We start from the raw sequence: 1015132 nt of genomic DNA, 5'->3' as shown, positions 1-1015132 counted from the left end.
TGATTGATACGAATAAATTACAAACTGTGAATCAGTGTAGTAGTGCATGAAATATACAAGGAAGAGGCGACTTTGAAACTGTTGTGTGGAAAATAATGTCGGGTAGGACTTGATGAAGTTTAGTACGCACGTTGCACACACAACTGTAGACAACATAATGTGCGCACGTCAAACCTGTATTTAGTCATCAGCTGATGAGGCCGTTTTTCTCTGGTACTTGCAAGTAACGTTTCCTCTCAATTCTATGGACTTATACTCGAGCTGAGCAGCCGTAATCGCGTAACTTAAGACATACAAACAGGTAAGAAACGAATTAATTCTGGGCGTTGTCGAACTTGTGGAATGTTGATTTTTGTTTCGTCGAGATCGAGTGGAAAACCAGTGTTTATTTATGCGTCGGACATTCAACACACCCGCCTTGGCTGTGACTTGAAAGCTGACTTCTTCAAGATGTTTTTTTTGGGGGGAGGGGGGGAGGGGGATCAAAATATTGGCGATAGTGAGGCCCCCCTGTTGATTTAGTTCTCATTTTGAAATGTTATCATTCCCAAATAATTTCTGCAATTTTATGATTATCAGTATTTTTAGTTTTAATTCTAATCTAAATGACCTTTATTTGTAATTATATTTTCTAGTCTTTTTTTGGCAGAAAATGTGATTTTCATATGTATTTTCCAGTTGATGTCATTCAAATGAATGCTTTTTTATTGTATTGCGGTGATCACCGTCTTTATGTATGTGCTACTGTTTTCATCCCCATCTTTGTTTTACCCCCCGAAAAACAAACCTACCCCGGCCTAGCCCCATAAATGTGGCCAATTTAGTGGACTACCTCCGTAAATAAAAAAAGGCCACACTTCCACCATGTACAAAAACATGTAGAACTTTGTCAAATTAGATTTTCACATTTAGACTTAGTTTACAGTTTATTTTTGCTTTAGAAGCATACTCGCCCTCTTTATAGGCTAGTCAGAAAGTGCTGCCTTTTTCAAATGTCTAATTTTCGTGAAATTTTATGTTGAAATTTTGATACGCAAACATGTGCAAACGAATCTGGAAATTTCACGAAAAATAGACATCTGAAAAAGACAGCACTTGCTGATTAGCATAAAGAGGGTGAGTATGCTTCTAAAGCAAAAATAAACTACAAACTAAGCCTAAATGTGAAAATCAAAATTTGACTAAGTTCTACATGTTTTTGTACATGGTGGAAGTGTGGCCTTTATTTACGGAGGTAGTTAAGTAAATTGGCCACATTTATGGGGCTAACCCCGGCCCTATCCACGACTTATTAATTACCCATTGGTTTTAAACATCAGCAGGCCGGAAAGAATGCCTTATCCTGATGCCACTTCTTTGGTTGTGTACAATGAAGAGTTGAGTGCATTTTTAAAGTACATTCTAACAAAATTGGAAATGTTTCTCTGTCTGTCTTTTCAACAATTTTGCAACGACTGACCTTCATTGAGATGATATATGATGAAAAGAGCGGCGTCAGGATGTAACGTTCTTTCCCAGCTCACCTAATAACTAGTTTTGTGAATCCAATATAACCTGGATTTTCGTTCCAATATAGTTAAGGAACTACACACGCGTCCCATATGTTCTGTGTTGATGACCTTGTAAGGAGACAGATATGGCGCGTGTTTGGACATTTAATTAAGCTGATTACCCTTGAGTTGGCCTAACAAGATTAAGTCACACCTTACCTGGAGCCAAGACATGTGGAGGTGATCTTTTCTGCTTGGCAAAAGGAGTTTTCCATTGCATGTCTTGTACTTTGTGTGATGCAGTGTGCTTGCCAATCAGTGTTGTAGGGACGTTGTTTTTGGAACTTTGGATACAAAGCGTTTGATAGTTTATACCGGTATGAATACATACCTTAAAAGAGTTGATCTGTTTGACTTGAGAAACAGATCACAGACTGCATAAAAATGCTTTTTCAAAAACTCTGAATGGAATCGCAGAGGTCCTTTGGATAGAAATCTAAAGTTTGTTGTAATAAAAAAATGGTTGTGGATTACTGGATTTATGGTTCTTTTTGTGATTTGTAAAGGGTAAAATAGTTTTAAATTGTGAAGATTTAAGTTGATTTTGTTCTGTCACCAATAAAATAATGTTTGTTTTCAGCTAGTAGCTTATTAATTTAAGCAGATTCCTGCACCTTTGAGCCCCAGTAATTATCCATTTATTTCTTCCATTTTTTTTCTTCTTCTAAGAAATGAGTACTGCTACCCTTTATGATGTATGTGCTTTCATGCACTTTGGCTAATAATTAATGAGTCCAGCCAAGCGCAAGTGGCCATTAGTCTAGACATGAGGAAATAATGGAGGCGATCCTGTCATCACCCAAATAATGTCATCAATGTGTTTACAATATTCATTTCAGAGAGCCATTAACTGTGTTTATTGATTCAAATTTTAATTCAAGGTTCTGTTCCAAGTAATTATCTTCAGTGTCTCTCAATACGTGCACATGCTAACAATAAATTGATTTGTTTGGGGCCAAGGTAAAATAATAGATGAATGGTTTTCCCAAACCAAAAGGCTGTCTCATACTTCATGTAAATGCGAACGTGAAGAGAATTTGAAGTCAGGAAAATTTCGCGGTGAAATTCGCTGGAGTTTGATATTATGTGTTCAACTTTTAAGAATTCACAGCGTGAATGCTTACTGTGATGTCATAAATTTGTGTGGCATTCACGTTCGCAGCGAGTATGAATTAGCCTTAATGCTGTGTAACATTGCAAAAAGTTTGAATCAACCATTTTGTCTTTTAATTTAAATTTAACATTAAATTCAAACAAATTTTACCTATGATTGTTTGCATCAGTTTGTTTTGTCAATTACGGCACATTTTAATTTTTTCCCATCATCTACTGATCCACTATCTTCTTGCTGATGACCATTGGATCCCTAGTTTCCATGTTGTATTCTCCCTTTTCCCGGCCTCCCTCTTTTCCTTAGGTAATTGTAACGCAGTCATTAGGCCTCCTTATAATGTCAGAGTGCAACAAACTCTTCAGGTTACACTACGTCACTGTGCGCAATCTCCGGCCCCTTGTGCAATTATGTAAAATATAATGAAAGCTGATTTGCCTGATAATGTATCATCCCAGAAAATCTGTAGTTGCTTTAAAAAGCAAACCTTGTTTTAATTTTAATTCCTGAACAAATATTTGTACGATAGGCCTACATGTAAGATTAAACTAATTTTTGATCTCACTAGTTCAAACAAGAGCTTGCTTCGAATGACGTCAATTTCAGAGTTTGTTGAGCCAAATTAATCTCAAAGAAAAGTGTTACGAGAATATATTGAACTAAGCGTGCCTGAATGGAATTTGTATCCCATTTAAAATGTTAGATGTAGCATAAAGAACATGAATGTATCATAAAGAACCTCCGCAGATTTGCAATGATTTGTAACATATTTTATAATCAGATCATTTAATTACACTGTTAGTAATACCATTCTGTGCCTATTGATTATTATCATTGATTGATGACAAGGTTTAAGAGAATCAGTATGGCCATTGATCAAAAATTACCCATTTCCCTTTCAATACGATTTCCAAATTGCAAACAATAAATCAAAAATATAATGCCAGTGACTGCTGACATTTTTGGCTTTATAAACATATGTTTGAGTCAGATATCTCCCAGCAAATTGCTCTCAAATCCTCTGAGTGTTGTGTCGCTGTCTAGTAAAACCTGTTTCCCCCTGAATGAGTAAGAATGAAAATGAGCCAAATTTGGTTAAGTAGTTGGAGGGGCTCCAATTTGCACGGTCAATCACCCGGACTCGTCACGTTGCTATACAGCCTGGTTTGGCACACGCTGGATTGAACCCTCCTGGCTAAAAGTGCTTTCACTCTCTACAGGTGGATTATTTATTGGGGGCATGTGAGGAGGGTTTTTTGAAACATTGGTTCCATCTGGATTCTGGCTCGAGATAGGAGATTTGGATGTTAAAAGCAGAATGATTCTGCAGTCAGAAAAGCAGCCAATGCTGGAGATGAGGACATGGCTTGGAAAACACAAAGTAGTTGGTGTCAGTCCATGGATAATGAACATTTTAGGAATGAAATTCAGTTGTAGACCTGTATGTTCCTTAATTTGATTTCAATTTGATTTTAGTCTGAAGATTGTTTTAATCGTCTTGATTTTAAACTACGCAGTGTTTGATGTCTCAGGCAAGTGTGTCAGCATTTGTGAGGCCGTGTACAATGCATTCAAATTGTTGTATTGAAATTTACATAGATTTTGTAAACTAAAGTAAAGACACACATGTACTATACACACGTAATATGCCTGTGTTTGTGAAGTAAATGTACGCTGGTAGAAATTTATTTAAACCAATTTGTTTTTTACAATTTTGAGACTGCTATTCCAGGAGCCCACCAAAAACAGGTTCATTATTTTTCTCATAATATATTAAAATGATTTTGTAACCAATACATCTTTAACAAGGGCAAAGTGTAGGGTGTTAGATGTGAGAATGTGCACGTACAATGTACATTTATAGGTGCTTGATCTTTGTACAATGAGCATCTACTGCGTGGATGGATGTATGCATGAAATCACGTACTTTCTGGAGTAAAACCAATGGAGCGAGAAATCCGATATTGTATAAATATGAACAACACATGTATGTGGAGCCATTACCGGTACAAGATTTGGTAAAGAACAGACCTGGAAAAGCTACTTCCCTGCAATGTGTAGATGCTTCTATTGAGTAAAAAAAAATTGTCTTGGATGTTTGCAGTATGCATGCAGCAAAAGTGTATTAAATCCTTACAGATTGATCCTCAAATGTTTGTAAGTACAATGTAAGCATGTTTTTTTTGAGGAAGCACGTTTATGTAAAGTTACTAATTCTTTTAATCATTTTTGGTCTCACTTTTAATTGAAATGTTATTTGTCATATGCTCTGTGCTCCAAGACCATGATGTGTCGTCACTGCTGTGTACATGTGCTGTGGGAAGGGGGAAGGGAACAGAGAGGGTGGGGTGGAGGTTTTCAACGAATGTAGATCAATAGTCTTGTCCTGAATTCATGTATTTCATTTTTTTTTATTCTGCATATGTCATCCCATTTCACCTACACTTTATGCAGCAGTTGTACTTTTCTATTTCATCTCTTAACAAGTCTGTCCTATATTCTATTACTCCGCCGCGGATATTTATAGGACTGACATTTCCAGAAATGAGGTTTCTCTCAGCTCAAGTCTAATAAGAGAGAAAGAGAACTCCTAATATTCGGCCTCGTGATCAGTATTCATTTACGACCTCAGCAGGCCCCTGACCAGCTGGGGTTCTCAGCAAGGCAGGACGGGCAGACGCTCCCTGTCCCGAACCCCCTGACATAGCCCAGGGAATGGAAATTTATGCGACAACAGTCGCGTCGCTCCGTCGAATGAGAGAGAGACGGGAGAGATGAGCAGGGGGAGACAACGTCTGTTTTAAGTGGATAGTCTGTCACTACCTTTGAGTAATACAAACAGAATACAGTGCCATGTGATTGATGAATACATGTAGAGAATATCAGAATTTTTTTCTGAGGGTAATTTTCTAAATGTTATTTATTTAGTTTCACTGTTTGTATTCTTCAGTACCTAGAATAATATCAATGATTCACCCCGTTTTAATTTTAAAGTTTCAGAGCTTGTTTTATTAATTTCACTTGAATCATCATGTATTTCAAATTAATGTTTTTCAGCCCTGTGGATAAAGCAAACAGTACCTGAATACATACATCAAAAGAACACTACAGTTTAACATGTAGAGAAAGAAACAGTATAAATGCCTTTAATAAAAAATTTATTGGTTTGAAATACACGTGCTTGTACTGAGCATTGAACCCAATAGTTTCTTTAAAATATGACAGAACATGAAAGTGTGAAATTTCAGCCGAAATGCAATTAAAATTAAATCTTTTTTTGAAATTCCAACTTCCCGCATCTCAGAGAATGAAAATACGGATGGAGTGAAATTCGAGAATGTAAAATGTATCCAGTATCTTTTGATCATGTATCGTATACTACTTTTACTCCCGGGTTTCAAAACAACATCTTCAACCGAACCATTCCTCCATCAGTTCGTCGGTCCTATTATTATCCCCGAACCCCCAGCTCCCCTTTTAACCTGATTTTCGAATCCAACAATCCCTTGCAATTTGCAAAGTTTCACGTTCCACTGTCGCCTTCGTCTGTCAGGGGGGAAATCAAGAACGGCCAACGGGCCGGCCAAATTGACCATTGCAGGAACGTTTCTCTTCCTGTATTCCTTTTCATTTTTTTTAAAAACCGGGACGGGGAGCTTGTTTCTCAAACCGAGTATCAATCCATACGACTGGAGACACTCTGTCTGCCTTCTAGTACACTTAGGTCGGGACGAAACTATCCCCGGAGGCAGCTGAGTACGACTTCAGAGACACAGGACAGAAATATCAGATACATGAACGGAGTGAAGAAAGGACGAATCGTCAAATGCCATCAGGCAGACACCCGCGGTATTGTTGCACTGTAGGAGAATTTGAATAGAATATTTCACAGATTCAGTTCAATAACCTGCATCTCCTTTTTCACCGTATGGGTAAAACGAGGATTATTATTCATTTGGGGCAGTGTGACATGGAGGTACATAAACTGCGTTTAAAGATTGTGAATATAGGGCCTATCGTTGCAGGGGAGCTTTTCTCTGCTTTGAAAATTACCACCTGTATGAGCAGCGTATGCTATTGTATGATGATTATTTGTAGCAAACATTTTGCCACTCGGCATTTGATATGTTTGACTCCATGTGAAACCTCCTACTAAATACGGTACCGATATAGTAATACGTATATTTTTGCAAGAATGCTACAGAAGAAATAACAACTTTAGGGCTGCAGTTTGGGTTAAATATCATGGATTTATTTAATGGCTTCATTGAAAGGAGAATTTGTTTTTTTCTCATAATGAACTTCCTTGCACAGTGATTGAGTGTGAGTTACTTTATAATTTCTTTAACATCACATCGGGTTATTGCTTCTCATCATTTGATCTACAAGACAAGAATGATGGAGTGATTTCATCTTTTAACACATTACACCCTCCAGGGTAATCAAATGAGAATATATATCGTAAGTAAGATTTGAGGCTTTGCATGGTGGAGATACTAAACAATGAAAGGTTTGCGGAAACACCATGTGCGAATAATTTCTCAACTAAGAGAATGGTTCTGAAAAGAACCAGAGGTATAAACTCGACATTCGGGTCAGTATGCTCTGACCGTCTAGAGCATACTGACCGGAACGTCGAGTTTATACCTCTGGTTCTTTTCAGAACCATTCTCTGAGTTGAGAAATTATTCGTACATGGTGTTTCCGCAAACCTTTCATTATTTAGTATATATCGTGATGTGACCTGAATGTGTCATCTTCTTCATTTACATTTTGCTCCACACACCAACAGCAGTATTTCTTTATCTTGAACAATGCTCACTGAGCACATATACACGTCTTTCAATTTTGCCTCTAACTCGGCAATGCACACGAAATCACATGTTTTCTCAATACTGTTGCTGCAACCTAACATAGTTAAAACTCTGTCTATGTAATTTCCATCACTGTCAGAAGAAGAATGGGTAACCACTCAACGAGCAGGTGGTTGTTGCTATTCCAATCACCTGCAAGGGGGGGGGGGGGGGAGACGACTACTCTGACTGAGTCTGGCAAGATCCAGGAAAAGAAAAGGAATTAGTTGTCGTGCTCTGTCAAATTCCACAGCCCTTAAGGTGAAGGGTCTTTATCTGTCTGACTGTCACTCATACTTCAAAGAGTAATCAAAACGTGCTTTGTGATTGGTGTTTTTTAAGATTTTTTTTTTCGTTAGCTTGGGGGTTGAAGCAAGTGGCATCAGCCATGATTTGCCTACATGTAGGTCATGTGCTAATAAAAGCCGGCCATATTTAATGCAGCAGTTCCAAGTGATCAAACCTCAGTGTATCTAAATGCCCGGAGATATTTAATTAGTATGGTAGTGCATTGATTCTTTGTTTACAGGTGTATCCATTTGATGCATCGACCTGAATGGGACCTAGTGGATGTGACAAGCCGGCGCATCAGCTCAATGTTACTTGTGCGTTGTTTTAATTAAATGATTGTGTTGACCAATTAAAGAAGCTAATCACGATGTTAAAATGTATGAGACAATTTTTTATGTATCTTTGCAGACAGTATGACCACAGCTATCCAACCCATGGATCTTACAAAATACATCAATCTGAAATCACCACCCAGGATCCAAAGATGTAGGCCTACATGTACCTGAGATCTTCAAACCCAGCGGAGTAGAAAACACGGACCTGTAAAGTCGCCCAAATCATCATGTCCAAGGCCGTGCCGAAAGGCAAGTCAAACATTGCCAAACCTGTCAAATCTGGATTACCGAGGAGCACGGGTGGCAAGGCAGCTGGTTCCCGCCAGACAAATGATGCACCACGGAGTACCAGCGCCACGGCTGCTGAGGCACAGCGCCCACCAAGCGAACAGAAAAAGGTAGGATCAAATACAAGGACCCAGGTCTGACGCCTACAATACTTGCAACTGCCCATTATCGGTAAATTGGTTAAAAATTGACCCAGAAAAAAGAAAAGAGAGAATATGCAAACACTATTTATCAGTTTCAGAGTCGATGGAAAACACCTCCGCTCGCTTCCACTGATGATCCCTCTCCAAACAGATGATAAAACCATTTGTTATCTCTCAGCTGTTGACACCGTTGAATGTTTCTGAACTATAACAACATCATCAGTGTCATCAGGCAGGGAGCTTCCCTCACCGGTTTACCCGATGATAAATGACCTATTTGTCCAGACCACTTTTCACATTATTATCGCTTCCCCTTGACATGTTGGTATGCCACTGTGCAACATGAAGGCAAAACGATATCAGTTTTTTTTAAGACTTTGCTCCAGCATTGATCAACCTCCGTGCTTTCGTGTTCTTTTATTCTGGCATGTCCCAGACAAGGTTAAGTCTGGAAAAATATTGACATACCAGTGTTGAGGGAACAGAATAGGAATCTTTGATGTAGCCTAGCTCTCTCTCTGTCTGTGTCTCTGTGAGTCTGTCTCTCGATGAAGTCCCGTACTTCCCGGTTGCAGAACATATTTGTCATTCTGTGCTGCAACAGTAGCTTGGGACAACCTTTTTTTTTACCCAGGAGGCTGTTGACTCAGTTCATGTGTGATGCAGTTGATGTAGTGTGGGTGTTGTTGATTTAGGTTTGCGTGCACTGCTTGTTTGTCTTGTGTATTTCCCCACGGGCAAGTACGGTAAACTAGGTTTGACTTGCAATGTTATGATATGAAAATAGACGGCACATGAACTTATTTCTGTACATGAATTCACCCTGCGAACTGTGCTTCAGTACTTTTATCGGATTGTGTTAATCTAAAGAAAATTATGGAAAATCATTTCATTATGCCCAGAAAGTTTGAAATCAGGTCATGATTAACAAAATACCGGTACATTGTTTAAATTACACATTATTGCTAACTCAAAGTACAAAATAATTCCTAGGAATTGTGCACACAGTGTTTTGTGTATTTTATATTTTAGTGCATTGAATACTGATTTTCTGGATGGTCTAAATGTCAAAGTTGGATCGCTTGCAGTTAATCCTCTACGTGTGTTTTCTTCGACATTTCCATCAACTAAAAAGTCGCCAAATGAAACGAAATCTTTCAAGCCTTACGACCTTGAGCCTTTCATAGAAATTGCAACGCATAAATACCGGTGTCTATCATCAGTAGGGTAATCATCAGCGATATTAAAAATGCATAATGCGCCATGTGGCGCCGTCATCATATGAGACGCGTCGGAAGGATATCAAATGCTGTAATTATTTTAAGTTAACGAGCTGTGTCCGTTCAGGCAGGTGGTTTATCGTTCCTTCTTTAGGCGGCTTAATTGTCAAGCGTTCTACTCCCTTGCATTCACGTTCAAGATTTGTCATAATAAACTCAGTGGGCGTAACACAATCTTGTTTTATTCTAGTTTTGAAAAGTAGTAATATTTAAATCTGTATGATGGTATGCGATAATTTTTTTTCTGACATTTTTTTCAAATAGACTGGTCAAAATATGATATTTAAGAGGTTCCCGCAACATCAATCACAGGAAAATTTGTAATTTACACCAAATGTCAGCAACTGTAGTGGGATGTGTAAATTTCAATTGTATGCACCACAAAGCTATCAAAATTAAACAAATTTCAAAATCCCCATACTTCTCACATTTGTTCTACTCATGGAGACCTGAAAATTGTTTTATATTAAGGAGTGTACATGTATATTATTCATAAACTTGACAAATCAACCTCTTTTCCCTTTTTTCTTTGGTCGAAGCCAAGTGGATGCGTCATCTTCACTGCTTCTCATCTGAACTCAGAATCGGCACACCGGCGATCTATCTCCCCTTTTCTCAATTTTTTCCCCGTCTCTTTCCGTATTCCCCGGCGAAGTCACGCTCAATTTGGGTTGAATTTCATTCCATTCCTGCCTGGTTTTTGGGTGTGTGTTACTTCTTCAAGATCCTCCATTGATCCGTCGCTGAAATTCACAATTTTTTTCTCATGAAAGATCTGGTCATTAAAGGGTAATCAAGTGCTTGTACATTTCAAAGAGGCCCCTTGAGTTTGAATATTTCTGATTGTGGAAATTGAAAAGCGGAAAGACTCCGGAATCAAAACGAAATTCTTTGCAGTTTTGGTTGGCCCTAGAGTTGTTTTTTAAGATCTCTTTGTATCACTCATCATAATGTGTTGATCTCAACCAAATTCTTGAATGAATTTTGCAAAAATCGGACAGTTGAGCTCCATGTTTAAAATTTCTGTACATACTGGTACAGATATTGTATCTTTCAAATGTGAGCAATTACAGTTTTGTCTGACTAGGCCTAGGCCAATATCTTCCCCAGAAAATTAACTTGAAGTGGGTTTTAAAGGGGTTTTGCCATGAAACATCCTGCCAAATATGCACAGTATGTACAATGCAAGTGTACCTTAACATCTTATGCATGTTGCTAGACTGTGTATTGTATACTTAACACAGGGCATGTCGAACATACCGTACATGTTCAGTTTTGGTCAATGCACCGAACCTGTTTCCTGAATTCTAGCCTGAATAGCTGGCAGGCCAGCCAGCCGGCTTTCTCCTATCTCCTCCACCGGAGAAGGTCATTCCGTGCCAATATCTCCCTACATTCATTCATGATATGCATGGATTTAATCAGATTGAAGGTTGACTTCTGTCACTGAGTTGAGAGTGACAGCAAACTACTGATTGAACTGTTCCTTGTTTAATTACCGGGATATCTGTTTGGCGGACGGTATGGTAAACCCATCAAGCGGTGGAAGGATGACACCCTTCATTAAAATTTGATCAGAACCGGTGTCTTTAATTCACGTCTGATCAATTCAGTTGGCTGTTTTCTGAACAGAGAACTACAGGAACGCTGTCATCCATTGAGACTTTGGAACTTCAAAGGGCTGAAAATCCTAAAACTTTTTCTGAAATTAAAAGTAACAATACTAGTGAAAAAAAGTGTATAACTTCTGTTTTGGGGTAATTGGAAAATTAAGGAACAAACAGGCTTTCGAAATAGGTTTTCTGATTTTCTTTTCTGAATATTACAAGATAACATATATTTTGTATTACTGCACTACAGTTCAAGTGGGCACTGGACCATCACATGAATGCATTAAAAGTCTGGTCAACTAATCCTTTCCCTTTGTTGATGAAAAAAAATTAAACTTGAACTGTTGCAAACTTGAACTTACGGAAAGTTTAACCCTCATTTGACCATCAGGCTTCTCAGTAGATCCCGATAAAAGAAAGATGATTAGGAGTCTTACAAATACAAGTGCGTGTATATATATTTCCTTACCATCTGTCATCTTGTGTTTGAGTAAATGGCACCAGAGTTAGAGAATTGTACTTTTAATTGCCCTCTTGCGCAGGTGCATTCACACCTCACTAAACTATTATTGGGCTCCCCTGCAGAGTTGGTCGGTATTTAAACATGTGCGAAGCATATGTCATTGCGGAGAATAAAAGAAATCACAGTTTGTTGACATGCTGAATCGGGTCAGGTGTGCACATGTCGTGCAACTATGTTGACATTTTCAAGCGGTGTCCTTCACAGTATGGTACGTGTCCTAACCATGAGGTGAAGGACGGGATACCAGTTTACCTGGATAAGGCCCAGGTGTTGTTTGAATGATGAGCTAATGTTATGACGTACAGGCGGATACCAGTGCATTAATGTTGCCGATGCTTTAAGAGGAAAAAATGAAATATGTTGGGGGTTGCTTGGATCTGTGCTGCAGTAGGCCTATGCATTACATAAATGTCAAAATGTGACTGCATGTGTTGTGGTACTTAAATAGATCCCTAACTGCACCTAAAGCTACAAAATACTACTAGTAGTAAACTGTAGTATGCAGTACTTCAGCATGTAAGTGGGCACAAAACACATAGTATTTTTGGTACATGGTGCCTGCATACATAATTTTTGTAGTATTCTGTAGTACTCAGTTCTTTATCCCAAAGTAATGGATAGGACGTTTAAAGCACACCTTCTGATCAATTTTTATCATGTGACGCATGCAGATTTATATTTATTAAAAATTGAACAGTCTTTCAGTGTGTTTTTTCTAAGGGAAAAAATCATACATAACCCTCCTACTATTTAAGAGGTCACAAACGGTCAACATTTTATTCCTCACCTCCTGGCATGCTGCGTACAAACCAATGGGGGGGGGGGGGGATCTTGACCAAAATTGACCCAAGTAATAACCAGGCTGACAAAGCATGTTTCCATAAAACTGCTATTTTTGTGGTACTGCATTTCAGTCAAGAATTTCAGTCATAATGTGGCCAGTTCCTTTTACGACATCGTAAATTTCTTAACTGACATCGCAAATTGGTGATGAGTAATTCTAGCTGCCAAGATGATCAATTTCTCGGTCATTTACACAGATTGAAATGTGCCTTCAGAAGGACCTGTGTAATTCAGCTTGATCCTACTACTATACATCTCTTTAACCTCAATTCAAACAAATATTGCAACATTTTGATGAAACTCCACTCATTTTTTGGCAAAGTCCCTGGGTGAGTTGCAACAATCCCACAAGGAGAAATCCAGGGTTGAAATGTTCTTTGAAATGAAGGCGAATGCCAAGAATTTGTGAACTTTAAGATACCTTCATTCAATCTTTTTTTGATCCACAAGCTTTCCTAAAGTTCAAAATCCACGAGACCTGTAAAGAATGTCCCCTCCGTCTCTCTCTCAGTTTGCGATTTCATTTGCCACAAAATGACCCCAAATTGGTACCCCACCGAGACTAAAATAAGCTGAACAAGAGGGAACCTGTGAACACCGCATCATGTCATAACAGTGATTCCAGAAAAATGAAGCTGTCTCAATTTTGTTTTGCCCTCAGGAGAAAAAAAACCAAAAATTGAATAAATAGCAAAGTATTAACACCCAGCTGATAAAAATCTTTCTCCATAATCACCACATGTAGTTGTAAGCTTTTTTCAATTTATGAAAATTCCCATGGGGTGAGAAGTTATCAGAATGAGGTCCATAAGATCTTCTCGTCTCCTGGTGGTCCATACCAATGTGGACTTTGTCGATTTCACCGATTTGGAAAAGAATTGGATCCCTGTGACGTTGCAGACCCAAGCACAGACAGGTCGACCTTTTACGAGCGCCCCAATCTTTGCTGAAGTCAATGCCCAGTTCCCAAGTGAGGTGACAGTAATAAGCGTGAAGATGGTTTGGAAGGGGGGGGGGGGGGAGAGAAGGGGAGGGGGAGCGCGGAGCACTGTGACAGGTGAAGTGTGAAGGGGCCCTGATTGGATGGACTGACGGAGAACTCGCGTTTGAACTGCATTAAATGTGTACTTGACTGCAGTGCAAACATGATTAAAGCAATGACAAACTGTTTGAGAGACACAAGAGAATTTTGGTTTCAACAAAAATGAAGAAGAAGTGAATGGTTTTTAGAATTTTTTTCAGTTATTTCTTGTCAGTTAAGGGACTATTGTAGGCCTGTTATTTAAATAAATACGTTGTGATCCCTCTACAGATGTTTTTTTTTTGGCAGATTTAAAAATATGAACCTGTTATTGGCAGTTTAATGGAGATTTCAAACCATAAAACTTTTTTTTGGCACTCAACTGGAAACAAACTCATTTATTGAAAAAGAGTTTTCTAGGAGTAAATAGAGAATTGGTCCTGAACATGCAATGAAATTACTACAGCTTATGTTGATGTGATGTCCCATTTGAAGAAAACTTTAAAATTAAGCTACTTTAAATACATGTAAGCCAAATCATGATTCATCCTTGGTTTTAAATAGCCGTTTTCTGGAATTATTCATTGATCGTCAGATCACTTCACCTAGCGTTTGTGAAATGTCTTCTTTTGCCTCAAGTCAAGTGCTCTTGACATTGGAATTGAAAACCCTAAAAGGCTTTCAAAAGAAATCCTATGTTCATGTACCTATTGTGTATCAACGTGTCAGTATTCTTTTTCAATGTCTAAACAGCCTTTTATAAGACATCACTTGTACAAGGGCATAAACTTGGCCGGGCGTGATAATATCAGATCATCTAGCGGCGGAAATGTCACCGCCTTATTCAGTTTAATTTGGCAGCAGGCAGGCGTGAAGTTGTTGAAAGCAGGGAGACTGCATCTGGTGCACTCAGAGACATAGGAAAATGCTGGGCCAGTGATCATTAGTATGCTAAGTGTGTCAAACTCATGTGTTGTTAGTACACAGTTTGAATACTGCTGTTGACAACAGAAGCAAACATACAGAGTTAGCATAGGACAAGGTTCAATATCTTAATATTCACAAACTTCTGCATTTTGGTTTCAAGCACATAGAATTCCCAAGCTTTGAGGCTGCAACACACATGTTCCAATCCTTCTTCAGTCAAATTCCTGTGACAAAAATGTACATTTATACAGTATACATTGTATATTTAATAGCCCTCTCTATTATTGTCATCAAGCTGAATACCATGTTCTGCTGTGAGTTGTGTGCTACATGTACATGAGTATTCCAAAGTCTGGAGGTTCGAATCCAACTCAAGTCAGTTTCCTGAATACATTGTAAATTGTACACATTTTGACACAAATGCTGAGCTTCATCATTGTCTCTAAGCTGGATACTTTATCTACCTTGGTTTGTGTGCTACTTATCATTTATCTCTCTGGGACTCTCTTGACATGCATTATGAGGACATCAATACTAATCTGGCAAAGATCCAAACTTGCTCATGGGTAGCTGACACACATATTCACATAATGCTCAAAGGCAACTTGGATTTATTGATTGTCACGGTGGTTCTGTATTTAAAGGTAATTAATGGTCTCTTTTGGGGGATGGATATAGATTTCACCCAGACCAAATTGTCTAAAGAAACAGTGGAGTGATTTAGAGGAAAACATAGAAAAATACAAGAGCTAATGCTTTTATGTTGTGCAATTATGGAATTTTGCCTTAGTTTCAGTTTATTAGGTTTGCTTCACTCTGATGTAAAGACACCTTTTGTCAATTATGAGACATTCAAGCATTGTAGGATTCTTCTTCCTGGTACAACCAAGTTAAGTGTACATATGTACATGTACATGCCCCACTGTTGGGGCTGTGCATTGGACCCCAGTACCCGACCGTTGATGTCAGGAACCAGTTCAGATTATGGAATCAAGTAGGTTACCCGTAACCAACTTTATGAGCAACTTCTCAGACAATGAAAAAGAGAGGTGTTGAATGTCATTTGTGGGAAATTTTCCAAATGAAAACCAGGCTACACGGGATAACACAACATACCACGTTTATGCTCGCTAAAATTGCAATTTACACCGTAAAGTTTTAAGCTCACTGTACACACTTGTAGATCTTGCTGTATTGACAGCATTGATGCACCCATTTGGTAGTAGTTTAGTGCGGACCTTTGTGAACAATCTCATCAGCAACTTCCAGGATTTGAATTTTGGGGTTGGGTTTCTTTGACGGGTACCTGAGTACCCGTGTGTTTTTTCAGTCGGATACCCGGTTCCCGTACTACCCGTAAATGCACACCCCTACCCACTGTTAAAAGATGCCGACTCTTTTGATGATCTGATGAGTTGTGAGAAAAAGGGCCCACTGTCTGGGAATGAACATGTGGCAAGATCAGTAGCATCGATCACGAAACGTACTTAAAGTTAATCATTAGAATTCAGCCAAGATGCTTGTGTGTGATTGTTTTTTTCCCGGAAAAAAAATTTTCCTTGAAGACAAAACTGTCATCGGTCATGACTGATGCAGATTCACAATCTGATGCTTTGACACTGTGTCTCCGGTAAGAAATTCAAAGTCTGATTAAAAAAAAGACTGAAAACACTGTCTCTTATCGCTCCTCTCTCTTGGGAAGATTATTGGCACGTATCGTCTGAGACAAGATCCCTAAACCGACTCAAGGAAACAGAGAAACCGAAATCGCCTACAACCATTGCATGTACGTGGAGTATATGCTGCGTATTATGTGTGTAGATGTATCTCGTATTGCAGGCCTGGTTGAACCCGATATTTTGCTGATGCTTGTTTGATAAAAGGATGTTAATGGTCCAGCTTGTTATCCCGCAGGGAAGGAATCCATACTTTGCCAGGCTGGCCAGACAGCGCGGAAGACATCTTCATAGAGATGGGTTAACGCTCTAACCTTCTGAGATATTCATGGAGGATATCTTATCACCTGCTTGCAAATCCTGTGTTTTGTGGCAAGATTTTCTTTGTGGCTACATCATTAACAATTAATTGAAATCAAATTGAAAGCTTACAATGGCTATCACTCAGTAAAACCTGTACACCTGGCAGGCATGACATTTTTCAGACTTAATTCTGTAATCATCTGGACTATTTGAATTTGAAAGACATTATTAGTATGGAAAGAAATTTCTTTCAGACCTTTGCATCCAATGTTTAAATTGACAATATCATCCCTGTACACTGTTGCAATGCATTTGAGTGCACTTACAAACAAATACAGTACATATCGTTTAAGGAAAGAACATGTTGTTAGTATTGATCTGTTTTCCAAGAACAGGAATCTAGGAGCAGGACTCGTTGATTTTAAGCTTTCGTAACTCAAGATGAGTGATCAAACCCGTTGTCCCATTAAACAAGTCAAATAGTAGAGTAGGGAAAAAACAATTGGGGATGCAGACATTAAAAATAAATGGACAAATCTAAATTGTTACCTGCCTTTTCACTTGTTCGGAGGGTTACAATGTTAATGCGTTTCAAGTTTTAAGAGAATTTTTGGGTAATTATTTTTTGTAAAAAGCACTGTAGTTCTCAACATCCAAGCCCAGAAGACGGAATCAATTTGAGCACTTGGGCATTATGTACAATCATTCAATTAGTGGGCAGATGCACTGAGATCATATAATGATTATATATTGATTACTTGAAATGACACAGAGCACTAATGACATTAACTGGTCATTCATAAATACCTCAGACAGTTTAGCCATTCCTATTGTCGAGAGCCCGTCACGTGGCCGGTATTAAACGGATGATAAAGACATGGCTAGCTGGTCTTAAACACTTTTCCAGTGTCACAATAAAATGTGGACTCCTAAAAATCCAGTGCCTCTTATCGTTTCATTGGTTGAACGTTCACAATCCTCACGTAGGCATGCGCAACACTACCAGGGAGTTAGAATTTTATAGTTCTAAATTCAAAACGCAACGCGCCAGGTGCGTTCTGCGCGACATCGCGTAGAACATGATACGCGCGCGTCAATCTCCATAAAAGGGTTGTTTTCATCTTACTCGCCAGCTGAACACTCCATTATTTTGCAGGAGGGATGTTTCAAAAAGCATAAAGTGAATTTGTTGAACAAAATCGGGATGTTTTGAACGAATTATATGATTTTTTTTACCGAAAAGGTATTTATGAATGGGAATAAATATGTGCTCGGTCGGTATTTATCACTCTGTTTAATACCACTTAGAGTCTGGGTGCTGATAATTACCCTCGCCTCCGGCTCGGGTAATTATCAGCACCCAGACTCTAAGTGGTATTAAACAGAGTGATAAAAACCTCCGGAGCACACATTTATTCCCTTATTGAACCCCCTTTGCAAAAATTCACACACAGACAATTTCAACAGCACTACATATCACCAGCTGTATTTAATTTATTTTTAAAATTGTGTCTATCGTTAACTGCATTTTTTTTTCTACACATAGGCCCTACATTTGTTTGATATGTTAATTACTGTATTTTTTTGGTTGTTATTTGTTATGTTTTTATTTCTGTTTGTTTATTTGTTATATCTACTTGCTGTTTATGTAAACCACCCCTACTTAGGCAAAATAAAAAACAAACAAACATGTTTAGCGTCCCCGCCCGCTTCCTTTTTGGAGGCCGCCTCCTTGTTTCTGTTTTTTAATTGAAAAATAAAACCTGAAAAAAATGATAAATTTGAAACAGTGACAACATTTTGGCCTGTTATCTGTTGCATCTAGCACATATAAAGCTGGTATGTCATTTCCTGAGTCCAAGTGGCGGCCATTTAAAAAAAAGCTGGTGGCATCTTAAAAAAATAGCCAGGCTGGTCGTTTTGGAAAATGGGTCGGGCGGCCATTTTGGGAAAAAAGGCAGGACGCTAAACATGTTTTTTTTTACTTGGCCTTACATGAATGGCCGGGGCAATGTATGCCATTACACCTCAATTTCTGTGATTGACACTGAACCCCTGTCTTCTGGGTAACACTATCCCTAAGAAACCCAACTCGTAGTGTAAGTGCCTGTCCACCATCCATGCATGATCACGATGCCTTCAAGTAGAGAGAAGAATCTGGTAATTCTGGAATGTAACGGGTCATGGACAACCTGCAATCCTCAAAATTGAAACTCTAGCCTGTCTTTGAGAATTTCGTTTTTAATTATGACGCTTGCTCCTCAAGGGTCAAGAAGTCATTTGGGGTTTAAGTTGACTCTTGACAAGTGTTACTGGTTACGGATTTGAGGTCTTATTTTCTTTTTTGCTGGGCTGATTATTTCAATACGATGATTTTATTTTTCTAAGATAATATTGAATTTTGTACCTTTGAATAACTAGAAGGGTAGAGACACATTGAGATTGGAGATAGATGTAAATGTTTCCATTTAATTACAAGAACGATTTCAAGGAAACATTTCATTGCTTGCTTCATGACAGCAAATGTAATTCAATTCAATGTGAAAATAACTTGAATTTGTGAGTCATTTGTTTTAAATTCTACGTTGATTTTCCTCATCAAAGTGGACATCCAATAAAAACATTTCAATTTTGTGTCTTTACAAAGGAAACAAATTAAAGAATTGGGATAAAGCATTTATACAATGGGATATTGATTCTCTTCAATAATAGAAAAAAACTCACAGAATTTGATATTTTTTTTTCCATTAAAAATGATGATAAGGAAACATCCAGGATTTTCTTAGGAGTAGATACCATAATAATTTCATTTCTCACACCACCCTTCACCATTAAATTATACATTCTATAGCAGACCTCCATTTTATAAACATCAACATTCTTAGATTTTGTGAATGTCTCTTCTAAACTCCAATCCACTCAGCTTATTATAGGGCCTCCACATAATTAGGCAAGGTTGTAGACAGAAAGTCACCAAATTAGTCTCATTTTGATATCGCCCCGGATCAGCAACTTGTCAGGGGATCTTCAATGATGGTAATTAGCGCATAGTTTGGCTTCTGGTCTCTTGGCCTCGGTACATCAGAATGTCAACATTGAGTAACAAGAAACTGGCTGGGAATTTTAAGAGTCACTGTCTCTACCAGTCACACCCCTCATTAGCCTCGCGGTCTGGAGACTTGAGAACCTATCATGGAGGTCTTGGAGACATCAAACTTGAAAGGAGCAAGTTTTGCTCTTTTACCTTGTTACAATTTGGCAAACTGCCGTTGTTGTTGAGCTGGGTTCAATAGCTACAGTGGTGGATCCGTAGAACTGTGCATCTTTGTTTGAAACGCATGGATTTCAGTTTCCATGTTACTCAGATTTGTTGAGAGAGATTTCCTTTGCTGGAATTCTTGACTTTTGTCTTCCAATATTCAGAGGATCACGGACTGAGGTAAAGCATTTTTGTTTGGTTTTAAAATATAACTTCCTCCCCACTTCAATTATACAGCCAGGTTTTTTTAATCTGTGTATCTTTTTTCAACTGGTAAAGTGGTGATTATAGATTTGTATCTTACATCCATCTTTTGAAGCATGCTGTTCACATCATTATCAATGTAAAAAAAATGTAAATTCTTGTTGTTTAACCTTGCCAAAAACTTTTAACTTGAAAGTTGGCTAATTGAGATACCCTCAGGTTGAAAAATCTTAATTTGCTACATTGTTCGATAAATGTTTTATTTTGGTATTTTTTTATTTAATGAGAAAAGCTCAAAGTTTCGTCATCACTGTCCAGAACTGATATTCCCAGCGGACTCGTGCCCATTCCTTGACCCAATAATTCAAAGTACGCAACACCTCTGATTTCAGGGTAAGATTAACACATCATGGTGATTCACCCAAAAGAATTGGTGTCGCAACATCACCAAGTACGGTATACGTGCCAGTCAGCCATTGTCAACAATACCCACTATAGTTCCAGAGTCCCAAGCCAACTGATGTTTTATTCACGGCGTCAGGGGTAGTGTTTTAACACTTTGTGGCCAAGGAACGCGTAATACCGAGCCGAGGGTCGATGGCGAATCGTTGGCCGCATCCTGAGTTGAGGAAGGCAGGGCAAGAAACTAGACACCGGCGACACTCACTGAGTAATACTGACTAACGCTCAAGAGAGTGGGAAGTTATTGAACGGGCTGGTTTCCATGGTAACGGTTTGAAAAGTGGCGATTCACGTACACGTATTTTAACTGAAATTAGTTTTTTTTTTTTCCTCTTTTTTTTTGGGGGGGGGGTATTGTTCAACAGAAGTAACTTATTTAGTTTTTACTTTGGCCAAAAATTTTCCTTTGCAATTGGTCTGACAAATTTCAACTTTGTGCACTTTCAATGTACTTATGCATTGCGTGACTGGTTTTCAAACGTCAAGTGGCACATTCGTTTATTACTGTGTCATTCTAAATATACATCGCACCTTGATGTTTCCTTTGGAATGAAAAGCTGTTGATCCGGACTAAATAATTTTTTGATTTAAAAACTGTGATTTCTTGGTTCCAGTAAATTAATTTCACAGACATTGAAACCATTAAACCAGTGATTTATACAATTTTTTTTATTAACCATACAGTAAATGTTCAGGGCTAGACTCCCAAATACACTTTGTAACTCAAGTAGTAGGAAGTTGACACATGCAGATCACATGTATTCTCCTACCCCCCCCCCCCCCCCCCCCCCCCCCCCCCCCCCCCCCCCCCCCCCCCCCCCCCGTCCCCAAGGAAATTATCCTAAATTCACACCCAGGCCAATGTTCCCAATGATCGCGCTCGAAATCGTCGGCAAACAACAAGAAAACAAAAAGTCCACGGGTTGAAAGTGTTTGCTCATGCACGTATGCGAAACAGGACACCTAAAACTGTTGGTCAAAAAAATATATGAAATTTATGTGGTTATACGCCCCGTCTTTGTCCTGACCGAGGGATAATTTACACCCAAAAGCCATCCACTTGTCGGCAGAGTCACTTAACCGTGGCCAGCCAAAGAGCTAATATTTGTGATCTCTCAAGGGTGAAGGGGGCAAAAGCTAATGGGATTTTGCCCCTAATTGATGTTTCTGACAGTGACCAGTTGCTGGAATCTTGTATAATGGGTCTTGCATACATGTAAAAACTACTGATAAGTAATGATTTGGAAATTTTTTGAAAGAGAACATCTCATTTTCATTTCCCCCCACCCTAAATTTTGATCATGTAAAATCCATGCAGTACAGAACTCCTTTTCTTGCTAGTAACAGGATAATTTGCATCCATACATGTCAGTCCACATTTTATTCATGGCAGATTTCTCTCTGGAGGTCCTCTCTGAGTGCCCGGACCCTGGATTGTTGCCATGGCAATGGCAAATCCATGTCTGTTCGAAAGGGAAGTAAAAGTGCCAATCTTAGGTATGCGGACATCCTTTTCTTGATATGTTGGAATTCATGTCTCGGACTTGAATTTGAAAAAGATGCATTAGGCGTATACTTACAGGTGTACAACTAAAAATGAAGGCTAAGCATTTCATCCTAAACATTTGGCATGATGAAGAATAATGTTTTTCTGTTTGAGAAGAATATTGAAAGTAACAGAATTTACTATTAGACGAAATATTATTTAGATTTTGAAGCCAAACCTTCATCAAAACACTGAACAATTAAACTCTGTTCAGCCATTTTCAGTTGACTTTCAATGGATCAGGTTGGCGTGGCAGTATCTTCCTCGCCTTCCACCGCTGTGACCCGGGTTCAAATCCCGCCCGGGCCAACATGTTGATTGGGTTTTCAGTCCCTGCCTGATTCCCTAGAATATCATTCTGGGATTTTACTCCCACCGTGCTCTATAATTTCCTTCCACATCTTCAAGCAAGTCTTATCCATCAAGTTCTGGTGCTTGTGCTGTTGGATGTTTTCAAAATAAACAAACTTAAAATAGGCCTGTGTGGCATTCACAAAACTTGAAACACACATTTTGATGTTCAAATGATCGGAAAGGAATTCTAATGTCTGATCATCATCAAACGGAAACGGGACACATAATGATTGCCTCCAGAAATGTATTGATGTTTGCAGGCTCTGTAATAGTCCGGTGACAAGCATTCAGACCATCCCCTCGTTAAAGCTGATGAAGCATAGTAATAACATGCACACTGAATAGCTGTCATCTCATGAATACAAATTGATGTAGTTACTGCACAGTAGTAGTAGTGTGTCGTGTACATATTTACTTTATCTGTTTGATGAATACTGTAAACACCCACATCTTTTGTATACATGAACATATTAAGGCTTTAAATAGTGCATTTTAGGCAATACATAACTCCATTGCTATCTTTAACTGTAATTATCATAAGAACTGTAATTATCATAAGAACTTGTAATCAACAGATGAATGATTTCATAACATGTTTGACGATAAAATACCATTTTATCATAAGTGACTGGTCAGAGACTGGTTCTATTGTGAAAAGGTTGAAAAGAAACCACCTTAACCTTAACAGTCCTGAATCCTCCAATTTCAATATAATTTTGCACATCCCCTAGGGAGTTAGGGATAATATATTCATTATCAGAACTTTTTTTCTTGTGCAGATATTTCAATTCAATTCAATTCAAGCTCACATTTATTTCCATACCAAAGTGAGAAATACAAGCGTAGAACGCATGAATACAGGTAAGTAAATAAAACAGTAAATGAAATTGTCAAAAAGGTGAAAAAAGAAGGCGAATATATAGTCAGGTGTGGAGGCATCTTCTAGAAGCCTAGACTTGTGGCGAGATGCCTTGGACATACATACATTTAGGCCTACCCCGCACATTGTACTTCATGGAAATATAGGGGCACCCTCTAAAAGTGACAGAGCAATATTATGCAACTTCAATCGCCTTACTACCCTATCCAAACTATTCTGCCTTGCCTGTTCAGCCCCAACATACCATGTACCGGTACCTACACACAAATCCTCCCCGTCTCAAACACTTACATGTACAGTGTACATGTACACGCACTTATTCTGATTATTGAAAATTAGAATTATGGATTTTATTTGACCTAGAATGTTTCACTTGGTTCATGTAACATTTTACATGTTAACATACAAATGAGACTGTGCAGTAGTCAAAGAACATGCACATGAACATGTACATGTACATGCACATGTACATGTACATGTTGTATACAGGTATGATGAACAGGTGCATGGGGGAAAATGACAGCATTGTTTCTGTAATGAATAATAAACCCCTGCACCAGACTTGGGCACATGAGGGCAGCATCACTCTTGAATGCAGTGTCAGTTCATAAACTTCACAGAAACTCTAAACAATCAATGTTTTCAGTGTAAACAAGTTAGTAATAACTGACACAGTTTTCAGCCTTTTTGTTAAAAATAAAATCTAGGATTTATCTCCTAAGTCATCTCTGTATGTCAATAAAAAAAAAGGTTTTGATATTTTCCATTGTGAAGAGCCTGACAGTCACAATACTATTTTCTAGTAGTCTCAATGTATGCTGCCCTCTGTTGGCAATAAGACTATGACTTCATTGAGCTGAAGGCTAGATGACTTGAGCTGTCGGTATCTAGCATTTACTGACTGTTTTCAGAGCCGGTGCGAGCCCCATGTGTCCCAAAATAAATTTGTGATTTTGAAATTTGTTGCGAGCTGTAAGATTTTTACTCGTTTGCAATATCTGTGCATAAAGCAATGTTTCTTTTATCCAATTACAGGTTGAGACAATTAACTACATTTCTGCCGATAATGTAAGTTATTTCAAAAAAGAAACCAAATTTATTGAGCCTTTAAAGTGCAAATTACTATACCCTGTATTTGGTAACAAAAGGACACAGAGCAAATACCTAGTGACACAGGAAGGGCTCCAGGGACTTGCCTACAGAGTCAACAATCAATAGGGATTACAATAATGGGGATTAGGGATTAAGTGGGCTAAGCTGGTTCAATAGGATTATCCCTCAAGGAGGCTTGATTGCTGCTCATTAGGAGGGAACTGCTAACAGTTATATTGATCTTTGTGTTCAAATGGAGTGATGTGATTTTAATGGAGACTTCTTCCTTGCCCACTGCAAGAAAAGCGTATGAAAACCATTGGAACCATATTAATTCTAAGACACTTACATGTATGCCATGTGCTTGAATTGAGTAGATTCACCAACAGAAATATATGAGTGGTATAGAGTTTTAATAGTAGTTTTAATAGTATACATTTTTAATATCATTTGAAGAACATAATGGAATTTTGCATCAGAGCGTACCGGTACATTGCAACTTGCAGAATCTGCAAGCTCAATGATTGAGTGGTTAAGACGTGTGCACTTGTAAGCAGGAGTTTATGGGTTCGAGCCCCACCTGAGAAAATCATGTTGGTGATGGGCAAAACCCAGTAAAAGAAAACAATTATAAAAGTCCTACAGTGAGACTCTTGTCTTGAAATAAACTTTTCAATTGTTATCAGCACCCTGTCTTAAAAAATGGCATTGGAAATCTTAAAACCAACACAGTAAGGGGCTGACTTCAAGAAATAAAAGTGATGGCCTCCCAAAACTTTTCTTTTAAACTTTGATCTTAGTGTTGGGGTGGGGAGGTAGGCCTATCAACTGAGTTTGGTTAGTAGAGAGCTCAGCGACACACGCCAAGGTAATACAGCATACCGGTACATACAGACTTTGTCTCCTGGTACGCTCAATTTCCAAACAGCATTAGGCCCCTTTGTCCATCAAGGCCAAACTTTCAGTCAATCCATCCATTTTGTTGTGGTTAGCACCTTTCAGTCACCGCTTGTATTCTATTGCCATAAATGACTGTTCTCGCCTTTACTGAAAGGAGCCTTTGAATCCGAGTTAATTCTGTTTACAAACGAAGGTAGAAATATGTAATTGGGAGTCAGTCAGGGATGTAAAAGGATCAAGTGGAGGTTGCGAAGGATTTAATTTGGACTCGGTTGTTATAATTGGTTTGGGTTCGGGAATTTCAAGGTATTGGTGACTTTTTTTCACTATTACCATTTCAAATTCATTGATGCAGCACTAAAATGGTGCCAGCTTTGGCTTTATTTTCCTTAGTATTGAAGATGAATTAATTGTATTGATAACTTACTGCCTTCATAACCCTGTCTTTTTACAGATGACCTGTAGCAATCTATTGGTAGAAACTTTGAAAAGCATGTTTTGTGTTTTTAAAAAAAAAAATTGGAAATGACATGCTTCACACAATGATTAAAATTGTCCAAGATTGCCAATTTATTTATCATTGTGTGTAAGATTTTTCAGTAGGTACATGCAATTGGCAGCCTGCCACAACAGGTTCCAGAATGGCACTAGTAAAGAGCGCCCTCAAGAAAAATCCTGTCGTTACTTTCAGAGCAACCCTTAATTTTGCGTCAGTAGTTCCTTGCATTTCGTGCTACCGGCAGATCCTCATAGGGTAGAGTTCCCCATATTAAAGGATGATCGTAGGTGTTCATGAGAACCAGTTACCATGGCAACCATATTTTAATAAAGGAACCTGATCCTCTGAGTGTCATCTTCACCTGTGGTTGGCCGGCCAGCTGGTTCAACAGATACCCATGGGAATCCTCAGGATTTGCTTTGGGAGATTCCATTTCTGTTCAAGGGATAGTTTACACTGAGGGGCAATCCACTTTCAGTTTTGTTTGTTTAAAGGGAATATACATCATTTGCTTTTGCTGTAATTTTCAGAAATGGATGGAATTGGGGGGTTGGAAATATATAACAAATATAGTTACACTGACTTTTTTGAGGTTTTGGGCTCGAAAATGCTATAAAACCAAGAAAAACAATCATTTTCCTGTAGTCTGGTTCCCTGACTCCATATAAGAAGAAACAGAGCAGTTTACATACATTAGGGAATTGTAAGGTCAGGGAACCAGTCTAGCTGTATAGGTGTGTAATCAATTGCAAACAAGTGCGATGGTCAATTGGGGCCAGTATTTGAAATTGATACAAAAATACCACTTTTCTTGAAAATGACAGTATACCAGGTGCCATGATTTTACAGGATGCTTTACACTGTCATTCACTAACAGTCCAGCAAGGTATTTCAAAATGATTTGGTAGTTTTATTTTTTGATGTTTGCAAATGTTGTATTTTCCCTTTAAGCATTAAGCATTTTTAGTCATAATCTCGAATATTAGTAACGTCACAAACACATATTCAATACAAATACATGTGTCACAACCCCCGTCCATATTAAGTGAAATAAGAGCCACACTCTTCAGCACACCCCGACACCTGCAAATGGAATCATCCACTAGTGTTGAAATAATCATAACATGCAGCAGTCATTCATAACACTCCGCCATGTGCTGTAACATCATCACACACTCGGTCGTGTTTTGGTTATGACAGTATTTGTAACTCATATTACAATCATTGATTGTTGTGGACATTTGTGGATCAGTTTTCTGGATGTGTGTGCATTTCTACTTGTTTCATGGATGCATCAGATTTTTTTGTCATGGTACAATGAAATTGAGAATGTCTGCCACAAGTCACACACTGTGTTTATAATAGATTTTTTTTTGGATCAGGCTTATGAATATTCATCGAGTGACTGGATTGTTTTACAGTACATGTAAGTCATCAGAAAGTGGGCTTCTTAGTTGAAGCATTATAGCTCCATGGTTGAAGGTAAGTTGCTGTTTTGATATATTCTTTTATTTTTCAGGCTTTTGATTGATACATCTTGGTATTGTTAATGTGATTCAAACATCTTTGGTGATGTTTAATTAATTTCTGTTGGTTTCTGACTGGGTATTAACTAACAATGTCACTTTTTCCCTGCTTGCACGTATCCTGGTGCCACAGGTTGTGGGGTATACTTCATGAAGATATTATGACATACTTGAGGAAGCACTTTTCCTTTGTTTGCTCACAAAAGTCACCCAAGAATATAGCTTATTACACAATGATGAAATGAAGATAGAAATATTTTCTTCTTTATAGGCCTACAGTTTCTTTGACGTGATTTTTTTTTAATTTTCAGTTTCACATCATTGTGAGACAAGTACCGGTATGTAAGGATTTTCACCTGATGAAGAATTTCTTCCGACGAAAAAAGAAGAAGAAATTGTCCTATGAGTCAACTGTTTATGTTGCATTCATTGACTTCTAAACTCAAATCATGAATAACGTTATTGTAGCCTAGATATTTGAAATCAATGTTATTCAATAACTAATGCTGCTGTTCTTTATGGATGCATCTTCAGGGAAAAATCTACCCCAAAATCAAGTCAAGTCAGAGATTATGTCAACAAGTTTCATCCCACCTGGCCAAATCTAGTCCTCATAATCACAATTCTAGGCAGGCCTATTATCTGGAGACATTGTTTTTGTAGGAACCCAACCCAACTGCCTGCCCTTAGGGAAGATTAAAAGGAATGATGAATAATTGTTTACCTTCAGTGCATTGTCTGTTGTTGAAAGTCTTGATTTTTTTTCAAGCTTTTGGTGATGTTTTAAGTTAAGGAGTAAAGCTTTAGGTTGATTTCAAATATGATAAGTCAACGCCGCATCACATACATTTTGCAATGGAAAATGTTCGGACTGTTTTAAACTCATTACAACTGTCCCCTATAACAATTAACACTGACGCAAAGTGTTCAGGATTATTTAATTTAGAAAAAGTGCTTATTTTAGGTTCAGAAATTAATAATTGTCAGGGTCGTTTGAAATAGGCCTACTGCTTTCAGAAATATCACACAGCAGTTTCTGTAGTAAGTGAATTCCAATAGATCTCTATACAAAAAGACCCAGGATAGTTACGGTATGTGCACAGGTAATTGTACTTTACCGAAGTGTTTGTTCTCCATAATAGGCAGTAACTATATTCAATATTAATTGTGCATGGCCAACTGACTGTGTCAGCGTTAGTGATCATTGTACTTTTCTTTAAAAATGCAATTCCGATTAGACACAGCTGTGTGTACGTGCAGAATTATCATTTTGCCCAGGGGCATTTTATGAATTTTGCAGACGTACTAAATATGTGACATCTGTAAAGACCTCGACAGTCAAGCAAATTAAACCTGTAGAAACAATGCCATAAAATATTAGTATGCATTGTGGTTTGTCATTTGGCTGAACATGTGTGGGTAGTTTTGTGTGCCAAGTACGACAATTTACAAATTGAACTTACAAAGGGCAGGTGTACTATTCATTTATTCACTGCTTGTGACAGTGTACTTTTTGCAGAATAGGTTTTCTCGGATTTTGATTTCTGACAGATAGTTTGAGGCAATCAAGTAATTATGAAGACCAGATTTGTTTGGGAAATTGTTGTGAATATTGACCATTCACAATATTAATGTGGGCCAAGCTGTTGGAGCATTACCAACCCAACTCCCTGGAAGGTTTTGCATCTTCTGTGTCAAGCAGAATCTGACAGCACTTCAGTGTAAAGCTTCAGTGTAAAGCTTGTTGCTTCTTATAAGTCTAAACGTGAAGGAAGAGAGAAAACAATAGACTTTTGCCCGCATCAATTAAACAAATCTTACAATGTGTCTGGACAGGAGGATGCTCTGATGTAAATCACTCATCGTTCTTATCCATTTTAATAACCTGCGTCTGGAAAGCAAACAAGTCATGTTTTCATCTGATTATTCCTCCACTAGTCTGAATAATGTGTCTCTGTTGATGATGAATGCTCCTTTGATAATTGGTTGCATCCTGTTTTGACTGTCTCCTCTGTCTCAAGAGAGATAGAGGTCTGCAATGAATTTGGTTTCATGGTCTGGTGGAAATATGAAAAGGGAATGGTCCTGTCTGATACAGCTTGTGGTGAGACGTTTTCTGCGGTGAGATGGATTTTACTTTTCTTCATAAATTTCCTAATGGAAGAAGCAGATGATCAGTTGCTGAGAGTGTCCATTCATGTTGGGTCATTGTTCTTTTTTTCTGTTAAAACATATCAAATGAATTTTTGTCAAGAATTCATGAGACATAGTGTTTAACATCAGCAATGTTGCAAACCTGGATGTGGCTGTTGAGGATTCAACAATTTTTATATTCATGTAAATTGGGAAACCCAAGTAAATTCGAAGTTTCCTTTTATAGTTTAAAGTAAAAAACTTATTCATAGTGTGATGTTGACCTACATGTGTATTTCTGTACATTTCACAGAATATTCTCTTGACCGACTACAATTTTTAACATTGGCCTGTACCGGTAGTCTGTGGTCATATACCGGTACATTTATAACCTGTTTTTAACCAGGGTCCAAATTGACATCCTTTAGACTTAAGGAATTTCCCTTCCCCTTTTCTCCCTTTTTCCAGTTGACCAAGTTGTCTAGAATACATCCATCACGGTACATGTATACTTTTGGGTTTGAAAAAGGAGAGTCTGTCTGTCATATCATCCGGCCTTGGTCGCGGTCGGTGAAATGCCGTCTCCTGCTTCCCACTCTTTTCAGGAATCAAGATATTCCCCGAAAGTTGAACTGCAATTTGTGGTGCGGCAGACTTCAATCCAGTTGGGCATGGCCAAGGTCGTTGACCTCAGTGACCTGCGGGTCAGAGGTTGCAGGGGTGATTGATAATGAGAACAAAGAGTTGATTCAGGAGGAGTTGATTAAGGGAACCCGCTTGATGTTAGACAGACTGGTTGTCTAGAAGATCTAAACAAAATTTCTGCATGTCAAATATACTTAGCTTTAATATTGCGTTCACACTGGACTTAAAGGTAAAACTAACTGATATGCTGGTCGTCTTACTCATTTTCAATCCAGTGTGAACAGCCACTGAAACGCTCCTCTTGATCCACCAGTAGCCACGCATTTTTCTTCAATTCCGTACTCTGCCTTGTAAAAAAAAATACCTTGCCAAATTTACAGAAATAATTTTTATTCCAGTTTGGAATAAATTAACAACAGTTTAGTCACAGATGTTGGTTATGTTATTTGATTGGTTTTAGAAGTATGACATCCTTTGCTGAAAGTAAAATAAGAAAATTAATAAAGTTTTTACATTTGTGAAGGTCATTTGAAATAGATATGGGCAATGGTAAATTTAACTATGGTAAAATAAAATCCAGCGTGAATAGGGCCTTTATGGCCATTTGAAATTTTCAAAATACCCCCAAAAGTTAACCGTACTGGCTGTTAGCACTGATATTTTTATGAATACCACACATTCCTACACACAATGGAAAAATCTCAGTTTTTTTTGAAAAAAAATGACAGAACTTCACTGCCTTATCAGCCGGTGTTGTGTGAAGTGTCTTTCACTGTATGGTCTGAGTAGTCAATAAATCCTACTGGTTATTGGTTTAGAGGGCAATAATCGTATTACAAGAGGTCCAAAAGTCAATGACTTTGACATCATTGTTATTTGTGCTGGTAAACACCGGGTCACCCAGTCAACAGTGGACTGTAAAAGAAAGAATTGTCAGGGGGGTTGTTTGAGGAATATGTAATGTCACTGCGGGGAGTTGTTGGGTGAGTGTTAGGGATTCTTAGACACTCCCTTGGTTCATGCCCATCCTAATGGAGGTTGGAAGCCCCTTGAGGGTTGTGGTAAGATGTTGGGTAATTCTTCAGATGGTAGTGTAGTTTTTTAGGATGATTCAACAAGCAGGAATTGCAGGGGCACTAGAATATGTTCACTGCATATCCACAGTTGTGGGTGACTTTTGTAAACTTTGTGGTGGTGATCAATTTCACGGAGGGGAGGGGAGTTCATTGCACAATTTGGTGATTGTAGAGCATCATAGAACTTAGAAGTATCTTGGTAAATCCACACATCTGGAAAAGGATGCCTTTTTTGGCAATGATTCATCAAAGATAAAGTGCAGGACACTGCACTTAACCCCAGGTTTTTATTGAGTAATCCACGTTGCGCATTTGTTGGCTTTTGTGACATGGAATGTTTTGGTGTACTTCCCTTCACAATATCTTGGCCAAGGCAAAAACAGTATAAGATACAATTTAACATTAGAACTGTTTCGGTCAAGAGAGGGCGCTATTGTGTCTTACCGCAGTCAATGCCCCTGAACAATCAGAACCTTGTCCTAAATTCTGTCTTTTTTTAAAATTGTTGCCGGTACTGAAAATGAATACATGTACTTCCGTACACACATAAACATTCTTCACCTGTGACTGGTGATTTTCAATGGAACTGTTGATACTTGAGCTACATTTTCCTGCGATTTGTACCGGTAACAGCGTAATTCAACTCTTTCACCACCAACGCTTTTTCGTAATGGATTGTACAATGCGGCTTGCGGCCTTCCATAGAAGGATTAAACTACATTGTTAAAGCTTGTACCATATTCCCCAATACCCAACAGGGCCGTCGGTTCAATGGTCTAGTCACAAGTATTCAGGAAAAATTGTAATATTATATGGTGTTTATTTTTATCTCCCCGAGGTCATTTGTGTGGTGGATTTGTTGTGTGTTGGGAAATGAATTTTGAGGATTAGGCAAGTCGGACCATTTATTATTCTGATTGATGGCCTAGGGCAATGATTTTAGGACAAATCCTTCACTAGTCTGAATCAGTACAAAATCTGTAATTGTTCATAATACCAAATTCTTAAAGGTTTATAGATGAAACTGCAGACAGGAATACCCTTACATGATTACTGAACCATTTCAATATAACTGCCAAGTTGTTTTTTTGATAGGATACCCTACATGTAAATTATTTTGTTAGAAAAAAAATCTATGGATATGCAGTTGGGCAATTCCACGGTTACTCACGTTACATTTTTGATGTATTTTGAGATTCCTTGGGCTGTAATTTCCTTACTGAAAAGGTTGAATAACTGTTATCCCCATGGTAGATAGAGTAGACCTAGACCTACCTAAGCACCAAAGATGACATCCAGAAAAATGTATTATGTATGATAAACAACATGCACAAAATCGGTTACTCACGTTACGAAAATGTAACGTGAGTAACCGTGGAATTACCCAGTTACATTATTACGATTAATTATTTCAAATTCTGGTAATAAAACCAAGGATTCCTCAAAAGAGCCTTAGGCACCAGCTCGCAGGCCTGAAGAAACCTATAGAGAGAAGACAATGAGAAGAAATTACAGTTTTGGAGTTTAGAGAAACACCAGAATGATTTCTAGGGATATCCCATGGGATCAGGCAGGGACTGAAAACTCAGTCCACATTATGGCCTAGGCGGGATTGGAACCCAAGTCACAGTGGTGGAAGGAGAGGAAAGTACCCCTACGCATGCCTGACTACCCTATGACTCCCACATAATACATAGTATAAAAATATTGATGTTAAAACAAATTGATTCATTTATATACAATTGAAAGCCGGCAACCTTCCCTGATTTCAGTGCAATTGATGAGTCAAATAATGAAGTTATTTTGCTTTCTTTGCAGTGGTCAAGGCCTCTCCAGTTATCGTTTTTGTTTTACAGACAAGAACTTAAAGGTTGTACCTGTAATTTTGACATCCAATTTCACTGACTTTGTCTGTTACCAATGAACCAACCGCTGACAAGTAAACTTCACCCACCGCTGTCCACTAGAGCTGAAGTTCATAGGAACCGACAGGGTAATGGTCTTCCGTTCCTTGAGGGCTTTTACTCAGTTAGGATAAACAGCTGGCTTCTGTTCAGTTATTCCCTGATTGCCACCGATTTCTAGGACCACCAATCCTCATCTCAACACTGGACTAGTCAAGGATTTGCGGTGTCATTGACAATCCCAAAACTTTTTCAGGGTTGGCTTTTTTTTTTGCCGGTGCCAGAGGCAATTGTGTGGGTTGGGTATTTGATCAAATAAACTCTGTTCGATTGGGCAAGCAGTCTCTCTGTGGGCTAGGGAACCTTCTTCTGAGTTCTTGCGGCCACTTTGACAGGATGACTTCACTTTCATTGGGTTAGGTATTAAAGATTCTTGCCTGCCGTTTGAGTAGATGACTTTCGTTGTCTGATTTTGTTCTGTAGATTCGTGGAGGCAGAGCTAAGGTACGTACCCTTCTTTAAACTTTCAGCGAAACAATTGTTTTCAGTTGGATAAAAGATCTCGGATTCTTGATTGACTTCTTGTTGATTCTTGTTAATCTCTTGTCTTGGCCACGTTTGAGACATTGTGAATTCTCAATTTTCACTCAGCTGTGTGAATTTTTCTTCACGGTAATGAATAGACAGTGAAGAAAATATTAATTGTCAAAAAACAAAAGAGGCTTACTAAGAAATTAAGACTAGTGCAGTCTGGCAGCTCCATAAAGTTGGAGTTTATTAACCTGTAGTTTATAACCACATTTCCTTACCACTCAAAAATACTGGTTGAAATTTATGTTTCCTGTTGCAGTCATAAAATTTTGCCATGGTACAATTCGGAAGTCATCAACATCAATGAATTGTAAACACTGTGATATAGTGGAAGGCCGGGCTTTTTCAAATTGTGTGGGGGCGGCTTCATGATCATAAAAGGATACATTTTCTTTTGAGCGTCCCACAAAAAGTTGGGTAGAATAAAACAACAAACTCCGGAAAATGTTTTCCCAAGATTCTAAATCTGAGGTTGGTACTGTCAGTTTTTTGTTGTGTCTTTATAAACACCACTCCTCCAGTCTGCTTGACAAATATTTTGAGGAATGAACTCAACCAGAAACATAACCTCTGGGAACTTCAAGACATTGTACAGTTTACACAAACTTGGTGTAGACAAACCAGCTGCTCATTTCTTGTTGTAAATAAATTCAATTGTTTTACTTCAAAAAGGTCATCTTCTGCACTAGTTTCAGCAAATTGAAGAGTCTGCAATGTTTTTCTCTTGCATACATAAAGTCTAAATGGTATCATTTCACACTGAAGTTGTCAAATCATGTTGCTGTTTACTATATTTGGGATGAGAAAAATGTTATCTAGTGGATCAAGATGAGATTGTTTTTATATCAGTTGTATTTTTCTCACTTCATACTAGAGGCCATTTCAGACAAAATAAAAATATTTCTTTTTAACTGTGCATGTGCATTCGTGCAACACTATTCATTCAGAACTTGGTAAAGGAGTTTGGTGTCACCAATCTGGCAGTGTTTACAAGCTTTTTCCCCCATGGCTTTGTAGTTTATATTTTTGCCTATTTACTGAATTCAGTATTTTGATCCACCTTTATAGTCGCTGCCCCTCCAGAAAACTGTCAACCTCTTGCATGTCAGTTCTAACAACAGGAGAGTTGTTCTCTGAAACTTGTATCATCAGTCGTCTGTTGGCCTCTGCTGGTTTCTGAGGATTTCCCTCACTGATTGATATAGCGCCCTCTATTGAGCATTACTGAGCTTTCACTGGTGTGAAGAAAATAACCCTCGTTCTCTGATGCAACGTTGAGACATTGAAGTGCACAGATGCATGACTCATGCTTGACAAGCGTGCATGAAAGAGAGCTCTTGTAACTCGGCACCCGTGAAATTTCAACATGGTATTTCTTCAATAGCGCCCTCTTTTGACATAAGACCCAATTTCATGGAGGTGCTCAGTAGGAAATATTGCTTATAAAATTCTTAACTCAGTGAAAATCTCTTGAGAACCAATTATACTATCAGCAATGGAAAGTACATGACATTTTTCCTGGTAACTGGTTTTCGTTGAGCATTAAATAGTCTGTGCTTAGTAGATTTCTGTACTAAGCAGTAGAAAAAATTGGACCTAAGATCGTCTCAGGATGAATAGTTATTGAATAATGGAAAGTAGTCTATTATCAGGTACATTGTTTTTAGGTAATGGAACCAATGATTCTTCAATAAGTGTCTGATGGAAATAATGTACATTGTAGGTGAAAAAAAAAACATTTTAAATGTGGAAGAAAAATAACAACTGCTTTGCTGGAGAGTTGGAAAGAAAAAATGTCAGATAACTGCCTCTCTGGCTGGCGATTTCAACAAGGCCAGTCCAGCAGTCAAAATAAATCAAGTGAGTGTTTGTAACAGTTGAGTGCTCCCTGCCTTCATAAAGCAGGATTGACTGGCTGTGATTACCGGTATTATGGAACCTGATGTACATGTAGCTGTGCTTTGACTGTAGGAGGTTGATAAGCCAGCTGTACCTACCAGTTACGGTACATGTACATGCACCAGATTTTGTCTGCTGATGGAATTTGACTGTCACATTGCCTACAAGAAATATAATCAGACTGAGGGTAACTATCCTGTGTAAAAGGTATTTGACTGTCTGTGACTGGTCAAACAAAAGGATGGTCACTCAAGTACACTGAGAAGACCCCTCTGTGCCTCAGAATGTTGCTCCGCTATTTCCCTTCGCCACTTCTTCAAATCTGTCCGTCCATTATTTATCTAAGAAAAGTGAGAAAATATTTGTATAGTTTTTTTAGTGAAAATAACAAACTACCCAAGCCTGAGGATGCTGACAACAAAAAGTGGGCAATACATACATCCGAGGGAGTCTCTTGTTTTCGCAAGAAGAAATTATTCTGATTAAGATATAATTGGTTGTTTCAAATAATTAAGCCTACAGGAATTCATTTTGCTACCCACTTAAAAATGTCAAACAAGTCAGTGGAAAATTTTCTCAAAGAATTGTATCCAGAAAAAAGAATACATTTTTATATTTACTTTGCACACTCAGCAATAGCACCAACCACACGATGGTTTTGGAATTGAACCTGTCAAAGCCACCCCTTTGATCGTGTTTATGAAAATATTTTGATAATCCGTGTATAGCGGTGTCATATGTTTACATTCGGCCTTCCTCTTGTTTGAACTAGGCACAATAGGGTGGAGTATAAATCGGCATTAGGAGAGGGACCCTGCTGTCCAATGATCGATTTTCGTAGCTTCATGGGATGCAAGCACAATACACTGTTTTCATAATTGGCAAGCCTGTCATACAGGGTATTACGGATAATATTCCGTTAATAACCCCAGTGACACGCTTCTTCATCAGTCCCGGTCCAATTTCAACCCCCCCCCCCTCTCCACCACCGTTTTATGTCGCACCATTCTGAATAGGGCCCCATCGCTCAAATCCCTAGTGTACGATTCTTGGGTGCGATTTAATTTCACGAGCGAGCAAGTTCCCGCTGAACGTGAGTCATCACATCGGGACCAACGCGTCCTGGGACAATAGTGCCCATCATCGGCGTCATCATATCTCGTTTGTTGGCCTCCCTCTTTCCCCCTCTGCTCACCTACCCCCCCCCCCCCCTCCACCCCTCCGGCCCTAAAGACATGAACCAATAATAGACACTTATCCGGGGAATTTAGCGTATGTTGCACGACCCGCTGTCCGCATTTAAACGATGGCGGTGGTGCCTATCAAAGGAAAAGCACCATGCCTCAGGTTCCCTGACTCGAGGCATTGCCGAGCTGGGCTGAATGGGCCGGGTTTATTGGCTTAGAGCCAAAAATATAGGAAGAAACATGAGTGAAAATGAATTAAAAAGAATGGAAGCTTTTGCCAGAGAGATGGCCAGCCTCAGATATTGAGATGTTGAACATTAACCAATATCCAGAGATCAAAAAAGACCATACATGAAGATAATTTTTTTTGCAGCAGAGGATGGCGAAAGTGCAAGCTAAGGGCATTTGTGTTGGCTACTTTTGGGCTCATTTTTTTTTCTGTCAGTACAAAATTGCCAAGGCTGATGGACAGATGACAGAACAAGCTATTGTATCAATGTCAAACCGGCATTTTGAAAAATTTATGTTAAAAGAACCAAAAAATTGAATCAGTGCAGTCGAATCAAACATTTTTTACAAATTTTTCAAACAAATGCGACAGATACTTGACTGATTTTTTTTCTTCAGATTTTCTTGTAGGCAAGTTTCATTAGGCTTGTGTGGCGTAAAAAAAAAAAGATTTCTGTTTCTGGTCCAATGGAAAGCATTCAGATTCAGTCATTCTTTTGAATATTCATTCATCGCTTACACAATACCATCATCAATCAAGTCTTTGTTCTTGACCATTGATCGATATTTCGTTATCCACGATTTTCAAAACAGATAAAAAATGTGAAAGTGTTTAAGACCTCTTCGTTAACATGACCTTTTTTTGCTGTTGCTGATAGTCCAACCATAAAAAGCCACTCAGTATTTTATCACCTTAACAGTGTTTTATGGAGGACCGGGTTACTTAAGAAGGTTGATTCAGTTTGACGGGGCATAATTTAATGTCATCTCACAGTGTGTGAGGTTAGATAATCACACAGTGTTTTTTTTTGCAGATCACAAGTGGGCAATAAATTGCATGGTTGTGCTGTCAACTTGTAGCAGACTGGACAGACAGACTTTGCAGTGATTGCACTGACCTAATTAAATGATCTCAAGAGGTTTATTTACGATCAAGTTCTGAAAGAAATGAAGATTCTGCCCTGATTCTTGTCAATTTATGTGGTTGCGTTGTTGGGTAGAATTAGACTGTTGTCCAAATAAGGCCTGTATGACACGGTACTTGTATTGATACTACTGCTCACAGAAATGGATTAGCCTTGGTGTTCAGAACAGGGCAACATCCATTTCTCTGAGCAGTCAATACAAGTATCATGTCCCTCAAGTTTTGATGGTGATGTTTGATTCGCTACATTTTCCTTTGGTGCAGTGCCATTTTTTGGTGATTTGATTTAGAGAAATGTAGCACAAAGGCAACGATCAGAAACATTTAAATTTCATGACTGTTTAAACTTTTTAATGTACAAATCTATTATTAAGATTTGTATTGAAGTCTTAAAACCAAGTGTTGAAAACCTCCCCAAAACAGAAATTATACCTGCAGACATTGCGTGCATAAAAAAGACATCCTGTCTTTATTGAATTTTACAACTTCCTCATCTTTTGTTTGAAGAACAAATGATGCAAAAAAGTTGCTGGGTCCCAGAAATATCCTGACATAAATACACTATTTTTTTCTCTCTTTTTTTTTATCAACCAACTGCTCTACGGTAACTCTAATTGCCAATCCTGTGTTTGCACACCTTCACAAAAACTTGATCACACCGTTCAATTTTTTTTCGGTTGTGACGTGATACCACCACATATCGTTTTTGCCTTGCAGGCAAAAACAGATCATTTCCACACCATGCACAACGCGGAGCCCAAGTACGCTTGAACTATGAAATTGAATACTATCAAAGAGAGGAATAAGAAGTGTTGGGTGATGCCTCCCCCCTTCCAATGAGTCATAAGAATTCAAATCTATACAGCTGTTTACACTTCATTTTCTGCATGATGGAAGAATATATGGCTCATCAGATTTAGGTTCTTAATTTGGTAATAATGATCTATACAGTGTAATTGTTCTTATATCAGGACTAGCTGAGCAAATGAAAAAGCATTTATGGAAAGGTTTTGGCCACCTTTCCTTGACCTTGATTTGGCTTGCCCTGAATTGAGCTAGTTTTGTTTTGGGGCAATATTTTTGTTGGCCTATCTAAAGAAAAAAGGGTGGTATTGTAACATTAATCTGTGACTTATGTTACAACTGGGCAAACATGTTACCAGACAATTTGATGGATTTGTTTAGCAATATTTAGGCCCTATTTCTGGTAATGAAATCTAGGATGCAAAGCCACTTTTGCAAGCCCAAAAATATTACAAGGAGACAAAAAAGAAATGTTTAAATTTGCAGGTGGAAAGAAAACTCCAGAAAATATCCTGGTGAAAACCAATGGTGTCTAGTAGGGATTGGATATGTCTACCTGGACCATACGGGATTCGAACCCGGCGTCACAGAGGTGGAAGACGAGCATAAGTATACCACAGTGCCTGTGTACATGTAGCTCAACTGGTCAGTGCTCAAAATACAGTATTAAGGAGAATCTTACAGCTTAAATTCATTCTTCCACGAGTGCACATTTCTCAAATGAGTCTCATCTAACTGACATTTATTACACCTTAATAAGTGTGCCCAGTTCCAGTTGCGCTCATCTCAGTAACCATAATTAAACTGACAGCGATATAGGATGATCAATCACGGCCATGAGGCCATTCAGGATAGCGCAAATTGTTGTTAATGCACACCTAGCATTTCAATATTCCACTCCTAATGAAATTCAAATAGTCCGAGTGTGGACTTTGAAGTTTCACAAGTGCAGGTACATACAGGTGTATGTCTTGAATGGCGCGGGCGTACTGGATGTTAGGATTGATGCGTTTTGGAGGACATTTCTCATTTTTTTCTGGCAATCATGTTGCTCTATGGTGTTACATTGGAGGCGGTTTAATGAAAAGAAAGGAGTGATGAGTAGAGACATCAGTAAAAGCAGCTAGGGTGGTACATCTATGAATGTAGATGATGGCATGGATTGGGTGAGAATTTCGTGTCGGGCGCGCAGGGCTTCTGTGAAGATTCGAGAGCTCTGAGTAATACCTGATTGCTTGAACAAAACAAAGAAAGGATCCTTTTGAAATGCACTCTAGACCTTCTTTCATCACCTTTGAAAACCAGATATAAAGATATGACCCGTATTATTCTTCCAATCTCTTGTATTTTACCTCCGTTTTGGGGTAATTTCAAAGCTGAAATCCTAGGCTCTACACAGGCTCCAAAACCAATTAAGATCGGCGTGCTTTTTTGCAAGGCACCGGTTATCAACTCCATTTCTTTCTGCCCCGTTGAGCACAGAAGCCGGCTTATCCTCTCGCTCCTTCATCCACCATCACCACCAGCGTACTACCGTCATCAATATTACGACTCACACCAATGAGTATTACTCATCAAGGGAGAACTAGGGGAACACTGTCTCAGCGACACGCTGAAATCGGTGTGCCGAGTTGGTGTTGGCGCGGCGTCTCATGACCACTTCTTCGCCCCGGAAAAAAATATTGGATGAAAGATTTGGTCGTGACTCGTTAAGAATGCACAAGGATGAGGTTTAGGGTTTTCTTTGGTTGGTGGTGAGAAAGTACTTCCAACATGATGAATTATTATGGATTCTGTTTCGGCTCATTTGCTGGGAGTCTGTCTAGGAGTATCTGCGCTTAACGATCATGCTTGATGTGTGTATGGCCTGAATGAAAGGCAGTTTGCGTGTACTTTTCATTTTCTTTACGATAATGACCCACCTCTAAGTATCTAGAGCTCCAAGTTTAATTCCCTTCAAATTGTGGTACAGGCATCCTTAGAACATATCCTCATTTTGCACTTTCTGTCATATTCTATTTTCAGTATCCTCATATCTAGGTCATTTGTTTGTTCATTTGTTTGGATTTTTTTTGGAGAGAGAGAACGTGAATCTTTAGGAGATGTTTTTAGCTTCCATGTTTTTCCCGATTCAATAAAGATGTCTGTGTTAGATATGAATATTATGTAAACTTTTCAAAGTGATTTAGTAAAGCCCAAACATTTCTTTAATACAAGGCCATGCTCAATTATCAATTTAACTAGATTCTGCATAATTTAAATGGATCCTTGTGGGTTAGGGTTAAGCAACTTGGAAATTTTGACTTCGAAGCTACGGTACATGAAGTTGGAATAAAAAAAATGAAAGGATAACAGAAAGGAACTCTTGGCCAAAACTTTTTTTCTTATTCTTGCACAGCACCATCTTCAAATCACCCAGAATTGATAAAAAACCTTCCTAAAACTGAAAGAAGAAAGACCTCTCTTTATTGAACCTATTTTTTCTTTAATAACAATGCATCTTCCCCATATCTTGGCATACCTTGTTAAACTCTTGACTCCCCTCCCCGGGCAGTAAAAAAGACCCCCTCCCTTTGCGGTAAAAAAAAAGACCCCTTTTGACGTCCCCCAAAGCACCTTAATTTAACCGCAATCATCCACCCATTTTTTTTTCAACCCAGGGGCCAAATATCGAGATGCACTCTCTCAACCAACCGTTATAAAAATCAGCGAAGAAAGGACTCTCCTCTTTCCGATAAAAACAGCAGTGCCTCTTTTTTTAATTCAATAAGAAGTAACACAGGCTCACTTAGCTCCTCAAAGCTTGAGGGCAAATCACGGAAGGGGCTGGATCAAAGGGGGAGGGGTGGGGGGGGGTGCTCCTTTGAAACGTGCCAAGCGCGAAAAAATTATCCCAATTAACTACTGTGCTTTGAGTCATTGGTGCTGAAAATTGGAAGCTACAGCATACTGTTAAACAATAACCAAAGGAGCAGCTTTTTCGACAGAGCCGTGCATACTGATTTCTGATTTATGTTTTCGGATCTTTTAATACCTAACGTCGTCAGGGGCTAGCAATTTGTCACTCTTAAGCAATCATGAATTTTGATTCTGCTCAAACAAAATGTAATTCCCCGCCATTAGCAACTTGTATGCCAAGTCAGACAGGAATGACAAATGGTGGGGATAGTCAAATGACCTCTAAATAACTATAAATTTTAATGACCAGTGTTTAAAACCTTACCTTCTGTCGCAACCTACCTTTTAGTTTTGCAGTATTTAAATATTTTGGATAGATTGAGGGCTGTAAAATCCAGGCACCGGTACCATCATTTTAAATGAGTACCATTTGAGGGACAGACTGAACGACGTAGATGTTTATTTTAAATTAAAATTGTGTGCCATTAGGTAACTGCAACATTTATTGTTTTAAATATTGATGGAAGGCGGATTTCTTGTAAAATTCCCCATAGGGTCTATTCAATAAGGTATCTTCGATGATACATCTGCATGTATGTTAGTGGTGAAAGGGGAGGTATTTGTACAACTATTTCCAGTATCTGCCATTGTTTTAATTTTCATTAATAGTGCTTAATTATATGGGATGGGTCATTTAATGTTAATGCATATTCCATCATCTTCATTATTTACACTCAGATTTCTGTGAAAGTCACACAGTTCATCAACAAGAAAAAAAAACAGAAGAAAAACCAGCTAATTCTCATTAGGCCTTCATTGGAGACAGAGCTCAGAGAAGATACTTTAAACTCTAGTCTACTGGGATTTGTAGACGTGTGTCGTTCTACCGCTGCACCATATGTGCACTTTTCAAATAAGGATACTGCAACACCTTGGTCTTATAAATCCGTCTGGTCTGTAAGCCTCTACCAAGACACCCCCCACCTCCCCCACCAACACCAGGAATTTTTATTTTCATCCCTCCACCGTCTCCAACTTGACACACCGAGGAGAACCACACTCTTGCAAGAACCACAACGTCTTGCAATTAATCCATCATCACTACCAGACCCCCCCCCCCACAACATCAACCCTCGTAGTTCCCATGGGAACGGGTTTCCGTGACGCTGCCTCATTACCTCTGTCCATTCACAGTTCTCTCCCTCCTCCCCTTCCCTCCATGTTCTCTCTCACACACACACACACACGGATCAGAGAACACCGAATCCCATTAAATATGCAAATGAGTCGCTCAAACCTCATTGGTATATTACACGGCCCGGTGTTATCATGTATGAATAATTATCTTAAAATGCCGCCAGCCCACTCCACCACATATGAGCAGAGATAGATTTTTTTATGAGCCGTATGATTCTAATACATGTATGTATAAATATAGCCAATGATGTCAGGTGTACTGGCGGTACTGCTCAGTCTCACGCACGCACACGCTGTCATAGTATTGGGATCTCAACAACACAAGCACATGTCTATGCACGCTGGGTGCTGGATGCTTCTCTTTTGGTTGCAACTCACTCTTACACACGTCACGCTTCTGTTATTCTTTTTCCTTTAACCGTCTCCTGAGTACTGACTACCCTGGTGATACTTCCTCATCACAGTCTGCTCTTCATCTCCTCAGAAACCACATAAAAAAATCTGGATGTAGTTTTTTAATTTTTGCCTTGTCAGAATTTGGAGACGATACATGCGATGATTTTTGTTGATACCTGCATTTGTGTGTGTGGACGGACAACGTCACCTGCCCGCATAGCACCATGCCGTAGCAGATAATGAATGGATTAGTGACGGCAAGCGTACAGACAGCCACAGGAAATCAGATGTGACTTGCATTTGGAAGTTGGTCTAGTTAAGAATTTAAAAGCCTGCAATTTGTTGGAGGGACGGGAAGGATGTTGCCGGAAGTGATCTCAATTGAAGTGATGAGAAAGTTATCAAATTATCATCACGCAGTGATGCATTTAGTTTACTGTATTAGCTCGTCCTGAAATGTTAAACCTTCGGAATTTGTTTGTGGAAGTAGTCATTTACAGACAATGCAACTCGTAACACAAACTCGCTCATCACAATCCCGGATCGCTGCAATGTCGACAGTTTCACGCCGGACTCGGAGGAAATCCAAGATGCACCTTTGACCCCGGTGGAGTATTTGTTGGAATATTATTACCATTTTCGAAAGGGGAGGATTTTTTATTGCGATTTTTATTCGAGAGTCGGGAATTAACTGAACGCCAACAGTCAAGATGTCGGTCATGCTGTGGAAATGGGATAAGAACAACCAGAAGATCAAAAAGGTTAGTTCAAAATATTATTCCATCATCTTCAACAAACTCCCAGGGTTTTAAAAATGTGTTATTTTCTTAAACTGGTATGTGGTATAATTTAAAAGGTTACATTTTAACGATCTTTGTTAGTAAGAGGTACATTCCCCCCCCAAACATCCTTCCAAAACTCCTCCCCTATGTACCCATTGGTTTCCTTGTGTAGTCAATGTCGACATTGCTTTTTTTCTTCCGGTTCGTGTACCCTCAGTTCTTGAGTGCTCGACACATCCTGTATCTCTCCTGTTCTCTGTCGTTATCTTACTTAGAGATTTTTGTGTCCAGTTATCTCTGTAACATCTTTGCCATACCATCATTTCCAATGCAACGATGTTTAAAAAAAAGATGTTTACTAAAAGTTGGAATGAAGAATGTTTTAATAAATGTCCCTGAAAGAAGGGTTACATTTTGTCTTCACAGTGCCATGCAAGCAAGCAAGTTACATTGTGCATTCCGTTGACTATTTCCTGCAAATTCAATTTCTTCCTTGGTGCTGTGGTGTGTCTATTTATAACGCACCACTACACCTGTGCATGTCAAGCAGTGCAATTTGAATTCAATATTCTGAACAACAAATATAATCATAATCTAGTTAAAAAAAAGTCGACTGTATTTTTGTCACTCAGATGGCACAAAGTGCGCAATATTATTCTCCCTACCGGTACCTGTAATTCCACTGTAATTTTGACGGTCATTACGTCTTCACCATTGCAGACACTGTTCTGTGACCGGTCAATATTGTCTTTCATTATGCCCAGGGTTAAACCACCAGCTACGCAGACGATGTATTGACAATTGTGCACAATACACAGGGCTGGACACCGCTGTGTTAATCCTGGTTAAAATACAGCTGCATATTCACGGACCCATACATGAAAAACCTTCTGCCGTGTGAATAGATATGGATTTTTCCATTTTTTTTTTTTTTAAGTTGGATTATATTCTGGATTTTGTTTTTGTGTTTCAAAGTCACAGATGTAGACTTGGAATATGTGTGTTGGAATATCAACTCACAGCGTGCTACCACTTTTCTCCTTTGACCATAAATCGCTGGGTATTTTTGCTGGGAAGCCTTCTGAATGCATAATCAAACACTCTGCAGTAGCGAAATAGGGATGTTAAACCCATTGTAAACATATAACAGCTGGGTTGTATATTGTCCTGATCCACAAAAATATTGGAAAAACTGGTGATGTACGGTACTCGTAGCTTGATGCATAGAGTAAATGTTTTTTTTTACAAAAGGAGAGAGGATAATGTACGGTAGGTAATAATACATAGACGTACATGTATTCATCTACTGCCTTGGTTACTGAATAAATTAATTTCCAACCAAAACCAAAGAATTCACACGAGAAGGATTCAAACCTGTAACAGTTGACAAGCCAGAAGTTATCCGGTTTAAATTATGCTCGTCTCAATTTTCTTTGTTTACATTAAGACGTATTGTGTTAAAATCCTTTTTTTTTTGGTCAGACCTGTGAGTCATTGTGGTCTGTGTATATCAGTCTGCAGAAGGAGACGGTCTTTCAGCGTTAGCGGGTTGCGAGATGCACGTGTCCATTGTTTCATGTGTCTCAGACTTCGGAAATAGGACAGTGTTAATGCCAATTGACAAAGGGGAGTTGTTCTTATTAGAGATGCTACTTTCAGTTATCAGTATATAAATCACAAGCAGCAATATAAGAGGGGAATATACTGAGCAGTTTTAATACCCGCATGTGCAACTCTGGTGGGATTCGAACCTCGGCGCTGACATATCCAGGGGAAGGAAGTGGGGCAGGACCCCCCCCCCCCCCCCCCACCGCACTTGTTGAAACCACTGATGACAAGAAAACGTGGCTTGGTGGCAAGGTTTCATTCAAAAAGATTGAGCAAAGGACAAAGAACTGGGGAGGGGGGGGGGAAATAACCTTCTTGTCCACCAACTCCAGAATTCAGGAGGCAAATTAAGATTGCTGTAGAGCCTACAAGTGTATGCAAATGTCTCTGTGTAGAATGTCAATGTCACTGTAATCAGACCATGTCCATTGCCCGCGGCAACGTTGGCAGACAACATGGACAATATGAGAGAGGAGATGCATACATACATGTACTTGGGCATCATCATGCAACGAGACAAAACCCATTTTTGTATGTCTGGATTCCGAAACGAGAAAAGTTACAATATATAATGGGTATGTGTATTTGTGGATGATATGTTGCTTTAGGACTCTGTTGTAAAAGGGGGAGGTACAAGTATACATACATTTTACATGTAGATGAAATTCACAATAATCAGGACAAATTAGGGTCTCATGTGATACCGCTTACAGTTCGACTTTCTAAGAAAAAGTATGAAATTTGGTATGGTGAGCTCGCCACATAGTAACCCATGCAATTCCAAGGAACCCAAAGCATCTTAAGTCTTGGACCATGTTTTCTTAATCTGTGGTCTTTGAGAGAGCATGTGGTCTTGGCAAGAACTCAAGTCTGTTTTACAACACACCCCCCCCCCATTTTCTGGACCAGTGCACAAGCAAGAAAAAAAAATACTTTTCACTGATTTTTTTACCGTGTCATTTTGCAAAAATATGGAAATTTTGTTATTTGATGGATAGGTCTACAGGGATAAAATGAAAAATGTGGGAAGCGAAGGATGTGCATTGTAGGCCTGAACAGGTGAATGAGTTGAATCGCAGGGGAACCGTGTGAATTTTAATTTCCTGCGTATTGTTTCTCCATTATTCTGTGCTCTGATGTTGTGGTTATCATCATAAAGTCTGTGCACCTAAACCTTTGTATTCCCTACCTGCATTTAATCTGTTAAATGAACAGCAGGCTTGACTGCATGTTCAATTATTTCAATAAAAAACCCTGAGTACTATATTGAGGGTTGTAAAAACTAATCGACCGTTAAAACTCTGTCCAGAGATTTTTTAACACAGTTCTAATGTACCTGTAAATGTACCTGTAAAATGAGGGGGCAAAATGTCTTCATCTATCAATGCTTGTGTAGAATCCTCTACATGTACGGAACATCCGTGGAGACAAAGATACCAAACAACATGGAGCCCTGGATCCGAAGCCAATTGAAAAAAAAAATCAATAGTAGAGATCTGATTTGACGCATACGCAACTGTCCCTGGTATCTGGGCCATACGAAATGTTCAGGTCGCGTCCGTGCCTAAAGGAAAAACAGAGCTAGGGACATGCATATACATTTGTATTGACAACACCATGTGCAGTATGCCTTTAAAACTAAAATAAATGAGGACATCTTTTGATGATGGCGTATAGTTTGCCTACCGGTACCTCTTTTTTTTTCATCAGGATAGATGGACTGTGTAGGCAGGGAAAGTGTGACAGGTGTATATAAATGGGGCTATTTCTGGAACTAAGTGCCTAGCATATGCACTCGGCAAGCATGTTGGCTTCATGAGATGAAGGGGGGGGGGGGGAGTCTTTGGGTAATCTGTCATTTCTTGCCATAGCTCACCGCATAATTCATGCAATTTGTATTCCTATTGTAAAGTAAATACAATCGTGTTCTCCCCTGTTTGCGCAGTTGGCATGTATTCATAACTGAAAATGAACCTTCAATTGGTATGGTTATTTGTGCATGCCACATACTCATTCATACTTTAATTGTTCTGTTCATAACTGACAACCATACATTCAATTGGTATCCATTGGTCATGTTGGGAAAAATGTATTTGATCGAAACCAAATTAATTGAATATTACATAATGAAAGATCACAACATATATACCAAAGAATATTTCTTGCGCAGGTGATAATAAATAGAATCACTGTTGTTGCTTTTATTTTCCCTGTAAATGATTCCAGAACTCTGGAATTTATCAATTTAGGAATTCAATATAACGTCTCGGAAGCAGTCGAAACCCATAAACCGTCTTGGCCAGAGTGTTGAGTTGTAACCAAAAAGACGACAGTCCTCTCCGGCATTCCAGCGCCAGGGTTGGTATACATATTTGACTGAAATTGCCCAGGTTTATTTAGATGGAGTGTCCGCCGTGTTTATTTGTGATGGAGATAACTTGGTTGCGAGCCCCAACCGGAGTGTCGTATTTATCCAACGCGTGCGTCTTCCAAATGTCGCCGGCACTGTGTCCCCAAAATTGGCTTTGGATAAATTCACATCTTCTCCAAAATTAAATTCCAGAAATCGCCAGCGATCATAAATTTTCCGACTGTGCCATTTGGTCGAGAAATTCAGCAGTCTGTTTGTAATAATTAAATGAAAAGAATTTCCTGTCTTTCAGTCAGTTCGTTATTGGAAACCAGATTCATAAACAAACAGAAAGTTTGTGTCATAATTTTTTTTTGGATGACCAGTTGCATTTTTATTAATACTGTTGAATGATTTGTTAAATTATTTGATAAAAACCATTTGTTTTTGGGCTGTTAACAGAATATTAAATTGTTTCTCTATTTTCCAAATTTGCAATAATGAAAATGTCAGTGATGTCAAAACCCCTTCATTTTTGCTCATATTCCTTATCTTCAGAATATTGCTGAGTTCTTTTTTCCCGCAATTCCCCTTTTTACAGCTACGCAGCATTAACCACTGGCTTAACGCTCGACAAATAGTCCATCTCCTCCCAACACTCTACAAGGACAAAATGGATGGGAAACCAGAAAATAATGAAATTACAGAAGAGCCCCCAGAGACACTAAGACCTTCAAAATATACTCATTCCTGGACATTGTATTTATTCTCTCTCAGGCAAGCACTTAAATAAAGCACTTTGTGATAATGCTCTGCATTGAGTCTAGAATCGACAAACGCAATATATAACCGCAGTGATTAATTTCATGAAATCTTTTCATTAAATGCATAAAATTAATGCCTTTCATATCTGTGCGCTGACACGATACCCTTCAACATTATATCTGCTGTGGATGGATTGCGTTCACTTGAACCCCAATGACCCTATAATCAACAATAGCGAATACCCACCGGCAATGGTTTTACCTTCAGCGGCGGCACAGACAAAGCGTGTCCATTGTCATCAGTGCGGTCTCGTCATCGCAGGACCGATTTGGCTTCTTTTCATTTTGATCCAATGATGCTTGTAAGTGTAATTTGCCGGTCGGCAACCCCAGTGTAATAAAAGATGAGACAGTACAGTCTATCACTGCGTGCATTTGCTGGATGCGGTGATGCTCATAAACTATGCATATGTTGTTTATATGTGAAGCCCATCAACGTCATAGTCAGGCAACATATTTCTTGGTTTATTGCACAGAAGAACATTTATTTTAAATCATATTTTTGATGTTGTGACCGTTGAAAGGATGGGCATGCCATTCCCAGGTGTTTTCAGTGATTGGGAGACAGAAAAGGGTTGTTGAAGGCAGTAAGCGTGATAAAAATGTGGAAATAGAAGTCCAATTTGGGAAACAAAAAAAGAATGAAATGCACCTTATTTTTGTGTTGGAAAATAGTCCATTTTTTTATTTTCATAAATCCCTAATTTCATTGAGACTGGAATTTTAAACATTTGTTTTTGACAAAGTTCAATTAGGCCTAACTACTGCCCCTTAAAACCCTTTTAACTCTGATCCTTTTAACTAGCAAGTTAAGACCTATCGATTTTTGTATAACGAGACAAACTTAAGTGTGCACTCAAAACAAAATTCTGTAAAAAAAAAACAACACCACCCAAAAACGCTTTCCATTAACTACAGGCCGACACATCATCTTATTTAATGCTGTACAGACAAAATGGAGTTCGTGACATAGGATTATCAAAACCCAATACAGTAAACCCTAGCTCATTTTTCACTTAATATTTAATGGTTTGAGTATAATTCCTGCGCAAGGGGGACAGTACCGATGCTAAAGAGAGAGGTTTTTATTTGTCTTCTGTGTGTATCAGTCATTGAACTCTGCGCCAAGATTCCAGTCTGTGTCATCCAGCGTCTATTCCTAAATGGATTGCTTGCTCCTTGGGAGGGTATTAAGCTGCCCACGGGCCACAGAGACCATCACTTGGGAGTACAGCCATCGATCTCTGGCTGTGTTTTCCCCCGCAACTTGTCTTCTGGCTTTTCCTCCTGTTCACCATTCAGCATCTTCCTTTTTTTGGAGAGAGTTTTTCGGAAAAGGAAATGGTGGAGAGGGAATCTTTGGTATATGTTTGTGTTTGGAGATTATCAATATTTTGATAATTGAGGGGAAAATTGAGCTTCTTTTTGGTGCTTTCTTTAATTGAAGTGCAGAAGAAGTGTAAAGGCTCTTTGCTTGAACTGTTTGGGGTAATGTGTTGCCTACTCACGTTCGCCAAGCCAAGGGGAAGGCACTTCCATGACACTGATGGTGTGTTCATGAGCTAGTTGGCATGCATCAAAGTCATAGCTAGTGAGAACACTTCACAGATTTCGCGACGAGCAATGTGTGTAATAAATATCCAATAGATGGCCCAAAATTCATGGTGCTTGACGTTAAATAGCACTGTGTGGCCAGTATTCATGAATGCTTTAGTGTGTTGGAAACATTGTATGTGTTTTGGCACAGTTTTAAACGTGTACGGCATGGAGAATGCACGACTTATGTGATATGAATGTGAACAAACCGGTATCGTCTTTGTAAATTGCCACAAGCAGAATGACTTTCGAGTGTTTGTCATGTCTCACTTTGTTACTATTTAGGAGGTACCGGTGTAGTCTTGTTCAGTAGTTGTGGGGACATACTATGTACGAGGTATTTGTAGGGACCGAAAGTGCTGAGGGTACATGTACAGCAGAAAGTCTCCATATAACTTGGTCCTAATTTGCCTAAAGCCCGGTTCATACTTCATGCGAATGCGAATGCGAAGCGAATTTGACGTCATGAAACATTCGCTGCGAAATTCGCCCGAGTTGAAATGTGTTCAACTTTTGCGAATTCGCAGCACGAATACTTGCCATGACGTCACGGATTCGCGTTCGCTTTTGCTTTCGCATGAAGTATGAACCGGGCTTAACAATAAAAAAGTTCCCCATAACGCGGTGTAGGCCTACCCATATGCAGGAAGTTTGTGTAACCCATTAGTCATTGCACCGCCCTAAACCGCCCTGCCTATTACTCCTTGTAAGCGCCCGAAACGGCCCAAGCCCTCCATGTTTTATGGATTCATCACTGAAAAAAAAACCCACAATGTAATACAATGTAGTACAGTTAATATTGGGTTAAAGAACACATCTGAGTCTGAGTGAAAGTGATTACTACCGAATTTTGCCCTCTATACAGTAACTTTTGTCTTTTTCACAGCTAGACAGAGGAGTTGAGTAGAGAACCAATTAATTTCCGATCTGATAAACAATTATTATCCATTTCTGTACATGTTTGTAGAGTCTTTGACTGAGTTGCCTCCTCTTTTAATAAAAAGCAAACAATTCATTACCACTGTAAACATTCCTGATGACGTTAGGAATTGGAAAAAAGAATCTGAGAGGCGTATAAATTATTGACTTAGCACAGTTCATAATCGGCTTGGATTCAGACCCAAGAAAAGATGGTTATCTACCCAGTGTGCAGGAGAGCAGGTAACGCTGCCTGATACAGTGGATCTTGCCCAGTCACGTACTGTCATACCGTATCATAGCCGTACCGTGAGACTTACATCCTGACCCGCTGCAGCATTCAGTTGTTGACCCAGATTAGCTTGCCTTCTCACCCTGGAGGGCCTTTTGTACCATCCGGCCCACTATAGGTCTCATGGAGATTTCATGCTTTCTGCCCTAGGAAAAATGATATGATAATTTTTAGGTTAACTTATGGCAGTCCATAGGAATGGGGATAAAATTTTAAGGAATCAGTCGAAGTTATACATATGTACGAGTAAGCCATCACTGAAAATCTGTCAAATGTGGGGGAATTTTATTTATCACAGGTCAAATCTTCTGTGTTATTTATTGTATTATATTAATTTCATGCTTTCTGCCCTGGGAAAAGATCATATATTATAATTTGAAGTTAATATTGGGGTCCATAAATTGAGATAAAATTTGAAAAAAATTAGTTTAAATTATACATGTAACACTATAATGAAATCTGTCAAATTTGGGGGAAAAGATATTTTTCACAGTTCAAAATTTTTCTTTTATTTATTGTCAAAAACTTTGACAAGGAGGGAATACTTCTGTCAACTGAATTATTTTCTTGAATTTTATACATGTATATCTTATGTAAGGTAAAGCATGAGAGTGCTGGAAATGACTGCCGGAAATTGGACTGAATGTTTTTGCAAAGAAGTTCCGTCTGTGATACAAAATTTTGTTTTTAAACAGTCCAGGGAAATCTGAATTGTAAAATTAGTCCCGAGTACAAAATTCTTGAAATAATGAACGATTTCTGATGGTTAAGCGCAGGTGGCACACAGTATAGCATCACTCATTAGTGAGATAGGTACCGAGTCTCATCAGAGAAATATTCAGCCGCTTGTCAAAAGATAATTTTTCAGAAGGTGCAAAATATCTCTCGGACGCACGAGTCAAATTCATTTCCAGGGCGATTGTGATGCCTGTATCTCGGTAAGCCAGATGCTCCGGGTGTAATTATCGGCGGAGGATGGCATTATGCTGACAGCTTTACTACCTCCGAGGAGGGAAAGGGATAAAAAAGATCTTCCTTGTGATTTTGGTGGCGTGGAAAATGAGAGGGCGGTGATTAAAAACGAAATTGAAAATGACCAAATCTCCAGGTTTTTTATGGTGTTCGCCTGATGGTTTACAGAAAGACAGGCAGTAACATTCTCGCTGATACATTTTTCCAGCATTGAGTCATGGATGCTACTGAACTCTTGTGATTACGATAAACTGTGGTTGACTAACTGCTCGTATATCATGTACAATATGGCCTTCGTTAAATCTTCCCCTTCCAAAAAAGAGAGAAAAAAGACAGACACAAGCTCACACTTTGAACTCATGCAGAAGCACTCCCTCAGCAGACGAAAAATAATGTGAATGATCATTGGAAGTTGAGGACACATCCCCCAGTGTGCACTGATTCTTGGACCGCATCCAAATTACGCGCCTACAACCGGTAGTAGCACTTGCATCAATGGGAAGTGGATTTGGCCATGTCCATAGACACAAGAAAAAGTCTTTGCTTGTGAAAATAAGACTGATTTGAGCTTATTGCCACAACCAAAGTCATAGCCACAGAGTACCTATTTTGGACATGGCCACACGTAAGAGTTTTTGACACCAACCATGTGCCTTGATTTTGTCTTTCAACTTCCCAGCCTTTCTTCATTCATTTCCTCCAAACATCTCATTTCGATAATCAGCCAAATCCTGTTATTTGAGGTGCAGTCCTTCCCACAATTCATCCCGGCAACGAATAAGTGGACACTGTCACACTATACTCCAGAGGTCAATTTTCAAGTGCTTTCAAAATTTTCTGTCCAGCAAGATGATGTTTTCCCATTTTTCCAATTTCATTTTACAGAAAAAAAAAAATGAAAATGAGCAGTTACAGTGCGCATGTGGGATGCATCTTAAAATAAAATTACACTTGTTTTTACATGTGAATTCTGCAATGTGCTTAATTTCCTTTAAATTTAAAATTGTCCCACACAGGTGTGCCACAAGTTATCTTGGTGTATTGTCTTAAGCCTCTTTTCAGAAGAGATCTTATAATTTCAACATATTATTTTTGAAGACAAAGGCCTACCCACTTGCCTTGTTTCTCACTATTTAAATTCTCCAACAGATACTTCCAATTTCAGGATTTCATCTATTGACTGTGTGTGCCTTTTCCTTATGGATTCCAATTCTGCTTCCAACCAAATTACCTACCTCACCTTTCCTCATCTTTTCCCCACCCTGGGGATTTATTCCTTTATGTCGGAGAATGATGCAAAAAAAGACAGAAAGAGAGAGAGAGAAGAAACCGTTCCACCCTTTAGCAATCCAAAGGCAATTTGAAACCTTAGATCCCCCAAGACCCCCAAGCTAGTTAAAATGCCGTGTACCACTCCTTCAGCAGAAGTCTTATGTTTGTCGGTGCGCGACGTCTTGCATACAGATGTGCTACAAGCCTCGGCGCATTACTGTGTAAAGGTATGCAGCCTGCCAGATGCCACTTACAAACCATGCTTAAGATTCTCCAAATTAGGACCTAAAATTCATCTCTTTTTTGCGCACATCTATCATTTATCGGGTATGCAATCAAGATTTGCAATCCTGAAGTTCTTCCTTCATGACTTAAGAACGGTTTGAGTTTTGCTCCTGGTCAGTTCACGTCAGTGCCTTCTTGGTTTTCTTGTTTGTCATTTTTTCATCTCCTCGTCATTGCACGGTTGTCTTGTCTCACTGTTTCATCATTGCTTCACCATCTTTCATGCAATTGACGTACTTGCAGCAGGGATTATTTTAAAGGCATACTAAGACCAGTAGGAGTTCATTCTAGATACAATTTATGAAATTTTGAAAAGCTTTTTCGTCCACGTTTCAAAAAGGACCCCTTCCAACTATGGCTTGTTGCAGGTAAAAGGGGACTCTGTTATGGTGAGCATAAGAAATGTATTGCTCAACAAAAGCAGGTTACCAATCAGAACATGATGCGGTAACCACTGCACAAGACTGGTTCTCTGTTAATGTTCACTAAGCAAGTATTATGTGCTCAGCATTTTCTTTAACTTCGCTTAGCAGACTCATGAAGTCATTCCCTAATTGTAGGTCATTTTTCAGATGGGGGTATCCACTTTCATCCAGCATTAAATCTGCTTCATCCCCGATATTTGATTTCTAGGCCTCGTGAGCCCACTTGATCCGTTCCCATCATCCACAATTGTGCCCCCCCCCCCCCACTCCACTCACTTTTCCTCTCAGAATGACTTCAACAGCCAGGCCTAGTTTCACGCAACAGCTTAGCCAGAAATCTGCTAAGCACAGAATCTATTTGCTTACTGATAGCAGGTTACCAACCAAACATATCATGCAATGTATATTACTTTTAACTGGTACCTGGCTGATTTAGCTTGGCACAGAAATCTTCTAAGCATCATTTTCTTCAGAGCAGCTCATCGAATTTTGGCCCCGATGCTCTTGACTTAAGACGCCCCATCCCACAGACACCAGCAAACACTCCCCACAGCCTCTCCAAATATCCCATCTCCCCTCACGTATCCCTCCCATTTCTCTTCCTTGATTTTCCTCCAAACCCCTCCTTTGAAGGTCAATATTCCGTATGGAACACTTCCTTCCCATAGTCCAGGTTAATTTCCTGCCAATCCGTTTGCCGTCCCGGCCCTGATCTTTGCTTAATGCCCATACGCAGGAAATTAGCGCTGTACAATATTGTGTACATCTCGGTGATGAGGCTAGTTGTCAATACACGTGTATGCTAACCTTGCTGGATGCTTTGAGTAAAAGTGGATGACTTTATATTATTGGTTATAGAGGTTTGTTTGTGTTTAGTTTAAAGAATTTGTAAAGTGTTTACCAAAGATTTCTGTAGCTTCTTAGTCACCACTCTACTTGGAAATCTAGGTTATGGACATCTTTTGTGAAAACAATGTGAAAGAGAAATTCAAATACAACTCTCTGCAGGAACATGTAGTCAGTGTAAAGCTTACATGCATTGTACTTGTGTAAATACAGACATATGTGAATGTATTTTCACTTGAAATACACATCTTTGTAGAGGCTGACAAAAGCTGTTCTCATTTTCTTCTTTGACAAAGCACTGGAGGTGAAGGCAATGTCAAATAACTCATCGGTACCAAGAGGCATTACAGTTACATTTGTACATCGCTCACGCATTCTTGACACTTCGAATGTACAATTCCACAGTGTCTGCCTGTAGCCTTCTGCATTGTGTACACATATAAACTGACAGTTACTGGCCTTTTGGGAGCTAATTCAAATATTAGAAAGCCAAGAAATGCTATTCAAAATGCACATCAAAGCTTACTTTCCAAAGAAAAGTATTGTAGAAAAACAGTTACTGCCCCCTTGGGACCAAATTCAAATACTAGAAACTCCAGAATTTCTCTCCAAAATGCAGTCAAAGCTTACTTTCCGAAGAAAAAAATCTGAGCAAAAACAGTTGCATGTTCATAGTGATGTCCCAGTGGACCTTTTCCAAATACTTACAATACGTGCGTCTCTAAACTTACAATGTACTTCCACAAGAAAAATATTAGTGATAAAGTATGCCCCACAATCTTTAGTTTTTTAAGGGGGGCAGGAGGGATGAAGAAATACATCTGTGGTACGTGTGTACGTGATTGGTGCACATTTCAGTGCGCTATTGAGTTGGTACTGTGCGATAATCGATGCATGACCACAGCTGAGGCAGTGGCCTCAAGGGAGGCTAAAGATTTCTAGCTTATCCCCTGGTGGATTGGGAATGATTAATGGTCAGTCTGCATTACTGACCATCAGCGCGCCATTCTCGTGCCACATGCTGCCCACGCTTGCCCACCATTCCTGTCTAATCTCTCTGTAGCCTAGCAGTGTAAAGTCCGACCGCATGTATGCCTAATGAGGGGCAACCGAAGGAATGAAAATGGGTTGCTGAATTTATGACCGACAGCCGGCCAAGAAAAGTGCAGAGTTGAGTCAAGTTCTGATGCTTTCAAAGCCTGTGTAGTGCAGCTAGCAAGCGTAGGTGTCGAAAAACCATTGGTTTCACCCAACTGTAAAATTCACTTGGTCTTTTGGAAGGTACATGTACCGGTACATAGATTGAATTTGAGAGTGCAGTGTCAACAAGGCTGCTTTTAGCAATTTATTGATTACAGAACCTGTGGAATTTGTTGTTTGTTCGTTTCAATAAAAGTACAACCGACATCAAAATTCTTGTGCCATCTAGAAGGTGCATTTCTGGGGCAGACTCCGGTTTAGGGGTGGGGTAGGGGTTAGCAAGCTTTTGATGTGTTTTTCTGCATGATTTTCCTATGCTTTTTTGCTGCCCAATAGGGGCTTTAGACACCCCCCCCCAACTGTAAGACACTAATACAATCACCACACAGAACGTTGCATACTTTGGTTCTTAGTAAAGATGTCAAAAAATACTCTTAAAATTTCTAAGCCAAATCAACGTTTAATTGACCACACAATTAGCACCCATTCAAGACTTAACACCTAGTTGTGGCTTTAACCCATAATAATGGGTCTGGCACCTAACCCCCACACCTGTTTATGTACACTTCACACCTGTTCATTGTGATGGAGAGGTAATCAGCTGGAAGGATTGGAGAGTGTTAAGCCCCTACCCCAGGGCCACTAAAGTGTGCCTCAGTAGGAGGTCAATGGCTTGCGCTGTGTGCACTCCATGGGATGCCCTTTGTTAGGTCAACTTTCTCTTCAGGAAAGTTTTGTTAACATGATATTGATATTCTTATGAGGGTTTCGCTGTCTTTTTGTAATCGCTTCTAATATTCTTCCCTTAGGACAAAACAGAACTTTCAAGTATTACAGTTACACTTACATTGGCTACACCATGTGCCTACACTAGCAGTAAGAAGTAGAAGTAATTTAGAAGAATTAAAAAACTCATAGTTGCTTTTAATTTTGGACAGTTCTAGCACTCAAGGTGTCATGCAGTTTTTGTTTCTTAAAAATGCTTAGCTTGTGCGCTTATAGAACAGAAAAGATTTCACAAAAGAACTTGTAAATCCTTGGGCACAGGGCTCAGTTTATTCCTGAAAGCACTTGACCAGAAGTAAATAAACAAACAGTTTTCTGCGCTCTACCTGTGTGTCTGTGTACACTTTGCTGTGGTTTGGGATCAGTGTTAGTCACCTAATGAACTGTGGCTTATCTATTGTTCCTAGAAAAAAGAAGGTGCTTGTTTGGAAGATTTTGAAACCACAAGACCACAATGCCTGCCTTGTCTTCTGAAGACTCCCCACAAACTGCCCCATGTTGATTGGGAGACCATTGTGAGAGATTATTTTGGTTACATTTTTGGTACAAACCAGTTACCTCTGAGAAGCACAGATGTGAGTTGTTAGCAGTAGGCAAAGTTTGGAGCTCTTTTAGATTCCTAATGTGTGTAGATGTGGAATAAATGCAGCCAGTTTGCTTTGGAAGGAAACAGTTTCCCAACAACTTTTATTTTATGGAAATACATGAATTGTGACTCCATTATCATTTATCGGTTTCAAGGTATGTAGTGCTCTGAATGTAATTTTTAATTTCTGTATAACTTATGCTCAAGAATGTGTTTGAACCATGAATCCTGTCATTGCCATTGTTGTGCATAGTTGTAAGAACGATATAAAAAGGTAACTTTGTTACTAAACAATTGATGAATTGGTGGATCACTAAAAACAGCTTCTGAAGTTATTTTGATTTTGACACAATAATTGGCAAAGAAATATATTTTTTTTGGTTGCTTACTTTGGAGAAAAAAAATCATAACCTACAAACTCATTCAAATGCCGTGTGCCAATTCCTGTTCCAAAATGATGAATCCTAGACAAGATTTTGATCACTCCCAATATATTTGCTCAGGATTTCATGACTCTTTAATGTCTCAAGTTAATGTATTTCATGCATTACAAAACATGGACCTTGCATGGAACCGTTGCTATGGAGTGACAACACCCTATGTTTGAGCAGCAAATTTGGACGCTGTAATTGAGCCCAGGTATCTTGGCATCTTGGTATGATCTGTTGACAAGAAGTGTCACTCTTCTTACTCTGTATATTCCCCAAAGCACACAGCTTCAAGAGGCATGCATCACAAAACACCAAGATAGTGTTAGTGTTCTCCTGTCACCCGTTCAACAAATCATAGAAATTTTGTCAATTTGGAAAACCATAAGGCGCACAAATTAAGCAAACATTTTGGAATTTTGTAACAAACTCCCCACCGTTTTTTGATTACGACTACGGGAGAGATGTTTATTTTTTATCTCGGGAACTCAGATCCTCTGCGGAAAGATGAATTCCGTTGTTGAATCATCGGTCTGCCAAATATGGAAGTTGATTGCGAGTGACGCAAAGGATTGACTCTTCATGCTTGTATGGTTTGGATACATAGTGTTCAACATCTTTAACATGGTACAGTGGAAGTGCACCAATGAAGTATAATTGATTACCGTATGTCTTTAATAGTTCTAAGCCATTCAGTATGCAGTTTGTCAAATCATTTACTTCTCATCTAGCCGGCTGTGCTTGTCAGTCAGGTCTATAAATAACAAAAAAAATCAAGTAATAAGAAGGAACCAAAGGGCTCACTGGTACCTGATTATAAATCGGGGGGGGGGGGGGGGGGGAAGGGGGGATCCGTTGGGCTAAACATTACGTTATCCAGGGATGCAGTCATGATTGTCGCTGCACATCTGGTCTTAAAGCCGGTTCATATACTACAGGAATGGAGATGTGCAAAGCGAATTCGACGTCAGGATTCGCTGTAAAGTTGACGGAATTTAACTGTGTTTTTCGAAATCTGCATTGCGAAAACTTGCCTTGACATAACAAATTCCCATTTGTGTTCACTTTCGCGCCAAGTATGAACCTAAGGTGGGCCTTGGCTATGTTTACTTCGTTTAAAATAGTGATAGATATAATACAGCCTAATGAAACAACTATGCATGCTGACATGCTCCTGAATTATTCAGTTGGCTTAAAATTTCCTGGGTCAAAATTCCAAATGTGAAGTGAACCAATTTAAACTGTGTATACATGTACAGTGTTCCCCATTATTCCGGAAAACTTTGAATAGTGCAAGTCTTCCAGAACTGATACATTCCTCTACAGGGTAGGGGACAGTTTTCCAGCTTTTGAAATACTTGGTCTGAGCAAAACAGAGTACATTTATTTCTCACTTGATGTGTTATCAGTGTTGCGGATGGACTGTTTTTATCGATTGTTCCACTTTGCCTATCGACATGTCAACACTTCAGAACTAGACTTGTCGACACTCACTGCATCAAAAAACAACACTTGATAGCCCATTAGCAGATGGCCATTACAGACCTACACTTGACTTTGGCATTTATAAAAAACTAGCTATTTTATGACAGGGTCAGTTGCATCGGAATGCAGCTATCGAGTAATCAGCAGTGTGCATAATGCCATGATTATGGCTCTTGAGTTTCAAAGGAATATTATAATACAATGTAAATGGCAGTTGCTGGTATGAGATGTTGTATAGCATGCAATGCATGGCTAGTAGAGTGTGATGGTACCAGTAGAGCTGTATATAATGGTCAGTGTAATTAGTTTGAAAGCGTCAACAATTGTAATGATGGAGCGAGTCCAGCTTGCCCAAACTGAAGCGATGTCTTTCTTGGAATGCATTTTCATCATCTTTATGATATTTTCAGACTGTTATTTCATCGCAAAATTGAAAAATTATAATTTTTGTACTTGTGTAATTTTGAATGCATTAATTTCTACTGTAGAGCTGTCCATTATGCAGATTTCTGCTGACCTTTTTGATTTCCTTAAGACTTTTGTTTTGTTTTGGTTATCAACAAGAGAGAACTAATCCCATCACTGATGACTCAATCAGCCAACCTCCATGACCCACAAGACAAAAAAAATAATAAAAGTGCCCATGAAAGATATTTTCAGCGGCAGATCTGAAGAGTCGAGTCTGGTGGGGGTTTATTTTCTGAAGGGATTTGCAGCAGGCAGGAAGTGTTTCCTAGCTCCCAACACCCAATCCATTAACGCTTGGCTAAGTCAGAGAGAGATTTCGAAAAAAAGGGATGGTTGTGTTTGGGCAATCTGGTGACTTGAGGAGCAGTGAAGGAAGAGCAGATGACTGAAGGAGGTTTTTGTCCATGACATACAGAGTTTATTTTTGCTGGGTTTCCGTTGACAAGGGACAGAGACAGTCTTTGTCAGGGTGATAAAGAGCCCTTTCAGACTATATACGTTCTCAGGGGACGTTATTAATATTTTGTTTAGCCTCGTGGGAATTCAAAATGATATGGTTACCCTAATAGAAATCAGAAATCGTTGACACCTTCAAAGCATCCATCCATACTGTCTCTTTGAAATTTTATAGACAAAAATCAACATGTAGTTTACTCTGTACTTGTACATTGGCTGTGTCATTTCTGATGTGTTATGCACTGTAATAATGGACTCCGTGCACCAACAGTAGATGGCGCTATGTAACCACTGTTGAAAGCCCCAGTGAGAGGGGCACACCAACTGCGCGTACTGGTTCACCTGCATATGACGCGAAGTACGCACGACTAATTATATTCTGGATGTGCACAAAGCCATAGCGTCTTCACGTGAGCATCAGGCGTCGTCAGCAATGGGTTTGTATGTCCCTCCCAGTGGCCTCTCTAACTCTCCCTTTGTAACCGTTGAGGGCGTACTTGTGCACAGAGTTTGTATTCATTACATGTACTGGAACAATGCTGTACATGGTTTGGGGATAACAAAGTTCACTAGTGGCAGTTCAAACCTCCTTTTTATGCATGTCATGACCATGCACTCATCAGTTAAGCTGCTAATGTTGGTTAAATGTAGAGTACATCATTTGTCAGTTGTGAATTTGTTTTCGTTTGAAGCTATAAAAGTGCTCAGACTCTAAAGACACATCGTTGAAAAAGGCCTTCTTTTATTGTTTTCTTCAAAATGACAGCATGCCAGAACAAACTTCACAGGGAGTTTAGTGCCATTACCATCTTTTTAAACCAAGTATGCTTTTCAACAATGATTTTGTCAGTTTCTTTTTGGATAGCTGCAAATGATGTACATGTACTCTACCTTTAATTGATTCACTGTACCATTTTTAAGCAGTGCTTTTCATAAAGAGATGTATAGGCTACATGCCCAACTAGATTCGTATACGTCATCACTACTGAAGATATCAAACATTCACTGTCGTCATTGGAGACTCCCAGGTACCACGTGGACAGGTAGTTAAAGTGACATGAACCAGTATGGTGCATATGAAATGATGTTAGTTGATCCCACTATAAAAAAAATGGTGTCCCTCTTCTGTCATTGTCCATAATATAATGCACATTGAAACGACAAGGATGTCGCTTTAAAACCCAAATTACCAACAGTGTAAAAAAAGGTTTAAGATTGATAGCCGCCCCTATTACTTTAGCACTTTGTCATGTGACTTGCCTGGGATGATTCATCCTCATCTTTTCATCCAACCCTTTCATCTCACTCATCTCTCCTCCCATTCTTTCTTCCTTCTCTTCAAACAAAAGCCGAGATTTACGAGAGACAATTATCGCCTGGTCCCAACCACCCTCCCACAAAGCCGTTGTTGGTTTAACAATTAACCTGATTAGTCCACGCTTTCAAAATGTCAATCCAATTTCAATCATGGGTTTATTGACTTGGAACGCTGAATTTGTTCTGGACTATAGATTATTTTTCTTTTGTGTCACGCACGGCTCTGTCATCGACATCTCTGTGCAATGAATTATCTCATCTAACTTATTGTTTAGACAACAGCATAGTGACTTTACTAGCGTAATTTTGTCACAGTTTCCAAAAAAGAAAAGAAAAAAGAACCAGCCACAAGGAAAGGGTTTCTAAAACAAGCTCTTAAGCTCACTGAATCTGTTCTTGTTTGTTAGATCACGGATATATTTCACACACGTCCTTCGTACTTTGTTTCGCGCAGTGTGTTTGTACTTTCCATTACGCTCCGTGTTTCAATTCCGTTCAGATGCCACATCAGACTCTCAAGCGACATGCCCCTGTAACTCATCCCTTAAAAGCATTTTCCAATCAACTGCAAAAACAATTCAATAAAGGCATGACACGCTGCTCTAAACGACGCCCATTAAACTCAATTTTCTCGTATGCATTTAGGGGGCGTGTGAGTTCGTGCAGGATCAGAGTGCGTGCGATGAAATGAAAGGAGCAATATGTCTAGTGATCGACATTCGTGAAAGTGCTTACATTGCGAAAGAAATGATGACTTGTTTAGTATCTAATGCACAGATATTCATATGCAGTAATGCTACATTTAAATTCTACAATTTCCAGAAAAGTTTCAACAGTATTCAGCATGTTGGGGAAAAAATGTTGGAATCTGCCGGACGTATTTAACATCTACAGAGATGTTGTGAAGCGAAAGTCAAATTAAACATGAATTGGTGTGAATAATATTTGTTGGTTGTCGTGTAGACAAATTAAGACCATTAAAAGCATGCAGTTGCCAAGTTCAGTGCTTGTAAAGTTGGAGAAAATCGTTCAGTATATATATTGTCCAGGGAATTTTTTAACCTAAACTTTTCTTTTCCTCACAAAATAATGCATCTTCACTGTCCGAATGATGCAGAAAAGATCCTTATCCAAGCATTCAATCCCGTAAGACAATTTGCAGAAGCTGTGATAAGATTCTGCCAAGTACAGCTTGAATGATGGACCCAATCCATCAATTTCAAACCTCGCCACATTAGCACAAGGCAAAGTCAAACATGTTGTGATCTACTCAGATTTCATATTGATTGCCTCACCGGGGTAATTATCCAAGAACGGATGGGTCGTTAGCAGACTGGTTGTGCGTGATACTGTCTGAAATCGTGATTTGCAATACGAGATCTTCACTGGCGATGATAAGCCAGCAGCTTGAGGAAGAGTCAAGAGGCATGTGATTTCTTGCATTCATAACAAGCACAGGGCTGTTCAATGTTCAAAAGGTTCAGTTTGACTGAAGCATGCTCTATTGTACATTCACGCGATCAAATTTAAATTTCAAGGATGATCTGTCTGACAGCAGAGAGAGACTTGGGCAAAAATTGGGGAAAGAGTATAATAAAGGAGTTATGTGATTTTTGAAGGAGTTATGTGTTTTTTTGAGTTGTGAGCGGGATCAGAGGGTCAGGGGTTTGAATCCAGCTGCTGCCACATGAAGTGTCCTTGGGCAAGCCACTTTACCCCCACTTGCCTCTCTCCAGCCAGGAGAATAACTGGGTACCGGCTAAAGCCGGGGAGTAACCTGCGATGGACTGACATCCCATCCAGTGGGAATAGATATGAAGTTCCCTGTCGTTTCATGCCAAGGAACCTAGAGATACATGTAAACACTGGCCTGATGGGCCATGCATTGGCTCATGACAGACTTTAAACATTCATGTGCATGTGTTATTGCTGACTTGCCCTTCCACGTTTCATCAGTAGAGTCACCAATGCAATCCAATTTAACCATTTAGAATCTTGGGTCCCTGCTTTTGATTAAAATCATTTGATATAGATCGCCTACATTCTCCCCCATTACCCGATCCCTCCGCAGTGTCATTCTAGAACGCTAATTAGATCAGGAGTCAGATAAAAAGGTCCTGACATTTTAATTCCCACATGCTCCCGCTTCGCTCCAGCGTATGTTTCAGTCGTCCCACAAAGTACCCCGATGTGACATTTGCGTAACTGATTTCAGAAATTGGAAAATGGAATCCGAGTCCTGCGATTTGCCCTGAACATAACTGGGTTCGACTTTTTGCCGCACTGTCGATAAAATTCTGAGATAATTTCTGATGATAATGAATCTAAAAGGACTGGTGACCAGATGCAGTCCTAAGAGGACAAGATTTTTTTTTTTTTATTTGAATAAACTCAGTAGCTGAGTTTTAATTTGTTAACGTGGTTTTTAAATTTATTTTTGGCGGGGGATTTTCCCCAATATTGTTTACTTAAATGTCACAAAGTTCTTGGAAGTGTCCCTCAGAGAGGGGTAGATACAGGTAGATTGTAATTGTTGGGACCTAGCTATCTTGCCTGCCTTTCTAGAATTGTATCTGCTGTTTACTGTTGTTGCGGATTTCTATTCAGGAATGCCACAAATTAGTTGTTTATCAGCGACAGAATTTAGCCTAGTTTTGAAATTGTGAAGTCAACGTTATTATTGTTCCATAATGAGGTCGCAATCAATGATTCAACCCACGCATCATGCATACCTGATTAGCAGAAGTACACAGCATTTTTGATGGGATAATTAGTCATTTGTGATGCATATTTCAGACGGATGCCACTCCAGCGATCTGAACAATTTCCGGCTGACTTTCACTTTTTTGTGCAGGTTTCACAATCTCTGAAGACAAACAGACATTGATTGAAATTGTCATCCTTGTTATTGTGAATTAGCAGAACTGTTAAAATAATTTCAGCTCAATGAGCTTACAGTCTGTTCCTCTTATAGTACAGGAAGCATACAAGTTGATCATATTAAGCATGTTTGTCTGTAGCTCTTATTCGTTAACCTAAACCTTACTCAATCTTTTCAAATTGAAAACCTAAATGCTGCTAATATTGCTAGCTTTGTGACTTTGGGCGTGATCTCTGGTTATATGGCATATGGGTTTATGGCTTACTAGCATGGCTAGTGCCCCGGGAACAAAGACAGTTACAAATTGGGGAACCGCTGACATATGGCTGGATAGCTCAGTTGGTAGAGCACTGGAATGGCAATCCGGAGGTAACAGGTTCAATTCCTTTGTTCAACTCTAAATTTAAAACCTTATTTTGCTTTTGTTGCTTCTGAACTTCTACCGCACCTGATGTGCATTGAGATAAGTATAACATCTTAGGTTTTACTAGACAATTATAGATTTTGAAGGATTGAGGAAGGTTCTCAACAAAATATCAAAGGGATTAGAGTTAATATCAAATCTGTTGATTCATCTGCAAGAGTGATCTCCACGCAAAAGGTTACACGCTAAATATAGGGCCATGCTTCGGTGTAGCATTGGAGAGCTGTCAGATGTTCGTGTTCATGGGAGAACATTCATCAGCCCATTTATTCCCATCGGGAATTTCTGTTGGGCCAAATATTCAATAATGTATGTATCTCTATCAACAAGATAATTGCGCATCTTTCATATACAGGAATAACTCATCTGAGTTTTACATGTACTAGTTGATAGAAAATCACATGCATGCAAATTTAATTAGTTGAGTGATCTGTTGGAGCATCTTGTGCATATTGAACATCATTCTGCCCCGTATCGCAATAATCCTACGTCTCCTCCCCTCTCACGAGTTTTGTTGCCCGTCGTCAATGAGCTAGGAGGCAAAAGAAAAAAGCAAGAGAGAGAATGAGAAAGAACACAATTTATTCATGATGGAGGCCGTCGGACTGGAGCCACGCTATGATATTTTAATAACCTCGTCACGCAAGGGAAAATAGAATGGAAAAAAGAGAAGGATTTGCATGAATGGAGCGAGGCAGTGTGGCCCCGTTGGCCTTATACTCCACTCATTATCAGTTCAGTTACTTATTTCTTCTTTCATCCAACTCATCGCGGGCCATTGCTGGAAGATTAATTCCCTCTGGTTGTAAGCACTATGGCTCGTTAGAAGGCATGGGGGGGGGGTGTTCCATACTCGACCGAGATTCGTGCCATGCTGTGATTGATTCATCATTAGGTTATCACCATTGCAAATTTGCGGACGAACGACAACGATGACGTACAGACGTTATTTGGAAGAATTTGGAAATTGAACTTTGAAACCGGAGTTTTGGATGGAATGTTTTCTAAAGTGTTGTGCTGAAAGCTGGCTTGAACATAAATCTGCAAGCATTGCTACATCCATTTGTTGTGCTTTTGAGGATGTAGGCAGTTTAACCTCCAATCTACTTCACAAGCGAGTCATTGTTGGTCTGGGGATTCGAATCTGCAACCTCTGGAATACGTCACTGGTGCTCTATCGACTGAGCTATCCAGCCATATGCTAGCTGCTTCCAATTTGTCAACATGTTTTTTTTTCTGACGGCTTCACAAAAATTTGTCAAAAAGTTGTATGTACTGTATAGTGAAGCCAAAATGGAAGAGAGCCCCAAAAACAGGTGGACTTATAATGCCAAACTGTCAGCAGCAAAAGACAGAGTAGAATATGACTTATCAACCCAGGCACCGACAACCAATATTTGCATGCAATATTTTATTTCCCCATTCTTGGGTTAATAAGAAACCCGATGTTGAGTAAACATCCCCCTCGACTGAATGCGTCAGACTTGAATGGCAAGACAGTAACGTCTGCAACCGGAGAACCTTTTTTTTGTTGTAAAATATTAGCTCAACATTCCATTCTGATACACGGCTGACTGTTTATATACACACGCGTGCGACTTTCACATGAAATATGTGGTTGCGGGGGAAGCGCGGACTGTTGTTTTTAACAGTTACGCCGTTGAGTTGTTGGCCGTTTTCAGACAAATGTGCGTGGCTAACCTGCCAGGTACATGAAAGTAATGGATCGTGTCGTTAACGGATCATTAATTCTAGTATCAAATGTATAGTGTGTTTTGTAAACGAGGAGTATACATTTGGAATTTGAGATTTTTGAGAGTTGTACAAATTGACAAAATCTCCGTTATTGTGGTTAAATCTTGAAACATTAGTAGGTTGTTGACATGTTTTCTGTCAACGTTGACTTTGCAGTTGACTTCAAAAATGTAAAGGAAATACAAAATACACAATTTTTTTTTATTTGAAATCAGTAGGGAGCATTGATATTTGCATAAACTATAACTCAAGTGGCACATACATTCATCACCTTGACAGCTCAGTTAATAAATGATGACATTTCCTTTATTTCCACGGTGCGCATTAATGCATTTCATGTTCAAAGCTGTGAAACCACTCGAGAATCATCTTGAGCCTCACATTAGTTTAATTCATGTTTGCTTGCTACATTGTTACATGCCCGTGCATTTTTGAGTAGGTCAGATTTTCATCGGTTGAAGATTTGTTTTTTTTACCAGAAATGTTGCAGCCATCTGAAGTGGCTGACAGTTCATCTTTGATTAATGATGTCTAAACCATTAAAAACCTAGCAGTTTGAAGTACCTTTCGCATGGTACATCAAATGCTATAATGTGGGTTAAACTTGATGAACATTTTAAATATCAATGCATTATGAATCATAAAACTATTACTTCTGGTGTGTGGCAGACTATAGCACAAACCTTGCCAGTTTTTTTGTTAAATGACATCTGGTCCTTGAAAAGGAAAAAATAAAATCTACAATTTTTGGTAATTGTAGGCCTACAGTGTACATAAATATCAGTGATATTTGGAAAAAATAAATGAATTTATAAACAAGTATGTACGTTCATATGTACAAGTATTTTCATTGCCAAGATCTGTCACATTTCCCAAATCTTTCAGATTTTGGCAGATTAACATCTAAAAATATTCATACCTTTCATGTACATGCCTTGGACTGTATTCCGAAATGAACATTTTGAAAAATGAGGTAATTATGGTCGTGGTATCAATTTTTTACTTGGCTGCGGTTGACAGGATTTTGCAATTACCCGTCCTGCCAAGTCAATATTTGCATTCATATTGAAGTAGTTTCTTTCCTCCCTTGATTACCATGGCTCCCTTTCAGCTTATGATGAAGCATTGTCGATTTTCCACACAATGAGCGAGATTAGGCAGAAATATCCAGAGGAGAAAAATGCTTATGTTTGCTGAGAAAATACCTGATGGGGACAATAGGTATACTGGAAATTTTAAGGCCTTTTTGTCAATAAAATTTAATGGGAGAGAGCCTGTCCTTTCAGACATTTTCATTCATCTATCTATTCTATGGCAGTACATTTAATTGCAAACTCTCTCGATTGCCAACTCTCAGAGTACAATGTATTACTGCAGTTGCTCCACTTTTCCAGTGCTTCATATTTTTACTAGCCCACCAGTCTAGTATGCTTGACTCGTTTGAAGAGGGTTTTGAGGCCAATGATTTAGCTTGAACCCTGTCAAATGAATTTAGAAGTGAGTTTTCATTCAGCCAGCCGTAAGACTGGACCTCATTGTACAGGTTTGGTTGGTGCTCTCACAAGGAAAATGTCACGGAAGAAGAGAGAAGACAATATTTTGTGTTGAGCTCTTTAGCCTCTTTCTCCTACTTGAACAAACCATTGATTTATGAACAGAAACTCGCCTCTGCTCCACCGGAAATACCAGAAATGCTCAACAAGTCCTCCCTTCCATAATTTTTCTTTCCTTAACCGTTTAGGTTAAAAAAAAAAAAGGAATAAATGAAATACAGAGTTCTGCATCTAACCCATCTGGCTTGCAGCTGGCCCAAACGATCCTCCACGGCCCCTCAAGCCAAGGCATTGATTTTGCACTTTTCCAGCTCCTCTTCTGACATTTATTCAGTCTCATCCGGGGCTGTTTGCTGTCATCTTATCCCACCACTCCAGCTTTCTTCTAGGACTTTCTACAAGTTGACTGTACTAACACTCACTGGGTTTGCTCACGCTCCATATATATCTTGAGACTTTGCATGGATGGGGAGAGGTCTTCTTGAAAAACTCTGAGTGGAGGAATGAGGAGAATCTGAGACTGTTTGTAGAAGATGTTGGAGTGCCTTATCTAGATTTAGAGTAGATAGGCCATGGGTGAACTTCAAAATTCATTTTGGGAAATTCAGAACTCTTTGCACAAGTATGGTACCCTCCCAGCCTGGGGGAAAAGTGGAACATCACTGTCAGTGGATAAAAGTGCCCTGTAGTGTATAAGACATCATAAACCTGTTCTCACAGACCGCCTCAAACCACGCCCTAGTACTGTTTTATGAAATCATTAGGTCATGAATATATTGTATGTATTAAAATACAATGTAATACATTTTATTACAATGTATTACATTGCATACACTGTATGAAATAGGTGGAATAATAGTGCACAGCACGGCGAGAGACTGTGTTCCATGTGGGTTTTTCCCAATTCTGCTGAGGTAGAAAGGGAATGGGAACCAGCCTATCTCTCAATTGAAATCAACTCAAACCTGTCTTCTCTAGTACACATTCATTTCTTAAATTGCACAGTGCATGTGGGCTGGTTCCCGTCCCATTCTTTATAAGAATTGGGAACCAGCCTATTTTTTCTTCATTTGAAATCAACTCAAGCCTGTCTTCAGTGGTACCTATTTATTTTCCAAATGCATACAGTGCATGTGGACCAGCATGTTGAGTGATTGAAAAATCACAGAGTTTCACACCAATATTCTTTTGAAAACCGTGACACAATTTATTTCACCTTTCCCGTAATCCTTCTGTTCCAACATCCATCATCTATCCCCCCTCCTGCATCCTCCAAGCCAGTCAGCTTCAGTGATCTCATCTTGCTATCTGTTGTGCCGTTGTGCTCCATTTCCACCCGACCTCATCAAGTAATCCCATCCATAACTGTGTCGGCCCTTCCATCCATGATACCCATCTTCAAGACTGCCTCTCGTTGGCATCAATAGTCCAACCATCCATCTATGTCAGCGTTCATGACTCACAACTCTACCCATCTATGCCAAAGATAGTACATTAATGGACCAAAAACTCATTACTGGCGCTTACCCTTAAACACACAGTCTCTTGCTGAGAAAAGTGCATTATACTTAAAGTTAAAATAATGACTGGACATCGAGTATTTTCAAATTGATTACTGTATTTATTAATAAATCCCTCCTTTTGTTTGATCAGTCACAGACAGTCAAAAAATTAATCCTGTTCCCCTGCCATGGCTTTTATACAGGCTAGTCCCCAACAGTCAGATCATATTTTTTGTAGGCACTGTGACAGTCAAATTCCATCAACAGACAAAAGCAGGTGACTGGTAGTCACAGCCGGCTTATCAGTCACCTACAGTCAAAACAGTGCTAGTTTCATAACAGTCACAACCAGTCAATCCTGCTTTATGTGAGCAAGGAGCACTCAAACTGTTAAAAACAGTCACTCAATTGATTTTGACTGCTTGGGCTGGCTTCGTTGAATTTGCCAGCCAGAGAGGGAGGGTTTTAATCCAAACCAAAAAGGATGCACTGAGTCAAGTTTTGCACTGTTAGTGTTATTTCATTTTAAATTGAGTTTGACGCACCGTGTATTTCAAAGTTGTTCTTAAATTTAATTCTGAAAATTGATTCGCCCCCTCCCCCCCCACCAATTTCTTGAGATTTTTTCTGTTGAATTTCACTTTCTATATTGTCATTTGGAAAGAAGACAACATCTGTTGGTGTTTGACAAATTCTCTTCTAAATCACTGAAGCTAACCCCAGATAAATTCTATGCCCAATGTGTACATGTGATAGTGGATTTGATGATGCTTTGTCAATTATTGTAATTTGTCTCTAAACTGTTTGTCAAAACTGATTGGCTTTCATTTCCATTAGTGCTTTTACTCATCGCCACACGAGGGCTCACTTCATCTTCAAGCTAGAAGCACTGGTAGATACAGAGCTGGGAGTGTAGAGACAGACATGAACAGAACTTTCTAAATGCCAAATTGTTTCTTCAAGCATTTGGGCTCTACATTTCCATTTAGTCTCTACATTTCCATTTAGTATGGAAATGGAAATGTATTGAATAAATTGTCATTGTGTAAATGTACTATGAATTCATAGTATTCACTTTGAGTTTGTTATCTTTTCGATGAGTTAAAGTGTGAATGAATTTTGCCAAGTGGACACAAAATTGAAGACTGTTTTGTTAAAAATCTTTTCAACCCTTTTGTATGTGTGCACAGATCTATACAGACTGGGCCAATCACTTCTTGGAGAAGGCGGGGCGCAGAAATCTCATTGCTGACCTCCAAGTAGACATCACCAATGGGGTGCTCCTAGCTCAAGTAATTGAGGCTGTCAGTAAGTATCCAATGCCAAATATGGTCAAAGTGGGAGGTGGTTATGCAAAAACAGTTAAAGTAGGGTCATGCCTTCCTTGAAAAGGCGGGACATAAGAATCTGATTGCTGACATCCAAGTAGACACCACCAATAGCCTAGGTGATTGAGGCAGTCAGTAAGTGTCCAATGCCAAATATGGTCAACATAGGAGGTGTGTAAGTGGGTATCTGGTTCCTAGAAGTCTGGGCGTAACAATCTCATTGCTGACCTCCAAGTAGACATCACTAATGGGACGCTCTTAGCTCAAGTGATTGAGGCTGTCAGTAAGTATCCAATGCCAAATATGGTCAGAGTGGGAGGTGCTTATCTTTGAGAGTAAATGTGCCAAATGTTATTGTTAAAAGGTCAAGTCACAAGTTGCTTGCAGCTGAGGTCAGAAGTTACAGGAGATGAACAATGACAAATGAATGCCTTTGACACACTTCATTAGAATAGCCAGTGACTTGACTTGGGACTGGTGGACTTATGATGGACTTGTGAAACCTTGTGATGACTTATGATGACTTATGATGACCTGTGATGACTTGTGATTGACTTGCCAGCCTAACTCTCTTTATTTTTCTCCTCAATTTCAGTCGATGAGAGGGTCGTGGATATCAACCCAGGCCCTCGCACTGCCAATCAGATGGTAAGTCATCATTCCTACCAAATCCTTTTGCTCTTTGCGATTTGCTGAAGGTGTAAACAATTCCATTTCTTGTTCTCCATGTGGCCAACATTTTTCAGTGTTTGGCCACTAAGCCGGCAGCTTCAATTCAGTTCAATTCAATTTATTATTAAAAATCATGATTAAAAACATGAAAATCAACACCCCATGTGTTAAAAACAGTTTAAAAGACAAGAACAAATCCACAACAATTTATCAAAAACAACTTACAATCCCACACAAACACATGATATGAATACAAACGAATACACCATTACACAGTCTTATTTAAAAAAGATAAAATCAGCTTTTAAATGTGGAATTAAAAAGTGGTATGAGTTGGGCAAGAATGATCTTCTCAAGCGCTGTGTATTTGTGCGTGGTGGCCTGACTCTCCTAGATTCCAGTCTAGTCCGAGAGAAACTTGTGAGAGATGAAGCCACAAGAGGGGGCTATCACAATTTTTTACTCTGCTCCAGGCTTTGTGCCATATGCAAGGGGGAAATTGTGATGACTGTCACTTGTCAGTGTGAAGTCTCTCTCGTCAGTGATGAGTCAGCGACTAAGCACGTTTGAACCACAGAGGGCTCACTTCAACTGACTGCACAGTGAAGTTGCTTCAGCTGGACTGCCCCTGGCCATATCTGCTGAACAAGAACATTCAACCATTATTTGCATTCATTTAGATTTTCATGCATTAAATTGGACTGTATAACTTTAGCATACATTCATTAAATGTAGAAAATATTTTTTTTCAACTAATTTTAACCCATACAATTAAAACAATTACCACACAAAATTTATACAACAAAAATATACATACAGTTTACAATGTAACTATCATATAAATTAAATTTTCCCAGTTAAAATGGGAAATTGTTAAAACTAGCAGGCAACCAGTTACAAGTAATACACTTTGCATGCCATTTTGGCTGGTAACCTGTTTTTGCTTAGCAATTGCTATCAGTGCTTACCAAATTATGTGCTCTGCATCTCCACAATAACATTAGCTAACACTCTACCAAGCGCTAATGATAAGCACCTGCCATTCATTTCATGACATCAGATCCAGTGTCTGGTTATTATATTACATCCCAGGCCTGTCATCACTTTGTTATTGACCAGAGAGCTAACCCAATTGGTTGGTACAATGACAACCAGCACTGAGCTGTGACTGGACTTATCTGCAGCTCCTAGGTCCCAATAATTCCTTGGAGTTTAAGAGGGTTTTTGCGTCAACTCTTTGGTGAATTTGATCAGTAATTTAGGTGATATGATAGTAGTGGGTGATCAGAAACTTAACAACCCAATTTCAAAATGATTAATCTTTTAAAAATTTTTGAGACATTGTTTAGAAATACCATTTTGGTTTAGAGCTAAGCATGCATCTCCACAAGTTGTTTTAACTCACAGTTTATAGCGGCGTATAAAACTTGGTTCTACAAAACTTTAGAATTCGTTCTGACATTGTTATAGCAAAACAGTTACACCAAATTAAAAGCAACCAGTGTTTTACGCCATTTTTAAAATGGTATCTGAATATTCCATTTCCTTTTGAATTAAATTTGACTAATTCTTTGCACTGGCGTGTTCAAATACTCACATTTTTCACTTTAATTAAATTATTTCCAAGTGTGGCCTGACAAGGCATACGTATCTGAACAAGTGTAGAACACAGCTCGTATTTGAGCTCATTGAATATTGCTATTCAAAAATGTCTTTAAAAAATAACAAAGAGGGGAAAAAAAACCTAATTCATTAATCAATGGTATCATTCTGTCTCATTCATCTTCTGCCTGTAGTACCCATCGGCAAGTACACGTACCAACAAAAGATGTCGCCTTCCTCCTAAAAAAAATAGATTGAGTTGTAACACAATATGTTGTAGCACTAACCCCTAGAGGTTCTTACATGTATGTACATGGATACTGTCATTTTCAGCTGCTTGTTTGCTGGAGGTACTCACAGGATTGAATTTTCCTAAAGAAAATAGCGGCAAAATTTGTTTGCACATTTTTGACAAGTGACTAACCACTTCAGAATGTAACCGTGCACAATTCAAGATTGGTAAATTATGCGAATTATGAAGATTTGTATTATCAGTAAAGGACACAGTAAGAATGATATTAAAAAGGTGATATTGCTGCTTTAATTGTAAACATTTGAAAAATAGTTTTAAAAAATCTCCCATTTACTTCTTCAGAAAACCAGCTTGTCTGATAACGTTTCCTTTAAATATGCCCCTTTTAAATTCAAAAATGACAAAACAGTCATGGTTCCATTTTTAATTAAAAAAAAATTCGGATATTGTTGCAAAGAAAACAATGAATTATATGTCCTTGCACCATATTATGCACACGACTTAGACAATTCTTACCAGATTTTTAAGTATAATTAGCAAATATGTTTTATAGTGATTTGTTTTTGATAACAGCATTGGTTACATCTCACAGCACCAGCTGGGTGATGAGTGTCTCCTGTAATGAAATTTTGGGCCAAATTATGCCCTCCCAGCAGGTGAAGATAGTAAAATATCAAACCGGCCTGGGCGCTTTTTGCCTTATAGGGACCTGGCCAGCATTCCGCTCAATTTGAGCTCTCTCACTGCAACGTCCACAACGGAGGTGTGCAAGACGATTGTTCACTCCTTGTAGGAGAGGAGCGATCTTGCCTACAGATCAATGCACCATTGTGGCCATTTCTTTTACTTGACTTGTAAAATTGAATTAGACACACTGGTTTGGGTAAAAAAAAAATGACTTGCCGTCAAGATCTTGAATTTTAGATCTTGAATTTTAGATGAGGTGTTTCTAGTCATAGATGGATGTGCAATGGAATCACAAGCCTGGGATCAGATGGTCCTGGTGTACTTTTGAGATGAATTAGTAATGAAATGGAAAAAAATAGGAATTGGATGAATTCAATTTGAATTCAAAATACATTTTTGTTCACATGTAAGCAAAAAGAATTCATAGGAGCATGTTCAGTAAAAAAAATTGAGAAATGTGAAAAGGATTTTGGATTGCTGAATTTCTGAATGCATAATTGCCAGGTAAGGGACATTTCATATACAATTACTGGACATTTTTGTAATTTTTTTTTTCATGACAGTGGGATTGATTTCAAGTTTAGCTAATATACCAGAGGGGGGTATGTCAAGAACATGCAGCCTTACCATTCCCTGCATGGGGTCAAACGATCCGAAAGCTTTTAACACTAATTATGGTGGATTCTAATGGCCAAAATGTAGCGTTAATTCTTGCCCAAGGGATGAGGTTCCGGTATTTTGCACCTAAAACAAATCAGTATCATCAAAGGATGTCATTCAGTTGGGTATGAGGACCATTGCTATTCTTGATTTGTAGCCAGAAGGGCTTTTGCTCAAGTTGAGATTATTTTCGTTTGTGTCCTTTGTCTTTCAAACCAAGTAAGTTTTAGATTAAAAACAAATAATATAATGTCTTCATAAACTCATAGAAGTTTCACAGTGTGAGAGAACTCCAAATTCAAATTTTCGTCAAAGTATTTTTTTTTCATATATAAATCAAGTAAGAAATTTAACATAGCTTTCTGTACTTAACTATGCGTGATGACTAAATTTGTCAACATTTAATCAACATGGGGTCGTCACTGAAACGACTTCAGCTCTGTGACCTTCATTGGATCTCATCGGATCCATTACTTCTCTTTTTACTCATCATCATCCAACAGTTTTAGTGGACAATAATTTAACGAGTAATTTAATCATGATAAGCATGCATGCCGAACGCAAGATGCGGGTTAGTTTGAGAATTGCGCTTGTCGGTTCTCATTTGGAGATTCACCAAGGTTCACAATATGCCAGCTGTCCATTTTTTTCCCAGACCCCCGTTGTCGGAGTTCAGTTCGCAAAAGCCCGAAGGGAGATTTACTCCATGCGTGTTTCTTAATTCACGAAGCTCGCAACCTTTTGCGTTGCGATGATATATCAGTGTCTAATGCGTAGGTCATTTCATCCGTCAGTTACGGAGGTAGAGCTGCGTGAGTGAAACATCTGACATTTAATGTGTTGTTTTAATGGTGCTTTGGCCATTTGTCTGTGACAGCAGCGTGGAAGTTTCTTGGCATTTCTCAACAAATACGAGTAAACAATTGGTTTTGTAAAGGAATTTTACACTGCAACTGCATGAATACATGTACATCAAGTAATAGCTATAGATATATCCCTTTATATACCATTATCATGTTGCGGCCATCATGATTTTTGCCCCATTCAAATCAGCGTAACCAAAGGGAGGCTGGAAGAAAAAATAGTCTGGTTCCTTTTTGCGCAAAAACATTATCATTCAGTACTGTTATTGGATACAGGGAACATGACTGAAATGGTGGCAGCATGATAAAGGTCTATTACTGGCTGTCCTCTGAAGTTTTCCTTTCACATAAAATTGAAAAGTGGGAGGGGGGTTGGCATTTTTAGGTTTTGTTAAGAAATTGGAACCTATAAAATTATAAAGCTGACCACATTAGTTCAATTATTGAAATCAGCGGATAGTCTTGTCAGTATTCTTCCGTTTCTTACATTTTCTTTCAAATCTATATTTGCCGGAGTCCAACCGATGTGACTGACCCGTAAGGTCAGATTGTTGTCTCTTAAGGTCTCGAGATGTTTACGATTTGTAGATCCACCCTTTCCTGAAAAATCTGGGCCATGGCCTGTCTGCAAATTGTTTATTTGAAACAACAACAATGTCCAACCTGGAATCTGTGTCACTGTCTATTCAGGATGACCCTATTTGATTAATTGATGATCCTAGAATCTTCCCTCCCCCCCCCTCCCAAGTCTCTGTCAGGAAGCAGGAAATGCGCACAGTGCAGAGAGAAGATTTCTCTCATTGTCTGGTCGCTTCAGATCGGAATGGAATGCCCATTAGGGAACTAGCACAGGTAAAAAAAAATAAAAGATGCTCTGCTCTCAGGCAATCTGAAACAAATCGGTGCTGACTGATTTTCATTTCGTAGCAGTTACAGACAGCCTTCAAATTAATAGGGATGAGGCAGTTAGAGATTGTTTTCCCCTCTAATTTGTTGGATTTTTATAAATGAAGTTGTCTTAAAAATTATATTGAATGAAAATCACTTTCAATTTGAATGGAAATTAAAAGCAGATCTGCACATGTGGCATTAGGATTTTTTTTTATTTATTATTGTGACTTATCTGAGAAACATGACTAGTCCTAATGTTTGTAATAGCATTTTCCTTCTGTAACTGTCATTAACTGTTCATTTTGATAGGCTGTGATACATGCAGCAAATATTTTGAGTCATTTCTCAAGCTAGTACAAGTACACACTATTAAAAAAATGAACTCTCTTTTACATCCCCTTTGCCAACAAAATGCTGTCAAGAAAGCAGATTTGAACCTGTTTCCAGGGTAACAAAATTCAAGCCAAACAAAAAAGTATGCACATTGTATTATCTTATAGTGAACTGCATGAAAATCCACTATTGTGCAGTCATTTTGCTTCCAATCTCTTTTTCGTATTTTGAAAGCCTAATGAAAATTTGTCATCAAAGTTAAAGTTAAATTTTGCCATTCAAATTTTTTGTTCACTGAATTTTTTTATTCAGTTGAACATAAACCAAAATGTGTTAGCCGTTCTCAACAGTTGGTACACTCTGCAAATCAGAAAATGATGAACAATATTTTCAACTCAAAACGTTGGTTTGCAATGTAAAAAAACGTTCAGTCCGTCAAGGTTAGATTCATCATTTTGAATGTACAGACCCTTTTACAGACCTGGCCTTGTTGCATTACATAATCATCCCGTCGTAGCCCATGACGCGCGTGCCATCGATTACAGTCTGTCCAATTTACTGCCCCACTGCAGGCACACTGATCATGGGCGTCGCCAGGATTTTTTCTAGAGGGGGGCAAAAATTTTTTTTGCCAAAAAATGCTTGTATTTTTCAACACATTCTCGATTTATCAGTTTTAGAGGGGGGCAGGGACATTTTGCCCCCCCCCCCCAACTCATTAAATTTACACCACTTTGTCTTCGCGCCTCTTTTTTTCTTTTTTTTTTTCTTTTTTTTTTTCTTTTTTTTTTCTTCCTTTTTTTTTTTTTTTTTTTTTTTGCTTTTCCAGGGGGGGGCAAGTGCCCCCCCTTGCCCCCCCCTCGCGACGCCCATGACACTGATGCTCATTTTCCATTCCTGCAATGCATTCCCCTCGTTAAGAGGGGTGCGAATGCGCTAAGCGAGATTAAATCCATAAACGTTGTGGGCTGGAGTACCATGGAGCTATAAAACAGACTAGAACTGGTAGTACGAAGGCGATGGAGTGGCTAATTGTATTGTGGTCACTTGGACAAATGGGAGGAAACTTTACACAGACAATTAACTGTTATGATGCTGTGAACGGAATCGATTTGGTCTGATCACAGATAGTCTAGAAATTAGGAGAGATTAGATTGTGAAATTCAGGCTACGGATAATTTCCTATATTCCTTTTTCTATTGTGAATCTGGGATTTTTATTATTTTTTTGCGGGGGGTTTGGAGAAATCCTTCTATTGCTCTTTTTATGATTGAAGGGCAAGATTATAACACTTATGAATGAAGCTTCAAAAAGTTCTCCTTAGAATAATTTACTTGCAAATGCACATGGGTTAATCATAAACGGATAATATCAAATAAAAAAAATATGGAGTGAAAAAGTAACTTGCTAAATTGTGGGTCATCAAATTAATAAGAGGAAGAAAAATCTAACATAGGTCAGCTTTTTTTTGGTCCAGAAATTCACACAATATTGGAAAATTATTGGACTGGAACAAAATGCAGTCTGCGAAAACATTGAAAACAGTATTGATCTATAGTTATGGATTGGTGTCCATTGAAATATTCATGTGAAAAAAATTAATTAATTTGTATTTATTTAAATGTAGTTTCTCTGCAATACATGTATACATTTTATAATACATGTTGTTAATTGTCTGCTTAGTACAATTCCATATTTGCCTCATTACACACCAAATATGCCAATACTGATTTCCCTCCTAACAAAATCCACATTACTAGTACTCACTCACTGACAGAACCCGGCCTTCAGATTCACCCAAACCCCCCACCAGCTCATGAATAATGCATGAATCCATGGGGGGTCCTCCATTAAGGTTTCGCGAGCCCCGCACGTGCCACACATTACAGTCATTGTGTATACTTGTCCAGTTGTACATGTACATGTATAGCTTTGCTCGCCGTGTCTCTGCGGTGGTGTAACACAAACATAGGCCTACTGTCAGAGATTAGGTATACGATACAGCCTAGGATCGCTAGTGGGCACTCTATGGATAATGTAGACCGCCGGTTGTGTATACATACACACACCAGGTGACTAGCCTACATGTACCTACCCAGAATGGATATAATCATTTTCTGTCGGGATCGATAGGATTTTACGACCGTGCGGCAGGAAAAGGTCTGTAAGAACCAGATAATATTTGTTGTCATTCATAAAAATTGTCTGCGTGTTGTGTGATTTGGTGCATTGGGGATGCATCGTTGAGTGCTTTTCTACATGTGATTATCATGACTAATTTTGTTTATATGTGCTTGTCTATGATTTCAGGATTTGACATTTTAAAGGTTGAGATTTCTAAGTGTTACGTTAGTGATTTTGCTGGAGAGTGATTAATTTTTGAGAGAATGTGTAAAAATAAATTGAGAAAATTCATCATGCCATTGATTTTCTGTCTTAAAAAAGGTGAATGTATTAGTTCATCATTTTGTTGACAACCCTTCAACCATTGGAACAATTTTGTTTTTCAAGTTGATGTCAACTGAAAATGGATAAATCAACTTTTCTGTTGAATATTATCAAAGAATTTGCATGAAGCAAAGCACTATAAGTGTTTGGAATTGACAGACATTCCTTAAAAAATTCTTTGTTTCTTCAGACTTTTGTTTGTTGAGCATACAAAAAAGTTAAGGGTTGCTTCCTTTGGTGAATTTGAAAAGACATAAATTTCCATTCTGTTTTGGGCTACAACTGAAACGTTTACAGAATTTCCATAATTTCCATATGTACCAAGTACATGTAAGTTGGTCTTTCATGTATTTGCAGTAGTTTTTATGGCACATTTGGTAATTTAAAGACTTTTTAGAGTTTGGAGATGGTGCCTTTGTATGTTTGCACCTGTCAGAAACATTGGTTAAAATTGACGAGCCCATGTTGGCAAACAGTTTACTCATTCATCCAGTGAGAGGAACGAAGATGAAGCCTGTCAAAATTGGAAATTCATATCATATGTGGGCGGGCCGTCACCCTGTTATGGGGAAGTTTTTATATTGTTAAGGAAATTAGGACCAAGTTATGGAGACTTTCTGCTCCCCCCACAGCATCTTCGGTCCCCATAATACACATGTACCGTGTGACAACATGTGTGTATATGTCTCCACAGTTGCGGAACGAGAATGAGTACACATGCGCAAACGCACATGTTTACATTTGCGGTTATTTGAATGAACTTGATCTCTGCACGAGGTTCTCACGATCGAAACAATAGATATCGGAACCTATGTAGTACTGAATGAGAACAGGAGGATTGTGGTTAATCAACAACTATTGCAGGGGGTTCGACGCATCATGCTCCAGGTGCACTGTTGAGAAAACATTCAACCACAAATGTTGGTATCCATGGGAACCAAATAAATACACTTAGCATTTTGTCTTAAATCATTGATGGTTTCAAATTCACCAAAGAAACGATGAATTCCATTCCTGCAATACTATTGTGTAACAGCACCCATTTCCCTTGTCATTGTAGGAGTGCTATGCCTCAGTGACTGGCACGCAATATCCTCAAATTGGGAAATAAACACAATTGTCTGTGTAGTTTAGATATGCATTGCTGCCTGCACTTTTCAGTCACTGCGTCACGATTTTCCTTGACCCTAGAATTTTTTTCAGTCTGTACTTTTTTTTCGAAACCCATGGTTGGTTTTGAAATAATTTGATGTAAACATTTTTTGGGGTTGGTGCATCTGGTTTCTAATCCAGTGACTTTGAATATCTGTTGTTGCAGAATCTGCAGAATTATGACTGATCTACATGTAGGTTTAGGTTTTTGTTAATATACCAGCAGGAATAATTGTATCTTGATAAAACTTGGCTTATCATGAAAATTCTGTGTGGGATGTGCATTGTAAAAAAGAAATGTGATTGTGTAACCCATAGTGGTTGGATTTACAGGTACTCTGAAGTACACACGGTACTTAGGTACCCGTAAAAGAGACTTAACCCCAAAATGCAAATCTTGGAAGTTGTCTCAAAGATTGTATAGCTTTGCTGTTACACTCCAACACACACAAGCATCTTCTTTTGTGCCTTAAAATGCATTTATCATGAAATCTCTATTGGTTTTCCATGTTCCCTGGTTTTCATTTTGAAAACTTCCTACCAATGGCATTCAAAACATTGCTTTTACATTATCTTAGAAGTTGCTGAGTAATTTGTAAAATTGGGTACAGGTACCCGATCCCATAATCTGGAGCTGGTTCCTGACATCAGCGGCCGGCCGGGTACTCAGGTACCTGGTTTCAATGCACACCCCAGTAACCCACAAAGATTTAGAAAGAAGTTCTTTTGAAATTGAACAAGTTCTGACAAGCTTTTGCTGACCTGCTGACAGAAGCAGTTTTCATAATTCTCACTACAATTTTTGTCTGGTTCATGTGCAAATGTACTTACTTCAACAAAAGTCAAAACCCAAAAAAACTTCAGTGTCAGAAAGTGCACTGACCCCAAGTCTTTCCCACATCAACAAGTTGAGTTTGTCGGCACTTGCAGACTTTACTTTAGGGTTTAAACTTCATGCCTCATTGCCAGTTTGATTCTGCATTTTTGGTAACCCTAGGAATCTGTTATCCAGAACAGAATCGGGGAATTTGTAAGTAAATCTGTGCTATACAATTTCTCTGCATGGTTAATTCTACACTTTGTGTAATTGCCTGAATTTTGTAAGTTTCAAGGCTCTGCTTACAGTGTGTAAAGACTACGTGCTCACTATAAATTGAACTGTTTAGGGCCATAAATACTTTATGAAAAATTCACTTTATAATAAAATAATATGAAATCTTTTTTAGATTTACTCTTCAAATGAGAAAAGACTTAAATTTTGAGAGAAGAAATCTTCTTGTAGAATTCAAAGCTTACATCTCCTGCTTCGATTTTATACTCCTTTGCTTTTGATATTTGCCATGAATTTGACAAAACACAAGACTCCCCGGACTCCATTTGTTATTGTCCAGAGAGCAGATTTCTTTCCCTTCTCCCTGTTTTAATGACATCTTCTTGTTATTCAAATCTCCTGAAATCATAAAAGCAAATGGTACCCTATTGAATTCCGTCCTCCCAGGACCACACAATGCCATTCAATCTCCGTAATTTCATAGTACTCAGACAGAGAAAGAGAAAGAAAGATTCTTTGCGGAGAATTGCCGAGCGAGATTGAAAGCCTTTTCAGCAGGCAGTGACAACAAATGAGATGAGCTTCTGTAGCGAGTTGACATAAACAGTTGAGTCATCCGCAGCATGTATCAAATTCAATGCAGTTTGATAAAATATGAGAAGATCATTGAAAACTGTAAACACAGTGGCGTTGACCATCTTCAGGTGACTTAGGAAAGTAACTTGAGACAGAAATTTAAGACAAATTTTGACTTTGATCTTCCCTCTTTTAAGAATAAAAGCAGTACACGGTTCAGATTTAAAATGGTAAATCTAGTTCAGTTCCGGGTCCTGTTTTCTTGCTCAATGTTTTGGTTCTGACATATTCGTGTTCTGTTTCCAATTGTGGTTCTCGGATGTTTTTGTTCCAGTTCTCGGTTAAGTTCCAGTTGAAGGTCTGGTCCAAGTTGATAATCTTCTTATGTGTCTCTAATTCTGCAAATGCAGCAGAGATTTAGACTATGGTTCTGGCAGATTGTTTGAATTCTTCGTATCGGCTTACTGTCAGGTTGTAGATCTTCTTGTGGAGTGAAAGACCAAAGTAAAGGAAACAATGTTGAGAAAATTGATAACACATCAACCGAACACATTGCTGAAGATGTTTGTTTATGTACACTGTTAAGCATCTCCAATTATAATGTTATAATGACATTACTTCTGTCATCGAGCATTCAGAATAATTATTTAAAATTTCATTTATTATTTATATATAGGCATTAAAGAATATTCATTAACATTCTTAGCAACCTCAAGAATGTAAATAAATACAGTTTTGTAACCCTGCATTCCATGAATCATTTGTCTGAGGCAAGGTGTTTAAGACACCACTCACAAGAAAACCTTGTTGATGGTTTGCATGTTGGGTTGCCGACAGTACAACTCTGTCATCTTGGGCTATGATGGCCGCCCTTGCAATCAGAAGAAGGATTTGGCACATCAGCTCGCACTCCCTAACCCCAGCCAACCCATATCCCTGATGAGCAACTCCTTACATCTCAAGTCCCACTTCAACTTAATTTTATCTCTTCTCTAAAATCAAGACTTAGACTTGAGTAGCTTTCAGCACTTATATCATGTTATCAGCCTCTCTTTTCATCATTGTGCAGATCTTACCCCCAAGGCACAAACTACAATTTTTTTCCACTAAATTGAAGCATTTTTGGATTGTTGTTGTACTCCTCACGAGTCGTCACACTTGAAGAGAGAAAAAAATACTTAAAAGCACACTTTTCAAAATTGTCTGTTTTTGTAGTATAAATCGTGGCCTTCTTTTCAATATAAAAGTGGACCTAGATTGTAGACTTTCACCACAGAAGCCTTTCATTCAGGCCTATGGGAGTTTTCATCAGATTCACGTACATGTAGGAGAAGTTCACTAGCTCCCTCCGAGGACCATTGCGAGTCGAGGGGAAAAAGCTCAGATGTTTATCCAACATTTGGATAATTACAGGTCTCACCTCGCCGCGCCACACGTGTGATTCCATCCCTTTTATTCCTCCGCCTGACGCAAGCACGAGTTGCATCACAAATGCTTCTCCCGCCAGCCACACATTCTCCCCTCTCCATCTTGGGACCTTTTCTAGCTGAGGATAATTTAGAATTGCCAAGGGTCAAGGCTAGTAGAGATCTGAACGTGAATGAATTGGGCTATTCGCCTTCGTAGAGTTATCGGCACATCAGGCATGATTTCTTCAACAGAGATGCCCGTGAGATATTGAACTCTATTTTCAAACCTGGAAATCCACAGACATGCCATCCACAATTAAATGTTATCCTGTAACATTTCACAAATTGATGCCAGCCCTAAACAAAAATTGTATTTCATAACAAAGTTTTTACCCCGCATTGGACTTAGCTGAGACACTTAACTTATAACCCATAACCAGCAATTCCCTAAAAATCACTCACAAGTTGATGCAACCAACTGCCATAGTCAATGTGATCGTGACCATTTTGTTAAGCCATTGTCAAGTGTACTAATTCCTGTTTGTGCAAAATACCAGCTACCTTTAAAGCTATTTTGCAGTGCCTGGAGCTTTGTACGCTTGAGCTGCCAAACACGTTAAGATTCACTAGCCATCGCTTGCTATCGCTTTTAACTTGCATCCCTCTGTAGTCTGGATTTGTTCGGATGGACGGACCGCATCATGCAGTTATATGTTGTTCCTCCCCCCCCCCTTCTTGTTGCGCTAAACGTAGCCTAGATTTTCTTTAACAGCCTGGGAGTTCAAGCGATTGATTCGGCCTCGACAGAAACGGCACAGATACATGGACTTGTAGATTCTTGGGTTGTGGAAAATTCAGGTCGCTGTGGGCTCTGTTCTACATTCGGGAAACTGTAATTGGGTTTTGTCCAAGACGCAGTCACAATCTGTCGACAGACACACATCAAAGATATATGTGTGCTCATCTCTGCAACTTTCAATTCTATCGGACTAGATAGTCTGTTTCATAAGTAAACACATTGAGCTTATCCAAATAATAAAATCCAGCCTGTCAGTCGGCACTTGACAAAAACTTGTCATCTGAAAAATCCTGGCTCTTCCAGTTGTAGCAACAAACCGTGGATTGAAGCGGTACAGATGTTTTTGTTTTTGGCTCGTGAATCTGCCGTGCCAGGACTAACCATAACCATAACAATAGTTTATATCTCACTTCTGACGTAACTTCCTGCGTTAGAAATACAGATATGTGTTAAAAATCTGTAATATAAAAAGACGATTGAGTGACTACAAACATTGTTTGACCCCAATTCAGAAAATGTACCACAAGCATGATGCAGACAAGACCGGCCCTTTCATACACATGTTTGACCATGTACGTGTAGTTTGTAATGTTGCCGACAAACTGACCGCATATGGTTCATCTTAGCGGCAGACGTTTCATTTTCTGAAGTGTTGGTCATGAGGGTGTTGTAAAGACATCAAATGTGGCATTTGAGGCGACCTATGGGCAATCATTCGTTTGATGGTCACCTAGAGAATTCACGTCTGAAATGTCACTTTATTTGACAACCAAATATTTGAATCTAACTCGTACAGTTCTTGAAAATGAAGAAACTTAGTTTTTTCTTATTGTCAACAAAGCTGCACAGTTTTCCTTATTATCATTGTGTACTTTCATAAATGGATTCAGCTTTCCAATACATACTGAGATCACAATGTCAATGTTGACACAATAATCGGAAAAGCTGCCTCAGAATTCTCATCTTAATCAGCGCTTTACCATGCTTTGGTCTTTTATTTTACACAACTTGTGCCACAGAAATTTTGCAACTGGTTGGAATGAAATCCTAGTGTGTGCTGCAGTTTTGATGTACAGGATTCTCTCTTGAAATTCATTAGTAAATATCTGTGGTTTAATCAAAATCAAAATGATCAACTATTTGGAAATAACGTGTGAATATTCCATTTCCCAATAACCCAACTCATCTTTTCCCTCCACGTCACCATTTTCCCCACATCCATATAGAGTTTCTAAAGAAGTCCATAAGTAAACTTACGGTTTACTCAAAATCTTAATATCTGCGTAGTGAATTAATAATTCATCAGTTTACACACAGAACCCTTACAATCTTGTCTTGCAAGCCTCACCTCCCCCTTCCCGATTCCCTGCATCCGAACCTATCTGCTCCACCCCCCTCACTGTTTCCCCACTCTCTCGCTGTTTCACACCCCCCTTAACTATTCCCCTACCATCTGACCTCATTTCTCTTCATTTCTCTCTCCAACTCGCATCTTTTTCCTCCCAAGCAACCCAGCTACTCACTGAGCATTATTTACACCCGTTCAAGAATTAACAGGACCAGCACCTGCCCCTTCAAATTACGTATTCACAGCGAGCGCCGGGATGACAGAAATTCCCAGGAGTCCAAGCCTGTCTCAAATTTTCCCTCAGATTTCTATCTACCTGGGGGCTGGATGTAAGGCTATACCTTTAACTCTGACTCCGATCTGTTTATGCTGCTTTTGTCAGCTCTCCGCTAACTTGCTATTAACTACATCAAGAGTGTTGCAATTTTGGAGAGATACCACATGTACCTTTAATGTCACAGTTTCGCAAATAGTTGCTTATAGTTAGAAGAGAAATATTAATCCAGTAAAAATATCTTTAAAGGACATTCAGTCATCTGTTAGTCATGACAGAAATTCATGCAATACTTTTCTTCCAGATATGATCGGGAATAATTTGAATAGTTTTGACTGCATTTTTCCTGTACATGCAGATTCAATTATTTTTTTTTGTATGATGTATACTACCAATAAAAAGGGTATGTATGTGCATATTTACAAGTATCTTCACTTTTTCAGAAAAAAAATACATTATTTTTACAGACTCATTTAAACTGATATGATCACAACTCAATAGTAGATAACATAACTATATACATGTTACAATTTCGTACAACTGTACATACATACATCTACCTTCTTAAGACATTACATGTGTTGGACATTAAGATGTATTCAGTAGAGTAAGATAACCATTTCCATAGACAATTTTGGATGAAAAATATTTGAATATTTGAAGACTGAGTAAATTGTTTTTCCAGTTATATTAATTGTTTTTTTTCTGCTTTACATTCAGTGTTTCAAGTTAAACCACTGCAATGGCGTTGAAAGTATTAAAATAAAAAAAAATAAAAAAAGACACAACAAATCTGAGGAAATAAAATGAGAAAATAAGAATCCTGAATTTTTCTATATTTTTTAATTCTTCCAAGGAAAATATTACAGAAGTAAATGGAAGTCTTTGTAGATAAAATAAGATTGGAATTCATTGACTGAATCAGCAATCAAACATGTTGATGAAGGAAAGACAAAATTGAGATGCATCTTCAATGCATGAGCATCGCATTACACATTCATTGCTCATCAAGATATGTAGATACACGCACTCGGTACGCAGGGTCACGGCATTGGCAATTCACACTCATAATGACTCAGCGGGTGATATGCCCGTGTCATCACGCAGCGCTCTTACCCTCTCCATGGGAGATGTACGTGTATACTTACCGGTACCAGACTGACTTTATCGCAGCGAAGGATTTCTTGGAATTTGTTGTTTTAATAATTAGCATGAGTGACATTCACTGTGGGGGGAAATGTTGTAATTACATGACTTAATTAGATTGTCATCTGAAAGCATGTTACATACTACACACATGTTTTGTGAAATATTACAATGGCTAATATGTAATGACATGTTAATGTATGAGTACAGAATATATACGAATTAGGATGCATTTATTGTGTGCTCGTAAACTGTAATGTAAATTCGGTCATTAGAAATTTTTAGTCATAAAATTATGTTTATTGTGTCACAGTGTAAAGTGTTATGCACTAACAGGTTTTCTAACATTGGTTGGTTTCTGAAACAGTATTTGCACAAATCGAGGGATTATAGGCCTAAGGATTTAAGTTTTCTTTTCAGTGGCCTAAGGAAAGATGTTTGAAGTGCAGCTAGTAATTGTAATTTAAGAGGAGCTCAATTCAGGTATTTAGAAAACAGAAAAGGCAACCGGTTACTAACAAATTAAAGCAAGAAATGAAGGAAAGGTAGAATATATTTTAAAAATTTGAAAAGCTCCTGGTAAATTATTCGGAACATCCTTGATATTATTATTTCTTTAAAATAAATGATAAAAATGTAAAATGGCTAGGGTATGAGCATTCAAGATGCATGGAATTATGCATGGCTGATTATGCAAGAAGCAACGCTGTTCATTTACCGTGCCTGGCGCTACCTAGCGATAGGAATTTGTCATCAGTCTAGAGTCAGGGAATAAAGTGAGTTACATCAGCGCAGCGGCCACCATTGATCATTAGCAGTTTGATGGATTGAAGCACGCTTTTTCCCATTCAGAAGCCTACGCTGTGTGTGGCAGGCAACTGGGTATGTTCCCCACTACGGCATTTTGTGTGTTTAAAGGTCTCTTTCGATTGTGCCAATAATGCATGATTTGTGCGCAGGTTGCATGCTCAAGGGCACATAGGGGAGTTGAATGTGTTCCCTAAAGGCAGCGTGAGTGATAATAAATTTTGCAGTTTTAGTGGAAATGAAAATGTGTCCATGTTGATCACAAATGCAGGCTAGGGCTGTGCTGAATATATATATACTGAATATCCGGATATCTGATCATCAACTGAATATCTGAACAGCATTTTTTGATACAAATATTTGAAAATTGCGAGCAGTAAAGTGTTCCCTGTAGACATTTGTTGCTCATCTGTTTCCCACCACTGGTATTCTAGAACTTGAGTTTAACACTTTGCCTGAAGTTCAAGGCAATCACGAGTCGGCCATATTGAATTGAAAGTGAGGTAAAATCTTTATTTTTGAACTTGCGAAGAGAAATAAAAGCAAGTTAATTTCTAAGTAATTCCAGTCTGCTTCTATGAATAATTTAAAATTTGTAATTAAACATTCTCTAATGTTGAAAGCCAGATTTTAAAAAATGACAGTAAAATAAGGCTGCATTGTGCCTGCATAAATAGTCTGGCGCCATCCCATTCAGGAAACTCGACAAAAATGGCCAACTCGTGAATAAGGCCCATTAAACAATTCAATGTCTGTTCATTAACCCATAATCTTTGAAACTGCACCAGGGCTGCATATCTTTATGGAATCATCGGGAATAAATACTGTGCATGGAGGTAGAATTCTACCTCCATGTACTATGTAATAAAATGTTATGCAAGTGCTAATGCCTTAAAGACGGAAAGCAATGTGTGTACACTTTGTTTCTACATTAATTCCATAAAATCAAGGCCACACATGACGTAGATAAAGGGATGAAGATGTTTATACAATGTGGTGACAATCAAATTTATTCCACGTGATTAACGCCATCTTACGACTTGTTAAATCATGTGCACTATACATGAAGGTCCCCCTGGAAACGACCCTCGCACTAACAAAGGTTTACATCAACAAAAATTCATCTTGTCACCCTCCAAAGAACAAGTTGAGGTTGATCTTTGGGTTTGATTGCTTCCAATCCTCTGATCCTCCGACTCCCTTCGTTAATGAACCACAGAGTGTTTGTTTTGCAGCAGGCAATGTACACCACTCCAGATGCTATACCCATTGAAGTGGCTAGAAAATGAAATCATAAACAAAAAGGCTGCCGAAATATTGATAAATAAGAGCGGCGCTGGACCAGCAGATCCCATTGTTGCGGTTTATAAATTATGGAAAAATCTTGGCCGCCGTCTGGTGCCAGTTAGTTTATGCAAGAGCGGGCTTCGGCTCGACATTCATTAGACTCGCTGCGAGCTTATTAATTAAACTTTCCTTTTAATGAAAGTTTGCTAAATTATTTTAGACATTGATATTACTTGTGGCTGGATTGGGGCGGGTTCGGTGGCTTGTTTTTTAAGAACTGGATGAATATGAGTTGATATATGAGATGACATTTGTTACGCTTGCGTTCATTCGTACTTTCATTTTGAAAGGTGTCATGCACTGTTGGTAATTAGGAAATGCTTACATTGTTCTAAAGAAAGAAGTGGTACTGTATTGTATGGTTCTCTCCTCTGACTTAAATGATGCCATTGTGGGTAAAGCATGAAGAATATGCAGAGAAATTGGAGTGATTTTTTTAACACAATTAGAATACTGATATTACTGGTCACAACAAACCTGCTTGTTGTAGAATTCAAGCAGCAATATTTTGTTGAAAGCAACAGCTTACATTCTCAGTGGTCTCAAAATGTGCTCCCAGTTTTAAAAATTTAAATTTAGCATTGAGCTTTTTCAAAATGTATGGACCACACTGCACTGTTTTAAAGAAAATAGTATTATGATTATTTCAGACCGAACATTTTTGGGGTTGTCGTACTGGATGGATATGATAGAAATATGATTATTTGATAATCCTTTAAGAAAACAAGGTATTAATAATCATTTCAGAAAACAAACCAGCTTTACTCCACTGTGGTGACGTGACCTTGAAGGCTTCCTTATAATCCTGCACAAAAGCCTTGACGTAAAAGATGCGCCATTTTTTTTACGACCACTTGCCCCAATTACCAGCGCCGCTCATCAAAGCATTTTGCAAAACTGTAATCATTCTTGAACCATTAGTGATTGATCAGATCCCTGAGTCATCAGAAATCCCCACAGACACTCCCGTGTTTTAGCTCAGACAAAATAGCGAGAAAATAACAGTAAGAGAAATAGTTCCTTCGTTGAGGACCGAGGTTCAAGGTTCAACTGTCCTCACCTGCTGCTGCTTCAGTATGCAAATAAGCTGCTGAAACCTATTCCTTATCATCGTTTTCTCCTCCTTTTCACGTGGTATTTGTTTTTCTTGTTCTCTCTCCCTGCGCAGATTGAAAACATCGATAAGTGTCTACACTGTCTGTCAGCTAGGGGCGTGAACACGCAGGGCCTTCTTGCCAAAGGTAGGTGAATGCTGTCTCTGAAAAACAGGGCTCCGAAGCAGATGAGGTGAATAAATCTCTGGGATTGTAAAAGTACGAGAAAAAGGGATCGAGTGAATTCCAAATTGAAAGAGACTTGAGTAGAACCCAGGCTTTTACCAGAAGTATTATCTAGGCAAGTTTCTGGACACCTCAGCTATTTTTAATCCCCCATTTTATTATTCCACTGTATCAACAAAACCTCAGCAACTTGGAAGCCATGTTTTCAGTTCAAAGCATATTTTAGACACCAACATTTTTAATGCTGACTCAAATTCTGAGTCACTCTATACCAGAGAAACTAACCGAATCATGCAGAGCCTGCCCATCTGCTTTGATCATTTGGAGCAGTGGAACCGTAGCGTAACCGTAATCCAACCTAGCTAGTATTAGACGGCTCGGAAAGACAAGCTTCGTTGCAACTGATACATTTGAAGCCGACATGCTGGCCGCACAAGCACTGTAATTGGAATCTTCATCACTCTCAAATGAAGAACAACAAAACAAAAATAGATCTGGAATAACCATCAGTTTTCATGCATGGACTAATATTCGTGTGCTCGCTCCACACTGTAATTTATGAAGCTCTGGACCAATTCAAAACTACATGTACATGTGTTTTATAAATGTATGGAAAGATTATTCATCCATCTATGCCATGCTGCATGAGAAGCTCTCAGAAAATTCAAAATTACTTGTGACGTTATGAACACATGGGAGGATTTGTTTTCGTCATCTTTATCTTGCTGGATTAAGCATGATTGACTTGGCAGTCTTGCCAAGAAACTGAAGTATTGTTTAAAAAAACATTTTTTAGGATAAAGATCACTCAAAAGCTCTGTTCTGGCAATCTGCTTATTAACATAAATTTGTCAGTCCTGCATGTTTCAGTTCAATACCAGCAAAAGTGGGAAGTGCTGCTGGAGTTGTTTTCTTTTCACTCAAGCTTGATGTCTGTTTATTTTACCAACTCGTTTGCATAATCTCAGCTCCTATCACGCCTTTCATATTCATTTCAAACCGTGAAAAAGGTTGCCATAAACTAGACATAATCACATCAAGTTAAAACACAACGGAACAAGTTTCAACTGCGAAATTAAGAAGAACTAAAGTCTATCACGAGCCAATGTGGTCCATTAGGCCTGCATTTATCTCGGTGTCAGTAGCATGAAACGACTGAGAATATTTCTATTCTCCCTGGATGGGATGCAAGTCCATCTCGCAGGTTACTCCCCAGCTAATTCTGGCACCCATTTACACTCCTGGGTGGAGAGAGACTTGCCTTAGGCAAGTTGAGGTGAAGTGGCTTGCCCAAGGACACAACATATGACCAGCAGCTGGATTTGAACCCCTGACCCTCTGATCGTGAGTCATGAACCCTAACCACTTGGCCACACTTCCCACCGCGAAATTAACGTGCACTGTTTTGATTGTCATCAAGCCAAATGCAATCTCCAGTTTTAAGGCAGAAGATTTTTGAGTTGCGTCCCACCTCAATTAACAAACTTGTAAATGTTATTCTAAGGTACTTGAAAGAACACATCATTCATGCCATGACCATCTCTTCATTGCTGCCTGTGGAAGTACATTTGGTAATCACTGTAAAGTACCCTGCTCAAGAACACACAAGCTGGGACCCATTCAGGGATTGTATCTGCATATAGATCATGGGTTTTATTCCAAGATGCAATCCCTCATCCAAGGACTCGTCCGCAGAGCCATCTGAAAGCGATTAATTTGCTTCTGATCTGACCGTGCGCATCATTCAGCAGATGTACATGTAACTTTGAACCAGTTACTAACCGTCAACTTGGCAATGTGCCATCAAATGTTGGTTGAAAATTGTATGTATCGGTTCCAGATTGCGAAGGAAATAATTGCCTTTTAAGGAAGAATTACGTACAGAATCATATGGTTTAAGGAGAAATTGGGTTTGTTTTCAACAGGTAAAGGGTGAAATGAAGATCAATAACCCATAACAATTTGTATTACATTGTATTACATTGTATCAACTCATTTAAAATCATTCAGTCTTCCAGTACTTTGGCAGATGTTGTTTTTTTTTCGGGGGGGGGGGGGATGGAGAGATGTTTTAAGATCAAACAATTTCTTTTAATGTGCACAATTTAATATTTTAACAAGAAAAGGAAATGGGTAGTTATGTTTACCCAGCATGGTGCAGCTGTGCTCTGTGTGAATTTGAATACCTCTGTATAGTCCTTAACTTAAAGGCAATGGAATACATGTACCTTGTGTAGTCCTTAACTTAAAGCTAAAAAATAAATAAACTGAAAGTGTTGTGTTCATAAAACTATAGTAAGATCGTGCAAAGACTTTTTGCTTAAAAATTCAAGCTTAAGGATGATATTGACAGAATGGTGCAATTCCAACCAATATTTACAGAGTGTAAGTTCAGTTTATTATTGCATTTTTCTGGAAGTGGGGATGGAAAAGATAATTGGGTGTTTATTTCTTTTTCATAACAGAAATTCAGAGTTTAATAAATAAACAAATTGAACAATTTCCCCTTTAACAGCACTTCCTCCGAATGGTTAGGGGGTTAATTTGAGGGTTTGATGAGTACATCATATGGAGCCAGGAAAGCCTGTCCTGTGGGATGGGGTGGGGGTCTCTGCATGGGCTGGGTGGCTGATACTGATAAGCTAAAGTTGGAGGTCAGTTGTAGCAAACAGCTGATGAGCAAAACATGCCCTGGTCAACTTTTTTTTAAACCCGGGCTTTGTCTCAGCTTCGGCTTCTTCTCTGGCTTCAGAATCATTAAGAAGCCTTATAATGTCCCAACGTTTGCCTCAGTTAAGATTTGATGTTCCTGTAGCAGAACATGAACAAAGAGCTGAAACAAAAGCTTGAATGAAGTCGAGATTTTGGAAAAGTTGTATGACTCAAGCAAACTACAACATAGTTTTATCCAAGATTTCTGTTTGTTACTTTAGGTACCAGAAACCTGTGTTCTTTCATTGGAAGTATCTTCTTTACTTGAAGTTTGAAGTTTGCTTGAAGATTTCAAGACACAAGTGGTCCCTCTTTCTTCCCATCAACCATGGCATTGTCCTTTGTGTGAGACCAGACATGTGTCAATTCATTTATCTCTATTAATAGTCATTACACGCTGCCTGTGGATACTAATTGGGTTGCGGTGAACACATTTTCACAAGTGGTTACCACAGAGCCACAGTGCATCGGTCTGGAAATAGTGATTTTCTACAAGGAATATTTTAGTCGGGAAAATGCAGGTCCTATGAGTATGAGGAACAATTTTAGGCCGGACACAATTCTGAGTTTGGAGATAGCTTGAACCAAAGTTGATGGTTCTACTTTGTGTTGCAAAAAAACATGGAGGATTAAGAAGGAAATTAAGCAATGCCATTGTTAAATGTCGAGATCCAAGTACCCCCAACCAGGGCGAACAGGTATTTGACAATTGATGGGGCTACCCTAGTAAAAGAAAATAAGCTCTGCCAAGGTTGCCCACAGACTTATGCAAGTGGCAGTGCTGTATGGTCTGAACAGGATGTGAGCAAATCTGTCAATTATTTGAGAGTTATTTACCATTCATGAGATAAGCAGACCTTTGAGTTCATGATTTGCTCCGATTGTTTTTGTCGTTCAGATATCCGCGAGGGCAACCTGAAAGCAGTACTCGGTCTCTTCTTCGCCCTGTCACGATTCAAGCAACAACTCCAACAGCAGCAGCAGCAGCAGAAGCAAGCCAGCCAACAGGCCAGACAGCAACAAGCAACTCACAGCAAGCTGACTACGTCAGCAGGAACAACTCAACAATACAAAGTGCAATATTCATCATCGTCAGCAGCGGCGACTTCGCAGCAGCGACATCAGCAGCAGTCGAAGCAACTCGCTGCACCTACAACTCAGGCAGGACAGAAACGGCAGACGGCGTCGTCACAGAAACAGCCGGGCAATTTGCAATCGCAGGTATTTGTTTCAAATTTGAAAAAAAGAACCAAAAAAAAGGGGGGGGGATATGTGGTCAATCCATCAATCAGCTTATTGATTAGGCATTCATCAATTGATCTTTTGCATAATTTGCATAATCAATCATCCAACTGATTATGAAAACCGTTTGTTGAGTTGGAAACCAAGTAGTAAATTAAGCAAGTAAGCATTTGTTCAATAATCGATTATCTTGTCATATCTTGTCATATACTGAAATAGAGAACATTGGAAAGAACTTCTGTTGCTTAATTTTTAGGCTCAAATTAAAACCTCCAAATATTACTGCTGTAAATTTATGCCGTATCCACCTTTTTCATTCATTTGATGCCAACAAACAGTGTTACATTTGTAGTGCACGAGTTGTTTCAGAAAATTGTAAATTGCTGTGCAGAACACAAGTTCAGGGGTTTAAGTTTGAAAAACAAATTTTCCAACAAATCTAGTCTGAAGTGTTTCTCCCATTCTCCACCAGTCATCAGTGCAACGTCAACCCACCGCCAAACCCCAGGCCACACCCAGGTCAGCATCCCAAGTCAGACCCCCCTCAGCAAGCAGCAAGTCTTACGGCACCACGCCTTCCCCATACCAGACGGGGTCCAACAAGCCCCAGGGGCGGCCGGGCGGGGCTAGCACTCAGCTTGGAGCACAGCAGCGTAAGCAGGGCTCCTCCACAACGTCACTCGCTTCATCAAGTAAGGATAAGTATATAGTCAAAACCTAAACAAAGATCGCATGATGCTGCCTCTCAAGTTCTTTTACTTGCTATTTTTTTTAGTCCACATTGGGAATTATGGAGTTGATACAAACGAGACAATTTAATGGCACAGCTTAACAGACAACACAAAAGTTGTGCTTACTACAGCAGAACATTATGCTAACCTGAAGCAATATTTCATGGCATGGATGTGCTAATGGTTGGGCACTAATGCAGATTTCTATTACGCTCTAATTTAAGCAAGTTTTGTTCCTCCCAGGTAAACGTCTTTTGTGTGCTTACTGCTTACAGTCTCCATGAAATAGACGGAGGCTCTGTTAGTAGAAAATCTTGTGCTGAGCAGCGCTATTAAATTGGGCCCTGGGTTTCAAGTATCTGTAAAAGGCAATGCAGTCAGTTGTAAAGGCCGGTTCATAAATAGCAAATTTTATGTCACGAAATGTTCACTGCAAAATTCACTGGAGTTGAAAGTGTTAAACTTTTGCGAATTCGCAACGCGAAAACTTGACGTGACTTGACAAATTTGTGTTCTGGCTTCGCTTTCGCACCTAGTATGAACCGGCCTTAAGAGAATTATGTTATTTTCAGTCTCAATTTTAAATTTTCCTAATGGGGTTAAAAATCTTTGCCAACATTAACACATCCAAATCCTGTTTTATTTTGAATTATTAACGAGTGTGGCTAACCAGTTTGATGCTTTTCCACACACTTTTTGGTTTTTTGTTTTGCAGGGCTTGAGCGAATGAGAGGTAATAAAAAAAAAAATTAACTTCAAACATGCAAGATTTATCATTTAGTTCTGCACTTTACATTGACTAGTTCATAAGCCTGCTCCACTTGATCACAGCATGAAAACAAACAACTACCAAAAACATAATTCTCAATCTAGTCAATAACAACTGTGCATGGCCTTTATGTCAGCCAGACAACATTAAAAAATGAACATCAAAACATCTTGGTGGACATGGTAGGGAACAAAGCAACAGCCATTGTATTCCTTTTAAAATCATGTAGATGAAACATCAGAGATTCACTCACTAACTTCCCTCTAAAAATCATTAACTGTCCTGAGCTCTGTTTGATGGAGGTGCTATGCTGAACACAGTGCTGAGTATGGCTCAGCTGAGTAATGGACTCCGTGCACAACCGGTAGAGGGCGCTTTGTGACAACTTTCGAGATCTCCATTAGGAGGGACAGGCTGCATGTGCGTACTGGTTCACGCGCGTATGGCGAGAAGTACGCACGACTTATTCCATTCTGAATGTGCACAAAGCCATAGGGGCGTCATCGGTAATGCGTTTGGAAGTCCCTCCCTCCCTCCCTCCACTCTCCATTTGTAACCCTAGAGGGGGTACTTCCAAAAGAGTCCATTGCAGTATGCATTTTGTGAGATTTTGGCTAGTAAACCATGCTTAGTGAATACGTTCCGTGATCCAAAAGGGTCCATGTGTGAATTTGGGGAATGTGTAAATTCTGTCCATTTTCTGCTAAAAGGAAATTCACCGGTTTTGGGATCTAGCTTGGGCAACGGTGTAAATAAAAGAACACTTCTTTGAGGGTTCTTCATCACTCTAGTTCCAGTTCTTCTTCACAAGTTCCAGTTCTTCTTCACAAGTTCCAAATCTTCACCATACATGTATTATTCATTTCAAGTAGATCCCATACTGTCTCCAGATACAATTCATAATAATAAACATCAGAAGCATGGCTCCTTCATATCCATGAATTAGTCCACTTATTAATTTTGTTGTCCTCTTTCCTTGAAGATGATGATAATGCCGTTTTCATCAGAATAATAAGGGAAAGACCCCTGATTCCTCAAATCTACCTCTGAATTCATGGATGCACGCCCCATCATAACTGCATGCATATATTAATATGCATGATGATTTGTTAAAAAAAGAAGAAGAAGAGTTTTTATAAATTATTTTTGTTGTTGTTTTAACAATTTTTTCTCTGTTGTTTTCTCCCCCATGTTACTTGGTTGTCATCTGCAGCTACCTCTCAAAAAAGTAAGTTGTAGGCTGTGACAATTTTATCAATTTTAAACTGGTTGTGTCCAGATAACCTTATCAGTCTAATGTAACTGGAAATGGTATATCTTTTTGGCTTTTGTACTGCAGATGGAAGAAAATGTAATGCGAATTTTCTCGCAAATGCTTCCAAACGTCAGTTGCGTTTTTACAATTAGCGTGAAGTATGAACAGCACATATTTTACCAGATATTTGAAGCTTCATGATTTTTCATGAACTTTTGGAAGTAGCAAAGAAGATGGACCTTCTTTATAGCAACTATCTCAGATCTTTTCGTTTGTTTAAGCATCATGTATGAAAAAAGAACAATAGCTAGATACTCTTGCCTATTACGTAAATTAAAATCAAAGGCATTGCCTCCAAGATTGCTTCTGTCATACAGTCTATTGGAAAACACTTTGGTTATTTGTTACTAGTAGCTATATTTCCCACTCGTTTTTGAATCCCTTAGGCAACTCATCCTCTCATCGCAACTCATCCTCCTCCGACATGAGTTCCCGCATCCCGACGTTCAGCAAGGTGTCACGTCCCGCTGCAGGGTCAGGGGTCCCCCAGAGGGGTCAACTGGAAAAGGGACGAGTGCCTTCAGCATCCCCAGCCCAAAATCAACAAGGTACACAAGTTAAAGTGTTGTCGGTTTCCTCTTGCTGAATATTCATGAGGCAATCTGTTGGTAGGAAAAATAGTTGGTCACTGGCTTAAATTGCTATTTCACTTCCATTTTGCAGGTGCAATACAAACTAGTACTACAACTACCTCAACTCAGGGTTCGTCTCTACCAAACGGTGCCTCACCCGCAAGCAATCTCCAACCCCCGTCACGGACAGCCAGCCAGATCCGTGCACCCTCATCAAGCTCGACCAAAACCAGCGGCAGCTCACAGTCAAAACAGCAGAAACAGCAATCCAAGCAACAGCAGCAACGGCAACCGCCAGCACAACACCACCAGCAACAACAACCACAACATGAACAACAACAACAGCAGTCGCAACAGACTCCCAAAAGCCCCAACAAGAGCTCCATGCTCACCAAACTGAAATTCTTTGGAAAGGAACACGCTGGTAAAGAACCTCACAGTGCTCCAAAGAGCAAAGGTGCTGCCGGTAAATCAGCCATCAATGGCAACAATAGCAGCAGCTCGGAGTCTGCAGCCTCGACAGCAGCAACTCAACCACCTAGAGAGGCTTCTTCAGGGACCAGAACCAGAACTCCTGCCCAGGAACAGTCAGCAACACCGCAGGATAAATCAAGGACAGGAAGCGGTCTTAAGAAGCACGGAAGCAACTCCAGCATCGGCACCACAGCAAGCAATACCTCCTCATCGGGTGTAGGTCCTTCGTCGGGCACAGGTGCTCAGAGCACTGTCTCATCTCCTGGGTCCAGTCTGGGGTCAAGCAGTCCGAAGAATGCCCTGAAGGCAGTTGCTCAAAAGACCATCGGGAGAGCATTTGGAGGTGGGAAGGCTAAACCGCCAACCAAATTACAGCCGAGAGAACTGGGTAAGCTTCCCATCAAAGAGGGATCTGATCTGGGAGTGCGTGGTGAGCCTGTTGGAGCTTCGGATAACCAAAAAGGTGAGGCACCAAGGAACAACGACGTTGCTTCAAAACCAGCGCCTAAATCCAAACTATCACCACCTGGGAGTAAAACCTCCAGTAGCAAACAGATGCCAACATCAACCTCAAAGACAAAACTGCCAGTGGCCAACCAAACTCCATCTCAGGGCTCGTCGCAGAGTTTGCCTTCCAACCGCAACATTGCGAAGTCCAACTCGTCAGCTGCCAGCCAGAAAACAGGTTTGAAGACACCCACTTCATATCAGACTTTCCCTAAAAACTCCAATGTGAATGGTACAAAGCAAGAGGAAAGGGATGGGGGTGTGCCGTTCACAAGAGCTGGTGCCTACAGTACTTTCCCTGGCCCTGGAAACTCAAAGCAAAAGAACGTAGACGTGTCATCCAAACATGACAAGAGCCCTCACGACGAGAAGCAGAAAAAACAAGCCAGTTGTAAACCAAAGAGTTCATCTCGGTCACCAGATTCAAATCGCCCCCTGCCTGCGTCACCAAGCCACAGTGCATCTCAACGGTCCCCTGCTAACACAGCGACAGTTGCGCCATTTAATTACATCGGTTGCCGGCCAATGTCCAAGGAGTGTAGTGATATGAGCATTGCGAGCACCAGCGTCAGCGAGTCCTCAATTGGCAGCACTCCTATTCAGAGCCAGACCAGCGTATCTTCCGGAAACAGCATTTCCTCTGAAAACAGCGTAATCTACAAACCCAGGGAAGATGCCAACGACTACTGCACATCAGTCTACAAGAACGACAAAGTTGTGACGACATTTGGGACTCCACCATCCCAACCCCGATCGTTGAAGGGATACGGTGACGTCAGACCCAACACAATGGACCTGACTGTCATGAACGTCCAACACAACCAGCCAAGCTCCAGAACCACCAAGGAGACAACATTCGGAGACAGCGTAACAACTCAGCTACGTAACCACCGCTCTCCGACTGGCTCTTCCAAGGGCGCCATGAACTCATCCCCACAAGGTTCCCCACGGTCCCAACGCTCGGCCATCGCAACCTACGGTGCCTCAGCTGCTCGATTAAACAACCTCAGTTCCCTCCCACTCCAAATACCCTCCATGCCCGTCCAAAGTGAGGCTCCGTACTCAGCCTACTCCTACCGCAGCGGAGGGGTCCCCCAACGGTTTGTCCCTGCCCCTTCTTTAACCCGTCTCTATGGTAACTCGATGCGTCGCACAACTTCCAACCGTTCACATCTGAGCGACTTACAGTTCACCGAGCAGCCCATCCTAGATGACGGCGATGATTTATACGATGAAGACGTCGGCAGCGGATATGTCAGCGATGGTGACATTCTACACCGTAACGCCCAGCTTAGCGACATTGCTAGTGGTTACATGAGCGAGGGAGGTGGTTACCTGTACGCCAAGAGACTGGGTACCGGTGGAAGCAGGCTGCGTGATGGCATGGCAGCAGTCAGAGAGTTTCTGCAGAAAACTGTCGACCTCAGTGATGAAGACAGGTAAGACTCATACAAGTTTTTTAACTAATTGAAGTTGTGGCAAATGCATTTCCTTTTTCAGTGAGCAAGCCACAAAACTTGTCAGCACTCATGAATTAAAGTCATACAAAACTCCTGCCTTCTTTAATGCTCATTTTGGGTAATTCAGGCAAAAAAAAAGAAGGAGTTAAAAAGACTATTCGGATGATGATTGACTTCCAATGTTTTATTTGCAACAAGTGAAACACAAACAACAACTTCATTGCTTTTATCTGGACTCAATGCGATGTTACTAAAACTTTGGAAAATGTTGGTGTTCTGTATTATTGTCACAAGAGGGCGCTGTACAGTCTTCATGGCCCCCTCATTCACAGAAAATTCATCAGACAGAAACTGTTCATGTGTGACCACAAGGTGGCGCTCTTCAGTCTTCCCACTAGAGAAGCACAAACATTGACGGCAGGGTTTCCGAACACAAAATGAGAAAAAGAAATAAACGGCATTTAAATGTTTTTTTCATAAACATGAGATCATTGCCATCATGAGCATTTGTATATTTTTAAGGAAAGAAACACATGATACCATTTTCAATCATAAGATTGACTCCCAAACAATTTTGATGATTTCATGATGAAAACAAAATTGTGACCCAGTTACTTTTGGGAAGAAGTGGTAAAATTTAAAAAAGTAAGGATCTTTAACAGTCCTGTTATAGATTTGAATACTTGAAGTTCTTTAAAAGTCTAAAGAGAGTGAAACAAGTGGGACACCCCTCTCATAAAAATGAAGGAAAAAAAAAAGGGAAAAATTTGTCATGTTGCCTGAAGTTTTGACAGCAAATGTGGTCTTGGAACAGGTGTGAAAATGACCAGCGGGGTTTCCTGCCAAATTGGACAGCAATCAGGAGATTAGATTGCCGTGGGTTAAGGGAAAAATGTGCCCCTGTCAGTGATAGGGTTGGACCATAATAATATTCTTGATATGGAAGGGTTCTCTGAATGTATTAACACAGCTTAGGTTTTGTTTTATTAAAAGATTGGGTTGCATATTTGTGTATTCATGATAGAAGCTGAACTTGGATCTGATGTGGACGTGTGTTTGGCATCTGCAGTTCTGCAATTCACAGAGGGAAAATATATTTTTGGTAGTTAATTCTTGGACCTTTCTTTAACTGCACCTGCTTGCTTCATGTCATATTGTGCTGAACTTAATTACATGAGATATAATTGGAATGTTGATGCCCAGTGAACTGAATGAGGTTGGAGATATGTTCTGTCCGGCGCCAAATCTGCCACTTTTGCAATTTTGTTGTCTCAGCACTTCATACAGCGTCCTCATCTGAAGCATCATTAATGCTTCTTAGAAAAAAATGTGATCATGGAGTTGTTGTTTGGACTACCAACATTATTTGTTCAGCGGTCCGTGAATCTCGAGTCTGCAAGTAAATGAAATTTGTCTGAGCCGCGACGCCCTGGCACGGTGTCAGTGGTTGGCCAGCGCCCACCCTGCTGTGTCTCGCAGATTAATAGATTCTAAAAGAAGCTTTGCTCTTCAATTCCCAAACCGATGGATTAGAAACGGTGGGAAGAATTTGAATCCCATTTAAAATTTGCCTGTGTATGCAAGTTCTCTTTGTCAACAGTTTTAGTTGAAATGACGACTTGAACTACTCTTACTCTGTCCATTTGATGCTGCAGTTTTCCCTCCCTACAAACCCATAAATCTTATACAGCCTTTTTTTCCCGCAGTCTTAAGAATTGAATTTTCAGTCAGCCAAAAGTTAGTGTAATTGAAATCATTTAGTTTGTGTCCCTGAACTTTTTCCCAAGAAACCGTGCCTTGTTTTCTCAAATGAAATCCAATCTTGTTTGCTCAACTAGCTCCCGAGCTCAAAGACAAACCCTGCCTCTGTGTTTCCCACACCAAAGGCGATACTGTCTTTTTGTTTCCTAATTTGCTGGAAGTCTGTAAGGTTAGAAGTAGGGGTCGGAATTAATACTGGCTTTATGAATATCAGCTTTATTATTGGTTGGGACAGGGAAAAACAGTTGAAAGTGCATCTGAACTTGGAAGGTGGTCTTGGGCTCTTGCCTCTGTTGGATTCTTGGATGATTATCCTTCCTTCCAAGAATGTGAGCTTGTGTGTGGTCTAGTCACACATATTTTATATTAGGTAAAAGTACATTGTAGCCTTTCGTTTGCACCGCTTTCTCTGAAAATTTCTTTAAAGCCACTCTACCCAAGCGCTCAGGAAAAGTTTCAATTTAATGTATTTCACTCATTCGTAATTTCAAACTTAATCATGGGGTGATTCTTTCCCTTTGGCATATCTTTAGAAAACACAAATCTTAAAAGGTTATTCTATAAAATTGTTAATTCAGTTTGAAAAACGCCTTTTCAAGGTGTCTTACCCTGAATTTTATGGATAGTATAGTTCTGTAGGCATCAGCCATTATGCCAGTTACTATCAGTCAGAAAGAGCCCTTCTTTTTTAATGAAAGTGTTAAACTTAAACATGTGTATACCCCTGTTCCCCTTGATACCTTTTCCTCTGTTTATTTCTCTGATATTTATGTATTTAGTTTTTGTTACACCCCCCCCCCAAACAATCGCCAATCCCAAAACTCGTCATCACTCATTGAAATGCACATAAAAAGAAACGGTAAAGGTAATGTGTACTTTATACCCGGCCCCACACTAACAGTCTTTGAGCGATCCTATTATATCATGTAAATGCCAGGCACATTGATCCTGCCAGGGTTTTCCCTAGCCGACAAAGCATTGAACTCTTAAACTTCAGCCGAACCGCTTCCCTGCTCACAAACTGTTGTCGTTGTTGGAAGCGATGCCTCGTAGAGTGGGAAGCTGAAGTGAGAAATTTGACAGTTGGCAGGAAGTTGAACCTCTGGAAGGGAAGACAGTGGGGTAAGCTTGGTTTCAAAAGCTTGTACTTGGGTGTTGAAGAGGGGGTGGGTGTATGCGTTCGCTGCTTAAGGGCAGGGGTGACTGTTTCTGGTGTCGACTTTGCTTCGGAGAATAAATAAGCTTGTTCTTGGACTCCTTAAGTGTGGAAATACGCGGGTCACTGTACTGGCGAGTGCCTGGTGTGTTTCGTCCCTTCATTATCTTTCTGTTGGAAATGATACTCTGTGAGCAGGCAACTTGACTATCTGTAGTTCTTTCGCTAACATTCAGCCGCCGGTAACATTTCTGGTTTGAATGGGAAGACGGCGCACGGAGCTAGAGATTTAACTTAAAGATGGATGAAGAACTCCTTTCAGATTGAAGTAACTTTGACCAAAAAAATTCAAAATTTTTAGATTGGAAAATTAAGAAACTAACTCAGAGAGAGCAAGTTGATTACAATAATAGGAAACAAAAACAACCGCTCGTTTGATATTTTCCATCCTAATTATGAACGTCACCCCACATTGCCTTCCTTAAGGGGTAAAATTACCCCCCTGTAACTACTCCTGTGCTGCATTTGACCTCTAGATAAAGGTTCCTGGTCTCTCGCCCTCTGGCAAGAAAGTCAGCGGCACAATGACAGGAGATAAAAGCCTCCGTTTTGTAAATTCAGGAGGGGGGGGGGGGGAGGAAAAAAATTGGTAATCCTCTTAGAATTGGGAAGTGCAAAGGAAACATGAGACGGGACAGATGAAGTAAGGGCCAACCATCCTAAGATGTGAATGCCCCCAGTATTTTTTTTCCCCGCCGTCAGTACCCATAATTGCTGGTGTGTCGGATTCCAAGCTGCACTTTTTCGTCTTTATGGTGGTATAGATTAAAGGGGCATTTCGAGAGTGCAGGACGGACTTTATTAAATTGGACGGATCAATTATTTGAGAGTTTAAAGGAGTGCATCAGTGCATGGGACTTGAATTAATGCAGAGATGGTGGGGTTGGAATTGACTTTAACATATTCAGGGAAGTCAGATTCTCATGGTCCAAAAGCTGCATAGGGGAGTGTTTGTCAATGCCAAAGCCTAAACATTATGTTGATGGAATTGTGGAATGCTTATGGGGATTCTGGAAGAACAACATGATTATCAAAAATACACACAGTGCTCACAGAAAATGTTTACAAATTTTTGAGTACTGGTCCTGATGTTGAAAGCATGCTTTTAAGAAAAGCCATTAAATTTAAAGTTGAAAATGAATTAACTTTGTTAGGCATTGTGTGCTAGTACATACAGCTGTAGATTTATTGAATTGTCGTGATATTTTGTTTATTCTTTTTTGTAATGAATTTGTAAATCTGGATCAGTTTCTGTTGCCATCTTGGACTGTAATTTATTATTCCCTTGGTCTGTTGTTCCTCAATTTCCACTTGTAAAACACCACAGCCTGAATAATCTACATGCCCTCCCCTGGCATTCTCTCGAACAACACCCCGAAAATCAGAAAAAACATCGGAACAATTTGACAGAGAATGCAGGCGAATTCCCACAGACGTGTTGGTATCAGTCCGTCATGTTGATAAATCCCTGACTGGGAGTAATTGGATAAAAACTACAGAGACAAGAATCCTCCAGCGTGGACTATCTGGAGACATGTGGGTGACAGTGACTGTAAGGAACAGCTTATAGCGGGGAGCCGGTGAAGAGGGTGAATTTCACAGCCAAACGCTTGTCTTGCCCTTAGGAGAACGGTGACTGGGAACAGCTTATAGCGGGGAGCCGGTGAGGGTGAATTTCACAGCCAAACGCTTGCCTAACCCTTACGAGAAACTCACCATGTACATATTGATTAGTTTTTTTGGCTTCGGCAACACTGTTCCTAAACCCTCGAAGTGGAAAATTTGATCAGTTGCATTCTTCTATTTCTTATATTTTTTTTGGAATACCTAAACAAAAAAAAGGATTATAGAATAGTGCAAGAAGAAAGTTCCTAGAATAATGACTAAGCGTGTGAATTTGCTACAATGGACACAATTTGATAATAAGGTACTGGCAACTTGCATTTACCATTTTTATATAGATTAAAAAAAGATATAGGGATTTGAGAACAATTTCAAATATTTAATATGAACTTCAAATCTGGTTCTTTAGACAGTTTACTCATGAAGTGATGTCCTTTATGGCTTCCTGTCCTTTATTTGTTCTTTTAATGAACCTTAATCAGCATTTCCAGGAATCGCTGATCCATGACGCAATCTCTCAATCTCAAATCAAGCATCAATAAATGTTACTAATGAGCTCACTGAACTCTTAGATACAGACCAGTGTTTATTGTCCCACAAAGTCTCCTGATCAACATCAGTTCTAATTGGAATCGATGCTGGGGAATAGTACAAAAATACCTGTGGCCTAGTTACTGGACTTCCTGCTGCCATAATCAAGTGAGTGTTTGACCACAGGTGTGGGTTACTGACCGCTGAGTGGACGGAATGTGACCTTTCACATGGTCAAACATTTTTACCAACAGCTATTTGCTTCAATATGACATTTTGAACATCAACTCTAACTTCTCCAAATTTACACCATATTTTGCAGTCCTTGTTTGCATGGATTATGACAGAGAATCCATTAATTTCTCCATTGTGAGTAGCTCTGTTGTTTTACTGGCCACATTCTGTAAGTTGGATTTTACCAGATACAAGTGGGTTCCAGAAAAAAATGTAAACTGGAGGTGGGGTGAATTTTTAGCTATTTTTTGAACTATAATTTCAGTGTTATATTTCTGTTGAACATTTAGGTTAAATAACCTGAATGATTTCACAGTCTATGTATTACTTTAGAGTGATAGATTTGCACAATTTTTCCTTGAAAATGAAAAATATCCGTTGTTCTGAAAACAATCTGTTCATTGTTAGGTGAAACCATGGAGGTAGTTGATAGTGATATTCACCTCCAGAGTCACTCTGTTTACTTGTTTGCAAAAAATAAATTGATTGAAATGTTAGTAATGAAATAATTCCTGCGATAGCAAGTTGTCATACCATATGAGTATTTGTAATTTATAATGAAAATCATTCTTGGAGGCCACTCTAATCAGATATTTTTTTTCAGTGGACTAGTCCATTCATTGCCTAGGGGTGTTGATCAGCAGGTATAGTGATCATGGATAGGATGTTATAGTCCCAGTAGTTAGTGCCACCCCTGTGATTAGAATGGATCAGGCTCAATCCCGTACTGGTAGGGTGTCATTAAGGTAGAGCCCATCACACGCTGTGAGTACAGACCTTAAATTTCACAATTCTCATCATCACAGCAGCACAGTTATATCCAATCTCTCAAGAAAAGAACCCTAGAAGAAATTACAATACAAGAAAGCCAGCGGTATATTGTGAACATGACTCCAGTGCACTCTCAGTCACTCGTCTTTCCCACGTGTGGATCAGCCATCTCTGGGAATATATCTGTCTGTGGATTTTTAGTGGACGGAACTGGATTGTTTGATTCTCCAGAGGATTTTGTGACGGTGAGCTTTTCATTGGAGTGTTGGTTTTGTCAAACAGTTTTGATGGAGGAGTAGCTCGTATCACATTTTATGAATAATAATTTGTGAGATTTTTTTTTCTCTTTCAATCATGAAATTTTCATTTTTCTTTCGGTTATTTTCAGACTTCTTATAAATGAGTTATATTCATTGTATCTTTTTAGGAGGGGTGTGATGAGTTTTGAAGAGATGCAGACTTAAAAAAGAGCAAATTTGACTTAAAAAAATATGGTTGTGGTGGTTTGTTTGGTCGTTGATTAGCCAACTACTGAACAGCATGGATTGTTTTGTTGCTCTGTATGTTGTACTACTCAATTTGTATTGGATGTTTCATGTAGTGCATTGAGTTACTGTGGAATAAACTCAATGTTATACATGTATGTGAATCTAGAGTTAAAAACATGGAGCTGTGATGTATGTTTGAAGAAGATTTTTTTCATTGGGTTATCGTTGGTTTGTAATTTTTTTATGTGCTGAGCGAAACTCTGCAAAGAACTGGTCCCATGTAGAATAAATTGCATTACATTGTTACTGGTAACCTGTATTTGCAAAGCAAATATTTTATGTAGTCTTGAGAATTCCTGTGCTAAGAATCTCCAGGAAATTGGTCACTGGTTCAAACTTTTTTCTTGGTTTTAAAATCCTCTTTTTTTCCTCATCCCAAAACTTATACTTTAAATTTCAACTGAAGTGCCTCTACGTGCCTTAAAAGCTTTCGCAGAGATATCTCTGCAAAATGCTGTCAGAATGCGCGCTGGATTTGCTATAAATACACAGGCATCTCAAGGAATGCCAGCCATCTAACAAATCTAGAGTCCAGTTCCTCCATCGTAAATCCTCTTGACCTTAAAGTTATCAAGAACAAAAAAAGAAGGAATCACGCTGGAATAAAACTGTTGACCAGACCCAAAGTAGAGTGACTCTGTCGTTTTAATGGTCATTTCATTTAGCGGTAACGAGATGAAGGCATGTTGATGTAAAAGAAACTGTATCAAAGTTCCAAAAAGGGCTTATGTCTTGGATTCTCTTACCAAATTTCCGGCCTCCCCAAGACAGATCTGGCAGAGGAGTTCAGCCTCCGTTCGTACCTGGCAACCAAATTTGTTGACCATTACAAATGGATCGGTATGCGTTGGCTCGGCAATCGTTTCTGTTTACATTTACTTACCTGCGCTTCATTAAATTAGCAGACGGGCTATGAAATGGAGACTGGCGCCAGTCAAGCCATATTATTGCAGGTTATGACGGAGAAAAACGGTCTGAAGTAGGAAGTTGTAGCTCCTTAAATTTTACCAAGAAAAAAAATCCTCATTTTTCAGTCGGTTGAAAAATCTTTACACTCAGTTGAAGAATATTTACACTGTCCCAAAACTATAAAAAAAAATTCTAGCACTATATCTGATTTTTTAAGCATACAAAAGGGTAATTGTTCACTGCACATTAGACAGTAGTTTTCAATTTGGTTGTTAAACTGGTTGTAAAAAGGGCGATGTTCAAATTTATTGAAAACATTCAAATATTGATACAGAAGCCACTGTGTAAGTTCTATGTTCTAGAAATCATTTGAAGGATTGAATCCAGCATGTAAACGTAATGTAAATAATTGTGATTTAATTTGTTTCTCCTGAAACTGTCACCACTCCTGGCACAATTGACAAACACATGTAGATATTCATGGACTTGTTTGCTTTTCATTTCACTTCGACAGTCCACTGTTTTCAGGAAATTCACTGAGAGGCTGTTTGTGTTTGTCTCGAGGCCTCCGGACCGCGACCTGTTCTTATTTATAAGCCAGCCCGATTGCAAGTCATGCACAAAAGCGTCAAGCCGATTGCCACCTTCCTTCAACACCCAAGTCATTTCTCCCCTTGCCGCCTTGGCATCTCGTGCAGACTTAATCCTCGCTTTAAAACACTCACGGCGAATTAGCTCCTGCAGTAATCGTACCAGCACTGGGTCGTCAGTGCAGTCTGCTGACGAAAAAAGTAAAATGCAAAAACAAATGGTGCCATAAGTTTAAACAAATTTCATTTGAAATGTTGCTCGTGACAAAATAAGATTATCATATTTAAACCAATGTTATATTAATCCGGCAGTAACTTTGCTAAAACGATACTGATAATTCCTTGCAACAAAATGTGCATATCCTTGAGTGACTTAAATGTTATAAATTTGGCCCTAGTCTAGTCACACCATTAATATTTTTCTGTTTTGGGCCACCAGACCTTGTAAAATTCAGCTAACAAAGCGGTCACCTTTAAACCAAATTCCACTAATGACTTGGAGTAGCAGCGATCCAATCCCTAATCCCGTTGCATCCTCAGCAGCGGCAGGCATTATTATAAAAGCAATCACTGCTGCTCAGACCGAGCAACAATTAAGAAGTCTTGCCCAGAGAGAAGGCTAAATTGAATAATTGTTTTGACAGATGAAGCGATCGGAAGTTGAAGCTGACGGCCTGCACTTATCGCATTTCTGGTAAAACGCTAGATGTGTCTGTACAATTAAAACCAAACATAGGCCGCTTTCAACCAAATGTAACATGATGAATGTTTGGTCTCTGTATGTTTCTTTGGGTGTCACCTTACCGTGGGAATATTTCCTTTGTGATTGATGTAGCTCGCCTGTAGGATTCTGCGGCAAATGAAAAGAGTTCGGACTGCAGAACTAACAAGAAATAACAAAAATTGATGCAAGATTTTAATTAACTTGAGTTATGATTTTATTAACATGTGAAAACAAACATTACAGTGATGAAAGTAATGTCATGCTCCATTTAAAGGTAATATGCAACATTTGCAAAAATCAAAACTACATGAACCAAATTGTTGTGAAAAACCTTACTGGACTGTAAGTGAATAATAAATAATCTCAAGCATCCTGTGAAATCATAGCACCCGGTGTGCTGTCATTTTCAAGAAAAGTGGAATTTTTATCAATTTCCAACGATGGTCAGCCGACCATCGTTGGAAAAAAACTGACTTTTTTCAATACTGCCCCCAATTTACCAAATTTTGCTTGCAATCGGTGAATGGGTGCAGGCCAGCTAGACTGGTTCCCTGACCTGACAATTCGCTGATGTCTATAAATTGCTCCGTTTCGTCTGAAGCAGGGTCAGGGAACCAAACAAGAACAGCATTTTTTTCTTGGTTTTTAAAGCATCTATGAATGCACAACTTCAAACAAGTAAGTGTAACATTTGCTATAAAATACTTACCCCTAAATCCATCCTTTTCTGAAAATTATAGCAAAAGAAAATGTTGTATAATACCTTTAATAACACACCAGCAATGGGTAGAGATGCAGAATGTGCATGTAAAGCTGTGCAAATAACATTCATCTCATGAAAAACTGTAAATTTCTGTCTTCAATCATGTGGGGATTTTGAGCTTTGACGATGATGGATCACAGAGCTCAAGTGTTGAACTGCCGAAAGGGTTTAGAACTAAAATGAAACAATGATCTGTTGAATATTCCCAGTCAAGCCATCTAATAACTGGCGTAGTTTGCTTTTAAAGGCGTCATACATTGTTTACATTCATATCAAAGGAAGCCTGCGAGTGACAACTTCTAATCAGATTTTTAATGTTGAAGTCTAGATTTTATGACAGCTCAATGGCCTGTAGCAGCCTTCACCCTTTATTAAAAAGTACCACACCAGACCAGAGGTTTATATTTTACCTGAATGTGATATTATACCAAATACAGCATGGTTTGAGGCGAACTAAACCTGGTGAAATTTAATACTGGTCCAAAATTACATTTACTGGTTAGCGTGCTGGGGCATGTTTGGGAGTAAATGTTTACTTCTCTGATGTGCTGAAACTTTGACCAATGACAGAAGTGTGCTTGGTACATGAATATGCATGAGTATAATAATTTTGAAAAAACATTGTTTGCCCTTCACAATAACCAAATCAGGACTGTCCTATTGTTTTTCTAACTTGAAAATGAAAAATCAACAAAGTAAGCTTGTCTAACATTTTGAGCTTTGAGAAAGGTCGTGCTTAAAACCAAAATGTCAGGCCAGCTTATTTTGTTGATTTGTATATTTCCAGTCAATCCAGTCAGTAAGCAGTTTGCAGCAGTTTAATTCATTTTCATGCGGAAAGATTAAAACTTAACAAAACATCTGCAAACTGCTTACTGTCTGGATTGATCTGAAACAGACAAATGAAAAAGTACAGGGCTTTATGTTTTGACCCTAGCATGATCTGTTTCAATACATTTTTTTTTTACATTCGTATACCATTGTATAGAAAGCACCTCCTATGCAAAATGCATTTAAATCTTGCACACCGCGCTATTTTTCGCTCAGAAGAGATTCAAGAACAGTTTGTCACATCTTAAAAAATGTTAATCCACTAACCGCCTGCTTGCCGGCAGCATTCAATAAGATTATCCATCTCTGTCCATGTAATTATCTTCAAGCAACTTCATCATCAGAACCACCCCCCCCCCACCCCGGATTGTCAACAACATCATGTAGTGAGCACCTCAGCGAGATAGCCTTGATGTTGTTATTAATAATCTCCGTCACTTGCATGTAGGCTCTCCTCAGAATTAACCAAATTAAAGGGCAAGTACAGATTGATCGTAAAGTGTTCCTGAATCACTGCAATAGAATCTTACAGGGGAAAAAATTGTCTTGAATATTTTCAATTCAGTTTTCATAAGAACGATATCAGTTGGGCCACTTTTGTAGAAAAATACATGGTGTGTTTAAATACGAGGACAGACAGAGAGTACACAGTACGAAACATCAAACAATTCTCACCTCCGGTTCTTTTCAAAACCGCACTTCTTCACAGATGAGATATTTCATCGTGAACCCGCAAACCTATCATTTATTCATGTTCAAACATCATATACAGTTTATGTTTCAAAATATTTCCAATCTTTGAGATGTCTGTGGAAGGGCTAGGAGAACGGGAAACATTTCAGACAAATGTCTGGAGCGAAATTGTGAAGTGAAATGTGCCTCCCCTAGCTCCAAATTCAGCATTTCAATCTTGTTCTAATCCTACGCCAACATAAACTCGACACTAGATATCCATTTGGCATAGACTATGATGATTGCTTTTTCGTCCCATGACTCAAAAAATGTAATTGGCTGCTAGTATAAGATGTCATGCGATGTTCGGCCTGCCTCTCACCCCCCAACTTCCCAAAAGGTTCACTCAATTGAAAAATTATTTTTCGGATGTTTCCACAGCTGTTACGTCCATCACACAGCTCAACAGGTTGTCTGATTGTTTTCCTTGCAGGCGTTGCTTTTTTATTTTATTTTTTTTTACGGAAGAAAGGAATAAATAAATAAATGTTGGACAAAATGCAGTCTGTTTTGGTGCAGTGGTGATAATGCATCTCCGATTGCTAACGCTGTTTTTCAAGGCCAATATCCCAAATGAAAAAAATCTAGAAAGTCAGGAAAATACTTGCAAAATCTGTGGAAACAATTTGGTGTATGCCCAGCCCTTGGACTTGCCAATTTCTTGAAATTAACCTAAACCTTTTCCATCCTAAAGTCTATACTATGTTAGTGCGGTTACTGCCTGTGTGGTGTATCGGATATGATCTATTTAACAGACATTTACAGCAAGCAGCAGTTTTGTGATCTTGAGCTTGCATCCGCACAGCACTTCAATTCCAATAAGTCATTCATTTCCAAACACAGTTACTTGAAATCATGTAAACTTTGAAAAGCTTGATCAGGAGGCATATTCTCCATATACATTCCCTTCTCTTTCACCCCCCTCCCCCCCAACATATCATAGGTGAATTGATTTCAACTGATAAGATGTGTATCTTTATTTACGATAACTTGATATCATAATGTTTTGCCTCTTAAGAACACGTAAAGCTTGGAGTTTCCAGATATTTTGATGACTCCCCACATGAATGCCTGTTAGATTGATTTCTGTATTTTCACATGAAGAATTGACATCACTTGTAAACTCGGCTAAGTTTGTTTCAAAACATTTTTGTTAATGAATGTGGGGGGGGGGGGTTGCTCCTAAATTTGGTAGAGTTCAACATCTCAGATGCACTAGAGACCTCTTGTTTACCAATGCACTCCTCATTATTTTTGCCTGATCAGAGCGGAATCGTAGCAGCGTGAAGTGACGTTCACCCCTCCACGATTGGACTCCATGATGATCTCATGATCAATTTTTCGTGTCTTTGTCTCGTGCGTAATTTCCCAAGCAAATCCCCACAGGGAGGGGATGGAGGGGTCTGCAACTATATCCTCAGGTTATTCCGGCCATTCCAACAAACAGTCTTGTTTACCACCTTTTACTTCATTTTACTTTTGAGAGGGATATGATTTTTTGTCAACTCCCCTAAATTTTGAAAGACATCTGGTGAACTGTTATTGTGCATGCTGCAGGAATACAGTAAATCTGGCCATCTAAGGCAAGTCAAACTCTTGAACATTTGTATTTTGAGGAACATTTCTTTTTCCAATTCAACTACAATTATATATCTTGGTTTCGTAAAACTCCATGGTGCCAAACATATTTTTTCAGAGGTTGGTGACAATAAGCTACAATTTTATTAGAATTTGACTTCCCTGAATATTTTAAAGTTCATTCCAACCTTACTATCCCCATGACAATTCAAGCCCTGTGCACTGGTACACTCCTTTAAACTTTCAATTAATTGATCCGTCCAATTTAATAAAGTCTGGCCACTCCCAGAATGCCCCTTTAATCTATATCACCCTTGAAATGAAAAAAAAGTTCAGCTTGGAATCTAATTCAACTGCAATTTTATTTTTTGGTTTCATAATATTTTTCAGAGGTTAGTGAAGATGAGCAGCTATTTTATTTGTGACTGGCCGAAAGTGTTAGAAGTCCACAGACGTTGCCATGCATATTAAGAAGGTTTCATTGGGAATTACAGGCAGCTCCTTATATCAAACGTAAAGACGAAGAATGGGGTCAGTGGTAACGGTTATCTTCATTACTTAACGTTTTGCTTCAGGAAAATGGAGAGTTCATTGCAAGTATACGGGTGCAAATATTGATATTACATGTATTAAAATTAGGGTATTGGTTAATCTAGTATGGTTGTATGAGTGTGACAAAAGAGTTTCTATTAAAAAAGGCTTTTTGTGAAATTGGTGCCTTGTGCTCCTGTGAATTTGTATCTATTTATGTAGGAGGTTAACTTTTGTTGCCTGATCTCTTACACTACGAGTAGCAGCCCCGACCCCTGTGTCAGCCCCCTCTCCCTTCGTCTGCGCTAACTTCGGCAGAGACTGTCATACAAGAATTGGACTGCTCAGCCACAGCCCCGCTGCAACAAAGACGAAAACCCCCGGGCGCAGTCCATCGTCAGTATTGACGGATGGATGCCTACTACTACTACTCTCTTACACTACATCAGTACATGTACATGTAGATGTACCTGGTACATGTAGTTTAGGGATGGATTGAAAATATCAGAAACTATCGAGGGACACATGAATAAGCATTATCCATTGAAAATGTCCCGTCAAACAGGCATTGTTCAGGCACCTTTCACTTTTTCATTTCAATGCCCATATTTGCTTGCTAGCTCATGTCAAACTTTCCACATAAAAGGAAATGTTTTCTCCTATGATTTAATTTTAAAAATGATGAAGAGGTGAAGGTCTTTTCCTGACAATATAAAGACACTATTGAATGTCCTATTCAGTGTAGTTGAATAAAATCTCTACAGAAAAAAAGAAAGGAAATAAAATCGTTCTCCCCCCCCCCCCTTTTTCAATTGTCAAAACAGAGAGACATTTGTGATTTTAGTCTGAAAGACAGCAGCTTTGTCATTGGTAACTTCAGAACAAACTTCACTGTTCTGCCCTATGCAAGTTCATGACTCTGTCGGCATAAAACACAAAGAAAGGAAATAACAATCAGCACAAAATGAAAGTTACTGTGCAGTATCATTTTTAATCCAAATTCCATTGGAGTCTATCGAAGGCCACTTCTGCCCTAGTATATTAGACTGAATTTTATTCCTTTTTACTTCCCAATCAATGTTTGGCCTGAGGATCTCTTTAGGATTTACCTGGGTCAGGTGAAGGCTTCTAATGTTGCCAAGGCAACTAGAGGTCACTGGGTCACCAGAGGTCATTTCAATTGTAATTGTTGGCTATTTGTAAATAGAATAGCACTTTTCCACCAGAAAGCTGAGTTGTTTGGGGTTATAAACTTTTACTTCCTATTGTTCACTTCTTCTTTTGTACACTGATGTATTGTCAAAACCTTGGGGTTGTTTAAACGTCATTTATTATTTCTGTAATGAGGTTTCTGACAAATGGAAAGGTTGAAAATGTCTGTTTTTGAAATCACAAGAATGAAAAAAAAGGAGTGTTTTGAGGTGATATTTGAACATTTCCTGTGCTATGTCCCAGAGCATGGCATTAGAATGAAAATATACAAATCCTAAACACTTTGTTGGTATGATTCTGGATTTGTAATGTAAACACAGTGTTGGTGGTTGTCAGCAAAGGTGCTGCTGGTTAGCAGGCTGGGAGGCAGTTGAATGATGGGATCAGGTCAGAGGTCATTGTCATAATATTGTGAACTAGAGAGAGGCGGTAGGAAGGACGGTGAGCATGTGTGGGATTGGTGATAAATGAGGCAGTGTGTATCAAGTGTGACATTCTTACTGGCCCAAGACATTCATGTAGAATCGTAGAATCAAGTGGTTGAAGGAGATTGGATTGTCACACAGATAAGTGAAGAATTTGACTGGCATTGGATTTGAATCTTTGACCTCTGGAATACTACATTGATGCTCTACCAACTGAGCCTTTCAGCCTTTGAAGTTGGATTTCAAAACAGAACCCAGAAATGTAAAAAAAAAAAATCATTGACTGTGAGTGTGAAGATAACATGTTCCCTAGTGAGTAGGTTTTTTTTTAAGGCTGCTCAAATAAATTCAGTTGTTTCCTTCCCTCATAATTTATGACTAGGTTTGATTTGTTCACTCCTATTACATGAGCCAACAGGGAGCTCTTCCTGCTCACAAATCATAATTTTAGTTATGAGTATCCGCTTCTGTTTTGGCAGAAACATCAGTATCCATAAATCAGAAATGACATCAGAGAAACGTGGTTCACTGCTCTACCCCACTTAGAGTCCTTGGCCCTATCCCCTGGCTTACCATCAAATGGCATATCATGCATAATTCATGACCAGTGTCTGATTTTGTTTACTTCCACAACCTCTCACCACACTGGCCAAAGAGCCCATTGTCCCGCCTCCCATCTTACCTCATTAGCATATCATGCATAATTCATGACCAATCACCTGATTTTGTTCACTTCCAATGCTTCCAACAAGGCTCACCATAGGTCCTTGCTCTATGGGCTCACTGAGTACTCACACCATGAGCAGTAGTACCCATCCCACCCTCTGTCTTGCCTCATCAGCATAAATGCATAATTCATGATCCAGCATCTGATTTTGTTTACTTCCTCCCATCCCACCTACAATGCTCAATCTTCACTCTATGAACACCCCACCAAAGAGATTGAATAGGATGGATTCTGTGGTCACAATGAGTGGTCCGAGATGATGGATTGGGTCTAGATCTACTGCATTCTTTACTGCCCACAACGGGCCTTTTCTTTGAAGCATATTTTGACTCCATGATTATAGCCCCAGCAAATAAGGGTCAGCCTGTGGGGTTTTTATTTTCACCTTTACTGACTCATTTGGTGTGCTATGGCCCATGGAGCTTGTGAGTGACCGTGATGATGTTACCTTGACTAGGGTACCGGGTGGTATTATCAAGTTGATGTCTTCTGTACGCAAACGGCACTGGTCCTGGTAAGTAGTGTGATGAACTGAAATATGGTTGGGGATTATCTGTAAAGTTAGAACCTTGGTCGGTGTTCCTTGCTCTATGGTCTGTTGAATGCCCAGAAATTTTTGAACAGAAACTGAAAAGCTGAAGTTGGATTCACTGTCATTTTCATCATTTCATCTAGTAATTGGTGAGTTTTGTTTGTTAAATTCCTTGAGTTTTGAGCGAATTTGTCTCTGTACAGAATATTGAATTTCAGCTGTCATCAGTTGAGGAATGGATAGGTTTGTTAAGTGGCTAGATTAGGAACCATATGTTTGGGTTTTGTTGATGCGTTGTTGATCAGTTGGTGGCTGTCTGACTGTATTGTGAAACTTTGGTGGAAGATGTTGGTGTGAAGCAGCTTAGGGTTTACGGCTGCCAAACTTGATTAACTTTAGTTGAAATACCTGGTTCGTGCAGAAGTCAATTTCATACACCATTTGCTAAACACAACTTCTAAGCTACCCCTCTGCCAATAAGTAAGTTTTTAACAGACTTTATCTTTCTCATGAAATCGCTCTTTCAGTTTTTCTCTTTATATTTTACCATTCGTGATTCCATATGGGTCAGTAACAATCTGAAGTTCCTTGGGCATCCCAAAAGTTGCAAAACATCAAAAGGATAAGTGGGTCATGTACCAGTTTATCTGCAGTCGTGTCCTGTTTTAGAATGAAACAATTCCTTGAGGCGTAGATATACACGGTCATGAAAAAGTGCATATTCTACACCCCAGACCATGCATTGGCATACACACGTCTTATCAAACGGACACTTGTTTTTTTCCCTAAGTGCTCAGAAAGAGTACATACACCCTTCAATAATTTGTCCACTGTAAAACCCGAAGCTGTCTTGAGACATCTGAGAAGCAGTTTTCAATAAGAGAAAAAAACCTTTGAGGTTGTACCATCGCTTGAAGGCTTTTTTCGCAAAATGCTTTTGCAAAATGCGCAAACTGTAAAGGGTCCTTAGTAGGGCCACAGTTTGAGCTCCACCACTGACAATAAAGCTGCTGGCAATTAAGTCTTGGAGTATGTTTGCTCTCGGCAAGGAGGGAGGGATAACACTGGTGTTTACTCCTTTGGGTTTGGTTCAACTATCACCTGTTGATCCAGCTTTGTCAAGTATCCAATCTGCAAATATTGTGAAGTCTTACCAATAGGTCTAGAACAGGAACTGCTTGAGTACCTGATAGTTTACATGTTTTTTCTGCAAATTTACACTCTAAAGATAGTCATCCTACTCCAGGATTATGGAAAATTGTAACTCATAATATATTACCTTTTTCTAACTCATCAACCCATCTCCCAACTGTTTAACCCTAAATCAGTAAATTCTTGTCTTTCTTGGAACAATCCTACATCTTCCAAAATCTACCCCTTTGTACTTGAAGCTTAATTATGGTGGATTTTTGAAAAATCTAGGAGCCTTAGTTTGTAAAATTGATGTCAGTTTGGCACCATGAATCGACATTACAGGAGCTTGATCAAATTTGGCGGCCCATAGAAAAAACACTCCAAACCTTGCGTGCTTCCACCTTGCATAACCCCAGGCATAGAGCCCATTAGCCTGTCACATACCCCAGTAGGAAACCCTGTGTCACGCACTGTCATTCCATGGCTCCACATCTTTCTTTCTTCCTTCTAAGGTTTTCAATGAGAAAAGCTGTCGTGTTCCCATTGTACCCCTACAGTAGACCTCCATTTAGATGAAGATAGAAAGCAAGTCAATGGCCCAAGATTCTCTAGATTCCAGCGTGCCTTTTCTTTAAGTTGGCCCCAAAAAGGGCAAGACACAATAATAGATGGGGCACAGTTATAGTACTTGTCCAAATATCCCACTGTGTACTAGTGCTTTTTTAAGCTACATCAAGGTAAGACAGCCTGTAAAACTTTCTTTTACTTTACTTTTTTATGGTTTTACCGTAGAACTTTTACTGCCCAGTGTGACATGTTTGCAATAGACCAAATAGGTACCCATATTTATCAGCCGAAGTGGCAAACCTTATTTGTCAAGTTATCAGTTGTACCTAACATCAATTGTTCCTCAGAAAAAAACACAGAAATCTCTAACAAGTAACTTCATTTCTTTCACCTGCAGAAGCAGATAAGGTAATTGATCAGATAACTTTGATTCTCAATCAGAGCAATTCTGTTGAAATTCCAGGATACCCTTCATGTATGTACAAAACTTGTTGTGTTTTTTAAAACCCTGCCACAATTCTAGATAAAATTCAATGCTTTCAGAGCGTACGTGCCTAACAGAGTTTTTCAGTTATAGGTCACTTGCAGTTTATTGCACTTCCAGAGAAAAATTTTACTGTTTATATTTTTCAGAAAGATTGCCCCCCTTTTTGCCTAAGTTCAATCAATTGTCAGACTGACACGCTATAAGCAATAACTTCAAAAATTGTTTGTGATTTTCTCTGAGTTGTTATTTTGGTAATGTTGGCCTATAATGACCTCAAATCCAAATGCATTGAATTGGACTTATCCATTCAGATTTGGATTGTGAATATAATTCATTTTATCAAGAATATTTATCAGGTTAATAAAGTTTATCCATGAAGGTTGAGAACAGCATTTGAACTTTTGACTTTTGTTCACATAAGTTTTATGACATGGAAAGAATATCAAAAGTTTGAGCTAACGTATTGTGCTATATTTGATTAAAAAATAATTGAAATTCCCTTACTTATAGGTTTTGAGCTTTACATTTATGATGAAAGTTCTGAGAGTACAATAGGAAAATCAACACCCAACTTTTTTTGTCATCACTATTCTTGGTAGTTTGACAATGACTTGCTGTGTGCTCTATTCAGCGTCTGCAACATTTGTTACACAAGATTAGCCAGTTTGAATTCTCCAAGCCCGTCCCTGCAGCAACATGAATTTGTCAATTTTGTGTGAAATCCACCTCAAGTTCCCCCATGAAATCCACAACATAGTGATAGCCAACACATCGTACAAACACTGATAGTAAGAAAATATCGCTCTCTTGACCTGACAAAGGGAGAAATCTGTGATACTCAAACATAAAATTGAACAAAGTACCCTTATGAGGCACAAATGAAAGCTCTTAAACGGTCCCCTTCATTTTCTCAATACATTATCTCACCCAAGTTACTGTAACAGCATTCCCCGCGGACTTTCCTTTTTGAAAAGAAAGAAAATACAAACTTGGACAAACGGTTGAGACAGCATGTGCCCAGACAATCGTGGGGAGTGCGTTCAAATGTCCGGACAATGGAGACCTGTGAAGTCTTTCATGGTCTGGGTGTCAAAATGGGGGAGTGTACTTGAGAGTTGCGTTAGGCAGGGTTCTCAGCGTTTCATAAGCTAAAGTCAAGTGCATGGTAGTGGCCAGCACTTCCTAGAGTGGCTATTCTGAGGAGTAGCTTTAGTTTTCTTGCCGTACCTAGCCGGTGGTCGAGTGGTCTTAGCCCAGCTGAAGTGCGGTAGCGAACTAGAGTGTCAACTAGGACTTTCTCTGCCAGTAATCTGTTGTCTACTCCAACTTCCACTCTAAATTTGTTGAGGTTTAAGAAAGATTTTGTGCTTGCCGGTTTTGCGGAGAGTTTGAAGTTGCCGACTGTCACAGCTACTAACTTCCTGTGATCTGCACCTTCAAGTGTTGGCCCAACTTGTTGGGATGCTCTTTAGAGCCAAGACGTTGCAGTATTCTTCTGAAAATTGCTGACTTTTCTACAGGTGTTCCACTTACAATTGAGTTAATCTTGAGCTCCATGTACTAGAGTGTGCATTGTGGACACAGGATAAGCTGTACAACTGAAGTCAACTTGTGCATCACTGCTCTTGTTCAAGACAAAAAATCACTGCTCTTGTCCAAGACAAAAATGCCAAAGACTAGTGTTTTGTCGAGGAGACTTGAACAGAAGACAGCAAACCACACTCTTCATGTTGAATAAACATTGGAAAGTTATGATATGCTTGTTTATCTTGAGCTTCTATTCATGCACATCATTGTAGGTGGATAGTTGTCTTGCAATTCCACAAGATCAGAAGCGTGCTCGTATAGTAGCAGGTTTGGAGCAACATTCTTCTTCTTGGAGAAAAAAACTGTGGAAAGTTTCTGTTTGCCTTAATTTGTCTGTGTTTCAACTGGAGATAACTGGAGCTCGTGTCTAACTTGTGTTGCAAGGATTTATCAGAGTGGAATTTTACTCAAAGTAATATTATTAACAAAAATGACGCTGTACGTGAAGACTCAAGCGCGCTCTTCCCGGCGCATCCGAGGGACAGCACTCCCTGGCAGAGGAGAAGGCATCAAATGGAAAAATTATGGATTCATGTACATGAAAGGGTAGGATGCTTTTCAGATTTAGTCTTTTGTTTTTTACATGGATAGAATCTTGGTTTTTTTTCATGAGAATATTTTTTGACTGCCTGACTTTTAAAGCTATAGTATAACAAACTGTGAACTGTGGTAAGTCATTGCACCCTGTATCTTCTGTGAATGTTCCAAAAAGCTTTGAAATCCAGTTTCAGAACAGATTTGATGTCGAGGATTGTCTCCTACCCTTGGGGTAATTCTTGGGATTTGTCTGTTGTCACGTTTCATTTGTTGTGAGGACACACTTTTGACAAGTATTTCAGTTATACAATGCCGAAGCATCCATGCCGAAGGCTTGAAAAAAAAGCTTTTGAAATCTCAAGCAACTTTTCTCCTCAGGAACTATCAATTTGTTCCGTCTAATGATTACTAATAGAGGGATTAGTGATTGCCGGCTATGTTCTCATTCAAAGAGAAATCTTTTAAATCTCATCTAATCCCCCTAAGCCCTAAGGAAAAGAGGAAATGAAATGAAAGAAGAACACAGGGTTTTAGCATTCCATTGATAGAAGTATATTGTAATGGGTTTTTATGCTGCCTTTGCTTGCAGGGTGACTTTTCTTGAAGTGGTTCAGTTTTGGTCAATATCAGTTATTTTGATTTAGTTTGAATTCAAATGCTGCTTTCTGTCACATAACAGTTTACTTTAATGCTATTGGAGCTGAAAGCATGACATCTTAACATTAAAGTAATAAAAATGATAGGTATGTTTTGTAAACATTTTTTTTTTAACTACAGAATCGTCAGCGAATGGCAAAACAGGAAACAATTAAACAATTGTATCCTTTTTGCAAAATGCAATCATATAAATCAATCACGTATGGTTGCCAAAAACGATTGCAAATTTTCAATTTGTTTTGAGGGATTTATGTTGTATACACAATCTGGTTGATCAAGATGAAAACTTTCGACCAAGGATGTTATCCATGGTACAGTAACTGTTTCACCTTCAAATCAAATCGTAAATTTCACAAAAACGTTTGTTCAACCCCTCCCATCAAATACTGTGTTCCTATTGTCAGCATCACTGCAACAAGCAAGGTCACGTACCATTTGCCCTCCCAGGGGGGATATTGTTTATCCCCCTTGTGGTCAATTCGTCCTACAAGGTGGTAAATCAAGCAGAAATCCCAATACAGGAAAATTGAACAATAAATCAAACAATTTAGGAAAAAGTAACAAGTGGTTTTCTTTACTTTTGGACATCTTTGTAAAAAGCTGACGAGAAATAACAGTGGTGGAATATTTTTGAAAGGGCACCTACAAGACCAAAACAACACTTTTAGATTTTGTTGTAAGTGTGAGATGGAAAGATTTTTATAGTACAAACTTCTTTCTAAAGTTTTTTATTATTTTTGCAGAATGCATCATCAGTCAATTGCCCACATAGCAGTTCTTAGCCAGCATCGCACACACTGATTTTTACACAGAATGTTTAGTGTCAGAAGAATTAAAGTTATTGATTTAAAAGGAATGTTTAATAAGCTTACACAACTTGAAACAATACAGTCATACAGTGCTTAGTAAACACAAAAATTGGTATTACAATTAGAGGTATATTAAATCACATTTCCGAAGATTTCAAAAGTGAAATCTTACACTCACACAAAATTAAACTTATTCCCCAGTTGTGGCATAAAGATAGACAACCAATGAAATGACACAACCGTTGAAACTTCCGTCACTTTGGTAAACACTGCATACAGTTTGATTTCCCTTCAGCGATTGTTGTTTACTGAAGTGAGTGTCTTTTCACGGGGCACAGCCCAAATTTCTTGTTTTGAAAACAAATTGAATGATGGAATTTAGAGGTATTGTTGGGTCCCTTTCTTCCATTCTGTGCTGACCATCCCAATGTGCCTGAGGTAGTGGAAGGCAGCATCACAAGTCCCTCATTTGTCTGCTTGACTTTTTCGCTGATTGAGGGAGTTGTTTTGCATTTGCCCGGCTTCTAATGATTGTCACAAGGAATGCTTTGTGACACATGCCTTGGTAATGTACATGTATCATTAGGTACGTAGGCAAGAAATGAAACTCAAATTGACTGAAAAAACAACAAGCATTTAGTAGAGCACTGGCAGTGTGAAGGACATGTTTCTAGCATAAAGGCCCGTTCACATTGAGCAAAGTTTTGTGGTTTGGACCGTGTCCAACCTAGTTATTTTTCCCAACTCTTCCCACTTTCACTATTACAGTCTATTCTGACATGTGTACAGAGCAGTTTCTGCTGTGAAACCAACCCAGGTTGAGAAGACATAATGCATTACATTGTACTTTGATCCCTCATGATAAATGAATTTGATTTCATGACACTTTTAGTACAGTAAATTTGCTTGGAGTTGAAATGTCTCCAAGTTTGTGATTTTGCAGCCCGATATTTGCAGCGACGTCATAAGATTTGTGTTTTCTGTCTACTCCACAAATTTGATTATTAAATTCAATCACAATGAAAGTATGTACTGTCTACTCATGCACATAACAGAGGAATAAAGACGCCATAGAGGACACTCTATCAAAGGGCTCTGTTACGCTGTGTGTGAACTAGCCTAACCTCAGAAATTGCATCCTGGTATTTTGTGTTCACTACTTTTCAAGATTTTTGTTTTGTCTTATCTTTGCAGTATTGACGACAGCAGCTCTATAAGCAGTGGGATAAGTGACACCATCGCTGAGATCAGCACCGATGAGAACATCACTGGCTCTTCCATCAGCTGTTCCTCCTCCCAGGCATCCTGCAACCTCCTCACCAGGGACGGCATCAAGCGAGGGCGTGCTTCATCCGACGACAGCCGTTCACCGGGAAGTTCGGCACGGAACTCTTGCGAATCCGGCAAAAACCTAGAGATCTTTGGCGACGGAGGGATACCCATTGACTGTGGAAAATCCTCGCCCCAGAGGCGGGCATTGGAAGAAGCGCGCCGGAAAAATGGCGAGAATTCGCCTCGCAGAAACGCTCTGAATAAGAGTATACTGAAGGAGGCTACATCTGGTGGACAGTCACCGAAACGTAACAGTAACGGAAGGAACGGCAAAGGGAGTAAGAACGATCAAGGTAAGGGCAAGAAGTCTAAAGGAGACTCATGTAAGTCGGAAAGCCAGAAAGGACAGAGTAAGATGAGTGGATATCCTGAGAGGGGGACGCTTGCATCGCCAACGGGACGGAGTGGCATCCCACCACCGCCTCCAAGTTGGCAACGTAGCCTGGATCGTATTCAAGTCCGACAGTCACAGGCTGCTAGGCGTGCTGATCCAAGCCTCTCTCCAAGCCTGCCGAGGTCTAGAACTGGTGGGGTCAAGTATGAGAATGGGTCAGGGACGCTGGATCGCAGAAGCGGTGCCCGAAACAGCCAGAGGAATAAAGATGAACAGGAGATCCCTTGCGCTCAAGATTCCAGAAAGATGGCAGCTGGTCGAGCTCCAGGCATGCCTGGGTTTGGGTTCCGACCGGCAGGAGCACCAGCAACGTCAAGCTCTGCAACCACTCCTGGCAGTAAGACTGCCGTCACACCTTCCAAGACTGGCAACTTTGGATTCCCAGGGAGCAGCAGTAGGTCTGGCCGGGTAGGTGGCTCCCTCAGCGGCTCAGAATCAGCTCCTGAGAGAGGCAGCATCAGAATGAAATCTGGCCAGAGAGCAGGGCAGAAACCAGGCCAGAAGACAAGCCCGACGTCTCCTCCAGGTACCAATGCCAAGGCTGACGTGAATGCAAACACAGAAGCCAAGAAGAATCAAAGAAACCAGGAGAGGATGGCAACAGGACTGCTGTCTCCAACTGGATCAGAATCTGGCAAAGTCAAGATGGGAGGCAGCAAGACTGCCCTTTCTTCCAGCCCTTCGCTCAAGCAGCTCTTTGGCCGCAAACCAGAAGGTGCCAAGACACCAGGAAGCGCCTCCCAAGATACCATCATCTCAAACCCCCACGCCACTCTGGCCAAGCATGGAACATCACCTCCCCGCCACCCACCCACAACCACCCACAACCAATTTGCAGCTCCAGTCGGCGCTCCCCGCCGATCCTCAACAAACATGTCCGCAGACCTCTCCCTGACCAAGACCCCTTACTCTGATGCCTTACGCTACAGCGGCTACCTAAGCGATAGCTATTCAGGAGCCCGTGACAGTGGGCTTGGGTCTCTCCACGCCGGTATGATGGGTCCTTACGCCCGAGCCAACATGCACCCCAGCTCTCTCTCAACCTTAAACAGGTCCGAGAGCGGCAGCATGGAGTCCCTCGACTCCAACAACTCCAGCTCTCTATCCATGACGAGCCGCGCTACAAGTGAACGCTACGGTTTGACCTCGCCATCCTCCAATGGTCCATCACCGCATCACAGAGCACAGCCTGACAAGATGTTGAGTATCTCCCTCTCAGGAAAGGACGCAGAGGAAACGGCTTGGCTGCGAGCTAACGGTTACCCTACCACAACTGATGGGGCTCCTCCGCTATCACCAGCAAGCTCCACTGCCTCTCAGCCTGTCGGCCAATTCTTTGCCATCCCTGGCATGAACCAAAGGTAAGAACTCTACTTAAAAATCATTGATTACTTTCTATTTTGATAAAGTTTTGATTTTTTTTACAAGAAATGAATCTTCACTGCCATTTATCCCTAAGTGTGATGATTATGATAGCATCCATCATTTCCAAACCCAGTTTTGGGGAATGGACTTCGATAGTGTCCCCTGTGGTTAGTTTCATTGAGATGCTGGAACGGACAATCCTACTAAGTACTTTTTTGGTACTAAGGTAAAAATCAGCTGACTACCAGTCACAAGCCGTATAGTTTGCATGACATTTTCACTGGTAACCTGTTTTTGCTCATCAAATATTTTGGGTTCATTTTTAAAAATCTATTTAAACAAATCTTGTTTGTGGTTGTGAATTCTCAGACAAAGCAGCTGTAGTTGTTCATGCGACACTCGCCTGTTTGTCCTCAGCAGTCTGTTGTTTCAACGCATTTCCACAATGCGTTGTCTTATGCGTCTTGACTATCACGGCCGGTATCGGTCTCAGTGAGTGTGGCATCTTGCATGACACTCGCAAAGTCCTGCATAATGAGAAACTTGGTCAAAATGCTCAGAAGTGCATCCGGATACGAGACACCAGAGGAACGGAAAGGGATTTTGCATCTTGACAAATTTGGCATGATATGTAGCTGTGTGCATTCTCCATGTTATGATAATCAACGAGCATGTTTAATAAGCAGATGTACCGTAATTTTCGGAATATAAGCCGCAGCTTATACGTTGAATTTGCCCATGAAAATGTTTACTGCGGCTTATACACAGGGCGGCTTATACGCCGAGCCTTGAAGAATAAAAATGAGATTCAAATGTGTATTTAATGTACTGGTACAGGAAAACATCTGTTGCTGAAATGAATTATCAATTAAGAAAGTCATTAACAAACCGAAAGCACATCCCTCGAAAATATACCGAGCGGTAAAAAGTACGGCAGGTCGGCTAACCATGCGTGAATGAAAGCTGTCTTCGACAACTGGCCGGCTGTATGTGATACTGCTGCATGCCATGCTGCATGCATTCCCAATGGACCACACCATTTGTGGTTATAAAGGGGTGTACTTTCTTGGGAACAATAACTACCAATATTTTAGCTGTTAAAAGAAAAAGAAAAAAAGACAACTAATACTTCCTAATACAACTAATAATATTTCCATATTTGTTCGTAAGAGTATCTACTGTAAATGATTTGATATAACTTTTGTGGCCCTTTTTATAGCTTTCGTAGTGTAAATTGAACTGGTTCAGAGCATTTTGACTAGAATTTGGAGGCCTTACAAAATTGAAACCGCTGCTGTCGGTGCGGCTTATACGCCGGTGCGGCTTATATTCTGAAAAATACGGTAATATGAAGAAAACCTGAGCTTCGAGAATTCCTACAAAAAAACCTACAAGAAACTGGTATAGTGTCGTAGATAAAAAAAAAATTAAAATTGGTATGACGCTAATTGATTGGTGAAATTCTGATTGCATTTGCATCTTGATTGCATACTCAAGCTGATTCCTTCTGACAACATTAAATGCACGTATTTTGTTCCTGCACTGTTAAAAAAAGGCATATAGGTATGGGAAACCTGCATCGGAAACAGGCATTATTGTCTACGACTTTTCCTTTGCAAGAAACAAAGCCGGAGCCACCTATTGTGGACAGGGCCTAAGGGGTTGTGTGGGTGGAGACAGGTTAAGAGATCCCTCACATAACATTTTGTTAGGGACACAGTATACAAATGTAACTTCAAATTTTCCTGTGAAAAGTTACCTGTCCCTATTATGATTCACATTATATTTTACCATTCCTCAACCAACAGCAGCAACTGTGACTAACATTTTGTATCATTATTTCTCTCGACACCAGCAATTCAGCCATGGTGCGCTCCAACAGCATGTCAGCCAGCAGCTACACACAGGGCGCCTACAGCAACCCTCGCCTGCGCAATAACAGCGTCTCGCTGGATGAACGCCAGAGGATGGCGCTCAGCATGGGCACGTTCTGTCGGGATCAGGATAGCGAGTTGCATGGATCAGCATTGTCACTGGCATCCCAGGGTTCATCGCTGTATGCTGCAATTCATGTAAGTTGCTGGGGGAGGGGGGGGGGGTGGTTCCATTTTTCTTTCCACTGGTTGGAGTAAAAAAGGTTATTCGGAACAAGATATACATTTTTATCTTTAGTTGTGACCCCAGAACAGAGTTCATTACTGTACGCTGCAATTCATGTAAGTTGGTGGTTTGGGGGGGGGGGGGGGGGGGTGGTTCAATTTTTTCCCCGCTGGTTGGAGTAAAAGAAGTGACTCGAAACAAAGCAAACAATTTTATCTGAGTTTTTGACCCTAAACAGCAAAACAAAATGATGGCTGATTTAAGTGGTAAATCAGATCTGAATGTCAAGCCAGCAAGCCAACCCTTGCAAGCTCAGTGTTTGAATAGTTGAGATGTCTACAGAAGCATGTAACAGAAGGGCGAGGTTCACATCCCACTTGAGCATCACAGAGAATACAGTGGTCATATTGTCCATATTGAAGGTAATATTGTATCATTATTTCCTTCTCTTATCAGCCGGATGAGAAGGCCGGTGAGATCCGTCGCTTGAAGCGAGAGCTGGACCGGGAACAAGAAAGAGTGGGCAACCTCTCCAATCAACTCAACACAAATGTAAGTCCACTTGCTTTTATTCTTGTCTTTTGTGAGTACTATGCTGGGGCTAACTATGGCAGGTTTTAAAAAGATAATGAAATCCTCAGCAAGTTTTTGGTAATCCAGAAATGATGTGTGATAGCTTATCAAGTGGCAAACTGAGATAGGAATCGCTAAGAGAAAATATTTTCTAAAAGCATAAGAATTGTGATGTGTTGGCAAAAATGAAGAGTGTTTGGATGAGTGTTTGGGAGAGAGGTGGTGAAATCAGAAAGTTGGATGATCGTCTTCAAGAAGTGCTGCAGGGAAAGCAGTCCTTCGAAGATCAACAAGGCGGAAGATGAGCTGCCCCCTCATTCTTGGAAAGAGGAGACTTGCCTCACCATCTCCTAGCAGGTAATCTGGTCACACTGCAGGTTGGGTGTATGGCGCCCTCTAGTGTGTAGAATATGCCTGTTTCTCAATATTTCTCAAAATACCTGTTTGCTGCCCTCTGCCTGCTTTCCTCAATTGATAACTTTTGTCTTTGCCAAGGACTTTGCTGCCCTCTGTTGACAATTGTGTCGATGTACGTATAAAGTTTGATAATCTGCAATAACTGTATTTTTTTAGGACCTTTAAGACTATTGATTTTCAAAAATATTCCCATCGTCTCTCTGGAAATATGATACAATTGAATCTCACAATTTCTCATTGCTTTGTGTCTTTTGTTCGTAATATAATCTGTAAATATGGATTTAAACATGCTTTCTCATATTTATAAAGATTTGAGAGTACCATTTGAAATTGCTGCTCATTACAGTCGTCCCATACAGTGATTTCCTAGCCTCAAAGGCTTGTTTGTGTTAAAAAAGAAAAGAAACGTGGCTGGCCAACTTGCAATGCCTTTCCCTTCTTCATGGCAAAATAGAACCAATGCCTCCCTGGACCTACACCGATTCCATTAGGCCATTAGTATTCCGGTCCGTAATCTCATTGAATGATTATACAATATTTATCAGTCAGCAGAAGATATTGATTCAAGCAACTCAGGGCCCACATGAGCAATTACATCAAACGCTGAGCTGTGATCACATTGGGAAGTGTTGGTAGATTCACGCTGTAATGACTGCAGGTGGCTGGTATAATTAATACTCAAGGCTTCATTAAGGACGGTGGAGGCAAACCGGTAGATCAGGGAATGCCGGGAATAGATGGGGGAGATGGAAGCATTATTAGGCCGTAAACTGACAAAGGAGCTTGGACTTTCAGCTGTGGCCCACCTGTCTGTGCTTGCAGGCTCCTGTCGAGCAATCTTCATCAGTCTTTCGATCAGACAAAGAAGACATGTTTGCCTCTTAAAATAGAAGCAGTGCCAGCTAGTTATTAAGATTTTTTACCTCTTGTCATTTTCCTTCATTTTTTTTTTGGGGGGGGGGGTTGGGGAGGGGACGTGTTGTGTCATGGTGATCTTGTTTGTAGTTGCATTTTGTGTGATCCTCTCTTGTTGCTTTCACGAAACTTCAATTAGTTTGGAGGAAAAGGACTGTCATGTTTTTTTTGTTTTGTTTTGATAGAGTTCTTGTTCAGAGCAAAAGGTAGTGAGGACATTTGGAAATATATTTTTTGCATCTTGGTATAAAATCTTGCAAATTACATGTAATAAGTTTGGTCCAACATTATTTTGAACAAATGCCGATATTATCTTTGACAGTATTTTGGTGGTTAAAAAATTCCAAGGAAAATATTTTTTAGTTCGTGTTCTTAAAATTGAAGACTTGATCAAGTCTTCAAATGCATACATCAGTTCATTCTAAGTAAGATATTTTACATAGTGCTCTATCCCAATAAATTAATTTCCTAGACTAAATCTTCTTCCGTCTATTAGATTAGTGATGGGACACAACGCCCAAGCTCTGTCCCCAAATCCTGAATTGAATCAGGTTGTTTCCACTCAATTGATGTTTTTTAATCATGTTAAACACACCCATGCATACCAGCATTTGAAACTAGCAAGGAGTCCCTAGCATCAAACACTACAAGTTTGTGAATTTCATGGTTAAATAACAACCTTCGCTTTTACGATGCAATTTCCTTTTGTCAATATTTCCCCTTCCAACATTCGTCTTTGAGCATGATCCACAGATGAGACTCTTTACCACCTAAAAACCTCATCCATAATGCATGCTTGGAACCTCTCGCTCTGATACGCGTCTCTGATTATCAAGTGTCTAGCTCCTCACCCCCCCCCCCCCCCCCTTATGCTAATATTGCTCCCTCTGAGATGTGATCAATTATCTGGAGTTTGTTCCTCGCATGCTAAACGGTAACACATCCTTGGCAAGAGCTCACGCTTCAAAACCCTCACAGTTCTAACAGACAACGCGCCGACACTTAACCGCTTTTATTTGAACGTCTGCAGACGCACTCGGTGAAAAAAATGCTACCCTGGGAAAGTATTCCAAGCTCGGAGATTGTCCGCACTGATCATCTTAATGCACACACCTTTGATGATTAAGAGCCCCAAACCGCGCAGCAACATCACGCTCAATTTAACCTCAAAAATCTAAAGCAAGGATCTCGGTATTCCAGCAAAACACCCTCCGACATCTAGATGAAGCCGAGGCTTTTAGGAAGTAGATTTGTTTTCTAGATTGAATCTAATCAATGTGCTCTCGTCGTGCCGTCCATAATTAACGCATCCATCCGATGTCCCGTAGAGTTGTTGGTCTCTCTCGATCACCGGGGCGCAAGTTATCATTTCTGGGTCACTGGATAGTAATTGCACTGGCCTACTACTAGTAAGTCTAGAACATCACCTAGAAAACTACGAAGGAATTTGCAGGCGCGGTCATTGAGGGGTTTGCCAAACCATGGATGTGTCCCCGGCTTCGTCTCACCAGATAGTTTTATGTCACTGACTGGGGACTTGGCTCAATATCAGTTCAAGCTGTCCTTCAGGAAAATCAAATCCTATAGCACAAAGGCAGAATGTAAAGTGTACAGCCAAGGCTTGAAAAATATTCTACATCCAGAGATGAAGGCAAATCTCAAACTACTTGGAACTTTTTTCCATCTAAGAAATGAGATAAGCACTTACCCCCCCCCCCCCCATAAAAAAAGGCTGGAAGGATTTAGGGGTAGGGAGGCTCAATTCTTGAGCTCATGATTGTCTAGAATATAGCTGTTGAACAAATTAAGTTACATCAGTGTTCCATTTAACAGCGTGAATCCCCAGACAGTTTGTAACAACAAACCACCAAATCTGAAAATGTTTTCGAAAAACTCTGGATGCCAGCACAGCAGCCAGGAAATGGGTCCACCCCTGCTGCGTTACCAAAATGATTTATTCTCTGGAAAGCTACCTACTGACTGCAGGTTTCGGTTCAATCAATTATCAATTGGGCTCTGCATTTTACACCTGTATTTAGAGTGTTGAGGTGTGTTTTTTTTTTTGGGGGGGGGGGTTGTAACATCAGAACATGATTCAATAAGTGGTCTGCTTGGGTCAGCAACTGACAAGCTTCAAATCGAAATGTTAACATTGATGTGCTTGCTACAGCGTTGTGTCAACATTTTTGTCAGTGTTGGTGAGATCGGATTGTCGACAGCATTTTTGTGGGTTGTTCTTTGGGGATGTAAATCCCAGGCCATACATTGGTAAGTAGCTGCAATTTGAGTTACTTTTGTTTTCACTAGCTGTGTTTAAAAAATACTGGAAAGTTTCTTTTACTTAGAAAGTTATCAACAATTTCCAAAATGTTATTGAATATCCTTTATTTTGTTTTACCCAGGTGGTTTTGTGCTTGCACAATTTGTAATGCCCGATGTAGTTTAATTCTGCAAAATGCCAAATTCAGTGCCAGATTTTCAGATGCAGTCAGGTGAAATCTGGGATCGCTTTGGCAGATTGACCTTGAAATGTGCCAAATCAAAACATGCATTCAAAACTTCTCATCAATACTGATTTCACAACTTTTTTTCCTTTAATATACAAGAGTAGAATAGATGATAATTCTGTGCTTACAAATGGCTGAATTATGGGGGGGGGAAACGATAGCACTTCAGTTGTTCAGTTTAGGTAAACAGCCCCATAAAACCGGCAAATATCCTTCAAATGATCAACTTTTATCACTTTGTTAATGGCAAGTAGTTAGTCACCTGTTGGTTCGTAAAGTTGGTTTGAGAAGCACTTTTTAAAGTCTTACAGATTTAAAAAAAAAGCTCACAAAGTTGTGGCACAATACAGTACAAAACTTTAGTAATTCAAAGTAGACCCTTTCTTTGCTTGGTTTTGTGTAGAGTCAGTGATTTCTCCATTAAAAATGACCTTTTCTTGACAACAATCATCCTTTTTTCTGTTGCTGCCGTTAAACAGTCGGTTCCCACCATAATATTTGTCAAGTAGTTGATGTCAACTGAAAATTGAGCTGAACAAATTTCTGTCTTCCCTATCATGAACCATTTTACAAACCTTTGCAAGCCGTCAAAGTTGTAGGGTCTGAACAAACTAGTTCCAATGTTTTTAAAACTGTAGCACACTCTTGTTAGGTTTACCTCCAAAGCTTGTTACCATTTCGAAAAAGGACTGTTCCTTTAATTTTGTATGAAAAAAATATCTGAAAAAAAAAATCCCTGGACTCTTTATAGCAGGTACAAATCCATTTTTCTCTGTATGAGATCAACCGACCTTGAAAACAATCCACTTATACTGTGTGGCTTTGAAAACAATCCCCTTGAATCTGAAATCTATTACAAGCTTTCTGCCATATGGCAGACGTGCATCATGTAAACTCATATTATCTGGCACGCTATGGGGTTGTTTTGCTAATAAAAGGCTTTATCTAGAGCTGTTTAATACCTAAATGACTTTTATTACTCCAGCTGAAAGGATACCATGTACAAAATGAATTGTTTCATTATTCAATTCTAAGTTAATTTTTGTTTAACTTGAATGTAAAGTGCTCAAGGCAAAATCTGAAGTCAAATTTTTTGTATGATTTTGAAAAGTTGTTGGCCAGGAATTACCCAGCGTGAGACAATTCCTGTTTTTTGGGGGTTATTTAAAAAAAAAAACAGATTGATTTCTATATGATTTCCCATCTCATGAAGTTAGTCCTTAGGAAAACAGACATTGCAATTTGTAAATATATGTCTGTTGGGAGTGTTGCTTTGTCGTATTGTATTGTATCGTCATTAGTGAATTGTTTTTTTGGTTCATTTGCTTTCTAAAGTGTTTTCAAATACCTTTGGAGAAAAAAAGACTGAATTATTTCTTTGATTCAATCAAGCAGAATATTTTGTTTGGATGAACGGAATATTTCACCTTGTAATGCTATCCACGTGCCGCGTACATTGTTGGCAATTACGCCTCTCATCGGGAGTATTATCAGCGACATCTTCATCTCAATCCCAGCACAAATACTCTCGCCGGAAAATGGCAAAACCATGCGTCGTCCCTTTCCCTGTCATCGCGTCGGCGTTCCAACATCCGCACTTAATTGGCTAAAGAGACAATGATATCGAAACACCAGATGTAATAATCGGCGGGTGATCTCGCCTAGGTCACCCCCGAAAGCGAGACCGCAGAGAGATATATAGACACGCATGCATATGTACAGAGATTCTTGTTTGGAAGTCGAAATACTTGCGCGGTAAGATTAGAACCGCCTGGTATTTGAGCATCGGCTCGCTTTGCTGTTGGTTGTGTCTTTAGTCGGAACAATTCTCAAGTCCGCAGGCTCATCTCTCTGATGACTTGCTGGGGAGCTGGGAGCTTGCTAGCTTGCAGGTAGGTGGAACATCGCTTGATTGAAAGTAGGCCATCATTAGTATGTGCAATCAGTTACAAATTGGAATGGTTGGGAGCGGGTTTGAGGCAGATATTGCAAGCTTTATCCTCCATACTGTAGCTATTTGCAAGGGTTAACATTAAAGGTGGAATATACTAAGTTTTGGAATACTGCCTGGCATTAGGAGAATAAGAATACACAAACAAACAAAAGCAAAAGCAAAAACATTTTTTCAATTGACGTTGAAGCCGAAACGTTGTTCATTTTAAATTGACATTTAAGCTGAAAAGTTGTTCATGTGTTCCAGTGAGAAAAACTTGTTGTTTATGTTTGAACTTTTTGGGTAGTTTCAAAATGACCCGCCCGCACTTTTGACAATTTGTACAAACTGTACAATATCATCAGTAGTCTTGATTCCTACTTTTACCTTTTTGTCCTGTTTTGAAAATTGGATCCCACTCGTAACACGAACTTGATATATACAGAGTATTTGTTAATTCCAAATTTGGAGTTGGACTTTTTGAGAGATTGGGTCTATTGCACATTGGGACTTTGTCTGATTGATTAATGTGTCGCTGATTATAATTCGTCATAAATGTTCATACTTGAATGTTGGCGTGTGTCTGATCACCCATGAGGGTGCTTCTACTTAACCAGTTTTTGTCACCTCGTCACTTGCAAGATTGCGCATCCATCCTCCAGCATTGTCAACAACACTTCTCCCAAGGAACCTGCCTCTACACTCTAACACACAGCGAGAAATAAACCCTACTTCGTTTCATTTCCTCTTCTCTGAGATGCTCTATCCAAGCTTAACCCAAACCCAAACATCGAAAGATCGAAGCGTACAGATCGGCTTTCATTATAAAAAGCAAAAAAAAAAAGGGGGGCAGAGAGAGAGAAAGAAAACACAGCATCCGCCAGGAGAGATGAGCTCTTTGACAAAAATCAATGGCGATGCAATCACGCAAGGGGCTCAGTTTTTTTCCTTGGATAAATTGGACAATGTTTACTTATGATGAGGGCAGCTAAGCTTTATAACATGGGTCACCAACTACTGTAGTTTCCAGGCAAGATGAGTTGAAGAAAGACGAGGCGGGGCATACATGTATGTAACTCGGATATTAGAGCTAGAGAATGACACGAGCGTCCCAGACCAATTTAAAGGAGGGGGGGGGGGGAGTGAAGGGGTTGACAACTTTTGGGGGGGGAGAGGGGTGGACGCCATCAGACTAATGGAGGTACTCTACAAGTGGACGGTATTTGACACTATTGGGCAATAAAACACAGACACAGCCCGGAACCCTAATCCTAAAGGAACAGAAATTGTTATGGCATTGATGTTTTTAAGGTAATCAACAGTTGCTATCTCACTATAAAATGAAGAAATACATGTAAAGCCTTTGCTGTGAAAAACTGTGGTAAACATGTTAAAAAAGAGTACTGCTTTGTTCCTTTGGCCATTATATAAGTATTTTGATTAAGTTTGAGTCTTGCAATAATTTCTTTATCTGTTTCTTACATGTACGAGTAGATCAGAAATATTTTATGTTACTCTTACAGCAACACATCTGTTGCACACATGCAGCATGGTTTTCCTGTTGCTTTAATTTGTGTACAGGAAATTACGGCAGCCACCCCCCCCCCCTCCAACAAAAAAATCCCACATGCCTTACATGATGTTCAAGAGTTAATTTGATCACAACAGAGGCACATGCAAGTCTGATGCACTACATCTTTTGCTTGGTCCTCCCCCGCAGAATTCCCAATAGGTGTTGATCTGCTCTCGCGCTGTCTTTACACCCATCGCCCGACAACACTTTCCCCCTCGTCGCATCCAACAAATACAAATACGCAGCACTGAGCTCCCCAGTTCAGCTCACCTTGAATCATTTTCAATTAGAATATTACATTAATAATGTAGGATCACACGCAGACATCCTTGTAATTAAATATGTTGCAGGATATATTTAGAAACCATGAAGGATTTTGTCCTTGCTCAGTTTCACGACATCCTTGTCTGGTCGGCGTTTTGAAATTCTCTGTTTAATTATGCGGAGTTTGGCCGCTTATCTGTCATGTTCATCCTCATTCCAATCTGTCTCACGCTGTCAGATTATGAAGGAAGAGTAAATATCCATCAGTGATATTCATTATGCCTCCTCCAGCTTAATTATTCCCTATGGTGACAATGGTACAACCCAACTGAGCAGGTTGGTAATGTGTAGGTGTATCTCTCAAACGGATGCTTCAAAGATTTAGCCGGGGAAGATTGATGATTGATTGAGGGGAGGAATGAAATAAGCAAATCTTACTCTTGGAAGAGTACAGAAGAAAGAGGAATAATTGAGAATTTATTGTTATCATGCCCCATTTGGAACTTGCAATCAGGCCCTCTTAGAGAATGGTCTGTCCCAATTCCGCTACATGTGCATTTAGCCAATTATTCAACGCTTCGACTGCCGCAGTAGGGTGATGGGGAAAGGCGGGAGGAAAAAAAAAACGCATTAAGAGAGAGGCTCAACAAGGAACGACATCGGAAGTACCAAAAAAAAGAAGAAAATCCATATCGTGTAATCAGTCGATGAGAAGGGGTCACGGCTCAGAAAAGAACAGAGATGAATGGTTGTCGGCATAACAGATTGAGCATGGATGCAGTACACGACTATGTACACCTCGCTGAATAGGATCAACTTGCTGTTTGGTCCCTTAAGCCAGCTGGCTTTTTGGATAAGATTTCAAACTGTTAAAAGGCCACGTGTTTTGTGTTACTTTTTCGGAAGTGGGGCGCCTGGCGTCACAGTGTGTGATATTTATAACTCTAGTGCCACGGCTGAGAAATTTTGTAGCATTTGTTCTGGGTGAATTTGCATCACAGAGCTTTTCAATTGAGGGGAATTGGTGACCAATTGTAATTTATTTAAGAGAGTTGTTAAGGCGTACGTCGCTGTGACATATGGACCAAAGCCTGTGGTCTCTCACAAGGACGTGCACATTCAGCCGTAGCACTTGACAAACAATCATTGTATTGGACTTTGCCCGGACCTAACATATTCCTCCTCGGACGGACTGCAGAAACAGCTTGTGCAGTTTATTGACTGAGGAAGTCGTCTTCATCTTTGTCTGTTTGCCATGGCAACGCAAACTTCTTAGTAATGAGATGCATAGAGCAACTCGTCTGGAGGATTGAGACAGATGAGATTGCGCCAGCGCTGCTATTAGAAGATTTTCAAGGCTACCGAGATTACGGCCGTGTTGTTTCATCGCTGCGACTGGATACTTTGGGTAAACAGGCTCAAAAGCTTGGACACTACTGTGGGGATCTCCTCCCTCCTCCCTGGAGCCAGAGAATTGCTTCACTGTCATCAACGTTGCTGTTGAGACCATACCGTTGGGAGGCTGTTCTCATGACTCTGTTTCATCAGGTGCCAACGATCGCACTCCACGACCTGTCGCCATCTCCTCAATGTTGTGAATCTTAGCTTTTGCCAGTTTGGACTAAAGATACCCAGCTTCTAACTCATTCTTCCCAGACAATGATTCTTTGTGGGTATTCGTGTTGTCCGAGGTTTTACAGCGGTTATTAAGCTGGCTAATCCATGTCCAGGCACCATTGCACAACCGATTAACTCTCCTAAATCCATTCTGAAAATAGTCATCTGCATGCGTAAAATCCGAACTACAAATATTCTGCTATCTTTATGGGTGTACATGGATCTCATCGTAAATGGAACATTGATGGTTTGATTCAGTTGTAAATCACTGTCGATGTGCATATGAATTGTGGATTTTTGTAATCGACTGATGAGGATTGCCATGCATTGTACACCAACCAGCGGTAATCAATTAGACTTCATAAATCGGTTAATAGTACAGACTGGGTCTATTAAATGAGATCATTTCCTTGATACGACCTCTTTGGACGCCGGTGAGCCATCTGGTCATCCGCAATTGTGCTCTCTGAAGGATAAGGACTTCAGGATATGTGCAAAATTATTAAATCCATCTGTTATTTGGCTGCTTAAGAATTCCTGTCTAAAATTTCCTTGTTGAGAACACTGGAGAAGTATTAATTTCATTTAGTGAGGGAGAGCTTGACAGAAATGAAATCTATCCTCCAATTGTGGGCCGTATGACAATTTGGCGCACAACTGTAGACACGTATGTTCATCAGAGGAATGACAACTCAGCAGTCACCGAGACAACATTCATGAGCCGTGGACATTCATTAACATTGCCAAGTCTACATTTATATCCACGGACCAATTTCTATTTTGCCGTCTGCAGAGGAAACTAGTGATTTGAATTTTCGGCCTCATGTGGCTTGGATAAAAGCTTGGGAGGAATTACTTTGCCACAGGTGGTCCGTGTGTTTGTTTTCCTATCACTGTACGGTTTCCGCTATCATTACCATGCCAACGGTGTCGTGGGTCGGCTATTAATAAAACAAAAGCACGTCAGTGTTACATCATCAGCCAAGCCTACCACTGCGTCAATCCTCGGACTTTGTGTTGTATCTTCACTTCATGCACGGAGTCGATAACGTTGGTGGTTGATGCTGGACTTACAGGAAGTCAGCTCACGGTTAAGCATCACAATTGTGACTTTAAACCTCCCGTCCCAGTTTTCTGGGTTTAGAGCGTCGACAGTTTGGATCTCAAGCAAGGCATTATCTTGAGTGGCTTTCTTGGAAGGAAGCAAGATGGCCTGCGCGACCATCAATCGCTGGGAGCGGCGACAGAAGTACCGGTCCTGCCCTTTCCCGTTCGAGGTATGCATTTCTGAGTCAATTTGCACAAACCCACTCTATATTTTCTCTTTATATTTGAAACTTGATACCACTCTAGCCGACTAGCCATTTAACTGGTCTTAAGAATCCTCAGAATAAGGTAAGAAAATTTCATCAACCTCAAAAGGAAACTGACTAGGTGTATATATTAATTGTAATGTTGAACAAAGAAATTTACTGGAGCAGGGGTTGAACCTGCGACCTCTGGACCATGGTTCCGGCGTTCTACCAACTGAGCTATCCAGAATTAACAACAAAATTAAGCCCGATGTCCACACTAAACAAGGTAATCCAATTAAACCATAATTTGTTTTTAAAACATCCTCTGGTATTATTTTGATTTATGTATAACATCAGTGATCCATGACTAGTTAGTTTGTAAAACTTGCGTACCAAAACACTAATTAACACTGACAGTACCTGTAGGTATGTGATGAATTAACCAACTGTCTTGAGCACATTTAGAATATGCACTGATTTACATAACTAATATTGACAGCTGTTGGCTCTGATGATATCATTTGCAAATTTTACGCATCGCATGCATCAAGTCCAGCCTTTTGGTCCGCGATTTAGTACAGTGACCCTTTACGGGAGCGCTCGGAAAGGTCAAGTTTGCTTTTCAGCTGAAAGTGGTCAGCGGGATATATTTGTGTCGGCTGAGTGAGTGTGGACAAACAACCAGATGGGTGCGGCAGGACACGGGGAGGAATGGGAAGTATTTGCCAATTAATTAATGAAGTGGTCCGTTGATGACGTTTTTCTGAAATGAGTATTTAGTAATGAAAGAATGGTTGGGACAGTTCAGTTGTGTATTACTTGATTTCATATCACTGATGATATCAATAAATATTAATAACTGGTAATTACAAAGGGCCTTTGCCAATTTTTTTTGAAAAGGGTTGGTTATTACCCTTGTTGATCAGGCCATGAGACCATTTTTCTGCAGCAGCTCAAGATTAGCGCAATCTGGTCTCTACCCTCACAGGTACCCATTTATACTCCTGGGATGAGAGAGGCAATTGTAGTAAAGTGTCTTGCCCAAGAACACAAGCACCATGTTGCCCATCAGGGTTTGAACCCACGTACCTTGGCACATGTGTCGAACACTGTAACTATTGGACCACATAGAGTGCTCCATTTAATTGCTGAATATCCAATTCCATTAAATCTGGGATTAGAGAATGCCATATGGTCTGATAATGGGCAGAATATATTAAAGTTGGTTACGGAACCAACAGGGTTGAAATTACGTACCAAACTAATCATCATGGAGACCAAGCATGTAGTAAATGTCAATTGAGAGTAATTTTTTAAAGTTGAACAAAGAAATTGACTGGAGTGGGTTTTGAACCTGCGACATCCAAATTACCGTTCCATAGTTTGTTTCTGAAGCCTCTTTCAATTCTTAAATTGCAAGTACTAGTCTTTTTCACAACAAAAAAAATAATAAAAATCAAATTTCAAGGCATAAAGTTTGATTTGTATTTCTTTGAAAATCTTGTCCATTTTTGTTGAAAGTCAATCTTGTCTTGTCTCTTCCCGTTGGCTGTCTGCCCCACTTCACCACTCTGCAACTCCCCGTTTTTTTTCTGCCCGCCGATTAAATTCATTAAATCCACCCGTTCTTCGATTTGCCTTCAAATAATCCAAGTGCCAAACCTAATCAGTGACAAAGGATGACAGGATCTTTCATGTAATGATTTTTTTCCTTCACCGGTGACAGCTTGCATGATGGAAATTGCAGCAGGTGTATTTTTTTGTCGCATCTCACAGAGACCTGTCGTTTCCCCGCGTTGATGACATGAAGCTCTTTCTGTGTTTGTTTCTTGATCAAGACTGATGTTTGGGAGATGTATAACAAGTTCACCTGCATCATTTGGGTGAAACATTACAAGTAGCTCATTTCTTACATGTACTGCACATGTAAAGATCAAGAAAGTAGACCTTTTTTTGGGGCTATACAAGTTTCACAGATTACTACACAAATTTTGTTTTTCTACACAAAACACAAAACCTGCTATCCGTTTTCCATACAAAATTTGTCTATGAAATTGCTCACTGAGTATTACAATCTTATCGTCGTGGACATGGCTGAGGATGCTGTTGTCACGGTGACCATTTTTTGGAGTGATGATGCAATAGCCAATAGGTATATTTAACTTCCTGTCTATAATCCTTCACGGATGTACAAATATAAAATCCATAATTTTCCATTTGTCATTTGTCAGTTTGAACTTTGGCCAATATTTGGCTGTATATCTCCATCTGAACTACTGAACCAGTAAGAAGATTATGAAATTGCATCTTTGAACACGACTTTAATACCACCCAATCCCCCAGATGGTCTCACAGTTGTATAGCTGAAATGCTAACAGTGCCTCCGCTAGAATCATGAGCATGCTGTGTTTGTCCATTTTTTTTCTCCTTTTGCCAAAACCAATCAAAAGCAAATATATTCCCGGCTGATTCACAACCCAATTTAACCAAAGGTACCCCGCCCAAATCATGTAAACCCTCTCCCCCAAAAGAATTTGATCCTTGCGTTGCCATGGTGATTCGGTTCAATCCAGCCCAGGGGCGTCAGAAAAAAAATGGATCCAAAATCCGATCGACGGCAAGACATTGTCAACACTTGAATTTTCTGGCAATGTGTGGTTGGCAGAGCTGAGGAAACTTCTTGGATGGCAATCTGCAAATGTCTGAGTTTTAATCTTGACGGATTCTGTTGAAGTAAAGCACACAAGTTGACAGGCTGTTGTCGATAGCGCAAGACAAGTTGACATTATTGAGTGAACATCATCGATGCTCCGATTCAATCCGCAACCTTGATCTATTTTGCTTTCATTGAGCAAGTTAAAAGTATGTGCATGCTTTGAATAAAACTCACTGTCAGTCTACAAGTATATTTGGTTGTGAACTTATATTAAGGTATATTTTGGAGGATTGCAGGGTTAACAATAACAATGAAATTAGACTATCCAGTAAAAGTGATCTCATAATATAGGCATACAGATATTTGTGAATGTGATATATATTTTTTTACTGCAGAAGGCAAGCTGGTGTTTTATTACATGTTTTAATTGAATTGAATTGAGAATGGTTTGTTTCAATCAAAATCAGCATCGCAGCCTCACAGGCTGAATTACATGATTTTACACAAACACTGAAAAGACGACTCAAAATAAAACAATACACAACAGTTAAAATACAACACTTGAAGTTCTGTCTGTAATCATGGCAAATGCATTTAATTGCCTTTTAGTAATTGGTCGAATATAACACAAACATGACAATTACTCAGAAACAGCACATAAACACAAAATAAGTCAACTCTGTCACCATTTTGTTGTATCATGGCTTTTAAAAGATTGGAATAAAAATCCAAGGGTTTAAAAAAAAAAAGCACCAAAACAGCTAAATATTTCATACATCTTAGGTGTTGAATTACCCAACGGTGCAGAATTGAAGACGCAATTACTTCCCAACACTTAAGGCATGAACTCGGGTTCCACCTGCAAGTTGGAAACGATATGATCGCACAACCAAGCAATCATTACGGGAATGGATAAGAAAATGTAGCCAGAAGGGTTTGAGGGGGCGGCGTAAGGCGGGGAGGGGTGGGGGGATTGGGGGTGCGTCTTTAGGGATTGAAGTCTCTCTCTTAAGAGTTTTTAGGGAAAGCGATCAGGAAAGTGGAACATCAGTGTAAGAGAAAGGAAGAAAGCTATTTTGGTTTTGTGCATACATCCCTCGGCTGTCTTTATTGATCAGCCTTTTTGCTACACTGCGCCAAACGTGATGGGACTAGACCCTGCTACATTAATGGTAGGGAAATAGAGAGGCAAAATAACCCCACGGCTTGGTACATTGTTAAAGGGTGAGATTGATTATGTAATGACAAGCTGTCTGCTGCTAATAGAAGAAAATTGATATTTATTTAATTAGGCACATGCGTGCTGGATGAAAATATATCTAGTTAGCAAGATCGTCTTGTAACATAATAAAAAAAGGAATTGCAAATAAATATGTTTGATATTTATTTGTTTTTGTTTTTTTTACTGGATGACCCTACTCCTTGTATGTTGTTATCTTTCACTGAAATTTGGAAACATGACTCAAATACAAATTTGAGTATATTGATGCCTATGCTGGGTTTTTTTGTAAGAAAAGAATTTGAACTTTGGAATTACAGGAAATTTTCAATTGCTTTTTTTTCTACTACAGTTACTGACTACCAACCACCAACCATCATTGTTGCCAAGATGGAAAAATATGAATTCATATTTTTCATAACCATTTGTTGAGTTGTATTTACTCTGCAGTCCCAAAGAAAACAATTCATCAGTTTGTGCGAAACTTAAAATAACAAAAAATGTCATGACAGATATTTCCAACATTGTTATTTGTTTGTTTTGAATAATTACAAATTCATCTTGCCTCGGCCGTTGATCAATATAAAACAAATAAAAATCTGATAATTTTACACGGTCTATTTTTGGCTTGTATCCAGTCTGCAGTTTTTGCGGATGATTAGTTATTAATTATGAATTTGCACTTCCTTGAGTGTAGTTGACACGTACACAATGCACTCACTATGGCATTGCACTCATACAGGTAAATGATATATTAACAATTACATGCTATGCAACACTAGAGTGTAATACTCATTAAAATTTAATGAAGCATACAGGTTTTCTGTCTTTTTCCTCCCATTACTTTTAATATCAACCAAATATTTCCAAATATTTCCAATTGCTTTTGATTTCAAACTGGGTGATTTCCCATGTCCATTTCTAACATTGATCATTTAGCAAACCCCCCCCTTCTTATTAAATGCCCAAGTTAATGACAACTTGTTACTATCAAGCATGATATTTTTCAGACTTCAGGACTGAAATTAGACTTTTTGAATCCACGAGAATTGTATGACTTTGCAAAGCAACTCAAAAGCATTATCTTTCAGACCTTTCGTTACATTTCCAGAACGTTTTGTTAATTAATCATCTCACCCCTGAACTAAATGCAATTAAATTCATTCATCTTGTAAGTCGAGTCCTGATCTATTTTTTCGCTCTGGAACATTTATTTTTCTTTCTCTCTCCCCCTAGTCAGAGCTTCACTAGACTTTCTCCTGATCAAACACAAACCGCAGCGTTAACAAAATCCTCGGGGCAACCTGCACTTATTCCTTCAATCAGCGTGCCTTCGAACCGAGAGCCAAACTTTCCTTTCTTGCTCTCCTTTTTATTAAAAAGGAAGAACCCTCTGCAACCCTCCCTTTTGCAGGACAGAAAGGAAATCAATTCTGCGGCATGCCCGGCGAAAAAAAACGAAAAAAAACTGGCACTGTGGAATTTGGATAAGGGCGTGAACGAGATGTAGACTGACCATCAAAGGAGAAACGTTGCATGGGACTTGTTCCGTCTGTGTTTGAGGACGGGTGATCTTACCACTTGGGGGCCCAGTAAAGGGAAATTGTGAAGAATACGAATGACGTGTCTCTGAGAAATCATCTGCATTCGAGTTCGACAGTGAACATCATTTCAATGTCTTCATATCTCAAACTAATCAGTTATTTTAAATGTCAGGGGATAAAAGTTAATTAAAGCATTTGATTCATTTTGTCAAATTTCATATATTCTCATAATAACTTTGCTGTTAGCCCGCATTTTTGTACATGCCTTATTTGTATCAAGACGTTCTTTGTTTGTACAAGAAAAATTGAAGTGGCTTGATAATAAAGATTTTTCCAATCAAAATAGGAGATTTGCAAGATGGAAAATTTCTCCCATGTGGTTGGAGTTAGGCAAATATTCGTAGGTAATAGAAATTGCCATGATCTCAACACAAATAACTGAAAGGTCCTCGTAGCATCTTTTGGATTTAATAGGAGACGTAAAGAACTTATTAATGGATAAAAAGAAATGCCAAGGTGGTCCCAAGAAGATACGTTTAGTAACAAAGAAAAGTGTAGTCTTGCATCAACTTTAAAATTGGAGAGACAAATGTAGCATTTGGGCTGTTGTTGATACAAATTGTTCTTTTTATGAATTTGGATTCCCAGGAAAAAGAAGCAAATACATGTATCCGAGTCTTAAAGCAACTTATTAGATCCCCCAACCTGTGGCTACCCTCACCATTGCCCACATCCCTTATTCCTCTCTCATTTCCTCTGTCTGTCTCAAGCTGTATCTTCTCGATCTGCATCCTCCACGTCTTGTAATTTCCTGTCTGCCTCAGTCTCGTGGCGAGTAGGCCGTTCCTTTGTCTGACAGATTGCTATTTGCTCATCGTCTGCCTCATCATTTATACCTGTCTTGATTTATCACCAGTCTCTTCATCATCCCTTGGTTTTCTTTCATTATTTCATCCCGATTTCGTTTTTTCTACTTCTCCTATTCTTGGCCGTTTTTTAATTTGGTGCGTCTGTCATTCTCAATCCTGTGAATGTTTTGTTTGCACAAAAAGTGAGCTGCCACTTGACTTGCAGCCGATGTGATTTTAAAAGTTTTAAGTTGTTGAACTCTTTCTCTGATTCAGATAGTGACAAAAAGACACAATGACATAAACACATATACCGGCACAAAAACGTCATTTTGTGATCATATTATTTATTTTTTATCGCTTGAGTTATGGCTCATACACTTATTGGATGGCAAGCTCTGTATTATAGTTTCCAAACTTGTATCTAAAAATTAATTACGGGGGAAAAAGGAAGTTTTTTTTTAATTCTGCATCACTTTTGCTGTTGTTGTTCAACCTTGAACAACAAACGAAAAAGAGGCGCAGAATTAAAATAGAGTTATTATAATAACCTATTTGCTTTAGAAGTATATTTATTTTGTATTTATGTACTGTTTTTGCTGCTAGTAGTTGGCTAAGGTGAGGGAGAAAGTTGAAAACATATAGTGCACTCTTCAATGTTATTACATTTTTGCTTTGGGAAATATTTGACTGATATTGATTCTTGCTCTGTGCACTTTGTTTTGCTTGCTAGAAGTTTTTGGTTTGCCAGGGGATCATATCGACATTTGTCCACCTCTTGTGGCATTTTTGCGTGGAATATTTTTATAAGGAATGTTTGTATAACTGTTATTTATTCATGGACTGTGCACAGCATTCGCTCTTGGAAGTTGCGGCCCCTCCATTTCGACAACTTAAATATTGCACTTGCCTACGTCAGTAAGCAACACCTCGGTGAACCCTCAATCATTGAATATTCATGCGTCGGCTGGCGAGTGCGGCAAACCTTTCTCGCTGGCAACTTAAGTATTGATGTCCATCCACCGTCCGTCATATATATTGGTTATTGTCAGCGTTCACGTCAACATCCTGGAATAAAAATGGACCCTGGTTTTTTCCTTCGATCTCTGCTTCAAACTGACCAAATAAAAATAAGGAAAGGAAAAAAAAATTCATCTTTATATTGGAAATCTTAAGAACTCATGTCAACATCCTGGAACAAAAAACATACCTTGGTTTTTTCCTCGAAAGGAATGAAAATAAGTGCGATTCTTCTCGGAAAAAGAATTTTTTGTGATAATTCTAGATCTTTCCTTTTTAAAAAACATTTGTGTTGAATACGTGGCTTTCGCAATGATTAGGTCTTTTTGTGCGTCAGAACATGGCCGTATCAGGTGTCCTCTGCAAACATGCAATCGAGATACGTACCACATCGATAACAACATATTAAATAAGACCTGCTGACTTGATACACAGCTCATTGAATCAATGTTGTCTGAAGCTAAGGCCTTTTTGGAAGGTGAGACCTTTTTTAAAGACTTGGATAATGGATGTGTTTGTTCGACAGGACCAGAGGCTAGTGGGAAATAAAAAAAATAAAAAAAGTACATGTGTGGGGGCGCCCTATACATCATGACACGCCCAGTATTCGGACAAAAAAGTGCTCAAACAAAATGTCATTCAGTTTTACTGCACGAAACTTATCAGAATATGCCGGGATAAAAAAATGAGATATTCTTGGTGATGGAAACCAGTGCACAAACGTAAAACATGCAGCAGCTGCAGCAGCTGCAGGATCAGTACGAGCATGCAGCGCAATGAAGCATCAAGGCGTGTGGGAATGTACAGTACTTCTGTTCTCTTTTGGGGGGGCTAGACGCCAGGATTCCATTTAAAAAGTAAATCAAAAGCTTAAGATTACTACTCAGATGGCAACTTATATTCTTTATTTTATTTTTTTGGTCATTAAAAGTGGTACTGTTGGGCAGCGATTTTTAATTTTTTTGTCGATTTCCGATTTTTTCGGAGGCGATTTCATAATGCAAGTAATTATTAAGGCCCGAGGATAGTTGGCTGCAATTGGGAAAAGCTAGCAGTTGGGCTCCTTAGTTTCAATGGGTTTGTCTCGTTGGAGTCCTGTTTAGGTAACATTGTCATGATAATGATGAGGAAAAATAGCAATTATTTGATAGCAGTAATATTTCAAAAATATCTGGGGTTTTTTAAATTGAGTTCAAATGTGTTGTGAATATGCAATTTTATTTACTGATTTCCAGTTATCCATATGCAAATATAAGCCACAATGTTGTTCAAGATTTTGAAAATTTTTCATATTTTAGAAGTAGTATTTTAGAACAATTGAGCTTTGATGATATGAATATCTGAACATGTGTGAAATAGTTTTTGTGAAATGTTGTTATTGTGTGTACGCCTTGTGGTTGAAGTGATTCATTTGAAAGACTTTGGTCTACAAAATAATCAGTGATCTTTCTTTATTTAAATGTCATGTAACGTCCTTGTCTCGGTAACCTCATAAAGTATGTCATCTTTTGCCACATGCTCAGTTATTGACGTCATCAATACAGAGGTTACTGTGAAGACCACAAAAATATAATGGAACTACCACTCCTCATCCCACTGAACTGGAACTAGACACAAACAGGTTCTAGCCGGCTGAACAAAAGTACAATCATCCGGAAAGTTGAAGTCTTCATTATTGAAAAAAAAAACGGGGGAAAAATGACATGTAGAGTAAGAGTTCTGGTGAATTTTATCTGTGTTTCACGTAAACACAGTGCAATTTAGTCTTCACTTAGGAGCAAATAGGCATCGGTAAAACATCAAATGAATTCAGAAATGAAGCTTGTTCACAGTTGTAAACAATTTTACGCTGCTATCAAGACAAAAAAAATAGAAACCACATTCAGAATTGTCCTAACCGCAGTAGTGGGCAAGTAGTTGGTACGTGTGTGGTTAAAGTGTAACCGCTTGTTGGAAAGTGTAACAAGTAAGTTGAATATTCTGTTCAAAGTTACGCATGGTTCAGCAGCTTTTCAGAAAAATCATAAAGGGTCATCCACCCACTGATGAAACAAGTCCTTGAGGATTTTTCCCCCAGGCTATTCTTCCATTTTTCAACGGGCCAATTAGGAGAATTATTTTTTCCCGCTCAGTGTGGGGTGCCTCATATTTTTATACGGAGCACGTAAAAAGATTTTGTTGCCATTCGTCCTCGACAAGTGCTTTTGTAAAAACAATATTTTGGTGGTCGCGTGTGATATATGTATGATCATATCTGAAGCATCGACAACACAGACAACAGGTACATGTATGGTAAGTTGGGGTTTTTTGGCTCTTGTTATCCATTTTTTTTTTAAATGCCAACTTGTTCCAGCGCTTGTACATGTACATGTGAATGGTTAGGTTGTTTACTTCGCTTCAGTAATAGTAACCTATGTGTGCTTTTAAAAGTTCATCAAAAATACTTGTTGAGCAGGAATAGAGATATTCCCTGGTGTTTGGATTCATACAATTTCCATAAGTGTCATTGATTGGTTAAAATAAGAAATATTTTGGGGATATTTACATGACATCTGTGAGTTCTTAAAATGCAGCAAATATAGTTTATAATATGTGCTGCTGTTGTTTGAGATGTATGCATCAATCCTTTGAATTCTTAACACTGATCCGCTCATCCCATCAATGTATGACACATCTGTGACCTGGATAGCAAGATCATGAGGTAATTTCGTCGTTACTAAGCATTGGTGGTCTGTAATACTATCCGTCCGTTGGAGCTCCATGACCATGTTACATTGCCGAGTGTCAGCACTTCCTCTCAGCTTATTCCAATCAGTTCACGTGCCTTCTCAGAAGTGCCAGCTGCATCTTTTTGTTGCTCCTCTCGGCGATCCCCCCCCCCCCCCCCCCCCCCCGACAACATTCAGCAACTCCTGGACCGCGGAGTGACCCGTTTGCGAGACCGCCGCAAATCACCCGTGGTAACATTCCACTGCGATGTTTCCGCCGGTGATGTTTTTTCCCCTCTCCTTAATGCAGCGTCCCGCGGAATATACGTCACAAGCCACCTTGTTGTGAATGCATTCTCTTCAGTCCAAGTCCCAACTTATTTATTAATCGAAGGGAAAAAAACGTGGCAGCAATGATCATTAGGTGCAGCCTCTCAGCAAGCAAACACACATCGGATTGCATTTTACGGCACACTTTTTGCCTCATCTGCTGGTTGCCAAGCGATGGCTATGACGGGTCTGATATAAGATGCTCGTCATGTTTACTAAATGGCTTCTCGGAGCACCTTCTGTCTAAGTATGTTTACCTCCTTCAAAACGTCTGAATTTAGTTCATTTGTGGCACTACATTCACACTTGTGGTAAAACTTTCATCTGAACCCCCCAACTGACCTGATTCAAACAAAATCCATCACCGTGGATTTATTGCAATATTGTGATGGATAAAGTCCAACCACCATGTCTATACATTGGGCTTGTATTTAGGTTGAGTACATAGAACATGGCGTTGAGTTTATGCAAATGTTAGATTTTGGCACTAACTAGAATGGCTATGATGTCTTTCTAGCACCAGGGTGATAATTCCCAGCTGCTGAATAGAAGAACTGGCTAAGCCAAGAAAATATCTGCTTAGCAAAAATAGGTTTACTGCCAAACTGCTCAAAGAAAGATGAACCTAGGACATTTTAGCGAGAGGATTCCTGAAGTATTCCCCAAAATATCTTCTCCTTTTCAGCTCACACTTTTTTCTTTCACTTCCAACAATAGTATCTTTACTCTGCCGTCATGGTAACCTGTTTTATTCTTGCGTCTCCACTCATCGTGGTTCAACTTTCCTAGCTCCATTTTCCTTCTGAATCCATCTAATTATGCAGACTGCTAGATTGTGTGTCTTGACTGGAGTGTTTTTGTATTGAACTCCTCCAGAGCTGGTTCCTGCATAAATCCAAACAATATCCACCCCGAGGGCTAGACCTTGAGATATGCTCAGTTATCACTGCGCTGACGATGCCTCGGTACGAACCAACATTGAACCAGCGTGCGGCAAGATCCATTAACCGGGATTGACCCCTACATTTTGCATTGTTGACATTCACAGATCTCCTTTAGGCCTACAAAACAAAAAACTATTCCATGTCATCAGTTGATGCTGTAAGGAATCATTCTTTTTTTTCTATTTTAAGTGTGGGCTTAAACAAAAACTGACATCCCTTTTATGGTACCAGCTGTGTTTACGTTGTAGTACATTCAGAATCCTATTATAAACATTTTACTAAGTTGCAATAATAAGTACTCCGGTGACTTTATTTTGTGACATTTTCCTGTTTTCTGTTTTGAAGGCTTACTTTTTCACCAGCCCTGCATTCAGAAACAATTGTTCTGTCTATTTAATTAATTGATCATAAAATATAATGTTTCCCAAATTGTGCAAACTTGTTATAGAATTTACTAGTAGGGCCTTTAAAGAAATGGATCTGGGAATGTCTACCCCATAAAAAAAAGACCAAATAAAAACCCCGAACAACAGCTGAGATCATTTTGTGAAAGAGTTTTATAAGCTGAGACTTCAAAAAAGGATGTAAAGAAATTAGGCTAATTTCTTTTGTTCTAATGTATCCTTCTATTCTGCCTGAACTTTCTTTTCACCTCCATCTGTCCTCCCTTCACTGATATTTCAACGAAGATGCAGTGAGCAATATCCTCAAAGACCAAAGCCCACCGCTGCGTGTCATGACTAACGACATGCCAGCCCCGCATTCTCCCCTTCTCGCGTTCGGCGCCACCTCGCCAAACCGGCAGATCCCAGAACGCGTATTAGCCTTGATGAGATTTAGACAGGGCCCCCCGGTATGCCGCGCTGAGCATTCCTTATCAAATTGTATCACTCGGGGAGTCGGTTACCGGTCGAACGCTAAATCCGTCATCGCTTTCCGGTTATTCTCTGTTGGCCGCTCAGCTCTTTTGGATTTTGGGAACGAGTTATTTATTGGCCGACAAGGAATTTATTTGTTTATTTTTCACCTGTCTTAAATTTAATCATCTCAAATTTGCTGAAGAGTTGTTTAAAATTAAAACAGGGGAGGAAATTAATACATTAGCGATGCTTTGACATATTTATTTTGAAATAAATGAGAGCAAATTGTTTAATCAAATTTGACTAATAACACAAAATAACCATAAATATATATATAAGTTTTTGTAAAATGCTTCCTTTTTCTTTCTGAGCCGGCTGATTGTTACGAGGTAACCATTTTGCTCTGTGGAAAAAATTGAAGAAATTGGCCACTAGAGGGGGTAAGAGCAAATCAGTAACACAATTGGCAGAAAATTCCAGCGGGTTATAATGTTTGCTGCCCTCTTGTGACAATTGATGTCAAGTTGGCATTTTTTGGTCATATTGCTTGACAGTGTACATTTGTTCTTTTAAAACTGAATTCTTTGAATGTGTAAACGTGGTTCTAGTCCAAAAAATTTTTAAAAAAAATTGGTTTTTGACACTGATATGTAGATACAAATTTGTTTTTTATTGTCATCAACAACAAGTTTATTCCAAAAAAAAAGATGATTGTATAAAAACAGTTTGTTTTCGCAAGTCCGATGTCCATCTATGGTTTTAAAAATCAAACAAACAGGTGTGCATTCACACAAAACAATTCCAAAATATTGTCTCCTTATCTTGTGAAAATATGCACGGCATGGGGAAATTTCTCACCGGTCTCGAGGTCGAAAAAAGGTGAATTGCAGTCCGAAGAGTAAACAAAAGATTCCAGGTACAACAAACAGATTGACCTTGGGGTCAGATTTTGAGTTAACAAAAGGGGGTTTGGTCCATTACAGACATGAAATGTTGTTTGTGTCTGATGAGTTAATACTTCCATCATCTCTCTGCAAATTGGACATTCTGAAGGTGATATATAAATACAGAAAGCTGCTAGTTTCTGTGAAGATTTGAAAACCTTGTCTGGCGATTTTGTGGTATTTTCTAAAAGACTGGTTTGAAATATGATCAGTCACACATATCAACACTGCTTTTTCTTCCCTTTTTTTCCCTGTCCCCCCTTGTGGAAATGAAGGTTGTTAATCAAAAAGCTTTTTCCTAAACTTTGTTTGTTCATAACCACCAAAACCACATCCCCTGTATAAACAAGCATCTGTTGAAAACTGTCTTGCTTGGAGGGAACGTCATAAATTACTCAACATTTCGTGATTATCGGGCACTGTTGTTCATTCCTACTAAATTGATCAATCATGGATAATTAATGGCAAGAGTTCAAGTTTATGTGTGGGTTGGTTTTTTTAATGTGGTTTATTCTATCGTGTTTTTCTTCATGGAAATTCTGTGCAGTTTCGACACTCTGATCATGTTTATTTTTTGAAAGGACAGAGGAGCTCATGAGGAACTTTTAAGTAAAGGAAGTTTTAAGAAAGGGGCATTATGTACTTAGAACTGATGCAGTCATCACAATTTTAACAGGAAAAAATGTGTGACTTAAGTCTATGAAAAGAGTACATTGAACAATATTCACTTGTGTATTTGTTATAAAATCCATACTAAGTTCTCCATTTTGATACAACACTCGGATTGCAGAACAAATGAAAACATTAATTTGAAGATGTTGACAATTCCTTATTGATTTTCATAGTGCAGGATTTGTTCAAGAGCCTTCATCTCAAAAGTAGCACTGATGATTTCTTAATAATTTTGTTCGGTGTGGTCACATTTGTCATGTTCTTTAATATAATTTTGTACAAACTGGCATCAATGTTATATTTCTGTCTTGAATGTTGACAGTTGCAGCACATGCCAAGCCGTGCATCAACCATCAATTGCTTGCAAGCATTGATTTTGCCTTACTAAGCTTTTTTTTCTAATCCCGGAGATATTAAGCCTAAGAAGCTTAATACTGGATCGATAGTTGCTTCATTCCTGGTCCATTACATGACACCTTACCTCTAATAACCCCCACGTCTGTGAAAAGATCCATTATGCCGCTGCTAACTCTTGTTACAATTGATGAAGGAAACGTTATCGATCGGTTGTAGTTGATGCTCTTGATAAATGTGTAGTCATTTGATAACTCAAATGATACATACTTTTTAGTGCTTTTTGTTTGATGAAAATTATGTTGTCTTAAAGTTTTCTCTTTTCAAGGAAATGAAGATGATTTTTTACAATTTGTTTTAATTTGTGAACCGAGTTTAGTTAAACTGAAGAGTTTGGCTATTTGTTGTCTCATCAGCCATATGCTCATTGGAATGAGAAGCTTTAGCAAGTTAGAATGTGCAAACAGCAAATGAGTTCTGGTCTGTATCTACAGTTGCCTCTCTGTCTGTCTGGGTCAATGGCATCACCCTTCTGTCATTCCTGACTTAGTTTATCACTGTGTGTGTTTGGGTCTACCTCATCCTCTCTATCACCCTATTTGTCACTGTGTATGCCTCAGTCTTTCTCACCACCTCTGTCACTCTGTCCATCTCGCCTTGTCTCACTGTGTCACTATCTGAGTCCCAAATGTGTCCTCCCACGTGTCGCCTCCAAGCAAAGGAAAAATTGCCTTCAAATTGAACCTGACAGGACTTGAGGGCTTACGAGACAAGAGTCTTACTTGCCTATAAGTCAAGCACACACCAGCTTGTTAGCAGGCATCCAGGAGCCTGATTTGCAAAAAATTGGACGTTATTTTTGCCAGGATGCGGAATTAAACAGTGTTGTTTTAAGGCCTCGTGGGATCTCAAGTGTTTTTGAGTTTTCCAAACGTGACTGTGTGATTGAGATTAAGAGTAGCCCGAGGACAAATCTCGCCAGAGCACCACAAAGGCTTCATATCATCTTTGGGTCTTGTATCATCTTCATTTCAAGCCTCAAAGAAGATTGTCTCATTTGTGATTAAACCAGCTCTTCTGCATTTTTTTAGTCGGCTCTTGATAGTGTTGGTTTTCATTCTCATGTTTTTCTTTTGTGAGCAAGATTGCTCGAGAGTACACACTAAATTGAAAATTGTTTTTCGAAAAGTTTTGATTTGATGTGTTTCATTCATTAGAATGAAACACATTCATTAGAATTTAGAATTTAAATTAAAAAAAATATTGTTTTGTCTTGTTTTGGCTCTGGGTTTTTGGAGTTGTCTGTCCAGTTATATTAAATGCTATATTAGTCATTTATATGTTATAAAATTAAAACTTGAGTGTATTCTCAGTGAGATTTTTGACTCATAGGCCTATACCTAATGTTTCTAGAATGACGTTATTTAAAAGGAGCAAATCAGATTGACTTACCATTGAAAAGTATTAGCTTATGGCTTTAAGCTAGGTCCATGGTCAGACTGAATGGTCATCTGTCAATACAACAAACTTTTTACCAAAGGCTTAAAAAAAAACATATATTATAAGCGAAAAATAAAAGGGCAGTCAATCAAAAAATGGCCACCACAAAGCAATGACTACAGACCACCTAAATCAACATCCCCTTCATTCTCCCTCCCTATTGCCAAAAAGTTCTTTGACATAATGACACTGGAGAAAACTAATGGTATTATTCCAAAATTTCGCCAGGGAATTTGAGGCCTAAGCTAAGTCCACATATCGCTGTACCAATTGGATTGTCCTGCTGGCCCCAACACGATGATTGGCAGTGGAGGAACCTGGTGCAACATATTTGAGTTTCACTTTTTGTTTGCTTTCCCCCTCCGAGCAGACCCTCAGCAAAATTCACTTGACAGACTTACTCTAGGGTCTTATTTTGTTTTTGTAGGATTGACGTTTTGGCACTCAATTGGGCATGGGATTATATGTTTGGGAGTTGAGCTGGACACTCCCAGTGAACGGTACACCTTTCCTGGTATTTTTGGAAACAGCTCTCACAATTGCAAGAATGTTGGAATGCCTGTTCCCACTGTTACATTGTTGTATGTGTGAACGAACAACAAATTTGCCAGCAGAGATATGACAATAATATTCAGCAGGATGTTAGGTCGACCTTGTGTGCTAGAATGTTCCCTTAGAACGAACTGTCAATCATGTCACAACCTTAGTCCAAAACATGTTTTGTCAGCGGTGTCCTTAAAATAGTCTGGGTAAGGACAACACTGCTCACTTGTGAAACTCCCAGAGATCTTTCAGATTTAAATTTTGACAAAAAAATGAGGAATGCGCTGTGAATTAGCCTCAAGATTGTTCCTTTCCAGTTGTCTTGAAATTGTAACAAATCACATTTACAAGATTTCAACTGATGATACATTACCAACATGCCTGGCGGAACGGAAATCAGTCGGCTAGGGAACTCTGTTACAGTGACATAATGGCGTAGTGTAATTTCTTATTCAAGGAATATATGCACTACAAATTCTACATTAAAGATGAAACGAGTAATTAAAACAATAATAATAATTTTGGGGTGAATTCATTCTTTTTAAAATTCAAATTAACACATCAATACTTCTCGGCCATATGACCCCGTCATATGGATTAAAGCCTAATTTAATCCTTGACGCCCCCCTCTGAGCACCTGCCTAAACCGCCACCAGCCTAAAGGGTCAACCCAAACAGCACCCCTCAGCCCGGTGAATAAAGCCCAATCAGGTGTGTGCGTGATTGTGTGTACATACACAAGTTTAGTTGGCCTGTTCATTGACTGGGTCCATTATTACACGTGCTATTATATCCATTCATCGTTCATTGCCTTTGATCCTATTGGCTATGTGTGGGAACGTCATTCACCGACACCGGCTGGTGCGTTGACAGTTGGATAACAGTCTGCGAGAACTGTGCCATGGGTCTCCGTGTGTAAGAAAACAAAACTCAGTTCCTAAGCCTTCGCTTTGGGGCTTTTAAATGTAAAAAATAACCGTCTTAATATCTCCAACCTGGCTCAAGTTTTAAGGACTATGGTTTAATGGAGAATTGAAGTCCTTAGTTCTGCAAATCGGCTGATTTGTCTAAACTTTGGCACCAGTGGTCGTGGATGAGTTCCGTTGTTATTTTCACTTTTCTTCCGATTGTTTGGAGTTTGGAGGACTGATAATTCTACACAAATGCCTGCTTCATCAGGAGACATGGATTTGGATTTTAACGACTTGAATCTGGATGATGGGACCATGGTAAGACAAGAATTTGTTGGAAATTTGGTTATCTTCGTTGTCAAGAACGTCAATTATTCATGTAGGCACGGTTGTTGTCAGGTTTTGTGCATGTGTTAGCAGGGTACTTCTGAAATCATTGTTATATTAATTCAGTAAAATAAAAATGTAAGAAACTCTTAATTAGATTTCTTAGATTGTTTTAGTTTCTTTATTCATGTTATTGGCAGTCCTTCCTTACATATTCTTATTAGAAGGAAGATCAACGGGAAGTAGAACATTAATAGGACAAAGTTGAACTTCTGAAGAAAAAAAACCCCTTGTTTTTTTTGGTTGGTTAAATCCTTGATTTGTCAACTGCAGCAAGCATAATATCAATTTTTATTCCCCCACCCCCTCCCAACTACCAACAGTTTTAGTCCCCTAGCCCTTTCCTTACCCCCTCACCTCCCACCAACCCCCCCCCCTCCATCCCCCAAAAGAAAACACTTCTCTAAAAATAACAACCACCTGTGACAAGAGAGAGGTTTTCACAACACACATGTTGTGACAATCGGGGTCATTTGTATGGTCAGTAGACTACATTCCTGCAGAGGCAAGGTGTTACTACACACGGTTTTTGTTGGTACGCTGTTCAATGATTTCAGTCAATAATCAACACTGTAATTAAACCCAAGGTCAGGCAACCATGCCGCGTGGCCATGAGCACCAATTCTCCCATGGATGTCTTGAGAAGGGTTGTTTGTAAGATCATTTAGACGATGAACTGGGTAGCGATTGATTGGAAAAGTAGAGGATAACAGAAATTGTATTCCTCTTGTATTTTGTTGGCAAGATTTCATTAATAATTTTCCAAACCAACAAGTTTTGAGTGATGTTTGTAATTGATACCAGTGCGTGTTTACATCTGCCTCTTTGATTTTTATCTTGTTCAGATCCTGACTTATTATTTGCGCATAAGTTGTGATAACTGTCCGCAGTCGCCCATTGTTAGCTCTTATTAGTCAGACAACCAATAAGATGAGTTTATCTTACGTTCCTTGGAGTGTAGTCCTCTCAATATATTCTCGGTTTAACATTCTTATCTGTCAGTCAACAAAATTCCTCTTGTGTGTCATCCTTTTCCTCCTAAAGTTATCGCGGTCATAATGTACCTGTCAATGTTTGATTTCGTCCACTTGTTTGTATCCCAACTACAGCACGTTTTCTAAAGAGTCAGACAACTCGTATGGCATTAGATCATGTTTTACTATTTTCAGACAAGCAAATTGATTTTGCTTCCATTCTCTGTTACAACCATTTTCTTGTCAAACATTTTTATTCCATAAATGAACTTTTAACAACTTATTTATCACTACCGTTTTTGCTCTTATGTTGTATCAAACATCATTTGAAACTGCATGGACTTTCTTCTCAGAAATGAGAAATGAGTTTTCTCCGTACTTATAATCACAAAAATTGCCCCACTGAGAAAGAGCCGTGTGATATTTTTCTAACCTTAACTGATTCCTGCCTCCCTGCTGCACCACAGAGTGCCGCAACCTCCAAGCATTACTATTGTACTCCCCACAGAGCCTTGCGGTTCCCTTCAATGAACACTTTGTCTTAAATCTAAAAGTAGCTCAAATGAAGACTTAAAGTGTAACTAATGTTTGGACTTTGAGATGGTTTAAATCCAAATAAAGAGAGAGAGTCTAAGAACCCTTGTGAATTCTTTACATCAAGAAACCCCCAAAATAATGCTCTTTTCTGGCAAAAAAAAGCAATGGCTAACATAATCAAATGGTTAAATTTTTGTTAGTCAAAACATGAAGCATGGACTAAAAATACTTTCAACCAACAGGAATTACCACAAGATGGCAAATCCTCAAATATTTGGGTTTGATATTACTGACATGAACAAACACAGACAACAAGCTTAGAGGTAAGCCTAGAATAAAAAAAAAAGACCAGGGCGCTGTTTGCTTGGTAATGCTGTTTACACATTCTGGGAAAATTCAAGTTGAGGCCTCTCAAGTTCTGGCAAAACAGGTGTGCTGGAACGTTATTACGTTAGAAAAATCAATGCTAAAAGGGCTAGGACAATGGGTTGTTGAACTTCAAAGCACACGCATGCAAAACCAAGGCCGAACAAACTCTGGTAACGTAGTGGTAAATATTTGTCCGTTTTTCGTATACACTTTTGTCTGATTGTTTTGCTGTTTGCTTTTCTAACCGGATTCTTGAAAACAAGCACGTCATAAGATTATTTTTCAAATTTCGGCTGTGCCTCCAGCTTTGGCTACGTCCCTGCCTTCAGGATTTTAAAGTTCCTGAAGCAGAATATGATCATTGATGGATCCAAATTAAATTCTCCTGGAGTCAAAGCTGGTTATAAAAACCGACGTTTTAAAAACCAGACATATCGACCGGTTCACATGAGTTCATGTTGCCAAGAACAATCCTTGAATGATATCTGTGATCCTCCGGGCAAATCATTGTTATGACGTGCTTGCAGACTGGAGTCCATTGAAACAAAATAAAAGAACCATTGTATCGAGCAGACGCTGCTTCTGTAAGTCAAGAGACATTCATGTAACTCAAGCATTCTGTTTGTGTCCACATATTGCCGCAAGACAATTCCATGAATGCCATTTCAGCAATGTTCTATTTACCACGTCTTATTGTTGGTGTCAGTAAATTGAGTTTGGCTTTCTCATGCGCAGTTTGTTTTTCATCATTGCTATGTTTTCAAGCAAGTTTTGAATTGAATTTTTTTTATGCTTATACATTACAATATTATAACTTGACTTTAATATGAGCATGAATTAGCATCGTAGCAGTTGTGAAAAGAGTAAAAATAGGAGTTTTTAACAGCAACCTAAGGTGGAAAAAAAGAAACATTGGTGTTTTTTTCCCCAAAACGATAGTGTGGAATTTTATTGATTTGTAACCAAGGCAATGTGCAAACTGAAACCATTGATTTTTATATCACTAACATATTCCTGTTACCAATCATGACAAAGAAATTGCCACAAACCCTCAGCTCCATTCCGTAATTCAATTCCGTCATCTTTATATCCACATTCTATGTACTCTTGCGAAAAATGTGCCATGCGGGAGACCCGAAATAACAATACTATCGCAATTTTCCTCTCGTCTCCTTTGTCCCCACATCCAGTCGACAGTAACACCACCTAATACCATTGCACGCCACTTCACACTTAGTGCATGTTCGGTTCACTGAACACGTACCAAAAGGCGTTGATTCATAAAATTTCTCGGGATTCCCAATTCACCAAAATCCTACGATAAATCAAAGTAAAAATAGCAAGACGCTGTACTTTCATTCCTGTGTTTATTATTTCATTCATTACACGGGCAATCATTGTCCGCAGTACATCATGAGTCACTGGCCCCTTGTGTGTCCAAAATCATCAGCGTTCTTGCATTCTATTGATTTACGAAGGCATTGTTGTACACCGCTGTTTCGTTCTTGTCAGTCCCCTTCCGAGTGCTGCCAAGCACTTTATTGATTTTAAAAAGCCCCACAACAGGATATTAACACTCAGTTGTTGGCGGGCGACAAAATATTTGATGACGGATTTTTTTTTTTTTTCTTGGTAGCTTATTGCACTGTCTGGTATGTTCATTTAGTTGTGTTTTAGTCACAAAGTAAAAATCCAGGTGCGAGATTTGAACCATAACGGGAAAGGTTACTTCCTAAAAAGGCATTGTTAGTCTTTGTGGAAGTTTTGTTCTACATAATAATGTATCGTGCAAAAAATGAAAAGTGCTTGGGTGAAGGCAGGCAATCTACTGCTATAATGAATGTTCTTAAAGTCTAAAGTTGTCTAAATTCTCTGCAATTTGTTTCCAAAAGATATCTTAAGTATTTGCACAATGCTTCTTAAAGAATGAGTGTACTACCCCCAATACTTTTTATCTATTTAATATGCAACAATGGAAAATGTACTCCCAGTAATTGGAACTTGAAATTGATATTTGATTCCAGGCAATGTTTTGTTTTGCTTGGATTTCTCAGTAATCTTTTCCATTCTCCCTCATCCCAAACAACTCAGCGCAGTCATCAACCGTCGCCTGTTGTGTTTTCCCTCCCAAATTACCCTGACACCAACAATATTGAAGCAGACTGTTTGCTTGCCTGGGCGTTCTGAGAGCTATTCCCAAGCAATGACGATCATATTTCGTCGCTTAAGCTCTGTTCTCCCCCTTTTTTATTGTGTTTGAGAATTTGGGCTGTTGTCTTGATCACAAAGGCCTGCCATACCCTCTGGAGACTGGGGTTACAGCGCCAGTTTGGCTGTTCATGTTCCAGGGGCTTTCTTTTCTTAAAGACTTCTGGGAGAGCCACAAGACTTTTGGTGGCGCTTTGAGTGATCACAATGGTAGAATAGGGATGTAAATAGAGATTTGCAGTGACATCAAGAATTACAAATTTACATCTTTCTGACACACACAAAATACAAATCTAAAACATATTCAAACAAATAACCTATCAAAGAAACAAAATTTTTAATCACACACACACATTGAAAATGATTAGTTTTATCAGCGGATTTGTTCATCTTTACAATTTCGTTATTGCAATCTTTGATTTCTTTTCTATGCTTCATTACTGTACTCAGTTGTGAATTATTTCATTCATTTGGCTCGTACCTTTTTTTTGCTGTCCCTAAAAAGCCCCCCCCCCCTGGTTCTTCTTTTATCATTCTTATATGGTCTTTTATCTTGCAAATCCAAAGAAAATGCAAAAAAAAAAAAAAGAGCTCTTTTTTTAGCTGCATTTCTTAGTCTATTCCAATTGCATTGTGTTATGCACGTAGCTGTTATTTAACTGTATAAAAACATCATACAGCTAAGATAGTTCCTTGAATCTTTTGCCGTAGGAAAGCATTAAATAATTTGACATGGGTCGCCTTCTGTCTTCCCGCTTCATATCTTTGCATCATGTCCTGAAGACAGTCGTACCCTTCACAAAAAGAACGGCCAAGTTGCCATTCTGAAAAGAGTCTGTTTTCCCCCTGTGGGAATCCTTTGGTGTTCTTTTGTTGTCGCCGATTGCGCCAACCGCCGTGAAAAGGGAGGAAGTTTGGCCAGCTTAAGGGACGAAGTGCCCATGTCTGTGAGTCATCGCACTCACGGTAATCACAACCAAACAATAATAATAATAACCAAATAAGAAAGAGGGAGAACTGGCCAAAAAAGAGCGACCAGCTTGTACGGCCGTGGTGATAACGTCGTAATTGAGCTGCCGTTCACTCGTAAAGTGATCGGCGAAACATTTGCTTCGTCCCGCTGCTTGCATCGCGGTGGTTGTTGAGATGGTCGGAGAAACTGTAGCCTGATCCGGCGGCAAACAATGGGCCGGGGTCCGGTTCAAGATCCAGACTGGCTCTGAGTCATCAACCATTCATTATTTACGCCAAAATGGGAACATTTATAAATTTTAGCCAGCATTTCAGTTTGAGCACATGGGAATAGAAAGTGCTGTGGGGCAAAGGGATTCTGTAAAAATGATGGGTTACAATCTTGGAAAGACATGGCATGGTTTGTGAACACAGCTTGTTGGGACTGTTGAATTTCAAATCAAATAATTTTAAGTTTTTGTTTGGCCGTGTAAAAAAAAAAGAGAGAAATATTATAGGTCTACAAATCACAAGCAAAGAGCATTATCATAACTGGAGAATGATGCCTCAAAGCTAAAAGTGGAATAATAACATATGTAAAGATGTAGACTAGTATTTCTTCCAACATATTAAATTAATTACAGTGCATAATAAACCCCCCCCCCCCCCCCAATAAAAGTAAATCTCTGAATAACATGACAAAAAATAGAGAAAGTCTATGAAAGCACAAAGCATTCTTAGGGCACCTTGAATCAAAACTACTCCAGGGGAACTCTAAGCATGACAGTTTCTCACACTTCCAAACAAAGAAACCCCTGCAATTGTTTTCCCCTGGCCAGACGGTAAACACCCTCTCAAGTGTTCTCAGTAACGATTTGATTTCAAATGAAACAAAATCCCACTCAATAACCCAGCACTAATAATTGAACAATAGTGGCCAGTGCAGGTAAGCCCAGCCTTGACCTCAAGACTGGTTTGCTGCTCATTGATTGCACGCTTGAATGGAGGCTAGCACCAGGCTTTGTTTTGAGTTCATTGTTTACTGCCCACCTCTACGACCATTGCAAACAAATGAAAACAAAACTCTCATTATGACTGTAATGAATTCTGTAATTACATGCTCATTATTTACGGTTGCCAGTTTTATGATTTGATAAATATTTTTTCTTTGAAATGTCAATAGGAATGGCATGTTTAAATGACGTCATTTTAACAGGAAGCGCTGTGGTTAGTTTACATTGATTAAATGAATCAATAGATTTTACTCGATATTTCTGTAGCTATAAATAACCTGAACTCCTTAATTATAGATTTCATTGCTTTGGAACAGAAGTATTTTGCAGTGGTTATAACAAAAATTAAATTCGTTGCTGTTTGTGAAAAATGTATTTGTGAGTTTTTCAATGACAGCTTTATTGGAATTGGCTTGGATTAAAATTTTGAAAACTTTCAAAAACAACTATAGAGAAACTAGTCAAAGCAGTGATTGATTCATTAATGATTAAAAAAACATACATATTTCATCTTAATAGATATTCCTAAGCCACAGACGGACGTGTTTTTCTTTCAGCAAAATATGCCTTTCTATTGCTTCAATCTAATAATGGTCAATTTCTTTCATCCACAGTAGATAATTCAGTTTTGCAGAGATAAGTTGAGTGGGCCTGAAATAATAAAAAATCCAGGAAAAAAAATTGGCAGCAACCTTAATTTGCTGTAGGCTTTAGTTGGAAGGTTATTCTTTGTCAGCCATAATCCGATTGCCAGTTTAATATCCTGTAAAGAGTGAAGAAATCTTCTTAATGTTCCAAAATATTGTGATAATCGGTACTAGCTGTCAGAGCCTAAAACCCATCCATCAAAAGCAGAAGGTCCTTGTCATGGACAGTTTGGAAAGTCAGACTCTCACAACAGGTGACGGTGGGAAATTAGAATTGAAAAAAAAGTTCGTATTACATGAAGTAGCCACACATTGCATTTTGACTAAAATATGGAATGGTAAAGTGTTGAAGGATTTATTCTACTGAACATGTAGGATTTTGTTGATATATTTTCCTGGGAAAAGAATTGAACAATTGAACAGAATTGATGGAGTGATGGAAATATATATCGGGGAGAATTTAAGTATGGGGCATTGAGAAAAACAGCTTTTGTGGGATGGTGTTGAGAGAATTGTCCAAAAGAAAAACAAATAACCATGCATGCCACTTTTAACAATATCACCGCCAGTTATCAGGAAAATCGTGCTGAGAAGATTGTTAACAATAAACAATGGAATAACCTCAACAAAACTTCCACCAACAATAATATCATTTTGGGCTGTAGATGACTCATCCCAATAATGTAGCTACAGGTTTCAAATTAATCTCCAGCCTTCATTTCACCAATGTGTTCATCTCCCTATGCCCCCCAGACTCTTGACATGAACAATACACCTGCAAGGGGGGGGGGGGAAATTGATGAGGCAGTTACAGAGGGATTTCAGATTTTTACTAGCAATTTGGGTATCAAGGTAGTAAAGATTTCAATTGCTTCGGTCTGAGTAATCACATTATAACCTTAACCTCTTGTCACAACTGCTGTGATGCTGTCTCGGTTTTTTAAAAACTTTATATTTGAAGCAATTACTTATTGATGATATATCGACTGTAACAGGTGTAAACATGTTATTCCCTTGGTGATGATAAAGTAACCTACCCTTTATAACCAAAACAACGTTGCAAAATGCTTCAAAAGTTAGCAAAACAGTATTGTTCGGCTTGACAAATCAGGGTGATTTCGCGGACGCGAAATCCACTGAGGCACATATTCTGCAAGGTGTAAACAGCTTCTCGGATACCCCAAAATAACCACCTCAATATTGATTGTCTGCAAATGTGCCAGACTGGTGGGTTAGAGAATGAAAAAGAGACGCAATAACATAATGGGCAACCAGTCTAAATATGTCAATTCTTCTCGTTAGGGGGAAGGTCCCTGCACAAAAGGGGGGACTGGTGATTTATTTTTCGCAGACATCGGGGATACAAGCAATACAATAAAACCCAACAGACACTTTGTCCGAAGCCGTTGCCGTAGTGGTATGTTTGTCAGGAATTGAACGATGGGTCTCAATGGTCGTTACTCCAGACAGCCTTGCCGATAGCAGTAGGCATGCTTCCGCATTTAAAAAACAAACAAATTAGCCAAACAGGATAGAGCTAATTGAGCGGTAAAATTGCAAAAGTTGTTGAAATAAATAACACAAAGTATTTCCATCTGTTAAAAAAAGAAGAAGCCCAAAAGTAGCTTAAGCTTAAGCAAGTATTTAGACTGGTACCCAATCTCAGTACTTGCATACAGACATTATGGCCAGGCACCAGTCTACTTATCCATCCCTGTTAAAGTATTAACAACGGTGTTCCTTTCAGATTTACAAAGAACTACAACAGTTACGCCCAAGCGCAAGTCGTGTGCTACTCCAAACCTAATAAAGATTGAATTCTCTTAAACCAGTCATTACAAAACACCCCAAAATATATCCCAATTCCCAAGTCCAATCAGGCCCTTTTTTTGTCGAGTCCCCCCAAAGAACCAACTTTCACATGCACATCGTATTACTCGCCTAAGGAGGTATTATGTTTGCAATGAATTGTAGCGGGGGACGTGAAAACCCACACTTTTTAAAATTGCTTACAATATCCTGCGATAAATACAGTATACCCCTGTCAGTAGGCTGTGCAGAATAGCATCCGTTTGGACTAAAGTTTCCTACTTCAGAGATGGGATCCAGATAGTTGCACAAGTAAGTTGGTCTTGAATTGAATTAACTTTGGCTTGGATCAAAAAGTACTTTTGACATTGTTATTTGGACCACTGGAACTTTCCCCGAAATGATCCATATACGGATCATTCATTCTATTTGTCGTGTTTTGTGAAGCTAACTTATTTGTTAGATTTTTTCTCTGCATTGATGCCAAAAATGAGTCAACTCCTTTTGAAGTGAAAAACTTGGGCCTAACCTCGGAGAAAGGAGATGTAACTATTCATCTATTATGTGTGTGTTTTTGGCCTTGTCAGTCCACAAATGCGGCAAACGCCTACCCATTTTGAGGCTTGCGGCAACATTTGTGAGAACATTTGAAGGTGTGTTGCTCATTTTCAATTACAAATGTAATCATTCAAATTCAATTCACATGTTCTGCCTGATTAACTTATGTGTCTGAACATAAAAGACTTTGTCAAGGTTTACAACCTGTGGTTTAGGTTTCTCTCTTTCAAAGTCAAAACGTTCACTTTGATTTTGTGGAGTGGAAGAGTTTTAACATTGGAAGTAATGGAACAGTTTTTTATTTGTCACATTTGGATTGAAATCTCGTTAACTTAGGTTTTGATAGGAGTATTAAGGGAACACATGGTTGAGTTGATCGCTCTTTAAAGAACTAATTTACTTCAATCGCTGGATCATGGTCATCTATTGACTATACCCAAACTGATGCCAACTGAAGAACAATGAGTCTTTCAATTTTTTTCAGGTGTCAAAAAAAAATTTCCATTTAATCTTATGTCTTTAAATTAAACCATTTTAAGCTTTTTACCAGCACATGCTTGTCATATTCACATCAGAATCTAATAAGATTTTAATGACATTCTTGGAACTAGATTTGCAAAGTTAATTTGCACAGGTCAGTAGCAAATTGGGGGAATAACAGCTAGCTGATAAATTCTTATTCAGGAGATACAAATGTAATTTGCCCTGGCTCAGTAGCGGGGGAAGGTCTCCAAAGTACATTCGCATGTCATGTTCGGTGTACCTGTCCAGTTTCGTTCCCTCTCTCCAGACTCACAGATCATGACAAGAAGGTGTTAACAAAGCATCGCTCCTGGGTCTGAATGCTTCCCCGATGTTTGCACAGGTTCCTGGCCCATGCTCCCATGGGCAGGGGATTTGTACTCTTGTCACCCGTGTGCCCTGGGGTCTGACCACCCATGTCTGCCCTCTCTCTTCACCCCTCTGAGAGGCAGGTTTATAAATATGGACGCTTTCAACTGACTGTTGTAAGAGAGAGTTTCCAAATCCAAATGGCCAGTGACAGTTTTCGCCGCAAGGCTTGACGAGAAAGTTCGCCACCCTTAATGGCACTCGTACTGTGTCAAAGGTTCAAGAATGTTGTGTTTTTGTAAAAGTATTTTGAAACTCTGCTCAGACTATACTATGCCGAAAGCAAAGCAGACACTGACATGTTTGTGTCAAAGTTTCGTGCTGAACAATCGGCCAACCCCACTGAATTTTAGGCACCGGTTAGTAAGTTCTCTCTCTCTATCTATCATTGATTTCACCACGTCTTTGCAGGATTCTAAGTTTACTTAATTGGAGCCTCATGTTTTTAATTCCGTTGAAATTGAATTGTTAAGAGGAGCCAGATAAACCTGCTTGCCCACCCAAACAAATTATAACTGTCTCCCTCGTTCACTGAGGACCATAATGACTTCTGGGTGGCTTTCAAGCATCACTGACTCCCACCCTAAACAGAGCCAGGACCCACTGCATTTAGAATTTCTAGAGCTCTGTCTCTGGACTTCAAGATGTTCTGGAGTCTGATCTTTGGCTCCGACCAATCAGATTTAAGGATTGTCCCTAATGTTTGTCTCTGCGTCTCTCAGACTTATTGTGATTGGATAACGCGGTCTAAACCCCGGCAGAGTCTGGCTGGCTGTCTCCTAGAAAGTATCAGTCGCTGAGAACAAAGATTGGGGGAGACACATTAAAGGATTTGGCTAAAGTTCTGGCCCGCAAAGGTGTGCGTGATCCTCTTGAGGCTATTGTACTGGGTCGACAGTCTGTCTCTTTAACGAGAGATTTATCGGATGATGGCTCCTGTAGTCTATGGTCCTTTGTTTGGCGAAAGAACGGAGGGTGGAGATGTTGCCACTGAAATGGCAAAATACAAATTTTAAGAAGAATGACAAATGCCAATCATTGAAAGCTGCTGCTCGGATGGCTAATGCCTGATTAGTGTGCAGCGGTGCTTGAAGGTTTAGCCAATAATTTGGTGCCCCTCGTAGGGGGAAAAACAGCCAATCATTAAAAAATTCTTTCGAAAACATATCGATCTTCAAGGCCATATGAGATATTATATTGCATTGTGTGCCCTAAACCAGGGGCCAAAATTCCACAACTAGCTCACTTCCCAATTAAATGCAATTCACTGCAAAATATAAAATATCTTGACAGGGGAACACCCTGTGGACTATTTAATATCTACCCACCCCTGGTGCTTATTCCATAATCCTGCATGCAGGGGTCGGCTTATGAGGAATAAATTGGTCCCACGTGTTCACAGTTTGATCTGGTAGTAGCTACCCCAGCACCAGCGCGACTTCAATTATCAAAAAATTTGTAGTAGATGGCATTAGACCTGTGGGAAAAAAATCTGCTGACGTTGAGAATGATAGATTTCGTTTTGTGTTAGCTCTGCGTGCATGTAGGTTTTGTGTAGAGCTATAGAAATTAATTGAAATAAGATGTATTTTTACAATAAATTTGTAGAAGCTGGTACAAGATTGTGCACTTATAGTGGGTACTATAAAGTCAAAGGAGAAAACTGGAAACTCATTTTGCATCAATCTGGTAAAAAAAAAATATTTTATAAATTATTCCACAAATTTTCAGATTGCAAAATATCAACTCAGTATGTTCTGTAGCGAATAGCTACAAGGTTCTGTGTTACAGAGACCAAAATCGATGCTCGTTAATGTTCATTGATTAATGTGTGGGAGTCATGGTGTTTAACTCACATGAAGAATTACTTCCAGTGATACCGCATTATTGACTCTTAAAAGCTCCTGAGATTAATAAAGTTAAGACAAAAAAAATATATATTCAAAATATGAAAGTTGTTGAAATGTTTGTGTTTGGAGACAGGGTAAGTGCGGTTTATCTGCCATGAATAATTAATTAGCACTGAGTCATGAATTGATTGGTTGGTATTGATTGTTCATTGATACAAAGGTTAACGACCTCCAAGACTTTCAGGATGTAAGGAGAGTATAATAACCAACCAATGTTGTCTTGAATGTTCACCTGAAACGTTCGCTTGTATCATTCGTTGAATATTTTCTGAAGTATGAGGATGTCTGTTTCACTGCGGATGTGAATTTGTGAGAAGCGTTGTATATGACTCTAACTAGTTTATATGGCCATCTTAAGTTGGAGAGGCCAGGCATGAAATAATTCAGACTTTACGATTAGAAAATCTGTATACTCTTTGCTGAGTTACAATAATTGTCCAGTGAAAATTGTTTCCATACAAGGTCAGCAGAGAAGACAGTGGGTTAATTTTGTAGCCGCGGTTCTCCATCTCTTCGCAAGTGTCTTCGTCAGTTCCATTGAGATCGGTACGATTGATTCATTCATTTCAAATGAAGACATCTCTAGTCATTAGTATCAGCTTAGCCAGACAGCAATGAATTCAGTGATGCCACACACTCCGACTTAACAGAATGTAGCATTCACTACAAAGTGGACAAAAAATCCCAAAAGGGAATGTGAATGAATGGAAAAAAGATCTCTTCAGTCTTCTCCTTGCATGCTCTTTTTTTATCGAAGTACTGTTCTTTTTCTTTTTTAGTTTGCTTGCACTTTTACCTTAGATGTACATTGTACAAAGCAAGCGAATCACGTAACCGCACCATACCACACACGTACATTTTGTACATGTCTCTGGGTCTTTTTGTTATTGGTTTTTTTTTGAAGAAAACTAAGCTTAGAGATTTCCTTTTTCACGCCAAAGTGGTGGACCCTGAAGACAACTTGTGTAATAATCCGTCTGCGCAGTTATTGGGTCTCGGGGGACGATGGACACTAGGAGGATTTATCCACGCTATTGTTGCTGTTTCTCTTTCACCCTGTAGCATCCTAAGTCCGGTATAAGAGAGAGATTGTTTGCAAAGACAGTTTGTGTGACAACTCAAGGCGGCAGATTTCACAGTCGCACAGATCCAGAAGAGAGCGCTGCATGACGTACGGTTCGGGTATACTATTACTGACAAAGGCTTGAGAGGATTTCCGATTTCTCCTGTCTCATTTTTTTATCCTCCTATTCAGATGCTCCCCACATCTTTAACATTTTTACTTTTGTTTGGCATGGAATGTCTTATCTGAGGAAAAATCAACAATTGTTGAAAAAGTTGGAATGTGTTTGTAAGGAATCGCTGAAGAAGGGTGGCCTTTGTGAGGAAAGAATTTTGTAGTATTAGCTTGAAGAATCGCCCCAGAGATGTCTAGAAAAAGGAAATCATATATCTTTTCCTGCATTCTTGATGTCATGATGTCAAAAGGAATGTATAGCAATGAGATTTTGGCAATCTGTAATTCGGTCAAGGCAAAGTAAAGAATTTTTTTTCTTCTTTTTTTCAATAATTAGAAACACATTTTCAACAACTTGCAATTTTGTCTTCTTCCTTTTGGATGTGTGTTGGTCCAGGTGTACCTGAAGAATTATTGATTTGGACAAAGTTGTTTTTGGAGTTTCCAGAAGTCACCCATGTACAAAGGAGAGATTTCTCACCAACTGTCTTCATGAGAAGACATAATTGGTGTGGTTATGGATTTCAGCTTAAAATGGAAGATCATTTGGGCCAGAGCCAAAGGGGGAATGGGATAAGGATTAGCGAAAGCCCTGGTCAAGTGGTGCCTAATTGTTTCCTGCTAGCCAGCTCATAGCCTATCCAGCCACACAGTGGTATCCTGCATGGCTAAGTAAAGAACAATAGTAGATAGTTCAGCTGATTGATGAAGGAGACACCAAATAGCCATCATTGGTGTGATGGACTATGGGTGCACACAGTGCTTCAGATTGTGACTGAGTTAATTGATATAGTAGTCTAGCAATGGCAGACTTGTGGCTGCACTGTGCCTGAAACCATGGAGCTATAAAAAGGATATAGCTCCATGCTGAAACTAGCAGTCACCAGGTCAGTACATATAATCCCACAACCCAGTCAGCTTGGGATTAGTTTCCTGACTTCTATTCATTCAGACCATTGACCAGTGTGCACTTAATCCTTTCTCAACTGGCCCGCTGTAAAAGTGGCTCTATTATTTCTCAGGCAGGCATAGAAAAATCCTTTCTCTAGGAGCTAAGTGCCACCCAGACCAGTTTTTAAACAGGGAGGTGGTAGAGGGGTAATTATTGTGTGAACTCAGATTTGAGGTATTGCTCTGCAGGTCAGTCAACACTAGTAGCAGGAGCAAAGGCTTGCCCCTCCTTCATCACATCCTATCTGCGCTGTGTCCTTGGTAGGGTTAAGAGTGACACCTGGACAGCAGTGTAATCTGAGGTCCTTGTCCAGTGGACTGCCAATAACTTCATTAGTGGATGACACCCCATGGTGTGTGTAGCCAGGGGTGTGAACTGAGATCATCACTGTAACCTGGACATTCATTTGGAGATTTGATGCATGGAGACCAGACAGACTGAAGTCTGGGGTTAAAAGTCTTGCAAAAAGCTAACAAACAGTAGAAGAACTTGCAGGCTTTTGGTAGATTTGGTTCAATTTGCTGCTTGCTACTTGTCAAGATGCCTGCGAATGTTATGCACGTGAGTACAAGATGATGTGTCCAGTTTTCTGACTTTTGATATTTAGCATTCCTCTTTTGTACAGCAAGGAACTGGTGCATGCTGTTATTTCCTGGAGTGTTTGTTTTTAAAAAATAATTCACACTTTTCCAGTGTGATCTGATCAAGATTGTTCATATGTTGATCTCAAAGCAGTTTGAGGGGCTACCTGGTTTGAAGGACCAGTGTAATTTTCCTGTATTAAATCCTGATCCAGATTTATGCTTTTTTAATGCTGCGATGCCTTATAAATGGTGCTAAACAAGTTTCATTGATGACACTTTTACAAAGGTTTTTTATTTTGGTTAAGAGTTCAGATCCGGGTAGACGGGTGTGAGTGTGATTCAGTTTCTGCATGTTATTATTAGGGCCCATTTGTGTACATCGCTTGTATTGTCGTGTCTGTTACTGCATGCAAAAAAAAACACGCCCCAGGTGGCTATCTGTATCAACGTAAAATCACGAATCTGCAGGTGCTTGAAGGATTAAAAAACATAGAAAATACAAAATAAATGTGAATGAGTCACGAAGCTCAACTTTTCACGATGTTAACAATTTGTAATAAGATGAACAATTTGTGCAAATTTTGTATATTGACTCATGAAGTACTTGTACATGCATAGAATGATGCATGGTATGCATAGTAGCAGGTATGGTTCAACTTGTGCATTTCTGTAATCATATTCAGGTCCACATGTGCCTGTTTACATGCATCCTTACAAAAGCCCATACCACAATGCAGCACCATGACTTGTGGTTGGGCACATGTTGATGCCCATTCAGTGCCAACACTGACAATAACCCAGTTCACACCTCCATAATCCACTTAGCAAGGCTTGACCACAGTAGGGTGTGATTGTTAAGATGGTAGCAGGTGATGGTAATTGCTTTGCTAATAAGAACATTAATTAGCAGTGAAAATGACAGCACTGAGAGAATTATCATTAGACACATAGCAGTTCCTGACAAGCGACGATCTTTCTGTGTGTAGCTCCAAATTTGAGCTAGCCATCTGGCCCTGTTTTGGGTGATATTCTTTAACAAAAGACAAGATAATTGCTTAGGGCTGAGGGGTACAGAAAAAAAGAAGTGTTCTATTTTTATAAGCATTAGCTGTGAGGCCTATTTGGATTTCTAAATTGTATTTTTTTAGGGGGGGGGGTTAAATATTCTTGCATACAAATCATTACCATTTGCTTGAAGTCATTTTCCTAACTGCATATTGACATTGGTCATATAATTTGCACAGGACTCATGGAAGAAATTGTTATTTTCCTAAGGATGGTAAAAGGTTCATCCGGCTTTCCTTTGGGTCCTCCGTAACTCAGTTAAAATTGAAAAACTGAAGAGTAGTTTTGCCTTATTAATATTAATAGGTATTGAAACCTCTAGTCTTAGCTGCTGTGTATAAGTTAAGCTTACTGTTAATGAGATAATCGATGGCCTTTCGATGTAACCATGTTGTTTTTGCCTAAAACATGGACTCTCTCCTGTACGTACGCTCATAAGCCTAAAGGTACATTCTCAAAATTTAGGAGAAGACTCAATTATTACTGAAGCAGAAGATAAAATGTATTTGCAATGGCATAATTGGTGCATGGAGCCATGGCTGGTGCTTGCACCTTCCTCCATGGTGCTTGCAAGAATGAACTTTTACCGTTCCCATCTGTGGTTTTCCCTGGCTTGTATCACCTTTATGAACCAGGGCAGCCTGGGAGTCAGCATCAATTAACCACACTTTCCACCTCAAAGCGGAAAAGTCAGCCAGGGAATGGAGCCTAGAGCACCCTACCCCTGCATCTACTGCCCCCTGATGAGTTGTAATTTACGCCATTCATTGCACAGCAACAGCTGGTGCCTAACCATAGCTCCTGTCTGGGAGAAGTAAAAGTCCTCAGCCTTAAATCAAATTTATAAGATTCCTGGAAAAACGATTGTGCGATTTAATATGTACCAACTGCAAGTAGTATAAGTTATGTTGTGCTTGCCGATGACCTAAATGTGGTTAACCAAAAAACAAAAATAATATTTAGGACACCTCACATAAGAATTTCTGCAGAATATGGATGTTCCCCCCCCCCCCACAAAAAAAAATGGAAGCCAGTAAAAATGTAAATCCAATCAGCAGTTCTTGTTATGCCAATGCTTTATAATTTACACTTTACTCACCCTTGAACAAAAAGTAAACAAAAAGCTAAAGAAAAGTTGCCAAAAACATCAAGATTTTGTGTTTTATCCAGACACAGTGGGCATAAATCAATCATACAAACAAACTGAACCTTTTATTTGAACCTCTTGAAAAGAAGCGAGGAATTTCTCTGCATTCCTTTTAAAAGTTTTCTTTAAATGCCAGAAAGAAAGCAAAGAAAAGGAAAAATTCCCTGAGTGATTGAAAGTCAAAAGTAAGGGATAAAGACGTTTTGTGGGCCTCAACCCACTGATGGTTGAAGCCACAGTCACATGAGGATAATCTCTGCAGGATAAGACCGAGAAATCACAACGTTTGTTTGACAAGAATTCGAGATATGTGGACACTTTGATTAATGGATTTACGGTTGACACAGAAATGAAAAGAGTTGACCCTGTAGAGGACGCAAGATTGTCTGATGGAGGGTTATTGCTTGTCTTGTCTTTGTTGTGTTTTTTGACAACAGGGCTTCCTTTAGTCTGATTGGAATGTTTTGGGGCGGTATTGCAACGAAGCTGGCAAAAAATCCATTTTCACTAAGCGCAAAAGATTATGCATTGGCCAAAATCTGGGTTTTGTGTCAGGAAAGAAAAGTGTGAAAGATACTGAGAGACAATATTTACAGTGTACATGTGTGAGGTTGGTCACAATGGACGTAGAGTGGAATGGAAAGAATGAAATGAATAAGACTGCGCACGGTGATAAACAAGAAATTCTGAGGGATTTGGATGAGAGATTACCGGAGTTATTTTTTAGACGTCTGTAATTGTATTTTGAGAAAAATGTAGTGTGGAATTTCTCACACACAAGTAGCAGTAAGTAAGCTACTATCTGAAAGTCAAAGATTATCATGTTTGATCTTATAACAAAATAACTGGGACTGCATGTACATCACTGTCTAGTGCCTGAACCCATTCAGGAACCAGGGTTGAAAATGCAGGTATTATTGACAAAGATTGATTCTGAAAAGACAAGCAAAGTTAACCTGGGGGGGGGGTATTTATTTTAAATCCCCAAAACTTGAGATGTAAGGAAAGCTTGTGGGCTGTTATTTGTCACGATTATCTATTTATACATATGTATTTATAATTTGTTCCCTCCTTCTGTTTCTTCCTTGTCCAGGCCCACGTGGTGGCAGCCTTTGAGCAGAGCCTGTCGAACATGACCAATCGTCTCCAGCAGCTGACATGTGACGCCGACCAAAAGGACAGCGAACTCCAAGAACTCCGGACCAAGATAGAACTGCTCAAGTACACTCAGCAAGCCGCGGTGGCTGGGGAGCATCAACGCAACGGGGACCCCGCCGCTCTACTCAGAAAACAATCCTTCGGCAAAGATTCCAATGTTTGTAAGTATCTGCTGAGATTGGACGTTCTGCAATAGCTTGGATAAACATCAGAAGACTGGGTTGTATTTAGCTATGTCAAGCAATCAGACTTTAGAAGATATGTATTTGAAAATCGAGCTGGAAGGAGAAATAGGGTAGATGTATCAGTTAAGGATTGTTGAGATGCAGAAATGACTGGAAGGGTTCTGGGAAAGGAAGAGAATCTAAGGTTGGTAGTATGTTGAATTTCTGTCTGTATTGCTGAGTTTTGAGTTATGAGAGTTTATGAGAGTCTGAATCCACCATTGTACCTCTTTGATGAGTCTTGAGGTACTCCGTATGAGTTTCAGTCGCAAATTTCTTGAAGTTCCATTCTTATAAAACTTCAAGCTGGGGGTATACACACTATCTCCCTTTTATCCAAAGCTACCAACTTTTGGACTCCATGGTCCAAACAGTATTATTGATCACTTTGTCACCTTTACACAGACAAGCTAGGTCAATTAAAGTTCAGATACTTATAAAAACTGGGTTCATAGTCTAGTCATAAAGCTCATAACCTGATGATCTTCTTTGTTGATCTCCTAAAACAGTTCAATCAGATTGGAAATAACCCCGTATGAGTTTTGAAATTTAGATTTGAAGCAAAAATAGCCAAATTACGAAGCATCCTGCATATTTTATTTGTCAAAATCTAATGTTCAGACTTTGCAACAACATTTTCTCTGATCCTTAAATTGATAAGCAGCATGGTCATTATTTAGTGAGGCCAAAACAAGGATTTAAGCTACTGTCTGGCTGTTTTGACATTTCGGCCCATTGTTATCAGCAAACGTCACCTCAGACATGTTGAATGTGTTTACGCCGAGTCCAAAGGTTTGTAGACAGATCCAGTTTGCGCTGCCAACCCTTGCATTATTCCATGACTCTTGGATTCCGTTTCACAGAAAAATAGTTTCAGTCATCTGTGGTTTGCGACAGCTCTTGAACACAACCAATGGCGGTAACAGTTGGTTGCTTTTTTTCAATCACGTAACAATGTGACAATAGCTGCTGCGTTAGGTTCACATCCGCAATTTGTTTTGGTTGCTGCTTTGGTGATTCAGGCGCATTAGGTTTTACCCCCTACAAACCAAATTGTCACAACAGTATGTTTATTCTTCGGCTATTGTGAGTATTTTTTATGTTATTTTGGATTTGGAAGAACAGTATCTAATCTGAATACAATGCGGACACAAATGGTTTTACAGTTTGTCAAATGTGTTGAGACTGGAAAGGAATGACAAATACTTGTTTGAAGGGTTCAAAATTCAAGTGATATTGGAATAAATTTACGGATGAAGTACTCCCAATTAATCACGTATGCCATCTCTGGGTTGGAGGCACAAGAATTATGCAATACTTGCCAGGGTTTGGGAAAAATGCAGGTAGGCGTTTGATATAGAAAATTATCACTAGTGTCTTTTGGGGGAAGGCATACATGCGAGCAGCACTTCTAAGGATATTCTGTAGCATTTGTGGAGTTCAGTTTAGGAAACGTGAGTAACGTTTGTAGTGAAGGGCTTTGCTGTTCATTTCCACCAAGGTGTATTTTGAAAAAGGGTTAGACGTTTCTAGCTTGACACAATAGCTTCACTGATGCAAGAGCTACCCGCAGGATTCATTGAACATCAGCAACATAACTGGATCTCCATGTAATAATCTAGATGACCAATATTAAGCTTTATCCAAGGATCCACATAACTTGTGTATGCCTTTAATTGAATGTGACGTGACGTATCGTGCTGTTTACTGAATAGTTCTGAAAGTGTGCTGTTTTGTTATTGTGTACAATAGATTGCCCCCGAGACACTTGCTGTATAAAGTTGCCTGAAGGACGTGTTTAATGAAACTGATTTAAATCACAATTGCTTGCAGAAAAAATGCAGATGTTGTTCCTCATTAGCTGATCAATATGGCTTATTAACTAAAATGCATCAAGTGGTTTTTTTTTACTCAAGTGAATACATCGAGTGCTACAGTTTGGCTGTAAAATTGGGGTAGTCATTTTGTTGAGTCTCATAACAGTGCGGTGGTCACATGCTCTGATTTGTGTTTAATCATTTTTGTTTTTGTTTGTCGTGCACAGTTCCCGAGGTACGCATCAGTCGCCAGTTGTCCACAGATAGCATGTCTAGCCTAGCATCCATGACAAGCATGTCCAGTTTCGGCTCTGCGGTGACCGACTCGGAAGTCACGGACGGCAAGAAGAACCTCAAGAAAAAGAAGCACTGGGTAGGTCAAAGGTCACACCGTAACTGGTACCTGGCACCCACTGTAGGAGGACCACTGGCACAAGCAAATGTTAAGGGCACTCTCATTGGACAAATTACACCGCAAAGACTTCCAACCTTGATGTGATTGGCTTTTGAAATAGTTATTTGCAGCAGTTTTATATAAGTTGAGAAGTCATTGCAAACAAAATTTAATTTTGCTCATTCATTTAAAGAATGAATTATTTGCACCTCACCCTAAAGTGCCACAATTTTTAATTTCTGAAGCACAGTCTGAACTTGCAGCAGCTGAAAAAGCATGCCTAAAATCACTTGAAGTTTGTTTAAAATAATCGTCTATGGTTGCAAATTGCTTTTTTATGTTTCACTGCATTGTATCTTCTAAAGCTGCAAAAATATAATTAGTTTTGCTATATCATGTGATGACACATGTGACAAATCGTGTGACATATCATGTGACCCATCATCCACCATCTCCAGTTCATTTGTTTCTTTCATCCACACTAATACTGCTTTCCCTTTTGCCTGTTTACCTTTCCAATCATCTATCCATTTGTTCACCAATTCATCTGTCCTTTGCCTCCATTTTTTTCACGCTTAGATCTCATCAGGCGAAAAGGTACTATGTTCATGCATGAATCTTCTTTTTTCATTCTGTTGTCACGAACTGTTTTTGGGTGATCATAGGATCTAGATGAAAGTTATGTTAGTTGCTGTAGCTTGAAGTTTTTTATTGATTGCATGGAATTTTCATGTATTACAGTGTTCATCATTATAGTGAAGAAAAAAAGGTTAAAACTGTTGTTTACGCCACAATTAATGGTTTAACTTTTACACAGTTTGTTACTTGGCATATATCTTGTCAAAAGTATGTATCTTCTCACAATATTGTGTTCAGCATGAATTTTTTTAATTCCATTTTCATTACTACTTCTGATGGTTCTTGGCTACTTTTCGACCACTGTTGGTATAAAAGAATTTATAGTTGGATTCTTGTAGAATGTGTGGTGTTTCAACTTGGGCATGACTGTTTGGTGGGGTTATTAAAACACATCTTTGTTATGACCTCTGGTAGATTAGATCGTTGTTATATGCAATTTAAGTGTGTTGTAGCAAATAATCATCATTGCAGTTTTCTGTTTAATATCCAATTCTTCATTCTCTTTTGTCTTCTGTGGTTTTACAGCTTCGGAGTTCTTTCCGTGCTGCCTTCAGTCGCAAGAAGAAGAACGGCACCTCAACGGACACCGAGGACCTGGAGAGCAACAGCTCCTTCCAAAGTGGCGGTTACCCCGCCAACCAACAGCTCAAGACATCAGCCTCCACATCGGCGTAAGTGGCATTCATGTATCAGGTCATGGGGTACCAGACTAGTCAGCTGGGCTGGTTATCTTGGTGCCTGACTATTTCAGCGTCTGGTACACGCTAACTGATTTCACGATCTATAAGCTTATTAATTGAGCACCAGACCAATTTATTGGGTATGGCTAAACTGATTAAACCTGTGACTGCTAGACCTGTTCTGTGGCTCTGGCCTTTTTGAAGGGGGCACGTTACTTTTTCACTCTTTAGTCTCTCTACAATTTTGGTGACAGACTGCTTCTTAAAAGCCAATAGGGCCATTTTCAAGTGCTTTTTCTTCTCAGTTTTTTTTAATCAATGCTAAATGGAATCTCATTTAAAGCATAGAATGTTAAAACTGATCTTGAAATTTCATTTCAGTGAATAACAAAATGTATAAACAAGTAAAAAAACATGTTTTATTCTTTATGAAATGTAATTTAATGTGTGGTAGTTTTGCCACTAATAATAATACTTATGTACATGTAAATCCCTCAAAACAAAGTGTCATTTCGTAAAAGTTTTACACCAGTTTTATCTGTATCAAAATTAATTTTCCTCCGTAGTTCAATAATTGTTCAAGTAACTGTTATTAATTCCATTTTGCCAAAAACCTCTAAACTAAAATTTCCTTCACTCTTTGATTTCCATCAATAGAATCTACGATGCTGAGAAGAGCCAAGAGACAATCAACGATCTCAAGAGGAAACTGAGAGAGAAGGAGAGCAAGCTGACTGACGTCAAGCTGGAAGCGTTGAGCTCACAGCATCAACTGGATCAGATGAAGGAATCCATGAGCAAAATGAAGGTAGGAAGGAACCACCAGACTTGCGTTTCATAGTCATGCCAAACTAAATCATTCCAAAGATCGAATATTATTGGACTTTTGAAACAATTAGGAGCGACCACAGTTAAAAGATCAACTGTTGCAGTCGTTCAAAATGACTCCAGGATCCGCTCAATGAAATTTCTTTGATAAAAAGAAAAATAATATTATAGTACATGTAAAAAAGAAAATCAACTAAATAGAATTCATGCACTTTTTTTGTGCTCCGGTCAGCTAAAATTTGGCACACACAATTTTTCACGGATCAAAAATGAAGAAAGTCTGTTTTTGCTGGGATCTAACTCTGAAAAAAATCCCCAGATAGACTTGAAGGACTACTGCATATGTAACTATGGGCCCAAACCAATTTGCATTTAGACAGGCTTTTGTTATCTAAGACACAACTAAGAATTTTGTCCCTTCATTTTGGACAGAATGAAATGAGCACACTCAAGCAGGAGAATGACAGACTCCAACGTCAAGTCGTCGCTCATCGATCCCTGGATGCCAGCTCCTCCCAAGCCTCTCTCAACTCTCTAGGATCTTCCAAACGGCTCAGCCGAGATTCACTAGACAGGCATCGGTTAAGCATGAACTCAGACCACGGCAGTCTAGGTAAGTCAAGGTGCAGTTTCTTACACTTATTCATTTCAAACAGAATTACAACTAGTTCATACTCAGTGGGAAAGAGAAGGTGAACGCAACTTTCAGATGTCATGTCAACTTTTCGTGCTGCGAATTTGTGAAGCTGAACAAATTTCAAGTCTTGCAAATTTCACAGCAAATGTGTTATGATGTCAAATTTTGCATACACATTTGCCTTAAGTATGAACCTAAGTTTACCTACAGAAAACATTTGTTATGGATTGTGTTAAAGCATGTTAAATGATAACCTTTTTTTTTTATCTAATTAGAACTACATTTAATTTGACTTTTTTTCCTCCAGATATTTTGCTGGATGACAACTCTGGTATGACAAACAACAGTCAACGCATCATTGTGACCGTTGCTGTCAATAGTCTACCCGAAGCTGTTAAACAGGCAGAGGTAATGATGATCCTTGCAAGATTTGTACTTAGTTGGAACTTTAAAAAGCACAACCTACATGCTTCATGGGAAATGTGTAAAACTTTGCAATTATTGATGTTTTGTTACTTGCTTTTACTTACAGCATGTCTTGCCTAAGCAACAGGAAGTGTTTATAGGAACCATTGGCATCAGTAGCAAGACAAACTGGGACACGTTAGACAGTGTCGTCAAGAGAATATTCAAGGTTTGTACAAGACCATCACTTTCTGTCAAGATTACCTACCCATCCCCTCCCAACCAAACAATCTGTACCGATTCCAAACTAGTCTCAACCACCCCAGATGCAGATATCTTAAAACAGCCTAGCCCGGACCAACAAACCTAGGCTTCCAAGCCCAACCATAACCTAGCCTTGCCCCAGCTCTAACCCAAGTCAACCCAAGCCCATCCAAGGTACTTAACCAAGGCAACCCATTCAAACCTAATGTAACCCAACCAAACCAAACCCAGTTCATTTGAAACAATCCACAACCCACCCTATTTCGGCCTATGCCAAACGAGCGCCACAGAGGCAAGCTAACTCTAGTTTATGGGAGACAGAAGTGTAAAACCCTGGCTCTGTTCAATAGTAAATCAATACCAATGTTGTGTTCGAGTACATCACAAGTATATTAATTTCTGTCAAAAGTACATCACAATTCCTTTCATTCACCAATAACAGGGAATGAATAATAACACAGGAATTTTTTTTCCACAGTTCATTTGAATAGCTTGCAATATGACTTGTAATGGACTCAACTAAAACATTGTTGGGTACCTTAATAACTTTATATCATTGTCATTCCTACAGGAGTATGTATTAAGAATAGACCCAGTGACAAACGTCGGCCTCAGTGCAGAGAGTGTACATAGTTACATCGTCGGAGAGATCATCAGAACGAAAGACTCGGACCCACCAGAACTCTTGCCTTGTGGATACCTAGTGGGTGATAACACATCCATCCAGATCCATGTCAAATGTAAGTGTGATGTCAATTCATTTCTGACCCCCACTGAAACATATCTTGCCACTAGAGGGTGCTTTTGTGTCTAAACCCATTGGTAGATTCATCTAAGCACTCTGAAAAACAAAGAAAACCCCAAGAATAACGCATGTATTCACCTCACTTTATAACTTCATAACTGCTTATTACAAGAAAATAATCTCCACTACTTACCGCCGAATATTCTGTGCCGACAGTAAAGGTATTTCACCAGTTAGCAGGGAGTTTGGCTTTGTGCATGCTTACATCCTATAACTATGCTTACAGGATAAGCATGGAATTTCTGCGTTGTCACTGTAAGCACAAAATGTTGAAGTGCAAAATTCTGTGGTTAGCAGAGCCATGAAAATTTGGCCCAAAATATCTCCCTTTTACAAGTGTTCCAGAAGCTTATTCACCACACCTGTTTTAATATACTGATCCATTATAATGATGCACAGTCAAATGTCCAACAAAAGTCTAACGTACACGTAACGCACATGGCATGAACATGTAGTGTGGCATCGGAAAAATGCACATGTTGCCAATGTCATAAGTGGACAGGTCTTATGGCTGAATCCATAACGGTCAATTATCATTTTGTGCAAATTTACATCACCCCGATGCCAATTCCATCTTATGGATAGTTCATTGCGGTACCCGCTGCTACATACGATTCGAACCAGCCAACCGATCCCGCAAGCTCGGTGGTCGAGTGGTTAGACGTCTGCGCTAGAAAGCAGGAGGTCGTGGGTTTGAGTCCCACCCGAGTGATTTTTTTCCAACTTTCACTCGGGAGGTAACACACTGAGTATACAGTGTTTATACGTCGGTGAAGGGCAAAACCTAATATTAAATTGTGCAAGTTTCTTGTTTAATAATTTATACTTGAAATATGTATTTATATTGTAGGTGTACAGCAGAACAGCTGCGATCGCCTTGTCTTCGAGACCCTGATTCCCAAACCAATCCTCCAGCGATACATCTCGTTACTCCTGGAGCACAGACGCATCATCCTGTGTGGACCTAGTGGAACAGGGAAGACTTTCCTAGCTCAGAGATTGGCCGATCATATCGTTCAGAGGGGTGGCAAAGAGCCCTCAGAGTCCACCATCGCCGTCTTCAACGTGGACCACAAATCCAGCAAAGAGCTGAAACAATATCTGACTAATGTGGCCGACCAATGCGAGACAAAGTGAGTTGCATTACAAAACGGACAAGTCTGGAATAAGAAAGCACCCCAGATGTGAACAAAATATCTTTGTGTTTCCAATCTGCTTCGTTATGATTTTTTCCCCTGAAATCTTTGTTACTATTTTTCTTAAATATATTTGAGAGATTCCTGTAAATTTGAAGGGTTCATGTTGATCAAAATCTGGATGATATTCGAGCTTTCTGTTTGTAGTATTTTACATGGAAAAGTAAGGTAGCGCTTGAATGACTTACAAGAATAAAACTAAAAGTGTGATATAAACATATTGAATAAACTAGAAACTTGCATAACAGTGATAGGAGTTGAGACAATTGATGTGCAAAGAAAAAAACAAACATGACTATTTATAGAGAAGAAAGACCCAAGTAAAGAAGTGGAAAAAATTGATTCCACCGATTACTTTTCCAACCTACAGTTCGGTGGATCTGCCTTCAGTCATCATCTTAGACAACCTCCATCACGTCGGTTCCCTTGGCGACATCTTCAATGGTTTCCTTAGTTACAAGTATCACAAGTGCCCGTTCATCATCGGCACCATGAACCAAGCGACATGCTCCTCCACCAACCTACAGCTGCATCATAACTTCAGGTAAAAACACATGCAGACAAAAGATTAGTTTTCCTGGGTTGGAAAGTTAAACATTTTGTAGAATTTCCAGTTCTTGTTTGGTTTGGTCATGTATTCAACACACTGTTTCGATTTAAGGACTCTTTTGAAAAAAAGTTGTGCCGATTCCCAAACACTTACTTTCAAAACTGCTGTTGTAGATAACAGAAATCAACGGAAAAGTTTGCTTTACAAAGTACAGGTATAAATAATATAACAGTTTTATTTCACTTGCACAAAATTAGTATAAATATTACAACATATACTGTCACTTGACTTAAACAAATGGTAGCTTAATGACGTTATTGGAAATTGGTCTACTAAATGAATTTTTAGGTAACCCACAATAGGAAAATCAAAGGTAACATTCTCAAAGCCAGTGGTTGTTACCGATTGTGATCATTCCAGTGTGTCATATTTCTAAACTTCTGAAATATTGTCTCTTTTGATGTTTAGGTGGGTGCTGTGTGCCAACCACATGGAGCCCGTCAAGGGTTTCCTAGGTCGCTTCCTGCGACGCAAGCTGGTCGAGACCGAGATCCGAGAGAACACACGCAACAATGACCTCAACAAGATCATCGACTGGATTCCCAAAGTCTGGCAGCACCTCAACAAGTTCCTGGAGTCTCACAGCTCCTCAGACGTGACCATCGGGCCTAGGCTGTTCCTGTCTTGCCCTGTGGATCTAGCTGGGTCTCAGGTCTGGTTCACTGATCTCTGGAACTACTCCATCGTGCCCTATCTCCTGGAGGCTGTCAGGGAAGGATTACAGGTATGTGGGTTGTTTTAATATTGGATTTGACCCTAGATCAGTGTCATTTTTTGAAAGTTTACGAGAGCATGCAAGAAAACTTACAAGCTTGCAATTTTGAACCTCACCGATCAAGTTTGTACCTTTTTTTCTGTGCAACCTCTGATGCATCATTTTACCATTCCACAATCTGAGCTTTCCTGCCTTGATGCTGGCTCATACATGTATGCTTTACACAAATGCTGTAACTGTAACGGTATGAAATTTTAGCTTCTTTGTAAATATTGTAATTATCAGCATTTATGCTGTTGTGTACAATATGTTTTGTTTCTAATAATAAACCAGAATATATATATATATAAATGTAAATGCAACCAATACTTGGCATGGCGTCACATATTCAGGTTTAAATTGCATATGCACTGAGTAACAACTTGCTCTAATGTTGGAGGTCTCCCAAACTGTTAGTAATTGTTTTTCTTGCGGGCTTTCAGAAAGTACTTAACATACCATGCCCATGTTACTTTTCAAACCAAAAGGTAGTTATTTACAAACAAACCGTTCAAGCTATGCACAATTGTCTCTGATCTTGTTGCAGCTCTACGGTCGCAAAGCAGCCTGGGAAGACCCTGCCGAGTGGGTGATTGACAGTTACCCCTGGCAACCCACCAGCAGCCAAGACTGGCCCTCGTTGCTACGGTTACGCCCGGAGGATGTCGGGTTTGATGGCTACACCATGCACACCGGGATTAAAGGTCAGCAATCTGGACAGAGTGATGCTGAAGGCGATCCGCTGGTAAGTTTTGTATAAATAAATGCCAGTAATTAAAACTTAACCCGTTATACTGGTTCAAATTTGAGAAATGGAACTGAATGTCGGTTGACCTTTTTTTAGAAAATGATTACATGGGAAACAGTTTGTGAAACTGCCGTAGGTATTTTATGCTAAAATGTCAAAGACCAACATGAAAAAGCTTTCAAAATTTGTTGGGAAAGATATCAAATGTATTTGCCATTCCCTCCAAAACTACTGGGGCGTAGTCTTTACGTAAGTTGGAAAATAAGAAACGGGGATTCGTTGACATAATAATTAGAGTTTGTGACTAGGATTTTGGAAAAACCTTTAAAACTTCAGAATATCGGTAGGGAAGTTTTCTTGAAAGCCAGTGGCTAAATGTCAACTACTTGCATTCAGTATGGACAAATTCAAGATGGCTTAACAAGTAACATCATTGTTGCAACCGTTTTACCACTGACCCTGGCCCGGATGCACACTAACCCCCAATCACGACGTAACGCTGCACCCACTCTAACCTTTGACCTTATTTCTCCATGGCAACCATGACAGCTGAGCATGCTCATGCATTTACAAGAGGCCTCAGGCTACTCCAGCCCGCGCAGCTGCGCAAGCCCAACCATTTAACCTTGTTAGGTAGGTTGCGACAGGCACGGAGGGGCTGGTACGTTGTTTTATGCACATGATCGTCTTGACGTGTCTGCATCATGTATTCATGTTGTGCATAATGTGTTAAAACAGAGAAAGTGTCATTCACCATTTAACAATTGTAGAAACGTGCATCGTGATTTTGGTGAACTTTGTGAGGTGTATGCATGTGCTCTTGATTTATTCATAGTTGTAATAGCCACTACCAATAGAGGGCGCCATAAGCCATCAATGTGATCCTATAGTATTAGTTCTAGTATTGCCAGTCACTACTTTTGCCTTAATTTTTTGCCGAAATTTAATGGTAGTGTACTTTCATAAACCATAACCCCAGCCATATCAGCATATAGGGACAACACCTTGAATTCTATAGTTTGCCTTATGTGTAGAATGCGTTAAGTCTCATTGAGCAAATGTCGTGTAGCTCACAGCTTACAACTTGTCCCACATATTTTTGGCCAATGTAACTGCACATATGTAGCTGAAACACTGCATTCTAAGCGTTAAGCATGTAAAATATGTGTCTTTTGTTCTGGTTTTTGTTGGCACACACAATCAGGAAGAATATTCATGCATGTCTCGAGTTGAGAACTGTATACTTTCAGCCATTGATGTCGTGTTTTCTTTTGTGTTATTTGAAGAACATTTCTTTCTTGATTAATGTGTTTTTGCTTCAGACTATGAATATTTAAGTTCGTTCTCTGTATCAATTAGAGCCTTGCAGAAGTTGAATTGTACGGACATCACTTCCTTTGTGATATTGAAAGAATACTCTGAATAGAATGTTTGTGTACCTTTGAGAAGAACTGTTTTGAAAATGCAACTTGCACATGATTAATTCGCTTTTCAAATTGTTTTTGTGATTGAGCAAAAAGTGTCGTCAAGCTTCCTTAACATCATTCTGCATTCATATTTTTTCGGCCAAAGTTTGTGTGTGTCGTCACCAAATGTTTTTTGCCAACACTTTTTTTAAAAACATTCAACTTGCAGTGAATTTAGAGGAGAGAGAATCCAACCCTGTGACTGAACTGAATTTCCTAAAAAAAAATCATAAATAACTCAATGTCCAGAGGACACCTTATTAACTCCAGCCACACAGGTATTTTGTCTAAACCTGGATAGTTTGGCTTCAATCCATTGATAGTTGTTGCCCTAAAAGGTAAAGATTCTTACAATTTCTTTCTCTTTTTCCCCTTTTGTCTTCAGTTCAACATGCTGATGAGGCTGCAGGAAGCAGCAAACCTGTCAGGAGCCCAGAGCTGCGATAGCGACACCAACAGCATTGACAGCGTTGGCTTGTCCACGGAAGACATCCAGAAAACTGTGGAGATTACTGTCTGAACACCTTCAAGACTGGGATATCGGCAGATGAAAACAACTGGCAGAACACCAAGATGAATATTCATGAAATGCAGAGTAGGACAATTTGGCAATAAGAGAAAACATGATGAATATTCATAGTATCAGAAATAAGTTGGAATGGAGTGTCTACAACCAATTTCAGCAGTATTTCACCGGGATGAATATTCATAAGGAAAAATCCTTTGAATAAAGGAGAAAACAAGATGAATATTCATGATATTTGAGATGCTTCAATATTGAGTACCTACAGCGCAGCCCCAGCCTTCAGTAATTCATGAATATTCATTGTCAAGATATCTCTGCAGTGTTATCTGCAGAGGGCTGCAACTTCTGAATGTTGAGAAACCAAAAATATTTTCATCAAAGATGAATTACAACATGAATATTCATGAAAATATATTTGCTTCATAAATATTCACAATCATTGTATATTTATATGCCTCTTCTTATTTGTATTATGTGGATCAATTTGCATATGTCTTGCTTTTGACCATTAATCAATTTCATAAGTAGAAAAGATTAAATAGATTTAGTTTTGATGTGAATACAGTGAAACGTTTGGTCAACATTCTCAGTTGCTGTCTCCTGTATTTGTTGTCAATATAAAATTGCAGAGCAAGTCTGACAATAAAAATATTGATTTTGGCTGGATGGTAGACTGTTACAGATAGAAGCAATGTTGTATATTTCTGTGAGTGTTTTAATCTTATTTGGTTTGTACACTGTTTGACCAATATTGATGTTCATAAGGCTCTTGTCAAAAGTTAAAAAACGAAAGTCATTTTCTTTCTTTTGCTAAGGGCTTTTTCTTCAATACTTTGTACAGCTTTTGTGAAAAATTGTCTTAGTTTTTTTTGGTAGGATATAAACACAAGGTTCTTTTTTTTAACCAATAATTGTTTTTTTCTCTCTCTATAAAAAGCAATGTGCAAATATTTCAGACCGTGCTCGGTATTTTTCACATTTTAAAATGATATTTTCTGTAAATATGTACCTATATGTCCATAACTGTACAAAGTATGAAAAGCATGTGTAGATAACTGTAGATAATTTGAAATGATAAAACAATGACAAATTTATCTCTTGCCAACATGCAAAGCAGGATTGTCCACACAAGCAAAAACACATCACGGTTGTAGCTTCCTAGCGTGGGCTAAAGACCAGCGAATGTGAAGCTCAAATGTTGATATTTAGTGAAAAGCAAAAAGGCCATATTTCTCTAGCTCTTTATTAAATTTGCAAATGAAATCATCAGATCAAAACAAATGTTTTACAAAGAAAACCTCTAATTTTTTTGACAACAGTATTGTTAAATTGATTATTTGAAAGGTAATTGATTTCAAAATGAGTTGGAAAAAAATGAACAAAATATCATGTCTTAATTGCACAAGACAAGAATTTAAAAAAAGAAATAGCGCTTGTCATTGTCATAAAATATACATTAGAATCATGAAAAAAAGGAAAGTTAAGTTTTCAGATCACCTCAGCATTTTTAAAACTCAAATCTTGTTTTGGCTCTAGGTTTTGGACCCCAGTTGTTACTACGGAACCAAAAAATAAAAGCATTTCGACTTTTGAAGTCTTATCATTATTTCCAGTTCAAACCTGTCGCACAGGCATAGCAAAAACTCTCAAACTGTCGATAAAGGCATATACACCTTCAAGGTTTTTTTTTTTACTTCTTTTGTTTGATTTTTCAATCAACGATATCTTTGTAATCCTTTTTATAGTACACACATTGGATGGGTCGGATTATCAGCAATGTATTCACATTTCACAGTGCTCCGGATTTTTTTACTCGTATATTATCAACTTATAATTTGTTTGGATGTGCAATGTGAGCAATGATGTATTTAGTATAGTGGCACATAGAGTTGCTTGCCTTTCTTGAAATACATGTACTTTATGCATACGGTAATGTGGTTGTAAAAGAAAGTTTTCAGTTTCATGAACACACAAAATGACAACACAAGAAAGCTCATGTTTTGTGTTGGTGTGAGGGGCTAACTACTGTGCTCTTTCAATTGACACCTATGAGGATACCGCTCCTTTAGTGGATGTTGCCAGATTTAGTAGACAAGTCCATCTCAAGACTGGTCGAAAGTAAATCACAAGTCAGTTCACTAGTCTTGTCACAAGCAGCAGGGGGTGAATTGTGACAAAGGAGTGTTTGTCAGAGGTCACTTGAATCGCTTGTGAGTTGTGATGGACTCATGATGGACTTGACTACAAGACTAGATGTCATGCTTGGCGCAGATCAGTTCTCAGTGGTTTGCATCCTTCACATGGTCACATGACCAGTCACATGGTCACATGACCACTCACTCAAAACTCTCTGTCTGCTGCTTGTGACTGCCATATTGGAATGAAAGTGAGGCTGGATATACAGTTACTGTGTAACTTGCTAAGGTATGAATGGAACCTCTACAAGTGGCCCCCTTGCCTCACTTTCAGCCCAGCCTGCTTGCAAAATATTTATTGTAAAAAAAGTTGATTTAATTACCAATTGTAAAGAAAGGGAAGTAAGTTTCCAAACTATGTACAGCAATTGAGTTCATTGTGTCTGCTTCTTGAGCATGTTTTGCTGTTAAGATCAGTGTATAGTAATTTGGAATGAGTTATATCTTGTGCTACTTAAAACTTCATTGTGAGTATAATACTGGTTATTTAATGATATCTGTTTCGTGGTGACAGAACCTGGTGTATATTTTGCATATTTCATGTGTCATATTTTTTTTTTAACAGAAAACATGCGGTATGAGTTGCTTTTAAACAATAAATCTGTACTCTAATTATTTTACATAATGCAGTGAAGTATATACACATTTGGATGTTAAAAATTCTAAATTAAAACCAAAAAAAAAAATCTTATCTGAAAAATATCTGTTTTCTTTGAACATTAAGTGCATCTTGCTTTGGTTGAGAATCTTTGTAATGGTTTAACGTGTATTTATTTTGTAATTTTTAGGATGGTACTTAAATTCTGTAAGCATATCTGACGTACTTTTGGATGTATTAAACTAGTACCTATTTGGGTATGTTTTCCTCTTTTTATTTTTGAAAAGGAGCCTGAGAAAGGAACGCTGCAAAGTTTTCAACAATTCAACAGGTTGAAATTATCTAGGCCAAAAAAAGAAAGAAACCTCAACACATTCTTATATGTCATAATATTTTGTTAACTGCAATCACATAATGTATTTCAGTAAAAAAAATGTCTTTACATTTTTCAAATGTTAACAATTCAGAACAATTTGTTAGCATGATCACGACTGTCGAATATTCAAATAGTTTGTCCAAATGCTGCTGTAAAGTCTATTGTAAAAAAATTTAGCTTGTAAAAAAATTGTCCCAACTTTAAGAAACTAATTAAGCTACCATCAACCCCACACTCATAATTGGAAATATCAATGTAAATTATGTATAATTTGTATCATACGTAATAATAAGGTATAAAATTATATAATTTTAATCAATTTTTTAATCAAAATTATTTGTGATCATGTAACAAAATACAAGACCAGTAAGTTACAAAGATAAGAAAGTATAAAAGAACATGTACCATTAATAATTCTCCACAACTTTTTTTAAAACAAATATGATAAATATTTACTATTCCACTAAAATGTCTTTAAAAAAATGTATTACTGCTGTTTTTCTCTACATAGATACATCTTTGTTCAGCAACTGCATGTCTTCTTTCTACATCTCAAGAAAAGCTGTAATGTTGGTAGGAAATACTCACGTTCCTTTTGCAAATTCAAGTTTGCAAGTTCAGTTTTTGCAGTTGCTTACTTCTTTAACTCACGAACAGTTTCCCATCTTTTTCCCTTTAATTTTTAAAGACATAATTCACATGAAGATCTCTATTTTGTGTACCTATAACACTCACTTGTATTTATTCTCCGATGAGTGATATTGTCTTGAACAAATTGTGGACTAGAATCCTGACGACAAAGAGAAAACAAATATGAATAAACTTTACTTTTTACCAGTGTTCTGTAATAATTCTTGATTTTTGTTGTTTTTCTTTGTTTTTTCTTTGCTTATTTCATAAGTTTTCTTGTGTTTTGGGTGGGAGTGTTTTGGGTGTTTTGGCTTTGTTTGTTTGTTGTTGGTTTTGAATTTTAAACAGTTGGTTTTAATTCTACTAAAACATAATTTGATTGGCCATTTTCATGGGAACTTTTTTACTGGTGTATATTTCACGATAAGGGTATGCTACTAGTGGAGGGGTTGTTAAAGATGGATTCCCGGTGCTATTTTCGAGTGTCGCCCCGATTAATAAAGTTAATTTTTCACTTGCTATTTTCCTACAGAAATATAAACGTTATTCACTTTTGAAAGAGACATTGAAAAAAAAATCCACGGACGTTTAGTCATTGAATTATTTCTCCACAAAGTTCGAATTATTGGCTGCCAGACAATAAATGGGCTATCGCAGGGCGGGTTATTTGTGCACAAAATGAAAGACGCCCAAAATCGGAATAAAGTATTGTTTTTGTTAAAAACAAAACATATCAATTGAAAATTCGTTAGCAGAAAAAAAAATCGTTTTGTTTTTGAAGAGCATGAGATATTCATATTTAAGTGTCTAAAAAGTTGCTTAAACTGTTTTTATATTGAGTTGGCACTTCGGTCAATTAACAGTCGCAATAGACGCGTCCCTAGAAAGCAAAATACTTTGCGGTTAAATATAAGGATTTTGTAGCGAAGCAGCCGTGGAAAATCTAGGCGCGTCCTTGGGGGGGGGGAACAAATTGTGTGCCCAAAAAAATTGTAGAGGAGCGGCTTCAGAAGATCTAGGCGTGTCCCTAGAAAAATGACTTTGCCATTATATATTACAAAGATTCTGCAGCTGGGCGGCTTTAGAAGATCTAGGATAGTCACAATAACGGGACGACCATTGTTGGACTACCGAAAAATGAGTAAGCGGCTCTTGTTCATAATTTCTGTACAGCCGATCAACGAAATAAATTAATGTGCGCCGCCAAGATTTTGGTGCTTTGGATTCGTGTCAGCTTCTGCGCGCAAGAAAAACTTAGCATTGCGCCCTCTTTATCATGGCTCAGGCGATTCTTAATTGGACGCTGTTCGTAAATGGGTGGTGATGGTTGCGCTCAAAGCTTTGCGCTGGCAGACGACAGCGGCATTGAATATCGCCTAATCGACAATAAAATTCTCAAACTGGCAGGCGCGGGTCCGGAGTGTTTTTTTTAGGGGTCACCCCGCATTTTTTTTTAATAGAAATATATTACAAATAATTTGAACCCCCTCTGCTCTGACACCCCAAAACAATCATGACAATTATACTGGTAACTTGTGCCCAACATTCGGACTGAGCCGGCCAGCTAGGCTACGGGGGTTTTCGAAGACCATTCTGTAATATAGTGTTCATGATCGACGGATTTGAACAGCGATCACTTTGAAAGTATGGTACGAGCCCCCCCCCCCCCCTCCCCCATTGATTTTACGGAGGCCAAGTGTCCGGAGGAAAAAAACCTTGTCTCATTTCAGCATTGATTTGCAGATGACCCCCTCCCCGCGAAAATTATTGGAAATAAAAGTCAACGATTTTGCAACGGGACGGCAAATGATCCCCCGTCCACCCCACTACCGGATGCAGTAACTGAGTAAGATTCTTACTGCATCCGGGAACTGGAGTGGACGGGGGAGGGGTCGTTAGGGGCACATCATTTGCCGTCCCGTTGCAAAATCGTTGACTTTTATTTCTGGGAAAGGAGTGGAACTTTGCGCTTGTTTTAAATTAATGTTCAATGTTCCTTTTGTTGAATATTAACGCATCATTACAAAAATCATTTGTCATTGCACCAGCCTGTTAACCGAGGTATTTCTCTCACTTTTAAATGCTTTCACAAAATGTTAAATGCACGTTTTAAGATTTTTCATTCTTTGATCAAACACACACATCTCGGGCAACGTTTTTTTTTTCAGTTCAAAAATCGTAGAACTTGGCTTTAGAGGTTGTTTGTGCGTTAATGTATCGATATATCGTGAAGCCATGTTTTCAGCACGCCTCCAAGACGACTGCGCTGATTAGTGCTAAAAGCTATCGAAAAAATACCTTCCCGCGCGGTCTGCAGACTTGATTATACAGTAGATATCCTATTGAACTTTAAGGTCAGCTAGCCACTAGGCCACCACCCCCTCTTTTTTTGGGGGGGGGGGGTTCCAACGTCCGTTTGCACATTTATTGTGTTATTTGTGCACGATCAAACCAACGGGAGTTAAAGTAACAACATCCTTTTAAAAAGTCATTCAGTAAAACCATGGAGGAATAAGCATGGTAATCACGTTTTCCGTTGGCATGACACGTCATGTTAGGCCTACATCTCAAAGATTGTGATGCACTCTTTATCTGTTGACAGTCAACTTCGCATGAAACTTTTTGCCGAAACTACAGGGTTAACCGGTTAAGTCGGGGAAAATGTTGAACTTGATTGAGAAGATGTTCAAGGGTAGGAAACCGGATAGGCTATACACTGGTGAGGATGAAGGTTCGAAACCAAACCAATGCACACGCCCCCTCATACGGATTGCGCTCACAAACCCAGTCTTCTTTCTACGAAAGCCCTATTCTTACATCATAAAGTGAAAATTTGTTTGGAAAACATTGAGCAATTATTCAATAACTGTCATTTCCATTCACAGTTTTATTGAATAAAGCCGTCCATAGTTTTTTTTCAGGGTGGGGGTGCTCTCTTCCGATTCCAAAGTAAATGTATCATGAGCTTTATCGAGCTGAAGGTTATTTCAACACAATTTAACGATATTTTTCTGTTTGGATAAGAAGTACAATTTGTGAGCTAGGACTTCATTTTCTGAAATTCGTCAGCAATATAAACCGAAATTGTCGAAACTATTGATGAATCTTGGGAAAATATTGGGCTTCGGACAGAATCCGGATCGGAGGTGAGAACACGCCCCCTCATAGTACGGACCTGCCTCTCGAAACTTGTCAAACTTAGTCCGTTTTCCGCAAACGCCCCAACTTGTGGGAGATTAAAAAAGAATTGTGGTCATTATTGCATTAAATGTCTAATTTGGAGAAATTATTGCGAAATAAACGAATAACTTCACACCTAATCATTTCGCTTCATACATGGGTCTGTTATCTCAGTCCGGCAAAAGTTGGTGCCACTGGACTGGTATCCAGAAGACTACACAATGGCTCCTGGCGGATATTAGGCAGCAAACGACGTGTGTTTTGAAGGGGCCCGACTGTGTGCATTGTGTCAATGACATTTAAGTAGAATGACGCATCCACACACAAATCAGAACAGCAACAGAACTGAGATCAGAGCAGTCGAGAAAACGCTAATTTCTTGATACTTGGAGAAGGCTTCCTATCTGTATTTGTGCCCGTCTTCCATAGTCTCTCCCCGTATGGAATGGGTTCCACGGGGCAGCAGACCAACCGTTTTGTCGACTATTTCGCCGTGTGTGGACTGGAGCCTTCGGCAGTTCTTCAGCCGGGACAGTTCTCGGGTAAGTTTGCTTGCACGAGATGCATGGTGACGGTCTTGCTCGCACTGTCGCAGTGCTTGTGACTGTGTGTTGACCATTGACAATATTGAGAGTTGCACTGCAACTTGCAAGACAGCCTCTGTGCCAAGCTCGAGTTAATATGGATTCCCTTTTGTTGCTTGAATTCAAGTAAGGCCGTTGTCAGAAATATTTCCATGGCATAGGCCCACCTGTCCTTGACATCACTTTACACCCTGTTTTTGTTTTGGAAATAATGTTGCAACCTGACGCCACTTTTTTCTTCATATATCATCTCAATGAAGGCCATTTATTGCAAAAATGATGATAAGCAGATAAGACATGAATCTGGGACTGAGAAACATTTCCAATTTTGTTAGGAGATACTTAGTAAATTTTCTTGACTCTCCATCATAGACTTTGTAGTGTACACAATCGTGGAAGTTGCGTCAGCTTGCAACATTTTTTTCCTTTTTTTTTGCACAAACCCTAGTATAAAGTGGCTGAACAATTCTGAGTGTTTTCTCAGTAAACGCTTCAATATTCTGCCTGTTAAATTTGACCTTTTAGGACGTGTTATTGCTTTCTAATACAGTGATAGCTTATACTTAGTGATATAGGTCACTGCACTGGAAAAAATTAGTGATGTCCATGTATGGAATTTTTCCCCCTTTGTTTTTGTAGAGTCTATGAATATGATGAGTGCAGGAAAAAGAGAGTTTAATGTGTTACTGTGAGTTCAATAAAGTAAATAAAAATTGCAGCAATGAAATGTTAACAAATTTCCAACTGTCCAGCAAATGATAAAACTTAATTAAAAGTGTTCACACTTCCATGACTTCCATGAAAAAATATTTCAATGTGAAAAAATAGCAGTTGATATAAATTAAAATTCATAATTCAGCCAGATTTTATGCTTAATTTGTCATGTTAATGTTGGCAATTGTTACTTGTATTAGTATTAAAACCCTTTTTGTTGTCATGTTCATGTTTGTCCCGAAAAAAAAAAAACATGGAAAAAACGGGGGGATCTTCCTATTGTGATAGGGCTACTTACATGTATTACTTTTCATGCTTGGATTTCATTATTGGATTGGCAAAGTTATTTCTATCACAATTTTCATTGTGATGTGTTTGTGTTTGTGATGTGTTTCTGCATTGTGGTTTTGAATTATTGCAGTTTGCCTGAATTAGTAATTAAACTATACTGATGCAAATTTAGGAATTTCTAATTATTAGGCCTTTTACAAATGCCTCCATTCAAATAATTGTGAACTGCCTAATAATTACGGTATCCAAGCACACGATATAACAATTAAATATCGTGACTAATTTGTACCACAATCACCACTTCTGAAATTTGGTAATTTATTACCATAAAATCATCCAGTATGTGCAGACTAAAATTATTTCCCTCTAGAAAAGGCAGCATTTGTCTGAGTCATAATGACCATTCTGCATCACTGTGTGTCTCGGTCATTATTCACTTCACTAATTATAATATTTTGAGTATGACGCATAAATTTGAAGTGTAATTAATGACTATTAAGTGCGAACAGGTTGTATTCGAGAGTTGTATGTGCCCTGTGTACTCAAGGAAAAAACAACCCATGTTTTTGAGCAAGCAAACATTGGGTGTATTTTGAAGTATGAGTTACTTTTCTGGTTTTTAAAACTAGAGTGCACTCGAAGTGCTTATCTTTGTTTCTACACGAAGTTCATGAGTTCCATATCCTACATGTAGTAATATTGAAATCAAAGAAGACACACCAAAAGCAATCTCATTTGACCTGTTTTACTTCTAGCCCGATGTCAACTACTCGATAAAATTTTTGTTATTTGAAAGGTTCCAAGAACTTTCTTTGAACCTATGATTTCTAATGCAATTACCGTACAAGAAAACAGGATCAAGGCTCCATGGACCTGGATCCTCTGTTTCTCCAGTCGGGACGAAAAACAAAAACACCTCAACCAACCTCGACACCTCGACAAAATTGAGCCGGTCGTTTGGCAGCCTTTTCGGAATCTTCCAAAGTGCCAGTAATCTCTCAGGAATTCACTCTGGCTATTAGTGAGAGAGAATAAAACGGCGGCACGGTTCTCCTCAACTCCCCTCCCCTACGACGATATGAGAAGGGGGAGTACGTGCTCAGTGATTCAATAAATACGGTCTATGGAGTCATCCGTCGCCAGACTGACTGGCTCGGCTGGCCGGTGTTGTTGGAGCTGGAGGGTTAAGAGCTTTATGTACGCAGGGAGAGTGTAGTGAGACACAGAGAGAGAAGACATCGTTGTGCGATATCAACATGGCCTAAGGGATGGCTTGACCCGGACAGCACGCGGACGGATTGACTTGTGCCGGTTAAGCACACAATTGACTGAAAAGTAGAACGAACTCCTGAACATCTTATTGTACACTTTTTTTACATCCATTTTTTTACCTGGCACTTTCTCTTGATTAAATGGACTCCTTTTAGCTAATTTGCAAATTTTAAATATCATGTTTCATTTTGAGTTAAGTCCTTGGGGAGAATCAATAGCCTTTTTATTTCAAAAGATCAATTTTAATTACCCATTTTTGTGCATCTTGCACACATGTGTAAGCGTCATGCTTCCATCAACAATTTTTTTTATTTAAGCTAATGTATTTTTTTTGTTAAATTGGAACCCAGTGAATAATAAATGTACAGTATAACTGTAGTCTATTCCCCCTCCCAAAAAAAGAAAATTAAAAAAACATAATTGTTATCGTCTGTTGGCAAATGATTAAAACTCCTTCCTCTTTGCATTTGCATTCGTAGTGATTTGAATAAATATTACGGATCTCAAGCTTCAATAAATTATTACATGTACCCTAAAGGTGAAGGCCAGTTTGGCCCAAGGACAGACTTGACCAGTGCAGAGTGACCAGATTAAAAACTGATTAATTCCCATCACGGCTAATCAGTGCCATAGCAAATGAAGACTAATCACCTGGGAATAGGTGATTCACCTCTGTTGTACACACACATACCGTATGTCATCTACATGTACATGTAAACTATGCAGAAATTAGACTCCAACACTGCGCGCTTGGACAAAATGACCAAGCACAATCAATTTTGAGCTGTAACAACTACATACATTATAAAGTATAATGTGGAAATAGAATGCACTTAATTTTTATACAAAATTTGTGTTGGACAAATACATGTGGCAAATGGTTGGTTCATCTAAATGTTGGATGTCTCACCATAATTTCATTGTCTGAACAATGTACTGTATGTATACACGTAAAGTACATGTACATGTACATTTATGTACAATTGATGTTGTTCATTTGTTTAATGTTGGTGTGATTGATAAAATTGTGCACAATATTCAGATATATTCTGGACAGGTGAACTGCCCCTGTATACTTCAACACAATTACCTGAAGTCTTGAATTGATGGCATTTTATCAACATTAATTCTAGGTTTTTATGGTCCATATTTACATACTGTACATGACATTTTTATTGTGTACTTGTAGCTTAATGAGAGTATTGTCTCACCTGATCTCTTTGCCCGTAGCAAGTTCCTGTCAGTAAACACACAGCATTGGAATGGAATGCCCTGGCATCCATGCTTATGTAGAGATTGATTGATAGTGGACAGGAAATAATTGGAACGCATGTTTATTGGCACGTAGCTGATGAACATTCAGTCTGTGGTGACTTCCTGGGGCAGGGATCACTACATTTGCCATGTAAAGTTGATCTGTAATTGAACAGGTTTTGTTGTCTGTGCACTACCTGTACATGTGCATCAATGCATACAGTGTATTGTAATACAATTTGTATACAAATGTATGTAAATTGTATACATGTACATCGTGGATTTATGAAATTTTATATTGACCTATAGAGATACAGCACTGTGTAATGCTTTTATTTGCTGTTCAAGGACACACTTGTACAAATACATGTAGAGGTTTATTATAAACTGCATTTACTTGACTTTGTATTGTACATGGTGTATACATGTGTATCTGCAAAGAATTGCGGATTTGAGAACTCGTTTACTCATGTACATTTTTCCCTCATACAATAAAGTTGCTATATTTAGATGTTCGGTGAAAATTCAAAAGTGAACAATGCTCCGCGTTCACTCTGCAGCTGTCTCCCGGCATAATTTTGAAAAGCCTGAAAAGCACTGACTTTCATTATTCATGCATGGCGTAACCCACGACGGCCATTACTATCAAATGGAAAGCTTTCTGGCAGCTTTGTTCCAGATGCGGACGCGTGCGTCTATTTTTCACAATTTTTTGTATTAATCCCTTCTACTTTTTGGTTGACAATGGCAGTTGGGAGCTTTAGGGAAACCCCACCATGTTATGTGTCAACGACGGTTGACGTAACGCGCTGTTGCAGCTGCGGCGTGCGCCTTTGTTGTCAAACAAATCGCCCGCGTGGGTTTTGTCTCCTTTGTGTACTTGACTTGGGGAACCCGGAACAAAATGCTGTAGATCCCCCTGAAATAGAGCATTTTGCAACCACCACGTTGGTGGGTGCGATGTTGGCATTGAAAAGTCCTTTGACGGCAGTTGCACAATTTTCAAATTTTATTTTTGGACCATTGTTATGTTTTAGACTTTGTACTGTACAACTGGTTCACAATCAAATTGGAAGTGATGTCATTTCTCCTATTGTAATTTCTGAAAAAAAGAAAACAATTATGTGATATCATCTTACCGTAAAATTTATTTTAAGAATTGAAAAGTGCGTGAACAAATTTTGTTTGAATTTGCATGGATTTAAAGAATAAAAGAAATGTTTTATTTTTTTTTCTTCGGAAGGCTTTCCATTAATTCATCCAAACTACCTATGGCCACCATAAAAATATCAGACTCAAGAGTCCAAAAATGTTTTACAAAATTGAACACCGCATTGTTCAGAGTGCACATCCCTTTAATAAACTGAGGATGAGGCTGGCTGGGATTGCCTGCTCATTGCCTGAAGGAAATGGCATTCTCATGTGGTCCATGTTATAACAAGCTGATTATGCTTTAAAATGTCAAATGCTGTTGGTAGCAAATATGTTTGAACACCCCCCCCCCAAAAAAAAGGTTGCATGTGTGTGTAGAAATTGAATTTACTTTGTGTTTTGTTTGCACTTGCAGTACGTTGTAGTTTGTACCTGTGAAGTTCCAAACTGATGTACCGGTACATAATTTATGTCGGTTGCAAAATTTCTTTCGCCCGTGAAAATTGGTTTACAACATGTATATTTTTGTTTGGTGGTCCCGTCCAAGAAATCAGCCTAATGTCCTCTGTATACCTACATCAGACCATGGAGGAAGGAATAGACTCCATGATCCGACTGGCTGACGGACTGATTGATTGACTGACTGACTGACTGACTCATTGACTGTGTGTCACTTGTGACAATCTGGCAATAGGCTGGTGACGAGAACCAGGCAGCGCTACATCCTGTGTAATGCCAATAAAATAGGCTAAATGCCAATAAAATAGGCATAATACCAATAGAATAGGCTAAATTTGGCCCATCGTGCAGACCAGATGCATGAAAAGACTTCCAGTCAATAGCTATTCTGAATCAATTGAACTTTGCGAGCTCTGGAACCAGCTTTCCTAGGCTGGCTGTGTCTTTGTTTTTGTGAGCTACAATGTACATGTACATGTACTGAGAAGCAACTTGTTATTGCATAATCGTGATCCATGATGCCTCTATAAAGCACCACAAAGTCACATGATAATGTGTGTATTCAGTGAACTGCTTTGAAACAATGGATATATCCAGATTTAATACCCACTAGATTTTGATGTCAATCTACCAACACAACAAGCCACAAAGTCCAGATCAACAATTGTGCAATAATTTCAACGGGAGACCATACTGCAGTGTACTGGCTGGATCTGGAAATCTGTGATTGTTGACATAGCTGTGATAACATTGATCTTTTGAACATGTGCTGAAGTGATAGCAAGCTCCTAGTTGTGGTTTTATGCATGTCTGGTTGGTTTTCCAAAAGTCTTCCTGTTCATTGTGGATCATAGCCAAAATGTACACGCACATTTAGCTGGACTTGTGCTTATCATTGCAGAAACATGAACAAGGCTGGGAAAAGTTGAAAGGTTTATGCGAAGTCATGGTGTGACTCCCCCTTGTATTCCTACATTTACCTTCATGGTTATAAGGTCAAATGCCATGGATGTGTTCCAACATCTTATCACTTTCAATGTTGTAATGGCCATTTTTGTCAATATTTTGTGACTTTAACAATCTCTTTTGGTTCTTTGCCCACGCAAATGTTCATATTCATGAAGAAACTTTGTTGTTGTAACCGATTTCCCACAGTTGTCTTTTAAATTTGATCATTTTCTTGCTTTAATTTTCATACAGTTCAGTGTGTTCTGAGGATATGATTTCATTTGAAATTCATTTCATGGCTTATCGGCCCTTTAATCTGAGGTTACTTTAGGGAGATACGTTACCCTGACCTCAAAAGGATCTTTACAAATGAACCTTGAGACTACGCTTACTTAAGATCCGGGAGGAAGCAGGATTTGATGGAATAAACAAAATTCCAGCAAATGATCTGGCATGATACAGGCATGCAACTTTTCCTTCGATCAGCTGATTTCTTTGTTTGTCACTTCACTCTTATATGCAATTCAAAATTGAAAAATCATAAAGGCTTGTAAAGATTGGAATTTCATCTTTTTGTGTTACAGTACTTCCTAGTTGCATGCCTGAACATTTTTTGAAATTGTTACACGGGGAAACTCAAACTATGTGGAACAATAGAGAATAAAGGATACAATCGTTCTAATGGTTGATAACCCAAGCATGTAATTTTTCCTCATTTTTCACTGCACACGTATGCCATTAATACCGGTATTTGTAAATCATTATCTGAAGTCTTGTAAAGCTTGGAACTTCTTCTATTTTGTTACTTTCCAATTGCATGCCCGAATAGATACATTTTTGAAATTGAATCCAGAAATTTGAACTATGTGGAATACATATAACCCAGGCTTGCAACTTTTTCTCAGATTAGCTGATTTCCTCAATTTTTCACTTCACAATTATGCCAATAAAGCTTGAAAAACATGCATAAAGTCTCATAAAGTTTGGAATTTCCCCCTTTTTAAAAAAAAAAACTTCCCAGTTGCATGCCTCACAACACCTCTGGTGTCAACTGACTCACAGTGTCACCTATGTTTAGTGGGGGCCATGCAAGAAGGTTGAAGCAGGCAGCAAGGTTGGAGCAATAAACAATGGCACACACAGTCAGGGATCTTTTTGAAAGGCTTTAAAAAAATAAACAGTCTTGGTTCATGCTATGGTTAATGGCATCTAGTCTTCACTTTTTGCAATCATTTGCATATTTGAACACTGATAGGCCCAGGTATAGCCTAGGCCTACAGTACCAGGAACTTCAGATTATAAAACAAAAATATGAAGTGCTTTCTTTTGGCCTTTGCTTTTCCATTTCCTGTGTGAAAGAAGGAATACACAGTTCAGTAGTGTATTTATTTATCCAGGGTTGACTGGAAATTGGGTGAGTGCCTCATTAATCCCTTTTCCCAGAAAGCAAAGCCACACTGCGTTGTTTATTCTTAAGTCATTTCATCAACAATGCTACAAATTCATTCTGCCCATATCTTAACAATCTTATGCATTCTAAAACCATTTGAAAAAATAAATGCTGTCTGTGTGTGAAGTTGAAATCACAGTTCAACTGTTTGTCCTGCTTTCTACACAGTAGAAATCATCAAATAGTTTTTCTTGGACAATAAAACACTCGCCAGCCTTGTTGATTTTTCTTCAAGTGGGATTGTAAAACTATTACAAGTGTAGTCAAAAGACCAAAAGATTGAGTGGCTTGAGCTTGCAATGTTAATCATATTTGTTACAAGAAATCACAAGTACATGTATGTACTGGGGTATCTTGTAGAAAGAATATGAACATGCATGGAGCATTGGCACTAACCCTGTTGCATACAAAAGTATTTTGCTTGGTTTCTTGGCAGATTTGGGGTGTATTTTTGGCAGCGAAATCTGAAAGCACACTTTTTTTTCAAATTTTTTTGCTCTTTGTATAAAACTGAGTGTGTGCTCCCATCACATCCAGGTCTTGTAAATAAGTCACAATAACACCACTAACCATGGCTCATTCCAAACGGAAAACCAGACAATGGATCCCAACAGAGAAACGTGACAATAGAATGACTCAAGAAGTAATTCAGGCTTATGGTAAACAAGCCAAGCCACGTCCATTGTGTTGAGCGAGTGTCAAGGTGAAGGGGTATATTGTAGTTCAGAATTAAAATGAATGACAGCTTTGTAACTATTACAGGTTGACAAGACAATCCCCCAGGCCCAACATATGGACGTGCCAGTTTGCGTTTTTGTATGCATGATTTATCTGTCCTTACAGTCTGTGGATATATGGACTACAGAAGAACAGACATTTTGAGAATTTCTGAGACGTGTTACACGTACATTTATACTCCAAGTTGACTGTCCATATGTGCACGTACATTCACATGAGCAGTGCACATGTACCAAGAATGCATTTTGCTGACGAAAAACACTTAAGAACAATGGCATGAAGATGATATAAAACAGAATGTAAAAAGACTTTTTAATGCAACAAGAATTTTTGTAAAAGAAATTTGTTTCCGAAATGCTCTTAATTTGTTTTATACGTAATGGAGTCATAAACATGCAATTTCCCCCTCAAACTGGACAGGTATCCTTTGTTATACCACATGGGATGCTTGAGTTTTGAGTTGTCAATGCTAACAAAATGTATTCAGATTGTTTGCGTACCCGTACGTAGTACAGAGATCTGCAGTGAAGAATGGACAGTTTCCCCCCAATGGCCTGTGTGCACACTGACGCTTCAAGATTATGCAAATGAGACGAGTGACTCAAGTGTTGAGGTCATCATGAGGTCACAGAGGATGAGTGGACCTCGGTCTCCTGACAATAATGTGTGTGTTAGGCCTTTTCACCATGTGGGAATTTTGTTCGGTTGCCAAACAGTCCAGATATTAATTTTGACAGAATTGGGTATGCACGTGTGCAGAGCATAATAAAACGAATATATCATGTGTCACTGTGTGATGGAGTGAACAGAAATTGTAAGAACAGGTTTACTTATTGGAAACTAAAGTTCATGTATACTGTTCATTCCTTAGTGAAATCTGTTCTTCCAATTTCAATCTCGACTGAAAATTTCAACAATGATAATTTGCATTCATCAGTGGATAGTCCTTTGAGTACAAAAGCTAATTAATTTGGGAAATCAAGCATATGGTTTCAGTGTTTGAAACTTCGGTTCAGTCAAATTATTTGTGAGTCAAATAAAAAAATATGATAATCTCTTATTATGACTCATAATGTATACAAAATTGTGCAACGGTTGTCGCTGATAAACAGATAGATACTGGTACGTATTTTACAGATCGGGCCGAAATTTCAAAATGTGAATCAATTATTTGATGTAATTGTTCCAAAGCTCAGCATGTTGAAATATATATTTTTAGTTTATTGAGCAAGAGTCTATTACGTGTAGATCTAGATCTGCGATGAAATGCAATTAAATATCAAACCCCATCCATGTTGTGCGTAAGAGTGTCCCAGATGTTGTGTATTGATCTTGTGAAATTGGATCTAATTATTGCATATCAGCCATATGAGCTGGGGGAAAAAAATTTCCAGCCATGTACATTCATGCATGTATGTACATGTACGTACATACATGTACATGTGACTTTTCCCAAGTAAGAAATGAATAGGAACTGCAAACAACAGCCGACTAAAGCACAACTCGCAAATGAAATTATACAAAAAGTCGTTGCTACATTAACTTGATGCATGGTACCATCCGGTTTGGCATACAAACTCAATATGCCCAAATTAATGATAAAAAGGATGTTTAGAAATATTACATTTCCCATGTGACTCACCCACAGGCAAGCACTCTGACTAGGGGTACAAGTTGACTGTTGACTCACAATGCGCTACATAGTAATGCATCTCTAGGCTAATTCCTAGAAACGGTATCGTTAATTAACCCTAACTCCCTAGGGTGTTTTACTAGGAACCTTCCTCATCCTTGCAAATCCCAACACCACGGTAAACTGTACACATAAACAGTATGCCTAATCCCACTCATCCTAACAAATCCCAACAATTCCTGGTGTTGGAGTTTGCCTTGTTGGGGATCGTTAAGGTTAATGAAGTACAAAGAAAAGAGAGAGAATGTGACCACGTTGGGCCAGCGTTGTCTTCGACATGTACAGGGTATGAAATTAAAAGAGCGTGAAAATGTATGTCTTGACCTTGTGTAAATAGCATACTTCATTTTGTGTCTACCCAATGAAAACAAATATTATTACCACCTTGGCATTCAAGAAAACTGGGATGAGTTCAGGTTCAATATCTGGCTCACGTATGTAGCCTATGGCATGTAGGTCTTCTTGTTAACGTGTACGCCCATGGCCAATTTCTATACTTGTCAGTAGGTCAATAACATCTTGTTCAGACCAATCCTGGCATGCTATCAATTCACGAAGGCCCCCTTTAATGGCGAAAGCATTGTGCTAGCTATTGTTCCTAAGATAATCCACCATGGGTAGTTGCTTTGTACAATAGCATGCGCGATGGTTTCTCCATTGAAGGGGGCCTCGTGAGTGTACAGTGATCAGGAGCCTGGTTAAACATGTATCCAGTTCTGGGCACACTGCCTCATCTTGTGCAGGGTACCAGCATAGTCACACATTTGAATGTGTACATATTGAGATACTCATGCTTTGTGTATTTTGCAAACAAAACGGTTGATAACAAATTTTATGTTGAAATTGATTGTGCACTTAACACAAGCTTGCCCAAATGTTTAGATTTTGGATTCTTATCTGCATAATTTGCTAGGTGGGGTGGGTAACCAGAAACTCAGGCATTTGTTGTCTTGGCCTGAGGACAGAAGAATTTTTGCGCTTGACTTCAGAACAAGATTTGTTACGATAACACTGCATAAATTGCCTGTATTTATGTTGGTCACGTCTCATGTTTGTCTAATATTGTGTTGCTGGATCATTTTACGAATAAGTTTAGTACAGAAATCTCAGGAAGTGTTTTTTTCCCATGGTGTCGCTACTTAACTCTGCTGGAGGGGAAAGGATGGGTCACTATGGAATTCCAGGATGGAATTGAGTCCCCCTTCAGCTAAAAACATCTACATGTACATATTTGTGCAGTACTGTGTTGTGAATGTATAATTATGATATTCAGGACACGTAGATGCATGAAATGTCTTGTTAATGCATAGAAACTACTTGTACATGTACATGCAGTTGCAATTGTTGCACATAATTGAGGATTCGTTGTTGTTATTAGTTTAGAAATGAGGAATTTCCCTTTTTTCTCTTGATTTGCCTTGATGTATACAAAGGTCAAGAACACTATGTGAGGGTATCATTTCATTGAAATTGTAATCTTTTAGGCATCATGGTATGCTTTTATCAAGATATTCCCTGTATGATATTACATGATGTACGGCTCATTACTAGTGTCTCAGTTGCATTCCAGTGCACACCCTGTATATCTTTGGCCTTTGACCTTTTAATCATATCTTGTGTCTTAAGGGTTGTACATGTACGCACATTACAAAACGTCCCAACATTGGTTGGCAGAATGTAGAATAAGATGTTTATAGGTGGATGGTACACGTATATGTGTATGTGTGTATTTTATGCTACTCATTTCTGCAGAATGTTTCCCACGTGTTCTCCTAATTAACTAAAAGTGAAATCTGGCTTAGATTGAACTGAACGACCATGGAATGGGTTCAGCAAAAAATTCTACCTCATAAGTGACCTCACTGTTTTGTTTTTCCATGGAACTGCACTTTATCTAAATTTATAACATTGATGAAAAAAAGTTCAAATATTTCAAGTATTGGCTCCAAATTTGGCAATCGCTGTACTCAAAATCGTCCCCTCCCTTAAATTTTTCCACTTTTATTCCGTACATGCTCCGAGGCTTACATATGAGGAAGTAAAAAAAAAATAGATCAAATCTTGATAAAAACTGCACAGGAAATGCTATCAAGGTCTTTCACTTTTCAGGTCACATCATGAGAATAAAAAGTTCCGATGAACGATAGCTGTGTGTGACTGTGAAGGGTGTAAAATGGTAACAAATTGATGGTGGTTATGTGAGTCACTGAATAACTATCATAGCATGGCATCCATTATTTATGTCCTGTCAGATTGGCAGAGATAACAAACTGTCATCCAAAATAACTTGCTCCTAGGAAATCGTGCCTTCCTTGTACTACACACTTGTGTGTTTATATGCATGCACTATACAGCCTCTTGGGTGCACAAGGCTTGTGACCAACTTCAACTTGGAAGTGTACCGGTAGCATATATTCAGGTCATATGATTGTCTCGAATTGCCTACGTCATTTCATCACTACCGGCATCTGTTCTTTTGAAACTGGTTGGGTTATTTTGGCTCAAAATAATAGGAGTCAGAATGAACAAAGCTGTTGGCAACCACATCATCATGCAATATTTTTAATTTTGTAATGCTTGGTTTAAAGATTAACAGTTTTTTGCGAATGTTTTTTAAATTATTAATTAAGGAAGTACTTGATGACTAGCTGGGGTTGTAAGAGGTTGTAGAGCTACTTCAATTTTGTCAGAAATAGACTGACTGAAAAGAAGTACGTAGCCCAGCCACTGATTGGTTTCTGGTGTGCAATCGTTTATTAGTTTTGCCATTTTTTAATATGTCAAGACGTGAGTAATAACGCAAATTTGTGAACAAGTTACACGTGTGGGCAGTTTTGAGGAGAGAGTGGTGGGTTCTCGATGCTACAAATCAAATTTGAACACCAGGGATACAATGATGAATCACGACCGTTTCCCCTAACTATCGGGCAGCAAGAGTTACGCTCGACCAAAGTTCAATATTTCCTGTGTGGTGCAAAGTGAAGTGGTGCGTGGTTACAGCATACGTACCCAAAGTTCAGCTCTATGGTATTTGGGAAATTATACAAAAAGTGACATACATTGTACTATTTGTGGAATGAACTATGCAAGTTGGTTGTACATGTACACATGTACATGTACATGTATACTGACTGTACTGTACACATGTGCATTTTGTTTTTTATCATAACTAATAGAGTTTTTATTTGTACCGCTAGCATTCAGAGGTTTTTGTAAATTGGGCATGCATGTACATGTGTACACGTTTACATACAAGTCCCTGTACAATACATTTCAGTATTCTGGACCTAGTTGATGAGGGGTTATGTTACATGTAGATGATGATTATTGCAATATGAGCATTATGTACAGTGTGCATTTGACTACATCAAATATGAACCCAGGCGGCCTTGGCCAGTTGCCCTGGCCTGTGATATCCATTAGGCCTAGATTATTTCCCTGATACCTCCCTGATATTGAAAACACACATATGCACGTACATGTACATGTACATGTACATCTGCACTGTACATTCAGTCTGTGTAGGCTCCTGAAAATGTTCCTTCCCAGAATAGTGATTCCATGCAGGCCATGGCTCTGGTTTAAATGGACCAATATGTGTGCAGTACATGTACTTAACATATCGAATTTCTGGTGCTAGATGGGTACAGAAAAAATACAACATCCCCAGTAATTAACAGGAGTACAATGCACAGTGTTTGCGCTACTGCAGGACACTGTCATGTGCTATTGTTAAGTGTGCATGCACTTGTGCCAAATCTGTGCGCTCATGGGACCCATCTTAAGTTCCTCCTCAAATCAAGTCAAACGAAAAACGAAGAATAGCAACACATGTATGCAATCACTTCCCCTGTACACCTGACCCCTATGGCTAGGCTCCAGTTACACAAATCTTTCCAAGTCAACAATTTTTGAGAAATGAAAGCTTGAGGCTTGTACGGTAAAGTAGAACTAAAAAAGACACTGAAAAGTTGCAAAAATTAAAAAAAGTATGTGGCTGCAGAGCAGCAGTCAACATTTCCCTCAGGCTAGCGTTGCTTTTATTTGACTCAAACTATTTCTTTCTCAAGGCAAAAACAAAAACTACAATTATCACTTCAGTAAGCTGCATAAAGCATAACAAATATACCGTCATTTGTGAGAGAAAGGGGTATTAAAACATCAAGATGGATAGGACCAACAAACAGCAAGGCCAGTCGAGTGCGATGCCCTGAACATACCTACATGTACATGTAAAGAACATGTGTAGACTATTACCTTAGCAGGCTCCGAGTATTTGAAAAATGGAAATGAACTATATAGTATATTAATTTTTTTTAAACTGTGAGCCACATACCCCCCCCCCTCTCCAATATCCAGGTGAAATCCCAAGAGAGAACCCAGTCATTTTTCCCAGGGCCCAGCTGAAACCATCAGCATTATTAAGGACACAAGCCCTTGAAACAGATGCGCATGCATGCAGTACATCCAGGGATCAGTGAAGACTCAGCATAACAAATTATTCACACTTCACGCAGCTCAATCAATGAATCCCGAGGACACTTTAAAGATTTTTGTATTTTTGTCCGCCGCAAGTAAAAGCCTGGAGCCAGTGTAACATTTCTTGCGTAGAGGAAATATTATACTTGTAGTTTACAGTACAGGGTTACTTCTAGTTCTATCTTCGAAATGTTTTTCAAGTCATTGTTAGATTTTTTGGGTACAATTTGTTCGAAAAATTATTGGCAAAACATCTTTACTTTAGCAGTTGTGACAAACTTTATTCACTTATTAAATTATGTGACAGTTTATTATTATAGAGCCACACTGCAGTTAGCCATGTGCATTTCCTGATAACTGTCCCATGCGTAGGTTTCCGTGATGGAAAGTTTTCCGGGAAACCGGACAAGTTGATGACGAGGGATTCAGGATATTCAGGATACGGAGCAGGAAGCAGGTCGAGGGTCACAAAGCTCAATTGCCTGCCCAGATATTTGAGATATCCTGGACAAAATGCTGTGTGATCAACGTCAGTAAACTTTCTATGTTGGTTCAACAACACATTGTACTGTTTATGTAAAACTTAACTTCCGCTTTAGTCTTCATTATAAAAACTAAACTTGTACATGTATTGTACATCATCCTGATCTACATGTATGCGTCATACTCAAGTTTTCACTGTTTTAATAATTTGTTTAACCTTCACACCTGGACATCTTGAACCTCCCTCGATCTACCCGAATATTTCACGAACTTAACTTTATTTTGATAAGGGATGTCTTGCGCCAGAAACACAGATATTTTAACAAGCAAAACCAACTTCAGACCAAAACCAACTACGGTAACTCTATTATTTTTGTGTCCTTCAAATATTGTTGATTTAAACTGTTCACACTGCTGTAAATTGAGTGTGAATGAATGGAATGTACTAACAAGATAATACCAGGGGAAAATGAAAGTAAAATAATGTTTAAAGCCAAATAAAGTATTGTACAATGTAGATATTTTTTTCAAAACCATGTGTTGTTTTAAGCTGATCCAATTGGGTTAGCTGTCATCATTCTGCGATGTGTGGTGCTCCGTAAATCATTCACAAGCTGCTAATTTGAGAGGCAAAGGAATTCCACTGCTAATAATACGCAAAGATAAACATAACCTTCTCCAGCTAGCGAGCAGGGATGGTGCAGCTAAAACGCGACCGCGAGATCTGAATGACGTATTTGATAGTGTGTTTGCTAGAAAAAGCCTAAATATACTGTGCTCCGTTTTGGAAACGAAAGGTTGGAGTACACTACATGTGATTCTGTGGTGCCCCTTCATCGAACCTTCCCTTCCTTCCTAAATTTAAAGGGAGGGGGGCTTTACCTTATCAGGGGCGCATCCAGGTTTTGGATCAAGAGGGTGTTAAGCTGCCAAGGGGGGAGTTTAGCAGGCATTTGCTGTGATTTTGTATACAGATTTCCTATAAAGGAATTGGTGGCCCAAGAGGGGTTTAGACCCCTGACCCCCCCCCCTCCCAATCAACCACTGCTTGGGAATGCATTGTAAGTTTATGACTTACTGCCATAGTATTTCAAAAGACCCATTGTAGTTTTCGATGAGTGACATGGCTTCATATAGGTCAATGAATTAAATTTGCCACAAACACGTTCATTCATTGGTAGATCAGCTACCGGTGTCAAGGTCTGTTTTTGTTTGTTAACACTAGGACACTATTTGTCTATTGTTTGGACTTGGGTGATTTCTTACGTGCTTAAAAACAAATTTGACACAATTTTTTCATTGAGTTTTATGTTTTATGTCATTTTTTTCAGGTGAGAACACACACCATGTGCACCCACTACTCAGGGGGTACAAATCGGCGGTCCTATCCCACTACCCAACGGCCGTGGAAGGCAACACGTTTGAAAGTGATGGAATTAACATGGTAAGAATTGTGAAGGGTCTTGAAGGAAATTGGCTTGTCAGTAATGGTCGAGAAAACTTGCAAGCTGGCATCGAGAGCAGACACACATGTACCGTAGTTCTTCACTGAATACTGGACAATTTTATTTTTAGCTGTTTCGGTGTACACACCGAAACAGCTCTTGTTTTTGTTATTTTTTTTTTTCTCTTTTTAGCTGTTTCGGTGTACACACCGAAACAGCTCTTGTTTTTGTTATTTTTTTTTTCTCTTTTTAGCTGTTTCGGTGTACACACCGAAACAGCTCTTGTTTTTGTTATTTTTTTTTTTCTCTTTTTTTTTTTTCTTCCACTTTTTTTCCCATAGGATAACACGTGTTTTCGTTCTACAACGCACTTTTGGACTTTTTTCAAATCCGATCGACTTCAAACCTGGCACACAATTAGACCACCATCTGAAGATGTGCGCCGAAACTTTTCGTCATGCTGACGTCATCACGTGATTTATTATAGATTTTTGAATATTTAATTTTTCCCATAGACTTTGTACACAGAAATTTAAAAAAAAATGTCAATTTTCAGAGGGCATTTTCGACACTTTGCCAGTAATTCATTTACACCAATCTTTGTGCAAGCAATAACCCTAATTCAAACAACATTGTGTAACGATGACGTCATGATGACGTCATCCGGTGTTTATTTATGGGCAATTTAATTGTGACACTTTTAATATTTAAAAATGCATAAGAAATCAACCGTACGCGTCCGCAGCATTCTGTTGCCGGCAAGTGGTAGAGTAGGTTAAGGTCTTTATTTCATTCAGTGTGCGTAAAATCACGTGACCCTTGCTTCCGGTCGAAAAAGGCCCAAACCGGAAGTGGCTTATTATTTAAAAGTGGTAATAGATATGATCTTGCTTTTAACGGTGTTAGTCTCTTGGCTGATAGTATTCTTCAAATCATCTACCGATGACGTCATGCAATCTTCGAGCGCCCTCTAGCGACAGGTTGAATATTTTCAAAAATGTATTTTGAATAGATGTCTGTGGCGAAGTTTGTCGGAATGGCCTAAATATTGGTGTATATAATGACCTTGACCCACTTAAGACGTGTGCAAAGTTTAAGGTGTATGACGTCATCAGACCGGAAGTTATAATGAAAAGACCCTTTTTCCTTAAAAAATTCCTGAAAAATCAACCATGGCAGTTTTTATATTAGTTTTTACTTTAATTGTCTATTTAAGGGTAGGTCTAAAATATTTCAAAGCTTCGAGGCAATAAGCAAACTCGGACATGCCATGCGCACGCTTAAAACTTCAGGTTGACAATAACTCTGCTTTAAAACATGCACAGTCCATAATGTACATGTACATGCACGTACGTTGTACATATCGTATGTCAGTCAGCCCGCGCGCAGCGCACGTGTTGCTGAGGTCAATCCTGTCCACAGTGACTGTTTAGCCGATTTCCGGCTAACTTTGACAGATTTCATGTTCATGCATAGTCAGGGATGTAGGATAGACACTTTTTGTATAGAATACGCATGTACATGTTCATTCGACCTGGATGAAACTCCTTTACGGCAGTCATTAATAAAACGGTCGAAACAGCTCAGTGTTTGTCCACAAACACATTTCTAGTTTTTTTTTCTTCCACTTTTTTTCCCATAGGATAACACGTGTTTTCGTTCTACAACGCACTTTTGGACTTTTTTCAAATCCGATCGACTTCAAACCTGGCACACAATTAGACCACCATCTGAAGATGTGCGCCGAAACTTTTCGTCATGCTGACGTCATCACGTGATTTATTATAGATTTTTGAATATTTAATTTTTCCCATAGACTTTGTACACAGAAATTTAAAAAAAAATGTCAATTTTCAGAGGGCATTTTCGACACTTTGCCAGTAATTCATTTACACCAATCTTTGTGCAAGCAATAACCCTAATTCAAACAACATTGTGTAACGATGACGTCATGATGACGTCATCCGGTGTTTATTTATGGGCAATTTAATTGTGACACTTTTAATATTTAAAAATGCATAAGAAATCAACCGTACGCGTCCGCAGCATTCTGTTGCCGGCAAGTGGTAGAGTAGGTTAAGGTCTTTATTTCATTCAGTGTGCGTAAAATCACGTGACCCTTGCTTCCGGTCGAAAAAGGCCCAAACCGGAAGTGGCTTATTATTTAAAAGTGGTAATAGATATGATCTTGCTTTTAACGGTGTTAGTCTCTTGGCTGATAGTATTCTTCAAATCATCTACCGATGACGTCATGCAATCTTCGAGCGCCCTCTAGCGACAGGTTGAATATTTTCAAAAATGTATTTTGAATAGATGTCTGTGGCGAAGTTTGTCGGAATGGCCTAAATATTGGTGTATATAATGACCTTGACCCACTTAAGACGTGTGCAAAGTTTAAGGTGTATGACGTCATCAGACCGGAAGTTATAATGAAAAGACCCCTTTTCCTTAAAAAATTCCTGAAAAATCAACCATGGCAGTTTTTATATTAGTTTTTACTTTAATTGTCTATTTAAGGGTAGGTCTAAAATATTTCAAAGCTTCGAGGCAATAAGCAAACTCGGACATGCCATGCGCACGCTTAAAACTTCAGGTTGACAATAACTCTGCTTTAAAACATGCACAGTCCATAATGTACATGTACATGCACGTACGTTGTACATATCGTATGTCAGTCAGCCCGCGCGCAGCGCACGTGTTGCTGAGGTCAATCCTGTCCACAGTGACCGTTTTAGCCGATTTCCGGCTAACTTTGACAGATTTCATGTTCATGCATAGTCAGGGATGTAGGATAGACACTTTTTGTATAGAATACGCATGTACATGTTCATTCGACCTGGATGAAACTCCTTTACGGCAGTCATTAATAAAACGGTCGAAACAGCTCAGTGTTTGTCCACAAACACATTTCTAGTTTTTTTTTCTTCCACTTTTTTTCCCATAGGATAACACGTGTTTTCGTTCTACAACGCACTTTTGGACTTTTTTCAAATCCGATCGACTTCAAACCTGGCACACAATTAGACCACCATCTGAAGATGTGCGCCGAAACTTTTCGTCATGCTGACGTCATCACGTGATTTATTATAGATTTTTGAATATTTAATTTTTCCCATAGACTTTGTACACAGAAATTTAAAAAAAAATGTCAATTTTCAGAGGGCATTTTCGACACTTTGCCAGTAATTCATTTACACCAATCTTTGTGCAAGCAATAACCCTAATTCAAACAACATTGTGTAACGATGACGTCATGATGACGTCATCCGGTGTTTATTTATGGGCAATTTAATTGTGACACTTTTAATATTTAAAAATGCATAAGAAATCAACCGTACGCGTCCGCAGCATTCTGTTGCCGGCAAGTGGTAGAGTAGGTTAAGGTCTTTATTTCATTCAGTGTGCGTAAAATCACGTGACCCTTGCTTCCGGTCGAAAAAGGCCCAAACCGGAAGTGGCTTATTATTTAAAAGTGGTAATAGATATGATCTTGCTTTTAACGGTGTTAGTCTCTTGGCTGATAGTATTCTTCAAATCATCTACCGATGACGTCATGCAATCTTCGAGCGCCCTCTAGCGACAGGTTGAATATTTTCAAAAATGTATTTTGAATAGATGTCTGTGGCGAAGTTTGTCGGAATGGCCTAAATATTGGTGTATATAATGACCTTGACCCACTTAAGACGTGTGCAAAGTTTAAGGTGTATGACGTCATCAGACCGGAAGTTATAATGAAAAGACCCTTTTTCCTTAAAAAATTCCTGAAAAATCAACCATGGCAGTTTTTATATTAGTTTTTACTTTAATTGTCTATTTAAGGGTAGGTCTAAAATATTTCAAAGCTTCGAGGCAATAAGCAAACTCGGACATGCCATGCGCACGCTTAAAACTTCAGGTTGACAATAACTCTGCTTTAAAACATGCACAGTCCATAATGTACATGTACATGCACGTACGTTGTACATATCGTATGTCAGTCAGCCCGCGCGCAGCGCACGTGTTGCTGAGGTCAATCCTGTCCACAGTGACCGTTTTAGCCGATTTCCGGCTAACTTTGACAGATTTCATGTTCATGCATAGTCAGGGATGTAGGATAGACACTTTTTGTATAGAATACGCATGTACATGTTCATTCGACCTGGATGAAACTCCTTTACGGCAGTCATTAATAAAACGGTCGAAACAGCTCAGTGTTTGTCCACAAACACATTTCTAGTTGATATTTTGTTATTGTTTTGATTTGACAAGTTATTGATCAAGCAGGATTTGTCTCCACAAGCAAGCTTGCGTGTTTTTTCTCACAAGATCTGAGACAGCACTGACTATACAGTACTCATAAGTTATGTTGGTGAATGACAAACCCAATGTGGAATGGACGTTTTTGCCTTCTTAACTTTATTTCAGAAACTTGAACAAAACTGATGGAAATGTCCAGAAATCCTTTTTATTTTGTTGGAAAAAAATTGAAATACGAATTGGAAATGATTAGAGATTTCAATTGAAGTCAAAGAAATATTTGCTCAATTACAAAAAAAAATTGAAGGAAACACTGTTTCTGATATTTGGAGTGCTAAACTCCTCTTCTTCGACAACCTTGCCTGAATGGGATGACAACATTGTTTCATGGCATTGATACCACTCAGATATGAGTGGTTGAAACATTACCAATCCTGCAATCTTGTAAGGAACTTCGGCTCCCATCAAGAGAGTGTCATGGCCCCAAACAATATAAAGGAGACAGATGGGGCATTCTTGTGGTCACAACTTAAAGAATGTGGGTTGGTTTCCTGCTGAGATTTGGCCACAGCCTTTGCCTCTGGGCAGGTACTTAACCATAGCCACCACTCCAACAGTGAAAGCTCAGTTCTCTCTCATCCAAACTAAATAGGATCCTGTCAGGGCTACCTTGGTAATAACATGGACTTACTTGGATCAGTTTTGTGGTTGATTAAAGTCTGAAGAGCCCTAGGCTATATGCCTAGGCTATAAAGTATTTTCTTAAACCTCCTGACCTAGGTCACTGTACATTTCTAGGCCCCACATGTAGTTGAACTAGCCAGTCCATCTGATGTATAAGTGGATAGTTCTAAAGGTTTAAGTTTAATTATATACGTGTAGGTTTTATGAAAATCAGTTCATACAGATTTTATTTATAAATCAAGAATGACAGATTTCATTTTCAGTTCTCATTACAGCAGCCCTTCTGTTGGACCATTCTCTGAATCATAACAATATTTGCAAGCGTAGTTTTCAGAAACAGCGACACAAAATGTCAGAAAGTTTCCAGAAAAGTGCAGGCACAAATTCATATTTCATCTGCTGCATTAAAAATCAAATTGCTTGGGCAATGCACAGGGAAAAGGCCACAGTTCAACTCATCCAGCAGACGTCCATTGCCAAACTTAAACCCCAGTACCTCCTGAAAAGAGCTCCCTTGTAATCTGTTGGCGAACCAGCAGGAAACCTGATTTCAGGATTTGGGTACAAAGGGCCCGGTGAGACCACGCTCGCTAATGTCGGCAGGATTCTGTGAGGCTTCTTTGTGATGCCTTGCAGCTGGAAATGCAATTAGAACATTCGGCGGAGATGAAATCACTTGTATTAATGATCTAGGCTCCACTAAGATGTGTTAATATAGTGCGATCGGCCATCCATGTCTGGGGCACGTGTGGGAGTTAATCCTGTAAATGTCACGCGGATAGAAGTGTGGGGCGGGTGAAATAAAGAAAACTTTAGTGCATCAAAATTGGATTTGTATACTGCATTCCTGGGTATTAACTGGCTTTCCCGAGTCTTTGCTAGACGTCTTTAGTGTACATACCTTCGGTATGTCCTCATTCATTTATGTACTTGCTATACATATCTTTAAAAAAAATTATATATATCGTGTTGAGTTAGTTACATGTATTTGGGTGGTGTTGGTTGGATAATGCACTTTACTAAACCTTTCCGGCAGCCAACTCTCTTTCAAAAAATGTGTATGTCTTTAAATTAATGAATTTTCTCTTTAAACATTATACTGGTACTCCAAACGTTTGAACAAGGCCCATCTTCATAATGAAAGATTTCCTTAACACTTCAGTCAATATTTTGTTAATTGTAAACAATCCTATGGAAGCTTGACCCTAACTTCCTTCATCCTCCTAAATCCTCCAAAATCTTCCAAAATTCTCCACAATCCTCCAAAATTTCCAAAATCTTCCACTGCATAGGAACCCAATGGCATGTTCGCTAGACTTTCAACGGGAAGCAAGCCCCATGCAAAGCAGTAGAGTGGCTTGGCTCTAACTTCCTGGATCCTTCAAAATCTTCCAAATCTGGTAGATTTTGAATGCGATGATACAGTTATCCATTGTTTATCTCTCCCCTTTTTCTAGCTATGACCCTAACTTCCTAAATCTTTCAAAATCCTTAACTGCATAGAAATCCAACAACACTATTTTTCACTAAAACTTTCAAAGGGTATCAAGCCTCATGCACAACATTAGTATCCTACAGAATTTTCCAAAATTTCCTAGTGGAATTTGAGGGTTGATGTGAATGACACTGTCATCCTTCATTTTCTCTCTCCCCTTTTCCTAGCTGTGTATGCCCAAAGGGCTGACCGTCCGTACCCAGAAGCAAGACCGTGAGCCCAAATTCCACTCCTTCCTCATGACCAGGGAGGATGGATCCAGGACCTATGGTGCAGCGCTCACCTTCTACGAGCAGGCGACGTCCCCACGCATCTGTGCAGGAATGGAAGTCTTGCAGGTATGAACCTTTGAATAATTTAGCTTAAGCCTAACTAACCCCAACCCTTCAAAATCCAACTGCACATTTTGTTGGAATCTATTGGAGTGAGTACTGCACTAGTAAACTGATTATGCTTTACAGGCATACCACCATAATTAGAGTCCAACAGTTTGGGTGTTGAGTTTACCATATGGTGTTGGATTTTGCAAGAGTGAGGAAGGTTCCTGGTAAATCACTGAAGGAATAAAGGTTAACGTGTATCAGTTACGTTCAAAATGTTCCCATTTTGTGCTGTGACTTTTTTGGAGAAAAGAGGTGGATTTTTGCTGAGCAGTGGCTGCCTTATAATTGGGCAATTGAATCAAGTAGGTTAACCAGTTTCAAGATATTCAAACAGTTTTGGTTAAGATTCAGGGACATCTTGCTGTGGACATTTCTGAATCCTACAAAATCAATCTTTGTGTAGAAAATCAATACACTTAAATAAATTTGAACGTTCAAAGGAACAGAGTAAACAATAGCTTGGCTCTACGTTCCTCAAGCCTTGAAAAAATCCTCCAAAACCTCTGGCTCAATCTTAAAAGATGAAGGAGTCTTAGGGTTAAGCCAGCAAGAGAAATTTAAAGATGGAGATAATTAATTAATAAGCAATTTAAGAAGCCTTGATAGATAACAGAGATTGCATTTCTGCTTTCATTTCCAACAGATTAAGTATAAGGAGGACTCACTGCACCGTAAGCTCAGCAACATCGAGTCTCCGTCCCGCTCCCACGTCATCCTAGAGAGCCTGTCTCCTAAGATGGACCGTCGAGGCTTCTCCCCTAAACACCGCCGCTCCTCCAGTCCTGGCATCTCCATGCAGTCTCCTAAGATGAGGAGAAAGACCACGCCCGTCCACGTACCCAAACAGAAGAAAGTGGCCAACTTTGACCCCTTGAATGATACGCTCTACGTGGCCAAATGCATATGCCTGATCATGCAGGTAGGTTGAATAGGCTACTCAGTTCTTATATAATCTGTTCCAGCACTGTATAAGGTGCTCTTTGGCGTACTTTATACATGTGTCAGACTTAAACATGCATGTGTCAGACTTTAATATAATGGCACATTGATATGTCATCAATTCAGACGAAATTTTCAATTTTTAAATCTCTGTTATGTACTCTTTTTCAGTGTTAATATGAATAAGGGTCGTGCTACTTAGTTTAGGGTCAGCTTGTATGTCATGTGAAACAGCAAAGCAAATTTCATGACGTCAACAATTCCACTCATAGTCTCGCTATGATGTTGTCCGTCACCCAGACAAAGTCATTTACTCAAAACTTTGTGATAGTATAAACTCAGAAAATAGTGGTGAAGTTTATACACATAGAACATCTACGAACAACTGAATGCATTGATTACTTAGAAGCACATTAAACATATTTATCCTAGTATTACTGCTATCTTATGGTAATCCTGACCTTCAACATGTAAATCTTTGAACCTTGACCTCAGACTTTGTAACCTTTGATCCCATCCAGGTACCCTTCATCCAGCCTTGCCGTCGCTTCCTGGAGTCCGTCTACAGTGCAATCAATTCCCCCTCCGCCCCGGCCCTTCCACTAGAATCCTACATCTTCAACATCCTCTATGAGGTCCCTTCCCTGCCTCCAGGCCGGACCCTCAGCTTCAGCGCTCCAGGAGAGACCATCGTCTGTCAGCGGCCGGCTTCAACAGAGCTGCCTCTGTGTGATAACTCAATGAGGGAGTGTGTGGAGTTACTGGGGGTAGAGCACCTGATGGAACTGATGACTTGTGCCCTGCTAGAGAGTCAGATACTTCTGGTATCCAGAGGTATGTGGACAGTCTTTGGGAAAAAGGTGTCATTTACAGCAATGCTGGTGTTTTAGAGGCCCTAGATCTCTCTGGTAGTAGAATGCTTATCTGACCTGCTCTTCCCATCCCAAGGGGATAACTATAAATGTATAGTCTGGGAAATAGTATAACCGGTTGATTCTGGTATCAGAATGCCTGTTTGTCTTGCTCTTCCCTTTCCAGTGGTTTTTAATGTTTCCTGAGTTTCTTTTCCCAGAGTATCATTGGTCGATGCTGGTATCAAAATGCCTGTCAGCCTCACTCTTTAAGTTTCAGTGGGTTAATTTTTCCTTGTCCTCTTCTTAGTGCATCAAGTGTTGATGCTGGTATCAAAATCCCCGTCAGCCTTGCTCTTCCCATTCCAGTTTGTATAATTAAAAACTCTCCCTTCCTCCCCACAGAGTATCATCGCCTCATGCTGGTAGCAGAATGCCTATCCGCCCTGCTCTTCCCGTTCCAGTGGCAGCACGTCTACGTCCCTATCCTTCCAGCCAACCTCATGCATTTCCTTGATGCACCTGTTCCTTTCATCATGGGGCTACACCTAGATGAGGGAATGGATCAGACTAACCAGCTGGAGATTCCCAGCCATGTAAGTAATCAAGCAGTCTTGTAGTCTAGTTCATTACAGGTGAATCACTAGTCCACTCACATTTAAATTACAAGCCAATTCCCAAGTGTGGACACAACTTTACTGGGATGAGAGTGTAACCTTAGCCCAGGCATACAACTGGGAAGTCACAAAAAAGAGGAAATTCAAATCTTTCAAAGAGCTTGTACAGTGTTTTTCTATTTTTAATGGCACACCTGGGAAGTAAAAAAAAGAAAGAAAGGAAATCAGCTGATCTGAGGAAACGTTGCATGCCTGTTAGCCGAGTCGTGTGCCTTTGTGCCTAGTATTTGAAATTTGATGGGTTGATAGCAAATGAATTATACAGGACAGTGTTGTGACCCAAAAAACCCTGACGGCTCGTAACTTGTCCTCTTGATTATCTTCTTGCCAGGCTGCTTTGTGCTTTGTAGACATCGACAACAACTGCATAGATCTCCCAGAAGACCTCCCCCTCTTTCCAAACAGACACCACGTTGTCCACGACCTCACGCAGGTCCTACAACGATTCAACGTTTCCCCCAAACCCCTGACTGAAAAAACTCCCACCCGGACCCCAACAAGGGGCGAGGGAAGTTTTGATTGGTCGTTTCTCAAGACAGAACTTACTCTGATTGGTGGATCAGGCCGGAACCTGGAAAGTTCCATCGAGGCGGACCAGGACAGTTCCTACTTCAGTTCACCGAGTCGTGGGGAATCCCCTACATCAATCCCGCCATCCAAAACGGACATTCTACGTAATAATGAGATTGTCTCAAAGGTAGCAGCGATTGTAAAGCGTACAGGGGTCATAACGTCCATCAGTGAACTGGAAGACAGGAACAGTAACACCACGTCGCCCGATGGTGACACGAACCCCGAAACTTGGAATCCAGAACTGAAGAAGGACGTGGAGGAACTTAGTTTGAACTCAGCCATCAGGGAACTCTTCTTGAGTAAGATGGTGGAACTCCTCAGGCACTATGAGACGTTTGTCATCCAGCCAACCAGTCACAGCATTGAGTCCTGGTTTGCCAACAGGGAACACATGCAAAATTTTGATAAGGTAAAAAAACCTTTAACATTGAGTTCTTGTTATGAAATGGAAACGTAACATTATCAAGTATGGTTTGAAACTTAGCATGGTGAAACGAATACATGAATGAGTTTTGTGGTTGACATCATTGGACTATCACTCTCTGTTGTGATAAAGTATTGGTTCTGAAAGTACCGGTTGTGGGACTTTTCCTGATTTTGTTGGACAGAATGCTCTGTATTCTTATGAGGACAGATAGATTATTCTGTCAGAAAAATCAACGAAATCTCTCATCAAAATCTATCTTTAAAACCAGTACTGTTTTACAGAAGTCATAACTCTTGACATGTAATCTGCAAACCTCAATCTTATTCCTGCGCCAAACCATTAAATCTCTGTGATTGTAAAAATATTTTTAATTTTTAAAATCTTCTTTGAAAAATATTGTAAAAATATGACACCATCCTTGAACACACTCAGCCAAGAATCATGCCATATTCAATAAATGTCTTCCAATTTCTTTCTTAGGCTTCATTCCTCTCAGACCAGCCAGAGGCCTACCTCCCCTTCCTCTTCCCCTTCGTGGAGACCCAGATGTTTGCCACCTTCATCGACAACAAGATCATCTCCAACTGGGAGGAGAAGGAGGAAGCTCTTAAGATCTTTGATAGTCGGATCGATCACTTCCCGGCCAGTAACCCCCAGACACCAGACTGTGAGATTGACCAGTTGCTAATCAGCGACGCAGGTAAAAACATCAAGTCCTGCTTCAACAGGTTTTCCTTCTTTTATTTGCAGATAACATTTCTTGTGCCGAATACTGTGTATACCTAAACATTTTTCCACATAAGGGTTAGACCTCACCTTTATCTTTGTTGAGGGCGTCTAATGAAATCTATCAATTTTGCTGTAAGAATGTATAAATTGTAACTATCTAAGAAGCTGCCACGTTGCCTTGGTGAAAAATGCATTGTCCATGAATACGGAGTGATCATATGATGACAGGGTGACCTGGTGACTGCAATTGGAAGTATATTTTATTCATTCTTGCTGTTTATGTTAAAGCTTTTTTTGTGAAATCTCTTCCTGTAAGCATTATGTAAAAAAATGAATAGGACTGCTGCAAACTGCTTCCTGACTGGATTGACCGGAAATATACAAATCAAACAAATTAATGCGGCCCCAACGTCAGGCCGCATTTATTTTGTAGATAAGCATTATTTAACATATCTCTCCCATTATATGACATCAAGTTATTTTAAATTGCGATAGAAAATTACCTCCCCTAAAAACCCGTTGCATGTTGTCAGTTTTGAAATATTTCTGTCTGCAACCAACAGAGGCCAACATCAGGCAGCGAGCGGTGAACATTGACTACACGGCCCCCAGCCCCCATGAGCTGACCAGCAAACCAGCTGATAACAATCACAAGCCTGGCTACTTCCCAAAACTACAGGAGGAGGTGCTACTGAAGGAACCCTTCACACCAAAGTGAGTCAGTCTGTTTATCTGTCTGTCTTATTGTCTGTCTTATCGCTGTTGTTTTTATCCTTGGCGTATCGATCAGTGCTTTGGCACTGTTTTCTCTCTTGTCTCATCGTCGTATTGAGACATATGAAGGAAAGGAATGTCGGCTTTAGATTTTTGAGGGGAAAAAAACGGAAAAAGGCACTGTTCCTAAGACTCTCTATTTATGTTAGATTTTTGTTGAAGAGTTGATTTCTTGTGTACCGAGCATAGACCATCGAATTTGAATGTGAGAAAACCTTACTCCATGTGCAGTTTATTTGTTGTATTTTTTGCAGTAAGTTCGTTTTTCCAGTTTATCAACTTAATCAAACTCTTATTTTAAACAGAAACAAGCACAGGAACAACGCTCCTTGGAGACGGAAGGAGAGACAGCAACAGCATTCAGAGCATCTTCAGTTGGCTCCGCAGGAACGAGAGGTAAGAACCACTCCTGTTTGATTATCTTTATTATTTTTGTTAACCAAATTGTTTTTCGTTCATCATAAACAGTATGCTTTTGCATATTTACCCAGATTGGTTGCAAGCAACACACGTTGAGCAATTTTGTGAGGGAAAATCTTTGAATTTAATGTTCTGTGTCTTTTGTTACATCAGCAAATCATTCAGCAGGCCAGGAAGGGAACAGTGCCCCAGCCAGTCCTGTCTCACCTAGACCAGAAACAAACCAACTGGAAGTTTGTGGAGGGACTTCTAAAGGAGTGTAAAGTCAAGGTCAGTCAAAAAATATCGACCACATCCTCTGCCAAATGATATCAAGATGTATTCCCTGTCCATTTGTATAGTAAATATTTGTCTTCATTGACAACATCATGAAATATCAGATTAAGATATTCTTTTCATTTTTATTGAAGAATTTTTTTTTTTGCCTGTAGACTAAAAGATATTGTCAACATTTTTATTGGGAAACACTCCAACCATATGGGGTGTCGGTTAGCACAGAGGTTCTTGGTTCATTACTAAAATGAATTAAAATAAACAAAAAATGTAAATAATGAAATGACTTTGTCAATAATTTGTTCTCAGACCAAGAAGATGTTAGTGAGTAAGATGGGTCAGGAGGCGGTAGAGTTGGGTCACGGTGACGTCAACCGATCAGGAGTGGAGGAGAACACACTCATTGCATCACTCTGTGACCTGCTGGAGAGAATCTTCAGTCATGGAATACAGAAGAAACAGGTGGGTCTAACGGGGTAATAGGGGTGTACTGGCCATGAATGAAAAAAGTTGTGTTTCCAAGGCATAATTGTTCAAAATGCATAGACCTACAGGAGAAAATTTCCACTCATGGTATACAGTTAATAACAGGCTGGTCTGCGGGGGAATAGGGGAACACAAGCCATAACACAAAAAAATGGTGTTTCCTGGGCGGAATATTAAAAGCCTTGAAATAATTTTCAGTCATATGTACAGAGGAAGCAGGTTGGTCTGAGGAAGAATTTGGGGTGGAGGCCACAAAAGAAAAAGTTAGGTTTCCAAGGCTGAAGTGTACAACTGAATTATTTTTTTTGAAGATTTTGAATCTTTGTGTAGAGTGTTTTCCTGCTTGTCCAACAAGAGTCTTCCCCAAGATTTTGCTAAGTGTGAAAAGCTTCATGTATTTGATTATAAGGTTGGACTGTACCATTCTCTCATAGGGGAAATCAGCTCTCTGGTCCCATGTGATGGGCTACCGTAAGATGAAGGAGAAGAGAGAGACGTTACCTGAGCACAGTCTTTCAGTCCCACCCCAGGGGTCAGAGGTCAGACGTAGGAGTAGCTCAGCAGCAGACCCGGCCCTCAACCCATTACCCACGGATCTGCTCTTTGATGTCAGGTGAGTGGTCGACTAGAAATATCCAAAGTCAGACACTGTATTCTTCATCATTCTCATCATTACTGACTATTAGGTTTAGCCCCTCACTGACAGTTTTATGAAAGCTAAGTCTATAGTGCTTTCCAAATCATGTATGATACCTGCTGATGAATTGGATTGAAATCAGCCAGCCCCCTAAACAAGTTAGGTGGGCAAATGGTTTAAGACATCTATACTAGTTAGCAGGTGGTCAATGATTGTAGTCCCACCTGATGAAATATTTGTTCACAAGCCCTCAAAAAGCACATGTATACAGTCCTATTTCATCAATGAGGCCCAGTTCTACACCAGGAAGGCTAAACATTTTATCCAAAATGTCTCTTATTCTACTTACTGTACTGTATAACACTGCTTTATTTCACCATTCAATAGTTTAAAGATATGCATACCAGATCTGTCTTCTCGTACTCCTTCACTAATTGCTAACTGTCACACAAATTTCCCCCTAAACTTTCTTCATTTGTTTTTGGCGTTCCCTTGAACAGAAACGTGGAGAGCATGAGCCAGATCAAGACTGATGTAGGGAATGCCCGTGCCTTTGTCCGCCTTGCCTTAGAGAGAAAACTCCTGCATAAACATCTCAAGCTCTTGCTGACAGACTATGAGCTCTGCAAGTAAGTCCTTGACAAAACATGGGATTTTTGTTTGCTTGGAAAAAGTTTCAGCTTCAGACATGAGTCACCTGTGATTTTTTTTCCCGGGGGGAGGGGGGGGGGCAGAGATTTTAAAAAGAGGGAATTCTGTAGTTGCTGTTTCGAAACTTGGAGGTTTGCATGTGCTCTCTCTCTCAAATTTATTAGCTCGGTCATGAAAGAAGGCTACTTTATCCCGTCATGCCAGTAATATGAGCTCCACAAATTTCCTGTTGCAATACAACCTTTCGTGCATAGATGTATGAACTGTTTGCAAGAGTTATCGTGTCCCAAACTTTTTTTAAGGCAAAAATAAAGGGAACCTGTAATTTAAGCTACACAGAAATAACAGCAGTAGTTTTGGCTCACATGCTATTTGTCCAATGCTAAAAGGGTTTATAAAAGTTCAACCGTTTATAATGCAATTCAGTAAACTGTCATACTTAAGAAAATATTTTTTGTAAAGTTTAATTATTAAGACCCCAAATTGCTTGTTGAATTTCAGGAAACGTTACAAGCGCTACGCCTTCCTGAGGACTGAAGAAGAGAAGGAGCAGTTCCTGTATCATCTCCTGTCTCTCAACGCTGTCGATTACTTCTGCTTCACCAACTCTTTCATTAGCACAGGTAAAATGCAGCGACAATCCCATCAGAAGAGATGCTCAGATGAAAACCCTAATTTCTGTCTGTTTATTTTTAAAACATTTTATTGATGGAATTCAAATATTTTCTCAGTTTGGAGAATATTGTTTTGTTATTGTTGCATAAGATTTGCTGTTATATATTTGTTTATTTATTGGATAAGTTTATTTTCATAGAAAAAAAGGCAATAGTACAGTTTATGTTTGAAGAATACAGATTGGGACATCCTAAGCCAGAGTTGGCAGGTCCTCACAAGTAAGTCACAAGTTAATCACAATTCAGTCACAAGTCATCACTAGTCATCCCGTCTCAAGTCCAGTCTCAAGCTATTCAAATAAACTGTGACTAAGGCAATCCTTTGTCCTTAACTACCTCAATCATGTCCTCAATGTCCTCAATCACCACCCTTACCTAATCTTCACCCTTCCAGTTGTCTCATACCGAGTCCTTGTCGTCACAAGTCGCAAGTTCCAAGCAGCCACCTCAGCCAACACCTGGATCTGTGTCTCAGGCGAGATGAACGACTCCAAGATGATCTCTATTCCCAAGAACTCTCAGGACTTTGTATTCCAGGTATGTCCTCCTAACACTAGCACGAGAGGCAAATGCAAATTTAAAATAAGGTCATTTGCATGTATTTGTTGATGTCGCATATATATGATGTAACTTGGTATATGTGTAGTTAAATGATTTCATTGTAACGACAATATTCATTTCCCGATTTTGTATTTGTTTCCTAGACTTTCGATATTAATGTGTCCTGACTTGTTTTACAGCATAGCAATCTGGGCATTCTAACGACGGTGCGCATCGGCCATGACAACACAGGCCTGCTACCCCGGTGGATGGTAGATTACATCTTGGTGCGCAACGAGATCACAGGACACACCTACAAGTACGAACCCTTTCCATTTCTGTTCATCCGTTAAATCCTCCCTAGACCTTTGCTCAAATGTACTCTTTTATTAAAATATCTGTCCCTGGTAATACAATCTAGCAAATGTCTGAATACGTGTGTTTTGTTTTCCACCTGCAGGTTCCCCTGTGGTCGATGGATTGGCCGGGGCGTAGATGACGACAGTCTAGAACGTCTCCTAGTCGGTGAGCTGCTGCCACCCCCTGCGGAGTGTGAGGAACAAGCCCGTGGCTCCCGTACCCCACCACGATCCACCTCCCCGATCCTCTCCCGACAAGCTAAGGGTCAGGCTCCTAAGCTGGATAGAGACGGGATTCAGGAGATGTTGACTGATGCTGTCAATAATATCGTCAAGCATTTCTATAAACCAGAGAAGGAGGTTAGTACCTTACTTTTCGTCTTTCTTTCTTTCTTTCTTAGAAGATAAGACTGCCAGCTTTGTTTCTCTAGCTTTCCCATGTGTATACATGTTTTTAGTGAAGTGTACGTAATACAATTGTTGTTCCCATGATGTAGCTCTTGCAGTTTTTATACAAGGATGGCTTTTGCCATTGCACCTCAAATGGTGTACAAAACTTTTGCTCAAATATGTACGGTATATTTTTTATCCCATGTCATTGTGAAGGGAAGAATAGTTGTTTAGATTGTGTGAGTCACAAAATTGCACATATTACATTTGGTGTTCCACATAAATAAAATAATTTTGACATGTCTTTTTGTTTTAATCAATGTGGCCAATTCATTTGAAGTATGAACTAGTCCTAGCAAGTTTCTTTGCTAGCTATATTTTATATTTTGAAGCCGATTTTATGAACATTTTATGAATCCATTCTTTGTCTTCTAACAGCGAGGTCGGTTGACTGTGCTGCTTTGCGGAGAGCGTGGTCTCGTCCAGTGCATGGAGATTGTCCTACAGTATGGCTTCCGTTCAGCAAGGATCTTCAGGAACAACTTCTTCATCTGGGACTTTCTAGGTAAAAAACAGCAGTCATGTCATTGAGTCCTTGTCTTAGATACAGGCAGTCACAGCAAAAATTAGGTTTCAAGTCTATGTGAGTCAAAAACTGGAAAAATAGGCTCTAGTCTGGTGTTGACTTGAGTTCCAGTTGATTTTTTACTCTGAACTCCAGCATGATATTTTGAAAGTCTAAATGGTTTTAAGAACTCACTTGCTAGCTCAGCAAGTCTAGGCATAAGTCTATTCCATGACTTTAAAACATGTGTTTGTTTTTTTAATGCTGGAATTCTGGGTAAATTGAGGGCTCGAATTGGAACAAGATATGAAACCTGATCCCATTTTTTCTCCAGTTTTTGCTTTTACACCCTGCAACTCATAATTAACCATTCTTAAAGGGCCCATGGAGTGAATATTTCTTAGGAACTTATTTTGAGCTACCTTCTGATCCTCTTTAGTGTATGAAAACTACAGCTTCATAATGGTCAAATTATGTGTAAGTATGAACAACTGTTACTGCACACTGTTAAGATTCTGAAACATCCCAGAAGTAAGAGACAATAAACACCAATGAATTCTTATTTTGATTTCCACAGAGAAAGTTGCTAAGTACCTGGACAGTATTGACCAGGATGACGAAGGCAGACTGGGGTCAGTCCAGGAGAAGCGAGCCAGACGAACCTTCTGCTTCACCATCCATCAAATCAACCAAGGAGCTGCCCAAGCAGGCAAGGACGGAAAGTTCCAACTCTTTGTCTGCATTGGAATAAGGTATGCACCCCTCATTCATTCATTGCCCCTCATTGATAATGGAGCGGTCCACTATGCCCCGCCCACTTTGCAACAATATGTGTGTCTCTCCGATGCATGTTCCAACTACATTTGTCATTCAAAAGTGCATGCATGTCAGACTTTTGTTGCCCATTTGGTTGAGCAATCACAGATGGGATTGGTGAACTCAAAATGGGGAGTGGCTACAGGATTGAGTTGATAGAGTCTACAATGCAAGCCAGACAATAGGTAGCCAATATTGTTGCCTGAGCAGTTGATCCCACATAAATAATCAACAAAATAAAAATATCCTTAAGTGCTGGATCCTCCTCACCAATGCAAGGCAAGTTTCTGTATTTCTCGTTATGCATTTTCTATTCTGTGGTGTTTGTTTTGCCTGCAGGGATCACATGTTGCATTGGTGGCTCCCAGTCCTATCTGAGACGCCTGTCGCTGCCTCAATGTACGAAGACTTCTCCTTCTTGAACTGCACCTCCGCTCTGGACTTCCTTGTCAATCTCCTGATGCAGCTGGATGAGTTCCCTATCTCCCTAGAGTCCTCCATCACCAAGGGGGTGGAGTTATAGCAAGTGGGTGGAGTTATAGCAAGGGGTGGAGTTACAGCGAGTGGGTGGAGTCACAGTAGTCAGGCGGTAAGTGGACAAGTTAGCCATGCCTTCTAGATACCTTCATCATCAAGGGATGTATTAAGAAACCGTAACAATCAAGTTAGCCACGCCCCTAGAGACCTCCATCACAAAGGGGGTGGAGCTAAAGCAAGGGGGTGGAGACATAGCACCAGCAGGCAAGTTAGCCACTCCCCTAGAGATTTTATCACCACAGTGGATGGATTTAGAAAAATTTCGCAATCTAGCGGCATCTTTACATATTCCCCCTTCCTGTTTTTAGAAACGAGAAATGCTCTTCCTCCCTATGGCCAATGTGTAATGGTTGTATTTGAAACTCTGGAATTAAAGATAGTTTTAGATTTCTGAAGTGTTAGATGGAGAAAACAGAGTAAGTTTTCTCTTTGGAATATAATTGATCAAAATATCAGAAATGTTTGCAGATAAAAAAAATCATGAAAATTTGACCCTTCATTGCTGTAATTCAGTGTGTTGTAACACTGTTAGATTTAACAGATCCTGTTGGAGAAAAAAGACTGAGATTTTGAAGTTTTCTTGAGAATTACAATGGTGCTATGAAATCTTATGAATTTACTCTGTCTTTAATTTTTTTTAGGAAAGTTCTCACTGACTAAATTAAAAGATCATGGGGAAAATTCTTTTCAACTTTTGAATGGCAGAAATTACTTAAAAGGTTTACATATTTTTTAGAAAGCTCTGATAAAGAGGAATGTTTAATCCAAATAGTGTATAAAAGTGACCTCAAATTGGTGTCTTTGTGTGTAAAACTGAACAGATCTTTGAAAGTATTTCAATTATCTGTTCGTCTTCGCAAACAACCAAATCTTTTCCAGTATATACCTCAATGTCCTGTAGTAAAAATAATGTACAAAAAACTAGTCTTCACTTTCGTACATAATTTGTGCAATGCGAAAGAGCAATACATACATTTTTTTGTAGGTGGAGAAAAGGGAAAAAAAATCCTCAATTGTATTTTCCGTATCCTCAAAAAGAAAAATTTGAATTTTATCTTGTTACCTTACTATAGAATGAAGATACCTGTATTTTGATAGAAGTGCGATTTATAGATATGTGATGTACATAGTGTTTATTTTGAAAGACCGACACAGAGTTGCTGGTGAGAGAATGAGAGATTGAATCTATGCCAATGTCTGATGGAACAATTTGTCTTTGGTACAGTGGCATTTAAAGCAGTTATGTTTTAAAATGTTAAAGCTACAGGTTTGCCTATTACTTTGAATAGACCTTTTGCGATAAGGCAGAAGAGGGCAATGTTTTGTATCGCTGGGATAGGCATGTGTGAATCTAATGCGCATGCATTGTTACTGAATTCAAATAACAAAGAGCGCCCTCAGAGACACCCGCAACGCATAAGGTCTATCTGGCTTGATGTTCATAAGCTCAAGTTGCACAAAGAAAATACCACCAATTAACAATGTCAGATTCTGAAGGATTCGGTCAACTTCCAATTAAAATGCACAATGCGTAATTGGATTTTATTGACAGTAAACAGTGAAGTAAGAAAGCAATATTTTTTAGTGTAGCATTACATGTGAGGCTCTAAACAGCAAAGGTGATGTTGGGAACTAGGTTATCAATGCCATTATTTATCTGCAAATCTTATTGCACATCTGAATTAATTATTGATATTTAAATGTACTTTTAATGGCTTCATTATGAAACGGTAATGATATGGTAGTTCATATTGACCTATCATGTTTATGTTAATTTTCGATATTTACAACTCCTTAAAAATGCAGTTTTACGTCATATATGTAGAAACCTTTTAATTTATAACGGTTGGTTTTTGAACAGTATTAAAGGTAATTCCAGTTGTTTTTATCCATTTGCTTTATCCAACACCAAGATCCATGCTGTTGGGGAATAAGCCCTTTTTAAATATTACCTGTATAAATATATTGATTTAATATAACCGAAAGAGTTAATATGCCAATATTCTATATTTGATCTTGCCAATAGTTACATGTACACGTGAATGCGACCGGGTATTTTTAGTTGGCACCTTTAATTTCATAATTTGTTACTTAAGGCAATTAGGTTAATTAACATTTAAAGGTGCGTGCACCCTTTGCACCCTTCCATTGAAGAAGCATGCATCATACATGTACCGGTAGCTGCAGAAATCGAATCTGACCCAAATAAGCATGGTCACCTTTAATATACAATTCGGTGTTCCGAAGTTCAGTTCTGCGCTCGGCATTTGAGATAAGTTAGAGTGAGATTTTCTCTTTTTTTTGTGTTTATTTATTTTTCATAAACTGCAGCTGTGAGAAACGGATTAATTTTGAAAAGTCCACAACTTTTTTTGTTACACCCTTAATTTAGTCCAATATTTAACTTAGTTTTGTTTTCTTTGAAGGGATTAAATTAAATAACTTTATCCATTATTTGTCAGTGATTTGGGTGTTCCCAACCCACCGCAGTTACAACTTCACAGACATTTCTGAATATCGCTATTAATTTTTAAAATTGTTCTCCTTTGCACAGACTCGTGTACATTGTTATATTAATCATGTTAACCATTTAAATATATTTGAAAAAAAAATCACCTGTTATTTTATGCGTATTTGTTTTTGTGTTGTGCCACTAATGATGTTTTGCCAATTAAATCCAGTTTAATTGTAACATACATTCTTTGTTGTTTTTAAAGTTACCAATTAACAGCTTCATTTACTTATTTATTTATGTGCATATAAACCTTTACATTGTGTTAAGTTAAAAATTATAAACAATGCATGTCCGTATTCATTTTGTATAAACTAAAACTGCAAATTTGGCTTTCGTTGGTTAAGTATTGTGTTTTTTCCTTGTACCAGCATGATCAAAATATTGAAAAATAAAAATATTTTGATGTGGGGAAAAAGAGATTGTCTAATTTATTTTACTGATTAATTCAGTTTGTACTTTGCATGCTGAACAGACTCAATTGTTTTGGTTATATTTTACTTTGTGTTTGACAATTCTTGAAATTTAATAGGCTTCTTTAAGACATCCAGACGAATTTTGAATATTTGCAACATATATTTCTTGAGTTATCATCTGGACAACAAGTGTGTTGTTTAAAGTTGACTAAAAATTAGGCAGTTTTTTCTCGTGTTGACAATAATTCTTTACAGTGGATAGAGCGCCCTCGTTTGGCTGACATATTAATTTGCATTAATGAATATTCATATACAGATGGCTTCTGGGTAATTTCGCAATGTGTTAACCTAAGGTTTATATATAACGTCCGAGAACAAATTTATCAAGAAGCAGTTAGCTCAGTAGGACGAGCTCAGGATCCGAACCGGGATGTCCCCGGTTCAGATCCTGGGCCGTCCTGAGGAGCTTTTAGACTTTTTTAAAATATATACTAAGTTTTCTGACAAAATTGTGCATGGGTGGGACTTGAACCGGGAACCCTTGGGTATGTAGCCTTACACTCTTACCACTACACCACCGGGTTTTTCTTAAAAAAGTAAGGATTCCGGTAATTAAAACCCTTAGGTTCTTCTGACTTAGTCTCCAGAGAGAGTTGGAAGCTGAGGGGTAGAGGCCTTGGGTCTGGGGTAGGAACTTGGGACTTAGGTTTGGGCTGATAAACTCACTGGGGAATTTACTAGCTGGATGGTTTATACTTATACTTTCAACAAACTTTATACTTGCACTTTGTACTTATTCTTCTTTTTATTATTTATCAATCATGTTATAAGGGAAGTATTGATTAGATGTAACTTTACAGGGAATTGGAGGGTGTTTTTTTTTCAAGACAAACACACACAGGAACAAGACTCAAACAAAGTTAAATTGCAATACCAAGGTTTTAGGAATTTATTTCTGCATTGAATTTCAAAGCAGCAGCACATGCACATCAAAGTACATAGTTACATTATTACAAAGATTTTACTTAAAATCCAAGTTGAAAATGGGACAAATTGAATTAACTGATAATTATGGAATTTAACGAATACGAATTATACGTGGAATATTAAAGTATTTACAGATACAATGGCTACTCTTTCTGCATTTACAATACTGAAATACACCAAGTTCGTACACATTGTTGCTATAATTACATGAAATAATATGGCATATCTGCTACAACATGTACATGTACATTACAAAAATTAACTTTGTATTTGGAGCACATAGAGAGATTATTTCAAGCACAACCTGGTCCTTAAAGATGCATGGCCGTACTCTTAAAAGAAATTAATTCTCAATTTGTATATTGGTATTTTGTTGTGACAAAAAGAAATATATATTTTTTGCAATTTTGGGTTCTTACAACCCTCTTAAAATGGGAGCATTTGTTCCTGTTTCAAAAAGCGCAGGGAATTCATCTTTAAACAAACAAACAATCATTATTAAAATTATTTAAGGAATTCAACTTTACCCAGTCTTACATTTTCAGGGTAATATTACATTACAGAAAAACACAATATATGGTCATTTAATATAAACCATTTTACAATGAGGTTTGAGTACGTTTGCTTTAAGCATCTCCACTATGAACCCAAAATGACAAAAATCAAGGACAAATCAAATGTGTTCTTGCCATCTTATATAAAACAGACATCTACACCAATCAACCGGACCTCAAAACAACAAAGTTTGAAGTTGATAACAAAACTTTGAAAACTTTGAAGACTTTTAGCCATTACCTTGACCTTTGACCTATGGAACCCAACACCAATAGGCTACTGAGGGACCTCAAAACCAACGTATGTGCCAAGTTTTAAGTCTGTAAAAAAGTTTTAACTTGAGTTATCCTCCAAACAATGAAGTTTTGACTCGCACAAAATAATTGTTTTTATGCCACTGACTATTACAAAAACAAAACAAAAAAAACAAAACAAAAACACCATTGTAACCATTTTGTGAAATTTATAAAGAATTCAACTTCTAAATAAGTAGGAATTTGTTATTAAAAAAACAGGATTCAATATAAAGTGCTCACTTTTGATGCTCAGGGTTTGATAAAAAAGAGAAGAATAATGGATCCTAACCTTTCAACTTTCATCGAACCATTTGGATTTTTTTAGCGTCTGGCCGGCTGTCTCACGACTGAACAATTTTTGTTTGTAGTTTGCGACAAGTTTGTCAAACTTGGCATCTTCTGAGCTGCCCTTCTGCCTCCTGGATTTCTGCGTCCCATCCTTGACAAAAATTGGAAAGAAAAATAAAAGATTCAATTAATTTCTCACAAAACCCACAGAATTTCTCCTAGCCTCTTTAATAAGGTGCCAGAAACTAGCAAGAAAATGCATAAAGACTGACATTAAATGCAAAATACTACTGGACAAAAATGATTTGGCGCATGAATTTGGAGTTGTTGAATGTCCCTTTTGGAAATACAATCAAGTCAATCACAAGCCAATCACAAGCCAATCACAATGCATCACAAGGCCATCACAAGGTTACTGTGGTGAGTTGAAGGTTAATGGTTTCCGGATAATAACTTGAGTTAAAAATGAGATTTTGGTGTCAAACTTTGGTAGGGTGTTGCCCTTGGGAGTGGGCAAGTTGGGATTGGTTTTGAGGTCAAAAGGTCAAAGGTCAAGGTCACCGTTGTCAGTTAAAGGTTAATGGTTTCCAGATGAAAAATTGAATTAGAAAGGCGATTTGGGTGTCAAATTTCGGTAGGGGGTTGCCCTTGGGTACAGGCAAGTTGGGATTAGTTTGGGGTCAAAAGGTCAAAGGTCAAGGTCAGTGTGGTGAGTTAAAGGGTAATGTTTTCCGGATGATAACTTGACTTAGAAATGCGATTTTGATGTCTAACTTCGGTAGGGGGTTATGGGCAGGCAAGTTGGGATTGGTTTTGGGGCCAAAGTTCAAAGGTCAAGGTCACCATGTTGAGTTGAAGGTTAATGGTTTCCAGATGATAACTTGACTTCAGCTGAGGGGTTTCAACAGCATCACTGTTATTTTTAAATTTGTTCTCACCTCTGCTTGGAGTTTCTTGGCTCTTGGCTTGGCCGACTCCCTCTGTTTCCTCCCCACCTCCCCAAGGAGTTGCCTCCTTCTCATCTTTCGTTTCTCCTTCTGTGCCTCCTGTTCTTTCCCCCGATCCCGCCATCTCTTCTTGGCTCCTACATGGACAGTCATTTTGCTCTTTGACTGCATCCGTTTTTCAAGTTTGGTGGAGGGAGGGGGAGGCAACACGCCCTTCTTAGTCTTGGGTTGAGGTTTGGATTTTGGAGTCGGTTGTTGGCTTTCACCGTCCTTCTGCTTGGATTTGTTGTCCTTAGGTTTCTGCATGCTCTGAATCTGTCTTGTCTGAGTGTTGGAGAAGAGTTCAAGAGAATGAAATTAGACACAAAACAACAACAATTACTCAAACAACGATGAACAAGTACCAACAGTGTCTCTGATGAGCACAGTTTTTTAAGTCAATGAAAGTGAGACACAAAACTTTAGTTTTCTGCGCACCATGAGTCGGTCTAAAGTTTTAAGTTTTATAGTCAATAAAGAGGGGCACATATTTTTACGGTTTTCTGCTGATTCAAGTTTTCAAAACAAACAAAAATTCTATAAAAGTTTTGAACTGACATCAATTTCAGACAAGATTTCAGAATCATGCCGAACAATGAAGTATTAGGATCGACTTGGATGACTCAAATAGATTTAATTTTAGACACGTAAACATTACGTATTTTTACTCCATTAAGAACATTGCGTCATTCTAAACAACTGCAACACTTGATCTTCCAATAACTTACTCTTGTAGTTGCTCAAAATTGTTTTCAAACATAGAACTTGATTTTAGTCTTAAAAATAATTTGATTCAGTGCGACCTTGGAAGACCAGTCTGAAGCAGGCGTTCAGGTCTTATCTTCTGGAATGTTTTGACACTAGTATTTCTAGGGAACTGATTTTCAGAATAAGGTTTCATTATAAATACCTTGAGTAATGATCGCTCTTTTCTTCGCTGCTTGGCTTCCAGAGCTTGACGGTTCTCCAGTGAGAATCCAACGATGGGCCTCTGCAAGACATGAGAAACAACACACATCGAAAATCAGTTTAATAAAGCTCAATCTGAATGATATGGCTACGGCTTGCAATTACACAGGCACCTATGGGAAGTAGCCGAAGCCACTATCCATAGACATGTGTACTACTCTAAGCCATAACCTCGTTTATCTCTTCCATTCTCTACATATAGGTCTCTCTCAAAGATGGCTATCTCTGTAGGAGAACTGCAACTGCATATGTTACACAATCAAGCAGGCATTGCGCAGTGTTGAAAAAGTTCCAAACGCGCGCTTGTTGCTAGAAATGTATTCGAAATACGATGTAGTCGATGTGCGTTATGCAAGTTGACGCTCAAAATGCTGATGCATGTGGCTGGTCTGTAGGAAATGATATCATTTGAACGAGACCTATTGTCTTTGCACATGAACTATAGATGGCAGTGCAATGACTGCATGCATCTTAACAAAAGCAAAGTGGGGGAAATTGAGTGTGTAGGAGTGAGTAAGCTGACTCTAGTCACACCTTGCAGAGACAAACATGTTGCTTTAATAATATTCATTGACGTCGTCTGAGAACATCAGGTGCAGCTGCAGAGCTGACTCTTGTCAGCCAAGAGAGGGCGCCCTGAGTGAGTCAATCCACTGATCTCAATATACAAACTTGACAGTGTGTTGAGGTCACTAGGGAGCCATCTTGAGAGGCCAAACATTGACAAATCAGGACACTCTTTTGTATGCACTAACCTCTACAGCAAAATTAGTGCCTATATTGGTGAATGTAGCGATGGCCATATTGGGAGGCCAAAATGTGACATGCAGTGGCTTCATATATTTGTGCACAGCAATGGCTGCGTGCACTATCCACTACACTGAGATCAATGAGTGATCTAAATCATAATCCAAAGACCACCCAACCCCCACAAGAAAAAGGAAAGATTTTCCCTGACTAACCTTGGATCCTCCAAAGAACTCGGTGCTGTTGTTCATCTTTCTGAGGGCTGCCAGTGCATGCTCGTGTTTCGTGAACTCGGCAAACGCAAACCCAAGTGATTTACCTCGACCCTCGGCATTGGGGCTCTTCATATCAACCATGACCCGAGACTGGACAAATAAAATGTGGGGAGAAGGAGGGAAAATGTTACTTCAACTAAGGCCAAAAAAAAAAAGTCTCCGGTGTCTGGTATGGAGCTTGCCCAAAAAGTGGTGTGGCCACGCGGCTTTTTTTTTTTACCTGTTTTTTTTGCTTCAAATGTCGGCTGATGGCTGCAAATGGTGCCCGACTAAACTTAGGGGTGCACACCGGTAAATCGATCCGCCAAGCTCATGAATAAAAGTTATACCCTCAAAATATTCTATATTAGAGAGTTCTGAGCGCTGTAAAATTGGGGAATTGAAGAGATATGGTAATGAACCTCTGGACTGGACTTGGGGCTTCCAATTCTGAGCATTTTGGATGCTATTGGGCTCGAAAGTGGTGCTATTTTGCCATGTTGTGGAGGGATCGTTTTTCAAGATGGCTACTTTTCCGCTTTGAGGAAAATAGGGGTCGTCTTCTTTGGGTGAAAATATCTCGAAAAGTCAATGGTCAACCCACCAAAAATTGAAAAGAAAACGAAAGATGACATGTTGATTATCATTTTTCCCTGCAGCTTGAATACCTGTGAGAGTTCTGAGTATTTTTAAAAGAATTTTGAAGTATGGGCATTTAGCACTAGTGTCTATGGGAGTTTATTTGCACGTATGCATCCTTAGTGCAAATATAAGGGAGTCCAGAGAGGCCACATAAAGCTTATTCTCGATCATAACCCCATATTAAAACATGGTAAAATTGTGCAGCAGCAGGATTCCAGTCAAACCAGTGGGTTTGGCAGTTTTGAGACATCATCTTTCATTGAAAAAAAAAACCTTTTCATTTTGCCGACGCGCATGGCTACGGCGACGCGCACCAGAAACCGGAGACTTTTTTGGGGGGGCCTAAGATTTATAATTCAGAATTATGAAATAAATCTGGAACAAAGAAATATGGTATTGAAATTGAATTTAGTTATTTCTCAACCCATGATTCTTGCGAGTTTCATCCCTTAAAATGTAATTCTTTTTTGTGTGTCTATTTTTCAATTTTTTAAATGAGACATTAAACAAACAAAAAAAGGCCGTCCACTTTTAATCTTGGAAAAATTAATACATTTTTGAGGCCTAAAACCATGAAAAGAACAGTTTGCATTAATATAAATATGATGAGCTTGTCGAACTTTTAAACAGTTTTTAACCTGAATAAATTGGCTATTAAAAGTCAACCAATCAGATGACAAGGATTTATTCAGGTGTTATATAAAACAAATAATGAATGTTCTACGTTCGTGCAATGGAAAGAATAATTTCATTCGGTGACAGATGAGATGTTCCAGTCCACTCGGCTGCGCCTTGTGGAATGGAATATTTAATCTGTCACCTCATGAAATTATTCTTACCATTGCACGAACGTGAAACATTCATTATTTGTATTCCATCATCAAGTAGGATACTTCATGTTTTGGCAGTTTTGTTTTTGAATATTTGCAAATGATGTCCATGACATTTAAGAATGACTCAACACTGACCTCGATGACTTTAGCCTTCTTGTCTCCGGCAGCTATCAGTAATGCTTGATTCAGCTTCTTGCCATCTACTGCTTTGGGCAGGTTGTGGATCGCTAACCGCGTCGGCGAGACGAAGATGTTTATATTCTTGAGTTTCAAACGTTTGACAGATTCCAGTTTGGTCCTCTTGGCGATGTCTGCGTCGGTCATGCCTTGCGCTGCACTGGTTCCTGGTCTGATGACTGAAAGACCAAAAATTAAATGGTTATTTAAACCCAACAAAATCCACTAAAATCCACCAACACTAAACATTGTATTTGCTTGATTTTGATGGAATTAGAAATGGAATTATTTTTTTTCACATGCAACCAAGTACTTAAAATTGAATCACTGACAATTCTTCACTTTTGGCATAATCAGGGGGGTTCCTAGAATGCCTTGACAATTTTTTTTTTTCATCACAGCTATACTATTGTCAAATTAGGTTTTGCCCTTCACCGACGTTTTTTAAACACTGTATGTATACTCAGTGTGTTACCTCCCGAGTGAAAGTTGGAAAAAATCACTCGGGTGGGACTTGAACCCACGACCTCCTGCTTTCTAGTGCAGATGTCTTACCACTCGACCACCGAGCTAACGGGATCGGGTGGCCGGTTCGAATCTGATATACATAGCAGCGGGCATAAAGTATCTATATACTGGATTTAAAATCACATGGACTCAAAATTAAAAAAAAAATTTAAAAATTTTTTAAAGTTGGAAAAAAAAAAAATTGACTGGAGCAGAGTTTAAACCTGCGACCTCCAGAATGGCAATACAGAGGTCATAGGTACAAACCCCGCTCCAGTCAATTTCTTTGTTCAACTTTAAAAAGTTATTAAAGAAGATAATTTGTGAACATTTAGTATCCGCAACAGACATCATCTGTACTTACATCCCTCTTGTAGGAGATACATATTCCTCTTGTCTTTCTTCAAGATCTTCTGTTTCTCCTTCTTAACTTCTCTGAGTTTGGATGCCTGCTCCCTGGGTAGCGCCAACGAGACTAGAAGTTGCCTGCCTCCAAGAACTAAGCCTTCGTCACCCTGTGAGGTTTCAACAACGAGAACAAATTACTCAATTGAACCGTAACACTCAAAGTATTTTTGCTGAGAATGTTCCTGGATCCTCCCAAATCCTACAAAATGTATCATTTTGCATGGACCCAATTGCACATTCTTTGGATATTAACTTAACGGAGCATCACGCTCTATCATCCTTACCCCTTGCCTTTAAATACTAAATCCTTCAGATTCCATCACAAGATTTTTGAGTTTCTTTTCAAATTACGATAAACGCATTTGGAAAAAAGTGAAAAACTTGCACAGTTCTGAAAACTTATAGAACATGTACATACACGTTTGTCTAATGTGTAAATTGAGGATTTTCTTCTGTTTCTCTTCCCTTTTCCTTTGTTTACACTTATAACTTTTTCGCAACAGTTCTCAATGGTTTTGTACACGTTTTCCAACCGAGGAATCCTCGATTTGGTTTCTGTCCTCGATTCATCAACGATGTTGCACGTGTGTGTCCTTGATTTACACCATAAACACGCAAAGTATAACAGCTGTTTTTAAACTACATGTTTTGCTTTATGGTATTCTTAAATTGCTTTTAATTACATCCAACCTGTTGACACTGACTTTGGTCAGCCAGTAGAGAGCGGGATTCTAAAGGGAACAAAATGGCGTTTATGGAAACAAAGTCTTCAATTTGTGAATTTTGACAACAAATATGTACCTCCTTACTAGCCTTCTCTAAACATCGTTCTGCATTCTCCGTTGTAGCAAACTGTACAAAAGCTGTTCCTACAAACAAAATAATAAGTAAAACATGTAACAAACCCCATGTAAATAAATAAATTAACATATCAAGAAAGAAAGAAAGAAAGAAAGAAAGAAAGAAAGAAAGAAAGAAAGAAAGAAAGAAAGAAACAGAAAGGTTTGAGAACTACAAAGTCCAACACGACATTCATTTTTAACCTATTTGCTCACATGAATAGCCTGTGACCAGTGACCAAGAACAGTCTGATGCCACCAGTAATGCTACTAAATACTTTTGTAATCATTGTGAAGACTTCAGGGGATATGACCAAGATGGCAGCTTACCTTTGGAGTGCTCCGTTGCTTTGTCCACCACTAGCTTGCAGTACATTATCTGACCAAACTCAGAGAAGAATTCGTGTATCTCTTCTTCTGTGGTCTCAAACAAAATGTTCCTGAAAAAAAAAATTGAATAAAATGATAAAAGATGAAAGCGACCAGTGTTGTATTCGAGTCCATCACAAGTCCTTTCATAAGTCTGGTCACAAGAAACAGGATGAACAATGACAAAAGAATGCTTTTGTAACAGTTCATTTGAATAGCTAGTGACTGGACTTGAGACTGAAAGACTTGTGATGGACTTGCAGGGACTTGTGATGGACTTGCAGGGACTTATGACTTGGCACAATCAGTTGTAAATCTCCTTACCTTATAAAGACTGTTCTTCCTTCACCAACGTCATTTGAGAGTTTCTTCCGTTTTGCAATGTTTGATTCTTGCTCTGTGTTTTTGTGAGTTCTTTTTCTTTTGCCATCTTCATTGGATGCCATGCCCTCATCTTCACTGCTAGTGTCTTCTTCCATTTCTTCCTCATCATCATCATCGTCTGAATCAGGTGAATCATCAGAATCATCTTCGTCATCATCTCTCGTTTCCTCAACCTCTGATGAAGACTCTACTCCAGATTCATCATCACTTTCGTCATCTTCTTCATCATCACTTTTTTCCTCTTCATCTGTGAACAGAAGAGAGTACATGTACATCACTTTTATGGGCTTGGCACAGCCAAAATGAGGTATCCTTGTGTTTCATTCAACTGAAAGACTTCAGACAGATCCCCTTACAATCAGAAAATAATCTTTTAACTAGAGCTCCACATTTTCGAATAATTTAGTATTTTGATCATTCCAACTAGGAATTGATCAAATATTCAATTTTGAAATGCACCAGTTGATCACGTTAAGCATGCACCAGCCTCATCCATCCACCAATCGGGATTTATGTGCACCTTTGCTTGTCAAAAATTGACAAAGAGCTTTTTTAAATAGTAGACAGAACAGGTAGTGGAACGGCCAATATTTGACCGAATTTAAACAAGAAATTTGAGAAAAGCCCTCATAGAGCTCTCAACTCATGTGTGAAAGTTGCTTTCAATAAAAGTGTGTCATTTGACATCAACAGTAAGACCATGCAACTTACACGATCAAAATAACATCATGGACATTTTTGCATCATCACTTCCAGACACCTCACATTTTTTAATATTTCAATTTTTTAAAAATGCTATTCGGATATTTGGTTGATGATCAATATTCAATATATTCGGCACACCCCGTTTTTTTTCACCCCAACTTGTCAATATTTTTTGGATAACTACTGAGCATATTCTTACCTGTATCTTTAGGCTTTTGTTTTCCTGCGGGGACGGTCTTTGCTGCTGCCAAGTATCTGTCCCTGGACAGTGACCAATCCACAGCGATCGGCCTCCCTGTGAACAATAATCAAATCAATGTCACAATGTTGATTATGTGTACTCTCTCCTTTGGATTTCAAATTAGCTTGCAGCTGTACACAGTTTATGGAAGAACATTATGTTCTAGATGTTGGATATTATTGATTGGTTGAGTTTTGTTAGATTCAGAAGAAAATCTTTAAAAAGACGACAAAAATCTGATTGATCTCTTTTTTTCAAATAAAAAAAACCATTCAGACTATGTTTGGCATGTTTTGAATACCAAATTATTCTCTTTTTTTTTGTTGAAATTTTTTTTAAAAGACAGCAAAAATCTGATTGGATCTGTTATTTTCAGAAATAAAGAAAAATTTTGACTATGTTCAGCATTTTTTGAACACCACTACACTAATCTCAAAAAGTGATTAATCTGTAATCAGACACGTGATGGACTTGTGATTTACCCATAATTGTGATTTACCTGTGATAGATTGGCCCACATTGCCTTATTCTGTTAACCAGTTCACGTCGGATGACGTGTGTACATGCAAATTTTTTGCGGTATTCGGAACGGATGAGGGATAAACATGCAACGAGTGAGGCCAGAAATATCAGGGTGCGCTACCCGCAGATGACGGCCTGAATCTGTCTGGCATCGAGGTTCATTAAAAACAATCCTGCGCCTGGGTCATGTCAAAATAATCCCAACGCGAACTGGTTAAAAGAAATATTTGCACCAATGAAATGATTTGCAACCAGAATTCCAATAATTCACTGCCGGTTTAGAAAAAGATGCAGCTGAAGTTGCTCACCCATGATCTTTTTAGCGTTCATCTCCTTCACTGCTTTGGAAGCAGAGTCCAGGCTGTCAAACTGGACGAAGCCGTAGCCTCGGACTTTGCTAGGATCCGTAGGGTCGCTGGGTATGTGAACCTCCGTAATGTCTCCAAACCGGGCAAAGGCTTTGGCTAACCTCTCCTCTGAACACTGTTCAAAACAAAAACAGAAATTGTGCAGATATTGTGAACTGAAAAACAACAATCTAACATACATCAGATTATCTTCTTCAAATAAATCATAAAGGGAATTTTATTCAAATTAACCACAACTTCGAAAAAATACCTCAACTTTACTTGCTTCTGATTTCAAAAAGATTTTAGAGTTTTTTTGTGTAATGCTTGTATATTTACATTAACTCTTTCAGATCCCTTAAAATCCATTGGAAGGATTCTAAGGGTTTTGTAGGATTGAGGAAGGAAGAGCACAATCTCTATTATCTTAACACAGACATTGCTGCCCCTTAAATGTTTAAATATGTTATGCCTCAACTAGACCATGGTCCAAACTATTAACTGGGAACATCCCAACTCATATGTAGGTGTTCTCCTTGGATCACTACAGTTGGGATGGGCCTAGTTTCAGTTGAGACTGTCCATGCTAAACTTGGGATCGATGGCACAGTTGGGGTTTAACAAATAAAATGTGCCTTTGGGTAATGACGATTATGTGCAAACATGTGTAGAAACTCAGGAGTGTGGACTTACACTGAAAGCAAGGTTTCTTATGATCAGTCGACCCTCTTTGTCTTTGGCCTCTCCTTTGACAGTCCCCTGTTTCCTATCAAGCTTAGCCGAACCCAGTCTTCTCTCCGGTGAGTCTGACGTCTTGGTAGGAGTGTCTTCTCCCTGTATCCTCTTCCCTGCCTCTACTGATGTCCCGCTAGCATCCTCTGGGGATTTATCAACTTTGTCTTCCTCATCCTGCTCTGCTGTTGCCTTCTCCTTCTTTCTGGGTGCTTTCTTCCTGGAGTAGGACAGGAAGAGCTTTCTTTTGCCGAGCGAGAGTTTTGTCTTCATGGCCCTCTCTGCATCCTCTCTGTTAAGTTGTAATCAAGACATCACAAGTTATCTCTAGGTATCACAAGCCATCACAAGTTATCACTAGTCATCACAAGGTATCATAAGTCACCATAAGCCATCATAAAGTATCACAAGGTATCACAAACCAACACAAGTCACATGGCTAATCCAGTCTGAGGTCAGGTGATAAACAATGGGAGACTATCGATATGTTGAGGCAGAGTCAGTGACAGAGGATTCCATGTATAATCTAACTTTATGCACGGCCGAGCATATACAACACAAGGTTCGGCCCAAGACCTTGACACAGTGCATCCTGCAAAATCAGCCGTGGGTCTGCCATATAGCCTCAATCTTGCAAAATCCTCAATTTTGGAGGATCTGGAAAGGTTAGGATTAATGAAAAAAAGTGAACCTCACCTTAGGGCAAAAGTGACGTATCCAAATCCTCTGCATTTCTCTTTCACACCTGCAATTAGTAAGAAAGGAAATTACTATCCGAGTAAACCAGTGGCCTTAGTTCAGTTTAAGAAACAGGCCTAGTAATCTGTCCGATTTCTTCCACCAGCGAGTGAATATACATGTATGTATACATGTATGTATACATGTATGTAATATCATAAGGTCACTGTGGTGTTTGTATCTGAAGTCTACAGGACTCATGAAAATTGTTCAAGTATGTTCCCTTTCATTTAATTTCAGGTAATCGTGTAGTTCAGGACCCTGTTAAAGGGAACAAAAAGACACTGAATCAAAGTAACAAAACCTACACTTAATCTCAATAAAACAGACTGCTTTTGGGCTGCAAAAGTCATTTCGGAAAATTTGACACACATTTGAAAAAGTCACTTTTGAATTTGAAAGGAACAAGTAAAAAAGGACAGAGTTCTAAGCTACTCATTTTCATTTATTATGTTGCAAGTAGACAACAAGTATTCAAGCAAAAACAAAAGTATGTGTATAACTACAGTTTAAATGGAGAGGGCTATTGGCTATGGCTATTGTTAGTGTTACAGCAGCCGTAACAATATTTTCAGCTGCTATCGTTGCAAAATTACCTGAAAAAAACACTATTGAGAATTTATATCACATTAGCCACTATAGTATTACTCCGAGTAACTAGGACTCTACGAATTACCTTTTTTAACATTTGGAAAAAAAGCGATTCGTAGAGTCCTAGTTACTCGGACTACTAGTAGTACTAGGCCAAAAACGAATACTGAAGTTCATGTAAGGTTTAACTTTAAGGCCAAGTAACAAAAAAACCCAGTTGGTCGTCCCCGCCTGCATGCTTTTTTGAAGCCGCATCCTTTAAAAAAAAATTCTCACCTCAAAAGCTTATTTGTTATTGTCATGCTTGTACATGTTGTATTTCACTTTAAGTTTAAAAATATATCATGTAATCATGTATATCATGTATACAGCCTGACCTAGAACATGTTTAATATTTTGACTCTACTTACTATAGTATTACTATTACTTTAGGATAGCTAATTAAAAACTGATTACTAGTCGTTTTGAAGCAAAATATCGTTCGTCAACAGTGACTCACTGTGAGGGGTCCTACTAAAGCGCGTCAACAAGCGTCAACAAGTTTTAGTCATCATTAAGTGCGCGTCAACAAATTTTGTATAGGCCTTTGAACAATAAAAACAGCTTTATATGGTAGAAAAAGCAATAATGAACATCTTCTGCATATCAATTAAAGTTAAAATTATTTTAAAACTTGGTTTTTTGAACGCGAAATGTACGCCGAATTTGTCGATAAAAGTAGGCCGCCATCTTGTTTGGATGGCGCTAGCTGTAGACTTCGCGCATGCGTAGTATGGCTCTTTACACTTCACGCATGCTAGTACGGCTAGCTACACATAAACAAGATGGCGGCCACCTTTTATCGACAAATTCGTCGTACATTTCGCGTTCAAAAAACCAAGTTTTAAAATAATTTTAACTTTAATTGATATGCAGAAGATGTTCATTATTGCTTTTTCTACCATATAAAGCTGTTTTTATTGTTCAAAGGCCTATACAAATTTGTTGACGCGCACTTAACGACTACTAAAACTTGTTGACGCTTGTTGACGCTTGTTGACGCTTGTTGACGCGCTTTAGTAGGACCGACTGTGAGGGCGCTATTCGCAAACTTTTTTCCTCCATCCAACATTGTCCAAAGAAGTAAAACAAACATTGCCAAAATTCTGCATAACACTCGAAAGATGCTACAGCTCCATGGCTACAGTACCTTTCTCTGTGACAACAAAACTCTTCTTGACGGGTCCAACTTCACTAAACACTTCCTCCAACTGCTCCTTAGTTGTCGTGAACGGCAAATTTCTCACAAATAACGTGGATTTGGATTCCGCACGTGAGTCCGCGGAGGCTGCCATCTTTCATGTCTTTAAAGTTTCGGGTTGTCTACAGGGCGCCACCGCGCGGCTGTCGTGTTACACCGCAAAAACTTCTGTCAACGTGGATACATAGAGTTATCCACGTTGACAGAAGTTGCGTGGATACGATCTGCCCTAACGAAGTTGGCATCAAGTGATGGACTTTGTGGAGACGATAACTCAAGAACAACACAGTGCACTGAATTGAAATTTCGTTCAATAATTGTTTGGGATATGGTACACAAATGGTTAGAAAATCGACGGGAACCATTCAAGAATAAATTTAATATGAATTAAGGAAATAAAGTGTACTAAATCGCGAAAAATTCAATTCAAATTCGAGTCACTTTTAATGGAACAAAAATAAAGCACTCTTTGTGCAGGCGATAACTCAAGAACAAAACAGTGCACTGAATTGAAATTTCGTTCAGTAATTGTTTGGGATATGGGACACAAATATTTGGAAAATCGACGGGAACCATTGAAGAATAAATTTAATATGATTTAAGGAAATAAAGTGTACTTATCGCGAAAAATTTGATTCGAATTCGAGTCACTTTTCATTGGAACAAAAAAAAGCACTCTTTGTGGAGACGATAACTCAAGAACAACACAGTACACTGAATTGAAATTTCGTTTAATAATTGTTTGGGATATTGGACACAAATGGAACGAAAATCGACGAGAACCATTCAAGAATATATTTAATATGATGTAAGGAAATACAGTGTACTAATCGCGAAAAGTTCAATTCAAATTCCAGTCACTTTTAATGGAACACTTTTTTCATAAGCACTCTTTGTGGAGACGATAACTCCAGAAAAACACATTGCACTGACTTCAAATTGCGTCTCATAATTGACTGTGATTTACGTGACAATATATTTGAAATTCGACAGAAACCGTTGAAGCCAAAAATTAATACAACAAAAACAAGAAACAATATGTAAGAGCACTGCCGTACATTTTATCATTCCGGTTTGTTTCGAAGGGCGCCACCGCGCGGCCTGCTGCAGCTGATTAATTTGATCATAATACGGCAGCAGATCTAGTGATGTAGGCTGTAGTTTGCAAACAATCAATTGGCCAAGTAAGAAATGGTAAGTTATTATCTCTGATCGTAACATTATAGCGTAGGCAATTGCTTTACAAACAGAAATACTGCAATATACAAGTGATAAAAAGAGCAGATTCTCATGAATTCTCATGAATTTCACATATTTTGTGGGAGAACTTAAAGTCTAGCCTACTTAACCCTGACCGGTGATTGTAATCACTGGCCCCATGGCATGTGCAGTGCAGTGGCACTGTGTACAAAAAGACGTGGCGATCGTGTAGTAACGGGCCCGCCTTTAGTTTCAATCGAATCAGCGGCAAGGGTGTATTTTTATCATTCAAAAACGACTATTTTAACCTTAAGCAGACTTCTCTAAATTCTAATGACACCTTCTTTGAAGTTTTGAACAGTTTCTTGCATCTTCGGGTAAAAATTACAATTTGTACACGCGGCCGGATGAGGGGGTTAGGCCTAGCTAGGATGATCCTAGCGCTAGCGTTATGTTTATGCCTAGGCCTAATTATGGTTGGTGCTGTGTGATTCAGCGTGCCTTGTGCATGTTGCACATTCGTGGTAGAATGCGGTGATCGCCACCTTTATTTTCATGTTGCGTTTGGGCATTTTCATTGTCATTTTATCCCCGAATTTCCCTCTAAAATTCAAAATGCTGCCCTCTAGGCCTCGTACTCGAAGTCATACTGGTACCTATATGTTCTTAAATGTTGCCAACTAATTTGGTAAGTAAAATAAATTAAAAGTGGATTTTGTTCTCTATAGTATAGGGGACCGGGCCCGTAAATACATGATTGTCCAATTTATGTCATGTACGTGATCATGATCTCAGAATCTCAGAAAACTGATGGGGCTACCCTGGTAAAACGAAATGAACTAAAATAAAATAAAGTACAGAAACATTAAACGGGTCCCAAGCGCATTCCGATACATCGAGTAGGCCTTTTTATTACCAACTTGGATTACGTAATCGCCGCTGAAAAAGGAAAAAATTCCCTACCGGCTCACCAACTTACCTGCCGCCAAACACATCAATTTTCACCTCACCTTGTGATTTCACCCAAGAGGAATCCAGGAAGCTCTGTAAATGCGGAAAAAAAATTAGGAAAAATGTGTTTTTAGAGCACATTTTGGATGCACACTTCGTGCAGAACTAAGTTGAAGCAGCCGGTCAAAACTGATTGAAGTGTCTGGAAGACAGCGGTACGTTATACGCATGACATCGACAACCATGACAACGCATGAGCCGGCCAATGATAGTGCAATACATTATTATGAATATTTATTTTCTCATGAATATTTAGTTTATTTCAATGGATACTTCAAACACAGATTGATCATTGCAACAGTGATCGTGCGCAGCCTAGCGGTTAAAAGTCTCGTGTTTCAAGCAAGCATCCGAGGTTCGAATCTCGATGAAGTAAGTGACTGATTAATAAAAGAAATTTAAGGAAAGGAGCGGGTGAGAGTAGAGGAGGGAAAGTGGAGGAAATAACCATAAAAGATGCAACTTTTGGCGCTTGAAAATTAGTTGAAAAAAGTGGTGATCCAGTACAGAAATTTTTCAAAAGATCTTGCCTTTTATTAAAGCTAGATAGATATTCACTATTAATTAATTAACTATGCAAACCCGGCTTCGAACTAAACGTTAGAGAAGAGAATACACATACTCATACATCACGCATGGCCACATTCTCATCGTTACTCGATTGTACATGTGCGTGTTCGTGCTTGCAGTGCTTTCAGTGCACTTGTATCCCATCACCTAAATATCCATAGATGACTGATTGATGCACACATGTTTTTTTGAGGTTTGGCAACGATGTACGTTTGGAGCGATGTAGAAATGAAGATTTCTGAGTCTTCGTGTTATTTCGAGGTTTTTATTTTACGCTCACACAAGACAACGCGACGTGAGCAGCGTGCCAACCGATGACACTGTCTTTTCACAAGTTCTTTTAAAAATAAACAATCAAATTTTGTGTCAGCGGCCAGCAAAACCGATGCCGGCAGGAAAAATAAAGTAGTAAAATGATGCGGGCAGGGATAATATAGGAGTTAGGCTATTTGTTTTATAGAGCCTACATGTAATCTGCATAAAAGACAGGTTTTTTTTTAAGTTAGTAAAAAGAATATGAATATTTGTGAGTGCAATTTAAGAATAATTTCATGAGGTGACAGACGAATGTTTCATTCCATGAGGCGAAGCCAAGTGGAATGGAACTTACACTGTACATGTGACAAACCAAGTGTGACAAACACGCTGGTTCCAAGTCGTGTTCACACAAGTAATATACTGTCTAGTGAGCTAGAACTCTCAAAATAGAAATTTAAATTATGCACCTTTAAGATGACGTCACATGACAAATGATGAATAAAGACGGCACTTGGTTAGGAACAACATTAGCTTAGGGTGATTTCTTCAACGTGATTTCTTCAACGTCCGCAAAAGGCGAACACTTTACGAATGAAATCACAACTAGCATCCAAACAGCTCGAATTTATGGGGTCGCAAAAGTGGACCCCGAAATTCGTTCACGTTCCCTGAATACAGGAATAACACAAAAATGCTCAGTTTTTAAAGGATAGTTGTGTGGATGTTTATATCCTACTTTTAAATGTTATTTCCGATTAACATCATCTCGTTCAAAGCGCGTTTTGTAGCCCAGTTGGGCTGTTCCAGGACCCAGTGTCCCCTTAATTGTTTTAATTTTCAATGGGTCCTTGAAAGAACAAAGTACATGTAGATACTAAAAATGAAATGGTTTTAGTACAGTTCATCAGCACTTTTGATGGAAAATTTGAAAATGAAGGTTGAATGCCTGTAATTGCAATTAAGAAGAAACAGTCCAAATAAAAAAGAAAATTACCCGTGCATATTTGCCATGATTGTAAATGTACATGTAATGTATACGTGTACCATTTGCATGTGTACCATTTGTTTGTGTACAGTATATAAACTTTTGTGCATGTTTGCATTCTCTCAGAAGACCCAGTGTTATTAAAATTTATGTAATGCTAAAAAAAATAAGTAGAGGTTTCCTTTAAAGCTTTTAACTGAGTCCCCAGTTACCGCTGACTGTGGCAAGCTATTCCAAATAATTTATGATCCGCTGAGAATTTGTCCAGATTTGCAAACTCGTACGAGAGATGTGTACTCGTTAATTACCTGTATGCGTGCAATGGTCTCTAGTGACTCTCAGTCATAAATATTTGGGTTGGCAGTCATGTTTTTTAATGCACGTGTACGTGAAATGACTTATTGTAGGAAGTTGGCTCTTACGCATGAAGAATTTCACATGTACTCAAGAAGGTTGTTGGAATTATTTAGAATTTCTTATCCATATTGTACATAAACAGCTAATGTCAGTGATATGCCAGACTTCGTACATGTATGGTCCTGTTGAGGTGTTGTACCGGTATTTCTTCTTGCCAAAGTTCTTAAAAAAACCTTGACGTGACCACTGGAAAAGATGACAAGCTTCCAGTCGCCATTAGGGTTGGTAAATCCAAGTGCAGTAAATACTGAATTCCTTACACAAGATTTCCATTTGGGGCATTGTACACCAGTGCATGTAGCAGCTTTAAATTGGTTGCGCAAGTTCATTTTTGTCTGAGCTGTTTTTGTGTCAAATTTCACCGCTCCAAATACCGCGTAGGTCATTGATACTGGTACATGTACATCGCAGGCTGAAAAACTCCATCAATTTATCTTGTCATCCATCACCTTCATTAATAACTTGTGCACCTGAACACAAATGTAATATGTCTTCATTTTCCTCCAACACAGGATCATTACAGTATACTGTAGCACAAAAGGTATGAGGCAAGCACCGCGAAGGGAGCGAAAACTCGTTAGCCACAACTGCTGAAGCTGAGGTGTATGACAAAACTGTGAACTCACGTCATGACTGAATGATACCCAGAGAATTGGCCGCATCGTCTGCATTTATGTAGTCTGAACGACAGCCACCATGTTCGGCCGTAAGAGCTGTCGCGTGATCACGTCGAGCCGAATCGGCATTTTCCTACTGTTTCTGATGCTGACGTGGGTGTATGCGTTCATGAACTACGCTATGTACCGGGCACAGCCCGGCGTACGGGAGAGCGATCGGTTACGCCAGAGAATTCTTGAAGATAGCGAACTTTACGTCAAGGCTTTAGCCAATGAGGAGAAGGATGGTCTGAACGCGCAGAGCTCAGGAGTTGTGTATGGTGAGTACAGAGCTAATCAATAACTTGTGTTGTACTTGAGTCCATCACAAGTCCATCTACCGGTAAATCAAAAGTCTGTCACAAGTAAATCATGAGTCAAATCACAAGTCAGTCATATGTAACATGGATGAACAATAACAAAGGAATGCCTTTGTCGAAGCTCATTTGAATAGTTTGTGAGTTGACTTGGTACAGGATGACGTGTGATTGACTTTTGACAACTTGCGAAGACTTTGTGATGGACTCAGCTACCATGGCTACAACACTGCCGATAGCATGCGCAATATGCCACTGAGGGTGTGAATCCTGTTTTACCATGTTTACCTGCAATGCATCATGGGAAAAAGTCAACATCCGTTTGTCAACATTGCCAAACGTCTTTCATTTTGTCCTTGGGTCATTCTATTAATTTGAAGTCCACTTTTTTCCCCTTTTGAATATGATTTTATAATTCTGATGCACTCCTTAATGCAGTCGTCCTCCAAGAGTGATTATGAGTAGCACACTACATGTACCTACCACACAAATATAAAATCATTTGAAACAATTCTTAATGATACTTGAATGGAAAACTGCAAAGTTTCCAAGGTAGCAGGGACAGGAAAAATGTCACTCTTTGGACCCTAAATTATGTCCGTGTACACATGAATGAGGCTGTAGACAAGTGTAAAATTGCTTATACCGGTAATAAGCGAAGGGCATATATTTGGAGGACAATACAGTTAACCTTGAATTAAATAAATTGCCTCCTTCAGACAAATGACATATACCCTGCATTGTCATGATGATAATGTTGCGATCAGTAAAAGCATCACCCTTTATTGCCCACATCCACGGAAAGCCAATTTCTCACATATTGCGGCATATTTGATGGATAAAAATACTGGAGTGTCACGACGGAGCCAACATCAGGTTACTAACGGATTGGTGTGCCGATTTAGTGCAAATCGTAGGAATGTGCCATGGAGTTTACTGAAGTGGATTGAGTTTTGGGCGGATTTAATTTGAGATTGTCGTCAGTCAAAATAGCCCAGGGGGTGAGGGTTGGCACTTCATTGGCTCAAATGAATTGTTTCACTGCTATGGACTGGACAACATGATTGGTTGGTCATGAATGTGTCCACTCCATTGGATGTTTTCCAAATTGGTTCAGACAACTGGTGCAAAATATATCGTACATGTACGTGCTAGTGTTGAAGTACATGTATGTGCTGTGCATACCATTGCAAGTAAATTGTGTTGTGTGTACACATGAATGCATGCGAATGTGCGAGCAATGTTTGAATTCTGATTTTCGTTTCATGATGGTTGTAAAATTTAAATTTCAGCCAAACTGAACAAGAACAACTTAATATGTTTAAAGTGCAAAACTCTTCGATGTTCATTGTGTCAATTGAAGATGAATGAAACAATTTTCCCCTAATTTTAAAAAAAATAATTTATGAAGCTTTATTTACCGATATTACATCACAGTGTGTTTGGAATAGACAAAACGTAATGGTACATGTATTCTGTACATTAGTTTAGATTTCTGTAAACTTGTGTAACTGTCAATTCACAATTCTGTCAATTCACAATACAAATTCAGTCCATTTGAATACAGGGGAAAAAAAATCGGCCATTTCTTATAAATTCCCGGGCTAGTTTATTTATAGTGCTCTCATGTGTGCAATATTCATGCACCGGTATTGTACGGTACATGTTGTGAGTTGGTCCGGAGGATTTTTTTCTCCTGCGTACATGTTGGTGCTACATGTACCGGTACCATACATAAATTAAACAGGGCCAGAAATATCCACATGTGCTAAATGATTCATTATCATTGGATTCATTGTCATCTCAGCATGAACTATGCTCTTGCCTCACCCTCTCAATTTTTATTGACTGAATATTAATGATCTGCAGTTTAGTTCAAATAAAAAACATGTTAAGCGTCCTGCCTTTTTGAGAAAAAGGAAGGAGGAGGCCCTTTTTTTCCGCGATGGCCGCCCGACCCATTTTCCAAAACGTCTTTTTTTTTAAATGGCTGGCACTTGGACTCAGGAAATGACATACCAGCTTTATATGGGCTAGATGCAACAGACAAAGAGGCCACAATGATGTCACTGTTTAAAATTGATCATTTGTTCGTTTTTTTTGTTTTTTTTTCAATTTAGAAGAGAAAAAAAGTCACAATAACTTAACAAACATGTACCGGTATGCAGATAGTCAGTTGTGTCTCACAGTCACGTAAAAAGAAGGAAAAACCCTCTTCAAAAAACATCTTGCCATAAATGTATATACAATGTATAATTATAAGGTGTTTTTTTTATTTATTGAAAAGATTATAAAATATATTTCCCAACACGAATGCACATACGGTGTACATTTGCCTTTGGCTAAATGTATATATATTTATAAGGTGTTTTTTTTTATTGAAAAGATTATAAAATATATTTCCCAACACGAATGCACATACGATGTACATTTGCCTTTGGCTTATTCCCACAAATGAACAGTACATGTACCGGTACCAGCTCATACATGTATTGATCTTTTGATACATAGGGGCATATTGATCGTGTTAATATTGCTGTTTAACTTTCAAACGATATGAAGATCTATGAAAAACACATTTGGTGTGGAGTAACTTCCTATTGGTCATATTCCATGAAAAATGTTATTTCGTACTCACTGGGACCCATGGGGATACTTCTTTAAGTGGATTTCAATACATCATGTGTTGTAAGCATCAGGACTATATGTAAGTTAACTACATTTGTGTAAATATGAGTACTACCTGACTGTTTTGTACAGTTAAAATATTTTGTTTGGAAGCTTTACATGATACAGTACATGTATGTGACTGTAAAATACATGTACCGATATACATGTACGGGTATGGTATTCTACTGAGGGAAAACATGTACCCGGCATGTAGACATTCATGTGTTAGTCCAACTGATATGTTGTCAGGATTAAAAAAAACATTGTACGCTGTATCCCGGTACATGTATGTGCCTATGCATACATCATGTATAATATGTACATGAGCAGGATTCATTTGTAATATCAGAGATGCAAATGGTCTTGCACTTTCTTGCTATGTAACATGTAACATTATTCTGCTCGCTCCCTTTGTGCAGTTGTTGTATGTTGTTTGTACTGTGTTCCAGTATACGTGCCAACAAAAATCAACCCACATTTCCTAACATTTCCTTCACACAGACCTGAAGCGAACTCTGGCCGTCCTTCTGGAGAACATTCTCCAGCGGCTCGGCAACGTCGAGCAAAAAGTCGAAATAATTTACACTAACGGGAGTCAGATTTTCCGCAACTTGACCGGCCTCGCTGCGGCCGAGCAGAGACACTTGGCCAAGAATGAGTCTGAGGATCCACAAGACAGCATTTACACCAATAAAAAGAATAAAGGGAAAAGGAAAGGTCTCTCCGACTATGACGAAGTTGATGAAGATGACAGACCGTTATTGGCTAAAGGTACGAATATTTGTTTTCTTAACGTATGATCTTTGGTGACATGCGTTTTGTTTCTTTGTGAAGTTAGACTCCAAGTTGAAATAGGGGTGTGGTTTAACAGGTTATTTTCCTGAGAATTTTTGCAATGACTGACCTTCACATGATGAAAACAGTGCCGTTAGGATGCAACATTCATTCCCACATAGGTTACATCAGAGTCTGCAAAGAAGATTTCAGCAAGATGGAAAAAAATAATTATATTTTCAACTTCCCCACTGTCACAGAAAAGCCCTAACCCTAAACTTTGTCTAAATTCGCCATTTTAAATTCCCCACACCCCAAATAATATTTTGGTGAGCTGGTCCCACTCGGGTGTGGGAAAATTATTTGTAGCATGTAAAGACGAGCTGGAAACATATGTGGAGTGGGGACAGTGAGCATTGCCAAGGCACAGCTGGTAGTCCCAGTGGAATGTTCCAAACATTTTGAGCCACTCCCTTAACATTGCTGGTATTCATAGCCACCAACCTCTGCACTTTCTGGAGAATATTTCAATGGAACCCAATATCTCAGATGTACATGTGTACTTCAATCAGTGACGAATGTTTTTCAGTCAGGGGATTTGAAAAAAAAAAAAAGTTCAAAATAATTCTAAAGTTTATTTAACAAAGAAATTGACTGGAGTAGTGCTGGGACCCGTGACCTCTGGATTGCCGTTCCGGTGCTCCCCAGTAATCTAGAGGTCGCAGGTTCAAACCCCGCTCCAGTCAGTTTCTTTGTTCAATTTTGTTGTTCCAATTATCTTCCAATCCTTTGAAAGCAGCCTACAGTGCCTATGAATTTATGATGCGGCGGGCAAAACCTTTAAAAATTAATAACTTCAATGTAAATATTTGTTAATTTGCCATCCGATCCTACTGATGAATATATATTAAAAAGCGCTCTCATTTATTTTTGATGTTTCTGTGGAGTCACCATACAGAGATATTCCTATGGTATTATAAATTGATAACATTTGGCCAGTGCTTTCATAATTATTATGTACATTATTGTGTATTTGAATGTTTTTCTTCCTTTCATACATGTACATTCCACATTTCTGATGCTAAACCGGAATGTGCCCTTCTAATTGTACCTCATGTAAGTTTATGGTGTACATGTAACCAAAAAAACCAAAAAAACCAAAAAAAAGTTGTTAAAAAGATATGATTGCCTTGTTGATTGAGGTGGATTTGTTCACATGTAACTATGGTAACTGATCAAGAGAAATAAGTCTATGCAGATTGTGGATATTTTTTGGGGGTGTTTCATCACAGAGTGTCCTGTTAAAGGTTTCAAGAAAAATGACTGTGAATTGCCCGTTCGTTTATTCATGAATGAATTGCAAATTTATTCATGGTCTGAATGTGACTCATTTCCTTGTTCAGTTCATAAATACTTCAGTTCTCTCGCACTTTTTCTTTTCCTGTGTTTTTTTAACAATGGTTTGACGATGGTTTTACTAACTTTGAGATTTTTTGTAATGTGTGATATCGTAATTCTAACTCTCTTTAGAGTTGCGTACCCCTTGCTCTTATTTAGCACAGAATTCTTTTCTCCTAAAACATTTTCAATTTATGCGTTTAATTTTAACAAAAAACAAACAAAAAACAAACAAACTTCATTATTATTTTGGGCATCTGCAATAAACGGCTTACATTTCGTGAGAGCTGAATTATTGTCAGCCCACCAAAAAAAAAAAAAAAAAATATTTTGTAAAGAAATAATTCAATAACTAAACATAAACGATATTTTTAAAGTGAATAACTTATATATTGCCAGAAAAACAGTAATAAATGTTGAAAAAAGTTTTTAAAAAAATGTATTTTTTCAGGGGTGAAATTTGAATTAGCATGGGGAATGCATCTTTAACCCTAAAACCATCTTTAACCCTAGAGCCCAATGGAAAATGTTAAGTAATACCCGAGCTGTTACGACTTTCTAGCCTCGAGCCTTGCAAATCTTTTGATACCAAAAACCTAAAAATCGGACCACGGGTTGCCGTGCCTTTAAACTGTGTATGGTGGAGGAAGCATACATGTTGGCATACATGTAGGCCTACTGCATACAGCTCTGGCATATATACATGTAGCAGGACTCGATTATTGCTCCAACTATAGACGTCTTTTCGGTCCGTGGGTCGTGGTGCAGATGTCTGTATCTAACAGTATTGTCTGTCAGAAAAGCTATTGATTAATCCTCTGACCACGAGTACAAGCCATACAGGGGTGGTACAGATGTTCACTGTACCATACCAGTATGCAGGTCACATGTACAATGTATCAACAGTGCTCCTTTGACCAATGGGGTGTTTGCACAATGTACACCTGCATAGGTGCACTTTGCCTCAAATTTAAGAATGGGTGTGACACCTGCACAGGACAAGTGACACCTCAGTAATACATGTCGTTTCATATTTTTGTGGCTGGGGTACAAATGTATAGTGGAGTGTCATGGCCTAGCGGTTAAGAACACCGGACTCATGTTCTGGTGTTTCAGAGGCAACAGTGACGTGGGTTCGAGCCCGCCGGCGGACACTTGTGCTCTTAAGCAAGGCACTTAACCATTATTGCTTCGTCCTTTGGATGGGACGTTAAGCCGTAGGTCCCATGTGTTGTATAAATGCACGTAAAAGAACCCAGTAAATACTTATCGCTAAGAGAAGGGGTTTGCCCCGGTGTTTCTGGCCTCCTGTATAAACTCCCACGTGGAGTATTTAGGAGAAGAACCAACCAAGAAGTATAAATGTTCATCTTTTTAATGTTTTATTAACAGTGATGTAGTCGAGTCTATCACAAGTCCATGCAAGTTACAAGTCCTCCAGTCCCACTTCAGATCACAAGCTATTCAAATGAGCTTTGACAAAGGCATTCCTTTGTTATTGTCCATCCGCTGTTACTTATGACTGGCCTTGTGAATTGGCTTGTGATTTACTTGTGATAGACTGAACTCAACCCTGTTTCGTAGTCACTAAATCAAAGAGACTTTGTAATAAAAAATGGGGGGGGGGTGTTGGGAGCTGTGATTTATTTTGTTGAGTCGCACAGGATCACTTCAGATTCAGATTACCTGAAACAGCGAATGCATTATTCATAAGAACTTCTAAAGTACGTACTAGGATTATCCATGTGCGTCTAAAAGCCCTTAGGATCATCTGCAATCATCCGAAACATCAATCTTCTGAATTATTAAGGAAAAGCTTGCTCAGCATGAGATCATCACTCAGAAAAAAACAATACCTTGTGAAGAATTCCGTCTGAAGCACTGGCATAAAAGACGTGAATTTATGACGGAAAATTACTTCCAGCTCTTCTGGGTCTGGGGATAATAAATGGTGAACTGACAATCTAGACGACTTACCGGTAAAACGGGTCGCACAGGGCACCTAGTAACACCATGGAGCTGGTCATACCTACACTGCACAGTGTGTTCTTGAGTAAAAGGCAAGATTCACGTGTAGATACTTCGTCCTGGACCAATTTTATGGAGCTGAAAAAGAAAGGAACAAAAGAAAAGTGAAATGGGCAATTCTTCGCAAAAGTGGACAAGGCTGAAAAGTGGAAAATGTATGAATTGTTTCAAACTACAAGCTCCACAATCTCCAATGCGGTATTATATTAAAAGGAGAAACCAGATCTTTCATTTAAGTGATGTGGTAGTAAGATGGAATATGGTCAACCATTTGTTGGGATAAAATTAAGGATTTTAGGTAATCATTTTGGTATCTTGTTTTTACATGCAAAATGCAAGTTTTATTGTGAGTTTTTGTTTTAAGGCAGAGGGAAAGGTTCGTATGTTACGAGAAAAGAGTTTAAAGTTGAAGTTCATCAAATTCAGATTTTCTGCTGTGTTTAAAATCATGACGATGAAGAGGAAGTAATGTGAGTGACGTAACGTGAGTGACGGTACCTCCCTGTAATCTTATGTCCCTTGCATTTCATGTACACACTGATTTGATTCATAACAGATCTTTGAGTAAGACAGTGTAACTTCTGTGTTGCAGACTACAGTTTGTGGGGATTTTAACAACAAAATTGCTAACAAATTGTCCATGTCTTTTTTTTGGTGACGTGAGTGACGACTAACAAAACATGTTTTCAAAAAGTGATTGCCCCCATCTGTAGGTTGAATTTTTCTATCATTTTTGAGTACCCCTTACTCCAAGGTTGTTGCACGGCTGGTTTGATTCAGCTTACATTTAATTACATACTATTAAAGCAATGAGTGGCCAAAGTAGCCTCATGGTATATAAAATTATAAATGTAATGTGAGTGCCCAAATGCAATTATCCTTTGTGGCTTCTACTTTTGCCATATTTATTAAAAATAACCATGCACAAACATTTAATTTTAGTGTAATACTAATGTACATGTTTGTTGGATGAGAGTAGCCTTAATGTCGCCCTTGGAAATTCCATTTAGTTAAAAATTCATCAATGTACACTAAAAATGAATATTTTCTAAAGTTGTCTCAAATGTCTCAAATCCGTTTTTGTTTTTGTGGTTTGGGTATCCATGGTAATAGGTACACCTTCTTTTAACAAATAAGTTTCAGTCGTTTTGTTTCCATGCTTGAGGGCAATTCCATGGTTACTCACGTTACATTTTTGATGCACTTTTGAGTTTCCTTGGGCTGTAATTACCTTACTGAAAAGGTTTAATAACTGTTATCCCCATGGTAGATAGAGTTACATTTTCGTAACGTAAGTAACCGATTTTGTATGTCTTGTTTATCGTACATAACACATTTTCTATATGTCATCTTTGGTGCTTAAGTAGGTCTAGGTCTACTCTATCTACCATTGGGATAACAGTTATTAAACCTTTTCAGTATGTTAATTACAGCCCAAAGAATCTCAAAAGTACATCAAAAATGTAACGTGAGTAACCGTGGAATTGCCCTTGAGTACATTATTACATCCAAAATGTGCATTTCTGTAAACTTTAAATTCTTTCGTTGGCAGATTTAATTATGCAACCAGAAATGAAGTGCTCGTATTCTCGGGACGAATTGCGAGGTTACCCAGATTGTGACAGGAAAGTTGCTGTAAGTTGAAAATACAGGAAGTAACCCACATGTACAACATGATGCACAAAGTCAAAGAAATTTACATTTATTAATGTCCAATTATGTATGAATTTTTTTTATTGAAACTGTTTGATATTCATTGTCGGATGTTCACACCTGTTTGCCATTTGTCACGTTTGTCATTTAGCACATTTCAACAAGTTCAATTATGGTACTGAGCATCTAACTGTAATTTCCTCGTAGCATTTGTTCATTCATTTTTCTAGACTAGAAAATGTAACTTGGGTGTATAACTGAAACAGAGACATCCAATACATTGAAATCCTCTGGCTTATCACACAAACTGGAATTCGGAATATGAAGGGACACCCATTTAGAAGCTGTGTTCTTAAAAAAAAAACACCTCCAAAAGAAGTAAAAAGATCCAAATTTAAAAGAAAAATTGAAAAGTCTGCACACCTTATGAATGTAGATACACCTGCAGTCATGTTTCCATCACATGTAGAAATCACTCACCGGACTTTATAGTCAAGTACATGTGTAATACAATTTATTATGACTTATTTCTGGTAATGAAACCAAGGATTCCTCAAAAGCACCCTGGGCCCTGTACTTATGCACTTTACCATAAGAGTCCGAGTAAGCCTAGGAGTAGAGCATCAGTATGAGTACAGGAAATATTTGTCTACAAGTGTGAGTACACTTGTTCAAGTAGCAGTAAGAGTATGAAAAATGTAATTTGATATGAGCGCGAGTATGAGTATGAAGTATGATTACTACAACAATGCTTGCTGTATCATTTACATACACATGCAAATCAGTGACCGTAATTACTGGTGTCCTTTGTGGGTGTCATAACTTGAGCTGTTTTTGTTTCCCCCACCCTACCCTACCCTACCCTCCCCACCCCTTCAGTGGATGAGAGAGATGTGGTCGTCTGACCCGTGCTATGGCAGGTACGGGGTGGATGGCAGCGAGTGTTCATTCCTCATATACCTCAGTGAGGTTGAGTCGTGGTGTCCGATGCTTCAATGGAGGCCGCAATCACCCAAGCAACTCCTGACCAAGTCTACCAGACCCAAGGTGTGTAGGGAAGATTAAGCAGGAGGCTGTGGGTTCAAGTCTCACCCGAGTATTAAGCTTGTCAAGTTTTTTTTTTGCAATTCCTTGGACAACACCGAGTACACACTGTTTATCCCCAAAAAATATGTTGGCGAAGGGCAAAACTCAAAATAAAATGTACATCTCCAACTTCTTCTTTTTGTTGTTGGAAGAATTGCAAACTTTTCAGATTGCATACTCCACTTATCATTTTGAATTGTCAAAATGAGAAATCATATTTTCGAAAAATGTACTTTTATTTCCAAAGATGAAATATTTATTCTCCAAGGTTTCCAATGCATTTGTTGTGATATGTGATTAATTAAGGAACCACTACACACTGACCCAGTTCAATCAGCCAGGTTCCTTGGCTGATTGCCATAAAGAAATTCAACACAGAATCAAACAGCCACAATTTCAAGAGAGATGTATCGATGGCTGCTCATCTCTTTTGGATTGGTGTTTAGCCACTAAATGCAACAATGACGTCAACTGCAACCTTAATGGGCATTTGGAAGCCATACCCTAAACCAGGTCATTGCTTAACCCTAACACAAAGCCTGATGTAAGTTTGGCTGTTAATGTACATGTACTTGTCTTGATTTTGAAATAACTCTTAGCTTTGCTCTACGTAAGTGTATGGTCAGGGAAATTAGTTAGGAAATCCTGTCCAAAGCATCTGTCAAGATTACCCGTAACAGAAAGCAGATGCTCCAACTTGTCAAGCTTTTGTCAGGCATAAGAAGCAATATTAAAAGTCTTGTGGGAGTATGGGGAAATCGTTAGGACTTCAATCAATTCTATGTATATTTGCTTCGGATTGGATTTAGATTTTAAGTAGAAATAAATCAAGATCAGCTTTACATGTGGGGAGTTCATTTGAGAAAAAATTGTGGAAGCTGAGGTGGGCAAACATGTTTTCAGTCCAAGGCAGTCTTAAAAGTAGCATTCAAGGAACTCCTGAAAAGTAGCATTTGTCTTGTTGCTATGTAGAAATTATCAAGCTTATTAGGAAATGATTTTCAAAAAAAGGCAAAATTCTGAGAAATTTGTGATGATTGGGAAATCTATTGAGAAAAGTTAAAAAATATTGAGAAAAGTTTGAAAATTGTAATTTTAAGCTAAGAAACTTTGAAATGAAAATGAAGCATCTACAAAAAAAGTTTGCTCACAATTTATTTTTATATTCTCAGGGTCTACATGTACACGAAGATAAATGTTCTTGGGGGGGGGGGGAGATGTGATTATTTTAAGGGGGGGGGTGGGCTAAAGCCTCTCAATCCCTTATTTAATGGTGCATTTCCCCTCTTGCAAATTCCCCTTTATATTGTTTTTCCTGCCCTACATACGCATATAATCCTGACAGGCGGCCTGTTTCGGCACGCTTTCCTTTTTCCTCGGAATGTAGGATGTGTTTGTTTGTGTTTCTCTCCTCTACCCACCCAGTACCGTTCCCCTCAGCTTTGTCAAAATACACCCCAGGCTGAGTGCACAGTGTCGTGCCAATGATCACGCTTCTATTCTTTACTTCAACATAGTATTAAAGCCTTCAGTCTGCCTACATAACTTCGGGAAAATCCATGCTTTTTTCATGCACGAATGCTTCGTTCAACCATTCTATTGGACTCTTCATTAACATTTAATGGTGCCCATATTGCGCAGCAAATCCCAAATTATATTATAGTGGTGTGCATTGGTTTGACGGCACTTGCTGTGAGGCATATATTACATGGAGGAATCATATTTCATGAACACCCGATTGAGTAATTGAACGTTGAAAAGGTTCAGCATTGTGAGCAATACGTACAGAACTTTTAGTACGGCTCATTAAAGATGTTTCATTCACCAGATAAAACAAAATTACAGTTAGACATTTTCCAAGCGTTTACCAATTTTTTTTTTGCGAAGAAATGGAAATGCACATTGATATTAAATATTAATGTACTTTTATGCATTTTTTAGTGCAAAGGAATTTTGCACTTGGCATGTGACCATGGGGACAGTTTTTGTGTCAAATTTCATGTCTGATGATGAACAGTCATTGGACTTCCATATAGATCTGCATTGGTATAAATCCTTTAGAATTCCCATTTCATAAAAAGTTTTTATGTATACATACATGTACATGTGTACGAACGTACATGTAAAGTGAAGATGCTTCATACATGTCATATGTACATGTAGCACTGGTACAATGTAGATGATAAAATATGAAAAGTATTGACAAATAAAGATGCCAGTTCTCACCATGATATAGCCAAGCTTTTGGTTTACTACATGTACACCTTCAGGGCTGTTCGTGTGGGTAGCATGACATGTACATTCACTGTGTGGACTTCCGAACAAAAGAGGTCCACATAAACCAGGTAGAGGCGATGTTGTGTGCAAGTCCACACAGTGTTTCCCCATTTCTGGGAAACAGGTCTAGAGGCATTTTTGGGTTAGGTTTATCAGTGGCAAAATGAAGAGAAACACTAAAGGGGATCATAGAAAAAAAAATTGAGTTGAAAGAGTTTTCATAGTTTGAGAAAATGAGTTTTTTTCACTGGTTTTTCTTAACTACATGAAACCAAGGGAATTAATGCCCACACTTGGTGTGTAACGTTAACATGTGTGTATGTACATGTGTGTTTGTTTTAATTTGGAAAATTACATATTCCATAATTATCTCCTGTTGGGGAATTATATTGTCGTCATTAAAATTGGTTTTCTGAGAGAAATATGCATGTACCGGTACTACATGTATGTATGAATATATGAATTTGTTTTTATATAAAAAAAAATACAAAGATGCAAGCTGCAGATTTTTTATTTGCATAGGATGCGTGGAAATTTGTCCGGGAAATGAAACTAAGCAGTTGCATACACAGGTCTATAATTGTCTGCCAACTTCCTGAACACATGTCTCTATTTTTTTGCCATCGGAATCATAAAGTGATGGATATCTAGAGGCACAGCTGTTTAATTGTATGAAGTGAAATTAACAATCTAGTCGACAATAGACTGCTCAATATCTCATATGGAGTTCCATTTACACGCGAAATTCTGGAGATTAAACGTCCGATTTTTGACAACTGTGTGGCCCTGACAGTGAAAAGAATAACAAAAAATGTGAAGGCTGAATCTTCACGCAAGCTTCAATCAAACAAAAGCAATGTTCGATTGATTAAATTGTTTTCAGAAAGTTTGAGCAGTTTCTTTTCAATACATGGTTTACATTGCAGCATCTCTGAAGTGCAGGCTTTTGGTCAACAGGGACATGCGTTGCATAGACCTCTCGTGTATTAATTGTTACTGAAGTAAATGAATAAAACACACCTCAAACATGGCGGCTGAATGCATACAGTCTATAAAAGTCATGGACGTTGGTCTCTTCCCTTCTGTGGTGATGATTTGTTACTTAAACTACATACATGTATGCTTCTCTGAAGGATGTTTTCCTTCATCATACAATCGACTCTCCTTTCCTGAAACTTTAAAGCTTCATCTCATCTTTTATTCCCCTCCCCCTCCTCTCTGTATTTTCAGAGCCAGTAAATTTAGAGCTGTGGCAGAGTCAATCACAAGTCGAATCACATGTCACTCACAAGTCAAATTATGAGTCGAGTCACAAGAAACAGGCGATAAGGAATGACAAAGGAATGCCCCTTGCCACGGGTAATTTCAACAGCTCGTGACTTGACTTGCGACAGGATGACTTCTGATTAACTTGTGAGGACAAAACTGCATCTAAGAGCTATTTTTTCAAAAATGTTGTTCGTGTGAAATTCTGCGTCAGATTTTAGCATCAGAAAAAGTTGCTTAAGAATTAGCAAGTCTTCCTTTGGAATAGGTATACATACATGTAACCAGTCAACGCTGATTAATTATGCAAGACAACTGCATCTTGACCTCTAGATTTGACCAGTCAGTGAGCGCTTTCTATATCGAGTCTTCGGTCTTTCACCGTTGTTACGTCGTAGACATGGATAAAAAATACACCTAGACACAGCAACGAAGGATGTTGTCATTATTATGTTACGCGACACTGCATTACAAAACACTGCATTCGATCACAGTTTTAGCCCTGATTTGGGAATGAAATGACGTCACAGTTTAGTAAAGTTGACTCCGATTGGCAGAGGTGCGAGATCGCAAAAATCTGCATGCTTTGTCATATCAGACGTTATACAGGAGGCTTGGCTCCGTGGATAACGGGTGATACTCAGACTGACATGTAACTGAGTCATTCTATCAAATTGAGCATTTTTCATGTCCCTGTTACATGTACCTTGGTACTTCGTAATTTGTCACTCTAGTATCATTGAGAATATGACTTCATATAGTTTTTGTTTGTTGGATAGGTAGTTTGCTATTCATAATCACTGTTTGAGGACGACTGAATTAAGGAATGCATCAGAATTACAACATCATAGATGTCAGATGTAACAGGGACAGGAAAAAGTGGGCCCCAAATTTATACATGTAAATTGACCCCGGTTCTTCTGATTTTATTGTCTAGTTACTGTGTTTCAGACTCTGTAAGTATGATACAAAAATTTCTAGGTTCAATTTTTGGCATTTTTAAATTTTATTTTAAAAACCTTTCCAATGCATGTATCAGGCAATGGTCAGAACGGACAAGCAAGGCCTGATGAACATCTTGAACAAGGCCAACGCGGTCAAGCTGGAGTGGGTCAAGCTCCGCATTGACCGCATGTGGGAGGACAAATGGATCCCCGCGATCGAGGCGCTGCAAACGAAGCAGAACCTGACCAACAGCGAACAGAAAAAGGTAAATACTACGCTGTGTCTGAATACCTTGCTGTTACATGCGAGTCTATGGGGAATGGCTGCAGCCGTTTCCCATAGGTGCATGTGTAGTTACAAGTCATAGCCATGTCATTCAGACACAGCCATATGTCTATTTAAAACTAAAAGCGTTGAGTCCCAGTTGTGCATGCAGGGATTGCGCGCTCGAGAAATTGTTACAAGGGAATGCATTGTAAGTGTAGGCACAACGTGGGAATAACAAGTGTGGTGCACAATTCTAGTACGACTTTGGACAAACAAGGAATTTACCTCGCAACAAATAGTTTAATCTCAAACAGAATTATCAAGATAACTGGTTAATTGATGACATAGGGCTTTCATGCATGTGTTTAAATGCCTTAATCTTGAATATTTGTTTATGTTGGTGGTCATTTTGCATGCACGTATTCCCAACTGTCTAATAATATGTTGATATTTATGACAGATGCTAGTGATAAACGTAAGTTCAGACAAAACTATCAAAAAAAATATTAAAAAATATAATGCTGTCAAAATTACAGATTTCAGAAAACTATGACCAAAAAGTCTAACGATCCAAAAACCTGTTTATGCTAGTTTCGTGTATTGACAGTTGTAGACTGCATTGTGTTTTCTTTATGTACACAGCATGGTCTTCTAGTAAATGCCGAAAGCATCATTGGTACTTGTGAGTTATATTGTCGCATTCAAGACTTCCGCATCACTAAAATTAAAACAGCTTCATTTATATGTTCTGCTGCGTTTGTACTACTTTGCAGTCTTTGTGTACGTAGCATACATGTAGTCATCTACAACATGCCAACTCTGTTGTGTGTAAAGTTCTGTGAGTTGTCTTGTCACATTTTAAACGCCAGCTTCGTTGGGAATTCCCCTTGCTTCTAATTTATTATCTGCCATGATTGCAAAGACTTTACTAACTTTGTGCGTCAACGCAAGAGGGAATATTGCATCCAACCGTTTCTTGTGAATCTTATCCCTTCTTATCTCTGAAAAATGTCTTCTTTAATTCTTGATAATTTTTTTTTTTCTCTCTGACGTTTCTGTCAAGGACATCAAATGATTGTACAGAAATTGTATTAAAGTAATAAAAATATTAAACAAGGAAAGGTAGGATTTTCCCGCATTAATTTACAACACTCAATACTGGTATGTAACATTCAAACTGGTGCCTTAGACACTACCATAAGAATAGTGGTAGAAAGAGCAAGGTACCACACTTATGACTTATGGCATTTGAAAACAGAAACTACATTACAAAACGTCATGCCAATAACTCTGTTTCCAAAACATAACACAGCTGTAGAAAAATCTACCCAGTGTTGTAAGTAATCATTGTTGCTCTAACAGACAATTTAATCTCACATTTTATGATGAGTACTTTATACATTTCAAAGTACATAGACATACCGGTGCCAATCAAATACAAGTGCCCACAAGCATTCACAAATGTTTGTTTTTTTGGAAAGTGTTGCTGGTTTACAGTATGCTGGTCCGTGCATAGCAGGGTCTTTTGTACTGCTGATCTTTAGCATTTGCATTGAAAAAATCATGACTTATGGACTTCTCAATACGCATTGCTTAATGGTTTCTGACTAAATTGGTTGCCATGGTATCGCGGCAATGGCACTGTAATTACGGTGCTGTTCTGTTGTCGGCTTTTTGTGTGGAGCGCTGAACCATATTTAATAATTAAACTACATGTATTTGTATTTATAATGCTTCTATTAAAAAACAAAAATAATTAAAAATTCTGGGATAATAGGTTTACTAACCTTCTGATAAATACATTTTATGTTTTGTTTTCGCTGCATCTGTTTAAAATATAACTGGTGAAGGGGCATTTCTGTGACTTTGTATTTCTTTCCGTTTTGAAATATGCTGCTTTATGTATTTAAAGCCATTTTTCTGTACTTGCATTGATTGTATTGTACATCATGTACATGTACATGTACATGTACAGTATGTACTTCTATCTTGTAATATTTCCTTCAATGTTCTAAATAATTTCTCATTTCTAATATCTGAGAGAAGACAATTAAAACTGACAGTATTATTGGTTCCCCTGTAAACTGCTCGCTTCAACATAAACAGTGTATAATCAACGATATGAATACATTACAAAATATTTATCCTTCTAGCTTCAATTATTGTTCTTTCTTTTTTCAAAGGAGCAGGGACATTGCGGTGTGTTATTAGAAGTGGTCATGTGTGTTAATAATTAATTTTTTTTGTCGTGGGTAATGAAAGTGGAAGAAGGCCTTGTGTATTGCCCTCAAGCCTTTGTTGCTTACTGTAAAGTAATTTCTTTCAACAGGGAATAGATTGTAAGAGTGTATTATTTTTTTTTGAGCAGTGACGTCTGTTTTTTTTCCCGGCCTTTCGTTTCCAACAATGAAATTTAATTACGAAGTGATCATGAAACTGCCAAATTAAGGATGGGCACAAAACCTATAGAAAACTGTACAGAATGAAAGAATATGGCAAAAGGAAATCATGACATTTTGTATCAATTGCCTTTTTATGCATGAAAGAACCTCCGACTGATTACGTCGAGATGGGAAATTTCCAAACAGGATGCAATTTTTCTTTTATCCCATGCAATTCCTGGTGGCGGGGATTTCTGCGGCTTTGATCCTTTTAAGAGTTGGAAAGCTACAAATTTAAAATAGCAAGACTGGTAATCGCATTACTCCATGAAAATCCTGGATGTGAGCTAAAAGTCAGATTAGGAAAGGAAAAAAAAGATCTGTACCAAAATAAACCCCCACCCACTTTGAATTTTGAAGTGAGAAACTTCCATTTTTTTTTTTTTTTTGAGGGGGATAAACCTCTCTTCGTGAAATTTTTTTTTGCGTCACTTCTGATGTCAGAAGGGATTCAGAATTGCATTGAAATCAATGTACATGTATACTATAGAGTAATATTCAACCACAAATCAATGAATGTAATGATTTTTTGGTATGAGCTTGACGCAGACACTTTTGGAGCTAGAGGGGATTTAATTATCATTTTGATAAGATGAAACATCTCTCTGAAATTTATGTCCCAAAATCACTTTCAGAAATTTCATCAGGTGATGGCGTAATGAAGTCTTGATGCAGTTGCTCATATCTTGTGAACCGTTACTCACTGAACTGGGGAAACTGCCCTATGTATTACTCCCTGTACCGCCCCAAACTGCCCTGCCTATTGCTCACTGTGGTGCCCCAAACCACCCTGCCTATTACTCCCTGTACTGCCCCAAACCGCCCTGCCTGTTACTCACTGTAGTCCCCCAAGCTGACACCTCAAACATTGCTGCAATGCGAATGGTGTATATTTAGCCCCAACTCAAGTCAAGCGCAAACCAGACGTTTCACAATTCCTTTAACTCTCCTTGCTTTGTATAAATATCTGTTTTTCTTCTGGCCAGATTTTGGTTCACATGGGTTTACTAACCAAAGAGTCGGGGTTCAAGATCGCGGAGAACGCATTCTCCGGCGGACCCCTGGGGGAGCTCGTCCAATGGAGTGACATCATCGCGTCCCTTTACATCCTGGGACATGACCTAGAGGTTTCCGTCATGTATTCATCTTTGAAAAGGTAACAATCAGCTCATACTTGTTTCAGACAGAGTCAAGAAAATTGGGTCTTGATTGGGCTCTAGTATGTAGATTGGAAACTCTCTCGTAAAGAGTCGAGTTTTCGTAAACCATGATGAATTTCCATGAAAGTTTATCTCGGTGCTTCATTGACCAGTTAGCGCCTGATGACGTGTATAACCGCAACGGTTTTGCAGTATTCGGAACGGATGACAGATAAACACACAGGATGTGAGGTCGGAAATATCTGTCAGCGACCCGCTCGCAGCAAGCGGGGCCAGAAATATGAGTGCGCTGCCCGAGGGTGATGGCTTCAACCCGCCTGGCATGAGGTTGAGTGAAAAGTAATCCCTTGCCTCGTTCCATTCTTATCAAAATAATCCCGGCGTGAACTGGTTTAGAAGCACAGAGAATAAACTGCCAGATATAAGTCCTCCTGCAATTGCCTGAATTCAGGCTTTTTTCCAAATTGTGAAAAAAAAACATTGGCACCGTGTACATAAATACCTGTATTCCTCAAATTTCAAGCAAAAATATGAGCGTTATGTATTTAAATCCCAGCATTTCATAAAAAACAAGTCATTCAATCATGTACAGGTATTTACATGATTTAGATTTTTCCAAAGCAACAGTGCTTTAGACACAGTTTCTTTCATGTGACTGAGTACATGTACACGTACTTTCATCTCTAAACAAACACCACCATCTTGTTGTGGCATACTCTTGCCATTGGCGTGAACAATTATACGCACTTCCCTTAATCAGTACTGCAAATGTTCTCTGTATGATTTTTTTAATACAAACACAAAAAGACACGTTTAATATACAAAATGTAATATTGAGGTTTGAACGTGTGCACTTCAGCTAAAGAAATATTTGACCAAATATGAACAGTTGTTCATATTTGCAAGAGCGATAATGACAGAGAACGCCCATGTTAACACTGAGTGTGTGCATACATAGGATGATCTGCAGCTTTTCCCAGTCATGGAGTTGTATTGAGGCTGCCACGTACATTGTATCTAGTTCAGCTAAGGAAATTTGGACAAATATTAACAGTCAAGGTAAATTCTAATGTGAAAGGAAATTCCTGTTTCAACAGTGACTGTGAATAAAGGGAGGATGCAGCTAATTTGTAATATAATTTTGTCTTTTGTTGACAGCTTTCTGAAAGGCAAGGGGGTCGTCAGTCAGAGTTGTCCCATCGGAGGGGAACGCCCTTTTGACTTGGTCTACATCGACATTGTCGGCCTGAAACAATTCAAGAAGGCTGCGGGGCCGCTCTGGAAACAACTCAAGTAAGATCAGGTCCCCAATCCCAGGGATTGCTAACCAGAAAATAGTGCTTAGCTGGTGAATTTATATGCTAAGGGGAAGGGGTGCCACTAAGCATGCAATGATACTAAGCACATAAAATCCTTCTAAACTAAACAAATCCAAAACAGCAAAGCTATACTTAGTGGCAGCTTGTTCTCATGCAGTTGTAAAAGCGAAGATCTAGACAACAGCTCTAAACTAGAGATGCAGCCGTTTATAATACATTGGATTCCCAGCAGTTTTTGGCTTATAGCGCATTAAGTTGCTAAGCATTGTTGTCTGATTTAGCAGGGCCGTGAAATTGGGCCAAGGAGCCATGCTCACAGAGCGTCTACGCACAAAAGGTTTCTGTAAGTGAAAATAGGTTACTTGTTGCATTACTGGTTCGAATCTCATACAGCAACTTACGCTGCCATTAATGACTTTGGATGGAATAGGCTAGTGACCACAGCAGAGTCTGTCATCTAGTGACGAGAAGTTTACACAGGCAGTTGTGGGTCGACTCTCTTCGTAGTAAATTGGTGAATATTTTCTTACAACTCCTGAAAACCATCAAGTATTGTTGAAATCTACTTGTCAATGTAGGTAAAATGCAAAAGCAAACCTGATATTGAAAAGAATAATAGCCAAACCCTCTTCGATCTTTTTTTTTTCTTGTATAGCTGCATGCTGCGAGTGATAGATTCCTTCGGCACTGAACCAGCTTACAATATCCGAAGCTACTCCAAGAGGACGGGTCGCAAGACAGACTGGGGTGGCTGGGAACTGCTGCCTAAACAGTTCTTTACCATGTTCCGTAAGTTTTTATTCACAGGTGGTTATTGTAATTGCTACCAATAGAGGTGGGAACGATTGATTGATACATGGGTTACTGTACACGTTTTGGGTTCACTTTTTTTCCTGTCCCTGTTACATCTGACATCTATGATTTTTTTTTCATTTGATGCACTCCTTAATGCTGTCTTCCTCCAAGAGTGATTACGAATAGCAAACTACCTCACATGAGAAATTGTTTGAAGTCATTTTTAATGATTCTTGAATGACAAATTACAAAGTACCAAGGTAACAGGGACAGGAAAAAAAATGCCACACTTTGGACTCAGAATTATAGAATGACCCACATGTAAGTCTTTATCAGTGTATCGTAAAACATTGCTTGACAATACGATATTGATTATCGCCGGAGGCGAATGGAACACTGAATAATGTAGTGCATTTGCAGCATATGGAACACAGATGTGCTATGTTTTCCCGTTCCACGACAGCAAATGGATTAATAATTTATTTTTATGCAAAGTAGAGGCACAGTAAAGTATATACGGTGGTAACACTTCAAGCTGTTAGTCACTACATGTGCCTGCAAAGACATGTAGCAACATTTGTAATTACCCAGCAGCGTAATCCTTGCTGAAAGTGAAGATAGGACTGGTACCAAATAGCCTGTTAATTTATTCCACCTGAAATGGTTTTCAGATTCCCAGATTATCTTTTAAAGAACGTTTTTCATAGTGACATTTGTTTCCATTTTTGTTTTTCAGCCCACACCCCCGACAATTCCTTCATGGGTTTTGTCGTGGAGAGTAACAGACTTGCGATGGATGCTACCGTGAAACGGGACAACAAAGCCCTGGTTTACGGCAAGATGTCTTACATGTGGAAGGTAAAAACGGGTACATTTTCTGCCGTGCGTGCCCATTGTACCAGTGTGTCGTGTGCTCTGTCCATTCAACATATCACAGCATTCGCAACGCTTAAACTGGAATTCGCCGAACAAAATTAGAAGCCATTTTTTGCGGTGGTGCCACGCTCGTGCGCATGCCGCACGCATTCTTAATGACATGCCACGCGATTTCAGCCCAGAGTGTGTGCATATTACCTGAGTGCGACTTGCGCAAGCCTGGTGCCTTCTCACAAAGGAGCTGTCGCTGAATTAGTCTATAAGCCAGGAAGAAGGGACCATTTCAAACCTGCTGTCCAGATTCAACCGAACTAAATAATTTTAGATTTTGGTTTCAGACGGTCAAACTTTATATTAAATTTTTTATTGATTAGACCCTTAATTATTGCAGAACCCAAACTTAATTCAAATCTTTAGAATGATATAGTTTTGCATGACTTTATAGAACTCCAATCTGAAATGGTTGTGACTGATGAATCAACATGCGGAAATACATGTAGCTGTTCGTACATGTATTTCTGGTTGTTGCTAGACAGTCATTAGTTTGAGGATCAGAGCCACGGAACGAACGTCTGATATATTCGACCATGTAAATTTCAGCCAATCAGAGTGGTCTTTAGAAACTATGGCATCCTTTCGATCAGAAATGTGGACTCGGCTGTGGATTGGCCAATTGGATGCCATGTTTTTTTTTAATACAACGGGTTACGGAAGACCCGATAGAAGGTGCCCACTGAATGGTCAGGATCTCGAGGTCAAGACAAAGTCTTGTTTCGCATAATTAATCGCCAAATCTGCTCACATATCATAACTCTTCCTGTCCCAGAGGATATTCCATAGACTAGATAGTCATTAAGTCAAAGCCAGAAAGTGTGTAGAAAAATACAACATTGAAAAAAACATTATTTTCACAAAATGATAAATCGTCTGTATCCGTCTCCTTTGGCTCAGCTAATACCGGGACTTGGAAATAAAGAATCGTCAGAGGTAATAAGCAGTTTCTCTTCAAATCTCTGAGCTTGCATTGACTTCATTAATTCTCCAATCCTACCTTCATTTACCTTCATTTACATTCAACAAACACAACATGCATCTTGGATCATCTTAGTATTTGAAGGGGAATTCGGCATTAGCATTACAATCATGCAAAGGTTTGGGGAGTACTTGCAGTAGTTTTTAATTCTCTACTATTCAAACCTTAAGCTTGTAGTTGCCGGAATAGTTTAGCATCACAGGCAACTGTAGAACTACAGTGACTGTCATCTTTTGAGTGTGGGTTTTGCTAGTAAGGAAACTCCCGACGTTAATATATACACAATAGTGTGTGTTTTAACGTCGGGAAGTTATTTTCCTTTAAAGCAGAATAAAGATGGATTTGTTCTCAGATTTCTGCTCGCTGGATTTCCCTTTCCCCCCAAATTCCTACATCGCATATCACTTTGGGGGTAAACATTGCGGAACTTATTTTGTAGTCGATTTCAGGATGATTTGGAGAAATGGAGAACGGTGTGGATTCTATGCGCAAACAGTAGACAGTAGAGGGCGCTTTTCAACCACTTTCAAGAGCCCTGCGGATGGGATGTACCGTGTGCATGAACTGGTTCCCCCATGCCTTGCGCAAAGTTCACACGACTTAGTTTGTTCTGAATGTACACAAAGCCGTAGCATCTTTACATGAGCGCCAGGCGCAGGCGTCACCGGCAATGCATTCCAATGTCCCTCCCAGTGGTCCCCCCCAACTCTCCCTTTCTAACCATTGACGGGGTACTTGTGTACGAACCCTTTTTCAACTGGTCCCTGGATCCAAATATACCTGTAACAGCACACCCCTGCACCCGAGAATGGACGCATAGCTGCACTTCTGGCTTAGTATCCATCAACGTTCTCTCTCTTATTCACCTAAAGGGCAAATGTTTGCACATGGTCCATATGATGAAATGAATAACTGACATTTTTGCCCTTTTGTCCAGAATGCCAATGCCATGAAGTTTTTAGACATCATCAACCAGTATTTTGAGATCCATGCTACCGTTCACATTGACCAGAATCAGACGGAGGAAGTGGTAGCCGTGCCGTCTTATGTTCACAACCACGGCATCTTGATGGGACCGGATCTGCAGCAACTTCTTCAACAAACCAAGGTAGGCACAATCAGTGTTTGAGAATCAACCATTATTGGTGCTCAAGGCGCTACATCATTATTACCCTGCTCATTGGGCCAATGAAACATTCCTAACACCATCTCAGCTCCCTGGGGAGTATACAGCTCAATGCTGCCATTTCGGCATAAAGCAGCTAAAATCAACCACACTAACCATCTCTGCCCTCACAGGTACCCATTTACTCATGGGTGGAGAGAAGCAATGAGTGACAAAGTGCCTTGCCCAAGGGCACACGCACCATGACCCCAGGCTGGACTCCAACCCACAACCTGCACAACCCACAGACCACGAGTTCAATTTACATCCAGAGTTTATTTACTCTAAATTGAAACTCAAGTTTTGATTAAAGACATTCATCCATCGCACAAAACTCCAAAACTCTTGTCAACACACAAGACTTGGCAGTTAAGACACAAAGACCTAAAGCTTTCAATGAAATATATTTGGCTATTTCGGCAATTTGCCGAAGGAGCCTTTGATTTTTTTTCTTTTAGCTGTTCGGCAGTTCAGCCGAAACAGCTTTTGTTTTTGGTAAGATTCCCCCCCTTTTTTTTTTAGCTGTTTCAACAAGTCAGCCCAAACAGCCCTAGTGCTTCAAACATATTTCCGAAACAGCCCAGTGTCCTGTTAAAGAACAGACACTTATTCATGAGTTTTCTCTTGTACTTTTTCTTTCAGCTTTTCATTGGCCTCGGTTTCCCCTATGAAGGCCCAGCGCCCTTAGAGGCTATCGCCAACGGTTGTATATTCCTAAACCCCTCTTTCGATCCACCAAAGAGTAAAGTCAACACCAAGTTCTTCAAGAACAAGCCCACGGACAGAGAGGTTAGTTATACAGGCAGGGGTTGACAAATCTTTATGACTTTTGTTAAGCACATCAAGTTTGTTGAGCAGTAGCGTCTTCATTATTGGCCTATTTGTGATAGGGTAGACACAATAGGAGGGCGCTGTTTGATTTGGGTAAAGTCTTTTGTATTTACCCAAACCAAACAGCGCCCTCTATTGTGTCTGCTATATGTCAAATAGGCTAATAGCTGGCCATGGGGAATAATTCCAAGTACTGCAGGTAGATTTCTTCCTGGTAAACGTGGAGGGTCACTGGTGCCCAGGATCCATCAACTTCAAACAGCATGCATGATCCAGCAAAGTGCAAACATCCTTCCTATTGGTAGCAAATAGCGCCCTCTTGTTATTCATGCATAGAGTCCAACAAACCTTCTCCAATTTCACCCCAAACTGCAGCTGACATCTCAACACCCGTATGCTGAGGTGTACATTGGCAAGCCCCACGTCCAGACCATCGACATACAGAACTTCTCTGCCCTGCAAGCCACGGTGGAGGCAATCAGCCAGTCAGATGCTCCGGCCCCGTACCTACCCTATGAGTTCCAGTGTGAAGGCATGCTACAGAGGCTTAGTGTCTATATAGAAAACCAGGTAATTGTCTCCAAGTCTCAATGACTTTTGGCAGTGGTTTCACTGGGGGTTTAGCAAACTTTGTCTTTGGATCATCAGTCCATCACAAATCCTAACAAGTCCATCATAAGCCCATCACAAATCCTTACAAGTCCATCATAAATCCTCACAAGTCCTTCACATGGCTATCACAGGTCAATCACAAGACCTCACAAGGCCCCACAAGTCCATAACAAGTCTATCACAAGTACTCATAAGTCTATCACAAGTTCTCAAATGTCTATCACAAGTCTATCACAAGTCCATCACAAGCCCTCACAAGTCCATCACAAGTTCATCAAAAGTCCATCACAAGTCCTCACAAGTCCATCACAAGTCCTAACAAGTCCATCACAAGCCCTTACAAGTCTATCACAAGTCCATCACAAGTCCATCACAAGTCCTAACAAGTCCATCACAAGCCCTCACAAGTCCATCACAAGTCCTCACATGTCCTCACAAGTCCATCACAAGTCCTCAAAAGTCCATCACAAGTCCTCACAATTACTCAAGTCCTCAAAAGTATTAACAAGTCCTCACAAGTCCTAACGATTCCCTACAAGTCCTCACAAGTCCCCCAGTCTCAAGTGAATTCAAGTCACAAGCATTTCACATGAACTGTGACTAAAGCAGTCCTGATGTCATTGTTCATCCCGTGTTTCTTGTGACTTGACTTGTGAAAGCTCTTGTGATTTACTTTTGAGCAGACTTGGAATAGACTTGTGATGGACTAAACTAAGACTCTGATCTCTGGTCACCAGAAGCCCTGCATATTGTAATGTACAGCAGGGAGTCAGTACGTCGGATAATAATTTTTGACCCAATGACTAACCACACTTTGCTTACCTTGCAGGATTTCTGCAGTCGCCCCAAGTCCTGGCCGCCAAAGTCTGCCATGCACATCAGAACAAGTGACATCAATGAATCCTGCAGCAAACGATGCATGAAAGATGGTAAGTCACTGTCCTTATGGACTTCTTGTGTAACATTTTTCAAATGGCGAGGTCGGTGTGATCCCTGGCTACATGGCATGTACGGGTATATGGCTTCTGACTAGCGCCCCTTGAACAATGACATTGACAAATTAGGGAACCGCCAACATAGGGCTGGATAGCTCAGTTGGTGAAGCAGGTCGCAGGTTCAAACCCGCTCTTGCCAATTTCTTAACTTTAAAAAACAGTAATATTTTTCAATGTCATTCAAAGAAACTTTGCAGAAAGGGGACATCTGGATACTCACTTCGTTTGAAACGCTTATTTCAGTTGTATAATGAATGCTAAGCTGGAGCATTATATGGCTTGTACACTTTTTCATTGATTGAGTTTCTCTTTTTTCCTTCCCAGATTTAATATGCGAACCAGCATGGTTTCATCTCCTGAACTACAAAGATGTTTTAGAAAAGTAAGTTAATCCATGAAAGAGGATCAAGATTTTAACTTCATGAATTTAAAGTAGGCTAGCAAAAGATTTTCAGCCTTACTTTTTGACCCTACTTGTAATTTGTGATCTGAATTATGATGACTTGCAGTTGGATTGTATTTAAGTGACTACTGATTGAGTTATGATTGACCTGCGATTGACTTATGATTGACTACTGATTCGACTACTGACTTGACTTGTGATTGACTACTGACTTGACTTATGATTGACTGCTGACTAGACCACTGACTTGACTACTGACTTGACTTATGATTTAGTTGCGATTGACTACTGACTTGACTACTGACGTGACTTTGTACTGAATATGACCACATACAATTTCCCAAAACAACCATTAACTACTCTTGCTATGTTTTTCCTATCCCTATTCAGAAGGTTTGGCATGTCGTGTTCCTCATCAGAACAGATAGAGGAAGTCTATGTCCCCGCTATCAACCCAGTCCGTTCCTCTTGCAAGACCCAGTCCAAACCTCTCCTATACAGCTGTGCCAGTCAAGACACGGAACTCAGACGGATATGTCCGTGTAGGACCTACATCAAGGGACAAGTGGCCTTATGTCGAGAATGCATTTTATGATGAATGAAATCGTATGTACGTGTTTGTGTTTCGTGAGTGTACTTGGGAAAAGACTGTTGGGAATTAAACAGGATGGAGAATGCTTATCTATCACTGCATCACTGTCTAGAGGCGCTCCAAACCACATCATCCTGAAGATTGGAATTTAGTTCATGAGAAGCACAACTGCACTAGTAAGCAGGTCAGGGGTTCAATGATTGCCAATGTTTACATGTCTGTCTGGGCGTGTTCATCTATTCAAACCTTGGACGAAAAATTCCAGAGAACAAAAGAGAACAATATCGTCCACGATTCCCAGCATACGTCCGCGATTGGAGTCGTGCACAAAACCTATGGGAGTCTTCCTCAAAAGTTAAGAGTACAAACAAAAGAGGGACAATAGGACGTCCACGATCGACGGTGTAAACACGCTTAGCTGGGTGTGTGTGTGCGTTCAACCCTCTGATCACGTATTGCCCTGTGAAGCCGCCTGGTCTCCTATAGGAAGACATTTTTGACAAATGCAAATGTTGCTGTGATCTAAAGACTTAATCAGAATTTACAAATACACCACGCAGGGAAACTGACTAGGAACATTATAATAATTGTTCGAACAATTATAAGTCAGTTTCCCTTTGTGGTTCAATGAAAAAGTTATGATAAAAAAGCCGTATCCTCTCTGATTGATCTCCGTTTGCTATTTCCCAGGTTTGCAGCATTGCTAATGTTGCTAGCTTCGTGACTTTGGGCGTGATCCCTGGCTGCATGGCATTTATGGGTTAATGGCTTCTGACTAGCGCCCTTCTGACTAACGTCTTGACAAAGAAATTGACAAATTTGGGAACTGCCAACATAAGGCTGGATAGCTCAGTTGGTAGAGCACCGGAACGGTACTCACAGAGGTTCAAACCCCGTTCCAATCATTTACTTTGTTCAAATTTAAAACAATAATTACAAATCAAACATGCATTTGGACAGTTTTGCATCCAGTAACATTCGATACACAATCAATCAATCATAACCAGAAACAAATCCTGTTAGTTGAGTGGCCTTAACGCACCACAACTTGTTAAAGAAAACGGCACATTCCACAATGTCATATTATTCCGTATTAGTGAAAGCGCCGATGATCTTCACGGCTTTCCCCATTTTTTGATAAACAGAGCTGAAACTATCCTATAAATAAATGGAATTTGTGTACATATTTGTATAAAAAATATAAATGTACGAATTCTGTACCTTCGGACAAGATTGATCCTTTCTTTTGATCAAAAAGTAAATGCAAAAGATGTAATTAAGATATTTTGTATCATCTGTGCTGTAAGTTAAAAAAAGACCACTGAGTATTTTTTGAAAATTTTGGTTCATTGTTTTTTTTATTGAAATATGTGTGTTAGCTTTGATTTTCCCAGTGCTTGTTATTTAAAACAAAACAAAATGTGATTGAAATATATCAAATATATTTATTGTGATTTAATTACTATAATTTTTGTACCCTTAATTATTTCTCATATTCCAATATAAAAATGTGGTTGTATCAGTTTAAAGTTATGGGAAAGAACTGTACAGAATAAACCAAAATTTTGCATAAAATTGTGTGAAACTGTAAGTTACCTCCTAACACAGGAAGCGCTATGCTCATGTTGCTGCTTTTTAGAAGACTGACTGTTCTCGACCAAAATATTCTTATTGGCAGAACTTCCAGTCATTTTTTTTTAGTGACACATCCTTCACATTTAGTATTATCTCGTTGAAGTAAGCAGAAGTGGGAATTATTAACATTCATGTTTTCATTGTCACATTCTGAAGTGTTCACAGTGGAAACAAAATCTCATGATTTGTTGATCTTGATATCTACAGACCACTTCATGTCCCTCCTGTAACTTAACTTATCATTACTGACTTAATGAACTAATAACTTAATGAATTATTGATTTGATTTTAAAGTTAAATAACAACGGATAACAAAAGGGAGATGCATAATCAATTGTATGTTTTATCTTTCAACAAGGTACGGTAGTGTACTGTGCGGTTGCATTTCCGTTCAACTTTTGTTTTTAAATTGGCCATGTTTCTGCACCAAATGTAATGATTAATATGAATCTGAATTGAATATGAATATAAATATTTTCATTTGGAAACGATTTTATTTTTACATGTAGATTGTTTCGTATAGCATTTCTTTTGGTATTTTTTTCCCCAAGGAACATTGTATATAGAAAACAGCATATTAAGACGGAGAGAAACTAAAAAAATACCCTTATGCCGCTTTATTTTTGAGCTGATTTTTTTTTATCAAGAAAAAGGACCACCGTGTTGTTTTATTTTCGAAAAGAAGTAATATTAGTTGACATTCCAACGTTTGTTTATGTGCAGTAATGGTTGTTTGTAATTTTAATTAATTAAGAAAACGTACCTTTGACCAATTCAAATTACTTTATTTGCCGACGGGTTGTTTTAATAGCAGTTGCGTTATTTTTGTGATGATTTATTTCCATATGCAAAAGCAAATTTGAAGTTGCCGAGATTTCATTTCAGCAAATTTAGTTCATTGGTTTATTAATGATTAGTTTTATTTTGATTTTAATTTTTTATTTCAAGTTTTATTTTAATGATTTTTGTGTTTTTTTGTAAGAGGTAAGGGTTGCGAGGTCTCGACGCAAATTATTTCGGGAGAGTTTCTCGCAAACTTTCCCTCCTTTCACCAAAAGTTCAGGGGAACCTATTTTTTTCCACCTGGGAATATTAATTCGAGACTAGGTATTTTGTTACACGCCAAATTGCTAGAATTCCGATTTCAATTTCAAATGAAATATCGATGTTACCTTATGTTTTTGTGAGAGCAGTCAGATACTGTCTGTGTGTGACGTCAATTTAGGTCGACCGATTAAATTTTTTTTTAAATTTTTGTTTGGCCTAACCGTCTTGTTTGTCGTAAGATTAAATAAGGAAAAGCTTCGAGAGGTAAAGCTGCGTTATAATTTGATATTGACAAATAAAAAGCTGGAATATCGAAGATGTTTGCGTCTGTGATTGTCACTTCCGACTTCATTCTTCTTCTTTTTTTGAGTATCCTCTTCGTTTGACGTGCCGTAGATGTCACACGTTTCCAGTGATTCCAAAATTGTTTCTCGAAATAGTGTTGTACGATTTTTGCACATCTCGGTTTATGGCTTGACCTCAGGCCCGTGCCGGGGGAGGGCGGGGGAGGCGTATCGCTGATTGCGAACGCACCCCCCCCCCCCCCCACAAAACCCATTCTTTTCAGCAAGTGCAAGTCTCTACAATTTTTCCCCAAGGTAAAGTAGCTCAAAGATTGTGATCGCTCAGCTATTTCACCATGTCACGTGGCGCACGTACATCCGGCCTCACCCTTACAAACTTGCTTTCCAGCATATGTCCAAAGCTTCTGCCCCCCCCCCCCCTAACTGCCGCTCATAATATAACTGACATTTTTTTTCAAAAACTTCATTTCCATTGCACTTATTAATCATTTTGTAGGGAACTCTCTGCGTGAATCGAGACTATCACATACCGGGGTTTTGTCGCTTTTAGGGGAGTGTTATGACGCAGAAAATACACGATTTTTCTCTTTAATTGTCCCTTGGGTTATTTTAAAGATCACTACAGATCAATAGGTGCCTTGGGCTGTTCCTTAGTTATGGTAATTATTCATTGTGCGTTTAACCTTCGGGTGTTTAAGTCTAGAGAAAAAAAGGCTGAATGACAGAATAATGAAGAAATGTCAAAGTTGTTTATCCATTCATCGGCTAGTAGAGTGCCCGGGGTTTGGCAAACGATGATGGATGTCGAGTAGGGAAATTGGCAAGTAGTTAAAGGGTATTAGTTTCATTTTATGGGATTGAATGTGTAGGGGAAAACCCCCGCAAGTAACTGATTGGCACTACTTTATAGGGTGATGGTGCTGAACTCCCATCACCTTTTTGTTTTGTCTTCGTTCTTTCCTGTATACGTGTTATAGATTGATGTCATAATGACGTCACAATTTTGTAATATCTTTGGACGAGGGTGCATGTTTGTACAAAGTTTCATCTTCAGTGACCCGTTAGGAAGAAATCCCGTTTGATTTGATATTCACGCTTCTTTTGGTACATGTATTTGAACTCACCTAATTGACTCCAGAAGTAGGTTGATTTGATACCTAGTGACATCATCATGACGTCACACGTGTATGCAGACCTCGCTGTCACTGAGGATTGATGTCCAAACGCAGGGTGATGGGGCGTGACACTATTTCTTGAACGTTGTTGAAAGTTATGAAATTCACTGTTAAAATGACAGAAATGATGAATCTCGAATTAATTTATCATTTGAAGCATTTTTATCATTGACCCAAGGCAGTGAAAACAACATATTTTCTTCTAATTACTGAAACATTTATTTGTATTTATTGATTAGTTTTGAAAGTCACAGCATATAATAACAAAATTAATGTTGATGAAAGGGCCTATCAACATTTGTCCAAAATCAGATTTGAAATAAAAAAGAATATTTTCAGACAGTTCTTAGAATTCATTCCGGTCTGATGATGTCATCATTTGAAAACTTTGCAAATTAATTTGTAACTCCCCAAAGAATGCTTGCTGGAAATGTAAGCAAAAATTTGGAAAATGCTTTTCAAACAAGCAAATCACAAGAGCGCGACCATTCAAGTGATGACGTAATCATGACGTCTTTGTGTTGAGCGTTCCAGACTGAACATGTACATAAGATTATTTTATTACAATAAAATCAGTGGTTCCATTTTCGAGTTAAATTATTTACTTTGTCCTTGCCTTGCCCAAGGCAATATTTTATCACCTCACGAAACGCTCAAACACTCAATTCAGTTCATAAGTTAAAAATGAGAGTACAATTTTTGACCTGAAATCGATTGTAACTTACTACATGAGACGTCATGATGACGTCACAAAACAAATTCCACATTTTTGGACAAGGATTCATGTTTGTACAAGGTTTCATCTTCACTCCCTTGAACTGTTTGGAAGAAATTACGTTTGTTTTAATATTAATCCCTTAATTCTTCGTTCGTTGGCTCCTGCCATTGAATATTTTATTTTCTCAAAAAAGAACAACATACTTTTTACAACACGGAGGGGGAGGCCTGTTGAAAATGAGATGGTGAGTTGTCCACAACTCTTTGCTGAAAACGCTTTCAAGCCAATTATTCGTCCTGCTTTATACTCATGAATATTAACATATTGTTGCTGACTCGGCAAATGTAGGCCTATTCATGGCAAACATGCTCTCCATTTTGAAGCGCATTTCTCGTGCTACGGAGCTATACTCAACAATAGAACAATTAGTATCGGTAAACCTCAATATGGAGTTTGAGCATATAACGTCCTTGGAGTTTATGCGACATATGCATATCGCTAAAATACATTTATATATATATATATCGTTTTGTCGTTGCATGGGCATATGAGTTAACGACCGCGTTAAAGTCCGCGTCCCAACACCATGTCTTTGTTTCAAAGACAAACGCAAACCACTATTTTTACACTGTTACGAAAGTACCGAGAAATCAGACCTGGGTAATTTTAAGAGGTGCGCGTTTTGTTGTCCAAAATCGCAAGGTTTCTCCATGCTAGAAGAAACCACGCACCTGAAATGCAAACACAAATACTAAAGAGGAAACAGTCCGTACACTTGGGAGAACACTTCAAACGGGCTGTTTCTTTTCAACTTTGCATCACCGGAAGAAAAGCCAAATCTCGGAGGAATCATTCTAATGAACCACCCATTTCTTATTCTTAAAAGTTACCAGGCAACATTTCTCATGAGACCAATAACTCCCGCTCAACAACTTAGCTACATCAATCTTTAATTATTCCCTAGGGTACCTGGCAAATCCCTGTCCTGCGTCCGACCATAGCTGTGGGCGTGAGCGGAATAGTAATCCGCCGCTTTTTTTCTTGCAAAATTGCAAGCAGTTAAATCTCCCCGACTGCAACAAATTGCTCGAAAAGACTGAGCAAAAAAAAGAAAGAAAGACGTAATTGGTGACAATTTATTTCTCCGAAGAGGCCTTTAATTAATTACTGTGTACTATATTTTTTCAGTGTAAGATATACAAAAACAATTTTCGTTTAAATTGCAGCGTCCAATAAACTTATGGATCTCTCAAGATGAATATAATCGTCTCAAATATATTCTGTAGAGTAGTGTGTTGGACCTTGAATACACATTATTAGTATTATGTTACTACTATAGTAGTAACATAATTACGCATAATTTTTCCCAATAGAGTCGGCCAAATTGAATTAAAAGTGGGGGAAAACATCTTATTTTTTGGAACTTGCGAAGAGAAATGAAAACAAGTTAATTCCTAATTAATTCCAGTCTGCTTTAATGAAACAATTTTAATTTGTAATTTTAAAATTACCAAAAGTGCACGTGCACCGTAACTCGGAAGCCTGAAGAGAAAGAGAAAGGCAATGGACAGAGGAACGGTCGTGAGAAACGAATCCTGAAAACCATCATGTCAGGTTGAAGTCCTAAAGACGTTTACGTCTTAACAACCAATGACAAGTGTTTCGTCAGAGTTAAAGACTGCGCGCCACTTCCAATTCCTGAGAATTCATTAGCCTATTTCCGGCCGTTGTCAGTTGTGCCTTTTCACATTATGCCATTTTACGTATGGCGTGTCGTTTCAAGAAAGTCATGTTATGAATATATCGCTTTTCAAAATAGTGATTTACACCTGACAGAAATAAGCTGCATTGAATTTCATCTGCTGGATCAGAATTGGGGAAGATGTGGTACATTCTGTCAAGGAATGGCTTCAAAAAACACTGCAGATAAGCCGCGCAATCTTGATCCTACCAAAGCCGCATACTTATTGAACGAAAGGTGAGTATTAAGCGGTCTCAGCCCTGTTCCTACGCCGTGGGATCACCGCAGGCGATTCGCCATCCAGCGCCGGTCACTCACGGTGAAACCGTAGACGAGAGAACTGTGGAAAAATAATATTATACCCAAATTGGAAACCATTAAAACAAACGTGTTTTTCATTTTTGCATTTGCGGATTCGGCCCTAGAGATTGAGCAGGCATAGGTGGAAACTCTATGATGATGTTCACTGTATTTTTTCTCTTACAAATCGGCCCTAAATGCTTCTGCTCACTAAGGGATTGTGCATAGCCTTTATGCCCGGCAGGAAAAACGTTCTCTTAAACGAATGTTTTGCTTCAAGGGTCGGCAGTACCAGGGTATATATTCCCACTCTGTACCAAAACAGTTTACACATTTTGTGTTAATATACCTCTTTTTCAAGCATAATTGTATGTGGGTTGTGGTTTTTGTTACACAAAATTACGTAGGCCTACTATCAAGCTGTAAATCTATACAGGGCGAGTAAAAAAGCGTGGCCGTACTAGAAAAAAGATATTGAAAACAATATGTGGCTCGCTCCATTTAATAAAAATAACAAAGGGATAAAGTACATATGTTATTGGCTAGTAACTGTGGAAATTTCACGTAATTTGCGTGAAATTCCAAACTTATGTATATTGTAATAAAAAAAAAAAGATCATTTGAGCTGTCTTCCACCGATCATTTACTGTTCTACAAACTGATGAATACCCATTAGATACAATGAATCATGGACGTTTTCTCGCGTCAATGAATGAACGAAAACTTGCAAAGGAAAACAGACAAAAATCGCCATCAGTATTTCAGGGAAAATAAACAGTTGACTTATTCCTAATATTCAAAACACAAATTCTGACAGTAAAAATAATGTTTCAGTCTTGACTCAAAAGATTAAAAATCTCGTTTTTATTTGAATGCCTGTGTGTAATCTGTAATTCTCACTCAGCTCAATAACTTCCAATGGCATTCCACGGACAACTATACAAATGGGTCATTTTAGTAAAACATGCATAACTTCTGATAGCATGGATCAATTTCAGTATTTTTTTTGTTAGATGAGTGCAAGAACATGCTCTTTTAAGACATACTTCATGGGTTTATTAAATTTGATTGCTTTTAAGAAAAAAACAAATCATTAATCCGGGTCACTTTCTTTTTGACTCACCCTGTATATGAAATGCACTTCCTTTTGTAGTTTCTTAGAGCAAAAGAAAGTATCTTTTTGCATAATGACCTTATACCAAGGAGCAGAAACATTAGATAACTTGAACAAGACAAAGAAATGGGGAACAAAGCACAGTGATAACGTCGAATATAAATTATGAGGTAATATATTACTCCATCGAAATGTCTTTTACCAAAAGTACGTCTATACAATGTATCCTGTATGAAATCAGTCATTATCTCAAACTGTCGGAGAAAGTGTACGGGACTGGTCAAACTCATTATTCTGTTTTTCTCTAATACTGTAATACATCCGGTCCTACCTTTGTAAAATCGTCTTGATGACATACTCGGGAAAGATTTCGTTTCACTGATTAGGCCGACAATTCTCTGCATATCCTTCGAGTTTGACTCTTTTTTTTTTTACCCCGCGGCAAATATTACTGTCTTCTAAAAGGTCCGATGTGATTTATTGCTTGATGGTTTATATGTGTCTGGAACATTTTGAGCCCACCTTATGTTAAAATAAAGAACGGTGGAATACTGGCACAGAGTTCATCTACGGGTATCGCAGTGCACCGTGGTTAATTTTACCCAAGAAAGGGTGAAAACTGCAACTACCCCAAATTGGGTTGTTCTATAACCAATTGTTTGGGTTATAATTTCTGTTAAATTCAACCAAATCCTGCTGTCATTCCAGACCTTGTATGACTACAACTTTTGGTTGAATTTCAACAGAAATTCTAACCAAACAATAGGTAAAAGAATAACCCAGTTTTGGTTAGTTGCATTTTTCACCCTTTCTTAGGTCTAATTAACTCACCCAATTTTTCGGTGTACGATTAGGAGCAAATCAAATCTCTCGTCTAAAGAAATTTGATCGACAATACATGTTTGAAAAGCGGGAGGCGTGGGGGGGGGGGGCTAAAATGATTACTTCTAAATAGTGGCATTATATAGAGCAAATTAATGCCAGTGTTACGTCCCGCCCACGAAGGACACACTGTCTGTTCATTTATTCCTAAAGAGTGGGCGAAGTGTCATTGCCCCTTACCCCGCAGACACATCCTTGGTGTGGGAGGGCGTTTACGTTCACTAAAGTCCGAGAGATGCTTTTCTAAACCACATTTCTGATTTTCAAATCATTGTGATCAATGACACAATTAAGTGAGAATGGAACATTTTGTTTTAAGAATGAAAGAAATCGAATTTGTAAAATGCCAACATACTTGACTGACTCTTGTCTCAAATATTACTCTTGTTGATAGAAATTTTTAGTCATTTTTTTAAACTTAAATATTTTAAAATCCTTAATGAATGTACAACAGCGAATGCCCTCATTGTCAATTTCATACAAACAGAAACGCGCAACACAATGACAGGTTTGCGATTACATCGGAGGTTTCAATTTTAAATGCAGTTTATATCAATATTTTCTTGTTAAGTGTACCTCTTCGTCCTTCGTATTATCGCGAGATTTCTCTTCATCTTTGATTTAATTAGAACCAATGGATAAACTCTGAGGTGCCAGTTTGGCGCTTCCGACTCACTTCTTATTCCTCCTCTGACCCAGGTTCGATTCCCACTAGGATTGACCTGGAGTTAGTTTTCAATTTTCACTTCTTGGAATGGCCACACAGGAGTGTTAACGAACTCTGTTTTTATTGCTATTACTTTAAAATAAGCAACCTGAATTTGATAAACTTTGGTCTTGATCTGGATGAAATAGGAATCAAATTTATTTTGAAAGAGAGATAAAATTGAATTACTCACTAAAAAGCGATAAATTGGATGCAAAGACACGGTTGCGTGTGTCCATTTACAGACGGAACAGTTTCGAGTTTCATTTCTTACAGCAACAAATTTGTTTTTCTACTTGTTGCCTTAACATCCGCAATATGTGTTTCCCAGTTTGTTGCACAAAATGAGACAGTCCTGAGAAATTGTGGTTTTAACTGCCCACGCATTCTTATGCAAACCATATCTCCCACTTTTTTAATGACGCATAAATGGGCAGTCGTCTGGGCTTTATGCCAAGATTATCTTGACAAACTGAAATTGAATTTAAAAAAGAAGACTTTTTCAATCCTGTGAAAGAAAACGTAAGTTGTTTTGTTCATAAGGCTAAAACGATCCAAGTTGAACCTTATTGTGTATTAAAAATATGCAGAAATTTATGAGGTTATTGCATCAGAAAAAATCGTTCCTTCAGTTCCTTAAATTGCGGAAATTACCCGAAGCATTCGCTATATTTTTCGACTAATAAAACCACTTTATAGTTTCATGCAAAGACATTCATTAAAATTAAATTAGATTTTAATCAATGCAGTTTTTGGATTGCACCGTTCTATTTTTCGTTTGAGTATAAAGATCTGATTAACATTTCATTCGCAAACATTTTGTATGTAAAAAAAAATAATTAAAAATAGCATACATGTAGTTGTAAATAATGAATACGTGGCATATCCTTCCGCGTGTACAAAATAAATCACTCACGCTTGGGTAAAGCGGCTTCTGTACAGACCACGTCACACTTGTTTATGATGTTTGTTCTGGTCACGTGATGATTATGTTCTGGTCACGTGATGTCGACTTCCACTAGGAAAGAGCAACCCCCTCCTTCAGGGAACTATATCGATCAAATTGTTGGTGTTACCGTACATGGGGAATGAGAGAGAGTCTTGGGCGACAACGATTGTGACGTCACATCACGGATAGTCGGTATAAAAGTTGTTCACTTTTTGCTCGCTCAACGAAACAAGTTTCGTCAGTGATACAAGGACTTGCGTGCTTTTGCGAGACTTCGCGCGGACAACTTGAGAAGTGCTGACAATTGTTATTTTCTCTCCCCTTCGTTGAGCTAAGAGACGTATTCCGATGAGTGGGTATGTCCTGAAATCGCGAACGCTATCGCTAGCGTCTATATGGTTGGTCTTGGCGGGTCTATGTAGCGGCGGGGTCAGCGCAATATGGTTCGGCCGGCCCGGCGAAGGCTGGACAAGGAACCGGGCGATTTGGGTGAAACCGCAGGTGGAGGTGGGGTTGGAAGACCGGGCCCAGTATCCGGACACCGTGGTGGACCGGGACTACTGGCCAACCGAAGATGAAGAGGATGACAAGCGAAATGGGCAACTCTCGTCCCAGGTACTCTTCAATTTGATCAGAGGTTAGTCGATTAGAGTTTACAATTTCGAGCGAGTTTGTGTTGCGAGTACAAATTTATTTCGGTAATTATGATTTCGATAATAATGCGATCTTGGCATATATTATTGTCGGACAAACCAACGCACCTGGTTGGTTTTTAATCGGAAACAAACCACATTAAAGGAAATGAACCACAACAAATAATGTGAAACCATCATGTTAGGAGATGATAACGTTCAGTGGTCAATTTCAGTTTTCAATTTTTATGCAAACGTGATTGTTTTCATCCTCATCAGAGAAATAGCTTAGTATAACAATAAGACTTAATTGCGAAATATTTAAATATTTACATCTCAAACTGAAGTAAAGAATTTCATAGTTTTTACTCAAATTTTAAAACTCTGAACCTCCAATCTTAAATCCCGTTTTCTCTCAAAATAGTAGTTATTATGTCAGGCATTAAATGTAACAGGTTGTTAGCACAGTGGCTACGCTGGCAGTGGGCATTGTAAAATTAACTTGTTGTTGTTTTGGAATTTAGAAAAATGTTGTGCCCCAAAAGATGATTTATTTATTTGTTCTAAATGTTGCATGAGATAGAAATACTGGTAGAAAATTCTACACCATTAGAACAGTGTAAGCGGGGATTTTAAAAGTATCCAAAAAAAAAAATAACGAACGCGTCTCCCGCAATACACCTGCAAGTTTTAACATATGTTAACGGCCCAAAGAGAAGTGCTTTCACGTTCGCATCGCCTGCTATTAGCAGGTCTGTTACCGTAATTATTGTCTCGGCCGCCGGGCAAACTATCTGTGGCAAGCCGCCAAGACCAGCGAACGTCAAAGAGTTGACCGAGGGCTGGCTTACCAGTACGGCATGGGCCTAAGTATCGATGTGCGTCCGGTCACAAATTGCAGATTTGCAGACTTTACTGGATAAAACATATAATTCACTTCATCCCTGTGGCAAATTGCTGCATACTTTGTATCAGATGTTTGAAGAAAAAAGAAAAAATGTAATTCGTAAAAAAAAACAAATCTGCACTTAAACCTTGTGTTGAATAATGTACGTGTATCAAAAATAGGATGTTTCAAGTTTTATAGGTAGAAAGCAAGGTAGCGCGTTTTTAATGAAGTTAATTCAGAAAATGAACATTTATTAACCAAAAACAGAAGGAAAAAAATGGACACGATTTTATAGTGTAAAATGATAGGCGTTACAAAAGAGTATACTGAATTTAAAAAAATGTTGCCAATAATTATTTGCATAAGAACATTTGGTCATTTTCCTCAAAATGTATGCGACACAGAGTGAAATTTCCGTTTATAAGTTGCGAAGCTAAAACGTATATTAATTAAGAAATATATAGTAGTTGTGTAAAAGATTGAATTTTGTTTTGTAAAAGGTATTAAATAAGCTGTATTTGATCAAAAAATTGAAGAAAAAAATAATTGATTTCTTCTATTAGAATGATCAGTAATGGTCAGTGGCAGTTGATTCGGTTTTGTAGATGCTGCATGCATTGATTAACAAATTGTACCGTTGGGACGCACTTACTGGTAAATTATTTTTCATTAGGGAGACATTTCAGTTTCTCCTTAGGTTTTAACTACCATTTTTACGACGAATTTTAGCGTCGCAAGTTGCTTAAAACGATTCCCTTGGTCGAGAATTGTATAATTATAAAGTTTGGGGACGGGAGTATTTACAAATGGGGCTGTTGAATGTTTTTGCTTGTGCACATGTCTATGGGAACGACTCTCTAAGGTACCATTTTCGGTAAAAGTTAGAAAGCTACAATGCAGAGAAACAATGCTATTCTTGCCGTTTTGGTTGAAACACGCATAGAAATTGGAGGAAAGCACGAAAACGTGTAAAATGAACTAATTTGATGCAGGACTTTTGCAGCAAAATTGAAACAGCCATAAAGAAATCTTACCTAAAGGCTTGCTTGCTGGTATAACTGCACTGTAATGATTGTATGTCAACACCGTGTTCTAACGTTCAACACATTCCAGTAGAAGTTTCTTGCCAAAAGCATGCTCAAACGTAGTTTTCCTATAAGAATAGAGAAAAAGAAGGAAAACATTTTCGAAATAAACAAATGTTTTTTGCTTATTAATGCATCATTCTTATTGACAGGTCCCGCGCGCGCGAAACGTTGTCTCCGATTACTAGTCCGGCTTCTAACTGAATCGAAATGTATATGGTGTGTCAGTAAATTTTCAAAGCGAAATTCTAAATTGAGTCATGTCAACAAAACTAAGAGCAGCATATTTACAACCAATTAACCGCCTTTATTACTGTGGGGTTCTCCTGAAACACAGAGTTTGTTATTTTGGAAACAATATCTGTCACGCTACAGAAGCGGATTTTCACTCGGCTATCTCGCAAAGCTTTGAACACCGCCCTAAATGACAAATAAAGGTTTTAGGACTGTTCTTTCATCTTTCATCCAAGGAGGGAGCCTAGGCATTTCAGGCAGGAAACAAAATCAGTGGTGATAACACTTGTCACAAGCCTGTCAAAAGTACTTGGGCACAAGACCTCAAGCTCAAATCCGTATTCCTGCAAGTGTTTGTGAAACTTCGGCAACGTGGGTCGGAGTCGAAGACGATTATGTCACAGTGTTACTGACGAAATAAACCCTCTGCAGTGGATCGGAAATGTTTCGTGGTAAGGCTGAGTGTTTTTACTCTTCGAACAACAACCAAATTCCGAGGGATGCGATGGATATTTTGGAAGTTGCTCGATATCTTTTGACTCTTCCGGGCTCTGTCCGTTGTTGTCGCACGAATGTGTTAATTGTAAAAACATTACAGAAAGTAATGCCACTTGATGATGTATAGAGTTTTAGAGATTTTGAGGTGGCAACGGTAGTTTGCTGTCAATTTCTTTAAAACAATTTCAGTGCATGCTGGGTAGAGTGTGCCAGACCTTAGAGTGAGAGGCTATAGAACGTGCAAGTTGATACCAACAACCTGCGAGATTTCACGAGAATATCCAGCACATCTGGACACCATTTTATAGGATGTACAACCTTACGTGACGTCCTATTTTTGCATTTATTTTGTGTCCTGACTGGGCCCATCCCAACCAGGGCAATAAATGGGTATTTCGAAAGAAAAGAAAGCATTGTAATTTACAACATATTGAAACTGCAAATGCATTGCGCATTGATGACTATTATAACATTAAAATGTTGACGTCAGCTTTCGTTCAACCGATCAACCGATTGAGTAAATTCAAACACGGAAGTCTGAGACTAGACTAGTCAGTGTTTGGTACCGAGACGTTCACACAAAAATGTGAACGTGGACTGGCAAGACTGCCATGCATGCTCTATATATTGTGGACTGAATTTAGCGAAAATGAGGCCATATTGAAAAACGGGAACTGTTGGCTACGGCGCAAAAATCCCAAATCGGTCACGACCTTTGTTTGAATGAGAACGGATCTATTTTCAAAGTTTCCGTCTGTATCCCATCGATCCTGGACATCAAAGGCTAGGTAGATCATTCGCATGTATCAGTAAACCCCAGGGCGGCTGTTGACATTTTACCGTAAAAAATCCTGGTCGGCCTTCTGGGCTAATCTTCAACGAAGCCCAGGGATTGTAGGAGAAGTTGTCAGTCTTTAGACTAATCCCAAGATCACGCTTGAAAGACATAATAATGGTCCCTATTATTAAGGTGGGACAGCAAAACTCGCGCGCGCGTCGTTTACGCGTTGTTAAATTATAGATGCGCTATTGGTCGGAGCATACGCGCATACCGTGTTTCGAAATGTTGCCAATGGATTTGAAGGGAGGACTTCATTGACGATCAATGGCGTATAGATTCGGACGAGGGAAAGACAACAAAATCCCTCACTTCAAAAATTGTACATTGGTGACGCCATTGATGTACTTAATTAATGACGTAATTGCTTGGCAAGATGGGACTCAAGCTGCGTTTTGGTGTGAAAAGTCGTTGAAAATGTGGCACATGACCGTTCTGGACCAATAAAAATACACCTTCTAAACCAAGCTTTAACAAAATAATTTGTCTCACTGGGTCAAATATTAAAAAAAGGTACCGTCACTGCTCTTTATCCCCTTTTGTGAATTATTCACAAAAATCGTTAACGAACACACTGTTCCACGTCGTCATTAATTATTGATAATTTTGTGAAGTCGTACTGTATGAATTATTTACTGGAGTTTCATTTTCAACGAGGAAAAAATGAAGTAGACTTAAAGTTGGATTGTCTCGTACATCTTGAGTTTCGGCCCATTTGGTCAATTGATAGAAGTGTTCTACAGATCACTCAGGAGAAAACAAATTAAACATTTAAGCACCACTGTAAGGGTAACTAGATCCTTGCATAAAACTGGCTGATTATGCGTAGGTGTGTGTGTGTTTCTTTTGCATTCAAATAGGGAATGTTGAACAATACAGGACAATTCCCGAAGGTCCATGATTGACGATCATGTACAAAACATATGGGAGATCTTCCTAAAAGAGTACAAACAAAAGAGGGACAATAGGGGGTCCCCGATTGCGGGCAAAATCAGGGTGAGCCCCCCCCCCCAAAAAAAAAAAAACGAACCAAAATGTCTGGACCATTCTTTTGGTGAAGTTCTGCATGTAGCACTTTCAAAATCTGACTTATGAAAGCCCAATTCATAAGCTTTCTTTTAGTACAAGAATCATTCAAATCACTTATGTACTTTTCAAGTTACGGAGTTTTAAACACAACCACTGTTTTAAAGTTCTGTCCACGGATCACCAAAAAGGTGTGCGTTCTTAGCAAAACGAAAATAATTCACACACATCCTTGTGTGATTTGTTTTCGTTTTGCTGAAAGAACACTGAACTTTTTGTGATCCGTGAACAGAACCTTAAAACAGCGCTTGTGTTTAAAATTCCGTGACTTTGGGGGCAAGGCACTTTAAAGGGGGCGCCCAGGTAGATTAAGGGATATTAAATACAGCATTATGTTGAACTTCTACCACAACGTATCGGCACTAACGCTTTTTTTCCCCAAGAAACCGCTATTCTTTGATTAGGCCTAAGTCTTAAATGACAAGATTTACTATTTTAGCATAAAGACATTTTTCTTCAGAATGACATGATAATTTCTCTCAGATGACGTAATCAATTACGTCACGTCAAGATGCCACCAGGATTGTACCAACAACGTTTCACTTCATACACTAAAAATGATCCTAAAATGGTAATAAAATTATGTTCCCCGTTTAAGCTCCTGCCGGGTTCATTTTGCTGTTATCCATAATTATCTTGTCAATTCAAAGAGATGCGAGGATTATGCCATTATATCAATCAGTTTTGTCCATGCTCTAAATCCATAACAAACCATGACCTAAAGGCCATGGGATGACAAGAAGTGCATGTGTACACGAATTCACTTAAATTCCTTCCGCTAGCTTCGTCTAAGCGTCGTAAACGTTGTCATCAAACTTTGAGGCGGACAATAATTTTCCAGAAAATAGAGCAACATTACGAGGTGGAATTGTTGGTTGCTTCTGCCGTGAGCCACGGGCAGTATAACGATCATGACCGAGTGGGCATGTGTAGGACGTTGGGATGGGAAAAATGAAAAAAAAAACCGGTAAAGACGCTTAAGTGTTTCATTGTCCGGTTGTTTGCCAACTCCTGACGTCGGAAATCCAAAGCTATCGCCGCAGATGATTCTTTGATTTATCCTTTTTTGCGCTCTTCCCAACAGGTTGTTACAACGTGGTTGTTAAGCCTGGGGAATGACAGGCCTAATCCCCGGCTTTACCTTGTCAGAGCGCGGCACTCATCCCAATTTCCCTGGAGTTTTGCTCCTTTATCCCCGGCGAAGTCAAGCCTATACGCCGGGCATTAGAGAAGAAAACACGTCAACCCCTGGCACTTTACTTTCTCCCCCTCTAAACATCTTCTGAAAGAGGTAGAGGGGCTTAATGTGGTGATCCAAACCTAAGGCGAGGTACGGTGTCAAATTTAATTTGTGCCGCGGAGGCGAGGTGAGCGCTAATTCTTCACCGTCCGTAGACGGGCCTTGTCGAATGCTCCCGGCTCGCTATTCATCGCAAGATTATTACGCGCAAAATTGGAGGTAGGGAGCAACAAGTCACATGAAATTTCTCCGTCCTTCCCTTTAAGTGATGACATTTTAACAGAAGGAGCAGCTTGATTCGGACCTACTATTCCAGATATACCCAAACCTTAAATCCCAAAAGGGAAAACGACTACGAATTTCTGGCGTGACGGCGTACTTGTTCAAACTTATGTCGTCTTCACAAAGGGTGAAAAACTGCTTGAGCCTCGAAATCGAGGTTCATCAACCTTTGAAAACATTCTGTCTAGGTTTAATTTCGTCGCTATACAAAAATCGGCAGGTCGACAACATCGTGCACGATGAAGTATGATGAACCATCTCTTCTGTCGTTTCGACCATTTTTTTCACAAATAATGTTTAAAAGGATTGTATTAAGCTCTTGTGTCTGAGTTGAGGTCTCGATGACACAGTTTAAAATACGCACTTGCGACTTTTGTTATCGGTCATTGAAGCTGAGTAATCCAGACGATCACAAGTTAATCACAAGTCATCATTAATCAGACATAAGTAAACAAGTCAAACACATGTCAATCAAAAGCCATTCAGAAATCAATCAAAGATCAATCACAATTTGGGTCACAAGTCAAATCACAAATGAATCACAAAGCAGCCATGAGTCAATCAAAAACCAGTCATAAGCCCAATCACAAATCATAAGTCAAACAGAAGTCAATCGCAAGTCAAGTCACACGTCAAATTACCAATAATCCCAAGCCAATCTTAGTCAATCGCAAGTCAGTCACAAGTAAGTCAAAAGTCAAATCACAAGTAACTGCGTATGAACAATGACAAAGGAATACTAATTGGAATAGCTTGTCGCTTGCCTCGAGACTGGACTTGTGACAAAAATGTCATTAACTCGCAATGCCTTATGATTGTAAATACCTATATGGTGACACGGGATTGACTCGTGCTGACTTGATAGGGGGCCTACCACTCCGATGGATATTTCATGACACTAGATTCCCATGTCAATCGTTATAACCCAATTTTAAAAAAATTCAAGAAAATTTGAAAAAGTCTTCTTCCTTTTTTTAACCAGGAAAGGGCCGCTCGAGCACTACGAAACGCAGCGCCGAGTGTGAGTCCAACGAGTTTCGCTGTTCAGAAGGAAGCTGCATACCTAAAGAGTTGAAGTGCAATGGGGTACCAGACTGCCCGCAAGGGACAGACGAACAGGAGTGCCGTAAGTATAACTTATATATGATAATTTGGAATTAAAACGTTACTGGCCATTTTCCCTATGGAGGAAAAGAAGCACCAAACCGGAATTTGGATTTTTTATTTTGATCTGTTCGTGCACAGACGTAGAGTGATCGATCCACGTCTATATTTCTCAATTCATCGTCCGGGAACCAAACACCGGCATGTAGTTATGAATATTCGCAAAGTCTCTCAAAATTTGGGAGATTTGTTACAGTCAATTTACCTACTGTGCTAGCTCGTTGCTTTCAAAACATGCACAAGAAGGCCTGCCTGACATTCACAATGATTTACCCTCCAGCTAGCACTTGCAAAATTATCATGCTAAGAAAGTAGACGTTTATATTCACTTTTAATGACACGTACATGCACCGTAAACTGTTAAGGCTAAACAACTCTGGCCGAAAGGTACACAGAAAGTACCCACGTTCTTAAAAGCTGTTTCGCAATCAAACATTTTGTTATTTTTCACCCCACTGAATTTACCTAACAGCAGACCCAAACTACTTTCAAATTGCATCAGAGAGCGGGCCTTGCCCTCCTTTGGGAGAAAGTCAGAAAGTTTCAGCACAAACAACGTTTACTTAGCTTATTCAGAGCCTTTGGCAATCTTAGAGAAAAAAACCCTTTTAACGGTGCGAGATCGCGTAGTGTCATGTGCTTTCAGGGAGTGTCCCAAGTCAATCGCTTACCTAAAGTGTTGACCTTTCGTGGTCGTCCCTCTAGTTACAAGTTATGAATGCGCTAACCGAGTTAGTGCCGGGCTGGCATATTTCCCTCGTCGAAGAGAACCAACATGAACTCCCATTTCTGCCACATTTCATTTTCTTAAAGTAAATACCCCACTGACTGGTAAAAAAAATGGCATCACAGGATGTGTGAGGATTACAAAAACAAGTGATCTATACTTGTTTTTTTTTTTTTTAAGGGCTAACAAACTTTTTCCAACAGGGTTAGGTGGAAATCACGATTATGCATGACAACGCATGCGAACATCAATCGACTCTCATTCTTTTTCACCCTGAACTTGTTTACTAATTTTTGTTTCTCTGTAATTTTGCCTTTGAGAACGACAAACTTGTGTCCAAAAGTCAGAACTTTAGACATTTTTCACAACGAAATAAGTATTGATATTAATCTGTTTGGAATTAAGTCCATCTGCATTATGAGATTGATAGAGCCTGAATTGTCTCAGCATGCGCGTCCTTGTCTTGCCATCCTCGTTCACTAACTATTTGATGCATTTTAAATGTTCCCAGGCACAGTGCAGAAGGAGTTCATAAAAACAAACCCGGAATCACTTTAACGCACAAGTTACACATTGTGATGTCATTGAAGAACTTTCTAACCATTTCTATAAATTATTACATTACAAGAGTGATATTAGATCTAAAACTCTTCGCCACCCCATCCACTTGAGGCCTGACTCCTCTTATTCCTCCCCCTGCTCAGAATTCCGGGACGCCTAAAATACAATTTTATTGTGAGAGCCCTCCTCCAGAAATTTAGCCCCCCACCCCCAAAAAAGAAATTGCATCCAGGTTACAGCACTGGTTTGAAGTCGTTAAATTCTAAATCATCTCAACACTAAAGCTTGCGTCTTCTTCGTTCACCACTTTGTTCTACTCAGATAACACAGACGACATCATTATGCAAACGACATGGTTTTCGACGTAAATAAAAGTTAGAAAGCAAAATGTAAAACTTGTGGATTCACACGGGAAATCATAAGGCAATTCACCAAGGCAAGGAAAACAGACAAACATACACCCGTACTGCCATTTACAATGCTGACATTATTAACTGGATGTAGTAGGATTTCCGTAGGGGAATCTTTTGCCAGATCACGGCACCAAGGAACCCAAAAATAAAATAAAAATCATACACAGATCCAAGTCATTGCAAACACAGCACGTGTGATGGGCCTATACTAACCAAGAACATCATTCTATCGGTGCATGGCTTTAAAGGCCCAGTTGTATCAATTTAATTTCCCGAAAAGTGTGTTTGCATCGTAATAGGTCTGTTGCCGAGTTGGAATGATTTCCCTAGACTGCCTTGCTCGCCATGTTCGATTGTCCATTGACATGCATGTACATAACTAAGCATGTTTCCCCCTCCCCGCCCCCTTTTCTCCCCCTTACTTTTCCATCCTCTAGAGTTTCCCGCCAGACGAGAAATGCCGCCCCCAAGCGACCGGCGGGTGGCCCACTACCCGATAGCTGGCCACGCCGCCGCTCAACAGGAACTCAAGCGGTTCCACGACTGCGTACAGAAGTTGATATACGGCTTACGTATTGCAGGGCCGTTTACACGTAGCAAGCAGTGCGAAGTGGGCTATTCCAGATGCGCACTGCAGACGCAGTGCTACGACAGCCGTTACGCGTGCGACGGGTACATCGACTGCGTAGACGCGTCGGATGAGATGGAGTGTGGTAAGAATGGACACGGTGTCGTAACGGACGTAAGCTAAACTTACTCATATGCCAATAGTCATGATGGACATCACTGCCAACGCTCTTGATAAAAAAAACGTGTATGTTCCAACATTTATACAAAAGGTTATATCAAACCTAGATCAATGGGATTTTTGGATTATCTCAATAGATAATCCTTATATAAATCACGTTATGCCTTTAAAAACACTATCGATGTCAATAATCTACACTCTTTCTGGTTTCAGTGTCAGATGAGTTCATGGAAGATACCATCAAATGTCAAACCGTAATTGCAGGCTTCGCAACGTCTAGACCATGGTCAAGTCTTGTTATTGGAAATTACTTTTGTAAAAATGCATTATTGGGGCAATATTTTGTCATTTTGGATGCCTAATACTACAGTATTTACGAGTTACTGAACTCGTAATCCTTATACCAACCTAATCTACCCATGTCTGTAGAAGTTCTATCTGAAAATCTTCAAGAATCCCACAGAATGCCCGAAATACTAACACTCCAACACGATTCCAAAACATTGTGAAGGACGAGACAGGGTGAAAACATCATGATCTCTTAGGATTAACCTTTTCAACTAAATCCACCCGATCTACAGCCTCTACACCGTGCCCCGCCGCAGGATACACCAAGTGCGCCAACGGATGGCAGTGTTTCGACGCAACACATACTTGCGACGGTTTGGTGGATTGCGTGGACGGCTCGGACGAGAGGAACTGTGGTAAATGAACGCTAAAGGTTGATTTTTTAACGCCTAAACGCGAAAGTCGTTTCTCTCGTGTTATTTTTTTTTATTACGGAAAGAGTTTTCTAACGTTTGCTATTAAACGCATGGTTTATTTTAGAACGCCCTTTCTCATCTGACTTGATTTTCCATGTTTATTTTTAAACAGAAAGAGTTTTTAAACGTTTGTTATTAAACGCTTCGTTTAGTGTTGAACGACCTCCCTCGACACAAATAAAGATAGGCCTAACTCACAATGGTTATGTTTCCCAAGGAGAATGGAAAAATACAAAACACTATAGCATTTTTCTTCAAAGATACGAGAATTCCACGTCAAATAAAAAAAAACTGCCTCAGGCTGGAAAGGTGATTTGGAAACTGGAATAACAAACACCTTGTGAGAAGCTAAAAACAAATCGAGCGAACCAAAAACATAGACGGGTCCTTAAGGTAACTAATGCCGGCTTAATCTCTTTGACCATTCTCTTTTACCACAAGTGTTTAGAAAGTCGTCATCCAACTTTCCAAGCCGCAAATTTGACAGCCCTTTCAAAATAAATTTTACATTCACTGTAACGATCACTTGTACAACATAATTCACAATAATTTAAGATAATAATCGTTTATTTTTGGTTGGTGGTTGACAAGATGTCGTTACCCACTTACGGACTTACCTTTGTACCATACAGGGAACAGGGAGTGTCTTGGCTTGGACCAAATCAAGTGTGGTGACGGGAAGCAGTGTTACAGGGCAGACTTCAGATGCGATGGCATCATAGATTGCACTGACGGCACGGACGAAAATAACTGCTGTAAGTCCGGTTGTTTATTACACTGAGAGAAAATTAAAAAAAAACCACGAGTACTAAGGTGAACTCATTTTGTAAACTGGAGAGGAAAGTTACGTTAGTGTCTCTGGCAACTAAACCTGGTGTTTTACTCAAATTGTAGCACGGAAGAAGATAATTTTTCGGAAACAGTGTACTTTGGTGCCCTTTTTCTGTACTGGACAACTATTATCCGCTTTTATGTTATTGGACTCACTAAAATAGCAAAACAGGAATTTCATGGAATGAGGGCATGCATGGTTATAGGTTAAGAAGGAAATTATTGGGTACACCGATGAAAAAAACGACATAACACAGCACGCAAATCAAGATGGAGAGTGTGCAACTCATGTGTTATGCTGTTGCCAAGACAAACTGAGCTGATTAAAAAAAAATGGATAGGCCTAATTAAGTAATGTTTTGTCACAAAACTGTTGAAAGTCTTGGAAACTAGAAAAAAAAGGAAGATTGCTTGAGCTGCAGAAGTAATTTTGGAGCAATTAGAACTGTGTTAGAGTTAGAGGGGTGCTAAAGTATATCTGTATCATGTGTACCAATGTTTGAGAGGCGGCAAGAAACCCCACAAACACTTTGAACATATACCCAGACTAGGCATGTAATGTAATGTAGAAAAACACTTTGCGCAAGCTTACTTGTCAGCCGTGGTGGAAGTCGAACCTGGTCTCACAGGCAGAAGACGAGTAACGGACCACTAGTCCACCCTGAACCAACACATAATCCTTCCTTCAAATAACAGAAAACAAGACAGGTTTTTTTCCTCAACACGGATTATCCACAGCGGTACTTTGAGTACGTGTTGCCATCTTGTATCACAGCAAAGTGCGGGGATTTGTAAAGTTCTGTGCATTCCCTGCTGAAAAGCCGTTCCTGGGGTGGCACCACGCGCGCGCGTATGTTGCACCTGCTTTTCAAGGACGCGCGCGCATTTCGGCGACCCTATTGGTCGATCGAGGGAGTATTAAGCGCGCGCATACCACTGCAGAGCGCGTGCGGAGCGTGATTCCGTATTAATGGCTTCTTTATTAACCGTAACAGTCCTGAATCCTCCGATTTCAATACAAATTTGTTCACCTCCTAGGGAGTTAGGGTTAACGTTTCTTTTCCAACCCGTGCAGATATGGCTCTTTCTATGGGCTGGCAAACTATGGAATCCCAACATAGCAAAAATAAAGAATAGTTATTTATGTTTTTAAACCAACAAACGCTACCAAACACTTTATATAAATGCCTCTTCCTTAACTAATGAGGGTGTAAACATGCATTTTGGGGTCAAAATCTTTTGCCAAGCATGGCTTAAATTCATTGTGGAAGTCCGTACTATTGAGGTAACAAAATTAGTCTACACTAAACGTCATTTATCTGTGAATTTTTTTTTGAATATGTGCCAAATGCTGCTCGAATGTGAAACATAACAAAATCAATTTAACATCATGTTTTTAAGAAAGAGCTTTTTGATTTTTGTTTTTTACTTTTTCTTTTCTTTTCATCTAAACCCTTTCCCACTTGAACCTGTTTTAGCCATGTACCAGTGCGGGAGCGGTTTCAGAAAGTGCGCCAATGGCCTACAATGCTTCAACACGTCGCTGCAGTGTGACGGCATAGCTCAGTGTGTGGACGGGAGCGATGAAGCTAATTGCCCGGCCCAGGGGAACAATAGTGGTCAGTAAATATGATACCGGGGCATTACCGACAATAGCCCAATATCAAAAATCATTACGTTACATTGAGGCAAAAAGTAGGTTGGGAAACCGTCATAAGCCTGGTATAATGAGGATCAGATATTCACGTGTGCAGAGTGGCCACGGTACGAACGTCTGATGTCTTAGCATGCACATTTTATGCGACCCCGCACACAAGTGCAGCCAATCGGAGTCGACTTTAGAAATTGTGATGTCATTTTGATCACATGTGGACTAAGCCGTTGATTGGTCAATTTGGCTGACATTGTGTAATACAACGGGTTACCGAAGACCCGATATAAAAAGCGCCCGCTGAATGGTCAGAATCTCGAGGTCAAGACGCAGTCTGTTTTTGCATAATTATTAATGGGGTCCGCTCATCAGTCCGACGCTTCATAGGTCCGACGCCTCATAAGTCCGAAATTTCGGACTTATGAGGCGTCGAACTTATGAGGCGTCGGACTTATGGGGCATACAATTTATTCATACAATTTATTCATTTCGCCTTATAGGTCCGACGCCGCATAAGTCCGACGCCTCATAGATCTGACGCCTCATAAGTCCGAAACAGCGTTTGTCCATTGTAAGACTTATGAGGCGTCGGACTTATGAGGCGTCGGACCTATGAGGCGGAATTTATGTCTCATAGGTCCGCATGAGGCGTCGGATCTATGAGGCGTCGGACTTATGATACGGCCCCATAATTAATCGCCAAATCTGTCCCCATAGATCTAGACCTTTGCGCATAGACTTACCAAAAGCCTTGAACATGGCATGAATTTGGACGAGAAGCCTATTGTCAGGATGAATCCAGGTTCCGTAGATCCGTCACTGGTTCTTGCTCAACATAATTTCGCCGCTTAGTTACTCCATGAATGGTAAGAATCCTAATTCTTAACAGCTGTTGCTTTCTACCCCCGTTTAGCCTCACCGAACACCTCGTTCTCAGGGGCACCAGAGTGGAGTTGCCAGCATCATTCATGCGCAGACGGTTCCAAGTGTTATCTAAACAACCTGCGTTGCGATGGCATTCCCGCTTGCGACGACGGAAGCGACGAGTGGGACTGTGGTAAGTCTAGTTTTTTTAGCCAAATCTGGGCTACGTCTTCAGCTTCGGATTTACACCTAATTTCAAAAAAACATTTTGAAATATTTAATGTCCAAAACAATGAACTGAACTCCGACCCCTTTTTGTATGATTTGATGTTCTTGAATCAAAAACAAAACTGAACATGAGTCCCCAAAAGTATGGTGCCTTCAAGTGTCCCAAATCCGAAGCTTGGGAAGATGCCGGTGTTTTATAAAATGCCACAGAAGCATGCAATGAACTCTCCATCACTCAGCCTGACTGCTGTATATTCACGAAAAGGTGCTGTGGTATTCAGTCGGCAATATGAAATCAGTCCGGTTGGTTCCAGTAAGCATGCGTACAAAATGGTTGGTACTGATTTTGTGCGGCGAGAAATTTCAAGGCAGCATTGGACACTACATTACCTTCTACCGTTAGACTGGTTCCTATTTATGTTACGGGCAGGCTGGTAAGGGGTTGCTTATGTGAAGGATCTAAGCCCGCATGTAAGTGTTCGTCCATTGAATAACATTTCTTTTCATGACAAAAGTCTCACACCCTGACAAACAGTTTGGATACATAATCTGCATTTTGGTTGCGATCGAATGCACGATATTAGTCTTAAACTTGACCAGTACTGACTCATATATCAACATTATCTACATCATTTCCTCAATAAAATCTGCCAAAAAGGCACTCAGACATCAATGGACTCAATAACTCCCTTGAAGAAAAAAAAAACATGTTTGACGATCCGGAAAAACAACCCGTGCATGACAAAAAAGCTGGTTAGAACACGTGTACGCATGAATAATTAACACAAATATACATATAAATTATTAACTGATACATTGGCGTACGTTTTGGCTGAATTAACCTTAAAAACCCACTCACAATCACTCTTGCGTGTTTGATCCATCACAGTGACAACCTCGTGCCCCGCCCGCAAAGTCAAATGTGAGGACAGGTCTCAGTGCATATGGGAGCAGTGGTTATGTGATGGGGAGGTGCATTGCAATGACGGCAGCGAAGAACGAGGTTGCACAACCTACGTTCCGCACTACATTTATGAGGTACATAAAAAAACCTCCTTCAATTCTCCAATAATAGAAATTGACTTGGCCAGGAATTGAACCTGCTATCTCTGGGACACCGTACCGGTTCTCAACCCATCGAACTATAATTATCCAGTTTTCATGTGCAGTTTTCACTGAGTACCGCCATCTTCATGGTCACGTGGTAGTCTCAGGGGGCATTCCTTAGAAAATATGTCCCATCATGCATAGGATATACAAAGGCATGATGGGACTTATTTTCAATGTAATGCCCCTGAGACTACCACGTGACCACAAAGATGGCGGTACTCCGTGAAGCGGTCTATGTTGGCGGACTGCCAACTATTCAATATATTTGTCCAATCAGCGTTGGTCAGAAGCCGTAAATCCCTATTAATCTTGCGAAATGAATTTGTCGAAACTCCCAAAGTTATCCGATTAGGACTAAACAAAATCGCACATAGTGCTGAGTTCCAAACAGGTTTTATGCACTAACACCTTTTTTTGGCTCGTCAGTTTGGTATAATTAGTCATCATGATGGAGCCAAATGAAACACGTCATCTGAACCCGGCACTTCTGTGCGACCTTGCCCTCATTTATTCTTAATTGTACGTTCTTTTGTACTTGTATGCAGGAAAACGTGACTGAGTATACCGAGGACTTCAATACAACCTTTCCGACAAATATAGCGACAACACTTCTTCCTGCCTCATCGACCTCTCAAGAAGATACGGCGAATAAAAGAGCAATTACTGATAGACCCTTCGAAAAATATAACTAATACAAAAAACATTCCCTCACCAAATGAGTAATTTTAAAAAATTAGATGTCCAACCCTCGATAGAAAGAGAGTACAGAACCAGAAAATATAGGAAGAGAAAGTACATGTAGAACAAGAACGTAAAAGGAAACCAATTCGATATCTTTTGACTTCTTTAACTGGTCGCATATATTTTCTTCTTTTTTTAAAACATGTACTTCTTTTTATTGAATTTCTTCATGTAGGTGTAAATATTATTACATTATCTTAAGAATTATGTCCTCGAGCTGATAATGTTTACAGTGAAAATTCAGATGCGGTTGTAAGGAAATTGAATATTGACCGGGATATGTATTAGAATTCCTGTAACTATAGAAGGACGGAGGAAAAACGATTTGCATATTTAATTGAGATGTCGAGATGCCGGATTTTGTAAACTCACTAGGTGGAAAAATGGAGCTAGATCTGGTAGTAGGATAGATTGGTAAGCATCGGCTGTTGTTGCGAAACGCCTCAGATCTTCGTAGATTTGCACTTGTTTACTTTAAAGAATGTGCATATTGTATTTTTGGACTGGAAAAGAAAGCATAATTTTTGTGTTAATTGCATTCCAGCAGAATTAACGATATTGTATGTATTGGTACAGGTCTTTTTAAAATACAAAATTAGAAGTAAATTCAAGCTCCCCTATTTCCAAGGAGTGGACGTATAGGGACTAAAGGCAATGTGGAGTGAAAATCTGCATTGACATCTGATAGAAATGCTCAGAAAATATATCAATCCATTGGAAACTGGAGTAAAAAACCCGATCTTTTCGATTGAATGAAATTGTCTCTAAAACGTCTGATCACTAGTTTCATTCGGTACGATGGGTGTGAACTTTCACTACAGGGGAATAGGGCCTAATCATTGCATTTAATGGCAGAGACTTGTTGGAAACTTAGTCTCAAAATTGGTGTTATTAATGGCTCATTGGAGCCACTGTATATCAACCTAAATGTCAATTACATACATTAATGTTTCCAAGCACAAAACTACATTATATCACAAGAAGTGTAGCCATTACTAATTCAACATTTTGGTACGTATCGTAGTCTAGAGTCATGGGAGGGAGGTTTCTCCAGACAGGGCGCCCTACAAACGATTAAAAATAGATTAAAGGAAAGCACAAGTGTCCATAAGTTTGATAACGAATGTATCGTGAATATAAGAATCGCCAGTCACCTCAATTCTATGTAAGATTGGAGGAATGTAAAATGAGGAATGTATAAGAAGAATGTAAAAAAAATAAAAAAATTGTGGGCCGTACGACAAAGATGTTATACAGTCACTGCGCTGGAGGCTCATGCCATGAATTATGAACGCGAGTGACGAACGATCTGTATATAAACTATATCTATGAAAAATTAATCGCTTGCATGCAAACAATAAAGACGACCTAGACAATATTTCTTCATTGACGTCGACGATCGATTTAAAGCGACAGTTCCATGTGTTATTAATATTGTTAGATTGGCTTGCCATAGTTATTGATTGCCGGGTGTCTTGGGGCTTTGGAAAATAAAAAATAATGTAAGCCTACTTGAGAAAGAGTTATGCATAACGATAAAAAGAAGGAAAAATGTTAAGTGGATCGAATGTCCAAGATGAAATAAAAACCTGTTGGCATGTTGAGTTTTAGACATTGGTATTGCTACCCTATGAAGACATGAAATACCCTACGCAACACATTAATACACTACGTATGCATGTAATACGGTATTTGTCTAAATTCCAAAGATACCGAATGTCTTTTATAAACACACAGCAAGTAGGCTACTATTACAAAATCCAATGGTTAAATATCATGGTTGTTTTCCTTAACTAGAAATATTAGAACTTTAAAGGTTTGTTATCAGTACAGTCTTGTAGACAGTAAGGCATTCTGGTACATTTCTTCTTTTGCCCGAGCACATTGTGTCTAACACAGCACTGCAGTGGGAACCTCTGTTAATTTTTCTCAAACTAGAACGTCGATAACTACATTTAATTTGCCTATTTTGTTTCGTGGAATCCTGAGAAATAAAGCTGGAAGTGCAATACACATAGTCTGAAGTTTTGTAGTTTCTCTCATTCATTATTGAAACCATTTTGGGTTTGTACAAATCAAAAGTGTTCAGGGCACAGACACGCAAGATTATTAGTGGATGTGCGGGGTTAGGGCGCCACCAAGCGCCTGCGATTATACATTTTTCCAACCTCACGTGACCTATCGCTTCTTTTGAATATATTTTCTAGGTAAACCCAACAAGCTAACGGTATATGAGGTAATGTAGATGTACCGATGAGGGGGTGGTTGTTAGAAATACTTTGGTTAATTAATGTACGACGAATTTGGACTAAGCAGGCTGACCAAAAAAAAACTTCCACCAAAAAACAAACAAACAAACAACAAACAAACAAACAAAAAGCAAACAACTCAACAAACACAACAAACAAAAGACGTATTCCGATAAACATATTTTGTTGAATCTTTAATATTCGTGTCTTAATAACTGACGGATGTACGCATTGGATTATATTACTCCGTCTTTTCTTTTTACTTCCTAGTTAGGAATATGAATACAAATCAGAAGGATTGTTTTGTTTTTATATCTTTGTCACTAAAGCAATATTTTAAAGTTGAATTTGTACGCACCAGGTGCGTCTTTGGGCTCAAAACTGTTCAAATAAAAACGAAAAGAGGATGTGTGAGAAAACGAAAAGTCCCACTTTCGCCTAGGATGACAAAGTAGGCCGAAGTCCAAGAAATTATTTCTTTAAATAACCTGCCAAAAGGTTACAAGTACACATTGTACCCTTAAACCCAAAGTAGACCGAATGAATACCAACTGCATCAATATGGCGCCCAAAGCAAACAAATGAAACTCATACATGTAACTTTAAAAGGCAAGTAACAAAGTTTTGGACAAGTGCTGGAATTCATAGAAATTGACCGGCTGACCTAAGTGTTAAAAATATGTACAAAGCCAAAACCGGTATTTACATAAATAATTATTGTCCATACATGGACTTATAAGTTCACAAATTCGGTCTTTGTAAAATACATTAGAAATGCTTTTTCTTTACACTGTACTTTTTGTCAGAAATTCATGCAAAATAAATGACCTGGTTTTGGTAGCGGTATATTCTTAAGAGTACATTTGTGATCATATTGGGGGACATTACAATTTCTTTCCGATTTCTCGCCTGATGTTGTCATACCCCTGAAGTGGGGTTTTGGCCACTTAAACAAACGCCCCAGAGTGGGGATTTTGTCCTCTTTTTAGGGCAAACATTTTTCGGTACAAAACACCCCTGTGTATTTGTCTAAGTCGAGATACCCTGGGGTGGGGATTTGGTCATTCTGACAATGACAATCCCTACCCCTGGGGAAGGGTAGCGCTAGCCCCAGGGAGGAAGGGGTAGGGGGCAATGACTTGGTGCATAATAACAAATGTTTAGTAAACACACTTGTAAGGATGGTTTATGTGAAATCAGCACCAGACTATTCAACTAAAGATTACTCAGCGTCAAAAGAATTATTATCTCTAACAGGAATGATTCTAAATTCATGAGGAAGAAAGGTTAACAAAGAAGAACAAATCTAAAATGAATTCACAAAGTAAGTGTTTGAGTCTTTATGTCAAGTTTCCCCAATTTGGTCCTGCAATTCGTTCCCAGTTGGGGCACATGGAATCCACTGCATTGTGAACGGTGCGAATCCAATAGAGTAGGCTACATTCAACAAGTCTGTCCGGAGTTTTGACGTGAAGATGCAACCCATCACACCAAATTGGTCCACTGCCGAAACCCTTACCCCAACTCCTTATTTATTGCCAACATAACTGTTAGTTTGCAGCCAACCAACATCCATGGAGTCCTAATCTCTAGTTGAAAACCTCCTCTGTTTGAGCACTTTTGTTCTCCTCTTTCCCCGCAATGTGTACACGAGCTTCATCTCGTTTTCTTCTGCCCGCTGGAAGGTCCCGGGTCAGACGCTCGCCGAACCCGCGTCCTATCCATCTCTTGCAACTCCAAGCTCGCCTGTCTGTCCTTGCGTTTCTTCAAGAATCTCCCACCGACGAAGCCCAGCGCGCTGCCGCCGAGAGCGGCCACGGTGCCGATCTTCAGGCCGGCGTACAGGCCTATCGGCCCGCCGAGGCAGCCACCGATGATTGCCCCGCCGACGGGCAAAACGGCAGCTTTAATCGTCGAGGCCTAAAGGCAGGAAAAACAACAATCTATTCAAGTAAATCTGTAAACAAATTTTCTTTTGAGGAATTTTGCGTCGGCGTGATGTCAATTTTTGTTGTTGTAGCGTGAATTCACCTTAAGCTAGGCTTGGACAGGTTTATTAATAGATCTCTCTTTTTGTGACTGTCGATGGAACTTTGCATCGCTGAGAAGTCAATTTTTGTGCGGCAGGCTTTACTTCAATCTTGAAAACATTTACATACAAATATTTTCAAACGCCTGGGTCAATTTAAAAGTCTCTAATTCCTCTGTCGAAATGAATAATTCCCAAAGGAGCAGTTCCGTTATAATTCAGTCACCATTTCAGAGGACAAAATTTGGATATCCTTGGGCTAAAACGACGCTGAAAACATCTCTGACTTTGCGCTTCTCGATGAAGATTTTGTTAGATTTTTCTAGAAAGCTGTTAATCGAGTTTTTTTCTTAACTGTGTACAGAATAAAGACGTGAAAGGATGCAGTAAAAAAAATCTTTCTAAAAACAAGGAAAATAAGACATCGACATGCGAGTCAAGCATATTGGACCAAGGAATAATACATGCCAGTAACATCGATTAGAACTTCGTATAATCATGGAAACAGCAAACTTAACACACATATTATACAAATAACGACTGTTTGTGAGTGCGATGGTAAGAATAATTTCATGAGGTGACAGATTGAATGTTCTATTCCACGAGGCGAAGCCGAGTGGAATAGAACATTCAATCTGTCACCGAATGAAATTATTCTTTCCATCGCACGAACGTAAAACATTCGTTATTTGTTTTATACAACACCTGAACAAATTCTCGTCATTTGATTGGTAAATTATAAACTACAATTTATTTTGATTGCAAAGATGTTGAACTACCCCTTCACGAAAATGTTTGAACCCAACGCTGTAGCGCTGGCTCTTTGGAACAATACGCGCTACGCTGAACGCGCACACCAGCATGCATTTTGCATGCAAATACCGCGTCATGGAACAAGCGCAAAGTGAAACGGTATAACGCATGGGTATAACGCATGGTCGCACCGTGCATTATACCGAATAATAATATGTCACGTGATCTACAATTCACCAATCAGATGACGGGGATTTATTCAGGTGTTGTATAAAACAAAATAGCAATATTATATTACAAAACAATCGTATGGGCTAAATTATTTCGGGAAGTGGGGAAGGATGTGCCCACAAAATACCATTTTGGTAAAGTTCAAATATAAAAGATGCAAATTATTTAAACCGAATCAGTTTTTGTGTAATCACTCTGTACCGAGATGCCCTGGTTTTGGCAGCATTTTACCAAAGCAGACTTAACGTGAAATTAAGGGAAGAGTGACATTTGTTTCGGTCCTCCCCCTAGCTGAAAGTTTCAACCGAATTCGATTTCGCAAAGAACTATCAACATCATCACCCATTCGTCAAAAACAGATATGCCAGTATAAAAATCGACACAGTGAATAAGAAAAAAACAAGCCTGTATAAAAATACCAAAAAGTCGTGGGGAAATTCGATATAGGCAAGAACTATTTGGCGATGTTTTTTGTGTCCATTATTTTTCATCCGACTGCCTCTCAGCTCAGCGGGCCTCAGCCTGGGCTGACATGTTGGATCGGAAAAATATAAGGACATAATATAAGCAGAGAGAGAAAATAATCCTCGTACAGATAAATTGACTTCGGGTACCAAACTACAGCAACTCAGGGAATATCAGTTAACATTTGGATCACATTTTCGACGTGTTGAATGTAAGAGATCCTGGCACGCTTTAGGGTACGGACATGGGGGACTGAAACAGTTTAGCCCACTCAGATTCACTGCCCACGTGGCGTTGGGCAAACTGCCAAGTGGCCTAGTACTTAATATGTCAACTATTGGTGGCGCTGTCACAGATCGATGTGCAATGTAATGACAAGGGTGGCGCTGTTGCCAGATCTTTATCCTCTGATTCTGAGCAAGTTACAAGTACACTGCTATTTAAAGTGTACTAAATGAACAGGTCAATGCAAAGGCTGTGCTAATAGCGTGCAAACATCTCTAAATTAATGGATGTGTGTGTTCGTGGTGTTAATTGGTTAGAGTTCTTAGGGTGTATGCCAACTATTCTACAGCTGTAATCACGTCATCACAATTCATCACAGTCCTCCAGGGTCCTCACAAGTCAATCACAAGTCTTGAAAAGTTAATCACAAGTAATCACAAGTCCCCACAGGTCAATCACAAGTCATCACAAGTCAATCGCAAGTCAATCACAAGTCATCACAAGTCAATCACAAGTCAAGACAAGTCAATCACAAGTTTTCACAAGTCAATCACAAGTCATGACAAGTCCTGACAAGTCAATTACAAGTCCCCAAAAGTCCATCACAACTAATGACAAGTCCTCACTTCATTATTCATAAGAATTTCTGGCCTATATTTAACGAGTCTTACCTTGATCAGGTATTTTCGACCGGCGGTGACACTTTCCTCTGCCTTGTCAATGTTGTCAGCAATATTGTCAACAGTTTCACCTTGTGCCTAAAACAAATACAGAAAAGATAGAGGCAACATGCTTGGATCTCATTTTCAGGTTCAGGGGAATAAAGAATTCTGTTTATTACAAAGCATTTTTCTTTCTGACAATTCAAATTTCATCGGAAATGGGAAATTTAATTCATGACATTAGGCCCCCCAAAAAAAGTCTCCGGTTTCTGGTATGTGCGCGCGTCGCCAATTTTTTTTTTCAATGAAAGATGATGTCTCAAAACCGCCAAACTCATTGATTTGACTGGAATCCTGCTGCTGCACAATTTTGATGTGTTTTTAGATTGGGTTATGGTCGAGAATAAGCTTTATGTGGCCTCTCTGGACTCCCATATATTTGCACTAAGTTTAGTCGGGCACCATTTGCAGTCATCAGCCGACATTTGAAGCAAAAAAATCAGGTAAAAAAAAAAAAAAAAGCTGCGTCGCCGCACCACTTTTGGGGCAAGCTCCATACCAGAAACCGGAGACTTTTTTTTTGGGCCTTATCCTGACTTTTTCCATACCATTGCAAAACTTTATTCAGGACATTCCAGTTTGTTTACAACACCGGAATTTAAAAAAGCTCATCGTTCTAAAATCACCACAGTGCTTTCAGAGCCTAAATAGACCTGCATTCAGCAGACATCTTGGAGCTGTTTATGTAATTTTAATTCAGTCATAGTGAATGCATTTATCCCATGGAACATACATAATGGACCTCCAAGATGGCCGTCATGCAAAGGGTCTGCAGAATATCAATTTAGAAAAGTAAAACCCATAGATTACCCGGACATGTGTTGCAAACTGGTGTACGACTGAATTCAAGGACATGAGGTCATTCTGTAGATTCTCCCACGACTCCATGGATTCTTTACTCTGTAGCAGGGCTTGTTGCTGGGCCTGTTGCTGCATCATCAACTGGGCTGACTCTGCCTCTTTTGTCTGCTCGGATTCCTCGGAAACACTGTTAACTTCATCCTCGGTGCCGATCACTGAATGATAACGATCAATGGTGATTGGTTCTGGGAATTTCCTCAAAGCATGATAATGGCAAGGCAAGGAATGACATTCCCACCAAACTCAGTTAAAGAGTTCATTAACAGTTGCTAATACATTTTACAGTCTTTATGACATAAAGATGAGCAAGATACTTTACCACTCATTGCTTCTCCCTACCCAGGAGTAAATGGGCACCTTTGAGGGCACAGGTGGAATAGTGTGATCGATTTCAGCAGCTTTGCGCCAAAATGGCAGCATCAAGCTGTATACTCCCCAGGGAGCTGAGATTGTATTTGGAATGTTTCATTGGCCCAACAATCAGGGGTAATAATAATGTAAAGCACTTTGATCTAATAGCGCAATATACATGTAAGTACCTATTATTATTATTATTATTAAGAATGTGTCAGTGTCACTGCTGTGTTACATGAGTTTGATATTGGCGGATCTAGAATGCTCCCTAGAAGAATATCCAGTACACCCAATCCTGGATCCTCCAAAACCCAACAGGTTTGGGAAGATTTTGGAGGATTAGGTTACTTTAAGTATTAACACAACAGATCTGAAACAAAGTACCAGCGGTTGTCGTGGTGGAAAGTTCAGGGAGTTTCCAAGACAAAAAAGCCTTTGGAGTCAGGGTTTGAGATGAAAATCACAGTTGAAAAGTTCCATATTTAACCAGAGTTTACAATAACAGCAGGGGGCCACTTTAACAGCTTCTCAACAATGCCTATATTACAATCATAAATTCATTTTTGGCAATAGCCTAAAGCACGCTCTACACAATCAATTGTTACCTTCAAAATCTTCTGAGCTTTCAATGTGTCTTTTCCTCAAACCGGAACCCACTTCTGGCCCAGAGTGGCTAGGGTGTGCTTCCCCTAGCGGCAACTTGTCGATGTCATTCATCTCGATGAACTGCACGATTGCATGGATGGCCTCTTCTTTGATGGGGGACACCCTACTATCAAAAGCCGGGAGGTCCGGTTCTATGATGAGGCTCCTTGTTTTTTCCATCTCCCGGATGTTGGCTTTAAGTTGCTGTGGACAAATTTAGACAACTTTGATTAAAAAATCTTTTGATTAAAATAACAAGAAATTAAGAATGATGAGAATTGGTTGTCAAGACAGATAAACAAGCGAAACAAAAACAAAGTCTTGTCAGTTTTTGAAATATATTCCAAATTAAAATAGCGAAAAAGAACTACGACAAGCTCGATCAGAACTCAAGCTGAAAATGGCTTAATTTCAAAAATGAAAATACAATAAACATGACACTGAAATGTTTCTGAAAAGGGAACATGCAGGTTTCAACAATTTCACAGGATAAAATGGATCGTGGTCTAATATATTCAAGATGCCACTGCATTTCCTGTGGTGCAAGTCAAGCTTAAAAAAAATAAATAATGCACAAATTTTACCTGTACTGTTTGTCTTGCATTGACTTGCTCTGTGGTCAGCTTTTCCCAATTCTTTTGCCGCTGAAACTGAAAAAAAAACATGACAAATTTCATTTGGCAATTTAAAAACTTTCAACATTAAACAAACATATTGCATTGGGTAATATTATTGGCATGCGTGGGATTACGTAATCCGCTGAAAACATAGACACACCATTTTTCATTGGTTGCTATGTGTTACCATTCAGCACTCCAGACTCAAAAACCATTGAGTTTCAAGAACATAGGTCTGGGAGCTAGATATGTAAAATGTAAAAAATTCCCGGATGTCCGTGACAAGGCTATAGTAAATTGGATTGATTTCTCTACATCATTTTCTGTAAACCAAAAACTGAAGTAGAGAAATCAATCCAATTTAATACAAAATTATGAAAGTGAATTTTGTTCACAACATTGCAAATAAACATAAACAGAAATAAGCGGATATTTTCTAGATACGGTAAGGGTTAAATGATGTGTTATCAGACATGTTTACTTACTTGGGTGGGAATCGAATGTGCAGACATTTGACCACTTGATCACTGTGCTTGCCCAGGGTAGGCCAGCTGGTTAACATTAGCAGTTGGTAACGCAATCAATAGGGCCTAACTTGGCTGAAAATTAACTTTTGTTTTCCAAAAGGAAAGGTTTAATAATTTACGTTACCTTTTCAATGTTGACCTTGTGCTGTCGCAATCTCTCCAAGTCCGTCGGAATGACAATCTTGGTGAATTTCTGTATGGAGGGCTCGACTCGTTTCAGCGGCTGTGATCCCTGCATGGAGCTGTACATGCTGCTCGTCATTGTGTCATCGTCCCCAAAGGCGGCCATGTTGGTTAGCGGTGCACCTTGGCCGGCACTGCCTGTCTTCAAATTGGACGAAAACTGACAAAGTCGAACTCGAAGCTACTGTATAGGCTCACCGCTCCTGTAATGTTTGAACAAGTATCTTCAAGAATATCTTAAAAAATAAACAATCAAGAGAACGGCACAGTTTGAATTCTGTCCTGGTCTATTCCAGACTACATTCTTGCAAACTGATTGAGTTCGAGCATGTAGGTGGTGTGAGTATAACCATGGAGCTATATAAACAAATTACAAAACAGTCAGATTTCCAATTCCAGAGAAAAATCATTGAAATGAATTGTTGAAGACAAGTTGTTCTTGCTCATGTTGAATAATTCAATAAATTAAAGTCTTACCTTGATCAATAAACATATATTCTCAAAGGATAACACATTTACTTCCTTTCAATATTGTCGACTAAATATCTCCGAATGTTTGTTTACAAATTCGAATGACGTAATGCTAGCTAGCTACACGTAGCACCAGACTAAATATCAGTAGGTTACATGCAGGGTCGGGGAACCTGACCACATCGGGAAATTCCAAAATCGACACGTATTTCAGAATCATATTAATCATAGACGCTCATTAACGTCTTTAAAGAATGAAAGAGCTAGAATGAAAGTTACAGACCTGTACTTTCTATTTATTTTTCGATAAATAAAGACTGCATACCCATTCAGTAAACGCTAGTAAAACACAAGAAAACATTCGACGTCATGACGTGTGCATCTGTTTACAAAGCCGTTAACATTGAAATGGACAGAATACATACAGTGAAAGGAGATTATGATTAGACTTTACCCAATCGACGTTTAATTCTTAATTCTGTCTGAGGGACAACTTTTATTATACAAAATAATTATTGATGCTCCCTAAAATTTGGCAGATATCAATAATATTGATAGTTTTAGCGAAAGTACCAGTGACTTGAATTTGTTTATACTATGATAAAATCTTTTCTCTTTCTGTTTTTTTTTTTTTGGGGGGGGGGGGGCGCTCTTGGAAAATAACATCTAAAAGATCACCACTCAATGCCCTAGTCTTAGCCCAAGAAGCTAGTGATCGATATTGGGTGGTGCAAATTGCGCCCTCTCTAATGGCACAACAATTAGACCAGCGGGCCTACTTGCATTAACGTCTTGGCCATTTTATTTCGTTTCAGCGGTCTAACTTTTCTTTATTTTCTCCCTAGGCTTTTCTAAGGCACCAATCAGCGATCGAGAAAAAGGTTCAAGGCTCACGGTCACCCGACAGCGGTTGTAAACATATGCACTTCACGTGTTGTGCAAGCATGGAGCTATAAAAAGGAACTGTGTTTGTTCGAATTTATGCAGACGGTCTTATTTACATAAATGACCCCGCCCCCATTGCTACGAAATAACCAAGACATTAAAGTAAGAGAAAGTACAAAACATATTATGCAAGGGCGCTACACAACAATGCAACTATCGCTCTTGATCACTGACGTCTTGGGTCAAGCCTACCACTGCCCATGTACCATCCACAAAGTTTGACTTTAAGTTGACCAGCTGCAGTCGACACATAAAAAAGGCGTTCTGCAGACTGTGTCTGCACTTAAAAAGTATTGAAAAATAAGTATTCATCCAACTTTCTACTGACGCAAGTCTAGGCCGGAAGGCATTGTTGGTAAAAACCACCCTAAAATGCATGCAGTTTACATTTATATTAATTACTTAGTTCATGGTCCGATCTTGACTGGCTCGATGATGATGAATGTGTAGTGCAGATGCCGGGGACTAGTTAGCACGGAAAAGATGACAAGTGCTTTCAGGTAATTATCGCTTTTTGACATTCCAGTGATACAGTTATGTCTCAAGTCTAACACTGTTCACTCGACTCGGAGATCGCGAGATCCAACGGATCTGTGGTGGTCCTAGGACCTATAGGCTAACTGAGGGCCTAGGCCGTAACTAGACCTGCGCATTTATCGATACATGTACACGTCACGCACTTCCTACCTCCATGGCCTACCAGTTGCCGTGCAGCTGTATGCTGAGGAACGGCTCGAATAACATTGCATATTGGATAATGTTGGATGAGGCAGGACTTCGTGTCTTTTGATGACAATGGCAAAACTTGTCCAGTGACTCTTGAGGAATTCAGGATAGAATTCCATATGGCCATCACTAATTTTCCCCTGGCCCTGCAGAGACCTATCAACCATCAGCCTGAAAGCGATAACATGTCCTAAAAAAGTCAAATTAACAGGGACAATTTTGACGCATTTACTGCAGAAAACACTTAGAATTTTTCAGACCACTCCCAAAGGGTTTGTGCACAATAGCAGGTCTAGAAGTACTCATGTCTCTCCGTTAGTCCGTAGGTAATACCATTACCTAATAATACTAGGCCTAGTTAGTAACAAATGTTCATACATTGTCTATTGCTCCTACATATTTGACAGATTTCAACCATGTTTCAACCAAACTTTTTTTTACAAAAGTATCAGTAGCCAAGCCCCAACATTTCATATGACCAAAGTGGGGTCCAAGGTCATCATGAGGTCAAGGTCAAAATAATGTCTGTGGTGACCTCTTCATCTGACCTATAGTTATGGGGTCAAAGGTCAAAATAAGGTGAACACACATTCGCTGGCCCGCAGCTTTTGAGATCCGATCAAGCTTGTTTTTTTTTACTAGCATCCTTGGTCATATAGACATACTTTGTCGTATAGTACTGCTTGTACTGGTAGGCCCACTCCAGACTTGAAAATCAGATGGAAGTAACACTTAGCACGTCCACCAAGGCCTGCATATTATTAGAAATATCGCCTGATTACTGCTAAATGCTTTTCATTAATGTTCAGCTGTCACTCTTGTCAGAAAATTTAACTCTTATGTGTATGAAAGTCCCAACATGCAATACAAAAAAATAGACTGGCACCTGAAACAACCAGTCCAACAACCCTTCAGTACTGCATCAATCAACTGTGCCAAAAGAAACATCTGGAATGTCTGGTACAAGTCTCTATTTATACACATTTCTCCATATTCAGCCATTAGACTAATGACACTGAATGAAGAGGTCAGTCTTTTCAAATAGTTGGACCAGAGTTGGACATGTAGCAGTCTAGTCTTTAGCTTCATTTTGAAATCACTTGACTCCCCTCTCATGTGCAAAATATTGAATAAAAGTCTCCTTTAAAGGGAATATACATCATTTGCTTTTGCTGTAATTTTCAGAAATGGATGGAATTGGGGGTTGGAAATATATAGCAAATATAGTTACACTGACTTTTTTGAGGTTTTGGGTTCGAAAATGCTATAAAAACCAAGAAAAACAATCATTTTCCTGTAGTCTGGTTCCCTGACTCCATTTAAGAAGAAACAGAGCAGTTTACATATATTGGGGAATTGTAAGGTCAGGGAACCAGTCTAGCGGGCTTGTACCCGTTCATAGGTGTGTAATCGATTGCAAACAAGTGCGATGGTCAACTGGGGCCAGTATTTAAAAAAAAAGCCAGTTTTTTCCAACGCTGATCGGCCGATCAGCGTTGGAAATTGATACAAAAATACCACTTTTCTTGAAAATGACAGTATACCAGGTGCCATGATTTTACAGGATGCTTTACACTGTCATTCACTAACAGTCCAGCAAGGTATTTCAAAATGATTTGGTAGTTTTATTTTTTGATGTTTGCAAATGTTGTATTTTCCCTTTAAAAATGTAGAAAATTTGAGTCTTCAAACTTGGTTGGTGAAATACTGAGGACCTTTTCTTTGCCCAATGAAACATTTGGAGAATTTTGCTGGCTAAAGAGTGAGCAAAGTTGGCCTGATTGCCAAGGTCCCAGTCTGGGTTCAGACCTACTCTTCATCCAGCATTTATGGAAAGAATTAGCCCTGGTCCTCATTGTAGTGCTGACGAATCCCTTGTTAACTTGATCTTAATCCTCCATGGATGCATGGAGGAATGCCTCCATAGACCGTTTCACAGACACCGCCATCTTTGTGGTCAATTGGTAATTTCAGGGGCCATTACAATAGAAATGCATCTCAGCATGCCTTTGTAGCCTGAGCATGACGGGACGTCTTTCTATTGTAATGCCCCCTGAGATTATCACGTTAGATTATCACGTTAACATTATCACGGTAGCCGTGAAACAGTCTATATTGTGGATATCTATATGTATGCCCGGAGGAATGAGAAGGTTGTTGACGTTTACTTATTAAGGGGCATAATTTAAAATTGTCTATGGTAAAAAGTAATTATTTGTATTTTAGGTAATCTTAATAACAATGGTGGTGATTTTTGTGATTTTTTAATATAATTGTGTATTTCACAGTCGGCTCAGTTTAGATGTGCCAATTTCAATTATGCAAATTTTTGCCGTTTTTCGAAAGGTACATGGACATTTTGAGCCATGCTGGATGTCTGTTATTGTTTTCCTTATGGGTCCATACATTTTCAGGATTTAACAAAAGTTTGCTTGAAGAAAGACAGAAGTTCTATGCGAGTAGATAATTGCCAGCCGTTCACGCAGATTTTGTGTGGTATGAAGTAATTGATGTTATTTTGCGGGTCGCGTCGAGGTAACCCATCCTTGATCTTAACCTTGTGACCAAGCCTCACCCAGGTGTCCCGCGTGCCGAACAACTTCCAAAAAGACCCCCATGCAGTCTTAAATGTACGCCTCAAGTTCAAGTTATTCACATCGTGTTTATCGTTTTAGTTTACGTAAATTGTGCAACCTGGGTCAATACGTGTAGGTCCGTAGGTCGTCTTCGGGGTCGAGCCGGAAAGTAAACATGTATAAGGCTTTGAAATCACTGCACGCATTGCATTGGATGGGGTTGTGTGTACATGTACATGTACATGTACTGTACTTGCCTGTTCAGGCCGTATGCTGCACTAAAAAGGCAGGAGTAATTCCTGTGTTTGGTGATTTTCCACTACCGGCGTAAACTTGTACTTTGGAATCTACGTTGTTGCTGTGGAACTATCTAGTGCAAAGTTCATCGACGAGTGATTTGTCTTTGTAACCCATCGTGCGTGTGTACAGTCAACACGCAGATACGAGATCATGATCATGTGACTTATGCGTGTTGTGAGGCAGGATCTTTTATAAAATGTGTGAAGTACTGAATTGATAATATTTCTATGGAGGAACGAACATTAGGCCTATGTTGTGTCAACGTTACATAGTATATTTCCACTATAGTATCTACAGATTACGTTCCACAGGGTGACTGGACGCTTTTTATTGAATTACAAATGAAGGTATGTGCATGTCTGTATTGTTACACGTCTAGTGTGTTGGTTCTACGGTGGGGTCATGGATATTTATATTCTGGTGTCGTGAAATGTTGATTCAGGCCCACCCCCTTTTCGCCACGTGTAGGTAAACTATGTATAGGAAATATTGGGGTTTCTTGAGTTTTGCATTCGATGGGCATGTTTTTTTTTTACAAGAATTTGCTATGGTGTGACCTAACAAAATCACCATATTTCTAATTTGGATATTTTAGAATATTATGTATTTGTCCTATCTCTTCAGGAACCAGTTATCGCTAGGATTATTATATATCTTATCTGATTACGGAAGAAACAAGGACTTCAATTTTAATTTTAAAGTTGACTGGATGGAACGGGGTTTGAATCTGCGACTTCTGGATCACCGTTCCGGTGCTCTACCAACAGAGCTATCCGGCCCTTTGTTGGCGGTTCCTCAACTTTGTCAATGTCTTTTTTTGGGGTCTTTTGTTTTGGTATAAATTATAACATAAATGCACGTAGTCATTTTCCCTCTGTAGTTTAATTTAAAAAAGAGAAAACTTTAACTTTTTCCCTCAATTTTATAGTGATACTTTTGTGTTAAAGATTTTGGTCCAAATAATGGGACTCTTCGTTAGTGATACAGGTAGTTGATAGTCAATATTTAGATAAGGTATATAAGTCTCTATATTTATACGGAGCAACTGTGTGCACCGAGTCTTGTTTGCAAGTACAGCCTTGTCCAAGTTGTCCTACCCATTGAGGCGATGCTGTTTAAATAAAGGACTATTCGACTATAGACGGTTAAGTTGTTGTGGTAGCCAATACTGGTATTAAGCTAGCTATAAATGTCTTAATCGTTTTCTATGCCAATTACGTCATGTATAGCATGATCAACAATAAACTTTGTTTTGCAAGTGCAGCCTCGCTTTCCGGATCCAACATTGCGACCCTGTGTAAATAGCGAATAAATTGGTCATACTTTGACCAAGTGGGGGCGCTTCAACGAAGCCAGTTGGGCTACTGACAATCTGACACACGTTTGCTTGTTGCTACAAATCAGAATTACGTTTAAAAAATCTTTATTATCTATAAATGGAATAAAATGTGTTAAATTGCTTCTATAAACGTGATATTTCTGCTTTATGATGCCAAGAGTTTATAGTCTTGCCCTGCCTTCTACTTGGCTACCCGGAGACTTATGGGATTATTCTGATATCGTTTTCATGATTTGACATGGTTTCATTTTACTGAAATATCTCTTACGTTGAACGTGATCCGTGGGCAAAATTTATAAACTGTGTTTGTGTTCAAAACTCCATAACTAGAAAAGTACATGAATGATTCGAATGATTCTTTCACTAAAAGAAAGTTATTAATTGGTTTTCACATCCTAGATCTGGGAAGCGCTACACGCAGAACTCCCTTTAAAAATTCAGGGGGCGCCCTTTGGGTTTCTTTTTTTTTACACCCTGTAGAACACAGGAGTGCGTATTTCAAAGAGCCCAAGTTTCACACGACACCGGCCAACCCACTTATAGCCGTTTATTTTCTCTACCAGTAACCACCTGCAATCTAATCATCAACGATAATGTCGGTAACTATTGACGACTGTCGACGAGAGGAGGCAGAGGCAGTCATAACTTCCCGATTCAAGACCTATCTGCAGGCGGAGGGACCGCTTAAGAAACGGGCCAAGATCGAGTCGGTGGACAGCAGTCCGTACCCGTCAGGATCCGAGACGTTAGGGTCGCTGTCGGATGACTCGTCGGATGATACCAGTAAAAACTTCAATTACAGTGGTGAGTGAGTTAAGAAAAATAATAGAATGTGCAAAACACAACCAAAACCATTATACAAGCATTGCAAGCATCCAAATTCCCCACCAATCAACAATAAACATAAGACAATCACACGTCTGATCACAAGTCAGTCACAATACAATCACGAGTCGATTAAAATTATTTTTATTGTCAGCGGTAAAAAATCATTGCTAGTCTTCACAAATCAATCACATATAGTCAATTGTAATTAATTCAGTCACAAGACAATTGTACGTCAACAAGTTAATCACAAGTCATCACAAGACAATCATACGCCAACAACAAGTCAATCACAAGTGAATTTCAAGTCAGTCATTAGGCAGTCTTAAGGCATTCACAAGATAAGCAGAAGCGGTCACAAATGACCACGAAGCGATCATAAGTTAATCGCAAGTAAATCACGAGTTATCAGTCTCATTGACAAACTTTATTAATTAACACATTGTTACAAAGGCTTTAACTTTGACCTTGTATCTCGTAACCTAACATGTTTGTGATTTGCAACTATGCCAAAAAAGATAATCAAATCAGGAGGATGAGAAACGATAACAATAAAAGTATCTAATCTTTTTTGTCCCCCTGGCTTTTAAGCCAATAAAGGGAGATCTTGCGGTAGTGTATATTCCTTCTGTGTGTCCGTGTGTATGTGTGTCCGTCTGTTCCTTTTTGTTTGTTTAGGTTAACAGTTTAGTGCTGTCATATGAAAAGTCATACTTCACTCTCAACCAAACTTGGTGACAATAATCTTTGGGTAGAGGGGACTTAAGATGACTTGAGACATTTGAGGGCAAAAGTCATCTAGGGGTCAAGTGAGGTCATGTTGTTTTTGGTAAGGTAAACTGAGAAGTGCTGTCATATGAAAAGTCAGACTTCACTCTCAACATGACTTGAGACATTTGAGGTCAAAGGTCATCTAGGGGTGAAATGAGGTCATTGTTGATTTTAGTTAGGTACGCTGAAAAGTGTGCTTACTAACTGACTATAAATACTGCCAGCATGCCAGGGGGATCGCACATGTTTAAATTGCAGTATTTGTTTGCTGTTGTAAGGGACCAAAATTTAAAAGCCATATTACATGCTTCGGACTAACGCCTACGTACGAAGTACCTGCAGAAATAGATTAATATCTGGGTCGTGCTCTACATAACAAGGATATCCCCTTCCGCCAAATTTATGTGCGGTAAATAAATACACGTAAACGTCGAAAAATTTCAGCAGTTACCGGATTGGAATAGATGCATACGCCACGTGACATTAAAACTGGAACTTTGACGGAGAATTCTTGGAATAAAGACCAGAATTATTCTGATTTGCTTAACAACAATTACGCACGCCGAAAGGGAAAATGGTCTTTAAAATGTAATTTCGAGAAATTATGGAACTTAAAACCGACAGGGAATTCTGATATTCTCTCGCCTTTTTACCCAATTTCCCAGAAGGACACAATCATTACGAACGTGTCTGAATAATTATTTAAAGATTTTACCTTAGGTATTGTTGATGTTGATATTCCCTTGTAATATATTTTTTCCAGAAATAATTCGTTGCCAAATATGCGGCGACAAGGCCTCTGGCATGCACTATGGTGTCTACTCCTGCGAAGGATGTAAGGTAAATTATCGTCATTAAAAAAAATAGTGCATCAAAATCTGTTTTCGTTGTAGAATCTGACTGTAATATAGACTTTTCTACGCTTGGTTGGCAAACTGCATATTTTGCAAACCACGGGTTGCAAAACTATGGAAGGTCCAACCCTGCAAAAAAGTTGAAGAAGAGTTATTACAGATAACCGAAATATTTATTTGATTGTTGGAAATTCAACATTGTCAACAAAGCTACAACATAATTTCTGAATATGCCATTTTACTATGTATTGAGGGCGTTATGGTGATTTTTTTGTGTGAAAAATATGTTGCCAACCACGGCTTCAATTTATGCGCTTGCGGCAGCCCATATAAAATGGCGCCGATGTTTACAAACAAAAGAAAGGTCTATTAATGTAGACTGCATCGAGGCTTGTTAAAGGCATGCAATCATTCAAACATAAGTGGTTATGTAGTCACGCCTTCTGGGAACTAGACACGAATTGTAGAAATGTGACGTCATCCCCCATTCAGGCGGTTATAACCTTGAAGTGCGATGATAAATAACCCGATCTTTTTTTGCTTTGCGTGTGACATATATAGCTTCAGTTTTGTAAGCCAAAGGGCAATCTGATCACGCAACGCAGGTCAAAGGGCGACCAAAGTCAGTAACAATATCGTTGTAAATACTGAGTGCGATCAGGCCTGATCAGACAGGATACCAAAACACAATAGACAAAAGTTGGAAGTGGGCCTATAGTTATGCGATCATTATAATGACGTGAAATTTATTCCGGGCACGTAAAGAGTATTTCGTGCTCATAACAAGTGAAACAATAGAACATGGAACTTCGCAAAAAGAATCTGGCGTTTGCGCACAACCATCTTAAAACAATATTAGTTATTTGGGTAAGAACGCATGTTTATGAAAATGTATGTAAACAAATCTTCAATTAAATAAATGGTTAAATTGAGTGGTTTGGTTGATTCGTAGGGATTTTTCCGACGGACCCAGCGGATGAATCTGGAATATAAACCCTGTCCATTCTGGGAAACCAAACCATGTGACATCACCATCAAATCACGCAATAAGTGCCAATATTGCCGCTTCCAAAAATGCCTTGGACTGGGCATGTCCACAGGGGGTGAGTTTCGAGTATTTTTAATGGTGTCTGCTGTCTAACGCAGTCGTCCCAGTTCAATTCAATGCAGTTTAAATGCTATAAACCCAATACATGTATGTGTGGGTGTGCATGTGCGATCGAGTGTAGGTTTATAATTATGGGAAAGTCTCGTACCGCAAGATACAACGTCTTTTTATTACTTGGAGTAATTTGTGATGTAGTCAAGTATAAATTCATAAGTTACGGTAAACGTTCCGTTATCTTAAACAAACATACGTCACTCAAGTTTCTTGAAGTAGGCCTAATGAAGGAAAACAGTAAAAAAAAGTGTCACGGAAACAATTCTTTTTCCGTGAATTAAAATAATGACGTAGAAGGTCGTTCCTTAAATGACCTTGTTTTATTCATAAGCCGTTCGCATGGGCCGCGTGCCACGCGCGGAAAAGGAAAAACTCATGCACGAGATGGAGCACATCCGGGACAGTGTGGCGCTGAACGAGACGGAGGAAGAGCGCCAGCATCGGCTGTTTGTGGGCAGGATTTACGAGAACTACGCCGACCACTTTGAGGGCGAGAAATCGGAACGGGAGATCGAAGGCTTCCGAATGTATGTCAATCAGGTAGGCACCGGAGACACATTGTGTAGTTTCTTGAATGATGTTCAGTTTTCATTAAAATATCACCACTTCATGAATTAATTTGCTGTGATCTCTTATTAACAAATCCAGCTTCCCAAGACTTATTATGGTTTCTGGTTAATACATTGTATTTGTGATTCTTTTGTCGGACTTGTATTTGAACGTGAAACGCCAGTACAGTCAAGAAATTCAAATCATAATTATCTCAAAAATATGTGTAAACAGAACATGATACACTATAATAAGCAAATATTAAATGAACTGGTGTGGTTTCTATGTAAGTTGCTATTAAGCTATAAACTAAGAACTTAGAGATGAATTTCGAATCAGCATTGAAGGACATCGCTTACCTTTTTGTTTTGTTAAGTAATCGTCTCGAAGTGGGCACTGGGGTCCGGATTTTGATACTAACATGATAATGGAATATATATCTTTCAACCAAACCTTGCAAAAGAAAAACGGTAAGCCTACGGAATAACAACAATATGATTTTTTGCATTTTGCAACTTTTCCTTGGTACACCTCTTGTTGTACTTTCTGCAGGAGATGGAAGTAACTTTCCCCACCGGTATCGTCTTCACCATCCATCCCATGAGTACATCCCCGGAGCTACTCGCCGGCAAGCCCCGCGAGCTCACCAACCCGTTCCACGTCAGTAGACACCTGTCCTGCGCCTCGGAAATCGGCATCCACAAGATGGCTAGTTTCCTCAAGAAGGTGCCGGAGTTCAGGGCGCTGTCTGCCAATGATCAGCTCATCCTCTTTAAGGAGTCGTGCTTTGAAGTCGCAATCACTTGTAATGCAGAGAGGTAAGTCTTCTTTGTTCAGAAGCCTCGTGCACGATTTGGTATGAGCTGCCATCAAGCACCGTACCAATAACGACAGTTTAACTCGCCTGTTCTTAAGAGGAGGGTTTTTATGTAAGTTTTGGAAAGTGGTTGTGATAGGTTTATTGCTTCGATAGCCAAATTGTATTGATACAAAAGTTTGTGAAATTTTTTCTTTTTTTCTAATGATAACCGCCCATCGTTGGTCAATCAGTTGTCGAAAGCTATGATTGTGATATAGCCTACATCACATCATGTAGCCAAAGAAGGCTCAAAGGATATATTTTCTAAGCAGGATACATCCATGCACAGTGTTTGCCTGTTCTTACTATCTGTTGTAATGGATATGACTTTGATTGCTCAGCTTTGGTCTTTCTAAAATTATCCTGCGTTTTTCAGACTACATGTACATGTAATTATTTTGATTTGTTCACGCTTCGGGAAGTCCAGTGTCAAGCGGACTAGTCTGTGTTATGGTTCTCATGTTTTTAAATGAGGTGGTCTTTTATGATGGTTTATCAATTAAAAACCGAAAAACTTGTATCTGACTTACAGTTCATATATCGGTATAACGTTGGATAGTCCTTGGTCTATGGCGAGACTTAACAACCTACACTACAAAAAACATACCACCTGTCATTGCTGAGTTGCTGAGTTAAATGAGCATACGTTGGTCCAGGTCGCAGTTTTAAGTCCCGATGGCAATCAGTTTTTAATCGTTCAACCTTAAAGAAAAATGAACCCTGTCAGTTTTACCAAAGTAGTTTAAGTTAAGTTCTGAAAACAAAAGTATTATTACTGATAATGAATTCCCTGCCCATTAGGTACCACCTGGGGATCATCCATTTTCCTGAAAACAACACCTACGTGCAAGAGCAACGAATGGAACAGATCTGTATGCGCATGGAGATCCAACAGCCAAAGATCAAGTACATCACGAGGTTAAATGCGCTGAAACTGAGTGGACGGGAGAAGGCGCTGTTCACATTGCTCATTCTTATGGCTCCAGGTAGGGCTTAACAATGATTGGTATAAATATTGTGTCGGGGATGTAGTCAGGACTTTTTCCTGTGACCTTTGGAGTCTTGTTATTTTCGTCAATTATTTGAATTTTCAAAGACAAACTTACTTAAGTAACTATTCTATATTTCGTTATGTGAAAGAGTACTGGTATATTAGTCAACATTTTGTTGTCATTTAAAGTGTGTTTTTAAGAACCAAAATATCACCGAGAACTTCTCGAGAACTTTTATAGAGCCATTGCAGCAATAAAATGATACTGTTAAATCCTACATTAACATTTAAACGACCCACGTGCTTCTATTTTGAAAGTCAAAGCATAAAGAATCTTTGTTCTTTTTACGTTAGACATGAATCAAATCTGATGTTCCATTATTAGAAAGTTTTTTTGTGAGGTCTCAGAATAGGTGTCCACAATATCATTGAATTGTGGTTTGTTAATATCACTATCTGACAGTTATTTGCTTGAATTGAGACTTGATAGACAAGGTAACCGTGGCTAATGTTTTATCAGGTAAACTTTGCAACTTAAGCTTAATGTTCAATAGCATTTGAGATGGAACAATCCTGGATTACTCAACGAATCCTTGTCTCATTTTTATCCCAACTCAATTTCCAACATCCAAACTATCCCAACCATCAGATCGGGAAGAGTTAACAGACACGGAGGCCGTCGAGAAATTCCAAATCAAGCTCGTCAACGCCCTCGCCATCGAGCTAGCCCGTAACCACGCCCACAAGAAGAACTTCCTGGCGCGCGCCCTCAACCTACTGACCTTACTCCGTGACGTCATGCCGGAGCAGATCAGCAAACTCAACGCCATCATTAGCATGTTCGACGGTCAGTTGCCCGTCCAGCCCAGCCCGCTCATGAAAGAGGTGTATCGCCTCACGTGATGTATGTCCATAGCAACGCATCAGCTGTTGTTGCCTGGCAACACGTTCTATGGAGATCCATGTTACGGGGGTCGACAGAGGGCGTCCTGTACCCTCTTAAACTTACTTATTACTGCAAGACATGCCAGGTTTTGTTGAATACATCAATTCCATTTTGGAATTATGTTGACGTTCTGATAGTCATTACTGGGATGCTTCCTTGTCTCAGCGCCCATCACATGTGCGATCTGTATAGCTCTAAACACATCACTAAAGGGGAATGTGTAGCGTCCCAGTAGTGTTTGAAAGCCAGCCCAGTCATCCAAAAAAATGGGCAACACGGATTGGTCTATACTTGCGTCTACGTGTCTTACAACCTCTGCTTCACGTAGATGTCATCCACCTTATATACCCTTGTACTCCGACCATCTTGGATATGCGGCCTTAAAGTCGACTGGAAAAAACTGAAATATTTAGCGTCGTTTGAAGCATGTTGGCCTGATGCGCGTTTGGTTGTCTGTGAATATGTATTTGTATTATAGCTACGACTGAACAATTTGACCAATGATTGTTGAAGTATATCGTGAAGTAGATTGATTATGAAATTATTTAATGTGTATATTCTTGATGCCTAGTTTTTTTTTTATCATGGAAGTGCCATTGATTATAAGTACTGGACTTTGTTTCTTGTGTGCCTTTTTACAGAATATGTGAAGGGGATTTCAAACGATGTAGGAGCATTTTTTGATGATTTTGAGGGTTATGTCAGTACATATACACAGCCAAAGATCAATCCCCTCGACATTTTTTTTTATATCTTATTACATTGTACATGTGTATAAATGAATCGTTCAAAAATATTTCAAAGTTCGTATCCATCTGAGAATGTCATGATTGCATAAGATCCCGGTTGCAATAACCTGATCACGAGCCCTTCGGGTTTAGCCGGAAGATGCACGATCGTTAGAAAACCTTGATCTCTTCGGGTTTTTTTTTTACATAGCTTTATTTATAGATGACATTTAAACTTGTGATTGGACGTTGTATTATAGCGTGACAAACATGTTGGGATATCTCATGATTGAATATAGCCAAAGATATCCCAATTTATCGCTGACCCTTGAGGGCTTGTGGCGGACACCGTCACCGGCGGTTGTAACGTATAATTGCAAATAACAGATACATCAAGTTATTAGCTGTTTATGCTTGCTTTGTGATACCTTTCTAAAGTGATATGTTTTACTAAAGGCGCAGTGTTAAGGATGAGGATATCGCAACAGATATCAGTCTTTTAATCTTCGGTCGTCGTCGTTCGTTTGAAGATTATAGGTGCACTTGTCAATTCTTCAGCCAAGATAGTGTCTTCATCCAACTGCCTCAAGCCATTCTTCCCGTGGGGGCTTTTTATCTTCGGTGCATTCAACAAACAATCACAAAGGATCGATTTTTTTTGCACATAATCACTTGTTAGCAATTATTCATAAATACCTACGACAGTTTGCCAATTCCCATTGGTCGAGAGCCCGTCACGTAGCCGGTCTTAAACGGATGAAAAAGACATGGCTGGCTGTCTTAAACACTTTTCCGGTGTCACATGAAATTTGGACTCATGAAATCCAGTGCCTTTTATCGTTTTATTGGTTGAACGTTCACAATCTCACGTGGGCATTCGCAATAAGTCAGTATTTCATAGTCCTAAATTCACAACGTATTCACCACAGCTACATCTGTAAATCATCGCGCAGTACGCGCGACGCGTGCGCCAATCTCTATAAAAGGAGTTGTTTACGTCTTACTCGCGAGCTGGACACTCTATTATATAGCTAGTCATTTTTGACTTGTTTTGACTTTTCGACCGAAAAGTTTTGATTTTTTGACCGAAAAGGTATTTATGAATGGGCTTCGCCTCTGGTAATTATCAGCATTCCAGACGCCCACCAGTCTTAAACATAGTGTTTAACACCTCCCAATCACACATTTATTCCCACATTATAAACAAACTTGCACGAGAGACACTATGTCCAGTGTATTCTTTGTTTTGTAATTGTTAACAGGAACAGTGGTGCTGACAATCGTACCAGAATAGTGAAATCTATGCACATGAGCGTTGATTTGCGTTTTAGAGATGAACCATAATTATTATGAGAGATGACGTATTAAAAAAGGTACCATTATAGTATAAGATGTATATTTTATGTATAGGTCTATATGTTTAGTGTGCAAGAGAAAAAATAAATGTCTGCTGGGCTAAATAGATTCGTGCTCGTTGCTTCGAATAGCTGATTAGAAGTGCCTTATTTGGGTAGATATTAATTTAACATATGCTTTTTATTTTTACCAATCTTAAATTTCACATACCACATACTTCAGACCTGAAATAAGTATGGATCCACGAAAGGTACTCTTGAAAAAAATTATATTGTAATTACTCATACTGTAAAATACATGTAGAACCTTTAGTCTGATAACGCAGTTTTAATTAATTACCAGCAGTACTTTTTGTTTCTTAATTTATATTATGTGTTCTAAACGTTTGTTCAAGTATTATTCCTTGAAGAAAATGTTGTGGACATTTTTTTGTATGACAATGTGACAGCAACAGTACGCAGTCGCAGATGAATGATTTAGACCACGAGGTACAGACAATTTTTGCATAAGCGGCCATTTTGGTGGGGACTTCTTTTGTTCTGCTATAGGAGCGCCATGAATAGGTCTACTGTGCATACATTTCACATAACTTGAATTGCAAAAGTCACTCTCTTAAAGATGGCGTCTATGCAAAATGTTTGTGATTAGACAAGAGTATAAGTTTACGCAGGCCTCTGAACCTCTCCCATAGACACGCAATGCCGGTGTTGTGTGAAATTTAGACTCTGTGAAATACGGAGTCCGTGGTTGTATTGCGCATGCCTAAGTGAAGATAATAACAGTGACAGGTCGAGTGTGAGGGTTGGAAACAATGTTTGTAAAAGAGACAAGATTTCAGAGGAGTCCAAATTTCACATGACACCGGTCGTAGCCAGGTTATTCACACGCGGCCTGTGTTTCAGCTCCAGGCATATTTAGCCGTGTCCGCACTGGACTTTTTTTTTGGAAGGTTTTACCGAGACGATGGTAAAATGAAAAATGGTCAAATGTGACCACTGTCCGCACTTGGACTTTCGACACGGGAAATTTTACCCCGACCGCGTGGGAGAAGTAACCGAGCTGTCACAGTGTCAGTATAATGACTCACCGTACGCAGAAAACAAATTGCCGATCACATTTTCAGCCACCGATACGCTCAGTAATATTACACACGCCATTTGCATGCATAACATAATCGTTAACACGATATTATTTCATCTTGACACGCTAAATCTTGACGAAAGGGCCTATAATTCTGACGCATTTGTGATGCACGTCGTCGAAGCCATGCCGCTGTACGATGTTCCGTGCGGCAGCAGTGCCATCAGTATTCGTTGGTTCCCATCGCATGCTTACAGAATCGAAGCTATGATGTGGGCCAGGAACCAGTGACTGCGGCCTACGTACGGTACCGGACCATGATGTTCCGTGCACGACTACAGTAGCGTATCAGGACGAATTTGGATCGTAGAAAATAACATACATCGGTGGAGAAAGAGAATTTCCGCAAATTAATTCTCAGAATGTGATCTCTCTTCTCTGTGTATGTATTTGTCCGTTGAAATATATATTTTAACGAGATTTTACCGCTCGGAATTGATAATACACCGCAGCGTGTTTCTACAAAATGTTCGGCCACTGCACGTGCAGGTTCGTGCGGTCTCTGTATGCATAACAGGGCGCTCGGGCCGGATGTACGCTTTCCTGAGCCGCTTTTACCGACTCGCACTGTCCGCACTGGACTAATCGTCTCGGGAAAAGCGACTCGGTCAGTTTTCCTGGGCGCGTGGGAAGTTTTCCTGGGCAGCAGTTGGCCAGTAAAAGTAACCGCTGGACTCAGGAAAAGTAACTGAGAGGAAAACGTCCTAGGCTGTCCGCACTGGACTTAAAATGGGAAAAGTACCCATAGTCTCGGTTAGTTTGACCAAAAAAAGTCCAGTGCGGACAGGGCTTTAAACAAAGTTTTGATGTCAAACGAAATCAGCCCATAGACTTATGTGTTGATATTGTTTGCATTGAAGTATATTTATACACTGAAAACTTTGATGTCAAAAATAACGTAAGTCAATTGATGACATCCAAGGAACCGCTTCCCTTGTATAAGTGGTTTAGAGGTGTTGACATTTTTGAAAGATACTGAAAAGTTATTTGTATGTCATTTAATAATGCGATCTCACGTTATGAAACATTTATGTACAAAGTCCGGGGGCCAGTTATTGCCAAGCACATCATTTTGCTTAAAGTTTTGTTGTTAGACGTAATCAGCCATGGACTCGGTGCGTGTTGATATGTTTGCATTGAAGTATATTTATACACTGAAAACTTGAATGATGTCAAAAATAACGTAAGTAAATTGATAACATTCAAGGAACCACTTCCGGTGTATAAATGCGTAACAGGTATTGACATTTTTGAAAGATACTGAAATGTTATTTGTTTGTCCTTGAATAATGGGATCTCACGTTATGAAACATGTTTTTATGTACAAAGTCCAGGGGCCAGTTATATAGAGTTGCCAACCACAAATTTTGCTTAACAAAAATGTGGGTTACCAACCAGAATGTAGCGTGATGTCCATTGCTGCTCACAGGTTTTCTGCTTTTTTTGGTTTAATACAAGAATTTACTAAGCAATTTTGTTGACGGTTCTGTAAAACTGGTCACAGGAAAGTGCTAATGTAAACATGCAGGGCCCAATCAATTGGTTCTGCTAACCACATAATTCCGCGCTTATGACCACCATTTTGTACTAACAGCTAGCAGAAAAATTATGCGCTTACCCCTTGAACATTCCACGCTTACCACGCTTACCCACCGGGATTTTTCAGTAAATAGATTGGGTCCTAATTGCGTGGTTATAATGTTACTACAGTTTACCCGCGCTATCGTACCGCCTTAGATGTGACAACATTCCATAATACTTTGGAAGTGCATGGATGTATTTTGTATTATAAAATAAATGCAGTGGTATACGTTTTGAGACGACTGTTTCTTGATTTGCTATAAAGTTTGTGATCTTCGTGTTTTGTTTCACGTAAAGTGCCAATTAGGCGCGACCTAGAGTAAGCGTTCCGTGATGATTATTACATCGTAGGAAAACAGATTTTTTTTAAATGAAATCTTTGAAAGAATCTTGCTTACCACATAGCTAAACAAAGTCCTATTGCATTTTTTTCTCACATTTGAAAATACCGCACTATCTGCTGTTACGAAACTGGTGAGTGTTATGTTAATGGTTTCACCCGGCTTGCGAAGGACCTACATTAACTTTGCGAGATACGGTGCACACAGCAGGAGGGCGCTATTTCAAGTGGCTAAATAGCGCCCCATTGTGTTTACCATATCTCCTGTTACGTTCACCACGCCCTCTGTTGTCAAAATACAGAATACATGATTTATTATTGATACCATTTGCATATTTCGTATTCTCGTCTTGTGAAAATGTCCCATTGTTTTTGTTCGCAACTGAACCATTCCTTTCAAGTTGCCTCTAATTAATTGTCTGCTAAGAAAAGGTGACAATAGTAATTAATATGCCAATTTACGTCTTACTAATAGTTTCGTTTGCTTTTGCTCAAAATGCTTTTATAGACCTCAGAATAATTAGTGATATTAAAATGCACCGCGACATCAGAGAGACAAATAACGATTCCTGTTTCAGAAACACTTCGTTGGCTATCGCTCTAAATGCTTTCCCTTATTAGCTATATCAATACAATTAATATGCATTGCGGCATCAGACACCGTGAACAAAATATTGGGATTCTCAATTTCTCCAATTGTTCCCAAGTCGGCACTTTTCATTCTCTGCTCTAGTTGGCCGCTTCGTTCATTAACTGCGACCTTCCAAACACATTACTCCTACCCGGTAACGTTACACTAATGGTCACCCCAGCAGGTGGTCATTTGGAGCCGAAAGCGAACGAACAATCCATCCCGCCGGCCCTAATGGGCTATACGGGGGAACCAGGTGTTATTAATGTTTATACCAATGTTCATGGCGTGGGATTTCATGTTTTGATATGAAACAAAACACACTAATAGCCACTCTCGTATTTTACGGAGAGTCATGATATGACTTTGTTAGAGAAAACGAGGCCAGATTGTCAGAACTCGAACAGGCTATGTTCTGTTTAGGTGAGAAACAAAACACATTTAGAGCCGCTCCATTTTTTTTCATTGTGTCGTGACATCGTACTTTGTCCCGGAAAACGAGCCCAGTTGGTCCGAAATAGAACAGGCTAACTTCCTCACAGCATGGGAGCAAATATACTTGGAACCACCAAGATATCTTTATTCTACGGAGCACGGAACATTTTAGAATGTCCCAAATTGTCACAGATCGATTGGGCCGTGCCTATTTTTTGACACCAAAGTCAATATTAAAGTCACTATAATTTGTATGCTCTCCTCTGCTTTGTATGGCATTTTCAATGAATGGTTCCAGTATCGTACTACAGTGCAGTACACGATATAACGGACCAAAATTCGCGCAACTATTTGCTGTCAATGGTTAAACTCTGGCAAAAGTGGCTCTAACCACTTTTGGTTATGTTGAAAAGAGGATTTTGTGGAATATTAATTTTGTGGACCAACAATTTTTTTGGATTAATTAAACAATTACGTAACACGGACTATACACTATAGTACATTGCCTGCACAAGTTCCCGAAAGACTGCATTTGAGGCAATGATTTTGCAAAAGTCTTTGAAAGATTTTAAGGCTGTACCCGAAGGGTCCTTTTTCTCCTTTGACTGACTGAGTCTCTGACTGACTCCCCCACTGACTCCCCGAGTCGACGACTGACTGACTGACTGCTTTCCCGACTGACTGACGAGCAAGTGACTGACGAGCAAGTGAGTAAAATTGAAATGCATCTTACTGTCCTGTACCGTAATGCATCTTACTTATGGATTGCCATTCCTAGGTATTATTTTGTTTTTTTGAATGATTGCAAACGATACCTGATTGACTCGTTCCAATTAATTTCAACTTACAACAGTTTGCATTCTCCCTGCGGAACACCCGTTCACAAATGTTCATAAACGTCAGCTTTACCATTTTACGAACACTAAAATGTGTAACTTAAGAGATTTAGACTTGAGATATGATGAGAAATAAATCATTTCAATGGTTATTGATTCCAAACGATGGAAGGAAATGAGATGGAATACGCCCACAATGCACCTGCTGGCTCCATCATAAATGCTTCGATGATTGAAAGTCTGCTTGTGGCAACATCAATCACAGTACTCCCTCATAAACCGAAAGTGTTTTCAATCGAACTTGTAGAAATATTCATGCATGTAAGTAATCAATTAAGCATTTTGAAAGGTATAACTGTTTTGATTTCGCCATTCTACAAGTTTTCACTGACGATTTTTTGTAAAGTACATGTAGTGCAGCCATGTTGCTCTGGAACACAAGTCTAGCCTTTCCAGCAGCAAATATCCACGACCATTCCTCCATTTGATAATTTCAAACAATGAGCAATGATAAATCCTATCATTGGAGAACGTTTGCAGCATTCGCTTCTTTTGGCGCGTTGGCAAAGGAAACATTTTGAAGGATTGTCGTGCACGGTGAATGGAACATGAGAACTCCCACATCAACTGGGCTAATAGCAAAGTGATACAAAACAAAGTGTCAGAAGTCGTGACATCTTCACTGCAATCGGGCTTGAAACTTGAAGATCCATCGAGTTATTTTGTCGACAAGCAAAGCAACGCGATACAGATGATATGCTGACTTATGTGACACACTGCCCCACGTAGGATGTGCAGGAGTTAAGCTGTGTTGGTTTTAATGCGTCTTCTACCCAAAAGGCTTGCGTGTCGGTTGACGTTCCAGAGGGACTAAAGAGTGTTCAGTTTCAGACAGATCTTAAACTTGGCTCGTGTATTTCATGGGTTTGAAGACTGGATGGCCCTAATAATTGGATAAAAAAATACAAGAGAAAAATCAAAGCATGGTCTGTTTATCAGATTCAATCTTCAACAGGCCTTCAAACCGGTTAGAGGGGATAATTTCTGTGATGTCTTTTTTTTAATTCTCGCGATCTAGATAGCGACATCAAATGGCCGTAGGCTCATTAGATCTGTTGATCAATTTGGTCTCCCTTGCCATGATTCAGTGCAATATTTCGTTTCACTGGGGTATTTTCGGAGACGATTTTTGTAGACTGGTGCTGGAGGTGTTTAAGCTTTCAATTCAGATTCGTAATCTTCAGGAATCGAATTTCCTTTTTAGAGGTAGAAAAGCTTTTGTGAAAGTAACACGCCATGAACCGCATTCACTCATTTCTAACACATTACAACTATGACGCAGTCCATTACGGTGCGTTTAGATTGAACGTTATTATGTATCGTTGAATGTTAATGGAAATTATTAACTAAATAGGCATAATGAATTTCCTATGTACATACAATAACAGGAATAATGCACATAGCGAAAAAAATATCAAATTACAAATAAAAAAACAGCAGTTATCACAAACAAACTTAATACAAATATTAATTTAAAATCCACGGAATGTTTCCCCTCAATTTACGAAATGGCCCAATTTTGTTCAAGGGTAGACGAATTTCGGGCGAACTGTTGACATGAAGTGGTAAAGCTCCCGACAAACTCTAGAAAATGACCTGAGAATTCCTATCAAACGCGGCCGCCGCTGACAACTCTTCTCGCAAATTGAATTCTGGAAAATATGTGAGGCTCGTTTGAAAATTAGATAACGAGAGAACTTGAAATAGCTATTAAGGCTGTCTTTAATGCTGGAGAGTTTAAATCCTGTTGCTCTCACATGTTCAAGTGTATGTCCATCTGGCGACAAAATACCCAAGACGAATAATTGAGGATTGCTTCCATATCTCTCTGGGAGTACGTTGGATCCAGGCCAAACTCGGCCATATCTTCAAAAACTCTTTGAAGTAAGGGGATAATTAGATTTATCACCTGCAGATTCAGTGTGCTGCAAAATGCAATTCTGGGAAACCAATTTGTCTGAACTAACCTAGGAAACATGTTTTTGCTATTAGCTGTATTTCAGCACATTGTCGATCGCGTGATAAAAACGAGTGTACTTCACACAATATTTATTCATTTTCCCCGACACAATTAGTCTCGATTGCTATTTCGTTAGGTTTGCAGCATTGCTAATGTTGCTAGTATCGTGCCTTTAGGCGTGCCTGGCTACGTAACGTGGCATATACATGGCATAGGTTTATGGCTTCTGTGTAGCGCCCCTTGACAAAATGTGACAAAATGGGGAACTGCCAACATAGGGTTATTATCGCTCAGTTGGTAGAGCCCCGCTAGTCCAGAAGTTGCAGTCAATATCTTCTTTCAACCCTTAACGCTTAGATATTCTCAACACATAAACTGATTATAAAACGAAAAGTTCGTACGTGCTGGTGTCATCTGAATGGAAACCTGATGTTGAATTCTGATGGGGTTGTATACATTTTCTTTATCATGGATCAAACATCCCCTGGTGAAAGTGATAAAATCTTGACCAACTCAAAAACAAGTCATTTGGATGTTGAACGGCGCCGTAAGCCATACTCTGGACAATTACATCCGCCCCTGTGGGATATGTTGCTTAGCACGCCAAGATGGAAAAATTGATCGGTCGAAGCGACCTGGGAACATAGGTCAGCCTTGCTAAAGAACAGGAAGGTAAATATTAGCAATACCACCGGGTTTGAAGAAAAGGGAAGGGGAAATACAGAGAAGAAGATGCATTTTCATCGAGCTGAAATTGCTGCAGTGACCCGCCCGGGGTATATTGGCAGAGAGTCAAGACATCAAAATTGTGGTTTTATTCAAAGTCAGGCGCAGGCCGAGGCACCCGAACGCGTGACCGTACACGCGCATACCAAGGAACTGGACGAACCGCAAAACGAGCTAATGCATTCCTTGACAAATGCTCGGCACTTCTTCTTTTGATTCGGCAGTGTTTTTTTCCTCCTTTGAACCCTCGGTAGTGATCTGGACAGCGGTCCGGAAGTCGCCAGAATGACCACTTAGGCACGTCCTGTTCTCAAACGGTGAGCTCTCTGAAGAAGTGTGACCCAGAGTTGATTGGGGTTCGAAATAACGAGAGACAGGCTTACCCAATACTTGTGTCACTGTAATTGTGTTTGAAATGACCCGGATGTCAAAGGTCACGTGCGTGCCAATTACAAAATATCTGTGAATTCAATTCTTGATGTTTATGACTCCCCCACTTCTCTCGAATTCCAGTGTCAAATGAAATTTGGACTCCTATGAAATCTGGTCTCTACCCTTAATTCAAAAATGAACCCAGTATTAAAGACTTGATCATTTTTCATTTATCCAAGAACTATCCTACCGAATTATTGTTAAAAAGCTTATTTTGGATTAAAGATGGAACTGGTACTAAACACCCTGTAAAATTATTCCATCTGGATTGCTGTCATTTGGGAGAAATCAAGACATGTATTGTAGGTGATTTCCAGCGATCAGTCCATTCGCTGATTTTTGGAAATAAAGAGTGTGATGGAGGAAGTCGTGTTTCGTGATCTAAAGGTTGTGCATGGTCATTGGTTTCTCAAAAAGTGTAATACCACTGAGCTGAAACTGCAACAGGTTAGGTTTTGAACATTCTTCTATGGATTTTGAGTGGTGGTATTATTGAAAACGAACAAAATGGATGTAAAGCAAATAGTCCGTCATGCCAAATTAATATTCACTTTCACGATTCATTTGATTAAAAGAAATTATGAGGGAGAACTATTGATTCTTAAGACATTTTTCACATTTGTAAACCTAGTTCGATATTTTGAATACATTCTTGAGTAACTGACACAAGTTCTCCCGCACGGTTGCTTAGTTTCACCTTTAGAAACTGCATTTGATGAAACGGAAGTATCAAAAGATTATTTCCCCTCTTTGCAAATTGCTGTTTAAATGCTCAGCCTCTTGCAGCCCTTGATCGGGGCTCGATTCCAGATGATAGTGCACCTGTATTGCACGCAGATTATGACCTTCAAACTGTCACGTTCTAACTGTTTCCCATCTGTTCCTTTGTGATTCCGACCGTCGCAAATACCATAGAATAATGTATACACACAGTTTTTATTATAGTAATTCTTTCCGGGTTTCATTACAATAATCACTGTAGATTTAAGAGATTACAGGATCCAAGGACATAACATAGGTCAGGCATGAAAGAAGACTACACAGTGAGCTAGTCTTACACTGTGTAGGCCTAGATTTATTGAGAGCTGTTCAACAACAGACATTTGAATTGTTTGTGTATATGCACGACCTGTTTGTTTTGGTTATATAGCCCGATAGTCCGAAGGTTCGATAGTCCGCATGTTTCTCTAGTCCGAAAGGTCATTAGTCCGAAGGTTCGTTAGTCCGAAGGTTCAATAGTCAGAAGGTTCGATAGTCCGAAGGTTCGACAGTCCGAAAGGCCTATTTGTAGAATGAGGTTAATGAATCCGAAGGCTCGATAGTCCGAATAGACGATAGGGTGCGATAGTCCGAATCGACAATAAGGTTCGATAGTCCGAATAGATGATAAGGCTCGTTCGTCCGAATATACGGTAGGGTTCGATAGTCCGAATTGACACTAAGGTTTGATAGTCCGAATCGACAATATCGGACCTTCCTGTTGATTCGGACTATCGAACCTTTTTGTCGATTCGGAATAATGAACCTTTGGACTATTGAACCTTATTTCGTTTCGGACTTTTGAACCTTTGGACTAATTAACCTTATTCTAAATTCGGATAACCGAACCTTCGTATAAATGAACCTTCGGACTAATGAACCTTCGGATTAATGAACCTTCGGACTATTGCAACAAATTTTCGGATTAACGAACCTTATTTCATTTTCAGACTGACGCACCCCCCTTTTATGAAACATTTTGTGCATTCGGACTAAAGAACCTTCGGACTATCGGACCTTGAACGCGCTACATGCAGAACTTCTTTAAAAAACCGAAATTTTAAAAACGAAATTTGCCAACACGATGCTATATTCTGTTCAGTTATATTTGGGAAGAAATCAAATCGAAATGCGAGAACGAAATTCAAACACCATTTCGTTAGCGCAGCACGGGAAAGTAAATATTTTAGTCGAACGCACGCGCCACAAAAGCAATTACCAATGTCAACACACCGTGCTCAAGGAAATTGTACCCTTGTTCTATTATTTTTGTAACAATCATTCAGTTAAGTGAACCATAAGCACGTACGAATGGCTAACCTTGTAACAAAGGTCTACATAATTACTAGTGTTGCTGAAGCAATAACTGATTTCTAATATCCACGTTTGTATACATTGCAGGAATAGGCTTGTTTGATTCTCGTCAACCTTGCATCAAGTAACAAACACACCGAGAAATGAGAAAAGTTGTGAATAAACAAAAAAGACCTGATTCATTGAACGCTAAAAAAAAAAAAATCCTTTACATATTTTAACTGTATGATGGAATGCTTGTTCTAATAGGGCTTCCCGTTCGCCAACGTAGGTAAAAGAGTATACCGAAAGACTGATCGATGTATTTACAAGCAAGTGCACTCGAGAACGAAATGGACCGAATACGATTGAAAAATAACAAGATTATGAAAAAAGATGTAGTGCTGCTTTAAACGATCAATCTTTACCAATATGCATGGTATATTTATCCTGCTAAAGTTGATGATGCATGGACATATGCCGTAACGTTCGTTGCAATAAAAAGGGCAAAATACTTTGTTATTTTTGAATACATGAGAAAATTAACACCAACTGTAATTTAAAGGGAAGTGGGATAATGTAAGAGCAATTCACAAGTTTTGTTTGTCATAAGATGGATGACGTATGAGTCTTTTAATTTATGAATCAACTAACTATTCCCATTGTAGGATTCTATCGACATTTGGAGCATTATAACAAGAATCGATAACAGAAAGGAGGATAATATTATATTTGTAAACAATATAATATTTTGTTTACAAATATAATATTATCCTCCTATCTGTTATCGACACCCGTTTGTTTATTTAATTTCAGTTTATGGCAAATACTTCACTGAAATTGAAACCGATAAAATGTCATTTGTGCTGGTCACATTTGAAAAATCAGCTTTTTTGTTATCGATGGCTTCATTCCAAAATTCAGGTAAAAATAATTGAAAATTAATGAAATATTGTAACATACACATCGATAATAGTAGACATTTAAACCTGTTATCATTTGCCAATGCTCTGGCAAATATTTTTAACCTCCTCGTTGTCGTAATTCATTTAGGATACCACGTCTTGTTTTGTCCCGGATTACATTCTCAAAACGCTTTCGTGTATACTTCTGTAAACTGTACTATACTGCTCAGCTTTTTTGGCCGTTGGGGTTTAACAAAACCAACCAATACAAATGACATATTTCTGAAAACGCACAAGACTGTTGCAATTTTTATTATATCGGTGTACTTTGTCTTGATAAATATGGAGCACTCATACCTATCGCCAAATTACTCAAGAAACGCGAAAAGAAAGAAGTTGAGAAATCAACTGACTCAATTGAAATCTAATTAAACATTTTCAAATGTCTCCATTAAAAACAACCTTATACTCGTACCCCCAAAATAATAATGATAATTCAACGTGCAAGGTGTTCCAATTCGGTAGCGATACAACCTCGAATACAAACAAAATGATAATATAATGAGTGGGCCATTCATGTCTTGTTTCTCTCCTCTGCTCATTCTGAGACAGAAATAAATCCAGAGTGTTGGAGAGAGATTCGCAAAGACAGTGCGCGAGTAAAAAGTGGAATCAGTCATCAGCCCCCATTTACGCGAAGATCAATCTCAAGATGCTGAGCCATTCATGGGGAAATGCCACATCGCACGCGCGCGTGCCAAAAAGTACGAACCTCGCACGGGGAGACAACAGATACAAACTCCCCTTCTCCCTCTCTCTGTCCTCCTGTGCCGTTTTTACTTGTCTCTTTCGTCAATTAAGACTCCTAGGGATGCGATGGATTCCCAAGTAGCCAGGGGCGTAACGAAGCTGTGATCGAAGCGATATCAGTTTCTGATAACGGTTCCCGGCGGCCCTAAAGTGGTCGGCCCGGTGCATGCATTTTGCGCGCTTCCTACCGATCACTCGATTCAGAACTTGGCTTGTCTTGAAAGTGCAAATAAATGACCAGCACAATTGAATTTGGCGGAATTGAAGGCAGTACAACTTTCTGCCATTGTACATTTCACCATCCTTGTTTATATTACCCACATTAAGAGACGGTTGAATTACATGTGTTACGTTGCAAATAAGAAACTAATATTGCATCATTCAATACGAGTTTCCTTGTTTTGGGGCCAGCCCAGTTTCCTCTTACTGTTTAACTGACTGACTCCCCAACTGACTGACTGATTGTCTCTCCCGGGTTGGCAGTGCTATCTCCCCGGATCACGCCGTGACGCCAATAAATTGGCAAAATCCGACCCATTGTGTTCACCAGATGCATGAAAAGACTACCATGGAATAACCTTTCTGAATCAATTGAATAACATTTGGTACGCTCTGGTCCAGCTCTACTTGATTGCTTTGTCTTGTTTTAGAAAGATGCTCAACTGCAGGTGAGGTTGTTATGTTTATTCGTATATGAATAGAACCCCAAATACCTTGCTTATATTGTATGCTTAAATTGGTAGCAGCTTCTTTGCCATCACGTTATCTGCACTGTCTAAGCAGGTAAAAGTTCTTTTCAAGCATCGTAAAAAGGAACCTACCGGTAGCTTCCTATTCATATCCTCGTTTTAAAAACTTGTCGAATATAATTTATTCTCTAGAAATTCCTTAAAAGCTGCTTGCAAAATGATGCTTACTCGGAATATGCAAGCTGGCGTGTCGACTAGAAAACTCTGGAAGCCGCCGCTGTGAAATTTAGCTAAACATTAAACTAGTGCACTGTCCATCCATTATCATTACATTCAGCGAAGCTTGAATTCAAATACAAGACCAGGTAGGCTACATGAAGACTCCCGACACATGGCAACCACACACGTAGATAGTTTCTAGGCTTATCATTCAAGATGGATGATTACTCGTTTTGAGACCGCCAAGGGGCGGGATTGATAGCGGAAAACGCGGGAATGAATGTGATTGGTCACCCTGCGCGTGCCGCGAGTCGAGCTAGGGGGCAACGCGCTCCATTCACCGCGCATCGCGCACAGGCTTAATGAATATTGATGTTGTTTTTTGTCTTTGACCCAAAAAGACACAGGATACGAGCGAAGTGGTTTTGTCGTACTGAAAGCCATGCATGACCTAAGGACATTCAGTTTACATAGCCTCAATAGGAAAGATCTTATCTTGTGCTATTGGTACATTACAGTGTTAAGTCATGCATTTATTATCAGGCCCTGCTTAAACATGCAACATTAATGATTGTTTTTGAATAAAGATTGTCATCTCAGCAAGGCTTTAGGCAAAACACCATGGTCCCTAGTGTTGAACAGTTGATATGCATACGGACCGGTACCAATCATACCCTCTAGACAAATCGGAAGTCAAAGAAAGGCGAAGCCTGTTGTCTCTTAAAATAAGGAACTTCTTTTTATTATCACAATGTATTACTAAATAATACACATGAGGTTTCTTGTAACACCAGTTTCAAATGAAACAATTTTTTTTGACAACACTATTAAATTGCGATTTCAAATTATTGTTTTCCTCATTTGTTTACCCTAAGTACAAATTGCCTGAATAATTCACAATTGTCTGATATAAAACTGTTTTTACGAATTCTGTATGCATTCAACATGGTTTGGATATTTTCTGTGATTGGTACGTGCAGGAAACGAACATCTGAAGCCGTTCGGCACATGACTTTACAGGAGGATTTGGGGCCGATGTGGCCAAATCTCTGCCCCAAACATCGCTCGTTTCATGCATCTCTCGGGAGGGGGACATATAAGTAAACGTGCCTGCCCGACAACAGAACGGCTTTGCAGACATAAGCCCCGCTTGCGAGCTCGCGTGCTTTCATCCTCGAAATTGGTTCTTGAAATATAAAGACAATTCAGGGAACGTTTAGAAGCTGGTTAGTTGTTATTAAGAACCATTTTGCCTTTTGTGATTTATTATTATTTCCTAGGGGAAGGATCATGCTCCATTTGATGCGTCTCTGACTAAACGGTATGGTCGGTATAGGCCTCTGTCTGTCGTAATATCTTGTCCCATTTTTTCCTTCGTCAAAGATATTGTCGCTGTCATTGTTCACTGTTTGCCTTGTTGTCGTGGCGTCGACCTCGTATGTGTTTCTTGAACATATTCCTCACAAAATCGTTGTAGATTAGTATGAGAATAATCCTACAAGTATTCATCAGGGTGATCGTCCGGACTTCGAGGATTCGGTGGTCCCAAAGGATATTGTCAACGTCTTATAAGCTAAGATTGCAGGCAAATACGCATCCTACAGGATTCCAAAGGAGATGAAGAGAGACCTCTAAGGAACCTATATGATTCCTGAAGAACTACACAACAGCAGCATCAACAATTTTAGCTGAGGATAAATCTGCTACTGTTTTGAAAACAGGGAACTATAATGTATTGTATTCAAATTTCCAATCAATTTGAACAAAGATAGATTACGGACACGGTTACGCCGCACTACCCACTAGCAGCAAATGTACCCTATTTATCCGGCGGTCGAAGGCTCGATTTCCGTTTCAGTAAAATTGATCAAAGTTATTTGAGTTAATTTATAGTTTTGTGATAAATTTAAGATTATACAGCTAATAATGCCCGCACATACACAATTTGGCGACTAGACCCTTGACCTTTTTCTCGAACTCTATTCGTACGGGGTGCCCTAAGGAACAAACTAATTAAACGCTGATACCTCTAAATTAATATTGCCTAATCGACCTGAAGTGTGAAGAGTCTGCCTTACCGATGGCTGAAATACATCACCACTTCTACAGTGGTGTCTGTTACAAATAGCTGCCAGCACGGGCCGACGACACACGTGAAAAACCATTGGCAAAGGGACGACCTTAAATCGTCTGTCAACATTCCCGCCAAAAATGCATCCGCGCGCAGGAATAAAAAGAAAAAAGACAGCACCAACTCGCATTCATCATCACGCAGACCAGCGGTGGTAAACAGGCATTCAGCCGGCCGTTGGAGAGGTTTGGCGGGGTTTCAAGCAAATATGTACAGGGGAAAAAAAGGCGGTCTGTAAATTGCCCAAGAAGCGACGGGAGTGGGTCATTCTGGCGTCTCGGAGGTCGTGCCCGTGTCTCAAACAGTGGCTGTGAAGCTCGTGAAATGGTGTGAAAGAAGAGACATGGATGGTTTGTCGAGATTCAAGGTGCAAAGTGGTACGATCTGTGGGCAATCGCGTCCGACTGTGGCGCTTCCCAAACTAAAACAGCCAAAAAAGTCACAGGCCACTTTGTCCGTATGGAGATCATATAATTGAATTGTCTGTTACAGTTGTACATCGCCGTAACCAGGATTCTCACCATAGTGGCGAAGGGTGGGGGGGGGGGGGGAGGGGGGGGGTGAATGTTATAGTGGTGTAGGGGTGCCCAGTTCATGTGAAACCCGTTAACATGGTCACGTATATGGAATAACAAATTCCCAGGGGGGATTCGCCCCCACGCCCCCTTGGGTACGCCGCTGCTGTTGTATGGATAGGTTTAACTGATTGGTAAGTCTGGGAAGGGTCCTTAAGTGCTAAATATATGGGAGCCCAGAGAGGCCACATAAAGCTTATACTCGATCGCAACCCCATCTAAAAACACGTTAAAATTGTGCAGCAGCAGGATTCCAGTCAAACCAGTGAGTTTGGCGGTTTTGAGACATCATCTCACATTGATTTTTTTTGTTTTAATTTTGCCGACGCGCATGGCTACGGTGACGCGCGCGCATACCAGAAGCCGGAGCCTTTTTTGGGGGGCCTAAGGAGGCAAACGACTAAACATGACAACAGGCCTTTAGATGTTAGGTAAACGGTGCATTTAAGTTTGAACAAAGTTAATTGATGTATAAATATCACGAAGGAACGCATCAAATATAAATGAAACGGACATGTACAGCCTACATAAACAAATGATGAAATTACATCTTACACAATTCAGAAAATTATTTATAGGAAAACGATAATTCCTGAAGCTTGTGTTAATTTTCAATGTTAAAGAAACGGTAAAAGGAAATTCTTTCTCCTTTTAAAAGCCATATGCTAAGCCTTTATTTTTAAAATTTAAATTCTACCACAAACAATGCATTTGTAAGGTTTGCCCAGGTATTTCTGGCAGTGGCTGCAATATGCGCCACATCACCTTGTAACCATTATAAGGTGCTACATAATGGGTCTCATATTTCTCATAAACTTCATTCACCTGTCTTTAATAATAGACATAATTTCCAGGGCCTTGGGTACCTACTTGTTGGTAGATACGTGCGCTATATTAGACTCCGGTTTTATTATTATTATTAATATTATCAGGTTTTCTAGGCTAGTGCGAGAAATCCAGCCGCAATACACTGTCACAACCAAGCCTACTTTAATATGCTGGCGTCATATCACCAACCCACGCTTTTCCCCTCACCGCGGAAATCCAAAGAAACGCCTTGAATGGGAGGCTAATTAACGCGTCAGTACTAGCCAGCACGGGGATTGGAGTTGAGCGCGCGTAAGACATCTCGCAAGACAGTTCCACTCGTGACGCTTGAACAGTTCGCATCGGATGAAATCTCCTCTGCCAAGACTAGACCCGTACTGCCATCGCAGAGACTGACGCGTGCACTGCAAGGTAAGCGTTCATAAAACACATTTGATAACTGCCTAACCAGTCGAGTATGACTGCGTATAAACCAGTAATACTCGAAACCGAATTGATAGCTATTTGCCAATTCGACCAATTGCCCGTGAAACTTAAAGGCGTTAGCGAACATTCGTAACAAAACGTGTTCGTGTGAACTCGTTAAACGCTTTCTATCTTAATACCTCTAATCTGGTGTTGTGTCAAGAAACATACAGGTGTTCGCGACCGTTGAAAACCAAACTCGTTAGGCGTTAATCTTACAACCTCTGTTCTGGTGTTGTGTCTGGACACAATTTTTAGTCAAACTGCTTAGTTTGATGGTACCGGCGTTAAAGACCGTTTAAAACAAACGTTTATATATTTGAGAGATCGTGAAGCGTTTGAAAATCGCAGGGCCTCTGACCTGGTGAAGTTTCTTGAACACATACCTCACTCCAATGCGTTTTGATCTTGAATTAGAGACTTAGATTTCTTAGAAAACACCCCCTGTGTGGAGTTAAACAATAACTGAGTTTATCTCCAAAGGTAGGATACTTAGCAACGACAGAAGTCTAACTGGCAATTCTTCAAAAATGATTGAACGTTGGACTAACGACCAGTACGGAGTGTTTCGTGTTGATTAATACAGAACCATTCGCGTCTTCGGTTAATGAGTTACTTAGTTTTGGTGTATCGTTGATAAACTATCTATCATTTATTCCGAGCACGACCCTCCTCTTGGTCTGTTTCGCATATCATGTTTATTTGGTGAGTGCTTGGGAACAGCAATTTTTCGAGCTACTTTTGAGCCAAACAAACATTGATTGGATGAAGGAAATATGAGTCTGACCAGTATATTTCTACGGGGGTAAATTTTTTCTTGAGATACGTACCTATATTCGATATCTTCAATTGTACTAAAATACCATCTTCGAATCTCCACTTTCCTTTTATATACCATACTGCCCTTGGTTTTAAGTGAACTTATCACGAATGCCATAATACATTAAACATATTTCGGAACAGTTCGGACAAAATTATGTTTGAAAGAATGTTCGAAAAGGTTTTCGGAAATTCTTCCCCTAAAAGGAAACAACAAAATAATAAGAACATTTTGCTAGTTGGAAATGCTTGCAAACCATTGATACATTTTGCAGGATACAGCATCCATAGCCCGATTTCTATTATACTGATAATCGTATAAAGATGAAGTATTTGTGAAGTTTTTTCTTCAAAAAATAAGACTTGCAGGAAACGGTACTTGCAACTTGACATAATGCGCAGTTACTTTCCCTGAAATGGTGCAAGTTCATTGATAGAAGGTACATCCCACCATCAAAAATAGTCTAACATCATTAGTCCACACACCCATGTGAGACAGGAGTATATAGAGTTATTGTCAGCAGAAATATTTGATAGTTATCAATCACACTGGTGCCGTGTGTAGTTATAGCAATGGATAAGACAGCTACGAAACTGCTTGGTTTCTAAACATCACACTTTCGGCACTTTTCATCTCCTCCAGTGCCGCGCAAAGGCGAGTGCGTGCCGTGAATTTGCCCCTTTGTCGGCTCTGCAGATGTTGCTCCCTGGTCGCCGAAAGTTAATCAAGTAACATTGCCGGTGTTTGAATGTTCCGTTGAGATGCTTTTAATCTAATAACACAGCGTACCCGGCCGTCCCGGCAGGCAGTTACCAGCAAGGCAGAGAAAAAAAATGATAAATTGTTTTGCACACTGATTTGCGGGGAATCTAAATGGATAAAACCTGACGTATATGCTCGAAATAAAGTTATCACGCAGATCATTGGAAATTAGGAAAGTCATTTCTGTTGATTACAGTTCGAAAATAATTTATTTGCATCGAGTTGGTCAAAGATGTACAGGGTGAGTAAAAAAACCCCGAAACCCAAATGTCGGGACAATTGTTTTAGTGAAGTTCTGCATGTAGCACTTTTAAAATCTAGGATATGAAAGCCCAATTCATAAGCTTTCTTTTAGTACAAGAATCATTCAAATCACTCATGTACCTTTCAAGTTACGGAGTTTTAAACGCAATCACCGTTTTAAAGTTCTGTTCACGTATCACACCAAAGGTGCGTGTTCTTTCAGCAAAACGAAAAACAATTCACACACATCCTTATGTGATTTGTTTTCGTGTTGCTGAGAGAACACTGAACTTTTTTGCGATCCGTGGACAGAACCTTAAAACGGCGGCTGTGTTTAAAACTCTGTAACTTAAAAAGTACATAAGTGATTTGAATGATTTTTGTACTAAACGAAAGCTTATGAATTGGGCTTTTATATCCTAGATTTTGAAAGTGATACATGCAGAACTTCACCAGTAAAATGGTCCTGACATTTGGGTTTCGTTTTTTTTACTCACCCTGTATTGCAATCTCTAACACTCAACTTTTTTTCAATCAGCGAAGGGATTTCTTTTGTGCAATTTGGTGGACTTATGCAATTCTTAAAATCCCACAAACACAACTCTAGACGTATTAAAACTGCGCCGTTTTTTTTGCATTTCTCATTCCATGGCTTCTTTCAGAATTCACTAATTCAATAATCGCTCAGTTCTTTTCATGTGACGATCATTTATTATTTCATAAGACGACGATTACAAAAGCATTTCTTATTCCTGGCTTCTTTTAAAGTCCACTAATCCAATAACCGCTCGGTTCTGTTCATGTCCCGATCATATATAATTTCATTAGACCATTATTACAAAAGCATTGCACTGTACTACGTTATGAAATGGTGCTGTGGGCATATCTTGTATAATGTTCACAGAAACACAGGTTCGTTCCCTTTACCTTTTTTACATAATGGCGATATGAACATTTTTTCACACTTAATTTTTGTGTAGAATTGAACCTTGTTGTCGTGTAGGAAAGTGTACTCTGTGGAGTAATTTTGAGTAACAAATGCCAACTATTTTGCTAATAAAAACCAGTATGTTGTCAATTCACACTCACCCATCATTTTGAAGGTGCGAGACCAACCAATCTATCAATTTTTTTTAAAAAACTGCATAAAATTGTGGCTTATTTGAATTCTGCCCAACTACGCTGCTCAATTTTCTGCCTCAGTAAAGAATTACCAAGACAATTACTATACCTGTATTTTCATCTCCACAAACATCCCTTCTTTTCCGCCGTATTTACCAATTCCTCTGTCGTTCGCCTCTCCCCTATATATGGGCTCGCCTCTTAAACCCTGAAGACCACACATACCCTCCAAGACTTCAAACCTCCTAGCAACAGTCAAGTTGATGAGTGAAAAATAAAATGCTCGACTTGAATTGAAATTATTCCCTCGTCATTTCTTGTCCAAGCGACGGACTGTGCTCTAGGACATTAACTAACCTTCGCCCGTCCACGAAAGCGCGGTGTTTTTGCATTGATGTATCCCGCAACTCAAATATTGCCTAGGACATTCATTTAATTTCTAATGTAATTTTAAACTCGTAATCTCGAAATCAATTTTGTTCAAGACAGAAGTGCGCTGTATGTTGAAAGTCAATGAGTATAGATCATATCAAATGGTTGATAAGGGTTTGGTTTGTTGTAGCTGTATAGACATGGTGAACTTTATCGGCGTTGTTTGGCTAAAAGGTTGGCGTTACAGGGTTTTGTTAGGGTAAAATGTATATTTCTGGATGACAAAATGATAAAAACTATGCGTCATTATGATTTTGTCGATACAGGCGGTACTTTTGGACAAAGGGGATGGCCAAGTAAATTACTGTTAAACAAAACCTTCATAAATATTTGGTTTTGATCGGGTTAAATTAATATCAAATCTTTGTGTAACGAGTATTATATACAACATGGTAGATTTTTTTGATTGAGTTACCGAATCGGACGCAGATAATAATAATAATATAGTTTTATTTCAACAGGGTAGCCTTTTCAGTTACTCAAACTGCTATTCTTAAGGGCCCTGAGTAACAGACTCAACAAAGAAGAGAACAGATAACTCATTAAACAAATTAACCGTTACATTGTAGATCATCAGACTACAGTTATCCTCAGTCTCACAGCAACAAAACGACTGAGTGTTCCTATATTGGATTGAGAAGAAGCCTATCGGAATGACCCTTGGTGAACGCCCTTAGCCTAGCCAGAGTCAAGTCTTCATGGGTCAATCACAAGTCAATCACAACTCATCCAATCTCAAGTCAAGCAACAACCTGTTCAAATGAGCTGTGAAAGAAATCACCTCTTTCTCATTGTTCACCACTTGCTCTTTGCGACTCGTGGCACTACTTTTGATAATGACAACTCTGCCCATTCCTATGGAAACTCAAGGAGAGAGATAGAGGTTCAGGTAAAGTGCCTTACATAAGGACACAGCAAGCATGCAGCAACTGGATTCGAACCCCTTACCTTTCATTCACGAGTCGATAAACACTAACCACCTCAGTCTTATTACTAACCCCCTCGCCGCTTGCCACCTATAGATCTATCACTGGGCATTGACCATGACAAATACGTGCTTTAATTATACTGTGCCTCTTCAGACGCCACATATATTGCCTATAAAAACTCACAGTGACGAAAAATTGCCAACAAACACGAGAGAGAAATTGCGAACCCAGATTGGGTAAGAAAAAAAAATTAATCATTTCATCAAGTAACCTGTTGCTAAGATGAAAGCTGCAATGATGAGTTGATGGCCCTGAGCAACCTTTGCGATAACTGACAAAGAACACACCGCTCCGGCGTACTCGCCGGATATAATAAGTGGAAGATTGGTTTTCGTCCGGGGGGCCCTGCTGCACCCCGTGGCACACACGCAACAATCTAGATTGCGAATTTATTTCATTCCTTGACTGACCTGCTCAGATCTTTGCGAAATCTATATTTTTAATTCTGTCGAATTTAGAAAAGCTGTTTGGTTATCAGCTTAAAAAATATCAAATCAAGAAACAGTACTTAATATTTTAGAGGACCGGGAAAGGGAAAGCCAGGCATACCACAAAAAGACTGTCAACTCTGCAGGTGATAAATGAAAGAGAGGCATGCATTGATGTACTCGGCAGCCAAAAAAGTTACTATGCTAAAATTGCTTTGTTATGCAGGCCTCGACTCGCTTTGGACCACCCGTGCACAGAAGGCTCAACGGGCCCAATATTCGCAAATCTGTGAAACTTAATTTGTTGCTTTGCCCCAATTTGGACTACAGTTTTAAAGGATACCAATCGATACTTCCCGAGGCGCTAAGCCGCGGAGATTTACAGTGACTACAGCCGGAAATAATGAAATATCGTTCCGGCGATATTAATGAAATCTTTTCGCCGCAACTGAACTGTTAATTTGGGCGTTAATTTTGTTTCTCTCAACCGTCGGGGGGACCTCGGGCTGGTTCGGATCACCGACTTGTGTTCTTTATCGGCGTTTTAGGATTCTAGGTGAGTCGGCAAATCACCCGGTTTCTGTGACCGATTAACCACGGGTTGCGGACCTTCCGGACCTGCACCAAATCAAAGCCAAATGAAAACGGGACCGTTTATGTTATCGCCTGGCATTTAGAATTCCCTGAAAAAATCCCTCAAGGATGTTAAGGTGTTCCCGTCTAGAGACAAAGATGTAAAGTGTAGTTTGTTTGGATAGGCATCCTCTAATGATGTGCATTTCTTGCGAATTTGGGAGACGGTGCCCCAACATTTTAATGTTATGATTTCATGGACAAATGAGAACTATAATTTAATTTCTTCAGTTTATTCAGCAGTGAGTGTAAATTATGTCGTATCGCATAACGTCAATCAATACGCAGTCACAAAAACACGTTCAAAGACTCATCGTTCAAACCGTGAACTGAATTTAATTAGATTTCAGAATACGGCCGACTTTGTTATGATTCAGTAAACTTCTAATACTTGTTAACTGTTTATTATAAATTATTATTACTAAAGTAATTTTATGGTCTTCCGTTTAAATCTGATTTTTGTATGATGTTGTTGAAGTCGTACACGGAGTTTACCTCCTTTGGCTGAGAACGAATACGAAAATCAGACAGAACAATGAAGCACATGCCTGACACCCCTCTGACAACTACCCCCCCCAAGTCAAATCTGGATCCGCCCCTGGTAGGAATGGAAGTTTACGATAACTACTTGAGTGTGAGTAAAGACTAAACATTCCACATCATAAAGCATTTTTGTGGATATTTATTACGTTGTCATGACAGATTTCAACCTTTCCCTTGTAGAAAGGTAATCGTATATTAAACGACTTTTCCATATACATTTTCAAAACTGGTGTATAATTGAGAGTCAAGCATCGTTTCAAATGACTTTAATGTGACAGTATTACATGCAAGTTTCAGTTCGTAATTCAATATCGATTGGTAATGTTACAATCATGATGTCATTTTAATCCATGGGAAAAAAACACCGCAACCTCGCCATACCTTTATAAAATGCCACATTAGTGTCCACAAATTAAGTTTCTTCGCGAAATCAAAAAAGATTTGAAACATAATTTGCCACAGCATATCCATGCGTGTCTGTAGTTGGCCATGAAACGTCCCAGCAGGCCAGTATGAACCACCCACCTTCACTGTACGCCGTCCAAACGACGATTAATCTCGGCGTCGTAATTTGCCCACATTAGGTAAATTGTTCCTGGGACTTGTATGGAAGGTAAACCTCACGCGTCCCCAACGCGAGATATCTGTTGACATATCGAGCCCTTCCTAATCAAATCAACCATGCCGATTCGTGCGCGCAAGGAGACGTCGAGACCCAGACCACAATACAATAAACCTCAAGGGTGCGTGCTTCTCAAAATTCATTATCACTCAATTTGGTGGCATTGTATTTGTAGGCGGCCTCAACAGCAGCCTTGACGAAAAAGCACGGAAGAATTGAAGGTAGATGCTGTTCGTGTCATCAATGCCTCGCAACAGTTACACTAATTTATTTTCTTAGCGAATTATAGAATTCCATCAAAGACCCAGATCTACTTCACTTTGATCTGTCAGGTTATTTGTGTTTATTAGCTAAGACAACGAACAGAAAATATTGATGATAATGTATTTTTTAAAAATGAATTTAAGCGGGGTACGTGTTCCATTCTGATCTTTAAAAAACTTGCCATATAAGAAGAGTAAGTTTTGTTTTCATCGATGTTAGTAGAGACTAAAGCGTCTGTTTAAGTGTAGCTTTGTTCAACCATAATACCCCAAATAAATAGGCCTCTGGCAAATTTCAAGACCAACGTATCTCGCGATTTAAAAGTTGTTATGACAAATCTAACCTGAGCCATCGTGTACACACCAAAAATGTGACACATCCTAGTTATATATGCCAAGTCTGTTTTTAAAGGTTATCTTTGGAATACCTTTTCCTTTGTTTCAACAATAATTAATTTGTAGTTTTGGCCTATGAAATACAAAACCAATACGCTCCTGAAAGATTGCAAGATCAACCAACATGACAAGTTCCAAGTTCGTATGAGAAGTTTTACTTCAGTAATTCTGGCGTTGGTCACACCGAAAGTATGACACATACGAATTTAATATGACAAGTCCACTTTGTTATAACCATGATGAACTTCGACTTGAACAAATTTGGATCGAAATTTGCGAACATTACAAGACCAACTAACACTCGTACTAAGTTTGAAATTCACTTGAGTTATCCTGATCACACCTAAAGTTGTATAACATGTCTTTGTGCTGGAACCGAAGCCTAGCGTCTTCTTACTGGCTTTTACTGAGTGAGTGACTGAAGCACTGCTTAAAGTATCCCAAACTGCCACATGCGGTCCAGCTGGACTTGGCTATTTGATTTTGGTTTGAATTATCCATAGACAAGACTGCATCAAAGTATCCAATATCGCATGTCAGTCAAACTAGCAAAAACACAGAAAGTTAATGGTAATCCGCTGACAATTTTGACAATGGCTGCATGCGGGTTTGACATTTTGTTGTGTGGCATTTATGACGGGAGTTTTTGATAAACACCAAAGAAAATCCACTCACCCGCTGTCTAAAAAACGACGGACTGGATATTAAGATTGATATGGTTATCACATCTTGGCAATTATGAGTTCTTACCCTGCGGCAAATGTGACTCATGTAAACAGCTATGTGTACATTTTCAGCTTCAGAAAGATTTTGACATGACTTATAGTCTTCACTGAGGTGGCAGTGCGCTCGCAAGCAAGTGGTACGCGCGCGCTTAGTGCTCCTTCGACCAATAGGATTTCCGGATTACAAGCGCGCGTCAAATCAACAACAGGTGCGACATACACGTGGGCGTGGCCCACTTTTAATGACAGTCATAGGATATTCTATACAAATAAACGTTTATGCATTGCGCAGTGCTACGCACTTATTTGGTAACTGTTTTCAATATGCATCCCTAGACCGAAACTTTCAATAATCGAAACGCCCTTTGTTTCGCTTTTAATTGTTCCTCTTTATCGGATACCACCATAGTGACCGATCGTATTGAGTATAATATTTTTTCGTGCATATAACATATTTTGACAAAAACTGCGCAAGCTATTTTGTCAAATTGCTTGACTCGTTTTTACAGTTGTACCAAACTAATTTGCCGCGCTTTGTCGCCAGCTGTTTCATGATTGCCATAGTTCCTTTAGGTCGTACAACCCTGGGTACAAGACAATCGATATGATGCCGGGGTACGGGAAACGCATGGATGGCGGAATTACACACCCGTGCCTTGCGCCCTGGGGAAGGTCCTAGCCCCAACAAACAACATGAAACGCGGAGGAACATTACCAGTGGCGACAGTCATTACAGGTTTTTTTTTTAAACCGAAAACCGGGTCTTCGGCTTTTTTTTCGCAAAGGAAGGCAAAATCAATCGCAGCAGGCTCGGAAAATATTGACTTAATGTTGAAGTGTTTGGGGCTGAATCATGGTAAAAGTCCTTAGACGTCTGGGGTCGGAGCGTGCTGATCAGATTGTTTGGTCGCGGAAAATCTCCTGCGGAATATAAGAACAAATTGATTAAGTGTCTTTTATTGTTTTGGGGGAAATGTTATCGTACATTTATGGGATGCATACAATCGCCTAGGGAGGCAATGAATATTTCTCTTAAGTTTCCGATTTCAATTTTGCATAATTCTTCAGCCCAATATGCACATCGTCATATCTGTGCAATATTTCTTTACTCAATAAAGCAGCTTTCATTGCCTTACCAAAGATTGATGGGTATAGGGAAAAGTCATTACGAGACATAAGTCGATAGGTTTGAGTTCTGCGTTTGTTGCATCGGTACGGCAGTTGGATTACCATACTGGTTGTGATGACATGCGAGTGTATTTTAAACATAGCATTATTCTACTTTCAATTTCTTGTTGTAAATTTCACTGTCACACTTAAAGGTAGAAAATTAAAAAAATAACCATGCGAACGAAATTAGAAGCATCCACTGAATGTTCAATAACGCGTGCGCGTCTGTCGCACCTGTTCCTGAAAATTAAGCGCGCGCATTTTGGGTAACCCTATTGGTCGAAGGCGATTTGAACGCGCGCGTACCACCTGGGCGCGAGCGTCGTTCCACCTCAGAACGCGTTTTTTTTAATCGCAAATAGTAGCCGTGAAAAGAGAAGTATGAATCGGCCTTCATCTTCATGGTATGCTTGACGAGACTCATTCATCATTTGAGTCGTTTCTGTCCCCTCAACACTACAAGGTTTGTCCAGTGAATGATATTTCCAGCCAGTTGCAGACTTGTCACATTGAGTGTCGTTGAGAATGATTCAACGGAGCGGAGGTCATTTGGGGCTAATCGACCCATGTTGATAGACGCAGTTTTCAGATTGATTAAAGCTACACATGTGTTAACAGTTAATCCCTGCTCCGGCAAACTGAGGATTAATCAAAGAGGTTTCAGTGATTCATAGCCTTGCCCCTATAAAGGCAGAAATTAATAGATCCTTTAGGGTTACAATGTTAGTTTGAAAAAAAACCCAGTCCCTAACGAGACTGGAGGGACGTTTTTGTTTATCCGTAAGACTTAGCGCAAGGGAAATAACGACGTTTAAATGTCATAGAACGTTCGTTTTGTCACAAACATCAAAATTATAGATTCATGAATTTTCAACAGTTAGACTATTTTTAATTGTGATCGCTTTTTCCTCACCACAAAAATATAAGAAGCTTTTACAAGAGTCCATGATTCGGCTGTTAGTAGTGCCCGGAAGCAAAACAAAAGTCAGGAGTTGAACAGTTAAAATTGCTATTGTGTTCGAAGAAACATAATGCTGACCATTGCTATCTCAATTTGTTTAACTTACCTTTTTAAAATATACAAATTCACCAAACGTTTGTACATAATTGATGATTTGTGTTGATAATTGTTTGAAAATGGCAAATCCCTGATTAGAATTCCGCAAGAATGTTAAACAGATAGACACGAAGGAACAGAACTCAGACAAAATCGCACAACCACCTATTTTCTCCCATTTTTGAAATCCTCCCCAAAGTTTAAGGACTCAGCTATCGAATACCGCGCACTCATATTGCATAGTGCCAGAAATCAATACAAGACGCAAATGCCATCAAATGACATGTTATTGGTTATCCCGTGCAGTGCATTTTTTTCGAGGAAAACCCCCTTTCAGGCATTTTGCATAACTCAAGTTCTTAAAATCGAATCCCCTTTAGTCGAGAGAAAAAAAAGCTTTTCTTTTTCATAATGCTGGCAATTCACAATCCAGAAAAGAAAACACTTGATGGCGGATGGCGGTGCATTTCAATTAAATTGAAATCTCCCCACTTCATCCAAACATACATCCCAGTGGACGGTTTTCCGACAATATAATGACAAATCAAATATAGCGGCAGACAGATAATTTGCGTGTCGCGCAGTCTCCCTTACCGGCATTTACAGCTAATTCAAGACTTTCTTTGTACGACATTATGGATAACTGATTATAGCTTGTGAACCAAAATAAAAAGAACAGAATGGTATTTTGCTCAGCTCAGACATAATAATTAATTCCACTGGGACCTAATTTTTAATAACTCATTTCAATATGCGTTTCGTATATTTATGTAGATGTTGTTATTTATCAAAAAATATTAAATATTAAAATTGTGCAAGGCAAAAATTACAAGCCAACATAATCCCGGCGATTGTTGCAGTACGAATAATAAAATTCAATGCATTAAACTTTAATTTGTGTCCTTTAATTTGTAGGCAGCTTTGGCCTACAATATCAAATTCAGCAAAAATTCGGATTTTTAGTCACCAGAGAGCATCTTAAATTCTGTGATACTTTTGTTTATTTGTGAAGGTACAGGAGTACAAAGTCATATGTTGAAATCTGGTCACTTAATGTTGTGTTATTCATTCAAGCTTTATCATCTTTAAATTATTGATTATTTACAAAAATGCCACATTATATTATATATTCTCAACATAAAAATGGTAGTTTTGTGCAACTTGTGTAATACTTCCCCTTAAATACGATAAACATGTTTTGTTATGCCCAAACGAATAGTCCTACGACATAATGTCGTCACACTTTGTTTACATGTGCGTTATCTGTCGGGAGCCAGGTGGGACGAAAGCCACCAAGCGCCCATAAGAAAGCACACATGCAAACAAGCATGACATTCCTAAGTTTCAAGTCTATTTCGAGACCTAAAAAAAGATTAGAAACGTCCCCTGCGTCACTTAAAATCTAAGATAAAGCTCTGCTCGGAGTGATACAGCTTTGTTATCAGTGTGAATCGGTGACGCGAAAAGGTACGTCAGAGTAAGAGCCGTTTTTAAGCCTCTTGTCGCTTTTAGCAGACACACAAGGTCACAACTCGCCAAAATGAGTCTTGTCGTCATTTGCATCGCAAGATACTAGACTATAAGGTATTTTTTTTTGCATTTTATTTCCGCGGGGGCTTCGTTGTTTCATAACGGAATATTTTGTAATCAGTTGATATAAACGACTTGTGCATTCGAAGAAAAATAAAATTGCACTTTTGAAAGACTTTTTTGCAGCTTTCTTGTCTCGCGCTAAACAGCTGATTAAAATCTGGATTTGGAGTAAAAGGTGAAGAGTCCAGGAGCAAAACAAAATTCCGAAGAGCTATTTAAAAATAGTGTAATGGCAATTTTTATGATGTACCAATGTCGAAAACTCGTATGTCGTCGAAACAATAATTGAGTAAATAAATCTTCGTTTTACTTTTTGTGCGCTACAAAGACTCATTAAATCTTGTTCAAAGTTTAATGCAACAAAGGTTATTACAATTTCGTAGCCTCATGGATGTTTTGTATAAAAATATTTCATGGACCAAATATCAAAAATTGCACCGCATTGTTGCTAGTACTTGAAGGAAAATCTTCGAAATAAAACACTGTCAAATATCTTTACATTCAACGACGGCAGTCGGAAATTTGTCTATCTTTGAAACAAGGAGTATATTTTACCAAGGAAGCGCAACAAAGTGAACACGAAAGATTCTAAGCTCTGAAAATAAATGAATGAACAAAAAAAACCCCACACCCTCGTAGTCTTTGTTGCAGGCATTATCTTTATTTTATATTACCCGCACATGTGTACATTGGAAAGTCAACGGGAATGACATTTCGCTTATAGACGCCAGTTATTGGCCAGTCATGGTTACGTTGAATGCTCAGTCAGTTGACAGTGTTTGGGGAGCAATTCTGCGTGTTTTACTGGAGCTGAGTCAAGTGTTTCACATATACTTCCGTCGTTTTCATTAACTTATTGAAATGATTTCTTTCAAAATACAAGCAAATCATCTCAGGTTTTTCCAACTTGCCATCTTTGTGGACTTGCAAGGGTGTCCTTCGGAGTAAATATTAAATCTGGCGACCCACATATCAGTAAAAGAAACATCATATGATTGGAAAACAATTCCACCATTTGTTGAAAAGCGCCGCAAGACCACCAAAAAAATTAAATGAATGAAAAATCCAATAGATGTTTTTTTTTTCACCCGGAACTTGTTAACATGACTGGCATTGCTTCCTGCAATCACCGGCATTCGACAAAGCGAACAATCGGAATTATTCTCTCCCAGAAATTTCCCGAGAGTGTTTGAAATTAGATTAAAATATTCGGCCGTTTATTTTCATTTGAAATGAAATCAGGTTGGTATATACGGAACAGTCTTGGGCGTCTTACCAAATAAATTTACAGGAAAAAGTACTTCCTGTGTAAATGTAAACGAAAAATAGAAAGGGAATACAAACTAAACAGAAAGAACTGTTCTTTTAATGTTTAGTATGAACTTGTCCATACTAAATTTGAACTTTTTCCTTATATTGATCTTGTTCATTATCAATATAATGCGATCATTATATTGATATTGTTCTTTTAAAGATATACGCGAATACTTCACCTTATTATAGTGTAGTTAAAAACTACGTATTGATAGTAACGTCACATTAAAAAGTTAACGGGATGGTCACCGAAAGTTCTGATAGAACTTCCTTGTAAGTGCTGGTGGAAAAGGATCAACTAAGAATTACATATTGAATGTTTAAAAAGTTGAAGCAGTTACAGCTTGTATCCTAGCTTGTATTTTTCTCTGTTAAAACGTGACTTGTCGCGCAACCATGTTAAAGGTTTGTGGCTGTGATGCCAGTGCCTCTTCTCCTCCTGTTTTTCCCTGAGGTGCCAGCGACGTCTTTTATTGACCCGTAATTTTGATCTCAAGGCTCCTTTGATTTCTTAAACCCCACCCCTGTGGGCTAGAATTTGCAAGATCTTTATGTTTTTGTTGCACTACTCTGAGATCAAATTTTCAGCCTCCTAGCACGGAACCTCGGGATGTGCTGTATGAGGAATTGTGAGTAGCGATGATACAAAATACGGTGTAATGAAGTTAAGCTTTCTCCAACTTCCCTCGACTATTGTGTTTGTAGGTACTAGTAGAAAAAGAAAATCAAATTTGGTTGACCTTTATCGAATTTATCTGTTTTTGCTCCGAGACCAGTGTTGTGACAATGCGATTTAGGCTCTGTTTATATAACGTGCGAGCTGTACGTGATGCAGCGGAAACAAAGCTACAACCAATGCTGGTAAAATATCCGAAAACGAAAGAACGACCACGCACAAAAGTCTTCCGAGTTCTTATTTCTCCTTCGCGGAAATAGGTTTACATAAAAAGAAAACTCAAGGCCGTTTTCCTTTTGGTGGGTATGTCCGCCTCCGTTTGGCTTTTTGTAATTCGACCTGATTTAATACTTTAAAATTGAATTTTTATTTTGGGTTGGCCTTCCTTGAAATGGTATATCCTCTTTACCTTTGACATCACGTGACGCGTGACACGTCACAAAGACATCTTTGCTTTATCAAGGCCCTAGTCTAACAGTAGACGCGATTTTCAGACAGTTTATGTTGTACATGCCTCGGAGTTGAATTGTTTGTCCTCGGATTAATAATCCATGACCCTAAATCGCTTGTCACTGCGGCTGAAATAATACGCAAGCTAGCAGGCAATCCATGTGATATAAAACAAATTACATTTTGAGCCTGTATTCACCCAAGCACTGACGTGTACAACTGAAAACTTTACTTGTTGCAAAAGTTACATTTTTATGCCGCATGTCAGCACGATGGCCATTATGACACATTCCATAATATCATTACGTTCGCCGACATGATAATGTCTATCATCTGCTGAGCCCTATATGTGTCACACGCATTCTAGCGGGTGTGTAATTATTGCGAACGACATGACTTCAATTCAATCGATTGAAAAGACATGGACAAACCTATAAGCTACAGCACAACCAGCTGTCACATAACCTTGTTATATTGTGTTCGGTAGAACACCTTTCCTTCAGCTGACTTCACACATGCACGGCGTGTCTAACCCAGATGTGCACGTCAACATCTTGCCCGATTTTTGCCCAGGTTTATTTTTTGGTCAGGGTTAGATAAATAAACCCAACCAACGTTCCCTTTCTGTCAGGGTATTGCATTAAATTTATTATTCTTTTCTCAAATCACTTGGACTAAAATGGTAGTACGTGACAGAGATGTTGAAAGTGATGTGATGGTGTGATGTTGTAATTGAGGCTTGTCTTTCAAAGCACCAGATTCCATTATGCTGTTGGTGGTTTAGCTTTGCGTGGTTTTGTGGAATGTTAAAGACAACAGACGTTCAATCCTCTTCACATTTCACTTTAGAAATTTATATAAGTCAGCCGAGGGAAGTATTTGCACTTAATATATATACAAAAATGTTAAAGATTGTTCAAAACATTCCGCTTATGTTAACTTTAAACTGAAGGAGTTTTAGAAATTGAACTTGCAGCAATAACACAACAAAGGATTCGTTCTAAATTTATATAGGATGTTATTTTTGTTGAAAATTTTGACTTTTTTTAGGCTTTAAAATGTATTGCGCTAAAAAAACAAAGACAGTTGTTTGAAATATTAAAAAATAAAATCAGGTGTCATTAACTAATTGTAGCTTATGTTAGATTTAGTTGAAAATTGGGTTTAAAAGTCTGATAATCTCACACAACACCCACAAAGCCATAAGCATTTCTGTTCAATTTAAGATACACCAAACTGCATAACTATGGGTGGAATGCCTAATGCCAAATCATCTTATAAATCATCTTGGTAGATTAACCTTGCAAGATCTGGATAAACACCTTCGTAGCTTGCAGACAGAATTAACACTTAGTCAATATTGTGATAACCCTTAACAGACCATTAGCAGAGAACGAGGTTAAAATACAGTCAGTTGCTGATCCGAAACGAGTGTCGATGTGCCTCTAGGCCAGGGCTAAATCGTTCAAGGTACACATGTGTTGTTCCTGAGTTGGAATGGAGTTGGCAGTGAACGCCGACAGCAAAACACGACCGAAATAAAATCAACAATCAAAGCACTGCATCAGCTAACCTCCCCCCTAAATCCTGAATCGTCCTTTCGCTTCTCAATGTTGGAATAAGCCGCGTTGATCGCTATACGAGAGCAATCTGCTATGCGTTTGTTGTCCAAATACCCCGTGGTGGTCAGCGCAGTAGTCGTTCGATACTCGATGTTTGCTAAGCCAGACTCTATGCTTACACTGCAGGAATATGTAAAGGAAACGTTGGTTTTCGAGGGTACTTGGAGGACAGGTGAGCAGCAGAACCCCCTCGTATAAGGAAAGAAAGTAAAATAGCCCGACAGGCGTGTAATTAAGTTACTGTAAATCGCTCCAAATAATGAACCGATGATTGGTTTGTGGCTTATATACAGCCCCGGGCAATCACTTCAAATTGACATTTAAAAATTCCGATTATTGGTAATTGTTTGGGGCTAGCTTTTTATTGATTTTTTTTTGCCCGTTTGTACAGAACGGGAATATTTATTGAATGACCTGTTTTTGACACTATCACAATAGAAGATTTAGATTTGAAAGATTCAAATTAAGAAAGTGTATAGTGATGCCCCTAAAGCAAAAGAAGGGACGAAACTGAACGACAGAAGTGGCGTGTTTCTTTTATATTTTCTTTTATAATGCTTTAATACAAGTTTGTTGATGCACCCTTTTCCGTTTCTTTGAGGAGGACATCAGACGAACTACTTCAGACAATAATTTATTAGATCTTGTCTGATATTACATATTTATGTAGGATAGAGGTATATATGTTTTCAAAAATATTAAATAATTCATCCACACTTACAACGAAGTGAAATTAAAATAGAATGTTTAGAATAGAAAGTCTTTGCATGTTTCTAATTGAAATAAGCTTTCTTTACTAAGAAATTTGGCGTTCCTAAAGATGAAGACGTAAGTTATCAATGTAAAATCAATAAAGGGTTTCCTTGTTTCGTAGCACATTGTTTCACGATGAAGTATTGCATATTTGATATTTGATATCTGTAGGCCTACAGATGATATCATCGCATGTTTCAATCTACATTAAAAGGTAAGTGGGCTACAATTCCGGTTTACATTTCCATCGACAAGTTCCCGATGGATGTTTCCCCAAACCCATTATTAACGGGTGTTCAATGGCATTCATGGACAACATGCAAGGTGCGATGATGTTTTGCCGAGATAACCCATCGTGCCGTATCGAATATCGCATGCCGATATCCGGTCGTCCCACCATAACTTAAGAGCATAGGTAGACCCTTTTTAGGCTTAGCGCGCGGAGGTGTGCGACCTTTCCAAGTTGCTTCGAAATGTTCTAGAGTTACCTTTTCTAGAACAGGCTAAAGAGCCCTCTTTCTAAGTACTCCAAGTCGACAATTCTGTCTGCCATTAGTTTCCTCTTGCGTCTGAGCCCAGGTGTGTGTGATTGTCTTTGGAAGGTCTTTTTATTGCGGTTTAATATGTAGCTGAGGATTGAAGGCCGAGATTAGGCTAGGTGTAGTCATTACAAGGTGTAGTCGTTTGTGGAGGGTCGGAGGGCCTTTTAACGATCAGGTTTCATCAATTAGTCTCCCAGTGGCGACTCGCTTGCAATAAGATCCTAGAACAGAAGATGCTGTCAAATGAAGAAGATGCTTCAAATTATGCCATTTCATTACAATGCTTTCGGGCTAATTTGGCAGTTACCATAAAGAAGAAACAAGTTGGAAAACACAACTGCCCATTTCAACAGCGGATCAAGTGTTAATTTTCGGAATACTTGAAAGCTGTCAAAATAGAACATTTACTCGTATTCTTTTTACTTATACTCTGTTGGCGATGGTTGTTCTGTGTCTTAGAGTTGCAGATTTATGCCCGAAAAGTCTGCGTAAACATAAAGGTATGAAAATCATTCTCCTTTATTATTCAATTATCTTTTCCGTGTGAGCTAAAAATGAGGTGATTTAATTGACCGTAAATTAATGAAGAAAAGGAAATGTACTTTTCCTTTGGGCTAAAAATAAAGTAATTGTAGAATACGTCTGTTGTATTCCGACTAAATTGACAATCATTATGTAATGAAAAAGGTATTATCGTCCGCAGTCTAAGGCACAGCCTTTGCTTGCCTCATTTTAATGTGTACATCTTCTGATTGTTGTAAGCCTTTATTTTAAACTTAATTATTTGAGTTAAAGTCCAGTTGTAGACGTGGAAAAAAAACTGGAAGTTGTCAGGCTGCAAACATTCACAATACATTTTCCTGAGTTCGTTTTGCGCAAGAGCATGAACAGATAACATTTTGAGAGAATGTAATTCGCCATATGCAAAAAAAAAAAAGCGGAACCTTAAAGTTATTAGGCTTATAGGCCTATAGAGGTCGTGGAACTCATTTAGTAACGTGAACAGGTAGCTAGGGTTATGCTCTGGACGATCCGACAGGCCTGTATTGTTCGATGCCAATTCAATTTCATCTGTTGGCTCGCATTACAATCTACAAATCCAGTCGGAAAACAGAGCGAGCAAGGAGCTTTACTTCGCCTGTTAACTGCCCTCGTTCCGCCCCATGCTCAACCCGGCAAAAAGACCGATCGCACTGGTAATATCGTGAAACCCTATAAGGCCAACCACGCATAAAACAGATCCGAACATAGATTTCAAGATCAAATGTCTGAAGGAATCAAATAAAGCAGTCGTACTTCTGATAGGATTTTTTTTCGGACCAGGGATTAATTCCACCAATCAGAATGCCCCAGTGAGGAGTGGGAAAGTCTTCAGCTGTGGCGTGTTAAAAATTGGGATTTCGGATTATTTCAGACAGATGACAGGCAAGAAACAGATGACATTGATAAGATTTTAGGCTTTACATGGTGGGGTACCAGTATTGTTTCGGTTTGCGGTAACACCATGTTGTAATAACTACTGCTCATAGATATTTAGTTCTGAAAATAACTTGCCCTGCTTATTATCAACTTTCGCTAAGTAGTTTTATTTCTGATAAGAACAGTCCTGCTTTAAGTGTCAATTTTTATTGTACAAATTCCGAACTCGACGTGTCAAAGTCCGCGCTATTTCAAACCATCTGTTAACTTTCGAAAGACATCCATCAAGTTATCGCTCTAGAAATGACATCTCCGTTTCCTGTTTCAAGTTTGTCCGAGTCAACTCAGCCGTGACGCCCTTTTCGCCCACCCAAGCCCCGGTAATTGACATCGATGGCGAACGTCGATCGCAGAGCACGGTTCACATCGCGGCTTCGAAATTAAGAACGGTAATCGGCTCTTCACGATTTCATTTCCAGTGACAACAATTATTCCACCCTGAATAACGAATACCAGAAGTGCTGGATCGTCATACCAAGACGACAAGCACCAAATGCCAATCAGTAACCAATCTTCAGATAGCGTTCAGTTAACGCTGATTGGAAGCCTGGTTTATAATCAATTTTGCAAGAGTCGGATGCTCTTTTACATAAAAAACAAATGCTCTAACGTTGTTGGTTACATGGTTGTGTTAGTCTTTTTGTCAAGTGATTTGAAATTATCTCTGTTGCTAGTAAAATTGAACTAAAGTGTTTTCTTTTTAGGTTTTAGGAAGGATTTGAACAAAGAAGAATAAAGTAAATGTTCAAACAGTGTTTGGAAAGAATTTATAGGCATCAATTGTTTGCGTTTCATTAAACAACGACTGAGCCGTTCTATCAACCTGCGCTTACCTGAACTTTACCAAAACTAACAAGATACCGATTAACTCGTACATTTGGCAGTGAAAATATGACATGCCAGAGTTATGAGGTTGAGTCCAATAGTTATGATAAGACATCCCAGATGATCATAGATTTTACAAGCAATATATCGCAGATAATCGCTAAGCTCGATTTTGTCTACGACTGTTTAGGTTTTAGCGTATGGGCGTTGCTAAAGATCGAATTTCACAACCACTCCGATATTAACAACGGTGAAAATACGTAAAGACGTGAAACAGGGGCAGTTTTAAGAAGATGATACACACAGAAATAAATGATTAGCAAAAACAGATCTCCAACCAAATGTCATGCGCTATTTATAGAATCTCACCTTTCTTTCCATGAGCACACAAGGTAGTAACTCTGCTAACTACATTACTTCGCTTTTGCAATATCTTTTTTCTCAAAAGTTCCATAAAGTTGCGCCCAGGGCCCGATTTCATGGCTATGCTTACCGTTAGCGAAATATCCCTGCTTCCCGTAGCAGAAAATCCCGTGCTTACGGTAAGCGTGTTTCACGGGTTAGCTTCTGCGCATGCGTACATCCCGCAATAAGGATTCTATGCTTACAGTGTTAGCACGGATTTTTTTCTGCTAGCGCTTTAGCGAAAAATGGTGATCGTAAGCACGGAATTCTGTGGTTAGCAGAACCATGGAATTGGACCCATGTCTCTGCTCCGATTTCCCGCCTTTTTTGTTCTCTGTCAATTCGCGCCCTGTATTTATATTGGTTCCACTCCGACCGCGCCGTAGATTAAATGCGACACTCACTTGCCAAGGCGTGCATCATTTGTCACAAAAACCGATTGCGCCGCCTAACACTTTTTCTTCTCAACCTAGATTTCCAGACGGGCTTGATCAAAGGCTTACCAGGAAGAGGTTCCTCCCAACACGCGGCCTGTATTATAAGGTTTACTTCTCGCTACGGATAGCCTAAATAAACACTTCTGACGGGTCTGGCCAGAGTCTGTGAAGTAATGCCGGTAGGCGGATAGTCCTATCGTGGCTAACTCTTACAGTCATTGGCGTTATAACGAAAATGGGGAAACCAACATACATCTCTGTCAGTGGCCTTTAATATTTCCCTTGTTTGTTTGAATATAACTTATAATATAAAACAAAATTGTCTCTTAAACAAAGCCAAATATCAACTGATTTTTTTTCTCCCTTTAAATCACTTGTTTTTATATTTCGTGTTTGTAGTTAGTACCTTCAGTGGCACTACGCATTGTATTTATCATTTTTTTTAGGAAAGCAAATTGATTGAGCAATTTTGAAAAATTGACCTTTATCTGGAAAAAAAAGTACATATAAATATTTTTTGAAGTTAACAGTGTTGACAATAACTGTTCTTTTGGCGTCATATATTACATTACTTAAGATGTTTGATAAATGAACAACCATCCAAACCATTTTGATCTTCCGACAAGTCAGTTTATATAACAATTCATGAAAATATATAGTTTACATTTTTAAAAAGATTTCGCGTAATGCAAGTCCATGATTTTCACATCCAAATATGAGCAACTTGGGAGACAATATTTCTGAACTAACATCAATTCAAAATGGTCAAGAATGTGTGTTTTGCTTGCATTCACTATGCCTTTTGTACCATCTGTTACGCATGCCTTCAGCTTCCCCTTCATTTAGTTGCCGTCAGCACTATACGTGACATTTTAGCTGGCCGGCTATTGGTCCAGCTTATGCTACTGATGCCCCCACGCAGCCTGGCTGTATATCTAATTGTTCTAGGCACAGCGCGGCACTTTGGCCTATTACCTTCGCACCTTGAGATCGAGGGTGGAACTGACTCGCCTATACAATCCTTGCACACATCCCTCCCCGACTTAGTGTGTCATAACACGGAACGACTGGGCATGTCTTTCTGTGATTGGAGCATTCACCGCATCGGTGACGGCAGTTCTGTCCCGTCAATGTCTGCTGCTTCAATTCACCGCTGTTATCGCCGAGCCTGCCCTTCAAACATTCACTCATTCTTCCGCAGCAGCTCGGGCGTGAAGACGGCTCATTGCTTTTCTGCAGACTCGCTGACAGGAATCTCCCGTAAGTCTTTCAACCTTAGCGGTAGACCTTAACTCTGACACCCAAATGATCTATAATCATAACTTTAAAGATGGCTATCGTAAAAAAATAAGAATACCTTAGACCTTGTTAAAGAAGCGGGCAATTATTTTTCAGTGCAATTTTGTTCATACATTAGCTAAATCTTTAGCTTGACTCTGGGTATAACCATAAACAAAAGCGATGCCTCAGAAATACTACGGGAAACACAAGAATCATGCCTTTATATCAACACTTTTCGTCTTTTTTTACAAGGAAATTCGCAAAAAAAGTGTTGACATTTTGTCACGCAGTGGCGAAATCAGTCTCATCCAGTTTTTCGCCATTTTAGGTCTGCTCTAATACAACAGTAAAGACTGTTCTTGTGGATGTATTTAATTGACTATAATAGTCGTATATATCTGTTTGTTTGATTGCTTGTAGAAAAGCGTTGACATGACAATTCGTGCTTACATAATATATTTTTTTCATTCATTAAAGTTACTCTTTCACCAAAGGTAATTAAAATCGGGTAGTACATTATTTGAGTATGGTTTACTTGAACATGACATGTTGTACGCGATCCATAATTATTTTTTAATCAGTTAAGTTACTCGTTCACCACAAGTAATTAAAAACGAGCAGCTGGTTGTTTGAATGTGGTTAACATTAACTATATTTAGCTACTAATATAAGAAACTTTATGGTTTTGTTGGAAGCTTTATTTGGTCGTTATGAAAACATCGCGATACTGTCAATTACTATGAACACTAGAAATAAAAGGTAATTGAAAAGCTTTATTCCAGAAGTAATGCAACATGTCAATCATATTCATTGAATCGCAGATTTCGCAATTCGGAGTTGGCACAATTCGATTGACGTATTCAGAAATTGATGGGAACTCATCTGACCCGTGAAACGGACCCCAAAACGCGACGTGTCAAGATATTAGTAGAAACGATTTAATTCAGGCTTATGCACGAAGAAAAGAAGTGAAACATGGATATCAAAAAGCATGGGAAATGATCACACCCTTTGAAAGGTAGTAGTGCAAAGTTTTAATCGTTAGTTGAAACAACATACCGTTGCAAGACATAACATCGTGTACATTCCTCTATACATTTACTAATGAAGGTTTCAAGATGTTTCATCGACAACCTGCGTTATGGTGAGCCTGATCTATCAGAATGCCGTATCTTTGCCCGAGCCCCAAATATGCAAAACTGGATCGGTCTTAAACAAACAGTATCAATCGAGCATGTCCACGAATTCATGCAAGACAATGTTGTCTCGTTGGTCCCTAGTTTCCTTCCTGACCAAACCAAATCTTCATTTGACAGCCCCAGGACAAACTCTTGATCAATCTGTGTCAAGTATTGTCAATATTTGATTTCGTCTTGCAGGAAATTCGCCTGGTCTTTTTCAAATTTGCATTGGAATTTCGAACGAAGACGAAAACAAACGACTTTTTGGTTCTGCATTATACACACGTCGTTGTGTGTGTGTGTGTGTTTTTTTACTGTCAACGATTTTTTAATCTAGACTCGTTGATGTCTTAAGCGTAAACTTCAAATGAAATGAACTTATTGGAATTCAACTTTTCTGACGTGTTTCTTCTACAAAGTAAACAAATTTCAATATACAAAATGATTTCAGATGCTTTAAAGAAAACAACGACAGTCTGTGAAGCATGCTGTTGTGGTACGGAGTACATAGCTACTTCTAAATCTTTTCCATTTTCTTTTTACGTCCATTAATCATTTCTGATTCCTCATGTTTGCAAACTTAAAGTGAAATGGAAGTAGAATGTATAATCTTTTAGTTACTATTAACTACAGCAGAAACCAAACTACGTACAAAGCGGAGAGTCGTTGTCACAGTTAGACAGCATCAGGTACCAGAAAACTGTGATTGATACTGATTAGTTCTCTTAATTGGAAAGCGTGCTCGCTTTCCAAAACATCTAGAGATCGATTGCAACACGGGTCGCGAGATACTCACTCTGTTTAATCTTAATGCAATAAATGTGACGCGCAATTGTCTTGGTAACTCGATCCAGAGCACGTGCAGGACATCCGTACTGTGCAAACACTGCCGTTCCTGACGTCACTGTATTAGACGAGGTTGTAAATTATGAGCGTTTGAAACCTTCCTCATCGCGAAAGTAATTACAAGTGTGTTTCTTGTGTCGTTGTGAGGAGTCCTTTCTGATATTTTGTAGACTGTGGTTTGAAATGAAGATGATTGTTTGTAAAACCACGACGTTACACTTGACATATAGGTACCACCTGTTTTAGAGATGTGAAGCAAAGTGGCGTTTACGGAAAACAACTAATACTTTATCGTATACAGCTAGAAACAACTGGGAAAACTGACAAAAAACTAATCCATCTACTCTGGAGATTTGTTTCTAAACTTGGGCTTGGTAGTCACCAATACAAAGAGAATGCTTATAGGGATGGGGCAAGTAAACACACAACGATGAAGGCTTTGCAATGATGTGCAACCAAAATGGCAAGCCGGTCTTTTTCATCATTTGCAGTGCAATATGCGACAGTTAAAGGGACATTACGTCTTGAAATCCCCGAAATTTCATGTTTTGGATTGTTTACTTATACCATTTAAAAGGTTTAGTTGAAAGGAAACTAACCTAATGTCTTACTGTTCCTGAGAATCGACGACCCCCACCCCCCGCGGACAGCGGTTGTTTATCATCGGACGCGACGGAAAATACATACGTATTTCCTGTCGTTTTCATTCAATGTACGACACACGTTGTGTGTGTCACATAAATTACACACAGCACCAATACACAAATGTTGTTTCTTACACGTCCGAATCACAACTAGCACTGAACAGCTCGATTTTTTGGAGACAAAATTGTGAGCCCCGAAATTCGTTCTCGCGTGGTTCTCGCAAGAATAACTAAAACACGCAGTTTGTAAAGAATGATTGTGTGAACGTTTATATTTAAATGCTCTTTTCCGTTAATAACGCATTTTGAGTTGTAGCCCAATTGGGCGCATTCGAGGCCGTAATGTCCCTTTAAAAGTCCGTTGCCAAAATAGGCCCGACTAGAATGAACTGATCAATAATGTAAAATACATTCATAAAAAATTCACAGCAGTCCAGATGTTTTGGTCTTTGAGTGGGATAACCAGGATGTTTTGAGAGTGAAAATTCTTCAAGCTCAAGGCTTTGTATTGTCAACAAAGCTATTTGCCGAAAACCGTATGCATACAGGGCGCCACAAAGAATGGAATTGCGACAACATTATCGATTTTCTGCGACGCCATTTGCAACCGCATACATTACGCGCGATTTCCGTATTCAAAAGGAAAGGTGTTTAAATATTCCATAGAAAAAACGACTGTTATCATCCATACATTGCACCCTTTATGTTAATATTCCATACAATTTTAGCCTTAAAGGAACTTAACCTATTAATATCGACAAGCGATTTTGGTAACGTTTATTGGAGAATTGGTTAAACAAAATGAGAAATCGTGGGAGAATTTGAAAGCCAAACCAAAATGGTCAATCAGCTGTCAATTAGGAAAGTCATTAGCCCAAAGAAAACAGGTATTGCATTCTTTTTTGGACTAAACTATTTTTTGTTTACATCAACAAGCAATATTGGTGATTGCATGTAAATATTTTAAGCTATTCGAAAACTGATACCAAAATGTTCATTCTGTTTCCAGAGAGTCATCAGCCCCCCCCCCCAAAAAATGCCAATTTGTAGTCTTTAAGTCTTAACAAATCTTCAATCTAAAAGCAATCTTGGTAACGCTACCAGAGAAGTTGATTCACGATATTAGACTTTTTAAGCCATTTTAAAACTGATAACAAATGGTGTTTTTGTCATGTGCGGAGTCATTATCACCCCAGGCGGGAACCAGACTCACCGATGAACCAGACCCACTCGAGTGTTGCTCATGCTCGTTTGTCTTATTTCCCCAAGCACCAACCATATGCTCAACTGTTGACCAAGCTACCGCCAAAATAGCCTGCTCGCTGCCTCTGTTTACGCAATGAAGTCACTTATTAGCTCGCTGAAGGCGGTAGCGGTGTCGTTCCACTGGTTATAAATTGATGTATTATCGTTGCTCATCAGGTCATGTGCCGCGGATTCCTTGATAAATTGTGCACTGGAAAAGTGATTAACCAGTTGGCAAATATCATAAAAATGTTCTCCTTTTTTTCTATTCAACAACCCTCATTTCTATCAGAAACAGGTTGGGGAAAAGAAACTGCAGAATTATTGCGTTCACTGAAAGGTAGATTTGAGTTAAGTCGCATTTCTACACCGTGCTTTCGCACGAGATTGCACCTTGATATCTTAATAAAGGCCCAGATCTGGAAAAAGGTTGAGCTTGCCCTGAAACGGGTGCTTTAAAGGGCCTTTACCCTTAATTCAAGTGATGGAAATGTGGATATCTTCCAAAGTGGTCGATGACAGCGCTGATAGAAAATCTTGTCACAATCCATTTATCTATAACGGCTCTAATTGATTGTTTGGATTTGAGCATTATTGATAATGCCCTTATCGAATCAGTTCTCTGGCCCTTACATCTGAGTTGATAAATCTATAGGGAAACCAATGAAATGCAAAGTCTTAAACGTAACAATTCACAAAGTTTTAAAGGTAAAAATGTCATCTTAATTGATGTGTAAACATATTCTGGTTTCAGGAAACTATAGTTCCTTTAATGGAGCAATCGAAATTCAGTACTTCTGGTACGAAAACAAAAAAAGCCTTTAAAACGTTTCTGATATCGAAATGAGCCACTCCAATTTTCATTTTAAGGGCTTTTAGGATTTCGAGAGACAGGCTCTTAGATAAGAAAAAAGTCATTCCTAGATGATGGGGAAGGGTCGTGTTTGTGGAGAAGTGGAGAATGTTTGATGTAGGTTATGACGAGCGCACAGGAAGTCCTCCATGACATGTTGACAAGTGTTTGTTTGCTATCTGTCATAGATTGTCTGTTGAAGATTGAAGGGCCTTATAAGCAATGGAATTATTTTGTATGCTTACAGTGCGTGCATGTTGATAACAACAACAATAGTTTCATTTGCAGTCTCCATTGATTTACAATTTCATCTGCGGTGTTCGTATTGCCATTATTAAATGCTTCAGAGGTTTTAGGAGCATTTGATGATAAATGTAGATTAACATGCATATTCATGAGCAAAAAACAGTGATACATTTTGTATCATAATAGGCATCTGAGCCCAAAACTGCTGGATTTTGCTGAGATCAATTATCGTTGTTTTGTTTTATTTGTTACAACGAGCCACATCGGGTTTATAAGTTGTACAGCAAATCCTCTCAACTGTACTTGGTGAGCATAAAGTGACGTCACAGCAACAGCGCCCTCATGTGCAACAAATAGCAAGGATATTTTTGTACATAAGAGTCGCTTGAAAAGATCCTCAATCAAAGAAAAAGTATCCCATTATTTTTTAGACAGTTTAGGGGTATGAGAACAGGCATTGGACATATTTTGGTGGATTTCATTTCATGACCCTTTAAGATCGCTACTCTGGGACGAAAATTCTAGATATTGTGCTTCCCATTTAATATGTTTGCTGACGTTTAAATTGGGATTTAATGACATATTTCGTCCGCTCGTAATGTGACTTTGCTGCAAGGTTAAATCTTTACAAAACTAATAAATATCAGTCCATCTAACTGTGTCGAAAAGCAAGCCAAAGCGTATGTAATTTCATGGGAAAAATATTATACGGAAAAATTGTATAGTATGATAATCAACCTATTTCATAAAGGTAGTTTATTGTTTATTATTTTATTCCAGCCCACAAGAGACTGATGTGTGGCCTTGCATAATGTCCAAAATAAGCAAATATTTCCTTAGCCCTCTTTTCAACGATTTCCCTTTTCCCCGGAGTCGCGACATCTTTGATCGAGTCTCGCATCCGAAACCCTGGGACATTGACTGATCGTGTTTCGGTAGCCGTCGCGATCCGAAGTTGACTTCCGTCTTCGCCAGAAAAACTCCTGTTTGATCTTCGAGACCAAACAATTCCAGGGCGCAGAGAAGGAATAACAGAAGTTTGATCCTGCAGAGATCTCTTTTTTTGGCTTGGTCGGATTGTTTAATTCACGGCGGCGCAATCGGGCTGAGTCCGTGCCGCTTTACCGCCCAGCGTGTTTCCTTGCTCAGTCTCGTGGGACCCGTAGCCCCGCCCGGCCCGTACCTGACATCGACAAAATCGAAACCCGCTTTTCGTGCCGGAGCAAGTCGACCGACTTCAACAGGACTCTCTTCTCAATGCTGACCCCGTTTACTTCAAAGACAAACTTGATTGGTAGATGTTGTAATTGCTCAGTCTGCCGTAAATTAGGTTAAACTCAGGCTTAGCCGGTTGGGCATTCTTTCAGCCTACCAAAATAATGAAGTCCCATTAAAGCCAATTTAGCGGAAATATAAATGAAAATGATGTTAATTTGATTTAATTCTGTTCAGTGGAGACATTTTCTAGGTAAAAGTGGAACCACACGCAGATGTGTTTACGCAGTGTCCTTAATTGCATGGTTTTCCATTAATGTCGCGGGGCAAAATGTCTTGGTTGAAAATAAAGTCAACAGAAAGTCATTTCCGTGCAATTAAAAGCCAATTTTAAAAGAGACATTGAAGTACACTTGAAATTGCGCTCATTTGATTGCATTCTGGACAATGGTTACGTTTTCTAGCGTACTGAATTGCCAAAACGTCATTGTTTATTGCTTTCATTAACATGGAGTGGAAAATGAGATGATAGAAAATGGTTCATTGTTAAAATTTGGGTCGGCTCCATTTTTCCCTGTCCCTGTGACAAGTGACATCTATGATTGTAAAATTCCAATGCATTTTTTCTTGTAGTCGTCATCCAAGAGTGATCATGATTGGCAAACTACCTACCCAACAAATACAAAATATCTTTTGAAGTCATTCTTAATGATACTTTAATGGCAAATTACAAAGAACCAAGGTAACAGGGACAGGAAAAATGTCACCTTTGGACCCTAAATTTGTATAATAATAATCACCTTAATGAAAATAAAGAACCATGAGTTATCGTGAAGGAGAATACACCGCGATAACCCGCGTATGATGGACGGGAATAACATACTCAGCCTCTGTGCATGTTAATATTAACAGAGATCTTCCATCGCTAGTTATGTTCATTGGGGTCACTGTCTTGATTGCAATATATTTATGATGATCTGTTTGGAAGACATAACTGCCGTTCGTTCTAATAGTTCACAGCAAGACTTGTTTATCTGGAATATGAACATTTCATTGAAGAGTATTTTATTCTCAAATTGCATTAGAACGCAGGAGAAAGCATCGTAGATTTCCGAATTTTCCGGGGAAGGGGCATACCCCGGACCTCCTAGCGCGGCGTGCCTTTATCCCCCGGCACTCCCCCCTTCATATACCCCCCCCCCCCGTTTCCTGATAGCTAGATCCGCCCTTGGAATCACCTTTTGAATGTGATATACATGCAGTATTAACAGAGCTTCCTAAACGTCAATCACCAGGTTAATGTTCGATACATTTTTGTCTGAGGGCACTGACGTATACTTTCATCAAAACAGAATGCAATACCTCAAGCTCTGTGTCTCAACTTGAAGTGTTTTCAAAGGCCTCAAGTAAGGCTAGACCTCCAACGCTGCAAGCTCAAATTTCGAAATGGTTTCTTGCCTTTCGGATTTAATTGTTACGATTTCAGAGGCTATTCCCCGTTATGCCTCTGTCTGATGACGTTTTTGAGACGCAGTTAGGTGATAAAATGAGCAAATGAGCAATTTTAATTTCCCCCTGAAGCACTCTGTTTTGGAAACCACTTGTTTTTCGTGTCGTCTGTCAGACGCCATCCAAACACAGAAATATTACTTTGTGTTGTTCCTACAGTCTCAATTTCCAACTTGACATTCGAAACTCGTACCGAAAGATATGCGATGAAAACCACCTGTGATTTCTGTTTGATATTCATTGAGGGCGCACTTCACATGGAACCTTAAGACATATCCTCTCATATAAGTAGTCATCGTCGCTAACGGCAGAATAGATTTGCAAAACAATCACATTTTGATAATTGCGACCAAAAACATCCCAAAACGGCTTTCATTAGTGAACTTAACTTCTACAAGAAGTGTACTGCATTGTGTCAATTGCTTTTAAATGTTTCAAAGGTTAATCTTGAAAATATTGAAATATGCTTCTATTTCACTATCCTAAAGTTACCAATGATGAAGTACTCGTACTCGTACTGGAGTACTATATTTGGTAATCGTACTCGTACTCGTAGGCCCTACTCATGAAAATTTACTCTTACTCGTACTTGCAAAAATATATTAACCGTTCTCCTACTTGTACTCGTACTCATAAGTACTCGTACTCGTACTCTTGTGAATGTTCTCCCGCACGAATTAAAAAAACTGAATTAAGAGCTAAATGCAGGAACAGAACCAATTTTCTATTGTTTGCGAGGCTTCAGCATTTGTTTAACGCATAGTAGAAAACAAAGCACAAGACGCATTGAAATTTGCTTGTGGAAAGTACTCGATCATACTTGTACTCGTACTCGCACTCCAGTACGTTTTGTGGTACTCATACTTGTGCTCGTATTCACAGAAACCATTGCCTTATACTCGTACTCGTACTCGTACTCGTACTTATAGGCCTACTCATGCAAGTGTGCTTTGACCACTGTCCTCAACTGTTTCAAGAAATAAACATGAAGAGTAATTCAATAACGTACTCACTACTCAGCCTTTTTATTGATAGGATTATGCATAATAATGTCAAACGTCAGAAAGGCTGTAGCCTTGGGTATCACAAAACTAAAGATAAACTGGGTTAAACGACAGGAATTTACGAACTTACCAACCAATTTTACCTATGATCCTTTTATTGAAGACGTTATCTGAGAGTTTTTGCTAAATGGTTCTTATTCCTCCATGGTCTACCTAGTCTGGGCCACCCTATCCGTAACCAACGTGTGATATATGTGGGCAATACAAATTCCGTACGACCTCGCACCCCAGCCAATCGGATCGACTTTAGAAATTGTGATGTCATATCGATCAGAAATGTGGACTAAGCTTTTGATTGGTCAGTTTGGCTGACTGTTTTGGTAATACAAGAACGGTTTACGGAAGACCAGATGGAAGGCAACCGATGAATGGTCAGGTCAAGAAGCAGTCTTATTTTGCATAATTAATCACTGAATTTGTTCGAATATCATAGACCCTTGCTGTGCAAGGGGATACTCCATAGACCAGGTTTACCACGTCTGTGTTTAGACTGTTCAAATTCGTGGAAAGATGGCGATTCCAATTACGTTGACATTGAAGTGACGGCTGAAATACAAGACGAGTTCGTCTCTTGACCTGGCCCAGTTCCCTCCAAAAACAGGTGCAACAACCTTGTGGTAAACGGCCGTAGCTTATTTGCTCTGGCCACTTGTTATCGCGTCGAGCTGGAAAAAGGCGCGAGCCGCGTCGAGGACCGGCGTGAGAGTAAATCGATTCGATTACCTGTCAGGCGAAAGTGCCGCGTTATTAAATCCGAAGCCGCGGAGTCGATTCTCGAACGAACTGTACCAGGAAGCCACCCTCAAGACGCCCTCTATTGACACTCAATCTTGTGAACGACATGTAAATTTGCGGGGTTTTAGTCCTTGACATTTATAGCAAGATTACAAACGGATAATTGAATAGATTGTACCGCGGATAAGGGAACAAAAAAATGCACTGAAGACCTAAAGACCAATTATATTTGATATGCTCGTTACTTTTGTGCAAAGTTAAAACAAAACGCACAACGATGGATTTACAGGAAAACAAAAAGTCTTTGAAAATTAAAGTCAACTTATTGATGAAGCAAGAGGAACAAAAACAACACAACAGGTCGTTCAGTTATCGTACTGACAACAAGTGTGTTGTTTTTGTTCAATTACAGTTGACTTTAAATTGGATTGTTTTTTTTCGAGCTCAAAACAATCAATTATTTGGCAATATTAACTTATTTTTTTGGTCAATTCTTGTTGAAATTCACCTGCTCATATAAAACGTCACGACTTATATCAATAGACGAACAGTTTAATGCAACAGACGGTTCGAGTGTGTTGTTTATGTTGATTAAATTTTGCCATATAGCAACGGGTACCGTGAATATGAATAGATGACTTAAGCTCGGACTTGTGCATTTGTAGCACTGAACACACTGGGTCGTTCGGGCCATATTATTTCAATTGTTTGACCATTTCTCTTGACATTCAAAAGTTTTGTGTTATTAGATCATGTGAAATCACCAGATAAATTTCAGATCGATACATCAAGTATTTTTAGAGTTCTCATGTGGAAAACGAGTATGTTGTTTTGTTCCATGAAAATTGACTTTCGTTCGGACTGGTGTACTTTTCGCACTGAACGCACTGGGTTGTTCGGACTAGGGCCTATGATATTTCAATTGTTTGACCATATCTTTGACATTCAACATAATTGTGTTATTATATCATGTTAAATCACCAGATGTTAATACCGTTCGATACATCGGGTATTTCTAGAGTTATCGTATTCAAAAAGAGTACATATATGTTGTTTTTGTTCCATAAAGGTTTACTTAATTCGTTTGGACTAGTGTATAAAAACAAAAATAAAAATACCCTCTTTGTGGGGACGATAACTCAAGAAATATGTGTGTGTATTAAATTGAAATTTCTTTAATCGATTGGTTGTGATATGCAACGCAAGCCTAGAGAAGATTCAACAGTAAAGTTAACACATGTATAACTAAGTCAATTGAGTGCGTTCGGCGAGAAAAATACAATCCGAATGAAAATCTACTTTAATGAAACAAAAACAACAAACTCTTTGTGGAGACAATAACTCAAGAAATATCGGTTGTATTTAATTGAAATGTCATCTGGTGATTAGTATTGAAGTCTTACGGAAGTGTATTAAATTTCAAGAGGAATAATCAAACAATAAAGTAAATATAACATATTCAATTCAACGTGTTCAGCGCGAAGCGGAAAATACAATCCGAATCGAAGTCTACTTGAAGGAAACAAAACAATACACTCTTTGTGGAGACAATAACTCAAGAAATATCCGTTGTATTTAATTGAAATTTCATCTGGTGATTAGTATTGAAGTCTCAAGGGAGTGTATTAAATTTCAAGAGGAATAATCAAACAATAAAGTAAATATAACAGAAATAATTCAACGTGTTCAGCGCGAAAAATACAATCCGAATGAAAATCTACTTTAATGAAACAAAAACCAACATACTCGTTGTGGAGACAATAAATCAAGAAATATCCGTTGCATTACATTGAAATGTCATCTGTTGATTAGTCGTTAAGCTATACAGAAGCTTTATAAATTTCAAGAAGAACGATCAAACAGTAAAATTATTACAACCAAAACAATTGAGAGTGTTCAGCGCGAAATATACAAACCGAATTAAAATCAGCTGTAATGTAACAAAAACAACACACTGTTCTTGGGGACAATAACTCAAGAAATATTCTTGGTATTTAATTGAAATGTCATCTGGTAATTGGTCGTGAAGTCGCACCGAAGTTGAGGAAATATCGAGAGGAATAACAATCTGAATTAAAAGACAGGCTTTGTTTTGTTTACCACCTTGCAGTTTTTAAGTTCATCTGAAGACACCGGGGAAGAGGTTCTGCTGTTTTTAATGGCTTTCGAAGTTCTACAGAGGAAAGGATAGTCTAGTTTGCTTTGGAATCACATATTTCGACATCAAGCGCCTTTGGAAAATTAGACGAACAATTCGAGAGAAAATGGCGCTGCCCAAAGGTTCTCCATTCTCAACTTATGCACCTTCGGCAAGTGACAGGTTGGATCCAACCCCGTCATCGGAAGACAGCAATGTCACTTATGGACTTATCACCAACTCGACTCCAGCCCCGACGGTCTGGTACCCCAAGCGAGACGAGCAGCTTGCCACTGGCGAGATTCTCATCTCGGCATCCATCTGCTTCATGGCGATCCTCGGGAACTCCATTGTGATCGCGGTCCTGTGGCGTCGACGCAAGAGTCTCTCCCGTATGCATTATTTCATTATCCATCTCTGTATCGCCGATCTGACCGTGGCGTTTTTCCACACCTTTCCGCAAATGATCTGGGATATCACTTATAAGTTTAACGCCCCGGATGCCATCTGCAGGCTTGTCAAGTTCTTCCAGTTGTTCCCAGTCTACCTGTCCACTTACATCCTCGTCATGACGGCTATAGACAGGTACCTGGCTATTTGTCACCCGTTGATGGGGTTGCGTGGCAACAACAACAAGCGCATGCGCCTGATGGTCATCACCGCGTGGATCATATCGGCCGTGTGCAGCATGCCGCAGTTGTGGTTCTTCAAGTTGAAGAATCGCACCCGTGGGCCAGGGGCGGTCTGGATGGACTGTCGCGCTAACTTCCCCAGTGTCAGTGTCGTCACTGCTTACGTGACCTTCTTCACCATGGCAATCTACGTCATCCCAAGTCTCATCCTAGCCGGAATGTACGGGATGATCTGCCTGACCGTCTGGAAGAACATGGACAAGCAGTACAAGTCCCCAGGCAAGAAGCTCACATCGGTGTCGCAGAAGGACAACAACAATTGGGAAGACGACGAGACGGACAAACTCAATCCAGAACACGTGGAGCTGCAGCAGACGAACGCCGCCAAGAGGGAGAACGAGGCCAACCAAAAGCCGCAGATGCTGTACCGGCGCCACGGCGCGGCGGGCAAAGTTTCGCGCGCAAAGATCAAGACTGTCAAGATGACGTTGACGATCGTGACAGTGTATGTGGTCACATGGGCACCTTTCTTCATTGCACAGATGCTGTCTGTATGGGCCCCATGGCTTAACTTTGAAGGCAAGTAGACACAAATTTAATTGTATAAAAACATGCCAATACATACAATTTTTCTTAAACCAATTGCAGATGTAGAAGGGGACTTCCTTGATTTTGTCCTAGAAACGCTGAACAGCGCCACCACTTGCTAGAAAACGTGGAGAAATTAGTTTTGAATTCATTTCACAATTGAAAGGTGGCATTCCTCTGCCTACCCTGCCATGAAATCAAACATGATTCCAAACATCAAAAGGAGGCCTGAAATATAATGTGGCTCCAAACGTTATGTATGGAATCTGGGCAACTTCAAATGTAAATTTCCAGACCTAAGTCACAGAAGAGCATCCTCAGATATGACACGCCACCAAAACTGATATGGTAAAGCACCCAAATTCAAGTCAAAAAGGGAGCTCATTAAAGTTTAATATTGACCTCCAGATTTTTTGACTGTGAGGTCGCCCTTGAGCCTAAAGAGGCATTCAGACTTTCCCGAGAGGTCATTTGATATATGTACTATTTTTAAAACTAAGGCCAAACACTTGTCTGTTTGTTTGTTTGTTTGTAAGTAAAAATATGAACATTGTTCTTTTTTCTTTTCTTTTTAAAATTACAGCACTCTTCTTCACCATTTCTTTGCTGCTAATCAGTCTCACAAGTTGCGTCAATCCGTGGATATACTTCGCGTTCTCAAGCAACGCCATCCGGGACATCCAACAGGCATTCGGCTGTTCCAATCTCTTCCGGAGGGAGAACGGTCTGGCTTCGGACCGGACTCACCACGATGACACGTCCAGTCGCTACGTGTCAACCACCGGCACAGCGGCTGCCTCGATGTAGACAGGGGTCATCAATTGAGGGCGGCATTGGGGCGAGACAACCCATTCATCATTTGTGTCGGCGAAGGTGTCGTTCCAATTGTGTCGCTCTTGTCTGTTAAAAGACAACTGCCGACAGGAAAGGTCGTATTTAACAGCGCCACCTTGTGTCAGATAGCATCAAGTCCCATTCATCTTGTGTATAGCGCCACCTGGTGGTAGATGATGGATAGCCAACGGTTTTTCGAATGTCCGGCCGTTCGTAATTTTAAGAAAAACATTTCTGGTGACGTTTCTGCCCATCATGGTCATTGATAAAATAAACCGTTGGCTAGACGCCAAAAATACACATTGATTTAGTCTGGCGACGCGTCGCCCGTCCATGTGCGACAATGAGAGCAGCAACTACACTACACCTGCAGCAAAGGTGCAACGAGGTGGCACATAAAGGTGTCCCAGGTGCAGGTGCTGACCTTTGCAGTGTTTGACTCAGTGTATAGGCGTTACCATTGAGCACCGAGGCAAGTCTCGAATTAGGTGATGTGTCTCTAAGGCAAAACAAAAAAGAAAGATTCTTTTCGCCCAAATCTTCGCAATTATAGCTTTCTCAATATTGAATTATACTCCCCTTCCATCAAGAGTAATTTCTGCGAAGTTTGAAGAAAGGTCAATTTTTGGCCAAATTTGATCAAGGTTAACCCCCTTGCATTTTTTTTCAATTTGGCCAAAAAATGAAATTGCTCCAAACTTTCTGGAAAGATGCCCAAGGGACTCTAGAACGCATTTCATCTGGATTTCTGGCGAAAATTACCTTTGAAAATAAATAATGCGTCAATATTCTGGAGCAAATTGAGGCAAAACTATTAATGTTTTCATAAAAAAAAAATTCTTTTTGCCCAAATCTTCGCAATTATAGCTTTCTCAATATTGAATGATACTCGCCTTCCATCAAGAGTCATTTCTGCGAAGTTTGAGGAAAAGTAATTTTTTGGCCAAATTTGATCAAAAAAGTAAGGTTAACCCCTTGCAATTTTTTCAATTTTGGCCAAAAAATGAAATTGCTCCAAACTTTCTGGAAAGATGCCCAAGGGACCCTAGAACGCATTTCAATCGGATTTCTGGCGAAAATTGCCTTTGAAAATAACTAATGCGTCAATAATTTGGAGCAAAATGAGGCAAACCTATTTGTGTTTTCATAAAAAAGGTTTCTTTTTGCCCAAATCTTCGCAATTATAGCTTTCTCAATATTAAATGTTACTCCCCTTCCATCAAGAGTCATTTCTGCGAAGTTTGAAGAATAGTAATGTTTTGCCAAATTTGATCAAAAAAGTAAGGTTAACCCCTTGCATATTTTTTCAATTTTGGCCAAAAAAGGAAATTGCTCCAAACTTTCTGGAAAGATGCCCAAGGGACCCTAGAACGCATTTCATCTAAATTTCTGGCGAAAATTGCCTTTGAAAATAAATAATGCGTCAATATTCTGGAGCAAATTGAGGCAAAATTATAAATGTTTTCATAAAAATAGGATTCTTTTTGCTGAAATCTTCGCAATTATAGCTTTCTCAATATTGAATTATACTCCCCTTCCATCAAGAGTCATTTCTGCAAAGTTTGAAGAAAGGTCAATTTTTGGGCAAATTTGATCAAAAAAGTAAGGTTAACCCCTTGCAATTTTTTAAATTTTGGCCAAAAAATGAAATTGTCCAAACTTTCTGGAAAGATGCCCAAGGGACTCTAGAACGCATTTTATCTGGATTTCTGGCGAAAATTGCCTTTGAAAATAAATAATGCGTCAATATTCTGGAGCAAATTGAGGCAAAATTATTACTGTTTTCATAAAAAAAAGGATTTTTTGGCCGAAATCTTCGCAATTATAGCTTTCTCAATATTAAATGATACTCCCCTTCCATCAAGAGTCATTTTTGCGAAGTTTGAAGAAAACTATTTTTTTGGCCAAATTTGATCAAAAAAGTAAGGTTAACCCCTTGCAATTTTTTCAATTTTGGCCAAAAAATGAAATTGCTCGAAACTTTCTGGAAAGATGCCCAAGGGACCCTAGAACGCATTTCAATCGGATTTCTGGCGAAAATTGCCTTTGAAAATAAATAGTGCGTCAATATTTTGGAGCAAAATCAGTCAAAACTATTTGTGTTTTCATAAAAAAAGGATTCTTTTTGCCCAAATCTTCGCAATTATTGCTTTCTCAATATTAAATGATACTCCCCTTCCATCAAGAGTCATTTTTGCGAAGTTTGAGGAAAAGTATTTTTTTGGCCAAATTTGATCAAAAAAGTAAGGTTTACCCCTTGCATTTTTTTTCAATTTTGGCCAAAAAATGAAATTGCTCCAAACTTTCTGGAAAGATGCCCAAGGAACCCAAGAACGCATTTCAATCGTATTCCTGGCGAAAATATTGCATTTGAAAATAAATAATGCGTCAATATTTTGGAGAAAAATGAGGCAAAACTATTTATGTTTTCATAAAAAAAGGATTCTTTTTGCCCAAATCTTCGCAATTATAGCTTTCTCAATATTAAATGATACTCCCCTTCCATCAAGAGTCATTTCTGCGAAGTTTGAAGAAAACAATTTTTTTGCCAAATTTGATCAAAAAAGTAAGGTTAACCCCTTGCAATTTTTTTAATTTTGGCCAAAAAATGAAATTGCTCCAAACTTTCTGGAAAGATGCCCAAGGGACCCTAGAACGCATTTCAATCGGATTTCTGGCGAAAATTGCCTTTGAAAATAACTAATGCGTCAATATTTTGGAGCAAAATGAGGCAAAACTGGTAGTGTTTTCATAAAAAAATGATTCTTTTTGCCGAAATCTTCGCAATTATAGCTTTCTCAATATTAAATGATACTCCCCTTCCATCAAGAGTCATTTCTGCGAAGTTTGAGGAAAAGTAATTTTTTGGCCAAATTTGATCAAAAAAGTAAGGTTTATCCCTTGCATTTTTTTTCAATTTTGGCCAAAAAATGAAATTGCTCCAAACTTTCTGGAAAGATGCCCAAGGAACCCTAGATCGCATTTCAATCGTATTCCTGGCGAAAATATTGCATTTGAAAATAAATAGTGCGTCAATATTTTGGAGAAAAATGAGGCAAAACTATTTATGTTTTCATAAAAAAAAAATTCTTTTTGCCCAAATCTTCGCAATTATAGCTTTCTCAATATTAAATGATACTCCCCTTCCATCAAGAGTCATTTCTGCGAAGTTTGAAGAAAAGTAATTTTTTGCCAAATTTGATCAAAAAAGTAAGGTTAACCCCTTGCAATTTTTTCAATTTTGGCCAAAAAATGAAATTGCTCCAAACTTTCTGGAAAGATGCCCAAGGGACCCTAGAACGCATTTCAATCGGATTTCTGGCGAAAATTGCCTTTGAAAATAACTAATGCGTCAATATTTTGAAGCAAAATGAGGCAAAACTGGTAGTGTTTTCATAAAAAAAGATTCTTTTTGCCGAAATCTTAGCAATTATAGCTTTCTCAATATTAAATGATACTCCCCTTCCATCAAGAGTCATTTCTGCGAAGTTTGAGGAAAAGTAATTTTTTGGCCAAATTTGATCAAAAAAGTAAGGTTTATCCCTTGCATTTTTTTTCCATTTTGGCCAAAAAATGAAATTGCTCGAAACTTTCTGGAAAGATGCCTAAGGAACCCTAGAACGCATTTCAATCGTATTCCTGGCGAAAATATTGTATTTGAAAAGAAATAATGCGTCAATATTTTGGAGCAAAATGAGGCAAAACTATTTATGTTTTCATAAAAAAAGGATTCTTTTTGCCCAAATCTTCGCAATTATAGCTTTCTCAATATTGAATGATACTCCCCTTCCTTCAAGAGTCATTTCTGCGAAGTTTGAGGAAAAGTCATTTTTTGCCAAATTTGATCAAAAAAGTAAGGTTAACCCCTTGCATTTTTTTTAATTTTGGCCAAAAAATGAAATTGCTCCAAACTTTCTGGAAAGATGCCAAAGGGACCCTAGAACGCATTTCAATCAGATTTCTGGCGAAAATTGCCTTTGAAAATAACTTATGCGTCAATATTTTGGAGCAAAATCAGTCAAAACTATTAGTGTTTTCATAAAAAAAGGATTCTTTTTGCCGAAATCTTCGCAATAATAGCTTTCTCAATATTAAATGATACTCCCCTTCCATCAAGAGTCATTTTTGCGAAGTTTGAGGAAAAGTATTTTTTTGGCCAAATTTGATCAAAAAAGTAAGGTTTACCCCTTGCATTTTTTTTCAATTTTGGCCAAAAAATGAAATTGCTCCAAACTTTCTGGAAAGATGCCCAAGGAACCCTAGATCGCATTTCAATCGTATTCCTGGCGAAAATATTGCATTTGAAAATAAATAGTGCGTCAATATTTTGGAGAAAAATGAGGCAAAACTATTTATGTTTTCATAAAAAAAGGATTCTTTTTGCCCAAATCTTCGCAATTATAGCTTTCTCAATATTAAATGATACTCCCCTTCCATCAAGAGTCATTTCTGCGAAGTTTGAAGAAAAGTAATTTTTTGCCAAATTTGATCAAAAAAGTAAGTTTAACCCCTTGCAATTTTTTCAATTTTGGCCAAAAAATGAAATTGCTCCAAACTTTCTGGAAAGATGCCCAAGGAACCCTAGAACGCAGTTCAATCGGATTTCTGGCGAAAATTGCCTTTGAAAATAACTAATGCGTCAATATTTTGGAGCAAAATGAGGCAAAACTGGTAGTGTTTTCATAAAAAAATGATTCTTTTTGCCGAAATCTTCGCAATTATAGCTTTCTCAATATTAAATGATACTCCCCTTCCATCAAGAGTCATTTCTGCGAAGTTTGAGGAAAAGTAATTTTTTTGGCCAAATTTGATCAAAAAAGTAAGGTTTACCCCTTGCATTTTTTTTCAATTTTGGCCAAAAAATGAAATTGCTCCAAACTTTCTGGAAAGATGCCCAAGGAACCCTAGAACGCAGTTCAATCGGATTTCTGGCGAAAATTGCCTTTGAAAATAACTAATGCGTCAATATTTTGGAGCAAAATGAGGCAAAACTGGTAGTGTTTTCATAAAAAAAAAGATTCTTTTTGCCGAAATCTTCGCAATTATAGCTTTCTCAATATTAAATGATACTCCCCTTCCATCAAGAGTCATTTCTGCGAAATTTGAGGAAAAGTAATTTTTTGGCCAAATTTGATCAAAAAGGTAAGGTTTATCCCTTGCATTTTTTTTCCATTTTGGCCAAAAAATGAAATTGCTCGAAACTTTCTGGAAAGATGCCTAAGGAACCCTAGAACGCATTTCAATAGTATTCCTGGCGAAAATATTGTATTTGAAATAAATAATGCGTCAATATTTTGGAGCAAAATGAGGCAAAACTATTTATGTTTTCATAAAAAAAAATTCGTTTTGCCCAAATCTTCGCAATTATAGCTTTCTCAATATTGAATGATACTCCCCTTCCATCAAGAGTCATTTCTGCTAAATTTGAAGAAAAGTCATTTTCTTGCCAAATTTGATCAAAAAAGTAAGGTTAACAACCCCCTTGCATTTTTTTTCAATTTAAAAAAAAAATGAAATTGCTCTAAACTCTCTGGAAAGATTCACTTACAGCGCTTGGATCAATCGAACAAATAAACCAGTTGTATGTGATAAATGTATCCATTAGGCATCCCTGCAGGTATCGTTATGTTTTTAATTAAGCAGTTTAATTGAGTTTTTGTATCGAATATTTAGAATGTGGATACATGGATGTTGTCTCAAGCCGAAGGCTGTTCAATTTGATTACCTTGTCTTGTTTAATAGTTGTGATATTAAATAGGTGAGAAAAAACCAGGAGTGTTTTCAAAGGAATTTCGAAAGTCAAAGGATGAGTGAAGGCACACAGAATATCAATTATTTACACATTGTTTTAATGTTTTCTAATACATCATATCAGTTAATTCATCCGATTCTAGTCTACTATTCACACAGTTACAATCAAAAGGGATTTTTAAGAGTTAAACTTGTACATATCAATTGACAAATATAATTAACACGATCAATGTATTAATAGTGTATTTAGTACCCTCTTTCAGGTTGTATAGTCAAGTATTTATACATCTGTACATATTAATTTATAAATATATATGAATCTCTAATACATAAATCTTTCGCACAGCCCTTGAATTTTTTTTAAACAACACATCATATTAAGTAGGATTTATGTCTTAGATATTAAGATTAATGTCATAAAATTAGGCTGCACGGGTATATAATTATGATTGATGAGTCTGAACGTACAGTCTCCGAATTCCAATGGTGAAAAGTGAGCCATCACCAAACAATTATCAACAAAACTTTTTTTTTCTGTCCTTTGTTTAGCTTGTCCACCTGACCTGGGTTTTACATCCATTACTTACAAAACAGACAAAGCTAGATAGCTGGATATTACGGGATGTGTGTGGTGTGCAACCGTGAAGAAGGCGAAAAGTAGATTGTGTAGTCACTTTTGTCATATGCAAATTACTTTGCTCGAACTCTCGCGGGTTTAGAGCACCGGAACCTCTGATGAGAAATTACGGAATCCTGGAAGAAACCGAATAGTTCTGTCAAACGAAATTAGAAATGTCTAGCCAAACTGTGCAAGGTAGTGGAGAGATCCGGTGAGCTGTAAAAATGAGCCTACATGAAATACGGACTCATTTGGTTCTATTGCGCATGCCTTAGTGAACATAATTAGGACACTGACAGGTCACGTGTGAGCGTTAGAATCCATATACGGTAGAAGAGACCAGATTTCACAGGAGTCAAAATTTCATATGACACCGGAGCACAGTAATGGTTTGTGGGTAGATTGATATGCAAATACAAATTTGCATATATCGATAGAAAGCCAACTGAGGGCGCTGTGACGATGTGTAGTAAAGCGATGTACCTTAGGTTGTTGACATAAGTTAACATCTTCCTATAAAATTTTTCCCCACAATTTTCAATTTTAAGACTGAAGTGAAGCTACTAAAAAGCTTCATTGAAGTGAACATTATATTGTAGGTAGCCAGCAAATTTCGTCAACAGCGCCCTCATTTGCACGAAAATAGTTATGGACTGTGGCTCTTTTTAAAGTCAGAGGACTGATGGTGCACCAGTGTATATAATATCTTACGTTATAAGTATATAATACTTAATTATTAAAAAAACACTACCAGTATGAAGAAAATATAATCATTGCAATGAGGTTTTTTCTCCAATCATCATTGTTGACAGATTTAACAATAAAATAGTCTAAATAATGCAAGTAATATTTTAATCTGTAAAAAATAAAGAGGACAAAAACATTAATACCGTCCGTCTAGAACCGGACACCGCGGAACAAACTTTCTGGGTTTATTGCTTTTAAGCGAACCTCGGCATTCGAGTTATTAAGCAAAGCGAGTCTTTATAGAGCGAAACCATGATATTGTGTTTGTAACCGAAACAAAATAAAATTGTAAATATCAAAAGTAGTAATAGTTTTATACTACGTGGCCTCGGTATATAATAATATAGTCTTTCAAAAATTCTAATTTTCTTTATTTGGATTTTTGAGAATGTGAAAACGTACAGCACATTCTAATGTGGCAATGGAAAAGCCAAACATTTGAAATATGTTCCTACAGATTTCAATTCTTATGTTCACGATGGCTTTCATTGAGTGTTTACGATTGTTTTCTTGGCAACTGATACTATATGTCAAAGACTGACATACGTCACGACTAAAATATCAAAAATATTCATGCTATTCTGATTAGTTTTTCTTTTTTATTATGTGTGCTATAATGCAGTACAAAATGAGTTGCCCGAAAGTTTTAACACATTCGAAAATATCTACGAAAATATAAAATAAATATCTCATTTGTAATAATACTTACGTAAATTAGTTAAAATGTTAGCCATGCCGATTTCTGAAGTATTATCTAATATCAATACGAAGACTAACTCAGCTTAAACAACGGCCGGCTGAATGCTTTACCGTAAGTAGTTTTGATATTATGAAAAAATATTGTTTGGGAGTTAAGTTACATGTATATAATATGGTGTATTTGTATAGAATTTTAGAGAGCACTGTATAAAAATGTTAACCACTGGAAATTGTTATTATTTAGCACAATTATGAAGTAATAAAAATTAGATTAACAATTGTAGATCGAACGAGTGTTAAACGTTGTGACATCATTGTTTTATCTAATTTGCTTAACTTAATTAACTCCCCGACATGACATTTTTTAATTGACCATCAATCACGCAAACTCACAGTATTTAGTATCACTATCACTATTACGCTAGACTATGTGGAATAGTAACCAACTAGTTTCTCATGAATTTAATTTGTTTAAATTGGACTTCAATATTTCTTCATCATTACAAGAGACGTAGAAATTTTCGTCGTTGTTTCACAAAAATCACCTGAAATTTTGGCAGGCACACGAGAAGACGTTAATACTTTGGGGTGCCTATCACTACATACGTCAATTTTATTTTCTATAAAAACAGCGCTTTCAAAGCACTCACTTTCGGGTATTCTGTGCTGCCCTGCACATGGTTAGAAACGTATTCAGCGCAACAAACATTTCAGCCGAAAAGGAAAAGCATTTCACGTGGCGTTTGTTTGATTTGTTCTTAGCTGTACTGCACTGTAAAAGCGTGATTTCTAGTAACAAGGATTTAAGCTAAAATGACAATTGTGAGGATTCCGCCACAGGGGGAATAGGGCAAAAATGATTTATACCAAGAGAAATTGCCCCAATGACGGGTATCTTGGATTCGACTGTCAAACAAAATCCCATTCCGAAGTGAAAAACCCCAAACTCAGATTTGGTTCGGGAGGGGCCACAAGCCTTCTTCGTAAAAAACAGCTACTTGTTCACATCAATTACGATTGGAAAAAAAAATAAAAATCAGAAAATTGATTATCAGTTTGGTATAAAATTGTTACCAAACTATCTCTTTAAAAAGTTCAATATTCACGACTGCACTGTAAGTACCTTATCTACGGGACTTGCACACAGTGGCCACTTTGAGTAGCTGGCCGCATTATCAAGGTGACCAGGGTGGTAGGTGTGACCGTCATTAAGCTGATGTTGAGTTTATATCGGTTAATTCGGTAATGAGTTTCGATTAGTCGATTATCAAATACAAAATGAAGCCGACAATGGAAAGGCAGCCTTCTGAATGGCCAGCCTTAATTAATGAACAAAGCGGTTTTTTGTTTTCGATCAATCGAACTCAGACTATGTAACCAAATAACCGAAGCAAAGATTGATAAATGTAATACCGACTAAATCGGGTTTCTCATCACATCGCACTGTTGGGCATCTCCCTGGAGTTGTCGCTGTTACTGGTCCGAGCGGGCGTGTAGACGTACATGGGCCGGCTGTGACCGCGGTGCGTCCCGCTGGCTCCCTCCGACATATCGGTCAAGTTGGTGTCAGTCCGCAGTGTGGATCTCCCATAGCGTGAAGGCCTCCAGGACTTGCAACACCGCAGCTTCGTCGCCATCCAATTGATGACTCTAAATCGTCTGCTTGGATTTTTGTTTTATTAAGTAGAAATAGTAGGGTTGGTTTTTGTTTCAGTTCACTCTGAGAGAAACACACACGGAAAACAAGGAACAGAACCACGATCAGACAAAACGATGGACGCTAAAAACCAAAAAATGAAATCAAAGTGATGATCCTAAAACACGAAGATGCTCAGACAATGAAACAACAACACACAAGCACGTCCATATCACATCTACATTGTTAGCAAATACTGAGTAACCCCAAAAAAGTGTAATGACCAGTTCGGCTCTGTGCATATGTTTTTAAATGGTAAAAGTTCAACAAAACACTGAAAACAGCTCCCCAAAGTTGATTAAACATTTCTTTGGATTCTTTCAATTAAATGCTTTGCAGGGCACATGTGCCTGCTATCTGCGCGACAAGATTTTTTGGTGGGGCCCTTTTTGCTTAAATTCTAATTCCCAAGCCCTTTTAAGATACCCAACTGACTTTTATATGTCTGTCAATGTTTACCGCTCATAGCAGACTATCTTCGAAACGCATTTTGTTGCACATGAATATTCAATTTGGTACGTTAGTTGCCTTCCACCTCAGTGACCCAAATTGAAATCCCAACCCGACCAACACTTGGATTGGTTTTCTGTCTGTGTTTCATATCATAGGCTTCCCTTGGAACAACCAATCCATGTGATTTACCTCCAACCCTGCAATTGAATATTTCTTTATCAACAAACTTCCCTCGCTAGGTCTGCTCAGCTTTCCAGTAACAGTGCTGGAACGTTTGAGGAACCATTGTTGTCACTTCATGTACTAGAACAAAAATAGCTTAAAATAATGAAAAAAAATTGTTAGAAAGGAAACTCGGAAAAGATTTCTTTACCTGAGTTCCTGACAAATGTTGGTGCTGAACAAGCCATAGATGAAGGGGTTGATGGCACTGCTTAGGTACGGTAGGTTCTGAATGAAGGCCGAGGCACGGAACGCTGTGTTGAGATTAGCTTCGTCAATGACGATGACACGAAACGCGTCCAGTGTGTAGAAGATGGAGAAAGGGCACCAGCATAATATGAACGCTGAAATCATAAACAAATCAAAAGTTACGTATTCTGAGTCCTAATATAGAAAGGAGGAAACTCCGAGGTTTCAGAGACTTTTCACCTTGGAGAACTTCGAAACAGGAGATGAGATTTGAAGGTCTGCATGGTAAAGATACAAGAGTAAGTTTACGAATGGGTTTGGTTGGGGTTAGTTGTTTGGTTGACTTACCGACGATAATACACACTGTCATCTTAAGTGTCTTGATCTTTGCTTTTGGAATGAGCCCTCTAGAGCTGGCTCTGTGCTTCATCTCCTTGGAGGCTGCAAGACGGATAAATATAGAACTTGAATAAATTGATTTCTAAATCAGACTTTAGATACCCCCAAACTGCAAGGTGTTTCTGTTGCATAATGATGCAGCAAATCCCCAGCCACTATCACTGTATAAACGATGCCTTGAGACGCCCTCTAGTTGTGTTTATATGTCTGTGGTTGAACCGCCCTCTTGTGACGGTTGAAAACGACCTCTTGTGCCGATTGATGCGTCCTTTTATGGTGCTTAATATTGCCGTCTTGCGGTGGTTGAAACAAGACAAACCAACAATGAATTTTAAAACTAGAGGTAACTTCTAGTATATTTCTAACGTGACTTACCTGCTTTTCCCTTCACCTTGTCCGGTTTTTGGCCCATCATATACTTGCTACGCCTCCAAATTGACACCACCATGAAAATATAACACGTGCTAATAACGATGAGAGGGATGTAGAAGAATCCTGATACAACGTACAAAGTGTACACCTGTCACACAAACGAAATAAAACCCACAGTTACCAAGATGGAGGCATGGGCGTCGAGGGGGGGGGGGGGGCAAGGGGGGGGGGGAGCGCTTGACAAAGAAATTTAAAAAGAGGTGCGGAGTGATATTGCTGTTAATGTAACCCACATCTAACATCATGGACGTCCGCAGGGGTGTCAATGGGGGTGGGGTCGGCAAATTCTCCCCGCCCGTCCTAAAAAATAATTATAAATGGAAAATATGCTGAAGAAATGATTTTTGGGAAATAATGTGCTTTGCCCCCCTCTAGAAAAAATTCTGGCGACGCCCATGGATGGAGGTGAAAGTATATACAGCGAATTTATGTACACCAGTCAGATGCCGTGTCATTGGCTTGATATGGCCACATGATCATACGGTTTTATGACTACAGAGAGGATAAGGGGTTGCTGGGGTACCATACCTTATATTGCCAGGAGCCTGGCTGGAGCGGTGGCGGGTAACAGTGAGTGGTTCCCCACCCGTCCATCTTGGCTTCGAAGACTATGGCTGATGGAATGGAGGCGAAGAAAGGGGCGATCCATGCTGTGCCCGCCATTAGGTTTGCTCGCTTGCCTGCAATAGGTTTAAATAATATAGGGCCATAATTGATCGAATGGGGGCGCTGTTGTGACGATATTTTGGAGCATAAACATGAATCCCACATATTGACGAATTACTTTTTTTTTGTCAAGAGTCCTTTTGGACCACAGGTGCTTAGTTCCTGCCTTTTCTTGACATCATAAAAGGTGATATTTCCACCGTTTCACCAGAAAACAGCGTCGTTACATCGGCCAATTGCTCAACGCTATTATGGACAGCTGTCACTAAATTTCATTTGAATTTTAATTGTGCATTGCCTTCATAGAGCTGTCCTGTGACGATCTGGTGATCTAGACAATTACATTCATATGTAAAAGTTGTAAAAGACTGAAAGCAACAAGCAATACTTGGCAAATTTACATCTGCTCAGTTAGTATATGTCTAACTCACGTTTACAATTTAAAAAGCGTTAAAAGACACCGTGAATAAATGATTACACCTAGGACAGCTTTTTGGCGAGCAACATTCTTTCCCCGTTATGATAACTTAACAATGACGTTTCAGTACGCTTTTGGGTTTGGTGTTGCCTATAAAGGTTGTACAGTGCTGCGAACTTGGAGGTCGTGGTTGAGTTTAAGATTGACAATGCAAGGTTTGACGCCTTGTAAAGGGGCTTGTTGAAGTTGTTGATTGACTTGAAATACATACCACTTCCGGAGAAGTCCATCGGAAACACAATCGCGAAAAATCGGTCCAAACTTAGTGCAACAAGTTGGAACGAAGAGGCATTGATTACGTACGCCTGTGGTACAAAAGGAAAGAGAATTTATCTGAAACAATAAAAGTCACACAGTAGTAAATTCAGACGGTAGTTAAACAAATAAAACGATTTTCCTTGCAACACTTAGCATATCAAACTAAACCAAAGAAACTCACCAAATGCTCGTGTAGGATTTTTTACGCATATCTTTGTTAGGTTCACGAGGCATACAGAGAGCAAATTATGCAACAAATACCCTGTGCAAAAGATTTTGTATTATTGTTTGTGTAGTAAAGCCTTGCAGATTTATCTAATTATTTTCAGGAATGAATGACTGTACCTGTAAGTAGCGTATAATCTTGCAGAACACAGTTCCTCCATAGAATTCTCCCATGTATTTGTATATGATCTCATACCCAGCGTTTATGACGCCGACCAACAGATCTGTGGAATTTACACATACGATTCGATTACTAGAGCAAAGATTAGACAATGCAGTTTACAAAATATGGCCTTTACAGTAGCCCAGAGATGGAACATGGCTACTAAGGGGGTTTTAATTGTCTTGCAACATGACCAATATTATTATCATTAACATTTTCAGTGGAAAGGAGCTAGAGTGATTGTTTTTGAATAACATAATCACGAAAGGGTGATGAAAACGAAATGTGTCTTACAAGTGATTTCAGTCCGTGGTCAAACGAATAGCTATGACACTCAAGTGAATCAAGATATCAAGGGGCTTTCATTTGTCATTGTTTACCCAGTGTCACATCTTGTGATTGTCTCGTAACTGGCATGTGACATGAATTGTAATTGATTTATGATAGACTTAAGGTAGACTTGTGATTAACTTGTGACTTGACTTATGATTACCTTGTGACGTACTAGTGATTGGCTAGCGATTAACTTGTGACTTGACTTATGACTGACTCATGATCAACTGGTGATTGACTTGTTATGTACTTATTACTTGACTTATGATTGAATTGTGTTGGACTTATGACTGGCCTTGTGAAAGTTTTAACCTCTGTTAATTTAAATTTAAAGGTGATACATACTGCACAACAGCGACTAAAAGCAATGCCAAATCGTTTGTTTTTGCTATCTCCGTCAATTTTACATAAAGTAAGAAAATGACCTGCGGCGGCGAGATGAGCAACAAAGAAATTCAGTCTGGACTTCTTGTGTCTGATGACAAAAACTGCCAGGAGCACTGTAGAGTTCCCAACGACTGTCAGCGCAACCAATACCCACAAGACAATCAGCTGAAGATCCTGGAGGACATACCCAAAAATGAAAAGATGATAGATTTAGGAACAATCACACCACTTTCTAATTGTGCATGGCTGGCTCCAGGCTTTAAGTCCCCATATGGTTTCCTTTTCATTCGCAGTCTCTAATTACAGTTCTCTTTTTAGGTACATGTTCTGTAATCTTTTATCTTATGTGCGTCTCATCAGAGGCGAATTCCCGTGGTGAGGTTAATGGCTTGAGATGATATTTTATATGGGGATGATTTAAGAGCTGTTTTTGAAGTCTTTGCTGACCCAAGAGGGAAATTCGCTGCAGGAAACCGAGGTGACGTTGCAAACGAGTTGCTTTCTTTAATTCTATAGACTAGTTCGTTCTTGGAAAATCACTAATCAACTTTGCCGGGTCGATTGCTACCTTCCATAAATTGGATTTTAGACAAAACAAATTGCATTCGCTCGTTAAAAGACTGCAGTTGGCAAAACATCTTGTGGGGGTTCCATCTTTACGAAAGGGATATAATGAAATGAAGTTTAGTGAATCCAGGAAATGACAGATCTTACCCCATAAAACGAGATTCTATTCTCCCCATCAGCAAAAGGGTTCTCCGTTGTCGAAGCGTTAAGGGCGCCCTCTGTCGACAGGTCTACCCCTGCAGGGTTTGCCATCACTGACACGCCTCCTCCGCTCGAGTAGTTCATCAACCGCTCGTAGGATGTACTCGTTGCTAGACTCGTCATACCTTCTAATACTCCGTTCAAGCCTTCAATGCAAATCCTGCCGAGCAATTTAAAATGTTTTTCTTGCCACCTCTGTCGCCCTGGCGTCCGTCAAAATCGTCTCATTTGCCACCAAAAGGGCCTTTAGCAATATCCTGATTTCTTTCAATCGTAGATCCGTTTGAGCTTCAAATTTGCTACGCTTCTTATCACATTAGTTTGGTTAGCGTTTTTACCCGTTGGCCGTAGTGTCCACTTGTTGATGCATTTTCTGAAAGCACATAAAAGAAAGGACAATAAAATATTAATATCTCCATTACCTTTTAGTTTATCCATCATGTTTAAATCATGCAAACTTTGTTCAGTTGCAGATTCTTAACTTGTTCATGTCCAAAACATCCAATAAATGCAACGTCAGTAGAGATATTTTGCTGGTGTGGTATGAAATCTGCTCATTCCTTGCTCGTAGACTGCTCGGTATGATCCGAGACAAAAATGTCACACAGAATATCAGAGCTGGCAGCTGCAGCTTTGGTTGAATATAATCAGGTACCTGCAAAATCTTGAATAAAACATGGATTGGAATGAGAACATTAATTTTATTTTATTGAAACTGGACTCGCTGTTGCTCTGCTTTTACCCTCCGTCCATGTTTCTCGGGAAATTGAATCACACAATCGAATGCTTGAATTCTTCTCTTACAATTTGTGTCCTTGTCGTCATTATATCCGTTCTATTTTTTTTAGCAATAACTTGGACAAGCAACCGCTCCGGGCAGGGGAAACGCGCCGAAGAAATTCAAAACTACGGGGTTATTGGCAGCGTGTTTTGACACGTTCGAGGCGTGGGGCTTCGGCGGTCTTGCTCTCCCTCGGACACGGTCGGTGGTAACCTCATATCACGGCCGCTTGATTTCCCTTAGCTGGCTTTTATAGATCTCCAGTCACAACACACCTTGAACCGCTTATGCATTTCTCGATATCTCAGCCAATTTGGAGAACAACTCGTGGATAACAAACGTCTGGTGTCGTTTTGGTGCGCGGTGTAGGCGCACAATAAGAATGCTGACCTAATAAAAACAACCTCTAGTCTGTGCTGGCTATTTGCGGCGGGTGTCTTCTTCAAAAGATCTTCAAGCGCGAAGACAGCGTCTCATTCCTCATAATTCTAAAGGCAATACCGGGGATCCTATATACAATTTATTCCGAGCAATTTAAAGACGTTGTCAGTCTGTAAATGCCATATTTTTGTTGAATGAGGCCGCTGTTTTGTCTAGTTTATTTGAAAATAAGGCCGCACCCTAAGTGATCCGCTATGGCTTGCTATAACACATGGGTCTAAAGGAGGTGGCCGCAGCCGCTTTCCATAGGCGCGTGCGTAATTTCCAGCAAGTCATTCGGACACGGCGTAACCTTGGAACACGTCTACTTTGAACCACAAAATGGCATATTCTGTATTTTGGCAGACATTTGCATCATTTAATGATGGTGTTTGCACTGCCTAATATGGAAAAGTAGCAAATGAAACTGCGGGACAACATACTATTATAGCCCAGTCTGTAAGCTTTTGGCGCCAAAAATCCACAAACGTCTGCTAATGGCGCACTGCGAGATTTGCTTGCCCCTGCACTAGACACTTGCCAATCTAACCGGTTTTGACAGAGCGGGATTATCGCACGGTAAAAAAAAAGTCTGGGGAAAAATCATCCTTAATTCCACTGGTCTTAACAGCAAAAAACAAAAAGCTTGAAAATCTCTCAAAAGAGACATACGCTCGCATAAAAACGATAGCTCTTAATTGCTAGTGTGCAACAGAAGAGTTATGGCGTGGGTTTTGGGCATTGTTCGCTTCCAGGTTCACCAGGAGGCTATTTGATTAGAAAGATAGCTACCAGGGTTTGCGCTGATTGCTTGATCGAGGGGAAAGCTTCGCGCGGAGAACTCCTCCTCCGAACGCGAGTTCTATGGCAACCCTAACAATAACAGACGGCCGCTGCCCCCAGATAGGTGATGGACTTGGTAGTTGATTTAACAAGGGAATTTCACCCAATCAGCAAAGATACAGTTTGCTTTCAGCTGGCAATTTTAATCCGCGAAAAAGCTGAACCAGCGATGATTTCAAACCGAACATTTGACAAGATCAATTCGATATTTGGATATTTTGATATTGGTTTAAAAGTATAATTTAAATGATAGTGGAGGTACCGTGTATTATCAGAGGCAGAGATGGAAGCACCAACGGAAGTTTAGCAGTAATACATGAAGCTGTGTCTTTTGCAGCTCAGCAAAAGAAACATCGCCCTAACCCTGTAAATGTATACATTAAACATCCAACATATCCACAACTCATATCTGACACCATACAGACGAAGGCGGGAAAATAGGGATGACAAATAGTTCACAATTTCATCTGCGTCAGTGACTATCTTTTGACCCAATAAAACAGAAAACGGGAGCAAAACGTGAGGGATCAATGACAACGGGGAGAGGGACAACACTGGCTAGTTAGGTCAAGAAGTGAACAACTCGCATCATTGCAAGGTTTATAGTGGCAATTATTGTTTCAGTGACATTTACACGGTGTCCAATATCGGTCATTTCAAAAAGAGCAAATATCATTGACGCTTTTCCATGCATATAAACGGTGTTGTTTACGTTCGTAACGACCGGCAAGTGCGTTTTATTGCACCGACAAGGCTGGAAATTAGTGTCATTTTTGTCCCGCTTTGGGATTGATGGTGCCACTTTGAAAAAAACGAATTTCAAGCAGAGATGGTTTTAAGTCAACTTGTAAAACGTAGTGTATGGAAAGGTGTTGATTTATTGATTGAGCGAGTCCCTTAATACAAATGCCCTCCTTTTTTACAAGTTACACTTTTAACCAAACGCAGCATGTTTAATTGCAAATCGGTTAGCCTAGTTGACACAAGTTACTCCCACGAGAATACATCAATTTGGCGGCCCCTATACCTCGATATTGATTTCAGACTTCTAAAAACCACGACCCAGATGCATCACTCAGTACTACTTATAGAAACAAAAATACATTGCCCTAAAAAAGTGCATAGAGTAATGAGTAACAGCAACACGAACCCAAAAATGGTAACATTACTCCAGCGCAGGTCTTGTATACCACGGTTCGTATTACTAAAGCCTGAATAACAGTTGGCTTTCTTTTTGTCTGAAATGGAGAAACATGGCCGGCCTTCAGGAAATGTATTGTAATAATATCCGGGACCTTTAGGCCCTACCCATGATACACCAGTACTGCGCATGCGGGTTACAAAAAGTGTGCACAAGTGATTGCTCTGTAAGATAATACTATTTGTTGCCCTTGTGAACTCAAAGATGTGTAAAACCAAAACCTCAACACTGATCAAATGTCTGTATTCATTACTATAATCCTTATTCATATAATGCATGCTGGTTAAGCAAAGAGCAATATATCGGCCTATACATGTACTTTAATTTAAGACTTCGAAGAAGCGATATGTTTCATGGCGTCCGAGTTTACACTTAACACTGAGGAGCGTTGATGAATAACAAATACAGCCTGGCGCATGCGCACTCATGATAATTGGACATACTCTTCTTCCTTTGAGGTATCCTACGTTAGAACACGTACCCGGATGCAAGCTGATCTGGAGAACAAATTCAGCGCGGGGCAATGCGAAAAAATTCTGTCCAGCGATGCATTTTTTTGGGTTGTTATTATTGACCCTATATGTGAATTCATATAGGGCCTAAGCCTACGATCGGCGCATGCGCACTCAGGACGATTGAACTTACGATTTCCTTCATTTGAAGTATTCTCTTTAAGCAGACTTATTCAATCTCCACCAAACAAATTCATCACGGATACAAAGTGAGCATGGGGCTATTCGCGTCAAGGGGTGCAATTTCTAATAAGACGCCAGTTGAATTCAATCGAGGCTCGGCGCATGCGCACTCAGGATGTGTATTCAACCTCTACTTAACGAAAACAAACTCATTTCGGTGACAAATTCAGCACGCCAATTACATTCTGCGTCCAGGGGCGCATTTTCTTAACCACCACCACAACTATCACAGTTGAAGCGCCGCCCCCCCCCCCCCCCGCGGGGGTTTCCAGCCGCCCAAGTTAGCGCGGCAAAATTGACTCTTAATTCCCGCCAAATTTCGTTACGGGAGTCACGTGCCGGAGCGCGTCGAAATCCCTCGCTGACCGAAACACAAGCAATTTGTTACATTTGGCTGTTGATTTTTATGGTTATCCGGGGAGTAGTTTGCTCGGGTACTCGACCTATTCGGCACCCCCTCCGGGAACTGAGCGGTATGCAACTGCCGTGTTCCCGGCACCGTGGCCTGGGGGTTGTCCCCAATGGCCGAAAACTCAAGAACTGAGGCCAGTGTAAGTGGAAAAGAAAAGAAATCAACAAAAAACAAAACCAGGAAATCTCGACGATTTCTGCGCTGGCGTCCCATTAACAAAAACACCCCGAAGTGGCCGGTAAGAGGAACAGGAAAGGTTAGGCTACCCCTTATTCATACTAATCTTACGACTGCAAACAACAAACAGATAGCGGCACGGTCAGAAGTGTGGCCAGGAAGTATAACAGGTGGAATGAAGATCGGGAGTTCCCCAAAGTATCTGACGTGAATTCTACCGATAGAATATCTCAAATAGGCATACAAACACCATTTCCATGTATTTACTATTTATAAAATAACAGAATATCCCATCATTATTAACGAAACCCCTGCTAATCAAAAATATTCACCAATAATATGTTTGAAAAACATATGAAAAGCAAGTATGGCTTCAGACTAGTGACATAAGCTTGGCCTTTCATATTTGAGTTGCTGTTGTTTTCTCAGGGACTAATAGGTTTATGATGCGCATCACGTTCTAAAGCTACCAACTCCGTGACCAAAAACAAAGATGACAGTTTTGGGCGCTTCTTTGTCGTTTTCTGACAAATGTTTGGTTTGTAAAGGGTAATGCAATTAGGTTCTATAATGATTAAAAATGTGTATCTTAACCAACACGAGACAGTGAAAAACAGGTACAAAAGCACTTAACTGAAGTATATGACAACGTCCATTTTGCAGAGAACATTTACGTTGCATCATGGGATAGACTGCGTTACACAAAAATCCCCATTGGTTGGTGCAAACCGTCCCACAATGCTAAGCAACATACACTCCACAGCATACTTCCAATAGCCTATAGTAAACTGGTGCATGGCGGAACCATTAGAGAAATTGCTGATCAGAAAATTTGTCCATTTTAAAACATACCAAGATGCAGGGCCACTCTTTATTTTCATTTTCAAAAGGGTAAACAAAAGATCCCCGTACTTCCGAATGAAAATAATTTCTCTTTCGGCAAAAGAGCAAAGGTTTCACTGTCTCCTTATGCGCAGGCCATGACCGACCAGTCGAAATCCTTGTTAAGCAGAATTTATTACGGCAAAGGCCGGCAGCCCTCTCAAAGTGATTGATTAACGACACGATAAATCCAAGCTGTTTATTCATATCTTTAGCTTAAATTAAGATTTATGACTTGTGATGCTTACGGCAGTTTTTCTGTTGACCGTACCCACCCCAATCCGCCTCCCTGGGAGACAACAGCTTCCAAACGGATCATCTACTGCTCCACAGGATTTTTTTCTTTGAGAGGAAAACCCGATAAAACAAATAAATCTGGGATTGTAAGAATTTAAGTGGAAACGCAGAAATTCAAGATTGATTCAAAAGTTGAAGAAAAAAAAGATAACATAGCTGAAAAATTGCGGAATCACAATCTAAAAATAGCAACAGGCATCCCTTTTTATTTCTTTTGTTCTCATATCCAACCGACCATATTTTGAACTACCGCCTGAAACACCTTTTTTTGTTACCGCCAGTACTGTCTGGAACCCTTTCAACCAAAAAAATTAACAAATGAAAACAAAATGAATATATGTCTACAGTTCAGGCAACCAAGGCCAAGTTCGCGCAAGGACTATTGTTGACCAATGGTTAACTAACGTTTGCCCGAACTCTGTCTAGTCGACGGTGGTTGACTACGCTAGTCGACTATTTGGAACCAGCCTACTGGGGTTGGTTGCTTCGCTGGTAACCAATAGCCGCGCGCATTCATAACGCTAGCAGAGAGCCAGGATTCAGAAGTTTTGCGATGACATTTTGACCAGCGTTTGACTAGAGACGTTCGCACGTTGCTTTAGTGCGCAGGCGTAAGGTACGTCACAAATCAACCACTAGTCGACTAATGGTCCTTGCCCGAACTTGGCCCAAGCTATGTGTTACTTGAAAAGCTACTTAAAAACGAATACCAGATGTTTAAGCGAAGTACGTTGCATAGCAACCAGTGGACTCCCAGGAGATGAGGATGTTGCCTCTCTTTGAATTAGGTGTCTATAGTATACCTTTACTAGTATGTCACAGCTGCCACTACAGCCAAAGCGTTAGTGAGCTGCTTGGTGCAGATAAAATGTAAGCCAGGTAAATATTGCCAAATATGGTTTTATTAATTTTTTTTCAGTAAACTCATGACAAGCTCAATGCAATAAACAAAACAACAGACAATACGCACTTGGCATCATTTAATTTAGCCATCTATACGCATGCAACTGCAGCTTTTCCTCTTCCGAGTTGTCATATTTTTTTCAACCGACCGACCCTACTCCAGAGTCCAAAAATATATCAGAACCACAGAAATAAAAAGGAACCTCCAATGTAACCACAAAAAAAACCCGAGGCTGTGATAAAACATTATAGCGCACATCAAATGTGGTACATGAGACACTCATTTCAAGATGCGCATCCTGCTCCTATATTAAACGCAAGGAGCCTTTGCTTACGTTGTCTGTGATTCAATAATAAAGTCTGACACCAGCACCTCAATAATGGTTGCTATGCGGCGTGCAGCTCATCAATTTTCGCCAAATTGTTGTCTGTGACAGAGCCTTCCAAGTACACAATGCTGGATGTACCCGCAAGAACGCAAATATTACATTAGTACGGACAGTTCTTCCAAACAGGTGTATCTTAATTGATACATCATGCATTTTGTTCATGATACACCCTTTACCGAGAAGATATCGAAATTGTTTACAATTTCTTAACAAAGGAAATACGTGCTTACGAACTGTTTTGATAATTTTCATGATAACAAAAGCTTATTCCTTTTTCTGGTGAAAATCAACAGATTCAGGTGTTTGCGCTAAGAGTTGTCTATTTATCTTACAATTTTTGTTACACTTTCGTTTCCTCACAAAAGTTCATTCTTATTCAGATGCGAATTAACGAGTTCATCATTTTGCGGTCCCACTATGTAAACATAATTATATGTTTTGAGAGTTGTTAAAAAATCCACGAAGAAACGGTTTGCTCGACCTTTCGAGCAGTGCGCTCTGTTCATCTTCAAGAGAATGACAAGTTAGCCGAGTCTTCTCAGTTCCACACACAACACAAAAAGGAAACACTATTATGGTCGGAAAAACTTGGTCTTACTTTAAATTCAAATTACACAACAAAATACCATAAAGATTCTAAACAGTAACTGTTTTCTTCTTTTTTTTTCAATTCTGAAAGAAAACGGTTTTCAAATCATTGTTTTTTAAACACCCGTTTATGTGAATATATTTCAAGCTGACCGGATCAGCATTCGTTTTGCAGATGAACCAAAATAACGATACTAACCCAGACATAAATCTCTCAGTGAGCCTTATACGGCGTGCCGTTGGAAACCCAAGCTACGGCAATTATTGCCGAAAATTGAAAATGTGATACAGCTCGATAATTCCAGGCAGTAACCGGTATCCGATCCAAAGCCACGGGAGAAAAAAAATCGCATAGGAACCCGATGAGAATGGCCAAAGAATGCGCTGATATTGCTTGAGATAACTGCAAACCCATAGAGCTGTAAATCGTCAGCAACTGTATACCAGGAATGACATTTCGGATAGCGCTTTATTTGGATTAACTTGCGTTGGCGCCAAAAAAAGCTTCGTCAGTGGAGGATCTAATACGTACAAAGCTTTCTCACTGGCAAAAACGCTATGCACTTTCGCGTACTAATGCAAAAAGGCCAATTACTTCATACCCATATGACCTTGCGACACATTACTAACTGCATTAACTAGATTCACATGTGTTATAAGATGCATGTCTCTATTTATCATATTGCAAATTGACCGAGAGTACAGGCAACTAATCCTCATGCCGTGCTGTAAAGTGCATGGCATTTTTATGGTGGTTTAAATTGGCGTGTAATATGCTTCTGAACGATTAATTTGAAAATTAGATGGTAAAGGCACTGCCAACAACATATTTTAAGGTCATTTTTTTGGTATTATTATTGAAAGTTGTTAACGTCGGTATTTCATACCAGAATCAAAGCAAACTGGAGATTCGCGTTTGCTGAGTTACAAACGCAGGGGGATTGGGCAGACAACTATTTCATTTGATATTCCCAGTTAAGTTGTGAATATTGCTTTATGTCAGAACAGAAGAAAGAATCAAGGAATGCAGCCTTTTCTGATGGAACAATTTGTTTTAATTTGATAAAGAAAAGCGCCCTTCTGTGTTTGGTAAATTTCAGTAAACATTTTGTTTACACGTACACGTTATCGATTTGATTACGTCATCAGTTAAAACCGAGCAAACATACTGATTTACTTCAGAGGGGACACATATCATGAAGTGAAAAGAACGTCTAAAAATATACAATTTACAATGAATGTATAAGTGTGTGTACTGATAACACCTAACTTCCGGTTTGAGGATGTCACAGCATTATGAAGCCCTAGGTAAAAATTGTACCTGATATCATTTTTTTTGTGCCCCTAACATCGCCCCTGGATACGGATTAAAGTGTGAATTTAGTTTTAAAAAGACAAAAATTGATCAGTTTCAAATTCTCCCTACAATAACATCCGGTCTGATGACGTCATGATTCTGAATCCTTGCAAAGTCACTTACGGTTGTCCAAAGAAAAAATAGGAGCAATTTCAATAAAAGAAAATTGACGAATGAATTTCAAATTCAAGGAAGTTAGACTTATTCGATGTGCCGCTAGAGGGCGTCCTTTCGGTGATGACGTCATCATGCTTTGTGTGTATTAGGCATTCCTCAATCACCACTTCCGTAAAATTGTTATTTTTTTAAATTTTTTTTTGGCAATTCCGGTTACACCATCACCCAATTCCGACCATTTTAAAACGGTGATCGGGTCGACAAACGGAAACTGACGATGTGTTTGTGAGTAATAATTAGAAAGTTGAACAACGAAATTGACTGGAGCGGGGTTGAAACCTGCAACCTTCGGATTAGCGCACTGGTGCTCTACCAACTGAACTACCGGACCCTATGTTGGTGGTTTCCAAATTAGTCAACATCTTTGTTCAAGGGCGCTATCAAAGCATTTCCAGGGGTTGATCTACCTTTCAGGAAAGGGGGGGGGGGGTGATATAAAGGTGGGTGTTAAGTCTTATAAATTTAGGAACTTTTTAGCATTCCTTCCATTATTTTTGCCCATTCTACTAGTATCATAACATATAGCAGCTGAACGGGGGAGGGGGGTGTAACCCCACCCCCCTCTGAATCCCCTATACTGACTTAAATTTTATACAAAAAGGAGCTTTACTTCTAATTTTATTCTCGAATCCAGATTGACTCAATAGATAAAACGCCTTGCCATAGGGTAGCAAATTTATAGCAGTGATTTGTGATCTGGACGAGCAAAATGGCACTGCCTTCAACAGCTTTCTACCGGCAGCACCACAGATATGTGTTGGTTATTAGGTTTACATATTGATTTCGAACAAACGCCTCGTACTTCCGAGTGAGAAAAAACAACAAATAGGGTGGACTCCAGTATGCAAGCAGAATTTTTCTCCGAGACCTCTCTGACTACCCCACTTGGGAAACAAGTCCCGTAAAACCAAACCGACCGTGAAAATAACACGGATCATCAAGGAAGTCTCCAACAATTTGCGGTCCAGTGTCCTGCAAAAAATACTGACCGAGTTTTTTCTTTGGCCGTTGAAATAATCATGAGTCAAGGCAAGTCCCACGTGCTTGCAGAGCATACCAATGCAAACTCAGGGCAGTGGTTCGCACTCTTGAAGTAGGGTGGCTAATGTCAGAGTCAATATTGTGGCTCACTCCACTTGGTGTTAAATCACCGTCGTTTTACATCAATGCTCTCATTAAATTGAAAAATTAAAGTTCGCGTCAGCTAAACTACCATCAGTGTGAACCCTGGGGCCAAAGTTATGTTACAGAATTCTGATAACTGACACTGAAGGCTCTGGTGTTTACTGGGAAGCATTTCTGGGTTTTCAGTGTCCGTAGTTCCCAAGGACAGACTGATAAATTGAGTAATTAGCGTCCGTCGAGGTTGAAAAATGATTGCCATCAGTGTTATAGTTCTTCTTTTTTTGAGGGAGATTGCAATGACTTGAATGATCAAGTCATTATTAAGTTACACATGAATATTTCTGTCCACGGTTCAACGTCAAAATAAGCGATACTATGTGTGAATAACATGTGAACTTTAAGCTTGAGGCAAAGAATTCTCACAGGAAAACGCCACTTTAATATATTTCGACGGGCACGTGATTAAAATTGGAGGCGCACTTCTCTTGAGTTGTCAGTTTATCGTTATTATTGAACAGTATTTCGCGCAACCGACATTCGTTCGTGATTTTCCATTTGTGATTTTTTTCTATTTCTAGGTACTCTAGCGCATTAAAACACCCTTACTTTAATAACAAACCTTTAATAGAGACGAAAGACAATCACAGACGTCTGTTCTACAAACGATTGAATGTAATCCTCATTTAATAATACTTTTGTGACACATTTTGAAACCAAAGGAAAATTAACACTGAAATTCACTAGCTGGATAGGGGCTATTGTTTTACTCGTGTTCGTAATTTCTTCACTAATGTACCATACTACCGTTTGAGTACTTTCGCTCGTTTAAAGGCTTACCAAGAAGTTCAAACACCAAAAAAGGTATCGCACAATCTCGTCCCTATGGTGTCGAGCAGTACGCGCCCACCACTACCTGCTTTCTCACCCTGCTATTGGATCATTTGCATGTGCAACATTTTTGAACACGTATGCAAATGAGGAATAGTTTGGTGCCTGCCTGTGCGTTACATTAGCGTTTGTTTTTGTATGCGGTGTCTGGGGTAAAAAACAGAATCAATTCGTCGCGCCGTAAGTTAAAATGTTACAATCTTATCCCTCCAATCACATTTCATATTAATATGAGCAAATCGGAAAGGAAAGGAGTGTTTTTGAAAGGCTCCGACGTTATAATTACAATGATCGTGAAAACGCGTAAATGTAATGCACGTTGGAAATAACAACACCAAGTACAGGATAAAAATCCATTACTAGCAAATTGCGGTATCGAATTAGGATGTATTAGGGAGAATTAGGAAGACAGTTTCCTATCAGGGCTTACTACTGGAAACGAGATTAGAAATAAAGTAAGCACTAGGGACGAGTTTGGGTATCGCAGAAATCACATGTTGAATCGGAACGATTACTTAACCTGGGGCATTCACCGAATGGTTCTGTGACCTTTGACCAGCTTGACTCAATCATCCCAACTCTCCATCCACCTTCCCTTTTTGTCGAAATAATTCTCCGCGGATCTCAGGGGAAATATCCAGCGTGTACTTTCAGGATTGCGTTTGCAGTTATCAATGGGACAGAGTGCTTGCATGTTAGAGATACCCAAATCAGTAGCGAGCGCATCAACGTTTACACACGCAGACCCGAAGGAGAGTTTGCTCTCATAGTCGCATTGAGACCTTTCTCCTTTTAATTTCAGAAGGCTATTCATCCTCGGGACAACTGCTCGGAGGAGAAGGGAGTCCGCAACTCCGGAACTGAGATTAGAGTAGTTGCTAGTCATCGTAAGCAACGCAAACAACCCTTTGTCCTATTTTCAGCCGCTTGTGTGTCCCTCCGTTTCCCCTAACTATAAAGTAACACCCACGTACCTTGATAGTCACGGCACGCCTCATCGCGATATCAAAACATGAACCAGATAAACACTATCATGTACTGTAATTTTCCTGCGAAGAGGCCGTAGACTCGGGACAAATATCTGCAGGCTTAAACTCACATAGTACATAGTTCACAGCGCGAGGGTGGTTGTTAGTGTTACACTAAACTAACGACGGATCGCTCTACCGCTACAGTTTGTTTTTATTCGCTTGGTAGACAGAACTAACATTCAAGGCACGTACCTTCCGCTGATGAAACCACGTCACGTAATCACTTACGCTTTAATATTGCAGCGTTCTTTCTCCATACGCTGGTCGAACTGGCATGGTTTAAAGTGAGCGCTGTGCCAGGTTCTCCCTGCATACGTGCGTGCAGTCCCGTCTTATGTTAGGCAAATTAGAAGATGAAGAAAAAAAATCTTGGAGTCTGTGTTCTTAGTAACGGGAGAGCACATCGTTCATTGATGACTGTCGACTCAAGTGCAGTTAACTCGAGCCTGGTTAGGGATTATTGAATAGGGGACATTCGCTGGCAAAAAGAATCCAGTTAGTTGCATTGGACGAAGTGCGTCAACTTTGATTAGTGCGTGTTACACTATAGTCTGGTCGAGGCAGCGTTGTGGGGGATGCTGCAGATTGAACATAAATTACGTCTCTTCGTGACAAACTCTTGAAAACGAAGATTAACCCAAACCCGGGTTACTCTTTTACAAACACTGGAATTTCGTACGGTGCATTAGCAATATACAAAGTCTTTGAAAAAAAGGAATTAAATCAAACGCATTATGATGAAAGCCAATCTTAAGAAGTCAGAACACATTATTTATGGAAAATACTCAAAAAATAACAAACGAAGTAGAAACGTCAAATAGAAGCTAATCCATAGAAGTAAATCCTGGAGTCTCTCCTTCAGAATAAATATCTACGGAAATAAACGCCAAAGACCATCAAGGAAGAAGAAATATGTAAACGTTTCGTTAAATACCTTCGCAGATGTCTTTGCAAATATCTAATCAAAGGATTATCTTTTCGATTCTGATGGAAGTCAATATCGATATAATTCCTCCTTCAAAACAACACATTTATGGAAATGGTTCGAACAAGATAAGTCAGGGAAGAAGAAAACATTCAAAGGCTTCTTCCAGTTCATAAATACCTTCGTAGTTATCTGATAAAATATCTGTTCAAAGCACATCTATTCCATTCCAACAAAAGTCAATCTTTTCAGTATATGATTGCTATGCAAAGAGAGATTCGAAAAAGAAAGGCAGATAATTAGAGATATTTAAAGGCTCGTTTGTCTCCTTAAATACCTGCTTAATATCTTCGTAAATATATTTCAAGAGCTAAGGATATGAAATGCGAAAACTGCAATAACAAAGTCATGTCAACCTATGTAAACAAAATCTTCGAGGTTGACGCCAGTAACCGGCTTTTGTAAGCATTACATGTTACATGCAGCTATACAGTGACAGGATCGATCCAATATGCTTTACGCATTCAAGCTTGAAAGTCGCCGAATGCATCAGATTTCCGATTTGCAATCTCTTCTTTTTTGGCCCCGCCCCTGCTCCCAGTAGCACTCAATTTCCATTTTGATCAACCTGGGGCCTTTCTATAGCCTGTATGAATGCAAGGTACAGAGAAACGCTTCGCATATCGGAACAGAAGGCACTTGGACTCAATGTTGCCCAGGGCCCCGGATGTTGATGATTGCTGATAATGATCGTATCCGCTCCGTGTAGACTGTTGAGTGTGAATGTGATATATAAGAGCGTTCCTCCAAACTCCGGTCTCGTTACCGGTTTTGGCTCTGTCCCCAGAATTAGAATCATTGAGAAGCTTATAATATCAAATGAAAATATTCGATACACTTTGGCTTCCCATTGTCCTATTAAATGATTTGATGTTCTTGAAGCAGAGGTTGGACCAATATTGAGCCAGTGTCCCTGCTTTCTAAACCATGTTGAAGCCGAACAGAGACAATGCCGAAGTTTCAAAAACAACATAATTTCCGGATACTGCAGCAGGGATCACATTTCACTGGTTCCCAATGCAACGTGTTTTATAATACACTTTGCATGCGATCGGATAGTGTGGTACCAGTGAGGTGCCAACTTTTTTAGCTAAAAAGAAGAAGATGAAGAAAAAAACCCGCACCTGCAACAACTAGAGATGTATTCATCTGCAACTGCTGAGATATACTGACAAATCTGACATTTTTTTCTTCTTCGGGAATACAGCAGATTAAGGCTATCGTCGTCTGAGGTTTCAGCTCACGACGAAATACAACACCACAAACCGAATCCCCGCTAATTAAGAAGGAAATTAATTTGTGCAGGGATAAGTTTCACCATCCGAGGAGATTTTCTAGCCAGACTGACTACAGTTCATTTCCACAGCCGACCTTATACAAACTGCTTGTTAAGTAAACTTGATATCTCACAGTAGTATTTCTTTTTTCATTGTCAGCCGTCATAATATGATATCACCATAAAGTTACTTCTTGGAATAACAGTTAATCTTGTTATTGGATTCTGTTTTTGGTTTATTTGTTTAAGTCCAAAGACGGAGACTCTGACGGAAGAGCCAATTAGCCAGATGTGATTTACAAGAAAAGACAATTTGAATAAAAACAATTCAATAGCTACCGAGAACTAGAGCTTACAGCTGTCCGATTGTTATGTACAGTCAACCACCCCAGCTGCTGATGTGTAAACATACCCTAATATTAACAGAGGTTTTGTAAGTCAATACCGAGTCACAGTGAACATTAATACTCTTATTGAAACATGTGGTACGGTAATTAATTCCGATCTCATTGGCTATATTGAAGGATTTTTGTGGGAAACAGGTTCACTAAAACGTAAACAACTGGTATACGGGATAAGCCTTTTGTCAGCAAGACAACCCCGATGTAGACAAAGGTTATCATTAAGCTTCAATGACAAAATAGTGATTTTTTTAGCTTTGCATTCGAGGAAACAAGAAACGAATCGATTATGTCTTGCTATTTGCAACGAAATAGTAACAATACCCACGGTAAGAAAATACCGAAGCCAGGAATGCACTTTTTTCCTTCTATTTTTGATGGACGTTAAATTATTTTAGGCTATCAAAAGGTTTCATTGATGGGTTTAATTGATTTAAACACCTGGGTGAATAGTTTATCTTTTTTTTTTAGCTCTGAACAAGAAATCACACTGTAACAATTCTCGAAGCTTACAAAGTTATAAACGGACACATGGGTACTTTGTCGTATTCCTGAACCTACTACTGGTCTGCTCGAGTTTATTACTCAAAACTCAACTGTGATAATTACGTTTATGCACGCAATCTGAAATTGATCCACTTGAGTACTTGGATAAATTAATTGATTTCAACTTGCTGCTCAAGTTCGACTTGGAAAAATGACATGTGAAATTGAAATTAATAACGTGTGTTTGGCTTGGACTTGAATCAAAAGGCCTCATGACAAAACGCAGGTTTCGTTTTTCAAAAATAAAAATGTCAACGTGAATTTGATATTTTTGTCAGGTGCACGTCTTTCCGTATGAAACGTCTGGACGTTTATTTGGTACACTGCATTCGCTTGGCAGCCGTCAACTCAAATGTTTAGCACTCGACACGCATAACTATAAGCATAAGCATGAACATGTATTCTTCACAGTTCGACAAACAAACTTCATTCAGAGAAATGGCATGAGAAACCAAAAAAAAAACCACCCCAAAACACGAGTCTGGTGTATTCATAAAAACGGCTGAAAAGGCGATTTGTTTTAAAATTCGCTGCCGCTTACGTCCAATAAAAAAATGGTCAAAGATGACAAAATCGTATGATTAATATGAAGCACGGTATTCTTAATGATGCATAATGGTCATTACGCACAAACAAATGAGGATCACAGTTCAACATTATTACATCGTCATGAACAATGCTACAATAAAGATAATTACAGCCAGTCATTTACTCAAAACAGATTCACATTAATAACGGCTGGAGCTGGCGCGGTTATGTTCCCAGCTGGGGGCTAGAGAACTCTTGACTACTGGTCGTGAGAATTAATAACCAACGGTAGATCGCTCAAGATCAAAGGGTATTAGCAGAACATAATATCTGTGGAGAGCGACAGCGACATATTGATCGGAATCTATACTATCTCGGTAACAAGACTAGCCAAGCCTATGGTGAAATAGGTCCATGGGCACACAGATTCTATTCAACTGATTCAGATTGGCTATTCACTGGATGTCTTTCTTTGCATCTGGTCTAAACAATGGGCCGGGTTTAGCCCCTTCATTGGCATTAAGGGGTAATCCTACACAATGGCACTGCCCGGTTTACAAGTGATAGTCAGTGGGTCAGTGAATCAGTCAGTGAGATAGGTCATCTAGGACCAGCACAAGTGGTGGTCAGCAATTTACCTTATTTTAGAGTTTTTTTTCAGTATCACAATTTTTAGATATAATCTTCATCAGTAGAAAGTTAATATGTCAGTCTCCTGACGATGACTAGAGCAGGCTAGTCGAAACGTTGAGACCAAAGACAAGTTCTTTTAGAACTTACAGCAGGACTGTTCTAAACAGAACAAAAACTGCTTAGCAAGTTGATAATAAGCAGGACAAGTTCTTCTCAGAACTAATATCTTCTAAGCAGTAGTTATTACCACATGGTGTTACCGCAAAACCGAAACGATACCGATACCCCACCATGCAAAGCCTCAAATCTTATATTAATATGTATTCCTGCATGCCACGAAGCAAGAAAGGTGATTATTTGACTTTTATTTAAGTAAGTTTTTTGGCTGGTAATGTGTATCGCAAGAGGCACAGAAGTTCATCGTCAGTTGATTTGAATATCATCTACATTTATCTATCATATGTATTTACTCTGATTTGATATCTTTAAATCATAGTAAAGAAAACAATTCATTGATGACAACACTTGGTATGAACCTAATACAACTTGGGATGTTAAATCTAATGGTTCTATGGATAGTTATCTTGCATGTTGAGCAAGAAAAACTGATAATTACTATATAAATATGTCAAGTAAGGCAAGAAATTGGAATATGTACGTGCCATCTTAAAACTTGATCTGCAGTATGATACAACATCTCCAAGATGAATATTCCAGTTTAAAATGGTCAAACTGGTTTGACTTGTTTAACTGGTTTTGAAGTAGTATATTAAACTAGTTTTGATCAGTTAAACCAGTTCAAACCAGTTAAACCGGTACAAAACATGTCACCAATCTCCAGTTAAACTAGTTTCGACAAAAATGTTCATCTGGGTTACTAAAGTGCATTCTAATTGACAATGCAGCAACAAAACAGTCCACCGTGTCAACTGATAAAACTCTTTCAAAAAAAAATGTGGTTGGAAAATTTGAAATGCAACATAGCCAGGTGCATGTAGGTTGGAGGGGTGTACATATCGTAACAGACAGCTGGATGGCTCGAATCCCTAGGGTATAAGACCTACCTTCCCCCCACGTCTACCAATTAGGAGCAAGTGAATATCACCTTACTCGCAGTAATCGAATGAGTCCGGAGTTTAGCGTCTGCCGCAGAACACTCGATCCCTTTTTCACGGGCGTGTGACTCTGACGAGCTTGCAGACACCCCGATGAAATATTAAGCAAAAACAATCGACTTGCTATCACTCGGACGGATCGCCGGTCTCCGATGAAATAAATATTTTGGTTTCGAGTTAATAGTAAACGGTGGCGCAAGCGAAGCTTTTATATGAACGTTCGGGAAGTCCTCGCGTTACAATCTGGTAGCGTTTTTTGCCCAATCGACCGACCCTATTATTTTTTCAATCAAGATGGTTGTGCAAACCGCCTGAGGCCGTACAGCGATTTCGTCTGGCTTCCCGATCAATTGTTTATCGTTTAATTCGGCCACGTGTTGAGCTAATTATTAATTGTCTTATAAATGAGTAACAGTTTTCCGGTGAACCGGTCTGTGTTTTTTAATCATAATGCTCATGACAGTGGAAGCTCATATCATTTGCTCTGAAATTGGTACTCACTATACATGTGCACAGTGTTAATTCATATAGATATTAGGTTCACAGGTTCATCAATTAAAGCGGTACCAATTCTCGGTAGTGGGTAAAAAGAAAGTAAAAATGAAATCACTGTCATTTTTGTGACAAATGAAAACTGGAATTCTGCTTTATCTACCGTGATTGCGAGTTAAAATACGTAATATGTTTTGTTCTATCAAAAACGTTTATTGACTTTTCTACCGGTAAGCCCAACTAAAGCACTAGTAAAATTTAAAAAGAAACGGTGTGTTTAAAATGGAATCAGATGTAGAGTTTGTCAAATTGTGTGCCAAATTGACACCAAAATTAAACGTTTAGTTAACGTGAGTTTTAAGTTTATAATGTGCTTTGCACATAATTGTTCTATCAAAAGGTTCATAGGCTTTTCTATCGATTAACACTGTCTAAGTACTAGTAAAATATTCACAAGACAGCTCAATGCATGTCAGAAGAGTTCTTTGTTTTTACTGCGACTACTGGACTGTTCAATCGGTTCGATCCGTTCTAGCTGTCTCTGGCGCAGATTTATCATGGTCCAACGCAGTAAAAAGTAAAACGCATTGCAACACAACGTTAGTCTAAGTGAATCGCTATTCATCCATCTTACGGGGGTCGTTTGTCACGAGAAAACCCGCTCGGCGTTTTGTAGAGACAAACGTCCGTTCTTTAAAATTGATGTTCGCCTCTGTGTAGACATTGTTTACAGGTTATAAGATACTGGTATGACTGAATTAAAACGAGTACCCAGCGAGCTGAGATAGGCAGCAATATTTCTTATTAATTTTGAAGACAAAAGTATCCCGAATATTTTGAGAGGAAAGTTTACAAATTTACTTACACAAAAATCAGAATGAAAAAGGCGGAAGATAAGCAAAATTCCGTTAATTTTCTTTATAATCTTAAAAGGTAAACTTGTCTTTAAGAAGAAAACAGTCAATTTCATATAGCATTTCGTCTCCGAAAACAATTTGCAAGATTTCATCTTCTTCAATGTTCCGATAACAGGCACGATTATCACTACGAATTGTTAGTGTTTCAACAAGACAATCTACGCAGGAAAAAAGCGTCGTTATATAGTCATTCATCTGTTGCTTACGATGCACTTCTGCTGGCCACTCAATCCGTATATTCTAGCGCAGGGGCACAACAGATGATTTCAAAAAGGCAAAAAAAGGATTCCCTTACCTTTGTAGGCGAGCCGTCGAAACGAGTACCGTAAGTCTCCAGTCTAGGTACAGGTGTACAATAGAGTCAGGGATTGAAGGTAGACTGAGGAAGCAAGAAAAAAAAGTCAAGCTAAGTCAGAAGTCATCAAAGCCTTGAGCGTTAATCGCAGCGCGGTCCCAGTTGGCCGTGGCATCGCGCGAGCGGCACTTATCAAATAGAGCTCCGCCAACAAAATGAACTCATTGCCAGAAAACGGAGGAACGAATAGCGCCGCTGCTCCTGCAGCAGCCCGCGTCACGGACAAGACAGCACCGATGACTGTGGCAGTCCCACCCGCGATGATTGACAAGAACTCCCGGTACCTTCAGCCGAGCTCACCGCAGACTGACTTTAATTAAAAAAAGAAGTAAGGGAAAAATTGACAGCGAGATATTGAGCATGGAATGACGAGGCTGAAGGGTGATAATGACAGCTTGCCTGGTAGCTAACCACTGATAGTGCACACTGTATCTGCTCCCAGATGCTATCGCTAATTGTAGTCAGTAACAGCTATCTATCTATAATTTGTCCAATGCACTGATCTAAGTCCACACTGTACAGATGTGCTCGGCTTGAACAGAACCGCATCTGTACTTCAAGCTTCTAATATTTGTCAAGATCTCCAGGCACAGTGTCGACCAGTTATTACAATAGGGTAATCCCACCAAGTTATACATTTACTCAGAAGATGGCCAATCTTTAATAATATGGGCTAACCGATTTGAGACATTTTCCAGAAAAGTTTCAAGAAGCTCTTCCTGCGCAGAAGAATCGATGTATTGACCGCGCAGTGAGGGAATTATGGACGAAACTGGAGATGGGTTTGTGGAAATGAGGACGTCTCTGCGCATGCGCCGATGATGCACCCAATACCCTGAATGTTTGCGTGGGTTGGCCGTACGAGACAATACCCTCGTAATCCAAAAATGTATCGCCGACAAATGCTGCTGAAATTGTATTTTTTTGGTATTACTATCTGCGTTCATGCAAGTATAGGAACTGAGCCAAAAGTACTAGTTATTCACCTTAATTATTCACTAATAAGGTTTTGTTTTCCCTCTTTAAGAAGGGATATGGAAATGTAAAATTGAAATGTAATCTTACAATAAATAAATCATGAGGCTCCAAAACGATTATTTTACATCCTTGCTGTTGATACTGTGAAGCCAGATTCTAGGGTCATCCGAGGATAATTGGGATTGGCATTGGACTTAATGTTTACAAATAATTCTAAAGATTTATGACTTTTGCAGGCCTCATTTATTTAGGAAAGCCATTTGCTGAATGATGAGTGTTAAGGGCAGCAGTATGATTCAATTTTACACGAGATGTATTCAAGGCGGGTGCAACGAACCTTGAAATGCATTGCACCAACTGCAATCTATTAACCCATTTTTGCTGACCCTAGGTTGTATAATTCTACACAAAAACCAATATCTAAATCTGTTGCTCAAATTATTCCCGAACTCAACAAGGTTGTAAAAAAAGCCAAGACTTAGTTGCCAAAACAAATTTGAGACATTAAGGCCTAATACAAAAACGAACTATTAACTAAAAACGACTACTTACCCAACAACCCACCGTCTGATTTAACATTTTTTTGGTGTGCATTCGCAACTTGTTCTCACCTAACTGGTCTAATTCTATCTTAGGTTTGGCTCATACAATTTCGAGTACATTCGAGCTTGGATTCAAATTCTTGTCAGTGAAGAGATTTCAGCTCCCTAACAGGATAATATGTAGCTGTGCCTATTATTAGCATGCGGATTGCTCACTTACCCCTTTGGAGTAAACACCATTTACAATGATGCACAGAGACACGAAGCAGCTAGCGCTACAAGTCTTTTGCTTTACATACAGAGTATGCCATAAAAAGTGCAACATTGACAAAAATATGTTTTTTTGAAAGGCCAAGAACACTTTGATGTAAACCTGGTGTAATTTCACAGGTAGAACAGTTGTACGAGCCGTGATCACGCATCTAACCAATAGTGTGGCAGCGTCGTTCATCCTTGTGTATAGGATCCGTGATTACTTCACACTTCATTGATGTCACCAACTTCAATGTCTTTTCAATGCATATTCAATGCTTAACCCAGATTCAGCATGTCCAAGTGAGAGTGGCCCTAGTAAAATTTACACCCTTTCACTTAATTGATTGTATGTCTGGATCTAGGGACCCAAATAGAATGGGGGTAAAAGGGAGTGGATTGAGAAATAGTCAGGCTTTAATGTTATATATAATTGCTTTGAAAAAAAAAACACCCCACATTAAACAGTTATAATTATTTGTTTTCTGAATATTGCACTTTTTTTGCCACACTCTGTAGTATCAGCAGACTTGGTCAGAAGAGAGAGCTTTAAGACGTGCAATAAATTGTCTTGGGTAGTAAGAGGGGACCAACCTCGCAAAGGCTCAGACACATTGAGAATTTAACTGGATTCTAGTCACGATTTGGATGACAGCCCACGCTGGTTTGAGAAGAACCCTCAAAACCCCAAGATCAGAAATAAGAAGTCCTCTATATCCCAGGCGACAATATCGAGGGTTGAGTGGACTTAACTGGACAAGAGCATCTCTCTGGAAAAGGCTAAAGGATTTGACTTGTCTTGCTTGTTCCTGCCTTTAAAAGGAATTCTAGTAATCCTACTACATTTTGGTCTTAGATAACAGGACAACATTGACTTAAGGTATTATCATAAAGAAGCCCATACCAGCGACAGAATTGACTCTGCAGAAGAGTCTTTTCCCGCATCTCATGAGTAGAATTAAATTGAGCATAGAACAATTTTTGTATCTGTTGAATAATTTACTTTTGCGACAAATGAAATGCCCTTACTACGTAAATGTTTTTTTAGGCAGGGAATGTAAATGCTTACATTATCCAGTGGCTTAAGTATGGTTTAACTTCTAAGTTAAACATCCGTGTGGGAGGGGCGGGGGCCTCCGTAGTAACGCTACTGACCGTATCCTTTTGAAATATAAGTTGATATTCCAGGTATGTTGCTACCAAAAGTTTTCACAAGTGGTAGACTCCTTCTACCTTCTTAAATGTTCATGGCATTTATGTATGTTTGTACAACATACAAAGTCCCTGTGGGAGATATTTTAGTGCATGTCCAAACTTTCCCGCGCATTTCGCATTATCACTATTCTACGTAAAGAAAAACATTCGCGATGAGATGTACGTGACTTCGAAAACTTTTCTAGTATTTCCAATCGCCCCAGATAGACTCAAATGTGTTGAATCTCAAACGGAAATGTTGGAAAGATGCATTCATACCAATTAGGCACGCCCGTATCGGTCAATTAGATCTAACATGTTCTGTTTTGATAACAAGTTAGCACCTGTTTTCAAATTCTCGTATTCCTAATTGTCAACTCCTACGCCCATGTTATTGGGGCTCTTTATTCACTTCGGGTGGTCTGGGATTTGTGAAGCAATCAATTTTGTCTAGTGTGCATTTCTTGCGTCTTTATCCGTAGCTCGCGACAAAACAGACACAGACGATTCAAGGATATACGTCTAATTATTGGTTCAATTTCCTCAGTATTTCCATTTAGATAGTCAATCTTAAATTCGCTTGTCAAAACATTATTTAACTGAGAATTCTAAGGTCGTATAGATCGATTAGTGCTTGAGTAATATTGGTCCAAGTTGTTAAATAGGACGGATACAACCAAAGTTGGTAACTTCGGAGAAAGCAATTATCATAATTTCGTTACTTGCAGGAAAGTTTTTAAATTAAATGAGATGTCAAATGTTGAATAAGTTTTGGAAAAGCTTTTTGCTGTAATTCATTTTGGATATTACCAATTTCATTTCTTTTTACTGGTATTTTAAGACATTTGTTTTAAAAAAAATACGTTTTAGTACCGGTTTGCGATAAGGAGCTCCTAGGTGAAGAAAGTTAAAGTTTATCCAACGACGATAGTGCTGCCAGCCGACATTAAATTAATAAATGTTTGTCAAATAGGTCTTAAGAGTGGAAAGCGATCAATGGAATAAAAGTAAAATTGTAATTTATTAAAGCTCCCGTCTAGTTTTTCTTCGTAAATGCGGCACAACATATTGATTTACGTTTAAGAAACTATATTCGTTTCTGTGCTTGCAAGATAAGTTGTGGACTGACTTTTTTCGGGTTGGTAATTTTACAAAAGATTTATTGCTGAATTGCAATGAATCCATGAAACCAGTGTCAACATTACATGGAAGGGGAGGGGTGTTTCAATAAAATATTTGGGGTGCTAAGTCCGTAAATCTACCCATTTAGCTGAACGTATTTCGGAATAAGACAAATGTAATTTGAAAAAAAGTGCAGAGTTTAAAGATATATAACTATATCTTTTTTTCCTAACACAATTCATAAACTTATCAGCCATTCTTTATCTATCTGTTTACCTTACATATCGTTTTTTTTATTTTTACCAAATGAAAAAAATTGTCAGGTAAGCCTCCATTTCAGAAAATTCATATTGCATACCGTAAAAGATCAGTCATGTTGTACGGGGTGAGTTAAAAAACAAAACAAATGGTGCCCCCTATATTTTTTTAACAAAAGTTCTGCATGCAGCGCTTTCCAGATCTAGGATAACATGAAAGCCCAATTAATAAACTTTCTTTGAGTGAAAGATTCATTCAAATCACTCCAATGGAATTTTGAAGACAAATTTCGTTTATTAACCTTGTCCACGGATCACATTTAAGGTACGTGCTATTTCAGTCAAAATGAAACCATGCCGTATCCTGAAAATGATATCGGAATAATCCCATAAGTCTCCGGGGTAGCCAAGTATAGAAGGCAGGGCAAGACTGTAAACTCTTGACATTATAAAGCATGTTAGTATAACATTTGAAGCAGCAGGTTTTTAAATATATGTTATAAGTGCCAGTTATCATGGTCAAGAGAGTGTTCTGTTGTGTTTTTTTTTTATATATGTAAATAGTTTTCGTTTTGCTGAAATATCAGTATAACCTTTATTGTAATCCGTGGACAAGCTGAAAAAAAACGGTGTTTGTTTTCAAATTCCATAACTGGAAATGTACATGAGCGATTTGAATGATTATTTCACTAACTTATTAATTGGGCTTTTATATCCTAGATCTGGGAAGCGCTACATGCAGAACTTCTTCAAATAAATAGGGGGCACCATTTTGGTTTCCTTTTTTGTTACTCCCCCTGTATTGCTGAATTATCGTCATATAATTTTCACTTGTATGTTTCTTATTGTTCCCTTTCGTTTTTGTTGTATTACTTTTTCTTTATCTGCGCCTTGACTATCTAATTCTGGTGAATCTGGCGCATTATACTGTTCTATATTATTATATTATTTATTTATCAGTAATTGTTTATGCTTTAGTGGTAACGTGAACACCTCAAGTTACCAAATAAAGATAATATTTTACAAAACGTCCCTTATTCATGATAAATGGCTTGCAACATTTTTATGTTGTCTTAAAAAAGCTACAACAGCGCCTTTCGCAAGAGAAAAAACTCCATGAGTAATTAATTGGTTGTAAAAGTGCATGATAAAATCCACTTGATCCGTGTCGAATTGCTGATACGCATAAAGCTTTATCAAACCTCGCCTGAAGCCCAGTGATTAAATATCCTTGCCTCGAGTCTTTGCTGTGCTGCGCTGACCAAAGTCTACCACGAATGCCCCAGGACGTAAGGTTTCAGGAAACATATTCCTGAAAGCAGCCAGACCGAACTGTATTGCTATAATGGAAGGGGTATTCGTTGTGGAAATATCATTTTTTTTAAAATATGACATATCGAATTGGGAAATCTGACAGGTCTTCAGTTTTGCAAATCTGGCAAATAAGGGACGAGACATTACGAAATGTGATTGATTTTTAACTATTCATAATGAGGGGTCCGCAAAAGGGAAGCAGAAAATGTGGGCAGACAAGATCAAGGAGCAGACTGCTCTTAACTGGGCACAGCTTCTCAGAACAGCAGAAGACCGAAACAAATGGAGGAACTATTTGACAGATACCATCATAACGTCGCCCTATACGGCCGTAGTGCTATGGGAAAGAAGAGGGGACGGCAATACGTGGTCCAATATTACAGCTTCTGCTGGGGGTAGTTATTTTTTAACGAACAATTGAAAAACAGGATACAAAATATTGAATAACAAAATGAAAACTGTATTATGAACCATTAAAGATTCGTTTAATATATGGTGAGATATTTGGTATGAACCGACAAGATAGGAGTATGTCTAAATATCGACTGTAGGAAATAATCGGATTGAAGCTAGAGTTTTGGTTGTATGGCCTTTGCAAGGGCGGATCCAGCTTTGACCGGGGGGGGGGGAGAGTTAGACCGCCTAACCCCCTAGATTCACCAGTGCACTGACTGATTTACCTTGCCCGTCGTGATTTTGTAGTCTTTAATCAAATATAAATGTAAATCATTTACCCCAAAATTCAAAAAAATGTTAATAACTCTCATGAGATGTCACAATGTAATAACAACTACCGTCACGATTTCCGCTAAATGAACAGTGACATGACAGGTAAAAATGCGACGGAACTTTCTGACGTCAGCAGGAGCTATATTTTCGTTATCCGAGGTTTGCAGAAACGTTTAAGAAACCACTCAACCTCCCGAAAGTTAAAGCAGCTAACACACAGATCAGAAGCCAAACCTCAGAACAACCCCAATGGCAAAATTGGACGTTACCATTAATAGCACTATCATCTTGCCACACCTAAATAGTCACTGTTAGAAAAAACATGTGCTCAGCTTACACGAATTAACCTGTTTAAGGGATGTAAGGCCGATACACATTAGTTAGGGATTGTCTGTGTGGGAGGCCTTCCCTTTTTCCTCTGGCTTATGCGATCTTAATGGTTCCTAAAAAAACCTGCCCAAATTGTCTATTGCCGACAGTGACAGGACTGACCCAACTCAAGAGAAAAAGTCATCGGTATTCGCTCGCTCCGTGCGTGCCAAAGCAAGTGGGGAATTATTGGGGGCTGTTGCAATAAATACCTGGCCATGGGCGACGTCCATCGACGCGCTTATAAAGGCAACGCTTTTACCAGCGAAAACAATATCCCAATAGAGCAACTATCTTTGGGTTGTGCCTACCTGTAGGGCAGGCATAGGACAATGTAAGGCAGCACTGATCGTTAGGGTTACGGCTAGTTTCAGCCCAAGGAGGTATTATGCACAATCCATCAAACCTCACCCTTTAATAGCCATTCAAATTCCCTGGTTACTTTAAAAACATAGCAGCGGTTTTCATGAAGTTTACAAGATGTCAAACGGTTTACATTTACTTTGTGTCGGTTTACTTATAACAAATGTATTAAAAAATGAAAATGAAATGGTTTACTTTAAATTAACTTAAAACAGACACTGACTGGCTGCGAAGCTGAACTGATTACGGAGGTAACAAGTTCAAACCCAACCCCAGTCAATCTCTCTTCGTTCTTTTTACATTTACTTTTAATACTTGAATTCAAGCGTATACATCAGCAGATGATGTCAGAACCCTGTATGACTGAGCCGTTGTTTAAACATTTTTTACCTGTTTCTTTGGTATTTTCGACAAAAATATGCCAAATTAAAGTCATATACGATCATTTGCTTTTCAGGAATTTTGTTCGTTTCCGATAATAACACCACTCAAAATCCAAAGAAGAATGTTCAAAACCTAACCTGAAGTTTACGAGCGACTGAAAGGGCGATTGGTCCAACCTATCCACTGAGTTGAAGCTTCAGCTCAGTGGATATTACACTTTTCGAGAAAATAGTGAAAAACCATGAACAACCTTTTGATCACGAAACACGATTTCGTCTATTGTAGTCTTTATTTCAAACAAATCTGTCAATTGACTGATCGTTCGAAATCACCTAATTTCTTGATTTCTTCTAAATGACAGCAAGTCAGGTGGAATGATTACTTTGGGTGTTTAGTACCAGTACGATCTTTCATCCAAGTAAGCTTTTTCAGTAGGTTACTTTTGGGATAAATGTAAATGATCCTGGATTTCTTGAGGCATTGGACATTCATTCGATCCTCAAGTGAATTTCAAAATTGAAATGTGGCATTAAGTCGTGTTCGAGGCTCCTAAGGAAGTATAGTTATACTTGCACTGTAACGAACAAAGAACATGGCTATACTAAGATATCTCAAAGATTACGTAAATATTATGTTCGTCAACCTCAGAGGACATTATGTAAACCTACACTCCCAGGCTATTATGGCAAACTATCGGCTTTTGTGATTTGTGATATCTTGGACGCCAAACGGTGTATTTTGGTCCCTTTTCTCCGACTCAATTTCCATGGCAACATGTTAATGTATGTTTATTTTTACCGTTTTGAGCTTCAATTTCACTTCTGGGATCTAAAGGCTCAATGGACGAAAATTGGTCAAATGTCTTAAACAATTGTTCAAACTTAGATGCAAATTAACGTTGCTCACTACATTTGTTACCAAATAAAATGGTCGAAAACTCACATAGCATCAGCATAACGTTCTGTATCATGGCAATACTCGTGCGTGGTATTTATATGTGTGCAACTTAATACGCGCACGTAAAGACTGCGTGAAATTACAAGACAGTTGATACAGTATGTATCTCGTAAAACTTCGAACCTTGTATCAACTGTATTCCCTGCTCTTTGAAGCACCAGTTGCAATAACCTGAATATTATTCCCTGTCCGCAAAGGCCACTGACCTGCGAGCGCCTGGAAAATATAAGCCTGCTCCAGACTATTGACCTGCAACGTCGGGGGAAAATATTACCAAAAACCGGGCTCTCAAAACACCGGCAAAAAACATACATATAAATGCAAATCACTGGCATTTTTTCTCCAGCACCTTAATAACCCCGGATTCCTCAGTCAATAAAGGCGAGTCAACACAGTCCGAGAGGTCTAAGCCGTCCGCTCTGTCACCTTCTCTCTGGATAAATGAGCTGGAACGACCACTGACAGAAACCATAAAATCCGGTGTGGGATTCGCTAATTGCGTTTTTATTCCGAAGCGTGGGAGTCTTCCTACGCGGAGTGATATTTGTGCTGCGCTGCGTGCCCGGGGCACCGGCGTTTTTTGAAGTGCCCGGTTTTTGCACCATTTTTGTCGCAGCGGATCTTTCCACGGACAAGTGAAGTGTGAAGGAAAATACGGCTCAGTGTGATTTCACGAAAAAGCGTTTCTGTTGATATTCGGAACATGTGTAATCGAGTGCAAAACCAGTTATTAAATTGTCCAGTTATTAAGTGTGGTGGTTGGTACGGAGAGTGTCTGATCGATTAAAACACAGTCAATTTCCCTTCAATTGACCGATTTTCACAAAGACATATGTATTGTTCTAGGGAAATCAGTTTATGTTGTACGACTTGATCCTTTTAGGAAAAGTTACTTTCGTTTGTCCAAAGCTCTTTGGAGTAAGCTTAACATAACTTTTTATCGTCTTCTTTTTACTGTCGTTTTGAATTTAAAAATTCTGTTACCAAGCGAGAGTCTGTCTGTCAACTTGGCTTCGATCGGTTTCTGAAACAAGCCTTGCAATTTATTTACGGTAAGATTGATATCGACCTTTTCTTGACAATCCGTGGATGCCACTTTATTCCAATCCGGGGTTGGCAAACTATGGAAGTTTAAATTTGCAAAAATAAAGAATAGATATTAATATTTCAAAACATAATTGTTTGTTGAAAATACAAACTAACCAACTAAAGCTACCAAAGACTTACAAAATGTCCCTTTCTTACAAGTCATAATGAGGGTATTAATGTGCGATTATGGACAAAATCTGTTGCCAACCACGGCTTAAATTATGCCCTTGTGGTGTTCCATACAAAATGGCGCACACTGTTTACAAACAATGAAAGTCTTTACACACTAAAAGGTCAACGGTTATTTGCAAAAATACATCATGAAAATGACATTGAAGTTCTGCACAGCACTACTGATGCATAATCCAGTGATACATTGGCGCTCAGCTACATTTTCGAAACGGAAAAATAGCCCTGCTCAATCGCTTAATTCGCTCAAATGAATCGCAAATCCGTGTGCCGATGCAACAACGTCTTGAATGTTTCCCTGCGATAGTAATTTGATTGGAATAAGCTCGGATATCACTTGACCTCATTCTCACGACATTTTACTAAGCTGGGAATCTCTACAAATCTAGGCCCCAGTCGAGAGATTTCTGATAATCGTTGTAAGCTACAACTGACCTATCTTGTCCGTCTTTGCTTATTTTTAACGTCCAACTATACATTAACATGAAATGCAGTCACGTTACGCGGATGAACTTGTGTATGTCATTTCAAATACTTTCCTGCAGACAAAAAATGAACAAATATCTCGCAATCCAGGAGTTGCTCGTGTTTTTGTTTTCAGGAAGTAAGAAATTGGGAAATTTTTAAATTATTGACAGCTTGCCGATTTAGCATCTTCCAAGATCTGACATGTTTGTTCTTCGATCTGCCACTAAGACACCAAACTGAAAACAGTTCCGGCATGACATTTGAAGGTTTGTTTGTCAGTCGTTGACTAAAATCGTTTCCGCATATGCGATGGAGAGGTTTGTGTTGACCTTAATGTTCGTGAACCTAGCCCTTTCAGTCGTTCGTAAATTGAGCACAGAATCTCGTCTTGCTGCTCCCTCTTTGTATTGTCAAAGTCAAAACTTAAAATTCGTCATCTTCACTTTTTGGGCTAGTACCTTAGTTTATAACTGGCCAATGTCAATCTGTCGGTCGTAATTATGCGCACATAACATAGGATGCCGTTTTTTCTATTTCGGCTATTTAATTCTATGCCACTTTGCTTCAGAAGATTTAAGATTGTGACACTAGAAACTCCGACTTAATACAATCCATGATCTGTATATATAAGGCCAACGTCTAAGTATTTGATTTAAACATTCAAGGGTCCTTTATACTTCTGAAGCAACAAATGAAGCCAAGGCGAAATCGAAGTTTCGAAAATCATATAATACTTATCAATCTTTTCACCTGACTTCATAATTATGTGTATATTTGTTTCGTAAAGTTATTAAGATCTCCATCTTGTCTGGGATTGCCTGCGATTGCCTGTGATTGTTTGTGTGTCTCATCTTAATCGCTACAGATCCCTAGATCGTCATTTCATGAAAACAAGCTACAGTTGAAAAAGATGACGATTTTATCCCTAATAAGATTAGCTCTTCGCGTTCGCGTTAGCGCCACATTGGCGCCAAAAAGGCATTTCTTCAATTACAGAGTGCATTCATTAAAAATACAGACGCGCGGCAGCAATTAGCGCTTATACAAAACAATAGGTGCAAGTCAAACGAAATGAAGATAAATCTCAACAACATAAGACAGCATTCCGAATTGTCCATAAAATTACTCATCTAATAAAATACATATTGTATTTAGAATACCAAACAATACAGATAACATTACCTTTCATGTCATATTGCAGACATGCGGTCGTAGCAGTAATTTCAACCAGACAGCAAGCTCTTTAAGCTACGCCAATCTAACAATGTATTTTAGCATTAATAGAAAAGACAGATCCACTCAAGTGCTTTTAAAATACCTGTGCTCTAATGAAATGGATAAGTGTGCGTATAAATGCTGACAATCGCTCCCCAGGCCTCTTCTATTCGTTTCAATATCGACGGATTGATCACGGAGGCAGGAGAATACATTTGACTTGTGCAAGCAAAGGAAGAAATTACGAGGTTGATGCTTTTTTCCCCTCCGAAGCTCGATAGGAGCAGTAATTCAATTTATTGAATGCTTGGTGAGCATTTATTTCAAAGATCTAGACAACTCCATTATGTGTTAAAACGAAAGTCAAGATTGGTTTTGAAATTGTTAGCTCTTAGTTACTAAACATTCGCATTTCGATTACCTGCTGCGCTGTTAGTTTTCAGTTTGATCGGTGTTGAAAGGCTATTTAAAATGACCTAATAATTGACTTTTTTTAAATATAATATTTAAGACATAACATACACAAAACATGGACAACAGACTAAGGTATAGCTTACACTTTAGAATAAAAAACCCTTCTAAATGCAACGATGACAAAACAATTTTAAAACCTGTTTTAAAGTTCGCTGCACTCGTCTTCAGTTGTTATGACGAAATTCAGAATTTCCTGTCTCTATGTAATGTTAATTCCAACTAAAAACATCTGTGTGACGATATGTTTTTACTTGAATAAAACAAGAACCTGTGGAAGGATAACTTGGTCTGTGACTGCAGGCCGACTTCGAAATCATCTTCTCCGGCTAGCAATTATGTAATCAACGATAAGGCTACAATCTGTTTTAAATTTAATTAAATATAACATCGACCAAACAAACTTTCAAAAGCGAATGCTTCACAATCTATGTCAAATATAATTTTCCCAAGTAAAGTAATCATCACACGCTTTGGGTTAAAAAGACAACGGAGAATGCAAGCTGCGACGACCTCGATTAAAAGCTTAAACCAATTAGCAACAAAAATGTGACGCCCCATTCCCGCCAAATTACCAGCTGATTTGAACACAGCTGCCCACGCCGCGCGAGCATTAGTAATGTGATTTTCGATTAAACTCCATTGGTTGCCAATTACCACCCCCAGACAGGCATTTGATAATGACTGGGCACACTTGCCAAAGCATGTATGCACAGGAGGTGCTGCGGATGACATTTTCTTTATTTGTTTTCTCGGGAATCTTTGATGTCAGATTATCTTCTTAATTACAACATCTTAAGTGCCTGTTACGTAACTTGGCATTATGTCCCAGCATACTTTGCCAGACGACAATAAGGGTAAGGCGTCGACTGTCTTCTTGATTAATGACTTACATGTACATGCTTAATAATCACTTTCCGATGATGGCAGTATCTGTAATTATCCCATAAGCCAGTATCGTGGGTACTTAGCAGCAGTCTGAAGAAGGTACACGCATACACGTACACGTTTTCAAATACATGCTGCTGGAGATTTGAATGAGTGGAGGTTTTCTAATGTTAAAGACATTCGAATTTGTTGCTTAACAGAATGTTCAAACAAGCAAACAGTGCTCGATTTTAGGCCGGGATTAGGGTACAGGGACACGGCCCAAGAGACATTTCTGCAGTCAACTGGTTCCAGGAAATCACTAAGACGAAAGTAACTAGCAAACTTAATGTCATATTACATTCTGAGGAATTTCCATAAACAGCCAGAAAGAATATGTAGTTTATTTCACATAAAGGCACTTGTAGCTTGCATTGCATTCGCTTGTCTACAAGTTGCACGTGTTGCCTCACGTGACACGTGACTTTAAAAGGAACAGCTGTTTTTCATTTTTAAATAATTTATCAAAGGAAAAACACCCTTAAACTGCAATATTATATGTAGATGTTATGTAACAAAAACATCATTCCCTGTAGACGCTGATTGTCTCCGCGACATAAATGGCTTCTTAGATTCTACCAATCGCACTGACGTTGCAATCAAGAACTCTTTGTATCGACGAAAACATCTCCCTCTAATATTTCCGGAAGTGTGAATCCTTCTTGAGGATTTTTTTCTTTTAACGGAACAATATTAATTTCCGCCACCGGGCAAATTGTTGGTGCAAAATTTCATAGTTCTGCGGGGACTTAATTATGTGTTTTATTGGATATGTGAAGAAAAACGGATTCGGGCAATTTTCTAGCGCTACTATTTCAACCAAGAATGCATTCAGATCTTATTACAGTACCGCTTTGACGGACGTAACGATACTGTTATTTTAAGACTTAGGCTGGAGAAAACACATTTCATGTTTGAGTCGCCATCAAAGAGTTGAAATGGAAGTGAGAGGATTCGAGTTGTTCGTAGTGAAAATTTACTGAGAAGTCAATATGCCCCGAAAGGTTTCATGTTCAGATATGATACATACTGGTGTTATTGCAAGAGTCTGAACTTGCACCTTCTAAATACCAACTATATCAGATGGCAATAAAATTGGTAAAGTCAGACATGGTCACATCTAAATGTTGCAAACATGTTTTACCAAATTGGTCAAAATTACACTGTCGTGTTGGTCATGTGCAGGTTTATTCAGTTATGTTCATCAACTTGTGCAGTGATGTCAGTATAGCGTCATTTTAACAACGAAAAACTCAGTACATGTTTTAATAAAGAATATGAAAATAAAACCATCACACTTCTTCGACAATTATACCACATCATCAACAGATTCAAAACTAAACTGTAACGGGAAGTTGGAGCGAAAACCTACACGAGTCCTTTTTATGACCATAACATCAAGACAGCTTCGAACGGTATACAAACACATTCAAAACACGCAATATGGACTTTAAAATGTCCATCTGTATTTTTTTTTAACAATGCTGACAATAAAGCAAAATTGAATTGAATTGAATTACATTGATTTTGTTTACAAAATAAAAGTATTTTTGTGCATCCTCGTGCATTAGTGGTTTAAAAGCCATGCAGCAGGAACGACAGACGACAGAAAGTAAACTACAACAACTTTAAGATTTAAATCCGTGCTTTCTCGTAAGTAGGCTTATACTCACTAGGCCTAAGTACATTAAACCTTTAAATCCGTTCAGAAGTATACTATTGGGATAAAAAGACAAGATTTTATGTATAGCTCATCGTAGTTCCTGAGTAACACGTACTTCCAGCACCCTCTGTCTGAAAACAGCTTATCCCTATATCTGTTTAAATTAATCTCTAAATACTGCCATTATTGTCGAAGTTTTAACCAAAATCTTGAAGGGTTTTGATCTTCAAGGTCTCCAGTAGTCTTAGAAAACATTTGCGTGCAATGTCTGCTTTGGAGATTTTAGCTCCCACGATTTTAGTTCCCACAATGTTTAGTTCCCACGAGGTGATGGTTGATACACAGTCTACCGTTCACGCCATATCATTGTCTGTTGCGATGTCCAGAGGCCAAACATTTACTAAAAATTGAACATGTCGCCACAGAAATATCAAATATCACGTCGGGGAAAAAAAAACCCACCAAATCATTTTGTTGGTCTAAATTATGTTAATGACTGCCATGCCGAAGCAATCAATATAACGTTGCGTCACTGGGGAAGAAATTTTCCCCAAGTTGCTTTGCTTCTTTTACTCTATGTGTATTGGCCGTCTTACCTGCGGGCTCAAATTAAAGTTAAAACGTATCAAAATCCGGGAGATCCCTTTGGGAATGCCTCACTGAAATCGGTGATTGAAAGTGGAATTGAAATTCTTGGTGGACGTCGGCGCTGAGAAAGTGCAGTTGGATAGCTAGTAAATTAGAAAGAGGAATTTGCGATGTCTGTCAACAGCATAAGTCACTTGTTCAGGCGATTTGAGGATAATCGTCACCAGTGGTCGTAATTATGCTCGATGTTAAAACAGTCATGGTTTCTCTTTTAAAGCTTTGCACGCCCTCAAATGCAGGAAAAATTAATGTTCGCCTTTTTTTGCTCAAGATTGCTCGAAGTGTAAACAACTTACATTCTGGGGTAAAGGCTCTCGACGAGTTTGTAAAATGTAACTGATATCAACAATTTAGGATATTTATTATTATTATTATTTTTTCGGCATTAAAAACACATACAAACAACAAACATTCACAAAATATAAGAAAAAAAAACAAACAAAGAAAACAAAAACGAAAGCCAGGGGCATATGCCCGGAATTAAAAAAGTTGACCTAAAAACTGTGGCCCGAAGGCCTTCAATTCAAATACCTCTGGCTACACAAAGACAGGTGGGAGTGGGAATTGACACGTGGGAGGAGTACCAGGAAGCTCTGAATCTTAAAAGTTAAAGTAATCCCCAAACATTGTGGAAATCACTTCAGGCTTATGCACAATCTCACCATGATTATTCATGACAGAGGGACACGGTGTTTTCCTCTGGCTACGAACAAAGGAGAAGAATCTATTTTTGTTATCATTCTCAGAACGAAAAAGCTGGTCAACATGTCTGGTATAGGAAATATTAACAGCACTTTTAACCTCATTCCGAGTTTTTTTTATAGGCATGCCAGTGCTCATCGAACCTAGTTCGCTTGGCAAGCTTAAAGGCCCTACGTTTTTTAACAACCATACTTTTATTGTGGTCATCAATCCAGGGACTAGATCTCCTTGAACGCTGTCTTTTACATGGAATAGGAGATTGTTGAACAAGGACATTGACAAACCCCGCTCCAATCAATATCTTTGCTTAACTTTGAAAAAAAACAAACCCAAAGATTTATTTATTGTACGATAGAAAAACATTGCCCCAAGACTGTTTTCCTTTTATAAGTGAAGACTGAACATTGTCTAAGACGTTAAATTTGCCAAAGAGCAAAACAAAAATGGCAATAGTGATGTTAGTAAAAGTGATCGTCAATATGCTTTGGTTATCAGTACAGGTGGTGCAAAAAGACTTAATCCCCCTTTTGACAGGAGTTGTAACCTACTTACTTAACTTATTTGATCTGGGTTTTTTGTATAGCTCTTCAACCATAAATGGTGAAAATATCTTTTACAAAATCGCAAGAAAAGTGTTATTATGCTAATTTGAAAACAAGTCACCAAGATCACTGTTGTCCACGTGTAAGTCTAGTGAAGTGTTTTTGTCTTCAAATCAAGCTCCGGAGCTCAGTCAAGCGGATGGAATAAAGCCGTCCGTGGTCAAACAGGTTTGGCACATGCCATTTCTATGCTACCATATCTCAGAGACAAAAAATTGCATTTGCAATCATTTTTTTTCGTCACTTATCTTTAAAGATCAATATTTTTAATACCATTAATTTAAATTTTTGAAATATAATCAACAAGTAGGAAAACAATTGCTGTCAAAGGTGGGTTTCCTTCGTTGTTGCAACACCCTGTAGTATATATTGTGTACAAAGAGAAATACAGTATTTTGTAAGAAGGCGATCCGAAGACAGTCTTAGCATACTGCCCGAAAGAGCGAGTTGCTGATTTTTAGAACTACAGACAAGTTACAAAGCGGTACATGTACATCGTGCTACCTCGACGTTCCTGGTGGGAATACTTGATCTGAACTTAATACATGTACCATTAAAATTCAACGTACACAGGAAGTCGTTCAGGAAGTTCGATTTACATTTTCATTCTTGCTGTAATTGAAAACTGGATGGAGTTACAACTACATCTGCGGTTTTTCTTTTTTTCCTGGTGAAATCCTGAACTACATGTAGGCCTACTCTACAGGGTGGTACAAAAAGAAGGAAACCCACTTTTGACAGCAATTTTCACCTACTTGTTAAGCATACTTCAAAAATTCAATTTAACGGTATTAAAATATTAAGTCACGCAAAAAATTATTGCGATTGCATATTTTGTCTCTGAGATATGGTAGTTTAAAAATGTCATGTGCCAAACCTGTTTGTCCACAGACGGCTACAATTATTCCATCCGCCTGACTGAGCTCCGGAGCTTGATTTGAAGACAAAATACACTACACTGGACTTACACGTGCAACACTTACTTTGGTGACTTGTATTCAAATTAATATTCTTGCGATTTTTTTCAAAGATTTTTTTCACCGCGTATGGTTGAAGAGCTACACTTCACTACATTGTAAAAAAGTCCGTTCAAATAAGTTAAGTAAGTAGGTTAAATTTCCATCTTTTTGCACGACATTGTATATTGTCGACATGCTCACAAAGGGGACCCTATGTCGTTCTAACCAAATAATTACCTCGGACATTAATAAGAAAATAACGACCAAGAAATAATTTCACGTGTACAATAATTAAATGCTCGCGCACAGGATGCGCTATATAAGGATCTTTCGCCGATGACAGAACCATGTTGTCCAAAGGATTGTAAATAAATGGGCATATTACAATGGAATGGTTTTTTTTTTGGAAATGCAAACTACAGGATGCAAGCGAGAGTAAGGTATTTGTTTAGGAGAATTGGGCTGCTTTAAAAAGTAATTAATATGTAAATCAATTCAAAGGCCAAGTCATATTGATTTGAAGCATTGCTCATGAGATTGAGCAACGCGACATGCTTCTAAGTTTCTGTGTTAGGATAGTGTATCATTCAATATCACTCATTTTAAAACAGAGGTTTTTGTATAACTTGCACATCAAAAGTTTTATTTTTAACTGCTTGCTAACTAGGGGCAAATATTTTCTTTGTTAACGAAGTTACCCATTTTAAAGAATACCATGAAAATCTCCGCTTGTCTAATCTTTGCAAGAACGTACTGGTGTGCATCAGAATAACTATATAATTTAACTTCAAATTCACGTTCTCAATTCATATTCGAGAAAATAGATATAATCCCAATCCTTAAAACTATGGAATTGGAAATTCGATGTGAAACGTTCATTCGGGATTCGGTAATAACATGTCCATTAGCGGACATCCAACAGAAAATGGACCATTCCACAAAAAGCCATACAATTATAGAATAAACATGAGCCATCTGCAGTCCAAAACCTATTTCTATACAATGTCCAAGAAAACGCCTCAGGACATCTTTTAACTGCCACATCGGGACATTCCTCCATTGAGCACCAAAACACCTTTAATATGTCCCCCTTGGCTTGTAGGGCACTGGGCCATCTCGTCTCAGCTATCTTTGTTTCATAAAGTGCTTTTAAGCGTTCGGGGAGCACGTCTCCTCCCCGTCCATTTCCTCCGCCGATTAGTAAAAATGATGAAAGAAACGGCAAAAAGAGCTTGAACCCAAAGTAGAACGCCAAAGTCCAAGGAATTAACATTCCTTAAATGCCACTCTACAGATTGCGTCGTCTACTTATTATGTAAGAAAACACAATCCATCTTACCTTAAACGAATGATGATAGTTGCAACTCCGCTGCTATTCGTATTCGATTAAGAGATCTGCTATCAAGTCAATTTCTCTACACAAACACTCATCAGACTTGTTTTTACCTGATAGCTGAGACGCGCTGCACCTAAGACTCTCCGTCTTCCCTTGGGCTCCTCAAGGCCTTGCGTTGCATTAGCTGGCCTAAATAGCGCCACTTCTGCAGGTGAAACGATGTTAATGTTAAGAACGATTTTTAATGCGTTCCATCCCGAGCTTTTCTCGTCCTCCAACCAGTTTCTTAGAAAATCAAGTTGCTAGCATGGACTGGGAAGACACGGTGCAGGGGTTTGAGTTCGACGGCGTCTTCAATGGATACGTTGTTCATCAAGTTGCTTGATACCACATCAAATGCCGAGTGTACGGCGGGCGCCAGACCAGATCCCGCTGACTCCCTCTTCAATCAACGCTGTGAACCGTCTGCACTCGCAGACCAGGACATACATGTATATACGCTGCATACACGCGTACACTGCAGCACCAGTTTTAAGCAGTCACTCGAGCGAGGACTTGCAACACAATGAGCTGGGTGGCCTGGCAGCGAGTTGTGCCATTAGTCGTGGACGGTATATTTTTCGAGTATTTGGGCGCGATCAGTTATTCGGCACAATGGGGACGAACTATGAATGAAGGTGAATCACCCAATTTGCCGCCTCTCTGACCACAAATGGAACCGATCAGGCCCCAGTATTGACGACTAATTGTAATATCTCTGCCCATCAAAGTGACAAGCGGGGCTCCAGGCACAAAGCCCCAGTCTCCGTATTTGAAAAGCCTGAATGGTTTAAAAGACCTGCCAAGAAGGTTTTCATTTTTCTTCGAACACGCTTCCGTTGAGAAACGACCACCACAAGTCGCCAGTTCCCCCTAACGAGCAGATAAAAATCTTCGCGGACCAATAAACACGAATTATGGAAGACATCTTTGGCAGAGTTTGATATCTGGTTTATGATCTGCTATTGTATAAGGCCAGGCACTGTTTACTTATCGCATAAATCAAAGATGAATAAAACAAAACGAATGTGACTTTAATCACTTAGAGCACAGCCAGTGTATAAATTACTTTGAATACTGTATTTTGTCATTGTACAATCGTTTTTGTATGTAATAAGTTCATATGGTTTCTTTGAAGAATTTTAAAGAGAGTGTTGTGGCAAAAATCTTTGGGGGAAGTAATGGTGAGAAACAGGAAGACAGCTCAGTAGAAATGCAGTATTCTTTATGTGTTGTAAACATGAATTTTTTTTACAAATGTTGGAAATACAGATTGGTATTAATTGTGATTAATTGACTTCGTTATCTGTTCAACGTGGTGGTGTCATCTGTAAAATGATAAAGCGGCAAAAAGGTTTTCTAGCAACCATAAACAACACATACACCTTTGATAGTTTCTATGCCTTATTGTCATTTCCTGCAATAATTTACATAAACTATGCATGTATGTTTCATTTAATAAAAACCACCAATTCTCTGACTTTTCTTACGATAAATGTCTTAGGCACGATCAAGTAACTCTATGAGACGAATGAATGGTACATTTCTAAAACACCCAAAACAGGCTCTTTCCGATGTATTTTGTTGGGTACCCAGGTTCTGATCCAGCAAGTCGTTTTTTATGGTCAGATTTATGATATGAAAATTCCTCCACGTAAGTAAAATATGCGCAGTTTCTCTGAGATTTATTGCAACGACATGACACCGACCTACAGACTCATCCGGCAGTTGGAGTTTCTATTACAGGAAGATAATCCTTCAGAAACTATAAAACTCCTTCGGTGACCGTCACGTAACCTCCTCAGAAGACCAAACCCCAGACACGTTCTACAAAGGACTATAGGTATATGGCTGCTCTCCACAACTGATTGAGAAACTGGAATTAAACTCGAAACCCGATACTTCAAGGAAATTGAAGAATCGGGGATTTGCGGGCTCTGAAGAAAAGGAAAGAAGAAGGAGGACATCTGAAGAAAGGGGAAACAGATGACCAAGGGGCTGGCCACACTGACACAATGGACACTTATTCAAAATTGAAAAAGATATATGTACATCTGCAGGTCTACACTGAAGTTGCATACTCAGTGGTGATGTTATGTATATATATGGCTACACGTACAATTGCGCATGCCGTGGCACATTACTTTAATGAAATTTTTGATAATGCCTTGTAATGTTGACTACCAGAAAACGGTGGTGAATCGGGAGTCATTAGAGACCATTATATAGAACGATGTGAGTTCGGGATCGATAATTGTGGCCCAGAAAATGAAAATAAATGCCGATCAAGGTCACCTTTTGTGTGGTTTATCTTATTGGGCACAAAATGTCATAATTTGGTCATTTGCACTTCACGTCAAACATGCGACATTCACATTATATGGGCCTGATGAATAACCACTCAAACACGTTGAGTGGCAGTGATCACGTGTCCAGATTCGTCTACAGATGCATCTACTGTACACGTCTTAGATTTAATAAGTGCATTAGGTTTTGCATTCCTCTATGCATGCAAGTCAATCAGATGTGTGGAAAGCAGATGCGGAATAACTTATGACTTATCCATGTGATAGTACTTTTGCTAGGTTTGTATTTTATGGTCTATTTTAAGTACCGTGTTTGTTAGTTTGTTCAATTGGTTTATCTATCTCGTTGCACATAGGCCTAAGTTGGTTTTGCAAATTGCACAAGTTCTCTAACATTGTTTCGTAGAAGTTGGTGTAGTGCTACTGTCCTCGCCTTCCACCTTCAGTGGACATGGTTCGAATCCCACCGGGCCGACATGTGAAACTGGTGTTCAGTCCTTGCTGATCTGTTGGTATCTGACATAATTTAAAAGATTTTTTCTTCCACCTCTAGAAACCGATCGATTTTTTCACCCACTTCTCTCTTCAGGTTTATTCATGTATTTGGACGCTATGAAACACTGACTCATTGGTTGTATTGCGCATGCCTAAGTGAAGACAATTGGACAGTGACAGACCACGTGTGACGGTTTCCGTCCATATAAGTAAAGGAGACCAAATTTCATAGGAGTAAAACATTCATATGACATCGTTGTACTTTTTTGAAGAAAGTTTGGTTTCATTACCAGAAAGATAAAAGGTTTTTGAATCAATTAAACAAATAGAGTAACTTGCCATCTCTTGAATATTGTGAGCGTCTTTCTGACGGAGAATACAATTACAATTAAGTTGAACTAACAAATTCATCTGCTTTCTCATTTACTATTGTATAAAAAATGATGCCAATTGCCTTTTGAAGATACAATTAAAACAGATTTGCGCCAGCAAAAGGAGGTTATTTAATAAATACTTGATCAAACGCTCATTATCCATTGTATCAGCTGTTGCATGCGTTCAGTGGAGACGCCAGGCTATAATGAAATTGCCCCTATTGCTGGAAATTAAAAACAGGCGGGCCGCTCATGTTTTCGCATCTGGCGGCACAATTATCAGAGAGACTCCGACATTGGTAGAAAAAGAAGCCTCCGCCCTCTGGGAGTCAACAGCCATTTGACTGCTCATCCCTTTGGGGAATCAACAGCCGTCTGCCTGCTCATCAAGTGCCTCGTTGCGATGTACTGGAGTACCTCTTCAAAAAGATTTTCATTGGGTCTATAAGGTGGGCAAGCCTAGCTGAAGCTGGAGCTCATATATCCTGGATGGAGGACCCATAGTCCAGATTCCTGCTTTTTAACCTACATTTTCAATTTAATCAGTTGGGGTGTCTGTGGGTCCGTACGTTGGCTAACACTCGACGGTGCTCCACACGGTGTCTCGGACAATACTCACCTCAGGTAGCTGTCGATTTAACGAGATGAATGAGCTGAAGAAGTGATATTGAGACAGGTATTCTATATGGATTGTGTTGCCATAGAGCTATCTGTTGTTAAGCTGATTCACCAATCAGGGAGGTTTTTTTCTCCTCTTTGAATTCAAGAAAAAACATACGATTCATGGATCATAATGTTGATAATCCTCTTTATTTTTCTAAACAGAAATGCACTCAAACACACGGATGGGCATGTGGGTATTTTCTTACAAGCTTGCTACTATAAACCATGAATGACAAATGGCTGCGATCATTACGTTTGCTATATCTCAATAAACCAATATTTTGGTAGACATGTTGTCCAGTGTTTGGACGCAGCAAGTGACTGGGCGGGGTTTTAACCTGCGACCTCCGGAACGCCGAACCAGCGCTCTACCTACTGAGCTGAACAGTCCCATGTTGGCCTTCTCCAACTTGGTTCGATTATGTGATAGTCCGATGCCGCGAACCCGCCAATAGCACAAGCAAAGTCAACCAAACATGCCTTTAATGCCAAGCATTCGAACCATTTGTTTCTGCTTTAGGACTATATCAAAATGACCTTGCGCGACTTTCGAAGATATTTTTCGGTTTTCCAAAGTAAAATTCACAGAATCCCAGCATTGCGTATTCCCTAGTGCACTCTTACAGCTCTCGTCTAGGGGTAGCCATCCGTCACTGATGGATATTTCTCCAATTAAGATCATCTTTGCGCTGGGGAAAAACTAGAGCATCTGGTCGGAGACCTGTAATCACTCCAGTGTCAGGGGCGACATGATCTCAAAAACCGAGACATCCGTTGTCTGAGCTTTTCTTAAGTGACTGAGGAGTCGCCAAACGTTGAATTACAAAAGGTAAATGGGAGAACAAGTCACGCTGAAGCGTTTAGGGCATGGCAACTCAAGCGACCAACATGAAAGCCGATGAATCCATTAAAAGGGAATGATTAAACCAACATCTTGACTGTGCAAGGCCGCATTATACACCCGTAGTTAGCACTGCCGAGAATACCGAGACAGGAGTTTGCAAGCAAGTCACGAAGGAGCCTTAATGAGATAATTGCAAAGATGCATCACTCAAGTAGCCGTAATTCGTCTTGATTGACAAACGAGAAGGAGACTACGATAGACAGAGGTTAGCCACCGAATTCTGTTATCAATCTGTAACAAACTGTCAAAGGAGAGGAAAGTTTTATGATTAAATCATTGCACAATTTCCAAAGTGCTGGAAAGGGAACACTGCGAACAAGTTCAGCTCCGTCACTTGGAACCTTACCACACGACACAGCCACCCGTTGCTGCCGTAGCGCGGTCACAGATAGCCAATATAGTGTTTCCTTCAAATAAGGGTCCGAAATACAAAACCAAGGGACAAGAAGGAAAAAAAGTGCCACCCTTCTCCGTCGAGTTTTATATTAGTGTTTCTTTCACACACCCTTGCGTCCCAGATCTCCTTTGTTGATTCCTCTCAGTTTGAGGTATTCTGTCAAGTTTACCCTGGAGCATTCTTATTGTCCCGCCATCCCCCCGTCTGTTTTTCTTGGGCAATTCATTTACCAGCTTGAGAAAGCATCGCATATCCTGTTACTCTGCTCGGAATTGGGGTTGTAAGAACCTCCCCGACCGTGTAGCTCAGAGACGGCGGGATTTCTGAAAGAGCAACTGCCCAAGGGCAAATCAGAGAACTCCCCATACCGCTGACGGCCACGGATATCTAAGATGCAGTTTTTGTTTTGCTTCTGGATGTATTATCTACAGCTTCCTTCAGCTTGTGGTATATTATATTGCTGAACCAGTAGCCATCTTTTGAGGATGGTCTCGGGGGAATGGAGCAAAATCACTAATCGATCGGTTGGAACTTGTAAGTTGTAACGGTGTTTTTAATCGTCTGCGTAAATGCCCAAGACAATTCCCATAACGAAGTGTATTTTCAACTGAAGTTTGCCATTATGATTTTAAGTCGCCGCAGGGCAAAACCCGATTTTAAAACTCGATGGTGCCTAAAATTTAACCCCTAAATGATAACTAATTGTACCTAGAATTTGAGCATTGCCAGGGATATTTCTTGATTCGGTTTTTGAGCAAAGGAGAATGGAAACAAAATGACAACATTTTGGAATTGGCAAAATTTGCTGAAATCTCGTTCTCTCTTCTTCGAATTGTTACTCTATTATGTAACACAGATCATTGAGACCAAGCGGCCATCTTGAAGTTTCTCTCAATACATTACATACACTACAAGGACCAATCAGATCATACCATTTTCAACATAAACCACTACACTAAAACATCGTGAAATACTTGTCCGCTGATATTTCGTGTGCCTTCCAAGACGCTCAGAAACATCTGTGGACAATGTTTCGGATGAATTAGTTGACATTCGCATAATAATTCGTACGTTTATACTGGAATGATTTGTCGCAAAATGAGCGGTACCATATGCGAGTAGTTAAAAATAATCCGGATGTGCTCTTTTCATTTGGTCTTTGAAATTGAAAGTCAAACCTGATGACTTTTTTCCTCTTGAAAATAACAACTGCAACATCCTATACACTCAAAAACACAAAGGCCGTACTTTCACATTAACGGAGATCATATGGGGGTAACGACATGAATGTTTCAAAATGAGCTTACAAACAAGAAACAGTTTCCGTTAGTGTGACGCCACACTTCTCTTGCTGTAATCGGAACTCCCACACAGTGCATCCAGACCAAGACCCTAGCGTACCTTTAAGGATTACCCTTTGGGGAAAAATTGGCGGGGAAATTAGGCGGGAATTTCCGAAACACGAGCCCCAAAAGGAGTCCCCAGACGTCACGTCTGCTTACGTGCGGAGGGAGTGACGCAAGGGGCAGTGTTTCAAGATTCTACACAAATCGCTCTGTGTATAAGATGGAGAACTACTGGAACATAAGGCATCACTTACTTGGCTTGTTTCGCAACAAGAAATTGCAATGAGCTGTAATCAGTTAGGTTGCAATGTAACAACGCCAAAGCAAGCAAAAGAGCGCAGTCGTTTCATTGTCCAGTTATAAATGCTATTGAACTTCTTGATTACAATAACATTTTAAGATCAGAGCAGGACAATGTGATATTGACTACGTCATATCTGCATTTCATCGTGTTTCGGTCCTAATTATGCTTCACAAAGGAGAAATCAGAAAAAGAATTCCTTGATTAAAATTACAATTTTAGATCGTAGCAAAATCTCTTTATTTCTCTCTTTATTTGATCATGTATGTCGGCTCTAATGCTACGCTTTATTCTTCGTCGACAGCGGTCATCAAATCAATCATTTTGAAGCGCATAGCCACCGAAGTCATTCCGACCACTTGTCGACATTAATGCAGATAAATTGCCCGTATCGCCAACTTCTGTTGTCGTTTAAAACTGCAGAATGAATTGGCTTTTTAAATGACTCGTTGCCGTACCTCGGATATTGTTTTATCAAAATGTCTAAATCGATTTGATTAATTGCATTCATTCTGAGCTAATTTGTTTTTTTTTACACAATTTTATTTCTCATCATGTTTGTTCAAGGACAATTTGGGTAACATTGGGATGTCAGAGTGCAATATGCAGGTTCAGATTTTTTTCACCCCTTTTTTTGATCGGAGACTTTGCTCCTCTCGAAATGACGATTCTTGAAGGAAGGTGATGATGGATAGTCGGCAGTGAGCAGAGGGGGAGAGAAAAGGACGAGCACCGACAAAGCCTTCGACTTCTTGTCAAGAATTTGATACTGCCATCTGCCCGGGCCTTATTGGATTAAATCTACCGGCTGAGAATTGACAAGCGCCGAGGAGAGCATCTTCAAAGAGAAAGAGCCTCGGCCTCGGCTGGCCTCTTCAAAAGAGCAAGGATGGCGTGAGACTGTCGATGGGCAGAAAATAAGGCAGAGCCAGGGACCGTCCAGCCGGCATCAATTTTCCCTGTTCCAATATTGCATCCATTTATTTCCCTCTCCTCGTCAGTAAAACAACACTGATAAATCGTTCTTTTAATTTTTCATCTGAAGGGGACAACATTAAGGAGACATGCACAACTGATAGCCCTGTTTGTGCCATTCAGATGTGTCCTTTACCAAAAAGAAAATGAAGGTTTGAAAGATGAATGAGTAAAGTTGGAAGCCTCACAAGTGTTTTGACGTAAGGAGAATGATCAGTCACTGATAAGAGATTATATTGAATATGACACGCTTGGAATAATGTCACAAGCGTGGAAAACATTCTCAAACATCGGCACGAGCGCAAATACGCAGCGCGGTTAAAAGCAAAGTTGAGCGCACCTACTTCGAAGTGGGGAAAGGACCCCAAAAAGAAATGTGTGTTTAGGCCCCGACCGTGTTTGTATTGATTTATCTGGAATTTTCCCGCTCGAGTTTCAACTCGTAACAAAGTTAAGCGTGGAAGAAAGAGGCACACGGATCCGGCAAATTTCTGCCCGATCTACATTACCGCGTTTTGTGTGTGGATACTCTGATTGTGAATCTAGTGGGATTGAGAGTACAGCGGAGGGATAGTGCGTGTGTTTGAGGGAGGCGGGATGAGATAGAGAAAGGACATATACGTGAGATATGAGAAAAGAAATCTACTCGGTAATTGTCCACCTCTCTCACACGTTGGTCATGTTTGTCCACCGAGCTCTGCTCTGACTATTTTTTACCCCTGTGCTTTTGTTGTGCATCTATCTTGCTTGTTCTGTGTGCCCCCTTTTTGTTTGTTCGCAAAATATCGGCAGCATCACACTCGTCTCTCGCTTGTTGTTGCACTTCTGCTCTTCTCGACGACATTACGAATTTGCCATCGACACTCGGGGCCCGTTCTAATCAGTCACAGAGCAGAAAAAGGAGAAATAGGACAAAGGGAATGAAATCAGGAGTGCGACTAAGTAAATAATAATGTTATTCTTTCTTGAGTTGTTTTTCTCCTTGAATTTGTTTTATAGCAAACTGAATTGGATATGAACCAACAGCAGCGGCCTATAAGGGGCAAGCTTCTGGGGGAAATGGTGCTTGAATTTTGTAAGGGGCACTGAAGGTAAAGGAATCGTATCATTTTAAGATTTCAAATGCGGGGAGGGGGTCTGGTTAATAATAATAACAATAATAATAACAATAATGTGTGTCGCTTATATAGCGCTCTCCACCAAAGCAATAAATAGGCCCATTACCCCTGTTCATCAGGCCATGAGACCACTTTTCCGCAGCCGCGATCAGCTCAATCGGTTATCTACCCTCACAGGTACCCATTTATACTCCTGGGTGGAGAGATGTAATTGTAGTAAAGTGTCTTGCCCAAGGGCACAAACACCATGTTCCCCGTCAGGGTTCGAACCCATGTACCATGGCACACGGATCGAACACCGTGCCACAGCGCTGCACGGGTTCCCAGGGCACCCCCTCCCCCCAGTAGTGCTGAACAACTGACATTTTATACCTCTTATATATACGAACTCCGTTTTTGATAAGATCAAGCGATTTCGATTTAGTTTTAATTTCCGTATGGAAAACTATAAGAAAGAAATCTTCAAAAGGCAAACAAGCAAATAAACTCGGTTCTTTAAATTCAAATAGGCCAACACATTCACAGCACGATTGCTGTAACGTGATGTGCATGAGAAAACTACAATTTGAAAATCAAATGTCTCCCGTCGAATGTCTTATGCATCCGACGAATGTCAATTTTGAGTATCGTGAAACTTGCGAAGAAAAGAAACGAACTGTTAACACTGAATGAAACCAATGCAATTTATTTCAACTAGTCGTAAATTTGAAGCAGTCGTGCCAGTATTTGCTGAATTGTGCCGCAGACTTATAGGTAGAGTACATCATTTGAAGCTATCCAAAAAGTCACTGGCGAAATTATTGTTAAAATGCTTACTTGGTTTAAAGGTAGTATTGGCACTAAACTCCCTGTGAAATTATTCCTTCTGGCATGCTGTCATTTTGAAGAAAACAATAAAAGAAGGCAATTTCTAAAGATGCGTCAAGTGACGCATTTTTGGAAATTTCCGTTTGTAGTTGGTTTGGAATTCGGCAAATCCGTAAATGGGTGCGCGCAAGCGTTGACACGACGCACACGCGCGCGCGGTAGATATTATTCGTCAGTTCAGTGCGTTACATCGCGCAAATGCAGTCGGCAGAATGAATACGTGGATGCTGATTTCGTGCGCGATTCAATCGGCAACTTTTGATTTGAAATCAAGATCCTAGAATATTGTTTTCTCGGAATATACAGCACTGGCTGAGCCAAAACTTCATCAGGAAAGTTGTTAAGCAACCGTCTTGAGATTTTGATCACTTTTTTGTTACTTCAAACGAAAAAAAATTCCACATATGATCTATCCTACCTTTAAATGAACTTGTCACAGCACGCGTACATAAACATCATAGGCAATCAACGGCGCTTATACTTAGCACATTAAAAATAAACAATCCGCCGAAAAGCAGCAATTAGGATGTTGAGAAGGGGAATTTGGGGGATACAAAAAGCGAAAGGGAAAAACAAAAGGTGCAGTGAGACAACTAATATAACGAAGCACCACCGGCAGAAACAATCAGTAACTGTCCAGTCGAGCAAAATAAATACCCGGAAGGTTTAAAGCTTGGTGCAGAACGAGACGAGTTCCATATATATTGCCACCAGTTCTTTTCGTTATTGGCCACTCTATCAACGCCCGGGATGGGAAGAATAAAAAAAAGAAGAAAGAAAAATCCAATGAAACTGTCAAACCGAAAGGCAAAGACGAGGTGCGAATATTGACTCGCAATTCCGCCCCTTATCGTTTCTCGAGTGCCGTACGGGGAAACGGGCGGGGTTAAAAGCAACGCTGTGTCCTGTGGATCATCAGAACTGTCTCGTAACGCGAGGCCGTAAAGACAGGAGTATTGCGGAGTTTTAATTTGGGTGTACTTTTCATATTTCGCTCGATTAACTGTTCCCGTGCGGTGTCATCGCCCAAAAAATCGAAAAAGTAAAGGGATTACGATTTATTGCGACTCCTCTAAAAACGATTTTCTGCCATCTGATGTCGCAGACCAAACATAATAGACAAATTTGTAAACTGTTCAGAGATTCCTTTTGAAGTTATGCTGAGTTGGCGTTTGATAGACGACTCAGATTAAACTTACCTATAAAGCTATGTGTTCTGTAAATTGTTTTTGTCAATTTGTACCCAGACGACTTCGAGAAAATGTCTTTCCCATTTAAAAAGTAAAGCAAGTCATCATGGATTTTGAAAATTACGTGAATTTCTAATCATATTCTCTCTCACAGAAATACGCTTTGATTAACATTGATAAAAAGTTGACCACCGGTTTCGAACTCAACATTCTGAATACTCAGCATTGTAGAAGCAAAAAAAAGGTGCATTAAACGCTTACCTTTCTTTGAACTTTTCTTTGATTTCTTCTTCAATGCAGAAGGCACTTAGATATGAATCTTCATAGTTGTCCAGCAATGTGAATTGTTCCTGTAGTAAGTTTATATGGGTTTATAGCATTTTGCAACCATACGCTGTGATCTATTTAGATGTAGCACTACATCAAGTCTATCTCGGCTAGGGCCTACAACAAAGCATTCCCAGGTACCGTCTGATGAAGTCCCCGACGGCGACGAGTTCCCGTACAATCTAATAAAGGCTGATCTTGAGACATTTAGCAGCATTCCATATTTAGCCCTTGCACGCCATATAGTCACGTTTACAAAAGAGCAATGTTGTTACGAAGTTCAAGGTGAGTTCGAAACTCACTGCAGAATACCGCACTACTTGAGAAGCATAAGAAGGGTTTCCTGATTAATGTTTTAGACATATTTGGTGGTTAAAAAATCCTTTAATTTATAGTTCGATTTCAATTTAAAGCATTAGTCGCCACTGCCTATATTGTTCATGTACTTTCAAATTTGCAGCCTCGCGCCGTTTAATAAATTAACTGTTTAATAAATTTCAGTGGTTGAACACAATGATGAAATTCAAGGTTAACTTGCAACCCTGCATTGTAGAGACACTCATTGCCATGTTGGGGTAAATTTATTACATTTTTGTAGTACAAGGAACTTAAATTTATTTTGTACACAGGCTTATCCAGCGATTGGCATGCGCCATGCGCGTTCATTCGCGCGTCGCATTGTTCTTAAATTGAGGGGCGCGTTTATACGCGCGCGTCGCACCTGTTCTTAATTTGAGGCGCGCGTGTTAATGTTGAAACCCTATTGGTCGAGGGAGATTTAGTACGCGTACACCACCTGTATGCGAGAGTGGTATTTTTTAGCTAGCCGATATACGTCCTTATTTCAGAGAACGCACATTTAGAATACAAATTGTGTAGTTTACTTACCATGGGGGCAATGTTTTAACAAAATAGACTGGGCTTACGAAAAATCAACTTCCTTTGAAGGGTTGTGTTTCAAACCCTCGGCTCATCTGGAAACCTATGGGCCTTATTCTCCAGTTGGCCATTTTTGTCGAGTTCCCGGAACGTATGCCATTAAGTGTTAATTGTTCAATGGGATGGCGCCAGACTATTTAAGCAGGCACAATGTAGCCTTATTTTACTGTCCTTTTTTAATCTGGCTTTAAACATTAGGAAATTCTTAATTACAAATTACAAATTATTCATTGAAGCAGACTGGAATTAATTAGGAATTAACTTGCTTTCATTTCTCTTCAAATGTTCCAAAAATTAAGATTTTACCCCACTTTCAATTCAATATGGCCCGACTCGTGAAAACGGCCCATTATACTGCGTACTGTGTAGGCTCACTGGCTGAAGCTGTATTAGAACATCCACACACTCACATCCGGGAATTTAGACAACTCACATTTAGAAAACGTATTGCTTGCAAAAATGGACCCAAAGTTCACTTTAAATTATGACATTGCATATGATTATGTATCTTTGTAGAAGCTCAATGGTACCCCCCCTCACATTCTGGGCATTTTACCATATCTTGCCCTACATACTTGATATTGGTACATGATGAACGGTTTATAAATGGGGGAGTTGCAAGTGAAACAGACATCATGGCACTACGCAACAACCAATTTTTGCCAAATCGAAAGAACAATTTGATGACAGAGGTCGATGACATACAGCCACGGAATCTTGATTTGAGCAACAAGGCCAAAGCCCGACCCACTTCGATTCGAAATTCAGATTTCAGTGTTATCGCCGAATTTATCGTTGTCACTGCTGGGTAAAAGTTGGATAATTTTGGGCCCTAAGCCCTCTACTCTCACCGGCGATTTTATCGAAACTTTCATTCCGAATCTCTTCACGAAAACCAGGTCGTCTACTAACCCTTGTTTCAGTCGCTTCCCCCGGGGTATGTCTATAACCCTTCCCCCCTCCCCATTTGTCACTCGCCTCAGTGACGTCTTCAGAAAGCGGAAGTAGAGATAACACAATTAATTTATGCGTGCCTCTGGGTATTTGTTCCTTTTTTTTTTACATGAATTAATGTTCGTACGCGCCAATTCACTACTTTGTTTTTCTTAATCAAATTTTTCAACATGCATGATTTGCCATGCTTCGAAACGATTCCAGATAAATATGGACCTTTGGGTGAATAATTACTGTATCGTGGATGATAACTCCCTTTATAGTCTTCAGATGCATGAAATGTTCATTTCATTTCATTTCAGTTGCACTTTTTCAAATTGCATTTTCGAATATTTTATTCAACCAATAACATCTGTATTTCATTTCCTATTTCAATTACAGTCGACTCTCGTTAGTACAAACTCTGTTACTACAAAATTCTGGTTATAACAAACATAAAGCCTTGGTCCCAACTGTGCATTTAAATGCACAATGAATGGGACTGATGATTCTCTTAATACAAAATTCTGATATAACAAACAATTTGGCTAGGTCCGAACGAGTTTGTTATAACGAGAGTCGACTGTACTTAGTTGTTTGCATTTTCTTAGAAAGTGCCGTATTACTTGAAATTATCCCCTTGGGTTAATAAATTAGATAATCTTCCTATCAAATTGTAAACTAGCTCATCTTTTAAAATCATAACATATCCATAACAGAAATTAACCTGCAACCTTACGAAACATCAACAAATTACAGTAAACCACTGTTCGTTAATACAGGTACGAAATTCAATGAAAGCCATGATATAACTAGTTAAAATGTTGTTAGTTACGCCTGCGCAACATTACTTTTCAGTTAAGACGTGAAGCTGGAGATTTGTTAGAAATGCTTTTGGTAGCAGTGGGCTTACAAATTATTCGTGATTCTTAAAATCTTAGTCTTAATCTTAACCTTAGTTTTTTTTATAATAACAACAATTGATTTTAAATTCTAACACCATTCAACACGAAACTCTCTTCGTGTACAATTCGAGAAAAGGATGGTTACATTTGTGGAAAGGACTGATACGATAATATCCCGTCCCATAAAGCACACATAAAAGACCAAGCAGGAATTTCTGACTAGCAAGTTAAATCCAGCTGAGCACCTTTGCGATTTTACCGGTTCACCGGATCACAGGATCATTGATACCCGCACACATGCCCGTTTCCATTCTATAATCGCTCACATGATGATCAGTCACATGATGACCAGTCACATGATGTCAAAATGGCAGCCGTCAATTTTGAATCATGTGACTGACTTCCATCGTGAATCTGATTGGCTAACACAAACGCGTCCGGTGAAATCGGAGTGCTGCCCGCACAACTGTCCGGTGACTTTGGATCTGGCGAAATCTGATGCATCCGGTTGCCCGTTGTACGGTCAGAGCGGTCCAGTTTTCTTCAGCACACATCTCTACGTCCGATGGCCCGATGATCCGGTTAACCGGTAAAATCGTAAAGGTGTGCGCCAGGCTTTAGTGACTTTACCGTTTTCGTCAAGATGTCATCGACCTTTTCAAAACCAGCTTTGAGTATTGTCACACCAGTTGAATTTTGTACCTTGTTGGGGAAAAAAAGGCAGGAAGAGCTAAATGCAGGAAGGGAGAAGAGGCAAAAACTGCGGCCACTGACTTTACCCAGAATCGAAGGGACATTCACAGAAATTGGAATCTAGCCGTTGTAATTTCACTCGAGTGCGCCCCCGTACGTCCCCTTGGGCACAAGATTGATGCGACGGCGTTATTATATTGCTGTTCACTTGTCCGCCCCATCGGATCGTGTACAGGCTTTAAACAAATTAAAATGTGTCTCGAATGGCGAGGAAAACGTGGTTATTGCGAGTCTAGCCTTTCGAGGGATAGCACGATTAGATACGTACAATGGGAAAGGAGACAAAAGGATGAATGTTTACTACCAACATTCCCATAAAGACGTTGATTTAATTTAAATATGTGGAATAAAATCTTACTTAATGGATAGCGAATTATATAATTATTTGAGGCCTCTGTGGGAGAGAGATGAGATTTTTGTAATTAGTGTACCAACGTATTACCATTGTGCCGCTTTTATATCATCCGCACACGATGACTCATTTGTATAGTATTCCAGAATTTTGTTTCTGATTCACGTCATGAAACATGCGCAGCAGGTGGTCAAAACTGTGGCTCGTCAATTCATTGAGTACATCTCAACGGAAATGCTATGTGAAAATAATTCCAACAACAGTCCAGATGGGCGTCTTTTCTTATAAGATTAAGTGAAACGTTAGCCCGGAATTTGCAAATTCAATTGAAATCAATATCAACTTGTTATACTGAGGTGAAGTAAGAAGCGGATTTAGTATTCGGCTAGCTTTCAAAAGCATTGCAATGAACAACTTTTTTTTCAACACACAAAAACCCAGAAAGTTTGTTATCTTCTACTGACACGATGGACAAGATGTTAAGTCTAACTGTATTTTTCCAATCGGTCTCGTTTTGACTTGAGAAATGCCTTTTTTGAACCCTTTTTAATATAAAACTTGAGTAATTTTCCACTCTTTAATTATCTGATGCCCTTTCAATAAGTGAAAGAGACAAATGTCATTCGTTGCAATGAGTTTTTCATCCCAAAATATCATCAGCAGAGCAGAACCATTCTTCAATATAACAAACGTATCAAACTTCTTTGGTACGTTATAAAGGTAGTGATTTGCATATAGTACACGATTTCATCGAAAAGTTCGCGTGTTGATTCTTGACTTGTGGGACAACCGAAGTTGTATTTTTAGTAATGCAACAGGCAACATCTCATTCATCATGGCGTGATCAGCGCGTTTGGCGCAAATGACTTGCCGACAATTTTGCTATCAAAGCAAACACCACAACACCCCATGCCCGCTTAATTAGGCCATGCATTCAGGCCGCTGAAATTCCCAACATGTCAGAAGATTGTTTTGAGATGAGAAACGCGCTTGACAGATCCTTCAAGATTTTGACGGATGCCCTGCACTTAGGTTATCATGCGCCCGTGAAATGCGGCCTCAAATAAAAAAAAAAAAAAAAAAAACCTCTGGAAATATTTGGGTTGCGAGGATGTACAGATCGATGTATTGATTCGTAGGGAGTTTCCGCTAAGCCGGCCAGCTCGTCTCAACCGCGTTTTATCGGTACTGTATTAAGACAAAACACCCTTTTCCTTTCGGAGTGACGGATGGGGACGGGGATTTTGTTCCTTCGCGGTGTTCTGCTCTTTCAGGGGGACGGTTATGAGTGACAGGGCAGGGGTCAGGGAGGGTGGCAAAGGGGAAAATGACGGGTGCTAAAATTCATGGGAGTCAGGGAGAATTGCGTGCGTTGGTCTTTTTTGCACGTTTTCGCATTTAGATCGGAGGTATAAGATCAGAGCACACGATTTCATATTCACGACTCCCGCTTCTACATTTAAATTATATTTTGGTTGTTTCTTGTTTGTTTAAATTATCAGCTGCTCTTTTTCGGATTGAAATTTTCAAGATGCACTAAGGCCATTTAAGATAAGCTTTTTGGAGAGAAGTCGACATGCACTTGTTGTTAATATAATTTGATTTCATTGATACATGTCATGTGTGAAAATATATGTTTTTTAGTCGAATCAACTCGAGTAATTAACATTGGAGTCGAAAAGAATATAATCGAATCCGAATCCAATTGAGTCGAATCAAACCGTATCGTATCGAATGGTTTTTAGTGCCAATCCTTCTACAAAAATTCGTATGCCTATTCAACTATCAAATGGAGGAATAATTATACATATGTATGTTAAATTTAAAAACGTTTAGACCTTCAATGTACGAACACCGACAATTATGTTTCCTTTGCACAGTGAAATATGGAAGTTTATTCTCTTTAAATAAAAACATGTATGTACAATACTTTTTTTCTTAAACTTCAACGTAACACTCGCGCTACAGTGATGAACGAGATTCGGTTTCCATGTAAAAGAAAAGAAGCGTACTTTTAAACCGCTTTTCCAATTCACAATGTTCGTTGCCCAAGGAACGAAGGAAGAAAACCAGGACAGAATTTCAGTGAATCCCGCGAAAATGTGATTCCATATAGATGAAAATGTCCCTTTAAAGAAAATGTTAAGGACAAGTTGAAGAACCTGTATCTATTTTTACATCACTACACTTTGCAATCATTTTGGTCCCATTTATCAATGAAATTTTGCTTTGGCCATTTTAAAATGTTTCTAAAACATAGAACAGAGAGAAATTCTACTAAACAGAACAGAAATTCCAGATTGTCGTTACTTTCCATTCTAAAAAGAAACATCTACCAGGCTTTGGCTAAAAAAGTTATAGAATCAAACTTTGTTTAATGAAATTATATTAATCTATACTTCAGTAACTTGAAAACACAAGCTGGGTTAAGAGTAAAGATGTTGTGCTTTTTACGTTTCTGCTTTTTTGTTGAGGACGTCTGTTTTATAGACTTACAATGATGTAAAGAATGGTCACCAACGAAAAGGTTAGAATGAGAGTGCTGGCTACAGGTATAGCGCAGAAAGTGGCCATGTGATGTTCACATTTAATGCAACGTAATAAACATTAATTAAAACCTGTGAACATATCACACGTTCATGAAGATGACAGGTGATTGCCACAACTGACATTTGCCGCGCAAAGGTAATTGGCTCCTGGAGAATTGCAAAATGCAGTATAAGAAATCGAAGAGGCGAGAGTTCGACACTTGAAGCTTCAAAGAACTTAAACCTAATATGAAAATGATAAATAACGATAAAAATACAATGTAACAATGATATTGAAATGTCACTATGTAAGAGTTCCTTTACGTAGAGTATACATTACAACTTTCCAAGCATACTGCAGCGTATCGGTGGTATAACAGATATGCTATACATACCCATTACAAATATAAACAATTAAAATTGAATAACACAATCTGTATACCTGTACATGTACATTAAAAAGCTTTCTTCTTTCAGAATACTTCAACGCCTACAGCTATTAAATATTTCGGTAAAATCTACAGGGAATATCATATTCCAAAAACAAATATCTAGGAAATAAAAATATAAACACGTTATGATACACAAATATTGCACAAACTATCACCTAACAAAGGATTCTGTACCACTCTTCACATCAACATATTTCTTTGTAAAAAAAAGACTATACATTTGGCAATCTGTTTAACACAACAGAATACATGAAGTAACAAAATCAACTAATACTCGATCTGGTGTATGGCAAAATTCTACTCACTTGAAAGATTCTTCTTTGAACATTCGTTGAACTAATATTCAACAGGCATTAAAGCAAATCTCGGGCTAACATGGATGCTTAGGGCCCGAAACACCAAATTAACATGCTTTATGTTTACAAAGTTGGAGGCGTGTTGACCAATACACATAACCTGACTGACAGCATAAACAGTATCCGAAATTGCCTTCGTGTTTGGAAAAATACGAACCCTGGAAAGGGAAGGGGGGGGGTAATTTTCAGGGAAGGGGTAGAAATGCATTGTTGAGCTTTTTCCCGTTTGGAAAGGTCTCATTTGAAAATAGCACAGCTGTCTTCCCGTGTCAATTTATCACGATTTATTTTCGTAAATATTTTTTAAGAGATACTTCCACGAAACCATAACTGGCAGCACAATAATTCAGAAAGTAAAAACCAACAAACAAACAACCAACAAACAAACAAACAAACAAACAAACACACAAAACACAACAAAGGGATTGTACATGTACATGAACAATTGTTTGCGTTATTCGCACAAAATACTTTCAGAAAAATAATCCAACATCCGTAAAGATTTTCAATAAATTAAATCACCTCAAAAAGGAAAATCAATAATTCCAAAATTATATGCCAAAACTAACGTTCACATACTTACAACCATCTTAGCCTACCATTCGGCATCACTGAGCCCAAAATGAGGGGACATTTTTATGTAAAGTCTTCAGGACGTGTTAAGATATTCTACTTGTCTCCTAGGGCGAACCACCGCTAAATCTTACGGTACGTTTATTCTTTGCCTCAAATTAATCACCACTTAAAGCTAAATTACATTTTCAATCCTGACACAGGAAACATTGCATTAGATGCATATTGGGTGCTGCATTAAGTATAGCATCAAAATTAACTTTTTACAGGAGAGTTGGTGCCACTTTCATCGGGATATTGACCAAAAAAATGAAGCTCATTTTGGTTTTGTTAAGCAAAACTAATTTCAGCTACGAAACGGAACCAATATTCCTCGCGTGAGATTTAGCAGTTATTCCTCCTGGTTCAGTGTTGAGCAGCTAATTGAAATTCGGCCAAGATCTGAATAAAACAGATCTCAAACGTCAAAGATTCCCTACTGTATGGCACCTGAGGGTAGTTCCCATTTCTCATGCATATATACAAATGGCTCATTTAAAATCTGCAAGGGGCGAACTGAAGGGAGGTATGACAGGTAGCTAAAGCACGCTGACCTATTATTTATGCAGAACAAATGTTTGGGAAAAAAGAAATTTGGTCTTGGTCTACGAAAGGAACACCGAAAATGATAATCTATGAAGTATGAGGTCTGCTGGTTGTATAACAGAGTGTTACTATATGTTTCAGTTGCATGGAACTCGAAGATTCAAATATCACAAGAACATTACACGAGAACATTAGACATATACATGTATTCAACTCTGCTAATTGCATGGAAATCTAGATGAACACAGTGTATTCTCCAACCCATAATTTCAATAATGGCATCCAACCTGAGGCAGTGCGTTTTTATGCCTGTCAAGAAATCTCCAGAAAAAAAACTGTTGGAAAAGTCCAAGAAATTATTTCCTGGAAGTACAGTCGACTCCTGTGCAAATCAGGCGCAAAATGACGCACAACCCTGGCGCATTCGCCGAAACTTGGAAAAACAATAATACTGCATGTGGACATGTTAAACACAGACGAAATGTCGACAAAACACCCGTGAACATTTGCCAATAACAAGAGAAGTGCATGTCAGACAACTCCAACGTAATTAAAAAGCCCGAGTCATTACAGTCATCAGCACAAAAGTACCCTCAGGCATACAACAAGTTGACAGCAACTTGTCTTAAACTTAGCTCAATAATCACTTAAAAAAAAAAACCGAGCATGCTTTGCATGGGGACGCTACAAGACAATTAGAAACTACAATGTACTACATGTACAAATATTGTACTACAGAAAGGTCGTCCGTACCTGCGCCAGTCAGATATTTGTATGCATTACTCACAAAAAGCGAGTTGAGTTTGCCGAAGCTGCTTGGCAGAAGATGTGTACATATTTTTTTTTTTGAAAATCTTATAAACAAATTTCATCTTTAATCAGTAATTAGCAATCAACAACAGATTTCAATTTGTCTACATAAATAGTCATTACTAGGCTGCGCAGCTGCGTGAAATTGGTACTCAACGATTATTTAATTTGTATAATTAAACGTATTCATAACATTTTTCATGGCTAGACTTAGGAGTGTACATTATTAGATTTTGATTCGGTAAGTCTATAATCGTCAATTGGAAAGTGTATTATAAATAAGGGTAAAATAAATATTGTGTGAGGGCGCACTTCTAGGCGGGACACAGAGTAGTATACGTATGTATCTGTTAAACATTTTGTAGAAACAAAACAGAAGTTTAAAACAAGATTATGTTGCTATGCAACAGGGAGCAATTTTCGTCGTTCTCCCCTCCCATTCATATCTTAAAATTTGAAAAACTCTTTCAACTGATTCCCTGATGACGTCACGGGCACTCCGCCGTTGGTATGCACCTATCCCTGTGCATTACAAGCCCGTCCGGACACTGGCAACCAGCGACGCACGGCCGCTCGCAGATGAAAGGTTCGTCCTTGTTTGCGCATGTGCGAGGGCAGGGCGTTCCGCATTCGGCGAAAACAGCGCCCTCTGGGCACGTTTGTACTACGGAAGGAATGAAAAATTGGGATTTTTTTACAGCAAGCATTCAAGTTACACCATGTTAAAAGAGTGCTTCGTTTAAAAATAATGCTTTACGTACTTTCAATAATAAAAACCAATTTATTGTTTGAATTCAACTCAATGGTATTTTTATGAACAACGGAGAGTAAAGGTCACTAACCTGTGCAAGTGGACGTGCTGTCCAGTTCAACCTCGACCCCTTCTTGTTGGCATGCTCTGACAAACGCCCTCAACGCTTCGCAGTAGCAAGGTTTATGTTTAGGGCACTCACACATGTCTGTTATACACGACCTGCATCAAGAGACAAAATATCAAAAGGGAATTTGTAACAGAGAAATCGAAAAGGGCCATAATTCTGTAATCCCAAGCTAAAAATAACCACTACATGTACATGTACGGCCTATATTAAACAAATCCATTTTAAAACTAAGCCACAACGGGCACACCGTATCTGTGTGCGCCCTCTAACGGCTAAAATTACCATAATTTAAACGAAAAACCCACCTGTAATACACCCACATATCGACCACCTCAGTGCACCCCTGAAACTTCTCGGTCCTCAGCACTTTGCACTCTCGGTGCGCCCTCAGTCGTTTCTTCGGGTTATCACCGCATGGCACGCTCTGCGTCGTTGAGGGCGCCCTAGCACACCTGTCCCTGTTCCCAGAGACCCAGGACTCGGCAAACAGCCCCGGGTCCGTGGTCACAGCGCCGTGCCGGAGCTGGAAGTCGTCAAGCCGGTTGCCGTTGTAATTTCCGCACAGTCCGCAGACTTTGTTTTTGAAAGCCGGCGGCATGGAAACTTCCACTAGGCTGTCGCCGTCCCATGTGACCTCAAGACCTAATAAAAACACACAAATGTTGATTATTTACATAATTTACGCAGTAATAAGAATGCAGAAGGAGCAACAACAATGATCCGGACATTCTAAACAATAGCTACCACAATGCTGACGACTGAACGAGGCGTCTTGTCAGTCGTCAGAAGACACGTTCCGGATATCATAAATGAGAACGGAGACAGTTTAGTCTGTACGTTGGACTTTGCAGTTATATTTTTAAAATACGGCGCTAATTTTAAAAATGGCCGGCACAATGCTGTGACCATGGCCCAATTTCAATGCTCTGCTAACCACAGAATCCCGTGCTTACGATCACCATTTTGTGCTAACCGCGCTAGCAGAAATATTCTGTGCTATCCCTCAGTAAGCACAGAATCCATAGTTACGGATGTACGCATGCACAGAAGCCAAAATTCCTCGCGAATCCGTGAAATACGCTTATCGTAAGCACGGAATTTTCTAAAACAGTTAGCAGGGACTTTTCGCTTAGAGTAAGTAGAGCCATAAAATTGGGCCGGTAACTGACGTGCCCCAAGTGATCATGTGGCCAGACATGCGGACGCATGAGGGCGACAGACACCGTTGTGTTCTTCACAATCAGCTTTAGAAAACAATTTCGACCTAATAACTCCGTCATAATGTTTATGATTCATACTTTCCAATTGTAGCAATGAAAAAGACTCCCAGGAAACGACATACACATTTGTGATAGCAAGAGAAGAACAATGACACTTTTTAAATAGATATATATTTTTTTCACATTTTAATATGTGAATATATTTGTGCCTTAAATATTTACATTTCATATAACAGCTGAAGGATGATGTCCGGGAACTGACAGAAAAAAAAGTTGGTTATGTCACAACTTACCGATCTTCGTGGACACTCTAATCAAAAACCCATCGCTTCGTATTCTCAGCGCTTCGGGAACCTCATAAGGCAGCGCCACTTCTTGCTTGTCTACTCGCACCGCGTAATCTTGCATCAGCGTGACCCGGTGACCCAGTATGCTAATGAAGACCGTCCTCGTCCAGGCAAAACTGCTGGTCTGTCGGCCCTCGTTGCGCACGCGCACAGTAAATGTCCGGTCTGCGCAATCTGACGCCAGGATGTATTTACAGGTTCCTTGGAAGTTAAAAAGTCGGCCGTCGAAGGTTCGGTAGTGCGGGTCTCCAAAGACGGAACATAAAGCATTTTCTGGAGTAACGAAAGGAACAAAATATTAAGGTAGGGCCTACATGTATATTGTTCTGAATTTACTTTGTCATGTTTGATCTTCTTGTTTGTTCTTTATCAGTGAACACAGTCGGTTTTTTGTAAAATGAAGGATTCTTTAGTGCATATGAAATTTGTCAGCAAGAAGAAAGCACTCTTGCCTAAAGCGCCCTATATCGTCCACTATGTCGAGCGCCCTCTATCAACCACTCTATCGAACGCCCTCTATCATTCACACTATCGAGCGCCTTCTAGCCTCCACTTTGATTTGAACTAATTCTCACTACCAGAACAATTTGGGACCATCTATCATTCCAAACCTTACAAAGCTGTTAAGCATATTCTTTTACTGAGCATAATAACTCTTGCTAAGCAAGAACAGAGTATGTATACCAGCCAAAGTGTACTGGGCTTTGCATTGCTCGCAACTGGTTCTCATCATTTTTAATGCTGAGCGTGAAGATTTCTAAGCAGGAGTGTGTGCTTAGCATGCTTCGTGAAATTGGGCTCCGGTCCAATTCCCGCCGGACCACCGATTAGAATTTTGAGTAGCCTGTGATCGAGTGGTGTTCTCCCCTGGTGATCCTTCCCAGGTGTCTGTCTTGACACCTACTTAAACCGAACATCCTTCCTCGGCCACAACATCGAGACCCCAAAAGACTCTTGCCGGGGAACATCTTTTACCTTTCAGAGAACTCGGGATACCGATCGGCATAATAAAAACGAAAAGGGATGGACTCTCTAACAGGTTTCTGGGATGGGAGCATCCTGAATCACTAACGCCCCTTCGCAGAGGGTGTAATTTATGAGTCCCCCGGCCCTCCCGCGGAAATTCGGCTGGTTCAGGAGGTAGAGCGACACACTTGGTTGTGATTATTCTCAGTTCGGTACAAGTGATTTTTTTTTTATAGAGAACGGGAGCTGCTTGCAACGTGCACGGACGAATATCCCTACAAACAAGTCTTAGCGACATCTTGCCACAAAGATCTTGTCATCAAGATAATCAATACAATAATTAAAAAAGTAGGCCTCCATGACATTCCAAAATGAACTATTCGGAACATTTGGCCATTTTGTTCCAAACAATTATCCCAATTTCTTTTCCCAAAATATGAATACACAATTTCCACAAGATCTTCATGATTGTCAATGGCCATGCAAATTTTCACTTACTTTCTATACATTTCGAACAACACTCGCCCTCCGGTACTCGTAAAGCATGATTCTGAAAGATATAAGTAAACTACAATTCAATTTGATTTTTATAAATGAAACACAAAACCGACTTGTTATTTCTATGCTTTTAACACAAAACTACATTTCATATTGCGAAGAACAATGTATCTAAAAAAAATTAATATCACTGCAGTATGGAACGCATCACTGACTTGCTATATTCTTCAGAGTTCTGACTGACAAAAAAAAAAATTCTTTCTGTCATGCACACAAAAAGTAAGAGAAAATCCAGAGGTAATAATTTCAATAATACAAGAGTCGTTTCGGGTCCATGATTGCAATATATGATCTTATTTAAGAATATATCACATATCAGAATCAATTAATTTTTTTGCACCGCTTAACACCTTGACATTTAAGCAAACCGATTAGCGTAAGGAGACTACTATACCCCAGTCGAGGCTCGGTAACCCGTAGCCCAGTTCCCGGGGCCCAACACGCGACCGGGTGCACGAAAAACGCCCACAGAAATCAAAATTGCTTTATACCTAAAAATGGAAACGCTGCCCACTATAGCGAGTAGAGAAGAGCCCAGTACCCCATAGGTTACGGGTTGGGATGGGTTTGAGGAGACAATAGTAGGGGTTGATTTTTGGAGGTTTTTAAGGATCAATTTATCTCACCTTTTGGCAGACATCTGGCGTGGCTGGGCACGTTTCTGTTGAGCACACCGCCTCGCCACCCACACACTGACACGTTTCGCAAGCGTGTGGCGCCCACATCTCCCCTTCCTGAAAATTAAAGATGGGTATTCGTGTGATACAAAAAAACAAAACAATGCAATTATAAACTGGGCTTCTCCACTCAAATACTAATAAAAAAAATCGTGATGGTATTAAGGAGAATTCTGGGTTTTGTTTAGCTGGCACATCCTGGGTATATTCTAAAAGGCCGTGTGCTTGGTTAGCCTTGGGGTACAAGTGAACCTTTCGAACAAGCTAGCGGTTACGGGTAACCTTTTACAAATGGAACTTGCTCTACTGCCCACAAATCAACTCGAATCTCTTTGCGATAACCGTGTGCTAATACGCACTTGGGAAAAGGTCGCTTTCCGTTCGTGTATTGGGGCGGGCCCGGTCAGCCTATTGTGTGGTCGCGCCGCGGACTTCCGCTTTGTTGTTATCATATTTGGACGTAATCAATAAACCACGAATTGAAAAGAAAAGAAAGAAATTTGTCACCCTTTGAAATGTCGTTTTATGTTTCGCCCCTTGCCCTTTCTTTAGCTCCCAAACGAAACTAACAAGATTCGATCAGATCGCTTAATGAACACAACTAGACACAACAGGAAAATCTGTATCAAAGTTGTTAAAACTTATATCCGTAAAAAAATATGTTTGTGTAAGAGGACACATCAGTTTATTTAAGGGGGCGAAGGTCACTCCAAACCACAGTTCTGCCAGGTGGTGATCTTGAAGAGACATTACACAAACACATTTTTTTTTTAGAGATCGCAATTGTCTTAAATATTCCTTTAGAATGATTCATTAACACAAACATCATAAAATGGAAACAAACTTCATACAAACTTCATAGGGCCCATAATACAGGGTCCATGTCATCACATAGAGTCTTTTATCCCATTTTTTATTTTCTTATATGTACAGGTTGCATTCTTTAAGCGGGTGTTTTCCAAATTTCGGCTTCGTCTTAGCTTCGACTTCCATCTTGGGCTCTTTATTTTGAAGCCATAACGTCTGAATCAAATGAAAATGATGCAAACTTTGGCCTCACGGTAAGAGATGTGATGTTCCTAACCAAGAGATAGACCTATCTTTTGTGGATTGTCCTATACATCAGAACATGAACCGTTATTGAGCCGGAGTTGCCAATGTCATAAACCTAGAAAATAGCTTGAAGCCGAAACTGAAACTGAAGCCTAAGATTGGGTAACGTCCTTTCAAGTCTGTTGTTTTATTTATTTTACCTGATATACTTTGCCAGCATATCCACAAGCTCTTGGTTTGCATTTGGGACAACACTCTCCTTCGACGTGAATAACATCACCCGACGGACAGTCCAGCTCTGCTTCGCAGATTGTCCTCTGGCAAACTACCGTCGAGTCCTGTACGACAAACGAGACTGAGAACTTAACTGGCCACAAAAAATGGACTAGTACAAATCTGAAAAGTATTGTTGAATCCTACATGACAAGCAAGACTGAGAATTTAGATGGCCAAAAATGAACTTCTGTGAAACTTATCATCGAATCGTATACATGACTGAGAATAACTAAATCGAAATGGCGGAACTACAGTTGCGAACACCCGCATCAAGTTCTGTTTGACAAACAAGACTAAAAATATTGCAGGACGAAAAGCGGAACTCTGATATAAAAACTTCGAGTCCTGTGCGATAAACAACACTTAAATCTGGCAGGCAAAAAATACAACTTCAAATGGAAATCACTTCAGTGTCCTGTACGACAAACAAGACTTCGGACTTTGTTGGCCAAAGTGGAACTAATTTTGTTCAGTTCTGACGATAAACAAGACTTAAAATTGGCAGGCTAAAAAGTGAAAATCTGTGCAAACCACTTTTTAATCTTGTGCGACGAATAAGAATTAACTGGCCCAAAAGTGAAACAACAATTATGCATGCACAACTATTATGTTTTCAACCTTTTGTCATAAAAAAACTCAAGGTGAAATCACAATCTTCGTGTATACACACAACAGATAATTATAGTGTGACTCAAGGCGTCTGATTTATGTGGGCTTTGTAGTCTTCTTTCAAGCCGGATATTTTTTACTTAACCTCATGACCCTAAAAGTGAAAGTGGAGAGAAAAAAATGCTTCCTTCCGTCTGTGTCAACTCTAGTAACTCTTGAATCACAACAACACAGGATTTACAACCATCAAAACACTTACCAGACAAACGCACTTCGTGCACTTCTCTGCCAAGACGTTTTGCCCGTCATCAAAAACACTTGAGCCGAACAAACATCGGTGGCCCAAATCGAAGACTTTTCTTGGTGCTGGATAGGAAGACCATTTCATCATGCAAAGATTAACCGCCATTATGCATGTGTCGGTAATCAATTTCAAAACAACCACAACACGAAAATATGGGAAACCAGGACAGCATGACAGCATAGTGCAAAACACTTATATCGAGAGACGGTTAACTGCCTAAGCTTTTATAATTCAATCTTTCATTATTTCCTGTGTTAAAAGTGTATTGACCTTAAACCACATCCAAATGCTCCATGGCACTGTGCGTGTACTGCATTTACAACACAACAGCAAAGGGTGCTGAAAGCTATTTAATGTCCGCAATTATGTTTTCCCCAAAATTTTCTTTGATTTAAAAAGACAGCTATTGGCCAATATGTTATTACGCGATGATAGGCTTATATTTTTTTCTTCTACATAAGTTTCTATTGATAGCAAACATGACTGATTCAGAAGATTAATGATTTGATGACATGCCATTTGATTTAGGTCATAATTTTGAGCCATACTTTGCGAGTGAAAAAAAAAGTACGTTTTGCGGCATGTCGATTTCTCATCGTAATATTATATTACATTGAGATACATGTAACTTCGTGGCTGCTACACACTGCATACAGTTAGGCCTACCAAAGACTCCATAGATACACTATCAAGATGGAGTTGAAAATAATGGAAGAGAGACACAGGAAAAGCAAAACAAAAACCTCATGGATACACCATGTGAAGTGGCTGTCTTTAATAAAAGAGATGCGATTATCGGAAGACTCTCAGATTATCAATAACGAAAGCCATTTGACATGACGTATACTCTACGTCACCAAAGCTGTGCTCTCCATAAACCGAAATTCTTAGCTCACATTTTCATAAGAACACGGTGACAGATAATCATGACTTCTTCAAGAGTTGGCACAGTTAAAGGAAACGGCTGTTTAAAAACCAGAGTGCTTTGACCTACCCGCGCATTCTGGGCAACATTTCCCCGGCAGCGTCTTCTGTTGATTTTTCGGGCACGAGAGTACCGGACACATGAGCCGTCGACACGTTAGACCAGATTTCTAGTTTAGAAAGAAGGAAATAAATAATTGGGTTTTCTTTCATTAACATAAAGAATAAAAAAAAGACAAGAAAAACTTCCTTTTCCCAAGGTCAGTTAAATGTTAGCAGACAGGTGAGAGCAGATTTCTAGTTTGGATGGGAGGAAGTGAATAATTCTTGTTACATTAACAGAGGTGGCAGGAAAAAAATGCGGACAAGAAACACTTCCCTTGCTCAATGTCAACAGAGGAAGGCGATGGGGAATCTTCTGCCAAGTTTGCCGCGAAGTGAGGAACGGTAGGGATGAGGATTAGCGTGGCTCCGGGGTAAAACTGGGGAAATCGGTACCATCTGAACGGTGCCGTCAAGTCCAAGGACGTGATTCACAAACACCCTCTTTTAAGATGAGGCAGATCTAGGTGCCAGTCCAAATCCCTTGATACCCGCACTTAAAAGATGAGCCGCTGATTGCAGGTTGGATTGGGACAAAGGCGGTCGTGTCTCCAGACGTGCAAAAACAAGTGCGTTGAAGGTGGAATTACTGTGGACTCTCAAAAGTTTCAATCACTTTGTAAACAACCTTGTTCAATCAGTTCCGCTTAATTGCCTGAAATGAGTTTTCCCCTATTTCAAACAGCATGGAAAGCGTTGTTATTTTTACATGCTGTGACGTCATGACATACTTAGATATTAATCCGCACGTGTGAATGGTTCTCCAAAACAGTCCCTATCTGTTGTACTTTATAAGAGTCGGGTTTAACCAGATTCTAGTCAAATCTTCAATCAGTTTTAAAAATTGAAATCACAAAAAATATTGAAACCTAACTGAAAAAACAATTGAAGAAGCCTTCACGGGTTTTGTATGCGATATCAATTTGCACTCGATTACTCGGGAGGAAACTGCAAATTTTGTATCGTTATGTGGAGCCTTAAAGCGTACCTTACACGTGCATTCAACGCAAGCGTCAGCAGCAGACCTAACGGTCGCTCCCTCGGCGTAACGCCTCCCTTCAAAGGAACACTCTGCTGGGGCAAAAGAGAAGTACGGTTGAGTAATAAAGTAAGAGCACTGACAGATATCAGCCATCGAGGGCTTATTCGGTGGTTTGGCGCGATGTGGGGAACATGTGGTGGCAGGGGTCCACTCCCTGAGGGCTGAGCTTTTTATAGAGGAATGAAATAATTGGGTCTTTGGTTTTAACCACTAAGGAATATGTTATGTCAGTAGAGCTGGTTAGTCATTTCAAAGTGTAGAAAATATATCCATGCATAATTACAATTCCGTACGTACACCCTGGATTTTTTTGGTAGCTTTTATTAAATCTTCCTCGACTGCATGTTCGTTTATAATGTGCGAAAATGAAATTGCTTTCACTGATAAATGACTAGTAAATATACACGCTCCCTTGAAGAAAATGTAGGCCTATACACGAAGTCGCTGCATGCTTTAATTTTAAACACATAACAGGCTATGGATGTACATGTATATACAAAGTGAACTGAGCCCAGTTTTCGATACTTATATCTACCTTTTCGTTTATTAATGTTATAAAAATGAATTTGCTTTAAATGAACTATCACTAAAAGTAAATATTGCCCAGAAATATAAGACTGCCGCACATCTCCCAAGTTGAATGACCTGTAGTGTATTATTAATTCCAAGGGGTTTAATTTTGACCACAGATCAATCATTCTGAAACGATTGTAATAGGATAAACACGTCCAGCGCTCATCCTTTTATTTAAAGTTCATAGATAAACTTCTGTCATATCAGATCACAAAAGCAAAACAAGATTGACAAAAGGACATCCGCTTCCACCGCTGTGACCAAAAAAACTCAATCACAATCGAAAACTGAGAAGCATTCAACGCCTCTGAATACGTTTGGCACGTTCTTCATTAACCACTCTGCCAAGTATCAACATGCAGCAACACTACAATTCAATGAGTTTAGAGTTCAACTGCGTTCAACGATGAACGCTACGCTCTTTCGTCGTCACGTCACCATTCTAATGACGTCATCAACAAAGTGTTTCTATATATAAGGCACAGTCTAGATACGTTTTTAATATTAGACATCCATTTTTTAAAAAAATATGTAGGTAACAGAGATTTGAAGCCTCGTTAACTGGACCATTACAGCTAAATTGCGGTTGTAATGAACGACTCTTGTACAAGACTACGTCATCATTTGACGACAGTGAGCTGTTTTTGGAACGCAAAGTGTTTGATTATTATTATTTCAAGTATAACCATCCCCACTTTACAGCCTGTTAAAAAGTTCTTGTCAGCAAAGTGTGTCTGGTTATAGACCAGATGAAAGAGTTAAAGAGTTCAAAAGCATCAATTAATTTCACTACGTCACGCGTAATGACGTCACCGCGACAAGTTGGCGCTAACCTGCCAATTTGGAACGTTCATGTGACATCGACCACCTCCCCTTTTCTTCTTATACAGTGGACTTGTAAACAAAAATACATAACAGAATAGTAAAATAAAAAAAGCGCCCTCTGGTGTTACATCATTGGCAACCATTCTTCCAAAACAGGGCTTGCTTCACAAGTGTGACTACATTATATAAAGAAACCCCTGCAAACTGAGAAAGAAATCTGCCGAATGCCAGCAAAAAAAGAGGAAAATCTATTTCATGGATTGTGCCACGATTTCATGGCTATACAAACCTGTATGGCATATTGGGAGATATGGAGGGGTGGGGCGGATCCAGAAATTTTTTTTTGGGGGGGGGTGGGCGCTGACGTGTTAAGAGCAAAGCTTAAGAAGCCATTCAGCTTTTTAAGTTTTGATGCTAGAACCACAATATCCGAAGACAATGAGCTATACAAGAGACGATTAACCGAGCTAATTTGGGAAGGGGCGGGGCCTCCACCCCTAAGCCCCCTCCTGGATCTACTAGGGAGGAAATGATAGGTGGGAAGATTGTTATAAACTACCAATGACACATCTACCGATCCTACCTGGACATACAGGGCAACACTCGCCCGGTACAATGGCTGGGTTTGAGCATGCCTCCACACACTGCGTCCGCGAGGCAGTCAATACACCTTCCTGTGAACAAGAAAGCCATAACAATACAATTGGATTACAACAGAGTTACATTCAAGTCATCGCAAGTCATCACAAGCCATCACAAGCCATCGCTGGTCATCACAAGTCATCATAAGTGATCACATGTCATCACAAGTCATCAAAAGTCATCAAATGAGATCACACAATCATCCCAAGTCATCGCAAGCCATCGCAAGTTATCAGAAGTCATCGTAAATTTATCAGAAGTCATCACAAGTTATCACAAGTCATCGTAAGTTTATTACTAGTCATCATAAGAAATCACACAATCATCACAAGTCATCACTGGCCATCACAAGTTATCACAAGTCATTGTAAGTTTATCACAAGACATCACAAGTCATCACAAGACATCACCCAATCATCACAAGTCATCACAGACCATCACAAGTTATCACAAGTCATCGTAAGTTTCTTACAAGTCATCAAAGTCATCAAAAGTCACCATTAGACATAACACAATCATCACAAGTCATCGCAAGTCATCACAAGTCAATCACAAGTCACCACAAGCCATCACATGTAACCACAAGTCATCACAAGTCATCATAAGGCATCACATAATCAAAAGTAATCAAACAAGTCATCACTATCATCACAAGTCATCGCAAACCGTCTATTATGAAATCCAATAACAAGCTATTCACATGAACTAGACACAAGTTTTTCTGTCATTCATCCCTTCTATGTTGGACCTTACTTGGAAACCGACTTGTGACTGACTAATGATTCAGAATTGAGAATTACTCCATTTACGTAAATCTCCTTGATTCCAAATAAGGAACTAAATTTCTTTAAAACAAATCAGTGGGCGAATATATATTTGAGTTAAACTCTTCCTTTTAAATTATTTCCTTATTAAAAAAACAGACACTGAAATTGAACATTTGAAATAGCAACAAAGATTAGCACACAGCTTAGAGGTATTAGTTGGAGCTTAAAGGGATTAACACGGAGATTTGACATAATCCGAGATAATCGACTTACTCGACATTCAAACTGTTGACAGGGGTCGTTATGCGCGCTCCACCGCTGGCCACTCGTGTAATCGTCCCCGTTATATCTACAAACTTTTCAGAGGAAAGGATAAAAATAACAGTGACTCACAAAGCACTAAATCTAATCATATGGCTGACTGCTCGGTGTAATTTTGCTCAAAATTTTAAGCGAAGAATAGGTCCTGTTTCACAAAATGTTGATTAAACATTAACTTTAAGCAACAAAATATAAATAAAGTGATGAACAGAAATAATTAAATTAAGCACATTCGATGATAACATGCTCTTTATCGGACCAATTTAATGAGCATGTTAAGCTTGGAGGTATATTGTCTCTTGTTGTTACAGTTTTAATGTCCTTAAAACTTGATCACTTTCTCAAATTCTGTTGTAAAACTCACCTTTACATTTTTCACAACAACTTTTCCCGAGTGAAGTAAATATGAGGGCGCACTGATCCAGCTTTGGGCATGTTTCCCGCTCGCATATAATAACACCATTCTGAAGGGAAACAAATAATTTTATCCCCAGTTTAATACTTAACCTTGAAGACCCAAATGAACCATTTTATCGAAAAACTAAGTCACAAGGGGTTTTGCAAACATATACAAAGATGGCGCGCCCTGGTTTAAAAATACTACTACTAATATTAATAATAATAACAGTCAGCACGCAATGTAATCCAACATGGATGGTGTTCCAACGTTCACAATTGACGTCATGATTACGTCATCACAGTTCCTGTCCGCACCGAGCATTTTGTGACTCAAACCCAAATCCCTTCCGCTGTCAGAAAAGCGACAGCCATATGTTTATCTTCAACTCGGAGATCTTGAAGAAAACAGACACGAATGGTATCATCACAATAAAACGCTGACTTGATAAAGGCTGATCGGATTAAACTCCGGCCCCCTCTCTCCTTGTAATTAGTGCTCCCAAAAGGGAGCTTACTGGAGGGAAGATACACATGGATTTGTAGAGTTTGTGGTCCAGACATGACACTGCAGGGCTTTGAGGCCTGAAACAGTACAAGAGTGGAGGAGAGTTGTATGATGTATTACAAAAAAGGGAAAACACTTCGCGTGTGGTCGTTGACTGTTGGGCAACGTGACGCCTTCTGCTTGCTCTTGCGTTGCTAATCCATCGTTGAGTTGACTCTCCTCTCGATGTACAAACCTGACTCACATGTCATCCGTCATGTTTCAACATCAGAACTGAAACACCGTTGCTCTTTTTATGCCAAGAATGTTTCGCTTATAGTCATATACACAATACATCAGCAGTTCTAGCATTAGGCCTACATCATCATACATTAAAAACATTAGTTCTGGTGATGTGATTTTACCTTATTACACATAAAGGGCGGCAACTACAGTGCCTAAAGTGGTGAGGAAAATGGTAACTCAAATGTTTCTTACAACATACACAAAAGAACTTATGAATGGGTGAATTTTGATATAAGGGTCTACTGTTTCTGTTCTGCTCCGTGAGCTTTTGTACTTTTGTACCTTTTGTAGGCCTATACATGTATTATTCTGAACCAAATAATCAAGTTAGTATAAACAAATGTTGTCATGAATGATTGGGTGAAAAAAAAGAGTTTGAATACATGCCCCTCCCCCAACCAGAAATCCATCGGAAATAATGACCTCACGCCCTTATCTGTGAAACACAACCACATTTTGAAACCAAGCTCATTAAAAGATTGACTGCGAGTCAAGTGAAATGTATTCGGCGACAGTCTCAAAATAGAACAGTTCGCCCAGGGGAACAAACTGGCAACAAGAATTGCCCGTTCTCTGCAGCAAGTCGAGAGAAGTACCTTAGGGGCCAGCTCTCTCACAATCCATTAACAAATTGGAATGGGACTGTCATAGAAAAAGGGGGAAGGAAATGCACTTTTATTCGCTGTGTTTGGAATGGAAACAGGTCGTGGAACATCAAGTCGTGTAAGTGTATAAAATAGAGACAGGTTATTGGCCCTTTGAGAAATATATGCAGTAGCCGTGTGCTGATCCGTGACTGGGTCAAAACGTTTCTGTCATTTGGTTTTACGGTTTGTGATTTTACTATTCTTTGCTATTTATTACTGTTTGTTATCTTTCATCTGGCAATGGAAACAAGGGCTCCAAAAAGTACGCGTGCATTTGTAGCTCGAAATCATAAGACCATCTGAGTAGAAGAATTGTTGTATAATTTGAGGTAAAATCCCAACAGGATATTCTGAGAAAACTCACGGAATCAGGCAAGGACTGGGATTGAGAAGCAGAATTGATCCACATGTGGGCCTGGATGGGAATCGAACCCGGGACACAGGGAGGAAACGCCCACTAGGCCAACCTGACTTCCTAACTCGCCCCTAGTTTCAAAAGCGTGTAGATATTTGAATCAGTTTGTACAATAACTCTTGTTGTACTCACCTTGCAGACACACTGAATGCACGGGTTCCCCAACAAGATCGGCAACGTCACCACTTCCCCTTCCTTGTCACATTTAGCCCTGTCTCCTATCAGGAAAATAATCAGACACGAGGAAAAAAAGAGACATTAACTTTAAGGCAACATGACTCTGGAAATAAACTTCGGCAAAACTGCCGATACCAATTAGCGAGTGGATAAGGTTTGCGTTAAACGTGTAGCCTCTAATTTCCCGCCAAATGGTGTGCATATTGCCACTTTCCTTCGATTTCCGGACTTTGACAAGTCCCAAATGGAATATGCGTCTATCAATATGAATTACTTGTAATACGCAACATACCTGGCTGTGACCCATTTCCAGACACACAGGTGAATAGTCAATGACATGGGATTTATAGACACATTTTGATTGAAGTCATAAAAATTGTTTCGTTGTTTTTTTTGTTCGTTTGATGTTGTTGTTTATTGTTGAAGAGGATGATGTTGTTGTTGAAGAGACTGATGCTGTTGTTTTGTACTGATGATGTTGTCATTGTTGTAAAAGATGATGATGCGGTTGATGCTGCTGCTGCTGATGATGACAATGACGGTGGTGTTGGTGTTGTTGTTGTTGTTGATACTGATATTGTTTGTTGCTGATGATGTTGTTGTTGTTGTTGAAGATGACAGAGCTGTTGTTGATGTTGTTGTTGTTGACACTGTTATTGTTTGTTGTTGTTGGTGGTGCTGTTGAAGATGATGGTGCTGTTGTTGTTGTTGTTGATACTATTATTGTTTGTTGTTGATGATGCTGTTGATGATGATGATGATGATGATGCTGTTGTTGATGGGAATGATGATAATAATGATGTTGTTGTAGTAGAAGATGACAATGTTGTTGTTTGTAGACGATTAAGTTGATGTTGTTGAAGATGATGACGCTTTTGATGTTGTTGATGATGATATTGTTGCAATCTACCTACTCTCACTGCTTAATATAGTTCATAATCATATGTTATATAATTTTTTTTTAGTAAATTGTGTATTCACCTTTGATCCCACCGTAGAATCATGAAAGTAAATATGAGTTCGAATTGACTTAACTTCAACTTTTGTATGTCACAACAAACGCACTACACGTACACCCGATAAAAGTGGCCAGTTTGGAATGGAATCTCAGGGTCAAATCTATTTTAAAAACTATTGTAACTCCATAGCCAATTACTTAAATTTACTTTTATCTTCATCGCATGGGTTGTCACAGCATACCGCTCCCGTTCCACTTTACTTGTTACAGAAGAGACCGCAAACTTTACTCTGTATTCCACATCTCTCGTGCGTGAACATGCCCATTTATTACCCATCAAAAATTGAGGTTAAACTGGTGTCATAACAATTGGGAAGGTTTCTTTCCAAAGAGGACAATGCAATTTTTGTGGTTTTCTTTTTTTCCCATTTATTGCTTTTCAGTTGGTATTTTTTTCCCCTGCCGGTTGGAATCTGGTTGTCGATCCCTTCAAAGTATTCGGTGAGTCACGACCGGCCATTCTGTAGTTGTTTTCTCCTTTCAATGCCGATTTCTTTTTTATCGAAAATCGCTCGGATGATCCATCTTGCGGCGAGATCTGGCGGGCTGGCACATCCTTTCAGCCCTGACAGGCTCGCAGCAGTGCGTGGCCTCAGTGCCCGCGGCCACGAAAGAGAACAAAATACTTCAGCTCAATACACGTCCAACACAACCATAATACAGTCGTATTGACAACTTAAACCCTCAGAACAAATGTCAATTGGGAAATTTAGCGCCATGGGCAGAGCTGCAAAAAAAAAAGTCGAAGAATAAAAGCTCTGTTAACATATACTTCGTATACCAGCGTGAAAATCACATTTGATTCTGGTTTCAGCAAGATTACTGCACTGTTGCAGCGAACCTCTCACATAATCAAAAGAAAGAGAATGAAAGAAACCTGTAACAATATCAGCTTTATTCTCTGGGATAAAAACACAGGCCATAGGTCCCTGCTGTCCATAATAGACTCATTTCCAGACTTGATTGTCCTTCGAACACCATTGTGTGACTCTTGTGCTAAGTCTAACAAGCCGGTTCGTACTTCGTGGGAAACCGAAAGCGAAGCGAATCTTTAATGACGTCAAAAGCATTGACGTACGTGTATGTCGTTACCCTAACGAAATCATTCGCTTCATTCACAATTTCTCACATTCATGTAAACTTTGAACAAGAGCATAGCTTTATTGAAGTTTGAATAATGCACGCAAGAATGGACTTATAAAAAACAACTGCAGCTGAAAAAAAAAAAAAATTACCACACATGAGTTGTATTAAGATTAGACCATCAAGGACGCGCAAGAAACACCCAACATTCCGAAGTAGAGCGTTGGCTTCATAAACATAACGGCACAATAGACGTTTAGAAGGCCGCACTCTTACGAAAACAAGTCCTGATCTCATATTTATGTAAAGGAAGATGTTCCAAGAACGTTAGACTGAATGAAGTTCAAGTACTGAACCCCAACTGGACTTACAAATGACCGAAGCAGAAAATACGAAAACTTCAGTTTTTTTCAGAACAAACCACCAGTCAACAAACGTGGATGAAACGTTTCCCGAACGTGTCCTTTCGAAGGACTCAATGTTAAGTTTATAAACTAAACAATAAAAACTCAACACCTCATTCGTTCAAACGCTTAAATTCAAACCTTTCAATGTTAAAACACAATGACCAAGGCCCGCCCTACAACCGTTGACAGCACCATAATGTCGTCGATCGCCTGCAGCAGATAATTGATGAGCAAATCCAACTCCCCATAGTCAAACAGTTGACATAAATGAATAACCTCGAGATCCTGTGCGCATCGTACCACTGGGACTTGCTAAAGACAATACGAGCATTTATTTCTCAATTGATGGTTTCCCGTTACATGTACATCTCGATGCTTCCCATGGGTGAAGCATACGTGAACCCGTTCAGGAGAATTAGGCCTCGCCCTACTGGACAGAAAGCAGATCAGTCCTTTGGGAGTATCTGTCTGAAACTGTGGCACATCCCAGCACGAAGGGTGTGGTGGCAAGCACAACTTCAAAATCAAAAAGCAATGACACTCATCTGACAGTGACTGATAAGCAAAAAGAAAAGTATTTCTCGGTTCTGTGAGTAACGATGTTTCACATCGATAGGAAGCAGTACTCGTCTCGTGTTATTTTTTGATCAGTTTAAATTTTGTTCTAGTTTCGGAAAGACAAGTTTAAGTACGTGTACGTAAAATCCTGTTATTAGTGTTACGAACTCGGACATAATGAATATTAAGATAAAACGACAGCATTAGATCAATCTATGCATAAGATGGAATTTGCATCGGAGTGATGTAAATTCAATGTTGGGTTTTGCCCTTCACTGAATACTCGGGTTGGACTCGAACCCACAACTTCCTGCTTACTAGACGCCTGCACTAGTAAGCAGGAGGTCGTGGGTTTGAGTCCCACCCGAGTACAGAACTGAGTATGCAGTGTTTATAAAAATACATTAGTGCAAATTTTTATGGACAAGTATATACTTCTTAATTCTTATACGAGCTCAAAAGTACGAGATTTCGGTTATTACTAAGCTTTTCCTTAATCTAAAAAAAAGGACTTTCCCTTCACACATTTGGCCTCTCGAACTTTGTTGAATATTCATCCCCAACCACAGTTAAGATCCAATAACGCTTTGCACGTCTCAATAAAAAATATCACAGTAACCTCCTTTGAAATTGCTTCGGCAATCAAACTCCGGATTAAAAGTTTCCTATTTATTTTATCGTCGATAAAAACATAGTGTAAACCAAATAGCTTATCAGGACTTTCTTAGTATCTCATCAGTGTTTTTTTTTTACGGCAGCCTATCCGATTATTTTATGACGTCATTGACCGATATTATGTTTATTCATAAACATATCAGAAATTGTAAACCACACATAAGCCCTGTCCGCACTGGACTTTTTTTTTGGAAGGTTTTACCGAGACGATGGTAAAATGAGAAATGGTCAAATGTGACCACTGTCCGCACTTGGACTTTCGACACGGGAAAATTTACCCAGACCGCGTGGGAGAAGTAACCGAGCTGTCACAGTGTCAGTAAAATGACTCACCGTACACAGAAAACAAATTGCCGATCACATTTTCAGCCGCCGATACGCACAGTAATATTACACATGCCATTTGCATGCACAACATAATCGTTTACACGATATTATTTCATCTTGACACGCTAAATCTTGACGAAAAGGCCTATAATTCTGACGCATTTTGTGATGCACGTCGTCGAAGCCATGCCGCTGTACGATGTTCCGTGCGGCAGCAGTGCCATCAGTATTCGTTGGTTCCCATCGCATGCTTACAGAATCGAAGCTATGATGTGGGCAGGAACCAGTGACTACGGCCTACGTACGGTACCGGACGTACCATGATGTTCCGTGCATGACTACAGTAGCGTATCAGGACGAATTTGGATCGTGAAAAATAACATACATCGGTGGAGAAAGAGAATTTCTGCAAATTAATTCTCAGAACGTGATCTCTCTTCTCTGTGTATGTATTTTTGTCCGTTGAAATATATATTTTAACGAGATTTTACCGCTTGCAGCGTGTTTCTACAAAATGTTCGGCCACCGCACGTGCAGGTTCGTGCGGTCTCTGTATGCATAACAGGGCGCTCGGGCCGGATGTACGCTTTCCTGAGCCGCTTTTACCGACTCACACTGTCCGCACTGGACTTATCGTCTCGGGAAAAGTGACCTGGTCAGTTTTCCTGGGCGCGTGGGAAGTTTTCCTGGGCAGCAGTTGGCCAGTAAAAGTAACCGCTGGACTCAGGAAAAGTAACCGAGAGGAAAACGTCCTAGGCTGTCCGCACTGGACTTAAAATGGGAAAAGTACCCATAGTCTCGGTTAGTTTGACCAAAAAAAGTCCAGTGCGGACAGGGCTATAGAGAGGATTATTTTCCTACAGAGCAATACAAATAACCATACTGATCCCACCTGCCATACGGACCCATTATGTCGACACAAAACAGGTCTTCTACCTCAGCGATTGCAGAGAAGCACCTGCTTTGGACACTGAAAAAACAATGATCCAATGGTTGCGGTCAAAAACACATTCCTATATCATCTATGGAATGTCCAAATATGCCACTTGACTTCGCCACGACCTTCATAAAGTTATCCCCGATTGAACGATGAACGTTTAAACGCAGATAAACAATTATTAAAACAAAACACACACGATGGGTCGGATAATGCCTACTGCAATATTTGGTGGAATTTACAGGAAAGACGGCACTTAAACAGGCCGGCATCCGCTGTGTCGGTTTTCAGAAGTATTTCAAAATTTGGTTGGAAATCAAGAGCCGTGAAATTTCATTTTAGTTCCGCACCGTGCGTTCACGCACTGCTGGGTTATTCCAGGACATCACGGGGGTGTCTGACAAGATAAAAGGGCATCGTTCGATTAATGCACGAACTGTGAAATCTGATACAATGTTATGTCCTATCGATGTCGCATTAAGTACACTGTGCCACGAGTACGAGTAGGTTGTCATATAAGTACGAGTACATTCTCATATTTCCACGAGTGGGAGTATGATACATTGCCATGAGTAGGCCCTCGAATACGAGGACGAGTACTTTGCCACGAGTATGAGAACGAGTGCGAATACAGGTATTTGTTTTCCTTGTGAGTACGAGTATGAGTGGACATTCTATGAGAGCGAGTAGAGTACGAAAAATGAACTTGAGTACGAGTACGAGTACTACAATTAAAGCTGTTGCGATGTTAGCTAACTCTTGATTGTCCCAAGATGGGATTTGAGTAACTTAAGTCGATTACTTCATTGTATCAGCTGTGTTGAACTGTTAATCGATTATCGATAATCGATCGATAATAATCGATCGATAATAATCGATTCTCAATTCCCCCAAAATAATCCTTTACTTCGGTGTGAGTAACCGAATAGTGACCATGAAGTTCTAAATGTGTGGTTCACCTACGTAAATAAAGCAAACACTGCAAAGGCGAAGCGAAACAGCCACAGGCTAAACATGCAGTAATTGCTCCATGATTTAATCAATTCCACAAGAACAAAAGCGAAATCATAAAGAGTACATGAGTCTCAATGAACTAAAACCTTTAGGGCTATATTTACCACTCAAAAACATGCTTTATTCCAATATGCCAAGGGAAGTACTTAATTTATAGCACCTTAATTTCCTCTGGGAAGGTTGTTGTTCAGTTTGTACACCATTTCCCCCCCCCCCCCCAGATTTTATTTTGGCTTCAGAGCAATTTGCTAAACTCACGTGCGGACAATCATGTACGTGGATTTAGAAGATTAGGACCATTTGTACATGTCTGTCACAATCGCCAAGGTCATTTTGTAGTACTAAAAACACGGTGTCCTAATGGTTGAATAACTATTCCGGATAACTTATATTTTAACCAACCACAGTAAGAAAAAACATTTTGCTAACAGATTATAAAAGGATATGGGTTTTTCACCCATTCCAATGGGATGGGGTTCACACAGTTAACTTAATTTACATCAGAGTGAAAAGCCCCATGACAATCTGATGCACTGATATCACTGGGTAAATCCCATTGGAATGGGTGAAAAACCCATAGCCTTTTATAATCTGTTAGATCCCTGGTTTGCACGAACGGATTTCCATGGAATTTTCACTGCTTATACGCAAGAGTGTAATTAAAATGCTCCATCAAGATAAAATACTCATGTTACGTTGTTTTTGAGAAATTAAATGGTATCTGCTTGCACAACTTTTTTTAGGGAAGGACTCAGGACTCTCTGGGACCAGCAAATGTAAGGAATACAAAACTTGACTTGAGTTAGTTGAGTTTATAAGAAAAGGTTGCGATGCTGGTTCACTGTCCTTTGCAAAAAAAATTTGATCTGAATATCCCATCATGAGAAATTATTACATACAAGAGGAATGTCGTAAATTTCAAGCGAACGAGAGTAGACAGGGCACCTTGGCCTACCTACGCTCGGATTTGCAATGCCGAGTTTAACACGTGTCTCCAGTTCGGAGTGACACGTGAAATACGACCGAATATGGTATGCCGTTGTTTATTTGGCCAGCAAGACATGAATGTGTAAAATGCCAGTCGGATTTATTTTTTTATTAAATGGTTGTAAATCACACACGGGAACCTGTTGTAGTGGTCTGACTTCTTGTTGTGGTACTCGTGTTTTTGGGGTAGTATATAGATCATAGATGACGGCGAGAGTTACGTCCGACTGAATGGTGTCGCATGATTAATGTTCGGAATGTAATTCCCCCTGCAACCTCATACTGAAATCATTCCGACTGGTACCAGAAACATCACTCTCTGAACTCTTCGTCGCCTGAAAATCTAGCCATTTTTTTATTTTAACCAAATCGTCGAGACAGTAACGTTGATAATTAACGGCTGATGGAACGCGATCTCCTCACACGATAACTAAACTCTAGTGAATGCCTCCTTGTTCTCTTCCCGTGAATCATGCTGTTAATGGCGCGATATCGTGACCACCCTTCACTCCAAGGCCAGTCGTCTTATTTGAGACAGTCTCCAAAGCGGAGCCGTAAATTACACTCATAAATCCACTTTATTCAACAATGATAAATGCTCAGGAATGTCGCGACAGACAGCTGAGAAACTAGATTCGTTAAGGGGCCATTGCCACCTGCACACCTGTACTCAAGCAAACCCTGGTATATACCTGTACAAGTTCACAGCTCATACAGACCATGGGACCAACTCACTTTTAAACCATCAAAGAAGTCCTCAACCAGAACATGAAACGCTTTGTGAGGGGTAAATAACTTTTTTGGCAGGCTATGGACACGAAAGGGACGCCGACAAACCACAGTGATTAATAAATTGGCCCCACTGAAAAGAATCAATCATCTCAATAAAAGGCAAGCCGGTTCACCCTGAACCTTTGATCGGTGTCGGGATGCACTTTGCATCGGCCGCCCTATACCTGATCCGCGGACTTGTGAGTCAAAAGAGAAGGGTAGTTGTACCCATTGGAGGTAATCCTAAACCGCGTAACACTATAAGCCCAACACCTTGCAGTCTGTTCGTGTAACGTTAATCAGTTCTGAATGTAACAACCCAATTTCCAACCCCCATGCCAGCCAAATTGTGGGCCCAGAGGACATTAGCGACTCCACCGACGCCACAGCTCCAAATTCTAATTTTCTGCCTGCCCGGGATACCACCTAAGCGCCTGCGTTTAGCTCGGTGGTTTCAGTTAAGACAAGGAGAAATTCCATTGCTTCAGGGTAGGATAGTAAATAAGGAGATTATGTGCTGTGTTGTTGCAAAGAACAAGTGCCAGTTTTGTCTGATTGCAATTACTTCATTAGGCTGAACAAACTCGAGCCAGATGCACAAAGGGTACATGCGAGCATAATAAAAGTCTAAATAACAGCGTGTCAAAGTTGCACTTGCCCAAATCAATTCTTGTTGTGATTCGCCCATTTCTATTTATTAAAAGAGAAAAAAATGAAGGAACTTGAGCCTCGGATTTGTTATTGTGTTCATCGATGGAAAACGAACTAAAGTTAAATTTAGCCTGTAAGTATTCGCGTTGGTCTCTAAATCTATTCGCGTAACATCACGATAGGCGCCTGAATGGGGTCAGTCTTCCTTGGAACTTTTCCTCTCAAATCTTAAGTTATGCGCGAACAGGCACGTGTGAACCTTGAGTTGAAACTGTGGCACGCAATTGACTTTACGCCACCTCAAGCCTGACGAGTTTACCCACTTCAAGAAAATGAGAATTCCCCTCTCACCAAGTCGTGCAATGCGATCTTCTCCAACGGCAATAATGTTACTCGAACCACTGGTATGGATATCGACTATCCATAAAAGTCTGCTGATCTAAGGTTACTTGTTTTATTTTGTGAAACATTTTCTTTGGGATGATAATAACAAATGTGAGCTTTCATGACATATGAAGCAAAGCTGGGAAGATTGTTTGTAGTTTGTTCGTTTGTAATTATTTGGCAATTGGCCGGGACAGCCCACGAAAGTCTCTCGACTTATTTCCAGTGCGGTCCCTTGGTTGAACTTGAAGATGTGGACATAAATTACAGTTTTAGTGGTGAGAGAAAGACCCAGAACGATATTCTATAGGGAAACCCACGGAATCAGGCAGGGACTGAAAACCCAATCCACATTGGCCCAGGCGGGAATCGAACCCGGGTCACGGCGGTGGAAGGCGATCCTGATCCCCTTACAGTGTTAAGTGTAGTCGACTCCATCGTAAGTCCAAAAAAGGCTTCCCAAATCAATCACAAGTTATCCAATGGTAAGTCAAGTCACAAGTTATTCAAATGAGCTCAGACAAAGGCATTCCTGTGTTACTGCTCATCCCCTTTTACTTGTGTCTGGACCTGTAACCGGACTTGTGATCTCCACTACTACTCCGGAAGGTAAAAGTTAAAGCAGTCTGCTGCTTGTGACCAGCCACATGTACATTGACCTCAACAAGCCAGCCGAGTTTGTCCCAAAGCATCATGGCTTCTTCATATAATCCAAGATGGCGGATTGGGTCAACTGCTGTCACTTTCAATCGGCGCGCGCGGCCAGATGTTGAGGCCTAATAGCTTGTAGAGTACACACGCGTTGTTCCATCCGCCAAAAGTCTGGACTTGCTAGAGTTCGTTCCGCTGTCCAGACGCGGAGAGGCCAGGCCAGAGGGTAAGACCTGCTGTCAAAGTTGCAGGTGAAACCAATGCTGATGGAAACCATCTTTAAACACCGCCCATATTATTTGCTGAATATTACACATCCACCTGTATGAGTGAACAAATGTTGCCACAGGAAACAAGAAAAGTGTATACTTTGTGTTCACGGGCAAGACTCTTTAGTACAACAGCCTGTCTCAAGACCAGACTTGAGTTGCACTGCAGCACTGATCTCGAGATGCTGCAGAAAGCTGGTCTCTTGCCCGAGGTTATAATTGGTATGAAACAAATTTAAAACGTGGCACTTATTTATTGAATTAATTAAACTGTAACTGTTTGAAAACCCACGCAAAAAATAGATGCTTTGAGAGAGAATGGCCTTGACGATAATATATCAGCAAGTAACAACGGGAATAACCATTCGTCGTAAACAAAGTCAGTCTTGGAAATACAGAGACAGACACAGAATTTTCCTCAAAGCGCAATCTCTACTTAAACATACAGGACATAGAAATGTTACCGGAGTCCAGTTCGTACGGTCTCGCACAGCTCAAGACAGAGTGCTCGAGGACTCTCAGCAGAGCAAAGCGTCCACATCTCTCCGGCGCCAGCAAAATCTTGTTACAGACGCAGGAGTCACTGCCACATGCTCACGCCGTTAAAAAAGAAAGCTCCAGATAATTTAGTACACCTTTTCCACCTCCGCTAAAAGCCTCTGCTTTCTTAAGAGGTGTATACTCTATTCGGAATGGTTATATTTACAGCTAAGGGAAGTTACCGGTGACAAAATTCAGAAGGGTACCCCCCCCCCAAAAAAAATACTGGGTGGTGAGTTGACATAAATCAGCCACATGCATGCATAAAAGAAGGTCGTGTTTAGTAAAAACATTTGTCCAAATTTGTCACGGCACATTTGCCAGGTCGTTCCACCCAAGGATGAGTAGCCTATTTCTTCCACATGAATTTATGAGAAACACAAATAGACAAGACAAACTGAAGGGACGCAGGTGTCCAATGACACGCACTTTGTGCGCTTTGGACTATGGGAACACTCCCCACGCTGAATATTTTTTAAAATGAGTATGGAATAAATGTCTTCTTGTATCTCGAATCTAAAGAAATGTGTCAGGCCAATAAATAAAATAAATCAATTTCTCATCCCCACCCGCTTCCCTTTTTCGGCCACCTTTTTTTTCTTTCTTAAATCATAAATTGCAATACATTATGTCTATTTATTTGTTTCCAGCAAAATTGTAGCTACATATGCAAATTCAAAATCTTGTAGAAAAGCTGACGGATTCTTGGACACAAAATTATCAGCAAAAGAGTCGAGAAAATTGAAGAAGCGATCGCTCCACTTGGAAAACCTGCAATCTTGGGGAGGGGGGGGGGGCTGCCTCCATTTCAAAAAGCCTAGACAAGAAACTTCTTTTCTGTACAATGACGTGTATATATAATGATGGACTAAGTATGTGTGGATTAACAACAGGAAGCTAGGATTAATTAGCAGGTGTCACAATGTTTAACAAACCCAACAATGCTAATTAGTCAATGTGTCCGATCTGCGGTTAGCCTCCAACACAAGCCGTGGTGCGCTGTCCTAAAGGTGCTAAGTCTAATCTGTTTGAACACTGGGCGCCTTGAATCGGCGAAAGCTATTAACACGTACTTGCTATGTTGGTGTCAGAGGTCTTGACCAATAACTATATCCCTTTTTTGTATATTAACAGAAAGTCTGTGGAACTGGGAGCGCGAGGCTTTTTTCCCTTCAAATCATTGTGAACAAAACGTCAATGCCGTATAACAAGTAGGCTTACCACTGCCAAAAGAAGGAATACAGTGTATATACAAGTACAATGCGTGGCTACCTTTGTTAGAAACAAGGGAGCCACTTATTATTGAACCCCTTTACTAAAATCTGTACTTGCAATCTTCAGTGAGGATTAGTCTGGCGACAGTGAGCGCGTCTCTCTTGCAAAGGGCAGGAATACACGACAGTGTTTTCTGGGTTCCAGACTCGAGCAACTCAAGCTGTCATTAGTAATAATGATTGCGGGGCAGCAATGGTTCAAGTGACGGGGCTGGAAACAGTGGAAATGCGCACACATCCTTTGGTAGCGCAAAAGGGGAAACTTCATTTATAGGTTCAGGAAGGTGCCACGTCTTATAATATCAGTATGTGTATGAGTGATTTCTCTCCCAGTGGCACATACAAAAATTATTAATGTAAACCACGTGTTAGTGTTCTGGACTTACAAGATACCAATAAACTTCCTTTCACTGTAGCTTGTAAGATTAAAATATGGCTTACGGTATATAGTTCTGATTCTGAATGCAATAAAATATCACTGATCACCAACTACCACCAGAAATGAGGATAATTAAATGCAGATAAAACCCAGGTCAGGAACCTCGGACAATACTCTCCATTCATTTCTAAACAAATAGAAGGACCCCGGTGAGTAAAGTTGTTCAGTCACTCATACAGCTTATCGAGAATTACAATGGCGAAAAATCGGCCGTAAAAAAAGTTTACAGTCTTTTTGACTCGGCTGGCACAAGCGACAGAGTGTCTTCCACACTGGAGGAGTTTTATTTGTAAAACGATGATCGAATCACGAAATCTCGAGGAACGAAATTGACCGTTGCCCGCCAGTGAAGGGTTACTACTTGAGCGGACAAAACGATCACTCCGTTTGTCGTTATGTTCCAACACGCGTATTTTGACCTCGATGTTTGCACTGCTTTTCAGACCGAGTCGCATGCATGCCATAGGGGCCTCGTGGCGCGACACTGCCGGTAAACGCGTGTAAAATATTCCCTTGTTGAAGTTAAAGGAAAACACACGACATATCAAAACTTCAGCACCCCCTTGCATGTGGACATGCCTATAAATTATACTCTCCTCAGAAAGAATACAGATTCCATTGGAAACTTCACATTTTGATTGATCCAAACTGTCCTCAGTTTTGCAAATAATAATTAAGCTAATTTCTTGTTTGCATAACTTGGATTGATAATTTATCATGGAATGCGGTCGTAAATACGCTGGGCGCAAACTGGGCATTTCCGTTAATTAAAGAAATGGTTGGGTGCCCCGTGTTAAAGTTAAAGGGGAAAATTGTAGGGGAGTCGCCGGCTGTATGTTGCGGATAGTGATGGCAGCCCACAATTGAAAAATTTATCACCCGCCCATAAAAACGTCCAATTTGATTAGCGTTAACGAGGGGACATAGCGGTCAGTCGGGGGCGCGGGCTGGGCCGGCGCTGCACACACACGGCGCACGGGCCCTAGACTTACTGGCTTCGTCTCCGCGTCGTAAAAAAAAAAAATCCGGGAACCGAAAATCTGCCTTTAATTGACAAGTCACCGTGCGAGCGCGCGGCACGGAGGCGCTGCGGCAGGGACAAGCCGACAATAGACCGATGATTAGAAGGAAGATAACTGTCACCAGTCTCGAGTATAGACTCGTCACCCACTGCACTGCACTGTACATCACACAAGGGATGCTTTTTTTCCATTCACACACATGATACAGCCCGCAGCAGGCGCGTTCTGTTGTGTACACGTGGACATACTGGAGTTTGTAATCAAGTTTTGAGGGGGGTTATAAACTCCAGCAAAGTCCCTTTTTATGGGTTCGTCTAGTGAATCATATCAGCCACAGCTGACAAATGGACCGGTTTTTAGTCCCGGAAGGGTAATGACTCTTTTGTAAAGTTAAAAACGGTGGCTTGGAATAAAGTGCATTTGGTGCGAAAATACGGCAGCAGTGCAACTGTTAAAATGGCCCACCCAGGAATATTATTGCAGAGCTTTTTTTAAAGCACTTATTTTTTTTTACTGATATTTTCAAACGAGTAGAGAAGTACCATACGTTTGCAGCATTCCTCTCCCAAAATACACAATCTGTATTGGAATCTCGACAGTGATAATTTCATCACGGTCCATTCATGCACATTTTACAACTTTAACCTTGGGTTCAAAAGATAACACGGAAGTCTATTTAAAAACAGATGACGCACCAAATGTGCATTTCTAATTTTCTGCTGTGGGGGAGAAATAACCTGTGAACAAACAGTGACAGTGATAGATTATTAAATAAATCATTATGGTTATTTACATGATAGTGTTTTAACTGAAATGTCTATAAGTTATATTAAAACTAGGTTTCACAACTTACCAACTAGCTGGCCACACGCCCTGTCCGCGACCCACCACAGAAACAGAAGAAGTTTGAAGAGAGAAGCAAGTTCACGACTGTTCCATTTCACTTTTATTCCCATCATTTTGTTTGGGTACAGCTTTTCCAAATCAATCCTCAAAGCGTCACAAAACATGAAACAGTTAACAGTTCACACGCCGGCATGCGCATAATAATTCGTTTTACATCATGATCCAAATAGTCCAAAACCTACATGTGCATGTACATACCGCGAACGCATGTACACGTGCTGCAGATAAAAATAAACGACGTTGGTGTGCAACGCTACAAGCTCACATGTCAAAACAAATCTCCAAGCCAGTTTGTCATGGACCAGAAATGGGTAGGGTCCGCTGTAATTCTTCTTTTCCTGGGTGAACGAGCAGTTAAAGCCGTGTTTGTGCTATCTTCCCGAGTTGAATGGAATGAGGTGTCCGGGGAAACACCTCGCGAGACAACCCAGGGGCGTAGGTAGTCCCAACCCGGCTCAAGTCTCCAGCGAGACTTCAGACACACGACCGATTGGCGTCAGGGCATACAAGAGGTCGCCTAGCGTGTCAGGGTAGTCCTGTACCGTCAAAAAGCCCCCACTGTACCCTCCACAGGCAACTCGAGTTAATGGGGCGTTGGAAGCCCTATCTCTGTCTTTTCACTTAAATTTTCGGTGATGTTATGCCAACGGACTGGGGCTCTGTTAATGGTCGGACGACTGGTGACGTACCTGTGCCGTGACGGTGTGGCATTACGAAAAAAAAAAGCTCAAGGAATAAAGAAAGTCGTTTTCACTTGAAAACTGTCTAGACCATGTGTCCAGGTAGGAGCTTACAGTATTATGATGAGCTCACATCACATCCCCCTTGTCAGACCATCTGAGCAGTTCACTCAATGTGCTTTCTCCACTTATTATGAAGTCATCAGAGTATGCGGGATACTTTATACTTGTAATATTTTCCACGTGCTTGGAGTCAATCCCAATACAAGATGCATCCACAGCTCAGAAAACTACCACACTCAATAGTATTCGAGTATAACCCGTCATATCAAATACACATCTGAACCGGTGACTGCAGCTAGATATAGAGCAAGGATATGGCTATACACACAGCTAGCGGAGCGCTGAGCAAACTAAACGCGTGGAGCATTTTTTTTTCATTCACAAAGTGGTGACCGCAGTGGCCCATTGCACAGTGCACGCTGTTGTCAATCATGTGATCAGCGTAGCTTGACCATCCCACCCCACCGCAGAACGCACCATAAACGTGTGTACTATAGCACCGTGCATATGTAAATACATGTACATTTACATGTACACATCATATCCAACCCCTACAAGGTACACGTTGGTTTGGACTGGAGTGGCGGGCTGTCATCTTTTTCTAATTGGAGTTTCCTTTTAATTTCTGTAGCTGATATTTTTTCTCCAGACTAGTGCATTCTGCACCACACTTTTAATTCACATTAACGGTGTAGGTTTGTTCTTATTCCTCTATGATACAACTTGGGGGGGGGGGGGCTAAATTCCTCAAATATGGATGGAGCCACAACATCTGATTTATTACCATTAACCACTACCGAAAAAAATCTTTCCCTGAAGAATAATTTCACTCACCCCCCTTAAAAAGGTAAACGTACATCAACAACCCTTCCTTAGTAGTATCGAAGCCAGCTAAAGCAAAAAGTAAAGAAAGGAGAGAAAATATACTATGTAAAAACAAGGAGTGACAAACAGACTTTCGAAATAGTTCACTGGCTTTTTTCTTCTTCAGAAGTTTGCGAATTAACTGCCAAAAATTCTTGCACTGAAAATGTGAGTTCATGGTTCATGTGCCTGACAAAAAAAACCAGCAACTAGACTTGGCACATAATCTGCATCACATGCACAGTCCCTGCCTTGGTCCGTACTACATGTACAATGTACATGTACATGTATATACATATTTAGTGTGTGTGTGGCCCTGGTTTGGCAACATACAATGTATAACTTCCTTGTCCCATACACAATGCACATAGCGTGTAGCGCCGCATGCATGCTGCGTACAGTCGCGGAGATGTTTTGGACTAAACGATGCTCAGCCCTCGTTCCAACCATTCAACCCACTAGTTTACTTTTGGACAAGAATTAGCCTACTACATGGTACATTCCTTGTTGGTCTTCCTCTTCAAATACTATATCTTATCAAGCATTCCTTAACATAAAGCCGGATCAAAAATGTAAACATGAACTGTTTAGAACACCGCGCGGGGTCCAACGATTCCCCCCCCCCCTCATTTTGCAAGGGGAACGTTGGCACCTGATGTACAGTAGTTTTTCAGTTTGCACTTTGCAGCGAAATGTTTGTATTCATTGTCCAGTTTGTTTGAGCCTGTTCATGATGAAACTTTGCGATTATAAAATAACCAAACAAAAGATTTTTTTGTTGTCGATACCTTACCATAGCAAAAATGGAGCAGTCTGTATTCAGCGCCAATACTTTATCAAAACCCTCAACGAAGGGCTTACACACCACGGAGTGAGCTCCATGCTTACACTTGCCAACAAATCTTTGTGGTCTGTCACTGCTAAACTGAGTAAATTGACTCAGGGATTTTACAGGGGTTTACCTTGACGATTAAACATTAGCAACGGAACTAAGCTGCTGTGTTAGCCAGCTGTGGACGTGTACATCATGTGCGTCGTTTGTGATTTACAGCCGTGTAGTTGATGTAATGTTAGTGCACGTGGTTGGTGGTTTGTGTACAGCGGTACAGTGGTAATGTCATGGTAAATGTTGGATGCACGATTACTGTGTGCATGGTCGCAGCGTTGAGAGCTATGTGTGTAAACTCATCCCAGGTAGCTTGCATATATATTTGAATACTAAATGCGCGGCAACTTTAGACTGCCATATGAAAAACCAATTGAAGAGCTATACGGCGGTTGGAATTTTCAACTGAAAAAGTATAGTCTACCACAGCTCATCAGTTGGATTTCAGGAACCTACACCTTAGAACTTACAATGAAAGATTGTGGAACAGGTCTGAATTATAGTGAGAGATCGATCCAGCAGAAGCTCATAGTGTGGAATCATATAGCGCCCTCAGCGATGCAGCTTGGCGAGCCTAACTAACCAAATGAAAGCTGCGAAATGATATTGACCGGACATAATATTCATGCTTACATCCGCACAGCCAATTCATCGTTTTTATTCCCGTCAATGAAAATTGACAAAGAATACGCCATAATAAATCCCTGCTGAAATCCGAGCTAATTGGAAACTTAAAACCTTCTAAAACTTATAATTAAAGTGGCAACGATTTGAAATTACCGATGTAGAAATACTTTTTTTACGAGACTGACTACGGTTACACTGGCTGCCGCGGCTAGCTCGACCCATACACGAGCCCGGGCGCCGCTTCGGAACTGCCCACGAAATTTCCCCCGGCGGCGCGCTGGCATTTAAAGCTGCGGAAGTCGAACACAAAACCACGGCTCTATATTTTTAGACACTGCTTGAATAGAAAAAAATAGACACCTTCAGGTCAGTATATGGGAAGGTTTTTCCATATGGAAAAACAGTTGCTAATCATATTGGACTTGTAACCAGGGGCTGAAAGTGATATTTATAGCTTAATTCAACCTGGATGCAAAGCCAACTTTCTAAATACTGGTCATAGAGGGCAGCATAGTGTCCACTTCTTACCTTCCTTACTGACAGACCGTCTGACCGACTGACTCCCCGACCGACTGACTGATTGACCGACTGACTCACCGTCACTTGTGAATTTGACTGGTTTAGGCCGATGAAGAGAGCCGAGGAAGTGCTATCGTATAGGAGCACCACGCAATGTCAATGAACTGCCTTGTAAATTATGGTACTTATAGCTTTTAAACACTTCTCTTGTACCCGCTTTTTCGTGTTTAGTTTGAGACATGTTTAGGATTTTGCACGGTATGAAAGCCTGATAGTGCCATTAATAATAACTTTTTTCAAAAAGTCATATTATATTTCAATGTTCATTTTTAGTAGACAGATGATAATGAAATTTTGATAAAAGTGTGCATTAGCCTGCCATTATTTTGAGTTCAACCCCGATAAGTCGTTTTTTTTTCAATTTATGCTTGATGGTACTAATGGGCTTTTTGTACGGATGCCTAAACATGTAACATACATTCACTGAAATCTAAACATGTCGTGGATTTAAACATGTTTAAAAAGTAGCTACAAACAGTGTTTAAACTCTGAACACTGTTTTTTTTTTCAGTTTAGGGCAAATTCGGCCCGTTGTGTAGACCTGACACAAAACCCTCCAGTGTGACTCCATTAAACAGAAAATCATGTGCTCTGGGCCAGCGCTACTAGGCTATAGCCCCGTCCTGTTATTCGAAATATGTCAAAAATCATGATAGCTGTACTTAACTCCATGATACTTCTGGATGTAATTTTCCCAACATGAAAGCTCAACACTGTTGTGGTTGTAATTCGGATTATCCTGCCTTTTCATCCCGTCTTCTGCTGGCACATCGTGACAGCAGATCCGGTAGTCCTGTGGGATATTGGAAGATCTCCCCTGAGAGTTTGTGGGTTTATTCTCCGGTCGTTTCACAAAAAAACGTGGAAAACGCTGGCAGAAGTTCGGCCCAAGAATGCACTAAAGCAATTTCAGATCACAATCATAGATTATGTAGTTCACACTATCCGAACAACTGCACGCTACGGGAAGTATGACAGGTGTACAAAATGTGACGGTTGCGGGGAAAGTTGTGAAGAGTGATAAAAACCTATCCGAAACTGGGATAAATAATGCGAGTTTTCTATATTAGGTGTTGCTAACTGGAATAAAACAAGATCAGGACCCAACTTCGCAGATCACAATGCTTATCACAATCAATGAAATATTTTGGTTATTTAATTTCTATTTGACAATATCCTGGTGAATTTTTAAGGGACAACTTTATGCAACACTTCGCGTGAACAGACAAGATCTGAAATTTCTCCTGAGAATTAATTATGAATTGAACAAAGTCGTTAACAAAAACAGCTCCGATGTGACGAGAAATAAAAAAGAAAACAGAGAGGAAAGAACAGCCGGAAGGGTTGGCCGAGACGATGCCGTTTGATTCGATTTCCAGTTGGTTGACCTTGCTTTCTTCGGCCGGCCGTAAACGATTTTCTGTCGGTGGAGTGGACGCGGAATCCAGTGGACGGGGAGCTAGTCCCGCGTAGCGTGCGGAAGCCAGCGACTGAGCTTCGTTCTGCTCGCAAATTTGATTGCCGAGGGGGATGCTCTTTTTATGTTTCGACTCGGGAATAAAATATGAAGTGTGATTATAGGAAGGTTTACCGGGCCGACACATGATAGCGTGTCACACGTGTGCAGTTGCATGGCGTTAACGGGGAGAGAGCGTACAATTAGAGTGGCATAGCGTGTGAAGAGCGGCAAGCTTACTTCGTATATTCCAGGAAGCGAGCGCGTCATTAAAACAATTGAGAACTCCATTAGTGCCACATTCTCATTTGTTGTTGATAAATCAATCACCGTGCACTTGGAATAACTGGGACATATTATGCACAGACGAAGTTTAAATGGACATTGAAATAGAGGTCAGTCGCAAGTAATAGGTGGGGATTAGAAAAGACAAAGATTTATGTTCGGATTCTATGGTTAAATCCTTATACCGGGATCGTTATTTTTCGTAATATAAAAATGAGACAATGCATTAAATACAAACACGCGTATTAAGTAGAAATAAACTCATTCAAGTATTTTGCACAACAAAATTCAAACTATGGTTGTGCATGAAGTTAATGAGTATGAAGTGAATGACTGCTAAATCAAAGAGGTTTTTGTCAAAACGGTTTTTTTTGGGGGGGGGGGGGCTGCGCAAAGGACTTGTGAGATCTATGGTGACTTGTGGCGCCCTCTATTGACAAATAATCACCGGAGCACATTGTGAATGGCGCCCTCATTAACTGTCACGCATTTCAGGGTCATGTGAGAATACAGGAACGCGTGCTAAGTTGATCGATAGTACCGATTATGAAATTGAGGTCACTCGTGTGAATTGATGCTACGCACGTGCACTGCTATTGATTTTTAATTTTAAAATCGATGAAGGCTCACAAAAGCAAAAAGAAAACTGCATGTTCGACTGGTGATTTTATTCCAATCAATAAACCATTTCAAACAAGGTCAGATCTTGTACAGATCAATATCCTGTGAACACCCATTCATAAAATAAAATTTGCTGACAACAGCTGAGAATTCTCAAATCCTACTTTTTACTTTACAATTAAAATTACACGAGTCCTGTAATGATGCATGGAGACACGGAGAGAACTCATTGCTTGCGTTATTTAATGCACAATCCCACTACCAAGAAATCAAATAATAATATTATTATAATTTCGACGTAAACATAAACCCAACACCGACATGATTAACAAAGTGAGTAATTGGTTAGGTCTGAACTTGTCTGGACAATGTTGTAAGTTGGTTAATTGTTTGACGTGGGAACTGAAAAGATTACTGGCAGAATATAATTAAGTGCTCTGGGCTTTGTGAAAACTCTTTGAAAGGTGAGACAGCTAATTTCTTGACGTTGGAATAAATCTGCTTCCCCACATTATGCCGTGGCGAATTCTCATTTCTTGTAATTTCATCACAGAAAGGGGTTACAAACCAAATAACTTGAGATTCGAAACGCTTGCTGGACTTTTCCTCGTTTAAAACTTTGAAGCCATGCTACATAAGCTCTTTAAATAAAATGTCTGATATGGGGAAGTGCTTGTGGTCATGTGTTTAATTTTTTTTTATTTGGTTTGGGTTAAAAATGAACATAGAGCTACCCAATTCTTCCGTGTCCAGGAATCAAATGTGATTTTGGTGTTGATAGCTATCAACACCAACATCTATCTGTTGATAGATTTCGATGATAATACACAATCATTTCAAGTTTCGTCTGGGTCAAAAAGGGGTATTTTTTTTACTGTACGGGTTAAAAGAAAATAAAACTCCTGAAATTTCCCAAAAGGTTTGGAAATCGCCTGTGAGTTAGGGGCGCATTAATAATAGTAGTTGTAACATTACATTTTAAAGAAAATATAGTTTGTCAATTGGCTCTCGAAACTATTTTTTTCTGATCCCTGTCGTTGATTACGTTAACTTCATTATTCGATAATATTATCATGTTCACAATCTTTTTTTGGTGTTAAACATAAAATGAGGGAATGATCCTTCGACTCATTTCGTTGATCAAAAGAGGGGACCGACAACTTAATAACGGAACCTACAAGGTCCAGACAAGATTCAGGCCTGTATTAGATCGTACAATTTACTAGAATGTAATCTACTACATCAACACTGGATGTCTACTAACATTAAAATGGTAATTCTGATTAATGAACAAAGTGTTTTTTCCCAAGGTTTATCGTGAAATTAAGATAAACTTGCTGGCCTAAAAATCAGTGATGGTTGGATAAAAAGTTAATTCATTGGATCGGCTAATTCTTTTTACACAAATTTACTATTAAACATGACGCTCCTTAGCAGTGGAATAGTCAGAGTTCGGTCTTTACGCACGTGTGAACAATGTTATAACATTTTTGTTCAACAACTGTTTTTATTTTTTATTTTCAATAGGTCATATTGAAACTCTCGCGGATAAAAATACTAGGAGATGGCAATAAAATGGAAAATAAAATCAAATGACAATTGAAACCAAATACAGTGTACGTTTTCTTTACGGGAATGAACAATTCCTTTCGATAAAAGTACTTTTTCGACTTAATTTTTTGTCGGGTCTTTGAAGTTAATTTACAATGAACAAAAAGAAATATACTGCTGCAAAAATCCATAGAATTGTATTTAATGCTATTGTTATGAATTACTGGTATAGCTATGTCAAATAACCTTACAATTGTAATTATAGTAATTTTCCCCTTTCTTAAAACACTTTATAAATACTCAATAACGGTGCCCACTAACCAAAGGCTCTCCTATATCTTAAAACTGTTGATGCTATCTTCTTAATTTTATTTTAACTACTGGCTACTGATTTTTTTTCAGTTTTGAATACATGATAAACACTCAAAGAAAAGGTGAAACAATTACTTGTCCAATGTTGTTCCGTTTGTCGTTGCCATTGGTTCGTCGAAGATCCCGCGAACGCAAAATCTAGACAATGCCCAAAACAAATCACAAATGAAATTGAATTTGTCGTGTTGTTATGTACAACGACAAGGTAATCGAAAAAGTTATATCAAACTTTGACCCTATCGATGTTAGTCACAACAGTATGGCGAGTGACATGAAGACCCATGCTTTAATTCACCGGGGTCAGACGCAAATCGTTCTTTAATTGTCATGTAGATAACAAAAACATTTGTGTGTATTTACGGAGGCCTACACTCACCCTTGTAGCCACTGAAATCTGCTCTTCTCACTTTCAACTTCTCTGCTTAACCTGTTGACAGCAAGACAAAGGAAATTTGTATTGAATTGTTTATTGTGTCAGTTATCTTGATCCTTTAGGTGTTTAAATCTGCTATTTCATTTGTTTTTCTGAATAAACGACGTTTATTTTACCTTTGACATGGACAAAATAAATAGAGCACGCGTAATAGAAAACAATGTGTGGAGCTTGGGATGTACGATGAAATCATCTACACGGGTGTCACATATTCCGTCAAACACATTGGCCTAAACTGACTACTGCAATGTAACCACGTGCACGCGCATACCGCACGCATTCTAAACCTCGGGGCGCGCACTTATTGGAAACACTATAGACCGCTTGCAGACGCGTTCGATAATTGACGCGCTAAGGTGAGCGACGCCATGTTATGGGACAAAATGTGCGTGGATAGATATACGCCTGTCCCACAACATGGCGTCGCGCGCCTTCGCGCGTCGATTATCGAACGCGTCTGCAAGCGGTCTATTGGTTTAGGGAGCATTAAGTGCGCGCGTACCACCTGTGCGCGCGTACCACCAGTGCGCGCGCGTGTTGCCAGCTCATTTGCACGCATATGGCTCCTAATAATAATATTCAGGTACCCGGCTAAGTCTACAGGGTTTTATTTCGTTCGTCACTTCCCGAGTTTGAAATTAGTTAGGCCTAAACAAAACACGGGGATTTTGATACATACCGGCCATCTGCCATTTGCCGTCTCCTCGCGTACCGATGGCCAATTTCTTAGACACGCCCGCGTCGCCCAACCAGCTCGCCCCGCTGTAGCTGGCAATTGGCTTGTTGTCGCCCACCAGGCCCATGCGGAATTCACCATTTACGAGCTGCGCCCAAATAGTGCGTTTGTTGCCAAGGCTGTTGCAGACGGACTTGTCGGCCGGTTCCATGACGGTCCTGCATTCGGTGGCTTTCTTGTCCGTGCATGTCTGGATCCTACAGCCACGGTTCTTTTGATTGCCGAACTCTGGGTCAAAAAATATCACAATGATGATTAGATTGTTGAAACTGTTCTCGCAACAGAGAGAGTGTACAATTAGATCGTCGGAAGCAGGTTTCCATGGCCCAGCTATGATGGTGGTGGTATGAACTATAAGGTTTGCGGTAACACCATGTAGAAATCTCATTTGGGAAAATGTGTGGTTCTGAAAAGAACCGTTGGGTTGTTTGTCTTAGTTGATTGCCTAGATGTAGAACCAGAGTCTGAATCCAACCTTTGCGAACACTTTGAGATGCTTAGAGTCCGAGTACATAGATCGAGTCCTAGATTGTGAGAGAGTTTCAAACTCTTTGCTAAATCCCTCTGGTGTAACTTGTTCTAGTTTCGTCTTCGCATCTCATCGGGAAGGTACAGGAAACAGATGAACAATTAAAAAAAAATGTTGTAAATGGTGTTATGCTTTACCGAATTTTGCCTTTATATGAATTCATCAAGTTCAAAGACCGATTTTTGTTTTAAACATCCGGAATCGAGTTTGAACCAAACGTGCATTTTTCAAATTCAATGAAGCAAAAGGATATTTCATATATTACAACGAGATGTTATTCTAAAAAAAAAATTCCACCACCCGGCCTACCAAAAGAAAACTAGGGCTAAATTTCACACCTGCAACGATCTGTCCATACTCCTTGATATTGCCAGCCTGTACAGCTATCAGAGCAACCTCCGCCGAATCCACCTGAAACCGGTATTGCTGATCCGTCGCGGTCCCGATGTCGATCCAATTTGGATCTAATTATAAAAAAACCGCAAGACAGAGTTATTAGGTCGCAGAACGGCATATAAACTGCCATAGACCTCCGTGATAAAAAAAAAACCCTACTTCTCAAGATCAGGACAAATACTTACAACTCTCCAAGGTGTTTCAGACACACATCAAATTAAATCTTTTTTCATTTTCTGTGGATTTTTGTTTGGGGTATTCCAATCAAATTTAATGTTGTTAAATAATTCAATGATATTTGGATGTTTAATCAGTGGAATTAAATAAGGTATATTTTGCATTGTTGTGAATCAGGTTTAAGGAAGCACAGCTATGATTTACATTCTATCTCCACCACTTGTTCCTCGACCTTTGTCACGGTGACGGACACATCGACGTATCTCGGCCGGAAACTACTGTCAGATATCTTCTGTCTCAGGTACGCGCTGCTTTGACCCTTGAAGCCGAGTTCGAACCAGAACTCGCTGCTTTCAGAGCCAGGCAGTTTGATCCAGAACGACTTTTTGCCGCTGTTCAGGATGCCACTCCGGGTTGCAGTTTTGCCGCCCAGGTCACCTCCATCAAACTGCATGTAGCTCCATTCCTTCTGTATGACTGTAATGTTGGGAGGGGGAAACGATATTGAGAATCCACTGATGTAGTGTTGTGTGAAGTCCATCACAAGTCCCGTCAAAAGTAAATCACAAGTTCTTTCACTGATGTTCAGTCCCAAACGGACTTGCATTTCAGACTGGAAGACGTGTGTGGACTGGTGAGGAGTTGTGAGGACTTGTGATTGACTTGTGAGGACTTGTGAAGAGTTGTGAGGACTTGTGATTGAGGTGAGGACTTGTGCAGAGTTGTGAGGACTTGTGCAGAGTTGTGAGGACTTGTTATTGACTTGTGAGGACTTGAGGAGTTGTGAGGACTTGTAATTGACTTGTGGGGACTTGTGAGGAGTTTAAGGTCTTGTGATTGACTTGTGAGGACTTGTGAGGAGTTGTGGGGACTTTTTGTAATTGACTTGTGAGGACTTTTGAGGAGTTGCGAGGACTTTGATTGACTTGTGAGGACTTGTGAGGAGTTGCGGGGACTTGTGATGCAGTTGTAATCGACTCGACTACAGCACTGGGATGTAAAGCGTCTTTACCGTGAGAGAGTACTTGATTTTCACGAAGTATACTTTAAAAAAATGCAAAGGTTTTCATTATTATATATACCAAACTTTTTTCACAGCACGTCAGACTTTCCATAATCTTGTGCGGTGGGGTTCATCTGACATCAGTAAAATTAGATAAATTTTGGAACTTACTTTTTGATTGGGACATTATGGAATTCGTTATGACTTGTTGCATATACACACTATATTTCAATATTGATACGAAATTCTTTACATCCTTAGTTTTTGAAATGAAAATGTTCTTGTTTTTGCAAAGTAATAATTTGCCCAATACTCACCAAACAGCAGCGTTTTCCCCTTGCCACCCCTCTTCTCGGCTAAGCGGAATGTGATGCCGTCATCTGGGTTCAAGGAGAAACTCAAGCTGGTCTCGTAGCCAGCGATACCCTCAATCTCCTCGTACTGGTTCGGCTTAATGACGATCCTCTTGCTCTCCACTTCTTTCTTTGTCGCTGGGATAGTGAAACACAATAGACCGATGCATTAAGCCCCGCCCCATGCCTTGCTTTATTAGGCCAAAAAAAAGTCTCCGGTTTCTGGTATGCGCGCGCGTCGCCGTAGCCATGCGCGTCGGCAAAATGAAAAAGTTTTTTTTTCAATGAAAGATGATGTCTCAAAATTGCCAAACTCACTAGTTTGACTGGAATCCTGCTGCTGCACAATTTAAACGTGTTTTTAGATTGGGTTATGGTCGAGAATAAGCTTTATGTGGCCTCTCTGGACTCCCATATATTTGCACTAAGTTTAGTCGGGCTATATTTGCAGTCATCAGCCGACATTTGAAGCAAAAAAATCAGGTAAAAAAAAAAAAAAAGCCGCGTTGCCGCACCACTTTTTGGGCAAGCTCCAAACCAGAAACCGGAGACTTTTTTTTATTTGGCCTTACCGACATTAAGTCCGATTTGCGTATAACGCGCGCGTCTGGAATACGCAGCGTGACATAACAGAGAAGAGTGTATAGCAGTGGTATACACCGTTATCATGTGGCGGCCACCGTGATCTTTCCCCACTCAAATCAAATCAACGTACCAAAGAGAGGCTGGGAGGAAAAGTAGTCTGGTTCATATTTGCACAAAAACTTTATCATTTAATACTTTTATTAGATACAGGGAACATGACTGAAATGGTGGCAGTAGGGTTGTTTTATAATGCAAGCTTTTCTTATTCTTCTTTTGCCATTATGATCCCTTACCGAGAACATATCAAATGGGTATCATGCGAAAATATAGCTTGGAACACACAAATAATACCAACATTTCACGAATTGTGTTCTACACTGATGATTTTGACTTCAACCTTGACCTATTGACCCCAAATATAATTAGGAAAGATAAATCTGTGTACATGCTAGTAAATCGATACAGATATTGCTTTGTTTGGACTGAAATCCACGGGGATGTCCAGAAAACGCTTACCAATCGTTGTCTCACTTCCTTCACTTGGTCCTTCACCTGAAGAAAAAAAAAAAAAAAAAGCGATTTCATGAAACATCGTGTTTCTGCGATTTGAGAAAGTCTTCATCGTTGTTTTATGAGAATCAGTGAAAAGACCCCGCTGATAGTCTGTTTAGATGCATTGCTTCTGAATGTAACCGTGCAGAAAAAAATCGTTTTGATAAACACATTTTGTTTAATATGATCATGCACTATACGTACCTCCAGATTTTGGCTTCTTCTTTCCTTTCTTTCCTGCATGAGAACAAAATAAAATATATTTCGTGATCCGAATATTACATTGCACACTATCTTGTGTTGTATTAGATATCGAGTCAATAGCTAAAATATTTAACTCTGGCCTAAATTGGCCTTCGAATTATTGGTAAACACCAAATTACTGTGCATTTAAATATGGTATTTGAGAAACGTTCGATATGCACATTTCTGTATCTTCATTGCTAGAGGATGAGACAAAACACGAAAATAAACATCTAAAGTGGAAACTTCCAGTGAAAATTTCTCGCTTCACCCAATTCTATTTTCATCCTGGAACTGGTGCACCGAATCAAATATGAACTGAGTTGACAACCGTACAAATTCATTTTTAAATGGGGAGGGGGGGGTGGTTAAACATTTCTTGAAAAGGGCAATTGCACAGGGCTGGTATCATCTGTCCATAGGGGCGCTGGTCAAAACCGACGATTACGCACACTAACAGACAATGATTTCAGGGCGATACATGCGCGCAAATTTAAAGAACGGCCAATTGGACCAAACGGGCACTTGTTCAGTTAAAGAAAGGCACATGTTCACAAAAGAAGGGCACTCTTTCCAAATTTTGGGGAAGGGAGTTAAGCTCTGGCGAAAAAGGGCAATTCAATGGAAAAGGGCAGTCTTTACACGCAAAAATTCCTGGGGGTAATTCCCCCTCCCCCGCCTATCCCCGCTGGATACGCCTATGCTGTAAGTCAAACATTTGATAGGCCCATCCCTTTTGCGCTATTCACCTATATGATCTTTTTTTTTAAAGCGGCAATTTTATTCGCTACTTACCTCCTTTGTTTTTGTTGCCACCTTTCTTTCCTGGGAAAGGAAATCAGCAGTTGAAATATTATTTGATGTACAGTCAATGGATAATTTGACAATCAGGCAACTTATACAAATGTCGCATGATCCATAACCAATAATTTCCTTATTTACATCATTTCTGGTTAATCGCCACTTAACAGCTCCTTCTTTTGGGAAGAAATAAAATCAGTAGTTGAAGTTTTATTTGATGTACCTCAATTTGATGATTTGACAAGTGAATCATTAAACAAAAATCATGTCCCGTCGTGGTTTTTTGCTTGCAACGTTCTTTCCAGCTCAATGAAATTATCAATTTTTATTCTTAAATAATTGCAGTAAGTACGTTTTAATCTCCTTGACCCACGCTTTTGATCTGGTGAATTAAAACAACCAAATCAAGATTTTCATGTAGACCCAAAGTCCTCAACCTTATCCACTCCTAAATAAGGCACTGTTGAAGAGAAACATTTGTTTTTCAGAATAATATAAATGTCGCAATTTGGCACATTTTCAGTGTAGAAAATTCACCTACCTTTAGTTTTGGGCGATTTGGGGCTTTTGTTTCCCGCAGAAGAAAATAATACAGAATGCAGAGGTTTAAACGTGAAATTATTTTCATCTACGAAGTATTCCCAAATTCATCAATTTTACCTTGGCCTAAATGCGTATTTAATTTGAACGATTCCCGTCATTGGTAAATTTTCAGTAAAAAGAAATTACTTACCTTTAGTTTTTGACTTCTTCGGGCTTTTGTTTCCTGCAGGAGAAAAAAATCCAGGATTCATAGAGTTAAATATGAAGTTTATTGCATCAACCACGTAGACCCAAAATCACAGTTCTCACCTGGACCTCAATAAGTAATTAGTTACGTTAGAAATTACGCACCTTTAGTTTTGGACTTCTTCGGGCTTTTGTTTCCTGCAGAAGAAAATAATACAGGATTTAGAGAGTTAAACATGAAATATGTTCCATTTTCCAAGTAGACCCAAAATCACACATCTCACCTTGACCTAAATAGGTAATTAGTTATGTAAGCAATTACACACCTTTAGTTTTGGGCTTCTTCGGACTTTTGTTTCCTGCAGAAGAAAATAATACAGGATTTAGAGAGTTAAACATGAAATAAGTTGCATTTACCAAGTAGACCCAAAATCACACATCTCACCTGGACCTAAATAGGTAATTAGTTATGTAAGCAATTACGCACCTTTAGTTTTGGACTTCTTCGGGCTTTTGTTTCCTGCAGAAGAGAATAACACAGGATTCAGAGAGCTAGACATGTAATCAGTTACATTTACCAAGTAGACTCAAAATCACAGATCTCACCTGGAGCTAAACTAGTAATTAGTTACGTTAGGAATTACGCACCTTTAGTTTTTGACTTCTTCGGGCTTCTGTTTCCTGCAGAAGAAAATAATACAGGATTCAGAGAGCTCAACATGAATTTTGTTGCGTCTACCCAAAAGACTCAAAATCACAGATCTCACCTGGACCTTAATAAGTAATTAGTACCACGATAGAAATAACGCAATTTTAGTTTTTGACTTCTTCACGCTTTTGTTTCCTGCTGAGGAAAATAATACAGTATTTGGAGAGTTAAGCATGAAATTAGTTGATCCGAACAAGTAGACTCAAATTCACAAATTTTACCTGGACCCCAATGCGTAATTATTTACGTATGAATCTTACAATTGGTAAATTTTCAAAAAGGGAATTACGTATATACCCTTAGTTTTGGCCTTTTTCTGACCTTTATTTCATGGAAGAAAAAAACAAGACAGGATTCAGAGCTGAACACATGCATAATTGCAGCTATCAATCGATAAATGACAATTTATTACTGTATCTATCCTTAACGAGTTCACCCAAAACTAATCATTTCAAAAATAGGGAAGAGTCACTGATTGAACCAAAAACATTCCGCCATATTTTGACTAATATATGGCACGTACCTTCATCACTCTTGGATCGGCTTTTGGTCTTCCGGCCTGGAGGACAAGAATAAAGGTATTGAATAATTTAAAAGTAGGCCTAAGCCTATTTTATGTCAGCAACGTTTGGCAAACTCGCTTAACATCACTTTTATTCTTAAATGACTGCAACAACGACGTCTTCATTTCTCTGACTACGCTTTGGATCAAAACTTGGCGAATTAAAACAATCAAATCAAGATTTCCATAAAAACCCAAAGTCTCCAACTTTATCGAGGCCTTAATGCTGAATTGGCGAAGAGAAACATTTTGTTGTTGGCGTATTCTATAAATTTCGCCATTTAGTAGAGATTCAGTGAAGGAGAATCACGCACTTTTGTGTTGGGCGATTTGGGGCTTTTTTCTTCTGTAGAAGAAAGTTATAGACGATAAAAACGTTTAAACATGAAATTATGGTCATCTACCAAGAAATCCCAAAATCATGAATCTTACTTTGGCCTAAATGAGACATTAATTATGTACGAATCTCACCATTGGTCAATTTTCAATGAAGAGAAATTACTGACCTTTACCCTTGGACTTCTTCGGGCTTCTGTTTCCTGCAGAAGAAAGATAAACAGGATTCAGAAAGTTAAGCATGAAATTAGTTGCTTCCACCAAGTAGACTCAAAATCACAGATCTCACTGGAGCTAAACAAGTAATTAGTTACGTTAGGAATTACGCAGCTTTAGTTTTTGACTTTTTCGGGCTTCTGTTTCCTGCAGAAGAAAATAATACAGGATTTGGAGAGTTAAGCATGAAATTAGTAGCTCCCACCAAGTAGACTCAAAATCACAGATTTACCTGGACCCCAATGCGTTATTATTTACGTATGAATCTTACAATTGGTAAATTTTCAAAAAGGGAATTACGTATATACCCTTAGTTTCGGCCTTTTTCTGACCTTTATTTCCTGGAGGAAAAAACAAGGCAGGATTCAGAGCTTAACAATGCGGAATTATTTACGTATGAATTTCGCAATTGGTTAATTTTCTACCTTTAGCACTCTCGGATCGGCTCTTTGATCGGCTTCTGGTCTTCCCGCCTGGAGGACAAGAATAAAGGTATTAGACAATTAGAATGTAGGCCTATTTGATGTCAGTAACGTTTGACAAACTCTTCAAACATCATTTGTATTCTTAAATGACTGAAATAACAACGTTTTAATCTCATTTACCACGCTTTAAATTGGATCAAAACCTGGCGAATTAATACCATCAAATCAAGATTTTCATATAGACCCAAAGTCTTCAACCTTAACGAGGCCGTAATGCTGAATTGTTGGAGAGAAACATTTTGTTCTAGGTGTATTCTATAAATTTGGCCATTTAGTAGAGATTCAGTGAAGAGGAATATTAACTAACTTAAGTGTTGGGTGATTTGGGGCTTTTGTTTTCTGTAAAAGAAAATAATACAGGATAAACATGTTTAAACATGAAGTCATTTTCATCTACCAAGCAGTCGCTAAATAATGAATCTAATTACCTTGGCCTAAATGTGACATTAATATGTACGAATCTTGCCATTTGTCAATTTTCAATGAAGAGAAATTACTAACCTTTTCCTTTGGACTTCTTCAAGCTTCTGTTTCCTGCAGAAGAAAATTAAACAGGATTCAGAAAGTTAAACATGAAATCGAAGATCTTAAAATGGACCTCAATGCAAAATGATTTACGTATGAATCTCGCAATTGGTAAAAATAACGCACCCTTTGTTTTGGACTTCTTCGGGCCTTTGTTTTCTGCAGAAGAAACAAGACGGGATTTAGAGTGTTACACATTAAATAAGATTCATCGCCCAAGTAGATCCCAAATCAACAATCGTACCTGGGCTTCAATGCGGAATTATTTACGTTTGAATCTCGCAATTGGTTAATTTTCTACCTTTAGTACTCTGGGATCGGCTCTTTGATCGGCTTCTGGTCTTCCCGCCTGGAGGACAAGAATAAAGGTATTAGACAATTAGAATGTAGGCCTATTTGATGTCAGTAACGTTTGACAAACTCTTCAAACATCATTTGTATTCTTAAATGACTGAAATAACAACGTCTTAATCTCATTTACCACGCTTTAAATTGGATCAAAACCTGGCGAATTAAAACCATCAAATCAAGATTTTCATATAGACCCAAAGTCTTCAACCTTAACGAGGCCGTAATGCTGAATTGTTGGAGAGAAACATTTTGTTCTAGGTGTATTCTATAAATTTGGCCATTTAGTAGAGATTCAGTGAAGGAGAATATTAACTAACTGAAGTGTTGGGTGATTTGGGGCTTTTGTTTTCTGTAAAAGAAAATAATACAGGATAAACATGTTTAAACATGAAGTCATTTTCATCTACCAAGCAGTCGCTAAATAATGAATCTAATTACCTTGGCCTAAATGTGACATTAATATGTACGAATCTTGCCATTTGTCAATTTTCAATGAAGAGAAATTACTAACCTTTTCCTTTATGCTTCTTCAAGCTTCTGTTTCCTGCAGAAGAAAATTAAACAGGATTCAGAAAGTTAAACATGAAATCGAAGATCTTAAAATGGACCTCAATGCAAAATGATTTACGTATGAATCTCGCAATTGGTAAAAATAACGCACCCTTTGTTTTGGACTTCTTCGGGCCTTTGTTTTCTGCAGAAGAAACAAGACGGGATTTAGAGTGTTACACATTAAATAAGAGTCATCGCCCAAGTAGATCCCAAATCAACAATCGTACCTGGGCTTCAATGCGGAATTATTTACGTTTGAATCTCGCAATTGGTTAATTTTCTACCTTTAGCACTCTCGGATCGGCTCTTTGATCGGCTTCTGGTCTTCCCGCCTGGAGGACAAGAATAAAGGTATTAGACAATTAGAATGTAGGCCTATTTGATGTCAGTAACGTTTGACAAACTCTTCAAACATCATTTGTATTCTTAAATGACTGAAATAACAACGTTTTAATCTCATTTACCACGCTTTAAATTGGATCAAAACCTGGCGAATTAATACCATCAAATCAAGATTTTCATATAGACCCAAAGTCTTCAACCTTAACGAGGCCGTAATGCTGAATTGTTGGAGAGAAACATTTTGTTCTAGGTGTATTCTATAAATTTGGCCATTTAGTAGAGATTCAGTGAAGAGGAATATTAACTAACTTAAGTGTTGGGTGATTTGGGGCTTTTGTTTTCTGTAAAAGAAAATAATACAGGATAAACATGTTTAAACATGAAGTCATTTTCATCTACCAAGCAGTCGCTAAATAATGAATCTAATTACCTTGGCCTAAATGTGACATTAATATGTACGAATCTTGCCATTTGTCAATTTTCAATGAAGAGAAATTACTAACCTTTTCCTTTGGACTTCTTCAAGCTTCTGTTTCCTGCAGAAGAAAATTAAACAGGATTCAGAAAGTTAAACATGAAATCGAAGATCTTAAAATGGACCTCAATGCAAAATGATTTACGTATGAATCTCGCAATTGGTAAAAATAACGCACCCTTTGTTTTGGACTTCTTCGGGCCTTTGTTTTCTGCAGAAGAAACAAGACGGGATTTAGAGTGTTACACATTAAATAAGATTCATCGCCCAAGTAGATCCCAAATCAACAATCGTACCTGGGCTTCAATGCGGAATTATTTACGTTTGAATCTCGCAATTGGTTAATTTTCTACCTTTAGCACTCTCGGATCGGCTCTTTGATCGGCTTCTGGTCTTCCCGCCTGGAGGACAAGAATAAAGGTATTAGACAATTAGAATGTAGGCCTATTTGATGTCAGTAACGTTTGACAAACTCTTCAAACATCATTTGTATTCTTAAATGACTGAAATAACAACGTCTTAATCTCATTTACCACGCTTTAAATTGGATCAAAACCTGGCGAATTAAAACCATCAAATCAAGATTTTCATATAGACCCAAAGTCTTCAACCTTAACGAGGCCGTAATGCTGAATTGTTGGAGAGAAACATTTTGTTCTAGGTGTATTCTATAAATTTGGCCATTTAGTAGAGATTCAGTGAAGGAGAATATTAACTAACTGAAGTGTTGGGTGATTTTGGGCTTTTGTTTTCTGTAAAAGAAAATAATACAGGATAAACATGTTTAAACATGAAGTCATTTTAATCTACCAAGCAGTCGCTAAATAATGAATCTCATAAACATGTTTAAACATGAAGTCATTTTCATCTACCAAGCAGTCGCTAAATAATGAATCTAATTACCTTGGCCTAAATGTGACATTAATATGTACGAATCTTGCCATTTGTCAATTTTCAATGAAGAGAAATTACTAACCTTTTCCTTTATGCTTCTTCAAGCTTCTGTTTCCTGCAGAAGAAAATTAAACAGGATTCAGAAAGTTAAACATGAAATCGAAGATCTTAAAATGGACCTCAATGCAAAATGATTTACGTATGAATCTCGCAATTGGTAAAAATAACGCACCCTTTGTTTTGGACTTCTTCGGGCCTTTGTTTTCTGCAGAAGAAACAAGACGGGATTTAGAGTGTTACACATTAAATAAGAGTCATCGCCCAAGTAGATCCCAAATCAACAATCGTACCTGGGCTTCAATGCGGAATTATTTACGTTTGAATCTCGCAATTGGTTAATTTTCTACCTTTAGCACTCTCGGATCGGCTCTTTGATCGGCTTCTGGTCTTCCCGCCTGGAGGACAAGAATAAAGGTATTAGACAATTAGAATGTAGGCCTATTTGATGTCAGTAACGTTTGACAAACTCTTCAAACATCATTTGTATTCTTAAATGACTGAAATAACAACGTTTTAATCTCATTTACCACGCTTTAAATTGGATCAAAACCTGGCGAATTAATACCATCAAATCAAGATTTTCATATAGACCCAAAGTCTTCAACCTTAACGAGGCCGTAATGCTGAATTGTTGGAGAGAAACATTTTGTTCTAGGTGTATTCTATAAATTTGGCCATTTAGTAGAGATTCAGTGAAGAGGAATATTAACTAACTTAAGTGTTGGGTGATTTGGGGCTTTTGTTTTCTGTAAAAGAAAATAATACAGGATAAACATGTTTAAACATGAAGTCATTTTCATCTACCAAGCAGTCGCTAAATAATGAATCTAATTACCTTGGCCTAAATGTGACATTAATATGTACGAATCTTGCCATTTGTCAATTTTCAATGAAGAGAAATTACTAACCTTTTCCTTTGGACTTCTTCAAGCTTCTGTTTCCTGCAGAAGAAAATTAAACAGGATTCAGAAAGTTAAACATGAAATCGAAGATCTTAAAATGGACCTCAATGCAAAATGATTTACGTATGAATCTCGCAATTGGTAAAAATAACGCACCCTTTGTTTTGGACTTCTTCGGGCCTTTGTTTTCTGCAGAAGAAACAAGACGGGATTTAGAGTGTTACACATTAAATAAGATTCATCGCCCAAGTAGATCCCAAATCAACAATCGTACCTGGGCTTCAATGCGGAATTATTTACGTTTGAATCTCGCAATTGGTTAATTTTCTACCTTTAGCACTCTCGGATCGGCTCTTTGATCGGCTTCTGGTCTTCCCGCCTGGAGGACAAGAATAAAGGTATTAGACAATTAGAATGTAGGCCTATTTGATGTCAGTAACGTTTGACAAACTCTTCAAACATCATTTGTATTCTTAAATGACTGAAATAACAACGTCTTAATCTCATTTACCACGCTTTAAATTGGATCAAAACCTGGCGAATTAAAACCATCAAATCAAGATTTTCATATAGACCCAAAGTCTTCAACCTTAACGAGGCCGTAATGCTGAATTGTTGGAGAGAAACATTTTGTTCTAGGTGTATTCTATAAATTTGGCCATTTAGTAGAGATTCAGTGAAGGAGAATATTAACTAACTGAAGTGTTGGGTGATTTTGGGCTTTTGTTTTCTGTAAAAGAAAATAATACAGGATAAACATGTTTAAACATGAAGTCATTTTAATCTACCAAGCAGTCGCTAAATAATGAATCTCATAAACATGTTTAAACATGAAGTCATTTTAATCTACCAAGCAGTCGCTAAATAATGAATCTAATTACCCTGGCCTAAATGTGACATTAATATGTACGAATCTTGCCATTGGTGAATTTTCAATGAAGAGAAATTACTAACCTTTTCCTTTGGACTTCTTCAAGCTTCTGTTTCCTGCAGAAGAAAATTAAACAGGATTCAGAAAGTTAAACATGAAATCGAAGATCTTAAAATGGACCTCAATGCAAAATGATTTACGTATGAATCTCGCAATTGGTAAAAATAACGTACCCTTTGTTTTGGACTTCTTCGGGCCTTTGTTTTCTGCAGAAGAAACAAGACGGGATTTAGAGTGTTACACATTAAATAAGAGTCATCGCCCAAGTAGATCCCAAATCAACAAGCGTACCTGGGCTTCAATGCGGAATTATTTACGTTTGAATCTCGCAATTGGTTAATTTTCTACCTTTAGCACTCTTGGATCGGCTCTTGGATCCGCTCTTGGTCTTCCCGCCTGGTGGACAAGAATAAAGGTATTAGACAATTTGAATGTAAGCCTTTTTGATGTCAGCAACGTTTGACAAACTCTTTAAACATCAGTTTCATTTTAAATGACTGAAATAACAACGTCTTAATCTCTTTGACCACATTTTGGATCAAAACCTGGCTGGCAAATTAAAACCATCAAATCAAGATTTTCATGTAGACCCAAAGTCCTTAACCTTAATGCGGAATGGTTGAAGAGAAACATTTTGTTCTTGGCGTATTCTATCAATTTCGCTATTTTGTAGAGATTCAGTGAAGGCGTATCACGCACTTTAGTGTTGGGCGATTTGGGGCTTTTGTTTTCTGTAGAAGAAAATAACGCAGGATTAAAACGTTTAGATATGAAATTATTTTCATCTACCAAGAAGTCCCAAAATTATGAATCTTACATTGGCCTAAATGTGACATTAATTATGTATGAATCTCACCATTGGTCAAGTTTCAATGAAAAGAAATTACTGACCTTTACCCTTGGACTTCTTCTTCACGCTTCTGTTTCCTGCAGAAGAAAATTATATATGATTCAGAGAATTAAACATGAAATTAGTTTCCTATCCCCAGTAGATCTAAAAATCATCAATCTCACTTGGGCCTAACTGCGGAATTAGTTACGTATGAATCTCACAATTGTTAAATTTTCAAAACGAGAAATTACCTAATATATCTAAATGCAGCAATACAGAATGTATCTAAATGCAGCATTTCAGAATATATCTAAATGCAGCATTTCAGCGATTAAATCTAAACACATTCGTCTAATACAAAATGCTTACCTTTTTTGCCTTTATTCCCTCCCTTGCCTCTCCGTCCTAGGTAAATAAGAACATTTCCAATTGTCCGGTTTATTTTTTAATTCTTTGGTAACATTTCACAATTGTACAATTAGGACATGCGAATAATGAAATATGACCCAAGCCGGCAAAACAAAAACGTGAGTTTCTTACCTCTTCTTCGCTTGTGCCTGTATTTCACCTTGCACTTCTTGGTACCCTTCGATCGCATCTTGAGCGCACGGCAGCTGAACTTTTTCTTGTTGGACTTGACATACTTCGTCAGGACTCTCTCCTCTCCAGAAGTAGTGATGATGAGCAGCTTGAAGCCGGTTGTGAAGAAACTGACGGAGAACGTGAGCTCTTGTTGCACTAGACACCAAGATGGCAGTTTCACGGACTTCAGCGTCTTACCGCTGGAACTCACAATTTCAACAGAGCTCTTTATCACGACTATGAAATGAAAAACACAACATTTTATCTACAAATTGGCAATTGGAGCGTATATGAACAATCTGACAATCACTGGAAGACTAAAGGCCTTGATTGTCCAGACTATTTTTTTAAATCTCCTAAAAAGGAGATTTAACAAATTCCTTCCGATTGAAGTAGAAATGTAGGTTCCTGCTCAAATTGCAGACGCTTAAAACTTCTTCGCATACATCAGCGAAGGGTCTTTGAAACATATTTCACCACTAGAATAACGTTTTACTTAAAATCAAATTTGTTTGAATACGTTATTGATATTATTCGGATGTTGCCAAGCAAGTTCATACCCCATTGACTCTATCCTATAGAAAGGACCCTACATGATCTACGTTTCCTACAGACGAATCCAGTCACGTGATCACTGTTCACTGACGAGGCCCCCTTGAATGGAGAAACCACGGTGCAAGCTATTGTACGAAGCAACTCCCCCAGTTATAGCCCGAAGCTTTCGTCATGGAAGGGGTCTCCGTGATAGAAATGATAGCGTGCCCAGATTGGTCTATGAAGTCGTAACATTTCCAAATAGGGCTTTGGACAGGTCTTATAAGTAAAGCATGTATGTCAACATGTATCCTATAGGAACCCATAGGCACCTGCAGGCGATGACGAAAATCCTTCAAGGATCCATCAGTGTCTCACAAGATTTGTTGGTAATGGATATATCCCAAGTTTTGTTTTATCACAGGAGCTGTAGCTCTTTTTTCCCCTATAAATCTTACCAATTCCCAGTTCTCCCTCCGACGATGTCAGCAAGAACTCCACCGGGTCGTTGCGGTCGATGGTGAACTCTTGCTCCTGGGTTGTGTCCACCTCCGTGCTGATGACAATCTCCTTGGAGCCGCCGGTGGTCTGCAGAACGGTGCCAAACTCGTCTTCCGGTTGTCCTCCTTCGCCACCTTGTTGGATCTCTGAAGTAGACGAGGGGAAAGGAAGACGCAACGATGACGTAATGAATCCAGTGGCCAACCTCGGATCTAATTTTGTAGGAAGCTTAGAGAGTTCATGGTTTGGATGACTTCAGGCATGGGTCAGATATTTTCAGTCAAACATAGAATTGACAGTTTTTCACTTGGTCATGTGGGGATTAGTCCTACAGCAGACAGAGCTCGAAATAGTCCACTTGATAAGATTGTTTACTCTTCCCGAGCTGGCTACAATATCAACCCGTGTCCAGTTCACGAGAAGGGGTGACGTGGAGGAGGTGGGGGAGGGGTGGTGTTGGGGAAAATACATTAGTTAATTTGATGTGGACCGAGTCGATATTTTCGTCAAAAATTAATAATGATGAAAGGGACCCAGTCAGGACCTGACCAGCCCTAGAAAAGTTGAAAGTAGTGTTATCTTGTAACTCAGAGGAGATTGACAACGGACTGTTTTTTTATTAGAGAGCAAGTAGAACTTTTAAACAGAGAACGACACTAGCCTAAAAATATTATCGCAGGACTAACCCACTACTCGGCCGCTTCTGAGAGACCACTTTTGATCAAGGAGTTTATTTTAACAATTTTGTTTTAAAGAATTCTACAGAGGAAACGTCAGCCATCCCTACCTATGCAGTCACAAGTCTGGCAGCCCTCTACGTCCATTTCAAAGCCCTCTTCGCAGGCCTCAGCACATTGTACCTCTGGGCATCCTGTGAAAACAAGTTTGCATGGAAATATCAGCAGGTAAAATTAACGTTAGTGAACTTATAACAACCAAGTTGTTTGGTGCAACCAACCAAACCTATGCATTCCTGTTTCGCACAGGTTTTTTTTCTGGAAACGACAAAGTGTAAAAGCTAGCTAGTGTTTGGGAGAAATGTGCATATACGTTCTCAGAAAATTTCCAACGTAATCTTCATTTTATTTGGCTGAAACTATGCATTAATCGAGGGAATCTTACGGGAAAACGTCGTCATACACTGCTTGACTTAGCAAGATTGTTCAGGGAACATTGTCCAGATACCGCTTTTCATGAAAATCATCAGCAAATTGAGGAGAAGTTTTCCCCCTCAAGTTTTCCGGGATTATAGTAAAGGAAAGTCCTGATATGGGTACAAACGCTCGGACGTCCAATTATTGGCACGTCACTGTTCCTTAGTCATTTCTAGAAGTCGTGTAAGGATATTTATAAAGATATGTGTAAACAGGGTGGAGGAATTGCCCGTCGTTTTAATGTTGAGTCAGATCTATTTTTTATCCCCAAGTCTGAATCCTGTATGACGTTGTTGACAACGGTACTTACGTTTGGGTCTTTGGACCGGCACTTCGGATTCTGGCACTTCAGAACCTGCAGGCGATCCTGAATGTCAAATGAAATTTTCAGTCGAAAATAATGGGTGTAAAAGTCTGCCGTCCAATTAAGTTCCCGCACGGTGATTCCATGATTTAAAACCTATGAGCTGATTTTAGTACAACCTAAAAATGACATAAGTTTACTTAAATCCGGACCTTTTGGACGAACCTGAAAAAGCAGGGAAAAAAACAAATCTCAGAGTATCGAATCTAGGCAAAGTGAGCTAACACAATATATACAAAAATGTATAAATCTGAAAAAATACTCGCCTCTAGATTTGGGCTTTTTATTTCCTGAAAAAGAGGCAAGATTCAAAATTTTGCATATTACTGCACGGTAATAATATATACCAAAATTAAATCTGAGAAAATACTCACCTCTAGATTTTGGCTTTTTATTTCCTGAAAAAAGGGCAAGATTTAAAAAGGTTACATATTACTGCACAGAATTTAATTATGTGACACATTTTATTTGTGGTAATTATTCAAGCATCAGAAGAATTCGAACTAGTTCAAGTATCAATCCAATTTGACAGTATGAGTCGGAATGGAGTTGGCGAAAATGCGATATTTCAAAGTTTGCATCATACACACATCTTTTGGTTTCTTAGATTGTTGGACCCGAGACCAGTGGATGCGACAACATCTGAGACAAATCAAGAACTTCTAGTGAACTACGTTTCTTAAATTTACCTAAACCCAGCAATACTGCAGTGATAAAATATATAAAAAATAACAATACGCACCCTTATTTTTAGGCTTCTTCGAGCCCTTCTTTTCTGAGAGTGGAAACAAAACAGCATTAAGACGTTTAAGTATTATTTGATAAGAAAGTCAAGTAGTCATAAGATGACATTTTAGCGTCGGTAAGGTCAAGTATTATTTGATGCACAAGGTATTAAAGATTTGACATATAAATGTTAGAGAGAAAAGACACAGCGAGATAGGCACTATCTTTTAGAATCAGCATGGAGTCAGTGAATCATAATCCGTGCAGCGCCGTTGCCTCGCGGTCTTGCTCATTGAACCCATGGTCAACGGGTGATTCTATACTAGGTTTGAGATTTGAGTCCAGCCTGGGGTTGTGGACTTGTAGTGCATGTGTCTTTGGGCAAGGCACTTTGTCACTCACTGCTCCAGGAGTAAATTTGAGGGCAGAGATGGTTACTGCAGCTGAATTTAGGTGAATCAGCATACTCCCCAGGGAGCTGAGATTGTCCTTGGAATGTTTTATTGGCCCAATGAGCAGGGTAATAATGCTGTAGCACCTTGATCCTCGAATAAGGCATGGCGCGTGGGCTTTTGATTAAGAAACACATTATTATAATCGGCTAAATACATGCAGATGTACGCACTTTTGTCACTCTTTGAGCTGCTGCTGCTGCTGGATATGCCTGCTGAAGAAAGCAAATACAAGATTTCAGAGTAAAAAAAAAAGTCGTGTACGCGCTAAAAAGTGGCAGGTTAGATGTGAAGTAGGATTCTCACTTAAATTTGATCTGACACTTCTCAGCCTCATTTTGAAACTTTTCTCGGTCAAAAAGACACTTCTCTAGATAAACAGAGGATACTTTTGTCATGGTTTCCTGGTCAAAAAGACAAGAAAATTGACCAAGCCAGATGTAATCTTGACCCTGAAAAGTATCATGTCGTATCATGACCCGCATTCTAGGTACTGACCCACAATCTTTAAGAATGTATAATGAGTGATTTCAAGCAGCACACCTTTTCTGACGCAATCAAATATTTATAAAACTTGAAAAATGGCCTAATGATAGAATTGACCTAAAATTTACAAAGAAAATCAGTTAAATTGGTTGAGGTTTGAACCATGGCAGGATCACAGGATGTCAGTGAACAAGTCGGGTCAGAAGAAACAAGAGAATAGCTTGTGAGTTTACTATAGGGACTGGAGGACTTGTGATTGACTTGTGATTGACTTGTGATTGGCTTGTGCTTGACTTGTGCTTGACTTGTGATTGGCTTTTGATTGACCTGTGATTGACTTGTGATTGACTTGTGATTGACTTGTGATTGACTTGTGATTGATTTTTGATTGACTTGCAATTGACTTGTAACTGATTTCTGATCGACTTGTAATTGACTTGTGACTGACTCGATTTCAACTCAGGATGCTTCTTACATGTAAACGCCAGTGCATTACCTTTTTTTGATTTCTAAAATCTGATACATGACGTACCTTTCTTCTTTTTTGGGCGGTTCTTTTTCGGGCGGTTCTTTTCTGGAGGAGAAACCATAAACTCGATTGAGAAGGTAAAATATAATGTTGTGTAACGGGATTTCAATGAGTCGACATGAACATGCAGTATTAGTCTCAGCGACCAAATGCACCGAAGAAAATGACTGAATCCTAACTTATATATTATTTGCACGGTAGCCATCTTGGGTTTTGCTTTTGTTCGACAGGGGTACGCATGCGTAGACCTCTTGTTTATTCACTGTTAACGAATTAACATAACAAAACACACCCCAAAGATGTCCGCTAAATGCAACCGATCTATTGAATCAGCAGGGAGTGAGCATAATATGAATTTGTTACGTAAGGTGGAAGTTATGCCAATACTTTGTCCATAATATATATTTCAAATTCAACATAATACGCACTTTTGGAACTACCGGATTTCTTGCTGGACTTCAAGCCTGGAAGAAAAGATTAAAAAAAAGACAAGAGTCAAGAAAAGAAAAAAAAAACCTGTTGTTAGCAATCGGGTATTTAGATGTTGAAGGGACCATGACATGGATTTTATCAGGAACATATTTTTTTTCTCCAAATTTCGACTCCTCTTAAATGTATTGCAACTATTTGACAGCACGTTTTGGTTAATTGTACTGAAATTGTAAAAAAAAAAGTATTGTTTAATTGGGATTTTCTGTTCAAATTGCGACCCAAAAATAGTTGCTCACTGAAAACATTTATGAGATTATAAGTTTACGACAACAAAACGTCCGAAATTCTGGCAACTATTGTTCCTGTGGCGAATAGGGCTTTTGGGAATTTACATGTTGCTGTGGCATTAATGCTTACCTTTTTTGCCTTTTTTGCCTTTGTTGCCTTTTTTGCCCTTTTTCCCTCGTTTGCCTCTCTTCCCTAAAAACCAGATATAAAATGAAACAAATTCAATAATGATCTCCTAATTTTGATTTTACAAAGTTGTTTTTTGAATTGTGATTTAATTTTTTTCACAAAGTTGTAACTGGAATAAGCCATGGTTGTAAATCCTGCAGGATGGGGAGGATTTATCACCCAAAAAAACTGGTTTTGAAAAATGGAAATTAGACAGTACAGGACCACTTAATGCACAGTTTAATGTAAGGTTAAAGGTACAGTCCATCATGTGCATGTAGCTATCGAAAAAGTAACTGGCAAAATTATTGTTGAAAAGCATACTTAGTTTAAAGGTAGTAATGTCACTAAACTCCCTGTGAAATTATTCTTTCTGGCATGCTGTCATTTGGAAGAAAGCAACAAAAGAAGGTCAATTCCAAAGATGCGTCGAAAGACGCATTTTTAGAAATATCCTTCAGTAACTTGAACACGGTTGCTATAATTTGTCTGTACGGTGCGTGACCTTGCGTAGCTGCAATCAGCAGAATGAGAACGTGTCCCAGATGCTGATTTCGGGCTAATTCAAACCAATACTCGGCCACTTTTTAATTGAAATCGAGATCCTAGAATATTTTTTTCCTCAAAATATACAGCATTCACAGAGTTAAAACTTCATAAGGTAAGTTCCTAGATTTTGAGCACTCCTTTTGCTTCATACAAAAAAAACCCCACAAATGACAAATGATGTACTCTACCTTTAATGGACATGAACGAGCAAGTTTGCATAAGTTGTAAATTTGTATAATGAACAGCAGCACCTAGAGTGTCGGTGGTTTCTAACCCCCCACCCTCCCCGCCGCTTTTCGAATAGTCATAGCCCGGAAATTCTTTGATTTTGGTCATCCCTCAACCCCCAATGGTCATCCCCCACCCCAGACTCCCGGGCACGGATCCACCCCGCTGGAAGAGGCACATGCCCGACAGTTTTCTTACCTTTTCTTCGCTTGTGCCTGTACTTGACTTTGCACTTCTTGGTACCCTTCGATCGCACCTTGAGCGCACGGCAGCTGAACTTTCTCTTGTTGGACTTGACATACTTCGTCAGGACTCTCTCCTCTCCAGAAGTTGTGATGATAAGCAGCTTGAAGCCGGTTGTGAAGAAACTGACGGAGAACGTGAGCTCTGGTTGCCTTAGACACCAAGATGGTAGTTTCACGGACTTCAGCGTCTTGCCACTAGAGGTCACAATCTCAACATAGTTCTTTACCACGACTGTTTTGGAAGAATAATAGTGAAAATGGTCTGTGAATTATTAGCAGTTGCACAGCCTTTTGGTATTAACGAGTCGTTTGATTTTGGAATAGCTCTGAACGGGAAAGACTTCTTTGTCGACCAAGTCTTCCAAAAATAAACTTCAGGCCAATTCCTTTTCATTCCGATTGCAATAAATGTATTAAGATTTATGTTCAAACATCAGCCGTTCAAACCAGTTTCACCAAATCGATTTTTTTTTACTCCATCAACAGAGCAATGTCTTTTAAACATGCTTTACTCATTACCCTAAAAAAAACTTGGTCCATAGATTAATACGGTAAGTCATTATTATTGTTAAGATAATAATATTACATTCTTGCCAGGTTGTTTCTCACAAAAGACAATATTACACCCCAGCTGAAAATTCCAGTTGAAACCAGTTCAACTGGTTTAACTGCTTCCAGTTCAACTGAAAATTGGTGACTAGTTTTGAACTACTATGGTTTTGAACTGGTTTTAGCTAGCTTTTTTTCGAGCCGGTTAAACCAGTTTAAAACCAGTCAACAATATCCGGCTTACAGCTAGTTTCAACCAGAAATTGAACCAATGACTTCATGCTATAATTCCTCGACTTTTACCGATCCCAAGAGTTCCCTCCGTTGATACCAGCAAGAACTCCACCGGGTCACTGAGGTCGATGGTGAACTCTTGCTCCTGTGTTGTGTCCACCTCCGTGCTGATGACAATCTCCTTGGTACCCCCGGTAGTCGTCAGAACCGTGCCGTACACATCTTCAGGTTGTTGTTCACCTTCGACTTCTTCTGGAATGTCTGAGTGAACGAAATCATTTTCAAGAGGAATTACTCCATTATTCTTTGAACCCAGTGAATTATGGTGTTGCCGCGCTGACTGGATGTCAAGAAACAGCAAAGGTACAAGCCGTCCTCTTCTTCCAGTGGTTATTTAATGGTAACCAATGGTAATGAAGGGTAACCATTTGTACTGCATGGTGTTCAACGGTAACATCAATGGCACTCGATGGTTGTGGTAATACATGTATATGCTTTCTATATGGTAATCCAATAGTGGTGAATGGTAATCCAATAGTGGTGAATGGTAACCAATGCAATGGGTATCAAAAGTAGAATCAATGGTATTTTCAATGATGCATCAATGGTAAGATTAGGCCTTATGGTGCTTCCTCCGGTTTACCATTGTCTCCATCCAATGGTATTACGGTGGTAAGTTCAGTGATGCATTCCGTGGCAAACCGATGATAAAACCCATAGAAAAAAGTTGTGGTGTACCTGTGGTAACGTTCCAAAACGGCATGGCAACGCTAACCATTGGTATCAACAATAGTAAGTTCAGTGGTAAATCTTCGGGGTTAACCACCAACTCGATCAATCGCAAGCTCAATGGCACTTTAGTCTACCATTGATTATATTAGGGAGAGGGCAAAGAAGAGGCGGCGAGACACACTGTTAGACCACAAAAAGAAAAACTTTATACCAGAGGCCAGGGATATATTTTGAAACGCTCGGAGGCTCATGGACATGTTCTGTAGTGGACTGTTACAATAACTGGAATTGGAGAGGGAAACCCATTAGGTTTGTAACACCGACAACTCTTTGTTGTCTACTTCAAATTCAAGCGGATTGGGGGGGGGGGGGGTAAAATGGGATTGATTGGAGGCCAGGCATGGGTATCAAATTACTTAAGTTACACTTGGATCTTTCAATAATATACAGGAAATCGTATTGAAGAAGAAAGCAAGGTTTACTAGTGACGCACATTCTAATGCGCCGGGGTCCAACATGGATGAGGTAAGTAATGTGGGTAGTTTTTTTTTAGACGGCAATGGATTAGTTTCAAGTTAAAGCGTACAAATCAGCTAGGGGGCACATCACTCGGATTGGGGGAGTTCCCCGTAGCCCGACCCTTACTCTACTTAATGAAGAGACATAGCGGGAATGATGGGTAGGGGAAATCAATACTCACTCGAAAAGTTCACCCGATCGGACTACCCACCGTCGTTAATAAGCAAGGCTTTGTACGTGTAAATACCACGCGATAAGCGTGCCGGTATTATTATAGTAGCACGTTATGTATTTGTCACGCTAATAAGCGAAGCCGGTAGATGTCAACAGCACGTAAAAAAAGTGAGCCTTGTTTTTCCCTTGTAATAAAACAACTTAACGGTATGAATTCTTGCAGGATATCAAAAAGAAGTCTTCGGCCAGGATTCGAACCACGTACCTTCTAAAAACCAATCCTTCCCACTGACTACTATACTACGCAAGCCGCTTCGACCAACCTTCAATTTGTTTGTTTGTTATGCCTACCAGATTAAACACTGCTGTGCTTGTTATACGTAATGCATTCGGCGCATTATATGATACCGACACGCTTATAGCGTGACATTTACACGTAATAAGCCTCGATTATTAATGACGGCGGGTTGTCGGATCGGGTGAAAAGTTTATCTGTAAAGTTACAAACAGGTAGACTACTCAACCACTTGCAACCGACAGTTTGGAAGTGGATTTTTTTTCTGAAAACAAGTTCTAAAAACTATCAAAACAGATAAACATTAGCTTAACTTACATACGCAATCGCACGTCTGGCAGCCCTCAGCGTCCATTTCAAATCCATCTGCGCAATCCACATCACACTCTGGCTCAGGGCATGCTGTTAAAAGAAGTTTGCATGGCATTAAACTAACTGAATAAGATCTGTAAAATTGTGTTGGTATTATGTTGTAGCTATTATGGATATGTGGTTCAATATAGACACCAAGTTTGATGCATGCAGTGTGTACACAGAATCAGCATGTTGAATGGTTGATTGTTCAGAGATGTAAATAACTTCAAGAAAGTGTTTCTTTGTGACCGTAACTCCAGTGTCAGTTAATTGGTTACACTGTACCGCCGTCGACATGTGCGCGCGCTGGCCTGGTGTTCTCATTGGCCGGCAGCGCGTACCCAGAAAATATTTTCTATAAACAGATTGCTGGATTTCTTTTCTTTAATTAAAACGAAAACGGTTTGGCCTGACGCCAAGACAAGGATGGGCGGCCTAAATGTATACTTTTCTTTCACGACAGGTTTTAATAATCTAAAAGGAAAATTATTATCCAGATTTTTCGCGCTTATTATATAGCATTTATATGTGTGTGTTTTCGTGGCGAATTTACTGTGTTAAGCACAGTGTGTTAAGCACAGTGTCGTGAGGGCTGTTGAGCACGTCTGCAACTTTAGAGATACACCCATCATTCGGGGTACATAATTATATGATTTATCTGTCTGATATAGTCTGACCTGTCTTTATTTCCTTTGTCTTAATCTAATATGCAAGACCCAACCGAGTACAGTAATTGTATAATTATCGATAATGATACTCACCCTTCGGTCTTTCTGGTTTTGGTTCGGGCACTTCAGGTGCACTCCCTGCAGGTGGTTCTGAAAGTAAAGCGAAATCGTCAAAGTAAAAAGATGTAGATTAAATACATTTTTTGATTAACCACAAGATAAAATGAATTATTCTCCAAAGACCCAATGATTGGTCCAAACTCTTTTTGAATCGGTTGATTGTTGCCATGGTGTCAAAAAAAGAGTAAATATTACCGATTACCACCCATAAAAATATACCGTATTACAAGATATCAACACAATATCAGTAAAAAAAAAGCAACAAAGAAAGATAAAAATATAGATAACAAACACTGTTTGTTATTATCAGGCCGTATTATATTGTATTATTTTTGATAATGATACTCACCCTTCGGTCTTTCTGGTTTTGGTTCGGGCACTTCAGGTTCACTCCCTGCAGGTGGTTCTGAAAGTGAAGCAAAATCGTCAAAGTAAAAAGGTATAGAATAAATATATTTTATTTTATCACTACAAGATAAAATGCATTATTCTCCAAAGACCCAATGTTTGGTCCAAACTCTCTCTCAATCAGCTGATTGTTGTCAAGTCGTGCAGAAATAGTAAACATTATCGTTAACCACCCATAAAAACATCAAATTACAAGATGTCAAACCAATATCGGTCAAAACAAAGCAACGAAGAAAGATGAAAATATAGATAACAAATACGGTTGATTATTGTAAAAGTCCTATTGTATCTAACAATCTTTGAAGAAAATTTAAGATGTAGATTTGACTTTACCTTCACAGCGACATATTTTGCATCCCCTTTTGTTCGTCTTGTACCCGAATTGACAGGCCTTCTTGCATTTGAATGGCTTACATTCTACATAAAATAATAAATAGTAAATAGTAATTAAGTAACTCATTTACATTAAATTTAGCTAAATGTACTTCAGCAATGTAACCTGGGTGACTTTTTTTATTAACAGATATACACCCATATTTCTTTTTATTTTCATTCTATGGACACACCCATATTACATAATTATATGATTTATCTGTCTGGTAAACGTCTGACCATTATTTATTTCTGTTTGTCCCATCTAATGCAAGATCCAACCGAGTACAGTAATTGTATAATTTTCGATAATGATACTCACCCTTTGGTCTTTCTGGTTTTGGTTCGGGCACTTCAGGTTCACTCCCTGCAGGTGGTTCTGAAAGTGAAGCAAAGTCGTCAAAGTAAAAAGATGTAGAATGAATATATTTTATTTTATCACTACAAGATAAAATGCATTATTCTCCAAAGACCCAATGTTTGGTCAAAACTCTCTTTCAATCAGCTGATTGTTGCCATGGTGTGCTGAAATAGTAAACATTATCGATTACCACCCATAAATACACTAAATTGCAAAATATCAAACAAATATCGGTCAAAACAAAGCATCCTATATCTAATAATTTTTGAAACAAAAAATTGAGATGAAGATTTGACATTACCTTCACATCGACATATTTTGCATCCCCTTTTGTTCGTCTTGTAACCGAATTGACAGGCCTTCTTGCATTTGAATGGCTTACATTCTACATGAAAAAAATAAATAGTGAATAATAATTAGGTAACTCATTGATATTAAACTCAGCTTATGTACTGCAGCAATGTAGCCTGGTTGACTTTTTAATTGTTTTTTTATTAACAAAGATACACCCATATTTTTTTCTTTCTATGGAGAAACACATATTTCGTTGTACATAATTGTATGATTTATCTGTCTGGTAAACGTCTGACCATTATTTATTTCTGTTTGTCCCATCTAATGCAAGACCCAACCGAGTACAGTAATTGTATAATTTTCGATAATGATTCTCACCCTTCGGTCTTTCTGGTTTTGGTTCGGGCACTTCAGGTTCACTCCCTGCAGGTGGTTCTGAAAGTAAAGCAAAATGAATAATGATAAAATACTTTGCTTTTGACCCTTTTTTAAAATATTATTTTAACTAATATGTAAGCCTTAATCGAGTATGATATTATTGTCGACCACGATAGTCGCTTTGGGGTTTTTCTTTTCTTGTTGGAGGTTTCGATGGCTCAGTACTTTTAAGTAATGCGATTTCCGTATCGCGTGAACGCCATTTCATTGCACACCTTATCTCCATTGAATATTGTATAATTTTTGATAATGATACTCACCCTTTGGTCTTTCTGGTTTTGGTTCGGGCACTTCAGGTTCACTCCCTGCAGGTGGTTCTGAAAGTGAAGCAAAATCGTCAAGGTAAAAGGCGTAGAATGAATATATTTTATTTTATCACTACAAGATAAAATGCATTATTCTCCAAAGACCCAATGTTTGGTCCAAACTCTCTCTCAATCAGCTGATTGTTGTCATGTCGTGCAGAAATAGTAAACATTATCGTTAACCACCCATAAAAACATCAAATTACAAGATGTCAAACCAATATCGGTCAAAACAAAGCAACGAAGAAAGATGAAAATATAGATAACAAATACGGTTGATTATTGTAAAAATCCTATTGTATCTAACAATCTTTGAAGAAAATTTAAGATGTAGATTTGACTTTACCTTCACAGCGACATATTTTGCATCCCCTTTTGTTCGTCTTGTACCCGAATTGACAGGCCTTCTTGCATTTGAATGGCTTACATTCTACATAAAATAATAAATAGTAAATAGTAATTAAGTAACTCATTTACATTAAATTTAGCTAAATGTACTTCAGCAATGTAGCCTGGGTGACTTTTTTTATTAACAGATATACACCCATATTTCTTTTTATTTTCATTCTATGGACACACCCATATTACATAATTATATGATTTATCTGTCTGGTAAACGTCTGACCATTATTTATTTCTGTTTGTCCCATCTAATGCAAGATCCAACCGAGTACAGTAATTGTATAATTTTCGATAATGATACTCACCCTTCGGTCTTTCTGGTATTGGTTCGGGCACTTCAGGTTCACTCCCTGCAGGTGGTTCTGAAAGTGAAGCAAAATCGTCAAGGTAAAAGGCGTAGAATGAATATATTTTATTTTATCACTACAAGATAAAATGCATTATTCTCCAAAGACCCAATGTTTGGTCCAAACTCTCTTTCAATCAGCTGATTGTTGCCATGGTGTGCTGAAATAGTAAACATTATCGATTACCACCCATAAATACACTAAATTGCAAAATATCAAACAAATATCGGTCAAAACAAAGCATTCTATATCTAATAATTTTTGAAACAAAAAATTGAGATGAAGATTTGACATTACCTTCACATCGACATATTTTGCATCCCCTTTTGTTCGTCTTGTACCCGAATTTACAGGCCTTCTTGCATTTGAATGGCTTACATTCTACATGAAAAAAATAAATAGTGAATAATAATTAGGTAACTCATTGATATTAAACTCAGCTTATGTACTGCAGCAATGTAGCCTGGTTGACTTTTTAATTGTTTTTTTTATTAACAAAGATTCACCCATACTTTGCTCTTTCTATGGATACACCCATATTACATAACTATATGATTTATCAGTCTGATAAACGTCTGACCATTATTTATTTCTGTTTGTCCCATCTAATGCAAGACCCAACCGAGTACAGTAATTGTATTATTTTCGATAATGATTCTCACCCTTCGGTCTTTCTGGTTTTGGTTCGGGCACTTCAGGTTCACTCCCTGCAGGTGGTTCTGAAAGTAAAGCAAAATGAATAATGATAAAATACTTTGCTTTTGACCCTTTTTTAAAATATTATTTTAACTAATATGTAAGCCTTAATCGAGTATGATATTATTGTCGACCACGATAGTCGCTTTGGGGTTTTTCTTTTCTTGTTGGAGGTTTCGATGGCTCAGTACTTTTAAGTAATGCGATTTCCGTATCGCGTGAACGCCATTTCATTGCACACCTTATCTCCATTGAATATTGTATAATTTTTGATAATGATACTCACCCTTTGGTCTTTCTGGTTTTGGTTCGGGCACTTCAGGTTCACTCCCTGCAGGTGGTTCTGAAAGTGAAGCAAAATCGTCAAGGTAAAAGGCGTAGAATGAATATATTTTATTTTATCACTACAAGATAAAATGCATTATTCTCCAAAGACCCAATGTTTGGTCCAAACTCTCTCTCAATCAGCTGATTGTTGTCATGTCGTGCAGAAATAGTAAACATTATCGTTAACCACCCATAAAAACATCAAATTACAAGATGTCAAACCAATATCGGTCAAAACAAAGCAACGAAGAAAGATGAAAATATAGATAACAAATACGGTTGATTATTGTAAAAATCCTATTGTATCTAACAATCTTTGAAGAAAATTTAAGATGTAGATTTGACTTTACCTTCACAGCGACATATTTTGCATCCCCTTTTGTTCGTCTTGTACCCGAATTGACAGGCCTTCTTGCATTTGAATGGCTTACATTCTACATAAAATAATAAATAGTAAATAGTAATTAAGTAACTCATTTACATTAAATTTAGCTAAATGTACTTCAGCAATGTAGCCTGGGTGACTTTTTTTATTAACAGATATACACCCATATTTCTTTTTATTTTCATTCTATGGACACACCCCTATTACATAATTATATGATTTATCTGTCTGGTAAACGTCTGACCATTATTTATTTCTGTTTGTCCCATCTAATGCAAGATCCAACCGAGTACAGTAATTGTATAATTTTCGATAATGATACTCACCCCTCGGTCTTTCTGGTTTTGGTTCGGGCACTTCAGGTTCACTCCCTGCAGGTGGTTCTGAAAGTGAAGCAAAATCGTCAAGGTAAAAGGCGTAGAATGAATATATTTTATTTTATCACTACAAGATAAAATGCATTATTCTCCAAAGACCCAATGTTTGGTCAAAACTCTCTTTCAATCAGCTGATTGTTGCCATGGTGTGCTGAAATAGTAAACATTATCGATTACCACCCATAAATACACTAAATTGCAAAATATCAAACAAATATCGGTCAAAACAAAGCATTCTATATCTAATAATTTTTGAAACAAAAAATTGAGATGAAGATTTGACATTACCTTCACATCGACATATTTTGCATCCCCTTTTGTTCGTCTTGTAACCGAATTTACAGGCCTTCTTGCATTTGAATGGCTTACATTCTACATGAAAAAAATAAATAGTGAATAATAATTAGGTAACTCATTGATATTAAACTCAGCTTATGTACTGCAGCAATGTAGCCTGGTTGACTTTTTTTTTAATTGTTTTTTTTATTAACAAAGATTCACCCATACTTTGCTCTTTCTATGGATACACCCATATTACATAACTATATGATTTATCAGTCTGATAAACGTCTGACCATTATTTATTTCTGTTTGTCCCATCTAATGCAAGACCCAACCGAGTACAGTAATTGTATTATTTTCGATAATGATTCTCACCCTTCGGTCTTTCTGGTTTTGGTTCGGGCACTTCAGGTTCACTCCCTGCAGGTGGTTCTGAAAGTAAAGCAAAATGAATAATGATAAAATACTTTGCTTTTGACCCTTTTTAAAAATATTATTTTAAATAATATGTAAGCCTTAATCAAGTATGACATTATTGTCGACCACGATAGTCGCTTGTTGGAGGTTTTGATGGCTCAGTAATTTTAAGTAACGCGGTTTTCGTATCGCGTGAACGCCATTTCATTGCACACCTTATCTCCATTGAATATTGTATAATTTTTGATAATGATACTCACCCTTCGGTCTTTCTGGTTTTGGTTCGGGCACTACAGGTTCACTCCCTGCAGGTGGTTCTGAAAGTAAAGCAAAATTGTCAAAGTAAACATGTGTAGCATAAATACATCTTATTTTATCACTACGAAATAAAACTCTTTTTGAATCAGGTGATTGTTGCCATGATGTGCAGAAACAGTAAACATTATCAATAACCACCGATCACAGCAAAGAAATAAGGAAAGATAAAAATATTGATAACAAATAAGGTTTCATTTTTATAAAAGCCGTAATATATCTTACCATTTTAAAAGAAACACTTAAAAAGAAGAGTTGACATTACCTTTACATTGACATATTTTGCATCCCTTTTGGTTAGTCTTGAATCCGAGTTCACAGGCCTTCTTGCATTTTAGAGACCTACATGCTGCACGAAAATAAAAGGTGTTATAGAAATGAGTGGGCTTATAATTGGTACCTCATCTGTCACGTGAGCTTACAGTTCATGTTTGAAATAGCAAATGTTGCATAGACATCAGCTAACTTAATAGTGTTCAATTTTGACGTCAAATACCATTCGAAACAATATGCATGGTTTAAGCTTAAATACACAATTGAGAAGACTGGTGTTTTTTCAATTGGACTCTAATGAGATCTGACGTCCTATACATATGGACCCAAACCGTCATACGTGACCTGTCAGTGTCTTAACGTAGGCATGTGCAATACATGTACCAAGAAAAGGGTCCACATTTCACGTAACAGTGGGACATTTGTCATGATCAATGCCTTTGGTTGAATTTACCTTTGATGCAAATGTGGCCGCATCCGTTGGAGCAACATTTGTGCTGCTTTTCACAGTTATTGTCGGCGGCACATCGCTCCTCGCAGATTCCTGCTACATCCATGGGTACAGCTGGGCATTTCCCACGATGGTCGACTTTCCCTGAAATATTGAACAGAAAACAGTGAACCTTGAAAACATGACTTGGGTTCTGTGCTCGAAGGACAGTTTTACATCTGCCCTGGCAATTGCAGAAACAAATTACAGAAACAGAACACTGAAAAAGTTTGTATCTTAGACAATTTCTTTTTTATATACAACTTTATCTTAAAATCAAACCTTTGCACTCGCACGTCCCACAGCCGTTTTCATCCTTTTTGAAACCTTTGGGGCAGGGATATGCGCATCGTACTTGAGGACACACTGCAACAACAAAGAACAAGGTATTAAAAGACATTTACTCTTGACATTAGTAGTGCCAGACCTGTGGTCAACGTGAGGATGGCACGCCTCATCTGGATTTATTTCCTTCAAATCGAAGAACTTGAAACACTTTCATGGAAGCACTAACCTGAGCACTAGAGGTTTTTATTCTTTACCGGGTTTTTATTGATATTAAAGTTTGACCATTATTTGTTTCTGTTTGTCTCATGTAATGCAAGACCCAACAGAGTACAGTAATATTGTATAATTTTCGATAATGATACTCATACCGTTTGGTCTTTCTGGTATTGGTTCGGGCACTTCAGGTTCACTCCCTGCAGGTGGTTCTGAAAGTAAAGCAAAATGAATAATGATAAAATAATATGCTTTTGACCCTTTTTAAAAATATTATTTTAACTAATATGTAAGCCTTAATCGAGTATGATATTATTGTCGATCACGATAGTCGCTTTGGGGGTTTTCTTTTCTTATTGGAGGTTTCGATGTATCAGTAATTTTAAGTAACGCGATTTCCGTATCGCGTGAACGCCATTTCATCATTGCACACCTTATCTCCATTGAATATTGTATAATTTTCGATGATGATACTCACCCTTCGGTCTTTCTGGTTTTGGTTCGGGCACTTCAGGTTCACTCCCTGCAGGTGGTTCTGAAAGTAAAGCAAAATCGTCAAAGTAAAACTGTGTAGCATAAATACATCTTATTTTTATCACTACGAAATATAATGCATTATTCTCCACAGACATACGGTTTGGTCTCAAACTCTTTTTCACTCAGGTGATTGTTGCCATGATGTGCAGAAATAGTCAACATTATCAATAACCACCTATAAAATACTAGTCCAATATCGGTCACAACAAAGAAATAAAGAAAGATAAAAATATTGATAACATATAAGGTTTCATTTTTATAAAAGCCGTAATATATCTTACCATTTTAAAAGAAACACTTAAAAAGAAGATTTGACATTACCTTTACATTGACAAAAAATATGTATATATAATGATTAAATGCACTGTTTGTATCCATTGTTTTCAAATTTCAACTAATATGTAAGACTTAATCGAGTTTAATATTTATGTAGACAACGATAGTTACTTCTGGGTTCTTCTTCACTTGGTGGAGCTATCAATGGCTCAGCAATTTTAAGTAACGCGATTTCCGTATCGCGTGAGTTCCTCTTCGGGAAACCATATTGTCGCTAACAATTTTACAAATACGAGATTCAATATCAACCAAATCTTAAACCACGGTTCATTTATTAAAACTGAGGTTCACACTTTCGTGCTTTTAATTCTGATACCTAAACACGTGATTCAAAGATTATGATTTTCGGGGTTTGAATTCATTGGGATGTTAAATACAATCAATATTTTCTTGAATTTGGGTTTTTCTTATGCTAGTTTTTCTTCTAATGTCAATAATTTTGCGTTATTTTTATGGTGAATATAAACATAAATAATAATGTTAAGATTTTTTTTTGAAATTTGTGAAAATATACCTTGTGGGGGAGCTTTATCTGGTATAGGCCGCTCTTGAAATGGCTCTGGAAAACATTTTAAAATAATACAAAAAATATTGAGTTACAATTTCAATCAATACTGAATGTAGCAATATTTCTCCCTTACCAACTGAAATTCAAAAATTTCATTCCACATAGTTCAATGAGGTATCGATAATATTTTTGTGTGTGCAGATATCGGCACACCGGTTGATTTTCTTCAGGGGGCTCCGGAAGGCAAGTAAACAGAGAAACGAGAACTTGCCTTCCAGAACCAGATATTCTCCCAAAGGAAGCACCTCTATTGGGAATATTTAATTGTAAAGACTAACCATAACAAAGCCCACAACATAACAAAACTACGAGATGTAAAATCAATATCAGTCAAAACAAGGCAATAAATAAAAAAGGAAAAAAATATGTCATTTATCGATATAAAAGCCGCAATTTATTTCTAACCATTTAAAAAAAGCTTGAACAGGAGATTAGAATTTACCTCTACATTTACATATTTCGCATCCCTTTCGGTTCCTCACGTAACCGAGTTCACAGGCCTTCTTGCATTTGAGAGGCTTACATGCTGCACGAAAATGAAAGGTGTTAAATAAAAAATGAGTGGGCTTATAATTGGTACCCCATCTGACATGTCAGCTTACATCATCATGTTTGAAACTATAATTGTGGAATAGCCATTAGCTAACTTAATAGTGTATAATTTTGACGTCAAATAGCATTAACAATATGGATGGTTTAGGCTTAAACTCACAATTGACAAAACTGAGATCTGGTGACCTTTACCTATTGACACCAACCCTCACACGTGACCTGTCACTGTCTTAACGTAGGCATACGCAGTACAGGTACCAAAAAAGGGGTCCACATTTCTCATTACACCGGGACCTTTCTCATGATCAATGCCTTTGGTTGAATTTACCTTTTATGCAAACGTGGCCGCATCCGTTGGAGCAACATTTGTGCTGCTTTTCACAGTTATTGTCGGCGGCACATCGCTCCTCGCAGATTCTTGCTACACCCCCGGGTACAGCTGGGCATTTCCTACGATTGTCGACTTTCCCTGAAGTCATGAAGAGAACAATAAGCCTCGAAAACGTGACTTGGGATCTGTGCTAGGAGGACAGTTTTGGAGTTGCCCTAGCGATTACAAAAACAGATCACGGAAACAGAAGATTCTTTTGTTTTGAACTAAATACGACTTGATCTGAAAATCGAACCTTTGCATTCGCAAGTATCACAGCCGTTCTCATCCTTTTTGAGGCCCTTGGGACAAGGAAACAGGCAATCTAGTACAGGACACACTGCAGGAAAAAGAGAAAATATTACAGTTAAACCTAAAATGTATCAGTACAAGTTGTGCAATTAACTGTATATATAATGAATATCTGGTTCACATTATAATCCGGGTTTTGCAGTACACACAGGGGCAATGTAGTTAGTTAAACGGTTAAAGGTATATTACATCGATGCAAATTATAGACCTTACGTCTTCTTAGAAAAGACTGACAAGCTTGTCCTATCGAATGCAAGACCCAACCGAGTACAGTAATTGTATAATTTTCGATAATGATACTCACCCTTCGGTCTTTCTGGTATTGGTTCGGGCACTTCAGGTTCACTTCCTGAAGGTGGTTCTGAAATTAAAGGAAAATGTAGTTAGTTAAATGGTTAAAGGTACATTACATCGTTGCAAATTATAGATCATACGTCTTCTTAGAAAGGATTGACAAGCTTGTCCTATCGAATGCAAGACCCAACCGAGTACAGTAATTGTATAATTTTCGATAATGATACTCACCCTTCGGTCTTTCTGGTTTTGGTTCGGGCACTTCAGGTTCACTTCCTGAAGGTGGTTCTGAAATTAAAGGAAAATGTTGTTAGTTAAATGGTTAAAGGTAAATTACATCGTTGCAAATTATAGATCATACGTCTTCTTAGAAAGGATTGACAAGCTTGTCCTATCGAATGCAAGACCCAACCGAGTACAGTTACTGTATAATTTTCGATAATGATACTCACCCTTCGGTCTTTCCTGAAAAGTCCTGAGATTCCTGTAGGACATGAATGCCACTATGGGAAACTATATTGGTCGCTTAATCATTTTACACATATCTTGGTTCAATTTTGTATAATTTTCGATAATGATACTCATACCGTTCTGTCTTTCTGGTTTTGGTTCGGACACTTCAGGTTCACTCCCTGCAGTGTATAGTATAAATCAAGGATTTTCTTTTGTTCCTGTTCCCTTTTCCTTTAATTGTTTGTAATTTTTCGCAAAAGCTTTCATTAGTTTTGTTCACGTTTTCTAATCGAGGTCGTCCTCGATTTGGTTAATCGAGGTCGTCCTCGATTTGGTTAATCGAGGTCGTCCTCGATTTGGTTCCTGTCCTCGATTCACCAATGATGTTGCACGTGTATGTCCTCGATGTACGTCATAAACAAACTCGTTTGTTTATGGTGTAAATCGAGAATTGTCTATTGTTCCACTTCCCTTTTCCTTTGTTAATACTCTACCTTTTTTGCAATAGCTTTTTTTGCAATAGCTTTTTTTTTAGTTTTGCACTCGTTTTCTCATCGAGGTCGTCCTCGATTTCGTTCCTTTCCTCAATTCATTGATGATGCTGCACGAGTGTGTCCTCGATTTACAAAAGGGTAAGGGCATAAGCAAATGGTCGACGATTGACCGAACGTCCACGATTTAAATTCGTGTACAATACCAATGAGAGGTGTTGCAAAAAGTTAAGAATACAAACAAAGGAATAAGTATTAGGGACAATAGGGAGTCCTCGATTGCCGGTGTTTACAAAAACAACCTTAGTTTGCTCTCAAAACAAAATAGTCCCATAAATAATTCTGGTCATGCAAATTCTATATTTTCACAGTTAATAGATAAGCCTACATGTTCCTTACTGTATGTCGGAATGATGGTCCATGTTGTCGTGATACTGGAGGCAAAGCCTATTTCAATGTGCTTTACGTCGTCTGGCTTGGGTAGTGTCCACCACGGCAAGGCTCCCGGCTCCTTCGGATATACAGAGATTTGGTCGCTAATTTCAATGCAGAAAGACAGGCTTCCGCTCCACGACACCTCAGCGCCTACTGGTTGGCCTTGTGATTTAACTGTTGCAGGTTCTCCAGATTCAAAAGCTGGGGGTAATTAAAATGTTACAAATTGAAAATGAAAAACAAAAATCCATAAGGTATGCATTTGTTTATCATTTATGAAAGTTAAGCCATGCGTAAGTTATATGGTGCCTAAACGCAATACCTCAAAATGAAATCTTGTTTTACATTATTGATTTCCAGTTTAATCCGTCCCGACTTAAGCGTAACTAATATCAATTGGAGGTATTTGTTGATTTTTCTTTCGATTTCCTTTTGATATCCATTCTTTGTGAAGCCCTCGCTTTGAGTGTCCTATTACGGACATGTTACGAGACTCTCACCAAAAGTATGTCGAAATTCTTTTTATCTGAAGGTGCTTTCTACACCAATTAAACCTGTAACTCAGATTACACAAACTACACGATAAACTCTTTTCACGAAGTGATTAGCATTGAACATGGAAATTCAACTTTTTATACTCACTCAGATCATACATGGCAAGATTTTGGTCGGCGTCTGCTCTGGACTTGTAGATCCCGACGAAAACGGCTTCTTCTGGGTTCACCCGGATGCAGATTTCGTACAAACCGTCAGGGGTAAGCGGAGGGATGCTGGGAAAATCCGTCTCCTCAATATCTTCGGTTATGACGATGATGGAACCTGTTGAAAAAAAAAATAATATTTCAAAATAAATTACTTCAATTCACAAATTTTGGCCAGTTTTATGATTTTTTGTTTATAAAAAAATCAAATGTTCACACTTCGAATCGAGGCAATCAAATACACTGCAAGCAAAATCACCCGCTTAGAAGGAAAAAGTGCATGCACATTTTACCCAACTGTTAACAAAAAATCATCACATCGTACGAGAAATTTAAAAAGAAATTGCCTGAAATTATAATCTTAGAAATCGCTGACTACTTTTTTAAAGTTGCCTTTGAAATCAGTGGAAAAAAAGTATAGCCTTCAGCAAAAGTATCTAGAGAGTTGGGACAATTTCGGATAAAAAATAATGAACTTTCTCTATTAGTGTTACAGGTATGCAGGGTATGCTTATCTGGGTAGTATACTACTGTGTGCATTGTTGGGATTGTTATGGCAGCAGTTGTGGTGTGGATTCTGTTGAGGATTTCGGCTGAGTTGTCAGCGTTGCCACGCATAGCGAGACAGCAACTGCCAATCCTGTTCAGAATTCATCTGATGGTGGTTGGTACAGAGGGTTTGGAAAATTCCAGAGACTTGGAACAAGTGGCCCCGCAGGCTGTATTTTCCTGCGAGGTTCCGCTATCTCGCCGTGTGGTCTTTGGCGTTCACTTCTTCCCTGCATGAAAATGTTATAGGTTGTTCAAGATGAATGGTTAACTTGGGATTAGCCATAGAGCTATATTAAATTTAATGTAGCTCTATGGGATTAACACAAATAAAGGTAGTATGTTTAATATTACCAGGTTCTTGTTCGCAGTTGTCTCCGCTGTAGCCGTTCACGCATGCGCAAGTGTATTTCGAAACTCCTGTACTGCTACAAACTCCCCCGTTCTTGCAGGGATTATTTGGACGACACGGGTCTGTAAATATGGACAAAATTACCACTTTGTAACACATGAAAATTAATAGGCCTGCTTCAAACTGCGTAATGACTGGATTGACCTGAAATATACACTCTGAACAATTAATGCAGCCTGACGTTGCAAACTTAAAAGGACCTTCTTTGGATAGAGTCAAAATGACGGAGGTACCAGAAATAAAACATGTAGGGACTCACAAGCATGCAGGGTTTGGCAGAGATACACAAAATGCTTTTTTACCCGAAACCCATTCCCTTGAAAAAGGTAAAAAAAAAATTCTTATTTAAGACGCACGTGAATACCAGTAAGAAATTGCACGAGTCAGCGGTATCCCAAAAGATGTCAGTAACATAAGTATTCCTGTGGGATGCTGTGGTCTATAGTTACGGTGTTCGACTCGTGTGCCGCGGTACATGGGTTCGAATCCCGACGGGGAACATGGTGCTCTTGAACAAGGCACTTTAGCATTATTGCTTTGTCCATCGGATGGGACGTAAAGCCGTAGGTCCCGTGTGTTGTGTAATGCACGTTAAAGAACCCAGTCGGACTGATCGTGTCGAGTAGTTTTTCTGCCACAAATGGTGTATAGTTAATTCCGCCACTGGTGTCAGAAGTGGGATAATCTACGATTTTATTTGTAATTGTGCTTGGCAATAATAACGTAAAAATGGTTGTATATTTGTTTTGGATGGGTGTACCTCACAGAGGTGCATGATAATTAAGGACTACTTGTAGTGTCACAGGTATGCAGGGTATGCTTATCTGGGTCAGTACTACTGTGTTGGGATTGTTATGGCAGTAGTTGTGGTGTGGATTCTGTTGAGGATTTCGGCTGAGTTGTCAGCGTTGCCACGTACAGCGAGACAGCAACTGCCAATCCTGTTCAGAATTCATCTGATGGTGGGTGGTACAGAGGGTTTCGAAAATTCCAGAGACTTGGAACAAGTGGCCCCGCAGGCTGAATTTTCCTGCGAGGTTCCGCTATCTCGCTGTGTGGTCAGTGGCCTAGTGTTGCTAGCCTAGTAGGGACTGATTTCCTAGTCAGGAGGAAACGTTAGTATGAGTAAGGACAGCCGTGCTGCCTCCGTAGAGCCTGGCAAGGATTCTGTCCTAGAAGAGCTGAACCGGTCAAGAATGGAGGTTCAGTGGCTGAGGTGGGAGAGAGTTCGTCTTCTTTTAGAATTAGAGGCTGTAAAAAAGGGAGCACAGCCAAAAATGGTGAGCGAGGGTACCCCTAAGTGTAGGGATACACCCTTGGCTGAGGTAGATTCCGAGATATAGACCTGTACATACCTGGTTCTCCGAAGTTGGTTCCACTGTAACCATCTACACAAATACAGATGTAGTCCCCCCCCCCCCCCGCGGCTTCACACCTCAATTTCCCCATAAAGGACTGACGAAACAGGGATTTACTAGGAGTGATGGATGTACACAATACATTAAATATCATATTATGTAGGTTTACCCGGTTCTTCCTCGCAGAAGGCTCCCGTGTAACCGTTCACACATTGGCAGGTGTACTGTTCACCTCCTGTACTTTTGCAGATTCCCCCGTTCTGGCATGGGTTGTTTGGTTGACATGGATCTGAAAGTATCGAGAATGTGGTATTACAACAACTATGGTTGAATAAAAAAGAGAAAACCTGAGCTATAAATTAATATAACCATATTGCAGGTGCTAATCAGTGTAGGGATACGTACACCCTTGGTTGAGGTAGATTCCGAGATGTAGACCTGTACATACCTGGTTTTCCTTCGCAGTTGGTTCCATTGTGACCATCTACACAAATACAGATGTAGTGTCCCCCCCCCCCGCGGCTTCAGACCTTCACCCTTGAAAGGACTCACGAAACAGAGATTTACTAGGAGTGATGCATATACACAATCAATTAAATATCATATTATGTAAGTTTACCCGGTTCTTCCTCGCAGTTGTCTCCCATGTATCCGTTCACACATTCGCAGGTGTACTGCCCACCTCCTATACTTCTGCAGACTCCATCGTTTAGGCATGGGTTGTTGGGTTGACATGGATCTGAAAGAATCGAGGTGCTATTACTTTTTTTAATGTACCTTTTTACTAAAAGGTCAACAATGTCGGTATCATAAAACAACCTCCGTATTATATGGATAGTATTCCCTTAACTGATATCTAATTCAAGCACACAAAAACGCACGTTTGACTTTTTCTCAAACGTATACAACAGTTCTGTGGTTGTTTATATTATGCGAAGATTTATTGAAGTCTCGCAACTACGGAAAATGTATTGCAGACTGCTAATTAATATTAGTCAATTTTTTTCCGCAGTGCAATTCAATCTTTGGTGTTCACTTCTTCCCTGCATAAAAATGTTATAGGTTGTTCTAGATGAATGGGTAACTTGGGATTAGCCATAGAGCTATATTAAATTTAATGTAGCTCTATGGGATTAACACAAATAAAGGTATTATGTTTAATATTACCAGGTTCTTGTTCGCAGTTGTCTCCGCTGTAGCCGTTCACGCATGCGCAAGTGTATTTTGAAACTCCTGTACTGCTACAAACTCCCCCGTTCTTGCAGGGATTATTTGGACGACATGGGTCTGTAAATATGGACAAAATTACTACTTTTTAACACATGAAAATTGATAGGACTGCTTCGAACTGCGTAATGACTGGATTGACCTGAAATATACCACTCTGAACAATTAATGCAGCCTGACGTTGCAAACTTAAAATGACCTTCTTTGGATAGAGTCAAAATGACGGAGGTACCAGAAATCAAACATGTACGGACTCACAAGCATGCAGGGTTTGGCAGAGATACACAAAATGCTTTTTTACCCGAAACCCATTCCCTTGAAAAAGGTAAGAATAGATTTCTTATTTAGGACGCTCGTGAATACCATTAAAAAAATGCACGAGTCAGCGGTATCCCAAAAGATGTCAGTAACATAAGTATTCTTGTGGGATGCTGTGGTCTATAGTTACGGTGTTCGACTCGTGTGCCGTGGTACATGGGTTAGAATCCCGACAGGGAACATGGTGCTTTTGAACAAGGCACTTTACCATTATTGCTTCGTCCTTCGGATGGGACGTAAAGCCGTAGGTCCTGTGTGTTGTGTAATGCACGTTAAAGAACCCAGTAACATTTATTGCTAAGAGAAGGGGTTTGCCCGAGTGCTCCTGGCAGTGGCTGCAATATGCGCCACAGCACCTTGTTAGCCCTTATAAGGTGTAACATAATGGGTCTCATATTTCTCTTTAAATTCATTCATCTGTCTTTAATAATAGACATAATCACCAGCGCCTTGACTAACTAATTGTTGGTAGATACGAGCGCTATGTAAGGCTTCAGAGTTCTTCCATGAAATTTATGCTTGAAATGTGTGGTAGCACTTTGCAACATGGGAATGAACTTAGTTACAGAAGAAGCAATGTGGCTTTCCTACCCAACACTATGTTATAAAATTGTTGAAACATTTCGTGACTAAATGTTTAGAAGTCTACAGAGAAAGGCAATTTCAACATTTCAAAAAGTGCAAACAAAAAAAAGCTTCGTCGAATGAAAAGCAATGCACAATTATATTAAGTGAAAACAATATCTTTTGAACTTGGTTTCAGAGGGAGAAAACGATCTTTTCACTTTTGTTTGAATCGTCTAACAATTACCTTGTGGTCTAGGTGGCGGCTTAGCAGGTTCTGCAAGAGAGCACACATCAAAAAACAAAACAAAAAATTCAACACATATTTTAAATCAAGGTCATATCATCACTCATAACCGAGTTAATACTTAGAATAAGCAAAACGTCAGCGACAACGACAGCTACAACCAATAAAGGTCTGCAAGATTATTATTAATAACGCATTTAATATACGAAGCATATTTCAAAATATAAGATGCAAAACGCAACTTCAAAAGCCAAATTAAGTTGTATGGTGTAAGAAAATGTATATGCAGGGTGACCCCCAAAAATGCAAGTCTAGAACGTTTGCAGCTAAAACAAAGGATCGGTGAATTTTGTGTTTCGGGTATCAGATTAAAGCTGCAAGCATTTTCTTTTAAATACTGAAAAACAAATGATGAAATTAGCACTTTGGGTTGCTGAGAAAATGCCAATTTTGTAAAAGTTGTCATTTTTTATCCTGTAGATGACTACTCCAAACAGTGAAATATTTTACTGTAATTCTACTGTGCAATTTCTTTAGTATGAACAGTAAAAAAATCCTTACTGTGGTAATGTTTTGTGTACAAGATGAAAATCACTACATTTATATAATTGGTATTTTCTCGGCAACCTCAAGTGCTATTTTCATTATATTTTTCCCCAGAATTTGCAAGGACAAGCTCTCATCGTCCCTCTGATACCATCAACATAAAAATCCACGGACCCCTTTTTGGTTAACTTGTTTTAGGGTTGCAGGGGGGGGGGGTCACCCTGTGTATGTAAAAAAGAAAAAGAAAAACATATGTTGCATTTAACTTTGAAACATTCGAAAATGTAAAATGATACAGACAGTTTATTACAATTTCAGATTTTTTTTAATGTAAACTATTGAAACACCCTACCTTCGGGGTTACTACCGCTTGGTTTTTCTATGGGCAGGAAAGCAATTCAAAAGAAACAAAAGTTTAGCACCAAACTCAGTGGATTATGTTCAAAAGATTACATTTTCATCATGCAAATCGATGAATTCACACAACTAAAATGTTGTTGCGCAATGTTTAACGTCTTAGTTTCTAATATGCGTTTCGGGAAAATGTTGGTTTCCTGAAATGGAAAATAAAGAATTGATGTTGCACACAATTGCTCTGTTAAGGACTGTCCAACGATTGAGACTATAAGTTTTACAAAATAACACTGTCTCGTTCATTAAGGATTTGCGAACTACCATCACAGCGTTCTCCCCTGTAGTTATTCGTACACTCGCATCGAAAGCCACTCGACAAGGAATGGTCTTCGTAGCAAACTCCGTTGTCTCCGCAAGGAGGCGATGTTTCAAGACACTTGTCTGCCCAGCGATAAGAGTTGGAAAGACGGGTTAGTTACAGAAGACAATGCAAACAAAGTAAATAAAGAAAGTTTAGTGAAAACGTTCAATCTTTAGATCGAATGTCACCTTTGACGTCATACCTGGCAAGTGCCGGAGGCAATTTTTTTTATGCAACCATGTATAGTCAATGACCACAATGCAAATGCGTCAGTTGGGAATGGAACGGTTCTCGGAGTTAACTTCCCTTTTATAAAAAAAAATCATCCAAAGCCATGAATGAGAAGAAAAGGTTGAATGTCATTTCTTTCGATCATCAGGAGTTGATTAAGGACAATTATGGGAACAAAATTCACTTTTGGTGGAAACAAAATGAAAATGTACAAATCCCTTGAGAAAGTGAACTTGAAACCTCCAGGATTCAGTCACTGACCATACTTGGTTGCATAAAAATAATCGCATGCGGAGGGCACGCACTGCCATCAAATGGCATTATCATGTTTGTTCCCCTTTGATGTAATGCACATATTTTTCCCCAATGCAAATGATAATTAGGCAGTGCATTTAAAAAGGTAAGGCTTTTCCACGGTACAAGTCAATCAAGTTTGCAACAAGTGGGGCATGGTCCATGGGATCCTTCTAAGACTAAATTTCAGCAGTATTAATGTCAACTTAGAATAGGGGCTGCCTGATCATTTTAAACCTAAAACCTAACCTATTTTAAAACTCAAAAAATGTCAAATTATAGGCCTACATTTGTTGTTTATCTTGCGTGAAATTTTAGGTTTCGAATCAAAACGAGCAATGTATAGCTCAAGAAATGTAAAAAGATTATTCAAACAAAAATCGAAATACACTCCATTTATCGACTTACCTGCACCTACGGGTGGTTGTGGGGGTAGATTGATTATTTCTTGACCGTCTGTATGATTCGAAACAAAAACCAAAAAAGTGGTAACGCCAGTAAAAAATAAAAACAAAATAGCGTTCAGGTATCCCGCCTGGTAGGATAATATTAAATTATTTAAATAATTATTATTGACAATTTTAAAGTGATAATCGGTAATAGTTGCACCCAAGTTTATGGAACCCTGCGCCAACACGCCCTCTTGTGACAAAGAGGGAAGTACTTTTTTATGGCGACCTAGCCTATGAATACCAAACAACGGGAACATACCCGGTACTGCAAAACAAAAAGTTGAGGAATTTCTCTCAACCTGAATTTCTTACTGACCCTGTCTGAATGAGTAAGTTTTACTACAGGGCCCGCTAGAGTTAAATATATTTTGTCATCCTTTTCGCATGTTTTCAATCTGTACATTACTTCTCGACCCCTATCTCAAAACAAATCAGACACAAGTTTTCTCTTGTTCATCAGGTAATCATAAAAAAAAGCTCAGTACTCACTTTTCGGGATGAACTGTACCGGGAAGAGGAAGGCGGCAGGGATCAGACTACCTGCAAAGCCCACGTGCTTGATGGGCATGTTGGGGTCCCGGACCCAGGAGAAGATGTCCTTACGACTGGCGGTACCAAAGCTGATGAGAAGCGGCTTGAAAGTGACGCAGTACTCGACGAAGTTGGACGGGTTGAGGATGGCTGGTGTATCGGCCGAGGTGAGGGCAACATCACCGCGAACCACGGAATGGACGACAGTCTTGGAATTGCCCGATGCACCAATCACTTCACGGGAAGAAGAGAAAGGAATAAAACATTCAATCGTGAGGCCAAATAATACCGGCTTGCCTTCAAGGGCCGCACCGAGCATAAAAATGTACGACGTTGAAACAGAGTAGACAAAATCGAAAGATCGACTGTTGTGTTCGTCGAGACGAATCCTGGGTCTAGTCGATGGAAAATTAATAGCTGTAGCTCACCTGCCTGAAACGGAATTTTGGTCCACCTAAGTTCTTTCTAATCCTGTTTTGATCGGCGCCACTTTGGATCGCCAGTCTTAAACCGGTGCATGATAAGTAGGTCACGATTAAACAAAATCTGCTTGAATGCAGTCCTTACCCACTATACTAGACAGCTGTTATGCAACGCATCAGGAAACGACATTTTTGACCGTGATTGACATCTATTTGACTCGTGCGGCTCTTAAAAGTCTCTTTCATGGGTACTCAATAGAATTCTTTTAGCGTTGTTCAAACATCCAGGTAGATTGGGTCTGTTATGGCAAACTGCCAGGAATTTGAGGCGGTCGATATTCTATTCGGAGTATAAAGACACTTGAATCGTTTAATGAGACGAATTTCTTGAGCCTTTTGTTCACTCATTGCTGGACTTTTAAAGAGACTGATTTCTTTAGAATGGGATAATGTGGAATGCTCCGAGAAATTTCCTTTTTAGATTGGCGCAGTCGTCCTGTCCTCACTTTCCAATAGCGCCATGTTGATTTGGTTTTTGAGTCCCAACTTGATTCCGTAAGCTTTCACTGGAACAACCTTTTGACGATTTCGTCACTGCCTTTCTCTGCAGCATCCCACACATCTTACTTAGCAGCATGTGCATTTTGAATAATTCTTGGTTCCATTACCAGAAGGAATTAAGCAAACTTCAATCAATCACCTATTTCGTAGGCAGCATCGCCGGGGTTCCTGAATTTCTGCGGGCTGAGCACGACGTAGATGGGTCCCTCCTCCGCCCTGGCCTGGAAGCAGAACTCGGACAGGCCATCCGGGAGCTCACTTAGGAACCAATCCAAGCAGAATGGATCTCCCGTCCAGTAAATCACGTCGCTATAAATGTGATCTGAGGGACAGGAATAAACAAGGAACACAGGATGAATTCAATGCACCATCGGAAATTCACTGAGGTATGTTTCCTCTTTTTTCTTTCTAAAAACGCAAATATAACCCTAGCTTTGGTCGGCTAAAGGAAATGCCTTCAACCTTCACATCATGTGACACTGTGTTTTTAAAAAGCAATGACCTTTCGGGCTGTCAAATTTGTGTCCATAGAAATTCATAGAAAACTAATGCTATCCCCCCCCCCACCCCCACTCTGTCACCCAAAAAAATTATACTGGTATTAATATACGCCTGCGCACAAAATACGAACAGAGCCTGCTAGGTTAAGGTGGTATTTGTAGTTGTGTACACTATGCAATACAGTTTTAATAATCGGATTTGAACAGCGCTCTTATTAAAATTACGGCACGCACCGGCCCCTCCCCCAACAATTTATTTTGCGGAGCCTAGTGCCCGGACAAAATACCTGTCTGGCCTACATTTCAGCAATGATTTTCTGATAAAACCTTACACCTCCCGCCTGTAAAAATTCCTAGATCCACCCCTGCCTTTAAGACGCTGGTGGCAGCAAACACACGCTACTAACGTCCAAAAAGTCTCTTCGTGAAAACTGAAAATGTCAAACAAGCGCGCTCAATTTGCCTCTATGAAAATCTAACGCCTATGTACACACGTTGTTTCTGACCCTCAGAACAACGTTCTAAAGTTTGAATTTGTCTCTTCGTGAAAACTGGAAAAATGGGTTGAAATTTTGCCTTGATTAATTTTCATGATTTAAATTGATTCTGACATCATAACTTCGCCGGGATGTTCGTTGCTATCCACTTATTTCGGCCGGAAAAAAGAATTTCGAAAATACAACAATGATTTTGGCCAAGTTTGTCCAATGTAAAAATATCTGAAAATATGGGGCATCAAAATGTTTGCTGAATAAAATTGGTTACATTTAGACCAAAAAAACCCATAAAATTATCCGAATACAGCTCTTTATAGACAGCACGGGCTTGCTCATTTAAGGGACTACATAAAATGATAATAAACCTGATAAAAAAATCGAAAACTCACATCCAGTTTTGTCAAAGGCGAAGGTGAACATTCCCTGGCCGAGGGTGCTCGTGGAGTAGCCCAAGTGGAGCGGTTTGAAGTCATCTTCGGGCACCTCGTACTTAAGGAACGGGTACCGCTCGCCGCTATGTCCCACCTTCAGAAACACGTCTTCGAAGCGAATCCAGTACTCATTCAGGCGGTTGCACTGTAGGCTTTCCCCCAGCGCAGAGGCCAGCGGATCGCAGTCCCGGCACTTGGCTATGTAGGAGACTGAATTGCCGTACCCACCGATAACTGGGGTTTGAAGAAGAAAACATGAGTTTAATTAACTCAACAAACATGTATAACGAAAGATATCTGTCAGGCCTTTATTCTATCGAGATACTTGGTAGTATTATTACTACTATTTATACTGTAATAGGGCGACAGGTTTTGCGAACTCCGTCCACAATAGGGCGATACACCTTATTGAGGCGACAAAATAACTGTCGCCCTGTTATGAAAACGACCCTTAAGACAAGGAATTTTGCTGTCAAAAACCATTTAGATCGATTCCTCATGGTCCAATTAGTATAAATACTAAATTTCGTGGAAAAAACATAAGGTGAACTTGGGTTAGGTGACAGTTTAGGTTTGTGCACAAGTCTATGGGAAAGTCACCCTATTGGGGCGACAAGAGTTATCGTTATCCCACTATCATTATTAAATGTCATTATTCATGAAATTATTTGAAATATTATGCAAAAGTGCAGACTCACAATTTATAACCGTACTTTGAAACCAACAGATTTGTTTCTTCCATAGCATGGTGCCTGCTGCGTATGTCATTTTCTAATGTTATTTATCCAAAAAATATCCTGAAAAAATGTTACAGTTAACAAACGTAATGCATGTGCAATGAGACCGTAATTAATGTACGGATAGCGTAATTTATTAACAATGAAACCGTAATTGATGAAAAAATAAACGTAATTGGTGTTAAATTAAAAATACATGAATTTCTAATCATAAAAAGGTCATTTATTAAAACGTAAGGGTAAATGACTGCGTTCACTTTAATGCATTATTAAAAGGGAATTAAATTAACAAATTGACAACAAAATTCTGTTCAAGATAATGAGCAATTTGTAAAATCAAAAACGAAAATGACATCATGACTTACCTACGACATACATTGGTATATCGGCGTCGGGTGCATAATCACTTGTCAAAGCGATATACACGTTGCTTTTGGCGTAGACGGAGAACCAGACTACTGTTGGGTCAATGTCTAGGTTGGGCAAATCCCACGTGAAGTCATTGACGGCCGCGGTCTCTTTGATAATGTGGCAGGTCATGTCCGCATCTCCTGAAGTATAAATCGGAATAAGTGTTGACGTTATCGTAAGTTTTTTTTTTTTTTTTTACTAATACTTGATTAGTTGTCCTTGTTCGTATAACCATTGCTAATTGAGAATGGTTTTACTATCTTAAAGAACATTAGGGATTTATTGTAATATAAAGTCACATGTCCAGACAGAGAAGCTCTTTAAACATGGCTTCATAATGTTTGCAAACTGCTGCTTTAAAACATTGAAAGAAAGAAATTAATAGATTAAAAGATGTGTACGCGAATACGCAAATACGCAAGAATTGGGTCGAAACTTGTAAAATGAGAGTTAAAGTCAATTTTCGATGCAAAGTAAGTTTCAAGCTACAGAAATACAAACTTTGCACCTGTACTTGACATTAATTGCATAGAAACAATTGGAAGTGTTTTCTTTTTTTACATTTTGACTAGTAAGTAAACAAAATGTCACCTGCTAAAGCCATTGCCCATAGCGAGATCGCCAACACGGTAATACATGAAGCTCGCATCATCTTGGCGGTCCGCAAGGGTACCAACGAGGTACTGCAAACAAAAATCATTGATAATTCTCTCAAATGGCCCATAAGGGAGACACGTTTTACTTAAAATGTGTACATCTTAAGGAGGCAGGGTACATTTCTCAATGCTTCAAGTCCTATTTCTAGGCATAATGTTAGTGTCGCAAATAGCCTAAGTCAATTCCTCCGTTTTCTCGTGATGCAAAACCAAAATTTACCAAGTTTGTTGAGGGTAGGTTAAGATTATGTCAGAGTTAGGTGTTATGAAAGGTCGGCTTTTCCGTACACAGGTACCATTTCCAGTGATTATAGCACTTATAATTATACTTATTCGACAGATATCAATGTATTGCTTTTGGGGAAATCAGTTATGAAGATGGTGTACTTGGTTATGGTACCAAAGTGACGCAGAATCAATATCAAGGAAATTAATTGAATTTTATTACTTTTATCATCAATTGCTACGAAATAATTTCATTTAAAACGAGAATCAAGGTTATCATCGCTACCGGAGTTTGCCCACCAACAATAAATAATTAACATATAAACTCGATTTGATTTACTCTACCTGCAAAAGGGGACAATATCAGACGAAAAGCATTTTACAGAGCTTTGAAGCCATTGTTTTTGGTATTCACACTTACCTTCAACTACAATCAAACAGGTTTCTGCTTCTTCTTTTCGTCACAAACAGCATGTAGTAGAACTGCTTCTCCTTACGACAAAAAAACAAAAGTGACTTTTGCTGAAACTTTTTTCTTCAGTTTGTTTATTTCTTTGATGAACCTCCTCATTTGTTAATAGTGAATAGAACAGTCAGTAAAATAATCCGAATTCCTTTCCCATGATGACGTTGATCAGTGCAACAAAGGTAAGTTTTTCGTGTATCTAAACTCCATCTGTTTTATATTGTTTCATTGTTTTATAACACTTCGAAACAATCAGTTTCACAACCATCTGTTTGTCGGTATTGAACTCTTTTTGTGTAAGCGTGAGAATTGAATTTATTGATTACGTCCAACCTTGGTGGTATTTTACGTATAAAACTGCTTCCGTTGTATCGGTATTTTTTCTTTAATCATCACGCAATTTGCAGGAGAGTCGACTTTTTTTATAGGCTTTCTTAAAGCCTTTTTTTTTTGGGGGGGGGGAGTTCATTTGCATTTCGAGGTATCAAAAAAAATCATCTTTGATTAGCAAGGTAGTAATACAAATCTAATTTGCTTGACATTGTTCATTTTCTTTTATGTTCCGAGTTTCCAGCAAGTTTGAACATTACTTGCCAAAAAGTATTTTGCTTTGGAATTTCTGTTGAATATGTCATTTCTGGACCTTGTTATATGGGTTTTTATTTTCCTCCCTTAGGGAGGAAATGATAAAGTATCGATTTTTTTAACCGATACTTTTTCATTTCTTTCATTAAAGGAGAATCACGTTTAAGCCATTAATTTTTTATATAGGCTATCTGTACACCTGTTCGATTCGTTCTTCACCTTGCATTTAAGGATATCATGGTGGGTTAAAGAAAAACAATGTTTTGCATTATCATTTTAACAGGATCCTTTGCCAAAAAAATTAATGGAAATATATCTACTGCTTGTTGTAAACTCTAGTCTCACGCCACTTATGGAACATATTTTGAAAGTACAAGCAATTTTGTTTTGTTGTCAAAACAATTACACTTATACATAGAACCTAGAACTGTTTTGGCATCAATACTATTCCTTTTTACTGTTCCAAGTTAAAGTAAAACTGTACACCAACGTTCTTAAAGACATTTTAAAAATGCATGTGCTAAAATATTAGGACCTAACTGGGAAACGTTAAGAACTGCGACAATAATGCTGAATAAAAGTGGACAAATAGATAAAATGTTTACACAACAGCAGGTCTTAATGTTCGAAAGTTAACACATGTTCCTCCCTCTGCCAATCCTTAGGCCTTTACGTTTGTCTGTGTCTGCTTAATTATAGTATAAAAACTGGAAAACACATTTCTTTTGCTGCGCCACAGCCTATGATTTGGCCAACCACAGTTAGGTAAAGTTGGGCGGATCTCGCTGCAAAAAAATAAATCTAATTTCTTTTTGCACCGTCCGATTTAAAAAAAAAAATACAATGTACGACCATTACCATTGCCAACTATGGTTAAAATGTATGCCACGGTTACAATTCATACATATTTCTGCTTAATTATTTATAAACAATAGAGAGGTCGATGTCGATACCATACACATGCCGAGTACTTGTGTGATTGGTGTCAGTTTTGCCTATCCAAACATGCTTGGTGAAGTTAAGAATCGGTTGTTGAAGAAAACTTTTTTTCCCAAATGCTGTTTTTGCTTTGATTTATTTTAAAATGGACACTGGAAAAATGGAAATCACTTACCCTCACCCCACGACGCTACGTTAAGTACACCCTTCCGTTATGGCCGGAGCTCATTTGAACACGCGTGATCTTATTTTTCCACATCTGCTTTGAAGGCCACCCCGCTCACTGCCCGTTTCCAAATTTTGTGGAGAATTTGTTTGTTCTGTTTATTGATTTCCCTCTTTCATACGTGTCAACATTTTCCCCCTCCATTTTGAATAGGGGGCGCTCTTACTTTTAAAATGAATCAAGAATAATATTTTACCAGTAGAGGACGCATATGTATTAATGTTCTTATCTTTATTATGTAAAGTGCCAGAGAGCAATGGATTTGGGGCTATATAATTGTATTTTATTTCTGTTTTGTTTTTTAATTATTTTATTTCATATAATTTTTGCACCTTTCGTATTATAAACGGTTTCCTTTATTATGTAAATTATGCATTCGATGTCACAAACAGTGGTTTTTTTATATATATTTTTCAAAAATATTTATGGAAAGAAATCAGTCTTTTAAAAATGTTTACTTGGCAACTGTCAAACTTTTCTCCACACTGCTTTTTATTTCAGATTTATTCCCAGCATTGTATGATTATTCATTTTTTTCCCCCCAAGTGGCAATAGTTGTGGCACAATGAAAATGCCATTGTATTTCTAAGTATTGACAAATATATGGCTTCAAACTACATGAGCGTTAAGTTTCTTGATTGTTTGTATCACGGGCATTAGGCATACATTATCAACCAATGAACGCAATGCACAATTTAATTATGTGGTAATGGGGCATTACGTCATCACCTTGTCACCAATGAAAACGCTCCACACTGAAGCCCCGCCCCAATTTTGACGCACCACAACTCTTCACTCGTTAGACTGTGAAATGTGGTATTGATTAAAAGCTGACTGTCGGGAATGCATAATAGGTGAATGCTTGTTTGGGAAATATGGTATAGCCGACGTAGTTACTGGGGAAGCCTGCCCTCTAGTGTTAAACTAAAGGCTAGCCTTTGTTTTGTCAAAATGATGCTTAGCACATTGATTATCGATTTTGGAATCGGGTTATCTAAGAACCGGAAAAAAGTGTAATGACGAAAAGTACCAGATAGTATTGATATCTGAGTAATCGTCAGGGTACACAATTTTTTAACTTTTCGTTCCTCGCATAATCAACATGAAATTCTACCTTTGTACTTAAAAAAAGGACGAAGGTGTGCCAATATATGGAAACTCATTTTGCATAAAAAAAAATTACCACGAAGGTTAGCAGTGATCAATAAAGTTCAATTCCCACGCATTTTGCTATCGAAAATTCAATAAACGAACAGATGGTTAGGCCAAAAAAAGTCTCCGGTTTCTGGTATGGAGCTTGTCCCAAAAGTGGTGCGGCGACGCGGCATTTTTTTTTTATAGCTTTTTTTCCTTCAAATGTCGGCTGATGACTGCAAATGGTGCCCAACTAAATTTAGTGCAAAATATATGGGAGTCCACAGAGGCAACATAAAGCTTATACTCGATCGTAACCCCATCTAAAACACGTTAAAATCGTGCAGCAGCAGGATTCCAGTCAAACCAGTGAGTTTGGCGATTTTGAGACATCATCTTACATTGAAAAAAGAATCATTTTGCCGACGCGCATGGCTACGGCGACGCGCGCATACAAGAAACTGGAGACTTTTTCTTTTTGGCCTTATGGAAGTGTCTGATAAAATTGTCACGCGATAGTGAATATATCAACATGCGGATATTAGTATATAAAACGATTTGATTTTTATCAACTTGATACTGGTATGAGTTACATAAAGTGTATCTCAGATCTATATTTACTGATGTACACTTGAAATCTCGACAACAATTTTACAAAAACATTTATGTGTATGCCTTTCAAATCTGTTAGCATGAACATTAAGTCTATGTTATGATGAAACCAGGAGAAGCAGTTCAAACGATAATTTTTTTTGTACCAAAAATAGTATAATGTGTGTGTGGCAGCAGAGTCTTGTTTGTTGTTAGGTGAAAATGTCAGCCTTTTAGTTTTACTCGTTAGCAATTCAAGATCGTGTATATGTGGCTCTGTCATTTACTTCGAGCCGAACAGCTCAAAAGAAGTTTAAGTAGGCAAAGTCACGTGGACAGTTATAAGCTCGGTTCTATTTTTAATGAACTCGTATTGATATTCTCTGAGCAGTAAAAGAGGTGTGTATGAGCCATTTAAACAATTGGGAATCAATTACCTGATAAAATTAAAGGAAGTTTCACTAATTGCACAAATATAAATCAATTGAAAATGACGGGGAAAAAGACTGGTGGCAATTTAACAATCAAACCCACAACTGCCGAACTTCGCAATTGAAATATCTGATTGGATCTTCTCCTCCACCTGTTGGTGCCTTTATCCCTTTCAAAAACCCGAATTATACCAATACAATAGTATAATTTATGAACTTGAAAAAACATTACCCAAAACATACATGGCATTAAAAGTGCTACGAATCTATGAATCGTAAGTTCAATTGATTTCTGTCATTAGACATCAGAATATCATAAAAATCGCAACATACCTGACTGAAATTTCTCCCTGGAACTTCAGTCTAAATCTCTTCTCCCAGCCGTCAGATCTTGTACACTCAACTGAAGATCCTTCTGCGTAGATTGCTGAATCGGTAAGATTTGTGCTGGAGTGGCCTCCTACTGTTCTCTGACTGACCGGGTCACACTGAGTATTTAAAATCTCGAACTTCCGGGTCTAGTTCGATTTGGCATTCCAGTCTTGTTTAAGTCTTGTTTTCCTTTTCCTTTACTGATTTGAAGTGATTGGTAAATCGGACAATTGCAAGACTAAAACTATCGTCCACTCCATGGTTCGCGATGTTACCATCGCCTTGGTCGAGATACCATCCTCAACCCGACCAACTACGTCGAGTACTGCATCACCGCTGCTCATCAGCTTTGGTGTCGCCAATCGTAAGGACATCTTCTCCTGGGTCCGCGGGACCCCAACATGCCCATCAAGCACGTGGGCTTTGTCGATGGCTTGACCCCCGCTGCCGTCCTTTTCCGGCCCGGTGCAATTCATCCCAAAGTTTGCTTCAGTCGATTACTGATCTAATCTGTATCTCCATATTAATCTGTTATGTAGTGCATTAAGCTATGAAATAAACACAATCTGTTTTGCAAATAATTGATTGAACTCCATTACCACTTTCAGAGAAAAAGTCTGCAAAAGCTGAGATCCAGGGGAGACACCAGAATTCGAGACAAAGATCACTTACCGGCGAGTGGCCTTCGTTGCGAGGAAGACGCGCAGTGATGGTGAGTTTCGCAAAGAAATGTTGTGTACAGTCAAAACGTTCTTCGTTTTAAAGAATGCATTTTGCACTTACCTTTTGGGATCTCGTAATCTGGAAAAAAAGAGATGCATATTTAGCAAAAATAAAATTAAGAACAAAGAGGTGAGTGAAGAAGATCAAGTCCCCTAATGTGTTCCCCTAAATTTTCCCGGACTACATTAAGTAATAGTGTTTGGACTACATTTATGTCAAAGGTCACATTAAGGGCCTTGGTAACAATAAGATCTTGGGGGACATTTCATGTTCAGTGTTATGTTGGATCTATATCTAGATCCCAGACTTCATTAAGTTACAGCATTGGGACTACTTCGAGGTCTCAGGTCTTGCACTTCATTTAGATCTTAGACTATTAGGGCTTGGCCTACATTTAGGTCTTGGGCTACGGTTAGGTATAGGTATATACCTATAGGGGTACGGGGTATGCCAAAATTTTAATCCGGGGAACTAGATGAGGATATCAAGTACATGCACAAGTATATGGGGTACATTAATATAGGTCTCGGACTAAATTTAAGTACTGCTTTGTGTTACATTGAGGACTCAGGCTTCACGAATGTCGAGTACTACATTCAGGTCTTAGCTAGACTACATTCAAGTTAGGTAAAGGTGTGAGGCTGCATTTTGGTCCTGTAAACAGGATGAACTGCGGGGTCCTGCGGTACATTTAGGTTTTGGCCTACATTTAGGTACAGCCTTTTTGATTACATAGAGGTCTTAAACTACATGTAGGGCTCATGGCAAATAAAGAAGCATAGAGATGATGCTATAAAATATACAGGATGGGTTATGCATATGGGGTATTGGAAACATTTATGTCTCGGGCTTTAAGACTCCTGCTAAGTCTAGGTTCTGAGTTGATATGTTTTGGTCCTTGGCGCACTGCTGTCACTGAAGAGACTCTACATTATATTACACATACCTGGAACCATATCCTCCGGCCACCTCCACCACACCTTGAAGTCATACCCGCCAGCAAAGCCGATGTACTGATACATGACTTCAGGCCGCTCCTCGTCCACGTAGTCCAGGATCGGCTTAGGGTCTCCCAGGGCCGTCAGGGTGATATGCGGCCCGCTGGCCTCGAGACAGAACGTCCGGAATTCATCGCAGTCGAGGATATCCGGAGTCGATTCAACCGCGATGTTGCCTCCGTGCATTCCTCGGCGGAGAACGGTCAGCTGGTTGTTGGAGAAGCCGAGTTCTAAAATGAAACCGGAACGAAGGGACTTCTTTAAGCATGTCCTCAAACTTAAAAAAAAATTGCTGCCGTTTCAAAGATATATGCCACAATTGTTTTGCTGTATGAACCACGAGACGTCCTGTGACGTCCTGTGACGTCATGCCTATACAGGCAACCGCAGGACAACCCAAACATTTAACATGTTATTAACGTGTTATTTGGCCCATATATGAAACAGAATATGTTAACACTTTCAAACCATTCATATTTCAAAAGGCACGCATGGAAAGCAGAAGAGAACGCTTTGCTGATAGTTGGCATCACCTGACCACAACATCCAATTTGTAATCAAATGTCACATGGTCTATAAACGTCACGTGGGACTGCTATGCGACAAATGCTCGTCGTAAACAAAACATCGCACCGCTACTTGTTTAGATTGACGATCGTGTACCTTGTGCTGTGAAGCTTATTTTGCTTGCCAATAACCAAATAAAAGTTGAGAGAGATGGAAAAGTTGTTGCTCACAACCCTTTTCGGTTGGACAATGCAACAAAAACAACTAAAATTCTTCTTGATTTCTTGATTTCTTCAATTCCCTCCTCTTGATTATTGAATCTTAATATGTCCTATTCTGAAGAAAAAAACACGTGTTAAATTTTCGTTCATTGCTCAAAAGCCGGACTTTGATTTTTATGTGGTTTACACCTCCTGTATCCGCCACTGCATTGACTTATTTTCATTAAGTCTGATGACTTAAATTGGCGTCATATACTTTGCTATTGAGTCCAGCCAATATGTAATCAACACCTAAAGCAGTAACTGGAACCTACCCATCTCATAGACCAGTGTACCGGCCGGTGGATCTCTTTCTGGGGAGAGAGCAAGGGCCGCGATGCCCTCGCTTTTGACCTGGAAACAGACCTTTCCGGAAGTTGGCCACGGACGCAGAGTCCAGTCGTAGCAGTAACCCTTGTCAGTTATGAACACTTTCTCGTTGAATCTAGCTGTGAGTTGACCAAACAATATTTCTGTTAAATCTGTGGTGTGCGACAGTACACACGTTGTTAGTACATTTTTAGATAATTTTAATAATCCGTCATTTTTTTCGTCAAACAATTTCATACTCTGCAAGTTCTCCACAAAACTAGTCTCATGACCTGATGAACACGGGTAGTTGTGTGCGCTTTGAGACCGTTGGTATAAAGCGCTATATAACCACATTCCCTCTTTAGACAAAGCTATAAAAAACACATTCTTAGTTCCCATTTAACACTGCTACTTTTGACCAAAATTTTCGGAGGCAAAGATCAGATCCAGGCCAACTGCCATAGGATATATTATTGTAATTGTATTGTATTGTAACTATAGAACTGCTGTTATTGCAAGGACATCAATCCTGTCACTAGGCCCAGTCGTGAAGCCTGGAAACAGGTAGTCCTAATGCTTTTTAGCTATACTATGTAGCCTCAGGCTGTTAAATATTTCAACACTGTGAAAAGGGATTTTGTTCACCAAAATGCCTACTGAATAATTGTGTTAAACCTTAACACCCATGCACCATCATGCTGAAAAGTTCAGTTCTGTGGTGGATTAAACTAAAATATAACGTTGGCGCCTCGCAGGGTTAAATGACCTACAAATGACTTCCCGCATCGACAAATATTTACATAAACTGTCCTCTTAATATATTCGCAACCACAAACCTTCAAAGAACCAAAATCTATCAGTATCATGTCTCGATGTTTTGGCTTAACTAATTAATTATTTAACTTACGTCCGTGCTCCTCGAATTCACCGAAGCTAAAGACTCCTACGCTGTTATGGCTGGTGCCAAATCCCACGAACTTTGGGACAATGGCACTGTTCGAATCGATGCCGTACTCCAAAAAGGGAAACATTTCGCCAACTCGGCCAACCTTGACTGATCTATTTTGAAACAAGTATAGTGCGATATCAGTAGCCAAAGATGTAATAAACACCGTTAAAAAATAAAGCCCACACTCATTGGAGGGTCATAATTTTGAATCTGATCGTCTTGTGATGACTTCATTCATACAAACCTACGGGGAATTTTGTTAGCTACATTTTGATACCCCGTTTGCTATCAAAGACTGTAAATTGTACAAGACTGACAACGGTTTATGAAAAATGTTACAGAAAAGTTACAAATTTTGAGTATGTGAGTCGAGGGGAAATTGCTGCTTGACAATGTAACACTGTCCGAAACGAATGGCAGGGAATATCGATCGCACCGTGCTTGTATGCATGGGAGCTCGTGAAATTGAATTACCCGCGTTTTGTCCTTGCACTTTGCAGTCGAAAGGGGCCAATGATTTACGGGCAGGTGTATTAGCGCTTAGCAATTTCTTCTCGCCTATCTCTTAAATTGTTACTTTTCATACTGCATCGTTTTTCATAAACCGTTGACAAAGACATTTGCAGTCTTTGGGTAGCAAACGAGGTATCAAAAGTCCCCGAAGGTGTATACAAATGACGTCATCATAAGACGATCACATTCAAAACTATTATTTTGAAGTGTTTAAATTACGGAATGTCCCTTTAAACTACGAATGGAACCTTGAAAGATAAGGTTAATGCTGTGTTCCGTAATTGAATTTTCGAACTGATTTCCAAGAATTGTTATATGTTTGTCAACAAAACAACTATATAAAGTTCTCGGTTGGTTCTTTTCCTAAATACTCCGCGTGTGAGGAGACCAAAAACACCGGGGCAAACCCCTTCACTTAGCGATAATTGTCACTGGGTTCTTTTACGTGCATTGAATTACACAACACACGGGACCTACGGCTTTACGTCCCATCCGAAGGACGAAGCAATAATGGTTGTGCCTTGCTTAAGTGCACAAGTGTCCACCCGGCGGGCTCGAACCCACGCTACTGTTGCCTCTGAAACACCAGAAAATGAGTCCGTTGATCTTAACCGCTAGGCCATGGCACTCCATCCATGGTCTTTGTTCAAGGTTTCAAAGAAATCATCCGAATGAATGGGAAAAACATAATATTATTATGGAAATAAGGATTAGAACATAAATTGAAATTATACTAAAAATAGGTATTGTGGTTTCTTCATAAGCTTTGATTGACATAATTATTCACATGTACGACAAAGTTCTGTATGAGCCAATGTAAGACTGCATATTTATACAGTTCTTGCCGTGTAATCATTCGCTACGAATGCCCAACGGATATGCCCGGTTATGCTAGGAGCCTACTATAAATGACATCTTGGTCATCAGTGGCCCGATCGCAGACAACTGTGGCGTTAACGTCGTTATTCTTAGTATTACCGTCGTTATTTTTCAACAATCTGTCCATTCTTGACAAACCGTGGTGTATTCGTAGAGAAACCTTAGGACAGTCGTGGCTATCCATCCTGAAACAGTAGAAAGTCGATTTCTCCACGAATCTCGACGGTTCATCGTGATCCAGTGATTCTTGGTAAACCGTTGATATCCTTAGCTCCAACCGTGAATGTGTGACTGGAGCCAACCATACCACTTGCATATGCCACCCTGAAGTAGACACCAACTGGATATTTTTCCACGAAATATTTATCATAATTGTATAACGCAACTCCTTACCTTGGGTCGAACTGCAGCCAGAACTCGTTGAACCGATCACATTTCAGTTCCGCCGGAGTGGGTGTCGCTTTTCCATTCTGCTGCGCCACGCCGTTCTGTACAAAGAGATGACGTATCCTAGATAGGCTGTTTTTGTTCGCGCCCAACGCTGTTGTATGAGAAATATTATAGTGGGATATTATTATTAACTAACTAGAGGAAATAATACTATGGGAGATCAAGTTAAACCAGATACACCACCACACGAGTATTCCTATTCATAAATACGATATAAGGTTAGATTGCTATCCATGTTCTGGGGCCATTTCTGCGAGGGGAGCTGCAATGCAAGTATCTAAACATCGCAAAAAAGAATGTCCACACTCATTGGAGGGGTCATAGTTTTGAATCTGTTCGTCTTATAATAAAATTATAAATATATACCTTTGGGGAATGTAGTTTGCTACATTTTGATACCCCGTTTGCTACCAAAGATTGTAAATAGTCCAATATTGACAACGGTTTATGAGAAATGATGCAGTTTAAAAAAATGCAAATTTAAAGAGTAATTGAGTGGAAATTGCTGCATGACAATGTGACACTGCCCGAAACGAACGGCAGGGTATGTCGATCGCACCGTGCTTGCATGCACGGGAGCACGCGAATTTAATTACCCGCGCTTTGTTTGGGCACTGTGCACTTGCTATAATATATAGCAATAAACTTTTCAAACTGCATCATATAATATCTTTAAATTTGCAACTTTTCAAACTACATCATTTTTCATAAACCGTTGTCAATCTTGGACGATTTGCATGTTTTTGGTAGCAAACGGGATTTCAAAATGTAGTTTGAAAAATTCCCCAAAGGTCTATATAAATGACGTCATAATAAGACGATCGCATTCAAAATTATTAGCCCTCCAATGAGTGTGGACTTAGTTTTTTGTGGTGTTTATATCGTGATGGATGAGATCTTGCAGACAATATTATGCAAAGTAGCCATCTTGGAAATGTGTTTGATCTTCTCATTAAGTGATCATGAAGACTTGTGTAAAACATCGGTTTAACGGGTATGCAACTGCCAAAATTGTGGTGTGAGGGATGTAGGCTTTTGTACGAAATTAAGCCTGTACTTCGATGGAAAGAAAATGTGTTCAATTACTTAACAAATCATCATAAAGTTGGACAAAAACATTGGCTGAAACTGAATTCGAACCTGCGACCTCCAGATGACCGTATCGATACTCTACCAACTGAGCTATCCAGCCCTGTGTTAGCGGTTTCCTACTTATGAGAATTGTTATAGGCCCCACTTAAAAGTGGGCGTAACCATGACAGGAAATATTTTAACTTACTTATGGTAATACGACCCTCTTTCTTTTCTGGGTTTTCTGCCAGCACTATATTCACATCAGCAAGAGCAATCACTCTAAAAAAAGAAGAAGATATATTAACAAAAGCTGTAACATTAAAAAAATTAAGCAATTTATTTGATTTATCACTTGAATTATCGTATGGTTAAAGGGTCAATAATGTTTATCAGCAATCTTTTTGGATTTGGGCTTTCGTATTCCGTGGAAAATGTTACATTTTCGTATTACACACGCAGGCCTTGTATGTTGAAGGTTGCGTATGGCATAAAAAAGCGAATCATAATGTGCTTCTATAACGTCCGCAAAGTGCATACCTGAAGTTGAGTTGAAAATGCGATGCTGGTAGAGTATCTGGGAGCCATTGCAACTCGTCGTTCTTCTCCGTTTGGAACAGTTGACACATATGATTGGATGGTCCCGGTTCTAGGTGCAAAAACGTTACAGAATTTCACGACCCTAATTTATAATTTGGACATTATTTAATTTCACGAAAGGCTATTTTGCAGATTTTTTTTAATAACATTTTATTGGCTACATACATAACGAAGCAAATGCCACGTGGTCGATATGTTACACTTGTTATTTGATATGTTAATATCGACAAGTGCTCGAAATTATTTGCTGCCCCATCTTGTGATATTAGGCGATCCTTTTAATTAGAGAATGCAATGCACAATTACGTTTAATTTGTTTAGAGGAAATATAATCTATGTGCTTACGAGCGAAGGCAGTCGCTGATATTGCGGCAAGCAGGAGGACTATAAGCCTGGATGTTGCCATCTTGAAGGTCCTCACATCCGCTCTGGGGTGACTTAACCTGTGTCAGTAAACCACATTTTGAAATATTGATTATGTACAGCTAGTTTTGCGAATTATATCAAGTAGAGCAGGTAGAGCACCGGTATATAATTCCTAGATCGCTCAAATCCTCTCCAGTCAATTTTTCGTACAGCTTTTAAATTATTATGATGCACCTAGTCAGTTTCCGTTTGTGGCTTATTTGAACATTTGTCAATCAAGTTTAATTCTCTCGTCCTTGCATGACTTAAGTTTCACCTTAACTGTAAAAGAGTCACACATGCCCAAAATGCAAAGGGACCCAAATACACATTCATCACAAGAAATCATTCGGCAAATTCTGACTTGGCCTTAAAATACTATTTCGGATAAGTTTAATCCAATATTTAAAAAGCTTCTAAAAAAATATGAGGATGTTTCCTTACCCCCTCTGGATGTTAGTTAGTGCCGCCAAATCTCCTTTCAACTTTGAGTCTTCGCAATCCTCTTGTAACCGATTCCAATGGTAATGTATTCGTACATCAACGTAAACTCCGGAAGTAAAACTGTTTACACCAACAGTTGGGCTCCTGATGCCCGTTGCCCTTTGCAAACGGCAAGATTCACATATGACCCTGCCACGTTCGAACTTTTCCGGCTAAGTTTTTGCCGTGATATCCCCATGGTGAGAACAAAATGACACAGTTTGCGAGGGGATTAAAATGAATTGATTACCACTCTCACCTGTAAACAATGACATCCATCTAACTCATAATAAGCGCCGGATTTCGGTATTGACAAACAAATTAAGAGTGCATTGAAAAGGAATTGATTGAATTCACACTTCGGACAGTGCACCTGGCCTTTTCTGTTGGTATCGAATACCATTTTGAGGAATCCTTTGTTTTAAAAAAAAATGTGGATTTACGCAGTATCACGATTCTCGTGAGGATGTAACAGTGAAACACACAACACGTTATGAGACATTGATCAATGGCATTTTTGTCCTTACAAATACTACATTCTGCCCCAATTTATTGCATATGAAATTGAGTAGTAAACAAACAAACAATCAAACAAACAAACACCCCAACACCCTAACACCCCAACAAACAAACAAACAACAGCCCAAGAAACGGACAAACAATCAAACACCCTAACAAACAATCAAACAAACAACAGCTCAACAAACAGACCAACAAACAAACACCCCGACAAACCAACAAACAGCCCAACGAGCCAAAATAGCCACGATTTTCCCTTCCCGAATAAAAGTTGAACCAAATGTATACATCAACTTATGGTAGTATAAAGTCTTAAGTGTATAAAATGACAGAAATCTGCAGCACAGTCAACCAAGAATGTAAAATAAAATGTATTTTTCGTACCTCAATAAGGCTGTACGCTACGTAACTTTTATTTGTTATTAGGCTCATGTGAGTAATTTAAAGCATTGCAACTGTTACGTTTTCCAATGAGCGTATATATTTTTACAATTATTAGATAAAAAAATGAATGATATATATGATTCCTCTTGTCCAGAAGAAACCTATCAATATAGAAATTCTAAGTGATGATGTACCTCTAAAGACTATTTCATGTAGGTGCTGTCAATCAACGCTAAAGCATCAGATCGTTACCGTATAACCACGCCCATTTAATCGAAACTAATGTTACTCATTTATCGCTCTCTTGTATTGACGTCAATTTGCGTTATGTGGGGTTTTTCCTTAGTGGAAGAAAATGAGCAATAAAGACCACGGACCCCTTGAAGCACGCCCTCTACCTACGCCCCTGCAAGCACGCCCTCTTTAAATGTGCAAAGTATACATTTTACTGAAAAACTCAAATTCATTGCGTGATGAAAAATAGATTTTAAGAATGGATAAAATGTGTCATTCCCATAGAGCTATATTAATCCATACCTTGTGTAAGTCACATAGCGCCACCTATAATAACTTGCATGTTCTGGATTGGATTGGCCACGTAAGCAGACCAATCGAAACGCGCCAACAGGGATGCGCACGCGTGTTACGCCAATATTTAACCAATCAAATTCGAATGCGTAGGTAGAATCCACTGAACACTAGTGCACGTCAACCTTGTCCTTATTAGGCATCGATTTTTGACGGATTTACTGAATTCTGTTGTGTCAACCAGCTGTCTGTAACACTGAATCCTTGAGCTGTGCCATAGACAAATCGAATTGATTGTTAAAAACATAGCCATGATCGATAGGTTCATGTCTGTAAATTCCGAGATCTATTTACCAATTAATTAAAATAGATAAATAGAAGAACCAGATAAAAAATTAAAAAATGCAACTTGATTATAGAAAAGGGAAAGTTCTTTTTTAAGCTTTGCCTCAATCTAATGATTTCTAACGCAACTGCGAAAGTTGACGATCCTTCTGTACCGTAGTTTAAATGGAATCAAAACTTATTTCAGTGCAGCAATTTCTTCAAATTTTCACCGCAAAACACTTCAAACACATTTCGTTTCTGAGATATTCCCGATCATATTCCTGTTTCAAATTTTTTTAAGAAGTTAGGTTTCCGGTTGGTCTGCACATTTTACATATGTACTAAGTAAAATATGGAAAATCTCAATGGTATCCCTCTTGAGTTGTGTGCTGTTCTGAAACGAACCAATTGTTTTAACTTGACGTTTCGAACAGTGTGCTCCGTTCACGTCATCAGGAGACACAGAGCACACGAAGAGAGCACCCTCTCTTATTTTACTATACTCTCGAGGACAATGCTTTGTGTTTCCTTTTGTCCCTGTAATATAACACTCTCCCATAGATTAAGCATACAAACGTACTACCGAGGACCGTTTCCAACAAAAACACCCAACTCCCGAGGACTGAAAGGATCTGTTGTTCTCCCTTCGTGTGTCAGTCCTCGGGTTTATGTACGTGCACTTCATACAACAGAGGACAGACTCCTCGAGTGTTCATCGTTTGTTGAAAACAGTCCTCGGTCGTGGTTTGTGTGCTCTCTATATGAGAGTGTTATGTGACAGGGAAAAAGGGAAACACAATGCCTTGTCCTCGAGAGTTATGTAGTGCACGACTGTGTGTTTGACACGTCTAGTTACAGAACCAAACAACTCAAATGAGATAAAATTCACAAGGTGTTACCGTAAACCTTCCATATTGTTCATGTTCCCCATGCGAACCAATAAGTCTCATCTAATACATGTACTGGATAATTTAGACTCGTTTAGCGAAAAGCAGACGAAAGTCTGTTGGATTGTATTGACTGCCTTTAATCCTCAACAGGTGGGCTGTCCTACGTGTGAACTTATTGGTTAAAACTCTTTGTTAACAACTTTCAATTAGATTACTTGTTTATTCTTAAACTACACTGTTGGAATATTTTACATAAATTCCTCTGTTGACAGCTGTATACACGGCTATCAATCAATTTCTAATCCCGAAAATCTATAATTTAAGCCCCATAAAAAAGACAAAGCAAAAGAGAACATGGCTGGTATTGAAAAGAGAATTAGCTTCGATTAGAAGTAAATAAAATATGTTCAAACGTGGGCGCGAAGGTTACATGACGAAATTGTTGTCCGGATTGATCTATGTCAGGTTTTGTCGAAACGCATTTCTGGATTGTTCGTTGGCGTGCACACACTGCGGTTGCACGACAACAGGCAACCTTAACTTTGAACGGTAGTGGACGTTCAAACCCTCATCAGGGGTAAGTTAATGATTACTGCATTGTTTGGAAGTATTGCCTATAGTTGGGATTTATAGGCGTTGGTTTTTGTGAATACTATAGGTTTTTTTTAACATGAGTCGATTCACCTTTAATGTTATGTGTGTGCAGTCATTAGGAAATGGTGAGATTAAACATGACGATCACATCCAGTGATCTGATACACCGTGCCCTCTGGAGACATGCACACAATAGGGAACAAAAGATTGTATACGTCTCCACGGGGCAATTTCTCCACAAGGTTTTCACGAAATAGATTTATGGATTTTAGGCCAAAAAAAAAAATAAGTCGGTCTCTGGTCAGCGCGCGCGTCGATTTTAATCATGCGCGTCGATCTTTTTTTTTCCAAAATGTTCCGCGGTAGCTTCCACAGCGGCCTTTATTTCCGCACCTCCTCAATTTTTTTTTTTACCAAAGAGCACCAAGGAATGGGAAATTGCACCTAGGCTAATGATCAAAAGCACCAAGGCAAATTATGGAGGACACCAATGTACATGAGGACTCCAAAAAGCAAAATAGTACCCACCTTGTCTGTACAATCCAAGCTTGAAGAAAAAAAAAAAGCAAAAAAAAAAAAAAAAAAAAGCCGCGTGGCCGCGTCAATTCAGGAACTTTGGTCTGACCAGAGACCGAATATTTTTTTTTTTGGCCTTACTAAAAAAAAAGGGAATTTCCAAGGTATGTTGATCCGTCGCAAATGGTAGAGTTTTAGAAAAGGGATGTCAAGTCCGAATTTCAGCCAAGGAAATTAATTCTGGTTAAAATAAGCTCATTTTGAAACTGTACTTTCAAACTCGAAAACCTTAGTACACGAGGACACAGAAATGTCTCCACAAGGATACACATTTCAGTATGGGTGTTTGGTATCTATTTCCAGGGAAATTTTCTCGGTTGTGAAAAAAGGACCTTCCACATCATACAAGGTGCAATGTTTCATTATACGTGCGGTGTTTCGTTTTAAGAAAAAGTATATGACATTGCGAGACATATATTAAATGTCCTATTTGTTATCAGTAAGTCGATTAGATTTGTCTTTCCTTGGTCTATAGGTCAGATCACCCCATAGGCCGACTTGAGGACCTTCAAGATGGCGACGTCCAGGCTTACACTTCTCTTGCTGGCCGCAATGACGGCGACTGTCGTCGCTAGTAAGATTTTTTTATAAACAGTCCGCCGAATGTCATATCTTAATAATTTATGAATACTTTTAGTATTTGTTTTGTAGCACTAGATGCGAAAACGTTTGGTATTCGATACGTAGTGAGTACGAGATTAAATCATTGTGTTATGTCTTAGACGAGCCTATTGTTTTAGTGAAGTTCTGCATGTAGCACTTTCAAAATCCAGGATATTAAAGAGCAATTAATAAGCTTTTTTTTAGTACAAGAATTATTCAAATCACTCATGTGATTGTTAGGTTACGAAATTTTAAACACAACCACCATTTTAAAGTTCTGTCCATGGATCACAAAAAGGTAAGTGTTCTTTCAGCCAAGCGAAAACAAATCACATAGGGATGTGTGAGAATTGTTTTCGTTTCGCTGAAAGAACGCACACCTTTTTCGTACATGAGTGATTTGAATGATTCTTGTACTAAAAAGAAGGCTTATGAATTTTCTTCATAAGCTTAATAGGCATAATAATAGGCTCTTTCCTATCCTAGATTTTGAAAGTGCTACATGCAGAACTTCACTAATAGTCCCGACATTTGGGTTTGTTTGTTTCCTTACCCTGTACAAGGCATTGACAGTTCCTAACAAGTCAAGTAATCACACAAATCATCTGCCCCGAGTCAAGCACAGGTTAGCCGTATCCAAATCTCTTGGCTACGGCTAGACATTACACACGAGTCTATGGGAAATAGCTGCAGCCGCTACCATAGATACCTGTGTAATTTCAGGCCGTAGCCGAATAATTTGGCACCGGCAAATTTATTTTTTGACAAAGGCATTCCTTTCGAATTGTTCATTCCCTGGTCCTTACGACCGGACTTCTGAAGTAACTTGTGACTAACTTGTGACCGAAACTGGGAGAGACTCAAAACACCCAAAAACTCAGGTTACAAAGATTTTCAACGGACTTATAAATGATCGAATCAAATGGATGGGATTTGATTGCAATCTGTCATCTAGGGTCGGAACCGGTGTTTAGATGTCAAGTGTTCCAAACTGACCAGGTCGACTCGCTTCAGTGGCACCCGAGCCCTCTACCATCCTCACACTTCGGTTTCAACTTCAGGTGAGCAATCTTCAGCCCGTTCGGTTTGATCTAACAATGATTACCCTCCAAAATGTTTTCAATTAAACATCGATGTGTGATGAACATGACACGTAAACCCTTCCACCCTTAAAACTGAAACCCGTATTTTTTTTCTAAAGCAACTTTCACATTTGGCAAAGCATGCAAGCTCCATTGAATGCTTATAATTAGCGCGTACTACTCGTTTTGAATGTTGGCGCCCCTGTATACCTCAGAGGCTATTTAAAAATGATACACGTACGGGATACGTATTTTTTCACCATATTTAGTTTTTATTTCACCAAAACAATGCGTATACAGATTAAAATTTTGATGTGAAATACACATTACCCCTACTGTGCAAGATGACATAACCATGCAAGACGGTGATTTAACGCCTACTTTTCTAGCCGCATACGTATCCCGTATTCGCGTGTCATTTCCAACGGTCCATATTGCTTTTATCCATCCTTCTTTTTGAAACCTTTTGTCTGCCTCTCTGGTTTAAACGTTAAGGTTTACCAAAAACGATTTCACATTTTGTTCGTTCTAATAGCCATTGATTTGTGCCGATTGTGCTTTTTTTCAGAGTTGCTGCCGTTTCCGATGCGAAAATTGTACTGTCAGAAAGCAAACACGATGGCTGTGATAGAATCATTATCAGTAAGTCTTGGGTTCTTTTGGGGGAAATGGCATACAGTCTTTCATAAGCCATACCCTATTTCAAAAACCCATGATTTGTGGCCGATGTTGCAAATTTAGTTATAATAATCTTGGGCTTATAAGGGTTTTGTACTTATGTTCAAAAGCGTTTCGCAATCATAAGCCCAGTTCATCAGGCCACGGGACCAGTACAAGCTGGTCTCTGCTCTCGTAGGTACCCATGCTTCAAAGTAGAAAGAGAAAATTATTGCAGTAATACATCTTGCCTAAGAACACAAGTGCCATGTTCCCTTTCATGTTTCGACCCACGATCCATTGCACTAGCCAATAAATCAGTCTCAACAGCCATCTTTATCCACTCTAAATAAGGAAAATACTCCCTTAGGCTTTTTCTGTTGGGGAAGGAAACTTCTTTTGAAAAACAGTTATCGTTAATTTTGAACCACAGCCATCGGCGGGAACGACAACTCCCGGTCTTCAATAGCGCGCCCTCAACAGTCAAACGGTCAGAGTGAAAACACTCCGAATGAACTGAAGTGCGAACAATTCAACGAATATTGGATACAATTTAATCCAAGGTAAGGGTCTGCAGTGTATCTACAAATTAAAATAATCGTTTGGAATGATTCGTTGCAATATCTGAGGCATGACCAGCCATATCTCAGAAACTGAGGCGTGGTCTGCCCTTGAAAATAAATTAGCAGTAGCATGCCAAGGATACTGTAATGTGGGCTGCACTTGGGGGAATCTATTAAAGGGCCCATTTAATGTAATATTTTAATGCAATGAATCTCCATATTCATGAGCAAAAGTGTGATGTCATTCCAGGCAGAAGGCTCAATGTTACAAACACTTTCAGCACTACAAGTTGTCAGAAATTTGGATATCCCGCTGTACATTTTCTTTTCTTCAGTGACCAAACTGTTCTCACGATGGTTTTTAAATGAACAAAATTTGGAACAGAAAACACCTAACAGGAGCAGTGTCTTGCTGAAATGACATCACATCAATAGCGCCCTCAGTTCCCCGGAAAGGCATGAACAATTTTAAAATCTTTAAAGAAGTACCCTTTTAAATGAAATTAAGCAAGAAGGGATGTCAAATAGTGTTCATACATTTTAAGAGGATAAGAAAAATTGTACAAAATATGTTCCCGCTGGGGGGGGGGGGGGGTCCCCCAACCCCAATAGTTACGCCTCTGTCTGGAGGGGCACACATTTTGGTTGTTATCAACGTAAATAGCTTCTTTGTCTGTGCGGGGAGGGGCATGTAATGGGGAAAGTGTCATATGCGTGGGGGCAGTTTCCCAAGCTACCCCCCCCCCTAGTCACACTCCTTTTTTCATTTAGTTTTGTCAAAAAGCAGTTTCCGAAAAGTTCCAGAAAGATTACTGTAATCACTCTTTTGCTAACAGTTCGGTACAAGTTGGACGAGGCCATGAGAAGTCTCCGTTCCTTCAGTTAGATTTGGATTCGGGCAATCGCATCAACCCCAAAGTCTTGGGCTTCGGAACGAGCGTCAACAGCGTGGGTCTCTTCACCTTCGACGACTTCCAGGATCACTGGGGTAAGTAAAACACCATGTACAAAAGCGTAAGGAACTTAGACTAATTCACAAAGGACGAGCGCCACCAAGCGTCAGTTTCGAAGATGTCATTTTGTTGAACCCCACAAACGACATCCTGTTTAATTTTAATATTTTGCAGTTATCACCTATATTCTAGATTATTCACGCGTAGTACCATACGAACACAACAGTAAAAGGTAGCCTCGCAAATGGTCTGAAATAGAACCGGAATTCTTGAAAATCTCGAGAATTCTACGTGCTTAAACTTCAGACACCCCAAGGCCGTAATTTTAGTGTCTGCAAATTGTGCGTGATCATGCATTGTGCGCATGCCGTGTATGTGCGGACGTGATAGTCCTTTACCGATGAATAACCATCCAGTCGATCGTAAACAATAAAGGTTACATTAATTAGTGACGACTTTGTCTTTTTTTTGGAGAAAACCTGAAATTCAATGTCTTGCCCAGGTCAGCCCGAAAGTAAAAGATATTATTACGAGTTACCAAATGCATATTTGAAAGATTAAAAATATAAATTGTATCTGACGACTGTTTAAGTTGTTTTGTTTCAATTTGGTTTGGTATCTTAGTTGACCCTTGCTCCCCCAACCCGTGCCTGAATGGCGGAATATGCGATTCCTCATCGGGAGATGGTTACAGGTGTGATTGCCCAGAGGAGTACATCGGAGAACACTGCGAAGAACGAGGTACGTTTCGATTTCAATGAACCCGCTTTGGTATACAGAAATAGAAATGACAAATGTCTACAAATGGTTCCGAAACAACAATCGACGCGTGAGAAAACAGTCATTTTGGGGTTCCAGCGATTTATCGAAAATGAAGCCTGCTGGCCACAAAAGCATTCTTCTTGGATTATTACGTCATTGGCAAAATAACACGTAGCAAAACACGTTTTGATGTCCAGAGCCCTGCGCAAAATGCATTATGTTGGTGTCTGGGAGAGCGGATTAGCTACATCTTATCGTCCTATAATCACAAGGTTTTTTTGTGTGGACAGGACTTAAGGAACGAGTTGTCTGTCCCGAGTTTTGATCAATTATTAAAACACAGTAATACGCCTCGGCCAAAATCTTTATTTCTCACGTATTCATCGTTGTTTTGTATGCATTTGTAACATTTGCCTATTTCTGTTTCTGTATAAACATATTTTAGGTATATAGTCTTATAAAATTTATAATTGGCATATTTTTTAGCTAAGAGGGCGCTATTTTCTAGGAATGTAATAGAAATATATTTTTAAGAGGAGTTAATGAGTCTAGGCCTGCTTTAATCTGAAAATATGCGATTGCGAAAGTACTTTTTTATCGAAGCAACATGTAAATTTACGTCGATAACCTGAGATTCTCATGTTTTGATATCCCACAATGAGGTTACTAGAGCGCCCCGTTCGCTTAGAATATGTCCTTTTCAAACTTTGTTGTGATACATGGTCTGGTTCCACAGCTTCAAACTGCCCACCAGGAGTTGAAATGGCGCACTGCTTTGTGGATCCCTGTCAGTTCGCTGCCTGCGCAGCTGACCCAACGGCAACATGTGTGTCCAACTACTGCGGTGGATGCAACCATGAATTCCAGGATAGCAACGGCAATCCTGTTGATTGTTCAGGTATACTCCAACCTATTACAATATTTGTTTTATTAGCTGAAGTACCCACCCGACATGGACCGTTTCAGTGCAATTCTAGATGTGCTGTTTTGCTAGATCCACATTCAACGAGTCTGGCCCCTCGTCTGTCAAAAATATTTACTTACATCACTTGCAACACCGGTGAAGTCATATCTCTTGCAGGCTTTGTGGCGTCCAGTATGCCGGGGAAATCAAGAGTTTCTAGGCGCATTGATCGACTATCAACACCAGGAGACTGGACAACCCTGTTGGTCACCACTTCAACCAGCCTAGCCATTCCATTTCTGATATGATTTTATAGGGCATAGAATCACCCGGCCATCGCAAGGACTGGCTCAGTTCGTATCAGCAGGGAGAAAATGTGGATGAAAAGTCTTTGGAGTATGCAACCACAAGGACTCAACATCTACGGGAATGACTAACCTGTTCATTTTACCTCCTTCGTCTTTCTGTTACAGATAATCCTCTTGGCTCACCGTATTGGGGTTTATCCCCTCATGTGCCGTTCTCCCCTTTTGAGTTTACCCATTGCCACATCCATCTGTTTATGTCCCTTCCTCATTGTCAACTCCTCTTACCCTTAAGACTTCATGAACTGCCCTTTGTTCTTCCCTCAGCATCATCCATCCCTTTTCTACCCCTAAGATCTTCACCCAACCCCACTTCCTTTGCTCCTTTCCCTACTCCATCCCCTCTCGTTGTTCCATTTTATCTTACTGCTACACTCACTTGGATCGATCCATCTCATGTTTAGTCCCTCTTTTCTGGTTGTCCTTCCAATGGTGCATGCTTGTGTGTCCCCCACATCTTTGTTTCTGTACAAAGACCAACATGTTATCTAAATTCTCTTGATTTGCATATTTCAGGTCAATCCAGTCAACAGTTTGCAGCAGTTTTGTTCATTTTCAGAATTTGCTTTTATTACTTAGACCATTTATAGAATATATCAGAAATGTGCAGTGAAGTAGCAGTAGGAAGCAGATGATTCAAAGAAAAAAATATCTGTGTTAAACTGACTTGGAAATATCTCTGTTAAATTGAGTTAGAAACCAAAACAAAACGTTACTGGAGTGAAAAATCAATCTGTTCGACTGACTAAATTCTACGCTATAGTGCTTGTCCTTAATTTCAGTTAGATGATCGAATTTAGTAAATTGATACGTAAAGCTCGCCGGTCTGAAACCAAAATCTATTTCAACCCACATCGCTCCTGATTCTGTTTGGTTAGATGCACCTCTGGCGCGCCTGTCTGAAACTGTTGCGAGTGTCCTCTGTTGGATCCCGTCACAAATTATTTGAGAAACTTTCATTTTCGGTATTTTAGTTGACCCGTGCTCCGAAAAGCCTTGCAACTTTGGTGAATGTATCCCTGGCAAAGGAGGCGCGTACAGATGTGAATGTCACGAAGGCTACATCGGAGAACACTGCGACCAAAAGCCATGTACGACTCTTTTTTATTTTAAGTGTTAGATCATGGTTTAACGGCTGGGCCTAATTTCTTGAAACATAATTATAAAATCGTAGACGTTATTAAGATGTAACAAGCACAGGAGCAAGTAGATCCTCAATTTATAGAATGGCCCAACTCTTAATCAGTATAGTATCGTTTGAGCTGCCTGCAATTTCAAAAATTCTCCTTTTAACCTAAACATTACCTACAATATAATTTGATAACTAAACGGAATCAAAACAGAACCATGTGTGTTTAAAAGTGTGTACATAATGAGAAGCGAGCGTTTGGGCATTTTAAAAAGATTTTATTCATTATGACTCGGTGAAATTATAGAAATCTTATCAAAATGTTGTGCCCGTGATTTGTTCTTCAGCTCCCAAAACTCGGTCCGGTACATGTCCACCAGCTCCGCAAGGCATGATGGGCATTTGCCCCGAAGCGTGTTCGCACGACAGCGATTGCCCAGGGGAGACCGCAAAATGCTGCTCTAACGGCTGCGGCCACGTCTGCAGGGAACGTAAGTACAACTCCGTGCATACAATATAATAGTGGGTATTTACGAAGCGCACGTTCCCACCAGGACTGATGCTCAAGGCGCTACATCATTATTACCCCTGCTCATTGAGCCCATGAAACATTCCAAATACCATCTCACCTCCCTGGGGAGTATACAGCTAGATGCAGCCTGTTAAGCACAAGGAAGCTAATTCAATCACAATAACCATCCCTGCCCTCACAGGTACCCATTTACTCCTGGGTGGGTAGAGGCAATGAGTGACAAAGTGCCTTGCCCAAGGGCACACGCACCATGACCCCAGGCTGGATTCGAACCTACAACCTGCAGCTTTAACTGCAAACCACGAATTCAATGCCCTTAACCACGAGGCCACAAGCACTCCACAACATAATTTTTTTATTCTGTACAAAAACACATTAGGCCTTTGGAGCAGTTCCGAAATATCAAAATGGCTTTTTGTTTTTGATTTTTTTTAGCAAGTAACCCTGTACTTTCTGCTGATAGCTCATTTTATGAGAAGTGGCCAGGTACAAATAAAGATGGATTTAGCAGCCAACACAAAACTAAAGACGATGCTGAGGAGTATCGATCAATCAGTTCTAAAATTGAAGTAAATTGTTTATGATCATATATTGATTAATATTATCAATTGATGAAAGGTTGATATACATTTTGTTTTCAAATACCCAATAGCATTATCAGTCTTAGATAATTTGTTTTAAAAATAGATAAAGGCAAACTTGTTTTTCTATTTTATGTGTTTCAAACAAAATCAATATTTTGCCTGGGACTTGTTTCCGTAGCTTGCAGACCTGTCCTGTGTGAAATGTACTGTGAAAATGGCTTTGACACGGATGAATCCGGATGCCAGACATGCGCATGCAAGGGTGATAAGACATTTCACAGTCATTTTGTAATTCAATCATTGTACGATAGTGCACCATTGAAATTCGTGTATAAAACCAATAAGAGCTGTTGCTATATAAACAAAGTACACACGAATGAAATGAGGATATCGGACAATATAGGGGTCCACGATTGCCGGTCTTTATGAAGATGTGTGTGTGCGTGTTGGGGATGGCTCGCGAAATTTCACTCAATCTCTATTTGTGGTATGTCTTTATGAATTATCAAAAACTTCAGGAAAAGTCTAATCCCTATCCCCCAATCCCTATGATTTCCCCCTAAATACCTTGATTGTTCTGGTAAAAAAAAATGTATTATTTGCTCGTCAGTCTTCCATTGTAATTGTATCATGATCATATACTTGCAGAGTTCTCTCTCAACATATACCACAGTACGTAGGCCTAGGCTTACCTCTCCTTATGTTGTGTGTGTTCCAGAAGACGTCAAATGAAAATGAAAATGTTCTTCAGTGCCCATATCAAATTGGAGTTTTGCTTGTGTATGTTGTTGTTTTTTCAATAGAAAGTCGAACTGTATTTGGGGCGGATAACACGAACTCTAAATAGCTAAAGTTTAGACCCTAGCATCAGTGTGCGTGAAGTGATTGAAGTCTGTGTTAAAATATTTGTTCACAGTCTTGTTTTTGCTTCTCATTTTTAAACAATTTTAACAAAATTTATAAAACACCTCTTTTGGCTGTACGTGTTCCAGAAAAAACATAGAAAGTTTATTTTCGTCTTGGATTTGTTTCTGTAGCTTGCAAACCAGTCCTGTGTGATATGTACTGTGGGAACGGATTTGACACGGATGAAAACGGTTGCGAGATATGCGCGTGCAAGGGTGATTAGACATTTCATATCTGATTCATAATTTAACCATTTAATCTTTACTCCAAACTATATCAAAAATTATGTTGATAAACTTTGAAATAGGCCTACATCTTGTGTTTCAGAAGAATTCAATAGCATTTTTGTCTGTTTTGGATTCGTTTTCCCAGCTTGCAAACCACTCACTTGTAGAATGGCATGTAAAAATGGGTTCAAGAAGGATGAAAACGGATGCGACATCTGCGAATGCGAGCCACCAGGTAATGATTGTCCCACATTTTAATTTCATAATTTAGAAACTTAAGTGTGCCAAACATTGAATATTTTGCAAAAACATCTTTCAATTTGCACGAATCTAGGACATTAAATAACAAAAGAAGAAGCTAGTCAAAAACAACATCCCCCCAAAAATCATAATAATGATGCACTTACCGAATGCATCATGTAAACAATTTATTGTGGAAAACACTTCAGCTTGTTTTCCTTTTTGTCAGTGAGATTTGACTCTTTGCATGACGGTAGTGTAAAGTAGTGAGAGTTTGCGGTAACACCATGGTCAGAATCTCTGTTGAGACGATGTGTGGTTCTAAAAAGGCCGGTTCGGTTTTGAAACTCTCACTAGTTTCCTTTTGTTATTTTGTAGACAAATTGACAAAAAAATCTGTACTCTAATCTTTTGTGACGTCTAAAAAATGTCAAACATATGTTTTGATTGGGATTGTTTTCACAGCTTGCAAACCACTCACTTGTAGAATGGCATGTAAAAATGGGTTCAAGAAGGACAAAGACGGATGCGGCATCTGCGAATGCGAGCAAACGGGTAATGATCGTTCCGCATTTTAATTTCATAATTTAGAGACATAATTGTGCCAAACATTGAATATTTGCAGAAAATCTATCAACTTGCACGAATCTAGGACATTAAATAACAAAAGAAGAAACTTGTCAAAAACAACTTCCCCAAAAAAATCATAATAATGATGCACTTGCCGAATGCATCATGTAGAATAATTAATTGTGGAAAACACTTCAGCTTGTTTTCCTTTTTGTCAGTGAGATTTGACTCTTTGCATGGCGGTAGTGTAAAGTAGTGAGAGTTTGCGGTAACACCATGGTCAGAATCTCTGACGATGTGTGGTTCTGAAAAGGCCCGTTTGGTTTTGAAACTCTCGCTGGTTTCCTTGTTGTTATTTTGTTGACAAATTGACCCCAAAAAAATATGTATTCCAATCTTTTGCAACGTCCCAAAAACGTCAAACATATGTTTTGATTTGGATTGTGTTTACAGTTTGCAAACCACTCGCTTGTAGAATGGCATGTGAACACGGTCTCAAGAAGGACGATGACGGATGCGACATCTGCGAATGCGAGGGTACTGAATTTCGCATGTTGTAATTAATAATGTCGAAACAAACTTGCGGTAAAAATTGAATCGTACAGCAAAAACATCCATTAAATATTACGTTTCTGGGAGATAAAGTAACAAAAGAAGAACAATTAGCCAAAACCACATATAGTGATGTGCCTTCCAAATAATGCATCATGGCGGAAAACACTTTTGGGCGGGAATTCCTAAATGGACACACATGATAGAGTGGTCATGTTTCCATAAATCGTTCCTGACCAACGCAATCTATGAAAAAGTAATATGTAATATGCAATATAGCTTGGAACTTTGTAATGTGCCATTCAAGTATCATAAACAATGACTTTAACTTATCTTTAAGTTGTTGGATAGTATAATAATTATAAAATCATAGACGTTTTTAAGCTTTAACAGGCACAGGAAAAAGTGGACCCTCAATTTATAGAATGGGCCAACTCTTAACGAACATCACTATGGTATCGTTTGAGCTGTCTGCAATTTAAAACATTCTCCTTTTAACCTAAACATTACCTACAATTAAAAATTTGATAACAGAACGGAACAAAACAGAACCCTGTGTGTATAAAAGTGTGTACAGAAGTGAGCATTTGGATCTTTTTAAAAGATTTTATTCATTATGACTCAGTTGGTGAAATTATAGAAATCTTATCAAAATGTTGTGCCCGTCTTTTGTTCCTCAGTTCCCAAAACTAGGCCCGGTGTATGTCCACCAGCTCCGGAAGGCATGATGGGGCTTTGCTCTGAAGCGTGTTCGCAAGACAGTGATTGCCCAGGGGAGACCATGAAATGCTGCTCAAACGGCTGCGGCCACGTCTGCAGGGAACGTAAGTGAAAAATTATTGTATGAGGAGCAAATGAATCAAATCAAGACGGTTTATTTATTAATTCTGTATAAAACACATTACATTGGAAGCAGTTGCAAAATATCAAAATGGAATTCTTAATTTTGATTTATTTAAAGCAAGAAACCCTCTATTTTATGCTGATAACTCATGTATGGGGGCGGCTAGGTACAAATTGAGGTTTTAGATTTAGATTTCGTCTTCAAATACCCAAAATAAGCATTATCAGTCTGAGATAGTTTTATACCAATAGATTAGGCATATTTTTATATTTTGTATCAAGACAGTCCTATTGCCATTTTTTGTTCCGGATTTGTTTCCGTAGCTTGCAGTCCTGTTATGTGTCTACTATTCTGTAAGAATGGATTTGCCCAGAATGAAAACGGATGCGACATATGCGAGTGCAAAGGTGATTAGACTTTCATTATCCTCCCATAATAATTTTTTAATCGTAGTGACACTTGCCAAGAAATGATATTAAGCTGTACACGGAAGAAAAACTTATGGACATGGGCGTCGCCAGGTTTTTTTTCTAGAGGGGGCAAAGCTTTTTACAGTTTGCAAACCACTCACTTGTCGAATGGCATGTAAAAATGGGCTCAAGGACGAACGATAACGGATGCGACATCTGCGAATGCGAGGGTACTGAATTTCCCATGTTGTAATTAATTTTAATGTCGAAACGAAATTGCGGTACATAACAAAAATCTTGGTCCCGAAAACATTTTCCTTAAAAACATTTGCAAACAAAAGCGCAAGGAGATAAATTAAGTATAAACATCTTGAATAACAATCCGCAAAATAATATTTCCCATGAAAAGAAATCGTTGTTAAAAGTTTTTTGTATCATTGAATAATTGCAGATGAGGAGGAACCCGAGCCGAAAAGTAAGCACATGTTAAAAAGGAAATATTTATTTATACAATTAATCGATGTGCGTACTTAATTAGCTGAGCTTTAACCAGAATTCAGGTTGTACAAAATGGTAACATTTTATCAATAAACTAGTATAAAAATACAGTTATGAACAGCTGTTAAAACTTCAAACGCTTATAAGACAGTAATCGTGGCCGAGGTGCAAATAATATTATTATTTGCTTGAACAATTATGCGCTCAAGTTATGAATTGAAAATGATTTATCCACAGTTTCAGACAAGTGTTTCGAAACAAGTTCGGGTTTTATTAAGTGGAAAGAGTAATTCATAAAATTTGACTTCTACAGCCTAATTTAGTTAGGTCGACCCAAGATGTTTCTTATATGGTGTTCAACCTGTTTCATCTCTCTATTCTTGCTTAAGTCTCGTGCCCATTGATCAAGTGCAGCCGGCGGTGTGATACCTACAAGAAAGACGAGCGTGGATGCCATACCTGCCAATGTGAAGGTTAGTGGACTCTCATCTGGTTTATATTGTTTTGATTTTGAAGTTGGTATAAAAACAGAATGCTCAGTTTTTAGTTAGCATAGTTAACTCTCTCCACTGAGGAGTGTAAATGGGTACCTGTGAAGGTAGAGACCAAATTGCGCTGATCTCGAGCTGCTGCAGAAAAAGGGTCTCATTCCTGATAAACATGGACAATAATTGTAAAGCCCTTTGAAACCATAGGTATAGAGCGTTATATAAGCGACACATTGTTACATTATTATTATTATAAACAGAATGCGATAAGGCTGAGCATAATATTAATTGATCTATTATTTTAATGGAGTGGTTTGGGTACTGAAGACAAAGTTTTTTTTCCGAGGAGGAGGGGCGGATGAAGCGTTGGAGACAACGCACAATAGGACAAAATGACACGAAGCAAATTTAAAGATTGGCAGTTTAGTCTGATAACAATATTCAAAACTATCGCTACCCTGAAAACAAAGACAAGGCAAGCGCAGTGAAGCTGAACCCAGAGCTCACATGCATCTGGTGTACACACTGGACCGGATTTAGCCCATTGTGCTACGGTGTAATCCTATACGATACCACTGCCCGGTTCACAGGTGTACAACCAGTCTACGCACAAGTGGCATTCGGCCAATCAGTCAGTCAGTAAATGAGATGCATATAAAGAAGTCAAACTATGCTGCCCATCTATGATCAGCAAAATCGTTTCTTTCCGATACATGCTCACAAATGTTTTGTTTCTGTAAAATGGCGTGCAAGAATGGCTTCAAGAAAGACGAGAACGGATGTGACACCTGCGAATGCGAGGGTAAGGATTCAAGGCAGAAAATAAAAGTTTGCACAATCTAGGTAAAGTTTTGTGGCTAAGTATAATATTTTGAAGTTGAACAAGGAAATTAACTGGAGCTGGGTTTCAACCTGCGACCTCCGGATTGTCGTTCCAGTGTTCTACCAAGCGAGTTATCAAGGGCTGGATAGCTCAGATCAGACGGTAGAGCGCCGCCAAGTCAGTTTGCTTTGTGGTTTCATTCCTCTGAGGAAGTAATTAAAGGCTGCCGTTAAAATTGTGTAATGTGTACCTCCAATTCCGAAAACAAACCACTACGACACATTTCCAGTGTCCAAGAACATACCAAACGATTAAAACATTCCCTATCCTTCCTGTTTGTCATTGCCCATTTTTATAATGTTGCTAGCATTGTGACTGTGGGTGTGGTTCTTGGCTACATGACATATACGGGTTAATGGTTTCTGACAAGCACCACTTGAACAAAGACAATGACAAAATGAGGAACGGCTATCCGTAAGGTTGCAGGGTCAAACCTCGCTGCATTTAATTTATTTATTCCTGCCTTGTTGAAGTTTTAACTTTGTCTTTTGTACATTCTCAGTTCCACAAGACCGCTCTGGTGAATGCCCCAAAGCACTTGATGACATGTTTGGTGCTTGCAGCGAAGATTGTCGATATGACAGCGATTGCGCCGATCCAATGAAATGTTGTTCGAATGGCTGCGGTCACACGTGCGTCCAACGTAAGTGATGAGATTCAGAATTAGCCTTGCCCTACACCGACGTATTTTTATAAACACTGCATAGGGTACTCAGTGTTGTCCCGAGTAAAACATACTCGGATGGGACTCGAATCAACGACCTTCTGTTTACTAGTGCAGACGACTTAACCACTCCACCACCGCACTTGTCGTAGTTATTAAACTGACTGTTATGAATCAAATAGTAAATGACGAGAATTTTAAGAAACATTTACGTGGTGTACGTTATAGCTTAGCGGATAACAATGGACTATTTCAGTGACTACTCGTAAATAAGCCCTCTATTGCTCAACGTATCCACGGCTTCGTTTTCAAAAGTAGACGAAATGCCAACTTACCCATGTCAGAATTTTAAAAGTTTCCGAACGTAAATCGGACAAAACTATTCTCAAAATAACGGGCAGAGGTGATTCAACTACCGTTTTGTGACTGCAATGGCTTACACAAACAGCCATCGCACAAGACGTTCAAGATGTTTAAATGATTTTATCGAAACGTTTCGCAGGTACGCTAAGTTGTGTGAAACCGATCTGTTGTAGTACGAAAATCCTACACATGACGAAATATTCATGCTAGTTCGTGAAATCGGTTGATGCTAACACAAATTCAGGAAGACGCCACTCTTTGCGTTAAAAACAGCTCACTTTGCGTGTGATACGAAATGAGGATGGCGCCAGTTGGAAAATCTCATTGTGTTAAAAGTGGCTTACCCATTTTGAACCGGTGTAAAAGCTCACGGTATGGGGAGCAACCAACACAAAATAAGGCTGACTCAGAATAAGTGGATGTTGACATAAATGTATGGGGAATAGCAGCTGATACATCATTTTGATGGCTTCACTTTTGTTTTAAAAACTCACTGGTGAGCGGCTTAATCGATCATTCTGCCATTCAACAAATTCTGTCATTCAACTGATTGATAGGCAGTTTTAATAGTAAGAACTAATTTTCCCCAGTAATTTCTTCAAGCTGTCTTCCATATTGTGGGCCCCGTGTGAGACCAGTGGATTCCACTGAATGGGCTACCCAGTTATAATACAAATTAAATAGATGACTGATATAAATAAATAATATAAATAAATGATATTTGGCATTTGGATTTGTTTCCGCAGCTTGCTCACAGGTCATGTGTAGATTGGGCTGTAAGAATGGTTTTAAGAGGGATGAAAGAGGATGCGAGATGTGCGCATGCGCAGGTAATGATTGCTCAAAGTTCTTTTTCAGTAACTTTTTTTTCCAGGATGCCATTTTTCAGAAAAGCCAATTATCAGAAATCAACATTTAGAACTTTATTCCCTAATATTTCGCGGCTAGTTGAAGCCGTGGTTTCTTAAAAGGAACTTCAATATTAATCGAAATTGTTTTAGTGCGTACATTTGTGTTGTGTTGAAAATCTAGGAAAAAATCGGGAATTTGTAGTTTTTAATATAAAAAAAGGACGTAAAATGTACATATGAGGCTATGCCGTATGTTCCTGATCAAAAGTAGGCGGGGCAACTATTCTCCCCCCCCCCCTATCCCTAAAATGTTCACCCCTGGAGTTTTTCTTTGGCCTGAGTCTTGTCTAACTTCAAGTTTCATTTTCTTCGTGCTCAATACGCAGAACCCCGTAAACTTGGGCCGCCAGAAGTTGAAGGTAAGTCTAGCTTTCTGATTCAAATATTTCACGAGGGAAGACACCAAACACCAAAATTGGTCTTCACTGAGAGCCTATCTCGATTCATATCCGAAACGAGTTTCGGACACGTTGCGGACATTGTATCGGGTATAAGCAGAGCCTTATCAGAATCCTAAGCCTTAGATTTGAAAATATACATCTTTTTCTAGAAGTCATCTGAAGACATTTTGTTCAACTTGTTTCTCTCAATTTTAAAACCATTTGTATCTGGGGAAGTAGAAGAAAGCGAAGAAGAAGAAGAGGAAGTCTTCGAGTGTGGCACTGAAGAAGTGACAATCGCGAAGGAGGTCGACACCACTCAGCCTCAGGACTTCGAAATCGACAAGGATGAGCCGTCAGATGTCATCTTCCATTCCGGTGGTGGACAGTTGATCAAAGTCGGTATGGATGATTATTCTTTGATGGTTTTAGAAATCAAAAGGCAAATACAACTCTCACAATGTCCTCACTCGATCTCGAGGGGTCACAACATATCACAAATCATCACCAGACATCCAAAGCCCCAACAAGTCATCGGAAGTTCTCACGGAAACGTCATAACAAGTCATCGTAAAGATTACAGGTCATTCGCCAAAACTCGCCAAAAGTCAATGACAAGTCTCTACAAGTCACCATGAGTCATTACAAGTCGTTACTGATCACAAGCAATCGCAAGTCCATTCAAAAGTCACAACAAGTCATCACTAGTCGTAAATGATCTTTCCTTTTTCAGAGGTGGAGAAGACATCCGCGTGCATCATGAGCTCCTCTAACGTCAAACTACAGACCGTTGAACTACCAAAGTGGTGCTGGCAACTGCATTCGCTGCGACTGATCGTCCGTTTCGTCACAGACGGCTTCAACTGTTTCGTACGATCTGGATCGGACGAAACCTCCATAATGAAGTACAGGAAGCCGGACCGTGGCGTGTTTACGTGCAGCACTATTGGATATAGATCCAAGGGCAAGAAACGATCCAAGCTGCGCTACCGATACAAAAGTAAGCCATTGTCCTTCTGATTTTTTCATTTTGTCATTTTCAATTCATTTCGACTTACTTACGGGTCATATTTCACCCCATACTGATCCTGGTCAAAGTGCATTTTTTTCCGGGTCAAAATGACACTTTTCCGAGTCAAAATGACACTTTTCAGTGTAAAAATTACACTTTTACCCGTCAAAATGACACTCTTACTTGTCCAAATGACACTTTTACCGGTCAAAATGACACTTTTACCGGTCAAAATGACACTTTTCAGTGTAAAAATTACACTTTTACCAGTCAAAATGACACTCTTACTTGTCCAAATGACACTTTTACCGGTCAAAATGACACTTTTACCGGTCAAAATGACTCTTTTCCGGGTCCAATTGACACTTTTCTGGGTCAGAAAGAATGTTTTCCCCGAGTCAAAATATAAATGACACTTCTCTGGATCATTCTGACTCCGAATCATTTTGACTAGAAAGCGTTTCCTTATTCACATGCAAGAGTGTCATTTTGATCCGGGGAAGTGTCATGTTAAATTTGTTTTTGCCCTTAAAAAGTCCTACGAAGGACGGAGGCGTTAAGACCTATTATTGTTTTTACTTGTTTCAAGTTTGTTATTTCGCTTTCAATTAGTTTCAAATAATTTCACGAGTCTTTTGTACTACGAAACGATTTATATTCATATTATAATAAATACAAGAGACAGAAATCTTATGCAACTATGGTATTTCGCGTTTTTTGAGTTCATTCCAATCTTACTTTCAGCGAATTAATTATTTCCTTTTTTCATGACTCATTTTTCAAATTTTTTTTTAAGTCAATTATTATCTGGAAAATCTCTGAATTAGGGTCACTTTGTGAATAAAAATAATGGGTGGAAAAAGGAATTGTCACTATTTGGTTTTGTTTATCCAATTGCTACATTCCAGTGACACAGTGTTTTTTGGGGGTATTTATTTATTTACTTTTTACTTGCAGTCGGAGTTGAAGGATTTTTCGAGAGCAAATTCAATTACATCCAACATATCTTTATATAAACTGACATCACAATTTTATTTTCTACTTCTGTCCAGAACGCAGAGGATGGGGCAAAAAAGGTGAAGCGTTTTTATGGATTTTAAAAAGAAAACCATTAATTGGTTTATAGTATGCTGTTCTGGAAATTGTTTTCCGCCATTAAGTGCCTCTCAAGTGTCATACAAATCAGATTATTTTTCTACTGCTGGTGACTAAACCAGAAATTAGAATGAAAACAAATATTTCTCTACCAAAAGCTCTTAATAATTGTCATGTTCGTGCCTCGAATTGTAATGCCTGTTATATTGCCCGGCTTTTTCTTTAAACTTGAAGAGTTGTACTTAGATAGTTTAACGCTAATTCATTGTCCTAATGCGTAAGTCTTTTGGATTTATGATTCACGTTTTATGCGTATACACATCTACGTCACATGTTGCTTGGATCGACAAAACAAAAGATCGAAAATAAAATATGAAACATCAAGATATTTGTTTTGAATCAAATTAGGTTTTTCCCATCACCGACGTATCCATCTTATGAATATTCGTTTTGGTTCTGCTATTTTTAGGAAAGAAAGGTCCCAAGAAGCCCAGAAATAAGAAAGGTGCGTTTTTATGTTTGTATTGTCCCTGATACGGCTAGGTATTTAATATCAGAGAAACAAACATGTATTCACTACGGCCATCCTATGAGGGGTGAGCTTGGGCGGTATCTGGTCACTTCGGCACCTTGCCAACTCGGCACCTTGCCAACTCGGCACCTTGCCAACTCGGCACCTTGCCAACTCGGCACCTGCCAACTCGGCACCTTGCCAACTCGGCAACCACCAACTCGGCACCTGTACATAAAAAGCTTGGGCATCCTTCTCCCCAGTTATTCATCTCAGTGTGTTAAATGTAGAGAATCTACCTTCAATTAATGTCAGGTTTGCGGTAGCACCATGTGAATGATATCTCGTAGAGCGTCGTGTAGTTCAAAGAAGAACCAGTTTGTTTAACTCAACGTTTCCAAAAGTGTGTTCTGCTTGTTATCAGGATGATGATTTCTTATCGTCATCAAGTCCATTAATTAAAACATGAATGACTAATGAATAATTGTGTTAAGCCATTTTCACTTGATCGTCTTTTCAATGTTTCTTTCCTTCTCCAGGCAAGAAGCCCAAGCAGAAGTCAAGCACTTCCAGTACTTCCAGTACGTAATGTAACATGGAGGATTCGTGTTGATTTTAATAAAAGATTTCCATAGTTTCCGAGTAAGATTAGAGAAGCTCATTGTACTTGCAATTCTTCATTACATTTATTTTTGTTTGTCATTTGTATTTCAGGCCGCAAAAACAAGAACAAGCCTAAGAACTGGCCCAAGGTTTCAAGTGGTGCATATCACAATAAATTCAGAGTAACGGCTTTTGTGAAGACTTAATTTATTTTACTATGTCAAAATAAAACATGGAGGGTTTCTTTATTATGTAAAACTGTAACTTTACGATTTTATCTTTGCAGGCTTGAAAACAAAGAAGAAGCCTAAGCAGAGGTCAAACACTTCCAGTGATTCCAGTACGTAATGTAACATGAACTATTTGGATCCTAAGATTGATTTACTAAAATATTTCCACAGTTCAAGTAAGATTAGAAAAGCTAATTGTACTTGCAATTCTTCATTACATTTATTTTTGTTTGTCATTTGTATTTCAGGCCGCAAGAACAAGAACAAGCCTAAGAACTTGCCCAAGGTTTCAAGTGGTGCGTATCACAATAAATTCAGAGTAACGGCTTTTGTGAAGACTTAATTTATTTTACTATGTCCAAATAAAACATGGAGGGTTTCTTTACTATGTAAAACTGTAACTTTACGATTTTATCTTTGCAGGCTTGAAACCAAAGAAGAAGCCTAAGCAGAGGTCAAACACTTCCAGTGATTCCAGTACGTAATGTACCATGAACTATTTGGATCCCAAGATTGATTTACTAAAATATTTCCATAGTTCAAGTAAGATTAGAAAAGCTCATTGTACTTGCAATTCTTCATTACATTTATTTTTGTTTGTCATTTGTATTTCAGGCCGCAAAAACAAGAACAAGCCTAAGAACTTGCCCAAGGTTTCAAGTGGTGCGTATCACAATAAATTCAGAGTAACGGCTTTTGTGAAGACTTAATTTATTTTACTATGTCAAAATAAAACATGGAGGGTTTCTTTATTATGTAAAACTGTAACTTTACGATTTTATCTTTGCAGGCTTGAAACCAAAGAAGAAGCCTAAGCAGAGGTCAAACACTTCCAGTGATTCCAGTACGTAATGTAACATGAACTATTTGGATCCTAAGATTGATTTACTAAAATATTTCCACAGTTCAAGTAAGATTAGAAAAGCTCATTGTACTTGCAATTCTTCATTACATTTATTTTTGTTTGTCATTTGTATTTCAGGCCGCAAGAACAAGAACAAGCCTAAGAACTTGCCCAAGGTTTCAAGTGGTGCGTATCACAATAAATTCAGAGTAACGGCTTTTGTGAAGACTTAATTTATTTTACTATGTCCAAATAAAACATGGAGGGTTTCTTTATTATGAAAAAACTGTAACTTTACGATTTTATCTTTGCAGGCTTGAAACCAAAGAAGAAGCCTAAGCAGAGGTCAAACACTTCCAGTGATTCCAGTACGTAATGTACCATGAACTATTTGGATCCCAAGATTGATTTACTAAAATATTTCCATAGTTCAAGTAAGATTAGAAAAGCTCATTGTACTTGCAATTCTTCATTACATTTATTTTTGTTTGTCATTTGTATTTCAGGCCGCAAGAACAAGAACAAGCCTAAGAACTTGCCCAAGGTTTCAAGTGGTGCGTATCACAATAAATTCAGAGTAACGGCTTTTGTGAAGACTTAATTTATTTTACTATGTCAAAATAAAACATGGAGGGTTTCTTTATTATGTAAAACTGTAACTTTACGATTTTATCTTTGCAGGCTTGAAACCAAAGAAGAAGCCTAAGCAGAGGTCAAACACTTCCAGTGATTCCAGTACGTAATGTAACATGAACTATTTGGATCCTAAGATTGATTTACTAAAATATTTCCACAGTTCAAGTAAGATTAGAAAAGCTCATTGTACTTGCAATTCTTCATTACATTTATTTTTGTTTGTCATTTGTATTTCAGGCCGCAAGAACAAGAACAAGCCTAAGAACTTGCCCAAGATTTCAAGTGGTGCGTATCACTATAAATTCAGAGTAACGGCTTTTGTGAAGACTTAATTTATTTTACTATGTCCAAATAAAACATGGAGGGTTTCTTTATTATGTAAAACTGTAACTTTACGATTTTATCTTTGCAGGCTTGAAACCAAAGAAGAAGCCTAAGCAGAGGTCAAACACTTCCAGTGATTCCAGTACGTAATGTACCATGAACTATTTGGATCCCAAGATTGATTTACTAAAATATTTTCATAGTTCAAGTAAGATTAGAAAAACTCATTGTACTAGCAATTCTTCATTACATTTATTTTTGTTTGTCATTTGTATTTCAGGCCGCAAGAACAAGAACAAGCCTAAGAACTTGCCCAAGGTTTCAAGTGGTGCGTATCACAATAAATTCAGAGTAACGGCATTTGTGAAGACTTAATTTATTTTACTATGTCAAAATAAAACATGGAGGGTTTCTTTATTATGTAAAACTGTAACTTTACGATTTTATCTTTGCAGGCTTGAAACCAAAGAAGAAGCCTAAGCAGAGGTCAAACACTTCCAGTGATTCCAGTACGTAATGTAACATGAACTATTTGGATCCTAAGATTGATTTACTAAAATATTTCCACAGTTCAAGTAAGATTAGAAAAGCTCATTGTACTTGCAATTCTTCATTACATTTATTTTTGTTTGTCATTTGTATTTCAGGCCGCAAGAACAAGAACAAGCCTAAGAACTTGCCCAAGGTTTCAAGTGGTGCGTATCACAATAAATTCAGAGTAACGGCTTTTGTGAAGACTTAATTTATTTTACTATGTCCAAATAAAACATGGAGGGTTTCTTTACTATGTAAAACTGTAACTTTACGATTTTATCTTTGCAGGCTTGAAACCAAAGAAGAAGCCTAAGCAGAGGTCAAACACTTCCAGTGATTCCAGTACGTAATGTACCATGAACTATTTGGATCCCAAGATTGATTTACTAAAATATTTCCATAGTTCAAGTAAGATTAGAAAAGCTCATTGTACTTGCAATTCTTCATTACATTTATTTTTGTTTGTCATTTGTATTTCAGGCCGCAAAAACAAGAACAAGCCTAAGAACTTGCCCAAGGTTTCAAGTGGTGCGTATCACAATAAATTCAGAGTAACGGCTTTTGTGAAGACTTAATTTATTTTACTATGTCAAAATAAAACATGGAGGGTTTCTTTATTATGTAAAACTGTAACTTTACGATTTTATCTTTGCAGGCTTGAAACCAAAGAAGAAGCCTAAGCAGAGGTCAAACACTTCCAGTGATTCCAGTACGTAATGTAACATGAACTATTTGGATCCTAAGATTGATTTACTAAAATATTTCCACAGTTCAAGTAAGATTAGAAAAGCTCATTGTACTTGCAATTCTTCATTACATTTATTTTTGTTTGTCATTTGTATTTCAGGCCGCAAGAACAAGAACAAGCCTAAGAACTTGCCCAAGGTTTCAAGTGGTGCGTATCACAATAAATTCAGAGTAACGGCTTTTGTGAAGACTTAATTTATTTTACTATGTCCAAATAAAACATGGAGGGTTTCTTTATTATGAAAAAACTGTAACTTTACGATTTTATCTTTGCAGGCTTGAAACCAAAGAAGAAGCCTAAGCAGAGGTCAAACACTTCCAGTGATTCCAGTACGTAATGTACCATGAACTATTTGGATCCCAAGATTGATTTACTAAAATATTTCCATAGTTCAAGTAAGATTAGAAAAGCTCATTGTACTTGCAATTCTTCATTACATTTATTTTTGTTTGTCATTTGTATTTCAGGCCGCAAGAACAAGAACAAGCCTAAGAACTTGCCCAAGGTTTCAAGTGGTGCGTATCACAATAAATTCAGAGTAACGGCTTTTGTGAAGACTTAATTTATTTTACTATGTCAAAATAAAACATGGAGGGTTTCTTTATTATGTAAAACTGTAACTTTACGATTTTATCTTTGCAGGCTTGAAACCAAAGAAGAAGCCTAAGCAGAGGTCAAACACTTCCAGTGATTCCAGTACGTAATGTAACATGAACTATTTGGATCCTAAGATTGATTTACTAAAATATTTCCACAGTTCAAGTAAGATTAGAAAAGCTCATTGTACTTGCAATTCTTCATTACATTTATTTTTGTTTGTCATTTGTATTTCAGGCCGCAAGAACAAGAACAAGCCTAAGAACTTGCCCAAGATTTCAAGTGGTGCGTATCACTATAAATTCAGAGTAACGGCTTTTGTGAAGACTTAATTTATTTTACTATGTCCAAATAAAACATGGAGGGTTTCTTTATTATGTAAAACTGTAACTTTACGATTTTATCTTTGCAGGCTTGAAACCAAAGAAGAAGCCTAAGCAGAGGTCAAACACTTCCAGTGATTCCAGTACGTAATGTACCATGAACTATTTGGATCCCAAGATTGATTTACTAAAATATTTTCATAGTTCAAGTAAGATTAGAAAAACTCATTGTACTAGCAATTCTTCATTACATTTATTTTTGTTTGTCATTTGTATTTCAGGCCGCAAGAACAAGAACAAGCCTAAGAACTTGCCCAAGGTTTCAAGTGGTGCGTATCACAATAAATTCAGAGTAACGGCATTTGTGAAGACTTAATTTATTTTACTATGTCAAAATAAAACATGGAGGGTTTCTTTATTATGTAAAACTGTAACTTTACGATTTTATCTTTGCAGGCTTGAAACCAAAGAAGAAGCCTAAGCAGAGGTCAAACACTTCCAGTGATTCCAGTACGTAATGTAACATGAACTATTTGGATCCTAAGATTGATTTACTAAAATATTTCCACAGTTCAAGTAAGATTAGAAAAGCTCATTGTACTTGCAATTCTTCATTACATTTATTTTTGTTTGTCATTTGTATTTCAGGCCGCAAGAACAAGAACAAGCCTAAGAACTTGCCCAAGGTTTCAAGTGGTGCGTATCACAATAAATTCAGAGTAACGGCTTTTGTGAAGACTTAATTTATTTTACTATGTCCAAATAAAACATGGAGGGTTTCTTTACTATGTAAAACTGTAACTTTACGATTTTATCTTTGCAGGCTTGAAACCAAAGAAGAAGCCTAAGCAGAGGTCAAACACTTCCAGTGATTCCAGTACGTAATGTACCATGAACTATTTGGATCCCAAGATTGATTTACTAAAATATTTCCATAGTTCAAGTAAGATTAGAGAAGCTCATTGTACTTGCAATTCTTCATTACATTTATTTTTGTTTGTCATTTGTATTTCAGGCCGCAAAAACAAGAACAAGCCTAAGAACTTGCCCAAGGTTTCAAGTGGTGCGTATCACAATAAATTCAGAGTAACGGCTTTTGTGAAGACTTAATTTATTTTACTATGTCAAAATAAAACATGGAGGGTTTCTTTATTATGTAAAACTGTAACTTTACGATTTTATCTTTGCAGGCTTGAAACCAAAGAAGAAGCCTAAGCAGAGGTCAAACACTTCCAGTGATTCCAGTACGTAATGTACCATGAACTATTTGGATCCCAAGATTGATTTACTAAAATATTTTCATAGTTCAAGTAAGATTAGAAAAGCTCATTGTACTTGCAATTCTTCATTACATTTATTTTTGTTTGTCATTTGTATTTCAGGCCGCAAGAACAAGAACAAGCCTAAGAACTTGCCCAAGGTTTCAAGTGGTGCGTATCACAATAAATTCAGAGTAACGGCTTTTGTGAAGACTTAATTTATTTTACTATGTCCAAATAAAACATGGAGGGTTTCTTTATTATGTAAAACTGTAACTTTACGATTTTATCTTTGCAGGCTTGAAACCAAAGAAGAAGCCTAAGCAGAGGTCAAACACTTCCAGTGATTCCAGTACGTAATGTAACATGAACTATTTGGATCCTAAGATTGATTTACTAAAATATTTCCACAGTTCAAGTAAGATTAGAAAAGCTCATTGTACTTGCAATTCTTCATTACATTTATTTTTGTTTGTCATTTGTATTTCAGGCCGCAAGAACAAGAACAAGCCTAAGAACTTGCCCAAGGTTTCAAGTGGTGCGTATCACAATAAATTCAGAGTAACGGCTTTTGTGAAGACTTAATTTATTTTACTATGTCAAAATAAAACATGGAGGGTTTCTTTATTATGTAAAACTGTAACTTTACGATTTTATCTTTGCAGGCTTGAAACCAAAGAAGAAGCCTAAGCAGAGGTCAAACACTTCCAGTGATTCCAGTACGTAATGTAACATGAACTATTTGGATCCCAAGATTGATTTACTAAAATATTTCCATAGTTCAAGTAAGATTAGAAAAACTCATTGTACTAGCAATTCTTCATTACATTTATTTTTGTTTGTCATTTGTATTTCAGGCCGCAAGAACAAGAACAAGCCTAAGAACTGGCCCAAGGTTTCAAGTGGTGCGTATCACAATAAATTCAGAGTAACGGCATTTGTGAAGACTTAATTTATTTTACTATGTCAAAATAAAACATGGAGGGTTTCTTTATTATGTAAAACTGTAACTTTACGATTTTATCTTTGCAGGCTTGAAACCAAAGAAGAAGCCTAAGCAGAGGTCAAACACTTCCAGTGATTCCAGTACGTAATGTAACATGAACTATTTGGATCCTAAGATTGATTTACTAAAATATTTCCACAGTTCAAGTAAGATTAGAAAAGCTCATTGTACTTGCAATTCTTCATTACATTTATTTTTGTTTGTCATTTGTATTTCAGGCCGCAAGAACAAGAACAAGCCTAAGAACTGGCCCAAGGTTTCAAGTGGTGCGTATCACAATAAATTCAGAGGCTATTCTCCCCCACCCCCCTCCCCCGATCCCTAAAATTTTCACCCCTGGAGTTTTTCTTGGGCTTGAATTTTGTCTAACATCAAGTTTCATTATGTTCTTATTATTATCATTTTTATTTTTTTTGGCCAACAAATGAACAAAAGTACAATGACAAAGCAAATATATATCAAAAAGTAAACAAAAATTGGAAATTGAAAATGTAAGACCAGACAAGACTGAAGGATGCGAGTGGGAATGGGTCGGGGGACGGGGAGGGAAGGGAGGGTGGACAGTTTGACAGGTGAGAGGAGATAGAGGGACAGAAAACAAGTACAATATAACATTCCAAACCGGCCAGGGTAAACAAAAGTATACTTAAACAGTATAGCCTTAAAGCCTGCCTGCTCATGTTCAATACGCAGAACCCCGTATACTTGGGCCGCCTGAAGTTAAAGTTAAGTCTAGCTTTCTGATGCAAATTAGAAATGATGAGGGAAGACACCCAAACACCAAATTTGGTCTTCACTTGGGGCCTGTCTCGATTCATATCCGGAACGAGTTTCGGACACGTTGCGGACATTGTATCGGTTATAAATTGCTGGATTCTAAATACCTTCCCCACAATCTTCCTGCACTGACTTTATCAGTATTGGTGAGTCAACAGTTGCTGTCAACGAACATTTCCCGAAACATGTCTGGGACAAAAGCAGAGCTTCTTTCAGACAAGGCGAGTGATTCTACCCGCAACTTGTCCGGAACTCGTCTCTTGTGAGCCGGACGGTGCTTTCGTATAGGATAACCAAATCGGGACCGTTGTGTTGACCAAACCTATAGTCAACAGCCATTCAGGATCAACTGTAAAGAATCCTGAGCCTATGAATTGAAAAAACACATCTTTTTCTAGAAGTCATCTGAAGACATTTTGTTCAACTTTTTTCTCCATTTTAAAACAATTCATACCTGGGGAAGTAGAAGAAAGCGAAGAAGAAGAAGAGGAAGTCTTCGAGTGTGGCACTGAAGAAGTGACAATCGCGAAGGAGGTCGACACCACTCAGCCTCAGGACTTCGAAATCGACAAGGATGAGCCGTCAGATGTCATCTTCCATTCCGGTGGTGGACAGTTGATCAAAGTCGGTATGGATGGTTATTCTTTGATGGTTTTAGAAATCAAAAGGCAAATACAACTCTCACAATGTCCTCACTCGATCTCGAGGGGTCACAACATATCACAAATCATCACCAAACATCCCAAGCCCCAACAAGTCATCGAAAGTTCTCACGGAAACGTGATAACAAGTCATCGTAAAGATTACAGGTCATTCGCCAAAAGTCGCCAAAAGTCAATGACAAGTCTCTACAAGTCACCATGAGTCATTACAAGTCGTTACTGATCACAAGCCATCGCAAGTCCATTCAAAAGTCACAACAAGTCATCACTAGTCGTAAATGATCTTTCCTTTTTCAGAGGTGGAGAAGACATCCGCGTGCATCATGAGCTCCTCTAACGTCAAACTACAGACCGTTGAACTACCAAAGTGGTGCTGGCAACTGCATTCGCTGCGACTGATCGTCCGTTTCGTCACAGACGGCTTCAACTGTTTCGTACGATCTGGATCGGACGAAACCTCCATAATGAAGTACAGGAAGCCGGACCGTGGCGTGTTTACGTGCAGCTCTATTGGATATAGATCCAACGGCAAGAAACGATCCAAGCTGCGCTACCGATACAAAAGTAAGCCATTGTCCTTCTGATTTTTTCATTTTGTCATTTTCAATTCATTTCGACTTACTTACGGGTCATATTTCACCCCATACTGATCCTGGTCAAAGTGAATTTTTTTCCGGGTCAAAATGACACTTTTCCGAGTCAAAATGACACTTTTCAGTGTAAAAATTACACTTTTACCCGTCAAAATGACACTCTTACTTGTCCAAATGACACTTTTACCGGTCAAAATGACACTTTTACCGGTCAAAATGACACTTTTACCGGTCAAAATGACACTTTTCAGTGTAAAAATTACACTTTTACCAGTCAAAATGACACTCTTACTTGTCCAAATGACACTTTTACCGGTCAAAATGACACTTTTCCGAGTCAAAATGACACTTTTCAGTGTAAAAATGACACTTTTACCAGTCAAAATGACACTCTTACTCGTCCAAATGACACTTATACCGGTCAAAATGACACTTTTTCGAGTCAAATGGACACATTTCTGGGTCAGAATGACACTTTTATCCGAGTCAAAAAATAAATGATACTTCTCTGGATCATTCTGACTCCAAGTCATTTTGACTAGAAAGCGTGTCCCTTTTTTCACGTGGAGGAGTGCCATTTTGATCTGGGGAAGTGTCATGTCAAATTTGTTTTTGCTCTTGAAAAAGTTCTACTAAGGACCGAGGCGTAAAGACCTCTTATTGTTTTCAGTTGTTTCAAGTTGATTATTTTGCTTTCAATTAGTTTCAAATAATTTTACGAGTCTTTTGTACTACGAAACGATTGATATTTATTTTATTATAATGTCTTACAAAAGACAGAAATCTTATGCAACTATGGTATTTCGCGTTCTTTGAGTTCATTCCAATCTAACTTTCAGCGAATTAATTATTTTCTTTTTTCATGGCTCATTTTTCATTTTTTGTTTGTTTAAGTCAATCATTATATCTGTAAATCTCTGAATTAGGGTCACTTTGTGAATAACAATAATGGGGAAAAAGAGTTGTAACTATTTGGTTTTGTTTATCCAATTGCTACATTCCAGTGACACAGTTTTTTGTATTTATTTATTTACTTTTTACTTGAAGCCCGGGTTCTGAAAGATTTTCGACGGAATATTCAATTATACCCAACATATCTTTATAACTGACATCACAATTTTATTTTCTATTTCTCTCCAGAACGCAGAGGATGGGGCAAAAAAGGTAAAGCAATTTTGATGGATTTTAAAAAGAACACCATCAATTGGTTTAGATGCTGTTCAATTGTATAGGCCATTAAGAGTTTTTCATGTTTTATCTCGAATCAGGTTTTTTTTCTGCTGGTGACAAAAAAATGTAATAAGTATAAAAAAATACTTCTCTACCAAAAGCTCTTTTTAAAAATGGTTATGCTTGTACCTTGAATTGTAATGCCTTTTAAGATTTTAAGCATCAGATTGCCCAGCTATTTCTTTTAACGTGAAGAAGTCATAGTTAAATAGTTTTACGCTAATTCATTTTCTTACTGACTCAGTCTTTTGGCTTTATGATTCATGTTTTATGCGTATACAAATCTACTTCACATGCGCTTTGATCGAAAACAAAGTATGAAGCATAAACATATTGCTTTTGGTTCTGCTTTTTTTAAGGGAATTGTATTTGTGCTTGTATTGTCCTTGATACAGCTCAATGTTTATCATCACTTCGGCACCTTGCCAACTCGGCACCACTTTCACTTGATCGTCTTTTAAGTGTTTCTTTCCTTCTCCAGGCACGAAGCCCAAGCAGAAGTCAAACACTTCCAGTGATTCCAGTGCGTAATGAAACATGGATTATTCGTGTTGATTTTACTAAAATATTTCCATAGTAACCAAGTAAGATTAGAGTAGCTCATTGTACTTGCAATTCTTCATTACATTTATTTTTGTTTGTCTTTTGTATTTCAGGCCAGAAGAACAAGAACAAGCCTAAGAACTGGCCCAAGGTTTCAAGTGGTGCGTATCACAATAAATTCAGAGTAACGGCTTTTGTGAAGACTTAATTTATTTTACTTTATCCAAATAAAACATGTACGGTTTTTTTATTATGTAAAACTGTAACTTTACGATTTTATTTTTGCAGGCTTGAGCCCAAAGAAGAAGCCTAAGCAGAGGTCAAACACTTCCAGTGATTCCAGTATGTAATGTAACATGAACTTTTTGGATCCTAAGATTGATTTACTAAAATATTTCTACAGTTCAAGTAAGATTAGAGAAGCTCATTGTACTTGCAATTCTTCATTACATTTATTTTTGTTTGTCATTTGTATTTCAGGCCGCAAGAACAAGAACAAGCCTAAGAACTTGCCCAAGGTTTCAAGTGGTGCGTATCACAATAAATTCAGAGTAACGGCTTTTGTGAAGACTTAATTTATTTTACTATATCCAAATAAAACATGGAGGGTTTCTTTATTATGTAAAACTGTAACTTTACGATTTTATCTTTGCAGGCTTGAAACCAAAGAAGAAGCCTAAGCAGAGGTCAAACACTTCCAGTGATTCCAGTACGTAATGTACCATGAACTATTTGGATCCCAAGATTGATTTACTAAAATATTTCCATAGTTCAAGTAAGATTAGAAAAGCTCATTGTACTTGCAATTCTTCATTACATTTATTTTTGTTTGTCATTTGTATTTCAGGCCGCAAGAACAAGAACAAGCCTAAGAACTGGCCCAAGGTTTCAAGTGGTGCGTGTCACAATAAATTCAGAGTAACGGTTTTGTGAAGACTTGCTTAAGGACATAAGGTTTATGATTCGTTCATATCAAAGAAAGTTTTTTAAACAGTCATAAAATGAAAACAAATTATGCACCAACTGTCTTTACCTCTTCTCTCGCAGGAAAGAAAGCGGCGAAAAAGCTTAAGACTAAATGTGCGTTTATTATAGTAAATCAGATGTAAATATTGAAAATGCGTTGTGATGCAAAAAAAACCTATTAAATTTAGGAAAAGGATTGATTTTCTATTTTATTAAACCTGACTAACAAGTATTTGCCCCGGCCATTCTCTCATAATTATGTTCATAACATATAAATGACTGCCAATTTTTTTTAGGACCAAAAATCAGGAGTGGCGGTTTCAGTAAGTCAGTTCGCTATTTGAAGTAGTATAGCGCCCCCATTTGAAGTAGATTAGCGCATCAACTAAAAGTAGTATAGTGCATCCATTCGAAGAAGTATAGCGCATCCATTTGAAGTAGTATACCGCATCCATTTAAAGTAGTATAGTGCATCCATTTGAAGTAGTATAGTGCATCCATTTGAAGTATAGCGTATTAATTAAAAATAGTATAGTGCATCCATTTGAAGAAGTATAGTGCATCCATTTGAAGTAGTATAGCGCCCCCATTTGAAGTAGTTTAGCGCATCAATTAAAAGTAGTACATGTATAGTGCATCCATTGGAAGTAGTATAGCGCATCCATTGGAAGTAGTATAGTGCATCCTTTTGAAGTATAGCATATAAATTTGAGGTAGTATAGCGCGTCCATTCGAAGTAGTATAGCGTATCCAGGTCGCGGGTTATTGGGGAGATACTGTTTTTCCTTAAAAGAAAGAGTGTCTTTAAAGGTGTTCCCAACCTTTTTTTGTTGGTTCGTTGCGATAAAACAGGGTGGTGGATAATACTACCAGTATACCAGTCGTGGGGTTTGTGAAGGTTTTCAGTTATATGGACGTGTTATACGGACGTTAGTCCGAAGGTTCGATTGTCTGAAAATAGAGTAAGTTTAAATGATCCGAAGGTTCGATAGACTGAATAGACCATACAGTTCGATAGTCCAAATCGACAATAAGGTTCGAGTCCGAATTGACAAATTATGTAAACCTGTAACTTAACGATTTTATCTTTGCAGGCTTGAGCCCAAAGAAGAAGCCTAAGCAGAGGTCAAACACTTCCAGTGATTCAAGTACGTAATGTAACATGGACTATTTGGATCCAAAGATTGATTTACTAAAATATTTCCACAAGTCTAAGAACAGGCCCAAGGTTTCAAGGGGTGCGTATCACAATAAATTAAGATCAACAGTTTTGTGAAGACTTGCTTAAGGACATAAGGTTTATGATTCGTTCATATCAAAGAAAGTTTTTTAAAGAGTCATAAAATGAAAACAAATTATGCACCAACTGTCTTTACCTCTTCTCTCGCAGGAAAGAAAGCGGCGAAAAAGCTTAAGACTAAAGGTGCGTTTATTATAGTAAATCAGATGTAAATATTGAAAATGCATTTTGATGCAAACAAAAAACCTATAAAATTTAGAAAAAAGATGGATTTTCTATTTTATTAAACCGGACTAACAAGTATTTGCATGCAAAGTGTCGTTAGCCCCGGCCATTCCCTCATAATTATGTTCATGACTTATAAATGACTGCCAATTTTTTTAGGACCAAAAATCAGGAGTGGCGGTTTCAGTAAGTCAGTTCGCTTTTTGAAGTAGTATAGCACCCCCATTTGAAGTAGATTAGCGCATCAATTAAAAGTAGTATAGTGCATCCATTTGAAGAAGTATAGTGCATCCATTTGAAGTAGTATAGCGCATCCATTTGAAGTAGTATAGTGAATCCATTTGAAGTATAGCGTATCAATTTGAGGTAGTATAGCACGTCCATTCGAAGTAGTATAGCGTATCCAGGTCGCGGGTTATTGGGGAGATACTGTTTTTCCTTAAAAGACAGAGTGTCTTTAAAGGTGTTCCCAACCTTTTTTTGTTGGTTCGTTGCGATAAAACAGGGTGGTGGATAATACTACCAGTATACCAGTCGTGAGGTTTGTGAAGGTTTTCAGTTATACGGACGTGTTATACGGACGTTAGTCCGAAGGTTCGATTGTCCGAAAATAGAGTAAGTTTAAATGATCCGAAGGTTCGATAGACTGAATAGACCATACAGTTCGATAGTCCAAATCGACAATAAGGTTCGAGTCCGAATTGACAAATTATGTAAAACTGTAACTTAACGATTTTATCTTTGCAGGCTTGAGCCCAAAGAAGAAGCCTAAGCAGAGGTCAAACACTTCCAGTGATACAAGTACGTAATGTAACATGGACTATTTGGATCCAAAGATTGATTTACTTAAATATTTCCACAGTTCAAGTAAGATTAGAGAAGCTCATTGTACTTGCAAATTCTTCATTACATTTATTTTTGTTTATCTTTTGTATTTCAGGCCGCAAGAACAAGGACAAGTCTAAGAACAGGCCCAAGGTTTCAAGGGGTGCGTATCACAATAAATTCAGATCAACGGTTTTGTGAAGACTTGCTTAAGGACATAAGGTTTATGATTCGTTCATATCAAAGAAAGTTTTTTAAAGAGTCATAAAATGAAAACAAATTATGCACCAACTGTCTTTACCTCTTCTCTCGCAGGAAAGAAAGCGGCGAAAAAGCTTAAGACTAAAGGTGCGTTTATTATAGTAAATCAGATGTAAATATTGAAAATGCATTTTGATGCAAAAAAAAACCCTATAAATTTAGAAAAAGGATTGATTTTCTATTTTATTAAACCGGACTAACAAGTATTTGCATGCAAAGTGTCGTTAGCCCCGGCCATTCTCTCATAATTATGTTCATAACATATAAATGACTGCCAATTTTTTTAGGACCAAAAATCAGGAGTGGCGGTTTCAGTAAGTCAGTTCGCTATTTGAAGTAGTATAGCGCCCCCATTTGAAGTAGATTAGCGCATCAATTAAAAGTAGTATAGTGCATCCATTTGAAAAGTATAGCGCATCCATTTGAAGTAGTATAGTGCATCCATTTGAAGTAGTATAGTGCATCCATTTGAAGTAGTATAGTGCATCCATTTGAAGTATAGCGTATCAATTAAAAGTAGTATAGTGCATCCATTTGAAGAAGTATAGTGCATCCATTTGAAGTAGTATAGCGCCCCCATTTGAAGTAGTTTAGCGCATCAATTAAAAATAGTATAGTGCATCCATTTGAAGTAGTATAGCGCATCCATTTGAAGTAGTTTAGTGCATTCATTTGAAGTATAGCGTATCAATTTGAGGTAGTATAGCGCGTCCATTCGAAGTAGTATAGCGTATCCAGGTCGCGGGTTATTGGGGAGATACTGTTTTTCCTTAAAAGACAGAGTGTCTTTAAAGGTGTTCCCAACCTTTTTTTTGTTGGTTCGTTGCGATAAAACAGGGTGTTGGATAATACTACCAGTATACCAGTCGTGAGGTTTGTGAATGTTTTCAGTTATACGGACGTGTTATACGGACGTTAGTCCGAAGGTTCGATTGTCCGAAAATAGAGTAAGTTTAAATGATCCGAAGGTTCGATAGACTGAATAGACCAAACAGTTCGATAGTCCAAATCGACAATAAGGTTCGAGTCCGAATTGACAGCATTGAACATGATTGGCAATGTGTGCTTTCTGATTAGTGAGTCTTGGAACTATTGATCTTTCTGTTCATTTCCGATTATGGCATCAAAATGCTCGGAATAGCCAACCCCATTTCATTTATTGCATCAATGAAACCCTAGGTATAGGAAATGTGTGTGTTCGGACATCTGCATAGATGGGAGTTATGGGTACTTGCATTGTTCACCTTGTATCCCTCTTCTTTAGAATTTCACTTCTGGGGTACCGTTTTTCTAAGGATGAGTAGTGGGGGTAGCATTGTTCCCTAAATTTCCCTCAGTGTGAGTACCAAACGAGTACGAACGGACATCCTAGCCTGATGGACTTCCGAGGTACCTCCATTGTTGTCCACGGTCCCTATTTCTAAAGATTTTACTGGCGGGATACCCTTTCTCTAAAGATTTCACTTGCGGGGTATAGGTCGATAAATGGACAGGTACTCCACGAGTGGTCCATGGTAAGGGCGGAGTGTCGAACCTTCGGATCAATCAACTTCCGGACGAACCTTTGGGCTATCGAGCGGACCACGTTTAACCAAAAATGTAATCTAATATCTTTTTTTTTGTTATTCATTTGTCAGGCTCAACCTCTCACAACGATCGAAGCCAACCTAAAGGTATATATATAAAACATGTTTCGGGATTTCAAAACTGATTTGACTCTTAGGGTTTTTTTTTTCAATATTTTTAAACAAGTACGGGGAATATTTTTGTTTGACATTTGCAATTTCATTCAATATGGGTGTGTAACAAAACAGAAGTTCGAGGAAACTTGGTTTAAAGTTTGTGACCAATAATATAATTCCTTCCTCCCTCCAGCAAAGAATCCAAAGAAGAAGCCCAAAGAAAAAGGTGCGTAGTGGGGCATGTTTAGAAATACATGTATTTGATATATGAAATAAGCCTTTGCTTCAGATTATACTTTTAGCATCTTTTGACTAAAAATAATTGGTTGGCATCGGAACACGTGACATTTGTTATTTCTAGGCCATCTGTAAATTACATTCTAATTAATTGAATCGTGTCACAGCATACAGATGGCCTTTTGCCTAAAACCTGTTTTTGTGTTTTGAGTTTTGTTTTCGTCCAGGAAACGGATCCCCGAAAAGGTCAAAAATACAGCTATGTCCATATTTAGCATCAGATTTTAAATAGAATTGTTGCTCTTAAATAATTGGTTTACATTGGAACGATTGATAGTTGTTACAAATTGTTCTTTACATCTGAAAAAAAAAGAACCTTTGCTTCAGATTAAACTTTGGCACCTTTTATCCAGGAAACCCATCTCCGAAAAGCCCAAACTAAGGAAAGTTCCAGCAAAGACCGGTCTGTTTGTACATGTATTTTGACACTTGAATACTAAATTTGACACATTTTTGAATGTTAGTCTAGCACCTCGTGGCAAATCGCTATTGTGAGTTCGCTCGAATCTTGGAATAGCGCAATATTCAGGGTGCAATATGGACCTATATAGTACAATATCACACTGCTGTCAGTGCCATGGATCGAACAATCAGGATCGAGGATACAAGTTTGCTTGACTAGATAATCAGAACTATAATCGTCACCTTAATTCATGACGATCTAAAGGCCTCAGCGGAGTACATCACCTCGTAACACAGACATTATGGAAACATTTCATCGGCACATGTCACCAACAACCCATACAGGCGCAGATACCTCGCAGACGATCAGCAAAGTTGAACCCGTTTCAACTTTGCCGACGGTTACCGCCCCATGTCTGCGCTGTCTGCCTAAGCATATGGAAACTAGGCTTTTACATCTGCATCGCAGCAGACAATTGCATAATGTTGCGTGAGGCTCAGTTGACAGATTGAAATTTGTAGATGAAACTGTTCAACATCAGTGCAGTCGAAATTCTTAACTCTACTGAACTTTTTTTTTAATGTTATTTTTTCCAGACTCCGGATTCAAAAACCATCCCAAAGGAAAACCCCAAAGTAAGATAATCATTTGCTCTGATGAAGGATTAGTTTACGATTTGGCTTTACGATTTGTGATTGACTTGTTATTCACCAGCGACGACTTATTACATGGACGACATTCTGTCCAGACCCTAGGAAGTGAAACCTATCAAACCTATCGAAACCTTTCGACACCCTGGACCTTGTTTTTCCTCAGAAATATTCCGTGAATTGGAAGATGAAGTCTTCGAGAGTATTCTCGGCCGTGAGTTGATCATCGCCGAGGACGTAGACAACAACGTGGCCCAGGAGTTCGAGATCGAAAGGGGTGAACCTGCGGACGTCATCTTACATTCTGCGGGTGGCCAGCTGATCAAGATTGGTAATTGTTTTTCCTTTTCTTCTTCAATTCTGTTTAGCTGCAAGAAGCTTTACATCATGTATATTACTTTGGGCTACAAGGGGGTATAGTGTTAACATGCAATCGCACAGGGGGCTGACATCTTGGAAAGGAGATGTGCATTTTTGCATGGATTGACACTTACTACCATCCGCACAGGTATATATGTGCATGTCCTTAAAGCAGTTCCGGTCATGTGCAATCATCTAATCGAGAATGTGGCATATAATGTGACTTGACGCTCTTAACGCTTTAACCCAAATGTGTCGTCTGTTTCCAACTGCCGTGGGACCATGGAATACAGATTGCAATTTCATATAATTGCAGTAATCAGTACACTTCCGGTTCATAAAATTTTCAACAAAAACATACCAGTGTAAATTTGTTTGACATGTTAAGAAAAACGTCCTTTATACTAATCATTTGGTTAATTGTAAACCTTCATTTACATCTTAAAAAAACCCTGACATTAGCAGAACGAGGCTGAAAGCCGCTCAAGGTACAAGGCTGCAAGAGAAATTAAAAGAATAGCAGGTATTCAAGAAAACTGAAAGTAGGGACTGACATTCCTCCTGAAACAGGACGGATCATAGGTTGGAGGGAAACAAGTACCAGGCAAGGAATTCCAAAGAGATGCAGCACGTGGTGGAAAGGCTATTGGAATATCATTTTCCCTACATCAGTTATTGAAACGGTATATGAATGAGAACAGGCAGAAAGCCAAGTTTCTCTCTCTCAAAACTCTGATTGGAGGAAACAGGACACTAAATTGTAGGAATAAGTGTTTAGCATTAGACCCGATCTTAGACGTTGAAGTGCCATTCCCATATAACGACACAGACTTTGTTAAACTGTGTCTTTCTTTTTACCTTTCAGAGATCGAGAGCAGATATATCTACATCCTGAGCTCGTTTGGTGTCAAACTTAAGACCGCGAAACTGCCATCCTGGTGCTGGAGTATCCAATCCTTGCGACTGATCGTAAGGTTCGTCACAAACGGCTTCAACGTCTTCTTGCGATCTTCGTCCGGGGAGACGCAGATCCTAGAGTACAGATTGCCCGAGAAGCAAGTCTACGTCTGTGGCCGCATCGGATTTCAGGCCAAGGGGAGCAAGAAGTTGAAACTGAACTACAAACACAAAGGAAAAGGAGGTAAAAGATTTTGTGTTTTGGGACATTTTTGTCCATTGGGTAGTTGGAAATATTACTCTCAACATTGCAACATTTCTGATAATCGAAATAGGAAGGGGCGCAAGGGGTTTAGATTTCCAATTCGGCAGGAATTTCATCTTTCTGGTCGGCACCTTCATTTTTTATGTGTGTTAATATTGGCAGAAGGGCCTGAACAGCGCCACCTAGCGCCAGATGATGACCATCCAAACTCCCATTTATCTAGGGGAAAATGTAACTTACGTTACTACCTGTCGTGGTGTAGCTGCACTTTTATTCTTACACATCCATTGTTTGAAGACACCAATTGAAAAAATGGGATACAGTTTCATAATCTTGAAAGGCACTTGTCACACAAGGGAATTCTTTTCCCGAAATGATACTTGACATTTTGTCTTGTTTTCTCTTACAGGAAAGAAGAAGACCTCCAAGAGGCCTAAAATTCAAGGTGGGTGGCCCATCACTTTTAAGCAACTGTTTGTGTATAAAAAAATACTTTTGGTTTATTAAATCTCATTAATCCGATCTGGTTTGTAATTTGTCCACAGTTGACCAGACGATCGAAACAGTTGGTAAGTTTTTTTCTTAAAGTTTTAAATTGTAAAATCGAATTACTAAACTCCATCGAAATTAAACTGGTTTAACGATAGAATTTACTTTTCTGGGCAGTTTAGGTCATCTTTATGTGTCGCATTTCCACGTTTAATAGCCCGGATGTATTGTACCTTTGATATGCCTATATTTAATTATACAATTTTATTTATTATTTTTTATTTTATTTTTATTTTAAGTGGAAGAGACACACCACGTCAGCGAGACCATCATTGGTAAGAATTAAAAACTGTTTACTCTAATTATTGAAACGTTTCTTTTGTCGTACAGTGTAAAGCACATAGCAAATGAAAATGATTGATCTCATATTCAACAACTTTAGAAGATTATTGGTGACTTCAAAACCAAACCAAAACGGGTTTTTAAAGAATAGGGGATGTAGTAAATTCTGATTATGCAACTGGGAAATGCATTTTTTTCCAGAAAGTTCAGAAGCACTATTGTAAAGACACGTGATTGTGACTGTTTTTTTTTTGCCGACTCTGGCAAGCTCCGTGATCGCGTGGTAAAGCCTCTGCACTAGCAAGCATGAAGTTGCAGATTTGAGTCAGAACCGACAAAGCTTGTGATTTTCTTTTTCTAGCAACGAGTTACAAGCTCTTGATCTCGGTAGAGTTGAAATCACTGTCGAAACACGTTATCACAAAATGTCAGGAACTAAGCGGTGACACAGAAATGCCAAATTTCTAACAGCCCAGAAGGGTAACTCTGGATGAGCTGTGATGAGTTGTGACGACTTGTTAGAAATTGTGATAGCTTCAGTTAACTTGCGATGAATTGTGATGACTTGTGATTTTTGTGATGACTTGTGATGATTAGTGATGGCTCCTGTGATCTTGTAATTGACTGGTTAATGACTCTGACTCAAGGGCGTCGCCGGGATTTTTTCCGGGGGGGGGGGCAAAGCACATTTTCCCCAAAATTTCGTAACTTTTTCAACATATTCTCAATTTATCATTTTCCAAGCGTGGGCAGGGGAACATCTGCCCTACCCTTAACCCTCCCCAATCAAATTGACAGCAATATATGGCTTCGAACCTCTTTTTTCCCTTTTTTTTCCTTTTTGTTTCCTTTTCTGGGGGGTGGGCAAGTGCCCCCCTCGCCCCCCCCCCCCCCCCCCCTTTGCGACGCCCATGCTCTGACTACCACAGAACACGAAGAAAGCCAAAACGTAATATTAAATCATATGGGTTTCGAATTCACAGAGACGAGAGAAGAAGTGGAGAGCAAGAGGATCGTCATCGAGCCGGACCAGTACGAGGAGATTGAGGGTATCGCTGGCTACGAGACCAGTATGAGCTTCACCTTCAACCCAGAAGACGGCATTACATTCCGGTTAGCTGAGAAGAGGGGCGGCTCGGGCAAAGCACTGCAGTTCGGTAAGTATAAGATTTCTTTGAAAACTGAAACACCGATTACTGCAAACAAATGATTATGAAAACAGGATGCCATTTAAATTGTCTAGTCTATACAATAAGAACATGGGATTTGTCGTGGTAGCTCATGATTTATTTGGTATGTTCAAAGTAGCTGATTCAAAGGTTGTTCCTGATGTGGGTTAAACTATGCTCAGTAAGGTTTGCATGATAAGTAAATAATAGGCGAAAGTTTCCACTTCCATCGTACGAATGAAAACAAAATCTCGTTTTTCTGTTGTTCTTCTCAAATCCGGACAAACTCACCAAAGATAATCCTTTCACGTAAGGTCACTGCTGATTTACTTTTATCATGCCGATTGAGATCGAAACAAACGATTGTTTATGACCCTGACGTGAAGTTAAGTTCAGAGTTTAATTGAGATAAAAATCTGTATATAATTTGCTGGAGTTTCTGGAATGGTTTACAACGTAACGTCAAGTTGAAGGTAGATATGTGACAAATACTCAGCGTCAAAATCCAGTTGAGCTGGACATTGATGACTTGTTTTGAAGTAGTTTAACTGGTTTTGAAGTGGTTTAACTGGTTTTAAAGTGGTTGTGAGCTGGTTTAACTGGTTTTAGGCTGTAGTAATTTACACCATCAAAAACCCCAATAATTACAGGCGTCGATTCCTGCGTAATCGTCACAGACTCTTTACACTAGAGTGGATACAATCTCATAGATTGCAATCCTCAAAATTGTTTCTCCTTTCACGCTTTACAGTTATCGAGAGCGAGTGGAGCTATATGCAGTACAACGGACAAGGCCTGGGTGACAAATTCGCGACGCGAGGTGGCGTCCTCAACAGCGGCAAGAAATCCTTCTTGATCAAGCTGCCGGGCTCCTCCGGCGGCGAGTTCTGGTTCGAACTCTGGTTCGAGGGTGAAAGCAGCGCATACATGAGACAGATGGTCACTGACACGTCTTTCCGTCCGAGATACATCGACGTGGCCATCCACGTGATGCAGGTTGAGGAACAAACAGTGGAAATAACCTGTAAGTTATTGTTGTACTTCCTAAAATATAAGTGATACAGAATGCAAATTGGTTTAAGAGTTCAGAGCTCGGTAAAGCCTTGAAGTTTTTTTTCATGCGGCGTGCCATATTAATCACGAATACTCGTCCTCGCTCACCCCGAAACAAAATGGACATTTTTGCTCATCGTATTGCCTGGTAAAGTCTTTCACGGGCCAATGTGGCCCATCAGGCACAGGCGTTAATCTCCGGTTTCAGTGGTATGAAACGCCTGAAAGTATTTATATTGCCCCTGGATGGGATGCTAGTCCATCGCAGATAATGCCGGTACCCATTTATACTCCTGGGTGTAAAGAGGCAAGTGGGGATCTTGTGGCTTGCCAAAGGACACAACATAATGGACAGCAGCTGGATTCGAACCCCTGACCTTCTGATCATGAGCCAGGAACGTATACCCTATTGATCGCTCTCCTCACACTATATAGGCCACAATTGTTATCCTAGCTTTAGTCAGATATCAACAATTGGAGGCAATTGGAGCATTATAGTACCGCCTAACTTGTTCTTTTGTGTACATTAAGTTTGTCACAGTGCATGTGACCGGAGCTATCGTGGTCACCTGACCCAATGGTCGCGATCTTATTTGTCAATCCGCACTGTTTGGTTCAGAAGCAGAAAAGGTCTATGTTGTAAAACAAATGATAACATTGATGCCTTCATATTCACCATTTTGGTGATTTTCGCTTCACTATTGTTTAGTTTGGGTTAGCCCTACTGGTATAATATTTGGCTAATTCAAAGTGTTGTTTCCATGATGAATGTTAGATCCAAATTGGATCGACGTCGGGGCCGTGACGGACCAGCAATTCCGGTTTGAGGTGGAATCGGCCGAGGTTGCTTTGATAGCTATACAGGCTAACAACCCGGCACTTGGGCAGTTAGTTGCAGGTAAGACATTCCATTTTGTTCCCCGTCTATACTGGTAAGACAACAATAACCTTTTGGATTAAGCTCGATTTCTACAACACCTTTAGTTGCAACTATTCCGTACATTATACCACTTTACACTCGGGTCAGATTTGACCCAGAATCTGGCTCCTATGGGTCCTGGCACTTGTTACCGGGTCAAAATGCCACTTTTCCGGGTCAAACTGCCACTTTTCATGGTCAAAAATGACATTTTTTTTCGGGTCAAAATGTCACTTTCCGGTTGGCTGTCCATTGTCCATAATGATGTCACAGAGGTGACAGCCAGGATATTTTGATCCCGTCTTAATCGGCCACTTTCTTAAACACATGTGCAACAATAACCCGAGTCGCGCCGAACTAAATAGTAGTAGGAGTTATTCCGGTCGACCCACATGGATTGTGCATGTTAATAATACCTTTCCGGTTCTTCCTTGGACTTAATGACGGTGATTCATTGACTATGCAGAGTTTGGTAGTCCGAGCAATCCAGGCTGTAGAATCCAGAAATGCAAGGACCTTCATGCGACCGACTGCCAGACCGTCAGGGAATCATCAGCCGCATGCCATCTCGCTGCCAAACGCTCCATTTGGGCGCAGCTCGTAGATGGTGAATTCTGCATGGGCCTGGTGGGCGACAACAAGCCAATTGCCAGCTACAGCGGGGTGAGCTGGTTGGGCGACGCGGGCGAGTCCAAGAAATTGGCCATTGGAACGCGTGGCGATGGCGCCTGGAAAATGGCCGGTATGTAACGATGCTCCTGTGCTGTTAAAAGGCCATATTTTCAGCGAGTGGGGGCGCTGTCCCGGTGCTATTTTTCAGGACACAAATAGTAGAAGTACATTCTATTACTGATTACGAAATAGACCAGCTTCACTTGCACTGCCAATCTAAAAATTACACAGTGTTAGAAATGTAATTGTTGATTAATACCAACATGTTAACTGACTTGGGCGAAGTTCGGGAAAGGACCATTATTCGACCAGTGGTTGATTTGTGACGTACCTTACGCCTGCGCACTGATAGCAACGTGCAAACATCTCTAGTCAAACGCTGGTCAAAATGTCGTCGCAAAACTTCTGGATCCTGGCTCTCTGCTTGCGTTATGAATGCACGCGGCTATTGGTTACCAGCGAAGCAACCAACCCCAGTAGGCTGGTTCCAAATAGTCGACTAGCGTAGTCAACCATCGTCGACTAGACAGAGTTCGGGCAAACGTTAGTTAACCATTGGTCAACTATAGTCCTTGCGCGAACTTGGCCGTGATTTGCGTCTATTAATTATGTACCCTCAAAAATGAGTCCGCGTAACAGCGCCCTCACGTGCTAATTGTATGCAATGACCTGCAAATCTGAATTGCAATCAATTTTCATAGAAAAATAATGTCTTCATTTTGTTTACATACCATTGTAGTTGCAGGGTTCAATCACATAATCACTGTTGGCCTTTTTTGTTTGTTTCTTTTGCAGGCTAAACGACGTGGGCTTGATTGACAGATAACACCCATTGACTTTTCGAACATTTGCTTCCCTTTTTTAAAAAGATTTTATCAAGATAATGGGTAAGATTTCTTGCAAAACGTTAGGTAGTGGTCATTATAGATTTTTCCCCCCTTCATACATGTTTCCGATTTGGGCAATAGGTTTTAGTTTGAAAGAAGAATAGAGTCGAAGAAGAATAGAGAATAGAGTAATTTAAAAAAAAATAGTGGGAGATACTATAGTATTTTTTAATCTTGATGTTGTAGTTTCAATTCAATTTACACCCCAAAGTACCATGTTTAATTATTTTGTTGACTATACACCTGTATTGAATCAAGCTAGTAAATTATCCCTGAAAAGTTGATAATGTGCCCCTCCATGAAAAGAAAATGTACTTATGAACAAAGCCTAATTCGAGGCAAATTCGTTCCCCTGAAATACTTCGACACAAGTCATATTGCTCGTGCAAGAAAGTGTATTTTTAAATTCAGTAGCGAGATAAGCAAAGAGACTCATATCCAGTGTCCTCTATTTGTTTTTATGCAGAAATTAAGTATTTGATAATTGAAATAAAGAGACAATGAAAAGTTCACGTAAATTGTAAAGAATAGTTTGCATGATCCCAAAGCCAGCTTACATTGCACCATCCGATATTTGTAAAAGAAAAAAACGGATTTTGTTTTCCTTTTAAATTTGGTTGTGGCATCATGACTTTCTTCAACATGGGATATTGTTTTGTTTTGATTACCTTTTCATGAAGACTAATTAATCCGCTTGTCATGCAGTCTTCTCATTAAGAAATGTTTCAACCGATATATATTTTTATTTTGGTATAATTAGGATACAATTTAAAAAAAAAAGCCCATAAATGTAAACCACGATAAACAATATAGACTTGTACTTGTCAAATGTGGTAGTCTATTCCCAATTCAACATCGATGTATTGACGTTCAATATATTTATTAAAATACAAAAGATTCAAATCGATTTTCATATTATCAAAATTACGTTTGTTGAAAGAGTACGCACAATCCAACTATTCTAAGAATAGAACACGTATTCAAGAACACCCTCATCAGAACCTGAACAGTATGATGCCAATTGTATAAAATAATATCCATGAAAATTTGAATTTTTACTCGCTACAGCTATTACAACAATTTAATTTCACAAACATTGATTAATAATAAGTGGATTATATAAAATCCATAAACTGAGCTCGAAACGCATGCAATGTGAGATTCATAATAATTAATGGGATTTATTGCAGATTCATGTATCAGAAAACCCAGGATCAAGTGATTCAACTTACAAATGTACTTTCCCCGATAATAGCTCAAGGTTTCGGTTTCATTTGTCATGAAAAGTTTTCCAAGCAGTTGTAAACGTTTGGTCCATCCTTTTAATTTTACAAATAATTAACATCTATAAAATATTCTTAAGATTAAAACGGTACTGTTTTCGTTTTGGTGTTGGGTTTCACGTTTTACTAATACATACATAAGAGTTGATTAGTTCACGGTTAAAGGGTATAATAAATAACGCAAGCATTGATCTTCGAGTGATGATGGTGTTTGCTTATTTTCATCTTTGTCGCGTCGTAACATAAGCTATTAATGCAAACGTTGGCATTCTAAAGCCATTTTTGAACCGATCATTATGGACGTATGACATCTGGAAATTTGAAATAAACAGCTGCTAAGTGACAACAGTGATATAAAGGGCGCCACCTTGTGTCAGAATACAAGTGATTCGAAAGGTGTCGTTGGCGGCGCGATTTCTGCTTCAACCGCAGTGCACCACAGGAACTTATAGTCTTTAGCTTTATTCCAGCGGTCCAATCAGATTTCATATTGCACTCTAGGCTGCCAGGGACTCGGTAGTCTTTAAAATAACGGGCACCTTTAGAACTTTTACACCACAACCACAACTTATTGCAGAGCAGAGGATGGGAGGGGCTTGTAGTCACATGACAATGGGGGCGCTGTTCACGTTGGCCTATTTCGTCGGTGGTTACAAAATTTGCATTCGACGACTCGGCGGGGGAACACCTTTGCCCCACCCACAAATAAAACCCCGGACTACCTTTCATACATCCTTTGAACAGGATGCCCCAACTGGGGGATTTGTTTTTCTTTGGAATGTATTTATTATTCGTATCACATAGGAACATTTGACTTTCCCCGGCGAGGGCGCCCTTTTAGGTCTATTAGGCCGAGTCCGACATACTTTGGCTACGGCTACGGCTGCTGCCACTTCTCATAGACCCGTGTGTTATATCAAGCTGTAGCCAAGTAATTCAGATGCAGCCTAGACTGGTGCACACCGTCATATCGAACGTGAACAGTGAAGGCCAGGATAAACTGCAGGACAGCATAATGCAAAAAACTGACCGTGAGACTGAAAGGTGGCTTGCTGAACGCTTGGTGGCGCTGCAAGTCCCTAGTGTGAATCCGCAGTATGGAAAAAAAATCCCCACTGACACCACATTTGATGCGTCTCTTATTTTTTCCGGTCGCATTGTATTGATTTCTGCATCGATTGCAACCATCCAATCGGTTCAATTGCACCTGTTCGGAGAGCCAATGTGAAGGTTGATTGCTATTGTCTTCAAATCTCAGCAATCCCAAAATAAACTGCAATCCTATTGTGTTTGCAAGCTGTTTGGGAACAAACAAGCGATATTCAATAACAAGTGGCGCTAAAGGAATGTGTCGATTTCGTCTGGCATTAAACCAATGATGTCATTCATAATGCAGGGATCAATCACATATTCGCCGATATGCGATTGTCATTTAAATTGTGATCGGATAAATTAGGCTTATTATTAGCAGAAAAACCTTAATATTCCGGGTCTTTACGTCCCAAAATATATGAAAGTCTCAACCGATTGGTACACAGGCGCGTTCCTAGAGCCTATACTAGGGGGCTGGCAGGGGTGGATCCATACATTTTTGCAGGGAGGCGTGCTGAAATGTAGACCGGTTGTTTTTTCTCCGGACACTTAGGCCTCCGAAAAAGAATAGGTGGGGCTGGGGGGGGGGGGGACTCGTACCATATTTCGCTGATAAAATCCTACTATCATGAACACTGCATAATAGTGTACAAATACCCCCTTCTCATGACTATTTTAGGGGGTGAAACCATTCGCATGGGACGTCACCTTCCAACATTTAGCTTTTTTATGGAACTTGGGGGGGGGGGAAGCTAGACAACAGTTGGGGGGAGAGGGCTAGCCCCCCCCCCCCCGGTAGAATCGCGCCTGTTGGTACAGACTTCGGAACTTCACTCTTATACTGCTAATCTCTTTTCCATATACATCTCGTGGAAATGTTACCTCTCGGTAACTGTTCAAATAAAATCTGTCCAATCTGAACTCAATGTAGCCGAGACCGGTGCTTCGGGAAAGAAAGGTGAATTCACTGGTCAAGCACCGCATCCGTGTTTTACGTGGCAAAATATTAATTGGTAGAATTAATTCGTCCGACGGCCTTGCACCGATCGATGTTTTATATTCGAGCTGATGAGATATCTAATCCGGTAAAAGAGCGTCGATCGATCGCAAAGTAAAAGAGACCAGCTGTGAAGGATTAGTAAATTACGTAGAATTAACCGATATTCAATTAAATCACTGCAAGTGAATCAATATTCCATCAAAAAAAGCTGCAACTCCAACCAATAATTACATTGAATAAAGGATTAGTTGGTCTGAGCATTGCATGGTGCAGGGTGGTATGTAAAAACTACTTCCATCTGTCATCAGTGTATTTCAAACAAAATGCGAACTTTTGAATATAATGTGTAACTTTCAGTCAGTCCACCGGAGCGAAATAATAAGAACTGTTCGCACACGCGTTTAGTAAAAGTTCTTTTTTTAAGTCGCAGTTTTCTAATACAGCGCCGGAGCCGTTTAACATGGAGATCTTAAGATCGATTGGGGCGATTATATAACGATACCTCGCAGTCGTGTCTCGATTCCAAGTTGTTTTTCAATAATTACATTCGTTCTGTTTATTGTAACTGACAGTGCTCTGATTCGGCTTGAACGCAACATTTAAGGAGAGCTCCGTGTGATTATAATGATGTGCCTTGCCTTGAAATAATAGGCCGGGCCGACATGATGTTGTCAGAACAAGGAGGAATCAATCGATAAATGAATCGATTAATACTATATGAATAGATGTGGGAAATGTATTGACATACAGCCTGAAATAATCCATTCAAATCGGTCCAGACTTGTTATTTTTTTGGTTTAATTGGCGACAATGAAAAGAATGAAGGCCATAATAGACTCTTATTAAAGTTTAATACACAAAATTGGAAAGGCACACTTCTGCTATAAACTGGGGGTGACGTCATACCATGACCACGAACACGAGTTTTAGCTATTTAAATGATACCGTACTTTAAGTCTATGTCACTCGTTGCGATATTCCAATTTGAACCTATCTGAAGTTATGTTAGTCACAGCACCTCCAGATATCATGTCCGTTCTTAATTGCTGTTCGACAAGAGGAACAAAATATTTAACTCCCCATCCGATCTCCGCCCACCCAAACCCCTCCCACGCCACTATTTATGCAAATACGTTAGACAATATGCGCTGAGCTGGTGTCAAAACTATCGATTGAATACCCATTGTTTTCAATAACTCAAGTTGCGAATACAATAACATTCAATTATGCATCACATCAAGTTATTTTAAAACAAAGGGAGCAACCTCCAAATTGACCTTTCAGAACAGGTGTCATGCACTGGAGTTTGCAGGTTGAACAAAAGACAATCAATGTGTCAATCGATATGTTGAGATGAAAGAAAAACAAAACACCTCCTATTTGTTTGAAGTTGCGGGGAACAGACAATTCATCGTCATCACTTGCTGCCAGGTCGTCCAAGGAAACGCAGGCTGCCGGCAACAGGTTTACCTCACAAGTGTAAGTACATAATTCTTTATAGAAACACGGCATTACCTGTTCAGTACTTTAAAGCCACAAAGATTATGTTGTCTTTCGTTGGAACGTTTTGGATCGTACAGCACCATTTCACGACATACCTACTTCAACTCTCCCCCTTTGTACAAAATGTATCCTCTTTTCCTCAATTTTTTTTTTCCTAATTTACAATTTGGCTACCGCCTCCTTTGTTTTAATGAGCGATTATTCCAGTATCTGCTAAAAAATACTATTGGGTTTTTTTAAAATATATATTAAATTGCTTATTTGGTGGCTAAAACTTTTGACAGTTATTATCCTTCTTAATACTCGAAACATCTCTGCGATTTTACCTTAAAACTTATAAACCCTCTCATTTTAATCTTTTGAAACTAAACATTAGTTAAAACTGTTGTGAACATCTTTGATTCGCTTGGAACGTTAAGGCCTTTCAGTTTGTCCTTGTCAGCAACAAATATATATCCTTCTTGGTAAAGCTGTCACCAGAACTATTTTTCGCTATTTTAGAAACTGTACTTTGTCATAGTCGATTTAAGAACGTTGTTAATTTTTGCTTAATTTCATTCTGATTACTGTTAGAAAGTGACTGCTCATCAACAAACCATAATTTTGTTATCAGGATGATCTCATGTATTTTTTCTCGTTTAATTGGGTTGTGTGTCTGTTTTTTCAGCCCGATTGAACTTATCCACTTGTCGTCAGCCGGGGGCGCCCTCTCGACCCCAGGATGGCCAACATTCTCCCTTGGATTGTGGTTCTGGCCTTCTCTTCGATTGCTCACTCGCAAGACAGTGAGTACCACCAAAATGTTCTCTAAACAATCTTTTCTTCAACCGAATTCAAACCGAAACGTTTGAGTCTGTTTGACTTCCAAGGCAATGTCCACGATTTTGTGGTAGACGTTAAGGCAAACATCGGTCTAGTTGTGGAAATGGAAAAACGGGAGTTTACATTTTAGAATTCAGGACCGAAATTCACAGGGCTGCTTATACGAGCAGAAAATGTTGCTTACCAAATTGTGTACTAAGCGCGATTAGCCGTGTACCAGTCATTATCATTCACTACATGCTATTTTGGTTGGCAACCTGTTTTGGGGTAAGCAAGTAACATTCATACTAAAGAAATTCTTTTGCTTAGGCTAAAAAAAAAATATTCGGTCTCTGGTCAGACCAAAGTTCCGGAATTGACGCGGCCACGCGGCTTTTTTTTTTTTTGGTCCTTTTTTTTTTTTTTCTTCAGCTTGGATTGTACAGACAAGGTGGGTACTATTTTGCTTTTTTGGTGTCCTCGTGTACATTGGTGGCCTCCATAATTTGCCTTGGTGCTTTCGATCATTTGCCTTGGTGCAATTTCCCATTCCTTGGTGCTCTTTGGTAAAAAAAATGAGGAGGTGCGGAAATAGAGGGCGCTGTTGGAGTTACCGCGGAACATTTTGGAAAAAAAAAGATCGACGCGCATGCTTAAAATCGACGCGCGCGCTGACCAGAGACCGACTTTTTGGCCTTATCAGCACCATGAAATTTGGCAAATGATGAGGCAAACCACCTCCTCATGATACGGTTACATGCTGGGATAATATTTACAATATAACTTGTTGAGAAGCTTAATAGTAGGATATGTAAAAGGAGTTAGAGTTGAGGCCAAGTCCTCACAAAATCCATCGTAAATCATCAAAGGTCAATGGCATGTATCCTCACAAATCCATTGCAAGTCCTCACAAATCCATCGCAAGTCCTCAAAAGTCAGTCACATCGTTGGCATGTCTTCGCAAGTTCATGACAGGTCCTAAAGTAATTTAATGTAAGTCATCACAAGTCAGTGGCAAGTCCTCGCATGTTAATGGCATGTCTTTACAGATCATCGCAAGTACTCACAAGCCGATCGCATGTCCTCACAATTTGATGTTAGGTCCTCACAATTCACACGCAAGAAAGATCCTTACAAGTCAAACGTATGGCCTCAACATTCAATCGCATTATCGCATATCCTCACAAGTTAATGGCATGCCCTAACAATTCAATCGCAAGTCCTCGCAAGTCAATCAAAAGTCCTCATAAGTCAATCGTAAGTCCTCTTTAGTCAACCACAAGTCATCACAAGTCAATCGTTATCACAAATCATCCAGTCTCAATCAATTAATCAGCTATCCAGATCTTTTCGACACCAACCTTTGGACTTAATACTTGTCATTTAAATTGTGATCCGACATGTGATGCATTTTATGACCGACTTGTGATTTACTTGAGATAAAGTTTTGATGCAACGAACTTCCTGTCAAAAGTTGCTTCTTAATTTAGATTCGTAGTTTGAAAATAACAATGTTCTCCTTTGCCTTCTGACACTAGTTGACTACAGCTGTGAATATCGCAGTAGCGATGGCTCGGGGACATTCACCTACGTTGACAAAATCCTCAACGATGGCGAGTTTACCGTAGCCTTCAAGGTGTTGGCCAACAGCGACGTCAGACTCATCCTGTCCCCCGTGAAGGAGGACGATGCCGCAGCCTACACCATCAGTAAGTTATGCAGCTTTTCATCACGTGATAGACCAAATCATGTGCCGTCACACTTTGGGTGGCACATGACATGCGCACTAAAATGCAAACAATGGATGCATGCGCTGTATGTTACCTTTTGCTCACTGATGAGCTGCCGCCAAAAAATGTGACGTATGTAACAATGGATGTAAAGTCACTATAATCCCGCCTATATAATGATTTAGAATACAGAAAAGCTGCTGCTGGTGGCGCTCATCTTAAGTTATACCGCATTGCAGCATGACAAAGGGTCGACATCCGTTTGTAGATGTTACCAAAAGTATCTTGCACAATAAAGCTTTGATGATGTACTTTAACTTGGTATGAACAGTACAGGACATGTTAACAAAATGAATTTAACCTCTCTGGCCGAATATTTTGACCTGACACGTACAGTTGGAACGTTTTTGAAACAAATCGTGACAAATTCGTTGACTGATTGTCTTGATTTGATTTTTTTCTTACAACTAGCCATTGGTGAAAGGAACGAGCTGACCTACATCACTCGATTCGGCAGCGACGACCGATTGCAGTCGTACACGGTCAAAGATGCAGTTCCTTTCCGCGAGAGTGAGCTGCGATGCTACGACAATTGCATGAACTCCTACTGGATCTGCTTCCAGAATGGCATGTAAGTCAACAGGTTCCATACTTCGCCTTCATGAAAAAAAAACGCGTCATGGAACATTCGCCGGACACAACATACCGTTGCAAATTCGCGTTCGACTCGCATTTGCGCCATGGAGAGTTCGGCGCAAAACTTGATTTTTAGTCCCCAATTTTAAATTTACAAAATGACAAACGCGGTTGCTACCCGGAGATTCCTAACAGTACCGCCCGCGCATGCATTAGGTTCAATAAAGCGGGCGTGAGCAATTTCCCGGGTAGCGCTACCAATATTACCAAGAGTGGTTTTGGTTTATCTTGTTGATAGCGACCTCGCTTTCTGCAACTGTAGTTCAACTTTTCTTTGCATATTTAGGGTATGTTTTTTTCCAGTTAATCTTTGATTCAGTTAATCTGTAATTTTTGTGCTGAGTACGTAAACCTATATATTTCTTTCTTATTTTCTGGACAGGATCAAGCTAGGCAGAGGGGGTGATAGCGCCCCCTTTTTCGAGTTCGACGTCCCTGCTGGCGAGACCTTCAACCCACGTTACATGGGTTTCGGCACGGGCAGCTCCAGCATTGGGATGTTCGGAGGCTTCCTCTTCGCTGACGAGTGCGGAAGTAAGCACACGTGTCATGTTTACCAAAAGATATTCACCGGGAACAACAATTTACTGCTCTCTTTTTGTAGAATACGTCAGCGTTTTCATCACGAAGAGACAAATTTGGCCAAAAATCCATATTTAAAAAAAAAAATCGGGCGAAACCGGCTAAGTATAACAGCAACTAATCTTTTGGCGAAGTGTTTTGGTCAAAATCGGTTTGAATCAATGTAATCATGTCAATCATTGTAGGGAAAATTTCACCTGAATCGTATTTTAAGTTTACACGAAGAGACAAATTCCAACATTATTGTCACGTTGTTCTATGGGGCGCTTATAGGCGTGTGAGTTTTCACGAAGTGCGAAAAGTGAGATTGCCCTGCGAAACAATTCGCGTGTGGCATTTTAAGTTTTCACGAAGAGACGACTTTAGCGCACAGTACGTATGGGCAAATTTGCTCGACAAAACAACGCGCGAGTGACATTGTAAGTTTTCACGAACAGACAAATCGCTATAGAAAATAATTACTCCACTCACTCCGCAATGAATTGTTCTATTAATCTGTAACTGGTACATTTTTTTAAGTTTAAGATCTCAGCTTACTACCTGTATAACAAATTAGTCAACATGTACTCTAAACATAGAAGAAATCTTTATTTCCAAAAGTGACGAACTTAAAACCCGATTTTAAAAACACTGTTCAACACTCCGTGGCTCAATTCGTCAATTCCCGACCATCGCGCACATACGTACGAGGGCATTAAAGTCTTCTCACACACCAAGGCTACACATTTGAGTGATTTCAATGCAAAATGTTAAAAATTACTTTATTTTTCTTTCTCTCCCTAGACCAAGGGCATGGTACAGGTAAGTTGTTTTGTGTGTTTGACTGCTTTGGTAACACCATCAAAATGATTTCTTTAACCACTTCGTAAAGAGGATATGACAAAAGCCTTAATATTGAGTTGGCAGTATGTCGTTGTGTAGTCTTTTTTTCCCTATTTTTTAAACGTATTATCTACAGCATTCCACGAGCATACACGCGTGCATATACACATTCGTTTATCATGAGAACAAATTAGGCCCGCATTAACCCGTAACCATAATAGATTTCTTTGGAGTTTAGGGAGTTCTCAAGATGGTCAGCATACAGACCAAAACGTCGAATTACCACGTCTGTTGTTTTTTCAGAGACAATTCTTTTTAGAAGAAGTGCAAACCAAAATGCGCGTAATTTGCAATTACAACCATACCCTACTTCTAGTAAAAGGTTTAGGGAATTTTCCAACACTTAAAGAAAAAAATCAACGACGTACATGTCTCTTTACGAATGTTATTCTTCTTTCTTTCTTTTCAGATACCGGGACTACCACGAAACAACCACGTAAGACGATATTTCAATTTACCATTGATGATTTCATCATACCATACAGAAATATGTGACTTTGAATAGTTTATCTCGGTTATTGTTGTGCAATCTTCGGTTTTTATATTAAAATTCGTTTCCTTCTTGTCGTAAGTAAAGAATGGTACCGACAATGGTCACTTAAATTTTTGATAAATCCACAATGAATGTTTTGTAAACTAAAGAATTTGAAAGGCCTTGTCCTTTCATTTGGAGAGATGTAGGTTTAAACTTTTGATATAATTTCATTGACGTGTTCTTTTTATAGATCTTTACTCTTGTTTACACAACCGACTCGATTTTACAGTGCATTTTATTTCATTCTTTCTGGTAATGAAACCAGTGATTCCTCAAAAGCGCCCTAGGCTCGCAAGCCTGAAGAAACCTGTAGGGAGAAGACAGTGAGAAGAGATTACAGTTTCAGATGTGGCGGGAAAAGCCCAGAAGAATTTTCTGGGAAAAACCCACGGAATCAGGTAGGGACTGAAAACCCAATCCACATATTGGCCAAGGCGGGATTCGAACCCAGGCCACAGCGGTGAAAGGCGAGGAAAGTACCGCTACGCCAACCTGACTGAAATGTGTTTATTGCTCTTATTGATTTTGGAATTTTAAAACTGAAATGATTATTTGACTGGCTTGCGCACTTGATTAGAATATCTCACCGTTCTTTATCAATCTTTGACCGTTCCAGGGGATTGTCAACCCGTCGACTGCGGAGCCAAATCTTGCCTCTTCGGATTCAAGAAGGTCAATGGATGCGATACATGTGAATGCAAAGGTAGGTAGAACCTTTGACAAATTATTTTAACGATGTGCTCTCTCTAGTCATAAGTAAAAAGAATCTATCAAATAGAGGTCACCAGCGTCCGGCGATAAGCATCAACGAGCGAGAATTGTTTTAGGTTCACAGAGGGAGTTTGTCAGGAGGCAGCGGACCAGTTCAGTCGTCGTCAGAGATTGTTCCGGAGGCAAACAGTGGCGAAGCTTGGATTTTTTTTTAGTGCGGGGGTACAGGGGGACATCAGAATATCATGGGGCACATTTCACAAACGTCCTGTTGCAATTTTTCCCAGTTGGGCCCATAATGCCTCGCTATATTCATTAACATAATAAATTGTTAACAGTGTTGTTAGCCTTTGGCTAACTGAAAAAAATAAGTACTCGACTACTGTGGTTGATTCGTGGCGTAACTTACGCCTGCTATGCGCACTAATAGCAATATGCGAACCCCTCGATCTAGTCAAACAATGGTCCGACAAAACTTCATGATACCAAACTTCTTGGTCGTGGCTACGCCTTGTTATATGTTTATTGGACCATTCCCGGTAGGTCTGGTTCCAAATAGTCGACTATAGAGTTGCCTAATCATCCTGCGTTCGATCGAGCTATAAAGTCAGTCAAACTATGGTTAACTACAGTGATGTTTTCTGTGATACGTGGCGTGGCTCGATCCTAACACGGCGCACTTTTTCACCTCAAGTGCCTTGCTGTATGGGACATTTTTTCCCTCGAGTTTCACGGTGAGTAAAATTTTACCAAACTCTATAACCCAACCCGTGAGAAATATATTGCGGCGTGAGTTTCATATTCTATTTTGAAGTGCACAATTTACCTTAAAAAAAGCGCCCAATACGAAAATGTTTTCTGACAAACTTCTAATTCCGGGATATGGGGGTAATCTTAAAGAAATTCTTAAATGCTAACTTGGGAACACGCGGCCCATGTTGTGCCCAATTTTCGGACGTCACCGTTTTGGAAATTCGGACTTAATTTTATGACAAAGTGCCAGTATTTAACTGAATGACTTAAAAATTTGTTAACAAAGAGGTTTGGCAACACTACATAAGGAAAGTCGAGGGACTCAACGTCAAAGTGCTCTTGGGGACACCGTATATCATTCGTTCTCAAACTTGCTTACTAGTGGTGGCGCACTGTTATAAAATATTCGATTTCAAATAATTGTTGATCCTTGGTTTGGTACGAAGGTCTGACATGTTTGCAGCGGCGGCGGAACGGTTTTCAAACTGGGGGGCATAACCCAAAAGGGGCACTTGCTCATTAAACGACATCTTCCGTCGGTGCAGCACAGCAGCGCCGTATCCAGCATTTTTTTTGGGGGGGGGGGGGGGGTACACTCCGTGCTAAAATGTCGACACGTTTTTTTTCACCGGACACTTGGCCTCCTTAAAATCAAAAATTGGGTGGTGGGGGGGGGGGGGCAACTGGTACCATCTTCCAAAATAGGGGCGCTCTTCAAAACCGGTCATTATGAAAACTACGCATTATGTCATGTGCCCATTTCAGGGCGCATTATAGGGGGTTTTGGGTCTTGGTTTTCATATTCCTCGTTCACAACAGAACTCCTTATTCCTAAAAGCAATTATCCAAAATTTTAGGGCCAGTTTTGTTTTCATCTCCAGGGGGGCACATTTATGCTCGAGGGGGCACACTAGATGCCCCCTCTATGTCCGCAAGCGGGGCACTTGGGTAAATCTGGGGGGCAAGTGTCCAACGATTTTGTGCCCAGGGATTCCAAGATCACACAAAAGCTCAGGAATTGGGCACAAAATCGGCCGAGAATATTGTGGCGCACTTGAAACAAAATAGTTTCTTTTTAGTTTGCAAGAGGAATGTGTAGCTGACTTTTGTTCCTTGAAAATTGATTTTCATTCAGATTCTTTTTTTGGCGCTAAAAACACTATCAAGATTGTTGCGGTCATTTAATTTAATTTTTTTTTAAACAGTTTCTCACATAATTAAATCTCCTCATATTACACAAAACAATAATTACTAAACGAAATTGCAACCTAATACGACTGGTTTTATCATGGTTGGGTTATTGCCCCAAAACAACTAGTGTTTTATTTTTCCATGAACATTGACTTTTTTTATTCGGATTGTGAATATTCAAGGTGAATATTTTGCTCTGCGTTTAATGAGAGAAAAACTTCATAAACGTTAATGAAAGAAAAAATATGACTTGTTCGAGAGTAGGATTGAAAAGTCCAAATATTTTAAAATGCGGCAATAGAGGGCGTGTTGTAGATAATTAGACTCTTGAGGGCGCCCCTTAAACCTTACACGCGTACGGCATGTACGAGTAGCGCGCAAGTTTAAAAGTTTTAAGGTCTTTTTTTGTCAGATTGGTAGGTGAATGGTTATTGATTCATACGTCAGAGTTCCGGAAGTTGTTGTTCTAGGCTATTTTATTTTTCAATACAGTTTGAGTTTATCAATATCAGTCGTTGTACAACATGTTGTTTTGTACCCCAAAACACTTCCTGGGAATCCTGCTTCATCATTTATTGACATATTGTTGATGTACCCTAACGAGTAACGTGGCGCACTTTTATTTTTCGCCTGTAGCACCTAGCTAGAGCAAAAGTTTTAACTGAAATTTCACAGAAAGTGAAATTTCATTAAGTTCTAAACACTCACGTTCATAAATCGCGAGTTTATTTACCCGTTACAAAGTTAAAAGAAAAAATCATTTTGGCGTGATTTTCCGATTTTATTTTCAAGTGCAAAGTGAACCCTTTGAAAATGCCCCGAAAAATAAGAAAATAATTTTCTGACAAACATCTGGCTGGGTTTGTAAGTAAAGATAATAATGATTTATCAAAATTTATCAAGTTTACAGAAATTCTTAAATGTTAATTTGGAATTTTTCTGAGATTTATTCAAGTGTGCCACGTTAGGGAACACTCCGCCAATTTGTGCCCAATTTCCGGACGCGACCGTTTTTGCATTTCGAATTAAATTTTATGAAACCGAATTTGTTCACAGAGGTTAAATAGCAAGCATTAATAAGGTAAAAGTACCATTATTTCACTGCATGAATTTGAGGTTTATCAACAAAGAGGTTTGGCAACACTACACGAGGAAATTTGGGTAAGCTTCGAAGTGCGCCACGTTAGGGAACACGACTATATTTTCATGTGCTTGGAAATTAATATGGCGATTGTGTAGTCAGGGTGCCTGTTTTGTTTTGATCAAATTAGAGTCAAACATGTTTTTTATTGCTCAAAATCACCTTTAATAATCAAAAGCAGACTTTTCTCAATTCTAATGATGGCGGGTAGCCATGGTAGCAATCACGATTTTCCTGTGCGGTTTGTACCTTGCAATTATTCAGCGCCGTGCGTGCTCACAGTACATTGCGCGGTGTTTCGCCATCTTTATTTTCGGGTTGCGTGTTGTCGCCGCGCTGCCATCGTCATTTTACCCTCAAATTTTCCTCAAAAAATCAAAACCCTGCCCTCTTTCTATGACCTACCTGTTTATTGAGAATGTCCCCAACTAGTTTGGGCGGTCTCACAAGGCCAACAAAATCAAAGAAAAGTTCTTGTTTTGAAATAGATGCAAAATGTTGATTGTATTTTAACGGTAGTAGTACCATGGTTTATTAAGATGTTTTGTATGCTCCAACTTTTGTTCAAACAAACTTCCATTTTCTTTTTACTAGTTGCAAAATGTGGATTCGGTTACCACATACCCCGGAAAGATTTCCATGCATATACGAAGTTCACTCAACACTCTGTGTACAAACCCTATGAGAGTGGACTGAAAAATTCTAAGTGTTTTCTAAGAAAATTGTATTTTTTCACTGCTCAAATTGACTTTGATGACATGAAATTGCTATCTGGGGGCTTGTTAGGCAATACAGAGGAAAATTAGTGAACTTCGCTTATGGTAATCTTGCCCATACCCCATAAACTTGTGTGCAGATCATTTGCTTTGTTTAACCCTCGAAACTGGTCGTCAAACAGATCTCACGGATGTGCGATTGAAAATTAGGAATGGTGAATTGGCTTATTTACCCAACGACACTGCCATTGAAAATGTATTGAAATAAAAGCATTTTAGCATGTTTAGACATAACCTAGGATAGAATCCTCTGTAAGTTGTGTTTTATGCATTGTACAAACAACAATGGGACATAACCAACCCTGGGCTAGTTTAGACAGACATTTCATAAGTAGGATTTGAGGCTTTGCATGGTGAAGATACTAAATAATGAAAGGTTTGCGGAAACACCATGTGCGAATAATTTCATAATTTTTAGATAAAAAAATTATCAACATTTTAATGACTTTCCAAAGTGCGGCTCATTAGGCCTAAAAAAAAAGTCTCCGGTTTCTGGTATGGAGCTTGCCCCAAAAGTGGTGCGGCGACACGGCTTTTTTTTTTGTTACCTGTTTTTTTTTTTTTTTTGGCTTCAAATGTCGGCTGATGACTGCAAATGGTGCCCGACTAAACTTAGTGCAAATATATGTGGGAGTCCAGAGAGGCCACATAAAGCTTATTCTCGATCATAACCCCATCTAAAAACACGTTAAAATTGTGCAGCATAACCCCATCTAAAAACATGTTAAAATTGTGCAGCAGCAGAATTCCAGTCAAACCAGTGAGTTTGGCGGTTTTGAGACATCATCTTTTATTGAAAAAAAAACTTTTTCATTTTACCGACGCGCATGGCTACGGCGACGCGCGCGCATACCAGAAACCGGAGACTTTTTTTTTTGGGGCCTTAGGCTGTGGCCTGCTGACTGACACAGTGAATTGGGGAACGACTTGGCATTTTGGACTGGTAGCTTTGGCCAATTTTAGATTTCGAATTCTCAGTTGCCTAAAATAGTGCACAATTATAACAACGCCCTAATCTTTTGTATTGATCTAATTTTATCTGCAGATAACCCCTGTGAAGTGCTGACAGATTGCATGCCGTGCAAGCATGGTTATGAGAAGGACGAATTCCAGTGTGACACATGCAATTGCACACCAGGTATATTGTTGTTTTTTTTATTAAATGCTGGTTGGGCCAAGTAAAATAAAACACCAAAAAACCTTCAAAAAAACCCAGTTGCTTGTCCTGTTTTGATTATGTTGTAAAAATAGAGGAGGAGACCCTTTTTGTTTTTATTAAGATGGCGGATTTTCCACGATGTTTCATTTTCCTGATTCTCTTGCAGATACTTTTTTTCCCCCAAATCAACTGTAACACCTTCAAACAAATTCTAAACTTGCAACGTGGTAACAAATTTGCTAGAAACTAGAATATCAAAAATCAAATACATGTATATAGCAAAGATTGATTTAGAATATGAAAATTAATATTCTATGAGTCTGCCGGGAAAAAAGGAAGTGGGTGGGGCGAGAAACTGTTTGTATTTTTACTTGGCCTCACATTCGAGTTTGTCTTTGAACTTGTGAACTTGTGTGGAGTATAAACAAAAACATGGGGGGGGAGAGTTTATAAATGTCATCTTAAAGAATCTTCACCCATCAGTCAACATCAGCATTCAAAATCTCAACACATTTGGAGGTTCGAATCTTGCTGCTGGTCATATGTGTTGTGTCTTTGGGCAAGCTACCTTAGCCCAACTCACCAGGCCTATCGGCATTAGCTTTACTCTTTGATAGTCTTAATTTCTTAACAATTTTATGTCATTTTTTTTTCTTGTTCATGCAGGTCCTTGTGACGACGAACCATGCCAGAACGGGGGTTACTGTTATGGCGTTGGCGTTACCAACTATGGCTGCATTTGCACCGAAGGCTATGCCGGAACAAATTGCGAAGAAGGTATGAACTAGAAGTCACCTTTTTTTATAATACCCCAAATCCTAAATGGACCTTACTGCCTGTCTTTCAAACAGTTCACTTGACCGCTTAGAAACTATTCACAAACCAAAGATGGGCAGGTCTTATGTCACCAAATCCGGAATGGTACATTTTATTGGGGGGGGGGGGGGGGTGGACCACAAAGAAATTATGAAATCAATTTTCGGGCACTCAGAAACCAGGGACGTATCATAAAGTTTGCACTTGCAAAGAAGAGCTGCTTGGTTGGAAACATTGCTAGCCGTCTGCTTTTTGATCCGTCTACTTCGTCAATTTGGCTGCCATTTTTTGGGTAAAACAACGACGGGTTACGGAAGACCAGATAGAGGGCAATTGTTGAATGGTCAGAATCTCGAGGTCAAGACGCAGTCTTGTTTTGCATAACCAATCGCCGAATCTGCTCGTATTTCATAAACCCTTCCTGTGCAGGGGGTCATTCCATAGACTGTCCATACATAGGCTAGTTACGAACATTAAGATGATATTTCTTGTAGGTACTGTGACTAAGTCCAATTCTATCAACAGACAAAAGAAAGACGTAGGTACAGCTAGTTTATCAATCTCCTTCAGTCCGAGCATATGGAGTTACATAAGCAGTCACAGCTGGACGATTTAGCTTTAAGTCAGGCAGCTCTTGACCTTAAACAAGTACCAAGTGGTACAACCTTCAGCGGTTGGGTAACATGTGAAGACGGCTATACGGCACCGTCCGTGCATCCGGGCCGTACCGGTACCTCGGTATCAAAACCGGTCTTTGAAAGCGAAGCTGTAATACTGGAGTTGCATGACTACAATATATGGCCGAGTAAACTGTCCACCAACCAACCAACCAAACAACATAAGTAGCTCAAGACCACTGCAGGTTTCACACCGCCGTGGAAAAAAACAAACAGTCACTGGATTGATTTTGACTACTAGAATGCTTTTCTTGAATTTTGCTGGCCAGTTTGTACAGCCTTCAATCTGTGTAAGCTTATATAACCCTTTTAAAAATTAGTATTTGATGTTTTTATTTTCCAGATGTACAGAACCCGACCATCGAATGCCCCGCAGATATGACCAAAACAACTGACCCTGGAGCCCCCTCTGCCACCATCACGTACGAGCCGACCACAGCGAGCGATAATTCCGGCGAGGCACCAGCCATCGTTTGCTCTCCGGACACGGCCACGTTGCCTGTCGGCCCCAACACCATCCAGTGCATTGCAACAGACGGAAGTAGCAACACGGCCTCTTGCACATACACGATCACCGTCAACGGTACGTTATCAATACTAGTTTAAACCATCCTTAAACCCAAGAATCTAACATCTGGTGTGGAAAACAAATTGGAAGGAGACCACGCTGTAGGGGTTCAGATGTTGTTGAGTTACAAGGGATCACACTTGATTTCGAAACTTTGTCGAATGCAAGAAATATACTGATAGTTTCTTGCAGAGCATATTTTTTTTGGGGGGGGGGAGCCACTCAGTTTTCAAATAATAGAGTCTTTGAGTTTCAACAAGAAAGTATTTAATTTCTGAAAGAGTAGGGTCTTCGTTATTATTGGGCAATTCCCATGTTATGCAATAGGCATGACAGAGCTTTATTTGAAGAGCTCAGTTAATAAACCTGAATATGAGAAGACATTTCAGTTTTAGAGGTTGGAGGAAAACCCAAGAGGAATCTATTCTGGGGAAAACCACGGAATGCGGTAGGACTGAAACCCAATCCACATGTGGACCAGGGCAGGAATCGAACCTGGGCAGGAATCGAACATGGGCCATAGCAGTGGAAGGCGAGGAGGGGAACCACTGCGCCAACCTGACTCGGGAAGCCTTTCTTTTACTCCTCTGTTGTCTTGGTTTTGAGTACCAGCAAGGGCCCAATACGTTTAATGGGTTTCTGTGACTATTTTCCTCTGTTTTCAGATGAGGAGCCACCAACGCCCAACTGCCCCATACCGATGGAGGAACCAACTGACGCCGGCAAACCGTATGCTACCATCATCTACGAGATACCAGCCGTGACGGATAATTCTGACCCCAGTCCGAACTTTGATTGCGACAGGCTTCCAGGTTATCAGTTTCCGGTCGGGCAAACGACGGTCACGTGCACCGCCAGCGACAAATACGGCAATTCCGATACTTGCCCCTTCACTGTGGACGTAAAAGGTTAGCTGGGGTAGCTTTGGGTGCAAAAAAGTACTCTTACACAGATTAATTTGCCTTCCCGATGATGTATAGTATACAAATATTGAGTGGCTCAGAGTGAAATGGGAGGAATGTTATCGCAAGGTAAAATCTGGACTTTTCCATTTCACGAGGCAAAGCTGAGTGAACTGGAAAAGTCCAGACTTTACCGATTTAAAGCCACTCAATATATGTGACATATAGATCCTTGTCATTTGATATATTTGAACTTTATTTCAATACACAATTGGTGGACAATGTATTTCTCTCTTCCAAACCACCCCTTCATGAAAATGTTTGAACCCAACTCTGTAGCGCTGGCTCTTTGCAACAATACACGCTAGGCAAGCTGAACGCTTATACAACAGCATGCATTTGCACACAAATACCGCGTCATGGAACGAGAATGATCCTAACTGTTGAATAGTATTTCCCATTCCCCATGGGCGAATGGGACTTTTTGGGAGCAATAACAAGCGCCACGTGATGTGAGTTCCACCAATCAAATGACAAGGATCTCTATGCCAGATATATAACAAGTGGTATGTTCGCATCTTTTATGCACATAGCCGATAGCAAGTCCAGTGCGCTATTATTTTCACCAAAAAAATCGCTCTTGATTTCCAGATTGTCGTGCAGTCAATAAGAAAATAGGAAATTAGCATTCACACAAAAGTTGAAAAACACCTTCAAACATAGGACTGTCAAAAGTTGTTCAATATTCTACTTTTTTCAAAACGAGAACGTTTCTTAAAATTTTGGCAGTATCTCCATTGCTTTTGCACAAAATTGTTTAAACGTCAAAAGCTTAAAGTGCATATGTGCAGTTGAAATACATGTACCAAACTGGCGTGTATTTCTGTTTACAGACATTTTTGCTGATCTGTTTTTAAATTTCAGACGAAGAAGCGCCCAAGTTTGACTGCCCGCTCTCCATGGACAACGTTCCCGTCGACGGGGGCAAGCCGTTTGCAACGGTCAACTACCCGCTACCGACAGTAACTGACAACGTGGACTCGGACATCACGGTTACCTGCGTCCAGCCGCCAGGCTCCCAATTCCCGATCGGACCCAGCGAAATCATTTGCACCGCCACTGACCAGGCTGAGAATTTCAAGACGTGCCCGTTCTCCATTGTTGTGGCGGGTAAGACCAAAACAAAAGTTGTACTTTTCCCAACTATGGACTAATTCAACGAACAACCTTAGAAGTCATTTTTGAAGTGGAACAAAGCTGAGCACAAACAGTCTTACTTGTGGGGAAGACCTTCTTTTCCCTTCTTTAGTTCTCCTTTGTTCCGATCCTTACCAAACCTAAATTCTGTATCCCTGTATGACCATATCCCCATATGATCATATCCCCGTATGACCATATTGTATGCTAGGTTTATAGTTTCGGTTAAGCTTAAAAAAAATAACCGATAACTTCTACCTGCTTTCATGGATTTTGATCAAACTTAGATGCGGTGACCCTTGGGTGGAAAGACACAATTCTTTATTGGATTACTGAGGCAAAGTTGTAACGAGTCACTGATTTTTGTGACTCGAGTCGAGTCATATTAAAGAAGTGACTCGAGTCGAGTCATTAGGTCAAAAAGGTTGAGTCGAGTCACCGTGTGTAGTCGAGTCGAGTATTTAGCTAGAGTCGATTCGAGTCACAAATATTGGAACACTATACAATAAATAAACACAAGAGAGAAAGTCATTTTTGGGGCTTTTTTAATTTTACGTTCTGGCTAGTACATGTTGTGACGCCACATTTGACTCTTAATGAAATGAAAAGGGGGTGCTGATCGTCATTTAACTAATGGGGACACTGATCAAACCACGTATGTATATGTATACATATTCGCGAACATTCTAACGTGATGTGAACAAAAACCGGCACCTGCGTAAGTCATTGCAAATAATTTTCGCAAAGTTTTGCTTTTATTTCTCGAGTCGAGTCAAGTCATTCTGATGAGGGACTGGAGTCGAGTCGAGTCATTTGCTCGCAGTAACTCGAGTTGAGTCAAGTCATTTGCCCTTAGGGACTTGACTGGAGTCATTGCAATGCTTTACTGAGGTCAAAGGTCGTGTAGGGGTCATTAGAGGTCATTGTTCAAATTTGTTTCAAATGTTTCTTTGTCTGCAGAATTTGATGAATTTAAATGTGGATAGAGTGATCCTTGGGTGGGGGTTCATCACAAATCTGAAATTGGAGGCCAAAGGTCATCTAGGGTCATTTGAGGTCATTGTTTAATAATGCAAAAATACTTGACTTTGTTTAGGAACACAAAACATTTAGGGATCGACTGCGAAAAAAGGCGACACAAGCAATCCGCGGATCACTTGGTTTCAACTTAAAGAAAATTAACACATTTTTTTTGACAATTTGTTTCTTTTTTTTCTTCAGATAACGAGGGTCCGACGATTAAGTGCCCGGATCCCATGGACCAGACTACAGACGCGGGACGAGGGTATGCTACCGTGAACTATGACACGCCTGTGGCAAACGACAACTCGGACCCCAATCCCAACGTAGTCTGTGAACCACCGTCTGGATCCAAATTCTGGCTTGCACCTAACGTTGTCACCTGTACCGCTACCGACAACGTTGGGAATTCAGAAATATGTAAATTCCGTGTTGAGATTAGAGGTATGTACCACGAGAACGATTTGCAAGTACATTATAACATACTCGTAACTACTAATTAGTACTGACCCTACTCCTTCTCCAAACACCAAACAAACAAATCACCCTGATTAAACTCAGTCCGACAGCCAGCGGGACGAACCGTGAGGGTCGAGAACCGATTGAGCGCTGATATCGGCTGCCGCGTGGTCCCCATGGCCTGATGAATGGGGAAATAATTGTAAAGCGCTTTGAGATCGTTGATATGATGGAAAGCGCTATATAAGCAGAATTATCATCATCATCATCATTATCATTGTGTTGAATATATAACAGGTTTTTTGCAAATTGGTCATACTTTTGATGAATTTGAAGGGTGACACCTTCTCAGGCTTGGGCAATTTTAGATATCGATTTATATTTATGTTTTTATTGACATTTTATGTTGTTTCACTTCGTGAAAATACAGTAGCCTTTAAAAAGTGCAGGAACGGGGCGAGGTGTGGTTAGGGCGTGGCCTAGGGCGTGGCTGGGGCGTGGCTAGGGCATAAACAAGTTAAAATTAATTTTAACATCATAAACCCACAAACTTGAGCTAAGGATTCATTATGTTGTCATTTTCAATAGCAGGACTTTAAAAGGATATTAGGGCTACATTGGGGACGTGGCTTGAGAAGGGGAAGTATTGAATCAAATGATACGTGACAAAACTACATGTATCGGATAAAGTAAAAGAAATGCCATAATCATGTTGATTTGTTTTTTATGTTGAGTTTCAACTCCTTCAGACCAATACGCATGACTGGACTAACAATGGGATGATACGGTATTGAGTTTCTGTGGGGGGGGGGCAACTGTTTTACTTTAATAAACTAATCAGATTGCAAATGCATGAGAGCAAATCACAGGGCTCAGCACACTCATAAAAGAAAACAACATACGTTGCAAACCTATCCACAATTTTCACATTCTCGCCTAGATCTCTCTCAACAAGTACTGACTGAAAACATATATTGAGTCTGCTTTAGCAAAGAGAGGAGAATCAACAAAAGCCAAAAAACAATAATAATAATAGTAATAAAGCAGCCTGAGAAAGACCAGTCCAATCCTGTCAAATTAGCAACAAGTGTGAAAATGACGCAAAGACAATCTCTTGAGCTTAAAGCTGAAAAAGAAGAAGATGAATTTAAGATGTATTTCTACATGAAAGTCGAATTCTTGGCTACCTGACAATAACTCAGCTGTTACTGGGTGGCTTTATTTGTATGCAAAATCAAAAAACTTTTTCAGAAAGTTTCAGACGCCCATAAATCGAAATAAAGTACTATAGTCCATCATTTGTAAATTGTGCAACAAACGTTCTCAAAATCTAAAGAAGGGTGATAAACAACTAACCTGATGAAGATTTCAGCTCAGCTTCAGCTGAATTTTTCTAGAAAAGCAACATTCTAGGATCTCGATTTTGAATCAAAAGTTGCTGAATCATTTTTTGAATTGGGTCTGTTTTCAGCATCCGAGACACCTTCTTACTGAGCCGAATGCAGCTATGCGATGTCGCGCACTGATCCGACGAATTATAGAGGGGGTGCGCGCGTGTGCGTGGTGTCAATGCTTGCGCGCGCTTCACCGTATAAAGAAATAAATTACTAACTGAAACTTCCAACGGTGCGTCTTAAGACAAAACGATAACATTTAAAGTGAAACTTTGTTAGGAGCAAAAAGTCTTCTTTTCTTAAGGATGCATACGGGGTATGCATCCTTACTTTAAAAATAAAAAATCACTTTTAATTCCTATGGATCTTTTTGTGCATTAGAGGTGTAAGTGCATTAAAGGCTTTCTCAAAAGGTTGCAGACATCCAAAACAGAAAAGGGTAGTTTTTGGTGAAATCCACCGATGTGACACTTTGTAAGTTTTTGTTTCCACCGTTTTTTTTTAAATTTCAGATGAGGAACCACCAACGATCACTTGCCCAAAGCCCATGGATGACGTATCCACCGACGAAGGCCGCGACATCGCAACGGTAAGCTACAACGTGCCAGTTGGCCAGGACAACGAAGACCCAAAACCTGTGGTCACTTGCGACACACTGTCAGGGTCAGAGTTTGACATTGGAGAAATCACAGTCACGTGCACAGTCACGGATCAATCTGGCAATAGTGCCGAGTGCCCCTTCACCATTACAGTCAAAGGTAGGCCTATGGTTGGAAACTTTTGTTTAACGTGTAACTGTTCCATTCTTGGGTTCTAAGGTAGAGTAAATCATTTGCATCTATCCAAGGAGTAACTGACAACATTATTTTTTCCAACTTTCACTGGGGAGGTAACACACTACAGTGTTTATACGTCGGTGAAGGGCAAAACTTAATATTGATTTACATCACCCCGACGCAAAATTCCATCTTATGAAATGTTAATTGTGGTGTACCAACTGTTACATCATACATCAGATTTGAACCAGCCAACTGATCTCGCAAGCTCGGTGGTCAAGTGACAATGTCTGCACTAGAAAGCAGGGGGTCGTGGGTTCGAGTTACAGAATTTTCAAGTTAAGGAATCTTAAAAACAACCACTGTTTTTTTTAAGTTCTGGAATTTTAAACACAACCACCGTTTTAAAGTTCTGTCCACGGATCACAAAAAGCTTGGTAAGTGTTCCTTTTCAGCAAAACGAAAACAAATCACATATGAATGTGTGTGAATTGTTTTCGTTTTGCTGAAAGAACGCACACCTTTTCTTTTTGTGATCCCTGGACAGAACTTTGAAACGGTGGTTGTGTTAAAACTCTGTAACTTGAATAGTACGTGAGTGATTTGAATGATTCTTGTACTAAAAGAAAGCTATATCCTAGATTTTAAAAGTGCTACATGCAGAACTTCACTAAAACAAAAGTCCCGACATTTGGGCCTTGTTTTATTTGACTCACCCTGTATTGCTTTTATCGGAATAAACGGCATTCACAGAGATAAAAATGTCAACAGGTTTAGTTGTTAAGCAATCGTCTTGATTTTGAGCACTTCTATTACTTGTAACAAAAAAAAATGCACACATGACAAATGATGTACCCTACCTTTAAACCATGAATTTCAAATGTATTCCCCATCACAGTTTCGGTGCAAGTCTGGATGTTGATTTTATTTCCCTAATACAGCCGGTGTCTGACAGGCATGGTATACAAGACATATCAAATCCGATCTTGGGAATTTGGGCAGCGCTAACCAAGAAATTCCCTCTGGCCATATCTATGGTATGTGCCTTGTGGGTGTAGTGCTAAAAATCTCCTTATGTTCACATTGGCACGCGTGCGCAGCACGTACCATCTGATGTGGTGCAGAATGCAGCAGTGTTTCATCGACGTTTAGGTTTAAAACCACCCACGTGACAGGATCTGGATCAATAGGAATTGGTAAACTGTCTTAGGTATTTATGAATTTTCCATAATGCTTAATGTGTTTCCTTGAAATTATTATCGGCATTTTACAGACAAGGAAAAGCCCAAGATCATATGCCCGTTGCCAATGCCTGACGTTTCGACCGATGATGGCCAGCCCACTGCCACAGTAGACTACCCGGCGGCAACATCAACCGATAACGCCGACCCAGATCCGACAATCAATTGCATCCCGCCAGCAAGTTCGCAGTTTCCGATCGGCACCACTACTGTCAAATGCACGGCCACTGATGATGCTCTTAACACAAAGATGTGCCCATTTGATGTTACTGTGTCAGGTACAGAAACTAAGTATAGTAATAAACAGGTTGAAAGACATTTGAGCTATTGTCCAAGTGAAAAGGAGTCAGCCTTTTTTTGTCCTCCCAAGATTGCGGATTTTCCAAGATGGCAAATGAATTCTTCCTTTTTCTTCTACTCTTTTGCTGATGCTTTGGGGGGCCATAACCTTTTCTACCAGATTTTTAACTTGCAACCATAGCTTCAATTTTGTTGGAAACAAATGAAAAGACGTAAGATGTATTGCAAATGTAAGATTAAAAAAAGATGCAGGCGTGAAAACGGAAGAGTGCGGGGACAAAAAACTGGCGTAGTTTTTTTGGTTTGGCTAGTTCTATTTAAAAAAAACCCACAAACTCTTCAAAAGAGATTAGAGTACATGGTGGAACGTCAAACTCCATACTGTTGTTATAGTTTTTGCTACGAGGAGATTTTAGAAACCTCGGTTGAATTCCAGTGTCGGCGTCATCCCTGGCTGTAGAATCACTGAACCATTTCAATGTCTACACCAAATTGAAACACTCTCAATTTTGCCCTCAACTTGCAGACTCAGAGGGAAATAAATGGGTTTATGTCTTGATCCGATTTTCCAACAAATCAGGGGCCCGGCGTCTCATGTAGGTAAAGCCAAAATTTGGAGAAGAATAAAAAAAGAAAGTATTTTCTTTAAAAGTTGCAGTCCTTCTTATTTGAAATCAAAGGTGTGTGGAAAAAAGCACACCTGGATTTTTTTAGGTGTGTGATTTTTCTAGGCGTGTGATTTCCTAGACCAGTGATTTTTCTAGGTGTGTGATTCTATGGCCCAAGCTGGGATTCGTCTTGGTTTACAATAAAGCCATTTTCTCTTCACTGACAATTTATTTTTCGCAAATTATGAAGTAAAATTATGCCGTAAATGTATGCGGAGGTGTGCGGTACAGAGGGATTCAGGCGTGCGATTATTCGCACTTCTCGGGAAGCTTTTAGGCGTGTGATGGCATGGGGGTGTGATCGCACGCCTCAGAAGGACTGAAAGTGTGAGACAACTCCATGAAGTTTGAGAAGTGGAGACCCAAATGCCCCCCTATGCATTGGACACTATTTACGTTACTGCAAAACCCTTCGTGTATGTAAATGCAGGGGTGATATTTGTCAGGATTTTCCTGATGTCAGGATTTGTTGTCGGGATTTTTCCTGATTTCGAGGTTTTTGAAGAATCCTTTTTTCAATCTGAAATTCTTGTTTTTTGCCTTAAAGAACAACGCTATAAAAGTGTTTTTTTTTTTTAAATGGATATTTCAAAATACAGGGTGAGTCAAAAAAAGCGGAACCCAAACCCCGAAAAGTATATTTCATATTTAAACAAATGTTTAGCACCAAAGCTACTTTTGGATGAAAAAAATTACTGAAAGTGGTCAATCCGTTCAAAAAATATCACCATTTGAACGCAATGACCCTAAAACCCGTCTCGTCCAAAAAAATGCGATTTCAACAATCGTCATCACAATTGTCTTCAAACATCACCAGCGATGAAATCTTAGTTTAAACGTTAACAATATGCAACAAAGTCCTTTTGAAGGCCCGTCTTTTAAACAAGTAGATTTTATAAATCATATTGTTTGCCTAACCAGGGTTGTTAATCAAAATACTGTGTGCTACAGTTGGTGACAGTTGTTGAAACAAGTATTCTGTGTCATTTTCTTTGTTGTTCAAAACAGTCAAAACACAATAAACTGATTTTTTTGGATGAGACAGGTTTTAGGGTCATTGCGTTTAAATGGTGATATTCTTTGAACGGATTGAGTAATTTCAGTAATTTTTTCATCTAAAACTAGCTTTTGAACTTGGCTTTCCAGTCATTTTTGTTTTTGGTGCTACATATTTTTGTAAATATGAAATACATTTTTTAGGGTTTGGGTTCCGCTTTTTTTTACTCACCCTGTACAAACATGTGCCATAGACCTTATGTTGCTCTGAGGCCCACGGAGACCCTCAAAAGCTCTGCTGATTAGTTCGTGTTTTTTTTAAATTTTGTCCAAATTTCACCCCTGATGATATTAACCCTAACCGAACTCAACCCATCAAAGTTCAACAGCAGATTTTGTTGAAATCTGTTGGGATAGGTACAGTACCCCTAAACTGATGGCCGTTTACACTGGGGTTGGCATACCTCCAGAAACTAAGTCCAACAGTGTGTGTGCAGTTTCCCATGTGGGTGTTGGAATTTGCCAGAAAGGGTATGGTTCCTAGTAAATTAGGCTGGGGAGTTAGGGTTAATTAAAAAAGAAAGAAATTGACATGATGAACTAATAAAAGAAGTATTTCTCGTTTAAAATATCACAGACAAGGAAAAGCCCAAACTGACTTGTCCAGATCCGATGGCTAGTTCAACCGACACCGGCAAGTCTTTCGCAAGCATAGACTACGAAGTTCCGACTGCAACAGACAACGTGGATGCCAGTCCGGGAGTGACATGCGTTGAACCATCCGGGTCTGAATTTTCTTTGGGCCAAACCGTTGTCGAGTGTACGGCCATCGATAGCGCCAAAAATGAAGAGTCGTGCACATTCACAATTGATGTTACAGGTACGAAAAGTGGCATTTTTCTTTTCTATAATAATTTGGAAGTCTGGAAGTCTGCGGTGCACATGACAAAGCACTAGCCAATAACACTGCAATACTTCATCATGAATATTTCATTCATTAAATACTCATTAGTCTTACTTCAATGGATACCTTGGATACATCAAATAGACCCTCAACGCCAAAAAGCACTCATGGTCAAGTGGTAAACTTAAAAAAAAAAAAAATTCGCGACCCGAGCTGTTCTGACTTTTTAGCGTACAGCCTTTCGCATCTTTCGATACCAAAAACATAAAAATCGGACAACGGGTTGCCGCCCTTCGAAAAATTTTCCGGCGCTACGCACCGTGCCATGAAAACTTAATTTCCCCGTATACGTAGTGTACGCAGAGCAGAATTACCATTCATGCATATGAATAATTATTAGCCATAATTCCAAAACTCTTTGAGCTATAGTAATGAAATTTCTTGGGTATGTTCATGATAAGTTCTATGCATGTATTGCGTTTCAAAAATGTTCTTCACTCGATGGCCGAGATCTTGGGGGGGGGGGGGGGAGGAATCCGGAGAGGGTGAGAGTCAAAGAAGGAAAGTGGAGGAAATGACCATATAGGCTGTAACTTTTTGGCGCTTGAAAATGTATTGAAAAAAGTCGCATCCGTAAATGGGAATCTTTCCACTCTGACTACCAGTCACCTGCTTTTGTCTGTTGATGGAATATGACCAGTCACTGTGCCTATAATATAGAAATAAGATCTGACTGTTGGTGACTCGCCTGCCTAAAAGGCATGGAGGGGGAAGTGGAATGAATTTGTGACTGATCAAACAAAAGAGGGTGTTAATGGCAACCTGATTCCCTCCAAATGGTCAAGTAGAACGCCATGGTCCAGTGGTTACGGTGTTTGACTCATGAACGAAGGTGCTTGGGTTCGAACCCAGCCAGGAACATGGTGTTTGTGCCCTTGGGCAAGACACTTAACTACAATTCCCTCTCTCCACCCAGGAGTATAAATGGGTACCTGTGAGGGTTGAGGACCGATTGAGCGCTGATATCGGCTGCCGCCTGGTCTCGTGGCCTGATGAATGGGGTAATAATTGTAAAGCGCTTTGAGATCGTTGATACGATGGAAAGTGCTATATAAGCACAATTATTATTTATCAATTATTATTAAGTACATGAATGTGCAACAGGTTCCTTTTCTGATTTTTTTGTGAATATGGGAAGATTCCCAACAGAGAGCTCTGGTTAGCAAAGGCTTAAGATAAGTCTCATTTTCTTCTTTCAGATGACGAGAAGCCCGAGATAAACTGCCCACTGCCCATGACCGAGCCAGTTGATGCTGGCCAAAATTACGCCACTGTTGAGTACACGACACCGTTCGCATCGGACAACGCAGACCCTGCTCCAGAGGTTACCTGCACTCCCGCGTCAGGATCCCAATTCCAGTTGGGCCCAAATGAAGTCACTTGCAAGGCCGTCGATGACGCGGGCAACAAGAAAAGATGCACATTTACGATCACAGTCGAAGGTACGGAAAGGCATGTAAGGTCGGGTGCAACCATAGAGCTTAAAATTACTAAGAGCGCTGCATCATGTACAGAGTGATGCCTGCTGGGCGCATCCTTGTTTGTGCTTAAACATTGAAAACTCAAAATGTGTACGGCGTTTGTACGGCTATTTGCACGGCTATTTGCATATCTGCGTTTGTATTCTATACATGTGCCTTACCAAAGCCAGTACACCCAAAACCAAAACACGCAATCAGCAAATGAGCCTTTCATTTTGCTCTACGCAAACAGCGCAACGCATGCGCGTATCTGCTGCAGATGATTAACCGTGACATGTTTTTTAAAACCGTCATGACGCGCTTAAGTTGTTTGCGTACGTTCAGTTTACACGTTTCATTTAGAGTACAATTATAAAATTCAGTCCATCTAATTTCATTGCGTTCTACAAACATGAACTCAAAATGTCTGCGCCCAGAGTGGCTCCGAAGCGTCTCCGCGCACAGGAATGAGGAGTTAGCGCTCTAGTCATTTAATATAGCTCAATGGGTGCAACCAGTGTTGTAGTCGAGTCTTTTACGAGTCCCGTTACAAGCTATTCATATGAACTGTGACAAATTTGCATTCCTAATTTATATTTCATCCTCTGTTACGTGTAACTGGACTTGTGATGTGACTTGCGACTGGACTTGTTATGGACTTGAATACAATGCTGCTTCATTCTTTGTGCAATCGCAATTAAAAAAAGCATATCTGTCATCACAAAACCAAAATTCGTTAGAGTGGAAATGTGTCCAATGATAGAATTAACCTATCGCGTTAGAATGGCATCAACGCAGCTTGTGAAATATTGTCCTATTACATGATAAACAAATGGTCGCGGGACGCGCAAAATCTGAGACAAACAAAGCTTAACGTACACAATTCCATAGGGTTGTCTAAGGGGTACGGCTAACTATCAAGCGGTGATAGATCAATTGTTTGAGTGATGTCACAAATTGGGCTTTGCATTTGGATGCAAGCAGAGTGTAATTATTACTTTGATTTGTGTTTGTAATTAATTTTCCTTTTTTATAAATTTTTCCTGGTTTATAATTATCTTTTTCCAGTGATCAGAAAAGTCTCTTGGAAAAGGTAGCCTCTGCAATCGATATATTTCATGTACGAAACAGAACTATGGATAAAATAATCTATGGTTGGCAAAATGTAGAATTGATTGTAGAGTTTCAGAATTTTGTGCCTTTTGTAAGATCCTCAAAAGATGATTCTGCGTGATTTATAAACAAAATTTAAATTAAACCGGATGTAGGCCTAGTGAATAGGATAATTTGGACGTATTTGTGGATTATGTATTTGTAAAACAAGTTTGCGTCATTTGTTCCTCGTTTTGAGTTATTGATGCTCTCTTAACCAATAAATCTCCATTTTACCTTTTGCCATTTCAGATAAGGAAGGGCCGACGATCGGATGCCCATTGCCCATGCCCGAATCGGCCGATCCTGGTTCTTCCACCACCGCTGTGGTCTACACCGACCCGACGGTATCAGACAATACCGACGCTAACCCAACGGTGTCCTGTACACCAGCCTCTGGATCAGACTTTACGATTGGTTCGACGGAGGTCACATGCACCGCCCAAGACAATGCCGGCAACACCAACGAGTGCTTTTTCCCTGTCGTTGTAAAAGGTGGGGTCGGGTGTATACAACTTACTGCAATTTCAATTCGATTACTACTCTTTATTTTTTGAAATTTAGATACAATTAAGATATTGAGGGGGAGTGTGGCCCAGAGATTAGGGCTCATAACTCATGATCAGAGGGTCAGGGGTTCCAATCCAGCTGCTGGCCACATGTTGTGTCCTTGGGCAAGCCGCTTCACCCCACTTGCCTCTCTCCACCCAGGAGTATAAATGGGTGCCGGCATTAGACAGGGAGAAACCTGCAAAGAACTGGCATCTTATCCAGGGGCAGTAGAAATATTCTCTTGAAACCAGAAACAAACGCTGGCCTGATGAACAGTTTGCAGCGGCAAAAATGAACCGCAACTGGGATTAATTCCTCTTCCTTGTCTCTGGGGTTATTTTTAAGACATCTCCTTATCTTTATTTGCATGTCCACTGCAGATACCGAAGCGCCCGACTTCATGTGTCTAGATCCGATGCTTGAGAATATGGACCTCGGTGAATCGTTCGCGACCGTAACCTACAACATTCCAACTGCAACTGATAACTGGGATCCTGAAGTAGTGGTAGTCTGCGCACCGGCGCCCGGGACAGCATTCAAAGCTGGAGTTAATACGGTCGTATGTTCTGCCGTAGACGCGGCAAGCAACAAGCGGAACTGCACATTCCCGATTGACGTTCAAGGTACTTGTTTTGTTGATCACCGGTTTAGAACAATTTTGAGATTTATCCAAAACATTAAAGAACAGCAGAATTGTTTTTAAACTTTTTTGAGTCATCTTTTGCGTTTTGATTTTGCAGATAATGAAGAGCCTGAGTTGACTTGCCCAAATTCCATGGACGAGTTTGTGGATGCCGCTAAAGCGTTCGCCACTGTGGACTTCAATGTGCCCACTGCGACCGATAATGCAGACCCGATACCCAGCGTTGAGTGCAGCAAACAGCCCAACTCGGAGTTTGGAATCGGAACCAATACGGTGACTTGCACCGCGAGTGATAATTCGGACAACTTCAAGGCTTGTACTTTCACTGTCGAAGTGACCGGTAAGTATCAGAGTTGCACTCTTCGAACTAGGGATGTGCATCGGAACCAGGCACCCGAGTTTCCGGATTTTAATTTGCGGTTGGTTGTTTTTACGGGAGGGTTGGGGGGGGGGGAGGCGGGGGGCAGGCACGGGCCCCGGAAAATTTGGCATCCAGAGAAACGCACAGCCACATGAGTCACCATTATTACTTGGAAGAACATTAAGTACCTTTTTTCTGTATTTTTTACCAAAACTCTTGTTTTAGTTTGTGAGTGGCTGTTCATTGCAACGTCCCTTGTAAAACGAACAGCGGTAGTTATTGTCTAATGCAGCCATGATATACGTTTGAACAGCGCCCCCATAGGAAGATGGTGTCCAATATTTAGACCACTGTCTTGACTGGTTTCTCTAGTTCTTGAGAATAGAAGAGCAAAAAAATTGTCCTGTTTTAGCTTGTGGCTAAAATCCCATTCACTTCAGATTTCCATTCAACAATTTCGACAGAAATTTCACTTGTTTTTACTCGTTCGCAAGTGAACGCAGCTTTTGCCAAATACCAGATGTCTGAAGTTCTGTTTGGCCTATGGCCCCAAGTACGCGCAACTGATTTTATTAGTCTTCACGTGAGTGCCGGGCGTCGTCGGCAATGCATTCGAATGTCCCTCCCAGTTGTCCCCCCAGACTCTCCCTTTGTAACCGTAGAGGGGGTGATTGTGCACGGAGTCTATTGTCAGATTGCTTTACTATTTCCAAATACTTTATCGGCTGTTTCTGTAATTGCCAAAACCCCCTAGAATTAGCTTTTGTAAAATTTGTAATCTGGTAATTTTTATTTTTATTTAATTTTTTTTTTTAACTTCCAGATAACGAGAAGCCCAAGTTCACCTGCCCAGTGGCAATGAATGATGTATCCACCGACTCAGGCGAATCGTTCGCCACTGTTAGCTACGTTCTGCAACCCGCAACTGATAATGCAGATCCTGCTCCAACTCGTACCTGCGACAAACCACCGGGCTCGCAATTCCCGCTTGGACCATCGACAGTCACGTGTACGGCATCCGACAAGTACGGCAACTCCAAGACGTGCACGTTCACCATAAACGTCGTAGGTATGTGGCAATCTATCACTGGCATTTTGCAGATCATAGGGTGTTTAAGAAACTCTGGTTTCAGCAGCAGCTTCGACTCCATCTCTGGCTTCAGAAGAAGTTGAAAGCCTTTTTATGGTTTAACAAAATTGGGGAAAAATTATTCAGAGTATAAACCTATCCTAAAGGATTTAGTTCATGCTCATCCTAGAGGCCACGTCGAGGTTTTAATGGGTGTCATTGTTTTAATCTTGGTACTTGGTAGAAAATCTGGTTGAGTTCTTTGCTAGGGAGATTAACAGTTGTTTTCGATAGGCCCAACACCAGGTATGCAATTATTCCTTGGATCAGCTAAATTCCTCATTTTTCACTTCACACTTATGCCGTTAAAACTTGAGAAACACTTTATAAAGTCTTGTTATGCTTAGAATTTCCTCTGTTTTTTTTGTGTGTTACTTCCCAGCTGCATGCCGGTACTACATTTACCCAAAAATGCTTCATTGTACTTTGGCATTCGTTGTTGCTAACTTAAACCTCACATTAATAAAAAAAAATGCGAGGGAAACATTCTATACTGAGAAGTGTTTACCATGCAATTCATATTTGATTTTTCAGACGACGAAGAGCCGCAGATTACATGCCCAGATCCCATGACCGAAACGACCGATGCGGGCCAGGCGTATGCCACCGTCAAGTATTCGGCACCCACGGTTACCGATAACGCAGACTCAAGTCCGTCCGTTTCCTGCGAGAAAGCCTCAGGGTCTAAGTTCTTTATCGAGCCCAATGTCGTCGTCTGCACTGCGCGTGATAACGTTGGAAACATCGCGTCCTGTACTTTCCCCGTCACAGTCAAGGGTACGTCCAGTTTGTGTGTAAATTTTTAAGTGGGGAGGTTTTTGGGTTTCCGTTTTTTGTACGGGGTCTTAACACGATGAACTTGACAGTGTTTGTGTCTCTCGTTTCCCTTTATCATCTTGAGCAATAATTTAGCCAAAAAATGCAGGACAGAGTATGATTTGGTGAAACACACTTTCATAAGAAAAAAACACTTACAAGCAATAATTTTGTGAGTGGAAAGTCGGGAAAAGAACTAGCTACCAGGCAGGGTGTTGAAATTTGAAAAATGTAAATGCCGGCCTTGAGAGTGAAGCGAAGTGATTTCAATTTGAAGTTTAAGACTAGACCTGTACATGTCCAAGCGTTTGAAAAGACTGACCTCTTCAGTAGTCTGGTGGCATGACCATAGAGAGTGTGTTATAATAGAACTAGGTACCAGACGTTTATTTTGACTTGATTGATGTTGTACTAAAGGGGTGTTGAACTGGTTGTTTAATGTGCAAGTCTATTTTCTTGTTTTGCATGTTTTCAATACCTTTAGTTTTGGGACAGATGAGTAAAAAAGCACGAAACCCAAATGTCGGAACTATTGTTTTATTGAAGTTCTGCATGTAACACTTTTAAAATCTATGATATGAAAGCCCAATTCATAAGCTTTCTTTTTAGTACGAGAATCATTCAAATCACTCATGTACTTTTCAAGTTACGGAGTTTTAAACACAACCACTGTTTTAAAGTTCTGTCCACGGATCACACAAAAGGTGTGCGTTCTTTCAGCAAAACGAAAACAATTCACATACATCCCTATTGATTTGTTTTCGTTTTGCTAAAAAAGAATACTTACCTTTTTGTGATCCACGGACAGAGATTTAAAACGGTGGTTGTGTTTGAAAGCCTGTAACTTGAAAAGTACGTAAGTTATTTGAATGATTCTTGTACTAAAAGAAAGCTAATATGAATGAGCTTTCATATCCTGGATTTTGAAAGTGCTACATGCAGGACTTCAATGAAACAATGGCCCGGACATTTGGGTTTCGTTTATTTTTACTCACCCTGTAAAGAGAGTTCCAAATTTCCTGACTACCTGTGAATTATAAGTACCGGTGTCATATGAAAATCGGACTCGTTTGAAAATCGGACTCTTTTTCCCTTTTATTGGTTAAACCCTCTCACGTGACCGGTCCCTCTGTGCATTAGCATGTGCAAGATCACCAATGAGTCTGTATTTCGTAAAACCTAAATTCATGCTTCACCGGTACATTGATAAATTGAAAGATGGAGAAGAACCAAAGATCTTTTATCCGATCGACATGAAATCGTGGTACATTTAAAAATTGCAAATATCGGTAGAGCACCGGTACATGTATTCCGATGTTCTCAGGTTCACCCTACTCAGTACCTGTGTTCCGGCCAATAATTTGTTAATTAAATATGAATTTACAGATGAGGAAAAACCAAAGGTTACTTGCCCCGTCGACATGAAGGAGTCGTTCGACGCCGGAAAACCGTATGCCACCATCACTTACGAGAAAGCATCAGCGACCGATAACGTTGATCCTGCGCCGGTGGTTACCTGCATACCGGCTTCAATGAGCCAGGTCAGCCAAATTGGACCCAACACGTTCAAGTGCACCGCCGTCGATAACTCCCTCAACAGCGAAGAGTGCGAATTCACCGTGGAAGTAGGAGGTAAGAGCAGCGTTATGATTTGAATTGTTGTACATTTTTGGTCTTCCCAGCTGTTCTGCAAATCTGAGAAACCTTGAAAACGAGTTTCCATATTCTCAGTCAGGGAAAACGCAGGGAATTCGGGGGGAAAAACACTGGGAAAAACTTAGGGAGTTTGACAAAAAATGGTGGAAGTGGGAGGTATGAGCAGCGTTACAATCAAAATTGTTGTATCTTTTTGGTCTTCCCAGCTGTTCTGCAAATCTGGGAAGACCTTGAAAACAAGTTTCCATATTCTCAGTCAGGGAAAACGCAGGGAATTCGGGGGAAAAAAAACACTGGGAAAAACTTAGGGAATTCGACCAAAAAATGGTGGAAGTGGGAGGTATGTGCAGCATTATAATCAAAATTGTTGTATATTTTTGGTCTTCCCAGCTGTTCTGCAAATCTGAGAAACCTGGAAAACGAGTTTCCCTATTCTCAGTCAGGGAAAACTCAGGGAATTTGGGGGAAAAAAAACACTGGGAAAAACTCAGGGAATTTGACAAAAAATGGGAATATATTAAAGGGACGGTGAGATGAATTTTTACTTGGGAACATATTTTGTGCAACTTATAAATACCCACTATAATTATTTATTATGAAGGGAGGCCATCGCTTGTCATAAAAAGTTGCCTTTGTGTTATCAGCATTTTGGCTGCTTTGCTGCAATCACCTCTTGACTTCCCAGCAACATCATTAAAAGTGAAACTAATTCTCACGGAGTTTCGGAAATTTCTCAGGCAAATATCAGAGAATATTTGGGGAAATTTGTTTTTATAACATGCTAGAAACCTTGATAAGATATTCAAAATAGTTGCGGATGGCTGAAAGGCGGCAACTAAAACGGGTCAAAAATAGGTTTAAAAAAAAAAGAACTAAAAAAAAGTGTGAGATACATGTAGATGAGGATGTAGATATTGTAGTTCAAATCAACCCTCTCTTGAATTTTTGCTCTGTCTCGCTATGGGCTTCGTGCGCCGACGAAAGAGGGCGCCCTTTTACCTAGCAACGACGTCCCATGTGCGGGACATTTCGCTGGTTGACGCGCACCGTTCCTTGTGTGTGACGCACGTACACCAGGGGATTTGTACTATGTACACACGCAGTGGCCACGCTTCGTGGCAAATGCAGTCAGGCAAGATGGCGTCGGTCGGTCACCCCCAACTGTACTTTCTTTGCCTGTGAGGGGGTACTTGTGAACAGAGCGGATACCGCAAATAGTTTTACTCATTCCATCGTGACACGTCACATTTATACCCAGAAGTCCGACGTGTTGATAAAATTGATAAGTTTGGCTTTGTTTGTTTTCACAGATGACGAAAAGCCGGAGATTAAATGCCCATTCGCCATGGATGAGAACGTGGACCCAGGCGAGCCGTTTGCCACCGTTTCCTACAAAGTGCCCGTTGCGACTGATAACTATGACCTGAATCCCGCAGTTTTCTGCTCACCTGCGCCGTCGTCACAGTTTACAATTGGGACCAAAACGGTCCAGTGTACTGCCGTGGATAGCAGTAACAACAAAAATAGCTGCAGGTTTAACGTGACGGTATATGGTACGAAATCTGAAGGCTATGCTTTTTTCTATTTTTGTTTCGGACCAGATTTTCTGTCAATGTTTCTTTTTCCTTAAGAAAAGTTACATCCGTGAGTCAAACTACCACTAGAGTCTGAATTGAAATTCTGTGATTGTTGTGTACATTTATTTTCACCTGTTGGTTCAATCGGTGGCTGATTTATTCTGAGATTTTGGAGTAAATTAGTAAACAAATTCCAAAGAGACAGTTATTTCTGCCTTTTCTCTGAATAGATGAAAATTATGACTCCTTCATTATCGTTTTATTCCAAAGGTATTGTGAGGTAAGGTAAATTGCAAGTTTTTTATGTTTCCATAGACCAAGTTAAGAATTTAAGACCACATTGAATTGGTTTAGAATTCAAAATTGTCAACAAAGTTCCCCAAAAGTCAACAAAATATCAAACAAATTGGAAAAAAGTACAGAAACCTGTTTGGGTTTTTTTAATTCCCCAGTATCTTTTTTTCCTTTTTGTTGTTGTTAATGAAAGGTGTCAAGACTCACAATTTGTACTTAGTCAATAATTGATTGTGTTTTTTTTGTACAGTTCCAAAAGAAATCTGTTTACTGATCAACTCCGTTATGTTTGTATTCACAACAATATTTCTTGTTTTTTCTCGATTTCCTTTCATAAATGTCCAGATAACGAACCGCCCATCTTGACATGCACTAGCACCAGCATCACTCAGAACACCGACATCGGTAAGGACTACGCAACCGTCGACTATTCCCTGCCGACGGCAAGTGACAACGCAGATCTCAATCCATTGATCAGCTGTGATAAAGCTCCAGGATTCCAGTTCCCCACTGGCTCGACCACAGTCACCTGCACCGCCACTGATAACGCCGACAATTCTGCAACTTGCACGCTCAACGTTAAAGTAACGGGTAAATTTCTTCGTAACGCCGCGCTAAGAGAGTGGAAACGATCTTGCCAGCGTGCTTAGATACATAATTAAAGCGTGCTTAGATACATAATGCATTTATGTTCTGCATGACATTAATGGCGCCACTATGAGTTGAAGTTGCTCCCAGGATTTTGAATTTCAGTGTCTGAAAACTGTCAGAATTTTGTCACTCAACTCCCAATTGTTGCTGCAAATCTAGGCCTTTGATTATAGCCAACTTAGAGCAAACTATAACAATTCAAACAATTTGCTGATTGACAAAGAATTGGCTGCCTTCTCAACACCTGGAAATGACTTTTTAATTGTTTTTTTTTTCTTTTTTCAGACAAGGAGCCGCCGAAGCTAACATGCCCAAAATTCATGGTAGAATTCACGGACAGGGACGAGAAGTATGCCACCGTTGCGTACGACGAGCCAGAAGCCACCGACAACGTCGACCAAAATCCCACAGTCAACTGCCTTCCGAAACCAAACTCACAAATTGACATTGGAACTCAGGTTGTGACCTGTACTGCTACTGACAACACAGGGAACATGAAAACATGCGACTTCGGTATAAAAGTTGTAGGTAAGTGATATCATTGGCTTTTCGCAAACTTTGCAGTACAACCTTTGTTTTGTTTTTAAGGTGGAATTTTTGTGTCTGGGTTATGTAAACCAAACTAATAATAGTTAATGCGGTACCCGCTGCTATGTACATCAGATTCAAACCAGCCAACAGATCCTGTTAGCTCGGTGGTCGAGTGGTAAGACATCAGCACTAGAAAGCAGGAGGTCGTGGGTTTGAGTCCCACCCGAGTGATATAAATTGTTAACAACTTTAAATTTCTTATAACAATATCAGTGCAGCGTTTCATCCGCAAAAACAAACCCCAATAAACATCTTTGTTTTGTGAATTTGAAAATACTTTGATTTTGTTGCAATTTCAGATAAACAAGAGCCGGAGTTCACGTGCCCTATCGACATGTCAGAACCGGCCGACTTGGGCCAAAGGTACACCTACGTCAGCTACGTGACTCCGCGTGCACAGGACAATTCCGGAGAAGAACCCCTTGTGGTTTGCGATGCGTCACCTGGCTCCCAGTTCTTCATCAACCCTAACACGGTCACTTGTACGGCAGTCGACACTTCTGGCAACAAAAAGACTTGCACGTTTACCGTTACTGTAACTGGTAAGGAGAAGGAATATTTTTGGCTGTTTCGGCTAAACTCTACAGGCCTTGTAGAGGGTCACTTTACAGGCCTTGGTCCCAGCAAGGCAATGATTTATCCCTCTTTGTTTCTCTAGCCAGTGTCGTGAGAGTTATTGTGTTAGAAGTAAAAGGCCCCGTTATAGCTTCACAGTTGTTGACTGTATAGTGATTCCATTGTCCTTACTAACTTCCTGTTTACAATCTGCCAGCATGCCAGGGGGATCGCGCACGTTTTATGTGCAGCATTTTTCTCCAATTTTGTCCTGGAGAATGTAACGATGTGTAGTATTTGTGATGTTAACTCATTTTGCCAAACAACTAATGTTTGTGCGCTTAATCTAATTCTCTTGGTAAACGTTGCTTGTGATGTAAAACATGAGATCGATGCGCTATGCTCCAACTACACATGTGCTTCTTCGGCGTCACACTGCATGACAGAATAATCAAGCTGCTGCAGTGGTCGACGGCTCTGCCAACAAGATGAATCAAACTCTTATCTTGAAAAATGTGGCGCTGGGATCCAGGAAATTCTGAGCAGGCATTAGCTTGAAACAGCACGCATGCCAAAGTTCTCAAGATTGACTTTGAGAGATTCTCTAAGAACAATTCCGAAATTGTCCATGGAAATGTCTCCATTTGCATCGTCGTGTTGAACTAGTTTGACCATTTTTTTTTTCTTTGCTTATGAATTCTAGATGAAGAAGCACCCAAACTCACCTGTCCAGAACCAATGAAGAGATCTGTGGATGCCGGAAAGGACTACGCGACCGTCAGATACAGCCTTCCAACCGTGTCGGACAACCAGGACCAAAACCTTGTAGCGACTTGTGATATTGAGTCACCATCGCAATTGTCGGTCCAGCTGAACACGATCAAATGTACGGCCACTGACAAAGCTGGCAATATAGGGGGATGCTCCTTCACCGTGAGAGTCACAGGTACGGACAACTGTTGGTTTCTCACCTTATAACAGGAACCTTTTGTTACCTTTTGCAACAATTAGCTACAAAGCCCCTTACCGTAGGCAACTTTTATTAGTCAACCAGAAAATCACATACAGTGGAACGCAGCTATAACAAACATCGTGGGATCCAAAGAAAGTGTTTGTAATAACGATCGTTCGGTACAGCGATTTTGAACCGCCAGTACCCTCTTTTGACCAATAGTGAAGTCACTGAACTGGCATTTCTCACGTCCCGCCGCCGCACGAAAACTTTAGCAACGGGTGGTTTTCCCTTTTATTCCTTGGAGAAATAATAGCCATCTATCGCTTTTCAACATTCAAACCCGATGTAACTATGGGTGGTTTGATGTTTGGGAATTAAAATTGGCCCAAACAGTGTTTAATACGCGTACAACCAGTAGTTTTCTTTTTAATCTGTTGACTTTTTTAACAATGATGTCGGTACGTTTTGTACATTAAAACAGGGAGCCAAGGATGATGTTCGGTATAGCGGCGTTCCACTGTACTGAGCACCATCATTTCAGTGTTTTCAACAGATTGACATATTAAAATGTCGGTGATTGTAATTGCTTTACCAAAAAAAATGGTTTTAACAACCAAAAAAGTAATTGTTTTACAACCAAAAAAGTGACTAAGTTTCCTCAGAAGAAAAGTTGTTTGACTGCTACATTTTTTGAGGCACACTGTCGTGTGCAGTCCAGGTGCTACTGTGTTTCATACAGGGTGAGTAAAAAAAAATTAAACCCAAATGACGGGACCATTGTTTTAGTGAAGTTCTGCATGTAGCACTTTCAAAATCTAGGATATGAAAGCCCAATTTATATGCTTTTATTTAGTACAAGAATCATTCAAATTACTCATGTACTTTTCAAGTTACGGAGTTTTAAACACAACCGCCGTTTTAAGGTTCTGTCCACAGATCACAAAAAAAGTCCATTGTTTTTTCAGCAAAACGAAAACAAATCAATAGGGATGTGTGTGAATTGTTTTTGTTTTGCTGAAAGAACGCACACCTTTTTTTGTGATCCGTGGACAGAACTTTAAAACGGTGGTTGTGTTTAAAACGCCGTAACTTGAAAAGTACATGAGTGATTTGAATGATTCTTGTACTAAAAAAAAGCTTATGAATTGGGCTTTCATATCCTAGATTTTGAAAGTGCTACATGCAGAACTTCACTAAAACAATGGTCCCGACATTTGGGTTTCATTTTTTTTACTCAGCCTGTAGAGATAATCTAAGCCTGAAAATAGTGAGGTTTCAATAGTCCCAACTTACTCTTTTTATTTGTTACTATTATAAGGGAGTCAATAGTGGAAATCAAACTGTGAACAAGCCTTCTGTTTTTCAAACTACATTTCCAGAAACACGTTTTCTAAGCATTACTTCTGACCACATGAAATATGAGTTTAAATGTTCAACGAAGACAATGACTGAAGCGGGGTTTGAACCTGCGATCTCCGGATTGCCGTTCCGGTGCTCTACCAACTGAGCTAATCTAGCCCTGTGCTGGCAGTTTCCTATTGTATCAATGTCAAGGGGCGAGTCCGAAGCCATTAACCATTATGCCATGTAGCCAGGGATCACAAGCAAAGTCATGAAACATTGAACATTAGCAATGCTGATTAATTAACTGAACGATTTTGATGATCTTATGGAAATCTCAAGTCTTGCCGTGAAAGTGTAGGCCAACCGGTGTTTTCATTCATTTGTGTTTGGATTTTGTTTTATCGGTTAGATGACGAAGCCCCGCAGTTTGACTGCCCGCTTTCCATGACCGAAGACACGGACCCACGTCAGCCAACATCCCAAGTCTCCTACACTGTACCCACAGCCAACGATAACGTGGACGGTGGCGTGGAAGTAACGTGCACGCCAGCACCGGGCACACCGTTTGGCATCGGACCAAACACCGTCACATGTACTGCCACCGATTCTGCCGGCAACGTAAAGACGTGCCCATTCACCATCCAAGTTAACGGTAAAACCTTGGCGTATTTTATCTCCGAATAAAGTCAAAGAGTTTAGTTCAGATGTGACATTTCTGTAATTTTTTACAGTATGACAGACTTGAGTTGTTTTGGCTTTTACATGACTTGATCGCTACGAGTGACCTGTGTGTCCACTGAGCCACTTGCCTGCCTCCCCTGTGCTTCCCCTGTGCAACTTAAGGCAACCAATGCCGAATGGAGGCACAGCGGTTGCAACAGACATCGTTCAATGCACGCTTTTGGTCGGCCAAAGGAGGCACAAGGAAAGCAGAAGCATATCGCCCAGATAGACGGTAAAATTTGCAACAGAACGGATCTATTACGACCATTGGCCAACCAGTGTGCATCCATTCTGCATCCACGGCAATGCTTGTGCCTCCCTTCTGCCTCATCTGAGCCACCTTTGAGCAAGCAACCTCCTCGGCAACTTTTGTGCGACTGTTTTGAACATGTTTAAAAAATTACGGCGACCATGGCGATGTCTGAACATCCTGTGTACCACCTTTGAACGACCTAGGCAACCATTCGGCCTCCTTTGAGCCTCCAACAGCGACCTGGCCAGTTTTACAAGGGAGGCCCAAAGCTCGCAGCCCTGTGTAAAGGGGGTCTAAGGTTTTCTATAATAATCCATCATTCTGCTTTGGGGGTAAATTCAACTGATCCTTTAGGCCTTTAAGTTGCTTTTCATCATTATGGAAGCCACGGCAATCTTTTTGTTTTGTTTTTCATTCCAATTTCAGACAATGAAGAACCGGAGTATGAGTGTCCCATTGACATGCTGGATGTCTCTGTCGACGCGGGTCAGGCGTATGGGACGGTCACCTACACTCTGCCTGAAGTAACCGACAACGTAGACTCAAACCTCCAAATCCAGTGTATCGAACCACCAGGCTTCCAATTCCCAATTGGAAAATCTCAAGTCAATTGTCGTGCCACCGACTCGGCCAGCAATACGAAAGAGTGTTCCTTCTTTATTAAAGTCGGAGGTACGATTAGACAGCGGCATTTTTGAAGGATAGTTAATTTTATTATTATCTTTTTTTAAGTGAGAGCCTGACGTTTTGATCCTGCAGGAATTGTTCTCATATGACAAAAGCGATTTCCTATTCAATTCATTTTCACCATCATGAAAAAGATAATTAGCTTGATTGTTGGGATTTTCATTTTGTACGACGCCAGAATAAATCCCTGATATGTGATTGGTGGATCCTTGATCACATGTTACTGAATTATTCATTTCAGTGCATTGTAAATAGAACATCCATTGCACAGTCACATTATTGGTTGCGTTCTTTGGCACCGCTCTAATGGCTCTGATGCTGTACATTCAGAGTACCAGTGTACATCAAACCAATCAGATGACGAGGATTTACTCAAGCGTTGCATAAAACAAACAATGAATGTTTCACATTCGTGCTACGGAAAGAATAATTTCATTCGGTGACAGATGGAATGTTCCAGTCCACTCGGCTTCACCGCGTGGAATTTCACATCCCGTCACCCCAGTAGTTATTCTTACCATTGCACTCATAAACATTCATTACTTGTGCATTATTCTGATCGATACCGTACCAAAAGTGTCCAATACTGAGACAGATCTTTGTTCCTCTGTTGAATGCGCGAATACTTTCATCATGAAAGGCAAGGGGCCCGTTGACATCTCCTTTTCTCAGCGACGTTACTTTCATTGATTAATACTCATGGATTTGTTTGTCAGATAACGAGGCACCGAAGTTCGACTGCCCACTGCCCATGGATGAACAAACAGACCCGCGTGAGCCGACCGCATCGGTATCCTACACTGTCCCGACAGCGACAGATACCGTGGACGGCACTGTACAGGTAACCTGTGACCCACCACCGGGCACACCATTTGGCATGGGAAGTAACACCGTCACGTGCACCGCGACAGATTCTGCCGGCAACACGAAGACGTGCCCTTCAAAATTACGGTTGAAGGTACAAGCTTTGTATATTGTCTAGTTGTGTTGACATTGCAACAGTTCTTGCCATCGTTACTGCAAATTTTTGATAATATGAAATGTTGTTTTTAATACTAAGTTCAACAAATTGTCCGTAACACTTTAAACAATTGGACAGTTAGGTGGCCTGGCTTTGATGTGAGTAGAATTTTTCCGAAAGGCAAGAAGGATTAAGTAAAAAGACTTACAAGTCCGTCACAAGTCCTCCAATCTCATTTTATGTCACAAGTTTTTCGAATGAATTGTAACAAAGGCATGTCTTTGTAAGTGTTCCTCCCTCTGTAAAGGGCTTGTCACAACGTAGCCTCCCGATCATGATAAGACAGTGCTGAGATGCAAGACTCGACGACATTGTGAAACTCGGAACGACATCTGAACTTTATCGGAACTACTTCTTGAGCATCGTTTTAGCATCCTACAGGTTGTGCATGGTCAGCAGTGGAGCCACGATTAGTTTCAACAGTTGAAACATATCGTGATGGTCGTCGAAAAAAATCCAAAACGAATCAAAGTCTGTTCTCTGTCTGTACTCAAACGGTTGTGTCGTATAACAAAGTCGTAATAGTTGAGGTCGTTTTGGAGTCGTAGCATTCGGGACGACAACGCAGCACATTTTGATCATGGTCTGCAGACTGCAGCTCAGAAGACCAAATGTGAATGTGGCGCCACATTTCCTACATGGTCTTGGCAGAGTCTTGGTCTTTGGTCTTGGATGTGCAACTGGGGCCTTACTTGTGACTGGACTCGTGGAAGGACTTGTGATGGACATATGGTGGACTCATCTACAGCGAAGATTCATTTTTTTTTATTTTAGTAATAGTTTTGTTGAACGTTACTCTGATGCTATTTATTGGGTTTTTTTCTTGCAGACAAAGAAGAGCCCCAGTTTGGCTGCCCGATTAACATGAAGGATCTTTCAGCCGATGCAGGGGAGGCCTTTGCCACCGTCAACTACGATCTACCATCGGTAACCGACAACGTCGACAAGGATATACAAGTCACCTGCGACAAGGCACCGGGCTCGCAATTCCTCATTGGAACGTCTCCGGTGACTTGCACTGCCACCGACAACACCGGCAACTCAAAGACGTGCTCATTCTTCATTGAGGTCAAAGGTAATTGTTGATATTTTTTACTGCTAGAAATTTTAATTTTGTTCTGTTTTCAAGAAATCTTTTTTTTTCTTTCTGATGCTGAAGAAATTAGGGCAGATAAATTATTAAATTGTTAACGTTGTACAGGGTGAGTAAAAAAAAAAAAACCCAAATGTCGGGACTATTGTTTTATTGAAGTTCTGCACGTAGCACTTTCAAAATCTAGGACATGAAAGCCCAATTCAAAAGCTTTCTTTCAGTACAAGAATCATTCAAATTACTGAATTCAAGTTGCTGAATTTTAAACACAACCACCGTTTTAAAGTTTTGTCCACGGATCACAAAAAAGGTGAGCGTTCCTTCAGCAAATATCCCTATGTGATTTGTTTTCGTTTTGTTGAAAGAACACTGAACTTTTTTTTGTGATCCGTGGACAGAACTTTAAAACGGTGGTTGTGTTTAAAATTGCTTTAAATGATTCTTGTGCTAAATGAAAGCTTATGAATTGGGCTTTCATATCCTACATTTTGAAATTGCTACACGCAGAACTTCACTGAAACAATGGTCCCAACATTTGGGGTTTTTTTTACTCACCCTGTATTGCTGTCCACTATAGTTATTTTTATATTTAATATGTATTTTTAAAAAAATTGACAGTAACTTTAATTTGTTAAATTGTTAATATTTAATAATAATAAATGTAATAGTAATATTCTGCTTGTACCAAAATCTCCAGTGCATTAGAATTATTACTCCTGTTCATCAGACCATGACACCAGTTTTCTGCAGCACCTAGAGATCAGTACAATCCTGTCCCTACCCTCCTAGGTACTCATATATAGGTGGACAGAAGCAATTGGGGTAAACAGGCTTGCCCAGGAACACAAACACCATGTACCGTTGCACAGGAGTTGGACACATTAATTATGATACTCCAAAACTCAGTCTGTGGGTAGCCTTGATTTGAAATAAAACTTAAAATTGACTTTAATTAAATTCAAGCAAAATTGTGTTCAGTATCTCCCTTTGCATTTTTCAGACAAGGAAAGCCCCAAATTGACGTGCCCACTCCCCATGAACCAGAACACAGACCTTGGCCAGTCGTACGCAACCGTCACCTACACTGTACCGGTACCAACCGATAACGCGGACAACAATCCACTGGTGTCCTGCGAACGGGCACCGGGCTCCCAATTCTGGATCGAGGCCAATGAGGTCATCTGCACCGCCACCGACAAATACGGAAACATAGCCACATGCACATTCCCTGTCGAAGTCACAGGTATGTCCCAAGTATTGATTTCTGATGCAAGTATGGAGTTTGATCAGTCGTTAATGGTTGTTGCTGGCTGATGTTGTACAGCATGGTATTAGTAACCTTCTCAAGACGTTTTATGCCGAGTATGATCCGGTGGCAGTTTGTGAGACAGCTGTTAAGATATATGGCAAGGGACTTGGTGATGACCCATGTCTCGCAGCCATGTAACAGGGTAGGCAGGCTGTCTTGAAGATGTTCAGTTTGAGCTCTTGGGCCACAGTGGAGGACTTCCATATCCTTCCTAGTTTCCAGAATGCACCCCATGCAACAGATCGACTTTGAATTTACGTCATGAAAAATACTGACAAAATTCCATCATGGAAAGTACTGGTTGCTTGCAGTAGTCCCTGCATCCGAACCAACCAGCCAACTTGGGAAGCTCAGTGGTTTCGTGGTAAGACGTCTGCACTAGTAAGCAGGAGGTCGTGGGTTCAAGTCCCACATGAGTAAGCTTGTGAATTTTGTTTTCATGTGAGCCCTCGGACAGGACTGAGTATACAGTGCTAACAAAATAAAGTTGGTGACGAACAAAATATAAAATTGATGCAATTTGTTATTGATTGTTTGTTTTCAGATAAGGAAGATCCGAAGATCACTTGCCCGGATCCCATGGAGGGTCTTTCTTCTGACAGCCGCAAAGATTACGCCACGGTGGACTACGTGATACCAACGGGACGCGACAACGCAGACGACAACCCGATTGTATCTTGCGACAAACTGCCCAATTCACAATTTGGCATCGGAAATAACGTCGTCACATGCACGGTGACGGATAAGTACCAAAATAGTGCTGAATGCTCCTTCCCTGTGAAAGTCATAGGTAGGAACAGCTATACAGAAACAGACCTTTTTTCTTTTTTTTTGTCAATTGTTTTAATTTCCCAAGGCAAAATAAGTCCAATAATAATGAGCTTAAAATTGTTGTTGTGTTGTTTCTGAACGTAAAGGAACAGGGGTGTGCCTAATATTATACCAAATATTCGAAAAAATCAGCGATCTTGAGGAGAAGATGTAACACGTCCACAAAGTTATTTCAATCGCATCAGTGACATTGTTCTTTTGTTTGTCAAATGACACTTTTTGGAAAGCCACTTTCGCGCATGATTTCTGAGCTTCCATGAGGAATATTAGCTCATATTTCTTCTTCAAAATCAGTCAAATATCAGCCATTCAAATATCACTTCTTGATATGATTTTAATAAGCTCTTTCAATTTGATTTCAATAAGCTCTTTCAATTTTTACCAGTGCAGGTGCACGCAAATCGCAATCAGCGGCCCGTTTAGGCTGTCGCCTGTTTTACTTGTTTAGCGCATTTCAAATATACGATCAAGTCCAAGCACTTATCGAACACTAAATTATTCGAAAAATACACACGGCCCTACTGAAGGGCCGGACGTTTCCTCTGACTGACTGACCAACCGACTCTCCGACTCCCTGACTAACTGAATTTCTGACTGACTCCCCGAAGAACAACCCAAATTCATGTCTTCATGTCAACATTTGAAATCCTTTGTGTTTTATTCGGGATTTTATTCACAGACGACGAGAAGCCCAGAATTACATGCCCATTGCCGATGCCCGATGTTACCACCGATGATGGCCTAGCAACTGCCCTCATCATCTACGAATTAGCGACGGCAACTGACAACGCCGACCCCAATCCAACTGTCACGTGCACTCCGGCTTCGAATACAGCATTCCCGATCGGTAGCACCACTGTCAGGTGCAAGGCGGTTGACGATGCAGAGAACAAGAGGGGTTGCAACTTCCAAGTTGATGTTAGAGGTGTGTGAGTTTTTTGGGGCCTTCCTAATTCATTTCCGGGACGAATTCCGGGAAGGTTGCGGACATTGTACCGTGTGCAAGTTGAAGGATTCTGAACAACCTCCCCGCAATCTTCCAAGGTTGAAGTTATCAGTTTTGGTGGGTCAAGCAGTTGCTGATGAAAATTTCCCCGGAACACAAACAGGACACATACAGAGCTTCTTGCAGACAAAGTGAATGATTCTACCGGCAATTTGTCCGAAACTCGTCCCGAATATGGATTGAGACGGGCCTTTATCCAATCCCTGCTTGTTTCAATCATTTAAATGATTTAGTTATCTTTTAGTTCTTGGCAATTCCAGCGTTCTAGTTTTATCATGGTAAGAATCAATGTTAACTGAAAATGTTAATTTTCAAAGCATTAGAAACACCCTAAGTAGCTACTCAAGTTGTGAACTTTCAAGTTTAAGCTTTTGTATGAAAAAAAAAATCAAACTTCTTTTGAATTCTAAACAGAAATTTGTAAACGGAACTCAAGTTTTAATATTGAGGTCTTCTACTCACGTGTTATGTCTTCCAATTTTAATTGTGTAGATAGAGTATATCATTTGTCATTTGTGCATTTTTTTCGTTTGAAGCAACAAAATTGCTCATAATTTAAAAAAAAAAGGGTGCTTAACAACTATCCCCTGATGAAGTTTCAGCTCAGTGAATGCTGTATACTCCGAGAAAACGATATTTAAGGATCAGAAGTTGCCGAGTCATGTTTTGAATTGCGCCCAAAATCAGCGTCCGGGACACGTTCGCATTCAGCCAAAGTTCTTCTCATTCTCATGCAGACGGATCTGTGGATATGACCCTCTTTTATAGTTTTCTTCAAAATGCCAGCATGCCAGAAAGAATAATTTCACAGGGAGTTTAGTGCCATCCCCATCTTTAAACCAAGTATGCTTTTCAACAATAATTTCATCAGTTACTATTTGGATAGCTCCAAATGACTTAAAAAAAGAGCCATCTTCTCTGAGACAAATCAAACGGACTTAAATATGTGAAACACTTCTGTTCTTCACCGGAGTGAAAAACACAGAATAGTATCTCATCCAGGCTTAGTGAAAAAAATAAAGGAGGCATGCAGGCACCTTTTTTTTTCTCAAGATGGCGGATGGATTCTTCTATTTTCTCCACTCGTCTGCTTATACAAAATTGTATCCATAGGACCTGTGACCCTCTTCTACATAGCTACAAATTTTGTAGGAACAAATAAAAAGACAATATATAGACAATGTATTTGCAAAATATATTGCAAATGTATGAATTTTTAAAAAAGACAAATGAAAAAAAGTGGGCGGAAAAAGGAAGTGGACGGGGACAAAAAACTGGGGTACATTTTTACTCGGCCTTATAATTCCTTTATTCCAGATGATGAGGAGCCAAAAATGAAGTGTCCAATGCCCATGAGTGAGTCGACCGATATTGGCAAGCCATTTGCCAGCATCAACTACGAAGTTCCGACTGCCACAGATAACGTGGACGCCACTCTAGTGGTTACCTGTCTCGAACCACCCGGTTCGGAGTTTTCGTTGGACCAAACCACTGTCGTGTGCTCAGTCAGAGACAACGCTGGCAATGAAAAGTCGTGCTCGTTCACAATCGACGTTACAGGTACGCTGCGATTGAAGTTTTGAGGGCCACTTCGCTGCCTAGCCTAGCCCTTTTTGTCCGGGAATAACTGCTTTGGTGAATTGATCAACACGCCCATGTTTACGTTAAATACCTAGTGTTAACATTCCTTTGTTTTCGTGTAGTTAAGAAAAACCTGTAAAAAAACCCCTCATTTTACTTATACTGTGAAAACTCTTTCAACTCAATTTTTTTTATATGATTCCCTTGAGTGTTTCTCTTCATTCTGCGAGACATAAACCTAACCCCAAAATGCCTCTAAACCTGTTTTCCAGAGAGGGGGAAAAACTGTGTGGACGTGGGCAAGTCCACACAACGTCGCTGCTACCTGGTTTATGTGGACATCTTTTGTTCGGAAGTCCACACAGTGAATGTAATACTTGTACACTCACACAAATTCTATTCTACTGAGGATCGTTACTGCTCCCTTCTTTGGATCCTTCGTTTGGATTTCAAATGTTTCTTGACGTGTCCCGTTAGGTTTGTACATTAACAAGAACTTTGACTCATGTCCAGTTGGTGTTATTCCTGAGGTTTAAAACCTTTTGTTTCAAGTCCTCAGAATTAAAGGATAGCCAGGCACATATTACATCGTGGACCTCCAATTGTCATTTTCTTGTTTAAACCGAACTCTTTTGAAGGCATTTTTAATATAGACATGCTATCACTTGGGCTACATGTGACCAATTCAGGGAGTACTATCAATTAAAATTTGAAGTTGAAGAGTCAGTTTATTCAGACGTATTTACCATGAACTTTTGATGATTTTTGGAAAAGCGTACATCTGAGGCATTAATGCACTAAAAACAAAGTAAAGTTTACTTACTTTTTTTTTCAATTCCGTACAATTTCAGATGACGAAAAGCCAGAGTTGGATTGTTCAATTGCCATGACGGAGCCGGTAGATACTGGCGAAAACTTTGCCACAGTCCAATACAAGAAGCCAATTGCAAGCGACAACGCAGACCCTGCTCCAGATGTGGACTGCCAGCCGGTGTCTGGATCGCAGCTGTCCGTCGGTCCGAATGAGATCATCTGTACCGCTGATGATGATGCCGGCAACCAGAACACTTGCAAATTTACAGTCACGGTAGAAGGTACTTGAAAGATTGGCAGTCTGGTTTTGTTAGGGGGGGGGGGGGGGGTTCGGGGGGGAAAAAGTTCTTTTGAAGTCTGTATCTTCCTAGGAATGAGCAATGGAGCAAATCGGCCCACATTTCGTTATGAAACAATAATATGTTACAAATGTTGGATAATTTGCTGCGTGACAGTAATCTCAGTTCTTGTAGGGTAGACTACATGGTTTCTGCCCTCTATTGGAATCAATAACGTAGGAACCAGGAACTGGTCTACTGGAAAGGCAGATCTGTTTGTAATGCATTTTCTTGCAGAACTGGAAAAGTCATGCATTTTTTTTTCTGTAGTTTCCCGGTCTGGAAAAGTCATGCAAATTTGTAAAAATAACAAAGTCATAGGAAAGACATAGAATTTTGTGAGAATTATTTTCAATTTTAAACTGTGTATATTCCTAAAAAAAAAATTTTTTGCTGATACAAGCATTTTGATTTCAGATGTTTACCCCATGTTATTCTCATTTCTGTAACACGCTTTTTACGGAACAAGTTTTGCAGTTTTGATCTGCATTCTGATGAAACAGGTCATGGATTTTATTGATTTGGTCATGGAAAAAATCATGAGAAAGTCATGGACAAGTCTTTGAAAAGTCATGGAAAGGTCATGGGAAAGTCATGGGAAAATCATGGAAAAGTCATTGAAAAGTCATGGAAAAGTCATGTAAAAGTCATGGTAAAGTCATGGTAAAGTCATGGTAAAGTCATGGTAAAGTCATGGAAAAGTCATGGAAAAGTCATGGAAAAGTCATGGTAAAGTCATGGTAAAGTCATGTAAAAGTCATGGTAAAGTCATGTAAAAGTCATGGTAAAGTCATGTAAAAGTCATGGTAAAGTCATGTAAAAGTCATGGTAAAGTCATGGTAAAGTCATGGTAAGTTCATGGAAAAGTCATTGAAAAGTCATGTAAAAGTCATGGTAAAGTCATGGTAAGTTCATGGAAAAGTCATGGTAAATTCATGAATAAGTCATTGAAAAGTCATGAAAAAGTCATTAGTCAAGAAAAAGTCATTGGAAAGTCAAGAAAAAGTCATGGAAAGTCATGGGAAAGTCATTGAAAAGTCATGGGAAAAGTCATGAAAAAGTCATCCATTTGTATATTAAGGTGCAGGTACCCTGAAATACTTACAAGTTAAGAAGTCGTTATATCACCCAAAACTGTCCCATTTCTCTATAGTTTTAGGGAAAAATGTAATGCAACATGGTGTAATACAAGTGCCAATGCATGGCTGTTCTACTTTCCAGATAATGAAGGGCCGACTATTGAATGCCCGACATCCATGCCCCAATCGGCTGATCTGGGCTCTGCAACTACCACCGTGATCTATAAGGATGCGACTGCGTCCGACAACACCGACCCCAATCCGGTTGTATCGTGCGAACCGGCGTCTGGTTCTGAATTTCAGATTGGTGCCCACATAGTCACCTGCACCGCCACCGATGATGCGCTCAACTCAAACGAGTGTTCCTTCACTGTGGTCGTTAAAGGTAGGTTAAGAGTAAAGCCTGACTCAACTAGCTACATTTATTTGTCTCCATTGCACACACTTTGTCTAAGCTTGGCGAGTTTATTTTTATTGTTAATAAATTGTAGACCAATTTAAAAAAAAATTTTTTTTTTTTTTTTTAACGCTTTTGTTCAAAGTCCAGTTTATGCACATTATAACAATTATAATAACAACGTGTTCGAATAAAACAATTTTAACTTAGATCGAAGTGCTTTACAATATAAGTAAGAAAATGTTCAACAAAAAGTTCTCTCCGAGATTCGAACCCTGCACTTTCAGCACTCGAAAATGCACATCTGTCCTATTGAGCTACCAAAATGCTTCAAACACTGTAGTAATTTAAAATCTCATAGATTTGTAACTTCATTTTGTAATTCCGTAACAATAGCCATTGAAAAAAAACCACTCCGTCAAACTCAAAGATTTGCGGTGTTGTATGTGAGAATTGGGTTTCTAATGACTGATTGCTATTACAACATGCAGGCAGCACTAAATCCAAAACTACCAAACGAAGAAGCCCTGCGATGTTTCAAAGTTGAAAACAGAAAAAAAGTGTTACAATTTTGGCTACACATTTTGTCGACTGTTAAATCTCTAAAAATCGTCTTTAAATTCAAGAATTACAACCTGGACCATTTTGTGTGTGAATATTTTAGATGTATGTAAGATAACACACTTTTTTATGCCCCGCGGCGAAGCCGAAGGGGCATACTGTTTCCGCCTTGTCCTTCCGTGGGTGGGTGGGTGTGTGGGTGTGTGTGTGGGTGGGTGTGTGGGTGTGTGTGTCCGGACAAATCTTGTCAGCGCGATAACTTGAGAAATACTTAACATATGAACTTCAAATTTGGTTTGTGGATTGTCCTTGGTAATCCTAAGAAGCCTTTTGCATTTGGGGCCGAAAGGTGAAGGGTCAAGGTCACAGTGGCTGAAACAATAGAAATTTTGTCAGCGCGATAACTTGAGAAATACTTAACATATGAACTTCAAATTTGGTTTGTGGATTGTCCTTGGTAATCCTAAGAAGCCTTTTGCATTTGGGGCCGAAAGGTCAAGGGTCAAGGTCACAGTGGCTGAAACAATATAAATTTTGTCAGCGCGATAACTTGAGAAATACTTTACATATGAACTTCAAATTTGGTTTGTGGATTGTCCTTGGCAATTCTAAGAAGCCTTTTGCATTTGGGGCCGAAAGGTCAAGGGTCAAGGTCACAGTGGCTGAAACAATATAAATTTTGTCAGCGCGATAACTTGAGAAATACTTAACATATGAACTTCAAATTTGGTTTGTGGATTGTCCTTGGTAATCCTAAGAAGCCTTTTGCATTTGGGGCCGAAAGGTCAAGGGTCAAGGTCACAGTGGCTGAAACAATAGAAATTTTGTCAGCGCGATAACTTGAGAAATACTTTACATATGAACTTCAAATTTGGTTTGTGGATTGTCCTTGGCAATTCTAAGAAGCCTTTTGCATTTGGGGCCGAAAGGTCAAGGGTCAAGGTCACAGTGGCTGAAACAATATAAATTTTGTCAGCGCGATAACTTGAGAAATACTTAACATATGAACTTCAAATTTGGTTTGTGGATTGTCCTTGGTAATCCTAAGAAGCCTTTTGCATTTGGGGCCGAAAGGTCAAGGGTCAAGGTCACAGTGGCTGAAACAATAGAAATTTTGTCAGCGCGATAACTTGAGAAATACTTTACATATGAACTTCAAATTTGGTTTGTGGATTGTCCTTGGCAATCCTAAGGAGCCTATCGCATTTGGGGTCGAAAGGTCAAGGGTCAAGGTCACAGTGGCTAAAACAATAGAAATCTTGTATTTATTCTGAGATCATAGGGATTAGGGATTAATTCATATAAAACCTACAGAGGACACTAATGCTGTCAATGAACGTTCCATTTGACCAAGGTACATGTAAGTTGATGTTAGAGTGGTGTTATGTCATGGAAACAGTCACGGTTGCGGGGCATTTGTGTTTGTAAACACACCTGACTTGTTTTTTTTTAAGTCTACCCATATCAAGTTTTGGTCATACCTCCTTTTCATACTTTGCTCAGAAGAGTCGTTTTATACATTTAGGATCCAAAGTGCGGAATTTTTCCTGTCCCTGTTACCTTGGTACTTTGTAATTTGCCGTGCAAATATCATTAAAGGTAATTTGCAAACATCAAAAACAAAATGTCCAAATTATGAAATACCTTACTGGACTGTTGGTGAATGACAGTCTTAAGCATCCTGTAAAATCATGGCACCTGGTGTGCTGACATTTTCAAGAAAGATTGAATTTTGTATCAATTCCCAACGATGGACATCGGTCGGCCAACCATCGTTAAAAAAAAATAAAACTTTTTTTTTTTTACTTTAAATACTGCCCCGCTTTACCAAATTTTATAGTAAGTCCACATTTTGTTTGCAATCGGTTACATATCTGTGAACAGTTGCAAGCCAGCTAGTCTGGTTCCCCGACTTAATACAATTCCCTGACGTCTATAAATTGCTCCGTTTCATCTGAAGTGGAGTCAGGGAACCAGACTACAAGAACACGATTTATTTTCTTGGTTTTTCCAGCATCTACGACCAAAAAAATGTTAATATGTTTAGTGTAACAATATTTGCTATAAAATACTAATCCCCAAATCCATCGATTTGTGACAATTACAGCCAAAGCAAATGTTATATATATTCCCTTTAAGGATGATTTCAAACGAGTTTTATTTGTCGGGTAGGTAGTTTGTTATACTCAATAACTCTTGGAGTACGACTGCATTAAGGAGTGCACCAGAATTATAAAATTATAGACGTCAGATGTAACAGGGACAGGAAAAAAAGTGGACCCCAAATTTATAGAATGACCCACATTCATCTGTTTTGACAGAACACTTCACAGTTAGATAACTCAGGGATTGGTTGTTTTCTGGTGAAGTTCTCGGGTTTTCTCAGCATTTTGACTTTTTTTTTTTTGGCCCGTCCTTTACAGATACCGAGGCACCAGAATTTACTTGCCCGCAGCCCATGATTGAAGACATGGATCTCGGCCAATCCTTTGCCACCGTGGCCTACGACATTTCGGCTGCGATCGACAACTGGGACGCCAATCCGCTGGTAACCTGCACCCCGGCTCCCGGCTCCATTTTCAACGCTGGAGTCAATCCGGTGGTGTGTACTGCCGTCGACGAAGCGCACAACAAGAAGAACTGTTCGTTCACTATCGAGGTCCAAGGTACATGAAGCACCTTATACTAATATCCCAAAGCACTTCACAATTATTAACCCTGTACAAAGGGCCGGAAATCAGTGGGGTTTCCTATATCCGTTTATACCCCTGTGTGGAGAAAGGCAATTGTAGTAAACTATTGCCCATGAGTCGGACGCTGTAACCTTTGGACCGCACTACAGATTTGGAACACAGATCTATAGTGAAAAAAGTTTTTAAAAATTTCATCCGAAAGTGCTGTGTGATATTTGGCCAAGATTATTTCCAAGTGAGTCCTTTACTTTTGAAAACCTTTCTTTTCTCCAAAAAAAATACACTTTTAGTCTCAAGGCAACTTTAAATCAATAAAAGCATGGTGCAGTTGGGCTCCATGCAACGGAATTTTTTTTTTATTGTAATGAACAAATAAAGTACAATATTAGACAATTTTTAAATTGTTGACGATGAAATTATGGAAATTATAGTAAGCATATATTTTCCCAAATCACAGCAGTTTGCTGTTATTGTCTTTTATCAACAAGAAGGGTTTTCGTTAATTCCAGAAATGGAAGAAACCAAGAGTCATAGAAAGGTGATGGTTTTGTTTCTGTATTGAAATAACTTGACCGTTGACCTTAAATTTCACTTTGCAGACAACGAAAAACCAAAAGTCACTTGCCCGAATGACATGAGCGAGTTCGTAGACGCCGGTGAAGCGTTTGCCACCGTAGACTACAATATCCCGTCCGCGACCGATAACGCTGACCCGCAACCCAAGGTCAATTGCGATTTGAAGCCGGATACGCAGTTTGACATCGGATCCAATCTGGTCACTTGCCGAGCTAGGGACGTGTCTACCAACAGGCAGAAATGCACGTTCACTGTCGAGGTGACAGGTAAATATGAAATTTGTGACGTCATGTCAAGTTTTCATGCTTCAAAGTTGCAACAGACGAACACATTTCAATCTGTCCAAATGTTTGTGTGAACATTTCATTGCATTTAATTTGCATTTTGCATTTGCGTGTATTATGAACCGGCCAGAAGTATTGCCTTTGTTAAAATTGCTTTTCCCATGTTCTTAAAAAAAAAATGTTCCACTAACAATTATATATTTTATTTTTTATTTTAATTAAAAGCTACTTGATTTTCAATTTTGGGGGTTAGCACCCTTCCACTCAAATTTGTGGTTTCTTTTGTCCTAATACACAGAATGATCTGCCTGAATTATTGTCATATCGTAAATAATCGAAATCTTAAAGGGGTATATTCCATATATTTTTTAATGTTACTGAGTACTTGTAATAACTTTTATGGGTGGATATTCTCCTTCGATATGTCTGATCCAAAAAAAAAGTGAATAACATTCCTATCGCAAGAAAAAGTGCAATTTAAAATTAAAAAATCCATTTGTTCAGGCGAATCTCAAAAATAGTACGGAAGACCAACTTTGTTTTGGCTGCTTAAAAGTGCACCTCAGACATTAAGTAATTCTCACATTTCAAGTAGAGAGTAGTCATTTTTAGTTTTGTGCACAGCTTAAATGTTTTAAAAGCCCAGTAAATACATATCATTCAGATTTTGGTCCCAATAAACATGATAAATTGGTGTTAATCTCTTAGCAGGCATGCAATTTTTCCTCAAATCAGCTAATTTTCTCATTTCCCACTTCACACTTATGCCATAAAAAGTTGAAAAAACACTTTATGAAATGCTGTAAAGCTCTTAAAATTCCCATTTTATGTTACTGCTCAGTTGTATGTCTGTAGGAATCAGGGTGATTTTTTTTGTTTGTTCCAGATAACGAGCCACCCAAGTTCACATGCCCGATCTCCATGACAAGCATCTCAGTCGATCAGGGCCAAGATTTTGCCACTGTGGGTTATGTCCTGAATATCGCAAGCGATAACGCCGACCCTGCGCCGACCGTCACCTGCGACAAACCGTCGGACTCTGAGTTCCAGCTCGGAGTGACGGTGATCACATGCACAGCCAGTGACCAGTACGGCAACTCCAAGGAGTGCACGTTCCGTGTTGAAGTTACAGGTGAGTGAGTAGGCACCAGCCTATCGGCTCCGTGCCCGAACAAGAGAGGGCGTTTTTTACCACTTTTGAGAACCCCATAGATGGGTCACACCACATGTGCATACAGGGTCACGCAAGTAAAGCTTGAAGTAGGTACAACGGACTTTATTCTGAGTGTACACATTGCCATAGCGTCTTCGCGTGAGCGTAGGTTTTGTCAGCAATGCGTTTGAATGTCCTTCCCAGTGGTCCCCCCCAACTCTCCCTTTGTAAACTGTTGAGGGGGTACTTGTGCACGAAGACTATGGGATACAATTGGGTGCACACCGGTAAATAGGCTTAAACCCATCCGCCGAGCTCATGAATAAAATTTAAACCCTCAAAATGTTCTATATTAGAGAGTTCTGAGAGCCATATAATTGGGGAATTAAAGAGATCTGGTAATGAACCTCTGGCCCGGACTTGGTACTTTCAATTCTGAGCATTTTGGATGCTATTGGGCTCAAAAGTGGCACTAATTTGCCACGTTGCGAAGGGATCGTTTTTCAAGATGGCTACTTTTCCGCTTTGGGAAAAATAGGGGTCATCTTCTTTGAGTGAATTTCCTCCCAAAGTTCAATAGTCAACCCACCAAAAAAATTAAAGGAAAATGAAAGATGACATGTTGATCATCATTTTTCTGTGCAGCTTAAATACCTGTGAGAGTTCTGAGTATTTTTAAAAGAATTTTGAAATATAGGCATTTAGCACTAGTGTCTATGGGAATTTTATGTTTTATTGGTTGGGAAAACAAGCAGATATTTTCATTTTGTCTCTTTTGACTATCTCAGATGACGAAGCACCAGAGTTCGACTGCCCAATTCCCATGGTTGTACCCACGGACGGCGGTCTCCCATCAGCCGTAGTAGGCTACGTCATACCTACAGCCACTGATAATGCGGACGGCGAAGTACCAGTTACCTGCACCCCGGCACCGGATACAGTGTTTAGCGTCGGAGTAAACAACGTCACATGCACAGCTACCGATTCTAAGGGCAATACCAAGATATGCCCATTCACCATCACCGTTGAAGGTAAAATCGGCTGGCAGATTTCGCTAGACTCCAGTCACTGCCTACTGTCTGAGTCGCTGACTGACTATAAAATGTCCTAAGCTTAGACTGTCATGTACAGCTCGAAGACTTTTCTAATCTCTGTCCCTAGGCAAGAGTGGTTACCATAATCTTGTGTCCCATATAATCTCGTGTCCCTAGGCAAGAGTGGTTACCATAATCAGATACCAATATTGTACTGGGTCCTTTCTGCCTGTCTATCAAACTGTGAGCATTGACCAATCAGATCACAACTTGTGGTCAGGTGACCAGGAAAGCTCGGTCAAACTCGGTCTCAAGTACTGTGAGAAATTTACACAAAGAGTGGGCGGGGCTTCGACTGGAGTCCTGACCTCATAACACACATGTATATGAGGACAAGCAACGGCCTCATGTTTCGAATATCTTATTGGTTGCTATGCGTCTTGGTTGCCGCCTCCCCTTTATTTTGATTGGCCAACTCCCCCTGCACACTCGTGCAGCGTGCCTAATGCAGCACCCTGTTGGTAAGTCCGTAGATATTTAAAGGGAACATTTGCAAACATTGAAAACAAAACTACCAAATTTTTACGAAATACCTTACTAGGATTTTGGTAAATGACAGTCTAAAGCATCCTGTAAAATTATGGTACCAAGAGTGAAGTCATTTTCGAGAAAAGTGGTATTTTGTGTATAAATTTCCAACGGTGGTCGGTCGACCACCATTGGAAAAGCCTAACTATTGTTCAACTACTGCTCCAAATTTACCATTTTTTTTTCCCAGTCCAAAGTTTGTTTGCTATTGGTATACATGTTCATGAACGGCTGCAGGCCAGCTAGACTGGTTCCCTTTACAATTGTCCAACATCTATAAATAGATCCATTTCATCTTTAGTGGAGTCGGGGAACCAGACTACTTGAACATTTTTTTTTTGTTTTTTGTTTTTCCAGCATTTTCGAACACAAAACTTCAAACATGTCAGTGTAACAATATTTGATCTATTATTTTAACCCCTCAAATAGTTCCTTTTTGTAAATTACAACAAAAGCCAATGATGTACATCCCCTTAGGTCATAGGTCAATCTTGACAATCGACACACTGGCCGGTGTCAGACTTTGGCTCTCCACAATAATTCGCTATTTTGAGCTATTTTTTTCTGTTCTCTATAGATAAGGAAAAGCCTGAGTTTGACTGCCCAATCCCCATGTCTGGCATATCAGTCAACCCCGGTCAGGCGTACGCCATCGTGGAATACCTCCTCCCCGACGCAACCGACAACGTGGACTCCAACATCCCGGTCTACTGCGTCCCGGCACCGAGCTCCAAGTTCCCCCTTGGGCCGACCAGTGTCTCCTGCGTTGCAACTGACAAGGCCAAAAATTCCGAGAGGTGTTCGTTCCCCATTGAAGTCCGGGGTGAGATGTCACAGTGAACTTTTTTATATATATTTGTCTATTTCACTTTTTGTAAGCTGCATTGTAGGAATGCAAATTCTTTCCATTTGTAACTTTTAAAGCTATAGTCCATCATTTGCAGCCATCCGAAAAGTAACTGGCGTAATTACTGTTGAAAAACAAACCTGGTTGAAAGATAGTAAGGGAACTAAACTCCCTGTGAAATTATTCTTTCTGGGAAGCTGTCATTTTGAAGTAATCAACGAAAGAAGGCATTTCCAACGGTGATTCTTAAGAAGCACCGTAGGAAAATTTAAATTAGTAGTTCGTTTTGTTATTCAGTGCAGCGCGCACCAGAATTGGAACGACGCACACACGCGCGCGGTTGTTATAATTCGTCGGATCAGTGCGCGACGCCGCGTATAGCTGCAATTCAAAACAATTGAAAACATGATTCAGTAACTTTTGATTTGAAATTGAGATCTTAGAAATGCTGCTTTTCTCGGAATGTACAGCTGAAGCTTAGCTGAAACTTCATCAGGTTAGTTGCTCAGTATCCTTCATTAGATTTTGAACACTTTTGTTGCTTCAAACGAACAAAATGCACTAATTACAAATGATGGACTATAGCTTTAAGACATGCAATGTCTAGGTCAATATAATTCTTCAAAGAGGGATAACAAAGATGTTATAAATCTGTAATTGGCAGTGCATTTCATTCATTTCATTTGCCTTTTGGAATGCTTTTTTTTAAACAGATAATCACTTTAATATTTCGGTCCACATTTGTCACCAATTCATGCACAAAATGAAAAAGTGTGACAAGTTTATAACGAGAGGAAAGTGCAAATTTAAATTCAAAACAAACAATCAACATAAAAGAGAAACATTGTGATGACAGTGAATTAGAATAAGCATCCGTACATGTTGTAGATGGACAAATAATGAACAAGTGTCGCCCCCCCCCCCCCCCCCCCCCCCCGGTTCCACCACCCCTGCAAGGGAATACTGCAATTTCATGAAAGTCTGGCAGAAGTTTCAGTCATGTTGACATTAAACCACAGGCCTATCGTTTTCTTTATTCTTCTTTGTACCAATTGTTCTGCGTTTTGCACCGATTGTTTAGACGACGAGGCACCCAAGTTCAACTGCCCCTTACCCATGACCGAAGACACGGACGAGGGCCTGCCAACTGCTGAGGTATTCTACAGTCTACCATCAGCGACCGATAACGTTGATGGCGACCTCCCGGTAACCTGTGAACCGGCGCCCAATTCAGCATTCCCAGTAGGCGTAAACACTGTCGTGTGCTCCGTCGCCGATGCAGCTGGCAATTCAAAATCATGCCCGTTCACTATCACAGTTGAAGGTAACAGTTCAAGAACGGTTTTCGCAATTTTTGTGTCGTGGTATAGCTATATACTATAATTATTCAGTCACTTAGATGCTTTTAGAAAAGGTTATTGAAGTAAGGATGTGTAAGTAGAATCACCAAAATAAATTTTTCAAAAAACGAAAAAAAATAATAAAAAATATACCCAAATATGGGGACAAATATATTACACGGCCGGTATTACCGATTTATGAAAATTAGGAATATTTCGAGTCAAAATTAACGATGGCATCCACCCACATCTTGTTTGTTATGGATTAAATAATTGATCCAACGTGGTTGCCAGCTATTACCCAAAAAAACTTTTTCTAGAGGATTTTTCAACACTTGGCTGACCTGCTATAACCCGAAGAGTCACATTCAACAGTAGTAACATGCATTGAAGTTATCTCAAGTACAAGTTTTATTGTTTGGTCATTCTTTTTTCGTTTCCAGACAATGAAGCACCCAAGTTCGATTGTCCAATCCCAATGGAAGACATTCCTAATGACGCTGGCAAGAAGTCTGCGGTTGTCGACTACACCCTGCCATCGGCAACCGACAACGTGGACGAAACTGTCACCGTCACTTGCGAGAAGGCATCCGGCTCGGAGTTCCCCGTCGGAACGTCGCAGGTCCGTTGCACTGCCACAGACAACGCTGGCAACTCCAAAGCTTGCACATTCCCTGTGGAAGTAGAGGGTAAGACAACAAAATTGGATTTACGGTAGTTTTTGGGTTGTTGCAATTATCAGTTTGAGAAATTGCAATGAACTCATCAATGCCGCTGCACGATTAGTTATAAAGAGCAAAACAGATCGTCATGCAGACGTGACACCCATACTTCAGGAAGTACATTGGCTTCTAGTTACGGTGCGGGTTGAGGTCAAGACCCTTTTTGGGGGCCAAGCGAGATTTGGCCAGGATTGTAGCAAGGCATACGGTGACCATGCTTTTTGCCATCTATGCACGGACTCTATGGAACAGACCTTCAGCTTATTTGAGAATTATTAAACTTGGGAACTTTTAAAAATCACAGCTTAAGATATTTATTTCTAAAAGGGTGTTAATTACTTTTGAATTACTGGTTTACTTTTGTGTGGTTTTGAGGTTGTGTTAAGCCTTTTGCGATTTTAATGTAAAACGCTGTATCAAGAATAAAATAGTATGACATGTATTATTATTTGTATTAAATAAGGAATTATATTGAGATTCTGTTAGTCTTCATGTACGCATGTTTACAGTGTGGTCGCAGTTACAGTTTTGTTTCGAGAACAATGTAGGTATGAATTACCCAAACAAAGTTACAAAACGAAACTCTACATATATCTTTACATTAACTTTTTTTTTTTTTTTAGATAACGAAGCACCAGAATTTGACTGCCCTATCGATATGACCTCAAACACGGACAAGGGTTTTTCGACCGCCACGGTATCCTACACCGTACCGACTTCAACCGATAACGGGGACGGTAGCGTCCCAGTAACATGCATTCCGGCACCCGGAACACCATTGAAAGTGGGAACAACCACTGTCGAGTGCACCGCTACCGATTCTGCGGGCAATAAGAAGTCTTGCCCATTCGAAATTACGGTTCAAGGTAAAAACTTGGAGGTTATTCTTCACTTTTGTAGTTACAGTTATATCTTTGGTAATTCAGCTTGGCAAATTTCAATTTTTGCTTCCTTTAACTGTTCTCTTTTTTTGTAATTCTTGAAAACTACTCAGTAACTGCTTATTTGAGAGATATTTAAAAATGTATGGTGGGTCAAAAGGAAGTTAGCATTGTATTATGGGAAAAATGACGACTTCAAATGTTATTTTTTATGCCAAATTTTGCAGGATTTTTTTAACGATTCTTTCCTTGGTACAAATTGTTAGACAACTTTCCTGTGTAGAGAGGAGTAACAAATTATTTTGGGAAAATTCTGTATGTGTATTTTGGGAAAACAGGTTAGCAACTCCACATTGGAATTTCACTTCATGATGTTTGAGTTTAGATGAACAATGCTTTTGTAAATGAATACACGCGAGCCTAAACCTCAACCAATCACAATAGGGGTTATATTGTTGGAAAGCTGACGAGATGAAGAAAAATGACTTGGGAGATCTAAGCTCCCAGGTGGCGCTATTTAACGTTGTGATGATGTTAATGGACCAGTTTTTGGCTGAACACACAAAAAGGAGATTTTTGACTAAAAATGCAGTGTTTAACATCATTTCGCAAGTGAAAATCAGTGGTTTATTCATTTTTTCTTTCATTTTCTGAAAGAGTATATTGTTAGGGTCATTCTGTAGTAAGAACTAAGGTATACTCTGTCCAATAATGAAGTGGTGGCGACAGATATGAAAAAAAGGCCTGTTTTTAATGAGTTTTTCGCCGCGTTCTCTCATAGAGGTTTCACATAAAAACCGGCCTGGTGGGTTAGTTCCCCAAAGGAATCCACATGAAATGGTTACCATTGGCCGAATTAATTCGTTCACAGATAAGGAAGCACCCGAATTTGAATGTCCCCTCCCTATGGAGGACGCCATAGTGGACGCGGGCAAGGACTTCGGGACGGTGGTCTACCAGACCCCGGTAGCATCCGACAACGTTGACTCCAACGTGCAAGTCACCTGCGTCAAGCCGCCGGGATCCCAATTCCCGATCGGTAGATCTGATGTCGAGTGCACGGCCGCCGACACTGCCGGCAACTCAAAGAAGTGCTCATTCCCCGTTGTAGTTGGAGGTAAGAACTTGTCAGATTACATTTCTGTTCAATTCGGGGAATAAACAATGCAGTGCGTCGCCAAGAGTTTGCCACGGAGACTTCATTTTTTAAGTTTACGGTCGACAAAACAGAAACCATTTAAATGAGTGTGCAGTTGACAACTTGAGCTAATTTGTTCTAGATTAGGGCATAGCGTTCTGCCGCCTTACAAAACGAACACCACATTGACGACTAGAAAAGAAGCGGGCAAAAAGATCCTCGAATCAAACGCTTACGAAACTACTGACCGGAAAAACTAACAATTTCAAATGTCTTTGCAAATTTGTTGAACCATCTCCCAGAGTGCACTGGGAAAAGTGATCTTTCATTGGCAAACTCTTGGTGGCGCACTGCATTGTGAATCGCCCGAATTGTATTGACCTTTCAGGGCTATTCGTTCACAAACGAGTATTTTCGGACAGCTTTTTGCCAGTTCGAATATTCGAAAACAAAAAAAACGACACACATACACCAACAACTGTGATGTTTTGTATTGTAAAGTTGCAGTGTTTTATCGTCAGGTGCCATTTTCGTGTCGACATTAACTTTTTTTTGTCGACGGCGGTTTATTGTTCAAATCATTTTAGCAGTTTGAAGCCTTTTGTAGTTATAAAATTCTGCAAAAACACTCATGTGCCACATATCGAATATGTGAATATAATTGTATAACGCAGGATGGCGTACATGATTGTTCTAGGTTCTTGGTATAATGTATAATGCAAGCAACTTCTCGGAAGGCTCGTATTTTTATGAATGTCTGTTTGTGCTTGTTCCCTTCAGATAACGAGGCTCCCAAGTTCGACTGCCCAATCCAAATGATTGTGGCCACCAGCACTGGTCTCTCGACTGCCGTCATTTCCTACACTGTGCCAACCGCGACGGATAACGTCGACGGTACCATTGCAGTGACCTGCACACCGGAATCAGGCGCTGTGATCGGCGTTGGAACGACCACCATTGAGTGCACTGCCGCGGATACTGCCAGCAATACCAAGACGTGCCAGTTCCCTATTACCGTTGAAGGTAAAATCTAGGATTTGAAATAGTGAATTTGAACTCAAATCTTGTATTGTGTTTTGAAACTCAAGTGCATCATGTATATATACCTCACATTTCTGTGCAATTTTGGTTGAGTATCTTTAAAGTAAACATCGTTATAGTTAGTGTGTAATTTTGTATCTTATTTGCATTTCTAGATCGGGAGGATCCACAGTTTGAGTGTCCAATCCCGATGGACGTGAACGTGGACCCGGGCAAGAACTTCGCCACGGTAGATTACACGCTGCCAGTCGTCACGGACAACGTGGACTCCGGTCTGCAAGTCAACTGCGACAAACCGTCGGGATCCGAATTCGGGATTGGAAATACAAAGGTCACGTGTTCTGCCACTGACAGTGCCAACAACCAGAAGACGTGCACGTTCCATGTTGACGTAACTGGTAAGATGTAGTCATAAATCTGTATCTTTCTACCTTCACAAATTGAGGTGTGCCCTCAGTGTACAGTGTTCATGAATTTTAAATCACTCAATAATTTTGCAACTCAAAAGTAACCCTGCAAACTTTTCATTAGGATTCGACCTTAACTTTCTTGTTCACTAGCCAGTACGGCTACTGAAACAGACTCTTTAACTAGCTTGCGGGCATTTTTACTAGCCCGCACTTTTTTCTTATCTGAAATACAAAATGGCGTATTTTCAGGCTCATTTCTGAGGCAATTTTGTCAGTGCTTTTGATTAACAGATCTAATAATTCAACCTTTTCAAACAGTTGATAAGATCAGACCCAAATTGATACAGGTTTGCTTTCTGAATTTAATGATTTATTTCTTCCTGTACGTTCATCTTTGCCGTGTCCCAATAATATTTCACTCGCCAGCCGGGCTACTTAAGGAATAGTTTGACTAGCCCGCCGCTGTTTTGACTAGCATTTGGCTAGCAGGCTACCGCTAATTTCGAACCCTGTTTTCATCTTGAACGTTATGAACATAACATAAGCCCTTTGTTTCTTTGTTTATTTGTTCAGATAACGAGGCACCAGAATTTGACTGCCCGATCCCCATGACCGAGCCCACGGACCCAGGTCAGCCAACTGCCGCCGTGGTTTACACCACGCCAACGGCCATCGATAAGGTTGATGGTACCGTACCTGTAAGCTGTACCCCAGCATCTGGTACAGCACTCCGTGTCGGAGAAAACATCGTCACTTGTATCAGCACGGATTCCTCAGGCAATTCAAAGACTTGCCCGTTCACTATCAAAGTTGAAGGTAAACTCAGAGTTTTTCAAACATATTTTTTTTTTTTCAGGTGTATTTCTCATTGTCATATGTCATATGACTTGATCCAATGCTTTGCACGTTTTAACTTTGCATTCTCCCGACCAAAGAGACTGTTACTATATCACGTGATTCGGGGCAAGCCTTGTGCTAGCAGCCCCCAGCTCCGGCATGGTCTGGTGTCTTTGTGCCATTCTCAGCCATTGTGAGCAATGTATTGGTGCTGAGCGTCTCTTATGTAACTATGCAAGAGCTTGCCCCGAATCATGTGATTAGCAACGGTGTCTTTGGTCTGGAGAATTCAAAGCTAAAATGAGCCAAGCATTCTGAGCAAGTCAGTGTACCAGATGTTTTTGAAATGTAAAACCCAAAGGGTATAGGTTACTCGCAAATGGCTTATTGGATTGAACTTTTTGGGTATATATTTCTGTTCCTGTTTCAAGTTTGTATTTTATTTCTGTTTTTTTTTGTGTGTGTTTATTTTGTTCGTTTGTGTGTATTTTGCATTGTGATATGGAGAACAGCAAGTACCATTGGATTGAAACTTGGTTGGGATGTAGACTACACATAGTTTGTTTCTTCTCTTGTGTCTAGATAAGGAAGAGCCCGATTTTACTTGCCCGACTCCATTGATGGGCGTGTCTGTTGACCCTGGTCAGACCTATGCCACCGTCAACTACCCTCTACCGAGAGTTACCGACAATCTGGACTGTAGCTCCACCCTCTCGGTCAGCTGCGTGGAGGCACCTGGCTCTCAGTTCCCCATCGGAACCAGCGTGGTCACATGCACTGCCACTGACACGGCCGGAAACTCTAAGACGTGCACCTTCCCAATTGAGGTTCAGGGTAAGAGTGGACCAGTAGTATTTTGTTTGAGTTTTTTGTTTAGATTAAGTAAAAAAAGGTAAAGGGGACGAACATGTGTTAACAGGAACGGAGTGCCCATCTCTCTTTCGTTAGCGATTGGGCCAGACTCATATGCTGCTGTGGGGGTTCGCCACACCTCCTCCACAGCGAGTAATTACCTTCCCAGCATTGAATAATGCAGGTACCCATTTAACACCTGGATTGAGAGGAGTAATTGAGGTAAAGCGTCTTACTCAAGGGCACAACACGCATGGCCACGGCAGGGCTCGAACCCACAACCTCACGATTATGAATCCTGTGCTCCACCGCTAGACCACACGTGCCCACTTTAGATTAAGGGTTTGACCTGAAATGTCGGTTCATTTACAATTTGTTTAAAATACGGATAAAAATAAGTTTGCCTTTTCTCCAAAATACTGCATCGTTATAAAGCTGATTTCCATTAGCATTTTCAGTCTGGTTATAAAACCCAATATAAAAATGAGCCTAACACTTTGCGATATACTAGTTTGTTTGTTACTAATGTCCCATCGAAAAAAAAAAGACTTCTTAAATAGGTTGAGATCTGGGATAAAGTTGTATTAAACTTATGCCCATGACAACATTTCAACAAAACTCTGGAACGCAAAAATTCTACTAAGCTAACCGTCTGCAGATATTTTTAACATTTCATGATCTTTAACCAAAAAAGGGACTGAAAAGGTTTCAAATAATATTCAAAGTTTGAGTATTTTATTGGCTGATTTTATTGGCTATTTCTAGATGACGAAGCACCCGAGTTTGATTGCCCACTTCCCATGAAGGAATCAACAGATGCCGGTCTGCCGACTTGGGCTGCAACCTACACAGAACCTACGGCTACCGATAACTTGGACGGTATTGTACCGGTTTCCTGCGTACCAGCACCAGGAGCACCATTTGCCGTCGGACCGACCACTGTCACGTGCACCGCTACCGATTCTAATGGCAATAAAAAGACGTGCCCGTTCATCATCACTGTTGAAGGTGAAGTTTCAGATCATTTTCCGTTTGAGTTCTTGTGCTCACTTTTAATTTAAATAACTTTCACTCAGTATTACTCAACATGATTTTTACACAATATTGCTCGACATGACTTTTACTCAATATTACTCAACATGCATTTTACTCTATTAACCAACATGAGGTTTGCTCTATATTGCCCAGCATGAGTTTTACTCAATATTACTCGACATGACTTTTACTCGATATTACTCAACATAATTTTTACTCAATATTACTCAACATGATTTTTACTCGATAATACTCAACATGAGTTATTACTCAACATGATTTTTTACTTAATATTACTTGACATGACTTTTACTCAATATTATTCAACACAACCTTTACACAATATTACCCAACGTGAATTTTACTCAGTATTCAACGTGAAATTGGCTCAGTGTTACTCAACATGATTTTGGCTCAGTATTACTCAACATAATTTTTGCTTAATATTGTTCGTGAATTTTACTCAATATTACTCAACATGAGCTTTACTCAATTTATTACTCAACATGAGCTTTACTCAATATTTTTTAACATGAGCTTTACTCAATATTACTCAACATGAGCTTTACTCAATATATTACTCAACATGAGCTTTATTCAAAATATTACTCAACATGAGCTTTAACTCAATATATTTTTCAACATGAGCTTTACTTAATATATTGCTCAACATGAGCTTTACTCAATATTACTCAACATGAGCTTTACTCAATATTACTCAATATTACTCAACATGAGCTTCACTCGATTACTCAACATGAGCTTTACTCAATATATTACTCAACATGAGCTTTACTCAGTATTACTCAACATGAGTTTTACTCAATATTTCTTAACATGAACTTTACTCAATATTACTCAACATGAGCTTTACTCAAAATATTACTCAACATGAGCTTTACTCAATATATTTCTCAACATGAGCTTTACTTAATATATTGCCCAACATGAGCTTTACTCAGTATATTACTCAACATGAGCTTTACTCAATATTACTCAACATGAGCTTTACTTAATATATTACTCAACATGAGCTTTACTCAATATTACTCAACATGAACTTTACTCAATATACTACTCAGCAGGATTGTTACTTAATGCTAGATGTTATGCATCTTGACAGTTGCTGAATAGTACTCATGATTGATGTTTCTCACTGTTAGTCACTATGACTGCTACTCAGTGTTACTAACTGTTAATGTTACTCATCATGACTAGTACTCAGCATTAATCACTATGACTGTAACTCAATATTACTCACCATAACTGTCACTCAGTATTGCTCGATATAACTGTTGACAAAAGAAATTATAAATGCGACGAGGCCTCTCAGTAGTTAAAATGTATTCTTAGACTGGAATTTTTGGTTGAACAGATGGGCTGCAGTTTTGTTTATTTCAGATTTCAGAGAGTTTCAAATACTTTAACAATCTTTAATACAAGTCTCTTGACTTCTTGCCTGTTTTCAGATAAGGAAGCTCCGGACATCAGTTGTCCAATCGACATGACAGACCTGTCACCCAATCAGGGACAAGTATACGCCACTGTCGTCTACCAACTGCCACAAGCGACGGATAACAAGGACGCAAATCCCACGATTGTCTGCGACAAATCGCAAGCCTACCAGTTTCCCATCGGCATCACCAAAGTCACATGCTCCGCCACAGACAATGCCTTGAACACCAAGGATTGCTCGTTCACTATTGAGGTTAAAGGTACGAAAGTACAGTTTGAAGTTAAGATTGTGGCGCTTGTGTTCTTGGGTCAGACGCTTTACTCTAATCGCCTACCACGAAGTTAAGTGCACATACCAAAATCTCAAAGCATTTCATTACCACTGTTCATCAGGCCGTGAGACCAGTTTTTGCCGCAGCTCGAGATCAGCGCTTTATGGTCTCTACCCTCACAGGTACCCATTTATACTCCTGTCTGAAGAGAGGCGATTGTAGTAAAGTGTCTTGCCCAAGAACACAAGCACCATGTTCCCTGTCGGGGTTTCAACCAATGTACCACTGCTCATGAGCTGAAAACTGTAACCATTGGACAACGGGACTATAAGTCAAAACAATTCATTCACAATTCATCACAAGTTTTAAGACAAGACACAAGATATTAAAATAAATTGAGACATAGACATTCAATACTGTATTGAATATAGACATTCAATACTGCCCCAATACTGTTGGATTCGTGTGCTTTATAAATACACATTATTATCAACAGAAGTTATCAATTAAAAGAGAAGGGAGTTACCTGGTGCTTTGTAGAAGATTAAAAACAAAACTATTGCTGCTGTTTTGTGTGTGTGTGTTTCAGACACCACGCCACCAGATGTCAACTGCCCGGTCGACATGACCTTCAACTCCCCGTCCGAGATCGACTTCGTGGTCTCTCGCGATGTCAGCGCCACGGACAACGACGGCTCGAGCCGACCGGTCACGTGCGACAATGCTCAAATCTCGTACTCCAACGGGCGCAACACCGTCACCTGCCGCGCCACGGACGCCAGCGGAAACGAGGGAACCTGCCAGTTTGACATCATCATTGGTACGTGGCAACACGGCTCGACTTTGTGAACCTCCTAAAAACAGAAAATATTGCTGAACCAATTTATATGCTAAGTAAAATAAGCAGGGGACTAGTTTCAGGCAGTATACATAACATTACATCTTGGCTATTGTATTTGTATAGATATATATACTTTTAGTGTAGCCAGAGGTATTGGAATTGAAGGTCTTCAGGCCACAGTTTTTAGGTAAACTTTTTGAATTCCGGGCATACGCGCCTCTGGCTTACGGTTTTGTTTTGTTATTTTGTTTGTTTGAAAATTTATTGTTAGTATGTGTTTTTTAATGCCTAATTATCAATAATAACAATTAATGCAAATATCTGTGTTTTGTTAATGTTATTGTTCTCGTCAGCTCCTCCACTGTGCGAGTTCCCTACCGAGGCCAACAGCTACAATACCTACATGGAGTGCGCGACACCCCTCTCGCCTAACGATCGTACCCAGGTCTGCTTCAAGGGCAGCAGTGGGTACAACATGTACGTTGCCATCTGGGATAAACAGGACCCCATGCTCCAACCGGGAATGATCGATCTGAGTAAGTTTGATTGATAATTGGTAATTGATTTTTGGTGATTTGATGATTGGTATTACGATAATTGATAATTTATCATTGGTTATTGAAATTTCGTTATATTGGTCCTTTGTAATTGGTATCGGATAATTGATAGTTGATGGATGATAATTAATAATTGATAATTGATAATCAGGTGACAGCAGATAATTGATCATTGATACCTGATTATCATAATTGATAACTGATCACCAATAACTGATTGCTGTTTGTCGTTTTTTTTTTATTTGTAATTGATAATCGATAATCTACAAGTGATGATTGACGATTGATAATTGATAATGGATGGTCGATGATCAATCTGTAATTGTAATCGATAATCTACAAGTGATGATTGACGATTGATAATTGATAATGGATGGTCGATGATCAATCTGTAATTGTAATCGATAATCTACAAGTGATGATTGACGATTGATAATTGATAATGGATGGTCGATGATCAATCTGTAATTGATAATCGATAATCTACAAGTGATGATTGACGATTGATAATTGATAATGGATGGTCGATGATCAATCGATGACTGATTGATGATCGCTTATCAATCACTGATCATTAATCATAATTGATTTCAACTGTAACCTAAGTGTAGTTTATCATTGCCCCATAATGTAATGGCAAGTTAGATTGACGATTTCATTTTGTGTCCTTAATTGTTACTTCTTACGCCAACTTCATCTGATTTTGTGAGAACTCATCTGATACAATTAAGTACAATCATTGTACTTAATTTACAAGTTTAGTTTGTTTGTTTGTTGGGCTGTTTGTTTGTTTGTTTAACCTGACATTCCGCTGTTTCTCTTTTTCAAGACATCATGGAAGGCACAGTCGAGATCGCTCACGAGGGCTACTTCGCGTCAGAAAGCATTCCGGGTTTCAGCGGCGGCGATCCCAAACTCTGCGTCCGACGCGATCCCACGGACATCACCATTTCCTACGACGGCACCCCGCTCTACACGACACCGACCGGCGCGCCCTTGACGGAAGTTGGCTTTGCTTCCAGTGACGAAGCCTTGTGGACTGCCCAGTCGTACTTCGGACCAATAGGTGAATTGTGCTGGCAAAGAGCTTACTTGTTTACTGATTGACTGACCAATCGACTCACTGACTGACTCCCCCACTGTGTATCAATTAGGGTTTCAACCCACTCTGGATATTAAGGAAAACCTTGAAAATGCGTTTCCATTTTTCCAGTCAGGAAAAACTCAGGGAATTTGGGGAAAACACCCCAAAACTAAGGACAAACTCAGGGAATTTGACAGTGACCCAGAAGGGATCAAGTCATCGCCAGTTTGGCGTATGTGCGTCTTGTGCCATGTGTCCAAGTTGTGTCCATTGACTGACTGGCTGTGCTGGCTTGTTAGTGTTTATGCCGTGTGAATATTACACAACTCTCCAGACAATATCAATTGGCTGAGCTACGTCACCTCGTGACTTCCTAGCAACCTCGTGAAAGTGAAATTATTTCTCATAGAATTTTTGAAAATTTTTATGGAAAAAGGGGAAAAGAGGGGAATTTTATTTTCACGAGGTGCTTGGAACCCTGCAAATGACGTCCTCAACGTAAACATTTTTTTAGCTGGGCCGATTTGGTCTTGTGAATTTGCCGTTCGTTTTTTGGTAATTTTGCTTCACAAAAAAATCCCCATAACTTTTTATAACCACCAATTATGTCCCTTGTTCTTTTAGCAGGCTGTCAGTCAAGGTATATGTTGCACTGAGTTATGGGGCAATTTGTGGTGCAACATGCCCCGCAATGCCATCACATATACCTTCATTTTATGATATTTACCCCCAATAAAACCCATGAAAATCCTCCAATTTGTACTGTTGACTTTTCTGCTTACAGGGAGTAGTCGACGTCGCCGTTCCATCGATGATGACGACCCCCTCAGGACAGGTAGGCATGGTAACGGTCACAACAAGTCTTAAATCGGACACAAGTTGTTCAAATTAGACTTTTTCCTTTGGAAGTTTTACGAAACTTTTCCATCTAAAAAAAAAAAATAGGTCAGTAAAACTGGGGGAATACCAACCATGTTGATGTGCGAAGACTGTTCTAAAGATGTCTAACAAACAGTAGAATATATTTCCTAATTCTGTTATAATACCCCTTTAACATCTGAAGTTACCATAAAAAGTCAAATGTGTGTGCATTATTTTGAAAGGTTGTGATGTGTGCAAATGGGCAATTCAAGCTTCACGAACATTACAAATCTGACTATTTTTTTAAATTTTTGTACAATCGGAGCTCAGCGACTAAACCTGAAAATGTGTTTTTCTTCAAATTTTATACATCAGTCATCAAGTATGGTCAAAGAGATTATGGACTAGGAGTTTTGATCATTTCTCTGAATCGTTAATTTGGGAATAACTGTGTGCTTGGCCGGTTTAAAACATTTTGTTTAAGGCGAAGTAAAAAAAAAAACAAGTTTCTCGTCCCCGCCCGCTTCCTTTTTGGAGGCCGCCTGGATTTTTTTAATTATTTTTTATTTTTGAAAAATGTAGTACAAAAACACCGAAAAAGTCTACAAATTCATCGGAAAATAAATACCAATACCAATACAACTCTAAATGACACTGTAAATATGTTCAGTTCTCTTGTCCAACTTGTCTTTCATCTTTAAAAGTGTCTTTGAACAGTGGAACACCAACGGTTGCAGGAAATTTTGAAAAGGCGGTCATCTTGAAAAAAATAAAAAATAAAAAATAAAAAGCCCCGCTTCCTCCCTTTTTTAAAAAACCCCAGACGAGAAACTTTTTTTTTTTTACTCGGCCTAAGACCAGTCTGGAGTCTGGATGCTGACAGTCATTATCAACATCCAGACTCCAAACCGGTCGTGAACATAGTTGTTTAATACTGGCCAAGCACATACTTATTTGCATTCCTAAAATACCATTTCGATCAATATGTCAAAACTTAATAGTCAAAACAAGTGAAAAATTCAAAATTTTCGATGATTTTGTTTAACAATTTACTTCATGTTTTTTTAAACACCCCTGTAGCTATGTTATGGTATGTGCCTCTCGCGAGTAGTCGTAAACATCTCCTTATATGGAGATAGAGATTGGCGCGTGAGTGGCACGTTCTGGGCGATGTGGCTCAGACTGCGGCAGTGCCGGTGGAGCGTGAATTTATGCTCTATAAAATTCGAACTCGTTGGTTGTGGACTATTGCACATATGCCTAAATGAAAATAGCGAACGTTCAACCAATAAAAGGGTAAAAGGGACTAGACTTCATAGGAGTCCAAATTTCATGGGACACCAGAAAAGGGTTTAAGACCAGCCAGCTGGTGTTTACATTGGAGACATTTTGTGCACCTTTCTCTGAATGACTACCATTTTCTTTTTACTGTCTTGTCATTTTTCTCCAAAAGCTGTGAAAAGACGTCGCCGACGTGCTGCTGGTGATGATGGTGACCAGCAGGGTGATCTGTTGAAATGTAAGAATTTCCGAATCACTTACATACCAGATAAAGGTGTAAAGGATAAAACACACAAAAAACGTGGTATTAGTCCATCTGGAGAAAGAAGAAATCAAGAAATTGCAGTTGATTTATCCCAAAAAGAAGAGTATTCCAAAAAGAAAAATGTTCAGTGGTACCACACTTTTTCGAGAAATCGATAAATCAACTGCATTTCTTGGGTGGTGATATTATTGGAGACGAACAGACTGCATGAAAAGCAAATGATGTTGTATGCCTTTAAAGTATTTAAATGTTGTTCCGGCCATCCGCCCTCCCCCCCCCCCCCCCCCCCCTCTAAAGTTGTACCACTTTGCTCCTACCGTTGAAAACTGGTAAAAGTTATATTGAATGCTTGACAATTCTGTTCTTGCCTTTGTAGCACGGTCCAAGTTTGAGAAGCGCCGGCGTTAAACAGTCGTCGGGGAGACCAGAGGTTTGAACATGACATGGGTGAGTTGTCGATGGATTAAATGAATTGGTACTTTTTCTTTGTCGTTTGGTTTGATTGAAATGAGACTACTGACATAAGTGGGAGTCATGTTTCTTAAAAAAAAAAACGGAACAGCTTTGGAATGAACTTTGATTCGGTTCGGTAAAGATGGACAAGAAATATTACAGGATTGTTTGGTTTAAGAGATTGGAAACGTTTTGCTTCGGACAATTCCGTGATTCTGAAAACCGTTATAAAACACACAAAAAGCTGATGCTATTCTGTGCGTGTTCCTGTGCAAAGTGTATTAAAAGAAATAATAATAATTATAAATAATAATTGTGCTTATATAGCGCTTTCCATCGTATCAAGGATCTCAAAGCGCTTTACAATTATTACCCCATTCATCAGGCCATGGGACCACACGGCAGCCGATATCAGCGCTCAATCGGTCCTCGACCCTCACAGGTACCCATTTATACTCCTGGGTGGAGAGAGGCAATTGTAGTTAAGTGTCTTGCCCAAGGGCACAAACACCATGTTCCTGGCCGGGTTCGAACCCACACACCTTCGTACACGACTCAAACACCGTAACCACTGGCCCATGGCATTCTACAATGTAAATCAATTTTGTCATGAAGTTGAAGGCTATTTGGTTGCAGCTATGAAGGGAATTTCACCACCATTTTCATCTCAAAAACATAATTGATTTTTGGGGAAATTCCTTCAGTTCAATTTTGACCTCATTGTTTTTCCTTTTCACAGATATGGAAGATGAAATACTGACTTTGGATCTGCTGTAAGAAGACTTGACTTATTTCAAGTTGACCATATACATAGATAGTTTTTTTGGTTTCACTAAAACAAGATTGGTGGCGGTTTTGCTTAGATTAAACCAAAAACTGGTTTGGTTGAAACGACAACACTTGTATTCTAGTGTGGAGTTTCATCACAACGCATGAAAACCAGCAGTGTTGTTTCAAAATCACAGTTTTTGCTTTTCGCGCTGAAAATTTCAGAATTAATCAGGTGGAGAAGAAATACGAAGATAAACGTTTCAAACATAGTGTAGCTATTTTCAAGTAGTTCACATTTTGATGCCAGCTTAGTTGGGCACGTGCAGTAAAAGTCTGATTTTTTTTTCAGGATTTGATGGATATTTTTGATTTCCTTTGAGATTTAGTCACAGATATTGTTGTGTAGTACATAAAGTTTTTGTGAAGAACTGGTTTCCTTGGCGATTAATAGCATTAGGTTGACACTAATGAAGCAGCCAGCTGAGTAGGTAGTGTCGACTTCTTTTTGTTAAAAACTAGAAATAAATGAGCAATGGAGGAAAGGTGGATATTTAAACAAACAGCCAATGCAATGAAAAATTGGGTTTAACCATTTCTTTTTAATCAAACACAAAACCGGATCATGTTAAAACAGTGTTCATTTAAAGTTGCATTTCAGATGTATGTTTCAAAGTCATATTGAATATCATATCACTACTATTTCAAATGAAACAAGTAACAGTCAGTTCATGACACTATATTGATTCAAACACGAGATTTGCGGAATATACCACAATAAAATCTTAAAACTAAGCACTTTCCACTAATATAACATACTTTTTTCACAAGTGTTACTTTGGCAAGTTTGACTTGAAGCCATCAAATGCTCGCTATTGTTTACTCCTCGCACTTAACAGGGGAACACATTTCATCAGTTTCATACATTTATTATTTCTTTGGGCCTGATATATTTGTTAAAATCTACAAACTATGTTATTTAAAGTGGATGTTGTACCAAGTTTTAAACAAGTATTTACTGTAATTCTTAAATATGAAGTTAAAAAAAAATTAGCCTGAAAAGTAGGTCTTCGGCCAATCGGTGAAAAACATTCAGAAAAATGAAAAGGACTTACTGTTAGTTCTGATCATTTATATAAAAATAAGTTTGCATATGTTACAGTTACAAACATTGGTCCTGTTTAGATAATTTGGACTCAAAGCAAATACAGGATAAATGTACAGAAAAAGTACTCCAAACTCCAAACATGGTTGGCCAAAGTAACCTAATCCTCATGCTTTAAATTATTTATCCCCAAAAATATTATGTTTTTGTTTATTAATTGGATGCCATTCAAGGTTAAGGGTGTTTCGTTTCCAAGAAATAAAGAAGCAATTGCATGAAAACGATGAAGTTTGTCTTTCAAATTAAAGTTTCTCTGTAAACAGTTTAATTCCCCATAGGGGACACCGCTTCACCGTTTTGTTGTAAAAAATCGAGGCCTAAAACTGTCTTGTAATGGGGAAGGGTGTGTGGATATGTGCCAAACCACTGCCCCCCCCCCCATTTTTTTAAAATCCTCCATATAAGACCACAGTAAAGTATAAATTCAGATCGATAGCTGATTTTCAGGTTCAGAAAATTCAGTTTAATCAAATACATTTCAATTCCGCGATGGGGGATGTTAAACTTCCCTCCCAAAATAATAAATAATCGCGCCCCGCCCTCGACGAAAAAATTATTACGTTTGTCTATTGAGGGCGCTATACCGCAAAACATTAATAAGACCTACCTAGTTTACTTCTGAACTTAAGTTCAAAGTAAAAAAAGACCCGATTCGCGAGTGAGATTACAACATTTCTGCGACGATGCTGGCGTAAGAAATCATAGATTAGAAGGGTTTGAAGGTAGGTCGACCTGTGAACACTTTCTGGAATTTAAGAATATTTTCCTTAAGCGTTTTTCTACTTTTTTAGGCATGAATGGAACTGCATACATTGTATGTGCAAAATGAAGGCCTAGCTAGCGGTACAGTCGTTTTCCTAGTTACGGATTTTTCCTATTTCTGGATCGCTTCAAATAAAAACCTACCTCTTTTTGATTAGTCTCCAATAAAAAAATTCTGACGGAGTGCATGTTGAAAAGGAAAATGTAAGCTTCTTGATACCCAAAGATCTTTTCGATTAAAATCTTTAGAAGAGGAATTTTGGCCAGATTTCCGACTCGCACTCTGACATGCTTGGACGGTTTAAAGAAAATCACGGGAGCTGCGAATCGACGATAAATTTTCGCCTCGGTATATCTCTCGTACAGTGTGGTTTCGAATATTTGTTTCATTCACTACAATCGTATAAACTCTTCCATCGAATGTTTGTTCAATCAAAATAACTTGATAGCGTCTCTAATATTTGAAAATTCGCCAACGAATGACCGTATGCTTTTGCCTAGTTCCGGATCGCGCGTGTACTTACGACCCAACTACACGCGCGTTAATCGATTTTGTGTGACGTATCCTGTGCTGGGTCAAAGATTTTCGGTCCGTGCATGAGTTCGAGCCGTTGCGCTGCAGACAAAAGTTTCAAAATCATTTACGTTTTTTCTCTTTTTAAAATTCCGGTCTCTCCATCACTCAAGGTAAACTTTTTAATCAATGTCACTTGAATTCGTGGAGTAGTTGAGCCGAAATCAGCCTGAATGATGTTTGCTATCCGGAACTAGGAAAACGACTGTATTGCTGTGCTGTCCAACCTTAGCTAGCTAGCCCCATCAATGTGGCCTATTTTCTGGACTACCTCTGTAAATAAAGGCCACACTCTGGGAATTGACTTGTTACTAAATTGATTTTCACATTCAGACTACGTACATAGTCTGAATAATGATTTAGAGTACAAATGTTTAAAGTACAAAAACTACAATTTTGCCACGACATACATGTACCAATCTATTTGAATCCTGAGTAAGGCAAACTTCTTTGTTCAAATGACAAGTTAATTCATAAGTTTCACCCCAGAAATGGAGTTGGGAAGCAGAAATGACATGGAATCGGAGGAACAAGGGTTGTCAGAAGGCAGTGAACATCAGCATGATCAGGAATGCGATGACGACAGTGTCTTGGAAATGGCCACAGCTTTTGCCGACTTCCATCCCACAGATGACAGCCAGGTGAGAGCTTGACAAAAGTAACTCAAACTGACCAAAAATGAGTAATAGCGTCATTTTTAATGCTTCATTAAAACAAACCTTCTTTAGAAAGAGTCTACACAAAGAACTGTAGAAATTAACACCTTTACATGTTCTGCTAACACTCGGGGGGGGGGGGGGGGGGGGAGCTATAAAAGACAATTCCAGAGTTGGACATGAGATATTTTCAGAGATTTCAAAATTCTGTTCTCCTGATTTTTCTCAAACACAAATAATCTGATTTCACCAGGAGTTCCCATTGAGCTCATTCATACATACCGAACAGTGAAAATCAAATCAAACCAAATTTTAAAAAATCTGGATTTAAATGCCACCACTACTCTAAGTCGATTAATAAAAAAAAAAACTCTGCATGTGACAATCAAAAATGATTGTGCTTGTTTTCTTTTTTTCTTTTTTTTTCTTTTTCGGTGTCTGTCTGTTCTTTCTGCCACCGCTGGTAACATATTTCACAAGAAATTAAAGAAAAACAAAAAGAAATAGAAAGCTTAAAAATAACTTTATGTGTATAGTTTGAAAATTCTTTTGAAAAGGTTTAATTTTAGTGGGCAACAGATTTCCGATTTGAGTACTTCACAAATGTTTCCTTGTCACAACAATACGTTGCAACAACTCACTGCTTTTTTGCTAAATCTTTTGCTGAACTTGTCCACTTCAGATACACCAAAGAAAAACATCAAAATTTAGATTGCTCACAATTTTGTTTCTGTTGCTCTGTTCTTTGTTTCTTTTCCTTTTTTAACAACTCTCATATAGCTTGGCTTGCAATTAGGTGACAAGGTGGCCATAATATCAAAGAACAGTGCTGATTGGTGGTGGGCCCGCAAAGGGGAGCTCACTGGCTACGTCCCGACCAATCACATTACTTCTCACTCAGATGAAGGGGGTGGTTGGCAAGATGGTGAATACTTTGGTAGTTACAACACAATGGTAAGGTTTCAATGCTTACTGTGCTCAGTTCATACTAATCAGGCATGCAACTTTTCCTCGGATCAGCTGATTTCCTCTTTTTTTACTTCCCATGTGTGCCATTGAAAATAGAAAAACACTGTACAAAGTCTGGGAAAAATTAGAATTTCCTCTTTTTTTTTGTGATTTCCCAGTTGCATGCCTAACTAATTCTTTGTCAGTCGTTTGTGTGTGTCCTGCTGGCTGGCTGGTTGGTTGGCTCCCCCCCCCCCCCCCAACTAGATTGCTTGCTGGCTGGCTGGCTGGTTGGCTGCATGGCTGGCTGGCTTGCTCCCCTGCAGACTGGCTGGCTGGCTGGTTCGCTCCCTGGGGGGCTGGCTAGCTAGCTGGCTGGCTCCCCCCCAAGCTCCCCGACTAGATTTCTTGCTGGCTGGCCGGCTGGTTATTGGTTGGCTGGCTGGCTCCCTGGCAGGTTGGGGAGCTAGCCAGCCAGTGCTGGCTGGCTAGCTCCCCTCTTTCTGGCTGGCTGGCTGGCCGGCTGGTTATTGGTTGGCTGGCTGGCTCCCTGGCAGGTTGGGGAGCTAGCCAGCCAGTGCTGGCTGGCTTGCTCCCCTCTTTCTGACTGGCTGGCCGGCTGGCTGGTTATTGGTTGGCTGGCTGGCTCCCTGGCAGGTTGGGGAGCTAGCCAGCCAGTGCTGGCTGGCTAGCTCCCCTCTTTCTGACTGGCTGGCCGGCTGGCTGGTTATTGGTTGGCTGGCTGGCTGGCTTGCTCCCCGGTATGTTGGCTGGCTGCTTATTGCTTATTGGTTTGCTGGCTGGTTTGCTCTCCGGCAGGCTGGCTGGCTGGCTAGCTGGCTGACTCCCCCCCAGCTCCCCGACTAGATTGCTTGCTGGCTGGCCAGCTGGTTATTGGTTGGCTGACTGGTTGGTTGGCAGGGGGAGGGGGGGAGCTGGCTGGCTGGCTCCCCGCTTTCAGGCTGGCTGGCCAGCCAGCTGGCTGGCCAGCTGGCTCCCCTCTTTCTGGCTGGCTGGCCCCCCGGCTGGTTATTGGTTGGCTGGCTGGCTATTGGTTGGCTGGCTGGCTGGCTTGCTCCCCGGTATGCTGGATGGCTGTTTATTGGTTGGCTGGCTGGTTTGCTTGGTTTGCTCCCCGGCAGGCTGGCTAGCTCCCAAGCTCCCAGACTAGATTGCTTGCTGGATGGCTAGCTGATTATTGGTTGGCTGGCTGGTTGGCTGGCTGGCCGGCCAGCTGGCTGGCTGGCTTGCTCGGGCTGGCGGGGAGGCAGGCTGGTTTACTGGCCGGCTTCTCGTTTGCTGGTTGGCTGGCTGGCTGGCTGGCCGGTTGGCTAGCAGATAGTTTTGATGACATGCTAATTAATGACTGGCTTTTCATCAGGCTTACTGTCCCTGTCAATTCTTGTGTGTGTCAGATCCACTAGATTTTTCTCCAAATCAGTTACAACATATCTATCTTTTCTTTCAGAAATTACATCTTGAGATGCTACAAGACAAACCCAGAAACACGGCGTACTTTACAGCCATCCAGCAGAACCAACATCGCATTCAAGATAAGGTACATTTAAGCAAACTGACGAGCTCTCTAAAAATACTTGAGGACATATTTGGTTTCTGTTTGATGTCGGATAATTTTAAATTTACCAATAAATACAAATATCATGTCATTGACAACATTGGGAACTGCCAACATAGGGCTGGATAGCTCACTTGGTAGAGCACCGGAACGGCAATCTGGAAGTCGCAGGTTCAAACCCTGATCCAGTCAATATCTATGATTAAATTGAACCTAGTCATTTCCCTTGTGTGGTTTATTTCGTTTTCTGCAGAAAGTTTTCTCGTTGGAGTTTTCCATATTTTCGAAAAAATAAACTTGACATGTTATTAGAAATTGTCTACATGCATGGATGGAATTTGAAATGGTCTTTTTTCCTTGTGTTTTTGTGGAGCTAACGCTATTTTGTTTCTCTGTGTTTATCTGCAGGTTGTTTTGGATGTTGGTTGTGGGACAGGCATTCTCAGCATGTCTGCAGTAAAGCATGGCAAAGCTGCCAAGGTGCGTTGAAGTAACAGCATCCTAGAAAATATTACAGTAAACTCCGGCCAAGTCCACATCGTATAACTCGTCATTTCGCTTAAATCGGGTGTGACGAAAGTCCCGATCGTCTCTAACGCAGTTCCATTGAAATTTTCATTTCTAAGTCGGCCTTTGTAAGTCACCATTTCGCCTAAGTCGGCGAGTTAATTTCGGTGCCATCTCCTCAAAACCACAACAATTGTTCCGTATAAGTCGGCATCCATAAAAATACACCACTGCCACGTTCGTGATCAAAAAGGGGTTTCCCCGATACTGTGAGCACATCAATACCAGTACCCCCTCTAGGCTCTAATCCTGCACGCATGCGCTCTGTCCATTTTTAGGGTCCCCTTATTGAATGAACTTGACCAGTACCACAATGTCACCCATTGTTTTTGCAATTGCTGAAACGTCACAGAAATACTGCTGTTTGATTGACAGGTTTTTGCAGTGGAAGCGAGCGAGTTTGCCAAACAAACGCAAGCCCTGATTGAGGCCAACGGAATGGCAGATTCAATTCATGTACTGGAGGGCAAAGTGGAATCCATGAAGCTACCAGAACAAGTGGATTTGATCATATCGGAATGGATGGGAACATTCTTGCTGGTACGTAAAGATTCTGACCGGTTTATTTGTGCGAAACTTTGGGGGGGGGGGGGGTAAAACTTCACAAGATGATGGTTTGAATTTATGTGATTTAAATCAACTTTTATAAAGATAATAATTACAGGGGCTGGGAGAAAGCTGTAGTTTGTATTTCGCAGTCCCCCTTGAATTAACAATTGAATTTTATCTTTACTGACATCCTAAATTGAGTAGTTAAAGCCGTCTTGTTTGAAAAAATAACTCTTCCACAGTCAAGGGCAGATCCAGAACACACATTTTTTGGGGGGGGGGGGGCAAATAAAAATTTGGTCACCCAAAAAGTGGGTCCAAAAATTACAGCCTGGGATTCAGGGCCCGCTTATGGGCCCCGACAAAAATTTGGATTCTAGATGCTCTGTGGTGCGATCTGAGGCAATTTCTGACCACTTTAACAATTTTTTTTTAAAGGGAAAGATGGTGGTGTGCAGTGCCTGCCTTTATTCGCTTCACTTGAAAACAAAAAATGGGTTCGTTTTGGGGGTTCGTTAGCCCCCTGGATCTGCCCTTGACCCCAGTGTTAAGTTATCAAATGGAAAGAATGTGGCCTGGTGGTTAGGGTTTGTGACTCATGATCAGAGGGTCAGGGGTTCGAATCCAGCTGCTGGCCATGTTGTGTCCTTGGGCAAGCCACTTGACCTCCACTTGTCTCTTTCAAGCCAGGATTATAAATGATTACCGGCATTAGCTGGGGAGTAACCTGCGATGGACTGGCATCCCATCCAGGGGGAGTAGAAATATTCTCGCTCGTTTCATGCCGCTGAAACTGGAGATAAACGCTGGCCTGATCAGCCATATTGGCTCGGCACAGATTTGACTTACTTCTGTTTCGTTTTTCTTTCTGTGTGCTCTTGTAGTTTGAATGGATGATCGAGTCAGTCATCTTGGCCCGCGACCGATGGTTGAAGGAAGATGGCGTCATATGGCCGTCCCATGCCACGCTGTACCTCGTGCCTTGCTCCGCGGAGGAGCTCTACCAGACTAAAGTCGGATTCTGGGAATCCGTCCATGGCTTCGACTTTTCAGCATTAATGTAAGTCAAACTCTCCGGAAAGACATCCATACATATCATGTTAGATTGTGAAATTATAGCAAAACAGACAAGTTTGAGGGCGTAGCCCGTTTGGGTCCAAGCAGGCCTTATTTTTTTTTTTGGAAAGCATCATTAGGCCCTGAAACTTTTTGATTTGTATATTACAGGTCAGTCCTGTCAGTAAACTGTTTGCAGTGCAGTTTTATTTACTTGCATGTTTTAGCAAAAATTTTAATAATTTGTTGACAGCGTAAAACAACTTGGCAAGAGTTTGAGAATCCCCACACAGGCTGAGAGAAAAGGGGGGGGGGTGTCTCAGCCCACAATTTTATTATTCTGAGGGGCGGGGGATGGTAATATGCCCCCTAAATACTTGTTTTTACTTTGTGTTACACTGATTGACTGTTCCTCGTACCAATCACAGTCTTTCTCTCATGCTGCTTCGGAACTTTGGAACAATCTCCCACTTGAACTACGCCAAAAGAAGTCCCTGTCTACATTCAAATCTACCCTGAAAACCCATCCGTTTTGTTCATCGGTTTTTGTAATTAACGTATTTACGCGCCAGGAGCATTATGCTTGACGGATACCAGTGCTTTACCAAGTGATCATTATTATTATTATAATTACCCTGAATTGGACATTTGGGAGACAAACTGAAATGTGCTCTAACTCAATATTCCCTTGTCCTTTTACCACGCATTTTGTTATGTTTACGTATTAGCAACAGAATTTCGGTATGTTTACTTATTAGACCACCAGCAACAAATATAACCTAATTGCGACAGTAAAATTGTGCCTCTAAAGGCGGCTGTGACATTAGGGAGACATGAAACTGTAGCGATAACGTGTCTCCTTAGTGGTACCTTTACACGTATCAATATACCACTAGATGAGATGACTATTTTATGTTGTTTTCAGCCTTTCAAAGTCAGATTACAAATCATAGGCCATTGGTTTCCTACACATTTTGCAGGATTCAAGAAGGTTCAGCGTTATTTATTTAATTATTTTTGGGTATTTGTTTTGTTTTCAGGCCACTTGCCAAAGAAGAATTCTTCCACACGCCGTTGTACAATCACGTCATGAAGACAGAGGATTGCTTATCACTGCCTCAGAAAATATTACAACTCGACATGAAAACAGTCACTGGCAGCGAACTGGAGGTATTAGAAACTCGATACATTTTAACAATGAAATAATCAGCCTTGCTGATATTTCATAATTCTTACTGTAAACCAGTGTCGATTCTGTGCATAATTCTTACAGCTGGGTCATCTACTGATGACCCATTGGTGTGTTAAAAGTATACCAGGGGAATTGGAAGGAAACTTTGACCATTTGTAACCTTTTAAACAGCAGGAAATAATGTAAAAGGAAACACAACATTTTTTTTATGTGTCAGTGATACAGCATTTGTTTATGGTGTAAATCGAGGACACACACGTGCAACATCATCAATGAATCGAGGACAGAAACCGAATCGAGGACAACCTTGGTTGGAAAATGTGTACAAAACCAATGAGATGTGTTGCGAAGAAGCTGAAACTTCAAAGGAAAAGGGAAGAGGAATAAAAGAAATTCCTCGATTTACACCATAAACAAACGTGCTAGTATATGTGAATTGCATGCAAAAACCAGAGCAAATATAGAGCATTTTAAATTATACTTTTTGGAATTTCAGGAGACCACGCATCACTTCGAGTACACACTCAACAAGGCTGGTACCCTTCACGGTTTTGCTGCTTGGTTCCAAGTGGACTTTGCTGGCTTCCATGGTGATGCCTCTGAGCCGTTCGTCTTCCTCAATACTGGTCCAGACTATCCGTAAGTCTCATGAGTCATTCTATAAATGTAGGGTCCAAAGTCTGATTCATCCTGTTCTTGTTACCTTGGTACTTTGTCATTCAAGTATCATTAAGAATGACTTCCATTTTTTTTTTGGGAGGGGGGGGGGGTTGTAGGTAGATTGCTATCCATAACTACTCTTGGAGAACGACTGCACTACGGAGTGCCTCAGAACTATCAAATCAAAGATGTCTGATGTAACAGGGACAGGGAAAAAGTGGACCCCACATTTATAGATTCTCCCTTATCATGGGCGTTGCCAGGATATGGCAAGGGGGAGGGGGGCGCTTGCACCCCCCCCCCCCCCCCATCTAAGTTGTTTACAGAACAAATCCAATTTTGACCCAATTGTTAGTACACGGTTAACCCCTTCCTATTTGATAGAAATCTCCATTTCTTGGAGAATCAAATTTTTGGCTCAAATTTTATAAAAATACAAGATTAACCCCTTACTTTTTGATTGAAATATCCATTTCTCAGAAAATTGAGTTTTTGGCTCAAATTGAATGAATATGCAAGGTTAACCCCTTACTATTTGATTGAAATGTCCATTTCTAAGAGAATTCAGTTTTAGGCTCAAATTTTATAAAAGTACAAGGTTAACCCCTTACTTTTTGATTAAAATGTCAATTTCTAACAGAATACAGTTTTTTGTTCCAATTTTATAAAAGTACAAGGTTAATCCCTTACTTTTTGATTGAAATGTCCATTTCTCAGAAAATTGAGTTTTTGGCTCAAATTTTATAAAAGTACAAGGTTAACCCCTTACTTTTGAATTGTATGAATATTCAAGGCTAACCCCTTACTTTTTGATTGAAATGTCAATTTTAAAAGAAAATTTAATTTTTGGCCAAAAAATTATAAAAGTACAAGGTTAACCCCTTACTTTTTTGATTGAAATGTCCATTTCTAAGAGAATTAAGTTTTTGGCTCAAATGTTATAAAAGTACAAGGTTAACCCCTTACTTTTTGATTGAAATGTCCATTTTTAAGAAAATTGAGTTTTTGGCTCAAATGTTATAAAAGTACAAGGTTAACCCCTTACTTTTTTGATTGAAATGTCCATTTCTAAGAGAATTCAGTTTCTGGCTCAAATTTTACAAATATGCAAGGTTAACCCCTTACTTTTTGATTGAAATGTCCATTTTTAAGAGAAATCAATTTTTGGCTAAAATATTATAAAAGTACAAGGTTAACCCCTTACTACCGGTATTTGATTGAAATGTCCATTTCTCAGAAAATTGAGTTTTTGGCTCAAATTTTATAAATGTACAAGGTTAACCCCTTACTATTGAATTGTATGAATATGCAAGGCTAACCCCTTACTTTTTTATTGAAATGTCAATTTTAAAAGAAAACTCAATTTTTGGCCAAAATTTTATAAAAGTACAAGGTTAACCCCTTACTTTTTGATTGAAATGTCCATTTTTAAGAGAATTTATTTTTGGCTCAAATTTTATAAAAGTACAAGGTTAACCCCTTACTTTTTGATTGAAATGTCCACTTTTAAGAGAATTGAGTTTTTGGCTCAAATGTTATAAAAGTACAAGGTTAACCCCTTACTTTTTGATTGAAATGTCCATTTTTAAGAGAATTTAGTTTTTGGCTCATATTTTATAAAAGTACAAGGTCAACCCCTTACTTTTTGATTGAAATGTCCATTTTTAAGAGAATTGAGTTTTTGGCTCAAATGTTATAAAAGTACAAGGTTAACCCCTTACTTTTTGATTGAAATGTCCATTTCTAAGAGAATTCAATTTTTGGCCAATTTTATAAAAAGTACAAGGTTAACCCCTTACTATTTGATTGAAATGTCCATTTCTCAGTAAATTGAGTTTTATGCTCGAATCGTACAAATATGCAAGGTTAACCCCTTACTTTTTGATTGAAATGTCCATTTCTAAGAGAATTAAATTTTTGGCTCAAATTTTACAAATATGCAAGGTTAACCCCTTATTTTTTGATTGAAATGTCCATTTTTAAGAGAAATCAATTTTTGGCTAAAATATTATAAAAGTACAAGGTTAACCCCTTACTACCGGTATTTGATTGAAATGTCCATTTCTCAGAAAATTGAGTTTTTGGCTCAACTTTTATAAATGTACAAGGTTAACCCCTTACTGTTGAATTGTATGAATATGCAAGGCTAACCCCTTACTTTTTGATTGAAATGTCAATTTTAAAAGAAAATTCAATTTTTGACCAAAATTTTATAAAAGTACAAGGTTAACCCCTTACTTTTGAATTGTATGAATATGCAAGGTTAACCCCTTACTTTTTGATTGAAATGTCCATTTTTAAGAGAATTTAGTTTTTGGCTCATATTTTATAAAAGTACAAGGTTAACCCCTTACTTTTTGATTGAAATGTCCATTTTTAAGAGAATTGAGTTTTTGGCTCAAATGTTATAAAAGTACAAGGTTAACCCCTTACTTTTTGTTTGAAATGTCCATTTCTAAGAGAATTCAATTTTTGGCCAATTTTATAAAAAGTACAAGGTTAACCCCTTACTATTTGATTGAAATGTCCATTTTTAAGAGAATTGAGTTTTTGGCTCAAATCGTACAAAAATGCAAGGTTAACCCCTTATTTTTTGATTGAAATGTCCATTTTTAAGAGAATTGAGTTTTTGGCTCAAATGTTATAAAAGTACAAGGTTAACCCCTTACTTTTTGATTGAAATGTCCATTTTTAAGAGAATTTAGTTTTTGGCTCATATTTTATAAAAGTACAAGGTCAACCCCTTACTTTTTGATTGAAATGTCCATTTTTAAGAGAATTGAGTTTTTGGCTCAAATGTTATAAAAGTACAAGGTTAACCCCTTACTTTTTGATTGAAATGTCCATTTCTAAGAGAATTCAATTTTTGGCCAATTTTATAAAAAGTACAAGGTTAACCCCTTACTATTTGATTGAAATGTCCATTTCTCAGTAAATTGAGTTTTATGCTCGAATCGTACAAATATGCAAGGTTAACCCCTTACTTTTTGATTGAAATGTCCATTTCTAAGAGAATTAAATTTTTGGCTCAAATTTTACAAATATGCAAGGTTAACCCCTTATTTTTTGATTGAAATGTCCATTTTTAAGAGAAATCAATTTTTGGCTAAAATATTATAAAAGTACAAGGTTAACCCCTTACTACCGGTATTTGATTGAAATGTCCATTTCTCAGAAAATTGAGTTTTTGGCTCAACTTTTATAAATGTACAAGGTTAACCCCTTACTGTTGAATTGTATGAATATGCAAGGCTAACCCCTTACTTTTTGATTGAAATGTCAATTTTAAAAGAAAATTCAATTTTTGACCAAAATTTTATAAAAGTACAAGGTTAACCCCTTACTTTTGAATTGTATGAATATGCAAGGTTAACCCCTTACTTTTTGATTGAAATGTCCATTTTTAAGAGAATTTAGTTTTTGGCTCATATTTTATAAAAGTACAAGGTTAACCCCTTACTTTTTGATTGAAATGTCCATTTTTAAGAGAATTGAGTTTTTGGCTCAAATGTTATAAAAGTACAAGGTTAACCCCTTACTTTTTGTTTGAAATGTCCATTTCTAAGAGAATTCAATTTTTGGCCAATTTTATAAAAAGTACAAGGTTAACCCCTTACTATTTGATTGAAATGTCCATTTTTAAGAGAATTGAGTTTTTGGCTCAAATCGTACAAAAATGCAAGGTTAACCCCTTATTTTTTGATTGAAATGTCCATTTTTAAGAGAATTGAGTTTTTGGCTCAAATGTTATAAAAGTACAAGGTTAACCCCTTACTTTTTGATTGAAATGTCCATTTTTAAGAGAATTTAGTTTTTGGCTCATATTTTATAAAAGTACAAGGTTAACCCCTTACTTTTTGATTGAAATGTCCATTTTTAAGAGAATTGAGTTTTTGGCTCAAATGTTATAAAAGTACAAGGTTAACCCCTTACTTTTTGATTGAAATGTCCATTTCTAAGAGAATTCAATTTTTGGCCAATTTTATAAAAAGTACAAGGTTAACCCCTTACTATTTGATTGAAATGTCCATTTCTCAGTAAATTGAGTTTTATGCTCGAATCGTACAAATATGCAAGGTTAACCCCTTATTATTTGATTGAAATTTCCATTTCTAAGAGAATTCAATTTTGGCCAATTTTATAAAAAGTACAAGGTTAACCCCTTACTATTTGATTGAAATGTCCATTTTTAAGAGAATTGAGTTTTTGGCTCAAATCGTACAAAAATGCAAGGTTAACCCCTTATTATTTGATTGAAATGTCCATTTCTAAGAGAATTAAATTTTTGGCTCAAATTTTACAAATATGCAAGGTTAACCCCTTACTTTTTGATTGAAATGTCCATTTTTAAGAGAAATCAATTTTTGGCTAAAATATTATAAAAGTACAAGGTTAACCCCTTACTACCGATATTTGATTGAAATGTCCATTTCTCAGAAAATTGAGTTTTTGGCTCAACTTTTATAAATGTACAAGGTTAACCCCTTACTATTGAATTGTATGAATATGCAAGGCTAACCCCTTACTTTTTGATCGAAATGTCAATTTTAAAAGAAAATTAAATTTTTGACCAAAATTTTATAAAAGTACAAGGTTAGCCCCTTACTTTTGAATTGTATGAATATGCAAGGCTAACCCCTTACTTTTTGATTGAAATGTCAATTTTAAAAGAAAATTTAATTTTTGGCCAAAAATTATAAAAGTACAAGGTTAACCCCTTACTTTTTTGATTGAAATGTCCATTTCTAAGAGAACTAAGTTTTTGGCTCAAATGTTATAAAAGTACAAGGTTAACCCCTTACTTTTTGATTGAAATGTCCATTTCTAAGAGAATTCAATTTTTGGCCAATTTTATAAAAATACAAGGTTAACCCCTTACTATTTGATTGAAATGTCCATTTCTCAGAAAATTGAGTTTTATGCTCGAATCGTACAAATATGCAAGGTTAACCCCTTATTATTTGATTGAAATGTCCATTTCTAAGATAATTAAATTTTTGGCTCAAATTGTACAAATATGCAAGGTTAACCCCTTACTTTCTGATTGAAATGTCCATTTTTAAGAGTATTCAATTTTTGGCTCAAATATTATAAAAGTACAAGGTTAACCCCTTACTATTTGATTCAATGTCCATTTCTCAGAAAATTGAGTTTTTGGCTCAAATTGTACGAATATATGCAAGGTTAACCCCTTACTATTTGATTGAAATGCCCATTTCTAAGAGAATTGAGTTTTTGGCTCAAATTTTATAAAAGTACAAGGTTAACCCCTTACTTTTTGATTCAAATGTCCATTTCTAAGAGACTTCAGTTTTTTTTTGGTTCAAATATTATAAAAAATACAAGGTTAACCCCTTACTAGTTGATTGAAATGTCAATTTCTCAAAGAAGCCAGTTTTTGGCTCAAATTTCATTGAAACAGTAAGGGGTTAACCTTGTACTTTTGTAAAATTTGAGCTAAAATCTGAATTCTCTTAGAAATGGATATTTCAATCAAATAGTAAGGTGTTTACCTTGTATTTTTATAAACTTTACCTGGTGTCAAATTATGGCCCGATGTATAAATTACCATGTTTTTTTAAGGACATTTGTATTTCTAAAAAGTCCGATTGATACTCATCTGCATTTAAATTTTCTGTCATATTTTTTTTTTTTCACTTAAGACTAACACACTGGAAGCAAACATTGTTCATGATGGATAGCCCAATCACCGTAGATCAAGGAGACACACTCGACGGAACAGTGACTATAGAAAGGAACAAAGTCTGGCGTCGCCATTTGCGAGTAAACTTGGAGTACAGCTTTACATCCATCACGACTAAAGATATTAAGGTACATGTTACATGTTATATTTAGCAGCCTCTGTGCTAATGACGTCACACTTTGCTTACATGTGCACTTTCCTATGGAGCCAGTGAAGGCCCACGGTCCACTGAGCACCATAGGAAAGCACACACGTAAACAAAGCGTGTCCTCATTAGTACAGAGGCTTATTGTTCAGGTTTTTCAATGAATAACATCCAGTGAAATTTGCTATTAAAGCTGGCAGGTTGAAAAGTTCACAACTTGACATTTTGTTTTAATTGTTCTTTCGTTTCAGGTTTTCACAAAGCTGTTTCCTATATGGAGGTAACATTGGTGTTTTTATCGTCCAGATAATGTCTTCACGGTTGAAGGATCAACAGTAGATTCAGTGTGCTATCATCCAGTTATATCTTAATAACTTCAATTCAGATGGTATTTTGGTTATGACAATTCCTCTCACGAGATTCTACAATCATTTCATGCATACGATCAAGATTTGCACAAAATATTTCACGAATGGAAAGAAACTTCAAGTAAAGTATTATTTTCCAATTAAGGTAAGTGCAATGAGAACAAAAATTGTGCAGATAATTTGTATAAATCTGTAACAAATGTCATCTCTGTTAATTTTGTTTAATGCGCACAATAAGAATTTCTGGACATTCCTATTGGAAAAAGATGAACTAAAAAATGATGAAAGTTTATTTTTATATTTTTTGTTTGGATTCCCAAATGATGAATTGCATGTTGAAAATGTACTTAAAAACCAATCCATTTTTGCAATCAATTAGACAAATGTTCCTGAACGTACACGGAAAAAGAATATTTTATTCTGAAAAATGAACCGACTGCACACCTTTCAGTACAAATGGTTTATACATGTATTATTATACACTAGTGGACGGTATCATGGGAAGTAATTTTAGTTACTTAAAACACTGGTAATATTTTACAAAACCCAAAACCCAAACTTTCATTGTATTTAAATTCCTAATGTGCAAGAAACCATTACCTTCAATTATGAAACATAATATGCAGAGTCTGCATATATGTGAAACAAATTTTATCGCCTTCATATTTGAACACATGTTGAATTGGTTTTAATAAAGCGGCATTTTGTACTCGATTTTCATGTACTTATCAAGCATTTGAAAAATGAATGATATTCTGTACATGTAACCAATTACTCTACAAATCTCAATCAGTGTTGAAGAGCTATTAAACAATCCTTTTGTAACTGCAAGGAACATAATTTATAACTAAACCATTTTTTTTACAGCTGTTTTTAAGAGCATATATACATGGACATGGACGTCATTCTGTTGTATTTCCACTGGAATCTCTGTGCTATGCAAAATTAAAGAAATTTTTCACGCAAGAACTGTCTGAAAAATAGTGTACTTTTTGGATTGGAAGCAATTATTTGGAATAAATTATCATAAGATCCTTAGCAAGTGTAACTATATTTAATTGACCCATGTTGCAACATTTCATGTTCGTTTCAAAATGTAAATGGTATACATGTACTACATGTATAATAATATAACAAGTAGGCTTTGAATATATGATGGAGCAACACAATAGAGCCGGTAACCACGTTAACTGGTTACACTAATTATTGGAATATTTGAGTTTTCACATAACACGGATAACTTCAAGAAAAGTTAACTTTTACCATCTACAATGTATAACACACTCTATATCTAATACATTCATTGGCTGCTGAAGAAATGTTTCACTGTGTCACTACAGTGCTTTCTGATGTAACAAGCCAAAAGTCACAGAGCTGTGAAAACTGATAAGTTTTTGCCGCTGTTGACAAAAACTGAAGCCTCAATTTCGTTGCGTGAAATTGAGGCATACGGTACTGCTTTAATCTGCATTATGCAAAACGGAAAACGTCAATATTTACTAAATAGTTAAATAACCACAGAATCAGCAATGTGCAGGCAATGCTGATAAAGAAAGAAGACGAAGCCCAAAAGGAATTTGGAGGAATGGCAAAACCAAAATACATGATCTCATTCGAAATTCATTCTTAAAACTTACAAAAAAAGGGCTATGTACACACTGTAAGCATTAAATACAGTGACACTCCATAAGACAAATACTTTATAGTACAGATCGTGACAGATTTGAGGATGGATGATCAATTTAATCACTCTTACTAGATTTGGATGATTTGGACGATTTGGATGACTTGGATGACTTGGATGATTTGGATGATTTGGATGAATCTGAGGATGATCCAGAGCCGCGTCGCTCCTTCTTGGATTCCTCTGGGACGTCCTTGTCTCCTCCCGTGACTTCGTCCTCCACTTCCTTCGCTTGATCTGTGAGGCCACAAAATAAAAATCACATTTAAAAAAAGAACCACCACAGACGAATCCCGGCTCGTGATCACTATAAACTCACGAGGCCCCTCTCAATGGAGAAACCATTGTGCAAAGCAACTGCCTCGCGACGGGTTATTTGAACAATAGCTAGCACAATGCCTTTCCCATTGAAGGGGGCCTTCATGATAGATGTGATAGCATTTCTGCAGAGAATCCATTTGCCAGAAACAAAGATCGCTCAAGTGCATGGAAAAAAAAACCTAGACAAAATGCGCCAGTAACAACATCTGTCTTGGACTTTGCTCCGAAAGCAGAAATAGAACACAAAGCAACTATAACAGCTGAATAAGCAAGAATCATCATAAAACACAGAATGAAATACCAGATTAAAGCTTTCAAAGATGATTTTCCTGCTGTAGCCAGCTGCAAAAAAAACCATATTAGCAACGATAAATGAATTGACGTTAGTGAGCAGGTTAGTCAATATGAGCAGTGAGCTAATGACAACTAAAATTGAACAAATTTGAAGATGAAATTTGGAAATGCTTGGTGTACAATGAACATGTAGCAATGAACACCATGTAGCAATTGACACCCAAAAACATGGCTTGTTAAATGCAAAAGAAGGCACAGACATATTTACTGAGTACTTGGACTCGTGTATCGAACACATATATGGTATATATGAGCGGATGCGAGAGCCCTCGCCCCATGCACAGTTTATGACAATGAAACAAAAATCGGTGAAGAGCCTGGTTGTCACTAGTCAATCACATGAACATCCAGTCTGAAGTCGTGACACGTTTGTCACACGCAGGTTAACTGTGACATAGGCATTTCTTTGTTACTGTTCGTCCACTAGCTGTTACTTTGCGACCTGCCTTATGATTTGTCCTGTTACTGACTGGATAACAACCGTAACTACTCTGACAAAAGCAGTATATCATCACAAACATAGCTACTTCATGGAAGCCATCAAAAAATGACAGATGCTTTGAAGAAAGTGCTGCGATATGAATGTCAAAAATTAATGATGCGTGTATGAAGTTTTGTCTTTCTTTCATTTGATTTCCCTTAAAACAATGACCAATCACAAGAACCTGCAACAAGTGTATGTAGCACACATATCTAGCTTTTTAACTAATACTTTCAGTGCAATTATAATTACAGCAATAATGTGATGTGATACCCAAGGCTTCAAAGCGCTTTACAATTATTATCCCTGTTCATCAGGAATGAGACCATTTTTGTCTACAGCAGCTCGAGATCAGCGCAATTTGGTCTCTACCTTCACAGGTGTCCCCTTAAACTCCTGGGTGGAGAGAGGCAATTGAAGTAAAGTGTCTTGTCCAAGAACACCATGGATAATAAGCAATTCTTGTTCCAAGGTTTCAATAATGCAGCCCATGAAATTTGCTATTGGTTAGCATGTCATGCTGGTTATTTTTGTTCAAAAGATAAGAAATATGTATCATCAGTGAGTATGCCTGCCATAAAACAGATATGTCATGAATGATTATATGGTATGATATGGCTGACCTGTCTATCAATTAAAAGAAAAATGAATTGTTGCAAAATGATTTTTTTTTTTATGCGCATTAAGTCAGAGACCCTTTCCGCCGAGCGGTGCAGATGATATGGTGTGCTGCTGGATACCAGACATGGATTGTATTCCATGCTCACCGCTTTCCTTCTCAGAATCACTGTCTTTTGTTACATCCTCAATTTCCTGTTCCGGGACCGTCTCAGCGACAGGGCCTTCTTTGGCGTCAGTCTCAGTGGCAGTGCCTTCCTGAGCATCTATCTCAGTGGGAATGTCTTCCGCTGGTGCATCCTCATGCTTCTCACTGGACACGCTAGACGCGCTAGATGATGATGCTGACTTTTTGTCTTGACCTTTGATTTTGAATTTGTTACGATTTGGATCAGTTACAGATTTTCGGAGGACTACTCCTTTGTATTTTACAGGTACCGGTATTAGCTGTCGTTTAAGTAAGGCTGACAAAAAGTGTCATGTTTGTAAAAGCCGGCGAAGAGTTTCCATGAATGTTGGCACTCTATAACAGAGGGACACTGAGTGGTTACTTTGGGGAAATTGAACTGATGGGACATGCTTGGCAGGGAAAGGACCAACATGCTTATCACGTTTACTGTGGGAAAAAGTCAAATTTGTGCTTGGTGCTGCATCATGAAAACTGTACAAGTGGGAACAGCGATAAGTTGTGTTTTTTTCTGTCGGGTTAACGTGGGGTTTAATAGAGTCCCTTATTCAATAAATCAAACGCCGTTTCAAGTCGAGTTATGTTAACAGTCAAGTTAAAAATGGGTGAAGTGAAACTCCACTTAAAGTGGTACAACTAAAATGTCTGGGAACAACATTTCGAAAAACACCTGTCAAAAACTAAGAACAATTTTCCGCGTTTTGTTAGCTGTGTTAAATTCCTCCACCGGACAGCCAATGAGGTACCTGTTTCTTCGACAACAGCTGGCTCCTGCTGCTGTTCAGGTGGTTGCTGTTCCTCCTGCTGTTCTGCCTGTGTTTCCTGTGGCACCTCTGAGGGTGGGGGTAAAGTTATCGACACAGCTAAGCAATCAATTTCATCAGAAAACACTTGGGAACTGTGTTAGAGTCTCAAAAAAAAACTTTAGTGGGCAATTATGATTATTCTAACAGTACATTTATTCTTTACAATGCTCGATATATCACCTGTGGCATTTTGGGGAACAACTAGCTGCAAAAGAAACAAATTAGTTTTTTAAAATAACTGCAGGTCAGGAGTCTTAATACCAGAATTTTACGATTAGTTTCACCTCCACAAAAATAGGGTACGTTTTGAACTTTAATAGGACATGGATATGGTTAATGACCTTATGATGGGAAAACGAGAGGACAGCTTGTAAATAGAGGAAAATCAATAGTTAAAAGTGTACAGAAAAAAGTATTGTGAAAAAAACGTGAGCCTCACCATGCACTAAAAGTGGACTGACTTCACCAAAAGAATCCCACGAAAAATGTTAGAATAGAATTGAAAAAACACTATTTTTGCAAAAGATGTAGAAGAGATTGTATTGACAATTTAATTTTTGTTATGTAGATTCACCAGACTCGCAGCCCTGAAATTTAATGGAAGTGTGAAAAGAGGTTTGACAAGTTTCTTTTCATTTCAAAGCAAAAAGTGGAATACAGAAGGAAAATCATGAAGCGGGAAAAGACAACAAAACAAGAAAAGATGTCAGTCAAAAACTGAATTAACTGAACGGTTTAAATTGAAAAAAATAATTTGATCTGCTCAAGAGTTTCAATCTGCATTCAGTTTTCAATGGCAATGATTTGAAGTTGGCTCATCCTATAAATTCAGGGTCGTATAAGTGTGACGTTTTTCCTGTCCCTGTTACCATGGTTACGTTGGTACTTTGTATTTTGCCATTCAAATATAATTAAGACTTTCTGTTTTATTTGTTGTCGGTAAGTAGTTTGAAAATGACTGCATTAAGGAGTGCATCAGAATTATAAAATCGTAGATGTCAGACGTAACAGGGACAGGAAAAAAAGGCATCCCATTTTTTTTTTTAAATAACCAAGTCACAAATAAAGTGTCTGTGGAGAAGAAAAAGATCTGTGCAAAAGTTGCATTCTGAACTAAACCAGCAGTAGTCAAACCAGAACATTTCAAAAAGCAAGTTATTTGGAAAATAGGGGTTGTCAACAAGAGGAAAAAAAGACCATTGGAAGATATTTGTTCACAGTTCCCTGAAACCATGATGAATGAACTGACGTGGCTGGTGAGGATGATTAATGAGAAGAATGGCGATGATGATGATGTGATCATCGCTAACCTTGCACACTTTGCCTTCCTTGACTCTTCTGGTCTTCATCTTCCTCAAACTGGTCCTCATAATCGTCCTCTTTTGTCTCCTGTTGTGCCTCCTCCTCTAAACAGGGCAAGTTTTTTTAGAGACAAATTTCAAATCCCTTTTTTGTTGTGGACCTATCATCATGATCATAGCCAATGTACGACCCTCTGGTACAAACCAAATTTGCAAGACATAACTTTTCAAGAGTTTTTAAACCCTAGTTATTCTTAGAACCTCTACTAGAGATGACACGTTCACACACACGTAGTATATCTGCATACTCTCCTCAAGTTTTGGTAAAGTTTGCAAATAAAACGTAGCTGCAGGTCGGCCGCCGAATCAGCAGCTCGACACGAGATTTTCCTCTTTGCATATTAATATCTATCCACTGCAATTTAACCAGCATTATTGTGGTCATAACCAACGTTTCAAGTGTTTGATTTTGGTCACAATGTACTTTCACAGCCACAGAGAGAACAGTGATAAGGGACAATCATGCAACATTCGGAAGTCCCCTGGTGCGGGATGGAAAATCATCTCTCGCATTTAATACTTGTTTTGCTCCTTTGCATACCAGATGAAAGCCTCACATGTTTTTTTTTTTTACATTTTCTATACATTTTCTGATAAATTGCGAATGGTTAAGTGCCTTGCTTAAAGGGAATATACATCATTTGCTTTTACTGTAATTTTCAGAAATGGATGGAATTGGGGGGTTGGAAATATATAGCAAAAATAGTTACACTGACTTTTTTGAGGTTTTGGGTTCGAAAATGTTACAAAAACCAAGGAAAACAATCATTTTCCTGTAGTCTGGTTCCCTGACTCCATATAAGAAGAAACACAGCAGTTTACATACATTGGGCAATTGTAAGGTCAGGGAACCAGTCTAGCTGGCTTGTACCCGTTCATAGGTGTGTAATCGATTGCAAACAAGTGCGATGGTCAATTGGGGCCAGTATTTGAAGAAAAAAACACAGTTTTTTCCAACGCTGATCGGCCGATCAGCGTTGGAAATTGATACAAAAATACCACTTTTCTTGAAAATGACAGTATACCAGGTGCCATGATTTTACGGGATGCTTTACACTGTCATTCACTAACAGTCCAGCAAGGTATTTCAAAATGATTTGGTAGTTTTATTTTTTGATGTTTGCAAATGTCGTATTTTCCCTTTAAGGGCACAAGTGTCCAACCGGGGGGTTCGAACCCACGCCACTGTTGCCTCTGAAACACCAGAGTATGAGTCCGGTGCTCTTAACCACTAGGCCATGATACTCCAAGATGAATGCAGGGATACATGAATACCAATTGCTAATGTTAACCTCACACAACGTGGCAGTACCCGGACCTGATATTTTTCTTCTGAAAAAATAAAACAAGAATACTACCAACCTGGCTCCTTCTCCACTTTCTCTGGTTCCTTCTCCTCCTTGCTCTGCTCCTTCTGCTCCTCTTTCCCCCGACCCTCCTCCTCATCGTCGGCTCGCCTGTTGTCTCCATCTCGGATCCCCTGGACTATCTTCTGATTCAGTTCCTCCAGGGCTTTGGAGATGGCTCGCTGGGCCGGCTCGTCGCCTTGGACCGTGGCCATCTCGTGGGCACGCTCGAAGGACTCGATGGCGTCTTGGAGGTCCCCGAGCTTGACTGTGAAAGGAATGGGAACAAACAAGATAATGGTTGGCAACCATAGTGCTGGGTATTTTTCGATTAATTTAGTATTCAGTTATGCAAACTTGGAATCGATCAAATATTTTTACTCTTCACAACGCCCCGATCAAATTTCAAATGTGCGACGTGCCAGCATAGAACTATTGTCATGTCAATGACCGTCAAAAAATGGCAGTCACACAATTATTCAACTCTTGTTTCTCTTTATTTACACAATAATAGTGATTGTGTAGTTTAGGACATTTTACATAATCACCAATTTTATTTTATAATGGAGATAAAAAGTGACATAATCGTAAACTAACATGGAAAAACTGTGCAATGAAAATTAAAGTTAGCGCTCGCAGTTTCGTTTTCCGCCATTTTTGTTTATAGTTGGTTCCCTCTGCACTATGCTATGGAAAGTGCTATTGATAACCAGCTATAAATCGAGCCGCTGTAGGCTGGTTCCAAATAGTCGACTAGCGTAGTCAACCACTGTCCACGAGACAGACTTCGGGCTAACTTTATAGTCAAACTATGGTTAACCATTGGTCAACAGTAGTTCTTGCGCGAAATCAGGATTTGCGTGCATTTTATTGAAACATCAAGAAGCATCATGCATCAACACTTTTTTTCCCCAGGTAGTTGACAAGCGTAAATTTGAAAGATTACAAAGATAAAGTTAGAGCTAATGTTTCTCTCAGAAGCATGTGAATGACTTAATTGACCAAAATGTCGCATTTATTTTCTGCTTAACAGCTACATGAAGTTGGACTCTGAGCTTACCTTCGGATTGAGCGATAAGCACGCTAGCATTCAGCTGCCAGACGTCATCTCCCGCGTCCTGCGCAGCTTGCAAGCTCTTCTCGCCGAAATCATGAGCCTCGGAGTGGTTCCCGAGCTCCAAGTGACAGCGGCCGATCTCGTGGTAGAGCCACGTCGCTTCCAGGGTGGACTTCACTAAGGGGAGTTTCTCCTTCCAATGTTCGATGGCCTGGTCGAATTTGCCAACTCGGGCGTAGACGCGGCCCAGGTTGTCCAGAGCTCGGGATTTACCGTCTTCAAAGTCACTGGGTTGGGAGAGAGAAAGTTTCAAGAATGAAACTTTGCGTTTACCTTTGACTACATCCCTTTTCCAAAAATTCATATCCAAAGCATATTTGTTTTGAAGTTGTGGAGACCAAATCCAAGTTGTAAGATTTTGTGGGACCCAAAACGGACCCAACTTGGTCAAAATTTTCCCAAAAATAAAACATGTAATGGATCCTGCCAGGGACTCTATTGTCATAAGGGGTTTTCGAAACCTTTGCCTCGCCTTTGGATTTTTCCGACTTCTGAATCACTGAGTGGCAAACTAAACAAAAATGTTCCAACTTTTGTCTTCATATCAACTGATTGAATGTTCCTGAAGCATAACGGGCACCAAAATGCAGCTGGAGTTCCTGAAGTCGGGGCCTAAAATGTCATTAAGCTGAAGATGAAGCCAAAGCCAGTCGTTTCGAAAACGCCCAGAGTCCATTTTCCAAATGAGCTGCAGAGAAGTGTAGCCCAGTTTAATACAACTTGAGACATTGCAATGGTTGAGGTAAACTTGGAAGAAGTTTGCCAATTACACCATGTGAAGTCTCTTCTAATCAAAGGTTGTTCGTAGAAGTTCCAATTGAATTACATTTTTTTTTGGCGACAGCCCCATGCCAAAACTGGACACTTTCTGAAGAAAAAAAATTCATTTCACCCAAAAGTCTTAGAAGTTATGGGATAAAGTCTGATTAAAGAAAGAAGGATCAAAGAGCAACATCTGGCAACACATTCACACTGATTTTGCAATGGGGAAACATTTCACAGTGGCAGAGACTTTGCCCTTTTTGACAAGAAACTTTTTTATTAAAGATCTGTAGACAAAGGCATAAATTCTGGCAACATTTCAATCTGTCACTGACTTTTTTTCAAATTTCTTAAAAGGACACCGCATCCTGGAATAAGCTCAATTGAGCTACAAAACGCACTTTGAACGAAAAGCTGTTAATCGGAAAGACCATTTAAAAGTAGGATATAAACATCCACACAACTATCCTTTAAAAACTGGATGTTATTCTTGTGTTAATATATGCGAGAATGACTTTCTGGGTCTACTTTTGCGACCCCAAAAATTATACGTCTTTTCTCGGGAACAGTTGAAATGTGTGAAATTAGTAAACAATCTAAAATAGGACGCAGTGCCCCTTTAAAGTCAGTTCAATACCAGCTCCTAGAGAACAGCCATTTTTTTGCCATGGGGAAATGGGGCAAAACAATTTCACAAGAGAGCTCACTTTTCTTTAGAGATCTGCAGATCAATGCGATGATGCTCCAAAGCCTCGCCCATCTTGCCCATATCCAGGTGAGCGTTGCCCAGGGAGCTGTGTAGATTGGACAGGAACTCCTGCTTGTCGGGAACATCCTCGTCTCGCCACTTCTCGACTGTCTTCAAGACCTTCTGGGCTTGCTTGAGAGCTTCCTTGGGCCTGCCGTCAGCTAGAGCTGCAAGTGTGACAGAAATAAGATTGATGAAGAAAAAATCGCTGTAATGTTGTCACCAACTGCACAAGACGCTAAGTTTCAAACAAGGAAAGTGCTTCTTATTGAGAGCCATGACTTCAATGTGTGCAGATCGACTCAAACCTTTGTTTCGAACAGCACGCAACTGTTTTATGCTTGGCAGAGCACCCTAACGGCTTAAACGTCCTCATGGATTTTCAGAGCCTTACCAGAAAATATCCAATAATGGCAAAAAAAATTGGCAAGATACGAGAAAAAAAATCCAAAGAAGTTGTCACAAAAAACTAAACAATTCGAGACAATAATCAGAAGCACAATGAAACAAGAGTTTGGAACACAACAACAATACCATATACCAATCAGAAACAAAGAGAATAAAAACAACAGGTAAACACAAAACTGAAGGGAACACATTCAAAAACCACATTTTGCAGACCATATCAGCAACGTTAAACAACCCACCTGCATCAATCTCCTCCAGATTCTTGAGCACATACTTGGCCGGATCGGACGGCTTGGACTTGTTCTTATCCCGCTGTCCTTTGGCCATATCTTTCTCTCGCTTGCGGGCGTACATGGGCTTCTGCTGTCGCCAGAACTCCGTCCGCGTGTCCAGGTAGTCGATGCCCTGGTTGACGAGGTCGTAGATACGGTTGCCGCTGTCTGTGTCCATACTCGTCAGATCTGATTAAAGGAAGTGGGGAATAATTACATAGGAAGTTACAGCAACATGTACTCAAGACAAAAGGCATCTGCACTAGCAACCGGTAGGTTGCGGGTTCAGGTCTCATCCAAGCAAGCTTGAGATTTTTCTTACAAGTTTTAGGACAGCATTGAGTACTGAGTGCTGATAAAAATTACATTGGTTATCAAGGACTAAACCCAATATGGATGACAAAGACATTTGAAAAAACTGGGGAGCCTCCAACATAGGGCTGGATAGCTCAGTCGGTAGAGCATCAGTACAGTAATCCGGAGGTTGCAGGTTCAAACCTTGCCCCAGTCCATTTCTTCGTTCAACTTTTTGAAAATACTTAACGTGAACTATTTTAAAACAAAACAAAAACAGATTTCAGTATGTACAGATTTTGACATCAAAATCTCTCATAAAAAATAAAACAACAGCAAAGTTGCAACAAATGTCCTGAAGAAGGACACAACTAGTCAGAAAATGTGTCCAAAAAAATACCGGTGAGCACTACTATAATTTATATTATCCTTACTTGTATTTGAGTTACCTAGTTTGAGTCCAAGTCCTAGTCACTAGTCATTTGGTCCGAGTCAAGAGTCACTTGTTTGATTTGAAGGGATACATATGAATACATACATTATCAAAGAATTCAACAACACTAGTGAGCCTATATATGTACTTCAAATAAATGTCAAGTGAGATGGATGTTTTTCCCAGACATTAACATATTTTGTGTTTTTAAATATTGGTAAAAAAGTGCAAAGAAAATGTGACTTGTGACTCACAATTCCTCAGTGTCAAGACTGTGTCATAATAGTCACATCCGAGTCTCAGTTTGAGACTTTGTCAGCGTGACTCAAATCGTTTCCGAGTCACCACAATTGTGACTCAAGACTCGAGTGAGCATCCTGGACTTGAGTCATACAACTCCAAAGTGACCAGACTACTGACCTTCATCTTTGAGCAGTTTATCCAGGAAGATCTTGTCAGCGTACAGCTCTCCGAGCAGCTGTTTTGTTGTCTCTTTTTCCTTGTCTGATTTCTCTGCCTTGGGCTGCCGTCTTTTCTTCTTGTCGTCTTGCTGTTTGGTGGCTGGCTTGCTGTAGCCCATCCGTGGTGCTTTCTTTGTCTTACTCTGTGAAAATTGAAGTTCATTCAATTTATAATTTTACAGTGTGAATAAACAGAAATATTATTAAAAGAAACTTTATTAAAACATTAAACCATGTAGGTAGAACACGACTGAATATAAGCAACAGTAAATGCCTCCCCCCCCAAAAAAAAAAATGTAAAAAATTAATTTTTTAAAAAAAAATTCAGACATTGTATAATTTGTTTAATTCATAATGTTACACAATAAACCACACTTAACGGTCAATTATATAATTGTAATGTACATTTTTGAATGCCACAAATTTGCAATCAGCAAGTAGTTTCGTAACTTCAAAGTGGATTTAACAGAAGATTAAGTTCATAAGAATCCAATATTGTCATCAGGTGAAAAAAAGAGAGATTAAGCAAGAAATTTGTAAAAAACAAAAACAAAATGTGATTTTTTTTTAAACAAAGAGGGCATGAAATACTGACCTCATCTTGTTTGTGAAAGTGTGATAAATCTCCAATAGCTTCCAGCGTTACAACTGATGGACCTAAAATAACAAAACGCCAAATTCAGAATTACTGTGACTTCATAAAAAAAAAATTCTACTTCAGTAAGTCAAAGGCTATGGGCCTTATTCACGAGTCGGCCATATTGGATTGATAGCGAGGTAAAATCTTCATTTTTTGGAACTTGTGTAGAGAAATGAGAGCAATGACGTTACAAATTAATACCAGTCTGTTCTGATGAATAAATATATTTTGTGATTAACCACACTCTTATGTTTTAAGCCACATTTAAATCAAAAATGAAAGTCAGGCTATACTGAATATCATAGTCTGGCACCCTCCCATTCAACAGCTCACAATTTATGAAATAAATTCAGGGAACACGACAAAAATGGCCAACTTGTGCATAAGGCCAAAAAAAAAAGTCTCCGGTTTCTGGTATGCACGCGCGTCGCCGTAGCCATGCACGTCGGCAAAATGAAAAAGGTTTTTTTTCAATGAAAGGTGATGTCTCAAAACCGCCAAACTCACTGGTTTGACTGGAATCCTGCTGCTGCACAATTTTAACGTGTTTTTAGATTGGGTTATGGTCGAGAATAAGCCTTATGTGGCCTCTCTGGACTCCCACATATTTGCACTAAGTTTAGTCGGGCACCATTTGCAGTCATCAGCCGACATTTGAAGCAAAAAAATCAGGTATAAAAAAAAAAAAGCCGCGTCGCCGCACCACTTTTTGGGCAAGCTCCATACCAGAAACCGGAGACTTTTTTGGGGGGGCCTAAGGCCCATTATTCACTTCACTTCTGTACTTATTTTTTTAAAATGTAAATATGTTATAATAGAATATTGTTAAAGTTTGTATGGTGATACAGAAACACAGATGTAAAACCCTTCCTCTCACACAAATTGTGAGAGAATGCCAGAAACGTAATTTCAAAATTTCTACCATAATCACTGCTCATACATGTACGAAAGAAGTTGAAGTTAAAATATTGCAGCATATATTTTAAAGTCACTCATACAGTATAATAACAGCATTCGGTGAGCTCAATGATTAATTTTTGAGTTTCACTACCGCAACCTAGAAGTCGTAGTCATAAAAAAAAATATTACAATGCCCATCACATCTTTTTATTAAATTTTGCAGTGTCGGGAATTTATCTGTCCTTTGAAGCAACTTACTTCCGACTGAGTTCTCGATAGCTTCCTGCGCCTTCTGGATGCCAAGACGGAAATCTTGCAGCTCTGGTCTCAGCTTGTTGCCGCGGTGATAGTACATGAGTGCTGACTCAAAGTTGCCCATCTGATACAGGGCTTCGGCCTTCTGGAGCAATCCCTGCAGTTAAAAGACGTCAAATGTTGTTCAGCTAAGCAATTACAGTACGGACCCAAATTACCCAAAATGTTCACTTGAACCACACTTGGAACCAAGTGAAATCCACAAACAAGTTAGTGATATGCCCTAATTAATCGATAATAACTTTAACCCCCCCCCCCCCCCAAAAAAAATCAGGTTTTGAGAAACAACAGTTTTAAAAGGCTCACTGCATGTAGTGGTACACCATATTTACTCTTATCTACTTAACTTTTGTCTTGAAACTGTTTGAGGAAAAATGGAATTGTTAAGAGGCTTGCAGAGATATCTGATAAGAAAAAGTAACAAATTCTGTATATGTAACAGCTTGTACACTCACTTTGTGATGGAAATTTGCATTGGAGAAATACAGTTATTGTGGAAAATGGCCGACATATACAAGGGACCACAAACACACTAAACCAATATCCACTGAATTCCTTGCAATTCACAAATTGGTGTCAGATGTTTTAGAATGTTATTTTTACTTGGATCCAGACAACAACAAAATAATAATTTCAAAAAAGACAAAATCTTCAACCACACACGCTAATGCAAGATGTAGGTTTCCTCAATACCTTGATGTATTTATCATCTTCGCTGAGTGAGGAGTTGGCGTCCTCCAGCGCTGCCTTGGAATCACCAAGCTGTAGATGGCATTTGGAGCGGGCTACCAGGCAATTCTTGTCGGATGGTTCAATTTCCAGAGCCTGTAGGAATAACAAGTAATTTACATGTAAGCAACCACTGTAAAAGTGTGTACATAATATAGGTTAATTTCAAACCACACATATTATGTATCAGTAATTAATTACAGACTTCTCACAGCAGCACAATATTTCCAGTATTGGCAGGTCCTACCAATACATAATTAATTTTATACTTTTTCGCTTCAAAATTGCACAGTTTTAGATACTTTTAAATTATTGTGATATTTCTTATTTGAAATAATCATAGGAGCCCACTGAACATAATTTTTAAGCTAAAAAGTGCTTTTACAACTTGTTGACGCTTTGTTGGCACTTTTTGTTGATGCTTAATAATATTAGCCCCCCCAAAAAACTGTTCAGCTTCCGATAACATGGCATTCAAAAATAGGGTAGGCAGGTAGGAATTGTTGGTTTTTTTGTGTAATTTTTGTGTGTACGATCATATGGAGGCGTCTGCGTGTAGTCAAGAGTAAAAGGTAGAAACTAATGCTTTTGGGTGTTTTTTCTCATTTTTCCAATAAAAAATATTAGGGTAGGGGCTGTCAGAATAGGGTAGGTAGGGAAACCGGAAGCAGAACAATTTTTTTTTTTGGCCTTAGCACGACCCGTTATAGTTATAGGCTAGATTACAACTCTGATTAAAACACAAATAAACAAACTCAAACAAAAAACACAATGATGCATGTCGTGTCCACACTGTGCAACAAAACCATTCCGAGTCGTGCAATACACAACTATCCAACACAACAGTGAAAACACACGTAGCGGCCTGTACCAAGAGGCCTGAACATGTCACATTATTTCTCAGAGTAGTGCAAGCATTTTCCAAACCAAAGTGCTGATGTGCCCACCCAGAGAACCTTACAAGATTATAGCTCTCCAAGGCTCGTTGGTAGTCCCTCTTCCTCATGTGATCCTCTGCTTCCCCGATGTAAGACTGAAGCAACTTCAATTGTTCCTCTCTCTCCAGAGCTGGGTCAACGTACTCCATGACTCCTCGACTTTACGATCCTCAAAGATTTTAAAAACTGTTCACCTTTGCAAAGCCTTTCTTCACTCTATAGTTGTTCAGAAAGTACCAGGGGTGTAGTGTTCAAAATGTTCAATTTGTCCTGCGACAACTCCGAATGAAAGTTCTCCTTTGACGAAGACGCTCTCCAAAACATCCGCAATCATGTGTTAATCCAACGTACCATCCTTCATATGTTTGCCAGTTTACACAGGCTCAAAACTCCACAACACACAATTCTAAGTCTCCACCTATATTTTGCTTGATTAATAAATTGTTGACTCTATTGGCCTGAAATTTGATCAACAATTTTCTTGCAAGAACCAGATGTTCCAATATCGGCAGGCACCATCAGAAAAACAACATGGAGTTGGTTAATCCCATTACCCTCAGAGGAGCTCTATAGCAACGACGTCCACGTTCATGAATATTCATAAGCCAGTTTGCTTCTTAGCCTCAATTGATTTCTTTGGGATAAACTCATTGATTTTCTTTCAAATCTATACATCGAATACCACACTGAGACATCTGCTTGTTGAATCACTGACTGGAAAAGGAATGCTACTGTTCAAGCTGTGGAGAAAGTCAACTCAATCACAGACACCAATACATATACATGCAAGTTCACCTTGAATTATAAGACAAAAAATAATGTGCAATTAGGGTTAACATGGTTAAGCTTGCATGGAACTACGGGAAAAGTTCCATACTCGGATGTCAATTTATCTGCTGCCAAACATATTTATTGTCACCTCACCTTGTCATTTGAACCAAAAGAAATCCAGGAAGCTGTGTAAAGGTGAAAAAAATGTACTCAAAATGTGTTTTTAGAGCACATTTTGGATGCATACGTCGTGCAGAACTAACTTGAAGCAGCCGGTCAAAACTGATTGTAGTGGCTGAAAAGACAGCGGTACGTTATACACGTGACATCAACAACCATGACGTCGCATGAGCCTGCCAATGATAGTTCAATACGTCATTATGAATATTTATTTTCTCATGAATATTTAGTTTATTTCAATGGCTACTTCAAATACGTCCAAAGATTGATGATTGCAACAGCGATCGTGCGCGGCCTAGCGGTTAAGAGTCTCGTGTATCAAGCAAGCGTCAGAGGTTCGAATCCCGATGAAGTAACTGACTGATTAATAAATAGAAATTAAGGAAAGGAGAGGGTGAGAGTAGAGGAGGGAAAGTGGAGGAATAACCATAAAAGATGTAACTTTTGGCGCTAGAAAATTAATTGAAAAAAAGTGACGTCCGAGTATGGAATTTTTTCCGGAACTACTGTTCCCCCCCCAAAAAAAAAAAAAAAAAAAAAAAAAAATTGCCTCACACTTGAGAATTTCTGAGATTTTAACAAAAAAAACATTAAATTACCATACAGGTGAACACACGGTAAAGGTCATGATCAATCAATGTTCTTTACAAATCACAGCCATTAACATGGGTAAAAAAAATCTTCTACTTTCTAGGCTTAGGCCCAAACTCTCATGGTCTCTGACTGTGTTGCTGTGCTCTGAACTATTTCACTGTCATTGACATAAAATTGATTTGTAATATTGTTGAGTTACAAGCTGACAAAAAAAATATATTTTCCAAAGATCAAGTAAAACCATTTGTAAACAAAATGAGAAACAGCACAGTTTATTTATTTTTAGCATTTTCTTTACTGTTTACTTTCAAATATGAATAAATGAACACTATTAATTAGCAATAGCATTTAGGCCTAATTAATTTGGCAACTTATTGAAAAAGTTGGAAACTTTTCCCACTCACTGCAGAGTAACTTTGCATCGCTTTTCTGTACTCTCCCTGCTTGTAAAGTACGTCTCCTTCAGCCACGAAAATAGCGAAGGAATCCTTTGACAGCCCTTCTGAATTGTGCTCATCGAAATCCATCTTCGATTTATTGAATTTCTGGGCAAGAGGGAAAAATATTGATCCCCACTTTCGGGTATTTCTTTTGGTTTTTCCGATCGATGTCAACACAAAAACATGTCAGGCAGCACAGTGTATTTACATTCACCTTAGCAACAGTGAATCCTCATTGTGCGTACTGGTACTCGACAAACGTTTACCAGTTGCAACTGCTGAAATGTGATAGCGCCACCAATCGTTACATTTGCTTCAATATCGAGGGGGCGGGGCAAGTTCGATTTTATCCAACGCACAAGGGGGGATGCGCAGTAAGTAAGAAATCTCTCAAATTAATGTTCATACAATAACTCTCAGTAATGTCAGTAACAATTTACACTCCCGACCAATTATTGAAATGTGTTTATTCCATAGCAAACAAGAATCCAACAAAAGAATTAAATAAAAGCAGCATTTTAAATGGATCATTTGTTTAATGTAGATCATATGATTAAGAATTGAACACAAACTAGCTCATATTTTAATGGCTAAGTTTGAAACATTAGAAAATAGCTACATGCTGCATAGCTACTGTGAAAATAAAATACATTACAACATTAACATATTTAAGATTCATATTTAAGATTTTCGACAGAAAAAAAAAACACATTTAATTTTTACCAGGGTTATCTATACTTCGCTCGTACTCACCGCATGAGGTCGGTGGGTACGAGTTAATACATGTACTTCCTTTATTTATCTGCGAAAAAAAAAAACACTCAAAATCAAAATACAGCAATGTTTATTACACCGCCATGCAGTGAAATGACAGAATTTCATTGAAATTTTTAAAATAAAATTTGGGAGGTCAGGTTAAAGTTTTCAATAACTTTGAAAGTCAATTCCCTTTTTTGGGGGGGGGATTTTTGATGATACATTTTTGGACATATTTATACTTTCATATTGATTTTTTCTCTTTCTATTGGCTACAGTATAAGAAACTTTATTAAAAAAAAGAAATACAAAAAAATTGGAAATTGGTACATGCTACGGAATTTCCCAAGCTTGAACTACGAACTTCAATGAAACATCATCAACCATGGAACTATGTAGCTGTCCAAAATGACATTTCTAATCTAAAAACAAAAACCCAAACAGAATGAAAACAAAATATTATTTTGAAAAACATACTCCACAACTAACATGCTCAATAAAAATGCAGCTTAGGTTGGGAATGGCAATGCAAATTTGGTTTGGTTTGCTTTTTAAATCAAGGTATTACAGTTGTTTGTAAACAAAGGCACTGGCATTGCAGTTAATAAATATCGGTAAAAAACATGAGCCGGAAATATTCCCAGGTTCGTGAAAAACTTTCCCGCGCCTGGGTCCCGTCAATTTCGAAATAATCCCGGCGCGAACTGGTTAAAACCAATATTCTTGTCATCTTCAACATTCAAAAAAGGTTAACCTAGTGCCCCAGTACTACTTGCAAACTTTCTGGTGACTGCAAAATATTGACTGTTCAACAGGGCTGCATAAATGCAATATGTTCAACAGGAGAGTAAACAGTGCAATCTCTATGTGACTTCTCTTCAATGTATTGAATACACATCATCTATCTTTGCAAAATGCTTTCAAAGTTTTACCAAATTTTCGAAATTGATTTAGGAATCTTAAACTTTTCCAGTTTTGTAACCGCATCATTATAAATGTTTTAAATAGGACTACATGTATATACTTTCAGATCCAGTCATATTTGTTATGCGAGGTTTGCTAAATGATATTTCAACAAGTAACTATTGCCATTGCATTTATTAAAATAAGATAACAACAAAATCTGATTTCAAAACCTTTCAGCTGGGAGAACTTCTTGACAGGGTTGACTACTTTTGTTATTCTGATAGTAATTGCAAAAACACCGTCCAGTTAGGCAACCTCATTGACGCCTGATAATAAATAAGCTCTTCAGATTTTCATAAGAATCTGATTGCAGGAATTTGTGGTCATGCATTTCTAGTATACAGCAAATCAAAGCTAGACACTACAACGGTTTAGCTACTAAGATAGACCAATTGCAATGTTGTGTGCACTCCGTTATGATTTTTGCTTTGAGCCAGTTGTGTTCAAGCCGTCACACAAGTCAATCACAAGTCTTTCAGTTCCTGACCAAGTCCCAAGCCAATACAATGAACTGTGACGGTGGCATTCCTTTGGTGTTATTTATCCATCGTTGCTTCTGACCTTACTTGTGATGGTCTTGCGATCTGTCTTGCGATCTGACTTGTGATTGACTTGTGATGGACTTGTGATGGACTTGTGGTGGACTTGTGATGGACTTGTGATGGACTTCTGATTTGACTTCTGATTTGACTTGTGATGGACTTGTGATGGACTTGTGATGGACTTGTGATGGACTTGTGCTGGACTTGTGATGGACTTGTGATGGACTTGTGCTGGACTTGTGATGGACTTGTGATGGACTTGTGATTTGACTTGTGATGGACTTGTGATTTGACTTGTGATGGACTTGTGATGGACTTGTGATGGACTTGTGATGGACTTGTGATGGGCTTGGATGGACTTGTGATTGATTTGTGATGGACTTGTGATGGACTTGTGATTTGACTTGTGATGGACTTGTGATTGACTTGGGATTTGACGCATCATTAAGCTTGTGATTGACTTGTGACTTGACTTGTGATTGACTTGTGACTTGGCATGTGATGGACTTGGCCACAACTTTGCACTCAAGTGCTAACAGTGCGCAACATTACCATAAGTAGTTAAGACATTGCAACATGCAGTTCTTGTAGAGAGCCATTCTTTTCAAAAACACGTGAACAGATCCAAATCACTTGTTTCAATGAATTAAAATTTGGTAGAAAGTTTGTGCAACATACGCAGTGCCAACAACCTACTCCTACATGTTCAAACTCACCTCTATCTAAACTACAAAGGAAGTCAAACGACACCAATTACTATAAAGATAATTACACCCAAAACAATTTCAAACAGCTACCCCAGATAAAAATATCTCCGATTTCCACATCATTTTTTTGAATTTGCTAAAACCCTAAAATGTGTACATTTGACACCTTTTTATTTTCCCTTCAGTAATTAAACGAGCGTCGTTTGAGGACAAATCCTCAAAGCTCGTCTCTGAATGAGTAACGATTATCGCTGGGTTTGAGTTTGACAAAGGTACTCTCTGGGGGGTCAGTCGGGCGTTTCTTGTCCTGGGCCTGGGCCTGGCCTCCGGCCGTGAGTTGGACCGTGGCCTGGGGGGTTTCCTTGTCCGGTCCATGGTGGAATTCCCGGTGAAGTTTCCCTGAGTGGAGGTCTTGTATGAACGACTTCAGTTTTCCCGGAACACTGAGGGAAAAGAAAGGAATGACTATCAGAACTCTGATAAGATATTATAAGGAGAAAATGTGGGCTACCCCTCCCCAAAAACAACATCAGATATTCCTTTACAGAATAGTTAAAGACAGTCAAATCAAATTTGTGTAACCACTGTGACTAGTCAAATTCCATCAAAAGACAAAAGAGGTAAGTAGTAGGTACAGCTGGCATATCAATCACCTCCAGTCAAAGCATGGACACATGTATATCACATTAACATGGGGATTCTTAACTGTTAAAAACAGACACTTGATTGATTTTGACTGCTGTTGTGGCGCTGCTGAATTTTTAGCAAGAGAGGGAGGGTTTTAATTAAAAAAATCTATACAGATTCAATATGGTTTATCAGGCCGGCATTTACCTCCAGTTTCCATGGCCTGAAACGACTGAAAATATTTCTATTCCTGGGATGCCAATCCAGGTGCCTTATGCTGGTACCCATTTATATTCCTGGGTGGAGAGGGGCAATTGTTGTAAAGTGACCTGCCCAAGGACACAACATATGCAACGTGGCATGCAGAGGCAATGCCAACCAAGTGTCTTTCGCATCTTTGTCGTTGTTGACAGGATTATTGTGCAAGCAGTTCACAACTGCATTCCCAGTACTTTATGAAAACAAAATTCCCGGAGTTTTCCCTGATAATTCCCGGAGAAACTTCCACAATTCCATGAGAAACATTTTAAATTGAATGAGGTTGCTGGGAAGTCAAGAGGTGGTCGCAGCAAAGCAGCTAAGATGCTGATAATATTCACACTGCATAAACACTAAAAAGCCACCATAGCCAGTCAGTCAATGGACGCAACTTGGACACATGGCACAAGATGCAAACATGCCAAACTGGTAAAAACCTCTCCCTTCTTGGTCAGTGTCCAATTCCCTGAGTGGTCCTTGCTTTTTCTGGGTTTTTTTGTCCCAAATTCCCTGAGTTTTCCCTGACTGGAAAAATGGAAATTCATTTTCAAAGTTTCCCTGATTTCCAGAGTAGCTGTACAATTCTCACTGAAATGCAATTGTAACAAATCAGTACACGTAATTCCCTTAAAATAAAAACGTAGAGATCTGCATATTAAATCTGTTCACAAAATGAGGGATGTGCTGAGGTCAATAATTAATGTCTAATCACTTACTCCACGTCTTCTATATTAGGGAGCAGGTACATGTGCCTGAAGCTATCGATGGCAATCAGAGGCAGGTCCTTGACACTCTTGCCTAGATGATGCAGTGGGTGGGAGAACTTGGTGCCATCTGCCGTCAAGAAGTTGATGCTTCCTGGAAAAATCATCCAAAACAAAGTACATGTATGGTGGTGTTTTGCTCATGTCTTTGTTGGGTTTACTTTCCGCGTTAAGAACGAAGGCCAGTTCTTACTTCATACGAATGCGAAGCGAACTACCAGAACATTCGCTGCGAAATTCGCTGGAGTCGAAATGTGTTCGGCTTTTGCGAATTCATACTGCAAAAACTTGCCATGATGTAACAATTTTGCGTCTGCATGCACTTTTGCTTTCTTGCTAAGTATCAACTGGCAATATTTGTCGGAGTTGAAATGCGTTCAACTTCTGCAGATTTGCAGTGCAAACTTGTACTGTGACGTAACAAATTCGCGTTTCGCTTGCGCTTTTGTGCCAAGTATCAACCGGCCTTGACGTTGAAGGCTCCAATGCCAGAGCTGCAATCACGTCAGTCACGAGTCAAAACACAAGTCTGGTCACAAGTCCCTGTCGCAAAATAAATTGCGTCATACGAGTGTTTGTTATAGTGATCCTTCTCCAGTGCAAAACTATGTGATAATTTTAACCCTAACTCCCTAGGCATTTTTGCTAAGATGCAAAAACCTCATTTGGATCCATGTAAAAATAGCATACTGCCTCAATCCTGCAAAATCCTTTTTTTTTTCTTGAATGCGGTTCTTGGCAGGGTGGCCAATGCCTCAACTGTGCAAAATCCTCCAGCAGTCACTGTCAATACGTTGAGCCAGAGCCAGTGACATCCTGAGAATTTCAAGTATAATCTAGGCCTATATTTATGCATGGCTGAGCATAAACAACACAAGGTCCAGCCCAAGACCTTGACACAGTGCATCCCCAAAAATCAGCAACACACTTTTGCCATACAGCCTCAATCCTGCAAAATCCTCCATTTTTGCAAAGAGGATTTTGAAGGATTTGGGACAGTTACGGTTAATTGACTGTGAGTAAGTTCCCAACTGTTTACAAAACATGTCTGAAAACAGGTGGATACAAGAAAACTGTCAATTGACGATTTGCCCACCATCAAGGCAGCATGGTGACCAACAAAAGTGCAAATGGGTGTATGTGAACATGTCTAATACTTTCCCTCTCATGATACGAATGCACCAATTTCATAGCGAATAGGTACGTGTAGCATTACAAGTGACATATGACATGCAAATCGGACAGACATTCCCAGCCCTGTTCCATACCCATCTCAAGACAGCCATGCTAAGCATGTTTACCCTTTACCGTACAATAAGTAAGCTTCAAAAACACTCTCACATGAGAACCCAACCCGGTGAAATATGAAACCAAAATTCACCAAGTTTACTATAAGACCAGTGCCCAATTTCTTGGTGCTGCTTAACAGTTAGCAGAAAACTTGTGCTTACTATAGCAGAAAATCATGCTGCTGCTTACAAATGGCTTAAGCATTTTTTTCACTGGGTGGATGTGCCAACGGTTGTGTGCGCATGGAGATTTTCATTGTTACGTAACTAAGGCCAAAAAAAAGAAGATTCGGTCTCTGGTCAGACCAAAGTTCCGGAATTGACGCGGCCACGCGGCTTTTTTTTTTTTTTTTTCCTTTTTTTTTTTTTCTTCAAGCTTGGATTGTACAGACAAGGTGGGGTACTGTTTTGCTTTTTTTTGGTGTCCTCATGTACACTGGTGTCCTCCATAATTTGCCTTGGTGCTCTCGATCATTTGCCTTGGTGCAATTTCCCATTCCTTGGTGCTCTTTGGTAAAAAAAATTGAGGAGGTGCGGCAATAGAGGGCGCTGTTGGAACTACCGCGGAACATTTTTGGAAAAAAAAAAGGATTGACGCGCATGATTAGAATCGACGTGCGTGCTGACCAGAGACCGACTTATTTTTTTTTTTTGCCTAAGGCAAGTACATTTTTCCTCTGAGGTAAGCGGTCTTTTTGCTGTGCTAACTGCTAACAGTCTTCATGAAATAAACAGAGCCTTTGTAAAAAAGCGTAAAATCATGTGCTTGGCAGTGCCTTGAAATTGGACCCAGATCCATTACCATGGTTACGGCACATACCTGTATAGTTATACTCTATTGCGAGGTACAGAGATATCAAAAATGAATATTAAAATATGTGTTTGGCAAAGACATTGATAAATCAAACATTTGGTATAAATTTTCATTAAAAAAAGAACGGATCAAAACAAAGTAAGAAAGAGAGATTTTACAAAACAAAGGAGTAGTGCGTTTTGTGTGAAATTCAAATTTTTCATCAATTTCGGACAAAATAAGAGGCTTCGTCATCAGCCTTTAAAATGTGAACAAAAAATTTGTGAAGGGATACTTAAGTAACCTTTACAAATGCAATTATATTGGGGGACATTTTTGTAATTGTCAGTATAGAGACCAGTGTTGCAGACAAGTTGCCTGATTGACTTGTGATTTGACTTGTGATTGACGTGTGATGGACTTTGCCACAACTCTGCACTCAAGTGCCAACAGTGCGCAACATTACCGGTTTCTTTTGAGTAGCTAAGACATTGCAACATGCAGACAGTGTTGCAGACAAGTTACGTGTGATGGACTACAAGCACGTCACAAGTCCAGTCACAAGTAAATCACAAGTCCAATCACAACTCCAGTCACAAGTAACAAGGGGTGGACAATAACTGAGGAATGCTTTTGTCTCAGTTCATTTGAATAGCTTGTGAGTTGACTTGGGACTGGAGGACTTGTGATCGACCTGTGGTGGACGTGTGTCGTCCACCGCATGTACCTCACTACAACACAGCCGGAAAACATCTTGAAATATCTCTTGAAAGGTCAGATGGCAGACAAGGATAATTCCTCTTGAATTGTATTCTCCAAATTATTCCCATATTTTACACCGGGTGCCAATTTCATGTAGCGGCTAAGAACAGAAAATATTTGCTTAGCGGGAACCGGCTACCAGCTGAAATAGTATGCGAAACGTATACAGATCGTTGCTGGTACTCTTTCGCACATTATTTTCCTTAGCAGTATTTTCTTACCCTTGTCCCCAACTAGCTCTCTGCTGATGATGCCGTTGAATCGTTTGACAATCTCGACATCCTCAGGTCTGTGGAACAGGATCAGGAACGGCAATCCTTCCTCTGTCAATTCCTGGAGAAACAGAAAGCAAATCACGAAAGAATGACAACAGATTGCAGCATGAGAATGCATAAAGCTAATAAACAAACATTGACTGCTTCGAGTGGTGTAGTAAAACTAGCCTCCCGAGGTGATCCATGAAGCATTCTATTTGTCCCGAGGCGAAGCTGGGGTAAAATAGAATGCTCCATGGATCACCGAGTGAGGCTAGTTTTACTACACCACGAGATAAAGCATTCAATATTGGTTTATAACATCTCTCCCACAGATTCTGCTTGATTTTAAGTGATAATTGAGTAATTTCATCTAAATATGATTAAAATGAAGTGCAATTTGAATACGAAATTGGTTGAAGATTTTCCTGTACTTTTCAAAACTACAACTTCACAAAATGTTTGAACAGGTTTAAGGCTTCTGACTAGGGCCGTCGAACAAAGACATTGACAAATTGGGAAACCACAAACATAGGGCTGGATAGCTCAGTTGGTAAGAGCCCCGGAACAGCAATCCGGAGGTCGCAGGTTCAAACCCCGCTCCAGTCAATTTCTTTGCTCAACTTTCAACTAAAAAATCATTGTATATTAAATGCAATGTGCATATCTACGTACCTCTCCATTTTCAAATGTGATCTCTCGTACCAGTGGGATACACTTATCCTGGGACCATGTGTGAAGAAGGTTAAAGTTCACCATGGAGCCCATATAAAGCATGTCTTGGTCTTTGGTCTGTAAGGGAGATATAAAAAGTATTATTTTTTATTTTGCAGTAAAATTTCACCCCAAAAAGACTCCATAGGGACTTGAACCCATACTCCCTTGCTTACTAGTGCTATGTTTAGCCCGATCTGTAGATGTAAAGATGTAAAGATGTAAATGTCAGTCGCATCTGAACAAAACACTAAGAATCTGCCTGAAGCCACCTCTAAAACATACACCGATGCCAAACCTATGGCACTCCTACCATACATCCGAGGTCTGTCTGAACAGCTGGAGCATGTGTTTCGTGAACACGGTGTCACGGTAGCACGTCAACCGTTCAACAACCCAAGCTCCCAGTTGATCAGCCTAAGGGCAAGACTCCAGACCTCAAGAAGTGTGTCCTTGTATACCGAATATCATGTGATGGCTGTACTTGGAATACTTGGTTGGTTTTCTCCTCACGACTTCCACAAGGGAGTATAACTAGGAGGCCAGAAACACCGGGGCAAACCCCTTCTCTTAGCGATAAGTGTTACTGGGTTCTTTTACGTTGGGCCTTATACAACACACGGGACCGCCGGCTTAACGTCCCATCCGAAGGACGAAGTAATAATGGTTAAGTGCCTTGCTTAAGGGCACAAGTGTCCGGGCCCGGGCTCAAACCCAGGCCACTGTTGCTGTGAAGACACTTATATCGGTGAAACAGCTCGCCTCTGCAGACCCGATACAGAGAACACACCAGTAGGTCAGCCCCCCCTGACAGCAGTTGGTGAACTTATATCCACCCCAGGACATAGCATCTCCGTGGACAATGTTAAGATCATCGACAGGGAGGACGACCTCTGGAAACGCAAAATCCGTGAGGCAGTAGAATCTGCAGGCACCGCCCCCAGATGAACAGAGATGGAGGATACAAGCTGGCCCTAGTGTATGACCAGGTCCAGTCTTGTGACCAAGCATGGTCACGTGACAGGCCACATGAAGGTCCCATTTGACAAAGACACCGAGATGATGTCCCAAGCTCCTGCTACGAGCTCTTAAACTCAAGTCTAAAAAAGGTATCTTTCTGTTTATTAGATTCAACAATGGGACCGGAGACAAACTTTCATGCTCGAAAACAGAAAGAGTTTAATAAGATGCTTACCCTAGGTGGTCTGAACATGATGTTATCGCCAGAAACGGTTTCTGACCTAAAGTTGTCACTGTAAATCAACGGGGGGAAAAATACAAAAAATACATAAACAGACTGGTATAAAAATAACCTTTGCCCATGAAAAAAAATAGATTTTATGTACAAGGAACTTCTAGTGTCACTGGGGACATGCTTCAGCCAAAGTTGGATTGGCTTGTGATTGTGATTGTTGTGATTGGCTTGTCATTGAACTTTTCTTACTCACCCAATTCCAACATAGAAAGAGCAGTCGTCGCGTAGGGCGCTGGCGACCCGTTTGAAAACCATGTACTCATTGGTGTTGGATGACTTGAAGTATGCAATGACGTTACGCTTCGTTTCCTATGCCGTTTATAGGGTCAAACAGGACAACATTAAATTGCATCCATTCAGAAAAATAATGAATATCATTTCTCTTCCAAAAACACATGATTTATGGATTTATTATTTGTAATTAATTCGACAAATTTTAAGGCAGTGTCTATGAAACATATTTTTTAAAATTTTGTAAACATATTTCTCCTGCATTTTCTTTTCCCCTTTATTTCACAGGAAGTATACAGGTTGATATGTGGTTCTGGAGATATATGTTTAGAAAGATACCGGTAGTACCCTTCTTCTAAAAATATATCTTCAAAACTGCTGTGAAATATGGGGGGAAAGGAAAGGGGAGATGAAAGTTTGGTTCAGAAAGAAAGGAAATGATGCATTTCTGTGCCATTTGGACTTTGACCATGTTGACCCCCAAAAATAGATTCCGGTTTTTTTTTTCAATTGCTATTTTCATTGCAATTTTATCAGGTATTCACTTTTTAACATGTTTAATGAGACATCGAAAAAAAAAATCCACCTGACGTTTAGTTACTGAATTATTCCTTTACAAAATTCGATTTGTGGCCAACAATAATTCGGGTTCATTTGAGCCCAAAATGAAAGATCTTTTTCAGAGGGTTGCAGACATCCCAAATTGGAAAAAAGTAAGGTTTTCTTTCGTTAAAAACATGTAAAACAAACCACACATGAACAAACTGAAAATTTGCTTGGAGAAAAAAAAAAGTTTGAAGAACATGGGCCATGATCTTTAAGATTCAACTTTCAAAAGCCTTTGAAAATGGCAAAAATCACTGCTAACTGCTCAAACGTTATGAACTTTTATCAAATCTTCAATATGATTTGGTTGGGCGCCAATCTGCAACCCCATCTGAAACGGGACTTTGAGTTGGGTTAAAAAAATAAGTTCTGAACTCACATCGACTTTTTGAATGTCTTCCTTCGTCTGCATCTGGAGGATGTTGTCTTTGACTTGCTCCCTCAGAAAGCTCAGGAAGGCATCCTTGGATCTCTGGGAGCGGTATTCTCGCTTGGCTAGCTTGCCGTTGCGGAACATCTTCAGGGTCGGGTACTTGGAGATGTGGTACCGTTTAGCTATCGCATCTAGAGAAAAAGGAAAATATTCAATGAACTCCAGATAAAAGTACCCCCTCTGTTGGTGACAAAGAGAGAGTAGGATGCACTTGAGCACATAACTACTTCATTTATTTTACCAGAATATGAATGACGTGTGGTATGGCTCTCTAACTGTTAGAAATTCACATAGGCTTAACGGGTGACCAAAACAGCTGCTTAAGTGATTGGTATGGATGTTAGACACCTTTGTGTCATCTTTCAGGAGGTATATTGTAACACTGAAAAAAACTCAAATCGATCACGCAGGAATCCACCCATGCAATTCATCACCTGGTAATTACAGGTGCAAAACTCAGGGAGAGTTAGGCCTCTACGCACAACACTAGAAATTGGGCTAGGTGCATACCTTCAGCTTCGCAGTTCAACGCCGCCACAACCACCAGGCCCTGTTGCCTAAACTCCTCCCTCGCTGCCTTGGCGGTGTCTTCAATCACTGGCTTCAACATCTGACTGAAACGACACCTGTAAATAACGAGGACAAGCAGGGAGAGTAACACCTAGTAGTGAGCGTGTGGAAGTATAGGAACCGGGTAAACTATTGAAGTAAAAAACGGATATCCGGTACCCGTAAAAGAAACCCAACCCTAAAATTCTAATCCCCGAAGTTGTCTGAAGAGCTTTATATAGCTTTACAGTGTACAACTACAGCTCTCGCGAGCGTCATCTGTCGCACGTTAAAATGCACATTAACGTGAAATCTGTTTTGGTTTGCCATGTAGCCTGGTTTTCATTTGAAAATTCCCCCAAAATGGCATTCAAAACCTTTCTTTTTCATTGTCTGAGAAGTTACTATATAATTTGTAAAGTTGGTTATGGATGCCCCATCCCATAATCTGGAGCGGGTTCCTGACATCAGTGGTCGGGTACTCGGGTACCCAGTTCCGATGCACAACCCTAGTAACACCCAATGTTCTTGCCTTCCGAATGAACTAAAAAAACTGAAGAGTATAGGCCTACATGTACATGTAGTCTGTAAAACAGTCACTTTTGTGAAACTAAAATGGGTCATCCAATTTATTTGAGTTGAATTCATAAATGAATTTGTTGGGTTTTTTTTTTTGGGGGGGGGGGGGGGGTGCAGAGCCAATAGTAGCATACTTTTTCTAATATTACCAGTGTGTTTCAAAACAAATAATAGGTGTGTCACAAAATAAAAGTTATTCTTCTAAACGTTTGGGATTCCCTATTCATCGTTGTACAATAGTTGGTCTTTTACAATACCAAAATATTTGTATATAATGAGTATTCAGTTCTAAGTTTTCAACAGATACATGTACGTGTACATTATGTACGTGTAGATTATTGTCACGCACATAGTAATTTGTTAAATTGTGCACACGCACTGGTGCACACAATCGTTGATTGTGTGCACCGGTGCACTTAACAAATTACTATGGCAACGAATTAACACCCTACGCAATACCAGTAGCTTTCGGCACGCCATCAAATTTACATATAAATTGAACACTCTTCTGGTTGGGCATGCTGAAATTCTTATGTAATTGTCTCCCATGGAAGCTTTTTGGTGAATTTTTCATTTCGATGAATATTTCATCGTTTACATGTACTTTCCATCGAAACGGGCAAAGGAAAAGCCTCGTTCATCGTAACATTACATAATTTAAAGGTACATGTACATGAATGTAATGGTTAGGCCTACTATTTTTGAATTTGTCGTACTTCTATGAAATGGACCGATTTTAAAGGGAATATACAACGTTTGCAAACATCGAAACTACCAAGTTTTTACGAAATACCTTAATAGAATGTTGGTAAATGACAGTCTAAAGCATCCTGTAAAATTATGGCACTTGGTGTGAAGTCATTTTCAAGGAAATGGTATTTTTGTAAAAAATTCCAGCGGTGGTCGGCCGACCACCGCTGGAAAAACCTAACTATTTTTCAACTACTGCTCCAAATTTACCATTTTTTTAGTCCAAATTTTGTTTGCTATTGGTTACATGTTCAAGAACAGGTGCAGGCCAACTAGACTGGTACGCTTACCTTACAATTTTCCGGCATCTGTAAATTGATCCATTTTATATTTAGTGGAGTCAGGGAACCAGACTACTTGAACAGTTTTGTTTTTCTTGGTTTTTCCAGCATTTTCGAACACAAAACTTCAAACGCTGTCAGTGTAACAATATTTGATCTATTATACTAACCCCTCAAATAGTTCATTTCTGAAAATGACAGCAAAAGCCAATGATGTATATTCCCTTTAAGGGCTATTGATATATAACGGACATTGTTCCACTGAGCTGTTCAATGTTTGTGTCCATTGGTGCTGGCAAAACATGAAAAAATGCTGTTCATTTTCAGCCGTCAATGTGCAGCTCACGGAATCTGTCGTGCATAGAACCCATAGGTCACAGGGAGTGTATCGGTACCTACCGTACATGTACCTAGTGTAACCGAGCGTACGCATGAAGTCAACAGCTGGCTCGTGGCCAAATTTAAAGTGAATATAAAACATTTGCAAACATAAAAGAACTACCAAATTATTATGAAACACCTTACTGGACTGTTAGTGAATGAGTCTAAAGCATCCCGTAAAAACACGACACCTGGTGTGCTGACATTTTCAAGAAAAGTGGAATTTTTTGGTCAATTTCCAACACTGGTTGGCCAGCATTGGAAAAAAAAATGGCTGTTCTCAAATACTTTCCCCCAATTTACCCTATTAAGTCTGTCCACACTTTGTTTGTAATTAATTACACACCTATGACCAGGTACAAGCCAGCTAGACTGGTTCCCCGACCTTACAAGTTCTCCAATGTCGGATTCATCTTAAGTGGGATCAGGGAACCAGACTACAAGAACATGATTGTTTTTCTTTGTTTTTCATGTTTTTCCAACATCTACATGTACAAACACAAAACTTCAAAAAGTCAGTGTAACAATATTTGCTACGAAATACTAACCCCCAAATTTAACACTTTCTGAAAATTACAGCAAAAGCAAATGTTGTATGTTCCCTTTAACAGATGTACATTGTAGTATTGGAGAAAAATGGTTATGTCCTAACTATCGTTAGTATCGATACAAAATTCCTCTTTTCTTGAGAATGACAGCACAACTATGACAACAGGCCCATTGATGTCACAGGATGTTTCATGACTATTATTTACTTACAATCAAGTGGGCTATTTCATAATATTTTCGCAGTTTCGTTTTTGAGTGTTTGCAAATGATTCTACATGTATGCTTTAAGGGCAAGAATGGATATTAAAAACTTGCAATTCTCAGACAATTTTTTTTCCAAAATCTAATTCAAAGGTTAGTTTTTACAGTAAAGTTGTGATGAGCTGAAAATGGATTTTGATCCATTAAAGATGATGCCCCATGTTCTTCAAAAAAATTGATTTTTTTTTTTTTTTTTTAATTTATGACAAATTTTCAATTTGCATGTTTTGTTTTAATGGGAAAAAAAACATTTTATTCCGATTTTGGGTGTCTGCAACCCTCTGAAAAGGGCTTTCTATTTTGTGCACAAATAACCCGCCCAACGAGAGCCGAATTATCGTCTGGCACCCAATAATGAAAATTTTGTGAAGAAAGAATAGAGAATTCAATTACTATACGTTGGTGGATTTTTTTTTGGTTCCATGTCTCACTCAAAAGTGAAAACTTTTGCATGATATCTAGGAAACTAACAATTGCAAAAACAAATCTATTTTTCGAGGTGAAACTCAAAAGTACCACGGGAATCTTCTTTAAACATCAGCTAACAAACACTGGCCCATGCATGTATCTAGATAGCAGCAAGAATATTGACTTATATCAAAGTATACTCCAATAATGCAACAGCTGGTTCACCTTTTTCAGTTTGATGTACACATGCAATTAAATTCACGTGCACGCTCACGACTGCTTGAAAAGGAAACACAAAATTACGTACATGTATGTAAAAACAAAAGCACACGTGAGTGAAAACACAGTCTGGCATACATTGTCTAGTACATGTAGTACCAGCATAGACTTGCGTGAGTGATATTTCTTAATTACATCCGGTGTACACTACAAGTACAACAGGTAATATCGTCATAAATTTTTCAATTAAGCATGTTAAGTGGTACATGTGTATGGTATCGGTAAGAGCCTTGGGACTTTATACCTGTAGCCGTGTTGTTGGTTGGAGAAAAACGTGGCCCAAGTTGGAAATTAAATTAAGAAAATTAATTTGAAAATTTAACTTATACATAACAATGACTTCCGATATGGAACTGGGGCTGATGAAAAGAGTCTTAAATTAAAGGGTTTTTGTAGTTTGCATTAGAAAGATAATATTTTGCTTTTCATTTTGATCAAAGTTGAATCAACCCAATGTGCTGTTTTCATGATTTTTTTCAGTAGGCCTTTTTGAAAGTAAAAACTCTCAGCTTTAACCTGATATCAAAAACATAAAAGTTCATGATAACGTTTTTGAAAAAAAGGTAAATCTTTCAGGGTTGCATTTTTTGGGGGTCACCATATACATGTTTGCACTCGAGCATGTTTTGTTAGTAAATGCACAACAAATGAAGGGCATCATCGACCCCAATCTATGAAAAAGATTATTCTTCATGGACCGTTCTTCAACTTTGGAAATAAAATGGGTTTTATAGGCATCCATTATTTTTTTTTTGTGAAATGTATGCAAAACATGTTGTATTACGAGGACAGACACGGTAAACATACATGTATGTCACTTTTTATAATGTGGGTTTCGTTTAAACGTTTTGGAAAATTTGTGAATGGACTTATAATTTTATTGTTTTAACATTTCAATGTCACATCCTTAGGTATAACGTGTGTAAAACATGTAAACGGGAGAATAAAATACGCACACTACATGAACATAAATCTACATTTAGTAGGGTTTTAACCTTTAAATTAATACCTGTCAATTGTCACAAACGTCAACAAAGAGGTCAGGATGAATTTTTACCTTTGCTTCTACAGCCAAAAAAAATGCAAAAAAAAAAGTGCTAATACTGACAATATATGTGAAGTATCTATGCAGTCATCATGAAATATATATTTTTGAAGACTTTTTAAAATCTTGATCAAAAATTCATTCTAGTGCACACATTTGTCTTAAAATCTTACCAGTTGGCATAAAAGTTTATGAACACTACTTCGTTGGAGCCGATGACTTGGTCAAAGTTGGATCTGGATAGCTCCACTGTATACCCTGTCTGGGATGACGTGTCGCAGAACAGAGACACCTAAAGATGGGTAAATTTGAACAGAGAAAAAAAACATTAAAGGGTTTGATAATTAAAAAGCCGTGTTGTTATATTCCAGGAATCTATTTACATATGTTTGGTGCAATTGCATCATCATTTCATAAAAACTAAATGACGTAATGCCACGTAGATGAAGGCTACTGTTTTTTAAATGCTATCGGAAAATATCATCAATGTTCTTACATTAAAAATAAAAAAATGAGCTAAAATATAATTTAAAAAAAATATAACTAGGCCTATGCAATATCGGAAAGATTCCCATATCTGGCCATCACTTGTCACCCTGTGCACAAACCGTACGAGACTGGTCTGAACATTTCTAAGTGTTTTCTCAGTAATTTTTCACTGAAGGGAAAAATTAGTGATGGCCAGATATGGGAATCTGGAAAGAATGTTGCAGCCTGACGCCACTTTTTTCTTCAAACATCATCTCAATGAAGGTCATTCATTGCAAAAATGATAAGACATGAATTTGGGACTGAGAAACATTTCCAATTTTGTTAGGAAATACTTAGAAAATTTTCTTGACTCTTCATAGACTTTGTACACAACCGCTGAAGTGGCGTCAGGTTGCAACATTTTATTCCTGGGAATCTTTCCGCAATATCAACTGAAAACATTTTTAGTTTAATCAACCTCATTCACCATGTCCAACTTTTTAATTATTTTTTCTTCCACAGCACTTCAAGTTCAAGAAATTAGAATAAAATTAACGTTAAAACTTATGCACTTGACTAGCCCCATAAATGTGGCCAATTTACTGGACGACCTCCGTAAACATAGGCCACACGTCCACATGTACAAAAACGTGTCGCACTTTGTCAAATTTTGATTTTCACATTTAGGCTTAGCTTGTAGGGTTTTTTTGCTTTAAAAGCATACTTACCCTCTTTATAGGCTAATCAGAAAGTGCTGCCTTTTTCAGATGTCTAATTTTTGTGAAAATTCATGTTGAAATTTTGATACGTAAATGTGTGCAAAAGAATCTGGAAATTTTACGAAAAATAGACATCTGAAAAAGGCAGCACTTTCTGATTAGCCTATAAAGAGGGTAAGTATGCTTCTAAAACCTACAAACTAAGCCTAAATGTGAAAATCAAAATTTGACAAAGTGCGACACGTTTTTGTACATCGTGTGGCCTATGTTTACGGAGGTAGTCCAGTAAATTGGCCACATTTATGGGGCTAGCACTTGACACGCTTGAAAGTTGAATTTAGAAACAGTAACACTTAACGGGTAAAAATCCAAAGGCACTCCAATCCAAAGACCGTAAAGTGAATGTGTGGTGGCTGCACATCTGTTATTTCATGAACGTACATTTACTTTTGGAAATGTTGTAACTGCTTCGGGATTATTTTTCATGCTTCATTAGACATTAGGTTTGTGCACAACATTATAGAAAATGTTACACGACTATTTCACGCACACAAGCTTGCTCGTTCACTCAGTGACACCTACCAAAATCAGCAGCATAAACGGCAGACATTTCAAGATGAACCATCCATCCATCGTGTCCACGACTGAACGACCCATACTTCGCTCACCGGCAACCATTTTCCAGTGAAAATTCGTACAATATGCAGATGAATTTCGAGGTCATGTACCGGTGAAATGACCGGCGACGAACCACATTCAGCCACGCTGACACTAGATGCTGGGGGACAGCAGAGGGCGTCCTTCACAAAACTTCGCTTTGAACTTTTCGATCTCGCACGTCGCGCGTACCACTCGTAGTCGTACTCCAAAGAATGAAACTTTTTATAATTAGAAGTTGGCATCAAGTGAACAAAATAAAGCACACTTTGTGCAGACGATAACTCAAGAACAACACAGTGCACTGAATAGAAATTTCGTTCAAAAATTGTTTGGGATATAGAACACAAATGGTTTGAAAATCGACGGGAACCATAGAAGAATAAATTCAATATGATGTAAGGAAATACGGTGTACTAATCACGAAAAATTCCATTCGAATTCGAGTCACTTTTAATGGAACAAAAATAAAGCACTCTTTGTGGAGACGATAACTCAAGAACAACACAGTGCACTGAATTGAAATTTCGTTCAATAATTGTTTGGGATACAGAACACTAATGGTTTGAAAATCGACGGGAACCATTGAAGAATAAATTGAATATGATGTAAGGAAATACAGAGTACTAATAAATTCGAATTCGAGTCACTTTTAATGGAACAAAATTAAACACTCTTTGTGGAGACGATAACTCCAGAAAAACAAAGTGCACTGAATTGAAATTTCGTTCAATAATTGTTTGGGATACAGAACACTAATGGTTTGAAAATCGACGGGAACCATTGAAGAATAAATTGAATATGATGTAAGGAAATACAGAGTACTAATAAATTCGAATTCGAGTCACTTTTAATGGAACAAAAATTAAACACTCTTTGTGGAGACGATAACTCCAGAAAAATACATTGCACTGATTTGAAATTGCGTCCCATTATTAACTGTGATATACGACACAATCTATCTGAAATTCGACAGAATCCGTTGAAGAAACAAATTAATAGAAAAAAACAAAAACGACAGTGTGTAAGAGCACTTCCGTACATTTTACGAACATCAATTTCTTCCAACAGAGGGCGCGCTTCACAAATACTGGTCACCACACATACCGCAAAGACCTGTCAACGTGGATACGATCTGCCCAAATGAAGTTGGCATCAAGTGAACAAAATAAAGCACACTTTGTGGAGACGATAACTCAAGAACAACACAGTGCACTGAATTGAAATTTCGTTCAATAATTGTTTGAAATATAGAACACAAATGGTTTGAAAATCGACGGGAACCATTGAAGAATAAATTTAATATGATTTAGGGGAATACAGTGTACTTATCACGAAAAATTCAATTCGAATTCGAGACACTTTTAATGGAACAAAAGTAAAGCACTCTTTGTGGAGACGATAACTCAAGAACAACACAGTGCACTGATTTGAAATTGCGTCCCATACTTGATTGTGATATACGAGACACTATATGTGAAATTCGACAGAAACCGTTCAAGAAAAAAAATGATACAACAAGAACAAAAACGACAGTGTGTAATGGTAAGAGCACTCCTGTACATTTTACCAACATCAATTTCTTCCAACAGAGGGCGCGCTACACAAATACTGGTCACCACCACACGCGGATCATGATCTGCCCAAACGTAGTGGGCATTATAAAACACACTTTGTGGAGACCATTACTCAAGAAGAACACAGTGCACTGAATTGAAATAATTTCGTTAAACAATAGCTTGGGGATCCAGGACACAAATGGTTTGCAAATGGACGGGAACCATTGAAGAATAAATTTAATATGATTTAAGGAAATACAGTGTACAAATCACGAAAAATTAAATTCGAATTCGAGTCACTTTTTAAATGCATATGCGAAGCTAGCCCAGTACGCGTTCCATGGGCGTAGCGAGGAGGGGGCAAGGGGGGGGGGGCACTTGCCCCCCCCCCCTGGAAAAGCCCAAAAAAAAGAAGAAGAAGAAAAGAAAAAAAAGAGAAAAAAGAAAAGAAAAAGAGGCACGAAGACAAAGTGGTGTAAATTTAATGAGTTGGGGGGGGGGCCAACATGTCCCTGCCCCCCTCTAAAACTGATAAATCGAGAATATGTTGAGAAATGCAAGCATTTTTGGCCAAAATTATTTTTTGCCCCCCTCTAGAAAAAATCCTGGCGACGCCCATGACGCGTTCTGCAGGTCCCAAGGGCCCCGATCAATTTCGGATTCTAGACGCTCTGTGGTGCGATCTGAGGCAATTTTTGACCACTTTAAGCAATTTTTTGTTTAGGCAAAAGATTATCATTTAAACATCATTATCGAATTTGGAATCACTGAATCAGTTATGTTCTGAGCTATAGAATCGAATGCATGTAGGCTAACATTACTATTCGGTGGCGAAAAGAGTGGGGGCGGGACAAACGATATGATATCCCCCCTCCCCCATCCCACTTTAAAAAGTGGGGGAGGGGGCCGTTTAAAAAAATGTAGTCCCGCTAGGCCCCCCCCCCCCAAAAAAAAAAAACCCACAAATTTCTGGATCCACCGCTGCTAGCCCCCTAAAATTAAGGCTCTAGAGAAGTAGAACCGCGCCTGATTTTTCTTTGGATATAATTCCTGTTTTATTTGCACCCCCCCCCCCCCGGAATACGATTATAGTAACGCCCACCAAAGTGCCACCGTGAAAGTGAAATAGCGCCACCATTTGGAGAGGTCACGATATGTTTTCGTTGGCTCCCAGACACCCCAATGAAATTCTAAACGCATAAATAGGGAACCAGTCACCTGATTGACACGACATCATTTTCTGGGACAACCAACTTTGGGATCTAAGCGTCAACAGCTGCTCAAAAATGGTATGGAATTAAGCTTTCAGATATTTTATTCCGAGCGTTTTTGTACAGAATCTTAATCCAAGAGGTTAAGCTGAGCAATCGCAAGGAGTACATTAACTGTAGTTCAAAGAAACTTGAGATATAGGTTGTTCCCTGTGACTGCCCAATTTCCGGACAGTCACCTTCCACATGGGGTAATGTAGCCAAGTGTGATGTGCGCACCAATTCAGTGCTTACAAAAGATGGTCGGTCATGTTTTAACAAAAATGACTCTGTGGCCGAGAGCTATTTCCAATTTTGTTTAATACTTGGTAATCATGTAGTTTAGGACCCGCATCCATTCTGACCAGTGACTAATTCTGAGTGCCCCAAAAAGGTAAGACTAAGAAAGTCACATTTTGTTCAATATCAAAATTACAAAAAATATGAGTTAACCCTTACCTCTCCTAAAGCTACAAAATACTACTGAGTAGTACTAGTAACCTGTAGTATGCATTTCTTTCCATACAAGTGTGCACAACACACGTAGTATTCTGTAGTATTTGTAATCTGAAGAATAAAGATTGCATGAGGCTGCAAAAGTCATTTTTGAACGGAAGTTGTCAAAAATGGAGGTGTCAAACTACACAATTACCAAATACTTCACAACAATTTCATGGCTGCCACACATTGGCTTGCGTCAAAATACTGCACTCTTTCCATGATGACCAATACAATGACTGCTTGCAACTGATAGTTATGTTGCTTCACGCTCATTACTTTTTCTGCTGTCACGATTGTTGATATATGCCGTCTGTTAGAAAATTACTCAATATGCTGGTATGACCATGGAGGAAGGAATTCCTTCCTTCATGGTATGACGTAGGCTACATGTAATTAGTCATTCAAAGAAAAAACTATTACACTGAACAAGCAGACAGCTGTGAAAGGAAATGTTTCTGCGTTTATTTGACAGCCTGGGCCGTCTCAATCAGCGACATCAGTGGGAGGAAGTCGCTCCCCTTCCTCCAAGCAAGTCAGCGCCAGGGGAGCGTCAGGCAGTGGACAAGTCAGACAAAGGTAGCATGCCCCCCTCCCCCCCCCCCCCCCCCCAAGTTAAACTCATCAGGACCCATTGATATTCCTTCATCAGATTCAGAATCCTGCTGCACATGGACGTCAATGCTTTCTATCCCATGTAACTTCACAACTGTTGTATGTTTATGATCTGAAAAGTGTTTAACTTGTAATTGACTTGTGATGATTTGTGATTGGTTTGTGATGACTTTTGATTGACTTGTGATGACTTGTGATTGACTGAGATTCTGTCCCTTACAGCAGTGAGTGTTGACATGCTTGTGACCATTATGAAATCACAAATCCTGATCATAATTTTATTTTTGAACCCTTCTGTCTATTTTAGGAAAGGCGCAAGCACATCCGGCAGGACAAGTCGATCAGTAGCTGGGGGAGGCACTGGTGCAAGCGGAGGTGGCATGTGGAGATTCTACACTGAAGACTCACCTGGCCTTAAAGTGTAAGTCGGGGTACAAGACTAGTAATTAGAATTTAAAAAGAAGAGTTCAAAGATACGGCAACTCACCCACAAAGGGTCTTTGGGATGTGACAAATCTGTGAAGTTTAGAACTACTTTGTTGTGGCATGCCAGTAAACCTTTAACATATTAGTGCCTGTACTGCTTGAAACCGTCCAACAAATTAACTGCCACAGCACTGTATGGTTGTAGGGATTCAGCAGACAATAGATTCAATGTGATACAGTGTAATACAATGTGATACAGTGTAATACAGTGTGATACAGTGTAATACAATGTAATACAATGTGATACAATGTGATACAATGTAATACAATGTGATACAATGTAATACAATGTGATACAATGTGATACAATGTAATACATTGTTATACAATGTAATACTAGTGCCAATGGGTTAAACAATGTGTTATTGTTTCTCGTTCACTTTGCAGGGGTCCAGTTCCTGTTCTAGTCATGAGCCTCATCTTCATCGCATCAGTGTTCATGCTGCACATATGGGGCAAATACACACGAGCTTAAACACGCATTCCGGGACCACTCAACTCAACCGACCAATCAAAAGTCGTCGAGGAATTCCAAAGTTTCCATATCACGAACTAAGCCACGAAGATCCTTTGCATTTGTGTGGACATGTCGCCAGTTTTACACCACGAATCAGGACTTGCTTACGTTGTTATATGGAATGTTTTGAAAACACGACTTTTCTGATTTTCCTACTATTTTATTTTGTTTGGACTCATTTTGTTTTAAAAGTTCCCTTCAATTTTTTTTTTTTGTCATCTGTGATGAGTTTCATGGTAACATTGACCTCTTTGATTTTTTTTTTCTTTTTCAATTTTGTTTGGATAAATGAAATATGTTTTAATTACTTGGTCATTTTGTGTTTTCCCTTGTCAATGTACTAGCTACACAACAGGGCAGTTTAAACTGTGCTTGTCAAATTTGGTGACACTTTTCGTGGGGAATAGGGTAAAAGATCAAGAAATTATGGGAAATTATTGTAAAATAAAAATGTGTGCTGTGCATGTACTTCATCTTGTCAAACATGTCGGTGCCGTAGTTGATCCCATCACAAGAGCGGTCGCAAGTCAATTTACAAGTCCGGTCAAAACTAACGGTGGATGAACAGTAACAAAGGAATACCTTTGTTGGTTCATTTGACTTGTGACCGACTTGTGATGGACATGCCTACTTAGCTATTCAAAAGGATTTCAATGCTTTCCTTGTAATGCATTCTGTATTTATTGAACTAAAACAGAAGTTTGATTATTAGTGGTTACGTAAGTATAACTGCACAATAGACCCAACACGTTGAAGGTACCTCAAAAAACGTTCTTTGTTATTTTGATTTAGTAACAATGAGTGCACAAACGGTTTACTTGTTCCTATCTAAGCAACACAAAAACATTGCCCTCTAACTCCGCCCTAACGCAAAAGTCTATTTTATCAACGGGGAAGTTTAACAAACTGACAAATTATTATTTTGCAGTAAATTTTTGTGCATTTTCTTTTTGGAATGTCACAAATATAGCATTCTAACCATACACCTAAATATTGTACATGTACTTTGGCATTACGACAGTGAATTTTAATAAAATACGAAATGTTAAAAACTTGAAATCAAGTGATGTTCAGAGAGTGTACATCCTTACATAGTACTGGAGTGCATGCAGTGCAGCTATTGCTTATTATACATGCACATTTCTGCATTACAAAACACGCGGTGTAGAAACGATTGGCAATTCATGCATGGCATAAGTGCATAGTGTCATTTTCTGGTGATATTTTCTGTAGTTTACTCTGGCAGCTTTACCCGAAGATATGGCGAAAAAATTTTAATTTCTGGGGGGGGGGGGCATATTTTGAGGAAATATACAAATAAAACATACCGTGCACATTCAATAAATAAACTGGATGACGCACCGCACTCACTCTTAGCATCGAAATATACTATGCAAGATTTTGCCTCATTTTTACTTGAAAATGTGTTTGTTGAGAATGCTAGTAAAATCCTAAGGAACAGAAATGAAATAACAGGGGAAAAATGGTGCCGAAGTCTTGAAATTTCCAGGGGTCAATTTGACAACTTTTGCACTTTGGGTTAAAAAGAGTGAAGGGGGGGGGGGGGGGGTGCAGACAAAATGTTAGTGAGAAGTCATATAATAATAAGACAAAATGTCAAAACAGAAACATCAACAGAAAGGCTGGTGTACTGTTAGTGTTAGTTCAGTAAGACTGGCTTTATTTGTTATCAACTTTGTGCTTGTTTAAGAAATACAGTGAATATACATAATTACAGTGAATAGAAATGTTAGAAATTGAGAGATGAAAATGGCAAACACAACCTTGTGTAAATTCAAAATGAAACAAAAAATAAACAGTTTAGATAGTGCATCAGTGTTTTGAGGAAGAGATAAAGAAAAACAAACAAACAAAAAGCTTTCACGTTTGCCTTTTTTCCTTCAAAGAAATTAAAGTAAGGATTATTTGCGAAAAGAATGGGACGTGCGGGCATGCATCATGTGCATAGTGCAAAGACAACCTTAAACAACATAAAGATCGTGCACACGATTGATGTATCCTGGAAATGTTCATCCAAAATTCCATTTAGTTACTCTTAGTAAGAATTCTACATTTTTTAATGCTGTGAACATGATACAAAATAGGAAAAAGTACTCTTACAGTAATAACTGTACATTTAAATGTTACAACCCTTTTATAATAGAAAATTATAGCTTGATGTGCGATAGTAAATTCATATTAGTTCTTGCAACTACATGTACTTGTATTTACATGTATTATGTAATTTGAAAAATGTGAACAAGTACGCAACATTCAGTATTTTCAAATTGTCTAAAAGTAATTTCAGGTAGTTTTGGTGTGCCTCCCTCCCTCTTCCCGCCCACTTTAAGCCCTGCCCACAAATTGTGCTACGGATCCCAATTGCTCTCTGCAAATTAACAAATGAAAAGAAAGAACTTATTTCGGGCCTCAAAATGTTGCTTATATCTTTACAAGGTTCGTAAGCTCAAACATGTGACTAGGCCACTGTATCTTTGCATGACTGGTTTCCAAATAAGGAAACCACTTTTGCTTTTTAAATTAAAACAAACATGAAAATAAAGCTAAGACATTAATAAGGATGTGATAATGTTTAAGGCATAACTTTTCACTGTTAATAACGATTATTTAGAGACAAAATTTGAAATTGGATAAAATTAACCTATTTTAATAAGTGACTTGGTCAAATTTAGAATTCAAATAAAACATTTGGCATTTATTAGGAATCAGTATTGTGGCAACAACTAGAACACTCATCACCCAAAGACGACAAACTTGCAAACATTAAGATGATTAAAATGAAAATGCCCATTGCCTAATTTTAGTTATTACACGCCATTTTAGTTTGTCTTGCTTTTGTCATTTGTCTATTTTGAATCTATGCAAGTTGCTTTACAGGTCAATACAACACAAATGCATATTTTCAGTCTTCAGTTCTAAGGTTTCTGTTGCTTGCTGTGCCACCAAAGGAAAAACAAACAAACAAACAAACAAACAAACAACCCAAAACAACTAAACATTTGACTGGCTTCAAAATTGCAACCAATCAAAAAAAAAAAAAAAAACTGTAAAACAAACAGAAGAAATATCATTGAAGAAATAAAATTATGTTCTATCCAGATTAGATCCTATGATATAATGTACAAAACATACATTTCTATAAATGCTTGTATTTCGATATATCTATCTTTTCAATAACAATAAAACAGTTATGAAAAATGATACAAGTATTCCAGAACAAAAGGTAAATTGGTTGACTGCCAAATAAGGGTTGAAAGGTAAATTGGTTGACTGCCAAATAAGAGTTTGGAAGGTGAATTGGCTGACTGCCAAATAAGGGTTGAAAGGTTAATTGGTTGACTGCCAAATAAGAGTTTGGAAGGTGAATTGGCTGACTGCCAAATAACAGTTTGGAAGGTGAATTGGCTGACTGCCAAATAAGGGTTGAAAGGTTAATTGGTTGACTGCCAAATAAGGGTTGAAAGGTTAATTGGTTGACTGCCAAATAAGAGTTTGGAAGGTGAATTGGCTGACTGCCAAATAAGAGTTTGGAAGGTGAATTGGCTGACTGCCAAATAAGGGTTGAAAGGTTAATTGGTTGACTGCCAAATAAGAGTTGAAAGGTAAATTGGTTGACTGCCAAATAAGAGTTTGGAAGGTGAATTGGCTGACTGCCAAATAAGAGTTGAAAGGTAAATTGGTTGACTGCCAAATAAGAGTTTGGAAGGTGAATTGGCCGACTGCCAAATAAGGGTTGAAAGGTAAATTGGTTGACTGCCAAATAAGAGTTTGGAAGGTGAATTGGCTGACTGCCAAATAAGGATTGAAAGGTAAATTGGTTGACTGCCAAATAAGAGTTTGGAAGGTGAATTGGCTGACTGCCAAATAAGGGTTTGACACATAAATTGGTTGACCGCCAAATAATAAGGTTTTGAGATGTAAATTGATTGCCTGCTAAATAAGGGTTTTGAGATGTACATTGGTTGACTGCCAAATCATGGTTTGAAAGGTAAATTCGTTGACTGTGCATTCAAATTGTAGAGTGCTTGTATGACTTTCAAACGATCGCATGTTGAAGTCACACTTCAGTAGTATTTTAACTAAATCAGATGTTTTGATGACATTTCAATACCAAATATTTCAAGGATGGTGAGGGCTGTCATTTTGATTATTCTGTTTTTCCTTTTTTACTCATTTACATTTTAAATAACACAAATCTTCAAGATGAATTCGTTTTTGCAAATATTTGACTGTTGTAAATCATTATGCATCTAGTATGTGCATGAACTCTGTATCTCATTATGCAACTGAACAATCTCTCGATTTAAAGTATATTTTACAGTTTCATTATGGTTTAAATATTTAAATATATTTAAAGTATATATTTTCTAAGCTTCGTAATGCAGCAATGTTTACAAATTTAACAGCAGTCCCCCAATACTCATACAAGTACAATCCTGTTGTAGAAAATATCTTGTTGGATAAGTATTTTGTTAGTACTTCAATATTCACAGCAATCATGAAACTCTCCGCGACCGATATCTTTTTCTAGGAAGTACAAATAAGTCTACCGAAACCCCAAATAAGGAAAAGCATTATCACATCTAGTGGTTTTCATAAAAGGTAAAACTGGTTCTAAATTAAAATAAAAAGAGGTTCAGAATTAAAATAAAAAGTAGTGTAGGAAAGTGTAGTACATATATTCTAATTTATATAGATTTTATTCACGAGTCGGCCATATTAAATTGAAAGCGAGGAAAAATCTTTGGTTTTGGAACTCGGCGAGTAGAAATGAAAGCAATGAAATAAAAGTTCATTATAAATTAATACCAGTCTGCTCTGATGAATAATTTAACATTTGTAATTAAACAAACCCTAATGTTTTAAGCCACAAAAAAATTGAACGTGAGGCTTGGAACGCACTCCAATCATAAAATAGTCTGGCGCCATCCCATTCAACAGTTTACAATTTATAAAATAGATTCAAGGATCAAGATCAAAATTGACTTCCTCGTGAGTAAGGTCTATAGATATAGTAAGTCCCTCTAAAAGTTTCGAGGGATATCCCTGACCCTCTAAACTTTTTCACAAAGCAGATTTTACCAGAAAAGAATATTATGATCGTTCTTCGGTTTAATGAATGAACCATTCTTTTAAAATTTGTGGTACCGAAATGTCCAACTGGGAGAATTCTTTAAGAAGACTGGAATTTCAAATCTTAAAACCCTAAAGTAAACCACCAACCCAGCAAAATTGGTTGGTTCGACTTACAGGTAGAGTGACCATTTGCATCTATCCAAAAAGTAATCGACCAAATTATATTGTTAAAAAGCTTACTTGGTTTATTACAGATAGTAATGACACTAAACTCCCTGTGAAATGATTCCTTCTGGCATGCTGTCATTTTGAAGAAAACAATAAAAGAAGGTCATTCCCAAAGATGTGTCAAGTGACACATTTTTGGAAATTTCCGTTGGCAGTTGGTTTGTAATTGGGCAAATCCTTGAATGGGTGCAAGCGCGTTGACACGACGCACATGTGCGCACGTGTCGCCTGAATGAGAATCACGTCCCGAATGCTGATTTCAGGATTGTGTCATGACTCGGCAACTTTTGAATCGAAATCGAGATCCAGAATTTTGTGATTTCTCGCAATATACAGCATTCACAGAGCTGACGCTTTATCAGGCCGTCTTTAGATTTGGGCACTTTTGTTGTTTAAAGCTAGAGTCCATCATTTGCAGCCATCCGAAAAGTAACTGGCGTAATTATTGTTGAAAAACAAACTTGGTTGAAAGATAGTAAGGGAACTAAACTCCCTGTGAAATTATTCTTTCTGGGAAGCTGTCATTTTGAAGTAATCAACGAAAGAAGGCATTTCCAACGGTGATTCTTAAGAAGCACCGTAGGAAAATTTAAATTAGTAGTTCGTTTTGTTATTCAGCGCAGCGCGCACAAGTATTGGAACGACGGACACGCGTGCGCGGTTGTTATAATTCGTCGGATCAGTGCGCGACGTAGCGTATAGCTGCAATTCAAAACAATTCAAAACATGATTCAGTAACTTTTGATTTGAAATTGAGATCTTAGAATGCTGTTTTTCTCGGAATGTACAGCTGACGCTTAGCTGAAACTTCATCAGGTTAGTTGCTCAGTATCCTTCATTAGATTTTAAATTCTTTTGTTGCTTTAAAAGAACAAAATTCACAAATTACAAATGATGGACTGTAGCTTTAAAAAAAAAAAAATGTACCAATCATCGGACATATGGTCTACTCTACCATTAAATTCTACTATTCTTGCTGACAAATTGAACACGGCCATCTTGGCAATCCAAAACCAATTGACTGTTTTTATTTGTTACAAACTCTGTGTCCACATAAAGCACCATTGACTGGCTGTGACTGTTTAATGTTACTTGACTGCAGGAGATTGATAAGCCAGCTGTGCCTACCAGTCACCTGCTTTTGTCTGTTGATGGAATTTGACTGTCACAGGAAATACGATCCGACTGTTGGTGACTGGCCTGTGTATAAAGGCATGGCAGGGGAACAGGATTGATTTTGACTGTCTGTGACTGTTCAGACAGCAGGAGGGTTATTACATACAGCATACTTTGACTGCAGGTAATCGATATGCCAGCTGTTGACTTCTTTTATGATGATTGTGATAAGTTGACTAGTCAAATGTGTATTATGGCAGTGCCTGGGAAGTGCATTGAATTGTTTTTTTTGTTTAAGTAGCTGTAGCTCTTCAAACAGAAGGAGGGTCTAGGGTTAACCCTAACCCCCTAGGCCCTTCTGGATAAGGATCCATCCTCAATCCTGCAAAATCCTCCAATTGCCACCATGCAAAATTGGATTCAGCCGCAATCCTCCAGAATCATGCGTTATTTCTTGAATTTATTCAGTGGAAGGGCGAATTGCTTCAATCCTTCAAAATCCTCCAACAATCGCTGTTAAGAGTTGAGGCAGTGCCGATGACATTCAACAGCAGTGCGGATGACATCGAGCATAATGCAGGGACCAATTGTGAATGACTGAACATAAACATTGCAGGGTACAGCCTACAAACTCGACACAATGCATCATCCAAATATCAACAGACAGTTTTTTTTGTCATTCAGCCTCATCAATCCTCCAAAATCTCAGTTTTATAGTTTGCAGGTTTTGCGTGTCTACAAGACAAGATAGAAGATTCGGTGTGAGACTGACAGAATAAAACCAGCTCTAGTTTGGCGTATCAAATCTGCTCATTTAGAAAGAATAAAAAACAGCATCTTGAGGCACAGAGCAACCTAAGCATATACCAGCGACCCTTAAAATGCAATCTCAACGTGGTTTTACACACCCCCACCGCTGCGATCCGTTGGGATGACTTTACGGTCTCCCATTTTCAGGGCGATCTCGAGCCGAACGTTGGCCATGGCACCGGTCTTGATAGCACTCATGAGCTGTAGGTGCAATAAAAAACAAGTTGGAAAAATCAATCGCAACAAGAAAAGTGACAAATCTCTGAACAAGGTTTTTGGTCTTTAACTCTTAATCAATGTTATTCGCTACAACTGTATGAAATTTTTTTTTCAAACATTTTTGTTAGATATGCTGGATGTCTTTTAATATTGTGAATTGACGACTATTATCAAATTAACATAGTTGACCTCAACTTCCATTCAAACGATCATGCAGATAACAAGCGGGTAAATTCACACAAGGTATTCTGTGACTAGACTAGTCAGTGTTTGGTACCGAGACGTTCACAGAAAAAGTGAATGTGGCCTGCAAGACTCTCGCACTCTATGGAGCCCAAAAATATCAAGCAATGAAATAAACCGAGAAACAAGCACAGAATTATAGAATTATTCAAAATATTTTTTTTAAACCACTAAAACTTTCTATCTTAATAATTATCATTGTGACCAATTTCAAGGATTTTCTAAGTAAAATTTCTGAGTTAAGCAACAACCTGCAGGGAACCAGTCACAATGCAGGCCTACATTATACGTGTTGGCTGGTAACCTATTTCTGTGCTAAGCTTATTTCTGTGCTTAGTAGTTCCTTGACCCTTGGAACATTACCTGCAGGAACTCGTCCAGCTCAACGCGTCCATTCTTATTGCAGTCTACCTCATGCAGCATGTCACGTAGCTGGTCTTCAGTTATCGTCTCACCGACACTCTGCAGGCAAAATCATTTAGAAATACATGTATAAAACAGATGATAAATGTATAGGACGTGAAGTTTCCATGGCGGGGAATCAACAATTAACAAATGTTGACTGCTGTGATGTGGGATATGACGTTTTGAACGCCCGAGGGACGCATAGCAACCCGAGGTGGGTGTTCAAAACGTCATATCCCACATCACAGCAGTCAACAATTGTTTTGTTATACCTCTGTCTTGGATTCTTTGGATTTTGATGTAAAAATCACGGAAACAAACAGCAGTAAACACAACAATCACAACAATCGAATGTCAACTCACGAGAATTTTGTTTTGTTTTTGCAATGGCACTGTGAACACGAACCACGCTGGGTGAATTTGACAAACTCCTCCTTACTAAATCCTATAAATCCTGCAAAACCTTTCAGATTTTGTAGGATCTGGGATGGTTGCATCAGAATAGGAAAATGGGTAAATTGAAGGGGGTGATGTACCCTAATAAGTACTGTGCAAAATCCTCCTTCATGAATCCTATAAAATCCTACAAAACCTTTCAGATTTTGTAGGATCCGGGATGGTTGTATCAGAATAGGAAAATGGGCAAATTGAAGATGGTGATGTACCCTAATAAGTACTGTGCAAAATCCTCCTTCATGAATCCTATAAAATCCTACAAAACCTGGCAGATTTTGAAGGATTTGGGATGTTCAAGATTACAAGAGTCGACTTACAGATAGGAAGTTGCGCATGTCGATGGGAGTGATGTAACCCTTACTGTCCTTGTCCAGGAGATGGAATCGCTTGGTGTATTTGGCGACCTCTTCCTTACCGAACTGAATGGGGACCTTCATGAGAGAGGAGTGGCAGTTGTAGCCCATCTCCACGTTCAGGAACCGCACGGCTTTCTCTAGTTCAAGCTAAAATGAAAAATTGCATTCGGTTTACAAAACAGCAGCCAATTTCACAAAACAATGCGTAGCTCATCCATGCGTAGAGTCTACGCAACAAATCTGTTGCGGAGCTGCGCAATAATTTTACGATTGAATTCACGGAAATCGACGAGGATAATACCAGCTTTTACAAAGTCTGTGTCTGACTTCCGTTCGATCACAAAGAATTCATTAAATCACCTCCACCTGCCATTTTGGAAATAAATTTTCTGACTTTCTTCGGAATCGTGCTGCAACTGTAAAAGTTTTTTATAGGTAAAATTGCAATTCATTTACCTCGAAAACAAAGATGTGAGTTTCTTTTATCAACCTTGATAGTCCATAACTTACGTAAAAATTAGCACAAAAATTTGCATACTGCCAAGGTGGTAAATTATTAGCGTTATCTGTGACTTTGTTTGACTACCTTTTGTGTTGCAGCGCTCCAGCCCAGCTCCTTAGCCATGATCTCAATGATGCGGGGTAAAGCCTCTTCTGCTGCCATCACGTTGAGGAAAGCCAACCGCGTCCTCCGAGCAAGAACATCAATGGCTGTGCAGGCGTACTCCTTGACTGCGTAGGTAACCTTAAAATAAATAACAATGATAAAGAGTTGCTATAACCTAAACCCTCTGACTTTGGCTAAAACCCTGCTCAAACTGCAATCTGCAACACTTGTCAAAATGACAAGCCTGCTGGTGTAAGATCCATTAGGTCACAAATCTCAAGAAAACTGCCTCAGAGTCTGTGGTCACCAACTGCAGCAGAATACAGCTGTGGCATTGTTCAATGGGACTAGCTCTCATTGTCTCATAACTGGCCGTTTATGCACTGGTGTTAAGGGCCCAATGCAAGAAGGTCCCACAGACTTTTACACCGGTTGCACTGTGTTATTTTATTTTTTTATGTTATTTCTTTCTGGTAATGAAACCAAGGATTCCTCAAAAGTACTCTAAGCACTGTAGCTCGAAAGCCTCAAGAAACCTGTAGAGAGAAGACAATGAGAAGAAATTCAGTTTTAGAGGTGGGAGGAAAAGCCCAGAGGAATATTCTGAGGAAAACCCACGGAATCAGGCAGGGACTGAAAACCCAATCCACATATTGGCCTAGGCGGGATTCGAACCCGGGTCACAGCGGTGGAAGGCGAGGAAATAACCGCTACGCCAACCTGACTCCCCTGTTGCGTCTGACAGGGTTAGGACTGACGCACGTATCAGTGTTGGGTCCGAGGAAAAAAGAAAGTTAACCATGAAAAACACTGAAACAAACTAACAAACTCTGCTACCAGGCTACCAAATAATTGAATTTTAAGCAAGGTTTTGAGTTTTGTATTGTGTTGTGTCTGCCAGCTTAATCTTCATCAGCTACTTGGACGAAACGAGAATCATAGGTTTTCTTTGCAAATGTTGGAGAAGGCAATAAGGATTCACTCTTGGAGCAAAGAGGTCTGACTGGGTTACATCTGTGAACAACCACACTTTGGAATCTATCCAAGACCTTTAACAGCAAGTAAATCATGAGAATAGGGTTCACGAGTATGGGTTCGGAAGCCTAGATGAGCTGCCTGGTTTTGGAAGCTTGCCATTGGTTGATTTGTTGAAGATCAGTAAAGAGACAATTCCAAGAATGATTTCAAGATTCCACATGGCTCATGACTTTTATGAATGGCTGAATGTTTTGGTGGATGTCTGGAAGGGGGTTAAGGGGGTGGGGTTAGGGGGGGTGGTGTGGCGGGGGGTTCATGAAGAAATTTCAAACAAACATGATGACATTTACTGGATCGAAAAGGTCGGTGTTGTTTGTGTCAATCCAAGGATCAAAACAACCAACAAACGTGATCTCAAATTGCGTCAGACGGTGTCAAAAGCACCAAAACATGTTTACGAATTTTGGAGGCTGTTGCACGGTCCTCTGTGAAATAAGGAAATGAGATCTGGGCTTGGATACTGGTTTTTGATGTTCATTTGAAGCGATTTCCAGAGGCTGACATTGTTTTATTTGGAGTGAAGTTGTTTTTCTTTTTTTCCAGTGTTGTTTTTACTGTCCTAGTTACAAGAACCTCTGGTTGTTTTTTGTTCATCTGTAAAGATGTTTATGCCATCTTTACACAAAAGTGTAGCTTTGAAATGGTTCTCAAATTTTCTCGTGTTCTAGAATCTTCCCCCCTTAATTTCTAACATTCTGCATGTGTTGTTCTCACTCGCGCATAACTTCCATCTACTTCAAATTTTGATTAAACCTGCTCTTTTGTCCGGGTTTTGCCAACTTATTTACTCAATTTTCCAGCTTTCCAGAAGTTTACCCCCTTAATTTCTTGCATTCTGCGTGTGTTGTTCTTACTTGCGCATACTTTTCATCTACTTCAAACTTTGATTCAACTTGCAGTGATTGTTCCAGTTATTGCCAACTTCTCACAACACTTGATAGAAAATATTACAATAAAAATCCTTACGCATTGTTTAATAATGAGAAATGACCAGTCGCTGTTTACGCAAGGGCAACTGAACACCATTTTTCTTTCCCGTATGATTTTGCATAGTTTTTGTACGAATTCATTTGAAAATATTGTTATTTTTATTCAATTTATGTCTGGACCAAATTCCATGGAATTCACACGTGGAATTATCACGGTTGCAATTTCACTGCTAACTGTAAGCACAAAATGTGAACAAAACATTTTCTGGTTCCGGTATCCGCTCCGTTCACAAGTACCCCCTCACCGGCAAAGAAAGTACAGTTGGGGGTGACTGACCGACGCCATCTTGCCTGACTGCAATTTTGCCGCGACATGCGGCTGTACCACTGCGTGTACATTTAATCCCCTGGTGTACGTGCGTGACACACAAGGAACGGTGCGCATCAACCAGCTAAATGTCCCGCCCATGGGACGTCGTTGCTAGGTAAAAGGGCGCCCTCTTTCGTTGGCACACGGAGTTCATAGGCTCTGTGCACAAATACGTCTCGACAGTAAAGAAAGGGAGAGTTGCCGAGACCACTGGGAGAGACATTTGAACGCATTGTCGATGACGCCTGATGCTCAAGCAAAGACGCTATGGCTTATGTACACATTCAAAATAAATAAGGCGAGGTGTACGCTATATGCACCCAAACCTGTACGCGCATTGTGCCCGTCCATGGGGCTCTCGGGTAGTAATAAAGTGCCCTATTGTGTTCATGCACGGAGCTCACACAGATTCATGAACTGATCCCCCGTTTCATACCTCGGCTTCCAGATATGGGAAGTGCTGGGCTAGCTTCTTGCCCACCACTGGCCACCTCTTGCCAGTAAGGTTGGCCATTCTGGCCACCTCTACTGCCTTGTCCCCGTAGGTCTCACTCAAATGCCTGGCAACCTGGAAACATTTTTGAATCAGAAAAATAAATAATATTATAAAATACCAGGCACGTTAGAGTCAGGGGTTTCAAATAGCCACTGATTAAGTCAGGCCCCATTTTCATAGCCCTGCTTAGGCAGAAAAATTGGGCTACTTATACCAGAAAATTTTGCTAACCTTAAAAACTTTTTCATGGCGTGGATGTGCAAACAGTTGCGCAGCGCATTGAGATTTTTATTGTTACGCCACTGATATAAGCAACTTTTTCCTTCTGAGGTAAGCGTGCCTTTTGTGAACTTGCTGCTTACGGTCTCCATGAAATAGACGGAGGCTCTGTTAGCAGAAAATGTTGTTCTTAGCAGTGCTATGAAATTGTGCCCTGGTCATGAAACAAATCGAGTGGCAAAAATGGAACCACTGATTATCATTTCTTTGTTAGGTTTCAAACGTCTCGAAGAGCTATCGAGTAAATCACAAGTCCGTCACAACTCAAATCACAAATCACAGAATTCAAAGACCTGAATCCAAATACCTGACCAATGCTTAAAGATGGAACATCAGATTTGATTCCAAATTACACACGAATGAGGGAATGACCTTCCAGACAAAATATTAGGAATGTTTTTATGTCACAATAGGATTTAAAAAATAAACATATCACTGGAAAAATTCTTTATTTCTTAACCTAAATCAACAAGAAAGAACTTCTGATAACCTTCAAAAGAAACAATTTTACATACTAAACTACAAAATATACCTCGTCATCCAAGCCAAAATCCTGAATGAGTCTTATGAACATGTTGGGCGTCCATCCGTGACCACCTTCTAGGACCAATCCGTCGGTCAGCGAGTCGTTCCTTGGCTTTAGGCTGCAGGTCTTGACCGCCGCGTCCACTGCGTCTTTGGCCATGCTGCGATACGTGGTCCACTTGCCACCTGTGAAGGGCCAGTCAACGATTGACTTTGTCATCAAAACAATTACAATTCCATTACATCTCAAATTAAACTTGTCCACTGCAGCTCAGCTCTCAACAAATCAGATAACGAAGAATGACAAGGGAACGCTTGGTCGAAGTTCATTTGAAAAACTTTTCATTTGACTTGAGACTGGATGGATTGGGATTGACTTGTGATCAAATTAAATTCACTGCAACTCCAGCAAAAAAAATTGAATAAACAATTTGGTCATAACAATTACAGCAGCACTCTCCACACCTGTCCACACCTCATGGCATTAACATGAACTATGCATTCGATCGCTTTCATTCTTAGGCATAAAGGTTGAAAAGTTTATGGAGTTTACTGACGCTTAACCAGTTCACGTCAGATGACGTGCAAAGCTTTTGAGGCATTTGGAATGGATGATGGATAAACATCCAACGAGGGAGGCAGAAAATATCTGTCTGCGAACCGCTCGCAGCGAGCGAGGCCGGAAATATCAGGGTGTGCTACCCGCAGATGACGGCCTGAACCGGTCTGTCATCGAGGTTCATGAAAACAATTTCGTGCCTGGGTCCGGTCAATGTCAAAATAATCCCGGCGCGAACTGGTTAAATGTAAAATAGCCAGGGTTTGAAGAGCTTCTTAGAGAAAAGTGGGGCGGGAAGTATGCAATGCAATCTCAGATATGGGTCATCCAATAAATTTGGAGTCCACTTTGTTTCCCGTGACATCTGACATCTATGATTTTATAATTCTGACATGTCTGATGCACTCCTTAATGCAGTCATCTTCCAAGAGTGATTATGTACAGCAAACTACCTACCCAACAAATTAAAAACCATTTCAGGTCATTCTTATTTGTACTTGAATTCCAAATTACAAAGTACCAAGGTGACAGGGACAGGAAATTGTCACACTTTGGACCGTGAATTTATAGAAAGACCCACATCCAAGGCAAAAAAATGGAAGACAAGTATTAGTAGAGACTTTCCTGCTGAAGGAACTGCAAAGTTTAAGCTCAGAGAAAGCAATTTGTAATTACGACTGGGCATGTTTTCCTGTACAGTCAATTTCATAGAGAAATTAAAACTGCAAAATGCAGTTTTTATTCCGATTTTTTGTGTGTGGGAATGGTGTCAAAACTTCTGCAGGATTTTATTGTACACGTTCACAAAGGCTTGCCACAAACAGAGTTGTGGGAAGTGATGTTCTCAGAAGAAAAAAAAAGGAGGAAAGGGGGATTCTGGAAGAAAAGAAGCAAAGAACAGTCTTGGTGCAACCACCTCTGTGGAATTTGCCTACCTGCAATGGTGACCACTTTATTGCTGCTGATGTCTATAACATGGTTTCTGGCGATGGATTCAGTGTTCTTGGCTTTTGGGTCTCTCACCAATGGCCTGATGCCGCTCCACGCGGCTAGAACGTCACCTCGCCTTACTGTGAAGATAGATCAATAAATAGAAGACAGATTTACAGACAGTTGATCACACCAAACACCATGAAAAGACAAAATGTGACGGAAGTAATTGTAAGTTTTTACATCACTTTGTTTGCAGGGAACCCTTTTGATCTCAGAAATGCAATGACAAATGTCTATGAGACATGGTATATATAGATATTTTCATACCTCAGTTCAATTTTTAGCTGAATCAAGCACAAACTGCTTTGAAATTATTATGATCAGTAATATTTTACACTTCTGTTCTTGAGTGACTATATTTTTCTATCCATGGTCAATGGAAAACAAAAGATTTTCAGGGCTAAGATTGGGGGGAAATGAAAATTCCACCAAATTATTGGTGGAGAATTTGAGGGTCGCTGACGGCCCCAGAGCAACGTCGGTTCTGCGAAATGTTTGTATTTGCCTAACGGCACCCCTTTAAAACACACATTTCTTTTGTAAAAAAACCTTTACGGTAAAACCTCAGGAATGCCAGGGATTCTTTGAAAAAATTTGAAATCAGCAAAAACCCTGACAAAAAAATCCTGAAATCAGCAAACATTCCCAAATCGGGGAAAAAATCCTGTCAAATCTCACCCCTGCATTTTTCAGTCAAAATTTTGACATGTTTTCCGCAAATGCTACATCTCATTTTTTATGAAATTGGAAAATTTGAAATATGAAATTGGAAACAAAACTTCAACAATTCTGCAGACTCAAAATATCTAGGCTGGATGCAACAAAAAATGTGTGGCGATATCAGAAAAAAAATAAGGGGGATCCTACCCCTTCCTTGGTAATGTTTTTTTATGGTTTTATGTACCTGCAACATCTAGGCTGAGATAATCCTTGATTTCATTCAGGATGAACTGGATCTCATCCTCGGTGGGTCCAGGGTTGTGAGTCACGGCGCAGGGGTTGTCTGTCGTACCGGCGAGGGTGAAATTCTGCCAGGGTAGGAAGAAGATGACGCGACCGTCGCTGGTGGAGGGGTCTAGCAGACCCATGGCTTCAGGACTGAGAAATCGAGAGAAAAGGGTAATCTTTTTGTAAATTAGTGTAAACTTTCCGGGATTACCAAATGTAGGGGTGCTGTGGTCATGGTGTTCGATTCGTGTGCCGTGGTACATGGGTTCGAATCCTAACGGGGAACATGGTGCTTATGCTCTTGAGCCAGGCACACTACCATTATTGCTTCGTCCTTCGAATGGGACGTAAAGCCGTAGGTCCCGTGTGTTGTGTAATGCACGTTAAAGAACCCAGTAACACATATCGCTAAGAGAAGGGGTTAGCCCCGGTGTTTCTGGCAGTGGGTGCAATATGCGCCACAGCACCTTGTAAACCCTAATATAAGGTGCTATATAATGGATCTCATATTTCTCATAAACTTCATTTACCTGTCTTTACAACTAGACTACATAATTACCAGTGCCTTGAGTACCTAATTGCTGGTAGATACGTGTGCGCTATATAAGACTCCGCTATTATTATTATTATTTAATAATCTGTGCACTGACAACTGTCACTGCACTTGCAATACAGATGTCGTGGTGCCGTTTTCATCAAATTCATTGAAATTTAATTTAAAAATCAGACTTTGCTGGGGAAAAGATCGTTAGAAAAATGTTTTTAAAAGTCAGATTTCAGATTTATATCAGAAAAGTTTCATCTCTGTAGGCATTAGAGTAGTAAATGATTCTGGAGCCAGTGCTAGAGCTGAACCTGGAAACAAGGCCTAGGTTTCGGAAACAGCCGTCTGGTTACCTGTAGTAGCCAGGCAGTACAATGTGTATCCCTGAGCTAGGTTCACAGATCGATGTGGCTTCCGGTTCGGCCATCTTCCTGATGGAATCCGTGAACGGCCCCGTTGCGTTGATGACCGACTTGGCGAGGACACTGTACTCCTTACCTACAACAAACAAGATCCAGAACAGAGTTGCCCAAAGCTGGCTTTGGAATTGTTCACACAATGAACTACCCTTTAGTGACGTGTTCATCAGAGCTATACAGAATGTACATATGTGATGGGCGTTCGGGCATGGAAGTTTCCCAGTGATTGCTACCCGAACCGTCACCATCATTTGAAAATCGAATTGGTGTATATTGCTTACCAAATTTATGTGCTTAGCGAAAAATCGGCAGGGAACCAGTGACAAGCAATACAAATCCAATGATATTCTGGCTGGTAACCCATTTTGTTTGGATTAGTGGCACAGCACTTCCTACTGGTTTTCAGTGAGCCGGTTTACCTTTTGCAAGGGTGCCAGTGTTCTTAGCAATTAACCAATTTCATGGAAATCCTAAGCAGGAAACACTGCTTGGTGATTTTTTTGGGCAGAGTACCAGTTAACAGCAGTACAGATGACATGGCATTTTGGCTGGTTACCTATTTCTGCTAAGCAAATCTCTTCTTTGCTTACCAGAATTTTGTGCATGGCAGCTCTGTGAAACTGGCTCTTTTTTACCATAGAGGGCGGTATTATGAATTATACTGATTGATAACAGCGAGGCTGATACTCACCTGTTATTTTGTCTCGGACGAGCGCTCCCTTGACAACCTCCTTCCCGCTACTATCCGTGCTTTTGATTAGGCTTAATACTTCCGTGTGATTGGCTACTGTTGCCCCCATCCGTGCCGCGGTTAATGCTATTGCAATGTTCATTCTTGCGTCGTTGTGCTGACCTTTTGGTATATCAACAGTAAAGGCATTCATATTGATATATGTGTATCGATTATCGTATCATCACTCAGCTAATTACAACCACATCCAACACAATTCTTATTTTCACAAAATCCTTCAAAATCCGCCAGGGCTAAGGCTTACTATTATACATGTGTCAATGAAAGCAGAAGCCACTTCTCATAGCCATGTGATTTAATGTCAGCCGCAGCAAAGTAATTTAGATGCAGCTTATTTACATAATAGCAAATGTGAATTGCTCATATTGGGTTTACCCGTATGTTTTTCTCAAAATAAGAAAAGAGAGGGTTGTATAAACAAACAGTATCAGAGCATTCCAGATAGCCAATGATTCCTTGAAAGCAGAATTTAATTGAAGAATTCTACTTATTCTACAAACGCAAGTGTATAATTTGGAGCAGCTGAAAGTTTAACAAAATATTTTGGATTTTTCCCACATAATGACAAATAAAAAAAATGAACACATGCACGTAGAAACATCTTATTTTCCCCAAAATACAAAAAGAAATGCAAATATAATTAAATCACCAGAAGACAATGCAAATATAGCCTTCCCACACAAATTTACCAACTGTTCAAAGAAAATGCATTGTTATAAACACAAAAATGAAGAAAAACACACACATTTTTTTCAAAAGTTCTAGCAAGAAAACTGTGATCGAATATAAGCAACTTAAAATCCAATTTTCTCACAATGCGCTCTTCCCAATTTATATCATGGAAAAGAGTTACACAAGAAAAAGAAAAAAACGAAGAAAACAAATAGAACTTTGTGAAATTACCGTCGTAATAGACGATTCCGCCCACAAGTTTTTCCTTCTTGAGCATGGGGAATAGTTCCAGGGTTCTGGACTTGGATAAGAGGTAGCTGGGCTTGAGGCGTTGTCTCCCAGCGACAAGGTCGTACATCTTGATTCCCGCCCAGAAATAAGGCAACTGCCACCATCTGTGAGTAAAAAAAAATCAGACAAAATCTCAGGAGCATAATTCCTGCCTAGTATACGCAGGGGGGAAATGCGATGCCCTCAAGTCATTCCCAGACTCGGTTGAAAGGCATTGACCTACATTGTAATGCAAACAATTTTACAAATCAGTTAATTAAAACACAAAAATGTGATACGAACACGCTTAATGAGTCGTTTGTCGGGAACTCTTTTTTTTGAGATACAGGCTAAAATAGGGCCACTTCATCACATCACTTCATCACATCTCTTGGTGTTCCGACTTCCGTAATTTTAAACTAAAGATGGTATCAGCAAGCGGTTTTCACAGCAGTAATGCTGAGATTGTGCTCTTCTCAAATCTGTTAAAAATTTTTTTACCAGGGTCAACAAACGACTCATTTAGCTTGATCGCATCACAAATATTTTCAGAGTTTACTTCTTTTTAAACAATTTCTCAAGCAGTTTGCATCTAAATTTACCCTCTCACAATTACAGAGCAAAATTTAAATTGGAAAATCATAAAACTTTTAAAATTATGTTCACACACGTTGTATCCACTCTAACTGCTATAGGTTAACAACTGTCACACTTTCAAAATAGAGGAAAAAAAATTACCACCGGGATTCAAGCAAAGGGACTTGACTGCGAGTTTTGTAACGCAACCGCACTGGGAATTCGGACGCAAGTTTTATGCAACCCAACTGCCACAGGCACTTTGTAAGGCTGCGTCCAACTGACTAGGCTATGACCGGCAATAACTTATGCCCCTATGGAAGCTGATGAAGGCACTTTTACGAAGACACATGTATTAAAGTTACGAAGCATCATCGGCATGGTTTTTTTACTTGATGTAATAAAATTGCTCAAAATCTGAAGCACAGGGTGAGTTAAAAAAAAGCGGAACCTAAACCCTCAAAAAATATATTTCATATTTTAAAAAATATGTAGCACCAAAAATAATAACGACTGGAAAGCCAATTTCTTAAAAAAATTACTTAAATTGCTCAATCCGTTGAAATATATTACCATTTAAAGACAGTGACCCTAAAACCTCTTTCGTCCAAAAATGCGATTTCAAGAATCGTCTTCACAATTATCTTCAAACATCACCAGCAATAAAACCTCAGTTTAACAGTTAAAAATATTCAACAGAGTCCTTTTGAAGGCCCGTCTTTCAAGAAAAAAAGTGGATTTTATAAATCATGTTGTTTGCCTAAGACCAAAAAAAAAAAGTCTCCGGTTTCTGGTATGCGTGCGCGTCGCCGTAGCCATGCGCGTCGGCAAAATGAAAAAGTTTTTTTTTTCAATGAAAGATGATGTCTCAAAACCGCCAAACTCACTGGTTTGACTGGAATCCTGCTGCTGCACAATTTTAACGTGTTTTTAGATTGGGTTATGGTCGAGAATAAGCTTTATTTGGCCTCTCTGGACTCCCATATATTTGCACTAAGTTTAGTCGGGCACCATTTGCAGTCATCAGCACACATATGAAGCAAAAAAAATCAGGTAAAAAAAAAAAAAGCCGCGTCGCCGCACCACTTTTTGGGCAAGCTCCATACCAGAAACCGGAGACTTTTTTTTTTTGGCCTAAGCAGGGTTGTTAATAAATATTGCGTACTACAGTTGTTGACAGTTGTTGAAACAAGCATTCTGTGTCATTTTCTTTGTTGTTCCAAACAGTCAGAACACACAATAAATTGTTTTTTTGGACGAGACAGGTTTTAGGGTCATTGCGTTTAAATGGCGATATTCTTTGACCGGATTGATCAATTTCAGTAATTTCTTCATCTAAAATGAGTTTCTGAAATTGGCTTTCCAGTCATTATTATTTTTGGTGCTACACATGTTTTTAAAGATGAAATACATTATGGGGGTTTGGGTTCCGCTGTTTTTGACTCACCCTGTAGGGTGCACAACAGCTAACCTGATTAAGCTCAGTAGATACATTTTTGAGAAAACAGAGAAAACACAGGCACACTTTTGGTCTCGTAAGCTTCTGTTTCTAGTGCTTTTGATTAAATTTTAGCTTTTGATTCAATTTTTGCTGTTTAAGATTTTGAATTGCGCCCTCTTGTTTGCAATCCCTAAATCTGCTCTGAGGACGTGGTTCCATTTCAGTCGGTTAGTGTGACGTCAAGGTCCTAGTGGATGGGTAATCTTGGCAGTATTGGTCAAATTATAAAAAAGTGTGTCCACAGGCACACTTTTTTAAACCACCTTCAATGATTGTTCCCTTCCAAACGATACCATTTCAGGCAGAATAAGTTCAAAGGGGAATTTGTACCAGTCCTATCTTCACTTTGAGTTAGGTTGATATCATCAAATCAGCATGTTTCTGGGTAATTATCAACATTTCTACATGACTTTAACCCTCCTCGTGGGAAGTCAATATTCGGAGCAATATGTAAAAACCCTAAACAACCATGCAGGTCAGATCTGATACACCGTGCCCTCTGGAGACATGCACACAGTAGGGAACAAAAGATTGTATACGTCTCCACAGGGCAATTTCTACAGATGAATACGTCTCCACAAGGTTTTCACGAAATAGATATATGGATTTTAATCAAAAACTAGGAATTTCCTAGGTATGTTGATCCATTGCAAATGGTAGAGTTTTAGAAAAGGGATGTTAAGTCCGAATTTCAGCCAAGGAAATTAATTCTGGTTAAAATGAGAGCATTTTGAAACTGTACTTTCAAACTCGAAAACTTTAGTACACAAGCATGACAAGAACAAAGAAATGGCACCACAAGGATACAAATTTCAGTATGTACATTTATGAAGGGACATGAAGTGTTAAAGTAACTGTGTCACACAGAGAGTCACTGAATAAAAAACAGCACTGTGGAGAGCAGTGAAGAGTGACTGAATCTACCTGCTTGCCCGGAGCTTAACCACACAAAAGAATTGTGCAGGGTTATCCATACTTCACAGAAGATGAACCCAAAAGGAATTTGAAATGAAGTGTGGGGGCCCACTTCTGGAAAATTTGAAGGGTTGTGAACATGGTGAAGTGCAGAAGACTATGAGGGTTAATGCCGGCCAAGTAAGTAGAACACGGCTTAAGACTCACTTGTAGACGGGGAGCATGATAGGCAGCGCGGAGGAGAGATGTGGGGCAATCTCTAAGAGGTTTGCTCTCTCGTGTAAGGCTTCCTTGACGAGACGATACTGCTCCAGGTCTAAGCCCTTGATGGCTTTCTCCAGGTACCGAACCCCGCCGTGGATCAGCTTAGTGCTGCGACTGCTGGTGCCCGCCGAGAAATCGTACATCTCTACGAGCGCAGTCTTCAGCCCTGCAGCAAAAAATAGAAGGTGAATTTGACTTCGTTTTTATGTCTACACAATGAAAAAACCGAAAGAATTGGGATGAAATGTGATTTAAAGGCACTTAGGATCATTTGCATTTATCCCAAAAGTAACCTAGCAAATTATTATCAAAAAGCTCATTTTGATTAAAGATCGTACTGGTACTAAACATCCCGTGAAATTATTCCGTCGGGTTTGCTGTCATTTAGAAGAAATCAAGAAATGTAGGTGATTTCCAAGGATCAGTCAATTGACTGATCACGGAAAATAAGGAGTTCTATTAAAGAAATTAACCTTTTGGTTAAATCAAAAGATTGTGCATGTTTTTTTAACTGTTTTCTCCAAAAGTGTAATATCCACTGAGCTGAGACTTAAACAGGTTAGACTTCGACATTCTTCTTCGACTTTTGAGTAATGTTATTATTGGAAACGAACAAATTGCAAGAAAAGTCATAAAGTCATGAATAATTTGTACAGACCATTACATGTATATGCTCCACAATTTGGTTTTTTTCCAGTCTCAGTAATATTTGTGCTAAATAATCATGGATGATTAGCTTGGATGATTTTTCAGAAATTGAACCTAAATTATTTTTTTGGAAATTTTTTTTTTTTTATGTCATGTAATACAAATGATTATTGTTCACTAAGCAAATTTCTTAGGAATTTTTAAGTTGGTCTTTCCATGCATAAATTTAATTACAAAATGTCATACACATGACCAATCATAATGTCACACACGTGACCACAGAACAATTCCCATTTAGCTAAAGCAGAGGGTGTACATTGTTTATGCATTCTGTAAATCACAAAAGATTAGTCTTACTCTGAAATAAGTATGGGTGTGTCCTTAGAACTTTGGAGAAAAGCGTGAATTTCCGGTATGGGCCAGATAACATTTTTCCGTCTGATGTCACACACGTGACCAAACTTTGATGACCCCTCCTAATATTTCGACACAATTTGAGAAAGTAGAAATTATACTCTGAGGTAACAAAATTGCTAAGTCAGTGAAAGAATTTGAGATTCGGCATCTAACAGCTCAAAATCGACTGTGTCAATTCATTTCATCAATGCACTTGTTTGATCTCAACTTCTGAAATCTTACCAAATTTAAACATAAAGGGGAACATTTGCTCTTTGTACATTTTTTGTTTGTTTGAAGCAAAAAAATTGCTCAAATCTTAAAAAGGGTGCATACATTTTGAGAAAACAAAGAAACAAAATGCACCATTTCTGGGTCTCGTAACTGGATTCCATTGCTAACGCACATATGTAAGAAACTGTGCTTCTTGGCAATATTTCTAAACCCTAACCACCCTGAATCCTTTAAAATCCTCTTTGCCAAAGTGGACAAACATGGGGAAAATGCGTTACCGATTTCGTAGGATGCACTTTGTCAAGGTCTTGGGCCGGACCTTGTGTTGTTTTTGCTCAGCCATGCATAAATATAGGCTGGTATTATGCTTGAAATCCTCCATACTGCTCCAGGATGTCACTGGCCAAGCCTCAACATATTGACAGTCACTGCTGCAGGATTTTGCAGGATTCAGGCAGTGGTCACCCTCCAAGGACCACATTCAAGAAATAATGGAGGAATTTGCAGGATTGAGGCTACATGTATATGCTATTTTTCCATGAGGCCAATTGGAGGATTTTGCAGCATTGAGGCTACATCCTAGCAAAAAGGCCTAGGGAGTTAGGGTTACACCACCTTCAATGATTTTGCTTCGAACAATACATCTACCATTTCAGGCCGAATCATTTCACAGGGTATTTGGTACCAGTCGAACTGTATCTTCATTTTAAAACATAGATTTTCTCATTAAATCGGTAGGTACATTTGCAGGTAATTGCAAATGATCCTATGTGCCTTTCCTAAACAGCCCCGCTTATTACTCCCTGTACTGCCCAAAACCGCCCACACTCTATATGGTTTCATGGATTTATCGAGACTAAATACATGTACAATGTAATCCAAATGCTAAGGCCAAAAAAAAAAAGTCTCCGGTTTCTGGTATGGAGCTTGCCCAAAAAGTGGTGCGGCGACGCGGCTTTTTTTTTTTTTTTACCTGATTTTTTTGCTTCAAATGTCAGCTGATGACTGCAAATGGTGCCCGACTAAACTTAGTGCAAATATATTGGAGTCCAGAGAGGCCACATAAAGCTTATTCTCGACCATAACCCAATCTAAAAACACGTTAAAATTGTGCAGCAGCAGGATTCCAGTCAAACCAGTGAGTTTGGCGGTTTTGAGACATCATCTTTCATTGAAAAAAAACCTTTTTCATTTTGCCGACGCGCATGGCTACGGCGACGCGCGCGCATACCAGAAACCGGAGACTTTTTTTGGGGGGCCTAATGGCTTAGTGTTTATACCCACCTCGACTTACAGAATCCAAGGCCACCCCACATCCTGTAGCCCCGCCCCCAATCACCAGCACATCAAACTCGTGGGTGCTCTGTAGCGATTGGATCTGCTGTTCTCTCGTGGGCAGCGGCATGCTGAGGTGGGCATTCCGGAGTTCAGCTGCCACGACGTGGGCTTGCCGATTCTGTAATAAAGGTTAAAATTATAAAAACTTTTCAAATAATGTATGTACAGGTATGTCGATGAACATGTATGCCAGAGGAAAAACAATCACGGAGACCCTCTTTAATGGCAGAAAAGGCATTATATATTAAAAGTGGTCAACAAGTTAAAGATATAGTCCATCATTTGTAAGTTGTGCATTTTGTTCGTTTGAAGCAACAATAGTGTTCAAATTCTAATGAAGGGTACTGAACAACTAACCTGATGAAGTTTCAGCTAGGCTTCAGCTGTCTATTCCGAGAAAAACAGCATTCTAGGATCTCAATTTCAAATCAAAAGTTGCTGAATATTGTTTTGAATTGTTTTGAATTGCAGCTATACGCGATGTCGCGCACTGATCCGACGAATTATAGCAACCACGCGCGCGTGTGCGTCGTGCCAATGCTTGCGCGCGCTTCGCCGAATAACAAAACGAACTACTAATTTAAATTTTTCTACGGTGCGTCTTAAGACGCATCTTTGGAAAGGCCTTCTTTCGTTGATTACTTCAAAATGACGGCTTCCCAGAAAGAATAATTTCACAGGGAATTTAGTTCCCTTACTATCTTTCAACCAAGTTTGTTTTCAACAATAATTACGCCAGTTACTTTTCGGATGGCTGCAAATGATGGATTATACATGTAGCTTTAAGTTCAAATTCCACAATTATGCCATATGTTAAAGAAATCCACCGTATGGTTTTCAAGGGGAATTTCACAAACTGTTTTGATACTATTCACAAACTGTTTTGATAATATTCACTGGGCATTTTATATACATATTCTTTGACTAGCAACTAACTTTTGACAAATTCACTTGTTTTGCATCAACTACATGTACCACGTTACCCTTTTTTCTGAAGTATGCACATTTTAACACTGGAGGTAAGGATCATAAGGATCAACCCAAAAAAATTTAAAAAGAAAAAAAAATACAAAAAATGCCAGGTCTGATATTCATCATTCAAAGGTGGAAAGGTTTTTAAAAATACAATGCATTTACAAAGAAAACACTAATATCCAATTATCAAATAACACAATAAATATTTATTGTGCACACTGGTACTAATGTAAGGCCAAGTAAAAAAAAAGAAGACTTTCCCATCCAGGCTTTTTGAAAAAATGAAGGAGGTGCCCCCTTTTTTTTTCCTAGATGGCGTATTTTACGAATTTATAAAAAAAATAGCAATGTTGGCCGCTTTACATTGTGTAAGACAGTGTTCGTTATTCAATCAAACAAATCTTTAAACTCAAACATTTGTAGTCTACATGTACATGTATATGCCTGTGTCTACCTCTCCACTCCCCCATCGCATAAAATGGTCTAGTCCATTGACCTGTGTGGTTGGATTAGGTGGGTGATAAGGCAAACAGGGTCACAGGGTCAGTGCATGCATAAAAAGCTGCTCAGTTGTACACAACATATTCGCACATACAAAATGGTAAAGAATCCTTACAAAAAATCCTGCATCCAGACCCAGATCCGGATCACTGTCAAATTCTAATCGATTTGTACTTGTACCAAGGACCACACCTAAATTTGTTTTTACGAAAATCTGTCCATAGCTTTTGAGTTATCCTGTTCACAGACAAACCAACCAACCAGCCAACACACCAACCAACCAGCCAACAAACCAACGCTGATGAAAACATAATCTCCTTGGCGGAGGTAATAAAAAAAGAGGTGGGTGGGAAAAAGGGAGCAGGGAGAGACGAGAAACAGGTTTATATTTTTACTTGGCCTAATGTTAAATGCATATACTGATCGTTGTAGTCTTCATTAAAGGAGGATGATCAATCCTCATTTTTAAAAACATTTTTGATCTCTCTTTTGACGTCTCTTTTCACAGTCAAATCCCCATTCTAAATGTACATGACCGATTACCTTGGAGAGTTTCTTGGCCGAGTTCTTGTTGACCACGTAACCAGCTAGCAGGGCACCAGCTGCCAACAGGCCCCCGCCGATGGCCACTTTGCGTAGACGGCTCGACGACGCCATGTCGCTTCGAAACTAACCCCACCTGTCTGTCGCAAACACACACAAAAGAAGAGTGCAACTTTTTTCTCTTACTCAAATTAATATTCAACAGCAAGAACCCTATTCTCACTGGTCAATTCACCATAACATGACAGCCACTGGTTTGGGACTTTTGTTATTTACCAAGTGTTCATGGAGGATTCACCCGTGGCCGAAAAACATATGTGCAGTCAACTGTCGCATGGGTTAGCCAAGCGACAGTCTACTACGCTTGCGCTTTACTGAGCAACCGCAGAACTATTGCAAATGACGCCGGGCAGCGCCCTGGCGTTTGGCATGCAAAGAAACACAATCACACGCACTCATGACATGTGGGCCGTGTGGCCGGATCCGCATTTGGCACAAGAGGGGGGGTTTACCTGTGGAGGGGTTAAGGGGTGTTAGTAAGCATGTGCTACAAATATTGTCTGGGTGTTTTTTTTTGGGGGGGGGGAATGGTTTTATACAATGCACATGTATTTCCAGTAAGCTTTGACAGTCAAACGAGTACTCATTCAAAGATCAAAGGCCCAAAGGTAAAATGGTTGATGGCACAAACATCACATCATCAGAAACCATTTGTAACACTTAATGCTGCATGTGAGTTGAATTGGTGACAACCCTCGCATCAGATTGGTGGGGCATTGACCACGTGTCACTGAATTATTCGTCCCTGCCACGGCCCGGCTGCACGGCAAAAATAGAGATTGTATTCGACAGTAAAGAAAGTTCCACTGCATGGTCACACTAGTACTAACCAATCGCTAGTCAGAAAAGTTCAGACTCTCTACAGTGTGAGAGTCCCTATCCTCGTGTGACCATTTTTCGCGCACTAATTAGTACTTTGACCGATTTTTTCCTTGCATAAACTAAACCCTTCACAGTTATGGACTTAAATATTGTTAGAATGACTAATAAACTACATGGAAAAATAATTTGAACAATATCGAACGTCAAGGAAGCACCAAGAACGTCGTTGTCTGCAGATGAGTCAAATTGGCTGCCGCAAAAGTTTCGTGTCCATAATTCGCGCGCGCACGCACGGATAACGTCATTCTGCGGAGTCTCCATTGTGTCCTACTTCTTAAAACAATGTGGATCGATGTTTGTTGAATACAGGATACGTTTTTGTGCACACCTTTGGTCTCTAGTTTGATAAACTAACTTGTGTTTGCCATCCGACATTGTTACTAAATACACATTTGTTTAAATATGAAATAAATGAATTTTTTTTCGATTTTGGTAAAAACAACTGCATGCAAAATATTTAAAGTCATATCATAATTGAAAATTTGAGGTAAATAAATTGACTCCACAAATCTTATAATATATGTTTTGTCGAAAATCTACAAAGCTTAGTTAAATCCTATGCATGGAAAGAGTTCCGAGAATGTTTGTTTTACTGAAAATCAACCAATTACATAACATTTTACAAATGTATACAGATTCTCCAAATGACCCCTCCATCAAAAACATAACAAAACCACCCTTCTGTAACAATATTTTCTGGACTGCATTGATTGTTCATTCCATGCTCATTCTAATACACCTGCGATCAATCAATCAAAAACAGGCGCGCGCGCCTGCACGCGGTCGACCATACCGCCTCGACACATGGTTGCATGATACATATCGTTTCAATAAAAACAAAAAGTAGGTATTGGCCTACTTTTTGGGTACTTCAAACATTACGATTACATATGTTCATGTAGGTATTATTCCGCCAGAAAAATATTTTAAGGCATGTTCAATCCAACAAACAGCTCGGTACCGAAATCTGCATCTCGGCGAAACAGTTCGTAAAATAATAACGCGATATAAGGCGCACATCGTTTTTCGTGCTCCTTAATTCTGATTACGCACTCTGTTGTCTTTCACGTTTCGGGGTTGGACTGATTGGAAATTCGTAGCGATGTTTTTATTAGTTTTCTGGGCCATTCAATAATGTGACGTTTTGTATCTAGTTAGTACGGCAAGAATTTACACTCTCTTTTATTTCTTTCAAATTACTTCTCGGAAAAACTTTTGATTTCCGCATAACTGCATCGAGAAGAAAGGTGATGTGACAATGGATCAACGACGGTGATTTGACTTCGGTTCATGTTGTGTGAAAAAGATACGAGCCGAGAAAGTTGGTTGCGCAAATATTGGGCAGCGCAAATTTGGGGCACGTGATATTGTGATATGCGCAATCATAAGAATGCGCATGCACATTCTTATGATTGCACAACTGGATCCTTGCGCAATCTTCGCAAAAAAAAAATCTTCCAGATTGAGCACACATTCTTAAGAATGTGCGACATGATAACGGTCTTGTCAAAGCCGAGCACCGGCTGCGCTTAGCAAGTCTAGCTGCATCCTCGTTCACTGATTCTTAATAACTGTTGCAACGCAAGGTCACTTACCTAGGAAAAGATTTAACGATGAAAATAGAGTAGATATGAAAGTATACACATATTCGGGGGACCGGGAAAAAATAAGAGACATAATATAAATAGTGAAGTGGAAAGAATTCTGATTTTTGGGATAACAAAAGGGAGGGGGGGGGGGGGGACGTAAGAATGAAGAATGTGAAGAATGAGAATGAATACTGTGACATTCCATCCCATAGCGCTAATGCTACTTGCCACTAGTCCCACCATTACGCTGCAGAGCTGGATTCTATCTATTAAAAAAAGAGCAATTTTGGCAGCTTCTGGACATCGGGTTTTTTTTCGTGACATGCATATGATACATATACAAGGACTTATAACTTGTCTAGCCTAAACAAAACACTTCCCAGACTAGTTCCCCGTCCTCTGTTAGTGTTATTACAAAACTTCCCATTTTTTTTATAGTGGGCAGAAAATAGCAATAATAACAGGTTTAATTTGATTCAAATTATCGTAGTAATACGAGTACAGAAGCATGGATCATTTTCTTTCCTTGTTTAGGAATTAGGCCTATTTCCCCTTTAACCGCTATGCCTACATTTCATTTAACATAAATTATGCCGTGCAATGTTTGTTAAGTTGCGCAAAATTCATAAATTGCGCACGTGATATTCCCACACAATCTTAAGAATGAGCGCTCATTCTTCAGATTGCGTGCCCATTCTTAAGAACGCGCGCTCATTCTTAAGAACGCGCGCTCATTCTTAAGAACGCGCGCTCATTCTAAGTTAATGCGTGAATTGCAAGAAAGCGCACAACAAAAAAATGCAATAGCCATGATACTGATAAAATAGCCTACAAGTAACAAAAGTACAAGAAAATAGACATGATAGACTGGCACCTGAAACAAACCAGTCCAACAACCCTTTAGTACTGCAGTTCTAACCTGTTTTTAAAAGACTTCAGCCTCACTCTCTTGTCTGTAAAAATCAACCCCTCAAACTGTCATGCATTGTCTCCAGTTTTAGGCCCGGTGCATTACATGGAGTAGTCACAGTTTCACTTCGCCACTCCTAATTTTTTCGGCCGCAGCTAGTACCACCTGGTTTTCACACTAACATAATACGCATCGTTACATGAGACAGATTCCCAGAAACACGCACGTAAGATATCGCTTTAAATTCAATGTACAGAAGTGCACCTGCCTAATTTTGTTGCAGCGGGGATCAACATGCGCATGCGCATTAATTCAGTAACGGCCTAATTTTGCAGCGACTGTTGCCTGGGCTGTCTTTGCACGTAAAAAGTCAACGACTGTTTTCCACGTTCTGGCTTGCGTTTAACAGGCAGGCTCGCAGGGCGGGGGGGGGGGGGGGGGGGAGGTCCTGAGTTTGGCATGGGTCAAGACCAAAAAGTCGAAACTAATCAACTACATGTACATGTTCCGTTATTTTATGTCCGACTGTTTGAGTGGTATTTGAAAGGAAGTATGATGAAACCAAATCACATAAAATCATGAAATTGTGGGCCTGTGAACACCATACTTATACCGTGCATAAGTATGGTCTTGTCTATATTTTGTTTGTTTAAATTTGTTTGTCGCACTGTTTGAATTGAGTGGGAAGAGAGCGCTGCGCTTGGTTTCAACGAAGTAGACGGAGTGAAGAAAACAACTTAATTTGCCGTGTTTTCGCTTAACTTCACTTCCTGTCGATAACCACCTGGGGAATGAATGAAATGTCACATGCATGCATACATTAGCGAAGGATATGAAATGACAACAAGTGGCCAATCGTTGCTAAACCACTTGTTGATGCAACCCTGTATTAAAATCCCCATAGACACCAGTGCTAAATGCCCATACTTCAAAATTCTTTGAAAAATACTAGGTATTTAAGCTGCACAGAAAAACGATGATCACTGTCATGCCATCTTTCATATTCTTTTCATTTTTTGGTGGTTCAGCCATTTACTTTTTGAGAAATTCTCACCCAAAGAAGACGACCCCTATTTTTCCCAAAGCGGAAAAGTAGCCATCTTGAAAAACGATCCCTCCACAACGTAGCAAAATAGTGCCACTTTCGAGCCCAATCGCATTCAAATTGCTCAGAATTGGAAGTCCCAAGTCCGGGCCAGAGGTTCATTGCCATATCTCTTCAAATCCCCAATTGTATGGCCCTCAGAACTCTCTAAGTAATATGGAATATTTTGAGGGTATGGCTTTTATTCATGAGCTCGGCGGATGGGTTAGGCCTATTTACCGATATGCACCCTTGTACGTCCAATATCGCCCTTTTTTTAACAGTGATGATCTGTTTGTTTGGTACACAGGGGGCATTTGGTTGTTTGTGTCTGCATTGATGGGACTTTTTTCTCTTCTCACTTTAATCCAGCAAGTACATCTTATATCTCTCTGTTACGGGACTCAGTTTTGACTCAGCCTCAGGAATCAAACTAAATCACCGGTGGTTGTTTTTTTTTTTTTTTGAAAAGCAAAACAAAATGGGGGGGGGGGGGGTTGAAAGGGAAAGGGTTACTCTTACCTCTCCCAAAAAGTTATATATGGTTCGACTAACTTTGGAAGAACTAAGTTCGCTATTATCTGTACCCCAAAAAACCCGAACAGACACATTCAATTTCTCTCAAATATGCCTAAGTCTTGACACAACAGCAGCATGCAGCGGGCTCCCGAAATTCCGAAGAAATCCTTTACTTTTCGGTGTTTTTGTTTTGATGACAACAGTTTAGAGTATGTAACAAGACCTATATCATACTCAAAACTAAACCCAAAGAATTCATGTTAAAAAATGGACACCATTAACCAATAATGTCAAAATATCATGAAATATCCTATTTGATTGTAAGTAAATAATAGGATCATGCAACCTGCGAAATCTTGTAACTTGTGCTGTCATTTTCGAGAAAAGAGGAATTATCATCATTTCCTTGCGATTGTTAAGACAAAACCCTCGCGCTTTCAACGGAAATCTATGCTTGGATCGAGATAACGAAGAAACATGTCGCAAGTTTCAAAAAAGAAAAAAAGTATATCTACTAAGCTGAATTTTCGAAACGTTTATTTTTTTAATAACCTGCTTCAGATTTATTGTATTGTTCTTCCTTTAATCAGCAAAACACATATTTTTAATGGTGTCCACTATCTTAAAGCTTTCATTTTGGTATGGATAAAGCCATAAAAAAATTATAGTCAAAGACTTGCTTAACTGGGTCGGGTGATCCGAGGTTCACGCTCGAATCAGGACAGTGACAAACTCCATTCATTTATATGCAAATCAAGTTCCATGCATTTGCATCTATACGTACATTGCGATTTTCCATTAAAACTGTATCAATTACCCGCATCCCTGTGGAGTTACACCGTAGTGCGGCGCTCGAAGGAAAATCCATCAAACGTTATAATGAGTTACATTATGCAGAAGCATTCTAACACAGATTTGAAACTTGAATTAACAAGTGTGAGTGCACAATAAGCTGTGGTCGTCTTGCATGAAAGTCTTGCATGAAATCTATCAAAATGATGCCTGCCAGGGCTTAAAAATGCGAGGCCCCAAAATGCGACGCCGATGGCATTATGGAACACCATACTTCAGATGTATACCTAGATTTATTGTGATAACTTGAATACCGCGTGACTAAAAAAACAATTGCCATAACATTACTGCACATCTTTTGCATCTATTTACAAACTTTTCATAAATATCTTTCTGAATTGTTACAAACAATCTTTGTTAAGTATTTAATTGATTTTGTTCGCTGTTTTTTTTAATTAAAACTTTGTAGTTATATTTTGAGGGAAACTTATGGGGCTTATTTTTGGTCAATTTTCGGGGATCAGGACGCACAAATATGCAAAATAAACGCGCATGCGCATCGATCGAAACAAAATCGCTGTTCCGAAAACCGTCAGCAAGAGTGCATGTTATGACCACGGCATGGCTTTTTGGTCAATTAGTCAACTGTTTTTGGTCAACTTTCGGGGACAAACAGACAGACAGACAGACACACCGACCGACCGACCGACCACCACGTGACATGTAGAAGCTCCTGCCAGGGCTTAAAAAGATGCTGTAAACGCAATAATTCTGTCTTAAATATCAACCTGATTTCAAATTATATTTTAGTAATTTTCATCCTACCAGCAGGTCTTATTTTTTGAGAAATACTTCAAGAAAATGTTTAAATAAAGCTTGACATCAAAGTGATTATCGACATGAAGAAGGCGCACAAAACTGTAATAAGAAAATTCTGTAGGTTTATAATTATTAGGTTTAAAAAGATATGAAAGATATGAAAGATGAAATGCAATATTAATATAGTGTTTCCAATCTGTTGTTTGAATGGAGGCGCAATTACCGTAAATCTTACTTTCGAGAACGTTGACTTAGCGCGGGTTTGGTTACCGTTCGGTACACCTATGAATCTCTGCTAAAATGTGTGCGCATTTTCAATTGTAATTTTGACCCCACTAAAATATGAGGACAACGACATAGTTAAATGCAATTCCTAAAAACTCTTTAAAAATTCACGAGATTTCAGGCCGAGAGAGTGGACTCGTTTACACAGAGGGGGCGGGCGGGCGGGGGTTGTTGTAATAGTAAATATAAATGATCATATGTTGACTGAGGGACTGTTGCATTGTGGTACGCAAAATAATCTCTGCTAAATGTATGCGCATTTTGACAAGTAATTTTGACCACAGTAAAAAAAAAAATTAAGGACAACGAAACACTTTAATGTATTGCTAAAAACTCTGTTAACATTCACGAGATTTCAGGCCGAGAGAGTGGGCCTTAATTCCAGTGACTGTTCAAAGCAGCGAATTCCAATTAATTCACAATTCGAACTTTTAACATTTGTGCCAGGCAGTCTGTTTAAGCTCATAATATCTCCTTCCTGCTTTCCTGTTGCTTAAGATTCAGGAGAAATGTCAGCGCTAATCAAGCAAAATTACAAGTTACAGCTACGGGGTCCAGACTGTTCTCTCTCCCCCCCCCCCCCCCCCCCCACCCCCACACAAACGTCTTCGTAAACACCTTCACTCCTGGACTCCTATTGTCCCTCTTTTGTTCATACTTTAAATTTTTAGGAAGGCCTCCCATATGTTTTGTACCCTCAAATGTGGACCTTCGCTTTACATGGACCTTCGTTATAGGCTACAATGAAACAAAAGTGAGTCTTTACATCCACTTGCAAAGGAAGTACTTTTGGGCGTCGTTTCTATGTAAGTTACTACGCTATGACCTACAAACAATTATTCATGTGGCCGAAGCTTGCCAGTGCACAGAGACTTTCAAGCCGAGCATATTCCACATACCGTTGGCCATTATAGGCCTACCACATACCACAGTTCTTCATAGTTTTCAATCATGCATACTTGCACTGAATCTTTGCACCCTTCTGTCCCATATTTGACTGTCCGCCTCCCCTTAAATATATAGCTAGCTCCCATTTAAAGCCATTGATTGGATCACCTCTGCGCGCGCGCATCACGATTTATTTTTTCAAATCGATGTTTAGCTCTAGTGCATGGACAATGATTCAACACACGATTATCAAAAACTCACTCTTGTCTTACCACAAAAATTACGTATAATCAACAGTGTCTCCATGAAGATAACTTTCAAGCATTTCAACTGAATATAGTTTTAAATACCGAACGGTAATTTCTCTCTCTTTATTAATATTTGCCAGAAGACACTTTCGAATTCAGTAAAAATCGAAGCTCATCAATTTCGAAATTGTACATTCGTGGCGCGGCTATTGTCATTTTTGCAATAGGCTGGTTCGGGCAAATGTTACAGTTGTGATTTTCAATTCAGAATTAAATTCAGACCTGTACACGTCATGCACATCATTTGCATACATCAGGAGGGATGCCTCCTGATGTATGGAAGATTCACCACTAGCTACCTGTCCCCATTTTTGAAGTTCGAAGGACAATGGGGTCAGGGAACCAGAGTAATGTCCGACGGGAGGCTTTTGAGAAGCTTGGTGGCAGCAAACAAATTGGCTTTTTTCTTATGTTTGCATAAATCGCACATTAAAGCAAGCTCGGGCGATGACCATTAGTCGACTGGTGGTTGATTTGTGACGTAACCTACGCCCGAGCATAAATATCATGGCAATGTGCGAACGCCTCTAGTCAAACCATAGTCAGTACTCCTGTCTCCCCGTTGCGCTTTATGATGCGCATAACCAGCGATGGAACCGTGGCCCAGACTCCGGTCCAAATAGTCGACTAATAGTAGCATCTTGCGTTCGAGCGAAGTAAGTCGAACTATGGTTTACCATAGTCCCCCCCCCCCGAACTTGCTCCAAACGACTGGTCTGCTCCTGCCACCAAACATCTCAAAAGATTCCATATCTGGACTTGTTTCCTGTACAGGCCTTACACACATACGAGCGCAACACACAATCGTAACACCTTAACTATAATGTTGGACTATCATGGTATATGCTTGTCCGTTATCTTCGAAGGTAATGGCGGCTTAATGCTGATATTTCCTAGTACCCCGACTGTAACTCTTCTGTCATGTTGAGTCTCCTTTAAAAAAAAAAAAGCAATCTTCTCGTATAAGTATATATATGCCTAATGGAACATTTCAAATCGTTTGATTTCTTTAAGTTTTTGTTCTGAACGAAATGGTGCTAACTTATAGACTGACTTTTTCCAAAGCATGGTAGTTTTTGTCAATGTAACTTTTTTCATGGCCGTTTCCACAATCAAGCATGAAGCCTTTGACAATGTTACACCAATGGTCCGAAGGAACGAAGAAATGTATAGTCGTAATTGGTTCTTTAACTCAGTTTATTTTTCATAGAGGAACAATGCAATGTACTTTCTGGTACAGAATACACTTTCTGTGCGATGAATGGTCACACAGTTCATGGGGCAATAGCGAATGGCAGTTAATACAGTGAGCGTACATGAGTGATGAGGGTGATTATCCAATCAAAGTGCTACAAAAGAAAACGGTGACTGACAAAACTAAAAGTAACTGCGCATGATCGTGATCGGCGCCCACAGTCAGTATGCAAATAAGTGTCACTCATCGACACCCGGCCAACACCTCCGTCATAAGAAGCTGTGACGTCGATGAACCTATAGTCACGTGATAAGTACCAGCCCAGCCGTGTCCAGGTGGGAACGTGATGACGACACACGCGAAGTGAACATGACGCCAAAAAGCCAAAACAGTTTTTCTCATTATTTTAGTTGCACAAAGCCACTGGGATACTGTTTCCGGTTTGAATTTTTCATGAGTTTGCACGCGCTTCAGGAAAGAGTAAAAGAATGGAAGGCCGGTTTGAAAAACAACTTCGAAGAAATCGGGTCCCAAAAGACTGGAATTCCCTCCAGGAACACAGATTAGGTCACCCACGTGTTTACACGAGTTGTTGATCCTTTTTATAGACTTACAGATGAGTTGTTTTGACCAAACCATCAATATGCGCATATCATTAAGCAAGAAAAAACTCTGTGGCGCGCTCCATTTCCTAAAAAAAACACAGGCATAAACTACATCTTATTGACTAGTAACTGTGAAAATTTCACGTAATTTGCATACTCTATTTCCAAGTTACGTCAATTTTAATAGAAAGATCACAACATTCAGCTGTCAACCAATGATCATTTACCGTTCTACGAACTGATGAATATATAACCATTAAAACAATGAAACGTGAACGCTTTCCAAACTGGATGCATGGACAACTTGCAAAGGGAAACATACCAAAATCGCTATTAATATTTCAGAACAAAAAACAGATGACTTGTTCCTCATATTCAAAACACAAAATCAGACAGTAAAAATATTGTTTGTCATGATTTAAATGATTAATATTTCATTTGTATACGAATGGTTGTTTAAAACCTGTAAACCTCACTCAGCTCAATAGCTTCCAATGGCATTCCACGAACAGCTATATAAATGTTTGGGGTTTTTTTAATAGTAAAACGTGCATAACCTCTGATAGCATGGATCAATTTCAGTCATTCGTTTTTGAGATGGGTGGAAGAACATGCTCTTTTATACTTCATTGGTGTTTCAAATTTGATTGCTTTTTAGGGGGAAAAATCGATAATTCGGATCACTTTCGTTTTGACTCACCCTCTAGAGGACGTGCAATTTGATGTCATTGAACCAGATGAACTCACGGCCCAGGATTTAAAATCTGCGACCTTCCGGTATCGTGTGCTTCAATAACTTTTTTCTTTTCTTTTTAATCAAGCAGATAATTGTTCAAGATGACTTAGCGGCGATTGTGGAGGATTTCTTTTCATTTCAATTTTGGTAAAGGCGTTCCTGCTGCAACGTCTCAGAAGATTTAATTTGTAATTCGCAATTTAGGCACGATTTTTCTTCAAACTTTTTTTATGGTTTGGTCTTTGGGGGAGAGCTTTAAAGATATAAATAAAAATGGACCATAAAAATTTGGTTAAATGAATAAAAATATATTTATATTTTTTCGAAGACCTGCTCTTGTCTATTTTTTTATAGGGGGCCTAATTCCGTTCATTCTGGTCGAAGGAATATAATTTGCTCAAATATAATTTCAAAAAGGTGTCTTTTTTCTGGTTGGAAATCTTACAAAGTTTCCACAAGAACAAAAATAAATATTACAGTCTTCTGGGGGAAAAAACGATAAGGGGACATCAATGGAGAGTTTGAGGAATTTATATATTTAATTTACACAAAAATTGACTACCGTATCTAACTTTATTTAAGTCTCCATGAGAAAAATATGCAAACTAGTATTAGGAAGAACAGTCTTACAGTCAGTCTTCCAGAAAAAAACCCAGCTGGTTAAAGGTGTCATTAAACCTGGGTTGTCGTGAATGACGGAAACATAGCACAGCCGATAAAATAACACTGTTATCATTTAACATATAAGCAAAACATCGTCCATGTCTTTTCTCGTGTATTATGCCAAAAAAGATGTCTTGTCACAGAAAAAATCGATGTTTCTTTTCCATGAAAGAGTGCGTTGCCTTAAACAATCAGTTCTCAAAAAAAAGGATTTTCAGTTATTCATCAACCTGTCCACTTTTGGTAAATTTCTCAAACTCAGAAGAAAATATTAGATACTTTCAAACCTTTCCACATTTTTTCAAACATTAAAACCAATGCAGCATTAATTGTCCAACATTCATGGACGGTTCGATAAACTCTCGCCAATGACTAAATACCGGTTATTTTCATTTTCTGTGGATTTTCCATTGCATTATTTTGAAAGCACTCTTGCAACTTGAGTGAAAAAGAATTTAAGTTCTTTAGAAAGCAAGATAAATGGCTTTTCTCAGTTTGTATAAACTTGGCTTACATCTGATATTTGATATATTGTTAAGTTTGCATATTTCCATGATTTATTATATTTTTGATACTCGTCAATAAAAGCAGATTAACCAGAAAAAAAACGCTGTTGCTCACTCGAATTTGAGGTGTTTACACATTTGCAAAATGCTACGATTCCCGTTCAAAACGGCTCCAACTTTCCCTGCACATCCTGTGTAATTATCAGAAAACGAAAAATGCAAAGTAAAACAATGCAAACGATAGTTTCTTCCCAAATACAGTAAAATCTCGACAAGTCAAACTCAGATAACTCAAAACAACTTAAGTCAAACAAAGAATCCATTCCCTTTAGTAGTATAACAATGATATACAACCCTGCTTCGCTCAAAACTCTGCTCAAGTCAAATTTTGAACCTGTTCCGTTGAGGTTTGACTCACCAAGATTTCACTGTAATGAAGTCACTTGTGGTCAATAGTCCCTCGATGGCTCATAACAAAAACTTTACTTACCTAAATTAAATCGAGGTGTTCGTTCATCTTCGGAGGTTTGCAGCGAATCCTCTTCAATATCTGTGGTGCAGCGAACCGTCAGAATGACGAAAAATACACTACATCGCGGTACTGCCCAACTTTCAAAAAGCTGATTTTCTGCACTTCCGCATTCAATTCGAAGTGGTCGTTCCACTGAGCTTTCGCATTCTTACGAGCCTTCGTCAAAACACCACATTATCGTGCAAGACGCATACACCAGCACTGGATGGAGAAATTGTAAATGAGGAATATCGTTCAATTATTTCTCGAGATAATCCATAGGCAAAGATGGTATTTCTATTTATCCGATCGTATAATCTGTGTCCTTCCAGGTTTTTTAGGTTGCACACGACTCAGCGTGACGCGGCAAAGGAAATGCATTTTTGGCAATGAATAATGTACAAATCATTCTCCGGTGTCCTAAATTCCAGCTACCGGCCGCGCGTACTTGTCCTATTGGCTGCGCAGGGATGACGTAGTATACGCGGTTCGTAGTGTTTTGTTTGTTTGTTTTTTTTCTTTTGGGACGGGGTACCTTTATAAACAAAGTCTGTTTCGCAACTGCTTATTTTCGGTTTGTCTTGCACGGGACGTGTTGTTTTGATTTTTTGGCAGAGGATGCTATTTGATGGGTAAGTTTTGCACTTGTTGTTTTGGTCTCTATTTGCTGTACTCTAATGGACACTGCTTTCATCTACACTTCGCCCGCCTGCAAAAAAATAGGATAAATTGTAAGTCTGTTTCTTGCCTCTTTGATCATTTTTAGTTAAATTTGATTTTTTATGAAATGAAATGACCGATTGTGCCCTCACCAAATGGCAATTTGGTTTTTCTCCCAAATGATGGAAGTCAAGACTAGGACTTGAGTTCCGAAAAGCAAACTTTTTTTTTTACACCGTTATAATTTCAAGCCCAAAGTGACTTTGGGCTTGAAATTATAACGGTGTAAAAAAAAAAGTGTTAAATGAAAGTGCTCACTGCTCATTGATACATCAACCAACCTTCCTCCAAAGTCAGAACACAATGCTTATGAAGAATACTTTCTTCTGATTTTGAATTTAGAGTGTGAGCAACGCTTATACCAGTTAATTGTGTATGCCGATTTGCCTCAAAACTGTCCTAACGTCACTTATTTGTTTGCTGTTCTTTACTATCGTTTAGTATTATTTGCAATATAGTCTGCTATAAGATTGTGTGTGACAACACTAATCAGAAATACATTGCCAATAACTTCATCTTTGGTGCATTGTATAGCTGTATCGCAAGGAGAGTTTTCTCATTAGGTTAGACGCAGTGAGCATCTATTCGGATACTGCGAAGCCATCTGCGCTCGGACAACTACCAAAGTCCCGGGCACTACTTCAATGAGGATAGTTTCTTATAATGCCCACAGCTGTTCAAGTTCTTCCAGTGCGCATATATGAAGTAAAATTACCTGCGAAAGCAAAGTACACGTGAGTAACAGACAAACTTGGTATGCGGTACAGATCTTGCTGCAATTCGTCTGCACGAATCATGAATACGCAATTTTGCCAAGCCTTAGTGAAATTCTCGTACGATTAACCAATAATGCACAAATGATAGAGTTTAGCAACACTGTGTGATAGGTCTACCAACTTAATTTGATTTGCTAATTTGGGCACTGTGAAACGTCCTGTGTTGAATAATCTTGACAGAGTTAGAAATATGAATATCCTTGTGAACTTATTTAGGCTAATTTCATATTTTTGTGACCAAAGTTTCCACAAAATACCCTACGACAACGACAACGACAACGAAGAAATGTGTGTAGTTTATGAGGTGGAAAAAAACTCACGGAATTCCATCCAGTGAAAAAACACGAATTTCATTTCGGGACTGAAAAAAAAAACCCAAAAAATTCCACATGTCCTTCTAGGTGGGATTCGAAACCCGATGTCCTATGAAATTTGGACTCCTATGAAATCTGGTCTGGACCCTAACCCGCGCACCTGTCACTTTCCTAATTATCTTCACTTAGGCATGCGCAATACAGCCAAGGAATCCGTATTTCATAGAGTCCAAATTTCACATTACACCAGGAAGTACCACTGGGCCATCAACTTGACTCGCCAAACAACTAAACCTTGATGTCACTGTTCTCGGCCCCTTCACATCGTCAGTTACCGAAAGAGCTTCCAATATAAAGGTACTGTAGCTTAGTGATACTCTTTCACATTGACCTAATGTTCGATCAGAGGGAGTGAACAAGGAATGAAACGAAGCGACTTTGTGTCATCTTCAGTACAGTATAAACAACAGCACGCACGTGGTCGGGAGCGCTTTCGAATCTCTGTCTAGTTTGTATTATATTTTGCAGCGATAGACGATTGTAGTTAAGTCGATCACATTTTGCTCTCTGACAATTTCAAACGTTTTCTAACGTTAAACATTTTGAAACCCTCACAGACAATTGACGGTTAAGCAATTTGAAAAATTTGTGTTGACTCATCCCCGTGCGTTCTGGTTTGATCTATGGTCTCACACTAAAGTCACTGAAACGGAAACTCAAACTATTCATGAATTAATTCATGATCTGCAACACTGTGGCGCGTCAAAACAATTTCCTTCTCGGAATAGTAGATGGGCCGGGTGTGTTATTGACGTCTTGAAATTCCATTACTATTTGTGTACCACATTATACGCACCATTTAAAACAACCTTCCTACTTGACATTTTGAAGACACGCATCAAGATGACGACAGTGCCGATGACGTCAAACTGATGGTAAGTCCTGTGCGACCTAATAACCAAGGTCTGCCTTAAGCGGCAGTTTCAACGATAAACCCTGGTTGGTAAAACCACATTGATTGGGCACCACAGTAACAAGCAATGGAGTTGTATCGAACATTTGGTTATTTCTTTGTAACCTTTTACTGCCTAAACGCCACGGGGGCGAGGTTGATGCATATGCTGTTAAGGTATTACCTGCAACCTCGATCCCATTTGGTGATTATTATCCAGGGGCCGATTTCATAACGCTGCTAAACACAAAATACACTTGCTTATAGCGACAAGAGGTGGCCAACCACTATTTCGCTGATGTTTTGCTCAGCACCTAAATTTAGTTACTTTTTTTAAATTGTTTACCTATCAGCTACAAACGAAACTGGACCACGGTGTCTTCGAACGGAAAGCATGCAATAATCCGTGCAGTTGTCTAATAAAAAAAATCCGCATCACACGAACACACGTTTTGATACGATTTAAAATTAGCAGAATTTTGTTTGACACTGAGGACGGGGGAGTTGTGTCACAAATAGCCTCTCATGCATGGACACAGAATGGCGTCGTGTTACAACATAATAATGTATTGAACAGATTACTACAAGGAGCATCCATTTTGTGTCCAGCTTTTGGGATGCAGTTATCGTCGCAACGATGTACATGACCCTGTCTTGCACGTCCCCACCTCCATACTAAATGGCATAAGTGACATCTTTGTTCTTATAGCCCCCATTTTGATAGATTTGAAATTGTTGACACGGTGGCACGGGTTAATTTCAGTGCATTTACCCATAATGCTTTGTGTTTCCTATATATCAGAGTTTTGTGCAGGACACAACCTGTCATGGGAGTGTTTTGACATTCGCTGGTCCCTATCGCCCTACTCACATGGTGATGGTGAACTTAGTCTGGTTCCCTGGCCCCATTGTCCTTCGAACTTCAAAAATAGGGAAAGGTAGCAAGCAGTGAATAGCTAGACCATTATCATAATGTAGCCATTTGATTTTGTCCCATTCAAATCAATGTGACCAAAGCGAGGCTGGGAGGAAAACTAGTCTGGTTCCTTTAGCACAAAAAACCATTACCATTCAGTACTGTTATTGGATACAGGGAACATGACTGAAATGGTGGCAGCATGATAAAGGTCTATCTTACATCCATCAGGAGGCACCCTCCTGATGTACGCAAATGAATGCATGACGTGTACAGGTCTGAATCCTGCCTCCTGGATTGATAATCACAACGGTAATGTTTGCCCGCAACCAGCCTGCTGCAAAATGGCAATAGACTGAGCCACGAATTTACAATTTCGGAGATGATGACGAGCTTCTATTTTTGCTGAATTCATAAGTGTCTCTGGCAAATATCAATAAAGAGAGATAAATTACTGTTGTGTATGTGTAAAACCTATGAAGTTGAAATGCTTGGAAGTTACCTTCATGGAGACAATGATGATTTTGCGTAGGCTTTTTGTGGTAAGACAAGAGTGAGGTTAAAGGTAAATGAGTTTTAGCAGACGATGTTAGTTGTTACCACAAAGGGGATTTAAACAGAGGGTTGGTCGGTTGGGTAAAGTTGATACATACAATTACTATACTCTGTCTAGGGAAAATACTGGAGAAGTAAGTGCCTGACTTTTGCTTGTAAATCGTGTAAAATTTACCAAAACGTTCGTCTTCCCATGGTGGTCATGATGGTCTGCTCATCGCCATGTTTGTTTACAAAGTGACGTCACGAGCATTTTTTTGGTCAGGCGTTTTCGCGGTGCACTGAGAACATGTTTCACGTCATAGCTATGACGTCAGAAACATGTTCAAGGGCCGCCAAAACACAGCCCTGATAGTGGTCAACGAGTCGATTGTAAGATCGACATAATGACGTATTATAGGGATCAACCTTATGCAAATATCTATACGCGCGTACCAATAGGGGGCTGCGTTGAGCGTGACGCATGAGTGTGCAACAGAATAGGTCAATCAAACTGAAGGGGAAGGTCACAACCAAGGCGCACACCATGTACGCGTGGGTCATGTCTTCGGTCTACATTTCCGTGGGCAGGTTTGACCCTGGGTCACTGAACAAAATCTGTCCAATGAGGGCTCAAGAAACTAGAGGTCACCCGCAATTTAGATAGGTTGTTGAGTACGAGTGTATGAGCCCAGTGGTGTAAATCTGTGCCGGCGAGTGGGGCGGAGGGAGAGGGGGGGGGGGGGGGCTGGACACCACATTACACTAGGGAGCGCTCTTCAGGATATAGATGTTTATCAATATGTATACTCGCGCTTACTTCAAAACGGCGCATTTTAAAAGCTTTTGTACTTTGTTTCTCCACTTTTCAGTGCTATTGAATACATTTTCAATGTTGGGATTTTCGAAAATACCTCGAAATCCGCAATTTTTTCCTCTCATTACAAAAAATTGGGGCGGGGGGGGGGAATGATTCGGCCCACCCCCCCCCCCGGTCTAAAAGGGGGGGGGGGGGATACATACCCCCATTCCCCACCCCCGGGATTTACGCCACTGGGTGAGCCTTTCATAGGGCGGTGGTCTGGGTACGAGTGAAAAGCATTGCCTGTGTGCATGGTAGAGCGCCACTAACGGCGAAAGCAAACTGTGTCATACTGTATAAATATGCGCAGGGAATTCAGTCAAGGGACTCATATAATTCATGCATTATGACATTACTTACCCCATGACAACGGGCATTTTATATTACCATTCTGCATGATAATGGTGTTTGATAACATATTTATGTTATTTATTAACAGGGATGGCAACCGGCCATCTGCTCTGTTGCTATGCAGAATTGTTGAAATAGGCAAAGGAGCTGATAAAAGCCAGTTCCTTTGAGTAAATAACGGCGATTTTTTTTCACCAACATAATAGGGTCAAAGTCGCCGTATCAACAACACAGAATAAACGGGCCATTCCTCAGTATACATAATTCAGTACAAGTCATGTTCCATAAGCCTTTGGTAGAGTACATATTTACAGCACTAAATGTTATGGTTTTCAATTGGACTTATTTTTCTCGACAAGGTTTAATTTTAACCGCGATTTCGGCGACCCGCCCGCACCTTATTATATAAATTATGCATATTTCCTGGCGATATATCTGGCATTCACGCCCGAGTGTATGTACGGAGCTATTGTGCGCGTGGCGCTGTGCGTGTTGCCTGACTCACGCGTCCTGGCGGGAAATTAATAACTACCGGTTTTTAAAACTGCTGCTCGTTAATATTACGATGAGCAATACGTGTGGCTTGATGTGATAGCGTCAGTGGTATAGTGGACCCTGCTTAAGGCACCCATCCCGCGTCCCTTATATGGCGGGCGAGGTAATTATCTCGTGCGTCAGGGCAGATAACGAGCGGAGCTATCAGTGACGTAGATACTGACGAGCTTCTTGACGACGGCCAGCGACCAAGAGGGGGGAAAATCGAAGGGGTTTGACGTAGACAGTGACGCACAAAGGACTGGACGGCGCGACAGTGGCGGAGGCCTGGGCTTGTGTGCGCCTGGCACGTCAGTGCGGCCATAGCATCACCGAGTCGCTGCCTGTATGTACTCTCGGCTCGCATTGGCCGGAATATCCGGTCGGGTGACGTCTGCGGGGACGCCGAGCCACCGAAGGATAGGACCAAGTGCACCCACCACCTCGTCCTTTTTCCATTCTTACCAAAAAAGCAGAAGAAAGATCTACCAGTCGTTTCATATGACCACGGTGCTGCGGACCGGACAAAACCAAGCTCTTGCTCTGCCGCGTTTTTTTCCCTTCACTTTGACTTTATATGGAATCGAGTTTTACGCTGGATTGAATAACTGCATCATATCTTGTGGATTTATATTATATTTTGCAAACAAAGGTATGTCTTTTGTCTTTTTTGTCGTCTTCTCTGAACACCATTCAAATGTTTCTTGTTTCTGTTCTTTCTTTTCTCTAACTTTCTAGTTCCTTCACAGGTTGTCGCAGAGCTGGACAGTGGATCAATACTGGTAGGTATACACAGTAGTACAACTACCAACTGCAGTGCGCACACGTACACGGGGTTGAATACTCGAGGGTGGTCAACCAAAGATGAATGCAGTTGTGCTAAAATGTCTATTATAAACAATTTTACCCTATCTACCAGTATTCAGCTGGGCGAAAAATATCACCTTATTGTTGTGTCACACCTTTTGGATCCGGTACCGAAACAACCATGAATCGAATTATGTTTATCCGACCCCATTTTGTGCTCATGTGGTGTGCATTATATTGTTCGAATCGTCACACACACAAAAGTTATACCATTTTTATTGGATGCTGTACCCTTTTTGCTATAATTGTTAATGTGCCGGCAAGCACCGGTTCTGCTTTACTTTCGAAACGCGCTTTACGTCAGCCTTGTTTTCATGACTTCGGCCTGATGTAAATTGCATTGTCCTTTTTATTAAATCTTCCCTTTCGGTCGTTAAATTAAATTGTCATTTGTACCATGAATTGACGGCGTCTGTATTGTTATGCAGAGGGAAGGCTAATATGATTACTTCTGAACATTTTACAATACAATAAGCATGAATAGCAGAACCAGTGCACTTCAATGTCCCATCACATTGACGTGCAACAACTGCAAAACTCCATTTACAGCTTGAGTTCTCCTGGCCAAACTGAGTACAAACCTTTGCGGGTGAAACTACCTGTTAGTCCATTCGTCAACAACAGGACATAAATGTAATTATACCATAATTTTGAAATATGACCAAACTTTTTCAACCTGCCAAAAACATCTGCCATCATTGTTTAGTCATGCATTTCATGCATGTTTTGATCTCTATCCAATTGAAGTTAATACCTACCGTTCAGCAGCTGACACGCTTTGGTGTTTTAAATGTGCCAAATACACCGTGTAATTACACATCCTTCCTGGTGTAATTATTTATTTTAGTGAAGCATGTAATAACTCTTCATAGTAGCAGCGAAGCTTGACCCTCAAAAAACACAATAATTTATACAAAAACGTTGAGTACCGACAATGAACAACTGACACGATTTAGCTGAACTCCGATCGCAATACCAATTTGATGAAAATGTATTCAGCACCAGATGTAGTTACTAATTAGGGAGAAATCTTCATTAATTTTGGATCATAATGATTGTCCGTCCAGCTGTTTACAACTCGTTATGCATTATGCAAAAGTTCAGAGAATTAGTGATTACTGGAGAACATTAATGCTGACATTTAGATTTGCAAATTAGGGTGTACACATGTTGAATTAATTTGCGAGACACTTTTTTTCCGGATGAAATCAGAAACGAAAGTTGAAAAAGGGATGAAAGACTTTTGCGACTTTCGTGTTTACCTATGCTTTCTTGGTAACTCGGGAAAACCGATTACCGAGTCTTCCGTTGACTTGCCAAATGGACAACTGATTAGGCAAAGTCCCTTTTGGGAGTATTGACTGAAGTTGTAACAACAAATTCTTCAACAAGAATTAAATCGAGACAGTTCAGAGGTAAACAGCTCTTCAGTTAATTTACACGTACAATTGACGATGATATATTTGTAAATGGTTATAATTGCTTTCGTGGGCATGTCGAATTGTTTCGAGAATGTTTATTTTGAATACATCAACAGTTTTTGGTAACTGTTACATCAAGAATAATTATACACCTTTAAACGTGTTTGAAGTCTAGCTTTTAGTGTATGGTAAATGTAATCATAAAAGGAATGGCATAATCAAACGCTGAACAAAGAAACAATAATATTTCACTGCTCAGTGACTTATAAATATTTCTATTCTATATAATGCACAGGAATATACCTAATTCAGTGACCTTAAAATTGCCTAAATTTAAATGGAGACTGAAGAACTGTTTACGCCACTATTCATAAGCTGGATCGACCGAAAACAGTCTGCAGCTATTTCCTATTCCAATGAGATGTTAATTATTGCGTCCTCCCAGCATGGCAAAGAGCAGAGACGGACCTATCGCATGACAGCGCGCAACGAACGTCAGTGGATGATTAATACGGACAACTCAACGCCGCTTCCTTTCTGCCGAGCCCGCGCCATAATGAGCCGCCTACGTAAGCTCGCTGATCAGGACCGGTTGTGTGACGCACACACAGGCGAGGATGCTGCTTTATTTTCAGATGCCCGCGCTCGCAGATCCCTCCTGTCTTCTGATTAAATGGGGCTCGGCCCTGGCATCATCAGATATTCAGCCAGCTGATGACGCGTTTGACGCGCTGGCAGCGCGCCGTTCCCGGGGTATATTCGGCCGGTATGTAATTACGGCAGGACGGGCTGACGTCAGAGAGTAAATCAGGAGAAGCTTTCTGGCCTCGGTGCCGGTTGATCGTGCGAGCTAGGCGGCTATATTAAGAACGGCTTTTCAATCCGTGTGTTCATTGGCCGAATACGGACTGCACACGCGGAGCTTTCAGATTTCTTCTCGCACAATGATAGCTCGGCTATCAACCTGGTATATGCTAGCGCGCGGTATAATTAAGAACATGTGAAACAAATACTACAGATGCTTGATAGAATCTAGAAACAAACTTCACATAATCTTGATCAGATCTACATAAAGACACTTTATAGGCAAATTCAGTGCATGCTTCATTTAACTAATTGTACCTCATCTGAAATATAAGGCAATCTAGAAATAAAAAAAAGTTCAAATAATATTTCTACCAAAAGAAAAAAGTAAAAATAAAATTGACATTGAAAAATTTGATTTTAAATTTCGAAGCCTCTCGCTACAAAGAAACAATTTTCATTGAGATTCTTTTGTTTTTAAATAGCCTTGTTCCAAAGTAAAAACAGCGATATATAAAGAGATAAACTCATTCTTAATTACCTCAAAATCTCAAATGTCTTACCATTGAAAATCATTTGAGTGATTTGAAACTATTTGCTCTTGGCACGTTCTCGCCAAAACGAGGCCGTACTTGCAAAAACAAAGATTCGTCCACGTAGTTACTATGCATGGTTGCTAAGCTATTACGTAAGAGCCCGCGCTTGCACGTGTAGCCTCGATTTCAATCGACCGCGCAAAGAGCCAATAAGCTTAAGTTGAGTATGCATTCCGGCAAGGTGTTTGTGCACATATGGAAATGAACTTCGTTAATGTATTCAATTACATCATGTTGACGTCTTCTTAATTAAAACAAACACAGTCAGCCATGCACCAACGGAGAAAATTGCACTGAATTTACCATGGTTAGCACTAAATTAAGTTCATCTTACTTAAACAAAAATAATGACGCAATCGTTAAAATGAACCTCCGAAGTCAGATCTTTGTGTTCTGCAAATGAAAACAATTGGTGTCGTAATATTGTCGATATTACGATATCCGCATGATCAAATTCGTGTCGTCTAATCAAAACCAAGCATTCCTACTATACCCTTATACCTTTAATGTCTTATACTGTTTACAGCGTCAGGGTACCATGCTACCGCTGCTAGCACTCAAATGTGAGCCATTTTTGCTTCCAGCGAAGATGAGAAATGCTTGAATTTTTCAAGTACATTTCTATAAAATTGTTCTGCTTAATCCTCGTTGTTTATTTAACAGGGTAAACCAAATGATGTGTTTCATATAGTTACAATCATACAGCTATGAAAAATGTAAAAACTTGGTCACTTTTAACTTACCTTAACGCCCGATACATCGTCACGGAGTGTTGAACGGAAAGTTTTCTGCCTTCAAAAAATGCAATTTTTCGTCTGAAAAATGTCCACCGAGTCCGCGCGAGAGTATTCACGTCCTGTCCATGCCCACTTTGCCTGCAGAATGCTCCCCTGGCTGCCCGTGAACAGTCTAGAAATACTCAAGATCAGTTTCAGTTTTTGCACGTGGCCACCCACGCTTTTATGAAACGGCTTTATGTAACGCCACAATTGGTATTCATGCGATTCAGCTCTTTCTATTTTGGATTCATTCACTCTTGCAGGAAACCGGAGTCATCCCGCCTTCTTTATGCATTTCCCTGAGTTAAATATGGAACTTTGCAGACGCGGGACTATGGAGAAAGCCGCGTCCCGTCAGCGTTGGAGGAAAACCGGATGTTTGGAAAAAGACAGCCGTGGCGGGCAAGGGTCGACGGATCAAAATACGCACAGTTACGCGGGAGCTGAAACTGAATATTTTGTGTTTGATCCTGGATGACGAACTCTTCCAAGGGGATTTACGAAATTCGGGATTACAAAATATTTTTCTTCGGGTGGACAAACGTAATCACTTGCCTCAACCGATTGTCTGCATTGTTTTTGTTTACCCAGCGCTGATGGCCCACGTGGAGAAATGAGGTAAGCGATTTACGTATATACGAGTTATACCAAAACATTTCAAACTGCTACCAAAAGAATGTGAAAGTTTGTTCTTTGAAACTTGAATAACATCACTGTAAACAAGGGGTGGTTCTTCATGACACAAACTATGCCAGAACTGCTCCAAAAGTTTATAGAATGTAAAACATCAGAACTTTTGAGAAAGTGTGCACAGTTTCTTCGGAACATAAATGGTATAAGCAGTGATTCAAAGAAACGCAGCATGTTCAGAGTTCCATTAAGATGTCATTATAAATGCATGCTATAATGGGTTTTTTTTAAGTTAGTCTAATTGTTCCAAACTAACAAAAGTAATTGCTTCCGATCCTTTCATACAGAATATCAAACTAAAATTAAAATGAGGTACGAAACTCAATTTTGTTATAAATTCACTGCAATAGCTCTCAAAAATCATAAAGAATGACCACAAAGCTGATTGCATGAAGTATGCACATATGTGCCAAACCAATGAAGAAAAGGTATCTATTTTGTCTCGGGGAAAAGAACTTTTTTCCAGATGAAAATGAAACAACGCACTTCTTCACTAAAACACGAATTGTGCATAACATTTTACTTAACTTTTTTTTACATTGCTATACCAAGATGAACCTTCTGTACTTTAGATTCAATGATTTCTGCTGAACAGTTCGCTTTCATTCGAATATGAATTAGCTTTGGTGTACAACTTGCACGGCTTTTTATCGCTGTACGAATGATACCAATCAAACTAAACACCATAGTATTCCTTATAGAACTTTTGGAAATCAGAAATGGTATACATTAAAAACAGAAGTTTCAAATCTCTATACGACTTCTTCAATACCGTGCATATAGGCTTTAATTGATTACCTTGGTTAATCCTCAAAGACTAAAGCTTTTCAAGTTTTCTGGTCTTGGTGCTATCATTAACCTTGCTTTTTGCTCCTCCAACAAAAAAAAAGACAATGAACGTAGCCAAAGAAAAGTTTACCAAATTATCACTGACCCATGCTCCAACTTTGCTCGACCAAAAAAGGGTCATTTTGGAATGCTATCAAAACGCTATTCATGAGAGTATCTACAAGCACAAAGGCCATTATTTTACAGATAAAAATCGATCAAAAAATGCTCGCACCGTACTTTATCTGGTTCATAGAGCGATTTGTTTGAGAAACGGTAAACTATGGACTCTTTTGCAAACAACTTTTGGAGTGATACGGGCGCACCCTCGGTCCCTTCCAAACCTTGGATCCCTGGACTTACGTCATCAACCTAGCAGCCCCTCTTCAGCATTCCCCGGTTGCTCACATATCAAAGCTCCAGGGTCCGGCCGGATGACGTCACATACACGTCATAGCGGCCCGATAATGAGTCTGTGTTTCCGTATTTGGCAGCGACCGGACTTGGTCGCGCTTTAGCTCTGACGTCAAGCGAGCCCGGCAAAACCTTGCAAATCGGGGGGCCGCAGTGTAGCGATTGGCCGTGTCTAGTGTGTGTGTGTGTGTCTGCGCCCAAACTATCGTGAAAATACACGCGTTGGGACCATTGGTCCGGAGACAGTCTTGCAAATACCAGGTGCGTCTTTGAGCCAGCGCACGCACTCCGATACGTCATACGCACTGCGTGATGATGAATACGAGCCCGGACTATTGGATATAGTTGAACGAAACACCAAAGACCAACAACAGTTATTATTGCCGTCTGACAAAAGGACAATCGTTTGCGGCTACCCTGGCTCTATGTACTTTGGATCGCTTTGGATATTATTGTTTTTTCTGCCCACCGACGCAGCCAACAACATTTCGGTATGTTAACTCAACTTCGTTTAGATTCTTTTCTCCTATTCTGAAACAACTTTCGGTTTGATACTCCAACGGTCGTTTGGCTAGCTGTGGGGCTAATAACCAATAAAAACTTTTTTCCTTCGAATATACATTTCATATTCATGAAATGTTATCAAACTTAGCTTTGCTGCCTTCGAATTTGGCACGGACTTAATACAGTTTTCTCCTTACAACTCTCGACCCAACATGGAGAAATGCGCCAAACTCTTTATCTCCACGGAAGCTAAACGATTATATATCCGATGCGCTGCATTCCCACTGCTATTCTCCGTATTCAGTTATTTAAAATTTCGGATGTGGAGAATCATTTCACGCACATCTCTTTGGTTATTTACATCATTACCCAACTGTACTGAAATCCTCATACATTATTCCAGGGTTGATCCTTGGTTTTTTTTCTGCGGATGGGGGGGGGGGGGGGGGGCCGCATGCTTTGATACCTTTATAGCATTAGTTTCTTAAGTGACGTGGTTCTTTTGTAACGTCCCTCGGCAGAAACAGAGCTACCGGCGACGAAAACAACAAGTTCTGTTTAAATTACACTAAACAAACTCCAGTCGCTTTCGTAACTAAACTTATGCGAGCAAATTTAGTTTTCTGTCTTCTTCGAAATAAGAACTAGTTCGCAGGTCGCAGGACCAATCATAAGGTTGTTTTTGGCGATTTCCGCTCTCTGTGAATTTCCAAATTGTTAATGAAAAAAAAAAGCTGTGTGTAGAATATTGCGTCTTAATGTTAGACTAATCAATGGTCGCAAAACGTCAATGTTACAAAACTTTGTCTTCTTTATAAATAAGCACATTTCGATACAAGTTAATTAAGGTAAGGGGGTTGCAAATCTTGACATTTATGAAAATGATGAGTACTTTTGTTCCGCGGTCAGTCCGGCTCACATTGCTTTTACAAGCAAATCAAGTCATTGTGTAAAAAAAAAAGAGCAAATTGTGATATAAAATTAATGTGCTGTCCAGTTCACTAAAAGTTTTAAGTTGACCTTAAGTTTTAAAGAAAAGGGGTCCCAACTTGAATTACATCATTATTTTGCATTTGCGGTGGTGTTTAAGTGGTTAGCATGCAAACTATGTTACTGGTAAAGTGCACTTGGTATTTTACTATATGGTTCTTTTACTAGAGGGGCTAAACTAACTTTTAATAGAGGGGGTGGACTTGCATTGTCTTGGTTCTAAGATTTGTTTGCATAAATTCAGCACGTTTGATGTCCGTATTCCATTACATTGCAATTTTGTTTATGCATGTTTGCGAGGGTCGGTGAAATTAACACCTCTACCAATTGAAGATTTTTGAGAAATACGATTATCAATTATCATGTGGACCTCGCGATTTGGGGGTTAAAAATCCAGTAGTAAACATCGCCGTCATACCGCTATTGTCTGCCGACGGTTGTAGCAAGACGGTCGCAACGCCGCAAAGTTCATTCATAAAAAAGCATATACGTAATCGCGCGCTGTCCGCGTAGGCGTCGCGCAATCACTCGCGCGCCCGTAAACCCAGGCAAACATCATATTACCAGTGTTTGGGTCAATGGTTGGGCGCGCAATTTAACAGGTTGTTTTGCGACAAAATTTCGGTAAATATTTTCCTCATTAGAAGGCGGGCCCCGAATATGACACTGTTTTTGAAGAAGACTTTTACCCAGCCGATCTTTAACGGACAAAAGGCGGTACGCCTTGGCGTGGGAAAAACTGGGACACAAAATAACAACATTTTGCCGCATTAACAGTTACGAACTAATGAAAATGTTGCACAATAATTCGGAGTGGATCTGATACCCTTACGAAATATGTAAACATTGTTTATTCGTTCGATCAAAACTAATCACTTTTTTTCGAAAAGCATTTTTCAAAGTATGAGCTCGCTGAATACATTCTTGAAACTCGCGTTAAGCAATCTTCAAGAAACACTTTAAGAAAATCCTCAATCTAATTAGCATTGCTTTCTTCCGGTAATGAACCTTCATAAAAGTTACTCATCCTTTCTGTGGTTTAACATTATTGTTGTTATTTTTTTTTGGGGGGGGGAGGGTTGTGTAACGTGTTAAATAATCTCAATGAAATCAATGTAAACAACGTTTTGTAACCAAACTTACATTCGGCAGGGATTTCGTGTCCTTCCGAGAATGTGGACTTAAAACAAAACGGAAATAGATCACGGTGCGTCCCAGTCATAAACACAGACGGAATAATAATTTTGTTTCGGAGCATAAACGCGTCGCTGCGAGTCATGCCCACGCGTGTTGAGTGCATAATTGCACCAGTCATGATTGGAAAGAGAATGCATTAAAACAACCGAGGCTACTTAATATGCCTGTGCTGCCCCAAAATAGAATGTCAATATTGGCTGTAAGACTTTCTGTGAAAGCGTGCTCAGAAATATCGTCCGAACCAAAACAAGATCGAAAACAAATTAAGACCAATTCTGGCGCTCTAAAATTGCAGGACGATTTTGGCATCAGTTTGAGGAAAGCGTTCCAAAAAAAATTTGACTGTTCTAAAATTGAGTATTTCTGGAGTAATTCAGCATCCCTTTAGTCAATCATCATTTCTAGAAACAAGTATCCGTAAAAGTATTTTCTTTGAAAAGCAAATGTAAATGCACAAATTGGTGATCCTTTTAAACTTAAGTATTATGGATTAATTGAGGCCCTCTCTTGCCATATCATTGCATTTTATAACACCATTAAAAACTGACAAAAAGATAAGCATTGGGGAATTTTTTTACTTGCAATATTATCAAGCGATCTTCCAGGCGGGTATACTATGCGCAGATAATTTCAAGTCCAGACACACTGAATGCATAGCATGCCTTGGCCAACCATCACGCACGTACTGTTTCTCCCTGGGAAAACTCGAGCCTAATTTGCAAATCCACCCCTCCCCCTAAAAATATCGAAGATATGCCGGTCAGTGTGTGTGCACACAGCGAGATTGTGCCCGTACGTAAGCCTTTGATGTCTTCTTCGCAGCATCACAAAAAATTAATCAGACGATAATCAGGTCATGTAACACGCCCGCCGATTGGTCGACGGCACCCATTGACGTTGTTAGTTATATGATAATGATATGCTAATCACCTGTCTATTTGCTTTCCCTGCTGAATAAATTAAACGGTTCGCGAGGAGCGTGCGTATGACGTCACACGTCGATGAGGCTCTATTCGCGTGTTCAGCAACCATGGGCAAAGGCAATTTCGGCGCCGCTGATTGGTGCGCGCCGAATTTATGGTATGCATGACGAAAATCTATGACGAAAATGTAGATTTGTGACGTCGTTAACGACTGCGATCTGGCGTTCGCGGCATATACTCATATACCTGAGTTCATTGAAATCAGCGTGGCATTGTGTGTTGAACGGATCGGACGGAGAGGGTTTGCTAGCTGTCTGCGGCGAGTTGAGTCGGCTTGGGCCAATACTGGGAAACACACGGCGGCAAAGCCTATATTCTAGACGCTCCACTCAAGAGGGGTGCACGGACAACGGTACTAAGCCCGGCTTTTATTTTACCATCTACTGCAGCTAGCTCGACTGAACTGGGTAACGACCAAGATCCGGGGAATTGCTAGTGTGACTAGAAGACACTGCCGTCAAAGTGGACACTACAAGAACTCCGCGTTCGGGTGAGTCTCCCTGAGATTTCTCTTTTAATCCTCGTTTGGTACAAGCCAAGAATCGGCATTTTTTGGGCAGTATTTCTTTTAAGCAAGATGCAAAGTTTGTACATTTAAAATGTTTTAGTTATGAGTAGCAGATTTTAGTAATTTTGGTGAATACGCGCGATTGTTCCTTTCACCTCGTGTGACCAAGTTGAACGATGCTATCTGTAAAAATCCAAATGCTCGAGTGATTTTTCACACTGTGAAAACTTTTTAGTATTGTGCTATGTACCTTAGCCGATAGCTGATACTTTCCGAAGGTCTTCTTTAAAAAGAGAAAAGAAATATTAATATTTGAAAAACAAAATTCAAAAGATTCAAATATTTACCAATAAAATGCGCGCTTTATACAGGCTGCAGTTTCTCAGCTTAAGATGAAATCAAGATTATAAAAAGTTCTGCAACCTTATGAGATCACTGATATTTTCTCATTAATGCCTTTTGTTGGATTCAAAGTGACTTCAGAAGTTCATCTTCCTTAATTTTTGTAAATTTATAAACGATTTTTTTTTCACCGTGTATGAGTTTTATAACAAGCTTACCAACTTGACATCGCATGCGTTGATATTCGTTCGATTTGAAATGTATTTTGTGAACGCTGTTAGCTCATTCTTTGCTACATTATGAAAACCCTGTATATGAGAAACCTATGACATTTGAAAGGCTCTGAATCTACAATGACTTTCAAACGATTTCAGAAGCTGCAAGTATTTATTGAGAGGCGTTTTTCTGAACACAAGTGCAGTTCTACACCGTGTTCAATGCTTCTTGGAGGAAAATATGATTTTCGTCGTAAAAAAAATGGAAATTTAATACAGAACGCATACTTGTTTAACTAAAACAAAATCATTTTAAAAAAGGCCTTTTTTAAAAATGGGGAAAAAACATGAGCATTTCTTTAATTTTTTGTTACGGACGCACATTATGTACAAAGATAAACTAGAGTTATGCAAATTTGTCGCAAATTTATTTTCCTCTCGTTTGCCGGTTCACTTGCAAATAAGGAACGCATTTTAAAACAACAGCTAAAGAACTGGGAGTCACAGGCAAAAAAAAAACGCGCTAATTCAATCGCTTGCATCAACAAGAAAAGTAGAGAATAAAAAAATCACAAACAGAAATAAATACTTGGAGCATTTGAAATAAGTGTAGTGGATCAGCTGTGCACTTCAGCACTCCTGTGGAGCCGTATTACGCGGCCCCTGGTCAAACCACAGCGGTCAGAGACGATCGGTATGCTAGTCTCACTGCTGAGGTTTATTGCTAATTACGATCCCAAACCACCTTTAATAATGTTTTAAAAATTCAGCGAATTAAGCTGTTTTAAAGCTTTGTCCTTTGCACTCAGAAAAAAATACCCTTATAAATGAGAACATTCTTTTCGTGGTTATCGTATAAAAGATTTCACAGCGTGGTGGCACGAGTAAAATATCTCTCGCTTGAAAGGCCGAAATTTGTACATAAATCATATTCACAGCAGGCGTGTGTAGACGGCGTCTTGCGGGGCAATGCACACAAACCTACCTGCATTAGCATACACGCATCCCGCTCGCACACTGCCAGCCACGGTGTTCTATTTTCGTCGCGGTCGTTTTAAGTGATAACGTTTTCCGCGGTCTAAAAGAAGAGGCGAGTTTGACGTCAGAGCACTCGGGTCCCTGGAGGGTCGGTATGACGTAGGCGGGAAGGCGTTTTTATAGCTTTTGCGCGACTTGGCGGAGGGACGCTATTAAAGCATCGTCGAGAGAATTACCAGAGGAACGGGCCGTGACACTGTACACAGTCACTGCATCATCACAGGCACATCTTCTGTAACTAGACTTTCAATGGGGCCGAGTCTTATTAACATCTTCAAGTTTCTTATTCTTTGGTTACCGAATTGTCTTCATTATTCAAATTTATAGATACAGGTTTTTCTTAAGAAGCATTATGTAGTTGCCGATGTTAATGTGAATACTCCGAGTTCTTAATTTTCAGAGCGTTTTTTTTCTTCAGTTGATTGGTATACACGCATGGTAATTGCTTGTCTCAGTTGACAACTTAGTTTTCAGCGGGTGATGCGCAACCCACATTTTCTGACTTTGAGAAATATGTCTTCTCCATCTGAGGACTTCAATGAAAGAACCAGACTATAATCTACCGAGCAACCACCGGGACCTTTAAGCCGACTTGTGATGAAAAAAATAACGTTTGCTGCGACAGGCCATCTTTTCTGACTTCGTGAACATCTTCTCCAAACCGAACAGCACTTCAATCCAGGAGCGAAAATAGAAGTGACTCGGTTGACTATTATTCGGATCTCAAGTTGACTTGTGACGACACGAATAACTTCCTGTCAAGCGAACTTACACTTATTTAAACCATATACGGACCCCGTACGTGTACAGTGGGTGACTGCATTCAGCGATCCAGCCCGGATCCTTACATATACACCAGAATCAAATAAACAATTCTGAAAATTGGGCTTACGTAGTCGCAGCGGTCTACGGTCACACATCAGCTGTCGTATAACCTACTCTGTATGCGAATTGTACTATCACTGGAAGCACACACGTTAAAAATAACTCGACTACAATGCCGAGTCAGTCAACTGGAAAACGCGCTGCAAAGAGTTGCTAAAATTGTGCATGTGCATTTCAGCTGTTCCGCGAAAAGACCATTGGTGTGTCACAAAGCTGGGACTATTTATATCGAGTGGAACTTAGCCTGTGACGTGTACTGACGTCAAACTAATACAGGGAACTTGCCTAGGGGTGCATGCTGGGTCACAGGGGGCTCATAAATAAAAACCTGGGTAGCATTTCGGATAAAAGGAAAGTTGATCAAAACGCACATTTCCGGGCAACCTTACGGGAAACACTAAAGAAGAATAACTGTTCATATTTGCTTTTGGGAACAAGCTTGGTATTCCTGTTGTGATGACACGGACCTGCCACCTACACTATCATGCCACCGGAACCGGAACGATAAGAAGGTGGCCGAGAAACGCGCGCTCTTTATTCCAGCTATTTTACTCGTGCCACTTGCGAAGTTGCTGCAACAGCAGTCGGAGCGATTTACATAATCGCAGCTCTATTGTGCTCGGTGCGCGCGTGACTCGAATCGATTACGCAATCGCAGTGTCAGGTCAGCGAAACGGAAAATGCGCGCACTTTTCCAGCCAGACCATTCGCAGCTTCAAGCCACTTGCGAAACTGTCGTGCGAGCTACATAGCTCTTTTTCCAGAGCATGAGGCTAGCTTATGAACATGTAAAATGGAAAGTCTTCATATAGCAATCAACCTCAATGCATTTTCTTCTCCTTGCCTGTACACTTTAAATACTACGAAGTTTGCATTTCTTTTCTGAAGCAGTGTCACGTTTTCGCATACTTTACCAGTGGTGAAGTGAACTCTGTACATGGGTACGTCCTAGCCCTTGTATTTCCCGATCACATTGGTAGCTCTCTAAGCCCCGCCTCCATCTATTGTCCACCCTAATCCACCATCGGAAGCACAACCCCAGCTGGAGCCGGCTCCAGGTTTATTTTCGTCACGGCCCCGCGAGTTCCCCGAATGAGCGAATCGCCTCACTGCACCACGACGTCATCAAAGCTTGGTATATGTACTTGGCCCCGGCGCGAACCAGCACCAGTTCACTCACGACTTGCTCTGGAGCATGTCCCATTCGGAGAGTATGTTTTACTAGTTTTGCGCTTACATGCATTACTTTTGTGGGACGAATTACATTAGATGCATTCTCTCTTTACTTCCAAAGAGTGAACAGTTAACTCTCGTCGGGTGAAAAATTTACTCGATCTGACTAAAACTAGGGATGAGACGATTTGCAATGAAATTCGTTTGATCGAACAGATCAACTTTTCGCTCGTGTTTCGGTGCGAGTGATTAGTTTTTGAAATATTTTTAATGGCAGACGATTTCACCTTTTTTTCTCTGGAACGGTCATTTTGGAGTAAGATCTTCCAACTTAATCCACTCTCTGTTATTTTTCATGTGATCAACAGGTTGGTTGCGCTACAGGCAGACAGTGCTACGAGCATCTGAACACTCCTCCAGTACGCTCGACGGTAACACCCAACGCAGAATGATGCTGGTTGGGCCGGCTACGGCGACGAACTACCCCATGCATTCACAGGCAGGTCCGTCCATACTAAACGTGGATTTCGCCGACATCTTTGACTATCTCCAAGGTGCATGATTTGTTCATTGTTTTTAATTAGCTTTGTAGATGTCTTAAAAATGTCTTTGTCTCCCCCTTGTCCATCCAGCACCCCTATTTAATAATTTAACACGTGTTCTTGCGTTGGGTTGGAATGTGTTTAAAACCATCTGCGCCGTTCACTGTATTTTGAATTGAATACTCCCATCGTCTTTGTCATGTTTTTTTTCCATTTTCTGTTGCAAAAAAAATGAGTTGTTGCAAAAGTTAGGCTATCTGGCATGTTAATCACTACAGACCCTGCATTATTAGAAGCACATAGTGCCATGTATTGATCCTTGTCACCTTGCACCAAAATTGAAAAAAAAAAATTAAAAAAATAACATTTGCTGATTGTTACGTTGGGTCAATTGTCTCAGTCCCAAAAGTGTGGTTCAATAGATGTTTTCCTCATCGTTTTGTTTTCATATCCCCCTTTTTGGTTGAAAAGCTGCTTTGCTCATTTTAAAGCTTTGTGGATTTGGTGATGTGCTCGTTGCCATGAAATGGCAAAACATTGCTTCAATCTGTTGAGATCAATTGTGTTACACCATTTACAGAAAACTGCATATTACATTAGGTTTACATGAATATAGTCTTGGTGTCTTTTCAATGGTTGGTTCGCCAGCAGAGTCGTTTTAAAATATTCAACTCTGCCCTTTTCAGATTTTTCAATTGACATTTTGTTAATGATATGCCAAGGGTGAATTCGCAGATGTAAATTAAGTCGGTTCCTTTTCCCCCTTGTCCGTCTTTCCCTCACAGAATCCGCAGATCCAAGCACAGACACCCCGTGTACTTGCGGCGTTCAGGTGGATGCGGAGACCAGCCAGGGTTTATCGAGTCCACTCAGCCAAGCCAGCAGCTCCGGGGTCCAGGATTCACCCCTGCCGCAGCACCCATCGGCCGGCCACCCGAGGCCAGTCATGCCCTCCTACGTCGGCAAGATTGAAGTCATGCCCGCTGGATTCGCCCCCTCGGAAGCCGCTTTCCAAGCCAGCTACGAAGCCGGCAACTTGCCTCTGCCCAGTTTCCAAGAAACCTACGGGAATTTTCTCAGTTTCGCCCTGGACCGGTCACCGTACGGCGAAGATAGTGAGTACGCGTCGCTCACGCCACTAGGCGGCGCCGCTACTGACGGAATGGAGTTCTCAGTCATGTCTGACGCCAACCAGAACTTAGTCAGCTCCGCTATGTTGCCTGTCACGTCATCGTATAACGCCAGCGAAACTGAGACATACCATCATCCCCAACAGCAGCAACATCATCCACAACAACCACCACAACCACAGCCACAGCCACAGAATCAGTACAGCAGTCATCAGCAGCGGATCAGCCCACGAACCTGCTCCGTCAGCTCGCCAGTCTACACTTCAGCTCCACAGCCGGCTAGTTTCCAGTACAGCCTATCTCAAGCCGACACCCAACCGTCCTACTCGGGTCTGGGCAGCGTCAACTACCCCCGGGATCCGATCCCTCCACCGCAGCCACCAGCCCAGTCCTACAGCGGTTACACCGGGGCGAGTGGCGGGCAAGGTGTGTCCGGTGTGTCGGTCCCCGAGCCTCCCCGCAGCCTAGGCTCCTTCCCGTCCCCCACGCCGCAGGGGTGGGCAAGTGAGCTGGGGAATGTGGGCGATGAGTTGGGGATGCCGCCTCACACCGTGCCGCCACCGCCTCACCGCTCCGTTGTCATGCACTCGGAACTCTCCGCTCCGCGCTACGACAGTCTAGACATCAAGCCACTCCCGTTACCTTACCCCTCCGTGTCCATGGGTGCCAGCATGAACCCACCACCGCCACCTCCTCTCTGCTCCAACCAGGGAACCATGCACATGGGATCTTCTCTTCGAGGTAGGAAGCCAAACCCCATCCAGCTCCCCATCTGTACAGAGTCCGCCTCTCTACCGAGCGCCAGTCATCATCATCACCACCATCACACGAAGGGCTCACCGGGCCACGAGGGCATGCTTTGTGCCGTGTGCGGTGACAGTGCCGCTTGCCAGCATTACGGAGTCCGCACCTGCGAAGGCTGTAAAGGCTTTTTCAAGGTAAATTACATTTCTACACCGACAAATTTGAGAAATAGTGTGATTTTTCGAGAAATAGTGATGACCATTTCGCTCACTAAATGCCATAAGCTGACCAACTGTTTAAAACAAAAACCAAAAACAACGATGACTTTAAAAATCAGTTTCCTTTGATAGAAACAAACGCAGTCATTTTTAACGTTGTACAACAGGGATTGTATAGTGAATATCGGCACTAATTGTATTTTTTTTCTCGATACTTGCAGCGCACTGTCCAGAAAAATGCCAAGTATGTCTGCCTTGCCACGAAGAATTGCACGGTAGATAAGCGTCGACGAAACCGGTGCCAGTACTGTCGGTATCAGAAATGCCTCGCCGTCGGCATGGTCAAAGAAGGTAAGACAAGCCCCTAATTCTTCTTTGTTCTATAGTTTTGATTTTATAGAAGTTACAATGTTTGAAATCAAAACGATCCAAGAATTCGTCAGTTTCAAATGTTCAAACTACTTACCCAATGTACGAATCGTCTCGAATCTGTCTCATTAATACATCTCGCAAACCTCGACGAACGATCTGCTACTTTGTTGAAAACATGCAACAAATCTAAATTCCTTCAGAACGAAAGTCAGCCGACAAGAGTGTAATTTTTATAATCTTGTCTTTCCTCCACAGTTGTTCGAACAGCGAGTTTGAAGGGTCGTCGCGGTCGCCTCCCGACAAAGCAGCGACCGTCACACGATGTGTCGCCGCCCTCACCGCCCATTAGCCTCATCACCGCACTGGTCCGTGCTCACGTCGATGCGTCACCCGCCAAAGCCAACCTCAACTACGATCAGGTGAGTGTAGTTATCAGAGCTGGACGGCTCGAATCACGTCTTCAGGACCACGGACTCAGATAGTATTTATCACTTGAAGTGCTGGATCACTGAAACACCGCCCTCAATGTCCTTTTTTAAATTAAATCTTGCGCTGTCTTGGATATAAGAACCTCTGACGTGGACTCGCAATGCAGGTTCGACTATTAAAAGCACGCTGAATATCACTTCTAGCCAAACACTTTGCCTTTTTTTATTGACTGAAGTCAGACGAGCAAAGAAATTAGTTTTGACTTGATCGTTGCCATTGAAGGGACTAACACCTGACTTAAGTAGAGATGTCTCCTCAATTACTCTTCTCGTCAAAATGATTGATTGAAGCAAAGTTCTTAATCATCCAGCGATGATGTAACTTTGTATTAAATCTTCTCCACTGGTTATCACCAACAGTTCCAATTGCCAGACGTCAGCAGCAGCCCGCCCTCAACGACAGATCAACTCAAACAGTTCTACGACAACTTCTGCTCCTCCATGGAGGTGCTGAGAGCTTGGGCGCGTAAGGTGCCGGGCTTCAGCGAGCTGTGTGAGGAAGACCAGGAGCTGCTCTTCCAGTCATCTTGTCTTGAACTGTTCGTACTCAAGATGGCCTACAGGTGAGGACAAAACCCACATGCTTTCACAAGACATCTCTAGTACTTGAGAACACTGACTAGCGAGTGGGAATTAGTGAAAAGAATCAAACGCTGACAATTATTATGATACAACTTCTACATGGAGAAACAAAGTAATCTCATGTTATCCTTGGGAGTACTGTCTTGTACCACAACGCATCACAAGCTGAAGACCATTGAAGTACTCAAGTGATGTACTCATTTCTTTTCTCTCATTTCTCGTGACAGACTAAACCAGAACGACAACCTCGTCATCTTCTGCAACGGCAACGCCCTGCACCCCCAGCAGTGCGAGCGAGGCTTCGGTGAGTGGCTTGAAGACATCCGGGCATTCTCCAAAGTTCTGTCCTCCCTGGAGGTCGACATCTCGACCTTCGCCTGCCTGTCTGCTCTGGTTCTTGTAACCGGTAAGTTACAGCCAATAGCTGAAGGGCAAAACTTATTTTTGAAAGAAATTTACATCTCCAAATGCAAACTCGATCACAAAGTCCATGCCTGAATTCAGTGTGTAGAGAAGGTGCTACCCTGCTGCATATTTACTTGGCACATTACAATCATCTGCTTTAAGACATTGCAGATGATTTCAGGTAGTGAGCTTTTTACTATGTTTCAAGTGCACACTTTCAATTTCCTTATTTTTCCCCTGCCTTTTCCCACTAACAGAGCGACACGGAATGAAAGACCCCGCCAAAGTCAGCCAGCTGCAGAACCGCATCATTGGCTGCCTAAACGATCACGTGACCTTCAACACGTCTGCACCGAATCGGGCCAACTTCCTCTCGCGCATCCTTCTCCAGCTGCCCGAACTGCGCGTGCTCAGCCAGAAGGGCCTGCAGAGACTCTACTCGCTGAAGGTGGAGGGCGCTGTCCAAGCTCCAGCAATGGTAGAGAAAATGTTCCAGCCCAATTTACCATACTGAAATCTCACGACACCCAGACAAACTGAAGTGCTTAATGTTATGTATAAATATGTACCTACTCACAAACATCTACAGGTTAAAAACACATACGCTTCAATATGAATCTCACTAAAAGTACTTAAAACCAGAGAGATCTTGCGTCAAAACACAAAGATTTTTTTTTTATATTTGGCATCCAAATGCGGATAATCTGTTATATGAATATTTTTGAGTAAACCAAAATTTCAGATTTGTACAAAAAAAAGCGAAAAACTTAATTGTGTAAATAAAAGGACCGGAGTGTATCCATTGAATGGAATGTAGCACAACGATCGTACTTATAAAAAGAAATGCTGTGATGATCATTTCAGAACTGGCTTTCTCGGCAGCTGAAATGAAACTCTTCTTATTTGTTGAGTTAAATTGAGAGACAAAAAAGTGCCTGAAATATCAAAAGGCAGGAATATACATTAAATTATATTTCTGAATTTCGGGTGAATGCAATCACTGCTTGGTGGAAGTGTAAGCTGCGATTTATAAACCTCTTTTCTTTACAAGAGTGGCCCAGCTAAGCAGTTGGTCCTCTGTTTTGTTTTTCCTTTCCACGCGCGATTTGATTAAAGTTTCCACGCCAAATTTAAACTGTGAAACCTTATGCAGTTTTATTAATTTATTTGGGGAAAGTGGGATGGATTAGACTCGTTGATTGTATCCATACCCTACAGCCTTTCTTTATATCATTTAACTTTTAATTTTCAATGCATTTAATTGACCTACTAATGCTGCGGTGGCTGAATTTCTACTGTGTAGTAAACGTTGGGGGAAAGTATAGTTAAGTAAAATGGTTTCTTAAGAAGATGCAAGAAAAGCTATGAATGGTTAAGTTAGCACACATATTCAATTGTGTTGCCTGACTGTCAGTGTCTGTGTGGCTCAATGCCACGGCTCCTAAACTGCCAATCGCGATGTACAAAATGTCTATTGAAAAACTTACGACGTCGTGTGTGCCGTCACATCGACGTCATCACCTGTAATTACTTGTTTCTATGGAAATATGTAAATTGAACTTCACCGAAATTGTATAAAAATAATGTCGCACCAAAGTGTTCAGCCTATGTGTGAAGTGATATTTTGTCCGCACTGAAACATATTCTCATCACAGTGGATTCAATGTCTAACATTTTCTAAGTGTTTTTAAGAAGTGAACTCAAGATATAGGTTCATAATTTATTATAATGTAAAATGTTGTCATAAAAAAACCTAAAGATTACTCACGTAAATTTATATATGGTCTTACCACCGCACTGTCAACGAAGATGTTTATCTTGTCGTGTATATTTACATACTCAGATATTTCTGCACTGATTTTTTATACTGCATTGTCATAGTAACAAAGGTGTGTTGTGTCGCCGGGAAAAAAACCCACTCCCTTTTTTCACATCAAATGCTTGTTCCGGGTTAATTTATTCTGTCATGTGTCTGGAGGTGTAATGTGCAAATGGCTTAGTTGACAGTCTTTCAAAAATTTGGTCACGAAGAATACTTATTGCATCCCATGCATCACCTTGTGTACAATTAACCTTTCCTGCAATGTTTCTCGCAGTAATGCTTACTATACCAACAACTCAGTTAAATTGTTTTCACATTTATATTTAAAAAAAATAATAACTTGCAACGTACAGTAAGCAGGGTGTTTATTTTGTACATATTAAAATATTACCGTTATTTTACGTGTACATTATGTAACATACGCAGCCAGTAAATTGGTTGGCTCTGTCGGCAATTTCCTTCTTTTTTTTTTAGAAGCAACAGTGAAATTGATAATGAAAATTATTGGAATGTTTTTGCAATTTTTGGGTGTTTGTCTGTTCGGTATGGATGTACATTCGTTCGATAGATTTTTCTATATTTACCGCCTAGGGATAAAGATTATGATCAGTTTGTTTAATCGTTGGAGAAGCGGAAGGGACTTACAATTATGTCCCCTTGAAGTTGAATTTCGATGTTATTATTTTGATTTTAATTGTCATTTTATACAGTTGGAAATGTGACAAACTAAAAGTACATTGTGAATTGTGAAGATGTGAATTTTTGGTGTAATGTGTACCCAGTACCCAAAAGTAGCCCCTTGTGATTTCTGAGTTGAGTTTGATTTGATTTTAATATCGGTGCTATCTTGCCAGGTGTATTTCGTACGTTATTATTTTTCAGTTCGTTGGCAACAGTAAATCGTATTTTAAGAGTAGGCACGGATCATCACAGTCTGTTTGGATTGGTTCTAAAGTGCTACAACGAAAAAACGTAGTTTTTATTGTGGATGTTCGTTTAAAGATTGTATTCCCCCTGTGGCCAAGCTAAACACCTTTTCCCCTTTTCGGTGTAAAACGTACTGACTGTAAAAGATTTTATATCAATGTTCATCTGACACTTGAATAAAAACAGAAACGAAAAATGTACATAGATGGTGTTTATGTCGATTTTTCTTTCAGATTTTTGTTTGACTTCTAGGATTGCAGACGTGGACATGAACAAACAAGGAAAGATTTGCGCGACACCCCGTGAATAATATATCCTCTGAGTTGTGTGGTTCTGAGAACCAATTGTTTAAACTCTTGTGGATCCGGGAAATTTAAATTCCAGATTTGTTTGTGTATCGTTTGTGCGCGCGTAGTTTTACAAGCTTTTTTTCTTTATTCATGAATTAAACTTTGTATAACCTTTACAGTTTGTGAATCCTGGGAATTTAAATTCCAAAACCAACCTTTGAAAGGTTACCCACTTCCTTGCCAATATTTATTTTTTTAAATGTCTCAATGCAGCTGGGTGGGAACACACAAAACTACGAATGACGTCGAACATTTGAGTACTGTTTAACTCCGAACAATTAAGCTTTCCGGGAATTCACTGTAAGGACAATGCTTTGGACTTTTCAACCCCCAGGTTCAATAAAATCTCAATGCACAAGGATTCTCTCTAACTTTTTGGAAGAGTAAAAGTCAACCGACTCGTCATTCGTCATCCATTTCTCACCTGCCTCGGAATGCGGATCTGGGCGAGGGAGGCAGGCAGTCCACACACCCCCGTGTACCGCAAAAACATTTGCAAAATCATGCAGGAAAAAAGGAGCACATGCTTGCCCCCCCCCCAGCCAAAGCAGGATCCGCCCTTGAATACAACACTGAACAATTGGTGGCGCTTTCCAATGATCAGTTAGTAATAGTGCAGCATACAGGACCAAAACATGTACGGGTCGCTATATGTATGGAGCTATCCTTTTTATAGCTCCATGATACATGTATGCATCCCCAGAAAATAAGTAATACACCTACCACGTTGTTTTGTACTAAACTGTGTACGGCCTAAACTTTGGGTCACCGTGTATCTACGGGCCCGGTTCCTATAAGATTCACTTTTAAATTATTTGACCAACCAAACTAGTTGGCGACATTAAGAACATGTATGTATGTCATAGATAAAGGGCAGGGTTTCGAATTTTTGAGGGAAATTTGTGGGTAAAATGACGATGACAACGACAAAACGCAACACTAATATAAAGATGGCGATCACTGCACGATGTACCGTGAGCTCGCAAGTCGCGCTGCACGGCACCAACAACCGACCGTATACCGTGCAGAAAAATCGTAATTAAGAAACTGTTCAAAAATTACCAAAAAGGTGTCATAACATTGAGAGAAGTCTGCTTTAGGCTGACAATTAATGTCATTCTATAGCAATACAAAAAATCTTGATTCTAATTTGATCGAAACTAAACAGGGGCCCTACACTACACGATCGCCAAACTTAGTAGCCTACGAGTACCAGAATTGTGAATACAAAACAATTTTTTAAAAGGCAACTTTCTCATTCAATTCCAAACCGTAAATATCTCCCTTACCTTATATTTGACAGGAAGACTTCATCGGTACAAGATAATGGTGTGCATTTGAGCTTCCAGTGTAATGTCACGAGTTGTCAGGCAAGACACCTAGAAGACAAAATGGCGGACGGTCGCACAAAGTTGACACCCATGCAGCCAAGCCCTCCGGTCGGCGGGACTCTTGTACAAAACACCTTGGGTTATCATTCCAAAGAGCGAAGAAAGTTACACTGTTGTAGCTCAGAGTAAAGCATTTTGGCAGTTACGAAGTTCCAAATGCATCAGCTTGGAATTAAAACGTCATCACCACTCACCACTGCTCCAAACAGGCATTGTTTCTTACATAATTACACCACACCTAAAATTCGCCTTTCCACGGCCGATCCCGCCCGAACACAACGTCTTTACGTACGTGGAGACAAGAAAGTAAACACATTCCGTTGGTATCAGAAAAAAACTCCAAATTGTAGCTTAAAAAAGGCACTTCTGAAAAGCTTTGTTTAACACACAAGATAAGCTCACTGAGAAATGTGAGAAATGTACTGCCATTTTGTCTTCGTCTACAACTTACAAGTCAGTCACAATCTCCTTTTATTGTTGGAAACAATACTCGTACTGCACGTGCGTTCTATTGTTGTAGCCAGACGGTGGCATTTCAAGTTCAACGCGCCTCTAGGTTGGGAGAATTTAGGGCTCTCTTTAGAAATTTAATGATGTAGTAATTATCAGTATCTCCCTAGATGTCCAAGGGATGATGGCCGACAATACGTAGGGCGGGAAACGATTTTTAATCTGTCGCCAAAAGAAGTTTTATTCACATGCTGTATGAGCTGGATTGTTTTTCTCACTGAAGCTTGTACAATTGAAATAAATCTATATTCATTTGTTCTGGAAGATAGGCCTATTTGACAGTAGCGACAGATTTGCTCAGAAAATTTAAGTTTCTGAGGCAAAATTGAACATCATGCACAATTTAGCTGTACCAAACAAAAAGTGTGGTTCATATCTACAAACAAAGGCCAAAAAAAAAAAAAAACTCGGTCTCTGGTCAGACCAAAGTTCCGGAATTGATGCAGAGACGCGGTTTTTGTTTTGTTTTTTGTTTTTTGCTTCCCCCCCCCCCTTTTTTTCAAGCTTGGATTGTACAGACAGGGTGGGGTACTATTTTTGCTTTTGTACATTGGTGTCCTCATGTACATTGGTGTCCTCGATAATTTGCCTTGGTGCCCTCGATCATTTGCCTTGGTGCAATCCCCATTCCTTGCACTTGGTGCTCCTTGGTACAAAAATTTGAGGCGGTGCAGCAATCGAGGCAAGGGCGGATCCAGGGGGGGCCAAAGGGGGCCATGGCCCCCCCCAAAACGAAACCAATTTTTTTTTTTTTTTAATGTGACATCGTAATAAAGGCAGGCAATGAGTACACCACCATCTTTTCCTCAAAAAATTGGTTAAAGTGGTCAGAAATTGCCTCATATCGCACCACAGAGCATCTAGAATCCAAAAAATTTTCGGGGCCCTCACGGGCCCCGAAACCCCACGCCGTAATTTTTTAGACCCACTTTTTTTGGGGACCAAAATTTTTTTTTGGCCCCCCCCAAAATTGTGTTCTGGATCCGCCCTTGAATCGAGGGCGCTGTTGGAGCAACCGCGGAAAATTTTGGGGAAAAAAGATTGACGCGCATGATTAAAATCGACGCGCGCGCTGACCAGAGACCGACTATTTATTTTTTGGGGCCTAATGCCAATCTTTTTTCTTACACGTGGGGGGCCGGGGGTAGAATTCTGGAAACAGCTGTTCCAAATGCATAGCACGACATGCACTGTAGATGTAAAACTAAAGTTTGTATTAAACCAACTATGCCAACTGACTGGGAACATTCCTTACTGGCAATTCGAAAGAGCGCCCTCTATCAATCGCGTGTGTATTTTGCAGCATGAGTTCTCGGTGAATTATTTCTGTGTAGATCGTGTATCAAGTGCGAAGCGAGGAAGGCTATAATGCCAACAGACCTACGCAGCATTTTAATCTATAAGAATTGATTAAAACAGTCATAGTAGTCATTTAGTGGGGGGGGGGGGTGTGTTGGTAGAATTGCGTCATCTTTCACTACCCGATGTCGTTTATTAGCAGCAATAATCTGAGATTTTTCTCCCACCTTTAGTCAAAAACTAAATCAGGTTTCTCCAGGGTTATGCGAGCCTATTATACCAGTGCCATGGGCACTTTTGAGGAATCTCGGTTTCATATCAAGAACATAAATAATATTGTCACAATATTTTGAGACACAATTTTTACACATGTATACATCTCAACCTGTTCATTAGAAGCTTGCAACTGAAAGGAATTTTCCATCAAATCCCGTGCTCTCTTTAGTAGAATTAAGTTAATGACAAGCTCTCCTGCCTGCAATAGGACCGCGACCTTGCCGTGTCAGACAGCTGATCAAACTTCAAGATCAATATAATGAAGCGGATGATGTCCTTTATCAAATAAAGAAACTCCGCTGTCTGTTTAATACTTGTGATGACAGGCTGGTGGCGAAAAGGCTAAATATAAGAAGGGAAGGTAGAGAGATATCGTACCACAAAAAAAACCCTCGTGCTCAATGATACCATTACAACTTCGAATGCAGCAAATAATGCTCGATCTACGCCGGCGGTTCCAGGGGCGTCAACTGGATCGTGGCCCGCAAAACAATGGCATTTATTAAAAACAACAATCCAACCAGTGAAGACCAGTGAAAAAAAACTCGGGTAATGAAATAAAAATCGTTGCTACTCGATCATCACCTATGATGACCTATCCCTCTTTTTTTATAGTAATAAAAGACAAAGGCCGGAGAAAAGAGTGCCCCTAGCGTCAACCGAGGGCCAGCTTGCTAGTTAGCCTCCCTTTCAAGCCAAACTTGCAATGATGGTGCCATGAATGGCATGCAGTTGATCGAAATGATGCGGGATGTTTGACGCTTTGAAATCAAGATGTGGGGGGAAACCTGTTCGACGTTGAATATAAACGGGTCAGCCCATGCGCAAGAATTATGGCCGCTGCGGATTGGGCGTTAACTTGAAATATTTGTACTAATTTTGACCAATTACCAATTCTAATCTGTATACAGCAATCCGAGCACGTTGGCACTTCTATCACGAAGGCCCCCACGGCCCGGCCCCCATCAATGCCGAATGCATTGTATGCTAGATATTTGTCAGATTACCCGTCACTATAACGTGCACAATTGTTTCTCCATTTTGAGGGGCCTTGTTAGCGTATACATCATCACGTGCATGGGTTCGTCGTGTTGAATGGAAAAACCTAGCGGTTATTGTCAAAAAATTGCTCTCCCATAACAACAAATACCAGCACTAATTTTTTTAATTTTTTTTGGGGGGGGGGGGTTCAAATAGTTCACAATGCATACTATACTTCTATGGCATAGGTGTATACACGAACGTGATATGCCTAGCAGGGCAAATATAAACAATGTGTAGCTATAACTTGGGTCATTTTGATGGTGTCCTATAACAAACATTTGGTCATGTGATGGGGAAGGGGAGGGGCTTACGTTCATCGCTCAGTGCATGGCGGATGTGCTGATGTGCGACATGAGCTTATATTTCCTATAAAAGCGATTGTAGTTTATTTATTGAAAACAAAATCAGCTGACTAGGTTTTATGAAGTGGTGAACCGTGCAACCTCTTCACCATGGCTCCTAGAATTGGCAAACCAGTGACGTCATGAAGTTTATAGGCTTACTGATTGGTCCATTCCCAGCGGTGACTCCCACGTCGATCAGCATTGTGATGATAACTTCACTATAAGATTGGTTTTGGCGATATAACATGTAATTCCGTTGATAGTTAACTTTTCTCATCATGCAAGAAATCCCTTTAACCAAGTTCACAAGGACAAAGTCTCAGTGCAGGGAATAAAAAGGAAGTTTGTGTTTCCGTGAAAGTGGCCAACAATTTGTTCTTCGGTTAAAGCAGGGGTTACAAAGACAAGTTGGGAACTGATAGTCCTCAGCTTTTAAGTTGTCTCAGCCGCTAAAAACACTACTGCATGAAATCGGAAACGTTCGACAGAGAATATTACAGAAAAGAATGCCATTACTTTTTTTTTAATCCACACAATCCTATTGAACATTCCGAAACATGACACGGGTAAGCCGATCATTTCACACAATTACTGACCTAGTACGAGCTCTTTTAGTTTCATTTATGAAAATGCAATCAAGCGTCCATGAATATTGGCTCATGTAGCTTGCGAACCCGTTGCGTACATTTTCTATCAAGCAATTATGGTTTTAAGTACATGTAGAATTTATATACGCCGCTTATACCACCGCTCAAGGACATGCTTTGCATTCAATGAACTGAAATTACAATGTGACGAACTTACCATCGAGTGACGTATGAATTTAATTAATAATGCGGGTCCTATAGGCTTCATTCGAGACGATGTACTGTTTTATGCCCACATCTGCGTTCAAATTTGCGTACCACGCTGTGTTATTACAGGCACACTTTGTAACGTCTCGAATCGAGGATACGGGTTCCGTGTACATAACGGGTCGTTGCATTGACATTGTTGTACGCATAATGTTTTGCCATGTTTACCGGCAACGGACAGTCGTGTCAATGGGAAGAGCACGATAGCATTCCTCCATATACAAAAGATGACACGGTGTCTGCACTGACAGCACGGCTGTAGATTCGCGCACGTTGGCCGTTTATAATCAGCCAAGGCAGGCTACTAAATATTAATACCTTCGTTCTGTCCCATTGTGTTGGACCACACAGTGCGGAGGTCATACAGAATAGACGCACGTACCGTCTGCTCTCCATGTCAACGGCAGCACATCAGCTGATGCAATGATGGCGGATCGTCATCCCAAAGACACAGTCAACGGAGATGCGGGGAATTCGAAGGACTCGGAGCAAGATCTTCGAGACGAGGAGAGCAAAACTTCGGATAATCGTGAGGAGGAATGCCAGGATGCTGCCAAATCTGCCAACGGTCTTAAAAACGGTTCTCACCCGCCGCTTACCATTGATGTCCGCGATGAGACCCTCGGTGTTGACAATCCAAACGGGAGAAACTCAAAGAGTAAGACTAAGACAGAGCTTCCGTCTTCGCCTAAGTCTCCTATCCCCATCGAGCCGCGTGTGTACAAACGGAGATGGTTCATGCTTGCAGTGTTCTGCTTGGTATCTCTGACCAACGCTGCCCAGTGGATTCAGTATTCCATCATCGGCAATGTTATCAGGGAGTACTACTCCGTCAGCTACCTCACCGTGGACTGGCTCTCCATGATCTACATGCTGGCCTACATCCCCTTGATCTGGCCGGTGACTTGGCTGCTCGAGCGCAACGAGGGCGGACTCAAAGTCATCGGTGTCATGGGGGCTAGCCTCAACTGCGCCGGGGCCTGGCTGCGGTACGCCGGGGCGACTCCGGACACCTTCTTCCTAGCTTTCTTGGGACAGGCTATGTGCTCCGTGGGGCAGGTTTTTATCCTTGGGATGCCGGCACACGTGGCTGCCACTTGGTTTGGTGCTAATCAGGTTTCCACGGCTTGCGCTATCGGCGTCTTCGGAAATCAGGTGAGGACTTATCTAGACTCGAAGGGCCAGCCTTCTATCCTCTGACTGACCATTCCTCCATGGACTGACTGACTGACTGACTCCCCGACTGACTCCCCGATAGGTGACGGATCTGTACGGGAGGGGGGGGGGGATCTAAACATAACAAAATGCATGCAGCTAAACCCATCTGGATCCAAATTTGGATCCACCCATGCGGACTGACTGACTATCTATCTATCTATCTGGGTCATTGAGTTTAATAATGTCCCAAACTGCCTAAATCTTCAGACAAACCACTTTGCCTTACACTATGACCACGGAGGAAAGAAAACATGAACTGACCAAGTACAATATTAAAAGCCAAAAGGAAGAAACCAGAAGCTTGAAGCCTAGATGCTGAAGCGTACAGCGGAGACTGATCAGCCATTTTCGCATCCAGCTCGAAATTCTCAAATAGGCAAGCCAAGCTTTGTTTACTTAGTTTTCCATGACCTAGAATACTATAGCTCCCCGCAAGTTGACCTAACCTGTCTTACTATGATGGATAACTCGTATTCAACGGCGACATGACTCAATGAAACCACAATAAATGAAATTTGAGGTTTCGTACGGAGAAGATCCCAAGAGTACAAATTGAGAGGAGGTTGCAGATCCACCCTTCGGATTCTTTTTAAAAACATCTCACGGTTTCTTGGAGTTAAAACACCTCTTATGCACCAGCATTTTGTTCCAATATTTTGACAATGCACGCCATTTAAACAAAAATATAATGGAAGAACAACATTCGCACCACCGATTTAAATTTAATATTCCGGCGTGTTGAATTGCGGTGGACGCATATAGGATGTCAACATGTCACAGTTTAGGTTTCAAAAATAAAAATCGGTGACAATTTAATAATTTCTGTTCCAAATTTGAGCTTAATAGCTAGGAAACAGTATCCTATAAGTTTATTCCCAGTTTTATTTAAGGGTTACATCATTCTGCATGGCTAAAAAACCGAATAGTTTATATGCATTGGAATATAATGAAGGCCGCATTATCATTATCAATTTGCCAGCCACATGTATATGAACGTATTGTCTACATAATGAAGGTCGTCGCGGCGGAAATTGACAACGCGACGACAACCAGACAAAGGGAAATCAATTGCTGTAATTGTATTAACATTCAGCTCACAATTTCTGAGAAGTGCTTTTCGTTTGTCAAATTCAAAAGCGCATTATACAGGGTGAGTAAAAAAAAGCGGAAGCCAAACCCCAAAAATTATATTTTATATTTAAAAAAATATTTAGCACCAAAAATAATAATGAATGGAAAGCCAATTTCATTGGGTACTTTAAATTGAAAAAATGACTGAAATTGGCCAATCCGTTCAGAAAATATCACCATCTAAACACAATGACCCTAAAACCTGTCTCGTCCAAAAAAATGCGATTTCAAGAATAGTCTTCGCAGTTGTCTTCAAACATCACCAGCGATAAAATCTCAGTTTAAACATTAAAAATATTCAACAGAATCCCTTTGAAGGCCCGTCCTTAAAAAAAAGTACATTTTATAAATCATATTGTTTGCCTAACCAGGGTTGTTTGTGTACTACAGTTGGTGACAGTTGTTGAAACAAGTATTCTGTGTCATTTTCTTTGTTGTTCCAAACAGTCAAAACACAAAATGAATTGCTTTTTTTTTTGGACGAGACAGGTTTTTGGGTCATTGTGTTTAAATGGTGATATTCTTTGAACGGATTGAGCAATTTCAGTAATTTTTTCATCCAAAAGTACATTTTAAAATTGGCTTTCCAGTCATTATTATTTTTGGTGCAACATATTTTTTAAATATGAAATATATTTTATGGGGTTTGGGTTCGGCTTTTTTTTTACTCACCCTGTATGCAAAACAATATTTTCTTATATGCACTAAGCAATTAATGTTCAGAGTCTAACAGTTTGTGTGTTGAATTGCAGGATTGAGGAATTTGCAGCAGTGAGGAAGGTTCCTATAGTAAAATCACTCAAGAGGTTTTTGAGCTTTCAAAGGGGTGCGAGAATGCATGGGTCAACTTATCTTTTTTTTAAGGGGACGATAGTTTTTTTTTTTAGAAAATGTCATTGAGGCAATAACATCTGTGCAAAAGATTAAAAGTTCAGTATATCATTTCAAAACCAAGTGTGTATGACCGAAAACTAAACGCAGCTGATGAAATCATTACGGCGCTTGTCTACAGAGACTCTTCCGATCGTTTGAGCTAAAAATGTGCCTGCATTTGTTTTTGTTTTTCACTGTTGAATAAATGAACTAGTGCTACGTTATTCTTTTGGTAATTACTTAAACATTCTTTGAGAATCGTAACATACAAAGATCATTAATGCATCTCGCTTCAAACTGACTGAAAACCGACAATAAGTTTTTCGTAGCATTATTACCGTTTTATGAGCTCGACATTGCATCTGGTTTTATAAAATAAAATTGTATAAATAAGCAAAAATGCGCCAGTGCCGATGTCCTGTAACTTAATCAGTTTGCACTATAGAGGCCTATAACCTATTGACATTCTAATATATACAGACGGAAGGGTCACAAGAACGTCGACAATGGGACCTCAGCTCACGCCCTAATTCCTCGCTTCACAAAAGTGAGCTAATCCGAACCCCTGCGGAGATTTGATGACCACACGTGATCAAAACAGCTCTATACGTTTATTACAATGTACATTCTGTTCGTTGCTCGGTGTCATGTCTGCGTGACTTTCTGTACACTGCCAAACTTTTGCCCTTGTGCTCAAGCCACTACATGCACTATTAAGAGGGCTGACCATCTGAGAAATAACGTGGAGCAGACGGCATTTCACAAGTATGTGCCTTGGGCAATTACTTAAATGTAGACTTCTGCAAAAGTTTAGAGGTAGAGGGCGCTATCCACAAAACGAATCAAATCCAGTCCGTTGGCAACTTTGGCAGCCCCGGGGACCAAGAAGTGGCATACAGGGGACACCAAATCCAAATTATGGACCATTGAGCTATACAAAACGGAGCTCCATGCTTGGACCAAGACTAGTCGAGATGGATTTTTGTCCACAAAGCTCACTTGATTTACACCCTTTTCAGACACTTTCAGTCCAAATGATTGATGTCTTTCGAGTCGCTTTTGACTTGGCAATAAACACCCACATTCGCCTTTCACTCGCGGGATTCAAAGGTCCCTTCAGGACCAACATAAGGAGTGTTAAACCTTAACCCGTGCATTCCTCGAAGCTTTACACAAATCGCGCAAACCCCCCCAAAACATCCCAATAAATCAGTTTTTGTATTGAGAACATATTATGGTTTGACAGCAAGTTACTCTCAAAAACAGTGCAGATATTTAAAAAGCTCCCCCAATGGTAAAACTTTACTTAAACTTAAACTACAGACTTTCTTTCACTGGCTTCAACAACAGCTTCTTCGACTAGCTAGAACTTAAAACACACACTCTCACATTTGTATCCTTGTGGAGACATTTCTTTGTTCTCGTGTAGTAAAGTTTTCAATTTTGAAAGTGAAGTTTCAAAATGCTCTTATTTTAACCAGAATTAATTTCCTTGGCTGAAATTCGGACTTAATATCCCTTTTCTAAAACTCTTCCATTTGCGACTGATCAACCCACCTTGGAAATTCCTTGTTTTTGAGTAAAATCCATATATCTATTTCGTGAAAACCTTGTGGAGACCTATTCATCTATAGAAATTGCCTTGTGGAGACCTTTACAATGTTTTGTTCCCTATTGTGTGCGTGTCTCCACAAGGATACAAATTTGAGCACACATGATCTGAGATGAGGGACAGAATTTCTTGATCTTTCTGTCTGCATGTGAAAACGAGCTCGAAATGATCTGGGAAGCTGCGGGCCAACAAATTTGTGTTCATGCATGTGTGACGTGATTGTGCCATGTAATTTCTGGAAGGAGTTAGTGTTTTCAGTACAGACATCAGGTTTTTGACCCTAGTGACCCAATTTCCAGGAGTGCATAAATTGGAAGGCGGTCAGTGGAGACCAATTAAAGTGAACAACAGAGGGCCGGGCCTGAGGGAGCACTTGATATATACCCGCGCCTGAGGGATGCGGTGATTTATAGCCATGCAAGGCTGTTGCTGACGCTTGTTACTAACTAACTAACCAACCAACCAACTAAGGGAGAGACATGAGGATCATTGTTGAGCAGCTTTCTGCAGATAAAAATAATTTCTGGCAGTAACGCGTCGACCATCTGTTGACAAAATCGTACTTACATGAAATTATTTATAAATAACTTCCATGAAACACGAAAAAAAAATCGTTTTATCCAAAAGGCACGTATCGAAGTTGCTTGCTTACAATAATCAGAATTTTCAAAGTGGTGGGCGACACATCGACGGTCGGCGCACCTCTGGCAAGCATAACCGTCGGTAGGTCGAGGAGTATAATTCATGGTTTGTATAATGTGCTTACTCAGCAATGACCAAACATTCTGTGCCGTTATGTTAGGGAAAACAGACGGCCGTAAACATGAAAGTAACCCTGAACTTCAAAGAAGGGTTTGAACTCAAGCTGAAGCAGCATCATTAATATATAATTGGAATCTCGATTGAAAGACCACGCATTAGTTTTCCCGGATCAGCTGATTTCCTCTTCTTCTTTTTTACTTCCATGTCTGCCATTGAAAAAAAGAAAACACTGTACAAAGTCTTGGAAAGATTTGAATTTCATCATTTTTGTGTGTGTGACTTCCCAGTCGCATGCCTGAATTGAAAGACGCTTTCATAATGATTCTTTTCTTCTCCCGTACAGCTCGGAGTGGCCTTGGGTTTCGTTTTGCCTCCAATCTTGGTTCCTAATGATGGCAATAAGAGGCAGAATATGCTGAACATGTTCCTGGGAATGGCCTGCATCACCAGCGCTTTGCTCATTCTAATTTTTGCCGGTAGGTCGGTTTGAAAGAAGCCTCACAATATCTACCGACCCATTAACACCGCCCCGTGTTGTTTTTGACCAATCACAGCCGTGTTTGATGTCCGACAAATTAACGTCCGACGCGCGCGTCGGATTTTGTATGACGCGTGTACGGCGCGTCCGGATTAGGCCGCCTGTTATTGGACGGAAGCGCGCGTGTTGTTGCCCACGTGTGCAGTGGGCGGGGCCCAATATAGATCAGTCTGTTGCCTGAGGACTTTTGTAGCACAAACTGCACGTGAACCCGTTTCGTTTGTTTAGCATCGATCCAAACGTGCCAAATTGCATTCCCCGAAGCAGCTGAAACAATTTCCGGGCGAAAAACACCAAGCCGGATTTACAGCTTTTAAACAATCTTCCAATATTTTACGATACACCCACAACCCATCATTCTATTTCCACATTTCATGTTTGGGGCCTATATACACACATTTTGTTGCGTAAATGTCAACCTTTATGTAAAAAAAGTGACATTTACAATTGATCCATAGAAAGCAAAGAAAACGGGACTTTGTGTCAATACCATTTTTTTCCCTTTCAAAACGATGCCTGATGCCATTTTCAGAGAACAGGTATGGTGTATATATATTTTACACATGTGCTTAAAATGGCAAAGTGCAAAAGTTCACCACGTTTCGAACTTGTGAACCCTTAAAAAATATGGGCAACTGTTGCGCATGGACAAAAATTTCAGCTATCTATACACATCTGGGGAAATTCTTCCCAAACTGGGACTTTTTAACTCAAATTATCCAGCAATTATAAAGGTAATTTTATACCGATTGTTGAAGGGAATGACATCGCATGGCAATTTTTCATATTTTCCCCATCAAATTTGTTTTAACGAAGAGAATCGTAGAAAATTAGTCAATAGGAAAATAACTTAAAACATCGATGTATGGGAGATAATGTTCATGTTGTCACTGTTTGCTTTTCAGAATTTTAACAATCCTCCCCTCCTAAAATAAAAGATAAAGGGCTATTTTTTTTTCAGCCTGTTACAATGCAGGCTGAGTAAAAAAACACGAAACCCAAATGTCGGGACTATTGTTTCAGTGATGTTCTGCATGTAGCACTTTCAATATCTAGGATATGAAAGCCTAATTCAATATTTTTCGTTTTGCTGAAAGAACACTCACCTTTTTGTGATCCGCGGACAGAACTTTAAAACGCTGGTTGTGTTTAACAGTCCGTAACTTGAAAAGTACATAAGTGATTTCAATTATTCTTGCACTAAAAGAAAGCTTATGAATTGGGCTTTCATATCCTAGCTATTGAAAGTGCTACATGCAGAACTTCACTACAACAATAGTCCCGACATTTGGGTTTCGTTTTTTTTCTGACTCGCCTTGTATATTTCTTTACTTGTATACAGTTTATCAAGACAAGCCGCCCGTCCCGCCAAGCCGTGCTAAGTTAGGTGCTCAGATCTCCCGGACACAGCGTTCCTACAAACAATCTTTGAGGACACTGTGTAAAAACACAGGTTTTGTACTGCTGGTTATAACGTACGGTGAGAAACCAGTCCTCTCAATTTTCTTTCTTTAAAGTCATACAAACTGCTGAACAACCAGTTCAAAAAATACGCAAATATGAAAATAGGTATCTCCAACCACAAACTCTTATAGCCATCAACCCAACCTGACACTAACCAAACTTTAAAGGGAAAATACAACATTTGCAAACATCGAAAAATAAAACTACCAAGTTGTTACGAAATACCTTACTAGGATGTTGGTAAATGACATGCTTAAGCATCCTGTAAAATTATGGCACCTGGTGTGCCATAACGCTGGTCGGCCGACCACCGTTGGAAAAACCTAACTATTTTTCAATTACTGCACCAAATTTACCATTCTTTTTTGGTCTAAATTTTGTTTTGCTAGCTATTGGTTCCATGCTCATGAACGGGTGCAGGCCAGCTAGACTGGTTCCCTTACCTTACAATTTTCTGGTATGTTTGATCCATTTCATCTTTAGTGGAGTCAGGGATCCAGACTACTTGAATATTTTTGTTTTTCTTGGTTTTTCCAGCATTTTCGAACACAAAACTTCAAACATGTCAGTGTAACAATATTTGATCTATTATACTTACCCCCCAAATAGTTCATTTCTGAAAATTACAGCAAAAGCCAATGATGTTCATTCCCTTTAACATTGATCAAAACAACACTTCAAACTGAAAATTCACATGCGAACAAAGTTCAAACTCTTGAGTCAAACACATTCAGAACAAAACTAGTAAAAGTAAAACATGTAGCAAGCCAAACCTAAAGTAAAACACAAACTTATAGTCTTACAAAAACCATTTTAAACCCAAACCTGAACGTTACCATATCAAACACAACCACAAACTCGATCATACTTTATTAAACGAAAAATAAACCAAGCTCAAAACAATGGAACCAAACCGAAATATTAACTCATGACTACAATGTCAGACCAAGAACAAAGGAACATGGTCCTTTATTAATACATTTTGGGGGGAAAAGAAGTCTCATTAATCAATTTTGAACAATTTAAATGGATCATGTCTCACCAGTTATTTTTTTTCCATTTATTCATAACAGGTATTAATGTTGGTTCATTCTATGCAATTTCTACTCTTCTGAACCAACTCATATTGACTGAATTTGAGGTAAGTTGACATAATTTTAATAAGATTACTTTCAGCTCAGTAGATTGTACATGCATTATGTAACATCACGAAAGTTTTGTCAACAGAGCAAACGTTTGTAACAGACATCTTAAAAATATATACTGCAGGGTTCCTACGGAAATCTAAAAACGAAATTCCATACATTCTCCATGATTTTTCCCTGGACAAAAATTATGGCTTTCCATGACCAATTGCTATGCTGTTTCACACTCTTTAGAAATATTTTATTACAATACACTGGCCAGCTGTCATGCAAAATTAGAAAAGGGACGCCACTCCCTTTCAGCTTGACACAAGACCACTGAGCAACACAAAAGCACCGTAATGATGCGTTGCAACATATAAGAAGTATAAGAGCACGGATACAGAGCAAGAATCTAGCATAATCACAAATCGGTTGTGCTGGATTCCAAGACTTCTCTGTGACTTTTTTCGTGGAATATGTGAACTTTCCATGACTCCTGGTAAAAAACAGAATTCCATGACTTTCCATGAGATAGCTTTAAAATACCAGAATTTTCCAGGATTTTTTTCCATGACTGTGGAAACCCTGATACAAAAACCCCAACCTTTTTCTTGGAGAACGCTAAGCTCATTTGGTTGCAAAAGCCTGGCGGGGTCAATTGCTTTCAAATGCAATTTATCACGAAAGTACACCCAAAGTAGTTGCAGATACAAGATTTTATCAAAGGAGGTGAGTGGAAGTGCTAGTCCAGATTTTTCGTGGGTTCGGGTGATGAAGTCAACACCTGTAGGCACCATGGCCTTGGGAACAGAAGTTTGGATTCTTTCCCCAGTAAGTTTGGCAGAAGGAGGAAAGTTCTGTTAGTCATCCAAATCGCTCCAATTCACCTTTGCAAAACTGAATGTCACCTTACAAGATGTTAATCTGATTTTTGTTGGCAGGGTTTGGAGGCAATGGCTGGTATTATTGGGATGACGATTGTGCTGACGGGTTTACTGGGATCCGCTGTAACAGGGGTCTGGCTGGATAGAACAAGAACATACAGGTAAAACCACAAAGAAAAGAATATATAAAAGAGAACTACAACATCCCAACCATTAGTAACATGGAGTTAAATGTTGCGGGGGGGGGGGGGGGGGCTCATTTTTGGAGGGGAGGCACTTGAATAGATTACAATGAAAAGTTAATTGTTGCCTTCCCTAAAATTGAGTGGGGGGGGGGGGGGGGAGAAGGGACACAGGCCCAGTGAAAGGGAGTGCCCCAAGTCCCCCGAGTTGGGTGCATAATTGTTGTCTTCATGTAATAATAACAACACAACTATTCCCGATTCCCTGTGCATTTTTGTAGGAACTTACAGAATCCTCCAAAATCTACCAATGTGAAGAAACCAAATAATACATTCCCGGAACTATCGGCAAACATGCAACTCCACGTTTTACACTTCATGAAGTCCCCCCCCCCCCCCCCCCCCCCCATTTTTTGTGACATCGGTGTGAGGTTTCGAGAGCTGTTGTCTAGGCCCACCCTACCTCAATCCTGCGAAACCTGACAGTGCTATATCCAAAGTTCAAAGAAAGTGTATTTAAAAAAATTTATATAAAGTAGAAATAATTTTTTTCAATGCCCCGGGGTTGGGCATTTTGGACTCCAAATCCCATAGGCCTACAACCATCTAAAGTCACCACTGAATTGAGATATTATGCATACTTGTGTAGTACTTATAGTTGGGTCATTCCACCAGGTTGGGAAACAGTGCATGTTACATCCAAATATTTGGTTATATTATTAAAATTGTCAATATATTATTAAAACTGACATTGCATATTTATTACTGGACACCTAATGCACGTTTTGGTATAGGCAGGGTTCAAATATAGCAGAAACAATATGGATGTAACGGTGTCAAAATCACTCAATGGAAGTGTGACATTTGGGGTTGACACCGTGTCAATGTTATGTCCACAACTAAGCTATCATTTCTGCTCAATTTGATACCTGACTACCATAACAAAAGCTTTTCTTATTGTGTTGCATGTATAGTAAGAAGTTTGTAAAGTGAATTTAGGTAATGTTTCACAGAAATTTAAAAAAATGTACAAATGTCATATTTGGACGTAACATTGACACGGTGTCAATGTTATGTCCGAAATGACATTTTTGCTCATATTTTTGGCAAAATACATTGAAATGATTTCAAACTTTCTGCAGTAGTGAAACACCCAACAACAAATATTATGTAGAGCAACTGCTAGCAAGGCATTCATGCTTTTCTTAATATGGTCATATGTCAAACGTTGTTCCCCAGCCCGGTGGATGTATAGAGTCAGTTGTTGATTTAGTCTGCTCAAGGCTAAAAAATTCAAGGGTTCAGTCACAGGTTTGAACGCTCACAAAATCCTTTCAAGTGAAGTAAAATGTCAACAGTTCCTCGGGATCATTTGCAGGAGTTTTGGGGCATGGGTCAAGACCACACAATAAATAGTCCCATAGTTCGGCAGATTTAAAGCATTCTTTTGCTTATCTGAAAAAAAAAACCTCCTGGGAAACGTTTTATTCCCAGGCACAAGTCGGCACATTTGAGGTGAAGAGCGGTCATAAAAAGTTGGAGTGTAAATAGTATTTAGTATTTATGTGTGTGCGAAGTGGACATGATTCAAAGTTCCATGGGATGAGGGATAACCGATCTTATCTTAACAGTTTTCCTTGGTGCCTAAATGCCATCAAGCCAAAGCATAATTATCATAGAAGGGCATTCATGGTCATTACCAAATCAGTTTGAGACGATTAACACATTTTCTGATAGACCCCTCAGTGTTGGAAGGTAGCCAAGATCAAGGGCGGATGGGGGCGGGGGCAACGGGGGTCATATCCACCCCCCCCCCCCCCACAATCTTTTCCTCAAAAAAATTAGTCAAAGTGGTCAGAAATTGCCTCAGATGGCACCACAGACTGATAGCATTCCTCCAGGGTACATCTTCTTAAATAAGTCAACATTTAGGGGATCATTAAATTTTATGCTTACTTTGTGACTTTATCCGAAATGTGTGTCCTTTGTTACGTACGGAGCACTTTTAAAAACAATATCCACTATATTTTCAATTATAGTAGTATTATATAATCAATTATATCATTTGTAAGTGAGGATATTTACTCAAAGCGGCTTGTAATGTTTACAGCAAAAATTAAGAGACCAAGATTGTAGTTTTATAACCAAAATACTTAAAGGTCTTCTCAAATGTCACACTTTGGGGCCCATTAGTGTGGAATTGCCCATTTATGAAATGACTTTTATATTTTTTTAAATTTAAAGACAACTTTTACAAAATTGATTCAATCACTCAGTTGATGTCTTGTGTATTCTTTTCATCTAGGGGCACTACTGTTGTTGTGTACATCCTCTCCCTGCTGGGTCTGATCGGCTTCACGTTCACGTTAAAATTAGGAAACATTTGGATAGTATTTTCTATATCTGCATTCCTTGGGTAAGTCAGTACTTAGCAATGAGGCCAAGTAAAAAAAAAATAGTTTCTCGTTCAGATTTTTGGATAAAAAGGAGAAGACCCTTTTTTTTCAAGGTGGCAGATTTTCTACAATGGATTCTTCCATTTTCGTGACTCTTTTGCCGACACTTTTGTGTTCAAATGAGCGGTATTGAACGCCTTAAAACAGATTCTAAACTTGCATGCATAGCCGCCATTTTGCTGGAAGAACATAAAAAAAACTAAATATATTGCAAATGATTGATCTGAAAAGGGGGGGGGGGAAGGGGGGGGAAGGGGGGGGGGAGATGTGGACGGGGAAAGAGAAAGCAGGCAGGGACGAGAATTCTCCTTCACTTCTGCAAAATTATGAGAGATTGACAATTCCAAATAAAGGTTGTTTCAGTGGGTCAACTTTAATGCCTTTATTTATGAAATTTAAGAGTGCATTAACTTTGAAAAGAAAATGTGTGGAGGAAATTTAATAGAATTCATCATTTTAAAGCTGATGACTTGGATGATCAATGAATGACCTCAATATGTGAAAACAATTTACTTTTGAGCTCATTCTTGGTGGATATTCACAATTTATTTAAATCATTTATATGAGAAAATCACTCTTAACATCTGAAGTACGGAAGAAATTTGGAAGTTTGTTAATTTTCTTAAAGTAGGTTGAGACACTCAAGGCAACCCCTTCCCCCAAACCTCCTCTACTAGCCCAGAAATGCCAACAAAACAAATTCATCAAAACAATATTTAAGCCATTTTTTCCCCTATTTTCTGGACAGTTTTTTCATGACCGGTTATCTACCTCTGGGTTTCGAGTTTGCGGCAGAGCTGACCCACCCTGAACCGGAAGGGACGTCCTCTGGAATGCTGAATGCATCGGCCCAGGTATACAATAAAACTTGAACAGCTATTTGTCATTTTTGTACTTTTTTTGTCTAAATCCTCCTCTTGGGATGAAAAAAAAAATAGGAAAGTCATGCAGAAAAACACAGCAAATGCCTGCTTACCACCGCCCCCCCCCCCCTGGGTGCTAAACCCACTCTTGACCCAAACCAGGACCCACCCCTGTGGGGAAAACATCACACAAACTAGTTGTGTATATGTCAATTTAAAGGTAATATACGGTACATCATTTGATTTTGCTGTAATTTTCAAAAATGGATTAGTATTTTATAGCAAATACATTGTATTGTAACACTGACTTATTTGCAGTTTTGTGATCGTAGATGCTGGAAAAACCAACAAAAACAGTCATGTTCTTGTACTCTGGTTTCCTGACCCCACTTAAATTGAAATGGAGCAATTATAGCCGTGGGGGAATTGTACGGTCAGGGAACCAGTCTAGAATGCTTGTACCCGTTCATAGATGTGTAATCGCAATTGCAAACAAAAATCAGACTAATTAAATATGGTAAATAAGGGACAGTATTTTTAAAAAGCCAGTTTTTTCCAACGCTTGTCAGCCGACCAGCGTTGGAAATTGATACAAAACTACCACTTTTCTTGAAAATTACAGCACACCAGGTGCCACGATTTTGCAGGATACTTTAGACTATCATTCACTAACAGTCCAGTAAAGTAGTTCATACGTTTTGGTAGTTTGGTTTTTTGATGTTTGCAAATGTTGTATTATTACCTATAAGGCATCCATTCGATGAAAATTCACAAAGAAGATTAAGGCGGACCAACATTGCATTTTTAGGTAATAAAGGGCAACAGTGGTTCCAATAGCAGAACCAGCCTGTACATTGCATGTCTATTTGCACACGTACAGGAAAAATCATTCTTTACATTTAATGCACACCATTCGCAATATTGCACAATATGTACATGTACACTACAATGCACTGTACTGTCTGGATTGTATGCTAATCCCAAGTTTATGATTAACAATAGAAATGTCCCTCAATTCACGAATGACGGATTAGTGGTGCTCCTGAACATGAATAATGTATGTGTACTGAGTACATTGACAAAACATTGTGAAGTGATGAATGAAAGCCGTGTTCACATTTGCAACCCGTAGAAGTTGCAAAGAAAAGTTTTATTAACTTTACTTGATTTAAAAAAATGATTTGTTTTGGGAGATGATTCAATTATAAGATACAATATACAACACCTGCAAACAAGACAAATTCTACCAAATTATCGTGAAATACGTTACTTGACTGTAAATGAATCCCGTGAAATCATGGTGTGCTGTCATTTTTAAGAAAAGCTCAATTATTGTATCAATTTCCAACAATGGTGGGCCACCAAAAAAGTTGGATGAGTAATATCTTCTTTAAATCATTGTAGTAACTACTGATATATTTTATCGGAATTAAACTCAATTTCTGAAATGTCCACAATGTGGAACTGCCCTTTTATAAAAGTAAGTACGACACAAGACAATTATCTTTTAACTGACATACCACCATCAGATTGGCACACAACATGACATACCCTTGTCAACTTCCTGCTTGCGAAATAACCCAGAGCTTTTAGCACCCAGACAATTTCCTATTATTGTTACTGCAGGAATGGGTCACGTTGGGGTCAGTGACAATGCTAACAAGGCTGACCAAATGGCACACATGCTTTCGCATAATTAGGCTAATGATCGGCCTCCACAGCAATGCCATGGGTCAATGAACAGGCTGGCCGCCTCGTTGAATATCAGTGACCATGGAAATGACCACAATAGGGTCATATGACTCACGTTTGCTGGGCTACACAAGGGGCGAAGCCAGGATTTGTGGAGGGGGGGTTCATACCAAAGATTCCTTCTCCCCAGTGTGAATTAACATCGCCCTTATTTTTGAACATGTGAGGGTACCATCTCAAGGGCGAATCCAGGGGGGGGGGGGGGCAACGGGGGCCCCCCCCCCCCAAAAAAAACGAACCCAATTTTTTTTTTAGTGACATTGCTATAAAGGCAGGCACTGCGTACTACACCATCTTTTCCTCCAAAAAAAAATTGGTCAAAGTGGTTGGAAACTGCCTCAGATCGCACGACAGAGCATCTAGAATCCAAACATTCAATTTAAGGAATGTGATGTATTTTGTTAATTTCAAACTGGTGCATTTTTAATGTGTTTCCTTTTATTAAAAGCTTTGGGATGTGTTTTTCTAACATTTTGTTCCGTTTGGGGGGATGTGTTATTTTTAGTGTTTGGTTTGCTATTTATTGCTTTTTAAAGTTTAATATTTTGTTTATGCAGACGTTTGGGATTATTTTCACAATGATAATGGGAACGTTGGCGACAAACTACGGTACGATAGCAGCCAATCTCTTCCTGTGTGGATGTGTGCTGGTTGGATGTGTCCTAACGAGTAAGTCGCCGTACTTCAATGTGGGGGAAAAATTGTACCCATTCTTCACACTAAATTTACTGAATATATTTTAAACTGTAAGTGAAATATTACAGCAGCATGATACATGTACATGAACAGCGTTCATTCAGTATTGAATACAATCCAAACGCAAACGTTCTTCTTAATGCGCACATCTTGTGTACATGTACAAAGAGACTTCACAATTAATTTTGAGGAAATACCTTAAACTGGAAAAACATTCCTTAATTAAAACCCTATTTGCCATGAATCCTTCAAAATCCTCTTTGCCAAGGCAAAAGTGCGTTACTGATTACATAGGATGCACTTTGTCAAGGTCTTGGGCCGGACCTTGTGTTGTTTTTGCTCAGCCATGCATAAATATAGGCCTGGATTATGCTTGAAATCCTCCGTACTGCTCCAGGATGTCACTGGCCAAGCCTCGACATATTTACAGTCACTGCTGCAGGATTTTGCAGGATTCAGGCAGTGGTCACCCCTCCATGGACCATATTCAAGAAATAATGGAGGACTTTGCAGGATTGAGGCTATATGCTATTTTTCCATGAGGCTGATTAGAGGATTTTGCAGGATTGAGGCTACATCCTAGCAAAAAGGCCTAGGGAGTTAGGGTTTAAATTTAATTTTAAAAATTGCGACGTTTTACAGTAGTATCTTTTCTTGTGTGTTATTTTAACGTGCAGTGTTCATCAAATCAGACCTGAGGAGGCAGGAAGCGGAACGAGTAAGTTTCTTGGAAGAATTGTTTCTTGGAAGAATTTCACTTTAATACAAAGCATGCGCACATAAAAAAATGCAAGCAAGAAAGAAAAGAAAAATATATAGGATAGATCACGTTCAAGCGTTGCGAGTTAGTAATACCACACTCAGATTGACAGTCAATTGAGTATTTGTTTACTGGCAATGGGATGGCGGATACTTTAAGTGGATTTTTATGCTTGACTGATCTGGCAAAAAGGGCAACGTATGCAGGTACTGCAGTACCTGCAATAAATTTAATTGCTGTGTGTGCCTAAACGCGCCATGCGCACTCATAAAAACAATACAAAAAATTGTACATGTTTCGTTAGATAGCTGCACTTTTTCTTCATCAAAGGTTCGTTGCACCAAAAAGAGTAGGACGCAGATTAAGTGTTGATAATGGCAACATTATGCTGGTAGTTCATGTCTGGCAAAAATATCACATAGTTATGGTGCATTACAAAAACGATCTGAGAATCATAGAATTGTTTTAAATTTGGCACCTTTAGTGTTTTTCTTCATTATTTTTCATGCTAGAATTGCACATTTTTTGCTTTTTGCACGATACTTAGAAGAGAAGTTGATTATCTGATGCCTATTAAAATTGGCTTTCTAGAGTCAGGCTGATCCAAAATATTCCAAAGGCTTGAATTAAGTACATGAACGGACTGATGTTTTGAAACCATTGACTACATCGGCTGATGGACTGTTGTAGTCATTCCGAATGATTCCAGACTCTATCAGTCATCATCATCACCATAGGTTTTAAGGCCGTTGTCCAGTCTATTCTGGGTTGGCCAGTTTATCAAAAAAAGGAAAAAATTCCAAGCTTTGTAAGAAATCATTAAGTGTTTTTCAAGTTTGAATTGCATCAGTGTGAATTGATAAAAAAAAAAGAAGAGGACATCAGCTGATCCGTGGAAAAGTTGCATGCACAATCCGGTTTGGTATGATTCTAGAACACGTCTGATGAAACAAGTGTATAACGATTGAATCTTCCTATAGGTTCACACTGAAATGTCAGTCACCGCCAGCACTGCACAATTGGACGTATGTAGACCACACACCTACATATAGCCTCATGTCACACATTGAAAAAATAAAACCACTGCAAAGATACCAAATTGAAAACTGCATACAAAAAAGTTACTCTGCTGTGAATAAAATAAGGGTTTCTATGGATGCCAACAACAGCAGTGCGTAAATTGAACTGTTGGTAACTTTAACTGTACCCTATCAAATTACCACTTTGCGTGCAAAGCCCGTCTGCAATAGTTGAGATCATAAACATATGGTATAGGGATAATGCAAACTTCGTTGAAATCGTAATGTACAGGATAAAATCAACTTGGCCTTAGCAATAAAACGAACAAGCTTTATGCAGACTTTAAGGGGTGATTATGTTTAAAGATCTCGTACCCGCCACAAAAGTCACATGTGATAAGTTTGGATGTAAAACTCTATTTTTTTTTTCTCCTAAGTTTTGTGTCTTTTGTATCCTTTGTTTTCACTGGAGTTATGCATGTTTTCAGTTTGGTTATCTTTGGTTGTCCACGAATTCAACATGAGATTGACATTGTTAGCACTTCTAAGTAAAGGTCATCAGCAGAGTACCAGTCAAATGCAACACATGTTGCATGACTGCTTGGCTGGTGACCAAGCAAACGACTACCATTCCAATTCACCACAGTCATCAACATTGCTCACTACATGTGTGAAATAAGGGGAGGGGCACTGTTTGAAAGTTTTCGTTTTGTTGTCAACTTGAGCATCTACCGTTACAAGCCAAACCGTTTTGGTTCCACTTTCATTGGTGAAATAACGTATACAATCTGTCATGCCCATATATTTCAAGAACAAGGAATCTAACCCATGCTGCAGCACCCCCCCCCCCCAAGTTTAATGTAAAAACCGCTATAAATATAAACCGTTTCATACATTCTACATTTTCAAATTTTAAGAATATACATGCACATCGACCTTCTTTTCCACACTGCTACGTTTATATTTATGACCCCACTTTGCACTACGCTTGTGCAACTACAAAAAGATCATTCATATAAGTACAGTGCACTTCATTTTACAGTTTACCACATATGTCATTGATTGATACACATTTCATCCATGTTATACTCCCCGATTCAACTTCAACATGTTCTTATCACAAATTATTATTGTACATTTTCTCTTCACACATTACACATCAAAGGCAGATCTAGCAGTGGTCTCAGCCTTTGGTTACATGATTCTTGTTGCATCCAGATACTATGGCATAAGTTGTATGTTATGGCCAATTGCTTAGAAAATGTAGGTTTAGAAAAAAAGAATTTTTTTTTTTCTTCCAATTCACCCCTATTTTTTTTATTTTTTTTTTATTTATTCAGTTACAACATTAACCCTCCTGCTATCTGAACAGTTGCAGACAATCAAAAAGTCAATCCTCTTCCCCTGCCATGCCTTTCACACAGGCTAGTCACCAACAGTCAGATCATATTTCAAACAAGCACTGTGACTTGTCAAATTCTGTCAACAGACAAGAACAGGCAAGTGGTAAGCACAGCTGGCTTGTCAATCACCTGCAGTCAAAGCATAACTGTGTCAAGTTACATAAACAGTCACAGCCAGTCAATCCTGCATTATGTAGGCTGGGAGCTCTTAACTGTTGACACTTGATTGATTTTGACTGCAAGGACAACTTGGCACAGAATGTATGTTTGCATAGGAGGGTTTTAATAATGCTTTTATTCATTTCTCCCCAGATGCATGACTTCCAAGCTTTACCCACCGAAGTGGAAGGAAAGGACCAGGAACTGGACACTCAGTTGGATGAAAAATCTCAATCTTGAACACCCCCTTCCCCCTCCTCTCCCCCCCCACCCCCCCCCACCCCCCCCCCCCCCCCCCAACAACAAAAAGAAAACCCCCAAATAAAAGATGGGGGAAACTGACATTGACACTGACATTTTCTGTCAGCCACAGGGCTGGTACATGTTTGACTAACTTAGATGATGTTTTACTACTCTGTGTATTATTTTACAAAAGTAACATTTAAAACCTTGCATGGTGGTGGTATGAACTAGTGAAGGTTTGCCATAACACCATGTGGTAATCTCTTTGGGGAAGATGTGTGGTTCTAGAAAGAACCAGTGGCTTGTAAAACTTGATGTTCCGATCAGTTTACTCGGATCGTCTCCTGAAGACGATCAGAGCATACTGATGGGAACTTCGAGTTTACAACCAACTAGTTTATTATTTTACAATTTATTTAAAAAATACTCCTTTAAGAACTGCAAAACCTAGCAGGTAGGTTTTAAGCCAGATGACTGCTAGTCTTGTTGTACTAGTTCACAGCAGTTATTATCAGTATTGTCGTCAAGCCGATCACAAGTACATCAAAGCAAATCACAAGTCATTTCACAAACTTGCCCGGTCACAAGCAAATTACAAGTCCATTCGTTAGTCTACTTCCAAAATGACAAGGGTGAACAATAACATAGGAATGTCTTTGCAACAGTTCATTTGAGTGGCTTATTGTGAACTGACTGGGACTGGATGACTTGTGAGGACTTGAACTTGACAACCACAATAACCTTGACACCGACGCTGGCTTTTACAAACATTTGCAGATCAATTTGGCGTCAAAATTTGGCGCCAGACCAGTAAAAAAATCATTAATCCCAGCAGCCTTTGGATATATGCAAGGGGAAAGATAAATTATGCATCATTTCAAATTCAAGAACACAAATGGGGTCAGAGTCTAACTGCAAGCACTTTTGTCTTTGAAGTGTTAAACTTTTTTTCATTCTCTACTGAGATACTGTGTTGCAACAATGGTTGACCTGTACTTCGGCTTTGTAATTTTCACAACTGGGATTTTTGTTTGTACACGTTCAATTTACAGGCCATGTCTTTTTCATTTAAACATTTTTTTATTCAGTGTATGGGAGTTAGACTTGTTTCTAGTCTGGTTGCATTTAATACTTGATGTAGTCTTGGCTGTACAATCGCAGACATGTCTTTCCAGTTTGATCATTATGCAATGTCTGGAGGTTAGACTTGTTTCAAGTCTGGCTGCTCACTTAATGCAGTCTTCGCTGTTCCAAGACATGTCTTTCTAGTTTGGTCGTTAACAACTAATAAACTTAATGAAGAAATACTTTACTGTATGTTAAGCATTAATTAAAAAACTATTTGAAGACTTCCTGACGATAAATGTGATAATATAATTTTCAATTGAGTCTTCATTTTCCCATTGGCGCCCAACAATGTTGATAGCTTTTTGAAATATTTTATTTCAAGTGAAATCCAGTAATATGAGTTTTTATTCCTTTACTGCAACAAGATAGCCACTGTGGCAAACTAAGTGGACACACAGAAAGCAATATCAAAATGTAACTTTTAAAACAAAATAAAATCTTATACATTGTATTTCACCACTCAGAATTAAATTGTAATTTTACACGATCACAGAGTTCACTTTTCTTCCACGTTCACTTAACGTATGCACCGACCTCCATATAAATGCATTTGGCAAGTCTTCTTTCATATCCATGTAAATAATTTGTTATTATTTACTAAGGTTTCTTGAATTTTTAAAAAATATAACCTTGATTTTTATATTGATGTTGCACACAAAGAAAAAGATGCAAAAACTATGTGACTAGACTCCGCATTTACAAAGGAGACTTGCGGATTATATTCTTAAATACAAGATAATATTTCGATTTTTTTTGGGGGGGGGAGGAGGGGCAAGAGAGCTTGAGTATTTTTTTTTCAAAATTGGGAAGGGGATTAACTACATGGTATCGTGTGCTACCTATTTCCACATTGTAATATTGAAACTAAAAGGTATGTGTAGCTCATGGCCTGCAAGGGAGATACGCAACATTTTAATTTATTTCCTGAAAATAAAAAAAAGGAAAGGGGGGGGGGGGGGGGGGCATGGATCCGCCAATTGTTTCGACGCTCTCACATTTATCACGAAGGCCCCCTTCAATGACGTAAGCAATGTGCTAGCTATTGTTCATATAATCCGTCAAGAAGCAGTTGTCTACGACGTCACCATTGAACTGAGCCTAGTTAGTGTACAATGTGCCCAAATTTGTCAAGATAGAACGTTTGGGGATAACTTTTTTATTAAATAATTATGTGTTCGGCGCGATCAGTGGATCGGCGATCGTACCGCCAGCGGACAAGGGACGGTGCATTTCGAAGCGATCAAGCATCAGCGCAGATCCACTGATCGGGCCCAACGCACCGGTATGCATGCTTGTTTTGTGAATGTATCCTCTAAAGTAAAAAATGATGATAAGAGCAATAAGATTGTTTGCGATCACCACCATTTTTATTTGAAATTCATGTATTTTTGTTTAAAAAGTTTATACTTATACATTTATAGTATGTATGACTTAATGTATAATGTATAGTCTTTAAATACATAATGGAATATTTTAAATAACAATAATATGTAAATGTACATGTACAGCGATTTTTTGAAAGCCACCTTGAAAGAATTTGATTCAAATCGGCATTTTTTAAAATATTGAGACTGATATAAAAAAAATTGCCCTGAAATACTTGCCATGGGGCCTAAAATGTTTTTTTTTTTTACAGAAAACGGTTTTACAGAAACTGTATTTTGATGGATTGGAATGTTCCATACATTTTAAACATTGAGCTAAAAAATAGCGGTTCTTCTTGATTATTGTGCATGATAACCAAAATTTAGAATTTTTTTCGTTTTCTGTTTATTTTAAAATCAATTGTTATACCTGCATGTTTCCATAAAGTATGCAAAATATTACTACCAGTAACTTTAATATATCAGTGAACACTGTACATACGATACATATATAAAAAAAAACCGAATACTGAGTATGCTAAAATTCTCTTCTAAGTTGAATATGATATAGTAAATAATTAAATTAATGTATTTTAATTATATATTTTTTAAACGTGGAATGGAACTCGGGTTGGAGGAAAAATTTAAAATGATGTGATTTTTTTTCACTGGCATTTTTTCCATTGGATTTAGTGTAAAGAGTTGCTTGCCTTAAAGACATGTTCTGAGAAGCGCAAAAGGGATAATTCTTACCCGAGCCAATCCATACAATCAGGTGAAAGAGATTTTCTTAATGTTCCTCTGAAAATCAGCATCAGTATCGACTCCATACATGCCATACATGAGAAAAAGAGGGCGCTGTTTTACTCTGGCAATGTTGCTGAGTACAGGACACTTCACTGGTTCACGCATACTGCCCATTGGTTTTACATATGAGACAGTGCACCAGGGAAGGAGGTCCAGGTTTGGCACCCTAGAGCATATTTGGGCGTGAACCATAGGTTCATTCCGTGTCAATTCAACACGATTCTGGACCAGCCGATGCTATCCTTAAAAAATCATAACTTGAAAACTTTTAAGAGCGCCCATCACAAAACTTTGTTGCTTACATCATGAACTAACCTCTGAAAAAAAAATTACGAAATTTGAGGCATATTTATTTTCAAAATTCAAGGTCAAAGGTCATTTCATTACGCATTTTCTCTGCGCTTCATGCTTCGATTTTGGTTTTATTTTATGAAATGGTGGCCATTTCATAGAGCTTTAATATGATGCACAGCTTGGCTTTGTAGGTGCTATAGTTTTGGAGATACAAGTATTTAAACTTTGCCAGTCGTGCTAATTAGTCAAAAGTTTGTTGACACGTATCTCAAAAACCAATGAGCCAAACTGCAAACAATTTCAGTTTGGAGGTTTCTCATAATAGGCTAATCACCACACCAAATATTGTTTCAATCTGTGAGGGTCGGGTCCAAAATTGTGTTGAATTGACACAGAATGACCCTGCAGTTAACCATAGTTGGACTAACTTTGCTCAAACGAAGGATAGTTGGACTACTCGACGATTTGGAACCGAACTACAGCACGGTTGCATCACTGGTTGCCAATAGGCACGCATCATAAAGCACAATGGGGAGCCGGGATCAAGAGGTTTCGTGACGACGTTTGACCATGGATTGACTAGAGGCGTTGCAGTGTTACTCAAGTGAATGTGCTACCTTGATAAAACTTCCTCAAGAATTTTTTGTATAGTTCAGGTTTTTTCAAAGTGTTTACATTTCAAAGTGGTCTTTCCGTTTGAATAAAATGATATATTCATAAAAACAGTTCGGTTCTGTTTGAAGTGATTTTTATGGTGTTTCCTTTTTCATTATCAAATATAATATTGGGTTTTCCGAAACAGATATTATTTCCTTTTAAGAATAGTGTCGCACCAATTAGGAGTTAAGAAAAAAAAACAGTTAAAAAAAAGTTCCTAAAACTTGTTTGTGAAAAGCTACGATGTTTTTCACTAGCGGCATTTTACTAAGACATTGACAAAATGGGGAACTACCAACATAGGGCTGGATAGCTCAGTTGGTAGAGCACCGAAAGTTACATTTACAATGATTTGAGTAAAACATGTTATATACGTGTACTTACTATTATAAAAATATTACAAAACTTGCCAAAAATAATCATGGTATAAAAATTTACTTTTACTGTACAATTTCAGTTAACATTGTTTTTCAGTTTGGTCCAGTATTCCGATTGATTTAATTATCATTTAGAAAGTGCGTCCGAATGTAGAATCATCCTTTACAGTATTTTTGACTAATTTTTTTTACTTTTTTTCTATTTTGATTCATATCATGTACGGTTTGGATCTAAACTTGGTGTTAATGTTGTTTTTACTGAATATTGTGGCCAAAAATATCACATTCCCAGAGATGTGAAGTGCTAAGCAACACAAAGAAATCCTGACGAACTTTATCGTATTATTATTTCTTTGTCGAGGTTATTTCTTTACAGACAATATGATTTCATAACTTCTAGTGATCCATTTGCATTCAAATTTTGTTTAAACAAAGTGCAACTCACAATCTTGACATTCCAACTGCCAAAATTGTGACATATTTTTTTTGATATATTATCCAGGCAAGAATAAAAGGTACATTTTAGTGGCTTTTGCTTCGAACTGTATCAAGTCAGCCGTGTCGTACAGTGTGCGTTTTTTTGCAAATCAGAAACGCATTTATTTTTCTCACCTATTGACGCACTTTATGTTCAATCCTTGAATATTCCAACCGCAATAAAAAGTAAGGTGTATGGCACTTACAGATAAGGCTTCACGGTGGAAAGCAGTTTTATGAGATAACATCCCTGCAGAATTTAAAAAAAACATTGAAGTAGTGAGCGAATATTTTATGCGCCAGTACTACAGCACTATATTGTAAATTCAGACGTACATGTAGCTAAATGTATGAGTGGTCGATGAAGTGACATTTTAACTTCAAAGGAAACATGTAATAGGATTTTTATGACTTAAAGCTATAGTCCATCATTTGCAGCCATCCGAAAAAGTAACTGACGTATTATTGTTCAAAAACATACTTGGTTGAAAGATAGTAAGTGGACTAAACTCCCTGTGAAATTGATCTTTCTGGCAAGCTATCATTTTGAAGTAATCAACGAAAGAATGCCTTTCCAACGGTGCGTCTTAAGACGCACCGTATTCTGTGTCCTTGGGCAAGCCGCCCCACTTGCCTCTCTCCACCAAGGAGCATAAATGGGTACCAGCATTTGCTGGGAGTAACCTGACATCCCATCCAGGCGGAATAGAAATATTCTCAGTCATTTCGTGCAAAGGAAACTGGAGATAAATGCCGGGCCTGATAGGCTATTTTGGCTTATGACAGACTTTACAACATGTACTACATTGTACTGTTGTACTTATTAATATGCAAGCTGTTTTACTTTTCAAGTATGTCAATTACTTTACCAAGCTGTTTTTATTATAAAGTACATCTGTATGTCAATTTTTATTGAAATAAAGGGTGAGGGACTAAAAAGACTGTACTTATTTCATCTAACATGTCTAAAGTCCCCAGTTGGTTCTGGTCAAATGTCATAAAATAGGTTCAAATTTCCATTCCAACTACTCATGGTAGACAAAAATACATGGTAAAGTGTGACCGGTTTGCATAGTTGTTTTTAAGCAAACCAGGAAAACGTGGCTAGTTCTTGTCAAAATGGACAACAGAGGGCAGTGTTCATATCAGAGTGTGCTTTTTCAGTACATTTAACTAAGTAAGCCAAAAGTCTTCTGTGGGATATATCCTGCCTGAATGATGAGTAATAATGTGGAGCGCTGTGGTCCAGTGGTTACAATGTTCAACTCATGTGCAAAAGTACTGGGTTTGAATTCGTACATGGTGCTTGTGTTCTTGGGCAAGACACTTTAACTTTACTACAATTGCCTCTCTCCACCCAGAAGTATAATATTGAGCTGCTGCAGAAATCTAATCCCAAGGCCTGATGAATAGGGTAATAATTACGAAGCGCTTTAAGACTTTAATATAACGCTATATATAAGCACTAAGTATTTATTGTAATGAATAACTATCACTGATTTAAGTGAAATATTAAGTAGAGTTAAAACTCACCACTTACTAGTCAGGATCCCGCAGATGCAACCCCTCGTCCACGTTCAGCAGCCACTTGTCGGCCCGGTAGGTACCCGTGAATGACTCCACGGGTCCCACTGTCTCGTTAATGACGCCCAGCATTCCCGGTGTGTCCCCACCCCCTCCGCTGTCGTTGCCATAGCCGCAGGGGTCGGCCGAGGTCAAAACGGGGATGTCGGTACGAAGTTCCCCGTAAGGGCCCGCAATGGTGACCGTGGATGGGAAATGCGCTATCTGAAAAAATAGGTGAGAATCTTATTGCGCTGTTAACCAGTGGTAGCCGACGAGATTGCCATGAGTACGAGTACGAGTACTTTGCCATGAGTACAAGTACACGGTTATTTTTTTCAATGAATACGAGTTCGTGTACAAGTTTCTGAGAGTATGAGAATGAATACATATTTGAGTACGAGTACTTTGCACAAATAATAGCATATTTCATTCGGTATACATGTTCTTATGGGATTTATTGCTGTCAATCTAAGCATTTAATGCAACAAGCCTCTCAAACAGTGGACAATTGATTTTATTTGTTCATGTACTTGTTAACAAAATTTGAAATTGCAGCGGCAGAACGTTTGCATGGGAACTGACTGACAAAGATCAAATAAATTACAAAATAAAATTATTTTCCTACCTTAGGCCAAGAAAAAATAATAGTTCTGCTTCCGGTTTCCCTACCTACCCTATTCTGACAGCCCCTACCCTAAATTTTGTTGTGGAAAAAATTAGAAAAAAAATACTCAAAACCATCAATTTCTACCTTGACTACACACAGAAGCCTCCATATGATCGCACACACAAAAAATTGCCAAATAAAATAAAACTCCCTACCTACCCTATTTTCAGTGCCATGCAATCGGAAGCAGAAGTATTTATTTTTGGCCTTACTATTAGCATAATTTTTGTTCATCCTACATAAAAAAAATACTCACAAGTATCACTTGGTCCATCACTAGTTGACCGATCAAACGTATGCTCCAGTTCACCGGCTCGTACGACGCCAAGACCAGCACGAAGCCTCTAGCGCCCTCTTGTGGTGCGTTACCGTCCAGTGCCACCTCCATGTCCCCAGCCACCGGGGGCCGGGTGTGTCGGTTCCCCTCGTGGACGGCCAAGACGTAGACCCGGTATTTGGGGTTGTCGTTGGCTAGGCAGCTGTAGGTTTGCTGGGCTTCGTCTTGGTATGAGGGTCTGGCCGTGGCCGATGGGGCGTCATGTTTGATTACGCAGGAGCCGTAAAGAGCTGTAACCAAAACAAGAACATATGTCAGATTCAAAATTGGGTTTGCCATGAAAAAAAAAATTCTGTGAAGGGCAAAACCTATATGGGTTATTCTATTTTGGGTCCAAGGTGTGACATTTTTCTTGTCTGTTATTTTTGGTACTTTGTAATTTGCCATTCAAGAATCATTGATGATGACTTCAAACAAATTTTTATTTGTTGGGTAGGTAGTTTGCTATTCATAATCACTCTTGGAGGACGACTGCACTAAGGAGTGCATCAGAATTATAAATAATAGATGTCATCAGATGTAACGGGGACAGGAAAAAAATGGACCCCAAATTTATTTTAACGAAAACAAAACAAAACAAAAAACCGGATTTTATTTTTCAAATTCATTATTATGAACAGACAAATGACATTGTAAAGAGTGTATTCTTTACAATATCATTTTTGACAAATATAACATTGTAAAGAATATATTCTTTACAATATTTTTTTTGTCATTTGTTTTGTTATAAAACGACTTTCCATTGCAAAATGCTGAATTTTCAAAGTAAACATTAGTAACACTAAGCATTAGACCTCCAAACTTCAGTTATTCATTATTTGAAATGTTTGATGTCATATTCTGTGATCAACTGTCCTGTTCTGAACATACTCAAGATTGTGAATTTCAACCAAAAATAATCCTGATTTCTAACAGGTCCACTTACGCAAACAGGACTCCCTGGAATAGTACGGCGACTCGCAGGAGCAGAAATCGTCCTCGCACACCGCCCTCACCTGAAAGCCGCCGACGTGCGCGCAGGAGCCCTGCCGACATGGGATGCGCAGCTCAAGAGGGGGCGTGCTCCGTCGCAAGTCCACCGAGGGCTGCGTGGTGCCCGAGGTGGTCGACGGCAGGTTCGTTGTCTGTGTTGAACACGACAAAGACTCTGGAGTAAACCGACAGATTGTACAAATTAACTTCTTCGACTTCTGGAAAATCAGAGAAATATTTACAAATGCTCTCTTCCAAATGTTTATCCCATTTTTAAATCAGCTGTTTCTCTCAAAAGGATAGAGTGTCGTTTCTCTAGTTTTCATGTGTCTACATTTCAATTATTGCTTGTTTCAGCTTGGAAGATTTTGTGCAGATAAATATTAAATAAGGTATGTCAACCCACTGAGTAACCCAATTAAGCCAACCCATTAACCCAAAATGCCCTATGTCTGCCCAAAATTCTGTGAGACTTATTATGCAGGGTGAGTAAAAAAAAAAGCGGAACCCAAACCCAATAAGATATATTTCATATTTAAAAAAATGTGTAGCACCAAAAATAATATTGAAAGGAAAGCCAATTTCGTAAGCTGCTGTTAGATGAACAAATTACTGAAATTGCTCAATCTGTTCAAAGAATATAACCATTTAAACACAATGACCCTAAAACCTGTCTCGTCCAAAAAAAGCAATTCATTGTGTGTTTTGACTGTTTGGAACAACAAAGAAAATGACAAAGAGTACTTGTTTCAACAACTGTCACCAACTGTAGTACACAATATTTTTATTACAAACCCTGGTTAAGCAAACAATATGATTTACAAAATCTACTTTTTTAAAGGACGGGCCTTCAAAGGGATTCTGTTGAACATTTTCAACGTTTAAACTGAGATTTTGTCGCTGGTGATGTTTGAAGACAATTGCAACAACGATTCTTGAAATCGCAATTTTTTGGACGAGACAGGTTTTAGGATCATTGTGTTTAAATGGTGATATTGTCTGAACAATTTGACCAATTTCAGTCATTTTTTTTCATCTAAAAGTACCTTATGAAATTGGTTTTCCAGTCATTATTATTTTTGGTGCTACATATTTGTTTTAATATGAAATACATAATTTTTGGGGTTTGGGTTACGCTTTTTTGACTCACCCTGTACTTACCGTTGAGTTGTCTGTCTTTTTCTTGGAGTTGTTCCCTCAGTTGCTTTATTTCTTCTTCTTCTTGTGAGAGCTGGCTGGTCAGTTCTGAAACCCTTTCCTGCAGGCCTGAACGAGAAAACAAATTCAGTCTTTCAATACGTCATCAAAACAACTTATATTTGGGAAATTCACAAATTTCAGCAAAATCGACAAACATTTGCAACTGACCAGCGCAGGTGTCTGTGTCATCGCCGATCAGGCTGGTAATCCAATGGGTGTATCTGTGGACCCTGGTGTAGACGCCGGGGAACCGGTGACGGGCGCAACCGATGCCCCAGCTCACTAGACCGATCAGAAACCAGCGTTTGTTATCCTGCAATGCCACAGACGAAAAAAATAATCAGTAAAATTAAACGGAAAAAATATGGTTGGAGCAATGACTTAAAGCCAACTTTTCAGTTCACCATCTCATTAGATGCCATTTTGAGAAAAAGTAAGGCTGTCACGAGCCAATATGGCCTATCAGGCCTGCGTTTATCTCCAGTTTCAGTGGCATGAAACGACTGAGAATATTTCTAGTCCCCCTGGATGGGATGCCAGTCCATCACAGGTTACTCCTCAGCTAATGCCGGTACCCATTTATACTCTTAGGTGGAGAAGAGGCAAGTTGGGGTGAAGTGGCTTGCCCAAGGACACAACATATGGCCAGCAGCTGGGTTCGAACCCCTGACCCTCTGATCATGAGTCACAAACGATAAACACTAGGCCACACGGCCCCCGAGTTAGCCCGAAGCAATTTGCAAACTTACTCTCACAGCAAAAGGGCTACCACTGTCCCCGAAACACGAGTCCCTAGCTGTGGGTCTGTCATCTGACATGGCACAGAACATCCTGTTGGTGATGACGTCTTGATGTCGATTATTGCAAGTCTGCTGATCCATGACCAATAGACGTACCTGTGTGGATTGAGAAGAAAAAAAACCCAGAAAATTCAGTGACTATAATTTTCCAACAGTGTCGTTTATTGACACTTATTTCTTCGTATGGAGATCGTGTCAAACAAGAAATACCCAACAACCCAGAAGAAAGCTTCATTGACAGCCTATACAGGGTCGTAAAAAAACCCGGAACCTCATATTTCCACTACCCTGAGACTCTGTCTAACCGCATAATTATACCAATGTATGGAGAATCTTTTTAGACGAAAAATGAAACCAAGATCCCCGATTCAGTCCAGTAGTTTCTGTTCTAGAGCCTATTTTGTGAAGCAAGGTGGGGGGGGGGGGTCATTTTTGTCCTGATGAATTACTAAACCGCACCCGGGAATTTGACTTACACTGTAATTGATAGAGGGACTGTTATCTAATAATACCCACATGAAAGAAGTGTGCTTCACAAAATAGGCTCTGCAGCAAACACTACTGGACCGAAACAGGATATTTTGGTATCATAATTCTTCTTAAAGGATTCTCCATCCATTGGTACAGGTGGTTGAGTCTCAAGGTAGTGGAAGTATGAGATTCCATATTTTTTGGACCACCCTGTATAACATCGATACATCATATAGCTCAGGAGAACCATATCATCAATTCAGGGAACACAAGAAAAGTCTTAGACAGAGAGACGATGCAATTTACAAGATGGGTGAAAGGGCAATTTGGATCTGACAGACCAAAAACACGAACAGGGACGCCGGATGAGGTTACATGCTGACTGTTTAATTCAGTATAGAACCAATGTCTGTCTTGTGACACATAACGACCAGACAAAAAAAATCTTCTGATAAAGGGGCAATGATGTTGTTTGAAACATCAGTAAACACTGCAAACATTGCATCCGGACAGTACATGTAAATACCTCCCCAATCCTAGAATGACAGGTTTTTTTCTAATGAAAGGAACCTTTAGTGCTAAGCTTACCCTTCTGAGGTACCTGGTAGTGGTTGTGGTTATCTCCGCAGTTCGTCCCCAGCCAGTGATGAAACCACGGGTTCGGGCTTGGAGCAGGTTCATCGCACGCATCTCACTAGGCAGGCAGACTGGCCAGAAAATGAACAATCAAAGTCTACAATCCATGAAATACAGTGTCTTACTAAACAAGTATCCTAATCGCAAAAAAATGAGGAGAGGCAAGATCGTTGGTCACTTTGTAATGCGAAAATTTATCCTTCCCTGTTATGTGATTGGTCGATCGAGTAACAATTATGCAAATGTTATGCGACAATGTAGCCTTCCCTTTTATGTGATGTCTCTAGTTAACATTTATGCAAATGTTATGCAACAATTTATCATTCCCTGTTATGTGATTGGTCTAGTTAACAATTACGCAATGTTATATTACAATTGATTAATGAGTAGTAAAGCGAGTGAGAAAAGGCCATAAAGGCACTATAGGTTAGTGCACATTGGCTAAAAGCACACGAACCAGCATCATCTACCGAAGTGTTCTAACAAATGATAACATACGCACTATTCTTTCCAGGCATAAATATTATAGACTTACTAGGAACAATGAAGTCTGTGTACGTGACTGGTTGTCTTAGTTTCAATAGCGCGATGTCGGAGTCGTAGGTATCCTTATCAAACTCTGGATTTACGATGAGTTGCTCCACCTGCAGGATTCGCTCAGTTCCTTCCTCCTGTTGGGAGGGGCAAAAGGTCAGTAAGGTCAAAGGTCATTGAGGTCAGGCACATGCCATTTTCAAAATTTTGGTTTAGTCTTGGCTTTGGCTTCATCTCAATTTGCAACAATTTCAAAGGAAAATATTAATATTGGAGAAAGATATAGACCAATTCAAGTGCAAATCCTTTTGTATAACGTTTTACATTTTCAGCGAACCTATCACTCCAAACACTCAAAAACCTGGCCATAACACCTTGGTGCAAGCCTAGCTCTAGAGGGGCTGACTGACTAGCTAGCTGGACATTGCACATTTGAAAAATGTGAGGGGGGGGAGGTGGGGGGAGGTAGGGGGGGGGTAGTGGTTTGGACTTAATTTGATGCCACAGGACACTCTTTTTCCCTCGGGAGAAAAGGGAATGCGTAGACAACGGCATCAACTTAAAAATAGTTATTTCCACTACTTTTGGGGTTTAATATTTTTTGTTTAAAATGCCATCAACATTTTTTAGGTGGGGTGGGGTAGCGTGGGTAGGTTGGATGGGTGGGGGGAGCAGAGAGGGTCAAAACGATGTTACTGATTTAAAAACATTTATCTTCACTTCTTTTTGAGTTTAATTAAAAGAAAACCAGCAACCAATTTGCATTTTTAGGGGGTAGATGAGACCCCTTTTGGCCCCCCTCCACTCAATCCTCGATACCCCAGAGCTACAAGTACAACACAAAATCCAACCCTGGGCAAGCTACAAACCTTGAACAGGTCGTACTCCCCGAGTCGGACCTCCATGTGTTCCTTGATGTCGTACTTGTAGCGAGCGAAGCAGTGCGCGGCCGTTATGACCCAGCGTTGGTTCAGCAGCACCCCGCCGCAGAAGTGGGTGTTCTCCTTGGTGTTCCACAACAGGGCCATCCAGGGGGCCTGGCCTTCTTCCGTCGTTTTCCCCCCGATGATTTTACCTCTGATCCGGGGGACGCCGCACTCGATGGGATCTGTGGGTGGTTCAGATGGGATCATAGGGTCACAAGCGAAGGGGGAGGGGTGCTAAACAACATTATTGTGATGGATCATAATCCATCACAAGTCCAGTCACAAGAGTCACAAGTCCAGTCACAAGAGTCACAAGGAATCACAAGTCCATTCACAGCTCCAGTCACAAGTAACAGTGGATGAACGATAACAAAGGAATGCCTTTGTCAAAGCTCATTTGAATAGCTTGTGAGTTGACTTGGGACTGGAGGACTTGTGATGGACTTGCAGGGACTTGTGATGGACTCGACAACATCCCTGGTCACAATTAAATCACAAGTCAACTCAAAAGTCTAGTCACAAGTAGCAGAGGATCAATTTTGATTAACAAAAGAGTGCCTCATAGTAAGTCAATCACAGATAAGGCCCAAAAAAATAGTTCTGCTTCCGATTATATGGCACTTGAAAATAGGGTAGGTAGGTAGGGAATTTTTTTAGCAATTTTTTTTAGGTAAGATCATATGGAGGCGTCTACGTGTAGTCAAGGGTACAATTTTAATTGATGGTTTTGGGTGTTTTTTTTCTCATTTTTTTTCATGAAAAAAAGTTAGGGTAGGGGCTGTCAGAATAGGGTAGGTAGGGAAACCGGAAGCACAGCTATGATTTTGGGTGGTTTTTTTGGCCTAATCACAAGTCAATCAGAAGTCAAATAGCAATTCAATCATAAGCCATCATCAGACATCAAATCACAAGTCATTCAAACATAATCATACATAATCACAAGTAATCACAAGTAATCACAAGTAATCATAAATCAACTATAGGTCAAATCACAAGTCAACTGTAAATCACAAATTAATCATTTGTCAATTACAAGCCAATAAGATTATATTTAGAATTTAACCTTTTTTCCTACAATTTTCCAATTTGATCTTTTAAAATTATCTTTCTTCTCTTATCCAGCACTGCCCATTAATAATTTTTTTGAGTGCTTAACTTTATTCTTTTATTCAAAAAGAGAAAGAAAAAAAGGAAATGTTTGAAATAACCTGAACAAACCATGACTCACAGCTACGTAGCGGGCGATCCTCGTCACTCGAGGGCGCCACATCCAAGAAAAACCTCGCCTGTATCATGTGATGATGTCGGATGGCTAGGCACATGAAATAGCCCCTGTCGCCGTACTGGGCATTTAAGACCAGGAGTCCCTCCCCTTTTATAATGTAGACACGCCCCTCGTGGTAGGCGTTTGACACTTCGATAGCTCTGTTGTCTTTCTGCCAGTCCAAATAAGTGGGACTTTCAATATAACAGTCTAGAAAGACATCGGTGTCAGTGGAGACAGTTATATTCTTGTCATAAATCTCCTCGCGAAATTCTGTGAAAAAAGTTAAAACATAAAAAGTTTGTTTATAAACATAGGGACACAAAACTGTTCTTCATCCAATTAATTAAATTACATCAACAAACAAGAACAGTAGTACTATAGCAGTATGCACATGTTTTATAATTGGAGTTCAACTATCTACACAGATGGTTGTCTTCAGATTTCAATCGTTACAAAAACAAGAATATCAAGTTGGAAATATTTCAATACAAAAAAGGCCTATTTCATTCTTTCCAGTAACAGCTATTGTCAATATTCTGTACCCTACATGTACAATTGCCTGCGTAGTATAAGGCACTACTCAGAAAAACAACAACAAAGAGTTTGCACTCAATAGCATCAGCAGGGTCAAGGTTGATGAGACAAAAACTTTGGTCTGTTTACAAAATTATGAAAATATCTCAATTCTTATGTACAGCAGTCACCAAAACTTAGTTAAGTTAGCAGTAGGAGGTAAATTGAAATACACACATGTGATAGTAAATACATTATTTTTGTTTGGTTGACTTCAATTTATTGAAATCGAAATGCAAAGACTAGGAAAACTGTGACAAGTTCGTAGGGTCAAATCTCAGCTGTTCACTCAGTCTTTTCTTTGTGGTTTGTTGAACCATGCGGTTGAACTGTTTAGTTTAGGGAGCCAAGCTAGTGTTATCTACAGCTACCGACCTTCTGTTTGGTACTGTGTTTGCACTTGTTCGTCTCCGTCTAAACTGCAAACTCTGCCCAAAGCTAGCACCAGCATCATCAGAAAGAATGACCGAAACAACCCCATGTTCATTTCGATTGCACGCGCCACTGCAGAACTTTCACTTGTTGCAGCGGGTGACAGAACGCTTACTGCAGCAGTTGAACAGTGCATGCATGCTCTAGTTAAGTTTTCTGTACACAAAAGTACCATCCATTGAATGCACACATGCTGATCAAAAGGTGGCGCGCTTTAACTTTATCAGTATGAGACCGAGTGGGCCGGACTGATAAAAAAAGAGGGGGGGGGGGGGATTTCCTTAAATTTTGTTCATGATTGGTAATCCTTACTTTTAGGACCCCGTTCCTATATAGGAAGGGAAAGATTCACCAAAACAGTTGACTAAATGACACTCAAAATTGACATTCTGATACTTCTTGGCACATCTGAACAATTGGCAATGACACCTTCTTGACTTCTAAAGACTGCTTTAGCCTGCAAAAGTCACTTTGGTACTGGACAGACATCTGCAAAAGTCAGTTTTGAACAGAACTCGTAAAAAATAGAGGTGTCCTAAAAGTAAGGATTACCTCATGATTGATGCGCTTGAAGTTCAATGACTTTAATATCATTTAATCGTGCATGCTTAAAAAAAATTGTTTTGTCTTCAGTTTTACTTTAACTATTTTAAAGTAATTTTGAAACTTTGGGGTTTTTTTTTTGGGGGGGGGGAGGGGGGTTGCTGCTTTCAATTGAGGTTCGACTTGAAGAGAAACATTGTCCAAAATAACTAACTTTAAGCTGTAAATGAAATGGTAATAACTACGGTAAAGTGTTGTTAGTAAAAACACTCTAAAGCAAAAAAGCAGATGATCGTGCAAACTCATTATTAGAAAGGCTTTTATTTTATGCAGCTTGCCAGAATGACAAAATTAAAATTATCACTTTGACAAAATTATCACGTTGTACAAAGTTAATCCAGTAAGCTTGGCATGGTGTAAACAATTTATGGTTGACAACATATTGTGGAACCCCCCCCCCCCCCCACCTAAAAAAAATTTCCCCTTACTATTTCTCATCACATAAACTATTTTATTCAAGTTTTCACTACTGCAATTTCTTTTTTCTTTCTTAGAAATGGGTACACAATAAAGTATTTCATATCCTAGTACTGGTTTTTAAAACGAAAAATGATCATGCAAGCAGATACAGTAAAACGCAGCTAAAAGGAACACGGTGGGGTCCACAGAAAGTGTTCGTTATAGTGGTCGTTCGTTATAGTGATTGTGCATTATAATAGAATTTACTATTTTGGGAGCCCATGGGGATGTTCGTTATAGCCAAATGTTTGTTATAGTGGTGTTTGTTTACAGCGGCGTTTCACTGTATTGTGCAAGTTCAAAGCACCAAATATTGTAATTTAAATCTTTCTTTTCCTATTTATGTTCATTATTATTCATTAATTTGATAACAGCCAATCAAACCAGCCGAAGGCAAGGGCCCCCTATCTCCCTGACATTTCCGAAGCTGATTGGAGATTAAGCCTTTTTTTTTAAAGATTTCTTTACGAAAGGTACCAAGTGTCACACTAAAATCTATCCTAGAATCAAAAAGGCAATTCATAATAAATTCACCAAATTGGCAAAAGCATGTTTTCGGAAATAATGCATACTGATTTACAAGAGTAAAAAATGTCCCGTTTTAATCAACTTATTACAAATGACCCATTTGTTGGAATTCATGCTACGCTTTACTGAACATTATTTGATGTATAAAGATTGACTTTACTTTCATTCTTGACAACCATAACGGGAATAAAATACTCTTGAAATGTTGCGTGACTGTACATGTAATTCCCATTTTCTAAAAACAATTATAACTTCAACGATTATTCTACAATTTAACCCCAAAAAACAGAAATTCCATACGGTTTAAAATTTTAACCATTTCATGTAAAGACTTCACTAATTTCAGCTACGACGTTTGTACAAAATATTTTCATTACCTGTCTTAGAAAATGAGTTTGTTTGAAGGCACTTTTAGCAAAATTAAGAGTTACAGAAGATTAATGAAGAAAAGGAATTGAAGTTCTAGGCCCTGTATGTTCCATTTCCGAGCAGTACAAATCTAGTCACCACAAAGAAATTTGTCTTCAAATCGGTATGTCCATTTCTCTCTCAATGCCGACATATTTCAGGGCATCTGTCGCACTGTACCTGTGGACAGGAAATTAAAACAAAAACATGGTGAGTTCACTTCATAGTCCATAATATATTTCTTGTAGATATTAATTTAAGAAATCTTGTGTTTTGTTTTATTTATCTGGGCTCCATGTCAGGAAACCATCGCTTTGAAATCACAAGTCGGATCTGGACGGTTTTTGTGCTTCTTTCAAAAATGTCAGAATTTCATGTTGCGCTTTTATTTTTTGAGGTGAATGAGAAAATCGGGAAGGAATTTCTGTGGCTCCATTGATTCAAAGTACTTCAGAAAATTTCTTGTTTCGCGCAGGCAACGTACTCCCAAGTACAGTCCGTTTTGCTTTTTTAAAGTTACTCTGACATTTGTTGGTCAAAACATACACATTTCACAAGTTCCCCATTTAAACATAGCCAAATGAAGTGGTGAGAGCCCCTTTAACCAGAGTTGAACTATTGACCCTGAAAATCCCAGCCAAACACCATCCCTCTGACAAGAACCACATGTTTGTGTAATAAAACCCTTATATGAGTCTTGCCAGCCTCACCACAGGACATGGATAATCAATCATCCTGTCAGCAAGACTAGTCAGCAAGCTCAAGTAACAACTGATTGCAGTCATCTGACCACTGCCATCGAATTTGCAGAAGAAATCTATAAAAGCTATAGAAATATCCCTAACTGAACTTTTTTGGGGTTAAATTGTCATAATTTTGGCACTCACCTGTAGTCGAAGAACAGTTCTTCGCCGGTTTGGATGGGCCTCTTGGCAAAGATTCCAATGCGGTGGTCACCGTTGACCATCATCACTATGAAGAAACAAAATGTAGGTGAAATAAATAAACGTTACCGAATACAGTAAAATCAAAACTTCCAAAAGAAAACCCGCTGCTTAGCTGAAAAAAACTTGGTTAGCAAATTTCATTGGTAAGCAAGTGTCAGCGGAGAACCGGTTGCGAGCAGCATGCAACCTGTGTCATTTTGGCAGGTGACCTGTTTTCGCTAAGCCAATATTTTCTGTGCATAGCAAATTTCTTTGCTCCATGAAAATGGTTCCAGAGCTCAAGTTTGTTGATCTGCTAACCAAGGAATTTTATGCTTACTATCACAATTCCATGCTTACACAGTCACACAGTGTTTATGCACTGTCCCTGTAAGCGTAGAATGAAAGTCCCAGAGTGTACCCACGTGAAAAGAGAAAAAAAAAATCATTAACAAAATTCATGAAATAATGTGAAATATGAGTTACCTTTTGCGTAGCAGTTTGGACTGTTGGAGTGGTTGGCGAAGCGTATCTTGTTCCCTTTGCGTGTGGCATCAACGACGAAATCTGGAAGAAAAAAAAAGACTTACATTTGTGAAAACGCTTTGTACATGTTAGATTATAGGGAAAGAAATGTCACGTTTTCATTTCAGATTTCAGATCAGGACTTCAGGCAATAATATTATCAAAACGGTTTCACAACAATCTTTTGGACAACCAATTTTTTTTTCTTTTCAAAAGACTGAACGAAAAGTCCCATCGGGTATAGACGAATCCGAGCACGTGATCCTGTACACCCTTGTGGCCCCCATCAATGGAGAAACCATGATGCACGTTATGACCTGTGATGGATTATCTAAACAATAGCTAGCACAATGCTTTTCGCCATTGATGGGGGCCTTCGTGACAGAATTGATAATGTGCCCGGTTTGGCCTATACACATGCTCGGCAAATGACATTCCTCAAAACAAGAATCGAACAACAAATGTTCTTGTCTTTATTGATTACTCACCATTGTTGAGGTTGAACAGGAAGCTGCACATGTACTTGTCGTAGACTTTGCCTCGTCTGTCCGCCTCATCTTGAGAAATAATCTGCAAGTCAAAGAGAAACAAAAAACCTGAAATCTCTTCCTAAAAGTGCTTTCTGCTCTATTTCACAAAAGAATGTGTACCATACGACCTGTATGACTATAGAATATGGACTCCTAATTCAAAAAAATAAACTGAACTACGAATGTTTGCTTCATTCGTAGAACCTTGGTCATCCATGGCCCAAACAAAGACAATCGTGGCATTAACGTCATTATTCTTAGTAATACCGTCCATATTCTTAAACAATCCGTCCATAGTCTTGAAAAACTGTGGTGTATTCGTAAAGAAACATTAGGACAGTCGTGGCTATCCGTCCTGAAACCGTAGTGCATTTTTAGAAAGTCGATTTCTCCACGAATCTTGACGGTTCATCGTGATCGAGTGATTCTTGGTAAATCGTGGATATTTGCAGCTCCAACCGTGAATGTGAGACTGGGGCTTAACACATATGCTCTTTTTTGTCCAACTAGGAATTGCAGTGCAAAATTCTGTTGTGAACAAGCACTGGGCTAAGGACTGAGGAATACACATTTAAAATGTAATTCTGGTTTTGAAATTTAGGTAAGTTGTTCTGTAATATTGTTTGCTTAAACACAGTCAGAAAATTGATCCTGTAAGTAAATGAGTACCGACCTCCCCACAGTACTCCGATATAAACTCGTTCTTCTGAGCCGACTGTTTGATGAAGATCCCCCAGCCAGCAACGTCGGACGGAGCCAGTAGTAGATGCTACCAAACAAGACAAGAACAATCAACAAAATTACAAAAATGATTCAAAACATCAAAAGAACAATTTAGTTTTTCAAACTTGACTGGTTTATCAGGATATTTGGTGTGTTCAGAGAGCAATGTTTTCAAGAAAGAGGTGATAAAAATCCCCAATGGGAAAAAAATTGCAATTTCATTCTGGTTGAAGTAAAAAGAGTTCAAAATGTCCTTGAACACTTCCAAAAAAAGTTTTAAAATCCTAAAGTAATTTCCAAATTTTTTTTCAGCATTTTGGTTCATAAAAACACGGTATTTAATTGACAATGTAAATGATATTGAGGAAATTCGTAATAACGGGCGATCAATTCGTAATTCGGAATACAGCTTGTATTTTCGTAATGATTACGCCGAATTCAGAAAGGTTGGCAGGTATACGTTTCATGCCATTGAAATTCTCTCAATACAACTACTGGACAGAATTGGCAGGGCCTAGTTTCAAATAACTAGCAGAAGCAGAAACACAAGGAAGCGGCAAAACACTAGAATTATTTCTTAAGCAAACAAAAAAGGTCACTAGCCAATGTATAGTGCTTGTTACCTGGTTCTCACCGGAATTTGTGCTCTTTTTTTGCACAAGTTGCCCTTTGGAGGTCAAAGTTTCGTTGCGGTCTTACCTTTTTCCAGCCTCGTTGTAGACTCACATTCTTGCAAGAAATACTATCACTGTCAGCCTTCTCAAAGAAGTTGCCTGAATCATTGAAATGAAAACACAAGCACAGACGCAAAAATCATGCATTCTAAATACTCTGAGGCTAGATCAGACAAGCTCTGGGCATCTCAACCATTCAAGTTTGACTTTGAAGCGCCAACCCGCATTTGCATGCCCTCATATAATTTCAACCAGAGTTTATACGAAGATCTGATGAGAGAGGCCTACAAAGGCCTAAAATCAGAAGAGGACCTGTAAGTACCTGTAAATAGGACAAGTTGTTCTTTACTGAAATACTTTTGACACAATGCTCTATCCGTTCATGTACTTTATCCATCCCCAGAGGAAAAAAGATCTCTAAACCAGTTATTTCAGAATCAGTTCTTCTTAGCATAGACTTGAATAGAATATAACTTGACTCGGCACTAGACGACTTGTGAGGACCTGTAAGGACTTGCGAGGTCTTGTAGGGGCTCGAAGGAACTTGTACGGACTGTTAAGACTTGTGGGGACTTCAAGGGACTTGTAAGGACTTGTGAGGACTTGCAGGGACTTTTGAATAATTGTGAAGATCTATGAGGACTCGTGAGGATTTGTGGGGACTTGTGAGAACTTATGCAGACTTGTGGGGACTTGTGAAGACTTGTGAGGACTTACAGAGACTTGTCAATAACTGTGTACATATGCGGTGTTGTAAACAGTTGTGAAGACTTGAGGGGATTTGTGAGGACTTATTAGTATTTGTGGGGACATGACAGGACTTGTGAGGACTTGTGGGGACTTAAGAGGACTCAGGAGGGCTTGTGAGGTTTTGTGAGGATTTATGAGGTTTTATGGGGACTAGTCAGAGCTTTGTTTATACTTACTAGCGCCACATGTACCACACAGGTCCGGGTCACACTCTCTGACCGCCAGGTAGCACGGACATTGCTTGGTGTTGCACTGGGCCTTGCAACGACATCCTGGGAAACGATTCTGACCTACAACAGGACAAAATAGAACAGAATTAAACACAAGCCGGGCACCAAAACCGGAAAAGCTCAAAGGTAACATATGAGTTCGGAGCAGACACTGGCTGGCCAACAGGGCCTCATTCATGAACCTGCTTAGCTGAAAATAATGCAAATTTATCAGAGTGCAGAGTACCAGTCGATGTCAGTGTATTTCATTTGACATTTTGGCTGGTAACACCTTTTTGCTGAGCAAATAGCTTTTATGCTTAGCACACTTGTGTTTTTCCTTGCTGTTTTTATCAATGCGTGAGCACTGTTCTCTCTCAGGCTCCCGCATTCAATGAGAAGTACAGATGGGGGAAAAAACAGTCAGTTTTTTGTTACAGAAGGTCAAATCTGAAGGTTAGTTCTGAGGAAACCCGTGTGCAATCCACACGCTGCACCTGGCAGGATTCGAACCAGTGTCCCTAGGGAGGCCAGGGGAATACTACTGAACGAACCTGTTCACGGTTTCATTGGGATATGGTGCACAATTGTTCACCGCTGTCTTGTGCACTTTCTATTGGAAATTGACAGACAACATAATCATCAAGTTTCATTGTTGCCAAACAAATGTTCATTCACACAAATAGAAAAAGTGCTATAAACAAATCAACCGACCACAATTAGAAGCCATTGCAGATAGGGCTGTGCATCGGAACCGGGTACCCAAGTACCCGGTTGCTGATGTTGGGAACTGGTTCCATAGTTACGGATTGGGTACCCGTAACCAACTTTACAAATAACTTAGTAACTTCTCAGACAATGAAACAGAAAGGTTTTGAATGTCATTTGAGGAGAGTTTTCAATATGAAAACCAGGCAACATGGGAAAACAAAACAGATGGCATGTTTATGACGCTTGTGAAAGTTGCAGTTTTGACAATAAAGGCCAAGTTTGCGCAAGGACTATAGTTGACCAATGGTTAACTAACGTTTGCCCGAACTCTGTCTAGTCGACGGTGGTGGACTACGCTAGTCGACTATTTGGAACCAGCCTACTGGGGTTGGTTGCTTCGCTGGTAACCAATAGCCGCGCGCATTCATAACGCTAGCAGAGAGCCAGGATCCAGAAGTTTTGCGATAACATTTTGACCAGCGTGTGACTAGAGACGTTCGCACGTTGCTATCAGTGCGCAGGCGTAAGGTACGTCACAAATCAACCACTAGTCGACTAATGGTCCTTGCTTGAACTTGGCCAAAGCTATAAAGCTCACTGTACACACATGAAGTGCTGCATTGACGCACCGATGTGGTAGTATTATCGCACAGACCTTATTAACAATTTGAACACAAACTTCCAAGATTTGAATTTTGGGGTTAGGTTTCTTTAATGGGTATCCAAATACCCGTGTTTTTTTCAATGGGATACCTGGTTCCCGTACTACCCATAAATGCACACCCCTAGTTACGGAGATGCACCATGCTCATGCGCAGTTTATATCCGTGTCCTCAATGCTCCTTTAAACAATGGGCTCTCTGCAAGAACAATAGAGGGCGCTTTTTGGCCACTTTCCATGTGGACATGGACTGGTTCGCGTGCGTATAGCATGAATTCTATTCCGAGTGTGCACAAAAGCCATAGCGTCTTCCCGTGAGAATCAGGCGTCATCGGCAAGCTTTTGAATGTCGCCCCCTAATGGTCTCCGAAAAACTCCCACCCCCAACTCTCCCGTTCGTAAGGTTATCGCATCAATTTTCATCAACAAATGTTGAAATCAGCCTTGGGGAAATGTAAATTTGAAGGCTTGTACTTACAGTCGGAGCTGCACTGGCAGAACTTCTCACAGAAGTTTTGGAGCATGATGCAGCTGCACTCGGTATCGCAGGGCTTGCCTGGGTGGTCACAGGGCTGGTAGTTGTAGACGTGACTGGCCGTGGAGTCTGCGAGGATTGGGAAATTGCTTGGAATGTAACCAACTAAATATCTAAGCCTGCTTAGAGCTAGTCTTTATGAATGGGTCACATGATTTGGAGTGCCGTGGCCTTGTGGTCTGGAGATTAGAATTTGTGATCTGCGGGTTATTCTGCAGCTTGTGGTTCGAGTCCAGCCTGGGGTTACGGTGCGTGTGCCCTTGAGCAAGGCACTTTGTCACTCATTGCTTCTCTCCACCCAGGAGTAGATGGGTACCTGTGAGGGCAGTGTTGGTATATTGTGGTTGATTTAAGTTGCTTTGCGCTAAAATGGTAGCATCGAGCTGTATACTCCCCAGGGAGCTGAGATGGTCTTTGGAATGTTTCATTGGCCCAATGAGCAAGGTTAATAATGATGTAGCGTCTTGAGCACCAATACTGGTGGATACGTGCACCTTATAAATACAAATTATTACAGTTTAAGGTTTTTAACATATTATGTTGAAGAGAATTCCTTCAAGAATGTAGCTTAAGATCATTAAAAGGTAAAACAGAGTTTGATGATTGAGAGGAGACACTACGATGTCTATAAAACTTTTTTTTAGTTGAACAAAGAAATTGACTGGAGTGAAGTTTGAGCCTGCTACCGCTAGATTGCTGTTCCGGTGCTCTACCAACTGAGCTATCCAGCCCTATGTTAGCGGTGCCCCATTTTGTCAATATCTTTGTTCAAGGGCGCTAGTCAGAAGCCAAAAAAAAAAACGTCAATGCTTTGTTCACCTTTACCTTTCTTGAGTTGTATCTTCCTACAGTGCATCGACCACATTCTGTAAGAAGCAAAACAAATATATGGATAAGTTAACAGCATTCCGTGGAAAAGTAAAACGAGGCTAACTAATATGCAAAAGAGTTTAAAATCAAGGTGGTCTCATCTTGGCTGCTTTGAATTGGGTGAAGAAGTCCAAAATAATAATAATTTGGGAGGCTAATCATCCTTACTCGCAGCTGGTATGCTGAATTGCGAAGGACACGGCTACAATGTGGTCGGGCCGCTGGCACGTAGAGGCGCCTATGGCTGCCGGCCACATCGACCCATATATGACCACAGAGCACAGCCCGAGATCGAAAGTGTTTGATTTTTCCGGAGGGAGGAAAACCGGAGGGCCCGGAGAAAAACCCTCGTGGCACAGGAGAGAACCAATGCACAACTCTACTCACATGCCATCCGCGGCCAGGATTCGAACCGTGGTCACCTTGGTGAGAGGCGAGCGCTTTACGCACAAGCCACCCATGCCATCCGAAATAAGGTCCAAACATTAATATGCCTACATGACCCCTGCTGACATCAAACACCCCCCCCCCCCCATCTTTCAAATTTGTGGTCCTTGCATTACCTCTGTTTCCTTTTCTTCTTCCTTGGAGGTGTAGGGTTTCGCTCCGGGGGCAGTTCCACAATCTCACCTTCCTTCAGTGCGAACTCACAAACCTGGCAGAAATTTTAAAAAATAAATAAATACAGTACAGATATGGCAAGTGAATATATCCCGTAAAGGTTCTTTTTTTAGAAATTGTTGGTTTCATTACAAGAAATAAACTACACTATAATAAAAAAACTTCAGAAATTTGGTAATAATTTTTTTTCTTTCTTCCATCAAATGTTCATACTCAACCTCCTCATTTCCACCCTTTTCAGCTCAAAAAGATGGTAACTCCTTGTTTAAATTCAATTTTTGAAACCGTGGCTTTGTTTCCTCAATTTGGCTTCAAGACATTTTAGGCCCATGATTTTTAGTTTTCCATCTCGGTACAGGCCTATGATCTACTTCAAAAATATAAAATTGTATACTGCGGCCAAAGTTTGGAGAACCTTAATTTTGGTTGGACTTCTGGTTCTGAATGATTCCGAAGCCAGACTTGAAGCCAATGCTAGAGACAGAGAGGCGAATTCGTAAACGCCAAACACTTCCTCAGTACCTGTCTACATGTCTTTGTTTTCAGGAGCAGAGCAATGGTGCAGTAATTGTTGAACCAAACCCCTCTGAGAACCCTGAATAGGGAGGCGTCCGACCCACTCCACTCACACCCTGAATCGGTGGTGATGATCGGCTTGGCGTCGGGGGAAGACTTCTGGGCTGCTACAAGAGAAGACAGAAATGGATACATCAATCGTACATCTTGGAGTCCGCTTGCAAGTACCTCCTGAACAGTGAAAATGCTAAACACAGAATTTCACGCTTACGATCACCATTTTATGCTAACAGTGCTAGCTGAAAAATTCCGCGCTAACCCTGTAAGCACAGAATCCTTAGTTACGAGTTGTACGCATGCGCAGAAGCCAAAGTTCCTCACTAACCCGGAAATACGCTTACCGTAAGCACGGAAATTTCTGCTATAGTAAACAGGGATTTTTTGCTGACGGTAAACAGAGCCATGAAATTGGATCCTGATATTAAGGGACATTTGAACGCAATTGTCGCAGTGCACATCCATGCTCAGGTGAGCTTATCTCAGATACAACGCAGGCTTTTGCAAATCTTTGTTAAAAAACTTGTCTTGTACACTTGTGTCGATCCAAAATTTTCCAATTTGCAGATCCAAAATTTTGGAAGGAATTTAGAAAAAAGTGTGACGACAATGGCCCTGTTAGGAATCGCTGCACGCAGTTTGCAACCAAAATATTAATTCCATTTAGGCCTAATTGATCACAATCAAAATTGTTTATCTAATCTGAAAATAAAGATGTAATCAGGGTTCCAAGGAAATTCCCGACAAACGACTCATTTAGCTTGATTGCATCACATATTTGTAAAACTTTTTTCCACCACTTCACAGAATGGGCTATCAAACTGAACAGTGAGATTTAGGCGACCGTCCACCTGCCAACACTAACCTGGGTGAATCTTCTCTGGAGTGCTTTCATTTTCTTGACCCGTCTTCATTTTTTTCGTGGGCGTTTCTTCGTCGGACCGTGACATGTGCCTCCTGGTAGCTGTGCGATTCTTTTCTGGGGTGCTGGGCGGGCTCATAACCGGCTCCTTGGGCTGAAATGTATCAAAGAAAAATTCCAAACTTTTTGAGGTACCAATTTTGGTTTTTGTTGTGATAATTTTGTTTAGCGTGAGATACTGCAGCAAGACTTAAACATGCATAAGCGAAGTTGGCCAGTGGTCGATTCTTGATGTAAGTTCATCTTGTGGGCTAATATCAACATGATGATTAAGCCAGTGTGTGTATGCAATGTGTCCCATACTTGTATGATTCATGCATACAGGGTAAGTAAAAAAAAACCGAAAGGTTCTGTCCACGGATCACAAAAAGTTCAGTGTTCTTTCAGCAAAACGAAAACAAATCACATTAGGATGTGTGTGAATTGTGTTTGTTTTGCTGAAAGAACGCACACCTTTTTTGTGATCCGTGGACAGAACTTTAAAATGGTGGTTGTGTTTAAAACTCCGTAACTTGAAAAGTACATGAGTGATTTGAATGATTCTTGTACTAAAAGAAAGCTTATGAATTTGGCTTTCATATCCTAGATTTTGAAAGTGCTACATGCAGAGCTTCACTAAAACAATGGTCCCGATATTGGGTTTCGTTATTTTTTACTCACCCGGCATGTTACTAGGATGACAGTGGGTTTTGGCTCCAGGACCGAAAAAATATTGCCAAGATCATAATACACCATACATACTCGCGTCGCAATACCACACACGTATTACCACACACAAAACTGTATTGCGCTAGCATAGCAATCATCCTGGAGCAGCATATGCACAACGATCCGAGACTCGCACATCAGTACACTTGGCTTTTAAACAATCGTTCGCCGTACAATATGAATGCGGTGAGTTTACGCATAAAACCTACCCATGATTGATCGAGTGCACTTGGTACGAGTCTAGCGCATAACCAATTTTATCACTGGATCATGAGCTACTCATCAAACGATGCACAACAAATTTTCCTATTGGCTGAATGACATGTAGCCAGGTTTATTTTTAAGTTTTTATCCACGCATGCAACGTGAACACTTATTTTCCGACCTGCGACGTGATGGAATGCCAGAGTTTTTATCCAAAAAAAACATGAAAAAGCTAGAAAGGAACTTGCAGGGTTGGGTTAGAGCGCCCTCACTAGACTCTCTTTAGTGAGTCAAAAAGAGCCCTCTATGAATCATGCACACAGCCAAAAGCAAACATTGTAGGATACGGACCTGTATCATGAAGCAGTCCGGCCCGCATGGCTCTGTCTCCTGGCGGATCTCGGACGTCTTTGGTTTCGTCTGACTCGGTGTCGGGTGGTAAGCTGAAAGACAGAGAGTACAAGTTGTGAATAAAAAAAAATATTTGGAAAACCTAAGCCCTTGCATTTTTGACAGCAAATTTTTGTGTTGTTCTAGAAACAACTGATAACACCCAATGGCACATTCCAGTGCCATTGCCTCGTGGTATGGAGTATTGAACTCATGGTCTGTGGGTATAAATTGTGCAGAATGTGGGTTCGAGTCCAGCCCAGGGTTATGGTGCGTGTGCCCTTGGGCAAGGCACTTTGTCACTCATTGCTTCTCCCCACCCAGGAGTAAATGGGTACCTGTGAGGGCAGAAATGGTTATTGTGGTTAGTTTTAGCTGCTGTGCGCCAAAATGGCAGCATCGAGCTGTATACTCCCCAGGGAGCTGAGATTGTCTTTGGAATGTTTCATTGGCCCAATGAGCAGAATAATAATGATGTAGCGCCTTGAGCACCAATGCTGGTGGATACATACACTTTATAAACACACATTATTATAATTGTTTATATTTAACAACATAATTGGGACATCAGTTACTAAGTGCCGAGGTTCTGGGCTTTGGATTCCAACAAAATACTGCAAAATTTAATCAGATTTAGGGATCTCAATATTAATAACATCAATATCTACCCAAAAAATGAAGATTTGAGTACTTACGGTGGAGAAAACAATCGTACTTGAAACATCTGCGACAGAAGAGGGTGTGGAAGGAATGCATGGTCTGCTCACGAGGGACTGATTTGGCCGTAGGACCATCAATGTTGGGAGTACACTCCAACACAACCTCGCTGGAATTCTGCTTCTCTTGTAAGTTACGATACCTGGATTTTGAAAAACCATCAAGGCTTACTTTTGCTACAACCAAAACTTCAGACTTGTGGTCTACAGATTACACTAAACAAAACAGTATAAGCTGCGACTCATGTTGACCAAAATCAAGTTTTGTTTAAGAGAGGCGAATTTCTTGTATTGATTTTCCTTTGACTAGGCTCTGCAGTCGTTTAAAAAAAATGCAATGTCGAGCTTTCAAAATTGGGAAAACAGGAATGCCAGTCGTTCCCAATAGTGAATGCGGTTGCCATCTTATAACACTGTTGCCATTTTGTGAATGTTGTTCCCAATTGGGAATATTGTTACAATTTGGCATGCTGTTGTTTCCTTTTGGGAATGTTATTCTCACTTGGGAAAGTCGTTCCCATTTTGTGAATGTTGTTCTCATTTGGGAATGTTGTTACCATTTTGTGAATGTTGTTCCCATTTGGGAATGTTGTTACAATTTAGCATGCTGTTGTTTCCTTTTGGGAATGTTATTCTCACTTGGGAAAGTCGTTCCCATTTTGTGAATGTTGTTACCATTTGGGAATGTTGTTCCCATTTGGGAATATTGTTACAATTTGGCATGCTGTTGTTTCCTTTTGGGAATGTTATTCTCACTTGGGAAAGTCGTTCCCATTTTGTGAATGTTGTTCTCATTTGGGAATGTTGTTACAATTTAGCATGCTGTTGTTCCCTTTTGGGAATGTTATTCTCACTTGGGAAAGTCGTTCCCAATTTGTGAATGTTGTTCTCATTTGGGAATGTTGTTACCATTTTGTGAATGTTGTTCCCATTTGGGAATGTTGTTACAATTTAGCATGCTGTTGTTCCCTTTTGGGAATGTTATTCCCATTTGGGAAAGTCGTTCCCAATTTGTGAATGTTGTTCTCATTTGGGAATGTTGTTACCATTTTGTGAATGTTGTTCCCATTTGGGAATGTTGTTACAATTTAGCATGCTGTTGTTCCCTTTTGGGAATGTTATTCTCACTTGGGAAAGTCGTTCCCAATTTGTGAATGTTGTTCTCATTTGGGAATGTTGTTACCATTTTGTGAATGTTGTTCCCATTTGGGAATGTTGTTACAATTTAGCATGCTGTTGTTCCCTTTTGGGAATGTTATTCCCATTTGGGACAGTCGTTCCCATTTGGGACTGCTGTTCCCATTTGGTAATGTTCCCATTTTGGAATGTCGTTCCCATTTTGGAATGTCGTTCCCATTTAGGAATGTCGTTCCCATTTTGGAATGTTTGCCCATTTGGGAATGCTGTTCCCAATTAGGCATGTTGTTCCCATTTTGGAACGATCTACACACAAAAAATCATCTTCTTAAAATTAGATGTTTTCCTCTCATTTTCTTTCTTTATTACAACATAGTCTTCACCTTTGTCTAAGATCTTCTGTTTTGCCCTTGTCTGGGAACTGGCTAGCTATGGCAGCAAAGACATTGTCCGAGGGAAATCCTTTCGGCTCCTCCTCTGAATAAAAAAAAAGAGAGTTAGAAATACTTGTAAGATGGTGTCAACTGGCTGACAGAATTTGCTAACACTCCAGTGCAGGCAATGTACTAAAGAGTGCAGTCTAAGTCTTTAATTCCTCAAACATTTCTTGATTTAAAAAAAAAAAAAAATCCACAAGTTCCTCATTCAAACATAGCCAAGTAAAGTGGTGAGAGCCCCTTTAACCAGAGTTGAACTGTTGACCCTGAAAATCCTAGCCAAACCCCAGCCCTCTGACAAGAACCACATTTTGTGCAATAAAATCCTCATATGAGTCTTGCCAGCCTCACCACAGGGCATGGATAATCAATCATCCTATCAACAAGTCTTGTCAGCAAGCTCAAGTAATGGCTGTTTGCAGTTTTCTGACCACTTTACAACCTAAATTTGATAAGGAGCAAATAGTTAACAAATTTGGACCCCATTTGTAACGTGTACTACAAACTGTAGTAAGGTCCTGAAATCATGTGTGGAAAATGTCATATGTGTGGAAAATGTCATACTAACGCCGAAGGTTCATTTAAGGGTTTTATAAAACTGATTAAACTCCTAAGCACTGAGTTGTAAACCTTTCCTACAATGATTCTAATGAAACAAAACTCGCATTCCAGCTTCATAAATTCATCTTTAAGATGTCATTTTGGCTTACCAGCTTTGTCCAGGATCCCCAGTTCAACTTGTTCAGCAACGGCCACGCTTTTGACAAGCGTAATGAAGGCATCGTCATCGATAAAACCACATTCTGAGGAAAACAAACAACGAACATCAGTTAACATATTTACCCATTAATACCAGTAATACATTGTATTACATTGAATGAATTCCCTGATTAATACAAAAACCATGCAGTACTGGTAGTTTTGGGCGATATACGGAGTAACTGGTAGGGCAGTTTGGGGCGGTACAGATACTAATGAGTTAACAAAAACAAATTCAAATCTTTCAGAGTACTAAGAAATTAACCTTGCAAGGAACCTCCTTGCAACCTTCAAAAATCCACTACACTTCAGAAAAACAATGACTTTTATCTATGCACTCTTACATGTCAAGGAGCATCGAGCTACATGTCAAATAAAACTGTGTGGGCTTGACTTTCCTAAATTTTCAAAAACCTCCGTGTCAATTTTGAAGATCCTGGGAGCATTCAGCAGGGATGTGATTTTCTACAAGATGCCATTCTCTACAAAGTTAGGCAAAGTTTTCAGATTCAAAAAGTCTGAAGTTTTGATTAATCCCACCTTTCTCCCCGTGGACTTTTCCGTCGTAGTTTTTGATGAGTTCTTCGATGAACGAACCGTCTTGTTCCAGCACCTCATCTCCCATGTACGGGATATTGTGGAGAACTGTCTCATCGTCAACCTGAAAAGAACATGAAAATATTAAATTAACCGACAGATATTATAGCCTGACGAACTGAATTATTGCTTTTTACTGTTTTGCTTCACTATATATGTCTATCAAAAGGAGATTGTCGTCGACTTTACAGAGACTGTTGTCAACGCATCAAAATCAAGCCTTGTGCGGACAGCTGGTAATATTCCCAATTGTCAAGTGTTGACTGTAGATTGTAAGTTTTAAGTCCACAGCGGTAAGTTTTACAGGGCCAACTGGATTGCGTAAGAATTAAATTGCTAGTTTTACATCACTGAGAAATCCCATGCGGACAGCCACTGCTATGTAAAACTAACTTATGACCACGTGGGTCTGTGTAGGTCACCTATATTGACCTCTGTAATTCGCATGCCTAGGCCTACATACTTTGAGATTCTTCCATAATTCTGCTGTGTTCTGTGATATTATTTGGCGTCTTTTTCCACAACCACATCCAGTGTTAGGTTAACATTTCCAAAATTCTTAGAGAGCACGGTACGGTACAGTTTAAACAACGAAGGACTTTCTGCAATCCTTTACAAAATAAAGTACAATGCCAACGCTTCTTAAGAAGATTTGCACTTGTTGCGAATGCCTACAAAAATGCAAATTTGTGTCTTAAGTATTTCAACTCTGGCGAAATGCTGAACACATTTCAACTCGTGTGAATTTCACCAAGAAATTTTTAAATTTCAAGTTTGTTTCGTATTTATGTGAAGTAATATTTTAAATACAACGGGAATTCAGAACTTACCATGAAGTTTTGTTGGAGTGGTTCCCAAGTATAGACCCATGGAACGGATGTGATTGCATTGAGGGTATACAGGGGACCAGTCTGCATTGGCCCTTCATTGCTGACCTCAACAGAGCACTGAAATAAAAATATTCAATGCAATATAAATTTTGGAATAAAAGAGAAATATCCAATACCTTAAACATGTTAAGAAGTTTTTCATAGACTTTTCAATAAAATATTCAATATTAGGTATTCTTGCAATTCGCTCTTTTCACACTTCCGCCATGGGCATGCAGAGCCTTGATCTGCCAACTTTACACAATAAATATATCCGGTTCAGTGATTCCGTGACGGGGTTCAGATCACTGAACCGGCTATTTTTAATGTGTTAAGTTGCCAGATCGAGGCTCTGCGTGCCCAATGGCGGAGTGTGAAAAGAGCGAATATGCAACTCGTGAATATTTGAAACCAAGACAAACCTTTCTGATGACCGGTAGTTGGTCAAACGATGCCACAGTGTGGATGGATTGGAACGGACCTTCGCGCCATGTACGGTTATTACACTGAGTGCTCTCTGCTATGTGGACGCGATTCCGGCACCAAATTGTCTGATGAAGAATTAGACAAAACATTCATTAAATTCAGCTCAAGCAGAATTAGAACATAACTGCCACGCTTACCAAAAGGGGATCTGCGCATAAGTACCCTCCCCTCCAATGGTTAGTGAATATCATGTGGAAAAAAGGGAAGAATGTTGCAACCTGACGCCACTTCAGCAGTTCTGTACAAAGTCTACGGAGAGGCAAGAACATTTTCTAAGTATTTCCTAACAAAATTGGAAATGTTTCTCGGACCCAGATTCAGGTCTTATCATCATTTTTGCAATGACTGAACTTCACTGAGATGCTATATGAAGAATAAAGCAGTGTCAGGTTGCAACATTATTTCCGAAAAAGAAAGCCGATTTCGATTTCTTAAATTCGTCTTTTTCACATATGCTGCTACCACTTGTGTGTGACTCACAATACGGGAGAAGTCCAGTATTTGAGCCACATTTATGGGGCCAATTCCCCCCCCCCCCTCATTATTTGATCCTCACTCTGACTGTATCCGCTCTCTTGAACCGTTTCAGCTGGCGTAACCTCATGTACTCCGATTTGACCTTGCGTTTCAGGTCAAAGGGCGGTTTGCCTGACGATTTCTCTGGGGTGGACGTAGATGACCGTGTACCGGGAGGGCTGATTGATGACATCGTGGATTGGCCGTCTGAGGCAAAGATCAAGCATATTTCAAATGAGTGCCATTAATTTAATTTCGAGGTGTATTAACATGTAGCCCCACTTGTGTGGCCTCCGTACTGCTGCACTGTACGTTAGGCCACACATCTGGTGGGCCAACCTACTGAGGAGTTTAGTCTGAATTTGACGCATATGGACTCCAGAAAGATGTCTAAATTTCGCGAAAAATTTGAAGAAGATTGCCTAATCTACAGAGAGGGCAAATGATGAGAAATCAAAGAATACAACCACACACAGTGGTATGTAAAAAAAAAAGTATCAAAAAAGGGTGTGCCAGAGTTTGGACTAAACTCCTCAGTAGGTTGGAAAACCAGATGTGTGGCCTAAGGTACAGCGCAGCAATACGGAGGCCACACAAGTGGGGCTAATTTTGTAATTAACACGCAATTTAAACACAACTTAATTATTTGCCAATATCTTCTTCTATTTCTGATGTAGGCTAGGCCCGCCTAGGCCTACTTTGCAGAAATCAATGGAACTATTTCTACTAACTATGCCAAGATGCAAGAACAGTTAAACTTTAAGTTTAAACAGTTAAACTTTAAGTTTAACTTAACATGGTTATAGAATTGCCATTAGGCTACATGATTATTACAGGTCAACTGAGCATAATATTAATAGATAGGTCATAATATCATATTGCCAATATTGGCTTGCACCCCCCCCCCCCAATCAAAATTCTCTCTGTCCCTCTGAGTTGACAATCAATGACATTCATTGTCAGAATTCAAAATCAGTGACTGTTAATAGGAAAACAGCCTCGATCCAGCATGTCCAGTCAGTCTAATACACCATATATTTATGGTGTACAGTCAGATACTGATAAAATAGGAGGCATACTGTTTTGTAAATACATGTCCGGATAATGGGCAAGCAATCATGGAAGTGCACTGAATTAATTCTTTCAAAACAAACAAACAGAACATTATAGTCACCGTCAGATTGTTGACCTGTTTTCCAACCGATTTTTCACCTTTTTTCACATGAATTAAATACAATTACAGACACAACCCTTAAAATTTACATCGATGTTTCGAATGAACAGATATTTGATTTTACCTTATCTTTAAAACAATTCCAAAATCTCACCGGAAAAAAACCAGCTCGGACCAACTATTCAACAAAACTTACAAAGGCGCGAATTTCAATGCATGATGGGACGGCTGAAAACTTGTCCGCCGATAGAGGGCGTGCTTTCAGTTTTTTGGTCATTAATTGGGGTTCGGGGTCCTCATATCATATTTTTTTTAATTAACTAATCATAAATAAAATACGGCAATGGAGGCATTTTGATAATTACACAGCTTTATTTTGTTTTATTAAAAGGTTACGATTTCGGTTAAATAAAAAAGTAATGCAGACGCCCAAAATTAAAAAAAACATTTTTGGGGGGTAACATTCGGGAGAGCGGAAAAATAGAATTTGTTGAAGAAAAAGTCAAGACATAGCTTTTATTTCTTTGAGAAAAATCAAGACGGTCATCGAAGTGAGATTGTTGAGATTAGGTTGGATTAGGAACCAGCACTAGGCGGGAAGGACAAATTTGACATAATTCATCAGGGGCAACCTAGCTTTCAGAAAACGGGGCCGGGGGGGGGGGGGGGGGGGGCGGTATATGGGGGGGGGTCCGGGTATTATGTCCCAAGAAAATTTTGAAATCTACGATGCTATCTACTGCATTTTAAGGCAATTTGGTTATTCATTATTTTTAGCCCAAATTTGCAAGTTTCATGATAACATTAGTCAGGGACTGAATATAATTTACATGGGGCGTGACTTTTCAGTGCCCGGAAAATTTAAGGGTCTGTCATACATGTACTTGTCATTTAAGCTGTGGACAAAAATCATGCCTTTTGCCTTAAAATGTTTTGGATTGCATACTTATTCCCCAGCATGCATGATTGATATTTTGAGTTCAAGTTATACATCTATGTATACAGAAAAAAAAATAATACACACAGGGAAAATGGGGTACAAATTACTGGGGCAAAGAACTTTATTTCAAGGTTTATAGGCCTATGCCTACAAAATGATACACTGGGGTCGCATTGATTGAAAAGTACTTTGCACCATATCAGATATTAACCATATACATGTGGCATGGTCCGCCTTCCATTCTGATGTCACACAGTTGAGGATTGCCTTAGCAACCGTAGGAGCAGTGAATGGCAAGGCCCGTGCACAAAATGAACTGCAGAAAAAAGGCGTTCATGAAAGACTCAATTTCTATAGATTTTTTCTCGGTCATGGTGTGTTTAATCGGCCTTCATGTCATTGTAGTGATGGCGGTATATTTTCGGCTTGGCACCATTAATTGTTGTTCGTTGCAAGAAAAGAAACGCGCCCTGCTGCGGCGAGGCATATACATATCTCTAGTCTGGAACGGACATAATTACGGCACTGAAAAATAGCATTTTTTCCCCCGCGAAGCATCTGCTGTGGTGTTAGCCATATTTTTGATGAGTCTATGACAACCAGTGACGTATTTTGGTGGAAACGGGTGGATGGCCGTATTGTTGCGGATCATTCCCGGAGGCAATTTTTGTCATGGTTGAGGAATATCTACCATACCAAGTGATGCTTCACCTTATACAACTACAAGCCATATGTCAAGGGGAACTATTTTAGTGATCCTTTTGTAACAACCGATGAATATTGTGTGGCTAATCGGCCTGCGGTGAATAATGAACTCATCTCTGATGTGGCAATGTTTTTTCAGCGGAGCTTATGAAATCCTGAGGCAGTGTATGCAAAAACTCAGTTCCGGTCGGTTTCCGAGAGAACCAAATTAATTTGATTCGTCCCCCAATTTGAAGGGGTTTGTCACCGGTGTCATGACGGCGGCCGCGGCCAAACCCAGCCCGAAGGGTGTGGTGGACTTGGAGAGTTTGAGGGGAAAGAGCCCGGACTCGGTGAGGATTCACCCGTACAATCCTTCCAAGCACGGTGCCTCCAGGTACGAGATGGAACCGGAGCTCAGACCGCCGGTGAGTTATCAAGTGACCGCCAAATTTCAGTCGACGGACCTGTTCTTTTTGTTGGGACCGAAGGTCCAGCCTTTGTCATAAGGCCAAGTCAAGGACTGACTGACAAGCTGAGGGACCGACGGACTGACAAGCTTAGCAAAATACTTGACATTAGGGAGGTTTCGCAAGCGAACGGATACGCTTACACTTACGCTTAGCTATCCGTATCCGTTTTTTACTTACGTGTAGCGAGCGAGATATGCGTGTCGTCTGCACGTTTAGCGGATAGTGAGTGGCGTATGACGTCATACGTGCAGACGACACGCATATCTCGCTCGCTACACGTAAGTAAAAAACAGATACGGATAGCTAAACGTAAGTGTAAGCGTATCCGTTCGCTTGCGAAACCTCCCTAGTATTAACAAAACACCCTCAATGACTACCACTTCTCCACCTCCATGAATTTTAAAAGATATTTTTTTTCACTTCACGTTTTTCTCACAAGGATTACAAACCGAGCATCTACTTCAACATCGCAAGGAGGAAAGTGTACGCGCTAATTCTGGGCCTAGTGGTGGGCGGGGTCATCATAGGGGTGTTCGTGGCAATAGTTGTGGCCATAAGTTTAAGTAAGTAGCCTTTTAGGGTGACGAATACGATGCTTAAATTTGCCATTAATTCATGTGTCACGAATCAGTTTACAAACAACCAGTGCACAGATTTACGATTGAGCATCAAAATAAAGGTACATTATTTATATCTGATAAGAATATTTTCTTCTCTCTACAGAGACAAGAGCTCAGCCATAAAGCAATTACTACATCAACTCAACCAGCTGCAATATATCGGAAAAACTTGCCAACGATGACGTCTTGTCATCAGACAATGTTTATTTATACAAATTGAATTCAGTCAATTTTTTTTTTTTTTTTTACTTTGTTTCTGGCTTAATTAGGTGTACAAGATAGATGAATACATTTGACCTATTCCAACGACACTTGCAAAAAATAAAAATTTGGGTTTGGAAAATATATGGGTTATTAAATAAATTTTGGGTCCAAAGTGTGACATTTTTCCTGTCCCCGTTACCTTGGTACTTTGTAATTTGCCATTCAAGGATATTTAAGAATGACTCCCGTTTTTTTTTTATTGGTTAGTAAGATGAGTTATAGAATCGTAGGTGTCAGATAGTATCCATGCACATAACCCTTCTTTTATAAACATTTAACCATTTTATTCAGCTTCTGTAACTACTGGGCATGTTCTAGAAATTGTATACATAATTTACAGCTTTGGGCGGGAAATCTTTGCTTAATATAAAAAGGAAAAAGGGGTGCTCAGCATTTCATGATGTCAGTCTTGAATCCAAGGCAGAAAGTTGGAAAATACTATTATTATACAAATGCAAACATTGTGTGGGTCTCACTGACTATTTAGTGACATTTCACGAGGCCATGTTATTGTATTTCTTCATGGTTCAGGTTTGCGTCATGTGAAGTTTATGTACTGATAAAATAATTTAACAATAACATATTGGAGAAAGAGCATTTCACAAAATGGAATGATATTTACATGCAAAACAGTCTTTCAAAATGTCACTTCTTGATGTATTTATTTTCTTCAGTTATTTTTTTTATACTACAGTAAAGAACTGAAATGGATTACTCTTTTTTTGGTGGTTTAACTTCATGTACATAAGTTAAAATAAATTCTGGGAATTGGAAATATTAAAAAGCAATTTAAAATACAAAATTAAAACATGGTGAAAATAGTAACAGACTGTTTGGAGAATTTATTTTTTTGAGAAGAAATTACATGCTGTAATTGTTAAACTGTAAAACACAACTAGTACATGTATACACAATGTAAGTAATGGATTACTCAAAATAAAAAAAAAAAGGCTTTCATTCAAATTTACAAGCTCAAGAATTTTCCCATTTCTTGGGAAAAAGAGAAGTTTGGAACAGAAAATATTCCTAAAAGTTTGATATTTCGAAGGTGTCTTGAAAAATATTGACGTGCTGCTTAAACCCCTTAAAGGGTCCATGCGATGAATTTTTCTTTGGAGCATATTTTGTGCAACTTTCTACTCCTCTTAAATGTATGAAAATTAGTTGACATCCCTTTTTGGTTAATATTATTGAAAAGTGCACTTCTTTAAACACTTAAAAATTGTCCATGCTTTTCAGGACAATTAAGAGCGCTGTTGCTGTGATGTCATTTCAGGAAGACACTGTTCAGTTTAGAGGTTTTCTGTTCAAATTGTGAACCTAAACTTTGCTCATTGAAAACATTTGTAAGAAAGGTTTGCTCATTGGCTTACTGCCATGTACTGACACAACAACGAAAAACCAAAGAAAAGAAACTTTATGACCGCAAAATATCACAAATTCTAGCACCTTGTGCTGGAATAGAAGTTACATTGAGGTTTCTGCCTGAAATGACATCACACTTTTGCTCGTGAATATGGAAATTTGCATTAGCATAAAAAGAAACAAGCACCAAAATCCCCTTGAAAATGGCAAAACGAAAATTGAAAATCAGGTTAAATGGGACACAAAGGTGCATTTTCAAGGATTGCATTAAACAAAACTCCATAGCATGGGCCCTTTAAACAGCACCAACTTTGTTCAGAAATGAAGAACGATGGTTATAAAATTTTGGAAAGGATTTGAGAACATTTCTGTAACCAACTTTCAAAAATACCATCTTCCCAACGTACCTGCGTTCTCATTGATACATTTTTTTTCCAAGGGGGAAAAAACTGCATTTCAACATTTAACAATTCTCTCACTTGAGTACTGAATAACTTGTTGGCAGTATTCAAAAAAAGAAAAAGGAAGGAAAAAAAAGAGAAACAAAAATGGTGATAACAAGGTTGGGGTCACTCCTTTTTCTTCTTTTTCTTCTTCCTCTCTGAGCTCGGCTGAAAATAAAACATAAAAAACACAACATGTTGATTTAGGAAAAGACGGAGATTGGGAACGCATGAATTTCTGAAACCCTAAACTCTTTCAAAATTTCAACAAGCAGTTTTAGAGGATTTTGCAGGATTGAGGAACACAGAATCCAACCAGTATTACTCTACATGAAACTTGATGTTGTTTGAAAGAAAAATTACTGGTCTCCGACACAGCAAGTTGAAGAATCAGGACTGTTTCTTGCTAAAATTTCTGGGAGTCAAAATTCCAAAACGCAGGTTTAGAGGATTCTGCAGGATTGAGGAACACAGAATCCAATCAGTATCACTCTACATGAAACTTGATGTCGTTTGAAAGAAAATCTATTGGAACCCTACACAGCAAGTTGAAGAATCAGGAATGTTCCTTGCTAAAATTTCTGGGGAGTTAAACCAACCCATGTTTCAAAATGCAGGGTGGAGTTGTTAGGTTTGCTTTTCCAATCACGTAAGCAACAGGCTGAATTTGTGTGTGTGTGTGTAAATAAGTACGAGTTGATCTAAAGCAAATTATCATGCTTTTGTGAAAGTTGGTGAGGCGTGAAGTTTCGGAAGGCCCCCCTCAACGTTCTGGAGGGGTAGCTTTTTGTTGGGTGTTGTGCAAGACAATATCACTTATATCACTCTATGCCCTGTGCTGGCTTGCTCTAGACTAAGCCTTTCATGGCTAATTCACAAAGGTCACTCCAATCAATAACGTTTTCATCTTCCACTATCAAGGGGGTGGGGGGCCCAAAAGTCTAATCTCTTTTATTCCCACTGTGCAATATTGATTCGGGCCAGTAATTCTAAGGATTTATTCACAGTAAAAAGTACAGGCTACATGACATGCCGATGCTGGGAATTTATGCGTGCCAAAATGGCTTTGAAAATCGATACCGACTGAACCTGATATGCATTCTGAACAAACAAAAAAGCAATGAGAACAAATTGAAAAACCAAAATTCGATTGATTTAAGGCCACCGTCAGAAATCCTCTCGTTTTTTTCTTTTCTTCTGAAGATGGCTCTGAGCTAGGCCACAGTCCTGAGTGGTAATATATCCAGCAGCAACCTTCGTACCACACAAATGTTCAAAGCAATTTAGTCAGCCACGAAGGCTTTTTGTAAGCAGACTAAGGTCGGGCCATTGTTTGACTCTGTAGAGGTGAAGTCGGGTCAATGACGTCATACACTGTGAACACAATGATCCCTCAAAATTGGGAGCCTGAACCAGTAAATAACCCACTTTGAAGAGAATGAAAGTAAACTGGGCAAAACCCCATCTACGAGGACTTATGCATTGTGCCCAAAAAAACCACCCCAAAACAGTTTCCAAAACGAAGCAACAAATTCTCCGGAAGTTGCATTTATACCAAATGTTGCAAAGACATTTTCGATTAGACACAGTCACACTTAAGTCAAATACAGAATCTAAGCTTTAAACTGAGATCTAAAAAAAAATATATGATTTGACGTTTCCAGTTTTCCAAAGCATTCAATATTGAAAAGGTAGGATTTTTTTTTTTAAAGTTCAAAGCATGAGATTCTTGAGGAGGAAATTCAACACTGCTGATCAGGGTTGGATTGATCTAGTCTTCAGAGCTGTCAGACGGCAATTCCTTAGTCATCATTTCAGCAGTGTTAAATCTCTCCCCATCATGTCGTCAACAAATCAATTTCAGCCTGTGAGCAACCCTTTTTCCATGCATGTACCAAGCATGCAGTCAAGTCCAGTCACAAGAAACAGTGGATGAAATATAGCGAAGGGACGCCCTCGTTAAAGCTCCTTTGTATAGCTTGTGACTTGATTTTGGAGTGGAGGACTTGTAATGGACTTGCATGTACCAAGCAAAAACCAAAGTTTAAGGCAAAGCTTCATTAGTACACTATTCAATCTCATGTCAATTCACAAGCTATTCAAAATGACATGTGACATGGAATTCCTTTGTTGTCATACACCCCCTTATTACTAGTGAGCTGTCTTGTGGCTTGGCTTGAGATGTTACATCATGTGACATGTCATTTAGCTTATATGATTTGGCTTTTGACTTGGCTTGCGATTTGGCTTGTGATTTGGCTTGTAATTTGACTTGTGACGTGGATTATGATTTGGCTTGTGAGTTGGCTTGAGATTTGACTTGTGATTTGACTTGTGATTTTAACTTGAGATTTGACTTAAGATTTCACTTGCGATTTGAACCGTGATTTGAACCCGTGATAAAATACTCCATGGGGAGTGTCATGGCCTAGCGGTTAAGAACACCGGACTCATGCTCTGGTGTTTCAGAGGCAACAGTGACGTGGGTTCGAGCCCGCCGGGTGGACACTTGTGCCCTTGAGCAAGGCACTTAACCATTATTGCTTCGTCCTTCGGATGGGACGTAAAGTCATAGGTCTGTGTGCTGTGTAATCCAATGCACGTAAAAGAACCCAGTGACACTTATCGCAAAGAGAAGGGGTTTGCCCCGGTGTTTCTGGTCTCCTGTATAAACTCCCACGCAGAGTATTTAGGAGATGAACCAACCAAGACCAAGACTACATACAACAATTTCAACTTCTGTGATTGATTTTTTGGGGGGGGGGGGGGGGTCCTGCATTATCCCTAATCCAAGAAAGCGAATTTAGCAGTTAGCATTGCAGAAATTTAAACATCACTCTATGGTAAACTCTTAGTCCCACTTACTGTTTCTGGTTCTGTGAGTGTTGTGTCGGCTTCGGCCTCACCTTCAGATTTCCTCTTCCTTTTCTTCTTCTTTTTCTTCTCGGATGAGGGGGCTTCTTCTGGTTCTGAAAAGATTCAGAGAAGGTAAAAAAAACTTGAGCATAATTGACGAATTCAGCCTGCAAATGAACAGGGTTACGGAAACGGCATGCATACTTGCATCTCTCGACCTATTCTTCTCTTGATTGAGGTGGTACTTTAGGATGCGAGGTTGCTAGGCAACAGTGCTGATCAGTGTCTTATATTCTGTCCACACAGATTTCAGACAGCGATTCTTTAGAGCATCATCTCAGCAATGTTTGGACTAGCATATCATCCCACCGAAATCTTTAAAAGGAATTCCATGTTTTTTCCATGACATTTCCAGGACAATTATAGTGCTTTCCATGACAAATTCTGAATCTGTTTCGCCATCTTAGGAGCCCATAGCTCTGGGGGCAAGGACGCCACTCCCTTTCAGCCTTCCAGTTTGACCAAAGACTACTGAGCCCCACAAAGGCATCACAATGGCGCATTGAACGTGCAACAAGTATACAGCACACGTGAATAAAGAGGAAGTATAGTAAACTGGAATGCAAACTGGAAGACTGCCATGACCAAATATTACGCATCATCATATGTGATGCGCTCAAGCTACATGAGTCGTTTGTCGACCCTAGTCAAAAAAAATTTATATTACAGATCTGAAAAGAACACAATCTCAGCATTACTGCTGTGAAAACCGCATGCTGATAACATCTTTAGTTCAAAAATTATGGAAGTTTGAACACCAAGAGATGTGACGAAGTGATGTGATGAAGTGGCCCTATTTTGGCCTGTATCTCCAAATAAAAATTCCCGACACACGACTCATTTAGCTTGTTTGCATCACATATGTGACCCGCTCTGCAAAAATGAGTCTGATGTCGCATAATTTGAATTCAAGCTTTTGCCATTTTGAAATGGAAACAGTAAAAATTTGCTCAAAATTTGCTCAAAATTTTGATTTTCTGTTTAATTTTGGTTGTTTGATAGTTTTAGTTCAAATATCTTACACAGAAATGTAAATATTGTAAGAAAAAGAAAAAAATTATGAATCTTTGGTGCTTTTCTTGGTTAGTTACAGTGTATTTGTCATTTTCAAAGCTTTTTTTCTCCATTGAGACACTTCTAGCTTTGCAAAAACTTTACAGAATGAAACAAGCACAACAATGCAACCAAATGTCCCAGAGAGGTCCGTGATATACCAAATGAAAGCTTATTTCATTCCCATTTTATTTATGTAGTTAACTCAAAATGTCAGTTTTGCCACAACAGACTCATTTTTGCGGAGCGGGTCACATATATGGGTTGTGCAGGATTCCATGACTGTACCTTGGAACATAAACTGTTCATGACTCCTTGTAAAAATAACAAAATTCCACGTTATTTCCACGAATATACCATGATAGCATTAAATTCCAGAATTGTTGCCATGAATGTGGGAACCCGGAACGATATACAAGCTCTACAGAGTAATTTGGCAAACAAAAGAAGAAGCCATTTCTAAGGTGGAACCATGTTCGCTCTTAGGTAGTATGCACGCACTTTGGGCTCCATGGACCAACAGGGTTACAAAATGCGCGCGTGCCTCGTTTGTAAGAATGCGTACGTGCGGAAGTGGTTTAACCTCAAAAATGGTTTCTAATTTTGTTCGCCGATTTAATCCTTTTTATTATTACATTATGTTAAAAAGTTGACTCACCTTCCTCGGGTTCCACCTTGACAGTTGAGGTATCGACTTCCTCAACCATCTTCTTTTTCTTCTTCTTCTTTTTCTTCTCCGGCGTTTCCGTCTCGCCTTCTTCCTGAGCCTCGGCCTTTATTCTCTTCACATCTGGCTTCGCCTCCGACTGGTCGTCGCCATCTTCGTCCTCAAATTTCCTCTTCTTGGGGACGGAGGGGAGGGTGGAATCCTGCGCCTGGTTGTAGGTGCGGATTTCGCTCTTGTGTTCGTATTTGTCGGTGCGCGCCTTGGCCTTGCCCGTTCCGCTGATGCGATGCATCTGAAATAAAACAGCATTTCATAGTGAGCATAACTAAAATATTAAAGTATAGGTCATTCCATAAATTTGGTCCAAATGGTCTCAATAAAAAAAAAAAAAATTGTCGGCCAAAATTAGAAGATTTGTTGACAGAAAAAAACAAACTGTTTTGATTGTTTACGACTTTTGCAGAACTGCTGATCAGGGTTGGATTGATGGGTCCTCAGAGCTGTCAGACGGCAATTCCTTAGTCATCATTTCAGCAGTGTTAAATTTCACAGCTTTTTATATGTTAGCTTATAGTTAATGCCAATCCGATACAAATTTGACATCACAAAATTTGCTGGAGTTGAAATTGTGTTCAACTTCGGCATATTCGTGGTGCAAATACTGGCCGTGATGTTACAAATTCCCATTCACTTTTGTTTTGTATCGCGCTTACAGCAGCAATGCATAGATTCCCTCCGAATTTTCTCTTTGTAAATATTGACGGAGTGCGTGTGGACCAAATTATCAGCCGCGAGATTGGGAGAAAATGAAAAACTGGTGCGCTTTGCCTACATCTTTTGACCGGCGTGACAGTTTTGCAACTGGCAAATGTAAAACTTGATCAGCGAGTTAAGAATATCCGGTCAAATGTAGTTTCGAATAATCAAATACAATTTTTTTGGAAATAGACAGCGCTACTGAATTATTGTCGTAACTTACCGTTCCTTCTTCTAGTTGTCTCAGTCTGGCCTCTACCTTGGCTCGGCTTTGGATACCGATTTCCATGTCATTGTCTTCGCCCAAGGCATCCACACGTATCGCCAGTGAAGTCTTGGCGGCCAGCATTCGCGACACCTGAAAGATGGGCAAGAACATCAATGACAAACTGTGTCTTTACTGGTTACACAAACTTTAAAAAGTTAGTGTTGGTTACAGGAATAAGGAAATTATCATGAACAAATTCAATACATGTTTGGTATGACAAATGGTTCCTGTTTATCAAGTTTCCCGCTTTTCCACATTTGGCCTACCTTTCCTTTGTTCTTTGGGTTCGTCTGCCCGACTAACGATGCGTGGTAGATCAGTCCATATTTGGGCGTGTCCTTCTTTGTCTTGAGGGCTCTGAATAAGGCTTTCTCTGCTCCGAGGATCTGCACGGTTGAAGACGGATGCTTGGCCAGGTTCATCAATGACCCTGCATGGGAACGGAAAACGAAATCTGTCTGATAGTACAATATTCTCCACTACACTTAGCCTTAGTTTTGTTTTTATATCCCTAATACAGCTTGGTCCTTGCCAAGTGCAGTAAAGATGCCGGGCGGTAGAGTTCACTACCAACAAGAAAAATCAAACCCAGTCTTGGCAACTTCGGCAGCGCTACCCAGAAAATTCCGAGCATACTGCACACAGGTGCAATAGCTTACATGCAGCATGCCAGAGGTATACACGGATTTTCCTGGGTAGCACTGCCGAAGTTCCAAGATGAATTTGATTCATTTTGTTGACTGGATTTGATTCGTCTTGTGGACGGCAACCTCTATCACCTGAGTAGCTTTTCCGTGCTTATATCCATCCTGTCTAGAACCAAGATTACACTATCCTTGTCAAAGCCACTGCGTACACAGTAAAATCGGAACAGAGAGAGATTTTGAGAATTTTGTGCAATGCTGCTGATCAGGGTTGGATTGATTCGGTCTTCAGAGTTGTCAGACGGCAATTCCTTAGTCATCATCTCAGCAGTGTTGCAGGGAAACAAAACAAATTCTCAGAAATGTACAGTTCACACAAAATGAGCAAACTTATGGAAGTTACCATGGCCCCCAACTGATCTCCTACAGCCACCTTTAAACAAAGAGTGCGTGCATAAATGGAAACAGCGATCACAAGTCCAGTCACAAGTCCAGTCACAAGCAATAGTGGATGAACAATAACAAAGGAATGCCTTTGTCAAAGCTCATTGGAATAGCTTGTGAGTCGAATTGGGACTGGAGGACTTGTGATGGACTTGCAGGGACTTCTGATCGGCTCTGATTCCATCTCTGAACAGAAACTGTGGACACTAATAAAATACAATCTTTCAATGGTTGATTATTTTGTTTGTTTACCTGCATGTGATATTAGTCTGGCTCCGACAAGTTCCCCGACCATTGTGGTTAGGTTGGGTGCGATGGCCTGCATTCTGTTCTTCAGGTAATCGTACAGCTGGGCTCTGTACTCTGTTATCTCAATCACCTGGAAAGACCCAAGGGCAAACAAACTCATCAATCAATTATGAAATCACAACAGGTGGACCAATGGACCAGGTGGCTCTTTTCCCAACGTGAAAATCAGGACCCAATGTCGGCGAGTGGCCCATTTCAACTAAGTAACTATTTTCCCATCAAAGGGCCCACAACAATCTATATCCACGACAAGTTCCGGACAAGTTGCTGACATTGTATCGGGTATTAGTTGCAGGATTCTGAACAACTTCCCTGCAATCTTCTCGCAATGAAGTTATCAATATTGGTGAGTCAAGCAGTTGCTAGTGAACATTTCTCAGGAACATCTCAGGGCAAATGCAGAGCTTCTTCCTGACAAAGTGAATTATTTTCTACACGCAACTTTTCCAGAACTCGTCCCGGATCTGAATTGAGACAGGGCCATTAGTAAAATTCACCACTTAGGAGCTACCATGTTGTCCCAGAAGGTTTCAGAAGAAGTTTTTCTCTTCAAAATCCCTTCCAAATTTTCCTTCTTCACTTTCGCACAGTGGAAGATTTTGCATGCATAAGGAAAGTTCACAGTGAAGATGTCTAGGCTATTTGTATTAAGTTAATTTCCTTTGGGGGGGGGGGGGGGGAAGGGATGGGTATAATTAAAAACTTGACTGCTGATCAGGGTTGGATTGATTAGTCGTCACAATTTTCAGACGGCAATTCCTTAGTCATCATTTCAGCAGTATTAAATTACTTTTAAACCTGCACAGTAGGGCCAAGTAAAACAAAACAATTTTTCATCCAGGCTTTCTGAAAAAAGAAAGGAGGCCCCCCCCCCTCCCCCACAACCATATGGTGGATTTTCCAAGATGGGCGATCAAGATGGCAAGCCAGCATTCAAAACAGAGCCATCACCCTTTCCACCAAATTTTTAAATTAGCATACATAAGTACAATTTTTCTCGAAACAAGTAAAATGACATATAAATCGCAAAAACATCTATGCCATGTGAAATTTGGTGATACAAAAAAAGGGGCACGAGAAACTGGTTTATTTTTTTGCTTGGCCTGAATGGACCTGTTGAAAGAATTGGACAGTTGAAATAGTATGAACGATTTAATACCTGTTCACAGAGGTAATGAATATTCATGAAGTCTTCCTCAGAAATTTCTGTTCCCATGGAGATCTCAGCTGCTAGTTTGACCTGCTCTTCCAGGTCTTCGGGGAGAATGTCGGAAAAATCTAAACTGGCTGCCTTGGTTCTGTCACCTGAAAAAAGGGAAAAAAATCGAAACAGAATGGAGAATAGAACGAACCAAATGATTGCAAATCTTAACCGAAACCATAAACACCAAAATCACTCATTTGGTTGTTGCCAACGCATACTTTTGAGGTCTTCATGCGTGTATCCCTGACGCAATGCAGGTCCTAGGGGTATACATTCTTGTGAAACTCATTCACTTAACCTCTCTAATAACAAAAATACAACTCAGTCCATAGTAGGGGCCTTTGTTTTTAAGTGGTTACTGAAGTTACAGAACATGATTAAGCCTGTTAAACAGTTTGCGCCGGAGGCTGGGTATACATGCAAACGTTTTAATGTATTCGGAACGGATGACAGATAAACACGCAGGGAGCGAGGCCGGAAATATCTGTCAGCGACCCGCTTGCAGCCAGCGACCGGAAATATGAGTGTGCTGCCCGAGGGTGATGGCTTCAACCCGCCTGGCTTGAGGTCGAGTGAAAAGTAATCCCGCACCTCGTTCCATTCTTGTCAAAATAATCCCGGCGCGAATTGGTTAAGCAAAACTGCTGATCAGGGTTGGATTGATTAGTCATCAAGGTTTTCAGACGGCAATTCCTTAGTCATCATTTCAGCAGTTTCCTTTCGGCTTTCACGACGGTGATAAAATCCTCAAAAATTCTACTACTATTAAGTCAAATAAGATGAGTTTGTGAGGCTCTAGAAAAGAACCGGGGAAAGTCAATGTTTCGGACAGTAAACTCTGCCATCATCATCAGTGTCCTGACGACAGTCACAGCATACAGGCATGCAACTTGGAATTTAGAAAAAACGAGGAAATTCCAAACGACACCAGACTTTATACAGTGTTTTTCAAAGTGTAATGGCATTCATAAAAGGTAAAAAATGAAGAAATCAGCGGATCCAAGGAAAAGTTGCATGCCTGAGCATACTGTCTGAAACATTGAGTTCCCCCGATTCTTTTAAAAACCTCTTTAACTAACAAAAGAGATTTGTCACATGGTGCTACCATAAATCTTTATGTTATTCCTACCCTCACCATGCACACCTTAAAATCTTATCATTTAGTCACTGCAAAAATACTTGACTGAAAAGACATACCCATGAATTTGACAACCTTGGCAAAGGCGAGGTTATCGGTGACAATCTTGCCGAGCTCGGGGAAGTGCCAACCGTACCACTCCCGACATCTCATGATGTAGTTGTTGAGTTCCTTGTCCAGGTCATCTAACAGAGCTGTCAAAATAAACCGCAGAATGTCGTTGAGAATTAACCCTCCAAGTGGTAAGTAAATATTCACAGCAATGTGTAAAATCCCTTCTATTTCTTGGAGAAATAAGAGCCACTTGTTGTTCTTCTGTTGAAATTTTACAACAATGCTCGGTACATTTTGTACACACAAATCGCAGCGTTCTTCTGTAATGCCTTATGCTCAGAGAATTTTGTCGTCACATAGGCAAGGTGGTTTGTTTGACAATAGGCATTTGTCACCGACCTCGCTATCAGGCGCAAATTAACTCATCATGGCTCAGGAGCATTACTTTCACACAAAAAGACACTTTTTACCAACCAAAACTCTGTACAAGCACCCTTCAATCCAAGTTTCTCAGTGTACAACTGTAGCTTCTATAGCACGGTTTAGCTACCGCTACCAATTACTTGAGAGTTTCAGTCACAATTTCAGAAAAAACTCAGACTTACATATTGCCTGGACGATCATGGTGTCCACTTTGTCCGGACTAAACTTGAGCTTGTATCTTGAAAGACTGCAATGCAAACAATGCAACAAACATTGCAAGAAAGAAAGGAACATGAAGTTAAAAAATCTACCAGAGGTTTAGTCATCAGAAGTCATTGTAAGTTAATCATAAGTCATTCATTTTCAAGTCGCAAGCTATTCAAATGAACTGTTGCAAAGGCATTCCTTTGTCATTTTCCATCCTCTGTTACTTGTGACCTTTCTTATGATTGACTTGTGATCGACTTCTGATGGATTGACAATTTTGACAACTGATTGACTGTCTCAGAGGTAGTGACGAATATTCATGAATCTTCACTATTCATCCGATATATTGAATATGTATGCATCATCGACAGCCAAATTGTATCTTGCAAACATTAAGACTCATTAACACAGAAACAGACAAAGAATTAATTGGGTTTAGGATTTCGCATTTTCAAGGAAGACAACACTAACCTGTGGGCCAGACCAAGCGTCATGGCCGTCAGTTCCCTCTCGGGAAGACCGGGCACCAGACTGCTGAACTGCGAGCGAATGCCGCGCATCAGTTCAGCAATAGCCGAGTTGTGAACACATGTTAGACTGACTTTCTCCTGGTAGCATCAAGACAGAACGAGAAGAGAAATAAAATTTAGTCAATGGGTGATAACCACGGTGATGACTTTGGATTAAAATTGTTCAATAACCATCAGGATCTGGAATCTCTGTGACATTTTGAAATAAAATTGTGATCAGTTGTGCTCAGAGATGTTGTCGTCACATAGGCAAGGTGGTTGTTTGACAATAGGCATTTGTCACCAACCTCGCTATCAGGCGCAAATTAACTCATCACAGCACAGTGCGGCTCAAAACTGGACTTTTCCTCGTGGGTGTAGAAATGCAATTGTAGTAAAGTGTCTTTCCCAAGGACACAAACAACCTAATCAGCCATGTGGTATACTGTGATGTGTGACTGCACTGTCACTGCGCCAGACCTGCAAAACACTCCAACATCACATTTTACCACAACTGCGACGTACTGTGGTGTCGATAGGAGAGTTTAGCAAGATTCAACCTGATTGTAATGGTTAATACCTTGATGATTCCGCCGAGTTTGGCATCCGCCACGGCCAGCTCTGAGTGGGCGTCTTTGGCGACGATCTTCTTGAGGATTTTCTTCAGACCCTTGCCGAGTTTGCCCTCGACTGTAGCTGTTGCAGCTGCAAAGAGAATCAACCAGAATTCTTTTATTAAAAGCATATTGTGAACATTCAAATAAACATAACAAAGGGATTCGCAGAGCTCTTTATCTTTGCCTGAAATATAAAGTTATAACATACTGAATTTGTCAAACCACATTTCCGACAGGCTAAAATTCTCTAGAATACAGAATTTTAGTTCATTTGCTTTGGCAATCATTGAAATATTTGACAGACAACAACTTTTGGAGTTTAACAGTTAAACCTTACAGTGCAGATAGATTTCTGTTTCAAAGTCACAACTTTGTGTTGTCAACATGAAGATTACACACAAAGTTTGAAACAAAATATGCTCAACCGACTACAAAACCAACAATTGAAACATCGTAGGACATGCGCGCAATGAAATGCTTATGTACATTCATGTTGTCTCAGATGAGGTAGTGACAATGTGTGACATCATGGAGTCAGACTACAAAGCATCATCACAGACAACTGTACGTACATTCATTCATTTCGCATTCTTCGCATTCTACAAAAGGAGTTTGATGATAATATACCTGCAAGGGCTTCTGTTGTGTCTTGGAACTTCTCAAACTGTTTCAGTTTCACTCTGAAGGTAAAAACAAATACACGGATTGCATCAAAGAAAGGTCAACATTTTCGTACATGAATTTACTCATCTTATTTCTATCGAATCCTCCAAAGTCAATTAGTAGGTTTTGAAGATTTGTGTCAGACTGAGGAAGTTTAAGTAACCTCCCACATATTGTAGGCTATACATACCAATTAACCCTAACCCTAACCCTGCCAGATTCAAGGTGCAACAGTTTCATCGGGCCAACACCACCAGTGCACGAACTGCCAATAAGCCATTTGCGAGTAACCTATACCCTTTGGGATTTACATTTGAAAAACATCTGGTACACTGACTTGTTCAAAATGCTTTGCACATTTTAACTTTGAATTCTCCTGACCAAAGACACTGTTGCTAATCACATGATTCGGGGCAAGCTCTTGCATAGTTACATAAGAGATGCTCAGCACCAATACATTGTTCACAATGGGTGAGAATGGCGCAAAGACACCAGACCATGCCGGAGCTGGGGGTTGCTAGCATAAGGCTTGCCCCGAATCACGTGATATAGTAACAGTCTCGTTGGTCGGGAGAATGCAAACTTCAAACGTGCAAAGCACTGGATTAAGTCAGTGTTTCAGATTTTATTCAAATTTAACTCGCAAATGGCTTTAATATTCTGAAGGCTAGTCCCACGAAACAATGCCACTGTTGTATCCTGCTGCAGTTGGTGACCACAGACTCTTAGGCAGTTTGGCCTTGATATTTGGACTGGATGGATCTTGCTACACTGAGCAGGCTTGTCAAGTTGACAAGTGTTGCATGTTGTTGCAAACAGTGGGGTTTCTAGCCAAAATACCACAGGTTTAGGGTTAGTTCTTTGACAACTGTTCCATATTGTTGCACTTAGCAGGACTTTAAGCTGAGACAACATGAAAGGTTAATCTGCCAGCTAGCAAAGAAACCTCAATGTAATCAATGTCTGAATTCTAGAAAAAGCAAAGGACTAGGAAGAAATTGGCATAACAAAGTTTTGTTTCTTCGGCACAGCAACTTGACGACTCTTCTTTGACTGGAACTCACATTCTGCTGGCTCCTTCAGGACTTGCAAAATCCTTGTAGAGATTATCTACGGCTAGGAGCTTCTTCTCATCAAGAAGCTGCAAGAAAGAAAATAAGGAAGAAATATAGATTTAAAAAAAAGTTACTTTCAATCTCACAAGGACTTCAGTTTGTGGAATCAAGTTTTGGAATCAATCATTAATATTCTTGATGATGCCCAACTCCAAAAAAAGAAATACTGCATACGTATACGTAACTTTAAACCATGGAGCTATGTTTAAACTAAGGCAAAAAAAAAAATATGTAAGCCTAGGCCTATTCAATTTTCAAAAAAAAAAAAAAAATAGTTTGTCATGTCAGTTTAAGTTAAACACTCTCCATTTTATATGATTCAATTAGGAACAGTCAACAGAGGTGAAGCTACATAATTTCTTTTTCTGTTGCAAAAAAGCACAGCACACATTGTTTTAATAAATTAGATTTCAACAAATCCCAGCAAGCAAGGCGAACCACTCAATCTCAAATTTTAACTGGTCCCGCTCGCATCTACTCCATTGCAATAACATCTATGGCGTCATTGGTTCCCGCCCAATGCAGCTGTTCACAGCCGGCCGGCCGCGTGGCCGGGGCCGCGCTGGCTTGAGTCGTCGAACCACCCATTGAAAGAGTGAACTTTAACACATCAAATTAATGATACAGTTCCTGAAAATGACAAACCTTGAATACAGCAAAACCTGCTGGGGATTCGAACAATACCAACATACTGTCTTTAAAGTTATTAAAGCCAGTTTCAAAGAACTTTATTGTAACTTTAAGTTCATCGAAGTTGCCATCTCCTCTCTCACGCAGCACCACGAGGTCTGATTTTGGCCTGCGTGGGGTCAAGTAAAGGTCACATCAATCATTAAACAGTTTTGGTAGCAAATATTAAGCTAGTTTTCAACATTATGAAAATAAAAAATAATTAAAAAAAAAATTGGTTCCATTTCATATTTTTGTTTTTATTTTTATAGAACACAAATGAAGAAAATTGTTCTAGAAATACAGAGTGTAAAATGGATTTGAGATAGAGCCTAACATGGCGCTGCCCATGGCACTGGCGCCAGATTACATGGCTTAGCATACAGGGGGTGTGGTGGAAATGGGGATTCGTGGAAATTATGCTTGTTAACCGTTTTTGGTTGGTTTATTTTTGATTACATGTTGTGACTAACATTACACTGAATAAAAAAAGTCTCCAGTTTTAATTTCGATCAGTACGAGCTTCAAGTTAAAATTCAAGTTAAAATAATCAAGTTCAACTTCAAGTTCAACTTCAAGTCAACTAAAGTTCAACTTTCAATCATCACCCTGATCATTAGTTTCAAGTTCAAGCATTTTATTTCTCCATGGTTCAAGCCATGATCTGATGATCAGGATTATGTATTTTTATACACATTATGTTTTTAAATCATTTTATAGTGATTAGTGGAGAGAAATAAAAGGTAATAAAATAGTCAAGGTGATGTTGGGTGCGATCGCTTCGGTTGATCCTGCCATCATCAGGCAATCACGCCGCCATCAATCTCACATTTTTTCCCCCAATTCACGGCTCCTGGAAGGAAGTTAAGTTTGAGATTTCTTACATCAACTGATAGCACAGTGTGATCTAGCCGTATATGTATACAAACAGGGCTGTAAATTGCTCTCTTTTATTAATATTATCAGTTTTCGCCATTACAGCCCTGCTTCCAAATTTTATGGCTGCTGTTTATGCAAGACATCGCTTGAACGGTCAAGTCTATCGACTTGATTCCATTTGATTCCTTATTTTAAATCTTACCTTAATTGTTTTACCATCAGGGAGATGAATTTCTGATATTCTGTTGCCATGGCAACACCAAGTCGCGATGCAGTGAAAATGGTCTTGTCACAAAATACTGAGCAACTTCGGAGCGATGCCAACGTCACCGAAGTAGAGTACATCAGCAGTGCCATTGACTATGAAGAGTTCTTCGCAAGGTTCCTAATCCCAAACAGGCCTTGCGTGTTTGGTCCTCACGTCACAAGAGAATGGAGAGCAGTTAATGAGTGGGTGACGGAAAACGGGAGGCCAAATTTTGACTCCCTCGCGAGTAAATTTGGTAAGATTTAGCAGTCAGTTTTGCCCTTGGGCAGAATTGCTCACAAAGTTGCAACATGTGTAGCTTTACTTTTATCTAGAAATACTAAACTAAAAGTTGTCAAGTTAATCTGATAGATACAAAATACATGCAGATGATAAGGCCGTATAATTTGTAATTGAAATAAATGATTTCACATAAAATAATATTTTTAATAAGTGTACAAAGTAAGATATAGGTTGAACTTTGTTTAATATGATTTCCTAAGTACTATTCTACTGTAGCAGTCTGACTAAGTGAAGAAATGCTATCAACTATGCAAACCTCAAGCTTAAAAATTCTGCAATTTTGTTGAGTAACCAATATTTGCTACAAGTTTTCCTTCTTAACATTGATTGATTTTAACTTCTCTATGTTAGCGTTGTCTTTAGATACACCTTTCTTGCTACTACTGTGCAGTTTTTGTCTCTAAAAAACTTGTTACTGATATCATTTTTTGTTTCCTTTTTTTCTTCAGGGCATGCAGTTGTGCCAGTCGCTGACTGTAAGAGGGTGGAGTACTCAGCGCAGCCGAAGACAGACATGCTCTTTGCTCGGTACCTCCGATACTGGGAGCAATTGAGCAAAGATGTCGATGAGAAAGATCAAAGTTGTCTTTATTTGAAGGACTGGCACTTTAACAAGTGAGCGTTAACTGGGATCCAATTAAAGAAAAATATGCAAAAAATAATAGCAGTTTTAAAGTTGAACAAGGAAATTGACTGGAGCTGGGCTTGAACCTGCGACCGCTGGTTTGTCGTTCTGGTGTTCTACCAACTGAGCCATCGTGCGCTCTGTTGGCAGTTCCTGATTTTGTCGATGTCTTTGTTCAAGGGGGGCTAGTCATAAGCCATAAACCTGTATATGCGCCACATAGCCAGGGATCATGCCCAAAGTCACGATGCTAGCAACATGCTGCAAACTTGGGAAATAGCAAGCATCACTCGAAAGTTGTTTTTCTCCCCTGAATATTCTCTTTCTAAGTGTCTAATCAATTAAATTATCACTTTTTTGTTAATCTCACAGACTTTTTCCAGATTACAAGGCGTACGAGACGCCCGTCTTTTTCACCTCCGACTGGATGAATGAGTATTGGGACAAAAAGTCAGACCAAACGTCAGACGACTACCGCTTTGTGTACATGGGCCCAAAGGGTTCATGGTGAGTGGTACCGATGTAGACAAGTAGACAATAATGGTCATGATCAGCCTGCTTTTTTGTGTGGTTTATTCAATTAAAGTTTTCTTAAATATTATAATAAAAATTGAAATCTCAATAAGCAGCACTATTGACACAGTTTTCACAGATCAAACTTATATATAAATTTTGTAAATTGTTTCCCTGAATGAGGTATATTTCTCCTATACTCCTCTCATTTTAAGTTTGAGCTTATTTATTAAAAGTAAATCATAAAGTAAGCCATCCGATGATGAATCATTAAAATTATACAGTTAAATCATCCACAGGAAAAAATCATACCCGATGCAGTATAATTTTATGATTTCTCGTTTTCACATTTTGACACAGGACACCTTTCCACGCTGATGTTTTCCGCTCGTACTCATGGTCAGCTAACGTCTGTGGCCGCAAAAGTTGGCTCCTCTTCCCCCCAGGCCAAGAAAACCACCTCCGCGATACCTTGGGAAACCTTGCATACGACATCACATCACCCGAGCTACGTGATCCAAAAAATATCCTAATTACCATAAAGCTTGTAAACCCTTTGAGGTCATTCAAGGGCCTGGGCAAGTCATCTTTGTACCCAGTGGGTGGCACCACCAAGTTTTTAACATTGTAAGTGGAGATAACTTTTCAGAGTGGTAATTCAGCCAGTGGCAAGTCGATCACAAGTCTGGTCTCAAGTAACGGGGTGTGAACCACGACAATGGAACGCCTTTGTCACAGTGAATTTGAAGAGCCTGTTACTTTACTTGTGACTGAATGACTTGTGATTGTCTAGTGACTGAGTTATGATGCCTTGATTACAACTTTGCCATTTTCACTCTACATTTCAAGAACATTTCTTCAAATTCATTCCTGCTCTTGCCAAGCTGGTCATCAGCCAAAGTACTCGTATGAATGCCATGACAGAAGTAAAACAATCCTGAGCACTTTCGCATTCCTATTAAAGTTTATGTTAGGCCAAAAAAAAAGTCTCCGGTTTCTGGTATGGAGCTTGCCCAAAAAGTGGTGCGGCGACGCGTTTTTTTTTTTTTTTTATTCCCGATTTTTTTGCTTCAAATGTCGGCTGATGACTGCAAATGGTGCCCGACTAAACTTAGTGCAAATATATGGGAGTCCAGAGAGGCCACATAAAGCTTATTCTCGACCATAACCCAATCTAAAAACACGTTAAAATTGTGCAGCAGCAGGATTCCAGTCAAACCAGTGAGTTTGGCGGTTTTGAGACATCATCTTTCATTGAAAAAAATTTTTTTTCATTTTGCCGACGCGCATGGCTACGGCGACGCGCGCACATACCAGAAACTGGAGACTTTTTTTTTTGGCCTTAGGAGCAATTTTTTTCATGTGTCAAATGAACCAATAAAAAGAATTTGACAAAAATTCCACACAACTTTAGTTATATAAAAGCTGTTTTGAGATTCCATAATGATTTGTTATGCAACAGACGGACACTATCACTGTCAAACACAAATGACATCAAATAACAAGTTACCAAAATTTCACGCAACAAAATTTCCAAAAACAAATTCATTTCCCAAGATCACACCTGACTTTTCGGTATTGATTTGGTTTGTTCTTTTGGCAGGAGGACACTATTTCCATCAACCACAATTGGCTGAATGGATGCAATGTGGACATCACCTGGGCATTCCTGCAACAGGAACTGGCATTGGTCAAGAAATCTATCAGCGACTGCAGAGACATGGAGGGATGGGACGAGCAATGCCAGGTAATGGAACATTCCTAATTAGGCCTCAAGATGGGTCGATGGTCTTGTCAATGACAAGGAATAGCTTGTGACTTGGTTTGAGAACAATAGAGTTGTGATTGACTTTTGTGGACTTGTGAGGACTTGACTAAACTTTCGGCATTAAACGTAGACTTACAAATTTCTTTCGTTTGATTGCAGATGATAATGAAAGCTAACACGGGTATCGATTATCCAGAATTCCTTCAGTTGCTATGGACAGTGGCTGAGCCCCGTCTCGCCCAAGTGCGGACTTACAACGACACCCGAGGAAAATCCTCCAACAGCCATACCAATGAGCCTGAAGAACCTCAGGATTGTACAGAAAGTTCCGAGAAACTTTGCGGTCATAGTACAACTGTCGAACCAGAAATTTTTGACGGAACTATCGGAACTACAATCAGTGGGGAAATCTTGAAACCATCTGAACTTGAGAATTCCACAAGAACAATAGACACTATGGCAAAGGAACTCAATTCTTCCCACAATGCACCTGATGTAAGAACTGTTCAATCAATCGCTGAACCGGCTGCACCAACTTTGACTGACTTAGATCCTGTTGCGTGCACAGATAGCGTGAATCAAATTCAGCATTTATCACTTTGTTCAAAAGAGGATAACGGAAAACCCTCAAGCGTGGTCTGTGTGGTCCAAAATTCAGCAAGTCGGATCCACTTTTTGGGAAAGTTCAACGTTTGGCACTCGATATTTGACATGTGTCGCATCAGAGATATATTGGCGTTACTGTTGGAAGATGAAGATTTTTGCCACATAGAATTTGCGACTTTGTGTAAAGATCCACAACAGCTTATGAAAGAAATTGTATCCGCAACAGAGGGTTTAGTGTAACCCATTTAGCAACTTTAAGTAATACATTGCGTTTGTTCACAGATGACTCTATAAGACCACAGAGCACTTGGGCAGTTTCTGGGGCTACAGGGAGTGAAAGGCAGGGCGTTTTTGGGGCAGTGATTTAAAGGGCTAAAGAGCCTCCCAAAACTTGAAGTATTTTTGTAATGTTATTTTAGATTGTTAGTTCTGCAGTACAAATAATGGTCTGTGCAGTCTATTTTTTTAGTAATATTTCCTATTAAAAAAAAATGTATTGAATTTGAAGATATTTTCGAACTCCTAAATTTTATGTTGTTATTTTTTTTATCATATCAGAACTGTTAAATAAGAAAGTGCAATAGAAATTAATTAGTGTTTTTTTCATGTTCAATTATTCATCATACATTTTTTCCAGGGAAAAATTGGAATGATTAAACAAGAAATTAAACATTATATTTTGTTCCACTTGTTTGTAGACGGTTGAATTTACTATCCTCCCCAAGAGCCCCAACTTTAACAAAGTAAGGTTTGCGAAAGTCCTAGATGTCCTATAATTTTACCCAATTTAGATATGCCAAACTAGGAAGTAGAACCATATTATGCTAATTGATAAAATAAATACACAAAAGAATGTCCAACCAACTGCTTCACATTGAAAGAATAATCAATTTGACAAAACATGGACAAAGATCAAATCATTTCTATAAACAATGTACTCCTATTTTTTTTACTGCAATGTTTCAGAAGAAGAAAACTCTATGTAGGTCGGAAGGGGGGAGGGGGGAGATAATTTGTGCGTCAGATGTTCGACTTTAATGGACCTCAAGTTGACCCCCTCTTTGTTTCACTAGCCCCGCCTTCACACTTTGAGCAACAGTAGGGCGACCTCTTGTGACTACTTTTTCGAGCGCACAGCTAACGACCACATGGGGGCGCCCTTTCAATCGCGTGGATCGCTGATCGCCCGGCAAATTTTGGTCTTTTTATTTCACATAAATTTCAGCCTTTAGATTACTGATTAGCTCAATATTTAGACCAAAATTCTTGTGATAGTCACAATGTTACGACAAGGTAAGCATAATATGAGAATCTTATTAATGTTGAGTACAGTCACAAATGAAAAAAATGGGCCGATCGGATATTGGGGGGAGGGACGGGGGGGGGGGGGGGTAGAGAGGAATTAGATTGGTAGGTAACATTAGGTGGTGGAGTGAAATGGGTTATCAGTTATTACAGTGAGAAGGGTGACGTGCCCGGGGGTGGGCTCACTTTTTATGCAAATTAAAATAAAACCAAATCCCATCACGTTTCAACAAACGCAGTGCGGTCATCTGGTTCCCTGACTTGATACTTAATAATAGTATTCAATGTCGGGATCATTGCCTCTTGGAACCAGACTATTAAACTGAATGGTTCTTAGACTATGTCATGTGCATGTTCCTTTTTTCCTCCAACGCCACGGATTACAAAGAAGAAAACGAAATCTACTTCACTAAAAACTAAAAGGATTTGATTTAAAATATAAAACTAAAAGTAAATGAAACTTTTAAAAGAAAAGAAAGAAAGAAAATTAAAGGATTAGCAATTTTTGTACAGCATGAATTGATTTAATTTTGATCCTGGGACCTTCGGCTTGGTAGGCAAGCATTTCACCAATCAAGCTACCAAATTGCACTCTGGTTAGTAGGGCAGTTATAAATATTATCTGGATTCGCGATGGTTTTTCTGCAATAGCAGATGAAAATCGCATTACGGCTGCCGTAACGATGGCCACTACGTTCAACAAAACATGGCTGATCATGCTGTTTATTCCCAGTCCAGTATAAGGTTGCCATGGTCATTAAAAATCATGGCTCTCCATCCAGAAATAATCAAACCATTGTTGTGGCAGCAAAACTAATTGTTTGCGTATTTATGTTTCACAACCAAATTTACAGGTTTTGCGTTACCACTTCTCCGACGATACTTGTCCAGCACGGAGGCAGTTCTGTCAAGCTCCAAGAAAAACCTACAACAGCTCAGGAAAAAGACAGGCTTCAGCTTTGCAAACTGCCGCAAGGCGCTGGACAAATTTGGCAATGATCTGAACCAGGTAAAGTATCAGGTTCGGCAGGAACAGACAGACGTCTGCACTAGTAAGCAGGCGGTTGTGGGATTGAGTCCCATCCGAGTTGACTTTTTCATTTTTCTTGCAAGATCTCAGACAGTACTGTAACGAACCCTCCCCCCCCCCCCCCCCCCCCCCCCCCCCAGTCAAAGGTGCCTCAACAAACTTCAGCCCACAAAAGGTTTTATATGGCTGGCAAAACAAAACACTGGCCCAAAAAATAATCTAGAAACTAAAATACAGATAGACTGTTCCATTTTAACAGAACTAAGTGTGTAATGGAATATTCCTAAGTTACGTTGGCTAAAAAAAAATTGAAAAGGCATTTTTGTAAAAAAAAAATCATATTTAATTTTGATTTTTATGTCTTTAGGCAGAGGCCTGGCTTCAAGAACAGGCCCAGAAGGAAGGTTGGAGTAAAGCCACCAAGCTGAAGGGACGCACCACGGCACAGGGATTGATAGGGGTCATGCAGGAGGGCAACCAGGCCACTATGGTCGAGGTCAACTGCGAGACGGACTTTGTGGCCAAGAACAGCGAGTTTCAGGGATTCGTGGGTCAGGCGGCTGCCGCGGCACTGCGGCAGCTGGGCAACAGGCAAGAAGAGTTGAAGACCTTGACTGGTGTTGCCAAAGTAAGTACCGACTGTAATTTTCCAAACCAAGTGGAACTATCTGTTTATTTCTGGTAGTGAAACCAAGGATTCCTCAAAAGCGCCTTAGGCACTGTAGCTAGCAAGCCTGAAGAAACCTGTAGAGAGAAGACAATGAGAAAAACTACAGTTTTAGAGGTGGGAGGAAAACCCCAGAAGAATTTTCTGGGGAAGACCCACGGAATCAGGCAGGGACTGAAAACCCAATCCACATGTGGCCAGGGCAGGAATCGAACCTGGGCCATAGAGGTGGAAAGCGAGGAAAGAACCACAGCGCAAACTTGACTACCCTGGCCACATGACAGGACAAGTAGGCATTGTATGCTCACTACTGCAAACTCACAAGCTTGCTCATTTGGGACTCGAACCCACAAGTTTCTGCTAACTATTTAAACTGTCTTCAAAGCTGTGCCACCACACAATCCACGACTGTTTGAATTCGTCACATTTTGTGGAAAGAACCACATGAAATACCCATACACACTGACCTTTGCTGTAACATCTGAGCTTTATGTGTTAATTTCCAGGTTTGTTATACCGGCGATGAGATGAAGGAGTTTATCATTGACGATCAGAAGAGTCTGCAGGACCAAGCCGCGCTGACCATCGGCAAAGTAGGGGAGAATATGTCACTCAACAGGGCTCTGTGTATGGTGGCTGCCTCGGACCATTTCATAGGTGAGCTGTTACCAAAAGTGTAGTGAGAGGTGGGCCGTCAAACCCCATGACATTCCCCCCCTCCCCCCAATCCCTCAACACCCCCCCCAAAAAAAAAAACCAACCCCAAATGTGTAGGTCTGAAGAAAAATTCATGTCCATGTAATTCTGTTTGTTTGAGAACATGATCTTTATCATCAATGCCATTTTTTGTTGTAGGATCATATGTGCACTCAGTTCAGCAACGGCAGCAGAAGTCCAAGTGCATGGTGGGTAAATATGGCGCCCTCGTTGCCTTCAGGAGGACAGGGGACGCGTCGACCGACTTCCGCCCAGATGACGTAGGACGGCGCCTGTGCCAGCATATCGTGGGGATGAGTCCGCTGTGTGTGGGAGAGCATGCTGAAGTGACTGAAGGTGAGATGGGATACCAGACATGTATAAGCCAAGATTTTTTTGTCAACCATAGATGAATAATAAACCAGTCTACAAAAAGAAATGACAAATAAATCACCAGTCATTTACTATGCGTCCCAAGGGGGTTAAAAAAGGGGGGTGGGGAGGGTGGGGGGGGGGGGGCAGCCTTACGCAAGTGCGCAACACAGAGGTAATTTATATACAAGGCATATATATTTATAGGCTTGAAATGTGGCTGTTTTAGACCAATGAAATTACAGTTCTCGGAGACAAGTTACAAAAATTATTACTTCATCAGAAACCGAACTCACCGAGAACCAAGAACCAAAGCCGGACAGCCCAGCCGAGAGCGACGAGGCCGTCCAATCAGAGACAGAGATGCTAAAACAGGAGTACCTACTAGACCCGACCATCACCGTCGGCGATCTGGTCCGCCAAGAGAGCCTGGAAATTATTGACTTTGCGCGGTTCGAGTGCGGAGAGGCAACGACGGGGGACGCGCAATCGTGAGACGAAAGACCGACAACAAACTCGACATCAAACGTACAGTAGAACTTTGCTATAAAGAACACAATGCGGTCCACAAAAGCTTGTCTTTTTGCTTGTTCAATTTGAGAGCCTAAAACGTGAGAGTCAAATATGTTGAAGTGGCGTTCTAAACCAACGTCTACTTAGTATTCAATGTGATATTCAAAGGTAGAATATCATGAAATAAACGAAAGTCAAACTGCGTAATTGGTTACATATATTCAGTGTTTTATTTGAATTCTTTGCATATTGTTGACAGTTTATCATACACATTTTGTGCTTAAGAATTTTCAAAAGATGTCGTTTTCCGAATAACTGTTTTGAAATAAACTTCCTGGTGAGAATTATGATACCTTGGTTGATTGCAATAACCAAAACATCATGAAACCACAAAACTTAAAAAAAAAAAAATGAGACTATATTTGTTTTCGTAAAGCTTCAACGCCATTACATTTTATGGATGATAAAATATGTACTTATAAAGCAACCTTTTCACATTCTAGGGCATACTATACATATATTTCACACACCAGCATTATAATAACCACTTTACAATGTAAGTTTTATTCCTACAGATATCATAGGCTAAATTCATTCACATAGCTACATTCGCCCATTTGATAATTTATTTACCAATACGTAGAAAATAAACATTGGTTAGACCTTGTGTTCGATAGCACGTTTTAACATGTACACACTAAACTTTTTTCATAAACCAAAGAAAGGGTAATCTTCCAAATAAATTGACTTTTCAAATGCAGTTCGTAAGAATTTGTTTCAAAAAATATTTTTCTTCGCTTTTTGTAGTTAACTTCTCATTGCAAAGCACAGTGTTACACTAAAAAACACACACACACACAAATGAAGAAAAAACATAAGAAAACGAGTGTAGACAAAGAACAACGTACAAGTTATAAAAAAAAACCTTACTACATGTATTGATACAGTACACTGAAAAACAATGGGTTCAACTTCTGTGCTGCTTCGTAACTTGGTGGAAAAGTTGTGCCAATTATATAAAGCTTAAAAACTTCTCGCTAATCTTTTTATATTATTCTTCCAAACTTCTGTTGCCCATTGGATTGACGACAGCACATAATATTTTGTCGCTTCTACATGGTCCTCGCAATTTTGGTTGATATTACGGAAAAGAAATCAATGCAGCGACCTGAAATTCCTTATTCACAAATACCTGAGACACTTTACCCATTCCTATTGGTCGAGAGACCGTGACGTGGGTGGTTTTAAACTGCTTGTAAAACACCGCTGCATTCTGCGCCACATCACACAGTGTGTGCCACGCGCATGTGCCAACCTCCATATAAGGAGATTTTTAGTTCTCCCACGAGGCACATACCATAACCATACATAAGTAGAGAGGTGTTTCACAAAACACAAACTGAAAGTGTTGAACAACATCGTTGGAAATTTATAAATTTCGACTTGTTTTGAATTTTGGATATAAATATGACTGGGAATAAATATTTGCTTGGCCGGTATTACACAAGTGCGTTTAAAACCAGCTGGGGGCCTGGTCGCTGAAAAGGGCCAGAGCGGAATCCATGGTCAGGCCCGTTCTAAACAAGCAAATTCTCTTAGCACTATATTTAACAATAAAGCAAAACACGTTTTTTTTACGAAAAAAAACAAAATAAGCTTTATTTGGCTATACAACATATTCAGATAAAAAACCCAGCTCAATATTTTTTTCTCTATCATGTCTACAAAGACTCTAATGTGCAAAAATGAGATTTCTTAGGATTTTACTTCATTTTATGGGCCTTTACGGGGGGTCGATGAGCGATTTCTGCTTGTACTTGAGATCCTTGAGAGTTGCAAGTACACTGCTGAGTATTCCACGGAGTTTCTCGTAGGCGATTTCGACGTCGTCATTCACGACGATGTGAGTATCGGAGTTGGACAATTCTTTTTGTTGTTGAACTAGATGATGAAACAGTGGAAAGTGAATTAGTACAGCCATGGCAACAGCTGCTAGGCAACTATTGGGTTTATACCGCCTTGCCATTATAAAAGAGTCATTAATGCGAGTGACAATTACTGATTTTTTTCTGTTAATATCCTCAGTGACAAAAAAGGCTTTGAAAGCTGAAAATAAAACCTTCAACCTAGCAATGTCTTTTTGTGTAAATATTGTACATTTAGGATAAGGAAATATATCAAATTCACATTTTTGAAATTCTATGAAATCTTGAAATTGAGTAGGTTTGTGGCGCGCAAAATCTGATTTAAAAAGTTAAACAGACATTATTTTAAACATGAGGAACTCTTATCACATTGAACTGGTAAAAAAAAACCATTCTAACAAATAAATACAAAAATAAAACAAGCACACAAAAAACACACCCGAAATCACTCTAGTAATTCAAACACTGCAAATTGGGCAAGCGCTGATGTTAGTACAAAACGGGTCCAAGGAATGGAAAATGTCGGTGCAAAAAAAAAAAAAAAAAAAAAAAAAAAAAGTTCTCTAATTTATTTTAAAGTGGTGCCAAACATTGAAAATTTTATGCCAAACTTGTGAAAAATTGATCTTCCAATATTATTAACTGAATCCGTCACTGAAAAAAACATACATATACTTGTACAATGTCGGAAAATATTCAATGTCTGACCGTAATTTTACCCTTTGTGCATTTCCCGTGACATACCTATCTACAAATGGGGCAAGCCATGTGCTACGTTTTAATTCCGTCCTTTGCCTCTTCCAGTCTCTGAATTTCGTCCATGAGGGCGCTCTTCAGGCCCTGGTAGGCCGATTCCACGTCATCGTTCACTATGGTGTGGCCGATTTTCTGTTGATGGCCAACTGATGGGAGGCATATGGAGGAAGGGAACCAGGGATGAGTGGCGTGTTAGTGGTTGGGTGGGCAAAGTGGAAGCTTTAGCTGTTAGTTTCTCTTTCTACCAGATGTGCAAGAAAGCCAAAATAATAAAAAGGGGAGAACGTACTAAAGCCCATTCTTGACCAGTTCACGCCGGGATTATTTTGACAAAAACGGAACAAGGCGGGGGATTACTTTTCACTGGACCTCAAATCAGGCGGGTTGAAGCCATCACCCTCGGGCAGCACACTCATATTTCCGGCCTCGCTCGCTGCAAGCAGGTCGCTTACAAATATTTCCGGCCTCGCTCCCTGCGTGTTTATCTGTCATCCGTTCCGAATACCGCAAAATTGTGCGTGTATACACGGCCTCCGGCGCAAACTGGTTAATCCGCGCGAATGCTTAGCAACTTTGTAGCATCAGAGATGCATAACATGCTTGAATTCCGCAAGCGTGCACTGGTCGCTACACTCAATCTTGGCAAATTAATTCTAGGTGAAGTTTAATTGTGGGCTTTTTGCTCCAAAGGTTCCTTCATGTATAGCAGAACATTATTTTCTCTTGACAGTGGGTCATGTTACATTATTAAAGGGCCCATGCAATGTAATCTTTTTAATGCGATCCTTGAAAATGCATTTTTGTGTCCCATTTAACCTCATTTACAATTTTTGTTTTGCCATCTGAAAGGGTATTTTGGTCCCTTTTGGGGTTTTATGCTAATGTGAATTTCCATATTCATGAGCAAAACTGTGATGTCATTCCGGGCAGAAACCTCAATGTTAGAACTATTTCAGCACGAAACAGTTGCTAGAATTTTGGATATTTTCTTGATTTTTTGTTGTGTCAGTACATGGCAGTAAGCCAATGAGCAACCCTTTCTTATGTTTTCAGTGAGCACATTTTGGGCTCACCATTTGAACAGAAAACCCCTAAACTGAACAGTGTCTTCCTGAAATGACATCACAGCAACAACACTATTTTCTATTTTCACATCTAGATTTGAACTGGTTTCCGTAAAAAGAAAATGAAAAACAAATGTGTAAACAGCCACCACAATATAGGTTCCACATGGAATTTGACATGAGAACAAAATAAATGGTTCTCAGGCTGAGGTGCCTTAGATTAAAGATGTGCACATGAATGAATTGTGCAAGATGTTAGATTATCCACCCCCTCCCCAGAATATAAAAGCCATTGACTTTCTTGCAGATCCATCAAAATCTGCCAACTCTGAGATTTTGAAGGATTGAAGAAGGAAAACTTGGAAGTTTTATAGAATGGGGCATTTTGTTCCCGCAGAGTGAAGTTTACCAGCAAAAGAATGCTGGGTCGTTGGGTTAACATGAGTCTCCCGGGTGCAGATCTGTAAATAGGCCCAGAATTGCCTACGCAAACCAAATCACGATTTGTATGCCCTCAAATTCTCAGGTATTAGAGCATTCTGAGGGCCGTGAACTTGAGGATTTGTCAAAAAAGAAGGGTGGAAGCTGTGCAAAGGACTGCAAGCTCGTACTTCCGTGAAATTTGGATTAAATTAGGCCCTAAAATGGCTCTATTTTGCAATGGAGCATAAGCGTCCATTTTTAAAATGGCGATGAGCTTCAGGACTGGTTTTAGGGGTGATCATATTTGGATGGAATTTTCTCCCAAAGTTATCAGTTAACCCCCCCCCCCAAAAAAAAGAACAGAAAATGAAAGATGATGAAATAGCTCTAATTTGATGGGTGTCTCAAACACCTTGGAGAGTTGTGAGTATTTTCAATAATTTTTGGGGTTTATGGGAGTCAATTTGCAGGCCTGCATACTTAATTCTGCAACACTCCTGTTAAAAATGCCAGCTTGCGATGACAGCATTCAGCCACTGCAAAATAGCACAGCCCAATTTCGTGAAGCCGCCAGGCACAGCTGATACTGCTTACCAGGATTTTAAGCTTAGCAGGTATCAGTCGGGAACCAGCGACCAAGTTAAATACACTGCAAAACAATTTAGCTGGTAACCGGTTTCTGCTAAGCGAATAATATTTGTGCTTAGCATTTTTCTATGCGTAGTAGCTGCACGAAATTGGGCCTAAGCATGCCACTCAGTTTGTCATGCTATTTCTGTGTACTCACTGTAGTCCATCTCTCTCCTCGCTATGTCTAGCCTCCTTTGGATCGCCTCCTCTGTGTCTGTCTTGCGATTCCGCAACCTCTCCTCCTGTTTAAGACATGAACAGTGAATCAAATTTCATTTCAAGACTTTGCCATCAGAAAAAAAAGCTTCTAGCAAGTAAAACAAAACAGAATTGCACATACACGTTTACAAAAAAAGTCGCTCCTGTGAAATATCACGAACGGAAAGTAGCTACAAGCACAAATACAAAACCAAAAAGATGACTGAAATAACACCCTCCTCAACCCCCCCCCCCCCACCACACCCCACATCATTCCCCTACCCCACCCCTCTTAAAAAAAGCTCGATTGGAAATAGCTCAGAAGCTGTGGGCCAACAAATTCGTGTTCATGCATGAGTCACGTGATTGTGCCATGTACTTTCTGGAAGGAGTAGTGTTTTGGGTAAAAAAAACCCAGCTTTTTGATCCCAGTGACCCCATGACCTTTGACCCCAGTTTGGTCATGTGACATGTTGGGGTTGGGCTACTGATACTTTTGACAAAGTTTGGATAAAATCAGTCAAAGTCTGTAGGAACATTAAACAATGTCAGCATTTGATACTAACTAACTAACAGAGAGGCGGATTCCCCCCCCCCCCCCCAGATCTCGGCCATTGAGTGACGAAAATTTTTGAAACTCAGTACATGTATAGAACAACTCATCATGAACATACGAAAGAAATTTCATGACTATAGGTCAAAGGGTTTTGGAATTATGGCTAATTAATTATTCATATGCATGAATGGTAATTCTACTCTGTGTACACGACGTATATGGGAAAGTTCAGTTTTCACGGCGCATAGCGCCAGTCTGATTTTTATGTTTTTGGTATCAAAAGATGCGCAAGGCTCGAGGCTAAAAAGTCATAACAGCTCGGGTCGTTAATAATTCCAAGGCTATCGCGGAAAAAGTTGAGGGGGGTGGGCGGATTCCGCCCCGGCCCTTTTAGGAATAAAAAAAAAGGACCAAAACATTTGAAAGTAAAGGCAAAATACGATCAGTCTGAACTCACCAGAACTTCCATGTTAGGTGGCTTGATGAAGATGTATATGGGCTTGAGATTGGTCTTTTGTATCTGGAGGACGCCTTGCAAATCAATGTCTAAGATGCATATCTTGTTGTTATTCAGTACATCTTGAACAGCCTTTTTACTGTTAAAAAACACAAATATTAAGGGGTGAGATTGGTTGCTGAATGCCCCAGAGCAACGTACGTGTAGGGTCTACGGAAGATGTTTGTATTTGCCTAGGAACCCCTGAAAATACCACATTTTTTTTTCGTTATGCATGGTATATAAACTTTGACAGGTAAAAACACTTTTTACAGAAAAACCTCAGGAATTGCAGATTTGAAAGAAATTCTTTACAAATCCTGAAAATCAGGTTTAATCCTGACAAAAAAATCCTGAAATCAGAAAAAAATCCTGTCAAGTCTCAGCCTGAAATATGGAAAGAAAGTTTAAAATATTCACTTCACCGTCTTCAACAAATTCAATTGTTCCCTTATTCCCCCGGTATTTTCAATGTGAATGTTTTATTTTGACGAAAAAACTACACTTCTTTTTATTTGGTCATCTGCATCTCTCTGCAAACAAAGGCTTTTATTTGAGGTTCTTTTTGCACTGAAGCATAAAAGATTCACCTGAAGTACAAACATGCACGTAAGTACATACTGTCGGGCCACAAATAATCTGAACTTTGAGAAGTAATTATTTCTTAACTATACAGGGTGGATAAAAAAAACCCGAAACCGAGATATTATTGCTAATTATAACAGAAGTAGGGCACATGTGAATCAAAGGGAGATATCCTCTGTTAGGGTTGAATCTCCTCTTTAAAATGACACCCCATCATGTCATTACATTCACGGTTGACTGAGCAGTGACCAATTTTATGAAAGGGTCTATTTAGAGAATTGCCGCACATTTCAATTGTGGTTTTTGTGGTGTCAATTGTCACAGAGTGAAAGGCTACGGTTGCCAATCAAGGCAGGTGGGGAAAAAGAGATTTTACCATAAAAAGTGGCCCAAGTCTCTAAATAGACCCTTTCATAAAATTGGTCACTGCTCAGTCAACCGTGAATACAAGGGTGTCATTTTAAAGAGGAGATTCAACCCTAACAGAGGATATCTCCCTTTGATTCACATGTGCCCAACTTCTGTTCCAATTAGCAATAATATCTCATTCAAAAGTGACTAACTTTTGTATTGCTATACAAACAGCAAGAAAAAAAAGAAAAACATTTTTTGGAGTGAAACCTAAACTTAATCATGCTGCGCGGGCAGACACATATAACTTGTATCAATAATTTCCACGTTGGGAAGATTTCTTGCAGGTAGTTCACTACATTTCTATCTACCAGGATATTTTGTATATGATTGGTTTAGTGTGTTATGAGCCTCAATACAGGGATCATCCAAAGTAGCCGGCTGTAATCAACACACCAGCTTCTTCATTAACATCTCGATTTTTGACGCAATTCCTTTGTCCATGGCCAATTCAGCTGCGCCGCAAAAATAAAACGTCCAAGGACACATAATGCATTCACTTATACTACTGCTGTGCTGCACATGTATGTACACGTACATTCAATTCTGTTTCAAATTGTTCATTAACAATTCAGACATGCACATGGTGCATATATAAATAAATAATGACTTGATGCACCTGGAGGAGTCGTTGAATATTAGCAAAAGGTCTCCTTTTTTTTTTTTTTTTTTTTTCATTCAATTTCGGTGGAGCTGCTATTAATCACAGAAATGTATTAAAGGTACATGTAATATACAACGCTTGCAAACATAAAACAAAATACCAAATTCTTATGTGATACCTTACTTGACTGTAAGTGAATAATAGTCTCGAGCATTCTGTGAAATCATGCCATCTGATGTGCTGTCGGTTTCAAGAAAAGTGGAATTTTTGTATCAATTTCCAATGATTGTCGGTCGACCACCGTTGGAAATTTTTTTTTTTCAAATACTGCCCCCAATTTACCACATGTAGTTAGTCATGTTGTTTGACAATGGTTACACATCCCTGAACGGGTGCAAACCAGTTAGCCTGGTTCCCTGACCTAAAAACTCCCTGACGTCTGTAAATTGCTCCGTTTTGTCTAAAGTACATGTACATGATGTAGGGTCAGGGAACCAGACTACAGCAAGGATGGGCCTTAGAGCTGGGGTTGGGAATGAGAGGGGTTGGGCATGGGGTGGGGTGGAGGGGGTGGGGCAGGGGAGTGTTAAGATAGGGGACTGCAGGGTGTTTCACTGAATACCTTGTTCCGTAAAGATTTGCTGAGAACTCGGCTGTTTCTATGAACTCATCATTTTTGATAGCATTCTCTATCCATTCCCGAGTTGTGTAGTGATAATCTGAGGGGAAAAAAGAGATTGCAATGGGATAAATACAGTGAGAACTACATTTCAAACATTAAGATTTTCTCAATATTTGTCCTCATTTTGTTTTGTAGATAAACAGGTGAATGTACATGTGACTTACGGACTCCATCTTGCTCTCCGGGCCTTGGTTTTCTTGTTGTGTCTGTGAAAAGGAACAAGCAAACAAATTAAAACTTTACAATTTAAGGCAAAACATGCATGTAAAAATGAAATAATGGAGCACTTATGTGTCAAATCTTTGGAGAAAAATATACTTTCACTAACAGTTGCTGATTTAAAATTATGTGCAGTGTACATGTACATGGGGTATTGTACATACAGTGCTCTCTGTAATTAACAATAAAACTGTCACACAGTTGATCTGGGATCTCCATAAACATGCACTGATACATTGATAAACAATGTGTTAAAAATATTTTTTGAATGTGAAAGTCCACGCGTGATGTGGAAAACAGAAAAACCCAATTGCAATCCAACATTCAATTGAACCCTGCCTGCTACTGTTTGAACAGTCACAGACAGTCAAACATTCCATCCACTTCCCTGCTATGCCTTAAACACAGGCTCGTCACCAACAGTCAGATCACATTTCAAACAAGCACTCTGACTAGTCGAATTCAGTCAACAGACAAAAGCAGGAAACTGGTGGCACGGTTGTCTTACCAATCACCTACAGTCAAAGCACAGCTATATCAAGTCACAGCCAGTCAATGCTGCTTTATGTACAACGTAGGCTCGGCGCCCTTAACTGTCGAAAACAGTCACTTGATTGATTTTGACTGAAAGGACAACTTGGCACAGAATGTATCGGTATGTTTTTGTGGGAGGGTTACATAACGTGTGAAATTTTGCCACAGATAACTACCGGTACAGGCCTACTGTATGTAAACCAAAAGACTTTTTTCCAGATTCTGTAATTCATGTACATGTATAAAAGTGTGTATAAAGTCAATCTGAACAGCCAGAGGTTCAGGACAAATTGGCTGTTTTGAATGATGGAAGAACATGTGTTCATAATTAATAAGCCATGGTACAGACTATTGTTCAGTCCCATAATGACAGAAAACCTTTGAATACATGTAGGGTCTGTACATGTTTGTACATTCAACTGCAAACTGTACATAATGTACAATGTACACGTGTACATTCAGAGAAACCATACATTATTACCGTCGCCATCTCATCCCTCACAACCATGGCAACTTCAGTTCCTTTTTTAAGCAAACATCCCCCTCACAGAGATGTAAATTATTCTGTTAATGAGCTGGCTGCTGGGGGTACAAACTGTGGAATTTCTCCATCAACACACGTAAATTTACGACCAGGGGGTGTTGTACATGTATGTATTTCCAACTATAAAAATATATCTTCATTAATTAGGATGAAAATTTTAAGTACGTAGCTCCGAAAGTAATGTGCTTACCAGCATAAGTCAATTAGTTTGGCCTCGTTAACCAAATTTAGATTTTGTATGGGCTCCGTGCACAACCCAGAGAGGGCGCTCTTGACCAGTTTTGTGATACGTGGCAGTGGCCAGGACACCGTGTGCACCTACAGTACTTGTTCGGACGCGCACAGTGCAAAATACATACAACTAGTTCTATTCCGAATGTGACAAACTTAAATAGCATCTTCATAGGAGCATCCTCACATGAGAGTCAGGCATCGTCCGCAATGCATTCAAATGTCTCTCCCAGCGGTCTGTCCTAACTCTCCCTTTCATCCCGTTGAGGGTACTTAATACACTGATGTGCTTAAAAGCATTTTAATGTACACGAGTATAAATGTACGGCAAAGCATGAACAAGGCATTTAATTGCACTTACAATGGCACCGCACGTGTATTGAAGATGATTCATCAACAAACAATATCACGTACCGGTACATCCTTGACCTTGTAACTTGTGAACAGAGCACACTCGACACACATAAAAAAATCCTTTTAGCGAATCAAGCAATTGAATTTTCACAATAATTACGATCACAAAAGCACGTTTGATGCAGTACATGCAAGTTCAAAAACATTCTTCCACTTAAAATTCTGAATGGCATGATCTATTGGAAAGCCTGGAGTATCGGTATAATAAGAAAAAGCTTGAAATAAAAACTGCATTATATCCAACCGAAAGGATTTAAGTGCTTTTCAACTGATCAAATTATCTTTGATCTTTCTTAGAGTGAAAATTTAGGGAAAGTGCCGTAAAGACATAAATTTACAGACGGAAGCACTTGACAACTTGCACCTTTGATGAGCCGACAATGTTATGAAGTACAGGTACATGCATTTCACTCATGACATCTGAAGTTACAGGGAATTCATTTTTTTTTGCTAGAGTTTACTTCAGTAAACTCAGCCTAGTTACAGGGTGAAATAGCATTCTACTTTATGTTTTCTTTTACAGTTTTCACAATTTTTCTTAATGAAAAAAAAACCCCAAAACAAACAAAACACCAGAACAAAGAAGCAAAACCATCAGATTTGCCCAAATACTTTAAAAATCTAGGATATGAAAGCCCAATTCATAAGCTTTCGTTTTAGTACACGATTCACAAAAAGGCAAGTGTTCTTTCAGCAAAACGAAAACTAATCACATAGGGATGTTTGTGAATTGTTTTCGTATTGCTGAAAGAACGCACACCTTATTTTGTGATCCGTGGACAGAACTTTAAAACATGGTGGTTGTGTTTAAAATTCCGTAACTTGAAAAGTCCATGAGTGATTCGAATGATTCTTGTACTGAAAGAAAGCTTATGAATTGGGCTTTCATATCCTAGATTTAGAAAGTGCTACATTGTACATGCAGAACTTCACTAAAACAATAGTCCTGACATTTGGGTTTTGCTTTTTTTGACTCACCCTGTACAGATAAAATAAACACTTTCTAGCCTGAAATATTTCTACATACACAGTATTCAAACCTTAAATTTATGTCTATATTCAAAGAATCGGAGGGGTTAATGTAACAATACACTGTATATGTATGCAAATGTACCCAGAGTAATGCAAACATCCTGAAGAATCCAGGGAGTGGCTTTTTATTGCATAAGCTTAATACATTGTGTAAACAATGTTTTTAAAATGCAAATTCAAAGTTGCACACAGTTTGCATTTAACTTAGTGAACTGCATGGCAAGTTTTCAGTTTTTAATATTGGCTTTAATCAAAATGTCTTTTAAATGTAAGCATTAGATATCTTCATACGATTTGTCACAAATTTTGGGGTTAAATCTGAAGTAAGAGTTCACATTTTTTGCAGGTGAAAGAAAATTCTCAGGGAAAAAACGTCTGTTAAAAATTCACATGTGCATTTACAAACAATTTTGACTGCATCGTTTTGAAATTCAAGTTTCATGAAAAAGGCAAAATAAGATACCCATTAAATTGGTCAAGGACACAATGAACCTGGGGAGTCCTGAAAAAAGGCAAACACATTTGTCATCAAAAAATAATTTCTTTGTAACATTTCTTTAATTGCTTTAAAAAAAGTTTATGATAAAATTACACAATTTTATTGGCAACGACTGATAATGATTGTGGCTATGTATGATCATGGAGCTATGATGAAAAACGAAGTGGCGTCAGAATATTTTTCTCTCATCGCAACATGTTTGTTTATCTGAAACAATTTAATATAAGTGAACTTACGACTGACGGAGAATCCAAAATAGTCTTTGTACTCCTCCATAAGCCTCTTGATCAAGGTGCTTTTGCCGGAGCCAGAGGGCCCACATAGGACGCACGGCCTGGGCCTGTAGTCTGCCATCCTGTGTGATGCACTGTGGATGAAGCCTGCTGGAATGGGAAATAGGAAAACACTGTGTTTATATAGGGAGGCTGCTGGAGGGATGACGAGGTGGAGGCGGACTCTGAGTGTTGAAGCCAGGGGATTGGTCTGTAGTGCTGTTGAATATTCATGAGTAGAAGCTGTTGGAGGGATGAAGAGACCTGGGTGACGTGGACTGCCTGTTGGAGTGACAGGATTGGTCAGTTGAGCTGTTGAATATTCATGAGTAGAGGCTGTTGGAGGAATAAAGAGGAGACCTGGGAGGTACATGTAGACTCTGCCTTTTGGAGTGAGGGGATTGGTCAGTGGTGCTGTTGAATATTCATGAGTAGAGGCTGTTGGAGGGATGAAGAGGAGACCTGGGAGGTACATGTACATGTGGATTGTCTGTGGGAGTGAAGGGATTGGTCAGTTGTGCTGTTGAATATTCATGACTCACAGGGATTGCTTTTGAATATTCTGGAGAATAGAAGTACCGGTACCTGCCAAGGTAATGTGTGTGTGAAGGGGGGGGGGGGGGAGGGGGGCATGCACAATGTATACATGTAGTAACAGCAATAACAATGCTTATAAATGTTGTTATTTGCTTTAGGATTGTTTGCAAGCCTGAAGCTTTGGAATATTTGAATATTCATGTAGTAAAAGGCCTCCATGACTACGGGACTAGTAGCTGAAAAATGTTACGAAACAGGTATTAATTCAACACAACCAAGATAATAATACATTTGAAGTTTGCACTAAAAAATCCACACATCTTCAATACATGCAGCTGCATACGTGTACATACCCGGTATAATGTAGGGTATATGTTTCTCCTCTAAATTTAAGAATGGTAAATAGATGAAACAGAACATTTCATAAAGATGACTTGGTCAAATGGGACATACCTTTGAGTGGTTGTTGTTAATAATAATGAGTGAAATAGGTCTAACCACTAGCCTGTCAATGAAAACCCTTGACCCACACTTACAATGACTGGACTTGGTCCCGTTGTCCAGAGGATCTTTTGAGCCCTGCATCAAGCAGTGCTTGAATTGTAAATCAGGCAGAACTGGAGCACAAAGCCTGTGGTTGGATCAGTGAAGGAGTCGAGGGATTTAAGTGCCTGTCACGTTAAGTGCTTTCTTTTACAAACCTAAGACGGTGGTCAAGTGCTCTTCATATTATTCATCATTATTCAAATGCATGCTCCATTTGAAGTCGATTTGACCAAATCAAGTATTCGTTTTTATACTCTCACGGTCATCTTTAATGCTATTCTTAAACTTCATACTGAACGCTGAAATGCAATTCTTATTACATTTTGTACTTACATTGTATTTAGAAATATGAACAGGATATTATTTCTCATACAATAAAATAAATTTCACATTTTGTCCAATCTAGTCTCCTACCATATTTTCAATCGATTGATATTATCATATTTCAATTAGTGATTTTTTCACTTATGATTGTTTCTTGTTACACCATTAATAAATCCATATTATAACTTTGTAAACGTTGATATTTTGGTAAATATACATGATATAAGGCCTAATGCCTTTAACCTGATATTGAAGGTTCTTTTTTTAAACACAATCATGCTTTTTAGTTGCAAGGTTTAAATTTGAAATAAACCATTAATAATAACAATTCAATTTTTTTTTTTAAATTTTGACTGCAAAATGTGTGTTATCTTTAAATCATATTTTGAAAATGATATTTTATTTTCAGGCATGCAACTTGGAAAAAGCACAAAATAGGAATTTCCACTTGAGGTTTAAAAGACAATGTTTTTTTCCCAAATTTGTTAGATTTATAATAACTAAGTGTTAACTGAAAAAACAAATCAGCTGATCTGAGGAAAAGTTGCTTGCCTGCAGATGTAAAAAATAATTCTGCTCACGACTGTACTATCCAGCTAAACATCATATCATACTAGTCTGGTACATGAAGATGACTTGAAATTCAAACCTTGTGAAACTACCCTACATGTGTGCATGAATACATTAATTATATTTTTTTTATAGATTTTTGAAGAAGGCAGCTGCTTGATTAAATTCAAGCCTCTCATCTCCAGTGATCTTAATCACAAGGGCATTGTTAGATGAAAAAAAGGAAAAAAAGAATATTCTCAGCGTGGGGTAATGGGGAGAGATCATCATGAAGCCCCATCATGTTACTCCTTGAGTCCTGGCAGCTATTTTTAGCAGATTGTAATGAAGTTTTTTTTTTCCTCGAAATACCCAAGGCTACCAAAATAAACACACCTGAAATTGAGTTACAAAATTCTACAATCTATCTTCAGAAATCAGAAAATGGCCTTACAAAATCAAAACTGTGAGTGTGATAAGTGTAATTTAAGCAAAAAAATACAAACAATTTGACAAGTATTAATTTCAGTGTGGGATTTGGCCTGATTTGCAACACAGAATTTTAGGCAATCTGAAGTTCACAAATTAAACTTGTACTTTCCTGAGAAAATAACAAAAAATTCATTGGATTTGCTATATAGAAAAACATTAAGAATGGTTACATTGTTATTTTGTACAATTAAATACAAATGTACACTGTCAAGGAACAAAATTTCCATTTGTCCTTTAAAAACAAAAGCATGCAAAATACATGACACACATATCCTCATGACACTGCATGAACATGATGAATGATTCAGCTAGCCCCTTCCGGTAAAATTCTGCCAACCGGACGTCATTCCATGGTGACTCGCGTGACATTTGAACAAAATGTAAAGTTTTAATGCATTACTGTTGTTAACCTGGCATTTATTCAACTGAAATTAGCGTGTATTTGAGTCAGGGCATTGTGAATTTATGGTTTAGTTTTTATATGATTACTTTAAAATCGCTATTTTTTTATGTATCACAGTTTCTTTGACGTGACTCGCGTGACAGGATAGAAAAAGGGATTTTTGACATCCCTTGATTCAAATAGCTTTTCCTATGGATCTAACATGCTGAACTTAGAACTTAATACCCTCACCCAATACATGCATAAGTTGTATTGTGCCAAATATCCCTTGTTGTAAGAAATGGCCTGAAGAAAATGTGACTCGCGTGACACAAATGCGTGACTCGCGTGACACAGTACCTTTTCACTTTCACATTATAACTGTAATTTTAGTATAACAAATCAAATCATAATATTATATTAATAAAAATGATTTACCTGTGAATACCTTATGAAAGAGTGTGAAAACTGCTATTCCTACAAATGTACTATTAGGGAGACACGTTAGCGTAGAAACTTCAATAGCAGGGAGACACGGGCTTAATAGGGTGACACCTAAGTGTCTCCCTATTGGTGCAGCCCCCCTTTAGAGGAAAAATTTTGCTGTCGAAATTAGGTTATATTTGTTGCTCGTGGTCTTATTAGTAAAAATACCGAAGTTTGTGGAAAAAGGACAATGGAATATTGGGTTAGCGCACATTCAATTCGGAAAATTTTTGTGCACAAGTCTATGGGAATGTCTCCCTATTACCCCATTGCCGGTAATTATTATTTATCCCTTTACTTTGGCGAATGTTGGGGGTGGAAATCTGGTTTAAACACAATATCCTTAACAATGACACGGAGAGAATTTTTTTTTTCGGAATTTAAGTTACGAAGTGATGTCATCAATCCACGGGTGATTATTTCAGGAAAACAGTTGTAATTCTTGGTCATGTAGAGTCACAGTTTCCTTAAAATGTAAGAGCTGCAATTAATGATGCAGTTGTATAGGAATGTATACAGTATATACATAGATCTGTAAAAAACTGATTCAATTTCTTGTTACATAGGGCCTTACTAGTTAATGCTTTTAAAGACTTAATTCCAATTCTATAATTTAATATGGCATTGTTTCTTTGTATTACATGTAAATGAAACATTCCTGGCTTGTGACCAGGCGCGGATCAAGAGGGGGTTTGGGGGTCAACCCCCCCCCCCCCCCCAGCTCTGTCAAAAAAAAAAAAATTCTCATACAAATTCATAAAAATTAAGTCGAAACCCCCCCCCCCTGCTGTGACACCCTCAAAAAATTATACTGGTCTAATGTCCGCCTGTTCAAAATACAGTACACCATTCTGTAATGTGTTAATAATCGTTGAATTTGAACAGCGCCCCCGATTGAAATTGGTACCAGCTCCCGTACCCCCCTCCAGTTTTTGATTTTACGGAGGCCAAGTGTCCGGAGAAAAAAACGTGTGTACATTTTCAGATTTTTTGGCTGATGAAACCCCCTCCCCCCTGCGAAAATCCCTGGACCCGCCCCTGGTGACTCGCGTGACATACATCATGTGTGACTCGCGTGACATTCTTGAGATAGTTTTTTCTACAAGGAATGTAGAGCAAATAAGAATATTCATACTTTTATTGATAGACCACCACTATTTCATTTATAAATATCAAACACTAGCTGAATCCCTCTCTAGTTATTAAGTAATCTGAAAAAAAGTCCTATTTTGTGACTCGCGTGACATATTTTTGAGGGTGTTTTCACGGTAAAATAGTGGGAAAATACTGAAGACATTTGGAAAAATTCTCAATGTTTTATCAAATACACTGGAATAGCTACCAAATGAATGCAGATAAAGCACAATCTTATGAATGAGCTTCAATTACTTCCTCAGTTTGTGATTTATACCCCTGACCCTCCATTTTGCCCACAAAATTCATCCATGTTCAGGAGGCTGAAACTTTAAATAAAATGATTTATTTTAAATTTTTTTTTGAGATTTAGATGGTTTCAATATTCCTCTTATCAAATATAACTGACAAACATTTATTCCTTTCACTTCAATTTTTGAGTTTGGTGATGACCCTTACATGGAATGGCTGACACCACTTTTTTCAATTAATTTTCTAGCGCCAAAAGGTGCCTCTTTTATGGTTATTCTCTCCACTTTCCCTCCCCTACTCTTACCCCCTCCTTTCCTTAATTTCTATTTATCAATCAGTCGCTCACTTCATGGAGATTCGAACCTCGGACGCTTGCTTGATACACGAGTCTCTTAACCGCTAGGCCGCACACGATCGCTGTTGCAATGATCAATCTTTGGACGTATTTGAAGTATCCATTGAAATAAACTAAATATTCATGAGAAAATAAATATTCATAATGACGTATTGCACTATCATTGGCCGGCTCATGCGACGTCTCATGCGACGTCATGGTTATCGATGTCATGCGTATAACGTACCGCAGTTCCAGACACTTCAATCAGTTTTGACCGGCTGCTTCAACTCAGATCTGCACTACATGTGCATGCAAAATGTGCTCCAAAAACAAATTTTTACCAATTTTTTTCGCATGTCCACTCTTTTCTGGATTCCTCTTGGTTGAAATCACAAGGTGAGGTGAAAATTTGGATGTTTGGCAGCAGGTAAGTGGTGATTGGTTGGCCGAATTTTCCCAGGATACGTAAACAATCCAAAACATGACATTTTTGGGGATTTCAGGACCTAGTGCCGTTTAAAAACAACACTAACAGCATGCAAAACACATGACACACCTGACACACATGAATGATTCAGCTAGCGTAGCAATAATCATTAGCAACTTCCTTATAATAACGAAAGCATAAACCAAAGGATAATAAACTTATACGAAATTCACAAAGGCCAAACAAACACCTAAAGAATGAAAATGTTAACGACGACACTAGAGTATGCGTGTACACTTACCAATTCTGGGAAACAAACGGTACCTAACGACGGAAAACATCAAGATTGACGCACGCCTGTTTGGGATTTTGTTGTCGGTCAATCGTTTTTGAAGAGCGCCCTCTATATATAGAATTAGAAGTAAAATCGTGGACGTTGGCGGCGTCCTTCACTTTATTTTGATCATCATCGATCATCGGTCGCCCATACATTTGTGCGTCGCAGTCATCGTACACCGCTTTTTACAACATTTTTCGGCAAGTTAATATTGATTTTTTTTACATTCATTTTCTTAAACAGGGAGGAAAAATGTGTGCGATTAGTAGTCCTGAAGTCGGTTGATTATTAGTTTAAAAACAAAGACAAGACTGGATGATTTGGGGGATTCAAGGGGGCGTGGCTTGGGGGGGGGGAACATTGATGTCAATTTTATTTAGGCCTGTTTAATTTTTAATATCTTCCAAAGTGCCCACTTCGAGCAAAGTTCAATGAAACTTGAAAGTAGGATTTGATTAAATACATGAAAGTTAAGAAAATGGTGCCTAGTTTTATTTATTAAACAAAGATTAACAAAAAAAAAAAAAAAAATTGTAACAACAGTGCGGATTCGATCCAGGAACTTTCGGCATTGGTAGTCCAACGTTAACCAATCGAGCTACCAAATCATTTTATTGTTGGCCTACATTCCAAATGGTGTTTTGCAAAGGCGTAACGACAACGACAGCAGTTGAAAATAGCATTACAGCTCCCGTAACGATATCCATTACGTTTCAGAAAAATTACCCATTTTGCTCCACACTAAACGGTATTTCAATCCTAGGTCATCTCGGCCCAACGTCCAGTTCCCAATTTTTGACCAGGTAGACTTGGTCCAAAGCTCACTCATCAGCCCAAAGTAAACTTGACCAGAAAGAAAGAAGCAAAAAAGCAAATCAGGACTATAACATGTACATGATGTATAATATATTTCACTTTCTATTTTTGTAGTTGGTGGCTGCCGATAATGGTGTTTCTCCACGAGTCATCTAACGCTACTACTACCCCCAGCCTATGATGCGCCATGTCGAACAGCAGCCACAGCTCCGATTCGCAGAGGTCAGGGGTCGCAACCACGCATGTCAGCTTCGTCTGTCAGCGTTGTTGTCAGCCGCTCAAGTTGGACCCGTCCTTCAGTTCGCTGGACAGCCAGACCTACATTGACCTTACAGGTCAGGGGTCATTGACCTTAAAAGACCATTTGTGAAATTCTGGCTTAATTTGCAGTTTTGGCTCTGTTTCTTGTTCTAGAACCTAACCAAATGAACAGTCAGAAATTTTGGCCAAGTAAAAAAATATACCAATTTCTTGTCTCCATCCGTTTTTTTCCCCGCCAAAATAACATTGGGCGGGCTTCTGTTGTCATCGAGGAGATGACAATATTTTTAAAATATTAAAATATGGACATTTTTCTGTCTGTCTGCTGTACAGCGCCATTATTGACGGCCAGTTCAGGCAAGGCCACTCCACTTCTACAGAGCACAGACAGTGCTGAACCGTTTGAGCTCGACAAAAATGATGGAGTATCAAGGAAAAGAATACAACCTGTCAGGTAAGTTGGCTGTATGTGGGTGTGTGCCACTCCATCTATGACCGTCTCTGTCCCTTTTCAAGAATCGTTCGATTTTGGGAAAATTATGTGTTGGGGGATGGGCCCAAATACCTCAGAGCAGTCGTTGATTTTGAATTTTGACTTGCTCACAAGTTTTCTGAGAAAACAACTAATCTGGGCTTAAATTTGTTGAGCTGGTAAGCAGAAAATATATTTTTGCTTGACAAATTTGTGTGCTTACCAGTTTTCGGCTGGGAACCAGTGAAAAGCAATATACATCATGTGGCATTTTGGCTGGTAACCTGCATTCGCTAAGCAGGTAGTTACTGTGCCTAGCAAGTTTCTACACTTACCAGCTAGGTGAAGATTTTGTGCTTATTCAAAGAGTTGGCTTGCAGGAACAAAGTTTGCAACTATTGAAGTATTACTTGAATGAGAGTTCACAATGCATACAATTCTGAAAAAGGAAATTAATTTTTTGATTCGTACCTACAGGTACCCCTCACAAGACAGTGGCCAAGAATTCACACTACTTGGTGAAGCAGCCAGCAGTCGTATGGAGAATATCAGCCATAGAATCAAGGTAATCTGCTCAATGTGGTGTGTCTTTAAATTTAGTCCTGACTTTACCACTTCTAACATTGGTGACGATTATAAGTAATCATCCCCTCACAAAAAAATGACATATTTGATGGAATTTTCTCTTTTCTAGGTTGCCAGTCAGCTGTTTGACATCATGTCTGGTCACTCAGATATCGACCATCCACTGTGTGAGGTAAATTATTTCTAGAGGTTAACTATAAAGTTGAAAGGTAGTCTTAAGCATCCAAGGTTAATCACAACTTCACAAGTCATAACATTTTCTACTGAACTTTGACTAAGGCATTCCTCTGCCGTTGGCCATCCCCAGTCACTTGACCAAAAACTTGACTTTGTTATAGCCTTGTGTTTGACTTGTTTGACAGGCCTTGTGATTTGACTTGTGATTGACTGCGATTGATTGGGATTGACTTGTGACAGGCCTTATGGTCGACTTGTGATTTAACTCATGATTGCAAAGTGATTGACTTGTGAATACTGATGATTTGCTTATGGAGTACTTGCTTACAACTCTGTGGTTAATTTTTTGACTTGTGACTGGTCTTGTGATTAGCTTTATGACGGGCCTTACTACAACTCCTGACAATTTTATACCGTTGTGCTTCAGGAATGCACCGACTCCCTGCTGGACCAACTTGACCAGCAGCTGAAGATCACAGAGGATGAATGCAAACATTACAGAGAGTCTCTAGAGAAACTAACAGACGGTGAAGATAACGAAGACGAAGCGGTGTTGGAAGCAGAGATTGAAATGGTGAGTAGTTGGTTGCAACCAATAGAACATGTTAGTTGACCTCAAAAACCTGCGAGATTTTACAAGAATACAGCACATCTGGGCACCATGCATAGGATCAATTATTTAAATTGAGCTTCTTTGGTCACCTGACCAACAATTGTGTGATCTGATTGGTCAGTGTGCACTGTTGGAATGACAGGCAGGACCGGTCCATTATTCCTAAGCTAAAATATAGGGGTTTCTTTATGCTTCTGCCAATAACAAAAATACAACTCACAAGTTACTGACTTCTGATTGACTTGATGACAACTCTGTCTTGTGTTCTCTCGTGAAGTTGAAAGCCAACGAAGCTGAACTTGTCAAACAACTTGAGGAGACAGAGTCTGAACGACAGAAGATCGCCGAAGAGACACAACTGCAGAAGAAAGAGCTGGAACAGCTAGAGGCTGAGGAAGAAAGGTCAGAGGTTAAACTGAGAAACTTAAGGTCATAATTAATTCAAACTGAAAAACTACAGGTTTGAGGTTTAAGAGCAAAGTTAACAGTCAGAGCTTAAACTGATAAACTCAAGGTCAGAGGTTAAACTGAGAAATTATCAGAGGTTAAACAGATTCTAAAGGACTGAGGTTTAACTTAGAAACTAAAGGTCAGAGGTTAACTAAAAAACTAAAGGTCAGAGGTTAAACTGAGAAACTGAAGATCATATGTTAAACTAAGAAACCGTTCATTTTAGTTTTTGTCTAAATATACTTCCAATTGGTAATATTTTCATGTTACTGATTTTGATTTGCCAAATTTAAAACAAAACCCAACAGCTACTGGAAGGAATATAACAAGTACAAGCAGCAACTGCTGACCTTAAAGGACGAGCAACGAAGCATCGACAATCAGATGAGGTATGCACAGACGCAACTCGACCAACTCAGCAAGACGAATGTCTTCAACGCAACATTCCACATATGGTGAGTCTCACTCTTGCAATTCAGCATTAAATTTTGTAGTCTAGTTCACCGCAAGTCCTTACAAGGCCATCACTAGTCATTCAGTCTGAAGTCATTGAAATTTGGTTCTCTCTTTGTATTTGTACTTGTAGGCACAACGGCCATTTTGGAACCATCAACAATTTCCGTCTTGGTCGTTTACCCAGCGTTCCCGTGGACTGGAGCGAGATCAACGCAGCCTGGGGCCAGACGGTCCTGCTGCTACACTCCCTGGCACAGAAGATGAATTTCAAATTCAAGAGGTGAGTTTTGAACTTGTGCCCAATCTTGCACTTTTACCTCGAGAGGGAATTTTTTTAAAGAGAATTCCTTTTCAGCTTTTACACAGAATTCAATTGCCTTTCTTCAACAAAAAATGGTGACGTCTCTATGAAAACTGCATCCTTTATGAGTGATCTTTTTCTCTTACCCATAAAAATTAGATATCGATTGGTCCCGTGTGGCAACCATTCCTACCTGGAGTCTCTACAGGACAAGTCTAAGCAGCTACCCCTCCATGGATCAGGTGGCTTCCGGTTTTTCTGGGACACGAAGTAAGCCACTGTCTGATTGCTAGTCACAGACATCACCAGACTAATTGAAGTTCCAACAGACCATAACAGACAGTTATGCTATCACAAACCTATTACCCTGAAATTTGCTGACAACTGGAAGTCTGAAAAGTGATAGAAAGGGACTGGAAAAATGTTCAAGATGGTTGGAAATGGGGATTGGACACCTAACACTAGCTTGAGCTGTTTATAGTTGGCTCTTTTGCCGACAGTTATGTGCCCCGCCCCCTGAAGCATTGCCCTTGGGGCTAATTCAGAATTTGTTGATAGATGGGTGTGACACATTACTAAGTTTTCCGACATTTGCAGAGTGATCTTTGTTCTGACAAATAGCATTGGAAGTGGTGTTAAAGCAAGTGATTACAAATATTGAAAAATGATGTAAATTCTAGTAAAAGGACAGCAGACCTTGTAATTTGAGCCAGTACATGTACACGTATATCAGCTGGCCGATTTCAAAAGGTGTTTAACAAACTTCAACCTCATGTCCAGCTTTGGATCCAGCTTAAGAATTGTTACGACTCCGACTCAAAAGTCTCTGTCTCAGTCTGCCAGTACTGGGTCATTTTCTGATAAAAGACATTTCAGGTCTGAATATAACCGGCTTCACAAGGAACTGGTGCCGAAGCTGGAAGTGAAGACATGGTTTTGTAAATCTCATACAGTTAAACACGGATTGTTATTGCTCTTCCGGTAGGTTTGATCAGGCCATGGTAGCCTTCTTGGATTGCCTCCAGCAACTTGAGGAGGAGGTCGAGAGAGGAGACACCAGCTTCTGTCTGCCTTACAAGATGTCTGGAGGCAAGATTGAGGACAAGAGCAACGGTGCTACGTACTCAGTCAAGTAAGTCGTGGCTTATTAAAAAGCACGTAGGAACATTTGCAGTGACCTAGAAATGAGCCTTTCAATTTACTGAGAAAATCTGTGCTCATAGTGGAGAGATAGGGCTGATGTTAATATCCTTTCAATCGTTGAAGGTGGTTCAAGAAAACATGCCCATTGGCACAGTTTTTACGTGGGTTAGCAATGGAATCCTCTCAGTTACGAGACCCCAATAGTTGCGCATTCCTTTTCTCTGTTTTCTCAAAATGTCCCGTATCCACTGAGCTGAAACTCCAACAAGTTAAGTAATTGTTACGCACTCTTCTTAAGATTTTGAGCAATATTGTTGCATCGAACAAAAACAAAATACACAAAAAGCTAACGATCCTATGATATTTAAAATTAGAAGGTTTCAAGGAGTAGGATAGCAGTAAGTGTCGTAATGTGACAGTAAACATCTTAAGTGAGTTATAATAATAAACAATACTTGAATATGTTACATGAGTGGAAAGTTGAAACAATGTCAAAATTATTCAAAAGTGGAATTGTATTGTTTTTTTGACAGGATCCAGTTCAATTCCGAGGAACAGTGGACGAAAGCGCTCAAGTTTATGCTGACGAACCTGAAGTGGGCTTTAGCCTGGGTGTCATCACAGTTCACTAAGTGATCAAGCTTGGTCAAGTTTCTGCCAATTCTGAATTACTTGGTTATGGAAGTGGCAAATTTAAAGTTTGCAAACAAAATTGTGTACTAAGTCCTGTATTTATGCTTGTCTGGTTGTAGCTTCATGCTACACTGGTTTGCAATTAAATAAGGTATATCCAGAAATGGAAAACCAGATGAACATGTCTTGTAAATTTAAGGACCCGAATCACAAATATATGCCGAGCTTGTGGGAATTATTGAAAATATATTTGTAAAAAAAATAAACCCCAAACAGTGCTACACTGTTTTATATGCGGGTACAAAAATCGCAGATCAAAAATTGGTCTAGTGATTTTTGATTCAGTATATGTAGAGCTGATCAATTTGGCAGTTGGCCAAATTAAGTCATTAATTCTTCTTAAAAAAACCCCAGAATTTCACTTTTGAAGCAAATCCTTTACAAAGTGTGTACATTTAAAAGTGAAGTACGCAGTTTGTATGGTCTAGTTGCACTTTGCCTCACTAAGCATTATCTACACTTTTGAGTGTACATAAATTCAGTAACGCGCTTATTTGACAGAAATGCAAGGTTTACTTTTCCTGTGCTGAACACTACAGCGTATGACACAAATTATCTAAATATTTTTACACCCTTCAACTGGTGAAGAGGATTTAAGCTCATCTCTGTTAAAAAAAAAATCATTTTGAAAACAGTAAATCTTTTGTCTTGCATACTTTCTTGTGAATAGGTATATTTTAGGGAGAAAAAAATGAAGACAGATTTCAAGAAATCAAATCGAAGTATTGTATTGTCTTAAATGTGTTTTCCTATTCATAAAACAGCTGTATCAAAAGTGAATAAATACGATATGTAACACTTACACTGAATCGCAATGTTTCTTTGGGATTGTATGTGTATTTTTGAGAAAATTATTATAAATATATCCACAATGTACACCATAAATCTACATCAGCACATTCACTGCGTAAAATTTATTGACAAGCAAAATACAATACAGCTTGGCAATGCTTGATGCATTGATTCATATTAATCTTGTGAGACAATCGCCCTAGTCTGATATTGATGCAAAATTATATTATCTTCAAGCATCTCGGATCTCGGAACACCATCGGTTCCAATCACGATGCAGAAAAAAATGTCTTCAGGAGAAAGTGCACATAAAAAGTGCCAGTTTTAGCACCACTGCCACTGTTCTCATAAATACGCTAAAAGAAGAGTTTAAAAAAACATGGCCAATTCACAGAAAAAAAAAAGACACCGCTGTGTTGACTTCCTACATAGTCGGATGAAAAACTCGGCATCAAATTCCTTGTGCATAAATTCTCGGTTCAAATTTCACGTCGCGTGAAGTGGCACATTTTAAAAACCACTACCACTTCAAGCACTTCTTACTATCTCAATTTTTCCTGAACCATGACTCCAACCATGATTTGATTTTGCCATTGCCTGTATTACGAAAGGCATATATGTCCAATAAAGCACAATGCAATACATTTTATAAGTACATATACAAATAAAAAAAAAATACATAAATTATTACTGTAACTGCTACAAATGAAAATACTGTCGAATGACTAGACATGCAAAAGAGCAATACTGTATCTCCAAAAATACTTTTTTTTAAGGTACTTCTAATGCATGTTTTTCTTCGTGAAACTGTCCCTGTGGTTTTGTAATGGCTTGTAATTGACTTTGTTCATTGTGATTCTGTTTGAAGGCAATTTTCCAAAACCAAAAACGAAAAACCCTGACGGCATTGTGCTAATGTAGTTAATTTAAAGAACATCCCCTAAAATCACAGATGGTTTTAAACAGTCCTCACATGTAACAGACCAAAATATCTTAGAATTTACAACCACATCGGTTTTTGATAAATAATCCCCTTTTTGCTTTTTATAAATTTCAAAATGAAAGTTAGACTTGTCATCCTACAAATGCCACACATTCAATGATAACCATGCGGGTTAAGCACATTCAAAGCAAAGCACAAATATTTTAAATTATACATTTACTGTCATGCTCTGTTAATATCTACAAATTCCTTTTTTTTTTTAAATCAGATCTTTTTTGACCAATTTGCAGGGGTCTTCACACAGTCCAGAATTGTAAAGAATGTATAAGTTTTATTTCAGGCGATTGGAGAAAAACCTCAAAGGGGTACTCTCCACATTGACTCTTTCATGTTGGAAATATTTTCTTTACTTATGTGGAATTAAACAATGACAGATAAACAAGCAAGTTGGCTTGTCTCCATTGATTGTATTTGGAGCTGATATACAAGCGTGCTAAATGCAAAACATTGAAAATGAAACCCATCCTGGCGTAGTCTGTGCCAACATCCAACTATTTGAAGGATTATTATTTAAGAGTCTTCTTTACCAATTGATGAGAGCAGAGCCTCGTCCATCAAATCATCATCAATCAGGCAAGGACTCTGTTGGGAATGTTCAGACCCACTCCCAATACTGACCCCAATTGGAGACTTGGCAATAGAGGGCTTCGCACAGGGTGAGCTCGGCAGAGCAGCACAGGGGGAGGTCACAGCAGCTTCCTGCTGTGGAAGGCTCCCCCTGCGTTCCTCTGGTACGGAGGGCTCTCCCCTGGGATGGCTGGTGTGGGGAGCATTTGGATCATCAATGACCAGCTCATCCTCGCTCCCGCTGTGGCTGTAAGCAGGGCTCATCGTGTGGAGACGTTTGGCAACGTGAGTCGTCTCGTCGGGAGTGGCCGCTCTCTTGATGCTTTGGGTGCTTGGCACTCCACCTGGACTGGGGATCATCCGGCTCCCGCTACCAAGTGGACTGGGAACTCCTGGAGAGTACGGACTCATTGCTCGAGGTGGGCTGCTGGGTTTTGCACCGCCGTAGACTTTCGGACTCGGGACACCTGATATGGATGCAGGTTTGGGGCTGGGAGCCAAGGCTGGACTTGGCACTTTGAATTCAGCTTCTGTTGGTGGTGGAGGTCCTGGTGTGGGTGGTTTGATAATTTCTGGGGCAGGGGCAGATGTAGGGGTAGGAGTGAGGGCGGGAGTAGGGGTGGGGGCAGGGGTAGGGGTAGGGACAGGGCCTGGGGTAGGAGTAGGGGTGGGGGTAGAGGTGGGGGTAGGGGCTTTGGGGCTAGGCTGCTGTACGGGACTTGGCTGGCGTTTTGGACTTGACTGCCGCTTGGGACTCATTTGATGTTTTGGGCTTGGTTGATGCTTAGGGCTTGGTTGACGCTTTGGGCTGGGTTGGTGCTTCGGACTCGGCATATGCTTTGGACTGGGCTGGTGCTTGGGGCTTGGCTGGTGTTTTGGACTTGGCTGGTGTTTTGGGCTTGGTTGGCGACTGGGGCTGGGTAACTGTTTTGGCTTGGGTTGAGTTTTGAGAGTTGGATGATGCTTTGGGCTTGCCTGACGTTTGGGAGTAGGATGAAGCTTCAAGCTAGACTGATCTTTGGGTGGCTTCTTGGTCTCCACTTTTGCAGTGGAGGCAGAAGCAGGTGCGGAGAATTTGGCTTCGGGTGGTTTACTTTCCGGCTTGGTTTCTTGTGCTGGCCTCTTGGGTTTGTCTGGTTGCGAAGATGTTTGTGAGGGTAGTTGCTTTGAGCCACCTTCTGTTGGAGTAGGTGGTGTCTGAGTTGCCTCCTTTACACCACCGTCTGATTTCATCACGCTTGGCCTCATGGCCAATTTCAGGTCTGGTTTGGGTTTGTCAGGGATGAGCTTGGATTCTGAAGTTGGCTTGGTGGATTCTGGTTTGGATTCTGTTTTGGAGGCTGTCGGAGCAGTTGGTGCTGAGGTGCTGCTGCTTACACTTTTAGTAGGTTTTGTGACCGATTCGGCTCGTTTGGCATCACCCTGCACAGGTGGTTTGCTGCCTGTTCCTGGTTTTGGAGATGCACTACGGGGTTTGCTGCTGTCGTCTGATTTTGAAACTGGCTTCAACTGAGGGTTGCTAGGTTTTTTAGGGTGGGTTGAACTTTGTGCTTTCAGGAGGTTATCGGTATCAGTTGTCGGTGCTGGTGTCAGCGTTGGTGTCGGTGTTGGGTCAACCTTTCTATCCTTAACAGAAGATTGACTGGCAACTGGAGGCTTTGTAGCTGTTGGAGTCTTTGACTCTGTTGGAGTTGTCTGTCCCTCTGGAGGCTTGTCAGACTTGACATCTGGAGCTGTGCCAGCCTTTTGGACCTCAGCCTGGCGTGCGTGTGTGGCAGCCAGCCTTGGTGACATAACTGTTACAATGGTTACCGGTACCTTGGAGTTGCCCTTTTCGGGAGATGAGTATGTTGATGAGGAACGACTTAAGATGATCGGCTTTCGAGACATTGGGGAGAGAACTTGTCTTGGTGGGGTTTTGATGGGACTTGAAACTGATGTGGCAATAGGCATAGCCGACGAGGTACTCAATTTCAAAGGTGACACAGGCTTGGGTGTTGCAGCTTTTGATGCTGAGAGAAATGAGCCAGTAGCTTTAGGCGTAACAGATGGTGATGAGGTACGTGCAGGCTGCGCTGGTCCTTTGAGGGGGATGGGAGGGGTGGAAACTTTTGGTGGACGGGAAACTTGTGATGTTTTCTGAGACTGGACCGGCCTGCTAGGGGAAGTTGATGCCCGCTGTAGACTTTGACCGAATGAGGGCATTGAGGGTGTCTTAATGGGGGAGGCAGACAACTTTGTAGGGGTAGAAGCACCACTGAGCTTAGTGGACGATGAGGTTGTCACTGGTGTTCCCACAGTGGATGAAACTCCAAGCTTAGTGAAAGCTGTTCCAGATGATTTTGATTGAGAGGAGGGAGGTTTTGACTTTGGAGTTTTGCTCAGGCTAGATGGAGATTCTCTGCCTTTTGTCTCTGAATGTTCAGACTTCAAAGGCTTTGATGTAACAGGCTTGATGCTGTCACCTTCTTGTACTTTTCCAGGACCAACCTTTTCTTTTGGTGCTTTCTCTTTGACTGGGGACTGGCCAGAAGGTTCAGTGTCTTGCCCAGGTCTGGGTGGACTTGACAGAACAGATGCAATGCCAGCTCTTTCCTGGAGTTTCCCGACAATGGCCGATAGGGAGTTCTTCCGGCCTTTGCCTATCAACTTGGGAGTCTTAGGCCCTGCACTTGTAGGTGTTGTTGGAGTTTGGGTTGTTGCTGAATCTGCTGCAGATGCTGGGACTGATGTGTTCAGGGGAACATCAACGGATGGCGAGGATTTAGCAGCAGGTGGAATCGATATTGGAGAGGGTCTATTTGGCGTAGTGGATGAACTGGAAGGACTTCCAAATGCAGAGACTGTAGCACTTGGTGCCTTCATGATCCCCTTAGGTGATCCCTGGATGAGCTTGGAGGTTTTAAGAAGAGGTGATTTCTTCATCTCCTTCCGTCCTTCTGGTCTCTGCCCTGCACTTAGGGATTTTTTCAACATCCTGGCATGTGAATCTATCCCTTTGCTAATCTTCTTGACAGAGGATGGTATGGAGCTCCTGATGCCTTCAGCTGATACCTTGGACTTGAACACCTGCCCCGATGTCTGCAATTCAGACTTTGTTCCAAGTTTCAACGGAGAAGCGGATGCTGTCTTAGGGGAAAAGGAGACTTTTGGGGATAGAGTGGTGGATTTGGTGAGGCTTCCTGCAGTTTTGGGAGAAGAGATACTCTTAGAGCTGAGACTTTGAGAAGAGCTCTTGCTCAGGTCGCTCTTAACCTTAGACTGCATTGCAACAGCTGTAGTTGAGGACTTGCTAAAGGCCTGCCTCTTGGCAGCTGCTGAATCAAACTTCTCAGTCTCAGATTTAGGATGGACTTGGGTGTCAATTTTTGTAACTGGTGCAAAATCTTTCTTTTGAAACTCCTCTGACTTGGTGGCACCAACTGATTCAGTTTTAGTGGGCAACACTGAAGCTTCGGATTTTGGTTGAAATTTCACTTCTGGGACATTACTAGTGATGCTCCCAGTAACTGGTTTTGGAGTGGAATCTGCACTCGACATAGGATTCAAAGGTTTCACTCTGATCCTAGGAGTGCTGGAGGTCTTTGATTTGGGTTTGGGCTCTGATTTGACGCGGACCATCTTGAATGTCATCTTCAAGGGTGCTTCAGAGCTCATAGTGACACTCAAGTCTTCATTGTCATCATCATCTCCTGGAGATGAGTCGCTGTAGACATCCACTCGGCGACGCTTGATGGCCTTTTTCTTTTCCTTGGGTTTGGGAGGAGGGGAGTCTCCGCCTAACAAGCCTTCCATTTTCTTCCCAGTTCTACGCGATCGCTTTTTAGGACCTCTTTTGCTGGGGTTGTCAGGTGGTGGTGTGCCAGCAGATTCAGATACAAAGTTCTTAGGTTTTCCTTTTGAGACCATTGGAGGAACACGGATGACCTTACGGGTGGGTGTTGTGGATTGAGTGTTACTGCTTTGAGATGCAGGAGGTGGCTTGTGATGTTCAGGCATGCTCATTGATCTTTCTCTCAATGCAGAGTGCATAGCCAGTGAATCCCCACTACCTAAGCTCTTAGATAAACTTGGCATGCTTAGATCTAATGCCATGCCTGAGCCGACTATGTCAGCAGACTCGGCCCGCAAGAGTTTGTTGCCAACACCCGGGCTGATGCTCTGGAAGGCTGATTGCCCTGATGATGGCGGTGTTGATCCTGCAGAGGCTGCCGATGCGCTGAGTGCTGCCGCAGTTGACAACTTGAACTCTGACCTCATCTTACCATCAGGGCCTGTCTCGCTTGCTGATGGTGACTTGGTGGTCTGAACCCCCATGCGTGCTATGGCCAAGTTGACACTGGAGAGTCCAAATGCTGTGGCATCACACGCCTCCATGTCAATATCACCTGTGGACTCGATCAGATCATCAGCAAAGCTTGAATCTCCACTCTTCAGGATGTCGGTGTTGAAATCCAGGGACTCACTGATGTTGTACTGCTGATTGCCACTCTCCGGGGCATCACTTTCTCCAGATGATATCGCCAAAAACTCCTCGGGGGAGAACAGCTCTGTACCATGAGAGCTGAATACATCCGTATCGGCAGTGCTTCTTGCTGCCTGCTGGGAATCCTGTCGAGACATCATTTTGCCAATTTGTGGAGGGGGTGCATCAGTGACTGCTTGCATGACATGTTCTGGTGTGTGGAGGGACTGCATGCCGGGCTTTGGAGGACCTCCATAGCTTGACGTCATGGGCAAAGAGGTTGGTGTCTTTGGGGACAGAGATGGTCTTCCTCCAGCACTTGACTGCGAACTGGTGCTGTCTGAACGCTTTTGTCGACGACCTGACTTGCCAGATGTATCCACAATATCAGCAAGTAGGGCGGAGAGTTCTCCCATTTGGGAAGTTGTTCGAGGTGGCTCCATCGTGCCAGAAGGTTGGTAGGGCTTGGCAGCCTCTGTTGGCATGGGAAAATGGGAAAATATCTGGGAGTCACTTGGAATCTTTGGGGTGTGGAGTGAAGGTGATCGTTCTGGCACTCCGTGACCCCCTTCAAAATCAAATGAGGATTCCCTGGAGCTGTCATCTTCGCTGAAAGGTCTCCTTGGGGATTTGTCAGTTGAGAGGGCCGATTTTATCCGGCGGCGCTTTTTCGCTGGCTTTCCAGGGACAGGTGATGGTAGACTCGGTTGCTGGAGAGTCGGCTGTGGGATGGGAGGTTGTGGGAGAGGGGCCTGCTGAGCTGGGGTGAGTGATGAGAGCGGTGTGGCCATAATCTGAGCTGGTTGCTTGGTCTGCTCCTGCAGAAGAGTCATCAACATGGGATTCCTCTTGGACTTGACGGCAGCGGTCTGTGCAGCAGCTGCTGCATCTGTTGCCAGCATTTGGCTGGAATTGTCCTTGGGAGAGCCAATAGCGGTGGTGGGGTTAGCATGCTGCAGCAAGCTGGCTAACATCGGGTTCTGCTCCACTTTAGAGTTGTCAATTTGTAGTGACGACAGCTCAAGAGCTGAGGCAGGCTGCACCAGGATAGATTCCATGGAGGTTCTCATGTCGCTCAGGATGCTCCTCTGCTGACCAGCACCTTGTTTCATGGAGGCTGCCAGGCTCTGTCCAGTCAGGGTGGACTTCAGTTGATGGACCAGGCTGCCGGGGACGTGACTTGTGGTAGTTGGCGGCTCGTTTAGGAGAGTCGCCGCGGGGATGGGCTTCTGGACTTGGGTTTGGATCATGGACGCAGCTTTCTTCATGATGGCACGCATGGTGACAGGAATCGACAAACACCTGGTCAAAGAAAAAAGTGAAAAGAGATCAAATATCAATGTTAGTTGCAAGTCCTGGCTCAAAATATATATTAATTCCACACAATTGTAAAAATAACAGTGAAATTTAAATATTGTTGTTTTCTACACAGAGTGCAATGTCACAAATTGCAATCATGCAATTGCTACTCCAATTAGCAATTAATAATCAGCAATTAACAACTTGCTACTAATGCAAGAAAACAAGGTTGTCCCTGTGCCATCCTAAATGAGGGTTTGTTTCCACTCACCTCTGCAGCACCCTGGTTGCGTACTCATCACTGCAGATTGGTTCCTCACCGCTAGGTGTGTGCAGCCTACACTTGACGCTAGCCGACTCGGTCAGATCCATCTCAACTGATGTGGAGAAAAAAAAAAAACACAAACAGTTGCATTTTGGACATTGCAGATTGGTTTCATACGCGCAGAAGTACAGGGTGAGCCAGAGTGATCTGGACGCAACATAGAGTAAATTGAGAAAAAAAAACGAATGTTTCATATGAAAGTTATTACCTTGTCCTCCACAGGAATTTTCAATTTTTTAAATTAGTGGCTGTGGTGAGGAGTTATGTCATTTTTATTGAAGTTGCTTATTTTCCAGTCTGCACACGGAATTGGTTTTGCCTTTTTGTAAACGTGTCAATAACTTCAAGTGAGTCAGTCACCATGACTAGGTCTTTATAAATACATGGCTTCACATCAGTACCTGATTTCGATAAATTTGCTGAACCATGGAACCGTGGTCAGTGTTTTTGTTAGCGCGTGTTCTTTGCTAGTGCTTTTCCTTAAAATGGTACAATATATATATATATATATGAAACTTTCGCCAAATACTTCCAAAATACCGGCCTATCCGCTCCATTCACAAGTCCCCCCCTCACCGGCAAAGAAAGCACAGTTGGGGGGGATGGACCAACGCCATCTTGCCTGACTGCAATTTTGCTGCGAAGCGCGGCCGTATCATGTACCACTGCGTGTACATAGTACAAATCCCCTGGTGTACGTGCATGACACACAAGGAACAGTGCGCGTCAACCAGCTGAATGTCCCGCCCATGGGACGTCGTTGCTAGGTAAAAGGGTGCCCTCTTTCGTTAGCGCACGGAGCCCATAACTTATTTGCAGTTGTTTTGATAATTGCTACATATTTTTAATATTTTCTTTAATTTGGGTTCGGATCATTCTGACTCCCCCTGTACGATACATTCTGATGGAATTTCCAATAAGGAAATGTGAATGTATCAAAGGAGCTCTAGGACTCGTTCTGGATTGGACAGGAAAGACGTACCACATCCCATGCCATCGGTTGCTGGATGCTCAAAAGTCACGGTCAGCTTCTGGTGGGTGAAGGGCGTGATCTCAAACAACATCGCTTTGGTAGGATCTATTGAAATGCAACAACAAATCAATTACAGAAACAAGCCATTGCAAATCACAGATCATTTGAAGAGCTTGTGACCGAGTTATGACTGACTTGTGACTAAGTTGTGATTGACTTATGATGGACTTGTGATTGACTTGTGACAAGCTTGTGATTGACTTATGATTGACTTGGGACTAACTTGCGACTGACTTACGACTAATTTGTGACTGACTTGTGATTGACTTATGATTGACTTGGTACCTACTTGCGACTGACTTACAACTAACTTGTGACTGACTTGTGATTGACTTGTGACTGACTTGTGATTGACTTGTGACTAACTTGTGATTGACTTTTGATTGACTTGGGACTAACTTGCGACTGAATTACGACTAATTTGTGACTGACTTGTGATTGACTTATGATTGACTTGGTACCTACTAGCGACTGACTTACAACTAACTTGTGACTGACTTGTGATTGACTTGTGACTAACTTGTGATTGACTTGTGACTGACTTGTGATTGACTTATGATTGACTTGTGACTGACTTATGACTAACTTGTGATTGACTTGTGATTGACTTATGACAAACTTGTGAGTGACTTGTGATTGACTTATGACTAACTTGTGATTATGACCACAACTCTGTTAACCATCCTCTGTATTACCTCCATCCTCCTCGGCACGGACGCAGCTGGCAATGAGCGTGTTGTAGACAGCCTGTTGCCTGAGCAACGACAGCATCTTCATGACGTGCATCTGATTAGTGAAGGTGAGCTTGGAGACCAGTACACCGCGCATGTGGGCATTATGCTAGTGGAGACATGAGAACAAAGAAAAAAATTGATATATTTCCAATCGCTAAAGTTTGATTTGCTATTAAAGACACATTATTACTTGAAGCTTCTAGAAATTGAATAGTATCATCCCATGCACAATATTTTTTTATTTAAACTAGTTCATCAAGGTTTGCGGTGACTTATCAACTTATTTATTGGCACACAGGCAGTGGCGCACCAAAGAGGGGGGGGTCCAGGGGGGGGCCTTTTTTTGGTAAATTTTTTTTTTGTCCCACGATTTGACTGTGGTGATATGTATGTGACCTATTTTTGAGTAGAATTATAGGGGTGTAAATGGCGCCACCAACGTCAAACTAGTCCATCTAAAAAAAAAAAAAAAATTGTGGGCAACATTTTTAGAACAAATTCAAATTTAAAAAAAAAAAAAATTGTGAGCCCCCCCCCAAGCCAAATCCTGGGTGCGCGACTGCACACAGGTAAGGAATTTTGAATGTGTCATTTCCTATCTATTCAGTACTTCTTTCCTTCAATTATTGTTCATTTGTGTTACCATTTTGAGGGTGCCGTGGTGACAAATTAAAAACCGCGGAATTAACTTGGAGGGAAAATCAATTTTGTTTTAGCATTTGGTTTTTTTTTTTTTGGCTGCATCACTTCTAAGTCAGGTCAGTGAATGGTACATTCAAAGTGTCTTTTAACCCGAGGATATGAACGATTGATTTTTTTGTATTGCAAGAGGTGCTTAGGCCCAAACTATTTCTTATGCAAAACTAACTGAAGTTGGCAGTACTGGTTTTCTATCTAGATCAAAATTTCACCAAAAAAAATGTAATGTCAGTCACCGTGGAATTGGTCATGTCGTTACTGGAGATGCACTCATTGATGAAGTAGCAGTGTTCTTGATCAGGCAAGCTCTGTGGACAAAGAGACAGTACAATAGTTCAAACTTTGTGGTTTACCTGGAGGTTAAATTTACCTTGAGGGTTTACCTAGAGGTTAATCTTGAGGTTTTTCAAGGTTTTTATGGAGTTTTACAGTTAAACCTTCAAGATTTACCTCAAGGTTATTATACCTCCAAGGTTTACCTCAAGGTTAGGTTAACCTTTAAGGTTTACCTCAAGATTAGGTTTACCTAGAGGTTTATGTTGAGGTTTTTCAATGTTTCTAAGGGGTTTTACAGTTAAACCTTCAAGATTCACTTCAAGGTTTGATTTACCACCCAGGTTTACCTCAAGGTTAGGTTAACCTTCAAGGTTTACCTCAAGATTAGGTTTACCTAGAGGTTTATGTTGAGGTTTTTCAATGTTTCTTTGGGGTCTTACAGGGTATTTTGGGCAAACCTAGGGTTACCGCTTGTTAAATTTTAAATTTTGCATTCTTCCCTTACATGCCTGCGATATAACAGTACACCATAAGTGTCAACACTTCAGCAATGTTTAAACCATTGCTATGACATCACACTTTTGTTAAAAGTGTGGATTCGGAACTATGAATCTGTTACGCTGGTCACAAATCTTTAGTAAAGTGTGGATTCGGAATTACGAATCCACACTTTGAACACGTCGGACAATTGTTCTTCATAATGAGCATTAACAGGACCGTCTGCGTGAAACTTTCCTTCCGAAATTACCAAAGCATCTTCACTGTCAGATTCTCCGCCGTCACTGCAAAACATACATAGAGTCAGAAAGAAATCATTGTTTGAACCGTATGTCGACGGAAGGAGCCGGGGAAAATGTTGCCACCTGACGCCACTTTTTTTTTCATATAACATCTCAATGAAGGTCATTCATTGCAAAAATGATGATAAGACATGAATCTGGGACTGAGAAACATTTCCAATTTTGTCAGGAAATACTTAGAAAATTGTCTTGACTCTCCATAGGCTTTGTACACAATCGCGGAAGTGACGTCAGGTTGCAAAATTTTTTTCCTGCTTGACTACGTATAAGAGCCTATAAAACTCCCTTGTAAATTACCCTAATGGCCACGACTTGACACGAGATATGCAACTTCGAGTCTTTCATCTCCACTCACTGTTAATGACAATACTTCTTTTGACGCAATGGGTTAAGTCAAAGAATACACTCGCAAGTGTGGATTCTTAATTTACGAATCCACACTTTCTCGTGTATTCTCCTTAACATATCGAATGTCCCTTACAGTGCTCTTCACAACTCTCCATCTGTAACTGCTGAGAGGTTAAGACTAACGTGCCATTTCTGAAGCTGAATGAGTTTGATTACTCACCACGTAGTATGTGTTTCCCGTGTGCTTGGAGTCTTTGCCCATGGTCTGTCCCAGCGTCGGATCCAGGATGTAACGAGCTATCAGGCTATTGAGAGGTGCCGCTGACGAAACATCCACACACTGCATAATGACACCTGTCACAATAAACACAGGAATTATTTATATATAAATAACAATTTCATTGTTGTGCTTAAATGGCACTTGATACAAAACGTCTTAAGGCAACTTACTATTATTACCCCTGCTCATCACGCAATGTGCCCAGTTGTATGTAGTGCAATCTGTGTTCTACACTTTATACTCATGTGTCAAGGGAGGCAATTGTAGTTAAGTGTCTTGCCCAAGAACACAAGCACCTTGAACCCCAGTAAGTCTGAATGTATCTGCTTATTATTGTATGGAGAATTTTGAATGTCAAACTCAGAATCCTGAATTATCTTTCATTATTCAAAATTTAATATAAAAATGTACAATATGAAATATTTTTGAAAGTGAGTTCTCACCATGTAGGCTGTGTAGCTGTTTAATGATGTGCATGGAGAGGGCCATAGCCTTGTTGAGTTTCAAGACGAAGGAGGCCGGTAGGGCAACACTGTTATGCTGGTTTAATGGAGTGGCTTGTGGACTCCTGAAAAATAGTAATATAATAATAATAATAATTGTGCTTATATAGCGCTTTCCATCGTATCAACGATCTCAAAGTGCTTTACAATTATTCCCCGTTCATCAGGCCATGGGACCACGCGGCAGCCGATATCAGCGCTCAATCGGTCCTCTACCCTCACAGATACCCATTTATACTCCTGGGTGGAGAGAGGCAATTGTAGTTAAGTGTCTTGCCCAAGGGCACAAACACCATGTTCCTGGCTGGGTTCGAACCCACGCACCTTCGTACACGAGTCAAGCACCGTAACCACTGGAAACACATTCGTTTTTCGCTCTGTTTTCTGAAATTGTGTTGAACTATATAAAAGCCGTCAAAATTGCTTTTGGGCAGCCAGGAGAGAGCGGGATTCTAAAAGGGAACAAAATGGCGTATATCGCGTTTTGGAAATAAAGTCGTTATAATGTTCTTACCCCATGCTTCCATCTGGTGCGGTGGGAACGGTGATTAGCGGGACAGTCTGCAGCTTGCGTGTCGGTGAGCTCTCCAAGCCAACGCTGACCGACAGGCCTAGATCCTTGGGCAGGGGCTCTAGGTAAAAACAAATCCAATATAATAGTGTGCATCATCATAGTAGACAAATATTGCACAGTGGCAATGTAGCACTTTGTGAATACACACCTCCCCTTGGAGTGTATAGATGTCTGCTAGTGCCCTCGCTGCCGGGCAATATTAGCTTACCTTTCATATTCAGCACTGTTGACTGTTTCTTCTCCAGGTCCAACAGGTCGTACGGTGAAACAAAGAAGGTCAGTCTGGTGGGATAGCCTGTGAAAAAAAATAAACAGATGCAGAAATATTTGATGCAAACTCAAAACTTCAATAAACAATAACTTTGTAGCCTTCTGTCAGAACCAAATTTGAGTTACTGTGTTCCGGTGTGATTTCATTTTAAAGTTGCTTTTCACTTGCTATATTCGAGTTTCACTCCGACAAAAAAAAGTTGGTTTTAATTTATAATTTTCTCACATAAAAAAGTCATTCACTTTTGAATTAGACATCAAACACAAAAACAAATACTGTACAAATTTTGAATTATTTGGACCCAACAATAATTCAGGCGGGTCTTTTGCGCTTCATGGGTGCAAAAGAGTCTCCATTTAAAGCATATTTTTCAGAGGGTTAAAAATGTCACAAATATAAAAAAAATTAGCTTATTTAAATAAACCAAACAAATTGAAAGTTTGTTAGGAGAAAAATCAAATGAGTTGAACAGCATCGGAAGAGCAAGGTTTTTTTTTCTCAAAATTATCCTGACTTATTGTTAACATTTATGTAATGCCATTGATCCCTATTCTATGTTATTGTTTTGCAGTGTTAACTTACCACCAACCCTTGGGGTAAGAAGGCCGACTGGTCCCCGTGATATGTGCAGCATGGGCTGTGTCACTGTCCTGTGGATAAACAGGAGTGAACAAATGTTGACAGTGGGACGTAGTGTTTTTATTCACGTGCCATGTTCTTGAAAAAAGAAGGTCCTTTAGGGGAATTCACACAAGGGGGAAATGATACACACAAATTAAGCTTTCTAAGACCATACAATACAAGGGGTATTCTTAAGAAGAGGGAACACTGCAAATACCTCACAAACTCCTTAATATAAGGTTGTGTACATCTGCAGGCGTGTAACAATTGAAGGGAAAATACAACTTTTGCAAACATCAAAAAATAAAACTACCAAATCATTTTGAAATACCTTGCTGGACTGTTAGTGAATGACAGTGTAAAGCATCCTGTAAAATCATGGCACCTGGTATACTGTCATTTTCAAGAAAAGTGGTATTTTTGTATCAATTTCCAACGCTGGTCAGCCGACCAGCGTTTGAAAAAAACTGGCTTTTTTTCAAATACTGGCCCCAACTGACCATCGCACTTGTTTGTAATCGATTGCACACCTATGAACGGGTACAAGCCAGCTAGACTGGTTCTCTAACCTTACAATTCCCCAATGTATGTAAACTGCTCTGTTTCTTCTTATATGGAGTCAGGGAACCAGACTACAGGAAAATGATTGTTTTTCTTGGTTTTTATAGCATTTTCGAACCCAAAACCTCAAAAAAGTCAGTGTAACTATATTTGCTATATATTTCCAACCCCCTAATTCCATCCATTTCTGAAAATTACAGCAAAAGCAAATGATGTATATTCCCTTTAACAATTGTTGACTGCTGTGATGTGGAACACCCGAGGGGCGCATAGCACCTGAGGCGAAGCCGGGGCTGACATCACAGCAGTCAATTGTTTTGCTATATGGTGCAAATATACCAACAAGATAAATGGTTGTAACTTACTGTGTGAGAAATAAATTAAATCACTGCAATGTAACCTTTGATAACTGGAGGTTTTGATGTCCTGCCGGACATGAGACTGAGCGTTTGACGTTGCAGTTCTCATTATGGGAAGCTAGTGCTCTGGCAGGTTCCACACACAACGCGCGCAATGAATGCAGTGCGATATCACCCTCAGTGTGTGACGTGCATTTTTATTGTCCAGACACGTAGCCGTTCTAAACCAATGAAATTACAGTATCCTCACTTAAAACTCACTTATCACATCCCTGAGATCACAGCAGTCAACACTTGTTTTCTTATATCACGCAAACATGTCAGAAAAGATAACAGACTTATTCTGAAAGTGATGCATCACATCACGGGTGGAGAACCCTTCAGCTTTCTTACTGCGCATGACATGCTCTGTCAAAGGGCTCACTTTACACATCAGACATGCTGCACCATTGAGACACAACTGACGTACAAGATATCATTTCGACAAGTAACATGCAGACTGGCTTTCATCACACTCACCTGTACATCTTGAACAGCATGTTCAGATCAGTTTCCAAAGCTTGCAAACAGTTGAACGCTTTGCTCTTCTGAGCGCTGTGTGAAAGATTACAAAGAAAACATCAGCAAGATATGCCCCCGTCTTATACTTTAAGGATTTGAGGTTGTATCTGAAAGTATACATATTTTGTCATGAATGATGCTAAATTTAAAATTAATGGTATTTGTCTGGAGTCAAATTGTAATATATTTTCAAATTTTCTTCACCAAACCAAAAATCCAATAATTTTTCAAAAAGGTTCTCAAAATATTTGGTGATCAGGGGGAGAAATTTCAATCGGCCATTTTCTGGCCTCAATCATATTTGTCTTAAAAATATGGATGTGTTCTGTACATGTTTGTAAGAAGTGAAAGATATTGATTCCCTGCAGTTTTATGACTCAGTTCAAGATTCAAGATTCGTTTTATTAGTCACGTAAAAAAAAAAAAAAATTGCGCTGGCTGATTTTGTCTGCGCAGACTTTGCATCTATTTCACTCTCTACCAACATGGTGTCCATAATGAAACCGTGAAGTTAGTCGCAACCTGAACTTTCATGACTTTGAGTTCCGAACTGAGATTTAAGTTTTTTCCTGAATTTGTTGGACTTTTTCTGAATGATATAATTCCGTGTCTGACCTATCTCCTCCCGCCTGGTAGAGTTGTATCAGTCCCTTCAGGTGTTCTGCGAATTCCTTGAAATCGTTCTTCTTTAAGACTTCGCACATCTCCGGACAGGACTGAGAAAAAAGATATGACATGAATATTATCTACTATGTCAACACACAATGTAAGGTTTCACTTGTTTCCAGTGCTATGATCTTGCTGGATCATAAGAATTTCTCACTGTGCCTCGTACAGTTTCAACCCCGAAAATAAAACTATCCATAAATTTTAATATTTTAATAATTTAGGATACTTTTTCCTTTGGCTTGTAACATGTCTTTTAGACCAGGTCACTTCTGACATTAGGCATGTTGATAGCCCGAGTATCTTTCTCGTATTTTTGTCTCTATTTATATAGGACAGTGTCAACTTTCTAAGTGTATCTAATCAAGAGATCATGGTGCTTTAACGTTGGGGAAACTTGAAACCATTTTAGGCACTGAAAACTGTTTTGGAAACAGAGACAAAGCTGAAGCCATACACAAAAGCCGAGATTTTAGAAACGTCATTATTATAATTGTCGTTCTCATTATTTCTCCTGATTTTTTACCATTTTGTTTTTTGTTTTATTTTTCTTTCTTGTAAAGAAACTAACGAGAAGAAATTACAGTTTTAGAGGTTGGAGGAAAATCCCAGACGAATATTCTGTGGAAATCCCAGGGAATCAGGCAGGGACTGAAAACCCAATCCACATGTGGGCAAGGGCAGAATCGAACCCAGGCCATAGCGGTGGAAGGCGAGGACAGTAACCACTGCGCAAACCTGACTCCCTGTTCTCCCTTAGGAATGCATGTAATATGAGACACTTGATTTTCTAGGCAGCTCCCACGAACTTATTACACAAGGACCAGAAGAGTTTGTGAAGACCCCAGGGTCAAAATCTTACCACTGGCTCCCTGTGATGGGCCACTTTGACGTCTTTCACCCCACCATTGTTGGTCAGGAGAACCTCCACGTAGAACGTGTCTGAGCTGATGAACACGTCGGTGCCTCCCAGGTTAGCAGTGAACTTTAACCTGCAGGTCAAAGGGTAAAGGTCGGGAGATGTCATAAAATTCTTTTACATAGAGAGAGATTGAGATATTTGACCTGATGGGTCTCGCTACACTGGGCAGGATTCTCATTTTGCGAAGTGTTGCACGGTGTTGAGTTTAACAGGGTTTCTAGCCAGAATCCCCTGGTATAGGGGGTAGGGTTAAGCAGTGAATGTAATGTAGTCTAGGGGCTAGACGTAATGTTTGATACACGACAACCTGCCGCCGCGAGAGGGCGCTATCACAACCGACCAATATTGCCCCCAAACCCGTCGGAACAACGTCTAGGCCAGCTCGTACTGGTTGTGTAATGCAGCAAGACGTTTGTGCAACGTCACTGGTCGGCTCTTTTGTTGTGTGTGGTATGTGCAGGACTGAATATTAACAGTAACTGCCTGCAGAAGTCGCGCATGTGTACTAATTTCCCCCCTTTTTTTGGGGGGGGGGGAGATTTTAGGAGTTGGCCTAGACATTCCTGACAGGTTCGTGGGTGATATTGGTTGGTCGTGATAATGCCCTCTCGCGGCGGGGAGTTATCGCTGCGGCGGGTTATCGCATATCAAACCATAATAACGTCTAGAGTAAACGTAATGTTGCAAAATACCACTCACCCAACTTGTCTCGCCATGGTCTCCAATCTCTCAGTCATTGCTGGTAATGATGACACTGGAAATCAAAAATACCACCCAACAAATTACAGGTCAATTGTGAATAATATCAGGGTGAACTGGTTAAGGCCAGTTAAAATTAATTTTTAGGTTTTCATTTTCATGCCTGCCCAATTTTTTTTTATATCTTACATTGTATATTTTTTCTGAAAGTGTGTTTTTTCTCCAATAATAATTTTTCATGACAATTATCTCACCAAATCCACAGGCAGGATCCCGTTGATTTGCACTTAAACAGCGAAAAATCATTTTCCAACAGTCAAACGTTTCAACGTTGCACATACACTTGATGCAATCGCCTGTTTGCAGTAACGTTATTTATGGGGCGGCTTTTTTTCAGCGTGCGCCAGCCATATCAATATCACTGTTGCACGCTCTGCAAAAAGGTAAATCCCTCCCCCCTTTAGAAAATGGTCAATCCCCCTCACAATAATAACGTCATTGCATGCCGGCGATCACATCAAGAACATGTGCATCGTTAGCAGTGTTGAACAAGCGATGTTGGTGAGTAAAAAATCTGATTTAACAAAAATTTGTCGGTCTGAGGTCATACAACACGTCAACAGCCGACTGGTATATACATGTAGTAGTTTGTAGTTTTCATGTTTGTTGTGTCCTCTTCTCACCATCATGTCGGACTAAAGTGTTTTTTTTTTCAGCCAAACAAAAAGAAATCACATAGGGATGTGTGTGAATCGTTTTCGTTTAGCTGAAAGAACACACACCTTTTTTGTGATCCGAGGACAGAAGTTTAAAACAGTGGTTGTGTTTAAAATTCTGTAACTTGAAAGTATATGAGTGATTTGAACGATTCTTGTGCTAAAAGAAAGCTTATGAATTGGGCTTTCATTTCCTAGATTTTCGAAGTGCTACATGCAGAACTTCACTAAAACAATAGTCCCGACATTTGAGTTGTTTTTTTTTGACTCACCCTGTAGATAAAATGTTATCCTTGGTGATGTTTAAGTTGATCTCTAAATCTGAAACTGGCCATGTCATCTTTTACATACATGTATACATTATGGATTGCATTAATCTTACACTACCATATGGCTATATTACTATTATTCCATAGACTAACACTAACACATTGGTGGAATCTGCATGAATTTAGTTGATGTGCTGTCAATATTCATTTAATAAAGTCCGGTCGTTATCTTTGCACCGTGTTAATAAAATGTAATTCAGTGACTGATTGATGTGATAATGAATGTTATTGTAATAATTCATTCTCACGAGGTAACTAGTCTGAGCTGAAACATAAATACACTGTCCATGGTCCTCATAAATTAAAATCCCTGGAGTGGAACATTTAATATAAATTTCTAAAGCCATATGGTAGTGTAAGATTAATGCCATCCTTGATGTATAGGGGTTATTCTATAAATTAGGAGTCCAAAGTGGGACAGTGATGTGGCCTAGTGGTTAAGGGCACTGATTCGTGGTCTGTGGGTAAAGCTGCAGGTTGTGGGTTCGAGTCATGGTGTGTGTGCCCTTGGGCAAGGCACTTTGTCACTCATTGCTTCTCTCCACCCAGGATTAAACGGGTACATGTGAGGGCAGAGATGGTTATTGTGGTTGATTTAGCTTCCTTGCGCCTAACAGGCAGCATAGAGCTGTATACTCCCCAGGGAGCTGAGATGGTATTTGGAATGTTTCATGGGCCCAATGAGCAGGGGTAATAATGATGTAGCGCCTTGAGCACCAGTCCTGGTGGATACGTGCGTTTTTAACATACATACTATTATTATTATTATTATTATTATTGAAAGGCCCCGAAAACTTAAAGTTATTTTAATTATGGTAAATTTGGCTTATCATAATATAAGATGTATTTACTTCTGTCAGGACAAATGCAGGATGGTAAAGTGCAAGCCTTTTTAACAGAAAGGAGATCCTTAACAACTTCATGTCATGTGGTTTCACACTAGGTTTCACACATAGCTGGGACACCCCCAGACACCATGTTACGTGTGAAATATTACTCAATAATGATCATATATTTTTTTGTCTTGTTGTTTTCTTTTCTTTTTAGTTAATGGACCAAATTTTTAAAATACCAAGGAAAAGTAAACAATTCGACAATGAAAGACACTTAACACAGAGCAGAATGGATTTCACACGTAACAGGGACACGGGGACACCAAAAGTTACGCGTGAAACCGTAATATCGGGGAACACCATATCACATCTTCACACATTTATTTCTTTAAAATGTGTATCTCATGTTTAAATTGAGTAAATACAACCAACATTTCGACCTAAACAAATGGCATAGTTTACCTTTTAAGGACAAAATGTTAATGTCTGGAAACTGTACTTTTTGTCCCACTTTTCTGCCAAGACAATAAGAATTTTTGGCTTTTTTTTTTAACCAAAAAAAGGAACTAAATGGGATCAAGATAACAAAATTTGTAGGTTTTATCAATGCAACTTACTAGAGTTTGTTACACATAAAGTATCACTAACTTTAATACATTTCCTATTCAGTTAAATTATAGAAAAAAGACAATATTTCCTATTGGACCCCTAATTTATAGAATGACATGTATGTAAAAGATGACTTGGCCTGTCTCACATTTAGAGACCGGACTTACCTGAAACGAAATAAAACTGAGAAATTTACACAGCAGTGTATGGCAAGCTCGGCATACTGCTGAGCATTCACATTACACGCAGATTGATGCCAGATTGTGTTTACCTTTAATGGCCATTTTTAACTTGTCCAAGCATTTCTGCAGTCTGTTGGGGTCGACCGCATCTGGCTCTGAGAGTTTTGCCTGGAGAGTATTGAAAAAATGTACTTGTGTCACTTTTACAAGTAGATGACAGAGAAATATAACACGATAAAATCCACAAATTCCCCCTCAAAAGTTAGAACGCCGACAATGTGCCACTGTTTCCTGGACAGATTTTGGCCCGTACAGGAAGCATGCTGGCAAACAATTCTTGTAAGTTAGATGCAAATAAGTCAGCGTACTACAGTCTGTGCTGTAAATGTCCACTTAACAGTTTGATAAGTATACACAGTTTTCATGATCTAACGCTCGGACTGCACACTTCTGAGCAAGGCTTTATATTTGCAACAAGACGATGTTTACAGCGAGTTATTGTGGAGATCATCGCGTGTCACTACATGCATAGACACAGGAACGGCCGCAAAGAGTCCCAACGTGCTTCATGGCGCATGTGTGAATATTCATATTTATCTGCAGCCAATCACAGCGCAATGACTGTTGGTTCCCCGGATGCTGTTTACATGTTTGTACAATACATTCTACACACGCGGCTTCGAGCTGAAAAATGCATGCACATGGCATCGTATAGTACACACGTACGTACGTACAATGTACAGTGTACATGTACATATGTACATGTACATTGAATACTCGCTTGCACGCACCCCAGAGCTACGTGTACATGTATGTTGTAGAGAGCGGATCGCGTGAGTTCGGCGGCGGCGGAAAATAAAATCAACGGAAATAAAATCAATGCTTACGCGCAGGGCAAAAGGCGGGGAAAAATCTGGACCATCGGAAGAAAAAAAGCGGAAAACAAAATGTGGCACGCTGAACAAAAAAGCAGAAATCCGCTAAATAGCGGAGATTTCACACCCCTGATAAGTGCCCCATCAACGGCCAGAAAAGGAGAGTTGGGGGTGACCTAGACTGGTTCCCGATCCAACCACTGCGTATTTCGAATGATCCAAAGTTATTGGAGGCGGAGATTAGTCTGGCAGACTATCGTAAGTTAAATTCGAATGTATTCGCGCACCAACGACGCCTGATGACGCTCACGCGCAAAAGTTGCGCGTACTTCTTGGCTATAAGGACATTTTATGCTCACCATGGCAGCACGTAGTTTGCGGCTTGTCTCTGACCACACCTTGATCTGCTCACTAGTAGTTTTTAGTTTGGCCATCAAGGACGATAATACCTCCTCATGGTCTGCGCTGCCGTTGCCATTCATTTCGGAGCCTTCAACAAATCAACATAAATACACGCTGATATGATGAGAAACTGCACCAGATTTACATGTAATCCCTGGCTACGTGACATACATGTATAGATTTCGACTATTATTAACCCGCCTTTGAACAAAGAGTGACTTGGAATTTATAGGAAATGCTTGGGCAAGATAATGAATATGCATTATTTAGTTCATGACCTCGTGTTTGTATGGCCAGCCGCGCCGCGCGCCCGACAAACGTCATAAACTATGGTGCATATTCATTATCTTGCCCAAGCACGCCCGCATAATGCATACATTACAACGCGGCCGCCGTTTTGAAATTGCATGGAGGACATTTTCAGGATGATATTTGTGGAAGATGATGACTGAAAGTCGTCTTTTGGCCAGATGGATGAAAATATTGGGACCAAAGTAGCTGGAGTTACCCAGCCCTGAGTTTTATCATTGGGTTTTCATCTAGGGCTGGAGCGCATTTTTCTCAAAACTTGTAGTATTTGCAAAAAAAATTTGGAAAATGTTCAATTTTGTCCCCGTTACACACTAATTGCAACTGCAACTCACCCCAAACTTGCCTGGAATAACCATTACACAGGTCCTTGAAGTAAAAAACGATCCACGATGAAGATTCAGCCTACAATTGCAGTGAAAACAGGAGGAATAACCGCTAACTTGACAACCTTGCTGGATTGACCAGGACCGCTATTGGTTTGTGCACAAAAAAAATTGTGTACAATGAATGGCGGTCGATTAACAGGCACAGAGAGCGATCGCTGTCAACTACTCGTTTTTGCCGGCTGCGCTGGCTGTTGGCGCGTGACGTCACGCGGAAGCGTAACACCCGATGCCTGTTTCATGCACTAATATAAGGTTTACCACTCGCATCACAGCTTTGGTACTGGAACCGCAACCAATAGTGCATGAAACAGTCATCGGGTGTTACGCTTCCGCGTGACGTCACGCGCCAACAGCCAGCGCAGCCGGCAAAACGAGTAGTTGACAGCGATCGCTCTCTGTGCCTGTTAATCGACCGCCATTCATTGTACACAATTTTTTTTGTGCACAAACCAATAGCGGTCCTGGTCAATCCAGCAAGGTTGTCAAGTTAGCGGTTATTCCTCCTGTTTTCACTGCAATTGTAGGCTGAATCTTCATCGTGGATCGTTTTTTACTTCAAGGACCTGTGTAATGGTTATTCCAGGCAAGTTTGGGGTGAGTTGCAGTTGCAATTAGTGTGTAACGGGGACAAAATTGAACATTTTCCAATTTTTTTTTGCAAATACTACAAGTTTTGAGAAAAATGCGCTCCAGCCCTAGATGACAACCCAATGATAAAACTCAGGGCTGGGTAACTCCAGCTAGGACCAAAGAACGTTTTTTTCAAAAAGGTGTGAGTTTCTCTACGACTAGGAACCTTAACTTTGGATATTTCTGTCCTGGACGAGAAGATAGTTAATCTCGATCAAAATCTGTAGCAAAATCGCTACATCAGATTGAAAAAAATTCAGTCTTTTTGGAAGCATTGAGCGTCTGGCCGTACTGCAGAGCTTGCGATAGTACTGTACGGCCAGACGCAGTCGGGTTAACACCTTCCCAACACCCTGGCCTATTCGGTTTCCCAAATCTTTGACGCTCACTGTTGGTCCGGGCTCCCCCCCCCCCGCCCCGCCCCTTATAAACCGCTGAACAGGGGTTTTGTCGTTTTTGTCCTAACTGAACTCTGTGGTGGCCGTAAACAATGAACACGCTGCATGCAGTACATATACAGTGCATCTATACACGTACCGTGATATATTACTCATGAGCTTCTAGTGACGTCATAGTCATTCATATTCATTATTCGCTCTACTCTCAGACTTTTTTTTATGTAGGACTTAAAACCGACAGATCGTCAATCATGTTTCGCTGGTACCCACCGGTATTACACTGTAATGTCCAATATACATTCAATACGTGAGGGACCAGCAAAACATCAAATTTTCAAGGTGTCCACACAAAATTGGAGAAAAATACAGAATAACGTCAATAAATTAAGCGTTAAACAATATACATACAATAACGTTAAAACGCATGAAGCAAATGAATTAAAATGGGTGGAAAGCGTACCTAGACTGGGCTTTATCGGCCCATTTGTTTCCACAGAGGTTGGTACTGAAACCCCGACGGCCGCCATATTTTTGTCGAATGATATATAATTTATAACGTGTAGTTCGTGTCAGACACAGCGCGACGTTTTCCAAACTTAGACTTCGTTCCAGCTTGAATTTTTTTGCCGAATCTAGAATAATTTTACTCAGTCAGGACTGGGGTATTTTGGTCTTTTCAGGGCACGGGGGGGGGGGGGGGGGGGCACATTGTACCCCATCCTAATTTCCAAATGCGACAGCCAATTTTCCAAAAATTTTGGCAAGACTGTTGGTTGGCCCATGGAGGAATAAGTTCCTCCATGGTTGGCCGTTATTTTATTGACCTCATTTGGTGGCGTTGCGGTAACCACAAGAGGGCGCTTTACTACATTTTGCCAATTGTTGGGTCAAAAACAGTACTATCGTCATCATCTTCCAGTTCTGTGCAAAAACATGCTCGGCCTTATGTCTACAAATATGCACATTTTCGTGTGTTCATACAAAAATAACCCCACCTAATTTATTTAGGTACCATGCTAACCCCCAGAAAAAGTAAGGAAAGTCACAACATTTCATGCATATCATGGGGTTTTTTTAGGTTTAAGTTGCATGCTATAGGCTAGTTCCACCCAGGAAAGGAATGTCTTGCAGCCTGAATTTTGTTTGCCTGTTGTTTTTTCTTTGCCTTGAGTTGAAATATAAGTAAAGTAAAGTAACAAGTAATGATTTCGTTATATATTCCACTACGAAGGGAAGGGAGTGGGTGGTATTCTGCCGCGCCGCGCGTCTCACAGCTTCAGCCTAAATTTTACTTGTCAGTGATGTTCATCAGCAAAATAATGCGTACATTGAACGATTGACAGGCAATGGGCTATGACGCCAGTGTTCACCCGCCAGTTGAAGCTGCAATTAGCGTGTGACAATTAGTGTGTGACAATTAGCATGCTTTGTCTGCGCCCGCCAATTGAAATGAACGATGTCCATTTTGACTGGTAGGCTTTAGAAACTTGCAATTAAATCCGTCAACCAGCCATGATACCAAATAAGCAATAATAGTTAGGCTTTCAAACCAGTCAGTCTTCATAACAGTTACCTAGGCAATGCATGCACTGAAAACGCTATTCCCAAGACACAATAGACGTATATGGACGTGGGTTATCATGATATCCCATTACCATTTGCCAGCAATGGGAGTACCGGTATCAAATTGGTTTATTTAATTAGTAAAGCCTGAAATAGTGTCTTGCTTTTGTTCGAGCGGGGGCAGGGGTAAGTGTTGGGTTGAAATTGTAGGCTTGCAAGCGACACAATCTACCGAACTGGCTGGAATGAGCGGTTGGGAATACATGTAGGCTATAAAATTGTAGAATTTTACGGTGTCATTCGTTCGACGTTGGTGCAATTTGTAGAGAGCATTAATCTGGGCCTGTAAACCTTTATTTAGAATACAATCGACTTCAAACACATCATGGAGAACATTTTCGCCTCGAATGCAACAGCCACAAACGGGTCGGTTGCTGAGGACCATCCCTGCAACGTTCGATATATTATTCAGCTCATCGCCAACATCTTGGTGTTTTTACTCGGAGTGCCCGGTAACTGCCTGATTCTCCGTGTCTACTGGACCAAGACTCGTACGACAAGCACCGATATTCTGATCAGAGCCCTGGCCTGGGCTGATCTGGCCGTCTGCTTGCTGAGTATGATCCAGGAGATTATCGGAATTTCTCTTAATTTGGCCGCGGAATATTCGATGTATTCCTTTCCCCCTGGCCTGGGGCCGCTCATAGTATATGCTGTTATCAATGCACTTGCTGACGCAGCGATAGTCTCGTCATTCAGTATCACTGCGGTGATTGCGGTTGAACGCTATGACTGCGTATGCCGTCCGCAAAAACGGATTGTCAACCCCCGACGGTCTAAGATAGCTGTTCTGGTCGCAGTATTGTTCGCAATTGCTGTTAATGCTAGACAAATTGCCCTGGATGTCTGCTGCAGAGTGTCTTGCGCCGTACCCCCTTCTTTTTTTGACTGGAACATAGAAACGATTGTAGAAGTATTTTCATATGTGATCGCGTTGGTGACAGTGGGTTTGTGTTACGGGAAAGTTTACGCCACCATCCGTAAACACGTCAAAGTAGGGCCCGCCCAAGTTCCAACTGCACGCGATGAACGCAGTCCGAGTGATCTAAGAGTCGGACGTCAAGTTAACTGCTCGACACGACCGACACCACCCCAGCAGAATAATGAGTTACTGACACGTAAATCGAATGTAATTGACGAGGCCGTGACGAGGTTCGTAAATCCACCAAGCACAAGCTCGACAACTCAAGCAATCTCTTACCAAACGAAAGCCAACGATGCACGCCCTGCTGTTCGGGTTGTGTCCTTCTCAAAGCAAGACTCTTCTGGCCCTAGCCAACCCAATGTGATTCCCGAACCCAAAGCTAAAACTGCGCCCAAAGACGATACCCCATCGCAGAGGCAGAGCCGTCCAGAGCCAGGACACGCCCCTCAAAGGGTCGGTGCTGCCAAACTACAGCGTAAGACAACCAGAATGCTTTTCATCACCAGTGTGGTGTTTCTCCTGACATGGCTGCCCTTCCTTGTTGCCGTTGTCCAATCGTATGCGACCGCACATATTTATGATTATAAAATAATTGCGGATCTTTCGATTATTTGTCTGATCAACAGTGTAGTGAACCCACTGATTTACGGGATCGCAAACAGACGATTTAGGAACGACTGTAAGGAGGTGATCCGCGAAATCAAATGCTTCAAATGCTGGTAGACTTTAATAGAAAGTTGTTTTAAAAGAATGAAGCCACTAAGAAAACAAGTTTCACTATCATCAGACAATTTTTTTTCTTAAAAGTTAAACAACAGAGGGGAAATTTAAGCAGTATAAGAGCAGGCAACGTTAACGGCTATGTATATTTAATATTAATGTCGTCACGATAAGTGAACTGTTGAGTGTGAACTGCTAAGTGAAGCGCAGTGAGCCAAAAGTAATATCCATGTGTGCATTTAGTGCGCAGGCATGTCACTTAAAAAGTGACATCACAGTAGGTCTACAAGCCCATAACATTTATAAAACGAAACCTGTTTTGTACCTATTTCTTTAAATCAGAGAATCGACGTTAAGTACAGGCCTACGACTAAGGCCTTGTAATCAGGGAAAATCACTCGGCCATACCGTCATCATGAATAATTTACAGATAACACACAAAGACAAATACAAAAATTAGCCTTCTTTTAGTCATTTTGTTAGCGTGCCATGCAGCTGTTATTATATAAAAATGAATGGTTTTCACATGTAAAAGTGAACATTGAATAGTGCTGAAGGTTTGAGTGATTGATGGCCAATATTCGTTCCGGTACAGATTTTGTTTTATGAGCTTTCGGGTTTATTTTGATGTGACAATAAGCTGACTTGGAGTTCCTTGACAAAAAAAATGAAATGAATGACGTCCACTAATGTGTAAATGTTAATGATTGACTGGTACAGGGAACTTGTAATAACGTTATGTTCATTATCAATCCGTCAACCAGCCGGCCATGATCCTCTAATAATGAACAATACAGTTGAGGCTTTAATGCCATTCAAGCAAGCAGCAAGATTTCGGCTTATTGGTCGATTTAGTTTCGTCCTTTTAAAGAGTCAGTTTCCATTACAGTTACCTAGGTAATGCACTGAGAACGCTATTCCTGGGGCCTTCAGTAGATAGACGTGGCTAATCAGAAAAGCCCGTTATTGTTTGCCAGCAAAGAGTAGTTATCGGATGGATGTAGATTTAAAGGGCCTAAATAGTGTCCTGCGTCAGTTCGAGGCGGGAGGATTTTGCAGACGAGAGTAAATTGCAGGCGACACTACCGAACTGGCCGAAATGAGTGGTTCGATATAATTGTACAATATTAGAATTTGACAACTCATTCTTTCTAGGTAGGCTCAATTTTCAGGGAGAAGCGAATCCTGCGTTGTGTGAACCTTTACTTTGAATTGACTGGAAACACAACATGGAGAACATTTTCACCTCGAACGCAACAGCCACAAACGGTTCGGTTGCTGAGGAGCATCCCTTCAACGTTCTATATACTATTCGCCTCATCACCAACATCTTGGTGTTTCTACTCGGAGTGCCCGGTAACTGCCTGATTCTCCGTGTCTACTGGATCAAGACTCGTAAGACCAGCACCGATATTCTGATCAGAGCCCTGGCCTGGGCTGATCTGGCCGTCTGCTTTCTGAGAATCGCAGAGATTATCTATATTTCTCTTTATTTGGCCGCTGAATATTCGATGTATTCCTTTCCCCCGGGCCCGGGGCTGTTCATATTATATGCTGTTATCATTGCACTTGCTGGCGCAGCAGTAGTCTCGTCATTCAGTATCACTGCGGTGATTGCGGTGGACCGCTATGACTGCGTGTGCCGTCCGCAAAAACGGATTTTCAACCCACGACGGTCTAAGATAGTTGTTTTGGTCACAGTGTTGTTTGCATTTGCTATTAATGTAGGACAAATTGCACACAATATCTGCCTCAGAACGTCATGCACCGAACACGCTTCTGTACATGTGTACTGGGACATAGGAGTGAAAGCAGAACCAGTTTTATTTGTGATCGCTCTAGTAACAATAGGTGTATGTTACGGGAAAGTTTACGTCACCATCCGTAAACACGTCAAAGTAGGGCCCGTCCAAGCTCCAACTGCACGAGATGCTGAACGCATTCCGAGTGATCTGAGAGTCGGACATCAAGTTAACTGCTCGACACGACCGACACCACCTCAACAGAACATTGACTTACCGACAAGTGAATCATTTGTGGAGGAGGCCGTGACTAAGTTCGTACATCCACCAAGCACAAGCTCGTCAATGCACGCAAACTCTCACCAAGCGAAACCCAACGATGTATGCACTGCTGCTCACGTTGTATCTTTTGCACACCAAGACTCTTCTGGCCCTAGCCAACCCGATGTGATCCCCGAACCAAAAGCTGCCCCCCAAGACAATACCCCATCGCAGAGGCAGAGCCGTCAAGAGCCAGGACACGCCCCTCAAAGGGTCGGTGCTGCCAAACTACAGCGTAAGACAACCAGAATGCTTTTCATCACCAGTGTGGTGTTTCTCCTGACCTGGATCCCTTACCTTGTTTTCAATGTCAAATATTATGCGGCTCCAAATTTTGATGATTTTCAGGAAATAATTGGAGCCATTTCGATCATTCTTCTGATCAACAGTGTAGTTAACCCACTGATTTATGGAATCGCAAACAGACGATTTAGAAACGACTGCAAAGAGGTGATCCGCAAAATCAAATGCTTCAAATGCTGTTAGACTTAGAAGTCTGTATTTTATTCTTATAAAAGAACAAAAGGCACTAAGAAAACAAGTGTCACTGTCATGAGATAAACAATAATTAATTAGTAAGAACAGACAACGTTAACGGCTAATAAATATTTAATATTACTAACGTCACGATGAGTGCGCCGTCTTAACTGTACTCATATCGTTGTGAATAGCTACAGACAACACACGAAGACGAATACAAAAACTAGCCTTCTTTTTGTCATTTGGTATATTGTCCCCGTTATTAATATTACAAAAAAACATGAATGGCATTCACCTGTAAATATGATCATTGAAAGTACTGATGAAAGTTTGAATGATTGAATGTAAATAACGTACCGGTGGAGGTTTTGTATTCCAAGTGAACTCTCTGGCTTATTGTGATGTGACAATTAAGTTATTACTTAATCCATGTTGTCTCTCATGGCGCGGTGTGAGCTCCATCCTCTGAAGAGAACAACATTGACCGGAGGAGCGGGGGAGTTGGTGACCGTTGGAGGCTAAGGTTATTTCCGAGTGTCCCAACCATTTTGGCCGGGATTGTAGTTTCGTTCATTGAAGCATAAGTCTTCATACGGTAATGCAGTGACACCGCTATTTGTGGGGCCTACACTACATGGACATGGTTCATCAGAATAACCCATTATTGTCATACAGCAAAGCGCAGCAATTAGGGGCCTATGTTGAAGCTAATCTCGTATGTTGACTGATCAGTCTTCATCACAGTTACCGAGGTAACGCACTGAAAACGGAAGACGCGCACTATAGACGAACATGGACGTGGATAATCATATCCCTTTATTATTAATGATCAACTTTTTTTAAAAATGCTATTAATGGCGATTAGAACTAAAACAATTTCTTTTGCAGCCTGGAAGAAAAAGAGTGCTTGCAGAGATGAATCTCGTCTCGAAAACGAAATTAAAGATTTGTCTAATAAGGTTGCTCACGGTGATGATAGTCTGTTGGATACATTGAAGTCTAAACAAACTAGCCTTGTTAATCTTCGTAAGACTAAATTGGATGGTGTAATGATTAGATCTAGAACAAGGTGGATGGAACACGGTGAAAAACCATCCAAATACTTCCTTAATATGGAGAAACGTAATTGTATTAACAAGACTTTTAATCGTGTTATTAATGATGATAGTACCGAATTAAAACCCTCTAGGAATATTATACAAGAGGCACGTTATTTTTATAAAAAACTGTACTCGTCTTCAGAAGGGGAAACAACAGTTAATTTACAATCTATTTTTGAGAATTCGGACTCTCCAGTTCTTTTAAATATGGTACGTGACAGTATAGAGGGCCCCTGTCCCATCGAGAAATATTAAATGTTTTGAAGAACACAAAAAATGGCAAGTCCCCTGGCTCAGATGGTTTTAGTTTTGAATTTTACAAGTTTTTTTTCAACGATTTATCGTGGTATTTAGTACGGTCCCTAAATTTTGGTTATGAAACCGGTGAACTGTATGTTACTCAGCAGTACGGTAGTATTAATTTGTTGCCTAAAGGGGATAAACCTCGTCATTTTTCAAAGAACTGGAGACCGATCTCACTATTAAACACTTCGTACAAATTAGCTTCTGGTTGAATAGCAGAGAGACTTAAAACATGCCTCTCCTCTCTTATTCATGAAAATCAAAAGGGTTTCTTGCAAGGGCGTTATATTGGTGAGAATATTCATTTAATGTATGATTTGCTTAATTATACAGAAAAACATAAGATTCCTGGTATGTTTTTATTGATTGACTTTGATAAAGATTTTGATTCTGTTTCGCATGATTTTGTACTCAAAATTTTGAACCAGTTTAATTTGGGTCCTTCTATACAGAAATGGTTTCGGTTTTGTTTTTTTACAGTGGAGCGACAGCTTCGGTGTTAGTAAATGGATTCTTATCGGAATCTTTTAAAATAGGGCGTGGCTGTGGACAAGGTGATGGTTTGAGCCCTTATGTGTTTCTTTTGTGCGCCGAAATTATGGGCATGATGGTTCGTTGTGATATTATTTTAAGGGGAATTCAGGTAGATGGCAGAGAATATAGACTTTCTCAGTATGCTGATGATACAGTATTTTTGGGTTCAGAGCGTTCTTGTGATAGAGCCTTCAAGATTTTGGGCGATTTTGCTAGCATTTCTGGTCTTAAAGTAAATATTGAAAAAACCAATGCGGTGTGGATTGGTGGTAATAAGGGTCGACAGAAAGGTCTATGTGATCATATTAATGTGAAGTGGGTTGGTCCTCAAGATTATTTTAGGGCACTTGGTATTGATTTTTCCACCAACCTTGATAATATGACGACTGTGAATTATAACAGAGTTTTTGATTCTACTTGTAGTTTAATTGAACAGTGGTCTAGAAGAAATTTAACCGTTCTTGGCCGTGTTACCATAGTGAAGTCGCTTATTTTATCCAAATTTACTTTCCGTATTTTGTCACTCCCTGACCCACCTTTGTATTTAATTAAGAATCTAAATGTTATATTGTATACATTTATCTGGAAAGGTGGCGATAGAGTTGCCAGGAATCAGATGATTCAGAATTATGGTCATGGGGGAGTTAAGATGATTGATTTGCGATCCTACGTCAGCGCTCTTAAGTGTACTTGGATCCGTAGATTACTGAACACTAAGGCCTCAGCTTGGCCCAATCTGTTTTATAAGATTACTGAAATTGAGAATGTGCTTTTTGTGGAAGGCGGTCATTCTAGTATTGTACATTCACTTAAGAGGGCAGCTCACCCTAACCAGTTTTGGATTGACGTTCTCAATGCTTGGAGTTCTTTTGTGTAATGCCATGTGCCAGTTAATCAGAATGATCCTCTTAGCAATGTTTTGTGGAAGAACCACAGAATTACGATTGGGAACAATTGCATTTTTTACAAACACTGGGCAAACAAAGGGGCAAACTTTGTGTCTGACCTACTTGACGATAAAGATGTTTTTTTTTAGCTTGGAACGCTTTATGTTAAAATTCAGTATTAGGACTAACTTTCTAGAGTATGGTGGAGTTGTCAAGGCCGTCAAAAATTCTTTTCGTGATTTACTTAAAGAGGTTAAGTCAAATAATTTGTTTTCCTTTTATCCCATTTAATTTTATTTTGAGATACTTTTGTCAGATAAAAAAGGTTCTACCCGTATTTATCAAAATTATTTTTACTTCAGGAAAAAAGGTTGCGAGGAAGTTCATTGACAAATGGGAAACAAAATTGAGTATCAATTTCCCTGCCACTAAATGGTCGGTTTTCTGCAGTATGCCTTTTACGATTACTTGTGATACAAAATTACGATGGTTTCAATACAGATTGGTCCATAGAATCCTGGGCGTCAATTCTTATTTGGTAAAGATCGGTAAAGGGGAGAACGACTTGTGTTCCTTCTGTCATGTAGAAAAGGAAACTCTGATTCACTTATTTTGCACTTGTGAGATTTCTTTATCGTTCTGGACTCAAATTAGTGATTGGATAAAGGAGACTTTGAATATTAATGTGTTTGTAGATTACGAGATGATTTTATTTGGCATACTTAACAAAAACTGGAGCGCCCTTAATTTAAGTCTTCTCCTATGCCGTTACCATTTACAAAATGAAGATGAATGGTAGTAAACCGTCTCTTTTAGTATTTAAGAATGAGCTAAAACGATACTATGTATTGGAAAAATTTATATTTACTACAAATGGTGATCTTGCTAAATTTAATGCGAAATGGGATCCATTCTCTCTTTTATGTAATGATTAATTTATTATTTGTTTATACTTATTGTAAAACGCAAGAGAAACGTTTCTTCTGAATAAATAAGTTTCCCCTGAGGAAAAAAAAATCATATCCCTTTACCATTATGTCAGTGAAGTGATGCCAGTGTGAAATTGGTGTAGATTAAAAAGAGCATACAAAATAGCGTCCTGCAGTGTGTGAGAGTGGTGGGATGAAATGTCAGGTTTTGGGTCTTTGACCCAATTATACCGAACTGACATGTAAAATACTCAAGTCAAATATCTTCATACATTTACCTATGCACAGAATCGCCATTCATAGGGCCTACAATGATGGAGTAGATAATCAGAATGTCCCATTATTGTCTGCCAGCAAAAGGCAGCAATTATATTGGACCTACTCTCGTATGTTGACTAATCAATCTTCATCATTAGTTAATGCACTGAAAAGGCTGATACAAAGACGTACACCATAGACGTGCATGGACGTGGATCATCATATCCCTTTATCATTTGCCAGCAAAGTGCAGTATGAAATTGGTGTTGATTAAAAAGAGCCTACAAAAAGAGCGTCTTGCATTAATTTTGTTGGAGTGACCGGATGAAATCACAGGCTTTGGGTCTTAACCGACTCAATCTACCGAACTGGCTGAATCGAGTCGTTCGACGTAAGTGCAATTTTTAGAGAGCGAAACCTGGGCTTGCGAACCTATATTTATAATCCAGTTAATTGGCTTAGAACAAAACATGGAGAACATTTTCGCCTCGAATGGCACACCTGAATACGGATGGGACGCTGAGAGACTAAATGCCGTCAACGTAGATACCATTCTCCTCATCGCCCATGTCTTGGTGTTTCTACTCGGAGTACCCGGTAACTGCCTGATTCTCCGTGTCTACTGGACCAAGACTCGAAAGACCAGCACCGATACTCTGATCAGAGCCTTAGCCTGGGCTGATCTGGCCGTCTGCTTACTGAGAATCCCGGAGATAATCGTGATTTCTTTATTTTTGTGGGGAAAGTTTTTGGCGTATTCATTATTCCAGGAGCTTCTAGACGCTGTTATTCCACTTACTTACGCAGCAATAGTCTCGTCATTCAGTATCACTGCGGTGATTGCGGTAGAACGCTATGACTGCGTATGCCGTCCGCAAAAACGGATTTTCAACCCCCGGCGGTCTAAGATGGCTGTTTTGGTGGTAGTGTTGTTTACAATTACTATCAACGCAGGGCAAATGGCTCTGAATATTTGCTTGATAGTGTCAGGCACCGAACCCCCTTCTTTACATGTATACGGGAAAATAGTAGAAATTGTAGAGCTAGTTTCATTTGTGACAGCGTTATGGACAATGGGTGCATGTTACGGGAAAGTTTACGTCACCATCCGTAAACACGTCAAAGTAGGGCCCGCCCAAGCTTCAACTGCACGGGATGCTGAACGCATTCCGAGTGATCTGAGAGTCGGACGTTAAGTTAACTGCTCGACACGACCGACACCACCTCAACAGAACATTGACTTACCGACAAGGGAATCATTTGTGGACGAGGCCGTGACGAGGTTCGTACATCCACCGAGCACAAGCTCGTCAATGCACGCAAACTCTCACCAAGCGAAACCCAACGATGTATGCACTGCTGCTCACGTTGTATCTTTTTCACACCAAGACTCTTCTGGCCCTAGCCAACCCAATGTGATCCCCGAACCCAAAGCTGCGCCCCAAGACAATACCCCATCGCAGAGGCAGAGCCGTCCAGAGCCAGGACACGCCCCTCAAAGGGTCGGTGCTGCCAAACTACAGCGTAAGACAACCAGCATGCTTTTCATCACCAGCGTGGTGTTTCTCTTGACCTGGATCCCTTACCTTGTTACCGTTGTAAAATCGTATGCGTCTGCATATGATGACTTAGAGAACACAATTAGAACTATTTCAATCACTTTTCTGATAAACAGTGTAGTTAACCCTCTGATTTACGGAATCGCAAACAGAAGATTTAGAAACGACTGTAAAGAGGTGATCCGCAAAATCAAATGTTTCTGCTGGTAAACTTAGAAGTCTGTATTTTTATTCTAATAAAAGAAAAGAAATTTAAGCACTAAAAAAGAGACAGTTCTTCTGTTATCAGACAACAACGAATTTAAGTAGTAGTTTAGGCAACCTCAAGGGCCATGTTTATTCCTAATATTCCTGACGTCACGATGAGTGCGTCTTGATACCTGTTAATGAAATGGAGCTCGGTATTATTATAAGCCAAACGTAATTTGCATGTTTGCATGGGTTAAATTAATCAAAAAGTGACGTCACAATATTAGGTCTATAAGGACATACATATAACATTTATAAAACGAAGCCTGTTTTCAGTATCAAGGCAGTTACGTCGTTGTGATCGTACCTAGCGCGGTGAGGCGATCCGTAACACAAAAATCATCAGTTGGAGATCGAGTGCGGCGAATTCGTTGTCACGTGATGCGCATCGTTGTCACATGATGCGTATCTTTGTCATGTGTGATTCCTATCCTACACCGGTTCCCTTCATGGTCTGACAGATAGGTCAGAGTTATGAGCGGAAACCAGTTCAAACTGCCCTAGTTCCCGACTCCCCTTTGTCGTTCGAAATGATCTGGTGTACAAACGAGAACCAGTCTATACATTATGTCGAAAGAAGTCTCGACACTCTCGCTCAGCGATAATTTTTATTTTAGTGAAGGAACACGCACACAGCCAATGGAGTCAAGGCTGATTCGGATTGGAGATCGCAGGGTCGACTGCATGAAATGGAAAGTTAACGGCAGAGTCTAAAATTAGAAGTTCCGACTAGCAAGTGTTGATTTTTCCGATGGATCGGTTGACATTTTTTTTCCAAAAAATAAAACATATTAAAAAATCCAATCCGCCGACAAAAAGGAAGCCGGCGTGGACGCTGATTTTTTTCTTCGCCTTATTTTTGCCCGACATACGACGGACGCACATGAAAATTGGAGTTTTAATATCTGCAGGTTTTGTACGAGTGACTTTCGCGCTTCAGATCATTCTCAAAGATTCAATTTTCGTCGTGTTTTTCTCGCTTTTTATCAAGGCCACGCGTTATTTGCTAGTTGAGTTTCTGTAGTGAACAATGTAGCTAGAAGCCATGCGAAACTTAATTAGATATCGCATTGTAGCGAATAGACATCAACAGAATTTCAACTGCGTTCAGGGTTATTTACGTTGTGCATGTGAGACATTCAACATAAAATGATTCCTGCTCGCTATTCTTAGGGCCGATACAAGACGGACATGGATAATCAAAATAGCCCATTATTGTCTGCCAGCAGACAGCAAACAAGACCTGCTTTTGAAAGTCAGTCTTCATCACTTTTACCTAGGTAATGCACTGTTCCTACGACGCACACTAAAGATGGACGTGGATAACCAGAATGATAACTCATTACCGTTTGTCATCAAACAGCAGTTATCAAATTAGATTTATTAGAAAGGCCTTAAAAAGTGTCTTGTGTCAGTTCGAGACGGTAGAACATTGAAGGCTAAAGCGTCACAATCTACCAAACTGGCTAAAAATGAGCGGTTCGAAATGCATGCAAACTTGTAGAATTTAACGAGTCTCTTGTTTGACTTGGGCGCAATTTTCAGTGCGTCCCTCGCACTCAGTGAAACCTTACTCAGAAGTAATAATCCAGTCGATTTGAAACACAACATGGAGAATATGTTTGCCTCGAATGCAACACCTGAATACGAATGGGATGCTCAGAGACTAAATGTCAACTTTCAATATACTTTTCTCCTCATCGTTGAAATTTTGGTGTTTCTACTCGGCGTACCCGGTAACTGCCTGATTCTTCGTGTCTACTGGACCAAGACTCGCAAGACCAGCACCGATATTCTGATCAGAGCCCTGGCCTGGGCTGATCTGGTCGTCTGCTTGCTGAGTATCCCGGCAATTATTGTATGGTCTTTATTTGTGTTCGGAAAGTTTTTGCCGTATTCATTTATCCTAGCGCTTATAGACGCTGTTATCAATGCACTTACTGACGCAGCAATAGTCTCGTCATTCAGTATCACTGCGGTGATTGCGGTAGAACGCTGTGACTGCGTATGCCGTCCGCACAAACGGATTTTCAATCCACGACGGTCTAAGATGGCTGTTTTGGTCGCAGTGTTGTTTGCAATTGCTATAAACGCAGGACAACTAACCCTGGATATATGCTTTATAACGTCAGGCACCGAACCCCCTTCTTTACAGGTATACGGGAAAATAGTAGAGATTGTAGAGCTAGTTTTATTTGTGACAGCGTTAGTGACAATGGGTGCATGTTACGGGAAAGTTTACGTCACCATCCGTAAACACGTCAAAGTAGGGCCCGCCCAAGCTCCAACTGCACGCGATGCTGAACGCAGTCCGAGTGATCTGAGAGTCGGACGTCAAGCTAACTGCTCGACACGACCGACACCACCTCAACAGAACATTGACTTAGCGACAAGTGAATCATTTGTGGACGAGGCCGTAACGAGGTTCGTACATCCACCAAGCACAAGCTCGTCAATGCACGCAAACTCTTACCAAGCGAAACCCAACGATGTATGCACTGCTGCTCACGTTGTATCTTTTGCACACCAAGACTCTTCTGGCCCTAGCCAACCCAATGTGATCCCCGAACCCAAAACTGCGGCCCAAGACAATACCCCATCGCAGAGGCAGAGCCGTCAAGAGCAAGGACACGCCCCTCAAAGGGTCGGTGCTGCCAAACTACAGCGTAAGACAACCAGAATGCTTTTCATCACCAGCGTGGTGTTTCTCCTGACCTGGATCCCTTACCTTGTTTTCACTGTCAAATACTATGCGACTCCATATTCTGATGATTTTGAGGAAATAATTGGAGCCATTTCGATCATTCTTCTGATCAACAGTGTAGTTAACCCACTGATTTACGGAATCGCAAACAGACGATTTAGGAGCGACTGTAAGGAGGTTTTCCGCGAAATCAAATGCTTCAAATGCTGGTAGACCTAAGCCTGTGGTGTATTCTCAGAAAAGAACGAAAGGCACTATGAAAACAAGTTTTACTGTCATCAGATAACAAGTTAAGTAGTAAGAGAAGACAATGTTATCGGCAAATTATATTGAATATTACTAATTACATAATATCCATCGTCGAATTGGTTTGGCTTTTTCAACCATGGGCCAGCCGAACCGTGTCTGGAGAAACAAACGCCTCACTCTCCGAACCAAAACCCGGATCTACACAACCTGTATCCTACCAATCCTCTTATATGGATCTGAGACATGGACGCTGCTCAAGGAGGATGGACGTAGACTCCAAGCTTTCCATATGCGTTGTCAACGCCGCATACTTGGGGTGAGATGGTCTGATTTCATCACCAAAGAGGCCAGCTCTCAGAAAAACCAGGCTGGAGGATATTTGCTGCATTATATCTTCACGGCGTCACTCCATCTTCGGGCACATTCGTCGACTCCCTAGCAACAACCCAGCACACGCCGCCCTCAAGCTGGCCGTTGATGCATCTACAGGAGTCAAGCCTGATCCTGGTTGGTCACGACCACGCGGCCGCCCCCGAAATACCTGGGTGCGACAGGTTGAGGCTGGCCATGCTCTATCAGCCCATGACCTGTAGCACACCTCGACTGATCGGTTGGTGTGAGTGGCTCAACATCCCATAGCTGGATTTGGAGGGCTGATGACGATGATGATTACTATTTACGTCACGATGAGTGCGTTTTAACTGTTAAAGTGAAGTTTTAAGCCTAACGCTCATATCGTTACGAATATTTTACAGATAACACACAAAAACAAATTTCGGAATATATAGAAATGAGTGACGTTTTTATGTGTAATTTTAAGGGAGTGACTTTAGAACGTGTTCATTGACAATCCGGCAACCAGCGACAATCCCATAATAGCATTATTAGGTTTTGATGTCCTTCTAACAACGAGCAGCAAGTCTTGGGCTTATTGGTCAATCTAGTTCCGTCTATTGAAGCATCGGTCTTCATACGGTAATTCATTGACACCGCTATTCCTGGGGCCTACACTCCATGGACGTGGATAAACAGAATAGTCCATTAATGTCAGCCAGCAAAGCGCAGCAATTACATTGGACCTAATCTCGTATGTTGACTGATCAGTCTTCATCACAGTTACCGAGGTAACGCACTGAAAACACTATAGACAAACATGGACGTGGATAACCATATCCCATTCGCTCTTTTCACGGTCCGCCATTGGGCATGCACAGCCTCGATCTGGCAACTTAACACAATAAAAATAGCCCGGTTCAGTGATCTGAACCCCGTCACTCAAAAAGTGAGGTCATAAATAAGGTCAATAAGTCCATAATATTTCAAAAACGAAACAAATTTTCTACCCATTTCTTGATATCAGTGAATCGACGTTAATTATAGGACTACGACCCAGGTGTTGTTATATGGGGGAAAACCCATTGGCTGCCATATCATTGTGAATATTTTACAGACAACACACAAAGACGAATACCGAAAAAAAGGGTTTTTGATCAACTTTTGTTTAGGTTAATTGGCTGGATGGTGAGGGGGCACAGACAATGGTGTGTCACTAGGTAATTTTCACTTCTTCTTTTTTTGTCATTTGTAAGGGTCTCCGATATATTAAATGAATGGAGTTCACCGGTAAATGTCAACATTGAAATGAATGATAACAGTTCACATGATTGATGGGCATTAACGTAACGGCGCAGGTTTTATTTTCCGAACTTATTTCGATGTGGCTTATCATCCCAATTAGCTAACTTAGTTGGCTTTTTCCTTCGACCAAGATAGAAATGAATGACGTCTACTAATGGAGGATTGCCTGGTGCAGGAACTTGCAATAACGGGCTTAGACTGCAATAAAGTTACCTTCATTAAAAATCCGTCAACCAGCCAAGATCCGCTAATAATATTCAATAAAAAGTAGGCTTTGATACCCTTCAAACGAGCAGTAAGACGTTTGCTTATTGGTCGATCTAAATTCGTCCTTTAAGGAGTCAGTTTTCATTACAGATACCTAGGTAATGCACTGAGAACGCTATTCCTGGGGCCTTCAGTAGATGGACGTGGCTAATCAGAATCCCATTATTGTTTGCCAGCAAAGAGCAGCTATCAGACTGATGTAGATTTATTAGGAGGGCCGAAATAGTGTCTTGCGTCAGTTCGAGGCGGGAGGATTTTGCAGACGGGAGTAAATTGCAGGCGACACTACCGGACTGGCAGGAATGGGCGGTTCGATATGATTGTACAATTTTAGAATTTTACGAGTCATTCTTTCGACGTAGGCTCAATTTTCAGGGAGAAGCGAATCCCGCGCTTCGTGAACCTTTACTTAGAATCCAATTGACTTGAGACACAATATGGAGAACATTTTCGCCTCGAATGTCACACCTGAATACGGATGGGATGCTGAGAGACTAAATGCCGTCAATGTTCACCTCATTGCCTGTATTTTGGTGTTTCTACTCGGCGTACCCGGTAACTGCCTGATTCTTCGTGTCTACTGGACCAAGACTCGTAAGACCACGCGTTATTTGCCAGTTGAGTTTCTGTAGAGAACAATGTAGCTAGAAGCCATGCGAAACTTTATTAGATATCGCATTGTAGAGAATAGACATCAACAGAATTTCAACTGAGTTGAGGGTTGTTATGTTGTGCAGGTGAGGCATTCAATATAAAATGATTCCTGTTCGCTATTCCTAGGGCCGATACAAGACGGACATGGATAATCAAAATAGCCCATTATTGTCTGCCAGTAAACAGCAAATAAGACCTTCTTGAATGTTGACAAGTCAGTCTTCATCACTGTTACCTAGGTAATGCACTGTTCCTACGACGCACACTATAGATGGACGTGGATAACCAGAATGATAACCCATTACCGTTTGCCATCAAACAGCAGTTATCAAATTAGATTTATTAGAAAGGCCTAAAAAAGTGTCTTGTGTCAGTTCGAGACGGTAGAACTTAGGCTAAAGCGTCACAATCTACCAAACTGGCTAAAATGAGCGGTTCGAAATGCATGCAAACTTGTAGAATTTTACGAGTCACTTGTTTGACTTGGGCGCAATTTTCAGTGCGTCCCTCGCACTCAGTGAAACCTTACTCAGAAGTAATAATCCAGTCGATTTGAAACACAACATGGAGAATACGTTTGCCTCGAATGCAACATCTGAATACGAATGGGATGCTGAGAGACTAAATGTCAACTTTCAATATACTTTTCTCCTCATCGTTAACATTTTGGTGTTTCTACTCGGCGTACCCGGTAACTGCCTGATTCTCCGTGTCTACTGGACCAAGACTCGCAAGACCAGCACTGATATTCTGATCAGAGCCCTGGCCTGGGCTGATCTGGCCGTCTGCTTGCTGAGTATCCCGGCGATTATTGTGTGGTCTTTATTTGTGTCCGGAAAGTTTTTGGCGTATTCATTCATCCTACCGCTTATCGACGCTGTTATCAATGCACTTACTGACGCAGCAATAGTCTCGTCATTCAGTATCACTGCGGTGATTGCGGTAGAACGCTATGACTGCGTATGCCGTCCGCAAAAACGGATTTTCAATCCACGACGGTCTAAGATAGCTATTTTGGTCGCAGTGTTGTTTGCGATTGCTATAAAGGCAGGACAACTAACCCTGGAGATATGCTTTATAACGTCAGACACCCTACCCACTTCTGTACAGGCGTACTGGGAAATACAAGCGATTGCACAACCAGTATTATTTGTGGTCGCGTTAGTGACAATGGTTGTGAGTTACGGGAAACTTTACGCCACCATCCGTAAACACGTCCACGTAGGACCCGCCCATCACCCAACTGCAAGTGATGAACGAAGGCTGAATCTGATGAGAGTTGAACGTCAAGTTTTCTGCGCAACACGACCGAAAACACCCCCAGAGATTAATGGTTTAAACACACGTGAATCATTTGTCGATGAGGCTGTGACGAGGTTCGAAAATCCACCAAGTAAGAGTTCGACAACTCACGCAACGTCTCACCAAATGAAACCCAACGATGCATGCACTGCTGCTCACGTTGTATCTTTTGCACACCAAGACTCTTCTGGCCCTAGCCAACCCAATGTGATCCCCGAACCTAAAGCTACGCCCCAAGACAATACCCAATCGCAGAGGCAGAGCCGTCCAGAACCAGGACACGCCCCTCAAAGGGTCGGTGCTGCCAAATTACAGCGTAAGACAACCAGAATGCTTTTCATCACCAGCGTGGTGTTTCTCGTGACCTGGATCCCTTACCTTGTTTTCACTGTCAAATACTATGCGACTCCATATTCTGATGATTTTGAGGAAATAATTGGAGCCATTTCGATCATTCTTCTGATCAACAGTGTAGTTAACCCACTGATTTACGGAATCGCAAACAGACGATTTAGGAACGACTGTAAGGAGGTTTTCCGCGAAATCAAATGCTTCAAATGCTGGTAGACTTAATAGAAGTCTGTAGTGTATTCTCAGAAAAGAACGAAAGGCACTATGAAAACAAGTTTTACTGTCATCAGATAACAAGTTAAGTAGTAAGAGAAGACAATGGTATCGGCAAATTATATTGAATATTACTAATTGCATGATATCCATCGTCGATTTGGTTTGGCTTTTTCAACCATGGCCCAGCCGAACCGCGTCTGGAGAAACAAACTCCTCACTCTCCGCGCCAAAACCCGGATCTACACCACCTGTATCCTACCAATCCTCTTATATGGATCTGAGACATGGACGCTGCTCAAGGAGGATGGACGTAGACTCCAAGCTTTCCATGTGCGTTGTCAACGCCGCATACTTGGGGTGAGATGGTCTGATTTCATCACCAACGAGGCCAGCTCTCAGAAAAACCAGGCTGGAGGATATTCGCTGCATTATATCTTCACGGCGTCACTCCATCTTCGGGCACATTCGTCGACTCCCTAGCAACACCCCAGCACACGCCGCCCTCAAGCTGGCCGTTGATGCATCTACAGGAGTCAAGCCTGATCCTGGTTGGTCACGACCACGCGGCCGACCCCGAAATACCTGGGTGGGACAGCTTGAGGCTGACCATACTCTGTCAGCCCTGACCTGTGGCACACCTCGACTGATCGGTTGGTGTGGGTGGCTCGACGTCCCATAGCTGGATTTGGAGACTGATGATGATGATGATTACTATTTACGTCACGATGAGTGCGCTTTAACTGTTAAGTGAAGCTTTAAGCCTAATGCTCATATTGTTACGAATAGTTTACAAATATCGGAATATATAGAAATGAGTGACGTTTTTATGTATAATTTTAAGAGAGTGACTATACAAGGTGTTCATTGACAATCCGGCAACCAGCGACAATCCCATGATAGCATTATTAGATTTTGATTTCCTTCTAACAACGAGCAGCAAAACGTAGGCGTGTTGGTTAATCTAGTTCCGTCTATTGAAGCATCGGTCTTCATACGGTAATTCATTGACACCGCTATTCCTGGGGCCTACACTCCATGGACGTGGATAAACAGAATAGTCCATTAATGTCAGCCAGCAAAGCGCAGCAATTACATTGGACCTAATCTCGTATGTTGACTGATCAGTCTTCATTACAGTTACCGAGGTAACGCACTGAAAACACTATAGACAAACATGGACGTGGATAACCATATCCCATTCGCTCTTTTCACGGTCCGCCATTGGGCATGCACAGCCTCGATCTGGCAACTTAACACAATAAAAATAGCCCGGTTCAGTGATCTGAACCCCGTCACTCAAAAAGTGAGGTCATAAATAAGGTCAATAAGTCCATAATATTTCAAAAACGAAACAAATTTTCTACCCATTTCTTGATATCAGTGAATCGACGTTAATTATAGGACTACGGCCCAGGTGTTGTTATATGGGGGAAAACCTATTGGCTGCCATATCATTGTGAATATTTTACAGACAACACACAAAGACGAATACCGAAAAAAAGGGTTTTTGATCAACTTTTGTTTAGGTCAATTGGCTGGATGGTGAGGGGGCCCAGACAATGGTGTGTCACTAGGTAATTTTCACTTCTTCTTCTTTTGTCATTTGTAAGGGTCTCCGATATATAAAATGAATGAAGTTCACCGGTAAATGTCAACATTGAAATGAATGATAACAGTTTAAATGATTGATGGGCATTAACGTAACGGCGCAGGTTTTATTTTCCGAACTTATTTCGATGTGGCTTATCATCCCAATTAGCTAACTTAGTTGGCTTTTTCCTTCGACCAAGATAGAAATGAATGACGTCCACTAATAGAGAATTGCCTGGTGCAGGAACTTGCAATAACGGGCTTTGACTGCAATAAAGTTACCTTCATTAAAAATCCGTCAACCAGCCAAGATCCGCTAATAATATTCAATAAAAAGTAGGCTTTGATACCCTTCAAACGAGCAGTAAGACGTATGCTTATTGGTCGATCTAAATTCGTCCTTTAAAGAGTCAGTTTCCATTACAGTTACCTAGGTAATGCACTGAAAACGCTCTTCCTGGGGCCTTCAGTAGATGGACGTGGCTAATCAGAAAAGCCCGTTATTGTTTGCCAGCAAAGAGTAGCTATCAGATTGATGTAGATTTATTAGAAGGGCCGAAATAGTCTTTTGTGTCAGTTCGAGGCGGGAGGATTTTGCAGACGGGAGTAAATTGCAGGCGACACTACCGAACTGGCCGAAATGAGTGGTTCGATATAATTGTACAATATTAGAATTTGACGACTCATTCTTTCAACGTAGGCTCAATTTTCAGGGAGAGGCGAATCCTACGTTGAGTGAACCTTTACTTTGAATTGACTGGAAACACAACATGGAGAACATTTTCACCTCGAACGCAACAGCCACAAACGGTTCGGTTGATGAGGAGCATCCCTTCAACGTTCGAGATACTATTCGCCTCATCGCCAACATCTTGGTGTTGCTACTCAGATTACCCGGTAACTGCCTGATTCTCCGTGTCTACTGGATCAAGACTCGTAAGACCAGCACCGATATTCTGATCAGAGCCCTGGCCTGGGCTGATCTGGTCGTCTGCTTTCTGAGAATAGCAGAGATCATCGCAATTTCTCTTAGATTGGCCGCTGAATATTCGATGTATTCCTTTCCCCCGGGCCCGGGGCTATTGATAGTATATGGTGTATTCATTGCACTTGCTGACGCAGCAATAGTCTCGTCATTCAGTATCACTGCGGTGATTGCGGTAGAACGCTATGACTGCGTATGCCGTCCGCAAAAACGGATTTTCAACCCCCGACGGTCTAAGATTGCTGTTTTGGTCGCAGTGTTGTTTGCAATTGCTGTTAATGCTGCACTAATTGCCCGGGTTATCTGCATAGGATCGTCTTGCACTGTTACCACTTCGTTTGTAGTATACTGGAACATAGAAGTGATTGTAGAGGCAGTTTCATTTGTAATCGCGTTGGTGATATTTGGTGTGTGTTACGGGAAAGTTTACGTCACCATCCGTAAGCACGTCAAAGTAGGGCCCGCCCAAGCTCCAACTGCACGCGATGCTGAACGCATTCCGAGTGATCTGAGAGTCGGACGTCAAGTTAACTGCTCGACACGACCGACACCACCTCAACAGAACATTGACTCACCGACAAGTGAATCATTTGTGGAGGAGGCCGTGACGAGGTTTGTACATCCACCAAGCACAAGCTCGTCAATGCACGCAAACTCTCACCAAACGAAACCCAACGATGCATGCACTGCTGCTCACGTTGTATCTTTTGCACACCGAGACTCTCCTGGCCCTAGCCAACCCAATGTGATCCCCGAACCCAAAGCCAAAGCTTCGCCCCAAGACAATACCCCATCGCAGAGGCAGAGCCGTCCAGAGCCAGGACACGCCCCTCAAAGGGTCGGTGCTGCCAAACTACAGCGTAAGACAACCAGAATGCTTTTCATCACCAGTGTGGTGTTTCTTTTGACCTGGTTGCCCTATCTGATTTACGTTGTAAAATATAATGGGACTCCATATTATGATGATTTTGAGGAAATAATCGGGGCTATTTCGATCACTCGTTTGATCAACAGTGTAGTTAACCCACTGATTTACGGAATCGCAAACAGACGATTTAGAAACGACTGCAAAAAGGTAATCCGCAAAATCAAATGCTTCAAATGCTGGTAGACTTTAATAGAAATTTGTATTTAGTTGTTTTAAAAGAACGAAGCCACTAATAAAACAAGTTTCACTGTCATCAGACACATTTTTCTTAAAAGTTGAACAAAAAGAGGGGAAATTTAAGTAGTATAAGAGCAGACAACGTTAACGGCTCTATGTATATTTAATAATAATGACGTCACGATAAGTGAACTGTTGAGTGTGAACTGCTAAGTGAAGCGCAGTGAGCCAAAAGTAATATCCATGTGTGCATTTAGTGCGCAGGCATGTCACTCAAAAAGTGACGTCACAGTAGGTCTACAAGCCCATAACATTTATAAAACGAAACCTGTTTTGTACCTATTTCTTTTTATCAGAGAATCGACGTTAAGTACAGGCCTACGACCATGGCCTTGTAATTAGGGAAAATCACCCGGCCATACCGTCTTTATGAATAGTTTACAGATAACACACAAAGACGAATACAACAATTAGCCTTCTTTTAGTCATTTTGTTAGCGTCCCATGCAGCTGTTATTATATAAAAATGAATGGCTTTCAGATGTAAAAGTGAACATTGAAATTAGTGCTGAAGGTTTGAGTGATTGATGGCCAATAATCGTACCGGTACAGGTTTTGTTTTATGAGCTTTCGGGTTTATTTTGATGTGACAATTAGCTGACTTGGAGTTCCTTGACAAAAAAATGAAATGAATGATGTCCACTAATGTGTAAATGTTAATGATTGACTGGTACAGGGAACTTGTAATAACGTTTTGTTCATTAACAATCCGTCAACCAGCCGGCCATGATCCTCTAATAATGTACAATACAGTTGAGGTTTTAATGCCATTCAAGCAAGCAGCAAGATTTCGGCTTATTGGTCGATTTAGTTTCGTCCTTTTGAAGAGTCAGTTTCCATTACAGTTACCTAGGTAATGCACTGAGAACGCTCTTCCTGGGGCCTTCAGTAGATGGACGTGGCTAATCAGAAAAGCCCGTTATTGTTTGCCAGCAAAGAGTAGCTATCAGATGGATGTAGATTTAAAGGGCCTAAATAGTGTCCTGCGTCAGTTCGAGGCGGGAGTAAATTGCAGGCGACACTATCGAACTGGCCGAAATGAGTGGTTCGATATAATTGTACAATATTAGAATTTGACGACTCATTCTTTCGACGTAGGCTCAATTTTCAGGGAGAAGCGAATCCTGCGCTGTGTGAACCTTTACTTTGAATTGACTGGAAACACAACATGGAGAACATTTTCGCCTCGAACGCAACAGCCACAAACGGTTCGGTTGCTGAGGAGCATCCCTTCAACGTTCGATATACTATTCGCCTCATCGCCAACATCTTGGTGTTTCTACTCGGAGTGCCCGGTAACTGCCTGATTCTCCGTGTCTACTGGATCAAGACTCGTAAGACCAGCACCGATATTCTGATCAGAGCCCTGGCCTGGGCTGATCTGGCCGTTTGCTTTCTGAGAATCGCAGAGATTATCTATATTTCTCTTAATTTGGCCGCTGAATATTCGATGTATTCCTTTCCCCCGGGCCCGGGGCTGTCCATATTATATGCTGTTATCATTGCACTTGCTGACGCAGCAATAGTCTCGTCATTCAGTATCACTGCGGTGATTGCGGTGGACCGCTATGACTGCGTGTGCCGCCCGCAAAAACGGATTTTCAACCCCCGACGGTCTCAGATAGTTGTTTTGGTCACAGTGTTGTTTGCATTTGCTATTAATGTAGGACAAATTGCACACACTATCTGCCTCAGAACGTCATGCACCGAACACGCTTCTGTACATGTGTACTGGGACATAGGAGTGAAAGCAGAACCAGTTTTATTTGTGATCGCTCTAGTGACAATAGGTGTATGTTACGGGAAAGTTTACGCCACCATCCGTAAACACGTCAAGGTAGGGCCCGCCCAAGCTCCAACTGCACGCGATGCTGAACGCATTTCGAGTGATCTGAGAGTCGGACGTCAAGTTAACTGCTCGACACGACCGACACCACCTCAACAGGACATTGACTTACCGACAAGTGAATCATTTGTCGACGAGGCCGTGACGAGGTTCGTACATCCACCAAGCACAAGCTCGTCAATGCACGCAACCTCTCACCAAGCTAAACCCAACGATGTATGCACTGCTGCTCACGTTGTATCTTTTGCACACCAAGACTCTTCTGGCCCTAGCCAACCCAATGTGATCCCCGAACCAAAAGCTGCCCCCCAAGACAATACCCCATCGCAGAGGCAGAGCCGTCCAGAGCCAGGACACGCCCCTCAAAGGGTCGGTGCTGCCAAACTACAGCGTAAGACAACCAGAATGCTTTTCATCACCAGTGTGGTGTTTCTCCTAACCTGGTTGCCCTATCTGATTTACCATGTGAGATTTTATGGGACTTCATATGATGATGTTGAGGAAATAATCGGGGATATTTCGATCATTCTTCTGATCAACAGTGTAGTTAACCCACTGATTTACGGAATCGCAAACAGACGATTTAGAAACGACTGCAAAGAGGTGATCCGCAAAATCAAATGCGTCAAATGCTGGTAAACTTAGAAGTCTGTATTCTATTCTTATAAAAGAACAAAAGGCACTAAGAAAACAAGTTTCACTGTCATGAAACAAAAATAATTAATTAGTAAGAACAGACAACGTTAAAGGCTAATAAGTATGTAATATTACTAACGTCACGATGAGTGCGCCGTCTTAACTGTACTCATATCGTTGTGAATAGTTACAGACAACACACGAAGACGAATACAAAAACTAGCCTTCTTTTTGTCATTTGGTATATTCTCCCCGTTATTAATATTACAAAACAAACATGAATGGCATTCACCTGTAAATATGAACATTGAAATAACGTACCGGTGCAGGTTTTGTATTCTAAGTGAACTCTCTGGCTTATTGTGATGTGACAATTAAGTTATTACTTAGCGTTTTTCGATAAATATAGAAACGAAAGACGTATTTTACGTGTTAAATGATCGACTGCATTCATGTTGTGTTCATTCAGCCAACTAGCCACGATCCCATTATAACATTCAATAAAAAAAAATAAGTCTTTCATGTCCTTCAAGCTAAACGAGCAGCAAGCCTTCGGCTTATTGGTCGATCTACAATCCTGGCCAAATCTCGCTTGGCCCCCAACCCCCCAGCCCCCACTCAATGTTGTCTCTCATTGCGCGGTGTGTGCTCCATCCCCCGAAGAGAACAACATTGACCGGAGGAGCGGGGGAGTTGGTGACCGTTGGAGGCTAAGGTTATTTCCAAGTGTCCCAACCATTTTGGCAGCCTCGACTCCAGGGGTGCGTGCTCGTTCCTTACACCAATCATGATGGGAAACAACATGGCGCTGCAAGATCGTACCCACGGGCATAAGGTTGCCATTTTGGCCGGGATTGTCTGAATGTACAATAGCCTTGATATTGGATTTGGATATTGCGCGTAGTAGGCGCTCAAATAATAATACACACACGCGCGCGCTGGTGGTCAATGCACACGATTCACCATGACGGTGCAACATGTCATTTTGGCCGATATTTTTTACAAAATACAGATTGTGTTCGACGTGAAAGCCGTATTAGGATACACAAACAACGTATCATCTTCTTCAATTTGTTTTTAATCCCTCATTTGGACGAAAAATCCATCCAAACCATAGTGTAACCACGGTTCACTACTGTAAATTATATAATAAGCAGAGTCACTCAATTCCTTTATATTTTGGTTTGGATGGATCATCGATGGATTTTTCGGCAAATTAACGGAATGAGTGAATACAAACAAATTGACAAAGATTATATATTGTTTGCGTATCATAATGAGCCTTTCAAGTTAAACACAAACTGTATTTTGTACAGTTGTTGGCCAAAATGGCATGGTGAACCGTCATGGCGAACCGTTACGATGCACGCAACAATAAAGTTGTGATTGTAAAGAATTGGAACAATTTGCACTTTTAATTTCCAATTTTTGTATTACTATCAATCATTATTATCTGGCCTAAATTATTATGTGTTCTTTCATTCAACCTTCGGCCGCCATTTCATATTTTGGAAACAAAACTCAAGAAAACAGCTCCCCAAACGGCATGTCATGCATTTTTTGAAAAATTAAAAAATTCAGACAATCCTGGCCAAATCTCGCTGTGCCCCCAACCCCCCAGCCCCGCTCAATGTTGTCTCTCATTGCGCGGTGTGAGCTCCATCCCCCGAAGAGAACAACATTGACCGGAGGAGCGGGGGAGTTGGTGACCGTTGGAGGCTAAGGTTATTTCCAAGTGTCCCAACCATTTTGGCCGGGATTGTAGTTTCGTCTATTGAAGCATAAGTCTTCATACGGTAATGCAGTGACACCGCTATTTCTGGGGCCTACACTACATGGACATGGTTCATCAGAATAACCCATTATTGTCATACAGCAAAGCGCAGCAATTAGGGGCCTATGTTGAAGCTAATCTCGTATGTTGACTGATCAGTCTTCATTACAGTTACCAAGGTAACGCACTGAAAACGGAAGACGCGCACTATAGACGAACATGGACGTGGATAATCATATCCCTTTATTATTAATGATCAACCTTTTTAAAAAATGCTATTAATGGCGATTAGAACTAAAACAATTTCTTTTGCAGCCTGGAAGAAAAAGAGTGCTTGCAGAGATGAATCTCGTCTCGAAAACGAAATTCAAGATTTGTGAAATAAGGTTGCTCACGGTGATGAGAGTCTGTTGGATACATTGAAGTCTAAACAAACTAGCCTTGTTAATCTTCGTAAGACTAAATTGGATGGTGTAATGATTAGATCTAGAACAAGGTGGATGGAACACGATGAAAAACCATCCAAATACTTCCTTAATATGGAGAAACGTAATTGTATTAACAAGACTTTTAATCGTGTTATTAATGATGATGGTACCGAATTAAAACCCTCTAGGGATATTATACAAGAGGCACGTTATTTTTATAAAAAACTGTACTCGTCTTCAGAAGGGGAAACAACAGTTAATTTACAATCTATTTTTGAGAATTCGGACTCTCCAGTTCTTTTAAATATGGTACGTGACAGTATAGAGGGCCCCTGTCCCATCGAGAAATATTAAATGTTTTGAAGAACACAAAAAATGGCAAGTCCCCTGGCTCAGATGGTTTTAGTTTTGAATTTTACAAGTTTTTTTTCAACGATTTATCGTGGTATTTAGTACGGTCCCTCAATTTTGGTTATGAAACCGGTGAACTGTATGTTACTCAGCAGTACGGTAGTATTAATTTGTTGCCTAAAGGGGATAAACCTCGTCATTTTTCAAAGAACTGGAGACCGATCTCACTATTAAACACTTCGTACAAATTAGCTTCTGGATGTATAGCAGAGAGACTTAAAACATGCCTCTCCTCTCTTATTCATGAAAATCAAAAGGGTTTCTTGCAAGGGCGTTATATTGGTGAGAATATTCATTTAATGTATGATTTGCTTAATTATACAGAAAAACATAAGATTCCTGGTATGTTTTTATTGATTGACTTTGATAAAGATTTTGATTCTGTTTCGCATGATTTTGTACTCAAAATTTTGAACCAGTTTAATTTGGGTCCTTCTATACAGAAATGGTTTCGGTTTTTTTTTTTTACAGTGGAGCGACAGCTTCGGTGTTAGTAAATGGATTCTTATCGGAATCTTTTAAAATAGAGCGTGGCTGTCGACAAGGTGATGGTTTGAGCCCTTATTTGTTTCTTTTGTGCGCCGAAATTATGGGCATGATGGTTCGTTGTAATAAGATTTTAAGGGGAATTCAGGTAGATGGCAGAGAATATAGACTTTCTCAGTATGCTGATGATACAGTATTTTTTTAGACGGTTCAGAGCGTTCTTTTGATAGAGCCTTCAAGATTTTAGGCGATTTTGCTAGCATTTCTGGTCTTAAAGTAAATATTGAAAAAACCAATGCGGTGTGGATTGGTGGTAATAAGGGTCGACAGAAAGGTCTATGTGATCATATTAATGTGAAGTGGGTTGGTCCACAAGATTATTTTAGGGCACTTGGTATTGATTTTTCAACCAACCTTGATAATATGACGAATGTGAATTATAACAGAGTTTTTGATTCTACTTGTAGTTTAATTGACCAGTGGTCTAGAAGAAATTTAACCGTTCTTGGCCGTGTTACCATAGTGAAGTCGCTTATTTTATCCAAATTTACTTTCCGTATTTTGTCACTCCCTGACCCACCTTTGTATTTAATTAAGAATCTAAATGTTATATTGTATAAATTTATCTGGAAAGGTGGCGATAGAGTTGCCAGGAATCAGATGATTCAGAATTATGGTCATGGGGGAGTTAAGATGATTGATTTGCGATCCTACATCAGTGCTCATAAGTGTACTTGGATCCGTAGATTACTGAACACTAAGGCCTCAGCTTGGCCCATTCTGTTTTATAAGATTACTGAAATTGAGAATGTGCTTTTTGTGGGAGGCGGTCATTCTAGTATTGTACATTCACTTAAGAGGACAGCTCACCCTAACCAGTTTTGGATTGACGTTCTCAATGCTTGGAGTTCTTTTGTGCAATGCCATGTGCCAGTTAATCAGAATGATCCTCTTAGCAATGTTTTGTGGAAGAACCACAGAATTACGATTGGGAACAATTGCATTTTTTACAAACACTGGGCAAACAAAGGGGCAAACTTTGTGTCTGACCTACTTGACGATAAAGATGTTTTTTTTTTTTAGCTTGGAACGCTTTATGTTAAAATTCAGTATTAGGACTAACTTTCTAGAGTATGGTGGAGTTGTCAAGGCCGTCAAAAATTCTTTTCGTGATTTACTTAAAGAGGTTAAGTCAAATATTTGTTTTCCTTTTATCCCATTTAATTTTGAGATACTTTTGTCAGATAAAAAAGGTTCTACCCGTATTTATCATAATTATTTTTACTTCAGGAAAAAAGGTTGCGAGTAAGTTCATTGACAAATGGGAAACAAAATTGAGTATCAATTTCCCTGCCACTAAATGGACGGTTTTCTGCAGTATGCCTTTTACGATTACTTGTGATACAAAATTACGATGGTTTCAATACAGATTGGTCCATAGAATCCTGGGCGTCAATTCTTATTTGGTAAAGATCGGTAAAGGGGAGAACGACTTGTGTTCCTTCTGTCATGTAGAAAAGGAAACTCTGATTCACTTATTTTGCACTTGTGAGATTTCTTTATCGTTCTGGACTCAAATTAGTGATTGGATAAAGGAGACTTTGAATATTAATGTGTTTGTAGATTACGAGATGATTTTATTTGGCATACGTAACAAAAACTGGAGCGCCCTTAATTTAAGTCTTCTCCTATGGCGTTACCACATTTACAAAATGAAGATGAATGGTAGTAAACCGTCTCTTTTAGTATTTAAGAATAAGCTAAAACGATATTATGTATTGGAAAAATTTATATTTACTACAAATGGTGATCTTGCTCAATTTAATGCGAAATGGGACCCATTCTCTCTTTTATGTAATGATTAATATATTATTTGTTTATACTTATTGTAAAACGCAAGATAAACGTTTCTTCTGAATAAATAAGTTTCCCCTGAGGAAAAAAAACCTCAATCATATCCCTTTACCATTATGTCAGTGAAGTGATGCCAGTGTGAAATTGGTGTAGATTAAAAAGAGCATACAAAATAGCGTCCTGCAGGGTGTGAGAGTGGTGGGATGAAATTGCAGGTTTTGGGTCTTCGACCCAATTATACCGAACTGACATGTAAAATACTCAAGTCAAATATCTTCATACATTTACCTATGCACAGAAACACTATTCATAGGGCCTACAACGATGGAGTAGATAATCAGAATGTCCCATTATTGTCTGCCAGCAAAAGGCAGCAATTATATTGGACCTACTCTCGTATGTTGACTAATCATTCTTCATCATTAGTTAATGCACTGAAAAGGCTAATACAAAGACGTTTATAATAGACGTACATGGAGGTGGATAATCATATGCCATTACCATTTGCCAGCAAAGTGCTGTACGAAATTGGTGTTGATTAAAATGAGCCTACAAAAATAGCGTCTTGCATTAATTTTGTTCGAGTGACGGGATGAAATCACAGGCTTTGGGTCTTAACCGACTCAATCTACCGAACTGGCTGAATCAAGTAGTTCGACGTAAGTGCAATTTTTAGAGAGCGAAACCTGGGCTTGCGAACTTTTATTTATAATCCAGTTAATTGGCTTAGAACAAAACATGGAGAACATTTTCGCCTCGAATGTCACACCTGGATACGGATGGGATGCTGAGAGACTAAATGGCGTCAACGTAGATACTATTCTCCTCATCGCCCATGTCTTGGTGTTTCTACTCGGAGTACCCGGTAACCCGCTTTAGAGTATACTCGGCCTAATGTCTACATCAATGAACATTTTCTTGTGTTTATACCGAAATGACAAAATTTTATGATTTATACTTAAAACAAAAAAAATCTGTTGCCATGGTGACCATGCACACCCTACCTAATTTATTTAGGTACCATACTGACCCCTGGTAAAAGTAAAGGAAAGTCACAACAAAATTCATGCAGATTGCAATGGGACGGAGATTTTAAAAGCAAAATCGTGATGCTAATAATAGCGGCACAATCGGGACGATGAACATGGGTTCAACGAAACGAAACTTTCAAACGACAACACTGGCCACGCGCTTTTTAGGTTTAAGTTGCATGCTAGGTCCATCCAGGAAGGAATGTCTTCAGTTTGAATTTTATTTTCCAGTTGTTTTTTCTTTGCCTTGAGCTGAGTAAGAATAATATAGAAAAGTAAAAAGTAACGATTTTGATTGATTTTGTATTTCAACTCGAAGGGAAGGGCGTGGGTGGTATTCTGCAATGGCCACCGCCCGTCTCAAAGCTTCAGCCTACTTTTGCTTGTCAGTGATGTTCATCAGCAAATTTGTACATTGAACGATTGACAGGCATTGGGCTATTACGCCAGTGTTCACCCGCCAGTCTAATTTCGAAGCTGCAATTAGCGTGTGACAACATGGTGACAATTAGCGTGTGACAATTAGCATGCTTTGTCTGCGCCCGCAAATTGAAATAAACGATGTCCACATTGACTGGTTGGCTTTAGAAATGTCCAATAACGTTACATCCGTCAACCAACCATAATACCAGATGAGCAATAGTAGTTAGGCTTTCAAACTAGTCAGTCTTCATAACAGTTACCTAGGCAATGTACTGAAAAAGCTATTCCTGGGACACTGTAGACGTACATGGACGAGATGGATAATCATGATATCCCATTACCATTTGCCATCAATATGCAGTACCGGTATCAAATTGGTTTATTTAATTAGTAAAGCGTAGAATTGTGTCCAGCTTTTGATCGAGCGGGGGCCGGGGGGGGGGGGGGGGGGTGAAATTGCAGTCTTTGGGTCTAAAGCGACACAATCTACCGAACTGGCTGAAATGAGCGGATGGGAATACATGTAGTCCTAAAATTGTACAATTTTAAGGTGTCATTCGTTCGACGTTTGTGCAATTTGTAGAGAGCATTAATCTGGGCCTGTGAATTAACCTTTATTTACAATACAAGCGACTTCAAACACATCATGGAGAACATTTTCACCTCGAATGCAACAGCCACAAACGGTTCGGTTGCTGAGGAGCATCCCTTCAACTTTCGAGATTTCAATTATTCAACTATTCGCCTCATCGTCAACATATTGGTGTTTCTACTCGGAGTACCCGGTAACTGCCTGATTCTCCGTGTCTACTGGACTAAGACTCGTAAGACCAGCACCGATATTCTGATCAGAGCCCTGGCCTGGGCTGATCTGGCCGTCTGCTTTCTGAGAATAGCAGAGATTATCGCAATTTCTCTTTATTTGGCCGCTGAATATTCGATGTATTCCTTTCCCCCGGGCCCGGGGCTGTCCATATTATATGCTGTTATCAGTGCACTTGCTGACGCAGCAATAGTCTCGTCATTCAGTATCACTGCGGTGATTGCAGTCGAACGCTATGACTGCGTGTGCCGTCCGCAAAAACGGATTTTCAACCCACGACGGTCTAAGATAGTTGTTTTGGTCACAGTGTTGTTTGCATTTGCTATTAATGTAGGACAAATTGCACTGAATATTTGCCTTAGAACGTCATGCAAAGAAACCGCTTCTGTACATGTGTACTGGAACATAGAAGTGAAAGCAGAACCAGTTTTATTTGTGATCGCTCTAGTGACAATAGGTGTATGTTACGGGAAAGTTTACGCCACCATCCGTAAACACGTCAAGGTAGGGCACGCCCAAGCTCCAACTGCACGCGATGCTGAACGCATTCCGAGTGATCTGAGAGTCGGACGTCAAGTTAACTGCTCGACACGACCGACACCACCTCAGCAGAACATTGACTTACCGACAAGTGAATCATTTGTGGACGAGGCCGTGACGAGGTTCGTACATCCACCGAGCACAAGCTCGTCAATGCACGCAAACTCTCACCAAGCGAAACCCAACGATGTATGCACTGCTGCTCACGTTGTATCTTTTGCACACCAAGACTCTTCTGGCCCTAGCCAACCCAATGTGATCCCCGAAGCCAAAGCTAAAACTGCACCCCAAGACAATACCCCATCGCAGAGGCAGAGCCGTCCAGAGCCAGGACACGCCCCTCAAAGGGTCGGTGCTGCCAAACTACAGCGTAAGACAACCAGAATGCTTTTCATCACCAGTGTGGTGTTCCTCTTGACCTGGATCCCTTACCTTGTTTTCAATGTCAAATATTATGCGACTCCATATTATGATAATTTTGAGGAAATAATCAGAGATCTTTCGATCACTTTTCTGATCAACAGTGTAGTGAACCCGCTGATTTACGGAATCGCAAACAGACGATTTAGGAACGACTGCAAAGAGGTGATCCGCAAAATCAAATGCTTCAAATGCCGGTAGTCTTAGTATTCTTTTACAAGAGCGAAAGACAATAAGTAAACAGTTTCACTGTCGACAGAGAGCAAAAAGTTAAGTAGTAACGGCAGACATCATTAATAGCCATGTAAATTTAGTATACATTTATATTAACATTAATGACGTCAATATGAGTGCATCTTAACTGTTAAGTGAAGCGCGCGCAGTAAGCCAAACGTAATATCCGTGTGTGCAGTGCAGTGCCAAGGCATGAGCTTAATGTCACTCAAAAAATGAGGTCAACAATTTTAAGCCCATAATATTTCTAAAACGAAACAAATTTTCTACCTATTTCTTGATATCAGTGAATCGACGTTAATTATAGGACTACGACCCAGGTGTTGTTAAATAGGGAAAAAACCCATTGGCTGCCATATTATTGTGAATAGTTTACAGACAACACACAAAGACGAATACCGAAAAAAAGAGTTTTTGATCAACTTTTGTTTAGGTTAATTGGCTGGATGGTGAGGGGGCACAGACAATTGTGTGTCACTAGGTAATTTTCACTTCTTCTTTTTTTGTCATTTGTAAGGGTCTCCGATATATAAAATGAATGAAGTTCACCGGTAAATGTCACCATTGAAATGAATGATAACAGTTTAAATGATTGATGGGCATTAACGAAACGGCGCAGGTTTTATTTTCCGAACTTATTTCGATGTGGCTTATCATCCCAATTAGCTAACTTAGTTGGCTTTTTTCTTCGACCAAGATAGAAATGAATGACGTCCACTAATGGACGATTGCCTGGTGCAGGAACTTGCAATAACGGGCTTGGACTGCAATAAAGTCACCTTCATTAAAAATCCGTCAACCAGCCAAGATCCGCTAATAATATTCAATAAAAAGTAGGCTCTGATACCCTTCAAACGAGCAGCAAGACGTATGCTTATTGGTCGATCTAAATTCGTCCTTTAAAGAGCCAGTTTTCATTACAGTTACCTAGGTAATGCACTGAGAACGCTATTCCTGGGGCCTTCAGTAGATGGACGTGGCTAATCAGAAAAGCCCGTTATTGTTTGCCAGCAAAGAGTAGCTATCACATTGATGCAGATTTATTAGGAGGGCCGAAATAGTGTCTTGTGTCAGTTCGAGGCGGGAGGATTTTGCAGACGGGAGTAAATTGCAGGCGACACTACCGAACTGGCCGAAATGAGTGGTTCGATATAATTGTACAATATTAGAATTTGACGACTCATTCTTTCGACATAGGCTCAATTTTCAGGGAGAGGCGAATACTGCGCTGTGTGAACCTTTACTTTGAATTGACTGGAAACACAACATGGAGAACATTTTCACCTCGAATGCAACAGCCACAAACGGTTTGGTTGCTGAGGAGCATCCCTTCAACTTTCGAGATACTATTCGCCTCATCACCAACATTTTGGTGTTTCTACTCGGAGTGCCCGGTAACTGCCTGATTCTCCGTGTCTACTGGACCAAGACTCGTAAGGCCAGCACCGATATTCTGATCAGAGCCCTGGCCTGGGCTGATCTGGCCGTCTGCTTTCTGAGAATCGCAGAGATTATCTATATTTCCGAATATTTGATGTATTCCTTTCCCCCGGGCCTGGGGCTGAACATATTATATGATGTTATTAATGCACTTGCTGACGCAGCAATAGTCTCGTCATTCAGTATCACTGCGGTGATTGCGGTAGAACGCTATGACTGCGTATGCCGTCCGCAAAAACGGATTTTCAACCCCCGACGGTCTAAGATAGCTGTTTTGGTCGCAGTGTTGTTTGCAATTGCTGTTAATGCTGCACGAATAGTCTGTGTTATCTGCATGGGAACCTTTTGCACCTTTACCACTTCGTTTGTAGTATACTGGAACACAGAAGCGATTGTAGAGGCAGTTTCATTTGTAATCGCGTTGGTGATATTTGCTGTTTGTTACGGGAAAGTTTACGCCACCATCCGTAAACACGTCAAGGTAGGGCCTGCCCGAGCGCCAACTGCACGCGGTGAACGCAGTCCGAGTGATCTGAGAGTCGGACGTCAAGTTAAATGCTCGACACGACTGACAACACCTCAGCAGAACAATGAGTTACCGACACGTGAATCATTTGTCGACGAGGCCGTGACGAAGTTCGTACATCCACCGAGCACAAGCTCGACAACTCACGCAACCTCTCACCAAAAGAAACCCAACGATGCATGCACTGCTGCTCACGTTGTGTCTTTTTCACACCAAGACTCTTCTGGCCCTAGCCAACCCAATGTGATCCCCGAACCCAAAGCTAAAACTGCGCCCCAAGACAATACCCCATCGCAGAGGCAGAGCCGTCCAGAGCCAGGACACGCCCCTCAAAGGGTCGGTGCTGCCAAACTACAGCGTAAGACAACCAGAATGCTTTTCATCACCAGTGTGGTGTTTCTCCTGACCTGGTTGCCCTATCTGATTTACGTTGTGAAATTTTATGGGACTCCATATTATGATGATTTTGAGGAATTAATCGGGGCCATTTCGATCACTCGTTTGATCAACAGTGTAGTTAACCCACTGATTTACGGAATCGCAAACAGACAATTTAGAAACGACTGCAAAGAGGTGATCAGCAAAATCAAATGCATCAAATGCTGGTAGACTTAAAGTCTGTATTTTATTCTTATGAAAGAACAAAAGGCACTAAGAAAACAAGTTTCACTGTCATCAGACAAAAAATAATAAATTAGTAAGAACAGACAACGTTAACGGCCAATAAATATTTAATATTACTAACGTCACGATAACTGCGCCGTCTTAACTGTACTCATATCGTTGTGAATAGTTACCGACAACACACCAAGACGAATACAAAAACTAGCCTTCTTTTTGTCATTTGGTATATTGTCCCCGTTATTAATATTACAAAACAAACATGAATGGCATTCACCTGTAAATATGAACATTGAAATTACTGATGAAAGTTTGAATGATTGAATGTAAATAACGTACCGGTGCAGGTTTTGTATTCTAAGTGAACTCTCTGGCTTATTGTGATGTGGAAATTAAGTTTCTACTTCGCGTTTTCGATAAATATAGAAACGAAAGACGTGTTTTACGTGTTAAATGATCGACTGCAGTAACGTTGTGTTCATTCAGCCAACCAGCCACGATCCCATTATAAGATTCAATAAAAATGAGTCTTTTTATGCTAAACGAGCAGCAAGTCTTGGGCTTATTGGTCAATCTAGTTCCGTCTATTGAAGCATCGGTCTTCATACGGTAATTCATTGACACCGCTATTCCTGGGGCCTACACTCCATGGACGTGGATAAACAGAATAGTCCATTAATGTCAGCCAGCAAAGCGCAGCATTTACATTGGACCTAATCTCGTATGTTGACTGATCAGTCTTCATCACAGTTACCGAGGTAACGCACTGAAAACGAAAGACGTACACTATAGACGAACATGGACGTGGATAATCATATCCCTGTACCATTATGTCAGTGAAGTGATGCCAGTGTGAAATTGGTGTAGATTAAAAAGAGCATACAAAATAGCGTCCTGCAGGGTGTGAGAGTGGTGGGATGAAATCGCAGGCTTTGGGTCTTCGACCCAATTATACCGAACTGGCATGTAAAATAATCAAGTCAAATATCTTCATACATTTACCTATGCACAGGAACGCTATTCATAGGGCCTACAATGATGGACGTAGATAATCAGAATGTCCCATTATTGTCTGCCAGCAAAAGGCAGCAATTATATTGGACCTACTCTCGTATGTTGACTAATCAGTCTTCATCATTAGTTAATGCACTGAAAAGGCTAACACAAAGACGTACACCATAGACGTACATAGACGTGGAAAATCATATCCCATCACCATTTGCCAGCAAAGTGCAGTATGAAATTGGTGTAGATTAAAAAGAGCCTACAAAAATAGCGTCTTGCATTAATTTTGTTCGAGTGACGGGATGAAATCACAGGCTTTGGGTCTTAACCGACTCAATCTACCGAACTGGCTGAATCGAGTCGTTCGACGTTAGTGCAAGTTTTAGAGAGCGAAACCTGGGCTTACGAACCTACATTTATAATCCAGTTAATTGGCTTAGAACAAAACATGGAGAACATTTTCGCCTCGAATGGCACACCTGAATACGGATGGGATGCTGAGAGACTACATGCCGTCAACGTAGATACTATTCTCCTCATCGCCCATGTCTTGGTGTTTCTACTCGGCGTACCCGGTAACTGCCTGATTCTCCGTGTCTACTGGACCAAGACTCGAAAGACCAGCACCGATATTCTGATCAGAGCCTTGGCCTGGGCTGATCTGGCCGTCTGCTTACTGAGAATCCCGGAGATAATCGTGATTTCTTTATTTTTGTGGGGAAATTTTTTGGCGTATTCATTATTCCAGGAGCTTCTAGACGCTGTTATTCCACTTACCTACGCAGCAATAGTCTCGTCATTCAGTATCACTGCGGTGATTGCGGTAGAACGCTATGACTGCGTATGCCGTCCGCAAAAACGGATTTTCAACCCCCGGCGATCTAAGATGGCTGTTTTGGTAGTAGTGTTGTTTACAATTACTATCAACGCAGGGCAAATGGCTCTGAATATTTGCTTGATAGTGTCAGGCACCGAACCCCCTTCTTTACAGGTATACGGGAAAATAGTAGAAATTGTAGAGCTAGTTTCATTTGTGACAGCGTTAGTGACAATGGGTGCATGTTACGGGAAAGTTTACGTCACCATCCGTAAACACGTCAAAGTAGGGCCCGCCCAAGCTTCAACTGCACGGGATGCTGAACGCATTCCGAGTGATCTGAGAGTCGGACGTCAAGTTAACTGCTCGACACGACCGACACCACCTCAACAGAACATTGACTTACCGACAAGGGAATCATTTGTGGACGAGGCCGTGACGAGGTTCGTACATCCACCGAGCACAAGCTCGTCAATGCACGCAAACTCTCACCAAGCGAAACCCAACGATGTATGCACTGCTGCTCACGTTGTATCTTTTTCACACCAAGACTCTTCTGGCCCTAGCCAACCCAATGTGATCCCCGAACCCAAAGCTGCGCCCCAAGACAATACCCCATCGCAGAGGCAGAGCCGTCCAGAGCCAGGACACGCCCCTCAAAGGGTCGGTGCTGCCAAACTACAGCGTAAGACAACCAGCATGCTTTTCATCACCAGCGTGGTGTTTCTCTTGACCTGGATCCCTTACCTTGTTACCGTTGTAAAATCGTATGCGTCTGCATATGATGACTTAGAGAACACAATTAGAACTATTTCAATCACTTTTCTGATTAACAGTGTAGTTAACCCTCTGATTTACGGAATCGCAAACAGAAGATTTAGAAACGACTGTAAAGAGGTGATCCGCAAAATCAAATGTTTCTGCTGGTAAACTTGGAAGTCTGTATTGTTATTCTTATACAAGAAAAGAAATGTAAGCACGAAAAAAGAGACAGTTCTTCTGTTATTAGACAACTACGAACTTTAGTAGTAACTTAGAAAACCTCAAGGGCGATGTTTATTCCTAATATTTCTGACGTCACGATGAGTGCGTCTTTATAACTGTTAATGAATTGGAGCTCGGTATTATTATAAGCCAAACGTAATTTGCATGTTTGCATGGGTTAAATTGGTCAAAAAGTGACGTCACAATGTTAGGTCTATAAGGACATACATATAACATTTATAAAACGAAGCCTGTTTTCAGTATCAAGGCAGTTACGTCGTTGTGATCGTACCTAGCGCGTTGAGGCGATCCGTAACACAAAAAATCATCAGTTGGAGATCGAGTGCGGCGAATTCGTTGTCACGTGATGCGCATCGTTGTCACATGATGCGTATCTTTGTCATGTGTGATTCCAATCCTACACCGGTTCCCTTCATGGTCTGACAGATAGGTCAGAGTTATGAGCGGAAACCAGTTCAAACTGCCCTAGTTCCCGACTCCCCTTTGTCGTTCGAAATGATCTTGTGTACAAACGAGAACCAGTCTAAACATTATGTCGAAAGAAGTCTCGACACTCTCGCTCAGCGATAATTTTTATTTAAGTGAAGGAACACGCACACAGCCAATGGAGTCGAGGCTGATTCGGATTGGAGATCGCAGGGTCGACTGCATGAAATGGAAAGTTAACGGCAGAGTCTAAAATTAGAAGTTCCGACTAGCAAGTGTTGAATTTACCGATGGATCGGTTGATTTTTTTTTCCAAAAAATAAAACATATTAAAAGATCCAATCGGACGACAAAAAGGAAGCCGGCGGGACGCTGTTTTTTCTTCGCCTTATTATTGCCCGACATACGACGGACGCACATGAAAATTGAAGTTTTAATATCTGCAGGTTTTGTACGAGTGACTTTCGCGCTTCAGATCATTCTCAAAGATTCAATGTTCGTCGTGTGTTCCTCGCTTTTTTATCAAGGCCACGCGTTATTTGCCAGTTGAGTTTCTGTAGTGAACAATGTAGCTAGAAGCCATGCGAAACTTTATTAGATATCGCATCGTAGCGAATAGACATCAACAGAATTTCAACTGCGTTGAGGGTTATTTATGTTGTGCATGTGAGGCATTCAATATAAAATTATTCCTGCTCGCTATTCCTAGGGCCGATACAAAACGGACATGGATAATCAAACTAGCCCATTATTGTCTGCCAGCAGACAGCAAATAAGACCTACTTTTGAATGTCGACAAGTCAGTCTTCATCACTGTTACCTAGGTAATACACTGTTCCTACGACGCACACTATAGATGGACTTGGATAACCAGAATGATAACCCATTACCGTTTGCTATCAGTTATCAAAATTAGATTTATTAGAAAGGCCTAAAAGAGTGTCTCGTGTCAGTTCGAGGCGGTAGAAAATTGAAGGCTTAAGCGTCACAATCTACCAAACTGGCTAAAATGAGCGGTTCGAAATGCATGCAAACTTGTAGAATTTTACGAGTCACTTGTTCGACTTGGGCGCAATTTTCAGTGCGTCCCTCGCACTCAGTGAAACCTTACTGAAGTAATAATCCAGTCGATTTGAAACAAAACATGGAGAATATGTTTGCCTCGAATGAAACATCTGAATACGAATGGGATGCTGAGAGCCTAAATGTCAACTTTCAATATACTTTTCTCCTCATCGTTAAAATTTTGGTGTTTCTACTCGGCGTACCCGGTAACTGCCTGATTCTTCGTGTCTACTGGACCAAGACTCGTAAGACCAGCACCGATATTCTGATCAGAGCCCTGGCCTGGGCTGATCTGGCCGTGTGCTTGCTGAGTATCCCGGCGATTATTGTATGGTCTTTATTTGTGTCCGGAAAGTTTTTGCCGTATTCATTTTCCCTAGCGCTTATAGACGCTGTTATCAATGCACTTACTGACGCAGCAATAGTCTCGTCATTCAGTATCACTGCGGTGATTGCGGTAGAACGCTATGACTGCGTATGCCGTCCGCAAAAACGGATTTTCAATCCACGACGGTCTAAGATAGCTATTTTGGTCGCAGTGTTGTTTGCAATTGCTATAAAGGCAGGACAACTAACCCTGGATATATGCTTTATAACGTCAGACACCCTACCCACTTCTGTACAGGCGTACTGGGAAATACAAGCGATTGTACAACCAGTATTATTTGTGGTCGCGTTAGTGACAATGGGTGCATGTTACGGGAAAGTTTACGTCACCATCCGTAAACACGTCAAAGTGGGGCCCGCCCAAGCTCCAACTGCACGCGATGCTGAAAGCATTCCGAGTGATCTGAGAGTCGGACGTCAAGTTAACTGCTCGTCACGACCGACACCACCTCAACAGAACATTGATTTACCGACAAGTGAATCATTTGTGGAGGAGGCCGTGACGAGGTTCGTACATCCACCAAGCACAAGCTCGTCAATGCACGCAAACTCTCACCAAGCGAAACCCAACGATGTATGCACTGCTGCTCACGTTGTATCTTTTGCACACCAAGACTCTTCTGGCCCTAGCCAACCCAATGTGATCCCCGAACCCAAAACTGCGGCCAAAGACAATACCCCATCGCAGAGGCAGAGCCGTCAAGAGCCAGGACACGCCCCTCAAAGGGTCGGTGCTGCCAAACTACAGCGTAAGACAACCAGAATGCTTTTCATCACCAGTGTGGTGTTTCTCGTGACCTGGATCCCTTACCTTGTTTTCACTGTCAAATACTATGCGACTCCATATTCTGATAATTTTGAGGACATAATTGGAGCCATTTCGATCATTCTTCTGATCAACAGTGTAGTTAACCCACTGATTTACGGAATCGCAAACAGACGATTTATGAACGACTGTAAGGAGGTTTTCCGCGAAATCAAATGCTTCAAATGCTGGTAGACTTAAAAGTCTGTAGGGGCCTAGTGTATTCTCAGAAAAGAACGAAAGGCACTATGAAAACAAGTTTTACTGTCATCAGATAACAAGTTAAGTAGTAAGAGAAGACAATGTTATCGGCAAATTATATTGAATATTACTAATTACATGATATCCATCGTCGAATTGGTTTGGCTTTTTCAACCATTGGCCAGCCGAACCGTGTCTGGAGAAACAAACGCCTCACTCTCCGCGCCAAAACCCGGATCTACACCACCTGTATCCTACCAATCCTCTTATAGATCTGAGACATGGACGCTGCTCAAGGAGGATGGACGTAGACTCCAAGCTTTCCATATGCGTTGTCAACGCCGCATACTTGGGGTGAGATGGTATGATTTCATCACCAACGAGGCCAGCTTTCAGAAAAACCAGGCTGGAGGATATTCGCTGCACTATATCTTCACGGCGTCACTCCATCTTCGGGCACATTCGTCGACTCCCTAGCAACACCCCAGCACACGCCGCCCTCAAGCTGGCCGTTGATGCATCTACAGGAGTCAAGCCTGATCCTGGTTAGTCACGACCACGCGGCCGACCCCGAAATACCTGGGTGGGACAGCTTGAGGCTGACCATGCTCTGTCAGCCCCTGACCTGTGGCACACCTCTACTGATCGGCTGGCGTGGGCGGCTTAACGTCCCACAGCTGGATTTGGAGGGCTGATGACGATGATGATTACTATTTACGTCACGATGAGTGCGTTTTAACTGTTAAGTGAAATTTTAAACCTAACGCTCATATCGTTGCGAATAGTTCACAGATAACACACAAAAACAAATTTCAGAATATATAGAAATGGGTGACGTTTTTATGTGTAATTGGGAGTGACTACACAACGTGTTCATTGACAATCTGGCAACCAGCGACAATCCCATAATAGCATTATTAGGTTTTGATTTCCTTCTAACAACGAGCAGCAAAACGTAGGCGTATTGGTCAATCTAGTTCCGTCTATTGAAGCATCGGTCTTCATACGGTAATGCATTGACACCGCTATTCCTGGGGCTTACACTCCATGGACGTGGATAAACAGAATAGTCCATTAATGTCAGCCAGCAAAGCGCAGCAATTACATTGGACCTAATCTCGTATGTTGACTGATCAGTCTTCATCGCAGTTACCGAGGTAACGCACTGAAAACACTATAGAAAAACATGGACGTGGATAATCATATCCCATTTGCTCTTTTCACGCTCCGCCATTGGGCATGCACAGCCTCGATCTGGCAACTTAACACAATAAAAATAGCCGGTTCAGTGATCTGAACCCCGACACAGGAATTTCTGAACCGGCTATATTAATTGTGTAAAGCTTCCAGATCGAGGCTCTGCAGGCCCATGGCGGAAGTGTGAAAAGCGAATTACCATTTGTTAGCGAAGTGCAGTTAATGCCAGTATGAAATTGGTGTAGATTAAAAAGAGCATATACAATAGCGTCCAGTTGTGTGAGTGGCGGGATCAAATCGCAGGCTTTGGGTCTTTGACCCAATATACCGAGCTGGCATGTTAAATACTCAAGTCAAATATCTTCATACATTTACCTATGCACAGAATCGCCATTCATAGGGCCTATAATGATGGAGTAGATAATCAGAATGTCCCATTATTGTCTGCCAGCAAAAGGCAGCAATTAAATTGGACCTACTTTCGTATGTTGACTAATCATTCTTCATCATTTAATGCACTGAAAAGGCTAACACAAAGACTTACACCATAGACGTACATGGACGTGGATAATCATATCCCAATACAATTTGCCAGCGAAGTGCAGTATGAAATTGGTGTAGATTAAAAAGAGCCTACAAAAATAGCGTCTTGCATTAATTTTGTTCGAGTGACGGGATGAAATCACAGGCTTTGGGTCTTAACCGACTCAATCTACCGAACTGGCTGAATCGAGTCGTTCGACGTAAGTGCAATTTTTAGAGAGCGAAACCTGGGCTTGCGAACCTATATTTATAATCCAGTTAATTGACTTAGAACAAAACATGGAGAACATTTTCGCCTCGAATGTCACACCTGAATACGGATGGGATGCTGAGAGACCAAATGCCGTCAACGTAGATACCATTCTCCTCATCGCCCATGTCTTGGTGTTTCTACTCGGAGCACCCGGTAACTGCCTGATTCTTCGTGTCTACTGGACCAAGACTCGTAAGACCAGTACCGATATTCTGATCAGAGCCCTGGCCTGGGCTGATCTGGCCGTGTGCTTGCTGAGTATCCCGGAGATAATCGTGATTTCTTTATTTTTGTGCGGACATTTGTTTGCGTATTCATTATTCCAGGAGCTTATATACGCAGTTATTCCACTTACTGACGCAGCAATAGTCTCGTCATTTAGTATCACTGCAGTGATTGCGGTAGAACGCTATGACTGCGTATGCCGTCCGCAAAAACGGATTTTCAACCCCCGGCGGTCTAAGATGGCTGTTTTGGTGGTAGTGTTGTTTGCAATTGCTATCAACGCAGGGCAAATGGCCCTGAATATCTGCTTGGTAGTGTCAGGCACCGAACCCCCTTCTTTACAGGTATACCGGAAAATAGTAGAGATTGTACAGCTAGTTTCATTTGTGACAGCGTTAGTGACAATGGGTGCATGTTACGGGAAAGTTTACGTCACCATCCGTAAACACGTCAAAGTAGGGCCCGCCCAAGCTCCAACTGCACGCGATGCTGAACGCATTCCGAGTGATCTGAGAGTCGGACGTCAAGTTAACTGCTCGACACGACTGACACCACCTCAACAGAACATGGACTTACCGACAAGTGAATCATTTGTGGACGAGGCCGTGACGAGGTTCGTACATCCACCAAGCACAAGCTCGTCAATGCACGCAAACTCTCACCAAGCGAAACCCAACGATGTATGCACTGCTGCTCACGTTGTATCTTTTGCACACCAAGACTCTTCTGGCCCTAGCCAACCCAATGTGATCCCCGAACCCAAAGCTGCGCCCCAAGACAATACCCCATCGCAGAGGCAGAGCCGTCCAGAGCCAGGACACGCCCCTCAAAGGGTCGGTGCTGCCAAACTACAGCGTAAGACAACCAGAATGCTTTTCATCACCAGCGTGGTGTTTCTCGTGACCTGGATCCCCTCCCTTGTTACCGTTGTAAAATCGTATGCGTCCTGCATATGATGACTTTGAGAACACAATTAGAGCTATTTCGATCACTCTTCTGATCAACAGTGTAGTTAATCCGCTGATTTACGGAATCGCAAACAAACGATTTAGGAACGACTGCAAGGAGGTGATCCGCAAAATCAAATGCTTCAAATGCTGGTAAACTTAGAAATCTGTTTAATTCTTAAAATGAACGAAACTGCACTAAGAAAACACGTTTCACGGTGACATCAGACCAAAAGAAAAAGTTAAGAGCAGACAAGGTTAACGGCCATGTAGGGCCAACGACGTCACGACGAGTGCGTCTATACGCAGTAAGCTAAAAGTAATTATTTAGAGAATTGCAAACAGACGTTTAAAGAAAAGACTGTAAGGATATTTTCCGGAAATTCAAATGCTTTACATGCTGGTAGACTTATAGAAATCTGTATTTTATTCTTATAAAAGAAGAACGAAAGGCACTAATTAAACACGACTCACTGCGACATCAGACAAAAAGATTTAGTAGTAAGAGTCGACAACGTTAACGGTCATGTACATTTAATATTGATTTCGTCAAGATGAGTGAACTGTTATTAAGTGAAGCACAGTAAACAAAAGTAATATCCATGCGTGCATTTAGTACGCAGGTACGGGCTAAATGTCACTCACAAATGTGAGGTAAAAAAAGGTCTATAAGCCCATAACATTACGAAAATGAAACCTCTTTTGTATCTATTTCTTGCTATCAGAAAATCGGCGTTAAATATGTGACTACGACCCAGTCGTTGTAATTGGTAAAAAAAGTCACTTGCCCTCATATCATTATGAATAGTTTACAGACAACACACAAAGGCGAAAACAACTAGCCTTCTTTGAATAGTTTGTTATTTTGTACCCGTTATATAAAATTGAAAGACGTTCACTTGTAAATAAATATGGACATTGAAATTACTGATGAAAGTTTGAATGATAATATTGTAGCGGTGTAGTGTTTGCTGAACTTTCAAACTTATTTCGATGTGACGGTTAGATTATTTTGGAGTTTTTGTGATAAATATAGAAATGAATGATGCCCACTCAAGTGTAAATGTTAATGATTGACAGGTTCAGGACCGTGCAATAACGTCATGTTCGTTAACAATCCGTCAACCAGCCTTGGTCTCCTAATATGAATATGCAATATTCAATTTAGGCTTTGATGTCCTTCAAACGAGCAGCTCGACTTGGGCTTATTTAAGTGATTTACTCTCGTATGTTGACGAGTCAGTCTTCGTTACCTAGGTTACGCTCTAAAACACGCTACCGTATACGTACACTAGATAGACGTGGATAATCATAATATCTGCCGGCAAATTGCAACTATCAAATTGTATTATACCGCTCTGTTCACAAGCACCCCCTCACCGGCAGAGGAAGTACAGATGGGGGGGGGGGGGGGGGGGAACGACCGACGCCATCTTGCCTGACTGCAATTCATTTGCCGCGAAGCGCGGCCACTGCGTTCAAATCCCCTGGTGTACGTGCGTCACACACAAGGAACGGTGCGCGTCAACCAGCGAAATGTCCCGCCCATGGGACGTCGTTGTTAGGTGAAAGGGCGCCCTCTTTTGGTAGCGCACGGAGCTCATAGACCTTTATCATGCTGCCACCATTTTGGTCATGGTCCATGTATCCAACAACACTTTTGAACGATAATGTTTTTGTGCAAAAAGGAACCAGACTATTTTTCTCTCCAGCCTCGCTTTGGTTACGTTGATTTGAATGGTAAAACAAATCAAGATGGCCGCAACATGATTATGGTCTAAAGTGTCTTTTGTCAGTTCGAGGCTGGAGGAAACCGAATGCTTTAGGTTTAAAGCGACATTACAACTGAACTGGCTGAAATGAGCGGATGGGAATGCATGTAAATTGTGCAGAATTGTACGAGTCAATTGTTCGACTTCAGCCCAATAGGCCTATCCCATTATTATTTGCCAGCAGCTATCAGATTGATGTAGATTTATTAGAAGGGCCGAAAAGTGTCTTGTATCAGTTCAAGGCGGGAAGAAATTGCAAACGGGCGTAAATTGCAGTCGACACTATCAGACAAGCCGAGTGGTTCGATATGAATTTTTCGAGTCATTCTTTATTTCCACGAAGTCTGAAGTTTAAGAGAGAGAGAGAGAGGTGAATCCTACGCTGTGTCAATCTTTACTTAGAATCCAACTGACTTAAAACACAATGGAGAACATTTTCGCCTCGACTGCATCAGCCGAAAACGGGTGGGACGCTGAACACCATCCCATCAACATTCGAGATACTATTCGCCTCATCGCCTATAATTATAGTCCAAGAGCCAAGGGTAATTTATTTTTTGGAAATGACCAAGTGTTTGGTGGGTATTTTTGGAAAGTTTACACATTGGAGAATTCGAATTGAATAGTCAGACGGTTACCTGGCGGTGGACCTGGATACCAGGAGCAGATAAGTGACGTAACATAAGCAGCGATTAGGACATGCAACAGCCGTCGGGTCAGTCAAATGGACTGTGTACGCAGAATGTACGTATTACTGACCCGGCGGCTGTTGGATGTCGTATTCAACTCAATGTATTTAGATTCGTATTGTAGATTTATGTAAATTATTTGGGCTCTAAAGGTTTGTTGCTAACAAGCCCTCGGGAACGGAGGGGGGGGGGGGGGTGCTGTGGGTACTGCAGCACCCCCTTAACTTTTTGGATTGGGGTGCTGGAATATACTACAGCACCCCCATACATTATGCTTGCTCTACAAAATCTCCTTCGTTTTGTTCGTTTCTAGTTTTGCCGCGGCTAAACGCGGCGCTTTGAAAGTCTAGCACATACACTGTTAAATATCAAGAGGAAGTATTTTCTAAATCTTCAGGCAGTGCAGAATCGATATTTCTCTCAAGGTATAATTTCTAAAATCATGACATGTCTATGATATTTCCGGCACGATGGAAGCTTTGACCCGAAAGCAATAACCTCGGCCATGACAATGGTGGCAAAGTTGATTGTGCTTGCCAGAATTTTTTTCATTCGATCTTTCAATAGGGGCACAAGTTCATACCTTTCCCCTGAAGGTTTTTCTTTTCATTTAAAAGTTTCATTGACGTTGCTAGCATTTTCTGTACTCAGCATTAACAAATAACAAGGTTCACACTCATCCCCAACCCAATAGGAGTGGGACGGCTTTCATTGAAACTAGTCATCCTTTACGCCAATTCCAGTGTAGTTTCGTTTAAAAAAAAAAGCTATTCAAGTTTTACCCTTTGCAAGTTTTTCCTCATAAAAACTCAGTAGACCGAGCACTCAGGGACTGGCTCGTGATGTTGTCACAACCCAGGCGATCCCGACATGATGATGACCGATCATAATCATATAAATGCATATGGTATTTTAGTCTTTTATATTTGCCATTCCATGTAACAAACATAACACTGGAAATATATGCAGATCTACATCGTTTGGTGAGTTAGAATATGTGAATATTTTTATGAACAGAAATTCATCCGCTTCCAGTGGAACCATTTGTATGAACTTGAACCCCAAACCATCCTTTCGGGTTTTATAAGTTTCAGTATACTTCAGTATATTTCATCGCAGTGCATCCAGAATTCAACATTTTCCGGGGCCTTAAAGCGGGCCCCTGGCCCGGTGGCCCGACGCCGTAAGGGCTCGGAAAATAAAACAAAACATACACGCCGGAATTTACTAAATGTAAGAAAACAGCCTTGTAACAATAATATTTACCTGCGATGTCATGCATAATGATAAAATTCTTTGTCCAGAATTAAATGGACCCAAAATGGAGATAAAATACAGGGTTCTCCACTTTAAGAACAACAGTTTATTCGAAACAAAATTCTTTAAAATCTCAAAAAACTTGTGCTGAAAGAGTCAAATGAAAGTGGCCAGGAATCGCCTCAGATTGCACCACAGAGCATCTATATTCCAAATTATGCCACGACGTAAGGGCTTTGCGCTCCGCTTTCGTATTAATTTTCTTTACAAATTCCAGCATCCCCTGGCAAAAGTTTGTTCCAGCGGCAGTGGTTGCTAAGGAGGATGCTATTGCTAGGCAAACACCTACATTAGCGTGATCAAATTTCGAATATGCTGTTCAGAGTACTCAGACATCTCCTCTGAATGCTCGTCTATTGATGTGAAATCATTTGATAAGGTAATAAAACGTAAACATGCAGGCCTGTATTCTTCGCAGTGCTGCGCATCGTTGAGTACGACATCTCACAGCCGCCGGGTCAGTAATACACACGTTCTGCGTACACAGTCCATTTGACTGACCCGACGGCTGTTGCATTTCCTTATCACTGCTTATCACCGCCAGGTAACCATAAGAGTACCGCAATGTGTAACCTTTCCAAAAATATCCACTTAACACTTGGTCATTTCAAAAAAATAAATGATCCTGGCTCTTGCTCTAATATCTTGGAACTACATTTTTATGATGATTTTGAGGAAATCACTTTTCTGATCAACAGTACAGTGAACCCACTGATTTACGGAATCGCAGACAGACGAGTTAGGACAGACAGCAAAGAGATGATCCGGCCGCAAAAACAAATGCTGCAAATGCCAGTAGACTTAAAAAATCTGTACAGAACGACAGGCACTTTATAAGAAAACAAGTTACACTGTCATCAGACAAACAAAAATTAAGTAGCATAAGAGCAGACAACGTTAACGCAAATATAAGTATTACTGTCTGACGTCACGATGAGTGCGTTTTAACTGTTGAGTCACTGTTTAACACTCATATCGTTAAGAATAGTTTACAGAGTTTAGGCACTCTCCTGAAGACGGTCAGAGCATACTGACCGGAACGTCGAGTTTATACCTCTGGTTCTTTTCAGAACCATTCTCTTAGTTGAAATTATTCGCACATGGTGTTTCCGCAAACCTTTCATTATTTAGTATCTCCACCATGCAAAGCCTAAAATCTTACTTAATAGTTTACAGACAACACACAAAGACGAATACAAAAGACCAGCCTTCTTTTAGTCATTTTGTCAGTGTCCTCGTAAAATGAATGACATTCATTTATCAATGTGAACACTGAAATTACTGATGACAGTTTAAATGATTGATGTGCAATAACGTACCGGTGTCATATGAAAATCGGACTCGTATGAAAATCGGACTCCTTTTCCCTTTTATTGGTTAAACCCTCTCACGTGACCGGTCCCCCTCCTAATTATCTATGCAATTAAGAGCATGCGCAATATCACCAATGAGTCCGTATGTCATAAAACCTAAATTCATGCTACACCGGTATACTGGCTTTGTGTTCTGAACCTTAAGGCTGATTTTGATGTGACAATGAGCTTATTGCTTTGAATGTTAATGATTGACTGGCACCTGAACTTTAATATAACGTTATATTTCATCAACAATCCGTCAACCAGCCAGCCATGATCCTCTAATAATGTGCAATACAATTAAGGTTTCAACTTTAATGTCATTCAAGCAAGCAGCAAGATTTTGGTTTATTGGTCTTTTTTTTTCCTGAAGCCATTTTACTTTGGAGTGCCCCACCACATCAAACTCATTACTCGGACCATGGCACAAACCATGGTTTGTGCACTGACAGATACAGCCCATAAGAGAGCATACAATCACCGGCGGCCGTCGGCCCAGTGGCCTTGCCTCAGCGAGATTTACGTAACGCTACGTAACAACTAGTGTACACTGCCAAAACTGTGTTTAGCAATTAAACACTTTTCTAAACATTGTCTTGCTATCAGTTTGTAAACATGTTTAAATACTAAACATGTTTAGGGTCAGGATGGCTAGTGTTTAGCCATTGAACATTGATGTTTAGGAATTGGACACGTGATGTTTAGCTCCTAAACATGTTTACAAAGTGATAGCAAGACTGTGTTTAATTGCTAAACACAGTTTTTAGAGTGTATGTGGGGAAACACGAGGTCAGGGCACAGGCCCTACACAAGGTAGCTCCATGATGTAACCATGGTGTTCTTAACGTACACTTTGTACAGTTGAAGCCTATTATTTGCTTCTATTTCTGGACATTAAGGTTTGCTACATGCATTATAATATATCAGTTGGACGGTAAACTTAGAAAACGATAATCTAAACGGGAATATGCTGAAATGTAGCGCCCACTGAGAAAGAGACCTGGAGTTGTAAGACATGCATGTCAACCGCACTGACTGAGACAGGTTCTGGGAGAGAATATTCAACCGACGGCGAGATTACCTGCACAGGCAACAGGATTGAATGTCTTCATTATCCCAATTGGTCCGTGATCTTTTATTATCGATTCTTTAATCAAACCTGTTTTTTTTTTATAACAGGGAACAAACAATAATTGTTGTCCCATGCATTTTAACTGGACTAGTGGTATGACCATTATTAAATCCAATCATTCATTCATTCATTCATTCATTCTTTTATTCTTCATTCATTCATTCATTCATTCATCCTTTCATTCATTCATTCATCCATTCATTAATTAATTCATTCATTCATTCAGATTTTGCACTGAATGTTCGTTTTCGTTTTGGGGCATTCTATTTCATTTTGGTGCATTCAAGACTTACTTTGTACTTTTTTGTAGCATCTTTAAATTAAGTCTTTTCTAATAACTTCCTCTGCAGCCTTCAAAAGCTCCATCCAAAACCAACGGAGACATCACTGCCCCCGCTAGACATTAATCCACTCTCGTCAACTTCCAGTTTAGTCCCTGTACTAGTGGACCGTCCAGGAGTTTGATCTACAAGGTACAAGGTACAAGGTACAATGTCTATCTAGTTTTGTCCTTCGAAGAGTTGGTCTTCATTACAGTTTAACCTAGGTAGGGGCCTAATGCAATGAAAACGCTATTCCTATAGTATAGGGCTCTCACTACAGACAGGTGCAGGAACGGAGCCAGGTTGTGGGTTATCCAAGGTACAGACCGCGTAGCTCTGATGATCGAACTGTCACGCATGTAAATATTGCTCTAAAATCGACAGCCTTTCCCATGGAAGAAAATTCAGTATGTGGATGCCACTCTTTCAATTATTATGCAATCATTATTGTTTGTTTATTATTACGTGGTGCAAACTCATAATGCAGAGTATTATCATGGAAGTACCGGTCGACATGTCTCTAGCTCTATGTGTACTCTAACCCATATAATTTGCATTGCCTTAGCTTGGTAAGCTGTGAGTTGTGCGATGAACTCGACTACAAAAATCAATTAATACATAGCAAAATGTTCCCGTAAAACGCAAGTACGATTCTTATTAGTTCACAATGAAGTGATCATGCACTTTTTAATGCTAACATCACATTCCTTATGCTTGGCGGTCATCTTGGAGATGCTGTGCGTTCTGCACTTTTACGGGCATTAGTAGAGGCCTCCTGGCCTTCATATTAGCTGCTGTATATATAGGTTAATATAGGTGAAAATTTTACAGCAAATCGAGAACCCTGCAAAGTTTAGGAGGGTAGATCGGTGCAAAATAGTAACAACTTTGGGGTAATAGAGGGTATAGCTCTGCATGGCCAAGGGCGCATATTTGTTCCGAAGACTTGTTGGAACAAATCCTGACATCTGAAAGTGCGTGTGTCTAGTAAGACAAGTGCTTATAAATTGACATCGATGAAGGCATGGGCGTCGCGGGGGGGGGGGCAAGGAGGGCACTTGCCCTCCCCCCCCTGGAAAAGCAAAAAAAAAAAAAAAAAAAAAAAAAAAAAAAGGAAGGAAAAAAACGGGAAAAAAAAGAAAAGAAAAAGAGGCGCGAAGACAAAGTGGTGTAAATTTAATGAGTTGGGGGGGGGGGGGGCAAAATGTCCCTGCCCCCGTCTAAAACTGATAGATCGAGAATGTGTTGAGAAATACAAGCATTTTTTTTGGCCAAAAATTTTTTTGCCCCCCTCTTAAAAAATTCCTGGCGACGCCCATGGATGAGGGGGAAAGCCAATTATATTTCATATCTTCAGGAAATATTGTTCTTGGACCGTTCTGTTTCTTACACTTTCTCTTTCAAGTAATTTTCTAATGCTGCGAACAGAGAAATAGACATGGAAAGAATTAATCGACTGCAAATGAATGGACACAAACGAGGTGAAAGACAAAGCAAAATGCCGAGACCGCAATAGGAAACGAAAGTGTTAAGGGTCGATGACAAAACCGCACATGTGTTCTAGTAAGAGCGAATATACGCAGATGTTAATTGACTCTGCCCTCGTGACAGCAGACAGGAAAAGTCTCCCTTTAAAGACTGGTTTCCTTTATCATTTCCTGATGCCAAGGTTACGCGTGTATATGAACAGTGTTTTGATTTCATTGTGTAGATTGCACACAACACCCGGAACAATTTAGACTCATGAAGCAGATCACAACGTCCGCAAGACAACAAGGGCAAGTGTTTTTATTCGTATCAATAACAAGCTGATTTACCCGATCATAGATCGGGTAGGGCGTATTTGTGTTGGGGTTGAAAGTGTGGGGAGTTAAATGTAAATGGGGGATTTAGTTGAGAAGATATGTAGCTATAGAAAAGCAATTTACGGTGACGCAATCTGAGGCAATTTCTGACCACGTACGATAGTAAAACAAAAGATCATCTTTTAAACATCATTTTCGAGTTTGGACTTGGAGTCATTGAATCAGCTGTTCTGAGCAAAAGAATATTATAGTAGGCTACAATTTTTATTCGGGGAAGAAAAAGTGGGGGTAGGGGACCAAACGATATTGCCCGCTTTAAAATGTTGGGGTGGGGGTCCCCCGTCCCCCACCGATAGACGCCGCGCCCATGATAATTATGTACCATGGCATGTATAACTGTCTGTAAATTTTCCCGTTGGTCTGTTAAATTGCATTTTGTGAGGCAGTCGCGTTTGTTAATGTGGGAAAACTGAGTTGAAAGACTTACCGTATAGTACACAGGCGAAGGCTGATTGTACTGTTTTGACAATAAATCATAATGGAATAAAACGTGAAGGTGGCATTTGCAATAAAAATGTTGAGTGTGTTACCATAAAATTACATAGTGTGAATCATGGAGGAAGGTCATTATGAAGGTACAGTACTGGACTCTTCAACAAACGTAAACTTGAACTTCTTACAATTTGCGAGACCTGCGAGGAAAAAGCCGATTTAACTATTTTATTCAAGTTGGCATGGTTCAAATAAGCAAGGCCAAACAGCCAACAACCGCCAATATTATTATTTATGCACTCTTCGTTATTCCAACCCAACATAGTTCAAAGATCACAATATTTGAAGCAATGCATCGATCCCTCGTTGATTTACCCGATCATAGATCGGGTAGGGCGTAGAGTTGGGGATGAAAATGTGGGGAGATGAATGTAATTGGGGGATTTAGTTGAGAAGACATGCAGCTATAGAAAAGCAATTTCTGTGGTGCGATCTGAGGCAATTTCTGACCACTACAACAATTTTTTTTTTAAGCAAAAGATCATCTTTGAAACATCATTTTCGAGTTTGGTGTCATTGAATCAGCTATTCAGAGTAATAGAATCATGTAGTAGCTACAATTTTTATTCGGGGAAGAAAAGTGGGGGGGGGGGGGGAGGGGACCAAAAAAGTCTCCACCGCTTTAAAATGGGGGGGGGGGGGGGTGGAGGGGTTCCCCGTCCCCCACCGATTGACGCCCATGATAATTATGAACCATGGCAACAGTCTGTAAATGTTCCCGTTGGTCTGTTAAATTGGCATTTTGTGAGGCAGTGGCATTTGTGAGAAAACGTACTTGAAAGGCTTGCCGTAGTACACAGGCGAAGGCTGATTAGGAAGGTCATAATTAAGTTTCAGTATATTGGACTCTTCAACAAACGTAAACTTGAACGTCTTACAATTTGCGAGACTGTCTGCGAGGAACTTGTCGAGTCAACTGTTATTCAACTTGGGTCAACCATCTATATAAGAGCAAATTTTACTCGGCCTCCGAGAAATGTTTGCTCCTGAAACGATCTGAGACCGCGGTCTTTCGCGACGCCAAAATCGCTCCACGTCCGTGGAAAAATGTGGAGGGTGTCTTCCGCCGGATCGGACACATTTTCGTCGATTTTTTGTGTGACTGCGTTTAAGATCGCGATGTTTGAAGCAATGCATCGATCCTTCGTTGATCCCAGACAGGCCCCCGAAATTATAACGCAAGACTGTGGCGGGCAGCGAACTCACAACGCTCAGCCTTGGTGGAAGCATGGAGCTGTATTAACACACGATGGAAGCGACAGAGCACTATACACGTCACTCACATGCTTGTGCTTCAAATCATGCAAATAGCGAGCAACGTAGACCCAACCTCGTTTCCAGGGTGTGGAGCAGGCTGCAGTACGCGTTGCCATCGACAGTTTTGCATAGCCCGGAAATACTACGCAGTGTAGACTTTCGATTGGTCAGACCGCGCAAGGCATACTTAATGTATAGTCCTTCTGAGTATTCGTTGCACTCGGCGCAGGGGCGGCAAGCGAAGCATATGAAAGAATAGAGGCACTTGGTGGCCACGCACCATGGACAAAAAATATTTTACCAAGGTCACCACATACTAACGTTTGGTGAACGCTTTTGCAGAAGGGCCGAGTAGAACACGTAAACGAAACCCCCACGTTGACCTCGCTGACCTCGCACAGTCTAGACACGCAGAAAAGCCTGCACGGTGGGCGGCTAGGCAGTCAACGTGAAAGCGCACACGACGGAAAATTCCTGTGCAAAATTCAGTCACCAAAAATCGACGAAACGGATCGCTAGTCCGTACGGGAAAATTAGGACGACCCGAAGCGTCCTACCCGGCGGAAGACACCCTCCGCATTTTTCCACGGACGTGGAGCGATTTTGGGGCCGCGGGAGCCCGCGGTCTCGGATCCTTTCAGGAGCAAACATCGTCTCGGGGGCGAGTAAACTTCTCTCTTATATATATAGATAGTCATTACAGAAGTGATAAACGTTTTGCTGTACAAGCACAAGTAAAGAGCAGCAGATCGGCAGCAAATCTTGTAAACAGAGTGAAACCTTCGAACGGAATTTCAGCTGATCCATTTATTCTACAATGATTCTGCATACAAAAATGCTTTTAACGGACTCACTTGAATAGACTCTTTACAACCAGCAGCCATCTTAAAAATTACTACAAATGAACTTGTCTACTTCTGCGCATCCGTGAGAAAAAAGTACGCAACTGAGTACAAGATGGCTGCCATGCAAAGGATATGTGCATGTTCCCAATGCAGGAACATACAGCCGCTGTATATCCTCTCTAAAAAATATACATCCTATGCCGAGGCCTTGGCTACTCTGCAGCTTGACACCCTAGAACATCGCAGGGCACCAATATGCAAGGACTTTGCTCAAAAGTCTAGCCGCTCTGATAAATTCTCAACCATGGTACCCTGCCTCTGGGTATAGTTCATCTATGACCTTGAGAAAGAGAAACACATTTGGGACATATAAGTGCAAGACCAAACGATTCAGATGTAGTCCTCTGCCCTATTTGACAACACTACTAAATGAATAAACACCAATGTATAATTCATGTATACCATTTCTTGTCCAGTGATTTTATATTTTTAATTTTTAAACAATAATGTACAATTTAAGTCCATTTCATTTTTTTTCTCTGTAGAAATGTATTTCAAATAAGGCCGAGACTCTATCCTCGTACAGAATGCAGAGTAGGCTTTTTTTCAAAGTTCAAAGTCTAAATACATGTACTTTTTATATCTCTTTTGTACTTTATAATTGTTTTTTTTAATGTTGTAAATGTCATGTAATTCAGTTCTAACTGCTATATGTCATGTTTTTAAATAAACCATAAACTATAAACCATCTAGAAAGACGATTTCACACCAGTGGCTTTAAGGATGTCGTAATTGTGAAATGTGTATTTTCTTCTTAATAACCCAGGATGAATAAGATGCAGTTTCTTGCACAGTGGTTGCTGCTTATCTTGGCAACAGGCAACATTTGTGAGGTAACGCCTCTAACCCCCAGAGGCAGAGTTGCAGGCATCGTGGGACTCTCTCCTGGAAAGGAACCTGGCCCGAGCCCCTTACCACCAGCCCTAGCCGACCGCGCTTTCACGGCTGTGTGGAACGTCAGAAACTCCCATCGCTGCCTGACGAAGTTCGGTGTCGATATAGACTTGGGCTCCAACGGCATCCTGACGAACTCCCCGACAGGAAATGACGTCATGGTGTACTTCGGCCACGAAGATCTTGGATTATTTCCATACATCCAGAGAGGCCACTTTGTCAATGGAGGGCTCCCTCAGGTCAGTTTACTTTTAACTGAGCAATGAAAATCACTAAAGTGGGATTCATATAATTATCCCTGCGACCTTCAGAACGCCGTGGCGGCAATGTGATGATGGCTTCTGATCGGTATACCCCTGACATAAGGCCCCAATTTTTGCTGCGTTCCTTTTTGAGTGAGTAGAGTGAACATAATCACTGCTTTTAACCGAAGTTGTCATACAGTGATTTATCCATGATCTCAATCCCGGCTTTTCTTAGTTAACATACACGAAGCCGACATGTATTTTTAATCTACTGCGTTAGGAATTGCTTTCCATTAACTTCATGGATGAATTGTGAATCCTTTCAGCTGGTCAACGGGACAGCTCACCTCGAGAAGGTAGCAGTTGATATCCGGACGGCCATCCCGGACGCAAACTACTCCGGCCTGGCCGTCATCGACTGGGAGTTCTGGAGCCCCGTGTGGAACAAGAACATTGGCGTCCCCGGGTCCGAGCTCTACAATGCCGAGTCGATGGCGCTGGTGCGCCGTCGTCACCCGACGTGGGACCAGGGGACCGTCGAGGCAACGGCCAAGACAGAGTTCGAGGAGGCGGCAAGGTCCCTGTACGAAGGCACGGTGCTACTAGCCCATCAGCTACGACCGAAGGCACTGTTTGGCTTCTATCACTTCCCGTACTGCAACAACCACGCAGACGCTCGTTACTGCAATCAGACGTCAGTGCTCTCTAACGATCAAATGTCTTGGCTGACTGATGCCTCACCATCCCTCTACTCATCTATTTACATGAAGGAGGAGGACACTCGGACAGACACTGCTGTCTACATCGACACCATCCTTCAAGAAGCTGTAAGAGTCAGACAGAACTCCAAAGACCCCAACAAGCCGATGTACAGTTATGTCGCCCTCAACTACTCACACACCGGTCTCTTTCTAAACTTGGTAAGTGTGTTTTTAAAAACAAGTTATTACATCTTCAAGTATGAGTGATAATAAACACTAGATGTTTTGTACACCGCATCTGTATTTTCTCGAAGACACCTGTGTGCATGTTTTCACTAACGCCTTGAAAGTAACAGCAATAAATACAAACATTAAATCAGAATTACACTCCGTCTTCTAGGAGGATATGAACAACTCAATCCTGCTGCCTGCTGAGCAAGGCCTGGCAGGTGTGGTCTTCTGGGGCGACAACAATGACACCAGCAACCGAGCAGCCTGCCTGGGTCTTCAAAAAGACGTCAAATTAGCCCTTGGCCCGTTGGTTCTGAAAACTACCCAAGCAGCAGCGCGGTGTTCTGCCTCTCTTTGCAGCGGAAACGGCAGGTGTGTGGGGAAGATTCTTGAATGCATCTCAGGGGCGCCCTCTGGTGTTACTCCAGGCAGGATCTCCAAATTTGGTGCTAAGAAGTCTTCAGCATGTCGGTGTCAGTGCTACAATGGATGGAGCGGAACGAACTGCAGTATCGGTGCATAATCATCTGCTATGCAATTACTTTAATACCAATATAGCAAGTGTTTCTTTTAATTCCAGTCTGGTTTCCATATACGTGTATGAGGAATGCTAGTGTTCTATATGATAATTGTGTTAATAAGCTGTTACACGGTGGTTTTACAATGCAAACTTTTTTAAACAGGTCTACTCCGATTTGCAAGGAGTTTTCAGTTCACCCGAGTCCTTAACTGTTAACTAAATTTAATTTTCTGGTCGCGATTGTATTTAATGGTGCTACAATGCCATTGAAAACCTATAATCAGGACGTTTACAAAGTATTAAACATTAACAATCACATTTTTCTATGTCCATTTCCACCACCCTTACAATATTTTGGTTGTATTTTTGTCAGGTGGATATGTCCAGTACTTATTTTAAGTAGAATTGGTTGGTAGTTCGACGAGATGATGGATCGTCACAGATAGAATCCAGGAGAGCATTCAACCTTTAGAAAATGCGGGGATCCTCAGTGCAGCCTTTTTGCATTGTCAGTGGTGCATTCTCATAAAGTTGAAACCGCTGAAATTGTTTACGAAAATTCATGACGTGAACAAAAAAGGGCACCACTTATTTTTCTTAAAAGGGCACTTGTTCAGAAAAAGGGCACTTCGTAAAAAAAAGGGCACTCCTTACAAATTATTGGGGGGTATAAGCCCGTTGAAAAAAGGGCATTTGAATGCAAAAAGGCAGTCTTTACAAAATATTGGGGGGGGGGGGGGAGTAAATACCCCCTTACCCCCCCCCCCCCCCCCCGGCTACGCCAATATATATGCCTTTGAATTCTCAACATATTATTAACGACATCACGTTCACGAGATTTTTTGTAGATGAAGGTTCACTCTTTCATGACCTAATTTTTAGTCGATTTGTCTGTGAAATAATATCGTCAAAATGCATCGAAATCCTTTTTTTGAAAAAAAATACCTTGATGGATGTATGAAAAAGGTCTTTTAACTACCTAAAACAACTTTGTTTGTTTGAATCGGTTGTGGTCTGCCATGAAAATTGCGAATTTTCTGAAGCCCTTTTTACGGCCATCGCTCGCTGGCCTCGCGTTGCTGTGTGGACGGGAAAATATAGCAGCTATACGCGTGACACGGCAACTGACTGTGCATGCATCACATAGTGCAGTCAAGTATAGTCTCAGAATACGAGTTCAATGTCGTACAAACGTCGTGTGAAAAAAGGGGCGGAGTTATATCAGGGTCAAATGTCGCGCGCAGTATGAGGTGTGCAAAGCTACGGAAATACCAAAATGAGTGCAAGATCAGCGAAATTGAAAGCATTTTCGTTATTCGGGTTATTGTTTTTGCTAAGTTTTGTTTAATGTAAACAATATTTTCTAATGGATATTTTAAGTCAACAAATAATTTTACTATCACGTTTTGCTTTCATAGGATTAAACAGAATAGGCGTGTACAAAATAGGCAACTGTGATTGTAGTTGTGATGAGATATTCAGTACATAAATACCACCACGACAAAAACGTATTAGGTTCGCCGATCCGGAGGGTGTGTGTTCACATTAGATGGTGTGTGTTCACATATAAATGAAGCGGGAGGTTGAGGATGGAGAAATGATGGCTCTAGACACCTATGAATAAAATAAGCCATTGTAATGGAATAGTTATGTTTCGAATGCGACCTTTACTATAAAAAACCTCGCACACCCACCTTTCGATCGGTGTATTTTTTAAAGTCTGACAGGAGCTTCTACATGTCACTTAGTCGGATGGTCTGTCTGTTTGCCTGGGCGTCGCCAGGTTTTTTTTCTAAAGGGGGCAAAGCTCTCAAAATCCTTGTACTTTCTCCAGCATATTCTCAATGTATCATTTTTTTCGAGGGTGGGGGGGGGGGGGGGGGGGGGGGGGGGACGCTTTTCCAGAGGGCAAGCACCCCGTTCCCCCTCGCCCCCGCGACGCCCATGTCTGTCGGTCCCTAAAATTTACAAAAAGTATGGTGTTCCATATGTGCCATCACGTCCCATTTTTTTTGGCGTCAACACGGCCAGAGCATATATGCACTCGCCCTTGTTTCCACATGTTTAGTCGGAGACATGTGTATTTTGCAAAGCATGACAGTCTAATAGTGTCATTAATAATAACTAGTATTAAAAAAAAAAGTATGTATTTTGTATTTTTTTATGTATTTTTTTATTACTCGTTTTAGGTAGACAGTTGATAATGAAAGTGTGATAAAAGGTGCATTTAGCCTGTCATTAATTTTGACTCCAACCCGATAAGTTATGTGTATTTACTTTTACAATTTACACTTGATGGTACTGATGGGCTTTCGAACGATGCCTAAACTATGTCACAGACATCCATCAATCTAAACATGTCGTGGATTCAAACATGTGAAAAAGTGGGTACAATTAAGTGTTTAGAAATGTGTTTAAAATCTAAATACTGTTTTTAAAGTGTACCGGTATTGTAGATACCTACATATTATTGTTATCTAAAGTGAGTGTTCACAAATATATATCCTTTAACTGCAGTGTTATAACCATCAAGTAATCGACACAACACGGCGCAATATTGCCTTGACGAGGCAAGCTCCCCCCCCCCCTCAAAAAAAACCCCCAAAACATAAAAAGCTCACAAGTCACAATGAAGCGTGGTCTAGTTGGGAGTGAGAGAAACATGCACTGTAATCACGTTGGGTAAAATACTGTTGGGCAATGTAATTTACCCGACATTGGTATGAAATTACCTCATATTGGATTGAATTGGGTAAAAACTGTCAAACTATTGGGAAGAATTTGCCCAAGAGTGTAGGCAGTTGATAATTCGACCAGTTTGGTCGAATTATCAACCCATTTTGCCCAACTTTTGTACAGTGTGGTGAAGCATTGAGTTTTCCAAAATGGTCTTCAGATAAAAAAAATTGATAATGCTCCGTTACTTTATGTCCTTGGAATGAAGCGAGACACTGTAACATTCGCAATATTTGGACCTTCTATATATTGAATGCCTCACAACACAATAACCCTTGACGCAGTTGCAATTCTGTTGATATACGTTACAAATTGCGATATCTACACTGCCGCATGCCTTCTAGCTATGTTGTGTTCACTACAGAAACCCAATCAGCAAATCATGTGTGGCCTATATAGATACGTACATCTAACCTAAACAAATTAAGTAAGGCCACGCAAGGTTTCCTGTTCGTGCAGCGCCTCCTAGCGACACATGTTTGTTACTTCACCCTTCCTTTAAGGAAGAATGGTATCAGATTCTTATCATGAAATCTTTATCCGTAACAAACTGAACAATTGTGAACAATCGTTTACTCCAAGTTACACAGTTCATGTCAGTTTCAAGCATCAAAAACAGTTCAGGCTGATCTAAAAGCAACAGACACCCAACCGTAAAACAGATATGTCACATCACTTGCGTACAATTTCAAAACTTTGGAAAAACGTAAATTGCAACAAAATGAACAGTCAATCACTCTGCGAAGAAGCGCTCCTTGACGATCCTTGCGACAATGTCCTTCCCGTCGAGGAGTTCCTGAGTCACTTTTTCCACCAGCCTTCCCGCCGTTGGCAGGTCCGTCTGCACAGCCTTTTCGTTATGGTGCTTCGCCAGCTGCAGAGTGTACTGAGCTACTGACGACGGGGTGATAGCCGTGGTAGCGATGACCCTTCTAACGGGAGGCGGGGAGGAACTCCTCCACACCACATCTTGTTCATGCTGGTCAGGGTGCAAGGTAAGGACATCAACGGCACGTTCCGGCGTTCTGGGTGGGTCTTTCTTAGCTGCCGGCATCTTATGCTTTGCCTCCCAGTGCCTGTCGAGGTCATTCTTTCTCTTGAATTCACAGCTACAGTAAGGACATCGCAACTTTTCTTTGCGCAGGTGTTGCTCATCTACATGCCGACGTAATATGGCAGAGGTTGCAAATTCTTTGTGGCAGTCTCCGCATATGTGGGCTGCTACGGGGGAGCGACTCCTGTCTCGATTCATCTTTCTAGAAAGAACGAAAAAGAAAAGGAGAGAACAACCCGTAGGCAGTTATAATCGATTAGAACCCGTCGCGGATCAACTGCATTCTCGTTAGACTAGTTAGCCACTGGCCCTGAACCTCCGAGGGGGCCTCGGAGGGCCTCTATCCTGTCCCTTAGGTGAATGTTCGGTTTGGAGTTTCAACCAAGAGCGATCTACATCTCCTCCTTTCCTTCCGGCTTGGCCAGTCGGCGTGGTTGGCTTTTCCAAATCTGGCCGGTTTTATTCAGGCTGGGATCTCCGGTCGGCTTCATCAGATCTGGTCGACTATTTCAATTCTGGTCGGCTATTTTTAAGCTCGGCATATCCAGTTGGCTCCCACAATTCTACTTGGTTATTTCCAGCTGCCTTTCTCCGGTCGGCTACTTCTGCTCCGGTGGGCTTCACCGATTTTCGGTCGACTCTCTCAAAAACTTCCTCTTGTGGGGTTCCTCATATCCACCCGGCTATTTTCTGCTGCCTTTCTCCGGTCGGCTACCTCTGCTCCGGCCGGCCCCACTGATTTTTGGTCGGCTTTCTCAAATGCTACCTTATCCGGTCGGCTTCTTCAAATCCACCTGGCTATTTTCTGCTGACTTTCTCCGGTCGGCTACTTCTGCTCCGGCCGGCTCCACCGATTTTCGGTCGGCATTCTCAAATGCCACCTTATCCGGTCGGCTTCGTCAAATCCACCTGGCTATTTTCTGCTGGCTTTCTACGGTCGGCTACTTCTGCTCCGGCCGGCTCCACCGATTTTCGGTCGGCATTCTCAAATGCCACCTTATCCGGTCGGCTTCGTCAAATCCACCTGGCTATTTTCTGCTGCCTTTCTCCGGTCGGCTACTTCTGCTCCGGCGGGTTCCACTAATTTTCGGTCGGCTTTCTCAAATGCTACCTTATCCGGTCGGCTTCCTCAAATCCACCCGGCTATTTTCTGCTGCCTTTCTCCGGTCGGCTACTTCTGCTCCGGCCGGCTCCACTGATTTTTGGTAGACTTTCTCAAAGACGTCCTTCTGTGGGCTTCCTCAAATCTACCTGGCTATGTTCAGTTACCTATATCTCCGGTCGGCAGGCACCCCCGATTCAGTATATTATGCCACTATCGATACTTAACTCAGGGAAAATTGTCCAGGCTTATTGTGTCAACTTCACCTTTCCGTTCTGGATATGGTTAGATATTCTGGATTAGAAACTCTGGATTTCTCTTGAATATGACGTGTTTCACCCATTGCAACGCACAGCACCCCCTAACGACACGTTTTTGTTACTTTCTTGTAAAACTCGCTTTGTTAACTTCATAAGACTTTGTTTATCTAAAAGGTTTACACTAGAACACCTTTGACAGACTATATCGCTACCTCTCTCAGTACTGGACTTTAATATATTTCTTGGGATTAACCAAAAGTTGATGGACCGGTTCAACTGAAATATCTTGCACAGCTCGCTCACTGTCTAATCTTTCTCATAGACAACACAGTTCTCCATCTCTTTGATGGAACCCTGTTTCTCAGCCTCAGTGACCGTCAGACTATTGAGCTGGCAAAGGTTACCTGATAGCACATTGAAAGAGCGGCATGATGGATCTTTGCTGCACGCTAAGCAGCATCGTACGGGACTCATGGGAGTGGTCTGGTAGGCGTTGTCAATCAGGCAGTATTCCTCAGGTTGGCCAGTGTCGTCAGTAAAGACAGCAGAGCATCTGGCGTAGAAAGGTTTGATACATGGGTGTGTGGCGATCCGATTGTCTGCTCTCTCACACATTGTGTGTTTCTGGGCGTTGCACCCTGTGGGCCTCCAGAGATTGGCAGCCCTGTTGCGCCTAACATTATACAGTCAGGAAGTTCCTGTTCTCCTTGTAATAGCTTCAGGTTTCGATATGGTGATTGGTCATTTGGATCATCCCCAAAACACACATGTGTTTCTGAGGCATTCCTTGTTTCTTGCTTTCGTTTACAGCCTAACCACATGTTGACGACCGGTGTTTCCCTGTTAAACAAATCTGCCATAAATGTGTTCTCCTCTTCCGAGTTCGGGGTGGCTAAGAAACCTCCCAAGCATTCGCATTTCCTGAGGGCCTCATCATAATTTAGCTGCGGTTCTTTGAAAAACTTGTAACAAGATTGCTCAAAACCAACCCAACCGGCAGGACAGGTAGATGAGAGGCAAATAGCCAAACATACAAGAAGCATTGAAGGTTCAATGTTCTTTGAGAACATGGTTTGCCAACCTCTGATCGTGAATTCAAGTCTAGATGTCATCAAAGAGCTTCTTAGATATAAGCCACGGGCGCCATCCCAGCGATGGCAAGATGCAGTTTTCATTTCTTAAAACTTGTCCAACTACAGTCAAGCAGAGAGATACTTTTTTTCTGAGATGCTATGGAATGATCCGAGTAGAAAACCTCCGAATAAAAGTTTCCTGTTAACTTCAGTATTGCTCATGCACACGTACGTTGTAGAAAGACTGTTCCGAAACAAAAATGCAAACACCATAGGGGATGTTTCTGGCAGTGCGAAATAGTCTATATCCCTCTAAGGTCGTATATTTCACTTTATTATTAAAAAAATCTTTGAAATCTCAAGCCTACCTGTCATTGCTGATACCATCAGAACCGAAGCTGCTGCACTGTCCATCCAACGACATGCAATGACTGAGAATCCGCTTAGTGGATCGTTTATCACCGAGTAGAGCCTACACTAATCACAATCAGCCCGCCTTTAGCTACGCAGACAGGCTGACCAGGCTGACCAGGCTGACGTCATCGCCAGCCAATCAGAAATTGGTGAAGACTTCACGGCGAAGATGCAGACTTTTTCGATTGGCTGGAAGTCACTCTGTGGGAGGGGCCTTTTTGGATGCGCGTGAGTTGTTGCCAATCACTATCGCTAATACCGTATTGTGATCTAAAAAGAGTGCTCACAAAGATATAACGATCACTGCAGCGGAAAACATCCAGAGATCGATACAACACGGCGCAATATCGCACGGAATTGACGCGCTCTTTCCTGTTGGCAATATTGAATCCTAATAACATTGAATGCCTCGAAATTTAATAACCTTCAACGCAGTTGAAATTCAGGTGATATCTGTACGGTACAATGCCATCTCTGAAAAGCCGCAATAAGAACACCTCCTAGCTACAGGTTGTGTTCACTACAGAAATCCTACCAGCAAATTACGCGTGGCCTAGATATCAAATATAGTGGAAAACACGACCAATAATGAATCTTTGAGAATTATCTGAAGCGAGGAAGTCACTCATACAAAGCCTGCAGATATTAAAACTTCAATTTTCACCTGCTACTGTCGTATGCCTGGAAAATAACAAAGAACAAATATACAGCATAAAGAGTTTCCTATAGCGCTGATGGTGACAGTTAAAGGCCCTACATTTTGTTTCAGCAGGTTAACCACACCGCGAGTCAGGAGAATGACCGAAAGCTCCCCAATGTTCCTCAAAATGTTTATACAAAGACGCATAAGATTTATCAGCAACAATAAAAAGTACGAAAGCCTAAGGGAGCCAGGTCAGTCGAAACACACCACTGGTGATAACAATCAATCTGGTTGTCTTACGCTGTAGTTTGGCAGCACCCATTCGCGCTTATTCACGCCTCATCTCAAACCGTGCAACTGTCTGCAAAAAGGAAGCCATGGACAACGCCACCTAATGCCAGACGATGTCCAGCGCCAATCGCCGTGCAGAGCGCCCCTTGATGTCGGATATGACCCCCTTTTCAAATCTGTAAATAGAGTAATGCGTGAAACATAATGGTTACCACTGCCCGTTGTGCGGTGTGTCGGCAATCTGCGACTCCCCCTCCCATCTCCCCCGTTACACTTCCTGCACCTTTCCCACCTCCCCCACCTGCCCCCCCCCCACACACTAACACATGTTTGAATGTTTCTCTTCATTTTTCCGACGGATAAACCTAACCCAAAATACCTCTAACCTGTTTTCCAGAGAAAGGAAACCTTGTGTGGACGTGGGCAAGTCCACACAACGTCGCTGCTACCTGGTTTATGTGGACATCTTTTGTTCGGAAGTCCACACAGTGAATGTAATGCTTGTCCACCCATTCCCATACACGCACCCAATTTCAATTTGTAAAAAAAATGGCTTTGCATCAAACTAATTTAATTTCTCCCCGCTCAAAGGAAGAAAAACCCAGAACTTAAATTGAGGACATATGCAGATCGCGTCAGGTTCCCAGACAGAACTTCATTCTGAGCTGGCTCCATCACAATTATGGTCAGTCCAAATTCAACAGCACGAAACTGTCATTTTGGAATGAACATTTCAGTTATTCTGTTTTTCAATTCCCTGAAGTAGGTCGATTGTCAGAGAATAATAATTACCACCAGAAAGTGCGGGTAGTTGAAATTGACCTTAATAAGTCCTCAACAGTTGCGTGCAAGGCCGCCGGGTCATACGGAGGACATTAATTAATTGATGTATTGCGAATCTTGCATTACAAAGAAACACGAGCTAACGCGCGCTCACGCATGACATTAATTTCGCCTCCGCACGTTTCCTGCCGTTCTTCAGGGTCCTAGGAGTTGCAATTTTTTTCTCAAAATAACTAAATTAGGGAGTGGGGCTTTGGTGCTTTCGTCCCCACGGAGTTAATTATTTTCAAGGAGGTTCAGTTGGACGCTGTCAAGATTGCACAGAAAACATTTTCGTTTTCAAACATCGCTCTTTTTTTGTGTACAAAAATAAAATTATGTCGAAAGCCAACGCTATACTACGAAACCGCCACGTAAACGTTAATGATATTTAATTGAACAAAAAATCTTCTTTTCGGGGATACCAAAAATAAAATGAAACAAAGTTGAGACGTAAAATATCAATAATACAGTAATTCTGCTAAGACATATAATTGGGATCACGATCTTTGCATTTTCACCGATTAAATCAGAAAAAGTAATGAAAGTGTGGGTTTAACACATCAAGGAACATCAAATTGAAAGTTGATTGAATAAGACGCTAAAAGGAAAATGTGAACAGAGTATATGATCTGATACTATACATTTTATCAGTGCTGGACTTTAAAAGGCTCTGAAATCGGCACATTTAAGTGGTCTTATTTATCAGAACAAAATAATTATCTTTCTAAGTTATTCACTGGTGAAATCTCTATCAACATGTAAAACTCATACTCAGATGAAAATGATACATCTTAAGTAAAGTTAAGACAAGATAAGTTCGCGGTAGCACCATGTGAATAAATCCTGTATTGTCTACCTTGAAATGATGTCGAAGATTAAATGCGACAAACCAATACTTTTATATTTCGGCTGGTAGTTTTATGGAAGAACTACAGCTTACAAATATAGGCATTTTAAAACAGATAAAAAATGCGAGAACGGTTCGCAATATAAAGGAAATCTACCAGTACTTTTACCATAGCATCGCCGATAAAATATCAGAACAGTGTCAGTCATGCTTTATATATCATGATTTTCATCTGGAAACGATTTTATCGATTTCTAGAAAAAAAGTAACCACTTCAACAAGAGCTTCACGCAAGAATACCTGTATACAATGGAAATGAAAATTGGGTCGAACTGCTTATAGGCCTATCAGTTATTCATCGGTTAAGAAAACAAAGCGAATCAACATTATTTTCAAAGAACTTAGTTTAGAGATTTCATTTTGTCTTTGAGGCTATTCTTTTTTCAATTAACATTTCTAAAGGTTCATGCCGTACCTGCCGTCAGTATAAATTTACATTCTTAAGTTGCACAGTTGAAACTGATTACTTTGTAATAAAGTGTCGATCCCTGTCATCCAGCAGGACCTGATTTTATTGGGTTTCTACGTAGAAATATTGCTTGGAAAAAAGTTATAGCTGTGAACCAGTCACAAGTGTAGTACACCCTGCATGTCAGTTGGTATCCTGTTTCTACTATGACGTATGCGCATATACAAATTCCCGTTGTTAACATCGCCATAGGCTCCGACCTTACGGCCCGAGTTCCACCGAACCATATAAGCAGACAATACTGCTCGGAAGATATTCATGCTAAGCCGCAATAATAAGCCAACTGCATCCCTTTTAGTCTGCGAACCTTTTTTTCTTCGCAAACGCTCAGCACATTTCTGCATTCAACAGCTCACTAAAAATCGCGCCAGCTGTTGTGAATGCTTATATCTCCTGCTCATTCCGAGGATGTTATTCTTTTAAAAGGAGGACGCCGCTGCAGGCAATTTTAAACGCGAGTGATGGTCGTGGAAGGACAAATGATCTAAGGGTAAGCTTCCCAGGAAATATTTGACTTCTCTGCTAATTAATTCTTTAGAGCACTCGCGAAGTGATGACAACTGGCCTTGGCAGTTACACTGACACATGTCCGATATGATATCGGTGATAAATTAGTGAAATTAAAGTGTCCTAAACGTTCTGCTCGCTGATTGACCACTATTGCGCATGGACAACTCAAAAATTAATGAACAATCCAGGGTCACCCGTTGACGCTATAAATTCTACTTGAAGTGCCGGACTAGCTGTCATACGTTGGAATAGCTTGTGTACCAGCAATACTATACCAGAGCTGTGCATGCGAGATATAAGTGTGCATTGTGTCTGTAGTTCATACTTTGGCTACAAAGCTCGATGTCAGCGGTGTTGAGTTTTAATACGGAGAGGGGAATTGTGTAGTTCTTTTCGCATTTTTCCTACGTTAACTTGATTGTCAACATGTTGAATGTATACCTTCTGATACTCGTGACCTTTACAACTGGTGGCTTTGGAAGCGGTAAGTTGGTAGATTTTGTAATAATACTTGGACTTAAATTTAGCACAAAATAATGTTTCGTCACAGCCTTTGGTCTGTCACCCCTTACCGTTGAAAAATTCGTGTCTCTCTCCCTGTAGCTGTTCTGTAGGATCTTGTCTATTTTCTTAGGGGATTTTGAGTAGGCCTTATTGTTGTAAACTGTCTTGACTTAAATGATATCTACGGAGTTCTAGAGGTGCCAACCAAGTTGTTAAGGTCCTGCCATCCAAGATGCTGGGACAACAGCTTACTCTTAAAATGTCAAAGGTAATTTTATCAAGAGATGACCGCATCTTCAAACTAGGATGTTAACATCCTGAGAAAATTAATCACAGGATGATGACTTCCTAAATGTCGACATCCGGAGATAATTTCAAATGCAGTTAAGATTAAGTAGATGGTGAGGAAGCAATCTTACTTTCAGGATCATGTCGTCATCCCGTGATAAATTGTCTCAGGTATAGTCGACACTCTACTATCGGGATGTCGTCATCCTTTGATAAATGATCTCAGAATGTCGACACGATGTCGTCATTCCATGATAAATTAACTCGGATGTTCGTCATGCCGTGATAAATTATCTCAGGATCTCAACATATTGGATGGCACCTCAAGATCTCCGTTGTATTCTAAAAGTCCGGCCTTTCGACGATTATTTCAGCTCTTCAAAGACTCAAATGAGTCCAGGTACTCTGCGATAGTTACAATGCACGTTTGGCTTTTGTTAGTTGTTTTTCGTTCTGGGAAGACCCAGAAACTCGACTTTTCGAACCGAGTGTTCACTCCACCTACAGAACCATATCATACAATTCGTAAACTCAATGAATAAATATCTGACAAGATTTATTTTGTATCGATGAATATGAAGTTACGTTCAGCTTCGAAAACATATCATACAACTAGTAAGCTCAATGTATAAATATCTGACAAGTTTTATTTCAAAACTACGAGTGGTAATTTTTGTGGAACGTTGGACCATTATACGCCTTTCCCAAACTGGTTTAATGGTGAACAGCGCACTTCGCGTCTGGTGCTCTCTCCACACGCGTATAGCTAAGGAAATTACGGTAGTAATACCATCTTTGGACAATGCGCGTGGTGAGCCATATTTTCTCAGAGAGTTCCAAGCTTACAATAACCGATCACGAAATGAAGTAAGGAAGGAAGTCTTAATGATGAAAATGGGAGTAATATGAAAAGAAGCCGCATCAAAACCACTTTTAAAATTGTAAATTGAATTCCAAGTGACAGGTGGAAACCGCCGATAATGGAGTCGTTAAGTGCCAGCTACGGAAATATACCATGAAACTGTCAATAGAATTCTTGCCTGATTCACTTTGGGATTGCATTAAGCCTAATTGACCTCATGTAGACGATGGACGCATGGGTGTCGCTAGCGGTGGTAGGGGTATAGGGCACAAGGGGGTGCTCCCCTGGAAAAAAGAGGAGGGGAGGAAGAGGAAAAAGGGGGAAAAGAAAATAAGAAGAGGAGGTGCGAAGTCATGTTGCTGTTAATTTAATACACATGGGGAGGGGTGGGCAAATGTCCTCGGCTGAAAGGGGCCTATAATGCTATAAACAATAGGCCTAGGTATCGCGGTCTTGAACAAAGCGTCGAAGGAAGTTCAGCTGCCCATCCCCTTTCGATTTTTTTTGCAAAGCCGATGATTTCTCCCTTCGCTGCTTTCTGGTGTGAGCTTTGCCCCCCTCTTTAAAAAAAATCATAGCAACGCCCATGCATGGACGTCAATTAATTAAGCAAGCCTGTCTCTGGGTTGCCTCTTGAGGACACTGATCAGTCCAGGTTGGGTGTGGCTGAGAAACTAACATAAAATTTCAGCACAGCGGTAATCCAGTGAAGGGATGTATTTCCCCCAAAATATTTTCTATGAATAAAAAACAAATTTATAAACTAATGGACGCAAACATTTGCTCCCAAGTTTCTTAATCTGAAAAGATTGCCGTTATGATTGTAATTGACCTCATCCATTGACCACACCCATTATTGGTCTGACCCAATCATTGGCTTTTACGGTAACCCTAATTTCATAGAAAAGGTTTGCGGAAATTGTGATGAATGTCTAGCGAAGAACTTCATGACCAATCCTATAAATTATTCAATACAGCTGCCTATAGTCTCGTAGTTTGAGCGTCGAGTGTCGTTCCTAATGGAGATTAACCACATCCATTAGCTAAGGCTTCAGAATAACCGTAATGCTGGCTTTCTCATTATTTTCCTCAATTTCGCAAAACATGCTAGCGGAAATTATGCAGCGGGTCTTACGGAGAATTAAAACCGCACAACCTTTTATATAGACTAGTGTACTTAGTGTGGATATTTTTTTAAACGAAAGAAAGGAAGAGTTACTCAATGTCATATATGGCAAAGCTGAGAAGGGGTAAATGGTATTGTTCAGTTGTTTTGAAAACCATTAAATTCACCTCATCACAGCTATAAACTCTGGCATAAAGAAAAGTATTGCACACTATCAGCCTTACCGTTGCGAAGACCGATTTATAAGGTTTACGAAAAGCTTTCTTTTAAATGAAACAATAAATGGACATTTTGTAAAATATTTGAACATCAGTTTCTCCCGTTGCGTTTCTCCATGCCACTTTCGGAGTTTGTTTCCCTTATAATGATCCAACTATGTTCAGTATTTTCATGAAAATAGGGGAAAAGGGCTTGGGTACGTCCATTTTTCAAAGCTGTAACAAATGGTGTTTGCAATATCTGTCAATGTTTTAAAGCCTCACGAATATTAATAAGGTTTCTATCCATATATGGTCTGCAGTAAAAATTTCACGACCCCCACTTTCACGAGTTAATAATTGATAATTGTCAACCTATTTTGTGGGCTTCCATTGGTCGATACCGAGACTCACGCAATCCAGCCGAGTCACGCTATTGAGTATGCTAATAACACGCCAGTCACTGTTGCGACCAAATTCGGCCGTGGTATAGACCATGTGTTGATTGCTCGGCAGTGAGAAACGTAATTTGAAATTTACCTTGGTGATAGTACAAAGTGTAACACAAGCGTTTGCAACAACAGATGGAGCTAAAATTCAGATTTTCTTAGATGATGGAAGTGTTCAACTACTCGTATTTTTTTAAGGAATCTTAGAAATTGAGAAGTAAATAGATTTGGGGACCTTTTCTGACGATTTCTCACGACTTTTAACTCAGCTTGACCAGTGACCAGTATTGACATTACTGCATCAATAACGGCGATTTTTCTTTCACTGACGTGAAGTTTAGAATTTCTTCTACTCTTATAATTTAAAATTCATACGCGTCAGACGTTCGCTAATTGCGTCAATGCGTCAACCGTCAAAAGATGTCAAAAACGTTATTTCAGAATGCTACAAATTAAGTATTGAATGCCTCAAAACGAAAGAGAATGACGCAAAACGAAAACTAACGTCAGGAACAAAATCTCGGGTACCTAAAAATAAAATTGAAAGCCACAACGATGAAAAGGAAAACCCAATTTGATTAGACGTTTAAATTCACGCAAAATTGAATGGCTAATAATGAAAATGATCAGAAAAATTAAGAAATTGGTCGGGAAACCTGTAGTTAATTTCAATGAAGGAGTCATTTTATGTTTATATTTTTGGCCTTTTTAACCTGCTGAAATACCGAACATCCTTTCAGTTGGTCATGGTATCCTGATAATGTATTATCTATTTTCTATCCTGTGTAATTTTAGACCTGGAGAGCAGATTAGTCGGTGGCCCGTTTAGCCACGAAGGTCGACTGGAGGTGCAAGGTCCAAGTGGGGAATGGGGCTCCTTTTGCCGGGGGAACTTGTCCAGTTCAGCCGACGACAACGCCTTTCGTGTCAACGAGCTAGCGTGCGGCCTTTGCAGGCTCATGGGTTATTTGGGCTCCTACACGGCCTCTAATCACCAGGACGTGTACGGTAAGGCCGACGGGGTGATCTGGTACAAGGACGGTTACTGTGACTGTGCACAGGCTCCATGCAAATTCGAGCCGTGGACTCTGGGAGGGGGCAGCTGCGATCACCGAACGGACTTGAGCATGACCTGTCTGACAAGTAAGTTGTGAATTGTGTAGTTCGGCATTGAGAGGGTAGAAGAATTAATGGTTACCGCACGACTAAATGACTTGTAATGAATCGGGATAGACACTACATTTATGTGCATTTCTCTTATGTTCTATTTTACCGACTATTTCGATCTTCTTTCCAAAGCGGACCTCCGTCTTTTCAACGGCAGCAGCGACCGGGAAGGCTGGCTGGAGATCGGACTAGGAGGCGACCGGTGGGTTGGCTTAGGCGAGAACCTACCGCACTCCATCCATGACGCCGACCTGGTATGCCAACACTTCGGCTTTCCCTTGGCGCTTGCCGTGTCAGACGGCGTCGACCTTCCGTGGAACGGTGACTTCCCGGAGCGTTTACGGAGGAAGAAGAGCTGCCAGGCGGATGAGACGATAACGGAATGCCTGAGTAGGTCCATCTGTAAAAGCATCTGCGGATATGGTTCAGGCCAGTTTGCACTATTTGGTGTGAAGTGTGCGACAGGTAAGTCTATTCCATAAACGTGCTTTTTAAAGCATGATGATCGACCATTGACCAATGTATACGATTGCGCCTCGATAGCAACTTACATACAACGCCATTACAAAACCACACGCACTCCTATCCTGGCTCCTGGCTGTGCACTATGATACGGGCGGCTATTGATAACCAGCGATTCAACCAACCTCTGTATGCCGGTGTCCCGGTAACATTAATCAAAGATCTTGATTGACCTTTTCTTGTAGATGACGAGGTCTTAACTCTACCGGAGTCCCAAGAGGTCTTCCCTGAAGGAATCGAGGTCCGACTAGGAGATGACGATTCACAACTGAGTGGAATCTTACAGTTGCGCCACAACGGATCCGACTGGGGCCTTGCCTGTTTTCACGACGCGGCACAGACCCAGGCCGCAGCTAAAGAAGCTTGCCTTCGCTATGGCTCCTCTTTGGTCGAGTCCACCAGCCTCGATCCAGCCCGTACCTGGAACGGAGGGATTGAGTTTGTGCTCCGAGTCGATAGCCAGGACAAAGGGCACTGGATGGTCGTGGAAGATCACTGTGCGAGAAATGGAGGGAAAGCGTTCACTGTCACCTGCAAAAAAGGTACGATTGTCGTGTTAGTACCGTCTGCTGTTTGCACTGAGCAAAATATAAACCTGTTGAGTTAAGCCCGGTCATACTCGGCGCGAAAGCGAAAGCGGACGCGAATTTGTGACGTCGTGTCGAGTATTCGCGCTGCGAATTCGTAAAAGTTGAGCACATTTCAACTCGGGCGAATTTCGCAGCGAACGTCTCATGACGTCAAATTCGCTTTGCATTCACATTCGCGTGGAGTATGAACCAGGCTTTATACGTATACGGATAAAACTGTTTACTTTAGAGGCTAGTTCGTACTCGGCGAAAAAGCGAACGCGAATTGTATTTTCAAGGCAGCGAACTCGCATCAATTGCACACAATATTGTACTAAATGTTTATAGTGGCACCAAATTTGCTTTGCATGTGAAGTATGAACCGGCCTCTGACTTAAACAAATTCCAATTTGTCTTGCAGGATTCACGCTAAATGGTGTAACAGTGTACCTCCCAGATGAAGCCACATGTGAAGGCTTCTGCGGGGTGCCGCCGTCTCTTCTTCACACGTGCGGATGCGATGCCCTATGCCACGCCTTCCAAGATTGCTGTTTCGATGTGTTGTCTGTGTGTCCTTCCCTGCTGAACCAGTCAGCCGATGTCGACCAACAACATAGTCTTTACAACCTGACCCATAGCTCTCAGTACTATGCTTGCCACTACATCAACGACTTGAACTACAACTACCAGTTAATCAGCCGGTGCCCGGAGTCGTGGTCAGGCGCCGCCGTGCGGGATTACTGCGAGGCACCAGACTTCGCGCAGGCCATGCTGTACCACACGGGAAACGAGGTCTACATTGGGTTTAAGAATATCGCCTGCGCTCTTTGCCACGGCTTCAATGCATATCGGGAGTACGAGGGAGAAACGATTACTTTTCCTTCACTTCCAATTAATCCCATTACCCCAATCCCAGGAGACAACGATACAACACCTGTGATGGTGGACTGGGAACCCCCACCCCCTCACTTCGTGACTCCAATCTTTCAGGAATTTGCGTATTACTCGATCGACAACTCCGCTGACTCTATCTACCTCCACGCCTGCCATCCCGACGGTGAACTCATAAGTGAATGCCCGTCTTTTACCCCCGATGAAGGACTGGTCGAATCCTGCGCTGCTTATTCCGCGCAGGTGACAGCCCGTACTGACCCCCGCTCGTTTAAGAATCCCCACTGCGCACTCTGCAACGGAATTGCTCTGGAGGATATCGTCCTGTCCCTCGAAATTTCTTTGCCGTGGTGCTGTCATACCTTTAACAATCCTTACCATATTTTATTAGAAGAGCCAGCTCCATTGGTATACTGGACATACCTGGCAATCAGCGTCGGAGAAGAATTAGAATGTCAGACGAAGAACTTCGTGGTGGTCACGAAGACACGGAAGACCACTAGCGGTGTGGTTGAGAGGAGCCCTCCCCGGTCGCAAAAAACGGCGTTCTCGGCGCTGCAATGTCTTCTGCAAGCGACCGCTGTCACCAATATTGACATAGTTGCAGCTTTTGGTGCTCCTTTGGACCAGCAAGCCATGATGTTCAATAACAACACTGAGGAAACTGCCCACGTATCCGTCCCGGGGTTTGCACATATCGGTGAATTTGGAGCCCTTTTGAGTGACATCCTACAGAGGGAAGATGGGGAAGGCACCAACTGGAAGAGGCGTTGCGGTGCTGCGAAAGTCATGCTCAAAGAAGAATGTCAAGTGCTTGAGAACACCAACAACATAACCGAATGTTTCCAAACTGAAGCGAATGTGACCGCCACAACTATTAACGGTACCCAGTACTTGTACATCGGTGAGGGAGTTCTGGTCATTCCTTTCAATCTATCGCTGTTGACTGCTTATGAAGAGGACAAGGAATCTATGACTTACACAAAGCGTAACTTTGCCGAAGTATGCGGGCTGGTTCCGAAGAACATGACCTGCGATTTTTTCCCGGTCGATCAAGCCAAGTGGACTGAAGTTGGCGATCGACGGGTAATGACTTATCAAGGGTCGGAATTGGATAACAGCTCGTTTGCCATTTTCCCGGATGGTTACGTAGTTGTGTGCACACACACCACTGTGTCGTATCGGAACCCGTTCACGGGGCCTGAATACATTGTCCAAGTCGTGTGCGTATCTCTGTCACTTGTTGCCCTCGCAGCTACTGTTGTGACCTACTGCGTATTCCCAGTGCTGAGAAACATCCACGGACTGACGGTCATGAGCATGTCGGTGGCCATATTCGTTGGACAGTTCCTGTTACTGGTCGGTGTGAATCAGACGGAGAGTTCAATTGTCTGTTCGGCCGTGGCGATTGTCGCCCACTACGCCTGGCTGGCCGCATTTGCCTGGATGACCGCCATGGCGTGGGACCTGATGCGCACCTTCTCCTCCACCGTCTCCCGTGCCCACGGCTCGGCCTGCGGTCGTGCCTTTCTCCGTCTCTCGCTCTTCGGCTGGTTCTCTCCGTTTATTGTCCTCATCCCGTGCCTCGTGGTGAATTTCTGCGACTGCACCGATCTGACGTTCAGCTACGGCCGTCCGGAGACCAAGATCTGCTGGATCACAGACGAGGCCGCCATCTTGGTGACCTTTGGCCTGCCGATTGTGCTGTCGCTTTGCGCCAACACCGTCTTCTTCTCATTGACGGTCAAGGCCATCCGAGCTACCAAGAAGGCTTCCTCGATGGTCAATGAAGACAAGAACAAGAGAAAGGAAACCACTCGGGAACTGCTGATTTATGTGAAGGTAAGTTAGGTTCTGTTTTTACAGTAAATGAAAATACTGGGCCATAGGGGGTGACGGGACTATATTAAGCCCATGGCCTAAACTCAACTTCATTATTATTGGAAGATTCCCTTTAATGTACCGACCCAAAAAATGTATGACATCAGGCTATACACATGGACAGAGCATCGTTCAGGTGTAAACCAATTAACCACCTCGATTACAGTGTGAGGCTTGCTTGTATGTAACAGGTAACCAAAAGACCGAAATCACTTGGATTCACAATCATGTTGATAATTTGAGAGATGCAACAAAATGGTTCTAGCTTCATGTGTTTGAAATAATAAGGGAAGCTATACTTGGTGGTATAACAAGGGAATTGAAACCTATTTTTATTTTTGAAAATGCTTCCTTTTAGGCGTTATCCTACCTATTGCTCATTGATGCCAAGCACAATGGGAGTTTGATTTTCTGAACACTTTTAAGAATAGCCACTCAGATTGGACTAGAAAAACAGTCCATCTCCTTGTTTGTTGTTACAAGTTTGAGTTTTCTCTCGTTAAATCTGACTGGCGGTTTCTTTTTTTCACACTTATATAACCCAGATATCGAGCGTCATGGGCTTCGCCTGGATCATCGGTTTCATTGCCTTGGCAACCGACATCAGTGTGCTCTGGTTCCTGTTCATCATCTCGGGGGCACTCCAGGGCGTCTTCATCTTCACTTCCTTTGCCTTCAACAGCCGCATCCGGGGCATGTGGAGAAAAAAGTTTCGGCCGACGAAGATGGCGCCCTCTGACATTTCTAACGGCCGTTCGCTCGTCAGCAAAAACTTGCGCACAGTATCGGATGGCACGGCTAGCGCGTCCGTGTAAATAGTCTGGTTGCCTGACTGAATTTTCCCTTTATGAAATGCGAATAAGGTAGCAGTTACGGTTAAGAATAGAACATGACGTCAGGACGCCCTTTCAAGATATTTTATTTTAGATGCAGTAGGCTTGGAATACTGATACTTCGAGTTCTGTAGGTTGAATTGATTGCAAACCTAACATTTCATGATCGACAGCAATGATCACAACTGTAGTGTTGGATGCATTCAATGCTTCACCCGAAAACTGCCGAAGGGGTGAAGGATAATTTCCGAATGTAAACGAACAGTTTCGGAATATAGGAAATTGTTTCTCCTATTGACGTCATTATGGTCACGTGATATTAGTGGCTACTTGACTTAGAAATAATCGAAATTGGCTAAAGTGAAAAAAATGAACAACAATTCGGGGAGAGCTAAAAAAGGACCACCAGTTTGTCACAAGCAAAATACACACACGCACACAAGTGTGTATTTGCCTGCAATCGGGGACCCCCTATTGTCCCTTAATTGTTTGTTTGTACTTTTTAGGAAGACCTCCCATATGTTTTGTACACGATCGCCAAATTGAGGACCTTCAGGAATTGGGGACCCTATTGTCCTCTATTGTTCAACGTCCCCTATGGAATGCAGAAACAAACTCGCACACACACAATCATATCAATTTGTCGGCAGGTGATGCGTGTGCTTCTGTCGACTTTCGGCCAATCGAGTTTTGCGTAAATGTAAATACATGTATTAATCATTTCGATTATTTCCGCCAGATATATGTTTGTGAATATGTATATTTCAACTATTACTAGTGGTCTACTTTCTCATTCCAAATTATGTGTTTATTCAAATAAGAATTAACGATCTACATTGAACTTTGAATAATTTTTGCGATGTATGCATTATAATAGACTAAATATGTTACAGGCATAAGTGTTGTATCATTGCATTTGAAT

The 1015132-nt window shown here is 39.7% G+C and overlaps 41 protein-coding genes, 1 long non-coding RNA gene and 3 other non-coding genes across 80 annotated transcripts; 29 read left to right on the top strand and 16 right to left on the bottom strand.

The window, feature by feature from the left end:
• Positions 1 to 57933: 57933 nt before the first annotated feature.
• On the top strand, positions 57934 to 128921 carry LOC119722874 (neuron navigator 3-like). Of its 2 annotated transcripts, XM_038193271.1 has the most exons (13): positions 57934 to 58256; positions 71561 to 71678; positions 72294 to 72346; positions 91185 to 91257; positions 94907 to 95229; positions 95723 to 95942; positions 96697 to 96714; positions 97964 to 97978; positions 98452 to 98613; positions 98729 to 101057; positions 124289 to 126181; positions 128041 to 128257; positions 128742 to 128921. In XM_038193271.1, exons 3-13 carry the CDS (start codon positions 72344 to 72346, stop codon positions 128904 to 128906), a joined length of 5418 nt encoding a protein of 1805 aa, XP_038049199.1. In that variant the 5' UTR covers positions 57934 to 58256; positions 71561 to 71678; positions 72294 to 72343; the 3' UTR covers positions 128907 to 128921. The 2 variants fall into 2 exon arrangements, with proteins under 2 accessions (XP_038049199.1, XP_038049200.1); XM_038193272.1 differs by lacking the exon at positions 96697 to 96714 and having other exon boundaries at positions 57935 to 58256.
• Positions 128922 to 156359: 27438 nt separating this feature from the next.
• On the top strand, positions 156360 to 190842 carry LOC119722873 (neuron navigator 2-like). The gene is made up of 14 exons (XM_038193270.1): positions 156360 to 156750; positions 174765 to 174990; positions 177098 to 177243; positions 178429 to 178574; positions 179241 to 179391; positions 179844 to 180024; positions 180356 to 180456; positions 180581 to 180682; positions 181289 to 181457; positions 182373 to 182655; positions 183089 to 183262; positions 183737 to 184052; positions 184630 to 184827; positions 186682 to 190842. Exons 1-14 carry the CDS (start codon positions 156685 to 156687, stop codon positions 186814 to 186816), a joined length of 2394 nt encoding a protein of 797 aa, XP_038049198.1. The 5' UTR covers positions 156360 to 156684; the 3' UTR covers positions 186817 to 190842.
• A 3170-nt stretch (positions 190843 to 194012) lies between these two features.
• On the top strand, positions 194013 to 231811 carry LOC119722871 (DENN domain-containing protein 5B-like). The gene is made up of 21 exons (XM_038193267.1): positions 194013 to 194343; positions 210650 to 210762; positions 217346 to 217516; positions 218205 to 218480; positions 219022 to 219334; positions 219757 to 219947; positions 220360 to 221010; positions 221509 to 221728; positions 222321 to 222471; positions 222837 to 222927; positions 223105 to 223221; positions 223534 to 223686; positions 224145 to 224323; positions 224848 to 224976; positions 225500 to 225621; positions 226067 to 226209; positions 226413 to 226531; positions 226673 to 226931; positions 227400 to 227526; positions 228104 to 228278; positions 228682 to 231811. The coding sequence occupies exons 1-21, from the start codon at positions 194247 to 194249 to the stop codon at positions 228863 to 228865; spliced, it is 3981 nt and encodes a 1326-aa protein (XP_038049195.1). The 5' UTR covers positions 194013 to 194246; the 3' UTR covers positions 228866 to 231811.
• Positions 231812 to 232727: 916 nt separating this feature from the next.
• On the bottom strand, positions 232728 to 246197 carry LOC119722872 (RNA-binding protein 28-like). Its single transcript, XM_038193269.1, has 15 exons — positions 246114 to 246197; positions 244292 to 244340; positions 243745 to 243887; positions 243557 to 243666; positions 242825 to 242999; positions 241953 to 242048; positions 240989 to 241295; positions 240626 to 240735; positions 240258 to 240325; positions 239413 to 239563; positions 238500 to 238720; positions 236851 to 237000; positions 235830 to 235910; positions 234872 to 235204; positions 232728 to 234084 (listed from the first exon to the last, which is right to left on the bottom strand). Exons 3-15 carry the CDS (start codon positions 243866 to 243868, stop codon positions 233938 to 233940), a joined length of 2073 nt encoding a protein of 690 aa, XP_038049197.1. The 5' UTR covers positions 243869 to 243887; positions 244292 to 244340; positions 246114 to 246197; the 3' UTR covers positions 232728 to 233937.
• A 1028-nt stretch (positions 246198 to 247225) lies between these two features.
• Positions 247226 to 281162, top strand: LOC119722870 (alpha-1,6-mannosylglycoprotein 6-beta-N-acetylglucosaminyltransferase A-like). 2 transcript variants are annotated; one of them, XM_038193266.1, is made up of 16 exons: positions 247226 to 247358; positions 251118 to 251542; positions 254750 to 255019; positions 260019 to 260083; positions 260981 to 261148; positions 265770 to 265940; positions 269370 to 269539; positions 270702 to 270836; positions 271518 to 271651; positions 272394 to 272515; positions 274504 to 274674; positions 275374 to 275520; positions 275938 to 276132; positions 277004 to 277103; positions 277494 to 277551; positions 277963 to 281162. In XM_038193266.1, the coding sequence occupies exons 2-16, from the start codon at positions 251302 to 251304 to the stop codon at positions 278165 to 278167; spliced, it is 2352 nt and encodes a 783-aa protein (XP_038049194.1). In that variant the 5' UTR covers positions 247226 to 247358; positions 251118 to 251301; the 3' UTR covers positions 278168 to 281162. The 2 variants fall into 2 exon arrangements, with proteins under 2 accessions (XP_038049194.1, XP_038049193.1); XM_038193265.1 differs by having other exon boundaries at positions 260001 to 260083.
• A 7676-nt stretch (positions 281163 to 288838) lies between these two features.
• On the top strand, positions 288839 to 307325 carry LOC119722867 (sortilin-related receptor-like). Its single transcript, XM_038193260.1, has 8 exons — positions 288839 to 289373; positions 296503 to 296646; positions 298823 to 299098; positions 299715 to 299837; positions 300530 to 300652; positions 302207 to 302347; positions 303293 to 303436; positions 305127 to 307325. Exons 1-8 carry the CDS (start codon positions 289085 to 289087, stop codon positions 305138 to 305140), a joined length of 1254 nt encoding a protein of 417 aa, XP_038049188.1. The 5' UTR covers positions 288839 to 289084; the 3' UTR covers positions 305141 to 307325.
• A 411-nt stretch (positions 307326 to 307736) lies between these two features.
• Positions 307737 to 316062, bottom strand: LOC119722868 (syntaxin-17-like). 4 transcript variants are annotated; one of them, XM_038193261.1, is made up of 7 exons: positions 315938 to 316062; positions 315125 to 315386; positions 314441 to 314506; positions 313817 to 314060; positions 312807 to 313012; positions 311946 to 312032; positions 309228 to 309491 (listed from the first exon to the last, which is right to left on the bottom strand). In XM_038193261.1, the coding sequence occupies exons 2-7, from the start codon at positions 315287 to 315289 to the stop codon at positions 309228 to 309230; spliced, it is 1032 nt and encodes a 343-aa protein (XP_038049189.1). In that variant the 5' UTR covers positions 315290 to 315386; positions 315938 to 316062. The 4 variants fall into 4 exon arrangements, with proteins under 4 accessions (XP_038049192.1, XP_038049189.1, XP_038049190.1 ...); XM_038193262.1 differs by having other exon boundaries at positions 315980 to 316057; XM_038193263.1 differs by lacking the exon at positions 315938 to 316062 and adding an exon at positions 315661 to 315765.
• A 945-nt stretch (positions 316063 to 317007) lies between these two features.
• LOC119722866 (peroxisome proliferator-activated receptor delta-like) lies at positions 317008 to 328710 on the top strand. Of its 2 annotated transcripts, none has more exons than XM_038193258.1 (8): positions 317008 to 317099; positions 322104 to 322344; positions 323900 to 323976; positions 324943 to 325093; positions 325484 to 325692; positions 326254 to 326519; positions 327362 to 327546; positions 328201 to 328710. In XM_038193258.1, the coding sequence occupies exons 2-8, from the start codon at positions 322134 to 322136 to the stop codon at positions 328452 to 328454; spliced, it is 1353 nt and encodes a 450-aa protein (XP_038049186.1). In that variant the 5' UTR covers positions 317008 to 317099; positions 322104 to 322133; the 3' UTR covers positions 328455 to 328710. The 2 variants fall into 2 exon arrangements, with proteins under 2 accessions (XP_038049186.1, XP_038049187.1); XM_038193259.1 differs by lacking the exon at positions 317008 to 317099 and adding an exon at positions 320163 to 320548.
• A 51920-nt stretch (positions 328711 to 380630) lies between these two features.
• On the top strand, positions 380631 to 383318 carry LOC119722865 (vasopressin V1a receptor-like). Its single transcript, XM_038193257.1, has 2 exons — positions 380631 to 381864; positions 382457 to 383318. The coding sequence occupies exons 1-2, from the start codon at positions 380781 to 380783 to the stop codon at positions 382678 to 382680; spliced, it is 1308 nt and encodes a 435-aa protein (XP_038049185.1). The 5' UTR covers positions 380631 to 380780; the 3' UTR covers positions 382681 to 383318.
• An 8619-nt stretch (positions 383319 to 391937) lies between these two features.
• LOC119722864 (cardioacceleratory peptide receptor-like) lies at positions 391938 to 437240 on the bottom strand. Of its 3 annotated transcripts, none has more exons than XM_038193253.1 (11): positions 435340 to 437240; positions 416547 to 416630; positions 397139 to 397565; positions 396463 to 396598; positions 395662 to 395765; positions 395270 to 395363; positions 394443 to 394594; positions 393858 to 394002; positions 393432 to 393524; positions 393046 to 393238; positions 391938 to 392182 (listed from the first exon to the last, which is right to left on the bottom strand). In XM_038193253.1, exons 3-11 carry the CDS (start codon positions 397313 to 397315, stop codon positions 391957 to 391959), a joined length of 1320 nt encoding a protein of 439 aa, XP_038049181.1. In that variant the 5' UTR covers positions 397316 to 397565; positions 416547 to 416630; positions 435340 to 437240; the 3' UTR covers positions 391938 to 391956. The 3 variants fall into 3 exon arrangements, with proteins under 3 accessions (XP_038049181.1, XP_038049182.1, XP_038049184.1); XM_038193254.1 differs by having other exon boundaries at positions 435447 to 437240; XM_038193256.1 differs by having other exon boundaries at positions 392043 to 392243.
• Positions 437241 to 452457: 15217 nt separating this feature from the next.
• LOC119722863 (BMP-binding endothelial regulator protein-like) lies at positions 452458 to 485287 on the bottom strand. 2 transcript variants are annotated; one of them, XM_038193251.1, is made up of 15 exons: positions 484200 to 485287; positions 470295 to 470380; positions 468276 to 468375; positions 467864 to 467946; positions 466765 to 466855; positions 464730 to 464815; positions 463710 to 463809; positions 462671 to 462777; positions 461727 to 461864; positions 460423 to 460530; positions 459737 to 459788; positions 458219 to 458545; positions 457011 to 457347; positions 456667 to 456797; positions 452458 to 456488 (listed from the first exon to the last, which is right to left on the bottom strand). In XM_038193251.1, exons 1-15 carry the CDS (start codon positions 484354 to 484356, stop codon positions 456313 to 456315), a joined length of 2079 nt encoding a protein of 692 aa, XP_038049179.1. In that variant the 5' UTR covers positions 484357 to 485287; the 3' UTR covers positions 452458 to 456312. The 2 variants fall into 2 exon arrangements, with proteins under 2 accessions (XP_038049179.1, XP_038049180.1); XM_038193252.1 differs by having other exon boundaries at positions 452459 to 456488; positions 464730 to 464812.
• Positions 485288 to 490343: 5056 nt separating this feature from the next.
• Positions 490344 to 497233, bottom strand: LOC119722862. The gene is made up of 8 exons (XM_038193250.1): positions 497205 to 497233; positions 496965 to 497000; positions 495828 to 496001; positions 494712 to 494984; positions 494273 to 494398; positions 493349 to 493633; positions 492613 to 492663; positions 490344 to 492374 (listed from the first exon to the last, which is right to left on the bottom strand). Exons 4-7 carry the CDS (start codon positions 494959 to 494961, stop codon positions 492659 to 492661), a joined length of 666 nt encoding a protein of 221 aa, XP_038049178.1. The 5' UTR covers positions 494962 to 494984; positions 495828 to 496001; positions 496965 to 497000; positions 497205 to 497233; the 3' UTR covers positions 490344 to 492374; positions 492613 to 492658.
• Positions 497234 to 498930: 1697 nt separating this feature from the next.
• On the bottom strand, positions 498931 to 549550 carry LOC119723229. The gene is made up of 76 exons (XM_038193792.1): positions 549259 to 549550; positions 548165 to 548446; positions 547279 to 547296; positions 536737 to 536784; positions 535764 to 535883; positions 535441 to 535467; positions 534543 to 534572; positions 533354 to 533473; positions 532806 to 532925; positions 532356 to 532475; positions 530771 to 530890; positions 529809 to 529985; positions 529131 to 529367; positions 528019 to 528075; positions 527798 to 527854; positions 527438 to 527521; positions 527140 to 527280; positions 526702 to 526785; positions 526206 to 526250; positions 525297 to 525353; positions 524974 to 525030; positions 524600 to 524683; positions 524282 to 524422; positions 523820 to 523903; positions 523500 to 523556; positions 523198 to 523254; positions 522829 to 522912; positions 522490 to 522546; positions 522129 to 522212; positions 521738 to 521794; positions 521418 to 521474; positions 521053 to 521136; positions 520714 to 520770; positions 520353 to 520436; positions 519962 to 520018; positions 519642 to 519698; positions 519271 to 519354; positions 518931 to 518987; positions 518570 to 518653; positions 518178 to 518234; positions 517802 to 517858; positions 517005 to 517088; positions 515036 to 515227; positions 514137 to 514415; positions 513150 to 513185; positions 512277 to 512318; positions 509350 to 509433; positions 508520 to 508708; positions 507486 to 507764; positions 507315 to 507350; positions 507005 to 507040; positions 506462 to 506509; positions 506287 to 506319; positions 506137 to 506169; positions 505514 to 505561; positions 505339 to 505371; positions 505189 to 505221; positions 504628 to 504675; positions 504453 to 504485; positions 504303 to 504335; positions 503680 to 503727; positions 503505 to 503537; positions 503355 to 503387; positions 502794 to 502841; positions 502619 to 502651; positions 502469 to 502501; positions 501908 to 501955; positions 501733 to 501765; positions 501583 to 501615; positions 501022 to 501069; positions 500551 to 500583; positions 500006 to 500041; positions 499422 to 499454; positions 499261 to 499293; positions 499100 to 499132; positions 498931 to 498971 (listed from the first exon to the last, which is right to left on the bottom strand). The coding sequence occupies exons 1-76, from the start codon at positions 549548 to 549550 to the stop codon at positions 498931 to 498933; spliced, it is 5931 nt and encodes a 1976-aa protein (XP_038049720.1).
• A 9423-nt stretch (positions 549551 to 558973) lies between these two features.
• LOC119723228 lies at positions 558974 to 603137 on the top strand. Its single transcript, XM_038193791.1, has 84 exons — positions 558974 to 559037; positions 560022 to 560127; positions 560717 to 560790; positions 561239 to 561368; positions 562205 to 562356; positions 562946 to 563062; positions 563820 to 563981; positions 565327 to 565443; positions 565829 to 565972; positions 566449 to 566499; positions 567635 to 567718; positions 567876 to 567965; positions 568436 to 568525; positions 568994 to 569077; positions 569773 to 569916; positions 570260 to 570343; positions 570798 to 570821; positions 571234 to 571317; positions 572718 to 572858; positions 573989 to 574072; positions 574480 to 574512; positions 574774 to 574935; positions 575267 to 575533; positions 576598 to 576621; positions 577110 to 577145; positions 577691 to 577732; positions 577866 to 577913; positions 578408 to 578461; positions 578600 to 578647; positions 578775 to 578828; positions 578967 to 579014; positions 579143 to 579196; positions 579335 to 579382; positions 579510 to 579563; positions 580069 to 580116; positions 580244 to 580297; positions 580436 to 580483; positions 580611 to 580664; positions 580803 to 580850; positions 580978 to 581031; positions 581170 to 581217; positions 581346 to 581399; positions 581538 to 581585; positions 581713 to 581766; positions 582272 to 582319; positions 582447 to 582500; positions 582639 to 582686; positions 582814 to 582867; positions 583006 to 583053; positions 583181 to 583234; positions 583373 to 583420; positions 583548 to 583601; positions 583740 to 583787; positions 583915 to 583968; positions 584107 to 584154; positions 584282 to 584335; positions 584474 to 584521; positions 585499 to 585660; positions 585992 to 586258; positions 587428 to 587451; positions 587999 to 588040; positions 588174 to 588221; positions 588349 to 588402; positions 588541 to 588588; positions 590121 to 590174; positions 590417 to 590449; positions 590651 to 590677; positions 591239 to 591292; positions 591432 to 591479; positions 591632 to 591664; positions 591865 to 591891; positions 593215 to 593250; positions 593453 to 593485; positions 594556 to 594594; positions 594776 to 594940; positions 595835 to 596110; positions 596541 to 596576; positions 596677 to 596700; positions 596920 to 596955; positions 597946 to 598119; positions 598883 to 599155; positions 599960 to 600082; positions 600570 to 600845; positions 601571 to 603137. Exons 1-84 carry the CDS (start codon positions 558977 to 558979, stop codon positions 601573 to 601575), a joined length of 6582 nt encoding a protein of 2193 aa, XP_038049719.1. The 5' UTR covers positions 558974 to 558976; the 3' UTR covers positions 601576 to 603137.
• Positions 603138 to 607261: 4124 nt separating this feature from the next.
• On the top strand, positions 607262 to 679561 carry LOC119723227. Its single transcript, XM_038193790.1, is given in 61 exon segments — positions 607262 to 607325; positions 608880 to 609050; positions 609543 to 609702; positions 610150 to 610301; positions 611133 to 611150; positions 611641 to 611667; positions 612383 to 612469; positions 617384 to 617476; positions 618164 to 618274; positions 619334 to 619573; positions 620224 to 620466; positions 621385 to 621630; positions 622879 to 623121; positions 625043 to 625288; positions 626580 to 626825; positions 629149 to 629391; positions 630675 to 630917; positions 632340 to 632582; positions 633020 to 633262; positions 633380 to 633622; positions 634467 to 634712; positions 635307 to 635549; positions 636975 to 637220; positions 638555 to 638797; positions 639461 to 639706; positions 640052 to 640294; positions 640657 to 640899; positions 641616 to 641858; positions 643621 to 643863; positions 644614 to 644859; positions 645591 to 645812; positions 645815 to 645832; positions 646725 to 646970; positions 647989 to 648231; positions 648842 to 649087; positions 649808 to 650053; positions 651452 to 651694; positions 652567 to 652809; positions 654088 to 654330; positions 657327 to 657569; positions 658196 to 658438; positions 659343 to 659588; positions 660398 to 660640; positions 661809 to 662054; positions 663160 to 663402; positions 663862 to 664107; positions 664764 to 665006; positions 665893 to 666138; positions 666940 to 667182; positions 667356 to 667598; positions 668184 to 668426; positions 669030 to 669281; positions 670065 to 670307; positions 671804 to 672049; positions 672651 to 672881; positions 673256 to 673438; positions 674289 to 674525; positions 675328 to 675378; positions 676858 to 676923; positions 677327 to 677397; positions 678143 to 679561. Coding segments are annotated over 60 exon segments (12423 nt in total). The 3' UTR covers positions 677359 to 677397; positions 678143 to 679561.
• A 359-nt stretch (positions 679562 to 679920) lies between these two features.
• LOC119722860 (protein arginine N-methyltransferase 2-like) lies at positions 679921 to 695146 on the top strand. Of its 2 annotated transcripts, XM_038193248.1 has the most exons (11): positions 679921 to 680058; positions 681162 to 681313; positions 682109 to 682282; positions 683745 to 683834; positions 684261 to 684332; positions 684795 to 684959; positions 685853 to 686028; positions 687065 to 687194; positions 687713 to 687855; positions 693540 to 693708; positions 693977 to 695146. In XM_038193248.1, exons 2-11 carry the CDS (start codon positions 681164 to 681166, stop codon positions 694007 to 694009), a joined length of 1302 nt encoding a protein of 433 aa, XP_038049176.1. In that variant the 5' UTR covers positions 679921 to 680058; positions 681162 to 681163; the 3' UTR covers positions 694010 to 695146. The 2 variants fall into 2 exon arrangements, with proteins under 2 accessions (XP_038049176.1, XP_038049177.1); XM_038193249.1 differs by lacking the exon at positions 682109 to 682282.
• On the top strand, positions 688657 to 691415 carry LOC119722861. 2 transcript variants are annotated; one of them, XR_005270485.1, is made up of 3 exons: positions 688657 to 688829; positions 690139 to 690296; positions 691245 to 691415. It is a non-coding gene; the product is annotated as an uncharacterized LOC119722861 (long non-coding RNA). The 2 variants fall into 2 exon arrangements; XR_005270486.1 differs by lacking the exon at positions 688657 to 688829 and adding an exon at positions 689879 to 689899.
• Positions 694489 to 711512, bottom strand: LOC119722858 (tetratricopeptide repeat protein 25-like). Of its 7 annotated transcripts, none has more exons than XM_038193241.1 (13): positions 711218 to 711512; positions 708295 to 708426; positions 707545 to 707698; positions 706342 to 706403; positions 705706 to 705889; positions 704526 to 704747; positions 703838 to 704045; positions 702312 to 702595; positions 701268 to 701519; positions 699855 to 699950; positions 698485 to 698571; positions 697701 to 697913; positions 694490 to 696014 (listed from the first exon to the last, which is right to left on the bottom strand). In XM_038193241.1, the coding sequence occupies exons 1-13, from the start codon at positions 711338 to 711340 to the stop codon at positions 695836 to 695838; spliced, it is 2196 nt and encodes a 731-aa protein (XP_038049169.1). In that variant the 5' UTR covers positions 711341 to 711512; the 3' UTR covers positions 694490 to 695835. The 7 variants fall into 7 exon arrangements, with proteins under 7 accessions (XP_038049172.1, XP_038049169.1, XP_038049168.1 ...); XM_038193240.1 differs by lacking the exon at positions 711218 to 711512 and adding an exon at positions 709292 to 709881; XM_038193242.1 differs by lacking the exons at positions 699855 to 699950; positions 711218 to 711512 and adding an exon at positions 709292 to 709883.
• A 2559-nt stretch (positions 711513 to 714071) lies between these two features.
• On the bottom strand, positions 714072 to 729160 carry LOC119722857 (endoplasmic reticulum resident protein 44-like). Its single transcript, XM_038193239.1, has 10 exons — positions 729065 to 729160; positions 727466 to 727584; positions 722721 to 722836; positions 722157 to 722341; positions 721134 to 721249; positions 720881 to 720938; positions 719647 to 719763; positions 718939 to 719050; positions 715826 to 715967; positions 714072 to 714667 (listed from the first exon to the last, which is right to left on the bottom strand). Exons 1-10 carry the CDS (start codon positions 729158 to 729160, stop codon positions 714442 to 714444), a joined length of 1287 nt encoding a protein of 428 aa, XP_038049167.1. The 3' UTR covers positions 714072 to 714441.
• Positions 719507 to 719580, top strand: Trnaa-agc. Its single transcript has one exon. It is a non-coding gene; the product is annotated as a tRNA-Ala (tRNA).
• Positions 729161 to 731881: 2721 nt separating the features above from the next.
• On the top strand, positions 731882 to 735123 carry LOC119722856 (protein transport protein Sec61 subunit beta-like). Its single transcript, XM_038193238.1, has 4 exons — positions 731882 to 731987; positions 732922 to 733025; positions 733369 to 733482; positions 733935 to 735123. Exons 1-4 carry the CDS (start codon positions 731985 to 731987, stop codon positions 734020 to 734022), a joined length of 309 nt encoding a protein of 102 aa, XP_038049166.1. The 5' UTR covers positions 731882 to 731984; the 3' UTR covers positions 734023 to 735123.
• A 558-nt stretch (positions 735124 to 735681) lies between these two features.
• Positions 735682 to 772829, bottom strand: LOC119722855 (glycerol-3-phosphate dehydrogenase, mitochondrial-like). 2 transcript variants are annotated; one of them, XM_038193237.1, is made up of 16 exons: positions 772617 to 772829; positions 760286 to 760425; positions 758213 to 758384; positions 755594 to 755816; positions 752356 to 752519; positions 751393 to 751554; positions 750636 to 750780; positions 749695 to 749888; positions 748733 to 748867; positions 747246 to 747424; positions 746375 to 746506; positions 743581 to 743739; positions 742956 to 743141; positions 742141 to 742239; positions 741414 to 741516; positions 735682 to 736453 (listed from the first exon to the last, which is right to left on the bottom strand). In XM_038193237.1, the coding sequence occupies exons 2-16, from the start codon at positions 760397 to 760399 to the stop codon at positions 736434 to 736436; spliced, it is 2187 nt and encodes a 728-aa protein (XP_038049165.1). In that variant the 5' UTR covers positions 760400 to 760425; positions 772617 to 772829; the 3' UTR covers positions 735682 to 736433. The 2 variants fall into 2 exon arrangements, with proteins under 2 accessions (XP_038049165.1, XP_038049164.1); XM_038193236.1 differs by lacking the exon at positions 772617 to 772829 and adding an exon at positions 763736 to 763934.
• Positions 772830 to 778806: 5977 nt separating this feature from the next.
• On the top strand, positions 778807 to 800260 carry LOC119722854 (nuclear receptor subfamily 4 group A member 2-like). Of its 5 annotated transcripts, none has more exons than XM_038193232.1 (10): positions 778807 to 779248; positions 783327 to 783681; positions 789059 to 789159; positions 793199 to 793384; positions 794158 to 795440; positions 795686 to 795815; positions 796092 to 796255; positions 796685 to 796887; positions 797134 to 797312; positions 797569 to 800260. In XM_038193232.1, exons 4-10 carry the CDS (start codon positions 793279 to 793281, stop codon positions 797823 to 797825), a joined length of 2322 nt encoding a protein of 773 aa, XP_038049160.1. In that variant the 5' UTR covers positions 778807 to 779248; positions 783327 to 783681; positions 789059 to 789159; positions 793199 to 793278; the 3' UTR covers positions 797826 to 800260. The 5 variants fall into 5 exon arrangements, with proteins under 5 accessions (XP_038049160.1, XP_038049162.1, XP_038049163.1 ...); XM_038193234.1 differs by lacking the exon at positions 778807 to 779248 and adding an exon at positions 779306 to 779378; XM_038193235.1 differs by lacking the exons at positions 778807 to 779248; positions 783327 to 783681 and adding an exon at positions 785180 to 785486.
• Positions 800261 to 806219: 5959 nt separating this feature from the next.
• Positions 806220 to 825290, top strand: LOC119722853 (feline leukemia virus subgroup C receptor-related protein 2-like). The gene is made up of 10 exons (XM_038193229.1): positions 806220 to 807283; positions 812068 to 812200; positions 813605 to 813742; positions 814800 to 814867; positions 815795 to 815898; positions 818225 to 818335; positions 819124 to 819229; positions 821548 to 821659; positions 822364 to 822404; positions 825181 to 825290. Exons 1-10 carry the CDS (start codon positions 806552 to 806554, stop codon positions 825265 to 825267), a joined length of 1632 nt encoding a protein of 543 aa, XP_038049157.1. The 5' UTR covers positions 806220 to 806551; the 3' UTR covers positions 825268 to 825290.
• Positions 825291 to 827743: 2453 nt separating this feature from the next.
• LOC119722852 (transmembrane protease serine 9-like) lies at positions 827744 to 840914 on the bottom strand. 3 transcript variants are annotated; one of them, XM_038193225.1, is made up of 12 exons: positions 840699 to 840914; positions 839712 to 840020; positions 838427 to 838665; positions 837559 to 837694; positions 836976 to 837094; positions 835866 to 836012; positions 835285 to 835429; positions 835078 to 835182; positions 833870 to 834091; positions 832864 to 833174; positions 831908 to 832162; positions 827744 to 830624 (listed from the first exon to the last, which is right to left on the bottom strand). In XM_038193225.1, the coding sequence occupies exons 1-11, from the start codon at positions 840889 to 840891 to the stop codon at positions 831914 to 831916; spliced, it is 2175 nt and encodes a 724-aa protein (XP_038049153.1). In that variant the 5' UTR covers positions 840892 to 840914; the 3' UTR covers positions 827744 to 830624; positions 831908 to 831913. The 3 variants fall into 3 exon arrangements, with proteins under 3 accessions (XP_038049153.1, XP_038049154.1, XP_038049155.1); XM_038193226.1 differs by having other exon boundaries at positions 831915 to 832162; positions 840699 to 840907; XM_038193227.1 differs by lacking the exon at positions 840699 to 840914 and having other exon boundaries at positions 839702 to 839877.
• A 1266-nt stretch (positions 840915 to 842180) lies between these two features.
• On the bottom strand, positions 842181 to 860212 carry LOC119722850 (histone-lysine N-methyltransferase EZH2-like). Of its 8 annotated transcripts, none has more exons than XM_038193217.1 (21): positions 860131 to 860212; positions 858843 to 859009; positions 858223 to 858351; positions 857762 to 857878; positions 856875 to 856995; positions 856286 to 856378; positions 855522 to 855615; positions 853981 to 854144; positions 853247 to 853338; positions 851927 to 852077; positions 851011 to 851174; positions 850431 to 850522; positions 849817 to 849863; positions 848941 to 849066; positions 847058 to 847171; positions 846157 to 846236; positions 845408 to 845503; positions 844693 to 844774; positions 844166 to 844246; positions 843641 to 843725; positions 842181 to 842933 (listed from the first exon to the last, which is right to left on the bottom strand). In XM_038193217.1, the coding sequence occupies exons 2-21, from the start codon at positions 858993 to 858995 to the stop codon at positions 842870 to 842872; spliced, it is 2145 nt and encodes a 714-aa protein (XP_038049145.1). In that variant the 5' UTR covers positions 858996 to 859009; positions 860131 to 860212; the 3' UTR covers positions 842181 to 842869. The 8 variants fall into 8 exon arrangements, with proteins under 8 accessions (XP_038049145.1, XP_038049144.1, XP_038049149.1 ...); XM_038193216.1 differs by having other exon boundaries at positions 860101 to 860206; XM_038193221.1 differs by having other exon boundaries at positions 846157 to 846230; positions 860101 to 860206.
• A 3004-nt stretch (positions 860213 to 863216) lies between these two features.
• Positions 863217 to 878564, bottom strand: LOC119722848 (nucleolar protein 58-like). Its single transcript, XM_038193214.1, has 14 exons — positions 878398 to 878564; positions 877702 to 877778; positions 876602 to 876654; positions 875938 to 876062; positions 875320 to 875456; positions 874824 to 874888; positions 874224 to 874358; positions 872982 to 873127; positions 871766 to 871892; positions 870692 to 870855; positions 870381 to 870515; positions 869393 to 869693; positions 867631 to 867734; positions 863217 to 864933 (listed from the first exon to the last, which is right to left on the bottom strand). The coding sequence occupies exons 1-14, from the start codon at positions 878440 to 878442 to the stop codon at positions 864892 to 864894; spliced, it is 1656 nt and encodes a 551-aa protein (XP_038049142.1). The 5' UTR covers positions 878443 to 878564; the 3' UTR covers positions 863217 to 864891.
• LOC119723275 lies at positions 874552 to 874651 on the bottom strand. The gene has a single exon (XR_005270527.1). It is a non-coding gene; the product is annotated as a small nucleolar RNA SNORD16 (small nucleolar RNA).
• LOC119723273 lies at positions 875602 to 875699 on the bottom strand. The gene has a single exon (XR_005270526.1). It is a non-coding gene; the product is annotated as a small nucleolar RNA SNORD16 (small nucleolar RNA).
• A 206-nt stretch (positions 878565 to 878770) lies between the features above and the next one.
• On the top strand, positions 878771 to 884049 carry LOC119722849 (2-oxoglutarate and iron-dependent oxygenase JMJD4-like). Its single transcript, XM_038193215.1, is given in 8 exon segments — positions 878771 to 878860; positions 879523 to 879803; positions 880300 to 880465; positions 880848 to 880982; positions 881349 to 881503; positions 881506 to 881615; positions 882592 to 882735; positions 882916 to 884049. Coding segments are annotated over 7 exon segments (1650 nt in total). The 5' UTR covers positions 878771 to 878860; positions 879523 to 879550; the 3' UTR covers positions 883603 to 884049.
• Positions 884050 to 884486: 437 nt separating this feature from the next.
• LOC119722846 (elongation factor Ts, mitochondrial-like) lies at positions 884487 to 888155 on the top strand. Its single transcript, XM_038193210.1, has 6 exons — positions 884487 to 884655; positions 885522 to 885676; positions 886065 to 886325; positions 886871 to 887021; positions 887220 to 887417; positions 887716 to 888155. Exons 1-6 carry the CDS (start codon positions 884643 to 884645, stop codon positions 887925 to 887927), a joined length of 990 nt encoding a protein of 329 aa, XP_038049138.1. The 5' UTR covers positions 884487 to 884642; the 3' UTR covers positions 887928 to 888155.
• A 178-nt stretch (positions 888156 to 888333) lies between these two features.
• Positions 888334 to 905894, bottom strand: LOC119722847 (guanylate kinase-like). Of its 3 annotated transcripts, XM_038193213.1 has the most exons (8): positions 905788 to 905894; positions 899985 to 900131; positions 896440 to 896481; positions 896216 to 896312; positions 893955 to 894093; positions 892901 to 892985; positions 890615 to 890772; positions 889752 to 889886 (listed from the first exon to the last, which is right to left on the bottom strand). In XM_038193213.1, exons 1-7 carry the CDS (start codon positions 905825 to 905827, stop codon positions 890642 to 890644), a joined length of 681 nt encoding a protein of 226 aa, XP_038049141.1. In that variant the 5' UTR covers positions 905828 to 905894; the 3' UTR covers positions 889752 to 889886; positions 890615 to 890641. The 3 variants fall into 3 exon arrangements, with proteins under 3 accessions (XP_038049139.1, XP_038049140.1, XP_038049141.1); XM_038193211.1 differs by lacking the exon at positions 890615 to 890772 and having other exon boundaries at positions 888334 to 889886; XM_038193212.1 differs by lacking the exon at positions 890615 to 890772 and having other exon boundaries at positions 888334 to 889886; positions 899985 to 900128.
• A 38-nt stretch (positions 905895 to 905932) lies between these two features.
• Positions 905933 to 912599, top strand: LOC119722845 (beclin-1-like). Of its 2 annotated transcripts, none has more exons than XM_038193208.1 (12): positions 905933 to 906023; positions 906754 to 906974; positions 907234 to 907354; positions 907850 to 907937; positions 908067 to 908129; positions 908562 to 908708; positions 909025 to 909149; positions 909506 to 909652; positions 909784 to 909933; positions 910114 to 910224; positions 910940 to 911086; positions 911631 to 912599. In XM_038193208.1, exons 2-12 carry the CDS (start codon positions 906827 to 906829, stop codon positions 911731 to 911733), a joined length of 1350 nt encoding a protein of 449 aa, XP_038049136.1. In that variant the 5' UTR covers positions 905933 to 906023; positions 906754 to 906826; the 3' UTR covers positions 911734 to 912599. The 2 variants fall into 2 exon arrangements, with proteins under 2 accessions (XP_038049136.1, XP_038049137.1); XM_038193209.1 differs by having other exon boundaries at positions 905933 to 906027.
• A 78-nt stretch (positions 912600 to 912677) lies between these two features.
• LOC119722843 (nascent polypeptide-associated complex subunit alpha, muscle-specific form-like) lies at positions 912678 to 936351 on the bottom strand. 2 transcript variants are annotated; one of them, XM_038193206.1, is made up of 17 exons: positions 936281 to 936351; positions 934052 to 934182; positions 932907 to 932985; positions 930149 to 930203; positions 929390 to 929519; positions 928477 to 928577; positions 927820 to 927894; positions 926342 to 926409; positions 925697 to 925783; positions 925429 to 925546; positions 924855 to 924979; positions 924352 to 924485; positions 922944 to 923015; positions 921970 to 922114; positions 921224 to 921319; positions 920188 to 920293; positions 912678 to 919919 (listed from the first exon to the last, which is right to left on the bottom strand). In XM_038193206.1, exons 1-17 carry the CDS (start codon positions 936345 to 936347, stop codon positions 914096 to 914098), a joined length of 7413 nt encoding a protein of 2470 aa, XP_038049134.1. In that variant the 5' UTR covers positions 936348 to 936351; the 3' UTR covers positions 912678 to 914095. The 2 variants fall into 2 exon arrangements, with proteins under 2 accessions (XP_038049134.1, XP_038049135.1); XM_038193207.1 differs by lacking the exon at positions 934052 to 934182 and having other exon boundaries at positions 936281 to 936338.
• A 1417-nt stretch (positions 936352 to 937768) lies between these two features.
• LOC119723226 (D(2) dopamine receptor A-like) lies at positions 937769 to 939091 on the top strand. Its single transcript, XM_038193789.1, has one exon. It carries the CDS (start codon positions 937769 to 937771, stop codon positions 939089 to 939091), a length of 1323 nt encoding a protein of 440 aa, XP_038049717.1.
• Positions 939092 to 940317: 1226 nt separating this feature from the next.
• On the top strand, positions 940318 to 941637 carry LOC119723225 (5-hydroxytryptamine receptor 1A-like). The gene has a single exon (XM_038193787.1). The coding sequence runs from the start codon at positions 940318 to 940320 to the stop codon at positions 941635 to 941637; it is 1320 nt and encodes a 439-aa protein (XP_038049715.1).
• Positions 941638 to 949059: 7422 nt separating this feature from the next.
• Positions 949060 to 950367, top strand: LOC119723224 (probable G-protein coupled receptor No18). The gene has a single exon (XM_038193786.1). The coding sequence runs from the start codon at positions 949060 to 949062 to the stop codon at positions 950365 to 950367; it is 1308 nt and encodes a 435-aa protein (XP_038049714.1).
• A 3159-nt stretch (positions 950368 to 953526) lies between these two features.
• LOC119723223 (gastrin/cholecystokinin type B receptor-like) lies at positions 953527 to 954831 on the top strand. Its single transcript, XM_038193785.1, has one exon. The coding sequence runs from the start codon at positions 953527 to 953529 to the stop codon at positions 954829 to 954831; it is 1305 nt and encodes a 434-aa protein (XP_038049713.1).
• A 4907-nt stretch (positions 954832 to 959738) lies between these two features.
• LOC119723221 (D(2) dopamine receptor A-like) lies at positions 959739 to 961055 on the top strand. The gene has a single exon (XM_038193784.1). It carries the CDS (start codon positions 959739 to 959741, stop codon positions 961053 to 961055), a length of 1317 nt encoding a protein of 438 aa, XP_038049712.1.
• A 7050-nt stretch (positions 961056 to 968105) lies between these two features.
• LOC119723220 (5-hydroxytryptamine receptor 1A-like) lies at positions 968106 to 969443 on the top strand. Its single transcript, XM_038193783.1, has one exon. It carries the CDS (start codon positions 968106 to 968108, stop codon positions 969441 to 969443), a length of 1338 nt encoding a protein of 445 aa, XP_038049711.1.
• A 1300-nt stretch (positions 969444 to 970743) lies between these two features.
• Positions 970744 to 972051, top strand: LOC119723219 (probable G-protein coupled receptor No18). The gene has a single exon (XM_038193782.1). It carries the CDS (start codon positions 970744 to 970746, stop codon positions 972049 to 972051), a length of 1308 nt encoding a protein of 435 aa, XP_038049710.1.
• A 1465-nt stretch (positions 972052 to 973516) lies between these two features.
• On the top strand, positions 973517 to 974815 carry LOC119723218 (5-hydroxytryptamine receptor 1A-like). The gene has a single exon (XM_038193781.1). It carries the CDS (start codon positions 973517 to 973519, stop codon positions 974813 to 974815), a length of 1299 nt encoding a protein of 432 aa, XP_038049709.1.
• A 4978-nt stretch (positions 974816 to 979793) lies between these two features.
• LOC119723217 lies at positions 979794 to 980948 on the top strand. The gene has a single exon (XM_038193780.1). It carries the CDS (start codon positions 979794 to 979796, stop codon positions 980946 to 980948), a length of 1155 nt encoding a protein of 384 aa, XP_038049708.1.
• Positions 980949 to 987611: 6663 nt separating this feature from the next.
• Positions 987612 to 995301, top strand: LOC119722842 (hyaluronidase-1-like). Its single transcript, XM_038193205.1, has 5 exons — positions 987612 to 987684; positions 989239 to 989305; positions 992813 to 993179; positions 993512 to 994105; positions 994287 to 995301. The coding sequence occupies exons 2-5, from the start codon at positions 989271 to 989273 to the stop codon at positions 994638 to 994640; spliced, it is 1350 nt and encodes a 449-aa protein (XP_038049133.1). The 5' UTR covers positions 987612 to 987684; positions 989239 to 989270; the 3' UTR covers positions 994641 to 995301.
• Positions 995302 to 1005172: 9871 nt separating this feature from the next.
• LOC119722841 lies at positions 1005173 to 1014687 on the top strand. Its single transcript, XM_038193204.1, has 6 exons — positions 1005173 to 1005405; positions 1009143 to 1009490; positions 1009647 to 1009979; positions 1010222 to 1010578; positions 1011027 to 1013338; positions 1013923 to 1014687. Exons 1-6 carry the CDS (start codon positions 1005348 to 1005350, stop codon positions 1014190 to 1014192), a joined length of 3678 nt encoding a protein of 1225 aa, XP_038049132.1. The 5' UTR covers positions 1005173 to 1005347; the 3' UTR covers positions 1014193 to 1014687.
• The last annotated feature ends 445 nt before the right edge of the window (positions 1014688 to 1015132 follow it).

This window comes from Patiria miniata, unplaced genomic scaffold (assembly GCF_015706575.1).
Source record: "Patiria miniata isolate m_02_andy unplaced genomic scaffold, ASM1570657v1 HiC_scaffold_16, whole genome shotgun sequence".
Lineage (NCBI taxonomy): Eukaryota > Metazoa > Echinodermata > Asteroidea > Valvatida > Asterinidae > Patiria > Patiria miniata.
This window is presented reverse-complemented; position numbering and strand designations above follow the sequence as displayed.

Bases quoted from the DNA above. Each gene is read 5' to 3' on its own strand.
- LOC119722874 (XM_038193271.1), top strand. The intron at 91,258-94,906 runs GTAGGTGAATGC...TTTGTCGTTCAG, and splicing joins GCAGGGCCTTCTTGCCAAAG to ATATCCGCGAGGGCAACCTG. The intron at 98,614-98,728 runs GTACACAAGTTA...TCCATTTTGCAG, and splicing joins CCCAGCCCAAAATCAACAAG to GTGCAATACAAACTAGTACT.
- LOC119722873 (XM_038193270.1), top strand. From the start codon at position 156,685: ATGCCTGCTTCATCAGGAGACATGGATTTGGATTTTAACGACTTGAAT. The intron at 178,575-179,240 runs GTAAGTGGCATT...TTCCATCAATAG, and splicing joins ACATCAGCCTCCACATCGGC to AATCTACGATGCTGAGAAGA. The intron at 184,828-186,681 runs GTAAGTTTTGTA...TTTTGTCTTCAG, and splicing joins ATGCTGAAGGCGATCCGCTG to TTCAACATGCTGATGAGGCT.
- LOC119722871 (XM_038193267.1), top strand. From the start codon at position 194,247: ATGGGTTCCACGGGGCAGCAGACCAACCGTTTTGTCGACTATTTCGCC. The intron at 222,472-222,836 runs GTGAGTCAGTCT...TATTTTAAACAG, and splicing joins AAGGAACCCTTCACACCAAA to AAACAAGCACAGGAACAACG. The intron at 225,622-226,066 runs GTAAAATGCAGC...TCACCCTTCCAG, and splicing joins CAACTCTTTCATTAGCACAG to TTGTCTCATACCGAGTCCTT.
- LOC119722872 (XM_038193269.1), bottom strand. From the start codon at position 243,868: ATGAAGACAAAACTCTCGCTCGGCAAAAGAAAGCTCTTCCTGTCCTAC. The intron at 243,000-243,556 runs GTAAGTCCACAC...TGTTTTGAACAG, and splicing joins TAAGAAACCTTGCTTTCAGT to TGTTCAGAGGAGAGGTTAGC. The intron at 241,296-241,952 runs GTAAGAATATGC...TTCTGTTCACAG, and splicing joins ACAAAAGCCTAAAGATACAG to ATGAAGAGGAAAAAAGTGAT.
- LOC119722870 (XM_038193265.1), top strand. From the start codon at position 251,302: ATGTTCGGCCGTAAGAGCTGTCGCGTGATCACGTCGAGCCGAATCGGC. The intron at 270,837-271,517 runs GTAAGATCAGGT...TTTCTTGTATAG, and splicing joins CCGCTCTGGAAACAACTCAA to CTGCATGCTGCGAGTGATAG. The intron at 277,552-277,962 runs GTAAGTTAATCC...ATCCCTATTCAG, and splicing joins TACAAAGATGTTTTAGAAAA to AAGGTTTGGCATGTCGTGTT.
- LOC119722867 (XM_038193260.1), top strand. From the start codon at position 289,085: ATGAGTGGGTATGTCCTGAAATCGCGAACGCTATCGCTAGCGTCTATA. The intron at 299,099-299,714 runs GTAAGAATGGAC...CCCGATCTACAG, and splicing joins GTCGGATGAGATGGAGTGTG to CCTCTACACCGTGCCCCGCC. The intron at 299,838-300,529 runs GTAAATGAACGC...TGTACCATACAG, and splicing joins CTCGGACGAGAGGAACTGTG to GGAACAGGGAGTGTCTTGGC.
- LOC119722868 (XM_038193261.1), bottom strand. From the start codon at position 315,289: ATGGCCGCCTTTGGGGACGATGACACAATGACGAGCAGCATGTACAGC. The intron at 314,507-315,124 runs GTAACGTAAATT...TTTTTTTTTCAG, and splicing joins ACAAGGTCAACATTGAAAAG to TTTCAGCGGCAAAAGAATTG. The intron at 313,013-313,816 runs GTAACAATTGAT...GTTATCATTCAG, and splicing joins AAGCTCAGAAGATTTTGAAG to TGATCGGCACCGAGGATGAA.
- LOC119722866 (XM_038193258.1), top strand. From the start codon at position 322,134: ATGTCGGTAACTATTGACGACTGTCGACGAGAGGAGGCAGAGGCAGTC. The intron at 323,977-324,942 runs GTAAATTATCGT...GTTGATTCGTAG, and splicing joins ACTCCTGCGAAGGATGTAAG to GGATTTTTCCGACGGACCCA. The intron at 325,094-325,483 runs GTGAGTTTCGAG...TTTATTCATAAG, and splicing joins ACTGGGCATGTCCACAGGGG to CCGTTCGCATGGGCCGCGTG.
- LOC119722865 (XM_038193257.1), top strand. From the start codon at position 380,781: ATGGCGCTGCCCAAAGGTTCTCCATTCTCAACTTATGCACCTTCGGCA. The intron at 381,865-382,456 runs GCAAGTAGACAC...TTAAAATTACAG, and splicing joins CCCATGGCTTAACTTTGAAG to CACTCTTCTTCACCATTTCT.
- LOC119722864 (XM_038193253.1), bottom strand. From the start codon at position 397,315: ATGACGAGTCTAGCAACGAGTACATCCTACGAGCGGTTGATGAACTAC. The intron at 394,595-395,269 runs GTATGTATTTCA...AACCTATTGCAG, and splicing joins GATGGACTTCTCCGGAAGTG to GCAAGCGAGCAAACCTAATG. The intron at 393,525-393,857 runs GTAAGTCACGTT...TCCGTCTTGCAG, and splicing joins CAAGGTGAAGGGAAAAGCAG to CCTCCAAGGAGATGAAGCAC.
- LOC119722863 (XM_038193251.1), bottom strand. From the start codon at position 484,356: ATGTTTTGTGACGCTTTGAGGATTGATTTGGAAAAGCTGTACCCAAAC. The intron at 458,546-459,736 runs GTAAGTGAAAAT...TCGTTACTCCAG, and splicing joins TTGTTCGAAATGTATAGAAA to AAAATGCTTTATGTTCCGTC. The intron at 456,798-457,010 runs GTGGGTTTTTCG...CTCTTGATGCAG, and splicing joins GATATGTGGGTGTATTACAG to GTCGTGTATAACAGACATGT.
- LOC119722862 (XM_038193250.1), bottom strand. From the start codon at position 494,961: ATGCAGTTTGATGGAGGTGACCTGGGCGGCAAAACTGCAACCCGGAGT. The intron at 494,399-494,711 runs GTAAATCATAGC...TTTTATAATTAG, and splicing joins ACAAGTGGTGGAGATAGAAT to ATCCAAATTGGATCGACATC. The intron at 493,634-494,272 runs GTGTGAAATTTA...TTTTTGACCCAG, and splicing joins GTATGGACAGATCGTTGCAG to AGTTCGGCAATCAAAAGAAC.
- LOC119723229 (XM_038193792.1), bottom strand. From the start codon at position 549,550: ATGAAATTGTTTGACGAAAAAAATGACGGATTATTAAAATTATCTAAA. The intron at 535,468-535,763 runs GTAGTTCGCAAA...TCCTGCCCATAG, and splicing joins CAGGGGAGAACGCTGTGATG to AAAAACCAAGCGGTAGTAAC. The intron at 504,336-504,452 runs GTGCGTTATTTT...TTTCTTCTGCAG, and splicing joins GAAGAAGTCCAAAACAAAGG to GAAACAGAAGCTTGAAGAAG.
- LOC119723228 (XM_038193791.1), top strand. From the start codon at position 558,977: ATGGCGACGTCCAGGCTTACACTTCTCTTGCTGGCCGCAATGACGGCG. The intron at 578,648-578,774 runs GTGCGTATCACA...TTATCTTTGCAG, and splicing joins CTTGCCCAAGGTTTCAAGTG to GCTTGAAACCAAAGAAGAAG. The intron at 582,320-582,446 runs GTGCGTATCACA...TTATCTTTGCAG, and splicing joins CTTGCCCAAGGTTTCAAGTG to GCTTGAAACCAAAGAAGAAG.
- LOC119722860 (XM_038193248.1), top strand. From the start codon at position 681,164: ATGGAGTTGGGAAGCAGAAATGACATGGAATCGGAGGAACAAGGGTTG. The intron at 686,029-687,064 runs GTAAGTCAAACT...TTTTGTTTTCAG, and splicing joins TTCGACTTTTCAGCATTAAT to GCCACTTGCCAAAGAAGAAT. The intron at 687,195-687,712 runs GTATTAGAAACT...TTGGAATTTCAG, and splicing joins TCACTGGCAGCGAACTGGAG to GAGACCACGCATCACTTCGA.
- LOC119722858 (XM_038193240.1), bottom strand. From the start codon at position 709,417: ATGGAGTACGTTGACCCAGCTCTGGAGAGAGAGGAACAATTGAAGTTG. The intron at 704,046-704,525 runs GTGGGTTGTTTA...TCACACTTGCAG, and splicing joins TCTGGAGGAGATTGATGCAG to CTCTAGCTGACGGCAGGCCC. The intron at 698,572-699,854 runs GTTAGCGATGAT...CCCCACCCTCAG, and splicing joins AGGAAGGCAAAGTGTGCAAG to AGGTGCCACAGGAAACACAG.
- LOC119722857 (XM_038193239.1), bottom strand. From the start codon at position 729,160: ATGGTTGCCGGTGAGCGAAGTATGGGTCGTTCAGTCGTGGACACGATG. The intron at 715,968-718,938 runs GTAAGAAAATAC...TGATTTTTCCAG, and splicing joins AGAGCTAGTTGGGGACAAGG to GAAGCATCAACTTCTTGACG. The intron at 714,668-715,825 runs GTAAGTGATTAG...CTTTTCCCTCAG, and splicing joins CCTAATATAGAAGACGTGGA to TGTTCCGGGAAAACTGAAGT.
- LOC119722856 (XM_038193238.1), top strand. The intron at 733,026-733,368 runs GTAGCATGCCCC...TGTCTATTTTAG, and splicing joins AGTGGACAAGTCAGACAAAG to GAAAGGCGCAAGCACATCCG. The intron at 733,483-733,934 runs GTAAGTCGGGGT...TTCACTTTGCAG, and splicing joins GACTCACCTGGCCTTAAAGT to GGGTCCAGTTCCTGTTCTAG.
- LOC119722855 (XM_038193237.1), bottom strand. From the start codon at position 760,399: ATGGCGTCGTCGAGCCGTCTACGCAAAGTGGCCATCGGCGGGGGCCTG. The intron at 749,889-750,635 runs GTAACCAGACGG...TCGATTTCTCAG, and splicing joins GTACTGCCTGGCTACTACAG to TCCTGAAGCCATGGGTCTGC. The intron at 743,740-746,374 runs GTATGAAACGGG...ATTTATTTTAAG, and splicing joins TCCCATATCTGGAAGCCGAG to GTTACCTACGCAGTCAAGGA.
- LOC119722854 (XM_038193230.1), top strand. The intron at 795,816-796,091 runs GTAAGACAAGCC...TTTCCTCCACAG, and splicing joins CGTCGGCATGGTCAAAGAAG to TTGTTCGAACAGCGAGTTTG. The intron at 796,256-796,684 runs GTGAGTGTAGTT...TATCACCAACAG, and splicing joins CCAACCTCAACTACGATCAG to TTCCAATTGCCAGACGTCAG.
- LOC119722853 (XM_038193229.1), top strand. From the start codon at position 806,552: ATGATGGCGGATCGTCATCCCAAAGACACAGTCAACGGAGATGCGGGG. The intron at 807,284-812,067 runs GTGAGGACTTAT...TCTCCCGTACAG, and splicing joins TCGGCGTCTTCGGAAATCAG to CTCGGAGTGGCCTTGGGTTT. The intron at 815,899-818,224 runs GTAAAACCACAA...CTTTTCATCTAG, and splicing joins GATAGAACAAGAACATACAG to GGGCACTACTGTTGTTGTGT.
- LOC119722852 (XM_038193225.1), bottom strand. From the start codon at position 840,891: ATGCACTGTTCAACTGCTGCAGTAAGCGTTCTGTCACCCGCTGCAACA. The intron at 835,430-835,865 runs GTAAGTTTGCAA...GTGGCATTGCAG, and splicing joins GTAGCCCTTTTGCTGTGAGA to GATAACAAACGCTGGTTTCT. The intron at 835,183-835,284 runs GTCAGTTGCAAA...TTTCTCGTTCAG, and splicing joins TGACACAGACACCTGCGCTG to GCCTGCAGGAAAGGGTTTCA.
- LOC119722850 (XM_038193217.1), bottom strand. From the start codon at position 858,995: ATGTCATCAATCAGCCCTCCCGGTACACGGTCATCTACGTCCACCCCA. The intron at 857,879-858,222 runs GTTTGTCTTGGT...TTTTTATTTCAG, and splicing joins AACTACCGGTCATCAGAAAG to TGCTCTGTTGAGGTCAGCAA. The intron at 854,145-855,521 runs GTGAAGACTATG...TTCAAAATCCAG, and splicing joins ACAGAAGATCTTAGACAAAG to GTATCGTAACTTACAAGAGA.
- LOC119722848 (XM_038193214.1), bottom strand. From the start codon at position 878,442: ATGTTGGTATTGTTCGAATCCCCAGCAGGTTTTGCTGTATTCAAG. The intron at 867,735-869,392 runs GTGAGTCAACTT...GAATCTTTTCAG, and splicing joins CAAGGTGGAACCCGAGGAAG to AACCAGAAGAAGCCCCCTCA. The intron at 864,934-867,630 runs GTAAGTGGGACT...TTTTATTTTCAG, and splicing joins CACTCACAGAACCAGAAACA to CCGAGCTCAGAGAGGAAGAA.
- LOC119722846 (XM_038193210.1), top strand. The intron at 885,677-886,064 runs GTAAAGTATCAG...TTATGTCTTTAG, and splicing joins TTGGCAATGATCTGAACCAG to GCAGAGGCCTGGCTTCAAGA. The intron at 886,326-886,870 runs GTAAGTACCGAC...GTTAATTTCCAG, and splicing joins CCTTGACTGGTGTTGCCAAA to GTTTGTTATACCGGCGATGA.
- LOC119722847 (XM_038193211.1), bottom strand. From the start codon at position 905,827: ATGTTTTCCGTCGTTAGGTACCGTTTGTTTCCCAGAATTG. The intron at 896,313-896,439 runs GTAAGTCACATG...TTTTCCCCTCAG, and splicing joins CGGAGAGCAAGATGGAGTCC to ATTATCACTACACAACTCGG. The intron at 894,094-896,215 runs GTATTCAGTGAA...GTTTTTTAACAG, and splicing joins GCAAATCTTTACGGAACAAG to TAAAAAGGCTGTTCAAGATG.
- LOC119722845 (XM_038193208.1), top strand. From the start codon at position 906,827: ATGTCGAACAGCAGCCACAGCTCCGATTCGCAGAGGTCAGGGGTCGCA. The intron at 909,653-909,783 runs GTGAGTCTCACT...TTGTACTTGTAG, and splicing joins AACGCAACATTCCACATATG to GCACAACGGCCATTTTGGAA. The intron at 909,934-910,113 runs GTGAGTTTTGAA...CATAAAAATTAG, and splicing joins ATGAATTTCAAATTCAAGAG to ATATCGATTGGTCCCGTGTG.
- LOC119722843 (XM_038193206.1), bottom strand. From the start codon at position 936,347: ATGGCGGCCGTCGGGGTTTCAGTACCAACCTCTGTGGAAACAAATGGG. The intron at 925,784-926,341 runs GTAAGTTAACAC...TTTTTTTCACAG, and splicing joins TCTTACCCCAAGGGTTGGTG to GCTATCCCACCAGACTGACC. The intron at 925,547-925,696 runs GTAAGCTAATAT...GTTTTTACCTAG, and splicing joins AACAGTGCTGAATATGAAAG to AGCCCCTGCCCAAGGATCTA.
- LOC119723226 (XM_038193789.1), top strand. From the start codon at position 937,769: ATGGAGAACATTTTCGCCTCGAATGCAACAGCCACAAACGGGTCGGTT.
- LOC119723225 (XM_038193787.1), top strand. From the start codon at position 940,318: ATGGAGAACATTTTCACCTCGAACGCAACAGCCACAAACGGTTCGGTT.
- LOC119723224 (XM_038193786.1), top strand. From the start codon at position 949,060: ATGGAGAATATGTTTGCCTCGAATGCAACACCTGAATACGAATGGGAT.
- LOC119723223 (XM_038193785.1), top strand. From the start codon at position 953,527: ATGGAGAATACGTTTGCCTCGAATGCAACATCTGAATACGAATGGGAT.
- LOC119723221 (XM_038193784.1), top strand. From the start codon at position 959,739: ATGGAGAACATTTTCGCCTCGAACGCAACAGCCACAAACGGTTCGGTT.
- LOC119723220 (XM_038193783.1), top strand. From the start codon at position 968,106: ATGGAGAACATTTTCACCTCGAATGCAACAGCCACAAACGGTTCGGTT.
- LOC119723219 (XM_038193782.1), top strand. From the start codon at position 970,744: ATGGAGAACATTTTCACCTCGAATGCAACAGCCACAAACGGTTTGGTT.
- LOC119723218 (XM_038193781.1), top strand. From the start codon at position 973,517: ATGGAGAACATTTTCGCCTCGAATGGCACACCTGAATACGGATGGGAT.
- LOC119723217 (XM_038193780.1), top strand. From the start codon at position 979,794: ATGGAGAACATTTTCGCCTCGAATGTCACACCTGAATACGGATGGGAT.
- LOC119722842 (XM_038193205.1), top strand. From the start codon at position 989,271: ATGAAGCAGATCACAACGTCCGCAAGACAACAAGG. The intron at 989,306-992,812 runs GCAAGTGTTTTT...TTAATAACCCAG, and splicing joins ACGTCCGCAAGACAACAAGG to GATGAATAAGATGCAGTTTC. The intron at 993,180-993,511 runs GTCAGTTTACTT...GAATCCTTTCAG, and splicing joins TCAATGGAGGGCTCCCTCAG to CTGGTCAACGGGACAGCTCA.
- LOC119722841 (XM_038193204.1), top strand. From the start codon at position 1,005,348: ATGTTGAATGTATACCTTCTGATACTCGTGACCTTTACAACTGGTGGC. The intron at 1,005,406-1,009,142 runs GTAAGTTGGTAG...GTGTAATTTTAG, and splicing joins AACTGGTGGCTTTGGAAGCG to ACCTGGAGAGCAGATTAGTC. The intron at 1,013,339-1,013,922 runs GTAAGTTAGGTT...TATATAACCCAG, and splicing joins AACTGCTGATTTATGTGAAG to ATATCGAGCGTCATGGGCTT.